A 1,153,433-nucleotide genomic window follows, 5' to 3' on the forward strand; every position below is an offset into this window, starting at 1 on the left:
GTTCCTCCAAAGAGTTGTCTGCACTCACTGTCTTCCATTCCTTGCTTTCTATTCTTTTTAGATCCACTCCCTTCTGCTTTTCATCCTTACCATTCCACTGAATCTAATCCTCTCAAGGTCACCAAAGACCTTCCTGCTGCAATTCTAATGATCAATACTCAGTCCTCATTTTACTTGACTTACTAGCAGCTTGTCAGTTCATTGTTTTCTACAACTGGAAGCTCTTTCTCTTGGTTTACAGGATGATGACATCCTCCTGGTCTATTTCCATTAGCTTCTCCCTCTCAGTTTCTTTTGCTGATTCTTCACAATAAGAAAGACCCCAAGGCCAAGGGGCCCCCTCTCCCTTATTTCCCTCACTTCCTTGGTAATTTCATCAAACCTCAGGACTCAGCTCTTTTCACTCTTCCTTCAGATGTCCATGTGGCTCACTCTCTCCCCTCTTTTCAGTCTTGGCTGAAATGTCACCTTCTCAGTAGGACTTTCATTGTATAAAATTGAACCTTCCTCTCCCCTATTCCCAGCTCTGATAATCTGTTGGCTTGCAACCTCAAGAGCTTCCTGGGTGAAATCTGAAATGAAGCCCCTGTACATGGAGGCCAAAGAGAGGCCAAAGGGAGACACAGACCACTACAGATGTTAGGTGGCAGGTTTAAGAAGCAAGAGAACTTACATACAAGGTTCGTCATGGGTGGTGGCAAGACTAACAGATCCCCCCATCCACCCTCTAGAACCTGAGAAGCTTATATAGAGGGCTTAGCTGGGTTCAGTCATATATTCAGTCCAGATAGTCTCAACACACCTTACTCTCTCAAGGCTGTATCCTTGAGAAAGGGCTGCTAGTGTGGGAATAGTAGAAAGAACATATATTCTAAGGATGGGGATGGGGTTGGGGAAGGGGTGAGGAGCCTCTGATTGCCCGGGTCCAGCTCTCAGGTCAAACAGGGACTACATCCTCTTGATGACCTCCTCCAACACAATCCTTATCTCGCCCTTCCTTCCTATTTATTATTCGTTATAACATTCATTGTGATGTCACAAACCCCATTTACTCATCTGCTTTATTGTGTGTTCTCTTCCACTTAAGACCTACATTCCCTAAGGGCAGGAACTGCAGTCCTCTTTGTTTACCCCTTTATGCCCAGAGCCTAAAACATCTGACAAATTGTAGGTGCTCAGTACACTTGCTGAATCAATGGTCTTGCCTAGCTTTGTTACCCTCTTGACGTGGTAGAGAAGCTAAGATTCTTTGTTCAGTTTTCCTATGAATTGAGGTCTTCAAAATGTATTGATAGACCTCCCTGATTCTGAACATTCCTCTGTTACCTCCCTAATTGCCTTCCATCTGGATTACACCACATATGGACACCTTTTCTGTATTAATGGGCTCTCCTGAACATTTTATTAACAGTGCTCATCTCTGTCCTGAGGTAGGAGAGTCGTCGGTCTGTCCAAGGAAATCAAAGTGGCCAAGGAACATCAAAGTGGCCGGTGTGAACGGCTGATACAGACTGAGCCAGGAAGACAATGGAAGGAGATGAGGTCAAAAGTGGTAACCAAGGGGTGTAGAAGGAAGATAGAGATCAAGCAGTGGCTTGAATAACTTGAAAAGACTTTGGCTTTTTCTCAGAGTGAGTTGAGAAGTCCTTGGACAGTATTGAGTAGGTGTAACATGATCTGATGTGTTTTTAAAAATTCACTCTATCTGCGGGTTGAAAATAAATCACTATTCAAGGTCATTTAATTTTTCTGCACCTCATTTGCAAAGCGAGTAGGCTAGATTAGAGATCCTTTTAGGTTGCTTCAACTTTTAAGAAATCATACAAATATGAGTGGAAAAAGGATTTTTTTTTAAATACCTGGTTAATTAAATGTTTTGTGATTAACAACAAACAATACATCAATTGCTTCACTTGACACTATTTTTAAAAGTCAGTGCATGGGGTGGCTCAGTCGGTTAAGCGGCCGACTTCGGCTCAGGTCATGATCTCGTGGTCCATGAGTTCGAGCCCCGCGTCAGGCTCCGTGCTGACAGCTCAGAGCCTGGAGCCTGTTTCAGATTCTGTGTCTCCCTCTCTCTGACCCTTCCCCGTTCATGCTCTGTCTCTCTCTGTCTCAAAAATAAAAAATTAAAAAAAAAAACGAAAAATAAAAATAAAAATCAGTGCTTGGCAACAGTGAATTCATGATGATCTAGGCTGCTCATCAAAGTGCCCTTCAAATTCTCACATTCGCCTATTTGCCATGGTCTCTTAGATATTTCCACATGTCACTACTAAAACTTGGCTTGGAGAGACCCGAAAAGGAAACATGGCAGAGATTCGTCAGATGCAAGATTTATTGCGAGTCAAATTTGCAGAAAACTAATCAAGTCTTGACGTGGGAAATTGAAGTTCAATGTATTGAGATGCGTTGTTTTCCTGACAACATTTTTAGAGAATGCAAACTCTACTTGCCTAAGCACACCAAGCTAGCTACCTGAGGTATTTAAAGTTTTCTGCATTTCATGGACTGTAGTCAAGGTTCTCCAGAGACAGTGAATTAATAGGATAGCTAGCTTGCTAGATATTTATTTTAAGCAATTGTCTCATGTGACTGTGGGGGGCTGGCAAGTCCAAAATCTGTAGAGCAGACCCACAGGCTAAAAATCCAGGCAAGAACTGATGTTGAGGTCCAAATTCCCTAGGGCGGCAAAATGAAAACTCAGGCAGGGTTTCTCCGTTGCAGTCTTGAAGAAAATTCCTTTTTCAAGAAATCTGTCTTTGCTCTTAATGCCTTCAACTGATTGGACAAGGCCCACCATTACAGAAGATAATCTGCTTTTGTCAAAGTTACCGACTTAAATGTTTAATACATACAAAAAACACCCTCAAGGCAACATCTAGACTTGTGTTTGACCAAACATTCTGGTACCATGACCTAGCCAAGTTGACAGCCTCAGTAAAGGCTGAACTGAGTAATACCAATTCTTTTTAAATTTTTTTTAATGTTTATTTATTTTTGAGACAGAGAGAGACAGAGCATGAACGGGGGAGGGTCAGAGAGAGAGGGAGACACCGAATCAGAGGCAGGCTCCAGGCTCTGAGCTGTCAGCACAGTGCCTGACGCGGGGCTGGAACTCACGGACCGTGAGATCATGATCTGAGCTGAAGTCGGACACTCAACCAACTGAGCCATCCAGGCGCCCCGATACCAATTCTTAAGTAACAGAGATTATCCCACTCTCTTGAAATGTTGCATGCAATTCCAATTATACTGTTCGTCATTTTCCTCTTCTTGCTAGTAACAAAAGCAAGAGCCACAATTCAAAGCTCTATTATTAAATTCATCCATGAGAACAATCAGTATTATTAATGAGGAAGGAAAGGGCAAGTTTTCTTCTATTTTTCCATCCCTATGTTGCTAATATCAGTTATATGTAAGAATTGTGAGGGTTAAATCCCTAGACCAGATTCATCAATTAAATGTGAAAAGTAAACTGATAATGCACAAAAGTATTCCAAATGAAGTTGGGTCCGCAATGCTGGAAGTGACTAAATGTATTTTCAGGGGACTGCTACAGCCATAGCACCCTGAATGTGTGCCATCTCATCTGTATTTTCATGGGACTTGAAGCCCTCTTCTCCTCGCAGTTGGAACCACTGGATTTCCACATACTAGAGTTTCTTAGAAAAATCTTTTCCTTAAGAGGAACTTAGGGAGTTCTATCCTAGCATCTTGGAACACACCATCTGTCTACTTGGCTTCTATCAGCTCCACCCTGTGCCCCGGAAGTAGGAATCTCTCTTGCCCCAGAGCTGCAAATACCCATCTTGAACATCCAGTCCAATTCAAGGCTGATTATACATTTTTGGCCGAACTGGCCCCCTAGTTAGGTATCTTTCTGAGATTGGAGCCCTGTTTGGCTCTTGTTAGACTTCCCTTCTTTCCAGGGCAGGATGGGACACCTGCGTCTGAACTGGAGATGAACCCCCGGCGCCGAGCGCAGACTGAGGCTCGGGGCGCGGGTGGCCGAGCGAGAGCGTGCGCGCGGGTGGCTGCGTCGCCAAGGCCCAAGTTACCGGCTCAGGATCCACTACCCGCTTAGATTTCCCAATCCCAACTGCCGGCCTGCCATTACCACCTCCGTGCTATCGTACGTGCTGTCCAGCTGCCAGAATGGTCCTGCTGCCCCAGCCCTTCTAGCTGAGGATACTCATCCAGGCTAAGACTTTCTCTTGGGTGCTGTACCCTTGGTTGCACATGCCATGCTTTTTTCATGAGATTGGGCTTTGCTTTTGGCAGGCAGTCCCTCTTTCTTGCCCCCTTCCCCCCAAGTGTGAGGTCTAGTTCTGGTTCCCCGTTTCTCCCAGAATGCCTGTCCTCTAGCAGAATTCACAGAGTATTAGTACCCTTGTACAAATGGGCCTGAGTTTTCTCACCTGTAAAATTAGGAGATTGGACTAGAAATGACCCTTTCAGCTCTGACAGGCTTATGATTCTATAAATGCCTCCTCTATTTAATGGTCCTTGACAGCACCTCAGAGAAAATAAAATCACACCAGGTCCTGAGTAGATTATTTTTATTCTGACATGTCTATGCCTGGCTCTCTTTTCTGATGATAAGTTTCTCATCATTGAGTAATGCTTCTATTTCTTAGAGAGTGCTTTTCCTTAAATACTATAGTTATTATCAGTTCACCCAATTTATTCTAGTCAGACCATTAAGGGATGTGCTAGAGATTTTCCTTCGCTTTCTTACACAACACAAATGGAATCTAAACAGAAGACCCCGCTAATCTCCTGCTTCCGGCCCCTGGGGGCTTGTCACTGAACTCTGGCCAGGACCCACACATGCCTCTGGTACTTGGGCCTTTGCTGGTGAGAATATGCTTGGGCAGTTCCACTTCCTCCTCTCTTTTGGTAAAAGAATACTTTTACACCATGTGTTTATTAGGAACCGTGTTCCCTCAGGCTGAAGTGTAAATAGAGGATTAAGAGCATAACTAATTTACATGAGAGACAAACATACCCATGAAAGCAGAACACATTGTAAATGATACACTGAGAAAAAGTTAATCTCGTTTTCCATTGCATGTCCGAACAGGCAAATCCTCTTGCCATTTACCTTTGCTTTTAGAAACAAAGTGCAGAACAATAAAATTTTTCACTCACGGAGCCATTCTTTATTTCCAGTCAAAGAACCTCAGCAGAGACCCTTGCAGGAAATGCAATATCTAGGCCACACACATAAACGGAATCTTAAAAAAAAAAATGATGAATGAGATTGTTTCCCTTTCCTTAAAAACTGAATTAAATTAAAAGCATGATCAAGCTACTTGGCTGTACAAAAGCCAGTCATTAATATTGCTTTTAAAAACTCAACAGGAAGCAGCTGATTCAGTGGACATGGACACATGGCCTCTGCAGAGTTGAACCTGTCTGTCCCAAACCACATTTGAAGTTATTCCAATAGCTCTGAGCAAAATAGTGACAGAGTAATTGGCAGTAAACAAGATAAAGTGTATGTGTTCTTTGGCTATTATGTTAGCAACTAAGTACATTGAAATACTATCAGCCAAAAATATAATTTCCAAAAAGAACATTACTGATATAATAAATGTTTGTGACCTTTAAATCTTCTAAAGGTTTAGTATGGTTCCAGGAGGGAAAATTGGGCATTCTTGCACAGCCATATCTTGGGCTGGCTACCCAAGGCAAGGATGCCCTAGATACCTCAGGCAAGGATAGCCTTGTGTTAAGAGGTCACCTGAGAGGAGCATTGGGAAAACTTCCCAGGCCCCAAATCTCTCCGCCATCCACTGACATTCCACCCTGAAATGTGTACTACAGATGTTTAATGTTTTCTCCCTTGAACTTGTCCTCCTGGGAGAGAAGCCATATTTGACTTCAAGACGGATTCACTTATGAAGGTCTTTCTCGAGAATTATTTCTGATGCAGAAAAGGTGAGGGTTGGAAAGCATGAACATGTCAGGAGTCTGAGGTCAGAGGAAGAGAATGTGAGCAAGGCTGGGAAGGAAGAGGGGACATAACCAAACAAGGAAATACTGCATGAGAAGACAAACTGGGTACTTCAACGTCACATCCAGGGCCAGTGCTGAACTTGGAAGTTTTTAAATTTGAACTTAAAATGGATTAATACTGTGACATAAGGTCTGAGGCAGAGAAATGCTAAAATGCTGGATGAAGCAAGAAAAAAAAATATAGATCATCCAGAATTCATCTTTGATCTAAATTCAAGGCCAAACAGTTATCTGTAGAAGGCTTCAGAAATGTACATTGGACTTTCTTGCAGCCGATTCTATTCATTCCTTTTCAGGTCTTGACCTTTTATTACTTGAGCTCTTTGGCATCTATGCTCTCTGCCCCTCCTTTGTTCTTAAATTCTCTGTGCTTGGTTTCTGTGACATCGGCTTTTCTGCATCTCCTCCTACCCTCTGGCCATTTGTATTCCCTCTACTACCTCTATTCCCTGAATGCTGATGCTTTTCCTATTCGCTGTGGGAAAACCCATCTTCTCCAAAAGTAATCTTACCAGGGCTGGTAGTTTTCCATCTGGAGCCCATTGCTCTCCTCTGGGATCTAACTGTATCCAGTTATCCAACTGCTTATTGGACTTCTCTATCTGAATGTGCTGGTCCAAAGTTATACTCCCCATTTTCTCAGTCCTCTTCTGCCCACCTCACTCCCTCTCCCATATTCCTCATTGTGTGGAAAGATGCTGCCATCCAGATGCTCAGACTACAAAGCACGGATCCTCATCTTCCAAACAACTGTTGATTGAGCTAACTACTCCCCATTCCTATGGCCCGTGAGCACTCACCACTCTGCCTCATTCCTCCCTGCTCTAATATCCTTCCGACTGGTCCCCAAATTCCCTCCCTGTCCCATTCCAGGCTCCATCGGAAATCGAACAGGACTCCATTGCTCACAGTTTGTTCATGACTCCCCACATCCTGCATCTTACAGAATAAAATCTACACATATTTGCACGCCATTTAAGACCCCTTATGATTTATGATTATATTTATTTCCTCCCTACCCCCAACACACACACACACACACACACACACACACACACACACACACACACACTTTTAAGTCAGCGATACCAAACTACTTACATTCCCATATTGCATCTAACTCTCCCACTTCTACTTGATGTTCTTCTGCCTGGAATGCTTTTCTGTCAACCCTGGCCTACCTCCTTTTTTATTATCGTTCTCACACTAAGGCTTCCTTTCTCAAAGCAAGTGTTTTTTCTCCATGAGGACCTCTCTAACTCTCCCCTGTGGTATATCTTATGTGTGTGCACCTCTACCGTGGCAGGTACCACGTTTGTTCACCAAGCAGGCCCAGCATCTCAAAAAAAAAAAAAAAATGACTGGCACATATTAGGTGCTCAATAAATACTTGCTTAATGAATGAGTGTTGTTTATATTTATTGGGATATCTGTTTCCCCACTAGATTATAATATCCCTTGTATCTGCAATGACTAGCCAGATAGAGAACCCCCACCGTTAGGTGATTGAGTTTGGCAATGTAAACTTCCACATTTTACAATATTTAGCATATTTCAAGGATTCAAAAATATAAATGAGTTATTATTAAAATCCCAACAAGATTCTAGTTCTTAGAGAACTGATTTTATTTTGCCTAACGACCAACTTTAGCAAATTCATAGTAATGGAGAGAATATTGAAAATAGCAAATGATACGTAAAAAAAGATAACTTCCTTTTGAATTTGGAAGGGGAAAGTGCTCTTTGTACTTACATTTTAAAGATTTTATTTTATTTATTTTATTCAGTTATCTCTATACCCAGTGCAGGGCTCGAACTCACAACCCTGAGATCAAAAGTTGCAGCTTTATCAACCGAGCCAGCCAGGCATCCCTGTACTTACGTTTTAAATTGGGAGTGACTGAGGACCCAGCAATTCATGATCTATTGAATAAATCTTGAATTCATACTGCAAAGGTCTGGCTGTTTGGGTTCTCTTCTTTGCCCTCTGATCCTGACTTCACATTGGGCACTGATTTCATCACCTCTTAGACTGATTAACTCCGCTTAACTTCATAGACAGGTGTTAGTTTACAGCTTTCTGAAGAAGGTTTTGGAAAGTCTTCTGAGGGTTTCTGCAGGGTTAGAGAACAAAGGTCTCGTTAATAATCAATAAAATCAGTAGTGCCCAACTTACAGATCTTATAAGGCCAGTTGAGACCACTAAAAATCCATTTAGGGGCACCTGGGTGGCTCAGTCGGTTGAGTGTCCGACTTTGGCTCAGATCATGATCTCACAGTTCTTGAGTTCGAGCTCTGCGTCGGGCCCACTGCTGTCGGCTGCTCCCCTCTCTCTCTGCCTCTCCCTGGCTCAGGCTCTCTCTCTCAAAAATGAATAAACATTTAAAAAAAAATCCACTTAACCTGTCATATACTGGAAATTTTAGACAATGTTCAAAACTAGAACTTAAACACCAGAATAGTTTTTTAAAACCTCTTTGAGAAGTATCTTGAATATCAGCACACAAGGCGATAGGTGCTTCATCTTGCAGTGAGGTCTATTGGCTCTTCCTAGAAGCCCAAGAACCGATGGTTTGCTCCATTGTGCTTGGGCTCCAAAGCAAGCAGGCTTTTCTTCAGGCCATCTTGGACACTGATGTCAGAACAAACACAGGTTCTCTCTGTAGGACCCTAACAGCTCTGCTTCTCCTTTTCCCCAGGGATCTATTTCATTCCTCATGTCTCTTATTCATTCACTCAATACACGTTTCCTGAGCATCCGCTGGGAGATGAGCCTTCTTCTAGGTGCTGAGGATACGGTAGTGAACAAAACAGACAAAATTCCCTGTCTCACTGGAGCTTTCTCTCCCTTTCTTTATCCACCTTCCTCAGTGAAGATGGGGGGATCTGAATATGCTAGTCCTGCTCTTCAGATTAGAAAATGCACACCAGTCCATGGATTCAAAATGCTTCTCCCATTTTCCGAGATGGGTCCGTGTCTCAATTCTTTTTTTTTTTAATGTTTATTTATTTTTGAGACAAAGAGAGACAGAGCATGAACGGGGGAGGGTCAGAGAGAGAGGGAGACACAGAATCTGAAGCAAGCTCCAGGCTCTGAGCTGTCAGCACAGAGCCTGACGCAGGGCTAGAACTCACGGACCGTGAGATCATGATCTGAGCCGAAGTCGGACGCTCAACCGACTGAGCCATCCAGGCGACCCAGCGTCTCAATTCTTAACACACTTTTTCTGAGTTAATGAGGAGTGCCCATGAACTGGCTCACCAGAATGGGTCTGAAGCCTGTGCTAGAAGGAGACTCCTGAGGGAACAGGTTAACTGATCTGATGAGGGTGAACATCACTGAGAACAGACTTCCTGGAAGACATCATCGACTGAATACAGAGAGGGGAGAAGAGTGGGAAGAAAAAGCGTGCATGGTATGCAGCCTGGCTCTCTGCTCTGCCTGTGCGAGGCAATGAAAAAAAAAAAAGGGCAAAAAAAAAAAATGTCCTAAGGAGCCTCATTCCCACAGATTCTAGTCCCTGGAGTACTGAAGGTTAGCGCTGCTGGGAATGTAATCCAGAGACAGCAAAGTCAGCACAATGTGCTCTGGGACTGTCCTTTTTCTCATTCACGGGCCAGCTGAAGCAGCTTCCTCATAGCTGTTTCGCCACTTGCTAATTGCCAGTAATTACCCTTAAGCCCCGCGTTGAAAGGGCTAAAACTATTTCATGAAATTTTGTACAGATGAGTATTTATAAATTGGGGTTTCCGTCTCAGCGGTGTCAGTACTTAAGCAGAGCTAATAATTGACCTGGAAAAAAAGTTTTGGTGGCTGCAGTTAAGCGACTTGGTGACTAGAACCAACTGATACAATGTTCCGAGGTGCTTAACTTTTCTTCAGTTACTTAAACTATTTCATTGGGTATGAGAATAAAATTTTTATACTGAAATGCTTTTTGACACTATTTCTTTCACGTCCCCTGCTGTGCAAGTGAGGCAGTGGACTACAGGAATCGAAAGGATTAGACTGTTCTTTTCCATCACAGCTGGTACATATTCAAAATGCAAACCCGCCTGGGTATTTCCAAGGAGAATATTCTTTTCATGATGAAGCTGGAGTAATCTATTCTTTAGTAGAAATGACCTCTGTTTTCATGGCCTGATGACTGAGCAGTTTTATATGATTTGATGTATTCTTTGGGATCAGAAAAATCTGTCATAGATCTTTTCTAAAGATTAGGGCGATAAGCAACCTAAGGTTCTCTGATCTTGAAAGGAAACTATAAATAATGACTACAAGGTCACCAAAAAAAAAAAAAAAAAAAATTAGTACAAGCACCAAAAAGTCAGACTTATGCTTCATCTAACTGATACTCACTTGATGTTTTCCAAAATTCAAGGAAATCAATTTTTTTTAAAATAACTCTTCTTTTTAAAAAGAAATCTAAAAGAGGCTTAAGTCTAACTTTAACCAAACTAACAGTGCTATCAGCTACTTCCAGGAAATAAAAGGAAGACAGAAAATAACTCTGTACATTTTATTTTAAGTTATATGATATTAGAGAATAAGCATTTTTTTTTTGCTTATGTCATTTATATGTTTAATAACAGTAACTGCCATTTATTGAGTATCTACTAGGTGCCTAGCATTCTATTCAGTGCTTTACATACAACATGGTAGAATGATTAAGACAGCATGCTCTGGAGTTAGACTGCCTGAGTGTAAATACTGATTATTTACTATCTGTGATCTTGATAACATTACTGAACTTTTCTGTGCCTGTTTATTCATTTGAAAAGGGGGAGTAAATAATAGTATCAACATCAGAGGATTGTTTGAGGATGAAATGTGTAGTATACCATGAGCACTCAACATATATTAGCAATTATTATTATCCCACTTAAGGCAGGTACGTAATTTAATGATGCCCCATTTTTCTCCTGATTTTGTAGGTGGGAATAAGAGACACAAAGGGTTGGGTTACTTTACCAAGGTTAACTCAGCTCTGTTAAACTCTTAAGATCTACACTTTTAACAACTATAGTCTACTACAAATACACTGGGGATCACAAATCCTTTTTGGACATGGGCAAAATATAAACAAATAACTTATACGTGTCTGAAATTAGCCTATAAAGAGCCATTGTGTGGCCATTACAATTGCCAAATTCACTTCTGATGGGCTCATAGGGGATAAGATTCTATTCTATGAGCATCTCCAGCTCACATCCTCAATCAATCATACGAAGAGCTTAAAATTAACACATCTAAATGCATTTGGAAATCTAGCAATTAAACAACAAAAACACTCAGAGTATAAGTACCAATGTCTGTAGTTAATTCCCCCTTCCCTCCTTTTTCTTGGTAGGGGCAACCGCTACATATGTCTACGAGAGAGATGTTTAGCACTGTAAAATCACGCATGCTCTACAGTTGGGTTTTACAATTAAAAAGTAGGTTTACGAGGGCAAAACTAAATCTATGTGGATTGGGCTATTTAATTTAGAGCCAGGATTATGTCTTTGACTACTTGGTACGATGCTGGGTATGCTGTCAGAGCACAGAACATAATAAATAATAACCACAATAAATGTGCTAGGGAACTGGTATAGAAGTTGCCTAGATTGATGGATCTCATTTGCTATCCTGTATTACTCAACTCCAATGGAAATTACAATTTGCTTGTAAAGATACCTTATTTATGTAACTTCAATTTGAAAATTTTTTCTTTCCCTTTTAGTTATATGTGTTTATCAAGTTTGCTTTTCTTTTTTAAATATGATATTCCTTTGAGGAGGAGTTAAAAGATTTAGCTTTGCCTGGCAGCATGCCAAATAGAAAAACCACTATCATCAATTTTCTTTCCAATAAAAGATGATGCTCAGAGTGGTAGACTTAAATTCCCAGTCTAACCTCACAGTGTTGATGAGATTTTCAAATGCTACTAAATGGAACAGGGTCTACACTAGAAGGAATGAGTTTTTATTGGTGACAAGAGTGAAAATTAAACCATTATATACAGTGATAACCGAACAAGGAAGAAGAAGTTTAAAATCAAAACAAAAGGATTATTTAAGGGCATGTCTCCATAAAATGAAGGACTGTGGCCCTTTTCAGAATATGCCAAGGGAAAAAGAAACAGTCTATATACTTCTCCGCTCCTGAATGCGTGCCTTTGAGGAGTTTGAGAACCATTGGAAAAGGATTATGAAGCAACACAGGGGCCCCTGGGTGGCTCAGTGGGTTGAAGGGCTGACTCTTGGTTCAGGTCATGACCTCATGACCTCATGGTTTGAGCCCTCCAATTGGCTCCAGCTCACAGATCACAGCCTGCTTCGGATCCTCTGTCTCCCTCTCTCTGCCCCTCCCCACCCCTCTCTCTCTCAAAAATAAATGCATGTTTAAAAAAAAAAAAAGCAAGTCAAATAGTTGCTTCATTTAATCTTTCTTAAACGTTTTAAAATGGTTCACACACACTTCAAGAATCTTCTGAAAATAATGAAACTTATGCCTATAGGAAGACATGCGCACAAAATTTTCATACACTTTCAGGAGGATTAAGGGACCCCTTGAAACCCATCTGTGGATCCAGGGATCCAGATTAAGAACCATATGAGTCTCAGGAGCACACTTTATGTTTTATAGGGTGTAGATAGGAACACTGGCCAAGCTAAACCGTCAGTCCAACTGCAATAAAACTGTTCACCGATACTTACTACTGTATACAGTTTTTATAAATTTCTAAGTGCTTTTTTTGTAGAAGCTATTTATTAGCCCAGTAGACACTTAGATGCCAGGTTAGATAGATTAGGTAAGAAGGGGTAATACTGAATATGTATTCTGTGATGTGTTGCTTACCAAATGTCTGGTTAGTCTATCAGAATTAGATTTTGTATAAATAAAAATGTTCCTTCATGCAACATAAATATCCTTGGCTGGGGGCGCCTGGGTGGCACAGTCGGTTAAGCGTCCGACTTCAGCCAGGTCACGATCTCGCGCTCCGTGAGTTCGAGCCCCGCGTCAGGCTCTGGGCTGATGGCTCAGAGCCTGGAGCCTGTTTCCGATTCTGTGTCTCCCTCTCTCTCTGCCCCTCCCCCATTCATGCTCTGTCTCTCTCTGTCCCAAAAAAAATAAATAAATGTTGAAAAAAAAATTAAAAAAAAAAATATCCTTGGCTGGTGTACATTGAAGCACTATTCTTCTAATCCCTTAGAATAGATATTTATTAATTCTTTGCAAAGAGAAACAAAGTACTCAGGTTTCAAAGGTGTTAAGATAGACACCTAGATCAACAGTTCTCAAAGTTTTATCTGAGAATCCCGGGGAGGTACATGAGATCCTCCCTTTGCCGATTGTGTATCTGTGTGAGTCTGAATTCTCTTCATATACTTCAACCAAAACAACATATTGCAACAGATTGAATGCAGAAGCAGATATGAGAATCCAGCTGTCTTCTATTAAGCCAGACATCAAGGAGATTTACAAAGATGGAAACAATGCCACACTTCTCACCAACTTTTGTTTTGTAAAACGAAGTTAACTTGTAATTTTTATTTTCAGTGAATTTACAAATATTTTAAACTTCTGTTTTAATTTCTAAACAGTAAATATCCCTAGATATGACCTACATAAACAAACGCTCTTTGGAGTCCTCGCCAAATTTTAAGTGTTTTCAAATGGACCCTGAGACAAGTTTGAGAACTTGATACATCCCAGAAGACAGGTCTGTGTGGAGGACCAAGTATAGTTGGTGGGAAGGGTGTCAATGCATGTGTCACGGGACTGATGACACTGTGTGCCCTGTCTTGGGGATACTGTTCCTTGAATGGGAATGGTACTAAAAGTGGAGAGGGGAAGATGCAGTCTAGGCTCTCTTCGTTTTGTGTCCTGTCCTACGCACAGCTATCATGGCAGCGCAATTTCTAGAAAAAGGTCTAAAGAAACAATGAAATAGAATCCAGAATCCTAAAACTAGGACAGACAACTGCTGGCTGTTTAATGAAAAACAAAGAAGCTGCTGCTTCTTCTCCAATGAGAACGGAAAACACTTTTTGGATTTCCATTGTTTTTTTGTTTTTTTCTTTTTGTCAGCTTATACAAAATTTATTAATTGTTGGATTTTCTATTGTTTTCTAATACGCTTTTTTTTTTGAAATACCATTTCCTGGAAAAAAAAATATATTTTTTTAAGGGGACGAATCGGTAGAGGATAGAGGCAAAGCCTAAATGTACCTTCAAAATGTATATCTTAAAATTTAACATTTACCTCCTATGCACTAAGCATTGTGCTACAGAGTAAACTGTGACACAGGGGAAACAGTCTTGAATTTGGAATGAGAAAAATTGTTTCAAACTATTTATTTGCTGTATCGTTTGGGGTAATTTAACCTCTCCGAGTCTCATTTTCTTATTTATAAAATGTGGGTAAAATCTCACGAGGCTGTTGGGGGTTAAAAAGAGTTAACCTGTGTCTAGGAGACAGCATAGCGCATTGTAGGTCTTCAATGAATAGCCAGGGGAGTGCATGTAAAGGCCAATGATATCAGTAAGGGAGAGGAGACGTATAGACAAACACTTTAAAAATAGACAAACACTTTAAAACTACACGGCGGAAGGTCTGACGTGCCAGTGTCACTACAAAAGTATCTAGAAAGTGCTACGGAGTGTCAAGGGAAGGAGTCGCACTCGCTGTGATTGGGAGAAGATGCTTAGGGAAATTAGGGAATGTAGAAAAGACACCCCACGGCCCCACCCTCCGCACCTTCTCCAGCCGCGCATCCCGCCCTACCCTGCGAAGTCAAACTGCTTCCCGCGGCTTCCACGCTAGACTGGAAGAGCACCGCACTCTAGGCTTGCTGGACTCTCGCCGGGCACCTTGAGCGTGGGTGTCCAGCACGAGCATCTCAGCACGCGTGCACACTAAGCCGGCCGGAGACGGCAGCACTAAGGCACCCACACACCCTGAGCTCTGCGCAGATAGTAAGCGGACGCAAGCAGGGGTAGGGGAGAGGAACTCCCAAGTTCCTAGCCGCCGTTCACCCACTCTCCCCGCACGCACAACCATCCTCAGCCTCCCAACTTGCCCTCACACCACCCGTAGGGGCAGCGAGGAGGCCTCCGACTGCAGCGGAGCTCCACTGCGGGGCCCCGCTCCCCAGCTCGCGGGAACCTAGCGGCCGGCGTTCGCTTGCTCGCTCATCGATTGGCACTGCCTTACTCCTCTGGCTCTACTCGCGGGGAAACGGTCCCCGAGACTTGGAAAGACCGGCTGAACGCGGGGCGGGAACCAAGGCAGGCGGGCCAGGTGATTGCCGATCGCACGGATGAGCGCGGGTCCCGGCTCGCGCTCCGTCTGGCGGGTGGCGGCGCCGGCTAGCCTGTGCAGTGCGAGGCTGGAGTCGGCGCTTCCGCCGTCCCCTCGCCCAGCGCCTGTGCGCGCTCGGCCTGCCCCTGCCCCGGGAAAAGCGCCCCGCGTAGGGCTGTCGCGCCGCCGGAGGTGGGAGCTGGCGTGCTGCGGAGGGAGGGCCGGAGGGAGGGAGCGCGGGCGGGCGACGGCGGTGGCCCCTCCCCTCCCCCTCCCGCCGCCGCGGAGCGCGCAGGGAGCAGCCGGGGGCTCGGTGGCGGCGGCGTCTGGCCCCAGCTCCTCCTCCTCCTCCTCCTCCTCCTCCTCCTCCTCCTCCTCCTCCTCTTCCTCCTCCTCCTCTTCTCCTCCTCCTCCTCCTCCTCCTCCTCCTCCTCCTCCTCCTCCTCCTCCTCCTCCTCCATCTCATCCTCGCTCCCTCCATCTGCCGTGGTTATGGCCCGTCGCTGGAGCACAAAAGAGTCTCCGCGGTGGAGGTCTGCGTTGGTCTTGCTTTTCCTCGCCGGAGTGTACGGTAAGTGTCCGCGTCCCTGCCCCCCGCTGACCGAACAAAGCTGGGGCGACCCTGGGCCCCGAGGCCTCCAGGACAGGGGTTCCCCGGGAGAACCGGGGAGAGACCCCACCGCCGACGGGACAAAGACCCGGCGAGGGGTGGATGCCCCGGAGGGGTGTCCACACACGAAGATGCTTTCGTCCGCTCACCACCTCTAGACCCTCGGGGTTGTCGGAGAGGGGTTTGGGCGTCCCGGCCGGAGGGAGTCCCGGTGGAGCGAGGGGGTGGTGGGCGGACTTCCCGACCTGGACTCGAGGGCCCCTTGCACAATCCACGCACACAAAGATGTATGACTGTGAGAAGGAAGAGGAGGTCGCCCTCGCCGCTCTCGGGACGGTCCTGCCACCCCCGACCCTTCTGGGGTCAGGAAGTTCTCTCCCCAGTGAAATTCCCACCGCACCAATTCCCCATTCTCCCCACTCCCTGAAAAAGCAGCCTACCGCTCTCGTCCCACTCCTGCACCTCGGAGGCCGAGGCTCCGCTGCTCCCGGGCGTGCTGGATCCTGTCCCTTCTCTGGGAGCAGTACGCGGGAGAAGGCCAGAAAATAGTTTCCAGCCCCACCTCACTCTCTCCCTTAGGGCGTAGATGTCTGCCCCGACTCCTGGTTCATTTGTCATTTCATCCATCATTGGCCGCTAATGTTGTCACTGTTGCTTCATTCCAGTCTGTGGATTGCGTTGCATATACTCACTCCTTTGAGGTTGAGAGAAGGCTGGAGACTGTGTGCGAGGTCTAAGCTTTATGTTACATCAGGGTCTGAACTAGAGCTGAATGGAATTAATTAGAACATTCATTGCTTGAGACTTTGAGTTCCACTTCTGACTTCACCGTTCTTAGTTTATCAGTTGAACGCATTGAAAAGGTGTTTCTGTGAACACGCTTAACATTTACTACTTAGCGTGGTGTTTGGATATCTTCCAGAAGGAAATACTGTAAATAGGAGTTGCCATTCCTTGAGAAATTTCACTTATAAGACGTCTAAGTCATTTGCCACGAACACTAATTCCACTAATGGTATGGTGATGGGAGTTCAGTCAGTATGTACTTCGTGAGCAATATTACCGCTTTTGAAGCATTTATCTGTGGAATCGAATGCGATGGTAACTGTTAGAACCTGAGAAATTACTGCAAATGAATTTAATGACCGTAAGTTAACATTTACTAGCAACCAAAATAGTTTTTCAATGTGATTCAAAATGTGTTGCTCTCTGCCTGATCTGATTAATGTATTATTATACTGTATTATATATATTATACATTATATATAGTGTGCATTTTCGTTTGTTTAGGGCAGGGGAAGGTTTGCATTCGACGTGGTAATTGTGAATGGTATGCCTGTGTGTGATCAGAAAACCCTGTGCGTGACTTTTGAGTATTAGTTGCACCGAGTAGCTGTGATTCCCACTTGCATGATGACTTGTGGGTTTGGGTCTACACCAGAGATCAATAAGCTATTATGTTGTTTCTTCTAGCCTGAAGGTGGGTATAGTTCTGCCCTAGGTTTGGTGTAATGGCCCAGAAGAGAGAAGAAAGCAAGAAGGCATCTTTAATCTGGGGTGATTAGAAGTGTCCTGCTTTGTCCTCTGCTATAGTCAGAATTGAATCCTAGAGATGTCTGATCAGAATAGATAAATAAATGAGCTCTTTTAGCTCTTTCATGAAAATCTGTGTCATTAGTGTTTGAACTAAAAGTCTTTTTGCCTCCAGGGATAAGAGGCTGTGAACCTTGTAATTTGTCTTGGTACATTCTTTTGTACTTGTACACAAAACGACTTTCTAGTAGGTGCTTATCAAAGATTTATCTTTTTGGAATTTATGTTTAGTGACGAACTGTTGGTAGGCAAAGAAGGAAACTCCTTTTCCAACAGTGTGGGACCATGTTATAAAACTAGCAAGTAATTGTGCCAGGGTTGATGTCTCCAGCCACAGCAAGTTTCAAAGTATAAGAAAAAAGGAGGTAGTGAGCCAGGCAGAATATTAAAACTATGTGAGCAGAGACCCTTCACCCTGCAACTGGAGAAATTCTCTTTACAGCTATACTTTTGTCCTCTTTTGTCTGTCCAGCCATATGTGGGTTTACATGAGAAAAAAAAAAAAGCTATAACAATAATATGGGGGGATGTGCTTCTATATAAATAGTGGGGTTTGTTTAACTTGAATATGCACTAGTGAGGAGTATTACTGAGAAATACTCATCACACTGGGCCTTTAGAACAGATATTAGGTGTAATTTATGAAACTGTACCTTATGCATCAAAACGTGTTTTTAAATGGCTTCAAAAATAATTAGAAATTATTGTTAAAACAACTGAGTGTTGAGAGTAACTCTTAACATAGGCTCAGTGAAAAAAAGCAGGTTGCTCAATATGTAGGCAGTTCCAAACTAACTCTTCACAGAATGAGTCTTCTGCATTAATGGCAGTATTAAATGGCTCCAGGTTGTGTCTTGAATCTTGGAACATTTCATGTATCTTTTTAAAAAATCTGGGGGCGCTTGGGTGGCTCAGTCAGTTGAGTGTCGTACTCTTGATTTTGGCTCAGATCAAGATCCCAGGGTCGTGGGATGGAGCTGAACGCGGAGCCTGCTTAAGATTCTCTCCCTCTCCTTCCTTCTCCCTCCCTCCCTCTCTCCCTCCCTCTCTCCCCTTGTCCCCCTCTCCTCCCCACCCCCCCCACCTTGCTCAGGGCTGCACTCTTTCTCTCTCAAATAAATAAAATAAGTCTGCTTATTTTGGCTTTTATTCTCTTCACATGGCCATTTCAGTGGCCTATGTTTGTGACTGTTAAATGTGACCATATTAGTGGAATAGTGTGACTGTTTTACTTCCAAGTTACTTTTCTGAATGTTAAGGCCTTACTTGAAACTCTAAATTGTGATATGGAGTATAGTAATGTTTTTTAGAAGTAGCTGTTTGTTTGGTGGGGTGCCTGGGTGGCTCAGTCGGTTAAACGTCCGACTTTGGCTCAGGTCATGATCTCACAGTTTGTGGGTTCGAGCGCCACGTCGGTCTCTGTGCTGACAGCTCAGAGCCTGGAGCCTGCTTCGGATTCTGTCTCCTTCTCTCTCTGACCCTCCCCACTTGTGCTCTCTCTCTCAAAAATAAATAAATGAGGGGCGCCTGGGTGGCGCAGTCGGTTGAGCGTCCGACTTCAGCCAGGTCACGATCTCGCGGTCCGTGAGTTCGAGCCCCGCGTCGGGCTCTGGGCTGATGGCTCAGAGCCTGGAGCCTGTTTCTGATTCTGTGTCTCCCTCTCTCTCTGCCCCTCCCCCGTTCATGCTCTGTCTCTCTCTGTCCCAAAAATAAATAAACGTTGAATATTATAAATATTATTTATAATAAATAATATTGAAAATATTATATGAAATGAAATAAATAAATAAATGAAAAAACATTAAAAAAAAAAAAAGAAGTAGTCGTTTGAGAACCAATAATTATCTTTCAGGAGCTACTCTATCTTAGCTGCTATAACTTAACTATTGAATGTCCCTGAGAGTTAGTAAAAGTAAAAGTTGACTTCTGTCTTTGGAATTTGGAAGGAATAAGAACATTAGTGGAAACAACTGTGAGCTTTGCTGGGCACTGTCCTAGGCCGACTATAGGAGAAGGTGCTTTTTCAGATCTCACATAGGGATGTCTGGCTTTTGCAAGTGCATGGAGGTTTCCAGAAACTGTGTCCTAGTCAACAGAAGCTGTTGATTGGCTCATCTCCCAAGCCATAAGTTGGTAATTGTAACAGTTCCATTGTTTTATCCTTTTTCCACTTCCCGATCAGTGTTTTCTAACTTTTTTTTTTCCTTACTGAAACCCACCCTTAAAATACATTTTATGTTACTCCCAGTACACAGAACAAAACGAAATAAATACCATGAACAAAACCATGAAATAATACTTTTACTACCTGTGATGCACCCAACATTCTTCATTTGCTGGTTGGACTCATTATTTTGGACCCATTAATAGATTGCAGTTCCTAGTGTGAGAACATGGCCCTAGATGAAGTTTTAAAATGTAATTTGAAATGTTTGTGGTATTTGTATATCATTTTACAATAGCCTTGGAGAACTGCAGGTGGTTAGTTTGTGGCTACTTGCTGCCAGAGCATTTGATAGCAGTAAGAACTCTTCTTGGCATACATGACTGGCCTGTGATAAAATTCTTCTTTGAACTGGTTTTCGGCTAATTATAGTCAAAAGTCTTTGCCATACACAGTACTGTTACAGAGGGTTGTGGTAACATAAAATACTCTTTTTACCTTGCATTTTCTATCTAATGGTAAATCTTTTCCCATGAATTTTATGGAACATTCAACAGCATTTTATAAATTTCCAGTTTAAGGATAGACTAGAAGTTCCAATTTTAGAAAGGTTGTAGAAATAACTGGAACGTGAGGAAAAAAATCTAAACCAGATTCCAATTACTTCTAAAAAAGTCAAGCTTGATTACATAAAATATGTTGAATAAAACTGAATTAATTGCTTAACATAAACCCTTCCTTGGGTTTAGAATCTAAATTATATCCATATCCTGGGGAGAATATGAAGGTATACAGCACATTTCTTAAAAATTATTAGCAGTTATCGGGCAGAGACTATTAAATGACCACTGTCAGAGGGCTAGCTATGTTCTAGGAAGAATATGGTGGAGATTTGAATGATGTATCATAAATGGTTTCGAAGGTTCCTAGAAAGTAAAATCTCTGACAAAAACATAAAAGTGATGTCAGGCTGAAAAGTGAGCAGCAGTTAAAGAAAATGGAAAGAAAAGACTGACTTTTGTGGTTAGACCATTTAAAGCTTATCAAGAAATTAAGGGAACAGTGAAACCTTTTTGTGTGTCTGATTTGAGGTGTTTTTGTAGTTGAGGTTTTTTCTTGTTTTTTTTTTTCTTTTTCTTTTCTCAATGCTCTTACAGTTTAAAGAATGAAAGGTAAAAAAGGGAGGTAAGTAAATATAGATGAGATTTGTATAGATTTAAGCAAATATAACATGTTTTTATTTTAGAATAAGTATTAATCTTGTTTTTTCTGCAAGTCTTTATAGGTAAGTGGAGGTTGTTCTAAACCTAGGAATTGAAGTTGAGTTAATGATCTCTAATTTCTAAGGTTACCTTTCCCTCTTGTTTTCTTTTTCTCCTCCCCCTCCCCCACCCCCACCGTTTTTTGGGGAGAAGTGAGTAATAGATGTACACTACTTATTCCCATTTTCTAAAGCATAGGATTAGATCCTGCAAATACAAGTTACCAGTCCATCTGTTGAGATGCATATCATCAGTCTTTTAAGTATATGCAACAATGGGTTTATATATAGATCTATCTTTCTATGCATATTTTCAATACTGAATTAGCTTAAGGAATTCTCACTGTCTAAGCAAAAGAAAGAAGGGAAGGAAACTAATGTTTATTAAATTAAGTTTGTAACATTTATTAAGTTCAGATTCTGTGCTTGGTTTTTATTTATTGCCAGTTAATCTTCAGTAGGTCTTATTCAGCAGTCCTATCAGGTGTTTGCCCCTTTTCTATAGAAGAGAAAATTGAAGCTCAGAAAGGTTGTGCCTTATCTAAGATCCAACCACTAGGGAGTAGTAGAGCTGGGATTGTAACCTAATCCTGTCTCTTTACTCATTCATTCAGTTAGCAAATATTCCTTGAGCGTTCGCTTTTGTCTGGCACTGTGTAAGGCACAACAAGCTGATGGACCTAGTTTCTGCCCTCATAAGGTTTATAGTCTAGTGAGTAAGTTACAGTAAGAAACTCACAAGAGGCTGAGATAGTGAATAACAGACACGGTAACTAGAAGACTTCCTTGCAGAGACATTTGTAAGACCCAAAGGATGGCTAACCATATTATGATTGGGAAAAGAGATCCTTGCACTTGGGAACCACGTTTGAAAGACCCAGAATCAAGCAGGTGCTGATGTAGAAGAGCTGATGTGTTGTAGGTAAATGAATAAAACCAGTGTAGATGAGCACAGTGGTCATAAGGGAGACCGACAAGGTGAGCTTAGAATCTTAGGCAAGAACTCAGGGCTTTGGAAACCGTGGTAAAGAGTTTGGGTTTATTTTAAGTATAACTATATAAGAGGTTTAAGTGGACCTGGTGTGATTTACGGTTTGAAAAGAGTCACTTTTGCCCGCTGTGTGGAGACTTGTGAAGTAGACAAGAGTAGAGATGGGGTGATCAGGCTTTGGCTGTGATCCAGGTGAGAGACATGGGAGTTTGGACAAAGGTAGTAATAGTGCAGATAGAAGAGTATGGATTGGCTTTTTGCTAGGAAAGAAAGGGATGCTTCCTCTCGTCACAAGAGGGAAGGAGGAAAATACCAGCTCCAGTGTACTTAGGCCTCTAAGTTTCAGGGTGGGAAGATAGAGATTTCTTAAAGTAATATGACATGGGATCTGGTGAGTGGAGGAGAGAGGAGAGGTTCCACAATTCATTAGAGCAGTTTAGGTCATTAGGAAGGTAAGTTTCTGTTATTCAGTCTAGAAAAGGGAAGGCTAAGAACACTCAGCGCAAGAAGGGGTATTGTGGTGAACAGCTCTACAACACATGACAAGAAGGAATGAGGATTTAGGGGAGAGGCTTAACAAGTGGCCTGCGGAGAACTCAGTTCTAAAGACTATCAGTTTTGTCAATGAAATAAGTATAGAACATAACTTTCTACAGTGTTTTAAAAGTATTTCATCTCTCTCTCAAAAATAAACATTAAAAAATAAGAAAAGAAGAGTATTTCAGGTAAGAAGCAAAGGATAGAACAAAAGTTAGATTTCAAGGACCTGTTTGCCCAAATTAAATGCTTTATATTAAGTGGTCAATTAAAGATTGCTTTATGTCTTAGAAGGGGCAACAAAAACTTAAGTGACCTTTTTTGTCTTTATTCCCCTGGGTTGCAGTTTATTTACAGAGGATACGACTTTAGAAGGTCCCAAAATTTCAAAATAAATGAAGCTGACAAAGTAGTTTTCTAGTTGACTTTTAAATATTTGATAACTCACTGCCCTGCTAGTATCAGTTTAGTGAAGAAGCGAAATGGTTTTACACTCACGTTCGTACCACTGAATGAGAGTGAATTGGTATCTACCTTTAATTTACTTACATTTCAGTTTTTAGAGAAACAGGAAATTGTGCTAGTCTTTTAATACTGAATAGATTACATAGCGCACAGTACCACATTTAGTAGTTGAGATTTACCTCTTAAGAAAGCAAGCCTTTCCTTAACTTAATTTCATTGATTATTAAAGCATCATTTAGGTGTTAAGTTACCAAATTGGAGAAAAGATAAATCTTTGTATCCTGTATATTCTGAATTAAAAATCAGTTTCTTGAAATTATTATTGCCCATTCTAGTGACCCTAAAACTTTTCACCAAGACTTAGAATATGAGGGTACGTATAGAGGAAACTGAATTTGATAGCAGTGATTTTGCCTAAGGTTCACATACCTCTACTGCTGTGTTCTCTACTCTTTGTGTACAGGCCCATCATTTTTTTTTTTTTCTACGTTATTGTAACAGCTCCCAACTAATCATGACTCTAGTCTTGTTCAGATTTTTTTTTAATTTTTTTTTTAACATTTATTTATTTTTGAGACAGAGAGAGAGACAGAGCATGAACAGGGGAAGGGCAGAGAGAGAGGGAGACACAGAATCTGAAACAGGCTCCAGGCTCTGAGCAGCCAGCACAGAGCCTGATGCGGGGCTTGAACTCACAGACCGCGAGATCATGACCTGAGCCAAAGTCGGACGCTTAACAGACCGAGCCACCCAGGCGCCCCTAGTCTTGTTCAGATTTAATCAGATACACAGCAGCAGCAGCCAGAGTGGCTTTTCTAAAGTACAGATACAGTTATGTAACTTTCTTGCTTAAAACCCAACAGTAGTTCCCTGTTCTTAAAATACAAGCATAATTCACTCGGTCCTTCATAATCTGGCTAGTTTTTACCTTTTTCGTCTCTTGTTACTTCCCTTCACCACTCCCTACCTTCCACCATGTTTCTGCTATACTGAACACAGTTCTCTTATCTCCTGGCCTTTGCACATTCTGTTCCCTCTGCCCCTTCCCTTCCTTCCTCTATCACTTTCTTTGCTAAGCTAACTCCTGCATGTTCTTTGGCTTTCCTTTAGATACTCCCTCCTTTGGGAAGTCTTCCTTAAAGGTGCCCTTCTCAGAAGCATCTCACTTCTTCTATACAGTATTGTTATTGGGCTCTTTTACTTCTGTTTCCTCCTGGAGCAGCACTGTCCCACAGATAGATAATGTGAACCTCAAATGTAAGTCATATATCTAGTTTTAAATTTTCTAGTAGCCACATTAAAAAAAAAAGGAACAAGTGTCATTAATGTTAATAATTATTTAACTCAATACTGTATATCTAAAATACTATCATTTTAACATATAATCAATAGAATATAATTACTGAGGTATTCTACAGTGTTTTTTATATTAAGTTTTCAAAATCCAATGTAAGTTTTATACCTGTAACCCATCTTAATTAGAGTAACCACATTTCAAATGCTTATTAGCCACTTTGGAAAATCGTATCTATTAAAGTTGTATATAAACATGCCCTGTGATCTAGCAATTCTCCTCCAAAGTATAAACTCAACAGAAGTGGGCACATAATGTCTAACAAAAGACAGGTACAAGATTATTCATAGTATCCTTATTTGCTATAGTCCTGGACTAAACCCAGCCCCTGTATCCGTGGGCAGTAGAATAGATGAGTTAATTATGGTGTATTAGCATAAGGGAACATTGCAGAGCCACAGTTCTCAAACTTGTAGGTTTCAGGACTCTACAATTAAATTTAAAATGACAGTGAGAAACCCAGTACATGTGACCATAAATAGCATACATTAAGTAAAAATATGTAAAATGACAACTGTTTTTTTCCAAACAAAAATTAGTGAGAAGAATGGCATTGCTATACATTTTTGCAAATTACGATCATGTCTGACTTAATAGAAAACAGGTGATTTCCCATGTCTGTATCTGCAGTCAGTGCACTGTGACATGTTTTAGTTGAAGTGTAGGAAGAAAGCTTGTCTCACATAGATGTGTTACGATAAAAAGAGAAGTATTTTAATAGCCTTTTCAGATAAATGTGAATATTCTTTGATGTGCCACCAGAATTTGAGAAGTAGTAGTTTGTTAAGTTTAGTTGCAACATGGAATCTGAAACCATATCTAAATGAACTCTGAAGGGGTTTTGGGGGTTCCCAGGAATCCACTGCCCATATTTTGAGAATAACTTTCTACAAAGTAGTGAAAAAGAACAAACTACTGGTACAGGTAGCATGGGTGAATTTCACTTGTTGATCAAAAGAAGTCAGACACAAAATTACAGAGTATTTACTATATGGTCACAATCTTAGAAGTTAGGGGGCACCTCAGTGGCTCAGTTGGTTAAGCATCCAGCTCTCTGCACTCACAGCTTGACATTCTCTCTATCCCTGCCCCTCTTTCTGCTCTCTCTCTTTCAATCTCTCTCTTTCTCTCTTGCACTCTCTCAAAATAAATAAACATTTTTAAAAATTAAAAAAAAATTTAAGAAGTTAGAATACAAGGAGAGTAGTTCCCTGTCAGTGGGAAGCAGGGAGGTTGTGATAGAGAGGATCAGCAGGGTAGCTTTTGAGCTGCTGGTCCTATTCTGTTTCTTGACCTAAGTGAGGGTTTGCACAGATTCGGGGTTCTTTGGTGATAACTTGTGGAACTGTAAACATTCAATTGATGCACTTTTTTTTATGTATATCTCCGTTAAAAGCTAAGTACTTTTTTAAAAAATAGAATCATGTTAGATAATAGTATGTATGGAAAGTTCTCTGGTAGTTTATATTCTCTCTAGTGTTTTCTGCTTTTGTTCTTTAATTTTTTTCTTTGGGTTTGATAATTAAAAAGAGTTTTAAAACTTTGGAAAATTCTAAACATATTCAAGAGTAGAGAAACTACTGTAATTAACCTGATATACCCAATATCCAGCTTCAAAAAATTATTATATGGCCAGCCATGTTTTATCTAGACTTCTACTCACTTCCTAAACACAAATGATTTTGAAGCAAATCCCAGCTAATTTATTCATATTTCAGTATGTATCTTTAAGATGTGAGGGCTTTAGGGGTGCCTGGGTGGCTCAGTTGGTCAGCTCAGCACCTGACCTTTGATTTTGGTTCAAGTCAGTTTGAGTCTCGCGTCCAGCTCAACACTGCCAGTACGGAGGCTGCTTGAGATTCTCTTTCTCTCTGCCCCTCCCCTGCTTGCTCTCTCTCTCTCTCAAAATAAACTTAATAAAAAAAAAAAAAAAAAGATGTGATGGCTTGAAAAGAAAAGTTCAATACCATCCTCACACTTGAAACATTAACAATTCCTAATTATCATCAAATACCCAGCCATGTACATATGGCCCTGGTTGTCATATAAGCATGAATTTTTAGACAGTGTTTGGATCAGGATCCAAATAAGGCCCATAATCTGCAATTGTTGATACCTATTAAGTACCCCATTTTTTTTTTTTTTAATTTTAAGTGTGATATTTGCCATATAAGTTTCTGGTATTTTTAATCACATTGGAGATTTTTAAAAATACCGACATTAATAAGTTTTTGAGAATTGGTATTGATTTTGTCACGTAAGTTTTTTCATTTCCAAGATGATCATAAGGTGTTTATGAGGGCCAGTGTTAGGCAAAGCAATCATACCTAACATAATTACAGATAGTACTTGAGTAAGTGAATTCCTATGAATGGAGTAAATTGAAGGATGGACTAGGCCATAACAAGTTGGTAATGATGTATTTTCTTTTAATCTGCTGGAATACACTTAGTATTTTTTTTTAAGACTTTGTGTTCATATTTATGAGATCGATACATAATCCTAAATTTCTTCCTCCCTCCACTCCTTTCTCTCCTATAAACTTTCTCTCTCCCCTTTCTTCCTGCCTGATTTTCATATCTAATCCCTAATCTCTTAATCCTTTTAGATATGTTTGTAAACTTTTTTTTTGATTTCAGTGGTTAGGAAGAGTATAAAAGATTTTAGCATTTCAGTTGTGATTATTTTCCTTTTTAAGATTAGGAAAGGAGAGTATGTGTTTATAATAGGAAAGCAACAATTAACTTTGTCCTGCTGACAGCAGAAATGTTTCTCATTCCTAGTATGGTTAAACTTTGTGTCACTAAGCAGGATAATACAGATGGACCTGTAAGAAGTAGATCCCTTCTAATGAATGGGCCTGAAGACTAAATAAGCCAATAAGACACCTTAGTGGAGGTGGATGCACATCTGAAGAAGGATGAGGGGCAAACGAGAAGTCTTTGAGTTGATGAAATCCAATTTATCAGTTTTTTATTTTATGAATTGTGTTTTTGGTGTCATTTCTAAAACTCTTTGCTTAATCCCAGATCATAAAGGTTTTCTCTTATTTTTTTTCTGAAAGTTTTATTTTTATGTTACACATTTAGGTCTAAGATCCATTTTGAGTTTATTTTTTATACATTGTAAATTTTAAGAAGAGGCTCATTTTTTGTATGAAAAGTAGTTCTAACACCATTTGTTTAAAAGACTGTCCTTTTTCTGTTGAATTACCTTTGCACCTTTGTCAAAGATTAAGCAGCTATATTTGCATGAATCTATTCTGATTTTTTAAATGACAATTTTATATAATGAAGTCCAGACTTTTTAAGTGTATAATTCATTTGTTTCTTGTATGTTCACAGAATTATCCTATTATCACTATCTAATTCTAAAATATTTTCATCAGCCTGGAAGGAAACCCTGTATGTATTAACAATCACCACCCTATTCCCTTCCCCCTAGCCCTCGGCAACTGTTAGCTTTATGTCACTAAAGATTTGCCTTTTCTAGACATTTCATATAAATGAGATCATACAATATGTGATATTCCATGTCTGCCTTCTTTCATCTGGTTTAATCTTTTCATGGTTCATGCATGTTATTGAAGTATTGAATCAATACTTCAATCTTTTTTATAGTCAAATAGTATTTTATTGTATGCATAAACTACATTTTGTTTATGTCTTTATCAGCTGACAAACATTTGGGTGGTTTCCACTTTTTGTGAATAATGCAGCTCTCAGTATTTGTGTACATTTTTGTGTGGACATTTGTTTTCAGTTCTCTCGAGTATATACGTGGAGTGAAATTGCTGGATCTTGTGGTAATTCTTCATTTACCTGTATGAGGAAATGCCAAACCGGCTTCCAAATGGCTGTACAATTTTACACTCCTACCAGCGATGTGTAAGAGCTCCAGTTTCTCTACATCTTCACCAATGCTTGTTATTGACCTCTTTTCATTACAGGCATCCCCGTAGGTGTGAGTGGTATCTTATTGTGGTGTTGATTTGTATTTTTCTAAGGAGTATTGATGTTGAAGTTTTTTCCATTATTGGCTGTTTGTGAATGTCTGTCCAAATCCTTTATCATTTCTTAATGGGTTGGATTCTCTTTTTGTTGAGTTATAGGAGTTCTTTATATATTGTGGATATTAACCCCTTATCAGGAATTCAGGAGGATGAGACATGAGAACTTAATAAACTGTTTTATGTATTATTTGATAGTTTACATAATAAAGCCAAAAAAGAAGATATTAAAATACTTTCCCAAATTAATTACATTAAAATTTGCATCCCCATTCTTAATTATTTTGATTTCTTAAGTTTTCATCTCCTCCTCCCTTATCATTTTCTTTATCCCATATTATGTTTCTTGAAGTCTTTGATTTTTTAAATTTTGCTAAAGTACATTCTTGAATTGTATTCTCCTTCTCCCTAAGAAATATGTATTGATTGTATATATACTTAGGTGTACACAGCTGAAAATGCTTCTTTATTTTGTTTTTCACACTTAAATAATGGTTTGGCTGAGGGGAGAATTCCAGGTTTCAGTATTTTCTATTCAGAATTCTATACAGAATTACTTTATCATCTTGTAACTTTAGGTTGCCATTTTGACTCTCATTCTTTTGTTCCTTTGGAAGCTTATAAGAATTTCCTTTTTATCTTTGTAGTTTACAGGTTTCACCAGTATGCGTTTATGTATGTATCTTGTGTTATTATTACCGTTTGGTATTTGGTAGGCATTTTACCTGAAAATACCTAGATGTGTGGTAAAAAGATAGCTTCATGCATATGTTTTATATATTGTGTGTATCTGTATATGTGTTTTAACTCCATTATCCTATAAGTTGTCTACTTTAAGAACTGCTCTGGGGGCGCCTGGGTGGCGCAGTCGGTTAACCGTCCGACTTCAGCCAGGTCACGATCTCACGGTCCGTGAGTTCGAGCCCCGCGTCAGGCTCTGGGCTGATGGCTCAGAGCCTGGAGCCTGTTTCCGATTCTGTGTCTCCCTCTCTCTCTGCCCCTCCCCCGTTCATGCTCTGTCTCTCTCTGTCCCAAAAATAAATAAACGTTGAAAAAAAAAATTTAAAAAAAAAAAAAAAAAAAAAAAAGAACTGCTCTGGGGCGCCTGGGTGGCGCAGTCGGTTAAGCGTCCGACTTCAGCCAGGTCACGATCTCGCGGTCCTTGAGTTCGAGCCCCGAGTCAGGCTCTGGGCTGATGGCTCGGAGCCTGGAGCCTGCTTCCGATTCTGTGTCTCCCTCTCTCTCTGCCCCTCCCCCGTTCATGCTCTGTCTCTCTCTGTCCCAAAAATAAATAAACGTTGAAGAACTGCTCTTTAGTGAATATTATATGTCTTGTCCTTATCTTTCTCATTTCTTAGAGTTTTATATCCTTGTGTTTTTATTCTCAAATGTAAAGATTCTTCAGTTTAGCCTTCTAAGTTATAATTGTCTATAATTTAGATTGGTCTATGATTCTTCAGTTAGTCTTCTAAGTTTTTTAATTGTTATACAAATATAAAATATTTGTCTTTACAAATAATTTTCCTTTTTCATAGTGACACTATTGTTTTTTTTTCAATTAGCTTTGGAACTGACGTGTGTTTCTCACCTCTCCTGTGAATTCTCTTACTCTCTACCTGCCTTCTCCCCTACTTGCACCCCCACCCCTGACAGTGTGGTAAGAACTGTGGGTCCTTTCCTCAGAAAATAATCCACATACACACATTCAGAGAAAATTTTGTATACGGTATTGTGTAATTCCAGAACTTCTGAAAGCTCATTCATGACCCCTGATGGTGTTGTTCTTGAGCCAGCTGCATTGGTGCTGCCTGGGAACTTGTTAGAAATGGTGGAATCTCAGGTCCTGTCCCTGACTGAATTAGCATCTCCAGTTTAACAAGATCCACAGGTGATATCTTTCATATTCAAATTTGAGAAGCGTTGCTGTAGAAGATGAGGGACCTCTATGGTATTGTGTATGTCATCTATATTGATTTTTTCCCTTTATGTGTGTTTGTGTGTGTGTGTGTATATATATATATACATACGTACATATATATATACACATATATATATACATATATATATGAATGATATATCATCAGGGTTACTTTTTAAAAAGTCATATTGCAGTCACCCAAATTGCACACGGGTTATTAAAGTAGAAATATTTTTAAATAGTTAAAATGTAGTCTTTGAATACCAAGCTATGCTATACGAAACAGCAAGAGACAAAGAGGGATTGATTTCTAAACTCATGTTTGTATCAGTAGCAAACACGTAGCAGTTACTATGTGCTGAGCAGTGTTCTGATCATTGTGTATGTGTGTGTATATATGTGTGTACATGTATGTATATACACACACACTCGCTTTCTTATAACAGCCTAATCAGCCTGGATACTATTATTATTTCCATTTGATAGATAAGGAACCCGAGACACAGAGAAGTTAAGTATTTTAGCCAAGTTCACATAATTAGTAAGTGGAAGAGCTAGGATTTGAATCCAGAAAGATTGGCTCTAGACTCTGTGCTCTTAACCACTACTCTCTACTGCTTCTTTGTATTTTTACTTAACAGATTTCCCTAAACTCATTGTTACTTATATGCAAATTGATTAATTACTGATACATTTGCTCTTTTAAATTCATTACTGGGACTCATCTTCTTGTGGTGCTGATAAATGAGCCACAGGTACCAGATCATTAGTGTTTTCTGAATTAATTTCGGTTTGCTGTTAATTGAGATTTTGAAATGGCAGGATATTGGGTTATTGGATTTTATGCTACCTGTCCTTAAGGTTTGTTGTGAGGCTATTAAATAACTTAAGCAAATACTTTCTACATAAAATATTCATTTTCTTCCTTCCTCAGTAGATGGACAAAAAACAATTTTATAGAAATAGTAATTGGACGGCTAATAAAATTAGAAACAAAAATTAGCTTTAAAGAAGAAATGCCAGGGCGCCTGGGTGGCTCAGTCGGTTGAGCGTCCGACTTCAGCTCAGGTCATGATCTCACACTGGGTGAGTTCGAGCCCCGCATCGGGCTCTGTGCTGACAGCTCGGAGCCTGGAGCCTGCTTCAGATTCTGTGCCTCCCTCTCTCTCTGCACCTCCCCCATTCGTGCTGTGTCTCTCTCTGTCTCAAAAATAAATGAAAACATTAAAAAATTTTTTTTTTTAAAATGCCAAGTAAATGCCACATACTAATTTAATAACTATGTAAAAATCAAACTTCTGTCAAGTGTTCCAAGTGTTCAATGAAGACATAAAAAAATCAACACGTGGTTAGGGTATACTGAAATGAGCATTCCTATTTGACTAGTAGAAATGGTAATCTTTGATTGATGGGTTTATTGGTATTGCTTGACATATATCTTTGGCATTTTTCCATATCACTTTTCCTCATAAACTGTTTCCCTAATGTTGAACATTAGGTTATCTACAGTTTTGTGGACATTTATAAATACTGTAATAGACATGCTTTTATGAATATTTATCTTAATTTTTTATTATTTTCCTTTTAAGTCATAAAAGTAGATTTACCGGGTCAAAGTTTGGAGTATTTTCAAATTTCTCAAAAATAAACAAAAATAATACCTAATTTTTATTGAGTGCCATATGCTACTCATTGCTTTAAATACTTTATATATATATTAATTCATTTAAAAAAAATTTTTTTTTTAATTTTTTTTTCAACATTTTTATTTATTTTGGGACAGAGAGAGACAGAGCATGAACGGGGGAGGGGCAGAGAGAGAGGGAGACACAGAATCGGAAACAGGCTCCAGGCTCTGAGCCATCAGCTCAGAGCCCGACGCGGGGCTCGAACTCGCGGACCGCGAGATCGTGACCTGGCTGAAGTCGGACGCTTAACCGACTGCGCCACCCAGGCGCCCCTTAAAAAATTTTTTAATGTTTACTTATTTTTGAGAGAGAGAGACACAGAGCATGAGCGGGGGAGGGGCAGAGACAGTGAGAGACACAGAATCTGAAACAGGCTCCAGGCTCTGAGCTGTCAGCACAGAGCCCAAGGTGAGGCTCGAACTCACAGACTGTGAGATCATGACCTAAGCTGAAGTCGGACGCTTACTCGACTGAGCCACCCAGGCGCCCTATATTAATTCATTTAAATCATTATATCAAAACTATGAGATGGGCCTGGTTTTTTGCTCCATTTTATAGAAAACTAAGCCATAGAGAAATTAAATAATTTCTTAAGGTCATATAATTAGAGACAGAGTTTGCTTTCCATAAAGAACATACTATTTTAAGCTTCTGCCCATGAAATTTAAAATTATATACCTTTTGTTTTTTCTTGAGAGAGGGAGAATGTGTGCGCATGAGAGAGCAGGGGAGGGGCAGAGAGGGGGAGATAGAACCTGAAGTACGCTCCAGGCTCTTAGCTGTCAGCACAGAGCCTGATGTGGGGCTTGAACCCACAAACTGTGAGATCATGAGCTGAAGTTGGTCGCTTAACTGAGCCACCCAGGTGCCCCTAAAATTATGTACCTTTTTATACCCTCATCAGTGAATACATCGCAATAAATAGTACAACAGCAGAGAGCACAATTAGAACCCTAACTGTCATCTCTAAATACCATTATGAATTGAAAGGATCCTACCTAGGGTCATGGGTAGGCAGCTGATTCTGTTCTGGGGCAGAAAATACAAGAGGTGAGCCTGAGACAGTCTGATAAATCAGAAAGCAAGGAGACTCTCAAAGACTGGTTCATGCCAAAAGTCACAGGGGCCAATCAGTGTAAAAGGGTTGCCACTGGCCAAAGGTGAGAGAACTTTTAAGTATCAGAAAGAGTAATGAAGACATGAAGACAGTTGGTTGAAATTCCCTGAATATTCAAAACAACAACAACAACAACAAACCTTGGTTTCTAATAACAGACATGTAATAAGAAACACACACGCACCACACTACAATAACACTTTGCTGGTTACCAGTGGCAATAAATGGGGCACTACCTCCATACTCTGAAGGTAAGCAATTTTAAGGGAAGAATTAAGTACTTACGCTTCCTTTTTCTGTGTGAACTGTGTTTTAAGGTAAGCAAATAACATTTGTTGAGAGAAAAATTTTTTGCAGAATTTCAGGTAATGAATGTATAAAGAATGGCAGGATTAGAAAATATTTTGCAACCCCTGATGAAATAATTTATTCAGGCTGTAATCATCAGTAAAGGAAACTATTAGACGTTTATATGGGAACTTTACGACGGAGGGATCAGGTTGCCCTACCTATACCTATTGATTAATCTCAATCTTATGAAAAGCAGGGCATGGAGATAGTGTGTGCCTCCTAAGATTATACCTGTAAAGCGTCCAGCACCAGCTCTGATGTAACCCAACCAAAAATGTGGAAGCTTCTATAGCAGGGGTTACGAACCATGGCCTTTGAGCCAGAACCAGCCTGCTGTCTGTTTTTTGTTTTGTTTTGTTTCGTTTTTTCCTAATGTTTTATTCAAATCTAGCCACTCTGGTGCCTTTAAGTATTGTCTATGGCTGCTTTTATGCCACAGTGTCAGAGTTGAGTAGTTATAACAGAGACTGACCCACAAAGGCTAAAATATTTACTATCTGGCTCTTTTACAGAAAAAGTTTGCTAAGCCTTGAGCTAGATGAACAAAGTTAAGTGGCACCCAGAGGAAGTGACACCACAGAAAACAACCTCTTAAAGGACAACTGATCTAGTTTCTGAAACCAGTCAGTGCAATGGAAAATAAGGGAGTATCACTCTAGACTGAGGCATTTAAACACCAAATGAAACACTGAGACTTTGTGGATCCTGCTTCAAATGTAAAAAGACATTTATGAGACAACCAGGAAAATCTGATAATGGCCTGGTTAGATAAAATAACATCAAGAATTATTAATTTTGTTAAAGTAATAGCATTGAATTTGGGCAAGAGAATGTCTGTCTATACCTTTAGAGATGCATATTGAAGTATATAGAGGTGAAATGATACGTGGCATATACCTTAACATACTTCACACACACATACAAGAGAAAAATAAGTATCAAAGGCAGAAAAGTCAAACTCAGGATTCTGATGTCAAGGCTCATGTACTTTGCACACTGTATCCCACACCACTATATACTGAATCTGGTAGATTTTAGTATTGCCTTCTGTGTTGCTTTTAACTACTCCTAATCTACCTTTTTAAAATTCCCTCACCTCTTGGAATCCTTGTCAATGTATGCACAACCTTGGTTTTCTCCTATTCCACTGTATATAGACATCATTGATGGAGGAGCATCTGTCAAGGATGGATCTACATCTCCTGGTCTTAATAGGAGAAGAGCCTGTATTCCATACAACATTCTGCTTCTCAGTAGCTATGAGAATTCAGTCCTGTCAGTTAAATTACTGAGTCTCAATTTCCTGGGCCATGAGATGGGAATAACAATTATTCCCAGGATTGTTTTAAAATTAAAGGATGTGTATTAGGAAAGTGCTTTGTGCGTGGTGAAATTATTATCCAAAATATGACCCATTTATATTTTGGAAAGTGTAGTGGAGGAATTAAATGTATGATCTTTTTAAGACCTAAGTTTGGGTACTATTTCTTAGCTGTGACCCCATAAGCAAGTTTTTTACTCTTTCTAAAATTTAGTTTCTTCATTTGTAAACTAGAGATAACACCTATCTTAAATATTTGTTCTGATGATTAAGTAAATTAAAATTTGTGAAAGTACATAGTATAACCACTAATACATACTAGGTAGATAAATACTTTTCTCTTTGTTCACTTCGAGAAACATACCAGTATAGTAGAGATAGCTATATTTACGCTGGATAATTTTTTACAGTTATGTGAAAAAAGGAGAATCCTCAACTTCACGTATGATACTTCTCTAGGGAAATGCCAAGTTGACAGCATAAACTGCAAGGCACTATTTTAAGATTCTGTGAAAGAGTAAGTGTATAAGATGAGCTTATGTAGAGTTAAGTAAAGAGCTAGCCATTTGCTCAGAAAAAAGGAATGCTTTAAACATATTCACTAGATTGATGACCTGTAAGCTGTTAAGAACCCAGGAGTCATTAAAAATCAAAAATGGCGAAAGCATCACGTTTTTGGCTTGGTGTCTTCCCCTCACTCTCCCCAATAAGTTGCTAAAGCTGATGCTGAGTAGACTCCCTTGCAGCCTGAGGACTGAAGCTGCTCAGGAGCTTTGAACAATCTTTTACCGAATACATATCAAAGGGCAATGATGTTGGTGAGGATGCAGAGAAAGGGGAACACTTTTGCACTGCTGGTGGGAATGCACACTGGTGCAGCCACTCGAGAACAGTATGGAGGTTCCTCAAAAAATTAAAAATAGAACTACCCTACGAGCCAGCAATTGCACTGCTAGGCATTTATCCAAAGGATAAAAAAATGTGATTCAAAGGGACACGTGCACCCCAGTGTTTATAGCAGCACTATTGACAATAGCCAAATTATGGAAAGACCCTAACTGTCCATGGACTGACGAATGGATAAAGAAGATGTGGTATATTTACACAATGGAATATTATGTGGCGATCAAAAAGAATTAAATCTTGCATTAGCAACAATGTGTATTATGCTAAGTGAAATAAGTCCAACAGAGAAAGATAAATATGATTTCACTCATATGTTGAATTTAAGAAACACAACAGATGAATGTAGGGGAAGGGAAGGAAAAATAAGATGAAAACAGAGGGAGATAAACTGTAAGAGACTCTTAAATACAAAGAACAAACTGAGGGTTGCTGGTGGAGTGTTGGGGGGGGGGGATGGGCTAACTGGGTGATGGCCAGTAAGGACGCTTGTTGGCATGAGCACTGAGTGTTATATGCACAAGTGATGAATCACTAAGTTCTACTCCTGAAATCATTATTATATTATATGCTAACTAAAAAAAAAGAAAAAGAAAAAACAAAAAAAGAAAAAGGCAGAACTCTAAGGGCAGAAATCCAATCTGAGGTTGCCAGGGGCTGGGGGATGGAGGTGTGACTGGCTTCTGAAGGGTCACAGTCAACTTTGGGGATGATGTAAGTACTGTGTCCTTACTGAGATGATGTTTGCATGACTGTATACGTTTGGCAAGTCTTACAAAACTGCACATCCTAGTTTTATCATATATCATTTACATTCTCAACAAACCTGGCTTAAGAGGAAAAAAAAGAAAGAAAGAAAGAAATAGCTCTCTAAAGCCCATAATCCAAGTGAACAATGGATCTGAAATCTTGCTTTCCCCTTGTGGCTTTCTGACTTCATTCTCTAATGAAAAAATGCCTATCTTTCTATTTATATTTCTCTCGCCGTTTCTTTCCTCTTAGCATCTGAGCAAGCCGTAACATGAAACCAAGTTATTAATTACAGAGGGTGTTTCATGCTTGATTTCAAAATCTGATCATTTTGATTCATTAAACCAACACATATTTACTGAGATCTTAATTCTGTCAGAAACTGGGAGAGAGTTGTTGAGGAATGGGAAGGCAGGAAGAAAGAGTGAAAATGAAAAAGAAGAAAGTGGGGGGGGGTGTTTCTTTGCCCTTAAGACACTCAAAATTTGATGTGGGAAATGGACAATAACCCCAAACAAGATAATAAGGACTGTAGTGGTAATATGCTCATAACTCAGTACTAGCATGATGTACTATGAGAACATCAGGAAGGACTCCTAACTCATTCTACGATTGGTAGAGATCTGTTGAACTGAGTTGAAGGAGTTAGGTGAGTAACTGGTGGGAGTGCACTGGACTGTTTCAGGGAGAGACAACATCATGTTCAAAAATACCAGTTTCAGAAACTACCTCAGCAGCGTTAAAACCAGAATATGTATATGTGAGGCAAAGGTGGACAAGAAGCAGTAAAAGTTGAGGGTGAAGAGATAAAGGAGAGCCAGACTATAGTGGGCCCTAGAGGCTCTTAATACATGTAAGGAGTTGAACCAGTTACGGTTTTATAAGCTGAAGATTAATATCAGACATGCCTTTATTTTTTTTTTATTTTTTTTATTTTTTTATATATATATGGAATTTATTGACACATTGGTTTCCATACAACACCCAGTGCTCATCCCAAAAGGTGCCCTCCTCAATACCCATCACCCACCCTCCCCTCCCTCCCACCCCCCATCAACCCTCAGTTTGTTCTCAGTTTTTAACAGTCTCTTATGCTTTGGCTCTCTCCCACTCTAACGTCCTTTTTTTTTCTTTTTTTTTTTCCTTCCCCTCCCCCATGGGTTCCTGTTAAGTTTCTCAGGATCCACATAAGAGTGAAACCATATGGTATCTGTCTTTCTCTGTATGGCTTATTTCACTTAGCATCACACTCTCCAGTTCCATCCACGTTGCTACAAAAGGCCATATTTCATTTTTTCTCATTGCCACGTAGTATTCCATTGTGTATATAAACCACAATTTCTTTATCCATTCATCAGTTGATGGACATTTAGGCTCTTTCCATAATTTGGCTATTGTTGAGAGTGCTGCTATGAACATTGGGGTACAAGTGCCCCTACAAAGCTGTCATCATCAAGACAGCATGGTATTGGCACAAAAACAGACACACAGACCAATGGAATAGAATAGAAGGTTGAAACCAGACATGCCTTTAAAAAAGGTCTCTAGTAGCATTGTGAAGAAAGGATCAGAGAGCTGCGAGACCAAAAGTAGGAAGCTTGCAAGCTAAGCCGTTTATTCCTACATTTAGCAAACACAGTTGACCCTTGAATAATGCAGGGGTGAGAGGCATCTACCTCCCCTCGCCCTGCACAGCCAAAAATCCATGTATAACTTTTACTCCCCCAAAATATTAACTACTGATAGCCTACTGTTGACGAGAAGCCTTACTGATAACATAAACAGTTGATTAAGATACATTTTGGTATATGTATTATATACTGTATTCTTAAAATCTAGTAAGCTGGAGAAAAGAAAATGTTATAAGAAAATCATAAGAGAAAGTACAGTTACAGCACTGTACTGTATTTATCACCACCCCCTCCAAATCTGTGCATAGGTGGGCCTGAGCGGTTCACAGTTGTTGAACTACAGCCTGTCTTGCTCAGGAGTCAACTGTATTTATCAAATGTCTGCTGTGGGCCAGGCACTATTCTTTGTTTCTGTCCTCGTGGAGCTTATTTAATGTAGTCAAACGGGAAATAAATAGCAGTAACATGAAGGAGGTTTGAAATAGCAGAATTGGAAAGAATCAAGAGAACTTAATAGGTAGTGCCTGAGCAGAGGAAGGGGATGGTAAAGAAGAGATCTGGAATGACTTCCAGGTTTCTGTGTGGACAACTGGAAGATGCTGGTGTCATTCACCACGATGAAGAGTATAGGAAGAGGGACAGACTGAAGACAGATAAAAGGAAATCAGTTTTGGACACGAGTTTGAGTTTATATGTACTATTAAGGTAATACTGAATTCCTGTTCAATAGGAAGTTAAAAGACAACTTTTATGATGGAAATAATAATAGCAGCCCCTTTGTTAGGTGATTATGAAGATTAAATGTGCTGAAACATGGAAATTGCTTAGACCATCATCTGGCAAATAGTACTTCTCATATTAGTCGTTGCTGTTATTTCAAGAGTATGGTCTTTGAGCTAGACAAATCTGTCTAAATCCTGGCAGTGCCACTTACTAGCTGTGTGGCCTCCAGCAGTTCTCTTAAACTCTTTAATTCTCAATTTCTCCACATGTGAAATGGGGATAGTATCTATTTTACAAGGATGCTGCAAGGCTTAGTAATAGTGTATGAAAAACACCAACCACAGTGACTGGCACAAGGTGGTGAGTATGAGGCAAAAATTTGCAGCTCAAGAAAAAGATGCTGATTAGGGGTAGAAATTTGAGATTTATCAACATGGAGGACTTGAACCTTTAAACATGTATGTTGAGAAGGAGTGTCTAGAAAGAGGGAGGATAATATGCCAGAAGATCTCTGAATGGTTGGCAAGGGAGATGATTTGCTAAGAGTATTGGTTGAGGAAGTTGTTTGGAGACTCAAAAGGGAATAATGAAGGATTCCTGTAGGTTTTGAGGGAATAGAAGATAGAGCTGACTAAGGCTTTATTAAAAGGCTATGGTCCCAACATTGAGTATCCAGAAGAGTTGAAACCATGAATTTATAGTGACACTGCTCCTCACAGTTAGGTGATTTTCTCCATCTATCAGAAAACTGGATTTAGATAGAGTTCATATTTCTGAGAATAAAGTGTTTGATAGATGGAACATTGGTGATCTTTGCCTTGAGTTTCAGAAATGCACTAGGGGTAAAAGCTAGATTGAGAAAGTGTTGGGGCAATTGGTAGGTAGGGTAATTCCCTTAGTGAGTGTTCATTCTTCTTTCAAAAAAGTTTGGCTGAGAAAGAAAAGACTAAGATAGGGAAGCAGAAACAGGGAGGTGAACCAGCAAAATAAGTTTTCTTTTATGGATGAGGAAGATCTGACATGTCATCAAGAGGAGACAAAGGAACCAAAAGACTGGAAATATCTGAAGGGAAGGGAAAGAGGGGAACTAATGAGTGACTCCAGGATCCAGAGTGATTTTAGACTTACTGTGTCCTTGATTCCTGTGATAAAGCCTCTGATAAACTTGAGAACAATCTTCCTGAGAAGTGACATACCATTCAGAATGTCATGTTCTCTGGTCATTGATACTACCACAAGTAGAAACAAGGTATTTACTGTTTCATCTTGCAAAAATAATAAAGGTAATAGAGACAACAATATGGATGTTTGATGCAAAAAGAAAAAGCATGGAGTTAATGTCAAGAAAAACTTAAATTTACAAAAGAGACTATGATTTTAACAATTTTGTGTCCTTCTATACATATCTCTACACTGTAACTTGGACTCACAAAATACACCAGAGGTCACAAATTCAAATTCTAACAAAGACCAAGAAAGTAATACAAATGTACTGAGAAGGTAGGGTATCTGGTATCGGTGTCAGAATGACAGTAGAAAGTCATGGGGCAGTTGGTTACCTTAAAAAAAAAAAAAAAAAAAAATGCATCCTTCTCCTGAAAGAGATCAGCTCAGTACGTTTCCATTCAGGAATACATGTAGACAGATGTTAATTAAAATGTTTTCAAGGGAAGACAAGAAATTTATATTTAGTATTTTTAGATGAAAACTCAGTCTTTAATGTTAGAATTAGGTAGATATGGATTTGAGCATATCCCTATGTGGAAGAATCTTGCACAATGTACTTAATCTGAGTCAGTTGCCTCGTCCATAACATGGGGGATAACAGTATCCTTAGGAAGAAGATTAAAATAATAACTCACGAGTTCAGTACAATGCATAATGCTTTATGGACATTGACTGTCTGGTGATCAGTAGTTGTCTGGCTTTAGGAGTGGGAAGGGAGTTGACTGCAAAGGGGCCCAGAGATGGGCCCCTTTGTTTGGATTTTGGAAATGTGTGTCTTGATTATTGTGGTGGTTGCAGAACTGTGTGCATTTGTTAGAACTCATCAAACTGTATACTTGGAATTACTGAACTTTTTGCATGTAAATTAAACCTCAACAAAGCCAATTGAAAAAAAAAAACACATAACTACCTTTTCCTTCTCTCTGTACTTAAGTTTTCACCAACTATTAAAATAGAAATGACATCAGAGGTGTCCAACCTGTTTATCTCCTAGTGTCCCTTTGCAACCTCAGTCACAGGCCCCTGCATTGCAGAAGATTTTGCCTGTTGAGAAACAAGGAAGAACTACCTTTATTTGTCTGTTACACTTTTCTTTTGTACTAAGCTTACCATGTACTGCATTTATCTATTTGGGTACTGTGCCTGTACATTGAGAGAAGCAAGTCACTAGTCACTCTTCAGACTATAATGTTACAATGTAATCAATAAGTTAATTATCTGCTGTTCAGTAATCTATGAAATTTAATAAACCAAGAAAAAATTAGAAGCAAAAACAATATATTGGTATTTCCTTAAATGAGAATAAAACACATAGTAGCACTCTGGGTGTGTGTGTGTTTGTGTGTGTGGGGGGGTGGGGTACAAACTCATCCCAACCCATCCTATGAGGTCAGTATTACCCTGGTACCACTAAAGGAAAACTACAGACTAATTTCCCTTATTTATATGGATGCAAAAATCCTCTAACAAAATACTAGCAAACCGAATCCAGCAGTATATAAATAGGATTATAAACTATGACCAGATGGAATCCTTCCCAGGAATGGGAAGTTCAGCACAGGAAAATCAATGAATGTAATGCACCATATTGATAGAATAAGGGACAGAAACCATAGGGAAATCTCAGAGGATGCAGGGAAGACATTTGACAATAGCCAACACCATTTCATAATAAAAGCACTCAATAAACCAGGAATAGAAAGGAACTTTCTCAGCCTGATAAAGAGCATCTATGAAAAACCCACAGTTAACATCATACTTAATGATGAAAGACTAAAAGCTTTCTCTCTACAATCAAGAACAGGACAAGGGGGCACCCAGGTGGCTCAGTTGTTTAAGCATCTAACCCTTGGGTTCAGCTCAGGTCATAATCTCACAGTTTCATGAGTTTGAGCCTCGCATGGACTCCACACTGACAGTGCGGAGCCTGCTTGGGATTCTCTGTCTCCTTCTTGCTCTACTCCTCTCTCACTTGTACTGTCTCTGTCTCTCTCAAAATTAATCGATAAACTTAAAAAAAAAAACAAGAAAAAGATGTGTACTCTCACTACTCTTATTCAGCATTGTATTGGAGGTTCTAGGCAGGGCAGTTAGGTAGGGGGAAAAAGGCATCTTATTTGGAAGGAGAGAATTAAAAACTTCCTCAGTTTATAGATGTGACATGCTTGTACATAAAAAAGTTGCAAGGAATTCACAAAAAGCCTATTAGAGCTAATAAACAAGTTCAGCAAGGTTGTAGGATGCAAGAAAAAATGTATTACTATATACTAACAATGAAAAACTGAAAATCAAGTTAAGAAAACAGTTCCATTAATAATAGCATGAGGAGCACCTGGCTGGCTTAGTCAGTAGAGCACACAACCTTTGATCTCAGGGTTGTGAGTTTGAGCCTTATGTTGGGTGTAGAGATTACTTAAGAATAAAATCTGGGGCACCTGGGTGGCTCAGTCCGTTGAGCATCTGACTTCAGCTCAGGTCATGATCTCACAGTTTGTGAGTTCGAACCCCACGTTGGGCTCTGTGCTTACAGCTCAGAGCCTGGAGCCTGCTTCAGATTCTGTGTCTCCCTCTCTCTCTGTCCCTCCGCCACTCGTGCTCTGTCTCTCTCAAAAACTAAATAAACATAAAAAAAATTTCTTTAAAGAATAAAATCTTAAAAAAATAGCGTGAAAAAGAATAAAATACTTAAGGATAAACTTAACAAAGTGCAAATCTTATACTCTGCAACTACAAATTATTGTGGCAAAAAATTAAAGATGTCCCAAATAAATGAAAAGATATCCTTTTTTTATGTACTGATGTAATATTTATTAAGAATTAGTGGTGTTGATACTTCCCAAGTTGATGTACAGATTTCACACAGTCCCTATCAAAATCTCAATTCTCTTTGAAGGAATTGACAGACTGATCCTAAAATTCACATGGAAAAATAAGGAATCCAGAATAATAAAAATCTTAATGAGGAAGAACAAATTTGGAAGATCCATGTTTCCTGATTTCAGAACTTACTGAAAAGCTACCAAATGAAGACAGCGTGATACTGGCATAGGAATAGATAGATCAGTGAACAGAATTGAAATTCCAGAAATAAACACTTACATTTATAGTCCGTTGATTTTCAGCAAGAGTGCCAGGATAATTCATTAGGGAAAGAATAGTCTTTCCATCAAATTGAGATGAGACAACTGGTTAACAATGTGCAAAAGAGTGAAATTTGACCCTTCCCTCAACTGCATACAACACTTAACTCCAAATGGACAGAGACCAAATGTAAGTGCTAAAACTATAAAACTTTTAGAAGATAACATAGGAGTAAATCTTCATGACCTTGGGTTAGGAAATGATTCTTAGATATGACAGCAGAGCAGAAGCAACAAAATTAAAAATAGTTGAATTGGACGGGCTCAAATCAAAAACACTGTGCTTCAAAGGACACCATCAAGAAAGGGAAGAGTCAAACTATAGGATGGGAGAAAATATTTGCAAGTCGTATATCTGATAAGAGGTTCATATCCACAATATATAAAGAACTCGAAGAACTGTTCCAACTCAACAACGATAAAAAGATCCAGTCAATTATGATATAGATATTTCTCCAAAGAATATGCAAAAAAAGTAAACACACAACAAGAACCTCAACATCATTTCTCTAAATTAGGGAAATGCAAATCAAAACCACAGTGATACCACTTCATGCCGATGAGGATACCTAATAAATGAAAAGATAGACTATAACAAGTGTTGGTGAAGATATAGAGAAATTAGAACTCTTACACATTGCTGGTAGGGGTGTAAAATTGCACAGCCATTTGGAAAACAGTTTGACATTTCCTCCTAAAGGTAAATGTAGGGTTACCAAAAGACCAAGCAATTCTACTCTGTATATACTCAGGAGAGCTAAAAACATATGCACACAAAAACTTGTACACAAATATTGATAGCTGGATTATTCACAAAAAGTGCAAACAACCCAAATGTTTGTCAACTGACCAGTGGATGGGTAAGCAAAATGTGGTTTATCCCTTCAATGGAATTCTGTTTGACCACAAAAAGGAGTGAAGTACTGGTTCATGGTGCAACATGCATGAACCATGAAAACATTAAACTTGGTGAAAGAAACCAGACACATAAAATCACATATTCTGTGACCCCATTTATATTAAATGACCAGAATAGGCAAACCCATAGAGATAGAGACAAATTAGTTGTTGTTAGGGGCTAGAAGAGGACACAAAGAAATAACTGCTAGGGGAGGGTGGGTGATGAGTATTGAGGAGGGCACCTTTTGGGATGAGCACTGGGTGTTGTATGGAAACCAATTTGACAATAGACTTCATATATTGAAAAAATAAAAATAAAATAAAATACAGGCAGAAAAAAAAAGAAATAACTGCTAATTGGTATAAGCTTCCTTTTGGGGGTAATAAAAACATTCAGCCATGAGATAATGGTAATGGTTGCACAATTTTTGAACATTGTAAAAACCACTAGATTGTATACTTTAAAAAGATGATTTTTATGGTGAAGTATATCTCAATCTGTTATAAGAAGTATAGGTGTATAATTTCTTCCCGTTTTTTTCCTGGAGTTCTGAATCCCTTCATATTTTCATATTTACTCTTGTGACCCACAGGGGTCACAGTTTGGAACCTTTGAACTCCTATACTTTAGTGTTCCTTTCTGGTGTAAATTGTGACTTCCTACATCAGTGATTCAAGCTATTTTAGAATAAAGAAAATTATTTCCATGAACAGTGTTGCTGAGCATCTCAACAGTAGCATCTCAACTATTTGAGTAATAGTTCATTGTCATCATACCCTTATTTGAAGACATTTTAAATATAAAATCTTACTAATATAGTACCGTAGGAAGTTTATAAATAAAAACATTGAGTTTACAAATGTCTGTTAAGAATGTGGTTTGAAAATTATGAAGTACATTTTTATAAAAAGTAATGTTATAAATAATTATTTTACATTTATTTTTTAAATTGTTTTTTAAGGTTTATTCATTTTTCAGAGACAGAGACAAAGCGTGTGTGGGGAGGGGCAGAGAGAGAGAGGGAGACACAGAATCTGAAACAGGCTCCAAGCTCGAGCTGTCAGCACAGAGCCCCACGCAGCGCTTGAACTCACAAACCGCGAGATCATGACCTGAGCTGAAGTCCGACGCTTAACCAACTGAGCCACCCAGGCGCCCCAATTATTACTATTATTTTAAGTGGCAGATAGGTTTAGGCCAGTTCATAAAAGTCTATAAAATACATAATGAATGGCTGTAATTCAGATTGAAATAATAGTTTTAAAACACCAGTAATTAAATAAAGCAGGAAAAATAACTCTATCTCCCAGGGGTTACTTAACTTCTTTTTCCATGAAACATCTCATTATAGGTATTTTGTTCAACAGAATGGAACCTCTCTTCAGAAGAATGTACTGAATTTTTCATACACTTTCAAGGGATTCACAAACGTCTTAGTTCAGCAAACCTTTGAGAAAAGTGTGTGTATTAGTCTACTTGGGCTTCCATAACAAAATACCACAGACTGGGTTGCTTAAACAATACAAATTTATTTTCTCACAGTTCTGGAAGACTAGAAGCCCAAGATCAAGGTGCCATCAGTGTTGGTTTCTGATGAGATTTGATTTTCTTCTTGGCTTGCAGTGCCCTCATATGACATTTTCTCTGCACAGATGGAGAGAGATTTCTTACACCTCTTAGAGAAACCAGTGTTATTAGATTAGGTCCCCACTTTATGACTTCTTTTAACCATAATTATCCCCCTTGTCACATTGGGATTGGGGTTTTAACATATGAATTTTAGGTGACACAATTCAATTTAAAACAGTGTGCTAGTCTGTGCCTTACTTTGACCAGACCAAAAGACGTAATATGTTGTAATAGCTTAAGAAAAAAGAGGAGCACGGGGCTGGCTCAGTCAGTACAGCATGTAACTCTTGGTCTTGAGGTTGTGAGTTTGAGCCCCATGTTAGCAGTAGAGTTTACTGTAAAGAAAAAAGATGGGATTGAGTACAGTCAGAGAGCTTAACACCTAAAGATTCAGAAGTAATTAAAAAAATATTAATATGCCTTCACAACATTGAAATCTGGAAAGAGAGATAGTCCAGAGAGGTTATTAAGATCTCAGAAATAATTTCTGGTTATTAAAATTCCAAACGCAAAAGGAATAAATGGTGAAGAAATCTAAAGAAATTAAGTGGTTGCTCAATGACTTCAGACTAATTAACATATTCCCAAGATAGAAAGGATATTTAACCAAGAATAGATTATAAATATTACTAATGTAGAGAAAATTCAGGATTGAGTTGAACAAAAAACCAAGAATGGCAAAATGATCTTTGAAACATTTGTAAAATAAAGAATAACACAAAGAAATAGAGAACTATTGCTTGGATAGATAGTTAATACTGGTAATGTTTATGTCCCTTCTATCAAAATGTGCTTTTCAAACTGAAAGGATAAGAGTAACCATTTTTGAAAAGCTTCTTGAAGGACAGAGGTGCAAAGATTATAGGAGTTGATTCAAGTATTATGAATAACTTCAAGAATCCTGACTTAGATACTAAAATAATTCCAAGAAAAGAGAGAAGAAAGGTCAGAAGACTGGAAGAGGAAATGCAATTTTGATTTTCCAAACCAGGGAGTGAGAAGCATTAGAATTCCATAAACCAACAACTACCAGTAGTATACCCTAGGGCAGATGATGAATAAAGTATAGAAGAAATAGGAGAATATAGAAGAACATGTAGGAGAGGAAATAAATCTATAAGTTATATGGATTTGGTAAGAAGAAGGTTGGAGAAACTATTTCCTTTTCTGATTGATAATCACACGAGTAGAAATGTTGGAGACAAATGTATGTTAACTTCTACAAAGGTCCAACAAATTGTCTTATAGCCTTTGCGCAATTCAGAAAAATTTGGTCTGGATACTAGAACAATGAACTTGGGTTGTCCCTCAATGTAGCAGGGTCCAGAAAATCTCTAGGCAGAAAGCTAGTGCTATAATAGAGCTCATCTTAATTTGTTTTCCTTTTCTCAGAGATCATAGTCTTATGTTGCCTGTTGTCCAGGTGTCTGAATTTTTTTCACGTGTTTTTTCCACCTTTTTTTGGTTGTTATAGCAGATTTACTGATCCATTACCAATTGCTCTGTCATGAGGAACAGCAGGAGTTCTGTGTCTGAGTTTTTAAATATCTTTTTTTGTTGCTACTAAAAATGGGTCTCTATTTTCTGACTGGCTGTTGTTTGTATTTACAAAGGCTTTTGATCTCTCTATGCTTATTTTATATCCTGCTACTTTACTAATTTTTCATATTTAAATTATTTCTCTGTTGACTGCTTTGGGTTTTCCAAAAAGATACACAATTATATCATCTACAGATAGATGCAGTTTTACGTCCTTTTATGTTTGTAACAGTTTTTCTTGTTTAATTGCATTAGCTAATAGTAATAACTATAGCGGGCACCCTTGTCTTCCATTTCCATTTTTGGCAGAGAAAGAAGTCTCTAGCGCTTCCCACTTGAATAAGAAGCTTGCCAATTTTATTTTGTTTTTGTACGTTTGTTTCTGTTTCACATGTTTTTTTTAAAAATCATTTTCTCAATAGATTGTCAACTCTTTGGGGCAGGGACTATGCCTCTTATGTACTGACCTACAATTCTTTTATTTGAACAGATATGGTCTAAATATTTCTTATGCGTTATGTTCTGTGCTAGTCACTTGGCAAAACAAAACAAACCTAGCTATGTCCCATCACCATATCACACCACCTCCCCCCGAACCCTGCTGCCAAGATTAAGATATGAGGGGAAATACAGACATTACGCAGAAAACACAAGTGTGGGAAATTTTCAGAAAGTGACAGTATTAAAAACTATAGGAGCCTATAGCAGAATGACCTAACCTAGTACAGGAACATCAGGTGATACGTCCCTAAAGAAATAATATTAAAGGAAAGTCTAAAGAGAAGAGACAGCTGACACTTCTCTAAGAGAAATCCAGTATTTCTGAACAGAAGAAAAAAGAGTGGATCACAAGAGATGAAGCTTTTGCAGTAGTTAGATAGAACTGGACTGTGGAGAGTTTAGTAAGCCCTATTAGGATTTTGGATTTTTTTCCTTTAATATGGTAGCAAAATAGGAATGATGTTTGCTTTTGTGTGTATATATATATGTATTTATGTTTGATAACTGCTCTCAGTGCACATAGAAAATGAAATTGTAGGATGCTGAGTAGTATATAAGTTACTTGTAAATGCTGCTTATTAAATTTTAAACCAGTGACTTTCCAACATACAAACTGGAATTGCTGTGGCAGGCGGGTTTTAACTCTGAAAGCCAAGTACTATTTTTTTGTAAACAAGAAATACATTCATTCTGAATTCTTTTTAAAAAGTTAAGGAACACAAACTTCTTAGTGTCTGGATTTGAATTTTCAATTCATCCAATTACTAGCTTTTTGAAAGAATTACTAAATTGCTAGAAGCTTTGGTTTTCTCATCTCTAAAAGGAAGTATTGTTTTAAGGATGAGCTGAGGGAAGGCTTGTAAAGCACTTAGGATTTGGCTGGCACATATCTGTCAAATCTTAGCTCTATTTATTAGCTATTCTTTAAGAACTTCAGTTCTTAAATATAAGCACAAATAAACAGAAAATTACAAAGCAGTAAGGATGCAGACCGTACATTTAGGCATTCTCTTAATGATGACATCCTGCTTATTCAGGTGAGAAAACACATCTTAGGAGAAGTAGTTTATTTAAGGTTCATGACTAAATAAATAGTAGAGTTGGGGATGATTCCGGGGAGTCTGGTTCCACAGCTCCAACTCACCTCCTTATGTGGCCTCTTTTCTAAAGCAGGATCACTTTTGGAAGATTCTTTCTCTTTCATTTGACTGCAGTAAAAAACTACAAAACCATGTTTCGTTTTGGAAAGAAAAATAATAAATAGAGGAGATTGATAACTTTGGTATTTGGTTAGTGGGACTAAAAACAATCTAAGCCATAATACATTATTTCCTGATTTAGGTGATAATAACTTTTTCCTGCTTGAAAACTCTTTATTAGGAGTTATAGTTAATTAGCTGATCCATTAATTAATTAGCTATTAATGTATAGTTATAGAAGTAATGATTTATCAGACCCTGTGTTTTTCTAGTACATGTTACCTCTAAAAGGGACTGCTGTGAGAACATCTAGCATGGCTGCATTTGAACACTGTGGTTATAGTGAGAAGATAGCATATGTACATTCTTCTATGTGTGGAGTTTTCTCTTGGGGACTGATGAGGGGCATTAGGGAGAGTGCAGTTTGATTTGTGGGAGCTGTCTGCTTATAATATCAAAATAATTGTGTTACATAACTGTCATCTTTGTAAAAATACTTTTGTAGAATGGCAGTATATGTAAAGTAGCTCACTTACTTCTAGTGTTAATTATAAGAAAGGGGGGGGCGTGAGGATCTCTTTTGCATGGCTGGTAGGAATGCAAACTGGTGCAGCCACTCTGGAAAACAGTGTGGAGGTTCCTCAAAAAATTAAAAATAGAACTTCCCTACGACCCAGCAATCGTATTACTAGGTATTTATTCAAGGGATACAGGTGTGCTGTTTCAAAGGAACACATGCACCCCAGTGTTTATAGCAGCACTATCAACAATAGCCAAAGTATGGAAAGAGCCCAAATGTCCATCGATGGATGAATGGATAAAGTGTAGTCTGTGTGTACACACACACACACACACACACACACACACACACACACACACACACAATGGAGTATTACTTGGCAATCAAAAAGAATGAAATCTTGCCATTTGCAACTACGTGGATGAAACTAGAGGGTATTATGCTAAGCGAAATTAGTTAGAAAGAGACAAATATCATGTGACTTCACTCATATGAGGGATTTAAGATACAAAACAATGAACATAATGGAAGGGAAGCAAAAAATATATAAAAACAGGGAGCGGGACAAAACATAAGAGACTCAAATATAAAGAACAAGCAGAGGGTTGCTGGAGGGGTTGTGGGAGGGGGGATGGGCTGAATAGGTAAAGGGCATTAGGAATCTACTCCCGAAATCATTGTTGCACTATATGCTAATTAACTTGGGTGTAAATTAAAAAGTTAAGTTAATTAGTGAATTAAAAAATTAAAAAAGAAAAAGAAAGGGGAGGAGCCACCTGGGTGGCTCAGTCAGTTGAACATCTGACTTTTGATTTTGGCTCAGGTCATGATCTCAGAGTCCTGGGACCAAGCCCCACATGGGGCTCCACACTCAGCGTGGAACCTGCTCAAGATTCTATTTCCCTCTGCCCCTCTCCCCTGCTTGCCCTCTCTGAAATAAAATATAAAATTAAATTAATTAAATTAAATTAAGTTATTTATGTTAACAGAAATAATCATTGATTTTTTTTAACTTCTAAATAGGATTTTTTTAAGGTAGAGTAAATGTATGAGAAATTAGCAGTGTCATGTTTTATGTTTTCAGATATTGTTTATCAGTTTTAAAATCATTAATGTTTATGAAATTAAAATATTTTATAATATTTCAAAATATTTATCAGACTTCCATTTATTTACAAAGGTGGGAAATGAACTATAATCTCTTCACCTGTGTTTTTAGGAATACTCCTAAAATTTTTAAAGAAATCCACACCTGTTATAACAAATTCAGTCAATACTGAAGGATAGAAACCGTGTCTTCCTCCTTAATTCCAGTCCCAGGGGTTTTCTTCCACAATTTATATATACCCGTAGACTCTTTAACATATATATAAGTATATATACATATGTATATCATATGCTTATGTAAATATATACATTTAGCTCTGCATACATCATTTTTAGTTAAAATTAGATCATATTTCTAATCAGATCATACTTTAATCTTATTCTGAAACATGTAACTTAATGTGCATATCTTTCCAAGTTAGTACATATAGAATTCATTCAGTTTATTGAATATTTTATTATAAGGTTATATTAGTTTATTCATTTGCATACTGATAGATATTTAAATTCTTTTTTTTTTTCTATTTTAGAGAAGTTTACTAAGCATTTTGAGATAGGTATTATCTTCTCTATTTTAGAGATGAAATTAAGACACAAGGAGGTTAGGTAACTTGGCCTAAATTGCACAGCAAGTAAGTAGAGCTGGTGTTTGAATCCTGGCAATCCAGTTCAGAATCCAGTCTTAAATACTACATTATGTTACTCTTTTCTTTCTGCCTTAGTCTACCTACCAAATTGAGGGGGGAAAAATCAATGTATGAAATATATTTAATATGAAAACTCTCCTGAGGATAATTTAATATGCTACTTTAAGGATATTGGAAACCTAGGGTCACAGATTACACAGTTATAATTTGTGGTTGTTTCTAATATACAAGTAGAAGGTTTGAACCAGTGCTACTCAAATGTTAATTTACATAAAAATCTCTGGGAGTGGGGAGCATCTTGTTAAAATGTACCTTCTGATTCAGTAATCTGGGGTGGGGCCTGAGCCTACATTTCTAGTAAGTTCCTGGTGACGCCCGTACTGCTGACCTGTTTGTGAGTAGCAAAAGTTTAGGCAATTTATACAGACCTTTGGCAAATCGTATTGATTTTATTGAATCAGTTTTTACATCATTTTATTTATGGTACCTATTTTTATAAGTTATAAGTGTTAAATAGGTGGGGGTTTCTAGTTTCAATTCTATGTAGCATTTAACATTGCTGAAAATAAATCTTGGTTTCTGTAGTATTAATGTACAATACTTAAATAACTATAATCAGATTTATTTATGTACTAAATACAGCTTACACACCTTTGTCTCCATTTCCATTGTATCATTTTTAATGGAGGGAAACATTTATTTTCATTTTGAAGGCTATCGCTGTAGTTGAGCTGAAAGGTTGTTTTCTGACTATTATTTTCTTCTTTGATAATAGCATATTTTACACAATTACAAAAGTGAATACTTGTTCAGTGCTATGCGCCACACAATGTATCAAGTGCTTAATTGGCATGATTTGACTTCATCATCATGACCTCCCTCATTTATTCATTCATCAGCTCTTCGAGCACCTGCTCTATTCCAGGAACTGTGCATGCAATTGTGAGCCAAATAAGCAGATTCTGCTCTCCCAGAGCCTAGTATATTGCAGGGTGCTATACAATAATCAGGCAATCACAGGAATGTGATGATTGTGAAAGACAAGTTGTTAATTACCATGCTTGCTATTGTCTCTACTCTTTTCAACCGTCAGAGAGAATTCTACTTTAGCCCACTAACCTTCTCCCACCTAGCTTCCTCCTCTACCCCACTGCAAGAATTCTTTCTCTTACAGCTGGATTCCTGAGCTGTGGTGATGCCAAATCGACCTAATGATTAGAGAGAGACTAAACTTTACAAGTAAAGATGAGCAATAGGTACAAGAAAAAAAAAAGAATACCTGAAGGGACACTGTTCACATTAATTGAAGGAGTAAATATCCTCAGCACTTTAAATGGGAGTTTGAGGTGACCCTCAGTAACTTATTTCAGTTATTTTAATGCTTCCATGTGCCCAACTTTGTGGTAAGAAGTGCAGGAAATCAGCAGATACCAAAATAGGGTGTAATTCTGTCCCTACTCTTAGAACCATTAGAATTGTTGATGAGAAGAGGTTGAAAGATTTAGAAGACAAGGCAAGAAAGACATTATTATTTTTTAAGTACCAACATGTATGACCATTAAGCAGTAAGCGCATTGTGGACTAATTGAGCATGCTCTTGGTGGGATGCTGTTTTGAAGAAGTATGTGATTCTCTTTTCTAATAGTAGTTCTGAGTTCTCTTTTGATAGAATTTTTTTTCCTGATATTAATCAGATCTATAAATTTGATCTTCATGTATATAATACCACATTGTTGTGATTTCCAAAATGTTCTGTTATCCCTACTACGGTTATAATTTGGGGCTTCATTGTATTGTTTTGAAGATTATCATAAGAGATTTTAGTTCCTGAACACTACAAGTAGCTCTATGTAGTTGTATTTCTTTTAAAGGTAGAATCCGAAAAAAACTTTATAAATTTTATCTTGGAAATTAGTTTATTATTGTGTTTAATTTTAGGAAATGGTGCTCTTGCAGAACATTCTGAAAATGTGCATATTTCAGGAGTGTCAACTGGTAAGTCATTTTTTTGTAATGTTTAAATTTCATGCATGACTTATATGGTAAATATTGAAAGCCACCTGGTATCTTACAAAGTGATATTTGGCTATAAAAATTATTACTGCTTTTTGCAGCATGTAATAAGGAATGAAGTAACTGGAACATGGAGAAATTCTCATAAGATAAAGTTGATACTTGCATGCCCCTGGATTGATTATACTCTTCCATACAGACGGCATAATTATTTTTTCTTATAAACATTAAACCAAAAAAAGTTAGCTCGACTTGCATTAGTATTTTCTTTCCATACAAAGTTACATGAAATGAAATTTATTAAAATGTAATTTTGAGTCTGTTTCTAGTATTAGAGCCTTAGAAAAGCATTTTTCTTTATTTTTTTATTTGAGTTACTACTATGCATAAAATTGTTCTTAAGTGCACAATTTATGTTCTTAAAAAGCAACCCAACAACATATTTGTATCCGTGAAATTCAGAAACTTGTTGAAGCAAATGCACTTTTTCCCATTCATCTAAGCTTTTATAACTTAATAATTACGTAAAGGTCTATTACTATTATAGTTTTCGTTCTTAACATGATTTCCACAGCCTTGTTTTCTTTTTTGCTGTGTCAACTATAATTACTTAGGAGAGCAAAATCTTTTATTGTTGCATTTAGTGAAATAGAATTTCTTACCATTGTATTAATTATATTATTATTTCCTTTTAGTTTTGATAAGTTTTATGTGGTTAAAAAAATTATACTTTGTGTATTTATCAATCTACTGATTGATTTCCTCATGTCATCTTGTCCTTTGGTTATTTTTTCCTCAGATGAAGTAAAACAGACAGTTTTCTCTTTGGTTTTATGTCTGATTTTATATTCGAAAACTTAGTAGACTTAGGAGCTCTAAGAGTTAGTTTGCAGAGCCAAATGCATTGACAAGTGTGGTTTTCTGAAAAATGGAAGTGAGTGCCTTAGTTTGTTTCACTGTTCTCTTGTCTTTGAGTTCTGTATGATTTTCTACACATCAAGCAAAAATAAACTTATTTAAAAAATGACTTCAATTTTGTCCCTTTTTCTATTTTGAATAGCTGATGAGAATTACGATTATTTTTCCAAAACATTGAGGACCATGTTAATCTGCCCGGGCTACCATAACAAAATACACAGACTGAAATGGCCTATGTAACAGATATATTTATTTTTGCATAATTCCAGATGTTATAAGTTTAAGACCAAGGAGCTAGCAGGGTTAGTTTCTGGTGAGATCTCTCTTCCTAGCTTACAAATGGCCACCTTCTTGCTGTGTCCTCTCATGGCATTTCATCTGTGTTCAGAGAGGTCCCTAGTGTCTCTTCCTTTTCTTATAAGGACCCTAAGTCCTATAGGATTACATCCCACCCTTATGGCCTCATTTAACTTCATTTTACCTCCTTAAAGGCTCTATTTCCAAATACAGACAAATTGTGCTTAAACAAATGAGTTTGACGGGGGACCCAATGCAGTCCATAACAAGGACTTCAAAGAATTTTTTTTTATGTAGGTTCTAGCTACTGATACTTATTGTATTTGAAATTAAAACTGAGAAATTATTTTAAAATGCATTAATTTATTTTCAAGTAATAGTAATGAATCTATTGCATGTTTACATTAATAAAATAATTCTATAAAAAATGAATTTTCAAGACAAACATCAGTAAGAATTTATAATTTTGCAGTCTTTAAAGAATAGCTTAAGGGAATATAGCTGGATTTTTAGATCTGTAGAAAAAGATCTGTAGAAAAGACTGCCTTCAGTCTTTTAGTATGTTATTTTGTTTGACATATATGAAGACAGTCCAGTCTCACACTGATGTGTAATTGATAAAAGGAGGAGTATTTTTAACAGCCTTGTCAGATAATTTTGAATATTCTTCTTTGCTATTATACCAAAATTCAACAATTTGTAGTTCAAAGGTAGTTTCAAGTGGAATCTGAAACCATTGTAGTGAACTTTTTATTCTCTGTTACAGAAAAACCCAGTTGTCCTTTCTTGCCCTTGGGATGGGATTTTCTTTTACCATGCATTATTTTGTAATATGCAGTAGTAATTTACAAAATAATTGTTTTCTGAGTTTTGCAGATTCATATGGAGTATGAGAGCTATGGAAATTTCGACAGATTTAGTATTAGGCTCAGAATTTTGCTTCATTTCATCAAGATTAGATTCTACTTCATAATTTTTATGTTTGCTTGAAATTAGACTACGAAGCCACTAAGCTTTGATGTTTGTTGGACATCAAAATTACCCTTAAATAGATTCCTATTTGAAAAAAAAATCAGCTTAAAAATTCAGCACTTAGAATATGTAGTTTTGCATATATTAATTTTGTTTATTTTCTTTTTATCTTGTTTATTTTCTACTTCTGTATTTCAGACATATATTTAGAAATGTGTATTCGTTTGCTGGGGCTGTCATAACTAAGTACCATAAACTAGGTGACTTGATAGGTTTATTTTCTCACAAATCTGGAGGCTAAAATCTGAGATCAGTGTGTTGATAGAGTTGGTTTCTTCTGAGGCCTCTCTCTTTGGCTTGCAGGTGTCCATCTTCTCCATGGATCTTCACATGGTCTTTCCTCTGTGTATCTGTGTGCTAATCTCTTCTTATAAAGGCACCAGTCATAGTGGGGCCTGGGTGGCTCAGTCAGTTGAGCATCCGACTTCGGCTCAGGTCATGGTCTCACACTCTGTGAGTTCAAGCCCCGCATCAGGCTCTGTGCTGACAGCTCAGACCCTGGAGCCTGTTTCAGATTCTGTGTCTCCCTTTCTCTCTGACCCTCCCCTGTTCATGCTCTGTCTCTCTCAGTCTCAAAAATAAATAAATGTTAAAAAAAAAACATTTTAAATAAATAAATAAAGGCACCAGTCATATTGGACCAGTCATGAGAGCCCACCCATATGACCTCATTTTAATTTAATTACCTCTTTAAAGATTCTATCTCCAAACCCAGTCACATTCTGAGGTACCAGAGGTTAGGACTTTAACATAGGAGTCTGGGGAGGGTGACACAATTCAGCCGATAGCAAAATGTGTATTTTAATGAAATGTTTATGCATCAAATTTATACATCAATAAAATGCTTAATTTCAGAGGTCAGTGAAACCTTATTAATGGTTTATTGTTTTTCCTGAAGGTTGTTCTTATAAAATCTTTCTTCTATGTAAAAAGAATAATATGAAATCTATTCCAGTTATCCCATTAAAAAAATAAATGGATGCTGTCTCAAAAGGTGCCCTCAGATACAGATTCATTGTGGTTTTGCTTTGGCCAGTGTGCAGCTATAGAAGATGTAATACTTGGTATTACATCTCTGAATTCTGTGCATCTCTAGGTGAAATGAGAGCTCCTTCAGCACTGGTCTAAATGGAGAACTAGCCTTCGGAAGAATCTCTAAATGTAGGACTTGCTTCCCCTTGAGACCAGCAAGCAGCAGAAGCGGCTTCTGCTTCATCCCTGCTCTCATATTACCTCTGCTACTCTCTTTGATGGTGCTCCGTGCTCTTGTCCAGTCTAGTTCCGTGCTTTTTGGAAACTGTACTGACAGTTTTAGAAATAATTTTAATTTGCCTACAGTTAGTGTTTCCACGTAGTTAATTGTCCAAATCAGAACACTTTCAAAGTGAAAAGTAACACTATTTTTATTATTCTAGTACTACAGACAAAACCAGGACTGTCCCAGACTGTGCAGGATATAAGGTCACTCTATGTGTGGGGCGCCTGGGTGGCTCAGTCTGTTAAGCATCCTACTCTTGATTTCGGCTCAGGTTATGATCTCATGGTTAGTGAGATCAAGCCCCATGTTGGGCTCTGGGCTGACAGTGTGGAGCCTGCTTGGGATTCTCTCTCCCTCTCTCTCTGCCCCTTCTTTCCCCCGCTTGCTCTCTCTTTCTCTCTCAAAATAAATAAACAGCTTTTTTAAAAGTCACCCTATGTGTAATGAATTAAGTTTCATTTAACATGTATTAAAGCTCCTGTGGACCTTGTGCCAAGAAGGGTGGGAATAAGAAATGAGTAAAACATTCTTATCTCAAGGAACTTATTTTAACGAAGGAAGTAGATATGTGCAAAATGCACCTGTAATGTTGTATTAATGTAGTATCCTATAGTGAATAATAAGCATATTAATTGAGAAAATGAGTTTATGAAAGACCTATTTACAATATGTAGTGAGTAGTAAATGACAGTATTTTTCATATTTCATTATGAATAGCACTAAGTACTTAATTTTATTTTATTAATATGAATTTTGAGAATTCATATGAATTATAGGAATGATTTAATTTCTGATTGACAGTGTATTTTTGGTTCTTAGGCTTCAGGATAATTTGTTTCTATTTCCAATAATTCTATTCATTTTTGTCTTCCTCCTCCTCAAATCTTTGCCCAGAGAGAGAAGTCTTTGTCCTTTTGCTGGTTCTTATAAGTATTGGCATAAGAAAACATAAATTATAAAAAAGTATATATCAGATGATTTTAAAATGGGGAAGCATTACTGGATAAAATTTTATTTTCTATACATGTTTTATTTAGAACTTTTCATGGTCCAGAATTTTAAATCTGCTTTCATATATACAATAGAGGAAGGAGAAAGACAAATGGTATTTTTGTAAATCTAATAATATGTGAAAATCATGAAATTATATCATATGAACTGTCAAATAATTTAATTGTATATGTTGATAGAGTAGAAATACTATTTCAGTGTTCTTTTTAAAAAATATGTAAATCAAATGTCTCCTGTTCTCCTTTAAATGTCTAAATCTTTAAAACAGCTAACTTAACTGCTCATTTGCATAGAATGAGACATTTCTTAGGTGAGATTGATTAATAACAAAATCTTTACGTAAGTTAAACCAGTCTATTTGACTTTTTAAATTTACCTACTTTAAACTTTATGATCTGTGATATTTATTTCAATCGGAATAATTCTACAAATAATTTGGTTATGCCCTCCCTATTCTTAATTACTTCCAAATCAAGGTTTTTACTTGTTTTCGTAAATTTTACTTACTCATTATGCAAGGTTCATCAAACATTTAGAAAAACATGGAAAAAGAGCAAGAAGATTAAAAGAGTCACCCATTAACTCTGCTTATTAGTATAATTAATAATAGTATTTTATTTCATCTGTCCTTTTTCTGTACATATATTAAAAATAATTGTATATGCATTTGAATTATAACTAATTTTGTCTCTTGCCCTTTCTGTTGAACATTTTATAGAATACATTTTTTCATAACCATTATTTTAATACCTGTATAAAATTCCCTTCAGTGGCTATGTTGTAATGTTCTTAAACATATCGGTGGATTGTTTCCAATGGTTTTTTCCTAGTCTGGGTCATGGTGCAAGCCTTTTTTTTTTTCTAAGACTTTTTTTAGCATAGATTTCTAGAAGTGGGATTAGTGTATTAAAGGTCATAAATAATTTAATTTAGAAACTTTTTGACAGATTTCTTTCAAAAAGGACAATACCAGTTTACACAGCTGTCTGCAGTATATGAGAACACTTGTCTTGGGTGTGATCATGTTTTTCTCTTTAAACTTTTTTCTTATCATATTTCTTTTAAAGTCCCAACCTTTTATTTTCCCCAGACTGTTCAGAAATGTAATTGTTTACTTCTCTTTTTGATTCATGGCTGCGAGTTGTGGCATTGCATAGAATGAGAGAATGAGATTGGCTTTCTTTTATAGTTAGGCAAAACTACCCTGAATTTTAAAGAAGATTTTCTGGTTGCTAATAGGAACAGATGTTGGATCTTGCTGCTTTCTCAAATAGAACGTTTTTACATATGAGGATTAACACATTATTCCCAAGTCACTAGTGATACAGCTTCTAAATGCCTACCTTGTAACATCGGTAGCTGAGGTTAGCTTTGTCTTGAGTCTACTTTACATTTAACTTGGATTTTTTTTTGTCTTGCATTTCTGGGAGCTGAGAAAGAGAATATCTACTTAGGAAATTTCTTTTTTAAGCCTTGTTCATGTTAACTGAATTACCAGAGTATATAAAATAGACTTCAAATATTTTTTTTAACATTTTTAGAAAATTTTATTTATTTTTTTAATTTATATCCAAGTTAGCATATAGTGCAACAGTGATTTCAGGAGTAGATTCCTTAATGCCCTTTAGCCCATCCCCCCTCCCACAACCCCTCCAGTAAGCCTCTGTTTGTTCTCTATATTTAAGAGTCTCTTAGTTTTTGTCCCCCTCCCTGTTTTTATATTATTTTTGCTTCCCTTCCCTTATTCTTATGTTCATCTGTTTTGTATCTTTAAGTCCTCATATAAGTGAAAGACTTCAAATAGTTTTTAAGTATTGTGCTCCCTTTATTTCGTCAGAATTTTTATTCTATTAAAGTCATTACCTTTGTGTTTGTATATTTGCATTTTATAGTTTCTATTATGGTATTCAGAGGCGTAGCATACTGCTGATCCTATAACCCTTTTAAAACAAATAATTAGTTGTGGCCTTTTTAATTAGGATATATTATTTTCTAAATTGCAGTTATTTTGCCTACAAATTAATTAGTAATATTTTGCATTAGTGTTAGAGCACTGTTGTAAAGTGACTTTTGTTTTTAGCTACCATTTTGGGCTTAAATACTGTAATGCAGTATTTTGAAGTTTCCCTGGAAGAACATCCTGTCTGATAACACTTTTATTATCCTAGAATTTTCAGATCTTCCGAAAAGAAATAAAGCCTAAACTCTAATTATTTGATAGCAGTTTATAATTATTTTTTTAAATATAGAGAAGTTGCATGAATAAAGCAGCAGGTGTAAGTGGTCTTTGTACCTTTCATTTGTGATTTTAATATTATTTTCAATTATTCAAGCAAATACTGGACTTCCTCCTAAACTTACTAAAAAGAATTTCACCAGTTCTTTTGACCGGTATTATATGGTGTGTCTTTTATCCATGTTTCAAATGGAGAAAAGAAATAAAGTTTATTATATTTTAGGTGATACTGAACCCATTAGGGTTTTTAGGATTTCAGAATATAAAAAAAATAGAACTTAACGTGAACCCAGGAAACCATCTTTCAAATGAATAAAGTGAGTAGAGAATACAAGACAGAGTTCATTTTTTAAAAAATAATGGACATGTTTTAAGATACTGTTAATTTTTTAAAGTATTGCCTGCCTTCAGAGAATTTATTCATGAAATGCTTTAGCTTCTGGAGTAGAGCATTCCTTGAAACTTTTAGAAAAGAAAGTAATGATAGTAATATAACTTTATGTATTGTACTTTTATATGTAGCATTACATAGTATATAATTAAATATTATTTATGATGTTTTATTATATAATAATATTTTATGTGAAGCCTGTTTCTGTATTATGTAATAATATTTCATGTATTAGCATGTCTTTATTGAACAATTGCATATTAATAGCAGAAAATTACATAGAATAATTTTATATTATATTATCATAAGAAACAGTGTTAAAACAGTAAGCGTGAGCACCAGGACCATAGATAGAACAGGTGGTAATGTGACAGAAGTGTGTGACACTTAGACGATGGAAGTGAAACTCAACCACTTGAGTGAGCGAGCCAGATCCTGTGAAGATGTAACACATTGCGTTCAAAGGTTTGATGTTTTCTCTACTACTCTGTAACTTTGAGAATAATTCTTTTCCTACTTGGAGAATAACTCTTCAAAGTGAGATAGCATGTGACTTATTTGTGATTTTGCTGAGGCATGAATTTGAATTAGAGGCACTGTGCAGCGAGCGGTTGTGCAAGAGCCAGTCACTTGGTGGATGAGCAGAACGGACTTGGGATTCCAGTTGACTAATAGCTCCGTAAAAGGGGTGGTGCGATCTTAAACTGCAGTACTGGAAATACAGTATCCAGAACAAAGTACGTGGTAGTTCGTCTTTCCTCCTCTCTTAAACACACTCCGGGTAGTATATTTATTGCTGGGTGTCACTCTTGACAAGACACTAAGACACTCCTGGAAAAAGATGTGAGTATATAAAAAGCCCTGTCAGAGCTGAGAGAGGTGGCTTAGAACATCACGAGCATCAAGGCCAATGTGTGTTTGCTCAGGTGCTGATTTCTGCTCTGCTTCTTCTATTTTTCCAGGAAGAATCACAGTAAACTTCAAAATTAATGTTATTTCCCATTCAGGGAATAGAAGTAGCTTGCTTAGCATTTGACTCTTCTGTAGTACTTAAAATTGGGAAATGTAGGTACCATATCAGTAGTTTTTATGCCCATACAGGAGAAAATTGCCCTTTTATGCCCTTAAAAAAAGGTATAAAACTTTGAGTCTTCTCCATTTACCTTATCTTACACTTTGCTAGCAAAATTCAGAATTACTCTTACTACTTAGAAATTTTAGGATAAAGCTACTTGGATAGTTCTATTAAGGGTACTCTCCTTATCTTGTTCATATTGTGCTATGACCCTTTTGGAACTGGAAAAACTGTATGGTTTTTTTTTTTTCCCATTTTTCCTCCTTTTTCCATATTTTGTGCCTCTTGGCTTTTTAAAAAATATATATATATGTGTATGTATATATATATTTTTTTTTTTACCGCGATGTTCCCTTGATCATTGTTTGTTCTGGACAACCTGCCTTGATTAGAGCTGAAGACCACATGAAATATTTTGGTCCTCAAAAAACATATTTAAATTGGGGCGCCTGGGTGGCGCAGTCGGTTAAGCGTCCGACTTCAGCCAGGTCACGATCTCGCGGTCCGTGAGTTCGAGCCCCGCGTCGGGCTCTGAGCTGATGGCTCGGAGCCTGGAGCCTGTTTCCGATTCTGTGTCTCCCTCTCTCTCTGCCCCTAACCCGTTCATGCTCTGTCTCTCTCTGTCCCAAAAAAAATAAATAAACATTGAAAAAAAAAAATTTAAAAAAAAAACCATATTTAAACTAACATGAATAAATATATTGCTGCATTCATTCTTACGTATCTACGTTAATGAAAAGGAATATTCATTTAATTATAAGGATTCTACTGTAATATTCTACTCATAGTAGAAATATTCTACTATAATATTCTACTTGTAGTAGAAATGTGTGATTTCTGGTAATAGGTTTGAAAATAATGAGAGTCCTGAGTGTAAGCGATAGATTGATACAAACTTTTCTGCCTGTACTGATTCTTACCTTTCAGATGACACTTAAATCCTTCCCATCTTAAGCTAGTAAATATTGCTGTTAGGGTGCTAGTAATTGTTTCCATAAAAAAAGAGAAGTTTAGTTTTCTGACTTTCTGAAAACATTGGAATGAAGCGTGAAGTAATTCTAAGGGAATTCTACCCATGTCCAATCTCTTTCTCCTTCCAGTTCTGTCCATCCTCAGTGTGTTGACTGTCCTGACATTTATGTTATGTGAGAGCTCAGCTCAGATACCAGGTATTCAAGGAATCTGGGCAACAAAAGGTCAAAGAAATCAAAACACTGGGATGGGCAACACACCCAGTCAAGTTGTAAGAAGAGAACTTTCAAACTAAAGTCATTTCTTCCTGACCCTGGGCTCCTAACCATCGTCTTCTGGGGAGGTTGCAAGGGCTTAGCTGTGTTGCAAGGACTGTCTGAAGAGGGACCCTCTTGTACTTCATTCATCTGCAGATTCTGGACGCTCGCCTGGTACTTGCCTGATACTGGGCTCAGTGGCCCATAGACTTCCTACTCAACATGCTTGCTTCCCAAACTCTGACTGTCCAACATTAAGAATATTACCACCTTCCATTAGTCCCCCAGCCTTCCCTGCTTTTCCCCTTCTCTGTTCCTCTGTCCTTTGAAATGTCTCCTTCAGCCTTCATCACATCCTCTTACTGCTGTTTTATCCCATGCCCTAAACATCTTACCTATAATTAACCCCTACATGTATATTTTTTATAAAAGGTAGGTCCTAGAATAGAGTTTATAACGTCTTAATTCCAAAGAGACTTAGAAGCAGATTAGTCCTGCCTGCAGTCACTACATAGATTTGTACTAAATAGGAATCCGTCTTTAGGTGCTTTAAAACCTTTTCTGTCTGTGCTAATACAGGACCAAAGTTCTTTTTTCCAAAATAAACTACTTTTATCTTTACTGAAATTCTGTTGAGGCAGCTCCCTCCACCTCCTTGATAATTGTTCCAAGTGTCATAGGGAGCTCTAGGGCAGGTGTGTGTCTTAGTGGTTAAGAGTGTGTCCCTCGAAGCCTGTTGCCTAGGTTCAAACCCCAGTTGTGACACTTACTAGCTTTTTTGTGATCTTGGGAAAATTAATTTCTCTCTGCCCCCATTGTGTTCTTTTCTGTTAAATAGGGATAATAATACTAAGAGTTAAAGAATACTAGGAATTAAATACTAAGAATTAAAAGGAAGTACCCGACAGGCAGTAACATTATCATTAGTCATGTGATCCACAGGCCTGACCACACACTCCTCATTTTGATTGTATTTACAGGCCTTCAACTCATGAACCATAAACTTCTGACTTGCAGCAGGAATCTCATCTTCAGCCTTGTGCACCATAATTAACCTTTAAGTTTCAAACTGCTGCCCTTCTCCTAAATTAACTGGACCAGTAGGTATCTGGTTTGCATGCTAATCATCTATCTACATATCCTAATTTTCCATGTCCTGGTGCCTTGTACTGCTTTTGCACTGGCACACTCGTTTCCACGTATCCTGTGATTCCCTCGTCAGCTTTCCAGATCATTCTTTTCTCTCATCCCATGCGCCCATTTAGTAGTCACCATTTGCTTACCACTTTTCTTATTTTGGAGATGGCATTTTTTCTTAAGTACATCTGTTTCCATTGGAATTAAATTCTTCTCAGTAGTGTTTTCAACATTTGGAATTGCTTTTGTATTATCAGACATAATGGAGCTAATCTTTATAAAATACTGTACTCTGAAAATGAGACAGCCAAATGATAGTGACCACCATTGACTATAAATGCTGTCTTTTGCTTATAAACAGAGTGAACCTGCTCTTGTTAGATAATGAAACTTCCGTAAAGTGAAATTTTACAGGTTGGAGGATTTGCTTCTTAGCTGATTTCTATGCTTCACCAGTTTCTTTATTTGCATCACATCACTTCTTTTCATAGTAGCCTACCTTGGCTTGACTAGCGTCTACAGAATTGAGTCATTAAATTTTTCTAATTTGGAATGTGCTCTTTCTTTACTCTGGCTCTGCCTACTTCTGTTCTGTGAAGGAAATGCTGTGTTAATAGTCAAGTAAGCCCTCCCTGTTCTATACTTACGTAATGCAGGTTTTTTGTATGTGTGGGTCTTTGCGTCTGTTTAGTAACACTATGTCCTCATGATACATCGTGTGAAATTACTTTAAAATGTATTATATCACTTAGGACTACGTATGTTGTTTTGTATGTTCTCCTGGCTGTTTATATGTTTCTTGGATTATGAATAAGCATATCTCATTATTGCAACACTGCAGTTTCCATGAGACCATGAATTCTCCTCATGCTCTTTTGTGCCTTTCATATGTATTTTATCTACTTTGGTGGTCAGTGAGCACAGTTGATTTTTATTTGCTTTTCAGTTTCGTGATTTATTAAAACCAAAGGCACAAAGATTCCATGTCACTTTTAGTCTCAACTACTTATCGTCCTAAAATGTCAACCTTTGTCAGTTTTGAAAAGAAACCCAGCTCTTCATCTGTAGAACAGGAAATTGTAGTTTTCATTTTCTTTTACAGGTAGTTCAGCTCTAATCGTAAATTTCCTTGCCTGCTTCTTTTCTCCTCAGGCTTTAAAACCATGAAATCTCAAGTTGAAGGGCAGTTTATTTGACATTATTTTGAAATCATCCTATCCTCTCCTCTGCCATGTGTCCTGTAAAATAGAGGTTGTTTGAATACTTCCTATTTAAAGATCATAGCTATAGTACATTAATCCAGCTTAAAAACCGTAATTCTTTGCTTTTCTTTGAGATTATTGGAATAACATCAGGTTAAACATGAAGAAATCTTGAGTATTTTCTCAGTTTTGTCATTTTCTAAACTATACAGTAAGATCTTTGGATTTTAAGCCTGAAAACTAATATCAAAATCTTATTGAGAACTCCCATCAGTGAATCTCTGCCTATTCATTCCTTAATTTTCCCTTTCTTATTTGATAAGCAGTCAGATAACCTCTTCACTACATAATCTTATGGAGAAGATGCTGTCCAAGTTGAAAGCTGCCATCCTTTGAGTGAACATTTGGGACCTCTTTAACTTGGGAGTTTCTGTTTCCGCAGTTATGGGAAATTTATCAAAAGTAGAGAGAATGGATTATCATCATCCAAAATTCTTGAGTGCTTCTTTATATCTAAAAATACCGACCAGAGTAAATTAGATACACATGTTTTCTGTGGATGTTTATATTCTAAGAGAGTTGATACTGGTTATTAAGAGATCAATTAAGGAAGCAAAATGAACAGACTAAAACATAGTCATTTCTGCCATAATGCTACATATGTGTTCCTAGAAAATCTCACGTTCTTTAAAATTAAATATTAAACTAACAGGGCATGTGACAGAAGTAGTGTTGATACAGATCACTTACAACTATGTAGCTTTGCAAAGTATAGCCCTGATGAAATATCAATCCAAATGCTAACACAGTCAAATACCCCTGGCATTTATACCTAGAATCAGTCCAGACTTTGCAGTCATATCCTTTAGGCTTCCTACTTACTCCTTGAAGACATTTTCTTCTAATGGAGAACAACTTCATCAATAATAAGAATATAATTCAGAAATACCCTTCATTAAAATGTTTTGTTTCCGTAGCAGGAAAATGTCTTCATGTCCCCATTTGTACGAGCAACCTCCCAAGATAGATTAAAATAGAGGAAAGTCAAGCAGTTCTTTAAGCTTGTAAAGTAACCACTTGGCAATAAAGGAAAGCCATTCTATAGAGTGTTTATATTTTTTCTTAAACTGTGAAAAACTCCTGCTTCTGATTACTTCAGATCATTAACATGCTGGAAATAAAATCTGTCACAACTTTGCATTATACTCACGAGATTCTTCTATCTACTAGTTACGTATAAACTATTTCTCACTGAAGAATCGGTCAGATTGGGGCTAAAATAATTATGTATAAGCAGTAGAGAACGAATGGGTAGAATAAACATGGGTAAAAGAAGGTCAGGTTTGGTATATCCCAAGTTGGGAATGTAGTCAAAATCTGGAAAGATGAGCTTCAGACTAGCAGAAATATGTAAGCAGTGTGGTTCAAAACAAAATTAATTTCCTAAAGCATTATTTTGTGGGTATGTATCCTAACCTCATCCTTACCCTGGCTTCTGCCCATGTTAGATAACCAGTTAATTGCGGCATAATTTCTCATTCTTTCTAGAGCATAATGGTGCCAGTACATACTAAATGAATAATCTGTGTCTCTTTCCCACATAGTCTGAACACAGCCTTGTAGCCATCTCAATACAGCATTCCAAGGCATTACTACCAACCAGTCTGACTTGGTAGATCATGTGCTGTTATTTATTGACAATTCACTGCAATCCAAGCACTGTGCTAAGTCCTTTACCATAATAGTTATATTTAGCCTTTGTAGCATTCTAGATGGTAGTAGTGTTTAAATCCCCATTTATAAGTGAGAGGATGGAGGCTTAAGTATTATGAAATTGATTTGTAACAATAAGTCACCCCAAATCTTTTAATATAAGGATATAAAATTAACAACATTAATATAAATAGATTTAAGAAAAATGATATTACAGTTGATGGTAGGTACTTGAGCTGAAGGGTTACGATGAATTAGAAATGGGAAATCATTAGAAGACCCTGAAATAATGAAAAAAATAGAGGACTCACAGGAAGTCAGTTGGAAGATTGGGGTGGATGTTGGGAGATAAAGCAGGCCTAAGAGGTGATAAAGGCATTCTCAGAGTTTGACTTGGAAATCTCTAGTTTTAGTCACTATTAGGCCTGACTTACTTCGTATGCTTGGAAATCCTTGAAGTCACCTGTAATACTAAAGTAAATTTCCTTTCTATTTGAATTAGATGAAGTGACTATTCCTTTAACCAGTTGATGCCTAAGAATAAAGATTAAGAATATAGGATAGAAAGAAAGATTTGTGAAATATACCATCCTGATCATGTTGAATTTGATGTTGGAATGTCCAGCGGGCATTTGACTAATGCAGAATCTCTGCGTTAGAGATTTTAAACCCATGAACTGTAGATAATAGCTGAAATTGTACGATGGAATGGGACCCTTCCCTAGAGAGTGAGGAGAGCAGAAGGCTTGGAATGAACTACAAACACCAGCATTCCAGGAGCTGGCTGAAGAAGGAGGCCTTGGACTAGAGAACTAACAGAACAGTCAGAGGGAGGAGGAGAGCCAGAGAGGCTGTGTCAGCAAGTCAAGGTAGTAGTGTATCAAGAAGAAACAAACCACTGTCATATACTCCAGAGAGATCAAGGAAGATGGGAATTGAGCATCCCTTCGATACGGCACTGATGTCTGTGATGGTTTTGCCAGCTGGCAAGATTTTCATGGAATTCAAATTGGAATCGTATTTCAGTAGGTCAAAGAGAAATTAAAAAGTCAGAAAATACAGAAAAATGTATGAGTTCATCCTGATGAGCCATCAGAAGGGTAGTGGAAATATATCATCATGATGGGATATGGGGTTGGGCATGAGTTAGCGCTGAAATAGACCTTAGAGATATTCAAATAGCAACTTCTTATTTTAACACATAAAGAAATCAAGACCCAAAGAAGTTTAGTAGTTTACAGCATGACAAAACCAGTAAATGGCAGGTAGAACGGATAGCATCTAGGTCTCATGAATCCAAATCTACCCAGATACATATGTAAATTCCTAGCCCAAAAGGGACAGAAAACTTTTTTAGTGGTTTCTAATGTTAATCTTACTGTTTTAACATTTGAATTTACTCTTTCTTAGAGAAAGGTATGCGCTATGGCTGTTCTAAATTATATTTATCTATATGCCCAGCGTACTGTACATGCAAAAAATGTGTTGATAAAAAACCACCAGCTGGATCTGAAACAAAATGCCAAACTCAGTCATGTTGCAAATGTGCAAAATTAAATCAAAATATGTATTCATAACCAATTAAGGGAGAAACATGATACTAGAGTTTTGTTTTTAAAGTACTTATTGAATTAGAAATGTAAAATACTGAATCTCAAAATAACCGTTCTTATGGGTGGTGTGTCTTATCTTCAGGCAGTCGTATGAAAATGAAGTATTTTTGAGCATCCATATCAGAACATAACATATTTCGTTTTTGGTATAAGAGCACCACCTATGGGTGTCTCGGTTATTCAGGGGGGAGAAATTTAAAACCAAACCTAATAAAATTCCAGCTTTTCACCAATAACTAGTCCATCCACTTATATAAAGGCTAACAATTGTCTACGTTGCCATAAATTATCCCTACCTGGTTTTTGCTTTGGCATACTACTCCGAAATGCTTTGGCAAGAGATAATGAAGAAAGAAAAAGTTCTTATAAATTACTTTGGATGTCTTTTCTTTAATTATTGTGATAACTCATTAGAGCAAAGTTAAAAGCAAAACTCTGACTTCATGGTCAGTAAGCTCACATGCGGATAAATTTAATCATTTTCTAGAGTATCATTCATCAAAATTTTTTTAAAAGTTTGTAAGGGAAATTTTACTCAATGAAATTTAACAAAAAATATTGGAAGCTTTGACTATGAATGGGCAATAAGATGTGTACTAGGCTCTTGATATATCCTTGTATTCTATGCTGTGAAGGTTTTTTTTTTTTTTTTAAGTGATTAAAAACAAGATCCTTTTGGTGCAGTGTTCCCTAATTCCAGGGTAGACCCATTTTAGGCATGAACATTTTTTTTCTTCACTAAAGTACATTTTAAAACCTAGATTTTTCTTCAGAGATTGGATTATTCTATAGAAGTAAGGATTGAGTCTTTAAGCAATATAGCTTGCTTTATTTTGATCATTATAGATAAATTTTTTTTAATTGCATAATATACTTCTTGGCATTCTAACTTAAGTTGAATGGATATAACCTCTGCTATCAAAAAAATGACCATTTTTACAAATTATAATTGTAATAGGGATTCTTGCCTATCTACAAATTGGGTTAACTAATTTTTAAAAACAGCAGAACTCAAAAAGCATGAAAGTTCAGGCCACCTATTACACCAGGCACTTTGCTTACAAAGATTCATTTATTCGCTCAACAACTCTTTTAGCTAGGAATGACCACTAATTAGTATGAAAGGACAGTCCTCTCTTACCTTTTGGAGGATAGGCAGTACTATGCATATTCTGAGCTGTCGTGGTTTTTTAGTTCAGCACATACTTTATTCTGAAAATTGCCTCCATTACTTCTAATAACTGTGTGTACCTCTGGCCGCTACTTTCCTCACTTCTAATTTGCGACTTCTTATCTATCTGATTTTAAAAATCAGATAATCTAATATATTGAAATTACATCAAATAAGAGGTTTTAGGGTTTTAAATCTTACTGAAAGCTTATACATTCATCATGTATTTTTTGTAGCCCAGTGGCTATTTTTTAAATTGAGGGAGAATAAATTGTCACATTATCTGCTGACTTCTGGATAGGTAAAATGTGCGCTGTGTCACTGTGAGAGTTCAAGATAATGCAAGAACAAACCAGGAAAGTGTTGGTAGTAGTTTGAGTTTATTTTGTATTTCTTCACGATATTCAGATCTGATCACATACCGATATTTTAATCACTATTTCAAGCCTTTATTTTTCACATAATTTAGGAATCATTTATCACCCTGTAATAAAATTTAGAAATATTCATAGAATAAATTAAAGATTTCCTTTGCAGTAATTTTGAAGTATAGTGTTTTGCTGTCTTTATCCAGTCATCCACTAACTTCTTAATGACCCAGCATCTTGCTGTTGTGTTTATATGTGCTTCCCCTTAATTATTTTGTCCAGAAGACTATTTATATACATACATATGTATATAATAGTTTTTTAATTTAAAGTATCCAGAAAATAAAATGGTACTTTTAAGGATCTAAACACAGTAGTTCGGCAAACATTGAACTTTATAGGTAGTTTATAAGAAAGAAAATGAATTTAAAAGGTGAGTTTTGAAAAAAGATAGATGGATCACTTGATCAGAATCCATGGCTAAAGCTCGTAATCCTGACTCTTAAACTGTTATTCAGAGATCTAATTTGAAAACTCCCATGCCTCCCCAAAATGTGTACTTAATTAGCATAAGATCCTTTGACTAAGGGGAAGAAAATAAAATATCTTATTAGAATAATAAAAACTCTTTAAGGTTGATAATACCATATTTTATTGTATATAATTTGATCTCTAAAGTGTTGTGGGTTTTTTTGTTTTTTAAATAAAGACTGATTTACTTAGTGCTCTGTTTTAAAGTATAATAATTAGCTAAGATTGCTTTGGCTTCTTACAGCTTGTGGAGAGACTCCAGAACAAATTCGAGCACCAAGTGGTATAATCACAAGCCCAGGCTGGCCTTCTGAATATCCTGCCAAGATCAACTGCAGCTGGTTCATAAGGGCAAACCCAGGGGAAATCATTACTATAAGGTAATGCCGATACCTTTCTGTATTATGTATAATATTTTATTATATATATACTTATATATATAATATAAACATATATATGTTTAATATATAATATTTTATTATAAATATGATATTTTTATAGAATATAAATTCAGGTTCCAAGTATCATCCCTCAGCATGCAGTTATATTAAAAGACAATTTTCTAAAAATGTAATAAACTGTAGTTACCAGTACCATATTAAGAGTAGGAGTAATGGCCCATCCTTCCTGTACTGTGTGGGTGTATGTTTTGAATGTTTTCTGATGGTGGTAGTGGATTTCCACTGAGCCATCCATATTCTTGTAGGTCATTTTTTAACAAAAGGTGCACATTTGAGAAGTAGCTTATTAGGGTCAAGAGTGTAACCTTTAGCTATGGAACAAATAAACAAAACTCACTAATCCACTTGGACACCTAGCCCATAACCTTAGTCTCATTAGTAGAATCCTCTATCTTAATAAGCTAAAACATGATTGTAGTGTTTATCTGTATACATGTACATATATAAAACTTGAAACAGGCTGATAATGGATAAACGTTGTATCTAGGAAAATCTCCTTTTTTGTAACGTTGAAATAAAAGAACTTCTGTTAAGAATATAAAATGAAAGATACTCCTAGAAGAAACATAAGTTTCTAAGAATAAATATAAATAAGGCAGATTAAGATTCACTTTAGTAACATTTAAAATTGCATAGAAAAACCTTGAGGATAAGATACTAAGGAGAAAATATTCAGTGGAACTAGATAATGCTTGCTTAAGGAAGTTATATCAAGGCTATTAAAAAAAAAAATGCCTGAAGAGGAGAAAAAGAAAAAAAATAGTGTGCTTAAAGGACTGTGGTTGGAAATGAAACACAAATAAGAAAGTCACGCCCACCACGGAGGCAGTGTCTGCAACAGCACAAAGGCCAGCATCCGCGTCTTCAACATTGTTTCATTAGGAACATTTTTATAGGCAAGAGTATGGAATTTTAGATTTAGAAGAGACCGTGCACATCATAGACTCAAATCCCTTCTTTACATTTTTTAAAACTAAGATTGTAAATTTAGCCTACTTTTGTGGGGGTTTTTGAAGTATAACTAACATACAATGGTATATTCGTTTCAGGTGTACAACATCCTGATTCAACAGTTCTCTACATTATTCAGTGCTGACCATGATAAAGTAGTCACCATCTGTCACCGTACAATGTTATTATAATATATTGACTACGTTCCCCACGCTCTATTTTTCATCTCGGCGACTGACTTATTTTGTAATGGGAAGTTTGTACCTCTTCATCCCCTTTATCTGTTTCATCCAGCTTCCTTTTTTATATCCACTAACTAATGAGACACCCACTGTCTCTTGAGAAACACAACTGTGTCCTATCCCCCTTTGTCTGTGGAAGCCGTAAAACAGGGGCCATCTGGTTTGCTTTCCATCTGGTCTCTTCTGCCCCGGGCCAACATCTTCTGGAACACCAGAGCTGAGCTTCTCTGGAAACCGTTCTGCTCTGTGAGAAGGGTGAATGTCTTGCTGGATGGATTGATAAGATGTGCTACTAAGGTTATCCTTCTGCAGCACTGCCCGAGCTGGAACCCAGACGATACACCTATTTTCTATTACTTATAGTATGTTTACAAAGTAGCATTTTTACCATAGGAATTCCAAGTATAAGATTTCTTTCCACATAAAACTAGAGTTTTGGGAAATTTTTATCTCTTAACCTAAAAGTCCAACCCCAAAATTAAATTTGCCACCTACCAGCTCAGTTCCATAAAACTTGGCAATTCTTGCCAGCACGGAGGAGGCTGCATGGAACACTGCCACTTGGTTCTTTTTTTATTATTATTATTTGAGAGACACAGAGAGAGCTTGAGCAAGCAATGGAGAGGAGCAGAGGAAGAGAGAGAGAGAATCTCAAGCTGACTCCACGCTTAGTGTGGAACTCAACACAGGGCTTAATTTCATGACCTTGGGACCATGGCCCAGGCCAAAACCAAGAGTCAGATGCTCAACTGACTGAGCCACCCAGGTGCCCCTGCCATTTGGTTCTGATCGTGTGTTGGACCCTTTAGATTTTACAAAGATACACCAAAACCAAGCACAATGCTGAAATGCAGAACAAAATTAGAGATGGACCATACATCTAAAGGAAAATTTCCCAAATTCCAGACAAAGTTAGTGAATTTGGATTTACCCAGCCTAATGAGATCGGAAAGTGATTTTAGTAATTGTCCTAGTTCTTACTGAAATCATTGTCATGGTAACACCAAACTTGAGAAGGGTCATATACATACAAAGACAACCAAGTTTCACTTGTGAATGTTGGTGTAATCCTAAATTGTTCAAAAGAAATTTATACCATAGTCAAATGCGGCTCATTTAGACATACAAGTCAGTCACTATTAGAAAATTTTAAATGAATTTACCATATTAACAAGTCAAAGAAAAAGTATATGATTATCTAGAATAGATGTTTTAAAGCATTTGATAAAAAGAAAACATTCATTCCTGAGTTTAAAATAAAATTAAAATCTAGATAAAGGAGGGAAACTAAAATTATAGACTATAAACAATATTTAGAGCTGTCCTTGTAAAAACTGGTTAGGGGCGCCTGGGTGACTCAGTTGGTTAAGCATCTGACTTCAGCTCAGGTCGTGATTGCACAGTTTGTGAGTTCAAGCCCCACATCAGGCTCTGTGCTGGCGGTTCAGACCTTGGAGCAGGCTTCAGATTCTTTGTCTCCCTCTCTCTCTGTCCTCCCCCATTCACATTCTGATTCTCTATCAAAAATAAACAGACTTTAAAAAAAATTTTTAAAAACTGGTTAAAGATGGTAACGTAAAGGCATTTTTACCTTACTCCTCTCCCTTGAAACCTACCAAAATCAACAAAGGCCATCTTATCAAGAAGAGATAGAGGATTAGATTCTAATTGCTTGCTTGAAGCCAGGGACTGGAGTCAGGCTATTGTGCTCAAGAAAGAAGGCTGAAAAGAACTTCTACTAACCACTGCCTGAGTTTGTATGGGGCTGAGAACTTAAAGAAGTGGGAAGACATACCCTAACAAATAGGAATTTAACCAGGCCACCTAAAGACTCCGTGACAGGACCTATAATGCTGTGAACCACCATGTTAAGACTGTTCTGGAATGCAGACCCAGTTGGAAGTAACTATAGAGAATACAGAGAATATAGAGAGAGAATGGATTAAAAGGAGAGAGAGTGAACCAGAAAAGCGTCTAAAGAATAAGCCTTATTTCCAAAATGTATGGAAAATGTTAATACTGACAGAAACAGCCACAAAATCCAAACACAAATTTACTCCAGACGTAATACACTTACTATATCAGGTTTTTTTTGTTTGTTTGTTTATTTTATTTTAATTCCAACATAGTTAACATACGATGTTACATTAGTTTCACCCAGTGTTCATCACAACAAGTGCATCAGGGGTTTTTTTTTCCTTAAATTTTTTATGCTGTGAACACTTTGGTAGTTAATGAAATCTATAGATCCTTTCCCAGAATGTTTTTAAACTCATAAATCATAATACACACCATTACAAAGGGAACCAATTATATTGAACAAAGCTATCTGATATTTTTTACAAATATGTAATATAGTAATACATGCTTATTTATTAACATATTAGTAAGTGATGGTTCTAACAACTACTGTAATTCCGAGGTGATTTTGAGTGTAAATAGTGATTCTAGGTATCTATTAAAACTGAAATGTAATGTGTAAATATCTGTGATTTCTGTTGGTAACAGAGTGACAGGTACTGTAAATACTATAATGGTTTGTTTATATTCATAAGTGAAATTTCAAATTTCAGTTAGAGATTAGTGAAAATAAGGTTGTAAATTTTTCCACCAAATTTGACATTTTGAGAGGAGAATAGAAACACTGAATACTCTTACTTGGACTTTATTAGAACAAAAGTATGTTTTAGTATTTGAATTACAACATCAAAAGATAACTCCTGAAACAATAGAAAGCAGTCTTGAGTAAAAGTAAAAGAAACTTTAAAAAAAAAAACACCCAAAACCTACGAATACAAAAGAAGAAAGGAGGAAAATTAGAACTCTGATAGAAAGGCCATTCAGGAAAAAGCTCATTTAACCTTTAAAAGACAGACCATCTGATTGGGTTTATTGGTTTGTTGATTGGTATAATCCCCCTATAAAGGGCTTCTAAGAACATACTAAAACAAAACTAACACAGAAAGTTTAAAAAGGGGGGTGGGGATAAAAAAAGATAAACTTCAGAAATACTGAGAAAGAGAAAGCTAGTGTAGGAAGATTAACATTAGATATAATTGAGCTTAAAACACAAAATATTAGTAACAAATGGAATAAGCCACTAGGAAGATATAATCTTGGTAAACTTTGTATACCTCCTAACACAGTCTAAAATACAGGCAAAGTAGCAAAATATGGGGAATTATCAAGCAAGTTTGACTAAGCCAGTTAGTGGAAGTTTATAAACATACCTTTAATTAGAATTTAATAGATTAAACAGAAAAAAAATTAGTAAAGATAGAAGATTTGATAAACAAAATTAACAAGCTTAATCCAGTAGGAACATGTATTATATATGTGTATATTATACTTATTTCAATGAATAGAGAATATATATATTCTTTTCAAAGACATATGGAACATTTATAAGAAATTGATAATGTATTAAACCACAAAGGAACTCTGAATTCCATTTTTTAAGACTTTACATCATTCAGAATGTGTTCTCTGACCACAATGCAATTAAATTAGAAACCACAATAAAAAACCCATATGTTTGGAAACATATTCCTAAATAACTCCTGCATTAATGCTGGAAATCACAGTGGTACTGTACTCATAAAATATTTTGAAAATAACCATAATAAAAGTATTATATATTAAAACTGTTGGAACACATTGGTAGAGTACCTAGTGAAAAATTTACAGCCTTTAATGCATTGAAATAAGTAGGATATGAAATAAATGAGCTCCCCATTTACTCAGGAGTTTAGAAGGAAAATTACAGGTGAAATCTTAAGTAGAAAAAATAATATGATCAGAAAAAAATTGAATTAACAATAAGATTCAATAAAACAAAAAACAGGCTTTCTGAAAACTTGGGGAAAATAGACAAATCTGAAAGCAAGACTGAAGAAAAAAAGGAAAAGGTACTAATAAAAGTGAGCAAAAGTGTCTATAACTACAAATACAATAATAGAGATTTAAAAAAAATTTTTTTTAACGTTTATTTATTTTTGAGACAGAGACAGAGCATGAATGGGGGAGGGTCAGAGAGAGAGGGAGACACAGAATCCGAAACAGGCTCCAGGCTCTGAGCAGTCAGCACAGAGCCCGACGCGGGGCTTGAACTCACGGACCACGAGATCATGACCTGAGCTGAAGTTGGACGCTTAACCGACTGAGCCACCCAGGCGCCCCTTCTTTTTTTTTTTTTTTTTTTTTTAATTTTTTGAGATTTTAAAAGTCATACGGGAATATTACAAGTGGTTTGTGGTAACATTATTATACAATTAGATGAATCGGACCATTTTGTGGAAAATGTATATTACCAAAATTGGTTCAACAAGAATTAGAAAGCTAATTAAATCAATATTCGCTAAAGAAATTGGATCAACGTTCAGAATAAGATTCTAAACCTGAGTAATTTTACAGGCAGGTGTTACTAAATGAATAGATAAGGAAATCCTTAACCTGATGAAAGGTATCTGTTAAAAAAATTTTAAATCAAACTTAATATTGAAGTTAATTTTAGTACCAAGGGCCAGGATGATGACGCATGTTTTCACTGCTTGTACCAGAACCCTCAGAAAATGCAACAAGACGATAAATAGAATTAGTAATACAAAAAATGGGAAGGAAGAGATGAGTCTCTCCTTTTTTTTCCAGTACTGTGCGATCTCCACAGAAAACCTAAGCAAATATAAAGACCACAGACATGAAATTTGTTTAATGTAAGAAAATACGATTTACAGCTTTGTACCAATAAATTTTACTGTCAAGATAAAATGGTAATTTCTACAAAAATTTAAATGATCAAAGTGACTCAATACCAGTTTAGAAAAAGCTGATTAAACCAAAAAACGAAGAAATTAAAATTTTCAACTCTAGATCTATACTTGAAATAGGCACATGGGCCAGGTATGTGAACAGTCTTTGTTATATAAACTACTGTGAAGCATTAAAAAAAAGAAAACCGAAAAACTAATTTTGCTTTTAAATGTATCTTTTAAATTCTAAATGAAATATTAGCAAAACCAATCCAAAAGCGTATGCATGAATAGATACTTATTTTGTTCTGGACGAGGATCCTGCTTTCCTCAATCTTAAACATTTTAATGGATAAAAACATACTAAGGGATTCCTTAGCTTGAATCTGACTAGCCCTTCCATAAACAGTTATCAACTTTGGATAAAAGTTTTTTAAAAACTACTCAAAGGCACTGGAGAGTAATCAGAAGCTGGAGGAAACTGGAGGGGATCCACACTGGTGAGATATGTTTGCTTCCTGTCTGTTCCCTAATCCGTGCAGAATGTAGTAACTAGAACTCAAGCAGACTGCCACAGTCTTGTCAGCTTGTGGTTGTATCACAGGGTGGAGTTGAGGCTGTCAGTCAGAGTAGCTGGAAATTGAAAAGGCAAATCCAAAAAGGAGAGAGCTCCAATGTAGGAAGTCCTTACATCTACATATAAATTCTTCTCAAATTCCTTGCTGTTTTCTGAACTGTGCATGCTTAAGAGACTCCCAGGAGCCTTGTAGAAAGCTACACAAGGATTTCAGTGCCTGTGTGGTGTAGCTGAGACAGAGTTTGGAGTCTGAAACTTGCTGAGTTTGACGAGCTTGTTAAATACCTTGGGATTTCATTGAAACCACAGAAATGTCATGTTATAGGTAAAGACAATGTCCTAAAACAAAGAGTTCACCTAAGACTAAGTAAGGGCAAAGCTGAGCCAAGCCTCCCTCCACAAGTGCAGGATGACCAGACCAGGATGTTCCATGCATGATAGAAGAAAATAAGTATAAGAATCTTGACCTGCCTCTGAGAACACACAAAAATTAATTCAAGATAAATCCTAGATGTGAATGTAAAAACTAAAACTCATATAAAACATTAGGAGAAAACATTGTTGAATATCTTGGGGTAGGCAAAGATATTTTAGAGAGGACACTAAAAGCACTGAACATAAAAGGAAAAATAAATTAGGCTTCATCAAAACTAAAATTAAAAATCTCTGCTCAGGGAGCTTCGGTAGCTCAGTTGGTTGAGAGTCCAACTTTTGATTTTGGCTCAGGTCAAGATCCCAGAATCATGGGATTGAGCCCCCTGTGGGGCTCCGCACTGAGCATGGAGCCTTGCTTAACAGTGTCTCTCTCTTTCTCTCTCCCCTCTTTCTCTCCCTCTGCCCCTCTCCCTGCTCATGCTCTCTCTCTCTCTCTCTCTCTCTCTCTCTAACTCAAAACAACTTTAAAAATTTAAAAAAAAACACCCTCTGATCATTAAAAGATACAACGAAAAGGCAATTTATATAGACTAGAAGAAAATTATCAATACACATATCTAACAAAGAACTTGAATCCAGAATATAAAATTAATTTTTGTAACTCAAGAAGACAACCCAATTTTTTTAAATGGCAAAAGACTTGAACAGACACTTCACAGAAGATGTTAAGAACGGCCAATAAGCACATGAAAAGATGTTCAACATCATTAGTCTTCAGAGAAGTGCACATAAAACCACAATGAGAGATGTCAGTTTATGCCAACTAATGACTGAAGTTAACAGGAGTTACCTCACCAGCTATTTATTGAGAGAATGCACGTGTGGATATCAGTACATACGTCTTGTGTTACAGACATGCCCCCAAATAGGGACGTGTTTGTTCAACGTAAAGAATTTTTAAATGAATAAAAACTTCTGATGGGTAAAGGATGATATAGCAAGGCAATTCATAGGAAAAGAAATAGTAAACTGGAAAAAGTGTTTCCATCTCGGTACATAAGGAAATATAAAATGGAACAGTGATAAATATTTTATCATTAATATCAGGTACTTTCACATACATTCAGTGGGAGTGAGTTGGTATAAATATTCCTGTCAGTGTCTATCAAATTTAAAGTGGAATTTTGTGTTTTGACCTAGCAATTCTACCTCTAGAAAAATTTGCCCTAGAGAAATATTTGCTCGTGTAGAGATACATGTATAAGGGTTCTTTAAAGCATTGTTCATAATAATGAGAAATTAGAAACAATCAAATTATCTGTCAGCCTTTGTTGTAGTTACTCAGAATACTTAAAGAGGAAATATCCTCATGTAATAATCCTTGGATAATTAACTTCTTTATCACTTGGATTAAGGCAGAGGCAAGGAGGTAAAGTCAGATACTCCCTTTTTGGTGGAGACATGTTATTGGAAAATAATATTTTAGTTTCTCTTTTTTCATAGCAGTAAGCTAATTTTGTGTGTACCTTTTGATACCTTTTAATGCATGCCCATATTTTGTGAACTACAAGACAGTGTTTGACTATAATGTAACTTATGTTAAAAAAGAAGTCTTTCCAAACTTAGGGGTTTTTCACTGATAAAGATTTTTTGTTTGTTCACTTTTAACTTTTTTACTTTGCTCAGATTTATGTTATTTGATCTCCTGAAAGTGTAAGCTATAAGCTTCTCACTAAGCAAGCAGACGAACCAGTCTAAGAGGAGGCTGACTTTCTCTTTTTCACTTTAGCTTATCAGATTAGGTGTGGTGTTTCTGGTTCAAATACAGAATAATTTAGGATATTCTGAATTAGAAGTGGTCCTTCCTAAACACACACAAAGAAGAAAAAGGAACAAGGTGCCAACTATTACCTACGTTTTTTTAGCATTATTTTGGAATCTGGTATTTTTTATGAAGAAATATTGTTCAGGAATCTGAGAAAGAGATACAAACATTAGGAACATAGAAACAGTATTATTATTTGCTGATGATATGGCTGTATGCCTGGAAAACCCAGGAGAATCAATGAATATTGAATGAAGGCTTATAATAAAGTCCTCAGTTATTAAGAGTTATTAAGTGAAAATTTTCCCCCAAATTACCCTTATTAATAACCTTTTCTGACTTTTTACTTGTAGCTTTCAGGATTTTGATATTCAAGGGTCCAGAAGATGCAGTTTGGACTGGTTGACGATAGAAACATACAAGAATATCGAAAGTTACAGAGCCTGTGGTTCGACAGTTCCACCACCATATATTTCTTCACAAGACCACATCTGGATCAGGTTCCATTCCGATGACAGTATTTCTAGAAAGGGTTTCAGACTGGCATATTTTTCAGGTGTGTTTTAAAAAAAAAAAAAAGAAGAAAGATAATGAACAGAATTCTGTAGTGTTAAGTACCAAGTCACTTTGGGGCTAGTCTTCTAAACAACATCTGTCTAATTGTGACTAGACCTTAAGAAGCTTGAGATTGAAGGGGCGCCTGGGTACCTCAGTCGGTTAAGCATCCAACTTCGGCTCAAGTCATGATCTTGCGGTTTATGAGTTTGAGCCCCATGTTGGGCTCTATACTGACAGCTCAGGCCTGGAGCCTCCTTCAGATTCTGTGTCTCCCTCTCTCTCTGCCCCTCCCCTGCTCACACTCTGTATCTGTCTCTCTCTCTCTCTCTCTCTCTCTCTCTCAAAAATAAACATTAAAAAAAAGGGGGGGGGGGTTTGAGATTGAAGAAGGTTCAGGTGCCCTAAAGCACAGCACGGCCTCATACAGGTGTTTTTTATATTCTAATGAACCGATTATTTTTATAAACTAAGGTCAATTTTGTTTTCAAATTTTAAATACATCAATTACTTTAATTAATTACTTTAATTAAATACTTAATTTTAAAATTAAGTCTTTTTGGGGTGTCTGGGTGGCTCAGTTGGTTAAGCATCTGACTACAGCTCAGGTCATGATCTCACAGTTCATCAGTCAGAGCCCCGCATTGAATTCTGTGCTGTCAGCACAGAGCCTGGAGCCTGCTTCAGATTCTGTGTCTCCCTCTCTCTCTGCCCCTCGCCAGCGCGCTCTCTCTCTCTCTCTCTCTCTTTCTTTCTCTCAAAAATAAACACTAAAAAAATTTAAGTAAGTCTTTTTTTTTCCCTCAAGTGTTTACTGACATCCTGAAAGTTACTTCAGAATATGTTTTTGTGTGTCTGAATTACCATGGTCTTCACAGCTTCGCAAAAAAGACCGCTCTGTCCCACCTTCCTAGTTTGTAGTATCAAATCTTCTTTCACTTCTTTAAGTTATATCTACTTTTTTGCTGAAAATCATTTTGTATCTTCTAAAATTTGCACTTGTCCTTTAGCTTTTTTTTTTCTTAAAAACACAGTCTTTGTAATACTTATTTAGCTTTCGAAGCACATTTTCTGTCACCTGCTTACCAATAAATAAGAAGTTAATGGAGATGTATTATCCCAGACACTGTCAGTTTGGGGAACTGTCAGGAGCTAATGTTTGATTTTCTTTCCATGCCTCACTATTGGTGTATATTTAGCATTGTACACTACAATAATTGGAATTCTGTAGGTATTTCAGGTTTTTTCCTCTCTCCTTGCCCCTGCTAATTTGATGAATGAATTTATAACATAACTCAAATTCGTGCAGTTGTGTAAAACAATAGAAATATAAAGTGGCAGTGTTGTGTTATGGTCACATGAATCATGAACCGTGTATAAAGTTAATCTTACAATAATCTTAGCAGAAATTTGGTTCTAAAGAATAGGATTACAAAATATACTGTAGGACATATATAGCAAAATATTGTGTGTATGTATATAGATATAGATATAAACAAGAACTAGAAAAGGATATGAAAAATAGGAAATAAATTGATTTGAAAGGTGATTATTGTGGGTAAATTTTTCTTCATTTGAAAATATTGTAATGCTGTTTATGCAATGAATTCTTTTCAAATTTTAGGCAGTGCAGTCTATTGGCTCAAGTGTCTTGTATCATATCACTAAATGTTCTGCAGTAAGAGAGTTCTCTACAAAAGCAGAATTGTTCTTTGTTCCCCCAAGATTTTATTTAAATTCCAGTTGGTTAACACCCAGTATAATTTTAGTTTCAGGTGTAGAATTCAGTGATTCATCACTTACATATAACACCCAGTGCTTATCACAAGTGCCCTCCTTAATGCCCATCCCCCACCTAGCCCATTCCCCACCCACCTCCCCTCCAGGAACCCCTCAGTTTGTGTTCTCTTCGCTTTAGATCAAAATACTAAGGTCTTCATGGAACAAACAATAAGTGTTTAATGAATTGAACTGTTGAGTAATTAGTGAGCCAATATTAGTTTGCCACTAGAACTGATCTATTTTGTAAAATAAGATTTTTTTAAACCCTATCACTTGGGCTTAGTTAATATTTATTATAAAAGTGTCACTTACTGTTATATATCTTTTAAAAGAGTATGTTTTTTTCTCCCTTCTTCCATCTCCGTCCTCCCCACATCCTCCCAGGGAAATCTGAAGAACCAAACTGTGCTTGCGATCAGTTCCGCTGTGGCAACGGGAAGTGTATACCAGAAGCCTGGAAATGCAATAACATGGACGAATGTGGAGATAGTTCCGATGAAGAGATCTGTGCCAAAGAAGCTGGTCCCCCAACGGCTGCTTCTTTTCAGCCCTGTGCCTACAACCAGTTCCAGTGTCTGTCTCGGTTTACCAAGGTTTACACTTGCCTCCCTGAGTCTTTAAAATGTGATGGCAACATTGACTGCCTTGACCTAGGAGATGAGATAGACTGTGATGTGCCAACTTGTGGACAGTGGCTAAAATATTTTTACGGTACTTTCAATTCTCCCAACTATCCAGACTTTTATCCTCCTGGAAGCAATTGCACCTGGTTAATAGACACTGGTGATCATCGTAAAGTCATTTTACGCTTCACTGACTTTAAACTTGATGGTACTGGTTATGGCGATTACGTCAAAATATACGATGGATTAGAGGAGAATCCACACAAACTTTTGCGTGTGTTAACTGCTTTTGATTCTCATGCACCTCTTACAGTTGTTTCTTCTTCTGGACAGATCAGGGTACATTTTTGTGCTGATAAAGTGAACGCCGCAAGGGGATTTAATGCAACTTACCAAGTAGATGGCTTCTGTTTGCCATGGGAAATACCCTGTGGGGGTAACTGGGGGTGTTACACAGAACAGCAGCGTTGTGATGGGTATTGGCATTGCCCAAATGGAAGGGATGAAATAAATTGCACCATGTGCCAAAAGGAAGAATTTCCCTGTTCCCGAAATGGTGTCTGTTATCCTCGTTCTGATCGCTGCAACTACCAGAATCATTGCCCAAATGGCTCAGATGAAAAAAACTGCTTTTTTTGCCAGCCAGGAAATTTTCATTGTAAAAACAATCGTTGTGTGTTTGAAAGCTGGGTGTGTGATTCCCAGGATGACTGCGGCGACGGCAGCGATGAGGAGAATTGCCCCGTAATTGTGCCTACCAGAGTCATAACTGCAGCCGTCATAGGCAGCCTTATCTGTGGCTTGTTACTGGTCATTGCATTGGGATGTACCTGTAAGCTTTATTCTCTGAGAATGTTTGAACGAAGGTCAGTATCAAGACAAAATTGTAGTGGTTATGGCTTCTGCAGTAAACATGGCCCCAGTATTTGCAACCGTTCTTTAGTGTGATCAGCAGTATACTTTGGTCTCATACTATTTTGGGAAATAGATAAATATCTTTTATGATTTATAAAATCAGTGTGAAAAGGCTAAGACTCAAGAGGCTAAATAAACACATAAAAACTAATACTTAGATGGGGCACCTGGGTGGCTCGGTCAGTTAAGCATCCGACTTTGGCTCAGGTCATGATCCCGCAGTTTGTGAGTTAGAGCCCCACATCAGACTCTCTGCTGACAGCTCAGAACCTGGAGCCTGCTTTGGATTCTGTGTCTCCCTCTCTCTCTGCCCCTCCCCCACTCACACTCTGTTCCTCTCTCCTTCAAAAATAAACAAACATTTAAAAATATATTTTAAAAACTAATGAATACTTAAGAACTGGTATTTACTAGTTTTTGTTTTCAGATTATTTTGTAGGAATTTTGCAAGCTGCAATATTCAGTTGTAGTGTTTTAACCTGTATTTTTATAAGTAAGAATTCAATTCTAAATATTTGAGAACCTACTTGGTTCAAAGCACAATACGGATGAGTAGAAAAATGAATAAGGCATAATTTCACAGGCACCGTACAGTTAGGAGGAAGGCATTGGTGAGTGGAATAAGATGACAAAAATATAAATGGTAGAAAAGCTGTAAAACAAAGTATAGAGGAAAAGTCAAAAGTTAACCTAATCTGATGGGGGGGAATGGAAAGGCTTTTTTGAGCAAGTGCCATTTGAAATCTACAAGTAGAATGTAGACAGGGAAAAGATACTGTGGTTGAAAAAAATAGCCTAGGAAAATGCATAAAAGTAGGAATGCCTAGCATTGCTTGGAGAAGTATCACATACTTCATTTCATCTGGAGCCTAAGATACATATCAAGGGCTAAAAGTTAAAACTTGGAACATGGGGCTAGTGTCTCAGGTCCATGACAGCCGTGTGTCAAGAGTTCTCAGTTAAGTCAGAAATGTTAAGTATTAAAAGGTGACCTTCAAGGAGGTTTTCTTCCACGTGGTGCAGGATAGATTGGACTTGGGAGAAGCTAATGGCAGAGAGAGGTCCCTTAGGACACTGTTGTAGAGAAGTGACCCTCAGTCCTAGGAGAATTACAAATTATAGATTCAACAAAAGACTTCATATACCCAACAGGTAAGCTAATAGATACACGCAGATGCACAGTATCAAAGTAATCATGCTGCCTCTTTGGCCACAAAACTTTTGACTACATTGCAGCATAAGAGCTCAGTGAAGAGTCAGAGGTCTTATAAGAACAAGCTATTCCAGAAAGTGTACTGGTGACTCATTCACTCTTTTCCTCATCTAAAAACTAAATGTGTTGAACTTGATGATTACTTTCACCTAAAGTCTCAAACCTCTTATGTTCTTAGGGCTTTAAAGATCTAATACATTTACCTTTTATGGGAATTTCTAATTCACTACAACTTAGTGATCCAGGCTCCTAGTGAAAGCCCCATGGCTTTTTGCCTTTGTATTCTCAGTGTCAGAATGCTATAGATATCCAATAAATGTTAGTTGGCTAAGCTTTAAAAATGGTCAAATATATTAAGGTTCAGATTTTTTTCATTGTTGATTTAAAAAATTATTTTAGCTTGCCTTTTTAACCTTTTCTGTTCCCCTGTTTTCTCTAACAGGTCGTTTGAAACACAGCTGTCAAGAGTGGAAGCAGAACTGCTAAGAAGAGAAGCCCCTCCCTCTTATGGACAGTTGATTGCTCAGGGTTTAATTCCACCAGTTGAAGATTTTCCTGTTTGTTCACCTAATCAGGTATGTTGCAATTTATGATTTCTGTTTCCTAAAATGAATTGATAAAGGACCTTTGTCATAATTCTTGTAGTCAAGGATTATTAAATATATGGAGGATTTGAAATTATGTTTCATTGTATTTTAACAAATGCTACAAAATACCAAATGTTTTCATTCTTCTGATTTTGTTATGTGATTCTTAAGCATTTTACTATTTATGATAATTTGGTGCATTAAAATTCAGAAGTAAAGTTTAGTAAGTTATTTTCTGTTTGAACTAAACATCTAGAAGATTTAAGAATGAACGTTAAAATTAATACATTAGTAATCTGCTAGATTAATGAGTTAATAAGTAAAAGTAAATTGCAATGAAGTTAACATTTCTACCTGACTAGAGGGAAAACTTTTGTTCACAGCCAGATTTTACGGTCTTTAAGAATTCATACCGTTTTTTTTTTTTAACAGTAACTAGTAATATATCAGTAATTAGATTAACTAGTTAACAATAAAAGTAATTGCAATGAAGTTAACATTTCTACCTGACTTGAGGGAAAACTTGACAGCCGGATTTTACACTGTTTAAGAATTCATATCATTTTCTTTAAATAGTAACTGATTATTTTATTAATGTTTCCAAATTCTTTAAAGTTCTATTAACACTATTTTGGGGCTCCTTGGTGGCTCAGTTAGTGAAGCATCAGGTCATGAACTCATGGTTCGTGAGTTTGAGCCCCAGATCCGGTCAGCTTGAGCCCCTCTTCAGGCTCTGCAGTGACAGTGAGGAGCCTGCATGCGATTATCTCTCTCTCCGCCTCTCTTCCTCTCTTTCTGCCCCTTGCTCACTCTCACTCTGTCTCTCTCAGAACTAAATAAATTTAATAAAAATATAAAAAATTAAAGTTAAATAAAGTTCTATTAGCATTTTTTTAAAAACTTCTTTCTCAATGCCTAAAGTATACCAGGGTTCATAAAGACATAAGGGTGTATACATTTAAAATGTAAATTCATTCAGAAATATTTATAAAAATTGATAAACATTCTTTTCCCAGTGATTTAATTCTGTGCAAAATGGAAGACCGTTTTCTTTCTGGTAGATATGATTTCTGACTACAGTCCGTCACCTTTATTTGAGTCTTTTAAGAAATATTGGTGAGAATTTATAGTTTTAAGAACATTTCTCTAGATGTACCTTGCTAAGTAAATAATTCAGAAGTTCCACTGGTCAGAATTTTGTGTGCAAAATAAGAGAAAGCTACACATTCTCAGCCCTGCCAGGTGGCCAGTTTCTTTTTAGGTGGGAGCTCCAACAATGGTCAGCTCCACCCACCTGGTCTAACATCTGCCATCTGCCACCTACCACCCCTATGGCCCGAAGCTCCTCCAAGAGTTCAGCTAATGGTGGAGTTAAAAAAAGCACAGTCCACACCAAACAGGTCTCATCTTTACAGAAATTATAAGTTCTGAGGTTCCCAAAATGATTTTCAGTTTTGACTGTTCACTAGATGGACTCAGAACTCACTGAAAGCTCTTACACTCAGGGGTATGGTTAATTACAGGGAAAAGACCTCAATTAATTCAGCCAAAGAATAAGACCCCTGGAACAGGGTTCAGGAGGGTGCCAAACCCAGATCTTCCAGCTGTCCTCTCCCCACAAAGTCGAGACAGTGTTACACTCTCAACACTGGTGTATGACAGTGTGCACAGAATATTGCCAACTAGGGAGCTCGCCCGAGACACAGCCTCCAGAGTTTTTACTGTGGCTCCACCATGCAGGCATGATTAACTGCGCATGTGGCTGATCTCAGTCTCTACCCCCTGCACACTGACTGATCCTGCCGAGTCCAGTGCCCACCCTACATCACACTGCTCGTGTGGCTTAGAGCCTCCACCTTAGACACAGCGTTATCTGTATCTGGCTGGCCCCGGGCCCCAGGCCCCAGGCTAGGACACTCCTGTCAGAGATGATGCTGTAAGGGCTCAGAGATCACATCCCAGAAGCAGATGGCAAAGGTCAGACCTCACTCTGAATAACATTTAATTCTTTACTACATACTACGCCATTCTTTAGGTTTATAGTTTAGCCTTATGAGGGAATTATACTTAACAAACTTTTAAAATAAAATGTTTATGAATAGTAAGCTAGATTTTATTCCATTTATGAGATTAAACTTTCAAATTTCAAACTTTTGGTAACACATTATCAGTTTGTCATTATCAATTATTATTTTCTTTAAAAAGAAAAAGAATATTCTAAATTCCCATCCCATTCAAAAATAGAAATGCTTTCTGAAGAATGCTTTCTTCTTCATAAACTGAAGAAGTATGTAAAATTATCCCTAAAACATTAGGAATCTAATGTTAAATTAATTTTAATTAAACAGACTTTTAACTCTAAGTAGAGAACTTCACTATGACGGACTCTAATGTGAAAGTGAGCGTTGTTGATCTCGATGGGTGATAGCTGAATAAAAGGGAAGCTTATCTGAAGAGCCTTCTGTTCACTGCTGGGTATAACATAGTACTCACATGAAAGCCTTAGAACTCAAATGCTAAATGGTGAGGACCACATCTATGGAGAAATTCCTTAGGGATGTGAACCGGTTCTTTTGTTTGTTTGTTTTTTAATATAAAATTAGATACTTCTTAATTGGTGAAAAATCTGACTCATTTGTATAGCAAATCTGTGTATGCTGATCTTCAGATTTCTTATCGACAGTCCGTGCCAGATTATTAAATATTCCTATGATCGTAGTTCCTTTGCTTTCTGTGAATTTTATTCCTGAGATTATGTTCAAAAGGCCTATGTGGGACTTACAAGTAAGTTTAATACCCATCTTGAAGAGAGGTGGAGAACACATGCTAACAAGGGAAACTCTTTTCTTCTGTGAAGGGAAAGGGAGAGCCATTCGTTTTGGCATGGTGAACTTATAGCATCATTGGAAAGGGAATATGTCAGCTCACCATTTTTTCCTGGAAATACTGTATTTTAAATACCAAATGCCACAGATGAAAGCTGTGTTTGTTCCAAGTTTGAATACTCCTTTTTATAACCACTAGATGGAGCTTAAAGACTGTTTTATATAAATGTTGTATGTTTTTAAAATAACCCATTAATGTATTCATCTAGGAAAATGAGTAAATTTTCAAAGAATAAGGGTGTGAAAATTTATGCTTAACGCTATGCTGTAGAAAATGAAACCTAATCTTTAAAGATTGAGAAGAGTCCAAATGTCTCAAATACCATTGTGTTGTAGTGCTATAAAAAAATTAATCTTAAACTTTGTTTCCTGTGCTGTATTATAAATTAATTAATTCTCTTATTTATGACAGTATAAATCAATCTTCACTACCCATTCATTCAACAAATCCTTGAGAACCAGCTGTGAAATATATATATAACTTTACCATGTTTGGGAAAGTTTCAACCTTGTCAATCAAGTCTGACTTGTTCTGTGTTTAAAAACAAGAAAGGCATAAACCAGATAAAGAGCCTAGTTTACATTCCTAGCTAAGGCAGTGTCAAATAATTTTGTCCCTTTGGCACACTTTTAGAATTGGATTACAGCATCCAGTTTTGAAATAAAATAGTTGTTGTAATTGATATGAAACATCACTCTAAAGTTGTATGTATAAAATGCAGTGTCAGGAAAATCTTAAGTGAGCAATGGTACGAGTTATAGATTAGATTCTGTGGTAGGTGAACCTTTACAGATGAGAGAATTGAATTCATCCTTCATAGACTCTAACGATGAGTAATAATGTCTTTACCCACAACACGTTCTTGTTAGAAGCATGTTTTCTGTGTTAATACTTCATTGTTAGCGATCTTAAGATCTCCTCTTATTTTCTGTAGGCTTCCGTTTTGGAAAACCTGAGGCTGGCAGTACGATCTCAGCTTGGATTCACTTCGATCAGGCTTCCAATGGCAGGCAGATCCAGCAATATTTGGAATCGTATTTTTAATTTTGCAAGATCACGTCATTCAGGGTCATTGGCTTTGGTCTCAGCAGATGGAGATGAGGTTGTCCCTAGTCAGAGTACCAGCAGAGAACCTGAAAGAAGTCATGCTCACAGAAGTTTGTTTTCTGTGGAGTCCGACGACACAGACACAGAAAATGAGAGAAGAGATACGGCAGGAGCATCTGGGGGGGTTGCAGCTCCTTTGCCCCAAAAAGTCCCTCCCACGACAGCAGTAGAAGCAACAGTGGGAGCAAGTGGAAGTTCCTCAACTCAGAGTACCCGAGGTGGTCACACAGATAGTGGAAGGGATGTGACAAGTGTAGAACCCCCAGGTGTGAGTCCGGCGAGGCACCAGCTCACAAGTGCACTAAGTCGTATGACTCAGGGACTGCGTTGGGTACGTTTTACATTAGGGCGATCAAGCTCCGTAAATCAGAACCAGAGTCCTTTGAGACAGCTTGATAATGGGGCAAACGGAAGAGAAGAAGATGATGATGTTGAAATGCTAATTCCGGTTTCTGATGGAGCTTCAGACTTGGATGTGAATGACTGCTCCAGACCTCTTCTCGATCTTGCCTCGGAGCAAGGACAAGGGTTTAGACAACCATACAGCGCAGCGAACCCTGGAGCGAGGCCAAGTAATCGAGACGGCCCCTGCGCGCGCTGTGGCGTCGTCCACACTGCCCAGATCCCAGACACTTGCTTGGAAGCAACACTGAAAAATGAAACAAGTGATGATGAGGCTTTGTTACTTTGTTAGGTACGGATCACAGCGAGCGAGGCCATGTACGAGTCGGAGCAGCATCCGTTCGTTGTTTTGTAAACTTCACAATTAAACTAGTTTTAATTTAAAAGCAAAAAAGATGCAGGGTGATTTCTTATTATTATATATTAGCCTGCATGGTTAAATTAAACAACCTGTAACTCTATGAACTTTAGAGTTTACTATTTTAGCAGCTAAAATTGCATTATGTATTCATATTGTTCAGTAATGTTCTTCCATTCGTTTTAATTGTTTTTATCCTGGTACTGTAGTTCACAGTAGAAGTATGGCTGCTGACTCATTCAACTGTCAGTTTATCTATCCTATGTTAAAACATTTGTTTGTACAAAATAATACCTTCTTCTCATTGAACCCTTTATGCTTTTTGCCATTACATCTTGTAACTTAATATATCACATTTCAAGGTGGTTAATGTACAAAAAAAAAAGTCCCTTATATTCACCTGAGTTTTTATTTAGGTAACATCTGTCTAAATATTATTGGATTTCATCATATTATGAGCTTTCTCAAAGGGAAAACCTTTGTCTACAAATTTTTCTCTTACATTTAACATTCTGTGATGTGAAATTTAGAGTTAGAAAAATTAATGGCAAAAGTGAAACTCTTTTATAGATTTTCTAATGTTGACTTTAATACTCTAATATGGTACAGACCAAATGGTAAAATCCCAAGTCATTTCTTTTTTCATCCCTATTTCGGGACAGAATTAAGCAGATGAAGATATTCTACTATGCATTAAATCTTGAACTTTATAAAAAATGTACAAAAATTGTACAAGATAAGTTCCAACTGGTAATGTCCTTCCCTGGTACAGGGTGATGCTTGTATTGGACCCTAGGGATTTGCACTAACGTCATGTCAAGGTCACAGATGAGTTCAGTGCACAAGCACTATCACTTTCAATACTGTCATTTGCTACCACAATGACTATATATTTCCATAGCTTTGGGGGGGGCGTTTTTATTACAACTTGAAATTGCTTTGCTGGTTTCATATTTATTTGTTGTATTTAAAGACTGCATTATTGTAAGAGTGGTTTTCGATATATTTTATTCACTGCAGGGGAGGATCATGCTACATGTCAGAAAGCAAATTACGAAATCATTCAGATCCTCCCCCCTTTTTTAAGTAGAATGAATTGCAAACCCCGCATATTTTTTTATTGTCTATTCTTGTTTATTTATTCTTTAGCTGTCTGTTTTAATAGCTTAATGATTGAGTATGAAATATGTATTTGTGTGTGATTATTGCTATTTATTAAATTTTCAGTATTTTGCTGAATGTCATTTTAAAGCATGTTTGAGGTCTTGTGTATTTGTCGTGTTATGCTGTCAGAAAGAACTGACTGAAATGTTTTAATATGTATCAAAAATTAAAAATCACTTTTTTTGTATTGCCTTGAGGTACTTTTTAAATCAGAGTTGCTCTTTATTTTTGTTGCATTTTGGTGCACGTGCAGATTGAGGCCGTAAAATACTGCGCTGTGTCTAGAAGAACATTGAAGGGCAGGCAGTCTTCTTCAGAGTAAGGTGGTAGCTTATACCAGCACTTGAGGGTAAAAATTCCTAAGGAGCTGAATATATTTGCCTTTGAGAAAACTTCTTAATTAATGTTTCTTATAAGATGCAATAACTCAATTAGTTCTCTTTGTATGATTTTCAGATGCATTTCAGACCCGTATAGAATATTTTCCTAGCAGAATTTGTATCACCAAATTAATCTTATTTAGGTCCTGCTAACAATATACTATATTGTATAGGTTTCTTGGTTTTGTTTCCTGGCATTTCTATTTTAATTTCTTTCTATAATTAACTAATACATTTTCCTGGTTCAAACAGTAAAAGGTGAGTCTCTCCCCTTCCCTGACACCCATCTTTTAGTTCCCTTCCAAAGAGATTCTGTATACCCCTCCAAAGGTACCATGTAAATCCATAAATGTGTCCATATATATATATAAATGCCATATATAATAATACAAATTGTAACCTACTATGCATACTTTGTACTTTTTTTAAGGGAAAAATGTATCTATTTAAGTTTGAATATTAAAACTAAAGTTGGGTATTTCTTTTATTTCAATTTTCCCACTTAAATCACAATCAATCCGGAATTTAAGGCTCCATTTTTTTCCCCAGTTAATTTTATCCTGCAGCTCTTTATTAAATAATACATTCTTTCCTTACTACTTGAAATGACACTTTTTATCATATAATTTATATACTATTTGGATATGTTTCTAGATTCCAATTCTATTCTCTTCAATTGATCTACCTTTCTCTTTTTATACTAGCCCTACACTGTTTTAATAACTGTCATGTTTAAATGTTTTAAATATTCTTGCTTATTTTTCCATTTGAACTTTAGAATTGACCTACTCAAGTCTCACAAAACAAGTCCCATTAGTATGTGGGTTTTTTGAACCATTTTTTTCCTTAATGTTTATTTATATTAGAGAGAGACAAAACATGAGCGGGGGAGGGACAGAGAGAAGGAGACACAGATTTTGAAGCAGGCTCCAGGAAACAACGTGTCAGCACAGAGCCCGACGCGGGACTCGAACTCAAGAACTGAGGTTATGATCTGAGTCGAAGTCAGACAACCAACTGAGCCACCCAGGTACCCCTAGACAATTTTAATTTTTATAGATTAACCTAAGGAAATTTGACATCATTATCATGTTAAAGCTTCTGTCTAAATCATGGTACCTATGTAAAAATGGTGCCCATTCATTCTTTTTGTGGTTGTTTCCTTTAGACATGTTTCGCATTTTACTTTATAGAGATCATCTTCGTTCTTAAGAGTTTATTCTTAGGACTTTCAGTGTTTTTGTTATCAATATTAAGGAAGTCCTTTTTGTAATTCAATCTGTGTTCAGTGTGTGTTAAGCCTAATGATTTCTTTACATTAATTTTCTCCACAGCTCCAGACTACCATTTTCTTATAGCTAGTAATATTTTTTTCTTTTGTGTTCTCTAGTTACACAATCATATTTTCCAGTTTGCATACCTCTTTACATTTTAATTGCATTGTCTAGTACTTCTAGAATAATGTTAAACATATCAGTCAATCACGTTAAGGAGAATCAATTGATCCACCGATCTCTATATTTAAAAAAAAAACTTAACCAAGAATGCATGTTGAATTTTATCACATGCCTTTTCACTATGGAGATGATCATATGATTCTTCTCCTTTGATCTTTTAATACGTTGAATTTTATTAATATATTTTGTAATTTTGAACCATTCTTGCATTCCTGAAATGAACTACTTGGCCATGTGTATATTTTTAATATATTGCTACGTTATATTTTATTTAGCATATTTGGAACTGTATTCATCAGTGATATTAGTCTGTAGTTTTTATATGTGTGTGCTGTCTTTAAGAAGTTTGGTTTTTAGTTTTATGCTGGTGAATTTGGAAACTTCCTTTTCCTTTGGTCCAGAACAGCTTAAATTGCATTGGAATATTCTGTTCCTTAAAATTTCAGTGAAATGATCTGATGGATGTTTGGCTAGTAGCTCTTTAACAACTTTGTTGCTATCTTCTGTAGTAATTGGTCTGTGTAGTTTTTATATCTTAGCTGACATCATAAATCTTCCATTTCATCCAAGTTTACAAATTTAGTTGCATAGCGTTGAGCAAAGTTATCTCTTTCTCTTTTGTGCATATGGCTCTCCCTTGTGTATTATGTTTGCCCTATTATCTTCTTAAATAAGATAGCTAACAGTTGGCATTTTGAACTTTTTGTTTGTTTCTCCCAGAGTGGTATGTTTTGAATATCTCTGTTCTATAATTTTTCTGTTTTCCAATTAACTGACTTCCACTTTAATAAATTTCCTACTTTTTGCTCTCCTTAGTTCATTTGTTGTTTTTTCCCTGACTCCTTGAGTTAGCACTTCATTCATTCATTTTTATTTTCTAATTATTAATGTAAGATTTAAGGTGTAGACAATTCTGAGCACTGGTTAAGCTGAATTACTTAGATGTATTGGTGTTGTCATGACTCTTATATTCTAGGTATTGTGATATTTCAGTGTTTATTTCTACTTTAATCCAAAAGTTGTTTTACAGAAGAAAATTTTTTTTCCTTTTTTCTTTTCTTTGTTCCTTTTTTCCTCAGATAATGGAATTTTGGTGTGAATAGTAGTTTTGTTTTCTGATTCTTACATTAATTTTCATTTTTATGGCATCAAGATCAGAAAATGTTATATGTATTATTTGGGGAGATTTGAGTTTCTTGTCCTTTCTCATTTTTTTTTTTAAGTGTTCCAGGAACACTGTTAAGTACATTCTCTGTTTATGGATACATATTTTAGTAGATATTACTCAGATTATCATGACATAGTACTTTGTCTTGCCTTATCAGTCCATCAGTCAGGGCTCCAGGATTAGTTTGGAAGAGACTAGAAACCAAGGAGGCTGTGCTAGGATTCTTTGGGCCAGCAGCCCTGCCTTAGCGCTTGTCATCAGCCGGGACTGAGAACATAAGCACAGGATGAAGGGGAGTCTTTCTACAAACTCTGGAGTTTCAGTTTCTACCACTGCTACCCCCATCATCCACTGTTCAGCTGGAAATAAATGGGTGAGACAGGTTAAAAGGACAAGGAAAAAGGTACTATACGTTCAATTTGCTAGGTATTTGTTGAGTACCTACCACAAACCCATTGATGATGACGGTGATGATAAGAGCTCCATTCTAGCTGCTTGCTGGTTCCTTCACGCCCTTGCCCCTGAACTTCAAGGGAGACAATGACAGCAACTTCATAGGACCTGTTTTACTTACCCTGTGTAAAAATTGATAGGCAGTAGAGAGGTTGGTTCTTGGAGTAACTGCACCCTCGTTCAGAAATAGCACACAAATTACAAGTTGCATGTGGCTACTACCAGGGGCTGGAAGTTGGCTGATTACATCTTTTTCTGAGGCCCTCAACATTCAAGGTAGAATGAGGCAAAGTAAAATTCGCAGAATTTCAGAGCTGGAAGGAATCTTTTGAAGGGAAGTAACAGATGTAGCCGATTAATCAGGAATGTTTTCCAATTCAATGAAATCTGTATTTTTTCTATGCCTTGTAACATAAGCCATATATGCACACATGGTTTAACCATTATGTGATGTTATGGATTTTTTTTAAAGGTCATTCTTTTTGACATGTTTTAGCACATACCTGACCTAAATGAGTGTATCCCCATGTTCACACTATCAAAAACCATTTCTAAGAGTCCTTTACCACCAGCTGTTTCTTTGTCATAGGAAAGAATTCTCAAAGCACATACTTATTTACCCCTTGTTGAATGACTACCATCTGTCAAGCCCATTATATGGATCTTTGGATCCTCACAGTCCTGTGCCAATAGGACAGAAGTCCTAGAAGGACTTAAACTAAGACAATGGGACAAAACTAAGAGTTGACCTTAGTCTTGTCTGCCTCAACAGTTGTCTTTTGAATAAGATGAACCATAGAATGAAGTAATATCAGTAAAGAAAAATACCCATATTCAAATTGGAGCTAACAAACCTGGATTATTATGCAAACTCACTGAGCCTCAGCTTCCTCATTTTAAAATAAGGATAATAGCAGTTACCCCACAAGATTATTGTGATAACATTTGTAAAGGCCTTAGCACATGTTCTGGTCATCTATAGCTGTGTAACAAACTTCTCCCAAACTTTATACTTAAAGCAACCACAAGTCATTCAGTTTGCTCACAAATCAGTAACTTGGGCAGAGCTCAGTACAATTGGTTCATCCTGCTCCTTGCATCCACGGAGCTGTAGGATATACTCACAAAAAAAGCTCACCTATATGACTGACAAGTCTGCTGGCTGTTGGCTGGGAGCTCAGCCAGGACACTTGAATCCTGTCCACGTGGGCCTCTCCATGGGGCTGCTTGTGTTGCCTTAAATATGGAAACTGGGATCCAAGAATGAGTGTCCCAAGGTACCTGCAGAAGCTACAAGGCTTCTTATGACCTAGTCTCAGAAGGCCCAGGATGTCACTTCTGCCGTCTCCTATTGGCCAAACAAATCACTGAAGCCAAACCAGATCCAATAGAGAGAGTGCTAGACCCCACTCTCAATAGTGGACACAGCAAAGAATTTGTGGCATTTGCAATCTACCACAGGACCTGACACATAAACACTAACTTGCCAGTGAATATTTTAAGAATAACAGTGTTACAGTCCCAGGAAGAAGCTCATTTGCCAAAAGGATCAAATCAACTCAGCTCTCCTATCATATGTCAAGTACATCAATTGTCCACATATTGATTACAACTACAAAGGTAAGGGGCGTCAGGGTGGCTCGGTCAATTAACCAACTGACTTGATTTTGGCTCAGGTTGTGATCTCACATATCATGAGATCAAGCCCCACTTTGGGCTCTGTGCTGACAGCACAGAGCCTGCTTGAGATTCTTTCTCTCTCTCTCTCTCTCTCTCTCTCTCTCTCTCTCTCGCCTTCTGAAATCTTTATTTTTAAATTTATTAGAGGTGAATGGTGGGTAATCTTTCTCTGACTTATTTTGCTTAGCATAATACACTCTAGTTCCATCCGTGTTGTTTCAAATGGCAAGATTTCATTCTTTTTGATTGCTGAATATTCCATTACACACACACACACACACACACACACACACACACCCCACATCTTCTTTATCCATTCATCAGTCAATGGACATTTGGACTTTTTCCACACTTTGGCTATTGTCGATAGCACTATTATAAACATTGGGGTACATGTGCCCCTTTGAATCAGCACCCCTATATCCTTTGATTGAAAACCTAGTAGTACAATTGCTAGGTCATAGGGTAGTTTTATTTTTTGAAGAACTTCCCTACCGTTCTCCAGAGTGGCTGCACCAGTTTGCATTTCCAACACCAGTGCAAAAGGAGGAGCCTCATTTTAAAGGTTTGGGGAAAGGAAGAGAAAAAGTCTCATATCTCTGAGCAACGGCACAAGCCTTGGTTGGCTTGGCTACCTCGACTTCTGCTTACATGATGCACCAGTCATAGGCTTCTCCATTACCCACAGAGTAATACCTTCCTAACTTGTCGACTGGTTCCTAAATTGGAAATAACAGTGGATTGGAGGATTAAATGAAATAATATATATAAGCAAGTTAGACAGGAGAGGTTAAATGTAGTGTAGTGCTCAATAAGCATAGTTACGTTTGATGGTCAGGTTATCAATAAACTGCTGGCCCTGTTCTCTGCCAAAAGTAAGTATCTAAGATTTCATTTGAACAAAAGGTTTTCGGGATTAATAAATTTGGAAACCAGTGCTAGAACATTGTAGGACCAAGTCACCCTATGCTAACCTAGGGCACATATGGTTTATTTAAGATACTGAAATAAATGTATTCGCAAAGAATTTACTAAGAGTGACTTCAAGTGAAGTTACTGAGATGTCAACTAGGGTAGATCTTCCCATGTGCTGAAAGAAGGCTCAAGCCCTAAGAAGCTTAACGTTTTCCTAAAAGTGACATGGAAGCTTTACTAGGGACAACTAGAGTGAGCTGGAAAAGCATGGGCTTTGGAGTCTGACACATCACAGTCTGAATCCTGACTCTGCTGCTAAAGAGTTTTAGAACTGAATACATCATCTGATCTCAGCCAGCCGTGCTGTCTCATCTGGAACATGGGATAATACCTACCCTTAAGAGTTACTACTATAAGGATTAAACAAAAGAAAAAGGAAAAAAAAAAAAAAGACTATGCAGAAGACTTTCCCAGAGCATAAGAGGTTGAAAATACATTTTAGTTGTCAATATTACAGATTCATTTTCCAAATTAATACCTTTGTTTTGTTCTCCCCTCCACCATGTGTTATGTGTTCTGTATATTAGTAGAGCTTCTCAAAAGAGCAGATTTACAACAGCCACGGTCCTATTTTCTTGATTACAGGGCCACTTATGTCTGCATCTCAATGAAAAGTGGTATCTTGGCAGAGACCTCTATTTTACTTTACAAAGGCCAAAGTGAAGAATTTCCACAGGGCCCTGAACAGGAAAGATGTGGCTACATGCTATGGACTTAGTATGCATTGAGCTAATATAAATAGTATAAATAACAGGCTTTCAGGGAAATTATTTGTATCCAGAAACTATGGTAATAAGCAACATATAAATAATATTCTAAAACTTTTTTCACTTTCACTACAATAGGATCATGTATCTTTCCCTTATCTGCTGAACCCTGATTTTAAAGAACATAGAAATTTCTGAGGCGCCCGAGTGGCTCAGTCAGTTAAGTGTCCCAACTCTTGGTATCAGCTAAGGTCATGATCTCATGGTTTTGTGGGTTTGAGCCCCATATTGGGCTCTGCACTGGCCCCACAGAGCCTGCTTGGGATTCTCTGTCTCCCTCTCTCTCTACCCCTCTCCCACTCTCACTGTCTCTCTCAAAATAAAGAAATAAAAAAAAAAAAGAACATTGAAATTTATTTTGGCTTTTAGATTTAGTTTTTCCAAGTCTGACTTAAATACAGACTTTGTATTGGTTATTATGCATCGTATGAGTGTTAACATCATTGTGTTCCTATTGGTTTCCTTTGGCTGGATTTGCATTATTACTGTTGTTTATGGAGATTTCACCATACAATATAATTTCCATTCCTCTAGCTCATGAGTTGCCATTAGAATTGTTTGGCAAGTGTGCAAAGTGATTCTTTGTAACCATTTTCTTGAATGGAGTGAGTGAAAATAAGCATCCATGTGTTGAGTACTTCCTGAGCACCAACGGTCGTACTAGATGCCTTATGTACATCATTTCTAATCCTCAGAACATGTCTGGGTGGGAGATATTGTCCTCTGAAGCAGCAGTATCAGCAGCAGCATTAAGTGCCTTTGTCATTGATGTGGGAAGGAGTATAATTCTTGGAACACGAACTAATTCTTAACTACATGTTCACACAGAGAATAATGGAGAAATTTTACTTTATATTTAAGATTTTATTACAGTCACATAGTGAGCATTTCTGTTTTCTTTGGAACCATATTTGCTTTATTAAAAAATAAAAAGACTAGGGGTTCCTGGGTGACTCAGTTGGTTAAGCATCCGACTCTTGGTTTCAGCTCAGGTCATGATGTCATGGTTTGTGAGTCTGAGCCCTGCATCAGGCTCCACGCTGACAGCGCAGAGCTTGCTTAGGATTCTCTCTCTCTCTCTCTCTCTCTCTCCCTCTCTCTCTGTGTCCCCCCACCTCAAAATAAAGAAACTTTTAAAAAAATAACAAAAATTTAAAAACAACCACTTCACAATCTAGGATGGCTATTGTCAAGCAGAGAGGGAACTGCAAGGATATAGAAAAATGACCTTTCATAGATCACTGGCAGTAATGTAAAATGGTGCAGTCACTTTGGAAAGCAGTTTCTCAGTACTTTAAAAGTTAACTATAAAGTTACCATCTGACCCTGAAATCTCACTCTTAGGTACATACCCAAAGAAATGAAAACATATGTCCACATAAAAAACTTGTATGTGAATTATTATAGTAGCATTATTCATAATAACCCAAAAGTAGAAACAATCAAATGTACCTGATTTGATAAATGGATGAAAGCATGATATATCCAGAAAATGAAATACTACTTGGCAATAAGGAATGAAGTGGAAAACATCCTACAACATGAAGGAACTTGAAACCATCATACCAAGTGAAAGAAGTCAGAAAGAAAAGACCACCAATTAATTGTATGATCCTATTTATATGAAATGTCCTGAAATCTGTAGAGACAAAAAGTAGATTATTGGTTACGTAGGGCTAGGGAATGGGGAGATGGGAGAGTTAGGACTGGCGACTTCTAATGGGTACAAGTTTCCTTTGGGGTTGATAAAAAACATTCTGAAGTTAGATTAGGTGAATGTTTTTAAAACATTGTAAATATATTAAAAAACCATTGAATTGAACAATGTGGTGAACTTTGTGATGTATAATTTATCTCCATAAAGCAATTAACAATTAGAGAACAAAAACACAAACAATATTCCCTTTCTCCTTTTGCTTTTAGAATTAGGTCTATGCTATTCCTGTACAAATATTCTTGCTTATTATTCTGCAAGGTAAAAGTAATTGTTTTATCAAATTAAAGACAGAATCATCTATTTAGCCGTATAACATAGTGGTTGTCGGTTCCATTGACCTTGAAATCTGATCAACTAACTGTGTGACTCTGGCAGTTAACCTCTCTGAACCATAGTTTTTACATCTGTAAAATGGAAGTAATGCTTTCTACCTCATGGAGTTCCTGTCAAGATGAGATAACATTTATAAGAACCTCAGCCCAGTACCTATTGGATTCAAGCTCAGCAATTAATTATTCCATAAATATTTATGGAGGGACTATATTTGCTCACTCTTCACTTAAAATCATAATGTGAAGACTTTATTTAATATGAAGCATATATTTTGTAAATCTAGAAAATCATAATTTTATAATATGAAATTATACTTGTACATTAACATGTCCACAAAAGGATTCATTAGTCCTATTCACGGGAACAAAGAAACTATTTATTTTCTTTTGCAACTTTAAAGAGAGGATAATAACTATATATAAATACAGATATAAGGTTACCAGGAGTGGCTTATCTATTATTCACAAAAGTTTCTGAACCCAAGAACAGTTGGGCTTTTCGAGATGCCATCTAGTGGTTTATTCTAGCATTACAGTCATTTATTTTGGAACGCAATTAGTCGAATACTTGTTTTTAGTAACACTCCAGTGAACTTCTTTGAAGGCAAATGTGTGAATGGAAAAGTAAATAAGGCTGAAGCTCAGTTTGGAGCTCCAAAGAAGTCTAAAAGAAACTTTTAACTGTGATCTAATTAATGTGGACCCAACGCTGAACATTTCCTCCATGTGCTGTGCTGTGATATTGACAAAGTGAACGTGAAGTTAGTGAGCTCTTTTTATGTGCCATCGATAGGTTTTTGATTACACAGGTAAATAACATCACAGATTAGTGGCCATAAATACACAGTTACAGAGTAGATGGGTAGTTAGGTATTATCCTTGACCTACAACATTTTCACTGTGTTTGTCATGTCTAGTACTAAGTACCGCTTAACAGCAAAGGAATAATTTTTTCCCAAGAAAAATTTAAGATGCACAACATTTTTAATGAAGTAGGAAGATATACAACTCCACTACCTTATGTGAGAGAAGTAAGAGCGTAAAATGAGATGGCATGGCCAGTGCAGAGGTCGAAAGTCTCTGCTTCAGAGGGCGTGGGTGTCGATGAGACCAGTGCATGTAAGAGGGGCCGCACCCAGACTGTTGTGTCTGTATTTCATGTTCTTGCCTGTACCCTGATTCCTCCCACGCCTGGGGCATCAGAATCTCAACACTGTCATGTCTGCATAACTTTATACAGTGTCGGGAGGGCTCCAGCATAGCACCTGCTATCCCTGCCTCAGCCCCAGCTGGGGTCTGGACTAAATTCCAGCAAGGTCTGCCTTAAATCCCTTTTGCTTTGTATCTTGACAGCATCAAAGGGGAAGGGAGTGGGGTTGCTTTAGATGTACAGCACAGGAAGAACGCTACTAAGTTGAAGATGACTTTTAGAACCAAAGTAGGTAAACTCTGCAGATACTTTACACCTCACTTTGTATCCAAGTCGAAAGTCAACAAAATTCAAAGCACAGAAAGAAGATAGTGGTTGCCAGGGGCCAGAGCTGGGGGCAGAGCAGATTGACTGTAAAGAGGCACAAGGAAACTTTTGGGGCTGATGGAAATACTCTCCATTTTGATTGCGATGGTAGTTGCCTGCAAAAGATTGCATGTCTTTGTCAAAATTCATAGCACTATATACTTAAACAAGATGAATTTTACTCTATGTATTTTACTGTTTTTATTTTTTAAACTTTTAAATATAAAATACAGTATTCAAACCCTATTTTGGTCTATGCAACAAAAATCCAAGTGGTATTTTTTTTAATGATTTGCTCTTGCTTAGAATGGCCAAGAAATTTAGCCAAGAATCCATAGGTGATAGGTGATAAGCCAGAACTCATATGCAGATCAGCCATTTATTTACTCATTTATTTATTTTTTATACCCTTTGTAACCCAGGGTACACTTTCACTATTTCCTTGCGTATTATCATATTGCTGCAATAAGTTTTGCTAAGAAAGATTAAAATAACTCGGAAACCGTGGCACATTCTGAGTGAGTTAAAGGAGCAGGAGGGTTTCTGGAGGCACTAGCTAGTGAAGCTGGCAGATGGGCAGAAGAAACCTCTGAGCCCAGCCTGGTGTTCCCAGCCCTTCTCTTGAGAAGGCAGTGTCTTTTTGTTCAGGGGAATGATGATAGGCACTATCTTAGGCTGAATTAGGGGCCCCAGAGATACCCGGATATCTTCCTACACCCTGGAATTTGTGGATGTTGCCTTATAGGGCAAAAGGGACTGTGTAGATATGAAATCGAGGGGTTTGAAATGGGGGAAGTTATCCTGGGTTACCTAGCTGGGCCCTAACTATAATCACAGTGTCCTTATAAGAGGGAGGCTGTGGAAGGCAATTGCAATCATGGACCAAGACTGGAGTGCTGAGGCCACAGCCAAAGAATGCTGGCACCCACCAAAAGCTGGAAGAGGCTAGGAAGCAAATTCTCCCTCGGAGACCCCCGAAGGAAACAACACTGCCAAGAGCTTGACTACAGTCCAGGGAAACGGATTTTGGAGTTCTGGCTCCATGACCAAGAGACAACAAAGTTGTGTTCTTTCAAGCTGTCACCTTTGTGGTGCTTTGTTTGAGCAGCCAGAGGAAATGCAGAAAGACTGTCCTACATTTCCAAGACGTGCCTGAACTTCCAGCTCAGCATCAGAATAGTTTAACAAACAAACCAGAAGCAGAACAAACAAAAATTATGTTAATACCAGACTGTATAGGAGACAAGAACGTTTGCAAAGTATTTTTCCTCGAGTTTCTTGGAATCACACCAGAACATGTCTGAAAGTTTTCCCCCAAGGCAGATCGGTGTTGCCTGCTTTATAAATTGTTTTAACCACTCATGTCCTTGGTGACCTGAGCAAGAACACAGAATCACTCCACAATACAGTCATCACAATCTAGGCGACTGTGCAGCAGCTTTGAAACAGCTCATCACGGGTGCTATAGGTCAGAAGTCACTGTCAGGGAGGCAGGATTTCATTTCTGGGTCATCATGTATCCATTTACGTCACCTGAGGCCCCAGTGCAGCCAGGATCTGAACCTGGCTTTGGAATCCGGAGTCACATAATGGGCAAATCACAGGTTCCAGAATGGCTTACTGCCAACATTTACTGCTATGCGGCCTTGGGCAAATCATTTGACCTCAAAAAGGGAAAAACAGTACTCAGTTCAGAGAGTTGTGAGAGTGAAGTAAAATAAGGCACATAAAGCATTTGGCCAGTCCTGACTTGACGTGAGTGCTGGATAAATCTTCGCTACCGGTGCTGGTATTGTTATCCAGGGCAAGCATCCTTCCTTCTGGCCAAGACTGGTGCTTCAGGGAAGGGTGCCCTCTGGAGGTGTCCAATGGGCGTTCTCTCTCTCTTTCTTTCTCTCTCTCTCTCTGGCCCTCCACAGGCAGAGGACCGTTCCCACCTGTCATGCATGTCATTGCTGAGCAGTGATAAACATGTTGCCCCTGGGCATCAGCACACAGACTTCAGGATCAGTTCCATCAAGCATCATTCCCTGATGACTGCAGGCTTCACACTGTGTATATGGCACCCTTTCCATGAAGGGCCTCCAATGAAGTGGAGGGACCAGAAATAAAATAGTCTTGGATCTCAAAGGCAAGTCTTACTTGGTCTCCAATTCACACACCTTGACCCGAGAAGAGTTAAACTCGAAGACTCTGCCAGGCACTCTGAATGAGCTTCTGTCCCTGTTCCCAGAGTCACAAAACTCTAAAAGCCCAGAGGGTGGGTCTTACAAGCTCCTGTCAACCTCACTCCTTGTGTTTCAGTTGAGAAGACAGAGGCCCTGAGACTGACTTGCCCAAACACACACCAGAAGTTGACAGCAGGGCTAGATTAATTAGATTCCTAATTCCAACACCTCGTCGCATTTTCTTCTATTCTTGACCCGTCCACTCTGCCTCCTCACCTCTGCAATCTCTGATTCAAGAGTTGTGAGAGTAAAGTAAACTAAGACACGTAGTGTTTGGCCAAGTCCTGACTTGACGTGAGTGCTCGATAAATCTTCACTACCTTGGATCCCAGGGTGGGATAGGGAGCCGGGGCTTCCTACAGACCCCAGCAGGGGCACGGTTTCCGGAGACACCCAGTTCTCTCTTGTTCTCTTGTTCCTCGGTGTGCCCACACACCTCATCATTCCTTCCCTCTGCCCATAAACAGTGGCTTGAAACCCTCTCAGGGCCACAGGGTCCTAGAGCGGGAGCCGGCCAGTTCAGGAGAATAGGGAAAGCAAACTCCTGGACTCTGGGCTTGCTGAGGACTTAAATACCCCTGGGTCTGATGGATTTGTTTTCCCAAAAACTCAAGCCACTCAGTGAAGGAAGTCACCATGTTCTCCTCTACCTTGCTGCCCTTCGAAATCATCAGTCAGGGCTGATTTCTGTGGTTAAGCATCGATCTTTGTAATCTTCTGGGTGACAGTGAGTCCTCCACTCTTTGTTCTGTGAGTCAACCAACCCGACTCTTCCCCCAGCAAGAAAAAGGCAAAATGACAGTCTTGCTTCCCACCAGTATCACATCTCTCTCTCCCAAATCCTTGTTACTGCCCAGTGAGGCCCTAAGTAGACCTCTGGGTAAGAAGGAGGCTGAACAGGACAAAGCGAAGAGAGGAGGGGCTGTTCTGAGGACAAGCTTCCTCCAAGGAGCACTTTTGCCCAGGCTCATCCCACCCGGTGAATCAGGGAGAGCTCTTTCTGTGAACTAACACTTCTCCTTGAACTTCCCCACTCTGTCTCATGTTGCTGTTGGTGAATCTCCATGAGCCACTTCCTCCTGCTTCAGCGACATTCTACAAAGCCCTTTTTCTGATAAAAGTTTGAGTTAATTAAACATGGGAAGTTGGTTTGATGTAAAGTATCTAAAATAGGGGCACCTGGGTGGCTCAGTCGGTTAAGCGTCTGACTCTTGATTTCGACTCAGGTCATAATCTCACTGTACGTGAGCTCAACCCCCACATCTGACTTCGGATCCTCTGTCTTTGTCTCTCTCTGCCCATCCCCCATGAGTTCTCTCTCTCTCTCTCTCTCTCTCTCTCTCTCTCTTTTCTCTCTGTCTCTCTCAAAAATAAACATGGGGGGCAAAAGACTCCGTGGGGCGCCTGGGTGGCTCAGTCAGTTGAGCATCAGACTCTTGATTTCAGATCATGTCATGATCTCAGGGTTGTGGGATCGACCAATTCTATGTTGGCCTCCATGCTGAGCATGGAGCCTGCTTAAGATTCTCTCTCTCTCTCTGTGTTTCTCTATCCCTCTGCCTCTTTCCCCCACTCGTGATCAAGCTCTCTCTCTAAAATAAAATTAAAAGGGGAAAAAAAGGGAAAAAGACTCTACTAAAAAAAATAAAATAAAGTATCTAAAATAAAGAAACCTTTGAAATCATTCACCTGGACAGTTTCAGAAAGGATGTTGCAACCACCCTGGCATCCCGTCTTATTTTCCTACGGTGGTGTGTTATTTGGATAGCTTACAGGAGTTTCATTACATTTGTAATTATTCCTTTCACCTTTACACAGCAGCCTTTTCACAATAATTGCATAACCTTCTTGGATTTCTTGTTTCTGGCTTGATGGCCAAATCAGGAATCTGAAATTACTGAGGCTTTCTAATTTTTTAATCACTTAGACGTATGTGTAATCTGAGAGATGAGGAAATTTGCAACGATACCGTCCATTCCACTATTGAAAACACCATCCCTGAGGTCACATGTGACCGCCTTGTCTTTAAACTCAAAAGATATCTTCCCAGTCTCTGTCAGTTGACTGCTGAAAGTGACAGAAGACCCGAAGTCAACCAGCTGCCGCAGAGTGGAAAGTCTAGAGGAGGGGGGGACTTGAGGCACGGGAGGTTCCGGAAGCTCCATCCATGTCGTGAGAAACCAGCCTTTCTCCATCTCTCCTGCATGTCCTCTGTGTTGGCTCTGTTCACAGGACTGTTTCCCTGTGTTGTCTACACGGCTCCCAGAAGCCTCTTGTTTATAACCTTCCAGGTTCAAGTCCAGCAGGAAGGAATAAGGTCCCCATCTGCTCCATCTAACAAAAGTCTTGGAATCTGATCTCACTGGGCACAGTCAGGTGGCCTGGGACACGTGCCCATCCCATCACTGTGAGGACTCCTTCTGGGTGAAGGATTTCCCACAGACAAACTCCAGGGCCTGTTAGCAGAATAAGGACAAGAACAGGTGCTGGAACAGCAGATGTCTACCACACTCTCCGACCCTTCTACAGCATTCAGCTCTGCTGCCCTTCTTGAAATTCTGTATTGCTGTCTTCCCTCACACGTTGCTTTCCCATACCCCTTCTGACTACCCCTCTTCTGTCTCTGCTTCCTCCTCCTTCCCTGTAGGGTGCAGGGCTGGTCCAAGGTTGTCTAGCTCTATCAGACTCAACTTTGCCATCCTTCCTCTGTGACTTTACATACTCTGTTCCCATGGCCTAGCATGCCATTCCTTTCCCCACCCCTCATCTCTTTATGTCTGTGTCCTCTATATCCTGGTTCAAATACCTCTCTGTGAATCTTCTAGATGTAATTTCTTCAAGACAGAAGTCAACTCTCCCTTTCCCCCAAACTCTTATCTTTATCCTCTCTCAAAGGTAGAATTTTCTGTTTTATATATTTTGTCATCTATTGAAATATCGAATGTGTGTCACCATTGGCTGGCTCCTTGAGGACAAGATGATATTTATCTTTATCCCTTACCCCCACCCCCACCCCCGCGCCCACCCAATCCCCTCCATGGTCAGTCCTTACAAAGCCAGTATGTGTTCATTAGGTTTCTATGATATTTCCCATTTTATTAAGGTGCATTCACATCCATCACCATATCCGCTTCTCAAAGAAGTCTGGAAGGGTGGAGGGGGAGAACAAATATCTCAGTTTTACGTATGAGAAAACTGAGGACCCAAGAGGGTGAAAGACTTAACAGAAGACCTCTAAACCAGTCTTGTGAAAAATCGGACTAAAATCCCGGATCTTTAGAGTTACATTACTTGCTATTTTCCAAGAAAAACTTGCTGGTACCTATTGCATCCTTAAAATCTGGAGAATCGTTGATACCAAGCCGCTTTAGTTTCAAAGAGATTAAATATTTAATATTTCACTCCGAACTTTCACTCCGTGTCTGCCAATTACTGGGGTTGTGTGATGATTTGCTCCTCATAGAAAATATTTTTAAAAGGAAATCCAGATCAAGTATCAAGTGGTTCCTTCTGGCGTGGATATTTTCATTGTTGCTGCTGCAGGTGATGTGTGTGTGTGTGTGTGTGTGTGAGAGAGAGAGAGAAAGAGAGAGAGAGAGAGAGAGAGAGAGAGAGAGAGTCTGCGTGTGTCTGTGTCTTGGGACAGGCACGTTCGTCTTTAAGGGGCAGAATAAGGTGGATTTCTTTCCCCAAAGTGCCTTTTCTTACAAGGGAAAACAAACGCTTAAAACTCCAAGACTCTCCCTCCCAGTGACCCGGACCCCTAGACTCGGGACGACGGCACAGTCGGGGTGGTGACCGAGCGCAGCCGGCCTGCCCCGGCCTGCCAGCGCCAGCCTCGCCCTCCCGGGGTGGAGCCCGCCCCCGCGGCCAGCAGATAAACGGGCGGGAGGGTGCGCCCGGGCTGCGCGCTCCCCTGGGGTCCCGGAGCCAAGGCCGTCGGCCGCCCTCGGGGACCGCGAAGGAGGCCACCCCGCACGCGCGGTCGGCAGCCCTTGCCCCCCTCGCCATGGCGGCGCCGTCGCGGCTCCTCATCCGCGGGGGGCGCGTGGTCAACGACGACCTGTCGCAGGTGGCCGACGTGCTGGTGGAGGACGGCGTGGTGCGGGCGCTCGGCCGCGACCTGCTGCCGCCCGGGGGCGCGCCCGCCGGCCTGCGGGTCCTCGACGCCGCCGGCAAGCTGGTCCTGCCCGGCGGCATCGACACGCACACGCACATGCAGTTCCCCTTCATGGGCGCGCGGTCCGTGGACGACTTCCACCAGGGCACCAAGGTATCCGCGCCGCCGCGCCCTGCACCCCGGGTGCCCCGCCGAGCCCGCGGGCCTCCCCCAGCTGCCCCGGAGCCCCCGGGCCGCCGCCTGCGCCGCGCCGAGGGGCCCGCGGGGCCGGAGCGAGCCTTGCAGCCGCGACCGAGCGGCCGTAGGGCCGGGGTGGGCGGTCCCTTGCGAGCGCCCTTCTACCAGGCGCCCCTTCCCGCTGGCTTCCCCCCAGCTTAGGCCAAGCCACACGCCCGCTACTCCTCGCTTTGGGTAATTTGACACGCTTAAGTCAGCCTATTCTCTCGCCCTCAGTTCTCTGCACCCTATACTCCCCAACTACCCCCTTCCCTCCCCGCCCCGCGCCCTCCCCATTGTCGCTGCTGTCCTATGGAAGTCCGCAAGTGTTCCATACTATCTCTAGAATCTGTTTACCCGGCACCCCCAGCCATTTCTCCCCATCTTCCACCCCCAGCCAAAACCAAATGAAAAATGCGTTCCCCTAGTAGATACTGCCTGACTCCAAGTAGGCAGCGTATGCTGGGTAGTGGATGACAAGTCTGGGCAGGCTGGTAGCCCACTGGGTCCACAATCTTTGCCTCCACCCTCCAGTGGAAAAGACACAGCCCTGACAAGAATTTATTTATTTATTTTTAATGTTTATTTATGTATTTTGAGAAAGCAGGGAAAGGGCAGAGAGAAGGGGAGAGAGGGAGAATCCCAAGCAGGCTGTGAACTGTCAGCACAGAGCCGGAGGTGGGGGGCTTGAACTGAGGAACTGTGAGATCATGACTCAAGCTAAAATCCGGAGTCAGACATTGACCCGACTGAGGCCGGCAGGCGCCCCCTGACAAGAATTTAGAAGAGAAATATTCCAGGAATGGTCTCCCCAGCACTCACACGGGTGCCTAGGCAACCTGGCCCCATTTCTTCTTAATCAGCTGGCCCAGGAGATACAGAATATGGACCTCCTTCTTGATGCTTGAGCACCTGGGGCTTGGCTGATGGTGCAGGAGGATCAGATCATCAAACCAAGGTGGGAGAGGGTTGGGTTTCTCTAGACACAAAGGCCTAGAGGCTCTGCTCAATGAAAAGAACCTTGAACGTTTCTCCAAAGCTCCTGAAAACAAGATCTGGAGACAAACTGGGCTGCCTTACAGCTACATAAAGTTACAACCCCACTCAGCACTTGGGTTAAAGCTAAGCCCATGCCCTCCTTGAGGCTTGCATTTTGGGCTGAAGGTATTGATATCCTTAAGGCCTAAACTCTTGTGTGTGAAACAAATCAGGCTATTCGTCAAGATATTAATTGTACAGGCTTTCAAAGTAGTTTGAGCCGTAGTTTGTTTACCTTACTAACTTCTTTCCAATAGTTTTATTCTCCTCACACACACACTGTCCACATTTCTCAATCATCTATGATCGACCACAGTGTTTAATAGAAAAAAAGAACAATTTGATCCAGAGAGAAGGGTCTGGGCAGGCTGTTCACATCGATGTTTGGAAAGCTTACTCCTAGTTACTGATTATTAACCTTTATCATCAGGGCAGTGGTCAAAGTGTTTTGTGGGACATATCATTTCTGTTGGGGAAAAGTGAACATTCATTTTGCCCTTTACTTTAAAAGTAAACTTTCCTAAACTTATTTTTTATGTTTTAAGTGAATTTTTCATATATAAAAGTAATACATGATTGTACAAAATTGGAAAACAAGTATTAGGAAAGTAGAAACAAAAATAGTACCCATCATCTCTAACTCCATTGACAACTCCTGTGTCCGTATATTGCTTCTGTGCTTCCTAATATGCTTTATTTTACATAATTGAGGTGGTATTATGCGTGTGTGTATGGGCCTGTGTGCATACCTGTCCATAATTTGCAACCTGTTGTTTTTGGTTACAGTACATACTCTTTCTGTTACCACAGGCTCATCACTAACAAAGTGCTTTGCTAAAGGCAGGGCACTCATTGACACCCCCATTTGCCAGGTACAGACCCGCTCTTTCTGGGCATCTGCCAGGACCACTACTGTCATTACCCCACATCATCTCCCTTTTTCTAAGCAAGGTTCTAGAATGAGAAGCAGCCAGGATGTGGGGTTGGAATGCTGTGGGGGAGAAACATTCCTTCGCTTTCTCAGGATCATCCGTGTATGCCCCAAGGCCCTGGAAGGTGGTTCTTAGTCTTCTGTGTGTCGTTCTTTGGCCATTCAGGGATTCCTAGCATGGAGAGATGTGCAATTCTATTGTGAGAAGGAAGGTCTTTGAAGCATGTCACAATATTATAGTCATCAACATCTGAAAGAACTTACCAGCTGATTCTCTAGGCATCTCTGTATTTAAACGTTGTCAAGCTATTAAACAGACACATGTTCTTCATGAGCTTAGGATCTTAATTAAACCGAAAACAATATGGTCAGAGATGTTAAGGTCAAAGATTTAGTAAAGGCTAAATTCATGTTGAACACGAAAACAGTCCTCACAAAGACACTAAGTTACAGAAGTCTACTTCAAAATCAGTTGGATCCCAGGAGATCACCTCTCCTGCCCCCCAAAACAGAGGAGACTCCAGATGGGTAAACACAGATACACAGGAGCATTAAAGCGTTGGCCTGAGTTCTGGAAGGACAACATTATTGACTCACTTTGCCCTCTTTTATAGAGTCTTTCATAATTCCCAAGGCAGTGTTGGTGGAGTTTCTGGTTTGGGGAAATAGGGGCAAAGAAATCTTTTGTAGATGTTGATTGGGCTGTATATTAATCTTGAAAAAATCTTATTAATACCATTACATAACGTTTATTTTATCAAGCACCTACTATGTGCTGGCACTGTGCTAAGTTGTCCACCATCTTCCAACAATCTCAGGGGCCGTTCTTTCATTTTGCAGCTGAGGAAACTGAAATTTAAGTCACTTGCCTAAGGCCACACATCAGTCAGTGACCAAGTGGCTCTTCAAATTCCTTACTGCCTGCCATTGCTAGAGCTCTTACCTACCAGGCTCACTTCCTTTCTGAAACTATTGGGAAAATGTGTGATGTTTAGATTTGTCCGTGTGGCAGGTGTTGGGATGAAAATGCTGGGTACGTCACATGCCGATGTGAGATGGCTTTTCTCAAAAACAGAGCAGGGTCACCCTTAAGAAATACAGTAGCTCTTCACTCTCCCAAAGCTGGAGGCAGTTAAGGTTATCAAAATAAATACACATTTCAGGAGTTAGGTTTGTGAGGCATTTGTACTTGAATTTATGGCCGCATCATTTCTAAGGGTAAGAAATGGGTACCTTGCATACAGAAAACTATAAAGTAGAAATGATATATTATGCTTTCAGGAGATGGGCCCCAAATGTTAAGACCAATAGCTTTTTACTTTCTGCATGCACCAGGCAGATCATTTATAATATCTAACACATAGAAGGGATACTGTTCATGGTATTCTATTTATTGGTCACCAGATTGTGATGGGGCCCAATTTAAAAAATGAAATATAGGTCAACCAAAGGTTACATATTTTGTAAGTCTAATTTATGGCATAGGTTGGGTTTCAAGCCTAGAATTGATTTACTTAATTACAGGTAAAAGCTTTCTATCTGATGTAACTAATGGAAATAATTTTCTGCTTTAAAGAAATCATATTTCATTTTGTTGAAATATACTAGATGTACAGTGGTTTTCCAATATTCAATATCCATGAGGAAAAACAATGGGATTTTTTAAATGCAAATGGATATTGTGAGTTAGGTAAAGTTGAAGGAATTACGACTTTGCTTTTACTATATCCTGTGATCAGAGAGTAAATTATGAAAGCCTGGCCAGTTTCCAGGTAGATAGATAGATAGATAGATAGATATAGATATTCAGACATATGCAGCTTGGAGTGGGTGGGCTCACATTAAAAATCTGGCAGCATCAGTAGCTGATAGAAGGATCTTTTTTTTTTTTAATTGGGAAAACACACAGAACACTTTTTTCTTTTTCTTTTGTAGGACAAAAGTCTTCAAAACTGTCAAGAAAGGAAATTACGCTTTGCTCTGGGACTTTTTGGTAAATTGCCATCAAGATGATTGCTTATAATAAGGCAGTGGAAGGTGTATGATTAAGCGTGCGTGTGTGGTGTATTTATAGAATTTCTTTACGTTGTAGAACCGCACTTCAGAAAACTTGGTCGCAAGTCAGATCCCTTTCTCTGTTGCTTGTGGGAGCTCCAGGCTGGGCTTTGGAAGCTGTGTGGGCTGACGGTGTGACCTTGGGCAAGTCACTTCTTCTCTCAGAGTTGTTAACATTTCCTTATCTATATAATGATGCCTTGGTTAGAAGAACAACCTCAATTTAAAAAAAAAAAAAGTGAAAGTAATGAAAACAATATATATTATTCATTATCCAGCCCTCAGGAAAATGCTGGAACGTTATAGTTGCTCAATATATATTGCTTGAATAACTGCCTTTTTTTAAAAAAAGGAAAATACAGTTGAACGTAAAGAAAAATAATATTTAAATCACCTATAATGTTTAACATCTTGCTTCCCGTATTTTCACGGTTTTCTCTTTGGGGCGCACATTTTTCCTTCTACTAAATTTTGCGTGCTCTCTGGAGACAGCCTCATTCATTACACATTTCCCCCAGAACCTTAACTGCCGTTGGAGAATGTGATTTCCGGGGCCCTGTTGTCCTCGCCAAGGCTAAGCCTCACAGTTTTCTCTCTGTGTTCTTGTCTCTGTGCATCAGGTTTCTATTTCTGCCTGTCTGAGGATATCACAACCTCGATGTCCCACAAGCACTTTGCACTCAGCATGTTCCGAACCAATTCATCCTTCCTTCAACTACGCTACCCGTTTTTCATCCTGTTTCATAAACTGTTAAAAGCTCCCTTCCTGTCTTCTCAGTGGTTGACATTTTGGTGGTTTCTAGGTTCTTGGGGTTTTGTTTTTTGTTTTTTGTTTTTTTGCTTGTGTAACAATGTTGGGACATAAATTATCATACGGATTCTTGATAATTGACTTAGAAATCACCCTTCAAAGTGAAATGACTGGACCAAAGAGTCTTAGATTGATCTTAAAGGAGTTTAATACATATACCCAGATCAGTTCATGCTCCCATGAGCAACGCGTTACAATTCTCATTTCACTGAATCCTGGTGAATTGTAACTACTGCCTTAAACAAAAAAATCAATGCCAATTTAATAGGAAAAACAGAATTTCTTAATGTTTTTAAACGAGCTTTTTTTTCATTGCTGGTGAAGCTGAGCTTTGAATGCTCTTCCTGTGCTAATAGCTTGCATGCTCCAGCTCTAAGAGTTTATAATTCTGTGATTTTCTCGAGTAGCTCTTTACTGATTACAAAGTTAATCTTTGCACTAATCAGAGGAAGAAAAAAAAATCTCAATGATTAATTAGAAACCGCTTGATGTTAAATAGGGCCCCATTAAGGGTGTTGTGTGTTAGGAATTCTTTCGCTGAACTTGACAGAATCTAGGACTTGCCTTCTTACAGTTTTCATACTTGAGTTCTCCCTGCTTTTCAGTTCCACTGCATGTTTCCTCCTCATTTGCCTGAGGGTTTTTAATGTCCAACAGAAGTAGTGTGTAAATCAAGGTTTCCATGATGCTACTGTCAAGAAGGAAAAAGTTTTCCTATATCCTCTTATGTTTAGTAACTGGGACATGCAAATTAACTGACAAAAGACACATTAACAAGAGAAAAGACAGATCTTTAAAATTCAGGTATATGCAAGTTCACAGAAAAATGTGACCCAAGAGGTGGTTAGAATTTTGGGTTTATATACCACCTTAACAGGGGAGAGGAAAGGAGAGGGCATGTATGGGAACATAAATGACTTCTTAATAAGAGAAGAGGAGGAGTAGAGAGGACACTGATGGGGAAACAAATGACTTTTAGGAAAAACAGATGGGCTCTTAAGAAAATCGGTGGGTAATATGATGGTTTGTGACAAGGTCTCTTGAGGTGTGGTGCAAGTTTCTAGTCTCAGGTGTTAAGAGTCAATCTTCCCTGGTGGTGAAACTTCCTAGAAGGGGATTTATTACAGTTGAGTTTTGGGAGGCTTTGCTTTTAGGCAGATAAGGGTATTCGCACACACACAGACACACACTCTCACACACCTATTCTTAAATACCTTCAGCTCAAAATGATTTTTATGCCACAGGGGCATACTCTGGACCCTGGCACCACAATTTAAAATGGAATGATCCTAAACTAAGGATTTTTCAAGTTGATGATTAGATTTTATTATTTCAGCCAACAATATTTCTTGGAAACTCACAAAGTGACTGGCACTGTGGTTGGGGTAGAGATGAAAACCATGCTCTCTGTTCCCAATGGCAGACAGACTGGAGGTATATGGGGCTCTAATGTATGTTGGCCTTCATAATAAATTATATACAGTAGACTTTGAGCTTGTGGGCTTAACTTTGATGATTGTGACTATTTTTGAGTGAATGCTTAAGGTCTGGCATTTTCCCTTTCGCCAGGTCACCAGTCCTAATGGCTTGCTGCATCACAAACTATGTTTCTGAGCAAGTTATTCAGCAGATAAGAGAGCAGCTGCCCAGAGTCTACTGCTCACTTCCACTTTGTGCTTCTCCTGTCATAGGTCAAGTAACAAATTGAGGGAGGACACTTCAGTTCTTCAGTTATGTTTCATTGCAAGTACTAGAGAAATTGATATGGTGATACTCATGAATTCCTGAATCCTGAGGGTCTGTTCACACATAAAAACAAAGACCTTAAAAGTTAAAGTACAACAAAGTGTAATCTTTTTTATAAAACAAGAAATCACTTGGGGTGCCTGGGTGGCACATTTGGTTAAGCATCCAGCTCTTGATCTCAGCTTAGGTCATGACCTCATGGTGCAGTCATGAAATCAAGCCCTACATCAGGTTCTGCACTGATGGTGCAGAGCCTACTTGGGATTCTCTCTCTCTCTCCCTCTCTCTGTCCCTCCCCTGCCCTTGTGTACTCTCTCTCGAAAGAATGAAAGAGAGAGAGGGAGAAAGAAAAAAGAAAGAAAGAAAGAAAGAAAGAAAGAAAGAAAGAAAGAAAGAAAGAAAGAAGTCATTTGAGGCCAATATAGATTCTAATCTGTTAATTAACACTGATTAGGTGATGAGCTTTGGAGAAAACTGAGCATTCAGCTTTCATATGCGCTCAGTCTACATTCCACATTAACATGTTCATAGAAGGATCCAGAAAGCTCCATGGCCAGGGCTAGCAATATTTTTAAGAAATGAAATGTCACATTAACATGCAAATTACACTGCTTTCTCATTTTGCTATTGGAAAAGTGAATCATCATAATTACTCCATCTCATAGCTACTGGAGGAAATTCATTGATCCCTCCCTTCCTTTCTCCTGTTAAAGAACAGAAATTCAGCTGAGTAAATTTGAAGATCTAATTGGCTTTATTAAGCGATTCATGAATCAGGCAGCATCCCATCTGTCAGGTAGAAAGAAGCTCCAAGTAGTTTACAAAATAGAAGGTTTTTATAGGAAGGAGAGTGGAGAGGGAAATTATTTAACAAAAGAAAAGAAAGGATTGGTTCCTGAAAGGTCACTCTCTCTTAGGGGGAAGGGCAGGGGGTCTTATCCTGAAGATTACCTCATCTTACTTTGGGGCATGGAGAGGGTCCAGATGACAGATTACCTCATTGGTGCCAACCAGGAAATTCCTGACTACATTTCTGAGGCAGAGCTGAGACTGCGGTAAGGTTAGGTATGAAACTCTGGTTTGGTGACTTGGCCTAGCTAGCATAAGTGACTCCCTCTTGGGCCTGTGCTTTTCTTTTTAACATTCCCTTAAACATTTAAAGAATATTTGTGTACCAGGCACTGTAATAGGCACAGAACATACAGAGATGAAACTACGTCCATCCAGTCAGGATCTCTGAGGGATGGCATAAATTTCCCTAGATGATGCTGGTGTGTACCCAGGGTTAAGAGTCACTGGACCAAGTAGAGGAGGGGCTGGGGAGGAAAGAGCAGGAGTGACATCTCTCTCTGAGGTAGAAAGGAGCTCAGAGCTCTCCAAGGAGAGGGAGGAACAGTGTCATTTAAATGGGTCAAATGGGTTGGAAGGGAGGTAACTCAATAGCAGAGAAGTCAGCTAAAGTTTCAGCCTTATGGGATGTGTAATAATTGTGTTTTCTCCATCGTAAGAGCAAAAGGGAAATCAATATAAGATCAGAAGTGGTGACCATGGCTAGGGACAAGGTGACAGTGAAGAGGCTACTGCTCTAGTCCAGTCAGAGGATGTAGGTGGCACTGGGCAGTGGAGGTATAGATGCAAGAAGTAAGGAGATTCACGGGTGATGTAGGAGGCAGCCTGGGGAAGAGCTGGGCTTGCCAATGGGTTGGCTTGGCAATGTTGAGAAGAAGAGAGAAAAATGTCAAGGGTGACTCTTCAGTCTGGTTTGCACAATTGGATGGACGATGGTGTGGCTAATATTTCGGACTTGGGGAGACAAGGAGCCGGGCACGGAGCGGCAGTGCGGAGGACATCTTTACAAAGCCAAATGGGCTTCTGGAATCGGAACATAAATTGGGATCCTGAAGTTTGTTTTCATACGTCTTAGTGACTATAGGAAAGCTGAGAATTCAGCCCTCTTCCCTAAGGCTCAAATTGCCCTCTTCCATCTCCTTCTGCTTTACTTGGGTTGATTAAGCAGGTCCTATGATTGATTTTCATAAGACAAACTCATTGGTTCCAGGATGAGCTTAGAAATGAAAATTCGGTAACACCATCAAAAGGAAGACGATGCTTGGGATGCCTTCAATAGTGATATACAACCTAATACATTCTTAAATAGAATCTTGTGTTATATAATATTGTGACCCCGCTGTTGGAGTTTATCTCAATTTATGTTCTATCACATTTGCACCTGATACAGCACATGCTCTCCTCCCCCCCCCCACCCCAAGAAGGCTTTAGATAAATTGGAAGGTTTTCAAGGGAGAACAGCCAAAGTAATTAGGAGCTGAAAGAATTGATTTATGAGCCAAGATTAGATAAGGTAAATACATTTTGTTTGGCTCTCTGACAAATAAAAGTGGTGTGGAGTCTATCAGCAGCAAAAATGAAGGAGACAGTTGAGGTTCACACAGAAATATGAGAGAAATTTTCACCCTCTACGGGTTCTCCCTCCCCTGCCTAAACTCTCTCCATTCCTCAAATGTTAGGTAAACCCTGAACATCTGTGACGTGAACCTAAAAGCCTCCGATGATAAAAGCAGTTAAACAGACGCTGTGGCTACCTGAGGTGGGCTGGGAATGTGATGTTCTGACCGGTCGGTTTGTTGAATCAAGGAGATTATTCCAGGGGCAATAGGTCTGTGAAGGGGAAGCAGCAGCAGTGTGGGGCCCTTCCTTGCAGACCTTCTAGGGATGCATTACTTCCACAGTGATTGTCACAGTGACGAACATCTAGTGAGCTAAATAAAGTTCTGTTGCATTTGTGGATTTCCAATTCACAGTTTGACAGTTGTTTTGTTACGTAAGACTTTTGGTTTCTTAAGTGCTTGATTCGTTTTATCAACCTGTGCCTCTCTCCAAGTGATGATTCAATGATGACCAGAGCAACTGGCTGGAAATCAGATCGCACTCTACAGAAGAGTGGCTCAGGTGAACCAGCCGGCGTAGGGCCAAGGCCCAGAGCAGGCTGAGTGTCAGACTTACCCCTCAGAGTCCTGTGCCCCTCCGTGTTGCCTTGGAGAATCATACGACATCTCTGAGCCCCCATATCCTCAAGTGTGAAGTAAGAAAACCAACTCCTACCTGTTCCAGACAGTAGAAAGGCTTAATTAAACGAGCTAATGTGTATAATAAGATGCTTAACCCAGGCCTGGGCATTCACAAGCCCTTCTTTGAACAGGCAAATAGTGGGGTGCCTGGGTGGCTCAGTGGGTTGAGCCTTAGACTCTTGATTGCAGCTCAGGTCATGACCCCAGGGTTGTGGGATTGAGCCCCGTGGCGGATTCCTTGCTTAGTGTGGAGCCTGTTTAAGATTCTCTCCCTTTCTCTCTCTGCCCCTCCCCTGCTCTTTCTCTCTCTCTCCAAAAAAATAAATAAGTAAAAATGAAGACGCAAATACCTCCTAGGAGGAGCACATCTCCTTACCTCTACTTGGGATTGTACATCCTCAGTTCTGGCACACACACGACTCCCCAGATCCAGTAGAACAAGGAAGGGCCATTTCAGGTCTTGAAATAATATTCAAGGATTTGAGATAACTTTGGGCAGTGAAAGGAGCATCGGTAACCAGACAGACCAGGGAGATCAGGAGATGAGGGGGAAAAAGAGGCTCGGTCGGTTGAGGGTCTGACTTGGCTCAGGTCATGACTTCACGGTTCATGAGTTCGAGCCTCGCATCGGGCTGGCTGCTGTCAGCACATTTTAGATCCTCTGCCCCCTCTCTCTTTCTGCCCCTCCCTCACTTGTGCTCTCTCTCTCAAAAATAAATAAAACATTATTTTTTTTAAAAAAGAGGTTCAGAGGAGGCTGGGGTGCAGACAGTGGCTGGCGCCTGTTTGCCAGGACGCAGGGTGGCAGTGGGATCCTGGTGGCCAGTGGCTCATGCCCCCCGGTGGTTTGGTAACAGGTAGATTTTGTTGTCCATACATCTTCCCACACCCTTTCCCATTCACTAGGGTTTCTCAAAATTTGTTCCCATTTTGGGGGGAGGACAGGGAGAAAGAGAGTGGAGGAGAAACAGAACCAGAAGCAACAAAGAAGAGGTAAAGGGTGGTTCTCGGTTCCCTTTCCTGCTCCCGGGTAATGAGGGAGGTGGGGCAGGTGTGAAGAATCCCGACTGGGGAGCTTTCAAATTGTAACCCCAGGACTTTTGGTCTGCTGTTGTTTTAGTAAATGGTCCTTTGACTACCACATCTACAGTCTGGCAAGAAGACCATCTACAGTCTCCATGTAATTACCTAGCATGTGCATGTATTTTTATCATCTGTTCATGAAGTCTTGTTTTCTTCTTATAAAGCTTGTGCTTTGTATAGAAAAGTTAGCAAATATTAAAAATAAAATTTAACTAGAGGCAAATTAAAGCAACCTGCAATTATGCCCACCCAGAAACAGCCACTGTAAATGGGTGTCTGGGCATGGTACTGTTGCTTTTGTGCTAAGTGTTGGAATGTTCCGGAACATGTATTATGATTTAGATTATCCTGTGTCACTTCTCTCTCCTGGGGTCGTTTCGGCCAACCTCAGGACCCCTCTGGCATCCTCCCCAAGGTGACTGCCCCAACTCTCCCCTGCCTTCAGCGTCAGGTCTGTGTTTCCTTCTGTGTGCAAATACACAAAGTCCACATGTGCCCAAGCACCTCACACTCAGGATGTTGCACACCACACTCGCCAGAGCTGCCTTCCTCCGGTGTCCCTTCATCTGCCACCATCAACCATCCCTGTCAGAATCAGCTCACGGACTCCCGTCACCCCTGCTGACGGTGCAGCCTTCCTCTTGTTGGAACCAATGCTTTGCTCCAACCCTAGTCCAGGTCTTAATTCTGCCCCTTACCAGTTTCTGCTGAGGGGCTGGCCCTTCCTCATGGGCCCTTCCTCAGAGCATCCCCCATGCTGTTGGCTGTTCCTCAGAGCACAGGCCCTGGCACCTGATGACCTGACTCCAGTCCGGCCTCTGTCAAGTTATTTGGTAGTGCTGTGTTGGGTTCCCTCCACCCTAAACAGGGGCTGATAATATTCCCTGCTGCAGATCTGGTGAGAGGATTACAAAAGTTAGAACATCCAGAACGTCAGTAGTTCCTGGCACATTAGAAGTACACACTGCCAGTTAGATATTATTAGCCGGCTGGCAACTTCACGTGTGTGTCCTAACGCTAATTTAAATCCATGCCTCCTCTGGCCTCTGTTCATCCTTCCCTCTTCTGAATTCCCAGTAGTCTTTCCCCGGGACCTCTTCCAAGGAGCTTAGCGATTTTTACCTCCCCTTAGCAATTTCTAGACTACCATTTATTGTAGAAATATACTTGCTACCTGGTATTACAAACTGAGTATTTTATCATAATTATTTATTCTTATTTCCATCGCCCGCTGCAGTCTATAAACACCGAATGGGAGAACCTCTGTCTGATTATTTGTGGGCCCTCCCACCCCTCTCATTCCATAGCTTACATGTAGTAAACTTTTTTTTTTTTTTTGGTAATAATTTCACTAAGACATAATCCATATATGATACAATTCAGCCATTTAAGGTGTACATTTAAGGTCAGTGATTTCTAGTATATTCCTGGAATTGTGCAACCATCACCACAACCAATGTTAGAGCATTTTTATCAGCCCAAAAAGAAGCCCCGTGCCCGTGAGCTGGCACCTCGACTCAACCCCTCCAGCCCAAGGCAACCACTGTTCTCCTTACTGTCTCTAAGCATTTGCCTCTCCTGGATATTGCGTACAAGTGGAATCATATACTACGTGATCTGTGACTGGCTTCTCTCACCAAGTGTAACGTTTGCAAGGTTCATCCACATTGCAGCATGTGTCAGTGCTTCCTCTTTATGGCCGAATAATATTCCACAGCGTTCACATGCTGCATTCTGCTGTCGATCCATCCGTTATGGACACGTGGGTTAGTTCCGGTTTGGGGCTATTATAAATATTGCTGCTCTGAATATTTGTGTACAGGGGTTTGTGTGGACATGTTTTTATTTCCCTCGCATAGATGCCTAGGATTAGAATTACTGGCTCACATGATAACTCTATGTTTAACTTTCTGAAAAAGTGTCAAACTGCTTTCCAAGGTTGCTACCCCATTTATTTTATTTCCACCAGCATCATATCTAGTTTGCCTACATCCTGAATGTGGAAGGCTTTTAATATGGAAAGAATGGAAAGGATAGTTCTTTAAGCTTGATTTTGTAGTTCAGTAGGCACTAAAAAAAGTACTTTTCTTCTAACACTTGAATTAACAGCATTTCTGTTAGAAAGATGCCCTTCATCCTCAAGGGATATCCGCATCGCACTGGGAAGACACGTTAGGAAGGAAGACGGCAAGAAGATTAATCTGCATTCGAATAAAAATACAGTGCTTGAGGATTTTTTTCCTAGTATTGTCATTACACCAATAGTGATTTCTTAAGAAATGCAAATGTGTATTGTTTGCCAAGAATAAGGCACTGTTATCTAAAGGTGGAGACAAAGTATAGGCTCCTGTACAAAAAGTGAGATTTTTCAGAGCAAAAAGAATTGGAGTGGGGCCAAGTGACTTAGGAAAAAAAAATCTATTGAAGTAAGATGAGAGCCAGCAAACCAGGGGGGACACATGGAGTCTGGGCGGCTTTGCAGGGAGGCTGATGGGGGTGCAATTGGAGGGACCTGGGAGAGGGGCTCTTGGCCTCTCAGGTACCTCAGATGACAGGTGCTGAATCTAACCTCTATGCCCTGAAGTCCGTCAGCCTCCTTGGTCAGTGCCTTTACTGCACCACCATACTTCCTGGCTACGTTTGTTTTCTTCACCTACCTTGTTTGACTGCAACACTTAAAGCACATTAACCACCCTGTGATTTTAGTTTAAGTAAAATCAATTTCAGTAGTTCATCAAAGACGCTTGGTTAAGCAACTTACTTTTAAATTTAGTCATAAGGCAATGTCATATAATGTAATGTGCCAAGAAAAATATGAGTTGAGGCAGGTCACGTGGGGCCTCGTAGACCATGTTGAGAAGACTCAACTTCAGTCCAGAGGTGGTTAAAAGCATTTGGTTTTAACCCTTGGAGTCAAGTGGTCACATTTGTGCTGTGGAATGTGCTTCCAGTTGCACCAAGGAGTCTGTGGAGGGGGTGGGATCTAAAGATCAAGCTGAAGGAGGAGAAGAGGCTGGACCAGGACCAGGGGGATGGATTAGAGGGGACAGTTGGGGGTTAAGGAAAGACGAAGGGTTCCCGCTTGGTTGTGGGGAATGTAGGCGAAGCAGGCATCATGTGAGTCTCCAGGATTCTGTGTGGAGCACATGCATTGGGATTTTCACAGTGATGAATACAGTCTTCTTGAGAAGAAAAAGTTTTGAGTCTTCTCCATTTTTCCATTTCGGTTTTTCCTTGCAATCCTCACTCTGTTTTGTTTGGGCCACAGCCACTTTCTTCTCACCAGACATGGCATTCTTTTTACGGAAGCAAGTCCAGCAATTTTAGCACTTCAGACTTCAATTTATGGAAAGTCTATTCATGTCCCTCTGGGTCTTTTAAACAGGCAGCAGCGTTGTGCAATTTCGTGGACCCACAGTGCTTGCAAACGTGTAGCGTTCCAGGAGATAAATGACTCGGCTGAAAAATTGATGGCTAACTGTTGAAACCCTCTTGTGATTCCAGGCTGCCCTGGCAGGAGGCACCACCATGATCATTGATTTTGCCATTCCTCAGAAGGGCGGTTCCCTCATCAAGGCCTTCGAGACCTGGCGAAGCTGGGCTGATCCCAAAGTCTGCTGTGACTACAGTCTTCACGTGGCAGTGACATGGTGGAGTGACCAGGTGAACCAGTGATGGGTCCATTTCTTCCTGTAGTCCCCTAATCCTTGCTCTGTACAAGATCAAGAAACTGGTAGTGTCAGGGGCGCCTGAGACTCTCTCTCTCTCTCTCAAAATAAATAAACATTTAAAAAAAGAAAGAAAGAAACAGGGGCGCCTTCGTGGCTCAGTTGGTTAAGCGTTGGATTTTGCCTCAGGACATGATCTCAGGTTTCTTGGGTTCAAGTTCCGAGTCATGCTCTGTGCTGACAGTGTGGAGCCTGCTTGGGATTCTCTGTCTCCCTCACTCTCTGCTCCTTCCTTGCTCTCTCTCTCAAACAATAAGCTAAAACATTTGTTTTAGTTATTAAAAAAAGAAAACAAATGTTAACACGTAAGAAATTGGGGATATCGGTTGCTTCCTGGATGACTGGAAGTCAGAATTTGAGGGGGGCTTTTCCTTGCATATTCTTTTTACCTTTTGAATTTGGAGTCCTGTGAAGAGTTATCAATTTGAAAAACTAAAAAAAATGTTTAAAGCGTATAAAGATGGTAGGATAAATCCTTTATAGTCATTCACAATAGCCTTTCATGATATGTAATCCATGAATTGTAACATTGTTAACTGTAATTTTTTAAAGTACTGAACTCAATTTTAACACCTCCAGGCTCTTTTAGGCAATATTTTCCCACAGAATAGAACTTCAGTCAGAAATGTTTAATATCAGGGGAAAACCAGGGAAGGGACAGACCAGGAAGGTTATGAAGGTCACCTCCCAGCTGTATTCTAACCTGGGCCATTCCTGGTCTCTTCCATTAACATCAACACCAGGTCAGATCATTTCATAGCAGAGCTAAAGCCAGCCCTCCCTATCTGCTGATCATTTAGGCCATGGCAGAAATGACAACATAATTCAGATAGAAAAGATAGTTTTGAGAGGTGTTAAAATATGTTTATTTCTCCTCATTAAAAACATGTATGCATACTTTGGAAGAAATTTTTACTTGAATTTCAATTGCCAACATGTTTTTTTAAATAATTTTTAATGTTTTATTTATTTTTGAGAGAGAGAGAGAGAGAGAGAGAGAGACAAAGTATAAGTGGGGGAGGGGCAGAGAGGGAGACACAGAATCTGAAGCAGGCTCCAAGCTCTGGGCTGTCAGCACAGAGCCTAATGAGGGGCTCGAACTCACGAACTGTGAGATCATGATCTGAGCCGAAGTTGGAAGCTTAACTGACTGAACCACCCAGGCACCCCTTTCCTTTACCTTTTTTTAAAAAAATTTTTTTTATTACGTTTCTTTATTTTTGAGAGGCAGAGAGAGACAGAGTGTGAGTGGGGGAGGGGCAGAGAGAGGGAGACAAAGAATCTGAAGCAGGCTCCAGGCTCTGAGCTGTCAGCACAGAGCCCGATGAGGGACTCGAACTCACGAACCGTGAGATCATGACCTGAGCTGAAGGCAGATGCTTAACCGACTGAGCCACCCAGGAGCCCCTCAGTTGCCAACATGGACCTAATTCAGAAATCCTTTTACCAGAAAGGGCTCAGGAGGGTGACTTTATTTGAAGTGACCATGTAACTTATGTCCCCACTTCCCCCTAAAAGTTGGGCTTCAGGCACCAAATTAATATAAAACTAGTAATCAATCTTTAACAGATAGCTCAGCAAACATAATAGCAAGGTTTATAGTCCACAGCAAAAGTTAATTTTTCTCCAAGAACACCATTCTAAGTGATGAATCTAGTCTCTTTTGTGCTATTAGGGTCTTTTGGCTTTCCTCCTTTCTCCCTTCCTTTCTCTTTCTCTCCTTCTTTCCTTCCCCCCACTCTCATTTTTTTTTAAACATTTTATTTTCTTTTTTTCAATATTTATTTTTGAGAGAGACAGAGAGACAGAGAGAGAGAGAGAGAGAGGAGAGAATGCGTGTGTGAGTGGGGGGAGGGGGGCAGAGAGAGAGGGAGACAGAGAATCCCAAGCAGGCTCTGAGATGTCAGTACAGAGCTCAACTCAGGGCTCAAATCCATGAACTGTGATATACTGTGACCTGAGCTGAAGTCAGATGCTCAACCGACTGAGCCTCCCAGGCACCCCCCCACCCCTGTTTTATAAGACAGAGTCAAGGTGAAGATGTTTGCCCTCAGCAGTGTTTCTCACACTTTAATATGCAAATGCTTACCTGGAGAAATTGTCTAACTCCAGATTATGTTCAGTAAACATATTAGTTTGTTAGGACTGCTGGGACAAAGAACCACACACTGAGCGCCTTAGAAATTTGCTGTCTCAGCCTCCTGGAGACAAGAAGCCTGAGATCAAGGTGTTGGAGGGCTGTTGCTTCCTTCTGGGGACTGTGAGGGAGAACCTGGCACATGCCTCTCCCTGGTTTCTCATGCTTCGCTGGTAATCTCGGCTGTTCCTTGATTCGTAGAAGCAGCACCCCAGCTTCTGCTCTCATCTTCACACGGCGTTCTCCCTGTGTGCACGTCTGTGTTCACGTTTCCCCCTTTTATGAAGACGCCAACATACTGGATTAGGCCCACCCAAATGGCCTCGTCTCCACTGATTAGATTGGCAGTGCCCCTGTTTCCAGAAGGTCACCTTTTGAAGTACTGGGGGTAGGACTTAAACAACATGTGAACTTTAAGGGGGTGCACAAGTCAACCCATAGCAGCAGGTCTGGGGCAAGCCTGAGAATCTGCATTTCCAGCAAACTCCCAGCCGACGCCAGCGTGGCTGGTTTACGTACCACATTTTTGGAACAGCAAGGCTAAGGTACGACACCTGCATATGGAAGTCCATGTGTGCATATGCTAAATGTTTAAGGCATTTTTTTTCTGACCGTGAAAATAATAGACTCACAGTAGAAAGTTTGACACTGTAGAAAAGTAAAACAAAAACAAAACAAACAAACCCGAGGCACTTTATATCATGCTCTGCCCCTTGCTGTTGTTCCTTAACATACCTTAGAGCTCATTCCATCACTTCAGTGATGACCATGTCAGCATTTCAGTGTTATTTCCAGTTCTTCATGGGGCTGAAATTCTAGTGGGGGAAGGCGTTAACCAGTGAATACATAATGTGCCGGACGATAAAGCACCATAGAGAAAAGTAAGAAAAATCAGTAAGGAAATAAAGAACAATGGGAGTGAGTAATTTAATATGTAATAGAGGCATTTATAAATTTTGCTGATTCAATAGAAAAAATTGCATTGTTTTATTTTGCACTTTTTTTTAAAATTTTTTTTAATGTGTATTTATTTTTGAGACAGAGCATGAACAGGGGAGGGTCAGAGAGAGAGGGAGACACAGAATCCGAAGCAGGCTCCAGGCTCTGAGCTGTCAGCACAGAGCCCGATGCGGGGCTCAAACTCACAGACCGTGAGATCATGACCTGAGCCGAAGTCGGACGCTTAACCGACTGAGCCACACAGGCGCCCCTATTTTGCACTTTTTAATCAGCAGAAAGGTTAACATTTTTTCATGTTTTTAGTCATTCGTGTTTACTGTTTGAATTGTTGGTAATATTTTTTACCTGGACCGTTAGAGCTTCTCTTAAATTGATGCATAACAACTAAGAACAATAATCCTATGCCTAGAATGTGTTTTGGCGTGTGTGTGTGTGTGTGTGTGTGTGTGCATGTGTGTGTGAACATACAGAAATTCAAACAATTTTACCGCCTCAAATCCACCAATTTTTTCTTTGACGTTATTAGTTTTTATCGCGACTCGAACTGGATCCGCACGGCAGTTACTAAGCTTGTTTTGATCTTGTCTTTTACCTTTGGCACCTGAAGGCTCCTGAGGATTCCGACCGGTCCAGAGTCTCTCACCTCCTAGCAGCTGCCTGTGGCTCAGTGCACGTCTACCTGCTCCTTCTGAGAGCCCATCCTGTGGGTTTCAGATCTGAGCCCAAAGCTTTACCTTACGTGAGCTTCGATTCCTCCTGGAGACACGATTGCTTCTGTTACTGCCAAGTGGCTTTGTTTTCATTTTCTAAAATAATTTCCTCCCATCAGGAGATAGATGCTGAGAATTTTATATACAAGTGAAGACGTGCAGTACTTTGGGAAAACTATGAACTCTCTCCTGATTTAAAAGTATCATACCAGTAATATTCATCAGATGAAGTGAGGTCTCACCTGTGGGGGGAGTTCAAGGCCTTAACTGCATTTTTTTTCTGGAATTAGACTGTTGTCCCTACTTTACTTAATTCTCTTCTGAATGCGGCATTTTGAACATGGAAGAGAATGTTGAAATAAATTTGAAATTTATTATTATTATTAATAAATAATAACAAAACAATAATTTATAAATAATAAAATAATAAAAATAAATTTAATTTAATTTAAATAATTTAAATAAAATTAAAAATAACATAAAATAATAATAATAAATATTATTATTTTAAGTGTGACATTGTATGGGGCACCTGGGTGGCTCAGTCGGTTGAGTGTCCGACTTCGGCTCAGGTCATGATCTCACGGTTTGTGAATTCGAGCCCCACATCGGGCTCTGTGCTGATAGCTCAGAGGCTGGAGTCTGCTTCGGATTCTGTGTCCCTCTCTCACTGTGCCCCTCCCTCACTCATGCCTTGTCTCTTTCTCTCAAGAATAAATAAAACATTTTAAAAATAATAATAAAGTGTGACGGTGTGTGTGTGTGTGTGTGTGTGTGTGTGTGTGTGTTTGGCTATTGCTCCCCTTTAGGTTAAAGAAGAAATGAAAATCCTTACCCAAGACAAAGGTGTGAACTCTTTCAAGATGTTTATGGCCTATAAAGACCTGTACATGGTGAGGGACGAGGAGCTGTATGCCGCCTTCTCTCAGTGCAAGGAGATCGGAGCAATTGCTCAAGTCCACGCGGAAAACGGAGACCTGATTGCAGAGGTAAGCATCCCAGAGCTTCGCCACAAATGAAAACGGCCACGACTGAAGCTGAAGACAATGGGACCCAAGTAGGTGAACTCATTCTGTGCATTGGAAGAATGGAGATCCAGAAACTAATGTTCTGTGGCTTGGAAACCCTTGACCCAGTTTACTTCATGCTCTTTTACTCAGGTGGTATATGAAGGGAATGGAGATTTCCCTTTTTCAAATCAGTTATCAGACCCCAAACATGTTTCTCAAACAAACAATTGTCTTTGTCTGTCCTAGCACTTTCTTTCTTTCTTTTTTTATTTCTTCTTTTTTTGAAGTAACTCCTCCTGCTGGTTCAGAATGCCAAAGTGTGGACATCAGCAGGATCTGATGACTTAAGCAGTGTGTTAAGTGCTGTTTAAAGCCCCACTCTTTTCAGAAACCGGGTATTAAAATGTGCTCTGGAGGAATCTAGATGTTATTTATTTCTTCTGTGAGTTCCATTCTTAATGCCCGAAGGGACACCATCTGCAGGATTTTAAGAGCTGTCTCTTGGGGCGCCTGGTGGTTCAGTCGGTTAAGCGGCCGACTTCGGCTCAGGTCATGATCTTGCGGTCCGTGAGTTCAAGCCCCGCGTCGGGCTCTGTGCTGACAGCTCAGAGCCTGGAGCCTATTTCAGATTCTGTGTCTCCCTCTCTCTGACCGCCCCCCGTTCGTGCTCTGTCTCTGTCTCAAAAATAAATAAACATTAAAAAAAAAATTAAAAAAAAAAAGAGCTGTCTCTTACCCTTTATATTAGCTGATTTTTTTTTCCCTCCTAGGCTCAGTTCCCATTTAAGTCGGTGAGAGTGAGGCTGGGTGGCCATGAGGCAGTCAGGGATCATGAGAAACGGGCATGAGCTGTAAACTCAAGTAGACCAGAGTTTAAATGGTACTCTTCTGCTTCCTCAGTGTGACACCGGGCCAGTCATTTTACCATTTACCAACAGTCACAGTGTTGATTTCCTGCCTTTTTTGTAAGGAAGAAGTAATATTTTGGAGAGGGCAAATGACGGTCCAGTATCATTTGGTGAGTGGAACAGAGGGCAGTGAGGACTATGATTCAGCAAAAAGCACAACTAATTGCAATAATGTGACATAAGACACTTGAATAATATTGGGGGTTAGAATGTTTGGTTTTATTTTATTTTATACTAAACCAGTCATAAGACTGGGACTAGAATTAGCCTCATTTCTTTTTTAGCTTTTCAGTCAAAATAATGTAATTGTGAAATGTGTGTATGAAAAACTAACATATACTCTCAGAGTGTTAAAATTATATTTCCCAAATATACACACCACACACACACACACACACACACACACACCCTCTATTCCTAACAGGTCTGAAAGCCTGGCCGTGCACTTAATTTGCAACAAGATAATGGTAGCGATCATTAGTAAACCTTCCTTGCACATGTGTCTGTCTCTGCTGTCTCTCTAGGGTGCAAAGAAGATGCTGGCATTGGGGATAACAGGCCCTGAGGGCCATGAGCTGTGCCGCCCGGAAGCAGTGGAGGCAGAGGCCACACTGAGAGCCATCACCATAGCCAGCGCCGTGAACTGCCCTCTCTACATCGTGCACGTGATGAGCAAATCTGCAGCAAAGGTGATAGCCGATGCGAGGAGAGACGGTAATTCCCGAGCGAGAACCTCACTTGTAACTCAGTAGTAGCTGGAGAGGGACGTAGATCGACTGCAGCTCCTGCTTTGCTTATGAGAAGGTTGCAGGTGAATTTCCGCAGCTTTTCTTCCTCCCTTTTTATTAGCATCCTTTCTGTTTTCTTCCATCTAACGCATGTCCATTTTTGCCCTTCTTTTTGTTCATCTTCATGACTGCTTCTCTGCCTTGGGTCATTTCTCTACCATCCCTGGAGCCTCAAGACCTTTCCTTCAGCCATAGGTCCCCACTCTTTAACCTGCAGCCCACTTTTTAATCTGATGGCTGAATGCAGACTCTCCAGTTAACTTTAAAGAAGCTTACCTGTCTCTGGGGCATCACCACTATCCCTCCTAGGACCTGAATCAGGACGGTGCCGGGTACAGAGTAGTTGCTCAGCACGTATCTTTAGAGTTGAGTTGATTTGTCTGATAGCACCTTGGGTGTTGGAGCTATTAAAGCAATTATCCAAATAGTGTTTGTATGACAATTATTTTACAACTTAATTTAATTTTTTAATTTTTTAAAGTTTATTCTGAGAGAGAGAGTGTGAGCAGGAGAGGGGCAGAGAGAGAGAGAGAGAGAAAGAATCCCAAGCACATTCCATACTAACAAAACAGAGCCCGATGCAGGGCTCAAGCTCACAAACCATGAGATCATGATCTGAGCCAAAATCAAGAGTCAGACACTTAACCAACTGAGCCACCCAGGCTCCCCTGTTCTAAGGTTTTAAAACCAAGTCCTTCCCCCTTCCATATAAAATAATAGACCTTCCTAAGACGTGCTAGTGGTTTTGCCGTCTCACTTTTAAAAACCAGGAAATCAGAAATAGTCTTATAAATCCTCCTGGCTCTTTGTTGTTGTTTTTCTCAAAACTGAAACCGACCGAATTTTTAAAATATGGATTGTGAGAATAGGTTTGACATGTCTTTAACTCTAAAATTAGTTTTGCCAAAATTGCTTCTTATCACATGAAGGTTCAGTCAGGATTTTTGTGCAATGTAATCCATTGATATCTTGTGTGAAGAGTAAACTCAGTTTCACACAGGCGCTCTTAATAGGGGCTACCAACCGTTTCTGGTTACCTCTCCCTGCTCCCCTTCCCCAAAAGAATTTCAGTACAAAAGATCACAGCACTTCAAAAAGAAAGCACTGCAGTTTTAAAGGTACAGTGCTAGTTTCTGCCACCAGGTGGCTCTGTTGCCAACTCTATGGAATTGGTTGTTCTGTAATTATTTGCTTTGTAAATCATGTACTCTGTCCTAAAGCCTGTCAGTCAGGTCCATAATGTCAGAATATGATTTAAAAAATAGCAAAGTCAGTGGAAATTGTCGATCTTAATCCACTATCAAGCTGCAATTTTGACGGTTCTGTCAGGAAACAGTTTCTTGATCTAAGGGATACATTTTGTACTGGGATAGAATTCCATTAGGCACAGAGTAAAAGTCTAGAAAACGTTTTGGAATAAATCACAGGCAGAAAACTATTAAACTTAACTGTGGGCATTTTCATTTTATTGTAAATTTTAAATTGAATTTTATTTTTTGAATATGTAAAACATTTACATGGTCCAAAAGCCAAAATTATAAATTTAAAAAAAGTATTCTCAGAGAAGTCCTGCTTCCTTCCCTAGCACCTTCATCCTATATCCCCATTAGTAATTATTTTTATTATTTTTTTCCCTACCTACCTCTAACGTGTTTCTCTTTATTAAAAAAGAATATATGCATATTCTTATTTCTCTTTTCTTTCCTACTTGAGAGGTAAAATAGTATACCTCGTGTTCTGTATTTTGCTTTTTTTCCCTACGTGAAAATAGGTGCTAAAGGTCAGCTCACGTTAGGTATGAAGAGTTTCATCATTCTTTCCTACAGGTGCAGAGTATGTCGCTGTATCTGCTCAACTACTCCCCTACTGATGGATACGTGAGCTGTTGTCAGTCTTTAGCTCTTTCGTATAAAACCACAGTGGTGGACTTATGCATGTGCTATTTTATATGTGGACGGTATATTAGTTTTCTGTTGCTGCCATAAAAGATTGTCACAAGCTTCATAGTTTAAGACAACACGAATGTGTTCTCTTACAGTTCTGGAGGTCGGAAGTCTAACACATGTCTCACTGTGCCACAACCAAGCTGTCAGCCATGCTTACTCTTTCCCGGAGGCTTACTCTCTCCCGGAGCTCCCGGAGGCTCCCGGACTCTCCAGGGGGAGAATCCCTTTCCTTGCCTTTTCTAGCTTCCAGAGACCACCCTCATTCCTTGGTTCATACTTCCCTCGCTCCACCTCCAAAGCTGCAGTGGTGGGTGGAGAACATTGCATCATTCTGCTCTCCTCCTCTGCCCCTCTCTTCTATTTCAAGGACCCTTGGATTACATTGAACCCACCCGTTTAATCCGGGATAAAGTCCTTATTTCAAAGTTCTTAATTTAATCACATCTGCAAAGTCCTTTTTGCCATGTAGGATAACATATTCACAGGTTTTAGGGATGAGGACACGGACATCTGTGGGGCGCCATTAGTCTGTGCCACAGAAGAGAATCCTCAGAGTAGAGTCCTAAAAGTAAGACTCCTGGTTCAAAGGGTAAATGCTCAGACGTACTTTTTGGATACTGGTAAATCCCTTTCCAAAGGGGTTGTAAATGAGATATCTAAAACGTCAACCCAGATGTTTTAGTTGGGTCAGACTTACTGTAGTAACACTTGTGAAAATCCTCTATTGCACCACTGTCAGAAGCAGCAAAAGTCCAGAATAAATTGGCATAAGAGGGTTCCCCCCCTGGCATGCGACCTCTCACATGTGATCAAGCAGGAACCCAGAGGGAGAAGGGGGTGGGTTGGACATAAATGATGCTAAACTGTTCACATGGTGACTGTATCAGTCAACCCAAGGGCAGGTTCCTGGGGAGTATAGAGTGACAAGTGACAAGCACATTTGGACCACACTGACCTTTTATTCATTTATTATCTAACATAATTTCTGAACACAAAAGAACAATACACATCTATTCATTGTTATCATGTTTAAATAAGAAACAATTCAGCCTATAGATTTATGCTATGAACACTTCCTATCTGTAAATACCTTTGCCAGCCCATTCTATCACCAGGACCTTACCATCAGTGTGGTCCCTAGAATGCAGCATCAGCATCCCCTGAGAGCTCTTTAGAAATTCAGAGCCTTGGAGCCCATCCCAGACCCACTGAATCAGAATGTACACTTATAACTGCAACCCCAGGTGATTCATATGCATATTAAAGTTTGAGAATCACTGCTCCAGGAAGCACGAACGAGATCCAATTATTAATTCTTTATTGTAGTAGCCTAACAGTACAATGCTATTAAGTTGGGTATTATTATTAAATTGCCAATTATCTACCCAGAAGAGAGCAACATGATGGTCAATGATGATATAACAACCAACATTACTTGTTGAGTGCTTAATATGTCCCTGGCACATATTTTGATGTCTTAAATCATTTCCTGTTTTGCTATATGTTTTGTCGTTAATGCATTTTGATATATGTTATCTTTTTAAATTATCATAACAATGCTTGAGCTAAGTTTTATCAGTTTTGTGACTGATAAAATTGAGGCTTGGAAAAGTTTGGTAAATTAAGCCCAATATCACTTACTAGTAGGTGTTAAACCTGGAATTCAGGCCCATGTCCATCTGACCCCAAAGCCCCAATTTTTTCCCATTTTCTCTACTCTGTTCAAGAAGAAATTGATTTATAGAGTTTGGAAATGCAGATATCAGGTTCGTATTTAATTGGCTTTGGTGTTTGGCCTTCCATTGAAGTTTTAATTTAAACCATTATCATCAGTGTGTCATTTTTTATCATTATTAAAAGAGAAACACGTAGTTGGAGTGACGGCACCAAGATGGCAACATTCCTGACTTCACTCCCCCTCACGAGAACAGCTAACATCTATTCAAAGATAAGACGCCACTGAGAGAATCCCAGAACACAGGGCTGAGGCTGAAGCACCCCCTGCACCTCACAGACCAAGACAGACTGCGTTACAAGAGTAAGAAAAGAAAGGGCACCTGGGTGGCTCAGTCGGTTAAGCGGCCGACTTCGGCTCAGGTCATGATCTCACGGTCTGTGAGTTCGAGGCCCGCGTCGGGCTCTGTGCTGACAGCTCAGAGCCTGGAGCCTGTTTCAGATTCTGTGTCTCCCTCTCTCTGACCCTCCCCTGTTCATGCTCTGTCTCTCTCTGTCTCAAAAATAAATAAACGTAAAAAAAAAAAAAAAAGAGTAAGAAAAGCAGCTACATGTTGACCACATTGTGCCACTCCCAGGCCAGTGCAGTAGAGACAATGAGTAGAGGTCTCCCTGGGCCTCTGGTTCCTCCAGGGGGAAAAGAGGATTTCAGGGGACTCTGCAGGGCTTCACTGTTGGGAATCTGACTGTGGTAAAGAAGGGAAGGGCTGTAGCAGCCAGCACTCAGATCTTGACAGAGAATTCATACCTGCAGTACCCAAGTAATAGTTCCAAACAGCAGCTTGACTCATCTGTACAACCAAGTTGGGGGCACACTCTGACTCTGACCACGGACCTCTGTGGGGTGCACATCTGCCTGATTTAGATCTGTAAGCAAGGAGGTTTGCTGACCCTAGAGCTCGGTTTGCTCATGCCCAGGCAAGGAGCTGAGTCACAACTCCACCTGCTGAGGGACTGCCTTCCAACCCAGCCTGACGGGACAGGCTGGCAGCAGCTCCTGGAAGCTGTGTGGCCCAGCAGCTCTCAGACCAAGAGAAGAGCAGACAGAAGCAATAGTTTGCCGAGCAAAGCTGATGAATGGCACTGTTTGGCCAGGGAATGTGGGGTGCAGTATGGCATGAGTTAAGGCAGCAAACAAAAAGCTTTACCAGTTTTAGGGCTACTTTGCCCCCTGTGCCTGGCCAAGAAATCTCATTTATAGCCCCACTTGTCACTGAATACAGTCTTTAGCCTGTCTAACCAGAAAGCTTAACCAGAGCACACAGGAAGGTGCTCTGCCCATTCAACAGCCTTACGGTGGCACTTGAACAGAGAGCACAGCCAGTGGCGTCCCCCACCTGCAGAGTAAAACCAGTAGCCTCACCTGACAGAGAATTCAACGCACACCCAGGCTTGATTTGGGCCCTCAGACAAGGAGCTGTAATGGCCTCGAGTCCAGGCCTGCTGCCCTGCCAGGGCAGGGAAGCTAAGTCGTAGTTCCACTGGCTTCTGAATACAGTATCCTGACCATCTAGGAAGCCTGACCATAGATTTCAGGCCAACCACAGAGCCCATCCTACAGCCTCACTTGGGTAGAGAACCAAGCCAGCAGTCTTATCCAACCAACTGTCCTCAGCCAGTGGCACACCCCATCCCTGTCCCCAGAACCCAAACAGTTGCGTCAGCCAAAAATAGACCTTAATAGCTTGCCCCCACCTGCCCAGACTCATTACCAGCAGACACACTCAGAAACCCAAACTGAGCGGACTGGTGAATTGTCTCTGTCAAAGCAACCCTGTAAGGTCTGGAAGAGGACCCCAATTACTCTAATGTGCAGACTACCAACATAAGAAATCAAAGATCACAAAAAATCGGGTAAATATGATACCATCAAAGGAAACTAATAAAGCTCCAACAATTGACCTTAACAAAAATGGAGACCTATGAAATGTCAGACAAAGAATTCAGAATAATCCTATTAAGGAAGTTTAGTGAACTACAAGAAACAGACGGGCAACTAAATGAAATTAGGAAAACAGGGCATGAACAAAACATTTGATGAAGGCAATAGCAACCGTCAAAAAACAAACAAAACCCAAAAATCTTAGAGTTAATAAAATAGAATAATTGAACTGAAGAGTTCAACAGGGAGTTTCAGAAGTAGACTCGACCAGGCAGAGGAAAGAATCAAGGGCTGGATGATAGAACCTGGGACATTACCCAGTGAGAAGACTAAAGAGGAAAAAAAGAATGAAAGAGTGAAGAAAGCCAACAGGCATTATGGAACACAGTGAAAGAACCAAAAACAACATTCAGGTTATGGCCATTCCAGAAGGAGAAGAGAAAGAGGTGCCAAGTGCCCTTCCCACCCTGGGAAAAATGCTCACCATGACTTCCTCTACTTTGAGTTCAGGCTATAGTGGAGGCTCCCTCTACTTTCCTTCATAAGCTGTTGCCATCTCTCCACTTTCTGTCTTCCTAAAATCTACCCAGACTTCTGGCCAGCCCCGGTCCCTCCCTCATTCTCAGAGCAGTTGTGGGTTTGGGCCATCTCTTGTACAGCTTTGCCAGGGTTTGGGTGTGAACTGGGAAGAAAGAGATAGAAATGCACATTCGGTCCACCAACTCTAACTTGAAGCCTGAGGTTTCCCTTTGTTCATACCTTGATGTTTTCTTTTAACACTTGCGATGAAAAGCAAAGAGCGGGTTACAGGAAAAAGAATAAGAATGTCATGGGCAAGCCATTGAAATTGGAGTTGCTTTTGACAGTTTGCAAGGAATTTAAATTTCATGTTTATTTCTAGTCTTAGTTCATCTAAATTGAGTAACCAGAACTAGGTTAGTTGTCATCCTTCATGTGAGAAACCACTTTTGCAAAAATGAGGTAAGGGAACCAGAAGGCTGTACCTAGAATGATATCCTTTTTTCTTTTAGAAGGAGAATCTGCTGCCCTTGCTTCATACCCCACACATAAAGTTGGACCAACCAGCTGGGTTTGTGTCACATATAGAAGTTCCCATCTGCCCGGCCCCAGACCGCTTTCACTCACTGCAGTCTTTGTCCAAATAGTATATGTGTCAATATGTGCCATTGGCTTCAGTGACACTTTTTATTTTGGTTTGAGTAGCTTTGGTTATACACGTTCCTTTTCTCCATATATTGGCATCTGGAATTATTAATGGCCTTTCAAAAAAAAATATATCGTTTACCTTCCCCTCCCTTTCCAATAGAACATGGATTCACTGTTTTTCTGGTGCTTTATTTGTAATGGTGGTGACTTCTCTCAGAACTTACTTGATGCTCTACTTATGTATATCTGTTATAATTTATTTCCCAACGATGACTGAAATTTTTAATCCTTTTTTTTAGTTTCCAGTTTAACTTGACTCAATAGAGTTCAACTCTATTTTGTATCCATATTCCTGACTATAGGGTACAAATAGGACTCTCATCTGAATTTGTTAATAAAATGTTTTCTTTATACTTTTTACATAAAGAAAACCAAATTATTGGACACCAGATATATGCTAGTCACAGGGCTCTAGGCATTGGATTTGCAAAAATGATGAAGTTAATTTTGATCCTCAAGTAACTTATGGTGAACTGGGCTACATTGTGGTTGGGGTTTTTTTGTTTGTTTGGGGTGATTTGGTTTTCCTTATTGGAGAAAGCTTTACTTTCCAAGGTTATTGCTGTAAACTATAAACTTCTATTACAGAGAGGTTTTAAATGTCTTATTTTCCACTTCATTTAAACTCTGGGTTATTTACCTCTCCTCCCCCTGCCCAGCCATATTCCTTTTGTGTTTTAAAAGATGGGGAGGAAGGTCCATCCAGGGGCCTTTCTCTCTCTCTGTGTTTGAGTTGACCGATGTTTGTTAGAGCTGAACAAGAGTAAGTCAAATCTTGTTATCTTATCACAAGCATGTTTTACTGATGCTTAGTAACCCATGCTGTTCCTAAGGAAGGATTAATATGCAGCTCAATCAAGGTGATCTGAATCTCAGGCTTTCTTTTTTTGTATGTGAACATCTAAACACTCCCTTGACCTTTAAATTTAGAGCAAGGTGATCTACCTTATGACCAACTGCAAAGCAGTTGAAGATTGGCCATTTTAAAACACTTTTTAAAAAGAATTGTGTAACCATAAGGAAACTAACATTTGTGGAATGCATTTGCTGCAGTAACAAAGTACCACAGATTGGGCAGTTTAAGCGACAGAAACGAATTTTCTTACAGTATCAGAGATTAGAAGATCAAAGTGTTGACAGGGTTGGTTCTGAGGGCGGCAAAGGATGTACTGCGGACCTCTGTCCTTTGTCTGTAGATGACTGTCTTCTCCCTGTGCCTTCACACTGTCTTCCCTCTGTATGTATCTGTGTCCAAATTTCCTCTTCTTAGAAGACCCCTCTCATATTGGATTAGGGCTTACCCTAATGACCTCATTTTAATTTAATTACCTTTATAAAGGACCCTCCAAATACAATCACATTGTGACATACTGCAGGTTAGGACTTTACCATTTGAATTTTGGCAAGGGGCACAATTCAGCCCATAACATGAAGTGAACCCAGAGTCCCAAGAAGATGCTAAGTACTTTCATATATATTGATGTATTTGATCCTCACAAAATTGCCACACTGGAGAGACATTGTGACCCCACTTCATAGAGGAGAAAAACTGAGACTAAGAACAATCAGTCGTCTTGCATACGGTCGCTGTCTAAAAAGTAGCAAAATCAGGATTTGAACCCAAATCTGTGTGATCTACTCTATTATGCTGCTTCTATGTGTTTTCCTTCTCAGTGTTTTCCTTTCTGTGTAAATGTAATATTTTGAACCAAAACAGACCCCAGAAAGGTTCTACTCTATCCTTCTTGCTGGGAAAAAAATAGTTTTATAGATGTGCTTGGCTTTCTGTTGGTAGCCAGTGCTTCTACTCCGGGCCACCTGTGCTGGCTTCTCTGCATTTTCCAACCTTTTATAACAGATCTTGGGACTTGACTAAGTGCTGTTCACAAATCTAGACAAGGTGTGAACATCTGCTCTATCACTTTCATCTGATAAATGCCTTGACATGTTTCATCATTTGGAAATCTTTAGAATCTCTTAGAGGGCAGAAGTCCTTAACGTAGGAGATAGCATCCTAAGTGCAGAGACTTTTTTGGTTTTGGGCCAAACGATGGAGAAAGAAAGAGAGAACCTGTATGGGTAGACAGGGAATGATACAATGTGAACCCTGCTGAGACTGTGGGAGGAGATTAATGATGAAGATGCCCTATCTCCGGAGAGTTGTTGAAACCATGTGCCTCAAATGTAATCAGGAGAGCACCAGACTAGGACGGATATAGCACTTTTCATTACCAACCTGCTAAGCGTAGTAAATGACACCAGTAAATGAAATTGGAAAATTTCCCAGCCACAACCACAAAGAGCTTGTGGTTGATTTAAACATTTAAAAACACATGCTCTTTACCAAGAAATGAAGAATAACACTTTTCCTGGTAACGCAATGTGTATGTACGATAAGTCAAAATACTAGGATTCTAATTCTGGTTTATCACTTACTACCTGTGTGACTTGGGCAAATTAGTTAGTCTCATTGAGCATCAGATGCTTTATCTGTCACACCAGCTTGAGGGTTGCTGTGAAAGCCAAATGAGATACGTGAATTTCAAACTGTATTTGCAGTGCTATAAGATGTTAGATATTTTTGTTTTTCTTATTTTATTTTTGGCCTAAATCTAATAAAGCCCACAATTATGCTGAATTATCTAGTGTGATTCTCCAATTTACGAATTACCCAGTCCCTTCATTTTCCTTCCCTTTTTTACTTCTTGCATACTATCTGTTTTGTTGTTGTTGTTGTTGTTGTTGTTGTTAATGTCTTAGAACCATTGTGAAAAAGGAGGTAGAGTAGTTAGGAATTTTTAGCTTTTATTTAAATTTTTTAATATATTTGCAGATGCTTAATGAATGGGGAGACAGTTGAAAATAGCCCAGTTAATGAAGAGTTTGTTGTGTATACCAACACAGTGGCCTATCACATTTTAAAGGTGTTAAAGCCTCCCAAGGAGATTACATGTCATCTGGTTTCAAAACAGTCCTGGCAGACTCCTGCTAGTTGCTGACGCTTTTAATTTTTCCTGAGAGCTAATAAATTTGTAGAACTTTGAAACTGTGTTCCCATCTCACCTTGATGGGCCAAATGATTGAATAGAGCATGTGATAAGAATCGTTCCCACATGATGAAGCACCACGGAAAATCCTGAGTTGACAGTTTGTAAACCGATTGCAGATCAAGTCTCTGAGTTTTTCAGTGTCTGAGCATCTCTTGGGATAGGAAGGTCACTACATGCCTGCAAGTCAGATATTGGGTCCCTCTTTCTATCCCTCCAGCAAATAGTACCTTACCTCTTAGTTCACATGAAAAAGGATCGCTTCTTGTTCTACACCAGAACGAGATACCAGTGGCATTTCTTCTTTCCTGGGAGTAGGGCAGTAGGAAAGAGGATGGGGGTGGGATTCAGCATGTGTGTGTGCTGTGTGTGTGTGTGTGTGTGTGATGAAAGTGAAAGATCTTAGCCATGGCTATCTTGGGGCATAACTTTTATTGACCATGTTTGGTACTTGGTTACTTAAGAAGCAGGGTTTGTTAGGCTTCAGTAAGCCTTGTTTCGTGGTTTGCAAGAGGAAAGCGGGAAGAGATGATTTGGGAGGTAATAGGATGCTACATTCTAGTAGTACGCGACGAAAGCAGCTGGTGGCCATCCGCTGTCAGTACTCTCTGAAGAAATGAGTTAATTTCAGTTCTATATTGAGGATTTGAGCTGAAATCTGGTGACTGACTGGCCAGAGTGAGCTAGTTAGGTGTGCCAGGATCTGTTTACTCTGTGTTCACCTCTGTGGCTGCTTGGGGATGATCAGCTTGATGTCGGTGTATCTATTATTCCAACAAATGCTAATCAGAGATAGGATTCTGATTTTAAATTCAAATTTACTCTGCACTATTAGCTTTTCTAACACCGTTTGCTTGTGATGGCCTCATTTGCATGATTTTTAGAATATGCATTGCTGGCTACAATTATATTATCTGAGTGTTCTTTCTATTTAACATAAGTTTTTGGAGGAGGTTTTTTGTTTTTTGTTTTTTTCTCAAGGGTGTGAACAGATTCTCAGTGTATTTGCAGTAGAGATATACTGTGGTTAAACTCCATATGACCATGTGGTAATTGTCATCATGGGTATAGCACAGAAGTTAGGAGTAAAAAATGCCCAGATTCAGATCCTGACTCCTCCACTTCATTGATGGCATGTGGAGTACATGTAATGCAACTGTGCAGAAGTCATTTCACTTCTGTTATAATAACAGAAGCTATTTAAAATACAAGCTTTTTCTTCATCTTTTAGTGGAGATAATGATAGCACCTCCCCAGTAGGGTTTTGAGATCCTTTCATTAGAATGGCACACATATCAGCCAGCATTTGCTAGATCATGCTGCACTAACAGATACATCTAAAATATCAATGGTTTATAACTGCAGAGATTTATTTCTTATTCATACTCATGTCCATCATTGGTCGGCTCTACCTCTGTTCCATATTCTCTTCATCCTGAGGGACAACTGAAGAAGCAGTCTCTGATAGTCTAAGGTCAGAAAGAAAACTCACTGTGGCTTTAACAGCTTCTGCTTGGAAGCAGCCCATGTTACTTCCATTCATGTTTAATTGGCCAAAGTAAGCCATGTGGTCAAGCCTAGTATCAGTGAGAGCATATAATCGTCTACCACAACACGCATGGACATTGACTGGAACACAGTAGATGCTCAATAAGCAGTAGCTTTATTTTTTTTTTTAAACCAGGTATCATTCTTTTTTTTTTTTTTTTTTTAATGTTTGTTTTTGAGCAAGCGAGAGAGAGAGAGAGTGCGCATGAATGGGGAAGGGGCAGAGAGATAGGGAGACAGAAGATCTGAAACGGGCTCTGTGCTGATAGCAGAGAGCCCGGTACGAGGCTTAAACACACAAACTGCGAGATCAAGACCTGAGCTGAATTTGGACACTTACCCGACTGAGCCACCCAGGTGCCCAAACAGTAGTTTTAATGTTTAAATCCTGTTCACAAAAGGTAAATTCTAGTTTGGGATTCCTATCATCCCTCACTAGCGCAGAGAAGACTAATATTTATGTTTGTCAGATGGTTCTTTTGAGAGCAAATTGAAGTACTGAATGCGTCCTTTGAAATTTCCAGGGAAAGTGGTCTATGGAGAACCCATAGCGGCAAGTCTCGGCACAGATGGCACTCACTACTGGCATAAAGACTGGCACCATGCAGCCCACCATGTTATGGGCCCACCCCTGCGACCAGACCCATCAACGCCTGACTTCCTCATGAATCTATTGGCTAAGTAATCTTTGAGCAGATGGGTGTGAAGCGTTTTGCCAAAATAAGGTGTTAGATGAGTCTCAGATTTGAATGTAGGACATCTTGTCCACCATCTGACCTTCCATCGACCTCCAGTGTCCTGTTCTACTTGACATGTAGGTGTTGGGGACTCCCTTACCTGAGACCAACGAGCAGTGGCTTAATTATGATACGGTGTCAAAATCTCTCCTGGACGCAGAGAAATCAGATAATTTTTACTGAAGTTTGACTCTCTTCTAATTGTTTCCTTGCCCTTTCTATCCCGTATAGAACCGGGTCTCTTCACTGTGCTTTGTTTCTATCATTCACATATTCCTGAATATCTTTCTGTGCTGCTGTAACCCAAGAACCAGATGTGCCTGTATAGGTACATCTCTGAGATTATTCGCAAGTCAAAGCAGGCTATCTGTTGCTGGTGACACGAACATCCTCAGCCAATTGTCACACGTCTGCCCATCACAACATTGCCATTTGGGCAGGAGCTGCCTCTGTCCACGTGGGTCACTGAGGCTCATCTTTGTGTAATGCTCTACTCACCAGGAATTTTCCCTTACATTATTGCCAGTGACCCTAATATAATTGTCATCTAGTACATGTCATCACTAATTTCTAGATAAGAAACTGAGCATTGAACAAACTCATAACCACAGAACCTACAAGTGAGGGAGCCTGGAACCAGTTTTTCTGGCCTGCACGTGATGGTGCATCAGGCTTCTTGTAAGGGTCTTATTTTCTAAAAGCGCTTCCTAAAATAGAGATGAGTATGGATGAAACACATACTTGAAACAGCTACTCGTTCTCCACTGCAGTTTTCTGACTTTCAGTTGAGGAGCATCAGGAGAACCGGAAAGTTCTGGTAGTTTCCTCTTGACGTCTTTTATGTATTTATCACACACTCTGGTGTGTTCTTCTTTTCCAGTGGTGATCTAACCACAACAGGAACTGACCACTGCACTTTCAACACCTGCCAGAAAGCTCTTGGGAAGGATGATTTCACGAAGATTCCCAATGGGGTGAATGGTGTTGAGGACCGGATGTCAGTAATATGGGAAAAAGGCGTGGTGAGTTTCACGGGACCCAACTTGTTTTGCTGAACTCTGTAACCAGGATCTGGCTTGTTTCATGAAATTTTTGTGGATGTCTCTTTTTGAGGACCGTTGAATATCATATTTTTGAAACTTCTGTGTAAAGTCACATAAATAATAATCCAAAGTCTAGAACAAGAGATTATTGTAAATACCCACAATTTAAAATGTTCTCCCTGAGCATGGAGAAGAATCAAGTGGCTAAATGTCCATATGTCAACCTGTCCAGCCATTTGACATGTGCAGTGGTAAAGATCAGCAGAGGGAGACTTGCCTGGTTACACCTGGGGCCACCATTGTCACACCATTCTCACCCATCTCTCAGAAACCCTCCCTTAGATGACATATTAACCATATCTCACACCTCAGAATCCCCTCCACATACCATTCATGTCTAACTCTTAATTATTTACCAGTTCTTGTCAATTCTATTTCTAACATGTCTCCTTATTTTTATCTTTGTGTTTACTACTCTAGTTTGAGGCCCATCCCTTGTTTGGACTATTGCAGTAGTCTCACAGCTGGTGCCCCTGCTGCCGGTCTCTCATTTGCTATGGCCTATGCTATAGTTTAGGACCAAAGCTGCCTTCCAAAGCCAAAATACTATTCATGCTTTTTTCTCTAAAATCCTTCAATACCCTCCATTATTTATGGGATGATATTTGAACAATTAATTTACATGTGAGGATCTTCAAAACATCTTAACAGCCCTATCTTCTGCTAATCATCCTTTCAGCCCTTTTCACCTCTACCCAAACTCTAATCAACCCAGATGACTCTTCTGCTCTTCCTGTTTGCATAGATTTTCTTCCTGAAGTTTCAGCCTTTTTCTCTGAACTTGTGCTATTACAATGAGTATGTGCATTACAGCAAACTTTCATACTACATCAAGTGCATAAATGACTTCAAAGTGATAGACTATTTCTTAATAGCATCCAGGAACTGTTATTTTATGAAACATTAAGGGGGTTTGCTCATGGGAATATTACTCTCAGGATGTGGTTCTTCATCATTTTGTGAAACATTGACACACTGATAATTAAATAACCCTTAAGAATGCTTCTAACCATATAAATGTGCATAGGGATAAACTCTCAACATTTAAAAAAAACAAATCCTATCAGTTTAGAGAGACCGCATTTATCCAAAGTTTGTCCATATGAAAATCTCTTATAGTAGACTGTCCATGATTATTGGTTCATGTACATTTCAATAGCGCAAAATTTAACCTCTTGAATTGATTTTTTCCTCTTTCTAGAAGTGTTGTCATTGATTTAAAGGTCTGTCTTATTTTAACTCTACCATATTCTTCATATTGTCTACATGATCATCTCATACATTTTAGGTCTGCGATAAATAAGCCAGATTAAAATTGTAGTGGGTGGCAGTAGTAAACTCTAAACAAAAATTGAAACCACTGTTGCTAACATTTAGCTGTTGTCTGTGTGATTCTGGGAAGGATGGGGGCAATTAGTGGGGGGTGGGCGTTAAACTGACAGGTTTTTGAAAAGTTGTCTTCAGGCTTCCATGTGTTACCCCATCATCCCCATCATTATCATTGTGATAATTTAAGACCTACCAGTATACACAGATGTGTTATGCACCCCAATATAAGAAATTAACTACAGTTCTGTTGAGTTTTAAGAGACAAATCTTGCACCTTAATTGATAGGAGATTTTTAAGCATATGGTCATTAAAGCAAATGCATTTTCTCTCTTGGATTGTTTTACAGCATAGTGGCAAAATGGATGAAAATCGATTTGTGGCAGTTACCAGCACAAATGCAGCTAAAGTCTTTAATCTCTATCCAAGAAAAGGAAGAATCGCGGTGGGATCAGATGCAGACATTGTGATTTGGGACCCAAAAGCCACAAGGTAGGTCTAAGTTCTTGTATTCCTTAGCTTCTCCAGGGAGAAGAAGCGCTAACTTGCGAAGAAATGATTTATTGGTCTTAATCAGACTCTTCTTGTGGGTGACTTATTTAGCCTGTATTTTGAGCCTGTGCACAAGATAAAAGTTTTGACATAGAAATATCCCTTTGTTTTCCTGGACACAGAGGACAAAAAAGTTGTGTTGCTTACCATTCCTTGGAAATGCGTCTGTGTATAAAACCAATATGAATTTACCACTTCAATGGTAAGCTTGTCAGACACCTGAGTTCACATGGAGGGAAGGTATGACACAATGAAGAAACTAGAAGTCTTAGTTTGGAAAGGGCTGAATTGAAAACCCAAAATAATTATAGCTTTTTTAAAGCTTTCAGATAGAAAAATTCCAGCACAAAGGATGTCACTTTTAGTTAGCCAGATTTTCCAGTTGATTTCATCTTGAGCTTGTCATTCCCAGTAGACTCCAGCGTTTTGTTTCCTATTTCCATAATTCTATGTTAATATTGCAGATTTCGCAAATTCCACCAACTCAGGAAAGCATTCAAGAGAGGCCGAAGCTCTGGTAATTTCTCCTTGTAAGACATCAGCAGAGACAACACCTGCATCCCAATTTGTGTTTTCTATAGCTTTTGCATTTGTAATGGAGAAAACCCCACCTACTTTAATATTGTATGTGTGTGCATGTGTGTAAATAGGGATACATACACCTTCTACCCCCACTGAATGGCATTTATTCAAAGTCTACTGGGTTTATATGTTGTCCTAAGCAGAAGTCTATAGTTTCTTGGAGGTGCTGTTGTCACAAAGACCCAGCTTCAGTTGAAATGCTCCTGGACTACCCTCTGGGGAAAAGAAGACTGAGAAGCATGAGAGCTACCATTGCTATGAGCTTAAAAAATAAGCACCAGGTATTCCTGTAGAAAAGGCTTGTCTTTTTTAGTTTAACACTCTCTGGGGATTCCCTCTCAACCCAAGCACCAGTTCACACCACTGGCCATCGATAGTCATTGCAAGCAGCCTGTACTGAATGTGTACCATCTTGTTGCTGGTTTACAGTCATGCAGTGCAGGGCATGGTGGTACGAACATCTTATTTAAGACGATGTCCTAAGATGCCAACGAGGAACAACTCAGGGTCTTTGTTGCTATGATATTAACAAGGAACTATTGCTTACTTAAGGACAAAATATCTCATTGTCAAATCATCTAGGCCCCTCTCTCTGCAGAAGAAATGATGACAAATAAACTCACATTTGGAGCAGCTTCTCTACTAGACTAGAAAAAAATGTCCTTGGGCAGACAAAGGGAAAAAAATTGCTTGGTCTTGGGTTGGTTTGCGGACAAATTGAGCATGCTGTGTTTAGAGAGCTCCTGGTGTCTTAAATGTCACTCTACTCACGCTCTTGTACACCCAGCAGGGACCCGCCCAGCATCATTTCTGCTGTGATTCAAACAGTTTTGATTGCCCCCAAGTACTGGGACCGATAGATCTTTTGAAATGATTTGTGGCTTATGGAGATGATGAGACTTAATCAGGAAACCTCGAAAATTTCAAAAGGAAGAAAACTATCATGCAGAAAAATATTTGTGAAAAATGGTGTTTTTGAAGCATTGCATCTGGGCGAGTCCTCATAATGATAATAATTAGCAACGATTTCTATTTGCACAGTTCTCCGTGGTTTAAAAAAATATTTTTGTATCTAAAACGTGATCTCAAGGTAAAACAAACGGGACTCCCCCTTACGGCGATGGGAAGACCATAGCACAAGGGCGTCCATGACAGGTTTGATACAAGGATCCTTGATCCAGTGTCTTTGACTTTGCAAACTTTTAGGTCTTTCAGGAGACTTGGTACCATGCTATCTCCTAATGCCAAAGCAGAGAGCACTTTATACCGTACTTGTTTGTTCATGTTCCGCTTTTTCTTCCAATCAAGTGGTCCAGTCACGAAGAGACTTTCTGGATTTGATTTTATTCTGTATTCGTTTTCAAAAGTGAGGGAGAAATGAAAATCATCAATTGAGCGATCCAGTGTCTAATAGAGTGAAGAACTATGGGAGGCCATTCCTGTGGTTCTTTTTAACCCTGCACCTGGCTCTCCCTGGCAGGATTCACCTTAAGCATATCCTTGGCTGTTTTAATTTGTGAGGGTGACACCAGCTCAGGGGTAGAGCATTGTCTTCCTTAGACAACTGGACAAAGAGAAATGATCCAAACCTATGGGTGTGAATAATTCACTTACTTTATTTCCACATATATTGTTGCTCGGTGGATATTTATAGGCTGTGATTATGTCTCTTTGAGTCATGTTTTCAGACGATATAAATTTAGAGCACTTTCGCACAAGTTTTAGTTGCTGATTTCTGTAACATTGTTTTGTCCTTCCTTTCCTATTCAGTTGTTGCAGAATAGCGCATAATGATCCAGATGTTTACTTCTTATTTTTCCAGGTCTATATATTACCTGCTTGCTGTCCCTCATTTCTAGCCTAAGGTCAAACTAAAAAGTTTCTGTGCTTTTAAGTTTCTTTCTATCTCTCTTATCAAGTCTTTAATTTTCTTATTTGATGTTTGTCCTTCACTTTATAGCAGTCATGATAGCAGGAAATTAACTATTTACATTTTCATATACAAATCTTTTGAGATAAAGATACATATTGGCATTTAATTATTAGCTCAATGTCCTCTTTACCTACGTCTGCTTACTGCGCATGCCTGGGCACAGGGCTACATAGAAACAGCACGGGAGCGCCTGGGTGGCTCAGTTGGTTAAGCATCCAGCTGCAGCTCGGGTCACGATCTCAGAGTTTGTGGGTTCGAGCCCCGCGTCGGGCTCTGTGCTGACAGCTTGGAGCTTGGTGCCTGCTTCGGATTCTGTGTCTCCCTCTCCCGCTCTCTCTCTCTCTGCCCTTCCCCTGCTCACATTCTGTCTCTGTCTCTCAAAAATAAAATAAAACATAAAAAAAAAAAAAAACTTTTAAAAACAGCGCAGCCTGAGAGCCTGCTGAGTAGGTGCTGGTCACAGCTCCATCAGTGCCAAGCTGGGGACCCAGGCAGGTCAGTTAGGGTTCCTGAATAGCCTCTGTCTCATTTGTAAAATGAGATTATTAATAATTGTTAAGCCTACCTCATAAGATTTTTTGTTAGGATCCCATGAGATAATTTATGCGAAAATGTGTTGTAAATCAAGAAGGCGCTCCACAGAGACAAGATCTGTGTTGTTTTGGTTACTTCCTATTTATCTAGTTTAGCTGGTGTCGTTTCTTGCTTCAGTCTTCATTTTCAGGTGGTCACGGCTGTTCTCCTGAGGTGACCAGGGAGGTCGGTGAACCACTGGGTTCTCTGACCCTCAGATTCTTTTTAAAAACTGGAGACCTTTGTTTGTTTGTTTGCTTTGCTTTTGCATTTTGCTGTCCTTTTAAAAAATGGGGAAATGTTATCTTTACTTGGCAGGATATACTGAAATGATCCAGCCCCCTTTGGATTTCTTTGACTTCTCCTTGCTTCTCCAACCCTTTAGTTTTAGAATTTTCTGTAAGCCACCCCCCCCCCATTTTTTTGCACTATCATTATTCATCCTTTTCAATGTGAAAATTGCAGAATGTGGGAAACAGGAGAGAAGGGGTGGTTGAAGAGGGAGCTTCACAGAATAACGAATCTGGAAGAATATTTGAACAAAGAGAAAGTGTGTTTATTGTGCTTCCTATCAAAAGAGAGAATTTTGTGGGAACGGTATGCGGATTCCTTATCTAGGTCAGTCATAGCTCCGGCTCTCTCTGTTCCTGGCCTGGTTGTTATGAGAAAGTTGCTCATCTGGGCTGGCTGTTCCTGACCAAAATTTATGCCGATGACCTCAACGAGGACCTTTCTGGTGCACAACAATATTTTTAGCCTTCTCTGACTGCCCGTACAGCACCCGTGGCTTCCCACTATCCTTAGCTGCTGCCCTGCCCCTGTCTGCGTCTGCCTCTTCCCACCTTGCAGACTGAGCTCACGGACTCCTGCACACCCACGTACAGTACCAGACCACAGTCCTTACTCACTGTCTTTCTCCCTCATTAACATTCTTGAAGTAGAAGTCAGTCTTTAAGATCAATGTTTTATTTCAGAATAGTTTTAGATTTACATAAAAATTGCAAAGATAGCACAGAGAGTTCCCATATACCCCACACTCAGTTTCCATTATTATTATCTTATATCCCTCTGGTGTGTTTGTTATAATTAATAAACCAATACTGATATTTTACTATTAATTAGAGCCCATACTTTGAGGCTTCCTTAGATTTTACTTAATTTCCTTTTTCCTATTCCGGATCCCATCTAGGATACCACATGGCATTCAGTCATCATGGTTCCTTAGGCTCCAGTGGTCCATGAGTTTCTCTAACTTGTTTTTGATGACCTTGAAAGTTTTGAGGAGTACTGGTCAAGCATTTTGTAGAATGTCTCTCTATTACGGTTTTTCTGGTGTTTTTCTCATTATTAGCCTTGGGTTATGGGTATAGAGTGCCATTTTCATCCCATCCTTTGAAGGGTATATGCTGTCAACACGACTGTCACTGCTGATGTCGGCCTGGATCTGCTGGCTGTGCAATTTACTCATTTTCCCCCCTCCCATATTGTACTTTTTAGAAGGAAGTCACTGTGCACAGCTCACATTTAGGGAGTGGAGAATTATGCTCTAGTTTTATGTGGTTTTATAAGTTTATTTTGAGAGAGAGAGAGAGAGAGAGCGAACACGAGTGGGTTGGGGCAGAGAGAGAGGGAAAGACAGAACCCCAAGGAGACTCTGAGCTGTCAGCTCAGAACCCAACTTGGAGCTCAACCCCATGAACTGTGAGATCATGACCTGAGCCGAAATCAAGAGTTGGATGCTTAACTGACTGAGCCACCCAGGCACCCCTCTAGTTTTATGTCTTAATTGATTCTATATCTTCAGGGCCTGGCCCAGTTCAGCACAGAGTAGAAGCACAATAAATGTTGAATGGGCAAGCAAGATGGATCCAGCCTTGCACACTGCATGCAAGATTCGTGTAATTAAGAAATGGCTGCAAGTGCCTTATACACTTAAAGATCCCAAGAGAGTAGATCTTAAATGTTCTTACTGTGAAAAGGAAGTGGCAATTATGTTACAGGATGGTGGGGTCAGCTCATGCTTGGTGGTAAGCATTTTGCACTATGTAAGTGTATCAAGTCACCTTAAATTCATACTATGTTACATGTCAGTTATACATTTTTTCATATTTATTTATGTTGAGAGAGAGATTGAGAATGCAGGCAGAGGAGGGGCAGGGAGAGAATCTCAAGCAGGCTCCGTGCTGTCAGAGCAGAGCCCAGTGTGGAGCTCGAACTCATGAACTGGGAGATCATGACCTGAGCCAAAACCAAGAGCTGATGCTTAACCAGCTGAGCCACCCAGGCACCCCTGTGTCAATTATATCTTAAGGTAACTGGTGAAAAATAAAGAAATGGCATGAGGGAAAGTTGGAAAGATTCTATTCAGCAACGATTACAGTGAAAGGAAAAGTACAAAGAGCAGCATTTCCTCACCTTATGCTTTTAACTTATTGCAAGTTATCAATAAATGATTGTTGAATGAATGAAGGTGAATCTGAGTAGAAAGGATCTCCCAAGGAGAGGAGGAAGAATTGCTTCACTGGTCTTATTTTCTCTGTGTCTTTTTCATTTTTGAAGTTGGGAGCAATTAGCTTGTTAAGCAGCTCTTATAGAGAAGAAAATGAAGTGAATACAGTTTCCTTACTGCATTTCTTCATTCCCACGGCCACTCATCATGGGAGCACCACCATCAGCCAGACACGAGGGTCCAGACTGTGTCAGAGCCAGGCCCTGCTTTTAGGAAGCTGGCAGTGGAGGGAGAGGGGATGAGATACAAAGTCAAATACTCTCAGTCTTGGCAGGAATGGGTTAAGAATATCGGGAGCAAGAAGTTCAAAGATCATTCTCACCTTAGCACCGTCATTGGCATGGGACCACATTGGCCCTGAGTGTCAAGACTAAACATGGAGGCAAGATAAACCAAGGCAGTGCTGGGAGAGTCTGGGAGGAGACAGTTAAGGCTGGCCTTAACTTATGTGAGAGAGAGAACAGGTTCAGGCCGTGGAAGCAAGTAGGGAGGTGAGGGGGTCATGGGCTGCCTGTCTCCAGCTTTAATTTTGTTCATTACAGACAGAGGCAATTTTAAACAGAGCTCATCTGGTGGAAAGCATTGTTTAATCCAATGAATAAAATGGATCTATCTGTAGGTTTTTGTTTTTTGTTTTTTCTTGAATGACACTGCCTTTTATTGTACTTACCTGGTTTAAATATTAGCTGAAGCCTGGTGATGTGAGGGCTTTCTGTCTGACCACACCATTAGAGGTTGGCCAGAATTTTCCTTTGAAATTTTCTTGGAAGGTTTTAGCAAAAACAATTGCCCAGCTGACTAGTTAGCATCTCAAATGAGAGCAGCATGCATTTCACCCCAGACCCTGAAGGGGGCACCCACAGCCCACACTGAGACCCAACCAGGCCAGTTGAGGTGTTGGTTATGCAAGAACAAGCCAGCCTCTGGAGAATGGATGTGTTTGCTAATGATTTTTGGCTTCATGGTACATAGATGTTTCCCCCTTTCTCTAAATTCTCATTATTTATTAATGGCATGTAGAAGTAAGTATGCTTGCGACACAATCTGTAACCTTAAAAATGAGCCGCATTATAGTTATCGAGGGCGACCAGAGCCAAGAAAAGGCAGTGCAGCCATGTTTTTTGTGTTGTTGTTTTTTTTTAAACCAGTGAAAAGCCCGATGATTCCAGGATGAGAAATCTGACATGTGGGATGGATGGTGAGAGGGAATTGGGGATCTGTAGAGAAGGTTTGGACATCCTAATGCAAGATGACCTAAGATGTTACTAGCCTGTACAAAGTTCTCACAAAAATCAACCGCGGTGGTTCTTCTGTGTCATTGCACAATAAAAACAAACTGCATTTGGTGCATATGGAGCATCCACCTTTTCCAGAAGTAAAAAGAATCTGCTGTATTCAGCTTGATGGCTCACTGAACCAGTGTCTATTGCTTGTGACAGAGGTATGTGTCCCAACGCGTCACTAATCGGGTCAAAGATTCCAATTTCAGGACACATTCCTTATCTAAATGTTTGGCTCGTTTCTGTAGAATGTTTTGGTACTTAGAGTCAAGGGGAAGAAATCAGGGGTAGGATTTTCATGCAGAGTCAAGAGAGAATCTGGCCGTGTCATGTGGTCAAGACAGAGACCAGTCAAATCAGCCAACTTGTTAAAAAATCGTGTTAGAGAGGATGGCATGTAAGTTACTTGCAAGCTCCCAGCAGCAGCAGTAACTCACGTTCCGGCAATTTAAGACTATCCTATGAGCTTCGGTTCTTCGGTATTCATTAAATAGCACTTAGTTACTATGGCAACTGTCCCTTCTCAGTATTTATGAGCTACAGGATATCTCGCAGAATCTCCAGCACACATACGCATAGCTAACACATTGTGCGCACTGGAACATTTAATGAAGACTTCTAGCTGGACCGTATTCTGCAAAGCAGGCATATTTTGCTCACAGCTATTTTCATTTATTATTTTTTAACTCAATTATAGTGGGCTTTGACCTTGAATACACCATTCGTAAAGGCATTGTGCTGTCCTTCCTGCTTAATTTCCTTCCCTTTCTCAGCAACGATAGAGATGAATGAATTTTACTGTATATTCAGTGAAGAGAAATAACTTGCCGCCTGTGAAAGTGCCCCCTGGATTCTGGAGGGGGCGTTGTGTGTGCAGGAAAGTGGGGTGAGAATGACTACTTCATCCTTGGGTAATGGGGCTTGTGGGTGTGGGGACAAAGAAGAAATAAGGAGTAAGGTGCCCGTTGGCAAATAGTGGCGGCTTATGATTATAGCTATATTGTCAGTGACTGTTTCACGGAAACCTTAGGCATTTTCCCCTGAAGTTGCACATTGTATATGATTTGACCTTTAGTCTTCCTGCTCCTCAAAAGAAGTCTGCACACACACACACATACTTGCACAGATGTGCACATGAACACAGCAGCTGCGTTTCTGCTTATAAACGTCGGTCAGCCTGTAGACTGCTTTTAACGCCCGTTTCTAAGAGTGTTTATGACTAACTCCTCCCTCGGTTCCCAAACGCACACCATGGCAGTGCATATGTGTGGGAGGAAAGAGTGGGGGCCCAGGTCTCATACCAGGTATGCAGGTGGAAATGGCAGTTTATGCCATGATTTTTCACTGTGTTGCCTCGCATACATTCATGGCGTCAGGTTAAGGTTGTGTAGGCTGTGCTTTGTACCACTCCAGGGGCACCCTTCACATGCTACGGTCATAGCAGTGACCATAGCTGTATGTAGTACTTATGGCCATTTTCCCACGGATCATGGCAAAGTAGCTTGAGGAGTAATTGTCTTTTGCTAATCCACACAAAATCCTGCCCATCTTCCTGGTTCCTTTGGGGGGCAGGAGCAGAAAGAGAGTGTAAAGAGAAAGGCTTTGGGGTTTAACTCCTACCCTGCCTCTTACTAATTAGATGGGACCTTGGGAATTGTGACCTAATTTTTCTGAATTTCAGTCTCTTTATTTGTAAAACAGGGATGACGATGATGATGATGGTGGTGATATTTATTTTATAGCATTGTCATGTGTATCTAAGACAGTATAATGAAAAAACAAAACAATAATTAAAGCGCTTAGTACATGATTAATGTTCAGTGGTTCTTGGCTTACCTGCTGACTATGCGGTGGTAGGTGGTCAGTGGCAGTCAATTTATTGAATAAGTGGAAGCTGTGATCAGCTCCAGTTGTGATTCACAAGTCCTTACAGTAGTGACCTAATTCAGACATGACCAAAAGTCACTAGAATTCTAGTTCATGTAAAAGCTGCATCTCTTGTACTTCATGCACGCTTCTAATTTTCACCAAGAATGACTAAAATGGAGAAGCTTGGATGAGTTCTTCTGGCTGAGATAACCTGATTAAAGCAGAACACTTCAGTGGCCCCAGAGGTGACTCCTTTGAAAAGTTGTTTGCTGTGAAACCATTCCAACAAATCACCTAAGATTTATCCTGTGGCCTTCGGAAGAGGCTTTAAAAAAAAAACTTTGTGCTTTAAAAAAAAGGCTTTGACTACGCATTAAAAAAAAACAAAACCTAGTTTTGCTGATTACAGTTGGGTAAAATTTTAACCACTGTTTATTCCAACTTGTTTACTTAAACATGTTCTTATGCAACTGAACTTTTCAAGTGAACTAGAAAATGATTTCCAGGGACTTCACTACTATTAGTGGCATTTTTTCCTAATTATAAAAGAAAATCAGCTTAGGAACAGATCACAGTAACCCATTCTATCATTGATCATTTGCCTTTGCCAGAGTAAGCACAGTTTATTTTAAGCATTAGGATTTGGAAAAGAATAAGCATCAAGGGGAGGTGGTTGTGTGAAAGGCATAGGCTCTTCCAACTAAGCACCTGCTATATTGTTCTTCCTGCCCAACATATATTATCTATTTTCCTGTCTTTGGCATTTGTCCCTCTTATTTACAGCTGCATCCCTAAGTCTCAAAGCAGTGCCAGGAGACCACATCTAGGAACTCAGTAATTATTTGTTGAATGAATAAACCAGATACTAATAATGGTCTTGGGCCAATGAGCAAATGTGTGATTTAAAAATTTTGGTTAGGCTTTGTTTATTATCTGTTCCTTGAACTGGTTTAAGATTGGTCTTACATTTCTTCCCTTTGAGTTAAACAAACAAACCAACCAGAGAATTCTTGGCACTTCTACCTGCTCCTTCCCCAAAGCAGTGCTTGGCCAAGACGCATTCCAGAGTCAGTGGCCAGCAGCATTGCCAGATCTGGCCAGGAATGTGGCCTAAGCTAGGTTGGATCTTTTTGTGGGTCAAACAATTCTGGTTTTGGCCCGGACTCACTCTTAATTCTGGCCACTTATCTTAAAAACATGGGAATCTTGGCTATGGAGGAAACAGAAGATGAAATGAAAATGGATCAAAAGAAATATAATGTCAGTACCTGGAGAGAATCCCAGGGTCCTTATATTCTTAAAGCACAGCAAAGAGCCATGGCTTTTTACAAAGGACTTTGGAGAAAGCATCAATTTAAATGTGCCCTTCCCATCAGAAGAGGACCACTGTGGAAGTCTATTTGGAGGCAGTGAGTGGCGTAGGGAGAGGCAGTCTTTTCTAATGGCTTGGAAAAAAAAAAAAAAAACTCCAAAAAATTTAACTGAAGCTTATCTACCTCTTCTTTTTAAGAGCACATGTTCTCAAAGACCAGCAACTTCAACATCATTTAGGAATTTATTAGAAATGCAAATTCTCAAGTACCACCCAGACCTGTTGCCTCAGAAACTCCATGGGTTTTAACAAGTACCCCAGGGGATTCTGATGCACACCCAAGTTTGAGAACCACTGGTTCTCATAGAATTGGAGAGGGCTTTGGGACTCATAATATCCAGCTAACTCCTCAGAGTTCTCTATGGCCTTGCTTGATTTTTAGAGAAGTTACTACCTAACTAAACCATTCAGTTCTCTCTGGGATAGCTATAACTGGTAAGATGTTCTTCCTTTGGTTCCATTAAAAATTACCTCTGTTTTGCTCCTCAACTGTTTGCCTCTGGAACTATGCAGAATATATCTGTGCTCTCATGAGATAGTTCATTCATTCAAACATTTAGAGAAAGTCATTGGCCCCCAGTAAGCTTTCCCATCACCAAATAAGCTTTCTCAGTTCCTCAGTAGATCCTTAGGTCCTTGATTAGCAGACTCCCAATGTCCTGACCACACTTCTATTCACCCTTCTCTTGACACACACTTGTCCCTGTCCTACAAAGATGTGAGTCTCAGAACTGCACATGATTCTGCCTGGAATAGCACCAGAGCAGGAACATGTGAGCTAATTAGTTTTATACTAAATGTAAAACTTTGCATTTCCTTTGTTACATTTTTTGCATTTACACCTTATGAAATTGCCATTTGCAGGTTAAAAGCAGTGAAATGCGGGGCGCACCTGGGTGGCTCAGTCGGTTAAGTGTCCAACTCCTGGTTTCGGCTCAGTTCACGATATCACCTCTCGTGATATCGAGCTCTGTCCAGCTCTGCACTGACAGCATGGAGCCTGCTTGGGATTCTCTCTCTCCTCTCTCTCTCTCTCTCTCTCTGCTCCTCCCTGCTCATGCTTTATCTCTCTCTCAATATAAATAAAAAAACTTAAAAAAACAAACAAACAGCGAAATGTAAACCATTGCATGAAGTTCCAATATCTTATCACATTTGTGCAGTCGCTAATTTAAAAACTTGTATTGGGTCTTCGTCTCTGATGTTTATGTTAAAATGACTAGGATTATATTAAATGGATTCTTTTCTATATTATACTTTTACGTCCACTTGAACAGACAGTAATTTATAATGACCATAATTTTTAGAAGATGCAAAATTTAATATAAAGAGAAAGTACAAAAAATAATGCCCTTGTATTCACTCCCAACAACCACCTTGGGTCCTGTATTTGATGTTTATTACTCCCATGCATTTCTTTCTTTTTTTTTTTTTTTTTTTTTCAACGTTTATTTATTTTTGGAACAGAGAGAGACAGAGCATGAACGGGGGAGGGGCAGAGAGAGAGGGAGACACAGAATTGGAAACAGGCTCCAGGCTCTGAGCCATTAGCCCAGAGCCTGACGCGGGGCTCAAACTCACGGACCGCGAGATCGTGACCTGGCTGAAGTCGGACGCTCAACCGACTGCGCCACCCAGGCGCCCCCCATGCATTTCTTTCTATTTGTACTATATATAGATGCAGTCCCAAGCCGTTATATATGTATATATGTATACATAGATATACATATACATATATGTACATATATATACATATATGTATACATATATATACATATATGTATACATATATATACATAGATGTACATATATACATATATACATATATAATTATATAATTTTGTGTATTTTTAGCTTTATATGAATTTATTGCACTACGTGTATTATTGTGCAATGTTCTCAGTACTGTCTTTCTGGGACTTACCATGTTGAAATACGTAGGTTTTTCATTCAGTTTCACTGCTATATAGTGTTCTGTCTATGAATACAGCATAATTAATTATATATTCTCTTGCTCAAGGACATTTAGGTCATTTGCACTCTCTCACTATCCCAGACACTGTGTACATCCTTATGTACATGTGTCAGAGCTTCTCAAGGACAAGCATCTAGTCCCTGATTTCCTTGGCATCAAATGCTGTCAAATTTTGCCAGTAGAAGCATATGAAATGGCTTGATTTTTGTAACTAAATGCAGAACTTTCCATTTGTCCCCATTATATTTTATCTTGTCCCACATTCATTTGCTCAGTTATTAAGAACAGTATATTGGGCCCCTGCCATGCTCCAGAGAGCCCAGGAGGCAGCTGAAGACAAAGTGAATGAAGTATAATCTCACTTTTTACCCAGGGTAGCACGTGCAGGGCTAGTAGAGAGGTGATGGTTTTATTTCTAGCTGCAGTCACTGATTTTTGAGTTGTGAGTCCAACATTCCAGGTATTAGCTGTCAGTTCCAGAAAGATTCCTCTCTCTCACCATATATAAATGCAGAGTGATGAGCTGGGTGTGCTGAGTGAGCTGCCCATCTGCCTGTGAATCCAAGGTCAGAGCTACCTCAGTGTTCTGCAGGGCAGCAGATTGCATGCTCTGTCCTCGGTGACGGGTGCACACTTGGCTGGTGTGTGACATGGGTCCCTATAAATCTGCCAGCACTCCTGGACATCACTCCCCAGCACGTTTTGCTGGCAGTGGGATTCTTTGGACGTGAGAGGACAGTTGACCTGTTCGTTTCAAAGATACCCATGTGCCTGCGAGCACCTCTCAGTGCCACCCCCCCCCACCAGCACCCCAAAGAGTGGACTGTGCAAACCAGAGAGAGCTCAGGAAGGAGAGTCAGGGTACGTTACGTTGATTTTGCCATTGCAGTTGGAGTCATATTAAACCTATTGCCTAATTTCCTTTGTCTAACTTGATTTCTTTTTGGCCGGGAGGCAAATGGATCAATATTGTTTTTTATGCCGAGATTATGTTGCCTGAAGGAAATTTTCCGTCGGTGTAGTGTGCCTGCCTTCAGGCCTGTAACTGGGGCTGCGTGCTGTCTGGGCGATGAGGGGCCTCCCCAGACAGGCACGTGAAGCCTGCCATCTGTGCAGAGCCCCCCAGGAGCACTCTTCTGGAGGGGCTCAGGCGGGCCGCCCCTCGCCGGGCAGAGCTTGGCCTTTGTGTTGGGCCCTTTTGCACCTGTTTCTCTGGCCATACTCTAATATAGACAGCTTTATTTTTGTTTTCTTTATTTTCTGTGTGAAGCCCTTTCCTCCCTATCTTTTCTCTGTGTCTTTTCCTATGTTTGGCATGCTCTATGTCTTTCCAAAATTTCATTAAAATAGTTTCTTTACATTTCTTTTTTTTTCAAACGTTTTATTTATTTTTGAGAGAGAGAGAGCGCGCGTGTGTGCGCGTGCATGCGGGGTAGGGGCAAAGAGAGAAGGGGACAGAGGTTCCAAAGTGGGCTCCGTGGTGATGGCAGGGAGCCTGATGTGGGGCTCGAACTCATGAACTGTAAAATCATGACCTGATCTGAGATGGTACAGTGAACTGACTGGGCCACGAGGCATGCCTCTTTACCTGTCTGTTATATTTTCTTCCTGTCTTCCTTCTCCCCATCCCTCCACACTGTGGTTTTGCCAATACTCATCATCCAGCAGAGGGAAATGTTCATACTTTGCTCTCAGTTCCATTCTTCTACCAGGCATTTAAGGAAAGCTAAGATTCTGGAGGCAGAATAATGAGAGGGCAATTTACCCCCACACACAAAAAAATTGGAGCATTTATCTGTGTGCAAGTGTTGCGGAATTCCTCCTGTGGTGGGGGAAGAAAGACAGTAGTAATCAATTATCTTTCAACATATATTTATTGCACCCTCACTCTGTGTAAGAAATGGCATTGCTGAGTGCCATGGGGGTCATAAATAAGGCGCCATACCTGCCATCAAAGAAGCTGTATTCTGCTTGGGCAGACAAGAGGTTCGTGTGGGAAACGATAACTCTTGGAAGAGGAAAATATTAACAGCTCAACACATCAGTTCAAGAAGTGAGCAGGGTCTCGTGTGCTTCACTCCTCCACAAAGGAAGAGTCAAAATAATTGTCCTGACTTGAGGTCATCAAGACCTCACAGAAGGCTGGGTTGGGCTCGTGAAAAGACTTTGAATTAACTGAACCCTTGAGGTGGCTCTGGGTAAATAGACGGGGCAATAAAGTTATCCAGATGAAGAAGTCAGGGCTAAATAAGGGGAAATTGAAAAGAGACATTCAAGGGGCGATCGAGGGACCAGAGAGCCTGGGCAGAGGGGTCAGGATGGCAGGTAGTTGAAGATAAGATCTCTTCTGGCCAGACTGCCAAAGGCTTTGAATGTTAGTTGAAGTATAGATTTTCTGCGGCAGGGAGCACCATTGAATGTCTTTGAATGAGGATTGAATTGATCTGCATCTTTTTTTTTCAGGTTAGTTAACATGCAATGTAGTATTGGTTTCAGGCAGGAGTAGAACCCAGGGATTCATCACTTACATATGACACCCAGTGCTCATCCCAACAAGTGCCCTCCTTAATGCCCATCACCTACTTAGCCCATCCGCCTACCTACCTCCCCTCTAGCAACCCTCAGTTTGTTCTCTGTAATTAAGAATCTCTTATGGTTTGCCTCCCTCTCTGTTTTTATCTTATTTTTCCTTCCCTTCCCCTATGTTTATCTGTGGTGTTTCTTAAATTCCACGTATGGGTGAAATCGTATGATATTTGTCTTTCTCTGACTGACTTATTTCACTTAGCAAAATACACTCTAGTTCCATCCACGTTGTTGCAAATGACAAGATTTCATTCTTTTTGATCACCGAGTAGTATTCCGTTGTGTGTGTGTGTGTGTGTGTGTGTGTGCAACATATCTCTCCTTTATCCATTCATCCATCGATGGACATTTGGGCTCCTTTCCATACTTTGGCTATTGTGGATAGTGCTGCTATAAACACTGGGGTGCACGTGCCCCTTCAAAACTCCTATATCCTTTGGATAAACACCTAGTAGTGCAATTGCTGGGTCATAGGGTAGTTCTATTTTTAATTTTTTGAGGAACCTCCATACTGTTTTCCAGAGTGGCTGTACCAGTTTGCATTCCCACCACAGAGCAAAAGGGTTCCCCTTTCTCCACATTCTTGCCAACATCTGTTGTTTCCTGAGTTGTTAATTTTAGCCATTCTGACTGGAGTAAGGTGGTATCTCATTGTGTCTTTGAAAGATGTTGAGCATCTTTTCATGTGTCTATTAGCCATCTAGATGTCTTCTTTGGAAAAGTGTCTGTTCATGTCTTCTGCCCATTTCTTCACCAGATTATTTGTTTTTCAAGTGTTGGTTTTGGTAAGTTCTATATAGATTTTGGATACTAACCCTTTATCTGATAGGTCATTTGCAAATATCTACTCCCATGCCATTGGTTGCCTTTTAGTTTTGTTGACTGTTTCCTTCACTGTGCGGAAGGTTTGTTTTTGTTTGTTTTTGTTTTTTTTTATCTTGATGAGGTACCAATAGTTCATTTTTGCTTTTATTTCCCTTGCCTCTGGAGACATGTCTAGTAGGAAGTTGCTGCGGCCAAGGTTAAAGAGGTTGCTGCCTGTTTTCTTCTCTAGGATTTTGATGGTTTCCTGTCTCCACATTTAGGTCTTTCATGCATTTTGAGTTTATTCTTGTGCGTGGTGTAAGAAAGTGGTCCAGGTTCATTCTTCGGCATGTCACTGTCCAGTTTTCCCAACACCATTTGCTGAAGAGACTATCTTGTTTCCATTGGATAATCTTTCCTGCCTTGTCAAAGATTAGTTGGACATAAATTTGTGGGTCCGTTTCTGGGCTCTCTGTTCTGTTCCATTGATCTGAGTGTCTGTTTTTGTGCCAGTGCCATGCCGTCTTGATGATTACAGCTTTGTAAAACAGCTTAAAGTCCAAGCGTGTGATGCCTCCAGCTTTGGTTTTCTTTTTCAACATTACTTTGGCTATTCAGGGTCTTTTCTGGTTCCATACAGATTTTAGGATTGTTTGTTCTAGCTCTGTGAAGAATGCTGGTGTTATTCTGTGCTTCCTGATTTTTACATGGCATAAGTAGAAACTGGTTTTATTTGTAAGGTATGTGGTAGTGAAAGGAATTTGGAGACTGTGAGGAGAATGTAACATAATCAACTTGTCTTGGTTTGGCCAGAACTTTCCCAGGTTTAGCACTGGAAGTCCTACATCCCAACAAATCCTTCAACATAACCCTACAGCAGGACTGCTTGCCTGTCACCTGGGAAGGTGCTTTTGGCCACCAGTGACTAGCCTCGGAGCTCTACCCTGACCTGGTCACCATGGGATCTGAGGGTTTCAATCTTGCATCTGGGCTCATCAGTTGGGAAAGCTCAATGACTTTAGGGTAATGAGTGTGCAGGACTGGTTGGAGTCTGAGAGAATGGTCAGGAGACTGTTGGTAAAGTCCAATTTGCAGGGATAAAGCCTCATACAAGATGATGACAACAAAAGTGGAACTGATTTAAGGTGTTTTTTCCCCCGGAAGGAAAACTTCCCTGACAGCTTGGTGAAAAACTGGAAATCGAATGAAGTGGAAGAGTCAACTGTAGCTTTGTTGCTTTATGACCCAAGCATTTATTGAGTGCCAACTGGGTGCCATATACTGTGCTCAAAGCTAAACGAGAAATGTCTTCCTCTAATGTAACTCAGGACTTAAGTGGACAGAGAAAAAAAAGTACTCCACATAACTATTGTATAAAGTAATAGATCAGGATGTGTGGCTCAGTGGCTAAGGGGCATGGGATCCAGAGCAGAACTGGGTCACTGGATTCAAATCTCAACTGTGCCAATACTGTCTACATGACCTTGGACAAGTTCCTTACCTCTCTGAGGCTCAGTTTCCTGTCAGTAAAATGTAGATATGCTAATAATAACACCAAGCTCTGCAGGTCACTGGAAGGAGATAATACCTTCAATAGAAGCATGGCATATAGCAAAACTCTAAGAGACATTAATATCATTATTATCATTATCACATACAAAAGATAGCCATGAGAGATTTACAAACTAGCAGGGAGGCATCAAAGTAAATGACTTTTATAATATGGGATCCTAGAGGGAAAAAAGCTTAGAGAAATCAACCATAGCCTCAGAATTCCAGTTTGTTTTGTCAGTCACTGCTTATACATATCCTCCTCTGCACATTGAATTTGTAACTGGCATGTCAACGAGGCACAATTGTAACTGCAATTTCAGTGGGAACCCCTTAGATGTCACATTGCACAGAGCTGTTCAGTATTTTTGAATGTCTGACTTCTCCAGGAAAGTCTCTCTCTCTCTAATGACTTTGTGTTAGGCCCTTTATCCAGGTTTCATACACTTGGATAACTTTGACAGTTTTCACTTTCATTTTTCTGCTACGTTAAATCTAGATTTGGGATTATTTCCATGGGCCAGATTACTGAAAGCAGAGTTACTGCATCAGAGTGTATGTGCTTTTAAGGGCTTTCTGCGTATGTGGTTACCACCTCATAGTTCCTCACCAGCTCCGGATACAATCTTTTTTTCCCTTTGCTTCTTGTTATTTTTGCAGGTAAAAATTATTACCTTTCAGCTACAAATTGCATATTTTTGAGCACTAGGAAAGTTGAATGCTTTTTCATGTGTATTAGTCATTGCTTTTTTTTTCTTATAGAGAAATGTCTGTTCATGCCCTTTGTTCATTTTTCTTTTGGTAACGTTATATTATTTGTCTCTTTATTTAAATGGTCTGTCATATTTCTTGCAAACTCCCCAAAGTTCTTTTGAGGAATAAATGCTGTGTCTATGGGGAAGTGTTTCATGGAAACTGTAAAGCATTGTGTGTGTGTGTGTGTGTGTGTGTGTATTATTGTTATTAAAAAGTTGACCTTGTTCGTATGCTAGAATCACATTTATAACAAGCAGGTCCTTGCACATTCAGAAATAGGCATGACAAGGAGTGTGAGCGGCATTCAGGTGAGGATTTCTGTCTGTTTTCTTCCCTGCTGCATCCCCATGGCCTAGAACAGTACATGACATGGAATCAATCAATAAATTGGTAATCAATAGATACATGTTGGGAATCAATTAGTATGCAGGTAATAAGTAAATTTATGTTAAACGGGTGAATATAAGAGAAACACAAAGTTGGAAAGGGATTTTCTACATTGTTCCACCACGATGACTTCTTCATTTCCTTTTCTTTTTTGCCTCAAACCAGAGTGAATAGAACTGTAGATAAGTTGGTAGGTCAGAACTTTGAAATAGTGGCCTCACAGTTCCGGGCTTATGAAACTCATTTCTTTTTTTTTTTTTTTTTTTAATTTTTATTTTTGGGACAGAGAGAGACAGAGCATGAACGGGGGAGGGGCAGAGAGAGAGGGAGACACAGAATCGGAAACAGGCTCCAGGCTCCGAGCCATCAGCCCAGAGCCTGACGCGGGGCTCGAACTCACGGACCGCGAGATCGTGACCTGGCTGAAGTCGGATGCCCAACCGACTGCGCCACCCAGGCGCCCCGAAACTCATTTCTTAGAACCTAACTTTCTGTATGGTGGCATTGTAAGCCTAATTAGCAATTCTTACCTCATTTACTTAAGTGATAAGCCAGAGACAAGAAGAGCTTAATGACCCAAGTATGGCTTTCAGCAATATGATAAAAGACCCCGGCTGTTGTTTTGTTTTTCATATGAGAGCATTTTTAGTTCCTAAATACATGGAACCTCTGAGTCCTCACGTGACTCATTTGTTGTTTTCTGGCACCTATGGGAATTAATTGTACACAAAGTCTAAAAGAAAACATGACTGTATTCCTTAAAATTGATTCATTCTTTGGTTGACTATTTTGGGGGAAGCATTTTGCATAGAAATTCATGCTGCTGAGTATAATCTCATGTATAGACATACATTCAACTACCCACCCAAGTGTCTGGTACCATATTCTTTTATACAGTTTTTCCGTTCTGTTTTTATCCCTAATTATCCTACTTCACATTGTGTTTTCCTTTCAAAGTGCTTTAGTATTTCTGGAAGAAGATGGTGTAAAATTTCATATAAATGTGGGTTTCATTCAAGGCCTGGGTCCTGGATGGATCTCTTACAGTGAGAGGCAATATATAGTATTTGACTCTTACTTATGATATTATGTGAGCTACTCAGCTTTCCTGGGCCTCAATTTCTTCATTTATAAACCAGGTATTAAAAACAGCTTGCTTCTACAGGGCTGTAAGGAGGATTAAGTGAAATAATCTATGAGAAGGTGCTAGCATATGGTTTGACGTGTAAGCGTGCAGTAAATAGAAGCTGCATTGTTTATCATCACCACAATCACCGTAGATGACTTGGCCATGACTCCTAGCCACTGAGGCGCTATCAGTAGATGTAAGAAGACCCGATGAAAATCTCAAAGATGAATGCTTTCGGATAGCAAAAAGGAATAGAGATCCTGGCAAGAAACTATCCCGGAAGTAACTCACCCAAGATACATCAGTCAGGGCTCAAACAGAGAAGTAGGACCACCTGGAGATAGATATAGACACAGATACTTGTATAAACACACCAATGCACATATAGGCATATGTATATAAGGATGTGTATGTGTGTGTATATATACATATGCACACATACATATACAGATAGATATGGACATTCACCACATGCACGTACAATACATGTATGTATATATAATTTGACCTTCCACAATTGTAGGAGCTGGTTGGACAGTGTCTCAAGGCTGTTGTCTTTGTGTCTGATGCTGGAGCCTGAAGTCCAGAGGGCAGGTCATTTGTGAGGGCCAGATGGGGTAAAGCCGGCAGAGCAATGACAGGATGGAGCCATAGTAGGAGCTGGGCCCCGCGGGGAGGATGGAGTGAAACCATCCTGTTCTTGTGACCTCCGCCCTTGGCAGCGTGGTGTGCAGGTCTGCCTTTGGTCATAGGACTGGACACACAGGAGTCAGAGCTGCTGAAAGAAGATCCAAGTGGGCGCAGCTATGGTGGCGCCTCACGCCGGGAGAGGAGCCTGCAGATAACCTGAGCCGCAAGGTGGTTTCTGCTTCAGTTCCATCCCCGTCCTGTGAGGCCTCGATGCCATTGTCAGTGTGGGAATCTGTTTCAAGGTGAAGACACTGAGGTTTAAAAAGGTTAGTTATTTGCCCCAAATCGTACAGCTGGAAAGGGCAGAGCTGGGATTCAGAGCAGGCCTGGTTGACTCAAGTCCAATCTCTTAAGCACTGCAAAGCTCCAGGCTCCCGAGAGGGCAGGGAAGGGAAGGGCACTGCAGCCTACAGGTGAGTCTTGGCCTCTGGAGTCAGACCTCCTGGCTTCAAAATGTGGCTTCTCCACAGAATGGCAGTGTAACCTGGGCCGAGTTGCCTGACCTCGGTTTGCTTCAATTTCCTCCTTGGTTTGCTTCGGTTTCCTCATCCGACAAACAGGCATCCTGGGAATGTTAGCAGTTCTTACCCCGGTGTGCTCCAGTCAGAGGGTTTGGGTGTGCCTGCAGCGGCAGAGAGCTGGTCAGGCCCTCCTGGGGTTCCAGTGGTCCCTGCCTCCTTACTGGCTGAGTTTGCCCTTAGGCGTGCTGGGTGTTGCGGCTGAGTCCGGTTCACTAGCTGCCTCGCCCCAGCTTCCCAGCATCATCACCACCTTGCATTCTGAGCCTCTCGCCTGCTCCAGGGGACAGAGACGACATTGTAGTGATGACATTAGCCCTGGAGCCTGCCTCTGTGATCCGACAGTGCTTCCTAGAAAACAGGTGCCTTTTGGGTCGGGCCACGTTTGAACTATACAACCTCATTGCCAATTGGGACTCTGGGGCTGTGCTTCTCACTCTGGCAGCACTTCCAAAGTCCTCTATTCTCAGAGGGTCGTTGGACTGCTGGCGTGCACCATGGCTGAACTAGATGATTGATGAGCTGCCGCCATGTTCTGGCCCAGATGGAAGGCAGATGATGTCTGTTAAAATTCCAAGTGTTCTGATACATTTTAATGAGTAAAGAAACGTAGTGCTTTCCTCCTCTGATCAGGGGAGTGGTCACTGATGGCCTGGGGTGTGGGAGAGAGAGAGGAGTGGGGGATCAGCCTGCTTATGTTCTATTTCTGGCCTCACCGCTTCTCAGGCAAGTTCCTCACCTCTCAGTCTCCATTTCCTCATCTGGTCAACAAGGATAATAACATGGGTTGTTGAGAGATTAAGTGAGGCAGTGCGCATGGAAGTACCTGGAATACAGCAGATGCTTAATGGGCAGTGATGAAATCTGGAACTTGCTGGGATGGTCACTGGCGTTGCTCTGCCCCACAACTCTTGGGTCATGTTTCTTGTCTTCCTTCCTTTACACTCTCTTAATTATTTCTTTGTTTTTATTTTTTGCCCTTCCTTTTCTCTCTCCCTCTCTCTTTCTCTCTCTCCTGGCCTCTCATCTTTTTTTTTTTTTTTTTTTTTTTTTGTAGCTCTCTCCCTTGCCAAGGTTTTAGGTCTTGCAAATCTCTCAAGGGCCTGGTGTTTTGGTTGTTGTTGTTGTTGTTGTTGTCGTCACTGGAGGCATTTAGAAGAGGGGTCAGCAAACTCTTTTTATAAAGGGTCACAGAGCAAATGTTTTAGGCTTCATGGGCCAGAGGGTCTCTGTTTCCACTATTCAATTCTGCCATTGTAGTACAAAAGCAGCCACAGATAATACACAAATGAATGAGCATGGCTGTGTTCCAATAAAACTTTATTTACAAAAACAGACCGTGGGCCTGATTTGACCTGCAAGTTATAATTTTCCAACCCCTGATTCAGACTTTTGGAGATTAAGACTCCTCTCCCTGAACACTGATATCCTCTGATGGACATTCTAGACCTCCAGTTCACACAATGACAACTGAGGAAGACTTTGGTAACTCATTGACTCTTGGTCCGTATTTTTCCACAGCACAGTCTTACACGGTGAATCAAGAAATGATGGAAAAGATGACTTTGTTATTGACAACTGAATGACATTCAAGTCTAGAACATTCTAAAGAAATTCCATTTAGACAGTTGGATCATAAGTAGCTCCATCAATTCAAAAGCAGTCAAGGTTAAGTAAAACTTGCTGGCCGCAGCAGAAATAGATAAGCATAGTGCTGGTACCATGCTCTCTGCATAGTTATTGACTGATTGTCTCAGGCCACTTCCAAAAGAGCTTGTAGACCCTGCACTGTGATTAAAACGAGCTGCTTTCCATCATTAATGGGAAGCCTTTTTACTCCACAGACCTAAGTTCCAGATCTGCCTTGGCCATATGCTAGCTGGGTCGTAGGCAATGTAACCTCTTCCACACTCAGTTTTTCTTACCCATAAAACAGAGATAATAATAAATATGTCAATATCATAGCCTTACTGTGAGGATTAAATGAAATGATGCTTTCTACGTCTATCACAGAGTAAAAAGTCCATCAGTATCTGTTATGGTTATTGTGAGATCATGTGTTTGACTAGTTTGGCATTTCTGAGAGCCCCTAATTGAAATGACTCAGGAATAGAATCATGCAACATTATGCTTGCCTCATCACCTTCCCAGAAATCCTGGAGGCCAGGCCACCCTTCTACAGATTGCAGAGCTGGAAATTCTCTCTGACTCTTGCCGGGGCATCACCCAGGTCTGTGGCAGCCTGCCTTCACGGTGTTCTCACCTGGCCACAGCTTTTGCCTCCCTTCTTCCCGAACATACCTCCCTCTCCGTTGTCAAGCAGTGATTTTCCAGTGTCAAACTATTTTTCATCTTCCCGTGTTTATGCTTCCTACCTCTTTTTATTCCCCTCGATAGGGATGGAGGGAAAATAGGTCATCTTCCTTCCAAAAAAAAAAAAAAAAGAGTAAGTTTAAAAGTCCCCCAGACATTTCGCTTACCCAGCCTTCTCTTTTCCATCCCTTTGGAGAACTCAGCTGTCTTTTCTTTATATTCCAGGCATTCCTTTCTCTCCCTAAAATATAGCATTACAGCTGAACATCATAAGCACCGGGCCTACTCTGACTTTTCAAGAAGGATATTGTGTGAATTGTAGCCAGTATATTCCTGCGTAGAAAACCAACATCTTGTTTCTGCCCAGGTTGTGCCCATAGATAGTCTGTCAAACAATGTCATCAGGCAAGGGCAAGGCAACTTCCCAGCATGGGGACAATGTAATTACAAGCCCAAGTCCACACACCACCCCAGAAAGTTATTTTTAACTCTGACCAATATGTTAGGGCAACAGCCTTGCTTGCAAAAGCTAATAATCATATCTCACCTATAAGCACATATCTGTTTAATATTCATGGAACATACATCCTAGAATCATGCTAGCTTTTGCTGATTCACATTCAGTTCCTGTTCCTTTAAGACACTAAATTATTTTCAGTTGCCCACCTTCTGAAAACTAGTGTATAGGACATGAAATATTTATGTTAAGTAATAATATAGAAATTTACTAATAAGTTATTTTCAGATAAACAAATGTGTATATAAAAATGCCTTCTATTTGCTCAGTGCTGTGCAAGACACAGGAGGTGAACGATGTGATACCTACTTCCAAGGTCAACTTTCCAGTGTCCAAATTCAGTCTCTCTAACCACGATCCACACTACCATTTGTGACCTATACTATATAACTTCAAAGACAAAATAGCAGGGCTACCTGGTGGGTTTATTTCTTTAAGTCAATGTTGGGGAGTTTTTGTGAACTTGCATTAAATGTCTTGTCATCCATTGAGCACCAATACAGTTCCAAGTTATTGTCCAGTTTAGATTTAATAACGTGGCTGAAGCAATTCCCATTTTCTCTTCTGTGGGAGGCAGGTGGAAAAGTCTGAATAGAGGGTGGAAGATTGATGGGTGCAGTGAGCAGCAATTTTGCTTAATAATGACAATGTACTTGAAGTAGCACCATTTAGCATTTCCAGAGATGTGGCTGCTTTGCCCCCCATTTATATAACTTGTCAGGTCCAAGAAATTGACAGAAGAGGTAGTTTGAAATAGACAGTTGGAACACATGTCAAAAAAATATCTTCTATCGTGATCACATTGAGAATGACCGGCCAATTTTGGTTTAAGAACTTTTTTAATAGCATACTGAATCCCTTGCTGCTAAATGGAAAACAAACTAAGAATCATCAGGATGTATGGAACGAGTTGCTTCTCATTTGTTTTCTGGTTGATGAAAAAATGCTTTCGTTAATTGCCCGCTGTCTAGGTGGCTTCCCATAAAGCTTTCAAGGGCAATATTGTCTAGAGGCTAAGACCTCAACGTTTTATCTCACCTGACCTACATGAACTGTGCAGTGTGGGGTGAATTATATAAACCTTTTTGCATCTCATCTTCCTCACTTAATTGCACGGGAGTAATAATAGCACTTACTTCACAGTGTTGAGATTTAACGATGATTATTCTTTCATGTGATACATGAGGTGTCATATAACCCAATGTAAAGAGATGAGGTGTATTTTTAAAGAAGCCGCCAAGCGACCTGATGAGACTTTTAAAAACTTTTTTGGGCTCTCATGGTGACCTGATAAGAATGCACTCGTGCCACAGACAGAATGGCTGAGTTGGAGAAAATGTAACAAAATAAACAAGTCATTTCTCTGGGGCCAAGAAGACCCACGTTGCTCTCAGAAATTCTCTTCCTCTCCAGTGTTCTCTCTGAATGCACATCGACGGGGCTGCAGTCTCCTGCAGGCTTTGCTTCAGTGATTTTCTCATCTATAACCGCACGCGGCTCTTTGATAGAAAGCTATTTGCAAAGGGACAGAATGTTTTTCCGCAGCTGTGATATGAGTGGTATCAAAGTTATTGACTAAGTTGGAAAATAGCTTAATGTTATCTTCAGGGCTTCTGCTTCCCTGTCGGCTTGAGCCTTGGAGATGTGTATAATTGGGACTCGGTAAGACAACCTTGACACCCCTCTGCAGAGAGACGTGCCCTTTGATACAGGCTCAAAGCAAGCTTGACAAAGAGCAGCTTTTCCCTCGGGGCAGAGTGACCACTGAGAACACCCTTCCTGTGAATCTGCTAATGAAGAGGCAAAGGCCCAGGAACCCCATCCTCCCTTACCAGCTGGGAAGGTTTTAATCATTCCTACCCTTCCTGTCACCACCCAGACAGGCCAACAGCCTAGCCATCCAATCAGTAATTACAGAGAAGAGATTTCTCACAAATGCTAGTCTCCTGAGCTACCTGGCATATTGTTAAATTTGAAAAAATATTTGATGATAAATCTTGCAGCTCTTTGGTTTTGCTTACAAATGGAATCAGAGCATCGTCCCACATCTGCATCTGTTCTGCAGACACATTTGGTTGAACGTAGCTTCTAGGTTCCTTCTGAATCACAGAATTTTTGAACTTTGCCTCGGAAATATCCATGGACTCTTTGTTAAGGGAATTACTCTCCAAGGGACAAAGTCTTTATCAGTCGGGATCTTTGGCTGCAAATCATAGTGACCATCTTGCTGTCACTTAAGCAAAGGCACACTCTGTGGGAAGACTATGAGGAGCTTACAGACCAAAAAAACAGTCAATGCTGCGGGCTCTGGAAGGGTGGAGCCCGGCCGGGGCAGCCTTGGACAGCCTGTAGCATGAATTGGTTTGCAATGAGGATTGTACCCACCAATCACTTTTAATTTTTGTGGTCACTCTCCAATGATTCAGGTTACTAGGAAACAAAAGGCAATTGCCCATCCCTTGCTTAGGTAAGAACAGGGCACCATATCTAACTGTCTTACCAGATTATCTCTAATGAGGGAGAGAGGCGGCTTAAAGAAAAATGGGGGTGCTGACACCAGAGGAAGGGAGAATGAAAGCCAAGGGACAAAATTACAGTGCTTGCTACCTTGCATTTCTCAGGACGGGATTATTTGTGTGGCCCACTTAAGAGCCAAATGCACCTCCAACTTCCATGACACCTGCTCCAATTTATCTCACAGTGTTGCTGAACCTTACAACGATGATGAATGAGTCCATTGACTCAATCTCTCTTTTAGCCAGAGTCTGGGTACCTCCATTCTTGCTTTCTTCCAAAATGGTCTCTCAGTGTTCCACGCACTGCCAGCCCACCAGGTGACATGAGATCTGCCAGATCAACTTATGAAAACCTAGGGAATATTTCATTATTTTTCCATGAAGTTCTAGGAAGAATGGGTCTGCTCTTGTGTCTTGCAGGGCAGTGGCCTGAGTTAGACTTGAAGAGACAGTGCTTAATGCTCACCTCCGCTCAGGATCTGTTACAGAGACAAGGCCTGAAGGGCAGTTGGGCTCAGGCTTCATGCTCAAGAAAGGCCTCAGTTTTATACTTTTGAGATTACCACAAACGATTTTTCTAAAAGTCCCAGAAATACACTGCAAATATTGAAAGAAAAAGATGTATCTGGCGAAGTTCTTACTGCAACCAGGAGAAATCTACTCTAGATAGTTGAACAAAAGGGAAACGTATTAAGGGACACTGAGTGGCTCAGAGAATCTCCAGAGGGACCAGAGGACCAGGCTAAGAGGCTATACAACCAGGACCAATGCTCTAGGCCTACCACAGGGCAAGAGAGAGCCACGGTGCTGCCCCTGGGCACAGTTCCCATGGATGGCTTCAATGAAACAAGCTTGGACCCTGCTGCTAAACTTCTGTCACAGCTGGCCCTAAAAGCAGGATTTATCTGTCTCCACCCTCACCAACATGAGTCCCTGTGACACCTGCATCCTGAGTCACCAGCTCGCATGCAAAGTCTGGTGCTGGGGCACTATTTTGGAGGAGGCAAGATCTCATAACTGGGCCCCAGTTGCAAAGGAGGCTGGGAAGGCATGTTCTTGGCTTTTGCCTTAACAGAAGGTCTCTGCCTTTAAGGGAGCATGTTCAAAGGAACAACAGGTATCCTCCCAAAGGCAATTATGTGACTTGGAACTCGTGTTCATTCCGTTAATGGACCACATCTCCCATACTGCACTGGTAGTGAATAGATTTTAGATACATTTTGTAATAATTTTATAAATCTTGTGATGATATTGAATTCTATTTTTCTTTAAAACAATGAAATATTGAAATGCACCACAATTTTTTTTAACCTTCTTATGGCAGCATTACAAATATACCAGTATTCTTAAGTGAGAGTTGTTCTGTCCTGTTAGAGGTTCATTCATTATCAAACTGAGTGACCCTTGGGTAAGCTCTCACACAGCTCTAATCCAGCATTATCAACAGGGATGTGGGGTGACAATAGTTACCTGTGAATTTATAACTGTCGGTAATATTGGCATCGCTAAATATTGCTAGGTATGGATGAGCAAGTGTTTCATATGACTTGATAAGATGCAATTAACAATGATAATTATAACAATTTACCTTATGCATTTATTTATTACTGCTAATGAACTGGTACAGCTCACCAGAAACGTTAAGTAAACAATGAAACTCTGGGATTAGATGTTTCTATCTCATGTAATGTGGTGCTCTATTTCCAAAACACAGTCACGTCCTAGAGGTCGGTGGAGGCAGGAAATAAAACACACAGAAGGAAAATCGTGGCGATTCTTTTTGGTCATTTCATACATATTTATTAAGCACCTACTGTGTGCTGGGGATGAAACAACATGGAGTCAGTCTTAAAGTGTGCACTAAGTAAGAAGAGAGGGTCTTGTCAAGAGATCATTGGATCATTTAGCATTCAGATAGGGCTAAGCCACAGAGGAAGATACTCGGTTTTGCTGGGGGTCATCGGGGTCAGCTTCTTAGGGCCAGGATTCTCTTCCCACCGCCACCCTCCACCACCTGCTTTATTGAAATGTAATCGACATGGCACCGGGATTCTTGAGTGGAGTCTTAGGGAAGGGAGGGAAACAGATGTGAACAGGGAGGAGGGTAATCAGAGTGACGAGAACTGCATGCATCAAGATCCATAAGTGTGAACGTTCCTAAAAGACTGGAGAATTGCAGCTCTGGCTGGAAGGCAAGAGTTGGGCGAGGAATGACACCCTGTCAGACACCTTCCGATGTAAAAGTGGAAGCACATTCTTTTTGCTGCTGGTGATACTGCCTAGAATTTACATTTTGTGTTAATTGCACCTCATTTACATAATGCCTTATTATAAAGAATCACTTAGATGCTGCCTAATTGTCTTCTTTCTCTTAGAACCCTTGAGAAAGTCAAGGTCATGACCTTTATTTGTCTGAGGCAGAGAAATCTGATTTGACATTTTGCTGTCACAGACCTTTTGCTTTCATATTTGTTTCTTTTTTTTGCATATTCATTTATTCCCAGCCCACAAAAACACTTTACTTTGTGTGTTTCCTTTTGTATTTGTCTACCTGCATATGTATTTTCCTTGTAGATATAATATACATGCTTTGTATAATTTTTTTCCATTTATTATTATGTAATTATCATTTTATTTGCTTCCCTATCATATTCTTAATTGTAGTCCTTCATAGATGCCCAATATTCCACCAGATAGTCATTAGAAAATTGTTATGCTTCAGATTTTGAATAGTTTAGGCAGTACTGCAATGACAGTCTTTGTGTATAGAGCTTATGTCTTCTGTTAGATTATTTCCCTAAGAGCGTCAGTAATTTTTAATTTCCCATCGGGAAAATAGACTTTTATGATTTAGGGCTTCCTCTTTTTTCCTCCCATTCTTGTATTTCAGTAACCATTTCAGCATGAATTTTTATGCATTTTACTTCCTCCATTTAGTAGCCTTACTAATGCATTCGTCCAGACATTTTTATGTAACATTTTACAAAGCAAGCCGGAGAGTTTCTGCCATCAGTGTAACTGATACTTAGGAAACCACAGCCCAGACAGACTATGGAAGTATCACAAAGAGACTGTGATGGTCGTAAAAACACTTTAACCTGCAGGTTTGAAGCTCCTTTATATTGTTCCTTAGATTTATTTTGAGTTTGTATCTTTCGTCACCAACTCATAACTCATCATAACTCATCCTATTCTTAGTAACCCTTTAAATATTTTATTCATTTTCCTATTTCCTATCAAACATCACTATTTGATCAATAGCCCCCCTCCTCCTTAGTGTTGGAAATTATTTTTACTGTGTTTGTATCTACCTCTTATTCATTGTGATCTTTTCAACTTTTCTTTCTATCAGTCAGTTGGTTCTTAAGGCCCCTCTTTGTGGAGTATGAAGGTAACAGGGGAAACAAAGAGGGCTGTAGGAGGTGTTGGGTCATCCAGATGAGAGATGATGGTGGCATGGGACTTGGGTGGGAACAGTGGAGAGCTACCAAAGCGGGCAGGTTTGGGATTTCTTTATTTATTTGGGGGGAGGTAGAACCAATAGGCTTAAGGATATCTTGAGGGAGGAGGAAAGGCTGATGGTAGTATCATTTACTGAGTTGAGAAACTCAAGGGAGAAGCAAACTTGAGTGGGAGTATTGTGGGAGACATTGAAAATCAAGAATTCTGTTTGGACATGTTAGGGTTGGAAACCATTCCAACCATAGGGTTGGAAACCCAATATCCAGGCCAGCACCATCTCGTTCATTTCTAGGGTGGCAGCACACAAAAGCTCTGAATCTCCCAGCTCCATCCTTCCAGATTAGGGTTGGGGGAGCCTTGGGCTGCTGTTCCTTCGACCCAGCCTTGGGGATTTTAGCAAAGAACTTCTCTCAATCTATCTTGAGAGGGCTTATAGAGACTTCTACAGAATTCAGATGATGCTCATGTTATTCACTGCTGCCAGATCACTCCCCCCACCCCCGCCCCTTTCCACCAAATGAGATTTAGGGAAGAAGTCACCCAACTTTCAAGGATCCAGCCTGGAAGTCATCGATCATATTGTGTAAGATTGAACGTACTAATAAACTACTAAGAATAATGATGAATATACAAATAGATGACATAGACCCTGCTAAGCAATTATATTCTAACATGCTTTGTTATTTTTATTATCTCAAATTTTTCAAGTTTTGCCTCAGACAAGGGAACGAAATTCCAGATACAATTTTCCTTGATAACGACCAAGTTCAATTTGACAACTACCAATTTCTGATTCCCTCTGGGAAAGGAGGGACAGGAATGGGATTTGGGGAGTGGGAATGAAGAAGCCTCAGATGCATCTGCCAAAAGTTAAACTTCTGTAAAGCTGGGTGGGTACTGAATCAGTATGTTCATCAGACTCATGCGTGTTGTAAAAATTAATTTAAAAATCTAACCGTGAGAGACAATATCTTCCTTTCACCCACTTCATCCTCATTAATCACCATAAGGAGTGATCTATTGGGTTTTTCTCTCAGAAAATGTAATTACTTTGTAATGAAATGTTAATGCTATGTTCTATTCTTGAAGTCGCTTGTTCAAATGATAAAGCTTAATACGGCTTAATAGAGTTGCTAAATTTTCTTCTAAAGTCATTCTTTGAATATTTTATATTTGTCAGATGAGCTGGTGGTGATCTGGAGGGTCTTTGTCTTTACAAACAGGACTATTTCGGCAAGAACTCATCATCAGGCTGTTAACTTCAATATCTTCGAGGGCATGGTTTGCCACGGGGTGCCCCTTGTGACCATTTCCAGAGGCAAAGTGGTGTATGAAGCTGGAGTTCTTAGTGTCACAGCAGGAGATGGAAAGTTTATTCCTCGCAAACCATTTGCTGAGTATATTTACAAGCGGATCAAGCAGCGAGACCAGGTGAGTTGTGCAGAAATAGGTTATTACCGGGGGCTGAACCGTCACCTGTTTCTGGATGTTGTTTTTGGCGTTTTCACATATGCTCGCCTTAACACATTCTTGGGAGTCAAGATTGAGAAGAGAGGTTCCAGCTAAATTCCAGTTTTCTAAGAGAGAGTCATTATTGGATGTATGCATTTTCCCTTGAAGATAGGTGTATCTACCGAGGATTTCCTCATGGACCAAGTCACTTTTCCCCAGGCAGATTCAGGGTTTCTGGGGACTTTTGGCAATTGTGTTAGTCGGCGTCCTCTAGGAAGCGGATACTCATGTTTTTATTAGGGGAAACACCTGTGTGAGAAGATTGGCGGGAGTCAGAAAATGCTGGGAGAGCCTTCAGACTGAAATTCAAGTCTGACTCTGGTGAAGGACCGAGAAAAAAGAAAGGAAGCATCCTAGTCTACCATTCAATCTAAGATAGGTTGAGCAAGGCCTTGGGCAGCCCTTGAACGAAGTCTCCCGTCAACCAGCTACATGGCATGCTGTCATTGGCTGGGAGAAGCTATGGGAGGCGTGGCCTGTGTGCAAAATGGAGGTGGAGTTTGGAGCTTAGCAATGAACAGTGCTTAGCAATGAATGGTGCTTCAAAAAATTACACTCCTTGTAGTTGAATGTATGAAAGCTCATTTTAATGGCCATGAGAGCAGTGGTGGAGTTTTGAGCAGGTAGATCTAAATATGAATTCTACCTTGCCCTTCCATTTCCTAGCTATGTGGCCAACAGCAAGATCTCTCATCCTTCTGCTCAGTTGTCTGATCTAGAGAAAGGCAACATTTCCTCCTTAACAAATTGCTAAGACTGAAATAAGAGTTTTAAATATAAGGCACATAGTATGGGTCAAATGTTAGTTCTGTCTCTTTGTTTTCCTCTTTTGATGACCAAATCTATGACAAAGTTTCCCTAAATCTTTGTTTGTAATAAATGTATAAAAGAAACATTTGTTCTTAATGTATCATGGGTTTTTACACCTTTGTTTACACTGTTTTAAAAATTCATTTTACTAAATACACTAACATGTCAGAAAATTTCAAATGAAAACCATATAAATTGCTAGACTTGGGGTGTCAGGGAGGCAGCCTGTGCCCTCGACCCCACATGAGGACAATAGGCCATGGCTGGATGCCCGAGATCTTCTAAGACTGCCTTTCTGGTTTTTACTCAGTAGGCTTCACTCACTGTGTTCCTCATCTGGCCTAGAGACAGTAGAGTTTGAAACCCTTGGATCAATTCTAAGGCTTCTCTCTCTTCTTTCCATTTTAAAATATATTTCTATTTTTCCAAAGTTCTCTGGCTGTTTTTCAATGCATTCCATTTGGATCATGTAGTCTGTTTGATTTTTCCTCTTATGTCTTGTGAGAAATTTTTTACTTGTGGATTCTTAGAGTCCCTTATACAAGATTCATCCTGTTTTGTTTGGTGTTTTTCTTTTAACACTTCCTAAAGCTTTGATTAAGTAAACAGGCACTCTAGAATGTTTTAAATTCTCAGGGTGCCATAGTTCTTTATATACTGTATTTTAGTCAAAATGTTTAAGATTACAGTTCATTTTGCTAAGGTTAATTTGTAAATGTTGACATTGACAGGTACCAGGTAGATAGTGACTGTAAGAATCCCCTGTGTTTCTGACCACGTGTGTGATAGATAATAGCGATACTAACATTTACTGATGCTAACTGAATGCAAGTCAGGGCATGAGTTCTTTCACTGTAAAATTCTATGAGGGAAGGAACTATTATTTTCCCCCATTTTAAAGATTAGGAAACAAGCTTTGGAAATTAAGACACTGATCCAGGTCATACAGCTCGTATATGGCAGGGCCAGAACATAAACTCTGGTTGTCTGACTCCAAAAACTGTACAGGTGAGCAATGAACGATATTGTAAATCATAAAGATTGAGTTAAATGAGTTAATGGGAGACAAACGATTCAGCATTTGGTTTGGAAAACAATAGTCTCTCAAAAACTAATCTGAATTGGAGACATTGTTGGCAGCTAATGCATTCATGAAGCTGTAATAGTAATCCAAGGTATGAGCAGAAAGGGATTGGGTTAGGGAACCATAAGGAGGCAGAATCAGCAGAACTGGGTGATAGGTTAGGTGGCATGTGAATTGGATTCAAGACAGCATCAGTGCCAATGCTCTCAAACAGGGGCGCTAGACTAACTGGGAACGCCTGATAGACTGTATTTAAATGGCTGACGTGACCTAAGTTGTCTTCTTGTAGAGAAAACGTTTGAGGCAGCAGAGATCACCAAATGACTGGCGTCATCAATTCTCCTTTCCAAATTGTCATTTTAGGGTTTGTTGGCAAAATTCTTATCAACTTCCCTTTTCAAGAGTTCACTTTGTGAGTCATCTTAGTTTCTTAATATTTTCTTCTGATATCACCAACTTTTTTTTCCTTTTTTTAAAATTTTTTATTGTTTATTTATTTTTGAAACACAGAGAGATGGAGCGTGAGTGGGGGAAGGGCAGAGAGAAAGGGAGACACAGAATCTGAAGCAGGCTCCAGGCTCTGAGCTGTCAGCACAGAGCCCGATGCAGGGCTTGAACCCACGGACTGTGAGATTCATGACCTGAGCTGGAGTGGGGTGCTTAACCTACTGAACCACCCAGGCACCCCTGATATCACCAACTTTTAAGGCATTCAAGGGCACTATTGTTTTTGGAGTAACAATAGGTGATAGCTGTTATCATTATTGTCATGTGCTATTCTGAGCACTTACTATCTGCCAGGCACCGTACTAGATGGTTTACAGTCATTATTTTACTCAACCTGCATAACAAGTCATATGGTAGGTATTATCAACCTCATTTTACAAAATAGAAAGCTGAGTCTCAGCAAGATTAAATAACTTCCCTGTGATAAGCAGTAAGTAAACGTAAGAGCCAGGATTTGTAACATGGCCTTTCTGATTCCCGCTGTATCATGGGACCTCCATACAGCAAGAAAAGAGAAGAAAGTGATTGTGAAACTCAAAGTGTGGGGAAACTCATTATTTTGGAAAACGGTGGTGTGGGAAAAATATCAAATAAAATGGATAAAATGAGGTTTGAAGGTTGCCTGGAGACATTTCAAACATTTTTTTCTCTCCATGAAGCAAAGATAATTTTATAGAAGAAAAATATCACACTAAGGTTAATAAAGAGAGTTGTTAGGCATTTTAGTTTTAAATTCACATTAGGTTATTAGAGCCCTTGCTTTGGTTTCCATTTAAAATATTCTGGTTATTTTTGCAAGAATAGGAGTTTGAAGGCAAGCAGAAAAGTAAGAAAATGAATCCCTTACCCTTCTGGACTCCCAAAGAACAGATGGTAGAGACACATCAACGTTTGCCTGCTCCATAACTTGGCTGACTTGGCTGGAGTGTTGGTTCCTTAAGGACACCATCTTATATTCTCATGCCCAGTACTTGGTACATAGTAAGAATTTGATGCATAAACAAACTGCAGGGGCATCTGGAGGGCTCAGTTGGTTAAGCATCCGACTTCAGCTCAGGTCATGATCTTGCGGTTCACGAGTTTGAGCCCTGCATCGGGCTCTGTGCTGACAGTTTGGAACCTGCTTCAGATCCTCTTTCTCCCTCTGTTTCTGCCCCTCCCCCACTCATGCTCTGTCTCTCTCTGTAAAAAATAAACATTAAAAAATTTCTAAAAATAAAAAAAAAACTGCAAACAGAAAGAGCAAAGACTATAGTTTTAGAGGTCTTAGAAAAAATTTTAAAGCAACTTACCCAGGAGATTGCCCCCTGACTCATCCCAAATTGTGGAATTATCTGTGAGCTTGATTCTTGTCCATGAGTTTATTACCTAACAAAAGTTACCAGCATCATGCCATGCACCTACCACTGTTATCAGATACAGTAAGGAATTTCAAAGGAAAGAAACAACATTTTTATCCAATTTGACAGCTTTTGGGAATTGTTACTTTATTTTAACATTTAAGCAGCTGATCCTTAAGGGAAAAAAATTTAAATCAGAAGATGAGGCATCAAACTATTTGATAAATATAACATAATAAAATATATATTACAATATTTTCTAAAAAGTCACTTAAGTGACTCTTGGGGGATGAAGGAAGGAGAAAAAAAAGAGTAACACAACTTAGATGTTCAAGAGCATCTGGAAAGAATAAAATCAACTTACATACTGTTAATTCCTTACCCCCAAAAATATAGCTCGTGAAACTCAAATGAATTACTTTTTCTAGAATTTTTTGGGTGTTTAGACTTGTAATTTTCACCCAAATTTGGAAATACAGAGTTGCTTTAAGTCATCTCTTTTTCTCTTTTTTCAGTATTAAGCAACCCAATCTATTCTGGGAAATCAGGGTCACATTGCATTTTATAGAGAAACAGGAATAGCTTCACGGAGCAATGCATGGCTTCAGAGTTGTGCCAAAGCTTTGAAGCATTTAAAGCTTTGCAACAATAAGCATAATTTGCCTTTTAGATAAGATAAAATTGAATGGATGGCTGATCTGGTCCTTGAAATGAGTGTTCTCCACTTCTGAAGGAACAGTTTGTCAACGTCTTTCTCAATGTGGTAGCTCAGAGAAAATAATTTAAGGGATGTCGGTAACTGCTACGTATCCTCATTTCCTTAGATTGATTAATCAAAGATAATAATCAAAGGTGATACCTCCGTTGGAGTCGGCTCATTTTGGTTCATGAGAGACATTTGTGTGTGCCTCTTCCCAGCTCCTCATTCAGTAACGTCACTTCAGTAGCCTGAAATCTGCTGTGGTGGGAGCATTTACACCCCAGAAATAGGCAGGTGCTATAAATCAGGGCTTTGGGGGGGGGGTGCTGAGAAAAGGGAAGGCAGCGCTGGTTGTTGACATTGACCAGTGCACCACTGTATACGGGGACTTCCTAAATACTCTCTTTTTGCGCTTTAACCACTCAGCATTTATTCAGTAAATATTTATTGATAACCAATATGTGCCTGGCATAGTTTAATCCTTACAACCTTCTGAGGCAAGTAGTGGTATTCCAATTTTATAAAGTAAGAAACTGAGGCATTTTTTAAAGTTTATTTACTTATTTTGAGAGAGGCTGAGACAACATGAGCGGAGGAGGGGCAGAAAGAGAGAGAGAGAGGGAGAGAATTCCAAGCATGCTCCGCACTATGAGTGCAGAGCCCGACATGGGGCTTGAACTCACAAAACCATGAGATCATGACCTAAACCGAAATCAAGAGTTTGACCCTTAACTGACTGAGCCGCAAGGTGTCCCAGAATCAGAGTCTTAAGGAGGTCACATAGTTACTAAGTGGCCGCCTTAGAACCCAGACCCAGATTTTTCTACCTCCAAAGCCAATCCCCTTAGCTTCTATTGCTGCAATGTACTGATCAGGAAGTTTACTCCCCCCCCAACACACAAAGCCACCTGCCCCCATCCTCAGAATGTCACCCCACTAGTCTGCCTTCCTGTACATGGCATTCACTTACCCTCAGGCTGGCAAACTTATTACCAGAGGAACCATCCCTGAAATGAGAGGGCCCAGCTTTGTCACATTGTCCTTGAGAAATAGCTCAGCAGATATGTTGAAGGTTAAAAGGAAATAATTGGTGGATTGCAAAATATTTTCAAAATGCAGGTTTTCACTGTTATAGGTCATCTCTAATGAACCTAGGGGTTCCTCGTGCCCTAGGGATTCACAGCCCCTGAAGGGCTCAGTTCAATGTGTGCTGAGTGTTCACCAGACAGGCATGGACTTCATTTGCTGCTCATTTGGACTGCTAAGTATTGGGTCAGTACCTGCTGTTTGGAATCTGGAAATTCTGTTGTCTCAATTGATATTTTAGTTTCTTAGTCTCCATGGTTGGCATGGTATCAGAACTTCCTCTGGGGCCCAGGATTCTTCTCCGTTGGTCTTCCTAGTCTCAGAAAAGCTAGCATCCCAGCACACAACTCTCTGCAAACAATACAATTACATTTTCTATCAACTTACAACTTCCTGTTTCCCCTGGTCAGCTAACCAAAGAGCATTTCTGCAATTACACGGGTATAATGATGATTGCGATTAATATTTATTCATAGTGCTGCACATTGCGATATAGTTCTCTTTTTTGTCTACTAACTCATCATAATGACAGTCATCATTAAATGCTGTAAACCTTGAACTTTACCAACGCAAGCCACCAGCACCCTGCCAGACGAGGTGCCATCTGTGATCCCTATATTACCTAAGAGAGCCTCTCACACAGTTTTACACTCGAGCCACTTTATTGGATTGTGATATCATCAGGATGGAAAGATCTGGTGGTGGGTGAAATCATTGGATTTTGACCCACCTGTACTGAGGGGAACAGATGCCACAACCCAGTTCAGCCCTCTGAAGGTGCGTTCTCAGGACACTAGTCTCACACTAGTCTCTCTCTCTCTTTCTCTCTCTCTCTTTAGGACACTAGTCTCTTGAGGTGCACCTTGAGAAAGGTGTCACATAATTTTAGATAATGCTGCTCTCAGACTGATTCTATTGCCCAATACCATACAAAAAGTTCTAAGAAGTCCTACAGTTAAGAAACCTTTCATTTAACAAATATTTCTCGAGCACCAGGTACTATCCTAGGCCCTGGGGAAACAGGCATAATATAACACCAGTGTTCGTTCTCAAAGACCTTAAATCCTATTTCCGTTTCACCTACAGTTCCTTGTGCCTAAGTTCCAGTTTTGCTGGAGACACTTATTACATCCCCCTGCGATGAGGTCTATTAGCCACTTGAACAAAGGAGTCTGGAGATTAGGAGAGATCAGGGCTGCAACTAAAATTTGGGAATCGCAACATGCAGATTTAAAACCATAAGTCTGAGGCCACCGAGAAGAAGAAAGGGGGCTTGAGATAGAGCTCTGGGACTGCCAACCTTCAGAGGTTGAGGAGCAGAGGAGCCAGCAAAGGAGCCTGAGAAAGGGGCCAGTGAGGTAGGAAGAAAACCAGGAGAACATGGAGGAGAGAAGGCAAGCAGAGAAGAGACCTGCCCTCTTTGGTTCAATCCAGAGCCCTCTGCTTCTTTGTCCGGCTCTTCCATAAATGTCCGCGAAGAATTAGGTATGGGTTTAGCTGGGAGACTCAGGACAGAGTCCGTGTTAATCGCTGTGCTCATCTGAGATCCTAGGGAACGAAACCCACTTTATTTTGGACCCCACCACTTAGGGTAACCCATGAGCATGACGCATTGGTCTCACCAGACGCTAGGGGCCGTGTCAGGGCAGGGCACTTCACACTTCAGATGGAGATCTGTTATTGTCACTAGAGAGAAGTAACAAGAGTTGTAGGTTGGGTCTACTGAGAAAACACATGTGCAACTGAACTTCTGAATAACACAGTGACGGCTTGAGATTTTGCAGGACGAGTGCCATCACTCTCTGTTTTGTCACAGTGAATATCTACTGAGGTTCTGAAATAGACGGAGTGCAATGCCAGGGGCAATAGGCAGTACAAAGATGAACAAGATGTGGGGCTAGCATTAAAGAGTTTATGTAACCCACCTCTAAGGATAAGAAGATTTTACAAGGTGAAAGTACTGGGAGGCTTGGGACCAGAACTTGCATTGTCTTTGATTTCTGTCAAATCATCTATCAAAGCGGAAGGCTGTGAGGTGTGGAGCAGCAAAGCCTCCCCAGAAAGGGCCGGTTTGTCTCTGAGGCGGCGGCGTGGGCAGGAGTGGTTAATGCCCCACGGCAGTTCTGGTGGGAAATCGTGCCCTGCCCACCCAGAGCCTCAGAGGCAGATACAGAGCAGGACCACGTGCAGATTAGACCTGGCCAGTCGGGTCGGAGATACATGGTGGCCACTGTGACCAGAGTGACCAGCAAGGCTACGAGGGGCCTAGTGGCACTGCTAGTGAAGTGACTGAGCAGCCAGAAGGTGGTTCGTGGACAACCAGGTGAGCTGAGGCCTGCCCACAGGAGACAGTCGGCCAAAGAGGAAGGGCGGCCTAGAGAACAGATAAACGGCGAAACACAGCAAAGGAGTGTGAGGGAAACGGAGTTACCCCAGGCCAGGATGGCCCACACAAAGAGGAGACAAAGCTCAGATGGGGATCTCCTTCCCATCATACCCTGGGCAGAAATTGATCAACTGTGTATTGAGTACTTGCTATGGAAAAACAGAGCAGTACCCCAGCCCCGAATCTGCTGGAAGGGATAGATGAGTAAACAGATAATTACAGGAAACTATGGTAAACAGGATGGTGGATGTGTCAGGGAGGGCTAAAGCATCCTGGACGGACAATCCTCTGGACTTGAGTTAGAGAAGATAAATCAGAGATACTTAGGCCAAGGAGGTGGTAATGCCAGCATGGGCGAGGTCTAGCCCTGGCGGGAGGATCTGGGAAGGACACTGGTCATCTGTTGAGTCTCGTGATCCCCACGAGGTCAGGGAAGGATCCTCCAAGGGACTGATCAGGTTGTGAAGCAAGCCCACCCCTGAATGAGGAGGACTGTGCCTGGGCATGATGGCTCTGCTTAAATCACTGCTTTTAGCCACCCCTTCCCAGGAAGGAGTCCAGGAGAGACAAAAAGGTAATAGCTGAAAACCACAAGCAGTGAAGTTTCAAAGGAACTGTTGGGTGAAGAGGGAGACAGAGTGGGGCTGATGAAGGGCACGCAGCATGAAGGCAGGTGACACAAAGATCTGCCCACTTATGTCACTTTTTCCAGGGGATCTTAGCTGTGGAAAAGGCTGATGATGGAATTGAACTATGCCACAGGTTTTACTGAGTGCCAGTGCTAACAGAAAAGAGAGAAAGGAAAGACCCTTCCGATTGTAGGCAACATATGGACATGAATCCTGGTTTTCCTAGCTAGTTCTTTTTTTCAACGTTCATTTATTTATTTTTGAGAGAGACAAAGAGCACACGTACAAGTGGGGGAGGGGCGGGGAGAGAGGGAGAGAGAATCCAAAGCAGACTCCATGCTGTCAGTGCAGAGCCTGATGCAGGGCTTGAACCCCCGAACCGTGTGATCATGACCTGAGCCAAAACCAAGTCGCTTAACCAACTGAGCCATCCAGGCACCCTGTTATTAGCCAGTTCTGATGATGCCCGTTAATTATGTTTAGTTCCCTTTACAGTCTCAGTCGTGTTTGGATTCAATTATATGGTCAGCCAAGGTTTAAGTGATACATAACAGTCTGACTTGGAAAGTAAACCAGGAGAGGAAAAAACATGAAGACCTCCCTGAAAGGTCATAGAGTGGGACAGTAAGTAGGTGTAAAGTTTCAGGTGTGGCTTAGCTCCAGGTAACACAAGGTCCAGGGGCTGGGTGGCAGAAATAGGAAGTTGGTCCTTCATTTCTTGGTGTCGATGTTCCTCAAGATGACAACAGGATCCAGGGCAAAGTAAAGGACAGAGACAGCCAAAATGAAAGTCCAGCAAAGCATCCAACCAGACACAGAAAACGGACAGAGGCTGGGACTGGCGAGCGGAGGGCAGGGGTCCCCCCCTCCCATCCCCTAAGTGCTCTGTGTGTGCCCTGACACTACACTTCAAATCTCACAGCTGTAGGGACGGTCTCTGTGTTGCTCTTTGTTTTGTCCTCTGTGCCTGGCAAAACATCTGGGACTGTGTGTGTTCAATAAATACCCATAAAATGAAAGAAGGTAACGCTTTGTATCTGGGAGATGGCGTTCATTCCCTCCGTTTCCTAGATGAGTGAGTAGGCCTAGCTGGCTCATTTGGCAAAGCTAGAACTCAAACATAGGTCCGGTGTCCGGCAGAGCCCACATTGTTGATCACCACAGTATATTGGTTTTGGTGGTCAAAACAAGGCAAATGTTATTGGAGGGGGGGGATCTACATACTTATGTGTACACACATACTTATTTATTAAGAGCTTATTCTACACTAGGCATTATTCTAAATGATTTACTTATTTTTAATCCTCTCCCAACCACCCCCAAAAGCCGGTGCTGTTACTATTCCCAGCTTAAACTGAGGCAGCAGAAATACAGTGTTCAGTAACATGCCCAAACAGTCTGGTTTCAGAGCCCATGCCCTTAATCACTGTGGCTTGCTGCTTCTTGACTTGCCAGTGAATTTGTGTCCATGTTTATAAACAGTGTGACTTATTTCTTGTGAATGCCTTTGTTTATCCAGTCCAGATTTCTAAACTCTGAGCAAGCACTGAATTAACTCAAGCTGAATCCAGCCGGCGGGTTCTGCTCTCAGCGGGCCACCCGAGAGGTGTAGTTAGAGATGTGAGATTCTGTGGACAGCCTGTTACACACAGGGGCAAGTGAGAAAATGAGAAAACACATACACAGATTGCTAGACTCAGAAGAAAATGCTTAGAGTCTTGGGAGAGGTACCACAAAGCGGTCTAGGAATATAGATGTCTAAGATTGAAATGAGAAGGAAAGGTAGGATGTCCGAAGGACCATGAGGTGGTTAATACAACCAGAAGGGTGTGGGGATGGGGTAGAGGCTCCAATTTAAGTTTCAGTGAATGGACAATCAGAGCGTGCTTCCTGGGTCTTTGTTGGACACAGATTAGCGCCAGCAAAGAGTGGGGCACAGCTCAGGTACTTGAGGTTGCCAGGAACTTCAGTGAAAGGGCAAGGGGCGGGAGGCACATGAGAGGTAAATTAGCAAGATTCGTTTTGCTCTCGCTAAGATTCGTTTTGCTCATTAAGGGAGCTGCGCTTAGCTTTGAATTCAGGAAATCAGTAAACCACAAGAGGAAAATGAACTGTTCTGTTTCAGACTTGCACACCTACCCCTGTGGAGCGTGAACCCTACAAGGGAGAAGTCGTCACACTGAAAACTAGAGAGACAAAAGAAGACGCCGCAGCAAGGACCAGGAAACAGGCCCACCCCTGAGCTGGGTGCTCTGGGTAAGGGACGGTGGGCAGAGAAAGTATTCCTGCATGAAATCAGCAGCTCTGTCTTCATAAGCTTTTGAAGAGTCCAAGGTCAATGTCAAAGGCTTCAAAGTGACAAAAGACTCAAGGACAGGTTAGCTAAGGGAAGACTGATAAAAGACCTCTTAACACAGAACACTTAGTTGAGCCTGCAGATTGAAGAAAGCCTTGGTCTGTTTCGATATTTATTCTCTGAGATGTTAGGAAACATTCAGCAAAGCCTTGAAGTATCAAATGTGAGCAAGAGGCAAATAGACGGGTAGCATACAGAGGGACCTGTTAGTGAGGAAATTTGACACGTCTTAAAACAGTGTAATTTTGTGGTCAAAATTTATAAACTATTTAATTAGGATCTTATCTAGAAAACAAATCTTCGTATTGTAAATGCAATTATGTTCTAGAACTTAGAATGAATGAAAAAAATAAATCAAATGTTTTTGGGTGTATAATTTTTCAGGAAAATTATTTGATAGTCTTTGATGTACTTCATTGCACACTTAATTCTTGGAATAGTATTGTAGATATGGTCATTTTGGAAAAATATTTCAGTGCTTCCTCAGTTTTCCCTTAGTCTTTTGATACCCAGATCTTTCTTTTTTTCAAGTATCTGTTATCACCATTCTTGTCAATTTCTTTCCTTCCTTCTTTCTTCCTCCCTCCCTTCTCTTCCCTTCCCTTCCTCTTCCTTCCTTTCTCCCTCTTTCCTTCCTTCCTTCCTCCCTCCCTCCCTCTCTCTCCCTCCTTTCTTTCCTTCTTTCTCCCTCTTTCTCTCCTCCCTTCCTCCCTCCTTCCCTTCCTCTCCTTCCTTCCTTCCTTCTTTCCTTTCTTCCTTCTTTCTTTCTTTCTTTCTTTCTTTCTTTCTTTCTTTCTTTCTTTCCGATTATTTTCTGATCCTGCTCGGGCAGCCTCTCTCCAACACCACTTCCACTGGCTTCATGAAATCTGCATGTTTTGCCAGCTTTAAATTTCATTGGGCTCTAAATTTTTTTTTTTAATTTGTGATGTTTTTGGCTGTTTCAACACATAGTGATCTGCAAAAGACTTATACGAGGGGTCGACATGGTAAACGGGGATAGGTGTTTGTGTTAATTGGGACACTGTCAAAGGACTACTTTTATACATACCCACTTAGGAGTTGCACATTTTTACACTAGGACAACCTGTACTTCCCTAAACCCCATGACTTGAATCATGAGGTCCTGTGTACTCTGGGTTATATCCTCTTTATTATGGAGTGCTGTCTTTAACAATGCTATGCAGCCGAAGCTTCAAGTTTTTTGTCATTTCCTGACTGTTGGAATTCTTTTTCCAATCCAGGAAGATTGTGTTAAAAATTCAGAGGAAGATTAGCAAGAGGGAGAAATTCTGTTGAATGCTATAACATGCTATTAACATCATTTATAGGAGCAGGATTACTGTTTACTCTGATTATAGCATTTCTTGGGGGTTAGGCTTGAGTTCTGCATCTCTTTATGAGGGAGAATGTTATACTGAGTTCCTTTTGTTCTGTTCAAAGGTAAAATCAGAGAAAAGAATTCTGCTGTTCCCATCACTGTTAAGTGTCGTCAGCCCGTGGAGAAACAGGCCTCATTTCAACTCCCCAAGATGCTTTTGAAAAAATAATCGCTCAAGGCCTCTTTGATTTCCTTTCAGAAGCAATTGCTGTCTTTCTCACTGTGACTTTGTTGCTGCGTAAGATGGAAGATATAAATGACTATTATTGTGATGGAAAGTCCATGTGAAAATTCATTGATGATACTTTAAAATGCCACCTTTCCTTGTACTGGATTTCTTGCTTTGAAATTTGAAAAATCACTTTCTTGTTTAAGGTTGTTTTAATGGCTACCATTTGTTTAAAAATAGCAAACTCTGTGGTTTTACATCCTATTCTAATTAATAAACATTGAGATCTGCATTTTATATCCTGTTTTCTGGGTCATGTGTATCTTCTAACTTACAGGGTTGAGACTGTGAGAGGTTGGTTGCAATTTCCTCTGTGACATCTGTTTCAGTAACTCCTGGAAATAGGATCCCTGAACAAACCTCATGTAATTAAATTGGATACTCAACCTTAGATTAAGTCTGAAGCAAATTATCCAATCACACTGATGAGTGCAGGATTTGGAGGAATTAACAAGAATCAGCATGGCTGAAAGATGCTACAGTGATACCTTCCCTCCCCTATGCTTCCGGGTCTGTCCTGTGATCCTTCTGTGTATGCAGAGAAGCTGAGCTTCTATTTCTTCTCCTAAGTAACTAGGTCAAGAGGAATTTTTAAAACATGGAGTAAAATCAGGGCAATTATGCTCTCACTGCAGATACATCTACCCCTGACTTAACTTAGATCAGGAGTGTATCCACACCTTTGACAAAGGGTGATAGGAATCCAGTTTATCTAATTCTAATTTGTTTTGTACACACAGGAAAAAATGACAGTGAGCTACACCTGAAGAAGAATCATGGGTCTTTTTTGTCAGGGTAGAGGTACCTTAAAATATTTTGATTAGTATTCTCCTCTGCTTTGGTTGACAATGGAAACCCCTCAATAAAATGTCTGAATCCTCTGAAAAGAAATAGTGAAATTGCTTTCTCACCTGGAAGCCAGCTCCCACTCATCCTTCAGTCTTTGGCCTAATATCACCCCTTCTTAGAGGCTTTTTCAGATCCAACATGAGAGGTCACGTTGGGTCATATTCGTCCTTACCAGAGTCCGGCTTACGCCCAGTCACAGTGCCTGTGTCAATGCGCTATAATCACTGCTTTACATGACTTCTCCTCCCGGAAACTGAATGCTCATTCAGGGCAGGGCCCGTCCGGTTCAGATCATTTTCCCAGCATTTAGCAGAGTGCCTAGAAATTGATGAGCATTCTATGCATATTTATTAATTTTTAAATAAAGGAGGAAACGAAGGAGTTCCTGCTAGGTTCCTCAATTGAGAGAGATGAAGTTAGTAAGAAGTCTGAGCAAAATAGGGACAAACTTTGTGGAGTATTTTAGTCTATGGCCATACCACCATGAACGCACCCAATCTCGTCTGATCACGGAAGCTAAGCAGGGTCGGACCTGGTCAGTACCTGGATGGGAGTATTTGAGTGTAAGCTTGCTTTAAATGAAGAGTACCCGGGGCGGCGGGGGGGGGGGGTGGTCTGGGGGGCTCAATCGTTGAGCATCCAACTTTGGCTCAGGTCACGATCTCGGGGGTTCGTGAGTGCTAGACCCACATAGGACTCGACTGTCTGCCCTGAGCCCACTTCGGATCCTCTGTCTCCCTCTCTCTCTGCCCCTCCCCTGCTCATACTCTTTCTCTCAAAAATAAACATTACAAAAAATAAATGAAGAGTACAGATTCATTGTCTGTTTGATAGATCCTTTTTTGGAGAATGAAATCTGTGTCAACAAAGTCATTTGAAATGAATGTGGGGATCCCTTTGTTGCTTTTATGAGACTTGTCATGAATATTTTTGCAGAAATGTAATTCTAACTAATATTATAAAGCCATAAGAAACCATGATTCAAGCTATTAATATTTAATACCATGTTTTTCAGGATTGCCTCTGGTATACAAAGCGAGGTCCCTTTGTCAGTAAACAATTGCATTTTCAAGGTCTGTGCAAAAAATAGATGGAATGAGTAGCATTCCATTTTTAAAATTCAAATATGAGTTTATTAAAACATACAAAAAGCAAAACAATTAACATAACCACACCTATGTACCTACCATCCCATTTAAGAAATAAAACTTTACCATTACAGTGCAAGTGCCATTTCCACGTCTCCTACCTGCCCCAAGGTAACCAGAGCTCTGAATCTGGAGTTTTATTCCCACTCACATCTTCCATACCTTTGCAATACCTGCCCATATCTCTAAGCATTGTGTTGTATGGGGTTAAATCTTACAGAAACATTATATAGTATGTATTGGGGTTTTTGTTTGTTTGTTTGTTTTCTAGTGCCTATGGTATTGATTCCTGCCTTTTTTTTTTTTTTTTTTTCTTTTACAGCCAAGGTGTTTGGGAGTTATTTGTTTTGATTGGTCTAGCTCTCATGATCCTTTTAGCAACATAATTTCCATCATGTAACCACACCACAGTCTATTGACCCATTGTCCTCTTGACAGGCATTTATGCTGTTTCCATTGTTTTGCTATCACAAACGATGCTGCTACATGCATTTCTGTGCAGGTTTCCTGGGACGCAATTCGAGCTCCTCCAGGGGACATGCCTGTGGTGCAGAGAGTGGGGCTGCTGGGTCTTACAGTGTGCACATCCTCCCCTTATTTCAATACCGGCAAATTGTTCTCTAAGTGAAAAGTTGTGCTAATGAGGCTGAGCTCCTTTTCACTGTGCAGTTTCATCGGTCTAACTGAGCCTCAGTATCTTCATGTATAAGATAAGACAGTATCAGCCTAACACCTGAGGCTGCTGCAAGGGTCAGGAAGCCTGTACTGTATGGTCTGCACAAGCTTGCTACGATTTCTGTGCCATATGACGAATTAACACCCAGAGATTGTCTAAGTCTTGACCCTGCTCTCTCTGTGGGAAGGAAACTCACCAGGTTTCGAAAGAAGCCGGCGGCTTTGGCAGCCTCAGGAGCGGGGAAGCCTAGACTAGGAGGCAGTTACAGAGGGCACAGCCGGGGGTGGGGGGGGGGGCGGTGAGAGCATAGCAGGCGTCTGCAGAGAGCTCAGAGGTCAAAGGGCTTGGTAGCTCCCAGCAGGCACCGCGTGAACAAGGGGCACAAGCTGAAAAATGAGGATGGGTGGAGACTGGCTCTCAAGCGCCCCCTGCAGGTCCAACAGGTCCCGATGTGCACTTCTGCAGCTGCAGCTGGTTCCCTCTTCTCCCAACGTTCCTCTCCCCTCTGCCTGCCCACTGGACAGGGGAGGCAGCCTCCTCTAGGGGAAGGATTGTGGGCACGTCACAGTCCTTAAAGTCACAAAAGCTGAATTCGTACCAGTTGATTGAGACCCTTGACTTTCCTGAGCCTCAGTTTCTTTCTTGGTAAGGTAGTAATAATAAACACCTCCTTTGCAGAGGTTCTTTGAAAATATGAATTGAGGAGCGCCTGGGTGGCTCAGTCAGTTAAGCGTCAGACATCAGCTCAGGTCACGATCTCATGGTCCGTGAGTTCCAGCCCCCGTCGGGCTCTGGGCTGATGGCTTAGAGCCTGGAACCTGCTTCCGATTCTGTGTCTCCCTCTCTCTCTGCCCCTCCCCCGTTCATGCTCTGTCTCTCTCTGTCTCAAAAATAAATAAACGTTAAAAAAAATAAAAAAAAAAAAGAAAAGAAAATATGAATTGAAAGGGTAAGTGTAAAGCCTCTGGCTCTCCACCAGTGGAAGGTCAGATTTGCCCGCTGCTCCTTGCCCCTCCTCCATACCAACTTTAACTCTCCTCTTTACCTTCTTTCCCAGCTACCTGCTACGGAGCCCCCTCAAGCCCCTAATCGGTTAATTTAGATTTCTTTTTTTTCAAACCCACTCTCTCCTTTTCCTTCTTTTTGAATAATATCTGTAGACACGTTTTTAAGACAACAAGAACGGATCTATCATTTAGTAAACACCCACTGTTTATAGAACACTGAACAAAATCCCTTAGTTTGGGCTGCCATTGTCCCTCAAATGCACACTGAGTGGCACAGTGAGGGGCTCAGTGAATTCATCTTGAGAATAAAAGACAAAAGATGCCAAGAGAAAGAACTCACAAATGAAAATCCACACTACAGCAAATTATTGGTTGTGTTTAGAGGTCAGGACTGCATCTACTGTGTGTCGAGGGAGTTTCTAAAAATAAAAATGGCCGGTTTTGAAATATATGTGCCCATGTTTTATTGAAGCCTGCACGATAATCTAATATGACCAAATAATTATGTTATACTTACTGTGCAAAATATTTGCAGCCGCATGGTAATTGTCAGTTCCTTGAGGACAGGGACAAGTTCTTCACAGCTTGGGTCCCAGACAGCACCGGCACAGTGATTTCCACAGGGTGGGCCTTCATGATGGGCTTGGTAAGTTGAAATTAATGTACCATAGCTGGGGGGATTTAGAGGAAAATGTCTGAATTTGGAAAGGCTTTCTGAAGAAAAAGGATTTCAAATCCTGCGTTTTTGAAGACACTCCTGTCTGCCAGAGGAGAGAAAGAAGTACGTTTTAGAAAGGGGAACAGAACAACAAAATCACAGGTGAGCTCAACTGTCAGCCTTGGAAGTACACCTTGCACTGGCCCTCGAGGCTCCTCAGGGGGCAGTCGGCTTTACGTAACAAGCCCTTGGAGTAGGGAAGCATCAACAGGCTTTCTAAAGACTGCTTTTTGCCTAAAAATAGTATGTAGTCTCCACAAGAATACAGGACCTTTGACTTTTTCCATAATGAAACCTATAAATGTGCTCAGTAGATTCTTAATATTTCTCAGGCCCTTATTAGATGTTTGGGCCAGTGCTAAGCTCTCTGCATAGATGCTGTCACTCCATTCTGTCGGCTGCCCAATGAGGTAGATGCTATTATCACCCTGACTGAACAGATGAGAAAACAAAGCCTCAGAGAAGTTAAATAATTGCCCAAAGGCACTTCGCTGGTCAGTGGGTGACCCAGGATGTGAATCCCAGCCCACTTGACTCCAGTTGACCATGATAGTGTATTCCTTGGTCAAGATTTTCAAAGGAACCCACCCCTGGATGATGTACAGTTGTCTGAACCTCATTAAAGCTCAGAAAAAATCAAGACAGCTATCAGTCATTAAGAATCTACCTATGAAGACCTTATGTACTTTAATAATCTGTTTTTAATGTTCATTTATTTTTGAAAGAGAGAGAGAGCTGGGCAGGGGCAGAGAGAGGGGGAAAGGATCCAGAGCGGGCTCTGTGCTGACAGCAGAGAGCCCGATGCGGGGCTGGAACTCACGAACTGCAAGATCGTGACCTCAAGTTGGACACATAACTGACTGAGCCACCCGGGTGCCCCAAGGCTCTACATACTTTACAAGTATTAGTTCACACCATCCTTCCGACATCACTCTGAGGAGGGGACTGTGGTTACCTCCATTTTATATGTGGTGAAACCGAAGTATGTTAATTATAACTTCTCAGTTCCTAGATAATGTCACAGGATGACCTGGGAGGGGGTTTCCAAGGTGCGTTACATCTTCTCGGTAAACCGTTTCTGAACCGCCCAAGACACTCCTGGTGAAAGCGCATCACCAGGACCCCTAGATAGTGCTAGACTCTCCCTAACTAATAATACATAACACAGGAGGAGCAGAAGACAGGATTTTCAGAAATCAATGGCTATTCTCATGGAATTAGATTCAATTCTTTCTAAGAACTCTAGCATCCTACATAAGGACATTTCTCTTGGAGCAGCCAGAAGGTTGGGTTATCTTTCTTTTGTTCATTTTGTTTAAAAGAATTGAATCCTGATTTGTTGTCTTTCCTCCTTGAACCTGAAGTCAAGAACACAGGTGGGAAGCACAGGCCAGCGAGTGACTCATGGACACTCCTCCCGGGGTCCTGAGTGGGCTGCCTCTCCCCGTGCCAGGGACCCGTGGGAGCTCCCCTGTGGCTGGCCCTTTCAGCCATGGGGAACGAAACCTGAAGCAGTGTTAACCTGGCCCTACCACTCCTGGGATTGCTCACATCCGTTGGTGCCTCTGCCTGATGGGACACCTTGCATGATGCAGCGTGGGGTTGACATTAGAAACCCGGTGTCAGTACCAGCTCTGCCCTTTTACCTGTGTGGCTCCCGCAAATGACACTCGGCTCCAAGCCTCCTTGACTTCATCTTCCCACAGAGGAGGTGGGTATACTGGCTGTGTACGGAAGCATTCAAGAACAGGGGCTCTGGGGGCGCCTGGGTGGCGCAGTCGGTTAAGCGTCCGACTTCAGCCAGGTCACGATCTCGCGGTCCGTGAGTTCGAGCCCCGCGTCGGGCTCTGGGCTGATGGCTCAGAGCCTGGAGCCTGTTTCCGATTCTGTGTCTCCCTCTCTCTCTGCCCCTCCCCCGTTCATGCTCTGTCTCTCTCTGTCCCAAAAATAAATAAACGTTGAAAAAAAAAAATTTAAAAAAAAAAAAAAAGAACAGGGGCTCTGGAATCAAATGGACTGAGTTTCAAAACTTGCCTCCGTCACTACCTGTATAGTCTGGCAAATTACCTAAATTCTCCTGGCCTCATATGTTCCATCTGTACAATGGGGGGAATATAAATGCTTACCTGCAAGATTTGGGGGAGAAGTAAATGGAATAAGGCAGAAACACTTAACGCTGTAAATCCTCAGTCAGGATTAGCTACTGTCATTTCTTCGTGCTCGACTGCTTTAGTGTTCTACATCAAGGTAGAATGAAGCCATCTAATGCCATTGTAAGAGCTTCTGGACTCTTCCGGGTCACAGTTCATGGCCATTGCTGCTCAATAGCACAATCGCACAGCTAAAACTGAGAGATGAAAGAAACGCTTGTGCAAAAGCAGTCCCGTAGTGATTGGTGGACTGCTCATCCTCCTCTTTACCTCGATTGGCTCTCCGAAAAGTGACTACGTTGTCAGCCGCTGAGGGGCAGGTGAGTGTTGCTTTTGCTTCAGTAATTTATGAAGCCACTTGAGAAATAAGCCTTGCTATTTTCCCTTCAAATTTTCCCATGAGCCGCCTAAACATACATCTTTCCGTCTCATAGAACATATTATTTGAGTTAATTATTAGGGAATGAGATGTCACCAATAAATGAAATGAATACATTTCTGCAATTAGTCCTTCCAAAGTCATAAATGTGTTGAAATTTTATTTTCACAAAAACCAAACTTAAACTCTGGGTGTTTATGCCTCAAAACTTGTATTAGAATAGAAAGAGAGAGAGAGAGAGAGAGCTGTTTGCTGGGTGAAATCTTCATAACATTCAAGATCAGACTTAAACTTCATTCAGACAGGAAATGAAAGCATCATAGAGACTTAAAGCCAGAAAGACCTTTTAGCGCCCCCATAAGCAAGATGAGGAAATAAAGCCCTCCAGGCTATATTGCCCTAGGTCCCACTCCTGGCTCATGCCCTTGGGCAACTAACATTTATTGAGTATTCCTCACGTGCCAGATATTGGCACCAAAGATAAAATTGTGAGTAAAAGCAGATACAGTCCCTGCCCTCCTGAGAAAAACAGAGATTGGTCAAATAATCACAAACCATCCTAAATTTGTAACTGTTCCAAGCACTACAAAGAAGAGGTATACAGTGAAACAAGAACCTGAGAGGAAAGATTTCATGACTTGGAGAATGATCAGGGAGGGCTTCCCGGAGAAGGTGACTGATGAGCTGAGACCAGAAGTAAGAATATAAGCAGGCAACACAAGGCAGGAGGAGTCTGCAGAGACTAGTGTGTGTGGCTGGGGCTGGGGAGGGCAAGACCCGAAGTATGAATAAAGGAGCAAAGGCTGAGATATCTGGTGGGAGAGGGAGAGAGAGAGAGAAAGAGAGCGCTCGAGAGGGAGGCAGGAGCCAGAACAAGCAACTAGAAGCCTCTGAAGTGTCTTCAGCCAAAACACGACCTCACCAGATTTGAGAGACAGATCAGAGGCTGGGGTTTGGCCACGTTATGTGTGAGATGCTAGTGAGCTACCCAAGTGGAAAGATCAAAGAGACCGTTGCACGTACTAGAGGAGAAAGCAGCGCCCGAGATTTCAATTTGCAGACGCCTCCAAACAGAATAGCTTGTTTCTTTACCTTTAAATTGGAGTCATCACGGTGTCTACCTCAGGCTTAAAAGAGATAATGTAAAGAAATCCCTTAGCACAATGGCAACACCCAGTAGGTATTCAGTAGAAGTCAGCTCTGGCCATGATTATTATCAGGAAACTTATTTCTTGAAGTCTATAGCTAGTCAATCACCTGAGAATAGGGGCCCTATCGTCAATGGTGAGATTCAAAAGCTCTGCTGTGGCACTCTTTCTTTTTGTTAATCTTTTTAATGTTTGTTTATTTTTGAGAGAGCGAGAGAGTGGGGGGGCGGGGGAGGGCAGAGAGAGAGGGAGTCACAGAATCTATGAGCTGTCAGCACAGAGCCCGACACGGGGCTCGAACTCACGAACCGTGAGATCACGAACCGTGAGATCACGACCCGAGATCACGACCCGAGCTGACATCGGACGCTTAACCGACTGAGCCACCCAGGCGCCCCAGCTGTGGCAGACTCTTAACTTACTACAAGAACAAAATCTAAAGGCGAATTCTCTGGCCTAGAAACTCTAGCTTCTGAGCAGTACCATCTGACCCTACAGACATGACCCACATAAAAGATCTCAAATCACCAGTGCCTCAAGATAACCCAAAGTACTGGGCCACTGATTCTGCCTCCGTTTTGTGATCTGGAAATACAAATAATCGTAACACCAGCACCCGAGCAACGGTGAGAGGATGAAGTGAGACGGTATTTCTTCAAGCCTCTTCTGAAACGAGGTGGGTATAAATAACTAAATACATTTTTATACGTGACACGGTGGGTGTGAAGGCCCGGTGTCACGTCTGACGTGCAGAAGGCTCTGGGCTCTTCTCTGTGACGTAACCGCACGGTACTGTACTGAGCACTTCACTCATTTGTCTCCGCAGCACATATTCGCTGGCTTTTACTTGGCGCCGGTAACGTGCTAGGCTCCAGGAATATGAAATCACCCCTTTATGAACGAGCTGGGCTTGGTAGAGTGCAGTCACAAAGCAACTGTCTCTTTCTCCTACGGTCTGAATCCCTTCTCCCCTCTCTCTCGGGTTGAATATTGGGCAGTTGCCGTAGCTCTGATGACCCAGCTCAGATCACAGGACAATAGGAGTCTTGTTTCGGCGTTAGAAAATCAATTCCAGTCTAATGATCCCCAAACTGCAGTCCAGTCTAGGGTAATAATGGAACCTCGGGAGGTTAATCAGTTGAGCCTTCTCAGCAACCACGTCCATTGTCTTCTCTCGTGTGCACCCACCTTCTCCCCCTCACCTGGCGCAGTTTCTGACCGTCCTGCCTCCCGTCGTCCACGCAGCCCCACCTGTGTGGCTTTGGGCAAATCACTGAATCGCTGTGCCACAGTGTCATCAACTCTCAAATGCTGAAAGTATTTTGTCTCCCTCACTGGATTGTCGGGAGGCTTAAATGAAAATATTTCAATCGACGTCTAACATATGATAAACCTTCAGTAAATGTCAGCAATTACTATTACTGTGCCTTCCCTTTTGCCTACAAGTATGCTTAAGTTTCTCCTTCGTTTGTTTGTTTGTTTGTTTGTTTAATTGTTATTTATTTTTGAGAGAGAGAGAGAGAGACAGAGCGTGAGCGGGCAGGGGCAGAAAGAGAGGGAGACACAGAATTTGAAGCAGGCTCCAGGCTCTGAGCTGTCAGCACGGAGCCTGACGCGGGGCTCAAACTCACACACCATGAGAACGTGACCTGAGCCGAAGTTGGACGCTCAACCGACTGAGCCACCCAGGCGTCCCAAGTTCCTCCTATCTTGTAGAAATTTCTTGACCAATTTATTTTTGACTCAAGCTATTTTGATTCTAGTGGTCCTTTCTTCCCAGCCCAGTTTGGAAGAGGAACCCGTATTTACATTCTCACTTTAAATCCGCTCCTCAAAACCTTGCATTCTTGGATCCACCCACAACAGCTGGACCAAGACTTGTCCCCAGTATTCGCCAGTCACCACATCCCAAGACAGCCCACTCACCCTATTAGGCGACACAAACATTCTCTTGTTGAAACTCACATTTCTATTGTCTTCAATGACATTGTACTGATTAATTCCCCAATTAATTTAACAAGGAGCCTTAAGGTACGTGCTACGTTTCCTTTTGTTAAACCTCACCAGGAAGGAGCTCAGGCAGGGTTTTATTCAAGTAGGGAAAATGAGGAACCGAGAATGGAAAAGACATCGAGGCCGCATGCAGTGATGGAAAGGACAGGTTGAACACCAGCCTCTGAGCACGTGGTCCAAAGCCCTACTCTGCAGCTTGAGCTATAACATAGCAGAGAATGCACTCAGTCCTCTTGTTGCAGAAAGCTTTGATGTTTTTTTGGTGACATGTGCCAGGCACTAAACTACGTGCCAGGATATAATGAAGCCCCTGAGCCTAGACAGACAAGGACATCAGTACAGTGTGGGAAGGACTGTGGCGGCGGCAGGAGGATGGCAAAGATCCCCCCTGTAGCTCCAGCAAGCCCTTCCCAATCTTCTCAATCTTCTGTGCAAGCCTCTCTCCCTCCACCCCCCCTCCTGAAGCCTCCTCCAGATGCTGCAAACCTTGAGCCACACTGCCGTTCTATTCAGCCCACACCCAGGAAGAACCAAGAGCCAGATCTTTTGCTTCCCTTCTATCCCTCATCGCAACCAGCACCTCAATGGGTAAATTCATCGCTGTTCCCAAGTGTCTAACACAGCACCTGGAACATAGTAGGAGTCAGGAAAAGCTTGTTGCATACACATATGTTAGCAATGAATCATAATGAAACAGAATCGGTGTAATTAACAGAGTATTTTGAGACCTCTTGAGGATAGAATTAACCCTTCCTTCTCTAGGACTGTGGGTCCTTTTAGGTCTTGTTATGTGTGGTGCGGGGAGGAGTGGTGGCAATAAATCAATGGTTAGTGCCCCCTGTTGCTATGGCATTCCAAGCCCCCAAGCAATTCTTGACTTTCACCGGCTGCTCTCTGAGTTTCTAAGGCATACAGTATACAATTCTGACAACTGCCAGCCATGAGTATTCTGGAAGACTTTGGAGTTCTAATATCCCACAGCACTGTCCCCAGCAGAGTCCTTGTCTTGAGAGAGCCTCTAAAAGGTTGGAGTTTGATCAAACCAAGTCACCAGTTACACACTCCTGTGGCCGCCCCTATCCCGTGCCTAACAGGAGTGTGTAACTGGTGACTCAGTTTGCTCAAACTCACCCTTTCAGCTGACTGCTTCGTGGGTCTGAGATCTCTTTGGGGGGATGATAAAAATGTTCTGAAATTAGAAAGTTGTGTTGGTTGCACAGCTTCATGAGTACGAAAAGCCACTAAATTGTACGCTTTAAAATGGTTACAACAGTCAATTTTATGTTGTATTATTTTGCCACAAGAAAACACTAAAAAAAAGGAGGCACACGTGACCGTTTTCAAAATACACTGATTCTTGTAAGTGAGGGATTTGGGAGTTTTGCTGGTTGGAAAGTTAGGAGGCAAGATGCAGAGAGGGGTGGAACAACAGGTGTCCTCATGACAATGGCGTACTTTAAGGAGCCCGGCTGCAACACCCTCAGCTGTCTCCCCAGAGGTAAGAAACCAAATCCTTGCAGATGATAGGTGACAGACTGTGAAATGGCCAGAGATTAGGACTCAGCAACCGTCCCTATGAAAACACTATTAAAACCAGAGCTGGTTATGTTAACAGTTTGGTTAGGGCAAAGTTGTAATAAGCATCCTGGCGATAAATTCATTTGTTAATTCCAGGAGAACTTCTGGATCAGCTGTCTGTGCCAGGCATTGGGCCCACACGCTTCATCCTTATCGGCTCTCCAGGGTCCACTTGCACAATCCACCCACTCCCCAGGCTGAACCCCTGTGAGATGGAACCTCCTAGTGACTTGGCTCATGGTCATGAGACATGACCACAGAGTTAGATTTACTGTGAACAGGCTCCTGGGCTCAGTGTCCAAGGGCCTGTGCTGGTCGCCCTCGTCTGCCCCTTTCCAGCTGCGCGGCTTGAGGCCTCTCTGAGCCTCCATTTCAACGGAGAACATTCATCCAGTCCATGTCGTAGGCTGGTTGCGAGGCACACACAAGATAAAATGTGAAATCTTTGAAACCCATCAGATGCCCGGTAAAAGCGCGTTTTTAGAGTAGGTGAAGGGCACAGGTTTTTGGAGTCAGACAACCAGCGTTCACCGGCGGGAAGATCGTTGACAAGAAACTTCCCGGGTCTGAGCCTCAGTTTCCTCCTACGTAATGGAGGCGGCAGCACCTTCACAAGTCTGCGGGGAGGTGCGGCTGAGACGGTGCACACACAGCAGCCCCCGGGGAGTGCGCGATCGGTAGCAAATTCTCCCGGCAGCGCCATCTCCCTGAGTCATGCAGGGCCCGCCGGGACGCGGCTGCAGGAAACCGGGCGGGACAGCGCCGCCTCCCACACGGCCCGCGGGGGCGCCCGGCACGGCCCGGCACGGCCCGCCAAGCGAGGCGCCGCCGCAGCCCAGGTGGGTGCAGCCCCCGCGGGGTGGTGGCGGCGGGGGGGAGGGGGGGAAGCGCGGCGGGGTGCGGCGGGGGGAACGCGGCTGGCGGGCGGGGCGAGCCGAGCTCGCCCGCCGCCCTCTGCGTCCCGCGCCAGAGCTTTCTAGACTCCCCTCGCCGCAGGCCGCCGTCCCGGGACTCATTTACTCCCCGCGCCCCGCCCCGCCCGGTTCTGCCTTCTTTTCTTAAGTGGTTTACAATACCCTGAGTTGCTTTACACCGTATGGCCAGGCTCGCTGTAAATAATTCTCTTGCCCTGGGAATTCTAGTAACAAGACGGCTGGCTTGCTTTCTAAAGGAACACGCTGCCCCCCTCCCCGTGCCCGACCTCCCCCCTACCCCCCCCCCCCCACCTCCCCAATCAATATTTACTGGCTCTGCACAGGCCCGCCTGGAGGGAGAGAGCTTTACAGCACATTAGGAAGATGTCGACGCGGCCCTCGGGGAGCTTGTGATAAAAACGCTACAGGGAGAGGAGTCTGAGAATCGCTAGGCTTCTGGGGAGTGTGCACGGATACTCTGCACGCGGCGCTGCCATTTCTAGAATTCCTGAGAAAAGGTTTTCTTGTGTAGGGTTTGCTTTGGTTATCCCCCCCCCCACACCCCCTTTGTAGGCAACAAAGGAAGAATGGAACTTCCTAAATATTAGGATCTACAATTATGCCACCGGATCTAAAGGGAAAGGGGAAAATGAAGACACGAGTCGCTGTTTCTGTTTATTCAGATTCTTCGGAGGACACTGGCTTCACAGGAGGAAGTACCCTGAGAATCACAGTGAGCCACGGTGTGGGCGAAGACTCAGGGCCCAGGGCTCAGAGCTTTCAGTGTGTGGCCCGGGGAAAGCCGCAGCACTTCTCTGACCCTCAATTTCTGGATCCGTGAAATGGACATAATACCTGCCCTGCTTACCTTACTGCATTGCCAGAAGAACAGCGCCGAGTGAAGTTTGTGAACAGTGAAATTTCATGCGTGTCACGAGTACAATAGGATTGTGATATCAGTGTCACGCTCAAAAACACACTCTGGAAGGTTGGTTTGTGGTTAAAAATGATTCAGACTGAGAGAGAGATTATAAAGGCCGCGGAGATTTACAAATAGATCGGTGAGATCACAGCAGGCACGGAAGGGCACTTTTGAGCCGATGGTGGAGACACTGAACAGGAAGTCTGGCAGTGGCACCAGAGGAGGAAGAGGTGTTGCTGGGTGCTACTGGAGGAAGCTGGAGGATTTGTTCCCTGACATGCAGGGGAAAGCGGTTGAGGAAACAGCTTATGCTGTGAGCTTATGATTTCGTGAGTCACTGTACCATCCATGTTGAAGGTCACATGCAAAAGCCAGAGACAGGAATAGGTGCGCCTTGCCGAGGTGATGACCGTGCCCGAGGACCTGTGGAGAAGACACGCGGGGCTGGGTGGTCCAGGAAGTGAAATGAGTTGGACACTCCAGGCAGGTTCTGAGAAAGCCCAGCAAGAGGCCGTGGGAGGAGGTCAGAATGAGCAACCGATATCTGGGCAGAGGCAGCTGACGGCTGTGGTCGGAGGCCAAGAAAACCAGTTCTGAAGGAGCTGGAATCCTAGGCAAGGTGGCAAGGATGCCGCTTGGCAGGGAAGGAAACCTGGCAGTCACCCTGGAACAGAACCAGAACTGCAGGGCTCCGGGAGGCTTGATGCCTGGGAGAGAGAAAGGAGGACTGTGTTTAGGTCTTGCTCCTCCAGACAGCAGGTTGGGATAGCAGGATCCTTGAGAGGTGGGACATATCTCATTCCTCTCTGTAGCCTCGCTACCTAGCACAGTGCCTGGCCTATGGAAGGCACTCAGCCAGTGTTCGTTGGAATGAACTGACAGATTGATGAACAGCAAATGAATAAGGCCAAATTCAAGATTCCCAACGAGCTTGGAATTTTTATTCCCTCTTTTGGTGGCTTTTGACTGCCTTAGGCTCTTTTCTAGTGCCATATAGCTAATGCCAGGACTACCCTCAGTGTCCCTCCTGAGAACTCTTGGCCATCTGGCATGTCTCCAGTCTCCTTCCTTTCTCTTTATAGGGTGTCTGCATTCAAGATGGCTGCGGTCCACTTAGTGGCTTGTTTCCATGGCAACGTGCTTCTTCATTAAGCTATACCCAACCCCTCTCTAGTTACTAGCCTTTGCTGTACCTTATTCAGTTCCCAGCCGTGTTTACATCCTGTCCTGATACAGAATGTCTTTCATTAAGGGAACATTGTCTTCTCAGAATTAACTTAAAAAATGCACTTAAACACATTATGGTATGACTTTTTTTTTCCAACTAGAAATATAAAATTTCTCCACAACTTCTGTGCCAAAAAATTAAGTTTCCTTGTCAGCCGTTTTCACTGGCTCTTTTCAAAGCTGTTTCCTCCACACATAGTGTATGCCAGCCCTGGAAAGAGTCTCCGGGAGAAGCATGTGGCTCCCAACATAATGTCTGGCTCTCACATTTTCACCTACATCTGGGGACTCTGCCCCCTGCTGGTCGTTGTCATGATTATAATTGCCAGCAGTCTTGCCCTCAGTACTGACGAATATGAACACTAACTCAAGAAAATAGAGGAACAAGAGTCACAGTGCACATTTAATTTTGTTACCGTGTCATTTTTATTAGACCCATCCATTTCTGTTTTTAAGGCTCCTGACGTGGTTTTCATCACTTTAATGAAGAAGGCTCTATCTGACCCATTATTAGAATCCATCTTGCTCTACTCACAGAGTGTGGCTTGCCCGTAGCTTTTTTCTCAGCTGTAAACTTGTAAGACTCAAGAAACACCGAGGTGGTGCCCACTACTGCCAGTTCAAGTTCTACCTTTCTTTTTGACATGGATTTTCACATCCGCTGGCAGAATTTCTGCCATGCAATCGCCACTTGCAGCCAGTGAGGGTAGGCTTGTCCTTGGTCCAACAGCTAGTCCCATTTCTCAGTTGGGGCCCGTCACCACTATTCCTCACCTTCCCATGAAGCACCATATTGATTCCCACATTCGGTATCTCCCACTTACTAGGCCTCTCATGGCTCAGCTCGGTGCATTGCCAAGATCTTCCACCCGGATCCTTTCCTCAAAGCTCAGTGGGACTCTACACAGCAGAACATTCATTGTGGCTAGGGTATAAACCCAAGTTCCTTAGAACAGCTTGAAAATCCAGTTTTGATTTCCCCTGCTCTTTCCATGCCTGCATTTAGAGCTAAAGTGCACCAGCGGATATGCAAAGTTCATCCTAACCGTGCAGTTGTGCTATGACCAATTTAGAAAAAAACATTGTCTAAAGAGGTGGTTCTGTATACTGTGCGTGGTGTAATTCTTATAGGGAAAGTGAAAGTCTTTGTCGTACTGGCTTGATCCGTGTCCCCTTCAAAAATACATTTCAGTCCTTAATCCCCGACACCCTGAACGTGACCTTATTTGGAATTGAGTCTCTGAAGGTATCATCAAATGAAAATGAGATCATAGTGGATTATGGTGGGCCCTAGTCCAATGACGGCTGTTCCTGTAATAAGCGAGAATAGGAAAGAAACCTGTCAGTGTGAAGACAGAAGAGAACGTGGAGTTAAGCTCCCATAAGCCAAGGAATGCAGAAGATTGCCAGCAACCACCCAGAAGGTAGAAGAGACAAGGAAGGATTCTTCTGTAGAGACTTTATTCAGCTTCTAGCTGCGAGAGTGTACATTTCTGTTGTTTTAAGGCACTCAGTTTGTGATAATTTATTATAGCAGCCCTAGCAAACAATACATTCACCAACCAGAAAACTAGAAAGAGGTGAGGGGTTCGACTCTCAAATGTTGTCATCGTTTTGCCTCCAATGTTCAGCTTCCCCCAAGGATAGATGGGAATTTGCCCATTTGGTTCTTGGAAGAGAATACTTTCTGTACTTTTGGACATAAGGGGAAAAAAATGCAGCGATTTCTTTCTCCCCTGACATTGGTAACGTTATTACCCATAATGCATTAGACACTTAGATTTGAGATACTACCTAAATATTTACAGCTCTTCCTAGAGTGTGACTGCGTGATATCCCAAAGAGAGGCTACTTGTGAACCACCCCTGACCGCACCACAGCCTGCCGGACCCTCCTCTGGTGCCCAGCTAATGAATTAAATGTGGCTGCTTGAGTGGTTTCATTAGCCTGCGAGGGCGGCAAAGCAACTTGGAGGTTGGATGTGATAAGTAATGCAGGTTACAAATGGCCATTAAATGTTCTTCCAAGGAAAATTGCTGAACAAAATGCTTTTAAACTTATTCTTTATTTTTTGTCTTTGGAGAAAGAGTTCTAGAGCTGGGGGTGATGGAGAAGCTCAAGTAGGGATGGATCCGAATCCACTGGTTTGGTAGGGAAATGATAGGAGCAGTCAGCACTGGTCAGAAGGGAAATTTAAGGGATGTGGCAGCAGTAGAATTGGTCGGACGTTGCACAGAAGCAGAGTTACAAACAAGGCTGACTCCTAGGCTGAGGAAATCTGAAAAACTTTTGGGTCACTGAGTGTGGTAGGGAATTCAAGATCAAGAAAAGCAAGAAAGAGGAAGTGAAGAGGAGGGTCTGTCAGACTCACAGGCTAATAAAACTTGGCGGAGCCCTCATAATCATTGGCTCCAAGTGCCACATCCTACGGACGAGACCACTTGGGGCCCAGAGAGATGAAGCGGTCAACCAGAGTTCCACGGCTAGCAAACGGGTAGAGCCAAAATCAGAATCCAAGGCCCCTCTCATAATCCAAATTAGAGACCAAGAACTGGAGAAAGACCTATGGATGTAGATTTTGTAGAACCCCACTTTCTAGCTGGCAACCCACAAAGGAGAATATTTGGAACAGAGATGACAAACCACAAACTCATGCTTTGACCTTTACTCTAGTTTTTAAAATGAGTAGTTAAATTTGTTTCTAACACCCAAAGGTCAGGTGAGTTCCCATGGCACTCTAGGTTGCTGGCTGCTCCGGGAAAAGTCAGTTGGTCTGTGAGAAACTAAGGAAGAGCTCCTTCGTGTCAGATGGGCCACAGGCTGGTGTACCTGCCCACCTGGCGGGCTTCACAGCTGATATCCCCCACCTGGCCCCGCTGGACCCTGGAGTTCACAACCCCTGGGAGAGGGGAAGAAAGGCAGGGGTCCTGAGCCTGCGGCTGAGAAGCAGAATTGGAAATGGCAGAGGGTGAAGGGAAGGAACCTGAAGACAAGAAGGCCCAGGGAGCCTAGGTCACAGAAGCAAAGGTCTCGTCCAGAAATCCAGGGGACGGGACGGGCTTTTCATCTATTTTTGGATAAAGTAACAGGATGTGGAAACCAAAAAAAGTGGGCAGTTCTCTGATCCTGCACAATGGTGATGACTTATGCAAAACATCCTCTTTCCTATTTTTAACTAGATCACAGAAGCTGCGTCAGAGGGCTCGTTGCTGACTAATCCTGTTGTGGTGCCTTTCTCTGAATTGCATAAATGCCATCTACATAGGCGAAAGAACATTTGAGAAGGGGAAAAAAGTCTGTAAAGACTATTGCACACAGAGCATTCTTATAAATAGTATTGTGAGTGAGATCAGGGTGTTCTGGGCCACCACTTTCTGGAAGTTGTCTAGGATTTCATGGTTGAATGATGCGGACATTCAGAGGAAACTATTCATTTAATTCAAGCTGAATCAGTGATCCCGCGACAGTTTTGTACTCCATAGCGACAACTCTTTTTCAGTAGGTAACACGGAGAATTATGCCGATTTTTCAGCAAAATTATTTTCTAGTTGTATAAATATCCCTGTGCCAGGAATACGTCTTTTATTGGAGAAAAGGACTCAGGAATGAGAGTGAAGGGTTCTCAATGCTTTATAAGCAAGAACCACATGGTGACAACGGCAGGGCTTTTTACTGAGACGGAGCTGTTGCAGATGCTGTGAGGGCCCTGCTCCAACCCCACCCCCCCACCCCCGCTTCAGTGCTCTCCAACTGACCGCCAGCTGCCAATCTCTGTGTCCCTTTGCCCGGGGGCTTTTTTCATAACCGAGGAAAGCCAGCGTGCCAAGGAATGAAAACCACCCAAAAGCAGCAGCAGCCCCAACCGGCAACTGGTAGGAGTTGGTGTATAAATACCCTAGTCCCTAGCATAACCCCTCGCATGGGGTCTACAAGCCATTTAAGACACAGAGTAAGTAGGCTGCTGGCTTTGCAAGGCAAATACCTTGCTAGAGTAATGCAGTAATATTATTGCTTTGTTTTCTGAGTGTGTGTGTGTGTGTGTGTGTGTAGTATATATAGTTTATATATATATAAACTATATATAGAGAGAGCTTGTATATATATGTATGTTTATATATGTAGTAGTATGTATAGTTCGTATATGTATATATGAAATGTATATACTCTGTGCATAAAGTATATGTATATAATCTGTGTATATAACAAATAATGTATATGGTGTGTGTGTGCATATGGCACTTTATACTTTGGAAGATAATACTGTTTTCCACTTGCAATGGTGCTTATAAAGCTTCTTTTCAGAATGAACTTGTTTAAGTAAAAATGCTGAATTGATTTAAAGAACATTTAAGTAAATGATAGAGTATAACCTCTACCAATATGCCACAAAAGTGTAGAGGTTGTGCATGAATGACTAAAGCCACACTGGTGTCTTCCCGCTCTCTTCTGCAGATCCCTCAGGTGCCTCAGAGACTGCCAAGGCAGGGAAGAGGAGTGACAGTGGCTTCAGGTCACCCGCCTCTCCTTCAAGCAAGGCATCTTGGTGTACTGGCCTGGGAATCGGTGATCTAAGGAGTGAACTAGGGGAAGGGATCTACCATTTCAAAGAACAATAGTTCACAAGTTTGAAATGTTCAGATGGAGTCCAGCACTCAATTTATCAAGAACTTGAGACCAAGAGAGTTTAAATGACATTTCTCAGCTCCCGTACGGAGTTTGTGACAGAGCTGGGACATGGGCCCATTCACGTGACCCCCATCCATGCTCTTCTGACTGTGCTCCCTCCCTCAGAGGCAGGGCTCAGGTAGGGCTTCAAAGGCAGGAGAAAGCAGGGCAGGGAGTGGGGAGAGAAGATCCTGGAGAGCACAGCTCTGCAGGGGAATCAGGTGACACTTTCCCGGGGCCAGGCAGGGAGAGCTTTTTAATAAAGGAAGGTGTTGGGCAGAGGGGGAACAAGGAATACAGTGGGGAAACATGTCGGGATCAGAGGAGAAGGAGCTTGAATGCCTGGTGGGGGGAGTGTGAACTCACAGGAAGTGTGGATCCGGGTCTCTGAGCTGGGAAGGGACGCATGAAAGCCATGCTTTGGGAGGCAGCACTGTAGAGAGCAACTAGGTTCAAATACTGCTTCCAGAGCCACTTACTTAGCCTCTCTGTGCTTTAGCTTCTTCTAACACACCCAAAACGGTATCTGGTACCTATTAAGGGCTCAGTAATGAGCCCTACTAAGGGCTATTATGATGTTTTCTATGAAGGACTGAATAGTGCCAAGAGAGGGAAGTGGCCTGGCTGAGCTAGGTAGTAGCAGAGACAGAATTAGAAATCAGGACTGATTTCTAATTCAACACTCTTTTTCTCTGCATCTTGTTTTAAAATGATGTCTTGTTTATTTTCTTGTCTGCGTTAGCATTTCCACTTGCAAAACATAATGCCTTTATTTAGTACAAACATACCTCCACAATGGTTTCCTTTTGGAAAAACAATTTCGATCGATGATTTCTCTCACTCCCTAATTAATATACCACAGTTAGAGTGAGCACTGCCTGCTTTGACAAAGCAGGGCTTTCAATTTTCAGATCTTCAGCCACTAACAGGGGAGTCTGACTTTAAACGGTATGAACTTGCGTATGACATTTAAATTTTAATAACTGTTCTGGTTGCTTCTTTGTGTCTGGAGAAAATAACGTTTATTTTGACCAAATGCTATCTTTTCCCTTTTTTCATCAGATAAATCATACTTATGACCTGAGAGCTTCTGTTGTTCTTTATGATTCACTGATCAACCGTGAACGAAGAAACAAATGCTGGAATTTTGGTGACAGCATATTGGTGATTCTCTCCAGGAGACTGCGGTCTCACAAAGAATCAGAGACCAAGGGAGGGCAGCTTCCTCAGAGATTCTGTAGCCCAGCTCATCCATCTTCATAGATGACAAAATTCAGCTCAGAAAGATGAGTTGAATTTTGCAAAGTCATCTGGCTATTTGGTGGTAAGAGGGATTTTGAACCCATTTGTTTTTTTGACTTGGAGTCCCCATTGCATCATGTCCTGCATCAACTCATGCATTTCTAAAAAGTCTTCCTGTATTATTAGGCAGGCAAATCCAGCTTGTTGCTTGGTTTTGCAAATAAAGTTTTATTGAAACACAGTCCCTTCACAAAAGATGTCTGCCGATCCCTGTTGTGTATCAAGCCTGGTTGAAACTCCTTTGTTGTTGTTGTTTGTTTCTGTGTTATGCTTTTTGTAAAAAATCTTGATGGATTAATAGGTCTTTCAGCAACAGGTAGAACGGAAGTTCTGTGTGCATGTCACACAACTGATGACATCGATACCACATAGATGTGTTCTTATTTATTCGGCATTCCATCCTCTCCAAAGCTTGCCACAGTTCTCTAGAACAGTGGTACCCCTATCTGCCTGATCATCTGCTCCATTCCATGAAATCCTTGAGAATACGGACTCCCAGGACCCTCCCCAAGTCTCCAGTCAGTGTATCTGAGTTTAGGTTTGGAAATCTGTAATTTTATTATTATTTTTGTAACCTCTGGAGGCCATTTTGATGATCAGCCAGCTTTGGGAACCTTTGCGCTGGGTAATGACTGGATGGACGTCTGTATCTTTGTTAGAGTCCTTTCCTTTCCTCCTGTTTGTCTCTAAGCCCATCCTCTTCCTGAGCCCCATGCTATGGGTCGTAGGTACATTGCTCCGCATCTTTGCTGAATGAGGCTGGCGGCAGGGGCGCCTTACACACCACACTAGTATGTCCTCAGTATCCAGTAGAGTAGTGCAGACACTTTCTGCCTTCATTGTAGTTATTTGACTGGTTACACTTTTATTTCTGTCATTGCCTTGTTCACTTTCCATTTGCATTTGCATAAAATTCCTCAAATGACAAATCCAACCCTGATTTCTTCTGCTTTCTGATTGTAAAAGTGAGGTGCATAGACAGCCAGAACTTAGATGATAAAAGCCTCGTATCCCCTGTACCCTGTTTTTCATCTTTCTTTCCTTTCCTGCTTTTAAAAATGTCACTGAAACCATTAGGGATTAAAACAAAAAAAGATTTAGAACCCTGAAAGTTTGTTGGTCTCAGCCATCCATTAATTTAAATTTTTCCTCCCTGCTGTTTGAGGGTTATGTTAGCCTAATAAAACAGGCTTTTAAATATATGTATATATATATATATATATGGCCACACTCAGTTCACATTCATTTTTTTAACCGGTTCCTCTCTCTTTCATTGCATAAATTAACTAAAATAATTGACCTCAATGGTCTTTTCGCTATGAATGACTTTGTGTGAGGAAGCTAGTTCTCACTTTCATAGAATGAGATAGGTTCATTTCTTTCTCTTAAGTGAATTAAGACAAAAATATATGATGTGCAAAGACTTCAATATGTCCCATGTTATAATTAGGATTGATGAGGTCCTAAGAAAGCAGCAGACATTGAATCAAAAGATAATGTTTAACCTGCCAAGTAGAACAATAAACAAGATCTATTACCGCAAAGGTGTTTAGAATTAGTGTATCTCACTCAGAGAGACACGACCAACAACAAATGCGAAACCAATGAGGACATCAGAATGACACTTGAAAGACCTTAACAAAACATGGCATCACGCTGGGATTCGCGAGATGAGAAATACTGACTTTGACCGTGATGCAATATCTTCTATAAGCCATTACAATTAGAGGCGAAAATGGAAGGGCTATTCAATTACTTTGGGCAGTATCTTTCCACCTGCATGAGATTAACAGGGCACATTTCACAATAGATGTCTCAAGAAATTTAACTAACCGTTCATTGAAATCTAAAGTGGATAGGCTGTAATTAAATAAGCATTTTATATCCCAGTTAGGCTGGCCCTAATGAGCAAGTCTAAATCTTGTTTTCAGGATCAAATTGCATTTTGTGACAGCACCTCCTTGCCAGTCTGTCCTTCCAATAGGGACAGGCATTTCAGAATAAGGGCAAACACCTAACAGATAAAGACAGCAGGGCACTCTCCAGGCTTGTGCACTGTTCAAAATCACAGTGCATTGGAAACAACAGGGATTACGCTAACTTCAGGAAGGTAATTTTGGTTTCAAGGAAATGAGGACCGATTTAGTAATCTTGGTAAACCAGGCGTTCATAACAGGCCAGGGCAGAGGACTTGGCCATGGTACCCTAAAGGTACCCACCTGCCCTGTGCCTTTGGCACTTCCTAAGCCTAGTGTGTATTGTTATTTATTGTCTAAGATCTGTCTGTCTTCCTGACTAGATTGAAGGCATCTCAAAGGCAGGGACCAAGGTTAACTGTTTGGGCATCATCAGTACCTTCCATGTGGGCTGTTTGAATGTTTGTTCTAGTTGGTGGTGATGCTCTTAGGTAGAATAAGTAAGTTAGTTAATTAACAGAATTTAGAAGCACAAAAGCATCCGATTCCTTCTAAAAATTTGGCAGTTCATTCTTTGCCTCTGTTAATACGGAACGGATTTCTCCGTAGGAGGAATAAATGTAAAATGAATACAAAAATTCACATATTGTATCCATTTGTTAATATATACATTTGTTTATTTAGAAAACACAACAAAGTACAAAATAATTGGGTGATTTGATTTAAATAAATCAAAACTGCAAATGCATCTTCACCTTCTCAAATCCTTTTTTGGTTGGAAGTCATACCGATTACATCAGCAATTGCCTGCGTGGGGGCTGCGGAACTGGTCCTACATGTTTCTTGTAGATATTGCAAGTTATTCCAAGGTTTAATAATTTGGGGGACATTCTGAGTGAAATGAGGTTTAAAGAGACTTCTTTATTATGGGGTTTCTCAAGTTTTTGAATTGTGCCAACATCCTTTACGAATCTTCAAAGTTAGAAGGCAGATGGTATGGATTTACTAACTCATGTAACTCTTCTTATGGAACAACTGAGAGACTGGTGTGGTCCGAGGAACACACTTTGGGAAATGTTGAATCAGACACATTTTTCATGTAGGCTCCTTCTGTTAGAGAAATCGCACAGTTGAATACCTGAGTTGAAAGACCTTCAATCTGTAAACCTTCTGGAATCATGGTTCTCAGTCTTGGCTGTCCATTAAAATCACCTGGGAGTTTTAAACAAGCCAGTGCTGAGGCCCCACCCGCAGTCAGCTAAAGTCAGGGTCTCTGAGGGTGAGTTTTCTGACCCATAAAATGGAAATAATAATACCTACCTCACAGAACTGTGAAACATAAATGAGACCATATATGGAAAATACCTGCTCTGTGCTTTCAACAATAGCCAAATTATGCAAAGAGCCCAATGTCCATCAACTGATGAATGGATAAAGAAGATGTAGTTTATAAATACAATGGAATACTACTTGGCAATGAGAAAGAATGAAATCTGGTCATTTGCAGCAATGTGGTTGGGACTGGAGGGTAATATGCTAAGTGAAGTAAGTCAGTCAGAGAAAGATATCATATGCTTTCACTCATATGTGGATCTTGAGAAACTTAACAGAAGACCATGGGGGAAGGGAAGGGGAAAAATAGTTACAAACAAACAGGGAGGGAGGCAAACCATAAGAGACTTTTAAATACAGAGAACAAACTGAGTGTTGATGGGGGTTGGGAGGGAGGGGAAAGTGGGTGATGGGCATTGAGGGGGCACTTGTTGGGATGAACACTGGGTGTTGTATGTAAGTCCATTTGACAACAAATCATATTTAAAAAAAATAAAAAAACATAAATAAACATAAAATAAAATAATGAAGATTAAAAAAATAATACATAGCATCTCCATTTAACTGTGAAAGAAAGAAAGAAAGAAAGAAAGAAAAGAAAGAAAGAAGAAAGAAAGAAAGAAAGAGAATAAATACCTGCTCTGGTGCCCGAAACAAAGTTTAGGCTTTGAAAAAAATGTTTCTTCCTAAGGATAGTGTGGAATTCCAGTGAAGAAATATAGAAGATATTATGAAAAAAGAAAATCACTGTTTGGCCACACCATGGTTCTGCATCGACAGATGCTAACAATATATGATGAGAAATAGGATGTTTGCATAGCCTAAGTATTTCCCCACAGTATACTTATTAATTACAAAGGGGAAAACAGTAATTTTACCATGGAAAAATCTGGCAGACTTCATCTTAACTAAACGATGAAAGGTAATCTCATCAGTAATGAGACATATCAACACCATGTGCTCCCTGGTACAAGGGGACACCGAGGAGACCACATCATGACTTCTGTAGTGCTCTTGCTGAAAATACATTATCTGGAGAAAGTATACAAGGAAACATCAGCAAACCCAAGTCAAACGTTTTTCAAAATTACTGGCCAATACTTTTCAAAAGTGCCGAGGTCATAAAAGAAAAAGACTGAAGAACTGTCCCTGACTGGAGGAGACTAAGAAGCTAAATGCACTGTGGGAGCTTGTATTGAATCAGGGACCAGAAAAGGAATATTAGTGGGACAACTGGCATGAACTCAATAAGTTCTGCACATTATCCATTTTTTTTCAAGATTGTTTACCAAATTTGTATAATCACACTACAATTCTATAAGATGTTAACACTGGGGATGATGGATGAAGGTAAATGGAACTCTACTATTTTGCAACTTTTCGGTAAGTCTGAAAAGTTTTCAAAATAAAAGCTTTCAAGATAATGGAATCAATATTTCAGGAGGTTTTTTTTCCCTCATGGGTGTTTGGAGTTTAGGGGAAATAGGCCTCTCTATATGCTGTATAGTCTACATTGAGCGTGGGAGAAAGTGGCTCAAGATGGGCAATTTAACAAGTATTTCCTGTGATTTGGAAACATGTGCTCCTGAGGCAACACTGTCATAAATACCAGATAGAGGATTTGGTAGAAGAGGGGAAAAAAACAAGTGATCCAGGAAAGAAGAGGGTAGGAGCCCAGGTAGTGGTAAGGAGAAATTAGGAGCTGCTAGAGATGGGTTTCAAAAAAAAGGATTTGTTTTTTGGATAGGAACAGGGGAAAGGGAGATAGTTCTGTGTATAGTGAATAGCTATGAGAGATATTTAAAAGGGCAGAGAAGGGACAGAAGAGGTTAAAGATATTTTCCCGGCATTATATGTGTTATGTTCTCCTTGGCATTTGCCTATAAGTCAGCAGTAGAGATATTGATTTTTTTCTAATTTTTGTTCTGTGTTTTTTTTTTTTCTTTGAATATTACTCCATGCTAAGATTCATCCTCCAGGGGTCTGGTTATAATTCTGTTACACCGTGACATCGTCCAAATCATGTGCTTTGTTTGGAAGACAGATGACAAAGCCATTAGCCTGGTAGCCCTTCGGCCTTATGAAGAAAAGTGGTTTGGTCCGCAAACTCAAACACCCGAGGAATCACGCAACACAGTTCTCTGCTGTTGGGCAAAAATAGGGACCATCAGCAGACCTGAGGAGAATTGCTGGAGCAGTGTGGCTGAGGAGCTGCTTGGAGTCTCTCATGGATTGTCTTCACCTGCAATGCCCATTGGTTTCTTCCTGATCATTTTCAGGACTGGAAGCCAGAAGTGAATCTGAAGAGACAAAAAGATCGATGAATGAGCATTAGAGTCATTTCAGATGCCTGTGACATAAACTTCTCATTGTGGGCTGCTGGCATCAGAAAAACATGCAAAAGACTTGGAAATGGCCAAGGGCGCCTACGTGGCTCAGTCGGTTAAGCGTTTGACTCTTGGTGTCGGCTCAAGTTATGATCCCACCGCTTTGTGGGTTTGAGTCCCACACTGGGCTCTGTGCTGGCAGCGCAGAGTCTGCTTGGGATTCTCTCTCTCTCCCTCTCTCTCTGCCCCTCTCACACTTGGGCTGTCTCTGTCTCTCTCAAAATAAATCAATAAACTTACCCAAAAAATAAAGAAATAAAATGGTCTTGTGCCATTATAAAAAGGAGAAAAAAAAGAGACTTGGAAATGGCCAGAAACTTATCCTTGTGGGTTACCTTAGCCTTTCATTGTTTCTAAGCCATTTCCCCATTCCCAGCTGTCGGGAGCTGATAGCAACAATGGGAATGATTCTTGTCCACGGACACGTGAAATAACTTTCACCCTGTAAAGTGCAATTAATCCTCCCATCCACTTTGTGGAAGAAGCCAGTTTTGCATCTAGTAAGCACATTCATTTGGGTATTCCTGGTGGCATATATATATATATATATGTGTGTGTGTGTGTGTGTGCTTTGAACTGTTCTTTGAATTGGTTGGAATTTCTTACCGTCTCTTCATTAATTAATAAGTTAAATAAAATCTTCGATGAGCATTCATTTTATGTGTAGGAAGTCATTATCATATCTATGCATAAACATACATATATGTTATACCTATAGAAATCCTCTTCATCATATGTACATCATACATATACTTTAATGCTGGAGCACGAACAAATTCTTTGAAGTTTACCAAGCTGTAGTAGATAGTTCCCTCTGTTATTTATTTGTCCTCGACGTGATAAATCGATCTTACTGGGTACGGTCCTTTAATAATAATTGCAGAGGGCCTTCCCAGTAGCCTCTCTACCTTGTGGCTGACTGTACCTACTTGAAATCAGCGTTGGGGTGCCTGGGTGGCTCAGTCGGTTAAGTGGCCGACTTCGGCTCAGGTCATGATCTCTCGGTCCGTGAGTTCGAGCCCCGCGTCGGGCTCTGTGCTGACAGCTCAGAGCCTGGACCCTGTTTCAGATTCTGTGTCTCCCTCTCTCTGACCCTCCCCCATTCATGCTCTGTCTCTCTCTGTCTGAAAAATAAATAAAGGTTAAAAAAAATAAAAAAATAAAAAAATAAAGGAATCAGCGTTTTGAGAAATATCTTGCAGACCCATCTGGCCCACTCAAAAGCACGAAGCGAAGAGCCTTAGCCACACATATCTATTAATTTTCTCCCCCTGGTGTCCTATCTATTGCTAGGGGTGTGAACCCTAACATGAAATTGAAGAGTGCTTTGCAAGTCCACTGGCCCTTCAAACCCAAAGTCTCCTTCATTACAGATTACATCGCCATCTTGGCTTGCCTTGCCTTTGTAAAGTAGAGATTCTGTTTACTGTTTCCTCCTCCCAGTGCCTGCTTTGCTCTCTTCTTCAGGAGCTTCACATGCAGGTGCCGGACGCGCTCCGTCTGCACGGTGGGGTAGAAGGACGCGGACACCAGGATTTTAAGCTGCGTCAGGATGGAGGACAGCAGTCCCAGCACCACTAGTATCACAAGAATAATGCTGAGAGGAACCCAGGTCTTAGACAGAAGGAGCTTTGGCTCGGGGATGCAGGTGGGTTCAAACAGAGATATGTTAAAGGAAGAGTCATGTATGATGTCTTGAGTACCTTGCTCCTAAAATGAAAGAATAAGACCCTTAAGATCCATGCCATTTTTGCCCTCAGTCCTTGTCTCGCTCAATCCTGCCCTGCAATGCATAGCATTTAGCGTGAACCATGCAGGGACTTGGACTGGAGCAGCTCCTTTTGTGTGCTAGGATGGGAGCAAAGACAAGGGCCGAGTGTTCTTTGGAGCGGTTGCAGTGTTTTTCTAAAGCAGGTTTGTGGAAATATAGATTTCCTTGAGAGAAAACGTATCAGATAAGTTTGTCTACTCTGTCCTTTCTTTGGAGAGTCAGGATCCCCATGAGGCTGTTGTAGTCTCTGAGAAGAAGGCGGAGAAATCCATTTCACTTCAGCCAACACTTCTCCTCACACATTTGACCACATAACCCAGTTTTATGGAACACCTGTTTCTACACGCTAGGAAACGTGGGACTGATGAAAGATGTTTTTAGCTTAACTGCGGGAGCCTTTTTTTTTTTGGAGCGTAGCCCCTTAAGACCCCACCATGTCCTCCCCATCTTGACAAATACCCCGACGGCAGACCACGAGGTCACAAAGATGCAGAAGCATTAAATTATGTTCTAAATCAACCTTCTAGACATTGGGGGCAGGGAATTATTCTTAGCGTAAGAATACTAAGAATAGTATTTGCTGAAGGTGGCTTTAAACCCTTTGTGTAGAGGTCTCAGACAGGACATTGTCTCATCTCTGCTGGATGCTCGGGGGGGAATGTGTTCCTTTCTGCTTGAAGGCAAGAGTACAAACCAGTTGCCCTCAGTGGACTGACAACAGAGGGCAAAAGATGACATTGTGCCGCCCAGCCAAGCCACCAGCAAAAGTGTGTGCTGATTCAGCACTTTGTTTTCCCTGACCCGAGAAAGTCATTTAATCTCTCGGTGGATTTGTTTTCTAATTTGGTAAAACAGGAATTAATGGAGCAGATCCTGCCCATGAATAAACCACTCCCAGTGTAAATTAAGCACCTTGGGGATGGAGCCTTAACCTTACAAACTGGAGTACTTAGTAAGCTATTATCACTGCAGCACCCCAGAGCTGGGGGGGCAGGGGCAGGCAGGAAGAGGGAAACGACTTCTCCAAAAGAACACAACCACACCTAGAGAACAGAGTGCACCTTGAGCTGTCCCAGTGCCTGTGAAGACTCTGGAAACTTCAAACCTGGGGCGTCTCTATAGATGTCAAGTCAAATCTGTAATTTCTCCACCACTGTGCCTAAGCAATGAAAATGTTGCCTTTCATTTTCTCTTATTAAAAAGACAGTTCACCTACAATTAAATATAGAGATTTCAGTCCCCAGAGCAAGGCATGTGCTCTTTTTAATACCAGTGAAGAAACAAACACATCTTGTGAGTCAGTGATGAGAAATCCTGCAATAAGAAAGCAGCGGGTGTCCGGTCTTGGAAGAAGTTACTTAATCTAGGAATCTAACTGGGGATTTTGCATTTGGGAGTCAGGGCTTCATAAAGATTGAGTCAACATTTTTGTACAGGGTTGGTGGAGGGTAATGTGGAAGACAAATGAATTCTCTCAAAATGCTGAGCAATATGCTAAATGGTACCCTGATGTTTTAAAATGTGTTTACCTCTCATAAGTACACAATTTGCCAAGACAGCGTTGAGTAATGGACCGAGGATCCGCTCTGGTATCAGACAGTCCTGAAAAGCTAATGCAGACAAATGCTGTGCACAATACGTGCTCAATAAGTTAACAATGCTGGCTACTTTTACTTACGATGCCCACCCATCCAGCTAGCTCCCTTTGGGTCATTTCCCTTCTTTCTTCTCTACTTAAAAGACTTATTTAAACTCATATGAAAGTGGGAGAGAAATATTGGCAAAACCCTGAGGTGATGTTTCTCTTCCTGCTCAACCTGCAGCAACAGAGGGACCCACGGCCACCAAGGGCATCCTGGGATAAGGGCAGGACACTGCAGGTCCCTGGAGCCAGCGGCTGATGGCAGTCTCCCAGGCACGGCAGGAGAGAGTTTTCGAGGAGCCCCCACAGCAGTCTCGTACCCACACCTGCCCCAGCACCCACCGCCCTGCTGTCGCTATGCGAGAGGGCGGCGGCCTCCCCCACCAGGATGTGAGTGTGCAATGGCAGCTGGCAAAGCTTAGACATCTTTGCATCTCCAGTACCCTGTGATGCCCAAAAATGTATTTGTCAGGACATTGTCATTGGAAAGCTTCTGGGCTTTTTTTGGAAGGCAGAACTTGCCTTTTTCTCATTCTGTCTAAAATGGTGAGAATTCACAAAGCAGGCATGGGTATCGGCTGAGGGAGAAATGTGAGAGAGAAGCAAAAAGAGAAGGGAGGAGAGGAAGAACCGAGCAAGGAAAAAAGACAAAGGGGAATGGGCTCGGGGAGGGGAAGGGAGAGACCCTTTTCCCTGCCACCCCCAGGATTAAGCACGTCTGAAGAGTTAGTTTAGCTTTCACTGGAGACACCGCTTCCATTATTCCCCCTGCTCCAGATATCTAGAGCAACAGAGATCTTGTAATTAACTGAATTCTTCAGGGGCAGCAGAATGCTCAGGGTAATCAACTCTGAGAAGCAGCCCAGGATTAGAGGGGGGGGAGTTGACCTACCTGCTGAGCCAGAGGAAGCTGGGAAGAAAAGTGTGGATGCTACCAGAAGACCCCAGTTCCTGAGACAAAGAGAGCCCGTGGAAGAGTGGGGCTTCAAAGGAGGCCTTGCAGGCATCCTTTCTGCCGTTTCCTTCTAAGATTTCCGGGACTGTAGCTTGACCAAAAACAAGGGAAAATCAGACATGTGCAGACAGCTATTGGTGCTTTCACTAGCCCAGGCTGGCGCACTCTACCCCACCATGAGCAACACTCACGCCCACATACACACACTCACACACGCATGTACATACGCATACATGCACATAAACACGCATGTCCCACCTAGCTCAGCTTCACAACCTCTGGGTTTAGAAAAAATCAAGACAATGTCTGACAATACCCACATCCTCTGACATGCCCACATAATCACAAACTTCCCCACAGAAAAATGGAAAAGAAAAAAGGTGGGAGGCACAAAACTCATGGTCTTCTTGCTTGGGACACAGCTGCCAAGAGGAACAAGAACGAAGGAGAGAAAGGCAGATTCCCTGAGGCTCAGGGGGCACCAGCTCAGAGAAACACACTATCTTGACCAATTAAGATTGTCATAGATCCATCCAATGGCTTTCAGCTCCCTTCTTTTGGGCGGAGTTTAGAACAGTGGTTCTCAATCTTGGCCGCCCGTCAGAACTACTTGGAGACTTTTTAAAAATCCCTCACCCAGGCCTCACCCCAATCCACTTAAATCTGATTCCTGGGTGTTTGTTGGCTTGTTCAGGTCCACAGTGAAGGCACCGTGTGGCTATGGCAGATAATCACTGACTTAGAAGGTCCTTGCTTTTGGCACCTGCACCAGATTTTCTCGAAATATGGTCTCTATAGACCACCTACTTTGAAATCCCATGGAGTGTTTATTAAAAGTACTCTCCCTGGGACACTTGGGCGGCTCAAGCATCTCACCCTTGATTTCGGCTCAGGTCACACTTAAGGTTGAGAACCACTGACCTAAAAAACCAAGGTAGCTCTTTACTTTTCTTCTCTTCTCTTCTCTTCTCTTCTTTTATTTTCTTTTCTAGGGGGTATTATCATATACTAGCACCAGCCATAATATCTGGTCACTTAGGAGCCCATTTTTCAGCGACCATCCTCTTAAATGTTCTGCTGATGCATTGACAGGCCTCCTATATTGCATACGGACTCAAGATGCAAAGAAAAGAAGTTCTCATTCACAGAAGTTGCTCAAAGTCTACCTGCACAGGTCCAAGGGAGAGAGGAAGACAGACTCTAGGTTCATGCCAGGTACTCTTGCTTGAGAACCAACTTTACGTCCCATATCAGAGACACCTATTCTCCCATTTCAGTGTTTGCTAACTATAGAAAGCTAAAAAATTCCCTCTCTCCAGAGATATAAGATCCTAAGGCCTGAAACCTAGACATGTTACTTTATTTGGAAAAAAAGGACGTTGCAGTAGTGACCAAGATAAAGATCTCGAGATGGAGAATTTACCCTGATTATCTCAGTGAGCCTTAACACAATCACATTCATCCTTTAAGAGGAAAGCAGAGAGAGATTTTACATACACAGAGAAGACAATGTGAAGACATAAGTGAAGATGGGGGTTGCAGCCACAGCCAAGAAAAGCCAACAAGCCACCAGACGCTGTAAGAAGCAAGAAGTAGATTCTTCCCTAGAGTCCAAAGTGATTGTGGCCCTGCTCGCACTTAATTTCAGCTCAGTGGTACTGATTTTGGACTTGTTACCCCCAGAACTATAAGAGAATGAATTTTTGTTCTTTCAAACCACCCAGTTTGGGTCAATTTGTTAGAGCAGCCACAGGAAACTAAAACGGTGACCAAAGATTTTCAGGATGACATCATACTCTAACAACAGGATTTCGAGTCAACTTAACCAACAATTGTTGGGCTCCTTCTACATGCCAGACGCTGTGCCATCATGGGAATCCCAAGGTGAATAAGGCAGTGCCCTGCTCTGGGATGTTCATGATCTTTTCCAAGGCAAGCCAGCAAATAGCCGGGACGCATCGCAAGAAGCACCTGTGAACGCTTACCTCTCTGTGCAGTTTCAGGTGGACCTCCAGCCCTGGCAAGCCTTGGAAATGTTTGCCCACTGAGAAAATGAGCTGATACAGAAGATAATCTATGGCTGCAAACAGCACCCAGATGTAGAGGTGGGTAAGAATGGGGAGGAAAAACAGCCCCAGGTTCTTCCTCTCTTTAGGAGACGGCCAGAAAGATGGGATGACAACGTGTTTCTTCCTTTCCTTCTTATTCAGTGGGAGGACACAGGGCCTCTGTAGTTGCCTCTCCATTTCATCGAACCGAACAAATTGTTTAGTGATGAAGATATTTTCAAACTTCCAACCACAAGGGTCCAAAAATCGCTTCATGAAGAGGCCAGTGCCAAGTAGCACCAGCAAAAGCCCTGCTAGGGCAAGGAGCTGCCGTCCCAGGGAGGACAATACCTCTGTTGCCGTCACCATCTGGTACAAGACACCCAGGACTTGGCCTTTGGTGTCATTTAGCTGTGCCTCCAGGGCTTGGCTGGGACTGAAAAGAGAGACTGCCAGAGTCTGGTTCCAAGAAATAAGGTCATCAAATAGACTTAGGTGAGTGGCAAGGCCATAAATCCACTGAATGGCTTCAATATATTTTTTCAAAAGTGGAAAATGTATGGAAAAGCTCTTGGCCCTTAGGTTGCAAGTCATACTGTCCAGGAGACCTTTGAAGTTATGAAAAATATTTTCCACATGTCCTAAGATTACTATCCCTGTGCCAGCTGCAATCAAAGCATTCCTGCCCTCCCTCAGGCCACAGGAAAGGAAGAAGAGGAGAACGAAACATCGTGCATGCTTGGAGCAGCAAAGCAGAACACAAGTGACCATCCAGGAGGAGCTAAAGGCTATGAATGTGGACAGACACCCAGAAAAGGCCATGGAAAAGAGGCCCACTGAAATGAGAGCAACGAAAGAGCACACTCCCAAATGTTGGATAAAGTCCATCCATCCAGGGCTTCTTGGAGACACATACATCCCCCAGAGACCTAGGAAGATATCAGCGCCTGAGGTAAAGGCACCCATGCTCCTTGTGTCCCTGGAAATAAAAAAGAAACCGGGGTCAGGCACTGCTTTTGAATGTCCTCTGTCACTGTGTAAAGGACATGGGGGTAGATTGGTTGCAAAAAAATGGCCATAATTCTTTACCCATCTCTACCTCCACACCCCCACCACCACCCCCTTTTTTAAAGTAGGCTTCACGCCCAGTGAAGAGCCAACACAGAGCCCAATGTGGGGTTTGAACTTATAACCCTGAGATCAGGACCTGAGCTGAGATCGAGGGTCAGATGCTTAACCAACAGAGCCACCTAGGCACCCCTCCTCATCCCTTTAAATGCCACTTTACAGCTTCTCCCGTCAAGAGGTGGGAGAAACAGAATCCAATAAGAGGTGGGTGGGTCTATTTCTCCAGCCCTTGAATTTAGAATGGCTTTGTGATGTCTTTGATCCATAGAACGCAGCAGAAGTGACAGTGTGCCAGTCCTGAGTCTATGATCCACTTCTTCTCCCTTGGAACCTTACTACTGACTTTTTAACAGGTCCAAGTATGTTAGTCTCCTGCAACAAATTGCCACAAGCTTAGTGGTTTATAGAAACACATATTTATTCTCTTACAGTTCTGCAAGTCAGAAGTCTAAAATGAGTCCAGAGAGCTCTGTTCCTTCTGGAGGCTCCAGGGAAGAATCCATTTCTCACTTTCTCCAGCATCTGGAAGCTCTTGGACTCTCCTCCATTTCAAAGCCAGCAATGTTGCATCTTCTTTCCTCTCAGACCTCTGTTGCCATCCTTATATCTTTTGGGACTCTGATTCTCTTGCCTCCCTTTAGAAGGATCCCTGTGATTATATATTGGGCCCACCCAGATGAACCTGGATCATCTCCCCATCTCAAGGTCCTTAGCTTAATCCCATATGTAGAGACCCTATCACTATGTAAAATAACATATTAACAGGCTCTGGGCCTTAGGACATGGACAGCTTGGGTGTGGGGGGACGTGAATGAGCCTATCTCACCAGATTTGGCTCTAACCAATAGCCAGCCAATAGCCAATCAACTGCCCAACACCTGAAGGGGGCCCTCCTAGACCAGCCAGTCACCAGGCAGCCCATCAGCTGAGCACAGCCACTTGAGTAGTAATAAATGCTTATTTATCTTAAGTCACCGAATTCTGTGCTGCTTTCTTAGGCACTGGTTGTGAATTGATAAAAACAGCAATACTGTATCATGGATCTTAAGAATTGAAATAACCCCTAGGCTGATGAATAGGCTAAAATTTCAACACATTGCATTATGTAAGATCACTTTTTGATAGTCATCTATTTTTTTCTGCCCTGATCTTGCAGACCAGAAAGCATACCAAGGGCACCCAAACCTAGATGAGGCACCGGACTGAAGCCATTGTGTCTCTGCCCTGTAACGAACAGTTGTGTCTTACCCACACCCTCCAGCCCGCCCTTACCCTCTGAGGGCAGTTGCTCTCTGAGAATCTTGCAAGGGAAATAAGAATGTTTTGTCACTGAACGAATCACCTTTTCTTTATTCCCAGATCTGGCAGGATTAAAATGAAGGTGCTAATGAGCCTGCTTCCATCCTGTCAGTCATGCATCTTTAGGTCTGTGATGCACTCAGACGGTCTTGGGTTCATTTGGAATGATATAAAATCAATTTGAGACGTTTCTTTCTTGATTGGCATGAAAGTATCTAAAAAGAGCATACGGTATGTGTGGGATTTCAAAGAAGATATTGATCAGTTTTTAAACACTGTCAAATAAGGGCACCTGGGTGGCTCAGTTAAGCATCTGACTCTTGATTTCGGCTCAGGTCACGATCTCATGATCATGAGATTGAGCCCCGAATTCAGCTCTGCACTGATGGTGTGGGGCCTGCTTGGAATTCTCTCTCTCTCTCTCTCTCTCTCTCTCTCCCCTTCTCTGTCCCTCCGCAATTTATGCATGTGTGCACGTGCTCTCTCTCTCTCTTTCAAAATAATAAGTAAACTTAAAAAAAAAAAAAACCAAACCACCATCAAATACATCCCTTCTCACATCAGATAAGCTGGGGCTGGATTTCTGGAATAGCTGGACAATGTTTGAGCCGGGATTATACTCCGTGTGTGAGAGGTGCCCAGGCATTGGCTAGTGGGCATGAACCGAGCAATTCAAGGAAAAGGAACGATTCTTTTTGTGTTCAGGCTGAATGAAGTTGATGAAGAGTGGAAATGAGATGGACAAAGAGGCAAGTTAGGAACAAACCTGTGGAAGTTTCTCCTACGATAATGTAGAGGGCGTACGGCTCCCGTCACGTGAGGGGAAACGCTTGGCACAGAAAAGAGACCTGGAGAGAAATGAAGTGTTGAAGAAGGGTGATTACCATGTGGGACCGGCCTTTTTAGAGATTCAGAATCCCACATAAGAGGATATTCTTACCCCGTCCAGAGGGGAATTGGAATAGCCGTTAGAACAGGGACCAGCAAAAGGACGGAGGTCTTTCCTCCTGCATGCTCGCCTCCTTTCAGATTTGGAAGCTGGTTTGGAGGCTGGTCGTTCTTCCATGCACTGACCCCTCTCCTACTCTGTTTTGACCCCTGGAAATCACCAAAGGGCTCCTGTGCCCCCGAACCTTCCCCAGCACTGCCAGCCAGAGTCAGCTGCCTTGTGGGCTGGACGGGAGGACAGTTGCTGTCAGCGGTGAGCAGGTGGGCAGGACACGATGCATCAGAGCAGGTCGGAAGTGCTGTCTCTCCTCCCAGCCATGTCCCTGTTCACTTTCTTTGCCATAGCTTTGGGTTTGACCCCCAAACCTTTATTTGTCTAAATGATCCACTAATAGGGATTAACGGCCCATTCTGTTCACTTTATGTAGAGCATCTCTCTCCCTGAAGCCCCCAAAGACAAATGCTCTTTGCATTTCACACAGAAGCTGAGGCTCAGAGGCTCGCGGAAATCCGAGCCTCAGAGCGCCCAGAGAGTCGGTGGTGGGGTCCAGACCTGCTCTCCCTGCCTCCCGGTCCAGCTCCCTGCGCCCCGCGCCATGGCCAGGTTCCATGACTCCAGCTTATGTGACAGGACACTCAGCTCATTGTGTGTCTGCTGGAAAAGCATGACATGTTCTGCCAGTGACGTCATGGTTAAGAGTTGACCTGTGTATCACAAACCCATTTCTACCTGCTCACTTCTCCCCCTGCCAAAGATAGTTGGCCCTGTAAGGCTGCGTCTCGATTCAGCAGGTTTTTCTCTCAAGCAAATCAGAAATCCCAGCTGTTTTGGCTTTTTTTTTCTAATATGCTTCGTGAGGCACCCTTCTCCTGGCTTCCTAAAAAATTAATAATGTGTATTTTGGATTCATATTTTCCTTCTCTCGTCTTCATTCTTGCACAGTGTGTTCCTAATACAGATATTTCTCTGACAGTAAGAAACAGATTTACGGACACATTAAAAGTTTAACATTGGGCAATACAAACTAATAACAATTAAATAAGATATACAGCTGCAATTTTGTCCTGTAAGAGGCACATGTTTTCTTAATGAGCAACAGATTTAATATTATCCTCCTTATTTTTGTACCGAAAACAGCACATCACCAAAAGACACCAAAACTTTCTGCAGTGAGAGGATTGAGTGTATCCTCTCTTATTTTATAGTTTAAGCCACAGACCTGGGCTTGGGACCACATGTCCAGAAGCTGGTGTCCAGTCTGCCCTCCCTGTCAGTGTGGAACGTGGCCTTGATTTCTTCCCCAATCTGTTTCTCATTTTCCCTACTTGAATATCAGTTCCGCCTGAGCTCCTTTCTGGTGTAGTTGGACGAGGAGAGTTTTAGCAAGCCCCTTAAGACGACCAGGACAGAAAGTGCCCAGTAAATGCAGCCCATTTCTTGTTTTTTTTTTTTTTTTGGCGGCCAAAAAAAAAAAAAAAAAAAAATGAGAACTTGAGAACTTCTATTCTCTGAAGGTCTTCAAGCAACAACTGAATGCCCCAAGTTCAAGGGAGGCATAGTGACAGGAGTGGGATTGCACTGCCTTCCCAGCACTGCTGTTTCCATGGCTCCTTTAGAAGTCTGCTGATTTCCTTCCTCTTCTGCAGAGGTATGATTGTCCTGTTAAAGTTTCCTTGGATGGCCCCAATTCTTTCCTTTAGTCAGTTGCTCCTTTCTTTCCCATAGACTTTGTCAAGCAGAGACCCAGATTCCTAAATTTCATTTTGAGAGCCAAAAGGAATCTTACAGATCAGGGCATCTTAAACTTGAGTCTATGATCACTGAGGCAGCCTTGTTACAATGCAGATTTTGGTTCTAAACATCTAGAATGGCACCTGAGACTTTGTCTTTCTGGCAAGTTCCCAGGTGGCTGATGCTGCTTATCTGAGGACAGGCACTGGGTAGCAAGCTCTTGAATTCCGCCCTGTCTGATAGCACTTTCTTTGACGAGGGAGATGTTCTGTATCTGTGCTGTCCAACACAGTCAGCACTAGCCATATGCGATGATTGAGCACTTGAAATAGAGCCAGTGTGACTGAGGAGTTGAATTTTTAACTTGATTTAATTTTAATAATTTAAATTTAAATAGTCCCGTGTCGCTGGTGTCATGGTACTGAAGGGCACAGCTCTAGATGATTGACACCTTGCCAGCTGATTTCCACAGATGAGGAAACAAAATCCAACGAGGCGAAGGGACTGGCTGAGGCTGTCCTGGCAATGGAGACAGAGCTGGAGGGGGGGGGGAGACCCCAGTTCTCCCCCACTTTTCCCATCACATCAGCATCTCACTTCTGACTCTTTGTGAACTCTGTTTCAAAATCCTTACCGGTGTTCCTGGGTAATGGAGTCAAAATTTCCCACATGCCAAAAAAGAAAAAAAAAATTTTCCCATATACCAAGTTTGCCCTCAGGCACCCCAACATACATAAATAGAAAAGTGGACAAACTGTTGCTTGTGCCTCCCAGGCTTAGCAAAATAACAACAATAATAGGTAATGTCTCTCAATTTGTCCACCAAGTGCCTGGTCACTGTTTTCGCATCTGATGTACCTTATTTCTAATCTTCACGGCTCTAGATATTATAGATATTATTATAGTTATATATTTTAGATGAGCAAACTGAGGCTCAGAGAGGTTAAGTAACTTGCCCAAGGTCACACAGCTGATAAGTGGATGAACTGGAATTCTGACCCACATTTAAGCGCCACTGAGGGTTCAAGATGGGCAGCTTCCTAGACTCTCTTAAAACCGTCTTAAAGGAGTAGTTTCTTTTTTTTTTTTTACATTTATATTTATTTTTCAGAGAGAGAGAGAGAGACAGAGCATGAGTGGGGGAGAGACAGAGACAGAGGGAGACACAGAATCCGAAGCAGGCTCCAGGCTCTGAGCTGTCATCACAGAGCCCGATGCAGGGCTCGAACTCGCCAACTGTGAGGTCATGACCTGAGCCGAAGTCGGACGCTCAACCGACTGGGCCACCCAGGAGCCCCAAGGAGTAGTTTCTAAATTTGTTTGAAATATATTCCCAGAACCCTAATCACGCATGCATCCAGGAATGTGGATTTCACAGTGCTAGTGTCAGCTCTCCTTGCACTGTCGTCTGCATCTGGTGGCCCCCACTCCCCTCTGCCAGCACATGCCCAGCGGACCCTCCAGAGCTGACTGGGGATCTCTTTTCCCCGGGCCGGCACTCTTGCTCAGCTGTGTCCTACTCCATGTTTTCCTTAGAGACTGTTCCGGCCAGCGTTAAGCTCAGGCTCACTCCTCCCCTGAACCAGCCCATTTGGTGTCAGGCCCATCCCGGTCTGAGGTCAAGGCCACAGGTCCATCGTTCTCTCCCAGGATCAGGGAGCTGAGAGGTATGTTCAGTGCAGGTGCCCACACTTTCTGTTGGGCTGGGGAGCGGGGGGCGGGGGGGGGGGTGCGGGGCACGTCGCAGGGTCGGGCTGCCCTGTGCCGGAAAATCAGGGCAGTGTGGATAGCCCTCAGCATTGTAAATACTTACAAGGGTCAGACAAGCACTGTAAAGAATAAAGGAAATCAGGAGGCACAGACACTTCTTGGGGTGAGGGGTATAGAGCAATGGGCAGTAGGTCTTGGGGGCCAGAGAGCCCAGGCCCCAGTTACAGTTATAGGTACAGTAGCCTCCAAACCAACAGATTTTTTTTCAAGCCTGTATGGAGTCCCAGTGTTGCCAAATTTTCTGCTGTTGTTTTTTTTTTTTTTTTTTCCAAAAGAAGCCAGAAATCTAGACTCTTGGGGGTAACATCTCCTGATACGTGTATATATATATGTGTGTGTGTGTGTGTGTATGTATATATATATATGTATATATATATGTGTGTATATATATATACACACATAAAAACTTTTTAAATACTCTAGCTGCTTTTCGGCCACTGACTGTCAGTTTGCGAGTCTTGGTCTTTGGGGAATCCTCACTGCTCCTTCCTCTCTGCTCTGCCTCCCTCCTTACCTTATTCTTCCTCCTCTCCTTCGTTTTATCCCCTGGGACATTTTAAAATCATGCTGTAGGCCAGTTTCCAGTCTCATGCATAAAGGTTTTTCTCTATGCCTTGGGAATATTTATTTTCCCCAAAGATCTCTAACTCTATTCCCTTCCCTCTGTCGGTGCTTACCCGACGGAGCTCCTCCCTCCCTCTCTCCATTGCTTCTTGTGGGAGCTGCTAAAAGGCTAACCTGATCCTTTTAACCTGCAATTTCTCTTTGTTTTGCCTCCATTATCAATAATGTTTATTGCCTGACAACATCCTTGTCTCCCCAGGACAGAGTACCTGCTTCTTGCTTTTACCAACAGCAATAGCCCAAGAGCAATTACCACTTTCCTGCCTTCATCCCTAAACTACAGTTTGCGCCACACCCCGGGTGGGAAAACCACAGTTAGAGTCCACAGGAGAGCATCACTGAGGCCCCACCTCTCTTTCATGGGTTAAAGCAATTTTTGTGGGGCTGGGTGGGCGGGGACGAGGAAGGAAATAGGGCTGGTGATGAGGAGCCCCCGGTCCAAGCCGAGAGCCAGGCAGCCCATGCAGTTTGTGTAGCCAGCCTGAGCCCACACTTATCTGCTTTCACGCAGAGCTGAGCTGTTGCCATGGGAAACAGAAGGGCCAGGCTTCTCCATCAACCCCGCATAGCAAGCATGGGCTGTGAGGTGCATACGCAGTGGTCCTGGCTGTTTTCCCCAGGGGGTGTCGAATGCCAGAGGCAGCAGCACAGGCCCCCAGTCCCCCACCTCGGAGCCCTGCTCATCCACTTCGTGGGGGAGTCAGGGGGGCCAACATTCCTGAGCACCATTCTCTGAGCACAGATCAACTCTGGAGCTGTACCGCATCCTTGCTTCACATACAAAGCCCAGGCAGCAGCCAGGACAAATGCAGCCATGACCTAATGACTAGAGCCTCCTCCAAAGAAATGGCCTATCCTAGGAGCTTTCTAGATTGGGGGATATCGGAGATGCATTTCGCCAGTGCTGCTCTGGGGCTGACAGACAGAAGCCTCACTGTAAGTGCAGGAGAAATCAAGGTGGTGAGGTGACTTCCTTGTGGAAAGAGCTACAGATCAAGATCTAGGCAATTGTTCTGCTCCCCTCTTTCCCTACATGTGGAATGCTCGCCTTGTCTGACATCCCCAAACTTCCATTAAGTGAGATCAACTCATTCTGACCCTGCTCCCATGCAGAAGCCAACGGCTTATGCGTGACAAGCTCAGATGCATTCTGCAGACACCCTGGGGAAAAGGAAATCCAGACTAATGATCCTTCTAGTCTTTCTGTGCTTCTCCAGCCGGCTTTGCTAACCCCCCGGGGGGAACCTATCTACCCACCAACCTCTCTCTCATCTTTAGGACTGAAAGGAAGTTGGGACAAAGGTTAAAGGTCATAGTGGAACAAGAAAAGAGCATAGGGCAGGGAGATGGGAGACCTGTGGCCTCGCCTGCTTCCACCCAGGACGAGTTGTGTGACCTTGGGTAGGTCACTTCGCTTCTCAGGACCACAGCTCCCTTGGGCTAAATGAATTCTAGCATTGCTGCTAGCCCGACAGTCTGAAATGAAAGGCACAAGAGAGCCGCAGAGCTGGCTCTGGGGGCTGGCGTTTTCCAGCCCAGCACCTGTAAATGGGACAAAGGAAGAATGGAGGATTTCTTGACTAACACTTCTTTCCTCCCTCCCTCCCGATCTCCCTTCCTTCCTTCCTTCCTTCCTTCCTAAATTCTTGGAAACTTGTAATTTGTTTGGGAACATACTGTTCTCTCAGACTACCAAAATCGCTCCAGCAGGCACAGAGGCCTCCTTTTGAGGTGGAGTGAATTCCTCATTCCTTTTAATCGTTCTTGCCTTGGGAAAGCCAGCAAATGCCTTCCTCCCCGGAAGCAACCTTCACACAAGAAAGAAAAGATTAATGAAATCTACCAGGTAAACAGAAGAGCATTTAGGGAACAATTCAGTCTGTCACTGTGCGGGGCATTGTCAGTGAGGCCTGGCAGCCTTCCACAGCAGGTCCGGGCCGGCCCTGCTCCTCACCACCCCCCAGAGGCTCGGCCAACAGGGATCAATTCTTCAAAACCTGGGGAATGGGCAAATTTACCCAAGCTGCTCTAGTAAGAGGGTTATCATGCTGTGGTAGTCCCCAGATGAGGGTATTCGGATCCCTCCGGCCTGCATTAATAAAGACTTCTTTCTGGTATTTCTGTACACAGATAAACTCTCTGGGGCAGAGGAGGAGCTTAAAGTATCCTCTGGTCTCAAGTGTATATTCCAATTTACTAACTTTTTTTTTTTTTTCCTTAAAAAAAGCAATTCCAGGGGCACCTGGGTGGCTCCGTCAGTTAAGTGTCCGACTTCGGCTCAGGTCACGATCTCACGGTCCGTGAGTTCGAGCCCCACGTCGGGCTCTGTGCTGACAGCTCAGAGCCTGGAGCCTGCTTCGGATTCTGTGTCTCCCTCTCTCTCTGCCCCTCCCCTACTCGTGCTCTCTCTCTCTCTCTCTCAAATATAAACATTAAAAAAATTTTTCTTAAGCAATTCCAAGAACAAAATATTCTGAAAGTTTACTTACAGGTTCCTCTCAGGTTCTTCTCTAAGTGCGAAAATACCCTTCCCATGGACTCTGAGTTTTGATATACAATAGGGAAAAAGGAACCAGAAGTAACGAGAGGGTCACATCACCATGAATCAGCATCTTTATTTCCCCCACAAGGTGACTAAGTCATAATATTGACAAAGGGGATGATTGATGCAAAGGAACTCCATATTTCTTTCCCGTATTTTCCTCAGAATAGATGTTCCAGAAATCAATTCTAGCAAATAATGAAATAAGGCATTCTCAAACAACGGAGGGTGAGTTATGAAAATTTGGAGGGTCATCTTCCTCTGTCCTCTTCTCCCTTTACTCTAATTCTCCCCGCCCCAGGCCCAGCACAGGGACTAGTGACAAACTTCACCATCCACTCTACCATCCACAGTCCCAGAGGCATGAAGGGGCCATCTCTGCGCTGATGACCCAAGACAGGTGTAACTGTCTGTGTAATGCCTCTCAATCTTTCCATTTTGGAAATTTAGCTTCCAAAAGGATCAGCTTGTGTGGCTTGAGGGAGTTCAGGAAACCTCAAAACCTTTCTACAAAATTGTTCTTCACCTTTTGATCTAGACCCATAATATAACTGGAGAAGCTTTTACCTTAAAATTCAAGATTCCTGCCAAAATGTAGAAGGATTGATATAAACTGAAAAACATAAACTAAACAAGGATATGGATGGGTCACTGAAAACTCAGGTCAAATATCATGGTGAAAATACCCAAATGTATGATGCTTAGGAGACATAGCCATCCATCATGAACAACAGGGATTCCATAAATGTGAGCAAATTAATATTACAGAAAAATCAGTGAGCATCACTGGAGTGCATTGGAGAGAAATGGGTACTGGGGCAGGGAGCTGAGTTAGGAGGTAGGACCAGTGTATTATTAGTCAGGGTTGTCCGGAGAAATGGAACCAATACGGGGAGTGTGTGTGTGGAGAGAGAAAGAGGTTTATTTTAAGGAATTGACCCACATAGTTACGGGGGCTGACAAGTACAAAATCGGTAGGGTGAGCCAGCAGATGAGAGCCCCAGAGAAGAGGTGATGTTGCAACTTGAGTCCAAAGGTGAATTGTAGGTAGAATTCCTGCTTTCTTTGAGGACCTCATCCTTTTTCCCTCTTAAGGCCTTCAACTGATTGGATGAGGCCCATACACATTATAGAGGGTAATCCACTTTACTCAATATTTACTCACTTAAATGTTAATCTCCTCTTAAAAAAATACCCTAGGGGCGCCTGGGTGGCGCAGTCGGTTAAGCGTCCGACTTCAGCCAGGTCACGATCTCGCGGTCCGTGAGTTCGAGCCCCGCGTCAGGCTCTGGGCTGATGGCTCAGAGCCTGGAGGCTGTTTCCGATTCTGTGTCTCCCTCTCTCTCTGCCCCTCCCCCGTTCATGCTCTGTCTCTCTCTGTCCCAAAAATAAATAAACGTTGAAAAAAAAATTAAAAAAAAAATACCCTTATATCAACATCAGACCAACTATCTGGACACTAGCCAAACTGACCCAGAAAATTAACCATCACAACCAGATCTGAATTATGGAAAGGAAAGAAAGACAAAACAAAGAGTTTTGTTTGTTGTTTGTTTAGGCTGGAGAGAATGAATGGACAGAATTGGTATCTAGAGGAGAGAAAAGAAAGGAATCAGTGATGATCAAAAATTTCCACCTGAACCACAAAGAGCATGGAGGAATGTGGCGAGAAAAATATGATTCCACAAAGATGTCCGGATGGAAATATCCATCCTGTGAACAGCCAGGAATGTGGTCCCTGGCTTAGGAGAAGACATGAGGTATAGAGAGCTGAGAATTAGCCAGGTGAGTGCTTGCAACATAGCAACCGGGGCATTTCTGTCTAATTGATTTGCAAGTTGAAGCTCTGAGGCCAAATGGATTTTCAGAGGGAGACAGTGTAAAGAGAGAACGCAGAATGAGGGGATAGGTTTATGGTGTACTGAGCTGCAGAGTACCATCGTAAAACTCAAAGGGCTAGGGCTTCTGTTGACTCATCAAGCTCACAGAACACATTCAGACAACGCTTCAAGAACATAGCTGCCTCCAGCGAGGCTGAGAAATAAGTCTTAACCTTGGGAAGGGTGGTGGGTAGCGAGGCTTCCAGACAGGGGAAAAACAAAATGGCACATGCAAAGAAATGCATGGAGACAAATGATAGAGTTGCAAAAATCGCGATGTGACTGTAGTTAAGGAGGTTGGGGCAAGCAGGCACAAATGTCATATCCTTAATAGACTTCACGTCAGGGAGCCGGCTCAGTCCTGAAAGTGAAGCGGGCCATTGAGGCAAGATGCTTTCATTTGAATAAGAAGGTCTGGACTGTAGCATGGATGCCTGATGTGGATAATCCAGAAGCAACACTGGGGGCCCCAAGAAAGGGATGGGTCAGGGAATGGAGAACCAGGGGCAGTCTGGAGATCATGAATGCGGGAAGAAGAATGGAGCCCAGGAAATGGCCCTAGACTTTGGTGATTAGGAGGTCACTGTGCTCTTGGAAGAGCCATGTCACTAGAGGGCTGGGAGTGAGCCACAGGCAAGGACAGGAAGGGCAAGCCCACGGTTACTTTGTAGCAGTCTTGGGTGTGGAAATGCAGAGGGGAGTACATAATAGTTGAGAAGCAGTGGTTTTGGTTTTTGGAGAACAGAGAAAATGTAGATATCAACCTCACAAAGGAGAATGAAGACAGGAGAAGGTAAGATGAGGAGAAAAGAAGGAAAGCTGAGGATGGGCTCAATCCCCTTGGGGAAGGAGGAGAGGGGGCCTTCTGCTCTCAGAGAAGGGAGGGGAGATGGGTTGTCAGCTTGTGGAAAGCACATCTGGGAGCAGCTGCCTGAAGAAGCACTGGGAGAAGGAAAGCAATGTGCCTCCAGCCCCCCAGGAGCCATTAAGGGGGAGCAGTGAGCCCCCTAGCAGTGCCCAAGCCTTGGAATGAGAGCAGCCGATTGGGTTCAGATGTTGGAGACGCCTAAAAGTGGGTGCCACTTAAGGTTGAGGGCCTGGAATGCTGACATTCAGCTGTTGCTGCAAGATTTCTTTCCCGGGCTTTCAGGGGACTCAGACAATGGGAAAGCTACGCTCAGCTGGGAGCTTTAACCTGAATCAGCTCCAATGTTCCTTCATGACTTTGAAAGTCTGCAGTTAGTGGACTGAACAATTTGAGAGTCTCTGTACTCCTGAGATAGATAGCTTCAGAACAGCAATGGTTGAGGGGGCCTGGTGTACAACAAACTTCCTACTCCAGGGCCTGGTGACCATGGGCATCTCTAGGATTCCGCCTGAAGTGTCGGACAAAGAGCAGTCAGCCACTGCTGAAGCTCCTGTACGACCCTAGGGTCGGGAGCATCTAACATTCTTTCTCCTGCCATCTGGAATCTCTGCTCCAGAGGCAATTTTAGTGTTGATGAGTCAGGAAGCATGGGAAATATGAAGTTCACTTCAGACCTGTGATTCATCGAGCCCAGGAATCTCCGGAGAACAAGACAGGGAGTGGGTGTTTTGTGAGACTACAAGGCCTCGCCTAGACAAGTGTTGCCATTTTGTCCAGTTAGTGGTTTTTAGCCCCTTAAAAATGGCTGTAGTCTTTCCTGACCAACCCGTTAGAGGTAGTAATTTTCCTATGTTGAAAACGGACAATGAAAGAATTTTGTCCCACGAGTCCTGTTATGTGGTCTCTGCTCCAAAACTCTCTCCTTTTAATCTCAGAGTGATATTCCCAAGTGTTTCTCCGAGGTCATCCAAGTCCTATCGTTTACAATAAAGATCTGGATCATTCCTGCTATGTCAATATGGAAGTTTTGCCACGTTTCGCCCTCATTTCTGTCCTGTAGCTGCTTCCCCACCTCCACCCGCAGGGTCCCCGATATGAGAGATAACAAATATCCCAATGGCTCAAGCCACTTTTTCTTTTGATAAGTTTTATCTTCTAGAGCAGTTTTAGGTTCAAAGAAAAACTGAACTGAAGAAGGTACAGGGACTTCTCATATACTCCCGGTCCCCACGCGTGTACAACCACCCTCGTTATTAACATTGCACACCGGAGCGGAAAATGTACCACAACAAGCCTGCATTGAGACATCATAGTCACCCGAAGTCCATAGTTTTTATTACAAATCACTCTTGCCGTCATATATTCACTGGGTTTGGACAGATGTGTAATGACTGGTGCCCACCGTTATAGGGGATATTCAGTCATGCAGAATAGTTCTATTGCCCTGAAAATCTTTGCGTGCCTGCCTGTGGATCTCTCTCTCACCCTCACCTCCGCAACCACAGATCTTTTTATCGTCTCCATGGTTTTACCTTTTCCAGAATGTCATATAGTCGGAATCACAGTAGGTCGCCTTTTCAGATTGGCTTCCTTCACTTAGCAATAGGCACTTAAGTTTCTTACATCTCTTTTCAAGGTCCAGCCGCTTTTAAACACCACTTTATCAAGGTATCATGGACATATCACAAACAGCACATATTTAAAATGTATAATTTGATAAGCTCCAACATACGTGTATACTCCCCAAATCATCATCACAGCCAAGATAGTGAACACACTTATCACCCCCAAAGTTCCCTGGGACACCATTGCACCCCTGCACACTCTCCCTCCCCACTCCACCCCATCCTCAGACCTCCTCTGTTCTGCTTTCTGTCACTGCAGATTAGTTTTTATTTTCTAGAAATGCATGGGTGGACCCCTACAGCATGTATCGTGCTTTCTTTTTGGTCTGGCTCTTTTCATGCTGTGTAATTATTTTGATATTTATCCACATTGTTGCATGTACCATCCTTTTTCATTGCTGATTAGTGTTCCTACGTATGGACATACTGTCATTTGTTTATCCATAAACCTCCTGGTGGAAATTTGGGTTGTTTCCACTTCGGGGCTATTAAAAATAAAACCACTATGAACATTTGAACATAAGTCTCTGTATGAGCATGGGATTTCATTTCTTTTATGAAAATACCTAGGAGTGGAATAACCATATCATATGGTAGGTGTATGACTAACTTTTAAGAAATAGCCAAAGATGGGGCGCCTGGGTGGCTCAGTCGGTTGAGCGTCCGACTTCGGCCCAGGTCATGATCTCACAGTTCGTGAGTTCGAGCCCCGTGTCGGGCTCTGTGCTGACAGCTCGGAGCCTGGAGCGTGCTTCGGATTCTGTGTCTCCCCCTCTCTCTGCCCCTCCCCCGCTCGTGCTCACACTCTGTCTCTGTCAAAAATAAAGAAATTAAAAAAAAAAAAAAAAGAAATAGCCACAGTTTTCTAAAGTGATTGTGCACTTTCACATTGTTTCTAGCTGAGTGTGAGAATTCCAGTTTTCTAGGTCCTTGCCAGCACTTGGTATGGTCAGTCTATTTAATTTAACCCACTCTGATTGCCGTGCAGTGGTATTTCATTATGGTTTTAATTTGCATTTGACCAGTGACCAATGATGTGGAGCATCTTTTCATGTTCTAATTTGCCATCCCTGTATCTTCTTTGGTGAAGTGCCTGTACTTGTCTCTTAATTCGTTTTTAATACAATTGCCACAGTAATAGAATTTCTGTTAAAATATGTATCTTCTTTTATGAAACAATAATTCACATTCATTGTAGAACATCACCCTTCAAAGATAATTACCAGTCAAAGATAATTCTCTGTCCATTTTATATACCTCAAATAATTTTCCACTTTGTAATTTGCATTCTAATTTGATTTTTAGGGTTTTTTTTTTTGCATACAGAAGTTTGTTGTTTATTTTATTTTAGAGAGAGAGAGACTGTGTGTGAATGGGGGAGGGGGCAAAGAGAGAGAGAGAGAGAGAGAGAGAGAGAGAGAGAGAGAGAGAATTTTAAGCAGGCTCTACACTCAGCATGAAGCTCATCCTATGACCCTGGGATCATGCCCTGAGCCAAAATCAAGAGACACTCAACTGACTGAGCCACCCAGGCGCCCTATATACAGAAGTTTTTAAAATTGCAATCAGTCTTTGTCTTTGAAGAAAGAAAATTCAACTCTCCTTATAAGTTTTGTTTTGTTTGTGAGTATATGTGGCGCTTCCATTTAAATATTTAATCTGTCTAATATTTATTTGACAACTTATAAAATAGGAAACTATATTGACTTTCTAAAAATTTCTTTAATGTTTTTATACTTGAGAGAAAGAGAGACAGAGCACGAGCGGGGGAGGGGCAGAGAGAGAGGGAGACACAGAATCCGAAGCAGGCTTCAGGCTCTGAGCAGTCAGCACAGAGCGCAAGGGGTTTGAACTCATGAGCCGGGAGATCATGACCTGAGTCGAAGTCAGCCACCCAGGCACCCCAGGGAGATTTTCTACTGATGCTGTAACAACTTGCAAACTCCGTCCGTAAACTCAGTGGCTTAAAAGAACACAAATGTATTCTCTTACAGCTCCGAAGGTCAGAAGTCTAAAATGGGTCTAACAGGGTTGGAATCCAGGTGTCAGCAGGGCTCTTTCTCTTTCCGGTTGCTCTAGGGAAGAATCTGTGTCCTTGCTTTTTGCAGCTGCCCACGTTCTTTGGCTAGTGTGCCCTTGATCTTCAAAGCCAGCCATTGCACCACTCTGACCTCCGCTTCCATTTTCACATCTCCGTCTGAATTTGACCCCCCTGCTTCCTCCTATAACCCTCGTGACTACATTGGACCCGCTTGGATAAACCAGGCTCATTTTCCAGTCTCAAAATCCTGAATTTGATCACATGTGTTTGCCCTGAAAAGTACCACATTCAAGGGTTGTGGGGATTAAGACATGGACAGGGGGTGAAAAGGGGTGCGTTATAAATCTGTCTACCGAGGGATCTATTATTACTTTTCAATGAAGCTCACCTATTAGCCCAATATTATTTATTAAATAATCAATCCATAATTACTCTACTGATCGGAAATGTCGGCTTCATCATACAAAAAATTCACGAGACGTATATTTATTTCCAAACTTTCTATTCTGTTCCTCTGGTCAGTAGAACACCCTTTTCAACATGCATCCTTGGTCCCCATTGCTACAGGTCACAGTTCAAACTCCTTCCCATGACTCTTGAGGCTTTCATGACCTGCTCCTGTCTCTCTTCTCAGCCTCACTGCTTACATGCCTGGCAGGCCTACCAGCCTCCAGCCAGGGGGCAGGGCAACCTAGTGACATGGTGACCTGCCAAACTGCAGGTGACACAACTGTGTAAGAGTACCACCTCCTGAAGAGACACTGAAGTGAAAATACGAGATCTAGGAGATGCACAATGATAGGATGCTGCCTCACACTCTGTGAACAATAATGAGTGATATTTTAATGCCTCCAAGTTTCAGCCCAACAGATGTTTGTTGAGAACAAACGATGCACCAGATTCCAAGCTCGTCACCAGGGCTCTAGAAGGAATGGGCCACCGTCTCTAACTTCGAGGCATTCCTAATCTGGTGGAGAGCTCAAATATGTAAAAGGAGAATGTTAGTACAGGCAGATAGCTGTTGTGACAGGGGCATGCTGTAGCTCACCCACCAGAGTTGCATTCCTGGATATCTTTCTGGATGTTTCCATTGTGTTAGTATTCATTGAGAATGACTATGTTATTTATTTTATCAAATAGCAGAATCTGTTAAAATTTTACCCCAGCATTTGACTGTGATGACCGTGTTTCAGCTGTCATTGGTGAAATTACTGTAAACATCCTGAGCTCATACCAAGAGGCTGCCTGGTATTTGCTTCCTCAGCCACATGAGCTGTCTGATGGCATAATGTCCAGCAGCCAGGATAGGAAATGCTATAATTCTTTTTCTAGTCATCACAGCCGTCTCTGCCATTGACTGTCAAGCTGTGTGTTCTCGAGCGAGTCACTTAACTGCTCTGTCTTTTGGTTTTCATTTCCAAGATGGCAGGGTAAAATCAGATGACCTCTAGAGCCATTTGTATTATGCCAGCTCTCATCCATTCATGGTGGGAATGCAAAATGGCACAGCCACTTTGGAAGACAGTTTGGCAGTTTCTTACAGAACTAACATACTCTTACCATCAAACCCAGCAGCTGACATGCCAATATCCTTGGTATTTACCCAAAGGGGTTAAAAACTTGTGTCTCACAAACACCTGCACACAGATGTTCAAAGCAGCTTTTTTGATAATTGTCGAAACGTGAAGGGCATGTTACTAAGGGAAAGAAACCAATCTGATGTTTCCAACAATGTGACATTCTGAAAAAGGCAAAGCTATGGAGACAGTAAAAGGATCAGTGGTTGCCAGGAGTTGAGGAGGAGAAGGCATGAACAGGCAGAGCACAGTGGATTTCCAGGGCAGTGAAACATCTGTGCGTGATACAGTATTGGTAGATACAGTTCATTATACATTTGTCCAAGTCCGTAGAAGGGACAACCCCAAGAATGAACCCTAATGTCAACTACGAACTTTGGTGATTATGATGTGTCAACGTAGGTTCCCTGATTGTAGTAAATTTTCCATTCTGGTGGGGGATGTTGATAGTGGAGGGGGGCAGTGCATGTGTGGGAGGCGGGCGGTATACGGAGACTTTCTGTACTTTCCATTCCATTTTGCTGTGAGCCTGAAACTGCTTTAAAAAATAAAACCTTTTTTTAAAAATTTTATTAAACCATAATCCTCGTGACTGAAAAGTCTCAGTGACATCAAAAGTTATAGCATTTCCCAATATCTTCTCCCCACACCCATAAGACTTATAATCTCGAACCTTACTGATCCTAAGAACGTGGGCTCTGTACATAGTGGGATAATCCCAGAAATTCTTCTTAATTTCAGGTGGAGGCAATGATGCACCCAACCCCATGGTATGGGCACCCAACCCGCAGAAGGTTGGGATTCCAGTGTGTGAAGCTGCCAGACTGAGATGGGGCAGGGACCCTGCCAAACAGCAGGCCATGTAAGGTCGGCCCCGGGGTCCACCACCCCGTCTCTGGTTATTCTCCAGCAAGAACCAGCTTGCTCCCCAGCCCTGGAAATTTACTCCAGACCAGCAGATCTAGGTACAAAGTGGAAAGATCAGTTAGAGAGAACACGGAACTTTTAAAATAAATGCATAAAACAGGAGAGAAGAAAAGAATTTGCCTCTTGAGGTTAATGCATAATTTACTACCGTGTCTTTGTACCATGGGGCTATAAATAGAAATGAGGCAGCTCTTTATAGACTCAAATGGAATGATCTCTAAGAAATACTAACTGGAAAAAGAGATAAGAAGCAGAATGATATACGTATAAAAAGGAGTAAAAGACTCTATGGGTATATTATCTGTATCATTGTTTCTGGAAGGCTACACAACAAACTAATTAACTGTGGCTGCCCCTGAGGAGGGACGGGGGTGACTGCAGGACAAAGACTGAGGAGGGGTAGTGTTTTGTTTTTGTTTTTTTTTAGACAGATTTGGGGGTTTTTTGTTTGTTTTTAATATGAATTTTTTTGTCAAATTGGTTTCCATACAACACCCAGTGCTCATCCCAACAGGTGGAGGAGGGGTATATTTTACTGCATTCCTTTGGTATATTCTGAATGTTAAATTGCACGCACTTTGCCTCTTCAAAAAATAAATAACATAACCGCCCCTACAATAATAAAAGAATAATGATATTAAATTCTAACTTAGTATATTGTATAATTTTCTAAATATATTAAAGTTCTATGTGAATTTTATGGATCTATTTACGTAAGCATTAAGCCAATCATTTTCTACAATATAAATATTGGGAAACTAGTAAGTAAATAATAACGCAGATAGATCCGCATTTCAAAGCGTTTCAAGCCATTTACTCACTGTGTGGTCTTGAACGAGTGAGGTATCCTTTTTGAGCCTCCATTTTGCTTTGAGCTCAGTGTCCTTTATTATTGCAAACGGGGCTGGGTAGGGAGAGGTGGGTGAACTGTCACGGGCTGTCACGGTGCATGGGGAGCAGGCTGTTGGTGTGTACATCAGCTCTGGGATCCGCCACCAGGTGGCAGGGGGTGAGGGGCGCACAGGGAGACGGTCACGGAGCAGAGCAAGGGCTCTCCTCGGGCCAGTAAAAGTCCTTGGGACGCCAGTCCCTCCCTTTGCGTAAGTTCTGGCTCCAAAGCAGAGGCAGCTTTGTGAGTCTGGCCCAAAAGCCTGAAGCACTCATCTGCTCCGGGGCTTTCTTCGTCCCTGGTCTCATCTTGGTCTCTGTTCCTCTTGGCCGTCAACCGGATAAACACTCTGAATTTACACAGCCCCAGACGCTTGCCCAGGCCCAGTCCCTCATGGCTTCTTGGCTCAGGCCAGCCGCTGAGAAGCCAGAAGGGCTGCCTGGCAAACTTCTCTTCCCTGTCAGGCGCTTCCCGCCAGCCCTCAGTGCTTTCCCCGAAGTTCTTCATTCTTGAGGAGAAGAGGGGTCATGAATCAACTGTGGGTCAGGAGACAGGGAAGTGGCTTCTGCTTCCCCTAGTTTTGTTGTGGGTAAAACTGAGGCACCAAAAGCCTGAGTCACAAGCTCAGGGCAGGGAGGCTGGGCCACAGGGGCATGGCCTGCGGGCCTCCCTCCTCTCATATCTTCCTTGCTCTTAAAAGGGGACTCATTTTTCATCTGGTCTCTGTAGGTGTCCCCCACCACCCCACAACACAGTTATTCACCTGAAACCATTAAATTATTATTCTTTTAACAAATAAGCAGAAAGAAAAGTGGAAATGTCTTCATTTCATTGTTCCTTCTCTGTGGGCATCACTGGCTCACTCAGGCGGGCCTTCCTTAGTGCCTTGAAGAGAGCCAGAGTTAGGAGAAATATTACTTCAGCTCTCAAGATGGAAAAAGATTTCACCAGGAGGCACGGACTCTGGAAAACTGCTAATAAACTGTTACCGCCTGCTATTAAAAGGATCGATAAGATAAGGCAAGAAATGACTGATGGGAGGGAGCTGAGCCTTGAGTACTAATGGGGGAACTGGCGCCTGACAGCTCAGAATGGTCTCTGGCTGGGGCAGCACACGCCCATTCACCTCCTTCAGCAGAACCCTGGGCAGCTTCATTCACTGCCTTGGAGATCAGTAGTTATTGAGGGTGCTTATGAATAATTAAATCAAAGGGCATGTGGGGGAGTTCAGGCATCAGGGAGATTTCCTGATTTATTATGTCTGTAGGACTGGGAGGGCACCAACACGCCTCCTCTATGAGTTTGTTTGTGATGCACTCAGCAGGCAGAATTGGGGTAGCGGGTGCTGGCTGGTTCAGCCTCCACTGCGGCCCTGCCCAGCTGCCCCGCATGCCTGCCCAGCTCAGCAGTCTTGTTCCTGGAGACCTTCCCTCCCTTTGTAGGTGGCAGCATGGGCCTCACAGCCAGATGGACGCTTGTTGGACCAGGCTCGTCTGTGGGACCGGCCTCTCTTCCAGCCGGCAGACCTCCCAAAATCCAGGAGGATGAATCCATGTAGCCAGCGGCCAGATCTTTTGGCCACACACATCTCTGTCCATCCTCTCACTGTTCTCTTCTGGTTGTCAGGTGAACCACAGAGAAGGCTGCGGTGGGATTCCAAGGTGCCCCGGGAGCCTCGTTAGCTAAAAGTCCTGCCTCATTCTTCTACAGGATGCCCAGTCCTCAGAACCTCCAGAAGGCCTTCAGCAGACCGCATCTTTCTGCCAGCAGATGGATGGACCAGTGCAGGGAATCGGTTCCCCCCACAAAGGGCAAGGCCCTGGAGCAATGGACATGAGCGGGCTGCAAAGTGGGAGACGGGGGCTGCACAGGGTTGGTGGGCAGGACACTCTGGGATCCGGGCATTTCCCGAGGATGTGCCCTCTGTAAGCAAAATGGCAAAACAGGCAAGTCATCTGTGCCCCTTTTCCTATCTCCTCTTCCCTTTCTTTCTCAAATGACCCTCAATGCCTCTCTCTTCCGCTCAGGGGAACCCTGAAGTTCATAGCCGTCCTTTTCAGGCGCTGCCTAGGCTCCAGGCGGCTTTCTCCTGTCTTTCCCAGACTTGGGCAGGCCCAGCGTCTTTCAGCAGGGCCTCACGGCCAGCCAGCCTCATGCTCACCAGCAGCACCGGTGTCAGGGGCTTAACAGTGGACCATTTAGCAAGCAGCTGAGGAGGACTGAACGGGTGTGGTGTTCTGGGTGGCGGGCAGCCCTGTGACATCACTCAATCACACGATGACAGTTGGCGGGGAGACCACTCTCCCTACTGTGGCGGGAGCATCCTGAGAGTATCCCCTGCACAGGGTTACACAGTGCCCGCATTCTGGACCCCAGATCTGGTCCCAAAGCTAGTCTCTGTCCTCGACACCTCACCACACCCCTCTTCTGTAGGGGCCTCGGGAAAATGGATCTCTTAACTCCAGAACGGCAGGGGAATGATATCGGGGTCCACATCCTTGACATCCGCCAAGACTGGCAGGCAAGGATTGCAGGAACGACAGGACCCAAGGAGACCACGGCTGGGAAGTGAGTGCCACCAAAGACTGGAAGCTTCTCACATCAACCTGGGACTGCCTCGTCTGCCAGGAAAAACACTGGTGTACCTTCGATCTAGGGAAGTTCAGCCTAAAACAGACGACAGATCCAGAGCCTGAACAGAGGAAGAATCACTGGCAAAGGCTGTGGCCTCTTTGATGGGAGAGTCCGGGCCATGAAAGGCCCTAGGAGGAGGTTTGGGTGGCAAGTTCCAGACATGGAGTTCTGTCTACTCCACAGCCCGGGCCCAGCCTTCAGGAGACCCGAACTCCGAGGGTTCACCAGACACTGCCCAGCTCATCAGAGGCCAAGTGTGGCCCAGAGCCCTGGAATGCCCAACAGCCACTACCTTGGGCAGCTGGCAATGTGCCACAGAGCAAGTTAGGAAAACGCAGAGGACTGTGAGAGACCACAATGTGACTCCAGCCGGGGACCTAATTGGGTGGGGGACAGAATCTTCATCTGAACATGCCCTGAAGCAGGGCCACCTAAGAAGTCAGCAGGGCGCAGATTGTGGTTTGCTCCTGGGGGTCCCTCGTCGGTGGGCAGGGGCACAGATCTGGGAAGTGTTGGGTCCTACAAGGGTCAAACTGGTGGCTGAGCATTTGAGCAAGAGGCCCTGTCATCCACACTTGGCCTGAAGGTGGCAGCTCATCCTGCGTCTGGAGAGGGCTGGGAATTTCCTTCTCTGAAGCCTTTTAAAGTAGGCCAGCTTCTCCTTTCTGGAACGTCTCCCACCTTTGGTGGTTATCAAAGAGCCTCACTTCTGTCTTCAGAGATTTGTTGGCAGAATCATCCATTCCACTCACCACCGCGCAGCCTGGAATGGCACAGAGCAGCCCCTGGCAAAAGGGCCACCGCCCCACGGGGCCTGAGAAGCAAGTGTGTCCTTGGGAGTCAAGCCCAGATGGGTATGAGTCCCGGCAATGCCACTCGCTAGTCGAGTGGGCTCGGCCCGGTGACTGAACCCCTCTGAGGATGAGAGTCAGAATTCCCATGATTTCCTTCCTGCCTGTCTGCCCTCCTCAAACAAGGCATATTCCAGGCAGGAGTCACCAGGTCAGGCGGTTTGGAGGGAGGATGGAAGAGACGGAAGCACGCGTTGGTCCGACAGAACCCGATAGGTGGGTACCAGTCAGCATCTGGCGGACTAGGCAGGGATGGCCAGCAGCTCCACACCCTGTGCCACTGAGATGCAGTGCGCACCCTGCTGGTCATACTGGGAACTGCAGCTCCAGAGTCTGCATCCAGACCTGAGTCGGAGGTGCTAATAACAGCAATAAAGATTACAGCCATCACTTTCTGATGCTGACTGTGTACCCTGCACTCTTCCGGGCAATTGATATCTATTCACTCATCTCAGGCTGCCAATGGCCCTGTACTGCTGGTACCCAGTTTTATAGATAAGGAAACCGAGGCACGGGGAGGTTGAAGAAATTGCCGAAGGTTGCATAGCGGGTAAGCAGCAGTTTCGAGATCCAAACCCAAGATAATCTGGCTCAACTCTAGAGAGTGCTTTCAAAAAGGCTAAACTGAGGTGTCTCCTAAAGCTGTAGTCAGCCCTGCTGTTGACAGAGGATGGGCGCAGAATCATGAAGGAGTAGGTTTCAGGGACCAGTGTCTGTTTCTTGCACAGAGCACAGGGCTCTGTCGTTTGGCCACCAGTGTAGAGTGGACATTCTGGAGCCCAGGTGACGGCCAGCAGAGCTAAAGGGCTGCCTACCTCTGGGGCTGAGGGAGAGGAGATAAAGCCATGGAGAACTCATTTCTAGGGTGTCAAGGTCCTCCTGAGTCCCCTCCTTCGACACCTAAATTCTGTAATTCTGCTCCAATCCCTGAAATGGAGCAGCACAGGCCCCTGACAAAACAGCAAATTCTTCCCCGGGGAGAATAATAGCAGAATTAGAATAACTAATGCCTAACACCAAGGTGGGAGCTACATAAACATTAGAACGGAAATTAAGTTGGAGAAGAGACAGCACGAATGGACTTTGGGGACTGGCTTGTTTTCAGTCCATAGACTGCCTTTCAAAGAGAAAATTAAACCCTAACCATAAAGCAAATGTTCAAGGGAAAAGGAATTCTGTTTTCCCACTGGTAGCCTGGATGTTCCAAGCTGGGACTGCCGCTGAAGTTCCCATCAGTCCCAGAGCCTGGTGCCATGGCCGGTATGTTCCTGGCTACCCTCGGCAGACCCTGTGGGTGGTAGGGTGACAAGGGTGTATTTCTCCATAGCTAACCTTCAGCAAAGGGTCTGTGCATACGAAGCACTCAGGGTGGGGGTGGGAGAAGCCATAAGGCGTCGCTGAAACTATTAGAGCCACTAATTGCTGCCTGGGACGATCTAAGCTCTAACTGAGGCTTTTATGAACCTGCAGAATTCCCAGGGAGCCCACAAGGCTGCAGCTTTCCAGCGTCTTCCTGCAAAGAAGCAGCAGCCATTGCGCTAATCACAATGTTCTCGGCCTGCTGTCCCTTCCCTCCCCCACCCCGGTTCAGTTCCCACCGACTCACAGCCTAATTATTCCTGGGGCGGGGGGCGGGGGGGGGGGTGCATGCAGAGGTTGGACTCTCATAATTATATTAAGAGCTTTTGACAGGATCAACCTTTCTGTCTTCTATTTCTGTCTTGTTGAAGTTCTACTGTGCCACACTAATGGCTAAAATAAATGTGAGGGGAAGGATCCATCAACTCTTTCTGGAAACAGGGGAGACAGCAGAGTGTGTTGTAGGCCCAGTACTTGCATCCAGAGGGAGATTTATGTTTTGTTCTCTTGGCTAATGGGAAAACTGCCCAGACTTAGGTGTGTATGTATGGGGGTGGGGGGAATCTATGCTATCTTACTTAGAGTTAAATTTATGGCATTCAGTTTTATGCCAATCGTGTATTTACGCCAAATCATAAGGCCCAAAGGGGTCTCCAGAAGGTATCCAGCTTCCTCCCCTTCCTATCTTATAGGCTGTCTCTCTCTTTGCACCCTTGCTCTTGTCTTGACCTGACCCATGGTAGTTTGCCCTGTTGGATAAAAAGATTTGCACTGGCAACGTCAAGGCCACTGGCCCGGTCCTTCAACTGGCATGTTGGCCAATGTACATCCTGACTTTTCCTTACCCAGCCACTTGCTTCTCTAATCTCAAGGGGAGTGAACAATGTAAGAGAATACTAGCAGGGCTTCTGTGGAGAGTAGTGGGTTGGAGGCAAGATGGCCTTCTCTGTGATGAAAGGTCAAGAAAAGCACCATGAACACGCACTGCTCTCGCTGAAGACGCTAACAATGACTCACATTATCAATTATATACCATATGCCAGGTCCTGAGTTATGCATATAACATAGCTTGTCTAACTTACACCTTGTAATAATGCTATGAACTAAGCATTGTTAGCCCATTTTGTAGATGGAGAAATACAGACATAGAGAGTTTAAGTAACTTAACCAGTGTCCTTATAGAGAGCAAGTTTCATGATTGGAATTGTGTTCATAACTGAGATTTGAACCCAGGCACTCTGAACTTGTGGCTCCCACATTAAATTGGCGGTGATACACCCAAAGACTGGAGAGAGAGAGAGAGTGACGGTGCAAGGAGCATGTCAAGCAGAGTCACAGTATCCCCACAGTTCTTGGAATTCCCTGGGAAGCGTCTCTTGGGGTCTCCAACTTTGACTTCCACAATCCTCAGCTGCTCTCCCCTCCACCCTTCCCAGGAAGATTTCCCCCGGTGTTTGATGGGCTTTAGACGGGTCACAGAGAGGAAACCCCAGGCCTTGAGAACTCTGTTCTCTGAAAGTCTGCCAATTTTAGTTCACGTTCTGTGCCTGCCCAGTGATCTGCCCTTCACGCATTTCAGTTTGGGGGAATGAAACGCCATATTCACATGCGTCTAGTCATTCCCCCAAATTTCATAATTATATCCAAGAGCTTCACTCCAGGTAAGAGCACGAATTCATATCTCAGTACTTACTAGTCAGTAGATGCAACGTGACCAGGCATCACAAGGTTACCGCTTCATTCTCACCTCTGAGGACTGTGTCAAGTCAAGAATGTGCTGGGCTGCAAGTGACAGAAAATCAGATTCACAGGGGCTTCACAAAGGGAGGTATTTGGTGCACATCCCAAGAAGTCTTTAGTCCTATTGGCCCAGTGACATCAGGGCCGGCTGCTCTTGGCCTTTCAGACAAGACTGCAAGATGGTCGGTGTTAAGACACATGGCCCCATCATACCGAAGAGAAGGCGGGAGAAGGTGAAGTAATAGTGGCCTTTTGTTCATCAGAAAGAGCAAGGACCTTCCTAGAAGCTCCCGATGGACTTCTGCTGATGTCCCACTGATCCGAACCGTGTCCTGTGACCAGACGAGGGGGTGAGAAAGACAGCAGCTGCCCTTTATAACGGAAGTATCAAGGATAAGGGAGTGGGGCCGTCTTCCGAGTCAATCAACGAGTGGCATCTGCCGGAAGAGCTATTCCTCCAACGCTGTCCAGAGCCTAGAGCCAGGATCGCCACCCAGACGTTGCCACTTGAGAGCTATGCGATCACAGCACAGTCACTTCGTCTAGGTAGCCTCCGCTTCCTCCTGTGTCAAGTGGAGATGGTCACGCCTCCTCAATAAAGTTGTTCCGAGAGTTGAACACTGCCGTGAACGTGAGCACACCATCCTGGTGCCGGGCACATGCTATCGCAACTGGGCCCCCATCAAACTAACAGGGACAGATGGCAGGGCTCGGACACAAGCTGGCCTTCCCCATATGCCTTGTCCTTTTCCTGCCAGTCTTCGAGCTCTCCCGCCTGCCATGTGGGGCACCGCAGGCTTGAGGAGCTCCTCTGAGGACAGTTGGAAAACCACCCGACGGGGTAATGGAGCACACCGGTTCAGAGCAGGGGCCTCACAGCCACACAGCCTGAGTCTGACTTCTTACAGCCGTGGCCTATGCTCGAGTTACTGGAGTTCCCAGAGCCCTTGCTTCCTAACGTGGGGATAACACTGGTGCCAACGTCATTGGGTCGGTATGAAAATGAATGCACAGCACCGGTAAAAACACAGGGTCAGACCTATAACAAGAGTTTGACGAAGGGTAGCTAGTATTCTTACCGTTACCAGACATGTGGGCTGGACTGCCCGGTGCCGGGCCGCTTTGGGGTGTTAATGCCAGTCCCAGCCTTGCCGAACTGGAACAAGGTTTAGCAGAAAGAGTCGGCCCGAGTTTTCGTCCCAGCTCTGTCCAGTTTGGCTGCCCTTTACTTCTTTGGGCCTGAATTAATTTGCTTGCACAAAGAAGATACAGCCTTCCCTGCCAGCTATGTGAGAGGACGGGAGAGAACACTGGAGAAGCACCAAGCACAGAGGCAGGTGCAGAGGAAGTACTCGGTGCGCAGTATCTCAGCACCGGAGCGTTAATCAAGGCTGCTAGGCTGTGATGGGCATGGCTCGAGGCACAGAGGTGCTTAATATCTCTTCTGAAAGACAGCTTAGAGATTTCTTTGCAATTCTTGACAGGGCGCCTGCTCTATGAAACCTGACAACACAACAGCTTCTGGAACTCTGCCACAGTCTTGGGCCAGTTAAGCAGAGAGGAATGGCCCACAGGCAGTCCCGTGGGGTCCACTGGGGCCCATGCTGGCGTGAGAAGGGAGGTCAAGGCTGTCTAGGGTCACTGGTGGGCACCCCAGCTCTGAAGCACCAGCAACTCACTTTACAATTCTTCCTGCACCTTGGTCAGAAGGGGAGGCAAGCAAGGAAGAGATCTTAACGATTTCTGTGCACATCTCTTCCTATACACAGAGGAACTTTGTTCTGGGGGTCCAGGATCCCTCACCATTGTTCATGGGGATTTGAGGGAGAAAACGATGGTGAGAAGCAGATGAGAAGCAGAGCCTTCCTCCATAGAGAGGGAAATAGCAGCGTCATTGCAGAAGGTTCTGCTAGGAGTCCAGACATGCTCTGCATCCTGCCGGAGCCGGCACCAGAGGAACAAGGAGCTGCCAGGCCAGGGACCGAGACGCACGTCTTCTTTGCAGGATACAGAGGTTCAAGCTGATGCTCTTTTACGCCACCTCCTAGAAGCATTATTTCTCAATTGGCCAACAGTTCAAATAGGCCCGGCTTCAGCAGTAGTTAAAACAGGCATCGGGAGGGTGCGTGGCACTCATACATGCCATGCACACTAGGAGGAGTTACCAAAGACCTTCCACCTGTATTTTCCCGTCCCATGCCCACAGGAGTCTGTTGGGATGAAAACTGGAGAAATGAAAGAACTGAGGCACAGGGTTCCCAAAGTCATGAAAAGCAAATTGCTCAAACCCGGTCCTGGGACTCAGGGCCCGTTATTAAGCCATTTTGCTTACCCAGTAGCACATTTTGCATGTGTAAGTCACTTTGCTGGTGCTGGTTTCCTCATCAGGGGGTGACAATGAGCACGGAGTCTGGATTCAGACCTGCGGCCCTGCTCGCTCTGTGCCCTTGACATGTGACAGAGTCTGCTGTTCTGCCATCGCAATGGGGACAGCACCTCGCGCACAGCAGTGCTGCTAGGCACGAACAGGTGCCCCATCAATGGTGTTATTGCTGTTACTGTTAATAATAATATGCTCTGGGAGCCCGGTTGGCTCAGTTGGTTAAGCGTCTGACTTCAGCTCAGGTTTGTGGGTTTGAGCCCCGCGTCAGGCTCTGTGCCAACAGCTCAGAGCCTGGACCCGCTTCACATTCTGTGTCACCCTCTCTCTCTGCCCCTCCCTTGCTCTCTCTCTCTCTCTCTATCTCAAAAATAAATAAACATCAAAAAAATTTTAATAATAATATTCTCTAGTTTGGTCTTATTTAACAGTCCGGCTGTAACAACAGAGATGACCCTCGTTATGTATTTATGTAAATTGGTCTCCTTGAACATTGGATGGTAACTTAATTTGAATGCAAGCTCCAAGGTTCAGGGACTCTCATAATCCTCTGTGGCAAACCTCTCCCCTCTCCCTTTTCCTCGTCTTCACGGCACCCACCTTGTACATCTTTTTAATTGGCCTCCAATTAGGTTGTACGTAGAAACTACGGAGGGACATGTGTATTCATGCCGTGGGTACCAACAGATACCCACAAAGAAAACCCACAAGAAGCTAGGCAAATTCGATTCTAACAACTTTTGAGTACAGAAAATGAAGAAAGGGCTGGAAAGACTAGACCCGGTGGCTTTGACTACACCTTCTGCTTTGGCCTGGATATTTTGTCTTCAGGCAAAACCAGCAAACAGGGCTGGCTGAATCTCTGCCCCTCTTGGGACCTGCAGCTGTGGCCTACAAAAAGGAAATGACTTATCCAATAGCCCTCCTCCCCACTGTCCTACTGGAAGAAAAATCGGCAGGCATCCATTTAAGTAGAAGGAGAAAAGATAAGCAAAAGCAAAGAAGTTCCTCTTTCAAGTGTATGATGTCATGTACAGCTCCTAGCAAATCAAAACCAGGTCTTTGGAAGAAACCTTGTTCCCGCACAGATGGTCCTGCCTGACAGTCCCAGCCAGCCTTTGCGAGAAGTATTGAGACAATCCCAAAGTAGCAGAGACTTTCCGTCAAGGTGAGTAAAAGGTTGTGTTTAAAGGGCAAAGGATGCTTTAAACCTGAACATCCGTACTCAAATCATTGGATCCCTTGGCCTTTCTTTTTCTCTTCTTTTAGATTCATTTTTCTAAGATCTACAGTGATTTTCTCAAAAGAGAACTTCTTGAAACACTTTATATTGCTCATGGTAATGGGGCAATGATTTTTTTTTTTTCTAAATCGAATCAACCATTTTGCATTATACCCATCGCTCCTCCCTCCAGACAGGTCACTGTGGGACAGGCTCAGAGACAGTCGGCCCCATGAGGAGCCATCTTTGGCCCAGGATCACTAGCTCCTCCTGTTTCTCATCCCTCCAGCTCAGTGACAGTGGGAAGGTCTCAGGGTTGATACCCAGAAGCTGCAAGGCAGGAAGAGTGCCCTAAGATGCCTGGGTTTGTATCCTGAGTCCCCGCTTAGAGCCGTATGAACTGTGTGAGCCTAGGCAAGTTACTTAACCTCTCCGAGCTTTAGTCTCCTCACTGGTAAAATGGTGATACCTCTCAAGGTTGTAATGAGAATTAGGAGAAATAAGACAAGCAGAGCATGCTTCTGATAGCGCCTAGCACGTGAGAAGTACTTGGTGAGTGGCACCTATTATTAAAAATCCTTATGAGGCATAGATTCCAAGGCAATCTCATAGATCTTCTATTCACATCGTCCTAGACACTGAGGTGTGACCATTATCTGTAGTCATTCGGGATTGTGCCTTTTGGGGGCAAAAGCCGGCCACTGCACCCCATGGAATCTTAGAGAGGGGTTCACTGAGGCCCAGAGAGGCGCCTTTGCTCAGCTAAGTGAGGGCTAGGACTAGAGGTCAGGTTGCCTCATCCTCAGGCTGATATCCATTAGCCACCTTAAGATTTTAAGATTTTGGCAGAAGAGGAAGCACTGTCAAGACACAAATCACATGAAACTGAGTCTGGGTATGTGTGTTGTGCTTAAATGAAGCAGCTTATGACGTGGGTATTCAATTTCTGTAATCTGTTCTAAATTTAAGCCTGCAAAATGTCAAGTTATCTCACTATTTTGCTTGGGTTAAAAAAAAAAAAAAAGATTTAGATTTATGGCTGGATGTTAGAAGAACTGCTGCTTCATTTCAAATCCTGGCAGGCCCCTCAAAAGCAGCAATTGACAAAGAAGTCACTTCCTGACCCGAAGGTCGGTGCATTGGCCCTGGAACAAACCATAATGACAAGAGCCAAACCTTCTCTCCTGCCATATCAGGGGTGCTGGTGGAGGGGGCTGGATCTTGAGGTTCCAGCTGCTTCTCCATATCCCCCCCCCAGCTCCCTCCCCCGAGCCCCTACCCCAGAGCTCCACAGGACACCCCCAAGACTTGGGGTGCTGCATCCACCTGGCACTTGGCCCCTGGCCAGCGTGTGCCCCACCTGAAAAGACTCCCCTGGACTTAATGCTGGGGTCTAAGGGACAGTGTCTGGCTTTGGGGTCCCAAGTCACTTCCAGTTGATCTTGCAGGCCTGGGACTTAAAGATGTTACCAGGGTAGGTTAAATATGTATCTCCTGGTATTTTTTTGTTTTCTTAGGTAACAGCCTTTCATAACATCCCATTTCCTTATCAGAGGCCTGATAAGAAGGCTTTGTGATGGCTACAAGTGCTTTCTAAATAGACAAAGGAAATGGGACCTGACCTGGGACCACTTGTGATTCATTTTCTAACCTGGTCTGGTGACCTGCCCTGATCCATCTGATACAGAGAAGCAAAACTTATTGACGGTTTTGTAATTTGGAGCCAGAATGGCAAACCTCTGGTGTATCTGGTGCTTTTGCAGCCAGATTAATAAGTGTTGCAGATCAGAAATTGCCAATTGCTACCTGCACCCCCACCACCAAGAGCTGCACCAAAAGCTACCCAGTCCAAAACCATCAATTGCAATCTCCTCTCCCATGTCAATCCTCAGCACTAAGCCCTGAGAATTTTCTTGTTTGTTACTTTGTATCCAGTCTCCAAAGCTCAAGGATATGAACTCTTGAAGTCAGGCTCATCCACCCACACCTGTGTCCACAAAGCCCAGGCTCTTTGCTAACTCTTGTTACTTTAAAAAAAAAAAAAAAAAAAAAAAAAAGGCCAGGAAGAGTGCAGCGCCAGAAGAGGAAGGAATGCACGCTGGGGCAGGGGAACATCCGGATATCCAGCAAGGAAAGGAAGGAAAGGAAGCAGTGTCCAAGAGAAACCCAAAGAGGACAAAGTCAAAGAAAGATGCAGTGGGAACAGAGAAGTCAACGATGGTTAGGAAGGTGGCTTCCTCCTTTCTCCACGTCTGGACCTACAGGAATACGCAAGAACTTCAAGTCTCAACTGAGCTTTTCAGTCAGCTTCTCCTTCAGCCATCTGCTTGACGTTCAGGTCATCCTCCCTGTCACCCTCTGCGCCCACGAACAGTCTCACACCAGCTGCTGGCAACCATCCCTCCACAGGTGCTGTGGGCACCAAGGCCACACTAGACCACTGGGGGGAGCACGCCTGCCTGCTTACCTGGGAAGACGCTTCCCTGGACTCCACACACTGACTCTCAGGGACGTTAGTTGAGAAAGACCCCATGTGGGGGAAGAGGGAGTGAGGCCTGGGGACACTGCTCAGGGGCATTGCCAAATGCCATGGGGAGGGGTTTTAGTCTGCATGGACTGCCATCACAAAATGCCACAGACTCAGTGGCTTAAACGGCAGAAATTTATTTTTTCCCCCTTCTTGGCTAGAAGTCCAAGATCAAGGCATCAGCAGGTTTGGTTTCTTCTGTCCTTGGCTTGCAGATAGCCACCTTCTCGCTGTGTCCTCACAAATTCTTTCCTCTGTGATTATTGTTAAAAAGAAAACCTCAGCCGCCAAATGACATCACTTAAGCCATGTGATCAGTCTGGACTTAACACCTAACCTAACTGCGGTTTCAATATCCCCCAGAAATGTAGTCTCAACCTGTCAGTCAGGAATTTTCCCATCAGCCTCAGTGAGGAATCTATCACAGAGGCCCTCCAACCCCTCAAAGAAGATGAGAGAATCCACCTAATAAGCCCCGCTGCCCTTTCCCTTAAGGGAAGGTGACCTCCTGGAGCAATCCTTTCTTTTCTTTTGCTTATAACTCATTGTCTGACCCTCCTTCCTATAAAACCCTTCCATTTCGTACAACTCCTTGGAAATCCCCTCTGCTTGCCAGATGGGATGCTGCCCGATTCATGAATTGATTAATAGAGCCAATTCGGTCTTTAAAATTTATTCAGTTGAATTTTTGTTATTTAACAGCGTGCATCCCTGATGTCTCTCCAGGTGTCCGAATTTCCTCCTTTTACAAGGACATCAGCCATATTGGATTACAGCCCACACTAACAGGCTCATTTTGACTCGGTCGTCCCTGCTTTCAGGGCCCTATCTCCAAATAGAGTCGCATTCTGGAGAATGGAGGGGTTTAGGCTTCAGTGTATGGATTTTAGGAGGACACAGTTTAGCCCATAACAAGCCGTGCAGGAGGATAAAACCACAGGGCATCCTTGGCTTTGGAGCTTTGAAAGGATGGAAGGTGGAAAGCAAAGATGGTAACAGCTAGAACCACGGGTGAGGTCTAGAGTTTAAAACCGTCAGTTAGGATTGAGGTTGTTATGGGTTGTTCCCCTCTCCAACCCCGCCCCCCACAAGAAGATATGTTGAAATCCTAACCTTTGGTACCTTAGAATGTGACCTTATTAAAAATAGAGTCTTTATAAAGGTCGTCAAGTTGACATGAGGTGATCAGAGTGGGCTCTAATCCAACCTGACTGGTGTTCTTATAAAAGGGAAATCTAGACACAGGAAGATGATGAGAATGAGGAAGGTCAAAGGGATGGATCCAGGAGTGAAGGAATGCCAAAGATTGCCAGGAAACCACCAGAAGCTGGAAAGAGGCAAGGAAGGGCTCCCCTACAATTTTCAGAAGAAGCATTAGCTCCTTTCTTGACCTCACTGTTTAGATACTATTCTTATAACATCAGTGTTAGCTGGATTTAGAATTTTTTAAAATTCTAGAATTTCAAAATTTTAGAATTTTAAATTTAGATTAAAAAAAAATCTTATCTCAGACCTGCCTTTTGATCTTCTGGAATCTCTCTCTCTCTCTCTCTCTCTCCTCTCTCTCTTTCTTTATAGTACATCCTTTAGAATTTCCGCTAGTGAGAGTTTGGAGGTCAACCTCCTCAGTGTTTATCTGAAAATGTCTTTATTTCGCCCTTGTTCTTGAGAAGTGGTTCTGCTAAGTATTTCAATCTAGGTTGGCAGTTATCTTATCTCAGTGTTTGCAGATATTTTCTTACTGTTTTCTGACTTCCTTGTTGCTGCTAAATCAGCCATCAGCCTAGGTGTCCCCTTGTTTTGTTATCTCTCCTCCTCACTAACGATGTCTTTGCCTCTGATATGTGCACTTTTGTCGTGATGTGTCCGGGCACCTTCTCTTGTCTACCTTCTTATTTATTCTGCTGAGAAGTCTCTTTTCCAGGTGCTCTTAGCCAAAGGTGGCACCACTGTTGCTTCTGTTCCCTCTCAAAGTCACTCTCTGCTTCTCAGAATCTCTCTTCCCAGCTGCCCACCAGCCCTTCTCATAGACTTATAAACATACATCTACTCTGATTGCCCCCTGGAGGAGCGAGGCTTCTCGTTCTTCCTTGGGTCTCTGTGTGCAGGCAACCAAAGCAGCACCTGGCTCTGGGGGTGGCTGCGGACCCCTGAAACGGGGTCAGAGGAAGAGAAAGCCACTAACAGGGTAAGTGAGACCTCTAATGCCTGGGGCTACAGTGGCATCAAATCTTTACGTGTGGAGAAAATATGTGTGATTTGAAGTCAGCTCGCCTTTGAAAGAGGAATGTCAGAAACATCACTGGTACTGAAATAAACTCTTTGTTTACCCTCAGCCATCAGGGAACACACATTTAGCTCATCACCGTTGAGGATGCCAGATCCCTGTGACAATCAGAAGCTTTGCTGGTGGCAGTGAATAGGAGGCTCTGCCGTGGTGACGATGGGCCAAGACTTTTATCTTCCATTGATGACTCTCAAAGCTGAGACCCTGATGAACTTTTCCTCTTGTTAAGCAGGTCAGAATGAGGAAAGGAGGTAAAATACCGCAAAAGGATGACATTCTTTACTTCTTTCTAAAAGGTTTTCATTGGAAAATGGTGCTTTATTTTATGAAGTCACATAACAAAACGAATTTTGCTCTGATGGAGACCAAAACAGACCACTGGCAATAAAAACACAGGCTTATATTAGGAGACAAAATTAAAGGCATCCCTTATTGGCCATTTATTTTCTTCTGTAAATGTTCTGTTTAATTTTTAACAAATTTTAAGTTAAAAAAAATTTTAATGTTTACTTATTTTTGAGAGAGAGACAGAGCATGAACAGGGGAGGGTCAGAGGGAGAGGGAGACACAGAATCCGAAGCAGGCTCCAGGCTCTGAGCTGTCAGCTCAGAGCCTGACGGGGTACCTGAACCTACAGATCACAAGATCAGGACCTGAGCCAAAGTTGGGAGCTTAACTGACAGAGCCACCCAGATGCCCCATGTTATGTCATTTTTCTCTTTCATATTACCTTTAAAAAATTCACCTTTCTTACTAATGATCTAGTATGAATAATATGCTTCTACTTGGTGACTTTAAAACTTATTTCTTTCTACCCTAGAGAAGTTTTTAATTTTATATGCTCAGATTTGTCAATCTTTCCTTTTTGTTTGTTTGTTTTTTGCTTCAGGTTTTGGAAGGCCTTTCTTGCTGCAAGATTTCAGACAGATATTCTAATTATCTAGGTTTTGTTTTTACAGCTCTATCTTTAATCCATTTGGAATTTATTTTGTTGTATGGTATGAGATAGGAACCCAACTTAATTATCTTCCCTTTGTGATTATTCCTCATTGCTTCTCACTGGCCTATTTGGCTGCCTTGAAAAAAACGTGCCTGTAAATGATCAGCCCACAATGTATTCCTGAGATCAGCAGTAGGATTCTGTTCTGTTGTGGCTGCGTAAGTGGTGGGCTTTATTCTAAGTGGAAAAACTGCAGGTGAAACCAACCACGAATGCTTAGTTGCAGTAAACACGAACAGCTTGCTGTTTTTCTTCCAGAAAATGCTCTGTCACTCTACCACCCCAGAGTCATTTTCATTCAAATTCAAAAGGAATTATTATATTTTTATGATGTTATTATATTATTTATTGTGTATGTATAATGTAATTTATTATATTATTATACATTTACTTTATACTCTGCACCCTGTGAATTATCATACAAGATAAAGCCCTGTGCTCAAAGTGCTTATAGTCTTATGGGGAAACTAATTCATATGTATCTATATATACGTACCTCTATAATGAACAGATACATATATACGCCTGCAGACGAGATGGAGAAACACTCCAAGGCAGTTTATATTAATACACCATGAGTGCTGTAATGAGTCTCCACCTCCCTCCAAGTCCCCAAGCGTGTAGGATGGTGTCGCCATTTTCATTTGTCTGGAACAAAGTAGGGGATTGATAAATGTTGGTGTGCGGTAATAGGTGGCCCTGGGAATGAGAGAAGAGAGACATCGTGATAGTTAATAAAGGTCAGAGGATGGTTCTAGAGGTGGTACGGTGCCCATGCCAAGGATTTGGAGAGATGGAAAACAGGAGGAAGGGGCCACCAGGTTCATCTGCCCCTAAGTATTGTCTCCCTAGGAACCGATTTTCTGTTTTCACATTAGTTCAGGTTGTCTGGGAGGGAAATGAAAAGCTGCAAACGTGATGTTGATCTCCTTCAATCAGTGGTCTTCAGATGCTCCCAGAGCCCTGTGGCTTTTCAAACCCGTGGAAATAAATTCTCTGGGAGCAGCTTCCCTGCTGAGTCTCCTGTCTGCAGGAGGGACCAGCCAAGCGTGAGGCTCGGGCCCAGAATCCACAAGCGTGAGGCTCGGGCCCAGAATCCATCTGTCACAGGGCATTAGCTCTGTGAGCGAGTGCACACCGTGCTCACGGAGCAGAAGAGGCAGAACACCCTCGTCATTCCGTGCCTCCTCCCAGACTCAGCCCTGGTGTCAGTCAACAAACAGCTGCAGGGTTTCTGCCCAAGCCCAGGAGTGACACCGTTGGCCCCAAAGATGCTGACCCTTCAAGCCAGGGCTGAGGGGCACAAAGAAAGGATGATAAAGACAAAAGAATGGACCCCAGCTGGCATCCTGAGCCAAACCCCCTGAATTTGCCCTCCTACCTGGGTAGGAGGAGTGTGCCTGTGGCATGGGTGTGGCAAATACAGGCCCGTGCAAAGCAGGCTCCTCTGATGCTCCTCCCAGGAGTCAAGTGGGAAACCTGAGACCCTCCTTGTCTCCCAGGGGCGGGAGGATGGTCCTTGGAGAACCTGGGGAAAAACAGGTTTTCTTCCCTCCTGAAGTATGTTCTTGGCTCCACCCAGCCCTGAAGAGAAAGAATCTCATTCCCACAATGACCACACATAATTGTTTTGTTTTCAATGAGATTTAGTGAAGAGACTTTGGACAATTACTGTCTTCTGTTTTCCTTTCTCTCTTATTGGAAATTTGGGGCCGAATGTGGGGCGTGAACTAGGAAATGGCCTGGGTTCTCGCACCTGCACCTTCCTACCCCTAGTGCAAGCCAATTTTCCTCCCCAGACACGGGTACTGGAAGCCGAATTTGCCTTCCCTACCCTCCCGACACAAGATTTCCCCTAACTGCTGCTGTATTAAAGCTGCCACGGGAAATACCAAGGAGATCCACAGCCTAGGATAAGTTCCCCTGCCCCTCCCGTGTGTCTCAGAGCCATGCCCTCTGCCGCCCCAACTTACGATTGCTGGTAAGCCTGCCACGGGGATGAGTCGCTACAGCCCCAGCAATCCTGCTCCCCATCCCGCATGATTCCTTGTTCCCCAAAGCCCTAGCTGGTCCTCTCCAGGCCACGCTGGTCACCAGTAGCTCCAGATTAAAGCACCCTCTGTACTGCAGTCAACCTGTCTGTAAAATGAGGATGCTATTTGCCTCCAGGACGGTTTGGAGACCTTGGTGACAAAATAACCGCAAAGCACTTATGTTTGGCTCTGCACAGAGCGTGTCTGGAAAAAGTGCATGCTGGCTGTGGCTGCCACGCTCCCAACCTCGTCATCCCATTTCAGCCTTGAAGACATTTTTTGTAACTTTTGCATTTGTGGAAATCAAAATAATACACTCTAACCCTCTCCTCTCAGAATGGGTAGGGACTCTTCCTCCTTGGCATCCCACAAGAGACACCCCTCTATTTCTGTGCTCGAAGGACTCCGCGAAGGGTCCTTTCCACACTCCTGTCCTCCTTGGTCTCCAGTCTGCTGCTCTGAGCACAGGCTTTTCTCTGGATGTCAGGGCTAAGGCTTTTGATCCCAACGGAACAAAGTCTAACGAGTCCTGAGACCAGCACTCATAGCTCACACAGAAACTTGGCTGCCTTTTGAGTTCTAGCCTGAAAGCAAGCCTGCCTTCCTGCCAGGGTCACAACAGGGAGAAACAACACGCATTCACTCGGTATTTACTGAGCACCTCCTTCCTGCGCAGCACTGTTCTAGCAACTAGGGATACATCAGTGCACAAAACCGGCAGATATTCCTGCCCTCATGGAGCTTGTGTTCCAGCAGGGAGGGCAGTGGGGACAATAGACAAAGAATATGAAAAAACAGAGATAAGTTAACACAAATTAATCCTCCAGCAGATTATCGCACTGAACTAGCATACCTCAAATTTAAAATTAAGAGGTGCCTGGGTAGCTCAGCCGATTAAGCATCTGTCTTCAGCTCAGGTCACGATCTCACTGTTTGTGGGTTCAAGCCCCTCATCAGGCTCTCTGTTGACAGCTCAGAGCCTGGAGCCTGCTTTGGATTCTGTGTCTCCTTTTCTCTTTGCCCCTCTCCCACTTGTGCTCTGTCTCTCACTGTTTCTCAAAAATAAATTTTAAAAATGTTAAAAAGTTTTTAAATGTGTGCATTTATTCCCACTGGCAGTTTCATTCAGACCATAACGGCCATGGTGACTGCTCTCATCTCCTGAGGCCACAGGGACTGGTCAGAGAGCTCTGCAGAGATTTCTTTAAGTTTCTCTTTTCAAACCCCACACGCGTAGAAGAGTGGACCCAGGAAAACGTACCCTACGCCCACTTACACAAATGTTCGATGCATGCCGTAAGAAACCAGAAAGAATGCAAGTGTAAAAGGCACTTCACCATAAGCCAGTGAGGGCTGGTTCAGATACTTTAAGAAGAAAAGGCTGGCACAATATAGAACACTGAGGAAAGAATCACCTCAAGGGGTCTGTACCCTTAGCAACTTCTCCCAGGCAGCAGAAGTAGGTTCTATGGCAGAGTTAACTGAAGGAGAAGGCGCATGCTTCTAAACTAATGAGCCCTGCACATTGAGAAGTGCCTTCTAGAACCTTTATTTACTCTAGATAGTCACACACACAGCCATTTTTAGTTGTCTATCTAATCTCTACTTTCTATGAGAACCTTCCTTCACAGCTTCTGCCTACCATGAAAAACTCCAGAGGCGCCTGGGTAGCTCAGTCGGTTAAGCATCTGACTCTTGATTTCAGCTCAGTCATGATCTCACGACTCATGAGTTCGAGTCCCTAGTCAGGCTCTGTGCAGACACTGTGAAGCATGCCTGGGATTTTCTGTCTCCCTTTCTCTCTGCCCTTCCCCCCACTCGCACACATAGATATTCTCTCTCTCTCAAAAAGAAATAAACATGAAAAGGAAAGAAAAGAAAAACTCTAGCTCCAAATCCTTGCATAGCCAGTATTTCTTGTCCTCTGGGCATCAGCTCATATGTCGCCCAATCCTGAGTAGTTGAGGATATACCCTTCAACCCACACTCTCTACCTACTTGGTCACTTCCTTTAAAGGAAGAACCACATATAATTTATTTCATTTTATCAGAACTAAATATAATTGGAAATGATCTTTTTCACTCATTCATTTCTTTGCTCACTTGTTTATTGGACGTCTGTCTCCACCAGAAGATAAGCTCCATGGGAACAGAAAACTTATCTTGCTCTGTCTCTCGCCAGCTTCTAAAGCAGTGTTTGGCAAGAGTAAATGTACAATAAATATTTGCTAAATGAATGAATAAAAAACTGTCAGCTTTGATTTAACAAATCAGCTTCGATTTCGCAACTACCTCAAGTAACCATCTTATTTCCCTTCCTTTTTTTCACAGTCCAATGTTCTACCTCCAATTTTGATCACTCTTTCCCTGGTCTGGACCCATCGTCTCCCTGGAGCAGCTCTCTTGAAGGTCAGCCACGGTCACCTTCCAAGTCAGACCCGATGGCCTTTCCTCACGTTCAGTTGCTTTATCTCCAGATCTGGCAATAAGGAATCTTCCTGAGATGCTTCTCACGGATGTGACCCTAGACTAAACTGAGCCCTTTTCTTTTCTATATGTTTTTACTTGGCTCCCTAAATATGTGTTCTTCCTACTGCCCTATCGAGTAAGACTATTCCCTGGGGTTCTATCCTTAGAGGGTTGCTTTTTCCTCTCTCTCCTCTTACGTCAAAATTCACCCCAATGCCCGGTCTTCACCATTTGTCATCTGGTTGATACTCATGGGAATTAGAGCAACCATTCACAAATGGCAGTCCTTTTTCTTTTCTTCTTCTTCTTCTTTTTAAGGAACAATATTTATTCCTTTTCCAAATGTTACAGTAAAACCAGGTGGAAGAGAATGGCTTTAGCAGTTAAAAAAAAAAAAAAAGTACAAATCTGGGGTTTGGCCATTAAAAGTTATGTACAGCAATGGGAGGAGAAGAAAAGGCAAGAAGTTGTTTCACATTACAGACCTCCCCTCTCTCCAAAGCCCAAAACTTGCCTACCAAGTCAGAAAAGAGACAGTTGATTCACAAGCCGCAGGTTTGAACTTGAGTAAGACATTTAAATTTTTTTTTTTTTTAACGTTTATTCATTTCTGAGAGACAGAGAAAGACAGAGCACGAGTTGGTGAGGGTCAGAGAGAGAGGGAGACACAGAATCTGGAGGAGGCTCCAGGCTCTGAGCTGACAGCACAGAGCCCGACATGGGGCTCAAACTCACAAGCCACGAGATCGTGACCTTAGCCGAAGTTGGACATTTAACTGACTGAGCTACCCAGGCACCCCTTGACATTTATAAAAACCTAGACAGGGGCAGTGTCCTCCCCAGCCCAGGTGCCGCTAGGCACAGCACAGGAGACTAAAAACTCAGTGGAAAGGGGAGGGAGAAGACTGGGCACTCAGGGGTTGTGAGTGTCAGCACCCCACATCTGGCTCAGGGATTTGGGGAGTAGAGTAAACAAAACCTACTTGGAAAAGAATAGGAAAGAAAACTAGCAATTGCCTTCTGCAGGGGTGGGGAAGGAGAGGTAGGGGCAGGAGCAGAAGCGTCTCACATCACAAACCTAACTTGGGAAACCACAAGGGACCATCTTCATCTGGCCTTAAGAGGAAGGCCACATGGATGATGGGAGAATCCACAGGAGGGAAAAGGAGAGGAAACGTGGCTGGGAGGGGGCAACAGCCTCTTCCTTTCTGGGCACAGGAAGGCAGGCAGGGCACTAGGTCCAGGCAGTGACCTCACAAGCAAGCCGTTTTTGCAGCTTCCAGATCACCCAGCTGCCCACCCCCCCCACCCCCCACTTACTCATTCTGCTGGCTGGCTGGTGGGTGGCTCTGCGGTGGGGCCCTGCCTCTTCTGTGTCTCGGTCCCCCCCCCCCCGGGGGGGGAAGCACTAGCCTCCACCCCTTTGGTCTGGGGCTCCTGGCTCCTCTCAGGGGCATCAAGAGCCTTCCCTTCCTGGGTTGTGCCTTCCTAGCCCACAGTTCTTTTGCCTGAGGCACATGTAGGATTGTTTTTCTACAACCGCTTTGAGGAATGACCGATCATGTGACTTACTTCTGTCAGTGAGATCTGAGGGAAAGTGTTATGTGTCACTTCAGGGCAGCAGTTTTATGAGCCAGCCCTTGGTTCTTCATGTTCCCCTTTCCCAGACCCTGTGACCACGGAGAACATGTTGAGATGGAGCCTCCATCAGACCGAATCTCTGAGTAACTAGGATGAACAGAGTCCCCTTCCTAAATTAAAGTGGCTGCAGGGAATGAATTACAAAATAAGCACCATTGTTTCCAGCCCCTGGGATTTCCCTGAGGATGGTAATTGTAGCATCACCTGGCCCGGCCTGACCCATACAGCAGCTCAGTCTGAGATTTTTCCCAAACTCCAGCTGCCTTCAAAAGGATTTCGATCTGCCTTGGGGCACCTGAGTGGCTCAATCAGTTAAGCACCTGACTTTGGCTCTGGTCATGACCTCGTAGCTCACAAGTTTGAGCCCTGCATCAGGTTCCCTGCTGTCAGAGCAGATCCTGCTTCAGATCCTCTGTACCCCCTTCTCTATACCCCTCCCCTGCTTGCACTCACTCTCTCCCCAAAATAAATAAACACCAAAAAAAAAAAAAAAAAAAAAGATTTCCCTCTGGCTTTACTGAAAGAAGTGTAAGCCCAATGTATCCATACCCGAACTCATCGTTTTCCTCCCCAACCTTAGTACATACCTCTCTCCCTGACTTTTCTATTTCAGTTAACGGCACCAACACTCTTCTGAAAACCTAAACTTTATGTAATGAGTTACCTCATTTTGTCCCTGTTCTATTGTTCCCATGGGTGCCCCCCGGGTCTAGCTGTGGCCTCTTCATTCCTGGATTATTACACCGCTGGAGTCCTCTCGCTGCTCCTATCTGCCTCTATTCTCTTCACGTTATGATCAACTATCCTTTCTTAGCCATTGGCCATTTATGAATGTGCTAAACGTAAGTATCTGGACCACATGATTCCTTTGCTTGAAAACTTCAATATGTCCCCATTGTTTGCTGACTAAACCCTCAATCCTTGCTCTGGCCTCTGAGACCTTATTTTCTCTCCCTTCTCACCCCCTCACGCAGGACTCCTTTGCACGGATGTTACGTGAGCACTCGCCCACTTGCCTCACTAGAAATGGGAGACAACCTGAGCTGGTTTGTCTCTGGTGCTCTCAGAAGTAATTCCTGGCCTGTGGTTTTCTTCCTGTATGTGACCATCAAAACTCAAGTCTACCTTCACAATTCTGCTGAGATGCCACTTTCTTCACAGAACCTTCTCTGATCACTCCAACCCAAAGCGGTTCTTCTCTGACCCCTGGGGCTCTTGTTCTGCTCTACTTTTTACTGTCATAGTGATATCTGCAGCTGTCTCATCTCCCTTACTGGACACCAAGCTTTTCTCCTGAAGTCGCCATATCGTGAGTATCTGTGGCTTCCCCACAGAGCAACTTGGGTTTTTTCATAAACGCTTTTTAAGTGAAGAAGCACCAGGACATGAAATTTGTGGGACTGAGAGAATTCACAGGAGAGGTTCACATTTTGACAAAACAGAGAGCTATATTGAGCCTCAGGCAATAGTTGGTCTTATTATTGTTGTTTTTCAGTGTTGTAACCAATAAGAAACAGACCATCACTGGGTTACGAAATTTCATTTTATACGAATTAGAGATATACTGCTGGTGATAATAACCATCAAAATATTAGAAACATCTGTAGCTCACCTTCATTAGCTTTTCCTGTACAGTATATTGAGGAAAGACTGCCAGACTTCAATTGTATACTACTCATGATTCTTTAGTCATAGCAAAACACTGGAAAAGTAACTGACAATCTTTAAATCTCCCTAGTGTCATTTCTTGGGGGCGGGGGAGGGGCGGGAAATCCTTAACGAAACGGCTTTTTTTTCTTTTTTACTTTTTAAAAATGTGTATTTATTTTTGAGAAAGAGAGAGAATATAGAGAGAGAGAGCTAGAGCACGAGTGGGTAGGGGCAGAGAGACAGGGAGAGACAGAATCTGAAGCAGGCTCCAGGCTCAGAGCTGTCAGCACATAGACTGATGTGGGGCTCGAACCCATGAACCACGAGATCATGACGTGAATTAAAATCGGATGCTCCACCGGTTGAGCCACCCAGGGGCCCCGAAATGACTCCTTTATAATACTCTCCTTGCTCTTAGATTTCAGCTGCCACCCCTACCCATCTCACCCTGGGAATATGGATGACATCATGTTATAAAGTAATGAGTGACAGGGGGCTGGTGACTCTCTGCACATAGGAAACAAACACAAATGTAAACTTGCTCTGAGAGGTCTCCGTATCAGTAGTTCTTAATCTGTAGTGCCCAGCCAGCATCACCTGGGCACTTGTTAGAAATGCAACTTCTTAAGTCCTTTCTTAGACCTGCCAAACCAGAAACAGTAGCAATGGGGCCTGAATACTCAACAAGGCCTTCCTGGTGATTCTGATGCACATGCTCATTTGAGAACCACTGTTTTGTATCATCTGACTAAAGTCAGGAGAACTGAGAAATTCCCAGGATGGCCAGAAAATATCTCTGGGCTTTGGGTTGCTCATCTGTTCTTAATATATTAGGTCTCTTCCTACAGTGACAGAAGGCTCAGATTTCATGAAGGGATTGTTGTCATAGCTTACCAAATATTCTTCTGCATGAGAGATACAATTACACTTTTACCTTGTCCTTTTGATTAAATAAACAGAGACCCACTCAAAGTAGCTTAAGTAGGGGGAGTGGGATTAATGCCAAAATCACATAAGCAGATTAGGAGACGGGCCTCTGAGTAGCTCAGTCGGTTAAGTGTCCGACTTCGGCTCAGGTCACGATCTTGCCGTTCCTGAGTTCGAGCCCCGCGTCAGGCTCTGTGCTGACAGCTCGGAGCCTGGAGCCTGTTTCCGATTCTGTGTCTCCCTCTCTCTCTGCCCCTCCCCCACTCATGCTCTGTCTCTCTCTCAAAAATAAATAAATGTTAAAAAAATTTAAAAAAAAGAGAGATTAGGAGAATCCCTTGGACATCTAAGAAGGGGAGAACTAAAATATGGCAGGACCTCAGGCAGTCTGGAGCTGAAAGATGGTTCTGAATTCAAAATTTTTTCAAAACATCCTGGCAGAGCTTTAATACTATACCGTGATTATGATACAATTATAGTCTTATACGCCTACTTTTAAAAAATCTGCCTACCAATTCCTTCCTCTGTTTAATCATGCTTCTGATCCCCTGTTATTTGGGGCTGCAGGGATAATTCTAATTCTTTTCCTTCTAATGTTAGAAGATGTTGGAATTCTAGACCAGCCAGAGTAGAGACAACTCCCAAAAACTTTACACTCTCAGCTGTGACTTGGGAAAGACCAGGCCTTAGGAATGAGGGCCGTGCTCCAATGCTAAGTTCAAAACAGAAACAGACCTGCCCTAACAAAGAATGGAACCAGCCTGCCAGGACCCAAAGAATCCACCAGTAACTTAACCATAATTTCAATACAAAGAGAAGCACACCTAGGAAAATGTAGTCAAATTGCTGAAAACCAAATGTGAAGAGGGAAATCTTGAAAGCAGCCGTATTTTTTTTTTTTTTAAAACGAAGCCACAAAGAGGGAAAGAAAAGGATGAATTATGACTGACTTTTCATCATAAAGAATGGAGTCTGACAACAATGAGATGACAACTTTGAAGTTCTGCAACAGAAGGAAAGACACTGAGCAAGAGAATGCTTTATTCAGTAAAAAATATACTTCAAAAGTTAAGGTGAAATAAAGCTATTTCCAGAATAACAAAAGCCTAGAGAATTTGTTGACAGTAGACCTGCGTGATAAGAAATGCTAAGGGAAGCCTCCAGGCTAAGAAGAAAGAACACTAGGCAGAAAGTTGAATCTACAGGACAGAGTGAGAAAATCAGAAATAGTAAATATTGGGGCACCTGGGTGGCTCAGTCAGTTCAGCATCCAACTTCGGCTCAAGTCAGGTCAGGATCTTGCTGTTTGTGAGTTCGAGCCCCGCGTCTGGCTCAGTGCTGACAGTTCAGAGCCTGGAGCCCGTTTCAGATTCTGTGTCTCCATCTGTCTCTCTGCCCCTCTCCCACTTGTGCTCACGCACATGCTCTCTCTCTCTCTCTTTGAGAAATAATAAATGAATAAACTTTTAAAAAATAGTAAATGTTATTTGAAAAATATAAAAGAGTATCTTTTTCCTACTGTTCATTTGTTTGAAAGACAACTGATTGTTTAAAGCAAAAATAAGACATTGCATTGCAGTGTTTCATGACTCACGTAGACAAATAACAAGAGTGAAAAGGATAAGCGAGATCAATAGAATTTTGCTGTCGGAAGGTTCTTATATTTTATGTGCACTCGTGAAATATTAACTCTAAGTGGACAGTTGTAAGTGAAGAATTCATTTGTCATCTATCTAGAAGCAGCCATAAAAATATCAATGCAGAGGAAATAGAGGAATTAAAATGGAATATTAAAAAACACGTTAATTCAAAAGACAGGAAAAGAAAAGATAAATAGGATAGGATAACTTGGAAGTAAATACCAAGATGCTATGCTTAAACCCAGCCATATTAATAGTGCTACTAAATGTAAATGAATTAAACCTTCCAAGCAAAAGGAAGAAGCAATCAGAATAGACTCTAAAGCGAAAGCTGCCCGGAGGAGACAGAAACACAGTTTAAATAAATCAGCAGGGACAGGTTGGGAGTAGAAAGATGGAAGCATTAAGAGTAAGAAGGCTGGCATGAATATTCCAGCACAAAGTAAAATTGCAGACAAGGAATACTAGCAGTGATAAAAGGGTAGTGCATAGTAATAAACGGTTTAATTCATCAGGAAGACATAACAATCATGCATGTTATGCAATTAATAGCAGAGGTTCAGAATACAGGAGGGGAAAAAAAAAAACCTGAGAGAATCAAAGGGGAAAATCGACACACCTACATGAAACTGCAGATTTTATTACCTCTCTCTCAGTAACTGATGGAGATTTAGCCATAATATCAACCAACTTGACCTGATTAATATTTGCAGACCCCTAACACCACACCCAACACCTGCAGAAAGCACGCTATTTTCCATTGCACTGGGAATGTTTGCCAAGATAAGCAAAAGCTAGACAATAAAATATGTCCCCACAGATATCAAAAGATCAATATCTTAGAGTCTGTTTTCTGGCCAAATTAGAATTATGTTAGAAATCAATAATAAGGGGCACCTGGGTGGCTCAGTCAGTGGGCGTCCGACTTCAGCTCAGGCCATGATCTCATGGTCTGTGAGTTCCAGCCCCGCATCAGGCTCTGTGCTGACAGCTCGGAGCCTGGAGCCTGCTTCGGATTCTGTGTCTCCCTCTCTCTCTGCCCCTCCCCTGCTCATGCTCTGTCTCTCTCTGTCTCAAAAATAAATAAATGTTAAAAAAATTAAAAAAAAAATCAATAATAAGATACCGAGAACATTCCCGAACATTTGGAATTAGTGCAAGATGTACAGATGCAGATAGCAATCACCAAGTGTGATAAAACATTTTACCTAAGTGACAGTGAGGGATGAAGCCACAGCACAGTGTAAAAGGATATGTATAACTATAAGGATATTAGAGAAGAAGAAAGATTTAAAATCAGTGATCTAGGCTTCTACTTTAAGAAACCAGAATAAGAACGAATCAAATTCAAAGTGATTAGAAAGTGGGAAATGAAGAGCAGGAATCAGTGAAACAGAGAACAAAGAATATGGAAATATAACAAAGCCAAAGGTGGTATGTCGGAAAGAGAAACAAAATTGATAAGCCCCTAGTAAGTCTGTTTAAGAAAAAGAGAAAATTATCAATACCAAGAGTAAGAGAGGAGGGCTCATCATTTTAAATGCTACAAACACTTAAAGGATGATAAAAAAATATTGTAAATACCTTTATAACAATAACATTTGGCAACTTACATAAAGTCAACAGATTCCTTAGAAATCATAGCCCAAACTGAAAGATATTCTAGTAGCTTTTTATTTATTAAACAAATTTAACTGATAGTCAAATCTTTCCCACAAAGAAAATTCCAGGCCTAGATGGTTTCACTGGTGAATTCTGCCAAATATTTATGAAAGAAATAATGCAGTTTTACACAGATTTATTCAGAAAATAAAGGAGGAAACACTTGCTGACCAATTTTTTTCACGAGGCCATCATCTCCCAGATAACAGCCTGACGAGTATCACAAAGAAAGAAAATTAAAGACCAGTATCTGGACACAGATGCAAGAATCCTTAACAAAATAATAAATCAACTCCAGCAATATATAAAGAAAATAATACATCACGATCAAGTTGGGTTTCCTTCCAAATTTTTAAAGGGCTTACCATTGGAAAATCAATCAGGGTAATTCATATAGTAACAGTGTGTGGGTGAAAAACAATACAAACATCTCAGTAGAAGGAGAAAAGGCATTTGACAAAATTTACCAGCCCTTCGTGACAAAAACTCTCAGCAAATTGAGACTAAAAGGGAACTTTCTCAACATGGTAGAGCATCTACAAAAATCCTACAGCTACCACAATACCTAAGGGTTAAATATTGAGCATTCCCTGCCTCCCCAAGCCTTGAAGTCTTGGGCAGAACTTCTTGACAAGCGTTCAAGCTGTTTCCTTTCCCCACCTGACTGGTGCCCTTCGCTATTCCTTCTTCCTCTTTTTTCTGTCCTAGAATGTAGACGTGATGGCAGGAGCCACAGCTACCATCTTCTAACCAGGAAGCAACCTTGAAGAAAAAATAAGCTACTTTCACTAGAGACTCTGTTATCCTGTGCTGAACGCAGTTCCTGGTTAATACAAGAAATAACTTTGGTTGCGTACTTATTGTATCCCGGGCTGTGTTGGAAGTGGTCATTTCTTTTGTCATTTTAACTCCCAACAGCCTTTTGAAGTGGCCATTACTTGCCTTTGTGGCAGATGAGTAAACTGACACACAGTAAGTCAACAATAAACAGAAAAGCTCACTTCCTTCAGGCAAACTTTCTGAAGAAAATTAACCACATCTTCCTCTTTGTTCCTGTCGAGTGCATATCTTATCTAGCAACAGACATATTTTAGGTACAGAAGAATACACTTTGGTCATATTCAGAGAGGTCCTTTTGCAGTCTGGGATGAGGTCTTATTCAACATGGCGTTATTAGTGCAGGAACAGAATTTTTAAAAATATATATATATATAAAAAACCATATTTAAAAAATAAAATATAGAGACTATACTGCCCTGCAGTGTATTCTTTGGGGTTGTCATTATTAAGAAGACCAGCTATACAGTGGAGACAAGAGCAGGTGGCAATGGGTAGTGTTTGAGCCCTGGGATACCGGGACCTGAAAAGTTCTTGCAATCGGCAGTCTCCCACGGGCACTGCTCCTTGCTGGGACCTGTCTTCACATTCCTCGGACCCCTGAGCCCTACTCTGTTCCCTGTCCCGAGAACCTGTTCCATAAGTGCACAATGCTGTGTTTGAAATCCAGCTGATAAACTGCCCAGCCCGCAGATAGGAAAAAGACCTCTGGCTGGGCAGACTAGTGCTCTGATAATCCGATACTACAGGCAGAGAGGAAGGATAACAGACCTCTTGCAGCGACTGCAAGGTGCTCCCGCTGCTGCTTATTGTGTTCCAAGAGGGAGACCTTTCCATCATGGTGCCGTTGTGGTCCTGCTCTCTGTGTGTGCGGTTTGTGTCCCTCAAACTGAACTCCTGCCCAGAAGGGTGGCTGTCTCCTGAGTGTCCTCTTAAAAGCCACGACCTTTCTCCTTCACATTCAAGGTGTACTCAGCTCCCCAGGAAGACTCTGGATGTAACTATATCATTAAAGGAAGCCTCCAAGTGTTTATTTCTGTTTCCATTTTGTCTCTGGTGCTCATTCACATTCACCCATTCACCTGCCCCGCTCCAGCTAGGTGTCAGAAAACGAACTACATTCCAGACAGGGAAAACAGACCACAGCTAGTTAAGGGCTAAATTGTTTTGGGGCGTTTTTCTCTCTCGGTCCCCTCCTTTTCTATACTCTTCTTTCCCTCTTTCCCTTCCCACGCCCATTTCCTCTTCCATACCATGAAAAATGCGTGATAGGGTTTGAGGTTCAGCTTGGAGTGAAGGGTCACAGTATTTACACCTGAGACTAGAAAGATGATTTATTGTGACAATAGAAAAGATAGAAGACAGAAAAGATGGGCCTGTTAGTATCTAGAGATGGAGGACCAGTCCATTTGGAAGAGAAATGATTCCTGGGTATCTGAAGTGCCTGTCTCTCAGATAATTTTAAGACTCGAGGCCCTGCTGTACCCTGTCACTTCTTCTGAGAAAGCCCAAAGAACTAGAATTTTGGTTTTGTGAGTCTGGCATTATTTCCGTAAGTCTTCAGGCACTAAGTTTGTACCTTGAGGTTGACTAGACTGTCAACTTTGAGTGCCCAGCACTCATCAGAACTCAGAATATTTAGGATGAGTCCACCCCCTATCCTGCTGCTCACCCTTACCACCGAGGCATTGATTTTGTTTTTTTTTTGTTGTTGTTGTTGTTGTTGTTGGTTTTGCCTGTTAGCCCACAAAGTTCTTGGCTATAATAAATCAAGAATGAACTAGGCAATGCATACTTTTTCTCACAATTTCCAAAGTTTCCCCAGCAAGAGCTTGAAATGTGCTAAGGAAGGCTCACGACTCCCTAACACATAGTTTCTTGCCCTTGCCTAACACATGCTGTTCATTACTCTCAGATAGGGCCCAAGTCATCAGCAGTCAGGGTTTGGGTACCCCAGCATATCACCCAATGTAGTCTGTGGGGGCCCTCATTGATCTTGGGTGGCCACCCCAAAAGTCTGTTGTCCCCAGCAGCCCAGCCAGACCCATGACAGAGGGGAGCCCAGACCCTGCAGGTGAAAAGCAGAGAAAAGTCTGACCTATTTCTTGCCTAGGAAACAACCAAAGAGGCTGTACGATAAGGAACCCAAGGATCTATGAGGATTCTGAGGTCACCCTGCTCCCATGTTATCTTCCAGGGGCTGGGACTTCCTGTCCCATCACTGACTCTCCAGGACAGAGAGCCAGCCAGTGAACTCTCCCAGGGTATTTTTAAGGTCCTGTCTTTTGGATGTCTGCCTAACTCTGTTTGCCTAGCTGTACCTTCTGACAAGGCCCTGAGCTGCCTTGCTGCCTGAGATTTCTCGCTGGGGTCTTTTATGTAACCCTGATGGTAGCTGAATGCACTGGGGGTACATTTCTTCTTCAGGGAAGATCAGACGTGGTCTGCAAGGAGCTCAGCAGAGCTACCCCCCAATCCAGCAGGTGATCCCTCAGTTTGGCCCTGAATGTCCAGAGAAAACTATTTTTTTTAATGTTTATTTATTTTTGAGATAGAGAGGGAAAGAGACAGAGCATGAGTGGGGGAGGAGTAGAGAGAGAGAGGGAGACACATGGAATCCGAAGCAGACTCCAGGCTCTGAGCGGTCCGCACAGAGCCTGACGCGGGGCTCAAACCCATGAACCGTGAGATCATGACCGGAGCCGAAGTCAGACGCTCAACTGACTGAGCCACCCAGGTGCCCCAAAACAATTTGTTTTCTTAAGAGGACTTGTACCTTCAGTGAGACCAGCAAAGAGTGAAATGGTATTCTGATCAATTACTTATACTCATAATAGCATTTGGGAACACTTACTTTATACCACTCATGGTGCCGTGTTCCATATACATCATTTTATTCAATCCCTATGATGACCCAATGAGCTGGTAGTTTTACTATTGTCATTTTGCAGTTTGGGGTAGTGAGACTCAGAGAATATAAATGACATGGTCAAGGCTGAACATTAAGCGAGCGGCAGAACCAGGAACCAGAAAAAAAACCCAAACTGGTTTGTAATATGGAAGTCAGTCACTTACACTCTGGGACTAAGTCAATACAGGCGGACAGCTTTGGTGATTGCTTGACCATTCCTCTCTCAGCCCCTACAAGCGTGACCACCATGTCCTTTATTGCGGACTGTGGAGCTTTGATCACATATTCCCGGGAAAGTGAAGGTGCTGACGTCAATGGCAGCCACGTTGTTCGGGTTTAGTCAGAACCGCTAAAGAGGAGCTCAGTCCTGAGCAGGGAGTTGAGCTGTAGGGAGGGGCTAGCATGGATCATTTCTGAGAAAGCAGAAGGGCTTTTCAAGAGAGGGCATGCAAGAAAGGCAAGGGGGTTGGTATAATAGGAGTATGTGAGTAGCAAGGAAATAGCTCTTTAGACTAGGAGGTGGACATTGAGTAATGACAAATAACCTGGGATAGGCATGGGGGACTGAGCTCGAATGGAGTCCTTGGAAAGGGAAGAGATGGCTATTTCCAAGAATGGAGAGAAAACTAGGTTTGAATTTTTAACTAATTAAGCCAGCTTTTAAATTTAGAGCTGGGTGGCAGGGTGGGGGGCTTTCCGAGAGAACTCTGCTGGGGTTTTTTTCTTCCAGTTTAAGGAACTGCCCTGGGAGGATTCGCAGAAACCCTCGCCTCCAAAGCCACACCATAGAAGCCAGTCTCTGGACAGGTTGTTACATGTCCCGTTACCACCCGCGTCTCCCCTGCTGAAAATGCACCACCCCCCTCACCCCCACAAAGCTGAACTGACACAGCTGGGTAAAGCCCTGTCACTCTTCTCACCTTCACCCAAGGAATGGCAGATGGCCTCTTGTGATTCTTCAGGACTCTGCCATCCGTGGAGGTGACGCTGACTCAGAAATCTCAGTTTACTCACAGACTCTGAGCTGCTGAGTCATTTAACCAGAAAGCACTTCAGTCTGGAACAACCACCTTTCCCCCACCATAGAATAACAATGTTTTGTTTGTTTTTTTTAAAGCAGCAACTTTTTAATGATGTGAGCAGAAATCCTTTGGCTCTTTGGAAACATGCTCTACTGAGGGCTATTTGCTAAGACAAGCAATCTGTTTTTGGCACGGAGAAGGAAAATAAAATTATTTTGTTGTCTTGAAATGATGCATGAGTTCAGGGAAAGCTGCACCACGCTTGGGGATGGGGAGAAGGGAAGCCAGAGAAAGCCGTGCATACAACGTCTGTAAAGAAAATGTTTTATTTAAAGTGTTAAATACCATCACCAGAATGAATTTGATTTACATTAGTTGGTGTTCATTACAGGACTAATCTGCCCTTTTTTTTTTTTTTCCCAACTGGAATTCCCTTTACTTTGAAAACATACTATGTACAGGGCAGCAATGGTCACTGGAATAGTGCTATTTACATGACTAAACCACAAGTCGAGGTGCAGACATGTGAAAATTAAAAAAAAAAAAAAAAAAAAATACACCAACTTTTAAATAAATACTGCATAATGACAAGTATGTACAAATATCCCATACAGTCATGTCCTTCTTATTAAAATTAGAAATAATTTATATAGGAATATGCACAAAAGATTATGTGACTGCATCTTAGTATCAGGAAAATGGTAAACGTTTATTCTACGGGAGAGTATAGACACTATAGGTCTATTAAATCAATTGCTGCTGGTACACAAGTGTCTAAATTATTTCCATAAAGTTTTATTCGTTCTTTTAACAACTTTACCTGGGTCCATCGTAGATCTCAGAATGTCAAGACACAGTCTCGGTGTATTTCATATTGCACCACATAAAGAGAAGGCATTTTTAGTGATACTCATTTTAACTTTTGCACCATATCAAGCATGATAGTTTTTAATGGTCAGCATGGAATTTAGAAAGGACAAAAAAAAAAAAAAAAAAAAAGAAGAAAGCAATTTTTGTGCATGGCCTTAACTGGTATGTATGTGGATTTCAAAAGTTGCTGTAAGAAATTAAAATCGACCTGTAAGAATGCATTATCAAAGTGTACATAAAGAAACAGAAAGTGTGGGTGGTTTGTTAACCTTAACCAGTGACTTCTCCTCTCAATAGGGAAACTTAAGAGAAATTCGACCTTGCAGCACCACCCAATGGTAATAACTGTCTGTAAAACCAAAGGCAGGGGTTTGACCTTAGGGGATTTGTGGTGTAGACTTTTGGTGATGGCATGAAAGAACTATTAATAGGCAGATTGACTTTCTTTGAGTCACCTAAAAATTGGAGCTTTAAAATTATTTGTTGCATATTTATGTTTACTATATTTCTTTAGAAATATAATTTGTGAAAAATTGTATTTTACTACAGAAAAATGAATTAATAAACAGCCCTGTGTTTCAGGCTCCAAATTTTTAGCAGTGTTTCTATTCACATAGTAAATGGAAATTGGCTAAAGAAATTGCTTTAATTAATTCAAAAACAAAACCTAAGACCTTCTAGAAATAATACTTTAACCCCTGTATGAATAATGCTGGTGCTAAAAACAAATTTATTAGACATTACAATGGCCACATGATTGTAGGGTTTTCCTGTAAACTGAACTTTGAAGGTGAAAATAAAAGTACCATGCACTGTACAATAAATTGCAAAAGTTCAAATATCTTCTTTATCAAATACATGCTGACTTACTTTAATGTACTCCCAAGTCATGTTGCAAAATCCTTTTCAACATGCTTGAAATAAAGAAAGCTCTTAGTTTTTTTTTCCCCCCCTTGAGAAATTCATAAATTCAGAAGCATCTATAGCTCTGAATCAAACATGGGGTGTAAGGAGTATCAGGTCAAAAACTTGTAATCTTTTAGCATAATCACTCTGGTAGGGAGAAAGAAAACAAAAGATTAAAAGAGCGAAGAGGAAAAGTAAGACAGAGAAGAGGAAGAAAGATGCGAACAATTTGCACATATTGAACTTCATAAGATTTGTATATTTAACATGGAAATAAATTGAATATATTATGCTTATTTGTCACATAAAGAGAATTTTAAGTATCTTCTAGAAAGTATTCTCATTTGTAATGTCTGCCAAAACACAGACTATGATCAGTTTAAAGAATAAACATGGTGTCTCTTTGTACCACCCCGTTGCGTTCTCTCCCCTTTTTAAAACCATGCAATAGTGAAATTTACTTTTAAAAATAATATAAATTGTTGAAAATGGCTGATTTTTATTCTTTTTTTTTTTTTTTTTGCAAGTTGCAGCCCCAAGAAAATAATTTAAGTATTCAGCTAATCTGTGTCCATGCAAAAAAAGTTTAATTTCATTCAGTACAGTGTAGCCACAGAATTTTGTTTTTCAGAGTCCAACACATCGTGGCATTAGTGAATGGCGTGCCCGCCGGAGCTCTGAGTCTGCCACTGTTCACGCAGGACTGGCCGCTGCTGGTCACACTCCAGAGGAGGGCTGACGTCTGTCCCGGACCACTTCTTTGGTCTCTTGCTTTTCACCTGATGCTTCCTAGGACTTCACTCCTTGACCTGTAACATGGCTTAATGACTGTATAGCTCCGTTTCTGTGGCGTAACAGGGCTTTGGGGTCAGAGAAATGAAGAAAAAGGAACGATAAAAATATAAAGGTGCCATTGAAAAGGGCTTTTGTTGCATGAAACTGACTGATTCTTTGAGATTAATCCATGGCTTCAGATTGGACCAAAACTCGAGTGTTATTGAACTCCAAACCTGATAGTTCTTCATAACTGCTCTTTCACCTGAGGGCCATCTTTAGGGCACAATGTGTGCAACTTCCTCTGAGAACACAGGATCGCTTTGTATCCCTAGAAACAGGCTCAGAAGACACAACATTAAGCATGCAGTGTTACCAGGGTTTGCGACCTGTGATTTTTTTTATTTTTTTTGTAACGCTGGTTGCTATGACAACAGTTTTACAGCTGCTATGAACGAGAGTAAGAAGGTCCGGTTGAACTTTCCAGAGATGATTGGGAAGCTCTTCTTGTCAGAGGGGCCAAGGTTGGATCTACTAGGGAGGAAGGAGGGAAAAGTTTGAACCATCCAATCACCATATTGGATAGCTCCAGTTCATCTAAAAGTATCTGGGCCACTCCCATAAAGGATTTGTGATCCATGCGGCCATAATCTCCCCAGACAATGATCTGTTGGCAAAATACAAAGGAGAGTAATGTCAGTATAATTATGTACGTGAAAACTCGTAAACTAAAATACATTGAGTTAATGTGCGGATATCAAACGTTAAGTTAAAGAGTTGTATTTTAATTGCTGGGATAGTTGTTTTTAACTACTAGAACCCAAAGGTACATGAGGACAAGTGTACTCGAGTGTTACGGTCATAAGCAGTCCAGGGAGATCGGAGTCTGTGTATGATGGGGCTTTGCAAGTCTCTAGTTCACTGTGAAAGAAACAACAGCATCTGTGGCTTTATAGCACCAGCCACTGTTGGGACGCTTCCAAGAATTTCGAGTGTGGGCAACCGAAAAGAATGCAATAAGAAGATATGGGGGTGCAAGGTTTGACTCCATGAAAATACTTTCTTATGTAGGGGATAAACAATTCAGTAAATACCTGTAAAACCTTCCCTTGGGGACTTTCTTCAAAAGATAATAGCTGCTGGTAAAGGGGTTCCAGCGTTTTTCTTGCCACCTTTGTTTTCTTTTTGGCTATGCAGACTCCATTATCTAACAGATACACCTTTACGTATGGTGCTTGAGAAAGAAAACATAGAGGGGAGAGTTAAGCGATGAGCCATGGTTATGAAATACTCAACTTGCAAGTGACATCTACAACAGCTTAATTCTAGGCTGAAAGAGCCAGCAATCAAAAGTCACCAGTCTTTCCACACTGTGTCAAAATCATTAGACAAAGAATAGGTGTGTGTGTGTGTGTGTGTGTTTATGTATTTATTTATTTATTTATTTATTTATTTATTTATTTATTATAAAACTGCCATTCAAGTAGTTTTAGGCAATATTAACTCAGAGGCTACTCTGAGTTGTTACTATTATACCATCAAGTGGTTACATAGATTTAAACACTGTATTAAATAAGGTGAACTGCTTCTAGTCCCTAACAATATTCAGGAGAGACGTCTTGTTCAGTCTTTCATCTGTCAGGACTTAAATCTAACTAAATGTGCTAGAAGCTACATATTGTTTTAGAAATAAATTATAATAGAAACACTATAGTTTATATAATAATATAATATAAATTTTATAAATAAAAACCATTTATTTATTATTCCAAGGGGTTTCTTTGTTTGTTTTTATTTTTTGGTTAATGTTTGTTTATTTTCGACAGAGAGAGACAGAGCATGAACAGGGGAGGGGCAGAGAGAGAGACACACACAGAATCTGAAGCAGGCACCAGGCTCTGAGCTGTCAGCACAGAGCCCGACGCGGGGCTGAACTCACGGACCATAAGATCATGACCTGAGCCGAAGTCTGACACAACCGACCGAGCCACCCAGATGCCCCAAAAGATTTATTTATTGATGGTGGTGTGGGTACAAGATAGCGGTGGGCCTTGATGTAATATGTTCACATTAGCTGGGAAGAGTCAACTAATTATGAATTCCATGGCTTGAGATGTGTCTGACTCTTCATAAAAGCATTTTCAGGGGCGCCTGGGTGGCTCAGTAGGTTGAGCGTCCGACTTCGGCTCAGGTCATGATCTCACAGTCTGTGAATTTGAGCCCCACATCAGACTCTGTGCTGACAGCTCAGAGCCTGGAGCCTGCTTCAGATTCTGTCTGTCTGTCTGTCTGTCTCTCTCTCTGCCCCTCCCCTGCTCATTCTCTCTGTCTCTGTCTCTCTCTGTCAAAAATAAACATTTAAAAAATTTTTTAAAAATTATAAAAAATAAAAAATAAAAAAATAAAAGTATTTTCATGCACATACAAATTATGATATTCTTTATAGCAGGGTGGGTTGACTAGTTCCAAGACTTTTATAAACCCAATTGACTTAATCGCTCCTGCAAGGTTGTACAATAGGTAATACACATTATAATTTAGAATTTCTGGAAGGATAGGAAGGAAAGTCAATAAATTCAAAATTACAGTTCAATCAGTGGAGGTGCTGAGGTGAGAAACCAAGTTTCAGAATCTTTACTAATTGTTCTACATAATAGATCTCACGTTCTGTACATCTGTGCACGATGTATCTGGAGTCTGTGTCATTTTTCACGGCCCCAAGCACCCTAGATGATGACATTTCAGTATGAAATACGTGACGGCACAATAAAAACTGACAATGGTGCCTCTCTTTCTTTGTACAATACAGAAAGTAGAAGTTTTCTAATTAGAATGTCCTATATACAAAAGCTTTTGCTACTTTGGCAACCTGTATCTGTTTTTACTCTAATTTCAGGACTTTAAGAATTCCTAAGGAGAATTTTGAAGCTCCAGAGAAAGTAAAGAATAACACAAAATATCAGCTAATCAGAAAAAGAACTTCTTATGTACATGTTGTACAAAATAAATTATCTAAGTGTGGTAGTTTTTATTTTGCAATGGTTTCTACTACATATGTACTTATTTAACAACTTATATTAGCCCTACCAGACCACTCTAACTGAATGCTCACTTAGGATCAACACACAGACTAGTACAGATAACAGACTCCCTTATTATTAGTATCCTTAATTATCTGAAAACCAGGTTTTCAGCATCTAATCAAAAACAAAGTCTCTGAATTGAAAAGTAATGGATTGCAAATAATAGAAGCATGTCTTCTTTTATTACCTGGCAGTGTCTTGGAACCTGGTTTTACAACAAGGCCACGAGCCCGAATGATTTCCACCTCCAATTGTCCCTTTTTGTCCATCATTCCTACCTGAATGTCACCTAAGGGCATATGAGGAAGAAACAGACAGGCCTTAGTGTACAAATGCAGTAAGAAAATGCTTGTGTCCAAAGACCTTGGTTTTAGATCATTCCGTCATTTCCCATATAGTTTCCAAAATTCAACTATATTTAAAAATTTATCAATGATATCTTACTTTGTTTTTTTTATTTTCTATTTTTTAATGTTTATTTATTTTTGAGACAATGTGAGAGACAGAGGGCAAGCAGCGGAGGTGCAGACAGATGGAGACACAGAAACTGAAGCGGGTTCCAGGCTCTGAGCTGTCAGCCCAGAGCCCAACGCGGGCTCAAACTCACGAACTGTGAGATCATGACCTGAGCCGAAGTTGGACGCTTAACTGACTGAGCCACTCAGGTGCCCCGATGTTATCTTACTTTAAAAAGCATATTTAAATGAAGTGGAAAAATTGGTTAAAATTTTTTATTGGTAAAATAAAAATACTTATTCCTATTGACAATACTGTTCGAGACTCTATGAAATCAGAGAATGTAATTTTCAATAATCCAGAAGAGAATCAATAAAATCACAAGACAGAAATTCTTACCCATTGCAGGTGTAGCCAGAGTCTGACGCCCCACTAGCTGGGCAGGGCCAAGGCCATCCAGAAAATCACTGAATTGGCTATCGGAGGCCAAGCGGACGCCAGGGAAGATCAGACTAAAAGCAAAAGAACACATGAGATTAAACCCTCAACCCATTTACTCTCAGGCAGCTCGGGTTTCCCTCTTGCCCCCTTCTGTTACTGCCGCTATTTTCCTACTTATATTAATTGGATCCCAACACCCAGATCCACCTCCCATGGCTCTTCCTTTCTTCTTCTGTAGCAGCCCATGTGTGTCACCAGAAGCACCTGTCACACTGGATTGCAGGCTGCTGTGTGTCTTTCTTTTCCTTGTCTGGAGGACATGGACTGTGATTTCTAGCAGTAACACCGAGTACCTGCTGCTGCTGAGCACTTACTCCACAACAGGCACTGTTGTATTGAATCCTCTTAGCTACTAGGAGATCGATTTAAAATTTTTTTTTCAACGTTTTTTTTTTTTTTTTTTATTTATTTTTGGGACAGAGAGAGACAGAGCATGAACGGGGGAGGGGCAGAGAGAGAGGGAGACACAGAATCGGAAACAGGCTCCAGGCCCCGAGCCATCAGCCCAGAGCCTGACGCGGGGCTCGAACTCCCGGACCGCAAGATCGTGACCTGGCTGAAGTCGGACGCTTAACCGACTGCGCCACCCAGGCGCCCCAGGAGATCGATTTTAATATCTAACCTGTTTTATAGATGAAACGTCCAGATCATTCCCATCAGTACACGAACATACTGTTATTCTTCCACCTTAAAAAAAAAAAAATCTTCTACCTTAAAAAAAAAAAAATCCCTTTCAAAAAGAAGAAGAAGAAGAAGAAGAAGAAGAAGAAGAAGAAGAAGAAGAAGAAAAAGAGAAAAAGAAAAAGAGAAAGAAAAAAAGGGGCACTTGGGTGGCTCAGTCGGTTAAGCATCCAACTTCAGCTCAGGTCATGATCTCATGGTTTGTGAGTTCGGGCCCCACATCACGTGAGCTCAAGTCCCACTTCAGATGAGTTCGAGTCCCACTCTATGCTCTGCACTCCACTCTCTCTCTCTCTTTCTCCCTCTGCCCCTCACTCACTCATGCTTTCTCTCTCTCTCTCTCTCTCTCTCTCTCTCTCTCTCAAAAAATCCCTTTCCTCACTCCACTTCTTCTGTTGCTACCTACCACCCCATTTCTCTACTCAAAACTCCTTGGGGGAGTTGACTCTATCGCTATCTTCAATTTCTTTTTTCTTGTTCTTTCTTGAAACTCTATTCAGTTTTTCCTTGCTCTCTTGCTTGCTTTATTTTTCTCCACTCTACCAAAATCTCTCTGACCAAGGTGACCTAAGGGCCACAGTGGTAAGCCCAATTGTTAGTACTCGTCTATGTAACACATTAGCGGCATCTGGCACAATCAAGCCCTCCCTCTTCCTTGAAACATTTTGTCCACTTTGCTTCCCAGATCCTCTAGTCCTCTGATTTTCCCCTTTGGCCACTCTGCTTCAGTCTCCTTCACTGGTCCTACCATGAAATATTGGGAGCTCGATCCTTTGACTTATTTTTTTCTGCATGCCCCAATCTCCTTGGTAATCTCATGAAGTTTCATGGTTTTAAATGCCATCTATGCTGATATGGCCTAGATTGACATCCCCAGCTTGGACCACAGACCTGCATTTGATCTGCGCTGTCTACAGATCTGCTTGGATGTCTAATAGACAACTGATACTTAACTTGTCCCAAACAAAAAGCCAAATTCTGTTCTTCTCAGAAGATTCTCATCTCTTATTTTTTTAATGTTTTTATTTGTTTTTGAGAGAGAGAGAGAGAGCACATACATGTGTGAGCTGGGGAGGGGCAGACAGAGAGGGGGACAGAAGATGTGAAGCAGGCTCTGCACTGACAGACTGACAGCAGAAAGCCTGATATGGGGCTTGAACTCATAAACCATGAAATCATTCCCTGAGCTGAAGCCTGAAGCTTAACGGACTGAGCCACCCAGGCACCCCTTAGGGAATACTCATCTTAAATAGCAAGTTCATTCTTTCAATTGCCCAGCTTGAGGTAAGTCTTTCCTCTTTGTTACGGACTGAGCTGTGCCCCCCCACCCCCCACCCCCAACCAATGCATATGTTGAAGCCTTAACCCTCAGTAAGACATAGTTGGAGACTGGGCCCTTAAAGAGGTAATTAAGGTTAAATGAGGTCATGAGGGCAGGGCCCTAATCTAACATGGCTGGTATCCTTGTAAGAAGAAGTAGAATGGAGAAAAATAAAGCAAGCAAGAGAGCAAGGAAAAACTGAATAGAGTTTCAAGAGAGAACAAGAAAAAAGAAGTTGAAGATAGCGATAGAGTCAACTCCTTATAAGAAGAGACATCAGGGGCACTCAGCAGGTTAAACGTCTGACTCTTGATCGTGGCTCAGGTCAGGATCTCGTGGTTCGTGGGTTCGAGCCCCACATCAAGCTTTGTGCTGACAGTACAAAGCCTGCTTAGGATTCTCTCTCTCCCTCTCTCTCTGTTCTTCCCCTGCCTGGACTCACTCTCTCTCTCCAAATAAGTAAATAAATAAAAACATTAAAAAGAAGGAGAAGAATAATAGGAAGAAACATCAGGGGTATGCATGCATAGAAGAAATACCATGTAAGCACATGCTGAGGAGGAGGCCATCTGCAAGTCAAGGAGAGAGGAGAAACCAAACCTGATAACACCTTGACCTTGGACTTCTAGCCTCCAGAACTATAAGAAAATGAATTTGTGTTGTTTAAATTATCCAATCTTTGGTATTTTGTTAGGGCAGCCCTAGCAAACGAATACACCCCCTTTCTCTCATCACTTACATCAAATATATCAATTAACTCTTATTGGCTCTACTGTCAAAATACATCCAGAATCTGTCCTCACTAATGATACCACTGTGGTCTAAGCCATTATTTTCTATCGTTGGTGTTACTGAACAGCCTTCAGAATGATCTCTCTGTGGCCAAATTTACTTTCCACCGCCATGGCAATCAGAGTGATCTGTTAAAATGAAAGTCAGATGATGTCAGGACTCTGCTCAAATCCTCTACTGGTTTCTAATCCCTCTCAGGGTAAGAGCAAAGTCCTCACAATGATATATAAAGACCATCTGAGCTGTCCACCCTGCCCCCGCTGTCTTAATTCCTAGTCTGTTACTACTCCTGCCCTTAGTCTGCCGCGCTGTCCTTCCCACTGCTGATGCCAGGCGAATGCTGCCTCAGGGCCTCAGCACTGCTTCAGCCTGGAATGTTCTTCCCTCAAATGTCCATATTCTTCAAATCTTTACTCAAATATGTCCTTTTCCCTGTCTACCTTACAAAAAACCTACGCTTACCCTCTATCGTCTCTCTTCCTTTCCTTCTTCTCCTTAGCACTTACACTATCTAATCAACTATATACTGTACTAATTTTCCATATATATATATATATATATTAACAACTTTGCTTATTTTTTGTGCATCTTATCTATTGACTGTAAATCTGGTGAGGGTAGGGTTTGTTTTTCGTTTTATTTTATTCTGTATCTCCAGCACCTAGAACCATGTCTGGAATATTGTAAGCACTTAATGAATACTTGTTAAGCTCAGGTAATTCAAACGAAACTGAGAAAAACTTGCCCAAGTTTCTACAGTACCAAGAAACAGATGAGAACTTAAGCCTAGGTGGTTCTAAAGCCCATGGTCTTAACGACTAACTGATTTTGGCTCCCTTGTATGAATTCTATCCCTTACTCAGCACAGTGCCTAGAGCACTGGAAGGCATGAAAATATTTATTGAGTTTATGAGTATTCATCCCATTTTTCCAATATTATATAAACAGCTGGGGCTCCAGAGGCCCCAGTCTGGATATTTTTGTGTCCCTAACAGTATCTACCACAGCACTCTGCAATGATGAGAGCTCAATGCACATTTTCCACTTCATTCTCCATCTAAGACTTCCTTGATGAATACCAAATCTATTTCTGCTGCCAGCCTTAATTCCCAATACAGTTAATCCAAATATTTTGATGTTTCTATAAGTATCCCATATAACCTTATTTAAAAAGGTATGGAGACCATACACATCTCTTGTATTTTATATGATCTTGCTACACAAACGGTCCCTGTGGCATATCATCGATAATCGGCCAGCGGCTCCTATGGTAACATGTCTGTGAACTGGCTACACACATGTTGTCTGAACATCTGATGCTCCGTGGTGATGACAGAGTGGAGTCAGCAAATGCCACCTTCCTCTAGTGGTGTCCTTTAACATACCCATCTCTGGATCCGCAGTTGCTAATTATCATCAATTTGTCGGTGACAGGGCTACACAATCTTGACAAATGCTTTAAAAATATCTCAGATACAGCTGATTCAAGGAAAAGCTATATGCTAACTACATAAAGGAGAGGCTCACCAGCTTACTTTGTGGCATTACATCGGTCTGAACTGCTTGTTACTTCGTGGAACTAAGTATGTATCCGGCGTTCTATAATTTTTAGTAGTAAGAGCCAAGATTTTAAAAATTAGCATTGCTCATGTGGTGTGGCACGAGGGCTTATTCTGTCTTATTCCTTCTCCATATTATGTCAAGCGAGGGCAAACTTTCATGGGCCTGTGTTGTGACAGTCACATTTTAGCGTCTCGCTGTTAAAGCAAGACACTTTGTCCCCAAACCTATCTCCTTTGATATAAAAAGCCACATAGGTCACATTTCTCAGTGGCAGGTGAGCAAAAAAGAAGTCCTCCTCACAGCAAATCAGCCAGGGAACGTGAAAGTGGCGCTGTGGAGTGTGTGAGTTAGTTTCTGGGAAAGGGCAGAGAGTGAGACAGAAGATGGTCTCAGGCAAAGGCACGGAAGAGACGCGCGTCACGCTGGGCTCACTCACTTTCCTTCCGAGCTATAGCTGTTCATGCTGCCGTCCGTAGATTCTCGGCTCGCCTGCCGAGTCATCCAGTTCCTCATTTCCACAGCCAGGCCCGTCTCTGTACTTCGCTGGACGGTGCTCCGGAGCTTTTTACCGCCGGCTTCTGCACAGACAGAAGACAAGAGGCATGACAGTTGTGCCACCACCATCTGGTAGCAAATCATAAGCAGCCAACGTGGTGAAGGTCCTCAGGTGGAAAGAACTGCGTAAAACACAAAGTGCTCTCATTAAGGAGACAGAGAGAAAAGGTATTTGAAACAGTGTCTGGTTGAGTGGGATGAAGATATTCTAAAGTCTTCAAGAAGCACAAAATACTGCCACTAAAAAAATACTGTTGTTTTGTTTCCGTCTAAAGCAGTGTTCAAATCGGTAACAAGAGGAACATAAAGTTTCAACCTAAGGAAAACAAAATAAGCTTTGTTTTCATCCGTAGTATTTAAAGGCAAGGTTGAGTTATACCTGTCTTTTTTTTTTTTTTTTTTTCCCCTTTCCTTTCTTTTGATCACAGTGAAGAGATTAGGGCTTGACTTTATTTCCAAAGAATAGGTCATGGGTTAACCTCAATTCCAGCCTTCACTTTCATACAAAAACCTGATTTTGTAGAGTGATCGATATTAGAGGGCAAAGAAAGCCAAATAAGGGAGACAGCCTCTCTGATATAGTTTCCCATCTGTTGGTAACTTTCAGAGACTCTCAAAGGGAACACACCCCCCCCCCCCCCCGGCAATACCAGGTGAAAAGAGCTTTCTAATTTGGAGTCATGGGTAGTCATGTCCTCAGGCATCTTCAACAGCTTGAATATGAGACTTACTTAGAGCGGCCAATTGGAAGACCAAACAGGAAACTGAGTCAGGGACCACAGATGTGACAGAGTGTGCTAGTGATTTGGAGAGGTCAGGGAGGAAGGAGCTTCACAGACAGAGTGGGATTTTAGCTGGGCTTGAGAGACGGGCACACTGGGACCTAAGAGGCAAGAAGGAAGTGTTTGGGGCCAAGGGAAGGGCATGGACAAAGGCATGAAGAAAGGAATGACCACGGGCAGTTAAGAGATGGCACAAATAACCAAAGTATATTGAAGAGCAGTGGTAGGAATGTGTAGTAGAGAGATTACTAAAGGTGGGGCAACAGGGTGACGGTCCAAACTATTTGTATTAATTTATTTCTTGTCGGGACTAAATATATATCTACACTGACCATGCATACCATTAGATTTTGGGGGACGATAAGCTCTTTTAGCGCCTCTATTCATAATTTCATTTTAGATCGATAAACATTTGCTGATATTGACTGTAACTTCTTGAAATTTCTCTCACCATGCCTCTTAGAATATTTGCTCATCATTTTGAAACACTGCTTTCAACTTCATCTATTCTCCACTTTCAATCTTAATGTAAATCAAAATGCTCTAAAAAGTTTATATCACATATCAACTATGACCGATCTACAACTCAGTTCCGTAATCCAAGGCTGATATTTTAGAAAATCGATGGTAAACATGTTGTACTGATATGAACTATAAGACATTCTAAAGCATCCCTTCTTACTGATGAGGGAAGTCTCTTCTTTACAGAGACATGTTAGTTAATAAATATAAAAGGACTGATAAAAATGTTACATGACCAATTTGCAACCTCCAAAGCAATAAATGATTCAGATAAAGCACATCAATGGATGCTAACAGCATTAGATGAAAGGATATTCGCATTAGCGCCCCCACCCAAAATCATTTCATAGTTTAGTTCTCATTGTTAAAGGTAAACACGTTCTTTAAAACTGGGAAACCAGACACGTATCACCATCCTAATTAAGTGATCAAACTCAGTAGCGCTCATAGTGGGACAATCATAATGTACCTCCTGATATAACATACCTAGTACCTCGTACCACCTATCGAGTTATTCCAGACAAAAATACACAATCTGTTTCTAATCAGGTCTTTGGAACCAATTTATAGCTTTCAAAAACACAAAGGATAGAGTAAAAGATAAATGATACAATAAAAAAAAAATTAGGCAAACCCAGAACATGGGGTTTTGTTCAAGAGAATTGGCTTAGTCTCTTTAAAAAGTTAATATCGTGGGGGAAAAAAAAGTTAACATCATCAAAATAAACAAACTAACAAGGTCAGGGAATTGGTCCAGATTTTAAAATATCACAGAGATATAACCATTAAATGCTATGAATATATTTTGACTTCTTTTTGGGAAAAAATAAAACAAGAAATACTAAAAGCAACATTCTAAAAGCAATTTAAGGACAAATAGGGAAAATCTGAACATGAATTGGATATTAGACAGGACAGGAAAATAGTTAATTTTCCTAATAATAATGGCATGTATTATAAAAATTTCCTTATCATTATAGATATATGAGGAAGTATTTAGACCTGAAATGTTCTACTGTCTGAAACTTGCTTTCAAATAGTAGAGCAAAAATGCACATATCCACAAAAAAGGGAAAATGTTTTTTTAAAAAAGAGTAGGGATGAGGAAGAGACTCTTGGTACTCATACATTTAATATTTATGACCATTTGACAATGATCCCCAAATGGCTACACCTAAAAGTCATACAATTCTGTCCAAGGGTGAACTGGAGTCATGGAAGGTGCCAGGCTGTTGTTCAAGAGCCCAGCCAAGGGCTAGGATCCTGGCCTCCCCGTGTGGCATCTGTAAGATATATCACCTCCAAGTGAGACGTACCCCTTCAGTGAAGCTGGAAACGTGGAACGAGGATATGTACAGGAACACGACTTTCAAAGGAAATGAGATTCCTACAGGACACACAGCCTTTTGATATCGGTCTCCACCACAATAAGAGTAACTTGAAAACCTGCTATTACAGGTTGATGAGGACCAGTGACCATTTGTCAAAGAACAATACAATGAGAGTGTAATCCTCATGTTTACAGACTGCTTTTTACCTGCATTCTCTGTAGAACAACTCTAACAGTCCCCATTTTACAGACACAGCGTCCATGGGCCCTGGCAGCTTACACAAGGTGACAGAACTAAAGTTTATACACAGTTCCCTGACTCCTGATTCTCTGCTTTTTGCGGATTTATTATCAGAATACAGCCAATGGGTAGCCTGCACGGAAGACCCTGTTAGAAGCAGCTGGTGAGGTGGAAAGAGTGGGGCACGCTCAAGGGGTCAGGCCCTGGGGTCAGACTGGTTCTCTTTGAACCCCCACCTAACCACATACAAGCTGGGTGACATCGAGCGAGTTACTTACTCCCTCTGACTCAGTTTTCTCAACCTGTCTAATGGCAGAGACAATAATGCCTACCTCATAGGATTTTTGTGAAAATAAGAAAAATAACATATTTAAAGTGCTTAGGAAAGTGCTTGATACACGGAAAATCTTCAATTAATGGTACTGTCGTTACTACGACTACCAGGTAGGGAATCAGAAAACATGTTTTCTAGGCCAATCTCTACCACTAACTAGCTGACTCTGTGGTTTTGTCTGAGTCATATTCCCTGAGTCTCTGGTTCCTCATTTATGAAAATGGCAAGGAATGGGGGCAGGGGGTGACAGATTATTTCTGCTCTCTTTTAGCTATAAAGTCTATGAGTTTGTGTCATTAGTCTATGACCAAGACCATGATTAACAGCATACATTAAGGAGATAATGCGACTTATTGTCATCTGATGGAATCAAAGAATTCTATGCAATACACTGAGCATTTATAATAGCTCTTTATGTCTGATACACAATAGACTTATTTAAAAAGTAAATGTATTTTTCAGTATTACAAATCCTCTGCATCACATTCACAATAAAAGTAATTTAGCCTAAATACGATTGATCATGGTGATTCACATTTAATGCTCCAAAAGCTTTGTCATGTCAGCCAACCTACAAACTGAATCTGGATAACAGAGGATTTGGTGTCTACATGAAGTCAGTGTAGTAGCCAGAACTCTAAGATGGACCCATGATTATGTTACTTTATACAGCAAAATGGACTTTGCAGATGTAATTAAGGTTACTAATCAGTTGATCTAAAGATAAGGAGATTAGGGGCGCCTGAGTGGCTCAGTTGGTTAAGCATGTGACTTCCGCTCAGGTCATGATCTCGTGGCCTGTGAGTTTGAGCCCTGCGTCGGGCTCTGTGCTGACAGTTCGGAGCCTGGAGCCTGCTTCTGATTCTGTGTCTCCCTCTTCTCTCTGCCCCTCCCCAGACAGTTCACACTCTGTCTCTGTCTCTCTCAAAAATAAATAAACATTAAAAAGAATTAAAAAAAAAAAAGATAGGGAAATTATCTGAGTGGGCCTAACACACCCACATGAACCTTTTTAAAAGCAGAGTGCTTTCTTTGGCTAATTCCAGAAGAGTCAGCGAGAGATCTGAAACACAAAGGATTCAGTGCACCTTTTTGGTTCAAGATGGAGGGGATCGTGTGGAAAGAACCTGTGAGCAGCCTCTAGCTGCTGTGAGGCAGCAAGAACACCGAGACCTCGGCCTACAACTGCAAGGAACTGGATTTGGCCAACAACTTGAATGTCTCCGAAAGCAGTTTTCCCCCAGAGCCTCCAGACAATAACTCAGCACAGCCAACACCTGACTTCAGCCATGTGATATCCTTTTTTAAAAAAAATTTTTGTTAACGTTTATTTATTTTTGAGACAGAGAGAGACAGAGCATGAATGGGGGAGGGTCAGAGAGAGGGAGACACAGAATCTGAAGCAGGCTCCAGACTCTGAGCTGTCAGCACAGAGCCCGACGCGGGGCTCGAACTCATGGACCGCGAGATCATGACCTGAGCCGAAGTCGGCCGCCTAACCGATTGAGCCACCCAGGCGCCCCAGCCATGTGATATCCTAAGCAGAAAACCCAGCCATGTCATCCCAGATGTGTGGCTTACAGAACTAATGAACTGACAAATGAACTACTTAATTAATGAATTAACTAATTAACTAATACATGAGTGTTGTGTTAAGCTGTTAAATTTGTGAAAACTGTTAGGCAGCAATAGGTGATTTTTTAGATACATTTTCTTCTAACTGGCAAGCTCTATAAAAATTACCTATTGTGACCATAGGAGTGGACCAACTGAAATTATGCATAGGAACTCAACAGCCATGATTAAAAAATGTTTTTATTTATTTTTTTTTTTTTTAATTTTTTTTTTCAACGTTTATTTATTTTTGGGACAGAGAGAGACAGAGCATGAACGGGGGAGGGGCAGAGAGAGAGGGAGACACAGAATCGGAAACAGGCTCCAGGCTCTGAGCCATCAGCCCAGAGCCTGACGCGGGGCTCGAACTCTAAAAAATGTTTTTAAAGGTATACATACGTGTGTGTGTATATACACATTACATACATATACATATATACATATAAGATATGTACCTATGTTTGGATGTTTAAAAATACTCAGATAGTAGGGGCGCCTGGGTGGCTCAGTCAGTTAAGCATCCGACTTCGGCTCAGGTCATGATCTCACGGTCCGGGAGTTCAAGCCCCGCGTCTGGCTCTGTGCTGACAGCTCAGAGCCTGGAGCCTGCCTCGGATTCTGTGTCTTCCTCTCTCTCTGACCCTCCCCCGTTCATGCTCTCTCTCTGTCTCAAAAATAAATAAACATTAAAAAAAAAAAAAAAACAACTCAGATAGCAAACTATAGGACTAAGGCCCAGATTATATTGGGGTAGAGCCCTTAAAACCACTCTGGTAGGTATTTTGAACCATAGTGCATTTGCAGAAGATGCCTGCAGGTAAAAATCAAGTTCTTGAATTGCCAAACATCACAGGCAGAAAGCCGAACACAGGAGGTGTCCTTGTTATTCTGTTCTGCTTAGTCTGATGACTCATTCACTTGGCACCCTGTGTATTCAAAGAAAGCCACTTGATTAAATAAACAACAAAGGGTCAGTTTTCCCTAATAATATCTGAAAACTCTTTGAGTGACTAAAGGTCCCCCCTGCTACTGATTTGGAAACTTTCCTAAGCCCCCAGATGAGGCTCAAAATGAAACGCCGAACTTAGTGTTATGGGGGCTTCTTTCCAAATCTTGTGTCCACAGAACCCATTCCTGCTTCCCAGCCCTTGGAAGGTCTCGTCTCCTGTTTGCAGGCAGGGTTACTGTAGAGTCAGGATTCTCCTGACAATGTGGGAAACGATTTACGGAAACAGGTGGGAGAGGTTGGTAGATTCTAAAAGCTGACTTTAATTTTAGTTTTGGCCACAATTTATGTGCGTTGAGTTAATAAGGCACTGATTTTGCATTTTATTAAACATTACCATTTCCCAGAGTGAGTATAATTTAGGGAAGTCATTTGCATCACATTTAGAGAATATTAAAATGCATTAAAAATCAGAATTTCTAAAATTATTGATTCATAGAATTTCAGAAGCTGTCTCAGGAATCCAGTGTACCTTTGTGGTTTATGTACCCCTTTATTGTAGCGATAAGAAAACGGAGGTCCAGAGCGGCTAGTTTCCCTTTAGTAGAAGATTTTCAAATGGAACTTTATTCCACCTAACCCCTCCAACTCCTCCAACTTTCAAGTTTAAGAATTAACTCCAGCACTCCCTCCCACCTCTATGGTGGCCCCTGTGGACATAACTTCCTATCTGCAGATTATATATCAAGACATGAAGGAGGTAGATTTATTTACCTGTTTGACCTGCAGGACTTCCAATTCTGGGATACTCATGAGTAGTACTATAATTGCATATAAAAGCTGTGTACTTATGTTTGTCAGGGCTTCTTACTATAATACATGCAATTCAAACCTCTGAAAATCTGAACAAAACAGGCACAAATATCTGATCATTTCTTCTGAGCTAAACCAGGATCTGCATCAACAATCAAAATAATAGAAATTAACAGAAAGTAGCAGTTGATTTCTAAGATTGCTTCACAGTTTGCCACAAATCCGTTTGTTCCAACAGCTTTGTCGTAACTATCACGACAGTTGTGGAGTCAATAGCTACAATACAGTGAGCGACAAACAGGAGTCACAATTACGATAGACATTAGGTCTGTTTGAATATATTCACCTTTCCCCCCCCACCTCTGAAGTTAAGTGTGGTCATGTGACTTGCTGAGCCCAGTGAGATGTGGGCAAAACTGGCCCTTGTAACTTCAGGGCAGAAGCTTCAACAGCTGAAGCGAGAGTCACCATGTCCCCCCTCTTCTATGTGGAAGCAAATAGCAACAGGCACCTCCACTGACCTGGGTCCCTGAGCACAGCCACAAGTATGGCACTCAATGGACATGCAGAAGGAGTGAGACATGAATTCTTTGAGTTAAGCCACTGATAATTCTGAGTCATTTGTTATCACAGCATAACCTAACTAATTCTAGGAGATACACAGACACTAGCCATAACACAGTATTCCATTCTCTTGAAACTAATGGGTTCTAAGTTTTGTAATTTTTCCTTTTTTCAGCATCATTTAAATATTTATCACTTTGAATACAGTCCTCTTAATTAAAACTCTGCATTTGGTATTTTTTTTATAACTGCTTTCATCGCTTTTATCTTATCAGTATGCCGAAAGAAATTTTAATCATTGTTCTTAAACTTCAGATTCATATTTTAAAAACATTAATATAATTTTTAATAAACTTCTAATTTTAGAATAGCTTTAGATTTACAGGAAAATTGGTACAATGGTACAGAAAATTCCAGTATACTCCACACCTATTTTTCCCTATTATTAACATCTTACATGGCTATGGTACATTTGTCATAATTAATGAACTAATACTGATACATGGCTATTGACTAAAATCTATGCTTTACTGAGATCCCCTTGGTTTTTAATCTAAATTTTTTCTTCTAATCCATGTCACATTATATTTTGTCATCGTATCTCCTTAGTCTCCTCATAGAGACAGATTTTTTGATGTCTCTAATTTCTGACATCCTTTTTCACCCGTAACTCGTTTTAGTTTGCTCTTTGCATGTGAAATTAATATGCAGTACTAGAATTCACCATAGTATAAATATACGATTAATGAAACCACTTATTTTTATTTAAAAAACAATAAATAAGTTGAAAATGCTCATCTATAGAAAAATAGAAAAATATTTCATGCCATAAGTAAATAATAATAAGTGTATGAAAATTATCAATACTAAATTAATTTATACCATATGGCATAATGTAAAGGGACTAAGTTAATATACATATCTTTAAATAGTTTATTTAAAAAGCTCAGCTGTCTTTCAGATAAGAATTAAATTAAAATCAGTGTTCCCAGGGTGCCCAGGTGGCTCAGTCAGTTAAGTGTCTGACTTCAGCTCAGGTCATGATCTCACGGTTGGTGAGTTTGAGCCCCGCGTCGGGCTCTGTGCTGACACAGCTCAAAGCCTGGAGCCTGCTTTGGATTCTGTGTCGCCCTCTCTCTCTGCCCCTCCCTTGCTGGTGCGCGCTCGCGCTCTCTCTCTCTCTCTCTCTCTCTCTCTCTCAAAAATAAATAAAAACATTAAAAAAAATTACTATTCCTGATGTAATGATTCAGGCAAGGATCAGTACTGGATGTTAAAATCATTTGATGAGGGACACCCGACTGGGTTAGTCAGTTAAGCATCCAACTTGGCTCAGGTCACGATCTCACAGTCTGTGAGTTCGAGCCCGGCATTGGGCTCTATGCTGACAGCCCAGAGCCTGGAGCCTGCTTCAGATTCTGTGTGTGTGTGTGTCTCTCTCTCCGACCCTCCCTTACACTTTGTCTCCCTCTCTCTCTCTAAAAGAAATAAACATTTAAAAAATTAAAAAATAAATAAGTAAAATCATTTGATAAAGGTTTTGGGGAAACAGGATATTCACATGGCACCAAAGTATTACCTCAGAGATTATTTAGTAATTATAAAGGGAAAAACATCTCCTCCTCCCTAGAAGGAAAGTGGCAGTCATCTCTAAACCAAGTGATCAAAATGAGCATACCTAAGAGTGAGAAAACTTATGTGTCTACTGATGGATGTATAAAGTTTATACCACCTGTGACATTTATTTATTTTATTTTATTTTAAAAAATTTTTAAAGTTTTTATTTACTTATTTTGAGAGAGAGAGAGAGAGAGAGAAAGAGTGAGAGCATGAGTGGGGGGTGCAGAGAGAGAGGGAGAGGGAGAGAATCCCAAGCAGGTTCTGCACTGTCAGTGCGGAGCCCCCTGTGGGGCTCAAACTGATGAACTGTGAGATCATGACCTGAGCCAAAACCAAGAGTCGAGTGCTTAACTGACTTGAGCCTGAGCCACCCAGGCGCCCCCTCACCTGTGACATTTAAACCGAAACTAACCATGTCTCTAGATCTAATGTCCAGTTAACAGGGAAGACAGGGAATAGAGATAACAATCAAACAAATCCAGATTGTTAGATATTCTATAAGACAACTTTGTCTGGATTCTTCAATAGTTAGTATCATGGAAAAAAAACAACAACAGGTAAAAGTTCTGTTTAAGATTCTACCTAACAATCAAATGCAATGAATGAGCCTTGACTAGATCCTGCATTGAGGAAAAAATATAACAAAAAGCCATAAAATGCAATTTGGGGATAACTGAAAAAACTGCATTAGGAAGAGACATTAGATGATAGAGATTTTTGTTAATTTTATTGTTTATGTAGTTTTTTTTAAATTAGGAGCTACATGCTTATCTTATCTTGCTCTCAAATACTCAGCAAAAATGCATACTGTGTGTGCATGAGAGAGAGAGAAAGGGAAGCAGGGAAGAGACCGGAAGATAAAGTCAAAGAAAAATTGGTCAATCATTCACTTTACTACGCTCTTTTTGAATGTTTAAAATATTTCACAATAAAAGTTGGGAAAAATTCAATTACTAAATTCACATCAAAGGAAGGAAAGAAAGAGCTATTGTGTCCTGACTTACTTGTATGTGGAGATGTTTGGATATAAAATCTACCTGCTTCTAGTTCTCATAAGAGTGTTACCTGGTGGTTATTCTCACTATCATTCTCTTTTTGAGGCAACTGCCTAAGTTACACAGCTAGCAAGTGACACATGTTACACTTGAACCCAAACCCTAGCAATGTCAAAGCCTATGCTTATTTCTCAAAGCAGCCTGCCTTCCATCTTATTTAGTATTTTGGACACTAATTTCTGATTCCACAGTAACCAGTGACTTGAAACCTCATCTCATGTTCTCACTGCATGTCCAAATAAACTTAAAATAAACTGTTTTATGAACATTGTTGAGATTCAGACCAATTCATGCTTTGTTGTTTTATTATGAAAAATGGGAAAATGTTAATTCATTGCTAAATTCTGACTTCATGAATGTGATGGCAAAAAAAACCAAAAAAACAAAGAAACAAAAAGAAAAAAACAAAAACCCAACAACAGACTCTTAGCTATAGAGAACACACTGATGGTTACCAGAGGGGAGGTGGGTGGGGGTGATGGGGACTAAAGAGTACACTTAGGACGAGCATTGAGTCATGCATAGAACTGTTGGATCACTACATTGTGCACTTGAAACTAATATAACACTCACTCTGTGCTAACCATACTGGAATCAAAATTAAGAACTTTAAAAAATTACCATAAAGATGAAAAAAAAGGATATTTATGATAAAATTCAAACAAATGTGTCAGAAATAGCTATTCCTTATTATATACATTTGCATTTCTATCTCTCAACGTGTCACTTTGGATCTATCCATAGCAAAAAGTGGAGATTTCATCAAATGATGCCACAGCAAATAGTATTAAATATAGAGTGAAAAATTATGGATTTGTGAAGTTAAAAAGGACCTTGACTCTTTTGTGTCTTGATCCTCATCTGTAAAACAAAGGGGCTATTATAAGAACAAAAAACTGCAGGCCAATATCTCCCAGGAAAACAGACTCAAAACCTTCAACAAAATATTAGCAAGTCAAATGATGAAGTCGGATTTATCTCAGTTATGCAATGCTGGTTCAGTATTCACAAATTATTTAATGTTATATATCACATAAACAAGTTAGAAAAGAACAAGTCCATGATCATATCAGTAGACCCAGAAAAGCATCTGACAAAATCCAACATGTATTCATGATAAAAACTCAGTCATCTAGGAATAGAGCTTTCTCAAGTTAATAAAAAAGCTCTATAAAAAATTTAAAGCCAACAACAAATTTAATAGTGAGAAACTCAAAGCTCTCCCACCAAGATTCAATACAAGGCAAGTATGTTCTTTCTCTAACTCCTTTTCAACAGCATACTGGAAATTCTAACTAATGCAATAAGACCACAAAAAAAAATTAAAAAAAAAAAGAAATACAAATTATACAGATTGAGAAGGAAGAAATAAAACTGTTTTTGCTCACAGATAGTATAATGTTTATGCAGAAAATCTGAAAAAAATAGATATAAAAACTCCTAGACTAATAAATAATTATAGCAAAGTTGTAAAACACAAGGTTAATATACAAAAGTCAGTTTCTTTCCTATATCCCAGCAATAACTAAACAGAATTTGAAATAAAAAAACCAATATCATGTATATTAGCATATAAAAAAATAATGTTAGGTATAATATGAAGAAAACTACAAAACTCTGATGAATTATATCAAAGACCTAAATAAATGGAAAGATATTCCATGTTTGTGGATATGAAAGCTTAATATTGTTGAGATGTTAGTTCTTCTCAAATTGATATATAGATCCAATGCAATCCCAATCAAAGTGCCAGCAAGTTATTTTGTAGATGCTAACAAACTGATTCTTAAGTTTATTATGGAGAGGCAAAAGACCCAGAAAGGTCAATACAATATTGAAAACAAAGAATAAAGTTGGAGGCTGACACCATCAAATTTCAAGACTACAGAAATCAAGACAATATTGTATTGGTGAAAGAATAGATAAGTAGATCAATGAAATAGAACACGGCCCAGAAATAGGCCCGAGAAGTGATGAATAAAGATCTGATACTATAATCTATGTGACAGAGTTTCAAAAATTATAAAATGCCATACAAATCTTTTTTTGAAAAATGGAATAATGTGAAATCATTCTAAACTTGCAGTAAGAAAATTATGTATACATAAGTGGGGTCTTGCCATTCGAAAGCTGAGAGAGACTGCAGGCCAAAATGGATTAAGGCGTTGCCTTCCCACACAAACCCATTGTTTTCAGATGACATCAAGGTAGATGCCATTAAACTTGAGAGCAAAGGAAGTGGGCAGAGCACAGAGGCTACAAACTAAAAGAACAGAATCTTAAGGCTTAAAATCTTTGTCAAATGAGGTGTTTGGTTAAAGTTACTCATACTTGAAACTGACTGGAATTAAACAGACTGTACGGCTATTGAACTTTTGAAAAACTAAGCCCAGTTGGAAAAGTCTGTTCAACTCTTTTTTTTAAAAAAAAAACAACTTTTTTTATGTTTATTTAATTTTGACAGAGAGAGAGAGAGAGAGAGAGAGAGAGAGAGAGAGACAGAGCATGATTGGGGGAGGGGCAGAGAGAGAGAGGGAGACACAGAATCTGAAACAGGCTCCAGGCTCTGAGCTGTCAGCACAGAGCCCGACACAGGGCTCGAACTCACAGACCGCAAGATCATGACCTGAGCTGAAGTTGGACGCTCAACCGACTGAGCCACCCAGGCGCCCCAAGTCTGTTCAACTCTTAAGGTAACTACTGAGTTTCCCAATGTGCACTAGCAAGAAGCAGGCAATGAATAGTATACAGCCTCGTTTTCAATGCAAATCTTTGTGGTCAATGAAGAATAAAGACAAAGAAATACTTTTCCAGAAAACAGAACCAAGGTTGCCAGATAAATAAACCAAGGAACGTATTGTACTGTCAATCTTTGCCATTCCTTCCAAGTGGGATTTGATCACTCTTGTGGACAATTCATTGCTTTGTATTTCCTATTCTCTCTTCTATATGAGAATTTTGATTTTCATTATCCTGTTGCTACTCTACCGTTTAAATCGAATGTATTGTAAACAGATGACTTACCTTTAGGTTTACAGGTCACTATAACATGGAAAGCCCCATCTGGATATAAGGAAGACAGCTACACATCATTCAAACATCCTAGATTTCAATTTGCATGCAGTAAATGAATGGCATTTTAAGGTTGTCTTTCTAGGGAGAGACCGACTATGATCTGTATGGAAAATAAGAGTGTGCATGGATATTTGGGTAGCCAAATCTATAGAAAAAGTTAAAATTAAGGCAGCCATGGTCTTTACCTCAGCCTTCTTTCATAGATTTTCCCCCTTTTCCTATTTGCTTATGGTTATCAAGCAAAGAGGAGAATAACCCAATAGCAAACTAGTATTTAAAAATATTAAAAATAGGTAATTAGGCTAAGTTTAAGGGGTTTTCCCCTGGTAATTATTTTATATTACTAAGTCGATACTTCTTAATGGTTTGGGTCACTAGCATTTGAACCCTTTTCCTATGTATGAGAAAAAAAAAACCCATCCTTCAATTGTGGATGCTAAAATTTGGGGGTGTCATTTTTCCAGCCTGCCTGGCAGATAGGGCATGAACAATGACTGAGGTTCTGCTACTGAGGATTAGACACTACTACCCCAAACTCTGAATCTGAAGCTAGAGAAGCAAAGAAGCTGAGACACCACAGGCTCCCATTCTAATGAGGATGCTGGCCGCAATACAGAATTTCCAGGAAGGTCCTATAACAGTACGTAGTGATTCAACATCGACGGTTGACAATAGTGTAAGCTGTGTTATCTGCGCCAAGCAGCGGCGTTAGTTTGCTAGGATTAGTTCCGCAGTATGTTTTGGGACAACATTCCTAACCTCTGGCACAGGATCTCCAATCTTCCTAAAGATTCTGTGACCTATCCAATATCCTTTAGCAAATATCTTTTCCACCTAAATTGCTAGAATTGGTTTCTGTTGATTACAACTAGGCACCCTAAATGAAGCATACTACATATACATGGTTCGTTTATAGTTTATAGTAAAAAAAATATGTTCCTAGTTTATATGGAGCTAAGTATACCCAATTTCTAGGTGTAGCACAAAGAACACATGACTTTCAAGCATTCTTGTACCTGCAAGATTGGAAACAGTTATTTAAGCAATTTGGTCCCTTCCAGCTCTAATTGCTTCTTTCAATTTCATAATATGAACACAGAAATCAATCAGATACTTATTCCTTTATTCACTCACTACATATTTGCTAAGTACTTAAGGCACTGTGGAAGATAAATATATGTAACACTTGATCACATAATTCCTTATATAATTTTACAATTTAGTAGGTGAGCTAAGATAGTAAATAAATAATGACAATCCAAGGCAATATATTCTAAGTGCTATATGAGTGCTATTAAGTACTGGGAGCCGTACCGTCCAATATAACAACATAACTTCGTGTGAATGACGGAAACGTTCGATAATTCTGCACTGTCCAGTAAGATAGTCACTAGTCATGTGTAGTCAGCAAGGTAGTCACTAGTCATGTGTAGCTACTGAGCGCTCCAAATGTGGCTAATGTGACTCTGGAAATAATTTACAATTTAATTTGGTTTTAATCTATTTCAATTTAAAAAGCCACATGACTAGTGCTTTCTGTATTGGACAGCACAGATCTAGTTCAGAAAAAGGTTAACACGTTTTGATATGGGATCAGGAGAGAATAATAACCATGACAATGCAGTGCACAACCCCTCTCTAAGGTGAGTGTTATTATGCACATTTCACATAAAAATGAGGAAACTAAAGCTCAAGGAAATTAAGTACCTTGCTTAGTTCACACAACTAGGAAAAGGTGGAGTTAATACTCCAAACCCAGGTCTATGCCCATTCACCTTTTCCTCTGCCTACAGAAGCTTAAACGGATTCTGAAGACTTCATAGACAAGATATGAGTTGAGCTTTGAAAGGCAACTGGATATCATGCAGATACAGTGGTAGAACAAGAATAGAAAGAAAGGCATGAACAAAAACTTGGAGGCAAAGAGCAAGAAGGCTTAGTTTTACTGAATTACTGGATTCCCAAAAGGCCTTAGAAGCCAGGGAAGCTATGCTGTATATAAGAACGGGATTGTTAAAGATTTTGAGTGTCAGGCTAAAGGCACTATTTAGTAGGAGATAGGAATCTACTGAAGCTTTTGGAGGAAGAGCAGTGTCAAGATCAAGGTCATATTTAAGAGAACTGATTCAGGGGCAATGAAGTTGGACTGCAGTGGGGAGACCCAGAAGGTAGAGAGCAGGTTGGGAGACTCTCAGGAGATTTTAACGGGGAGCAAACGTGGTCCTAAACTATCAAGGTGACAATAAGAATGGGAAGGAAGAAAGCGGTTCCCTGACAGAAGTTGCCAACTGGTGAAACACATTTGGTCAACAGGTTATGTTTCGTTTGGCCCAAATAATGTTTATATTTTTTCATTTAGGTGCCAACATTGTAAAAGTTAAAGATTTTAAGTAAGCATCCAGATGTATAGCTTTTCTCTTAGGGAAAAAAGAAAAGGAAGTTTGCCAACCCTGGGCTGATACCCAATTTGGCATCAATGAACTGAACAGAGCGTTCACCATTTCTTTTTGGATGGGTAAGCTTTCTCCAGCTTTTCAGAGTCCTTGCTTTTCCCATTTGTATTACATCTGGCCTGCCTCACTGATGTAGGTTACTGCCTGGCCCATGATTCAGACAAGAGTAAGAGAACAGTTGATCACTGAAATAGCTAAAATAAACAGTCTTTTCATTTAGTTTCATCTTAAGAAATGATCCTTCAAAACTTAAACTGGTACTATCATTTCTATGTTAGCTTTTTTCTTCAATTGTTCAAATAATATACATACATAGCATTAGGTAAATTCCCCCCCCCCCATCAAACACTGTTACAGTAGAGTTAGAGATAGGAACAACTGTATAGAATGATCTTGTCTGATCATTAATAAGGGCCTACTTAAAGAGCAACAGAGTATTTACATTAAACCATAGTCTTTGGCAGCAAATGGGATGTCGCCATTACCACCTTCTAGTAGGTTTCTTTCGTAAGTCATTATACACAAGATGTCTCCCTAGGGAAGCTCATCCCCATTGCTAGTTCTGAATTTAGTGGGCTCACTGCAGGATGAAAGAAAATTGGGGTTAAACTTGACTTTTGTATTAAAGTTTTAAGTTACTCTAAAGATACTGTTTGGACACTTACCAGTAAAAAATTCTGAATCTCAGACAAATAGGTAATATTTAATAAATACTCTGAATGAAACGGTTCTCTCATTTATTTCTTTAATTGCAAAATCTTTTACTTCACTGTATCTGCCTAGAATGTAAACCTAATATAAAAATGTTGTGCTATCAGGGTGCCTGGGTGGCTCAGTTGGTTGAGCATCTGACTTCGGCTCAGGTCATGATCTCACAGTTCATGAGTTCAAGCCCTGTGTCGGGCTCTGTGCTGACAGCTTGGAGCCTGGAGCCTGCTTCGGATTCTGTGACTCCCTCCCTCTGCCCCTTCCCTGCTCTTGCTCTGTCTCTCTCTGTCTCTCGAAAATGAATAAATGTTAAAAAAAAATTTAAAAAATGTTGTGCTACTGTTGACTATGATATGGACTCATTTATGAAATGATGTATTATATATAATCAATCATAATCTAGAAAAAACAGTATCTCCTAAGAAAAGATACATATTTAGACTAAAACTGACTATGCACGTCCTGCCCCAATATTGGCATTGTCAAGATGTGCAAAAACTATGATCACCAAATTTTAAAAAGTCTAGATCACATATTAAATTTAAAAACAATATAGGGGTCCTGGGTGACTCAGTCAGTTAAGCGTCAGACTCTAGATTTCTGCTCAGGTCATGATCTCATGGTTCGTGAGTTTGAGCCTGGCGTCAGGCTCTGCGCTGATAGCACGAAGCCTGCGTGGGATTCTCTCTCCCCCTCTCTCTCTGCTCCTCTCTTGCTCTCTCTCTCTCTCTCTCTCTCAACATAAATAAGTAAACTTATAAAAAAAGAATTAAGTGTATCATTTTGCCATATACAATGATTAGACTAAGAAAGTATTTTTTATACTCTTCCTATTTGTTGCACGGTCTCTTAAAGAATGAGGGTGAATTAAATAGGTATTACTATTAGTCCCTTTAGTTCCTTTTAAATTAATTCCTCACAGCTTCATTATCATATGCAAAAAACCTTTTCTCAGTTTTTCTGGTAAAAACTATTCCTGTTTCTTGGATGGTTTTCCTATAATTTAATTTTCAAGCTAGTGGCATGTAAAAGAAATTAAATGAACTAATTAATTCAGTTACTAGCACTAAGTTGATAGAATCTCTTCCGTATGATTGCCAAAGCCAGATTTTAACTGAAGAAGGCAGGCCATAAAATCAAGCAAATCAAATTCATCACATATTACACGTACATAACTGAACAAGAATCACTAGCCCTGAACCGGAGGTAACCTTAAATAGCCTCTGAGAAACCAGATCTACCAAGTGTTAGAAAATGTGCCATGTTCTTCCGTTATAAGACCACAATCATTTGCCCTTGAATCCATGGGTGGCAAATTGTGGGGAAGCCTGTCCTACTAAGAATGGTAACTTTTCCTTGAAATGATTCCTTCTTTCTTAGAATTACATGTAATGGTTAAAAACTCTACATCCAATAATATTCCACGGGGGGACTCCATGTCAAGGCCAAGTAGTTTACACAGTGAAGTTAATATTTATCTCATAGGGTTCAGTGATAAAATAAATAATCATAATTCATAAACTGTTAAGTAACAAGTTAGGGATTATTATTATTAATTTTACTTAAAAAAAAAAAAAAGCTGCTCAGAGGACTGGAGTCTTGGGAATATATCCAGGGACAAGGAAGCAAAAACAAAACAAAAAAACCCAAAAACACATAAAAAAGAATTGCGAGCATACAAAAGTGATGCTACAAAGACCAATCAAGAATCTTATTTTGTTTATAGGAATGACCCTTTCATCCTCAAGGAAGTCGGCCCCATTGAAATGTATAATCCGTGGCCAAGTTGTTTAACGTCTCTAAATCTCAGCGTTCACACGTGTAAAATGTTGAAAATAATGACTTCCTTGCGGAATTGTCATGAAATCAAAGGAATGTGGCACGTAAAATGTGTTCTATTATTATTATTGGTAACTGTTATTATCGTACTGTACCTGGTCGTCAACTCCGCAGCACATTACTAGGAAATGTAGTGTAATCATGAAGAAACAACACACAGAGTAGTTAGGATTATAAATTCCAGAGCCAGATTATGGATTTAGACCCTAGCTCTGACACTTCCTAGCTGTGGGCTCTCAGCAAATGGTTTTCACAGGTGCACCCAGCAGGCGAGAGACTGAGAGCTGTCACCGATGCTCAAATCCATGTTCCGCTCTCACTTTCTCAGGATGCCTTTCTCTCTTAAATTAGATTTTCTTATAATCTCTTACTGCACTCTGTATTTCGCCATCCTAACATTGGTCACAGTTACAATTCCATAGTTGTTCCTATTAATTTCTACTTCCATTAGACTGTAAGCTCTACAAGGGTGGGGAACATATACAGTCATTCAGGGACTACCATAGCTAACACATCAAATAGCCTCACTAAATATTTTTGAATGAAGGAATGAATACAAACAACGTGGTCTCTCAAAATAAACTTCCTGGTACTTCATGTGCAGAATGGTAATGTCTGGATGTGCTCTATAAGAATGAAATGAGAATATTGAACTGGAGTGGAGAGTACATTTGAGATTAGTTATTTACACTATATCTGATCCGAAAAGACCAAAAAGAAAAAAAAAAAAAAACACTAACTTTAAAATCAGACTAAAATCACTTTCATCAGTCAAATTAGTTAGCAGACTACTGATCTCTAGACAAGTTGTTCTCAACTGGTGTGAAAATTATCTGTTGTGATGCATTTACTCTCCTTTATAAATTAGAATGGATCTCATAGTTATGACTATATTCCCGAGTAAGCTTATGAGAGTATGTTATCCATATGAACTTCACGTATCCCTTGTGGGTGTCTCAACAGAAAAAGAAAATGTAGGGAACACTGCTCTAGGGCAGTGATTTTGAACTTCTGCAACTCTGCAGGGTATGTTGAAACACCCTAAAAAAACCTTTCAAGGATGGTAGAAATACTGCAAAATCAAAGAGAAAGGTTAGGATTTCTTTTCTTGGCTGTATCAATGATGGTAGCCCAGTGGAAAGACCTCTCATTTATAGGGAGTGCTTCCTCTCTAGTTACCTGTAGAGAACTATATGCTTAATTTTAAAAACAATGGCTGCCTTTTGAAAGATTTTGTCTTGGCAACTCAATAAGCCGTATTATAGGACAGAGATCTATTTCAATTTCCCATGTGTAGATATAAGATTCCCCTTTGGGACAGTCAATATAACCCAAGATTAAATACATGTACTTGCAGTTCTGAAAATTTTCATGTTTATATAAGCTCTTCTTGTCTTTTCAGGATGGTATTCTGTAAACTCAACAATTCTAGTTATAACTTAGGGAAGAATAATGGTAGTTTATCTGAAGCAAACTCAAGACTGAAGATTTGGTGTAAAAATTAAAAGTTGAGAAATGAGCCTATAATTAAATTATTATATTTAAATATGTATTTTCAGGTACACCTTGGTTTGAGTTCTAGCTTCACCCCTTGCTAGGTATGTGACTGTTGGCAAGTATATGAAAATAATAGTCTAGTATAGCCCAGAGTTGGGTGCACAGGTTATATTGTAGACGGCTTGGGTTCAGATGCAACTCTACTGCCTTGGGCAAGTTTCTACACTTCTCTCTGCCTCAGTTTCCTCTTTGTGAAATAGGGATAATAAAAATACTGCCTCATAAAGCTGTTGTGGGCCTAAAAGAATAAATACAGTTAAGTTGTTTGAACAGTGCCTGGCTCATAATAAATACTGAAAGTTTCAGCTACAATCATGATCATTCATTTATCCAGTGTGAGTTTCTAATTTCTTGACTTGTTTTACATTTCCTGAGGCTTTAAACATTTACCTGTAGAAAACAAGTGAAATGTAAATGTACAAATAAAAACAGCAGGGGCACCTGGGTGGCTCAGTCGGTTAAGCTTCCGACTTTGGCTCAGGTCATGATCTCACGGTCTGGTCCGGTCCATGAGTTTGAGACCCGCCTCGGGCTCTGTGCTGACAGCTCAGAGCCTGGAGCCTGCTTCAGATTCTGTGTCTCCCTCTCTCTCTGCCACTCCCCCATTCACGCTCGGTCTCTCTCTCTCTCAAAAAATGAATAAATGTTAAAAAAATTTTTTTACAAAACAAAAACAGCAAAGGATTAGTATGAAAATTAAAAGTCGTGTTTATATAGGGAAGCACCCTATTAAAACTCTATTGATCTATATAGCAAACTGATATTGCAACAATAAGCTAGAAGAAATCTGGATAGCTCTATCTAGTGAATTCTTTTGAAGACCACTTTCCAGACATTGTTCATCCTCCCAGATTCCACCTCCCTGCCCCTCCACTGGGAAAAATAGGGGGGAAAAATCTATTTCTACCTCTTCTTCCAACAGGTAGTTAGTTTCCTCTAAATCAGGACTCAGTGCAGATATCCCGATAAGAGATCACTGACTGTCACAGAATAAAAGCAAAATAAATTCTATTACCTACAATAATAGAGTTAACATGATTATGATACCTAACCTACTCTGGGTATGCGTGTAAAGTCGAACACGGTTTGCAACTAGCATATCAGTAAATTAATAAACAGTATTTCAGATGTTGGGATGCCATTATTTAGCAGTCCATTCGGACTGTGAGTTACAAATTATATATATTTCTGTTAGTTGTTAAATCTTATAGGAAAGTTCTTCATGAAGAAAACCTATGTTGTGTTATTTAAAACCTTAGGAAGGTCTTGAAACCATTTGGTGAAGAGTTTAAAACAATGAGTCCCCTCCCCCATTTTTCTCTTTGGCTTAATTATCATGGCATCCCTTTACACCAGAGATAGACAACCCGTGGTCACATTAACAGTACTGTGGCCTGTGAACAAAGTTCTCAGTGTCCAAGAGTACAAACCCGCCTTTAGTACGGTCAACCTTGGACCTGTCCATTGTATCACCCTTCCCCTCATCCGGATCTTGAGTTTACACAAGCTGAGATCCCGGTTTCAAAGTTGCGCTGCTGCCTCTCCTTTTAATTTTTACAGACTTCAGTCCTCGAGGCCAAATGCTAATACCGAGACTGCCGGAGTAAACAGAAACCAGAGCGGGGTGCACGGCCGCTGCCTTGCCTCCCACCAGACTACATCCTCGCTGAACTCGCAAGCACTTCATCATGAACTTCACTAGGAAAGCCGTTTCTCAGGTCAGCGCCCCTAGAGCTCTCGGAATAACCAACAGACGGTACTGGGCGGCTCGGCCGGCGCGCCCGGGGGTCGCTCGCCCGCGCGCAGTCCCCGAGAGCCGAGCGGGGCAGGGACCCTGCTACCGGGGGCTCTCCCTCCCCTGCGAACCGTCCACCCACCGAGGAGCGACGGGTGAACGGGCAGAGACGCCAACCACAGACGGCCTCACCTCCTTCCTCCTCCTCTAGGGAGTTCATGCAGGGAAAGTAGCCGGCCAGTGCCTCGAAGGAGGCGGAGAGGCTGCTGCGGCTCTGGGAGCGCTGCATGGAGCGCCCCGCGGCGCCGGCGCCCCCCAAGCCCTGCCGGCCCATCTTGGACGAAGACCCGCTCTTCCCGCGGTACAAGATACGAGGCGTCTTGGCGGCTGGGGCGCGGCGACCGCAGCGCTTCGGGGGCCGGGACGGTGCGGCGGGACCCTGGGGGTCTGGCCCCGGCCTCCCCGACCCGGTCCGGACCAGACGCGGCTTTCCCGGCTGCCGAGCCCTCCACTTTGCTGGGGGCCGGCCGGGAGCGGGGGATCGAGGCGGTGGCGGGCGGAGACGGGGCTGCTCGGGGCGAAAGTCCGAGGTCTCGCCGGGAGGGAGCTGAGGATCCCGGAGGCTGTGGCTGCCTGAGTCTCGCCGCCCTCCCCTCGCCGGGAGATGCTGCTGATGCTGTGGTCCCCGCCAATCAGCAGCCGCAGGGGGGAGGCGGCGGCGGCGGCGGGCTGGTGGCTCCGGAGCGCGCGCCTCTGCTTCTGGGCAACTCCGAGACCCAGAGCGGCCCCTGCTACCCGCTCCTCTTTCCCCCGCGTGCTCAAGGCCAGACGGTGGTGTTAATTACGTGCACTGCGTTAGGCATCGCAGATGGCTAATACATCAGGCAAATTAGTGGTACTTCCCCTTTCCTCAGTTTCGCTTACAATTTGTTAGCGCTCCTCAAGCATGGCCAGGAAATAGTGACATTTTCTCCAAATCGTAACACAAGGCTCCCCAATTTACAACAGATTCCACGAAAGCCTAGAATTAAAACTTTCTTTCGTCTTCTGTCTTAAAAAAAAAAAAAAAAGTCAACAGAGGAAAAAAGGTTAAAAAAAATTCAAGAGCCTGAAAAAGCACGGACACTAACAAAGTACTCTGACGCTTGTAAACTTTGCTTTAATTTCCAGAATGTTTAATGGTTTCTTTCCCTAAATGATCTACCTATTGTTGCTAAGAAGGACAATAAACACTGCATCCCCTTAACATGAGGTTGAAAGTCAGACAAACCTACTAGAAACAAAAGTTTGTAAGTGAAATTAACATGTCACATTCTGTAAACTTCAAGTCTCTAGCCCAGGATATAAAGCAACCACAATTCTTTAATAGGAGTCAGACTTTAATAGGAGTCAGAAGACTGCCCCACTTTTTGTGGCTTACACAAGCCACTCAACCTCTCAGTTTCTTTATGGAGGGTGGGGGTTGGGAAGGTAGGGTACAAAGATTCCAGTCGTAACCATGTCTTGCCCTCATTCTTGGGTATGTGTAAAAGGGACTTCAAAGTGTTTTGTAAAATGCAAATATTACAATCCACAATCTTTCTTTCATACAATAAATATTTCCTAAGTAGTGTATATGTGCAAGTTATTCACTTGATGTACTAGGAGATTCAAACACTCATGCAATTAATATAATTGTGCTCCTAGTATATGCCAGGTACCTTTGTAAACACTTAGGGCACAGTAAGGATCCGAGCAGATAAAAAATCCCTGCTGTCATGGAGCTTACATTCTAGCAGGGGGAGACAGACACAACAAATCAGTAAATTATACAGTTTTAAGAGGGGGATAAATGCAAAAGGGAAAAATTAAGAGGGATAGGATAGTCTGCAATTTAAAAAAGGGCTGTCGGGGTACCTGGGTGGCTAGGTCGGTTGAGCCACCTACTCTTGATTTCTGCCCAGGATGGAGGGATCGAGCCCCACGTTGGGCTCTGCCCTGAGTGTGGAGTGTGCTTAAGATTTTCGCTCTCTCTCCCTCTGCCCCTCTCCCTTGCACTCTCTCAGGGCCTTCTATGTATGTTAATGACTCTGGCCATTGGACACTGCAATTTAGAAGGTATAAAAAAGGTAGGGGGTGCCTGGGTGGCTCAGTCTTTTAAATTACAACTCTCGATTTACACCCAGGTCATGATCTCCAGGTTAGTGAGATTGAGCACAGAGTCTGCTTGGGATTCTCTCTCTCTCCTCTCTCTCTGCCCCTCCCCCTGCTCACTCTCTCAAAATAAATAAGCATTTAAAAAAATGCATTCAAGTAATAATCCTCTCAAATCTTTCTAAAAACTAGGAAACTTTCAGTACAAATTAGAATGCCATGACATAAGAACTTTTGGTAGTTTATACTTAGGATTATCCCAGGTTCTTGCTTCTGTTTTTCTGACAGATTTTTGTCCTTTCTTATTAGTATTCTTACGACTCCTTCTTAGTTCAATTTCCTGTTCCTTATACACTTTCATAAAATATTAGCATTTCAATAGAACATTGAAAAACCAGAAATTCTAAGAGCACTTTTTCATACCATATTGCTTTTTCCTCAGAGAATAGAAACTTTTTTATTAAATGAAATTTTTGTTATAAGAATGAAAAGAATCACAGAGTTTTGCAAGCTGAAAAAAACTATTGAAAGTCATCTAATTTTTTTCTTAAACTGTGGGTCACAAATTCCTAGTGAGTCCTGAAAATAACTTAAGTTTTGATCACCATCCTAAAAAATAAAATGAAATAAAACATTAGAGGATAGCCCATGAAGTTACTGCATCAATTGCAGTCTTGTTTCAGGAATATGTATGCATGTATGTGTATGTGTGTGCATGTGGGCACACGTGTGTGTCAAGTTGTGGTCAAGAGGAAAGTATCAAGGACGAGGGATTGAACAGGGAAATCCTAGGAAAATAAGCCAGCCAGGTGTGGAAACTTTTATTTGGGCATCCAGGGACAAAGTCACTTTGGAAGGGTATATCTTGAGTTTCTAACTAGTAACTGCATGGGGACAAGGAATCCAAAACCTGAAACAGTGGTCATGCCTGAGTTGCTTGGACCCTGCCTTCTCTGTGTTCATGACCTGGCTTTCTGCACCATGAAGAAGTTAGTCTACCATAGTCCAGATGCATCTACTTCCATATGAGCATAATTTCTCTCATGTAGTTTTAGAACAGGGTTGTCCTGGGAAGCTTCTTGATATTTTTTCCTATAGTCAGAATCTTCGAGATAGAGATAAATGACGCAGGAATGGCGTAAGGGCAAGTAGGGAGCACTAAAGAGAGAAGAAAATCACCTACTTCAAGGAAGATAGCTTTAAAGAAAATGTAGAATGTTGGCACATGGGCATTAGAGAGACAAAGCACAGTAATGGCTAGAGACTTCTAGTCTTGAATGACACTGAACTTACCAAGAAAATTCACAATTCTACTTCTTTTTGTCCTATGCTCAATTGCTTGCCTATGTATAATAAATAAATGTATACATGCACACCCCCCCACACACACATATAATATTTCTGGTTTATCTATTTTCAGCCAGTTGGTTATTTCTTATTCCATTATGATATAAGTACTGCCATTCCCAAAGGAATTTAAAAATTTACATACAAAAGAAACTACTGATAAAAGATGAAAAATGTCATTCCTCCACACAAGAATATATATTCAAATGGCTTTGGATGTGGTTCTCAAATGATGGGCCATTAGACAGTTTCATTATATAAAACTAAGTGTAACTCCAGAATCGTTATAATCCAGTATTTGAATTATTTATAACTTTCTTATTCATCCAAAAATAATCAGAGAAAAAGTGAGTCACAAATATACACAATAAATTACCTTCTAAAAGCAAAATGTGAAAAAAAATAATAAAAGCAAAATGTGGCCTTGAAAATAGATTCCACTGTTAAATATAAAAATCATCTTTCTGAAGAAAAGATACATAAATATAGCTTGCATAGACTATTATAGCATTCTATTTGTTGAATATGAAACATATCCCACACTAATTATGCCCCTTCGTTCTTATGTCAACCCTGAGAATGTCATTATTTCTTTATAGATGAGCTAATAAAGATTTAATTAAATCTATTAAATCACTTGTTTAATTAGAAAGTAGCAGAGTAAGACTCACATTCAGAGGATCCGATTTCAGTTCCAATGCCCTGTGTACTATACCACAGGTGCCTCATACCATGTATACTTACACAAAAATAGACAACGGATAAAGTATGAACTGTATAGTTAATCATTTGATTCAAAATAAGTAAAATCATTATTAAAAATAAATCTTTAAAACCATATTGTTTATTCTAACTGTATACCAATTATAAATCTATATTTGCTTTTTAAAATCAAAACGTAGCCATCAATTCTAACAGGTCTAGAAACTTACATGTCATTTATATCTCCATTTTTTAAAAATTGTCTCTCAAAAAAAAAAAAAATCACCCAAATTCTAAAGTATGTTAAATTTATTCTGAAATAGAGACTTGGTCACTTAAGTGAATATATAAAAAGGTTATTAGGTGAAATAGTTACATAGTGTCTAGACTACAGATTAGTTCAATCAGGAACAGAGTTGTGCCTTTGGCACAACTTGCCCTTTTCTACGCTAGAGATGATGTAGGTGATGCTGAGAGTGTAAATTACTAACAAAGGGAAAGGAAGAAAAGGAAGTAAGTCCCTGTGAGAAGTAGTGGAGAAAACAAGTAGCAAGGTCCAAAGGTAGATATGAAAAAGAAAGAAAGAACGTATTCCTATGGCACTATATAGTGTTTTCCAGCCAGCCCAGAAATGGCTGGTTGCTAGAAGAGACAGGAATTGCTCAGAATAGGTTATCGAGCCATGCTACAGACTGAATTAACCTTTTGATACACATTTGCTTTAAAAACACGAAGATTCATCTCTACCTCAGTCTTCACAACTGATGTCAATTCTGCCACTGTGAACCATTCCTCCCTTACAGCAACAATTCTATGCTAACTAGAAATATTTATGGATATATATTATATATACGGATATTTATGGATATATATTATATATATATCCGTATATATAATATATATCCATAACAATATTGCATTATATATATATATATACATATTTAATTAGAAGCCAACTCTCAGACTCCTAATATATACATTTTTTTTTCTGCAACAAAATAACTTTGCATTTAAGTCATGGGAGAAAAAATCCAGGTAGTCAACATTTTCTACAGACTTCAGATTGCTAAAAGCATTTAATAGTCTTGGGCAATTACCCTTGAGTTGAATGTGAAATCCAAAATATACAATCTTTTCTCCCATCCCTGGCTTAATGTCAACACGGTACAAATAAATTGTAAGCTTTTGTGATTTCAGTTTTCAAAGACAGTTTTGGTGTTTACTCAGCAGATGTACAAAGTGAAAAGCAGACCGTACTCGTTAGCAGCTGGTCAACCCAAAACTTTCACAAAGGTTGATCAAGTCAAAGGATGTTTAGGGTATAGGAAGATAAAAAAGGGAACATTAAATGATATGCATTTCCATTATTCTGTAATGAGATTTAGGATGATGTTTGCCTTTATCTTATGACAGAAAATGTCCATGGAAGTAAGCAAATTAATTTCTTGAGTAGGTTAAAAAACAGTAATAAGATTTGACTGAGGAATGAAGGAAAAAAAGCCTAAAGATCAAAGTTATGAATCATAAAAGCAGAATAGCTAGACGATAAGGGAAAGAAAAAATATGTGGATTATAATATTACTTATGGCCCTTTATATACAATAACAATGATGATGATGGTAATAGCTAATGTTCTGTTCCTCATAAACATTTCTTCACTTAATGTTCACGAACACTCTCCAATGTAGCTACTCTCATTATTCTCATCTCACAGACAAGAAAAGTGATACACACTAATTCAATAAATATTTGTTAAGCGCCTACCACACGCCAGACACTATTCTATTACTGGGGATATAGCAGTGAACAAAAGTGGACAATCAGCTCCTCACGCAGCTCACATTCTAGTGGAATAACTTAACACGTATGTCCCGCTTACTATATGCCAGGCCTTTTTCTAAATGACTGTACAAACCAGCACATCAACTCATTTAATAAACGCACAACCTTATGTGAGAGATACTATTGTTACTATCTTTATTTTATAAATTAAAAAACTGAAAAAAAATAAATGAGGAAACTGAGGGACACTGAGGATAAATCTACTGTCCAAGGTTATATAGATTACTAAGAAATGAAACCAGGATCCACATAAGAGTGAAAACACATGGTATCTGTCTTTCTCTGTGCGACTTATTTCACTCAGCACAACATTCTCCGGTTCCATCCACGTTGCTACAAAAGGCCATATTTCATTTTTTCTCATTGCCACGTAGTATTCCATTGTGTATATAAACCACAATTTCTTTATCCATTCATCAGTTGATGGACATTTAGGCTCTTTCCATAATTTGGCTATTGTTGAGAGTGCTGCTATAAACATTGGGGTACAAGTGCCCCTATGCATCGGCACTCCTGTATCCCTTGGGTAAATTCCTAGCAGTGCCATTGCTGGGTCATAGGGTAGATCTATTTTTAACCTTTTTGAGGAACCTCCACATTGAAACTCAACAGAAGACCATGGGGGAGGGGAAGGAAAAAAAAGTTACAGAGAGGGAAGGAGGCAAACCATATGAGACTCTTAAAAACTGAGAATAAACTGAGGGTTGATGGGGGTGGGAGGGAGGGGAATGTGGGTGATGGAAACTGAGGAGGGCACCTGTTGGGATGAGCGCTGGGTGTTGTATGGAAACCAATTTGACAATAAGTTCCATATTAAAACAAAAAAAAAGAAATGAAACCGGAATTTAAGCCCATGAAGATTGATGCATAGTTTATAATTTGTCCAATGTCGTAAGTAGCAAATCCAGGGTTTGAATCCAGGTCTTCTGACTCTAGAATCCATATACTAACTGCTAAATAATATGGCTTAAGAGAACCTTCTGATATCAGTATCAGACAATGAGGCTGCCGATACGAACTGTTTTTCCATATATAACAAAGAACTTTAGCACAGTTGTTCTATCTCCATATTATATGACATACTTCTCATGTAAATCTTCACTTAGCTATCACCAGGAATCCAAAACTCTTACTAAATGTCCACAAGAAATTTTAGTAGTCAGTGTTCAGAGATGACTTCAGACAGAACCACAAGAACTCAGCCTCAGAGAAAACAGGAAATATTATTTCATGCGATTTGTAACTTACTGGCATTTGGTCACCCCCAAAAGTGTAATTCCCGAAATAAAATGGAGTCAGTCATAAGCCAAACATTTTGGGGAGATACTACCAAAATTTAGAAAAAGAATCCTCATATACCTTCTATATACCATCTCTGCAAGTCTTAAAAGTCATGTGAAATGCCATTTTCAAAGAAAAACTAAAATATTCATATAAAAAGAAAACACTTCATTTCATTGATAGAGTTAAGCATGATCAAATAATAAGTTACAGATCTCCCTTAAGGGAGACTAGGATGAGCGACATTTACCAAAAGCTGTGTAGGGCCGGGGAAAAGAGAGGTACATGAAATACCGTTATGGTTCAATCATTCAGAGAGTTCCCTTTCTAATGTACGGTGGCCTTCACACATTCCTTCATTTCCTCATTCATTCAGGTATTTACTGGGCACCGTGTGCAAGACTCTTCCCTAGGATCTTTGGGTAAGAATTAGACAAAACATGCATTTGGCTCTTCAGATGTTCAGAGTCTGGTGGTAGGGGATAGGGAGGATAATACAGACAAGAAAAACAAATGCAATAGAGTGGGATAAGTAGCATATTGACGATTCGTTCTGGTCACTCTGGTGACATAAAACGGGGAGTGACAACTCTACTTACATGGGCCAGGGAAGCCTTCACAGAAGAAGAGATACCTTAGCTGCATATTGAAGGCTGTTTGGTAGGCAGCAAATGCGGTGGAAGACACAGAAAACAGAAGTCTCTCTACCCTGACCGCTACGAAACATGCCTCTTAGGGATCTTTGAAAGTGGGCAAGAATTAGCGCTCCTCATGAAGGCCTCTCTCTTTCTCGTCCTTTAGGGCAGTGGCAGTAGTAAGGCTGGTTTCCAAGTTTGAGAAACTCCCTGCTTTGGTATTCTGTTCTGCTATTCCAACCCACGCTCTGGCCTTGTGATAAATTTATACAAAGTCTTTATAGCAATGTTAGAAGAACATTTTCAAACATTTGAGAGGAGAGAGAAGTATTTCTTCTACTGTAACTCTCTTGGAATTCTGGATGAACATTACCTAGCAACATCTCATATCACTATGAGATCAAAATCTTAAGATTTTTGTGAGTATACTGGGGTTCCTGGGCAGCTCAGTCAATTAAGCGGCAGACTCAGCTCAGGTCATGATCTCACGGTTCGTGGGTTCGAGCCCTGCGTCAGGCTCTGTGCTGGCAGCTCAGAGCCTGGAGCCTGCTTCAGATTCTGTGTCTCCCTCTCTCTCTCTGCCCCTCCCCTGCTTGTGCTGGCTCTCTGTCTCTCTCTCTCAAAAATAAGTGAATAAACATTTAAAAAAAGATTTTGTGAGTATAAACATTTGCATAAACATACAGAAAGATCTAAAAAGTTTATAAAAGTTTCGGGTACCAATGCCCAACACTAGGCAATATTTATAAAAAGTGTGTTCACTTAAGTTGCCTTATTCATTATTAGTTTACTTATTCACTATCATTTCCTCATTATTTCCCCCTTACCCACACCACAGGGTGAGGAGAATAATACTACCTATGCATGGAAAATGGAGGCATTTCCTAAATCACAAGTAAATCTAGTTCCTACCTGTTCGTCTTTGGTCTTTTTCTTTACTGGCTAAGCTTCCTATATTCCTTTCAACACACATGGAAGTAAAGACTCCCTCTGATTAGCAATTTATTTAACTGAGCCATATATTGGTTGAATATAAATGGTTATACAGTTTTGTACTGCTTGATCCGCTGCTGACATAAAAATGGAGAATCTAACAGTTTTCATAGAGATTTTGATTTAACCGTCCAGTTGACTGATTAATTGTAGGCACGTTAATTATTTTTCATCATCTATGAAGGCAAGATTTGCAACAAAGTCATTTAGAGTTGTCAAAAACCAAAGGCAGTAGGGAAGAATGAGGATTCTGTCAAGGCATTAAAAATTGCAAGATCGTTAAGAGCAAATTGGAAAAACAAAACAAAACAAAACAATTGCCTATGGAAAACATTCCTGTTATACAGATCCAGGTCAAACATCACCTAGATTGGGCATAAGTGAACTCTTGCCTGAAGGTAGTTCTATTCGTAGCTTGGTACATTTGGTAAACAGTTCAGACTGTGTGCCAAGTGGCGAATTCAGAAATCAAACTAAACAACTCAGCATCAGCTGACTTCCACTTCTGGGACTCCATGTTAAAGATGTCTGGAAGCAATAGTTTGTCTGTTGTGTTGATTTGAAACTTCGTGATAGTCCATAACAATACAGATTAAACATGTTTCCCTCCTAAAATTCAATTCAAGCTGATTCCACCTACCAGACTTTATGAATACTCCCACAATAAGGTGAGAAACTTAGGTCTAACAAGACAGGGGACTATTCCTGGGGGAAAGTAGTCTCAGTAAGAGGTAACTTTGTAGGGTCATACAGAAACTCTCTGATAAATACAAGAAATTACAGAGAGGCAAATCAATAGGCATTCTAGTTAAGGGAATGTTCTGTAATCCTTCTCCTAGACCAGAACTTTATAACTTGGATTCTTTTGCTTGGCAACTCCAGCCAGTCAACCTCTTAGCAGAGCAGTGTTTCAAATCCCAACTTCCTTTCCCATACTCGACAACAAATTTTGAAAAGATATTTGGGGAGGGGCCACAAATCTTGATGCATGATTTACAGCCTAAAAAAAACCCTTAAAATTTGGCAACACCATTCAAAAAGCATTCCCCAAAATATTTAGAGTCTAGCCACTATTTATCAGCATTTGGATATAGAAAAACGGGTACAGAATTTCTGAGTTCCTTTATTTTCTGTTATACGTTAAATTTTAATGTGTGTGATTACCTGGCATTGACCTAACATTTTAGAAAAAAGTCATTGCTTTGTGATGCACTGTTATAAGCTACTAATTTCATTTCAAATAATGCTGTACTTCACACTATAAGGGCAGCATTTTATAGGTTCTCTGGGTGAGGCAAAAATACAAACTTTATGTCTTAATAAATCTTATATTGTATCTGGATAAATGCTAAAAGATACTTTTCAAGGACAATGATCTTAAAATGGTCACACATTTTACTACAATTCAATGTAACTACAATTTTAAAACAGCATATAAAAATTTTGTACTATTTTTAAAATCATTTATTAAAATTGATTCATTTTTAAAATTAAAAAAAAATTTTTTCTTAATGTTTATTTATTTTTAAGAGAGAAAGACAGAGTGCAAGCAGGGGAGGGGCATAGAGAGGGAGACACAGATTACAGGGCCTGACATGGGGCTTGAACCCACAGGCCGTGAGATCATGATCTGAGCCAAATCGGACGCTTAGCTGACTGAGCTGCCCAGGCGCCCCTGAACTGATTGATTTTTATTCTCAACTTCAGATTACAGGTCAGGATCAGTTGACAAAGGGTACGTTTTCCTTCTTCTATTGCCACTCAGAAGGTGTGTGTGGTAGAACCTTACCATTCTGAAGTAAATAAAATAGTCATCACATGAGGTGAACAGCCCCTTGTCAATCCTCTAAGACACCGTTTGCCCCAGTCCTTGCTGAGCCATAGAGCTCACCTCCTTATTCTCAGATCTGAGCCCTACTTCCATCTTTAGCCTTATGCCAACTCTACTCTCAATCTCCCTTTGTTGTTCTGCTCCTGGACTCACCCGGGGTTGGTCAAACCATCATGTCTCTGCTTCACTGCCTAGTGATTCAACTTCTGACCTGAATGACCAGAGGCAAATGCCCCCCCTCCCCATAACTGAAGTTCCTCTTTATCTCCGCACATTATGTCACCCCTCTCAATACAACTTTTTGTGAGAGAGAAATATCATATTTTTTTCCATGGTGGATGGAGTCCATTAAGAAAAATATAAAACAACATTGGAAACTAATCTCATGAGAATCTATTATCGACATGTATTTCTTACTATAATGATCACGATGTCTGTAAGAAAATTCTTCAAATTATATGCTTTCTATAATATCCTCTATATGTGCCCATTTAAAAAATTTATGCCAATGAAGCAATTATTGACGGTGTTTCAACAATAGTGTTTAACATATCATAGGGATAAAAATTTTCCTGGTACCTACACTAGGAATTTCTCATGCTTTAGTTTTTCCCATGATTTTGGATATTATATCTGTCTAATGGATAATCATTGTTTTATACAGTAACTTTCTCTCAAGTATTTTTGAAAAACCTAGTATTCATCTCCAAAACATATCTAAAACATGAAACTTGTTAGCTTAGTCCCCATTTCATATGTGCTAAAGTATAAGGAAGATGAAAGGCTACACATCTATTAGTAGTAGGATCTGATGAAGCCCAGATAAACCGTGGGCTTAAAGCCTTTCTGCATTTCTGTATATTTAATAATTATTTACAAAATATGAAGGGCCAATGAATATGTTCCTGTGAGAGGGTAATCTACTGAAAACGTTCAACAAAGAAAACGGATTACTGGGTTAGTAGAGCTAACATTCCATTCAACCATTCATTATTAAACAATATTAAAAAAATATTTATTGAATGCTACCATGTCCATGGACAGCATTAAGCAGTAGTAGATAGCAGCATTTATTAATTAACTATTAGTTAAACCTATTATTCACTCATTAATTATTATTTGAACTGATAAATGCAGAAAAGCTCAGGAAACAGGTTAAGTAATTTTATGCAATTAAAAATAAAGATCTACTAATAGACCAGAATGTATTTAGAACATGTGTATGAAGCACAAGAGCACTTAAGATATCAGCACAAAGCAAAACAAAGACAGCTTAAGTACTCCTGTTTTCACCATAATAATGCCACACTTTCAACATCATGGGACATTAATTTAAAAAATTGTAAGACTGGGGCACCTGGGTGGCTCAGTCGGTTAAGCATCCGACTTTGGCTCAGGTCATGATCTCACGGTTTGTGAGTCTGAGCCCCGCATCAGTATCTGTGCTGTCAGAGTCCTGCTTGGGTCCTCTGTCCCCCTCTGTGTCTGCCCCTCTCCACTGCATGCTCTTTCTCAAAAAAACAATAACCTTTTAAAAAGTAAAAATTATAAGACTATCACATTCTGACACATAATTTTGTAGAAGTACGGTATTCATCAGGAAAATAGAACTAATGGGGAAAATCAGGAAATAAATTGCTTTGGTTATCACACACACACACACACACACACACACACACACATTTATAGAGACACAAATTGACTCATAAAATAAGCCAACAAAAATATAATAGAGTGAAAATAAAACTGCTCTTTATAAGGCCCAAAACGAATAGCATATTGTCATATCCAATGGGACTTTCAATTCTCATTTTCCTGGCTCCCTGAGCAACATTCTACAGAATTGAGTACTCTTTCAATCTGAAAGCATTATTTTCTCTTGACTTCCATTATATCACATTCTTATGATTTTCCTCCTATTTTTCTGGTACCTCCTCATCAACCTTCCTGGCTGATTTCACCTCTTCTATCAAATTTCTACCTTTAGCATCTTCAACTCATCCTTATGGTTCAGTCCTGGGTCCCCTGCTCTCAGATTTCCCCCAGATGATCAATTCCATTTCCTGTCTTAAAAATCATACACAGTGACTCAAATGTATTACCAAGTGCAGACCTCACATTTGAGTTTCAGAACCGATAACTGTCTACTTGACCTCACCACTAAAATATCTCACAGACCTCTCAAACTATACTCTTGCTTTCCCATGTAAATTTTATCTTTCCTCCCTTAATAAATTACTTCCTCAGCCAAATAGTTGCTTAAACCAAAAATTTGAACATCCTCTTTTATTCCTTGCTTTATACTCTATGCCCTGCTCAATCATCATCAAATTCAATTGATCCTATCTCTAAAACAGATGTCATATCCATCCACCTCTCTTAATCCTATTCCAAGCTATTTTCACTCTTGCCCTCAAGACATTATTCATAAAGCAGCCAGGACTATCTTTTACAAATATGTTGGGTCACGTCACCACCCTCCTGAAAATCCTTCAATGTCTTCTCACTGCAATTATAATATAAACATATATATAGCATGACCTTGAAGGGTCTTGCATGTCTCTCCAACTTTACCACAAGCCACACTTCCCAGTGATCACCTGGCTGAAACAACACTGGTTTGCTCTTCAAACAGACCAAACTCTTTTCTGCCTCATGGTCTTCTGTCATGGCTGACTTCTCATTCTGAGGACTCAGCCTGAAAGGCCTTTCCTAGCAAGCCAATCCAAAGTAAGAGGCCATTTTTATTCTCCTGCATGGTATCCTTTTCTTTTTCTTTTTCTTTTTCATAATATTATTCTACAGCTATAGTTGCAAAATGTATTGGCTTATATTTTATTCTCTCCCCAGACCTACTCAACGAAATCCTCTATTAGAACAAAGACCATCTCTGTTTTATTCGCTACTGCACATTCTCTCTCTACTCATTGCTTAATATTTAGGGGAGATGTAATCTTGTTGAGTTAATGTGATAAAATAGAATTTTGCTGTGAGTTTCCAGTTTTGACCAAGCTTAAAATCTAGTTCCTCATTTTAAGTGGCATATGCCAAACATCCAGAGGAAGGATTTTGTAAACTTTAAAGCCTATAATGAAGTTTTATTTCAACAAACTTGTGATTGCAAAGTCAATAAATTTACTCCCTATCCAAAGAATGTCTATGTCAGAGCTGCATTCTGTCCATACATAATTGAACTGAGTTCTTTACAAGTTATTTAAAATGTTAGGACATATTGCCTTAGGTTGTACCAATTGTCACTGGTCTCGAAGGGTCAATTTTAGTGAAAGGGGTAGAACCTTCAGTAGAAGAAGTGGAAAGCAGCCTGCCACTGTGCAAAGGCCAGGGGGAAACATCCCATCTGCTGCATTTCCACACAATAACCTAGAAGTCCACGGGCTAATGTAGGGCATTCTGAAGTTTTGAAAGGATTCCAGTGATATTAAAGACAAAAGAGGTATGTGTGTATGGGGATCAAGAGAGGAATAAATCCCTTCCACAAATTCCTTTTTCAATTGAAAGAATCTCCTTTAAATTTCCTCTAGAGCACTCCTTCTCAAACTCTAAGACCCTCATTCCAGACAAAGGCCCAGTGAAATTCCAGGGTACAATAAAGGCAATGGATGCAATTTACCATTCTATGCAGTGCAGGATTTCTGCCTGGAAACTCTTCCTTGAACACTTTCAGTGATGGAGAATTGAGGTTTTAATTATTAAATAGTTATTCTTACAGTGATGTCAAAAACAGCCTCCATTATTGGTTCTAGTGCCTTCTGTAATGGTACAGAAAAAGTCCGCTTCCAAGGGCAGCCTTGAAATATTTGAAAGACAGCTATTACTTCCTTCCACAGCCTTCTGTTTTCCAGATCTTGACTCTCTTCCTCTGTTTTTTTTCCCCCTTGTGGTTCTACCTATACTAAATATTTGCAGGTCATGGGGACTTGTAGTCTCTCCCTATTGGACTTAGAGTTCTACACTGCCCTCCATAATCTGCCTGCATCTTTCTTAATATGCCCCTGTATTCCTCTTTCATTCTTTGATATTTATTTATTTATTTATTTATTTATTTATTTATTTATTTATAATTTATTTAAGAGAGTGCATGTTCGTGTGGGCGGGGGGGGGGCGGGGAGTGAGGGAGGGAAGGAGAGGGGGACAGAGAGAGAATCTTAAATCTTAAACAGTCTTCATGCTCAGCATGGAGCCTAACATGGGACTCAATCCCACAACCCTGGGATCATGATCTGAGCCCAAATCAAGAGTCGGATGAATGCTCAACTGACTGAGCCAGCCAGATGCCCTTCATTCTTTGGTATTTTACAATCTGTAGTTGTCAGAAGCTCCCTGCTCCCTGAAATGGTTTCCTATGGATCTTCCTCCCTCAATTTTAAAGCTTAGAATCGAGTCCAGTTTTTGCTCTACCGCCCACATTGTGTTTTTAAGCTTCTCCCGTTCCTAATTATTGAGTCAAAATCAGCATAACTGTAGTTTCAATATATCCTCGGCTTGTACCTTTCAGATAGATTTGCAAGAAATTTAATTCCTCTCCCATGAGATAGTCTTTCCAATATTTCATTTATTTAACAAATATTTTTAGGCACCCACTACCTGAAGTACCTCAGATGCATAAATAAAAACAAAGATCCTTGTCCCCAGGAAATTCTAGCAGGGGGAGACAGTTCATAAACAACAAATATAAAAAAAAAAAATCAGTAAATTATACCATAAGCTAAAAGATGGCAAGTGTTACTGAAAGGAAGCAGTACAGTAGGGAAATAAAGGAATCAAGAGTGGTAGAGGTGACAGGGTAGTCATCAGCAAGATGGTGTTTGGCCAAAGTCTTGAAGAAAGTTCTCTTCACCCTCTGAGCCTATTGCCTTCCCTTCCTTGATTATATTACCATCTTATTCCCACAGATTTATTTAGTAGCTACAATGTGTGCAGCACCAAAATAGGTCCTGGAGACTCAAAAACTCCAGGGGAGACTATTTCCGTGACTAGCTCACAGTCTAGTAGGAGCAGAACCACAAAACAGACAACCCTAGGGATTAAGTGTTATAATCAAGGTGTGGCTACATCAGAATTGGAAAGTGGCTGTTTTTGAACTCTAAGAAAAATACGGTCTCGTTCTCCCAAGATTTCTAATACTTGCTCAGTTCTTATTTGTTGTTCAAATGTGGAGTCCAGAAGGGTAGTTATCCTAATTATCTTGAAAAGACTTCTACAAATGTTCAGAAGCTTTCTAACTACTACATTTTACTTCTGTAATAGTTTTATGATCTGTTTTTAAGAAAGCATCTTGTCCTCTTGACTGTATCTGAAAATTATTATTTTTTATTTTCAGTTTCACCTAAATGTTCTGTACCTGTCCTGCCGTATCAAGTTCATGGAATTCCAGGTCTATTTAAAAATCTTTTAATCAGGGGCGCCTGGGCAGCTCAATCAGTTAAGTGTCTGACTTCTGTTCAGGTCATGATCTTGCGGTTCATGAGTTTGAGCCCCGTGTCGGGCTCTGTGCTGACAGCTTTGGATTCTGTGTCTCCCTCTCTCTCTGCCCCTCTCCCACTCACACTTTGTCTCTCTCTTTCTCTGTCAAAAATAAAGAAACATTAAAAAAATGTTTTTCAATCTTTTAATCAAATAGCTCATTTTTACTTTCTATAATATCTGTTTATATTGAGGAAGATACACTATTTCCTGGTATTTCAGTCCCAAATCTGATCCTTCTAAGTCTCAGATTTCCCTCTAAAATTATATTTACCTCTTCACATCCAAGTTTCAGATGTTCCTTGCTTGTGGTATACTGTTTCTGTCACTTTCTCCAACAGATCGCTGAGTACCTTTCTCCATTGTGGTTTTTCTCATTATGGCATACTGATATCTGCCACAGAAAGTATTCTTCAATTTTAAATAGACCTTTTTCTCCTTCCTTCTCATATTTCAGCTTAAAGGGAACTATGTAAAGGTCAGTCAATTCCCACCACACATTTTCTGAAGTCTCATGAAATATATGGTATCTCTGGCCAGGAATTCGTCATAGCAGTATCATAACTCAGTGATTATTTAACTTGTCCAACAAGGCTTTAAAACTTACACTTCTCTCCCTGAAGAACCTGTGACTCAATTATGCAGTGAGCTGCTATTACTGATGAGAACGCATCATATTACTACGTGGATAATAGTGGGGGTGGACGTATAACTGCAGGGTTGTGATACAGGCCATCAAACGCTATTATCATTGTTTCATTTTAACAATTTAATGATATTATTATTATATTATTTGACTTCATCTACATTGCCGTTAGGAATACATTAGACTTGGATTTTATAATTTAAAAATTTGTTTTTAATTTCACCTCTCTTGTCCTCTCCAATAAAACCTGCCAGTTCCTATTCGCTAGCTCTGCAGCTGGACAAAGACCTTGGTAATCCATGCGGGAAAGATGGGCTGGATCCAGCAGAAATGGCCAGGCAGTATCAGCTCTCCTTCCTCTTTAGACAAGAGAAACTATGTAACATAGAGCCCCATCTCTTCTTGTGGGTCCTCAGCAGACATTTCAAGTCTTGTATGTCAAAAGGAAGTCTGTTTTTAATTCGAGGCTGTTGTTAACTAGCTATCTTTTTTAACAGATGAGTGATTTCAGGCAAGTCATTTAGTCCCTCTAGGAAATCTCTGATTTCTTTTCCAAAAAGAGGTCAGGTAGCTTCTCTGTACTGTCTACACAGGGTTGCTGAACTCCTTCCAGCTTGGACAGTTGGCAGTTTTAAACTTTCTGCTTTGTTATAGGTACTCTCTTTCCTTGAAAACTGAACACAGATTGCTAAAAAGGTCAACTTCCCCCCCCCCCCCAAATTAGGTGTTCTAGAGGTGGACATTGAGGGGCTGAGGTCAATTTCTCAATCAGGCATCTATATGTTAGAGAAAGATCTGCATGTATATTTTTAATGTACTAAAATTTCATTAATACTGTCCGTAGAAATTTAACATCAGCCTTTGTGCAACACTCCTCTGACACAGAAGGAGAATGTTATACACAAATATTAGACACTAATATAATAGTATCATGTTAAACAAGTCCTTGATTAAGTAAAACCAAGCTTGACATAACATCATCTCAAGGTGATAAATGCCAGCTTTAGGATATAATATCAGTCTATCGCCGAGTTTGTATTACTTCATGACTATACTATGAACGTCACAGAGATTATTAAAATGTAATGTGTATTTACAAAAGTTCAGAATTTTCCCATAATGTCGTATATGTAGGCAGATTTACGATATAGGACACTGTATGCTATACTTTAATGTAAGTACTTGTGTAAATAACTGCTCACAGGTTTTATTTTATCCAAGTGGCCAGATGGACTCAGGATAAATTTATGTCCCAAAATTATTTTGCTCAGTTTTATGTAGTATTTTCGCGTGGGAGGAACGGGAGGCAGAGGGTCCTTCTGCATCAACTATTTCTGCCATATTGACTGTTGAACAACTCAGTAGGTGTAGGAAGTGTCAACTTAAAATATTCAAACTAGTGGCCTTGCCTCTTCCCTTACTCAACTGAGAAGCAGCTGTAGTGAATCTTTATATAAGTCACCAAAGCAAAAACTCAAAATTTGAATGCTTCAGAAGTAATTTCTAATAGATTAATTGCTTTAATTATTGCATTTAGCGAAATTAAACTAAAAAGTACAGTTTCTAGTGGCACGACAAGTAATTCTTTTAAAACATGTTGAAAATTCAATTGCTTTTGCATGGTCTTAAGTTGCTCTCTTAACTTAAAGTCTAACTGATCATTTAAATAGATTTATCTGCATTTGGACCATGATATATTTATGAGATATGATATAATAATATTTTAAGAAATTTACTGTTTAAAAAATTTTTTTTAATGTTTATTTATTTTTGAGACAGAGCAGAATGCGAGTGGGTTAGGGGCAGAGAGAGAGGGAGACAAAGAATCTGAAGCAGGTTCCAGGCTCCGAGCTGTTAGCAGAGCCCGACGTGGGGCTTGAATTCACGAGCTGTGAGGTCATGACCTGAGCTGAAGTCGGACGTTCAACCGACTGAGCCACCCAGGTGCCCCAAGAAATTTACTATTTTAAAAGTCCTTTCACACATCATTTATAACATAATTTTTTCTGAATATAGTAGTAATGTATGTATGTATTATATAATGTATGTATTATATATTATATATGTATGTAATGTATGTATAATGTATAATGTATGTAATATACATTACATAATGGAATTATGTGGTATTAAAAATTGTATGTAATTTTCTATTTCCCAAATTAATTTGTTTCTGGTAAAAGAACCAGATAATTATATTAAGCATGTTGCTACTATAAATGTTTTCTAGTTTCTAGGCCTGATAAGCCATTTTGTATTTGAGAGATTAGGAGGAATGACAAAGTCTTAAAGATCTGAAGACGTCTTGAGAAGGTGCCGGTATAAGGTCTGTCTTTAAGTACAAACTTAGATGAAAAATTAGATTTTTCTCCTAATATTTGGGAAAGATGCTTCCTAATCTCCTGTACTTCCAGGGTGTCAGAAGTCTTAAAGTGAAGACATTAGTCTTTACATTCCATTCCATACTTATTCCTAGTAAATCAGAAAAATTTTATTGTGAGTTGTACCTCATATATATCATACCATTTCATGATGCTACTATGGTTGAATTGTGTTCCCTCCAAGTTCAGATATGGAAGTGCCAACACCTACTTGGGTGTAACTGGACGTAACTGCAGTTAGAGATAGGTCTTTAAAGAGGTGATTAAGCACAGCAAAGGAAACAACCAACAAAACTAAAAGGCAACCAACGGAATGGGAAAAGATATTTGCAAATGACATATCGGACAAAGGGCTAGTATCTAAAATCTATAAAGAGCTCACCAAACTCCACACCCGAAAAACAAATAACCCAGTGAAGAAATGGGCAGAAAACATGAATAGACACTTCTCTAAAGAAGACATCCAGATGGCCAACAGGCACATGAAAAGATGTTCAGCGTCGCTCCTTATCAGGGAAATACAAATCAAAACCACACTCAGGTATCACCTCACGCCAGTCAGAGTGGCCAAAATGAACAAATCAGGAGACTATAGATGCTGGAGAGGATGTGGAGAAACGGGAACCCTCTTGCACTGTTGGTGGGAATGCAAATTGGTGCAGCCGCTCTGGAAAGCAGTGTGGAGGTTCCTCAGAAAATTAAAAATAGACCTACCCTATGACCCAGCAATAGCATTGCTAGGAATTTATCCAAGGGATACAGGAGTACTGATGCATAGGGGCACTTGTACCCCAATGTTCATAGCAGCACTCTCAACAATAGCCAAATTATGGAAAGAGCCTAAATGTCCATCAACTGATGAATGGATAAAGAAATCGTGGTATATATACACAATGGAGTACTATGTGGCAATGAGAAAAAATGAAATATGGCCTTTTGTAGCAACGTGGATGGAACTGGAGAGTGTAATGCTAAGTGAAATAAGCCATACAGAGAAAGACAGATACCACATGGTTTCACTCTTATGTGGATCCTGAGAAACTTAACAGGAACCCATGGGGGAGGGGAAGGAAAAAAAAAAAAAAAGAGGTTAGAGTGGGAGAGAGCCAAAGCATAAGAGACTCTTAAAAACTGAGAACAAACTGAGGGTTGATGGGGGGTGGGAGGGAAGGGAGGGTGGGTGATGGGTATTGAGGAGGGCACCTTTTGGGATGAGCACTGGGTGTTGTATGGAAACCAATTTGTCAATAAATTTCATATATATTAAAAAAATAAATAAAATAAAGAGGTGATTAAGTTAGGGGAGACTGGGTGGCTCAGTCTGTTAAGCATCTGACTCTTGATTTGGGCTCAGGTCATAATCCCAGGGTTGTGGGATCAAGCCCCAGCTTGGGCTCCATACCGAGCATGGAGCTTGCTTAGGATTCTCTCTTTCCCCCTCTGCCTCTGCTGCTCACGCTTAATCTCTCTCTCAAAAAAAAAAAAAAAAAAAAAAAAAACAACAAAACAATTGAAAAAACAGGTGATTAAATTAAAATAAGGCTGTAAGGGTGGGGCCCTAATCCAATATGACTGGTATCCTTATTAGAAGACATCTGGACACACAAAGAGACACCAGGGATGTGCATACACAGACCCTGTCAGTAGGCAGCAAGAGGGTGGTCATCTATACGTCAAGGAGAGAGAACTTCCAGCTTCCAGAACTGAAAGAAAATAAATGTCTGTTGCTTAAACCACCCAGTCTGTAGTGTTTTATTATGGCAGCCCTAGCAAAAGAATAGAATGTGCCTTGAAATTAACTAAGTCTCCTATAAGCTATAGTTTTTTTATAGTGCTTTCACAAGCTTTTAGAAGTCCTTTTTTTCTAAAAGTTTAAGTAATTTACTAAGCATTACTTAGATCAATTCTAAAGTTTTTAACATCTTGTTACAATTTTGCTGACCCAATAGACCATACCTCTCTGTATAATAAAAACTAAGCTGTAAAATGAATTTCCATAAATCAAATGGTATTTTCTAATTATTTCTGCTATTTTAAAAACTGATGTTTCTACATCACTGGTGGATATTATGCGTCCAGCTTGAACAAAGGTCAATTTCTTATACAGTCTCTTAAAAATACACTTGTCACTATATTTTGATATACATAAGACTTCAAGTTGCTTAAGGGCAGAAATTGTATTTCATTTACGATATTCGAATGTACAGGGCCTACCACAATGATCAGGACGTACCTCACTGATTTGCTTCTGAGGACACTTATTTATCTAAATAAATTCTCATAAAGCAGTTGTTCATTACCAATAGGCATATGCTAATTCTTCATTCATTCATTCTCTTAAAGAAAAGATTTTAAAATTAAAACTGCTAATACTTCTGTGGTGAAGGTAAATGAATCATCTGATGACTAGCACTGTGAATTGTGGCTTTTAAAAGTGATTCTCCTTCATTCACATTCTAAATCCTTACTTACAAATTATATATTTCTTTTGATATTTCAAAGGCTCTACAAAATGGAAGGGTAACATCCAATGCATCAAAGTAAATGGATGCCATGAACATATTACTTTTATGCCTACACTTACTAGGAAGCAAATCGAAAATGTACGTATATTTCTCATTTTATCATATGGAGTGTTTGGCACTAGAAGCCTGGCTAATTTTTTAAACACTGAATACATTAAAAACTAACTGTGCCATTTTCTAGCTACTTAAATATAGTAAAATCTTGCATTTCTAAATGTCCCATCTGATATCATCACTTAGGCCTGTGATATTGAATTCTTTACATCCTTCAAATGTTCATTTGCTTTCATGGCCATCTCCTTCCCCTAGACATCATTGTGACACAGAGTGAACTGAAGTGACTTAAAGTTTATTTTGAGAATCTTTTGAGAATTTTGTGATAGCTTTAGATGAATATAGAAACCCTAAGTATTGTTACTAGTTTGTGTTGGGATGCATTGATCTACATAGCAATTTAAAATGCCCATAAATCTATTTATGTCCTCCTCTCCATTCTCATAAGAAAATTCTCATAAGATTGATATTTGCTATAAGAACTTATTCTAAGCAGGCTAGGACATAACACAGCCATTGTGAAAAGGCCACTTAAAGATTTTCGCAAGGTTTAGGTACTATGTCTACACTGCTTAATAGGTAAGAGTCTTGCTTTCAGGGATTCTGGATTCTTTTACCCCAGCACATTCATAGTGGGAAAATAAACCTTCCACATGAGAGATTTTTGTAATATTTCAAACTGAAGGAGGAAATAATATCAGAAACTTTTGAAAACCGAAAAGATAAAGATAGAAACTTTAACCAAAAGATGAGTAAGGGTTAGGAACAGGCAATTTGCATAAGAGCAAACAAAAAGATTGATAGGTATGAAAGATTTTTAAACTCATTAGTTACTAAAGAAACGAACTGGTACAACAATGAGCAATCAATCATTGCTAACCATCACTCATGCTAATCATCATTCGTACTGATGCTAGCATATTAAAAATTAGGAAGTAATGCTAAATGTCGGCATGGATGTGGGGATATACAGACCCTTAGACACTACTGGTGGGAAAGCAGTCTAAAGTAGGCAACCTGGTGAAGTGGGCAGAACTTGGCCAAACTGATTAGATGCACACTGGACAACTTGATAAACCTAGTTCTAGGTAATTATAAATCTATATAAGAAATTCTCACCCAGGCACATAAGGAGAGACATATGAGGATACTCATCTCAGTGTTATTTTTGGCAGCAGGAATTGGAGTCTATATATCTGGATGTCCAGCATCAGAAGAACAGAGAGGAAAACTGTGGTATATGGTACCATGTAGAACTACACAGCAGTTAGAAATACAGGACTGGATGTACACATTATAAGAACCATAATGCTCAATGAGAAAAGTAAAAGGAGAATGTAAATTAAAAATGCATATGGGGGCGTCCGGATGGCTCAGCTGGTTAAGCATCTGACTGTTGATCTCAGCTCAGGTCATGATCTCACGGTTCGTGAGTTCGAGCCCCACGTCGGGCTCTGCACGGACAGTGCTGATGGAGCACAGCCTGCTTGGAATTCTCTCTCCCTCTCTCTCTGCCCCTACCCCACTTGTTCTCCCTCTCTCTCTCAAAATAAGTAAATAAACTTAAAAAAAAACCCACATATCTAAATACATATCTGTATATATAAAAAAATAAACACTGTGCATTTTATAAGAGCACATATATACACTGAAGGTCCACAGTAAACATATTAAAATAACCACTCTAACAGATGGAGGAGGAAAATAGGGATTAACGGGGATTAAAGAAGGAGGGAGGGAGGGAGAGAGGACAGAGAGGGACAGAGGGAAGAGAGAGGGAAAGGGAGAGGGAGAGGAGAGTAACTCTCCTCTGTGTGGATCTGTGTGAACTCTCTCCCCTTGTTTCCCTAAGTGTTTCCTGGCATTGCCCCCTTTCACCCACTCCAGTGTGATTATATGCTTACTGTGTCTACAGGTCAGTCAGAAGCCACATGACGATGGGTACCGTGTATGTGTCTTATTCGCTGCTGTATCCTCAGTTCCTAGTACTGTGCTTGCACACAGTAGGTATTCAAGGAATATTTGCTGAAGGAATGAATGGATGCACATTTTTATATTGGGCTGACTCATAAAAGACAGAAAACTAAAAGCTGAATTTAAGATCTTAAAAAATTTCACATGGATCTTTTCAGTGTTGAATTCCAGGTTTCCCTGCAAGAAAGGTTAAGTTCTTGTATTTCATTCAAGTGAAGTATATAAAACAGATTTTATCTTTAATGGTACTCCTATGTGGCACTAGCTGGACCACTTTCATTTTCAATCATACATTTAAGAGAGAATAAAGATTTTTATCTTTAGCTTTTTTATACCAGAAAGACAAAAGAAATACCACTGTTCAAATGGCAAGAAATGTTTTTCTCTTTCAAAACTTGAAGTCTGCATATTATAACTTTCCTCATGCTCTCTCATATTGAGATTTCTTCGTCAGAAATTCTGTCAGGGAGTTTCCCTTCGACTTGTGACACAACAGACTATCACAAAGTGAGTCGGGATAGGCCCTTACCTATCAGTTTCATAACGCTTGCATTTTCGAAGCAGTTCAGTTCGCACTATATAACGTACTGCCAGAGAGGAATTGCACCGTGTGGAACAAAGACCCTATCCTTGCAATGCAGTTACTGTTGATCCCTGATTTCCTGCAGAATCTATAAATGCCACTCACTCCAGCCTGCAACTGACAGAACCCTTGCCAAGCAATTAACTTGTCAAAGAAGGAATCTTTTAACTTCACTAGCATCCTTGCTTCTCTTTGACCGTAAAACTACATTTCTTCGGTTCACACAGATTATGGTGAACATTTTCACTAGACTTACTTCTTCCGGGAACAAACATTTTTCTAGGATAACCGCTCTTCTAGGGAAATGGATGTATTGTCTGGGACATAGGATAATTTACTTATATAGAATTGTGCCATACGGCTGTGCTGATCAGCTCTAAACTAACACATCTCCTTTGCACCGTTTGGTTGCTGATTGTTAACAGATTAGAAACAATGAAATATTACAGCATTCAAGATTGACCAACGTTAGAGAATTTACACTTAAATAACACTTTCTTTGAAGCCGCTAAAGTTGCTAAATCATCTCTTTTGGTTTTTAAGTCATGTGTTATTTTCAATAGACTTCCTTCTAAACTTTATCTTTTGGTCTTAAGCTCCATTGTTTCCTGAGAGCACAGAACTCACTCTGGTTATGTATAGTGCCTCACTTTACTACATCTGGTCTGATAAAACAAGGTTCTGACACCCATATATGAAACAGGTGAACACAAAAATGCTTATGAGGTAGAGTACGGTGACACGTAAAAGTGGGAATTTACAAACAGTATTTTTTGTAGGAGTCTATTCATTTCACAGTCAGAGCCAGGCACAATCTTTATAAAAATAAGACCTGAAATGGTGTAGGCTTTTAATTATCACTGTCTTGAGAAGTCTACCATAAGCCTCACAGGAATAGAGATTATGTTTCAATTTACAGAAATATATTTGTTTATAGCAAATAATGAAAATTAGATCCTGCTAAAAGAGAGACTCCCCCACCCCCTCAAAAGCAGAATGTTTTAGGTAACAAACTCTGTCTCCTTCAGTCCTTTTTTTTAAAATTTTTTTTAGTGTTTATTTATTTTTGAGAGACAGAGAGAGCCAGAACACGAGTGGGGGAGGGACACAGAGAAAGGGAGACACAGAATCCAAAGCAGCCTCCAACCTCTGAGCTGTCAGCACAGAGCCTGATGTAGGGCTCAAACTCAGGGAATGTGAGATCATGACCTGAGCGGAAGTTGGAGGCACCCAGGCGCCCCTCCTTCAGTCCTCCTTAAGAAATGAATGCATATCTTTGCCTAATCCTATGTGTTACCACTTCTCCCTACTGTTTTCCACCCCAGAAAAGGAAGAGATTAAAACAAACACACAACAAGAAAGGAGAAAGATTAAATCTAACATTCCTCAAATGTGTAAGAAAGCAACAGGCCTTTAAAATAGCTGCAACCCACTACAACTCAAAACCTGACAGGGGGCAACTGCATCTTTCTTATTTTTGATGGTTCGAAGTGATCTGTGAAATGACTGGGCTGTTAAGGACTTACCCAAAAAGTCAACGTGCTCTGAAGCTGCTAAAACAGATACCTACTCTCAAATCTACAGGAAAGGTGACAGCCGGGACTGCACCAAAGCAGTTCTGTTCACTGAGAACCTCACTCAGTTTTCAGTGCACTCTTCCTTTGGAGGAGATGCATCGAAGTATTTGGCAACTTGAATAGGAGAGACAAAAAGGGTAAAAGCTGAAATGGAAACTCAGACAGGACATTAAAACTTCCTTTTAAAAACGTGAAAAACCGGGGGCGCCTGGGTGGCTCAGTTGGTTGAGTGTCCGACTTTGGTTCAGGTCATGATCTCATGGTTTGTGAGTTCAAGCCCCCGTGTTGGGTTCGGTGCTGAGAGCTAAGAGCCTGGAGCCTGCTTTGGATTCTGCGTCTCCCTCTCTCTTTACCACTCCCCAACTTGTGCTCTGTCTCTCTCTCTCTCTGTCTTCCAAAAAATAATTTTTTTAAAATGTGACTCTTGGTTTTAGGGTCGTGAGTTCAAGCCCCACATCACGCATGGAGCTTACTTAAAATAAAATTTAAACAAATTAAATTAAAAATATATGAAAACCTGTCATATGAAGAGCTACATGAGTCCAAAGAAAACAACTAACCAATGGATGGAAGTCACAGCAAGTCAGATATAAATTAAAATCAAAGCTCTTGGAAAGATGGAGTAGGTAACCTTATCTTTAGTACTGAACTCCTGGTCCCTAGAGGTGTTCAGCATAGGCCAATGGCCCTGGAAGATGATATGAGAAGATTCAAGAAACAAATGGGTAGTTGGATTAGATAGCTCCTTTCAGTTCTGGTATTCTATGGTCTCTGAAGCAAAGTGATCAATGAGTTTTTTCTTTGTCTTCAGAGCTTCATATTAAAAATTGGCTTGTTTCACAATTCAGCAATTATAAAGAATATATACTACCTCAAGTTATAATTTTGTAGGCATTATTCAGCACTTGGGGGAAATATGTATAATTTAAATGTGTGTGCATATATGTATGTATTTGAAATATACATACATTTGGAATACATATTTAGAATATATATATTTGGAATATGTATTTGGAATACATTCAGAATATATATATATATATATATATATATATATATATATATATATACACACACATATATATGGAAAGAATATATCCATATATATGGAAAGCCCTGGCTAGATGGAAAGCAAGAAGTGTGTGTATATATACATATATATCTTGCTTTCCATGTTGACATCTAGCCAGGATTTTCCGGAGTTTATGCTAGGATCTTCCGGTGATTTCTATCTTTGGGACCTGTAGAAAAATAATAGATTCAGTCCAACAGCAAGAAGGTATCAGAGGTAAAGGGAAGCATCTAGGGAAGTGCAGTTTTGTGTCATCCCCAGATCAGAAGATGGACCAGCGACCTGATGACAAAAGCCTAATGATCTATCCTCCATCAGAGACGTAAGCATTGAGGTGCTGGAATGTTTCTGTAATGCCAAAAGCTTCAAACAATTTCAGGAAAGAGAAGATGCTTGTTTCCAATTCCTTGTTTCCATTTCTTCTTTGAAAACTCACTTGAGGCTTCTTGTTTTTTGTTTTTTTTTTTTTCTTTGACTCTTACAGAAACAGCTATCCTAGAGGATAACTTATGGAGAAGTCTGGCTGTTTACTGTACTTAAAATAAGTAATCATTAAAAAGCCAATTCACAATATACTTTTGAAAGACAAAAAACACAATTTAATTTACAAAAAGCAATTAAAGTGAATGAAGATTGAGCAACTTGTAGACACGGGCAAACCTTGGGGCGCCTGGGTGGCGCAGTCGGTTAAGCGTCCGACTTCAGCCAGGTCACGATCTCGCGGTCCGTGAGTTCGAGCCCCGCGTCGGGCTCTGGGCTGATGGCTCAGAGCCTGGAGCCTGTTTCCGATTCTGTGTCTCCCTCTCTCTCTGCCCCTCGCCCGTTCATGCTCTGTCTCTCTCTGTCCCAAAAATAAATAAACGTTGAAAAAAAAAAAATTAAAAAAAAAAAAAATAGACACGGGCAAACCAGTGGAGGACACTTACAGGTCAGTATTTGTAATTCACAAGAGTAGTCATGTGCACTAGGCAGTCCTAGTCCATACAACAGCTGTTTTTTCTTTAAAAATATAAAAGAATGTATAATTTTAAAAGCATGATATGTTCATTGTAGAAAACCAGGAAATACTGGTTTAGACTGAGAAGTCTAATGAAAAAAATCCTTATATTTTCACTACCTAAATGAAGGAAACTATATTTTGCTATATTTGCCATCTATAATTAAATATAACGAAAATAGCACCATACTCTATAATGTTGTATCCTTTTTTTTTTTAAAAAAAAGAACTTACATATTGTGAGCCTTTTCCCATGCATATATAGTAAACTCATTTGGACACATCGCTCCACATTGCCTACTGAGAATGTTAATCATGTCATATCTCTCATATTGGGCACACATTATATCTGACTTAATAGAATTTGAGTGTTTCATGCATTGTAAATGTATAAATCTTATTTATATTTGACTATCTAAGACTTCTATAATGTCTAGCACATAATGGACACGAGATACATTCATTATTTACTCTGTGTGAACTGAATACATAACAGTTAAAATTAATCTACTGATTAAAAGAAAAAACCGGAAATGAATACTGGGAATCTTGAAGAACTTTTAGCTCAAGGTAGCTCTAGATAAAAAATTAGACAGATTGCCTTTATACTTAGATGATTTTATACACACACAGACATACACACTCTATCTAAACGAACAACTCAAAGTCCTACTTCTTTAATGAAAACTTTCCTCATTAATGGGGGTACCCAGGCTGAGCTCTCCTTTCTATAACTTTCATTGCCAACTGGTAACCATTGTCCTATTGAACAGATATGTTAAGTACCATCAATTCCCATCCTATAAACGCTCTCATTTTTGATGACTCCAAGATCTCCTATTTTGTATCTGTAGCCCAACGCAACCCCCTAAATTTTAACTGGTACGTCAGCTGCCTCCTCCCTTTCTCCACGGGCATTTCAAAAATCATCATTCCCAAGATGGAAATGGTATTTCTCTCCTCACCTGCATTCCCTATTTTGATAAATGCTTCCACGATCACTGTGGACTAAAATGTACCTTTGTTCAAATTCATATGCCGAAACACTAACCCCCCACTATGATGGTATTTAGAAATAGGGCCTTCAGGAGGTAATTAGGTTTACACGAGAGCTCTCATGATGGGATCTGTACATTACAAGAGGAAATACTAGAAAGCTTGCTTCATTTCTCTCTCTCCTTCTCTTCCTTTCTCCCTCTCAGACATTAAAGGACATACTGAGAAGGCAGTTGTCTGAAAGCCAAGAAAAGAGTTCTCACCAGAAAATCAAGTTGGCTCGAACCTTGATCTCAGACTTCCTGCCCTCCAGAACTGTGAGAAAGAAAAAGCACTATTGATTAAGCCACCTGGTCTATGGAATTTTAATTCGGTAGCCCAGTACACTAAGACAGCCACTAAATATATTGTATAAGTCTCAAATACGGAAGACTTTCTAGACTCTTCCTCACATTCACTCATCACATCTAAGATCTGTAGTCTAGTTAACACTTTGGTACCAATTTAGATGACCTGCTTTTGATACTATATTATATTTATAAAAGATATTACCACTGGGGGAAGTTGGATGAAGAAAACGTCAGACATCCTGTATTATTTTTGCAGCTTCCTGTGAGTTTGTAATTATTTCACAGTAAGATTAAAAAAACTCTTCTGTATTATTTCAACCTCTAGTAAGAATTTTTGACAAAACAGTATGTGTCTTATTGGAAGGTATTCACTGTTAGGAAGCATTTTGTATTCAAGCCTGATAAATTTCATAAAAGTGAAGGCTTAAAGAGTCTGGCTACTCTTACTTTTACAGAATCTTGTGATTTATAAATAATAAACAATATACCTAAAATACAATTACACTTTACTTCCTTAATTACTCATAAAATCATTTTTTTTTAATTTTTTTAGTGTTTATTTAATTTTGAGACAGAGAGAGACAGAGCACGAACGGGGGAGGGGCAGAGAGAGAGGGAGACACAGAATCTGAAATAGGCTCCAGGCTCTGAGCTGTCAGCACAGAGCCCGATGCGGGGCTCGAACTCACGGACCACGAGATCATGACCTGAGCCAAAGTCGGATGCTTAACCGACTGAGCCACCCAGGTGCCCCGTCATAAAATCGTTTTAAAAAATTCAATAAAAATTCAGGAATAAAAGAAAAACCTTTAGGTAAGTAAAATGCACTTGATGCCTCCAAATAAAACTTTAAGAAATATACAGTGTGTTACTTTTAATATGGAAGGCAGGAGGTCAAGTTTTCAAGTTGGTACATATGTAAATAAAAATAGAATTATATTTCTTTGCTATCTGAACAGTGATAGAATAAAAGACTCCAGCTTTGAAATGTTTCAGTTTCACCTACAGATTTATTTTCCAAGGCTATTTTAACTCTGCATTGATATTTCACTAGCAGCAGGAAATGATTTGCCTGTCACATCACCATGTTCCTTGAGACTTATTCTTTTTTTTTTTTTTTTAGTTTATTTATTTTGAGAGTAGATGAGAGAGAGAGAGAGAGTGAGAGAGAGAGAGAACAAGCAGGGGGGAGAGGGAGGGGGGGGGGGGGGGAGAGAGAGAGAGAGAGAGAGAGAGAGAGAGAGAGAGAGAGAGAATCCCACGCAGGCTTCATGCTCTGAGCTGAGCTCGACCCAGGGCTTGATCTCATGATTATGAGCTTATGACCTGAGCCGAAATCAAGAGTCAGACGCTTAGCCAACTGAGCCACCCAGGTGCCCCATCCTTGAGACTTATTTTTAAACTATAGATTATCATCATTACATTGTTCACATTCTAAGCACTGAATAGAAATTCTTAAGAATGAAGAGGAACCAATCCCAAACAACAAACCAAAGGACTAAGTGCTTCCACTTACACTGAATTCTTACACTGAATTCTTCTGGAATTTACAAGAACACATATTTTCTACACTTATATTTCTGCAAAAAGTGTGCTTCAGTAAATCCATGAAGAAAAAGACCAGAATCATATAACAACTTTTACATAGATTACCTTTTCCTTCAAAGACAACCATTGACTTCCTCTAAGAGAAAACTTAATAAAACCATGTAACTCAAGACTTGAGACAGTTTTATGGCTTTGTTCCATTTCTCAGTCTGTCAGTCCTATTTCTTCTTATCCTTTTATTTCCCCAGACCTCCTTGTGGAAAAAGGTTTTTCCTCTATTTTCCTTCAAGATATATTTCCTTTGAAACAATATTTTTTCCTGCACTTTGGGGACACCAGCAGACTGCTGGAATCATACTGGGGGTGTGACCTTTTCATGCTACCAGGGGCTTTTTTGGATCCTGACTTGGTCCTGGAATAGGCAAAAGGCCAAGAAGCTGGAATATCAAATATTCTTTAATGTAAAGAAGGGAAACAATCTGGCCTTATGTGGAGAACGTTTCTGCACTACAACTCAGCAATCTATAAGTAGATGAGAACAAAAGGTTGTGGAAGGCATTAACACAGAAGGCCACGCACTTGGATATTAACATGAAGGGCCATGAAGAGCCCCTGAAGTGCTCAGAGTGGAAGAACATTTGCAGTTGGCCCTACAGACAGAGAGAATCACAAATTTTCCCTTTCTGTACCCCTACTCCCCAACCTGACAATGCAAGAAGTCAGACACCAATGAATAAAGAGTTGTAGAAATAAGGAGATATTTAGTGAGGAAGAATACAGTTGAACTTTTAGATGTTGATTATATCATTTGGAGTTTTAATGATCTCTTTAATTTCTATTTATATCTCTAAAGCTGAAGGCTCTCTTTTAGTGTAGTGCTTACTACTTGCTTCAGTGAATTTTGTCAGGATTTGGGGCTAGAGATAAGACGGATCCAGGCAAACCTAGAAAGGATGATTGGCCTTTGGCACATTGGAAACAACACAAAGACATGCTGAATGGCTCTTCATTCTAATCAGAATATAAATGAAGACAAAATAACAGCTGTGAAGGTTACAGAGATCAAGGATACTTAAGAATTTATAAATAACCCACTATTACCAGGAAGGCAAAACATAAAAGTTTAATGAATCATTTTTGTTTACTATGAAATGTAACTAAATTACTGGCTTAAGCAAGATTTTATGCTTTAGTCTCAGGGGTTATTCACTTGAAATTAGGTTCCTGGTGTGAAATGTAAATGTAACTGGAGAAATTTAAACACATTTTCATTTATTCATAGGCATAAAAAGATATAATGAAGGCAATCCTCACACAAACCAGGGTTAACACTGAAAATATTTTACAACTCACCAGTCAGAACAGATGCTAGCTAGTACTATTGGTATACCCAAAATAACAGAAGTGGAACAAAAAATTATTCCACAGACCACGAATTTCTTGGCTTTTTTTTTCTTCTCTGTTATAAACTTTTTCTAGAATCTCACTTCTTACCATGACATATATGTATATACATATATACCAAAAGGTTTCCTAACACAGTACTTTTCAAAAGGGGTTGATGAGGGGCGCCTGGGTGGCTCAGTCGGTTAAGCGTCCGACTTCAGCTCAGGTCACGATCTCACGGTCCGTGAGTTCGAGCCCCGCGTCGGGCTCTGGGCTGATGGCTCAGAGCCTGGAGCCTGCTTCCGATTCTGTGTCTCCCTCTCTCTCTGCCCCTCCCCCGTTCATGCTCTGTCTCTCTCTGTCTCAAAAAAAATAAATAAACGTTAAAAAAAAATTTAAAATTCAAAAGGGGTTGATGAGTCTCAATGGACTTCTTCTTTATTATTTCCACAAATCAATCTCTGATTTGCTAAGATTTCTAGGAAATACAGCAAATTACCTTAATTTTTTACCGAATCTTTTAGGATTAAACAAAATAAAATAAAATAAAAAGCCATTCAATATCAACTAGTAATAGCCGCTGAAAACTTCATTGATCTCTTTGAAAACAGTTCCAAACCCAGATATTAAAAGAGAAATCATGGAGATTTACCACTACAGCCAGTGAGACCTTTCATCTTGATACTATCAGAAAGAGTATAACAATCAAGCAGGAAATATCTTTCATGCTATCCAATAAAAAAAAAAATACTGTTTCTGAAGGAATGAAGTAGATAAAAGAGTTAAAATAAATGTTACTTTCTCTCTGGCAGTTTTTAATCTAGCTTCGTGACTAGTAACTCAAATTATGTAAAAAAATAATTACATGTGGAGTTGAGTGTAGATGCTTTAAGAATAATAGTTTATAGAGAAGATAAAGTCTTTGAATTTGAGAAGCATAATTCAGTATGAGCAATTTTAAGGAGATTGCAGGCATGGTGACCTTGAGAAAACATAGGGCCCCAGGAACATTCTGCACCTAAATTTCATGCTATCCTGTTTGTCTCTGGTGCAGAGATGATTTGTTTTAAAAAAAACTACATTATATATTTTTTCTACATAATTGAGGTAGACTTCAAGTTATGACATAGGTAGCACACTCCTTTCTTTTTTCTTTTTTAAGAAATTTCCCATCTTTTCATAATCTTTGTAGGTCATGCCCATCCATACCAAAACAAACAAACAAAAAAGATACTTTGGGGCACCTGGATGGATGGGTCAATTGAGCGTCGGACTTCGGCTCAAGTCATGATCTCTGGTTCATGAGTTTGAGCCCTGCTTCAGGCTGCTGTCAGTCCTGGGCTGCTTGGGATTCTCTGTGCCCCTCTCTCTCTGCCCCTCCCCTACTCTCTCTCTTTCAAAAATAAACATTAAAAAAAAAAGAAAGATACTTCAATGCCAATTAAAGAAACAGTAGTTTTCTCCTTGTAGATCCCCATAATGTAAGACTGTATTGAAATTTTACCAAAAGTAGGTTGATTTCACAGTTTTTCACTCTACTCCAGACTTTAAAAAATATCTATTCTTTTGCATCTATATCTACTTACTGCTTTCCTCCATGGTCCTCTAATGAAAATGTGAAAATACATATAATTAATGAGACTATCAAATATAGACTACAGATTTAATTCTATTATATCTCACTACTTAGTTATGGTAAAAATTGTGGATCTCACCAATAAAATCATGTTCTTTTATATTCTGACGGACTGTCCACAATTTGGTTAAAGGAATAATGTCGCGTTTTCTAACAATGTCAGCTCTATATTTCTTGATAACTCAATTTTTTCCTCTTTAAAAAAAGTCAGGGGTGCCTGGGTGGTTCAGTCAGTGAAACTGCAGACTTCAGCTCAGGTCCTGATCTTACAGTTCCTGAGTTCTAGCCCTGCATCAGGCTTGCTGCTATCACCACAGAGCCCGCTTTGGATCCTCTGTCCCCCTCTATTCCTGTCCTTCCCCACCCATGCATTCTCTCTCTTTCTCTCACTCTCTCAAAAATGAACAAAACATTAAAAGAAAGTCAAAATTTATTTTCAAAATAATGTTCATTTTTTTTTTCATTGTATTCTGGAATTTTTGTCTTCTGGTGTGAATGATATTTCAAAATTGTCTAATTTGAATGTCAATCTTATTAATCCTAAAAATCTGTAAAATAGTTCAACCTTTGGTTTATTTATTATTTTTATTTTTTGGTTTTATTTGTATTAATGGTTTTACAAGATACATGAGTTTGCTGAAGAAGAATAAATGAAAAACGGTCAAGTAGAAAAGAGAATAAAAACTAATAAAATGTAACTGAGTCAAATTAAACTTCTTTGAGTCCTACTTAATTGTTATAGCTGGGTTTCAAACTTAACTTTGAACTTCTTGGCAGCTAAAGTCGTAAGGAGTACAGAATTAAGTAATTAGACAAAAAAATGTAACCATTCTTCCATGAAAACTGTCATTTTGATCATTTTACTCTTTGGAAAGGTAGTATGTGAAAGGATTTATTTGTTTAGTTGTGCTCCATCAGACAGAACAGAATGCAGAGCAGTGAAACAACTTTCTACATTAACAATTGTAGTTACTTCTGTATTTTCATGGATTCATTTTTAATGCCTTCATTGATTTCATTTTTTCTGAGGCTTAAAGGAAAAATGTACTTTTAGCTGCATCTCTAGAACAGCTCCAACTGTTCCACGACTTAAAAGTAAATATTCATCATTATTTGCAAACAATTGACAAAACACTTTCACATACATTTTACACTGTGATCCTTAGAGTAGTCCATTGAAACGGATATTATCACCATTGTATAGATAAGGAAGCCTGGCTCAAGGAGATACACATCTACAAAGTGGCAGACTCTAGGGGTGCTTGGGTGGCTCAGTCGGTTAAGCGGTTAAGTGTCTGGCTTCGGCTCAGGTCATGATCTCAGGTCATGATCTCGAGGTACCTCGAGACACATTCACAGCGCTGCTGTGAATTGAGATATGCTATAAATATAAAATGCATAAGCATTCAACACTTGGTACAAAAAATTATTAATAGTTTTTATTGTATCTCATCAATAATTTTTATTGATGACACTGAAATAATATTTTGAACAGAGTAGGTTAAATAAAATATATTACTACAATTAATTTCACCTGTTTCTGTTTTACTTTTTCAATAGGGTGGCTGAAAAATTTAAATTAATAGATATAGCTCACATTTTATTTCTTTTCAGTACACTTATCTCAGCTAAGAGCCCTTTCCCAATATTCTTTAGCCTTAATACATATATCAATAATTTATTTTAAGGGTGCCTAGGTGGCTCAGTTGGTTGAGCGTCCGACTTCGGCTCAGGTCATGATCTCACCATTTGTGGGTTTGAGCCCCATGTCAGGCTCTGTGCTGACGGCTCAGAGCCCAGAGCCTGCTTCGGATTCTGTGTCTCCCCCTCTCTCTGCCTCTCCCCTGCTCATGCTCTGTCTCTCTCTGTCTCCCCAAAATAAACAAAAGTTAAAAATAAAAATGAAAGAAAAACTATAATAATAATTTTATTTTGTAAGTAAGTGATCCTTTTTGTAAAATATTCTCAATTTCTGTCTTTAGTAGCTACACCTTTCATTATCTGTGGTGTAAGTCTTACACTATGTCCTTCAAGTTAAAACCACCTGGTTCTACATAAACAACATTTTGGGGTATTTGAAAATGACAGCAGTCATACTATGTTTTACCACCACAATGTGTTTCAAATCTACAAGTCCCATTTATGCCGTAGGTACCACTTTAGATTAAACCATTCATCTCTGGCTAGACCACTGCACCTTTATCCCACCTGACCCCTTGTCTCTATCATTACATCTTTCTTCCTACCACACCTGTCTCGCCTCACTTATCATCACAGAACTGGTTCCGAAGGGTGTCTTCACGATTCAAAGCATGGAGCAGGGATACACAAAACAGCTAAGCAGGCCATTTTGGTCCTTCTTCAATCTATCGATTAGAAATATGCAACTAAATAATCAGAGAAAAGTTTTTTGTCTACTTCTTCTAACTCAATTTTCTTAAAAACACATGCTGTGATTTGAGGATGTTTAGGTGTTTTCCAATGTCTTCCAAGGAGTATTGATTCCAAGATATGCTTCACAGACAAAAGGTTACTTGGTCAAAGTGAGCCAGGGGGAAGCTACATATTCTACCTTTCTTTTAAAAAGTCACAAAGCACCTCAACACACCAAGGGCTTTATGAAGTCCTGCAATTAAAAGAAAACCCTACATACTCAGCGATACTGCAATGACATCATACAGTGACAGATGGCAGCTACATTTGTGGTGAGCGTAGCATAACACAGAGATGCTGCATCACTATGTGGTGCACCTGAAATTAATGCAACGTTGTGTGTCAATTACATGCAAATTTAAAACATTAAAACAAAACGCTATCTAAACCCACGTTTTCTATACTTACTTGACCGTGACATACTATTTTTCTGCTTAACATCTGTTGACATCCAAAGGCCTATTGCTCTGTGGGATACACTTCAGGAAATACCACTTTAGGTAAAACAATTTTCCATCTTCATCATGCCTGATTTTGCCCAGTTTTAACCAGTACCACATTTAAATGAGAAAAGTTAGAATGCCGGAGGCCTAGAAGCCTTTACTAAAATACTGCTTCTGATCACTTTTGTCCTTGTTCCTGTCACTTTGTTAACTTATTTTTAAAATTTACTTTTTCATGCTTTTGAAAATACTGATAGCTAGAAATAGATCTTAGATTGGCCAAAGACCCAATGTCATATCAATATATGAAAATGTGACCTTAAAAAGCAATGAATCAGGGGCGCCTGGGTGGCGCAGTCGGTTAAGCGTCCGACTTCAGCCAGGTCACGATCTCGCGGTCCGTGAGTTCGAGCCCCGCATCAGGCTCTGGGCTGATGGCTCGGAGCCTGGAGTCTGTTTCCGATTCTGTGTCTCCCTCTCTCTCTGCCCCTCCCCCGTTCATGCTCTGTCTCTCTCTGTCCCAAAAATAAATAAAAACGTTGAAAAAAAAAAAAAAAAAAAAAAAAAAAAAAAAAAAAAAAAAAAAGCAATGAATCATAGATTAAAGTTTATGCTTCAAAGAACTACAGAGGATACAGTAAGATGAAAACTTAATTTTCCTTTCTTATTTGACAACATGACTTATATCATGCAGACTTGGGGTCAGGAAGGAAAAAAAATATTGCCTCTTGTCCTCCCTCCCTTTTTTAAAAAGCAAAGCACTGTACTGACCCATTTTCTAGAGTATCAGGAAACAAATGCAATATAATTTCTGGACATATCTCAAACCACTGCTCCATTCAATCTCTGATACATCTGAACAGATGCACCTTGAAAGTACACTTAGAGGAAGAGAGAAAATTACTGTTTTCAGAAGATCCAGAGTTATATTTAGAAAATCAAAAGGGAAAACTAGCAGAATTAATGAGAAAAAAAACAGGAGTACAATCAGATTTCAGTCAGGTGGCCTGACAGAATATTTAAAACACAATTTAAATAAATAATTTTAATAAATAAATACATGAAGTAAACAGAAAATTTAACAGAAAAAATATGATATTTAGCATAGTGACATAAGTTATAAAATACCTAGAAAAGAAATTAACAAATTAAGTCTTGAAGATAGATGATGAAAATTACAACATATTACTGAAGGATAGAAAAGAAGGCCTACATCAATGGAGAGACCTACTAGGATTCTGAATAGGAAGAATCAATATTACAAAGATGCCAATTCTCCCCAAATTAGTTTACATTTTAATGCAATTTTAACTTTACAGTTTACTGAGAAAAAAATAATAAAAAAAGAACTCCTAGAAGAAAACACAGACAGTAATCTCTCTGACATCAGCCAGAGCAACACTTTCCTAGACGTGTCTCCTCAGGCAAGGGGAACAAAAGCAAAAATAAACTATTGAAATGACACCAAAACAAAAAGCTTTGCACAGCAGAGGAAACTATCAGCAAAACAAAAAGGCAACCTCCTGAATGGGAAAAGAGATTTGCAAATGACATATCCAATAAGGGGTTAATATCCAAAACATAAAGAATTTATACAACTCAACACCAAAAAAACCAAATAATCCAATTAAAAATGGGCAGAAAACCTGAATAGAGATTTTTCCAAAGAAGACATACAGATGGATAACAGACACAAGAAAAGATGCTCAACATCATTCATTCTCAGGGAAATGCAAATCAAAACTACAATGGTAGATCTCCTACTAGTCAAAATGGCTAGTATAAAAAAGACAAGAAATGACAAATGTGGATGAGGATGTGGAGTAAAAGGAAGGCTCGTGCCCTTTTGGTGGGAATGAGAACTGGTTGAGCCAATGTGGAAAAGAGTATGGAGGCTCCTCAAAAAATGAAAAATAGAATTCCCATATGGTCCAGTAATTCCACTACTGGATATTACCCAAAGAAAATGAAAACACTTATATGAAAAGGCATACACACCCCTGTGTTTACTGCAACATTATTTACAATAGCCAAGATATGACACAATAGCTAAGGCAAACCCATGTCCATTGACAGATTAATGGATAAGGAAGATATGGTATATATACACAATAGAGTATTACTCAGCCATAAAAAAAATATGAGATCTTGTCATTTGCAACAACAGGAATGGACCTAGAGGGTATAATGCTAAGTGAAATAAGTCAGAAAGAAAAATACCATATGATTTCAACTAGATATGGAATCTTAAAAACAAAACAAATAAACAAACAAAAAGCAGAAACAGACTCATAAATACAGAGAACAAATTGGTGGTTGCCAGAAGGGATGATGATGAGGGATGGGCAAAAAGGACAGAAGGGGAGTGAGAGATAAGGGCTTTCAAGTTTTGGAATAAGTCACAGGGATGAAAGGTACAGCATAGGGAATATAGTCAATGGTTTTGTAACAGCGTATGATGACAGATGGTAGTTACACTTGTGGTGAGCAGAGTATAATACAGAGATGTGGAATCACTATGTTGTACAACTGAAACTAACATAACATTGTGTGTCAAATATACTTCAATTAAAAAACAATTAGAGGTTAGGCAAGCAAATCCTGAAGATGAATAATGAAGTCCAAAGGGAAATGCATTATGGAGACATTAGTAAATACCACTTGCTGTAGTCTGTTATTACCTTAAGTCTATCAGCAGAATTCCTATCTGCAGCTTTTGATATCTTCCTCTAAGCCTAGAACCAAGAAAGCAAGGCCCAAACAGGAGTGCATTATGGAGACGTTATTACTAACTACCACTTTGCCTTAGCCTGTCGCTACTTTATATCTATGCATACAAAGTGTGATTCTTCCTTCTCTGCCTGTGTGGCTAATTTGAAGAGATTGCATTTAAGCATTTTAATTTATTTACTCTTATAATCATTTGTGTTAGGAAAACTTTTCAGTAGCACTTCGTCCTGACTGACATTTAAGAGCTAGAAATTATTAAGCATATATTTGTGAGATCTAACTAAGCAAGGAGTCAGCTTAGTTCTGTAAAAAGTAAAGATATTACACAAAAGGCATAGAATTTTTCCATCCTAATGTATTCCCTATGAAAACAGCTAATATATAGAACGTGGCTATGAAATTAAAAAGAAAATTTCCAGGTGCTTGGCTGGCTCTGTCAGGAGAACATGCGACTCTTGATCTCGGGGCTGTGAGTTGGAGCCCCACATTGGGTGTAGAGATTACTTAAAAATAAAATCTTCAAAAATTGTTTTAAAAAAAATAAAGAAAATTTCCCAGTACAAAGCCAGCATGATCACATTATTAAACAACAAATTAGGTTTTATCTTTGCTTCATTATTAATATTACTCTGAGATCTCAAGAAAGTCACTTAACACTTTCTGCTTTGGTTTCACATTCATGAAATGACCTTATACCTGCCTTATTCCATTAAGTGAGAACAGTAATTCAAGTTTTAAAAAATATTATCTCCTGGGGCGCCTGGGTGGCTCAGTCAGTTAAGTGTCTCACTGGAGCCCCGGGTCTGGCTGCACATTGAATGACAGTGGGAAGCTGGCGTGGGATTCTCTCTGTCTCCTCTCTGTCTGCCCCTCTCCCCACTCACGTGTGTGCATACTCCCTCTTTCTCTCTCAAAATAAATAAATAAATAAATAAACAAACAAACAAACAAACAAACAGTTCTTTCACTTATAGAACCATTCTATGCATATGAGTAGGTGGCCCTTCCACATTTCAATATAAATCACTCATTGAATTTGTTACATCTCGTACATATGTCAATAACCATACCGTGTTTAGTAAGTAAACATTTGTAAAGATTACTAATGATAAAACAGGAGCAATGCACAACCATGTGTTGATTGTCCTCTTCAGATATAAGTTTGAAAGGTACACATAACTTCTATATAGTACAGAAATATCGAGAAAGCTTGGCGGAAGTAAGCTGATGGTCATTCAGTTACTACTGTTTAATTTTTTTCTTTAAAGAGGAAATGATTATGCAATGTTTACCTGTCTCCTCCTCATTATGGAAAGGCTTTTCTCTTCTATAGCTATGGAGATACTATTTCTGATACTATGAAAACAGTGTCTATACTTTCACAGCAAGGAAGAGAGAATAAGTAAAACAATAGTTCAAGAACCAGAATTAAAGCCTGAGAATGAACCATCCCCACTCTGATCTAAAGACAGACCAGAATTAGTGCGCAGAAACAAATTGGCAATAATGGTGATGGTGGTGGTGGTAGTCACGGTGGTGTTAGGTGGTCAAGGTTACATTCCAATCAGAGAAATTTTCTCCATTGTTTCTTGATTCAGCGTGTTACTACAACTGGAAGAGAAACAGGTAGGGAATCCACCCATTACTTTATAGTTTTTTGGATGATTGTGGAATGGAAGCCAGGCCAGACTTGGAGAACTGGAGATAATAGGTAAGGCCATGAATCAGTACAAGCCAAGAAGCCAAAAGTCAGGCAATACATGTTGCCAGGGTCCAATTCAAGGTAGCACAGATGTACGCAAGTTAGACTAACAGATATGAAACAATGGGGACAAGAACTATTGCTCTTATAATCCCTGCCTCAGATGGAACTATAGATAGAAAAGTATCAGAGAAAGAGACACAAAATGATACAGAGAATAAATTTACCACCCTGAGAAGCTGGACTGGTTTTGGAACATAGTTTCGGATTTTATGGCTGCTCTGGAACAAAGAGGAGCATGCCGCTTGGCTCAATTCTTTTGCTCTTGGAGGGAAACAAGAGTGAAAGAAGAAAGCATCCATCAGCGACTGGGTACCTTTAGAAATCATGCCACAGATCTTTAGAGATTACTGGGTCTGCTCAGTGATGCTTCAGATGTGGCTATTTCTTCAATCTTTACAGTAAGAACTTCTCTTTGGGGTGAGAGCTTTGTATGACTAATGATGGTGCCCTTTTCTCTACTTGTTCTTTCTCCTGGTATTTCTGCTATTCAAAATCCATCTTTCATGAAAAATAGGTTTTAATCTGTTTTGGAAGGTTTCAATTTCCAATAGTGTGCACAGAGAAGTCTCTGTGTTTGTTACCACAACTTAAAAGTTACTGAGAAAGAGTGCCTGGGTGGCACAGTCAGTTAATCATCTGACTCTTGCTTTTGGCTTAGGTCATAATCTCATGGTTTGTGAGTGTGAGCCCTATGTTGGGCTCCACACTGACAGCGTGGAACCTGCTTGGGATTCTCTCTTTCTGTCTCTGCTCCTTCTCTGCCTGCACACACACTCTCTCTCTCTCTCAAAGTAAATAAACTTTAAAAAAAGTTACCAAAAAGTCATTATGCTAAAACAATGGTATTTTAGCAAACAACACATTTTTTTGATTATGGTAGAAAATGGTAGCCTTTCAACAGTACACTTGGGTATGGAAAGAAGATTCTAGAATCATTATGGGGAAGATTCTGGAGATAGAAGACCTTTTGCCTCTCCCAACTTTACTCTGTACTTAACTGATGCCTGAAATTCCACCTTTACAGCCTCATTACTAGAGCCTAAGGCTTTCCAATTCTGAAAATAGAAATACTTACAGAGGGTATTTAAATACTTCCAACTATTCTATATCTTTTTTTTTTAACATTTTATTTATTTTTGAGACAGAGAGAGACAGAGCATGAACGGGGGAGGGGCAGAGAGAGAGGGAGACACAGAATCGGAAGCAGGCTCCAGGCTCTGAGCCATCAGCCCAGAGCCCGACGCGGGGCTCAAACTCACGGACTGTGAGATCGTGACCTGAGCTGAAGTCGGACGCTTAACCGACTGAGCCACCCAGGCGCCCCTATTCTATATCTTAATAAGAGTGAGTTAGGTACTTATTGCCTGAGAACAGAAAAGGGTGAAAGAATCTGAAAATACTCAGGAAGGATCAGCTATAGAAAGGAAGGGCACAGAAAGTGGAGACTACTGGAGTCAATTCACCTGCTTCACAATTTTAGTAGGACTTGCTCAAAGCATTTACTGTGTTCTCTCCTTCCCTCCTCCCCCCTGTCACCCTTCTTTCTATTGCTTCTTTGAGTTTCCTCATAAAAGAAATGAAAAGTAGGGGCCATAATCCCTTCTTCAAAGAGCAAATATGGGGATTGGAGAGTTAATAAATTAGAACATAGTTAGTGCTCCCGGAAATGCCCATTACTTTCCTGTTGCGACTCCTGTCTCTATCTGTTTAGCTAAAGGAAAAAAAAGCACTTTTTCCACAATGAATACGACAGTAAATAAAAAGACATCCAGAAAATAATTTTTAGCCCTATGTGCCTTTGTAACCCCCAGAAACTCTCAACTTGCCATTTAACCTTCATCCCCACAAAAAGATTCCAGGAAACCTAGCCCAAGAGCCTTGTTCAAGTTTGACTTATTCAGTCCCTTTATTCCAAACTTTTTTAGTCATGGTTAAGAGATTCTTTTTTTTCAGTTTTTATTTTTAATCTCAATATAGTTACCATATAGTGTTATATTAGATTCAGGTATACAAAATATTCTTTTGACATTACCTGATTCCATTGTCTCTAGACCATGAGACTCTAAGTCTTAGAATCAGATTCAATTTAAAAAAATCAGAAAAGTTATGGTAGTAAAGATTTTAAGAAAGCAATAGTTAGTACTTTTTTCTTTGTTCTATCTAAAACAGAGTTTCATTCCATAACATCATCGAAACTCTTGTGACTGAATTCATAATAAAAAAAACTTGAATATCACTTCACTAACATCACCTGATATTCATTTAAATAAACTGTAGTAATCAACATTAATCTAAAATTATCCACAAAGAACAGGACCTTCCAACTGTACATATATGGAAGAAGCATGGCCTAACCACCATGACTATGTCATTTTTCTCAAAGATTGCCAAAATCGCAAAGACATCCAAAAACCTGGTTAAAGGGTAAGAAACAAGGTCCTTCCAATAGCATTCTGGATAAAATGGAGAAATGATAATGAACACTGACTCCAAGAATTTTTCTTTTAACACATAAATGTTAAATTGGTTACTTATGCTTGTTTTGCAATCTTAAATGCTTATGTTATATTAATCAAAAATAAAATAAAATAAAACAAGAAAACCAGAAGTGACAAGAAGTATTGTTTAGTGAACTCAAAGCAGGGGTGGTAATTTTATACAGAGCACCACACATGCGCTAGATGGTAAATATATGGACGGTGATAAAATTTCAAGGCTATTTTGGTAGAAATCCCCACCCAGTCTCTCACGACACTAGAGCAAAAGCCTCTTGACTAGATAATTTTGATGGGATCAGTTTAGCTAGAGTAGAGAACTCCTTTAGGAGCTTAGAAAGAACTGAAAATTAAGTATTAGGTAAAAGGCTGGCTGAACTAAGTGACATTTAATATTTTGAGATTTACAAATTATCCAATAAAATATTTGGATGTCTGTTTTCACACTTAGTCATTTCCTCTCTTCTATCTTCAATTACTTCCCTCCCTTTATGTTCAAATGAAAATATTTTTCTCATCTTGGAGGCTAAAATCATGTTTGGATACCCGCCAGAATCAAACTAGAATAGGGCTTGGCAAACTTTGTCTGTAAAGGGCCAGATGGTGATTAGATTAGGCTTTGTGGGTCATAAGGTTTTCTCTGGCAACCACCCAGCTGAGCTACTGCAGCACAAAAGTAACCATAGACAAAACATAAATAAATGTGGTTGTGCTCCAATAAAACTTTATCAAATTAAAAAAAAATGTATTTATTAAAAAAAAATAGCAGCAGGCTACATTTGGTCTGTGGTTCATAGTTCTCCAGCTCCTGAACTAGAATTTTCTCCCCTTTGCTTCTCTATGGCTGGTGCCTCCAATTTCTACCATTTATGTCCTCCTTAAGTCCTGATGATCTGTCCTTCTTCACATCTTAAAAGCTAATACGTATTAAGAATTAAATTAGACAATGCACTGAAGATAAAGCATATGAAGCATTTGTCACTGTGCCTGGCACACAGTAAGTAATAATAGATATTTGTATTCATCAAAGTAGCCCCATGAATCTCAGCTGGTTCCCCTGACTCAGTAAATAGCAAAACACTTGTCTACCCCGTTGCTCAAGACAGGCTTTCAGAAATTAACTTGGAGCCCTCTCTCCCTTTCCTCTCTTATCTAGTCCTGCTGATTCTCCCCATCTGATCCCTCCTCAGCCCTCCCTTCCCATTACTACCTGGTAGTCCAGACCACTACTCTCTTTTGAAAGATCACCACAAAGCTCTAGCAGCTTCTCCCCGCCTCTAGTCTTTCTCCCTTTGGCATGACTGTCAATAATCTTAGGATAAACTCCAATTTACGGAACACAACTTTTGAGATATTCAGTGATCTGTCCTCAGCCTAACTCTCTAGCTTTATGTCTCAAGTCTATCTGTTCTTCTCTATGCTTCCGGCACCCGGACACAGCTTAGTTCCCTCAGAGTCCCGTACTCCCCTCTGAATGCACTTACAGATTATATCATCGTCTGACTCTTCCAGATATTAAAAGGATTCCAAATGGCTTAGAAGAAGTTTGGAAACCAATTCTTTAGTCAGATGATATCACAGGTCTTTCTTGGACTCATACTTTGTTTTCCTGAACTCACCCTGTACTACTAAAGTTTCCTATGCTTGACCTGAATGTTTCTTTCATTTCACTGAAATGCTGCTAAGTCTTTAAATTCTGGCGTGAATCACAAATCTCCCAAGAGGCCGTTCAAAATCTCATTCCAATCAGAAGGACCTTTTGGAAATCTTACACCATTGTGTGCCACTGATGTGCTAACATATCTGCCCCAATAGTTCTTAAGCTTTTTGAGAATGGGTGTATGATTTGTATAATTTATCAATAGTCCATAGTACCTGCATAGCACATTTTCTTTATTAGAAGTACAGTGAATCATATCGACTGAGTATTTTCAATTCATTTTTTTAAAAAGTGCTCAGGGCTAGTCTGATAATCTATTTATAATTTTAAGCAGTATTTAAACACAATGGACTTTTAACTGACCTTAGTATATTAAAATGTTGCATTGGAAATAGATTAAAACTCAGTGGGTACTAGTTTAAGAAAAGCAAATTACACCAAGAACCCATAAAGAAAAATGAGCAACCATAAAAGACCAAGAAGATAAAGCAGATTAAAACAAACTGACCTTACCTAGTTCTCTTATTCAAAAGGAAGCAAAGATTTGGGCGCCTGGATGGCTCAGTGGGGTAAGTGTGTGTGACTCTTGATTTCGGCTCAAGTGTGGAGCCTGCTTGAGATTCTCTCCCCCCCCCCACTTGCACACATGCACAAAGTAAATAAACTTTAAAAAACAAACATAAAATACCAAAATGAAGCAAAGAGGCATAAGATTTTACTGATATACACAAATATTCCCTGAAAAAGTCAGAAAAAAATAAGTATCTTTATATGACATCTTTATATATTATTCCAGTATAAGTTTCTACACATTAAGATAAATGAAAAATAAATACACATCCAGGGAATACTGAGTATGACTGAAGGAATTAAAAAGAGGAATAATCGGGGCACCTGGGTGGCTTAGTCACTTAAGCATCCTACTCTTGATGACCTACTCAGCTCAGGTCATGATCTCACGGTGCCGTTCATGAGTTCAAGCCCCATATTGACACTGACAGTGTGGAGCTGCTTGGGATTCTCTCTCTCTCTCCCTCTCTCTCTGCCCCTCCCTTACTCATGCTGTGTCTCTCTAAGTAATTAAAAAAAAAAAAAGAGGAATAATCTAGTATGCAAAATTTGTAAGGTAATTCTATTGAAGCTGAGATTGTAGAATTCAGAAAATAATGCCAATTCACTTCTAAATATATGAAAAATTATTTGAATATACAAAGAATATTCATGTGAACCACCTGGTCTTCATCAGCATAAAATATAAAATGAAAAAGATTTGACTATAAGTGGGATTAAATTGTAGAACACAATTAAAAAGAAGACCCTAGATGTATAGCTTTAAAATTGTGCACTGTGCTGCATAATGGGGAAGGCAGAAGTATTATACTTCGTTGAGGAAGGAAAAAATTTCAGTTTTCCATTTTGGTTAGAAATAAGAAATGGACTACAAACATAGTATGTATTTAGTTATATGGTATGCCGTCTTTCTTTTTTTTTAACCTTTTTTTTTTTAAGTTTATTTATTTTGAGAGAGAGAAAGAGCATGAGTGGGGGAGGGGAAGAAACAGAGGAGGAGAGAGAGACAATCCCAAGCCACGTGGGGCTTGATCTCACGAACTGTGAGTTCATGACCCGAGCTGAAATCCAAAGTCAGACTGAGCCACTGAGCGCCCCTGATATGCCATCTTTCTTATTGTTAATTTCATCTACTATTTTGTTTTCAGAACACATGCATTTTCATTTGTGTAAAAGTATTTTTACTGTCCTCCTTTCGGGGGGACATTTTCGGGGGGTAATTTTCCAAATGAAATAAGTCAAATGAACAGATTCTTAAATAGTCTATTTTTTTAAATCTATTTTAACATAGTGAAATAGAACTCTATCCAACTGTCCTTTCCATTAAGATAATTTCACAACTGGCTGTATAAATGAAAAAAACAAAAACAAAACTCAGTCTGGCTGATAGCAAGTCAGAAACCTTTGGTTCATCCTGCTTCCCTTTGACACAGATATCTCTAATTCCAGGATAAAATGACTGCTGGCAGAAGAAGGACGACAACAAAAGGGGACAAGCAATTGAGATACCTCAAATGTCAACAGGACTGGAAGGGATCTGCTAAGAGGGTAGTGGGCACTGACTTCCTACTTCTGGCCACTATATTTCCTTTGGAAGTACGGTTTTGGTTGAGAGGTGTTGTAGAAATGCCTCAGTTAAGGGCACAGCCCCCTGGGGGTTTTCTTGGTTTTCTGGGATTATTTCTGTGTCCTTACACCTTTCTACTTCTGCATTACATGCTGCCTTACCATCAACTTCCTTATCGGAGTGTGTACCCCCCTCATCTGGTACTTCTCCATTAGCTCTTGTCCCTCTCTCATTTTCTAGGTGATTACGAAGCCTCGAGTTAAAAAGCAATGAATCCTCATATAAAACACAAAACCACTCTTTGGACTAAAAGCTACAGAAATTACATTCTTCATTCTTCTGTCAATGCAGAACTTTAATGCCTTAGAACACACTAGATCCATTTTCCTACTATTTCAACTTCAGGCATACTTCTATGTTAAACTAGCACCCATTGTTTCTCTACCTCATGGTATGCACAGTATACAAATTCAGAACCTATAAAGTTTCTAAATGTCTTTTCCAAGGTCATTTGACTTTCAATTGTTTTTTAACAGAAAGCGCACAACCACACCGACCCCCCTGGCAGATGGGTAGACAATATTCACCAACGCAGAGATTGCCAAACCCAAAAACAAAGACAGAAGGGCAGTGTGACATTTTATACCATCCAACGAGACTTGTTGAAATTCTACTATGTGCAAAGTATTTGGCAAGAGCCAGGACGGAAAGAAAGATGAGCCAGACTAGGTTAGTTCTCTGCTATGATATATTTTCATGCCACTTGGTACTTCCATTAAGGCAAGCTTTGACATTTTGACTATTATTACTTTATTTGTTAAGGGCTGTCTCTCCCACTGGAACATAAATACCATACAGAGAGGATCCTGTTTATGACATACCATGGTGTCTTGTCGCGGAGTAGAAATTCAATAAATATTTACTGAGTAACAATATAATGTTAACATGTTCTAAGGCAGTGAGTGAGAGCGTCAGTTAAAAAAAAATCTTACAATAAAAAGGATGTGTCCATCTAGAGCAGCATCAGAGAGGGAAGCTAGTTTCTACCACAGTGTGTTTCATTCCACGAAGTCTGCAGTACAAAATAGCTTTCAAAGCCCAAGGGGAGGATGAGCTAACATTCCTATGTTTCTCTTTATGATCGAAAAATGAACTAACATTACTCCTAGTAGAATTTTACACTGCTTACCTAGGGCTTTAGGAAATTGCAAGAAATAACTGCAACTGACTCTTTGGAAATTTTCCTAGTAGATAAAAGGAATGAGAGTCACTTGAATAAAAAATCAACCAACCAACCAAACAAAAACTTCTAGTAGCTTCATATACCTATGCAGAGTATATGGGAATTTCATTTAAAAGTGGCCTTTACCAGGGGCACCTGGGTGGCTCAGTTGGTTGAGCGCCCAGCTTTGGCTCAGGTCATGATCTCATGGTTTGTGGGTTCAAGCCCTGCGTCGTGCTCTGTGCTGACAGCTCAGAGCCTGGAGCCTGCTTAGAATTCCCTGTATCCTTCTCTCTCTACCCCTCCCCTGCTCATGCTCTGTCTCTCTCTGTCTTTCAATAATAAATAAGTGTAAAAAAAATTACAAAAAAATGGCCTTTACCTGAAAATTGCATTTCTGTTTACACTCTCATGCTCAAAAACCTTAAAACATTTACTTTTAATGAAATTAAAAGACTTCTTTTCCTTAGTATGTACTTTTCAGCTTACAATTAAACCCTTTATGGTTTAGTTATTTACAGTTACAAGGCCTTTGCTGATTACTAGCCTGTACAATGCCTTTGGCTATTCAGATTTTAAGATTATGTCCAGTTAAGTTAAATAAAACCTATAATAAATTAAAAGTAGTGTCCTGCGAAGTTTTTATTTTGAAGAGAAATGTTTTCTTCCTCTCAATGATATGAAAAGAACTAATTATAAAAACATACTTAAAAAATATTTTTTAATATTTATTTATTTATTTACTGGAGAGACAGAGTGTGAGTAGGGGAGGGGCACAGACAGAGGGAGACACAGAATCCGAAGCAGGGTCCAGGCTCTGAGCTGTCAGCACAGAGCCCGACGTGGGGCTCGAACTCACAAATGATGAGATCATGACCTGAGCCAAAGCTGGATGCTCAACCGACTGAGCCACCCAGGTGTCCCTATAAAAACATACTTTAGGGGCACCTGAGTGGCTCAGCCAGTTGAGCGTCCGACTTTGGCTCAGGTCCTGATCTCATGGCTTGTGGGTTCGAGCCCCACGTCGGGCTCTGTGCTGACAGCTCAGAGCCCGGAGCCTGCTTCGGATTCTGTGTCTCCCTCTCTCTCTGCCCCTCCCCTGCTCATGCTCTGTCTCTCTCTCTCTCTCTCTCTCAAGAATAAATATACATTAAAACAACAACAACAACAATAACAAAACTTTGGAACATTCCTTAAGCAACAGTGGGATCATATAGAGTACCAGCTTTGGAGTGGATCTGTCCATCATGGAACTGCTGAGTCTCAGTGTTCTGATATGTAAAATGGGAATGATAATGCATACATCTAAAGTTGTGAATATTAAAATGAACAAATTCATGCCACTGTTAATGATGTCTTTAAAACTGGTAAATTATTTTCTGAATTTTATATTTAAAAAATATTATATGCTTAACAACTGGTATGTGTTGTTTGGTCAGATAGTGTAAACTGAAGATTAACATTTATTTCTATTTTGCTTTACTCCCAGGAAGCAAATAGTAGGATGTAAATAATAATTTTTATAAAACAAATCTAAAATATTTCTCGAATCCCTCTACCTTTCAATACCTTTCCATAATTATCATTTGGAGTAGGCACAATGGTCCCCAAAGATGTCCATGCACTATTTTCTGGAATCTCAAAATATGTTATGTTATGTGGTATAAAGGAATTTGCAGATGTAATTAAGGTTAAGGACCTTAAAACAGGGATATTATCCTGAATCATCTAAGTTGGTCCAATCTAATTATATAAGCCCTTAAAAGTGGAGCATTTTCTCTAGCTGGACAAAGAAATGGAGCAGAATGGGTACTCAGATCAGAAGCACAAGAAAAATTCAACATGCCATTGTTAGCTTGAAGATGACAGGGGTCACCGTAAAAGAAGGGATGTCGGTCCTAGGCAGGCAAGGCATTGAATTCTGCCAACAACCCGAATGAACTTGGAAATGGAGTCTTCCTTTCAGCTTTTAGATAAAAGCCCAGCCTGATGACACTCTGCTTTCCATCTTGTGAGACACAGAGCAGAGAAACCAGCCGAGCTCACTCATATTTCTGATAGAACGGTAAATCTGCACTAAGTTGCTAAATTTGTGGTAATTTGGTATGGCAGCAATAGAAAACTTGATACACCATTGATCAGGCCCTCATGCTCTAAACTAATTGCCTTATGAAATTTGTCTCCTATTCTTGATCTCTAGACTTTCTTATTGACAAAATCTTTCCAACTCTGACTGTCATGACCATATTTCAAATCCTGCAAAGGCTCCCTACTGCCAACTCTATGGCTTGAACTTGCCGGCCTGACTTTAAGTTCTTTCATTTTGCTGTTGTTGTTGTTTTTAATGTTTATTTATTGAGAGAGAGAGAGAGAGAGAGAGAGAGAGAGAGAGAGAGCAGGGGAGTGGCAGAGAGAGAGAGAGGGAGAGAGAGAATCCCAAGCAGGCCAATGACATCAGCATAGAGCCGATCTCATGAACTGTGAGATCGTGACCTAAGCCAAAGGTGAGCTGAATGCTCAACCGACTGAGCCACCCAGGCACCCCAGACATTAAGTTATTTCTTATCTGGCTCCAACCTCCATTGCCAGGCTCATCTCCCACTATGTGTCAAATACTCTCATATAGACAGCATTTCCGTATCTCTGGGTCTGCTACTGCCCGTGTCTGAAATGTCCATCCCTGTTCTCAGCATCCTCACAGTTTAAACATTATCCACAGTTTAAGACTTAGATCAACTGCTAGCTTGGCATCAGTGTTGGGAGTGATCATTTCCACTGCCACACTAACGATGACATATTACGAGCACTAACACCTGAACCAATATTAATAATTATATTAACGGTATTGGACACTGCTTTAAGTGCTTTCAGAAGGGCTCATAACAACCTCAAGAGGTGGGGAGATAGAGTCCATTATTTTTAAAGCTGAGGAAATGGAAGTTTAGAGAGGTTGGTTGACTTGTCCATGCAGCAGAGCCGGGAGATGTGAACTTGAAAACTTGCCAATCTGCTTTCTCCACTCCGCTACAGTTCCTTATAGGATAGTCTCTGTTCCTCTTGCTTGTCCTCATCATGTTCTACTTTGTTTTATATTTACTCAAGCCTACAACTCATTTCTTCTGGGAGATTTTAAGATCCTTCAGTAGAAAAGCTGTAAAAGAGTAAGGACCATGTGCCAAGTTTCATCTTCCTTAGCACCTACCAAAATGCCTCCCTTGCAAATAGGGTAGTTGATAAAAAATGTTTGCTTGGTGAGATGAATAAATGTATGGTAATGTTTGTACTTTAGGAAAATGATTATAATACTATAAGAATTCATTAGTAAATTTTTAACAATTCGACTATGAGTGTAATCTTTAGGTTTGGAAAGGGATAATGCAAGATAATTTGCAATTGTAGATGTAAATGGATAGTTCCTAAATAGATAGTTCCTTAACAATAGCTTTCAAGAGCTCTATTTATTTTTTTTCTATAGATAATAATAAAACACTAGAATGTGAGATGTTCAGAAATATGTGACATATATTTATGTCATCATTTATAGCTTTTTTTTAAAATTTATTTACTTTGAGAGGGGGTGGAGGGGCAAACAGTGAGGGAGGGAGACAGAATCCCAAGTAGGCTCTACATTGGCAGTGCAGAGCCCAACTCGGGGCTCAAACTCACAAACTGTGAGATCATGGCCTGAGCCGAAATCAAGAGTTGAACCCTTACCTGACTGAGCCACCTAGAAGCCCCTGGTACACTGAAGTTTTAAAAGCTATGAATGATTGGGGTGCCTGGGTGGCTCAGTCAGTTAAGTATCCGATTGTTGATTTCGGCTCAGGTCACGATCTCATGGTAGTGAGCCCCTCATCAGGCTCTGCACTGAATGTGGAGCCTGCTTGGAATTCTCCCTGTCTCTCTCTCTGCCCCTCTGCCGCTCACACGTTGTCTCTCTCAAAATAAATAAATAAATAAGCAAACAAACAAGTATTGTTATTAACACAGAGATAATCCTTTAGAATCCGAAAAACAGGCTTACATTTTTCTATTATAAAAAGGTTTGTTTTTTTTTTTAAGGAAATGGGCAAGACTTGAATGGACATTTCTCCAAAGATATCCAAATAGCCAATAAGCACATGAAAAGATGCTTAACATCACTAATCATCAGGGAAATGCAAATCCAAACTATAATGAGATGCCACCTCAGACCCATCAGGATGGCTGTTACCAAAAAATAACAAGTGTTGGCAAGGAAGGAGAGAAACCACAACTCTGTGCCCTGTTGGCAGGAATGTCAAATGGTGCAGCTGCTTGGAAAACAGAATGGCGGTTCCTCAAAACATTAAAAATAGAACTACCATATGATCCAGCAATTCCACTGTGGGTATGTGCCCCAAAGAATTGAAAGCAGGATCTTGAAGAGGTATTTTTACACCCGTGTTCTTCGTAGCAGTATAATTCACGATTGCTAAAGGGTGAAAACAACCCAAATGTCCATTTACAGGGGAACAGATAAACAAAATGTGGTATATAGGTACCATGAAATATTATTCAGCCTTAAAAAGGAAAGAAATTCTGACACCTGCTCACAGCATGGAAGGATGTTAGGAACATTATGGTAAGTGAAATAACTAGGTCACAAAGGGACAAATATTGTGCGAGTCTGCTTATTATATAAGGTACCCAGAGTAGTCAAATTCAGACACAGAATATGGGATGGTCATTACCAGAAGCTAGAGGAAAGTGCAAAAGGGGAGTTTCTAATGGGTGCAGAGTATCACTCTGCAAGATGAAAAGCATTCTGGAGATGGTTGCACAATAATGGGAAGGTACTTACTGTCACCGCACTGTGCATTTGAAAATAGTTAAGGTAATAAATTTTATGCTATGCGTATTTTACCACAATTAAGAAAATAAAAATAAGGGTTTTCTTTTTAGAACAAATGATGGGAAATTCAATCCAAATCTAAGAAACGCTAAATTAATTTCCATTAACAATCAAACTGGTATCTTTCTTAGCTACTTGTTTACCCCAGCTTGCTACAGAAGTACTTTAACACAATTCATAATATGCTTATAATAGCTTTCACTTACATGAAATATTTTACCTCATCTGTTATAGTTAAGCCACTTGAACTCAGTACCAAAGAATAAATAGCGGCATGATTATCAATACTTTTAATTATAAGGGCTGGTAGTATTATAAATGCTAAAACATTATAATTTTTTAAATGTTTATCTTATATTGAAAGAAAGAGAGAGTGTGAGCGGAGGAGGGGCAGAGAGGGAGGGAGGGAACCCCAAGTGGACTCCATGCTATCAGCCCAGGGCCAGATACAGGGCTCAATGTCACTAACTGTGAGATCATGACCTGAGTGGACATCAGGAGTTGGATGCTTAACCCACTGAGCCACCCAGGTGCCCCTAAAACATTATAATTTCAAAAGTGAGGAATATGCCTAAATTTGGCGTTAAACTCCTTAACATGTTATATCCTATAGTGTTAGTTTGAGATTTCTAATAACACGAAAAGGCAATACTCCTATTTAACATCTCTATTATTCTTCATTAGTACAAGTTCTGTTAACAGACCTATGGATTCAGCAAACATTCACTTAGATCTTTAACATACTAGAATAGTGGTGTTAGGTCTTTTTGAATTACATATACTAGACCAGTTGTTTTAAACCTTTTAAAATATCATCTCCGTTTCCCTAAAAAAATTCTTTATCAACGGTACACATGTTCTAAAATAGTTGCATAATACATAAAACACACATTATTTAAAAGAACAAAATGCAACAAATATTTGCAAATCATTATTTCTAATGATAAAGTAAGACTTTATGTTTTCAGGAAAAATGTTTCCAGTGATGTGCATTATAATTTTCAAAACTGTTGGTGTGTTCACCAAACTTGCTTCTTCTTGTTCCTGAGCACTGCCTAAACTACATTTCCCAACCTTTTGTTTCCCAGACTCAGCCTTGTGACTGAGCAGTAGCCAATGAAATACAAACAGACGTGAATTTCCCAGTTCTAATTCTTTCGCATAAAAAGTTGCGTGTGCTGGCCGTATAGAGAGCATTTCCAAGTTCTTAGAAGAGGGTAAAGCCTCAAGATGAAACAGCCTCAAACCCTGAATGATCACAGAAAGGCCACTGGCCCACTGGGATTAACTGCAGTGAACTGATATTTTTGCCCAATAAATAAAGTCCTTTTGAACTAAGTTTTATATATATCAAGGTTTATATAGTATATATATAGTTTATATAGTATAGCAGCTGGCATTATGTTAGCAATAAGTAGAGTAATTTGAAGGTCTGCTTCCAAATTTGGTTTTCTCATACTTATTTTGAGTGATGTCATAATTGAAAAAGAAACTTCACAAAGACATACCATAGACCATATGAAGCATAAACACAGGGTAAGGGGTTCATCATTAATAATAGTGGATGTAAATCTATCTTTTATTAATCTTCTCAATAACTTAGAATTTATTTTTTTGAAAAATTTTTCAATGTTTATTTATGAGAGAGAGAGAGAGAGAGAGAGAGAGAGAGAGAGAGAACGCAAGCAGGGGAGGGGCAGAGAGACAGAGGGAGACACAGAATCCAAAGCAGACTCCAGGCTCTGAGCTGTCAGCACAGAGCCAGACATGGGGCTTGAACCCATGAACCATGAGGTCCTGACCTGAGCGGAAGTTGGAGGTTCAAGTGGCTGAGCCTCCTAGGCGCCTCCCCCAATAACTTAGAATTTTTCAGTGAGCTTCTTGTCAAATCTTAAGAGTGTCACTGTACTTCATCAATGGCTGATGAAGAGCTTGAGTAGAAATAAAAGTTTCAGGTCTACCTTTTTTGCACAATTGCAATAGCTATTATATTTAATCCACAGTTTCTTTGCAGTAATCTTTTTAAGCCACTTGCCCATTTTCTGATGGTTAACAAAACTAACACTTGCAGAAAGGCATGCAACACTGACCATCTGACATCCAGACCAACCATGAACACAAGGGTGAAGTGTGTACTAAACATTAGCAATGCTTAATTTCTTGTCTTTTAAGTTAAAAAATGAAAAGAAGTTCTATCGTTTTCTTTCCATTTCCCCCAGAGAACTTAATCATGCACCCCAAGGAGTACATGACCTTTTCACTGAAGATCACTATATTTGAAACTATACCAGACACTGAGAAAGATACATAAGATAAGAAAAAAACAGTCTAGCCAGGAGATAGACAAATAAATAAATGATTACAGTTATTGAGTGTTATAATTAGAGTAAATGTAAAATCCCATGTAACCTTAGAAATTATTACAAGATGAAAATTAAAGAGCATAATTTCTTGAGTGACCACAGACCACAACGCTGATTTCCACTTAAGCTCTGAATCCAAAACTCTTTCAACTACTAAGTTGTTCCCACAAGTATCTTGTCACTAAAATAACAAAACTCTTTTCTGACTTCAATGCTCCCAAGCTATGGTCCTGTTTCTATATTTCCATTTTTTTTTTAATCAACAGTCCTGGAAAGAGCTGTTACTATCTGAAACTTTCAACTCAGTAGTCACTAGTCATATGTGCCTATTTAAATTTAATTAAATTAAAAGTGAAAAAAAATAAAAAAATTCAGTTACTCAATCACAGTAGCCACATTTCAAAAGCTCGTCACGTGTGGCTGGTGCTACATATCATATTGGATAGGAGAGATACAGAACATTGCCCACATTGCCAAAAGTTGTATTAGACAATGCTGGTCTAGACTATGATAGAGTAAAAAGTGAAATCTCCAGATCCATACTGTCTGGATTCAAATTCCAACTTCTACACTTTCAGCTTAGGTAAACTTGGGGAAGTTATTCCCCTCTGCTCATTTTGGTTTTCTCAAAAAATCGTAAAATGAGGACAGTAGTAATTAATTCCTCCTTCATTACATTATTGTGAGGTTTAAATGATTTACATGTAAAGTGCTTAGAGTAGTCCCAGCACATAAAAGTGTTCAGTAAGTATTAGATATTTTTATTTTTATTCTTGGTATTATTCTTACTGACACTACCTCAACTCCCATTTTTTTAAACCTGCTCCAAAAGGCTTTGTCCACCACTGCAAGGCTTGTCAAGGTTTACCAAATTCCCCATCTTGCCAAATCCAATGGTCAATTCTCAGTCTTCTTCTTACTTGACCCGTCAGAAGCACCTGACACATTGATAAATCTTTCTAAAATGTTTCCTTCATTTGGTGTCAAGATACCATATTCTTTCCTTTCCTTTTCTTTCTCTCTCTTTTTTACGTTTATTCATTTTTGAGAGGCAGAGAGAGACACAGCATGAGTAGGGGAGGGGCAGAGAGAGAGGGAGACACAGAATCCAAAGTAGGCTCCAGGCTCTGAGCTGTCAGCACAGAGCCTGGCACGGGGCTTGAACCTACAAACCGTGAGATCATGAGCTGAGCTGAAGTTGAAGGTTTAACCAATTGAGCCACCCAGGTGCCCCCCTCTCTCTTTTTTTAATGGCTTCTCTTTCTTAAGTCTTCTTTGATGAATTCTCTTCTGCTTTCTCAATGTTGGGGTATCACAGAGCTCTCTCTTTAGTTTTGTTCTTGATACAAGTTACTTTACAGTAATCTCATTTAGTGCCATGGCTTTAAGTACTACCTGTTGATCACTCCTACATTACATCCTCAGCCTTGACCTACTAGGCTCTAGACTCATAACCAACTTACCATATAACAACTGCGCTTAGAAGTCTAAAGAGGCATCTCAAAATCAACGTGTCTAAAACAGAGTCCTTGATTCCCTTATGAGGCCAAATTGGCTATGATGTCTTACACCAACAAAATGATTTTAAGTTCTCAAAGCATTTTCTTATAAACTAAAAAAAAAATTATCTTATAAAAACCTTGTTAGAACAGGAGGCGTTAATTTCTTTTGTCAGAGGAACATTCTACGAGTCAGATATGTCGGGTAGGTTTTTAAAGAGGTCATATTTGATTATCACATATAACTCCGAGTAAGCAATAGAATCTGAGTCTTCTTATTATCTCTATGTATTTTCTGCTAAGTTATAATCCCTAGCAAGTCATATGTAATCTTTAGAAATGCTGACTGTACAGGTGAGTTTACAATCAACAGGCAAAGGAACACACAAACTAGCATGTGCCATGTGTACTGATCCGTATACCTTTATAAATGCAAATTATTATTTACAATGATTGGTTTGATATCACCCAGAATAATTTCACTATTTTTTAGGAAGTTCCCATTTTGCCGAGTTTTCTACTCATTAGAAGGTAAGCAAGCAGTCTTGTCTGAAAATCCTCACTGGTACAATGTTATTTATTTTTACAATGATAAAAACCATCTTTGTTCTCTGTGTGCCTGGCTCATAGTAAGTGCTCTCAATATTTATCAAGAAACCTTGAACAAGTGTAAATGATTATTTAGTTTAATACCACATAATCTCTAACTTCTATAATCTTATTAATGTGTGTTTTACAGGTTCTTAATTTTTTAACTGATAGGCTTCAGGCTTTATTTTTAGACAAGTTTTAGGTTTACAGATGTTTGTAGATTTTAAGGAAAAAATGCAATGAAGTTCTAACCGCTAGAGAGATACAAAAAAATTCAATTTCAATGTCAAAAAGCCAACATCTATCATTTTAGTACAACATAGCTAATTATGTATAAACATAAGTAAATTAAAAATAATTAAAGTATGATCTCTATGTCCATAAATTATTTCTATATTAAAATGTAACATTTTAAAGCACCAAATGAAAAGTTCCTATGTCAATTGTCACATTAAACATAGTGAGTTACAACCACAATATCAGGAAAACCATCAAATAACTATTTCAATATAAGAGTATATATATGAGACTCAGATTCCAGAATCCCTGTTACAGTTATATAAAATGAAGGTTAGCCGGGTCCAGGAATTAACGTATCCTTAAATTCTTTTGTGTTGCAGATTTTTGTCCTGATTTCTGTGTATTAGAACCCTAGTAATTCAAACATAAATGAGATTTCACCCATTTGCCTATAATTTATTTGCTGTAAAAGAAACACCATATTACACGCTTTTGTTTGTTTGTTTGTTAAGTGGAAGATATGTTATTATTTCCAAGATACCAGGGATTTAATGTTTAATTATCAACAACCATTTGAAAAGACGTTGCTTTGACTCACAAATTTCTTAATTGCTAACTGTGGCTTTTCTGAGTAGGAGTAGGAGTGCTGTATCTAATTTATTTTTGCAGATGTGATTTAGAAACGGAATTTGAAAGTAGCAAGGCTTTGAATATCTTCACTATCAGCAGAAAATTCCTCCATCCCTGCTGCTGGAGAATATTGCTGCTTGAAGTTTTAACAGGAAAATAAAAACTGCAGTCAGAAAATTGATACTACTGGTAAATGCTGCTTACAAACTGAAAAAGAAGTTAGGTTGTCAGCAATAAAAGAACTACATTATTCACACAACATAGGAGGTGTCATCTTCATGACGGTAACTTGCTGGGAATGGAAATTAATTTGGCTGGTTCCCTCTTGAGGAACCTAAAGAAAGCAAATATCTCACAGATCAGAGCATCTTTACGAAGCATCAGCAACAGGCAATCCCGCCACCACAGCTTAACTCCTCCCTGAGGAGCAAAGACCGTACACGCATCTCGAGAACGGGGGCCAAGGTTCACTTCAAAGTAGGTTCATTGGTCACTGAAAAACAAAGTTAGTGTTTCATGTGCAGAAAGGTCAACTAGCTTAAAATGGCCCATCTCTCTGGAACATGTCATCTTCCATTAATTACTGCGATGAAATATGAGCAAGAGAAGAGAATACGTATTTTAATTACAGCTCAAACATGAAGTCAAAAGTAACATAAAAATGCCTACCCGTTTGGCTGAGCTGAGAAGCACTGCGACTCTTCCTGGAGAGGCCAACAATAGCTACCATTTTGGCCCCAATGCTAGAGCGCCGCTTTTTGCCGCCGGTGCCCAGGGCACCCACTGCGGTGTCAGACTGGCTGCCGTCGTTCTTCTCCAGCGAGCACATGTCTCCGCTGATGCTGGTGCTTTTGGTCATGTTCTTCCCTGAGATGCCCATTTGTCTGCTTTGCATTTTGGATGTAAAGACACTGTAGGCCGATGGATCATTAAAAGGGAGGACAAGAGTGAAAAGGAAAAGACAGAAAATGTATTTTAGATGAAACATCTGGAGTATAATTAAATCATATCATTTATGGGACACATTTTTAGGATTTAAAAACTTCCAAATACCATGGTCTTGAATGGGCTCTACTATTCAGGGTCAACCTAACGCAGCTATGTAACACAACTATGTAAACTCACGATTTCACTTCACTCAAAGAAGGCACCGGTTTGCATGGCCATGGGGGGGAAATATCCACAGGAAATCGGGGGCTTATTTCAGACAATATACTATCCTGCAAGTACAAATATGCTTTAAGGCAGCCATACAACAAAGGGAGATGCTTCCAAAAGCACTCTTCTCTGATATGTTTTACTACTGCCTTCAAAAAGAAATTAGTAGAGTGGGTGAATCTTTTAAAAAATAGCGAAAATGACAGCATCCACTGCTAACAGTGGCCTTTCAAAATAAGTTTTCTTTATCTCAAAAGATTTATAAGATTTATCAAAATAATGGTTACATTTTCTAACAGGGATTGATGTTTCATTAGTTTTGAATTAAAAAATAAGTTATTTCACTTTATGTAATTTCATATTTATCATTATGTCTATATTCCAAAGGATAAAGAAAAGGGAGATTGCATTCATTTGAAAGAAAAAAAAAAAAACCTCATTATTAGTTTTCTAGACAATGTGATCAAGAAGCAATCAATGAATCAATGAAGCATGTGAGCTGATTGATGATTACTGATTACCGATGATGATTACTGATTAGCTGATTACTCCCATTGGGAGTGTTAGTAGTGATTACTGATTACTCCCATTGGCAATAGTCAGGAGACTAACACGGCCAACTAATTAAAGACAGGACCCTTGATTCTTCTGTGATTACTGGGATGTGGTAGGAAGTCGAGTGGGGTTTGAAGAATCCAGAAGCAGGCTATCCAGCTGGGCCCCCCCAAACCTGGAAAAATGTGAAGGAAGCAGCCTGATTGCAGGTACGGGAAGAGTTATTTATAGGTCATTTTGATTTGGGATTAGAGTCATGGTTTTTGCCTTAATTTCATACTGATAACAGGAGTGAATAACACATAATTACAGAAACAAAAGAAAAAAATCAAGAAACATTAGAAATATCTTTATGCATCATTTAAAGAGTGAGAATTGGGAAACTGACCTATTGAGGAAAGCTCTTATTTCTAATTCAATTTCTTGGTCTTTCCTCGCAACCACCACCCCACCCCAATTTTTTTTTACTCCATCCTAGAGTAAAATCTACTCCAGGACCACATGCTAATTTTATGTACATTTTCTCCAAGCATTTAAGAGGGGAAAGGCCTAGTATAAAATTTCAAAAAAAAATTTTTTTTTATTTATTTTTGAGAGAGAGAGATAGCACGAGCAGGGAAAGGGCACAGAGAGAGAATCCAAAGCAGCCTCCAGGTTCTGAGCTGTCAGCACAGAACCCAACATGAGGATTGAACTGGTAAACTTAGAGATCATGACCTGAGCTGAAGTCGGTAGCTTAACCAACTGAGCCACCTAGGTGTCCCCCAAATTAAAAAAAATATATAGTAAACTGTACTATTTTACCCTTCATATAGTTTAAGGAGAAATGAGACATAAATAGGCCAAAAGACAGAAGAGTGTATATGCTTCTATAATACCCCAAATTGATAATTTTCAAGCTTGTTTGATGTTGCTATTCTTTAATAAACAACAATAGAATAAAACAGAGTTTTGGGGGCAAACTGATGTGGGCTTGACTTCCAGTTTTGCCATTACTTAACTGACTTCCTTAGAAGAATTAATTATTCTGAGCGTCAGATTCCTCACTTGTAACATTAGATTATTTTATTTTCCCTTCTTACCTTAGAGAATAGAGATAATATATATAACTAAAGTAAAAATTTAATAAATTTAAATAATAACACTTTTTATTAGGGAATATGGGCAACAGATAAAATAAGGCTAAAGCTCTTCAGTTTTTCTTTAAAAACTTAGCTGCATTACTAGAAATGATATTTGTAATTATAAACTTAAAAACTTTTGAAATTAAAATGTCTACAATGTCTTTAATACAGCCGGCATTATATAATGGACAATAGACGGTACTGAGAGTCAGGAAATCTCGGTTTGATCTTTGGCTGACTCATTGGGGAGGGTTGTTAGCCTTTCTGAAACTTAATTTCCTCACTTAATAAATGAGAAAATGTAGGTAAAGCACTGAGCAGAATGCCAGACACATAAGAGCTCCAAAAATTATTCTCCCCTTCCTTCTCCCTATTATTATCACCCCTTACCATCACCACCACCATCATCCATTAGGCATCCATTAAACATCTTGAACTGGCATATCTGTAAGGTTCCCTTAAACTATTTAATGCTTTGCTGCCTTATGATGTTTCTTATTCTGTGGATTGTGGGCAAATAAACACAGAAGTGCAACCTATGATTTTCATAATATGCTGTCATCAGAAAAGGCATGGCATAGCCTTTAAAAGTTAAAGTTTAGTTGAAACTCAGGCTTTCAAAATAATAACATACTCCATATAACATGTCAGAATAACCTAGTACTCCTGTCATGTAGGCGTCTTTCTCTCAAACATATGCCTTTCTAACAGAGCCACTTAAGCTAATACCTACCAAGGAAGAAAAAGATATACTCACAAAATATTGTTTATTGTACCTTATAATTTTTGCATTTTTAATTTTCACAGTTGCATATAAAAGCTATAAAGAACTTGTCCAAAATTAAGCAGGATACAATAAAATACTAACTAGAGCTGATAAATCAGTTTGTAGATAAATATTTTAATGACAATTTGGTTCTATGGAAGTATACTCCTCTTCAACCTAACAACTTTGGTAATGCATTATCTACAAAAAAGGGTTACTAAAAGTTTTGTAAGATGGATCTATTCTTCATCTTCTAGAAACTTCGAGATCACCAGGAATGAGTTTTGAATAGTTGCCCTCCAGTGCTATGTTTTGAGAAGAAGGAGACTGAGGCTAGGGTATCACTACTGGTTTCCTTGACTTTCCCTGCTCCTCACCACCTACACCTACAAGCAAGCAAGCAAGCAAGCTATCAAACAAAATGTTCAAAGTTTTGTGCCTCTTGATTCATGGAGTACCTTGCTGTAAGAAAAAGTCTGTAAACATGGGTGATCATTTGGAATGCTCAGTGTAGTTAAGAAAGCACAGGTCTATTACATTATCAGTTACTTTAAAAAAGACCATTTCTAAGGATCTGGTAATAGAGTAAATTTCCAACAATGCTAGTGGGGGTCTCAGTGATAGACTTCTGAAGGACTAGCTGGCAATATGTATCAAAAACCTTAAAAAAAAAAAAACAGCCTAGCTTTTAAACTATTGATTCTACTTTTAAGTACATCCTAAAGGAAAACTTAGAATGTGTACAGATTTAGCAATAATATTTGCTGCAGAATTGACTATAACAACACACTCATACACCCAAGGGAAAATCCCACAAGTGTCCAATAGTTAAGTATTTAAGGGTTTTTAAGTAAGGGTATTTAAGTAAGGGTATTAAGTAAGTTAAGGGTATTTAAGTAAGTTATGTTCATCAATAAAATAGAGTGTACCTTTGAAAATGCTGTTGTAAATAAGTATCTATTGAAATCAAATATGTTTTTAATATAGGGGGAGGGATAGAAGAAGCAGATATTTGCAGCTAGCTTTGGCTGGTCCGCATACCAAATATGGATTTACCCTACTGCTAGGGGTCACAGATCAATTCAAACCCCATAGGCTATCCATTCTTTCTTTTCCTTCCTTCCTTCCTTCCTTCCTTCCTTCCTTCCTTCCTTCCTTCCTTCCTTCCTTCCTTCCTTATTTTTCTTTCTTCTATCTATCTATCTATCTATCTATCTATCTATCTATCTATCTATCTATCTATTCTTGCTAAACTAGGCCATTATGGAAACCTGGATTTGTGAGATGATCTGTGATTTCCCTGCACAAGAGGCAAATAAAGGGAATATGAAAAATAAAATTATATGTTCAGAATATTATGTTCTTATGGGGGAAAAAAGTATAAACGTACACAGCAAAAGATCTAGAAGGATATACTGTGCACAGTGCACTAAAAGTAGTTTCAGTGTTCTCTCGTTGGTAGTTCTGCTTTTTAAAAGCATTCTTTTTTTTTTTCTATTTTCCTCCCCAAATACATAGCAATAAGAAAAAAAATTTTAAATGAAAAGAGTAATCAAGGACCAATATATGTTTTTCTTTCACAAAGGTCAAATTATTCAATCCACATTGTTCATACCATGGGCTAAAGGTATAACATGGCTCCCAAGCCAACCCCAAGAGATTACCACACAATCATCTTGGGTGTTGATATAGGATGCTCAGTTCTGGAAAGAGATGCAGCATTTCTGTATTTCTGAATATTGTCTTATACATATTTTCTGATTTTTGACTTTAGAAAAACTGTATACTTAGTACCCTCAAAATAAAATAGGTAAAATTTCCTGTGCAAGTGATCTATTTTATGACATAATTATGATAATTGTTAAAATTGTACTCAGAAAGATTTTTTTAAAAGGCAAATTTAGTATATTGTCAATCGTTAGGAGAAAGGTAAGAGAAATATTTGTAGATATTCCTCAGAGACTTAAATGGCAATTTCAGGGGTTATAAGAGTATGTGATTAAATTAAATGAAGTTTATAGGCCATAGGGCCAGAAGTGTTCATTAATAGTTTGGATGAATAGAGCTAAGTAGTTTGGCTTAAAATAATAAACAGCAAACACAGGACAAAGACAAAGTCTGAGTGGGTGAGAGTAAGGGCACAAGAGTAGCATTGTAAATAAAATACATAGTATGTCAAAAATATTTCATCATATTGAGAGCTGGGAAGGTGGTCAGGAGAGACTTAGCCAAGGTATTAGAGAGAGACTGGAGGGATTCAGAATGTTGTAGCCAGAGCTACAGAAGGCCCAGCAGCTAATACAGTGGAGTATGAGAACTGCAGCTCAGGAATAGAAAAGATACTTCTGGATAGGATGTAGACAGATACTTCTAGGAATGGATGGACTTACAACATCTTGGGCTAGGAAGTGGTGCTAACAGAGGGCCTGTAGGGCTCAAAAGGTAGAAGACAACAATAATAATAGTAGAGCGGGGGAAAACACACCCAGTGAGACTGGCCAAGCTCTCAAACATTATAGCACCTTGAAAGGTTTAATTCATTTTCCTTCCCATTGTTATGTTTCTGGAGCAGGTGCCAACAACTAGCCATGTACCTACCACTGTGATCACTCATTCTTGATTCCCCCGTTGCCTGTCATTGGGCAGATGTCTGGATTATAAAGTGTCATTTTTTGAATTCTGTCATGTTCCTTGGGTGCTGGAAAGAGGGGTAATAAACTCTGTTCCTGTCCAAAGTTCTCTTAATTAAAAATTTTCTCCTTATTAAATACTACGCCTTTCCTAAAATGTGGAACTTGAAATTATTATTATCCTAATTTATGATATAATAAGCTTCATTTCATTTGCTCAAATGACCATCTATAATTTTAGGCTAGGAAAGTAGTAATCATTTATTCAACCAATGTTTTTATTTAACATCTATCTCCACAAATATAAAGATAAAAAAATGATATGACATAGCTTCTCTTAATTAATTTACTGGCAAATATCAGCCATGTATAATGCAAATATGGCTGCACAATGACATGGTCTTAGTTTACAATTGAAATTCCAATGTCCAACTCCAATGTCAAGAAACCTTAATTAACAATTCAAAAAAACATCTTTCTCTGAAGAGTATGTAAAAACTGAGTTTCCTATACTAATTCTTTGATTTCTGGAAATGACAGAAATTTAAAATTTAGCATTTTTAACAGTATTACAGTACTATATATAAATGCATTCAATTAATATACTATAGTATCTAAATATAGTATCTAAATGTTTTGGAGGGGATGTATGTTTGTCTAGGCCATAGAGGTGATATCCAGAGTTAGGGAGAAATATTTTGCTAATTAGCAAAGTATTTTTAGCCAAAAACATCTGCCTTGACTATAGGCATTGGTAACAGAGCTGTGTTTAAGATTTTAAGTTTTGGGGGAAGGAAGGAAGTAGGGCCTCAGCGCTCACAGAACGGATTTCTACTTAATTAGTATGGTTTAAGGAGCACCAGGAAGGCTTGTAATCTCCAAACTTTCCCAACTTCTTGCTAATGCCTAAAGTATTACTATATTAAAGATTTCTTTAAAAGAAAGAAAGAAAGAAAGAAAGAAAGAAAGAAAGAAAGAAGAAAGAAAGAAAGAAAGAAAGAAAGAAAGAAAGAAAGAAAGAAAGAAAAGAAAGATTTCTTTAAGGGAAAAAAAGATTTACTTCTTAGTTGGAGGTTTGGTCCTTTATAACATGTCACTACCTCCATGATTTGATCATTCATCTAGTGTATGTTTACTTTGTACTGACTATGCGGCAGTTCTTGGAGTTAGAAGTACAGCAGAGAAAAGGGCAGAGAATGACCCTGTTTTCATGCAACTTTCATTCATATTGTCATGGGGAAAGACAATAAATAAGAAAATAAATGCTAATTTTAGATGGTGATATGTGATCTAAAGAAAATAATGTAGGTGTACCTGGGTGGCTCAGTCGATTAAGTGTCTGACTTTGGCCCAGGTCATGATCTCACTGTTCATGGGTTTGAACCTTGCATCGTGCTCTGTACTGACAGCTCAGAGCCTGGAGCCTGCTTCGGATTCTGTGTCTCCCTCTCTCTCTGCCCTCCCCTGCTCACGCTCTGTCTCTCTCTCTCTTTCTCTCTCAAAAATAAATATTTTTTTTAAAAAAGAAAAGAAGGTAGAATATAATGATAACAGGCACTGGAAAGTTTGGGGGAAGGACAACATTAAATAGGGTGGTCAAGGAAGCCCTCTCTGAAGAGGAGATGACTGAGCTGAGTCCTGAATGCGGAAGCCAGTCATGCTAAGAAAGGGTGATCTAAACTGAGAGGAGAGCAAGTGCAAATATCCTGAGGCCAAAACAATCCCGGTTGTTAGAGGGAATTTATGAAACCAATGTTAACTGGAGAAGATAGGGATACTAACATAAGATGAGGTCAAGAGAGAATAAGGCCTGGATGTGATCAACAAATGTCCTGTCCTACTTACCCTTATTTAACTGCCTATTCAGATATTGCCTCAGAGTGGCCCTAAATCTGTGAGGACATACACTGCATAGGTGGTTGCACCAAGATATCTGGGATTCAGACCAATATTTTATTTCTATTTATAACATTAAAGGTCATGTTGGAAAGAACATGACTCTCTTCTTTAAATAGGGACAAATTTATGAAGAAAGTCTATAGATTTGAAAATTTAAGAGGACACAACTGGCCTTTAAGAAAACAGCTACTGAAGCCAACAAGTTGAAGAAACTTGGTGAAACAGAGTGGGAGCTATTATGGTGGATACAATTTTGAAGAGCGTTGAAATTGAAGACAAAGAAATGGTAAACTCACGGGAGTATCGAAATGAAGAGAACAGTCACGAAAATAAGGATTACTAGTATATTACTTTTTTTTTTAGGCAAAATCAGAACTTGAGGGGAGAGAAAGATTAAACAGAAAGTTAAAAATGGATACAAAATATTTCTTCAAGATGGAAAAATACATGAGTTTAAGAACTCACGTGAAAAAGTTTGATTTAGCACATTAAACTTTTATGCTTCTTTGCTCACTGGCCCTCCTTTTCCTAACCCAGCAAATGAGAAGGTTAGAGATTATTAATAGACTTTAACCTCTGAATTTTTATGACTATAATACCTCTGTTAATCTGTTTTTTTTTTTAATTAATTCCTTTCAAATCTTCATGGTCTTTTTCTTTTTCTTTTTAATTCGGCTTTTCCTATTGTTCCCCACAATTTTCCTTGGTGTATGATTTTTAAGCAATAACATCTTTCCCTTCACAAGTGTTCAGAATGAACTTTACAATTCTAACCCATCAATTCAACATGTGTATCATCCCCTTAAATTGCTTTATTGTTTTATCCATACTTTTCAGCTAAACCCAAGTATTTTTATATGTAAATATTTTAGGCAGGAATAGACTTCCCTCTAACTCATTTCCATTTTGGCTTCTTCTGATTTTATTACATGATTACACAGTATTTGCTATACCATAAAAAGGTCCATGACAAATATTAGAAGGTATCCTTACTGGCCTATAGCTTCAAGCATCAGTTTACATTTTCCATCATTCTTATCAATATCAAAGGAACACAAATAGTTAAGATTTTGTGAAACTAAAAAAATTGAGAGCTTTGATTTATTCTTGCTCCAACTCTATGTGTATCAAGTTTGTAGAGCATTTAACAGATGATGACTATTTTGCACTACTGAAATGATTACACTAAATAAAAATTCACATTATGACTTTAAAAATAATACAGAAAGCTAAACCATAATATGAAAATATTCTTGGACTACAACTTACCTAGCTCAAATCAGACATTATGAAAATATTCCTGGACTGCAATTTTTACCCAGATAAAATGACTAGATGCTGTGTTTCACAATCTATAAAAGTGTATGAATGGCTACATCTTAAGGATACTAATTTCCTCAGACTACAAAGTACCAAAGACATTAGTCCCATATTTTGAAAAATAGTGGATGCTCTGAGTTTTTTGAAAGCTTGATTACAAATCAAATCCAAATTTTACAAATATGCAGCATTTCAGAGTGAGGACATGCTTTAAACTTATTTACCTTGATGAAATCTAATTATTCATTATCCATATAACTTCCATAGCTAATCAAATCAAAGTTTCAAATTCACAGAAGAATCTACTACAATTTCTGGAGGTCCATGGGATTAAAAAAAAAAAACACCCAAAACTCAGTCCACAATTTTTTCCCAAGAGGCTAAATGTATAATACCCATACATTCTTCCTTTATATTTTGAAACAGCAATGCTTTTATTAAAGTTGGGTATGTTTTCCTTAGAGCTGGCTGACAATAACCAAGAAAAGACCAGAAGTTTCTTGCCCTTTTGTACCTTTCTTAGCAACTGTTAGGTAAAATGATTTGTAGGGTACTACTGTTCCAGGTTCCTGGAATTTGTGGCTTTATGTCATATTATTCTTCTTAATGAGCTCTGAATTATTGCTTGGAAAAGACACGCCATTTTCTTTTTTTACCATCTATCCTCTTTACAGCAGGGCACAGGAGACTGGGCCACAAGCTTTGGAAATGTCAGGGAACAGAAGCATATTGTGTTTTCTGAAACAGTGTTTCAGGCCTGTTGCTTGCTTGGGAGAAAAAGAGGGCTCTGGGCTTAGAAATAAAAAAAAAAAACCAAGAAGGGGTCTTTCTTTCAAGAGTACATGCTGACGGCCACAGTTACAGATATTTAAAAATGTCTAAACAACAAAGCTCCAAGTGAAATTTTAAAATATTTTTTAACTCCGTTTTTTAGCGGGCATTAAAAATTGTCTATTTGTGTGAGTGTGTATATGCATACGTATGTGTACTGTTATATTTTTTTCAGTACATTTCGATGCTTTGACAACTTAAAAATCTTCCTGGCTGGAAAGACCTCGCCTTTCCTGGGGCTAGCCAATTGTCAGGGATAGCAGACATGCCTTTGATATGCAAATTAGCCAAATTCCGAGGCCTAGCTCCTCTATTTGGCTTATTCACATTAATAAGCCCATACTTTCCCGGCCCTAATTCATTCCAGTGCCAGGTACCAGGCAATAGAAGTCCACTTCTAGAGCCCAAAGGCCCGCCAGAAGGAATTCCTCAAGTTTGCCAATCTCAAACTGGTTACTCTGCCCTATCTCGTCCTTCCAGCCCCCAAATAAAGGCTCAGGGCTTAACTCTTGCCTGACTCCTGCCCCTTCTGCCTCCTGCCTACACTGCTGCTTTCCCGTGCGGCCCTACCTGGCATGACACGCCTCGTGGTTCCTGGGACTTATTATAAGCAACTCTGTTTTCCTGAGCTTCTCCTGCGTCTCCTCTTGTGGCCACACTTGGCTGATCATCACATAAAACACTGACCAGGATGTATGTACATATGTATAAAATGAATGTGCTTCTTGTCAAGGGCCATGGTTTATAGTCTTAGTTAATAAATTCAGAAAAACAAGATAATAGGAGTCATAGAGCAAAATTCCCAGGGAGCTTTAAAGTGCAATAATGTGTAAATTATTTTGTGAAATGCTGTATCTAGCTTAAGACTTAAACCTGCATATTTTAAGTTGAATTTAGGCATTTCATGTGGAAAACAAAATACTTTTATGCCAGGTAATCCTTTATTTTTTGTTAAAATATACATTTCTTGCCTAATTAGATGAATACTGATAATTTCTCTTTGACTGAATCCAGTGTTAATAAAATGCACTGTATTAAAATTCCCAAGATTATCCCTTTATTCACCACTAAAGAAAATTTTGCTATTCTTTCATGTAAAAACACGCAAATACCTGAGTTAACTTAGAATATTTGCTTAGCTTGTATTTGTGCATGTAGACAATGTTCCAGTCATTGTGATTCCAGTATGAGTTTGTTTTATATGTCACTCGGAAATCACCATGAAGAGAAAGATTTTAATCTCCTTTAATGATTAAAAGGACAGTACTATTTTGACACGATGTGCTTGGTCATACATACTGAATGTTCCTTGGAGCATTTTAAAAAACACTTTCACCTTGTTAGAAATCTAAACTTTTTTTTTCCTTCCTGGATTCCAAGTCAGTCCCACAAAGATTGCAGATTTCTGCTCTGGAATGATGTCTCAGAGTATGCACCCTGCTAGTCTTTGAAGGTTAGGAAATCAGAGGAATTGGAGTAGACATAGGAAGGGAAATTAGGAAATTGTTCAGTCTATAGTGTTTCAAGTTTTCCTACTATTATTATAAATCCGAGAGACATAAAGAATAACATGATAAAACTATGCAATATGTTCCATTTTCCACACACCAGCCACAGTGATTTTTTTCTAAAACATCAATTGGGTTATGTCACTCTTCTGCTAAAATTTTTCAATGTTTTCTCACCATTCTTGGGAAAAATCCAAAATCCATAAAATAGAAGCTATTAGAAGAAATTCCCTTATCTTCCAACTGATAGCCTAGAAACCTAATTGCTTTTGTACACTTTTCTTTTTGCCCTCATAACAAAAAAAGTGCCCCTTCTCCTTGCAAATGTCAGTTCTTCCAAGGAACTCAGGACCCCATCCTCTTTCTCCAAGATCCTACAAGACTTTGCATAATGGACTTCCTCTTTTACGTCATCTCAGTTTTCTTTATAAACTACTTTTTAACGACAGAAGCCTCTTTTAAATTCCTGAGAAATGCCAAGAACTTTTCCACCTCAGGACTTTCAAATATATTGTACTCGAAATATTCCTCAGAATAACTTATGAAATAGAAACTATTATAAGCATACAAGAAGAATGTGAAGTACAGAAAGGTTACGAGGCTTGCCCAGGGTCTCATTGCTTGTAAGTCATAAAGCTGGTATTTGAGCAGTCTGATTCTAGAACACACGCTCTTAGCCACCATACTTTACCAATACTTCAAGAAGATGGCAACAAATTCCACTCAGCTTAGAGTAGGCGTTGCCAAACTTTAGCCTGCATCAGAATAATCTCTGGAGGGCTTGTTAAAACAGATTACTCTGCCCCATTCCCAGAGTTTTTGATCCACCAACCTGGAGAGGTGACTGAATGTTTGCATTTCCAACAAGTTCCCAGGAGATGCTGCTGCTGTAGGTCCGGCAACCATATTTTGAGACTCGCTGGCTAAGACTTACCTAGTACGACTATATGTTATGTGAAAAGATAGTAAGCCTTCATTTGCTGATTGGTAAATGACATTCAGGACACTCCTTTTGTTTTGCTCAGTTAAAAGACTTGCATTTACTACCTGCCTAGAAGTAACTGCTACTCTACCTCTCTTCAGAGGCATGGTGCTACATTGTGGTAATTCTGCTCATCCATCCTATTTGCCTCAGTCCGGGATTTTATAAACCCCCCAATCAGAGGTTCATTTTATCTCTGCCTATCCAATCCACATTTTTGCTTTCATGTCCTCTTATGATAGTAGGTCAGAAAAAAGGTAGGGTGGAAATTCAAGTATTTTGGCTATTACAGGACAGTTCTAGGTTTTTAAATGATTAGCAAAATTAGGTTAATATGTAAGGATGTAGGCTTATGAAACCAGAGTTCTGAGTGTAGGACTATATGGCATCTGTCTTTAGACAAAAAATTTAATCTCTGGTCTCAGTTCTTCAACAGTAAACTTAAGGGGATGAATGTTATAGAATGCAATATAATTCTATCACAGAAGACAGAAATTCTAAAATGACCCAAAGAGAAAGTTGCAGAGTTTTTTTTACTAAGACTATTAAGCTTGAGTAATATATAACATGATTATTCTATATAAGAAAATAACAAAAACATTAAAATGCATTTATCTTGGTTCTAATGATATCACATGAAAAAACAGAAAAGATGGGAATGCAAGCTGGTGCAGCCACTCTGGAAAACAGTATGGAGGTTCCTCAAAAAACTAAAAATAGAACTACCCTATGACCCAGCAATTGCACTACTAGGCATTTATCCAAGGGATACAGGTATGCTGTTTCAAAGGGACACATGTACCCCAATGTTTATAGCAGCACTATCAACAAGAGCCAAAGTATGGAAAGACCTCAAATGTCCACTGATGGATGAATGGATAAAGAAGATGTGGTATATACATACAATGGAGTGTTACTCGGCAATCAAAAAGAATGAAATCTTGCCATTTGCAACTACGTGGATGGAACTGGAGGGTATTATGCTAAGCAAAATTAGTCAGAGAAAGACAAGTATTATATGACTTCACTCATATGAGGACTTTAAGACACAGAACAGATGAACATAAGGGAAGCAAAAATAATATAAAAACAGAGAGGGGCACAAAACAGACGAGAGTCATAAATATGGAGAAAAAACTGAGGGTTATGGGAGGGTTTGTGGGAGGGGGGATGGGCTAAATGGGTAAAGAGAACTAAGGAATCTACTCCTGAAATCACTGTTGCACTATATGCTAACTAATTTGGATGTAAATTTTAAAAAATAAAAAATAAAATTAAAAAAATAAAAAACAGAAAAGGAAAATGAAAAATTTTCAAAATTCTTTGAATGTATATATGAATTTGTAACCGAAACAGAAAATGTTTATAAGTTTAGAAAACTGCTAGCTACAAGCCTCTAGCCTTGCCCCTCCAATCATCAGTTACAGTAACATTAATACTAATATAATAATGTTAATGGCTGCTACTTATCTAATACTTTATACTGGACTTTATGCAAAATACTTCACATACTTTCTCTCTAATCCACATAACCATATGAAGGACTATCATTTCTGTTTCAAAGACGAGAAAACTCAGTTTTATGATGATCTCTTACACGTAAAATTTCTGCAAAAAATTCCTTTAATGGCTCCTTCGTTTATAAAACAAGACAGAAACCATTGCATGGCCTACAGATGAATTATGCTCTGACCCATGCCTAGCATTTCAACTCCGTCTCCTTCTCCCTTAGCTCTCAAACTTTATGCTGTAGAAACACATGTAGTGCTCTAAAATACCTACATACTTTCAGCTTCCTGCGCCTTGACATCCACTTTTCTTCTCTCTCATAAACACCGTTCTTCACATGGCCGCTTGGCAAGCCACCATAATTAAGTCATTGTTGGAACAAGAATTCTTCTGGGAAGACTTCCCCAATCTCTCTCTCACCAGCTCAGGTAATTTTGACATGCTTTCCATGATGTCAGCTGTATCTACAGTAAGACTTTGCAGCAATATGTTCCACAATAATGTGAAATTAGATATAACACGATTGCCAGTTTGCTCCCATTTTCTGCCTAGCACCTGCTGGCATGATGGGTTCAAATTCTCTTCTGGAAGGGGGATGTGGTGTGGGTGGCAAGACTCTTGAGCTCATTTTGAGAAACAGGGTAGTTTCCCCAGTCCTCTACCATGGGCTGGGAAAACCAACGAAGAGATACTTGGATTCTGCCACTATACTGAAGGTCTCAGTCAGCCACAGAATTCAGAATCACCTTCATTTTTGGTATTTTTACCAAACAACTGATGCCAGGTAGCACCAAATTGCAACTGGAATCTGGGCATTTGGGCTCACGTAGCAAGACTGGTGCCTGTCACAGGTTTACCCAGATCACTTAATGAACCTAACGACATGGCAACATTGCACTAGCCATGAGTTTTTGAATGCAAATTATAGTGTTTTCTCAGGGTTTTATTATATCTCCACTATAGAAATCCTATTACAATTGTGGGTTCTCTTCTCATGGAACTTGGATAGTTCATTTTGTCAGTGCACTTCAGCAGCCTAGTTAGTACCTGATACTGGGCACTAAATAGCTCTAAAGAAAAAGTTACCAAATAAGTGATTTCAAGAAATTCATTATACGAATGAATGCTCCTAGTAATGTAGGGATAATTAAATAATAATGTTTATGTTGCATCTGGTAAGTCTCATAAGTAATTCTGGTATTCAATAAATATTTGCTGGTGACAAAACAGAACTTCCTAATAAATGTTTTAGACATCTACAGATGTCAACCAAGTAACAAATATATATTTGTGCATCTACCATGTACGAGACACTGGAGTCAATGCTATGCCAACTCTAAAGAAATCTAAGACATGGTATTTGTTCCAAAACCACTTATAACTCAGTTTGCTAAAAGAAGCACAGAGACAAAATAACCCAAGGCTCCACCTGGTTTAAGTGTCAAGTAAATGCTAAAGATATCAAAGAGTAAAGAATTTCAGATACTAAATTAAGAAATGTCACTAAACTCTTCTGTCCATCTGTACATGTCACCACAGTTTTCCATCACACGTAGCCATGCAGTTGCCTAATGCTGCACTCATTTCTGCTTCTATGCTGACACAGAAAACATTGCACTAATTTTCACTAAGAAGTTTCCGTCTTCCTTCCACTTAAGCTAACTCTTCCACCTTCTAGGGCCCACACATTATATTTAGGTTCTATCTTCAATAATGCACAGTTAAAGCATATACTGAGATGTGAGCAAATATTTTTATTGATTTAGTTATAAAGTCTTATGAAATCTTTGTTCTGCCCCTATATATATAAAAAATCTAGTCCAGAATATATCACGTTGCTGTTCAGTTGCTTTTTAAAGTGGGAATGTCAGGCATAATTTAAGGAAGAAATTATATTTAAATCCAGTGTGGAGTGACAATCAGGAATTGCTAAATCAGATCGCATTTTAACCCATCTAGCCCAAGACTCTGTAGACAATAAGTATCTCTTCTCTTATAAATTGAAGACATTTAGCCACTCTAAAGCAGGTGAAACTATGTTTTTAAAATTTAGCATATCAGAGAAATCAAAATTTTAATGAAACAGAGCACAGCTGACTATACATCTTATTCTATTATGTAAAAGATTATTTTTATATCTTAATTTCTCAAAGACTAGAAGATAAAATGACTTATTGAGTATCTAAAATACTCAAAAAGAGTATATAACATTTTGATACTCATTTCGATAACATTTGAAAAGCCGTTACCCTTGGAAACACCCTTGGAAACTGATACTCAAATATCCAACTGACCAGTACAGAGGAACTGGAACTGGAACTAACTACCCCTCCACAAAGTCAGACAGACATATTTATTCCCATGTTAGCAGTATGACCCTGCTGATCAGGGGTCATACATCTGGAGAGAATACAAATTTAGTCCTAGATCACTCCCACTCCTAATTGGCACGTCTAGGGATCGCCCAGGTATGACCAATAAGCTATCATTTCATTAGACTCAGAAGAACCTCCCTGTTTTCCCTGTTTTAAATAGAATGGCTAAATAGCTTTTAAAGTTATAAGAGAAAAATATTTATTGCTTATAGAATCTTAGGCTAGATGGGTTAAGACATGATCTCATGTAGCAATGTCTGAGTGTTACTCCAGACTAGATTCAAATTCCCTCCCCCCTTTCCCAAGACACCAACCAGTGATAGAAAGGTCTGCAAATGAGAAACATGGACAGGGTCCTGATCAGTTGGCTCCAGGTGAGTTACCAACCCAGTCCTCATTCCTAGCAATTCTAAGTTAGTAGTGCAGGACTTCGTAAGTATTGGTGTTTCACATATAAATTTTGCCTTTAAAGCTGTAGTTAATATTTCTTAAAAAAAATTTTTTTATGTTTATATTTGAGAGAGAGAGAGAGGGAGACAGAGATACAGAGCACAAGCACGGGAGGGACAGAGAGACAGAGATAGAATCTGAAGTAGGCTCCGGGCTCTGGGCTGCGAGCTGTCAGCTGTCAGCACAGAGCCTGACCTAGGGCTTGGACTCACGAGCAGTGAGATCATGACCTGAGCGAAAGTCAGATGCTTAACTGACTAAGCCACCCAGATGCCCCCTTTCTCATTGTTTATTTAGCAAATATTTATCAGTGCTTACTATGTGTCACTGTTATAATTGCTTTGATAGTTTTAATTTATTTAATTCTCAAACACTCCTATGAGGAAACTATTATTATCATCACAAATTTACAGATGAGAAAACTGGGTACAGAGAGGCTAAATAACTTGTCCAAGGTCACACACACACAAGATAATAAGCAGGAGTGCCAGGACTCAAACTCAACTGTCTGGTTCCAGAGACTACACTCTTAAACATAATGCTATATTCTACATATATCATTCTTACATTCGTTTACTCATCCGGCCATTCTTTCTAACATTTAGTGAGCACTTACTATATATACCAGCTCTGGGCTCAACACTGGCATTAGGCATAGACAAGTAAGATACTCAGAAGATGTTTGTTGAATCAATGGTTTTACCTCAACTTTATTCTACTTTTGTGAATCCTTAAGTTACTTCTGAAGTAACTGTAAATTTTAAGCTAATGAGTTATTTTATTTAATCTAAAGCAATACATAATTCGCACCGAGAAGAATTACTGTTTTTGGCTAATGCATGCAGAAATGACTCCCAAATAATCTTCACCCTCATGAAGATCAGAGTCCAGAAACCCACCTCAAAATTATCCCAAGGAGGAAGAAAACACAGACGAAAGGCTACTAGGTAGTTTTTTTTTTATAGAAATTGTCAATAGCTAACCTAAAGAATTAAATGGTTTATTCAAATAATAATATAAATATGCTTTATATTGTTGGGTAAAAAGTAAAAAATACTAAGCATTCATTTTTCAAAATTATAAATTATGATCTAGTTCATATTCTTTGGAGTTTAGATTAAATGTTCCAAGTTTACATTAGGTGTTACTTAAATGTTAAAATTATGATGATCTAGACTTGACACAAGAGATACAAGAGACTTGAACACCATCTGGCTTGCTCTCTTTATGAGTGAGAAAACCGAAGAATGACAACGCTCGCCCCAGGTCTCACAGAGTGTTAATGGCCGAATGGGATTCGAATCTATCCAAGTGCCAGCTGTACCACAACACATGGAAATATGCCAGGAAAATCAATAGGCTTTAACTCAGCTTGTCACATTGTGCTCCACATGTGTCTAAAAATACAAGAGCTTTATTATGCTGTAAGTAAAAATAGAGTTCTGAAATAATCTTTTATTATACATGACAGAATAAACCTCAATAAAAATTTCTGCGTATACATGCATTTGCTTTTGCTGTTCAAGCAACAGTTAGGGTGTGTCACTTTTGCATGCTCTAGGACACTGTAATTTTTCAGTCACCATGGGTTTTATTTTGAGCACGATTGAAGCAATATGACAGGCAAGAATGGTTAAATTGCCTCTTTCAGCTCCAACCTGGGAGCGTTGACTCATAGGCACCAATCAGGTGAAGGTGACTGACAGAACAGATATGCTTTATTTTTATTGCAAACTTGGGTTCAGAGAGAACATCGAGAAATCGTATTTGGAACTGAACAAAAATGAATAATATACCATAATCTTTTTAACTTAAAAATAATTACTTGTATTAACATTTAGACAATTTTATTCCCTCCAATGAAGGAGTTAACACTGGGACATTTGAAACTTACTTGAAAATTTTACTCCCCAAAGTATGGGCATTTTTAAAGTACTATAATCACACATGAAGTTCTATTATACAATAATTAAAAATAATACATATTATGAACACTAACTGTGAACCTTCAACCTAAAAATTTATAATTATCACCTGGAAATTGAGTGAATCTTTTTATAAAATTTTTTTTCTGTGAATTCTCATAAATGTCTTAAGTTCTTCCTTTATAGTAATAAGTATCTCACACCACATAAGGAATTCTAAAAATTCTTGTATTTCTTACCTGTTGTGATGAACAGTTAAAATGGGGTAAAAAAAGAGAAACTCCTTTATCATTGAGATGATTTTCTTAGTTATTGGAAGTATTTTTACTTCCGTCTAGTAATTTATTTCCTCTACCGAAAATTTCAGTAGCCAGTGCCAATGGAAGTTCTTGGCATATTCTATCCAGAGCTGCTATCCATTTATATTTATTGTGGCCTTAATATGGTTCTAAGCAATATCTGTAACCATATGATAAATGTCCTGGTAAAAAATCAGTTCATTGACTTAAGAATTGCCTTCAATTATATACTTAAATAATGTATACAGTTATTGGACAGCCTGAAGGTAACTTCAAATTTGATGAGGCTATGCGGATATCTCAGAATTCAGTACAGGAGAGAAGAAAAAATTTCCCAAATACTTATCTTAAAATATTGGGTTTTGTTGATTAAAGCAGAAGACAATACTCCACATAGTCTAATCAGCAGAAAATGTAGATTATTTTGATAATAATTACATTCTCCAGGATTCTTAAAAATTCTCTTTAAAAGTATATATTCCTACACAAATTTAAAAATTCCATTACCCTAAAAAATTCCATTATCCTACTTGAATACGTTAGCTTATAAGATATTGATAAAATACAGAATAAATCTCAACATGCACACTGAAAACTCGTATGTATCATTTTTATAATTCAAATGTGAATATGTATGGTGTGATAATCAATGAATTCTGGACAAAGCTGAGTTAAACTGTACAAATAAATTTCTGAGTTACTGGATCAGAAAAAAGACGGCAAAGCTGTGAGCAGATTTCCAAAACATAGTTATTGATATTACTCACTGTTTAGAACTATTTCAAATTCTGGAACTATTCCAAATCCTACAGTGACATAAGAAAAGCTCTTTATCATTTAAAAAATAAATCTGAACAGGAATCATGAATACTTTTTATACTTAACTTAGACCAACAGATAAAGGAGGGTGTTTTTTTTCTTAAAGAAATCTATCCTTACAAATAATAAGAATTACTATAATTGTGGCAATTACAATAAAATAGTGCCATACTTGTTTAATTTTAGATATACATTTGATCAGAATTAAAAGCAAAATTAAAACCATTCTCTCTCATGGTAAATGAAATAGTATTTCCAAAATTCCAAACCCCTAGCTGAAGATACAAAATTCAATCTAACCCACTGTATACCCTATGAACCCCAAACCAATCAAGAATAGTTATTTAATTTTGCATTTTAAAGAGCTGCTTTTATTAAAGCTGCTTTTAAGAACAAACCTGTTTTCTTTTTTATTTTCCAGCAATCTCAATAAAGCTTAATTTAATTTCCCCTTAATCTAGGGTAATTATACCATAAAATATAGAAAACACAGTTTTCCACATGGGCAATATCACTTATTTATACTTATTTAGCATTTCTATAATTAGCTTCACTCCTGTCAAGGGCTTTATAATAGTCTATACAACAATTCCATATAACATCTTATTATGCTTGTTATTCAAGGAAAAGGAGACAGAGCCAAAGTTCAATTTGTTTCTAACATCTCTCTATCGATTGATTGATCAATTAATCAATCAATTTATTTATATTGGCCTATTTAGGTAGTCATTTACAAGAATATTTTAGAAATGTAATATTCTGATTTATCTGTTTGTACCGACATTATTAAGGAATGTTCTAAAACATACAAGCAGTTTTCTGACTTAGAACAATATGAAGAGTATGATTTATTCCTTTTTTTTTTTTTAAGTCATTTGGAACTTTTAGTAACTCAGGGTCATTATTCCAAAGAATGATTACACTTTCAGATGCAAACCAGTAGCCCTCCAGGTGAATCTGGCCTACTGATATACTTTATTTAGTCAGAAGAGTTGTTTACGAAGTTAATATAAGTATTAGGGGTTTGGGTCTCCTGAAACATCCCATCTGGCAATATCGCCTGGCTTCTTGTATGGAAAGGACCAGCTGGAGCTGAGCAGCACTTTTCCCATTTAAAGGGAACATGTGCTCTCCAGTGGACCACAGTTCCCATATTACCCAGTCCTCAAACCTGATTTTAATCACTTATATTACCTGCTTGGACTCTTTAAGACTTTGAATTTGAGATCCCCAGACTGGTATTAGAACACTGTTACTGTAGGAGTCATAGAAATCAAACTTAATGAGTCTGGAGAAAATTCCATCAAAAGTTGTATTTAAAAGAATCTCAGTGATCTTGGCATGGGCAGTTTCTGTGGTCACTTTCCTATTCTGGTAAAGCATGGGAGTAAAATATAGTTAATAACAATTCTAGTTAGTTTATAGTTGGTCAATACCAGATACAGAGAGCTATTGTTTCTGTATTGTTAGGAGGAACAATCAAGATTTTATTCTAATAAAGTTAAAAATCCTAGCCTTCTTCTCATTGAACCATCTAAAAGATCATTAAGGTATTTCTTTGCATGTGATTTTCCTTATAAATATGCAAATCCTGAAACCAGAAATATTTAATGACTCAGTAGAGACATTGAGCATGATAGTGTCAATCTAGCACTGAAGAAACTTTATCCCTGACTTCATGAACAAAACACTTTCTTGAATAGACAACTGTTTTTGAAGTAAAAAGAAATGAGGGCAGCTGTTATTCCTATGCAATTTATTTTGCTAAAAGCTTAAGAATTTAAACACCATTATTAACATTATATTTTAAGATTTATGATAAATTGAATGCAAATTTAAATATATTTATAGTCAGATTCAGAGCACTGCTGTTACATTTTGTCATGCAGAATAATTATTAAAACTACTATGGAGTAATATTCTGAGACAATGCATCTAGTTATTTTCAATTCAAAAGAAACATTGACTCACAGGTGTTCTCATAGTTATTAGTGTTAAAAAATTTGCAATTCTTCAATACAAGCTAAAAAGCTATTGGAGCTTAAATATTTTTTCTTATAACTTATGTAAATGAGAATTTTAAACAAACAAAAAAGTTGAATAAAACCACTGCAAGAATACTGAATTTTTAGTCTATCATTCTCCACGGGAACTCTGTTGATGATTAGGGCATGGATACCTAATCCATCAATTCAGAAAAATGAAATTGTAAGATATTTCAAAATAAGTGATGAGGTTCTAGAAGAGTCTTACTTTGGCTAACAGAAATATTAGCTATTAACAATTATGAGCAAATTTCTGAGGGGTTTAAATACTACTGACTAGATTTGATTTTATCTAAAAGACTAATAAACATGTTTTATAGCACAACTTGTAGATCTCTTAAAGAAAATATATATTAAAAATTTTTTAACGTTTATTTATTTTTGAGAGACAGAGAGACACAGAGCTTGGGTAGGGGAGGAGCTGAGAGGGAAAGATACACAAAATCTGAAGCAGGCTCCAGGCTCTGAGCTGTCAGCACAAAGCTGATGAGGGGCTCAAACCCATGAACCGTGAGATCCTGACCTGAGCCGAAGTCAGATGCTTAACTGACTGAGCCCCCAGGTTGTCCCAAGAAAATATATTAACTAATTCCTTCAATACCTTTCTGTTCTTTTCTTCATTTTTCACCTTCCCTTTCTCTGTTTTATTCCGTATCATTGCTACAAACAAAATGTTTTCAAATTGTGCGAAAGAGGTAAATTTTCATGATTTTGACCTATTTGCATCCTTGCAATACAGGATGCATGCTATATTGATGTAGTAGCCAATTGTGGAATGACTTCAAAAGGGTAAAACAATCTGTACATAGCAAGTGAATGCAGATATAAATGTAGTAGAGATTGGTGGAAAATGACAAACCTTTAATTTGAATAATACTGTTTAAAGATAGAATTCTTAGATATATGTGTTGTTTTTTTGTCTTAAAGGTAAATAATAATATATAATTAATTAAAACAAATTAATTACATTAAAATAAAATATTAAAAGTATATTTTACACACACACATGGTGTGCATATGTGTGTGCACGTGTGCACACACACACACACGCACACACACACACACACCCTGTGGGTCAAATATAACTTGGTTCAATTCTGAGGTCATAGTCCCTGATACAACTCTCCCTTCCAATTCAGTTTTTGTGTTCTTGAACTTCTGAAATATACTACCAATACAAGGAGTGTATAAGACAGATGTTCAATTAAAGGACAATTACAAAGCAAACACCTTTATAATCACTCTCAGGTTAAGACAGTGAACATTGTTTTTTAAAGTTATAGGCAGGTGGTTGGCTCAATTTGAAAAAGTCTAATAGTTACAAGTGTCCAAAAATATAATGGATTACCTCATAAGGTAAAAAAGTCTGAATTCTTCATGCAGATTGAACAATCAACTATCAGTGATATTGTATAGGGTTACTGATCATCACATCTAGATATACTGAAACCCACGATTTTCATGTCAAGGTCAGAGAATTAATGTTTTTAAAAAACTCCCCTGGCAATTTGCTTATGAGCTTGGTTTGGGAACCACCGATACAGTAGTCTTACTTTAGTTCAGAGAAACAGAGAACTGAAGTCCCTTCCAGTAATGGTCTATGGCTTTCTGCATGTAATAGTAGAACTATAAAAGAGAAGTACTACAATTACTAGGTATTACTCAAAGGATACAAAAATGCTGATTTGAAGGGATACATGAACCTCAATGTTTATGGCAGCACTATCAACAATGGCCAAAATATGGAAAGAGCCCAAATGTCCATCAACTAATGAATGGATAAAGAAGAAATAGTTCATATATATAATGGAATATTACTCAGCCATAAGTAAGAATGAAATCTTGTCATTTGCAATGATGTGGATGGAGCTAGAGAGTGTTACACTAAGTGAAATAAGTTAGAGAAAAACAAATACCATATGATTCCAATCATATGTGGAACTTAAGAAACAAAACAGATGAACATAGGGGGGAAAAAAGAGAGAGGCAAACCATAAAGCAGACTCTTAACCAAAGAGAACAAAATGAGGGTTGCTGAAGGGGAGGTGTGAGGAAGGGCTAAATGGGTGATGAGGATTTAGGAGGGCAATTGTGATGGGTGTTGTATGGAAGTGATGAATCATTAAATCCTACACATGAAACTAATATTACACTGTATGATAACTAACTGGAATTTCAATAAAAACTTGGGAGAAAAAAGAGAGAAGCACTACATTAAAATTTTAAGAATGAGTCACTAATAAGAAAAATGATAATCAAGAAGAGGTAATATGGTGATTAAATATTTCATAGCACTTCAAGGATTAGTGGGAAAAGGCATTCAATTTAATCTAATTATTTGGTATTTAAATTTTTTTTAATGTTTATTTATTTTTGAGACAGAGAGAGACAGAACATGAATGGGGGAGGGTCAGAGAGAGGCAGACACAGAATCTGAAGCAGGCTCTAGGCTCTGAGCTGTCAGCACAGAGCCCAACATGGGGCTCGAACTCAGGGACTGTGAGATCATAACCTGAGCCGAAGTCGGATGCTTAACCGACTGAGCCACCCAGGCATCCCAACTAATTATTTGGTATTTAAAAGTCTTTATACTTTAGAATTATCTTTTCCATTCATTATCTAAGTTCAATGGATTTAATGAAAAGCCACATTTTAAAAAATTACTGAAATAGGTAGGTAGGCATTGATCCATCTATTTATTCTTCAACAAATATTTGTTGAAGACCTGCACTAAGCTAGGCAGTGTTGTAGGCAGTGCTAAGACAGATGAAACTCTGCTGCCATGAAGCTAAGATTTAGTATCCCCTAAATATGATTGTGCTCTGTGAGAAGTATGCGTAAATCACAGATTCTTCTTATTTTGTACAGGTCAAACCTAAATTCTACATTTATTTCATTAGAGCAGCATAAGAATCCTAAACCGGGAGAATCCTCATCTCAAAATGTAACTAATCAGACCTGCTCTATCAGTCTCTCAAGTATACTATCAATACCTCATGATATGCACATGCACACATGTACGCAGAGATATATATAACATACATATGATGTATGGATATACCACATTGCACATTAATATGTAAATACATATTTGTATGTGTTACATGTAAAATTTGTTTTGACCAGTATTTCCGTAAATATATGGAATAACAGTGTTATTTATTAAAAGAATGATACAATAAAGTGGTGAAGACTTTGAAAGTATAATTGGACAATGAGTAGTTACATATTGAATTTAAAGTGAGTCTATAAATATCTCCCTTATAATATTCACTTGTTATATTGACAGACCTTGATGAATATATATCCTTAAACATAAGAGAATTTTCTTATGTCTCCTACATAATATGTGTAATTAATTCTTTTAACGAAGAGGGTGTATTCTAACAATTAGTAGAAATAGTAAAGTTAATGTGTGTTAGAATATTAGCCATGGGAGTCACAGACTACACTAATAACAATGTAAGGCCAACTCTAAGTCTAGAAAATTAGAAATAAGCAAGCCTTCAGTTCAGAGGCAAGATGGAATGCTTCACAAAGAATGACATTGGGAAGTGAGAGTTCCACTAAGCATGTGCTAGCGTGTGGCACACACACACACATACATGTACATACATATGTATATACATGTAGACATGACATCAGTGGAGCTCCACAGCTGTATGTACTAGCCTTTGATGTCAGCAACTAACAGTCCAAGCAGATAGAAAAGGAAAGAAAGGTAGAAATGGGCCATCTATCAACTCCATCTTGATAGTAAGACTGAAATGCTTTGTTTGAAGTGATTTCCTGAACAAGAGACAGGGCGCATTAAATGTTAAAATGTACAGGAAAAGCCAGCAAAAATTATAAATGCTCATGACATTTGTTGAATTCTTTAAGCTATTTTTATGCATCCCCTCTATTAGTGTCATTACTTAAGAGATAAGTCTTAGATTCCTTGGACAACACTTTTCCTCTTTGTCAGATTTGTGTGTTCCTAGTTGATTTTACAATTCTTTTCCTAGTCCCACCTGTCTGCATCTTTAGGAACAAAATCAATCCCTATTAGTAAGTTTTCTCAGTTCCAAGGATCTCTTCTGGGAAATTCCAAATTTTGCACCTTAATTCTATGCTTAAGCTCAGCAAGAATAAACATATTTATTTCACTGAGAGAATACAAGCCAAAGTTAGGAATGAAAAATGAATGCATGCCATGAATTTAAAGCATATTTCCCAGAATAAAATTTGAAAGTATTACATTAAAATAATCCATCATAAGGTTTAAGAAATGCTGGCTTAAACACAACTTTATTACAGAACTTCTCACAAGCTGATACAGACTATGAATCTTGAAGAGAAGGATAGTATGTATACGGGTTTACTAACTTTGTTGACCTTAAAACCATTTATTTTTAAGCATTAGCTCATTGGGGTTATTTTCTGGAAATATACTTGGAAAGCAATGATTGAAAAGATTCAATTTTATGTTTCTAGGTATTCACACTTCATATTCTTGCCTTGCTAACTGATTTTAAGTACAGACCCTTTCAGATTTACATGGCAGGAAGATTTAAAAAAATAACTATTAGGAAAACCTAGGAGTCCCAAGCGCAAATAATATGAATGTTTTAATTACTGTAGTTTTTAGATTTTAAAAGCCTTATGTTTGGTTTGCATTAGAGCTAAGAACAACTGTTTTTTTTTTTAATGTTTATTTATTTATTTTGAGAGAGAGAAAGTGCATGTGAGTGGGGAGATTGGCAGAGAGAAAGGAAGAAAATCCCAAGCAGGCTCCATGCTGTTAGTGCGGAGCCCAACACAGGGCTCGATCTCACAAACCATGAGATCATGACCTGAGCGGAAATCAAGAGTCGAATGCTTAACAAATTGAGCCACCCAGGCACATCGAGAACAACTGCTTAACAAAGTTTCTCAAATATGTTCTTAGGCTATTAATTCAGAAAGACTTTTTAAATGGTTAGAGGCTTATAAGAAATAATGGATTTTTTTTCTGTAGACGTTTTCCTATCTGTACAATGCTGAAAGTCACCTGTCTCTTCTTGCTTCAATTTATTTGTTTGAAAGGGCTTCCATGGTGAAGTAGGAGGAACATTAGACTTTGATGTCAAAAGATATAATTTCTGTCACTACTGTGACGTTTAAATTATTTTAATATTGGGCAGTTTAGATAACCTTTTGTAACTTCCATTTTCCATATTTCAAAGTTGGTAGGGAGCTTTAAATGAAATAATTAAGTGGGTTATTAAAATGATGTGCTAAGAGGGGAAGTATTATCAAATCACATATTAAAGTTATTTTTCATACCTTTACTTATTATAACCATTTATTTACTTCTCGATCTCCCCTCTAGACTTTAAGCTCTTTGAGGGAAAGAACTAGGTCTTGTCAACCAGTATTTCCCCCATTTTAGCAGAGGATCTGGCATACGAAGATGCTCAATTATACTTGAATAATGGCAATTTAAGGAATAAAACCACTTAAACTCCAATACTGTTAAAGGTCAACCATAGCAAACTATGAAACAAACCTTACAAACACTTTCAGGAATCTCTACCATATTACTTTGTGAAATTATCTTGTGATGAAATCTTTTTGGTATTTTGGAAATTATTTTCTCTTGTACAAAATAGAAGATGGATATACCTTATCCTGAATTATCTGTCAAAGTGTTATAGGAAAGTTCTATGAAATATGCAGTTCCAAAAAGTCAAAAAGAGTGAGAATTTTTACATTTATTTTTCCTCTCCTTTCTTTTTCTTTCTTTCGTAATCTCTACCATTTATCAAATGCTTATCATGTGCCAGGAATGCGAGAAATTCGGTTCAAAGCTGTAAGGATACACTGTCATTGAACTTTCATGACAGCCCTGTGAGAAAGTTACTATTATTATCTCCAATATAATATTGAAAAGTGTGGTTTTTATTTGCCTGCATTTATATTGTTAGGAATTGACAGAACCAGGATTCAATCCAGTTCTGTCTGAATCCAGAGCTAAGTTTTAACATTATGCTATATATTATCTTTCATGTATATTTTCTGAGGATTTGTGTGTAATTTATTATAATACTAAAAATAAACTTTGGATGATGATAAATGATGATTATGCTTATTATGAGTCACTGTATCATGGGCATCACGTTCTTATTCACAAACTCTGCAAAGCAAGCCAGCTGAATCCCCCATGTGTCAAACTGACAACTATATCTCTGCATAGGGCAGGTGCACCGTGCAAAGCAGTAATTCATACTCCATGATAAACAGAAATAGTAAGTAAGTTGGTGAATTCACAGATTTTTTTTGAAAATATGCAGTACTCTCCAGACAACTTCAATATTAAGTCTTATATATCTTTTCAAAATTGTCCTGTCTATTTAAAATATCTTGATAGGAAGACTCAGATGACTAATTTACAAGTTTCCTTATTTTTGTCATCCTAATGATAATCACTATTTGATACGTAAAAATCCTATATGAAGTCTGACAAGGGTGGGAGAAAAACATATAAGAAAACATAACAAAAGGGTTCCCTAAGGTAGTATTTAAAGATCAGACAAACTAACATCCATCTAATGTACCCAAAAGAATAGTTTGAAATGAATTCTAAAATCCTCTTGAAAGCTGCAAAGATGAGAGAAATAACTATTCGTCATATTCAAATCATCAAACCAACCCACCACCAACTATATCTGTCCGAAATGGAATATAATATCTCATAAAACAAATTCCTAGGAAATAAATTCCACTGAATTGAGGTTTATTTCCACTGGGGAACAAATGACCTCCTGGACTATTTAAAAACTTTTGTCAAAGAAGACTAAGATTAACATGTTGAGTATTGCACTAGGTCAGAAGCACCATGTTGGAAGCCCTTCATACCACTAAATTTTCACTGCTTTATTACAATCTTACTTCTTCATATATTCCTACACTAACTTTTATTGTGTGTCTACTTTGTGTGGGTTATTGTAGATACTGGGAGGTAAGACAATAAAAAGATAAAAATGATGGATAACCTACCTCAAAAGGCTAACTAACCAATGGTCAATTATAGTAGATTAAATGGATACAAAATTAACTACATTCAGAAGAGGAAAATGAATACCACAAGAGAAACTGTTCTTGTAAAAAAAAAATAGTAGATAAATTGTGAAGGAAGAGAAGAGATGGTGTTTCTTAGATGAATTTATATTTCAGTTGGGTATTGAAGGATGGGTAGGTACTCTACTCATAAACAGAAAAGAAGAAGCCATAATTCAGGCACAAGAATCAACATGAGCGTATATACACAGAAGTATAAATGCAAGAGCCTGTAAGGAGAAAGATCCATAAGTGTGAAAGGCTGAAGTCAAAATAAGGCTAAAATAGGAAGACTGAAAAGCTGTAATCATCAAGACAGTGTGGTATTGGAACAAAAACGGACACATAGACCAATGGAATAGAAGAGAGACCCCAGAATCAGACCCACAAATGTATGGCCAACTAATCTTTGACAAAGCAGGAAAGAGCATCCAATGGAAAAAAGAGTCTCTTTAACAAATGGTGCTGGGAGAACTGGACAGCAACATGCAGAAGAATGAAACTAGACCACTTTCTCACACCACTCACAAAAATAAACTCAAAATGGATAAAGGACCTGAATGTGAGACAGGAAACCATCAAAACCCTAGAGGAGAAAGCAGGAAAAAACCTCTCTGACCTCAGCCACAGCAATTTCTTACTTGACACATCTCCAAAGGCAAGGGAATTAAAAGCAAAAATGAACTATTGGGACCTCATGAAAATAAAACGCTTCTGCACTGCAAAGGAAACAATCAACAAAACTAAAAGGCAACCGATGGAACGGGAAAAGATATTTGCAAATGACATATCAGATAAAGGGCTAGTATCCAAAATCTTTAAAGAACTCACCAAACTCCACACCCAAAAAACAAATAATCCAGTGAAGAAATGGGCAGAAGACATGAATAGACACTTTTCCAAAGAAGACATCCAGATGGCCAACAGACATATGAAAAGATGCTCAACATCGCTCCTCATCAGGGAAATACAAATCAAAACCACACTCAGATATCACTTCACACCAGTCAGAGTGGCCAAAATGAACAAATCAGGAGACTATAGATGCTGGCAAGGATGTTGGAGAAACGGGAACCCTCTTGCAACTGTTGGTGGGAATGCAAACTGGTGCAGGCTGCTCTGGAAAAACAGCATGGAGGTTCCTCAAAAAATTAAAAATAGATCTTCCCTGTGACCCAGCAATAGCACTGCTAGGAATTTACCCAAGGAATATGAGTGTTGATGCATAGGGGCACTTGTACCCCAATGTTTATAGCAGCACTTTCAACAATAGCCAAATTATGGAAAGAGCCTAAATGTCTACCACCTGACGAATGGATAAAGAAGACGTGGTTTATATATACAATGGAATACTACTTGGCAATGAGAAAGAATGAAATATGGCCATTTGTAGCAATGCGGATGGAACTGGAGGGTATTATGCTAAGTGAAATGAGTCAAGCAGAGAAGGACAGATACCATATGTTTTCACTCATATGTGGATCCTGAGAAACTGAACAGAAGACCATGGGGGAGGGGAAGGGGGAAAAAAGAGTTACAGAGGGGGAGGGAGGCAAACCATAAGAGACCCTTAAATACTGAGAACAAACTGAGGGTTGATGGGGGGTTGGAGGGAGGGGAAAGTGGGTGATGGGCATTGAGGAGGGCACCTGTTGGGATGAGCACTGGGTGTTGTATGGAAACCAATCTGACAACAAGTTATATTTAATATAAAAAAATCAAACTTTTACATGTTAAATTTGTTCATCCTGAGGGATACCTAGAGTTCTATTTGGAGTCACTAGCTTTGAATATCGCATTTAATGCAGAATAACAGCTGTAGGGGCACCTGGGTGTCTGAGTCAGTTAAGTGTCTGACTCTTGATTTCGGCTTGGGTCATGATCTCACAGTCAGTCATGAGATCGAGCCCTGGATTGGACTATGTGCTGAGTGTGGAGCCTGCTTGGGATTCTCTCTCCCTCTCTCTCTCTCTGCCTCTTCCCCACTCACGCTTTCTCTCTCTCAAAATAAATAAATAAACTTAAAAAGAAAAGAATAACAGCTGTAGATTAATTGTCCTTACGGGCTTGTAAAAACAAATATTAAATATGATGGGAACTAATGTGGCAGTTTTTTCTGCTCTTATTTTGTATGGAGAGAGTCATTCCCATTTAATTATTTCTCTACTTTCACGCTAAATTTATTTTACTCTCTAACATGCAGCACGTGGGGAAAATGTTTGAAATAAATGTTTAAAAAGAGCATAAAAATTAATTTTATCCATTATAGCAGACAAGTCTATAGAAACATTATTTACCTATAATCAATGGTGGAAATGCTGGAAAACAAAAGTTCCATATATAAATGAAGGCTAATAGACATTTTAAATGTATATAACCTTAAATTGCTCTTCTAACCAATGTGAAATTTGTAAAAATGAATCTGTGTGGGCCTCTGAATAAAATTTTCTGGTGACAACAGGATAAAATAAACCAGTTACCACAGAAATACAAACTAACAAAATTTCTAATAATGATTACATTACAAAGTCAATTAAATTTTATAAGTCTCTTAAAATTTATGTAGGATGTGGGAGTAAAGGTTAATCAACGCTGAGCTCTGATATCATATCGAAGAACAGAGATGCGGTACTGAAGGATAAATACTATGTGTTAGCTGAAAGGAATACCCTAAAAATGTGGTGGCCCCAACAGCAGAGCAAAAGCCCGGTGGCTCCACGACAAAGCTATACTCTTATTACTCATTCTAAACCCTTTTACTCTCGTCACCAAAACAATCTATATCTTGTCTTAACTAAAACCTGGTACTGCCTTGGACATACTGCTTCCCCTGAAGTCCTCTCTAATGACAATTACTTATCCTTTTTCATAGGTTGTAATATTTCTTTTTTTTTTATTTTTTTCAATGTTTATTTATTTTTGAGACAGAGAGAGACAGAGCATGAACGGGGGAGGGTCAGAGACAGAGGGAGACACAGAATCTGAAACAGGTTCCAGGCTCTCAGCTGTCAGCACAGAGCCCGATGCGAGGCTCGAACTCACAGACCGCGAGACCATGACCTGAGCCGAAGTCAGACACTTAACCGACTGAGCCACCCAGGCACCCCATAGGTTGTAATATTTCTAACTACTGGTTACTTTTTTGGGAAAGTTTCTCTTCTACTTTGACTTAAAAGTTTAACTTATCTTTTTGCAGCTTATGACTTCTGGCTATGCCAACATACACTTCTCCTTTTCTGCCCCTTTCTTTATATCATCTAGTGACCTCATGGCTATTGACTCATTCACTCAAGTCTTTAGGAGCTAGCTAGGTCTTCTTTTCAATTCTCAATTTTACCATAATTCTATCAGACTTACATATTCATTAAGAAGGTCTAGCCAACTGCTTCATAATTCCAAAACTTATATATCTCTATTTACCTTCACCTTTTACTCTTTTCATCACTCTGTTCTACTTGCTCCAATGGCTATGTCTTAGAATTTGCTAACTAATGAAATAGCTTCACCACACAATCTTGAGTTTCAGTGTCATACTCTAAACCTCTCACCCATCCGGTTCCCTAAATTTGCTTTTGTACTAAATGGTATAGTTTTCCAACTTTTTAATTTCTCTACACTCTCCTAGTCTACCAGTTCCTGTCTTGACTTTTCTTCCTTCTTGTCTAGCATTGACATTTACATAAATAACCTTAATTTCTTTCCATTGCTGTTTTTCCAACAGCCCTGTCCATCAAAATTCCCATTCTCCATAAATGCTACAATCTGACTTCTGTACCTACAATTGGATCAGCTCAGTTGTGCTAGAAAAGAACACGCTACTCTCCTTGCTGGTGTGTCTTGGACTTGTCCCTCAGTTGGATCTATGGAACTATTCATCAACCCTTTAATTTGTCCTCCATCTGCTACTTTTCCTATTTTCTTCAGCAATTCTTCCAAATCTTCAAATCCAATCTCCAATTCAGCCTCCAAACTTTTATATCCTGCCTCTTATGTGTTTGAGAAAATTATGACCATCAGGTAGTGATGACCACTTCCCACTCCCAATCTAAACACTTACCTATTTTCCTATCTGTCTTTTTTCTGGTTTGAGCCAATCCATCTATGCTTCTGACCCAAACCCCTCCTGCATCTTCAGGGTCCCACTCTAGTTAATCTGTGCATTTTCAGTACTTTATCTTCAAACGCTCCTTCCCTTCAGACCATATGTGATCAAATCTCAAATCTCTCACTGTCAGGGATCTACTATGGAGACTGTGAAGTCATAAACACACCCAAGATTTACCACAAATGGAAAATAATACGATGGACAATCAGTTAACTCAAGAGAATAGTTCATTTACTGATTAACAGTCTTTGATATATATAGAGTTCACAGTTTCAGGCCAACACTTATATTTACATGCAAAGGAGAAATTTGGGGCTATAAAAAAAGAGAACAGAAAATCATTACCTTTTCCTGAGAATAACGTCTGTGTTTTATTCATCTTAAGAACCCTGGTGATGTGGGGGCGCTTGGATGGCTCAGTCGGTTGAGTGTCTGACTTCAGCTCAGGTCATGATCTCACTGCAGGAGAGTTTGAGCCCCCCGTTGGGCTCTGTGCTGACAGCTCATAGCCTGGAGCCTGCTTCAGATTCTGTCTCCCCCTCTCTCTGCCCCTCCTCTACTGTGTCCTCTCTTTGTCTCTCTCTCTCTCAAAAATAAATAAACTTAAAAAAATAAAAGAACCATGGTGATGTGAAAAATGTATGTAAGAATTTTTTAAAAACAGAGATAAACATTTTAGGGAAAGGTAGCTCTGAAGGAGAAATGGAATAGAAGAAAATATGATGGACAAACTAAACTCTAAACAAAGTATCATCTGCATTTATCACTACTATACTCATTTATTGAAGAAGCCACATACAGATTCATTTTTTTTGCAGATAATTTTGAGCATTTTAAAATGTTTGTGGAGTTTTTTTGTATTTTTTGAGTTTTTCTTTTTTTTTTTAAGTAGGTTTCACATCCAGTGTAGAGCTCAACATGGGGCTTGTGCTCATGACTCTGAGCTCAAGAATCAGATGCTTGACCCACTGAGCCACCCAGGCGCCCTATTTTTTTGAGCATTTTTAAAGATATAATTCCAAAATTCATCTTTTTAAAGTATATAATTCACAAATGAACTACTTCAGAGAAATTGACTACTCATTTTTTATGCTATTATAATGAGCTCAAAAAGATAAAAATTTTCTACTAAACTAATCTTCATAAGAGATAACAGATTAATTTATGGAAGCGGAAATAGGATTAGGAAGAAATTGACATATTTTAGAAATGAGTTAGCATCAGAATCAATAAGATTTGGTGACTAGAGGCCAGGAATTGTGTTCAATGGAGAAAGACTAGTAAAGAGTGATGTGCAGGTTGCTACTTGGGCAAATGTGAGAACATGGGTACTGAGAACTGGGAAAGAGAGTACAAATGGAAAAGCAGGTCATTCACTTTGGTTGCTTGTTTGGTGAGGGGTGTGATGAATTTAATTTCACATGCTGAGCTTGGTGTGTCTCCTGGACAGACAAGAAGATGGACAGAAGAGGACTGGATGGATCTGGCAGTTGAGTAAGAAAGAGATCTTGGCTGGAGGTACAGATTTGGAATTCATTAACATATAGATGCTACTTGAAGCCATGGAATTGAAGTGCACTGACAAGACAGACTGTGTAGAGTAAAAAAGGGGGGGGGACCCCCAGGATGACATCCTGGAAAATATCAACATAAAAGCATACAGAAAGCTCACAGAAAACACCAAGGTGACCAAAGAGATGAATGCAGAATTAAAGGAGTGTACAATTACAGAAACTCAGAGAAAAAAGCATTTCAAGAAGAGAATGGGAATGGGGTCAAATTCTAAAAGTCTACACAATAAAATATGAAAACGGTTAAGATTTAGTACCATATATAACTTGAGGCAGTTTCAACAAAAAGTTTCAGAACTCAAAATTATAGTAAAATAGAAGTAGAAAAGCAAAGCCTCAACAAGGAGGCAAAAGTGAGGTTGTCAATTATTATGTATAATATAATGTAGCTCAAGAAATTGAATGGAATTAGATTTTGGCTATGAACTTGAACTTCCTGATAGACTAGGTAAAGAGAACATACAATGGGCTGCACTGTTTTGTTTTCTGTAAAGCAGATATATCAATTGTTTAGGAGAAATATTCATAGAATTTTAAAAGAAAGTTTTCCATGGACTATTTTTAAAATGGATGAGTGGCCCTGGAGAAAATATCCTCAAAAATGAATTTACAGCTAATGCACAGTAATTCTATCTGGCAGTATCATTTAAGAACTCCCTATGAGCCACTCCTATTTAACATTGTAGTAATGGTCTTTGCCAGGTCAAATAATCAAGAAAAAGAAATAAAAGACATTTAGATTGGAAAGTAAGAAGTAAAACTATCTTTATTCCCAGATGACATGATCTCTTATATAGAATATCCTAAGGAATTACCAAAAATATTTTAGAGCTAATAACTGAAATGCAGCAAGGCTGTAGGATATAAGATCAATATACAAAAATAAATTGAATTTCTATATATTAGCAATGAACAGTTCTAAAAGGAAATTAATAAACAATTCCATTTACAGTAGCACCAAAAAATGTTTAGAATAAATTAACAAAAAAGTGCAAGATGTGTACACTGAAAACTATAAAACATCATTGAAATAAAGTTAAGAAAACATAATAAATGGAACATCTCATGCTCATAGATTGCAAGATAATATTTTAAAATGGCAATAGACCCCAAATTAATCCAATTAAACAAATCCTAGTCAATGTCTCAGCTGCTTCCCCCCCCCCCCCCCCCCCCCCCCCCCCCGCCCCAGTTGACAAGCTGATCTTAAAATTCATTAGGAAATAAAAGCAACCAAAAAGAAAGGATAGATAGCATCATAACCACCTGGGGTATTTGTTTTAAAAATGCAAATTCCTGGGCCCCACCCCAACTTACACAATGAAAATTCTAAGAGTGGTATTTACAAAATTTAAAGTTTCCTTTTCATGCACAATCAATAAACAGAGAAGTTACTGGAGCTTTTAAGATTTCGGTAGTATTAACTAGAAGATAGACAGCTTTAATGAGAAAGAAACAAAACAAAACACAGGACATCAGTAATACATAAGCAGAATGGCACAGTCCATCAGTACGCCATATGGGATGAGTTGGCACTCAAACATACTTCTAGAAAAATGAAAAAGTCAGCTTGATCAATGGAGTACTAAATACTGATCACCTAAATGTTGGAAACATCTGCCAAATGATGGAAACTTATGTTGAGCTGTTTATTCTACTAGTGGTTGGTTAGTCACAGAACCAATGATCTCTTGAGCTCAAGATAATAAAGGCAAATCATCAATCTAACAGAAGATGCTTACTTTCCTGGTGGCTGTGCACTATGTTCGCGTAAACTATGGCAAGGCGTGTCAATCATCCATTCCTCTAACTGACAAGCAAAAAAGCCCAGACCAAGTAGGTAGGTTAATGTGACAGAGTCAGGATGAGGATTCAAGTATTTTATCCTGCTTGCCATTCTAAAAGTTATAAGAACTTTTAGCTAGACAATTTAGATGGCTAAAGTCACTTAAAATCAGCTCTTCATGAATATTTGAAATAGATGCCAAACTTTTTCCTTTAAAAAATGACCCTACCCCAAAAACATTCTCTTTAAAAAGAGAAATTATAATTCTCCAGCCTTTACAGACATGCCTGAGAAAACTAAAAATTTATAGGGAACAACTTTCTTGAATTTTTTCTTTTGGCTTGTATCCTTAGAACAAAACCTGGAGGAATAGATGAGTCTCATTTGATTGTAAAGTTACCAATATTGTTGGTTTTGATAATACCATACTTTTCAGTACTTGTTTTTTCTATCTTCCATTGCAGATTTACTAAAGATATCCTCCTTTCTGTGCCAAATTCCTTCCTCAAATATGCTTGTGAATTTGTTTAGGTATACTGATGGCATTTTTTTGGGGGATATGAGCTATCCTTAAATGTCCACTCACACAAGGCTAAGAAAATGATTCACTCTCAGGCTTAGATATTTAGAAATGCTTAATTTCATTTCTATCCCCAGTTTTTAGTATAGTGCTTGAGATGTTTTCTGAATAAGTTTTGGTTGAATAAATGATTTCCCCTTATCTGTGAAAACTTCTTTTTTTTCCTGAGCCAGCTTACCACATATATATGGTATATAATCAGCAAATGTATAGAGATATAAAATTTAGAACATACTCACATGGATATAGAGTGAGAAAAAATATTTTCAGTGGTTAACATAATTTTGTATTTTCTAGAGTTTACCAAAAAATCATTAATGATATAGGGGCTTAATCAGGCTTACATACATATATGAGTATAAATATCTAAATATGAATATATTTATTAACCAACTTTGAAAAATTTTATATTTAAATATTTAATGAACCTTTTTGAATTTACTTTTTGCTTTTCATTTCCTACTTGTATATTCAGAAAAGACATCCTCTAATGTGACTACTAGACCACAAACAACATAATTCTGTATCATGCAATGATATCTAATTACTGTAATGAAAAGAGCAACTATAATGGATTTGCTTCATTGCAGTCGCTGTGTTAATATTAAGTTCTAACAATGTTATAAATACTTAAGCTCTGAAGTCATATGTTTTTCCTGTATAAAACTTGCATAACTGCTCAAAAGGCATAAAATGTCAGTGGTGTATTATGGAATAAGATTATTTCCAATAATGTTGTGTAAGCTCGTACGTTGTTTTTAAACAACCTAGGATTGTGTTCGTCAACTTCCAAAACAAAATGTTACTGGGAGTACTCAGGCATATTTCCTCTCAATAAACATTGTTCATTTTATTCTAAGAAATGGAAGCGAATTCAAGATCTTACGTTGTAATAATTAGTGACACCAAATGTTTCCTACAAGTAATTGCAGTTGACATTTTGTGGCACCTTATAGAATGTATGTTCCCTAGAGACAGTAGCCTGGCTCCCTTTATAGTTTCAGAAGTCTTACATAGTCACTTAAGCTGAGTACGGTGCCTTGACGACTCAGATTGCTAGGAATATACCATCTTTCCCTTTCTCCTGCAAAATAATGTACTCTTTCCCTAAAGAAAACGATGGAGAAAGTAATATTAAAAATTGAGAATTTAAAGTCAAAATCTTCTCCAAACCCCTGCCCACCAAGCCAGGCATGTTAGACTTTTGGGCTTGTGTGTTCTCCTCTACACAGTACATAGAAAGAGAAACACAGTAGAGAGCTACATTTTGCTCTGCTTTTGGAGGAAAGGAAACTCTCTGTCTTTATTTTCCAAGGAAACCTTGGGAAACTTTTCTCTGTGAACTAATGATGAAATTATCCTATGCCAAACAAGTCTTTTTTTTTTTTTTTTTAATGTTTATTTATTTTTGAGACAGAGAGAGACAGAGCATGAGCAGGGAAGGGGCAGAGAGAGAGAGGGAGACACAGAATGTAAAGCAGGCTCCAGGCTCCGAGCTGTCAGCACAGAGCCTGACGCGGGGCTCAAACTCACAAACTGTGAGATCATGACCTGAGCCGAAGTCGGACGTTTACCGACTGAGCCACCCAGGTGCCCCCAAACAAGTCTTTCTTAACAAACCAGTGTAATTATCAAAAATTAGATAAGTAATGAAGTAGATTTGAAATTACTAGTTTTGACTCAAATCACAACATGCCAAACTTAGGATCCCTCTTAGGTTTAGTATCTGTTATACAGGAAATTTCATAAATCACAGATATAATTAAATATACCAATCTGAGACAAAAAGTGAAGTGTCATAGACTAAACCACTGAATTGTATACTGATGGGGTAAAAAACTGCCCCAATTATCTTTCTTATTAATCATAGTATGTACAAAATGAGACTGCGTTTAAATATAATAATGCAAAGTTTGACTTATAACAGGGTGTGTTTATCAAGCCAACCATGTACTAACAAATAAAATTCTGGATTGACAGCTAGAAACCCAAACTCCTCTAAGATGGACATGATTTGCAATTCTTGGTCTCTGAGAAATGTAATTACAGAAACCTCATCTCCTCAGGCAGAAAAAGGAGGTTTACTGTGTATTTGTGCTGACTTTCAGTATAGCACTGTGAAGATAGCTTCAGACTCACTTGGTGCCTGTGTTATGAAAATGAAAACATAGTTGTTTTTATACCTTGCTGCTTATGTTTCCTCCTTTCTTTCCTGTCCAAAGTTCCTTCTCTGGCAGTTTCTCTAGCTGCCTGAATTTTTAGAGGGACTTAACCCAACGTGTTTGCTTTCTAATAAACCCTGGGGCGTCTATCCTTTCTTTTCAGAGTATCAAAGAGCACTGCCCCTGATTCGCAATCTTCCTCAGTGTTCAAAACTAGGCTAGAACCCACCAGAAAACTAAGAAGAAGCAAGGGAGCCAGAGACCAAATAAAGCTTACGTTCTACTAGCAAATTTGCCAATCGTTTTAAAAGTTTGCTTCCAGTGTATAATATTTTTTATGAAGTAGGCTAAGTTTTTTCAGGCCCTTCAGAATCTCATTTTAAAAATTTTGACTCTACAAATGGAGAAGATATGCAGCAATTAACGCTAAAGGAACTAAGGGAAATTTACATTTGATTCAGCTGGTCATAAAGAAAATTGAATAAATCAGACCCTCAGAGTTAGTGGATATAAATTAAAGGCTGTTTCATTAAATAGTTGATAATAATTTGCAATATATGAATCAGTTGTATTAGAAGCTAAATAGATAAAACGCAAGAAAATAAACCAAATGTAAATGGCAAAATAGTCTTTAGAGCTAGGACAAAGGGCTACATTACTAATGGGAAGTGTCTACAAAAATAAGCAAATTTTACCTGTCATCATCTTGTGAAAATCGTCTTTGCAAATCCTCTTTATTCCACTGTTCTTTTTCTTTCCCTTGCTCAGGTATATCTTGTGCTTTTTCCTCGTCTCCTGATTCTCTGTTTTTCTCCTTATTACTTGTGTTTGTGATCTCTGTCCCTTTCTCATTCTCATTAAGTCTTTCTTGCTTTACCTCTTCCTCCTCATGAACTATCTCTTCGTGTTTATCCCCTTCTTGCCCTCCCTCTTCTACTCCCTTTGGCCTTTTGAAAGCAACACAAATCGAAGGCATGCAAATAAACACAAACAAGAAAGAAAAAGTCAAGAAAAAAATGCATATGAAATTAAACAGAAATGTAATGAAAACTACTAAAAACATAAATAAAAATTACATCTTTTAAACATTGAATACTTTTCTTTCCAGTGTATACCAGAAGCACTGTGTAAGCAACACTTAGTCATAATTGTTTTTATAGCATATTTTCCTGTCACAAAGTTGCATGGAAAAAGGTGATTTTTTTTCTGATGTAATGGGAGTAAAGAAATAAATTAGCTTAGGTGCCCATCAAATCTATAGGTCAGGTGATAAGTGAAAATTATAGTAACATATGCTACATTTACAAATTTTCTTGAGAGGCTGAGGAATTTCCCATGCCCTCATAATGGTGTCAGGAGAATGGGAGACCATCCTACTAAAAAAGTAATACTCTTATGTATTCTGAATCATGGAAGTATATTCAGCTAGGTAAAAAGCCCTCCAAAATATCATTTTTCATATTCCTTGGAACATTAAAAAATTCAAGTCTTCACTTACCCATCACTTTCATTTCAGTAAAGACAGAATAGTAACAGAATTACTTTCTGAATAGCAAACATGAAAAAAAGAACTAATGATATCATATCAAGTAGCCTAGTAAGAAAAATGTTATATGTTCTATAAAACTTCTCTGTGCCAGTAGTCTGAATATAGACCAAAATACAATGCAAAGCGGTATGTTCAGAAGTTCTTCCTGTCTTCATGACACATAGTAACCTTTTGAAGGAAATGATTTTATGTTTACCCAAAGAAAATCAAAGACCTAAAATACATTGAAAAGAATTTCCTGCCAAAATCCCCTTACTCACCTGATTTTCTTGTTTCCTCTTGGCCGTTCTGATTGGACGGACATGTAGCTTGTGCTACTGAAACGAGAAGCACTACTAGTCCTGGAAACCGCGGATATATCACTTACATCACTGTCCGAAGATTTAGTGGAAATATTATCTGCCCCTCTATGAGGATCCCATCCTGATCGGTACTGTTAACACAGATTGACAAACACGCAGAGGTTGTCAGTATTACTGCACAAAGCAATTATTAGCTTCTCCTACTTCAGCACTTTAATTGTCCACAGAGGATACTGCAAAACCCCACTCAGTGGCATAGAAAACAAAAGTGAATGGCAATTATCCTAAAAGAAAAATTCAATTTATATGAAACCCTTGTTTTTAGCAAAGGCAATTAGAGCATTTTCACCCCCCCCCCCCCATGAAGGCCATTAAAACAGTTTCACAATAGCAATGGCCCCAGGGAAGAACATTTAGGTGAAATCTGGGAAATAAACATAACATAAGGAAGCAGAATTGTTTTATTCTGTACAAAATTTGAAAAAAAAAAGTGTGATAAGGTTGCCATTGTAACTTATAAAGACCAATTTTAGTAGCCACCAATGTTCTCTGAAATCCATTATGCTTCACTGAAAACCTAGAGATAATGTAAAATCTAATTATTAAAACACTAACTTTTGAACGGAAAGCCAAGAAAAAAGAGAGTTGAATTTTTGGGTGGTTGCTGGAATTTTGATGAATCCTAGAAATACTAGAAAAGTCATTATTATTTACAATAGTTCAAACTTCCTGGAATTGAAATAACCGAATAGTTATCTGACCCAGCCAGCATGCAGGGTGTTATGGGAGTTCAAATATTCTGGTAAGTTGAAAACCATCATAAATGCTTTATGTTAATGACATTTGGGTTGTAAAAAACAATAGACTTTGGAGTCTGGAAAACCTGGAGTAAGAAAAACTCTTACTAGCTAGGTAAACTTGAGCAAATTATTTAATCTTTAAAAGTCTGTTTATAAAATAACAGGGATAATATCTTCCTTTTGGGGTTTTGAAAATTAGAAATAATGCATGTCTGCTATCTAATAATACAAATAAATACAGTATTATAGCTGTATCATTACTAACTGATGGCTATTAATGGGTTAAGAGAATATCTGCTAATAGAGTTTTCTTTATTTATATGTACTTCAAACATAATGTTGAAACATCCTTATTTGGTCAGTTTTGCAATGGAGATTATTCTAAGCATAGATACTAGCAAATTTCACAAAGCCTTAGAAAGATGATTATCTTATATAAACAATTTACTGTGAATTGAAGAATCTTTACCTAATAAACCATCCTGTAAGAATAACAATTCACTGCAAATATTAGAGCGATATAAACATTCTGGCTAAGATAAATTGAATGGCAATAGGGTATAGTATAAACATTAAATCAGATTCAAATGATCTGGATTCTTTTCACCCCAGTATCTCTCTTGTGTCTAGTTATATATTTTTGAGTTAATAACTGATCCTTTTATTCAAATGTAAAATAAGGGAATTATTTTTAAGGCTCCATAAAATTTTAATAACCAAATCCTTAATCTAGAAATATACATTCAAATTAGGTGAGATATTGGCCTTTCTTAGTCCCTTTTAACTTCCCACTTTGTTGGATAAACTCTCACGTATCAAAAAAACATATACACTTAAGTTCTGCAAAACTTGCTGCCTTGTTTTCAGGAAGTATCTGTGTAAATAGAAACCTCATGTTGGGGCGCCTGGGTGGCGCAGTCGGTTAAGCGTCCGACTTCAGCCAGGTCACGATCTCGCGGTCCGGGAGTTCGAGCCCCGCGTCAGGCTCTGGGCTGATGGCTCAGAGCCTGGAGCCTGTTTCCGATTCTGTGTCTCCCTCTCTCTCTGCCCCTCGCCCGTTCATGCTCTGTCTCTCTCTGTCCCAAAAATAAATAAACGTTGGAAAAAAAAAAAATTAAAAAAAAAAAAAAAAAGACATAAATGAATAAAACTTTAAAAAAAAAAAAAAAAGAAACCTCATGTTGATTTTAAAGGTAATTACTTATTTACAGTGAATTTATTTGGAGAACATTTGGTCCACGATATCTTTTTCAAACTGAAGCCACTTTAAAATAGTAAAAACAATTTAAGTGACAGTGTTTTCAGCCATTGTGTAGAATAACATTTCAATGGGTGGATCCAACATTATCTAAGTTAGCCAGTGCACACAAAAATGTACTGAAAGCAGATGAAAAACCCTAAATTTTAACTCTAGAAGGTGGTGAGAAATAGTAAGGTACTAAGAGCACACGCTTTGGAGTGAGACTGAATTGTTGATCTGAATTTTGGCCTCACAAATTATTAAGTTTGTAATCTTGGGCCAATTGCTTCTGTAAGTCCCAGTTCTGTATGTGTTAAAATACAGACCGCTGTACCCATTTCCTAGGTTTGCTGCAAGGATTAAGATAATGTATGTAAAAAACACTTGGCACAATATCAACATAGAACAAGTGTTTAATAAATGACAAATGATGATGACGATGATGGTGATGATGATTAGATAGTAGTTGAATACTGTTTCAGTATCAATTCCAGGTACATCTTCACTGAAAAAAATATTGGGTAGAACCAACAATCAATATATTATTTTAAGACTGCTCTAAGCTACAATAAGAATATAATCATTTCTACATATGTTCAAGAGATTCATTTCAGAACATATGTTTATAAAAAAATTAAAATATTAAAGCAAACTTTTCCACTGACTCCTAGTATGTCCTCAGGTCTCACCTTCCCCATTTGACCAGCTTCATCCACATCCCATGATCTTACCAGCGACTGCTGATTCCCAACTACAGGATGAGAAATAGCTTTATCTAGGCAGGAAATACATGACACTTCTTGACTGACACAGAAGATGCCACATTTTTAATATTTGTTTCTAGTACTTCATTTTGATATCCAAAGCCAACTTGCTCCTGTGTATCCCCTGTCTCCCTGATTGGTTCTTGTCTGATTGCTATGCCTTCATTTCTGAAACCTACATTTTACTTGACTTTTGTATTTCACTAGTTAGGATTCTGACTTTGCATACTCTAACCTTTGTCTTTTTAAGTTGTCATGACTTTTGCTTCTGTTGCTATGATTCATAGGTGCATACAGGCTAGCCTAAGGCTTAAGAATTTGGTTAAAAAAAAACCACGTGGGGTACATTGCACGTATATTTGGTTAAGACCTCTTCGATAATCTAGTTTGCTCAGCTAAAATTTTGGAAATGAAAAATTTAGGGAAAGATAAGTTTCCACATACTATATTATAGTTTTATGCTTTTATAGAATTCAACATACTACTTCATGTTAAAGGGGTACGTGTGTGTATGTGTAAGTGTGTTCATGTCTAATTTTCATACCCTTTACTAGAATATAAGCTCCTGAAGGCCAGGATAATATCTTCCTTATTCTTGTAACTCTTTTAGCACCTAAGAGTCAAAGATTTAATTTAATTTAAACTCTATGCCTTAGTTTTCATACCAGTAAGATAAGGATAAATCCCTTTGTAAGGATTTTTGTGAGGAGGAAGAGACATGATATGTTTAAAATACTCAGTAGTGCGCTTAGCACATAGCAACTGCTCATTTCCAGTGCCTAAGCAGAAAGTTATTAAATAAAAAGACACTGAATGGAAAAGTTTATATAAAGAAAGTATGCAAATTAGTCAAAGCTCTAGTTTGATGATGATTCTACTACCTTCTCAAGGCTTGCATTAAGTGCATTTCTCTGTCTACTTCTAAGCAACTGATATGTTTACCTTTGGGGTATGGCTCAAGTTTCCATTACAAATTTACATATGATAAACAGAATGAGAAATACAGAAAGTGAGAAATAATGGGAAAAATATTTTTATAAATAAAACTTCAGAAGAACAGATTTTGAATATACTTAGAATATAATATCTTCATATATACATACAACTCCAAAACCCCCCAGAAATCAAAGTAATAAATGACCTAATACTAGAGTTAACTTTTAAAACAATTCATTTTTTAAAACAATTTCCTAACTATATTTTTTCTTTTCCTAAAGTATGGTAAACAAAAGTTTATAGTTTAACAGTGAGATAGAGGCAGCTAAATTATTATTGTACCAAGGTAGTTATGAATGCAAATAAGTTCATTTATTTAGAAAATGGTTGGTGTTGTCTTGGCACTATACAATAAAAAATGTTTTCAACGATTAGCATGTATTAGTTTACAGCTGACAGATGAACAATGGATGATATGCTCACCATTCTCTTTAATGGAACGAAAACAAAGAAGATTTATTGCATAGGATTATACAACCTCAGCTGAAAATTGTGCCCTGATTGGGATCATTAAAATCTTGGAAGAGAGTAAGGAAGCTTTTCCCGACAGCATTTTGATGTTTTGTACATTACTATTAAGCACATCATGAACCAGAAAAATTTACAGGAAACTATTATTCTTCAGGATGTTCCAGACTCTAAAGAGTTCCTAAGTGGCCTAGAAAAGTTAATGTCCTCCCTATTTATCTAACATTAGTGGAAAGTAATAGCATATCATCAAAGCTCTATTAAAAGGAAAGTTATTATTAAAATTTTAGAATAATATTCTTGAGAAAAAAGTAAATTCAAATTTCTAAAATAAGATTTTCATTTTTCCAGTATACTTATTGGAAGCTCTTAGATTAGGTAATTTCCTAGTTTGATTTCTCTAACAGCCATTTCACCAACTCATGTTATTTGAGCTTTGTACGTGAACTTCTTGCACAAAACACAGGGGTGGGATTATGAGTTCCTTTGAACATTGCTTGTTACCAGAAAACTGCCATGTTGTCTTAAAATCTAGTCCAAGGATTGGTTATTGCAAAATACCAGGCACTAAAAAAGTCCAAGTTTGAAGAAAAAATGTTTTATGTCACCAAGAAATAGTTGGAGGAATATTCATATCACATTCAGAGTAGATCATAAGATTGGGAAAAAATAGGGCAAACAAAATCTTTGGAACACAGAGAAGCTGAAGTTCTGGACAGGGCTCTTGACACCAGTCTTGGGGGCTAGAGGAGACAAGAACAGAGCATGGGGAGTCTTCGCCCTGTGGTCAATAAAATAATCATGTCAGCAAGAAGATGCTATCCTTTGCACTAACCGATTTTTATAGGATTTCAGATCATAATTCAAAGAGAGTCCTGTTGTTTCTTGATAAGTACCGCAACTGCAGGGACTCTCCCTTTGAGGAGCTACTTCCAGATAATTTTCCTTTTATCCTAGCTAAGGCTCTTATTGGTGCTTGATTTGAATGTTGCACTGTGTAAAAATCTATTAGAGACAATTTTGTGTAGATAGGACTCCTCAAGAGGGTATTGCATGATAAGGTCTTCACTTGAGAGGGAGAAGGAAGTGAGGAAAAGCTACAGAAAACTGAAGGCTAATTTAAGATTCAGCCTTGTAAATAATATTCTGCAAAATGAAATTCCCACCAGAAAACTCTTCCTTAACTCCTTCAAGGAGAATTAGTTACTGCCCTGTGTGTTCATAAGCTACTTTCCTCATGCTTTTCTCACAGTTTTATCACGTGTGTATCTCTCCCCCCCCCCCCACACACACATAATGATCTACCTATCTATCTTGCTAGATTTAAAATCTCTGAGGATACTGTCTTAATATTTTAGTATGTATTCCCATTATCTAGATCCTTGCCTGGCATATAGTAGCAACTCAATAAATGTTTAATGAGTAAAAATGAATGGAATGGTTGTTTTATCTGGACTGTATCCTAGAGTATTATCTCCAGTATGAAGCATCAAGTTAGAGTATAAAATACTGTAGTAACAGCTGAATAGAGTTTAGTCACCTGACCCTTTTATTCTCCATGGTGGGTATAGGCAGTGGTACACTGACATATGGTTAACAACCAGGTATCCAAGAGTTCTGATTTACAGAGTTTGCTAATTTCTGAGGAACAAATACTCCCACTATGGCTGCTTTCAAGTTACTAAGTTACCAAGTGCAGATTTGGTGTGTACTACCAAGCATGGGGTTTAGAAATACATGCATTGTTTGTACAATTCCCTGAAATTAATCTGGAGACAATGAGTAAGGGGCAATAAGATGTCCTATCTGTAAAATTACTCATCCAGGGAAATCTTGTGAAAGATGGAACAGCAAAAAGAGCTTAAGGGAAAAAAACTGTAATAATAAAAAGAGTAGCCGTTAGCCTATAAGCCAAAACATACCAAGGAGCCAACTGTCTTTTGGTCTCAGGAAAACTTGTAAGCTTAATAATTTTTCCTGGAGAATTTGTAGAGAAGGAATTATTGCTAGTAGTCAATTATGACTCTCTTAATTTAGAGCTCTGGGGGAGCTCTGTATCTATTAGCAATCAGCTGATCTCATCACCTGTTATTTCTTTCCATTAACTTCTCATAAGTTTTAGAAATGGAAATGCCAGTTCTGCAATGAAATTCCAGGTTTACAGATCTCAGGTAGCTACAGAACTCATGTTTTTGCCCTTAACAAATGCATTTATCACTTTCTTCCTCAGAAGAAACCTACTCTACTGTTTACTGAAATTGTTCTTAAAAACAAACAAAACGATCAATAATATCCTAATTTACCAGCCGGTAGTGTCTTTAGTTTTCTTCTTGCTTGATTTTGCTGTCACATCTAGTATTATTGAAGCCCTCTCTCCTTCTGAAATGTTTCCATAAATGTCTTCTCAGATACCGTCACTCATGGTTTCTCACCAGTCTCCCTCACTATTCCTTCTTAATCTCCTTTGCCAGCTTCACATTCCCTGACCTGATTTTAAATTATATTTTCCCCAAATTTTGATCGTTAGCCTTTTCTTTTCACTATGAATATCTCCCCCCAGGATGATCCAATCCATTATCTTTGCATTTTCACTACCACGTAATGACTAATAAATCCTTATCATCTGCTCTCACTCATCTCCCAAGCTTCAGACCTGTATTTCCAGTTATTTCCAGGGCATCGTGCATATGCTGTTTTGCACGTACTTCAGATTTATGTGGCCAAAACCAAATTTATCCTCTTTCACCCCAAACCAACTATTCATGTATCTCCCATCTCCTATAATAGGCTCAATATTGAACTAAAACATAGAAAATGTGTAAGTTATCTTTGACTTCTCCTTCTTCAATATTGTCCACTCTAATTAGTCAAGAAATATCACTTACTAATTTTACGGTAACAAATATCTGGATATTTAGCTATTAGGAGTATACGAATGGGTTTCTGGCCTTTCATGTGGGTAACTCAAGTCTACCACACCTATATATTGGTCTCAGTTGCCGCTGAACGCCTACCAATATTCTTTCTCTTTTTTTGTTCTTTACTAAAAGAATCCAGATTTATTTCAGTAGTCCAACAACGAGAACAAAAACAACTTCATTTTCCAGGATTCCTTGTAGCTAGGGTGATCATTTCACTTGGGTCTGGTCACTGTGAGGTAAGCAGGAACCAGGGACTGGGGTTGGAAAGAGCTACTACTTTTCTGATTACAGTGGGCTGACTCAGGTGGGGTGGCCATTTGCTTTTCCCTCTTTGCTTTTTTTTTTTTCTCTGATTAGAGATTAAACATGGGCAGAGGGGTGCAGCAGTCATTCTGTGACAGCGAGCATGAATGTCCTACACTAAGAACAGGGAACGGGAAGTTTGGCTCCTTAAACAGCAGTAGCAGCCATGGGCTGCTGTTTGGATTTCTTCAGATTCTCTTGTCAGGCTTTTTTTTTGTTATTACAAACATGTGAATGCAAACCTGAATGGTATATCATTCGTTTTGTTCTGTGTCAGTAAAAATATTTTCAGACTTCATGGAAATGACTAAAGGAACATTCTTTCACTAACAATATTGAGATAATCTATGATGCCTGAAAATCTATCATCTGATTTTGATGATGAGAAGCAACATATGATAATGGCCATGAGCTATAGAGTTGAAATACACTGATGTGCAACTGCTCTCCCACTTATTGGTAGCTATGTAATCTTGGGCAAGTCTCTTAACTTCTCTGAGCCTGCTGTGAGCTTTAAATGAGATCACAGGTCTTGACACATAGTAAATATTTACCATGATAATAATGAGGCATAGTCTGAGATGAAATTAAAGAGGCTCTAGACTATGATAATTCAGTTTTCATCAACATTTGGCTATCATCTCAAACATTTTGCCTTGACTTATAAAAAAAAAAACTTGAAAAGAGCTGTGAAGTCTTATTATAAATAAGTCCCCAATTCCATATCTCATTTAAAAAATAAGGTATTGTCCTTTGACACCAGGTTGGCTTATTTTACATAACGTAGGAAAACACCAAACCTGACTTGGAAATTCATGTTTTTTATTCTTGAAACTATTAACCTGGGTTAGTTTTTGTAATTGTGCTTATACTTGGCATCAAGGAAAGTTAAACCAGGGAATGTAACAATCCGTGACCATAACACTAATAATTATTAAAATGTGGATAGTTTTTATGGTTTACAAAGAACTTTCAAATATTTTCTATATTGCTTCCTTAGTCATCTATTGATTTAGATATATCCACATAAAGTAAATGGGTTTTCTTTTTCAATAACTTTAATGAGTTGTATATTTATTTGTATGCCCTTTATTTATTCAGTAATATCTCAAACAAATGTCACCTGAAATTTCTGCCTCAATTAAGAATATTCTCAACGTCTGTTTTCCCACACTGTTAAATATATAAATAACAATACCCCATTTTGATATATATAATATTTCATGTATATCCAAGCTGACAGAGAGTAGAACAGAATGCCTGCTGTTAGTGCAAACCAACAAGCCCAGACTTTTCCAAAAGAGAGAAGAGTCAGTGTTAAAGCACTTATACCATCATTGTGACTAAATGCTTTTCCAAACCCTTGGATGAGAAACCTTTAAGATCTAGCTAGAATTAAGAAATATCATAAAGAAATGCTCCTTAGCCACAAGCATCCCTGATACTTGGTCCTTTGTAAATATTTTTAAATATCCCATGGCTTATTTTTGTAACTTTGAGAGAATGTTTATATTGTTTATTAGGATATAAGGTGGAGATATTATAGATATTGAGTGGCAAGCTAGCATCCCCAAAGCTGCAACAGAAATAAAACATGAGAATATAGCATTAGGACAAAGGTCCTGAGAATGTGAAGCAGGCAGAAACATGACAAAAAGGAATGGACTAGGGATATGGAGAAGGCTCCTTTCCAAATAATAATACCTTAGAAAGCATAGAGTAACTCAAGGCACTTGTATCTAAGAAGATCAGGGCTAAATAATAGCCTGAATAACCACGAAGTGCTGAGAAACTTGAAAGGATGTGAGCATCGCCCTGACTTACCAAATTCAGGAATAGGCCAGATATAATTACATTCTGTTGAAAATCTGTAAGAGGCCCACTACTCTGATTCCTTGTGTTAGAAGATACAGCAGCATTAGTTGGGTTTGCATTAAGACCATTTGGGATGAAGGCAACAGTCAAAACATGGTGAGGAATAACATTTACGTCTTGCTTAGACTAGAGCAGTAGCCTCTGAATAGGACTTCTGTCTCTAATCTCCCTTATAAATACATCTTAAGATGCACTAGAATTAATATCTGTTCATATTGGTGACTTCTTCAAATACCTTCAAAGCCCATGGTTATAATGAAGAACATTCTAGATTTTTAACCGAGTGATCCAAAGCGCTCTGTAACCCAGTCCCTGTCCGCTTATCCATCCTTATCTCCTAATATGTATCGCGATTTGTGTATTTCCATTCTAAGGAACTACTAATTATTCCTTAAACATACAGCTTGTGCTCACATGCGTCTGCAACTTTGCTTCAGCTCTTCCTCTGCCTGACATGTTCTCCACCTCATGGATTATTCTATAACGTATTCCCAGGTTTCTCCAAGCCAAATGAGCATTTCTCTCCTAATGCTTCCTTTGCATGGCTAAGTTTTATTATATCAGATAACACAGCCTATTTTGTAAGAGCATCACTTATGTACCTGTGTTTCCCTCATTCACTTATGAACTCCTAGATCAGAAGGATTTAGCCTGCTTGCCTCTTTCCTTCCATCCATCCCTCCTTCCTTTGTTTCCTTTCATCCTCTCTTCTTTCTTCATTTCTCCCTCCCTTTCTCCCTTCCTCCATTCACTCAGTCCTTCATTTGATTGCTATTCAATTGATTGTTTTTCTGGAAACTTTTTTCTTCTTTTAACGTTGCAGAACCAGATGCCAGAATTACCGCTGACCAGCTTCAGAGAATTATCAGGCATGCAGTTCTGAGTTTTAGAAAAGAGGGAGCTACCAAATGTCCCCTGAGATTACAAAATATGTTTAGACACACAAGGGGACTCGCATAGAGCCACTCTTTGTTTAAGAAAAAAGCCCAGGAAAGTTATTTGATGCTGACACATACTTTTAATTATTCGCTCATCACTGAGTTATTAAAAAGAAATCACAGGATTTTAAAGTTGGAAGTGACCTCTAAGAGGATATAATCTAGCTTCTTAATTTTGAGGATGAGAAAATTAAAAAACAGTGTCGTGACTAAGTTTATGCAACTTGTTACTACTGAGGTCTTTCTATGTCTTTCCATTAAAAAAATGTGTTAACTATAATTTCATGTTCAATGGGATACCAGGCAAGCATATAGAGAACCTAAGTCATTTCTTTTTTAAATAGTCACAGTTTGAAGTATATATTTTAAAATAAAGACTTTCTTCATTTTCTGAAATTTTTAAAACTCTACCTAAAATGACATGTATAACCAGAATACAAAAACTGTATAAAAATAACAATACAACACTACTTGTAACTATACAACACTACTTGTAGCTATAACTGCATAGATCTTAAACAAACAAAACTTTAAAATAATTAAAAAAACAGTGGCTTGCAAACTAATAAAAAGATAAAGATGTTCTATGTCCTATGGAAATAACCCCTTTACATTCCATTTAAAATCAGGTCATCTTTTGGGGTGGGGCACAAAATGGTAATGGGCTTAAGAAGCAACATGTTCTTCATGTTGCAACATGACTGGACCTTGAAGACTGTTAGCTTTGCTGTGAGTATGCCTAGTCATGAAAATGACCTGAAAAGGGCCAATCTTAAAATCACAGCCATTTCTTTGTTAGTCAGGAAGCTGTATTGAACTAATAAATTTTTGTTCACCCATGAGAACGAAGTTCACTGTAAGGTTTTTCTGTTACCCCTATGTCACATGTATAATAAATAATAAAAATAACAACATTACTGGGTGCTCCCATGTGTCAAGCTAAGTTCTGTACCCTTTTACACACACTATTTCTACCTCTTGAAGTTATCACCAGGAAAAAGTTCTTTCTCTTATAGGTTAGCTCTATTATTTTCAGACTAAAGTATTTATTTTGCAATCTTTGAAACTGATGAAATAGAAATAATCAAAATTCCATATTTAGGAAAACATTAGTACATTTATTTTGCTAATAAATAATATCCTTCCAACTGAAAAAAAATTACAACTAATTTTTTTGTGTGTTTTGTATTATTATATAATAAAGCTGTAGACATGTTCAATTAGCCAAATTGAACTGAAATTATAGGTGTAGATAGCTCCATGCTCCCTTAGTTGACTGACTGCCTAATTGACTAAAGGTTTTGAATTGAGGGTCAATTCAAACCTAGTTGTCAAATATTTCATGTGAAGTAATAGGCAAAGATATTACACATATAAATTTATTCTCTAAATCATATTATGCCATAAGTTAATTTAAAAATATATAGATTCAATCTTTTGTGAGAATATATCTAATAGAGAATCTGACACTGATCAGAGATTACTGAATCAATTAGATGAAGGAAATGAAATATAGAATGTCTGCTTCAAACCTAATTTAAAATATTAGGCCATGAAATTAAATGACTTTATTAATTAATAATGAGGTTGCCTAAAAACCAAATGTTAATACATAGTGTTTTTCAATGCAGCCTTCAAAGTACCATGTAGCACTTTATAGATTACAGAGTCCCTCAATTTTTACACATAAAAAAGCTGGGCTGTGAAGAACTATTGGGTAGTTTATCCAAAGTCTTATTACATAAGTGGTAGAATAAAAATTAGAGCCCAAATCTTCTAATTTTTTCTCAGCTTTCTTCCTACTATGATTAACTATGGACACAAACCAATAATTAAATGCCCATTAGAAAGTTTGCTTCTGACTGTCATACAAAAACCTACCCACACCTTCTCCCAAAGTTCATAACTTGTCCTTACCTTGGTACAAAATACTTTGACATTCACCTCCTCTAAAGCTTTTTCCAAACATTTGCCATCCCTGACTGTCTAGCTTTCTCTCAGCACTGATGTCCATATTCATTCATGCAAAAATATTCCTTTGAGTGCTTAAAAGCGTTTGCCACTAGAGACTACCAAGATGAAAAAATATAGTCCCCATTCTTAAGAAGATAAAAAATAAGCAAATAATTATCACATAAGGCAGAATATATTTATTTTAAGATGTGATAAATGCCATGGTTGGTTCAGAAGGTATATACGTTTTCATATTTCTCTGTTGTTTTGAACATTCTTATACATGTAATTTTTTTATATGTCAATACTTAATGCTTCTAGATTACATGGAATTTGCGTTGGAAATAATGTTTCTGCCCTATTTATCACCTTTTCTTCCTTCTTTGTTTCCCATATCCTCCTTGATTTCATAAAGCAAGATCTCTCTCCTCTTGGTGACCCGTATCATTGAACCCTTGAATTCCCTGTAAGGTATTCTAGTTAACAAGCCAGCAGCTCTGGAGGCTTGATGAAAGCAAAGGTGAATGAATGAATTTCTTTTTTTCTGGAGGTAAAAGAAAATGTTTCTTCCATGTATTCTTAGTCAATATATAAAAAGAAATTATGCTATTGGCAACAGCAGCTATTGTTCATACACTGACCCTTTTAGCAGCAGGTAGCTGAATACAAGTTACTTAAAATTCTTTTGTCAGTTTTTAGCAACATTATATTTACTAAAAAGAGAGAAATTATAATTTTTTTCTGTAATTTTATAGTGTTCTATAACATATGAAGTGTTGCCCTAGTTACCTCAAATGAATTCTTCATAATTAAAAAATATCCTCTCCATATTTCTTGGCCTGACATGTGGTTATATAGTAATGGGTGGCAATTAACAAATACATGTAAAGAAAAAAAGACCCACGGCTTGAATGTCAAAACCAAATTATGGTCGAGGAAACCATATTTAAATTTAAATGTGGTTTTATCACTAAGCAAAATAATTTAAAAACTGAACTTGCAAGCACAAAAAATATTTCATCTCCTAGGATATGACAAGGTAGTTGGAGAAAGAGAAAAAGTAACAAAGTTTTAGCAGTTTTAAAGTTTGAAATGAAATAGCTATAGTTACTTGCTTTAAAATCTCTATTCATATTATAACCAAATACACTTTTATAAGGCAGTAAAAGTTATTTTAAAAGACCATTAATCGTTTGTTAGAAATATGTTGTGCTTGAACTGTGAATCCCCCAAATTCACATATCGTAGTCCTAATTCCTCGTACCTCAGAATGTGACTGTACTTGTAGATAGGGCCTTTAAAGAAGTAAGTAAGGTAAAATGAGGTCAATTGGGCGGGTCCTAAGCCAATTCACAGAGAAATGACCTTGTGAACACGCAGCAAGAAGATAGCCATCTGTAGCCAAGGACGGTCTCAGAATAAACCAAACCTGCCAACACTTTGATCTTAGACCCCAAGCCTCCAGAACTGCGAGAAAATTAATTTCTTTTGTTTAAGCTACCTAGTCTGTGGCATTTGGTTGTGGCAGTCTTAGCAAACTAATACAAGATGTTGAGGGAAAAAGGTACCTAAAGTTGGAAACTTTAGAATTCAAAGATTACTCACACATAAAAACACCAAATTTCTAAAATTCCACTAAAATTATTTACCATTAAGTTTTTAAGTATGGATCTTTTACTTAAAGTGAAGTATATTTGTATTTATGAGACAAGGAAGAAATGAATAGCTATTGCTTCCATCAGCTAAAATATGGAGAAGAGAAATTCTCCTTTGCCTCACCTCTAGGGTGTGTGTGTGTGTGTGTGTGTGTGTGTGTGTGTGCAGATACAGATAAATTCGCGTGCAAAAATAATTTTCTCTCTCTCTCTTTAAATTAAAGTTGAAGTACATCCAGTTTGCTAGAGAATAGAAATGGCAAGAAAAATAATTTTGGATAAAGATTTGACTAAACTGGTAAAAATAATACAACCCTAATCAATTTTTAGACTTTTAAAATTATCCTTAATCTTTATACTTTAGCTCCCTTTCCACCCATGTATTTTTAGGATTACCTTAAAGATATGCTTAGCTGTACCTAGTAGATTGTTGATGGCAACAAATATAGAGCTGAGCCCCGAAGGGCTTTGGTAAGAGCAAGTTATCTGCTGGAAATGATTCTTCTTTTTCTTCTTCTTCCCCACCATCATCATCATCATCACCACCACCATCATCATATCACAGCTAACATTTACGTATTCCTTACTACATTCCAAACTCTGTTTGAGAGCTATACATATACATAAATCGATTTAATCTTGAAAGCAATCCTATGAGGTAGGTACTATATTTTAGCACATCTTCCAGAATAAGAAACCTAGGCACAAGGATGTTAACTAACATGCCCAAGGCCACTCAAATATTGACAGGTAGGATTTGAACCCAGGCAGTTTGGTTTGAGAGTCCACATTTTTAATACTACTCTGCAGTCTATATTTTATCATAGTCACTAAAAACAAATTGCAGACTGACTAACAAAACTGGCTATGTATCTCTATTACTGTAATCAAGACTTCAAAAGTTGTGCTGTGAACATGGCTGCTACTGTGGTTATGAATAATGCACACCAATGGCAAGAAGGTATACTTCCAATGGCCTCTTCTCCCATGAAGATATATTGATCATCCATTCCTTCATTTATCTCACAGATAAAGAAGAAATTACATAAATGTATATAGAAAAATTTTTCATTAGTTTTAAATTCTATTTGGTGGATGTAATAGAATATAGATGAGAAATCTACCTTCACTGGCGTGAATAAGAAAATACGGAAGAGGCAAAAGAGAATATAGAGGCTTTTAAAATATGATTTTTCTCTAGTTCCTTTTTCATTTCAATTTCCAACTCTCTTTTCATTAGGCTTATATAGCCATTTGTCAAGTTTGTAGGTGAGACTGAAGTTGTTTCAATCTGGCCAATCAGTCTTATCAGACTACCAGTAATATCTCATGTGCTTCAGGGGCCGTATTATATATGGCTGCTCTTACTTACTAGCTTAATAACCTATATTTTAAAAGCTAGTTTTATCTCTCTTTATAAATATACTTGATAAAGGAACAACCAGAGACTGATTGCAGACAAGTACACAGCAGGTGACTAATAAAAGGCTTGGAAGCTGTCTGGCTCCAAGACAAGCAGCCCGACAGTCCAGAAGGGTTATGGCCTGGTTTGGGGCCAGAAAGCAATCTAAAGTATGCAGAACTCGGGACAGAAGTCACCCTCAACTGGGGAAGGAGAGGAGAGAATGTTAAGAAGTGACAACTGCACCCACACTCTGACTTTCTCAGAACCTTGGTGGTGAAGTTTGGAAGCTTGGTAGTGAGAACGCTTCAGGGTAACGTGACTTGTCTCTTTTTTCCTCCTATGCTCCCATGTGAGCAACTTCACTTAATTCCAGGAGTTTCTCTTGGGATTTTGCTACAGATCTTGAAGCTAGCTGACCGCAGGGTTATAAAGAAATGAAGGCAACACAGCAGAATAGAAGGGTAGAGAAAGGGGGTGTTGCACTGAAGAAATCCGGATGCAGCCACTGGCACTCCTGCCGTGTTATCTTCATCAGTGAGTGGTAAGATTTCTTGACCTGGCCAGGGATGGAGACCACAGATAGGGGACCTTAATTCTGATTTTTAAAGATGAAGCCATTCTGTCAGATATGTGGCTGGACGAAGCCTATCAGAGTTTCCTGAAAATCTGAATCCTGCCTCTGTGTACGAAATAATAAACTGCTTCTTCCAAGAAAGGAAGCTTCATTACTTCCTCTGGGACATTTTAACTTCCTCTGTGAGGGCCTTGCAGAGTAGAGACTGAGTTACTGAGATCACTCCTATTGGAATTTTTCTGCTCTATTTGTCAGAGGATCCCACCTCACTCACACCAGCACAGCGGGGTCTGTTTCATGTGAGTACCAGGTTCTGGATGCTTCAGCAGCAATCCCTCCAGTGGGCACAAAGCCTACTTCAGCTGTTCTGTTGCTGGCCTGTGTTATATGCTGCTAGCAATTCAACTTTTCTGCTTAGGCCAAAAATCTTTCCCAAGCATTTTATTTCAATCACTGCTATAAAAGAAGCCTCCATTTCTTCGCTTCTCCGAAATATATGTATTTTCAAGCATTTTCTTAGTGATTTGTACAAGCCCACCTATCCATGTTTACAACTTTACTTTTTATAAATGTAGTCTTTCAGTATTCAGATTAAGGAGCAGCGAAACGGCCAGGCCTACATGTGTGCCCGTTAACTGCTTTCCAAGGGCCAGGCTCATTTAACATCAACCCTGATAACCTAATTTCTTCATTTCAGCAATTTAGTTTGTAATTTCTCACCACACATCATGTTTCAGCCTCTTGTTTTTTTTTTTTTAAATCCATATCCCTTGAAGATTCATAAATTCTTTCCCCCTAAACTGAATTTTTCCTTTTAGATTTCTGATGCTTGAATTCTCTGAGAATAAAAGGAACATTCAATGACCTCTGAGTTGCCCTAGAATCCTTTTCATTAGCTCAATTATTTCTTCATCGTTTCGTTCTGACCTTGTCATATTAATTTCTCATGCCCATGATTACATTTGCTGTTGTTATTGTGAAAATTAAAGCAAATATTATCTGCACCACTTATTCTGCACTTCACTAAATGCTAAGCCATTTCTATACATCATCTCTTTTCATCCCAATCATGACCCTCTGAAATAGATCCCAAAGCCTGGTTTAACAGATAAAGAAACTGAGAATAAGGGGTTAACCTACCCAAAGGCACCCAGGGGGAGTTTGCTTGAGTCCAGGCACTGTTCTCACCTGCTGCACTACACTCATTTACTGCTGTCACTTTGATGACACTGGAGTCTCTAAGTACTCCTGTTTACAAACGTCCAACTTATAAACAGCCCATGTGTAGCCACTCCTAACCTGCCCCAACCTGTCTCCCTTTTCTGGTGTCCCTATTGCCTGTGTCTTGAAAGTCCATTTAAAACACTTAAGGCTGGCACTGAATGTGTATTCTCAGCGTAGAGAAGAGAATAAAGTCTAATAAAGGGAACAGTTTAGTTAACAGTGGTGACCTATTTGTCAAAAATACTTTGTTTTTAACTGAGTTTTTTTTTTTTACATTGTTATTGCCTGCAATTCCACCAATGTGAGTTTTAGTTGTATTTAAAGGTTTTTAAAAAATGACACTATTTCTGCATTGTCTTATTCATATTATAACGTAAATTACTTTAGTTGGATTGCTTTCCTTGTGATGGGCCTCTTTGAAATTGGCGAATGGGTCCTTAAAGGACAAAACTGCTGGGAACAAAGCGACAAGTACGAGGATCAGGTGTGCAAAATGAACGGAGAAAAACTCTTCTCCTTTCTGCATTGTCCCCTGCTCCCAGACCACTAACTTAGTGTATTAGATTAAGAGTTAAATGGATTAATATAGACCTCTGGTCCACATTTGAAAAGTTCTGCACACTATGTGGCCTATATTACCTAATTCTAGGGAGATAAATAAGGAAACAGAAAATGATAATATGGTTTTATATACAGCAGTTATGCTGTAATAAAAATATTTTGTGATAATTTTGTGAAAACATTACTATTTTAAAAAGAGCATCATTTCTCCAGAGTTGAGCTCCAAATAAATACTGTACCAATGAACTGCATAGCATTCTCTATTGAAATGTTAGGGGCTACCCTTTCAAAAAATATCTTCTGAGATCATTTAAAAATAATAAATATGGCTAATTAAAAAAGTAAACATTATTACTTAAATAAACATCAAACTCTACATATTAATTTTCATATACATATATATACACATTGTTTGGCCTCAATATTATTGAGAGTATTCTATGTATTTTAAAAAATCATCTATATTCTTTCCTAAAGTATATTGGGAGATAAACAAATAAAACAAACGGGTGTCAGTGGAAGACATGTTTCTACAAGTTTTAATATCTTATTTTATTAGGACTACATGCCTTGGTATTTGGACTCTATAAAATGAATAAATGAGAGATTAGAGAAGAGATGCCACAAAAGAAAAAAAATGTATCTATTTAGCCCTAAGAAGAAATACAACAAAGTCTGGGAAGACACAGATATCATTTCTGACATCAAGTTCAAAAGGTTAGGGATGTGTCTGAAGTACTATATCACTACAAAACTATTTTCCATGAAATCCACTGAACCTATTTGAAGTTCGATTCATATTTTTATTTTAGAAAAAAAAATTATAGAAGTTTAGGGCCTGCTGAGTAAAGGCAAGGCTATTTTTATTTGTCTTGAATTTACCTTTCTCTGGCTTTAGGCCTATGTCATTTCTAGCACACCAGAATTCCATGATGAACAATTCTACATTACCATGTGAGTATTCATGTAATTTGAGGAAGAGCTTGGTGGTTTGGAGGATGATGCTGATGTAGGAATCTCTGCCTCTTCTAGGTTGTACTAGACCTAGGAACTAGGTCTAGTTTCTAGTTTCGGGGGAAACTAGAAACCTGTGCTACCTACCACATATGCATATCCAACCTAGCCAGTTACGCTTTACTTAGTAAGTCTTGACTTTACCAAAGAATGGAGTATAATGGAGAGAAACTGAAGGTTAAGTAGGTAAGGATAAAATAGACCTAATGTATAAAAATCCAAACAGCTCTTCTCTAATACACAGATATAGACCACAAGTATTGCATGATTGCAACGATTACATTACTGAGTCACAGAACACGTAATAATTAAATGTCATAAGTTTTGCTATTTTCGTTCTCTTATAAAATCTTAAATAGCTACATCAGAGAAAAGTCTTTTCATGACTTTGACTATGAATGATATCATGAACCTAAAAATGTTTTGAAAATATAAAGGCAGTGAAGAAGAAGAGTCTCCCTCAGTAGATCTCATACCTCAACTTATTCCCAAAAAGGAGCTCAAAAGGATTCTCAATAAAAAACCTTTTGAACTCCTTACAAGAGCTCATGGGTATGTATTTTGTTCTAACCACTCATTAATAAACCAGATTCAACTAAATTACTATGAAATTGAAAAAAATTCCTAGGTATGGGAAAACCACAGCTATTCTCCCTAAACATTTTGAGGGTGTTGGGGCCTTTTAGATTTTATAAAATAAAAAATTCTAAAAGATTAGTTCTTTAGATCATTGAAGATTTTCATTTCTTTAATCTCCTATATTATATAGTGATTTTTTAACAAGGCAATTTCTATCTCTAAAAGTTGAAATATAAACACATTATAAATTTTAGCATAATAATAATCATGGGGCCATTGCATTATATGTTCGTGTCTAACTAATGTGCATTCAGAAGTTGAAGAAAACCTGACGGTTTCATATGATTAATTGATTATCTTACAACTTTTAAAAAGAAAAATGTCTTGCCTTTGAATGGTAATCTTGCTCCAGTCTGGGGTCTGATCCGGCTACCTGTTTGTATTTGTTAATTTTCATTTGGCGATTTCTCTCGTCTATATCCATAGCACCTATCGAGTAGAAAAAAACCCATAAAATTAATGTTCAGTTCTTATTTCTGAGTCCCACTTACAGGATGTATAATAGAAGAAATGCTAGGCTGATATATCACTTTCATTCAAGGTAGTACGTACAAATTAAATGTCATCTATTATTTCTTGAGTTTATTAAAAGTATTCAATTTGGTGAACAAAAGCATGATGACTAAATATGTAAAAAAAAAAGTTTTAATCTGAGTAAGATGTAAATGAGTTTTAACAGAACAACAAATCTCAACTAGAGAGAAAACACTTTCTGGTACATGTAGGCCCAGGAGAATATATTTGATAACACATAAACTTGACAGCAATAATACTGTAACACTTTAGCCTATAATTCATCAGGATTTGCTGCTTTATTTATTGAAAAATAGTTGTAAGTCTAATTGGCTTCAAATACAATTTTACAGTTGTGTTTAGAAACCATTATCATAAAACTAGCACATGTGTGAAAGCAGGTTGCCCCAGCTTGTATGGATCTTTTGAACTTGAATTTTCTAGAACCAGGGCCAAGAAAGAAGCACTCGGAATAATACTCCTGAGAACATACCATGCCAGTAAAGACACTGAAATCATTTCAGAAAAAAACAAAACAAAACAAAACAAAACATGGAAGGAGGTGAGAAAGTGAGATGGTAAGCCTATTATAGAATAAGATTAATACTCTCTATAACAGGTCCTACCTACAAACACATCAATTATAGGTATCAAGAGGGTCTTTAAAAACTTTGCTTAGAACAAGAACTAAATTCAGTTAGCAAATCTTAGCAAACATGAAAAAATGTTTTTAAGGTATATTTATAACTTTAATCAAAGAGATTTTATAGGAAAATTCCATTTCTCATAAATATGCATAGTGGAAAAACAAAATCTCAATTGCATACTACAAATATACAAACTGGGAAAAATAACCACAGCTTACTGGGCTCAAGTGGGTATCTACAACAAAATGTTGTCATGTAAATTCATAACCACTGAGTGTGGGTAGAAATGTAAACATACACATATATGCCCTTCGCTTAACATCATAACTTTTTAGAAACCGCAAGTTAAGATCTCTAGACAAAAGTGTGCCCATTCAAAAATAAGTATTTTAGTAGTCATCCTGAAAACAATGTCATTGTATATCAGATAATTCTCCATTAGTGACAAATTCTGAGTAAAAATCTGTTAATTAAAATAAGATTTAAAAAAGGAAAAAAATTCCAAAAAGGAGTACGAAAATCTTGAATAAAAGAATGTATCTTGAATAAAAGAGTCTATATTCCATGACCTCTAAGTATAACAGAAAATTTAAGGCAACTATTCAATAAAGTGAGCCAAATTATTCTTTTTAAGAGTCTTGTTTTAATAATGATTTGAGTGATTAATTCTGTGCCAAATTATAAAATAGGGGATGAGGGTGTTGGGAATGTTAATATAAATTGAATAAAACATAAAATCAAGTGAGTGCTTCCATGATACGAATGTGAAATACAGTCAAGTATAAATGTCTACTTGTCTATTAAAATACAACATTGGAATTATTTGTACCTCCAGAGATATTCTCAGGAAAACATGTTTATTTTCTTCAAGGGCAAGGGAACAAAAAAAGCTATCCCTGCATCAAAGAAATTATGTGTACTTAAAGAATATTAATTAACTAAATTGAGTGGGAAGTTCTTTTAAGAAGTTTCATTTTGATATCATAGTAGCAAGATACTATATTAATTCAAATAGCACCAATAGACAAAGTTAAGACACATTTTATATATACATATATAAATTTATGTAACATACATATAGATATATATACACATACACACATACATATGCATTTTCTAATATTTAGACTATTTTCTGGACATCAGCCTCCTATGAAGCTACATTAAATTCTTTCTAATTCCTAGGTAGTCATGTGATATATACTGGCAGAAGTTGACGAACTTGTTCTGTAAATGGGCCCGATAATAAATATCTTAGGCTTTGCAGACCATATGTTTTCTGCCACAACTCTGCCATTGTAACTTGAAAGCAGGTATAGAGTGTGCATACACAAATGAGTGGCAATGTTCTATTAAAACCTTATTTACAAAGCAGGCAGCGGGCCAGATATGGTCTGTGGGCAATGGTTTGATGATCCCTGCATTAAAGCATAATGTTTTTTTATTAAAATAACAAACAAAAAAACCCACACTGATTTAATATTGCTTTGCAAAAGAGCCTTTCTCCTTAGTAATGGTTTAAAGATTTTGTAGAATCAGGTTTATGGAACATCACTTATATTTAACAGATCATTGGGGGGCCTAAGAAGAAGATTAATCTGTATTTGCTCTAAGTAAACAAAGATGCAAACAGAGTGATATAATTATTTAAGCATGTTATCAACTAAATTCCAGTCTCAAACACATCTTTCATCTCCAGACTCAATTATCATCTATAGACAGTCCTTAAACGAAAAAAAATTTTGTTAGAGCCTTAACTAATGATCTCTCAAGTGACTATCTTAGTGGATATACAGTCAACAAACTTGTATAAATATGTTTAGCTTAGAACTTTAAATTCTCCCAGGAGGCTAATCCTTAGGACAAACCACACATTTCTCGCTCCAAACTATTTGGCTCATATGAAGCGTTCCATTCATTTTCTACATTTTTATCGACCTATTCTCATAAGATAAACACTTCACAAACAATAATATCCTTAGAGAGAAAAGTATCCTACTGGTAAAGAGATCCATTATAGGAAATAGAAAACTGTCTTCTATTGAAACTTCCCAAATAATTAATAACAATGTGATAAAGGGCCGCTTTAACAAATCTAATTGATTTTCATGAAATACATAGAGACATAATAAATGTAATCTGAACATAAAATATTATCTGAGAATTTCTGAAGTTAAAGAAGTGTATTATACTATAGTAGAAACATTTTTTTTTTTTAAATTAAGTATATTTTGCCAAACTATCAAGGAAAGGAAAAAATTACTTTTGGTAACTATCGCATTGAATCCTAGTTTACAAGACTTTTCTTGTGAGAAAATACAAGGTTGAAGAGGCACAAAACGAAACAAGATTACAGACTATAATGGTGACACTGACAGAATTCACGTATTCCAAACGAACAAAGCTTAAAAGTGCCAAATTCACGTAATCTCTAAGTGCTAAACTCAGCATTTAGGTATGTACCAAATGAATGCAATAAAGAAAAAGGTATGATCAGTGTATGTAGCTATTTGCTTACTTCTAGGTGACAATTGCACAGGAGAAAGCATGGTTACATGTGTCTATTTTCTACTTTCAGTAGGGTAGACTATAAAAACAACTTATTGATACCTTTCGCCAGTCAGAAGAACAAGAATAGACATTGTTAAAAATGGCTACATTAGATATAATGAGATAAATAAGAATAAATAAAAATATATATGAGATAAATGAGAAATGTAGTATTTTGTTATATTATTTTATTTTCTTTAAAAAAAATTTTTTTTAACGTTTATTTATTTTTGAGACAGAGAGAGACAGAGCATGAACGGGGGAGGGTCAGAGAGAGGGAGACACAGAATCCGAAACAGGCTCCAGGCTTTGAGCTGTCAGCACAGAGCCCGACGCGGGGCTCGAACTCACGGGCTGTGAGATCATGACCTGAGCCGAAGTCGGCTGCTTAACCAACTGAGCCACCCAGGCGCCCCTATATTATTTTATTTTCAAAGGCAGAGTAATTAAAAAAAATATTGTCCCTGATTTTACTGAACATTTTAACTGTTCTTTCAATATCGGCTAACTGTGAAAAAACTTATTTTTCAGATTGACAGTCATTGACAGCTATCGACAAAAAAACTGATGGTCATTTATAGGAATGTGATGTACAATGATAAAACGTAAACTGTTTCAAAATACTACATATTTGGTGCTGTGCATCAAAAGGCTTTACAATGGTCATGTTTTTGAACCTGAAATTTCACTTCCCAGGATTGTTCCTAAAGAAATAAATCAATGTGCAGGATGTACATACAGGTATCTCTACTGCCACATTGCTTGAAAATTGTAAAGACCTGGGAGAAGAAACTCTAGATGTCCGACTATAGGAGTTGGTGAACTGCACTCGTGGTGTATCTATAAGATAAATGCATCCATGAAGTAGTGCATGTGATGTGCATGCGCATTCACATCCGTAAATATAAAGACACTGCAATTAGTAATTATAAAACATTAAATGGTGATATAGTACTATAGTTTCTGAACTATAATCTAAAAAACTATATATATATTCATAAAAATATATATGCACATAACCTATACAAAAGACAAAGGGATAAGGGGAAAAAATGAAGATTTCTATACCAGAATGTTAGCAGGTATCACTGGCTATTGAAATTAAGTGCTATTGTCTTCTTATTGGGGTTAATATGTAGTTTATAAAATGTCTACATGGCTATACACTATACAGGATAAAATACTTTAAAAAACACAAAGCATCATATTTTTGTGAAAAAGGACAAATTATTCAGTTTGAAAACCTATGGTTTTGTCTATGGCCATACCACCCTGAACGCGCCCGATCTCGTCTGATCTCGGAAGCTAAGCAGGGTCGGGCCTGGTTAGTACTTGGATGGGAAAATCCAAGTACTAGGATGGTTTTGTAATGATTTGATAAAAATGCTTTGGAAACAAATGTTAAATAAATTTTTTAATGTAAACATACAGCCATTCATTGCTAAATTTATCTTAGGGATATATACTTATTTTTTAAATAAAAGCATTTGGGTTGTTATTTAACACTGGAACAAGTTACATTTTAAAAGTATGGAAATAGGGGCGCCTGGGTGGCGCAGTCGGTTAAGCGGCCGACTTCAGCCAGGTCACGATCTCGCGGTCCGTGAGTTCGAGCCCCGCGTCAGGCTCTGGGCGGATGGCTCAGAGCCTGGAGCCTGTTTCCGATTCTGGGTCTCCCTCTCTCTCTGCCCCTCCCCCGTTCATGCTCTGTCTCTCTCTGTCCCAAAAATAAATAAACGTTGAAAAAAAAATTTTTTTTAAAAGTATGCAAATAAATATGGGGATAAAAATGATAAATTATGTACTAAATTATTTCTGCATCAGTACTGGGGCCAATGGAAGCATTTTGTTTTAAAGTGTAAACAGTCTTTTTTTAAGTTTTCATTTAAATTCCAGTTAGGTAACACACAGTGTAATATGAATTTCAGGTGCACAATATAGTGATAACACTTTCATACAACATCCGGTGCTCATCACAAGTGCCCTCCTTAATCCCCATAACCTACTTCACCCAACCATCAGTTTGTTCTCTATAGTTAGGTGTCTGTTTCTTGGTTTGTCTCTTTTTCCCTTTGCTTGAGCACACGTAAGCTTAAACTGAGTAGCTAAGATATAAAAGTTTTGAGGAATACTTATTTCCAAATAAATCAATTCTGAAGAAGTTTCTACTGTGGTTACTAGGAGTTAACACATTGGGAATGAAAGATATAATTTGATTTGGTTTATAATGTGTTTGCTTATAAAATGATCTTTTTTTTCATTCCTAAGAATGTAGGAAAACTGAACTCCATATATGCCTAAGTCAAACTTGTAATTAACCGAAACATAAAGACTCTAGAAACTTACAAAACTGTTGTACTACCTTGAGGCTCATAGGCTTTTAAATTACGTTCTAAACCTTAACAATCTATTTTGGATATCTAGGTTACCTGCTACTATATGTATCTGTCTGCTGTTTCTCTGCTACCTCTCTGCCACATTCATTAAATAATACTTCAAAGGAGATGCTATAGCAAACTGCACAGACTCCTTTTCCTATAGTCAAAAGAAACTGATATTTAGACTACTTTCGGACATACGTTATTAAGAGTGACCTAGTGATATGAGGAAACAGAGCATATCTGGTTTTGACATCTAAATTCAGTAAATAGACTTACTGAGGTTTTATTACTCAGATGACTTGGATTTTAGCACCATTTTAGGTTTTAACATTTAAAATCAGGATATGGTTGGGCTACAGGGGAAGGTCACGGTTTTGTGCATGGAGAGTGCAGTGCAGATAACCATCACAGGGTTGATGGGGCTTTGCAACTGTCCAGATTTAGGGTGATGGGTGTATTTACGCTATACAGGAATGAATCTAAAATCTTAAAAACAGCACTGGTTTAAAAGATAAGAAGAGAAAATACTTGGGTTTAAGTGTTAATTTCACAAGCCTTCTAACTGTAAGTACCTAATTTACCTTTCCGGATATAAAATTCACTTTCTGTAAAATTAGTCGTTTGGGACCGGATACTCTCTCTGATTCTTTCTGCTATGTAAGTATCTGGTTGGTTAATTATGAGGCCAAAATAATGTTTAAGTGTTTGTTCTTTTATATTATCATATCCATTTCATTAATATAAATAGGGTATATTTATATTATATCTAGAAATATAAATTTCTGGAATGTATTTCTAGAAGTATTATACCTGGTCTAGAAATTCCTACTCTGTTTGCCCTGGCATTGCATTTATTAAAATTTACAGTGTGTGTGTGTGTGTGTGTGTGTGTGTGTGTGTGTGTGTGTGTAAGGAGACAGGGACAGAAAGGAGAAAGAATAGAGGGTAGGAGAAAGACAACGAAAGAGGAAGGGAGGAAAGAAGGTGGGAGGAGATTGAGAGAGAAAGAGACAGAGAGAGCACTCTAAGAGCAAGCCTGGGAAAGAGAGATAGACACAAACTGTATTGAAAAGTTCATTAAACCAGAGAATTTGCCCAGCAAAAAGAATCATAAGGATGATCTAATCTAGGAAGCTAGGAGGATCTTTCAGACAAGATCAAGTGCTATTGTTTTACTGTATGTTTCCCCCATGTATACTGACATGTTTAAAAGAAAATATTAGTAACTTTCTATCATCTTAGTTATTTTTAACTTGTTAGTCATAATTCCTGTATCTTTGAAAAAACAAGATACATTTTAAAGGAGAAACTAAATTTTTAAGTAAGAGTCCCTTGGAGAAGGAATACAATGATTATTGTTAATATTGTTTCTAAGAGAAAGTGCAATAACCATTGATAAAAGATACAAATGTGATAGGGCTCCTGGGTGGCTCAGTTGGTTAAGCGTCTGATTCTTGGTCTCAGCTCAGGTCAGGATCAAACCCCTGACTGGACTCTGTGCTCACGGTGTAGAGCCTGCTTGTAATTCTCCCTCCCTCTATCTCTGCCCCCCCCCCCACTCACTCTCTCTCTGTCTCTCTCAAAATAAACTCTTTTTTTAAAAAAGATACAAACAGGAGTCGGATTCACTGGGTTAATATACTATTCCCTATAGGTGTTAAGCACTTTAAATATTCTGCCATCTTCCTGATGGATAAAATCTACATTAAGGAAGAGATAACCCACAGAGTAACACATATTATTGCCCTGTGTAGATGACTTGTCCCCATCTTATTATATTTGGGTATGACCTATTATGAAAGAACACTGTGTCCCACATCTGGGGCCTAATTAACACAAGTCATGAGATATTTCAACTGCATCCACTCTTATGCATATCACAGATTGCATGGACTGTTTGAGAGGAGCATAATAAAGAAATTTAAATGCAACTTTGCATTTATGTTCATTTAGAAATAAATGTTTAAGTATACTTAGAAATGCTGAGAGGGGTACCTGGGTGCCTCAGCAGGTAAGGGTCTGAGTCTTCATTTCAGCTCAGGTCATGATCTCACAGTTTGTGAGACAGAGCTCCATGTGAGGCTCTGCACTGAGAGCACAGAGCCTGCTTGGGATTCTCTCCCTCCATACATACACACAATGGAATATTTCTCAGCCATAAAAAAGAATGAAATCTTGCCATTTGCAACAATGATGGAGCCAGAGAGTATAATGCTAAGCAAATTAAGACAGAGAAAGGCAAATGCCATATGATTTCACCCCGATGTGGAATTTACGAAACAAAACAAAATGACATAGGGGGAAAAAAGAGAGAGGCAAATCATAAAGCGGACTCTTAACTATAGAGAACAAACTGATGGTTACCACAGAAGAGGAGGGTTATGGGTTAAATAGGTGATGGGGGTTAAGGAGTATACTTGTTGTGATGAGCACTGGATATTGTAGGAAAAGTATTAAATCACTATATTGTATACCTGAAACTCAGATTTACAGTGTATGTTAACCTACTGGAATTTAAATAAAAGCTTAAAAAATAAATTATACTTACTATGGCATTAAAATGATAACATACATATTTTTAAGGTAACGAAGATATTTTACCTTCTTAAGTCAGGGCAACAAAGAGGCAGATAAGGGGTGATAAGTCATTCAAAGTGGAATTCTTTTATAAAGTTGAGATTCTTAAAAGGATCCAAACACATGTGATCATATCCCCTAAACTATAATGAAAGGAATAATGAACTTCCTATTCTCCAAGAACAGCAGAATCAGAAAGGGGTTATTACCAAATGGAGAGAGGAGTGACATAAACAGGGCCAAATTTCCAAGAGTAAAACAAATGTCAATTGTTAGGTATAATATTTCACTTCATATTTTCAATGATGGTATGCATAAAAGTTGTTAAATCCTTACATTTCCTTTAGAGATAACAACATGTTGCCAACAACAAGCAAGCCAAGGAAGATTAAATTGTGCTTGGAAAATTTAACTGAGTAGAGAAAAAGAAAAATGTTTATATTTAAATTTTTAAAAATCACTAAAATCAATTACATTATGATTGCAAACTGCATATGTGACATAAGCTTCCAATATAAGAACAGATAGAGAAAAGATTTGTAATAGTCATCTCCTCTGAATATCCACAGTGATAATCCTAGAAAATGATTATCCATTTGAGTTATCAATTGGGATAAAATGAGGGAAGTTTATGTAGCAATAGTGTGATTAAAAGGAAAAATGTACATTTTAATTGTTGTTACACAATCTCATCCCCGTTAGCTAATACTGAAATTTCTTTAAATTCGGATCACCTAAGTTGGGGTTAATTATTTACAATGAGAAAAGGAACTATTACATACAAGGATTTTATTTATTTATTTTTTTTCTGGTAAGGAGGATGAAAAGTTTATTTATTTTTTCAATATATGAAATTTATTGTCAAATTGGTTTCCATACAACACCCAGTGCTCATCCCAAAAGGTACCCTCCTCAATACCCATCACCCACCCTCCCCTTCCTCCCACCCCCCATTAGCCCTCAGTTTGTTCTCAGTTTTTAAGAGTCTCTTATGCTTTGGCTCTCTCCCACTCTAACCTCTTTTTTTTTTTTTTTTTTTTTCTACATACAAGGATTTTAAATAATACTCATGCTTAGATATCAAGCTGTGTACCTTTTTCCAAAGGTGCTCGTGAACATTGTTATTGGTCAAGGGAGCTATAACGACTGCACGGAGGACCTCATGTCCTGCAGTTTGACACTCCCTCAGAATTCAAAGGTAGGCATCCTAAATGTTTCACCAATAGGGACATTTCCTGAAATCTTCTCTTCAATACCAAGAAGAAAGTGGAATAAAAGGTAGGCTCACCGTCAGATCAAGACAGCTAGGGATTTGATGAAAACACCTAAGCCAGAGACTCGGCTGAATTTCATTCCACCTTCCAAATACCCACATGGGATTACTACTGACACTGAGGATCCTTAATGAAACCGCAAACTAGACGGTCTGTTGACATTACATGTCCCCTTCCAAATTCCTCTCTTTTCTTTTTCTAGACATGTAGCTTTGTTCTCTCATGGTGTCCACCACACATGTCACAGCTTCTCGGCTTTCACGTTTCTACATCCTCCACCTTGTCACAGGTAAAGACCCCACTTCCTGAGGTTAAGGGCATAGATTCTGGCACTGAGCTCAACTGCTTTAAATTCCAGCTTCAAATGGCTGGAGTAAGTTATGAACTGACCTATACCTGAAATTTTCAATCTGGAAACTAGAAATAAAAACAGTACTTCCAATGGGTCCTAAGCTCAATTATGTATTAAAATAACTTATAGCACAGGGACTTAATTATCCAAAACATCAACCTCACTGTAAAAGAACTTATTAACCCAAAGAAATCTCTGAGAGAATGCAAAGTAAAAATTCGTTTTATCAGTGAATCCTAGTTCTATGACTAACACCATGTTAAAACTTATCTGAGGTACTTCTGAGTTTCTCAAGAGTAAAATCTGCAATGTGTGGAATGAAGATCCTGATCATCAATTATTTATCACCACTGCAAGTTTCGTAAGTGGGACCCACTATACCTAATATAAAAACAATGAGTTTTTACATGACTGAGCACTTGTGAGCTATAAAGTATGACTATCCCAAAGTAGAGAGCCTTTTATGTGTTTCCAACACAGAGGTCATGTTATTTGGTTACTGCTGATTCATTTAGTAAGAACTTCGTCTTCTTGGGGTTCTCTACTATTTCATGGTGACTTCACTCAAAGAAAAAATTCGACTACCATACTTATTTTGAAACTTATTTCTTAAATTCCCTGTAATGTCATATTTGCCAAATCCAGTGACCATTCTTCAGCACCATTCTATCAGACCTCACAGCAGCATTTGATAGATTTATTAAACTACGCTTGGTATTTTCTCCAAGTGTTTGGCCTGCACTTTTCTGACACTCATTCAGCTCACTCTTTATTAGACTACTTTGTTGGCTTATCTTCCTCAGCCCATCTTTCAAATATACACATTTCCTAAAGTGTTGTCATTGACTTTTCTTCTTATTCTATTCCTGAGTGATTCTGCCTAAGTCCATAGCTTCAACTGTCACTTTAATGCTGAAGGCGACTACCTTCATCTACTTTCCTGTAAGCCTGAGATTCACATCTTAGTTGGGGGCCCCTGGGTGGCTCAGTTGGTTAGGCATCTGACTCTTGATTTCGGCTCAGATCATGATCTCATGGTTCATGAGATTGAGTCCCGCGTCAGGCTTAGTGCTGACAGCAAGAAGACTGCTCGGGATTCTCTCCCTCTCTCACTACCCCTCTTCTGTTCTCTCTTTCACTCTCCCCTTCTCTCTCAAAAGATATAATAATAATAATAATAATGATAATAATAATGCACATTTCTAGTTATCTCCTAGCGATCCCCACATGGATATGCCATCAGTGCCCAAAACTCAGCTTGTTCAAAACAAGTTAACATTACTTCTCATATTTGTCCTTCTTCCTATAGCTATTATCAATGACTATCCAGAATATCCAGAATTTATGTCTTTGTTAATGCCTTGCCTGTTCTTGGAACTGTCAACACTAAACACTTCTCTTGCTCCTTCTGGGTTTCTTGTTCCACTGCTTTAGACTCAGACTTTTCGGCCTTTGCTAGCTCAACCTCTAGAGTCCTCTCTTCTCTTTGTGTGATGAAGTTATAGGCCACCCCCCATCCATTACCAAGCCTCCTGAACCCTATTTTGGGATGGGAGTTGGCTTTTAATTGCTTGGGATGTGTCAGGTCGAATAAAATTTTCTATTAGTCTATATATTTAGTACTATCGGGGTAATATATTTTAAAATTAATTTAAATTTTTGCGTGTTTTCAGTTATTTTTAAAGCCAGATTTATGGAGGCCTACTGTCAGAAATTAAAATTCACACTATTTAGGTGCATCTATGACATTTGACAAATGGATGTAGTCATGCAACCTCACCACAATCAAGATACAGAGTATTTCTGTCACTGTAAAAAGTTCCCTGGGGTCACTTTGCTGTCAATACTCTCCCTACCAGCCCGAGGTAACCACTGAGCAGATTTCTGTCCAGCTTTTAATTTTTTTTTCAACTAAAGTTTTACTGGATCAAGGCATAGAAAAAAAATGTAACAAAGCTTTTAAAGGTGCACGGTTAAAATCTTGTGTTCGAGAACTTAACAATAACGTTCCTGAACTTAACACTAATAATACTTTCCAGAAGCCAGGAATTGTGCTAAAAGCTTTGCATGAATTATGATTATGTCACGTAACCAGTACAACTGTATGTGATAGGACTTTTGTCACAATTTTACTTATTGGAACATTTGTACAGGGCATAGAACTTAGTAAGTGACTGAGATTGGTCTGTTTTCCAAAATTTATAATCTGAAATACTTAGTCATGAAGTGATTCTCTCTCTTCTCTTTCTCTCTCTCACACAAACACATACACACCCTTAACTCTTATTTAATGCTTTTGTTGCCCCAACATTCTTCCTTTTTAACATTTCCTCCTTTTTCTTATCTAATTGCATCATCTCCTCTTTGGCCTTTTTTTTTTTTTTTCATACTTTAACTTATTTCCTTTTGACCCAAACTTAAACTACAATATAGTCATTTTTAGTCTTTAATCTTCTTTTTGGGGTTTCCTTCTGATTCTCATTCCTTTACTCTGAATTGTCCTATCAACCTCCTTCACATTCTTCATGACCTTATAACCTATAACCATGATCTCCCCATCAGTTATGTCACATAATTAATTAATCTAATCACTCTTACTTGTTACCATTTTCCTTGCCATTAAACTTTGCCTTTCCCACTATTAGTTCTCTTTCTCATCCTTACTCTCATGTCCCATACCCCATCTCCTCAAGCCTTCATACAGGCTACTAGAAAGAAACTATCCTTTGTCAAATAACATCCTTCTCTTCAGTTGAACTGTAATCTGATTTAAATTCCCTTAGCAATTATCTTCAATGTAGCATTATTCATGCCAACTTACCCTCTTTCATGTGAAACATACTTACCTTTCATGCCAACACTTTTATATTACAATGGTTTTTTTATAGATATAGAAGTATAGAGCTTTAAGTGAGCAAAGAGGAAGAAAATGATCTGAAAATAATCATACCTTATTTTTAACCATGAGCCAATGAATACATAGTATTGTGTGCAAGTTAATACTAAATAACTTGATTACTAACTTATTACATATAATCCTTTCCTTTCAACTCAAATGATTTAAAAGTATTTTAATCCTAACTTTATCATTCAGTTATACTTTGTTCATCTCCCTGCAAATCTTCAATATTTAAAACTCTTCCATCCATCACTGACACTTAAATGTCTTTTCAGGAAAAAAAAAAAGTATAGCAAAAATTATTCTCTTCTTCTGAACTTTAAATGTCCTGACTTTATCTTCTGATTCTTGATCTTAGTTGTGTATCTCCTGGCTCCTTTCATACTTTGTTTCTTCTTACTCTTCTGTTTTAGTTCAAAATCACCTCTTCAGAAAGACTTCCTGGATCCCTCCATCAAAAATATATGCCTTCCCACCCCACCTGTGCTAAGCACAGAGGGTTTTAAATAATAGAATTATAACAATCTAAACTTACCTTGTTTAGTGACTATTAGCTCTCCCAAGAGTATAATTTCCATGATGGGAGAGACCTGTTATGCCCCCAGCACCTAGAATAGGCCTGGTATATGAAAATGTTTAGTAGATACTTGTTGAACAAATGAATTTTTCAGATGTGAAATACTTTTATAACACTAGAGTAAGAATTTCAGGAATAACTTCCTTATATAAGCGTATATGGTAGAGGACACTTTAATATGTCGTTATGATACCTAGAGAATGATTTGAGTCTAACATAGTCAAGTTGACAGATTATTGGGCTATTTTACAGAGATTTTAATAGTCTCTGCTTCGGGGGGCGCCTGGGTGGCGCAGTCGGTTGAGCGTCCGACTTCAGCCAGGTCACGATCTCGCGGTCCGTGAGTTCGAGCCCCGCATCGGGCTCTGGGCTGATGGCTCAGAGCCTGGAGCCTGTTTCCGATTCTGTGTCTCCCTCTCTCTCTGCCCCTCCCCCATTCATGCTCTGTCTCTCTCTGTCCCAAAAATAAATAAACGTTGAAAAAAAAAATTTAAAAAAAAAAATAAATAAAAATAAAAAAAATAAAAGTTAAATTCCTCCTTTTAAAAAAAAAAAATAGTCTCTGCTTCGGAATTTTATTCCTATTTTATTTTTATTCTTATTTTAAATAATGACTCAATTTTATTATTCATTATTTACATTATACATCGGTCTGAAAAATGAAATCTTTGGTATAACTTGATTTAGTAGTAATAATTAATAGGAACTATCATCTTTTTACTTTCTAGTATGTTGAAAATTCTGTGACAAGTTCCTTACATATATTATCGCTTTCAATTATTTTCAAATTACAAAAAAAAAACATCAAAATAAGTGCTTGTAATTTCTGTTAATAGCATTATTCAGTTAAATGGTTGCATACGCATTCATTATTCAACATTCACGGTAACATCCTTTTCACTGCTACAAATAATGCCTTAGTAAAACTTTCGTACATATATTTTTATCTGAGCTCATTTCCAACAGAGCAGAAGTTTGTAAATATTTTTAAGGCTCTTGATTTCTATTGAAAAATTACTTTTTAGGAAGATTATAGTAAATTATGCTGCCACTCTTATATCACACTCTCACCAGCATTAAAGCATTGTTTTCAAAATAGGTGAAACATAGTATCTCATTTTTTTTAAGTTATCTATTTGGTTATGATTGGAATAAAATGTGGGATTTTTTGGAATAAAATTTTTTTTATACATTTACTGTCCACTAAATTTCCTGTTTGGTGAAACATCTGTACGTCTTCTGCCCATTTTTCTGTTAGAGTTTTACAGAGTACATAGTTTATTTGTCAAAGTGATTCAGGCATTAAGGCTCTTAATACTCCGAGTTGCTGCAAATATGTTTCCCAGTGTGCTGTTTGCCTTCTAATTTGTTTATGCTGATTTTAATCTTCTGAAGTTTATACCTGCCAAGGTATAACTTGACTTGTAGTCAAGTCTCTCTTTTTAAATTTCATTACTTTTATTTTTAGAAAGGCTTTCTCTTTTCAGAGAAAAACCTTTTCATGCTTTTATTAAAATATAATTAACCCTTTAATCTAACTGCAGCCCAGAGTTATATCCCTAGTGAGTGACAGAACCCGGATAAGAATTGAGACCTATCTGATTTCAATGTTCTCGCTTTCTACCCAGCTCTGTTGTCCCAGAAATGGTAACGCTCAACAGTACAGGTGCAGCAGTTCTGATGCCCAGGTCTGTGTGACAGCTACGTCCTAAACTAGAAGTCACAAACTCGTATATTTGTAATGCATATAACAAAAATAATTCTGTATTATAGACTGGATGACTAAAATGCCTGGGCTTCAATACACTTGACTCAAAATGAAAATTCTGGTTTCTAATGTATTTTATAAAACAATTAAAAAAAATAGCTCCACTTACATCATGCTTACAATGTACCAGACACAGTTTTTAAGTAACTTACAGTTTATATATTAATGAATTTAATACATACAATAACCCTTTGATACGGTATTATTATCTCTGTCTTAGAGAAGGGGTATCTGAGGAATCTACAAAGAGTAACTTTCTCAGGATCACGCAGCACAGGAGCGGTGGTGCTGATCGGGGAGTCTAGTTCCAGAGTCTGTGCTCTAATACTGCTTCTCAGACTAATGTTTCTTACAGGAACACATATTTTCCCCAATAACTGAAATTTTCAGAAAAGAGAGTTAAGGTAGACAATAGGCCAAAGTAAAATAGAATGCTAAGGTATTTAGAGCGCACGAATAATGCTTTGAGAATTCAGCAGTAACTTCTTAAATTCAGGATGTATCTTCCAAGGCAGATGGAATTTTACATCCATAAAGCATTAAAAAACAGTGCATTCCAAACCTCAATTTAAGTGAGATAGCTGAAACCCAAAGATCTCCAATTACATGTCTAGGATCACACAGCTCAGTGGAAAGACCGAAGCTAAAACTAGGTCTCTTGACTCCTGTTCAAATCTTCTTTCCAATTTCCCTCCCACCACCCGAGGAAGAACTACTCAGACCATTCTTATTTCACGTTTGGGCATTCCAACTGTTTCACGTTTCAACAACTTTCTTAACTCTCTTCTTTTATATTTGACTATTTATAGGCTTTAGAAAATTAGTCTTAGTATTATCCTTTATTAATAGGAGTTTTCACATAAGATGTGATATGTTTTTATATATATGCACATATACAGGCACCTATGTCATTTCATTTGATTTTTTTTTTTGGTTAAAATATCACAATATTACTTAATAAAATGTTAAACTTAAACTTACATAAAATATTCCAGGCTGCTGTGTCTAGAGTACTGATCATACAGTTGACACTCCATGCTTCTTTAGAAACTGACTTACATTTTTTAAATGTTTATTTATTTATTTTGAGGGAGAGAGAGTGAAAGGGGGTAGGGGCAGAGACAGAGGAGAGAGAGAGAACCCCAAGCAGGCTCCAAGCTAATAGTGAGGAGCCTGACATGAGGGGTGGGGCTCGATGCCGTGAATCAGGACATCATGACCTGAGCCGAAATCAAGACTCAGATGCTTAATTAACTGAGTCACGCAGGCACCCTGATTTACATTTTGTGGCAAAATTTCAGTCTACTAGAGAGTTATGTTTTTCATGACTGAGCAAACCTTAAATATCTATATCTTAGACTTCCATCAATAATACCGAGTCCATTAAATATAGGTAGGATACGATCAATGCACAAAAAGTACCTAAAAATGGGTAGAATGTGAGTGTAATGATAAGACTGATAATGAATCAATGACTGAAAGATTCAGGGAAATTTCAGTAACAGCTTATATGTGTGTTTATATGTGTACATATTTATAGATTTATTAAATTTCCCCCACAATTAATGTTACTTCTCTTTCCCTTTTAAGATATAACACAAGTAGAACAAGAAGTCAAGTGAAAGCACATTGTATTTAAAACATGTCATATATGCCATGCAAATGTGAAAACGATTAAAATGAAGGTTTGCAATAATATATCTCAATGGGCAACATTCAGAATAATCACAGAAATAAAACAAAAAAGAGAAACTGTTTTCATGCTAAAAATAATACTGTAATTGTGTTAATTTTGAAAAACTTGCCTTAGCTAACCCTAACAGGAAGTGAAGTAATAATTTTATTAAGAATTATAGAATACCGGGGCGCCTGGGTGGCTCAGTCGGTTGAGCAGCCGACTTCGGCTCAGTCATGATCTCACGGTCCGTGAGTTCGAGCCCAGTGTCGGGCTCTGTGCTGACAGCTCAGAGCCTGGAGCCTGTTTCGGATTCTGTGTCTCCCTCTCTCTCTGACCCGCCCCCGTTCATGCTCTGTCTGTCTCAAAGATGGATAAACGTTTAAAAAATTTTTTTTAAGAATTATAGAATACTAACTGAACTTATTGTAGAAATCACTTCACAATTTATACATATTCAAATCAGTGTGCTGTATATCTCAAAGGAATACAATGTTTGTTTATTTAAGGAATCTCCGTGTAACCTAGGGCTTGAAATCAACGACCCAGAGATCAAGAATCCTGTGCTCCACCAACAACCAGTCAGGCATCACCTCAAACTAATCCAATATTATATGTCAGTTATATCTCAAAAGAGTTGGAAAGTTTTTTAAAAAATTAAAAATAAATTTTTAAAAATTAGAAAATAATTATAATCACAATGCAAAGTATGTGTTAGTTATTCCCAATTCTGTTTTTATTAAGAAGCGCTTAAAATCTATTCAACTTGAACTGTTAAGCTTTTCAAATTAACATTAAGACCTGGCAGACCAATGGGCCAGTCTGAAATCGTTTTTTTTAACATATTTTCTAAAACTTTTGATGTAGCACAGAACCAACTATAATAATGTAATAACTGGTTAACATAATAATATAATAATTGGTATTATAATAATTCACCTAAGGAATTAGTAAGAAATATGGCTGAAAAAACATTTGTTGTTTTTGAGATCTCCTTAGGAGTAAAACATATATTACACAAGCACTAAGACTGCTAGATGCCCTAGACCAGCTCTGGAAGTAATTCTGGCAAGATGTGTAGTTCACACTTGAATTTAAAAACATGAGCAGATGCTGTTTTATGGAACTTACCAAATAGTATTTTTAAAATCTCTTTTGTATCATTAGCTCTCTTTCAAATGGTCTCTAAGATCTGTTTTACAATTGTCTAAAAAAGTACAATTGTCATATGAATTTTTTTTAAGTTTACTTATTTATTTTGGGGGGGGGGGGGGGAGAGAGAGAGAGAGAGAGAGAGAGAGAGAGAGAGAGAACCCCAAGCAGTCTCCGCATTGTCAGCGTGAAGCCCGATGTGGGGCTTGAACTCTCAAAGCCTGAGATCATGACCTGAACCAAAGTTGGACACTTAACACACTGAACCACTCAGGTGCCCTATCATATAAAATTCCTCAAGAGTTAAGAAGTGTAAACTCTAATAAAACTTGCTCTTCTCATTTAAAAGAAACCTGATTTTTATCTGCCAAGGGCTAAACTTAGTGAGTATTTCCTGCTTCAAAATGTGTGATCAAACTCCATTCCTTCATTCACTGTGTAGAATTATATTGCAATGACTATACTTGGACCTATAATAGAAATAAAGGTCCTTCGACTACGGTATAAAATGCAAAACACACACTTCAACTTAATATGTCAGGAAAATGACTGGCCTTACGAAATTATTTTCCATCACATTTTGGCTCAAAGTATTAATAGGTGGTATTGATTGAGAAAAATAATCAACTTACATATTCATTAAAGATGTGATGATGGTTTAATATACTACATTCTATTGGTCACAGTCTCGAGTCAGTTTTTGAAAAGCTTTAACTTCATCTAACTTTTATTAAACAATCGGAAATCCATCTGAGTTGCTTGTTACAAAATTTACTGTTTTCTCTTCTAAAATTACCTCCTTTTTCTCTGAAGTTCTCATTACCATCTCTATCATTCTTTACTCTCATTTTGTTCTGGAAGGGAATGCACTGGTCCTCATTTTTCTTTAGGCTTTAGAGAGTTTGTGGAATCCTTTATTCAGTGCTAGCGAATACAGACCAAGTCCCCACTTACAGTGTTGAGAGTCTACAGCTGAGAAAGCTCACCCCAGCTTCCTCCCACCAGAACGAAAGGAAGGATTAATAGCTACAACCGCAGTTTTAAAGTCTGTGCTAAGAAAGACTTCAAATTATGTTTAGATAAAAATTAAAAGTAACTTAGGACATGAGATTTGAACCAAGAACATTCTCTTTCCTCTGTAAATTTAACCATTCCACATATGTCCTAGATAGTATTTTTTTTTCCTAAGAAAAATTGCTTCCATCATCAATCTTCTCCTCTTCCTAAGTTTCAAACTCCCTCAACAAAGTACTTTTCTCTATGCATATCATAGAGATTCCTTTGTTCAAGCTGTTGAATTCCCCCTCCCAAAGCTTAGCCTAAGGTCTTTATTTTTCTCCGTGTTTTCTCCCCTACCATATTCAGTGGTTCGTTTCTTCCCTATCCTACTATCTATTCTTAACATTTTCCAATCTGTACTGTCAACCACACCTATCCTGAGCTTCCTTCTCCACTTCTTCTGCATTGCTGCCCACATCCTAAATCTTTTCCACTTGTGAATTCTGAACCCAGAAGCCTTTCATTAAATCTTATGCATTCTCAGCCTCATCACAGAATGCGCATCTCACCTGTTAGCCTGAACGGAAAGCTGCCCCTTCAACAAGAACACTACCTGTCCGAAACAATTTGAGGAGAAACGGCTCAAAATCCTATACTTTAAGTAATAGGGAATCCTGGAAGTGGTACCAGCATTTTTCTATGTCTGCATTTCTCTTTTCACATGTTTACTTTTCTAATTTCATGTAACATTTATCGCTTTTATGTTCATACCATTACTTTCTTGCTGTTACTGTCTACTTCCGCCCTACCTTCCTTCACCCATTCTCTGTCACACTTAGGGCATCAGTGGCTCTTCAATGCCTATATAAAAATTCTAACATCAAAGTTTGTTGCTTTCGGGGTGCCTGGGTGGCTCAGTTGGCTGAGCGTCTGACTTGGGCTCAGGTCATGATCTCACTGCTCGTGAGTTCGAGCCCCGCGTCGGGCTCTGTGCGGACAGCTTGGAGCCTGGAGCCTGCTTCGGATTCTGTGTCTCCCTCTCTCTTCCGCCCCTCCCCCGCTCATGCTCTGTCTGTCTGTCTGTCTCTCTCTCTCAAAAATAAACATTCAAAAAAATTAAAAAAAAAAAAGTTTGTTGCTTTCCTTTCCTTTCCAAACTGTAGTCCAAGCCCCACTTCAGAAATTCACCCCCAGGATCAAACCCTGTATCTTTCTATTATTTGGAATTGTCTAACATCTGAAATTCTAAGCATCACTAAATCAATCTCTGAAAATAACACTCTCCACTTGCCTCCATTAGCCTGAATATCTCTATAAATTCCAGTTCTTTCATTAAAGCCCTTCTTTCCCAGTTCATGGAAAACTCTGTATCTGAATGTGATTTAACTGCATGGCATGATTTCACATGACCAGCATCTTCCCTAATCTCAGACATCACTTTAAACACTTTGCTTGCAGGCCACCCTCAACACCCTCATCCTTTTTCTTTCTCCTCTAACTGCCTGCAAACTTCCAACAATTTGTCTGAAGTGTGCTAATGAATCAATCACACGACCTTAAAGACCATCATAAATTTAAGTTCTTCACGTAAACTATCCTCCTTCTACATATCTTTGGTGAACTCTCCCTTGTATCCTCCAGGACAGCTACTCTTCATTTTAACTTCCCCAAGCCATTATTAGGAAGCCTAGTCTACAGTCACCCTCATTCTTTTTTCTTTTAGATCTCTCTTTCCTTCTCTTCCATCTGGCTTCCACGGTCCACAACTTCACTAAAACCATTTACACAAACATTGTTATTGGTTAACATTTAACAATAGTTGCCCTTCTCTTGGATTTTTCTGATGAGTATATCCTTCTTGAAACACTTTCCTTTCTTGACCTCTGTTCTTTTCTAGATATCCCACTGTCTTTTCATCATGGTTTTCTGGCTCTTGTTCTTCCCTCCTCTCCTTAAATGTAAAAAAATGTTGGTAATCCCAGAATTTTGATTCTTGGCTCTCTTCTTATTCTTCATATACTTCTGGAAATTCGCTTCATTCCAATGGAATCAGTTAAATGCTGATTCCTTATTCTCTGTCTCTAGCCCAGACTTCTCTGCTGAGTTCCAGACCCATACATTCAATCACTTCTAATAGATGTTTATACCTGAATATTCCAAAGGAATATCAAACTCAGTTCATCCTCACACTGAATTCTTAATTTTTTTCCTAAAACTTTTCCAACCTATATTCCCTATCTTGATAAAATGTGCCCCCATTTACCTATACATTTACCTATACCTCCTTTTCTTGCATCAGTAATATCCAATCAGTATGTAGGTCCTACAGGTTTCACATCTTTACTTTCTCTATTGATACCTTAAGTCACCCCATCATCATCTCTTCACTGATCTGTGAAACAGCCTCATAAATGATCTTTTTGTCTATACTGCTCTTGTCCACTTTTTATATAGTTTCTAAAGTAATCTTTCTAGAAAAAAATATCCAATCTGTTCCTCTCTTGCTTTACATGTGTCAATATCCTACATGTTCTTCAGAAACCCTCCCCTTCCCACTTTTGCCTAAATTTGTTTGAAGTCATTTTCCCTGAGATGTTGTCTACACATGAGGACAACATCTTTCTAGTTTTTAATGTTTAATTCATATGTTATCTCTTCTATGAAGTCTTTCTTGAACTAATACCCATACTTTCCAGGTGGAAATGATCATACCGTCCTTTGTGATTCCATTGTATTTCTGCACATATAGGTTTCTCACAGCACCTGTAATATTATTGCATTTACTCGTCAGATTCACTCTACAAAAAGCCTACGAGGATAGGGAGCTATTTTGTGCGTCCTGTTATTTCCAGCACCTAGAACAGTACCACATCACATGAGTTCAAGAAATGAGTGTTGAATGAATGTTCGAGATTTAGTTCAAGTGTTCCTTTTGCCATAAAGTCTTTTCTGGCCATCTAGTTGAAACAGATTTTATTTGACTTTATAGCTTTGCAGAACATATTGTTAGAATCATCCACACTGGCACCTAAACACAGCATGTTCCCCACATATTATAACTCCTCGGTGATATTGATAGCATGTGTAGGACATGTATTAGATCTTTAGTGTTCTCCACAGTCTAGCACATTGCAGAACTCATGATAAAAATAAAATACTTTTAAAATTATGTAACATAAAGTTGAAAACAAGGTTTAAGTCTAAAATAAGTTGAAGAATGAAATACGATTAATCTTTACTTTAATTTCAATAACTAAATACTGTATGCCTATATGTATGTACATATATACATATATTTGGATCTGGAGTTAGTTACCCAGTTATGGAAAAAATACATATACATACATGTACATATTATGTAAATATTAATCTTTTTATTTTTTATCAATCTAATTGGAGCGGTTGCTGCTAACAGTTGAATATACCACTACCTAAAATAAAAGTGCCTGCAAGATTTAACATTTTGTAATATTAGAGGAAAATGAAAAATTATGAAATGAATAAAAAATAGTAAAGAATTTCTAAAACAAGTTAGATAAATGAAAAAGTAACAAAGAAAAGCAGAAGAGACAGACCTGTATGTCTTCTCCTTGTGGAGTCCACTTCTTCTGTGATCACATCGTGTAATGGACAGACATAGACAAAGGAGATGGGTGTGAGTGGATGTACTCAAGAGGTAAAAAGTGACACTGAAGGAAAGGGCCCCAAATCATTTTGAGAAAGAATCCTGTACACAGTTGCAGGGAAGAAATAATAAAATACGTACCATATGCAAAAAAATTAAAAAATAATACGGAGGAATTGATGGAGAATTGGTTAAGCTATTATGGGTTAGCAGAATCAGAAAAATAAAGTTAGTGTAGAAATAAAGAGGATTCAAAAGTTTACAATTATTTATGGACAGCCCCAATCCTGAACACTGATGCTGAAGAAAGACCATTAGTAAAAACAATGTTACTTGTATGACCATATTGTTCAAGACATTCCTGAGTCCATTTAAAATCTGTGAAAATGCTTTTAGCATTTTTAATTATCATTTAAAGGAAATAACTTAACTGAATCAACTTTTAAAAGAACAATAAAATAGTTCCAACAGATTTCTATACCTTTCAACTATCCCAAATGCATGAGTGCACACATGAAAATAAAGTAGGGCTATCAGGCCAATGTTCCACGGAATTACTTCAGTACAGCAAAATATTATCATAAAAAATATTATGGAGAGTTATCAAGTAGAAAACTCAGTATAAAAGAGTAGCTGAAAGATATGGCTTTACTTAATATTAAAAATTCCTAATAACCTTGAATTTACACAAACTTTACTTGATCATATTCCCTTATAATACCTATTTATTCAGAAAATTATTACACACACCATATAACACATCATTGACAGCTCTATTTAAATTTGCCCATCAAAATCCAATATCTACCGTGATAGATATGGCACACATTTTGGAAATACTTCCTTCTCCTCTACTAGTGAAGCTCAGAAGACATTTTACACAGTGATTGAGAGCAGGAGATATCTGCTAAACTCAGCATTCTAGGAAAAAATTCTTCCAAAGATATTAGTGAGTTAGTATGATTGACACAGATAAACACTATAATACAAAGCCAAAATCTATTTAACTGCATTCTTAGCTTTGAATCAGGTACCACAAAATTCTTAAATCAAAGCACCGCATTCTCTTCTGCAATAGTTATATCATAGTTTTTGAGTGATATATAGAAAAACGTATTCTATCAAAATATACTTGGCACATTGACATATTGAAATTATAACTCGTAAGAGGATTCTTTCCTATAACAAACTTATCTCTTTTTCTGAAGAGTGAGAAAATGAAAACTTTCCACTAGGAAAAGATTGCTAAGATGACCAAATCTTGTTTTCTTAGAAAAAGGAGAAATTCTAGTATGAATTATAGAGAACTGAAAACGAATGACACATTTTGAAAGTTAGTAATGTCATTTTTATTACTGTTTGAGCACATCTTTGATCTATTCAAAATTGGACACTAAATCTCATCATAATTGCATTACAAACCAGACTATGTTGAGAGGATTGACTATCCTCTTGAAATGTACGCCATAGATTAATATGATATATGCCATATTTTGTTTTCCATACCTAGTCCACCCACTTCTCAAAGACAGAAAAATCAGAGATATACTAATAACATAGATTAATTCTGATTTTTATTATATCTTATTTCTCATATGCAAAATTTCTCTATATACATGTTTACCATACTATTAAAATAATTTCCTTGCATGTTAAAATGAAATTGATAGGACTTGGATGAAATGACCGTGTAGGTGAATTCCTTCTCTAAAATAAAAAGTTACTTATTTTTTTTTTTTGCAGAAAACATAAAAAAACAACAAAAATGCAACTTCTTTCTCTACCTAGCATTTCCCTGTATCTGAATTACTTTATAATGGCACTGAGGCAATGTTCTTCATGTTATATGGATTCAAAACATTCAAAATTCTTCTCAACTAATTCATCCATTAATTATAGAGAATAACTGAGGCAGACAGAGTTCGGTGACTTACCCAAGGTCACACAACAAGTTCAGTGGCAGAACCATAAATAGAACAGAGGTCTCCTGATTACCAGGTCAATTTTCTTTCTACTAGATGCTATATGACCCAATAAAAACATGTGAAATAAAAAGCCAAGCAAAGAAAAAACAAAAAATCTTCTCATGGTGGCACCTGATTTGGACATTGTATTATATAGCATTTAATTGGAATATTTTTTAAAAGAGGTAAGTGCTATAATTATACAAGTAGTTCACTGATGCTTTCACTCTTATCAGGAATATGGCAACACTTAGCACCAATAATTTAATTTACAAAAATACAAATTCATATTACATAAAAGGATGAAAATGAAAGATTTGATAATGATCTCACTACTCCCTAAAAGTGCCCATTTAATCACTTTTCCATCATTTATATGAATATGATCCATTAATAAATAGGTCATAACCATAATTATATTAAAAATCACTTAATTTTAATTAGCAGATAGAACATTCATTTAAATCATCTCAAAGTATAATTCACAGTTCCACAAAATATATTTTAAAATTTTTTGACATTTTTGTCTTCCTTGTTATTAAAATTTGTATTACATATACTTTGTATTAAAACAGCTTCATTTTAAAAGAGAAACGTATAGTTCAACCTTATCATTTAAGCAGCTATGTCTTATTTAAATGGTAATAAACTGTAAATTCTTATTTCACATATACTATTAATGAATTGCAGACTTCAGTACATCTTGAAGAGGCTGAGTACTGCCTCCACAGTTCCTATCTCCCTACAAGTATACTCTCTTTTATGTATCCATTACTGTCATAACTGTGTTTGGTTCATAGTTTTAAGCTTAGAAAGCTAAAGTCTTTGTAGAGAGAATGTACAGTATTTTTTTTTGAGTCATTCCATCATATGAGCCAACAAAGAAGAAATAAAATATTTTCATGTATTATATTGAAATAGACACTTAAAAATATAATGAATACTTCATAAGCCCCATAAAACCATTTCCTCACTTAAGGTAAATTATTTTTGACAAATATTTTTCAATATAGGTGCATCAAAGTGTAAACTTGAAAAAGAATGGGGTTTTAATCAAGCAAAGTAATACAATATCTATTTATCTATCTACATACCTACTAAAGTTGTCTGTATTTCGTTCTGAAAATTTTTAAAAATCTACTAAAGATAAATACATAAAATAATTACTTTCATTAATTTATTTGGAAAAAATTAAGTTCATAAGAATGAATGCAATGTCAAATTTTATGCAAAATTTTGTGCAAACCAAAAATTTTCCCTTGCCAATATAATGTATCAACTTTTATTACATTTTGACTTAATTACCTCAAGTTGAAAGAGAAATAATCATCTGTAATCAACTTAACTTAAAAAGGCATATATATGGGGCCTGTTTATACATAAATGCAGTTTTTACCGAGGGTGTACTTTGTCGATGGTTAAAGTTCTCATTGAACATCATATACCACACACATAATATTGGTCCTATTATCAGATATAATTGTACTTGAATAAACACGTGTCCTTCAGGAGTAAGCATTCTGTTAAAAAGATTCCTGGCAATGAAACAGAAGCCTCAAAACTTTAAGAGCATAATAGAACTTTCACTTAATTAAAAACTAATCAGTTATGAGGGCTTTTTAAAAGTCATAGTATCTTAGAATGTCTCTTTGGGGTCAGGAGAGATACCTTTCAAAATGAAGCCTAAATAAGCAACTATTTAGTAGGAGAGCCTCAATGACACAAAGGTCAGGATGGATCTAGAATATAAAAACAAAATGTTTACCAAGTTTACTGATTTCAAACTAAAACTGCTCCACTGTGACAAAATCTTGTTGAAAAATTCCTCAACCAAGTGATTTGAGTTTGTTTTTTAAACTAATTATTACTTTCCATAGTTTTGTTAACAACCATAAAGTTATTGAACCCTTATAATAACTTCTACCTATTAAAGTAAGCACGGTACAATATTTTACAATATTCTGCTATTTTTAAAAGCTCACTAATAAAAATGTTTATCTTTTAAATGTCTTCGTTCTCATTCCTAGCTGTACTGTTTTTTTCTGATTCTGTCCTTGAGGTCTGACACATAATGCAGCTTTAAATACGGAAGAAAAATATGCCCAGAGTATGTATTGAGGGAGCTTAAAATAATTGACTTTCAAACTACATCACACGATCATTAAAAAGACAGTCACTGAATTCCAGCTTGGCCTTCTAAGCTTATCTTTATGTTCAGAGGAAACTGATCCAACTTTAAGCAACGGAATGCATAAACCATGAAATTTTACTTTATCGATAGGAAAATATAGTTGTTATCAAAGAATGCTATGTTTACATCTGAAGATATCATTAGTATCTAATTCTGAAATCCCATCAGTTGATGTGCGTTGCATACAATATTTACTTAGTTTTTACATACTTTTTTTTCTATCAAAAATAAAATATATTCATTCTACAACAATCCAGAAATTACCAGTCTCTAATACTGCCCAAGAACACAGCCTTGATGCGATTTTCCAGAGTAGATGGATTAGACTAGCATCTAACTAGAAGACTAATTTAGATTATTGATTTAGATGTTAAACATTGTTTCTACTATTAAGAAGTGTTAAAATATTAAAAAATAAAGGGAAGCAAAAGTCTCTAACATCAAAATACTCAAAAAATGTCAAGTATTAAATTCACTAACAAAATACAACTCTCAATATTTACTTTTCTTAAGATAAACTTCATGAAGCATAATTACAAAGGGAGAAGAAAAAAAAAATCCCTACCTTCACCACAGTTACAGATCCATAAAGAATACAATATGGAGATATCCGTGTTAGAAAAAATTAAAGGTTAATACATTAACTAAATCATATAATATTAAAACTAAGGGTTTATGCATACAAGATGCTATAGTATGTCGCAAAACACAACTTGCAAAATATTGTAACAGTAACCCAACAAAGAAGTTCACTGTCCTCTACTTTCCCAGAGAAGCGCAGACTTATTTTCCAGATAAGAAACAGCAAAGTAAGTAGCACCATCATGGTTTCGGGGTAATTACAATAAAGGGAGCCAGGTCATTTCAAAATTTTCCTAGATATAGTACATTTTACACATAGAAAATAACAAATCAAGGCAGGTAATCTTTTTATGAATAGTATCAATTAATTATCAAATGTTTCAGAAATCATTTAAAATTGTTATCTCAAAATACATTCTGAACTATTTAAGTCCAAGATCTTTAATTGAAGAAACTATATCAGTTCTAAAACATTCATTCAGTATGACTAACTAAAGTTAGCTTTACCACCAAAGTTTTTTGTCAGATGAGTTTAAGTAAAATATGAGATACAATATTTTATGTAAAATATGCTCTTTTCTCAGATACATTTCAATAACTATAAGAACAGATAACTCACAAAGTGAAAATAGACGAAAGTTTTTCAGTGTTTAATAATACTGCATTATTATAGATCACAGTATTCTAGTCTAGAATAAGATTGCTCATTGAAAAAATAAACAAGAGATTTTCCATACTCAAAAAATCCTGACTTGTGTTAAGAATGTTTTATTAACTTTATGGCCTAAACAAAATCTAATCCACATTCTACATAAGGAAGACGTTGGTGATTTACACTAAACATTATCCATAAAACCTGAAGTTTAAAATCATTTGTATGATTTTTATATTTTATGCTCATAACTAAGATATTAATGTAATAAATATCATTATGTTTCCCAGGGATCTTCATCTATACTATCAATTAAGTAAGAGATATTGAATATATATCACCCCTTTGGCTGATAATCCCCTTAGGGCAGTCTAGTTTTTCGAGATGTCAAGATTTTTCTTTAAAAAAAAGATACTAATCCATAATACTTACAGTTCATCCAAATATTGGTTAATTTTCTAGCCTACATAATGCCATGTATTCCTCTGGTTCTATAGTCTTGGATTTAAAATAAAAATTGCAAATGACTTTTTTACATTGTTAGTATACATCCTAAAAATGAAAACATTTCCAGGTATTATTCTTGCACAGACTTTCATAAAACAGACAAAAAATATAACAATACAGGCTATTGATACATAGCTGACTTTGCATCTCAGATTTGGGTTCAAGTCTTTACAAAATTTTTCTAATACCACAAGTTTACTACAATAGTCTTCTGATGAAGAATCTTTAACAATTAATGGAAGATGGTATCTTAGATTTTACTGAATGAAAATGATGTATTAAACACTGAGTACAATCAATAGATTATTAGCATCATAGATGTATTTAAATATAAAATAAAGGATGACCCCAAACATACGTTCCGTACAGCTCATGCTCAAAACATGTCACGGAAATGCAATTGGCCCCACCTGATATCCCACTACTTTCCTCTCATTTCATCACTTCAAAGTTTCAATAATTGAAAAATATTCTTTACATATCCTACCTTACTTATAGAAACAAACAAAAATATTTAAGGACACTAACATTTAGCAGTGTTTACGGCCTTAGCATTCCACATACTTACTCATGACATGTAGGGTGTGAATTTCCAGGACCAGTTTGAATTTCCCAGTAAATAGGAAAATGCACAATTGCCAACAATAGATAACTCTATGTGAACATTTTATCATGACATCAAAGCAAGCACTCTAACTACGTTAATCTTCCTGTACTACGCATGAAGTTTATATTCAATTAGGGGACTAAAGGGATAAAAAAAAATATATGCTATATGTGAGAATATACAAATTGATAATATTTAGAGGGCATTTAAAAAATTTTGTTTGTGAGATTTAAAAAAAATTTTTTAGCTAAACATTACATTGCTTCATGACTTTAATATTCAACATAATTTATTTGCATAGATATATAGGGCCACAAATCTATTTATGTAATCAGAATGATGGCAAAGGAGACAAATAAATAATAGTTTATGACCAAGGATAACTCACATCACACAATATAGCAAGGGAAGAGTTTTACAGTAATCATTAATTCTACACTGCTTACCTTTGAATCCCATTAAATATATTAAGATAATTACTACCCAAATAAACTGTGATTCTTAACTGAAAATTTGAAAAAAAGAAAGATATTTTTCTTACAACTTATAAATATATTTAGATTCCTAAAGTAAATTCCAGTTTATTTTACTAAATTTTCAGTATGTGTTCTACTAAAAGATAATTCACAGACTAAGCCGCTTGCGCTGTGGCATTTTGGCTTTCTTTCCGGACTCAGGTAACACACTACTTTTTCTCGAAGCAACCTATTCTCCTTAACAGCACTATCACAACTGTGGTAACTTAATCATTAGTATTATTACTTTTCATTTATGTATTTTTGCCAGGATATAAACTCTATGAGGGCAATTGCTGTATCCATGTTGTTTATGCCAATAACTCAGTGCCAACCACAATGCCTGGCATACAACAGAATAGCAGTGAATACTCACTCATAAGTTAGTTTAATTCATACACTGACATAGTTTAAAGCCTACATTTTTGAGACCTAAGATGAACTAAGTCACCATTTAAAAATACATTAACACTGTTATTATAGACACAGTCATTCTAATGATAATATCACTATCAAAAACACCATTTACATCCTAAAATTTTGAATGAAATTTTCAATGTGTACTCTCATCCAATTACTGATTAAAACTAGGGCTGATTATTCAGTTTATTGATTACCTCTGCCCTTTACTCCTGGTTCAAGTTTTTGTTTTCTACTTAGTTAATAATACTTCTCCAAATAAGAAAAGAAAGAGAGGAAAATAAAACCGCTTTATTTCAATTCATTCATAGAAATAATGGACTGAAGAGACTACTGAATTCACACAATACGCTACCATTCTTTATTGTAGCAATATTTTTAGCTGCAAAAGTTGTAAGTAAGTCATTGCCAATATCTGGTTTAATGTCTTGACAGTATCATTGGAGCTTTGTACAGCACTTTTTAAGGATGCAAATAATACCTCTCCATTATTAAGGTACTTTAATTAAGTATATTTGTATCTAATTATATATTATATTTAATTATATATTAAATTCAATACACTTAATAAATAAATACATTATATTTAATTATATATTGTGATACCTTTCCATTAAGGTACTTCAATTTGGGTCAAAACAGCCAAATATATAAATGGCCATTTGTGTTTAAATTAGTCAATTCTTCTCCTACAGAAATAATCTTTATGACAAAAAATCTGTTTTTTCCAAACTATGTAGAATTCATTTTCTAAACAAATCTTGAAATAAAGTGTTCACCATTCTAATTAAATAGGTTCTACACACTATGAAGTTCACACCAAAATGAGAAAAAGGAGGTACAAGAAGCACACACATATTTAAAAAGCATGAAATGCAATGCTTATAGTCTCATGCTTTCAGTGGTTTTCCAAACCCTGACAAACCTGACTCAGATTGGTGCTTCTTTTTCGGCAATGATTTGTCATCACTTATTGTACCATTCACCTTTTTCTGGTCTTCCCATGTGACTTCTAGTATAAATCAAAAAACAATAATCAGACCTTGTTGGAAGTATAGAGAATGTGTGCAAAAAGAGCCTAAAAATACTTCAGGAATATAATTATTTTTTAGACTTTTCCCCCTATGCTTTTCCATAAACTCTTAGTAATATGTAGTCGATGTTTTAGATACAGGAATGTGACATTTGAATTTTTTTTTTTTTTGATTTCAAAATCCAGAGCACCAAAGCTTATTCCAGTAAATTCCAAAACATATTTTCAATAAAATGGATGGGGGCCAAAATATAAAAAAAAAACTATAATTAAAATGGTTTGGCAAACAAAGTTTTTTTTTCCCTTGGTTGATATTAAATAACGTTAATTTCTTTTAGAAATAAATGTTTTGCTAACCATTGTGTTATTATGGTGAAATAAAATGTTTATATGGAATTAAAATGCAGAGACCTCAAAAGATATCAAGAGAAAATCTACAAATACATTTTAATATATGATAAGATAAAATTACTAGTTATTTTGCTACCTTATTCAGTACTTTCATTAAACCACAGAAAAATTTATGTGCAATGAGGATATTATTTCAATGGAAACTACTAACAGTTTGGTGTCATTGAATATGAGTTACCTGGCTTATCTAAGATTATTCAGAATTATTTGTAGTATTATGTAATATTTTTCATTCAACAAATATATATTCAGCACCTATTATAATCCAGGCACGTCTAGGCACTGGGAATATAACCATAAACAAAAAAAGGCAAAAATCCATGCTCTCATAAAGTTTATATTCTAGTAGGAGAAATAGATTAAACAAGATAAACGAGTAAAATGGTTTATGACTTAGAAATGTGTAAGTGCTCAAAAGACAAATATGAAGTGGGTAAGAAAAAAAAAAAAATGGCCAGGGTGTGATGGAAGCTTGAATAAGGTAGTCATGAAGGCAAGTTTTGAGTAAAGAACTTAAGGAAGGAAGTAAGGGAGTAAACCATAGTTATTTGGGGAGAAGGCATTACAATCGGTAGAACAGCACATGCAAAAGTCCCGAGGTAAGAGCCTGTCTGACATATTCTAGAAAAGCATGGACATCTCTGTGGCTGGCACAGAGTGAATGAAGGGGAAAATACTAGAAGATGAGGTTAAAAAGGTAATAAAATGGGAAGTGGGGGAGTGCAGTTCACGTAGGGCCTTGTAAGTCATGTACCAAAAGACTCACTGACCACCATTGAATCTTAATCTCAGTAGCATTCATAAGCACTTATGTACACACTTGCCTGTTTTTTATTCACATTTTTAAAGCTACCTTATAAGTAGCTGGTTACTATTGACGTATATTTGTAATCCCATGAGGTTTCACCATGCCATACAAAATCCTCTGGTGCCTTATTCTCCTTTGGCCATAAATAATGGAATACTAACATCTTAAAATACTAACCTAAGCAAAACATAGCTAGGAAGATAAAACTACTGTCAAGATTGGAAAATATACCATCTCTAGCATATCTGCTAGAATCAACTGCATCAATTATAAGGGTTTTTCAGTTCCTAAACCTGAAATAAATGTTATTAATACTAAGTCACTTTATTCTGGTCCCACATGAACTGGCTACTGTGAAGAAACAAACTCCTTGATTTGGGAGTATTAAAGTAACACTGAGGTGTATCATCGATACCCTGATTTTCCAATTGGTAAATAATCTGCTAAAGATGCAATATAGGACTCTGAAATGGTAAACAAGCTAGATAGAGACGCTATATTTCAATCAACTGCTAGTGGAAAGAAAAATTTTAAAACATTTAAAGAATATACAAATTTTCTAATAAATTCCAACGCTCTAGTTAAGCGATAAGAATAAAGGAATCATCTGCCCCTTAATCCAAATTAATGTGTAATATCAAAAATCAAGAGACCAATTCCCTCATTTTGCAGAAAATAACAAGTTCATTAGTAACAAAGTATTTCTTGCATTTGGTTACCCACCTACATAATATGAAAGATTTAACAAGCATTACAGACTTGTTTCTAAAATCACTATTGCTAAAACCCTAAACATTTGTCATTTTAGAATTGTTACACCTTTCACCACTTGATAGTTTGTAATGTTACAAAATAGAAGACATGCTACTTTTGAAGTAAGATTGAGTATGTATGTAGAGGTTGAAATGGCTTGTTTTGGAAATGGTACAGCCTATCTGTAAATTGGCAGGAAGCATATTCTGAAGGGTGGAATAAAAAAAAAAACAGCTTAACACATGACATGTTTAATTTTAAACACTTTCTTTGAGTTGACAAACATTTTAGATGAAGAGAAATTGTTTAAAGTCATTTGTCTTGTGTTGGCAGAGTGAAATTAGCCAGTATTTGTTGAAAATTTATTACACGTCAATAACAAAAGAAGTTCCATAACCATCAATTTATAAATGTCAGCCAGTGTAACAATGAAAGATGACGTAGGCTATCAAGGCTATCAACAGTTGACAAAAAAATGTAATAGATATGTTACCAGACTGAGACTCATGGTGGTTTCTAGGAACATTTCTACTATTAACTATGTGTATAACCTTAGGCAAGTTTCATAGTCTCTTTGGTCTCTTAGATGTTATATTTGAAGTGAGAAAGCTGGTCTTGAAAATTTGAAAGGTTATTTTCATCTCTGAAAATACAGGGTTGCTCTTGCTTCTTATTATTCTAGATTGATGAGGCAGATTTTATGGAAGAGTACCTAACCTAAACCAGAGATGAAAGTAGGACACCGAGAGTTTAGAAGATTTTCCAAAAGTTCTAAATGTGACTATTATTAAATGCTTGTTGAAACTCAAATGTCTATTTTAAAACATAATTAAAGTCACAAAAAGAACAGAAGTGACTACTGACTCATTAATTCATTCATTACCCAAAAGCCAGTGCTAAAAGGTAGCCATATTTAAGCCCTTTTTGAACTACAGGTCACATCATTAAAATGAAATATTTACAGTAATTAAAAGCAAACTAGTTTTGTATCAGGAAAATCTTCAAATTGTTTGAAAATTGTTTTAGATATATTAAATAAAAATAGCAAAAATATCACTGATGCAACATCTTAAAGACAGTCTTTTCTGTTAAAGGACTATTGTGGTAATTTAAAAAATAAAATAGTCTCCTTAATGTTAAATAATAATGAACTTAAAATTCAAATTTAAGTACAAAGTGCAAGTCCATGATACTGTATACCCAGTACCCAAAGGTAAAAAGTAAAAAAATCAAAGATGTATAATGTAATTTAATTGGCAAGTATTACTTTGAAAGAATCCATTCAAGTACAGACAAAAAAGTTTGTTCTGGAGGGATATATACATATATATGTATATGTATATGTACATATATATATGTATATGTATATATATATATATATTTTTTTACTAGTACTCTGAGTATTTTAAAACTGAATTGAGTAGATATTCAGTTGTGAATTTAATTTGTAGATGGGAAAGCTTAAAGACATCTTTAACCAATGTTAGATAATGTAAAGAATGATTTTACTCATGAAGACTTAACTATGAAGTGTGTTTTTAAGTGACATTTAAAAAACCCACATGTCTTCAAAATAACTGTATTCCAGCTAGTTTTCATCACACTAGGCAGCCAATCCTACAAATACTACGGTTTAAAGAGCACAGATTCTTACATTAATAAGACTGCATTTATATAATCCTATATGTTTCAATGTGCTCCCACATACAGCATTGTATTTAATGCTATAAAAGACAAAAAGGAGCTTCTATCACGCGGTTGGTTTCTATAGGTAAGAAAACAAAGAGCTGAATAGTTATCTACTGTATGAACCATCCCACATCCATTACCTCATCTGATTCTCGAAGTAACACAGTGGGAATAAAAGAAATATGCTAAGATTTCCTTTTCTCAGATGAACTAACTCAGGTTAAGGGCCTAGAGTCACATAGTTGGTACATAGTAAAGGCAGGCCCTGAGCCAAGACCAAAATATGTGCCCGTTCTCTAGTCCAATATCATGTTCCTAAGATTATATTGTTTTCAACAACAAACAGAAGATGGCTTTAGGATTATGTTTAGAAAGCCAGTGGTGGTATGGCTTGAACAATGGCTGAAGTATGCAGAAAGGTACGAGGTAGAAGGGAGTTTTTCACTAAATGTTATTAGTCAATTGAGTCTTTGGGAGTAGAGAATAAAATGAGCAAAAGGGAAAGAAAAGTACAGGGCACCTGGGTGGCTCAGTCGGTTGAGCGTCCCACTTCGGCTCAGGTCATGATCTTGAGGTTCATGAGTTCTGGCCCCATGTTGGGCTCTGTGCTGACAGCTTGGATCCTGGAGCCTGCTTCAGATTCTGTGTCCCCCTTCCCTCTCTGCCCCTCCCCTGCTTGTGCTCTCTTTCTCTCAAAAAAAAGTAAACATTAAAAATAATTTTTAAAAAAGGGAAAGAAAAGTAAAATAAGGAGAAATGGCCTCCAAGAAGGAAAGCCTAGGAAAAGAAATTTTAAAATATTTATCTGGAAGTACTTTCAACTTCTACAACTGATTCACTTAGGCTTGTGGAACTGAATGAAGAGGGAAATTTTTAAATGCATTTATTCATCTTTACTATGGTCTCTGATACAGTTCAGACCATCACAGCAGACTACTGAAATACACTTTTAAAACGGTCATTGGTCCTGTCTCTTTTCTTTCGAGCCATCCTGTTCATCATCACTGACTTACTATTCCATAATACAGATGTGATTGAATGCTCAAAAATATATGATACATGTCTTGCTGTTTTATGATATCCCTGAATTTCTCCATATAAATTTTGGTCAAATGGTCGTTGGCCTAAGTTGGCAATGAATGTTATATTTAGGAAATATAAAACCCATTCTTATCTAGATATAATTCAAATTTGGAAATTAAGACATGGGTACAGTACTCTCCTTGCCCAAGAATCATTCATAAGAATACAGAGAGGCAGCAAAACACAGTCAGCCCATACTCTTAATGCTCTCCAATTTCTAGAATGCTTGTATTTTTATTTTTTATTGTTTATTTTGAGAGAGAAAGAGAGAAAGAGCAGGAGAGGGGAGGGAAAGAGAGACAGAGAGAGAGAGAGAGAGAGAGAGAGAGAGAGAGAGAGAATCCCAAGCAGGCTCTGCACTGTCAGCACAGAGCCCAATGTGGGGCTTGAATTCACAAACTGTGAGATCACGACCTGAGCTGAAATCAAGAGTCAGACGCTTAACCCACTGAGCCACCCAGGCGCCCCTAAATACTTGTAGAAGCAAGTATCCTTTACAGAAACTGTCAAAAATAGTTTATTAATGTTGGTTCCTTTGTAAACTTTTTTTTCCCTCTCTTCTTCCTCCTTTCCTTTCTTTCTTTCTCATCGCAAGGTTATCTATATTTGAAATAAAGTAGATGACTATCCATTGAGGCTCAAAGGACAAAATATTTTTCCTTTTATATGTTTAGGGACATGACTTTTTGATAGGTAGCATGGTAGGGCTTAGTCTATAAACCTGATAGTGAGTGACTCACTAAATAGTCAGTTAGAAGTTATATCTGTTAAGTTTCCAAACCAAACGAAATTAACAAATAACAGTAAAAACGTAGACAATAAATTGGAAGCAAAACCATTTGAGACTTTAGATCGTATTAGTTACATCTCCAAAAACAATTCATTTCTTTAGAAAATTCTTACAGAATACTTTATTTTACAGAAGAGGAAACTGAGGTGCAGAGAAATTAAAAGCCTTACCAGAGGTCATAGGCCTACCAGTAGAAATGAGCTTAAGAGCCAAGTATTGACTTCCAATGGAGTCCTCTAAACACTACAAAACCTGAAAAGTACTAGTGATTTCAATAGTTCTCTGACTTAGAGCAAAGTATTCTAAGTATTTGCATATTGATTTTTACACATGGATTAAAACATGTACAAATGTATTAGCATGTTATGCAATAATTAATGCTGTAATCTAGCCTTACTTATTCCCTGTGGTATTGTGTCTTATGTAAGCTGTGTGATCAAAAACAGTATCAGGATTAATAATTTCCTAAAAACTACTAAACAGTATCTATTGAATAAGTGGCTCAGTTTTACTTTTATAACCAGGTGCTTTTACTTTAAATTGAAAGTTTTCAGACTGTGTGCTAAAAATGCAAAATCAGAGCAAGACATCACTAAGAAACATTAGTAATAACAGCTAACACTTACAGGGTACTTATTATGTGACTGGTATTGTTCTGAGCAATTTAAATTTACCAAATTATTTAAGAAAGTAAATTTATAGGGGTGCCTGGGTGGCTCAGTCAGTTAAGCGTCCAACTTCAGTTCAGGTACGATCTCACAGTCCGTGAGTTCGAGCCCCATGTCAGGCTCTGTACTGACAGCTCAGAGCCTAGAGCCTGCTTCACATTCTGTGTCTTCCTCTCTCTCTGCCCTCCCCCCATTTGCACTCTGTCTCTCTCTCAAAATAAAATAAAGACATAATTTTTTTCAAAGAAAGTAAATATATAGCATGGCTACAAAGCAAGCAATGTTATTTAGAGTAGACGAGTAGAGTAGGGGTAGTTGAAGGCAGAATTCATCATTATGACTCTTCTAAGGTACCTAGTACTCTAACACATGTTACAGTACCCCTTTCCCTATACCTGCCTTTCCCCACTCATAGGCTCTAACTTTCTGCCTATGAAGATCTGTATGTGAGAATAGCTCAGGTCAGTCTCCTCAGGAACATTTACATTTCAGTGTTCTGGAAAGCCGAAAAGCTTTTTATTATTAAAATAATTAAGCCATCAGAGATGAGCAGAATATAAACTATGACAAGCAGTGGAAGAAATATCTTAGGCTGAAAACCTACCCAGAACCCCTCAAAACTTACCTCTTCTTTATACCTATATATCACAATCTTTAAGACACTGTGTAAGTGACATGCTATAAAATAATTTTACCAGCCCCGTTTTGTTATTCTTATTATATATTATTATTGTTTTAACTTGGGACCTCCCCAAAGCAGGAATCCATTACTGCATTCTCAATAACCAACTAGTGCCATATACTGAAAATAGCACATATTGGTTGAAATGAACTAAACCATTAGCTAATAGTTAAAAGAAAATAAATGGTTGAAATCCATGCAAGGAGATTGTCACTCATCTGAAGAGGCACAGTATAGAAATGCTTACATTGGGAGTCAAGACTAGAGATGTGTTACCATGTGGGTTGAACAAAGCTGATTATCCTCTAGAATTCTGCTCCTTTATTAACAAAGGAAAGCAGTTTTAGGAAAAGATTTATAAGGTTCCTTCTAAATCTAAAAGTCTTCATTCTAAATCTAGGAGTAAAGCCACAGAATACCGATAATTACCCTGGTAAACTATAGGCAGATGGCTGGGGCCACATGACTCTACAAAGCAAACTGGCAGATCTTGATTTAGAAAACACACACACACACGCACGCACGCACGCACGCACACAGCTTCCCATATATCCTGCATGTATTCTGTTTCTATGATCTCTTCCCTCTGTTACAGATTTTTACTGATTTTCTTCTCTTTACAGCCAAACTCTTTCAAAGGCATTATATTCACCATCTCTCTTTCTCTCCTCTTTTAAATCCATTCTACTCAGCCTTCTACTGCCTATGTCTCCAACAAAGCTGTTAGTAATGAAGGTTAGCATGACTTCCTACCTGCTAAATCTATGGTTTCATGCTCAACAGTTCTCTCCCACTTCAAGTACTTTCTTCACTTGTACTCAGAGACACTACACTCCATTGTTTCCCTCCTATTTCTCAGTACCCTGCTACCTCATCTTGTCAACTTCTAAATATGAGAGCAGTTCAGGTCATAGTCCCTAAACCTCTTCTATGCTTGTTCTCTCGGTGATCTCAGCCTTGTGTTCCTAAATCTCTCTTATTATGAGATTAACTCCCAAACAGTCCAAATCTCTAACCTGAAGTCCAGACCATGTTTTAAGCCACCTATTTGGCATCTTATCTTAGATGTCTAAGAGGATCTCTGACTTATATCCAAAACTCAGCACTTGAGCCCACCGAATGATTCTTCTCAAGTTTTCCCCTTTATCCGTTAAGGCTCTATCTTTAATATCTACCCAGAGTCCAACTCCTCCTGTCACTAGCCATCTAAGCCACCATCCCCTCTTTGCCAGGTTATTGCAAAAGGCTCCCTGTTTCTAATCTCCATTCTTTCAGGTTAGGCTCAACATGGCAATTAAATTGATGTTATTTCAAAAAGAAATGGTGTTGTGTCACTTGAATGAAAATCTTCCCATTTCACTGAGTAAAAAAAACAAATCCTAACACCGACTGATAGATAATATGAGTCACCTGCCCCAGTCCCTTCTGACCACACCTACTACTATTCAGCTTGCTCACTCTGTGGTACCCAACTGACCTCTTCACTTTCTCTCAAGTAAGTCAGGCTGGCTCCCATATCAGAGTCCTCCTTCTTGCTGTTGCCTCTGCCAAGAACACTCTTCCTTCCCTGGCCCTCAAGGGGGTAATTCTGTCACTTTATTGAGGTTTCTGCTCAAATATTACTTAGATGGGAATACTTCTCAGAATGCATTATCAAGAATTATTTACCCTACTTTCTTGAATACTATCTAATCCATTATCCTCACTGAATTTTCCTGTTTGTACTTGTCAGTATGTGAAACAATAGTATATATTCTTTTATTTATCATTTGCTTCCTCCAATAAATGTAAGGATTATGAAGGCAGGGAGCTTGTTTGACATGCACACTAGTATATCTCCAGCACCCAGAACAGAGACTGGAACATCATAGGTACCCCAAAATTATTTGTAGAAATAATGAATTAATAAATAAATAAATAAATTATAATTAGTTAGAAACTCACCAATTATGCTGTTCTTTGAGTCTTAATTTATAGCGCTATACTATGGGATAAGGATAGTCTAGTCGCCTTTTAGCTCGTTAGGGGTATGAAGAGCCAATGTATCAAAAGGGATTGGCTTAGGTAGAGTGTCATTTGAGAACTCAGAAACGGATTCCAAGTACTAAAGAATCTAATGTTAATACAGGGTTAATGGAGACATTTTGGCTGACTGATCACATATCTTACTAACTGAAGGGGAGCATACACTATGTCTATTCCAAAATCAAATGTGGGCACTTCATAGCAAGATGTAGAATAAAGCTATCTTTATTATTTCCTCTCTTTGCATTTTAAACCAGAAGAGAGGATGGTGATAAATCCATCATTCAATTCAATGCTTGGCCATTTCTAACACATGGTTACAGCTGGAATTCATGGTTACCTTTTTTTTTTTTTTTTTTTTCTTTTTTTTTTTTTTTTTTTAAGTTTATTTATTTACTTTTGGTTGGGGGGGGAGGGAGGTTAGAGGGAGAGGGACAGACACAATCCCGAGCAGGCTCCGCACTGTCAGCATGGAGCCCGATATGGCTTGAACCCATGAACTGTGAGGTTATGACCGGAGGTGAAACCAAGAGTCAGACGCTTAACCGACTGAGCTACCCAGGCGCACCCCCCCTTTTTTTTTAACTCAATATGTAAGTAGAAGAAACATAGGAACATCTTTTTAACCTCTGGAATTTTCTCTAATCCATAAATATGCTTTTAACCAATTTAAAAACAACCTCCCACCTTAATCTTACTCATGGACTTTACTATGAGATTTAAAACGGTACATTTGTCTCTCCCAAAAGCAAAGAGCAAAGGGAAAAATTAGATACCCAGAACTTTATTATAAATAGGTCATCAAAATATTACACTAAATAAAAACATGAGTTAGTATATGCAAAATATATAGAGTTCTCATCTTTCAAATTTTACACGTGAATTTCTTTCTAGGTCCAACTATATCATATGCAGGATTGATCTACATAACATAGTGACGTTTTGTAGTAAAGATGATTTTTATATAAATGATAAAAATACATTAATCATGAGTGGGAGTGACTGAGGTCCCCATTCTCATTGTCAGTAGAACTCTTACATGCAATATCAAAGGAATAACAAGAATGGAGAACAGTTTAGAAGTAAAAGATATAGCGGCATTCAGGGTCAACGAGAGGTCAGGAAGCCAAAAAACCTGCTGAAAGTACTTCCTCAGTTCAAGTATTTACATTGGTTACCTCCTGGGAAGTCCTTATTCTTTTGATACCTTTATTTAAATGTGCTTAAATACAAAATGGCATTAAATGTTTTTAAAACTTGTTGCACCCTGACATTTAAGAAGATGTATTTACTCTTTTGGATCAGTGACATAAATTTCAGTTCATATGAACATATCCTTTCGTAGGTGCTAAGCAAAGATCATAGAGGTTAAGAAATAGATAAAAATGACAAATATGTAAATGCACATTGAGGGCTTATTTAAATTTTTATTGTTTTATGGAGAATGTTAATATTTTATAATACTTGATTTCATTTTATTTATTTTGCTATGTTATTTTCTCTTTTTTTTTTTTACCTATCTTAGCACATTTTAAGAATTATATGCTGAGAGGGGTGCAAATAAATGACACTCCACAGTAAGAAACATTATTAAATTATCTTAACGCTAATTAAATATCACACCCAACACTGTAGACAGTATTTATAACAGACGAAGACAGGACAGAAAGAATTCAAGACTAAAAGACATTGTAACTAAAAATTACTGACACAAAAACTATCCATTTCTTAATTTGGCCCATAACAAGGGCAAATTGTAATGATAAAGAGAAATTTTAGCACAATGATTTTTTTTATAACCGTCTTAAAATGCCGACATTCTCAGTCAATACATGTAGTTATATTTGATTAGCAATTACTACAACACATATACAGTCCTTTTCCTGGCAGAAGTTAGTTTTGCTGGGTTAAAAAATTAAGTCACCAATAATTACAAGAAAACTAAATCTAAGTACTGAAATTGATCATCTTTTTTACTCACCCAGGCAATATATTAATGCATGTGTATAAAACTGGGAACAACTACAAATATCATATATGTTCATTTAATATTGTTGAACTCACAATTAAGTTCATGTCATTTTCTACTTTAAAATTTTGCTTTAAAATATTTTTTAAATCGTTCAGTTTTAAAACAATTTCTGGATTAAAAAATATCTTTGTGTTTTTTGCATGAAAACATGACCATCACTTTTTTCCTCAGAATCTTAACAAGACCAACAAAGCCAAACCTCTGGCTTTAATGCCACACATTTCAATAGAATAGGATCGTACTAGGATATTTATGTTTATTTAATTTAAGAAAGCATATTCACACACACCACAAATGTCAATACTGAGTGTCTAATATAGAGAAAGGCACTATTAAGTTCATATTAGACTTGCCTTTTTTCCCATTATTAGATGAGCTTGGTGTTTCTCCCTCATTGTCTTTTTAACATTGAAAACAGACAATAGCGGTTAGTAATTAAGGTCACTAACAACCCAAATAAAAACTAAGCACACCACAAAAGATGAAATCACACACTAGGGAAACAAATTCATGCATTAAACATGACACCTCACATTAATGAACACAAAAGTAAAGTATATCCTTCCCATCCTATGATAAAAGTAGTAGGAACAAAAATAAAATGAGGAATAAGGAGTAATTTTATACTAAATTAGAAGATTGTAGTTGTGGTTTTATGCTAATTTAATAATTGACATAATTCACTAAGTTAGTTTTGAGAATAAAGCATAGGTAACAAACTGGTCCAACAAATAGGCTTTATCTTAAGGAAGTGAAAAATAAATAAAAATGATATTAACTATCACTGAAGCCCCCAAACTAATGACATCCAACAAAATGATTTTCCTGTGGAAGCCAATTCATAAACAGTGTGAAAGCATTTCAGTGTTCATATGGACTGATATGAGATATATAGGAATGGGCAAATAGGAAAACATTAATTGCACACGTAAATTAAAATGAAGTTCATTTTTACGGTATGCTCCAAACAGGTTATTCCTATAGCACTGCAGGAAAATGGAAGATGTGTGACATTCTAGTCATTAAAATATTAGCTATTCAGAACAGAGATAGTTATACATTTTTATAAATATGCAGCTACACTTGCCTTTGTTTTCATGATCAGATGCACTCTGATGATTCTTCTCGTCTTTCGACATTGAAAATAGTTACTGACAATCAGCAACTACAGTTTAAGAGGTCTTGTGTCTTATACTATATATACTGACAGAATGCATCGATGACATAAGGAAATTGCTTTCACACAATGAGAAAGGAGAGAACATAAGGCATATAAAGGAGACTGTACTGTTCATGAATAAAAAGTGATGAGTTAAACAGGGTAAAATTAGGTCTAAAGTTATTGTTCAAAGAAAGTAAAAAAAAATTTTAAACTGACAGCTAAGAAAAGATTAGGATTCAATTCAGTGTTTCAAAGAAAAATAGTGATAATTTGAAAAAAGAAGTATATACATGTATTTACTGATTATGTAACATTTTAAGTTTTAAATCCTTTCAGGAACATTCTGACAAAGAAAGTGGCAAATAACATGACCATCACTTTTTTTTCCTCAGAATCTTAACATGCCCAACGAAGCCAAACTTCTGACTTTAATGCCACACATTTCAATAGAATAGGATTGTACTAGAATATTTATGTTTATTTAAGAAAGTATATTCACATGCATCACAAATGTCAATACTGAGTGTCTAATATAGGGAAAGAGATATTATGATATATAAATGTAATAGGGACTTTAAAAAAACACAATGAAGGCTCTTTCCACACCACTTAGAAGGAGGACTCTTTGGGAAGAAATTATGATTGTCAATAAACATTAGAGCAATATTGAGCTGGGATGAAAACAGGAATGTACGGTAAATTTTTATTTTAGGAAAAAATGATGAAGAAAATAGAGGTAGCCTCTAAAAGCTTTAATGGAATTTATATTCTGCTCTATATTTACTTACAATTTGCCTCTACAAAACCAAAATTTTTATAGAGAGGAGGCTAGGGTTGCAATATAGTTCTACTCAGTGTAACCCACAGTAGGTACTCAAACAGTTTTTAATAAACAGATGAATTGAATACAGAGTTGGGGTAAAGGATAGGTACAAATTTGGTCAGACGCATTGTCTACAATTTTAGTTTGATTTTAACATTAAGGAACATGTTCCAATGGATGAATCAAATATTCTGATAAGTTATCTAGATAGCTTATGTAATATTTCTCCATCAATAAAATTAGACAATTTATTTAAAAATTAGTGCTGAAAAACAATCTATTCTTTATTGCGCATTTATAAATTTGGAGCCTAAATTCTTACATGAAATTGAAAAGTCATACTTCCCAAACATTCAGTTATTTTAGACACACAGACAGACCTGCCTTGACCTCTTCACCCTGCTTTTCTCCCCACTGCTCTTCCTTATGCCCCGTTTCTTCATTAACTTCTGTATTTGCAGAAGTAAAGAAAAAAATAAGATCAGATGTATATATTTGTTACTCTCAGTGACACAAATGTCAAATTATTCATGATATAGTGAGTGACGATAAGGAGACTAAGAGATTATTTAATAAGTTTCTGACATGTTATGTAAGTAAATAAGTATTTTATTAATAAATTATCATATTGTCTTCTTTTATGTTGACTTTGATTTGTAAAAGAGTAATTGTGGCCCCTAAAATATTTGTGGTATGTGATAACTGTGTAAAGTAGTCAAAATACTTTGTCTATAAGCTTGATATATTCTTAGAAAAATAATATTATGCACCTTTTATGTTACAGAACCAAAAAATGATATATAAACTCTTTTTTACTTTTACAAAATGCCAGTACATCAAGGTCTGGAGAAAATTTAAAAAAATAATAATACCTTAACAGTTGTTTAGTACATTGTACTTTTCTTACATTGCTCCTGTTTACTCTGGTTCTCAAACAAGGAGAAGGTAACTAACACTGTACCATCATGAAAACCAACATATATAAAGGTTTAAATTAATTTCATTAATAGACTAAAATATAACCCAAATCAAAAGGAATTAAACTAGGAGTTGATCATTTTTTAGCTGTTGAACAGGATTAGATAAATAAATGTGTCATTACTTTGATTTTGAAATAATGCCATTAAATTATCTTCTGATAACTTTTAAGCGATAATCCAGACATAATTTGATTTAGACCACCTATTGATAGCCTAGTTTGGCTCATGTACCGTTAACATCAGTGGGAAGTCGAAACTTCTAAAAGAGATATTTTATATCTCCTTTAAAGCTAAAGAAAAACCACAATTATGTATCTACTCAAGTGTTCATATCAACATTTACAAAAACATTGTTAAAATCATCCATACCTTCAAGCAAAACAAAACAAACAAAAAACTGAAAAACAAGTCCTTTTGTCTCATTGTGGAAATAACAAGGGTGGTTTAGGCTCTCCTTTCTTTTACTTATAAAAAAGAAAAAAGAATTACAATTAAAGGGACATTAAAGGAAAACCATGGTTTGAATAGACTCTACAAGGCAGAAACTAGATGGTATATAGAATGTTTGTTGACAAGCCCGTTAAAAACTTCTTCAACCCTGACTTTCATTATCAGCTCTATGTTGGCTTTCGGCTGGATTGATTATTACAAAGAATGGAACTACTCATATCTCAATAGACTATGGCTATAAAAGATATTAAAAGTGAATTTTAAGAAGTTGTGACTTCATATGCCAACAAATGAGGTCAAAACTCTATCTTTAAAAATCCTGGGGAGACAAAAAATTTCATATGTTCTACAGAACTTTCCTTCTGGAAAGTACTTTTAAAATTATATACACCCATTATAATGCAAATAATTGAGAATTATAGAAGTGCTGCTATAATCTCCTTATCAGGCAGCACATTAGCACTAGTCACAACAGCATGGAGTTGTTTAAAATCATTGTACATAGCATAGGAAGAACCTCAGTATAGAAGTCGATAAATCATTCAACAATTAACAAGAACACAACTTGTTCCAAGTTATATATATATATAGAGATATATCTATATCTATATCTATATCTATATCTATATCTATATCTATCTATCTATCTATCTATCTATCTATCTATCTCTAAGGCAATAAAATATCCCTGCCCAAAGGTAGTGCACTGAAAATTTTGTTACAAAGAGGTGATAGCAATATACATTTTAATACAAACATCTATAGAATGGCAAGATTATTTTAGTGATACATAATGCACTATGTGAAGGAACTTTTCAATTGTTAAACAATATTTCATGCATTCATTCAACAAATATTTATCGAGGACCTACAATGTGCCAGGCATTATTCTACGTGCTGGAAATTCGTAAGTAAATAAAAGCGAACAATTCCTTAAATTTACAAAGTTAATTTTAGAATTCTATCATTGGCAGAGGAATTTTTATTATCTTAGTGAATGTATGACACTCCATAGATCATGACTCAATATTTTCTCTTGAGTCATAACGTACTATTGATAATAAAACTGCACATATTTAACTTTGGTATACTGTAAGCAGTCTTGGTACAACATGAAAGGTGATGTAGGGAATACAAACCACAACCACTGTCTAATTCAACAACTTTCTTTTCTAGAAAGACAAATTTAATAATTAAAAGATCATCATAAATACAAAATGAAATATCTGATGATAAGAGGAACTAGACTAGGTGTACATCTTCAGTAACATAAACACAGACTGCAATTGATATCTTTGCTTAAGGTCTTGCATTAAACAGAATTCTGGTTGAAAGGCAGATGAAAAAAAATTTAAAAACAGAACATTTTATCTTAAGAAAAGATGTGCAACAGAACATTTCACTTAAGAAAAGTTCAACTCTTTGAACTCTTACTTCAATGATGCAAAGAAATTTAACTCCCTGGCATAATTTCCAAGTGAATCAAAAATCGAGTGCTTTACCAAAAATCATAAAACAAAACCATTTTACTGTAAATAAAAGTCTTTACAATGGAGGGACATCAATTGCAGTTGGGTTTATTTTTGCTTCCGTAGCCCCCCAAAAAGGCTGTCAGCATAAAACAAACCCTCCTTTATGTACAGACCTTCATAAGGTTCTATCTCCTTGACTCCATTGTCTAGGAAAAACAAAATAAAAACAAAACAAAAAAGGGAACCAAAGCACAGGGGTTAAAAACAACAGAAATTTCCAAAGATACAGAATGTATGTATCATCTATTAAAGAAAAGTTAAATGGTGATTTAAATATATATATAAATATATATGTATTTTTTGGGAAAGCACATCCAGTTACTAAATAAAGGGACCATTTAAAAAACGAGGTTGAAAATTATTATATTCTATCATCCATGCTTTTAGAGGTCCTTTATCCCAGAATTTATAGATGTTTGGGGAGTATGTTCATCTGTGTATAAGCAAATAGTGCTTCGTATGCAAAAATTTGAAAGTATTTAAAATATCAGTACAACATGCATCTTTCTTTGTATATTCATGATTACCTTTTTTCTGGCACTCCAGTTTTGAGAAGGATCACCATTGTTGTGCATCAGCTAACCAGTCCTTTGCAGTGTGTGAAAATTGATTTGGCTAGTTACTAATAAACTTTATGTAACTATCAACAATTACATAAACTTAATTGTAGCAAAGAAATATCATCCAATTGCTTATTTAAGAGCATTAAGTTTACTTTTTAAAATGCATTTACTCAAATCTTGAAAATGTGCAAGAGCAGTAACGGAAGGTTATTTTATCTCCAAATATTACAAATTTTAAGTGCAAAACAGGTAACATTTATAAATATATTTATAAATATAACTACTAGCAAATGCGGCTAAGGCGTTCAATTAACAAAAGAAGAAAACTAACACAAAGGTAGTAAAAAAAAAATCTTGATTCACCTTAGCTTCCATGTGTATTTCCTATATGACATAATTAGAAATAAAACTTACTTCTCTCCAGTGTTCCCTTTGGTGGAAGTTGAGGAAGTTGTCGGCCCCTTCGTCCTGCTACTGGAGTACTGGACGGGCTTGTTTGGACAGACCCAGTACGAGGATGAGACCTACAAGATACATCATTGATGTTCATTTTCAGTAGCGGGAGTTAAATAATTTTAACACATTTGGTTCATATGATAGCTGTGCAAGTGCAATTTTAAAAGACGTTTAGCTGCTGATTAAAAGGTTAGGAAAGAAGGACAAAATATGGATATTTGAATGATTGTCAAGAGATGCTTCTACTTTTGTGTAATATGCATACATACACAGATACATGCACACAGAATCCTACAGTAACATCCATGGAATTGTTAAATGTAAATTAGTATTCTATCTAGATGCAAGCAACAGGAGTTCTGCAGCTCAAAAAATAAAAAGTAATGCTTTACATTTCTTTCTACCAGATTCCAAACTCTCAGCACTAACCTCCCTCCCTTTATCCAAGGAGATTTTTACTCAGGCTTATATTGGATATCCCTTTATTAGAAAATATCTCATGAATCTACAAAAAAAAAAAAAAACCCTGAACAATTCAAAATTCAACTAAAGAAGACACTGGTTAATACATGATACTAGTATGGATAGAAAGAAACTACAAATCTAGCTTTATTTATTGTCATTATGATGATTGTTCCAAAAGTGATGTCTAATGGACACAAACAATTTCTCATTCTGTAGGAGAAGAACATGATAGTTATGAAGTGCATTATGGGGGGATTTACCCAGGACTCCTGATAAATGAGAAATCACAAAACAGATGTGGTCAGGACAGTTAAAAACAAATTACAATGGTAGCCACACACTATTATATCCGCTGAATATAAATAGTGTGCTTACACTGAAAAGGTTAGTGTCAATTGTTATTAGTGATCAGCCAAGGATGATAGAAGAGACCATTTAGCTGCTGGGAAAATAAATAGGTGTGCTGGAGGGGCAAAGGGGAGGTTAGTCCGATTGATTTATCTTTCACCTCGATAAGGCAGGTGAAGGAGGGGCAGATCTTCCAGTCATTAATGAAGGCATCGACCTCATGAGGTTTGTATCAGGACGCTCAGTGGATCTGGAGCGGGCGGTGGTCCGCTCTAGGAGAGGCCGTTGTTCTGTTGGTCTGGATCTGTGATATGGCTGTCTATCTGCTGCTTCACAATCCCTGAAATGTTAGTCAAAAAGCAGCTCAGTTGATCTTTAGTGCCCTTCTGCTATTTGGTTATGATGCATCAAACTGATTTTGAAAAAGGTAATTGTTTAAAATTATCTAATTTGTAAAAAAAAAAAAAAAAAAAAAAAAAAAGTTCTCTTCCCCAACATATTCTGAGCCAGTCTCGCTAAATTTAAGAATTTCTAAGGAAACCCCAATCTGCCTCTAATGGCATTCCCAGTGGAGATGACAGGAGTTGCTCAGTTATAATCAATGACAACAAAAACTGCCTGCGTTCCAAAATGAATTCCCTAAATGAAACATGTGAAATATGTGAAGTATTCTATTTTCCAAGAATTCAACGGCTTAGCCTAACATTTTCACGAGAGTGAAGAACATACAAGCATTAATCCTAAAGCCCCTAAGGCGGATTGTTAGCGTGTCAGCTGAGATATTAAAAGGCTTTCAGCACAAACATAGTATAGTGATACATCCCAACATTCCAACAGAAGAATCAAAAGGTTGTTAAGAAACCACTGCAACCCTGCAGGCTGTAGCCATATGTAAACATAGTCCACAAGAAAAATCACAGAAAGCTGGTTAGTCAGCCAATCTGTGCCACCTATCTCGGGGCACTTTAGCAATGCCAACCAATACAATTCAGAAGGGTATCGGGATGCCTGGGTGGCTCAGTCAGTTAAGTGTCTGACTTGGGCTCGGATCATGATCTCACAGCCCCTGGGTTTGAACTCCGCATCGGGCTGTCTGCTGTAAGCTTACAGCCTGGAATCAGTTTCAGATTGTGTCTCCTTCTCTCTCTGCCCCTCCCCTGCTCACTCTCTCTCTCTCTCTCAAAAATGAATAAACATTAAAAAAACCCCAACAATTCAGAAGGGTATTAACTGATTGAAATAATAATGGTTCTGAAACAGTGTGATCTCTTTGACCACAAACAAGTCCAATATCAAAACCTAATCCTTGTTGAAAGAAGTATACTTAAATGTGAGGAACCCATCATTACTGATTTTTATATCCCTGGAATCAAACATAATGCTTTTAACACCTAACAAGTGATCAATAAGTGTTTTCTAACACCAGCCCCACTTTCTGCGACACAACCCTAAGAACACAAGAACGCTAACTTTGGCTCAAGAGCTCCATATACCAACGTAATACCTACAAAAATTATTACCTCTCCATCTAGTTATAACCACAGAAATGGAAATGTTTCTGTATTATGGACCAAGCATTAGTCTCCCCCAAGCCTAATGTAAAGAACTTCCACTTTCTCTGTAAGTTCTCTCAATCTTATTGTTGATAATGAAAAATGCAGGCAATTAAAGAAAAATAAGAAAAGAAAGGACACAATTTCCTACATGTAATTAATTACATGGCACACAATTTTAGACCAGCACACATGAGATTAGAGGACTTTAGGAAGTGAGTGCTGGGTTTTTATTCTACAACATATCTTGTGATTCTCTCACACTTTAAATTCACAAGGTAACAGAAGTCAAATCATTTTTAAATATTTTTAAAACTATATACCATGATATGATTGATTTCCTAAGTTTAGCATTTTTATATAAGTATATCCAGGATATGTCAAAAAAAAGCTGATATATACCAAGTATAAATACATATAACATATTCAGTTACTTTCAAAGACAGAGATGAAAAAGGCAAGCTGATAAGTATAAAAAAAATCCCAACTTTATTTTTGTTCCTGAAAAACTATTTGAGAGAAAACACTTTTCTTTAGAAATAAATGTGCTCAACAGTTTGCTAAGTGTTTTTATTGTACATTATCTTTGTATACCTTCACCACAATAAAAAAGCAGAAGCAACGTAACATATATCCCTTAGAGTCCTTAAAGCCTATCTTTTTGGAGAGTATCAATAATTACATTATTTTCAGATTTCCTATTACATTAACAATAAGCTTATCTCATTGTAAGACATAGCAACAAAATTTGGTAGAATGTCTATGACCACCCTAACATAAAATGAGGCTAATCTCTCATGTATTTATGCAAAATTTGATTTATTCTGATCCTATCAAGCAATTTTTCCAAGTGAAAAGTAATATGTTAGGACATACATTTTTACTTCTTTGACACTACATTTTTAAAAATTGAAATACATGATTGTGAGTGAAATCCGGAGAATTATTTCAAATTTGTTGCTGTGTTCTATGTCCTTAAAAGGATACCGCTACTTATAAAGCAAATAGGCCACTCTTTAGGCAATATCCCTTAGGAAAATTCCTCTTTAGTGGAAGAGCTGTTTGAGGACTATGTCAATGTTTTAAATTTTGCTTACATTTATTCTCTCCATATTCATAAATAATATGAATTATCTGATTTCTGTAGCATGAAAGGAAAATTGGCTAATCAGTGAAACACAAAAAGAGCCAGGGTAGAAGGTGGCAATTTCCTGAAATGTTCATCATAGATCGTTAAGGGGAATGGAAAGCAACCATATTTTAAACTTTGAAAACACAAGAGAAGATCAACACAGGCTCCCGCTCAAGGGTAAGAATAAGTCTTACTAGGTAAGAATTAAGACAAGAGCTCAGAAAGTTGAAAGTAGCAGTGCCTAAGTGTCACCTATGATGCCCCATCTCGTAGCAGGTTCTTTAAGAGACTGAGATATAAAACTTGACAACTTCCACCTAAATTCTTAGTGAATTTTAATTTTAAGATAAAGAACTTATAAATAATTTTGAATGGTAGCAACTGAAACGTGGGAAATAATGCATTTGCAAGGCATAAAATATTTTAGAGCCCACCTAGGGTTTTTAACTAGGAGTATATATTTCAATGTATTTTTTTTTTGTAACTGCATTTATTTACCTTATTTTACTTTACGCATTTTAAAACATTCTTCTAAAAAGGGTGGCCATAGGTTTTACAAGATTGCCAAAGGGCGAGCCATATAAAAGGTTAGGAACCATATACCTATAAATTTAAATCTTTCTTAGGTAGTTTGTTTGTTTTTAAAAAGCGATATAATATCTAAAAAAAAAAGTCATTTAATATCTATCATAGTTCTATTTTTTAAATAAATTGTTAATGTTTTGTAACATATGAGTAAAATAATTCAGATTTCTGCATGTATCATTTACCTGGATAAATACAGATTATTGCTCTGTGTTATGTAGTGGCCCGTATTCCAAATTGCAAGCGTTTGCACAGGATACTGTTTAATAGCCCTCTACAAACAGAGCTAATTCATATCGACTGATAATACCATAACAATAGCCAAAACTGTAGCGACCCTGTTTTAAAAGCATACAATAGCCCATGCAGAATTTGAGCTGAGGATTTCTAAGGGAAAAATAATTTTATAATCATCCAGTGAAGTTGTCCAGTTTGATCATTTTTCTCCCAGTACAGTTGCTCTTAAAAGATTTTTTAAATTTTCACATATCTGACACAGCTTTTACGTATTTCATCACTTGTGCTATTCACTTTTCCTATTCTCAATTACAAGGGATTGTGACTCAATCACAAGGACTCTCAAGCACAAGGGAGTTACTCAGTGTAACAGGAAAGAATAGGGCAGTGGGCATTTGTTTCTATAACCACTTACATTCAACCATCACAGTGCTACGATTCCAGATCAACAAAAGCTCAATGTAAAGCATCTCTGTAGGTGTGATAAAAGAATACTAATACTCAAAAAACAAAACAAGACAAACAAAAAACAACCAGCACAATGTAAAATTTCAAAGTAACATTCAGATGTCAGTGAAACTGTCCTAGTACATTACTCAGAACTTACAGTCTATGATACATTAGACAGGCTTCTTTCATATTTAGATTGTAAAGATGCCATAAATAAATGTAAGTGGTTTTCTTAAAAAATAAACTTGTAGAAAGTGAAGCTTTTTAAAAATTCTTTTTTTTCACAAAGAAATTATTTTCCTAAAGCTGAAATCTTAAATTAAAAAAAGAAAAATGTAAATGTGTCTCTGAAGGACAACAATCATAATCTCTGGTTTGGGGCAAGAAATGTCTTCCCTGTATCTATATTGTGTAATACCATAAGCTGATTAACAGCAGAAGCATTATGCTTTTGATAAAATCTATTGAATGTCTAGAGATTTTCTGAGCATTAGCTGCATAATGAAGAAATAACTACATGATAATATCTTAAAATTAGACATTTTAGGGTGATTAATAAAACATATATACATATTTACATAATAAATAATTTAAAGTAACTATATGACTCAAGTCTATAATTTTCATGCTCATCACAAATTACAATGTACAAGTTTAAATTTGTAAAAACTGTAGTTTATATTATTTTAGTATTGCTTCCAAAGTAAAGAGAATTGCAATACACAAAATACTCACCATGGAAATCATGGTAAATAAATAAATTAATTAATATTGTGTACGAAGAGGAACATTTTATTATTTTGGTGGAAGATAGGTCAATTTATCCCTAGGCATGATGGCATCTCTTTACAGAACATTTCTGTTCACTTAAATGTAAATTCTGTACATTAGTTAAAAGTGAGTTTACTCAACAATAACAGCAATATATAGTGTCAGCCAAGTTAACAATCGAAGATGTGAAACAGCAGTAATACATATAGTGATGTGAGAAAGCAAGACACTTCTAATGTAGAAAAACATATTACTATCACCCTTAGGTCTATTTTATTACCAAAAAAGAGAAGTGCTCAAACAAATCTAGAGAAGCATTTTCTTAGAAATAGTCATTAGTCATTGTAGGAGATAGCAAGAAAAAAAGATTAAATATCTCAATTTCCTGAAGAAAATTAGGGACAAATACAATACTGAAAAATAAAGATATATTGTATTATTAAATATGCACACACAGAAACGTGTAAGATGTAAATGTCTTGAGGATATTTTGAGTATTTTATTAAATATTTATAACTTTCATTGTTATTTAATTTTTACTTCAAAAAATAACAGAAACAAAGCTACAAGTAAGCAGAATTAATTATTTACTCAGCAACAATTAACATGCAGCAAATTAATACATTATTAAAATATATATTTTTAAAATCCTGAGATAATATAATTACTATCTATAATCTATAACATGCTTACTTTACTAAATAGTTTTCATTTTTCAGTGGATGTTAAAGTTTAAAAACATTTTGTCAATTGTAAGAAATTAATGTTATTCCACCAAGGGATGGGCACCCCCCCATGTTTTCCCTTCCCAGGTCCTCAAACAGTCTGAAATAACAAACATTTTAAACGTGTGTTTGTAAAGGACCAAATTATGCATTGTTACTGTAATATATGTATAAATGTGAAGAGGGCTGGTCCTCATAGTAGAATGCTATGTTCAACGGTTTCACTAATCATCGTTGAACAATTCACCAACCTTCCTTTGTTTAGCTAGGTTTACAGGGAGAGTGGAATGGGTATAGTGCAAATATCTCAGACATACTGCTACCACCTGCCCTTAGCTGCCACTTCATGGGGTACCAATCACACAGTCAGAGGTAGTAGTCCAAGGATTAATCCCCCCAACATGTACACACACACACACGCACACACACACACACGTACACAGTCTAACAGAACAAGATGTATGCCTATTTTCAGGCATAAATACTAATTGCCTCAGTCACTACTGATGACATGATGTCTAACAGTCAATAAAAAATGACTAGAAACACCAAAAGGCAAGAAAAAATAGGGCCCGCTGTCAAGAGACAAAGCAATCAACAGAGTCAAACTCAGAGATGACACAGATTTTGGAACTATTAGGGAATTTCAAATAAGTCTAACTGACAATCAAAGACTATATTAGAAAAGATGGACAACATGCACGAAAAGATGGAGAAGTTTCAGCAGATAGATGGAGACCATAAAAGAGTCGGGCGGGAGACATGCGGTAGAGAAGGGACACAATTTGCTGTAGGGTCCCTGGCTGGGGGGGTGGGGGGGTGGGGGTGGGGGGGCAGTGGGTGTGATGGAGGAGACTCTGGAGCAGCACCTGGAGGACACAATGAAGAATCCGCCCATTGTTTGAATCCTGGGCACAGATTCACTAGGACTTAATCTGGGCTGCTGTGAGATCCTGTCAGATTAGCATGCTGGGGTGATATCTGTTCTAGCTCAGCAAGCAGCTGGGCTAACTTCCGACCCCACTGATACTCCTGTGATGTGTCTAGAATCAGATAATGGGAATATTATGATCCAGAAGCAGGACGGTATCACAGTGGCAGTACACAGCAAGACCTTTTGATGTCTTCTATCCGTTCTCCAGCAGCCTGTCATAGAGGAACTTAATTCTACCTATGTTAAGTGTCTTATAGAGCTATTGAAGTTCCAGAAGTTAGGTCGTTCATTTAAAGTACATTAGGCACTTTTCTATTAATTTTAGAGTAAGCTTTTTTACACTGCATGCACTGACTTGTAAAAATACCAGTAAGGAAGAATCACAGCTTGAAGTAGCAGGTCCAGGTCATTTTGTATACAGAATTTTGTTATGTTCAACAAATCAGGTTGGAGGGAAAAAGAGGCAAATGGAAATGCTGGACATACAGAAATTAAAATATGGCAAAATATTAGTTAGAAAATTAGCCTGGACTCAGTTTATAGAGATCTTAAATGCCTAGTAAAGAAGCTTAGGCAGGGTTTAATTTTCTATGAGAGTGACCTAAAGCTTCTGAACAAAGGTAATTTGTAAATAACGTAATGAATTAGGAAGACGAATTCAGCAGTAGTGTATGGAATGAAGTAGAGTAGGAAAAGGCTAACTTGTAGTAATAGGGGTAAAAATAGAGAAGAAGGTATGGATGACATTGTAAATCACAATGTACAAAATATGAAATATACAGCATATAGAATATGCACAATATACAGAATTATACAAACAGAATGTTAGGATTAGAAGGAATCTCAGAGGCCATATAATCCAATCTCTGTCTTTTTAGAAATAAGCAAACTAAGGCTCACAGAAACTTAGGATACGTCACACAATTAGATGTTTTCTGAGCTGGAACTAGAATTGAGCTTTCTTGATTCAGAAGTCTGTTAACTTCACTGAACTGTAAAATGTTCAATAGCAAGGACTTTTTTTTTTTCCCTCTCAAACATGTTTGACATCCCCATATGAATTAAATGTAGAAATAAACAAGCCAAAGCAAAAACCTGAAATTCCCAGCCTCCAAAATGAAATGATGATCTATTAACATAAATAAAAGAATTCTAGGGAGGAAGGATAGTAACTCCAGTTTTGAACTTAAATTTGTGAGAGATAGAAGAATATTCTGTACAGAGGTCAATCAGGTAGAGAAATCTGGCCTTCAAAGGAGAGAGTGGTACTGGAGATACAGTTTGAGAAGTCATTGCACAGTATTATATTTCAGTATTGATTGATTGATTCATTCATTATTTCAATACTACTTATTGTGCTCATATTATAGGCCAGGAACTATACCAGCTACTGGAAGTTTTGGTCAAAGCCACAGAGATGATGGGATATAGGTCAACATACAGTCAAAAAGTTGAGGATGTGAGAAATAGGAAACAAGAGAAGGAGACAGAACAGTCAGACTGTAGAATGAGAATCAGGATAGTAATGCATTAGAGAAACTTTAAAAAGGCAGTATTCGAGAATGGCAGATGCAAAGAGACAGCACACAGATAAATATATATAAAAGCCTTGGCCAATAATAATCACAGGGAAAATAATTTAAAATAAAGGGCTGGAGGCAGCAGTCAACCATAGAGGGTTGGAGCGTAGGAGCTGATGAAGGAGTGTTTGAAGCATATGTAAAAATACATACTCAAAACTATGACTTAAGAGACAGAGAAGTGAATCATTCTCAAAGTAGCTTGAAGGTTTGCAGAACAGAAAGAAGGTATTATTTAGATTTCATCAGTAATTCAAGAAGAAACAAAAATATGAACATAAGAGATATTGAAATGCAAGAGAAATGAAAAATAATTAATGAAGAAAAATTCCAAAGACATTAAGAGAGGTTACAGTCAGAAACACAAGTAGAAGGTGGAAGGAGATTGGTAATAACACAAAGAAATTAAGATAGAAAGGAAGTATGAGTTACTTGGATTTGATCACATTTACTAAGGGCTCTCAGTACTACTTACCAGAAAATGGCATCTATAAGACAACAGTCTACTGGACACCTAGGTGGCTCAGTCAGTTAAGTGTCTGACTCTTGATTTTGGCTCAGGTCATGATCTCATGGTTCGTGGCATCAAGCCCCATGTTAGCAGAGCCTGTTGGGATTCTTTCTCTGCCTCTCTCGGTCCCTCCCCTCCTCATGCACACGTGTGAGCACGCGCTGTCTCTCTCTCTCTCTCTCAAAATAATTAAATAAACTTAATAAACTTAAAAAAAAAAGTCTACATTCCATACAGAAATCTCATCTTCTGTGACTCCACTAACTTTATCAGAATGCTTTCTCTAATGAGGTTTTAGTCATGGCCCCAAATACCTTGAGATAAGACCATTCACTGCCTCTCTTCAAACTCCATGGAATTCCTCCCAGCAACTTACTTGGGTCTATCACCAAAACCAGTCTCAATTCTGGCACCAGAACAACTTTGTGATAAACTTAGTAAAGGGCAAGTTCAACTGCCCCGGATATCATCTAAATTCTTCACTTCCTGTACTTTCTTCCGTACCATTTCAATCTCCTCTCATTCTCTTAGCTGTTATTTTCAAACCTCCTTACCCATTGTTAACAAACTTTCTTGTATCATCAAGGAATGGTTTTGTTCTGTAGAACAGTTCCTGCATATCCCTACCTTAAATAATATCCAGCTCAGCCTTGCAAACTCTGCTTCCAGTATCGCTCACAGCAGGAGAAGCTACTTATTCCTTCGTATTTCATAGTCCATGGATCTAGGAGAAGATGCCTTCCTAGAGGCACTCTGGCCATTACTCTCATACCATAATGTAAATATTTTTATTTCTATGAAGCATGTAACTTAGCTTGAACCTCCATTAAAAATTCAGGTTGCTAGTACCTATTCAACTTCCAATCATTATCTCTTCTCTTCATCATTAATAATTTGGGGAGCTGGTTGTCAGCTACCTTCTTTATCCTGATTCCTATGGTAATGCTAGGAGATTTTAGTGCACATGCAGAAAACTCTTCAATAATCTTGAACCACAAGATCTTCAAAACCTCAATCATCCTCACATTTTTCCTGCATTACCCCCCACCCCAAAACTACTGTGGATCTTAGAATCCAATGAAACTATTTAAACTCAGAAACACTAAATTCCAATATGTATCTCAAATTCTGATTACAGTAGCTAATTCTGTCAGGTGTCTCATAATCTCGCTCCAATTTTACTTGATGTTCACTTGATAGTCGATACCAATTCCCGACAGTATGTATCACTGTCTTTGCCTTCCTTCCTTACCCATCCTAAACTCCTATGATTGATCATCTGATCCACTCCCATATAAACACTCAGATTCCTTTCTAACCCAAATCTTTCGAACATTTATCAGAACCCCAAAACTTTGTTCCATGCCATAATCTAATTTCTCTACATCGAGGCAACTGTGAATAACTTCAGGAAAGTTTGGCGCACTGCAAATTCATGGCCTCCAACTTCTGCTGGGCTGCTATCATCTTTTTAGTTTTCCTTAGTTCCCATCACTTTTTAACCAATGACCATTTTAAACTTCCTCATTTCCAATCAACATCATATTCAACCTTGGGCCTCCACCCTCAAGAATTTGTCTCAAAAACAACCACCATCATCTCGATTTACAGCAGCAAGATCATTGAGGCTATGAAACATAATTATCTTCAACTTCACAACTTTTTGCTAAAAACTTACTTAGTTTCAACTCTCTCATCAGTTTTCTTCCGGTCTCAAAAATAAACAAGAGTGTCTTTCTGTTTACAAACTCCATCTGTGTATTGAGTCCATTCTCCTACCTAAGACCTTTCTAACAGTCATCCTCTCCTTTTTCCATATTTTCAACCTATCTTCTCCTAAAGGATCCCTTTCTCCAGTCTACAAACTCATGATGTATTTCGTATTCGAAAGAGAGAAATCTGCTTTGATATCATATACCCCTATCCAATATTTCTCCTCCACATTCATAATGCATCTAATTTCTTAGCTCCCAGTCATGTTTCAGGCTACTGCAAGCTGCTTTTTTTCCTTTGCCACCCTTCTGAAGTCATCCGAGATGAGTCACTAATAACTCCTCATTTGCCAAATCTCCTGGTTGTTTTTCAGTTATTATTTTTACTGCTGACGTTATTTCTTCCTGCTTCAAACTCTCTCCTTTTAGCTCTATTCTCTCACTCTTCCTTCTCTGTGTCTCTTCCTTTATCTACCACTTAATTGTTAATGTTTCCCAGAGTAGAGAAAAAAATCCTTAGCCTTCATTTCATGGGTTGTTTCTTAGGTTGTTTTCACTTTTATTTTTGTAGCTATTTCCCATTATGAGTGAATTTACTCTCAAAGTGCTCTATATAGCCCAAATTTCTATAAGTTTTAAACTTATTTATTTTACTCCTTGCTAGAGTTTTCTCCTTAACTCTCTCAATAATTCCAAAACTGAACTTGTCCCTCACTTAAACTAATTCCTCTCCAAACATTCCTCCCCTTTGTCCCTCACTTAAACTAATTCCTCTCCAAACATTCCTCCCCTTTGATACTCACCTTTGTTAAGGTACTACATGCATCCAGTTACCCAAACTAGAAGGCTCATAGTGTTCCTTGACTCTTTGCTCCCCCTCAACGTCCAAGTCCTATTATTTACCACATATTACTGATTTCAATTGATTAAATCTCTGGTCTTCTTTCTATCTCTCCATCTATTACCTTACTTAGTTCAGGTGCTCAAAGAGGTTTCTGCTGCCCAGAGATAGTTCTGCAAATATCCTTATGCATGCTTTTCTTTCCCACCCCTTTTTTCAATCATCCCATACAGTCTCTAGAGTAATTATTCTAGAGTGAATAAGTATATTATAGCCATCTCCTAATTAAAACTCTTTGAAGTACCTTCATCACTTACAGTCTTAGATGTAAATTCCTTAATAGAACATACAAGTTATCTGTAACAGGGACCATCTCTATCATTCCAGATTTATTTTTTGCTATTCCCTGCCTTGTGGATAATGCTTCAACAGCACTAAAACATGATATGTATTACTTTAGTAATTTTACTCATACATTTCTTTAGAATTCCACTGACATCCTACCTTACCTCTATATAAATCTAAATAATTCCAATTCCCCTTTCAAGTTATAGCCTAGCTGTCTCCTCCATGACATTGCTACATAATGTTTACTACCACCATGTTGCCAAACATCAGTGATTCCTTAGTATGTTGTGCATAGCTTTAAGTAGAGGTAAATACTAGGGGGAAAAAAAGTAAGGTGTGGGAGTAAATTTTTAAATATAAAAGGTATATTTACTAAAATTAAGGCTATGTCTTAATAAAGGGACATTAACACAAGGTAACATGATATCCATTCTAAATGTTGGTTTAAAGGTTGACTGTGTTTAAAAATACACAGTGACTCGGAGATCAATTTGTGCTGGTTAGCATAACTGGGTCAGAAGAAAAAGTGTTTTGATTCCTACTATTAGTTAATATTTGTCTCCCGAAACAATATAAAAGTTTAGCAAATATTATTTAAGCCTCTATTCATCTCTTCCAAAGAGACTGCCTTCATAATTTTTCATTTTACAACGTTGGGGTAAAGAGACCAAGGTTCTGATTCTTCACAGACTGGGGACGCCATGTGGAGTTTGCTACATTCATTCTAATCAGATAATTGCAGATTTCATATAGCTAAACTACAATCCACTTGGAGCTGTTAACATAATACTTATCCCAGAAGAGGAATTCCCAGACTATTGCAGTAAATGCCACCTTGAAATCTGGGCTGGGAAACTGGACACTTAGAGGGTTGGTGCTAATTTTCTTTTCTCTCCCACCGCCCCCTCCCCCCCACCCCTGCTTCCTGTCTTCCTTCTTTCCCTCCCTCCTTCCTTTCTTTTTTCCCACAACTCTCAATAAAGAGATCACATTTCCTGTAAGTGTTCAGTTATTTTGGCTCAAGGAGGTGAGTTGGAGAAAATTTGGAAAATTTAGTTCAAAACCATTCCGCAAGAGAAAGAGACGGATCCAGATTTCAACTCTGTCAAATAGGTAAAAGAAGAACAACGTAGCAAGGGAAATGTGGATATTTCTAAGAACGGATTCCACCTCTGGATATATAAGTAAGTAAAGTGGAGACTAATAGGAAAAGGAAAAGGTGTCAAGAGAGTGGAGTTCTCTATTGAGATAAAAGAACTAGTAAGGTAAAAGTAGTTCAGTAAAAAATATATACGAGAGAATGATGTGTAGTTCTGGTCCAAGAACAAATTATGTGAATTAAGAATTAAAAAAAAATTTTTTTTAATGTTTATTTATTTTTGAGACAGAGACAGAGCATGAATGGGGGAGGGTCAGAGAGAGAGGGAGACACAGAATCGGAAGCAGGCTCCAGGCTCCGAGCTGTTGGCACAGAGCTCGACGCGGGGCTTAAACTCACCGACTGTGAGATCATGACCTGAGCCGAAGTCGGATGCTTAACCGACTGAGCCACCCAGGAGTCCCTAAGATTTTAAAGGTAGAACAATTTCACATAAGATTCAGAGTATGACTATGGCAGTGACTGACTAAAGTAGAATTGGGGATAATTCACTACCTCCAATTTGAGATGGCCAAGAAAGAGAGTGGGTGCTGAATAAATCATTCAGGTGAATACTAACATCATTCTGGCGGATGGCAGGGATTATGAAAAGGAAGACTAAAGCCAGGTGCTAAAATCTTCCGTGAATAAAATGGATTAATCAAGAAGTCACCAGATGATCTATATACAAAGGTACAGAGGTTGAGTTAAAGACAAGATGCCTAGAATATTATGGTAATAAACTCAGGGTAGGGATACATGTATATCTTCAATAATCCCAGAATCTCATAGTGGACTGAAGTGAGGATCAGAAGGACTGAGTAACTCAAAAAGTTAGCAGAGTGAAAACAAATTATCAAAGTCCCTTTAAAAAAAAGCAAAGGAAGGTGATGTTAAGCTGAAAATTCAGTATAGTGTTTACTATTTCAGTGGAAGAGGCATATGGATTCCATAGGCAAAGATCTTACAGGTAGATGCAATAAATAAAACCATATTATTCTGGTTCTCAGTTTGGGTAATAGATTCATGGATGTTCATTTTATCATTATGCTTTACAATGTACACACATTCTTTTTTATGCATCAAACTGGTAATGATGAGAGAGAGTATTTTTAAAAGCAACTAAAGAATTTCATTCTTACAAAATCCACCCAATTTATCTAGGAGTAGGTGTACATTAGCCTCACACACTGGCATCATTTAAATGATGGCAAATCTTACAGTAGGATATTTGATCACTTGTTTTCTAAAACTGATTTTCCTAACTGTGTTTTACTTTAATATAAACATTAATGATATTGTGTTTCCTGACCATAGACAAAATTATGGCCCAAAAGGCAATTCAGAAATGTATCCTGCTAGGCTAGAGGTCAGAATTTGGGTAAGTATATGAAATTAATGACCAACCCAGAGCTGATCAAGAACTGATTCTACGTATGTTGGTTTGTTGAAAGAACAAATAATATAAAGCAATCTGCTTATTAATAATGAAGATAAATAGAATATTAACAAAAACTAATGTGGTACAAGATTTTAACTCACAGTTAAAGGAAGATACTAGAGTAATTAGAATAAGCCTATAATCAGTAATGTCTCGTTCATGGTATCCACTTTAAGGAAGGTCTTGGTCAATTATGAGGAGTTATGTAACTATTTCTTCACATTTTTATGACGTGTGTAACCACTGCAACTCCAAAATAGTCAAAAATAATATAGAGCAAAAGTAACAGTAAAAGATGTAACAAAAAAGAATTATTTAGTATCAAAGCAAAATAACAGAAAAGAGGCTGAGAAAATGCAAAACACAATATAATACAGCAATTATCACTATCATATAACAAACTGGAAGGCAGTAAATGTCAATTACATTTACTGAAAGACATCACAAAACTTGAGTCATTAGGTATTTATTGTTGATGTTATCTCTTATGTTTCCTTCCACATTTATCTACATGAATTCAATCCTTAGGAATTTACTCATTAGTTTCAATTATTTTTTCTAAACTTTTAAATTAATAACTCTTAATAAATTAATAGTACAAAAGTGGTCACACATAACCCAAATCACTTTGAAACAATAGAGTGAGTACAGCACATAATCCTTTATCTATACTAGCTGAACCTGCCACATTATCACCGCCATTCTCTTCTCTGTCTTCAGGGACTCAAAATGATGTCACAGAACCAGTTCAAATCCCTGAAGCTACATAGAGCCTTGAGAAACTGTAAGCTTTTGGAGACGTTCTTTCCCTTCTCTTTCTAGTTTATCCTTCTTTCTGTTAAATGCCAAGTAACTGATATTTCCCTTCAATATAAGGAGAATGGTGGAAAAGTAGAAATGAATAAGGATTTTCCCCCACACCCAATATTCTCCATGGATCCAGGACTATCTATGACCAATGAGTAGATCACAGCCACCTTGGACAAGGTAACCATAAACTGATCAGTTCAACCTAAGTACTTACAGGACTGATTCCTCAATTGTGGTGAGGGGGAGATGGGGAATCAGATTGTAAGATATATAAAAATCAATCAGTTCCTTCTATATATATAATTATGAACTCTGCTGAGGAAGGTGGTCAGTTAAATGCAATTAATTTTTTAAAATACTGTTATTCTATCCTTCCAGATAATCAAGAGTTAACTGTAATTTCTGATGAACCAAATTTTTAGAATGATCCAAGAAAGGATACTAGCTCATTAAGGAAAGCTATATTTTTGACCTCTTACTGCAATTAAAATATTTACATATGCTATATTTTCTACTATTTTATAGTAAGATAATATTTCTATATTTCATTAATAATCATATATGTATATATAAAAAAACAGAAACAGAAGTGAATTCTATCATATCAACAGACAGGCACATGCAATTCTATGAACAGACTCAATTGTAAGAAAAATATACCTGCCATCCCTGTGATGGTGTTCAATGGTCTGACTGTATCTGGAGCGAGGTAGAGTAAGAAACTGACTGCAAGCGTGGCAGAAACAAGAATAAAAATGAGACTCAGGAAAGAAATGAAAAGGTATAGTTTAATTTTAAAAAGTGAGATTCAAAAAAGATAAGCAGATAGTAAGCAAAGCAAATGAAAATTGTTAATAGAAAGCTTGCTCCTTCCTCCCAATGTCCATTGTATATGGCAGTGCTAAAGGTTAAAATAGCTAAGTATTCCAAAACAAACACACCAAAAAAGATAACAAATCAAGATTTAAACCAATCAGATTTCAAAACAAAATCTTATCAATTATCACTCAAACATCTTTAGCACCATCTATAAAATGTCATACAACATAGTTGCTTTCCCTTTTTTTAGGAGGAAAGAGAAGAAAAAAATAATAAAATAACGAGAAAGTTTAAGAAGAAAATAATAAAATAATAATAAAACATTCACTGTGTTGTTTTATATGTTTATAACATACTATTGGCTGTGCTATGTTTCATGCCCCATGACCACTTTACCCATCTGTGGTTGATTCTCTTCTTTCCATAGCGCTAATTTAACCCTTTTATCTTCTTAGAACCTTTCATGACAAAACTCTTAATTTTGGCAGATGATCACTATATTCCAGTTAAAAAAAAAAAAGAAAACAACCTTGAACTCTCTCAACTTCCCTATTTTATCTCTAACTATAGAGTACATATATTTATACCTTCACTTGCCATTTTTTTTTGCGCCTAAGGAAGAAACTTCTCTACTTGTAATCCTAACTTCCCACATAACCTTCCATCATTCATGACTGTTTCATGCCTTCCTTTCCTGAACTGCATTTAATCCTAAAAAATAAACCCTTCATTGATCTCGCCTTCCTCTCAAAATATTGCATGTTTCTGACTTTCCTTCACAACATTCGACATCTTAGCCACATCTACAATTCTTGTCACCACTTCATCATGCGTTCATGCTTTAAGCTTACCATGATGTGACTGCAACCTCTACATTTCCCTTGAAGCTATCCTGTGAATGTTACCTGTGAAATCCTAAAAAAATCCTTCAACTTCTTGATCTTCATCATATTACATTTATTTATGGTGTTACACACTGATTTTCAACCTCTTCTTGACATTCTCTCTTCTCTTGGTTTTTGAAACATGATTCTCTCTGGCTATTAAAAATAGTATTTATAGGGGCACCTGGGTGGCTCAGTTGGTTAAGCATCTGACTTTGGCTCAGGTCACGATCTCGCGGTTTGTGGGTTTGAGCTCCACATTGGCCTCTGTGCCAAGCTTAGAGCCTGGAGCTTGCTTCAGATTCTGTGTCTCCCTCTCTCTCTCTCTGCCCCTTCCCCATTCTCTCTCTCTCTTTCTCTCTCTCAAAAATAAAATAAACATTAAAAAATGTTTTTAAATAGTATTTATGTAACACTTAACCATGTAACAAGTACTCCATTAAAGTTTTGTCAACTTTATCTCATTTGTTTCTCATAACAACTCTTTGAGGTAGGGTCTAGTATTGCCACAGACCAAACAACTGAGGCTGTGAGTATCTGCCCACAGCCAGATAGTAAGTAGCTGGACTGGGATTCAAACTTAGGTCTTCCTTAAGCCAAAATTCAGGCTCTTATGGCCTGGTCTCCCGTCTAGCTAACTGCTTCTTTACCCATTTCATTTACTGGATTCTCTCTCTCTTTATTCCTTAGAGGCAATGGGTTCCCAAGATGTGTTCCTCAAACTTTATATTCCAACACATTCTTTCTGGATAATATTATTTGCTTTTATAGTTGTAAACTCTCACTTTTTTTAGCTTTCATTTTTCTTTGGGTTTCACAGCACATTCCCAGCTGCTTCCTGGGCTCTCCACATGGCTGCCTGAGTGTCATGTAGATACTTCAGAAAAACACATGTTAATTTTGAGGTTTGAACAAGACACTTGCCTATTTGGACGTCTGGTGCTGCATTTGTGAAATGAGGGGGCTGGAGCAGTGGTTTTTAAACTTTCTTTTTGAACAGAAGATCACTGTTTTTTTTTGTTTTTTTTTTTTGAACAGATTTTTATGTAAAACCAGCAATTAGGAATCCAATAAAATCAGAATGACTGGCTAACAAGGGTGTGAGGGGATTAGTCCCTATGCATTCGGCTTCACCCTTAATCTACAACAGCAATCCTTCAGGTACCTCTTTAGAATCTAGGACTCCACGATCTCCAAAAGACCCTCTAGCTTCAAATATAGTAAACTCTCCCTTGAAACTTAGTATTCCTCTTCCCGTAATCCCCGTTTTAACTAAGGATTTAAATATTTACTTAATAAACCAACTTTTAAAAATCTCATAATTTGGGGTGCCTGGGTGGCTCAGTCTATTGAGCGTCCAACTTCAGCTCAGGTCATGATCTTGTAGTCTGTGAGTTCAAGCCCTGTGTCGGGCTCTGTGCTGACAGCTTGGAGCCTGGAGCCTGCTTCAATTCTGTGTCTCCCTCTCTCTCTGCCCCTCCCCTGTTCAAGCTCTGTCTCTCTCTCTCTCTTTCAAAAATAAACATTAAAAAAATTTTTTTTTTAAATCTCATAGTTTAACTCCTCCATTTTCCTTATTTTCCACATTTAATTGATTTATAAACCTTGCTAGTTCTGATGCCTAAATAACTCAGATTTATCTCTTCTTTTTCTTCTGCCACTACCATAAATCAGGCTTACCAAGTCTACTGAAATAATCTACCGTTTCCCTTCCTTCAAAACCAACCCTTTCCTGATGTAATCTATTCTTCACTCTGTCTATTTGAAGTATATTTGCAAATTATGCTTCTGATCATGTACAAACTTTGCTCCAAATCCTTCAATGGTTTCACATATCAAATATAAGTATATATATTCCCTTACATGGCATACTAATTAAGTTCTAAACTACCTTCAATCTTCATATCCTATCACTTCCTATCTCCCCTACTATAATATTTTATCTAGACACACCAGACCATGGAAGATTCTCTAAATATACCCCCTCCCCCCACTCTCCTGACTCCAAGACTTTGTTAGTGCTCATCACTCTGCAAAGAATGCCATCATTCTCACCATGTCCCCACTTCATGGCCTTTGAAAATTCTACTTGATCTTTAAAGTCCAATTTGCCTTTGAAGCTTTTTTCCAATACTCAAGCAAGTAATTCTCTCTCCAATCTGTTCTAATAATATTATACTTAGGCCTTACAGTCTTCTATGTTTTATAAATAGTTGGTATATTATATAATTAGTTGGGATATATGAGCTGGTATAATTAGTTGGATCTTCTGTTTATCTAGGCCAGGATAATGTCTATTTTAAATCTTTGCACACTCAATCAGTACATTTTGGATTGAATTAAAAAGTAAAAACAGAATTATGCTATTTTCATGGTGAGCCTCCAAAAACAGCAATGGTTCACATAATCATAGAGACATTCTAGAAATGTAAATAGAAATGTAAAATACAAACTTCTGTAGTATAAGAAAATAAATAAAACAGTATTCAGAAAAGAATTTCCTGGCTCTACAGGGTGGAAATAATACCCAACAGTTGTGATGTTGGGATTTATTGCCTTAAGAACAAATAGATTTTCTCTGAAAATAACTTGACCAATGAAAAGAGGTAAACTTCAAAGCTTATTAAAATTTTCAAATTCATAGAACATATATATTGTCATCCAATTTCTTACATTTTCCTTGAGGAGCCTGTGATTAATTTTGTCTCTACAAAGAAAAAGGAAACATTAAGGGAGGACTACCTTTGTCAAACATCAGTTTATTTCCCTTTTTGTGATAGTGAATTTAAATAGCCTGAGGAATGCTCATATTAAGTGTTATTTCTGGGTGTGTCATTGAGGATGTTTCCGGATGTTATTAACATTTGAATCAGTGGACTCAGTAGATTGTCCTTCTCAGTCTGAGTGAGCATCATACAATCTGGTGAGAGTCACAGCAAAACAAAGTAGGCAGAAGGAAGAATTCCTCCCTTTTTCCTGCCTCATTTTAGAGCTGGACATGTCTTATCTCTCTGGCCCTCACACGAGGATTTCCTGGCTTCCCTGGTTCTCAGGCCTTCAGACCTGGACTGAATTATACTATCATTTCATGGGTCTCCAGGGTGCATAGATCAGATGGGAGGACTTTTCAACCTCCTCCATCACTGTGGGAGCCAATTCCTTATTATCTATCTATTCTACTGGTTCTGTTTCTCTGGAGAACTTGGAATGCATACTTTTCTATAGTCATGTTATTCCTCTTAACCTAATCTGGTCATGATCCCCCTTAAGATTCTGTTGAAAACTATAAAAAATGCATGGATGACTAGTACATAAAATGAACCACACTGTTTTGGTAGTAAAATCTACCTAAGATCCAGAGATTTATCTAAGACTCTTTGCCACATCCACTCGGTACAATTTAAAAATATTTCATTTACTCTTCTCAATTAAACCATGCTTACTTTTCTTCCAAGATTAATGGAATTATTAAACCTAAGCAAACACTACTGTCTTGAATATACATAATGAGTTAAGTAATGACTTAAAAAATTATGTTAAAAATCGTAATTCATCCAATCTTTTTGAATTTTTTAAAAAAGTTGAGCAGAGTAAAAGAAAAAAATAGAAAATTAAAAAAAATACTAAATTTTAAAAACTGAAAAAAGGGATTAAGATTCAAAAATCATAATGGAAATTCTCAGTATTCAAAGAAGTGAACTGGATTACTGACCCAATTTCTAGACATACTTCGAGTCTTATTAAGAAATAAAATCTTCAATGACAGAACAAAATTGTATTTATAATGAATTATCCTTCCATTCTATCAGATGAGCCTGAAGGTCCCCTTTTAAAAACCACCAAACAAACAGGACTGCAAAAGGAGGAAATAAAATATCTCATTCTGAAATAACCTATAGCTTTTGAAAGCAAAGTTTCCAACAATCTCACCTTAATGCAAAGCTTTCTGTTCTGTGTCTTTTATATTGTTAATGTTTTGCTACTTTGTAGTTCCTAAAATTAATTCAGTATGATCGAGGTATGTTAAAATTTACTCCTGAAGTGTAATAAATAAAACGTATTATTTTTGCAACGAGAGGTTTTTTTTTTCATTTACTTTCTCTGTATTTTCAAACTTTCAGAGATATGGTTCCCTCATAGTTGATAACTAAAAAGACCAAGAAAACAATAAATAGTTATGGGTCAGTTGGACACTTTCTGGTAGCTGGTTGGCTGACAAAAAGTAGAGAAATGGCCTAAGTGTGTGAGGTATCCTAGAGATCCACATAACATGGCATTTTTCTTTTTAGAATATAAATGCACAACAGAAAAACACTTCCGAAATAATATATCTTAGGCCAGTGTTAATAGTATTTTTTGTCATTATCCTAAAAGTATACTGCATAAAATTAAAGGTACCCAATATATTTTGGTCTCCAGGACAGACATAAAAATGAATACTGCAGGATATCTCTGACATGTTACAGAAATATTATCTAGTACTCTATAATTATTCTAATACTAACTTAACTCATGTAAACAAGCTCTTGAAGTGATTTCTAATATGAAAGCCACATAAGTTGTCCCAGGAAAATTATGTTCCTAGTAGTAGTTACCAGGATTTACCAGAGAAACAATGATCCAAAAAGCATGGGGGCAGGGGGATGGAGAAGAAGATGAATAATGTTATAATTCATCATTTTAGCTAACAGCCCTGCATCCAAGTTTCTGAGTTACTTGTAAAGAACCTATTTTCTTTTCAACACAGAATAGGATTTTGACTAATGATAACAGAGATGTGCAGAGATATAAAGATCCAATCAAATGTTGATATAGGATTCTTTTTAACACCACCTATAAGGATATGAATACTATATTTCCTCATATCACTTAGTTTAGCCAGATACTATAAATTAATGCCGAATAGTAGTATTTTTCATCCAATATAGCCAATGTAAAAGTCATTATCTTTATGCACAACTTTCCAATATGTCAAGTCTTCATTCACACTGGGTCTTTCTGATATATATATGTGTTCTGCCTCTGTATTTATGCTCTTGCTCTCTCCTGAATAAACCTCTCCGTTTTTCAAGGTCCAACTCATGTTTCTACGCTCTAAAGCTTTTTTTACAAATACCTGTATTAACTGATTTCTCATATTTCTACTTAATAGGCACATTAAAATGTCACTTATCTGTAAGCCACAAGATTCTCTAAAATGTTAAAGGTAAGGCACACGTTTTGAGTACAAATATCCAATTCAGTATTGCAACTGGAGGTGCTGTGTCATTTAATCTACCCAACAACTCTATGAAGTTAGTACTATGTTCTAATTTTATAGATAAAGAAATCAAGCGTCAAACATGTTAATTTTCCCAAAGTAACACAGCTAGCAAGTAATAAAAAGCCTAAATTCTAACCCAATGCCATTTGGTTCCAAATCCTATAAAAGAAAAGAGTATATTAAATAGAATATTCTGGTCCAGTGCACCAATTATTACTGACAAGAAAAGTTAATGCACTCCTCAAAATGCCTAAATTTTACTTACTATCTCAAAGGAAATTCTCTTTTAGGTTTTTTAATTAACAGTATTACTGACTGACTCTATAAAATGCTATTCACAAAAATTCACTGCAAGACTTCTAGGGTATTCTAACCTTCTAAACAGTGCATAAAAATTACGATGCCTTCACATGCATTCTATTATTGAAAATCTTTTAGAATATTTAGAATATAAAGGATAAAACAGAAATCAAGAACCCATTGTTTAATAATGTGATAGGCTACCTAACATGGATAATACTATACTTTTTGATTTTTGATTCCTCATGTTAATAAGTAATTATTACACAGATAACTCAGAGCTAATATATTAGAAATAGTTTTGTAGTCCTATATAAAAGAAATTCTATTTTACTAATTAAAAAAATTTTAGGGGCGCCTGGGTGGCTCAGTCGGTTAAGCGTCCGACTTCGGCTCAGGTCATGATCTCGCAGTCTGTGGGTTTGAGCCCCGCATCGGGCTCTGTGCTGACAGCTCAGAGCCTGGAGTCTGTTTCAGATTCTGTGTCTCCCTCTTTCTCTGACCCTCCCCTGTTCATGCTCTCTCTCTCTCTCTCTCTCTGTCTCAAAAATAAATAAATGTTAAAAAAAATTAAAAAAAAAATTTTAAACATCTCCCAATTAGGAGTAATTATAATCTGGTAATCTATAGCACTCTAAAGACTTGCTGAAACTTCAGGGATCAAATGCTTCCAAAACCTCTTAATTATTTGAACATTTTGCCAAACTGAAGATTCATAAAGTTATAAAATAAACAAGAAAAATAAAATGACATATCAATTATGACTATATTAACTATATACCAAGGATTGAACAGCAACTTTTTTTTAACATTAATACTATGGCCTTTTGTCTTAAAATATTGATAAATTATTATGTGTTTGATATAATAGTGACAATTTTGTTTGTGAGGATAATTCAAGAGGTTAATTTTAATCTGTTCTTCTCTGCATGATTTAGACCATATTGTCTTCAGAGAAAATATCAGGTCCATTTATCCTTAAAGAAAAACTTTACATAAACTTGAAGGATTTAAAGTCATTTCAGACATTTTTTTCTTTTGTCGTGTCCTTAACAATCTTTCAAACAGCAAAGAGTTTATGAACTGCTACATGAATAATTTCCAGAGATTATCAAACTCATTAGAATTCTATAAGGCAACAAAAGTACTCGTTCACCCAGCCTAATATGACTCCTTCCAACTCCTAATCATGCCAACAAGGGATCTTTCACTTAGTATTGTACTTGATGTGAAACCATTTCTATAGGTACCATATCTATAATTACCCCTAAAAACACAGATCACGATGAAAAAGTTAAAGAAATGACAAAGAAATAAGAAATAAAATACTACATTAACTTTCATTTGACAACTCATAAAGATATTAATTTAATAACTTCCTACTTCTTAGATCTCAGACAGAAAAGCCAGTACTTGTTCGCCACTATTGAAGAATATAGATAGATGTTCCCTATCTTTTATTTTGGAAAAGTGTATTCAACACACTTATAAAATTATAAGCCCGAATTGACTATAACCCTTGATTTAGACAAAAACAATTAAATTCATAAGTAGTGACAATGATAAATATTGGGAACTTCTCACATCAGTTGATTTAAATGTCTTTTTAAAAATCGGTTTAGGATGCACACAAAGTGACTTCTGAGTTTCCTTGTTATTTTATCATAATATTCTCTGAAGAGTAAATTAAGCTTTCTTCCTAATCCTCATCTCAAACCCATTTGATAGTGTGGGGGAAATATCATAGCATTTTTCATTTTATATATAACCAAACCAAGAATTAGAGGGTTAATCAATTGGCTTAACTTAAAAGCAAACTAGTAGTAATTATCATATGCATTGAAACATATGTCATTTCTAAGTATGTCACATTTAGTGGAGCAAATTCAGAGAATTCCTCCAAATCCAGCAATCAACAACCATAATGCTTTAAGATGCGGAACAGGTTTACTGAAAGCCATGAGGAAAAACCTCTTCATGAATCAGTTTCTGTGTCGGTTTCCAAAACAAACCAGGCTTGTCTCGTCAAAGTATTTTTACAGGTCATGATTGGTTATGATAATGTTAAAATAATAAAACATGTCATTTTCATTATATTGTCCTTATAACCTCATGTGAAAACTCACTAACTTAACTGGTTTGAGTTAACAAAGGACCAAAACGGCAAGAGCAAGGTGATTTTTTTTTTAAACCAATGAAAAGTTTGTTCTTGTTGGTTTCATTTTTTTTTTTTTTTTTTTTTTTTTTTTACCTGGTGGTCATAAGAATGAATGTAGGAATTGTAAAGGAAATGGCTTTCAAAAAAGAGATGACAAATATCCAAGTTCAGTATGAAAATATTTTACGGTAATACCTTCTTCCTGAAGGCAGCGATTATAATAAGCTCTAATAGGATTTAATCCTATTTACCTGTCTCTATCTGGAGAATAATGGTCATCCATCACACGATGTCTATCCATTCGGCTAATTGTATTATAATGTCCAGCAGTAGACCGTGTTCCTCGAAGTCCCTGTTCCACATTCCGACTGAAATAGCAAAATCCATTAAATGTCTTAATGAACCATAATCATATACTACATTAAGAAATGAGGTTTATTAATAAAGAAAGTAGAAAAAGACAAAAATCACTCTAATGTCAAGTCCGAGATTTTTGTTTTAACTAACTGAACCTCTGGCTAATGGGATACATTTCAACTGGAGGTTGACAGGGAAGTTAGATTGTTGCTATAACAGATATAAACATAAAACTAAGCTAATATCAATGGGGATAGAGATAAGAATTATCAGAATTATTAATGGACAACTCCCAGGTTTCTAGTAGTAATTCTTATATAAAATACAGAAGGAGGAATAAATCTGTGTGGAGAAAATGAGTTCAGCATGTTGCTTGTAGTTAATATTGCTGTATCTTGTCTTAGGGATATGACTTTTATCCGTTTTTTACAATCTAAACTGAAGTCTTTATAACTGATCAATGATGACTTTTTAAAGTTAACATTCTTGGCCTGGATTGTCTACTTACACACTTCGTTTTCATGATAGAATACACTTCTTATATGAGCTCTTATTATGGGCTTTCTATTAGGTGTAGCTGAATGTATTCTAAAACTTTGCCTATTTTCTTTAGGTATGTTCAGATATTCTTTTCCTGGTAAAAAGTCAAGCATCCTTCTTTTTTCTTTTTTCCTTTTTAAATAAGGAATGGTGGGGCACCTAGGTGACTCAGTTGGTTAAGCGTCCTACTCGTGATTTTGGCTGGGGTCATGATCTCACAGTTCGTGAGTTCAAGGCCCGTGTGGAGCTCTGCGCATGTGCAGAGCCTGCTTAGGCTTCTCTCTCTCTCTCTCTCTCTCTCTCTCTCTCTCTCTCTCCTACCCAACTCTCTCTGTCTCAAGACAAATACAAATAAATAAACTTAAAAAAATAAGGAATGGCTTAATTTATTAAAGTTAAAATTCAAAATCCAGTTCTCTCTCAAACTATTTTTTTTTCCAATTTTTAAAAAACATTTATTTATTATTGAGACACAGAGCACATGTATGGGAGGGGCAGAGAGAGGGGGAGACACAGAATCGGAAGCAGGCTCCAGGCTCTGAGCTGTCAGCGCAGAGCCCGATGCGGGACTCAAACTCACAAGCTGCGAGACCATGACCTGAGCTGAAGTCCGATGTTTAACCGGCCAGTCACCCGGATGCCCCTCTCTTAAACTTTAAATTTCAGATTACAAATATTCTATTGATAGGTCTACCACATTTAAGCAATTACTTTTCAGAAGACTTTTAATAGTTTTAGTCTCATTTACAAACTTAGTAAAATCAAAATCTTCAGACAATTTAAACAATGTTTATAAATTTAATATATTTTCTTTGTAATTACTTTAATGGTGTCTAAATTAAGTAAACACTTTCTAAGTACTTATATTCATATATATTAAATAAATTAAATTTATAAATGTAACAATCTTAAGTTCTCTTAGTCCAATACTATGTGTAAAATTAAGATTACAAGGAAAATTTCTAAAGCTAAAACTAAATTATTCATTTAAAATAGGCATTATACGACTATCATTCTAAGAGTTCAAATTTTCTTAATGTAAAATGTAACGTATGTAAAATGTGAATCATGTAAATATATCTTGTCAATAAATACATTATTTCCATGGCTCTTATTCCTTTAAGCCTCTCTGTCTTTAACAGGATTGCTTAGAGTTTTCCACCAGGCACTGGACGTTTTCTGAGCCATTCTTCCCTCTACCTGTGCATCGTTTTTAATTCTTTGCATGATTGCTCCTAACCTAGAAACCCCATCAGATGTTTATTTTTTCCTATTTCTTAAATTATCAATACTAATATCACTCATGAGTATAGTTAATTGGTTCTAACTAGATCTGCTCAGTACGGATAAGTAACTGAAAGCGGGATCTTCTTTAAAATCTTCAACTCTCTGGGGCGCCTGGGTGGCTCAGTCGGTTAAGCGTCCGACTTCAGCTCAGGTCATGATCTCACAGTCCGTGAGTTTGAGCCCCACGTCGGGCTCTGGGCTGATGGCTCAGAGCCTGAAGCCTGCTTCTGATTCTGTGTCTCCCTCTCTCTCTGCCCCTCCCCCGTTCATGCTCTGTCTCTCTCTGTCTCAAAAAATAAATTAAAAAAAATGTTAAAAAAAAAATTAAAAAAATAAAATAAAATCTTCAACTCTCACCTAAAAGAATACATACTTTAACCAGAGTTACAAAGTGGCCCATATTTTATTTGACTCTCACTATTTAGTTTATTGAAGAGAATATTTGCTTTTCCTCCAGTAACTTTTTTTCTGTCAGAATTTATTGCCTTTAGAGATTAGTAATGATTCTTTGTGATAAATAGGTTTTTCATATCATCCTACAAATAAAATGTATATGGTATCTTACCTTTGTGGAGGAGGGACACTAGGTGACCATGATCTAGTCCTTCCTATAACATCTACTCGGTGAGGAGATCCTGTTGGTGAGCAATGGTTTGATGACATTACTTGTTCTGGCACTGATAATGTTGAGCTTTGAAGATCTCGACCATTGTGTCGATAATCTAAAGGTACAAAGATTAAAAGTACAGTTATCTACCCACTAAGTCCTTTTGTATTTTGTACTTTAGTGAAAAAATTAAATGTTGGTGAAGTTGAAAGTCTTTGACTCTATGAAATGTAAAGCATAATGAACAAAACATAGTACTATAATATAAAAATATTTTAATTGTGCTAGGTAGATTAAAACTTTTATATATAGCGAATTATCTTCTTGTTAAAGTCTATTTATTTTTGAGAGGGAAAGAGAGAGTGAAGGGGGTTGGTGCAAAGAGACAGGGAGAGAGAGAATCCCAAGCAGGCTCTGCACTGTCAGTGCGGAGCCCGACATGGGGCTTGATTCCGCAAACCATAAAATCATGACCTGAGACGAAATCAAGAGTCGGACGCTTAACTGACTGAGCCACCCAGGTGCCCGTAGGCAGTTAATTATCTTTAATAAAGGATGCAAGTTTATTCTAAAAACATTGTCATCTCTTCAATGAAATAGAAGAGCTTCAGTTACGTCTCAACAACTATAAATATTCAAAACGATTAACTTCACAAAAGTTCATAAAAGTCTATGATTATTTCTTTAAGAGATAAACAATATTAGAAAGCATTCTGAATACTATCTGAAGTACCTGTGTAAATGGCTTTTCTTATAGTGCTTGACAGGGCTGAGATACAATAGATGACTGAAAATAAAAATACGACAATTCGGAGGAGGGAAACAGCCCAACGATTTGACACACTTAGAAAAAAAGTGTAATAGAAGTGATATAACTCAAATGAATCTTGGAAAGCAATTGATATTTGACAGATGGGAAGAAAGTAGAAGGAATTCAAAGTTGGTAGAAAAACAGCAGTACTATGTGGTGCAAAAGTAGGGAAATAGTTTGGTAAGTCTGACTCAAGTTGTCTATATCTAAAACATCAGGAGGCTTGTCGTGGAAAAAAACCTGAACGTTTCTGAGCAGGAAGTGAGATTATCTCCACCACCATTATCTTTATCGTGTTCATCATGGCTGCTTTTGACTTTTCACTATGTGCCAGGAACTCTGCTGGGTACTTTACTAAGTGTTCTGCTACAACACTTGTTTCAGAAATAACTCAGAGAAAGTATTGGTTCGTGTGTGATTTTTCCCAACATGTTAACATGCTGCAGTATTATCTGAAGTTGGTTCCTGAGAAATAGAGCAAGAGAAAGAAGCGGGTGGACATGAATGATTGAAGGAGTGGCCTCAGGAAAAAGGAATTAGAAGAGCAGAAGAGGGCATGGGAAGAAACGAAGCACAAGCATTGACCTCAGTCAGATCCCCCTGAAGCCTCTGGAACATGAGTTGTACCGGTGTTGCTCTGACTTTGAGGCAAGGATCCTAGACTTTTGTGCTCCTAGGTTAGCCAGTCACTGACTGAAGACTGCCAGTGGGACTTAGGTGAGATTGTTTTGTTTGTCTAAGGCCAATTCCCTGGAAAGGGGGGCAGCTGTGAGTTCTTAGCAGCCAACATTCACAGTAGCGGAGGACGGGTAAACCAGCTGAAGCAAAGGGGTTATGGGTGGGGCACCAACAGTGTCCACTACATCCAGCAAATAATAGCATCTGCAAGCAAAGTACATTAACAAAGCTGGATGCAGAAAGCCCGAGAAATACAGAACCACATATGATGCTCATTCATCCCATGTTCTCCCTTTTGGCCGGCTTCGGTCACAAACTCCGTCTTAGAAGTATTTATTGCATGGGTTCTTCCTGGTGTTTGTGAGTACTTCCCTTGACATCATAACTTTGCAGACTTACCCTCTTTTCCTTCTAGACATACTCCTTCCACCCAGATACCTTCATTTTATTTTCAAATCCTACATCTAATATTTGTACTGCTTAAAACTTAATGTGACTTTTAAAAATTGTGCTTGTATTTTTATTTTTAGTGTTTTGGTTACAAAGCTACGTGGGTTTTGAATGGTCTGATCTTTTGGTCCATGATTTTGCAGAGCACAAGGCTTTCCCGGGAATGTATAAGTGATGTGATAGAACCAACTCGGCAAAGAAGATAATATTATCCCCATTTTATACCTGAGGCAACTAAAGTTTACATTAAGACATTTACTAGGGAATTGAAATTAGGTGCCAAATACTAGGGCTCGGATTTAAGGCAAAATCTATCGGACTTCGAGGCTCTCTCTGGGCTCTAATACCACATTCATCTTTCATGATCTAAGTAATCATTTAGGAATATGAAGCTGACAGCAGTATACAATTCAAACCAAAGGTTAGAGAGATTGCAGCAAGATTAATTGATCTTAGAAAACATAGAATAGACTGTCCAACAGAACTCTCTGGAATGGTAAAGATGTTCTCGATCAGCACTGTCCCATACAGTAGCCACTAGGCACTCATGACTATTGAACACTTGAAATCTGGTTTGGGTTAATGAAGAATTGAATTTTTAATGTATTTATGTTAAATCAATTTCAATTAAATTAGCTACGTACGGCTAGCAGTACAACTCTGGAGTAAGACAACTAGAGATGGCAACAGACCACACCGAAAAAATCAGGACATTCATTCATTCATTCAACAAGTATTTATGATTGTACATGCAGGCCTGATGCTGTTCTGTGTGCTGTAGTGAGCAAAACTAAAAGCCTTGACCTTGTAGAGCTGACGCTTCAGTTGGAGTGATGGAAACAATAAAAATCCCAATAAATAATTATGTGATAAGTTTAAAGGTGGTAAAGTGCTAAGAGGAAAACAGAACAGAGTAAAGGGAGATCAAAATGCCAGAACAGGGAAACGTTTTGCAATTTTATGTAGCGTTGTCAGGTGTAGATGGGACTCACTGAGAAGTTGACATTTCAGAAAGAGTTGAAGGAAGTTAGATGCTTTGCCAAGTGGACAGAGAGAGAGGAGTTGTTCCAAGACAAGTGCAAAGACCCCAAGATAGGAGTCAGTCTGACATGTTCACAACAGCAGGGAGAAGAGGGTGCTTGGAGTGAAGCAGGCAATGGAGGAGATCAGAGACACCTGGAGGAAGGAGGAAAATCACGGGGGCCTTGTGTCACTTTGTAAAGATTTTTGGCAGTTGATCTAAGTGATTTTAATTGTTTTTAATGTTTGTTTATTTTTGAGAGAGAGAGGGAGGGAGAGAGAGAGAAAAAAATGTGAGCAGGGGAGGGGCAGAGAGAAAGGGGGACAGAGGATCCAAAGCAGGCTCCATGCTGACAGCACAGAGCCCCATGTGGGGCTCGAACTCATGAACAATGAGATCATGACCTGAGTCGAAATTGACTGCTTAACCAGCTGAGCCACCCAGGCGCCCCTTGATTTGAGTGATTTTAACCCATTAGAGGTTTTGAGCAGAAACTGAATATGACCTATCTTTAAACAGGATCACTACAGTTGCCACGCTGAGAACAGACTGAAATGAGACAACGCAGTAAGTCAGGCAAAAGACGAACCAGGATGACAGCAGTGGAGACATGGCAAGTCGTCAGATTCTGGACATATTTTGAAAGTAGAGGCATCGGGATCATTCTGTATAAGATTTGATGTCGGAGATAAGAGGAAGAGAAGAACAAGAACAAATCTAAAATTTTAATTCAAGTAAAAAAAGAATGGAGTTGCCATTGGTTTGATGGGAAAGATTAGGAGTTCAGTCTTAGACATGTTAAGTTGAAGATATCTACTACATTTCCAAGCAGAAATGTCCAGTGGGCAGTGGAAAATAAAAATTTAGACTACAAATAAGTAGTTTTGACTGGACATGTTGGAATTTTAGCATAAAGATGCTATTTAGAGGCACGGGACTTTATTATTTTTAATTGTTTTTTGTTAAGTTTATTAATTTATTTTTGAGAGAGAAAGAGAGAGAGAGAGAGAGAGCATGAGCATGAGCAGAGAAGGGGAAGAGAGAGAGGGAGAAATAGAGAATCCCACGTAGGCTCCAGACGGTCAGCATGGATCCTGATGTGGGGCTGGAACTCCTGAACCATGAGATCAGGACCTGAGGCAAAATCAAGAGTCAGATGCTTAACCGACTGAGCCACTTAGGCGCCCCAAAGGCACAGAACTTTAAACAGATGTCAACACTAGAGTAGTGAATGTAGACAGTGAAAAGAGTCCAACAATGGAGACTGGGGACATTCTAATATGAATCAACAACAATTTGTGATCAGATACAAGATCAAAAAAAGGGAAGAAATAAATGAATCTTAACATTTGATTAGCTCCTTAGGAAGTTAAGAGTATCCTACAAAGAGTTAGAGAAGTTTAGAAGGTTTACCAGTTTGGAGAGGGGGAGATAACAATATTTTCAGGCATATAGGCAAACAGTTACACACATGGAAAAGAATCTTGGGAAAGACAATAGGACTGTTGATAATGATTTGAGAGTCATTTATAAAAAGAGCATCACTGAAATCCAAGGTAGGGGAATATTTAGAGACAAAAGAGATGATCACGTAGTTTAAGAGAGACTATTGAGAAAAAGAGGAAGAGTTGGTATAAGAAGAACACTTAAATAATGCAGTCACAGGAAAACTAAACAGAAATATAGAGGTTTAAGAAAATGTTCATGACTCATAATGTACAGAGCTACTCAGAAGTGATAAAAAATGAGTATTGGGGTTAGGTAATTAGCTTAGGAAATCAGAATATTATATGTGATGTTTAAGAGCCAATTATCAAAACATCACTCTACCTTCCCATTGGAAAATAAATTATGTGCATTTATTTGCATATTGTTTCAGGTCAGAGTAGAAAATAATACTAATGGTCTAAGTGGCGATAAACTCATACCGTGCGCGCACACACACACACACATTCCATTTATCTGCATTGTGGGGTGAGTCGACTTGTTCAAAGAATAACTGGTTTATAACCATTCTCATTCTTCTACTCGGTATACCATTGGAGTACAAAATCCATGCCAGTAATTGCTTCCCTGAGAAACCTAAATTTCAATATCAAAGATTCTATTTACTTTGAAGAATATTAGCAATGCAAATGTAAAAATTACCTCTGACTTAGAATAAACAAAGTAAGTAAGCAAATGGGAAATATTACCTCTGACATAGTTAATTTTCAAGACACCTGCCTTGGAAACTTGGAAAAACTAAATAAAGCAGCTGAAACTGTTCATTATTGAGAAAAGGTTGATAGTTCACATTAAAAAAGGGTTTTGAATGGTTGCAACTAATACTTTGAATTTGACAGGTATGTAATATGCAGTTGGAAACAAATCTCTGCATATGGGGAACAAAGTATTAACAGATTACTGGTGTCTTGACTTATACTAGTTGTTTATTTTATTTTATATTTTTATACTAGTTGTTTAAAATGCTACTTAACATGGGGGGGTGGGTAAGGGAGTTTCTCTGTATAGGTATATATACAATTCACACTTAAAATGCCTTAGGAAAAATTTCACAGAAATATAGGATGATATGCTTGATCTGACAGTCAAATTATTAAACTATTGACTGAAGCATTCATTCTCTGTTGAAAGAATTGTTAACGATAGAGCTTTAAAAGAAAGAACATTGGGGTGTCTGGGTGGCTTAGTCTGTCAAGCGTCTGATTTTTGACTCCTGATTTCAGCTCAGGTCATGATCTCATGGTTGTGGGATCAAGCCCCCTGTTGGGCTCTGCACCGGGCATGGAGCCTGCTTAAGATTCTCTTTCCTTCTGGGGCATCTGGATGGCTCAGTCAGGTAGGTGTCCCACTCTTGATTTCTCTCAGGTTGAAATCTCATGGTTCATGAATTCAAGTCTGGCTCTGGGCTAACAACCAGCCTGGAGCCTGCCTGGGATTCTCTCTCTTTCTCCCTCTCTCTAACACTCTCCCTTCCCCTCCCCTGCTCATGCTCGCTCTCTCTCTCTCTCTCTCTCTCTCTCTCTCAATAAATAAACATTAAAAAAAAGGAAAAGATTCACCTTTCCTCTGCCCCTCCCCTGTTCACACTCTTCCTCTCTCCCCACAAAAAAAAAGAAAAAACAAAAACATTAAAAACAAGAAAAAACATATTAAAAATTTTTTTTTAATGTTTATTTATTTTTGAGAGAGAGAGGTTGAGTGGGAGAGGGGCAGAGAGAGATAGAGGGAGACACAGAATCCGAAGCAGGCTCCAGGCTTCGAGCTGTCAGCACAGAGCCCGACACGGGACTCAAACCCACAAACCACAAGATCGTGACCTGAGCTGAAGTCAGATGCTTAACTGACTGAGCCACCCAGGTGCCCCAAGGAAAAAATATTTTTAACAGAATTAACATGTGTAAATCTTAGTTAGTACGATATTTATGTAAATGTAATTAGTACACCATTTACGAAAGTTATGAGCCTATGAAAAGATAATATTTCAGAAACCACGATACCATAATCCTGATTTTCATGTTTATAAAAAGAATATGGAGATGCTTCAACTTTCTAATGGTGACAGATTTCAAGGATTTGAAGTCATTTTCACATTTGTTTAAGTCCCAGATAAATCTCTAACCATAAATCAGGCAATATTTTAAAATTCAATAACATAATTTCAAAATCAAGCGGTACCTGATATGTAATCAACACAACACAGTAAAAATTATTTCAAAAAGCACATTCAAATATTTGACATATTTGGGTATGTTGGTGACATCAAAAAGATTTTCATATTTTTCACATGGCTGTGCAGTATAAAGAAGTTTTAGTTACACAATAGCTCTCAAAATTTATGGTGAAATCCTTATTTTTGAGTAGTTTAAAAATAGAAAACTTAGAAATATTCACTTATCTTACATCTTTCAATAATAATATTCAATCAAACAATTGATAAGAGTTCCAGCAACTGGAATTATTCAGGAGGTTAAAGTGCCATAATGTTGCTTGGGGGAAGGGGAAAAAGAGGCAAGTTATTTCTCTCTCATTTTATTTATTATTTAATCTATTTTTTGGTAAATAGTGAATTATACTTCCTTCTTATTACTACACAGGAATTCTGCAATTCTTACCTGATACTATACCAATTCCATCATCACAGTCATAGTCAGACACTTCACTATCACTTATTCTTTTTGACCCTATGAAGCAAACAACAGGAATAATTAAAATTGCTGATTATTAAGGGAAAAAATAAAACTCCTCATCAACCTGAAAACCAAATGAAAGGATTTTGAATGAAACACACCTGAGAATAAAAAGTAGAGAAAGTCATTGTGCGCTCACACTTATTTTTACACATATTTCATGATGTAAAGATATTGTTCTTAAATTACTCTTAAAAAATTTCCTAAATGTCCTAAAACTTGAAATAATATTAAACACCAAATAATATATGTAAGTGGTTTGATGCTGATTGATAAAATCTATTGAACAAAAAGCTAAGTTAAAAATAGCTAAGTCAAGTCAGTTTTAGATGCTTTTAGACAAAGACACTTAAGTCTATACAAGTTTCAAAGCAAGACAGTATGTTATTTCAAAAGCATTCATGGGCTTTTTTCTAATATGCATGACTAATAAATTAAATGTACCCCATTCTTCCTTTTTCACACTCATGGAGAAGAAGCATAATTTAAGAGACACCTTTCTTTTAGTATTAGTTTAGCTGTTCCTCCGCTGGTTTGAAAAGAAAATGAGAAATAAATCATCCACAAGCTTATTAATACATTTAAATTGTGAAATGTTATATTTTCTAAGAAATAGCCTAAAACAGAGCAGTAATAATTATCATAATACAAGACCTCTGTGTGTGAGTTTCTATTACAAAAGAAATCTCTTACAAAATTTTAAAGTGTTAATCATGCTATGACAAAAATGCCACTAAATTGATGGCTAAAGCAGATTTCCTTCACATGTAATTATGAAATATATCACATATATAAACATGTTATAATGTTTTTAAATATCTCTCATCTCCTACATGTGTCTTAAAATAGGCACATCTCACACAATAGAATATGTTGTTATAGTTTTTTTCCTTCCTTATAATCTGAAAATGCTTAATGGTAAATGAAAACAGTGTTGCTATTTCAAGAAAGACTTCTTTCATCTGTCTACTTATACTACACATTAGTCATTAAATAGACTAAGTTCAGTTATCAGAAAGTAAATAATTTCCATAAGGTTTATAAAACACTAAGAGCTCACGTTGGGTAAGGTGTCTAAAGTAGCAATAATCAAACATTGTAGGAATGCACTCCAATATTTGCAACTTTCTCTTAGAAATATTCTAAACATTTTTTTCTTTTTCTTTCTTTCTTTTTTTTTTTTTTTTTGCTTGAACCCCTGCCCTCCTGAGAGAGGGAAGCGTCTGTTGAAAGGACTCTTGTTTCCCACCTTTTAATGGGTACATTAAAAACATCTATCTATCTGTTTTGATCATGTGGTCCCATTGAATGGGTTCACTATTTTCCATCCGAAGCTTATATCATAAAATTTTAAACTCAATCAAACCACAGGCTCTTTCTTATAGCCCCAGTTGATATGGAAACTATAATTACAACACAATATCCCAAAAGATTAGGCACAAAAGGATTTACAGAATTATTATATACTATACATTCTAAATGGATGTATGAGAAAAAAAATGATACCACAGATGAAGCTGTTGAGGAGAAACAGAATAAGAATTGCTACTCATCTGGTAACAAGATCTCACCTTGTAAAATGTAAATGCTCAAGGACAGGGTAATGATTAGTTTCATGTGCCAGGTACACTAGGGTATAAAGATTACATGCTTTTGGTATTGGTCAAGAATCAGATCTGCCTCTGAAGTAGGATAAGAATGACACCAGCAAAAAAAATGAAGTTCATTTTATCAGTCTTCATAAGTTGTTTTGTGTGGGGTTGTGCGTAGCGTTGGGGACTAGGGGATATATGTGATTTAAAAATGTCGCTTCCTTCCAAATGTTGTTACTTTCCTGACAGAAGTTGATCTATTTTTGCTAGTGATTCTACAGAGGTTAAATACATGCAATTATGTTGTCTCTACTTGGATGTTGTCATTTAACATCCTGATGAATTCAAGTACTTAAGTTTAATGTCACTGAATATATCAATCTTCCCTTTGAAAAGTAGTGTGTTCAATGTCTTGTTTAAGAAATCATTCCTGAGCTTATGAACAGAGATATTTTCATATTTTTTTCTGAAATTTATAAACTTTGCTTTAGCACTTACATCCTTGTCTATCTTGCACTGAGTTTATGTACGGTATGAGTTACGGATGCAACTTTGCTCTTTCCATATGTATAACATATATGTCCATTTTTAGCATAGAAACACCTATTGATTCAAGGTTCAGTGAGTTATATTTTTCGTAGCAATTTGTCCACTTTGTCCAAGTTTCAGTGTTTGCTACAATGTTCATAATTTTATCATACTATTTATTGTTTCCATTTGATGGAAACGTTTCCATTTGCTGTCTGAACCTTCTTTTTATTCTTTTTATTCTGTCAATAAATTTCACTAAAGGTTTATTTTGCCATTTCAAGGGACTAATGGGCTCCACTGGAAATTTGTTTTGCACTTGATTGATTTCTGCTTTTATAGTTACGATGTTTTTCTTTCTACTTTGAATTTATTTCACTTCTTTTGCTAAACTCTTAAATTGGATGAATATGCCAAAATTTTCAGGCTTTTAATCTTTATTAACATAAACGTTCCCCCTCTGAGTATTTTTCTACATTACTAAAATATTTATATATAGTGTATTATTTAAAGTTCAGGTCTAGGTATTTTCTTCTTGAGTCTATTAGATATTTACCATACATCATTAAATCCAAGGCACAAGTGACTGAATAACACATGATAATTGCAGAGATAATAAATCTTAAAAGGAAATGTTCATTAAGGTGTCTATTTTCAAAATTTTTCAAATATATGATTATAGTTTATTATTGTTTAAAAAAATTGACATAGTAACACTGGCATTTAAGAAAATAGACTATATTGTCAAGTTTTTGAAATCTGTCAGAAAATGAATTATTAAATAGTATATTAATAATTCTTACAAATGTTTCATGGATATAACAGAAGAATACAAATTCATTATTTATTAGATGCGGACTTCTTTATTTGACAGGAGAACTATGTGGTTTGATCCTTTTGTATCTTTCCTAAATTTTTGTTTGCCTGACTTACCAGTGATTGAGAAAAATTAAAATGGAAACTTCTTCAATGGTGGTGAATTTGTTAATTTTTCTTTCTAGTTTACTTTATGTATATTGAAGTTAGTTCATTTATACCTACAAGTTTAAAAATATTTCAATAGATGTAGAAGAATTATTTGATAAAGTTTGCCCCCCATTCATGATAAAACATCTCAGCTAACCAGTCCAAAGGAAATTTCCTCAAATCAATAAAGGGCATGTACAAAAAAATCTGTAGGTAACATCACACTCATGACATATAGAATGCAATCCTCCTAAGACAAAGAATTAGCTAGGGATGTCCACTCCAACCCTTTCTTTTTTTTTTTTTTTTTTTCAAAGTTTATTTATTTTTGGGACAGAGAGAGACAGAGCATGAACGGGGGAGGAGCAGAGAGAGAGGGAGACACAGAATCGGAAACAGGCTCCAGGCTCTGAGCCATCAGCCCAGAGCCTGACGCGGGGCTTGAACTCACGGACCGCGAGATCGTGACCTGGCTGAAGTCGGAAGCTTAACCGACTGCGCCACCCAGGCGCCCCTCACTCCAACCCTTTCTGTTCAGCACTGCATTGCATTACAGTATAATACAGCAAGGAAAAGAACTGAAAGGCATACAGATTAGAAAGCAAGTAGTAACATGATCAGGTGGCTTAAAACTCCTAAGGAAGCTATAAAAAACTTATTAAGACTAACAATTTAGCAAGATTGCAGAATATATACATAGTCAACATACATAAATGAACTATATTTCTTAGAGAATAGCAATGGATAACTGGAATATAAATTTCAAAGCCACTATCGCTTACAAGAATACCCAAACACATGAAAAATTTACGAGTACATTTAACCACAAATGTGCAAAACATGTATATCGCCAACCACAAAACACAACTGTATTTACTTCTTAGGGCCGCTGTAACAAAGTACCGAACACTTTGGGTGGCTTATAACAACAGAAATTTATCGTCTCACAGTTCTGGAGGCTAGAAGTCCAAAATCAGGGTGTCAGCAGGGCCAGGGGAGAATCCTCCCTTTTCTCTTCTAGCTTCTGGTGTTTGCTAGCAATCCTTGGCTCTCTTTCACTTGTAGATACGGCATTCTAGTCACATGGCTGTCTTTTCCCGGGTCTTCATATTGTCTTCCCTCTGTCCATGTCTATCTGTGTCCAAATTTCCCCTTTTTATAAGGAAGTCAGTCATACTGGATTAAGTCCATTCTTGTGACCTCAAAATTGAACACTTGACTACTTCTACAAAGACCCTATTTACAAATAAGGTCACATCTTCAGGTACTGGAAGTTAAGACATATACTTCCAGTGGGACACAATTTAACTCAAAACAACTGCTAGCAATTTAAGAAAATTTAAATAAATGGAGAGACATTTCTGCAAAGTTGGAAGCCAGAGTTATTAAAATAACATTGTCAGGGTGCTGAGAGAAGATAAAGGTAATTCTAGAATTTCATACACAGCTAAACGTTTCATCAGGAACAGAGAAATGAAGACATATTCATAAAAGCACAGCCTTTCAGATCTTCAGTGAAAGAAGTTCTAAAATATGTGTACTTCAAAAACAGAGAAATTCATCCCAGAAAAAAAAAGTATAAAATGAAAATAAAAAGGTGGGAAGCAAAGAAAGTGGTAAAAATTCAGGTCAATCTAAATAAACTCTGAATGAACAAAATGGCAATATTATAATAAATTACTAATTGGAAGGCTATATATTCTGGTAATATATTAAATAGTGGGGGTGAGAGTACAAATCAGATTTTAACTTATGCAGTTTGGAAAAAAAGGTAGAGGTGTTAATTAATGTTAATTTGCTAAGTGTGCATATTGTAATGTCAATAGTTACTGTTAAAAGAATAGAGATTAAAAATAAAAAGCAGAAGGCACACAATAATCATACTAAGTCACTATTTATATCAGAAAAAAAGAGGAAAAACCCATACATGTCTGTTTATGTAAACATAGCCTATCTCTGCAAACATACAGAAACCAGTCAGAGTTCATTCAAGTAAGGAGAACTAGATGTTTGAGAAACAGAGGGGTGAGAATTTTTTTTTTTACTTTTCAATTTATACCATACAAATGTACTACTTAAAAATTTATAGCAACATTTTACGAAAGTTTCATTTGTAGATGAAGAGAATGTATATTCTCTGTTGGTTGGGAGAATGTTCTGTTTATTCAAGTTCATCAATTCTATAGTTCACATTTATGAGAGACTGTTATGATGATTGTGGCTTTTCAATTTCTCTTTCCAATTCTTTCTAGTTTTTAAAATAGGTATGATATAACCAAGTCTGGGATTTTAGATGTTTCTCTGGTTCCAGGTCCTGCTAGACCTCTTCCTTCAGATTCCCCCAGTCCTGCACCAAGTACATCTGAAGCTTTGTGACAAAGGATCTACAGAACTTCTGCAGGCCACCCATTAAATCATGAAGGGACGTTTTGCATGCACTTTTCCCTCCCAACTTGTCCTATGACTTACGGTGACTTCAAGACCACTAGTAAATGAAAGGGCAACAACCCTCCGAAGTTGTTTACTAGCTCTCCTCTGTTGCCTCTGGCACATGACTTTTTTCAGATTCTTCAACCATTTTCTTATACACCTTCTTACAAGGAACTACCAGCTTCTACAATTTTGTGGTTTAAAATATTTATAATAAATATTTTATTCCATATCTCTAATAGTACTTCAGCTTCCTGACTGAACTTTAACTGTCCTTAATCCATCTAGAGTTGATATACATGTTACAGGATAGGGATCTGATTTCATCTATGTTCGTTTTTTATGGATAGCATTTTTTTTTTTCCAGCTCAATTTATTTAATTGTTTACTTTTCTTCTTTTGGTCTGACATGTTACCTCAGATCCTTATAAAAGACGGTTCACTCTTATGTGGATCCTGAGAAACTTAACAGAAGACTATGGGGGAGGGGAAGGAAGACAAAAAAAAAAAGTTAGAGAGGGAGGGAGCCAAACCATAAGAGACTCTTGAAAACTGAGAACACGGGGTGCCTGGGTGGTGCAGTCGGTTAAGCGTCCGACTTCAGCCAGGTCACGATCTCGCGGTCCGGGAGTTCGAGCCCCGCGTCAGGCTCTGGGCTGATGGCTCAGAGCCTGGAGCCTGTTTCCGATTCTGTGTCTCCCTCTCTCTCTGCCCCTCCCCCGTTCATGCTCTGTCTCTCTCTGTCCCAAAAATAAATAAACGTTTTGAAAAAAAAAATAAAAAAAAACAACTGAGAACAATCTGAGGGTTGATGGGGGGGTGGGAGGGAGGGGAGAGTGGGTGAGGGGTATTGAGGAGGGCACCTGTTGGGATGAGCACTGGGTGTTGTATGGAAACCAATTTGACAATAACTTTCATATTAAAAAAAAAAAAAAAAAAAAAAAAGACGGTCTCGGGTCACCTGGGTGGCTTAGTTGGTTCAGCATGTGACCTGATTTCAGCTCAGATTATGATCTCCCAGTTTGTAAATTTGAGCCCCACATGGGCCTCTGTACTGACAATGCAAGCCTGTTTGAGATTCTCTCTCCCACTCTCTCTCTGCACCCCCTCCGAAATAAATAAATTAAAAGAAAAAAAGAGTCTCACATAAAAGAGTCTCCTTCTGGGCTCTTAATATTATTCCACTGATTGATTCTCATGCCAGTTGCACACTGTGTCAAATACAGTAAATGTTGATATTTGACAAAGGAAGCTTCTCCTCCCTGCTTCCATAAGAATCCTTCTAGCTATTTTTTGGCTCTTTCGTCCTCTACTTAGAATCTACCCATTAGTTTCCATGAAGATATCAGACAGGATTGGAACTGAATTAAATATATATGTCAAATAGGGAAATTAACAATTAATAATGTTGTCTTCATATCAATGGTTATGTCACATATCCACTTAGATGTTCTTTAATGTCTCTTAATAAAACTTTAAAATTTTTCCCTATAGTACTTCTATATAACTCTTGTAAGATTTATTCCTAGGTATTTGATTTTGTTACTATTATAAAGTATATCTCTTTACTACTGGTGTAAGGAAATGCAACTGACCTTTACATATTGCCCTTATATCCAGACATCTTGGTAAACCATAATTTGTCTGCAGATTCTTTCCAGAGTTTGAGGAAAACAATTATATCATCTACAAATAATGACAGTTTATTTTCTTCCTTTGAATCCTTATTATTTTCAAATTCATCTTTTCTTATTGCATTAGGATCTCCATTATACTCACACTCTTGTTCGTGTTTGTTTTAAGGAACAATTCTATCATCGGCCATTTAAGATTTCCTGTAATAGACCTTTTATCAGATTGAGGAAGTTTCTAATTCATAATTTGCTAACAGGTATCATTATGAATTTATGTTGAATTCTATAAAATTTTTAATTCATTAATAAGCAATGAACATATTTTTCTCCTTTATTGTTTTTTCTTCTGAAAGAGAGTGAGCGTGAGCAGGGAAGGGGCACAAAAAGAGGGAGACGGAGAATCCCAAGCAGGCTCCACACCGTCAGTGCAGAGCCTGATGTGGGGCTTGAACTCACAAACCATGAGATCATGACCTGAGTCGAAATCAAGAGTTGGATGCTTAACTGATTGAGCCACTCAGGCACCCCTATTTTTCTCTTTTAATTTGTAAGTGTTTTAAATCACACTTATAGAATTTTATAAAACCTTTGGATTTGGTTTGCTGTTTTATGTAGCTATTTTTGTTATTTATATTTAAGACTGAAATGGGTCTATAAATGTCCTTTTTTGGGAATGGATTTGTTGATTTTTGGTATAAAAATTATGTTTTCCTTGTAAATGAGCTTGGAAATACTCCTTTTATGTATATTATGTGAGTTTTATTAAATTGAGATAATATGTTAAGATTAAGTATGAAGTACTTGAAAAGAATGTCTGAGTCTAGTGTTTTCTTTGTATTAAAAGACTTATTTTAACTTCCAACATATTAATATTTGTAGATAAAGGAATTCAGTTAGCTATTTTTCTTTTGTTAGTTTTCTATTTGATTCATTAGTTTGCATTTCTTAGAATTGTATATAAATGGAATCATACTAGCATTTTTTCTCTCTTCTTTCACTTAGTATAATTATTCTGAGAGTCATCAATGTTGTCATGTTAATCAATAGTTCATTCTTTTTTATTGCTAAATAATATTATCTATTATGGATGTACCACAGTTTGTTTATCCATTACCCAGTTGAAGGGCATTTGGGTTATTTGGTTATTGCAAATCAAATTACAATGAACATTCATATGTAAGTTGTATGCACAAATATTTACACTTTTCTTTGGTAAAGACCTAATAGTGGAATGACTGAATTGTATGGTATATGTATATCGAACATTTTAAGAAAAACTGCCAAAGTGTTTTCCAAAGAGGCTGTCACATTTTACAAGTCCCACTAATAGTATATGAGAATTTTCATAACTTCTCATCCTCCCCAATGCTTGGTATAGATAGTCTTTTTTATTTTAACCATTCTAAGAAGGATCTAATGGAATCTCAGTTACATTTCCTTGAAGACTTACATTGAATATATTTTCATGTGTCTATTTTCCACTCTTAAATCTTTTTTAAAATCTTATGTCCATAAGAAATCTTATGTCTTAAATCTTTTCAAATCTTATGTCCATTTCTTGTTATGTTTTGTTATTCATGAGTTTTGATGGTTCTCTATATATTTTACATACAAAGCTTTTATTAGATATGTGATTTGAAAATATTTCTTCTAGTCTGTGGCTTGGCTTTTCATTATCTGACCAGTGTTCTTTAAAGAAAACAAAAAAAAGATTTTGAGAAAATCCAGTTTAATCAATTTGTTTTTTAATGAAACATGATTTTCATGCCCTAAGAAATTTTTGCCTAACCAAAAGTGACAAAGTTTTCTCCTAGGAGTTTTATAATTTTAGGGTTTACACTGATCCTTTTTGAGTTATATACCATATACTTTTGTATTTGGTAGAAGTTCCTTTTCTTTTCTTTCTCTTCTTTCTCTCTTTCTTTCTTTCTTTGTTTTTCTTTCTTTCTTTTTATTTACATATGGATATCTATAGGCTCTCACATTATTTGTTGAAAAGTCTATCTTTACACCACTGAATTGCCTTTCCAGCTTTGTTGAAAATTAGTCATCCATATATGTGTGGGTTTTTATCTGGATTCTATATACTGTTCTTTTGATACATTTATTTATTTTTATCACATCTCAGTTACAACAGCTTTACAATAAGTTCAGAAATCAACTGTTGTAAGGCTTCCAACTTTGATCTTCTTTCATCAAGGTGGTTTTTAGCGATTCTGGGTAATTCACATTTTCAAATAAATTTTTAGAGTCTGTCAATTCACACAGAAATGTGTAATTGTTTTTTGTAAAAATGCCTGTTGATATTTTTTAACTGACTTGAGTCTGGGGAATTTGGGGAAAACTGACATACTATTAGTTCTTCTGACTCATGAAAACTTTTTTTTTCATTTATTTCTTTTAAAATTTGTTTTTACAGTGTTTTATAATTCTTAGTTTAGAGATCTTTTGCATTTTTCAAATTTACCCCTAAACATTTCATATTTTTGACACTATTAAATGGCATTGTATTTCTAAATTTCAATTTTCAATTGTTCCTTGCAGGTATATATAAATACAATTGATATCTTATCTTTACCTTGTATCCAACAAGCTAATAAACTCACTTCTTAAATATAATAGCTTTTTTTGTAGATTCCATCTGACTTTCTATATAGCTAAAGATGTATTCAAATTAAGACCATTTTACTTCTTCCTTTTCAATCTGGATGTCCTTTATTTCTTTTTCTTGCCTGATGTACCAGTTAGAACCACCAGTACAATTCTGAATAGAAGTAGGGAGAATAGACAACCTTTTCTTTTTTTTTTTTTTTTATTTTTTTTATTTTTTTTATTTTTGGGACAGAGAGAGACAGAGCATGAACGGGGGAGGGTCAGAGAGAGAGGGAGACACAGAATCGGAAACAGGCTCCAGGCTCTGAGCCATCAGCCCAGAGCCTGACGCGGGGCTCGAACTCACGGACCGCGAGATCGTGACCTGGCTGAAGTCGGAAGCTTAACCGACTGCGCCACCCAGGCGCCCCTAGACAACCTTTTCTTGCTCTGATCTCGGGAAGAAAGGTTTCAGCCTTTTGTCACTAAGTATACTTCAGCTGTAGGTTTTGATAACGCCCTTTATCTATTTTTTGAGAAAATTCTTTTGTATTCCACTTTGCTTAGGGCTGTTTTTTTTTGTTTGTTTGTTTGTTTCCAACAGAAATGGATGTTTGATTTTATCAAATGCTTTTTCTGAATCTTTTAAGATAATGATTTTTTTCTGTTTTTTTTTTTAAGTATGATGAATAATACTACTTTAATTTTCAAATGTTAAAAACAAACACTGAATACTGAGATAAACACCACTTGGTCATTCCACATTATCCTTTTTATGTATTGTGGTATTCGATTTTCTAAATTTTTATTTTGCTAAACCTATTTTTAAAATTCAATTTGCTAAATTTGCCATAATTTCTATAAGGTCTGTAGATTTCTTTCTTTTAGTATCTTTGTCAGGTATTGGTATCACAGTAATGTTTCTCTCAAATTAGTTGGGAAGCATTCTCAAATATACAATTTTCTGGGAGAGTTTGTGTAGAACTGGTATTATATTGTTCTTACATGTTTGGTATACCTCATTGGTTAAGTCATCTGGTCCTTGTATTTTCTTTGTGGGAAAATTTTTAACCACACATTCAATTTCTTTAATAGATATAGGGCTATTGAAGTTATTTATTTATTAATTTTTGAGTGGGCATCAAGTTTGTCTTTCAAAGAAATTTTCTATTTTAAGTTATCAAATGTATTGGGGTGCCTGGGTGGCTCAATCGGTTAAGCGGCCGACTTCGGCTCAGGTCATGATCTCGCAGTCTGTGAGTTTGAGCCCCGCGTCAGGCTCTGTGCTGACAGCTCAGAGCCTGGAGCCTGTTTCGGATTCTGTGTCTCCCTCTCTCTGACCCTCCCCCATTCATGCTCTGTCTCTGTCTCAAAAATAAATAAACGTTAAAAAAAAGTTAAAAAAAAAGTTATCAAATGTATTGACATAAATCTATTCATAATTTTTCCTTACTATCCTTTTAATGTTTGTAGAATCTGTAGCAATATCAGCTATTTTTTTATTTTGGCAATTTCTGTCTTCTCTTTTTTTGCTGGTCATTTTGCCTAAATGTTGATCAATTTTATTGATTTCATAGAGTCAAACTTTGGTTTCGTTAATTTTCTTGATTGCTTTTTGGTTTTTATTTCACTGATTTCTGTTCTGACTTTCACATCCCCTTTCTTCTATTTAACTTGAGTTTAACTTGTCCTTTTAAAAATTTGTTTTTATTTTGTTAAGGTGAAAACAAGTCATTGATTTGAGATGTTTCTTTTTTTGTAACATATATGTTCGGTGCTAAAAATTTCCTCCTCTCTTCTGCTATAGTTGCACCCCATGAATTGTGATATGTTGTGTTTTCATTACATTAAGTTTAAAATACTTTTTATTTTCCCTTTGACTTCTCCTTTGACTCATGGTTTTTAGAAGTATGCTATTTAGTTTCTAAATGTTTGAAGATTTCCCAGAGATGTTTCTATTATTGATTTCTCACTTAATTCTATTGTGGTCAGAAAACATACTTTGTATGATTTGAATACTTTTAAATTCACCAAGACTTTTTTTTGGCCAGAATATTGTCTATCTTGGTAAGTGCTCTGAATGCAGTTGAAAAGAATGTGTATTCTGCTGTTGTTATATGGAATGTTCTATAAACATTAATTAGGCCAAGTTAGTTGATACTATTGATATTCTCTAATATTATTGCTTTTCTGTCTACTTGTTCTATCGATTACTAAGAATAAAGGGGATTAACACCTCTGACCATGATGAGGTTTTATCTATTCTGTAGTTTCCTCATCGTATTTAAAAAAGTTGAGGTATAATTCATAGAACATAAATTTAATTGGTTTTAAGTATACTATACAGTGACTTTTAGTAAATTTTAAGACTTGTGTAAAAATCACCACAATCCAAATTTTGAACATTTCCATCATTCCCCCAAAATTCCTCATATGCATTGTCAGTCATTCCCCATTCCTACCCTCAGCCAGACAACTATTAATCTAACCTCTGCTCTATAGATTTGCCTTTTCTGTACATGTTATACAAATTACATTGATTTGTATTTGTATATACAATATTATCAAATTATCAAATAATCAATACAATATAATCAAATTATCAATACAATATAATCAAATTATATTGATTTGTAACATGATTTCTGTACATGTTATACAAATGAAATCATACAACACGTGGCCTTTGTATTGCACCTTTAATTTAGCATTAATATTTTTTGAGGTTAAATGATGTGGTGGTATGTATCACTATTTTGTTATTTATAGCAATCCGCTGTATGGACACCATATTTTTTATTTATCCATTCACCAGCTGATGGATATTTGGACTAGTTCCACTATTGACCATTATGAATAATGCTGGTACAAACATTCATGTACAAGTCTTTGAGTGGACATTCATTTTTATTTCAATTGGGTATACAACTAGGAGTGAGTTCCTGTGCCACGTGGAAAATTTATTTCAATTTTTTTTAACAAACCACCAAACTGTTCTCCAAAGGGCTACACTATTGCACATTTCCATCATCAAATTTATGAGGATTCCATTTTCTCAAAAACCTTGCCAAAAACTGTTACTGTCTTTTTTTATCACACTCATTTTAGCGGATGTAAAGTGACATATCGTTGCTATAATTTGCACTTCACTATTAACTAAGGACATTGGGGATCTTTTCATGTACTTATATGCCATCCATACATCTTCAGTGAAGTGACTATTCAAATATTTTGCATTTTGATTGCATTATTTGTCCCCTCACTACTAACTTTCAAGAGTTCTTTATGTATTCTGGATGCAAGTCTTTTGTCAAATATGTAATTTACAAACATTTGTCCAAGTCTGTGGCTTTTCCTTTACCTTCTTAATGATGTCTTTGAATCACAAACATTTAAAATTTTTATGAGGTCCAATTTATCACTTTGTTCTTTTATTGATATTGCTTTTGCCATTGCACTGAAGAAATCTCTGCCTAATCCAAGGTAATGAAGATTTTTCTCCTATGTTTTCTTCTAAGAGTTTGATAGTTTTAACTCTTACACTTCGGTGTATGATCCATTTTAAGTTAGGTTTTGTGGATGGTGTGAGATGGATGCTAACTTAATCTTTTTTGCATGTAGATATTCAATTCTTCCAGCATTAATAGCTAAAAAGACAATTTCCCCCCATTGAATTGCCCTGGCACCTGTTTGGTAAATCAACTGACTTTGAATATAAGGGTTTATTTTTGAATTCTGAATTAGGTTCCATTATGCCAGTTCCACAATATTGTGATTACTGTTGTCTTGTAGTAAGTTTGAAATCAGGAGGTATAAGTCTTCCAGATTTGTTCCTTTTTGGCTGTTCCAGATCTTGTAAATTTCAATATAATTTTTAAGATCAGTTTATTAATTACAGCAAAAAATATTGCTTAGATTTTATTAGGGATTATATAGAACCTGTAGACAAATCTAGAGGAGACTTGCCATCTTAATAATAAGAATTTTCCAATCCATTAATTTGGAATATCTCTTCATTTACTTAGATCTTCCTTTAATTTTCTTCAGCAATATTTTGTGATTTATTTAGCATGAAAGTTTGTACTTATTCTATGAAATGTACTAATAAGTATTTTAAAATGTTTGATATTATGGGAAAGAAAATACTTCTTAATTTTCTTTTCAAAATGTTAGCGGGGACGCCTGGGTGGCTCAGTACGTTGAGCGTCTGACTTCAGCTCAGGTCATGAGCTCGCAGTTGGAGAGTTCGAGCCCCGCGTCAGGCTCTGTGCTGACACCTCAGAGCCTGGAGCCTGCTTCAGATTCTGTGTCTCCCTCTCTCTCTGCCCCTTCCCTGCTCATGCTCTGTCTCTGTCTCAAAAATAAATAAACACTAAAAAAAATTTTTTTTAAATGTTAGCTACTAGTATATAAAATATAAATTATTTTGTATAGTGTTCATGTACCTTGGGACCTTGCTGACATTGTTTATTAGTTCTAGTAGTTTTTGTAGATTCTTTAGAGTTTTCTACATGTAGAATCATGTTATCTGTGAATAAAGTTTTGCTTCTTTCTTTCCATTCGGAATGGCTTTTATTTATTTTTCTTGACTGAATGCCCTAACTAGAATCTCCAGTGCACTACTGAATAAAAATAGTAAGAGCAGATATACTTGCCTAGTCTACAGTTAAGGAGAAAACATTCAGTCTTCTACAATTAAAAAATGATGTCAGCAGTAGGTATTTTAAAGTCCCCTTTATCAGGTCAAGAAAGTTCCCTTCTACTCCTACTTTTTTGATAGTTTTTGTTGTGAAAGAGTGTTGACTATTGTCATAGACTTTTCTTTATCTCTTCACATGATCATGTCATTTTGTCTTTTCTATTAATACATTTAATTACATTTGATATTTAGTTAGTAACCAAATATTGCATTGGAGATAAACACCTCTTGATTAAAGTGAATAATCTTTTTTATATATTGCTAAATTTGATTTATTAATATTTGAGGATTTCTGTGTTTACATTGATGAGATATTGGCATTCATATTCTTGTGATATTTTGTCTGCCTTTAGTATTAGAATAACGTTGGTCTCATAGAATGAATTGGAGATTCTTTTTTTTTTTTTCTCCCTCAAAGAATGTAAGAAAGATTGGTAGTTTCTTTTACATGTTTGATAGAATTCATCAGTGAAGCCCTCTGGTCCTAGGTTTTTCTTTTCACAAATTCAACTTCTTTATGTTATAGTTTTATATGGATTTCTTATATTTTGCTGGATCAGTTTCTGTAATTTGTGGTTTTCTAAAAATTTGTCCACTTCTTATACATTATTTCATGGCATAACTGTTCATTGTATTCCCAAGCGATTCCCCAAAGTATTTCCAATGTAATCTTTTTGTTAAATTGGTAGTGATTTGTGTTTATTCTCATGGTCAGACTAGTTGTTTGCCAATTTTGTTGAGCTTTTGAAGCATCATGATTGGATTCTTGTTTTGTTTTGTTTTGTTTCAATCTAGTCTGACAATCTCCTATAAATTTTTCTCCCTGTAATTTGAAGCTCTATTATTATGTCCTTAAATGTTTAGGATTGACATGTTCTCTTGATCAATTTACTCTTTTATTATTACAAAATGACCTACTTTATACTTGGTAGTATTCACTCTAAAGTCTAACTTGTCTAATATTAAGTATTTCATATTTCTTTAAATTAGTAGGGTATATCTTTTCCATCCCTTTAAATTAAACTCTTTGTGTTTTCATATTTAAAGTGGGTTTCTTGGGGCGCCTGGGTGGCGCAGTCGGTTAAGCGTCCGACTTCAGCCAGGTCACGATCTCGCGGTCCGTGAGTTCGAGCCCCGCGTCAGGCTCTGGGCTGATGGCTCAGAGCCTGGAGCCTGTTTCCGATTCTGTGTCTCCCTCTCTCTCTGCCCCTCGCCCGTTCATGCTCTGTCTCTCTCTGTCCCAAAAATAAATAAACGTTGAAAAAAAAAATTTAAAAAAAAATAAAAAAATAAATAAAAAAAAAAAAAATAAAAAAAAAAAATAAAGTGGGTTTCTTATAGGCAATATATAGCTGGCTTTGCCTTTTTAAAAAATCCAATCTGATAATCTCTGCCTTTTAGCTGCAGTATTTTGACTATTTACATTTAATGTGATTGGTTTGGTTAGTTTGCTTCTATCAATTTGCTATTTATCTTCTATTTGTCCCATCTGTTCTTTGTTCCATTTCCTCACTTTCTGTATTCTTTTGGATGAAATGCATACTTTCATGGTTCCATTTTATCTTTTCTTTTGGCTTATTAGTTAGCTATAATCCTTCATTTTGTGATTTGGGGATTTATAGGGTATATATTTAACTTATTACAACCTACTTTCAAGTGATATCATACTTCTTATCATATAGCACAGTATAAAGACATTATAACCATACACTTCTACTTTCCTCTACTTTTCTAATCTTCCTGTTGCTATTGTTGTATATTTTACCTCTATATATGTACCAAACCTTATGCTACATTGTTATTTGTTTTACAGCCAATTATATTTAAAACTATTTACACAATAAGAATAAATCTCATATATTTACCCATCCAATTATCATTTTTGGTGTTCCTCATTCTTTTAAATACATCTATATGCTATATTACCACCTGGTATTGTTATTCTTGTGCCTAAAGGACTGACTTTAACAATTGCTGTAGTGCATATCTACTGATGATGAGTTCTGTTAGTAGTTGTATGTTTCAAAAACATTGTTACTTCACCATGATTTAAAAGAAATATGAATAAGCCTGGAATTCTAGATTGATACCTTTTTCTCTGAGCACTTGCACTGTTTCTAGTGAAAAATCTGCAGGCATATTTATTCCTCAGTTATGTATTGAGTCTGTTTTCTCTGGATGCTCTATGGTTTACTATTTATTATTGGTTTTAAAGAATTTACTTATGAGGTATCTTCTTATATTCTTAGGTATGTTTCTTGTGTTTGGAGTTCATTGAGCTTCCTGGATATGTGGTTTATAGTTTTCATGAAATTTGGACAATTTTCAGCCATTATTCTTCAAATATTTGCTTCTCCTCTCTTGCATGACTTAAATTACTTGTGTATTAGGGCAGCTTCAAATTGTCCATTGCTCACAGATACTTTGTTATTTTTTTAAACATTTTTATTTATGCTTCATTTTGGATAGTTTTTATTGCTGTATCTCCAAGTTCACTAATTTTTTTTCTACAATGTTTATCGTTGTCTATCCCATTCAGTATATTTTTACTTTAGACATTATAGTTTTCATTTACAAATGCTTCCTTTGGGTCTATTTCTGTCTTTCATGTCTTTAACATTTTGAACACAAGGAATACACTTCTATAACTGTATAATATCCTTGTCTACTAATTATAACATCTGTACAAGTTCTTTTTTAGTTTAGCTTTGATTTACATCCTTTTTATGGGTCTTTTTTTTTTTTCTCTGTCTTTTGCATAGTCGGTAATTTTTTATTAGATGCCAGCCCTTGTGAATTTTACATTGATATATATTATTTTTGTATTCCTATAACCATTATTGAGCCTTTTCTATATGTAGTTGTGTTACTTAAAACATTTTTACCCTTTCATTTCTTGCTTTAAGATTTTTTTTTTTATGTGATACAGTGTCCATCTAGAGTTAATTATTCCTCACTACTGAGGCCAGAGATTTCTGTGCATGCAACCCAATGACCTCTGAAATTTGATGTTCTCTACAAAACAAAAAGGCAGACACTATTCTCAGGCATTATTACTTGTAATCTTTTTGGGTGGTCCTTTCTCCTGGGTGGGTAGATTCCTCCATTCACGCACTGATCAATATTCAACTTGAGAGAAACCCTCTGAAGATCTTTGGAGTTCTCTCTCTGGATAATTCTCTCCTCTTCAGTAGTCTGCTCTGTGAACTCTAGTCACCCTTGTCTCCCCAAACTCTCAGCTCCATCACTTACCTCAGGGAGTACACAGGCTCTGTTTGCCTTTTCTCCCCTTATGCCCTGCGTAGGAAACTCTCTAAAAGTGAATGCTAGGGCAATTTTAGGATTCAACTCATCTGTTTCCCTTATCTTAATAATTACTGTCCTTAATTGCCTGATATCCAGTATTATTAAAGCAACTGAGTTATATATTTGCCCATTTTTGTTGTCTGAGGTAGGAAGGTAGGAAGAAGTCCCTTCTATTCCATCTTGGTTTTAAGTAGTAGCCTTCCTCAGTAGATCTGAAACTTTAGTGTGCCATTCCTGAAACTTTTACAATCATTTCCTAATCCTATTCACAAAGATAATTTTTTTAAATATAAAAGTTCATTAGACTAAATATATTTAAAATATTTTCCAGTTAAAAGTATTAAAACTAAAGTCCCAGTGACCAGTTATAAAATTTAGCATCAGTTTAAAACATCTTGTCATACTTTGTGCATGTTTACATTAAAAATCATAATACATTAGAGTTATAAAACTTAAATCTATTCAATTTTCCTTAGAAGATATGACTGAACAGCTAAAATGATGGAAGCTACAGCAAACATTATAGTTTTAATTGTTAAAATTCAATATACCTAGAATTTTTAACACTATCCCTCCATAAGTCAAAAACATTAAAAATTGTATCCATATAAATTCAAATTCTGTGAAACAGTGCACACAATAACACAGAATATACTGAACCATACTTCATTGATGAAATAGTACCATATTAAAAGAGACAATATTAGACACACTGAAATCATAAATCACTATATTTCAACAAGTGGTTTTTAATATCAAAATAATAAAGATGTAAACACAGATATACTGGAAAACTACTATAGGTGGAAAAAGGAAGCTACTGACATTTTGTTTAGGAATTTAACATATGCACAATAACCAGACAAAGCACAAAACAACAAACCAATTAACTGTGCATATGAATACATGCATTAAACATTGTGCATGCTAAAATTTACCTGAATTATATGAACATAAGGCTTTATCTGGAAAAAAAATGTTAAAATAATGTCAAAATACATTTAAAAATCTTTAAATGTAATAGGGATACTGAAATTTAATCTCTGCTTTATAGTACAGGCAGTAGTTTAACATTTTTATTATAAAATAAGAAGGACCATACTAATTCAGAATAAATAAAGAAGGGAGACACATCATATCTGAATTAGTACAAAAGTACATTAGTACATTCAAGTTATGTTAGTTGCTTAGATTGAATGAAATAAACAGGCTAAGAGAAGGTACATAAAATAAAAAATTACTAATAGACCTGCCATGCATACTCATGGCTATCGATTTTATTTTATAATACATGGTTATACAACAAACTATGAAATGTAAAAAGTAATGGTTACACAGAGAAATTTAGCAGGCAATAAGCAACTAATGAGCTTAAATTGAAGGAATCTTAGAAAAACATTATTGTTTTGAATTCTTGATTTTGAAAAAGTATATTTTAAAGTTGATTTCTTCTGGAAGAGGGACACTTTGAAGATTTACAGGGACAAGTTGTTTTGATATTCTCACTTAATTAAAATGTACATATAGAAAAAGAAATTGTCACAAGTTAGCAGAATACAAATTAGACTTTTCTAACAAATGTTTTAAAAGGTAGGAAAATGTGAATAAGTTGTTTTCACCTTGAAAGATGAGTAAATTATCATATGAATATACATCAGAAATTTAAAGGAATGTATGAATTATGATGCCATAAAAATACCAGAGAAGTGTAAAGATGCCCTAATACTTGGAAAAAATATAATTATTTATCCTGGCACATCTAAGTCATTAACCTAAAGGTAATAAGTCACAGGCAAAGAAAATAATAGGTTCATAGGTTATCACAGAAGCTTAGTTTCTAATGTTCAATTAAAAGATTTAAAATTTGAATGACATGATTCTAAACTCTATTTAACAAATAGAGAAGTAGTACATTTGGCAATATTTTACATAGTTGATTTGTCTGATTAGTAATCTACACAGCAGTGGAATTTATATAGAGTATTTTAAGGAAAAAGAATAACTATTCTAACCACTGTATAGGAATTTCTAAAGACAGAGTATAATTACAGAAATTAGAAAAAAATAGTAGGGTTGAATAATTTTATAAGTATTGTAACATTTATCCAGGATGTATTTTCAGAAATTAAAGATAAACTGAATCATCTACATTAAACTAGAATTTTAAAAAATCAATATAAATTCTTAAATTACCAGATTTGACCAACACTTACCACCATTTTACTTATCAGGTTACCAACTTACCTTCCACCGTTTTCATTTAAAACAGATTTAATATATTTACTATATATTTTAAAAAATCTATTTACACTGAGTTTCCTGCCATCATTTTCATGTACAGCTTGTTTAAACACTTATGTATATTTTTCTAGCCCTTTAACATTTTAACTTTCTACATTTAAATTTTCTTAAATCTCAAATTAATTTTTGTATACTATATATAGCAGTGGTAGGCTAGTAAATGTTTAAGAACTATCAGTCTGGGGGAGACTAAAACCTTGATTTGCAACATTGTCAATTTCTATAATGTAAATACTCCCATATAGCCAATTCAAGCTACCCATGTCAATGACTGTGAAGGGAAGAGATATGCCTAACAGGCTCTGGTTCCAGTATCCCATCAGAAAAAGAATTATTAGCCATACTAAAGTTAAAACATAATAGAAGTATTCCTAGTGGAAGTCAGAAAAATAAACTGAACATGAATAGATTCATGTTGCTTTAAAATGTCAAAAACTCATTACACAAAGACACAGAAAACTCAAGAGTAACAATAATAAAGAAACTCACCATCCAAAAAGCAAAGACAATAAAAATAACAAAAGAAGAGATGAAGTTACAATAACCTTTCCAAACAAGAAAAAAAAAAAAGAATAAAAGTAATAATAGAGAATAATACTGCGTACAATCAATAGAGCACACATGTATTAACTGATAGTACAAAACTGTCTTATGAAGAGTTGATCACAAGCTATGCAGCAAAAAATCATGGGAAAAAAGTGTAATAGAAATGTGTTACATAGTTAATAAATAAAATTAGCATGTTACTGCAAAATTTGAATTGCTGTAGTATATATAATTTTAAATTGTAATACCAATGAATTGTTATATATTTCCTTAAGTGAAAACACTGAACATAATTATAAATCTAAGTAAATATCTATATTGAAACTGTATTTTACACGCTGAAACAATTAACATTTTTAGAAGTTTTATGATTCTTTGTAAATATCTCTATCATGTTAAATGCTTTTTATTAAAATATGTAAGACGATGATATTCATATTCATTTACCCACATATGCAAATTAATGCAAATATCATATATCCAAACCCTAGAATTTCAAATGGATAAATATTTACGAAAGTAAATATGTCTGTTTTGGTCTTCCTACTTTATGTCACTTTATTGTTCAGGTGTTTGGGGGTTTTTTAAAGATTTTCTTTTAAGTGACCTCTACACCAACGTGGGGCTCAAACTGACAGCCTTGAGATCAAGAGTTCTATACTCCACCGATTAAGCCAGCCAGGTGCCCCTACTGTTTGTTTTTTAATGGTGACTGAATCGTGGAACTTTATTCTTGGAAACAGTGTTCCCACATGAAACAGTACACCTTCAGTAAAGCTGAGTGTATTTCCCATATTGATATTATAATATTTATAATTGCTTTCTTTTTTAAGAACATCAAGATAAGAGTGTCATTTCATGCCCTTTTTACATCTTGAATGATCTGAACATTATGTTTTAATGACAGGTTTAACTGATCTAAGTTTACTATATATTTTTCAATTTGCAAGATATTATTTGAGGATTTTTCTGCAAAACACACTGTTGTTAAGCAGACCTTCAAAGTGGTTTTTTGAAAGTCACTTATAGCGTGTAGTGATCTACATCAATTTTAAAGTCAGAGGGTGGTCCCAAATGATTTTCCTTTTTATCACTGTCTAAATACAATATGCCCTAGGGAAAAGGATATAAAGTGAAATAATCAGTACCACCACCAAGCAGTGTAAGATTTAATTCAGCAGTGTAGATTTTTACTGTCAGAAATTAGAACAAGATATTTTAATGAATTTTAGATTAATAGTTAAAGGATTACACTACTTCTTAAAACTGTAAGAATAGCATCACTATAATTTAGAATAAAAGACATTCACCAAACTTTCAAAACTATAGCTGTCCCTATAGATACTGTTAAGAAGTACCTAATATTTTAAAAACAAGTAAGAGAATGAATATGAGTGCTTTCTGTCAAGGGTATAGTTCCTTTGTCCTTTTAAAATTATAATTTCGGTTCATGATTAAAAATTCATAATTTATAAGAAGTTTTTAAATTGGAAAAAAGATATCATAATGTTTCAAGCTATTAAAGCTTAAATTTTTACTGCAGGGATTGAAAAAATATGTGTGTATATATATACATATATGTATATATATGGAATATGTACTTACATATAGGATATATATAATATTTTTTTAACAATGTACATATTTTGATGCAAACTATGATGCTGGAAATTGTTCAAGGGATTTTAATGAGGGGAGATAGGGACTATTTACTTATTGTGACATTTAGCAATTGGAGACCATTATGGTCATTGACTAATAAGAACTTATAATTCAGGGTTGCCTGGGTGGCTCAGTTGGTTAAGCATCTGACTCTTGATTTCGGCTCAGGTTGGGATCACACGATTTGCGAATTTGAGCCCCACATCAGGCTCTGCGCTGATAGCATGGAATCTACTTGGAATTTTCTTTCTCCTTCTCCATGTGCCCTGCCCCCACTCACGTGCAAGCTCTCTCTCTCAAAAATAAATAAATAAACATTAAGAAAAAGAACTTCTCTAAATGCAAGCAAAGACATTTCCTTCCTATGTTTTTCCATTGCAGTTCACTGCTTTCCCTGATATTTACTACACTTAACTTGCTCCATTTCCAAAATATATGAGGTTTATTTATAAGCACAGTAGGCATTTGCTTATATGGTACAATGAAAGGAAACTCCTTCCCTTAAAACATTTTTTTCCAAGTTGCACCACATCAAGGAGAAGGAATATATCATGTTAAGACATTATTGTGCTATTTCTGTTAGACTTCTACCCTCAAATTCTTTTTAAAAATGATAAATCTCATAATCCTTAGCCTGACACTCAACACTTTCTATATATAAGTCTCATACTATTTAGATTTTATGTCTTCATCCTAGCATAATTAACTATTTACTTTTCTCACCTCTATATATTGAAATCTTACTTATTCTTAAGGCCTAGCTAAAATGCTGAGCACAGCTTGTATTATTCCCTAATACCTCTACATAAGCTTAAAATTTTAATTTTTATAACTCTACTTTCTATATATAAAAAGATTATACAAATACCAAGATTATGGCATGATTATGTATAGAGACATAAATTATGTTTTATTATCCTTATATTTTTCCCTTATACATTTTAAAGAGGTGGCAAGCTCTTTGTGTTTCTTTTAATTAGGGAAATTTATGTTTGAGGTTGGAAAGCAAAGTGACACATAGCATTTTACTTTCCATACTCTAGGCTTATTAATGAGATTAAGCAAGAGGAGAGAAATAAGAGAGGAGTGTAGACGGGGCAGAAAAAGGATGGCACTGCTAAAGGTCAATATTTCTCATAATTAGAAAGGGGCCAATGGCTAGAGAGACTTGTGAATAATAGGGAATGAGGCTCTAGGACCTCTCTGAAGTCCAGTGATATTTTAGGATTCTAGGATGATAGCCCCATGATGTAGCTGGATGCTAAGCACCAAAGAAACCAGCATTGGTAAAAAATGCTATACATAAACCTAACTTCAAATAACCATTATGCATTGGGACAAATTAGTGAAGCTCTATAAGGATTAAAAATCAATGGGTCTTTTCTGAATATTTTCCTTTTTGGGGGCTTCCTGTAACTGCCAGCATGAACTAGGAATAGGTAAGGAGAAGGAGTAAAGATTGATATTTGACTGGAAACAAAGATACCTAAATAAGATTAAAGTAAAGATTAAATACTATATTTGAGAAATAAGTGTGTATTTTACGTGCAAGTTTGTGAATAAGAGTTTTACCTGCTACCTAAATATAATGTATCTTTGGATCAAACACAATATCAAGCACCATAAAAGCTAAGTAAATATCTGTTGATGTAAATAAAATAATGTGAATTCGAAAAGAAAGCAAAAAAGGAAGGAAACAAGGACAAATAAAAAACAAATAAGCAATCCCTATAAAAATAACACCAACATTCTTCACAGAGCTAGAACAAACAATCCTAAAATTTGTATGGAACCAGAAAAGACCTCAAATAGCCAAAGCAATCTTGAAAACAAACAAACAAACAAACAAAAAACAACAACAAAAAACAAAGCAGGAAGCATCACAATCCCAGACTTAAAGCTATATTACAAAGCTGTAATAATTAAGACAGTATGGTACTGGCACAACAACAGAACAGAAAACCCAGAAATGGACCCACAAACATATGACCAACTAATTTTTGACAATGCAGGAAAGAACACCAATGAAAGAAAGATAGTCTCTTCAGCAATTGGTGCTGGGAAATCTGGACAGGGACACGCAGAAAAATGAACCTGGACCACTTTTTTACACCATATGCAAAAATAAACTCAAAATGGATGAAAGACCTAAATGTAAGACAGGAAACCATCAAAATCCTTGAGGAGAAAGCAGGCAAAAACCTCTTTGATCTTGGCCGCAGCAACTTCTTACTCAACATGTCTTCAGAGGCAAGGGAAACAAAAGCAAAAATGAACTACTGGGACCTCATCAAAATAAAAAGCTTCTGCACAGTGAAGGAAACAATCAGCAAAACCAAAAGGCAACAGACGGAATGGGAGAAGATATTTGCAAACGACATATCAGATAAAGGGTTAGTATCCAAAATCTATAAGAAACTGATTAAACTCAACACTCAAAAAACAAATAATCCAGCGAAGAAGACATGAATAGACACTTCTTCAAAGAAGACATCCAGGTGGCCAACCGACACATGAAAAAATGCTCAACATCACTCATCATCAGAGAAATACAAATCAAAACCGCAATGTGATACCACCTTACGCCTGTCAGAATGGCTAACATTAACAATTCAGACAACAGATGTTGGCGAGGATGCGGAGAAAGAGGATGTCTTTTGCATTGTTGGTGGCAATGCAAGCTGGTGCAGCCATTCTGGAAAACAGTATGGAGGTTTCTCAAAAAATTAAAAATAGAACTACCCTACGACCCAGTGATTGCACTACTAGGTATTTATCCAAGGGATATGGGTATGCTGTTTCAAAGGGGCACATGCACCCACCCCAATGTTTATAGAAGCACTATCAACAATAACCAAAGTATGGAAAGACACAAATGGGGTATTACTTGGCAATCAAAAAGAATGAAATCTTGCCATTTGGCAACTACATGGATGGAACTGGAGGGTATTATGTTAAGCAAAATTAGTCAGTCAGAGAAAGACAAATATCATATGACTTCACTCATATGAGGACTTTAAGATACAAAACAGATGAACATAAGGGAGGGGAAGCAAAAATAATATAAAAACAGGGAGGTGGACAAAAACATAAGAGAATCTTAAATATGGAGAACAGACAGAGGGTTACTAGAGGGGTTATGGGAGGGGGGATAAGCTAAATGGGTAAGAGACATTAAGAAATCTACTCCTGAAATCATTGTTATACTATGTGTTAACTAACTTGGATGTAAATTAAAAAATAAATTAAAATATGCAATTAAAGAAACAAATAATACTGTACAAAATATTAAACAAAATTTATAAGACTCTACATTAAATGTAGATGTATGCATTACTCCAATAAAAAATAAATCTTTTCATAATGGATTTAAGACCAACTGTACATTATTTTCAAAAGATAAACCTTAAATATAAGAATGTAAAGAGACGAAAGTAAAAGCTCTGAGAAAGATATACCACACACACAAAACAAAGAAAAGCAGCTGCAGCAGTATTAACATCAAGCGAAGAGAGTCTTAAGGAAAAAGCATTCCTAGATATAGAGACACATTATGTAATGACAAAATCAACACTCTATTACAAAAAGCATAATAATTTTAGTTTATATGCACCTAATAACATAATTTCAAAAGCTATAAAGCGAATAACGACAAAAATAAAGGAAAAAGTCCACAATCATACGTGGAAATGTTAACATGTCTCTCAGTAACTGATGGAATATTCAGACAAAAAAAAAAAAAGCAAACCCAGAAGATTTGAACAATAAAATTGGAAAACCTTATTAACTTGTAAAACATGTACGGAACTGCGACAAAATAAACATTTTTTCAAGAACATTTAAGCACCACAAATAAAATGAATAATTTTAAAGATTCCAAATGATTCAAAGTATACACTCTCACAAGAAGGGAGTTATGCCAGACATCAAGAAAAAGAGAAAAAAAAAACTAAAAAAAACCCTCTAGAGTTTGGAAATTTTACAATAAACTCCTAAATAACTGATAGATAAATGAAAGCAACACAATACAAAGTATCTAAGTTTTTTTTCTGGTGAAATGAGGACAAACAAACTATATCTAAACAAAGTAAAGGAGAGAAATAATAACAAAACTTAATGAAAAAGATAACAAATACAACCTAGAAATGAAACAAAACAGTTTTTTGTTTGAAAAGACTAATAAAATTAAGTCTGGCCAAGAAAAACAAGAAAAGAAAAAGAAGGAACAAATTAACCAATAGTGGGGAAAAGAGGACATCACTAAACATCCAACGGACATTAACTAGATAATAAGATGTTATTATGAATAATTTTATGCAAATAATTTTTTACATTAGGAGAAATGTACAAGTTCCAAGAAAAAAAACAACTTAACAAAGCTGACACAAGACACAAATTTTTGAATAGTTCTAAATTTAGAAAAAAAAGGAAATTATCATTTAAAACCTATACATTAACAAATTGCCAACCTTGATGCCTTAAATGGTGACGACTTCTTTCTAAGCATTTAAAGAAGAAATAATACTAATAATGCACAGATTCTTTCAAACAATATAAAATAGGGTATGCTTCCAAACACTTTTTATGAGGCCAGCATTACCCTCAAATCAAAAGTTGACAAAGATTATTACCAGAAAGGGAAATATGGTATCTAACAGAAAAAGAAGAAATATTTTCTAACACTTCTCTGAAGGCAGTATAGCATTGATAACAAAAGCTAATAAAGGACAATCTTTCTTCCTCCTGAATATGGATGAAAAAATTTTATGTATAGTATCAGCAAACTGAAACAAGGGATAGAAGAAATGATAGTGCATCATGAGCTAGCTGAGTTTATCACAGGAGTACTAGATTTACATTTGAAAAATCAATGCAATATACCACATTAATAGAATAAAAGAGAAACACCACCTGGTTATATCCATATATGCAGGGGAAAAACTGATACAATTCAATATCTATTCATGATTAAAACTTTCATAAAAGTAGGAATAAAATAGAACTTCCTGAATCTCAGTGTAAAAAATCTTAAGGCAAATATCAACTATAATTGAGAAATATTTAAAGCTTTTCCCAAGGAATGGGGAATAAAATATGGATGGCAACTTCTACTCAACATTATCACTTCCACTCGGCATTTTATCATGGGACCCTGCCGAAGTGTTAAGTAAGAAAAAGGAAAGCAAGATATAACAGGAATTTGAAAGTAACAGGAGAAATTGTCATTATTCACAAACATAATAATATTGTACATCAAATTTCAAAATAATGTATGTAAATGTTATTAGGATTTGCTGAATAATAATAAATAATAACTTTTATTTCTGTATACCAACATCAGTTAAAATTAAATCCCTAGTTACAGATCTAATAAAGATGTAAAACCTCTACACTGAAACTTATTAAAATATTACTTGGAGATATATCAATTCATGGAGTGGAATTCTCCTCACTCTGGAAAGACTTCAGTTCTCCCTAAAATGTTCACTGTAATTTGAATCAAAATTCCAAAAGGGTATTTGTGAAAAAAAATAATGTGATATTCAATTTGTTTGCTAGTGAAAAAAATTAACAATATTAATAATGATCTCAAAGAAGAACAAAGCTGGGTTAGTTACACTACCAGATATCACAATTTATTATAGCCCTATGGTAATTAAGATACTTTAATATTGGCACAAAAACAGAAAAGTTGCCTAATTGAAAGGAACAGACTTCGGAAACTTAACCACATATTGGGAAGGCCTTTTTTTTTTAATTTTTTTTTAACGTTTATTTATTTTTGAGACAGAGAGAGATAGAGCATGAACGGGGGAGGGTCAGAGAGAGAGGGAGACACAGAATCCCAAACTGGCTCCAGGCTCTGAGCGGTCAGCACAGAGCCCGACGCGGGGCTCGAACTCACGGACCACGAGATCATGACCTGAGCCGAAGTCGGACGCTCAACCAACTGAGCCACCCAGGCGCCCCTGGGAAGGCCTTTTTAACAAATGTCCTGGATCAAGTGGACATCCAAAGGGTTAAGAATGAATTTTGATCCCTACCTCACACAATATACAAAACTCAATTCCAAACGAGATATAGATTTAATGAGCAGGGTAAAGCACTATTCTAGAAGAAAACATAGACATATCATTATGACCTCAAAGAAGATAAAGATATTTTTATACAGATCACACCAAAAAAACACTAACATTAAAGAAAAAAATTGAAAACTAAAATACATTCACATTAAAAATTTCTGTTGGTCATAAGATTCCATTAAAGAGTGGAAAGGCAAGTCGCAGAATAAAATACATATATTTATACTATAAATAATTTAAATCTATAATATCAAAAAACACTCATAAATCAATAAGCTAGAACCCAAATGAAAAATGGGCTAAAAATTTGACTAGGCTCGTCATAAAAGAGAGTATCTAAATGGTCAATTAACCAATGAAAAGGTTATTAGAGAAATGCAAATCAAAGCCACAATGAGGTAACACTGCACATCTACCTGAATGGGTAAGTGAAAATAAAAATACCAAAAATAAGTAATGATGTTGAGAAACTCAAACCCTCATTCACTACTCTAGGAAGTATGAATCGGTACAGTTCTTTACTGTAGGAAATAAAATGGGTTTTGAGAAACTGTTTAATAATATCTACCACAGTTGAATATATGCACAGCCTATTACCCATCTATTCTACTACTAGGTATATTCAAAGCAAAAATGAACACGTATGATTACCCAAAGGCATGTATGAGAAAGTTCATAGCAGCACTATTAAGAACAGCCCAAATCTGAAAGCAAAGTATTAATCAACTGTAGAATGCATAAATTCTTGTATACTTATAAAAAGGAATTGCATATAGCAATGAAAATAAGTTAACTGCAATTATTTGCAACAATATTGGTAAATCTCACAAACATATTGGGAAGAAAAAAAAAAGCCAGATGTGAAAGTGTAATATACTGTGTAATTCCATTTCTATAAAATTCATAGGTGTATGTGAGTATTCCATTTACATGAAGTTAAAAAAGAAGCAAAGCTATTTTATGGTATTTGAAGTCAGCACAGTTGTTACCTTGACAGGGAGAATAATTACCAGAAGAGAGCAAGAGAGACGCTGGTGATTTCTGTTTCTTGATGTGGGTGCTACTTATACGGTGTTGCTACTTTGTGTAAATTCACTTGGGGATATATTTATGATTTATACACGTTTCTGTATAGATGCTATAACTCAGTAAAGTATATTGAAAATGTAGAGTTCTGCTTCTGGGAATGATAGAGTAAGTTATATTGGACTAATTCTGCCAGTAATAATTACAAACTCTGGATAAATATTTTAATAAAAAACTGTTTAAAGATACCAGAGGACAAACAAATGCAGGCAGAAATCAGTGATATGACCCTTGAAATAGTTAAAGCACATATTGAAACAGCTTTTCTCCTACGGGCCTTCCCAATTTGGTTCACTGCACAGGAGCTATAGTTCAAGAAAAAAGCTTCAGTATTGAAGCTTTATATACAACAGCCCCCTAAATCTTTGCCTAAATTGTAAACTGCAGAGGGAAAAAGAAGAAGCCACAGATGAAAGCTAAAAGCAATGCAAGGAGATTTTAGAAACTTCCTGATGCATAGGACACAGAGCCTAGAGGTTAAGTCCCATTATATTGTGGGATTTTGGTCAGTATCTTGGGCTTTGCCTAGAAAGTTCACACTTAGGGGGCGCCCGGGTGGCTCAGTTGGTTGAGCGTCCAACTTTGGCTCAGGTCATGATCTCACAGTTGTTCATGAGTTCGAGCCCTGCGTCAGGCTCTGTGCTGACAGCTCAGAGCCTGGAGCCTGCTTCAGATTCTGTGTCTCCGTCTCTCTCTGCCCCATTCCCACTCATGCTCTGTCTCTCTCTGTCTCAAAAATAAATAAAACATTAAAAAAAAAAAAGAAAGTTCACACTTAGGAATGAGAACCACAAACCTGCCTAAGGGCTATACCGTATAACTATGAAAGACCAAAACAGAACTGCCCTAACATATCTTCTATAGGTCTTGGGTGATCCTTCAATAATTTCATGGTGTGCCAAAATAAAACCCAACATTCCTCTAAATCCAGAGTCTCTAAAATGTATGAAACACAATGTCCAGTACACAACAAAAATTAGTATATATAAAATATACATAGAATGTGATCCATAATCAAAGAAAAAAACAGAAATATAAATAGACCCACAGAAGACTAAGATATTAGAGCTAGCAGACTTTAAAATAAAAATTATAAATATGTGAGAAAATCCACAGGATTACACACACACATTACACATACATAAATACATTATAGATATTACACATACATATATGTACATTACACACACAAATGTGCATATACATATATATGTAATTCTATGAATTATTTCCTGTATTTACATATGTGTCTACATGCAATTCTATAAATTCATTAATATATTTACACAAATGCATATCATATATGTATATTATATAGTATTATACACACAGGGATATAATAAAAGAAGGGGAATTTCAGGAAGGATATAGAAAATTAAAAAAAATCAAATGTAAATCATAAAATGAAAAATACAACAACTTTGCTAGGACAATTCATAATATGGCTTTCACAGGAAATTGTACACTATAGAAGAAAATACCAGTCAACTTGAAGGTAGGTGAATAAAAATAATCAAAACTGAGTAAGAGTGGGGGGGGAATTTTTTTTTTTTAATAAACAGAGGCTAATTAACCTGTAGAACAAAGTCAAGATGTCTTTATACATGCAACTGCAGCCCAAGAAGGAGAGAAGAGAATGGGGTGGAAAATTAGAAGAAATATTGACCAAAAATGTCCCCCAAATAGTTGAAATCTTGAGAAACTTTAATTATGAAATCACATCTCTTTTATCTTACACCTCTCAATGCCATCATTTTGGTTTTGTCCCAATGATTTGTTTGCATTCACTTTTCTTTAAACACTTGTGGTTATGAGGCTGTATAAGAATATAGTAGATATGATGTTTTCCATTTTAAAAAGTGAAATGGTAATAATGTTATATTTTACCAAATAAAGAATTAGCATTTGAGATGTCAAAGAGATGAACCTGATGAAAATGAGACAAAGAAAAGAAAAAAGGATCAAAAAAAAGAAAACTCTTCTGGATTTTATAGTTCAAATTGTGATGAGAATGGTTAATAAGATACCAAGTCACAAACAAATTTGTAATGATTTCTGTCATGTTAAAAAGGAACATATTTCCCTAAAGACAGCAGGCAACTTTAACTGAATGACAGTAAAGAATATATAAAAATTAAAACTTAAACATAAAAATATACCTTCAAAACAATATCTTTAGGTGTCAGAACAGTAATGGATAGTTTCTCACCAGTGAATCAGAACAAAATTGTGTGAATATGAGAGACATTTTACCATCTAAAAAAGCAATCTCACTTCTCTATTGATAAATTTTTTTTTTTTTTTTTTAAATTTTTTTTTCAACGTTTATTTATTTTTTTTGGGACAGAGAGAGACAGAGCATGAACGGGGGAGGGGCAGAGAGAGAGGGAGACACAGAATCGGAAACAGGCTCCAGGCTCTGAGCCATCAGCCCAGAGCCTGACGCGGGGCTCGAACTCACGGACCGCGAGATCGTGACCTGGCTGAAGTCGGACGCTTAACCGACTGCGCCACCCAGGCGCCCCTCTATTGATAAATTTTAGTTATTTGAATACATGGTTCCAATCTTACTTACATATTTTTAAAAAGGCTTAATCAGTCACTCTTTGAAATATGCACTGTCCCATCATTTGGTAATGTCTAAATAACATCTGGGATGGGAGCGGGTAAAAGTAGCCTGAAGTTAAAACGTGTTGTAGAAAATATTACCACCATATTAAAATTTTAACTTCTCATAATCTAATTGCTTTCAGACATGAACAATGAGCATGTGGCCCTTTCTATAGATGTTTTGATATATAGAAACTTTTTATTTTGCCACCTGCAGAAATACCAGTATAAGAAGTCCTCTATTTCAAATACTTTCACTAATTCCTTTACTAGGGAAACCATTCAAAGTTTATAATCAAAGTTGCCTCGACTCCTATCTCAAAAAGATTTTTAAAAAATATTTCACTTAGCTACAAGATATATGAAACAATTATTTTTAGAATGGCTTTTTAAAATATTTCCTCATATGTTTAAAATTATAAATTCCTAATGTCCATGGAAATGAAGTACTTTTTTGAATCATTAGAATCTACAAATTTAAAATAGGAAATCATGAGCAGAGAAAACAGAATTCCAACAAGACCAGTAAACATCCGTATATATTCAATAAGCTCACAGCCTCAGAGTTGACAGCCTCAGATTTTGAATTACCAACATATCCTATTTTGTGGAGGTAGAGAATGAGGGATTATTATACATTTGTGATGGTTACTGTTCATGTATATGTTCCATCGAATATGTTAATGATCATGATCTTTAACAATATAAGACATACTTATAAATAAATGTAATATTTACCCTCTCCATGAAGAAAAACCTTGAAGGAGGTCATTCTTACGAAGTAACTTTTAAAATAATTAATGTTTATTTATACATACTCTAACTCGAACCTGTTATTGATGAGCAATATATCCTTTAACTTTCTATTTCCAAGTGTTAATCTTCATTTCCTTTAGGCATATGTACATGTTTTTACTTATCTTCAATCCTACACATTGCTAGTAAATTATGATTACATTTTAGGTGTAAAACACCAATTTTAGCCATATGTTCAAATATTGAAAATTTATTTTATTAGAGGTTATTACTGGTAGGTAGAGACAGGACTGAATGGTACAGCATGAAGCCATATTAACCATAAATGAATTTAATACTGTTAATGACTAAGTAGCAGAAGAGCCATTTGGGAGATGGTTAAATATTAAAAGCCACAAAGTGGATTAAATTAAATTAACTACATGAAAATCTACGATCCATATAGCTAACTAGAAAGAACTCTAGTCTCATCATTCTTCACATACACTATTCTTAATTAGCTGGGGAGGGAAAAAGTAATGAAAATTGTTGGAAGATTTAAGAGTTTCAGATATTAAGAGTTATCAAACCTAGTTATTCTAATAACAACTGGAATAAGTATTAGATTAGTAGTCTATAAACCTAAACTATAAGAATTAGTACAAACTGATTTATATTCGTAAACTTCATGTAGTAAACCATGATCCAACATTGTGATTTAGAGAGAACGTACTTAGTAGATCACAGTGACCAGAAAGAGTAGACACTAAAATGAGCCCACATAAAATTCATAGTCCTGTAATAATTACAACAAAAGATGTTGTAATGGCGATTGCAAATAACAGTGAGTAGGTGTTCACTCTGTGGAGAGGCTGAAAAAATTGAGTGCTATGAAACTAGTGTTCAATTAATACCACCCATATGTAAAAGACTGTACAGTTAGTGGAAATAAAATTCTAGTCATGAGAGACATTTTTAAAAAGGAGTGAAGACAATTCTCTAGGCTTTCCTATGACTAAATATCATAAGACCAATCCTCTGCTCTAATATTCTATTCATCAAACAGCCTGCTGATATATAATTTAGTCCTCTATTCAGCAGAGAGAACGTGATCCACATAGATAATAGTCATTTCTTATGTTGCCAAATATACTTCCCATTAATGATAAATGACATGGCTTTTGTGCTTTTAAATTTACACTTCTGAAATTTAGTTAATGTCAGTCAGTTCTACAGCACTTGACAAAATGTTGCTAATCCTGGAACATGCTGACTCCATGAAGATAAAATTATCCCATGAACACTACCCAAAGCAGGAAGTGGCCATCTCCCCTTTCAATAATAGATTCATCAGGAAAACAAATTTGAGTTGTAGGAACAATAAGCCAGTAATGCCACTTTTCAACCTAGAAATCATTTCCAAGTTTCCCCTAAGATTCTTTGAATTGATCAAATTCTATTCAATACTTTGGACTGTGTATAATTCAGGGTAAAATGCAAACATTGATGATAATAATAATAACAACAATAACATCAGCTTATATTCCTGAAAATATTTAACTCTTATTTCCACACTTAATGTAGGTTAATGTATCTATAGCTACATGGCTAAATTTTACTGTATCTGCTACCTCATTCCTATATAAGTTTCTAGTAGCTAAAATTAAAACATAACTGTGCTTCGAGGTCATACTGTGATAAATGAATGCTGTAATTATAACCTCATTTTAGCATATCAATTGAAAATCATCAACAATAGCTATGAAAACACTAATAGATGTCTGTTAAAACCATAATGGTATCTTTAAATCCTATGTGTCATATATATCATTCAAGATAATTCAACAAAGGTATGATAAATCTCACTGGAACCTTACTTTGCAATCTCCTTGTTGGGCTCTCTCCATGGAGTTGTCGTCGTGGCATATACGGAGAAGGGTGGGGAAGTGGTAATGAAGAAACATCATGGGTCTGGAGTTTGTACCAATGTGGCTCATCATCTAATAATGCTGTTTCTAATTCAATTAAAATCTACAAAGCCAAGAAACAAAAGAATGTTAAATACCTATAATATAGAAACTCTATTAAATGGTCTCATAACTTTTATAATAATGATAATTATAATAACAATGCCATTAGATCAAAAGTAATATGTTGCAAAGTTGTCCTTATGTTTGACAATAACTAAATAAAAGATAAGTATGCATAACTTCTGGCTGACTTAATAGTTTTAAATATCTAAAATTTTTTATAGACCTTTGACTATTCACTTACTAGAGGTTGTCAAATTTGCATTACATAAAGACACTACAAAAAAGAAAAAAGAAACAACTACAGCCAATAGCTCTGATAAACATAGAAGTAAAAATTCTCAACAAAATATTAGCAAACCAAGTCAAAAAATACATTAAAAAAATCATTCACCACAATCCATGAGATTTTTTTCAAGGATGCAGGGTAGTTCAATATTCACAGATCAATCAACATGATATACATCATATCAATAAGAGAAAGGATAAAAACCATATGATCATTTCAATAGATGCAGAATCCATTCATGATAAAAACCCTCAACAGAGTAGGTCTAGAGGGAACAGACCTCAACATAATAAAGGTCATATACGAAAAACCCACAGTGAACATCATACTCAATGGTAAAAAGCGTCGGGCTCTGTGCTGACAGCTCAGAGCCTGGAGCCTGCTTCAGATTCTGTGTTTCCGGCTCTCTCTGCCCCTCCCCTGCTCACGCTCTGCCTCTCTCTGTCTCAAAAATAAATTTAAAAAACATTTAAAGAATTAAAAAAATAAATTTACAAAGGAAATCAGTCCATGGGAATAAGTGACTATTTCTTTTTGGGGTCTTGTGCAAAGATGACAGTGTTTGTGATTATGTATATGAGAAGTGCTGTGTAATGATAAATCACCATTTAGCTAAGGGAGGTAAAGAAGCACAACAGCTAAGTTATTTCATTCTTCCCAGATTTTCTCTAGTCATTTTCCAAATCACAGGCACTGTGTTCCAGAGGTTTATACACACACACACACACACACGCACACACACACACACGCACATGCACACACGCACACACACACACACACATTTACTCCTCAGAATAGCCCTGAGTTGCATAGTATTATTGTTGCCGTTTGGCAAAGAGGAAACTGAAGCACAAATAGATTAAATAACTTGCTCAAGGACGCAAGGCTAGGAAGCAGTAGTGTCAGGGATCCTGACCCAAGAAGGCCGGCGCCAGTCTGCTCCTAACAACCACGTTACCCCTCCTCCCAGTTGGTTTACCACTCTTCCTTCTCTATGAATATTCAGTTCAACACTTCTTTGGATTGTTGTTTTTCCCATGAGATTCACATTTAACTGACTCAGGCAAACCAACCACACTGGAAAAGGCTAAAAGCATTATTCATTTTTACTATGTTAATAGCTGGAGAACTGCCTCCCACCTTGTCCCTCTCCAATTCGTTCTCTGCATTACAGGTGGAAATGTTTTCCTCAAGTACAAATGCAATCCAGCCAGTCCCTTTAAAATCTATCATTTGCTCCCTATATCCACAAGATAAAATCCAAACTTCTTAACGTGATGTATTGAACTATGTGATCTGGTCAGTGTCAGATTAACCCTCGAGTCTAATTTCTTACCACTTTCCCTTCCAAGACTCCCTCAACTCTCACATCTTGTTATTCCTTCTGCAGGAACTTCACTCCCCTGGTCTGTATACTCAAGAGGTTATAAGTTCCTTGAAGGACATAATACTCCTTATTCACCTTTGAAGCCTCTGTCCCTAGCACTTTACAGATACATTATAGAGCTTAAAAAATAATTCATAAATGAATGATTGAGCTACTAGATGTAGAGTTACTTCACTAAACTAAAATGATAAACACGCACTAGAAAGCACAGCAATGCATTTGTGAAACACAAAACAACCTTTTATCATTCAACACTGAGATTTCTACACTAGGAACAAACACCTAAAAATTGTCACAAAGTATTCAGAACCATTTTTTATGTTACCAACATTTTGCCTTGAAGCAGTAGAATTCATTCTGTGAAAGAAACTGTTTACTTCTTCAGATATTCAAAATATAAGATTTTACTGACAGTCACATAAAGAAAAGTATTCAAGAGGACAGGAACAGTCTAAGCTTCAAAGTAATTCCAGATACCTCTCCTAAGAATTCACTTTCTTCCTCTCGAACTCGAGCTTGATCCCAGAGCGTGATCTCTAGCATCCGTTCCCTAAATTCTCTTCGATGGACTGGGGAATAAATGAATGTTTGGTTCCATTTGGGTTCCAATGTTTTCTTTACTGTTTTAGTTCTTCTCTTGTTTTTATCACTGTAAAAAAAAAAAAAAGGAATATATGAACTTATATAAACCTTTAAGTTTTGCCCCAAAAACTATTCATTTAAAATTTCTCAGGAAAGAAGTGAAGTTTTCCATAAATTTATCATACATTATGAATATTGTAATTGTTTAAATTGCTACTAAAACGTATAAGTATATAATCATATCACTTTATAAAAGCAATATTTCAATAAATCTGAAATCCTTCCACGACAGATAATTAAAAACTTAATCTTTCTCAAAATCTAAATAAAACCAGACTAAAGAATATTAACTCCATGTTTTTTTACACATATTGCCCTATTGGAAACCTTTAAAGCAGCAATAAACCAATGACATTACATATACTATTCACTTGAACGACAGAAGTCTAATTGTGATGTTCACAACTTTATATCTGTATAGTTTAGCTGAGCAACTACAATTACATTTTATCAAGTTATTTTCTTACATAAAGAAAATACATACTTGCTCATTAAACAGCTATCAGGCCTTTAAAAGCATCGTAAAATTATTTCTGTGCGAGTTAGCCACCACAGTGTGAGCTGGAAATGCAAGCTGGTCATCCCTGATAGATGGAACTTCTAGTTCAGAGGTTTCCATACTTTTTTGACTGCGTATCTCTATCAAGCAAATGTTTTTGACAATGCATCCTCTTATATGTACATACATTTATGAATTACATGCATGTATTACTATACTGTTGTATTAATAATATTGTGTTCATTCACGAACACACAAAAATAGAAATTAAAAATAATTAGGTAAAAAATTAGAAAATTCAAATATTTCTTCCGGAACTCCAATGGATTGTTTTATTCATCCCGTGGGGTGTATCCATTCCTTTCTGAGATCCTTACTGTAGCTTATTAGAAAGGATCATCTAGGAAGAAAATATTAAGCCATCTAGAGAGCTTATTTGAAGTGAGAAGTGTACAATAAACTCCAAGCAGAACCATAGTAGCTGCCACAAATTCTCTCAGCACAACATAGTTCTAAGAGTACTGAGAAATAGGAAGCAGGGGGAACTAAGCAGGGACAGTAAGTCTCTGAATTGGGGAGGCTGTGCTGCTTCTCCTTGGTGAACATAGAGCTTAACATATGACATAGATTGGATTTAACTAATCAAGAGCACATATGTTGCCAGAGCTCATGTATTTAATGTGGCAGAAAGCCACTTTAAAGCATTGTATCTTTATTAATCTCTAAGGCCTTGTTAGGAAAATAACTTTGGAAACTCATGTAGGGAATTTTAACTCCATTCTATCTTATGGAAAAGTGGTATTGCAAATAAAAATAATTAAATAATAGAAATAACAACAAGGACTATGATTTATTACTCCTTCTGTCATCTCCTCTCTTCATTCAAAATTTTAACAAATATTTATAAAGCATCTACTTATATTCCATGCATTCAAGATTGAATTATGAGACCCTGTGAAGAGATAAAGTTCAGGCCAGGAATTAAAAGATTAAGGCCAGGAAGAAAACATTTAGTGGGAGCCTTGCTGTATAATTCAAAAATGGTTTGTAAGGCAGTGTGAAAGGCAATAGAAAAATAAACCTTGACTTCCTCCTAAGAAGTGTAAAAAGTTCTCAGATAAAGAGGACTATTTTAGAAGGGATTCCTACACTGGACAGCATGGAGACTAGACAACCATTGAAGTTCCTCACACACCCACCATATACAATTCACACTTAATAAGGCAATTTAGTGTGTATTAAAGTATCAATCCTTGCAAAGAACCATAAAAAATTATCTTCAGCAAGTTAAAAAAAAGTAAATTAGGGTTTTTGTTCGTTTGTTTGTTTGTATAACTAAAGCCTTCAAAATAAGATCAGGTTAAAGAAAATTGTTGGGGGTTTCCTGGCTGGCTCAGTTGGTAGAGCATGTGACTCTTGATCTTGAGGTTATCAGTTCAAGCCCCATGTTGGATGTAGAGATAACTTAAAAATACAATTCTTTAAAGCAAACAAACAAAATAAGTTCAGGTTGTATAAGTCAAACACTGAAAAGCTGCTAAGAGTGTTTAAAAACTAAGATCAATATACACGCTATAAAGATTTTATTTTTTAATTTATTTCTTTAAGATTTTTTAAAATGTTTCTATTTATTTTTGAGAGAGAAAGAGAGAGACAGAGCATGAGTCAGGGAGGGCCAGAGAGACAGGGGGGCTCACTGCTGTCTCTCACTGTGCTGACAGCAGTGAGCCCACGCAGGGGCAGAAAGAGGGAGAGAGAGTCACAAGCAGGCTCTGCATTGTCAGCACAGAGCCTGACATAAGGCTCAAACTCATGAACTGTGAGATCATGGCCTGAGCTGAAATCAAGAGTTGGATGCTTCACTGACTGAGCCATCCAGGTGTTCCCAAGATTTATTTCCAAATAGCAGCCCAATAACAATAAAATAAATCACTGACCTCTACCAGTATCATTAAATTGTTGAGAATGCAAACTATTTTTTTTTTAAATAAAATCCAACCTAAAGCCTTTCCTATTTATTTTCATGTTACCAGCACTTTGGGTTTCCATTTACTTTATACCACGAACAGCATGCAAAGACTTGATGTGTTTACTCAAAACGAAAAAAATATATTTTGACTGAAAACCAATGTTACTTCAAGATGTAAAAGAGTGTAAAGCACACTCGGGTATTTTTTAGAGTAGGTCATAACTTAGAAAATAACGTTTTGAATAAATCAACTGACATAGTGGCATTCCAGACGACATCTCTTCTGTGCAGCCTCACTTGCCCCTCCAGGAATTCGTATCAACAAAAAGGCATCAATTATTTTCTATGTTCACTTATTCAAATAGCCTTTCTCCTCGAAAAATTGCCAAGAAAAATGAAATAATTCATACCAAAAGTATAAATAGTCAGTTATTCATGTGTAAAAACTTGTATCAGCAGCAAAAAAAAGAAAAAGATGATAATATAGCTGTTTCTGAGTTAACCAAAGAATTCTCTTCTCTTTAAAGATAAAACCCTGATACAACTCTCTCAATCAATAAAGTAAGCAACAAACTTACTAAACTATTCTTCAAATTTCTGATAATTGACAAGGAAACAGCTGAGAAACAATTTGAGGATGAAATATTTACCTATTTCCCCCATTCTCTGATGCCAAGAAAAAATAAAAACACTACATCTAAAATATAAAGGATTGGTGAAGCAGACTTTCCTTTCCATTTTAGATCTATCTGCTCAGAAAGTAGGGGGGAGAGTATGTAAAATAAACAAAACAAAAATGGTCAATCAAGAAATAAATTCCGGGGCGCCTGGGTGGCTCAGTCAGTTGAGCATCCGACTTTGGCTTAGGTCATGATCTCATAGTTCGTGGGTTCGAGCCCCGCATCAGGCTCTGTGCTGGAGCCTGCTTCAGATTCTGTGTCTCCTTCTCTCTCTGCCCCTCCCCCGCTCATGCTTTCTCTCACTCTGTTTCTCAAAAATAAATAAATGTAAAAAAATTTTTTTCAATTAACAAAAAAGAAATAAATTCCATAATTTGAAAGTCTTTTATCATCTTCCAAAGTAAGTATTTTTTTCAAAGGTTTGAGTAAGCAGAAACTTAGGTTATGTATATGCATAAAAACATAGATGGGAATACTAGCAATTCTTGTGGGTTTTTATCAGGGCATTCTAAGAATGTTTAGACTAGTAAATCATGCTGCTCTAAGAAGCCAAGTGATGTGGCCTCCAGGATGGCAGGGTAATTAGGGCTGTGACATATCAAGTCAACCAACTGAAGTTTAAACTGGATTTAAAAGCTCCAGTTGTGAATATCTTCTTCTTCCCTTGCAGTTCAAAGTATATCGCTATCCAAAAGGCAACCTAAGTTGTGAGAAAACAACTTTCTTCATGAAAATTTGGTAAGATCAAATTATATGGCAGTTTTAATAACTTTAGACACAATGGCACCTTCACGGACTTTCTGATGAATCTTCTTCACAAATTTCACTTCAAAATATGTATCAAACAAAATGTAAGGCCTATGTTAATTGTCTACTTCCATATTTTTATCCTTTTCTTGGTTGAGGTTGTTCTTCAGATGATACTTCGGCATTCAAGTCTGATGACTTTCACCTTGAACTAAGTAAATGAGGGGCCACAAGTGTGTAAACGTGTTGAAGATCACATGTGTGCCTAGCCACTTCCAACGTGGGAAGAAATGACCAGCCTTTGAGAACACTCTGTCCTGGAGGCCAGGATGCTCAATAGCTGGGGAAATGATAATTGGTGTCATTAATTCTTTCTTTTTACATGACGTCTACTGAATAATCTCTTTTAGTTTTTATGTACCTGAAATTAAAAGGGGATTAGATAATTTTTGAAAATCTATTCCTCCAATCCTAATTTCTCTGTTCAAATTAGGGCAGAGCAACATCATTTGTGGTAGTTAGTAAGGACACAAAGCAAATGCTGCTTGAAGAAGTTGATTCCAGGACCAGAGGTATGGCGTGATGATATGGGGTGATGAAATATAAAGCATATTCACTAATTTTACGTTACATAAAGAAATAATATCTTAGTATGAGGAGGTAGAAGGTGTAAAGGAACATGATGAGTACCTTTTAGCATCATTTCCAGCTTTTTGCTTCTGTAGACTGTGTTAAAAATGCATTTGGTTTTAAAAAGCATAATAATTGTTAATGATTTTGAAAAATGAAAATACGCATCATTTAAGAATCCATATAACCTAAAATAAATCTTCAATGAAATCATCCATAACATTTGATATCAGTTTTAAAACAATCTCAAAGCACTTACTGTCACTATTTTGAAGAATCATGAATCATATGAATCATATGAACATATGAATCATTATGTTTAGGTTAAATTTCATAAATATCTGAGTTGCATGATACATAAAAATAAATGAGACAGAATTGAAACACCCACTGTTATTAACATTTCTTATTTATTTTCAAGAACATTTATTTTTGTTTCATATCCCTACCTTCTGTCTGGAAGAAAGTAAATTTTAACATAAGGATTCCTTGGCCTCCCATCTTCCCTGGAAGGGAGATCCTTTGCTCCCAAAATTGTAACTATTAATTGGTGACCAACCTTGTCAAACCATAGTTTTATCTGAAAAGCAAAAATATTCATTTATCAGCTCAAACTTTTACTACCATAACATAATGCTTACATTCCCAATCTTTCCCCATTCTCTTACACTAATATGAGCACAGAATAAGTTTTACTTCATAAATTGCACTTAGTTAAAATAAAAGGATATGCTATAATAACTTCAATGAACAGAGGCAATAATTCAGATTATTTTGGATGGATTGATAAATCACTTGAGCTTTTTGTTATCCTAATGTGATTGCTTATTAACATGCACATAATAATTACCCTAAGAACTTCACATACAATGACTGTGTTTGCCTATCTTTATGTAAGAATCATATTTTAGTTCCCCTAAAATAATGAGTTCAGAATAAATGCTCAAATGAACTGAAGAGATACCTCATTTATATGGCATTCGTAGGGAATTTTTAAGCAAATGTTTTAAAAGACAAAACATTTCATTTGAAAAGACATTTTAAAGATTACAAGCAAGGTAGAATTACCAGTGGCTTTAGTCCATAGACTCCTTGATTTTGTATTTAAAGCCATAATAAATTCATCTTTATAGGTTTCTCTTACACAGACATCGAGTCCCTTTTTCATTAGAGGAGAAGATATATTACATCCTTAGAATAAAAGGGTATTATTTTACCATTCGAGATGAGAAGATGGGAGTAACTTCTCTGACATAATTAGGAATTGGAACTTCACATCCAGCTGCTAAATTCATTTGATTTAACAATTGTCACCTCCCACACACATACCTCACACTCCCACACCTAGCTAGCTAATTCTACCCTGTCAGGATGTATAACTTGGCTCTAATCCACGTTTTGGTTCGGAACTCATCACATCTCTGGCCATTATCTTGAAATTGAATCCAAAATCTGAAAGTTGGGAATAAAATTATATACTGTTTAATAGTTTAATTTTTCCTTTAATTTGGAAGTTTAATATTTGCAGCAGTTAAAAAAAATGTTAATATACATCTCATGTCCGTCATTCCCTCTCCTCCTGAAATGGACAGTCAGGTCTGGACCAGGTTCTGAGATATACAAATAAATATATAACATATATACACATGCATAAAAATCACCTAAATATATATATATGTATATATGATATATTGGTAATTTGGTTCTAATTCTAACATGGCTCTGTTGAGTCTCTCAATTCATATCTCAGAGAACGAGAGGCTGAATGAGACTTTTGAGTCCAAAGAAGAGGACTAATGGCCCAGAAGAGTATATAAAATTATTTACCATGCTCTTCTGTCAAATGGAATTAGCCCTCTTAATAACAGCAAGAAATATTTAATTTTAAAAATTATAATTAATACCCTTTATGTTATATTAAGCCCTCATATTTAAAATGCAGGTATTACCATGCTGTCGTGTAACAAAGTTTTCTTAATAGAGCTGCAAAGTACAGTCTCTAGAAAAGTGTTTCTTAAAGGGTGGTTCACTAACCTTACATCTGTGTTATCTGGCTTATTTGTTGAAAAGTTACAAATTCCTGTGGCCCACCCCTCACCTACTGAATCAGAATGGGGCCCAGGTTTTTGTTTGTTTGTTTTTTTGACAAATTTCAACAAGTCCTCCTGGTGATTCTCATGGGCATTAAAGTTTGAGAACCACTGCCTGAAACTAGGGGATTAACACCCTGAAAGAAAAAAAAAACCTCTTCAACATGCGAATAGAAAAAAGTTCAAATATTTGCTTGTGTAACAACATTAGAACATAGATACGGGTGAGGGTAAGTGGAAAAAAAAAGAAACCATTGTTCTGGCAAAAGACATGAGGGGAAAACAACAAGAAAAAAAGTAAGAAATACAAGAGTGTCTTTATATGAGATGAAACAGAGATGTTGTCAGAGCGTATCATGGTTCTTCTAAAATGTGTGACCAAAAACCCCATTAATTTCTGATATTCTCTATTTTCTATAGCAATCAAAAATCTTATGGCTTTATATTTCCAGGACAATTAAAAACACTTCTCTGAGGATCATGATATGATTATTAGGCACTTCAAAGAAAAAAAGATTCTGAAAGGCTAAAAAAAAAAAAAAAAAAAGAAAAAAGAAAACCTTTTTCTGGTAAACTGTACATTTAGAAACAAAGAAACAATAATAATAATTATTAGACTAAGCTCATAATTATTGGAGCAAGTTACTGATTTCTGTAAATTGTTTCTGACGGATGAGACTAAGCATTTGCCATCTTCACAGGTGATATTTTTGCTCCTCTAAACTCATTAGACACAAACATTTGAGATACATAACTTCAAATGCTTGATAAGCAGTATTCTTTTTAGATTTTCCTATGCCACAGAAAACTAAAATTATCATTTGTGAGTAATATTCATTTTTCATACAAGCAGATACTAGGCATATGGCCTCCATATATACATTTTATAAAATTTATAAAATTATACTTTTCAGATATATAAATGTTAATATAGTACATTTTAATTTTATGGGCTTTTTAGTCAAAATTACAACTTTTAATAAACTGTTTTAAACTAGGCGTTTGATCGATAGCCCTAATTTTCATTTTATATTACAGGACTTGCATTGAAGTTTTTAATAGATATCCAGTTCACATTAGCAAAACAATTATTTTATTAGCTAGATTATTTTATCACATTCCTAAATTTCTTATCTGTGCTTTTCAAATGATAGGTGAAAATATATCTGTTGATTCCCCCAAAATATAATAAGTGGATTTCCGCAGTTCTAGATGACATACTTCTGATTTTACCTCTATTTCATTAATAAAAATCTTGGAGCATCTTTTTAATTGTTTGCATATAATAATCATTCCAGCTTTATCATGTACCCATTTTTAAATGTCCTAAGGAGAACCTGAACAGCACAAGTAAATATTTAACACTATATAATATTAAGTAGAACAACTGTAATTTTTCAAATTTAAACTAAATTAGTATTATTCAAAACCAACAACAACAAAAAAAAACATGCAGCAAAGCAAGGAAAGCATAATACTACTTAAAAAAAACAACTATATTGTCATTATTTTACCATGTAAGGGTTTCCTAATGAAAAGAGGCAAACAACTTGTACCAAGCGTTACATTAAAATTAAATCCCATTTCAATTACAAAATGTGAACAGCATAAACCCAACACATTTTATTTAGATAATCATTTTGTTCTTTCAAAATAACACACTTTTCAAACTTGAACCTTATATATTAAATGGATAAAATTCATATTTTAGATAAGGTACAAATTTATTTGCCAATCTCCTCAAGGATTTGTTGCTTGGAAAATGCAAGAGAAAGATGTTAAGTGATAAAATGAATGATTTAAAGAGACAGAAAACTTAGTGTAATAAAAAAAAAATATCAGCAGTATAAAATTAGCTAGTTTTGTCAATATTCTATACACAAGTGCAGTCTGAAACCTATCAAGTTTTAGCATTCAGTGGATCATATAAAATCACTAACAGAGATTGTCTCTTTAAATTTTAATTGTATTTTCATCTCCATGCAGAAATTTTACAAGCTGGCTTATAAAATGATTTGAAAGTCAATAATATGGTTTGGAGCAACATACCAAAACAAGTTTCCTACTACGCATTTTCCAAAAACATACAAATAAGGGTTAAAACACAACTTTCGTTTCTATCAGGCAGACAGGGCCTTTACCTGAACCCTAGGAACAAAAGGCGTTGTTCTTCTACTAAGGCTTTGGCTCTGGTAAGCAAAATTAAAGAAAAAAGCAATAAAACAAAACCAAAAAGGACAACACGCTGGGACTAAAAGACCAAAAGTAAAAACAAACACATAAAACTATCCCTTAAATATTATTTTTCCATAACAATACATATCTGAATTAAGGACTTCAATGTAACAAGTTAATTTTGCCAAAATGCTAAGATATATAAAAACTATATAAAATCAGATGTTTAAATGTAATCAACACAACAGGAATTAAGAGCGAACGTAAAACAACATTTTTGGGCTTGTATATTCTGAAAGAATGAGTGTAAACATAATCCAGGAGTCAAGAAATTTCAGGTTTTACCCTTAAATGCTCTACATAGAAAAAAATCAGTCCATGAAGTTACATAAAAATGCACCATAGAATTATTATTAGTGAAAAGTCATCTGTAGAAGTAATCATGTGACTTCTCTAAAACACATCTAACAAAAATTTTAAAAACATTAGCCAAGTTGGCTCTAGCATTTCTTAAAAGAATAAACACAGTAAGATAAAAGCGTGTGGAACACACTGTACTAACTAGTTGATTCACACCTTAAGAATTTATACCAGGTTCTAGTATTTAAACACCATTTTTAAACATTTATTACATACTATACAAGGTAATACTGTTTATTGCTAATCACACTTATTAATGATAATACCTCAATTCTTTTTATTTATACAATTCTGCCTCTACTGGCAGGTTATTGCAAGTTCATTGTCTCCAACAAAACTAGAAGGTAGGTGCTATTATCTCCAATTTGAAATAAGGAGACATAGAGAAGGCTGGATATACTTGCCCATATTCAAACAAAAAGTAAGATAGTGTAAAGGTAAAAAAAAAAAAATAAAGCCTGGTTCTAAAGAAGAAAACAAGAAAAGGAAGGGAAGGGAAGGGAAGGGAAGGGAAGGGAAGGGAAGGGAAGGGAAGGGAAGGGAAGGGAAGGGGGGAAAAAAGCCCAGTTCTGATTAAATCATTGTTTCAAATTCTTATAATAAAATCAAATTTTCTTTCTCTTTTGGCTTATCCTGTTTTCATTTGGAAACAGTTACCAAAAGACATCACAATAATCAGAATTTTGTGCCTTTAGTAAGGCATGCTAATAACTAAATAGGAACAAAATCAGAAGCATATATCAGGGTTTGGGAAGGGATTTCAAGGCATTCAATTCTTCCTTCCCTAAGATTCCATTCCATTCCTCACATTTCCCATTCTCCTGTCTAATTCAAAGAGTTATCAATAAAGGCTTCAGACCTTTCCATTTCTATAAGGAAACAGATAATAAGTACTAGGAGGACTGTTGCCTAATTTGATTGTCACCAGATAGACACTATTTAAGACATAAATCTAAAACCCAAAGGAAAGCAGATCTTAAAAGCAGACATCAGTCATGAGTCATCTTTCTCTCTCTCCAAAAACCAAGGCAGTCTCAAATCTAAGCAGTCTTCCTTTTGTGTGGAGACATTTCCAAAGGAAGAAAGAAATCTTTAGATATGGAGTATGTTACTGATAGCTGTCTGCATGATCCTAGGTGAATACTTCTCTAACAAATGGGCCAAGGATGGATGAAACGCATAGAGATTAACAAGGCCAGCTGAACAAAGGAACTAACAATATACTCTATTTGGAAATAGATTTTATTTTCCTTCTCCTCTCACCTGTTCTACCTGTTTTAGACCCAAAGCAACAGGTAATGGAAGATTTGCGCAGGTAAGTTTTACTTCATAAACTAAAAAAGCTTAATTTGAAATGAACAGCACTTCAAAATAAATTCGTCCTTTACAGCAAACATTTTCCATCTTCTAAGATGATCTCAAGTAAGCAATTCACAGGTTTCTGAAATCAGTTGTCTACAATCTAGGGCAATTTAAACCTAATCTTTACCTATAAGTTTACACATTAAACTTGGCTGGAAAAAACATATTTCTGTTTTGCTAGTGTTTTTAATTGAGACGAAATTCACATATAATAAAAGTAACCATTCTAAGGTATACAATTTAATGGCATTTAGTACATTCACGATACTATGCAACTACCGCTTTCTTATAGTTTGAAAACTTGTCATCACCCCCAGAATACCCTATGTACCTGTTTGTACCTATGAAGTAATCAACTCCCATTCCCCTAATGCCCCAACTCCTGGCAACTACTAAGTTGCCTTCTGTCTCAATAGATTCTGGATATTTCATACATGAATGGTGAACTATTACGTATTGCATTGCAATTTGCGATTCATATTGATTCATTTATTTTACAGGAAATATCTGATGAAACCTGTGACAACTCAGCCTCATACAAATGAAGAATTGAATTTGTACACTATTTTGCATTTGTTTCATGTTTATTTACGAGAGAGAGACAGACAGCGTGAGTGGGGGAGGGGCAGAGAGAGAGGGAGATACAGAATCCAAAGAAGGCTCCAGGCTCTGAGCTGTCAGCTCAGATGCGGGGCTCAAACTCATGAACCGCAAGATCATGACCTGAGTCGAAGTGGGACACTTAACCGACTGAGCCACCTAGGTGCCCCTTTGCATTTTTAATGTCACTTTGCATCATACACTGCACTATCTTTAGGGCATTCCTTTTATGCAATGCTTCTGGAATAACAAGGTTGTGATGATGAGGTACAAAACATAAAAGCTCAAGGGAATAAACCTTCATTTATAGGAAGTTTTTAAAAGGCTGTAGAGTTTCTAAGGATATTGAAAGATACATACCTATTCTTCAGTTACTTACTCCATTTAAATGGGCATACAAAATGGATATGGACAATATTTACAAACCCATCACTAAAAATGGAGTCAGAAAAATATTAAAACAAAGTAACTTAGGGAAACATTGTAGACATAAAGCAACCACAGAACCAGAAGTAAAATAAAATTATTATCAGTAAGAATCAATGTGTTCTTATAGAAAGAAAGAATTTTAAGCTTCTCACGTTTAAAAAGAGTCAAAGGCTATATTTTATCTTAACACTGTTTCAAAAAGTAGCCAACTAATTTAAATTATTGATTTTTAATTTAATTTTAAGTGGTTGATTTAATCATTTAAATTATTAACTTTAAAGAATTGAAAGAACTACAAAAGTAATCCCCTAAAGAAGCAAACTATTAAACTGTGGAAGAACGTAAGTTTTAAAAAGAATCAAAATAAGAGAGTTTTGACACAGCCAAGGCTAACATACAGTCCAGGTGTCATAAACCTGAACTCAAAATGATTTTCTCACCAAATACATTTATAGCACTTTCATACTTATGCCCTAGAATAATAACCAGCAACAGCAGAATTCAAGCATAGAGAGGAAATAAACTGCATAAAGTTTTAAAAATATCAACAGCCTTGAAATGAAAGTTTAAACAACAATTTAAATTATATGTATATTTCTACTTGAGAAAATATCAGTCCACGAACTGACCTGATACATTAGGAGGTCAGCTTATATACCATACAAATTTTCTTTGTTCTCCAGAATTAGCAATGCCATAAAATTGTGAGCTATGGGCATAGGTAAAAACTCACCAGAATAAAAATGCCCAAAGGTAAAATAAATGGAAGGATATAGGGATTGTAATGTTGCCTTGCGACTTCCCGGGAATTTTCCCAAAAGGTGATAAATATGGACATATTTTCCTAAACTCTACATCTTAGAGAAAACCAAAATGGTCTCCAGTTGGCAGGAATAGGGTTAAATATAAAGGAAACACTATATCCAGAAGGATATCTTGCTTATGTTTCCTGCATGCAAAGAATGAAAATAAAATTAAGTTTCATGAAGATGAAATCTGTGTCTATCGGATTGTTCACAGTTATATTCCCAGCAACTGGGATTAAGGTTGACCCAGGGCCAGAGCTTAACATATATTTCTTGAGTCAATGATTGAAGATTAATTTCATACAAACATTTTTGAGGAAAATTTGGCAACAGATTTCAAGAATCTCAAATTTTTTTCTCTTTCCTTCTCTTCCTGTAATTTTACTTCTGAAAAGTTATCCTGACAAAAGAATGTTTTGTTCGACCTAACAGAATATGTAAGAGTTATACTGAAGGATTTCCATGGCATCATTGTTTATAGTTATATAAATTAAGAACAAGCAAGATGTCCCATTATAGAGAATTAAGTTAAAATGGTATATTGGCTATTAAAATAATTTTAAGAGAAATTTTGAAAGAAAAAAGTTTTAAAGAAAAATGTGCACAATATATTACTCAGTAAAAAAGCAGATTTCAAAATATTATACACAGATTTATTAGTTTTGTTTAAACATTTATATGTATGTGAATGTTACACTTTAGTGACAGGTTATACGTGATTTTATTTTTTATGTATTTATCTGCACTCTAGATTTTCCACAATAAATATGTATAGTATTTATTAACACCATCTTACTGGAACATATCCCTTCCAAGTCATAAGAAAATGATAAAATATACACATTTTAAACTATAATTACATGGATTTTAAACTAACATCATTTATAAATGTAAATATTATGACTTGAAATCATTAATTATATATTTAGAAGTATAACTTTTAAGTTTATGTTTCCCTAAAATATTTAAGTCTTACCTTTCTACTATCTTCATTTTGAACCATGATGAAAAATAGCTGAATTTGAAATTTGTCTAAATGCCTGCACTACACTCCTTAATCTTCCCCCCACTTCCATACGCCCTGGGATTTCAAAGTCAGTAACAAAGCAATACTTACTTACTATGAAGTCTAACTTCCACTCCCTCTTCCACCAACTGAAGCCAACTACACACACACACACACACACACACACACACTCTCTCACACACACACACACACACATTTATTTATGTACTGGCATCATCCAGTCATACTATGCATTATTTAAAGATGGACTATTTCACTGAATCCATAATAATTAAAAAGAAATGGTTAATGTCTATTAGCACTTTCTAAAATGGTGAAAGTACACATATGTTTGTAACTACAAATGACAACATCTGTGCTGTCAATATGTGTAAAAGAATAAGTTGAAAGATGCTACTTATGATGGAAACTGAAAAAAAAAAAAAAAGACCACTGTCTTCAAATGAAAAGGTTCACTCTGTTTATGAGAGAAAGTAAACAAAAATAATAAAGAGAAGAAATTCATTTTTGTAAGACATTTACAAGTTCCTGGTAAGTATCTCAACTTCTTTCTTGTGTAACTTTTCTGTCATTGCCACCTTTGTGATCAAAATAGTCCCAGAACAGCATGTCTAAGAACTATTTCAATAATTTAAATCTGTTAATTCTGCTTATACTTCCTATATCTTTTAATTAATAAAAATTCTTCACCAAAAAAATCAAACACCTCCCTTCCCCTCCCCACAAAAAAGAAATTTCAAAGCTGATTAAACAAGAAGCTTTTTCTATTGCTCTTAAAACACCAGCCCAAAAATAGTTTATTTTTTAATTGTAACATTTTTATCCAAAATTCAGTATCTGAATTTTGATAACCTAAATAGTTCTTAATAGTGATAAAACTGCAAGTTTATGCAAGTTTACTAATTCATCAACATTATGTTTCTAAACTATAACAACATGAATTTCAATATTTTAATATTTTAAATAGTTTAAAAAGAGAATGACAACTGAAGAAATTCATAATAATTGAAGGCTCAAGTTTGCAAGGCTCTTCTAATATGGACAGATAATGCCTTATTGAATTTTTCATTTTTATTATAAAATGTTCAAATTAGGGATCACTTACTATGTAATCACACAGTATACTCAGTTATCTATTAAATATTTTACCATCTATTTAGTTTTGTCTGTTGACCAAAGCATCTCAAGTACCATTATATTGAGAGCAATATTCATACCCCAATGCTTTACTGTGACATTCAAATTTCCTTGAACTCAAAAAGTAGGGAATGTATAAAATTTACTTTCATCTTAAATATACCATCTTTGTACAACACATCAATTTTATTTCTCTTAAAAGTCTAGGACAAGTTATAGTCATTTTAAGACACTGAGCAAAAATCATAACCTTGAATTTTAGAATAAAATTACTAAGGTAAAAAAGGTTTTAGATAGCATCACAAATTTTCTCGTTAAATTCCAGAAAACCTAGGGGGTATAGCTCAGTGGTAGAGCATTTGACTGCAAATTCCAGAAAACCTAATAAACTCTAATAAAGAAATACTATGCTAAGTAATTTAAATTTCAATTAACTGAAATTACTAAGAATGAGAAAGTTGATGGTTAAAAGCAAAATTATAGTCTAAGAAGCAGTTGGTTTACAAAATGCTATCATCATAAAGTGTTAACAATACTTGGTATTCCAAAAAGAGAAATTAATGTAGTGATTACATACTGAAAGTTGTCCAGACAAGTACTGTGGAACATCCCTCAACATGCCGGGACTCATGGGAGAGGTAACGGAAATAGAAGGGCGATCCATTTTTTGAGATTCGAATGAGCTGGAACCTGAAGTGGCAATTATACATAAGAAATAATAATGATGACTCTTCATTAGCATTTAATAATCTTTACCACATATCTTTTAAATTATTTATGTATTTATTTATTTAACACGTCCACAAAACATCATTAAATAGACCATTTTCTTAGCCACAGTATTCCAAATAAACTTACAGCTATGTTTTGAAAGTGTAAGTACAGCTGAGCGACTCTCTTAAGACCAAGAGTGAAACATTTTCTCTGCCAATTATAGTAAAGACCGACTTCTATGCCAGGACTTAGTTACTTTGCTATGTATATACTAAACTCGTATCCTATCATAACATATTAAGAAATTTCTAAAAATAGAAACTCTGGAAAAATCAAAACCTAAATCAAAAAAGCAACTTGAAGGCGATGCAAACTTGTAATGCTAAAAACGTAAGTACTAGAATATTAATCATGAAGTGTTTCCAGGAAGTGACACTTTAAAACCGTATGTGGAAAAGAATATAGTAAATTAGATGGGCAGAAAGGAAGAGAGGGTCTATGAAACAAGAGACATTACAGCAGAGAACCTTGGTACTCAGAAGTTATATATATGAATTTATTTCTACGGAGGGGAAGGAACGATTCAGAAAGTGAATAAAAATGGAGCTAAGGGGATAGTTGGGGGATTAAGTGCCTGGAGTTCTGGGCTACACATTTTGGCACTAATCGACTATTAATCATTATTGCCTCATTCTCTTCTGAGTGAGGCATTAACTGCGTTTGAAGAAGATGACTTTACCACTTATTTGAAGTGTGAATTGATTTGAGAGAGAGGGAAAACACCTCAAAACAAGTGGAATTCAGTAAAATAATAATAGGAAAGGTTGTGAAGATGGAATGGGCAGAAAGAATTCAGCAATATCACAAAATAAACAAAAGAGGACTTGGAAACGAATTAGACATGAGAGATAAAGGGAAAAACATGAAGATTTCAAGCCTTGTAATTAGACAGGAGATCAAGAAAATCCTTTATGTCTCTGTCTTGTTCTCTGAACAAGACTCTGCTGATATTTCTTGGGATGTAAAACACTGGACAAGTGCTGTGTTTAAGGAATGGGTGGAGGGGTGCCTGGGTGGCTCAGTCGGTTAAGCCTCCAACCTCGGCTCAGGTCATGATCTCGCGGTTTGTGAGTTCGACCCCATGTCGGGCTCTGCGCTGACAGCTCAGAGCCTGGAGCCTGCTTCCGATTCTGTGTCTCTCCATCTCTCGGCCCCTCCCCTGCTCATGCTCTGTGTCTGTCTGTCTCTCGATAATAAACATTAAAAAAAAAAAAGGAATGGGTAGAGAAGTTAATTAGAACTAACACGATACCTCTGAGACATCCAAGGAGAGATGTAAAGCAGGTAACTGCATGCAGGGATGGGACCAAATGTCGAGTAGATATTAGTGTTAGGAATCAAACCATAAAGTGTCCGCCAAATTGGAGGCATGAGTGGATAAAACACACTTCTAAAAAGGGTATAGTCTAAAATGAAGGGGGAAACTTTATGTCTTGGCATCAGAAGTAACAGTGATACCTTATATAATATTTAGAAGTGGAAAGAATGATGGCTTTATGGTGAGAAGTAAGCTCAGTTTTCTACAACGTTAAGCTTCAAGTAAGAGGAAGACACTTAACATATTATTTAAACATCCAAGGATAAAGGAATAATGACGGATCATTTTGATAATATAAATTTAAGAGTCATATGGCAATTAAAACTATTATGAAGAGAAGGATTTATTGAGGAACTAAGAGGATTAATAATTGGGCCTTGGAGAAACCTATTCTTCAACATTTAAAGAATAAAGGATTGATTCTAATTTAATTTGAGAAAGGATCCCTATCTCCTCAGAAAAATTTTAAAATTATAGACTAGGAAATTTTTAAATAGCTATAATAAGATAAAAGGTTCCACCCTGCTCATACAATACCTGAGTGATGTTAACATAAGTGAATAAGAACTGTACATATTTCATAGGACTTTTGTAAGAAATAAGTGTGATAATGTAGACACAACATCAAGCACAATCCTGGGCATCCAGTAAAATGGGAGCAGTGATGATAACGATAATGATATCATACATATAATAATTACCATTATATTAATACAGTTGACCCTTGGGTTGGGGGCTCTAGCCCCTACACAGTCAAAAATCCACAATAACTTTTGATTCTCCCAAAACTTAACTAACAATAGCAGAGAGACAGGGAGAATGAGAATCCCAAGCAGGCTCCACACTGTCAGTGCAGAGCCCCATGTGGGGCTCAATCTCATGAACCATGAGATCTGACCTCAGCCAAAATCAAGAGTCAGACGCTTAATCGACTGAGCCACCCTGGTGGCACTCATAGTATATTCTTAATTATTGTAGAATCCGATTACTTCTCATCACTTTCATTGCTACCACCGATGCCTAAGTCACCAAATAAGATACTAAAGATTCCAATGGCCTAAGTATCCAAATAAGATACTAAAGATTAAAATAGTTCCTGGGGCGCCTGGGTGGCGCAGTCGGTTAAGCGTCCGACTTCAGCCAGGTCACGATCTCGCGGTCCGTGAGTTCGAGCCCCGCGTCGGGCTCTGGGCTGATGGCTCAGAGCCTGGAGCCTGTTTCTGATTCTGTGTCTCCCTCTCTCTCTGCCCCTCCCCCGTTCATGCTCTGTCTCTCTCTGTCCCAAAAATAAATAAACGTTAAAAAAAAAAAATAAAAAAAAAAAATAAAAAGATTAAAATAGTTCCTTCACTGCCCTCTCTGCTTTCACTCTTGACTCATTTAAATTTTTTTTTTTTTTTTTTTAACGTTTTATTTATTTTTGAGACAGAGAGAGACAGAGCATGAACGGGGGAGGGGCAGAGAGAGGGGGAGACACAGAATGGAAGCAGGCTCCAGGCTCTGAGCCATCAGCCCAGAGCCTGACGCGGGGCTCGAACTCACGGACCGCGAGATCGTGACCTGGCTGAAGTCGGACGCTTAACCGACTGCGCCACCCAGGCGCCCCTCTTGACTCATTTAAACTAGTTCCAACATAGTAGCCAGATTTTAAAACATAAATCTCTCCTCAAAACCAACTTATGTAGCTACTGATTGCCCTCAGAGCAAAAGCCCAAAACAAAGTCGTCTTTAGGGAGGCTTATGAAGTCTATGCAATTTGGTGGCCATTACTCCCCACCCTTCATCCTTCCCCCCTGTTTACTCTGGTGCAGCAACACTGGCCTCCTTCTTTTTCCTAAATGCATCTTAGGCTCTCCTGCCTTAGAGCCATAGCATGACCCAGTCCCCATACCTGAAAAGCATTTCCCCCAGAGAACCACTCTTTCAAATCTTTGCTCCAATCTTCCCTTCTCAGTATGGTCTATCCTGATCATCTTATTTCAAATGGCAAACCTATTCCTCTCTTCTTTTACAATATCCCTTACTCTACTCTCAATCAATCAAGAAACAGTTCATTGGAAAAAATCCATTTGTTTAACATCTGAAATAGCACTCAGACACAAGTAATAAAAAGCGTTTATGAATTTAACATTACTTAAACTTATATGTCTCTTGTTCCTTCACCACCCTGATGTTAAGTCAGAAATTACTATCCCATTTCTAAAAATATAAATTAGAATATTATTCACTAGATTACCCCAAATATTCCCCTCACTTACTGAGAGTTAGTTTACAAAATAGTACATTTTAGGGCTCCTGGGTGGCTCAGGCATTAAGTGACTGACTTCGACTCAGGTCATGATCTCACAGTTCGTCAGCTTGAGCCCCTCTTCAGCTGAGCTCGAGCCCTGCTTTGGGTGAACGTGAACCCCGGGTGAGCTCCACTTCTCTCTCTCTCCGCCCCTTGTGGCATTCATTCTCTCTCTCGCTCTCTCTCTGCCCCTCACTCACCTGTGCGCCGCCCCCCCCCCCAAAAAAAGTAGTAAATTTTAAAATTAGAAGAAATGGAGGAAGAAAGGGCTCTCTTTTAGGAGAGATGGGTATGTTCATTATTTTTATTATGATGATGGTTTCATCTGTATGTCAACACTTACCTCCTTGTACACTTAGGTGCAATTTATGGCAGTATACCTTAATAAAGCTATCTAAAAATACGTAGTATTTAAGACAGTGTGATTAAAAAAAACTCTTGAAATATTATAGAATTTTGTACTTTATCTCACAATAACATGAAATAATGCTAAATTTTTTCATTTGTATATGACTATATATTTGATAACAAGATTATTATATTTCTTAGTTTGTGTTAATTGATTAAATACTTGAATGACATTATTATTTTCTTCTAATATAAATGAAACTTACTAGACTCCAGTTGCGCATGTGTGGTATCAGGTATTCTAGGGATATCTCTGAAATGATAGAATAAGAAAACAAGAAATTGTTTCAACAACTAATGCAACTGCTATTTTGACTATTATCAACCCACATATAACAGCACAGTATAAAATGAACAAAATTGTGCATTACATAAATAAGAAAAAACAAGCTGTGGTACTTTATTGCTAATAAAAACATTCTGAGCTAACCCCAATTATTTAAAAAGGAATAGTCATATGCACTTAGAGCAGATTTATAAAAACACATACTTTATTTTCTATGTGCTTCACTACATGATTATCCATGCTAATAAATTTTTGAATTCAAGATAAGTTTTATGATAAATATATTTGAATTCTATTCTATTCTTTATTCAGTAACATTGAAATGAAAATAAAATATAACTAAAAGAAATATTTAAAGATTCAGATTGTGACTGAAATTTTTACTGAAATGGAGTGCAATAACTCCATTGAGAAAAAATGCAGCCATGGTTTTCATTGGGACTTAAAAATTGTAACTGCACTTACACCAAAAATGTGCACGTTTTTGTTTGAGATTTGCCAGGAGAGGTAGATTTTAAAGGTTAAGATCATTCAGAAAAGTACATAAAAGAATATTAAAGATAGTAAACAAAAATATGACTAGAAGATCCTTCAATACCAAGAAATAGATTCAATTAATACACTAAGCTAATACATTGCAGTTTTATATTACAAAACTATGAAAAGACAAAATGAAAAATAGATACAATGTCGTGTGCCAGATTCACTACTCTGAATGTGAGTAGTGAATAAAACTTTTTCAATAAATAAATTTGAATTGAATAAAAAGTTTTCAATAAAACTAAGTTAGCAATGTAGAGTCATTTTCCCCAACATACAAAGAGTGCAAAATAATATACTTCAAATATTTCCTAAATGAATGAAAACGGGGCATTAGTGCTCTACAACAAAAAATAATTTCTATAGCCTCCACCCTCGAATACTCTTAACCCCAGCTTGTATTTAATAATTTGCTGCTGTCAGTGTATATATATTTTTTATTGCTTTTATTTAGCTACAAGTATATCTTTTACATTGGTTTAGAATATAAGCTTTTGTAAGGGAAACACTGCTGATATTTAATGAGTAATTTTCATAATATAAGCACAAAGGATGATATTTATTGCCAACTTTTGGAAACCATTAGTTTAATCTGTAAGTAAAAATTACAAAAGCCAAGGAATACTTTGGTATTTGATTATTTTTTTGGTCTGTTTCCTTAAAGATGTCATTTTGCTCCTTCCACTGTTCCTTCTGTTTAGGAATAGTGTGCCCTTAGGCCCTCTCTTTCCTATGTTGAAATCTCCATTTTGAAAAAATACAGAAAATTCATTGACCCTCATTTTTACAATGTAGAGGACCACAGTTCATGAAACTTTCTTCTAAAAGTAATTCTTACCGGAGCAACTGGGTGGCTCGGTAGGTCAAGCATCTGACTCCTGATTTTGGTTCAGGTCGTGATCTCACAGTTCATGAGATGGAGCTCTGCGCTGGGCTCTGCACTGACAGTGTGGAGTCTACTCGGATTCTCTCTCTCTGTTCCTCCCCCACTTGTGCTCTCTCTCCCTCTCTCTCTCTCTCTCAAAATAAATTAAACATTTTTAAAAAATGGAAAAAAAAGTTTTTTAAATAAAATTCTTAAAAAGAAATAAAAGTAACAGTTACTGAAGTCTCCTTCTCCCACCATGCCTTTGGCCATCTGTCAAGCCACTAAGACAATAAGAATAATAAACACCTAAATATTTCTTCTTTTCTAATGAACTGTGTATTCTAGCATGATAAGATAAAGTGATGTCATGATTTTTGGTGCGCTGTTTTAATAAAAATGAAAAGAAGCATTGTCCTCAAAACAATAATTTTTATGGAACAACCAGGTAATTTGCACACTACAGATTGTTTAATGGTAGTCAATTTTATAAGGCACATGTAGAAAGTGCACAGACCAACTCACCCAATAGGTCTTGAAACAACAAGCTCCACTTGTGGTTCAGGTTTGGACTCCAGAATGATGTTATATACTTCTTCAAATGTGGCTCCTTGCAAGAACCTTCCATTCCATTCTAATACTTCATCACCTATAGTACATTCCAGTAATGATAAACTTAGAAAGAAAAACTAATCCCATAAAATACACTTGAAACAAAAGCAATCTTACACTGTAATGAACTCCATAGAATACAATCACCATTATGGAGTAAGACCTACTGACAACCGTTGCATTGGCATCAAATTTGATGATGAGATGATTAGTATTTTTACCCAAAAGGACAAAGGGATTGAGGAATAAAATTACATAAAAGCTATCTCTGTGGTTTCTTAACAGGAGTCTAACTCCAGAAACTATCTAATTGTGGAAACTATTAAACTCTGTTACCTCTTTGAAAACTTTATGATTATATTCTAAGGTTTTCAATATATATGCAACAAAGCACCTTATCTAAAGTTTCTTATAAAAAGCTTAACGCTTAACATCTTATCACATCTTCTCTAAGGCATTCAAGGATCTCTCCAATGGTATCCATTACGAAAGAGATAAGGAGTAACACATTTTAGGAAATATGTATTTATCCCTGAAGTTTGTTTCCTAAACTGTTGGAATTTTTTTCAAAAGAAAAATGAAGGCTTACAAGAAGCTAAATAATACTAGATACACAATAAGAGTATCCGTCAGCAAAAAAAATTATATCAGTAAATATAAAAATCTTTTTATCTAATGTGACTCCAGAAACAATAGTTATACTTTCCATTAATGAATAAAGTTTAAATATCTAAGTTAAAGAAGCCTTTGTTTTTGGTCAAATCACTTCCAAACGAGGATAACTTTTTTATAACTACTTGAGTTTAACAGTTTAAATATAAAAAATCAAAGATAGAAACCTACCTGGTCTAAGATGTCCTACAGTATCAGCTAAACTTCCTTTTTTTACTTTGGTAATAAATGCACAAAGCCGACCTGATTCAGTCATCTTTCCTCCTACAACCTGTTTAAAAGAGGAAAGTGTTTAAAACAGGCATACTGTTCAAAGGAACATAGTTGCAGATTCAAGTAAAAAATAACTAGACAATTTGTAGCTTTTAAAACTATAATATTCTAAAAATAATTTTTAAATAATATACTGTTATTATTAGGAACTAAATACATGTGAACTATTCTCACATGTTCTAAAATTTTCACAATTTAATCTATTATTTGTAAAAAATATTGCATACCTTAGAAAAAATTGAATAATTTGTAATTTCTGTCTTAAAGAATAATTTTTATCATTTCTAAAAACATTCTATTACAGTACTATATAGTTATATTAACATTTCCTTTTTTTTTAAGTTTATTTATTTTGAGAGAGAGAGAGAGAGAGAGAGAGAGACAGACAGTGTGAGGGGGGGTGCGCAGAGAGTCAGGGAGAGAATCCAAAGCAGGCCCCAAACTGTCAGTCGAGAGCCTGACATGGGGCTCGATCTCATAAACCATGAGATCATGACCTGAGCCGATATCAAGAGTTGGACACTAAACCAACTGAGCTACCCAGGAACCCCTATATTAACATTTCTAGCTGTAGATTTCAAATATCATGATCATATAAATATTTGTTACTTTGATGACAGTTATGATAATCTACTAAAATTTCATTAGTTAGTAATATTTTAGGCACATTGGTAATGTATATGGTGATGATGGATTTTTTTCTGAGAAAATTACAAAGTGTACTGAATCTCATTTGAATTCATGTAAACTTTAAACCATTGGCATCCCAATTTTTTTTCTACTTTTATGTTGTTATTTACATATATCTGTTAGAAAAAGGAAAAAAAAATGTCAGCAATAATGCTGTGGAGTCATATGTGTACCTGTAAGACTGACCTCTTACAAAAATTAATGCTTCTGATCAACTACCATTCAATCACTATATCACCTTTATAGCATGTTAAGCAAACAGTGGTAATTAATTTCATTAACTAGTTATGTTTTTTCTCTAAATTGAGCGAATGATATCTGAATTTTAAAAATCACTGACTTATTGCATGTATTTAATCCCAAGTTGCAATGATTCACACCCAGTTGCAGTTCAGTTAATATTTACTGAAGATTCCTATGTTTCATTCTGAAAATTAAATGTATAGGTATTATGGGCCAACATCCTTATGTTACCATTTTTAAACTTCCTTGGCTTGATAACCTTCAATAGCAATAATCACCTACACTATTATTATGGCTGAAATCGTACAGTGTGCCTGGCACTGTGCTAAATGCTTGTGTAGTGCTTTATTTAAGCTTATGATAACAACTCAATAAGCATTATTATCTCCATTTTACCGATGAGGAATCTGAGGCTAAGCGAAGGTTAGCTGCCCAATGTCATGTTGCTAATAACTGTTATAACCAGGAATCAAGCCAAGACTTCCTAACCTCTACTCTTCACTGTTCTAACACCGTTGGACAGATCTGGATTTAAATCCCACCTTCATCATCATCTTTGTGACCGTGGGCAAGTTATGACACCTCTCTAAGCCTGTTTCTCATCTGGTGTGTTAAATAACACAATAGTAGTAAAACACTCAGATGAGTGTCAGCTCCATGGCAGTCACCCAATAAACGTTAGTTGGGCAATTCCACTTACACCCAAAGTTTTCTAATAATTCACTGTATTCTATGGGACAACTTCTGTGGCAACTGCTTAACTCTAACAACCATTTACTCTTTTTTTTCATTTCAGGTTTTAATTTGTCATACAGATGCATGCATGCGCGCACGCGCGCACACACACACACACACACACACACACACACACACACACAAATAACCCCACAGAGCTCTATTTGATCTACTTACCAAATAACTATCTGGTATTTTATAGTCGAATATATATCAAGATTTATATTAAAACTCTTAGCATACGTATTTTTGAGTTTCCAGACTTTAAACGGTATTCTCTTCCTCATACACACGCATACTCACAAACCCACATACACATTGTGCTACCCTTACACAAAAATTATATTGCAATTGTTAAAAAACAAAATTCAACCAAGTAAATTTGAAGATCTAATTGGCTTTACTAAACAATTCATGAATCGGGCAGCATCCCATCCAGCAAGCAGAGGAGAGCTCTACTGAGCTCAACAAAAGAAAAGTTTCCAGAGGCAGAGAAAGGGCATTTAAAAAATAGGAAAAAGGAATTCATTAGCAAAGAATGTATTTTGAAGACTCTTCTAAAAGAGGGTCTAACAATAAATTTTTAGTATCGACCAGGAAATTCCACGTTGACTGGATAAAAAATATTACTTGGAACATGCACAAGTTTTGGTTAATGAGTGCAAATGCTTGGGAATTCTTGAAAATTGGGGAAAAACACTAAGTATAGGTTGGAAAGAGTTATTATACCTTTTGCTTTTCTCATAAATCTACAAAGGAGTGGAGAGCCAAAACCTCATATGTTTCATCACATACCTTCAAGCCAAGCATTGCTCCTGAATCTCGAGGTACGCTTCCATCTTTTAGACGCTTATTTAACAAAATACGACCAATTAAACGATCTCCATCTTTAGATGGCTGCCACGTCACAGGGTGCTGACATATTGCATCAACAAACAAAGAAATTAATGTTCTTTTTCGATAAAGGACCCCTTGTTGTACAATCTCTCTGAACTCCTGATTACCAAAGTGTTATGATTACACAAACCAGTTTGTATTCAAAACATTGATCAAAAGCACATACTACATTATGCTTATAAGGTCAAGATTTTTCAAAATCCAATTATTTCAAATTCCTACAGAGCCCTCACACATTACTGCAGTTATATCGTTCTATAAATCTGAGAAATGTTGAAAACACATGCAAACTATCCACGCGCTGAAGATTAATTACAAATGGACAAGACAAAAAAGATGGATTGAAATTCTATGTAGCTAAACTCATTTAAAAATGATATTTTAATCTTCAAACGCTTTTGGAAGACTCTGAAAGACTTAATTGCAGTAAAAGTTAAAAGCTAAAGTTATATTAAAACATGAAATTTGAACCTATGATGAGGGCTTCCTTGAAACAGGTTTCTAGGTTAAAACTGTAACGATACACAAGCCCCCGTAACTTTTCAGTTGAATATGCATGAGAGAAAACAGGCCAGATTCAAAGGTGAGGCTAGTTGATAGTGCTCAGTTTTTGTAGGTTCATTGATTCTTTCAGGTCTTTGATCCATTTAGTAAATTAACTTTGTTGGCTAACTCAGTGGTATCCACTGTGAAGCAGCTTGAAAATGTTAGGAGTTTATCTCTTTGTCAGGAGAGAACCAAACCCTTTACGAATCATGACACCATCCACTATGAATTATATGTCAAATAACAAAGTAAATGATTTGTGTAATCACAGTTTCACAGTTATCTAAAAGTAACATGCACATCTTCATGCAGAATTTGGCAGGCAAAAGACAAGTTCCAATCAATCACATCTATATGGTAAAAAGATTTCAAAAGTCTCACTACACTAAAAGCAAAAATAATAAATACCAAAGCAGATGGCAATGGTTCTAGTACTAATTAATACTACATTAAAATGCTATGACAATAAAACAAAAGAGCAAAATGACAGTGAAAGGGAAAAAAGAAAAACAACTTTTTCTGTGCAAACAGACCCAATTATCTCCCTTTTGCCTGGGATTGAAACTATTAATAATTTAATTTTCATCCCAAGGAAAACATATGCAAGCAATCAAATAAGCCAATCCAAAAATTCTTCATATTTGTGGTTTATAAAAACATCACAAAGTTCTCTCATGCGACCGTAGACAAAGCATTCCTTCGATCCTAATTTTTTATTTCATTTACTTATTTTTTGGTATGCCGTCAAACAACAAAAACAGCAAAACAAGCGAGAAGTATTTTGGTTTGTTTGTTTGTTTTGGTTTTGTTTTTCTTTTCTGCACCTTAAGAAATGCTACATTGACCCTTGAAATGCCCTGTCCTTTTATTATGTTCTGTTTGAATGAGTGACAGAGAGCAAACGAAGACCAAATGAGCAGGTTAAAAGGCAGGCTCCACAATCTCAGTACCTTATCACTATGGCTATGCTCCTCGTTAAGGGTTGTGCTACTACAGGTATCTACCCCAGAGTCCTTAATCTGAGGCTCAGACCATTCCAAATCCTCTTCCAAAGAGTGGCCACCAAAGTACATCATTTTCTTTTGTCTCTCAGACCTGGTGTTAGAGTCCGACAAAACTGCCTGCTCACTAGTTTTTCTTTTTCCCTTTTGACTGTCCCCTACAGGTGTGGGATAAAAAGAAAAAAAAAAAAAGATACAAAAAAGAAAACATGCAAAGGTGTAAATCAAAAAGGAAAAGTGAAATGAAAAACGAAAATTAAATAGTAAGGCTCCACATGTCTCACCAAAGACATTGGGGATGCCTCACTGCTATGCCAAGACGTATGGTCCAACCAGTTGTAATCCATGTCTCCTGTGAGAGTCAGACAGACAAAGAGTGCAGTAAAGGAGACAGCGAAAGAAAGGACAGACAAAGACATTATAAACATTGTTAACTGTGTGATCCTCTCTGGTTTCAAGAACTTTGTCTGCAGCACTCACTATATATACCAAGAGAAAGCTAAGATTCCAAATGAGTAAAATTTATAGAATGCAGAATATAAAGTTTATGTACTCTAGATGGATCCTACAGGGCCAAAGCTCTGCAAGAAGAGAAAAGGCTAATAATAATAAACAGGAATAGAAATGAAAAAAATTATATATTCCAAAAAAGAAAAAAACTATCCACTGTGTCTGTTACTCAGGCTATTTTTTTTTCCATGCTGGCCTATAGACATGAGCAAAGATTAAGGAACATTTTAAAAATTAGACAGTGGTTTGCCAATAACCACTACAACAAAAAGCCAAGTAATTAAATGTTGTTCCTGGAATGTAGTATGATATTCTTTATAATGTTGAAACCTCCTAAAAAACTTTGGGTGGCTTAAAAAAAGAAGAATTGGTTACACAAAAGATTAGTTTTGTAAGAAAATGACAAAACAGAGTCACTCAATTTCTATTAGGAAAAATAAAATAAATCTTTACTTAAATATCATGAATAATTTAAAATTACTTTGAAATAACTCTTCAACTTTTTTGCAGAAATTGCACTCATAAAAAGTACATTTTCTTTTAAAATAATTTTGTCACACAACTTATGTAACTGGCAACTAAGAAAGGTTTTCCATTTCCCAAATGTAGGTGCTTCTCATTTGCCTTACATTTGAAAAAAAAAAAGTATTTTTAGTCTATATGTGCACATATATCTTTTTAAGCCCTAGTTGTACTTTCTCTTACTTAAAAATATTTACTAACCACCTTCCATTTGCTATGTATTGTGCTAAGCTCTAGCATAAGGAGTAAAACAATGAGACATAGAACAGAGTGGAGATAAACACAATAAATAAATCATGAGTGTCATACAGGAGAGTATAATACGTGCAAAGGACAGAACTCTCAACACACCATGAAAGAGTATAATAGGATCTAATTTAGATTTTGGGCTCAGCAAACACCTCGGAAGAAGGGATGTTTAAAACGAGAAATGAAATATGTGGCCTCAAGGACAAGTAGGGGGACAGGCCGATGGAAAGTGGAAGAAAGAACATGCTAGGAAGAAACAACTTGGAACTCCAGTGTGTCTGAACCAGAAAGATGCTTAGTGAGGTGAGGCAGCACAAACCAGCTTAGAGAGGGCTTTTCATGCTTATTAGAGATTATGACTGCCATTCACTGAAGGATTTTGAGCAAGATGGTGACATGAACTGATTTACATTTTAAAAAGATAAATGTAGTACTAACTCCAGATTGGGTTGAAAGACACCAAGAGTTAATAGGCATTTGCAATATTCCATTGGGCAGGTAATTACAGCTTAAACAAAGGTGATGGCAATGGATAAGGTAGGAGAAGAGGGAACTGAGAGATGTTTCGGATTTAGATATAAGAGTATTCAGAAAGACTGAAGAGAGGCACCTGGCTGGCTTAGTCAGTGGAGCATGAACTTTGGATGTTGGGGGCATGAGTTGGAGCCCCATGTTGGGTGTAGAGATTACGTAAAAAAAAAAAAAATTAAGAAACACTAATGAGTCAAGGATAACTCCCAGGTTTCTGGCAATAATAACTGAATGGAAGCAAAGACTATGAAATGGAAAAAACTGGAGAAAAAGCATTTTTTATTAGGAAGGGGTAGGAAGGAATTACTCTATTTCACAGAATCTAAAATGTCATTGACTATAGAATTCATAGATATTAAAATGGTAAAAATATACATCTTGGAATTTATTATGATAATTGATTTTGGATATATTATTCAAAATACCCATAAATCAGTCAAGTGAGCATATAAAAATTCAATTTGTTAAGTTGTAACAGAGAAGGGTCTGAGCTGCAGACATAAATTATGTACATAATTAGTACATGATTAGTAGTACACAGATTGGAGTAAGTAGATCATTTAGGAACAGAATGGAAAGTAAGGTATAAAGAGGATCCCGACTGAATTCTAACATTTAGAGTTTGATTTGAGAGAAAGAGAAGCTGAGAAAGAGCATGCAAGAAAGAAAAGGAGGGAGGGACATGAAGTTCTGCAAACCAAATAGGAGAGAGTTTCCTCAGCAGGAGGAGAAAGCAACTATGGTGAATGGTTTCTATACAGTCGATAAGAAACAGAAAAGTGTGCATTTGATTTGGTGACATGAAGATCGGGAAGGATGTTAGAGAAAGCACTTTGGGTAGAATGATGAAAATTAAAATCTATTGAAGTAACTAAAGAATCAAAGGGAGATGAGGCAGTAGAAAAATTGTGTAGACGAATAGTTCCCAGAGTGAAATCCTCTAAACAGCATTATCAACATCATCTAGGAAGTTGTTACAAATGCACATTCCTGGGCACCAATCAAGACTTAATTAATCAGGAATTCTGTAGATAAGGCCTAGGAATCTGTTTCTTAATAACCTACCAGGTGATGATGATCTCAATAATGTATGAGAACCACTGGAGATAATTTTCTTAAGAAGTTTATTTGTGAAGGATGATAAAATTGTGCTATCTAATATACACAAAATTCACTTCGTAGGGGAAAAATGCTCTTTAATCTATGAAACAGAGAAGGGCTTCCCAATCTTTCCCATGGCACAAATCAACAATTATAATTTTATGGCTACCCAAAGAGCTGAAAGTATTTCTTTTCCAGAAAACCCTTTCAAAATACAATACTGTTGACACAAAGCACTGATAGATCTCCAAACTGGGTTAAATAAAGTGTGGAAACCGTAAATGAAAATTCTTGTCTGGTTTATGTGAAGGTGTGAGAACCCAGCTCACAATGTCTCTTTCTCTCAAGGCCTGCAACCCGCCAAAAAAGCACAAATGAAGTTCTTTCCTTAGTAAATAAAGTATACAAGCTGCTTAACCATTTGAAACCAAAGCAAAAATATTTGATTGGCCAAAAAAAAAAAAAAAAGAAAACAAAAAAGTGTCATATGATAGGCTCAGTAAACATTTGTTGAAGGAGTAAAAATTAGTACTATTTAAGAATTAAATACAGTAATCAAGGAGTGTCTGGGTGGCTCAGTCGCTTAAGCGTTGGACTTTGGCTCAGGTCATGATCTCACAGTTTGTTGGTTTGAGCCCCATGTTGGGCTCTGTGCTGACAGCTCAGAGCCTGGAGCCCGCTTCAGATTCTGTGTCTCCCTCTCTCTCTGCTCCTCCCCTGCTTGCTCACTCTCTCTCAAAAATATACATTAAAAAAATTAAATAAATAAACAAACAGTAATCAATGTAAATCATATATGAAATAGTCCTAAACTACTAGGACTATTAGTATTTAGATAATAATATTTATCAATTAATATTCTTATTTTGTATAGCTTCAAAGAACAGAACTAAGATAATAAAATATTCTTCCCTCGGTAACAGTACAAAAATATATTGCTGGGCTTTCCAGTTCTAGAACAAGAAACAGAAGACACAAGAAAGTACCTAATGGAATTTTAGAACTGAAAAAGAACTGAAATTTAAAAAGCAAATGGATAAGCTCAAGTACAGAATACAGAAAACAGAGGAACAATTCAATTAACTTGAAAATAGAATCACAGAAATCACCCAGTTTGAAAACACATAAAATAGGCTAAAAAAATAAAATAAGAAAGTAAAATAGAAAAAAATAAAATAGAAAAAAAATAATAGAAAAAATAAACAAAAAATAAACAAAATAAAATAAGCAAGGTTTTAGAGGCTTGAGGGATTATAACAAAAGATCTATGATTCATGTCATTGTAGTCTCAGAAGAAGAAAAAGAAGCTAAAATGGAAAAAGTATTTGAAGAAATAGAGACTGAAAAATTCCCAAATTTGTAAAATGTGTAAGCTAAGCCTGATTCCAAAAAACTACATAAATCCCCAAACAAGAAATACACAAAGAAATCTGTACCAAGACTTACCAGAATCAAACTAAAAACTAAAGACAAATGGTCTTGCAAGGAGCAAGAGAAAAACAACACCTTACTTAAAGAGGGAAAACAATTTGAATGACAGTAGATTTCTGATCAGAAACCTTGGAGGCCAGAAGAAAATGGAACAATATTTTTAATTGTTGAAATATAAGAATGTCAACTCTGAATTCTAATTATGGTAAATTATGTCTCAGAAATGAATGAGAAATAAAGACATTCTCAGACAAAAGAAAACTAAGAGGATTTGTTACCAGCAGACCTAAAAGATGACTAAAGAAAGTTCTGGAAAAAAAAAAAAAAAAAAAAAAAAAAAAAAAAAAAAAAAAGAAGAGGAAGAAGGAACCTGAAATACTGAGAAGGAATAAAGAATATAATAAGCAAAAATATGGGTAAATACAATACACTTCCCTTTTCCTCTTGAACTTTCTAAATTATATTTGGTGTTTGAAGCAAAAGGGTACATTGTTTGATGTGCTTTTGACATATATGGAAGAAATATGTAAGAAAATTACATTAGAAACAGGGAAAGGGAAAGGAACTTAAAGTATGTAAGGTTTCTACACACCACTCCAGTAAAATGTAAACACCAGTAGGATGTGATAAGTTGTGCATATATATTAGAACAGCCACACACACACACACACACACACACACACACACACGCACAAATCTTTGCAAAGAAATACACTCAAAAAACATTACAGATGAATCAAAATGCAATTCTTAAAAAAATGTTCAAATAATCCATTGGAAGGCAAGAAAAAACAGAAACAAAAATCAGAGGGAACAAAATACAAAAAAGAAAATGGCAAACAACAAAAGAAATGCAGACCAATATCCCTTATGAACAGAGAAACACTTAACAAAATATTAGCAAATACAATTCAGCAATATATAATAACTATTATGCACTCTGACCAAATGGGGTTTATTGCTGGAACGCAAGCCTGGTTGAATATTGAAAATCAATGCAACCTGTTAGATTCACAAATTAAAAGAGAAAAATCACATTGATGCAGAAAAAACATGATTAAAAAAAAAAAAAACCTCTCGAAAAACAAGGAATAGATAGAGGAGAACTTGCTCAAATAAATAAAAGACATTGACCAAAAAAAAAAAAAAAAAAAAAAAAAAAAACTATTGCTAAGATCGTACTTAATGGTAAAAGGCTGAACTCTTTATATGAAGAGAAATTTCACCAAAAAGGATACCTTTATTTGTAATAAGGATAAATATGTAGCCAAAAAGTAGAAACAACCAAAATATCTTTCAATAGGCAAATGACCAAATTGTGGCAAATCCATACCATTGAATATTAGTCAGTATAAAAAGGAAAAAACTATTGATACATACAACATAGATGGACCTCAAGGGCAATATGCAGAATGGGGGAAAAAAAAAGGTCACAAAATGTTACATACCATATGATTTCATTCACACAATATTCTTTGAATGATAAAATTATAGAGATGAAAAATAAATCAGTGCTTTGTAGAGGTTAGGGATGAGCAGGGGGAGGAAGAAAATGTTACTATAAAGGGGTAGCATAACAAAGATCTTTGTTACAGTACAGTAGTTCTGTATCTTTATAATAGCAGGGGTTTATAAATCCATATATGTGATGTCATAAAACTATATAAACTATATAAGTTGATGTCAATTTCTTGGTTTTGATATTGTACTATACTTATACAAGATGTAATCATTGAAAGAAACTGGGTGAAGGGCACATGGGGTTTCTGTGTGCTACCTTTGCAACTTTTTATAATTCAAAGAAAAGGCTGTAGTACCATTTGTCAGCATAATGTAGAGAAGGTCATTGCTTCAGTTGGAAGTTCCACAAAAAGCGCACTAAACTCTATGTAACTCTGACATTCAATGATTCTATTAGAGCCAGTTAAACACATTTAAATATGAAACCTGATTTAAAAAAGTAATCAAAGACTTACATTTCAGGCTAAGATTTTCTCCTTCACTTACCTCTACTGTAAAATACAAACTAATCCAATACTGTGTGTGTTTATGTGTATGTGTGTGTTGTGCGTTGAATACTCAGAGAAAACAGTTCAGGTATTCCATTTATTACATGTTTTCTAAGTCCTTAAGTGAATAAAAGAGTTTATTAACTATTTATGTCATTGTTTTCAATACTTTAGATTAACAGAGGTTTTGCAATTAAATCATATATTATATAAAAATATTCTGCAACATCCTTATTTTTAACTTTAACCACACTTTAAGGAAACAGCATGTTGCGACAGAAAGAGTTTTATAGCTAGAGCCATGAAACCTATGTTAAAGTATTGGTTTCACTCCTTATTAAATTTATGACTTGGGCAAGTCAAGTAATACATTAGGCCTCATTTCCTCATCTGTATAAAAAGAGATTAACTGTGATATATCACAAATTGTTGAGGTTTAAATATGATAATGGTCATGAAAGTTCTTTGCAAATTGTAGAGTTACCCCAATTTGATGGTATTATCATTTTCATCATTATTAACATGAAATAATCAACTTCCATTCTAAAATAGACAGGGAATATTCATCTATAATCTTTTATTTTTCCTCTCATTTCTTTTCCTAATTTTCTACCCTTCTCTTTAACTTGTCAAGCTATATATGTTGGCATTTCCCAACATGGAACACGGATTCTGCAAAATGTTAATAGGTTGAGTGATATAAAGATCCTCTAGTCAAATAAATATGGAAAACTCTGGATTAAATGCAATTAAATAAGATTTCTTGAGTGAAGGATTTTTCAGATAGCAATGACAATATGCTTTTTTACAAGGATTATATAACATATAATTTCCACAAACTTAATTGGAACACTAACCTTTCTCATGGAACAAGTGTTTGAGGAACTGTATTTTGAGACATAATGCTGAAACCTGCCTGAAGGGTCATTTTTCTTCATAAGTAGGCATTAAAACTGATAATAAGGCATAAGTGTATTCCCCCCTAAGGACAATGTTCAGTATTAAAGGAGACTCAAAACCCAAGAGAAAGAAAGAAAGAAAGAAAGAAAGAAAGAAAGAAAGGAAAGGAAGGAAGGAAGGAAGGAAGGAAGGAAGGAAGGAAGGAAGGAAGGAAGGAAGGAAGGAAGAAAGAAAGAAAGAAAGAAAGAAAGAAAGAAAGAAAGAAAGAAAGAAAGAAAGAAAAAAGTTATATATAGAGAATATTCTCTAAGGCAACGGTTTCCCAATTATGCACCATGGACTTGCTTCAGAAACAACTGTTGGGGTGGAAAACTGATTCTAAGGTGGTGCCCCATAATCCCCCCACCTTGTGGTGTTCATGCCTTTGCTCCTAATCAAGATGGTGAGATGGCAAGGTGATGGAATGTCACTCCCATGATATCATTAGCAAGACTGCACCACTAGTCAGTTTGCTCTAGAGATTATCTTTGCTAGCTTAATGAAGTAAGCAGCCACGATGAGAAGCCTGTGTGGCAAGGAACAGCAGGCTGTCTTCAGGAACTGTGGGTACCATCTAGAACTTTGGGTAGCATCCAGTCACAAGAAAATGAATTCTGCTGACAACCTCATTGAACTTGGAATCAGATTCTTCCTCAGTCAAGCCTCCAGATAAGACCACAGCCCAGCCAACACCCTTATTATAGCTTTGAGACTCTAAACAGAGAGCACAGCTAAGCCATGCTGAGACTCCTGAATAACAGAAATTGTGAGGTGGTAAATGTGTGTTGTTTTAAGCTGCTAAGTTTATGGTAATTTGTTCCTAATATATTGCCAGCTTGAAAAGCAGCAGGTTTTAAAGACAGGGACCAAAACATAAAAGTCAGTAGATCTAAAAGGCCAGATAGATTCTTTAGACCAAGTCTCAACTTCCAAAGCAAAACCAATGCCGCCCAAAATACATCAGCATTTTAAATATGAAGACAAAACATTATTCATAATTAGCTTGTTTTTTTTTTTTAAATCTTGCTCCTTTGGGGTTATGGATACATTATTATTAAGAAGATAATATTGATTAAATGGTTGTACATATTATATATATGAGAATTTATTTTAATTATTACACAGTGTGAAATTGTTATAGATTCTGTGGGTACAAATAGGACCTCAAGAAACTCATTCTAGAAAGACACACAGGTAAAACATATAACACAGCATAACATAGGGTAACATACCTTAATATACACCCATTGTATTCTATTTCATTACATCTAAGTTACTTTCAATTATAATATATACCACTATTTATAACTAAAAAAATGCTACAATTACACAATGATAAGCATTTAATGGAAGAATTATCTCTCTTCCTAAGATGCTACAGTGTGGAAAAATTTGCTTCTTAGAATCAAAACTGTGGCATTTCATGAAAAAAATTGTTGATTATTCAGAAACAGGAGAGATTAATACTTAGGAAATGCTTATAGGTGACATTTAAACTACACCTTGAAATACACAGTAAACTTTTACATACTGGAGGCTTTTACTTTCTTAAAGGAAAATAACATAATCCTAGCAAAGAAAGGGAAATATATCGAACTACTGCTGCCAATATGAATATATATAATATATTTGGGAAATGATAAGTAGTAGAATATTAGCAAATAATCTTTCCCTCAACCTGTAATTGGATATTATTTCCTGATCCGTATCAGCGGTTCTCAACCACTATGTTATAACACAGTTGTAAATTGTCACAAGTAATGCAACTGATAAAATAATGTAGTTTACAAATTATTTAACTTTCTTTAACATAAGTAAATTTCAGTTGAGAATTAATTCAAATTTGCACCTGTGCTAATGTCAATCACAATTCCTTTAATGAGAAAGAAAGGAGAGGAGTAAAGCTATGCAAGAAATTAGCAATTAGTCATATCACTAGGAAAAGAATATGACTGGAATATGAATTATGTTTCATACTGGAAACAAGGTTTGGGAATTGCTGATCTTTATTATCAACTCACATAACTGATTTCATCAGATGTGAGATAACATTGATTGCTTTATGTATTACTAAGAGAGAAAACTAAAATGCTGGGTTTAAAAGGACAGCATGGTTTCCTCCTAACATTCTCTTTGGACATGTGCTTTGGGAACTGTGAAACCATATATAAGAAATACATTTCCTTAGCCTTTGCTAGAGAGACCACATGAGGAGAGAAATACCTGAGGAGGCTCAGAGGTTCCAGCTCCCCACCCCCAAACCCCACCCATGGCTTAGGTCCAGACTAGGGGTAAGTGGTCCCTGTTAAGTCCTGTTGAAATTCTAGATCCACAGATTCCGTGAGCAAATTAAATGGTTGTTTTATGCCACTAAATTTTGGTGCTATTTGTAGTTACTGGAATATACACTCTACCTGATTCTTAACCCTCACAATAACCATTTAAACTAGATAACAGTGTTATATTTTGCAGGTGAGAAAAGTACAATTGAGACGTTCAAAGAATTTGCCCAAGATCACATTATTAGGCTATAATTGAGCCAGGATTAAAAATCCATGTAGTCTGTCTCCAAAATTGACATTCTTAAACCCTGTGCTAAAAATAAATTCTATGGAATTATTATCTTACAGACTTGATCCTATTCAGTAACTCAAAGGTCACATAATCTAAATCAGCCTCTAATTATATGTGATATTAAAAATAACTCTTGATTAAGTAATTACTTTGCAACAGATTTTAAGCAATTTTAAGGAGCTACCTAAAAGTGGTTAAAAATAGAATTAATGCCAGTAAGCAGGAATAAAAATTATTTAAAAATCCATTATATGAGTTTTAGTAAGTATCCCTCCTATCATTTGGGATATATTAATTTAATCCAAGCTGAGGTAACCTGAATCTCTTATAATCAGGAAAGTAGATTCATAAGAATGTGCTTTCATAAATGTATGTGAAATCTACTTATATTTATTGTTTTCATGTTGTTTTTATAGTTTTAATTTCAATTTTGTTTACTTAATAGCTCTTTCATTTGTTTCATTTAATATCATGTATATACCCCGAGCTTTATAACCAAAGCAAAATATTTTTTTAAGCTAAGATATAACTGACATATATCATACAATGGTGGCACAAAAAGAAATCATAAAAACATCGTTTCATTCATTCACTGATTCATTGTTCCATATAGTCACCCATTTATTCAAAAAATATTTGTTGAATGCTTACCAGGTTCTGGGTCTCAGGCTAATTTCTGGGATACAACAAGAAAGGACATAGACAAGATCTCTACCTTCAAAGAGGTTACATACAAGGTCTAACAAGAAAAACAACAACAACAAAACCATTAAACTCATTCTCTATAGTATCCTAATTTAAATAAATTTCTAACACACTGAGACCTACAAACCATAGACGACACCAACTTTTTATCTTTTTTTTAATGTTTATTTATTTTTGACAGAGGGAGACAGAGAGAGAGAGCGAGAGCCAGCATGAGCAGAGGAGGGGCAGAGAGAGAGGAGACAGAATCTGAAGCAGGCTCCAGGCTCTGAGCTGTCAGCACAGAGCCCAACGCAGGGCTCCAACTGACAGACCATGAGATCATGACCTGAGCCAAAGTCGGACGCTCAACCAACAGCCACCCAGGCGCCCCGACACCAACTGTTTTTTTAACTTTTCCTTCCCTCTCCTAAGTCCCCCACACTTCTCCCCCACTACCCCCATACAAAGTTTAAATCCTATTTGCACACACTTGCAAATACTATTAATCCCTTTGCCCTATCTCCTTTCTGGTACTCACTTTGCAAAACCAAAACACTAGTTCAATTTAGTTTGCTATTTACTCCATAAGGTAGTCTAAATGTTTATGTCCCCCCCAATCCCCACCCCCAAATTCATATGTTGATATCCTAACCCCCAAGACAATGGTGTTAGGAGGTGGGGCCTTTTGAAGGTGATTGGGTCATGAGGGTGGAGGCACCAAGACTGAGATTGGTGCCCTTACAAAAAGACCCCAGAGAAATATCTTGCCCCCTTCTGCCCAGTAAGGATGACACAAGAAGTATGCAACCTGGAAGAGGTTGTACCTAATCATACTGGTACCCTGATCTCAGACTTCCAGCCTCTAGAACTGTGAGAAATAAATTTCTATGGCTTATAAGCTATCCAAACTGTGGTATTTTCTTATAGTAGCCCAAATGGACTAAGACATCCATCCATGTTTTGACCCAGGTAGCTGAATACATCTAGGAAAAAAACCACAAAAAACACACAAACTAGTCTCCATGAAAATTTATAACCACTAATTCTAGGTTAGTTTGTATGTCTTCCAGGCTATTATACTACATTTCCTTAGTTTATTCTCTTTTCCACACTCCTAGATAAGAATTCCACATTTTCTCTATCCAGAGTAGCCATCTCCCCCAATGCTGCTTGACAGACAATGGTCCTGCTACCTTTTCCACTTCCAGAAAAAATAATAAAATGAGACATTGCACACTTGAAGAACCAATCACATTTTCAACCTACAGACACCTGTTTTCATATTGCCTGCCCTTCCTTCTAGTGATTATGAACAAATTATCCTTGTTCTTTTAACAAGGCATCCTACCTACTAGTGAAATAAATCACATCTTTCATTACCTAAGGATAAGGCTGTAACAATTGTCCTTTCTCTGTCTTTTATCATCAAATTTTTCCTCTCTACATGATCACCCCCATCAGAATCATCTTCACTCTAATCTTTAAAAAAAAAAAATCCCTCACTTTCCAGCTACCATTCTTTCTTACTGTGTTGTTCCTGCATACAGCAAAACTCCCTCAAAGAGCTGTCTATTTTCACTATTTCCAACTCTTTCCTTCCCATTTTTTTTTTTCTTGAGCCCACTTCAGACTTCTAATCCCATCACTCCTCTAAAAGTGCTCCTGTCAAGGTCACCAACACCAGCAACCTGTTCCTGCACAGCTAAACCTAGTGGTTAATGATCAACCCTAGACTCCTAAACAGCAACTGATACTATCAACACTTCTTGGAATGCTTTCTTCAGTTGGATTTTGGGACATTACTTTCCTCCTGGTTTTCCTTCTACTTCCCTGGCCACTTATTCTCAATTTCCTTTGCTGATTTTTCCTCATTCCCTTCTAATTGTGGGAGTATTCCAGGAGTTAATCCTGAGAACTGTTCTTTTTCCTAGAAATATACTCCGCCAGTAGTCTCTTTCAGTTGCGTGGTTTTAAATATTATACATATATTTGAGACAGGGAAACTAAAGGGACTCCATGAAAAATTGCTTTTTCCTGCTGCTCTTCCTGCTTCTATTTTTGCTAGGACCTACCCCCCCCCCACCTTACCCAGGCATTATAGAACAGATAATATATGTCCTCCTTGTAAAGGTCAAGGAGTTAATGATTTCTTTGGAGTCTTGCACAACAGATAACATCTAAGAAGTGACCGGGTGGGGTTGTCCTGGAGGTTTTCCAAGCCACTGACTCATCAAGACCCCTGGCTCCAGGGCATAAGTGACTTATGGAAAACACCTAAACACTCTTTGTTCCTGGATTACTGAAAAGACAAGTGCACCAGACCACTGTCCTCAATAAAAACCCCAGGGGCCAAGCAAGACATGACTCAGTCTTCTTTCCTTTCTGAGTCTCCCAGACGCTCTGTCCATATCTATACTCTCTATCTGTAATAAACTCTACTTTCATTTCTTCTCAGCTGGCATTGGATTGCTATCCTACATGAAGCCAAGGACCGTCTTGGTGGTCCTGGGGGGGGGCCCCCTCTCTGCATCCTTGGACCCAGCCAGGCTATATCATATCGATGACTTCCACATTTATGTACTAAACCAAACCATGCCAGTGAGTTCAAGATTAGCAAAGCCAATATCTGACTCATAATTTCCACTTGAATATCTAATAGGAAAGTCAAAATTAATATGAACAAAACTGAACCCCTGAACCTCCCCCACACCCCCGCAAAAACAAAATCTGTGTTTGTCACAATTTCCTTATGTTATTTAATAGCAAGTCCTTCCTTCCACTTCCTCAGACAAAAATCTTTGCGGTAATCCTTCACTCGCAACTCTTTTACGTTCACGACCCACCTCTAAACCATCAGAAAATTCTGTTGGCTGTATTTTCAAAATATATCCAAAATCCAACTACCTCTCTTCAGCCCTACCGCTACCCATTTGGTACAACCACCGTCTCCCATTATGTATCGGATTAGCCTCCTCACTGTTCTCCCTTCATAACATCTTTGTTCCTCTCCATTCTATTTTCAATATAGCATCAAGAGAGGTACCTCCTCAAAAGGTAAGTTAGCCTAAGTCATTTGTTGCTCAGAACTTTCCAATGGTTTCTCATGTCACCTAGAGTGAAAACCAAAGTTTTTGCAGTGACTTACAGAGCCCTGCATGATCTGGCCTCTGACCTCGGGAAATTTGTCTCTTTTTATTTAATTATTATTTTTTTTCAACTGTTATAGACTCTGCCATATAGAGTGGTACCTGGAGCATAAACATTAACTGAATAAATTGACTAATGAATTAAAATAGCAAATCTAATCGTTTTCACACTTCTTTATGCAATGGAGCCTCCTTCCTAACAAACCCCCCAAATATAAAAGGTTAAGAACAAAATTTGGTTGAAACAAAGTAGAACATCCAGATGCTCACCCATTTGGACATGCCCTCATAGCCTCTTCAGTAGTTCTTGAAATATTAGCACAGATATCTGGTGCTTCATTGAGCACAGTTTTAAAAATATGGAATTAGTCTATTTTCCTCATTTTAAAGAGAAAATTGAAGCCCAGAAAATTAAATAACCTTCCTAAGATTACAGTGGGATCACTAACAGAGCCCAGAATAGCACCTGTATCTTCAATCCATTGTTCTTTCTGCCTCTCCATAAAAAAAAAGGATAATTAATAAACCTATCAACCATACCAGCTCCTCCACAGCTTATAAATTTCTTTCACTTTCCTGTTTTTTTCATCCCAAACATCATGTATTTAACTCTCTCAAACATATCCAAATGAATACAACTGAGATAGTACTTATCTATTTCTTGGTAATAGAAAACATAATTTAAACCTTAACTTTCTAGTTAAAATGTAAGTACAGTATTAACCATTTTAATGACAGTGTTTTAAAAAATTGATAAATTAATTGTTGGTTGTAGACATATAGGGAACTATCAGAACTTGAAGTACAGAATATTTAAACTGAGTGAGAACTATCATTTTAGCATTCTTCATAACAGAAAATGTCTGGGGAAAATGTATGTCAAATAGAAATTACTGGAAAGTTTTTACAAAGAATCAGGCTGACAGGTAAAATGAATGATGATATTACTAAGTCAGGAAAACACATTTTAGAACAGTATTTTTAGTATCGCGTTATTTTTATTTTTGTTAAAATAGATAATATTAACCCATTTTTAACAACCATGGGTTAACAACCATGGTTTTAACCACCAGGTGGAGTAACTGCTATTATTCTAACATGTATTTACAGATGTGGCAAATGAGGTACAAATAAGTTAAAACATACAAAACAAAACAAAACTGCTCAAGGAACTGGGATTTTAACCCAGGCAATCTGATACCAGAGTACAACTTTCCTAATTGAGTCACTCATTGTTTCAGAAGAGAGGTGGTATCGTTGACTTTATAAAAAAATGTATATATAGAACAAGTCCAATGAAATGCAAAATATTACAACATGCAGCTTATAAAGACTCATTTCAAAAATTTCTCGGGGCGCCTGGGTGGCGCAGTCAGTTAAGAGTCCGACTTCAGCCAGGTCACGATCTCACGGTCCGTGGGTTCGAGCCCCGCGTCGGGCTCTGGGCTGATGGCTCAGAGCCTAGAGCCTGTTTCCGATTCTGTGTCTCCCTCTCTCTCTGACCCTCCCCCGTTCATGCTCTGTCTCTCTCTGTCCCAAAAATAAATAAACGTTGAAAAAAAAAATTTTTTTTAAAAAAATAAAAAATAAATTTCTCAAACTACAAATTTCTTAAAGTTAAAGAGTCTTTTGTCATTGTATATGCCCTCCTCCCCTCAGTGCTAAGCACTGTCTGGCAAATGATAAGTACTCCATAAAAGTCGTTCCTACTGACACAATGCTTATGTTCCACTGTGTAGAATCACCACCTATCCCCATCCCATACTTGTTTTGGAAAATGCTATTTAACCTTCAAAACCCAATGCACATGGCACCTCCTCTACAAAATCCTCCCTGAGAAGTCAAGGTAGAAGTCTCTCTACTTTCTCTGAATTACATCTAAGTTTAGTTATTTTCATATCCATCATATTTTATTGCTCTTGTTTGCTTACATGCTTATCTCCCAAGGATCATGTTATGTTGATCTAATGCATAGCACTTAGCACAGCACCAGTGCAATGAGCACAAAGTAAATAAACAGAATTTGAAACCTGGGTTTGAGAGAGTGTTGATACCACAATGCTTGTTTAACTGAGGGTTAAGCAGAAATTAGTTTTCTTCTAGCAACACTGTATATTCTATATTAAACTAGCTTCTGGGTTTGTTTGTTTGTTTTTTAAGTAAGCTCTATACCCAACATGGGGCCTGAACTCACGACCCTGAGATCAAGAGTCACATGTTCAATCAACTGAACCAGCCAGGCTCCCCCAAACTAGATTCTTATATCTGAAACCTAATAGTTGTCTCTTTAATGACTTCTTACATTAGGATTAATTCTAATTTTCCTTTCTCTTCTGTAAATCTTTACATGGCATTTACAATGGGAATATTAATTATTTAATTTGGGTCTTTATTCTTATGAATATTTTCAAAATCATATTTATACAATTTTCAACAACTGGAAGCCATTACAAAATAGAATAAAATTCAATAACTTTATAAAAAAATATTAAGCATGGTTTCTTAAATGTTTTCATAATAAGATAATAAATTTTAATGTGCTGACAGGTATAATTCATAGAACTAAATAGTTTGTTATCCTTTTTTTTTTTCCTGGACAGGTTTAAAAGTGTTTCAATAGCTAATGCAGTGAAGGCTATTACTAAGAAATAACATGTAAATTCAAACATAATATCCAGTGACATTATATACTTCCAATTAGCTACTTAACATAATTAAAATGATGTGAAGTAATGAAGGAGACGTGAAATATTTTTTTGTGGTAAATAGCTCTTTTTTTCACATAACTTATTGTGAAGTTAGGTAACATAAGTTGTGTGTCAGGTTAGCACGCATGTACAGTGTGATCTCAAAATATCTTGCATCTTGGGGAAATTCACATTTAAATTTAAAACTTAAATATAATATTAATTTCAATATGAATTCTACCAAAAGGGAATTTTCAGGCGCAAGAGAGAGGGCTAGGCATTAGGTTGTATAACATCTTATCCTTTTTCTCTCTAGTTCTCAAGGTAGCCTAATACTAAACAGAAAGTCCCTATAGTAGCCCTTCTAATTTTCTAACATCAGAAGTGTTTCATTAATAGAACCTGTTCCTTAATATGTGGTTTATATAAAATAGACTTATCTTTCAATGAGGATTGGATTAAATAAAGTGAGATGCAATTTATTAGCATACCTAAAAAATAATAAATATTGACGGAAGACACCACACAAAAATGTTAAGTCCGTGAAATGGGAATAGGCAACAGAGAAGCAGAAGGAGAAAAGACTAGGAGAGCAGGAGGGAAAATAGGCGGCAGAGAGATAGAGAAAAAGAGAGCAGAGAGGATGGTGAGGGGCATCTGAAAACTATAATTGCGGCACAAATTTCAGAAATAGGTAATTAAAGAATAAAATGTGAGGACAAGAATTTTTTCAGAACATAGCTAAGTATAATTAAGTTATAGAAACAATTCCAGGTGACTCCGAATAAATTAGGTGAAGACTATTTAGTCTGCGTTTAGTGTGTTTTTGTTCACTATTTCATTTGGGTAATTCTATCAAAGTGATTGTCAACCTTTTCAATTATGGAATAGAAATTAGACAATGGTCAGAACATCTCATCTATGTTTGAATATACTTGCCTAACCTATAGTTCAAAATGATCTTTGTCTTGTTTGAAAGATGTTATTAAACACTTTTTCACCACAGACAAATGTAATCCAATATGGTAGTTTTCGTAATACCAGCATTACACGTGCATCCATTTGACTTCTTAATAAATAGACAGAGAAGGGAAAATTTTCATTTGGCATGCCAAAAAAACATTTATTATTTTACATATTTGCAAACTAATATTTGAATCTGGAATTTTAATTCATTTTTGTTTTTTAGCTTTTGGAGATGGAAAGCTTTCTTTTGAAAACTTAATTTTGTGCTAATGGCCATTTCATAATATACTGAAATTCCTTTTTTAGATAGAGTGGCATTGCATGTGACAGAAAAAAAAAATCAATGAGGAGACTACCTGATATACTTTGATATGACTATTTCAAAAAATGTTTGGGTAAGTAATCATTTAAGCAGCCTGTTTACAGTTTTCTCAAGGAATAAAATATTGTCCTATTAGGTTCCATATCAATGTTAGTCTTAGAATTTCCTGAAAAGATTGCTACCATGTTCAATACTCATTACCAACTTGTAAAATATCCTGGGAAGTTATGTGATCTGTGTAAGCCATACATACTAAAAGAAGATAATAAATGAAGGACTAATTTAATTTTATGTGATTTAAATCAAGTATGAGGGAAGATGAGGCATAAAACATGAAAATTCAACACCTTAGAAATTTGATGGAGTTGTGAGAAAAATGTTATGGAGAAAAGAATGCTGTTATATAGTTGTTTTTTTTTTTACATGTTTTAGGCATTAAGCATGACCTAGTCTGTACATAAGATGATATTTATAATATTTTTGATATGCACCCTGAGATTATATGGGGCAGGGGGATGATCACTAAAAATGGAATACAGTAAGACAATTTAATCAACAGAGCTCCCTTTTTTCATGTTTATTACACAGACATTATAGTCTGCCACACTAATGAAATCCTACATGAAATTTTTCCTACGAACTATTGCTCTGACAAAACTTCTAATTTATCCTTATTTCTTTCCAGTTCTATACGTAAAAGTCATTTTAACATAACAGATATAACTTTCAATTGAGCTTCTAAAAAAGTTTACAATATATCCTGGACAATTTTCCTTGTTACCATGGTCTCCACAGGTGATCAAAACTTCAAATAGATATCAGTGGTGTGATTAATTAACTACCAGTTTTCTGGGACAAAAACAGGCCCTGTTTTGTAACATTTGTCTATCTCTATGGCGCAAATCCTTCCACGTCAGCTAATTTTGAGCTGTCATCGAATGTGGAGTTGAGAAGACACGCATACAACTGGTTCTCACAAGCTGGTGCAAGCCAGCTGGATCACACTATTTTAGGACATCTGAATTGTTCCCACTTTCGCACTATTCTAATCCTTACAATGAATATCTCTGGCAGACAAATTGGTTATTTATCCAACAGTCATTTCCTATCCCCTTAAAATGGTGAATGCTAAGCCAACCTTGATAGTTCTAAGTCTTTTGTCAGTGATTAGTTTGGAGCTGGCATGAGTAGCAATTATGGTGCACACACACATTCCCCCCCCCGCCACACACACACAAATTATATATATATATATATATATATATTCCATATATATATGGAAAAGTCTACAGAGGAGACCTCTAGAAAAATTTCCCTCAGTTTCAGAAGGGTATATGAGTAAGTGATGCTTAAAATTGTTATATCCGTCTTCAAAAATAACAGGATAATTTTGAGAAGAAAATCTTATTGGATGCTGCTGTATACCATCCAGAATTGCACTCATTCCTCAAGCTGCCCCAGGTGTTGCATGCTCAGTGCTTAAGCTGAGTCCTTCACCCAAGAAATATATCCAGGCCAAAACCTGCCTTGCCCAAAGTCATGCTCCCTCCCCAGCGGGTAGCCATGTCCAGCCCTTCTGACCCCTTTGTCAATTAGGTCATGTCTGAAGATCTATCCAGCTTCAAAATGGGGGTTTAGCTGAAGCACCTGTCCACAATTTAACTTCTCCTTTCCAAGTCTTTCTGCCCTTATTCCCTCACAGTTGTTGTTACCAAGTCATCCACTCATTACAGTAGCAGTCCCCAAGTGGACAGACTTGGTATTTGTAAAAACTAATGTCCCTGAGCCTGTGGGGTTAAGGACTATCAAATGGGAAAAGTTATGTGAAAGCCTCTGAAAATGCCCTCCCCAATCAGCAAGGAGTAAACTAAAAACCAAGGATTCAAACCTGATGGCTCACATTATATCCTCCCTTTAATTTACCAGGGTGGCACCTAAAAAACAGATGCATCAACACATCCTGGAAATGTCAGTGGAGTACTGCAAACTCCACAAAGTCATGGCCCTGGTTGAGGTTGATATGCCAATGTGGTATTCTTTCTAGAGACAATTAATATGGACTCAAGTATATGATATGAAGTCACTGAAGTAGCAAATGTGTTTTCCCATCCTTATCAAGAAAGACTAGAATCCTTCACATATTCCTGGAATTGACAAGAATGCATATTGACAGCCTTCCCCAGAGTTATACTAATTCTACTGTCTTCTAGCATAATATAGCCCCCAAAAACTCAGGCCATAGGGACCCCCCACAGAACATCATATTGGTTCACTATGTCAGTGAGAAAGAAGTGGCAACTATATTGGAGAACTTGTTTAGACACATGTTCTCCAGAGGGCGGAAGAGAAGTCCTACAAAGATTCAGGAGCCCATAACATGAGAGAAATATTTAGGGACCCAATGGGCATGGGCATGGCAGATCACCCCTCCAAAGCAAAAGAAAAGTTCTTACAACTTGCACCTACCACCAATGAGAAAAAAAGCCCAATGGCTGGTAGACAGTCTGTGGATTCTGAAGGCAACATATTTCACACTGGAGAATACTGGTTTGATTCATTCACCAAGAATTACAGAAGGTTGTTGGCTTTAAATGGAACCCAGAGCAAGAAGCAGCTCCAGATTAAGTTCAGGCTATAGGGCAAGCAGCCCTGACACTGGGCTATATGATGCAATAGAAGGTGTGCTATGAGAAGCATCAATGGTGGGGAAAGACGATTATGAAATATATGGCAAGCCTCAATAGGGGAATCAGGATGTACACTCCTAGGTTTGTGGATCAAGACCATGCAGCCTGCAGAGGAGAATTATACTGAAAAATTGCCCCTGGTATGCTCCTGGCCCCGGTAGGGACAAAGATCTGATCAAGTGACCAAACGGCCAGAAGTGCCCAACATAAGCTAAGGTCTGTCAGGCTCAACAAATCAAAAGGTTGGACATGCCAAACAACAATCTGTTATAAGATAGAAACGATGTATCCATGTTTGAGCATAAGTAAGACCAGGGGATATAAGTAAACTGCCTGTGCAGATAGCCCAGACTTACATGCCAACTACTAGTATCATGGGAATGAGTACACACACACACAAATCTGTGTATCACATTATTAAAGCTCTTATGGTAGCTAGACTCCAAGGATGGTGCCTTAGTGAACTGTCTCAGAGTGTTCATGCCCTTTTGTAAACCTCTCCCGTTATATGTATTCTAACTTGTTTGTAACCAATAGAATATGTCAAGAACGATGCTGCATGACTTCAAAGCTACGTCAAAATAAACAGTATTTTGTAAGTTTATCTCTGTCAGCCCTGGGCCACCATATAAAAAGTCCAACTAACTAGAAACTGCTGTGTTGAAGAGACCAGATGTACGCATGTGGGTTCAGAATCCCAGCTGAGCAGTCTTCCAACCATGCCTGCCACGGTGCCGGATATGGAAGTGAAGGCATCTTGAACCAGAGCAGCCCATCCTACCAATGAAATTCTAGCAATTAAACTCAGTAACACCACACGAAGAAGAAATACTACCCAACTGAATCCTGTCTGAATTCCGCACTCACAAAATCATGAGAGGGAGGAGTCCTGGCATGAAGTATTAACTAGTTCTCTTCATGAAAACCAAGTACAAATCTAGATGAGATTATTAAAAACAACAATTGCATGGCTGTGGAAATCAAAGACACAGAAAACATTGTGAAACACTGCTGGAAGTTCAGATAATAACAACAGAAGTCTATTACCTTCTTACCTGGGATTGTTCCCAAAACCCTCTTCTGGCATAGTGCATACAAAAGAAGGGGTTTATAGAAAGGATCTATAGCAGTGTGGGGCTGTCTGGCAGGACCAGAAGCTCTGCTCCCATACCTTTTCTACTCGATTTGGGGTAGGAATGAAAACCCATGGCTCTGTCACCTAGAAGAGGCAAAGTCAATAGGAAACAAACAGAAAACGAGCAGTTTTACTAGTCTAAGACTGCAGTCCCATACAGGGTAAATGGCAAACCAACCAGAAATTTTACAGGGAGACACTGGAATCAATAGACCCACAGAGAAAATCTAGAAAAACTGTCCACACTTTCAGGCTGACTAGGAAACGATATCATGTTCAGGGAGATGTCCAAAGAGCCTGGCAGGAAGTAAAACCTAAGAGTGACCTGAGAACTGGCTGAACTTTGAAGGTGTCCCCACACTACACACAGATGGATTGGCCAAGGGTAGAAGCCTTACAAACTCAAAATACTTAAAAGCATGACTTCTACCCAAATCTTTGGCTAACAACTAGTCTACGCAGACACAGGAATGACCTGTAGGAAAGTGGACACACACACACACACACACACACACACACACACACACACTTTAGTAAAACAAACTGAGCAGGGAGATCAGTAGATATATACCACAGTGGGGCCAGATTTAAAATGAAAAAAGAAAAGAAAAGAAAGTCAAGACAATCCTCAGGAAAATGAATAAGAAATCAGAGTCATTACAATACATCATTTAAATGTCCAGTTTTCAACCAAAAATTATGAAGCATGCAAAGAAAGGAAAATGTGACTCATAACCAGGAAAAAAAGGACACAAAAAAACTAACTCTGCGTGAACACAGATGTTAGATTTAACAGCTATTAAAAAGGTTTTAAAGCAGATATTAAAAATATGTTTAAAAAAACCATGTCAAGGAATCACAGGGAAATATGATGACAATGACTCAATAAATAGAGACTCGCAATAGGGAAGTAAAACTGCAAAAGAAAAGAAATGCCAATTCTATCATTAAAAAATACAGGGGTGGCTGGGGGGTACAGTCAGTTAAACATCTGACTTTAATATTGGCTCAGGTCATGATCTCATGTGAGTGTGTGAGTTCAAGCCCTACATGGGGCTCTGCACTAACAGCACAGAATTCTGTGGTTAGAATTCTGTCTCATTCTCTCTGCCCCCCTTAAAATTAATGTACTTTAAAAAGAGAAAATTAAAAAAAATTAGAACCACATATTTTCTGTTTCCTTAGTAAAATTTGGAGAGTCACCCTCTGCTACCATCTCAAGAACAGGATAAGAGACACAAATTCCAGGTTAATTAAACCCTAGGTGTATATGTGTGTGTGTGTGTGTATATATATATATATATAGAGAGAGAGAGAGAGAGAGAGAGAGAGAGAGAAGACTGCACACCAAGCATGGACCCAACACAGGGCTTGAACTCACCACCCTGAGATCAAGACCTGAGCTGAGATCAAGAGTCAGACACTTAGCCATTTGAGCCACCCAGGCACCCCAAACCCTAGGTATCTTTAATTACAAAGCACAGGTTAGCAGTCCCATGGTAAATAAATTTTTTCTTTAAAAAATTCTCAACATGTGCAGGATGTGCTGAAATAAAGTAGCTTATAGAATCATCTCTAAGAATAAAATTTAGGGGCACCTGGGTGGCTCAGTAGGTTAAGCTTCCAACTTCAGCTCAGGTCATGATCTCATGGTTTGTGAGTTCTAGCTCTGCACTGGGCTCTGTGCTGACAGATCAGAGTCTGGAGCCTGCTATGGATTCTGTGTCTCCCTCTCTCTCTGCCCTTCCTCGGCTTGTGCTCTGTCTCTCTCTCTCAAAAATAAATTTAAAAAAATTTTAAAGAATAAAATTTAAAGCTCAGTCTGCTCTTTGACACTGCACATAAATACACACACACACACACACACACAGACACACACACACACACACTTCTGAATATGTGTACTGTTTTGTAAAATATAATCATTTTATATTTGCATTTATAAGATGTAAAATTCATTTGGCTCGAAGAGACTGGAAAGTATTTAATTCATATCTATCTATTCTTAACCCACAATTTTAACATCTTTTATTCTCTTTTAGCCACTTCTTTATTTTGACACCCTTCTTCTTACATATAGTCTAAATTGTTATTGTTTCAGTCATTGACTAAAGTTTGTGATTTTCATAGATCCTACTATTTTATTCAACAGTCCATTCCATGAATTATTTATAATTATTATTTCAAGATTTGTACAAAAGTATCAGGAGCATCTTAGATTCCTATGAAATTAAACCTTTACCTTTATTTCATTAGGTTCTCTGTTAATAAAACTAACATCAATCTTACACAGCAGGAATCCATACTTGAACTTTATTATGTCAGGCTCACTTTAATCGCTTCTGAAAGAGTTCTTAACAAAGCTAAGCCCCATAAAAAGAGGCAGATAATCTGTTCCAGGGAGAATGGGGTTATATATGGCAATAATTTGAGCTATGTTTCTGCTTTGAAACATATCCCAAATATTTCCTGAAAAAGCTCTTCTCAGGGATATATCCTAGAAAGGAAAACAGATCGCTTCTAGCATGAGCTAACAAAAACAAAATCCACACCCATGTATAATTTTCTTGGATGAGCCAGCTAGCATAAATGCAGTCAAATTTATAGCACAAGCTCTTACTTGTGTTCCATAAAAAAGCAATTCTAGGGTCATAAAAATATTTTCATATTTCATGTTTCATATTCTAGTACTATAGATTATTGACATTTAATATATCCTAGTTGAACCAAATAAAGAATGGATGAATGAATTTATTGAATACTGCTTGAAATATTGAATTAGTCTTAGACCCAACTTTTCTATTTCAATGCTTTTTTAACTCAAACATAATTGGCTTGTGCAGCATTAAAGGCATTTTGTTCTATTATGTGTATCAATGAATAATTTGTTTTTCACAAAGCTTTATATTTTTCTATCTACAAAACATATTTCATCATTAGTTTTTTAAATTTTTTTAAATGTTTATTTATTTTTTGAGAGAAAGCTTTATTTATAAAGCTGATTTCTTAAGAGTTTGTTTTTCATACTTTAAGACTCATGCTTGTATCTGGAGATTTGCAGTCTATCTTCCCTTTTTCCTGTTCTGGGTCTGTTCTCCAATTTGCTCCACCTTTACATCTCCACTCACTCCTTCTCCAAAATAAGTTAAAGGATGTGCTACTTTCAAGAGTCTAATAATTGAATCAAACATTTTCCTAATTTATAACTTAAAAGATTGCCATATACATGTATGCTAACATTTACCAGCCCAGTCCCTCAAGATTTTACAAAGAAACAAAAGAGATCTGTAACAACCAAGTAAAATAGGTCAGGTTAGAACCTGAAAGACAGAGGAAATTCAAAGTCTTCACAATGATCTCACTGCTCTCTAAAAAAATCAAACTGAATTTTGTGAGTTGAGCAAATGACTGACAACATGACTATGTAATTAAAGTGAAAAACACATTGCATTATAATACTAAGATTAAAATATATCAAATAAGAAAATGTATTGTGTTTACAATACATCAATTAGCCACTGAACATCATCCTTAGACCTTTCTCCAAGTCTAGAAGGAGATGGGGGTGGAGGGAAGGCAGGAAACACTAGCATCAAGTGAATCACAAAAGTATTGTATAAGGGAGTAAAGCTTTAAGACATTTTTGGCCATAATCCACAGTAAGGAATATATATTTTATATTGTGGGCCTGTAGAGAAAAACGATTTTACAGATCAATTATCCTTACTCGGTGCACTCCAGTCTGATATTTTCTACTCTATCCTATTCCAATCCCTCCCCCTGCTCTGTCTCTCTCTCCCTCATTCCTTCCCTCTCTCTCTGTTTTGTTTTGTTTTGTTTTGTTTTGTTTTGTTTTGTTTTGTTTTAAATGCTGGCCATGACTCTCTCATTTGATTCTAAAAGTGAGGAGAGAAGGAAAATAAGTGAACAGGATAAGAATGGAAGGTGGAGGTGGCTTTGGGGGACTTTGCCCTACAAGGGATATGTACCAATACCTGGAGATATTTTAGATTATCATAACTGGGGGTGGGGATGATACTAGCATCTAGTGGGTAGAGGCCAAGGATGCTGCTAAGCTCCTTATAATGCCCAAGACAGTCCTGCAAAACAATTATCCAGCCCTGATTTCAATAGTACTGAAACTGAGAAATCTCCTCTAGACTAGACAAAACTGGAAAGTCAATACCACTTTTTAAAGGTTATGAAGGGGCGCCTGGGTGGCGCAGTCGGTTAAGCGTCCGACTTCAGCCAGGTCACGATCTCGCGGTCTGTGAGTTCGAGCCCCGCGTCAGGCTCTGGGCTGATGGCTCGGAGCCTGGAGCCTGTTTCCGATTCTGTGTCCCACTCTCTCTCTGCCCCTCCCCCGTTCATGCTCTATCTCTCTCTGTCCCAAAAATAAATAAACGTTGAAAAAAAAATTTAAAAAAAAAAAATAAAAAAAAAATAAAGGTTATGAAAAATATACTTTAAACTTCAAGAGAGAGATCTCACAATTAGATTCAGAGGTACTATGACATCAGCAATCTCAGACTTCTCTCCTTCCATAATCCAAAGACAAAAAAAAAAAGAAAAATATCAGTTTGCAATTTTCTAACCCAACACAAACTATAAGGAAGTAATCAATATAGCACTGTGAAAAGCAAACTATGTCCTAGTTAAGAGGTAAGTGTTACAAAACATGGAAATCTTTCTTAAGTCCAAAGTACCTATAATACAGTGGGCTTATATTGCTAGTTATTTTAGACTCTCAATTTCTTCAGGGTAGAAACTATGTCTTACTCATCTCTGTATTTTCTACTAGGTCCAATTCAACATCTTGCAAATTATAGACACTAAAAAGCATTTGGCTGAAAAAGGAATAAGTAGGTGCCTAGTCTTTAGCAACACATTGGATTTACGTCTCAAAATTATATCTCAACAAACTAAAAAGTATATTCTTCTTAGCCTAAAAATACAAGCATAGTTCAACATGTGGCAGATCCTAGAAGAGGCAAAACCAACATAAATGACCACAATCCATGTAACCATGACTATACACTCATTCAAAACTCTTGAAAGTTGTCTCAAAAAAGTCTTGATTATTTTTGACCGTCATGGAACATTAGTAAGTAATCTAAAAATGTTTTTAATATCTATTTTTCGACAAATTACCAAACAATGAACACACTATCACATTAGTAGATAAGGAAACAGATCTAGAGTAGTTAAATAGGGAGGAGAAGATCATTCAGTTAATGAATTTCACAGCCAGGATTTAAATTCCTCTGATTCTAAAACCAATGCTCTTCTCCATAAAGAGCTCTTCTCCATTTATTGTTTCATGAATAATGGCCCAATCACTCATAGACTGTAATTATCAGCAGCATTTAACAGAACTTAGTGAATGAAATGACATCTATTATAAGTTTGAGTGAAATTCTGTATATTTAGAATAATAAGATCTATCCAAAGAGACAAATGACAAATGAATAAGACAAGAGCCAAAGCCACCAAAACACCAATAAAGGTGAAGTTAGGGGAAAAAAGAAGGAGGAGGAAGAGGAGGAGGAGGAGAAGAAGGTGGCTAGCCAACAGGACAGCAGAGGGGAAAAAAAATTAAACTATAAGCTTCTTCTGAATTACAGAATTTTATTATTTAAAACTCAGGAAAGACCCTGCTGTTTTGTAGATGCTGTAATATGACATACAAGGGCCTGCAAAGAATCCTTCTGCAATAAGAATGCTGCCTGGTGCTGTCTATACAATGCTGGTTAATACTTTGTATTATGTGATCCAAATTTGCTTTCCACATTTTTGAAAGGTTGTGCACAAGAATGAAAAGAGACAGAAATGTAAAGACAATGAGAAAGATGTCTGAGTTGTTAAACACATTCTTTGGGGTCATTTAGTCTAGCGATAATAAAGCAAGGAAATAACTATCTTTTAAAAGTTGGTTGATCCTCATCAAAATGATGTGTCCACATATAAGCATATGGGGGGGGGGAATGCTGCTAATGAAACCTTTTTAATTATTAGGAAGAATTTTCAAGCATTAGTTAACTACCAATGATGGCTATGAATCATAATGTTAGATATCTTTATAAGTAGCATATTCCAAAATCAGACTGATACTTTTTCCACAAGCAACCAAAAATGCCTCTCTCATGATGAAAAGTCATGACAAAGTTTAATCTCTGTCCCAGTCTCTCAACAGCTATAACTTCACCTCCCTGAATACTATTATTGGGGGTAATATCCAACAGGAAAGTGTTATTTTATTTAAATTTCTTCCTCCAAAGCTGAATTATGATTGTTTACTGGAAATACATGTTGGGAGAAACCATACCCTGTAAAGCAGATTATTAGGCAGATGAGAAGGAGAACCATGTCTAGGTGTCTACCAGGAGTTCAAGTAAGGGAGGATACAGATGTGAATGACATTTTGTTTCTTTCTGTATTTGATAAATGTTTTAGTTCTACTAAATAGCATAACATAAAATTTTCATTCAACTCATATAGCTTTTTATTTATGTGAGATTTTTATGTGTTTATTTCTTATATCTTTAAGTAGTAAAACTGAAGACATTACTTTAGCAAAGAATAATAGAAGTACGTAACAGAATCTAAACTAATCCACTAAAGATAACCAAGCTATCTTTTTCTTACCTCTTAATATTAAGATATACTCAGACAAACATGGAAAACGACCAAACTAAAGACTACTGATTATACTTAAGGAAGTATTACAGCTTGTGGGAAATAAACTTTCTATATGCTCTATGATAAAATTAAGATCTATAGTTTCTTCTTGTAGATCTATTTTAATAAACACAATTTTCTTATTATTTATAATTTCCATGCAACTTGTATGAAATGAGCGTCTTTTTTCCTCACTGTATTTACATTTTGTCCAAGCCCATTTGTTGAATAACTTACCCCTTCCCCTTTGGTTTGTGCTACTCTCTATGTTTTTATCACTTATTTGTTTTAATATGCCACTTTGGCATAAGGATTATTTTGAGCAGAAGGCAACTGAGAAGAAGCAGATACAAGAAAAGCTCCTTGCACTCCCCCTATTAGCCTAAAATAGGTATGATATAAATCTGTAAATGTGTCCCCTCTGCCCTCTCTATAAGGAAGGACAGAAGTTAATTATTCTACCAGGCAAAAGAAGGCTCCAGAGAAGTCTGAGTAACAAACTTTACTAGGTAACCCTTATCTTCTATTAGTTCACTCATACGTTTATCTTCCTGTGATTTGCTACCTAGAAACTCAAAGTCCCTTTCCTTAGTCTTTTCATTTCTCTAAAAATTTACTGTTCTTTTGTTAAGATACTATAGAAACCCAAGTTCTAACCACCCCCTTTAAGTTTCAAGTAGCTGGAAGCTCCCACGGGTATGCACAATCCACATAATAAACGTGTTTCTCTCTTAATCTGTCTTTTGTCGGTCTAATTTACCATCTCTAGTCCCCAGTGAGCCTACAATGCACAGAGGGAAAACAAAAAAAAAGAGTTAATATTTTTCTCCCGCACACCCTCCCTCCAGATTCACTTTTAAAAATAAAATACAGGAACCGATTGGGATTATGCCTAAAATATCATTAACCCCAAGACACTGTTTAGAAAAAACATGCATCTTTACAATATTTAGCCTTCCCAGTTAGGAACATGAAATGAATACCTACTCACTCAATGACTATCTTCTTTTATGTTAGTCAGTAAGTTTTATAGCTTTCTTATTAGTTTTTTAAATTTCTTACTGGTTATTTTTAAAATCACATTTTCTGTTTTTTGGGCAGAATGGGAACTGCTTTTCATTCATTGTCCTAACTAATTATTTTTGGTGCAGTACAAAATAATTCCATATTAATTCCATATCTAGCTGCCTTCTTGAATTTATTGATTCCTGGTGATTCTCATGAAGAAGTCGACTATTCATCAAAGGTGCCAGAAAACTGTGTGTGTGTCGTGCAAGAGGGTGGGTGATATAGGGGATTCATGTTAGATACTCACCTATCTGGTATATTTTGGCATACACCAAAATAAGTTACAAAAAGATGAAAAAGTTAAAGTTTAAAAAAGTAAATAATAAAAACATGAGAAAATACACAGCTAAATATTTAACTGATTTGGGGATGAATAAAGAGTTTCTACAGATAAAAGAAATGGGAAAAAATTACCATAGATGCAAAAACAGCTATATTAAATTCAATATTTCCAAATGGCCACAGAAAACTAGTAGAGAAACATCAAAATGGGAAATACATTTCAAACAGATGACAGTTAAATGGGTAAAAATCCTAACCATATAAAAAGCTCTTATAAATCAGTAAGAGAAAAACTAATTAATACCCAATAGGAACATGGGCAGGAGAAATAAAAGGAATGAACAGACAATTCATAGAAGATAATCAAACACCAACAAACATATAAAACATTCAACTGCACAACCAAATTCAAATTAAAATGACAGAGAGAGAGCATTTTGTACCCTATGCAACTGCAAAGATCTGGTATCTTGAGACAAAACTTAAGCACATCTGACAGGAGTATGGAGCATTATAACCTTTCTGGAAAGCAAGTTGGTATTCTGAACCAAAAGTTTGTAAGAATCAAAGCATGAGTACGTATTTGTGAAATTCTCAGGTATTAGACAAAAGTTCTTATATAAAGATAACCATTATAATATTATTTGTGCTAGCAATTGGAAGCAACTGCAATGCCTCCCAATAAAGGAATAGTTAGTTTGTGGTACACATCTATATAATAGACGATTAGTGCAGCCATTTAAAACGTATTTATGAAGAACATCTAATGGCTTTGGAAAAAAGCTTATGATATGATATCAGTTGAAAAAATCAGAACAAAATTATATATATAAACATGTAAAATATAATGCATAGGAAAAAGGGAAGAAATACAACAAAATGTTAATGGTTATATTTGGGGGAAAAGATTATGGATAGTTTGTATTTCATTCATTACACTTCGAGGAATTTTTCAGCTATTCTAGAGTAAATACATATTGTTTCTTGCCAAAAGAAACACATACAAAATGCTAATTTACAACTATAGGTAATAGGTATTTTTTTAATACAGCATCAAGTGATGCAAGAAAATTTTCAGAAACAAAGCAAAATAGATTTAAAAAAATCAATAGACTTTTCTTCCACAAGAATAACAGAAGATATCCACTTTTGAAAATTTTTATGTGAATTTTTTCTTCACATGGCCAGCACCATTAAGAAACTTCCAAAGGTAGTAATATCTATTAAATGTCAATCACCAACACAGCCTAAAAAGAAACCCTCATGGAATCAACTACAGCTAAAGTGTGATTGGAATCCAGTGCTTACCTTTCTCACTTACACTCTCACTTTCAATCTCCACATCATCACAACTGGTGTATTCAGGCGTGGAAGCTAATTCCTCCTCTGAACTGCTCAATGAAACCTGGCGCATTTTACCTCCTTTCTTTGATTTATGAGGCTTTGGTGGTGGAGGTCTCACGGACTCCGACTGGTCGGAACTGAGAGAATCGTTCCTTAACATTGTTTCCATCTTTTCCCGTTTTGTTTTCCTCACAGCAGAGCTAGGATCTAAGTGGTGCTGTTTCCGTAGTGAGTCAGTACGTCTCATGTCTGGTCTATCAATTGGTATTGGACTCCTCCGCGGGGTGGGAGGACTATGGTTTGTGGTCCTTTGTGGATAAGAACTTGGTCCCTGAGCCTCTCGAGTTCTTTCCATTGAGTAAGATCGCTGATTTTCCATGGCAGCTCTACGTTCAGATATAGATCTCTGCCTTGATGGTCTTTCCATCCTCAGCATAGAAATCCTAGAATCTTCCAGTTCAGCATTTGCCAAAGAGACATCACTATGCCTTCTCTCATGCCTCGCTCGGGACACTTCAGCATGAATACGCATTTGTTCTTCGTAGGGCTGTGGCTTTACTGGATACCGGGCCAAATTCGGATCGCTTCGATAGCGCGCCTGGTACTCCTCCTCTCTCCTTTGCCTTTCATATTCATCTCTGCTCTCCACATCCTCATCATCTACGATATATTCTTTGGAATGCCTATGACTTCTCCTGTTGGAGTCCCTGTAATTTATATGGTCAGACTCTTCGTAAAACTGAGGTTCACGCTGAGACCTCCTATCAGCATAATCTGATGGAGATCTAGGCATGGCGTTGTCTGAAGTAGCATATTGTGAATATTCTTCTCTTTCTTCTCTTTGGTCGTATCTTCTATTCTGATCTCTGGATACTGAGGGACTTCGTGTCCTAAGTAACCAAAGAAAAAGACTGATGAGAAGAGCAACGTCTAAACAATTCAACGTTTTACTGATTCACTGGCAGGTTGACGAATTATATTCAGATAGTTCTTCTACTTTAAAAAAAAAAATCTTTTTACAGTCATGCCATAATAAAAGTTTTACTAATATTCATTTTATTCAGTTCAAATAGGAAATTTTAAAGGTACTTTTGATATGGTTCTTCAATGCCTGCACACTACATATGGAATATACTTAAACGCCCTGAAATAAGACAGCACCGTACTCTGCTTCTGCAAAATGGACTTTACTGTGATTTCTTTGCTTTGCTCGATACACTTCGACCATCTCCCAACTGCTATTCAGAGGCTCTCAAAAATTCCACCTGACATTCTATTCTTGACACCTCAATTTGAAGTCACTTGAAAATATAATGAAGCCAAACTGATTTGGCTCAAGAGCTGAATACTTTCTGGCTAAAACTAAACGCTGGCTCTTAAAAATCATTTTTCATTCATCAGCTACTTATATCACTCCTAGTACTGGTTCAGCTCAATCTTTATCTTAGCATTATATCTCCAACTTTTCTTTACTGTTCTAACTTGAGATACACAATTAAAAAACATACTGAAAATAATGACTTATTCATCACAGAAAGAAAAAAAAATCTTTGTAGAAGTCAGAGAACTGCTATTTTTATTCCATCTTCACTGAGATTAAGGCCAGCTCAATGACACCTCTCTTTGTCATCCCATCTGACCCCTCATACTTCCTTAGAGCCTCAGAAGAACAGACCGTATATTAAGTTCTCAACCTGCACCTCTAACACTAGTACAACATAGTGGACCCTGTAATCATACAGAATACTCTTTGTCAACAAGATATTCACACTGTCCTCTTCCCTGGTACAAACCCAGCTAAATGTCAACCACTAGCCACGAAAAGCAGCAGGGAGATGACAGAAGTTGAGAATTACTATTACAAAGACTTTTGCCAGGACATATGAACGGGAGACGATAAAAAGGCAGGGTCAGTTGAAGTTAAAGATGACCAACACTGGATAGCTCAGTTGTGAATTTCTTACACGATGTGTGTGTGTGTGTGTGTGTGTGTGTGTGTGTGTGTGTCATATATACATACATATTTTTTGGCCTAAAAGCAAGAGCAGAGAAAGGATCCAGGTGGAATAACCCAACCCAGGAACAGCCTCCTGCACCTCTACAGTTTTTGTGTCGTCAAATCTCTTTCCCCTCTATCTGAAATGCAGCCTGCCAATGTACCGATTAAGATTGGTTAGTAAAAACAGGAGTCACTCTAGGTTTTCCAGGCTTTAATACAGTGAGGGCTTTAATACAGAATCAAAAGCCACACAACGGAACCAGCAAAGGTGTGAAGGCCAGAGAAGTTAATGCTGCTGTTCTTAGCCTGAAGAACAAAAGACAAGGGTTCTCAAAATGTTCATTAGGAAGCTGCTGTTAATCTCAAGAGTCTTTGGGGAGTTTGCCACCAATTATTTCAGCTGCCTACGGCATGAGGGTGGTCAATTAACAGGAGCTTGCCAGGAGCCACGGAGACTTTCACATCTGCCCGTGTGCCTGCCAACAACTGCTGCTGGACAATAACGGCTTCTGTAACTCTTCCACCTTTCAATGTCACACAAAGGTATAGCCAGGGTAAACTGTCCCCAGAACCACAAAGGACAAAGTATTACAGAAAATGAACGAACTGGTCTGTTTTCCTAAATGTTTTATGATTAGGCAAGTGGACGTGATTTTTTTTTACATTGATATGTAAATGTACACTTACATATAAAACATTTAGGACTTGAATCTTTTTGGTTTTGCTACATAAAACCATAGACTCCTATGGTTTAAAATATACAATCAGGGGTGCCTGGGTGGCTCAGTCAGGTGAGCGGCCGACTTCGGCTTAGGTCACGATCTCACGGGGCTCCATGAGTTTGAGCCCCTCATCCGGCTCTGTGCTGACATCTCAGAGCCTGGAGCCTAATTTGGATTCTGTGTCTCCTCTCTCTGTCCCTCCCCTGCTCGCCCTCTCTGTCTCAAATATAAACATTAAAAAAATACATTAAAAAATAAAATACATAATCAAAACAGAGCACTCAAAATAGAGCATAAACCTACCTAATATCCTATATATGTATGCCCATTATACATAATTCCTTTTACTTTTTTGTCATTTTTTATACATATAACGAAAGAAAAAAAATAATTTAGCATGGTGGCAATGTGTCATAAAAAGAAGAGAATTAAGGGATCTGAGTTTCTTGGTTCTGTTTTTGTTATTAACCAGTTATTTGAACCTATATGGCCATTTAACCTTTGAAAGTCTATATTTTAGACTATACACATTAATTCATATATTATTTTAACAAATATGTATTAGGTAAGAACTAAATGCCACATACTATAATAGAGATTAGGAATAAAGAAATGAAAAAAAAAATTAAAAAAAAAAAAAAAAAGGGGCGCCTGGGTGGCGCAGTCGGTTAAGCGTCCGACTTCAGCCAGGTCACAATCTCGCGTTCCGTGAGTTCGAGCCCCGCGTCAGGCTCTGGGCTGATGGCTCAGAGCCTGGAGTCTGTTTCCGATTCTGTGTCTCCCTCTCTCTCTGCCCCTCGCCCGTTCATGCTCTGTCTCTCTCTGTCCCAAAAATAAATAAACGTTGAAAAAAAAAATTAAAAAAAAAAAAAAGGAATAAAGAAATGATAAGAGAGGATCCTTGATTTTGAGAAGGCGCATGATTCTAAAACTCTTCCATTTCTCAGGGACTATGATCTTATAATACTGACACCATAACTTCATCAAGTTAATATGCCTAAATGAAAGCTTTAGGGATAGCAAAAAAATAATGATACTTCTGTCAAAATGTCAAAATTAACTGTGCCAATTTTCAACATATTCACATCTCTTTAACTGGCCACTTATATCTACTTACTATATTAAAAAAAACTAACTGAAATAAAAGATAATTTCTCTAGAGAACTCTAAAGAATAAGCAATTAAATCAGTTCCTCTAAACTGACCATCTAACCTCCATTAGATGCATACTTTATGTCAGAAATTCAAATACATTTTGGGGTGTTATTTTTTTCCAACCTCAGTCAATAAATATATTTGTCTCTAAAAAGACAGATTATTCATAAACCAAATATAATATCAAGAAATCATATTGTTTCAAGAGTAAGATTCTAATGTTTCTCAGATAAGAAACATAAGAAAACGATCTTTTTAACTTCATTTATTTTTGAAACTTTTTTATTTGAGTATCGTTGACACACAATGTTACGTAAGTTTTAGGCATACAACGTGATAATTCAACTTCTCTATTTGCTATGCTGCGCTCACCACAAGCGTGGCTATCATCTGTTACCATACAACGCTATTACAATATCATTGACTACATTCTCTACGCTGTGCTTTTTATCCCTGTGACTTTTTCATTCTGTAACTAGAAGCACGTATCTCCCACTCCCTCTCGCCCACTTTGACCATCACTTAGAGCTCACTTTTGTGCCTTTGTATTTCCCCAGCACACATTCTATTCCCCATTCTATTTACAATTACCTAATTAGTGTTCTGTATTGTCCACTGGACTTTAAATTTTGATCCAGGAAGGACTGTGTCTATCATACCTTTGTAGTTCCACTATTAATTCATTCGCTGAACAAATACTTATTTAGGGCTTAATATGTACCAGCTATGATTCTAGTTGCTGGAACTACATTAGAGAAGAGACACATAAAGTCCCTGCCCTAAATAAGCTTTCTTTCTGGTAGGCAAGACAATCAGCAAATAAATTAGGCACTAAACAAATAAAGGCAATTCCATACAGTGGTAAATACTACGAAAGAAAATTGAAACAGGGCAAATTTATGAAATGTATCTGAAGGAAGCTACTTTTGGTAAGAAATGTCTTCCTGAAAAGGTACATTTGAACCAAGACCTCAGTAATGTAGGTACACTGAGTGCAGCCCATTTATATAAAATATACAACTTCATTGGAAATGTTTTGGGTGTTCTCATTCAGTTACTATCACTTTAGTTTTTGTTGTTGTTGTTTACTGAAAACTGTGTTATAAAATATAAAATCTACCAAATTCTTGATTGTTTGATATAAATCACGGATTTTCCATGTAGTTCATCTCTAGAATCCATCTAAAATCAGCCCATCAAGCCTCCTCCTGTACCCCTCCTTTTCAAAAGATTTCATGCTCTCAAACTGAGAAAATTCCAATTCCACATTATACTTGATCCCAGTTGGGAGTCAAAAGAAAAATGACCAGATTAAATCAGAATGAAGGGGTATTGGCTTTATAATATTATTAAAAAAAACTTACATGCCTTAAGATTGTTAATACAAATTAATCTCTAAAATGTGGGACCTAAGGCCATACAAGAAAGTAAAATAAATAAATAAATAAATAAATAAATAAATAAATAAATAAATCAGAAAATGCTAACAGAGAAATTGGATATTTTGAAGGCAATTCAACCTAACAGTGGCCTTCCTCCTCCTTACTATACTTCTTCCCTAAGTAATCTTACCCATTTCTATCCAGGAATGTTTATTATACTCTAAAGCAAGAAGGTTCATTAGGAACAGCAACTGGGTCTATGGACGCTGGCACATAATAGATGCTCAATAAATATCTGTTGAATTAAAGAACTGGTTAATTCTCCCTTAGATGATCTCTACTTTTCATGATATGCTCTTTCCTTCTATACCCAAACCCACCAATTTGCTAAAATAGTCTAGTTATTCTCTTTCCCCTACTGCTGTCTTGGCAGTGATAACACTATCAGGGAAAGGAAGGAACTGCTTTTCTTAGTAGTGCATGTTGTATGTTACTTTGGCTTTTGTTGTTGAGCTTCAAAATCCAACAATTGTTTATAAAACGATTTCTTTGGCAAATGTACTCTGAGTGTCAATCACTTTACAATTAAACATTTAAAACAAAACCTCTTTGTAAATTAGGGGATGCTAGTAATACATTTAGCATCACACTTGGTGTTATGGGACAGAGGGAGGGCGAAGAAAAGAAAACATGTCATTCCCTGAGGAATGAACATAAATTTTTGAAAGTAAGTAGAGTACAAATAAAGGGACTATAGTGAGCCTTTACAATAGAAAAAATATATTCTATTTTATTGGTAAATAATATTTATCATAGAATTCAGTTCCAAAAGAAAGCCTATTATTAATTAGCACTTAGAAAGTCATCTAAGTGCTAAATCATACCTTAGAAAAATTGAATTCAACATTAAATCCAGCAATCACATTGTTCTAGAGATTATGAAATTTGCCTGAAGCATCTGAATCATCCTGTAGATGCTGATTTGTACTGGATTTAAGTAAAAATAGAACAGTACTCATGATTTCTGAAATTGGGATAACTATTGTCACTGTTACTTAACATGAAATTAAGTTTTTAAAGATGCATTTTAAGGTATAGTATCTTATAGTATATTAAAGCTATGCTGGGAGCGAGGCAAGTTTTATTCTACGACTACTCTTGTCAAACAATGAAGAATCTGCTATCACTTAGTCCAAAATATTAAAATATTCTGTCAAATAATTTTACCAACTAGATCATGAATTACTTCATTTTTACTCTCCTTTAAATTAAAACTGCTGTGTTTTCTTAGACACCATGTATTTTTTTCAGGAACTGAAGAAAACCTATGAAAATTCAAGTACTATATCACTCATCTCCATCTTCCCTACTGCCCTTTATAAGCAAGTCTTAGCATTTATTCTTATCAGGTAGAAAACATCTAATAGGTAAAAGAATATAATGATAAATTATACAATTCTCTAAACAATCATAAAGGATTTAACACTATTTCACGCACAAATTATAATTCAGAAGAATGGGACAATTCATCCAAGATGTTATATGTCACTTAATCCTTCCAAGACGCTGAGATATTAAGAGGCAGGATCCAAAATTATGCCTTTCTTTAGAATAAAATGTATTTGTGACATCATATGGTGCCTTACTTTTTACCTCTATGCTTCAATCAATCCCTATTTCTGATATAACAATATCAGTATATATATATTTGTATTCACTTTATATGTGCCTCATATCTGTTCATCTTACCTCTTTATTGAAATCTAGGTTATCACAATTATTTTCTCTCTCACCATATTATAGGGGAGCATTTCTGTTCATTGCTTGTAATTATTTTGTCATATGGACTATTCAATCTATTTCTAAATATTCTAGCTATATATTCACTATATCCTCTATAATAAATGTTACTCTGATTAGAGCAAGAAATTACCAAACAGTCTCTTTAAAGCTCTGTGTCTAAAACTCAGATTGACTGATAGAAAAACTCCAGATAAAGATTCTTTCCCAATTAAAGTCATTTTCAACAATTTCCCAAAGGCAGTCTCAACTTACATGCTGTGTAACAATTCATCATGTTTCTACCATATTTACAACTTTAACCATGCTATGTAGTTTGCGTTATTATACCACCTATGATAGCAACTACATATACTACAAAAAAAAAATCATTCAGGCTCTGAAAATATAATCTGGTATAAAATATTTGAAAACATTTATAAAGACAGTGAAAGCTTACATGGAAACTTAAGCTTTAATATTTACATGTTTTTAATTCTTAAGACCTATACAATTTTTAAGAATCATGATATTGAAACTAAAGAATTTGAAGACTGTTAATTTCTTCAAATTCAAATTTTATGCTATTCAATTAAGTACTACCTATAAGAAAGTCTCTTACTCATAACCTTTATTAGTAGAGATCATTAAACTACTGTCATTTATAAGTAAAAGAAGAGAAATGATATTTGAAGAATCAATAACCTGAAAAAACCCTATCTTTATAAAAGCTTTATAAAGCATGGTTATTGCTAAATACATTTAAAATGATTTATTTTAATTCTACACAATTCTAACCATATAGTTTAAACATAACATTGTAATCAAATTTGGAAATTTGAAGCCATTAAGACACATTAAATCAAGGAATTAACAGAAATACAGGATCCTGTAAAATATGAAATATATAGACTCTATTCCTAGAATTTCTACAAAAAGCTTTTAACAAATCAAACAATTCATATTCATCAAAAAAACACACAAAAAAGACCAAACTTTTTTTAACACAACATTTAACACATTTTTATAGTTTTACCTTGTGTTCAACCAATGCACATCTGTCCAGCATGAAGCATCATTGTTGACAAAAATACATCAACACTGTGCCAGGCAGTGCTTTCATTTAATCCTTCTCTAGCTCTAGCAAAATCATAGGATCCATCCTTAATCAGATGATTTGAAAATCTCTACGTGCTTACAATCATTTTTTTTTTCCAAAACTGAATTACTAAAAATTTACACACAAAACAGCACTCATTCATGGATGGAGTCATAGAATCCTGTAGTGATGAGCCTGTTAAGAAAAAGGTTACTCTGTAATGCTGTTACTATGTGGCTGTATATAGCTCCAGGTCAAGTAAGAATGTACCCTGTAAGGAGGATTACGGTACTTAGCTGATTAGTGCCTCACAATACTGAATACCAAATGCATCCTACATGCATGGCATTTGTGGGGACTAGACTTAAAATGGACAGATTGAGAAATCTGTAAACCACGTTCACCTACATGAATTACAGTATTTCTAAAATAAGAGATATCATTGTGTTTGTTATTGATGTCCCCCCTGTGCTGCTGTCACTTGTAAGATGTATGGTGACAATAAAAGTCATTGATGGTTTAACAAGCCTATTTGATAATTTCTTTTTGATTATTCAATAAGTTTCTTAATCTTCAGTAAAAAGAGAATGCTTCCCCAGAGGTATAATGGGAAAGGGAATAGCAGTCAGTGAGTTTAATAAAAAATAATGGGTTCCATGAACTAAGAAGTTCATCAGACACTGAGTTTAAGTCAAGTTTTGCTCCCTTTATCACTTACTCTCTCAATGACTCTATTCGGTCACTCAAAAAAAAAAAAAAAAAAAAAAGTAAAGACAATAACACCACAGATTCCTTTCTACCAGAAACTAATCATCAAGATGTTAATAACTTCTCAGAGTTATATGTAAGTGATTCCACATAAACTTATATAAAACTGAGGAAAGGCCAGTGTTTGAAGAGTGGGGAAAGATGCAAAACTACTGTGCTGGTTTTTGGTCTCCTGAATTTCAAGTTTAAATGAGAGTCTAGGAATATGTGGTAGCACCATTCAAACTATTTGTGCAGTATTCATCTACACGATTCTCTCCTAGATTTAAGTCTAAATCTTGGAGAGGTTGTGGAGGGGTGGCATGGACAGATATAGTAATTTTTACTCACTGAGATTCCTGATAAAGATTTGTAGATTATTGAAACAAATGCGATAAAAATTCATGATCACTCATTTTCATAGGAATGTGAACAATAACAAAAGTCACCCATTTAGACCCCATAGCTCGTATTAAAGTGGAAAAAAAAAAAGATTCCACAGAATACTGTGATTCTTCCAAGCTGATAAGTCCAGAAGATTTCACAGTATTACAGTTGATATTATGATAGCAAAGCTTCCTCCTTTATTTTTCCTTCCATTCACTTTGCCCACCTCTGTGAGTCCTCTCAGCAGTGTTGTCCCAGCTATAACGTACACTCTCTGTTGCCAGTCATCTCCTCCACCATCAACCTTGTTTCCTTGTCCATTCAGTTGTCCACCACAGACCTTCATTCGTATCATTCCTAATATGTTTCCTCTCTATCAATCTTTCTAGGTCTCCAGTTTATTTCTCCCTACACTTCGGGAGTCGTATTTTCCTTTTAGGACTATTTTCTCCATTAAAAAAAAATTTTTTTTAATGTTTTTATTTATTTTTGAGACAGAGAGAAACAGAGCATGAGCAGGGGAGGGGCAGAGAGAGAGGGAGACACAGAATCTGAAGCAGGCTCCAGGCTATGAGCTGTCAGCACAGAGCCCGACACGGGGCTCAAACTCACGGACTGTGAGATCATGACCTGAGCCGAAGTCGGACACTTAAAAGACTGAGACACCCAGGCGCCCCTCCCATTTTTAATTCTTTTCTTTTATACTTTTTTAAATTTTAATTCTTTGGGTAAGTACTTCCTATGCATTCAAGTTTATGAGGACCCAATTTGGGATTTAAAAGGATTTCATGAGTCTATTTATAATTGTAGTATCCATCGACTTCTTCAGAAGTACAAAATAACAAAAAGATTCTATGAATCAGATACCAGTAAATAATTTTTATTTAATTCATGATAATATTTTCAACTTACGTTTGAAAGATGAAGACCTTGTATATTCAAATCTCTAGAAAATGGTGCAGAAATGATGTTGCCCTCTACTAACCCATTGTGCCACTCCCTTCCTCCCACTATCCCTCCCCAAACTGCCACAAAGATTAGGAACCATTCTATATCAGAAGACAGTTTCAACCGGTAGTGATTTTAGTTCTCTTCTTTAAGGTGAGGAGTCCTTCTTTAAGGACTTCTTTAAGCCTTCTTTCTGAGTTTATGACAGCCTTAGAAACAACCCTACAATATTCAATGAAAACAATACGAGCAAGTACCATGAGCAAGATAGGAGAAATAGAAGGGAAAAAAAAGTATAAATACGTTTAACTAACAACTACCCTCTGTAATCATCAGTGAGAGACCCCAGAAAGAGTTATTTTACTCCATTCTCCCCTGAAATCTTTATATGATTTTAATATCACAGTTACTTTACTGAACTCCAGTTATTGGTTTAATATACCTTTGCATTCTCTCCTCACAGTTATTCAGAGAAGAAAACCTCTTCACATAAAAGGAAACAAACACATCCACAAATATATATCAAATTAAAAAATCGATACTGCTTATCTGCAAACCAAAGACGCATATAATTAACTCTCATCTTAAGTGTTCATTTCCTGATTGGGAAAAAGAATAATACGGTGTTTTAAAATACGGGAAACATCGATAAATGGGTTTAAAGAGAAAAAGTGCATTCCATCTCAGTTAATGGTAACTCTTTCCTTCTAGTTGCTCATCCAACCTAAGAGGAAATTCTATAGGACCTACCTTCAGAATGCATCCCGAACCTAAACACTTCTCACCATCTCACCACCTCCTCTAGCACAAGCCCGGTGAAGTCATCACCATTTTTCATGTGATATACTGCAAAAACTTCCTAACTGGCCTCTCTGCTTCCACGCTGTCCCCCTTCACCTGAGTGTCAACACAGCAGCAAGAAAGCAAGTCAAATATGCTTGAAGCCAGTTGGTAGCTCCCTATTTTGCTGACCAGGCCTGGGGGATGTGGTGCCCGTCACTCTGTGGCCTCCTCCCCTACCGCTCCCCTGCTGGCTCACTCAGATCCAGCCCTGCATTTTCTTGCCTGCATTTTCTCACTTTAGGACCGTTGCTCTGGCAACTCCCTCTGCCTGGAATACCGCTCCTCCAGATATCAGCAGACATTTTCTAAACATCTCGTCAGTAGAGACCTTCTTTATTCATTCCTCATCTCTCACCTTCTCAAGGGGCCTAGCCTGACCACCCATTACTTCGACCTGTCTCCAACCCTTTACCCCCATTCCCGATCCCCTAAACCTACTTTATTGTTTTTAATCTTTTTCAGAACACTTATCTCCTTCTGATTATAATGTATTTTTTATTTGTTTCCTGTTATGTACACGTCGCAGGCAAGGACCACTGTTTTGGTCATGTGATCCCCAAATACCTGGCACATAGTAGATAATAAACATTTATCGAACAAATAAATAAAGCAACATAAGCAAGGTAATTTTTACACTACAACAAAAATAAATGTCATCTGTCCTATTCGACCAGCCTATCTACCATAGAAACATACAAGGATTAGCCAAAAATTACACTGTTTGTTTTCTTTTTTGTATTTTACCTTAAAAACTAAACTCACAAATTACCCAAAATACCACTTCCAAGGGAACAAATAAAAGATGTGCCTTCAATGCGCGAGTTTTGAGAATATCAACCTCTTCATTCTCCCAGCCCCTGATTTTTTTTCTGTCCAATTTTGTTGATTTGTAAGAGTGATTTGAGAATTTCAGTGACTTTTTCCGAGATGTGGAGAAAACCGCATTGCTGAGATAAGTAGGAAAAGGCAAGGAGTTAAAAAAGAGGTTGTTTCTTGATAGAGAACAGAAAGAATCTTGCCACCAATATGCATGAGAATATAACTCAATTAAATTATTTTAGAGAGTGACAGGTACAGAGAAAGCTCTTATTAAACAGGATTTTTCTTGGAAGAGAATTGATGATAACCAACTCAGTACAGTACTGTTTGGAGCCAACTACCATGACAAAATTAACACACACACACACACACAATCTATTTTATTTAAATGTAGGGCACTTCATTATACCAGTATTTGAGGTCACAGAAGTTTTCCTATATAATTCCTGTATGCTCATATGCCAATAAATACATAACATGTAATGTATCTTCACACAAAGCTAAAGGAACGGGCACAGATTATTTCTACATGCTCTTCAACTTCAGATCTGACCATTAGACCAATTAAAGAAACCTGATTTATCTTCAAGTTAACAGAATGTTCTTCCTCAGAGAATTCAGCACCTAACATCTGCCCGCCAGCATGATCTGTCGGTGCTCCTTAGCCATCTATACCAATATTGCATTGCTTCAAATTATGCCTCAATCAGCCCCCCTGTTTACATATGTAATATTCTCTGGAAGACAGATACTCTTGATTCTTTCATCTTTTAAGACCACTAAAACACTATAAAATCGAATCTTTAGTAGACTGTCTTCAAAAGTGGCTGAAAGTAATATACAATTCTATCTCAGGATACCACTGTCTTCACTCTATTCCCAGTCTGAGAAAGTCTGCCCCAATCCCATATATCTATACCATAAAAGTATTAATGCATAATGGAAATTTTAAGGAAGCTGTACTGAGGAGTTAAAAAAGACAGCATTGTACCCCATAGAGCATTACATAAAACATCCTCCTTTTAATAATTCTTTAATTCTCCCTTTAGTAAAGCTCTCTTAGCCTCTTACCATCTGGTCTCCCACACTCCTCTACAAATTTCCTGTGCCAGTGTTGTGTTATAGTTAGTCACTCCCCCACCCCCGAAAAAGTATAACGGAGTTCAACCCTAAATAACATGAGACGTGATGTGATGAGGTCCACTGGTGGGGCTGAGCTTTGTGAAAGAAGGATGGTTAATTTTAACAAGTGCATTTGTGTGGTTTCATGATATTTAACATATGATATTCTCTTTTAAACACCACATTGAAAGGGGATATTATTTAAGAGGCATATCTGAAACCATGAGAGTGATGAGTCATCAGATCAGACACTGGAGTTGGGATTTTCTCCGCAACATGGACATGCTTTTAAATATAACTGCCTCCAAATAAATGATGCATTTTACCACTTGTATGGCAAAGTTGCTTTAGCAATTTTTAAAGTAACTGATAGAAAATAAAACCACACAGTAAAATTACTTCTTTACCCTTTAATTTGGGCCTAATCTCTAAAAATGTATTAGGTAAAAAGCAAAATAGTGGTGAATTTTTCAGTTACTTTAAGTCTTATAAGTGAAGAAAATAGGAAATGTACTCTGGAAACAACGAATGAATATCTGTTGTTGTCACTGTCACTGATTCTCTTCTTTCTCAGGAGGGAAGGAATGTCTCCTCCATACTCAGCTTTGTGGTTTGGATTGAACTGGCCTCACATGCCCAGGGGTGCACGATGATTAGCAGAGCATCGTCCCTGCATGTACCATCCCTATTCATGACTGCACAATGACCTAAGCTGGTCCCATCACAGTGACTTAAAAACATCTGTCTGACAGTGCTGAGACAGATTCCTGTTTTATGATTGAGGATTCATGGAACTCTCAGAGCTACTGAAATCAATTCAGAGTTGGGGGAGTCCTCCCAAAACGAAGTCAATTTAGTGAGACCAAGTGACAAAAATGGAAAGAAAGAAATTAGGTCCTGAGTCGTGTTAAATGAGATTCAGGATCAATCCCACGGTAACATTACCTCTGCAGTTTTCAATCAGGTAAATAATAAATCCCCCCCTTTTTTTTTTTAAGCCAGACTCATTTGAATTTTCTATAACTTGCAACTGAAGTCTTCTTGGCTGACATAGAATCTGCAATACGTACTCCTAAGTCTATGTGTTACTTTCTCATTAACTGTCAATGATGCTAATGAACTCTGTTTCTAATAAAATTGGTTCTACCTTTGTGAAAAGTAAGCACCCTGGGACCTCTATGTATATTGCAGTCACATGATTTCTTTAAAGTGTTTCCTATTTTTTAAAGTTTTTATCTAAATTCCAATTAGTTTAACATACAGTGTAATATCAGTTCCACGTGTACAATATAGTGATTCAACACTTAACGTGTCACACCCAGTGTTCGTCACAAGTGCACTCCATAATCCCGATCACCTTTTTTTTTTTTTTTAATTTTTTTTTCAACGTTTATTTATTTTTGGGACAGAGAGAGACAGAGCATGAACGGGGGAGGGGCAGGGAGAGAGGGAGACACAGAATCGGAAACAGGCTCCAGGCTCTGAGCCATCAGCCCAGAGCCTGACGCGGGGCTCGAACTCCCGGACCGCGAGATCGTGACCTGGCTGAAGTCGGACGTTTAACCGACTGCGCCACCCAGGCGCCCCCCGATCACCTTTTTAACCCATTTCCCCACCCACCTCCCCTCTGGTAACCATCAGTTTGCTCTCTATAGTTAAGAATCTGTTTCTTGGTTTGCCTCTCTCTCTCTCTTTGCCTTTGCTTGTTTATTTTGTTTCTTAAATTCGACATATCAATGAAATCATACGGTATTTGTCTTTCCCTGAATGACTTATTTTGCTTAGCATAATATTCTCTAGCTCCATCCATGCTGTTTCAAATGGCAACATTTCATTCTTTTTTATGGCTGACTAATATTCCACTGTATATATCTGTATGCCACATCTTCTTTATCCATTCACCAATCGATGGACACTTGGGTTGTTTCCATAATTTGGCTTGGCTATTGTAGATATTGCTGCTATAAACATCAGGGTGCATGTATCCTTTTGAATTAGAATTTTTGTATTCTCTGGGTAAATACGTGGTAGTGCAATTACTGGATCATAGGGTAGTTCTATTTTTTGAGAAACCTCCATACTATTTTCCAGAATGACTGCACCAGTTTGTATTCCCACCAACATTTCTTATTTTACACTAAAAATACTCATTAAATGAGACCGAAATCTCTTCGGAGATCAAAAATCACAGGACTGAATGTTTCATGTAAAATTTCATATGATAATTATGACATTAGACTTGTTCTATTTAAGGCTAGAAAGTGATCAAGTCACACTCAACATGTTTCAAAGCAACAGCAACAAGCTGCTTTTTTTTAAGTAATGCACCTTAAACTATCCCCCACTCAATGTCTAAGCTATTTAAGAAATGCATATAAGAGAGCACGAATTATTACCTCTATTACTGGTAAAACTTAATTTGCAGAACTGGCCTAGATCCATGTAAAAGCAGGTTTCCTATGGGGCACCTGGGCAGCTCAGTCGGTTAAGCGTCCAACTTCGGCTCAGGTCATGATCTCAAGGTCTGAGTTCGAGCTCCGCCTAGGGCTCTGTGCTGACAGCTCAGAGCCTGGAGCCTGCCTCAGATTCTGTGTCTCCCTCTCTGCCTCCCCCACTCACGCTCTCCCTCTGTCTCAAAAATAAATAAACATTAAGAAAAAAGTTTAAAGCAGGTTTCCTAATACCAGGCCTCAGAATCATACAAAAACACCTATCCAGGTACAGACAACACTGGTTTATGCTTATCCCTGTAAAAATAAAGGCAGGAACAGAAGAGTATGTTTGCTATCTGTAAGCAGCTTATTTCTGAGAGAAAGAGAAAAAGAAAGCACTACTTATGCTGACTTCCTTATCCCCAAGGGCAGAGCGGAACAGAGAGCTGAGGGAAGCCAGGAGTATTATTCTAGTGCAGCCCTCTCCACATGGAAGGAAACATAGGACTGAGGAAGCAGGGTATCCTATCTCCCATTTGAGTCTACAATCGTGTGAAGTTAAAGCAATTCTACTGAACCCAGGACTTCATGATTTAGGGTTCAAAATACACTTTGCTTAAACTGTAGATTGAGAAGATAGCAGGAAGAAATTACACCTTTCTAGAGTTCATAGGGTTGAACCAGGACCAAAAGCAAAACAGACTGGTAGACACAGCTGGTTGCTTACTGAATATATCTAAATCTCTTTTCTTTCTTACAAAAGATTTATTTGCCAGGCTCTTTTGTGGCTAGGGATGGTCATGTGACATAGTTCAGGTCAACAACATTCAGATAGAAGTTGACTAGATACAGCTTCTACAAAGCTATTTATTCCAAATGAAAAGAGATAAAGCCAGCTAGCATATACCTTTCATACTTTGTCCTTCCTCCTTTTTGAATGGAATGTGGTCCTATTCCTATAACTCAGCAGATCTCTTTTAACCATGAATTTGAGGGCTACATACTGTGGGTAGCAGGGCAGGAAACAACAACAAAAAGTGTAGGTCTCCTCGAGCTGACTTATCTCCAGACTTGTTTTTATCTACGGAAATCATAAACTCCTTCTTTATTTAAGCATGTAGCTATGAAATTCATGTTACATATAGCTAAACACAATAATAACTGAGGCCAGACAAAGACTTGTCTCTAGTGAGAATTCTAAGACATATCTAGGATCATTAGTAACCTGGCTGCTATTTCAGTAGAAAATAAACAAGTGAAAAAGGTCTAGGAACAGAAAATATGTACAAATTTACAGATAAATATAAGCCAAAGGGAGAGTGATTTCAAATGAAAGAGGCAAAATGGTATAGTACAAATAATACTTCCCCATCAAGTGGTGCACTGCCACCTGCCTATTGTAAACCCCTCCTTCCAGCTTTGTGTTCAGTGATGTCACATTGGTACCTTAAAATCAGCCATGTTGGGACACAGTCATTTACATCATGAAAATTGGTAAATGCTACAAATCCGGTGGTTCCCCCTCCCACCTTTGGAGAACTGTTTGTCTAACATTTACCAACACACCACTGCTTATACCCTATAGCTCAACTAATAAGAACCTGGAGAAAAAAGTGGTTAGCCAATAGCCAATAGCCAATAGCTATCATTATTCATCTGGAAACTTGAGTTCATTAGCGTGAAGAATACCTAAAATAGAGCCTGACATTTAACAGAAGCGCAGTCACTGTTTGAAAAATGAAGAGATTAAGGGAGAGTAAAAGAATTCTTCCTCACTTACTGATAACTCTAGAGTTAATTTTACTTTTTAAAAGAATTAAAAATAGGGGGAGGGGGAGGGGCACCTGGGTGGTTCAGTCAGTTGAGCATCTGGCTCTTTGGCTCAGGTCATGATCTCATGGTTGGTGGAATTGAGCCTTGCACAGAGCCTGCATGGAATTCATTCTCTCTCTCTCTCTCTCTCTCTCTCTCTCTCTCACTCTGCCCCTCCCCAACCTCTCAAAATAAATAAATAAGTATTTTTTAAAATAAGTATTAAAAATAGGAAAACAAACAAACTCCTCAGGTTTTAATTTAATAATACTTGAAAATCCCTGTAATTCTTTGAATATGGCATTCCACCCCGAATCTTACACTCTTTTGAGTTGCAGGTTATGACATATTTAAGTGCATTTATGAAATCAGAATATGTCAAAGCTTTAAAAAAACTCTGGTAAGTATGATTTTCAAAGATCCAATCATCAGTGCAATGACAGTAGGAAGGAAATAGGGGGTGTCAAAGTGCATTTGAAGTTTCCCAGGGGGTTATAGAGAGAAAAACTGAAGTACTTACCACTAGGTGGCACTAGATTATATAACTGAATCTTGAGATCTCCACAATAAAGAACTACGCTCATTTTTTCATTATTCTAGCTTTTTAAATTATGTAAAATCCTTTTGCATTATTCATTTACTGGATATTTATATCATAATTCTTTGAACAAATAACTTGAAATGGCACAGAAAATAAAATACAGAAAACAGTTCAGTAGAAACAAAATCAGGATCAAACTCAGAAGTGGCAGGGAAGGCCAGAAATCAAAACTTGGGTGAAGATTTAAAAGGCTCATGTACCATGCTAAGCATTTTGGGCTTTTGTATGTAGACGAAGAGAAGGTCATCAGATGTTTTGTGTCAGAGAGTTGACTTATGCAATATTCTGGTTAAAACAGGGGACAGGAACAAGTCTAGTGGTTGGAAGATCAATTGGATCATCCCAGCGATTCTGGTGAGAAATCATGAGCTCCTTGACTAAGGCAGTGGAAAGGAATGAAACAAAATATATTTAGGAGGTTAAATCTGTAAAACTTGGGCAGATTAGATGTAGAAGGGTGAGGAAAAAGGGGAGAAAAGCATTCACTATGAATTTCATTTCTTGAGTGACTAAATGAATAGATTTAGAATAGAAAGGAAAAGGTTTATAGGAAAATATGTTTTGTTGTCCAATGAATAAATGCGTTTCATAAATGACACTGAACAATAATAATCTGTCAGTATCCCTCCATCACTAAACAAAATAGATGTCCTGACTAAATGAACAGTTTTGTCTACTTCGTAGATTCTATTTCTCTACTGGGTATGAGGGCTTGAATACACAAGGCCATAAGTTCATGTGTGTGATGAAGAGTATTATAAATTATTTTAATTATTGTTATTTTGATGGTTTAGCTAAACTGAGCAACGACCTTGTACCAGGTAGTGTTCTGGGCATTTTACATGTATTCACTCATTCATCTTTCAAACTAATCCTATGAAGAAGGTATCATCATCCCCATTTTTATGATGATTGAGCGCAAAGTTATTTATCTTACCTTAAATCATACAGCTGGTAAATGGCAGAGGAGGAATTTAAAACTATTAAGAGAAAAAGCTATCCTTACAGCCATCAGCTTGTAGCTGGCTTCGTTGCTATCAGTTAGGCTCTGGTATACCCCTGGTAAATGTAAACAGTTGCACAGGATTATCAGACAAGCCCTCTCTACGGCTCTTAGGGAATGAGGCTATAAAACACCACTACATCATCATGTCTGAACGGAAGTAAAAGCAAAGACACTGTACAACCAAAATGACTCGGCCATTCCCCTTCTCTACCTGCAAAAGTGACTATTGCTTCTTCCGACATAACAACCCTAGCACTGTCTGTTCCTTCCACCTCCTAGATAAAGTTAAGATATTTGAACTGCCCTACTTTCTAAGAGCACCCAAATTCAACACAGATTCTCATTCTTTGAATCTTCCCCCAGATTACCTTATATAAGCCCAAATTCTGTAACAAGCTTCCACTAACCCTTTCTAACTAAGATACACTACAATTTCTCAAGGTGTGTGGCCTCCCTTGATGTAGCAAAGAATGAAGCCCAATTTTGACTACAGATATGTTCTTGGTTGTCTTTGACTGGTGGACATCAACACTAGCTCTTCAGGCTCCAAGGCTTATACCTTAAACACTATGCTATATATGAATACGCCTTATACAGTAAAAACTGCATGAGATCAGGGAAACTGATTAAACATTAAAGCCAACATTAAAGTCAACATTAAAGCCAACCCAAAGCTAAGAAAACTAATAAAAAAGAAAAACTAAAAAATAATGGATTTCCTTTAAAAATAAGTTCTTCCACTTAAAAGCTTCATCTATTGCCTTATAATGACAGTGCATAGGATGCTATATGTTACATTACTTTTTTTAATAAGTCTTACTCACAATAGAACTCTACTATACTCATAGCTTCTTAAGGATGAAAATTCAATCATTACTTTAACCAAAAAAATAGGCAAAGTTGGTTTTAAACCTAGCTCTGAGATTAGTTGTGTGACCTCAGTTTCCTGATCTGTTAATGGAATAAGAAATATAATAAAAGTTAAATGACATAATATACGTTCAGTGCTCAACACAAGGCTAGAACACAATAAGTGCTCAATGACGAAAGGCATTATTTTTGGACATTACTGCTTGCTGGGAATGCAGAGGGCACAAGTATAAAAAGCAATTTTCTTTCCTTTACTTGAATCTAGAAGAAATGCTGCTTTAAAAAATTTTGTTGGGGCGCCTGGGTAGCTCAGTCAGTTAAGCATCTGACTTTGGCTCAGGTCATGATCTTGTGGGTTCGTGAGTTTGAGTCCCACATCAGGCTCTCCGCTGTCAGCGCGGAGCCTGTTTCAGATCCTCTGTCTCCCTCTCTGTCTGCCCCTCCCCCCATTTACACACACATGCTCTCTCTCTAATATAAACATGAAAAAATATAAATAATAAAATAATGTTTTTAAATGTGTCAAACATATTTTCCAACATCATTTTCTTTATCCCCAGTTTACCTCCTAGTCCATACTCTCCCTAAGTCCCCAAATGCCTAACAACAACAATGGCCATTAACATTTATTGAATACTTACTATCTGCTAAATACTATGCATGGTGACTTATTATACCATCCCATTTACTTGTACAACTCTATGAAGAAAGTTCCATTATAATTCTTCCATACCATACAATATCGAAAGTGAAACCTAAGTAAAAAAATAAATAAATAAAGGGTGTCCTAGCCACAGCAATCAGACAAGAAAAAGAAACAAAAGGCATCCAAATTGGTAGGGAAGAAATTAAACTATCGTGACATGATACTATAAATAGAAAACCCTAAAACTCCACAAAAAAAGTATTAGAAATAAAAAATGAATTCAGGAAAGTTGCTGGATAAAAAATTAACACACAGAAATTGTGTGTTTCTAAACACTAATGAAGAAGCAGAAAGAGAAAATAAGAAAACAATTCTGTTTACAATTGTGCCAAAAAGAATAAAATACTCAAGAACATAATTAGAGAGTGACAGAGCCTGAATATGAGTCCAGTTTGTTTTACTCCAGAACCCATATTCTTGCAACACTCCATTCATTCCTTTATGTGTTCACTTTAGTGAGCTGTCTCAGCTTGCCAAATAATAAACATGAAATACTATTTTTCTCTTCTCAGTGCGTTCAACCATGTCTCTTGAATCCACCTTCCCAATTTCACAATGACGTCTAGAATAGGTCAACTATAGCGATCTTCAATGAAGTCAATTTACCTATAGGAAATTAGTTGTGATAGATATTACTAGAGTCCTATGATATCAAATTTTCTTCCCCTTCTGGGCACCCAGAAGATTATACTTATCATCCCCCTTCCAGATGGAAAAGGCCAAATGATCGATCCCATCCCATGAGCTATGAGAGAAAGTGTTATCATTTCTGCACCAAGAAGAAACCTAAAACACATATGTTCAATTCTCCAATCTCTCTTTCCTCTGCCCACATGTACAAGATAGTGACGCTGCAAGATGATAGAGTTGGTATAAACCACATGGGAGGTGACTACTGTGAAGAGTCACCCTTACTCACCGCACCACACTATGCCACAGTATACCTGAACAAGAGGTCAACTTTTTTAATATGAATCATCGGGATTTTAGAATTGCTTGTTACTACTGCACAACCTTGACAATCCTGAATAATACACTTACACATTCCTTTCCACCCCACACATGGAAACACAGGATGTTCTCTGACACACATCCCCTATTCCCACGTTCTTTCCAATTATCTTGTCCTCTGTTGAAATAGACACAGGATGGATAGATCAATAATTCTACTACCTAAGAAGTTAGCTAACCAGGGAAAAGAATGCTATCATCCCTTTCCTGTTAAAACCTCTAAGCACTTCAAATAATTCAGATTCTCTTCACTGGTTTTTGGTAGAGGGGAGATAATATGTTCCTTCCCAACATGTGGAAAAAGGAAGAGAAGGCCACTGAACTCCACACCAGGCTCCAAATTCATTTTTCAAGTTGTCCTCCTCCCCCTCCTCGCTCCCCAGTCCTCTTTTATATTATGAAAAGATTCTACTGGAGTTGACGGACAAAGGTAGCTACCAGTTAATCCACTTTACAAACGTTGAGAGAAGTGTTGGGTCTCAATTATTGGCAGGACTTTCATTTAATGATAGGGTACTTTATGCTTTTTTTTATTTTTATTTTTTTGTCTACACTGGACCTCAGCCTGTAATTCCAAAGCAACAGGAAAGGCCCACTCCCTATCCTATTACAAGTACTTAGTGTCCTCAGGTTATCTCAAGCTATCATTTGTAGAACTTACCTAAGTTTATTTAATACTGAGAATTTCTTCAAACCACCATTATCTATTTCAACTGTATATTATAAAGAACCACTCAGGTTGAACCCATTGATACATGTGTATGAATGACAAAAACATCCTTCTACATGGCTTCTATTGTCCCTTCTCTGTAAATGCATGATTCAAAGTAGATATGAAGATCCCCTCTAGCTCTACCCTACAATAATTCTATAATACTGTATACTATATTGTTATAAATTATGATCCTACAATACTATATATATTGTTGTAGAATTTTTACTACACTACCCAGCTAGGAGAGCGATACCATGATAACTTTAGGCAACGAGGTTCGGAGTTAAGATAAGCCCAGCTATCTCTAAGCTAAGGTTTCCTTAACTTAATTCTCCTAATTTTATATGATAACCCAATGTTTTTCTGTATACCTACTTTAAAGCAAATTGGAAATTTCACTTTTTTACTTTAATATTAAAAACTTAAGGAGCATTTTCTTTTATGATTGAATTAAGGCCCAAAGGATCTGATGATCATTACCAAAATCAACTTCCATATATCCATAATACAATCTAAGGAAGGTTGATTGAATAATGTTAACTACTAATTGATACACATAATAATGTCAGCAGCAAATTTCATTCGTTCAAGGGTTTCTGCACTTCCTACTATGAGGTTGGAATTTAGCAATTTTATAAACTAATATTCTCCTGTCTGTGATAAAATAATAGGGTCTTGCATTTCTTCGTCTTCTGGTAGCCAAACGTAATTATACAAACGTGAAGAGTTTTTATATTATTTGGGCTTTTCTAAAGTACTTTTTCAGAATTTTAAGTTGTCCATTAATAATACTTTATATAAGAATATACACATAATAATGTACAAATGTTATTATTTTCCTAATATAAATCTATACCAAAAGGATTTTAATAGAATTGATGATTGAACAGGATTTACAAGTTTTTGACTCTTCAAAAAAAGATCAAAGTTTTCCTAATAAATCCTTATAGGTTTTCCTTCTTAGTTTTCATGCATTGGCTAGATTTCTTGAAACCTGAATGAAATATTAGAAATTGGTAGATTTTTGTGACAGTAACAGATTCCTTTTTTTTTTGTACAGGCTATGAACACCATAGTAGATCTAGTGTAATGTAGTAATATTTCAGTTAACAAGCCTATAAAGTTACTTTGTAAACATTATTTTTAATTTTTTTAATGTTTATTTATTATTAAGAGACAGAAACAGAGCATGAGCATAGGAGCAGCACAGAGAGGGGGAGATACAGAATCTGAAGCATGTTCCAAGCTCTGAGCTGTCAGCACAGAGCCCAACGCAGGGCTCAAACTCAAAGCCCAATGCTTTACTGACTGAGTCACCCAGATGCCACAACACTATTTAAAATTTTTTTTTCATGTTTATTTATTTTTGAGAGAGAAAGAGCATGAGCACGAGCAGGGGAGGAGCAGAGAGAGAGAGGGAGACACAGAATCCAAAGCAAGCTCTAGGCTCCAAGCTGGCAGCAGAGAGCCCAGTTTGGGGCTTGAACCCACAAAGCACAAGATCATGATCTTGACCTGAGCTGAAGTCGGATGCTGAATTGACTAAGCCACCCAGGTGCCCCAACACTATTATTTTATGTATAAAATAATTTCACTCAAAAATTTAGTGCAGAGTCTAATCTAAGTAAAAAACCATAAAGGCAAAATAAACTCTTAATATTGAAACTTGATATCTGAGAGTATACATTAAGAAAAGTTATAAGCAGTACCAAATAATCTATATATTGTTTCACTCCATTTTTATTCTTTCATACATATCTTAATTTCCTACTGCCACAAAGCACTGTGATAGACACGAGTGGGATTAAAAACATTAATCAAGTAGTATTCACTATATCTTTTAATGTTTTCTGAGAATATACATAAAAAGGGTTGCACAAGCTGAGCCAGGACAATGTCTCATGCCTGTTCAGCCGTAATGTACAAATGTTTTTGAAGCTCATTTCTAAAGCTAATCTAATAATCAGTTAAGACTGCATTTGGCTGCAAACCCCAGAAAATTCATCAAACAGCATTTTTAACAGGAAAGTATTTATCTGTCTTGCACAACAAGATGTGAGTCTAGGACCAGTACAGCACTAAACGATGCCAACAAGGCATGGAACGTGCTATTCTACAATCCTGGTCTTGGGATACTGCAGCTCAGTCATTTCTTGCACGTGCCAAAAAGGAAAAATGGAAAAGCTAGAGAGGCTGCACTAGAAGACCGTCTTCTCTTTCTCCAGAACAGAGTCACAAGACTGTCTGAAGATACAAAGAACAGGTGAGCTTTTCATTTTGCCCCTTCTGTAGTACAGAAGAACCTATAGTAGAGATCTTTGTGAGATCACAGAGAGTATCCAGACACCTTGTGATCTGTTGATATTCTGTTTCCCAGTTAGTGTGATTCTAAATATAGTAAGTTGAAATAGAGCAATATAATTTTAGAGTAAAATTTAAAATAGTACATATTCAGACATTTATGTGGGAAATTAATGATCATCAAATACTATGAGATGAAATAAAAGCCAAAATTCACAAACTATTATAACATACATCTTCAAATAAACCTATATATCCCAAAGCAAAAGTTCATGACTCAAAAAAAACCTGTAAATGGAGATATTTAAAATAAGTATTATATTAAATATGGAGTTAAATGCTGAGAAACAATTTATTATAATACATATGAACAAAAATTGCTGAAGAGTAACAACAAACAGAAAAAGAAGTGGTCATGGCCATACACAATCTATTTAAAGAATATATATATATATATATATATATATATACATATATATATATATATATATAGAATTACTGTTACCTGATTGCTTACCTATCAACTTTGGTAACAGAATCAATACCCACAAATTCTCCTGAGCAAATTTTATACTATACAACAGTATAAAGCATGCTATTAACTATTATCAAATTTCTATGAAGAGAGTCTGCAGATTTGGAGGGGAAAAAGCTCAAAGGTTAATATAATGATACTGATTGTCTCTACCTACTATATGAATATCAAAAGGGGGGGAAACCCCAACTTAAACATCTTTGGAAAACTCTTTAAAGAGACCTGACTTAAAGATGAATATCCAAAATATATAAGAACTTACATAAATCAACACCACAAAAAACAAACAATCCTATAAAAATGGGCAGAAGAAATGAACATTTTTCCAAAGACGACATACAGATGGCCACAGAAATATGAAAAGATGCTCAACATCACTAATCATCAAGGAAATGCAAATCAAAAACCACTGCAAGATATACACTTTACATCTGCAAAATGGCTAAAATTTAAAAATAAGACAAGAAAAAAGAAGCGTTGGCAAGGATTTAGAGAAAAGGAACCCTCGTGCACTGTTGCTGGATGTAAATTAGTATAGCCACTATGGAAAACAGAATGGAGGTTCCTCAAAAGAATTAAAAACAGAAATACCATACGATTCAATAATTCCACGACTGGTATTTACCCAAAGAAAATGAAAATACTAATTTGAAAAGAATTAGGTTTACGGCAGTATTGTTTACAGCAGCCAAGATATGGAAGCAACCTAAGTGACGGTCAGTGGGCGAATGGATAAGGAAGATATGGTATGTTTTGTTTATACACAAATGGACTATCACAACAGTCATAACAAACAACATGGTGTGACCTAGAGGGTATCATGGTTAAGCAAAATAAGTCAAACTGAGAAAGACAAATACCATATGAATTTCATTCATATATGAATTAAAACAAACAAACAAAAAGCAATCAGATCTATCAATACAGAGAATAACTGATGGTTGCCAGAGGGCAGGGGGGATGGAGGGATGGGCAAAATGAGTTAAGAGAGTGGGAGACACAGGCTTCCAATTATGGAATGACTAAGTCGCAAGAATAAAAGGTAAAGCATAAGGAAATATAGTCATGCTATTGTAATAGTGTCATATGGCAGCAGATGGTAGCTATTCTTGCGGTTAAGATAGCATAATACATACACTTGGGCAATCACTACGTTGTATACCTGAAACTAGTAACATTCTGTGTTAACTATAGTCCAATCATTTTTAAGAGAGACCTGATTTATCCATACTATGCCACCAACTTAAAGATGGTAAATCAAACAATAATGGAAATATTTAATTGATGTTTACTGTAGCTACCTTTAGATCTACACCGTGTTTGTCATAAGTGGAATCAGTGTTTTGGTTATTCAAAATGAATGCTTTCAGACATATCCTGATAAGCTGTAAAGGTCTTCAACTTGCTTCTTTTCTTGTGCTCTCTTGTAACCCTTTTAGCCCTTCTTTTCAAATTGCCATGTGAACTTATTCCTAAAAAAATTAATCAGTTACAACTGAAAATTATTGTGAAACAGACGTGACAACTTCTGAATAAAAGAATGTTTGGAATGCCCTTCCAAATTCAAACAGTCACATATAAAATACAGTTTTGTATGCATTATATGCCATTTTAGTAAATTAAAACTTGTATTGAGAACACTCTGTAAACTACAAAATTAAAATGTAATATTACCTATGATCTTTCAAAATTTCAATAAACATTTTTGTGCATATTTCTTTTTTTTCTCTTTTGTGTATCTTTCACCCATTGATAACCAAAGTGCTAAAATTCAGTTCCCAGTTCCCTACGTGAATCCATTGCTATTACTTCCATGCTCTTTTGTTTACCACTTGCTGTGTTTCTCAGTTCTATTAGTGCTGATTCCCTGCATGCAAATCAGCTACTATGCCATAAGGAACAAACAGGATCCAGTCGTGCTGGAAGCTGCAGCCACGGCCCTATGATCAAAGCAACCTCTTCATTCACAAAAATAATGTTTTTAGGGAAAAAAAAAGTTATTCGAATCTATCTCACCTTGGAGTAAGGGGGAAGGATACAGAAACCATGGTGAAAGACTGCTCTGCATACCCTAACTTACCCATCTGCCTGAGTATCACTTGCAGCATCTATGCAGGAGATATAGGGAGCTACAATCTATATGTCTCTGATGTTTTCTTGGCTCTTTGTGGTGCTGAATCATGAAATAATTAATGGTTTTCCTGACAGTGCAATTACATTTTCATGTTTTAGTTTGTCCTTACAATACAATCAATAATATATACAGAAACTGAAATGCTATATATGAGTCCCATTTTGGACATCACGGTAAATAATTTCTTTGGTTTTATCTATTTACGATCACATATATGTCATCTTTGAATCTTCAGCTATTGGGTTGCACGTTTGTATACGTACATACCCATATGCAGTCGGGTACAGAGAGACATATACAAATATACACACACAATTGGTCTATGGCTAGCAATTAAAAGAATATGGAAATCAAACTATATGCTGAACACGAAGAAAATATATTCCACTGTTAGCACATATTGAAAGTTCATTGTTCTAACTATGTAGAATACAACTTTTTATTTACATTATTTTTCTTAGTTATCCCACTTTTATTTCAAAGGCTCATTCCCATATATTATCAGACTTTTCTTATTTTTGGTCATTAGAAATGTTTTTTAGATTATCAAAATTATAGGGCAACTTTACAGGTAACTAACAAACATAATCACAAGTAGCCTATAATTCTTATTTCAAATATATTCACACGCCAACAGGAAAATTCACAGCTATTTTAAGACCAATTTCCCTAGCTCTAAAAAATACCAATGCCTATAACTATTGACTGTGACTATGCACTTTTTATTTCCCTTTTGATCCACCATATTAATCATAAAGAAGGAAACTCTAAATGAATATTAAGAAGCCTTTCTCTAGGCACCTTTCCTTTCATGCCTAAGTGCAAAAATTTGCATGAGGTATGACAGTAATGATTTATAATGTAAAGCTATAAGGTATAATGAGAGTTTAAAACTTGATTTTCCAAAAACTCTGACATAGTGAATAACTAAAATGTTCTTTAACATTTATCTAAAGTTACCAAAAACTTGCCCCACTCAAAGACATCACGGATTTAATATAGAAAATTTATAATACACTTTATACTCAAGAATTAGCTGCCTTATCCAGCAGTAGATGCTAGATAAGAAAAAGTATACGATTCTAAATGTACTTTCCAGATAAGAAGGTCATGTGCAACAGGGCAGACCCAGTCCATTTCAATCATTCACATTAAAAATATATGAACTTACCTCCTAAACTCCAAGCCTACTTCCTTAGCTCTGCTGCCTTAGGCTTGTTAGCAGAAAAATATAAGTGTAAGGTAAAATGAGAAAATCATAGTCATGCAGAAAGAACAGGTGGTTGTAAAAGAGAAAAAGATCAGAATAGGGTTTCTTCTGGTTCCTTCACCCTCAACCAAAACCAGAGCATTTGGTCTTGGCATTCGTTGGAGAACTAAAGAGGCACCAGGGAGCTAGCTGGAAGATGATCCTTCCTCCAAGATAGTGTACTTGCAGCCACTGTAACAGGACTCCAAATGGCACACGCACCAGAGGAAATCTACTGAGCTGTCAATGACTTAGGGATCCCAAGTGCCATGGACACAGAGAATTTTGTTGGCAATTTGTTATCAATACCAAGTACATATTATATTTTAAAGTTATATACCCATTTCGTTAAATGTTTCTTAAAATGTGTAAAATTTTACTCTCTTTGTCTACAAATAGAAGTCATGGATGCAAATCTTGGAAATTTTTCTATTTGTGTAGTATGCAGTCATATGCATGTATTGAATAACTATATTTAAACAGGGAACACTTTATCAGTAAGGTTATCTTCAAGTATAAGAAAAATTCTGGAAAAGTGATGGAAAGAAAAAAAATGTTAATTTGCTAGTACATAAAATACTGGCAAATTTCCCAAAATTAAACTATTGCTATCTTTGCAGTATGGGACCACTTCCAATGCTCGTCTTTTCTACATTCATCCTCTTCGGCAAGTCATATGTAAACACGTATATTTAGATCATTTTCTTTTCGATATTTTTTCCTCACTAACTACCTTATGAAATAATAGGGTTTCTCCTTCTCTAGACAGAACAGCGAATTTTTATGACATGGCAAATAATGAAATCGATAGACAGTCCCTAAGGCTCTTTATTCCAAGGGATATACATATGTTTCTCCTTATGGTAGACACTGTTAGGGTGCTCCCCAGATCCCCTTTACCCGGGTTGATGAATCCTCCCCTCAGCTGGTACGAGTGCTGGCTGCTATAATGGCATGCACTTCCTCCTTCAGTGAACTGCCCTCCTCAACCATCAGGAGTCACCTCCACTGGAAAGGAGCATTGCCATTCCCTCCCCAGGGTATGGCCCAGAGCCCATGATCTACTGATTATGGGGATACCAAAGTCTGCTACTCTTACCTCAAGAGAAAAAAAACAAAAACACTACCTTGTGATTATAACTCAGATCCAAGCCTCCACACACACTACTTCCCCATAGAAACACACACCCAGGATCAAGCCAGACTTACCTGAGACCACATCAGGTGGTCTTTCCCCTTCCCTATCCTGCTTCTATCACCCCCTTAAAGGTTTCTTTGAAGAACGGTCCTTCAATAAATCATATACCCAGAAATTCTTGTCTCATAGGCTCTGCTTCCAATAAACTTGACCTAACCAATACCAGGAGTGAGCCCAAGAGATAGACTCAAAGAGATCTTGGAGTTAGCTAAGTCACTGGCCACTAGAAAGGATAACTTATTATTGGTATCAGTGGAATACTGATGGTCCCTGGCGCATGCAATAGTAATGCAATTGTTCAGATTTCCACCTGTAGTGAAATAGGATGGATTACAAGTAAAAGGGACACACTGGATCATGCAGTATCCTTCTGTCATTGAAAAGTATAAGAAAACAGTAATGGTAAGGATTGGAATTGGGAGGGTTGTTGCTATTATGCCAAACTGATGCAGTTGAAAATTAAAAATGACAAGCTCATGGTAGTCCAGTCATCAATATGAAGCAAAGCGTGAGGGGGCACCTGGGGGTCTCAGGTCGGTTAAGTGCCCGACTGTCGGGTCAGGTCATAATCTCCCAGTTCACAGAGTTTGAGCCCTGCATCTGGGATCTGTGCTGACAGCTCAGAGCCTGGAGCCTGTTCAGATTCTGTCTCCCTCGCTCACTTGCTCCTCCCACCACTTGTATTCATCTCTCTCTCTCTCTCTCTCTCTCAGCTCTCGCTCTCGCTCCTCTCACACTCAAAATAAATAAAACATCAAAAAAAATTTTTTTAAAGTAAAGTGTAAGAGTCAAAGACCCTCCTTGTTCTCATTAAAGGACCTCTTCCCTTAAACCAGAAGGAAGATAGAGCTGAAGACTAATAAATAATATTAAGTTACAGGACCTTAATTCTAAAAGTAAAAGAAATGAGACAAGGCTAAATTCTCAGCCTTGGCAAATCTACGTCAAAGTGAGGGTCATGACAGAGCAGCAATGGGAACAGGAGACGAGACTCCCTGGGTGGATACACAAGCGGTCCTTGAGACTCAAATTGCCCTGAATCTTCTAGGCCTATGGAAGTAACCTACCCTCCACCTTCACTTAGAAGACAGAGGACCCCCCTTGATTGAAGATTATGCTGACGGCTCAAATGTGGTAGGTGCCTTAGAAGAATCTACTGGCCTCCCTAGGGATCTGCCTCCACCTCTCCTCTTGGCAAACTGATCTAAAAGGTCGAATCTTAACATAACTCAACTGAGAACGTGCTGGGCTTGGTAAGGATGAAAACAGATTATGCACCAAAACAGAACCTGGCTAACACATACCAGTAGGAACTGGGAGAGTATGACCGGCAGTAAATCCTAAAAGTGCTGGGTCAAAGAGGACAAAATGTAAGCTGGATAAGAGATTTGGATAAGACAGGATTTTACACTCTGACAAGGTCCATAGCAGATGGTATTAATATGCATCAGATAGCTCCCTAAAGCTTAAAAAGTGATGGTTTCCATTAAACGATGTAGAAACACCAGTATTGTCCTGGAATATTGTCAAGGGAGGAATCCAAAGATTTAGTGAAGTCTATATGCTAGAACAGTTCTGCTATATAAGACTGGAAAACACATTGGCTGAGTATGTCCCTCAGGAGCACTCAGGGGACATTTCATTTACCAAGTTGGTACAAATACGCTGGTAAGAGGAAAATGAGCATAGCTGAGAAGCTACTGGCGATTGTCCTCTGCAGGCCCAGGCTAAGGGTAGAAGATACTATTAGAAAACTGGGCTCTCTGGTGTCAATGGGGATGGGAGGAAAGGGGAACATCCAGACTTCTTGAGGGTTGGATACGGCATCCAAATGGACACTAACATCCAGGAACCTAAAACACCAACATCAGCTTCATACACACTCCCAATCAGAGGAGGAGCATGTAATGTCACATAATAAATGGGAGTCCCAGCCTATGTCTATCTCACAGTGTACCCACCCAGCTCCACTGGTTCCAATTATTTCCTTGACTTTCAAATGTGTGATCAGAATGAACATACTTAGCAATTGGCTGAACCGTAACATTTTTTTAACTTGGAGAGTACCTGTCACCCCACCCCACCACCCAGATAGTAAATTGAAAACAACTGGCATTCTGAGACATGATTAGTGCCACCCTCAGAGATGTAAATGATCCCTATAATATCCCCACTTAATTTACTAGTCTGGTCTTCTCAAACCCAAATGGACCACGGATGATGACGACACACTCCTGTAAGTCTAACCAAGTAGCGGCCTCAGCTGCAACTACTGAACCAAAAACAGTATCTTTGCTAGAATTGATAAACACACTCTTGAATATGCGATGTGTTGTTATTCATTTAATGAAAAGTATTCTTTCACCATCAGAAAGGAGGATTAGCAGCAATTCACATTCACATGGGCCAAACAGCTGTATATATTCACAGACTTGCCCCAAGGATATGTTAATTCGCCTCCTCTCTTGACATAATACAGTCAGAAGGAACCCTGCTATCTAAATGTTCCAAAGAATATCACTTTGGTCCACTATTTGTTAATAGCATGTTAACAGGCCCAGAAGAGCCACCTGAAAGTAAGGCACTCTAGAAGGTGAAGTGAGAAATAAATCTCAAAAAGCTTACATTTTTAGAATTTCAGCAGTATAGAACATGCCAGAACATCTGCAACCTAAAGAATGTTGCTTGTATCTTGTACCTCCGAACACTAAGAAAAAAGCCCGAAATTTGTTAGGATCCTTTGGATTTTGAAGGTAATATATTCTGTACTTGAAAATACTTCTCTGATCCACTTTAGTGGAGAAGAAAAAGGCCACACTTATTTTGAGTAGGGCCTAGAACAAAAAAAAAAAAAAGAAAAGAAATCTGCAATGGATCCTGGCTGCTTTATAGTGCCACATAACCCATGGTACTAGAGATAACTACAGTAGACAAAGAAGCCATGTGGAGTCTCTGGAAAGCTCCAACAGGAGAAATGCAAGACAAACCCATAGTATTCTGAAACACGTCCAAGCCAACACAGCAGAGAACCATTTAAAAAATCTGCTTCTGTCATGGTTGAGATGGAGCATCTGACCTTGGGACATCATGTAACCATGCATCCAGAAGAGCCCATCATGAGACCACCGAATCATCAGGTCAGATACATTCAGCAGCATTCCATAATAAAATAAAAGCAGTTCATCTGGGATTCGGTTGAGCAGGTCCAGAAGAAACAAGTAAATTGTCCAGACAGATGCCCCAGACTATCAAGTCACTTAACACTATTGTGTCAATGCTTCCTCTAAAGTTCATATCCAAGAAAGAAAACGGTTGAGCTTAGATCATGAATGGGCCAGCTCAGTATGTTCGTATAAGCTAAAAACGGAGTGCTGCTAGACCTCAGCCCTATTCAAGGTTAGCCCTGAAAAGCAGTGATGAGGAGAAATCCTCTCAATAGGAAGAGTTTCAGAGGTTCAGGGAGTACACCTGGTTATCCATTTTGTGTGCAGAGAGAAAAAAAAACTATCTACGGGTTCATGGATAATGATGAAAGCTTAGATGACTAATCAGGGGCTAGGGAAAAAAAAGCAAGACTGGAAGATCTGGGACAAGGAGTTCCAATAAAGACACAAGTGGGTGTGCCTATAGGAGTGGGCTGAAGGTGTGTAGACCTTAGTATTGCACATTATGTGTGCCAGAGAACATCTGCTGCAAAAGAGGTGTTAAATAACCAAGTGGACCAATGAATTGGTCATGAGATGTCAGCTGGTCTCTGTCCTCACCACCCCACACAACCGCATAAGTGAAATAAAGCCATGGTGGCAGAAACAGAAGCTATTCATGTGTCCAACTCTCACCATGGTTAATAAAGCTACTGCTCCTGCTGAGTGTCTGACCTGTCAACCCAATATAATTCCATCTTTCAAAGAGACCACTAAACATTTAGTAATAAGGTGGTTACCCTGGCTACCTTCTACCCTGCAAGGGTCAGTAATTCATTCAAAAGGCATAGATCCATGTTCAGGTATGGGTTTGCCTTTCCTGTCCAAAGTGCCTCAGCAAGTATCGCTGTACAGGCACTCAGAGTGACTACTTTACCTACACGGATACCATATAACATGCTTCTGACCAAACAAGAAGTACGTCTCCTTTGTAGTGGTAATGCAGTGAGAATGCAATCAATCATGGGATTCACTGATCCTAGCACATATTGTGGCATCCAGAATCTTTAACCTGATGGCGCAGTAGCAAATTCTGTTAAACATGCACCTGAGACTCCAGCTTAGGTGGACATTCTGCAAGGAAAGGCCACCACCTTTTAGGATATGGTATACTCCTTAAGTCACCTGGCTATCATGTGTTGCTGTGCCCCCGACAGGTAGAATACACAGACCAGGAATCAAGGGGTGAAATAAGAGTGGACCACTAACCATTATTAGCAGTTACCAACTTGGGAAATTTGCACCATACTCCTGTTTCAGGCTCTATGGTCTAGAGTTCCTGATTCCCAAAGCAAGGAATGCTTCATCGGGAACATATAACTAAAGCTATGGCTACTGCCTGGTCACATTGGTTCCTTGTGCCAGAAAAGGATAATCATATCAGCAGAAGTAGTTTCCCCTGCTCATTGCGAGGAGGTAAGATGGCTGCTACGTATGTTTGACATTCAGGTTATCCACCGGAGTGTCTCTTGTTATTTGGAAGTCATGTCACCACTATCAAGGGGAAACCATCATAAGGACATGCTAAGGTCCTTAGACTCTGCAGTGCTGAGGTCAGGGTCTAGCCACTAGATAAGTCACTTAGACCAATAAAAGAGTGGTGGGAAGTGGGAGAAAAGGAGTTGACAAGTATCAATTATGGCCACAGGGTTGACCGCAGTAATAGTGGAGCTAGCAAGCCTCATGTAAGTTTTATAGAAATTGTGAACACAGAATTCCAAAGGACCTTTGCCTGAATGGAGGATGCTTAACTGTCAGAGGCAACTAGCTCCAAATGATGCAAGGAACAGACTAAAGGGCACACTAATGGGGCACCTGGGAGGCTCAGTCAGTTCAGCATCTGACTCTTGATTTCAGCTCAGGTCATGATCCCAGAGTCGTGGGATCGTGAGCCTGGTGTCAGGCTCCGCCCTGAGAGTGGAACCTGCTTAAGATTCTCTCTCTCTCTCTCTCTCTCTCTCTCTCTCTCTCTCTCACCACCTATCCCCAGCTCGTGCTCTCTATAAGTAAGTAAGTAAGTAAGTAAGTAAGTAAGTAAGTAAAATAAATAAATAAATAAATAAATAAATAAATAAATAAATAAAGTACACATTATTGGTTACCTCCCACATCCCCTTTCTCAGGCCAGTACACCCACCTTCCAGCTGCTGTAAGTGTGGGCTGCTAGTTGCTCATAGGTACCCCAATCGCCAAAGAAATGCTCTCAAATGATGATACCCATCTCACCCTGGAGGTTACCCCCATCCCAGGGGTAGCTTTTAACAAATGAGTGACTGAGATAGAGGTGTATAGATAGAAGAAACAACTCTGACCAATGATTCATGCTCAAGAGTCGCCACCCCCGTGGCTAGACGTCACCTGAGACCACATCCTTGACAAGCTCTTCCATATCCTGCTTCACTCATTCCCTGATTCCCAACCCCCCCCCCACACACACACACCCCCGAAGAGCACTTATTCAACAAAGCATACACACCTGAATTCTTGTCAGGTTCTGTTTCTAGGCAACTTGCGCTAAGATATTCCCCTTTTTCTAACTCTTATCATAAATTCTAATGAACTGGACTTTTCAAGTGCAAGGCAGAAAGAAGAAAGTAGACTTCAAGATGAATTTTAATTAAATGTCAAGATTCTGACTTCTAGTCCTCAGGCCTGAGGTTCCACATAAACTGAAAAAAGGAGGGGCGCCTGGGTGGCTCAGTTGGTTAAGTGCCCAACTATTTTCGATTCCAGCTCAGGTCATGATCTCACAGTTCATGGGATGGAGCCCCATGTCAGGCTCTGTGCTGTAAGCATTGGGATTCTCTCTGTCTCTCTCTCTCTGTCCCTACCCATCTCACATGCATGTGCACGCTCTCTCTCTCTCAAAATAAATAAATAAACTTAAAAAAATTAAAAAGGAAATGAGAGCCAGTCATCTGCAAGTGACTTTTCAATTAGGGCAGAATCAAGGTGAGACCAAAGTTCTACTTTAAGAATGGTTCTTTTGAACACAAGTTTTCCTATGGCGAGCTGACACATCACAGTGTAAGTTCTCCAAGGATAGAGACCTTGAAGACTGACTGTCTTTTTCACCACCTTCCCCTCTAGTGTCTACAAAGCACTTGGCAAATTGTACACACTTAACAACTATTAGTTGACCAAATAGATAAAAATTACTTGATAGCTGCCTTTGTTTAAAATAGATGCTTTTTAACTTGTCACGGGAAGAAAATTATGTATACTCAGTGTCCTAGAAAAGGACTCAGCAAAATTTAATACATACACTAAAGTTCCAGATTTAAATTAGTTCCAGATTAAAATCAGAGGATATAGCTAGGTTTTGTCTGAGGCTGTACAATTCTCAATGAAGATGGGGGGTAAAAAACAGAGAAAAAGAATCTGCACAAGAGACTGTGGAAGAAAACGCCAGTCACAGTGTATGTGACAACAAATTAGGAAAAAGAGGAAAGGGAGCAAAGCAGTAAATGATAAATTGAGGAAAAGCATCAAAAACACACAAGCTCTGAAGTGAAGTAACATTTGTGCCACTTGATCAAATCCCTCTCTGTTACTCCTGCTCTAATGGAACCATATTTGGGACCCACGGTGGTCTCACACCAGTTAAAGGCAGGATAACAATTATCAAACGTCCTTGCAAAGGCTCTGAATTTCTTTCTATGACTCTGCTTGTTCTTTTCTGCATTTTTGTTTTATTCTGTAGTCTCCATATTCGGATCCACATACTCACTCCTCTTTCACTTAATTAACCACCATGTTTCCTTCTGACCGGCCTTGTGCCTCTAATATCGACATGCTGGCCTAAGAGTGCCAGAGTGGAAGTGTCTGAAATTAGGAAGAGAGCCCTAATCCAATCAGACTGCTGTCCTTATAAAAGGAAACCTGGACACACGGATACCAGGGATGCACACGTTCACAAGAAAGACCATCAGTTTACGCCAAAAAAGCAGTCAACCTACAACCCGAGGAAAGAGCCTTCAGAAGAAACCAAACCGGCGATACCTTGATTTCGAACATCTAGTCTCCAGCAGTGTGAGAGAAAAATGGCCGCTCTTTAAGCCAGTCTGTGGTACTTGGTTATGGCAGCCCTAGCAGATTAATACAGAGGAGTAAATGTTCTCATACATATTTTTAAAACTTATACAACCACCAATGAAATTAAAAATAGGACAATATGAAAGCAACCAATGCCATCTCTGAAGAGCAATTCCATATGTTCATTGTGAAATGTAACTAGTTAACCTTTAGGAAAGCAATTTGGGTAAGGATGGGAGTCTTAGAGAAGTTGATAACTTGTGACCTGGTAATTGGACTTCAAAGAATCTTTCAGAGTGAAATCCTGAACAGAAGAAAAGATCTAATTAATAGAAATAATTCTTATCATTTACTTAGTGTGCCTTATTTGTCAGGCCGTGTTCTAAATGCTTTATATATTTTAGCTCATTTGATTTACATAAAATTCATTGTCATAGGGTTATTTAGTTATATTTAACTATGAAACCCAAACCATTAACTGTTAATATTTTGGTATATTTTCAGGGTGCCTGAGTGGCTCAGTCAGTTGAGCATCCAACTTTGGCTCTGGTCATGGTCTCACAGTTCATGGGTTCGAGCCCACATCAGGCTCTGAGCTGTCAGCACAGAGCCTGGAGCCTGCTTCAGATTCTGTGTCTCCCTCTCTTTCTGCTCCTCCCCTGCTCTCTCTCTCTCTCTCTCTCTCTCTCTCAAAAACAAATAAAAACAAAAAAAAATTTAATATTTTGGTATATTTTATTCAATTCTTTTTCTTTGCGTGTGTGTTTTTTGTTGTTATTTGTAAAATAAAACAAAAACAACATCTATGTTCTTTTTTCACTTGACATGGGTGAAGGAAGTCAAAAGGCATTAGTCTACTATCAAATCACTTTAAACATAATGGAAGTCAACAGAAAACTAGGATCTTGCTTTGTGTACAAGATTTTATGAGCCCAAATAAAGAGATCAATCTCTATTTCTTTGAATACACTAATCTAATACATTTTTTGGCTTTGTTTTTGTTTATTTTTCACTTCACTTATAGCTACACTAGAAGTGATGTTAGTATAAGACTTAAAGTCGTTTCTTAATGCCAATCCTCAAATGTCTACAGATGTATAATCAAATGTAACCACAAATAGGATTTAAACAAATTTGGTAAAAAGCAGTTTGAAGATTTTAAACAGATGCTAAGAGACTTCTGAAACATCCAAACCATCTGTAAGATGTGATGAAGATGGCTAGCTGATTGGGTTAACAAGGCTCACCTGCATTTCTGCAGCTAGCGGCAATGAGACAGAGAGGCTAATTAAAAAAGAAGGCGACAACTTCAGATGTGGAAACAAATTTTAGAGGCTATGCATTTATTGTTTCTGGAGATAAAAATCAAAAAGAAATTCTTTCCTGATGGAGTTGTCTGTAGATAAGGGTAAAATGTGGTAACTAATTAATTGAGAATAAATAAATAATTCTCAAGCAACAGCATGAAGGACCTAACTGAACCCAAATAACCTAATTTAGTACCACTACAGACAATGCAATTTTTCTTAGCAATCTGGAGACCTTGTCCATGAAAATCCCAGACTCTGTGTTCTCTAAGGCCTGCTAAACACCTGCTACTCCTGTCTATTTCAAAGAGCTTCCTTTACTGATGTAGAGGTTTTATACCTTGCTTTGGTAGCGAGAGAGAGAGAGAGAGAGGGAGAGAGCGAGAGAGAGAGAGGGAAGGAGGGAGGAAGAAAGGTAGAGAAGGAAAAAAGAGAGGGAAGGAGGAAGGCAGGAAAGAGGAAGGGAGGAAGACAGGGATGGAAGGAGAGTGGGAGGGAAAGACGGAAGGAAGAAAACAAACTTCTGGTATGGGCAGACTCATTTCAAATACATTTATTCTATGATTATTTTTGTGAAATTAACAAGTGTACCTTCCAGTGACAACTCTGGTGAAAACTGTCCAACTTTTTTTTTAAGGTTTGCTCTTGAGTCATTTCATTCCCACTCATGAATGCATTGAACTGTCACTGCCTAAAAAAACTAGCTGGAAAACATTTTGGCATTATCTTTTAAAGTTGAACATATGAATGAAATATATCCAAGAGAAACTCCTACATATGTACAACAAGAGATATATCTGAGAATGTTCACAGAAGCATTTTCACAATAGAGAAAATTTAGAAACAGTCCAAATGCCCATCAGTGGGAGAGTGTATTAAAAGCTGTGATATCGTCACACTACTGATTATCATATGGCCACCAAAATAAATGAACTACCACAACCCATAACAATATGATGCAATGTAGAATTCAGTGTAAAAAACAACACCTTTTGAAAAAGGTAAAACAACTAATACTTGTTGAGAATACATACATATTAAGAAACCCATGTCAAAAAGGAAAGCGAAGGAATGATGAACCGGGAGTTCAATATAATAATTGCCACAAACTAGAGGAGTCAATGAATGAGATGAGGTTAAAAAAATGGTGAGGTAGAAATTATTGTCACGGTACCAGCTCCATTTTGGGATGGTGGGTTCATGAGTGCTTATTAAATTATTATAAAATAATTAAGAGGCTCCTGAGTATATGGGGTTAGTATATGGTTTTCCTTCTTCCCATAAAAAACTATACAACTGGGAAGAATAGATGAAACAATCACTTTAAGGCATTGGATAGGACAAGGTTGAAATTCCTAAGAAAGGAAAAGCATATAAGATACACTCCATACTAGCTTTCTGCCTGGAAACAATTTCACTTCAATTTCACAATGAGGAATTGGAGCCCAGGCAGAGAGCATAGGGCTTACTGAGCATAAGAAACAGGCGGGTGTTAAAAACGGAGATTAGAATCAAGCTTGCTAATGCAGTGGGAATTTGTGATGCATATTACAAGAGAGAAGGGAGCTAAGTAATAACCTCAGAAATAGGCATAGAGTTTTTACTCAGGTTTCTGCCTAAATCCTCAGCTGTACATATGCGGGCTTTCTGGAACCTGGTAGACTGCGCTGACTGACGGCTGAGGGCTGAGAGATGAAGAGAAATTTCAGAAGTCACACAATAGGATGGAACTCTCTGATAAAGCAGGCTTGGAAAGATATTTGTGAAAATCTCAAGGCATTCAGTTGAGACCTTAGAAAGGTGATGCATTAAGAGTAAGAAACCACATCCTAGGAATAAAGGCTATGCTCTATGACAAAGGAAAAGACTAGAATACTATCCAAAGAAAGCCTAAAGGCAGCTTTGATAAAATCAAGGTAATCCTCCTTAATTTAACTGCCTGTTACTGTTTTGGTTTTTTTTAAGCATTCAAAAGCATTATTTATGGGGCACCTGAGTCAAGCCCCACATCAGGCCTGACACTGAGCGTGGGGCCTACTTGAGATTCTTTCTCTCTTTCCCTTTGTCCCTTTCCCCGCTGCCCCCCCAAATTAAAAAAAAAAAACAAAAAACAGAACTCTTTCAGTAAAAACATAAAGAAATATATATGTAATTAGAGTTATAGAGGGAAAGGGGAAACAAATAGGACAGAGAAAAAGATTTAAAGAAATAATAACCAACATATTTTAAAATTGATGACTGATATCAACCCATATATCCAAGCAGCCTCAGTGACCCACAATGAGAATAAATATAAGAAAAATACTTCAAACTGCTGAAAACAAAAGACAAAGAGATATATTAAAAGCAGCCATAAAAAAAAGACACTACCTAGAGGATAAAAACAATAAAAATTACAGCTGACTTCTCTCCATAAACAATGGAGGCCAAATGATAACTGAATGATTTAAGTGCTAGAGAAAACAAAAGGGTCACCTAAATCTATATCTAATCTGTAATTAAGTACGCTTCCAAAAATGAAGGAAAAATACAGATTTTTTTTAACCTACAAAGGCTGAAAGAATCCATCACCAGTAGATGAAATACTAATAGAATTTCTTCAGATACAAGAGATATGATGCCAAGAAGAGGTCTATATCTGGAGAGAGGAATGGAGATAATCAAAAACAGTAAATGTGTAGGTAATCGTGAAAGGCTTTTCTTAAAAATAAGAAAAAGTCAATTAATTTAATGCAAAATAATAATGCATGGGTAAGTTTATAATGTTTGCATACAATAAAATATATAGCAATAGCACAAAGGGCAACTGAGGTTAAAAATTAAATTATACTGGCTAGAGTGATAACACCAAGATGGCGACACCAGTTGTTCCCTGCTTCACTCCCTCTCACCGTAAGAACAACTAGAACTATTCAAGAATAAGACACCGTGAAGAGAATCCCAGAACACAGGGCTGAGGCTGAAGCACTCCCTGCACCTAAGAGACCAAGATAGACTGCATTACAAGAGGAAGAGAAGTGGCTAAAGTTGACTGCATTGCCCCTCCTCCAGCCCAGTGCAGCATCATGCAGAGAGGTCTCCCCTGGACCGCCGGTTTCTCCAGTGGGAAAAGAGAGCCCATGGGGTACAACCAGCACCCACAGCATTGTGGGTCGCTTTCTAAAAGCCCCTGCTCTGATCGCCAAGAGGGTTACTGGGGAATCTCAAGGTGCAACCACAGAACCAGACTGTGGCTACTTCCCTCCCCTGCAGGGAGGGTCTTGAAACAATCAGCACACAGATCTTGGCTGAGACATCATACCTGCGGTGCCCAAGTAGTAATCCCAACCAGCAGCTTTGCTCATCTGCAGAACCAAGTCAGGGGGCCACTCTGCCCAGGGAACTTGCTGGGGTGCAAATCTGCCTGATTCAGATGTTCGAATGAAGAGTTTTGCAGCCCTAGAGCCTGGTTGCCCATGCCCAGGCAAGGAGCTGAATCACAGCCCCACCCACTGTGGAGTGTCTTCTGGCCCCATCTGACCAGAAGGGCTGGTGACAACTCCTGGAAGCTTGTGCAGCCCAGCTGCACTTGAGCCAAGAGGCAGGCAGAAGAGCTGATCACCCTCCGAGCAAAGCCAGTACCAGGTGTGTAGTGTTTCCATCCTATGCACAGGCAGGGCGATTAATTCATAGCCACAGCTGATGGTAGCTCCTGGCCCCTCCCAACTGAGAGCCTATTTGGGAAACGGAGAGTGGCCTGGAGCAGCCCCACCCCCACACACAGGCAAGGGAGCTGCAACATAACCCCACCTGCTATAGTAAGTATTTTTCAGCCCCATCTGACCAGAAGGGCTGATGAGGCATCCGGCAGCACTCAGCCAAGAGGCCGGCAGGCAGAGCCAATAGTTTGCAGAGCAAAGCCAGTAGCCCTATTTGGTCAGGGAAGGAGGGGTGCAGGTCGGCTTGAGTTAAGACAATAAACTAAGAGCTTTGCCTACTAAGAGCTTTACCGAGCGGCTTTAGAGCTGCTTCTCCCACTGTGCCCAGGCAGGGCCTCTCATTTGTAGTCCCGCTCATCACTGAGTACAGCTTTCAGCCTACCCAAACAGGAAACCTAAGCAGAGCACACGGGAAGCTAGGTAGCTCATTCAACAGCCCTATCTAGAGTGGCACTAGAAAAGACGGCAGAGCCTGGGGCTTCCCCTATCTGCAGAGCAAAACCAGTGGCCTCACCTGACCACGGAATTCAGTGCGCAGCCTGGGCTGATTTGGGTCCCAAACAACAAGCTGTACAAGTCCTGGGTCCTGTCCTGCTGCCCTGCCAGAGCAAGGAAGCTAATTCATAGCCCCATCTTGGGGTGCCTGGCTGGCTCGGTTAGTAGAGCATGGGACTCTTGATCTCGGGGTCATGAGTTCAAGCCCCATATTGGGTGCAGAGATTATTTTGTTTTTAAATGTCAATTAGCTCCATCCAGTACTGAATAAGACACCCACTCCTAAACATCTAGTAAACCTGACCAGAGAACTCAGGCAATCGTGGAGCCTGTCCTACAGTCTCACTTTGGTGGGGAACAAAGCCCGCAGTCCTATTCAATTGTTCCTAGCCAGTAGCACACATGCCCCATCCCAGGCCTCAGAATTCAAACAGCTGCCTCCACCTGCACCTCAACCTGCACCACCTGCCCAAGGACCATACCTGCAGACAGACCCAGAAACCCAAACTCAGTTGACTGGTGAAGATCTGTCTCTGCCAAAGCAACCCTGTAAACTTTAAAAAAGGAGCCCGACTACTCAAATGTGCAGACACCAACATAAGGAATCAAGGATCACACACACACACAAAAAAAGGTCAATATGACAGCACTAAAAGGAAAGTAACAAGTTCCAGTAACAAACCCTAAAAGAATAAAATTCTATAAACTATCAAAGAATTCTGAAAAATCCTCTTAAAGAAGTTAAATGAACTACAAGAAAACAGACTGCTAAACAAAATTAGGAAAACAATGCATGAACAAAAGGAGAAGTTTAAATAGCAACCATAAAAAAAAAAAAAGGAAAACCAAAGAGAAATACGAGTTGAAAAAGTCAATAACTGAACTGAAGAATTCAATAGAGAGTTTAAAAAGTATACTCAATCATCAAAAGAATCAGTGACCAAGAGGATAGGACATTGGCAATTATCCAGTCAGAGGCACAAAAGGAAAAAAAGAATGAAAAAGAGTGAAGAAAACCTACATGAATCTTAAGACACAATGAAGAGAAACAATATTGATTATGGGAATTCTACAAGGAGAATAGAAATGGAAAGGGACAGAAAACGTATTTACAGCAATGAAGCCAAAAGACACCAAATAAGTTTAACCTGAATAGGACAACACCAAGACACATTATAATTAGATTGTCAAAACTCAAAGACAAAAAACTTTAAGAGCAGCAAGAAAAAAAAAAGAGAGAAGATACATGTAAGGGAACTCCCGTAAGACTATCAATGGATTTCTCAACAGAAACTTTTCAGGTCCGAAAAGAATGGGATGATATATTCAAAATATTAAAAGAAAATAATTGTCAACCAAGAATTCTTTACTCAGGGAAACTGTCCTTCAAAAATGAGAGGACAAAAAGTTTCCTAAACAAATAACAGTTCGGAGAGTTCATTACCACCAGACCTGCCATACAAGAAATGTTAACCATATATCCGATAAAAGGTTAACATTCAAAATAATAAGAACATGGGGCACCTTGGTGGCTCAGTCGGTTGAGTGTCCAACTTCATGTCACGATCTCACGGTTTGTGAATTTGAGCCCCACATCAGGCTCTCTGCTGTCAGTGCAGAGCCTGCTTTGGGTCCTCTGTCCCCATCTCTTTCTGCACCTCCCCTCGTGCTCTCTCTCTCTCTCTCTCAAAATTAAACATTAAAAATTAAAATTAAATATTAACAATTGCATATAAATATAAATTATATATGGAAGTCACAACTCAATGTCCAAAAAAAGAAAAGCAAATAACCAGTTAAAAGAAATGGGCAAAGGTTCTAAATGGACCTTTTTCCAAAGAAGATACATGAAAGGCCAACAAGTATATGAAAGTTGCTCAATATCACTGGTCATTAGGGAAATGCAAATTAAAACCACAATAAGGGGCACCTGGGTAGCTCAGTCGATTAAGCATCCAACTTCGGCTCAGGTCATGATCTCATGGTCTGTGAGTTCGAGCCCCGCATCGGGCTCTGTGCTGACAGCTCAGAGCCTGGAGCCTGCTTCTGATTCTGTGTCTCCCTCTCTCTCTGACCCTCCCCTGTTTATGCTCTGTCTCAAAAATAAATAAACATTAAAAAAATTTTTTTTAAAAACCACAAGAAAATACCTGCCTGTTACAATGACTATCATCAAAAAGACAAGCGGTAACAAATGCTGGCAAAGACGTGGAGAAAAGGGATCTATGCACAGTTTGTCGGTGGGATTGTAAATTGGTGCAGCCGCTATGGAAAACAGTATACAGGATCCTCAAAACATTAAAAATAAAACTGGTACATGATCCAGCAACTCTGTATCTGGGAATATATCCAAAGGAAGTCAAAGAACCAACTCAAAAAGACTTCTGTGTCCCATATTCATATAGCAGCATTATTTACAATAGCCAAGACATTGAAACAACCTAAGTGTAACGCATGGCATGGTGACTATAGTTAACAATACTGTATTATATATTTCAAAGTCACTAAGAGAGTAGTTCTCACCACAAGATAAAAAATAAGCATAGATCTATGTGTTGATGGATGTTAACTACACTCATTTTAGCAATCATTTTGCAATATATACATGTATAAAACCATTATGTTGTATATCTACAACTAATACAATGTCATATGTCAATTATATATCAATTACAAAGTTAATTACTTTAAAAATTAAAAAATGAAAACGGACAGAACCATGAGCCAAGGAATATAAGAGGCCTATCAAAGCTGACAGCAGCTCCCAGCTGACAGCCGCCAAGAAAACAGGGACCTCAGTCCACAACTACAAAGAATTGGGTTCTTCCAACAATCTTAATAAACTTGGACATGGATTCTTCCCATGATCTTCCAGATAAGAGCCCAGCTAGCTGACACCTTGATCCAGCTTTGTGAAACCATCAGCAGAGAACTCAGATGACTCTGCCTAGAATTCTGACCAATAGAACTGCAAGGTAACAACTGGGTATTTTCTTAACCCATGAAGCTTGTGGTGATGGAAAACTAATACGTGATGCATTCACATGAAGTGTTTTATAAAGTAATAAATCTTTTTTTTAACGTTTATTCATTTTTGAGAGACAGAGACAGAGTGCAAGTGGGGGAGGGGCAGGTAGAGAGGGAGACACAGAATCCGAAGCAGGCTCCAGGCTCTGAGCTGTCCGCACAGAGCCCGATGCGGGGCTCGAACTCACGGACCGGGAGATCATGACCTGAGCTGAAGTCGGACGCTTTACCGACTGAGCCACCCAGGCGCCCTGTAATAAATCTTTTTTACATAAGTCACAATAAACAAAAGTAACTTTAAAAGACAATTCAAAGATTAGTCCTCATGCATGGGGCACCTGGCTGGCCTAGTCAGTAGAGCATGCAACTTGATCTTGTGGTAATGAGTTCAAACCCCACGTTTGAACTCACTGGACCCATGGGTCCAGAGACTACATTAAAAAAAAAAGTAAATTAAATTAAAAAAGATTAATGCTCATGCAGGGGAAGAATCCCATATAATCTTTGGACTGTATTATCTAACTGTGGTACCACTTTTGACTGAAACCGCTCATCTATAATTTGTTGCAATACCAATGATAAAGGCTATAATGAACATTTCTTTATTTCTGTGGGCTTCATGGGAAACATGGTAATATTCTTTCAAGCACATATTGCTCTACGTATATTTTCATCACCAGATTTATATTTTGTGCATATGGTTTTATAACAAGCTGTTCAGTTTCTAAGGAAAAATAGTGTATCCTATTTTACGTACACCAAGTTTTGTTTCAAAATTAAAATATAACTCCACAGGTCCCAAAGCAGCAATGTTTAAAAACTCATTGCAAAAAATACATGTGGCCTTGGAAAATTTTATTAATTTAAAAGATGGGCCTTGATGACAAGTAATTACCATCAAACTTTGAGCACACACTTTTTATTTCTTATCCTATGATTGACAGCCAGTTGAAGAATTGGTGGTTACCCTCAGAAAGTGAAATTTCACCTTCAGTCTACTCATCCCCATCACAAACATCATCAAATTTCCTTTAAAAATTCCACATGGAAATTATCTGTGAAATGGATGCTCATTAAACATGAGATGAAGAATGAATATTATGGCATTTGTCTTTTCATTGTATCTGATCAGACATTTACTGATAGATCAGAGATATCAAACTTGTATTTTCTGTGAAGAAAGCCTGTGTACATGTTGCTCACATTTTACCATTAGCAACAGTCATTAAAATACGGATGGAGCAGCAAAGAAAGAATAACTAAAAGTTATGTATTCTCTGTATAATCTGATGATACAATAATTTAATCAGGACATGAGTTTCCCAAATTAACCACTGGACAACTGGCTATTCAATGATATTTGCGGGGGGGGCGGGGGGGGGGGAATTACAAACAATGAGCTTGGGACAATGAAAGAAACTACAAATATAATTTCTGACAACATAGTGTTTAATAAATACAATTTAAAATGTTAAAGAATTGATTCTTCTTTGGATAATGGCCAAGGAACTCCTATCAAACTAACCCTTCCAAAGATAATACATCCTGGACAAAATGTGAACAAATAACTACTTGAAGTCCCTAGAAAGTAACAAAAAGCAGACAGACACTGGGGTGCAATTGACATTCTTAAATTTTTTTTTTCAATGTTTATTTATTTTTGGGACAGAGAGAGACAGCATGAATGGGGGAGGGTCAGGGAGAGAGGGAGACACAGAATCAGAAACAGGCTCCAGGCTCTGAGCCATCAGCCCAGAGCCCGACGCAGGGCTCGAACTCACGGACCGCGAGATCGTGACCTGGCTGAAGTCGGACGCTTAACCGACTGCACCACCCAGGCGCCCCTGCAATTGACATTCTGAGGAAGGGAATGACACTAGGCGTGTTTGCCATTTTTGTGACTTCAAGCCAAATCTATTCAATGCCTGGAGGCTAAATCTATATCAGAAAATTCAGAATTTTACCAACTTGAAAAACCGGAGAACAGAGTTTGAGCAAATACAGAAGGTGGAAAGTGAGGGGGAAATGACAAAAAGAAAGCTACAGGAAGGAAAAATAAATTTCTGTGGATAATAAATACTGCCAAATCTCATGCATGCACAGAAAGTCTTCAAGCAGCTCAGCTAAAATTAAAATATTTAAACTAAAATTTCAGCTGTTCTACCTCACGGGAAACAAAGTCTGTAGCTCAAGTTCAGCCAAGTTAAATTCCTGCTTTAAAAATAATCAGCACTCTTCAGAACAGATTTCAAAGTCTCTATATAGTATTGTTAAACATGTCCAAGACAAAATTTAAGATTACTCAAAATGTTAAGAAATGGGAAAACATGACCCCTACTCAAGAGGAAAAAGGATTAACGGAGACTGATTAAGAGATAAGTTGGATGTTAGAATTGCAGAAAAGGATTTCAAAGCTAGTATGATAACTGTTAAAGGAAGTGAAGTAATATGCTCATAATGACTGAAAAGATAGGAAATCTCAAAAGAGAAATAACCATGTAGAATATAAAAAATAACCAAATAGAAATTTTAGCACAAAAAGTAAAATATCTGAAATAAAAAATGATGAGCTTTTCACCTGAGAGCAGATTATGAAAGAATCAATGAACTTGAAAATTAATCTGAAGAACAGAGAAACACTGAAAAAGTTACAAGAATTTCTAGTATAATTTATGAAAAGCCTAAAATACAGATAATAGAGCAATCAGAAGGAAAAGAGAGATGGAGGCAGAAAAAAAATATTAGAACAATAGACAAAACAATTATCAAATTAGGTAAAAAATACAAATTTACAGACTTAAGAAACACATCAAATCCGAAGAAGATAAATAACAATTAAAGCCACACATGGGCACATCTCAATAAAACTACTACAAACAAAAGAGAAAGAAAATTTTGAAAGCAAATTGAGAAAAGCAATGCAATAAAATACAAAATACATTAAAATACAAAAGAACAATGATTTAAAGTGCTACTGACTTGTCATGATAAACTTCTCATCGAAAACTAGACGACTCTTGGGGTGCCTGGCTGGCTCAGTCAGTTAAGTGTCCAACTCTTGATTTCAGCCCAGGTCATGATCTCACCGTTAGTGAGATGGAGCCCCACATCGGGTTCTGTGCTGACAGCGCGGAGCCTGCTTGGGATCCTCTCATTCCCTCCCTCTCTGCACCTCCCTTACCCTCATCTATCTCTCTCTCTCTCTCTCTCTCTCTCTCTCTCTCAAAATAAATAAATAAACCTTAAAGAAAAAAAAAAAAACTAGAGGACTCTAAACTATTAAAAGAAAAGATGGGGCACCTGGCTGGCTCAGTTCGTAGAGCAAACAACTCTTGACCTTGGGTTTGAGTTCAAGCCCCACTTTGGGTGTAGAGATTACTTAAAAATAAAATCTTTTTTAAGGAAGGGAGGGGGAGGGGAGGGGAGGGGAGGGGAGGGGAGAGGAGGTTAGAAAGGAAAGGACTGACAACAGAGAATTCTATATCCAACAAAAATATTCACAAAAAAATGAAAACTAAATAAAATTGTCTTTCAGATAAGAGTAAATGGAGAAGTGACTATCTGCACTTCAAGACATGCTAAAGGAAGTTCGCCAGGCTAAAGAACAGTATTTCACTAGAAATTTGGATCTTCAGGAAGAAAAATGATTAAAATGATAAGAAAGAGAATAATTAGGAAAAGAACAGTAATCAGTGCAATAGTAGACAAACATTACAGAAAAATCTACAAAGCTAAAAGAGAAAATATAATAAACTCTTAGGTAAACTGATCAAGCAAATGAAAAACCATTAATTGCTAAATACCAGTATCAGAAATAAAAGGATTATCATTATAAAGTGGATATTAAAGTGGACATTAAAGGATAATATAGGAAAATTATGAAATTTATAACAGCAAATTAATCAACTTAAATAAAAATGGCCAATATCTTGAAAAACACCGCTTACCACAACTAGTAAAGATTAAACAAAATCTAAATAGCCCTATTTATCTTAAAGAAACTTTCACAAAAAGAAAACTTCCTGTCCAAATGGTTTCATGGGTAAATTCTATCAAATATGTAAGGAAAAGTAACACCAATCTTACACCAAGTGTTGACAAAATAGAGGCTAAGTTAAAAATCCCCAACTCGTTTTATGAGCTCACAAAAATCTTAATGCCAAAACCTGCCACCGACATGTCAGTAAAAGACAAAATACAATAGGTTTTATGAATACAGATGAAAAATTCTTTATAAACAGCAGAAAATATTGGGGCACCTGGGTGGCTCAGTCGATTAAGCATCTGACTCTTGATTTCAGCTCAGGTCGCTCAGTTCATGAGTTCAAGCCCCACACTGGCCTCCATGCTGACAGTGCAGATCCTGCTTGAGATCTTCTCCCTCTCCTTCTCTCTCTGCTCCTCTCTCTCTCTCTCTCTCTCTCTCTCTCAAAAATAAATAAACTTAAAAAAATTTAAATAGTAAAAAATATAAACCAGCAACATACAAAATGGATAATATCCTATGACCAAGTGACATTTAGCCCAAAAATGCAAAGTTGGTTTCATATTCAAAACTCAACTAATATAATTAGCAGTATTAACAGAACAAGGAAGTAGAATCATGGTCATTTCAATAACTGCAGAAAAAGCATTTCACAAATGCAAACCCATTCAAGGTTTAAAAAAAAACTGTCAAAAACTAATGGACTCCCATAACTTCTTTTTAACATTGCACTATTAGTCCTAAGCATTATAATAAGAAAAGAAAAAGAAATAAGAAGCATAAATACTGGAAATGCAATGAAACTATCTCTATTTGCAGATGACACGATTGTTTACATAGGGTAGTGTGGCAAATCTACAAGACAACTATAAGAACTAATAAGTAAGTTTAGCAAGGTTAAAAGATACAAAGTTAATATTAAAAATAAATTAGATATTTACAAAGTAGCAGAAAACAACTAGAAGCTGATATTTAAAAATAATTCTGTTTATAGTAAGACCATAAACTTAAAATTCTTATGAAAAAAATTAACAAAAGTCATTCAAGACCTCTTCCCTTTAACCTACACAACACTGTTAGTTAAATTAAAGAAGACCATGGGGCGCCTGGGTGGTGCAGTCGGTTAAGCGTCCGACTTCAGCCAGGTCACGATCTCGCGGTCGGTGAGTTCGAGCCCCGAGTCAGGCTCTGGGCTGATGGCTCGGAGCCTGGAGCCTGTTTCTGATTCTGTGTCTCCCTCTCTCTCTGCCCCTCCCCCGTTCATGCTCTGTCTCTCTCTGTCCCAAAAATAAATAAACGTTGAAAAAAAAATTAAAAAAAAAATAAATTAAAGAAGACCTAAATAAATGAAGAGATATACCAGCAGAAGATTCCAAAGTTGTTAAGATGATAACTCTCCCCAAATCAATCTACAGAAATACAACACAATCGCAGCCTTAATCCTAAGTAAACTTGTAAATCAAGATTAACAAATTGATTTATGGTAGCGAGGGGAAGATGGCGGCGTAGGAGGACGCTGGGCTCACCGCGCGTCCTGCGGATCACTTAGATTCCACCTACACCTGCCTAAATAACCCAGAAAACCGCCAGAGGATTAGCAGAACGGAGTCGCCAGACCCAAGCGCAGACGAGAGGCCCACGGAAGAGGGTAGGAAGGGCAGCGAGGCTGTGCGCGCTCCACGGACTGGCGGGAGGGAGCCGGGGCGGAGGGGCGGCCTGCCGGCCAAGCAGAGCCCCAAGTCTGGCTGGCAAAAGCGGAGGGGCCTGACGGACCCTGTTCCGACAGCAAGCGCGACTTAGCGTCTGGGAGGTCATAAGTTAACAGCTCTGCTCGGAAAGCAGGAAGGCTGGAGGACAAAGGGAGGGAGAGCTGCGGAGCCCCCGGACGACAGAGCTCAGTTTGGTGGGGAACAAAGGCGCTCGCCAGCGCCATCTCCCCTGCCCATCCCCCAGCCAAAATCCCAAAGGGAACCGGTTCCGGCCAGGGAAATTGCTCGCTCCGCGCAAACACCCAACTCTGTGCTTCTGCGGAGCCAAACCTCTGGCAGCGGATCTGACTCCCTCCGGCTGCCACAGGGCCCCTCCTGAAGTGGATCACCTAAGGAGAAGCAAGCTAAGCCTGCCCCCCCTGCCGCCTTGCACCTTGCCTACCCACCCCAGCTAATACGCCAGATCCCCAGCACCATGAGCCTGGCAGTGTGCAAGTAGCCCAGACGGGCCACGCCACCCCACAGTGAATCCCGCCCCTAGGAGAGGGGAAGAGAAGGCACACACCAGTCTGACTGTGGCCCCAGCGGTGGGCTGGGGGCAGACATCAGGACTGACTGCGGCCCCGCCCACCAACTCCAGTTATACACCACAGCACAGGGGAAGTGCCCTGCAGGTCCTCACCACACCAGGGACTATCCAAAATGACCAAGCGGAAGAATTCCCCTCAGAAGAATCTCCAGGAAATAACAACAGCTAATGAGCTGATCAAAAAGGATTTAAATAATATAACAGAAAGTGAATTTAGAATAATAGTCATAAAATTAATCGCTGGGCTGGAAAACAGTATACAGGACAGCAGAGAATCTCTTGCTACAGAGATCAAGGGACTAAGGAACAGTCACGAGGAGCTGAAAAACGCTTTAAATGAAATGCAAAACAAAATGCAAACCACCACGGCTCGGATGGAAGAGGCAGAGGAGAGAATAGGTGAACTAGAAGATAAAGTTATGGAAAAAGAGGAAGCTGAGAAAAAGAGAGATAAAAAAATCCAGGAGTATGAGGGGAAAATTAGAGAACTAAGTGATACACTAAAAAGAAATAATATACGCATAATTGGTATCCCAGAGGAGGAGGAGAGAGGGAAAGGTGCTGAAGGGGTACTTGAAGAAATAATAGCTGAGAACTTCCCTGAACTGGGGAAGGAAGAAGGCATTGAAATCCAAGAGGCACAGAGAACTCCCTTCAGACGTAACTTGAATCGATCTTCTGCACGACATATCATAGTGAAACTGGCAAAATACAAGGATAAAGAGAAAATTCTGAAAGCAGCAAGGGGTAAACGTGCCCTCACATATAAAGGGAGACCTATAAGACTCGTGACTGATCTCTCTTTTGAAACTTGGCAGGCCAGAAAGAATTGGCACGAGATTTTCAGTGTGCTAGACAGAAAAAATATGCAGCCGAGAATCCTTTATCCAGCAAGTCTGTCATTTAGAATAGAAGGAGAGATAAAGGTCTTCCCAAACAAACAAAAACTGAAGGAATTTGTCACCACTAAACCAGCCCTACAAGAGATCCTAAGAGGGACCCTGTGAGACAAAGTACCAGAGACATCACTACAAGCATAAAACATACAGACATCACAATGACTCTAAACCCGTATCTTTCTATAATAACACTGAATGTAAATGGATTAAATGCGCCAACCAAAAGACATAGGGTATCAGAATGGATAAAAAAACAAGACCCATCTATTTGCTGTCTACAAGAGACTCATTTTAGACCTGAGGACACCTTTAGATTCAGAGTGAGGGGATGGAGAACTATTTATCATGCTACTGGAAGCCAAAAGAAAGCTGGAGTAGCCATACTTATATCAGACAAACTAGACTTTAAATTAAAGGCTGTAACAAGAGATGAAGAAGGACATTATATAATAGTTACAGGGTCTATCCATCAGGAAGAGCTAACAATTATAAATGTCTATGCGCCGAATACCGGAGCCCCCAAGTATATAAAACAATTACTCATAAACAGAAGCAACCTTATTGATAAGAATGTGGTAATTGCTGGGGACTTTAACACCCCACTTACAGAAATGGATAGATCATCTAGACACATGGTCAATAAAGAAACAAGGGCCCTGAATGAGACATTGGATCAGATGGACTTGACAGATATATTTAGAACTCTGCATCCCAAAGCAACAGAATATACTTTCTTCTCGAGTGCACATGGAACATTCTCCAAGATAGATCATATACTGGGTCACAAAACAGCCCTTCATAAGTTTACAAGAATTGAAATTATACCATGCATACTTTCAGACCACAATGCTATGAAGCTTGAAATCAACCACAGGAAAAAGTCTGGAAAACCTCCAAAAGCATGGAGGTTAAAGAACACCCTACTAACGAGTGAGTGGGTCAACCAGGCAATTAGAGAAGAAATCAAAAAATATATGGAAACAAACAAAAATGAAAATACAACAATCCAAACGCTTTGGGACGCAGCGAAGGCAGTCCTGAGAGGAAAATACATTGCAATCCAGGCCTATCTCAAGAAACAAGAAAAATCCCAAATACAAAATCTAACAGCACACCTAAAGGAAATAGAAGCAGAACAGCAAAGGCAGCCTAAACCCAGCAGAAGAAGAGAAATAATAAAGATCAGAGCAGAAATAAACAACATAGAATCTAAAAAAACTGTAGAGCAGATCAACGAAACCAAGAGTTGGTTTTTTGAAAAAATAAACAAAATTGGCAAACCTCTAGCCAGGCTTCTCCAAAAGAAAAGGGAGATGACCCAAATATATAAAATCATGAATGAAAATGGAATTATTACAACCAATCCCTCAGAGATACAAACAATTATCAGGGAATACTATGAAAAATTATATGCCAACAAATTGGACAACCTGGAAGAAATGGACACATTCCTGAACACCCACACTCTTCCAAAACTCAATCAGGAGGAAAGAGAAAGCTTGAACAGACCCATAACCAGCGAAGAAATTGAATCGGTTATCAAAAATCTCCCAACAAATAAGAGTCCAGGACCAGATGGCTTCCCAGGGGAGTTCTACCAGACGTTTAAAGCAGAGATAATACCTATCCTTCTCAAGCTATTCCAAGAAATAGAAAGGGAAGGAAAACTTCCAGACTCATTCTATGAAGACAGTATTACTTTGATTCCTAAACCAGACAGAGACCCAGTAAAAAAAGAGAACTACAGGCCAATATCCCTGATGAATATGGATGCAAAAATTCTCAATAAGGTACTAGCAAATCGAATTCAGCAGCATATAAAAAGAATTATTCACCATGATCAAGTGGGATTCATTCCTGGGATGCAGGGCTGGTTCAACATTTGCAAATCAATCAACGTGATACATCACATTAACAAAAAAAAAGAGAAGAACCATATGATCCTGTCAATCGATGCAGAAAAGGCCTTTGACAAAATCCAGCACCCTTTCTTAATAAAAACCCTTGAGAAAGTCGGGATAGAAGGAACATACTTAAAGATCATAAAAGCCATTTATGAAAAGCCCACAGCTAACATCATCCTCAACGGGGAAAAACTGAGAGCTTTTTCCCTGAGATCAGGAACACGACTGGGATGCCCACTCTCACCGCTGTTGTTTAACATAGTGCTGGAAGTTCTAGCATCAGCAATCAGACAACAAAAGGAAATCAAAGGCATCCAAATTGGCAAAGATGAAGTCAAGCTTTCGCTTTTTGCAGATGACATGATACTATACATGGAAAATCCGATAGACTCCACCAAAAGTCTGCTAGAACTGATACATGAATTCAGCAAAGTTGCAGGATACAAAATCAATGTACAGAAATCAGTTGCATTCTTATACACTAACAATGAAGCAACAGAAAGACAAATAAAGAAACTGATCCCATTCACAATTGCACCAAGAAGCATAAAATACCTAGGAATAAATCTAACCAAAGATGTAAAGGATCTGTATGCTGAAAACTATAGAAAGCTTATGAAGGTAATTGAAGAAGATTTAAAGAAATGGAAAGACATTCCCTGCTCATGGATTGGAAAAATAAATATTGTCAAAATGTCAATACTACCCAAAGCTATCTACACATTCAATGCAATCCCAATCAAAATTGCACCAGCATTCTTCTCGAAACTAGAACAAGCAATCCTAAAATTCATATGAAACCACAAAAGGCCCCGAATAGCCAAAGGAATTTTGAAGAAGACCAAAGCAGGAGGCATCACAATCCCAGACTTTAGCCTCTACTACAAAGCTGTAATCATCAAGACAGCATGGTATTGGCACAAAAACAGACACACAGACCAATGGAATAGAATAGAAACCCCAGAACTAGACCCACAAACGTATGGCCAACTCATCTTTGACAAAGCAGGAAAGAACATCCAATGGAAAAAAGACAGCCTCTTTAACAAATGGTGCTGGGAGAACTAGACAGCAACATGCAGAAGGTTGAAACTAGACCACTTTCTCACACCATTCACAAAAATAAACTCAAAATGGATAAAGGACCTGAATGTGAGACAGGAAACCATCAAAACCCTAGAGGAGAAAGCAGGAAAAGACCTCTCTGACCTCAGCCGTAGCAATCTCTTATTCGACACATCCCCAAAGGCAAGGGAATTAAAAGCAAAAGTGAATTACTGGGACCTTATGAAGATTAAAAGCTTCTGCACAGCAAAGGAAACAACCAACAAAACTAAAAGGCAACAACGGAATGGGAAAAGATATTTGCAAATGACATATCGGACAAAGGGCTAGTATCCAAAATCTATAAAGAGCTCACCAAACTCCACACCCGAAAAACAAATAACCCAGTGAAGAAATGGGCAGAAAACATGAATAGACACTTCTCTAAAGAAGACATCCGGATGGCCAACAGGCACATGAAAAGATGTTCAACGTCGCTCCTTATCAGGGAAATACAAATCAAAACCACACTCAGATATCACCTCATGCCAGTCAGAGTGGCCAAAATGAACAAATCAGGAGACTATAGATGCTGGAGAGGATGTGGAGAAACGGGAACCCTCTTGCACTGTTGGTGGGAATACAAATTGGTGCAGCCGCTCTGGAAAGCAGTGTGGAGGTTCCTCAGAAAATTAAAAATAGACCTACCCTATGACCCAGCAATAGCACTGCTAGGAATTTATCCAAGGGATACAGGAGTACTGATGCATAGGGGCACTTGTACCCCAATGTTCATAGCAGCACTCTCAACAATAGCCAAATTATGGAAAGAGCCTAAATGTCCATCAACTGATGAATGGATAAAGAAATTGTGGTTTATATACACAATGGAATACTACGTGGCAATGAGAAAAAATGAAATATGGCCTTTTGTAGCAACGTGGATGGAACTGGAGAGTGTAATGCTAAGTGAAATAAGCCATACAGAGAAAGACAGATACCATATGGTTTCACTCTTATGTGGATCCTGAGAAACTTAACAGGAACCCATGGGGGAGGGGAAGGAAAAAAAAAAAAAGAGGTTAGAGTGGGAGAGAGCCAAAACATAAGAGACTGTTAAAAACTGAGAACAAACTGAGGGTTGATGGGGGGTGGGAGGGAGGAGAGGGTGGGTGATGGGTATTGAGGAGGGCACCTTTTGGGATGAGCACTGGGTGTTGTATGGAAACCAATTTGTCAATAAATTTCATATATATATAAAAAAAAACAAATTGATTTATAAAATATGTATGAAAATGCAAAGGATCTAAAATATTCAGCCTATTTGGAAAAATTATAGGGGTGGAGAACTTATACCACCTGACCTCAAGATTACTATAAAGGTAAGACATTGTGGTATTGCACAAAGACAGACAAAAAACATGGATCAATGGAATGGAATAGACAGCCCAGAAATGTAAGCACACGTATACAATTATTTAATTCTCTACAAACGTGACAAAGCAAACCGATAGTGAGTAGAAAGTCTTTTAAGTCTTTTCTGAAAATGATGATGGAACACTGGATATCCACCCGGAAAAAAATATGAATCTTGACCTCTACCTCACATCATATACACAAAAATTAACATGTGACGGAACATATACCTAAACTGCAAAGCTAAAACTTCTGGGAAATACATAAGAGGATAGTTTTGGGGCACCTGGGTGGCTCAGTCGGTTAAGCATCCAACCTCGGCTCAGGTCATGATCTCACGGTTTATGAGTTTGGAGCCCCACATGGGGCTCTGTGCTGACAGCTCGGAGCCTGGAGCCTGCTTCAGACTCTGTGTCTCCCTCTCTCTGCCCCTCCCCTGCTTGCACTCTGTCTCCTTCTGTCTCTCTCAAAAATAAATAAACATTAAAAAAAAAAGAGGATAGTTTCATGACTTAGGGATTGGCAAAGGATTTTTAGACAGCACACAGAAAACAAAAACCCTAAGAGAAAAAAATTGATAAATTAGATTTCATCAAAATTAAAACTTCCACTCCTCTAAAGGCATTATTAAGAAAATGAACAGGCAAACCACAGACTGGGAGAAAATATTCACAGAGCATATATCTGACAAATGATTGATATCCAGGTAGGCAAAAAACAAACAAACAAAAAATTCTACAACTCATTAAGAAAAACAAAGCCTAATTTTAAAAAAAGTAGGATGTACAGTTGGCCAATGAGCATATGAAAAACTGTTTGACATTGTTAATCAGGCAAATACAAAATATCATAAGGAGATGCTATTATAAGCTCACCACAAAATGACAAAAATTAAAAAGACACATCCTCAAATGTTGGAAAGTGTGTGGAAACCCCAAAATGCTCAAACATATTTGGTGGGAGTTTAAAATGCACAACCCCTTTTTGAAATGGTCTGCATTATAAAACTAAACATACATCTACCCTGTGACCCAAGAATTCCTCTTCTAGGTATTCATGCAAGAGTATAAAAATGATTGTCCACAAATAAGACTTAAGAGAGAGAAGGGTATATTCATAAAATGGAATATTATTCAGCAATAAAAAGGAAAAAAACTACACATACATGCAACAACATGGATAAATATTTTTAAATTATGCTGATTAAAAGTCTTTTATAAAAGATTATATTCTATATGATTTCAATTATATGAAGTTCTAGAACAGACATAGGTAATCTATACCAGGCGAGAAAAAAGCAGAACGATATTTGGTTCCAGAGGCTGGGGGAAGACAGTATTGACTGGAAAGAAGCATGAAGGATCCGATAAGTGTTGGAATTCAGAGGTTAACAATATATAGCCCTTAACTCAAGAAGCTCACAGAATAGTGATTTTAACAATATCACAGAGCCAGGAAGCGGCAGACCTAAGATACGAACACCAGTTCCACGGTCAACACTACAGAGCATACGGCTAACACAGTACGTATAGGAAAGTCAAGCACAGATCAATTCCTGAGTAAACATGGCAGCTCTCCTTGCCATTTTCCATTTCCTCTACCTCTGACATTTCAAAGGTCACTCAGTGAGATGGAAAGTTTAACAAGGTTTAAAATGAGAAGTCCAGAGTTGGATTTTAAGTAAGCAGTTGAAAACTGTGTTTCTAGAGCCTAATGTGGATCCCATGTCCCACTTTCTAAATCAGAGCTGCTCCACTTTTGCCTGCTTTACATACCGCGTTACATTCTGAAGGAGGTATTCTCTGGTGAAAACAAAAAACAAATGAACAAAAAGCGGAGTTTGAAAACCATTAGGCAAAATAAAGCCATGAGCAATGGCTTCTCTCATTTTGCCCAAAACGAAGTGTTCACACACCTTTGTGAGATATTTAAAACTTCTCAGATTGAGAAGCTAAACTCAAATTGTAGATCAGTCCTAGGAATTCTTTTGTTATACACATGAATCTTTGTGACTGATGAGTGAGTATGAATATGAGAGCTCATAGCACATATGAAACGAATTCACTTCAGTAATTGGTGAGTAGTGCCAGCATTAAACAGAAAGCTTACCAGTAATGATCTTCTTTGACTTCTCTAAGATCCTTCATAATCATATAAAAGTTGGTAACAAAAAAGTACAGGTAACATTTACCTGTCAGTCATCAACAAAAACAGTAGCTTTATAAAAATTTTCCAATAAAGAAAATATTTTAAAACTACATCAGTATCAGATTAAGTATCTGTACTAAAAATTGTGGTATATAGCTAAGGTCCACAGTAAATATTCCAGTAAAAATATGTGTGATACCCATTCATGAATCAAAAGTCACTTTGATTAGAAATAAAGAGATAATTGTTAAGATTTGGTTTTATGTCTGTGGTATATGATTAGTATTTCAGTAATCATTAGGATATATATATATATATATACTAATAGGAATATGATTAGTATTTCAGTAATCATTAGGATATATATATGATTAGTATTTCAGTAATCATTAGGATATACATATATCCTATATATATATGTATATATATGTATCCAATATATATATATATCCTATATATATATGTATATCCTAATGATTACTGAAATACTAATCATATACATATATACATGTGTATACATAGGTGTATACATATACATATATACATATGTATACATATATATGTGTATACATATATACACATATATATGTGTGTATATGTATATATGTATATACATATACACACACACACACACATATATATATATATATATATATATCCAACAAGGTTAAATAAATGTGTGTGTTTGTGTACATGTGAGCATGTGTGTATCAGACTACCGAGTGCCTTAGACTTCAGAATAAAGACTGTCCATAAAAAAATGTTCCTATAATGAAAATCAGTTGTGCTACAATCATACCAACTCCAAATGATGCACACTGTGCAGACTGCATTCTCAAAGCTATGAAAAGTGAGCATGCTGTTCTTTTAATGTCAAAGTAGTCATTAATGTGCCATGATGAATAACAGGAGTTTATGCCAAAAATCCTGAACACAACTTGATGGCTTCATTATAAACCAAAGCAGTAGTAAATGCTATGTAAAGGGCTAAATACTTCTCACCAAAACCACTACCAGACTAAATAATTAAACATTTATTTTGCAAAATCAAATTTTATTTCAATAATATTAGTGTTTTAGAACTGTGGAAATATGGGGCGCCTGGGTGGCGCAGTCGGTTAGGCGTTCGACTTCAGCCAGGTCACGATCTCGCGGTCCGTGAGTTCGAGCCCCGCGTCAGGCTCTGGGCTGATGGCTCAGAGCCTGGAGCCTGTTTCCGATTCTGTGTCTCCCTCTCTCTCTGCCCCTCCCCCGTTCATGCTCTGTCTCTCTCTGTCCCAAAAATAAATAAACGTTGAAAAAAAATAATTTGAAAAAAAAAAAAAAAAAAAAGAACTGTGGAAATTTGTCAGTGGAAAGGAGTCCATTTGCACTAGGTAATTTCAAGCTTTACATTTCATTTTTTATAGACCAGCCCTGTAATTTATTGTCAAAAAGCAACACTTTTCAGAAGTACTAATAATAATTAGTGGAGGATGGCAGGCACAAACTGACGCCAGTCCAGGCAAAGCAGATCATATGGTTATGTTACCAGTCATTGAAAACACCAACAAATCCAAATACCCTTTAGTCTATCAAGGGTTTTGTAATCTTAGTTTAAAACATGGAAGTCTGCCTCTTCTCATTATATGTATATGGAAGGGAGAGAAAGACTGTCTCTAATACCTCTTCTGAACAAATTCCAGTCCTATTATGCCCCCGTGTGGCCGGCCGGCACAGGAAATTCACTGCCACACATTTAGTTACAAAGAAATAATCACATCTGGAAAAAATACAGATTTCTTCTCCGTACAAGAGAGATTACTCAAAATCGGTAAATGGAAAAATTTGAAGGATATGAATCAAGCACATTTTCCTGCACATTTTATCACAAAAGATAGTCATCATATCTTGTCCATTTGAATACTGCTCAAAGCAATTGAGTACTCAATGCAGGGAACTCTGTTAAAAATATAGCTCTGGCATCCTGATATTACTTACGTTTGCTTCAAAGACAAGCTCACAAGATGATTTAAGCTTCATAATGATTTTAGCACTTGAGGATTTTTTTATTGGCAACAAAAGCAATTATCTTTGTATCTGATTAAATATTTAATTTGGAAAAATGAGTTGATAGGAAGGAAACTTGATAACGAGAATTTAAATTAAAGTGGCATTTCATCAAAACCTGTCAAAGTGGATTTATGCAGGATGCAGATCCTGATTTTTTTTCTTGCTTTGCCTTCAGTTGTTTCATATTAGCTGTAAAAGAACAGAGGATATCCTACCACTGCCTTTATGCACATTTTAAAATGGTACTCAACAACCACAATGATGAGAGAAAAAGCTAAGAAGTTTCAGTTTGAAACATAAGGGTTGGTCCCTATGGCTTCCAACAAGTCTAAAATATTCTAATGATTTTCACTCATAAATAAATTTCAATTATTCATTTGATAATAAAATACTTTAACAATCTATATTCATCACCAATTTAGTAATTTAGTATCCAGAATATATTACTGGTGTATTTAAAATCTTGGCTCTTTTGACAAGTTGAACCTGTGAATGTCTTTGGAGTAACTATTATGGGAGATTTTTGTCTTTGAACACTTTATCTTCCATGTCATAGAAGTAAACTGCCCTACCATCTGAAACCTGATGCAAATTGAGTTGCAGATTTAGGGATTACTTACCAGATTAGTTACCTGGGAAAAGTCTCAAGATTACTACTACTTGAAAGGTCCCCTCAACAACATATCATGTATAATCAATGCATAGAACTATTTTAGTAATTTCTCCTAGAAAGCAATTTAGAATAAAATATATTCCAATTGTCTATATCTCTGATGTTATTTTTCCATCAGCTTAAAGATCATAGATCATGTCACAATACAACTACTGAATATTCCATTCGAACTAGTCCAAACAATTAAGTGATTACTCTACATGTTGTAACAACCAAGACTGCTCTTTCCAGAGACAGTGTTACATAATTGATGCTTCAAATCCCAAAACCATTAATGTCCAGTCCACAAGGTCAAAAGGCTCGTTATTTAGAAACATTTTTAAAGTTGTCGTAAGATCACACCTAATGACATACCAGCGTCCTTCTTTTTCCATGGCTTTTCCTTCAAGAATGATTTATTAGTCTACATCTTACTTTCTGATTCAATGCTAACTGAAAGGTTGATGTCTAGGCATTTGTATATTTTTAAAGAACCTCAGCAGAAAAAGAGTTCTAAAAGACCATTATATCTGATCTGAACACAAGTAACCAAAACACTAAAATATGTGGAGGCATTAATTGTGAGTTATATAAACTTACTTTCACTCTTCATACTTCTAAAATAATAACTATTGGCACAACTGGTTTGGACTGATTTTGAAAGTAAATCAAGTAGTTGATCATTTATGAAAATCAGTAGATCTACATGTGAAAAAATGTCATATGTTTCTTGAAGACTAAGAAGTTAAAGAACATATAAAGCAGGGATTTTTTTCCCCTGAAGCAGAATACATTTTTATGGATTAGTTGGTAGTTTCAGATAATCTTAGGTTTAAAAAAACCAAAATAAGGTTAAGTAAGACTGGTCTTACAGAAGCATCAGAAACTTCACATTTTAATGCCTGATTGCAACAGCATAAAATTCTGGATTTTTAATAATGAGAGCAATGCAATCATAAATACATGCCAACAATAAAAGCAACTTGAAGCCAAAGCAAAAGCAGAGTGATAGGGATCCACAGTTCCGTCAAGATATAGATATTCCCATATTTTAACACTAATGTTTCCTTTAAAACTAATTCCTTGCCATACTGTTAACAGCACAATTCCTAACCCGAATATACATCCAGACCTAACATTAATATTTTTAAACACATAAGTTCTTGGCATTAAAAAAAAAAGATAGAAATCAAGCAAAGAAAAGATTTATAAAAGATGAGTACAAATCCTAAAACTCTGGTAGCTTCAGGTCATGGAAATTTTAAGAAAGCCATACCGCCTCTTTTATTTAAATATAACATGCAATACAGATTATTTTTACCATAAATGACAGACACTCAAGTGATGTATTACTAAATTAAAAAGCCCAGTATCTTAAAATATAGATAGCCTGTTACAGAATATCACAGCACTTCACATACTGTTATATATTTTAAATTATCCAAAAACTAAACATAAAAAAATAGAATTTGTCAACTGAATAAAACTGTCCTGAGGAAAGAAGTGAAATTTTATAAAAAACAGATATGTTACTTCACATTCAATGAAAAGGTCATCAATATATTTATCCTCGGTAAGCATTTTAAATGTCCACAAATTTTAAAAGCCTCCTTTTCCTTTGCTAAATTAAGACACATACTGTGTAATAGTTTTTTTTAATCTCTAAAGAGGCTGCCTCACATTGTTCAGAAGAGACCAGAAGAACCATTCAATATTCTGTGCACTATTACTTCTCCCTCAATTTCCAGAAGGCTTTAGTGCATTATTATCATGTTCAAGAATTTCTTCCTCAGTCCTTCTCCACGTATATTTAGTTAAAATGGGGTCTTTTCTACAGTAGGTATGTAACATTAGACATTCTCACAACGTAAACAGCTGGGTGATAAAACTGCATTTTAAAAGCGTTCTTTAATAGGCTGTCTCTTTTCGTGTAAGCCAGAGAAACCGTCTAAAACATATGTTCATAATTTCACAATCTTCTCCACACACATAAAATGATGAGGTTGAAAAAGCAATAGGAATTCATAACAAAGCATCCTTTCAAACTAGCTGACCAAATACAAAGCAATACTAGCAGTTTGATAATACAGCTTGTTTAAAAGTGATTATTGATCTACTCTGCATAGAGAAATGTCTCAGACCCAGGAAACATCTTCCGCATGTTTTACAAAGAGCATGCATGACTGCTAATTCATATTTTCCAACAAATCACATAGGATTATATATCCCCGTCCCTATAAATGCATTGTAATCACTGCCATGATCACAAAGAAAAAAAAAAACCTATCAGGCATTTTAAATTGATCATTTTAGTTATTAGAAAATGAAATCATGAAACAGCCTGTATTATGTTTCAGAGGTCAAACTAGTTAAATTTAAGATGCTTTTGGGGGCTTTGAAGTAAGCTTATTTTCCTTCTCAAAATTCAATTAAGAAAAACGCCACATAAAATTTTATATTTGTGATAAGAAGACAACACCCTTATACCAACATTTCAGTACAGAACAATTTTTACAGGCATATCAGATTATTATTCAGAAAACATCAATGCTGAAGGAAATAGAGTTTAGCTTTACTCACCTTGCATTGTTCAGCGTTTGTCCAAAAAGCTCATTTTGTAAAATATTTGGTGGGGATGAGAAAACCCCATGAAAATGAGATAAGACAGAATTGCAGACCTGGCGCAATGTCTCAAATTGCATTTTCTTTCTTTTTTTCCCCCCCCTTCTCTTATTTTTCCTTACCACCTGTCTTTAAAGTCATCTATTTGCAGACACCATCAAATAAAAACATGCCAATCAAGTTCCATATTTCTCCTGAGCTCTGTAGAAACTGTGCTTAAATGAGCAGAGGTTGATAGTTAATTGTACAGTCATTATTCTTCTAATTCAGTCGTAGAAGATTCAGTGCCCGTACAGCTTTCGGCTTTCTCCTGACTGTAGCAAGAATTCTAAACAGCAGTAAGCTTTTTGGGCATTCCCAGCTGAAGTGTGAAGCTGAGCTGCTCTCATGTACTCTACTTATATTTCTCTAAGCCTATTAAAAACACGCAATGAATAGATGCTGTCGTCAGGAGTTTCAGCACATCTGGCTGCCAGCAATAAAATCTCAGAAGTAATAAAAATGGGGACAAGGTATCTTCTCAATGTTACTACTGGGTAAGAAGGAGAGGAGTTCTGCATTTCCCAACCCTTTTTTCTTTCCCTGGAAAACAAGCAACTCCAGCAACAGAGTATGTAGGTCTCTTCACTGTGCAGGCTGCTGCATAGGACCAGAACACTCTAAAAATAAGCGGTATATCCTTCTTTTGATATCGTGAAGCAATAAGACAGACAGTACAGACAATAGGGCTTTTATTGCCTGCATTCACAATGCTGTGCTTCCAAAGAGACATTTGGAAAACATGAACTTATTCATCTTAACTTCTTCATTTGAAAATGTCTTCATTTGTTTTTAAAGAAAAATGAGTAACATTCAATCCAGTCTCTTTCCAAAGGCCGTACATATTGACTACATGATTATTTGTGCAATTTTAGAAAAAAATTATACTCTGCTACTCTATCAATTAAAACTCACTTAGGCAGCACACATTGAATGTGAACTTTTCCACAAGTCAAAAAACACAACTAAGGCCAGGGACTTTATCAACTATTATTAATTTATTTCAATAAATGGTGGTCATAGCATTTCTCAGAAAAGAATATTTCCTGAAGGCTCCAATTGTCTTACAGTACCTCAGATCACCATCCATTCTTAAAAGGGTAATTCTGGTTTAGATCAAATGTTTGGGTTATTAAATATCCGTGTGCATCCAATCTTACTACAAAAGATGCTCTAAAAGTTGTGTGTAAACCAAATTTTAAAAATCAACTCACAGGGACAATTAATATTTTTATTGCTCTTTAACTACTCCTAAACCATGACATTTCTATAACAAGTATATCCCTTTTAGGCCTTTTTTACCTCAACTTTTAGCCCTCACCCTTTCCATCCCCTTCCACACATATACCACTAGCAATAAATAACCAGGCACTTAAATACACTAAGAAGTTTTTTTAAAAACTGGCGAATTCTTTGTTGACATGAATAAGCATTTCACAAAAGAGCAACACAAAATAAACATGTAATGATACAAATTTTAAGTAATTTCTTTCTTTTAGAAATTAAGATGTTTAATTATGGGTTTGTCCTCAACCAAGAGTGCCCCTGTTTTGCTTATTATTTATTATTTTATATTTTTATGGGTGCACATTCATCTACTTATGAAACATATATATGTAATAACTATAAAGTATTTTTTGGCTTATAAAGTACTTCTAAATTTATTTTTTTAATATCCAGAAAATGTGAGCAAGTGGTAGTTCTGCTATTGTTTCATAAATGAAAAGAAACTGAGGCCTTAAAAGATTGAAGATCACACAGCTTATATAAATAGAGTATCTGAATGAAGATCTCTGCCTTGGACTCCACATCACATGCCCCTTCCCTATCATTCTGTCTTCTATGTGTACACACACACACACACACACACACACACAGACATCCATTGTGAATAGATCAGTCTCTATACATGAATAGGAAAACTACCTGCCAGTGACCTAATCAAAGATATTTCAGTTAGAGCAAACATCCCAATGGTTTTAATTCATAAGTAACTTTAAATAGATTTCTTTCCTTTCACTCAAACAGAAGCAACCTGATATGCTAAAAATTTTAAGCTTCTGATCATAAGTGAATTTTTTATATCTATAAAAGGTCAATTTCTATAAGTGGAAACACATTTTTAAAATTCTTAATTTCAAAGCTCATACTAACTGTGATGAATATGTATGTGCATATATGTATGTATGTATATATTTCCCCCTTGCAGGTAGGTTTAATTTGTATAAATAATCAAAAGCCCTTTTGAAGTTAAGTCTGTTAAGTAAGGTGTTACACTGCAAAGCACTCTTCATTGCTATAAAAAAAAAAAAAAGTTTCGTTTGTTTCAGAGTTGGATCTGAAGACAAGGTCATAGGAAGAGTTCCAAAAAATGGTCTCAGCAATGGAAACATCACTAGAATGAACTGCAAAATTACTTCTTTAAAGACTAAAGAAACAGCAACTACCTTCCTCAGACCCTTCTTTTCCAACTCTCACTATACAACACACACTACTGGTCCGCTTTCTCTTCATTCCCTCAACATTCTAGAAGTGCTTTCTTCCACTTCCCCCTCCCCTTACCAACCTTTCACCTGCTCCCATTCATTCTTAAGGATTCAAATGTCACTTTCTCAAGAAGACTTTCTCTGACTTAGCTTAGGTCCCCTCTTATGCACTTTCATCATACCCTGTACTCGTTCTTCATGCATTTGATAAAAGTGTAACTATATATTTACTTGAAAAAAAATGTTTAATGTCTTTCACCCTCAGTTCCATGAGGTTAAGGCTAAATATTGTTTTATTCTATAGCATAGTGCCTAGCACAAAGTAAGTACTTAATAAATATTTGTTGAATGAACAGATGTCTATATTTTATTGAAAAGGTAATTAGCTTTTAGTCACATCCCATAAGTAGGATAAGAAACTGCTCAGGGCTCAATTTGGTTCTTTGTTTCTGTGTTTACTTTAGCCGGCCACATCTTATTATAAGGTTCATAAATACAAAAGCAACCAATATTTGCAATCAAAACCATTGTGTAATTTGTTGGAATATCCTGAATATTTTAAGAATGTTTACAGCTAATATTTGTTTTACATTTTCTATACACTGTAGGCCACATGTAACATAAATACCAGAAGCTTCTACGATGAGAGAAAGAACATGGCACTTGGAGTTTATTGGCCTAGATTTAAGTATTGACTCCAAACGTAACCAGCCATTATACCTCAAGACATTCACTTTATATACCTGGGCTATGGTTTCTTCAAGCTACATCATTTACCTCACAGGGCTATTATTATATTTGAACATGTAATGTATATAAACACATTTTATAAACTTTAAGGTACATAGTAATTGCAAGTAACCTCACTATGAGCTACCTAAGGAATCACATTATTGGAACGAGGATTCTAACAATTATGTCCTTTTATTTATCATGCTTGTTCATGCATTTCTTTATGAATTTCTTTTGTGTAAGGCTCTATCCTTCTGTCTGTTGGATGTTGACAGGATACAATGCTGATACTCACCTCTTTCTGGGAAAATTAGATAATTAGCTCTATATTTACACTGAGTCCAGCAGAGAAGCATTAAGTCTCACAAATGAAGTTGATGGTGGAAATTTGGCTGTACTATTAGAATCTTTTGTACCTCACCGATAATGACAAAGCAAACTAGAGCTCTCCCAGAAGAGGTGTTAAGAAACTTCTAGCAGCAGAGGCAATTTTATTAAAGAAGATTTCTAAACAGCGTATCAACACGTGAAAAAGTTCAAGCTAAGTAATCAAAGAATTCAAATAAAAATAATCACATTAAAGTATATGTTTGCCCATGAAACTGGCAAAGTATTGTCCGGAGAGTCAGAGAAGAGGCACCGTCTCACATCAGATTTACTGATAGAGTGCATATGGGTAGGACCTTTCTGACAAATATTTAGTATTATGTACCAAAACTTTAAAAGTGCTCAAAAGCTGACAGAACACTGGAAGAATAAACACTAAAATGTTAAGATTGATTATTTCTGGGTGAGACATTTTTTTCTTCCATTGTATTTCTTTATACATTAACCACAAAAAAAGCCCAAAGTTTAATCTACCTGTAAGTAGAGAATTCTACAATTACAATGAAACCATAACCATAACAAATTAAGTATGATGTCAGCCCATGAGCTTTTTCTTAGCAATGCTTAAGTAAATCAAATATTAGGTTATTAGTTTTCACGTGAATAGCTATACGCATTAGCAGAGGTATTCTCTTCTTTGTCAGGAAGTTCCTAAGATTCTATAACAACTCAAATAGTTTAGTTAGTACTATGAAACATCCAAAGGAGAGGGGAAAAAAACCACTTAGCACTAACTTGTTTATTATGTCATCCTCAAAAATACTTGAAGTATAAGCTCTTAAATTAAAATTACTTAAGAGTCTTGGTTTGCAAATGCCTAATGGCCGTGAGCTAAATGTCTTAAGAAATTCACCACAAACTCAAAACCTAAATGAAACCATAAAAATTGGGAACTTATTCTCTTCTAAATAACAACACAAGCCTCTTACTTGGTAAGGCTCAATATCCCTCATGGCATATTTCAATTTTATAGTTTTAGAGATGTCTGGGTTTATTTTGAATTTTTAGGAGTACAAAAATGTGCCTATTAAAACGTTCCATACAGGGCGCCTGGGTGGCTTAGTCAGTTAGCGACTGAATCTTGATTTTGGCTCAGGTCATGATCTCACGGTCCGTGAGTTCGAGCCCTGAATCAGGCTCTGTGCTGATAGTGCAGAGCCTGCCTGGGATTCTCTCTCTCCTCTCTCTTCCCCTCCCCTGCACATGTGCGCTCTCGCTCTCTCTCTCTCTCTCTCTCAAAATAAATAAATAAAATTTAATAAATAAATAAAATGCTCCATACATGCAAACATTTAAACATAGCTAATCAATAACTGAAACTGTATGATATATAAAACGTATAATCTATAACAAAAATACCAGAAATGTGTTAAAGGAATTTTTCGTTTTCTTAAAATATACATCTATAGTTCTATCTACATAATTGAAACAATTGCACTGTCTCTTCTGTTGCATTATTCTTGTTCCATTGGCTATTTGAAGCATCTGACTGATAAAAATCTAAGGGTTATATATAAGAAAGATGGTCCAGAGAACAAGTTGTCTTCATATGTTTTTCAAATTAATGTCATGCATTGTAAATATTTCCCTGAGGCAAGACCATAGAACCATTCACCTCAGGGATAAGAAATAAGCAAATAAAGGCAGATGATGAAATTTTGAACAAAAGCACAGAAGGGAAAAGTCACTCAATAAAGGTAAATTGGCTTGTGCCTCAACTTAGTGTGGACAATATTTAAGGAAGATCGGCTTACATAAGCATACTACAAATCTAAAGATTCCAGAGTAAAATCATAGAACAGTGTAGTTCAAAATACCTACAGTGGTTTTTGCAATAAGTTTTTAAGAACACGTTGACACTGTTATTTTCTGATGTACAAAAAAATTCTGTAGTATTTCCCGGGGCTTGAACTCTATATCTACCTGTCCCTAATTTGGGTCGTTGCTGCAGAACGGACTCCTACTAGTTTCTATCATCTGATTTGGAAAGGAAAGGGGGGGCATCGTGAAAGCCACCACAGATGCATGAAGCCCCACCATCACTATCCTGTCTCTGACTCCTCTTCCTGGGCCAGAAATAGGAGGGCTAATACTACTACACTTTGGCTCGGGCTGCATTATCATGAGAGGTGTTACAGGGTTGCTTCAACAGTCCAGTGCCAAGCAGCTCTTACCAGAGTAGTTCCCACTCCTACAAGCTGGCAGCAATAGCAATTTTTCTTCCATTGGATGCAAGAGTCAGACCTAGATTTAAGCTCCAGAATGAAAATGTCCAGAGTGATTATCTAATCTGACGCCTAGAGATTCTACCTATTAGAAGAAAAAGAACCAAGACCTCTGAAAACACGACTTGGTTAAGTCTCTCCACTGTTAGGAAAACTAGTTCCAAGTAGCTAGTTCCTTGATAACTGTCAAGAGAATCCCTGGAAGCAATACAACAACTTCAGGGGGCTATGACACTATGAATATGAGCCAACTCAATCTCTAATAACTGTATTCACCAGGAACCACAGTATAAGAAATGTTTATAGCTTTGGGACTCTAAGCACTCACCTAAGCTTGCAAACTGACTGCACATTGTTAGTACATGAAAACTGGAAATAATAATCATTGGCGCAACTATAAATTGTTTTAGCAAAATACGGCAGCAAACAGAATACTATGCAATAATACTGGCCTCTGAGAGTTCGCATCCACATTTCTTTTCTTTCATCCAATTTCCTTCTACTCATTACATCATGAGGGGCTGGAAACATCACAAATACACCAAGATATTATCTCACTACATGTGGATGTAGGGAAATGAATTAGGAAGCTAAAGCATTAGTCAAAGCAACATATTAGCTGGCTTGAATTTAAATGATTACAGTAAGATGGAGACAAAGAGGACTAAAAAGGCAGATGTTGAATCAACAGGACATAATGATTGATTTGCACAGGTTGGGAGGCAGAGTATGAGGGTCAAAAGAGGAGTAAAAAATGACTCTCAGATTTCTCTCTTAAGTAGCCAAGCATATAGTCTTAAAATTTGCTGAAAAAGAAAATGCTAAAGGAAGAGCAGACTGAGGGAGAAGGAAGGGGAAGATGATGAGTTGTTGAATTTAAGCAGCATGCAAGATAGCTAAAAAGGCAAATAAGTAAGCAATTGGACAAATAAGTAAGCAAATAAGTAACCAATAAGTAATCTCCCTGGAGTTCAGAAGAGAGTTCTCAACCGTAGATATAAATTCAGGAAGCATCAGCGTGTTGGTAAGGATTTCAATCAAGTGAGTAAATGAGATCACCCAAAGAGAAAGTTCAAAATGAAAAGGAAAAATAAAAGTTTAAAACAGAGCACGAAGGAACTAAGTTCCACAGTAAGTCATCAGGTAAAGAAGAACCAACTAAAGAAGGAAAGAGAGGAACAGCCACAAAAGTAGGAGGGAAATCAGGAGACTGTGGTGACCCAGAGGCCAATAAAAGGCAGTGTTTTAAGAAGAATGGTATAATCAACTCTCTGTTACATATTCTGTCATCCGGAAATTGAAGAATTGCCATGTGTGATCCTGTGCCTCAAAACAATTCTCCTGAAAAGCATTCTTTTAGCCTGAAATCACTCACTCTAATAGGACCCAAACCTAGCCTAGGAAAATAAACTGGGAACAGACTACATTTAAGCTTCCTTCTTCTACCCCCTTTTCCTTCCTTGGTAAAAGGTAAGCAAACAAAATTGTTAGTCTTGGTTCAGCCAAAGCAGAACACCTTATGCAAATAAACTCATGCAAATCTACAGGCATCTTGATCCAATGTTACCAACTTAAAAATACAATTAGACATGCTTGACCCTTACAAATGAACAGAGATCAAGATTAATCAGAGAACCCAGCTACTTATGAGTGATTAAGCGCCAAATTTGAAAGTAGAAAGTATAATACAAACAAGACCTGTTCTATCAATTTTCCATCTAGCTTTCCCTTTTCCCTTTCTGTTTCCTTCCTAAAATGACTTGTTTATTTATTATTGAATCTATTTTAGAAACCTCTTGGTTCTAACGATATTTGTCATGATGAAGAATAACATTTATTTTATGTGTGAATCGAGCCACCAATGATTTTATTGTTATACTATTTCCTATCTTTTTTAAAAACTTTTCTTAAGGTTTATTTACTTTTGAGAGAGACAGAACACGAGCAGGGGAAGGGCAGAGAGAGAGGGAGACACAGAATCTGAAACAGGCTCCAGACTCTGAGCTGACAGCAGAGAGCCTGATGCGGGGTTCGAACTCACGAGCTGTGAGATCATGACCCGAGCCAAAATCAGACGCTTAACCAAGTGAGCCACCCAGGCGTCCCTATACTATTTTCTATCTTAAAAGAACTTCCCTTGAACCCAAATTCCCTTCGAGGTACTGCTCCATTTTTATGCTCCTCTTCACAGCAAAAGTTCTTCAAGGAATTGTCTTTAGTTGCTATGTCTACTTCCTCACTTCATATCCTCTTCTCAGTCCATGACAATCAATTTTCCATCTTTAATACTCCATCAAGATAGCTCTCATCAATGACTTCCATGTTGCCAAATTCAAATGCAGTCCTCCATTCTTCTCTTTTTTGAGCTTTTTTTAAAATTCCAGTTAGTTAACATACAGTGTTATAGTACTTCCATCTCTGTTCTTTTCTTAACATAACTCCCCTCCACAGCATTTGATACTGATGTTATGCTGCCCATGGTCCTTTAACCATTTTTTTTGTCTTCTTTGTTCTTGAAACACATCCTCCTGATTTTCTCCTTCCTCAGTAGTAATTTTTTCTCAGGGTCTTTTGCCAGCATCTGAATGTTGGGAATGTCCAAGGCTCTATTGTGACCATGTTATCGACCTCTTCTGTTCTTTTTTTGTTGTTTTGTTTAAGGTAAATTCTACCCCCAACGTGAGGCTCAAACACACACTTCAAGTTCAAGAGTTGCATGGTCTACCAATTGAGCCAGCCAGGTGCCCTAACGTTTTCTGTTGCTCAATCTACATGCTCTACCTAGATGATTTAAATCCATGGCCTTAAATACCTCGTACATGTTATATCTTTGTCTTTATCTTCCCCTAGAACTCCAAACTCATATAACTGTCTATCAACTTGACATCCCCAAATGGGAATCAGAAGGTCATCTCAAATATATGTCCAAACAAAATTTCTGATTTCCTCATCCAAATCTGTTCCTCCTCAGTTTTTCCTATCTTGGAACAACACCATGGTTTACCTAGGAATTATCCTTGATATCCCTCTTTCTTTGACACTCTACCACCTACATCCAATCTATCAGTAGGTTCTGTCAACTCTATCTTCAAAATGGAACACAAATCCATCAAAATGTACATCTTGCTACAATTCAAATTCAAGCTAGCAATATCTGTCTCACAGACCATTTGAATAGCTTCCTAATTTCTTTTTTTATTATTATTTTAACATTTATTTATTATTGAGAGACAAAGAGACACAGAGCGTGGGCAGGGGAGGGATAGAGAGAGGGGAAGACATAGAAGCTGACGTAGGCTCCAGGCTCTGAGCTGTCAGCACAGAGCCCGACACGGGGCTCGAACTCACAAACTGTGAGATCATGACCTGAGCTGAAGTCAGTCGCTCAACCAACTGAGCCACCCAGGCACCCCTCTTCCTAATTTCTCTGTGCATCAATACCTGTCTCCTACAACCATTCTCCACACAACAGAATGACCACACAAAAACATAAATAATATGTTCCTTCCATGTTTAATCCTACAATGGCATCCTATCACATTTAAAATAAAATCTAAACTCTCTCATTTTACAGAAAGTAGAGAGCTGCATTTTTTCTTTGTCCAAGTGGTTGGTGACAAAGTTAGAATGAGCATTACAATGCAGCGCTCCTTACTAAGTACTATCATGGCTCTCAGTCAGCAACTCCTCATGAATGCTCTCATTTAAAACATAAGCTAACTTTATAGATTAAAAGTGCCCCCAGAATGTAAAAAAAGAAATGATAGGAAAACACAAATAAAAAGATCACAGTAGGCTTGGACATAAACATAACTCCCAAATCTCATTTTTTTGAGGGAGTAAAACGCAAAGATGCACCAAAGCACTGCATCAAAATATATTTAGACAGGAAAGGGAAATATTCCAATGAAAAAAATCAAATTTTCATAATCCTCCCCCCACTCACATGACTCTAATTCTTATTAAGCAAAGTCGACTATAAGAAATAGGTTTCTTACCACCTTCCAGACAGTGATTTTAAATCATAACTCAAAACTTTCAACCATGTCAAGTAATTTACATAAGTAAATTTCAGATATATATCACAGAAGCCAAAAGCAATTTTACCCCACAAGTTTGAGTGCATATATTCTGTAGTATCACAGCCATGAAAAATATAAACTTTTTGTGAGAGATGTGACTAAAATTTGCCAGTTCTGCTCTATCAACGCAGATCAATTCTCGTGCAGAGAAAAGGAAAACGAAAATAGTTGAAGAGATTGGATAAATAGAAAACTCAAGAATCTGAAAATATTACTGAGGAAAAATAAATTGAAAACTTAACATCTAAGAAAGAGACAAACAAAAAAGTGCTCAGGTGGAAAGTTATAAAAAGAAAGAAGAACTGAAAAAGAACAAAATAAAAGGGGGTTTTATCAGTAGAGAGGGGAGGTCACCCTTAAGTTTAATTTTCCAGTTCAAGCACTGTGTAATTATGTAAGCACAGTGAGAACTGTTTCACCAATAACCTTCAAACCAACCTGGAAAGACCTTTCCAGACAAAGAGCTTCCAATCACACCTCAAAACTTCCAACTGTGTTAAATAATATATACAAGCATCTTGCAGGTAACAGAAGAAATCCATATGATCTGTATTAATGTTCCTAACTGTACCCCAAATTTTAGGACAATAGCAATTTATCATGTTTTGAGCTATCTTGAGATGCATGAGACTAACTCTGTCTTCGAGATTTTTAAGGTTAAAAGAGATCTCACAAAATTAAAACTAAAACGCTTGTGAGAAACATGCACTAGTCTAAGTAATGCACTCATAATTAAAGATAAAAGAGATACACAATTAAAAATAGACAATTTCTATAAATTTCTTATTAAAAAAATTGTACAAACTCTTCTGAGTTCTAAACTAAATCTCTCAATGACTACGACATTGTAGGTAAAGGCTACAGTCAAAACATGTGAGCATCACTTCAAGAAAAACCCTGTCCAATTCACTACATTTTAAACATATTCCTACCTATTCCTCCTAGAAACTCTAGTCAACAGGGTCACCTAGAAGACTCTCCCAGTTGGTTAAGTGTCCAACTTCGGCTCAGGTCATGATCTCATGGTCCATGAGTCCAAGCCCCACGTCAGGCTCTGTGCTGACAGCTCAGAGCCTGGAGTCTGCTTCAGATTCTGTGTCTCCCTCTCTCTCTGCCCCTCCCCCACTCAAGTTCTCTCTCTCTCTCTCTCTCTCTCTCTCTCTCAAAAATAAATAAACATTAAAAAAATTATTTAAAAAAAGAAACTAAAGTCAACAAAGATCTTTTACATTTGTTTATCAAGAGGAGCAGAGGAAATAAACCACATGGACAAACTCAAGGGCATAACCAGAAATAAAGTAAAAAATAGGAAAGGAAGCTGAGAGTTTCATATAGCTTAGGTTATCTTATATAATTCTGTGTATACACAATTAAATACTCTATTGGTAATGGAATAAGAGACTAATAAAATTTTTTTCTCTAATTTAGCAATTCTCAAAATTATAGTCTAATGACCTCAGGGGGATTCCAAGACTCTTTCAGAGGATCTCCAAGGTCAAACCTATATTCATAATAATATTAATACACTATTTGCCCTTTGGACTCTCATTCTCTTTTGGGTGTTACAGTAGGGTTTTCCAGAGGCTAAATTATGTGTGATATCTCAAGATACTGACTACAGACGAAGATAAAAGAATCCAGCTGTCTTCCACTAAATCAAACATCAAAGAGATTTGCAAAAATGTAAAATAATGCCAGTTTTCTTACTAAGTTTTTCTTTTCTTTTTGAAATATGTTGTGTTAGGGGCGCCTGGTTGGCTCAGTTGGTTAAGCGGGCGACTTCGGCTCAGGTCATGATCTGAGGTCTGTGAGTTCGCTCAGGTCATGATCAGGTCTGTGAGTTCGAGCCCCGCGTCAGGCTCTGTGCTGACAGCTCAGAGCCTGGAGCCTGTTTCGGATTCTGTGTCTCCCTCTCTCTGACCCTCCCCCGTTCATGCTCTGTCTCCCTCTGTCTCAAAAATAAATAAACGTTAAAAAAAAATTAAAAAAAAAAAAGAAATATGTTGTGTTAGTTCTCTATTGCTGCAAAACAAATCTCCACAATCATGATGACTTAAAAAAAAATACACTTATTATCTTACGGTTTCTATAGAAACTGTCAGGAGTCCAAGTATGGTTTCAAGGGTGTAATCAAGGTGTTGGCTGAACCACGTTCCCTTTGGAGCTTAGGGTCCTTTTCCAAGCTAAGATGATTGTTGACAGAATTCAGTTCGTTGTGACTCTAAGACTGAAGTCTCCTTTTCCTGCGTTCAGCTCCCAGAGACTCCCCCCTAAGATCCCTGCCATACATGCTTCCCACAGCCCCTCACTACATGGTAAGTGACTTCTTCAAAGCCAGAGAAAAAACTCTGGCTTCGGTATAAGACACAGTCTCACATAATGTAATGTCATCACAGAAATGACCATCCCACCATTTTTGCCATATTCGTTTAGCTAGAAGCAAGTCACAGGTTCTATACATACTCAAGGGAAGGGCAAACCTCACTGTAGGTCAACTTAGAACTCTACTTACTCCCTCCCTATGGTTAGTTAAAACTTAGTGGATTTAGTGTTTATTTAAATTAATTAATAAAGGTATATTTTAATTCTCAGGTTTTATTTCTAATATGGTAAATACCAACAAATATAATCTATATACACAAAAACTCTTTGAGGTCCTCAATTATTTTTAAGTTTGTAAAGAGATCTCAAGACCAAAATGTTTGAGAACCACTGCTCTAATCTAAGCTGGCTCTTATATATTTGCTTTCTCTGATATCTGACACATGATAAAAGACAAGAAAATTTACTTTCTGCAAGTAGTGTTCCTATCTTAGAACAAATAAGTGGTAAGCATGCTCCCCATATAGAATGAAATTTAAAATTGAGGAAATTATCCAAATTATTCAGCTTTCCATATCATTCAGCTTGAAATTTTGAACCATGATTATTTACTTTTGTAAATGTTTAACTATTCCTCACCTAATCCCACACTTTCACGATTTCAGGGAATTGCAGGAGCAATGTCCTTGGGTAGAAAACACAGGTAGGTTCTATGCATAACTAAAACAGGGATTGTTTATCTATAGTAACATGCAAAAAGATAGAGAATATGAGCACAGATGCTTCGATATAAATAAGTGTAAAAGAATTCAAAGGCTCCGCCATGATACTAACTGCTCTCATTCATGTTATTATGGATTGATAAATTTAGATGCCTGAATCCTCAAACAATTAAAGGTATTAAGTAGGAAAATATGTCTTGATCTTGATTTCAAGGTTTGACTCCAACTCCCTTGTTTGTTTGTTTGTTTGTTTGTTTTAACTCTGGTGAGATATGTTAGACCTTGTATGAGCCTTAGAAAGCCTATTTGTTCTTGCACCTTAAGCTTCAGTATCCAACATGGCAAAGCCAGTGGCTAGCTTCTTAGTCTCACCCTTCTTCCTCTATGATCTTCCAAAGGGGACTGCCCAGTTGTTTCATCCCAGAACTGTCTTACCACATCCCCTACAGGAGATGAAAATATACAGTGAAAAAAAAAAAATGGAAGTAGTTATTTATCCCAACCAAGTTTCATATATTACCACTTTATTCACTTTATTAAAGATCTAAAAAACACTTCTACACTCACCAGTCCTCATCCTTGCCCACCTTAGCGTAGCAGTCCAATTTTGTAGCCTTTATCCATTATATCCCTGACCAATATCAGAACTGTTTCACTTGGTATATATCAGGATATGGGGAGAGGTGGGTGAGATGCCCTAGAAGTCAGTATATCACATTAATATCACCATAAAAGCCAAACTACAAACACTCCCATAGCTCATTGTCCACACTAAAACTGTCAATATATCAATAAACATACAGTAAAGAAAAAAAAAAAAATGGTGGGGCTCCTGGGTGGCTCAGTCGGTTAAGTGCCAGACATCAGCTCAGGTCCTAATCTCACAGTTCGTGAGTTCGAGCCCCACTTCAGACTCTGTGCTGTCAGCTCAGAGCCTGGAGACTGCTTCAGATTCTGTATGTCTGTCTGTCTCTCTCTCTCTCTCTCTCTCTGCCCCTCCCCCGCTCATTTAAAAATTGGTATAAAGAATTATATAAGCATATATACTAATATTAGTTAAGAACTTGTTATAGCTTATTAAATCTTATATATTTATGCATGAATGACTTGAGAAATCCAAGATACACATTAGTGTTGGAATGAATTATAGTCTCACCAATGGTCTCACAAATGGTTTGGTGTTAACCAATAATTTTCTCAGCAATTACTTAAAAAAGAGTGTTTCTGGCTAACAAAACCACCACCACTGACTAACAAATTATTCCATCTTAATGTCTTTCTAGCTTTCCTTTCCTTCCAACTTTACTTTCTTTGATATAATGATCAGTACCAAAATAAAACCATATTTAAGTGAATATATGGCCTTCAAAAGAAGCTTGTTAAAAATGAATTTATGGACACTTTTTTTTTCTCAAGAAATAGTAAGCAACAAGTTCTGTCTAAGTCAATTAAATGTCACTGATTAGGAGAATGGATATTGGCTTATAATATTTGAGGTAAGACTGAAAAGCAACTAGTTCTAAAGTGACCAATATAGTCAAGTCATACTGTGAAGGAAGTAGGTAACAACTTTCCAAGACTTTGAATAAGAAAGACAAAATAACTGAACAAAAGGCAAAATTTCTGTAAGTCAAAGGAAATTAACTGACTGAACGTCTCTGTGTGAAAAGTAAAAAGTTGCTAAATCCAGCCAGAGACACAGAGGGAAAAATGTCACTGGAATTATCCCAAAGATACTGGCAGACAAAAAGGTAAGTTGAAATTGGAATAAAATATGGTTCTAAGATAGAGATCAGAAGGTACATGGAAAAGTTAAAGTTGGAAATAAGTGTTCTATTATAATGTTTTATTCTGTGGGCACATGGGTGGCTCAGTCAGTTAAGCATCTGACTCTTGGTTTCAAGCCCCACCTTGGGCTCCACACTGACGGTACGGAGCCTGCTAGGATTGTCTCTCTCCCCCTCTCTCTCTGCCCCTCCCCTACGTGTGCGCTCTCTCTCTCTCTCTCTCTCTCTCTCAAAATAAATAAACTTAAAAAAATTTTTTTAATGTTTTATTCTGTCTCCAGCATTTTTAAAAGAGAAGAAGATAGCATGATTTTCAAATTATTAGTGAGACATCCCCAGAATGAGTACAGCTGCCATGACTTATAAAAATAGACTTGATATTTTTTATCCATATGCTCAAGAATAAATATGTAACCTGAGTAGTTTGATATCTATTGATGAAATTAAATTCATAATTTTAAAAAACCTAGCCACATGAAAACTCCAGGCATCTGGCATCAGAGGCAAATTCCACCAAACATTTGGAGAAGAAATGATAACAGTTGTACACAAACTCTTACAGAAAACTGAAGATAGAAGATGACTTCCTAACCCATCTTAGGAGGCCAGCATTCCCCAGATACCAAAACCAAAGATATATATTAGAAGGAAAGGAATCCACACACCTAAATCCTTCATGAATATAAGTTAAAAATTCTCTAACAGGACATCAGTAAATCAAATCCAGCAATATATAAATAGAACAATACCATCATGACCAAAAGGGGCATTCCAGGAATGCAAGGCTGGTACAACACTTGAGAACAGTATAACTTACTACATGAACAGATTAAAAAAGAAAAATCAAACTATCATCTCAATAGAGGCAGAACAAAACACCTGACAACATTCCACAGCCAATCACTCAGCAAACTAAGAATGGAAGAGGAATTCCTTAACCTCATAAAGGATATCTATGTAACACCTACAATTAACATCACGTTTGACTGTAAAAAAGTCAAAGCATCAACCATAAGATTGGAAAGAAGGTAAAGATGTCACCTTTAACACTGAGGTAGATGCACGAGCCAGTAAAATAGTATAAGAAATGGAAATACACTGCTTACAAACTGAAAAGAAATAAAGCTGTCTTTTTTTTACACATGACACCATTGTCTATATAAAAAATCTCAAAGAATGTTTAAAAACATAGTGTGGTACTGTCCCAGGATAGCCAAATAGACCAATAGGACAGAATAGAGAACTCAAAAATGACCCGACTACATACAGACATATGTGATAAACAGATGCTACCAAAATCCAGTAGTGGGCAAGTGGATTATTTAATAGCTGCTGCTGGGAACCCTGGCTCACCATATGGGAAGATTAAACTTGAACTTATATTTTGTCATAACTACAAGTAAATTCAGACTGATTAAAAACATATATGAGAAAGGCAGAGCATAAAAGCTAATCACAGAAAGTGCAAAAGAATATTTCTAGGATCTTTGAGTGAGGTCTGACTTCTTAATCATGACTAAAAGATCACAAACTATAAAGAAAGTAATGGATTTTACTACATCAAAATAAGAATGTTCAACAAAGACACTGAAGATGAAAATGACAGGGAGCTAATTTTTTTCAATTGGGCAAATAACATACATAAACAATTCACAGCTATGGCAGCCCAAATTACTAACAAGTATATGAAGGAATTCCTGACTTCAACGTAATCAGGAAATTTCAAATTAGAACAAAAATACCCCTTAAGATCTACCAGACTGGCAGAACGCAAACCTCTGAATATTACTATTAGTAATTAGATGAGGATTCACAAATCCTCAAGCACTGCAGGTAGGAGTATGGACAGAGACATTCTTGAAAACAGAAACTAGTTAAACAAAATATATACACCCTATGTTACAGGAATTCCACATCTAGATATACACACTTCAGAGGAAGACTTGCATAGGTCCATAGGAGTCATGTTCCAAGGATGTTCACTGATTCACTGTGTGCGGTAGTGAGGAGTTTTCACATAGCCTAGATTCTCCATCACTAATGGATTGTCAAATAAAATATGATACATACTAGAAATATGTATTAGCTTACTACTGCTGCCATAACAAATTCCCACAAATTTAGTGGTTTAAAACAATACCAGTTTATTGTCTCAGTTTTGTATGTCAGATGTCTAGTGGAAGCTTCGATGGACCAAAATCAAGGTGCCAGGTGAATTTTTAGAGGCTCTAGGAAAGAAAAATTTTTTTTGTTCTTTGCTCCTTCATGTTGTTGGCAGAATTCAGTTCCTTGAGGTTGTAGACCAAGGTCACTATTTTCTTGCTGGCTATAAACTGAGAGTGGTTCCCAATTTCTAGATGCTACGGAATGGACTTACGGTCTCCTTCCTTATCCTCAAACTCAACAATGGCCAGTCAAGTCTATCAGGCTTTGAATCCCTCCTTTTCCTTCTTCCATTTCATCTCATTGACCCAGTCAGGAAAGGTTCTCTACTTTTAAGAACCCAAATGAGTAGACTGGACTCATCTAGAAAATCCAAGATAATTTTCCCATCTCAAGATCTATGGACATCTTTAGAGACCATTATTCTGTCTACCACAGAATATAATGCAACAATAGACTAATATCCCTACATAAATAAATCTTTTCAAATGTAGCATCTAAAGCACCACATCATTTACGTAATTTAAAACATGTACATACACAATACTAGATTTTTTTATTATTCCAAGATCCATATTTAGGTGGGGAAAGAATACAACAGAAAAGCCCTATAGGGATCACTTAAACGCCATAAACTGATAAATATGACTAACAAAACTTACATCTGAGAACCAAAATAAAGAGTGGCAGAAGAGATATTAATGATCTAGGAACATCAACACTATACAAGTTTCTTTCCTACTATTTTTATATCATCTTCTGTCTTTAAATTTTTTTCATTAAAATTCTGTTAAAGTTTTAACAAACTTATAAAACCTTCCCCAAACTGCCCTATGTAATTCCATCATTTAAATGTGTTCATTTAATTCTTTAATTCCATAGATTTCTTATTATTTATTTATTTAATTTTGAGAAAGAGAAAGCTCAAGCAGGGGAGGGGCAGAGAGGGGGGGAGAGACAGAATCTCAAGCAGGCTCCACACTGTCAGCGCAGAGCCCAACATGGGGCTTGATCTCACGAACCATGAGATCATGACCTGAGTCGAGATCAAGAATTGGACACTTAACCGAATGAGCCACCCAGGCACCCCTCTAAGTCCATATATTTCTCAGTTATATTTTGTTACATTTGTTTTTACCAAATTCAAATAGTTAGATGACTACATCATTAGTCCTGACTTCCTGGATTATAAATTCTTATGGCATAGAGCATCTTCTTTTTTGTATTTCTCTTTCTATATGAGTGTATAAAGTATATACTTAAAAAATATTATAGGCTAAGTAGCTGAAGTGATATTTGCTGAAATATAGTTCCATGCAGAGCTTTCTATAAGTCAAACAAGTACTATGCATGATTTTCATTAGATACTACATAGAAAGCCCCCAAGAAGAATAGGGAGATCATGTAATGTATTGTCAACGTCAGGACTTTTGAGAGTAAAGTAAGTGCTCTTAAAAATTATGCTGGGACAACAGGTATAAGCCAGGACTGACCCTAACAAATGGGGATATAGGTCACCTTACCCGAAAATAGACTGAAGAACCTGGAAAACAGCAAGATATTTAGTCACATTCGATAAACTGAAGCTAAAATGTGATGGGTCAAAGCAAACATGCATAAGAACTGCTTTAAAAAAATACATTAAAGCACCTAAAATGCTCCATCATCACTGTAGGTGTCCAAGGAACAAGACTATACCAGACATCAGTCTTATATGTAGCAACAGTAGGTTAGTTCTTTTACACAGGTTAACGTGTTCTTACAAAGACATTACCAAAAGAATTATTCTAAAGGGCACAGAAAAATACAGTACTGGATTACATAAATAAATTCAATTTTCGTAAACATAGCATAATTGGAACAGTAAATGGTATGAAAAAGCCCATTGGTGGGGGCGCCTGGGTGGTTCAGTTGGTTAAACGACCAACTCTGGATTTTGGCTCAGGTCCTGATCTCATGGTTTGTGAGACTAAGCCTCGCATGGGGCTCTGGGCTGACAGTGCAGAGCCTGCTTGGGATTCTCTCTCCCCATTCTCTCTGCCCTTCCCCTGCTCTCTCTGCCCTTCCCCTGCTCGCTCGCTCACTCTCTCTCTGTCAAAATAAATAAACTTTAAAAAGAAAAAAAGAAAAGAATCAGTTATCTACTTGTCTTTTCAGTGATTTATTTAAATTCATTCCAATTTGACTAATAGTCATTGAGTGCCTACGATTTCTAGAACCTAAACCAGGCATGCCTGGACACAAAGATGTAAAAGACAGTATACTTGAAAGTTGCTCAAAATTTAGTAAGAGGGAAACAAGTTGATAGAAGGTCAGATGGTGGTAAGTGCTATAATAGAGGTGCACTTGTAAGCAAAAAATATCATTCTTGCTGGAAAAAAAAATAATGGAAAGCTTCGTGTAAGTAGGGATATTTAGGCTATGATTCGAAGAAAAAGTAAGATCTAGGTGGAAATGCCAAGGTACACCCTTACTTAAGGATCTTGGCACTTACACTTTCTCTGCCTGGAGTGTTCTTCCTCCGGATAACCACATGACTTACTTCTTCACCTCTTTCAGGTCTTAACTCGATGTTAAGGTGTTCCCTAACCTCTAATTTAAAATTGTTAATCATCCCTCCTCCCCCTCAAAAAAATCCCTTTCTCTCTTCCCCTGTATTATCTTCCTCTGCAGCACTGAGGCCAGAGCGGAGGAGGTCCCACTCACATCTAAGGGAATGGCGCCCCCTGGCGTTCTCCACACACACATAGCCTCCAACACACAGGCCTCAAGTTGTTATCACTATCCGGTTAACTAGTTATTTCTTACCTCTTTGTCTTCCCCAACTAAAAAGCAACCTCCATGAAGGATTTTGTCTATTTTGTTCCCTGCTATACCCTCGGCACCTAGAAAACTGTCTGGCACACGATCAACAATAAATATTTGTTAAATTAGTATATGCATAGCTAGAACAGAATTCTAGATAAAGAGGTACAGCATGAGCAAATACTCTAAATTTGAAGAATAAAAGATACTTTTTAAATTCATTAGCTATCTACTATGGCTGTATTATAGGTTGCATGAGGCAGAAAGTGATAGGAGATGAGGTTAAAAAATACAGATAATTAGTGAGCCTCGAAAAATTGAATGATAGGATTTTGAGCCAGAAAAATGTATGTTTCAAATGAAACTATACCTCTGATTTTGGAAACTTGAGAAACCATTTTAGTATAAAAAAGGGTATCTTAAGCCCCACCTTACATTCTTGTGTGAATTAAAATTAAATGCCTTACATTTTTTCTCGCAGAGCCTAGAACATAGTAGGTAATCAATGGATGCTAATGTCCCTTAGAAAACTAAGGATTTGAAATTTAAGTGCAAAATGGGAAGGTATCAAACGAGAGGAAACGAATGACTTCATTATATCTGTACTTTTAAAATCCTTGCTCTGGTGGGGATGCAAGCTGGTGCAGCCCTCTGGAAAACAGTATGGAGGTTCCTCAAAAAAACTAAAAACAGAACTACCCTACGACCCAGCAATTGCACTACTAGGCATTTATCCACAGGATACAAGTGTGTTGTTTCGAAGGGACACACGCACCCCCATGTTTATAGCAGCACTATCGACAACAGCCAAAGTATGGAAGAGCCCAAATGTCCATCGATGGATGAATGGATAAGAAGATGTGGTATATATATACAATGGAGTATTACTCGGTAACCAAAAAGAATGAAATCTTGCCATTTGCAACTACGTGGATGGAACTGGGGGTATTATGCTAAGTGAAATTAGTCAGAGAAAGACAAAAATCATATGACTTCACTCATATGAGGACTTTAAGAGACAAAACAGATGAACATAAGGGAAGGGAAACAAAAATAATATAAACACAGGGAGGGGGACAAAACAGAAGAGACTCATAAATATGGAGAACAAACAGGGTTACTGGAGGGGTTGTGGGAGGGGGTATGGGCTAAATGGGCAAGGGGCACTAAGGAATCTACTCCTGAAATCATTGTTGCACTATATGCTAACTAATTTGGATGTAAATTTTTAAAAATAAAAAATAAAAAATTAAATTAAAAAAATAAAAATAAAATAAAATAAAATCCTTATTCTGGAAGGAAAGTAGAGAATGGAGAAAAGCAAATAAACTGAGACCCAGAAAACCAGAAAGCAAGAAACAATACCTCAACAGGGCAGTGATATCCATAACTGGAAAGGAAGGGTTGAATACAAGAGATATAGTAAAGATGCAGTTGGCCAAGCACTTAAATAAATATTCACTGAATATGAAAATCAAGAGAAAGAGGGTTAGAAAATACTATGTAAGTATCTTAACTTGGGCAGCAGGATGATTGATGGTACATCAAGAGCTGGGGAATGACAACAGAGCTGCCCCTTTGTGAGGAAACACACACTTAGATTTAGAACATTTTGATTTTGAAATATTTATGAAACAAAAAGTAAGACTGTACAGCCTGCAATTGTAAATACAAGTCTGGCACATGGAGATCTCAGAACTAGACACAAACATTTTGGAATAAATATAATATTCACCTAGGAAAGGCAATGATACACCAGAAGTTCTGTTTTTCTCACTCTCCAGTGCCAGCTTAATCCACTGAGTAGTCCTATAACCATGTCTGCAAATACAATCAAGCCATTTTGCTTCAGGGGCACACCTTTGCCATCTGGTGGCAAAAATGATAAATGATAAATATCCTTGATCATTCAAAAGCTGAACTCTCTTATCACTTATCAGTGCCATTTCCAGCAATATATTACAGGGAAAGAATATTTCATACTTCATTTCTAACACAATTGCTATTTCTCTTCTCACTTTTTGCTCTGATCACTAATACACCCAAACTATATAGCTGGAAGAAGTATTTTTTAGTACAGTTTTTTGGTTGTTTTTTGTTTGTTTGTTTGTTTGTTTTTGTATTTATTTATTTTTGAGAGACAGAGACAGAGCACAAGTGGGGGAGGGGCAGAGAGAGAGGAAGACACAGAATCCAGCAGGCTCCAGACTCTGAGCTGTCAGCACAGAGTCCGACGTGGGGTTCGAACTCACAGACTGTGAGATCATGACCTAAATCGAAGTCAGATGCCTAACCGACTGAGCCACCCAGGCACCCCAGTTTATTTATTTTTTGAGAGAGACAGAGACAGAGAGAGACAGAGACAGAGCACGTGAGCTGGGGAGGGGCAGAGAGAGGGAGAGGGAGAGAATCCCAAGCAGGTCCTGCACTGTCAGCGTGGAGCCTGACGCCTGGTTCAAACTCACGAACTGCGAGATCATAACCTGAGCCAAAGCCAAGAGTCTGATGCTGAACTGACTGAGCCACCCAGGAGCCACTGAAAGAAGTATTATTGGTAAAAATATAACCTCCCTACTCTCCAGAACCTTCCCACTTTTCCACAATTCACTCATTGCATAATCTAAGATACATCACAAGTTACTTAGCTAAATAACTATGAAATTTAATGTATTACTAGAGCTCAGTTGCCAAGTATCTTACTTTCAATGACTAATAGTTTGAATTGCTTCTGTACCAGAAGTGGACTTTTGAAACTAGATACATGCTTTGAACAGACTGATAAATAGAACAGTACAGAACATCTATAAATATACCTTAAAATACAATAATTCAATGTGTGATAAAAATGGCATCTCAAATCAGTGGGATGAAAAGATTCACCACTCAATAAACAGTTGTGGGACAAAGAGTAACCACGTATATAAAAAAGTAAGGTTAGATCTGTACCTCACACCATAGTCTAAGTTTCTGATAGATCACTGTTTCATAATGTCAAAGAAAAATCATAATAGTATTAGGAGAAGTCAAAGGGATATTTTTAATCTTAGTGAAAAGACGGCAACAACAAAGGATTCGACTATACCCCTCTCCATTGAATATATATATAAATAGCCAATAAGCACAAGAAAAGATGATCAATATCATGAGTCATGAGGGAAATGCAAATCAAAACCACAACAAGATAAAATTTCACATTCACAAGCATGACTGTAATAGAAAAGACAAGAAAATTGAAAAGATATGGCCACACAAAAACTTGCATAACAGCACTATTCATAATAGCTCAAATGTGGAAATAACTCCAATGTCCATCAACTGATGAATGGCTAAGTAAAATGTGGCATATTCACCCAATGAAATATTATCCAGTCATAAAAATGAATGAATTACTGATTCCTGCTCCAACATAAATGAACCTTGAAAACATTATTCTAAGTGAAAGAAGCCAGACACAAAAAGCCATATATTGTATGATTCCGTTTTTATGAAATACCCAGAATAGGCAAATCCTGGGAGGTATAGATTGGTGGTTGCCAGGGAGTGGAGGGCAGGGGAGAATGGTGACTGACTGCTCATGGGTATGGAGTTTCTTCTGGTGATAGTAGAACTGCTCTGGAATTAGTGGTGATGGTTGCCCAAATTCACAAATATACTAAAATCCACTGAATTGTATAATTTAAAGGGTGAATTCTATCTCAAGTGAATTAGATCTCCATTTTTTTAAAAAGTAAATTGGAGTCATAAAAGAAAAAAATCCCAAACACTGTAAAAGACATGGTTATGTGTATGCACTGGAAAAAGGACAACATAAGCAAAACCAAAGGACAATAACAAACTCAGAAAAAACATTTGCAATCTCAGGCAAGCAGAAATCCCCTACAGTTCCTGCCACCTGGTATAAACACCTTGTGTTATCCCCTCCTTTTGAGTGTTGGTGGGATCTGTGAGTATGATGGGATTATCATTCCCATACATTATATGACAAAAGTGAGGTGATTTTGTAGATATGATTAAGGCCCCTACTCAGTTGACTTTAAGTTAATGAAAAAGGAAATTATGAGAGGTGGGCTTGATTAAGCAGAAAGTTAACAACCCTTTAAAAGAGCTTATAGAGGTCAGAGACAGAAGTCAAAAAGATTCACAGCAATATAGACATTCTCCTGTTGGTTCGAAGAAAAAAAACTGTCATGTTATGGGAAGGGACACTTGGCAAGGAACAGTGGGTGGCTTCTAAGAGCTGGGAGCCTCAGTCATACAATTTCAAGGCATTGAATTTTGCCAATAATCAGTGAGCTTGGAAAAGGACCCTGAGCATCAGATGAGACTACAGCCCCAGCCAACACTTTGATTTCAGCCCAGTGAGACTCTGAGCCAAGGATCCAGCTAACCTTTCCCCTGATCTTGACCCATGGAGCTGTGAGATAATAAATTTAAATTATTTTAAGCCATTAGGTTTTACACAGCAATAGAAAGCTATATACAATCCACTGCACCAAGAATTCTCTTCCATAATATACATAGAGATGCTAAAAATCCATTTATTTTTTAATGTTTATTTATTTTTTTAATTTTTTTTTACATTTATTCATTTTTGAGAGACAGAGAGAGACAGAGCATGAGTGGAGAAGGGGCAGAGAGAGAGGGAGACACAGAATCTGAAGCAGGCTCCAGGCTCTGACCTGCCAGCACAGAGCCCGACGTGGGGCTTGAACTCACGAACTGCGAGATCATGACCTGAGCCGAAGTCAGATACTCAACCAACTGAGCCACCTAGACGCCCCATAATGTTTATTTATTTTTGAGAGAGAGAGTGAGCAGGGGAGGTGTAGAGAGAGGGGGCGAGGGGACAGAGGACTCGAAGCAGGCTCTGCGCTGACAGCAGAGAGCCCAATATGGGGCTCAAACTCGCGAACTGTGAGATCACGGCCTGAGCGGAAGTTGGACACTCTACACTCAACCAACTGAGCCATCCAGGTGCCCTGAGATGCTAAAAATTCATTCAGATAAAGACTAACAGAAAAACGGGCAACAGAGTTAAAAAAGAAGAAAAGGAATACAAATATTCTTCAACATATACAAACACGCTCAACTTGATTCATCTATGATACAAGAAAGATGAAAAGTTCTATAACTTTGGAGTGCCTGGGTGGCTCAATTGGTTAAGCGTCTGACTTGGGCTCAGGTCACGATTTCACAGTTTGTGGGTTCAAGCCCCACATCAGGCTCTCTGCTCTCAGCACAGAACCCCTTGGATCATCTGTGTCCCTCTTTCTCTGCCCCTCCCCCACTGGTGTTTTCTCTCTCTCTCTCTCTCTCTAAAAATAAATAAACTTAAATAAAAAAGGTCTATAACATTGTGTTAGCTAAAGAGTTAGAAAGCAGTAACTAAATTGTTGACAGAATAGATTGGTACATGCTTTGTAGTAAGCAATATAGCAATGCCTACAAAAAATTAAAACTGCACATACATTTTTGCCAAGTGATCACAATTCTGGAAATTTTATTTTATCTTATAGATATGCTACCTATATGTACCACATACACATGAGATTATTTATTACAATAGTGTTTATAATAGCAAAAAATTGGCAATAACCTAAATGTCTGTCATAGGGACTAAATAATTTTGACACACCCATTAAAAGTAATGATAGGGATGCCTAGGTGGTTCAGTTGGTTAAGCATCCAACTTGGCTCAGGTCATGATCTCATGATTTGTGGGTTTGAGCCCTGTAACAGGCTCTGTGCTGACAGCTCACAGCCTGGAACCTGATTCAGATTCTGTGTCTCCCTCTCTCTCTGCCCCTCCCCCGCTGTGTCTCCCTCTGTCTCTCAAAAATGAATAAATGTTAAAAAAAAACTTTTTAATGAAGTAATGATAAAACACACTCATCATGTACTAACAAAAAAAAAAAAAGATCTCCAACATATTCACACACGTATATATGTATGTGTATACAATATATCATTTTAAAGGAATAAATATATATACATATATAAATATGTATATGTATACCCCTATATTTGAAGAGAACATTTATAAAAATTTACACAAACAAAAACCCAGTGGTTGTACAGGAAAAAGAAACGGAGTGAGTAGGGTATGGAACAGGTATATAAAATAGGGAAATACCATACAGAAGAAGAAATATATCTTGAAGCATAAGAAAATCCTTCTCCATGAGCTCAGAGGTCTTAAAATTTACTCTCAAAAAAAAAAGTTCAAAAAGAAAATGCAAAGAAAAAACGGGGGTAAGTAAGCAAGATTTATTTTTTTTTTTTGAGAGGGAGGGAGAGAGAAAAGCAGGGCTCACCCAATGTGGGGTTTGTGCTCACCCGAAGTGGGGCTCACCTGATGTGGGACTCGAACTCATGAACCGTGAGATCATGACCTGAGACGAAATCAGATGCTCAATGACTGAGTCACCCAGGCGCCCTCAAACAAGATCTTAAACCATATTTTAAATCAGCATTGCAATCTTTCAAGTGCAATAATATTAAGTCATTTTGAACAAAATAACTTCTAACACTTCCTGTTAAAGAAAAAATAAATTTAATCTAATTTTACTAAAAATATGTTTTTCATATATTATTCATTTTTTTTTTTTACTTCTAACCTATGAAGAAAGGTAAGCTTTTTTAAAGTATCAAAACTATGGTGAGAATTAATATCAAAAGACAGGATAACTCCAAATTCCATGCTGTAAATGAGTTCAAGAGTTGTTACTCTTGCCTCGCATCCAGTTTAAGAGGCACAAAACATAAAATTCTACTTATATCCTTTTCAGTCAGGGTAATCTTGTTATGGTCCACTAGCAAGATCAATTTTGTTATTCAGTGTCAGATCAAAATGCCTACAGCCCATCCTAAAATACTTTTATATGTGTACCATTATGTACATAATCAAATGGTGAGACATTTTAATAGCTTTCAAATGGCAGACTTTATAATTATGTTCTAGCTATCTCCACCCCAATTAGCATAAATCTCAATTCAACTATGTGTTATCCTGGACCTTAACCATATTTTCATAGCAAAGTTTCGTTTCTTGACTACTGAATCTCCTATAAGCTAGCTTTAAGCTAACGTATTGTATGAATTCCCAAGCATTATTTAAAATACATACGCCAATAATGTACTGATTTTCAATATGAAGCCTACTACAAACTCCTTTCATTCAATTACTTAACAAATTGAACATTTTGAACAAACTGAATTATTAAACAAATTCTATGCGTGGTCATTTTCCCCACCATGTAGAACAGTTGAGCGCTAAAAACCTTTTTGGAGACATACGGGAATAAAATAGACAAAGCTAAGAAACAGAGACAAGATACTGAGATCAAGTTCATAGTATTTGAGTCCATAACTCCAGTTATTCATAAGGTCTATCCTCATTCTTTTCCTGGGGGTTCTGTCAGACACTCCAATGCCCTTATGATTCACCCCCCTTTTTCTTAAGCTATTTTATAATTCCATTCATTGAGCATTTTGACAAGTATTCACTGAGCACCACTGTGTGTCAATTACTGTGCAAAGTGTTACGTATACATTAATGAAAAAGATACACATGACTCTTGCATCAGGAAATTTACTTTGCTCAATTCCTCCTTTACTTTTATAGAGAAAATTTTCAGTGTTTTTTAAAATGCTTTTTAGAATGTCAGCATTTACTGGTGCAGTGAAGTTCTTTTCTTTTCTTTTTTTAATATAATTTGTTGTCAAATTGGCTTACATATAGCACTCAGTGCTCATCCCAACAAGTGCCCTCCTCAATGCCCATCATCCATTTTGAAGTTCTTCTTCAAATGGAGTCAATAATTTACTTTTTGGGTGCCCCACCCCCCAAAAATTCTTGTGATTGAAAATGACTAAAATTAGTTTTAAAGAACTAACATCAAAAGAAAAGTCATGCTTGACAGAATGACATGTAAAATACACCTTCTGTATCTGTATTATTTTGTCATCTTTAGATCTTCTTAAAGTAACTAATTTCTAAAATAGATGTTGCTTCTTCACCAGATTTTATTTTCCTTTTTGAATTCACGTTTTCAGTGACTATGAGCCCTCTAGTGGAAGGCAAAGAAAACAAAAATTTTGTGCAAATTACACGTTGCTCAGTAAGAATGCATTTTCTTTTTTTGGTACCTTGCTGATGAAATAGCTATTACAAAATTTTTAAAAATCACAAAATAATAAAATACACAAATAGTTGTAGGCTTATACTATACAATAAATGCCAATACCACTGTAGGAAAAAACATTCAGACCACCTTCTATGCACTCTATGATAAGACTGTTCAGCCTCTCTTTCCTGAACATATTTCACATACAACTAACCTACAATTTCTGAAGTCTCCCACAAATGTGACTTCCTGCATCTCAAATGCTAAAGAATGAGCCATGACAAAACAGGCCTCTATACCAAAGGGCAAGTGCAGGAGCAATGTCAAATATTCCTCCCACCACCACCAGTGACCTTTAGATCACACTTCGTTTTGTCAGTGAGCGCCTTGCCTCCTGCTCTTAGAGGAGATAAGTTAACTATCTTGTGTCTGAAAAGTAAGGGGAAGGATGGATTCTGGCTGGCTGTATTTCAGATGAGAACTCTGTTCACTGCACAGGCATCCCACACAGAATGAAATCAGGAGCTTTAAGTACAAAGTCGAATCCTACCAAACTTACCCCAACTTATTTTAATGCAACTCTTAATGAAACACTTCACATAAAAAACCCAGGATAAATGCCAACCCATGCAGGCTTCCAGGAGAGAACAGGTATAAACTGGGACTGTCCTAAGTGTAATGGCAGAGAGTGCAATTCCTTTTACAGGTCACTTAAATAAGGAAACTTGAGAATGGTTCAAGTTTAATTCAGCTGAAATAGAATTAAAAATTCCTTGTCACCTAAATATTGACATTAGATAAATTCAAAGAGAAAGGCTGACTTTTACACTATGGAACCAACTAAAATATGTTAAACACTTAAAAAAAAAAAAGACATAGCTTATCTTTCAAAGCTCATATCATATTCTTAAAAATAAGTCTCTTAAGTGTTGGCCACATAAGAAAACGTCATTATATATCTTCAAGTCTACTGTTTGATCATTCTGCCAATAAAGTCCAGGATTAGTCTGTCTAGAGGTTTAATGACTCATGGATCTCAAAGAATCAGCTTCTGGCTTCATTGTTTCTATTTTCTCTTTCACTGATCGCTGCTTTAGTTTTTGTTTTCTTTATTCTGCTTACTCGGGTTTAAATTGCTTTTCTTTTCTAAGTTTCCTAAGGTGGAAACTGACATCAATGCTTTGAGACCTTTCCTATTTTCTAATATAAGTATCTATTGCTATAAACTCTGCCCTAAGTACTGCTTTAGTGGCAGCCTACAAATTCCACAGTATGTTTTCATGTTAATTCAATTAAAAATGTTTTCTATCCTCTTTTTTGAAATCTTCTTTGATCGTTAGGTTATTTAAGAGTACGTTAATTAGCTTCCATATATTGGGAGATTTTTCCATAGATCTCCCTGTCACTGATTTCTAATTTAATGCCATTGTGACCAAAGAACATATCTTTTATTACTTGGATTTGTTTCCTGGCCGAAATCTGGTCTATCTTAGTTACCACTCTGTGTATCCCTAATAAGAATGAATATTCTGCTGTTTGGCGGACTGTTCTATAAACATCAATTAGGTCAGGTTACTTGATACTAATGTACAAGTCTACTCTATCTTTGCTGATTTTCTGCCTACTTGTTCTATTAGTTATTAAGACAAGGGTACTGAAATCTCCAAATATAACTGTGGATTTGTGTATCTCTCCTAAAAGTTTTACCAGTTTTTGCTTCATATATTTTGTTTGTCCTTTTATTTAAAGTGTGTTTAACTGGTGGTTACCAGAGGGGAGAAGGGTGGGGGGTAGGTTAAATGGGTGATGGGTATTAAGGAGGGCACTTGTGATGAGCACTGGGTACTTTATGTAAGTGATGAATCACTAAATTATACACCTGACACTAATATTACACTGTACGTTAACTAACTGGAATTTAGATAAAAATCTGAAGAAACAAAGAATTGGTCACTATGTTTTCAAATTTTTCTTAGGACTCTTCAGGCTCTCCTCTCCTTCGAGGACCCAAATTACATGTATATTAAATACTTGATACTGTCCCACTGGTTGTGATTCTTTCACTTACAAATTATTTTACTCATTTTTATCTGTATTTCATTTTGCATCATTTCTATTGGTTTGTCTTCAATTCTCGAATCCTTTCTTCCTCAGTACCTAATTTTCCATTATCCCCATCAAATATATTTTTCATTTCAGATATTATAATTCTCATCTCTACAAATTCAATTTGGGTTTTATTTTTTATATCTTATTAATCTCTAATTTACTTTTTAAAATTGTATGGGATACAATTCTAATAACTACTTTAAAGTTTTTCTTGCTAATTCTGCCATCTGTATCACTTCTGGGTTGACATCCTGTGTCTAATTACTTTCTCATTATTGATTGTGTCTTCCTACCATTTTGTATGCCCAGTTATCTTTGGATGTCAAACATCGTGAACTTTATCTTGTTGGGTACTGAATACTTGTGTATTCCTATAAATCTTCTTGAACTCCTGGGAGGCAGTAAAATTACTTAGAAACAGTCTGATCTCTTCAGGTCCTGTTTTTATGATTTGTTATTCTGTCCCTCAGCAGTGCTCGTTTTAGCATTAATTATTCCCCATTGCAAAAGCAAGACTTTCCAAAATACCCTACCCACTGTTTCGGGAATCTTGAGGTTTGCTAGTCTGGCCACAAGGAACAGACATTATTCTTGGTCCTGGGTGAATGCAGGCCCGTGTTCCCTCTCATCATTTTGGATGACTCTTTCCCTGGCCACAGTTGCCAATCATTACTCCACTGAATACACAAAAAGAACCCTCTTCAGATCTCCAAGGTATCTTGCTGCTCATCTGTCTCCTGGCTGGTATTCTGTCTAGCAAACTATAGTTGCCTTGGTTTCCTGAAGCCCTCAGAACTGTCTCCTCAACTCAGGAAGACCTCTGGGTTCTATACTCTTGTCCCTGTGCAATAGCCTGAAAACTCTCTCAAAGCAGTATGCTAGGGCAATCATGGAGCTCACTTTGTTTATTTACCACCTTTCAGGTGTTATTCTCCTTGATTGCCTAATGCCAATTTCTAAAAAAACACTGCTTCAAATATATTGTCTATTTTTTCAGATGTCTGAGGCTGAAAGGTAAACTCAGGCCCTATTACTCCATCTATACTGGAAGCAAAAGTCTTAAGCATATATTTTAACTACTACTTTTACTTTAAAATAATCAAATAAATGTTGCACAGCAAAGGAAACAACCAACAAAACTAAAAGGCAACCTATGGAACGAGAGAAACTATTCGCAATTGACATATGTAATAAAGGGTTAGTATCCAAACTATATGAAGAACTTCTAAAACTTGACACCCCAGAGCCAAATAATCCAATTTTTAAATGGGCAGAAAACATGAATAGACATTTTTCCAAAGAAAACATACACATGACCAACAGATCATGAAAAGATGGGGGCGCCTGGGTGGCGCAGTCGGTTAAGCGTCTGACTTCAGCCAGGTCACGATCTCGCGGTCCGTGAGTTCGAGCCCCGCGTCGGGCTCTGGGCTGATGGCTCAGAGCCTGGAGCCTGTTTCCGATTCTGTGTCTCCCTCTCTCTCTGCCCCTCGCCCGTTCATGCTCTGTCTCTCTCTGTCCCAAAAATAAATAAACGTTGAAAAAAAAAAAAAATTTTTAAAAAAAGAAAAGATGCTCAACATCACTCACCATCAGGGAAATACAAATCAAAACTATAATGAGATATCACCTCACACTTGTCAGAATAGCTAAAATTAACACAAGGAACAAGTATTGGTGAGGATGTGGAGAAAGGATTCCCACTGCTGGTGGGAATGCAAAGAAGAACAGCCACTATGGAGAACAGTATGGAGGTTCCTCAAACGTTAAAAATAGAACTACCCTGGGGCGCCTGGGTGGCGCAGTCGGTTAAGCGTCCGACTTCAGCCAGGTCACGATCTCGCGGTCCGTGAGTTCGAGCCCCGCGTCGGGCTCTGGGCTGATGGCTCAGAGCCTGGAGCCTGTTTCCGATTCTGTGTCTCCCTCTCTCTCTGCCCCTCGCCCGTTCATGCTCTGTCTCTCTCTGTCCCAGAAATAAATAAACGTTGAAAAAAAAAAAAATTAAAAAAAAAAAAAAATAGAACTACCCGGGGCGCCTGGGTGGCTCAGTTGGTTGAGCGTCCGACTTTGGCTTGGGTCATGATCTCAGAGCTCATGAGTTCAAGCCCCGTGTCAGGCTCTGCACTGACAGCTCAGAGCCTGGAGCCTGCTTTAGATTCTGTGTCTCCCTCTCTCTCTGCCCCTAACCCACTCGCAGTCTGTCTCCGTCTCTCTCAAAAATAAATAAACATTTAAAAAATTAAAAAAAAAAAAATAGAACTACCCTACAATCTAGCAATTGTACTACTACTTACCCAAAGAATACAAAAATACTAACTCAAAGGGATACATGCACCCTGAAGTTTACATCCAAAGTGTCCATCAACTGATAAATGCATAAAGAACATAGATAGATAGATAGATAGATAGATAGATAGATAGATACAATGGAATATTACTTAGCCATAAAAAAGAATGAAATCTTGCCATTTGCAATGACATGAATGGAGCCAGGGAGTATTATGCTAAATGAAATAAATCAGTCAGAGAAAGACAAATACAATATGATTTCATTCATATGTGGAATATAAGAAACAAAACGAATGAGCAAAGTGGGGGAAAAAAAGAGAGGGGGGAAAATCCAAGAAGCCGACTCTTTAGAGAACAAACTAATGGTTACGAGAGAGGAGCTGGGTGGGAAATGAGGTGAATAAGTGATGGGGATTAAGGAGTGCACTTGTGATGAGCACCGGGTGATGTATGAGAGTGTTGAATCACTATATTTTACACTTGAAACTAATATTGTACTGTATGTTAACTAATTGGAATTTGAATCAAAAATTTTAAATGAATTAATTATTTAATCAAATGTCACAAAAGTACTGGTAGGTTATAAACATCAGACAATAAGGAAATTACAATGATTACAAAACTCCTAAACTTTCATTACACTTAATTTGCCTTAAAACTACATTTTAGATCTAAGATAATCACCTTGTAGGGGCGCCTGGGTGGCGCAGTCGGTTAAACGTCCGACTTCAGCCAGGTCACGATCTCGCGGTCCGTGAGTTCAAGCCCCGCGTCAGGCTCTGGGCTGATGGCTCAGAGCCTGGAAGCCTGTTTCCGATTCTGTGTCTCCCTCTCTCTCTGCCCCTCCCCCGTTCATGCTCTGTCTCTCTCTGTCCCAAAAATAAATAAACGTTGAAAAAAAAAATTTAAAAAAATCACCTTGTATTTTTATTACTGTCTTGTCGTCACTTATAGCTGGTAGCATACTCACCATCTAACAAAATGCACTGAAATGTAACTGAGTCATATGACATTGTTAAAATTTTCCAGTCAGAACAAATACTTAAGAATCTGGCATGCCTAACAACAGATGTTGGCGAGGATGCAGAGAAAGAGGATCCCTCTTGCACTGCTGCTGGGGATGCAAACTGGTGCAGCCACTCTGGAAAACAGTATGGAAGTTTCTCAAAAAATTAAAAATAGAACTACCCTATGACCCAGCAATTGCACTACTAGGTATTTATCCAAGGGATACAGGTGTACTGTTGCGAAGGGGCACATGCACCCCAATGTTTACAGCAGCACTATCGACAATAGCCAAAGTATGGAAAGAGCCCAAATGTCCATCGATGGATGAATGGATAAAGAAGATGTGGTATATATATACAATGGAGTATTACCCGGCAATCAAAAAGAATGCAATCTTGCCATTTGCAACTATGTGGACGGAACTAGAGGGTATTATGCTAAACGAAATTAGTCAGAGAAAGACAAATATCATATGACTTCACTCATATCAGGACTTTAAGATACAAAACAGATGAACATAAGGGAAGGGAAACAAAAATAATATAAAAACAGGAAGGGGGACAAAACATAAGAGACTCTTAAATATGGAGAACAAACAGAGGGTTACTGGGAGGGGTTGGGGGAGGGCAGGATGGGCTAAATGGGTAAGGGGCACTAAGGAATCTACTCCTGAAATCACTGTTGCACTATATGCTAACTAACTTGGATGTAAATTTAAAAAAATACATTAAAAAGACAAAGAATGAAATCTTGCCATTTGCAACTACATGGATGGAGCCAGAGAGTATTATGCTAAGCAAAATAAGTCAGTCACAGAAAGACAAATATCATATGATTTCACCCATATGTGGAATTTAAGAAACAAAACAAATGAGCAAACGGGAAAAAAAAGAGAGAGAATCCAAGAAACAGACTCTTAACTATTAGAGAACAAACTGATGGTTACCCGAGGAGAGGTGGGCAGGGGGATGGGTTAAATAGGTGATGGGTATTAAGGAGTAAATCCTCCATCCCAAGGCCTCTTTGTAAAACAAATATTTGTTAACATCCCCTTGACCATCTTGAAAATGAATTCAGAGGTAAAAAATCTATGTATGTACTATGTAAGATATATATTCCTAACTGTATAATAAAGAAGAAATAAATAAGAAGTGTAGTTTAAATACTTCTTTTTTTTTTTTTTTTCAACGTTTATTTATTTTTGAGACAGAGGGAGACAGAGCATGAATGGGGGAGGGTCAGAGAGAGGGAGACACAGAATCCGAAACAGGCTCCAGGCTCCGAGCTGTCAGCACGGAGCCCGACGCGGGGCTCGAACCCACGGACCGCGAGATCATGACCTGAGCCAAAGTCGGCCGCTCAACCGACTGAGCCACCCAGGCGCCCCAGAAGTGTATTTTAAAAAACAGCATATTTAAAAAAGTAAATGCTCAGCCACCATGTCGTAATAAAGGAGCCAGGGGCTTGCAACCACATGAATGTAGTCCATCTGCCACCAGGTAGCTGGTTTCCACCTTCTGACCCCCACTCAATAAATATGTCAGAACTCGGGGCACCTGGGTGGCTCAGTCGGTTAAGTGTCTGACTTCGGCTCAGGTCACGATCTCATGGTTCATGAGTTCAAGCCCTGTGCTGGGCTCTGTGCTGACAGCTCAGAGCCTGGAGCCTGCTTCACATTCTGTGTCTCCCTCTCTGCCCTTCTTCTACTTGCTTGCTCTCTCTCTCTCTCTCTCTCAAAAATAAACATTAAAAAAAGTATGTCAGAACAGTATCTTCCAAGAACCTTACATGTTCACTTATATATGCCTCTTAGTGGCAATGGTACAGAAGACAACTGTCACTGAGCTATTAAAGGCCACTGGTGTTTCCCTTCCTAAGATATTCTTAGACGCCTCACTACTGGCCTTCACTACAAGTATTGGCATCACTTGTTAGAAATACAGATTTTCAAGCCCTACCTCAGACCTACCGAATTAAAATCTATATTTTAATAAGATCAACACATTATAGTACGTAAATTAAAGACTGAGAAGCCACTGGGCATTCCTGAGGGGCATGACAAAGGGTAAGCCAACTGTACATAATTTTTTATTTATTTTTTTTTTCCCAACGTTTTTATTTATTTTTGGGACAGAGAGAGACAGAGCATGAACGGGGGAGGGGCAGAGAGAGAGGGAGACACAGAATCAGAAACAGGCTCCAGGCTCTGAGCCATCAGCCCAGAGCCTGACTCGGGGCTCGAACTCACGGACCACGAGATCGTGACCTGGCTGAAGTCGGACGCTTAACCGAATGCGCCACCCAGGCGCCCCTGTACATAATTTTTTAAATGGTTATTTCAAAACTTATTCTGAAATTAAAAAAAAAACATATTTGAAAACCTCTAACAATATTTTACCTCCAAATTGATAATAAATATTTACCATTTTATGAATAAACTAATTAAGTAAATGCTTATTAACTCAAAACTAAGATCTAGGGCCAACTGATACTCATTCACTCAATAAACACTAAGGATCTATGTGTAAAGCATTGTGCCAAAACCTGGGAGGGAAGAGGTCATAAAACAGGTCAAAACTACCCCAGAATGCAGTTAAAGATCAAACTGAAACTCCTTAAAAGAAAAATAAGTAACATACTTTTGTATCTGTCAAACACAATTCTGAGATCCACAGAGATTTAAAATAATTGAACCAAATCTTCTCTTTTTGTGGCCACCAGTTTCTGAATGGTATTGAGGAAACAAATCACTAATAATACTTTAAACTGAAGTTATATTCCTTATCAGTAGCTCCATTTCACAGTCCAACTCAAACTGCTTAAAGATCCACTCTGGTAAGAAAGAGAATAGATAAGGACAAAGAAAGGAGCAGCAGAGAGATGGGGGGAGGGGGTGTTACCCAGACAAAAAGGAAGGAAAGAAAGAGAGAGAGAGACTAGGCGGCAGACAGGGAGAGAGCAGAACAAGAAAGCAGGCTTAACTGAAATAATTTAAACAGTAACAAAAGAAAATGGGCAAAGAAAGGAGACATCAGCAGAACAAAAGAGCTAACTACTCTCTAGGGTAGGAGTTGGCCAACAGTTTCTGTAAAGGGTCAGAGTAAATACTTTAGGCTATGAGAGCCATATGGTCTCTTGTAACTACTCAACCCTGGAGATGGAACTGAAAATAGCCATAAACAAGAAGTAAATGGAAAGGTATGGCTGTGTTCCAGGAAATCTTTATTTACGGGGGGTGGGGGGGGGGGGGGGGGGGGGAAGAACAGGTGGCAAGCCAGATTTGGCTTCAGGGCGTAGTTTGCTGACCCATGACCCACCCCATGCCCTAGGGGAAAGAATTCACCGGGTTCATACATACACACTTAACAAAACAAATTGCTGTTAAATCTGCATTTAATAATGATAAAACAAATGCTCTTTTTTTTGTTTTGTTTATAATACTTTGCCAATGAAAGAAGAGTTCAGAGATAATATTGAAAGATATCTTTGTTCTCATCACCACCTTCTACAAAGATTAGAGATGTGCTTCTATCTTCCTTACAAAGATGAATTAATCATTCATAAACTTATTGGATTTATTTTAAACGTCTACAACTTCCTGATGAGAGACATTCCAAAACTTAATCGTCTATTATGTGATCCAATGTTTTAGTATTTCCCTTTATTCTTCCTGAACCTATCTTTCTAAAGTCCAAAGGAGACTATCTCATGCATCTATCTAGTTTTTGCAGAATGTGTCTATGCTCTCACTATTCATTTGACTTATTCATTAAAAATGTGTTAGAAATTCTTCAAAAATTCTATCTCCATTGGTTATCATCTATCTTTTTATCCAAGTTCATATACCATGACCATGATAGTTGCCATTTTACAGACTTTATTGATTTCTAAAGTCCTCGTATGACAGACACTGCCACGGTCCCAGTCCACACTGCCTCATCATCTACCAGTCCCTGCATAGCAAAGTCTTACTATATCTCCCTAAGTGCTTTCTCTGGCCAAAAGAACCTGCTTGGAGAATGAGTTCCAAAGAGTTAACACCCTCCAAGAACAACCCTAGACCGATAACAAAGGAGAGGTAGGGTTTATAAATACCTCATCTCCTTGCCCATGAGGTAAGATAACTCTGAGGCCATTCTACCCTGCCTCCGGGAAGTCCCACTAAAATTGAGACTCGTTTGCCAAAAGAGGTAATCTGCTCTTGAATGTGCAGTATTGTGTTTTTTCTCTTAACTGGATCATTGCTCACTCCTCTACACGTGGTGTCTGGGATTGCCTTCCAAATTATTTTGTCTGCCTAAGGTGGACCTCAATCAAACTAAGAGGGTCCTCTAAACTTAAAATCCTTGGGTTCCTGAGATTTTACACTGACACATGTTCAGAGTATTTCAGCCATGAAACCACCACTGTTTTCCCCAAAGATAGGATTACCTTGTTTCACTTTTGCCAGTTTTCAAAAGAACTGGTGAAGCCATCATTTTATTATTCTCACAAGACACAGCAGCACATCACGGTGGCAACTTTAGGCACAATATAAGGTGACTCCCAGTTATCTTACCTGTGGTAAATGAATGCTCAAAACCCAACATCCTATTAGTATAATTTTAGATTTGTTTTTCCTCAAATGCATGACTTTGTACGTAGTCACAGAGAAATTTATGGGCCACTTCTGGACAACAGAAATAGTATAAACCAGATATATTATACAGATTTTTTTTAGTTTTCAATTCAAATAGGAATACGGTATAGAAAAATAATCTTCCCATGAAATTTTTTCATTCTCCCTTTCAAAGGTAGGAAATATAGAACCATAAATACTATTTATAAAAGTCTCCCATTTTGAACATGAAGAAGCCAACAGAATTGATCCCAAGTAGCCCACAGATACAGAAAACTCATGAAACCCTTTTGTCTATTTGCCTCCTTGGGAAACTACCTCCACCTTCAGCCTAACGTAGAAGTTCTAGAGACATCAGTAATTTTCCCCATTCTCTTACCTCCCACTTGTGGTTAGTCCGTTCCATCCTACCTCTCTAAAATGTCTTAAAACTGTCTCTTCTTCATTCCCACTGCTCTTATCCCAGTCTGCCTTTCCTATGCCAATAACCTTCCATCTAGTCTGTTTTATTTCATTTCTTCATTCTGGAAAATCAGATAACCTAACGCTCCCTCATTAAACCTAACATCGTTCAAACCTCTAATAGCTCAAGTCCTAAACATCACTTTCAGCATTTATATAAAACACATGGACATTTACATGACATTTAGATAACTCGTTGCCTAAACATTTCAATGTATTTGTATTTCTGTTTGGAATGAAGATTAAAAATAATGTTTACCTAAAGATTAAACAAAATGTTTACCTGTCTGAAGCTATGTCACTGGCAATTTGGTGCTTCACTCCTGACCCATTTTTAATAGAATCCTGTCTTGTGAGCCCATGAGATCGACTTTTCTCCACTGCAGGTACAGATAAGTCACCTGAGGGTCCTTGGAACTGGGCCTGCTCATGCAGTTTTGCCTTCTTCTCCTGAGGCGCCTCCTCGTTCCGCAGTCCTCGGAGAACCTTTTGATCAGGTTGCTGTGGTGTGTTAGATCCACTGTTATAAAACCATGCTCCTGATTTAGTGAGGATTTCTTGTTGTTTTCGGCACAAATTACATACCCACATAACCTGCACACGAATACACAGGGAAAAAGATTAGTGTTTCCAAAAGTTAAAACACAAATAAAAAGACAGTTCAAACCAACAAAAAATTACATGGTTATCCTTTCTCAGGTTAAAATGTAATCCAGACTAAATGCTAATATTAATTCTATCGCATACCCTTTCTTTTAATTTTGTCCGAGTAATTATAATGAAACAATGCTAACTGACAGCAGAAATACGAAACGAGAGCACCAAATTACTAGTTGTTTATCTGTAGTCTTTTCAATTACTTTTTATTTAAATGAGGAGCACGGTATAGTACAGGGAAAATGGATTTTGAGGCTAGACAGACTTGGGTTTAAATACCAACTCCAAGATTAGAAACTTTGCAACCTCGAACAAGGCAATAAACCTTCGTATCTATAAAACTTAGCTTCCTTAATGATACAATAGAGAAATAGGGATGATAATGCTTGTTTTCCTATATTGTTTTGAGAACTGAAGGTTGGAAATAATTTATACAAAATGTCTAGCACAATGCTTGGTAGATGTTAGACTTCCAGTAGATCACCTACCTACCGGAAATGAGGCTAATCTATCATCAATTAACTATATTATAAGCTTCTTAAAGGGGGATTTATTTCTTTGAAGTAGCTCCTAATCGCTAACATAAAGGTAGGAACATTGTTGATCTTCAATAAAAACCTATTAGTTGCCCAATTTATAGAAGGACACTTGTTTTTATTCTTACTATAAGAAAAATTTACCACTGTAACCATTTTTAAGTGCTTAGTTCAGTAGTGCTAAGTATATTCACATAGTTGTGAAATATATCTTCAAAACTTGTTCATCTTGCAAAACTCAGTCTATTAAACAGCAAATTCCTTTCTCCCTCTCTCCATCCCCAGGTAACCACCCTCCTACACTTGAATTTTTTCAAGATCAAGTGTAGATATAGATATCTGCATAGATAGGTTTTTCAGACTCTAGAAATCTAAGAATATTACAGCTGGTATTTGTGTGATCAGAAAATCTTCACCCTCTTCTAAGAAATCTTTTTCTATTAATCAGAAAAAAATAAAATTATATATTCATGAAATAAAAGGTGAGTTCATATTTCAAGTGAGTATTTTCTGATGTTTATGTCAAAACTGAATCTTACACAGCTCTCAAGATTACTAAACACCTCTTCATATTTTAAATAACTTATAATAGTAATAGATAGATAATTGCAGTAAAAAGAAGATTCATTATGGTGTTTTCAACTGATATAAGGATGTTTCTGTAAAATGCCATTTACAATTTTTAATTGCCCTTATTCTTGTTCATATTGCTTGTATAATCCATATCATGCATTGTACTTAATCATTTTTTATTATTTTGTTATCTCTTTGAACTGTATATACATTTCTTTTTTCCCCAATTAAATTCAAAGCTCATTGGGGACAGGGTTTATATCTTCTATTTGCATAAAGAGACACTATCAAGCACAGGACAGTAAGACCTTCTAATTGCTTGCTAACTTGAATTTTTTTGAAATCTTTCTCGGGGAAAGATAGTAAGATATCTGATATTATTACACTAAGATATATGTTTCACTGATTTCCAAAGGGATTAGTCATCAATAATGTCAACATATATGTGTGCCCATTTTATTTTTATAATAAGAAAGCATTTTTGAAATGAAAATAACAAAATATCACTCAAAATTAAAAAAAAAAACTACCTCATAGTACAAATTTCTTTTGTTTTGAATGTTCATGAAATATATCTCTCAGAAATCAAATTTCAACCAAATTCTTCAGGCTTTTGATGCCACCTTGTGACAAAAGTCAGTATTGCAGCTCTCTCTTAAAAGTGAAAGGTAAACTAAAAGAACCACAAAATGATGTTCAAGTAAAGTTTGAATCTCAACTTTCGTTTTATTTTAAATAAATAATTATTCATATTATAGTGATAATAGAAGCCACCTGATTTCACAATATGAATTCATCTGGAATAAGTCAGAATATTGAGGATTAATATCCTTTGTGCCTGCTAACTGACAATAAAACAGAGTTCGTGAGTCAGACAACTATCCAATCACAATCATCTGCAGAAACAACCTGCTTCATTATTTGTCACAAGTAGGTTACTTAACTTCTTCTGGAACAGAGATTCTCGAAGACTATCCTCTGGGATACACAACAGCATCAGGATCACCAGGCCCCATTCCAGACAGGAATTCTGGGACAGGACCCAGAAATCTGTGATTTTTTTTTTTTTTTTGGTCAAATCCTACAGGTGATTCTGATGCCTGATAAAGTTAGAGAACCACTGGTTGAGGCAGAGATTCCCAGCTTGATACGAGGAACGGGTTACAGTTGTGCTCCCCAGTGACTATGGAAGGCCATGAGCCGCCTTCCCAATTTACCTCAGTGTGAACTATTCAGCATCCAAATGGTGACAGCAACATTCCTGTGTAGCCCCAAATTAGAAAAAGACTAGGAAGAACTGTGGGCCTCGTTTTCCTCATCTGTTAACACCCAGCGGACACTAATATGAGATAAATGAGCACGAGGCACGAAGGATGATGTTGGATTCCTGTTAAAGACTCACTGTGCTAACACTCTCCCTATACTCTCTGGGATACCCACACTGGCTGCTTCTTTTCTGACTAGACACTCTGTCCCCTCCTAAACTGCCAGCTCTTAGTAGTCTCATATCCTAATACCCGATTCACTTTCTTCTCTTCTTTTGCTATCTCCTCTCATTCTTGGATTAATAGTTTATTCATCTTAAAAGTTCAGTAAACAGGGGCTCCTGGGTGGCTCAGTCGGTTAAGCATCCGACTTCAGCTCAGGTCACGATCTCACGGTCTGTGAGTTCAAGCCCTGCGTCGGGCTCTGGGCTGATGGCTCAGAGCCTGGAGCCTGCTTCCGATTCTGTGTCTCCCTCTCTCTCTGCCCCTCCCCCGTTCGTGCTCTGTCTCTCTCTGTCCCAAAAATACAAAAAAATAAAAAATAAAAAACGTTAAAAAAATAAAAAAAAAAGTTCAGTAAACAAATCCACTCACTTGAAGTAGTACAGAGGCTGACACTTTCACTTGAAGCCCCTCACGCACAGAGCAACTTAACTTATACACTGAGCATATGGGACTCCATCTCACAAACACATACGCATATGCATATGTGACTTGTAACGAACCGGTTATGAAACTATTAATGTATATTAGAGGTGACTTATGTATCTATGAAACAAAATTAAACTAATTCGGGTATAAAATCACAGAGTTTTGTTACTGCAACCCTTTAAGCAGTTAGGTTAATCAGCAAGTGTATCATATGATGAAGGCTGTTAAAAAATATCTCAGTAATATGTACGCTTGGAAATAGTCATGGTTGGGGCCTACTAGTTTTGCTGATCTTCGCAAATATCAAAAACACTGAAGCCCTGAGAATACAAAGACATATCGAATTCAAAATTATAAGGCGTTATTACCTTCGTTTCTAAATATGCCAAAATTTTCAAAGTAATATAGCAATATTAAGAGAAGGAATGCTCTCTAATGACCCAAATTTGCCACTTATCATCATACGTTCCACTTCACAAATATCCTTAGTAGGTTTGAAAGGGAGAAAAAAAATTAAGAAAAATTAAATATGTCTTTAAAATTATAAAAATAGGGGCTTCTGGGTGGCTCAGTCGGTTGAGTGACCAACTCTTGATTTCAGCTCAGATCATGATCGCAGGGTCACGGGACTGAGCTCTGCATTTGGCTCCACACGGAGCATGCAGCCTGCTTAAGATTCTCTCTCTCCCTCTGCCCCTCTCCCTCATTCATGCTCTCTCTCTCTAAAATAATTTTTTAATTTAAAAAAGAAAATAAAATTGTAAAAATAATAAGTTCAATAGCTAAGCCAAATACACAAAGAAAACAAAAACAAAATTATATCAAGTGCATATAATAATTTTAAAGCTCTGCAAATCCCTATAATTTCTCTCTAAATAGGGATAATAAAGAATACAGTAATTCAGGGAAAGGAAGGATTATTGGTTAGACTACAGACCAAGCTCTTAAGATCCGGCTAACTCTGAACAGAGAAAAGAATTTACTAGACTCCATTTCTAATCACTGCCAGCCTGATTACAAATGTGTGCATTAGTAAGAGAAGAATATAAATTGATCAGCTTAATCTATCACATGACTAGAAAAACAAAAGATTCTGGTTATTAAATTTATTTCTTTTTTCCCTTAGAACGCTGCATTTCTCACTCTCCCTTGTAGCTATGGATGGACCTGGCCATATGACTATGTTCTGGTCATCTGATTACAAGTATAATGATGTATGCCATTCCCCTGACCATTAAGAAACTCTCATATACTCCCATCATGCTCCCCATTCAAGACCCTGGGGGATAAAGGAGCCACAAAAAAGGGAGCCCAGGAACCTGAATGAGCAATTGGAAGAGAGCCCTCTGCTGACCAGCCATAGCAATGTGGATTTCACACAGATAAGAAACAGACCTCAATAATATTAAGCTACAGAAACTTTTGGAGTTTATCCTTACGGTCGATAGCGTTACCTTAACTGAAAATCGTTTAAGCTACATGCTGTAGTGAATGTGTATCACCAACGCAGCCTCTGTATGTGAAAAACAAGACCATGGGAAGGGGGAGGGGGAAAAAAAGTTACAGAGAGGGAGGGAGGCAAACCATAAGGGACTCTTGGATACTGAAAACAAACTGAGGGTTGATGGGGGCTGGGGGAGAGGGGAAAGTGGGTGATGGGCATTGAGGAGGGCACTTGTTGGGATGAGCACTGGGTGTTGTATGGAAACCAATTTGACAATAAATTATATTAAATAAATAAATAAACAATGCATTACTAAACTCGCGTGTGAAAGCACTTCAGTGGTGTTCTAGAGCCAGCTTTCACTGAGTCATAAGGACCAGTTGTGCACATTTCTTCCCAACTGCACATTCAACAAAGTCATGTGGGTTAGCTTGAAATCAGCCCTGGTAGGTGTATTTAGACAACAGAAATTGGAAAATGCCACAAACCAGGGCTTTTTCTCACAGAAAACCAGTGGTTAACATTTATCAGCACACTACTGAATACAATGTTCCTACTCTATTCTACTAAAAGATTAATACTACATTCAGTATTAGTATACTACATTCGATATTCAGTATATTCTACTATGTTCCTACTATATTCTACTAAAAGATATATTCCTACTATATTATACTAAAAGATTAATACTACATTCAGTATTAGTAAATAAACTTGGATGAAGCTGTACTTTATCATAGAAATTAATTCAGACCATAAAATTCCAATTTACTTATAGACGGGCAAATAACTATTAACACTAATTCATCAATTATTTACTCATTCGTACAATATTCACTAAATGCCTAGTATATGCCAGACACTATGCTAAGAGCTGGTAAATACATTTCAACAGACAGACTTCGCGGTGTTGTGGGGGAGACAATAAGCAAAACAAATTTGAAGTGTCGTGGGGGAGACAATAGGCAGAACAAATAATTGCGCAAATAGTGTTTCGATTACAATTGTGGCAACTGCTACAAAAGGAATGCATTCGCACCATAGATCCCTCGATGCCTTCTTCTCCCCTGGCCCAGGCTGTATTTGAAAAAACAACAAGGATTCAGAAAAGATCCGCAAGAGACCTGGAAATCCAGAGAGGCTCAATCCGCGTTACCCTGAAGTGTTCCCATCACCAGACCCACGATGTCTCTGTGTCTCAAAAGATAGAATTCAATGGAACTTGTGCCTACTAGTCGACAAGCCCCGGCCCCAGCACTGTCATGACAGATTTGGAAAGCTGAAGGACTGGCCCGTATCCTAAAGGGTTTGAGTTTTCAAATATGTTCCTTAAGCAATTAGGAGATCACTGTAGTCTCTATAGAATAGGTTTCTGGTTTGCAAAACAAAAATCAGCAACTTTGCTTCATCTGATACCCCAAGACAAACAGCAAGACTTTCCCAAATTCCCCATGAACTACAAGCATGGCCTCTCCAGCTACAACCACACTTGCAGGCTGAAGTGAAGAAACTGTATGGTGTCTTCCATTAGTCTCTCAGCAGATAGCAGCAAGACAGAAGAAACTTTAACCTGAAACATCTCCAAATCTTAGTTGTTGCAAACTCTTCTCTGTTACCAATTGTTGTAGCTTTGAAAAATCACTTGCAAAGAAACACAGCTTATTTCTTTACTTTGGTCTGGTTTTCCTCAACAGCATACTAGCTAATTTTTTTTTAAGAAACCACCCCTGTAATTTTAGTCTATTAAATAGCTCCTTTGGATAAATTCTCTATTTTTGATACTTCTACCCCTTTTCCTGCTGTTTTCCAAGGAAGAGTCTAGGTGTTCCATGGGGCTTCTCTTGCTGAAATCTGCAGCTCATCTAATTCATAGTCTGGCGCTTTTCAATTTAGACAGGATTGGGCTCCACTACTGACGTGATCTCACCTCAGCTCCCAAGGCACTGCTGACCCCTCTCAGTCCCCCAAAGAATCCTCCGTCTGGCCGTGGCTCAAGCTCTCTGTCCTGCAGCCTCTTCTGCAATGTCATCTCATCCCTTGTCCCCCAGTCTTCAGAACGGGGGGAGTGTCATGACAGGGACAGGCAGCTATTTTTGTGTCCTCCATGCCACACTGGAACTAAGGAAAGCTCTGGAAAGCTAATGCTGGCCCTTTCTTAACCATGATGCACTGCTGAATTCGCTCGGAAGTAGCTATGCCCCAGGTGGTACTAGAATCCTGAAAAGTGACCTCTTCCAAGAACCTCAGATGTTAAGAAGGGTAAAATTGCCCTTCATTTAACCCACAGGCATCCTCCTCCTGGGGCAAAGCCTGGAAGGAAGAGATTAGAACATACCTCTGTCATCTAGCGGCCTCACCTCTGTCTTCTGTCTCCTTCCCCACAATGCACACGGGTAAAAGGGGCTGGCTTTTCCTTGACGTCCCTTTTCTGCATACCTACCACTGTCCCCAACTGCCTTCAGGCTTGAAGTAACAAGGTCCAGGCTTCCCATTTTGTAACTTCTCTTCACCCATCCATTGCCTCAAGGGCAAAAAAGAAAAAAGAAGCTGGCTTACTGATGAAAAGAATCCAAAGTGGGAGGCACTTCAAATATAATATACCTATTATACCATGATGTGAACATTGTCAGCTATGTTCAGAGATTAATAATTGCCTAAGTACAAAGTGTGGGCTAGATCCACACGCAAAGAGAGAAGTCCTAGGAGCTTCACGTTTCTGATAAAATAGCTAATTTCCTCTGTTCTGGGCAGGAGTTGTGGGAAGGGAGGCTGGAAGAGATAGAAAAGGAACCTAGCCCTGGCAAGGTGGTCCCCAGGGAATGTGACAATAGTCTATACTACCCAGAGTTGACGTTACGTGAATCATTTTAAAAGTGCTGAGTTTTACAGCAAAATTAACTGAAGTCAGTAATCTAAAAAAATAGCACCAAACATCAAGGTAGGAGGGCCTGAGACAAACATCAGAAACTAGAGAACAGAGCCAGTTTAGAGAGTCAAAAAGAACAATCTGTGCAATTGTTGGGGGTGGGGGGTGTGGGGGGTGGATGGCAAGGGGTCTACTGTCTATAAGCTAGTTCCTTTGAAAAAAAACTGAGAGCAGTTATCATAAGTATTAAGAGACTCATTCACTTTTTGAGTGTTCTCCAAAAGAGTTATCAAATGAACCTAAAAGTGGTTTCAACCTATTGAATTATAGAACTGAGGTGGTTAGATCATATGAGTACATATTTCCACGACCTTACAAGAAGTAACCAAGTAAGTTAGAAAACTATGACAATCAGATATTGAGTAGCAATTTCAACAGCTTTACAATACCCATAATATGAGGGGTCCATCTCAGGTTTTGGCAATTTGAGATGCCAAATATTAATTAAAAGATAGGAAATGATAGTGAAAATGAAAGACAGTTAAGTTCAAAATACAATGATTATATCACCATACAGTCAATATTACTCAAATTTTAGATATCTGCACTATTTATTCAAACAAAACACCCAACTGAGAAAAAAAGAAAACACAGTTTAACTCACACTTAAAGCCTCAGAGAAATTAGAGAATTAAAAATTACAGTGAGCTCGACAATCCTGCTAAACTTAAACCTTTATTCCTTCCTTCTACTTTACCTAAACTCTATTTTTCTCTCTACATATTAAAGTAGTATGTTTTATGCCCTAATATTAATCTTAACTTTTAACATCTTCTGTTAAAATAAACATAACTGTTACATAAAGATTTTTGTCTCTGCACCGAGAGTTTTAGCTTCTAAATTTACACAGAAATAAATTAAATTAAGAGAAAAGATATTAAACTCATAGAAAAGAGACCAGAGTTGTGGTTATCAGGGGCAGTCTGGATGGAGGAAGGTGGTCAAAAGGTACTAACTTCCAGTTATAAGCTAAGTACTAGGGATGTAATGTACAATGTTAGTACGACAATCAACACTGGTGTACGATATAAAGTTATTGAAAGAGTAGATTCTAAGAGTTCTCAACACAAGGAGAAATTTTTTCTCTTCTTTTTATTGTATCTATACGAGATGATGGAAGTTAACTAAAAATTTAAAATTAAAAAAGACAAATTCTACTGGATTGAAATGTTTACTTCTGAATAGTAAAATAATAAGACAAAGTAAAAAGAGAAACCACAATCTGGAAGAGGTTTTATTGCAAGGTATGCAGTTAGCAAAGGGTATGCATTCAGAAAATAGAGTTTCCATATTCAGTAAGAAAGAGACAAACATCACAATAGAATAATAGGTCAGGGAGTGAATATGCAATTCCACAGAGAAACCCAAGTCAACAATAAAGAAATAAAAAGGTGCTTAACCTCATCAGTCAGAAAATGCAAACTTACAACAACGAGCTACTATTTCACTTCCATCAGTTGGGCAACATTTAGAAGTCTGACAATACCAAACACTGGAGAGAAAGTAGAGGAACCAATACTCAGAAACATTTCTCTCAAGATCTAAATTATTTCAACCAGTTGGGGAAGCCATTCTGCCATATCTAGTGAAACAGAAAATGGCGACCTATATATACTTTATGACCCAGAAATCTTATATCTATCTACCCCAGAGAAATTTTCAAGCATGCACAAGAAGACATGAACAGGTATGTACCTAGATCACCTAAACCAACATGACAAAGGATAAAGTGTAGCACATTCATGCAGAAGAATTCTATTCAGCAGTCAAAATAAATGAGCTGGGTTTTTTTTTTTGTTTTTTTTTTAATTTTTTTTTCAACGTTTATTTATTTTTGGGACAGAGAGAGACAGAGCATGAATGGGGGAGGGGCAAAGAGAGAGGGAGACACAGAATCAGAAACAGGCTCCAGGCTCTGAGCCATCAGCCCAGAGCCTGACGCGGGGCTCAAACTCACGGACCGCGAGATCGTGACCTGGCTGAAGTCGGACGCTTAACCGACTGCGCCACCCAGGCGCCCCATAAATGAGCTGGGTTTTGATGAATCTAAATGTTGAGATAACTCTGAATATAGAGCTAATAAAACGAGCTTCAGAAAAATATATACAGTATGATCCATACTATAACATAAAACCTTGCAAAATCACACACCCTATAGATTAGCAGCATATGTGTATCAAGTTAAACCATACAAATAAAAACACGGGTGGAATCATAAGTATTCAAGACAATTGCTCTAGCTCTAAAAACAAGAAAATATAAAACAAATATGGCAAAATCCTAAGATTTGTATAAGGTTGGTATTATTCTCTAAACTTCTTGACAGTTTTGAAATATTTCTTTTTTTAAAGTTTAGTTATTTATTGAGAGAGAGAGAGAGAGAGAGCGCTGGGGAGGGGCAGAGAGAGAGAGAGAGGGAGGGAGAGAGAATGAATCCCAAGCAGGCTCCGCATCCTCAACACAGAGCTGGATGAGGGGCTCGAACTCACAAACCATTAGAAGATGACCTGAACCGAAATCAAGAGTCAGACGCTTACCCTACTGAGCCACCCAGGTTCCCCTTGAAATATTTCAGAATAGAAAAGCAGGGGGAAAAAAGCAGGAGGAGGGATGGGAATGCATAGGAAGGAATGTCAGACTAGTAACCAACTAAGGTTAATTGGACTAGTAAAAATATTGACTGATATTTATAATCACGAAAGTAAATATGTATTTAACATAAATATATGAGATAAATGAGAATCAATTACTGAATTTTCATAATTTTTTTAATACAGGATAGCTTATTTTCAGGGTTTTTTATGGAGGGGTGTGAGTAAAGGAGTCAGACAATCATATCAAAGGTACCAATTAGCTGTACGTATTTGAAGTGTTATTTTTACTTTTCTTTTCATCAAATCATGTGATTTATTTTACAAACCCTGTTTTAAATTCAATGTTATCAAAAACTAGAGAAGTGGTTTCCAAAGTAATCATTAAGAAGCTTTTAATAGGGGCGCCTGGGTGGCGCAGTCGGTAAGCGTCCGACTTCAGCCAGGTCACGATCTCGCGGTCCGTGAGTTCGAGCCCCGCGTCGGGCTCTGGGCTGATGGCTCGGAGCCTGGAGCCTGTTTCAGATTCTGTGTCTCCCTCTCCTCTGCCCCTCCCCCGTTCGTGCTCTGTCTCTCTCTGTCCCAAAAAATAAATAAACGTTGAAAAAAAAAAAATTAAAAAAAAAAAGAAGCTTTTAATAGTATAGTGATTATATCAGAATAGGTCATTGTTACTTCATAATAAATATTTATTTGAATTTCAGATCTCATTTTAATTCGTAACTGCATTTCAAGCTTAAATTTCTCTAAGTCATTTTTTTAGGACAAGTCTTACAACTGAGCAAGCTTCAAGAAATAGTAATAATAATTTCTGCAATTACTAAGTTTTCCCACTAGTCTGTGCTATAGCACTTTACTCAAGCTGAACCCACTGGATCCTCTGTTATTAGTACTACATTGTTATGTCTTGTCCCTAAAAATAAATTAAATCTCAGTTAAAAATACAGGAAATTTAACAAATTAAAAAGTGAGTTTTAAATGAAATTTAACCATTTAACAAAATTTAAAAAGAGCATATTACAAACATGATACAATTATTAATTTTTTCCACTGCATACTAATTCAGATTCAAATACAAATGTCCTACCAGCTACAGTTTTCTTTTCCATCATTTAGAAGAACTTGAAAGTTATGATGTATAAATTACAGAATTATAAATCATTTCAATAAATTTAAATTTAAATTATGATTTAAAAATGGGCGGAAGCAAGTTTAATTTTTCTTAAATAGAAAGCATATTCACTAGAAAGTTTCATTTAAAATGGGAAAACAGAGGGCGCCTGGGTGGCGCAGTCGGTTAAGCGTCCGACTTCAGCCAGGTCACGATCTCGTGGTCCGGGAGTTCGAGCCCCGCGTCAGGCTCTGGGCTGATGGCTCGGAGCCTGGCGTCTGTTTCCGATTCTGTGTCTCCCTCTCTCTCTCTGCCCCTCCCCCCGTTCATGCTCTGTCTCTCTCTGTCCCAAAAATAAATAAACGTTGAAAAAAAAAATTTTAAATGGAAAACAGAGGGGCACCGAGGTGGCTCAGCAGGTTAAGCATCCGCCTCAGGTCAGGATCTCATGGTTCAAGAGATTGAGCCCTGCATCAGGCTCTGTGCTGACATTGCACAGTCTGCTTGGGATTCTCTCCCTCTCTCTTGCCCCTCCCCTGCTTGCATTCTCTCTCTCTCTCTCTCTCTCTCTCTGTCTGTCTCTCTCTCTGTCTCAGAGTAAATAAATAAAATATTTTTTTAAGAAAAATAAAATGGAAAACAGAACAGGACAATTTCTGAAGAGGACATCTCATAAAAGGAATGAGGCCGGAACATAATTATACGAAGTTTAACAGAAGGTAAAGATGATGGTGCTTCATTCAACTTGAGGGGAATTGGGAGAATAAAATTAGACGCAATACTAACATAATAGTAATGAAACATGGTGATATGGAAATCACTGAAACACTCTTGGGAGGGAGAAATGTTTAAGGAAGAGGTAGTAATTCAGAGAACAAAAAGTTCCAAGTATAAAGCTTCACTTACCTGTTTCTCAGATTCCTTGCTAGTAATTCTTTAAAACTTTCAAGTTAAGGGACAAAACTATTGGGATCTTCCATGGTTTCCTGTAAGTAAACTTGCAGAAGCCACAGACTACTATCTGGACTTCCTTTTGCAAACTGTATTTCTTGCTCCTGTAAGTCCTAAAAGGCAGTGACATCACTGATCACAGAGTCGTGTAACCTACTTTGAAGCAGAGTTCAATATAAGGCAAGTCCAACTTGACCTATCCAAGGAAGATTTACTATTCTAAGACTTCACAATTCTAGTGTACTGATACTCCACAACACTATCACAGCACAAAAGTAAAAGCACAGCCTTATATCTAAGATTCAGTTGCATTGTATTTTGACTCATCTCAATTTTAACATGCCCAAACTGAATTCCAGAACTTCACCCCAAAACTGCTCCTTCCACAGTCTTACTCACAGCAGTTAATGGTGACTCTCAACTCTCCCAGTTTGCCTCAGGCCAAAAATTGTGGGATAATCTTTTTCTCCCATATCCCACATAGATTCCACCAGAAATCTTCTTGGTTCTACTTTAAAATGTATCTACAAAGATGACAACCCACCACCTCCACCACAACCAACCCGGTCTAAGTCACCGCCATCACCTGCCTAAATTATTGTAATAATTCATAACTGGTCTCCCAGGTTCCACCCTGGTCTCACTTTTCCCATTAATCTATCTCAACTAAACAGCCAAATAAACCCTTCAACGTATTTTATAATGTAACACGCCGTGTCACATTTTGGGTCAGAACATTTTAATACTCCCCATTTTACTCAGGATAAGTGTCGACGCCCTTTCAATGATCCAAAAGGTCCTCTGCAGTCTCCCTCTCTAATTCTGTCTCTCCCTGCTCCCACCTACTTGCTCTGCTCCAGCCACGCTGACTTCCTTGTTATTTTCCAACATGTCAAGCACGCCTCTACCATAGGACTTTGTATTCACTGTTACCTCAATCTGGCCTGCTTTTTCCCCTAAATAATCTGCAACACTGACTCCCTCGTCTCTTTCAAGCCATTGCTCAACTGTCACTTTTAAGGCCATCCAAATTAATTGCCAACACCACCCAGAAGTATCTAGATTTTATTTTTTTTTCCAGTGTATTTACACCTTCTTAATACTTGTTTTATCTCTACTACTTATGTTGTGTGCATCTCCTAATTAGAATATAATCTCCAGAAAAGTAAGAGAAGTTTTTCTATTGTATTTTTAAATGTCTATTTATTTTTGAGAGAGAGAGAGAGAGAGGAGAGAGAGCCAGAGGGGGAAGGGCAGAGAGAGAGGGAGAGAGAGGATCTGGAGTAGGCTCTGTGCTGACAGCAGAGAGTATGATGAGGGCCTCAAACTCACTAACTATGAGATCATGACCTGAGCTGAAGTTGGACGCTTAACCTACTTAGCCACACAGGTGCCCCTGTTTGTCTGTTTTAGTTCACTGCTACATCCCAAGTGCCTAGAAAATACCAGGACATGTTCAAGAAATGACAGTGAATTAATATTTTATATTTATACTACTTTACATATTACTTTAAAATCTGTTTGCTTAGCAAATTTCTACAATCCAAATACATGGGCTTTCATGAAATTGTCTTAAGAAATAATAAAATAACATTTAAGAACTTTCCAGATTCTTGGGGCGCCGGGTGGCTCAGTCAGCTAAGCGTCCAACTTAGGCTCAGGTCACATCCTCACGGTTCGTGAGTTCAAGCCCCACATTGGGCTCTCTGCTGTCAGCACAGAGCCCACTTCAGATCTTCTGTCCCCCTCTCTGTCTGCCCCTCTACTGCTCATGCTCTCTCTTTCTCTCTCAAAAATAAATAAATATTAAAAAAGAAAAGAGAGAACTTTCCAGATTCCCACATGTATGTCACACTTGACTATGGTGATATGGTGTATGCATTTGCTCAATGCCATAAAATTGTTGAAAGATGTGCACTTTTTGTATAACAATTACACCTCAAAAAAAACCTGTTATAAAACAAATTAGAACAAACTTGTGGAACCTGCCAGCTATAATGAGCCAGATAAGTTGAGAGCAGCAAAATGGTATACTAAACCAGGGCTTCTCAAACTGTACCGTGCATTCGAATCACCAAGGGATCTTGTTAAAATGCAGATTCTGAGTTCCGGATCTCGGCGGCAGAGAGATAGGGATTCTGCATCTTGAACAATCTCCCAGGTGAGGCTGCTGCTTCTGCTGGTCTTCAGGACCACACTTGCAAAGCGAGGCTTGGTTTGTAGCCCAAACCCTGGTATCCTAATAACCCACCGCCCCAGCCACTGTCACATCACAACACACCACTCCTGCTACTAACAACGAGAATAACAAAGATAAGTAGCATCTTTTGAGTTATCCCCATGTTCCAGGCACTCCTCTCATTTTGTATATCTGTATCTCATCTAATAGGCACGGATTGCCCTCAGTTCATGGATGCAGAAACTGAAGACTGAAAGAGTTTAAGTCACATAGGCCAATGTCTTCCACCAGAGAGCAATGCATGTCAGAATTCAAACCCCAGTCTCTAATGAACAAAGACACTAAATTGTCACATGAAGTCCATTTTAAGGCTCATGTAGCAGGTGATGTGGGTATCCAGTGTCGAATCTCTCTGACTCACATCTGACTCTAGGCATAGCGTGGTGGACTGTGGGGCAGCCAATGAGCCCAAGTCAACTTCATACCCTGCTGGAATGGACATAATTTTTTTTTTTTAAGGAAAATAAGAAGCGTTTGGCAAAGATTGTGGGAAATGTAGCCCTTGTACAGCGATGGCAGGAACTTAAAATGGAGCAGGTCACTGTGGAAAGAGTTGGCAATTCTTCAAAAAACGTAAACAGAATTCTCACATGACCCAGCAATTCCTGTACTAGGTAATACCCAAGATAATTGAAAGCATATATTCACAGAACAACTCATAAATGTGTGTTCCTAAAAGCATTATTCATAATAGCCAAGAAGTATAAACAACCCAAATGTCCTTCAGTTGGTGAGCAAATGAACATGTGGTATATCCACACAGTAAAATATTATTCAGCCATAAAGAGAAATGAGGTACTAATTCTTGCTACAATACAAATGAAAACGTTATAGCATTATGCTAAGTGAAAGAAGCCAGACACAAAGGCTACATATATGTAATTCCATGTATATGAAATGTCTAGAATAGGCAAAGCCAGGGAGAAGAAAGTAGATTAGATGTTCTCTGAGTGTGTAGGGAGATAGGACTGACTGCTAAGGTCTACAGGGATTCTTCTCAGGGTGATGGAAATGTTCTAGAATTTGCTATTGATGATTGTTGTGCAACACTGTGAATAGACTAAGTTGTATACTTAAAACAATGCATTTGATGTTACGTGAATTATATCACAATTTAACAAATTCTTACAAATACCTCTCTATTAAAAAAAAAAATCCCACGGGGCGCCTGGGTGGCGCAGTCGGTTAAGCGTCCGACTTCCAGTCAGGTCACGATCTCGCGGTCCGTGAGTTTGAGCCCCGCGTCGGGCTCTGTGCTGACAGCTCGGAGCCTGGAGCCTGTTTCAGAATTCTGTGTCTCCCTCTCTCTGACCCGCCCCTGTTCATGCTCTGTCTCTCTGTTTCAAAAATAAATAAACATTAAAAAAAATTAAAAAAAAAAAAAAATCCCAGGCCCAGATGGTTTTTATCTTTTTGGTTTCTCCACAATCCTGACCCAAAGATTGAATGCAAAGTAGTGTATTTGAGACATATCCCAAAAAGTACAGCAAAAGTGGGGGAACGTAAAATTGTAAAAGAGAAAAGCCAATAAACAAAGAGTAGGTTATTTCTGAAGGCAAATGAAGCTTGGGCTTGAGGGAACCCTCAGAATCATCATACAAAGAGGCAAGGAGGCTAGGGAATTTATCTATTAGCTCGTTGGCACTTCTGCCCCTCTCTTTCGGGTTAAACCTACTTCTCGTTGGCCCTAAAATGCCCTCAGGAAGAGAGACGCAGGAAGCTATTGGTATGTTCAAGAACCATTTGCAGGTGTCATGGGGGTGAGCGGAACTGTCTGAGTGGAGTACTTGTAACAATTGCTACGACTTTACAGGTGAATCCTTCCAAACCTTTAAAGGCCATTGAATCATATCCTCTATAAATTATCCCATAAAATTAAATTTAAAAAGAAAAGTATAAAAGCCATATATCTCATTTCATGAGGCAAATGTAATTTGACATAAGATAAGCATAGGCCAATTCTATTCATCTATATGTGGAGGGAGTCAAAACATAAAACTTAAATAACAAAATCCGAAACAGCTAGAAAACATGTCCTATCACAATCAACCACCATTTAACCCAGGAATGTAAGGATGGTACAACATCAGAAAATTTAGTTATACAATGGAATATAACAGACTAAAGAAGAAAGATCATATGATTACCTCTATAAATAAAGAAAAGCATTTGACAAATACAACACCATTTTATGCTTTAAAGTAATTCTTAGAAAATTAAGAATACAGGTATATTTCTTTAACTTGGTAAGAGAAGTAGAAATAAAAGGGCATTTCCTTAGGTTGGTAAAGATTATTTTTCAAAACCCTCGACAAAAGTTAAACTTCATGGAAAAGTTCCAACTGACTAAATCAAACTGTGCATTCTTAAATACTTCCTTAGAGTACAAAGTACTATATGTTTTCAAGATAAAATAACAAAAGAATCTGAGGTATCAGACAACTGTAGGACAAATAAATCACAGAAATATAGACGCTGATTGTTTTTTTTTTTTAATTTTTTTAAACGTTTATTTATTTTTGAGACAGAGAGAGACAGCATGAACGGGGGAAAGGTCAAGGAAGAGAGGGAGACACAGAATCTGAAACAGGCTCCAGGCTCTGAGCTGTCAGCACAGAGCCTGACACGGGGCTCGAACATCACAGACCGCGAGATCACGACCTGAGCTGAAGTCGATGCTTAACCGACTGAGCCACCCAGGTGCCCCTAGATGCTGATGTTTATAGGAGAAGACAGAAATGAGATTCTAGTTCAGTTATATTGCTAATGATCTTGACAGTTGAATACATTTTAAATAAACATAATGTGGGGTTTCTTCATGTCAATAATCTAGACTTGCCAATTTTTAGAGAATATTTTCAAGTCAGACACTAGTATCACACCTCAGTGTAATAGAAACTACAGATGAACAAATTCACCTGGCAGTCTTATTCTTCATGCAATTGCGATTTTCTTAACTTAGTTTCTCAATACACCTGTAAAGTATCCATTATAGATAACTGGTAAATAGCTTGAGAAGAACTTCCTGTTATATATACATGATACATACAATATACTTGTAGATGATTGATCTAAGTGGAGCTTGTGTCAACAACTAACACCAATACTTGCTTATTAAATGTGAAGAGTCTTCTTATGTGTTCAGAGCACATTACAGATTGCTACAGTTATATATCCATGACTAAACAAAGTGCTAGTTGATCAAAGTTTGAAAAATTAAGCAGGAACCTAATTCTAATTGCAATAATACTGAAAAAATATAATCGGAGGGTAAGAAACAATTGAGATTATTTTAACTGGTTAAATTTTAACTGATTATTTTAACTGAGATTATTTTAACCATTTTTACCTGGTATTGTTCTTAATAAAATATCTTAATTTCTAAGATCATACCTTAGAAAAGCTTGTTCATAACATGCTATCCAATAATAAGCTAATGCTATTTAATACCTTGCAATCTGTTAAAAGTTAAGGAGGGAGGTATGAGAATATACAAGAAAATACTTTCGGATACATAACTCCCAGTTATATACCCAACCAGTGAAAGCCTGCGCTGCTATAAGAGAGACCCCAAGAGACTGCTCTTAGGACATTATCATCAAATCACAGTGTGAACCCATCTCTCTTGCAGCATCATCTATTTGCAAAACATTCAAAACCCTAAGAAAAGCTATTAACGTTATATGAAAATAAACTGAGGGTATTGGCAACTTACAAGCAGTAATTAAGACTGGCTGTGGAAAGCTTTTACAAATTAATATTGCTCACTGTGAAAGCTAGGAAATCTTACAGGAGAAAAAAGCTTATTCTGTTTCACAAGTGAGTAGCAAAAAAGATGTTAGCTGATGAGTCCATCAATGCAATTTTATTAAAACTTTATAGATAATGCTGTACTTTGTAGAGTTCATCAAATCACAGGAGGCCGTGTTCAGCAGATTGTGGCATAAACTGTGGTAGATAAAAGATACTACTTACAGACTGAGTAATCTATAGATGTTTCTAATCATTCCCAGTTATACTGAAAACAACATAACTGATAAAATTATGGCACAAAGCACTCTACAGGAATCAACTGGTGAAAAGAATTCAAAAGTATGAATACCCATATTCAGGTTGTTTTGGTCTTAGTTGGAATCGTATTTAGGATATCTTTAATTCATGTAAGAAAGCCATAATTGTACACAATCCCTACATAAAAAAAGATGAAAAAGGAAAAACGTTCTTGCCCACTAATCATTCATAGCCTGCAGGCATTGACTCAGCACTCAGGACGAATATCCAGCCAGGATATGCAAGGATAGAGTAATAACCTTTGCTTATTCTTAGCCAGTTAGATATTCTGACTGGTTGGCATCCAGGGTCTGCTGATTGTAAATAATTTGAATGTCAACCACATAAGTATCTCCTATCTCTTAGTAATTGTATTAAATACTTATGATAAAGAAATTAATAAAATACAATCTCTGTCCTCAGGAAACCAACAGGCAAAACATACAACTAAACAAATAAATTACAGTAAAATCTGATAAGGACAGTAATAAAAACATACATACGGAAGATACGAAGATATACTGAATAAAAACTGTTTAGCGTTCATGAAGGAAGAAATATCTAGGCTTGGATTTGGAAGAATCTGTATAAATGGACAAAATAGAGAAGCTGACTCTAGATAGAGGAACAGTGAGTGAAAGGGCACAGAAGCATCAAATCCTTAATAAAAAGGTAGTTCCAAAAATTTTAAGGTAGACCAGGAAGCACCAAGAATCTGCCTCCCCATCTAGACAACAACTGCACTGGCAGAATCTAACACAACTACTTTGAAACTTGAAAGTTGATTAAGAAGATTACAATTTCCAGGGGCGCCTGGGCGGCTCAGTCGGTTAGCATTGGATTTCAGCTCAGGTCATGATCTCGCAGTTCACAGGTTCGAGCCACCACATCAGGCTCAGTGCTGACAGCTCGAGCCTGGAGCCTGCTTTAGATATGTGTCTCCCTCTCTCTCTGCCTTTCCCCCATTCACAGCTCTCTCTCTCTCTCTCCTCCTCTCTCTCTCTGAAAATGAATAAAAATGTTAAAAAAAATTTTTTTTAAGTACAATTTCCCAGAGAAAGGTTGGGTGGCCAACTGCGGGTTACTTTCAATTTCAGCCTTTAGCACAGTGGCAGCTACTAACCCTCCACCTCTTCCCCTTTGGCCAGCGTCACACATGTGTTCCTACGTCAGCTTCACACAGCTTGCAGAGGCCAGGGTGGGCAAAAAAGGGAATGCGAATCAAAACTACCATGCAATATCACCTCACACCTGTCCAGAAATGGCTAAAATCAACAACACAAGAAACAACAGGTGTTGGTGAGAATGCCGAGAAAAAGGAACACGCAAGCATGTTGGTGGGAAGGCAAACTGGTGCAGCCACTCTGGGAAATAGTATGGAGGTGCCTCAAAAAGTTAAAAATAGAATTACCCCACAATCCAGCAGTCACATTACTGGTATTTACGCCAAAAATACAAAAAACACTAATTCAAGGAGATACAGTCACCCCTATGTTTATGGCACCATTATTTACAATAGCTAAATTATGGAAAGCAGCCCATGTGTCCATCGACAGATGAATGGATATATAATGGAATATTATTCAGCCATAAAAAAGAATGAAATCTTGCCATTTATGCTGACAAGGATGGAACTAGAGAGTATAATGCTAAAGTGAAATAACTCCATCAGAGAAAGACAAATACCATACAATTTCACTCATATGTGAATTTAGAAACAAAACAAGTGAACAAAGGGGGAAAAGAGAGAGAGACAACCAAGAAACAGACTCTTAACTACAGCCACAAACAGATGGTTACCAGAGGGGAGGAGGGTGGGGACATGGGTTAATAAGTATGGAGATTAAGGAATGCACTTGTGATAAGCACTGGGTGATGTATGGAATTGTTGAATCACGATGTCATACACCTGAAACTAATGGTCACACTGTATGTTAACTAACTGGGAATTAAAATAAAAAACTTAAAAAAAAGGATCCTATTCTCCAAATATTGCACACCTGTGCTCTGATCACAGCTCACTGTGTCTGGTCAGAAAAGGAACAGAGAAAAGCAGGGCAGCCTTAATTGTCATGCCTACCCATATTGCTGCAAAACACCTTCCACTCTGGGTGAAGTTACTTCCAAGGGATTTAAAGAGCTGGTGCCCTTTTTCTCCTTCTTCTCCCTTCATTTTTTCTCTTTCTCCCCTCTTAGGAGCCAGGTATTAGGACTATAACATCCAAAGCAACTGCATATTCAGGAAAAATTAGACAGTAACTATACAGTATACTGTACCCAGAGAAAGGTGTAAGCTCAGAAAAGACCTGAGAAGATTTTAAGTTTAATACCTCAGGCTGAACTTTGGCACCGAGATAGGCAAGTAACAACTAAAAAATAAAAACAGTAACAAAAAGTAACAAACCCCAAGGAAAAGGGAAACTGTGATTTCCAGAGATACCACATTATTAATTCAAATGTCCAATTTCAAACAACAATACACAATCCCGAGACCAAAAGAGAAACAGGAAATATGGTCCATTCAAAGGAAAAAAAAACAGAAACAGTCCTAAAAAGACCTGGTGGCAGATCTAATAGACAAAAGCGTCAAAACAACAATCTTAAAGATGTTCAAGGAACTAAAGGTGAAAGTGAAGAAAGTCAAGAAATGATGTGTGGAAATGGAAATGGAAATATCAGTAAATGGAAATGGAAATATCAGTATGTATGGAAATCAGTAAATGGAAATATCAGTAAGAAAAAAAAAAAAGATCCACATAGGAACCAAGAAGAAATTCTGGAGCTGAAAAAGTCCAGATAGCTGATATGAAAAATTCATTAGCAGGAGTCAAAGGAAGATTTGGGTAGGCAGAGGAACAAATCAGCAAATGTGATTCTAAGACGCTGGAAATATCGAGCCTGAAGAACAGAAAGCAAAAAGAATGAAGAAAAGTAAACAAAACATAAGGGACCTTTGGGACACCATCAAGAGGACCAACACATGTATTCTGGATGTCCCAGAAGAAGGAGGGAGAAATGAACAAGGAGAATATATTGAAGAAATAATGGCTAAAACATCCCGAATTTGATGAAAGACATGAATATAAACATCCAAGAAAATCAACAAACTTCAAGTAAGATAAACTCAAAGAGACCCACACCAAGGCACATTATAACCCAACTTTTTTTTTCCTTTTTTAAAATTTATTATTTATATTTTAGTTAACATACAGAGCAATATTGGTTTCAGAAGTAGAATTCAGTGCAGGCACCTGGTTGGCTCAGTCGGTTAAGCATCTGACTCTCGGTTTTGACTCAGGTCATGATCTCACGGTTCGTGAGTTTAAGCCTCACTTCAGGTTCTGTGCTGACAGTGTGGAGCCTGCTTGGGATTCTCTATCTCCCTCTCTCTCTGCCCCTCCCCCAGTCACACTGTCTCTGTCTCTCTCAAAAACAAATAAATAAACTTAAAAAAAAAAGTTGTAGAATTCAGTTATTCACCATTACATACAACATTCAGTGCTCATCACAAGTACCCTTCTTAATATTCATCACCATCTAGCCCATCTCCCACTCACCTCCCTCCAGCAACCCTCAGTTTGTTCTCTAGCAATAAGAGTCTCTTGTGGTATAATCAACCTTTCTAAAGCCATAGATAAAGAAAGAATCTTGAGAGGAGAGGCAGATAAGTGGTTTGTTACATACAAAGGATCCTCAATAGGATTACTAGTAGATTTCTCATCAGAACCTCTGGAAACCAGAAGGCAGGGGACAGATATATTCAACGTGCTAAAGGAAACTATCAAACAAGAATCCAATGTCCAGCAAACTGCATTCAAAAGAAGGGGGAATTTGTTACCCCCTGCAAGACATGCCAGAGGGAATCCTGCAGGGTAAAATGAACACTAGACAGTAACTCAAAGTCAAATGATGAAATAAAGATGTTAATAAAGGTAACTACACGAGCAAGTATAAAAGCCAGTATTGTAACAATAATTTATAACTCCACTTTTTATTTTCTACATGATTTAAAGCACTAGTATTTTAGTGTTTTGTTAATTATTAGTCTAAAAGCTAGCATTATCGTAACTTCAGTTTATAATTCCAAATGTTTTCTACATAATTTAAGAGACTACTGCATTTAAAAGAATTATTAGTTCATATATTTGGGCACACAATATAAACAGATAATTTGTGACATCAACGACTGAAAGGGGTAAGGATGGGCTATAATGAGCAGAGGTTTGGTATGTTATTGAACATAAGCTGATAAAAATTCAAAACTACAGTCTTATAACTTTAGAACGTTGAATGTAATCCCCATGGTAACCACAAAGAAAGTAGTTATAAAATTTACAGGAAAGGATATGAAAAATAAATATTTCACTCCCAAAATATCAATTAAGTACAAAAGACAGTAATGTAGGAAATGAAGGATAAAGAAGGTACAAGGCATATAGAAAATAAATACCAAAGCGACAGAAGTCCTTCTTAATCAACAATCGCTTTTAATGTAAATGGATTACACTCTCCAATCAAAGACAGATATTTGAAGAATGGATAAAATTACACGATCCAACTATATGCTGTCTATAAGACTCGTTTTGGATCCAACGTCACAAATAGATGGAGAGAGAGAGGATGGAAAAATATTCCATGCAAATAGTAGCCAAAAAGAGCCAGGATGGCAACACTAGTATCACACAAAATAGACTTTAAATCAAAAAAGTTACAAGGGACAAAGAAGGACGCTATGTATTAATCAAAGCTTCCATGTAGCAAGAAGAGATGACAGTTACAGATGATAACATATCTCATAACAGACCAGCAAAACACATGAAGCAAAACTTGACAGAAGGTGAAAAGACGTAGGCAGCCCTACACTAATGCTTAGAGACTTCAAGATACCACACTCTCGACGACACATGGAGCAAAGAGACAGAGGACGGGTATGGACATCAAGGGCTTGAACAACACAGCAAACCCTGTAGAGCGAACAGACATCTACGCAGTGCACCACCCAGCAACAACATCAGACATAGTCTTCTCGACCGCACATGGAGTATTTTCGAGGACAGACCACATTTTAGGGCACAAATTAAGTCTCCGTAAGTTTTCAAAAGGTAGACGTTATGCAAAGTAGCACTCCGACCACCACGAGACAAGTTAAAACTCAATAATGAAGACAAGCTGGAAAATTCACAAGTTTGTGGAAATTAAACAATACTCCCTTAAACAACGAATGGATCAGAGAAAAAAAATCGCAAAGGGAATTGGAGAATACACAGAAGCAAGTGACAAGCAAAGGCTAATTGTATTACAAATCACAGTATCACAACCACACTGATCACTAGGGAAATGCAAATCAAAACTACTATGAGATACCACCTTCACACCCATTAGGGTGGCCCACGATCAAAAAAAAAAAAAAATCTGAAAATAGCAAGCACTGGTGAGGATGTAAAGAAACCGGAACACATGTGCACTGTTGAGAGGAACGTAAAACAGTACAGTCCCTGTGGAAAGTAGAGCATCAGTTCCTCAAAAATTAAAAATAGAATTATCATATGATCCAGCAACTCCTCTTCTAGGTATATACCCAAAGAACTGAAAGCAGGGCCTTGAGGAGGTCTTTGTACATTCACGTCCCTAGCAGCGGCACTCATATGAGCTAAAACATGGAAGCAACACAGGCATCCTCAAAGAACAGATAAGCAAAATGTGGTGCATAATACCAAGGAATATCATTTGGCCTTAGAAAGTAAGGAAATACCGACATTTGCTACAACATGAATGAACCTGGAGGACATGAGGCTGAATGAAATAAGCCGGACACGGAAAGACAAATGCTGTATAATGCCACTTATGTGGGTTACTTAAGAATAGTCAAAATCAGGGGTGCCTGGGTGGCTCAGTCGGTTGAGCTTCTGACTTCGGCTCAGGTCATGGTCTCACGGTCTGTGAGTTCGAGCCCCGCGTTGGGCTCCGCGCTGACAGCTCAGAGCTTGGAGCCTGCTTCAGATTCTGTGTCTCCCTCTCTCTCTGACCCTTCCCCGTTCATAGCTCTGTCTCTTCTCTGTTTCAAAAATAAATAAACATTTAAAAAAATTTAAAAAAAGAATAGTCAAAATCATAGAGATGGAAAGTAGAAAGGTGGTTGCCAGGAGCTGGGGAAGGGAGAGAAACAGAGTAGTTAATGTAAATGGGTACAGAGCTTCAATTTTATAAGATGGAAAGAACTACAAAGATAGATAATGGTGATGGTTGCATAGTAATGTGAATGCATCTAATACCACTGAACTTAAGAATTGTTACAAAGGTAAATTTTATGTTTGTGTATTTTACCAGAATTGAAAAAAAAATGTTAAGAGGAACAGAACAGACAAAAATCCCAATGATTATATGCCCTGATAACTAAATTTCAATAGGAATAATTAGCTTCTTCTTACCCTGTCTTCTCCCCAGACTAAATATATTTAACCAAGTCTATGGTTCTTGAATTTTCAAAGACTCTGTCTGGCTCTAGTATGCATTATTTTCAGTGTATTTCTAGTGAACGTGATCATACCTTTAATTGGCCATTTCCCTGCTTTTTCAACATCACAATAAATTCTAATACTATGTATTAGGTTAGCACTAGCCTCATGTTGGTGTCATCTACAACTAAATAAGTGTACCCTCATTCCAAAAAGTATGATGTCCTGGTATTTTTAAAAGGCACACAAACAACTCAGCAAATTCTCTTACGATAATACCTAAGAAAGAAATTCTGGACAAAAAGTTAGGCTAACTACCAATGCATATCCTGCCTAGCAGACACAAGTCCCTGAAAAACCACTACCCATTCACTGAAAGCCCGTGTTAGTTACTCTGTGGATGGCTAGAGCTAATGCAGAGCTATTCTTAGGGATCCAATTTGGTCAGCACCCAGGCTGATTATACTCTGGTGGGCTCTCAGATAGTGTGGATCCAGAGTTTGTTATAATGAAGCACTGAATCTGAAGTCCCATTACAGGTTATTTTTACCTGTATCTACTAGGAGGGCTCCAGACCAAAGCATACCTTTCTCACCATGCCCATTTTAATCTAGTTCCACCATCCAATAGAATAAAAATGACCCTCAAAAGTGGAACAAACCCAAGATACATTATTATGGCACTTAAACACCCAGTCTGGGTTATAAAGAAATAGACTTTGAGCCAGTAAAGTACTCTATTAGAATTAAGGAAGGTACTATATTAGGAACAATCAACAAAACTAAAAGGACAACCTACCGAATTGGAGCACATATTCACAAATGTCATATCCAAAAAGGGTTAGTATCCAAAATATATAAAGCACTTACACAACTCAACACACACACACACACACACACACACCACACACATCCAATTTAAAAAGGCAGAAGACATGAACATATATTTCTCCAAAGACATACAGATGGCCAACAGACACATGAAAATATGCTCAACATCACTCATCTCAGGGAAATGCAAAACAAAACCACAATAAGATATCACCTCACACCTGTCAGAATGGCTAAAATCAACAACACCAGAAACAACAGATATTGGCAAGGAGGTGGAGAAGTAATCCTCAGGTACTGTTAATGGGAACATGAACTGGTGCAGCTGTTGTGAAAAACACAGCTATGGCGATTCCTCAAAAATTAAAACAGAATTACCATATGATCCAATAGTTCCATTACTGGAACTATTGAAGAATAGAAAATACAAAAAACAGACTCAAAAAGATATGCCCACCCTATGTTTATAGCAGCATTATTAACGATAGCCAAAATATGGAAGCAACCCAGTGTCCATGGATAGATGAATGGATACAGAAGTTATCCAGTAGTATATGCACACATTGGAATATTACTCAGCCATAAAAAATAATGAAATCTTGCTATTGCAACAATATAGATGGATTTAGAGGGTACGATGTTAAGTGAAATAAGTCAGCGAAAGACAAATACCAGATGATTGCACTCATATATACAATCTAAGGAGCAAAACAAAGGAAAAAAGAGACAAACAGAACAGGAATCTTAAAGACAGAGCACAAGCTGATGGGAAGTGGATGGGGGAATGGGTGAAATGGGTGAAGGGGATTAAGAGTACATTTCTCATGATGAACGCTGAGGAATGTATATAAGTGTTGAATCACTGTATTGTACACCCAAAACTAATATAACACTATACCTTTCTTATACTGGAGCTAAAATTTAATAATAAATAGGCAAACAAATAAATATTTAAGAAGGAAGGTATTATATTTTGTTCCTAGAGAAAACTGGTCCCTGAGACACAGATTAAAAGAAAAAAATCACTCAGAATGCACACTGAGTGGGAAGTACTGATCAAGAGATGATTGTCACAATCAGCTGAACTAATTGAATTGTTCACTTTTATTTTCTAAGCTCTCTTAATACCAAATGTCAGGACCAAATACTGGAAAACTTGTATTAATAGAGAAAGATATTAATAAATTAATATCACATGGCTAAGCTCAAGTGATATGCCTGACACAATGTAATTTTAAATAATATTGAAATTTAAATCAAAGTGATTGATTCCATTTCAATTTTGGTTTTATGATGCTTTTATTTCTTAAAAATAATAAAATAAGTATCTCATTTTACGACTTTTTAAATTTTGCACCTGCTCTTTTTCGGTTGAGGACAGGGGGAAAATTAGTGATGTCAGGAAATATCTATTTCATTCAATCACTTCATTATTCATACATTCACAAATAGTTTGAAACCTCACTACAATACACCCAGTGCTATGCTACTTACTAGGGATACAATGATAAAGAAGACAGACAAGCTCTTTTCTGTGGGACTCACAGTCCAGTGGGGGAGATAGATAATAAGAAAAAAAATATATATATATTTATGTTATATATATATTTCATATATATATATGAAAACTATACATGTGTGCTTTGGAGAAAATTAAGGGCAATATGATAGAGAGTAAGTGGTGTTGAAAGGGAGTAACACCCTACGGAGGGTAGTCAGAGAAGGCTTCCCTGAAGTGATGACACGTGAACTGATACCAAAGATGAGAATGAGCTCTGCACATGACAAGCTGATGAAATGTATTCCAGGTAGAGGAAGCAACATATGTAAATGTCCATAGGTAGGAAAGGGCTCAGTAGCTTCAGGGACAGAAACGCCTGGGGAAAAAAAGCAATGAGGGGGAAAATGGTGTGGGATGATGTTAAAGAGATAGTCAGAAGCCAGAATGTATATATCGTCTTCCCTGTATGCCCCAGTAAGAAATGGTGTGAGAAAGCTCTTAAGAGATTTAAGCAGAGAAACGACCTAATCTGATCTCATCCTGAAAAACATCACCCTAGCAGATGGATGGAGACTGGTTGGAGAAAGGAAGCAGAGAGACCGATTAGGAAGTTATTGCAGGAGTTCCAATGAGAGATAATCATGGCTTAGAGTAAATTGATAGCAATAGAAACAGAAAGATATGTTTTAGAGATAGAAGCCACCAGGATTTAGTGATAAATTAAAATTGCTTAGAAGGAAAGGGGAAGAACAAAGGATTATGTCTAGGTTTCTGGCTCAAGGAACAGAGTACTCAAAGATATTCTTTGGGGTGATGAATGTTAATTTTGAGATACCTATTATATATACAAGGAGAGATGTCAAGTAGAAGGATGGATATATAACTCCAGAGTACAGGTCAGGACTAGAACATATATTTAGAGAACATTAGTTGCTATGTACTAAATATCTGTCTCCCCAGTATTCCCAGGTTGAATCCTAACCCCCAAGGTGATGATATTGGGAGGTGAAGCCCCTAGGAGGTGATTAAGTCATAAGGATGGAGCCCCTGTGAATAGGATTAATGCCCTTATAGAAGGGATCCCTCACCCCTTCCACCATGTGAGGACACAGCAAAAAGATACCATCTATGAAACAGAAAGTGAGTCCTTACCAGATACCCAATCTACCAGCGCCTTGATCTTGGACTTCCCAGACTCCAAAGTGTAGGAAATAAATTTCTTCTGTCCTTAAGCCACCTAGTCTGTGGTATTTTGTTACAGCAGCCCAGATGCACTGACATTAGTAAGCATGCAGATGATTTAAAGCCACTGGGATTTCCCAGGTTCTACCTCTAGTCCTTAGAATTTGGTTTACATTCAGTTGACCTTTAGGTGAAATGCAGGGTTGATCTGAGGAATACAAGCCTAATAATTCATTGTACACTCCTGCTCAGAAAGGTCTATAGGATTCTGTTCTAGCTAAATACTGCCCCTAGTATGCAATGAAGGAAAGAAAAAAAAAAAGAAAAAAACCTTCATAAAAGAGGAGTCATTTTAGTAACAAAACTGGATTTGAGGCCATTAAGTTATGCTTCAAGAATCCTCCTAAATCTTCCCCCCAAAATACCAAAATGTTGATTCCATATCAAAGCCAATTCTCAGATTAAAATCAGTTAGGAACCAAAATTGAGCCAAATCTTAAATGACTCCAAAGAGAAATAGGTTTGTCAGGTCCATTCTAGCCAATGTATAACTGCTCACAATTGGTGAAAATGAGTCCCTGGTAAGGCCTTCAAAAAAAAAAAAAAAAAAAAAATCAAAGCTACATTCTCTTCAATGCCAGAATACAGTTTTATGTTTCCTCATGTTGTTAAAAAACTTGGATAAGTCATTTCTTATAAAAGACTACACTCACAACAATCATAATTTCAAGCTAGTAAACTGGTCAGGTCTACTCATCCTAGTGACAAAATGGAACAAGCTATTTGCTGTTGGACTGCTCTCTTTTTCACAATGTAACTTTATGAGTAACAAGTCTTTGATGTAAAAAAAAAAACCATATTATTCACTGTTTTGTAGAATTCCTTCCTGACTACAATAGATACTAAAATTCTAAAATATTCTAATCATCACATGTTATCTCAAGGAACTCAAGTCAAAATTCATATTAAAACCCGTATGATGCCACATCAAAATAGCCTGAAAATTATTCTACCTAGATAATAAAGTATAAAAAATAACAAATTAGTTTAAATGCAAAGCTGAGGACACAAGGAAGAAAAAGCTGAGGGGTCAAAAAGGAAAAAGGAGTTACAAATCAGAGTGGTAATGTTCAAAGATTGGCACTGTGTAGTTTAAGATTTTAACGCCTATTCAGGAACAGCACAAAGATAGATAGATATAGATAGATAGATAGATAGAGCCTAGGGTCTACGCAGGCTGAGGTGTTAAATCCACAATGATGCACGATACAGGGTACTGAGAATCTATGCCTTCAATAGAAGGGTAAACCAGAAAAGTTTCATCTACCAACAGGGGAAGCACAGGAAGTACTTCTGCTCTAGACTAGCAAAGAAGTTTCCCCTGAGAATTCAAAACACTGTCCTGCACTTCACACAGGTATGTAATTTACAGCATGATCCAGGAACCCACAAACCCATTTAGCCCAAATTCTAAATCCCGCAAACATATGCTTCAAAAATATGGATGAAATGAGGCCACTTTCAGACACACAAAAGCTGACATTGTTCATCCCCAGCACACTGGTGCTACAGGAAGTGTTACAAGATTTGGGCTGAAGGAAAAAGGTATGCTTCCACAAGAAGGAATAAAGAACAGCAAAAGAATAAATGTTAGTAAAAGAGTGTTGTTTAAACTTATTTATATATACATACACAGACATATACAAATCTACTTTTAAAAACCGTTGTGGGGCGCCTGGGTGGCGCAGTCAGTTAAGCGGCCGACTTCAGCCAGGTCACGATCTCGCGGTCCATGAGTTCGAGCCCCGCGTCGGGCTCTGGGCTGATGGCTCAGAGCCTGGAGCCTGTTTCCGATTCTGTGTCTCCCTCTCTCTCTGCCCCTCCCCCGTTCATGCTCTGTCTCTCTGTCCCAAAAATAAATAAACGTTGAAAGAAAAAAAAAAAAATAAATTAAAAACCGTTGTCTACTTATAGCTATTTTTTGTAACAATGTAATGTGGGTGTTTTAGCATATATAGATAAAGTATGTAGAGCACAAAAAGCAGGAGGTAAGTAAACTTACGTTATTCATGAAGTACATGAATATTTTCAAAGTAGATTGTGATAGGTTAAAGATGTATACCATAATCTTTTGAGCTTTCTATAAAAAAACACCAGAAACAGACACAACTAAAAAGTGAATAAAGGAAATGAAACAAACTATGAAAAAAATCACTTAATTCTCTCCAAAGGAGTCAAGAAAGATGAAACAAGAACAAAGACTGGAGAGGACAAATAGAAAAAAAAAAAAAAATACCAGAGATAGTAGACTTAAACATATCAATAATTACATCAAATGTTAATAGACTCAGTAAAAGCAGCGATTGCCAGACAGGATACAAAAAGCAAGACCCAACTAGATGTTATTCATAAGAAATTCATTTTAAACGTAAGAACTTTGGGGGTGCCTGGGTGGCTCAGTCGGTTGAGCCCGGGTCACGATCTCGTGGTCCGTGAGTTCGAGCCCCGCGTCAGGCTCTGGGCTGATGGCTCAGAGCCTGGAGCCTGTTTCGATTCTGTGTCTCCCTCTCTCTGCCCCTCCACCAGTTCATGCTCTGTCTCTCTCTGTCTCAAGAATAAATAAACGTTAAAAAAAAATTTTTTTAAATAAATAAATAAATAAACGTAAGAACTTTGGAGTACTTGGGTACTTATTTTATCAGTTAATTAGGGAGGGGTGTTAAAGTCTCATAACTCTGATTGTGGATTTGTCTGCTTTTCTCTTTAAAACTTTCAATAAAGGCAGGGACACCTGGGTGGCCAGTAAGTTAAGCGTCCAACTGTGGCTCAGGTCATGATCTCATGGACCATAGGTCATGATCTCACAGCTCTTGGGTTCGAGCCCCACATCAGGCTTTGTGCTGACAGCTCAGAGCCTGGAGCCCGCTTCAGATTGTCTCTCTCTCTCTCTATCTTTCTCTCTCTCTGAAAAATAAATAAACATTAAAAAAACTTTTTTGAACTAAAAAAAAACTTTTAATAAAGACAAAGACAGGTTCAAAGTAAAAGTGTGGCAAAAGATTTACCATGAAAACACTATCAGAAAGCTGTGCTTCTGAATATCAGAAAAAGTAGACATCAAAATTGAGTGCTACCACATAAAAAGAGAAGCACTGTGTGATAATAAAGTCAATCCAAACATAATATTCACATTCACAATCTTGAATGTGAGTGACCCAATAATACAGCTTTCAAATAAAGATGATGCAAAATGGAAAGCATTAAAGAGAAAAGTAAATAAATCCACAGTTAAGATACTTTTAACAACTCTCCCTCAGTAACTTATTTCACAAAACACCAGTTAGAATTTACAAGTTTTGAACCATGCCATTAACCAATCTGATCTAACAGATATGTATGACACAATATTGAACATCACTCTCTAGTGTGCATGGATCATTCACCAAGAAAGATCACATGCATCCCAACAAATTCCAAAGGAATAACATCTTGAGAACACAATACGTTCTCTAACTGCAATGGCATTAGGTTGGAAATGAATAGGTATCTTTAAAAAAAAAAAAAAAATCCAAATACTTGTAAGTAAAGCAACATGTTTTCAAACAAGAGAAGATTTTTATTTTTTTATTTTTTTTAATCTTTTTTTAACGTTTTTTTATTTTTGAGACAGGGAGAGACAGAGCATGAACAGGGGAGGGTCAGAGAGAGGGAGACACAGAATCTGAAACAGGCTCCAGGCTCTGAGCTGTCAGCACAGAGCCCGATGCGGGGCTCGAACCCACGGACCACGAGATCATGACTGAGCCGAAGTCGGCCGCTTAACCGACTGAGCCACCCAGGCGCCCCAAGAGAAGATTTTTAAATGGTTTAACCTGATGATAAAATATAAGCACACCTATCAAAATTTATGTGATGCAGCTAAAGCAGTTCTTAATGAGAAATTTACAGTTTTAAAGGCTTGTGTTAGAAAAGAAGAACAGTATAGAATTAATAAGGTATGCTCCTACTTTAAGACACTAGCAAAGAGGCGCGCCTGGGTGGTTCAGATGGTTAAGCATCCGACTTCAGCTCAGGTCATGATCTCATGATTCGTGAGTTCAAGCCCCAACGCCGGGCTCTGTGCTAACAGATCAGAGCCTAAGCCTGCTTCGGATTCTGTGTCTCCCTCTCTTTCTGCCCCTCCCCTGCTCGTGCTCTGTCTCTCCCCGGCTCCCTCTCTCTCAAAGATAAAATAAACATTAAAAATTTAAAAAAAAAGATATTAGCAAAGCAAAAAAAATAAAATAAACCCAAAGTAAATAGAAGAAGGGAAGAATGATATAAGAAGAAAAAAAACTGAACAAAATGTAAACAAAGCAAAACAAAAAGACAAAATGCAAAAACTGATTCACCCCTACACCAAGACTGATTGTATAGACACAGAAAGAGAAAACACAAATTCTCAATATCCAGCATGAAAGAGGGGTCACCTCTACATACCAACATTAAGTGGATATGATGAACAGCTTTATGGCAACAAATTCAAAAACTCAGATAAAACAAACTCCCTCAAAAACAAAACTTACCGAAATAAAATACACAATAAGAAATCATCTGAATGGTTCTATACATCTTTTAAAAATTGAGCACATAATTTTAGAAATTCCCACAGAGGACTCCAGAGTCTCCTGGCCTCAAAGGTGAATCCCATCATATCTTTAAAGAAGAAATAAACAAACTTTCAGAAAAAATGGAAAAGGAATAAAATTCATTTTATGAGGTCAGTATAACCTTAAAATCGAAACCAGAAAAGAACAAAGAACAAAAAAGTATAGACCATTATCCTTCATGAACGTAGATAGAGAAATCCTCAACAAAATACTAGCAAATCAAATCCAAAATTATATATATACATATATTATATTTATATTTATATCATATATAAAGACCATGAAGTATGAAGTTGGTATGTCAAGAAACCTCTGAACAAAACTGAGTTAAATCTGCAACAGAAATGGAAAACATGTTTGCACAGGAGTGGTGGGGGCAGGAAGAACTTGAAAGTAATCATACAATTATAGAGTAAATTTTAAAATACAACAAAAGGACAAGTTATGTAGACTAATTATATAAGTGAATAAATTTTTATTTCACGTTGTTCTGAGGGTTCTGACTAATGCAATTAAACAAGAGAAATCAAAAAGGAGAGAATAGATTATACTATTATTTTCAGGTCATATGGTTTCATCCTGTTGAAACTCAAGAGAAACAATGGAAAACTCTGAGAAGTAATATTCAGAAAGGTGGCAAAACCATATATTCCTATGTAAAAATAAGTGAAAAATAAAATATTCATTTATAATTTTAAAATAAACTTACTGAGAAGCATGCAAAATTAATATAAATACTACTAAGAGATATAAAGGAAAATTAATAAATCAAAAACCATATTCTAATTTTGAATATGATGACTTCATATCATAAAGATGACAATTCTTGCAAACTGATCCACAATTAAATGACTAAGTAAAAATATCTATATGATTTACTTAGGACTAAACAAATTGATTCTATCATAGAGAAGGAAAACTAAGCAAGCAAGTATAACCAAGAGAATGCCTTGCAACCTCGGGGCAGGCAAGGATACCCTAGAATACGCAAAGCACTAGCCATGAAAGAAAAAGCTCATAAATTGGAGTTCACCAAAATTAAATTTTTTTGTTCCCCAAAACACACCAGTAAGAAATGAAAAGGTGAGCCAAAGAGTGAGAAAATACATACGTATACCTGATTCTTATATCTCAAATATAGACAGAATGCCTACAAATCAATAATAAAAAGATGCAATTTTAAAGTGGGCAAAAGATTCAAGCAGACATTTCACAAGAGAAGTAATATGAACGGCCAATAAACACTAATGACGCTTAACATCATTAGATGTTAGGGAAATAAAAATAAAAACCAAATGACTTCACACTCACACCAAATGCTGGTCAGGTTGTGGAGTAACCAGAATTTTCATATATTGCTGATGGAGGTGTAAAATTGCACGTGATGAACTCTGGAAAACCGTTCGTTGTATGCCTCACTTTTTGTCCCAGCAACTCTGCTCTTCAGTATTTATCAAAGACAGATAAAAGCATACGCCCACAAAAGACCTGGAACAATATTACAGCATCTTTATTTTTTGTAGCCCCCCCCCCAAATGGAAACTTTCCAGACGTCCTGCAAGAGGACGATGGATAAACAAAGCGTGGTACATTCACACAACAAAGTAGTAGGAATAAAAGGAACAAACTACTGACATCATGGCAACAATATGGATTAATTTCACAGGCTTTGAGTTCAGAGAAGGAAGACCGGAACACCATATGATTCTACTTGTATGAAGTTCAAGAACAGGCAAAACTAAGAGAAGTCAGACAGGTGATTGCCTTTTGGAAAAGGGAGGTGAAGAAGTAACACAGAAAGGTCACAAGTGAACTTCCTAGGATGAATGGGACAGTAGAGATGAGGGTGACAGTTGTTCCATGGGAAACACGTATTTTTCAAAACCGTAAAACTAGACTTAAGTCCTGTGTATTTTATTGAAAGTTACACTTCAGAGTTTTTGTGAAAAAAGGAAAGTGACCAGGAAATTTGTGAAAAGGAAATTAGAGCAATGGAAGGAAACTAGCTGCACGGGGGGGGGGGGGGGGGAGGATTTGATGTAATCTGCCCCAGAGGGGAGGAGTATTTTATTAGCAAATGGTTTAGAATTGCCTGCCTATGGAGATAATAATAATTAGGCCAACTTTTAGTTAGTTGTGTGTTTTGTTTTGTTTTGTTTTTACTGTTCTCTACAGACAACGTGTTCCTTTCCCCACCCCTACGGACACCCCCCAATATGCCTCTGACCACTGGTACAATGTACTAGTAACTATATTTAAAAGGTACAGCCACTAAACTATGTAGTACTTGGTACTGGCTCAAGAATAAAAAATCAATGTGCAGACACCAGAAATGAACCATAATGCATATGGGAATTGCATATATGGAAAATGTGGCTGTGCAAATTCCTGTATAAAAAATGGATTATTCAATAAATAGCACTGTGACAAATGGATAACAATATGAAATAAAGTTGGATCCAAACCATATAACCAGCACCAAAATAACTTCTGAATAAGCTAGTGCTAAATATTAAAAAAAAAAAAAAAAAAAAAATGGATACCCCCCCTTCTCTTGCCCAAAAAAGAAAAAAAAAAAAGGCCATTGCAGAGTATGGGAGAATTTGTTTTTGGAATCTTGGAGCAAAGGTTTTACTATGCAACATATAAAATCCAATGCTGAAAAGACTGACAGATTTGACAATAAGGCAATTAAACATTTTTACATATAAGTAAACAAAAGAAAAACACCTGGGGTATTTATAGCATACACTATAAGGAATCACATTCTTTAGCATATATATCATATAAAAAAAAAAAAAGAACTAATACAAATGAGCAAAGAATAGTACGGAATAAGAAAAATGTAAGCCCTTACATGACAAAAAATATGAAATCAGAACTAAAGTCTCCCTTTACTAAAGGAACAGAATTTTGATTAAAGGGAATCTAGAAAGTGGTCATTTGGACTTTTAGTAACACCGCATAAGTTACAAAGATTTATCATTTGAACTCATTAGCTTAAAACCAAATGTGTTGGGGCACCTGGGTGGCTCAGTTGAGCGTCCAACTTCGGCTCAGGTCATGATTTCACCGTTTGTGAGTCCGAGCCCCGCATCGGGCTTTGTGCTGACAGCACAGAGCCTGCTTCAAAATCTGTGTCTCCCTCTCTCTCTGACCCTCCCCCGCCTGCACCCGGCCTCTCAAACATAAAATAAACCAAATGTGTCGATTCAAATGGGATTTCCTATCCCCTACTTCCATCATGGGTTTCATCCTCCCTATGTTTTCTGACACAGTATCAAAGAGGTAAACAGCTCTTTCAGATGTACTGCAGACTTGTCTTTATCTTTAAAAATATAAATCCCATCACTATATCTGCATGAGCTCTAAGTTTTAGAAACATTTGAAACAACAATTTGAAAATAAATGTGTTAAGTCTGAAAACATAGCATGGCCAACAGTGATAGCATGTAAATTGCCCTTGTTTATCATTTAAGACATGCATCACTTCGCAGTGAACTTGCTGTACATAAGCTGTTTCTGAATGGTCATGTGGAAAATCCAACAAAATTATCATAAAATTTCGTAAAAAGGAGAGGACCTTTCAAGTTTGTTTTTTCCTTTTCTAGCCTTTTTGCTACCTAGCTCTATACTTTAAAACATACTGAAACTTCTAGTGTCTAACAAAGCATCTTGCTTCAATATGAATACACATTAATAAAAGTACTTTTGATGTTTCAGAACCTAAACACAATACAGAGCTTTCGTCTTCGATGAAAGCATGAAGACAGTACAATGAAAAGGAAACATAAATGGCTTCTAAATATAAAAGATGTCAATCACTCACAGTAAGAAAAAAAATAAACTAACAATGAGCTTCGTAAAGATAAAAAAGATGGATACCTTGTATTATCAAGGATGTGAGAACCAGCACCCTCGCCTACTGTCAGTAGAAATATAAATTAATGCAACATTCAGAGCAGGCAATTTGGCATACTGATCAAAATTTGAAATGTTCTGCAATTCCATCTCAAGGAATTTATCCTACGGTAATATTTGCACATATGCAATGCAATGCACATTACAAATGTGACATATGTTAAAAAAATAGGTTTATAATAGTAAAAGCTTACATATAATCTGATTAAACTGTAGCATATCCATACAAAGTGATAATGAATTCGTTAAGATAAATGTGATAATTCTATATCTATCAATATGGAAACATCTCCAAGATATAGAAGTAAGAGATAAAATTAAGGTGCAGAATATTTATGTAAAAACTGTATGTCTATATAATAGATCTCAGAATATATAAAAGAAAATGCTAACTGGCTGCCTGTAGGGAAGAGATTTGGGGGACTGGGAAGCTGGGAGACCGAGGGCCAGGGATGGGAAAGAAACTTAGTTTTGCTATATATGCTTTTGTATCTTTTGAATTCTGTACCATGTTCCTATGTTACTGATCCAAATACATAATAATGTTCTTTAAAACAAGTTAAACATTTGCATATACTGCAGCACATCAGTGACAAAGAACTATACTATGGAGAGACATAGGAATCAGAGGACAAGATGGGACCAGAGGAACAGTTAACGAAACTGAAAGGTCCTTTTGCATGGGAGGGACATTGAGAGCAGAGACTGCTGTAAAGAAGAAAATGGAGGGATCATGAATATAAGAAATGAGCATATTCTCCCAGAGGTGACGACTCACAAGCAGCTCCGTACGAGAAAGAACTGGCCCATAAAAAGTCTTCTCCTGGTTTTGTCCTAGTGAGATAAATTAAACCAAGGCCTTGGAGAGACGAAGCAGACTCAACAGGGGAAGAATACATCTAGGACAGTTAGATCATCACTGGACCCAATGACTATCGCAGGACAATCACCAAACCAATACCATATATTGTTCTCTTTTATCTTTTATGTTAAAATATGATAAATTATTTTTTTTTTTAAAGCAGGATGGTGGCTTTTGCTTTCGTTTTTGGCACTTAGGAAAGAGGATACTCAGAGTCGTGGGGAAGGAATCAATAATCAAATAAAACAACCCTATAGGTTAGGCACTGTTCTTGTACACTTATTTATTATCTCCATTTTTTCTTTTTTTCTTTTTTTAAGTTTTACACCTAAATTCCAGTTAGCATACAGTGTTATATTAGTTTCAGTGCACACTACAGTGATTCAACACTTACATACATCACCCAGTGCTCATCACAAGTGCACTCCTTAATCCCCATCATCTCTTTAACCAATTTCCCCACCTACCTCCCCTCTGCCAACCATCAGTTTGTTCTCTACAGTTAAGTGTCTGTTTCTTGGTTTGCCTCTCTCTTTTTTCCTTTTGCTTGTTTGGTTTCTTAGATTCCACATATGAGTGAAATCATATAGTATCTGTCTTTCTCTGACTACTTATGTCACTTTGCATAATACTCTCTAGCTCCATGCATGTCATTGCCCCGAAAAACCAAACAACCTTGAAAAGAAAAAAAAAAAAAAAGCTGGAGGCATCACAATTCCAGACTTCAAGTTATATTACAAAGCTGTAGTGATCAAAACAGTATGGTGCTAGCACAAAAATAAACACATAGATCAATGAAACAGAATAGAAAAACCAGAAATGAAGCCACAACTATATGGTCAATTAATCTTTAACAGCACCAGAAAGAATATGCAATGGACAAAAAACAGTCTCTTCAACAAATGGTGATGGGAAAACTGGACAGCAACATGCAAAAGAATGAAACTGGACCACTTTCTTGCCCCATACACAAAAATAAATTCAAAATGGATGAAGGACCTAAATGTGAGACCTGAAACCAAAAAAATCCTAGAGAACACAGGCACTATCCCCTTTGACATCAGCCATAGCAACATCTTTCTAAATTTGTTTCCTGAAGAAAGGGAAACAAAAGCAAAAATAACCTATTGGGACTTCATCAAAATAAAAAACTTCTACACAGAGAAGCAACCAATTAAAAAAACTAAAAGGCAACCTACAGAATAGAAGAAGATATTTGCAAATGACATATCCAGTAAAGGGTTAGTATCCAAAATCTATAAGGAACTTATCAAACTCAACACCTAAAAAACAAATAATCCAATTAAAAAATGAACAGAAGACATTTTTCCAAAGAAGGCACACAGACGGCTGACAGATACATGAAAATGAAATGCTCAACATCATTTGCCATCCAGGAAATGCAAATCAAAACTACAATGAGATATCATCTCACACCTGTCGGAATGGCTAAAATCAACAACACAAGAAACAACAGGTGTTGGCAAGGATGTGGAGAAAGAGGAACCCTCTTGCACTGTTGGTGGGAATGCAAGCTGGTGCAGCCACTGTGGGGACCAGTAGGGAGATTCCTTAAAAGTTAAAAATAGAACTACCCTATGATCCAGCAACCACACTACTGGGTATTCACCCAAAGAATACAAAAATACTAATTCAAAGGGATCATGCACCCGATGTTTATAGCAGCATCATCTACAATAGCCGAATTGTGGAAACAACCCAAGTGTCCATCAACTGATGAATGGATAAACATGTGGTATATATATTTAATTTACCATTACTCAGCCATAAAAAAGAATATTACAACAACAATAAAAAAGAATGTAACCTCCATTTTAGAGATGAGGAAAGTGAGGCTTATAGTAGTGAAGTAACTAGCCCAAATAATAATAAGTAGTAAAGTGATAGAGCCTGGCTTTAAACCAGGGCATTCTGAAAATAGAGTTTTTTTTCTTAATCATTTCATGTTGCATCCCACCTCAGCCCCTATGAGGCCTCCCCCACTCACTGTTAAATAGAAGTTGTCATGAGGAATGAAATAATACACGTTGAAAAGTTTATTACAGTGCTCTTCATACAGAATGATTGTTTAATACAGTTAGCTGTTGTTATTATTAATAAACACCTCTTTCTTGGTTTCCTAAAAGCTCTTCAAACTCTGTATCCCCATAACTACAATCAGTGCCTTCCTTTCCTGCCCAAAATATGTCCTCTATCTTCCATATGTTGGCTTCCGCACAAATATCTTCATTCAATGCAAAATCTAGTTGTCATCATATACTATTCTTTTTTATCCTCTTTATTCAACCACTAAATTTCTCAGTTTTAACTCTCAACTCTCAAATCCTTCACTGCATGTAGCCAGTGACACTGTCTCCTATTTCAGGAGCTCATAAACATTCATCTATGGCATTTCATAGTTATGGGAATCTCAAAGAGGATAAACAAACAGGTCTTGTTTCAATCGTAGATTCAATGGAATGGAATACATGAGTGGAATAATTTGATGAAAGTAAAAGTTGCCTAAAAGGTGAAGAAGTAGTAAAATACATAATCACAATGTATGATCTGTCCCTGCTCTCAAGAAGTTAGCTACGCTGCAACTATAAATATACATCATGGTCTCTCCAACTTCCTCTGATCTCTATCGTAGCCAAGCTAAGAGTCACTTTAAATCAGTTCTTATTAGTAACATCAACCTCTAAAAACTTCAACATTTAGTTATTAGTATTTTCACTTGTCATATATATTCTTTATCACTTCCCTCTAGTATATTTTATTTCACACATGTGTCATGTCACAGAATTTCCACGGTGTGAGTTTTAATCCCTTTTCAAAAGAGACCTAAAGCAGATTTTCAAAGTTCACTTGCCCATTTACAAAAACTATGCAACTGCTCAGATGCACGATTTTTAAAATTATAAATTTTTCTCTAAATTTAGAATATATATAAATATCCAGGCAAATATTCAGCAATCCCTATCTGTCTTTTGATTTACTCAAAACCTCCTGTTTTGTTTTTTTTTACTGAAGTACAATTAGCATACAGTGTTATATTAGTTTCGGGTGTACAACACATTGATTTAACAATTCTATAAATTACTCAGTGCCCACCACGACCAGCATAGTTACCATCCATCACCACCCAATGTTATTATGATATTACTGATTATATTCCCTATGCTGTACTTTTCATCTCTGTGACTTATTTACTTCGTAAGTGGAAGTCTGAACCTCTTAATCCTCTATCACCTACTTCCCCAATCTCCCCGCCCTCCTCCTGTCTTCTAAATGCATTTTTTTCCACATTTTTGTTGAATGGTATGTTGCTAAACAATATAGTTCAAAATACTTCTATATCACTAACAAAAAACTCTGGATGTTTGTATAGTAGTCTTGCTGAAAATGTACAAATTCTCGTCTCTGTCAGGCTTGTGATAAGAGGTAGGATGGTATGAGTAGTATTGAAAGTTGTGATTTTATTATAAAAGTTGGCCCTAGGAGAGCTCTTATATCCCATTTCTAGAACAATTTTATTAATATTGTATACATGCTTTTGTATTTTTGAGTAGAAATGCAAATGCAAACAAATTAATTTATCACTGTTAAGACAGTATTTGCTGGAATGCAACTTGGCACAGCTATTGCCCAGATGAAATGGAACATTCAAATATACAGTAACTTGAAAAACCTTTTTGCTGAATTGCAACTCCAAATGAGAATTACAATGAGCAGTTAGATAAACGTATAGGGTATGGAAGCCTGAATAATGTGCTTCCATCAGAAAAAGCATCACATTTCAATGAAAACAAAGCACTTTGCCCTGAATCATAGCTACAGCTGCAACCCAACAGATAATCTTCCTGTTCCTGAAATGGGAGAAAAATACTCACGTCATCTGTCCGCATCCTTCATTCCGATAACAATAACCATTAGTAACATTACTTTTTACAGTAAAGGTCAACAGTCCATCACTAATGAGTGAAAATTTTATTTTCCAGGGTCTCAAGAGATACTAGTATCCTAAGAGACTCGATCACTATTATAAAAAGAGATAGAGGAATAATTTAAGATCCTCATTACAGTGGTCTTTATACAAACAGATAATATTATCTCTAGACAGTGAAATGAGCATCACTTTGTTCCCAAAGCTATAATTTCATTATGCTTTCACTAGACATGAATAGGTCAGTATTCATTGCAAGATAAACAGAGATATGCTCTAGCCTATGGGCAAATAATTTACCATAGAAATTCAGTTTCCTTATTTGTTTCGCACAAAACTCAAAGAAACATCCAAAGTATATTAAAAATATACAATCAATCCTTTTTCTTTGAGTCTATGTGAAATAGGATAAATTCATACTTAAGCAAATATTCAATCTCTCAGACCAACACATTCATATTAATTTACTGTTTGCAACCTGAGGTGTTAAGTGATCCTAACTCTTCAAACACAGGGGCAAATGCAGATAGATGAGTATCTGGGCAATGATCAACATGTATTTCTTTATTCTAGTCTGATATTTCTGAAGAAAACTCGGGATGTTTGTAGGGTTTCCCTGCTGCACATTACATCTCCACTAATGTTTCCACTAGGAATGTTTTTGTCTATAAGCAACAGAAAATCTGACTACTAGTGACAGGAACTCATTGAGGGCGGATATTTTTCACATTGAAGAAAGGTGTCTGATATGATTAAACCAACAGCTCAACGATGGCATGCCTAATGATTCCGATACTCTTGGCTCACCTTCACCAAGGGCTGGTAAAACTCAAGATAACACTTTTGCATTAAAAGGTAGTGCCAACTACACTTTATTTATTTTTTTTATCATGACTTTCTAGAAACCCTCATAAATTTTCTTACATTTCGTTTGCTAGAACTGCCACAGTCATTCCCAGTTGCAAGGACTAAAAAATTTTATATTTTTCAAGTCGTTCCATTGGGGATTGAAAGAGAGAAAGAAGTTGAAAATGTCTGTTAAGATAGCCATTGAACAGGTTCTAGAACACTGTGCTCTTTCAATTAATCAAAAGTCTTTATATATGTGTGTGTGTGTGCATGTCTGTGTGTATGTATATACATACATGTATGTATGTATGTATAAAACACATAACACATTCACTCCTTCCCCAAGGGAGATAATCCCAAAGTCTCATCTAGTTACAAAATCTAGCTCTGAGTGTGGGATCTGTGAGGTAGAGAAAAATCTCTCCATCATGGTCTAGTGTGCATTATTGTGAACCACTGACCTACACACTGAAAGACAACTTGTCTGTTCCCAACACACTCAATACACAATGATGAAGAAAAAACAGAGTGATGGCAACATAAATTCTCATTCAAAAATGGGAAGAACAAGAAATATACAGTGGTCAACTGTCCACAGCACACAGCAATCCCTACATAAACATACCTTAATTTCTTTGGCTATCCTATTGGGCAGCCCCTGATTCAGCTATTCGCCCTTGACTATTGTCATTCATATTCCCTGGTTCTGCGCTTTAGGATGATGTCCCTTGTCAATTATTTTCCTTGGCTATATAAGAGATTGGCATTGGCAAGTGTAGCCTTCCTGCATTCTGTACAGTTTTTCTCTCTACTGCTAGTATATACATCATACTGCTCCTATAGTACAGGGCATTGATTTAGAGGCTGAATAGTCACCTAATGTTTACTATCCAAGTTTGGTCTTTCTTTCTTTCTTTCTTCTTTCTTTCTTTTTTCTTTCTTTCTCTCTTTCTCTCTTTCTCCTTCTTTCTTCTTCTTCTCTTCCTTCCTCTTCTTTCTTTATTCCTTTCTTACTCTTTCTTTCTTGCTCTCTTTCTTTCTTTCTTTCTTTCTTTTTTTCTCTTTCTTTCTTTCTTTTTTATAGAGAGAGAAAGAATGCAAGCATGAGCAGGGGAGGGTCAGAGGGAGAAAGAATCTTAAGCAGGGCTCAATCCCACAACCATGAGACCATGACCTGAGCTGAAATCAAGAGTCAGACACTTAACTGACTAAGCCACCCAGGCGCCCCCAAGCTTGGAGTTTGTTTAGCCACTAGCCATAAATAGCTGTTTAAATTTAATTAAAATTAAATAAAATTTAAATTTAAATGCCTCAGTTGCACTAGCCACATTTTGCATGTCCAATAGCTACATGTGACTAGAGTCTACTGCATTGGATGCTGAAGATATAAAACATTTTCATCATCAGTGGAAGTTCTATTAAATAGGGCTGCATAAAGAGTACCATAAAAAGCCCTGTTGAATTTTATTTGAAATGTTCTAATGCACATAAAATTCACATACTGTTAGTCTATCTATTATATTATGAAATCTTGTCATTTCCATAGCTAAGTTATCACCAAATGTCTCGTTTCTGGGATAGGTGTCAGAATTCACTATGAAAACTACAATCATCAAACCATCATGTATCTTGTGTTAACTCTGAACACAAAAGTAGCACTAGAGATTCTAAAGGTATTGAATTGCCTGAATTGTACTCCTTGAGGGTCAGCTGATAAACTTAGCTTGTAGAAAACTGGCAGGTTCTCTAGGGAGCTTGCCCTGGATCGAATATGGTGCCCAGTCTGGGACATGTCTACAGTGATTGACTCTAAGTCCTCAAAACTGCCTCAAAAGTTTAGTAGAATTCCTATAGGTATTTAAAAAAAAAATTAAAAAAGGATAGTGACAGAGTCACAGTGTCTTTTCTCCTCAAAGAATTCATTCTGGGGGCGCCTGGGTGGCTCAGTCGGTTGAGCGGCCGACTTCGGCTCAGGTCATGATCTCGCGGTCCATGAGTTCGAGCCCCGCGTCGGGCTCTGTGCTGACAGCTCAGAGCCTGGAGCCTGTTTCAGATTCTGTGTCTCCCTCTCTCTCTGACCCTCCCCCACTCAGTCTCTGTGTGTGTCTCTCTTGCTGTCAAAAATAAACATTAAAAAAAATTTTTTTAGAGAATTCATTCTGAACCCACATCAATATCTGCCAACACCTACGTTATCCCAACCAAGTAACCGAAAACTAAAAGAATAAAAATTCTCCAACCACATAAAAGAAGAGATCAGCCAAAGGATTTCTCTTTAGGTTTCATGCTAATTTAAATTTGGAAAACTTGAAAAGACCTCAAGTTTTAGTCTGACTCATCAAAGGAATCAGAAAGGAAAGTTTTTATCTGTGCTTTGCAGGAAGTCAACATCTCCAGAGCAGATCCAAATCCAAACCCAAATCAGACTTCTGCAGACATTAGCAGATTATTCAAATCTTACCTGTGGTCAAATTCTATATATCTGAGAATTTTTTAATTACAATTATATCTAATAATCAACATGAGCATACAACATAGACATTTTACCAATCTCTAAACATATTGTTAAGAAAAATAAAAATATATTAAATACTCAAATCAAGTATAAACATGTACTTCAGAAAATCCATGTTTGATGCTATTGAGACTCATTATTACAAAGATTAAATCTTTATACTAACTCAGAAGCTTCTGTTAAAAACTCTGACCAATACAATGAGTTTAGAGAAACATAAGAAGATTAAAGGAATTCTTATCACAATGAAAAATGCTGGGCTATCTCCTTTAAAAAGGTACAAAACGCTAAAGAGGCAAGCTTTTTTAAGAATCAAATAATCAAAGTTTCATCTATAATATAATGAAATATGTTTTTCAGTAAAGTCAGATAGCATGCTTAAATATATTAATGTATAGCAATTATCATGCACAATGGCTGTAACAAAACACTTAGAAGCATACAAATTAAATACAGCTATAAAATTAAAACTAGCAATAATAGCAACAAGAAAAAATAATATTAGACAGAAAAAAGACTCTAACCACTTTGTCCTCCTGGTGTGAATATCCACGAAAGCAAGTTAGAAAAGACAGAAAAGACAAAACAAAAAAAATAATAATTAATTCCATTCTTAAAACAAGCAAGAGTTTTTAAGAGTTTGTTAGTGAAATAAAAATTCTGAGAAAGTCTAAATTGCATTTTGTGAAATATAACATTTTAAAAGGAAAATTTTTTCCACATATTTCAAGCAAGAGCACGCCATATACTAGAATTTATAAAGATACATAAACACAATAATTTGTGTAAAAGCAATAAAAAAACAAACATCAGAAAAATGGGATGTTCTTTCCACAAATAAAATCCCAATTTAACACTCAATTAACTCAAAGAGAGAAATTGAAAAATCTTAAGGCAAATAGCTTTTAAGTACAAAGACAATAAAACAGAGCATCACTGTTTATCTTTAATTTCATCATACTATCAAAAGTAGACAAAATTCTATATGAATTATGCATATTGCTTCCAAAAGTTATTTATGTCCCATTAATTTAGAAGCTTTCCAAGCTTTATTAACTACAAGGAAAAAAATTAATTAGAAAAACCATTAAAGGTAACATGTTACTGATTACAATTGGCAATTTTGGGTCATAGATTCCCACTATAAATGTGGAAAAGAAAACGATGAGATGCATGATTTGGCCAAGGGGAACGTACTTAGATATTCTGAAGTTAAAAATTGTTGCATTTCTCTTTACTAAAACATAAAGAAATGATAACTGGCAAGGTGATAATGTAATGATAATGATCTGATATGTTATAAGAACTTATATAAATTAAAAAAATTCTGTACATTACAAAGTAAAATCATGTATTTTGAGGGATCATTGCTCTCTGAAAGATAAGTAGCAATAATAGTCGTGACTAAGAGCAAGGACTTTGCAATCAGGCAGACCTATCTTAAAATTCCACCTTTTCTTAAAATAACATTTAAAGGGGTACCTGGGTGGCTCAGTCCGTTCAGCATCCGACTCTTGGTTTTGGCTCAGGTCATGATCTCATGGTTTGTGAGTTCCATCCCCACATCAGGCTTTGCACTGACAGTGCAGAGTCTGCTTGGGATTCTCTGTCTCCCCTCTGCCCCTCCCATGCTTGCTCTGTGTCTCAAATAAATAAATAAACTTAAAACTTTTTAAAAATAAATACAATAACATTTAAATAACATTAAAAAAAATTTTAACGTTTATTTTTGACAGATAGAGTGTGAGTGGGGGAGGGGAAGACAGAAAGGGAAACACAGAATCTGAAGCAGGCTTCAGGCTCTGAGCTGTCAGCACAGAGCCTGATGCAGGGCTCGAACTCACAAACCACAAGATCATGACCTGAGCCGAAGTCAGACGCTTAACCAACTGAACCACACAGATTCCAGAACATTTTTAAATAACAATTTTCTTAAGTTAAGCCTGTGTCTGCAAAACAGGGAATTAATATTTACTTTATAGGGTTTTCTGAAATAAAATAATATGAAAAGCTCTCCATCCAGTGCCTGGCATGTAGTTCTATATCTGATACTCTAAACTATGAAACATAGGATATTGCATAGAAGGGACAGGACGGCATCCTTTACATTACTGTGTTCTTGACTGTTTCACCTGTTACAAATGTTAAAACTAAAGATCATATAAAAGCTATTGTACACAGTCCAGGACTTCTATTGCTAATAATTTAGGCCAACAAAAATCATTTATGGACCACTCATTATATATGTATCAGGAACTACACTAGATTTCTGAGATGTAATAAGACATCTAAGATGTAAATTAAGTAAGACAGTTCCTCCCAAAGAACTAAATGTAGTAAGAGAAGAAAAATCATTGCATAACAGAGAGACTTATGAAAGCAAGAAAACAACAAAACACTATAGAAACACCAATGATTGAGGAGATAACAGGACTTCAAGAAAAAGGATTAAGACAAAGTTTCTGAGATGTAAGCAGATCTTTAAAGAATAAAGAAGAGAATGTCAAGCAAGACCAGTAAGGGAGACTATTTTATGCAACAAAATGAAAAATGCAAAAGCACAAAAGCACAAACAAGCCTGGCATATTTGGAATAAAAGTATTTGAAAATGACTAGATTACAACTGATATGTCTGAACTAAAGCCTCACATTAACATATTAACATATATTAACATTTGCCTGAAACTGAGAAGCATAACACTTAAACAAAATAATGCACATTGCACAAATAAAAAAGAAAATGAAGCCATAGCTAATGAATTGGCTAATAGTTAATCCCTCTGAACAGATAAAATAAGTTAAATTTTAGCTATAACAGACCAGGAAAACTTCACTATAATACATATGTGAAATATTATGCCATCGTATCTTTATTATCTTTCAACAGGATAAAAAATAAGCAAAAAACCTATCATTGATTTATAAATGAGAGGCACAATATTATTAGCTACTATTTACCGAGCCTTCACTATGCTGCAAGTGCCGCTGTCCGGAAGGGGACAGTCCAGAAGCTGGGAGAACAATTAGGAGATGTTGAAATATTTGGGGCAAGAAGCACTACAAAGTAGTTGAACTACAGTCATAGTCAAGAGAAATGGAGAGAAGTGGGCTGATTTAGGAGATACTGAGAAGTAAGGCTCTTAACACCGGACTGAGGAAGAGGAAGAAGTAGAGGTCTAGGTCCACCATAAGGGATACACTAACCCAGCACACAAATCTGATGATCTCATTGAATAAAAAAACACAAAATAAGTGCTTCACAAATATTGACTCGTTTTATCCTCACAGTCGCCTAGTGAGATAAGCACTATTGTTATTTCTATTTACAAATGGAGAGATGGAGGCAGAGGTTAAGCATCTTGTACCAGGTCACAGAGCTAGTAAGTGACAAAGCTGGGATTCAAACTTCTCACGTCAGAACTTGTGCTGAAGCCACGACACCACGCTGCCACTCTAATGCCAGCGTCCTCTGTTGGCTTTACGTATCTTTCCTGTAATTTCATTGCTAACTACATTATTTTAGGTCATAATTACTACAGTTGGAGTACATCCAAAAGCATTTATTAAAAGTTTCAGAGTACAAATACATATATTTAAAAATTATTTTTAAAAGCTATTAAAAATGTATTTTATTTTCTAAAATAAATTTTAAGTTTATTTTTTATTTTGAGGGAGAGAGAGAGCATGCATGTGTACACGTGAGCGGGGGGGGGTAGAGAGAAAGGGAAAGAGAGAGAATCCCAAGGGGCTCTGCACTGTCAATGCAGACACACGGGGCTCGAACTCACAAACCCGAACTTACGAACCGGAAGATCATGAGCTTAAATCAAGAGTCAGAAGCTTAACCAACTGAGCCAGCCAGGCACCCCTAAAATAATTTTATACTGACCATTTTTCCTTATGATCAACTCCCTATGACCATCCTTACTGTCTTATCGCTTCTGCTAATAACCAACCACATTGCCTCTCCTGAAGATCAATGTAAGTGTTAATCTACCTTCTCATTCTCACTTATATCATTGTTTTTGTTGTTCCCTTTCCTGTCTGATACGTGCTCCTGATAGTCATAGCACTATTTGTGACTAAATATGGCAACTGCATCTGCCAATGACTATTCTTTGTATATTTGTACAACTTTGTATTATTAGTCCCCCAGTCACCTAGTAAACTAATGTCAGCTCCCCTTAGAGTCCTTCTCTTAAATATTTAGTCTTTCCCCTTCTGCTTTCTTCCATTGCCAAAAAGGTAGATTCCCCTCTATATCAATGCTGTATACTCTACATAGTTAAACTACCATCACTTGTCTCTCTCTTCTTGCCTACCTTATCTAACCAATCTTAAACCACCTCTCGCACCACTACAATATTACTCTGTCAAGCCTACTCCCTTCTTCTAAGAGTCGCAACAATTACGTACTGCCTATACAATTTACCTTTTATTTATTCATTCACAGGTTTAGACTGCCATCTTCAAAACACATTATCACAGTGCTGAGCTGCAGCAAGGAGCCAGATCAAAAGACAATGCCTATCTCTGAACACTTTTCCAAAGAAGACATCCAGGTGGCCGACAGACACATGAAAAGATGCTCAACATCACTCATCGTCAGAGAAATACAAATCAAAACCACAACGAGATACCACCTCACACCAGTCAGAGTGGCTAAAATTAACAACTCGGGCAATGACAGCTGTTGGCGAGGATGCAGAGAAAGAGGAACCATTTTGCACTGCTGGTGGGAATGCAGACTGGTGCAACCACTCTGGAAAACGTATGGAGGTCCCTCAAAAAATTACAAATAGAACTACCCTATGACCCAGCAATTGCACTACTAGGCATTTATCCAAAGGATACAGGTGTGCTGTTTCGAAGGGGCACATGCACCCCAATGTTTACAGCAGCACTACCGACAATAGGCAAAGTATGGAAAGAGCCTAAATGTCCATCAACGGATGAATGGATAAGAAGAATGAAACTTGAATGGAGTTTCTAATGGCGTAAAGCGCCTCTCCCTATGATTCGTACCCTGCCTAACTCGAGACACATGCTTCACTCCATTCTGTATGCCCCAGCCAGACCACACTACTTGCATTTCCCTTAAATTATTACTGCCGTTGACCTCTTATGTTTTTGCTTCCCCTGCCACTTTAATCTGAAACATATATGTTGGTGTGTATATATTATACACAATGGAGAAATTACTCGGCAATCAAAAAGAATGGAAATCTTGCCATTTGCAACAACGTGGGTGGAACTAGAGAGTATTAGCTGAGACAAAATTAGTCAGAGAAAGACAAATATATAAACTCACCCATATGTGGAATTTAAGATACAAGACAGATGAACATAAGGGAAGGGAAGCAAAATAATATAAAAAACAGGGAGGGGGGACAAAACAATAGAGACTCTTAAATATCTAGAATAAACTGAGGGTTGCTAGAGGGCTGTGGGTGGGGTGATGGGCTAAGTGGGTAAGAGGCATAAGGAGGACTCTCTCTGGGATGAACACTGGGTGTTATATGTAGGGGATTGAATCACCGGATTCTACTCCTGAATCATTATTGCACTATATGCTAACTAACTTGGATGTAAATTCTAAAAAATAAATAAATAATTAAAAAGAGAAAAAGACAATACCTCTCTCAAAATAACATGCCCATGATGAGTACACCAGATTTCTTTCTTCCATTCATTCACTCAACAGTAAACAGGAGGACGTAGAGAAATACAGTCACTTAATCATAAAATGTTAAAAGTACTAGATTAGCAGTCTTGGTTGGAATCCACTGAGGCACAAAAGAGTGAGTGATTAACTCGCATGAGTTGCCCAAAGAAAGCATCATGGGAGATGATGCTTAAATTCAGAAAAAGAAAAAAAAAGAAGAAGACGTGTTCATCAGGTGGGAGGGGTTATTTATGGGTAGGAGCAGGGTCCAGGGGAAAACAGAGCTGTGTTTCAGATTAAAGTGGAAGGGTAAGCAAAACTGTAAGAGATAAACGACAGTAATAATTTAAGAGAAATGCAAGGACTGTGGTCTGGCTGGGGCATACAGGATGGAGTGAAGCATGTGTCTCGAGTTAGGCAGGGTACGAATCATAGGGAAAGGGCGCTTTATGCCATTAGAAACTCCATTCAAACAATGAGTCATCATTAACTAGTTATTAAGCAGGAGGTAAAACAATCAGATCAGCATTTTACAAATATCACGGTAGGGACGTGGGAGGGATGTGTGTGAGGAATCTGGACTGGAGGAGAGAGACCATTTAGGAGACTAACATTAGTCCAGGTGAAGAAGGTGAAAGCCTAAAAAGGACAGCAGTTATTGGCTCTTGTAGATAAGAGAGGAAATAATCAAATCCAATATTTGTGGGGGGAAGAACAGCAATGGACAAAAACCTGAGAGTATGCCTGGTTTTCTGGTCTAGGTGACAAAACAACAGATAGTGGCATCATTCAAAAAAGCTGAAATTTATAGAAGGAATAGATCTGGGGTTGTTTCGGTGATAGGAAAATACATACTCTGTTTTGACCTAAGTGAGACTTAGTGGTATTCTAATATATTTATTGAAAGGAAGTTAAAAAGACAAGACTTCAAAAGAAGAATCTTATGTCCTTTTTTTTTTCAAATGGGCCATCAATTTATTTATTTAGATACCTAGAAAACTACATATATTAATGTATACAATTTGATGACTTTAAACATATGCATACATCCATGAAACCATCACCACAATCCAGGTAACAGACATATCTGTCACCTCCAAAAGTTTCTTTGTGTCCCCTTATGGCCTTTCTTTTTATGGATCAGAATTATTTTTAACTTAAAAAAACAACACTTTTGTTTCAGACACGAGTTCGTTTATTTCTGTGCCTATGTTTGAAGTCAAACATTTTGGGGGGAATGTTTGAAAAAGAATTGGGTGAGATTTATTGAGTATTTCACTTAAAAAGGGTAGAGAAATTCATAACTATGTCTAACCCTCCTCTCACATATTGTCTGCATTACATGTCCTTTGCGCTCCCCTACCTAGTATCTATTTAACTATGTGGCAGTTTCGGTGACATCCTAAATTCCCTTATCTAGTAAACTAACATAAAGTCTACTATTATGATTAGAATTCATGGCAAATGCTATTATTATTCTTCCCCAAACAAGCTAAGTAAAATCTATTTAACCTAGTGCTCATCTTACCTACGGATAAGGAGCTAACTTCATCTATTGATGAGGATATTAGGTACTGAGCAGAATTCTTCCCACCAAGTGGTCAGGAGCAAGTAGACAGCAAATAAATAGCAAACCTTTCAAACGCACATATGCCATTAACCAAGCATACACTGCACCTGCTATATCAGTAGTCTGCATACTTTTTTTCTTTTTTCTAAAATAAATTTCTGAAACCATGTACTCCTCACACATTTTTAAGATAACATTTAAATGTGAAGTTTAAATAGCTGGAAAGGATACATTTCCAGACATGCCGTGTATTGTAGGTACACTTCAATAATATTTTTAACAAATCTTGGGGCTGCGGATTTACCTCATTCAATATAGGGGAAATGTCTGCCATATAACCTATTTGGCAAAACGAGGCCATGTTGAGAAACTATCAGACGAATCTGACTTTCTCTCAGAGTCTGACTCTATTTTTAAATTCAAATAAATGTGCCACTATGGGTCACCATGACAATCATCTCACATCAAAATTATAAAAGAGAAATGAGGCACCAGAGTCTTGCCAGAAGTCTGCTGCCTGAATGAAACATGGTGCCGCCCTTTCTATATTTCTTACAAAACCTCTCACTGCTTTACCCTCATGGACAGTACGTTCTAGAATTGTCACTTTGTTTGGCACCCCAGAAATTTTCACATCCTGAGGCAATACATTATCCACATTAGATTGGGTTAAGAAGCATGCTTTTCTTTGAAGAGTATAAGGGCAATCAATTGTAGAAGGGAGTCGGAAAGAAAATTTCAAAAAACAGAAATGTTCTCGAGTGGATCAATTTTAAGGAAAAAAAAAATGAAAGAATACATATGGGAATTTTTGCCCTTTAAGTAATTCACATTCATCTACTCTCCAGAAAGCCTTCCTTCCTTCCACAGCAGGGGTACACGACCTCACTTTCAAGCCCACTGCCACATACCTCAAGAGTATAAAATGCCTATGGAATCATCCAGAGGCTCCTGAAGAGAAACAATCCCAACAGATAACTACAATAGTATTTGTAAGCTTCCTTGCTCTTCTCGGTAATATTACCCACACTGAATCATGCTATACAGGTGACAGAAATGGGGGCTGAGCCAGATGAAAACTATATAAAGATGCCATATGAAGAGGAGTGAGTTCGTGTAAACTTTGGTGAAAATGTTTTCGTTTATGTTCAATTTGCAACATTGTTTTGCCTCCTTCCACGATGCTCATATGTATGAGGAAGTGTAAATATCCTAAGATTCTGCAAGTTAGATTTTTTTCTCGCAGTCCCTATTTTATTCTGTACCATTAAGGGAGGTTGACATCGATGAGGCGAAATAATTCTTCTTTTTAAATTCTACAACCATTTTTTAACAATATTCACACATATTCTAGGTTAACAAGCTCAGAGGCTTGAAGTTCAGGATAAGGGTGGTCCTACGAATTGTATTATTCTAATAAGTTTTACCTATTTCTCAAATGCTTATGAACACAGTTACTAAAATTTAAGTGGTGCCCTCAACACTCCCATGTCATACAAATGTGGGATGGGGAGAGAAACCAAAGTGTATTAGATATAGCAACATAAAACAACTAATGAAAGCTTCTCAATTCCCTTTTTAAAATTATTTAAGTAGTAAGTATATTTGGCTAAATGAATGTACTTTTAAGTACTTCAAGCATTACATGAGTTACCTAGTATTATTTTAAAATCATAAAATGTCAAACCCAGAAAAGATCTTAGAAATCACAGATGATTTCATTTTACAGATTTTTTTTTATTTTTTTAATTTTTTTAATGTTTATTTATTTTTGAGACAGAGAGAGACAGAGCACGAATGGGGGAGGGTCAGAGAGAAAGGAAGACACAGAATCTGAAACAGGCTCCAGGCTCTAAGCTGTCAGCACAGAGCCCGATGCGGGGCTTGAACTCACCGACCGCGAGATCATGACCTGAGCCGAAGTCAGACGCTTAACCGACTGAGCCACCCAGGCGCCCCTCATTTTACAGATTTTAAAACAGAAGCACTAAGACGTGAAGTGAAGACATGTCACACAGTCACACAACACCCAGGCAGAAACAAAACTTGGTTCTTTTATTATCTCAACTTATGCCATTCTCTTCTTGGAGAATGTCAATTTTTTCTTGATATACTGGTAGGTAGCAATTCTATGAAGTCTAAAAGAAAACCCATATATCATACACTTGCCTTGGGTGTACGGGAACTGATTGTATATTATACTAGTACATTAGTCAAAGACTTGCAGGTAATCACAGTGACTTAATTTTTTTTAATTTAATTTATTTTAAGTAATCTCTATACCCAGTGTGGGGCTCGAATTCATGACCCCAAGATCAAGAATCACATGTTCTTCTGACTGAGCCAGCCAGGCACCCCATGACTTGAAATTTCTAAAAAATAAAAAACTACCTGAAGGATTGCAAAAATACTCTAATCACCATTTATCTCTCAGTGAACAATTTAAAAATTAATCATTAAAATTTTTGTGCATGTAAGTGATACTTAATGACTTGGTTATGCAGTAGAAATGTCTATATTATTTCACTCTTAGCATGTGATATCTTGAACGCATGTATATCAATATATTTAAGGGACTTGCTTCAGGATTACTTTCTTTTATAACTATTCTAAAGTTATAATTCATTCTGCTTCAAAACTGATATAATTTCTAGTGAAAAAAATCACATCTATTACACTTGTAAATTAATACAATTTAAAAAATGCATATTCTTTACTTTTTCAAAATTAGATTATCTTTTAAGCATATGGTAATCTATTTTTCCCACCAAAAGGCAAAAGAAAGAAAAAAATTAATGTTGCTATGCTTTGAAGCTTAAAATAATCCTCATTATATAACCTTTATTGTCCGTCTTATTAGAATCACCATTCTATGATTACAAAATAATTTCTTCCTTATAAAGTCATTATTTTCAATCCGAACTAAATATATAGCTTTAATTTACTAAGGGGGATCATCTTAAAAGGAAATAAATGAAATCAATATTTCATAAATCTTATTGTATTGGTGTTTCCATATGTCCTGCACTGAGTTTATTCTCGCTGAATCATAAATGTATCTCAAAAGAGTTAATTAATTGTTAAGGATGGCTCCACATGAAAGAGCCTCAAAATTAAAACAAAAGGTTATTTTATCTTGTTCTCATAGGAGATTACTAAAATAATTTTAAAATAGCTTTATAATTAAATTTTAAGCTATGAAATATTTGTATTCTCATTATTCTACTCCATAAAAATAGTCTGAGCAAATTTCGCTGAGCTTAATCCTTTGGGGCTATGATAAATCAAAAAGTGTATTTAGCACCTATTGAGAGCAAAAGCCTCCTTCTATTACATAAGGCAGCGGAGCATACATAGGATGATCCAATGTGAAAAGAGAAAAACTGAACTCAGTACTTTTTTCATTTAGAATATAGACAACCTTTATACATATCATACAAAGGAATGCTTCCTCAAGTAGATTATGAATGAAAATGCAGAAAACCAATAAAAGAAACCCAAAGCTATCCTCTTGAGCTAAAATCTAGATTATTTTTACTTACGTTTCATTCTCCTAACACATCCCTCAGATATAAGAAAAAAATATGAGAAAAGTAGGGAATACTGCCTTGGGTTCCTTCCCTCTCCCATAAACCATCCACCAAGCTAATCCACAACATGCAGAGATTTAAAAAAAAATTTTTTTTTTTAATTTTTTTTTCAACGTTTATTTATTTTTGGGACAGAGAGAGACAGAGCATGAACGGGGGAGGGGCAGAGAGAGAGGGAGACACAGAATCGGAAACAGGCTCCAGGCTCTGAGCCATCAGCCCAGAGCCCGACGCGGGGCTCGAACTCACGGACCGCGAGATCGTGACCTGGCTGAAGTCGGATGCTTAACCGACTGCGCCACCCAGGCGCCCTAAAAAAAATTTTTTTTTAATGTTTATTTATTTTTTAGAGAGAAAGAGAGAGACAGAGAGACAGAGTGTGAGCGAGGGGCGGGAGGGCAGAGAGAGAGGGAGACACAGAATCCAAAGCAGGTTCCAGGCTCTGAGTTGTCAGCACAGAGCCCAAAACGGGGCTTGAACCCACGAACTGCAAGCTCATGACCTGGGCCAAAGTTGGCTGCTTGTTAAAACCAACTGAGCCACGCAGGCACCCCTACAACATACAGAGTTTCATAGTTCTACAATAAAACAGACTTCCAAGGGGCATTCCAATATTTCACTTAATTTATTTTACTTAATTTTACTTAATTTATTGACTAAAACTTTGTTCAGCATAAAGTGACCATACGTTAGAAACCAGAATAATAATTTCAAGCAAACTATAGTCAGATGTCATTACAGACTTCTACTTGTGGCCTAAATGGGGTAACAAGAACTAGATTTCTCCACCTGCCTGGCAAACAAAATATAACACAAGAAAAATATATAAACGAATGGTTTTCAAGATACTGGACATCAGGCAAAGAAGTCCAGAGATAGCTAAAATATGGGAAACAAACAAAATAAGCTCTACAATTGCCCCAGTTTTAGTGCTTTGAGAGACTTTCCAGACAGCAGAGCAGTACAGAGGAGCTCAAGTTCAGTTTGGCAAACATCCTCAGCAGAAGAGAATACACCGACAATCTGAAGAGACCAACATGGCTGCATTTCAGTGGCCAACTTACCAGAGAAGAAAAAGATGCACAGAGAGAGAACCCCAGATAACTGGAGACAATCCCTTCAAGTATTCAGCTTAGTAATGATGAGTAAGCATGAATGTGAGAAATACCCAGGAAAGGGGGAAAAAATCACCTGAAGAGTTAGAGCGAACAGTGGATGTGTCCACCAACAAGATTGGAAAATCTCTTAATTCATATGTAATAAGCATATACAAAATTAGCTAAAGTACTCAGGAAAGCCTTGACTCAGTAGAACATAATTAGTACTAAACCAAGCACTTTTCCAGATCAACCTAATATTTATAAAAGCAAGCTGCAGAAGTATTAACTTGTTTCCATGTAACTTAATTGCATCTGTGAACAAAGCTCAAGAAGAGTTATGAAAATGCAAAAATATCCCAACCCAACAAGTAAAATTTACAGTGCTTGGCACCCAACATGAGATACAGGCATATAAAACATCAGGAAAATGCATAGCATAATGAGAATGATCAATCAAAACCACCCAAAAACTGACAGAGATGTTCAAATTAACAGAAGAGAACATCAAAACAGTTATTACAGAGCATGTATTCTACAAGTTCAAAACTTAAATAGATCATAGAAGATTGTTTTTAATAGAAGATATTTTTTAAAAGCTCAAAACTGAAATACTGGACATAAAGACAATGTCCGAGATGAAAAAATATATTGAATGGTATTAACAGCAGCTATGACATTGCCAAAAAAAAAAAAAAAGTGTAAACTCAAAAGCACACCAATAAAACACACATAAAATGAAAAGCAAAGATAAAGCTAAAAAAGGGGTTGATGAAAAAAACTTAAGTGAGCTGTGGAACAATGTCATGCAGCCTAATGTACAGGTAATGAGAGTTACTGAAAGAAAAGAAAGAAAAGTCCAAAAAAATATTTGAAGAAATAATGGCTAAAATTTTCCAAAACCCTATGAAAACTATAAACTCAGAGATCCAAAAAGCTCAAAAAAGCTCCAAACACAAGAAACATGAATAAAAATACACAAACATTATAATTAAGTTGCACGTAAGCAGCGATAAAAAGAATTATCTTAAAAACAATCAGACAAAAAGGACATATTACATACAGAAAAACAAAAATGAGAATAGTATCACACTTCTAATTAGAAATAGTGAAACATCTTTAAAATACTGAAAGAAAATAACTGTCAACCCAGATTTCTATACCTAAAAAAAATCTTAAAAAAAAAAAAAAAAAAAAGCAAGAGCGCCTGAGTGGCTCAGTCAGTTAAGCGCCCCCGACTCTTGATTTCAGCTCAGGTCATGATCTCATGGTGGTGAGATCAAGCCCCATGGTGGGCTCCTTGCTGAGCATGAAGTCTGCTTGAGATTCTCTCCCTCCCTCTTCCTCTGCCCCTACCCTGTTTGCATGCTCTCTCTCCCCTCAATAAATAAAAATAAATAAATAAAAATAAAAAGCAAAATTCTCAGCATAAAAAGTTGAAAGTATGCAACATCAGCAGACACACACTACAAGAAATATTGAAGGAAATATTTCAGACAGATAACATATGATAGCATATAGAAATACAGATCTATAAAAAGAAATGAATAGTACCAGAAATGATAATGACAACAGAAATATACAATTTTTTTTATTATTTAAAACTCCTTAAAAGATAAACTTTTTAAATAAAAAGAATAATAGTATTGTGGGGTTTATAAAATAAGTAAAATGTATGACACCATAACATAAAGTCCAAAAGAGTAGAAATGGTAATACACTATTGGAAGGTTCTTGTACTATACTATACACAAAATGATATAATATCAGTTAAGACTGACAATGATAATTTAAAGATGTATGCTTCAAATCCTGAACTGAGTAATAAAATGACAAAACAAAGAACCAACAAAGCTATAAAACAGAGTCAACAAAATTAACGAGCCAATGAAGGACATAACCTGAATCCTAAAAAGTGCTTGACTAATTCAAAGAAAACCAAAAACAAAAACAAACAAAAGTCAGATGGTACAAGCAGAAAAAAAGCAAAATGATATATTCAAACAAACCATACCAAAAATTACATTAAATATAAATTATCTAAACACCCCAATTAAAAGGCAGAGATGGTCATGTTGGCTAAGAAAGCAAGGCCCAATTATATGCCTATAAGAAGAATACTTAAATATGAAGACACAAATTATTCTAAAGTAAAGGAAGAGAAAAACATAAACCATGTGAATACTACCTAATAGAAAGCTCTATTAAAATTAGACAAAGTGGACTTCAGAGCAAAGAATGTTACCAGGGATAAAGAAAGTCATTTCATGACTACAAAGGGGAAAATTAGTTAATAGGACATAATAATCCTAAATGTTTATGCATTTGAAACAGAACCTAATAAAATACATAAAACAAAAAAAAAATACATAGAACTAGAAAAGGAATGGAAACCAATTTGACAATAAATTTCATAATAAAAAAAGGAACTACAAAAGGAAACAGATTAATCCAAGTATAGTTGTATATTTCAATATCCTCCCTTAATAATTTATCAAATAAATAAGCAAAAGATCAAAAAGGATATACTGAACTTTAACAACTCTATTAACCAACTTGACTTAAAGGACATTTAAAAACACTCCATCAAAAAAAAAAGTACATACATTTACCAAAAAAACCATATTCTGGCCATAAAATAGTCAATACATTTCAAAGAATTCAAGGCACTCGAAGTATGTCTAGGACCACAACAGAATTAAATTAAAAGTAATTACCATACTTCAGAGCAAAGAATGTTACCAGGGATAAAGAAACTCATACAGATTTCTGGAAACTCCCTAGTATTTGGAAAATAAATAACATACTTCTGAACTATTCATGGCTCTAAAAAGAACGGGAAAACTTGAAAGTATTTTTAACAGAATGAAAATGAAAAGACAACATATCAGAATTTTGGGGATGTCAACGAAGTAGTACTTGGGGGAAACTGACAGCACATAATGCCTATATTAGAGAAGAAGAGACATCTCAAAGCAAAGACCTCAGCTGCCACCTAAGAAACCAGAAAAAGAGAAAATTAAACCCAAAGTCAGCAGAAATAATAAAGACCAAAGATGAAATCACCAATAGAGACAACTAATGAAACAAAAAACTAGTGCTTTGAGACGATCATTAAAATTGATAAATTTCTAGCCAAACTAAGCAGGAAAAAAGAGAGAAAATATAAATTACCAGGAGCAGAAATTAAAGAGGTAGTATCACTACATATTCTACAAATATTAAAGAATAATAATAGAATACTGTGAACAGATTTATGTCAATAAATTTGACAATTTATAAGGATCTGGAGAAATTCTTTGAAAAACACCAAAGCTCATTCAAAAAAAAAATAAGTAAATAACTTGAATAAACTTATATCTACCAAAGAAATTGACACTGTACTTAACCCTCCCCCCAAAAAAAATAATAAAACAGCATGCCCAGATGTCTTCACTGGTAAAAATCTAAAATATTAAAGGATAAGAGTATCAATCCTACAGAAACTTTTCGAAAACAAGAAGAGGAAATACTTCCCAACGCATTTTATCAGGACAGCATTACTGTGATATCAAAATCAAAGAAACATATTACAAGAAAAGAAAACTACAGACACTAACACTCATGAACATAGAAGCAAAAATTGTAAACAAAACTTTATCAAATCAAACCCATCATTACATAAAAGGGACAACCCATCATAAGCAAACGGGATTCGTCCCAGGAATATAGTTGGTTTAGCATTTCAGAATCAACCAATGTAGTTCCCCACATTAACAAGCAAAGGAGAAATATGATTAATCTCAATAGATGGAGTAACATTTGGCAATTTCCACCAACTATTCCTGATGTGAAAACAAACAAATAAACCAAAACCAAAAACAAAAAAACACCACCTCTCAGCAAATTAGGAGTAGATAGGCATCTATGAAAAGCTGGCAGCTAATATAATACTTAATAATGAAGGACTGAATGCTTCCTCCCTAAGAACAAGAACAAAACAGGGATATGTGCTGTCACTACTTCAATTCAGAACTGTACTGGAGTTTGTAGCCAATGTAACTAGTCAAGGTAAAGAACAATAATCAGGTAAACCAGGAGGAAACATTAGGGGGGAAAAAAACAGAAAATGATTCATTCTGGGCAAAACAAAATAATGAGAAACAGGAAACAATGAGAAAATGGAGACATGAAATTACTCAGGGGAACAAATCCCCATAACTATGTGTGAGTAATGTGTGTACAAACATTAGCTCCCTATTTTAAAAGTACCTAAGAACTGAGTGATAAAATACTAGCAAGGATACAAATGTAAATTGTAAAGAACTTACCAAGGAAAACATTTTATAATACTATTTTTGCTTATTTCAAAAACCATTCTTTGGGTAGCATTAGATATTCCCTAAAGTGGATGGATAAACTAAAAAAATCTAGGATGAGTCTAAAACATCTCATTATTTCCTATTTAAATTCCATAACCTAATGTTTATTTCATTAATGTCAAAACAAAAATAAAGGGTAGTGTAGCTTCAAAAGCTACAAAATTGTAAAACACAGACTCTCAAAGCTGAAAAGAGCCTCTTTCAAAAGGAGAGAAAACAGGAGTCAAAGGAAGAGTAGATCTACAAAGTTTATAAAATTATGTGTAATAATGGAAAAAGCAGTGTCACTGCTCTAACATTAATCAATTGTGTGACACGAAGAATGACCTTTGGTCTCCCTAGATCTGAGTTTTCTGCACCTGTAAAATAAAGGAGTTAGATCAACTGATCTATAAATTATTTTCATCATCTTTGAAAGTCTAAGATCCTATGATTGTAAACAAAATCATTAGCTAAAGGCCATAAACAATGAGACAAGTATCTTTTTAACTGAAAGGAAAGATTAAAAATTTCTTTTATCTAAAATGAAGACACTAGAAGTTTTTTTTAATTCATTGGTTAACCTGAATATTAATTTCAATTGTCTGTTTCATTGTATTCACAATTAGCTTAACAATATTATAAGCTCAACTATAACAGAATTACATGTGGTTTTCATTCTGTACCTTGTTTGAACGTAATGACACTCGACCTCCACAACGAGCACAGAACTTGTTTGGCAATACGAACAGTTATGGCCACATCCATCAGCAAATTTAGTTTTGTGGCAGATACCACAGGTTGGGGCGTCACCCTTCTGTTCTTGCTGCTGTTGTGATTCTTCTCCCATCTTCTTCACCTGCTCCTTGTACATTTCAAACTGCTGATGAAGTTTTCTGCAGAAAAAACGAATAAGAAACATTTGGTTTCCTGATGGGCTCACAAAAAATAGTAATTCCTGCAATCGATATACAATCTTATATCCAAGAAACTCATAAAATGAGAATAAAGAATAAAAAGTTTATTTTCTGATTACAGAATAACATCTTACATGGCAAATCACAAGAGTGTTGCAAGTAGTTCTGCTCTCTGATATACATGTTAATTTACGAGCCAACTGATACATGCTAATAGAGATCTCTCTTTGAGTTATAACTGCAAAATTTCTATCTGCCATTTGCAATGTATTTTCAATCATATACCCTAAAATATTTAAAATCGCATTTTTCAACAGTTTAGCTTTAGAAATAGACTGAGCTAATTTGACTTACACAGTACAGGCAGAACCTATGAACTTCAAATCATTGAGACAACTCTCAATTAGAGTGATCTCAAGAATCCAAACAGAGGGGAAAACACTGGATGAGTGCTCTCACTAATTGTTTAAATCTGTTCAACATTCTGGACATTAGTTGGCTATAAAAACACTGAAATATTAGGAGTCTAGCAAATAAAAGGCCAATTTTTACCTTAAAAACAAAATAAGAAAAAAGATACCTAGAAAAAGGTATTATTTACTCATTAAAAATAAACAGGGATAAAACTTTTCACTTCCATTATTGTCAGAAAAGAAAAAAAAATGTTTAAAAACTACAATGAACTTGGCTTAGAACTTACAAAGTTGTAAATAATGTCACTCCCATCCTAAGAGTAACAAAAGGCTAAATAATCTACAAAATCATAACTTTTCCTGAGCCCTTCAGAGAGTTGAGGACATAAGGCAAACAAATAATCTGAACTGCAAACAGCAGCAAGCCCCTCCAAAGAAAAATGAAGCACACTGCTCCACCTTCGGCAGAGGAGAGGAGAAGGAGAAAGAGGGGCCACCATACAGGCAGGTAAGAGGAAATCAGTTAAAATTTTAACGAATTGTACAAGTCTAAGTGTGGGCTCACATGACAGTTTGGAATAGCTAAGGGCCCAGACTCAAGGAAAGCTCACGCTCACTCGCAAGCACTTTTCTGCAGGCCTCTCCTGGGTACTTAGGAGGAAGATTGCGAGCAGGCCATGAGAACAAAGAATCTTTAGGGGTATACATGCTCAGGTGTAAAAGAGGTACCTAGTGGCTGCTGGGGTACAGGCATAATTCCCTAGACTATCTCTCCTAAAAAAAACCAAGCTATGAGCCACAGGGAGAAGAAGGAAACTCTGTAATCCCAGGGCAAAGGTAGAGATCCCCTGCAGCTAAGGAAAAGTTTAAAGGAAAAAAAACTCTACCCATGAAAGAGGGACAGGAAACCATCTTCAACCAACATCTTATTTTCAAATCAATGGCCTTTCATCACTAGGGGAGGGATGGAAATTCCTGTCCCAAACCTATCAGAGATACAGTGGATTTACTTCCATGGGAATAAGGACCTAAGAACTCTGAGCAAGCCTCATCCATAAGACCCAGGTGGTGAGGTCCCATCAAAAACAAAGAACAGGAAAACAGAACAGAACACCCTTGCTTGCCCCTGCCACAAACCTAAAATCAAGAAATAAGCATCAATGATCTACTGCCGGGGAAAAGGCGAGAGTATAAGGAGAGATGCCCCCTCCACGCCACTCCCCCAATTTGAAGACTGCAATGCGCTAAAAATAATGATGGCAACAACAAAGTCCAAACCTATCTGAACCTGTGACTTGATGTGATTTAACTCCCAACACTAACAGTCTGACAGAAAAGTCATGCCCACTTTAAGGCAAAAAAACAATTCAAAACCATGAGACTCAGGAAAAAATTGTAAGGAATAAACAACCCATTGTCAAGAGATAAAATAATATAATTAGATTCAGAGATAACAAGAATGATGGAATTATCAGACAGACTTCAAAATGATTATAATTATTAAGGTAAAAGATCCATAGAAAAAAGTGGACAACAGGCAGGACCAGATGGGGTACTGAAGCAGAAAGATGGAACGTGTAAGAGTCATATGAAAATACTGGAAATAGGAGTGGCTGGGTGGCTCAGTCAGTTAAGTGTCTGATTCTTGACTTCAGCTCAGGTCATGATCTCATGGTTCGTGGGATCAAGCCCTGTGCCAGGCTGCGTGCTGACAGTGCAGAACCTGCTTGGGATTCTCCCTCTCCCTCTCTCTCTGCCCCTCCCCCATGCTCTCGCTCTCTCTCTCTCTGTCTCAAAAAATTAAGAAAAACATTTAGAAAAGAAAGAAAATGCTGGAAATAGAAAACATGGCATTATAGATGAATAATTTCTTTGATGGGCTCATAAGTAGACTTGAAAGAACCAAGGAAAAGACCAGTAAACTTGAAATAAGTCAATAAAAAATATCCAGGGGCACCTGGGTGGCTCAGTCGCCTAGGTATCTGACTCTCAGATACTTCAGGTCATGACTGGAGGTCATGACCTCATGGTTTGTGAGTTCGAGCCCTTCGTTGGACTCTGCACTGACAGCATGGAGCCTGCTTGGGATTCTCTCTCTCTCTCTCTCTCTCTCTCTCTCTCTCTCAAAATAAATAAACAAAAATTAAAAAAAAATCCAAACAAAAAAAAAGTCAAAATGAAAAAAAAAAAAAAAACACATAGCATCTAAGAGCTAAATTGATCTAACATATGAAATTGGAGTCCCAGAGAAAAGTAGAAAACAGAACAGAGGAAATATTTGAAGGGATAATGGCCAGAATTTTCCAAAATTAATGAAAGACACCAAATCACAGACACATGAACTTCAAAGAACCCTTTGTAGAACAACACCAAATACACACACACTTAGACACAACATACTCAAACTGCTAAAAACCAAAGAAAACTATAAAAGCAGCCAGAGAGAAAATGACACATTATATGTAGAGAGCCAGTGATAAAAGTTACAAAAGATTATCTTTCAGAAACCATAGAAGTTAGAACACTTTGTAGTAACATCTATATAAAGTACTACAGAAAAAAATCTGTCAACCCAAGATCCCATATGCAGTGAAATTATGCTTCAATAAATAAAGGTAAAATAAAGACTTTTCAGGCAAAGAAATGTTGAAAGAATTTATTGTCAGAAGACATTAACCACAGCAATTTAAAGTAAGTTATTTAGGGGCGCCTGGGTGGTGCAGTCGGTTGAGCGTCCGACTTCAGCCAGGTCACGATCTCGCGGTCCGTGAGTTCGAGCCCCGCGTCGGGCTCTGGGCTGATGGCTCAGAGCCTGGAGCCTGTTTCCGATTCTGTGTCCTCCCTCTCTCTCTGCCCCTCCCCCGTTCATGCTCTGTCTCTCTCTGTCCCAAAAAAAATAAATAAACGTTGAAAAAAAATTGAAAAAAAAAAATAAAGTAAGTTATTTAGGCAGAAGTATGATATTCCTTGAAGGTCATAGAAACCTAGAACACATAAAATAAGTGCTTATACTAAAAGGGGAAAAGTCTCAAATCAATTTCCTAAAAAAGAAGAGATAATTAAACCAAGAAAGTATAAGAAAAGAAATTTTTTAAATTATAAAAGAAATCAATGAAACTAAATGCTGCTGCTTAAAAAAAAAAAAAATCAATACAGGCGCCTGGGTGTCTCAGTCAGTTAAGCATTCCACTATTGGATTCCGCTCAGGTCATGATATCACAGTTCGTGGAGTTGGAGCCCTGCATCAGGCTCTGCACTGATAGCATGGAGCCTGCTTGGGATTCTCTCTTTCCCTCTCTCTCTGCCACTTCCCTGCTTGCTCTCTATTTCTCTTTCAAAATAAATAAAAATAACTTTAAAAAAATCAATAAAATTAATAAACCTCTAGCCAGAATGATCAAGAGAAAAAAAAAAAGAGAAAGAGAAGATAAAAATTAACTAGAGCAAGAATGATAGAGGGAACATCACTACAGACTCCACTGTTAAGCAAAATTAAATGTAAAAGATTACAGGGGCACCTGGGTGGCTCAGTCGGTGTTAAGCATCCGACTTCGGCTCAGGTCATGATCTCGCGGTTCGTGAGTTCAAGCCCCGTGTCGGCTCTGTGCTGACAGCTCAGAGCCTGGAGCCTGTTTCAAATTCTGTGTCTCCCTCTCTCTCTCTGACCCTCCCCCGTTCATGCTCTGTCTCTCTCGTCTCAAAATAAATAAAGGTTAAAAAAATTTTTTTTAATGTAAAAGATTACAAGAGGAAAACTACAAACAATTCTATGCCCATAAAATTCTACAACTTACATGAGAAATAAACTATTTCCTTGAAAGACTGAAACCAGCACACCTCACTCAACAAGAAACAGATAGCCTGAGAAGTCCTATATGTATTAAAAACCTTTAAAAATAAAACTGCAGTTCTCACTGGCTTTTAATGGTGAATTCCACCAGATATTTAAGGAAGAAATAACACCAATTCTACATAATCAAAAATAAGAAAATAGAAAATAAGGGAACCCTGTGGGACACCTGGTGGACTCAGTCGGTTAAACATCCGACTTCGGCTCAGGTCATGATCTCAGGCTCATGAGTTCCAGCCCCACATCAGATCTGTGCTGACAGCACAGAGCCTGGAGTCTGTTTCAGATCTGTGTCTCTTTCTTCTCTGCCCCTCCCGGCTCAGGCTCCATCTCTCTCTCTCTCTCTCTCTCATCTCTCTCTCTCTCTCTCTCTCCCTCAAAAAAATAAATAAACATTGAAAAAAAGAAAAGGGAACACTTCTTCTAACTTCCTAAGGCCAGCATTACTGTGATACCAAAACCATATAAAAATATAACAGAAATTATAGACCAATATTCCTCATGGAAAGATGAAAAATCCTCAATACAACATTATCAAACCATGTTAAGAACAATACATCACACACAGGTGTACCAGGTTTATCCTGGGAATGCAAGGTTGATTCTACATTCTAAATTTAAGCGATATAATTCACCCTATTAACAGGACTAAGGGGAAAAACATATGATTCTGTCAAAATATATGGAGGAAAACACTTGACTCAGCAAACTAGGAAAACTTCCTTAATGCAATAAGGTATCTATAGAGAAGCCTATGGTTAACATCATACTATTACTGTGAAGGATTAATGCTTTCCCTCTAAAGTCAGGAATAAAGCAAGGTGTTCTCTCTCATTACCCCTAATCAACACTGAACTGGAAATCTTAGCCCGTGCATTAAAAAATAAAAAGCATAAAGATTGGAAAGGGGGGAAAAACTGTTTGCAGATGGCATAATTGTCTATATATAAAGGTCCTAAAGAAACTACAAAAAATCTCCTACAATAATGCGCTTTAGCAAGGTCACAAGATATAAACTAAGTATAACCCCCCAAAAATTGTATTTTTATATACTAGCATTAATTGGAAATCAAAAATTTTAAAAGCAGTCTGCAATGGCATCAAAAAAGAAGAGAAAAGAAAGAAAATGCTCAGGTATAAATTGAACAAAATATATCCAGGCTTTTTTGTTGTTGTTGTTGTTGTTAAGTTTTATTTTATCTTTGAGAGAGACAGCATGAGCAGGGGAGGGGCAGTGAAGGGACACAGAGGATCCTAAGGGGGCTCCACACTGTCAGCAGCAAGCCGGCTTCAGGGTTCAAACCCACAAACTGCGAGATCATGACCTGAGGCAAAGTCAGACCTTCAACGGACTGAGCCACCGAGGTGTATCCACATGGGCTTTTTATGGTGGAAACTATAAAACTACTGTTAAAAAGGATGAGAGGAGATCTAAGTAATAGGAGAAATATGCTGTATTCATCAACGAGAAAACTCAATATTGTTAAGACATCAATTCTCTCCAAATTGATCTCTTGATTCAATGTTATCTCAATCAAAACTCAACATGATTTTTTTTAAGAAATTGACAAGCTGACTCTAAAATTTATATGGAAAAGCAAAACACCTACATTGGCAAGATATTTTCAAAAAGAAGGTTGGAAGACTCATACCACTGATGTCAAGACTTACTCTAAAAGCTCCAGAGGTAATCAAGTCAATATTCGGTATTGGCAAAGAATAACATACATACACAAGTGGAAGAGAATAGAGTCCAAAACAATCCAATGCTTAAATGATCATTAATTAAAAAACAAAACAAAACAAAAGGCTGTCAAGGCAATGGAGAAAGAATAATCTTCTAAGCAATAGGAAATTCATGTGCAAAAAAGCAATTGGAAATCCACGTGTTAAAAAAAAATCAACCTCAGGTCGCCTGGGTGGTTCAGTCAGTTAGTTGAGTGACTGACTTTGGCTCAGGTCATGATCTCACAGTTTGTGAGTTCAAGCCCTGCATCGGGCTCCGTGCTGACAGCTCAAAGCCTGGAACCAGCTTCGGATTCTGTATCTCTCTCTCTGCCCCTCCCACACTCGCACTCTGTCTGTCTCTCTCAAAAATCAATAAACATTTAAAAAAAACTTAAAAAAAAGAACCTCAACTCATATGTCACACATATACAAAATAAAAACGTATTACATAACTGCAATCAATGGATTACAGAACTAAATGACTAAAACCATAAAATTCCAGAAGAAAACAATGAAGAAAATCGTGGCCTTGGGTTAAACAAAGGCTTCTTAGATAGTATGTAAAAAATGTGAACCAAAAAGCAGCCATTGGCAATATGTAAATGAACGAGCAAGGCTGTGTCCCAAAGGCCGTTATTTATAAACACGAAATTCGACTTTTCGTGTAATTTTATACTCACAAAATGTCATCATTAAAACTTTTTTCGGGGCGCCTGGGTGGTTCAGTCGGTTAAGTGACCGACTCTTGGTTTCTGCTCAGGTCAGGATCTCTGGGATCATCAGTTGAAGCCCCACATCAGGGCTCTGTGCTGTCGAAAGTGCATAGTCTACTTGGGTTCTCAGTCTCCCTTCTCTTTGTCCCTCCCCCATGCACTTGTGAGCACCCACAGGCTTCTCTCTCTCTAAAAATAAATATATAAACATTTTTTTAAATTTTTTCAATCATTTTTAGGTGTAGAAACCATTCTTAACTCGCCACTTACACAAAAACAGTATTTGGCCTGCGGGCCGTAGTTTGCCCACTTCTTTACAATAAGAGTTCATTTATATGACATTCTAGAAAAGGCAAAGTTATAAGGACAGAAATCAGGGACTGGAGTAGAACAAAAGAACTACAAATAGGCACAAGGAATTCTTGGGGGTGAAGGAAATGTTCTATATCTTGCTTATGGTAGTAGATATTAACTATGTTTTTTCAGGATTCACTGAAGTGTATACCTTGAAGGGGTGAATTTTACTGCAAATAAATCATACCTCAAAAACCCTGACTTCAATAAGAGTTCCTTTCAAAGTGCTAACCTAAAGTCAGTAAGTAAATTAAAAATAGAACTCTATAAGTGAGTCCGTCCTAGCTACTTAATTACAAACATTAACTTCCTTTTCACACTAGTATCAATACATTTAAATAGCTAATGCCAGTGTCACTAACTTTTCCTGTAACTTCAAATACACTGTTTTACCCTGATTATCTCCTACCAAGTTTAAGTGAAGCTTTGCTAACACAAAACAAGCACCACTACAGGAAGTTCAAGTCCAAAAATGTGTGCCAGAGCAGGTGTGAGTTTAAGCGGACCAGTGGATGAGCTCTGCATCGGAGTTTCGGATAAAATTATCTTTCCATGTGTGAGATACGCTGTACATTTTTTTGTATACCTGTTGATATGCTTACGATCTCTGACATCCCTCTCAGTAAACGCTCCAGGAGAAAGAGAAGGCAGAAGGAAGAGGAAAATTAGAAGGAGCGGGGTTTTGTTTCAGATCTAGAGGCACTGGAGTACTAGGCAAATTACACACTGGAACAAAAAGCAGAAGTCTACTTCAGTGAACTGTGCTAAAATATAGCATCTCCAGGGAAGTGGAAGCTCCATTTCACCCATGGGGAGCAAAGTTAGTAATCACGTATCCCTAAGAACTATTTAAAGGACTCTGTTTGAAATCCTCTTACAGAGAACTGTAGAAATCCCAGGACTGCAGCATTAAGGCTGCAGGATGGGATCCAGTCGTCCCAGCTGTGGGGAGAGCAGAGATAGGCTGCAATCCAGGGAGGACACGACAACAGTTTGAGGTAACAAGGGAAGATTTAGAGAGATTTTGTATATTCATCCTTCCAAGTCCTATAAAATGAGAATCTACTGTACGTAGAGTCGGTGGGGTACAGGCAAATTCAGGAGCTCTACTGCATTCCTTGCCAAGAAGAGCGTATCCCCCTGCCCCTTTAGAAATATGCAAAATTCTCTCTCTGCTTCCCGCCCCATTATTCTCCAACCACTGTAATCTGGTTTCCGGTCTGCTTACTAATTCTCACAAAGTTTATCAATGGTCTCCCTGTACCTAAAATTAGTGAACAAAATTTTAGTCTTGATCTTACTGAGTTCTCAACAATATTTGAAATTATGTTCAACTATGTTCATTGCCCCCTTGGCTTTCATAATGCTCTCCTTGTTTTCCCATATCTGTGGCCTTTCATTTCTTTTTCCTTCAAAGGTCAAGATCCAGGCCCTCTTCTTTTCATTCCTTGGTGTCTTCTTAAGCAGCCTTATCCCATATCCAAGGCTTCAATTTCCACCTACATACAAATTACGTATAAACATAAATGTCCAGCTCAGACTTCTCTGAGCTTTAAAATTCAATTGCCTACTCAACATTATCTGTAAGTCTCAACGCCACCTAAAATTCAACATGTGTAAAACTGAACCATAACTTTCCTACACAAACCAGATTCCCTTCCAAGTGTTCCCTATTTCAGTAAATGGTGCCACCATTCAATGATATGGCCTGAAATCTAGAAATGTTCCAGAACGATGTCTCTCCCTCACATGCATAATTTATCACTAACTTTTTTTCTATTTTACTTCCTACATGTGTCTTGAATCCTTCCGTTTGTCTCTATATCCCCTGTCAATACCATAGGCTTTGTTACCATCAAAACCCACCTGGTCTCCTAGCTAGTTTACTCACATCCACACTTCTCTGCCTCAATCTATTGGGCACACGGGAAAAATTACCTTTCCTAAAAGATACTGTTTAAAATGCTCTAATGGCTTCTGATTGTGAAAGAAAGAGAGAGAGAGAAGAAAGAAGAGAAAGAAAGAAAGAAAGAAGAAGAAAGAAAGAAGAAGAAGAAAGAAGAGAAAGAAGAAAGAAAGAAAGAGAAAGAAAGAAAGAAGAAGAAAGAAAGAGAAGAAAAAAGAGAAAGAAAGAAAGAAGAAGAAAGAGAAGAGAGAGAGAGAGAAAGAAAGAAAGAACGAACTTCTTATGAAGACTTACAAAGCCTTGAATATTCTGGCATACATTCCCTTTTCAACCTCAAGTTTTGCACTGTTTCTTTACCCTCATTCTGTTAAAGCTATTCTGGCTTTCTTTCATTCTTCAGACTCATCATTGGGTATCTCATTACTGGTCTTTGCACTTTATACATGCTCTTGCTTCCACCTGGAATGGATTGCAATGCACTCTTGTGTTTTCTTTTTTTTTTCCTTTCGCTTTTTTTAAACCTTAGGTATCCAGAATAGCTGATCATAAGCTTTATGGCACTGATCCATGCTTGGCTTCTATTTTAATTCATTATTTTCCTTTTCCCAGTGTGATTTCCCTTCTATCGGATAACCAGTCTTGTATATTTACATAAATGGCATTTTGCCATTTACTTGTTTCTGCTTATGTTTGTCACTTAACTTTACATTTTATATTTAAATCTAAAACTGTATAATGCATATGGTGTTTATGGTGTATCAAGTAGATAGGTACTATTATTATTAATCCTATTTTTATTGCTATTCTGCAGAGAATCCATTTTGCTCATGATCACACAGATGGTAAATCATTAAAACCAGATCCAAATTCAGTGTTGCTCCAAAATCCATGCTTTTAACCACTACAGTTTTTGTATCTAGTTCATGCATTTAATGGATGTATAATGTTCCATTTACATAAATCACTTTTATTCATCCATTTATTTTTTAAATTTCTGTAATGATGTATTCATAAACCCATATACACGCATACCTGTATAAATACTCATTTTATTGCACTTTTCAGATATTGCATGTTTTACAAATTGAAGGTTTACGCCCTGCATCGAGCAAGTCTACTGGCACCATTTCTCCAACAGCATGTGCTCATATAATGCTTCTGTGTCGTTTTGGTAATTGTCACAATATTTCAAACTTTTTCATCATTATTCTATTTGTTACAGTGATCGGTAATCAGTAAAGAGAGCATTTTTTAACAAGACAGTACTTTTTAATTAAGGTATATACATTGGTTTTTTCTTAGACAGAATGCTACTGCACACTATAGACTACAGGATAGCACACACATAACTTTCATATGCACTTGGAAACCAAGAATTTCATTTGACTTGCTTTATTTCGATATTCACTTTACTGCGGTGGTCTGGAACTCAACACACAATAACTCTGAGGTAAGCCAGTATGGTTTCCTCTGGGATATACATGCAGGAATATGGTATACATACTCAGGTTCACTAAATATTTTGAAACTGCTCTTCCAAGTGGCTTAACCCGGTTAGCATACCTGCAAGAAGGGTATGAAGGTTCCAGTTTTTCTTGTCTGTGCCAATGTGTGATATTATTTCACTTATAATATTTTTCAGCTTTAGTAGATACAAATTGATGTGGTTTTGTTGGGTTTTTTTTTTTTCAGTTCATTTTTCTGACTTCTGATAAAGTTCACGCCACTGGACTGCCTCTCCTATGAATTGTCTATTCACTCCATCCTTACTCCAGTTGCATCCAATACTCTGTTGGATTTCCCGTATTTTCCTTGATGATTTGCAGTAGGATCCTATATAACCTATATGTTAATCATTTATAAGTCAGGCAAAACAAATATCCTAGTCTGATGATTGTTAATTTTGTACATGATGTCCTTTGTTAAACAGAAATCTTTAATTTTGATATAGTCAAATACATCAATTTCTCCCTTCAGGGTTTGTGGTTTCAGTGGCTGGCTATAAAAAATTCTTACTTATCCCTAAGTCAGTCACAAAAAAATTCTGCTTTCTTCTAATAGCTTTATAATTTTGCCTCTCACATTTCGGCTTTTAATCGATCTGAAGTTTATTTTTATATGTGATATGATGCAAGAATTTAATTTCAATCTTCTCCATATAGAGATTGCATTTTCCCAGCACCATTAAATAGTCCATCCTTTCTTCCACTTATTTGTGATGGCAATCTATCATATACTAAGTTCCCACATGTGCATAGGTCTATTTACAGACTCTGTATTCTATTCATTGATTTTTGTGTTGTTCCTACTCCAGAACAACACTGTCAGAACCAAACTCCAAATACAATGAAGGGTCTAAAAGATTTAAATTGAATATAAATTTAAATACATAACTTTCCAGTGATATAGATCAGAGATCAGCAAACTCTCTGTAAAGAGCTAGACAGTATATATTTTAAGTATTGTGGACTATAGGGCCTCTGTCACAACTACTCAGCTCTGCCCTTAGGATGTGAAAGCAGCCACAGACAATACAAAAACAAGTAAGTATGACTGTGTTCCAATAAAACTTTATTTACAGAAACAGGCAGCAGGCAGGATTTGACCCACACACCACATTTTGCAGATCCTGAATATAGAAAAAAGTCAAAGATACACTTTAATTTAAAACATTTATTACAAATAAATATTTAAAAGATGTACACAACATCAAATAAATATTGCTTTTTCCACTTTATTGCTTCATAAAACTATTTTTTCCAAAATTTTTTAAAGATTTTATCTTTACGTAATCTCTACAACCAACATGGGTCTTGAGCTCACAACCCCAAGATCTAGAGTCTCATGCTCTACCAAGTGAGCCAGCCACGCACCCCTATTTTATCCAAATTTTCATGTGTATTTTCCACATCAATGTCTCCTCATCACTAAAGCCACTCAATGAACTCAGTGTTTTCCAAAGTAAATTTTCTTCACTTCTGAGTTACTTGAAAAATTGGAACTTTTTAATCTATCAGTTCCTGGAAATCCTGCTATTCCTGATAATTTTATAACCAGCCACAGATGTTTTTGTGGCTGCTGCTGTTTTCTTACTCATCTCATAGATATGTTTTCATGATCCTCACAAGCTAACCGTTTACATGGCTCCTTCTTTAATCTTTAAAAGGTTTGTTTACCACAACTTCCAATACTAACCATTGTGAGGCCATACCCCCCAGTAATTTCTAGACTAACGCTTAATTTCTTTATCTCCCCTTTCACAGATTCCATCGGGTAATATCTATAGGTATAAGTATATTTGTTTGAGGTCCTTTCAGGATAATGTGTCTTCACTCAGCAGTACTTTGTAGTTCAAACTAATCCTGGGCTTTCATAATAAGACAGATATTGTTAACAACTCAAAATAAAGCCATTTTCTTTTACTAACGGATAATCTCAGGGGAAAAAAAAAAACAAAAAAAAAAACAAATGTAAAGGAATGCCACATATTCCAGAACATATACTACCTGGGCCTTTGTAACTCATTTTGATATCTGGCAAAAGGAATCTTCCTCTTTGCTCTTCTGTTAGAAAAATTTCTTTGCTATTTGTAAATGTTTTTCTTCTACATAAATATTTTAATCCTTTAATCCAATTCTCTTGAAACTCTTGGTGGAATTTCTACTAAAATTGCATTGCATTGATAGATTTGTTTTAGGAGATTTGACATCTTTACAATGTTGTGTCTTCTCTCCTACTAACACATTAAGTGCATTTATTGCCAACCCTCAAAAGACAGTCACCACCTATACGGCTTTACAGGTGAATTTTTTTTTTTAATTTTTTTTCAACGTTTATTTATTTTTGGGACAGAGAGAGACAGAGCATGAACGGGCGAGGGGCAGAGAGAGAGGGAGACACAGAATCGGAAACAGGCTCCAGGCTCTGAGCCATCAGCCCAGAGCCCGACGCAGGGCTCGAACTCACGGACCGCGAGATGGTGACCTGGCTGAAGTCGGACGCTTAGCCGACTGCGCCACCCAGGCGCCCCTACAGGTGAATTTTTTAACTCAACTTTCTTCATCTTAACTTCTCATCTACCCCCAAGGAGTCCATAAATATATGGGGTTTTTTCCCCAATTTAATTGGCTTCTTTATTGACCTATATTTTCCTTGTATTACATTCTGTGCATTTAAAAACATTATTTTGAGATGGAGCCTATAGGATTCACCAACCTGTTAAAGGCATCCATTTAAAAACCAGATTAAGGACTTCTATAAGGTACTCTCATGTTTTATATGTTGTTTCAGAAGAAAAGCAAAAGAAAGTTCCCCGACAATTTCATGAGGCCAATGTAACAATGACACTTTGTACTCTTCACTTCCATAACTCCTCAGTATTCTCACTGCACTTCCTTGGAAAATTTCTCCTTAGCATCTCTGACTATGTTAAATCCCTCCATGAAGTATTTTCAAAGCACTATAGTATACTATAGCATTTCCACATCCTTCCTTTTATTATATACGATTATTTGATTAATGCCGATCTCTCTAATTAGAAAATATAATTTGTGAGGACTATTTTGTCTGTTTCTGCTGTCCATTCTATCCCACTGAGAAGCATGGTCCATGGCCCATAGCCACGTCCTCAATAAATATTTACAAATGCTGAATTAACAATGAATACACAAATGTGTACTATGTGTACCCTATTTTATAAGTGATGGAGCAAAAATTTAAAGTTGAATATGAGCCAATCTTGTCATCAGTAAGATAGACATATATGAACAAGTATAGACCTAAGATGAATATCAATAAACTATAACACAAGGAAAAATGAAACATATACTAAATAAATATGTAAGAAAAATGGTTTTGCAACACAAAGAAAAAGCCATTAATTGTGGATGGTGTTGGCATGACTTCATAGAAGACTTCTATGACGTCACAGATGTTTCAGTTTTTAAATATCCTACACATCCTGGACTTTAAGGATATGCAAAATTGTGATAGGCAGAAAATGAAGACTGATTCAACCTTTAGTATTTCATATGCAAAGCATGAAAACAGATGGAGAATTCAGGAAGTTGAGAGTATTGTCATTTGGCATAAAGTGTGTATGAGAAAAGAAGGGGAAGAGAAATATAGTGGGAGATGCCAGAGAGGCAGCCTGGGCGAGAATATCTTGACTTCCTTGCTAAGAATTATTCCCCATATTATCTGATATTCAACTTAGTTTGTCACATTACAAGTTATAGAAATCAGTAAGACACAGAGAAAATATCATAAAACTATCTCGAATAAATCAGATATTTGGCCCATTCCTTGTACGCTAAAAACATTTCTCCAAAACAATTTGTAACAATTGCATACACACACGTAAACCCACATTGAAATACTCTTTATATTAAAATTTAAATGAAGTTCTTTAGATAATAATTCTTTATATTTAATATGTATCTTTAATACATGACTTTGTTTTTGTGTTTCATGATAACCAATATCCAAAAGACAATGAAATTTAGAAAGTCCATTTCTTAAAAAAAAAAAAAAAAGAAAAACCTTTTATATAATCGCCAGATATAGAATCTTTGGAATTGAAATGATTATTTCATTCACAAGTGAAATCACCTCGATGTTACAAACTGAGGTTTAAAAGAAGTAAAAGTACACTCATAGCTTATTATTGACATTAGGAAATGATTCATCTTCAATATGAAGATTCCCCTTTCTGATGCCGAGGGGAAAGTGCATTTTGTTGCTTCTCTGAAATTTGTATCTTAAACAAAAGTATTCAACAAATTCAATTCTGGGGAAAAAATGACAAATAGAAGAAACATTTTAAGACCACTATAAATATCCCACCTTCAACTTCTTTCTGCCTAACCAAATAAAGTACTTCTTCGAAAAAGACATTAGGAAGTAAAACACTTTTATACACTGCTCCTGAGTAAAACACCATTTGCTCATTACCTAAAAAATAATAAATGGAAAAAGAAACTCTGACCCCATTATTTACATGTTTTACAGTTTGTGCTAAGTATATCACAGTTAATCTCAGATTGATGCAGATAACTGTCATGATACAGTAACACAATTGCTATCTATCTTGATGGCAACCAAGATATCTGAATAACAATTCTAACATTTACATTAGAACAATAATGTTCTCCTACAGTTCTCCAAGCACATCCTGCTCTTTCACACCTTTGCAGATGCTGTTCCATCAAATAGAATAAAATTTACTTTTTTTTTTAACTTACTACACTCTTTCAATATTCAAGACCTAGCTCAGATTTCAGCCATCCTGTCTGATCCCCACCATGAGGCAGAGTCAAACATCCACCTTGAGGTTGCACTTCTGAACAACAGATTTTATTGTAATTATTCTTATGTATACAATCTGTCAAGGACCATTCATCTTTTACCCAACACTGTGATTGTGACACACACTAGGTAATTAATATGTGCCTTCTTAGGCACCATATTAATTTACTTTTCTTCTGAAACAACATATGAAACACGAGAGTATCTTATAGAGGTCTTTAATCTTCTTTAAATGGATGCCTTTAACAAGTTGGTGAATCCTACAGATTCCATCTCAAAATAATGTTTTTAAATGCACAGACTATAATGCGAGCAAAATATAGGGCAATAGGAGCCAATGAAATACCAAACTGAGTTGAGGTATTTTGAATAAGCAAGAACAATTCAGTATTTCAAGGAAATCTACAGCAGGGAAAAATAAAGATTCTTCTCTAAACATGGTCTAAGATCCTATTAGCTGTATGAGACTAGTGGGATTTTAACACAGACTTCAGAGTTACTATCATGAGTAACTAAAATAACATATGAAGACAACCTAGCTCAAAGTTTCCCCATTCTCTCTTCTCATTTATGTGTTCTTTATGTCTGGGCTTAAACTTGGTTGGCTCTTTTCCTTATAGAAGAAGCATCTGTTCCCCCATGTTCTACATTACCTATGGTACAATGTTTTAGTATTATAGTATTGTCTGAGTGTCTATCCTTTTATCTTAAAGGAATAAAATTATCAAATACAAAACTAGTGTTACTGTATTCTCACTCTTCTTAACTATGATTATTATTCCAACGTTTAAATTGAAAACATATTTATAAAGCTTTTTTTTAACAACCCAAATCTGTGGGGTGCTTGGGTGGCTCAGTCGGTTAAGTGTCCGACTTCAGCTCAGGTCATGATCTCACAGCTTGTGGGTTCAAGCCCTGCATCGGACTCTGTGCTCAGAGCCTGGAGCCTGCTTCAGATTCTGCGTCTCCCTCTCTCTCTGCCCTTCCTCTGGTCACGCTGTCTCTCTCTCTTTCTCAAAATAAAATAAACAAAAAAAAGCCCAAATCTGTGAAACTAACCTTAATTTAGGACTTGTTTATTAAAAAAACCTGAAGCATTAAAATAAACATCATTTTAACACTGATTTTCATCAGAGAGTGAATTTAAAGTAGAGCCTTCTACAAGTTTATGGCATGCAGTTATGGAATGTTATCATTAAGTGTAGTCACACTTTTTTAAGAGTGCTTTTCAAACTGCAGACTACAACCCAGTACTAGGACACAAAATCAATTTAGCTGGCCAAGGCTTACAATTTTTTTTTTTTTTTTTTTTTTTTTTTTTTTTTTTTTTTTTTTTTTTTAAATTTTTTTTTCAACGTTTATTTATTTTTGGGACAGAGAGAGACAGAGCATGAACGGGGGAGGGGCAGAGAGAGAGGGAGACACAGAATCGGAAACAGGCTCCAGGCTCTGAGCCATCAGCCCAGAGCCCGACGCGGGGCTCGAACTCACGGATCGCGAGATCGTGACCTGGCTGAAGTCGGACGCTTAACCGACTGCGCCACCCAGGCGCCCCAACAATTTTTTAATAAAATAGATCAGCACATTGGAAGGAGTGCAAGTAAGCATTTCATGCAAATCTTGTTTCTATTGTGCATTAAAATTTATATGTAGTATGTATATACTGGGTTATAGTGCAAAATATATTTCTCTTTATGGATGGAAGTTTAAAAAAAAGAAGTATGAAAGCCACTGCATTACTAACCAGCCGAGAGAAAGAATTAATGTCCTTTTATGATAAAAGAATAAACATATGCCACATACATGGCCATCCCAGTCACTTAGCACCTCGCTCATCTGAACTTCTATGCAGCTCCCTAAGTGACTATTATAGCCCTAATGTTTGTTATAAAATACAAATCAGACCATATCATCCTATGCGCTGTTCCTCCCTTTCTTGGCCAGATGCAGAGGCACCAAACATCAAAACAATAGGGCATACTCAAGAAATAGTACCTACAGCATTACCAAATAAATAAACAAGACACTAGAGACTAACGACCCAGACATAATGCTTAGCTTTGCTATTTGAAAATATTTAAATCGCTTACGTATTTCATTTTCACAAATAACTACAAAATTCTCCTCCAAAGTAACAGGAAAAAAATAATGGCAACAGAATATATATGCAGCACCATCATAATAACCAAAAATTGGAAAAAACCTAATTGATATGCATATCAATAGTAAACAGGTAGATAAATTGTAGTATATTCACATACTAGAGCACCATACAACTATGAGAATGAATGAAATACAGCCACATGCAATCATTTAGATGAATCTCACAAATATTATGTTGAACCAGATGGCACAGATCCGACAGAATATACACAACACGATCCCATTCGTATAAAACATACATTATTTGTACGATCTGTAGTGCTAGATAAAGGATGAAGTTACCCTTTGGGGTGGGAAGTAATCTTCCCTGGAAGGGAGTATGAGAAAGAGATACTGGAGGGCTGGTGATGTTCTGCTTCTTGCTCTCAGTAATGATTTCCAGATATGTTCGCTGTCTGGCAGTTCGATGAGTTGCATATTTTCAGTTCGTACACTTTTCGCTACATATGTTACGTTTTAATAAAAATTTACGCGGCAATAAGCACTTTGCTACTTTTATCAATTTTTCTAAATGCATTTTCTGATTAAGCAATCTATCATTCATAATTCTTATTTATATATCCTTTCTTGAGCCAAAGGAATTTAAGGCGGTTCAAAGGTACGTGACTGAGGTGGTCAATTTTATTTTATTAATTTTTTTTAATGTTTATTTATTTTTAAGAGACATAGGGCACACGTGTGTGTGTGCACGAGTGGGGAAGGGGCAGAGAGACAGAGGGAGACACAGAATCTGAAGCAAGCTCCAGGCTCTGAGCTGTCGGCACAGAGCCCAATGTGGGGCCCGAACTCACAAAGTACGAGATCATGACCTGAGCTGAAGTCAGATGCTTAACCAACTGAGCCACCCAGGTGCCAAACGTGGTCAGTTTTAGACTAGACTGAAGAACATCTAAGTTAGGCCTGGAAACATACCATGTGCAGGAATTCATTCACTCTCTTACCACTGCAGGTCAACTGCTTTGACCAGTCAAGCACCAATACGAAGCACATAGCTTACATGAAAACATCTTTGTCTATCTCATCCTCAATCTTCAGAAAAAGCAGAAAGACCAAGTGGAATTTTTAAAGTAAAATTAAATTAATAATAACCTCAAGGACCTTTCAATTTCCATTGCCATTTTCCTTCAAAACAAGAAAATCAACCCTTCTTGAGGTCATCAGCTCTCCCTTATGACTTAATAATAGCATGCCAGGGCTCTTAGAAATTTCACCTCTGACCCCTAGATCTAGCTCCATTGCAAGTTAACATGATTAAGGACAGCCATCACAGAATCATGCTACACTCATTCTTATCAACAACAGGTATAAGCATCTCCAAAACATTCTTCTAAGGTACTCTCTATGACCTGAAATCTAGAGATTTAGTCTTCTGGAAGAGACGGGAAAGAAAAACTACCCTGCAGTCTTGAAGACTGTAACATGCCATGTTAACAATTAGCGCTTCAAAATGCTGATCCTGGATCCATGCTTTGCACCTAAAAAGACATAAATAATTTTGCCTATGGGCGGCCTGGGTGGCTCAGTCGGTAAGCGGCCGACTTCGGCTCAGGTCATGATCTCGTGGTCCGTGAGTTCAAGCCCCGCGTCGGGCTCTGTGCTGACAGCTCAGAGCCTGGAGCCTGTTTCAGATTCTATGTCTCCCTCTCTGACCCTCCTCCGTTCATGCTCTCTCTCTGTCTCAAAAATAAATAAACGTTAAAAAAAAAAAAAAAAATAATAGTAATTTTGCCTGGACTATTGGAAATCTGCTCCATCAGGGGATCTTAAATAAGAGGATCTTAAGGATCCTCCAGAAGCAAATGATCTCTGCAATGGACTCTTGCATGAGGCAGATGACTAACTAAAATAGATAGCTTCCATCCAAAAGAAAAGGATGATTTTCTGATATTTCTACTCCTCCTTTTTAAAATTATTTTTTTTACTGTTTATCTTAGTTATTATTATCCTTTGGTACTCTACTGGTCAACTAAAGTTTTCTCAATATGCTTTCATATATATTTTCATTGTTATCACATTTTTAATCTCCTTTAGTCTTTCATCGCCACCTAAGAAAATGCAAAAATCTCCCTGTAATCCCACTGATAAATTTAACAGATGTTCCTTCCTTCTAGACATTTCTGTATTTGAGTCTTTGTCATATTATTAACCCTAACCTTCAGTCTCATAAAATTAGACCTTGATCCCAAGTCATTTCATCAGCTTCAACAGAATCAACATTACCAAGAGTGGGGACTAAAATTGTAGTTATCCTTGTTTAGTGGCAAAATCTTTACCTTTTGGCATCCTGAAATTTCCATCTCATTGCAATAAATGAAAATCAAACAAACTAACAGTAGTAGATGTCCTACTGTTCATATTATAGAGATACCTCTCTTCATGACCACCGGGAGAGTCTTTCTAGACTCCCTTGCAGTTAGTTAAGTGCCTTGTGACAAGTTCTGGGAACAAGCTGTGAGCAAAAGTGACCAGTCTTATGTAGGTAAGAGTAAGTTCTCCATTCTCCATTCTCCCCATTCTCTCTCTTCCTCCACTGGCTAAGTGTTCCAGTTGGCTTACAAGAACACAGAAGCAGCCTGGATCCCTGAATTGCCACTTTAAAGAGAAGTGTTCTTCTATAATCCTATAAATAAGTGTCAGTCTTTTAGTGGGCCTGTATCCTGGGCTATGACCTCACAAGTGCTTCTGAGTTTCTTTTCCCCTTTCAGTGAGGTGGGACGGCTAGAGGGGGCTGCAGTCGGGCATTTCCCTTCCTCTCACATTGGCTAGGTTCCTTGAGAACAAAAAGCTCTAGGAGTATTTCAAAATGGTTACTTTTACCCTCCTCCCTGCTGAAAGTGTGACAGAACTGTTCACTGATCTTCACCTTGAGAACCTGGTGAGGTTCCTAGAGGTACAACTCACAAAATCGGAGGGGTACCTGGGTGGCTTAGTTGGTTAAGCATCCGATTTCAGCTCAGGTCATGATCTCACAGTCTGTGAGTTGGAGCTCTGTGTCGGGCTCTGTGCTGACAGCTCAGAGCCTGGCACCTGCCTCGGATTATGTCTCCCTCTCTGCCTCTCTCTCTCTCTCTCTCTCTCTCTCTCTCTCTCTCTCTTTCTCTCTTTCTCAAATAGATATAAAAAAATTTTTTTTTAAAAACTCACAAAATTGGGGAGGTTGGGAAGGGTGTTCCTTAAGGCTGGGCTCCCAGGAATTTTTAACTCTTAAGTCAGTCCACACCCAGCCTTCAATAGTTCATCAGTTAATAGTTTAAGTTTCCCTACAGATCCTAGTTCCAATAGTTCTGCTCCCAGTAAGCTGTGGTTCTTTATTTGCCTCTGCCTCCACATGGCAGGGCACTGATTTGCCCTGTGATCTCAATTATACAATAGATCTTGAGTTGTTGATTTTCAATTTGTTCAGCTTTTTCTTGTTGTGAGGATGACAGTAACAACTTCCAAACTCTTTACATGTCAAAGAGGAAACCAGAAATCTCCACAATATTTATTTTCATTGTTTACCAGCATGTCTTTTTCCCGCTTGAATGAGAAATATTTGTGAGAGCAGAAACCATAGTCCTTTTATCTCTGGATTCCCACTAATCTGCACAGTGTGAGAATTCTTCAGGGCTCAATCATGGACCCTTCTTATCTGCTCTTTCTTCACACACTCGCACACTCTCTAAGTTCTCTTCTCTATTCTTTTAGCTTTATGTACCACGCGGACAACAGCAAAAGTTATAACTCCAGTCAATCCAAATTCTCCTTCATAACAAGCCAATTTATAGCATCTTAAACATAAAAAAGTTCAAAACTTAAGTTCCTGTGGCTAGTGCTAACCTGTCTGTCCTTTCCCCTTCTTGATCACAGTTAATGGCATCACCACCCAATTAGTTCCTCCAATCAGAAATCAGGCTCCTTGACTCTTTTCTCTTCCTTACTAACTTCCTCCATATCTATGACACTAATAATGTATCCCCATTCCACTCCTCTTCGTTTTCACCGTAATCAGCCTAGTGCAAGTCATCATAATTCCTACAAGTCTTTCAGAAAAGCTTCCTCACTGCTCGGTCCACTTCTATTCTCAGTCACTCTAGCCATAGAGCAGCCAGATTGATCTTTGTACACAAAGTAAATCATGTCACACCCATGTTTTAAAGTTTCCAATTATTTTCCTTTTATACTGACACAGATCCAAACTCTATTATTCTCTATAAAAACACTGCCTTCTCTGAGTCCTACCTCTGGAACCTCGTCTCCCACTACACTCCATCTTGCCCACTGAATTACAGCCACACTGGTCCTCCTGTCCCTCAAATCCTTTGCTACTTAAAAATGTTCACATAGGATGTTCCCTCTGCTTAAAACACTCCTCCTCTTAGCACTGTTTCCTATTAAAAGACTTCATAATCAAAGAGAAGTACAATATTAAATGGCTGTTTGATTCAAATGACTAAAATTTTAGATTTTCCTATTTCCGGGGTATATTTATCACTATGTTACAACATGAATAAAATTGTTATTACATGAAAATTCAAAACAAACTAATCCAATTGATCAGTTTTAATTAATCTGTATTTTAAAACTTTCTAACTCAATTTGACATTATGGTAGATATTGGGAACAAAAAGTTACATTAACAGTTGCATTACAAAGAATTTAACATTTTTCTTTCCTACTAGGCCCATCCTTCATTACTCAGGGACTTGTTTTACACTTTACATACAACCGACATTATATTGCCTTTATAGAAATTTTCCCTCATTTTGATGCTGATGCGAAAAAAAAATAGTGAAAAAAAGAGAAAGTAAAATTAAAATTATTTCATTTGTATAATAAAGAATTTCCACAAAGGCTGAATAGAATGACACCTGAAACATGGCTCAATTGACTTTCTATGCCTTAAAACTTATTGAAAGTCAGAGTTGGACACACTATTCTAGTTATACCTACAATTTCACATGAATTACCCATATCAAAATTAGTAAGTCTTCCTGTTATATTAAAGAACTACAAAATAAACTCCAAAAACACAGACTCCAAGAAACTTACATTATTATAGCTTTGAATGACCACAAAATGAGACTGTTCAAAAATTATCAGATGTTTAATACTATCTGATAAAATATCTACTTAGTTATTCTACTATGACGATGTTTATATGGAGTATGAAGAAACATAAGTCCTACTTTTTATGTATTAAATGAATACCTGGAATTCAGCTCTTAGAAATAATTTTATGGATGAATGAATACAAAGTAAGCAGACAGCAAGTTGTCCCATTCAAATGGTAGCCAAAGAGAGAAAAAAATTAGATGACTCAGAAAGAAGTCTTAGAACTCGGGAAGATGAATTAGAAGAGAAGATTCACAAGTAATCCTGGTCTATGGATCAGAAAGGTAAAAGGAAAGCTTCTGGAAAATTATATACCAAAATTCTTCAGCATAACAGAAGTGTAAGATGAGGAAGGTAACTATTGAGAGAATCTACTGATTCTGAATTTTTAAAACGGTATAAATCACAGATCAGTAAGAAGAATTAGTTGCCCAAGATACTTTAATGGAAATAATACCTAAAATCAAGAATTAAATTTTAAAACATCCAAAAGTGCAAGTCTTTTCTCCTACCATCTTCCTATCTAAAAAATCAAAGCAAATGGAATTATATTTATTACTGAAGTAAAGCTATGTCTTTTAGGTTTGACCTCACCTTTGTTTATGCCAATCAAATGTCACTTTATTTCAATAATCAGACATCACTGTTTAAAGTTATGACCAAATATTTTGTTGAATGCCCAGTGTAATCTACTAAATAATATAACTTAATCCTGATTACTTTCTGAAACTCACAAATAAGATACATAACTGAAGCAATTTAATACTGAAGCAAATTTGGATCTAAGTATATTTTGATAGTAATTTTACTATTTTACGATGTTTCAGTACCTTAGAGAAAATCAGCAAAATAATGACATATGTCATTTTAATGCAACTTTTGATTAGAAAACAGTTTCCTAAATTCATTGCTATTCCTTGTAACACAGTATTCTTATGTCATAAAAGACAAAACATGTAAAAATCAGTTATGAAGAAATGTTTACTGAGTTCCTCCTACAGATAAGGCATTCTGCTAGATTCCAAAGATAAAAGAGTAGTCAAGACAAACACAGGTCTTGATTTCACCTAGATTAAATACAGCAATAGTTCCAAATTTAGACCTACATATACAGTAGTCTACCCCCTTATCCTCAGTCTCTCTTTCCATGGTTTCAGTTACCCACAGTCGACTGTGGTCTGGAAGCAGAGGATCTTTCTGATGTATCCTCAAAGTCAACAGTCCTATATCACAGGACCTATATCCTTCACCTCATGTTATCTCATCACGTATGCATTTTATCAACTCACATCATCACAAGAAGAGTATTGTACAAGATACTCTGAGAGAGAGAATCCACATTTACATAAATTTTATTACAGCATATTGTTATAATTGTTCTATTTTGTGATTAGTTATTGCTGTTTATCTTTTACTGTGCCCAATGTATAAATTAAACTTTATCATAGGTATGTATGTATAGGAAAAAAAAACAGTAAATTTAGGGTTTATGTGCTATCCTCAATTTCAGACATCCACTGGGGGTCTTGGAACATACCTGCAGAAACGGGTGAGGGGAACTACTGTAAACTATTAGAAGTAGTATATTGCAACATAACCTTAGGTCAGTTGAAACTAAAACACTGACAAAATTTTAAATAAAATGCATCTGAGGTCATATAAAATGAATGAGGGGATTACCCTCATCCAGAACAAGACAAGAAGACATTTATCCTCCAGTTTGCATTAAAGGCAAACATGAACGTCTCAGAATATTTCATCTTAGGGCTCCTAATAGACATGTCATCCTCTCCTAGAGTTCATGTCACTTCTCAGTCTGCCCATTGCTGCAACCAAACCATCTTCTTCATAAACATAACTCCCACTTTAAAAAAGCACAGAGGCTAAGTGTAAGAGCATGTCTCATTAAGATGGCAATTACCATGGAAAGATTGGAACTTAATTAAATATGTGTCGTTCTCACATTCTCAAAGTTACTTCCACTTGCCAGTATAAATAATATTACTTGCACAAAGTTGAAAAGGCATGCGTGAACAATTTTTTAAAGAATGTTTTCTATTCCACTAACAACTAAACTAAATGGACCTGACCTTGTTTTTAATGTTTCAGGTCAATAAATTGCTGCACTTCCCAAAGTATGTTGATAACGTAATGAAATGTTCAGTGAAAACCATTCAGTGGTCAAATATGTCAACACTGTATGTTCTAACACCCTTTGGAGAACATTTAGACACTGAGAAGTATTACAATAACGAAAACTCCTTGACCTTTTTTTTAAAGAACCTTTCCAAAACTATTTGACCAAAGGCCGAATTTGGGGGTTAATACTTCTTAATGTCCTCTGAGTTCTTTTTGAAAGAAACACACCTTATACTATATTGCATAATTGGAGAAAGATGTTTTACTGGAAGAAAGACGTTTTGCTGGACAAATACAGTTTACATTATTTATACTAAAACTGAGGGGAGAATTACCTCTCTTCGTTTTTACTACCCTATAAACTGTCTTGTTTTCTTTTGAGATTTCCACGGGATAATTAAAGGTGAACGTGTCAAACTCATAAGCTAACAATTTTCGTTTCTGAGGAGGAATATTCCAAGGGCAGCATTTTAACACATACTCTTCAGTATGCTATGCTATCAGAGAGAATATTGAGTCTATACAGATCAGCTTACTTACGTCTGGGGCTCCTTTTCATTTTGCTGTTTTTGCTGGGGCTGAAGAACGTTATTTACCAGTTCAGTGATCCCACTAAAGGGAAACCACCTGTTTAAATAAGCAAATAATGTGACTGAATAACCAAATGAATAACAATGTAGGTCAAATGTTTTCTTATCCACACTAATAAAAATACACAGGCACAAAAGCTACAGCCAATGGAAATGGGAGCTCCAGTTATCATCCAGGCAGTCAGATGTAGGGAAATTAAGTTGGAACACTTAACCAGTCCACAAGCAGGCAGCAAAAAACTACATCCGGTCAAAATGTGGATGAAGTAAGAAGCTGCAGGCAGCTCTCTTACAAGCCAGAGAGTCAGAAAGCAGAGGACACACTAGCTGCAGCCTATCCAGTATTAGGGTAAGCTAATACCATCCAAGGTGCGGGAAGCAGGATACGGCAAAGGTACAGAAATCAAGCCTACTGCACTCTGAATACATTTACTTACTGCGTCGGTTGTGGTTTGGGCTCTTCTTTGACCCTAAAAAGATAAGTTTGCACAACTGAGTGCACTGTACTAAGAAGAAACTTCTATCTACAATCTGTGGTCATATAAAAATGAAAAATGAGGTTTGTTACACAGAAAAGGTTAGTGCTTTGCTACATGTTGGAATTATACATGTCAATGAAGCTGACACAAAAGAAAGAGTTGAATCACTTGTGTGTAATAGAGGACTGATATTAAAACTCTACCACTGCTTTAATGAGTCCATGATTTAGGACTCAAGTTCTCTGAATATTTTTATTAATACTGATACTGACGCTTTTAAGACTTATTTTAAAGCACCATTTTAAACACCGTTATATTTGGTTTACTGAAGATAAATAGATTTCCTCTTTATTTTTTAAATTTCTTCCTTAATATAAATTGAAGTAAAAGCATATTTTAAATAAAATGTATAATTTTATAAATGTATTTTAAAAGCCTTACAAATGAATTTAATTACTGCTTAAAGGAGCAGATAAAAAGGTTGGGGGTTAGGTATCCAATCTAACTAAAAACGGCTACTAACGTAACTATGTATATTAAATTTTAAATATTTATAAGCTGCAGTAAATTATTCATATAAGATAGCAGACTAAAAATGCATTTAAACTATAATCAACTCAGTGCTTCACTGAAATAGCACTGGATACTTAAAAGGCAGAGAAAGATCAGACCCAAGGGTAGTAGATTCCTCTGAAATCCGGCTTCCCGCACTTTACCTAAAACTGGTCCTAGACCTATGACTAAACCTATGACCTATGTCCTAAACCTGTGACTTGGTGACCAGTTCGTTAGCTTTTCCCTTCCCAAAGAAAGGCTAAAAATTGGATACTGAAATTGGTTACTAAAATCTAGGACTTCCATAAGGAAATTATAGTAACACTGTGCATTAAATTATTTTTAGATCAGATGGATTTTCTTTTCCAGCGTGTTCCTATTTATAATGATATAAGCAATAAATGAAAAGGTATACCCTTATACATTTTTGTGTCCCAAAGAATAAATATAATTGTTAATTATATATCTCTATATTAAACCACAAGGGAATCTCCTATGTTCTCTGCATAAACTTCAAAAAAGTATAATAGTTTTATCCTAGAGCTAAAGCCACATCATTTAGTATTTAACTATAGTCATATAATGGATTAATAATAAAAGATTGTATTTAACGCCAACTATCATATCAACAAGCAAACACAAAAAACTTATAGTGACCCTGGATTCTGTCTAGAAAACTTATTATATTTCCTGGAGAATAAGGTAAAAATCTCTTAACATTTTAGAACAAAATAGGTCCCAAAGAAAGATTACCAGATCAGCTCATCATACTGGAGAACAATGCAAGATTACCATTCACCAAACGATATGTATAGAAAAACAATAAATATTTAAATAGATAAATATGTAAATGAGAAAAATATCGTTAAAGAATTCCTGGGTGATCTCTGCAAGGAATCGTGTTGCTTTTAATTACTGACAAAAGTTTTCATCACAAGCAAATGGATATTAATCTACCAATCAGTTCCTAATTTCAAGATCTTAAAAAATTAACAGACAAAAATTTTAATTACCAATTCAGGAATTATTTCTGGGCTTTGTAAAATATCTACATATGAAATATACAAACATTTGCATCAGCTTCCCAAATAAAATGTGTATCATAATAAGGCAGTATAAAGATTTATCCCGTCAGGTGGCCAATAGACACATGAAAAGATGTTCATCATCACTTGCTCTCAGGGAAATACAAGTCAAAACTACAATGTCACACCTGTCTGAATGGCTATAATCAACAACACAAGAAACAACAGGTGTGGCGAGGATGTGGAGAAAAAGGAACACTCGTGCACTGTTGGTGGGAATGCAAACTCTGGAGAATAGTATGGAGGTTCCTCAAAAATTAAAAATAGAACTACCCTACAATCTAGCAGTCACACCACTGGGTATTTGCCAAAAAAATACAAAAACACTAGTTCAAAGGGATACATGCACCCTGATGTTTACAGCAGCATTATCTACAGTAGCCAAATTTTGGAAGCAGCCCAAGTGTCCATCAACAGATGAATGGATAAAGAAGATGTGGTGTGTATGTGTATATATACATATATATATAATGGAGTATTATTCAGCCATAAAAAAGAATAAAATTGTGCCATTTGCAATGGCATGGATGGAGCTGGTGAGTATAATGCTAAGCAAAATAAGCCAATCAGAGAAAGACGAATACCATATGATTTCACTCACATGTGGAATTTAAGAAACAAGACAAATGAGCAATGTAGAAAGAGAGAGAGAGACAAATCAAGAAACAAACTCTTACTTGTAGAGAACAAACTGATGGTTAGCAGAGGGGAGGAGGGTGGGAGCATGGGTTAAATAGGTGATGGGGATTAAGGAGTGCACTTGTTGTGGTGAGCATCAGGTGATGTATGGAATTGTTGAATTACTATATTGTATAAACTAATATAATGCTATATTAACTAGCTGGAATTAAAATTAAAACTTAAAAAGAAACAGATTCTTAATTACAAGAGAACTGATGGTTACCAGAGGCAAGGGGAGTGTTGTATGCAATTGGTGAATCGCTATACTGTACACCCGAAATTAGTAAAACACTATGTTAAAAATTTTTATTTTTATCCTGTCTTTAAAAATGTCTGAACAAAATTAAAATTTACCCACATTCCTTCATTTCAAAGTGTGTATGAGCATCTTCCAGATTCCAGTCTGAGACACAAAGAGCTTGGAAATCATCACTCCCATCCTTACAACAAGCAAAGAGCTGAACAAAACTGAAAATCAACAATTCTTCTTAGATCTATCAAAGAATTTAGGTCACTGAACAAATTGCTGCCCTGAAAACTAGAGAAACAGACACACGGATCCAGAGTATCACATTTCACCAAGAGTACAAGCCAAGGGGCAGAAGCCCACACCTGAAGCTAGCATCTGTAGAAACACTTTTAACTGACCAATTACTAGAGACTCAATGTGGACTGGACTGATAGTTTAAAATTCCAAGGGGTCCCTGCCTTAATTGTGCCACCACAATTCAATAAATATTATCTCCAGAAGCCCTACCAGTTGCTCACTGTGAAAATCAAAGAAAACTCTCCTCTTACCTCCAGCAAGAGAAGGGAAAAGTAACGATTATGAAATATTCCCAGATTACTTCCTTAACAACCCTAAACTCAAGGGAAAATATTTTACCAAAGCCTAAACAATTGGAGTTCTACCAAAACCAAATAAGCCTGAGAAAGACAATTACCTCCTCTAGACTTTGATGTGGGAAAAAAAAAAAAAAAAAAAAAAACAACACCAAACTATATCCCCTCTAGCCTTCAACATGGGGAAAGAGAAATATCAACTCAGGATCACCAAAAGACAGAGACTACTGAATGCTTCTCATATGTCAACACCTTACCACCAAATCAATAGAGTTCCTGAATAATGACAGGAGATTAGAACTAAAAGAACTAAAGTAAAACCCTAGTTTGTGAGCATAATTTGTTCCAGATTCACGTTTGTAATCCAAAGAACTCACACATCAAAGCGAATTTCAAGAACCATTGGCTCAGTTGCGATCATGTGATGTTCAGCAAATACTACTAGTATTGCAAGACGTCACTCATTTAACAAGTTAAAATTTATTAGATTATGTTTGCTCCCCTTTTGGAACACTCACAGAACAAACTACTCGCAATCCAATGTTTTACTGTACAAGCTTTAGACACTATTTAGTTAAAAGTCTCTAGGGAAACACAAGGGAAAGGAAGTAAGGAAAAGAAAATACAAATAAGCACAACAGAGAAGATTCTGGGAAGATGATGGAGTAGAAAGCAATAGAACTTTGTCTCCCTACTTGAACAACAATGGTAAATTTGTCTTGTGTAACAATTTTGGAAATCTGGAGTCCAATGAAGGCTTTCCATTTCAGGAGAAGACTTGAACTACACACTGCCGTTAATTTTGGTCAACTTGAGCTCTTAGCATAGTATCAGCCACCCATTCCCCACCTGCCAGACCCAAGGCATGTTGCCGTGCACTCATTCCTAAAGCAATGTGTACACAGCTTCCAGGAGCAAGGGTAGGTAAAAAGGACTCTGTTCTCTGTGCTCAGATGGTGGACTACTGACCGCTTCTTATCTCAGAGGTGCAGACAAAAAGGTGGGTGGCTATTGTTGTCCCAACTTTTCATATGGTTGAAGCCCTTGCCCTCTGCCTAAGGCGATTTCCAGGATATTTAAGTGGCTAACATATTTTCCTCTCTCTGTTTTTCCATTTTTCTTCCTTTGGGAGCCAGACATTAAAGACTGAAATATTCAAAAGCAACTGCATTTATGGGAGAAAGTAAAGTCACTACACATGCCCAGTGAAAGGCCCATGCTTAGCAAAGACCTGAAAAGACCTTAAATTTATAACACAGGATAATCCTCAGCACAGAAACAGCCTACAAACAAACAAACAAAAAAAAAACACAGTAAAAAAAAAAAAACACTAACAGAAAACAACAAAATCTAGTGAAGAGGGAAAAATCTGAACCCCAGAGTACCACATTATTCGATTCAAATGTCCAATTTGCAATTAAAAAGAAATCATAAGGCATGTAGACCAACAGAAAAGCATTACCCACTCAAAGAAAAAAAGGATAAACAGAAACTGTCTCTGAAAAAGACCTGACAGCAGATCTACAGGACAAAGACCTGAAAACAACCATCTTAAAGATGCTCAAAGAACTAAAGGAAGGTGGGAAAAGTCAAGAAAATGTGTGAAATGTGTGAACAAAATGGAAATATCAATTAAGAGACAGAAAACCTAAAACAAGTGAAAAAGGAATTCTGGAGATTAAAGTCCAAGAACTGACAAAAAAAATTCACTACAGGGATTCAAACTACAGACTAATATTCAAATGCTACCCTAGCAATGTATACATTCAATAAAATCTCTATCAAAACCTAATGTTTATTATAGAAACACAAAAACCCATCCTAAATTCATATGGAATCTGAATTCCTGAATAGCCAAAATAATCTTGAAGGAAAGGAGGGGGAGAGAAAGAGAGAGAGAGAGAGAGAGAGAGAGAGAGAGACAAAGCTGGATGACTCACGTATCTTGATTTCAAAACTTACTACACAGCTATAGATAATCAGTACTGGCATAAAGACAGACATAGACCAACAAAACAAAATAGAGAGCACAGAAATAAACCCTCACGTACATAGGTAAATGGGTTTTTGACAAGGGTGCCTAGACTATTCCATGGCGAAAAGACAGTCTGTTCAGCAACTGGTACTAGGAAAGCTGGATATCCAGATGCAAAGAAGGAAACCAGACCCTTATTTAACTTATACAAGAATTAATTCAAAATCAAAGAGCTAAATGTAATATGTAAAACTATAAAATTCTTAGATGATAACATAAGAGCAAAAAATCCAACACTGGATTTGTCAATGTTTTATTGGATATGACACCAAAGGCACAAGCAAAAAAAAGTCAAAATAGATAAACTGGACTTTACAAAAATCTTTAAATTTTGTGCATCAAAAGATATCAATGGAGTGAAAGGCAACCCACACAATGGATGAAAATGTTTAAAATCATTTATCTGATAAGTGATTAATGTCCAGAATATGCAGAACTCTTAAAACTTAACAACAAAAGAAAAGGAATCCAGTTCAAAAATAGGCAAAGGACTTGAATAGACTTTTCTCCAAAGATATACAAATGGCCAATAAGTACATGAAAAGATGCTCAACCTCACTAATCATTAGAAAAATGCAAATCTAAACTATTGGGAGATACGACCTCACACTCATTGGGATACCTACTATTGAAAAAAACAAAATAAGAGGTGTTGGTAAGGATGTGGAGAAATTGGAACCCTTGTGCATTGCTGATGGGAATGCAAAATAGTATAGTCACTGTGGACAACAGCATGGTGTTTCCTCAAAAGATTAAACATTATTATATGACCTAGCAATTCCACTTCTGGGTGTATCATAGGGTCTCAAAGAGATAGTTGTACACCCATGTTCATAGTAGCATTATTCACAATAGCTACAACATGCACACAACCCAAGGATCCATCAATAAATAAATGGATAAGCAAAACATGGTGTGTGTGTGTGTGTGTGTGTGTGTGTGTGTGTATAGGGGTACAAACTTAAACAGTTAGGAAATTCCAACAAATAACTACAACCTGGATGAAACGTGAGGACATTATGCTAAGTGAAACAAACCAGCCACGGAAAGATAAATACTGTATTATTCTACTTACATGAGGTACTTAGGGTAGTCGGATTCATAGAGGCAGAAAGTAGAATGGTGGTTGCCAGAGGCTGATGAGAAGGGGAAAATGGGGAGTCTTGTTTAATGGGTATACAGGTGCAGTTTTACAAAATGGAAAACACTCTTGAGATGGATAGTTGTGATGGTAGTATATTATAAATGTATTTGATATCACTGATCTGTGCACTTAAAAATGGCTAAGATACTACATTTTATGTCTGTGCACTTTACCAAAATTAGAAATATTGGTCAAAAATACAAGGACAATAGAAGAAATTTTAGCCTCTGACACCACAGCTACACCAAACAGTAAATAGAGCCTAACTGCTAGCCAAGTAAATATAAAACCTAACACTAAAGGGCTCTCTACCTACATTCCTTTTACACAATAAACCTTGTCTAGTTTTCAACAAAATACAAAGCATACTAAAAGGCAAGAAAAAACACAGTCTGAAAAGACAAAGCAGAATCAAAACCAGACTCAGATATGGCAGAGATTTTAGAATTATCTTACTGGGAAGAATAACTATAATCTAAGCTATATGTATAACTATATCTATATTAAGTTATATATATATATTAAGTTATATATATAACTATAACTATGTATATATAAGTTATATATATAACTATAATCTAAACTATAATTAGAGTCAAGGGCTCTAATGGAAAAAGTGTACAACACATAAGAACAGATAAGTTGTATGAGCAGAGAGATGGAAAGTTTAAGAAAGAATGAAAAGGAAATGTTAAAAATCAGTAACACTGTAACAGAAATGAAGACCTTTGCCTTTGATGGACTCATCAGTAGACTGCACTCAGCTGGGGAAAATATCAGTGAACTTGAAGACATGTCAATAAAAACATTCAAAACCGAACGGCAGGGGTGCCTGGGGGGCTCAGTCGGTTGAGTGTCTGACTCTTGATTTCAGCTCAGGTCAGGATCTCATGGTTGGTGGGATAGAGCCCCACAGCAGGCTCCTCGCTGACAACACAGAGCCTGTTTGGGATTCTCTCTCTGTCTCTCTCTCTCTGCCCCTCCCCTGCTTGTGCACTCATACATTCTCACTCTCTCTCTCTCAAAATAAATAAATAAACATTTTTTTTAAAAAACCCTGAAAGACAAAGAGAGAAAAGACAGGAATAGATGAAACAGAATGTCCAAGAACTGTGGGAAAATTACCAAAAGGTGTAACATTTTGTAATTACCAAAGGGTGCAACATGGAACACCAGTAGGAGAAGAAAGAAAGAAACACAAGAAATATCTGAAGTAATGATAACTGGGAATTTTTCAAAATTAACGACAGACACCACAGCTACACATCCATTAAGCACAAGGAATACCAAACAGGATTAATATTTTAAAAATGTACAACTAGGCAAATACTATTTAAACTGGGGGGGGGGGGGGGGGGGGAAGGAGTAGATTTTGAAAGAAGGCAGAAGGAAAATACATATTTTACCTACAGGGAAACATATAAGAATTATACCAGACTTCTCTTCAGAAACCATGCAAGCAAGAAGAAAGTAGAGTGAAATATTTAAAGTGTTGAAAGAAAAAACCACCAACCAATAATTCTGTATCCAGTGAAATTATCTTTAAAAGGGCAGGTGAAATAAATACTTTCTCAGACAAGCAAAAATTAAGAGAATTTGTCATCAATAAACCTGCCTGGCAAGGAATATTAAGAGGAGGAAGAAAATGATAAAGGTTGAAAACCCACATCTACATAAAAATAAGAAGAGCATTAGAGAAGGAATAAATGAAAGTAATATAAAATCTTTTATTTATCCTATTCTTAATTGATCTAACTGGTTTCTTCTCAGTAATAACAATAACATTGTGTTTGGTAATTATAGCTTATGGATAAGTGAAATGAATGACAGCAATTTTTAAGGTATGGGAGGGAAGAATGGGGAATACTCTGTTATAAAGTACTTGTACTACCCCTGAGGTGATATAGTGTTATCTAAAAATAGACTTAGATTAGCTGTAAGTGTACAATGAATACTCTTCAGCAACCGCTAAAAACATTTTTATAAATGAAGTACAATTCATATGCTGAGAGGAGAAACAATGGAATCAAATCATATAAAATGCTGACTTTAAACAAGAAAAGGAAGAGAAATAAAGGAAGAAGAAGGAGAAGAAGAGGAAGAAGAAGGGGGGGAAGGGGAGAAGAAGGGGGAAAGGAGGGGGGAGGAGAAGAAGGAGAAATAAAAGAACATAGGAAATGAATGGAATAGTTATAAATATAGTAACTATCAATCCAAATATATCAATAATCGCTTAAATGTGAATATCTAAATATATCAATTAAAAGGAAGACACTGTCAAAATAGACTAAAAAACAAGCTAACAATGTGCTATCTACAAGAAACCCACTTTAAATGTAAAGCACCGATAGAATAAAAGTAAGGGAATGAAGAAAGATATACCATGCTAACACTAATTTTAAAAAGCTGAAACACTACATTACCTTCAAACAAAGTTAATTTCAGAACAAGGAATTTATCAGGGATAAACAGGGACATCCCATAATGACAAAGGGGTGAATTTTCCAAGAACACATGATAATCCTTAATGTGTAGGTGCCTAACAACAGAGTGTAAAAATATGAGAGGCAAAAATTGATAGGCCTGCCACAAGAAACAGACAAAGCCACTGTTAACAGTTAAAGACTTCACACTTCAATCAGTAATTGACAGATCCAGCAGACAGAAAATCAGTAAGGACACACCTGAATGACTAGCATCATCAATAAAATGTATCTAACTGACATTCTCTAATACATCATCCAATAGCACCAAAATACACATTACTCTCAAGCTCAAATGGAACATTTATCAAGATATACCACATTGTGGCCCTTACACTCTCTTTAACAAATTTAAAAGAATACAAATCATAAAAGTATGTTATGAGTTCACAACGAAATTAAACTAGAAATCAATAAAACTGTAGTGGAAAATCCAAAAATAGCTAGAGACTAAACAACACACTTTGAACTAACACCCGGGTCAAAAAAGAAGTCTCAAGAAAATTTTGAAGTATTTTGAACTAAATGAAAATGAAAAGCAATCTATCAGAATGTATGAAAACTTTCACATTGGATGCAAAAGAAAAGATCTAAAATCCATAAAGCAAGATTCCATCTTAGAAACTAGAAAAAGAAAAATGAATTAAATCTAAAGGAAAACAAAGAAAAGAATAAAAATAAGAGCACAAATCAACAAAATTTAAAATAGGAAACCAATAGTCAAAATCAAAACCTGCTTTTTTGTGAAGACTAATAAAATGATGAACCCTTAGCTAGGCTAGTCAAGAAAAAGAGAGAAGACACAAATTACTAATATCAGAAATGAAAGACAGTCCATCACTACAGATCCCATGACATTAAAAAGATAACAAAGAAATATTAAGAAAAACTCTATGCTCAGAAATTCAATAACTTTGAGGAAATGGACCATTTCCTTAAAAGAGAACTATCTACAAAAGTTCACACCAGAAGAAATAGGTAATCTGAATAGGTCTAACATCTATTAATGTAACTGAATCAATAGTTAATAACCTTGCAAAACAGAAATCACCAAAGACTACATAGTTCCATTTGTGAACTCTACCAAACATTTAAATGGGAAATAATACCAATCCTCTACAATCTCTTTCAGAAAAGGAAGCTAAGAGAACACTTTCTAACTCAGTCTCTTAGAACAGCATCACCGTAACATAAGAAACAAAGACGTTGAAAGAAATGAAAATTACAGACCAATATCTTTCACAAACACAAATGCAAGTATATTCAACAGCATATTAGCAAATCAAATCCAACAAAGTATAAAACTATTGTACACCATGACCAACTTGGATCTATCCCAGATATGCTGGTTCAATACTCAAAAATCAGTTAGCATAATCCATCAATATCAAAAGGTTAAAGAAGAAAAATCATATATCATATTTGACAAAATCTAACAGCCATTCATAATAAAAGCTCTCAACACACTATGAATTGAGGATATTTCCTTAATTTTGACAAACATAAAAAGTTACCACTAGCTTACTATCATTAAGTAAGTTGATAAAGTGTAAGTTTTAATTATGATAAGTAAGTTTAATGATGATAAAGTGTAAGTTTTCCCCTTAAGATCAAGGAGGAATTGACTACACAGATCAAACAAATTAATTTTTAGGGTGTTGGAACTGTTCTAAATGATATTGCATAGCTGTATACATGCTTCTATGTATTTGTAAACACCCACAGAACTACATACAGCACAAAGAGTAAACCTTAATGTATGCACATTTTTAGAAATCAACCACAAGGGCAAGGGAATCCTAGGAAGAAATGCAGAATGTGACAAATGAATCCAAATCTGTTTGGAGAATGGATAACAAACCTCACTAACAAGGATTCAGAAAAAAATTGCTGCCCTAAGTAACAATGGGACAGGTTATTTTAAGTAGATATTTCCAATGCTAAAGACAAAAAGAACTATATTTAAACATTGTACTCTAATTGGCAAATTTGTTTTCACACTGCACAGGTTAGCAACTCTGAAACTATTGTACACATAGACAGGAGTTAAACAACTAAATAAATTCTAGATAACAAGAGCCAGCTTTCTCACTGTCATAAAAAAGAAGTTACAAATAAGAAAAGAGGAGGCTAAAATGAATGGACCCTGCCTACAGTGCTGGATTTAGAGTCAAAGATATTAGTCTGAAGTTATGCATGTTTACATTTTATAGGCAGAGATGACAGATGATGATGATGATGACAGATAGATACATAGATAGATAGATAGATAGATAGATAGATAGAACTTATAAATGTAATTAATATACTGGAGCTAAAAACTCCCCAAAACTCCCCCAATGATAGGGTTTTCTTTGCTTGTTAGAATGGGTTGAATCCTTTCAATTCTAGTAAAAAATTATCAAATTGCAAACCAGACAGACAAGTGGTAACGGACTTCTGTCAGCAGTCCTGAAAAGCTGAATCCTCAGGCAACGAAGAAAGCAAAGAAGCAAATTAACCCCAGAAGGCTCAAGAATTGGCAGCACCAGGTATCTCTAGAAATGGAGAGTAAAAGCAGGACTAAAAACAAGTTGAAAGTCTCTTAAGAACATAAGATAAGGGGGCACCGGGTGGCTCAGTCAGTTAAGCATCCGACTTCGGCTCAGGTCATGATCTCACGGTTCATGAGTTTGAGCCCCAGGTTGGGCTCAGCGCTGACAGCTGGGAGCCTGGAGCCTGCTTCAGATTCTGGGTCTCCCTCTCTCTCTGCCCCTCCTTCGCTCATGCTCCGTCTCTGTCTCTCTCTGTCTCTCTCTCTGTCTCTCCCCCCCCCCACACACACACATAAATAAACATCTAAAAAATGAAAAAAAAAAAAAAAAGAACACAAGATTAGGACCCAGATTCCCTCACTCACTCCATGCCTCTCCCTAACCTCAGCAGAAGCTTAAACAAGCCTCTCTGGAGAGGGTAAAACAGAATGAATAAACTAGGGGATACCAGGCAGAGGTGAGTCATAGCAGAGGCAATATACCGAACACAGACAAATTAAATGAAATCTTACATAATGAATGTTAAGACTCTAGCTTTTTCCCCAACATGGCCCCAGAGCATCAGCAGCCAGGCATGTGCCCTCTTGCATGAAGTCCACAAGATTCTGCTCTGAGAAATCTAATTTGGTCAAGAGGGAGGAACTGGGCTCCCCAACAATGCAGCCCAGCTACCTCACAGACTACGTTATTGTTGATCTTAGTAGGGAACCAATATCTAAAGAAAGAGGAGGCTGAGGATATTATAAAAACATTAAAATTAAGCCCCCAAATATTTATAATATCAGAGCCAGAAAAATGGGAAGAAAGGGCAAAGAAAACAGATTACATAGTGAAAGACTTCTACTTTCTATTATAAATGTAAAATGAAATAATAAGACAGAACAGAGGCCACTTTCTCACAGCATCTACCTAAACCATCAGCACTTAAAACTGCTAATAACACCACCTGCCCCCATCTACTCAGGATCCCCCTTTAATCTGTACCTCAGTCACTCTGATTCTCTTTTAGTCCCTAAAAAGGGCTGTGCACCTTTCTATATAAATATCTAGAAATATCCAGGGGAAAATATGAACATTTTCAATAACAACCACATAATTTCCTATTTAATGCCATTTATTTTTACATTTGTGTACATCTATAAATGTGCTAATTTTTTTTTCTTTTTGTTATTTTACTGAAAGCAACAGATCAGTGTATTAGAAACTAGGGCTCCTAGACTCTAGCTGTCACTGCCTTTGCCTATGAGAAAGAGCCACTCATGACGACTTGGAATACTTATGGATAATGGGAGATAACATTCATCAAACTGTTAGTCAATAAGGTGGTTGTCAATGAACGCTGAAGTCCTTTCCATATTAGAGTTAGTCCACAAATGTTACATAATCAATCTGGATTATATATGTGGCAACTTTTCAGTGCCAAATTGTTTTCCCCCTGACACTAAAGATGTTCCTTCACAGCCAGATGGTATTTGCTCAGAAAATTCAAGCTTAATTTTTTTCTGAGTTATATACACACGTGCACACACAGACACACACACACACACAGACACACACACACACACACACACACACACACAGGCTCTGCGCTGAGCATGGAACCTGCTTAAGACTCTCTCTCTCTCTCTCTCTCTCTCTCTCTCTCAGGTGCCTGGGTGGTTCATTGTGTTAAGCCTCATACTTTGGCTTGGGTCACAATCTCATGGGGGTCACGATTTCATGTTTCATGAGTTCGAGCCCCCCATCAGGGTCAGCGCTGACAGAATCCTTCGATCCTCCGTCTCCCAGCCTCTCTGCCCCGCCCCATCTCTCTCCCTCTCTTAAAATAAATAAACATAAAAAAAAAATACTTTCCCTCTGCCCCTCCCCAGCTCCTGCTCACTCGCGCGCGCTCTCTCTCTCTCTTTAAATTTTTTTTTTAAAAAAGTAATTGTTTCTTCATATATCTTTTCCCAAACTTCTTTCACTACTCAAGGTTATCACTATCAGTTTGGGGTAAAAATCACTTTTCTAACCATTTTATGAGGAAAAACAATTAACAAACTTTTAAAGTAACTCACCTTAAATTCCAAAGCATTAATTTTGTATAAAATAGCTGGTGAAGAATTGTCTCAGGAGAATTGAGGCAGACCTACATCCTATTTCTTAACTATGTTACCTGGTATTTATGTGATCACGAGCAACTTATTTAATTGAGCCTCTGTTTGTAATTTGTAAAACTGTGATAATTCTGGATAAAAAAACTTAAAAGATTAAACAAAATAGTTGGAAAGTGCCTGGCACATAGTGCTTACACAATAAGTGAAAGTACCCTTTTCAAAACTGAATTTCCTTTCAAAGCTAAATTCAAAATATTTAATTGTCTCTGACTTTAAAATATTTACAATTCATTTCTGTGAATATATTCTCCTAAGGAGGGGAAAACAGATGGATAGCAGAAAGGTTTGGAAAAGAAGCTTTTCATTGCCTATTTTTGTAACTTTTGCATTATATATTTGACAACACAAGGGAATAAAATTTAAATAAAAATAGTAAACCACTATAACCAAAAATATTAATCAAATAAATTCAGTACATAAAGTCCTCATAACTTGATGTAAGTGAGTCCCCTGAATGCAGGGATTATGTCTTATTCATCTATGAGACTCAAGAATTTTGAACAATGCTGGGCATCTAGTAAACATTCAAAAACATCGGTAAGAATGGATGCATGGTTGAGACCTCCATCTACATTTTGTTCATATTTATGTGGTTGCAAAAATTAAGACTGAAAATGTCTCTATAGCTACCTAAATTACATAATAGAATATATTAACTTAATTAACTGTGCTATCGGGAAAGCCAAAATAACTGATCACCAAATGATACATTTAATGCCTATACATAGAGGGGTTATCCAAAAAATTCGTTGATTTGCCATAGCATCAAACACTTAAAAATAACTATCATTAATTTCTAGAGATTTATAGAGAAAAGTACATTCCCAAAAATCTAAAAAGTGCTCACAAAAAATAGGGTCATTACTTTTTACAACCAAGTAAATTATGAAGAATGAAAAACTATTTTTCCACAGTACATATAAGAATTAATAATTCAGAGTGAACAGGACAACAAATTATTAGAGGGTATCTATGTCTGATTAAGTGAACACACACATTGACGCAAATACACACATTTTGAAATGTCTTAGCATCACCACTATAAATCACGTAGCCTTGGGTCCAAAAGAAGTACTAAGACATTATCTGGAAGACTAGCTCTGAGGTTTTTTTTTTTATTTCAAATACATAAGATTAAAAAAAGATACCCACAAAATACATCAAAATATTAATACCACTTTTATTAGAGTGCCAGAATTGTGGCTGATATTCTTATTCTTGCCTCTATTTTCCAAATTTTTGGTAATGTAATTACACTTTCTCAGAATTAAACATCCATAATATTTTTAAGATATTATCTGGTTTAAAAAAGAGAAACCATCCAGTGTACCCTATGCTTATAGACAGTTTAAAAATTAAACAATCTTACACATCTAGATGTAAAATCCATTTTCAAAGTTCCCAAGAAAGAGATTTACAGTTAGCATCACCTGTTCAGCAAGGGAACTTGCTAAACAAGTTCTTTCTGCCCTCATCACAATGACAGCGTTGAATAAGCTATATGTATAAGTTCTCTGATCCTTTGAAATCTTTTTTTGCAGCTGTCTGTGGGGGTCATTAGAGGAGAAACGGGGATATGATTCTGTACAGCTCTTGTGTGAGAGCCCGCATTTATTCTCCTTTCTTCTCTTCTCTGCTATCAAAAGGAGCACTGTCCAAGGGCAGTTAGCCAAACAGCCAGGTGAACTGCTCTAGTCACTCAGGCATTTGCACATGTCTAAAACACTTTATATCCCTTTATGATAAAATTATTCAAAACATAAAGAAAGGAAGGAGCAGCAATAAATCATGCTGGCATAGCACAGTTTATTTATTCTGAACAGGATGGCTGACAAAGGAACCTGCTGTCACAACATATGAGAGCACTTAAAATAATGAGGTTTTTCAGGGGAAAAAATGGAAAAAAATAAAGAAAAACACTAAGTGTCTGACTCCGTCCATAAGATACCCTCACACACACACAAAAATGAAAATGAAGAGAGATTTGATGTGACATATTGGAGGTTAATAAAGAAACAACATCATCTCCCAATTTAATTTTGTCAGTTTTTATACAGAAGAGTATGGGCTCTGGAGTCAATCAGACAGGGAGTTTGAACACTGGCTCCAATGTTCACTACTTGGCAAGTTACTTAACCATTTTATAATCCATTTGTAAAAACAGAAACTAAAATAGCTACCTCATAAAGTGACAGTTAGGATTAAATAAAGTAATGAGAAAATGCATGGCACATGTTCTATTACTCTCTAAACTTTTCTATATGTTTGCAATATTATACAAACACATAATACAATGAGTGGCACATAATGGGCTCTCAGTAAATGTTGGCTCGCTTCCTTGTTACAGACATGAAAATTAAACCAGAGTTTTAAGTTAAAAAAAAAAAAAAAGGAAGGGACTAGAGGTCACCTCGTTCAGACCTCTACCTCTAGGCAGATTTATCACATTAAATAAACATCATCTGATGACTTTCAGCACAAGGCTGTAAGAAGAACTTTTCTCAATACCTAAGAGAAAAGGATAAGTAGGAAACGAATGATCAAGTAAATCTGAAACTGACAAAGTTAGTGCTGGATATAAAAAGGAACCCGCATCTAAGGACCACTGCAGTTTAAATGTCTAAAACTTGCAAAGCCATAGTGATTAAAACAAACGAAACCTATAGAATAGTTAGTATCACAAATCAAGGCGGGGGGGGGGGTGGGGGCGTGGGAAATGTGGTTCTGGTTGATGATGTCGCAAAGATTAATTCACTGTAAAGAAAAAGATGACATTACAGTCGACCCTTGAACAACAACAGTTTAGGGGTGGCAAGTTGTGCAGTCAACAATCAGTATATAACTTTTGATTCCTCAAAAACTTAACCAATCCTAGAAGCCTCACCAATAACATAAAGAGTCAATTAACATACATTTTATATATCATTATACGCTGTACCCTCACAGGAAAGTAAGCTGGAGAAATGAAAATGTTATTAAGAAAATCGTAAGGAAAATACACTTACAGCACTGTATTGTATTTATGGGAAAAATCTGCATATAAATGGACACACAGTTCAAACCTGTGTTGTGCAAGCATCAACTGTGCTTAGGTATACAGCTTTCTGGCGATCTGTCTCACTATAGAGATCAATTTTTAAAACTTGGGAGGAAAAGAGAGTTACCGTAATCACCATGATTTAAGAATGCAAGCTCTGGAGCCAGACATGCTAGCTTTGTATCCTGGTTTTACCACCACCTATGATACCATGGACAACCCCCTTCTCTCACTGGGCCAGAGATGACTCATTTGTAAAAATGGGGATTAAGACAAAATATACTTCATGAAGTTGACGTCTGCATAAAATATAGACAGAAAAGTCCTGGTTCACATATGAAGTGCTCAACAATTACTGGTAGTGATACTTGTTTTTAAGAAGAAAAAGAGAAGGGGAAGGACAGTTTTAATATGCCTTTGAGACAACTCGTGTATCAGTTGTCTCTCCCTAGCTCAGAAAGAGGGGGGGGGAGGGAGGGAGGGAGGAAGGAAGGAAGGAAGGAAGGAAGGAAGGAAGGAAGGAAGGATGGATCATTATCTCAATGAATTCCATTTCTATAAGATTTCAACAGAGAAATGAGTAAGGACTTCAGTACCTACTAATCTTTCAGTGCACTCCTCTTAGCCCAGTCACTTCCAAAGTAGCCTAAGGCCAGAGGAGCTGCAACAGAGCTGTAAATGCCCACAGGCTGCTGAATTACCCTTTGGAATCCCAGTGTCCACAGTGGCTTCACCAAATGAGGTGTTGAGTCAGTCATCCCAGAGTAATGCTGTTCTGGGGCTCATGCAAAGATTGTGATAGACATGCAAAGATTGTGATAGAATTCAAGGGCTTCTACTATAAATTAGATTTAGTTCATACCAACTCTTTCAAGGCTTTTTATATATGCTTCTAAAATTGATCACAACCATTTGGAATCAGCTCTTTAAATAAGTATCATCTGAAAGCAGTCAAGGCTAAAAGTAAATTTTCTATGCAGTGACATTCAAACATTTTCTAACTTGACCCACAATACATTTTACATGCAGGAAATACATTTGGATACATGCATACAATAAAATTTCATTAAGCAATACTAAGTGTATTGTCTTTTCAATTTATATCGTTGTTCTTAATTGGTGGTTATACGTTCTCCCATTAATTTGTTTCATGACCCAGCTTGAAAACCACTCCTCTACAGTAACTAGAGATAGATTATACTTTATAACTTCAGGACAAATCCGTATCTTCTAAGTTCCTCATGACTTTCAGAATATTCCTAAAGTTTAGGAGAGTGGGTTAAGACCTAAAAATAGCCAAATAACATGAGGTGCCTTTATAATCACCTATTATACACGCAGACATGCCAGATTGCTGGGTCACCCTACAGGTTTCAAATCACTGTAATTCTTTATGCACAAGTCAGAAGAGGGAGGTTTTTAGGGCCAGAAGGGAAGTATAAGCATTGAGCAGAGAAAAGGAAATGAACTTTAAGTAGACAGAGAGAGAGGCAGGAGGTGTGGGACCTTCTGGGCTGACAAAGGAAGCAGAGAATGGAAGATAAACAAAGCCAGAGCCAGGAAAACAAGGAGAACCTGAAGCAGGAGGCTAACTGAAGCCAGAGCCAGAAGGGAAAGCAGAAACAGGCACATAAGAGGAAACAAGGCCAACACGAAATAATGTGCTATGCCAGAAAGGGAAAAAAGGCTGATGGCATTTGGCTACATCATGCATGAGAGCAGCAAGGCATGGGAGCTGTGCTGTTATGTGTGTTCTCTCGGGCTATCAGAGAACTAGAACTTCATAGGCAGCTAAAACTCTGTAATTTAAAAAAAAAAATGTGGTCTTTATTATGCTCTATTAATTAGCACTTCTTTCCTACCAATAATTTTGACCTGTTTTTATTAAAAATGCTTGACTGAGTAAATAAACATATGTTCCTTATCTATTTGATAATCTTCTGCTACCAGAATTTAGAATCAATTTTAACTTCTGCCACATTGTTTTAGAATTCTTTAACAGATCCAAATGATTTCCTAGTTTCTCTAACACTTCACGTGTACAACTCTGCTACGGAAATACCTATGCTGTTTTAGCGGAAAAATACACTAAAATTAATACTACATGGAGTTGGGGCACCTGGGTGGCTTAGTTGGTTCAGTGTCCAACTCTTGATTTTGGCTCGTCATGACCCCAGGGTAATGGGATCGAGCCCCAAGTCGGCCTCTGTGCTGAGCATGGGGCACACTTAAGATTCTCTCTCTCTTACTCTGCCCCTCTCCCCCACTCACTCTCTCTCTCTAAAACTAAACATTAAAAAAAAAAAAGATTAACACTATAAGGAGCTAACTTTTATTTATCTTTTTCATATTCTGTACTAAAAATAATTATCTCCAAGAGGTTTCAATAAATTGGTGATACAATTATACAGTCATTACCATTTAGCAATGTTTAAACTATATGTCTGAAAAATGACTGGATACAGGGGTGCCTGGGCAGCTCAGTTGGTTAAGTGCTGGACTCTTGATTTCAGCTCAGGTCGTGATCTCACCTGCATTGAAATCGAGCCCCACGCTGGGCTTTACACTGACAGTGCAGAGCCTACTTGAGATTCCCTCTCTCCCTCCTTGCCCCTCCCCTGCTTGCACTTTCTCTCTCTCAAAATAAATAAACTGTAAAAAAAAAAGAAAAGAAAAATGACTGGATACGTCTCTAAAAAATATTAGAAAATAACAAGAAACCAATTTGACAATAAATTTCATATTAAAAAAAGAAAATAACAAGAAATCAGTAATTACAAAACAAATTAAATGAAATTCAAATGGAGGTCAGGCTTAAATTTATCAACATTAGTCAGACATTTACATTTATAAGCAGAACTAATTCACTACCTGGTAACTCACCAAAACCTACTCAAGCCAGTTCACCGTTAAGCAAATGTACCATGAAACAAAATTTTTTAAAGGCCTATGTGGTATTAGCTATCATATTAATTAGTGAATACCTAAATCAATTGGCAGAGTATTATTCACAAATTCCAGTAACAAACAAGTTAACAAAATTACAAATGCCAATTTAGATAATTAAATATTTCACAAAATAAAATTGATATAGCACTAATATCCTCAACAATTTTGATATTTAGAAACTGTCCTTAGTCAATTGACTTTTTATTTAAATAGGATATTATGAAAACTTTTTCCCAAAAAAGGTGGGTTTTTTTTTTCCCAAAAAAGTTTTTTTGTAAAAGAAAGAAAAAGATAAAAATAAGTTCAACTAAAGATAAATTTCAGGGGCGCCTGGATGGCTCAGTCGGTTGAGCTTCGGACTTCGGCTTAGGTCATGATCTCGCAGTTTGTGAGTTCGAGCCCCATGTCAGGCTCTGTGCTGACAGCTCAGAGCCTTTAGCCTGCTTCAGATTCTGTGTCCCCCTCTCTCTCTGCCCCACCCCTGCTTGTGCTCTGTCTCTCTCTGTCTTTCAAAAATGAATAAACATTAAAAAAAAAAAAAGATAAATTTCAGAGGTGCCTGGGTGGCTCAGTTGGTAACCCCCCACTTTGGCTCTGGTCATGATCTCACAATTTGTGGGTTTGAGCCCCACATCAGTCTCTGTGCTGTCAGTGCAGAACCCACTTCAGATCCTCTGCCTCTCTCTCGCTCTGCCCCTCCCCGCTCGTGCTGTGTGTGTCTTTCTCTCTCTCTCTCAAAAATAAATAAACATAAAAAAATTTTTAAAGATAAATTTCAGAAAAGCAATTTAGAAAAACCTAAAAGAGTAAAAGATGCAAATAGCCTACAATAAAATATACAAGCATATTCACTGCAACATGGTTTAAAGACAGAAATATTGAAAGTAACCTGTAGTAAGAGATAGATTACCAAAAACATTATTTTTGTTTGGTTGGTATGGTTTGGCTGTTTTTATTGAGATACAATTGACCTATAACATTGTGAACTTTGAAGGTGTACAACATATTGATTTGATACATTTATGTACTGCCATATGATAACAACTTTAGTGTTAGCTAACATCTCCACGAAGTCAAATAATTATCATTTCTTTTTTGAAAACATTTAAGATCCAATTTCTTAATAACTTTAATGTATATAATACAGTATTACTGACCATAATCAGTATGCTGTGCATTAGATCCCCAGAACTTACTCATCTTCTAGTTGCAAATTCATACCCTTTAACAACATTTTCCCAGTTTCACCACTCCTCAGCCCCAAGTATCTACCATTCTACTATGTTTCTAAGAGTTCAGCTTTTTCATTTTTTTCTTTTTTTTCCTTAATGTTTTTGTTTTATTTTTTTAATATGAAATTTATTGCCAAATTGGTTTCCATACAACACCCAGTGCTCATCCCAACAGGTGCCCTCCTCAATACCCATCACCCACTTTCCACTCCCTCCCATCCCCCATCAACCCTCAGTTTATTCTCAGTTTTTAAGAGTCTCTTATGGTTTGGCTCCCTCCCTCTCTAACTTTTTTCCCCCTTCCCCTCCCCCATGGTCTTCTGTTAAGTTCCTCCTGATCCACATAAAAGTGAAAACATATGGTATCTGTCTTTCTCTGTATGACTTATTTCACTTAGCATAACACTCTCCAGTTCCATCCACGTTGCTACAAAAGGCCAGATTTCATTCTTTCTCATTGCCAAGTAGTATTCCATTGTATATATAAACCACATGTCCTTTATCCATTCATCAGTTGATGGACATTTAGGCTTTTTCCATAATTTGGCTATTGTTGAAAGTGCTGCTATAAACATTGGGGTACAAGTGCCCCTATGCATCAGCACTCCTGTATCCCTTGGGTAAATTCCTAGCAGTGCTATTGCTGGGTCATATAGGGTAGATCTAGTTTTAATTTTTTGAGGAACCTCCACACTGTTTTCCAGAGTGGGTGCACCAGTTTGCATTCCCACCAACAGTGCAAGAGGGTTCCCGTGTCTCCACATACTCTCCAGCATTATAGTCTCCTGATTTGTTCATTTTAGCCACTGTGACTGGCATAAGGTGATATCTCAGTGTAGTTTGATTTGTATGTCCCTGATGAGGAGGTATATTGAGCATCTTTTTTTTTTTTTTTTTTTTTTTTTTGAGCATCTTTTCATGTGCCTGTTGGCCATCTGGATATCTTCTTTAGAGAAGTATCTATTCATGTTTTCTGCCCATTTCTTCACTGGATTATTTGTTTTTCAGGTGTGGAGTTTGGTGAGTTCTTTATAGATTTTGGATACTAGCCCTTTGTCAGATATGTCATTTGTAAATATCTTTTCCTATTCCGTCGGTTGCCTTTGAGTTTTGTTGATTGTTTCCTTTGCAGGGAGTTCAGCTTTTTTATTCCACATATAAGTGATATCATACAGCATTTGTCTTTCTCTGAATGACTTATCTCACTTAGCATTATGACCTAAAGGTCCATCATGTTGTCACAAAAGGCAGGATTCCTTCTTTCTCATGGCTGAATAATACTCCATTGTGTACACACACACACACACACACACACACACACACACACACAACACACCATCTTCTTTATCCATTCATCCATAATGGGCACTCAGATTATTTCTACATCTTGGCTATTTTGAGTAATGCTGCAATAAAATTGGGAGTGCAGCTTATCTCTTCGATATCCTGTTTCCATATCCTTTGGATATATACCCATATGCTGGATCATATGATTGAACCCCCATACTATTTTCCATAGTGGCTAAACTAAATTACATTCCCATTAACAGTGCACAAGAGTTCCCTTTTCTGCACATCTACATCCACCACCACTTGTTATCCTTTATTGTCTTAAGTGGACAGGGGGGACTTAAAACAACACATATTTGTTCTCTTACAATTCTGAATGTCAGAAGTTCTAAATCACTTGCACTGGGCTGAAATCAAGGTGTCAGCAGGGGTGTCCTCTCTCTGCAGACTCTAGGGGAAAATGCATTCCCTTGTATTTTCTAGCTCCTACAGCTGTAGTCCCTTCATTCCTTGGTTCATGATCCTTTATGCCATCTTCAAAGCAAGAAGCATAGCATTTTGCTTCACCCATCACCATTTTCTCCTCTAGTAGAATCTCCCTCTGCCTTCCCTTGGTAAAATACTTATGATTATATCATTGGGTCCACCTGATCAATTCAAGATACTCTTCCCATCTCAAAATTCTTAACTTAATCATATCTGCAAAGTCCCTTTTGCCATATAAGGCAATGTATCATACACTCAGAGAGTCCAGAGATTATAACATGGACATATTAGAGGGGTATTACCCAGTCTACTACCTGGGGCAAGAGAGAGCTCTCTTCTTTTTGATGATAGCCACTCTAACAGGTATGAGGTAGTATCTCACTGGGGTTTTGATTCTCATCTCCCAATGATTAGCAGTGTTGGGCAGCACCTCTTCATAGACATGTTGGCCTCTCGTACGTCTTCTTCGGAAAAAAAAAAAACCATCTATTCAGGTCCTCTGTCCATTTTTTAATCAAATTGCATTTTTGTTATTGAGTTGTATAAGTTCTTTATATACTTTGGACATTAACACCTTATCCAATATATGGTTTGCAAATATTCTCTACCATTCTATAGGTTGCCTTTTCATTTTTATTGTTTCTTTTGCTAAGCACAAGCTTTTTGGTTTTACGTAGTCTCAACTTATTTCTTTTTACTTTTATTGCTTGTGTTTTGGTGTCATATCCAAAAAAATATTGCCAAGACCAATGTCAAGGAGTTTACCACCTAATTTTTCTTCTACTTTTATGGTTTCAGGTCTTACATTCAAGTCTTCAATCCATTTTTAGTTGACTTTTGCATATAGTATAAGATAGGGGGCCAATTCATTATTTTAAATGTGTCTGCCCAATTTATTGAACAGATTATGCTTTCCCCATTGTATATTCTTGGCTCCTCTGTTGTAAATTAATCGACCATATACACATGGGTTTATTTCTGGGCTCTCTATTCTGTTTCATTGATCTGTGTGTTTGTTTTAATGCCAATACCATACTGTTTTGATTACTGTAGTTTTGTAATATAATTTGAAATCGGGAAGCGTAATGCCTCCAGCTCTGTTCTTTCTCAAGATTGATTAGGCTATTTTTGTGGTTCCATATATATTTTAGGACTGTTTGTTCTATTTCTGTGAAATGTGCCATTGGAATTTTGATGGAGATTACACTAAATCTATACATGGTTTTGGAGAGAATAGACATTTTAACAATATTAATTCTCCCAATGCATGAGCACAAAATATCTTTCCATTTATTTGTGTTTCCTTCAATTTCTTTAATCAATGTGATACAATGATCATTGTACAGATCTTTCACCTGTGGGTCAAATTCATTCCTAGGTACTTTATTCTTTTTGATGCAGTTGTAAATGGGATTGTTTTCTTAATTCCTCTTTCTGATAGTTCATTATTCGTGTATAGAAACATGAGAGATTTTTGTATATTGATTTTGTATCCCACAACTTTTCTGAATTAATCAGTTCTAATAGGTTTTTCATGGATCTTTATCATTTTCTATATATAATACGTCATCTTCAAATAGAGACAGTTTTGCTTCTTCCTTTCTTATTTGGATGCCTTTAATTTCTTGTCCTTAGCCTGATTTCTCTGGCTAGGACTTCTAGTACTTTGTTAAATAAACGTGCAGAGTTGGCATCCTTGTCTTGTTCCTGATCTTAGGTGAAAATCTGAAAGTCACCACTGAGTATTAGTTATGGGCTTGTCATATATGATTTTTATTATTTTGAGGTATATTCCCTCTATACCCAGTTTGTTAAGAGTTTTTATCATGAATAGGTATTGAATTTCATCAAATACCTTTTCTGCATTTACTGAAATGATGATTTTTATCCTTTATTTGGTTAATGTCATGAATCACATTTATTGACTTGCAGATATGAATAAATCCTTGCATCCCTTGAATAAATCCTACTTCCTAATGCTGTATGATCCTTCTAATGCACTGTTGAACTTGGTGTACTACTATTTTGTTAAGAATTTTTCCATCTATGTTGATCAGGAATATTGGGCTTATTTTGTTTCTTGTAGCATCATTCTTGTTTTGATATCAGGGTAATGCTGGCCCCATAAAATGAGTTTGGAATTACTCCCTCCTCTGTATTTTTGCAAGAATTTAAGGATTGGTATTAATTCTTTCTTAAATTTGTGGTAGTTGGACTTTCATTAGTTGGGAGGCTTTTGATTACTGATTCAATCTCCTTATTTTCAGATTTTCTATTTCTTTATGATTCAGCCTTAGTAGGTTGTATGTTTGTAGGGATTTATTCATTTCTTCTATGTTATCCACTTAAAAGCACATACTTGTTCACAGTAGTCTCTTATGATACTTTGTATTTCTATAGTATCACCTGTAATATCTTTTCTTTCATTTCTAATTTTATTTGAGCCCTTTCTCCTTTTTTATTTAGAGACTTTAGCTAAAGTTTTGTCTATTTTTTTCCCCTTGTTCAAGTTTTTATTTAAATTCTAGTTAGTTAACATACAGTGTAACATTAGTTTCGGGTGTAGAATTTAGTGATTCATCACTTATATACAATACCCATTGCTCATCACTTAATATCCATCACCCATTTAACTCATCCCCATGCCCACCTTCTCTCCAGAAACCCTCAGATGGTTCTCTACAATTAAAAGTCTGTTTTCTGGTTTCCTTCTCTTTTTTTGCCCCTCTGTGTTCATCGGCTGTGTTGCTTAAATTCCACATATGAGTGAAATCATATGATATTTGTCTTTCTCTGACTGCCTTATTTCACTTGGCATAATACTCTATAGCTCCATCCACGTTGTTGCAAATGGCAAGATTTCATTCTTTTTTATGGCTAAGTAATATTCCATTGTGTATATATACACCACTTCTTTAGCCATTCATCAGTCGATGGACATTTGGCCTCTTTCCATACTTTGGCTATTGATGATAATGCTGCTATAAACATCAGGGTGCATGTGTACCTTCCAATCAGTATTTTTGTACCCTGTGGATAAATACCTAGTAGTGTAATTGCTGGGTTTGTAAGATAATTCATTTTTAACTTTTTGAGGAACCTCCATACTGTATTTCACAGTAGCTGCCCCAGTTTACATTTCCACCAACAATGTAAGAGGGTTCCCCTTTCTCCATATCCTCATCAACATCTGTTGTTTCCTGTGTGTTAATTTTAGCCATTCTGACTGGTGGGAGGTGGCATCTCATTGTACCTTTGATTTGTATTCCCCTGATGATGAGTGATGTTAAGCATCTTTTCATGTGTCTGTTAGCCATCTGTATGTCTTCTTTGGGAAAATGTCTATTCATGTCTTCTGCCCATTTCTTAATTGGATTATTTGGTTCTGGGGGATGCTGAGTTTGGTAAATTCTTTATAGATTTTGGATACTAACCCTTTATTAGATATGTTATTTGCAAACATCTTCTCCCATTCCAAAGGTTGCCTTTTAATTTGTTGACTGTTTCCTTAGCTGTGCAGAAGGTTTTTATTTTGATGAAGTCTCAATAGTTTACTTTTGCTTTTACTTACCTTGCCTCAGGTGTCATATCTAGTAAAAAGTTCCTAAGGTTGATCTCCTCCAGGATCTTGATGGTGTCCTATATCACATTTAGGTCTTTCATCCATTTTGAATTTATTTTTGTGTATGGTATAAGAAAGTGATCCAGTTTCATTCTTTGGCATGTTGCTGTCCAGGTTTCCCAACACCATTTGTTGAAGATACTGTCTTTTTTCCATTAGATAGTCTTTCCTGCTTTGTCAAAGATTAGTTGATCATACAGTTGTGGGTTCATTTCTGGGTTTTCTATTCTGTTCCATTGATCTATGTGTGTGTTTTTGTGCTGGTACCATACTGTCTTGATCACTATAGCTTTGTAACAGCTTGAAGTCGAGAATTGGGATGCCTCCAGCTTTGCTTTTCTTTTTCAAGATTGTTCTGGCTATTCAGAGTCTTTTTTGGCTCCATACAATTTTTTGGATTATTTATGCTAGTTCTGTGAAAAATACGGTTGGTATTTTGACAGGGATTGCATTAAATGTGTAGATTGTTTTGGGTAGTGTATACATTTTAACAATATTTGTTTTACCAATCCATGAAAATGGGATGTTTTTTCCATTTCTTTGTGTCATCTTCAATTTCTTTCATCAGTGGTTTATAGTTTTCAGAGTACAGATCTTTTACCTCTTTAGTTAGGTTTATGCCTACATTACCTTCCAGGTTTTGGTGCAATTGGAAATGGGATTAACTCCTTGATTTCTCTTTCTTCCACTTGATTATTGGTATATAGAAATGCAACAGATTTCTGTACTTTGATTTTTGTATCCTGTGACTTTATTGAATTTGTGTATCACTCCTAGCAATTTTTTGCTGAAGTCTTTTGGGTTTTCTATAGAGTACCATGTCATTTGCAAATAGTGAAAGTCTGACTTCTTCCTTGCTAATTTGGATGACTTTTACTTCTTTGTGTTGTCTAATTGATGAGGCTAGGACTTCCAGTACTATGTTCAATAACAGTGGTGAGAGAAGACATCCCTTTTTCCTGACCACAGAGGAAAAGCTCTGTTTTTCCCCCATTGAGGATGATATTAGTTGTGGGGGTTTTGTATACAGCCTTTATGATGTTGAGGTATGCTCCCTCTATCCCTACTTTGTTGAGGGATTTTATCATGAATGGATGTTGTACTTTGTCAAATGCTTTTGGTGCATTTGAGAGGATCTTACGATTTTTCCTTTCTCTCATTTATGTGGTGTATCACGTTGATTGATTTGCAAATACTGAACCACCCTTGCAGACCAGGAATAAATCCCACTTGATTATGATAAATGATTCTTTTAATATACTGTTGGATTTGATCTGCTAGTATTTTGTAAAGAATTTTTGCATCCATGTTCATCAGGGATATTGGCCTGTAGTTCCCTTTTTCAGTGGAATCAGAGTAATTCTGGCCTTACAGAATGAGTTTTGGAAGTTTTCCTTCCAATTCTATTTTTTGGAACAGTTTGAGAAGAATAGGTATTAACTCTTCTTTAAATGTTTACTAGAATATACCCACAAAGCCATCTGACCCTGGACTTTTGCTTATTGGGAGATTGATTAGTGATTCCATTTCTTTGCTGATTATTGGTCTGTTCAATTTTCTATTTCTTCCTGTTTCAGTTTTGGTAGTTTATATGTTCAGGAATTTATCCATTTCTTCCAGATTGTCCAATGTGGTGGCATATAAATTTTTCATTATATTCCCTTATAATTGTATGTCCGTGGTGTTGGTTGTTATTTCTCCTCTGCATTTGTGATTTTATTCATTTGGATCCTTTCTCTTTTCTTTTTGATCAGTCTGACTGTGGGTTTATCAATCTTATTAACTTTTTCAAAGAACTAGCTCCTGGTTTCATTGATCTGTTCTACTTGTTTTTTTTAGTTTCTATATCATTTATTTCTGCTCTAATCTTTATTATTTGCCTGCTTCTGCTGGCAGTTGTTGTTCTGTTTCTAGCTCTCTTAGGTGTAGGGTTAGGTGGTTTGAGATTTTTCTTGCTTCTTGAGATAGCCCTGTATTGTTATATAGTTCTCTTTTATGACCAGGTTTAAGCATCTTAAACCTTTTGGACCTTCATGTTTTCATTTGTTTCCATGTGATTTTTTATTTCTTCTTTAACTTCCTGGTTTACCCATTCATTCTTCACTAAAATGTTCTTTAACCTCCATGTATTTGTGGCATTTCTAAATTTTTTCATAGCACTGTGGTCAGAAAAGGTGCATGATATAATCTCAATTTTTTTTTTTTTTGACATTGTTGAGGTCTGATTTGTAACCCAGTATGTGATCTGTTCTGGAGAATGTCCCATGTACACTTGAAAAGAGTGTGTATTCTGCTGCTGTAAGATGAAATGTTCTGAATATCTCCATTAATCTATATGGTCTGTCATTCAAAGCTATTGTTTCCTTGTTGGTTTTCTGTTTAGATGATCTGTTCATTGATGTAAGTGGGGTGTTAAAGTTCCCTGCTATTATGGCATTATTGTTATCAATGAGTTCCTGTATGTTTGTTATTAACTATTTTATATATTTGGGTGTTCCACGTTGGGGACATAAATATTCACAATTGTTAGATATTCTTGTTGGATAGACCCCTTTATTATGATATAGTGCTCTTCTTCATCTCTTGTTACAGTCTTTCATTTAAAACCTAGTTTTTCTGATATATGTATGGCTACTCTGGCTTTCTTTTGACATCCATTAGCATGATAAGTTGTTCTCCACCCCCTGACTTTCAATCGGCAGGTGTCTTTAGGTCTAAAATTCGTCCCTTGTAAGCAGCATATAGACAGGTCTTGTTTTTTATTTATTTATTTTTTACCCATTCTGACACCCTATGTCTTTTGATTGGAGTATTTAGTCCATTTACACTCAGAGTGATTATTGATAGATATGCATTTAGTACCATTTTTTTATTACCTGTGTTGTCATTGTTTCTGGAGATTTTCTCTGTTCCTTTCTAGTCTTTGTTGCTTTTGGTCTTTCATTCCCACTCAAGTCCCTTTTAATATTTCTTGCAGGGCTGGTTTAGTGGTCACAAACTAGTTTTTTTTGCCTAGGAAACTCTTGATCTTTCCTTCTATTCTGAATGATAGGCTTGCTGGAAAGAGTATTCCTGGCTGCCGATTTTCCCCATTCAGCACATTGAATATATCATACCATTCCCTTTTGGCCTGCCAAGTTTCTGTGGACAAGTCTCCTGCTAACCTTATTTGTCTTCCCTTGTAAGTTAAAGACTTCTTTTCTCTTGCTGCTTTAGGATTTTCTCTTTATCATTATATTCTGAAAATTTAATTATAATATGTCTTGGTGCTGGCCTGCTTTTGTTGATTTTGATGGGAGTTCTCTGTGCCTCTTGGATTTGGATGTCAGTTTCCTTCTCCAGATTAAGGAAGTTTTCAGCTATTATTTCCTCAAATAATCTTCTGCCCTCTTTTCTCTCTTTTTCTGGGACTCCTATGATACAAATGTTATTATGTTTGATGGAGTCACTGAGTTCCCTAACTCTACTTTTGTGATCCAAAATTTTCCTTTCTCTCTTGTTCAGCTTCATTATTTTCCATAATTCTATCTTCTGTATCACTTATTCGTTCCTCTGAATCTTCCACCCTTATGGTCATTACATCCAGTCAGTTTCACACCTCAGTTACTGCATTTTTCATGTTGGCCTGATTATTTTTTAGCTCTTTTATCTCTGCAGTAAGGGTCTCCCTGATGTCTTTCATGCTTTTCTCAAGCCCAGCAAGAATCCTTATGGTTGTTGCTTTAAATTCTGGATCAGACATATTACTTATATGTGTTTTTATTAGATCCCCAGCCATGACCTTTTCTTGTTCTTTCTTTTGGGATGAATTCTTCCATCTTGGCATTTTGTCTAGGTCCCTGTCTTCCATATGTTAGGAAAGCCTGATATGTTTCCTGCTCCTGAGAGTAATGGCTTTATAAAGAAGAGGTCATATAATGTCCAGGGCATGGCATTTTAGGAAGTGTCTCTGGCTTGTGCTATGTGCACTCTGCTGCTGTGGTTTTTAGTTCTGTTTTGTTTTAAGTTTATTTATTTATTTCGAGAGAGAGTGTATGCATGCATGAGTGAGGGAGGAGCAGAGACAGAGAAAGAGAAAATCCCAAGCAGGCTCCATGCTGTCAGCAGAGAGCCTGACACAGGACTCAATCTCACAAATCATGAGATTGTGACCTGAGCTGAAATTAAGAGTCCAACACTTAACCAACTGAGCCACCCAGGCACCCCTCTGCTGCTGTGCTTTGGCTGCTCTTTCCCTCAGTTTCTCAGAGTTTGCAGAGTTTCTCCTTGCCTGCAGTAGGGAGCATTTGGACCTTCACCAAAGTGCTGCTGATTTTAACTAGGTGTGGTCTGGTCTGTTTATTAAACGAGACCTGATGGTACTTTCACTAGAACTAAAGCTTTGCAAAATGCTATGATCAGTAGACATGGTACATGCAGGGTTCTGTGCTGGTCTTCTGGAGGAGGAGCCCGCTGTGCTGGGCCTAGTCACACTCGCCCAAGAAGAGCAGTATCAGCAGAGCACAGTGGAGAGGGACTTGGTATAAGCAGGTTAGGCAGTCAGTGTTGGCATAGTGCTGTTTACTGAAGTTGGTTTATGCTGAGGGGAGGGGGAGAGAAATGGTGCCAGCCAGTTCCTTTGTCTCCAGAGATGGGAGTAGGTGCTTGCTGTTTTCAGGGAAGCACTTTCAGAGGAGAAGATCATTTCTCTCCAAACATCACAGGCATTTTTCAGATGGCTGATTTCACACTGTCTCTGGGTCACTGCCTACCTGGAGCAGCACAACACACCTTGGGCTATACCCTAGCCAGGCCCGCTGACTTTTAAAATTCCAAACTTTAGTGACTTGGTGTCCAGGAGCCTGTTGCACTGGGACGGATGCAGGTTTGATCCAGAAGGGCTGTCATGACAAAGCTCAGGGGTCTGGGATTTGCAGCAAGCAAGTTAAACAGCCAGTGTCCCAGTTAACTGCCCTCAGCAGGTGTCTCTGCACCTATGCTGAGGGGTAAAGGAGGGAAAGGGCACCCACCAGCTCTTTAGTGCCCAGAGAGGCAATGCCACCTCTCACAGATGCACTCCAAAAAGTACAGTCTCTCCCCATGCCCCTCAGGCAATCCTCAGACCACACCATCTGCCCCAGGGTTGTTTGCCTGTCTCCTGTCCAGGAGCACTGCAGCACCTCAGGTCTCTATCCCAGCCAAGCCTGGGGACCCCTGAAACTCTAGTCCTTGAGCTCCGCTGGTTGCAAAAGCTCACAAAAGTCAGTCCCTCTCATCTTCCCAGACAATGGCTTTGGGGAAGTGTTCCCTTTTTGTATATCCTTGTGCATTCCACTCTCTCTCACCTTTCTCCATGACCAAGGCTCCCTCCCCTCCACAGCACCTCCATTGTGTTTCTCCCCCAAACCACATCTCCACACTTCCTGCCTTTCTTGAGATGACCTCTTCTCTCCCTCTAGTTTTGCAGTTTGTTTTATCAGTCTTCAAGTCGATTTCTTTAATATTTGGAATGATTTGATAGTTATCTTCCTGTGTTCTAGGATGAGGAATGCCTAGGGTACTCCTACTATGCCACCATTTTTGTCCATTTTTTAAATCTTTTTCTTTAAGTTTATTTTATTTTGAGAGAAAGAGACAGCACATGTTAAGCAGGATAGAGAGAGAGGGAGAGAGGGAGAATCCCAAGCAGGCTCCGCACTGTCAGCACAGAGCCTCAACAGGATTCAAGCTCACAAACCATGAGATCATGACATGAGCTGAAATGAAGAGTCGAACACTTAACCAAGGGGCCTAGAGGCCCCCAATCTATTTTTTAAAACGTTTTTAGTTTCATGGAACTTTTTGATTGTCTTTTTAGCTTCTATTCCATTTTTTTTCTGCTCTGATCTATGTTAATTTTTTCCTTCTACTAACTTTGGGCTTAGTTAGTTCTTTTTCTGGTTCCTTGAGATATAAAGCTAAGTGGTTTATTTGAGCTCCTTTTTGTCTTAATGTAGGCATTTGTCACTATGAACTTCCCTCTTAAAACTGCTTTAGCTGCATCCCATAAGTTTTGATATGCTGTATTTCCATTTTCATTTGTGTCAATATATTTTTTTATTCCCTTTTGATTTTCTTTGACCCATTTGTTGTTCAGTAGCATGTTGTTTAATCTCCACATTTTGTGAATTTTACAGTTTTCTTCTTGTAACTGATTTCTAGTTCCATTATTATTGTGGTCAGAAAGGATGTTTGCAATGATTTCAATCTTCTTAAATTTACTAAGACTTCATTTGTGGCCTAACTTTTGATCTATCCTGTAGAGTGTTTCATGTGCACTTGAGAAGAATGTGTATTCTGCTGCTGTTGGATGGAATGATCTGTCTGTTAGGTCCATCTGGTCTAACACATAGTTTAAATCCAATGTTTCCTTTATTGATTTTCTGTCTGAATGATCTATCCATTGTTGAAAGTGGTATACTGATGTCCCCTACTATTACTGTATTGTTATATTTCTCCCTTCAGGTCTATTAATATTTGCTTTATATATTTAGGTGCTCCTTTTGCTACTTTAAGATTCTGTTTTTCCCTTTCTTTCCCAAACCACAATAGAGAATATCAAAGATAGCCAACTTCCTCATTATACCTGATTTCTGATATTTAGTCAGTTCTGAATCAGGTATTTCCACTACAAAATTTCCCTAATCTGTTCCACCTTGTTATACTACACATACGCATGTGCACACACACACAAACACACCACAACTTGTATTTCACCAGAACTGTTAAACACGCCTGTTAATCAAGCAAACTGTACCTCAGAGTAAATGCTGTAGTGTACTGCCCACGTCTCTCTTCAGGATGAAGGCATTGCAATCCCCCAATACTGTCAAGGGTATTACCTACTGGCAGCTTATAATGGAACTATACTGTCAAGAGTATTACCTACTGACAGCTTATAATGGAATACCTCCCCCAGAAACTTCCCTCAGCTGAAGGAGCTGCCTCATGCAAATTTATGAGCCTCCCCAGGGGCAGTCCACATCCCGTGACCCATGGACGAGAACATACAAAACCCCAGCTCCTCTGCCTCAAGTCAGGGCAATGCTAATGGGTCAGCCCACCTCCAGAACTCCCACTGGGATTGCTGAAAGCCTTTGTTGCAACTGCATCACAGTACTCCTCCTCTCTCTCCCTAGTTCTGCTTCCTTCACTCCCAGGTATTACCAACAGCACTCTCCAATAAACTTCCTGCAGTCCAATCTCCACCTCAAAATCTATTTCCTGGGAACCCAACCTAAGATAGACTTTCACTGCTCTCCTCTAGTGATTCTGCCACTATGTCATCAAAACTGGATTTTCTTCTTGAATCGTATCTATGCTCTCTTTCTCAATGCCATTTTCAAGGAATTCTATTTCACCACTCTATGTAACTCACTTCCCTTGCCCCCTCATCAGTTAGCATTTAACTTCATAAAGGTGACTGGAAAAGCATTCGTAATTCCCCTAAATCAAGGACATAATTTGAAGTCAGTTACTCTTTATTGGAATATAATATACTTGCAGAAAAGTATGCAAATCATATGTGTACAACCCAGCTAAGTTTTACAAAGTGAGTACACCTGTTTAACAGCACCAAATCATGAATTAAATTATTATCAGTGCTCCAAAAGTCCTCTTTCTGTTCTCAGTCATTAACACTTCCTTAACTACTTTACTTACTTCAAATAACTATAGGTTAATTCTGTTTTTGAACTCTACATAATCTCTTGAATCTGGCTTCTTTTATAAACATTATGTCTGTAAAAGATACATCCTTGTTTCTGGTACATCTTGTTCTTTCACTTGTATTACTATTTGGTTTACCATGCATGTATCCATTCTATAATGAACATTCAGGTTGTTTCCAGTTTGGGGATCTTAGTAGGCCAAATAATGGCCCTAAAGAGATGTCCGTACCTTAATCCTCAGAACCTGTAAATATGTTATCCTATGTGGTAAAAGGAACTTTGCTGATATGTTTAGGTTAAGGATCTTGAGATGAGAACATAATCAACTATACTGGTGGGCCAAATGTCATCACAAAGGTCTTTAAAAGAGACCTTTAAAAGAGATACAAGAAAGTCAGGAAAGAAGGTCATATGACAACAGAAGCAAAAGGAAAAGGGCAATGCAGGGCTACAAACCAAGGCAGCTTATGGAAGCTGGAAAGGACATGGATAAGGATTCCTCTGTAGAGTTTCCAAAAGGAAGCAGCCTGCCAACACCTTGCATTTAGCTCAGTAAGACCCGTTTTGGCCTTTGACCTCAAGAACCATAAAAGAATAAATGTGTGTTGCTTTAAGACACTAAGTTCGTGGCAATTTGTTACAAGAACAATGGGAAACCAATACAGAAACACTACAGATGATGCTGCTAAGGACATTCTTTTACTTTTCTTTTGGTGTGTACATGTACTCATTTCTGTTGGGTACATGTCTAGAAATGGAATTGCTGGGTCACGAATTGATATCCACCTTCAGTTGTAGCAGGTATTGCCCGTTAGGACCTTTTGAGAGTAAAAAAGGATTCTAGTGGCTCTGTTGAGGATCTTTCCTTATAAGAAACTTTGATAACTACAATGCAGATATTGTGATTTGTTATCATAAGCATTCAATGTAATATGGCTGAAAGCCTAGATGAAAAGACACCTCAGAGAAGGGGCTAAAAATATCTCCTATCTCCTTTGTATCTTCCTCAGATCCCATGCACTAATTATGCATTTAGCATACAGTACATATATATTTAAATGAAAGAGTCCCCTAAGGTAAACAAAATTCATTTAGCTTCCAAAGTAAGAACTTTTTGGTAACCAGCCAGTCACAATACAAAGCTCAAGCAAATGTATACCGAGCAAACACCAGGGAGTCCCAGGAACCAGGCAAGGCCAAGAAGCATATTTTTACAGGGTAATTAAAGACACCTTAAAAAAAGAGAGAATGAAATTGTAGTGAATGTAAATACCATAGACAGAGAACGATATTATCAGAGTAGTTATGTATCAGAGGAGTAAAGTGAAGAAATAAACAGGAAAATAAATCTATAGAAACAGGAACAAGTCAACCATAACAAACTAGGGCAAGGAGTTCAGGATAAAGCTATAAACAATATTAGGCTGAGAGATACGTGTTCTGATGTGACAAAGTCTGAGTGGAAAGCACAGCAGGGGAGACTGGTATAGGGAAGTGCTGTCTGAAGATTCACTGCTATAAAGAGAATTAACCAGAATTATTATTTTGGGGGGTTATTATTATGATTTTTAGAAACACCTTTTATCTAAATATTTTTTTATTTCATAAACTGGGGAAGCCTAGGGCAAATATGATATCTAATTTTTCTTTTTTTTTAATGTTTATTGATTTCCTTTGAGAGAGAGAGAGAGCGTGCGCACAGGGAAGAGGCAGAGAAAGGGAGGGAGAGAGAGAATCCCGAGCACTGTCAGCGCAGAGCCCGATGCAGGGCTGGAACCCACGAACCATGACATCATGACCTGAGCCGAAATTAAGAGTCAGTCACTCAACCGACTGAGCCACCCAGGTGCCCCTCTAATTTTTCTTTGAATAGCATTCAGTAAGTGTTACCTCTTAGATTGTCCCAAATAGATTACAAGTAAACAGTTCACCTCAGAAAAAAACGAAGCCTGCATATACTAGCCAGATGAAACACTTTTTGATGAGGGGGAAAAAAAAAAAAACCAAACAGCTTACTAGAGTTAATGGCCATTTGAGAAAACTATGGGAAAAATGCAGGAACCTGAAACAAGTAAACAGAGTATTGACATACCAGTTGAAAATAATACAAATATCGAAAAACCAATCTGGTTAAAGGCAAGACAAACTCTGCCTAATCACTAAGGTTATTCTAGTCATTTGCCTTTAAAAAGCTTGGTCTTATCTAGACTGAATTTCAATTATTTTTTTAAAAAGAAGCCTAAATATTTTGAAAAGTATCTCTTGTCATTATTTTATCTGCTTCATTTTCCTTTTCCCCATCTAAGATTTTTTGTCATAAATAAAATTTCTTTTAAAACATAGGTAACTTTAAAGCATTTTAAAACCATCTAAAGTGATTTGTTTTAAAAAGTTCCTTAGGCACCTGGGTGACTCAGTCAGTTAAGCATCCAACTCTTGATTTCGACTCAGGTCATGATCTCACAATTCATGGGATCAAGCCTCACACTGGGTTTCACACTGAGCATGGAGACTGCTTAAGATTCTCTCTCTCCCTCTGCCCCTCTCCCCTGCTCATGCTCGCTCTCTCTCTCTCTAAAATAAAGTTGAAAAAAAAGTTCCTTAGTCTAAGATTTTCATAATTTAACCACTCAAACAATGTCCTACTAGCAAACGGTCTCACCTGAAAAAGCGTAACACATTGAAGGAGACTATAATCCAAACTGACCATAGTGCTGGCCTCCAACAGTTGCAACTGAGTTTTCAACGTTTAATATGGAACTCTCGGTTGCTAAGCAGCATGGTCAATAAAATGTTTGTTTAGTGGACATATGTGTGTTTTATATGCCCAAGATCATTTTCTGTAGGGAATCACCCTCCCCTATGCTATATGGTTCTAATAAGGTTGCCAGTGGGGCCAGGCAGATAACTCAGCTCTGAGTAAACATAGGACCATTATTTTTCTGCACAGAGTAATTGGTCTGAGAATGGGCAAGTGACCAAAGCAAAGATAAGAAGAGTTCTTCCCTGTATTGATAGGAAGCAGACGGAATAGCATAGTGGTAAGCATATACCATCTGTCTGGATTTTATTTCTCAGCTCTGTCACTAACTAGCTGAATGATTAAACAAGTTACTTAATTGGTCTCTTAAATTCCTCATCTTTAAATGTAGCTGTTAATAATACCTTTCTCATAGAATCATTATGAAAATTAAATATAGTAAAACACATAAAGCACGTAGCCTAGTAACTGGCATATAAAAAAGCATTAAATAAACTTGGTGCTAACTATCAATACCATTATTATTACTATTCCTATTGCTATTGCTTTTGTTATTGTTGTTATAAATACATAAAAGTTCTAAATTTAGCCAGTGTGGCCTAAATATACAGGCACCCTATCTTTGTCAGTTGCAGAGCATATAGAAAAAAGGCTTTGAAGCCAACAAAAAAGAAAAAGGAACCAACAGTGCAGAGTCCCAAAGACATTATTTAGCCCCTCGGTCCAATCACCTACTGGGCTTCCCAATTATTTGAGCCAGTAATTCTTGAGGTTTTCGTTGTTTTCTTTTTTTTTTTCTTTTACTTAAAGAAAAAAGTATTGACTAACTAAACATCTTATGTCAAAAATCACAAAATAAATGAAAATGTACACACACACACACACACTCACAAAGAAAGCAGTTTTATTCTATATACTCAGATGATAAAGAGCTGTATACAATTCTACTGGGTGGTAATACCTGTTGTCTTAGAATCTTTGCCAAATCTTCAAATTAATATCCTGTTTCCATTAATGTTCTATTATACTATTTTCAGAAAATCTCAAGCAGACTAATATGGGTAAGGCAGTGGGAAAAGAGGAATAACGCAGTTGGGGTGGGAAAGGTAAATTGATCAGATTATCATGGACTTTGTATGTCATATTAAAAAATTTTTAATTCTGTCAAAAACACGGATCCATGATGTTTTTAAGAAGAAAAGTGACACTAATTTATTCAATCAATAAGTATTTACTGAGTATCTACTCAGTGTCAGGCACCACATGAGAGCTGTTTTAGTGAAATTTATAATATAGTAATTAGGTCTATGCTCTTTAAATATAACATTGATGACAGATAAGAATGGATAAGCACAGATCCAGAATAGATTAAAAAAGGAAAAATTGGAAGTAGACCAATTGGTCACTAGGACAATATGAGCACAGTCAAAAATTATTCCAAAATATCGACTTTTAACTAATTGATATTAGAAAAACAGTAAAGAGCAATTGATTTTGTTAATAAATACTATGACCTTGATTTGAAAATGTTTAGTCTTGGCACAAAAACAGACACATAGACCAATGGAATAGAATAGAAACCCCAGAACTAGACCCACAAACGTATGGCCAACTCATCTTTGACAAAGCAGGAAAGAACATCCAATGGAAAAAAGACAGTCCCTTTAACAAATGGTGCTGGGAGAACTAGACAGCAACATGCAGAAGGTTGAAACTAGACCACTTTCTCACACCATTCACAAAAATAAACTCAAAATGGATAAAGGACCTGAATGTGAGACAGGAAACCATCAAAACCTTAGAGGAGAAAGCAGGAAAAGACCTCTCTGACCTCAGCCGTAGCAATCTCTTATTCGACACATCCCCAAAGGCAAGGGAATTAAAAGCAAAAGTGAATTACTGGGACCTTATGAAGATTAAAAGCTTCTGCACAGCAAAGGAAACAACCAACAAAACTAAAAGGTAACCAACGGAATGGGAAAAGATATTTGCAAATGACATATTGGACAAAGGGCTAGTATCCAAAATCTATAAAGAGCTCACCAAACTCCACACCCGAAAAACAAATAACCCAGTGAAGAAATGGGCAGAAAACATGAATAGACACTTCTCTAAAGAAGACATCCGGATGGCCAACAGGCACATGAAAAGATGTTCAACGTCGCTCCTTATCAGGGAAATACAAATCAAAACCACACTCAGGTATCACCTCATGCCAGTCAGAGTGGCCAAAATGAACAAATCAGGAGACTATAGATGCTGGAGAGGATGTGGAGAAATGGGAACCCTCTTGCACTGTTGGTGGGAATGCAAATTGGTGCAGCCGCTCTGGAAAGCAGTGTGGAGGTTCCTCAAAAAATTAAAAATAGACCTACCCTATGACCCAGCAATAGCACTGCTAGGAATTTATCCAAGGGATACAGGAGTACTGATGCATAGAGGCACTTGTACCCCAATGTTTATAGCAGCACTCTCAACAATAGCCAAATTATGGAAAGAGCCTAAATGTCCATCAACTGATGAATGGATAAAGAAATTGTGGTTTATATACACAATGGAATACTATGTGGCAATGAGAAAAAATGAAATATGGCCTTTTGTAGCAACGTGGATGGAACTGGAGAGTGTGATGCTAAGTGAAATAAGCCATACAGAGAAAGACAGATACCATATGGTTTCACTCTTATGTGGATCCTGAGAAACTTAACAGAAACCCATGGGGGAGGGGAAGGAAAAAAAAAAAAAAAAAGAGGTTAGAGTGGGAGAGAGCCAAAGCATAAGAGACTGTTAAAAACTGAGAACAAACTGAGGGTTGATGGGGGGTGAGAGGGAGGGGAGGGTGGGTGATGGGTATTGAGGAGGGCACCTTTTGGGATGAGCACTGGGTGTTGTATGGAAACCAATTTGACAATAAATTTCATATATTAAAAAATAAAATAAAATAAAAAATAAAAAAAATTAAAAAAAATGAAAATGTTTAGTCTAAGTTCTTCTTTCTAAAAGGTAAGCTCCATGAAAATTTTGATCACTATTTAAACCCAATGTCTAGCATAATGTCTGGCCTTAGTAGACGTTCAATAAATGTTATTTCTGAACAAGGTATCTTTAAGATATACAGGTAAAAACATTCATTCAATAATGGATTTATTAATAAATCCATTTATTCTATGTCAGCTACTGTGCTAATAATAAATAAAACACAATTCCTTGCCCTTAAGGAATTCCTTGTCTGCTGGAGTATTCTTAACCTTTTCCATCTCTAAACATATTTGCATTCTTCAGCCAAAACTTCTTCCTGAAAAAAGTGTTCACAGAAGTAAAGCATCATAGAATTGATGGAGAAAGGGAGACTTACTCATTAAAACGTCTGATATTCATGTAAGTTTAGGGAACTCATTTAAAGACCTAAAAAAAAAATGGTCATTTTATCAGGGATAAATAAATAATAAAGAATAGGAAATACGATGTAATATTTTAAACCTTGAACTCTCTTTTTTTAATTGGTCTTTTCCTCCAAAAATTCCACTCTTTAGGTATTATAAATAAGATTGGAGGGGCACCTGGGTAGCTCAGTTATTAAGCATCTGACTTCGGCTCAGGTCATGGTCTCACGGTTTGTAAGTTCGAGTCCCACATCAGGTGAGCTCAAGCCCTGTTTCAGGTGAGCAAATTTTATCAAGTAGTAAATCATTCCCAAACTTCAGTACTTCAAACTATTGTTAGTAAGAAATATCTGGGACAAACTCTTTCGCTAAACTTGGCACATAAGTATGTTATAATGTCAGTATTGAAAGCCAATCTAATTATTTAGATAAGAAATAAGCCTACAATAACAAAACAGTATGGAAATGCATTGTATAATGAGGGTATGAGTAGGTATTTACAGCAACATAAAGAAGGGTTACCTAATTCAGTCCAGAAGGATCTGTGACAACTTCCCGGTGAAGATGATATTTGAGAAGTCCTAGCTGAATAGATTACAACTATTTGCAAGATACAAGCCAAATATTAAAAAAATCTATTGTGGGGCACCTGGGTGGCTCAGTTGGTTGAGCGTCCGACTTCGGCTAAGGGCACGATCTCACGGTTTGTGGGTTCGAGCCCCGTGTCGGGCTCTGTGCTGACGGCTCAGAGCCCGGAGCCCGCTTCGGATTCTGTGTCTCCCTCTCTCTCTCTGCCCCTCCCCCGCTCACGCTTTGTCTCACTCTGTTTCTCAAAAATAAATAAATGTAAAAAAAATTTTTTTAATCTATTGTATTTCTGAATACTAGCAATAAACATTCCAAAAATGCAATTAAGGAAATAATCGCATTTAAAAATGGCATCAAAAGGAAGTTGAGTGAAAGCCCCAGCTGGCTGAGTGAGGGCAGGGTTTCAGGTGCAGGACCCTAGGATTTTGGCTTAGTGACCACTGATGTGAGGGCACATCAGTAGTCACTGCAGAGCTGCTTATGTAGATTATATATGGCATGCGAAGATGATAGGTTAGTACCCTTGGAGACCTCTGAGCTTGATTTAACTGATCTGAAGAGCTGTGTGGGTGCCCCAGAGTAAAGTAGAGAGAGCTCAAGGTTCTCGGGGCTGTTCCTACATCCAAATGGTAATTAAAATAAGAACAAAAGCATCTGGATAGATTATAGAATGCTAACAAGGAACTAGGAGCTCTGGAGCTCTAGAGACCCAAGTTCTCAGCGATTATAAATGAAGAGACCTCTTTGTAAAGAAGTCCATATGTCTAAGAAGAAATAATGTCATAAGTTGATCCTTCCTACCTACAAGTGAGTTAGAAAAGAGTCAGCCTAGTCTCTTCTGCCAAATCTTGTCTTGGACTTTAATGACTTCCCACTCCACCTCTCCATATAAAATATAAAGAGCTACACAAATGATTACCTTCCTTTAAAAAAATAGCATCAAGGGGCGCCTGGGTGGCTCGGTCAGTTGAGCGTCTGACTTCGGGTCAGGTCATGATCTCACGGGTTGTGAGTTCGAGCCCCGCGTCGGGCTCTGTGCTGACGGCTCAGAGCCCAGAGCCCGCTTCGGATTCTGTGTCTCCCTCTCTCTCTGCCCCTCCCCCACTCACATTCTGTGTCTCTCTCCTTCAAAAATAAATAAACATTAAAAAAAAAATAAAAATAAATAAATAAATAAATAGCATCAAAAAGAATAAAATATCTGGTATAAATTTAACAAAAGAAGTGTAAGACTTGTACACTGAAAACTACAAATCATTGTTGAAAGGAATTAAAGAAGAGCTAAATAATGAGAAGACATCCCATGTCCATGGATCAGAAGTCTTAACACTGTTAAGATGCTAACACTCACTAAATTGATCTACCAATGCTAAGCAATCATTATCAAAATCCAAGTTGGCTTTTTTGGACATGTTGACAAGCTGATCCTAAAATTTAAAAGGAAATTCAAAGGAACCACAGTAGCCAAAACAATGCTGAAAAAGACTAATATGTTTGTTCACTGATATCAAAAATTACTACAAATCTACAATAAAGAAAACAGTATGGTGCCAGCATAAGGAGAGGCATAGAGATTAATAAATATAACTGAAATTCCAAAAATAAACCCTTATATCAATGATGAGTTGATTTTTTCCCCTTGAAGAAATATTTTTTTTCCTTCAAATTTGTATTTAAATTCCAGTTAGTTAACATGCAATGTAATATTAGTTTCAAGAGCAGAATTCAGTGATTCATCACTTGCATACAACACTCAGTCATGATGAGTTGATTTTCAACAAAAGTGTCAAGATTATTTAATAGGAAATGAATAGTCTTTTCGACAAATGGTGCTGGGAATACTGTATATCCATATGCAAGAGAATGAAGTTAGACACCTACCTCAAATAATATGAAATTAACTCAAAATGGATCAAAGACCTAAATTCAGGCTAAAACAATACAACTCTTAGAAAAAAAGAGAAGTAAATTTTCATAATCTTGGGTTAGACAGTGTTTGACAGATAAGACACTAAAGCACCAGTAACAAAAGAAAAGATAAACTACATCAAAATTAAAAACTGCTGTACATCAATGGACATCATCAAGAAAGTGAGAAAAAAATCCACAGGATGAGAGAAGATATTTATAAATCACATATAGAATAAGGGATTTGCATGCAAAATACATAAGCCTTGAAACTCAATAATAAAAAGACAATTTAAAACTGGGCAAAAGATCTGAACAGACATATCTTCAAGGAAGATAAAAGAATAGCCAAGAAGCACAGGACAAGATGCTCAACATCAGTAGTCATTAGGGGAAGGCAAGTCAAATACACAATGAGAGACAATGAACTTCTGTATACATACATGTTTTTATTTTTTTTTTTTTTTAATTTTTTTTTCAACGTTTTTATTTATTTTTGGGACAGAGAGACACAGAGCATGAACGGGGGAGGGGCAGAGAGAGAGGGAGACACAGAATCGGAAACAGGCTCCAGGCTCTGAGCCATCAGCCCAGAGCCTGACGCGGGGCTCGAACTCACGGACCGCGAGATCGTGACCTGGCTGAAGTCGGACGCTTAACCGACTGCGCCACCCAGGCGCCCCCACATACATGTTTTTAATCTATATGTCTGTCAAGTCTCAAATGAAAGCCCAAACAGGACCCAACGAGAGTCCCCAGCATAAGGCAGAACCATAAATGGAAATATGCCACTTAACAGTCTCTCTCTCACTTTCTTGCTTTCATTCATAAAAAAAAAAAAAAAAAAAGGCCATGTTTATTTCCTAAAAAATGTGAACAGCAATGACAGGATAGTTGGAATATACCCACAGTCTCCCAAAATGCCTAAACGAAACAAAATTCATTGAAAGGTATAGGATATGATATGTTATTACAAATAAACACATGTGAAATGAGAGGATGATGAAATGAGAGATGAACTTTAATCCACGTGTTACCAAAGTTCTGTGCCCCCTCTATACAGGAGAAGTAGGACCAAGAATATGCAACAGACTTAGACTTTGCAATACAACAGTACAGACTGATTTGAGGCCATTAAAAACAGGTTAGGGAAAAACACTTGCCTACATAAAGATCTTGAGTAACCCAGTCAGGTAGGTGCTAACTCATTTTTACTGTTGTCAAGTAAATACTTATGAAGTCAAGATATATTAGCAGCATACCTTTTTGCTTTGTTGATGTTGTATTGTTGCTGCTAGTGTGAATAAGGAAATGTCTTGTTTTGTTTTGTTTTTATGGGAAACGGTTCTCAACAGGTCAGCACTGGTAATTTACATATCTCTTGATTTCCACCATAGTCATAATAGATAAATAATGTTAATCATTACAAAACAACAAATCAGATGCCAGGACATAGTAACTGGGCCGTATACCAAATAATCAAGTAGCTATCTCTAAGTGAAAGGAGTAGTTCTTCTCTATGCCTAAATTTTCTACATTGATACAATGAGCATGGGTGTCTTACTTTAAAAATACATAGTCATTTGGAATTCCTATTATTTTTATCTATCCAGATGAAAGTATCTAAAATGAAAAGTGTATGAAAACTGTTCTTCATAAAGCCTACACTATGAGCAACTGAGATAATCCTTAAATGTATGTATTTCAGATTCTTGATCACAGAGAGGAAAAAATGGCAGGAAGCTGTACTCTGTTAAATTAAGCCAGATAGTATAAAAAGCTCATGACCAATAATTTGGAACAGCTGCAACTGAGTCACTGTGCTAAATTTTAAAACCAACCTAACTTTGCCCAACAAATTACAAAACACATTTAAGAATTTAAAGATACAGATAGTAACTCTGGTGGTTGGTTTGTTTTCATAGGTCTTTGGTTTGTGTTTTTGTTGTTGTTGTTCATTTATTTATTTGTTTGTTTGCAAGCAATGCAAGTCAAGCTGCTAACCAACTCAATGTAAAGAATATATCTGTACTTATTAAAAGAAAATAAACCAAAATTAAAAGACCAAGTATGGTATCTGGGGTTTCATTTTTCACTATGGAATTTTAAAAAATGAATGAGAGTCTTGAAATAAACTTATTTTTAAAATTTAAAACATCTTGGGGCGCCTGGGTGGCTCAGTCGGTTAAGTGTCCGACTTTGGCTCAGGTCATGACCCCACAGTCTGTGAGTTCGAGCCCCACAGTGGGCTCTGTGCTGACAGCTCAGAGCCTGGAGCCTGCTTCAGATTCTATCTCCCTCTCTCTCTGCCCTTCCCCTACTCAGGCGCTCTCTCTCTCTCTCTCTCTCTCTCTCTCTCTCTCTCTCTCTCAAAAATGAACATTAAAAATTTTTTTCAATTTAAAACATCTTAAATTTCATGCTTATCCCCAGATATTGACATGTATCCTCATTACTTTATATGTAAAACATTGGAATTATTATATGAGCTGCCTTTCCATCTCTCTTGATTCAAAGAGTAAATGTAGTCAATGTTTGATCTGTGCATTCAGCAACATTCAAGAATTTACTTAAATACTACTTTCAGAGTGTGCTCTTTTCTGAAGATTTTTATATAAATGTCACATGGTTTCAGGTTCTAGTATTTTAGGGGATAGACAAGATAAAATCTAAATTTGCCTTTTCATCCTTTAATATAAGAATAATCCTAATAATCTATGTTGGAAGACAATTGTCCATGGTCTCTCATTTCAGCATGTCTTGTGAGCAGAGGCACTGACTTCTTTCTTCTTCTATACTGTATCCTCAAGGATGTTTGGACAGAAAACACCTGGAAGTTAAAATCTGCCTTCACAGCCAAGGGCAGATTTGCTACAGCCTTGGAAGATAAAGATAATGTCTCCTTCCAGAGTAAAGGGTAGGCACGCTTACTGCATGTCATAAAAGATCTGGGGTCCCTAGGCTCAGAAATCCTCTCTTATAACTTGCAGGTATAATCTAGCCCCCTTCATGTCACCCTGTGAGGAAAGGGAGTAAAAAGAACTGGTAGCTACTGCTACTGTGGTAACAACTATCTTTCATCTCTGACCCAAAGTCTCATATCTTCTACCAGCATCTATGAAACTGTGGCAGGCTAACTTGGAAACAGGGTAAAATCTCAGACCTTTCATAGTTCTTGATAATCTAATGAATCAATATAATTCAAGAAGTGCTTATTGATCGTCTTCTATGTACTCAGCGCTATACTAAGACACCCTTCGATCTGTTCTAAGTTTTCACTTCCAAAAATCAGTTTCCCGGTTCTGTTCCACCTTCTTCAGGATCCAATGCCATCTACTCTTGTGGAGTTATATTCACAGCATTTGTACACATCTTGATGACAATTATAAGCACTGTTCAAGTGCTTTATAAGAATTTAAATGTATTCTTTTACTTAAACTTCACACATACACACACACACACAGAAATCCTTTAAGGTTAAGTATTATGAACTAATGAGGAAACTGTGACTTAGATAGATTAAGATGAAGACCATGTCTTGTATTTCTCAGTGCCTGGCAAAAAATGTCACATACTGGAGTTTGGTGAATAATTAATCAGTGGTTGGTTTGTTTTTTTTGTTTTTTAGCCTACAGACCACATTTTAGTCTTTCCTTTGGTAGACCTCTTATTACCGTTTCTAAACTTTACAATTCAAAACTAGATATTACTCAAGGTCTGACCAGTGCATATTTTGAGATTATTTCACAACTTCTATATACTATATTAATACTTTCTTATTAGTTCTTTTTTACTGGTTTTTCTTAGGTCCATGGAGACTCTTGAAGTTTCCTCTACCATAAAGCACATCTACAAAAATATATAAATAAACTTTAAATATGTTTCTTATGTAAAATCTCTCTTCAGTCTCATACCCACAGAAGTGCCCTTGTATGTTTTACTAAGGCAAAGTCAAGAGAACTTCCTTCTAGAGCTTAACAACCAAAATAGATTTCAGGATATTTTCTGCAGTTCCAGTCCCAGAAAAGAACTTTAGATCAAACAACTTTAGATCAAACACAGTTGGGCTTCCCAATAAAACATCATATGACAAAGCTGAAGTCAGAGGTTCCCAAACTGCTGTTTTATTATTGGCCTTTTCTCCTTTTGCTATAGGATCTACTCGTGTCAACCGTATTATAAAAGTCCAGTCCTAACCGACAGACTAGGCTTTTAATCTACTAACAACTGTGAATTACTCGATCTCTGAGTTTCACCTATAAAATAAGCATGGTAGTACCTCACCCCCAGATGTTTTGCCCTAATTTAATAAAATGATAACATATAAAACACCTAGCCACTGTCTTCTACTCTATACATTATTCAGAAGATTGTTCTACTCACCTTGTCACATTTTCCTACCTGAAAGCCTAACTCTTCACCCCTTGCTAAATCTATCATTAATCAAAATGTGCCAAATTGTTGCCTCACTATTTGGCAAGAACTGAAGGTATAGAAGCAGACCAGATGGCCAAGATTCACCACTGGCTCCTGGAGCCTTGCCAAAAGCTAATGCTGAATGTTGGCAAAGGTCTGCAGGTACTCAAAGCAGTTCTTTTGGCTGTGATCAACTCAATGATGGGGTTGAACATTATAATATTAAAATCCTGAAGATATATTTGAGTCTGATAAGCTACTTATGAAGTAAATAATCACATTGATGGACAAGACTCTGGGAAGTTTCTAATATTAGATTCAAAAGTTTAGAAAGAATATGGATGTAGAGAAGGCTTTTCAGGCAGTGTAGCTCATTGCCAGACTATGTAGAAGTAATTAAGGATGAACTGATAGTCTACACTGGAAAGGAGAAGGAAGCATTTATACTACCCCTCCACACTTAGTCTATCTACTCCTACTAGTCTAATCTCTAGAAGAGCTTGTGCTGTCACAATGCTAGGATACAATCGCACTGGGAGAAAGGAGCTCTGATATTCAGAACTAAAGATGGAGACAGTCATTCTAGTTTTGTCCACAGTCTAGTTATTTCTGGCTGGTCCCCACTTTGCAAAAGATGCAAAAAAAACTATGTGATAATGTTGAGACCAACCATGTACAATTACATTTGGAAACTGTAAATAACAATTTACATTCAAAGTTTCCTCCAAAAAATCCTTTAGCCAGAAGGAGGTAATAGTAAACTGGATATTTCAAGCCAAAGAGAAACAAATTCCTCTTGATTACACAAAGAAGAAAACCAATACGATGTACAGATTTCAGATTAGTATCTACTGGTACTTACTGGCTTACCTCAAAGGTCAGCAAACCTTTTCTGTGAAGGTAAAGATGGTAAGTATTTTAGGTTTTGTGGGTCTGAGACAGGGAAACTGAAGGACTCCACAAAAAATCTGCTTTTGCTCCTTTTCCTGCTTCCTCTAGGGCCTGCACCCCACCCCACTTAGCACATGCCTTGTAATGCAAATAGCATATGTCTTCCTCCTAAGGGATAGAGAATTAAAGATTCTCTAGAACAGATACCATCTAGGTTGGTGAGTGTGAGTTGACAAAGCTATCATGTGAGGATTCTAGACAATTGATGCCAAGGCCCCTTGCCTCCAAGGAATAATACCTGGCTCCTCATCCTTGGTCTAACCAGTTCTGGGATGCCTGAGAGGACACCAGACCACCATTCTCACTAAAATCCCCCAGGCACCCAAACAAAGAAGAGACTCAGGTTGCTTTCCTTTCCCAGTCTCCTAGACGCTCTATCTATATCTGCTCTCTCTATATCTTCAATGAATTCTGCTCTCACTTCCTAACAGCTCACATTTGATTTCTGTCCTATGCAGAACCCTCTTGGCTTCCTGTGGGAACCCATCTAGGTCCCTGGACCAGGCCTGCCGGAATCAGGTCAAAAGGCAAAATTAAAAGAATAATATGTACTACTAACATAACAAGAAAGAAAACACATTTCCACAAATTTCTTATTGACAAAATTCAAAATTCAATTCAAATAATTGAGTGCAATAAGACAGGTCCATTAATGAGAATATACTGGAATTCTTTTGGGGTAATATAACATTTTGACTTAGTTGGGATTCATAGTACCCCAAATCATCCAAATCAACTGCAAATGGTCTTCTGTTAATGCTGATCTGTTATATGATTTCATGTATTTTATTTTAGAAATGTCTTTTCATGTGATAAGAAGTATCATTGAAAGTATCCGGATCAGTAGTATCAGTATCAGGATCAGTAAGTACTGATATTGACCGTATGCATCACTTAGAGGGCACTTACAGAATTGAATTAGACTCTTCTGGTATTTGTCTTTTAGCATGTCATTACATTGCTGGTTAGGGGTGAGTGGCAGCTCTCCAATTGCATAATTAAGTGAATTTTTAAAAGACGTCATTTTTTTTTTTTTTGCATTTGTATCAATGTCTGAAAAATGCTGTTGGAACCATAGTTTGAGCTGGTAAAATATATTCCCTGAAAATTTGAGTACAGTTAGAGAGTTTGCTACTTGTTTTAACTTTTGACACCACGGAAAGCATATAAAGCAGCTGAAATTATTTGTTGTAAAGATTAGTGGTCATTGAAGTTGAAATGACTTTCCCACAGATAAGCATACTTTTGCCGTGTAATTATAAGTTGCACTCAGAAACTATCAATGTGAAATCAAATTTCCAACGCCATTCAGTGTTCAGTAACAGTGGTTAAGGGTATTTTTCTCATGCAGAAACAGTCCAAATGTTGGCCCTAAGTTCAGAAGCCTCTAATAAAATTTTACCACTTCTAAGCCATCAAACTTCCATGTGATAGAGCAAATCATGATATTCAGTTTCTATTTCTCACGAAAGTACATAGAACTGATGGTTAAGTTCACAAAAGGAAATGAAGTTCACTTTTGACAATACTGAGTCAACAATCCATGATGATTCAAATATTTCCTACAGAGTACCTACTCACAACACAATGAATAACCATGGGTTTTAAACAGATTTTCAGAAGGTATGTAAATCTGTCCAACTTAGTCTTTTTCTACTCTGTATATATTTTTTGTTATCATCAATTTTAACACATCCTAGCAGATTCTACTTCAGGTGGTACTGACTTGGTATTTTCTCACATTCTTTGAAAATTTTCTTGCCTCTTGTTATTCCACACTGACTTTATAGTCTTAGTCCTCAGTCACTTCAAACTCAAGTCCCGACTCCTCAAATAAAAACAGCATTATCAGTAACATCTGTCAACTGAGCAAGAACGAAGGAAAACCACTCAAAATCAATGGCCTTGTTTTTTTAACTGACAGGAAGTTGTCATTCCTAATGTCCTCAACTCTTTGAGAAACTATTCTCATTGAAGAGCTTAATAGTCTGAAACAAGTTTATTTTCTCTGGACACATTCTTTCATCTGCTACAATCAAATGTGATTTCATTAACTCATCATGGTAAATAAACCGGCTAACAGATGAGGCATTTGAAAACTTTCTTTGATTGAAGCCTCATTTTCATTTTTTACTTTTGGAAAAAATGTTCTGCTATAATGAAAATTCATGTTAAATTTCTAATCTTCTCTAATGGGAATATTGTGACGGGTGCCTAGTATCATGATACCAACATATACTGTATTCTTTTAGCACACCTACAGTGTCAACGCATAATAAACACAATGCTTTGTTATCTAATTTGATGATAAAATCATCAACACTGTGTTTTAAAAGCGCATTGGAAGTCTCCTTTTCTCTTCTTGTGTTGACATGATGGGTATGCACTGGTATGTAAAACATTAAACAGAACTAAATATCACAGTACAGCAGTATGCATGGCACCCAAAATGCTGTTCAGTTTTAATGGCATCACTGCAATTTGCAGGGATCAAGCAGCAGCGCGAAGTGAGAGAGGGCCACCTATGGTCTCTGTCCCAACTACTCAACTCTGCCATTACAGTGCATATTGTAAAGCAGCCATAGCTAAGACAGAAACAAATGAACATGACTGTGTTCCAATGGAATTTTATTTATAAACACCGGAATCTGAACTCCAAAACATTTTCATGAGTCATAAAATACTATTCTTTTGGCTTTTTTTTTTTAAACACTTCAAAGTAAAAGCCATTCTTAACTCACAGGTCAATACAAAAAAAAGTGGAGCAGATTTGGCCCAAAGGCAATAATTTACTAATTCCTAGTTGAAACTCATCAACGAGGCGAGAGATGTAAAACTCAGAACGTCCTAGAAAACTGTTTCCTTCACTTCTCTGACCACATTTCAGGCCTAATGAATCATAAGTCTGTCATAAATTTGTGAATGAAAGGAAATTTGAGTGATGCAGTAGATCATATTTGGGGACAATGAAGAGCCAAAAAATGAAAGAAGATAATCTGACTGGGATCATAACGAAATGGTCCACATTTTGACCACACTTGGCTGAGCACTTCACCAGAACTTAATGAGGAATAACTGGAAATTAATACGAGAAGCACATAACAGTTATATCTGCATATTCTTATATTTAACTGTATATTTATTTAACTGTATATTTATTTATGACTAAATCTACCTTAGCTAATTATTTGACATTGCATAGTATGTCATTTCTAACTATTTCTTTTATCTGTAAGTAGCCTCAGGTACACAGCTCCATATTGTTACAGAGACTTGAAACTAAATATTAACTTTGAAAATTATGGCTATGCCCTGCATTAGGCATTTTATGATTTCTCTGTTAATTCTCACAGCCTTACAAGGTAAATATTATTACTTTATAATTACTCAGGGCAAAAAACTTAGTAAAGGCCAAACTGATAGATGGCAGAAGAAATATTCCAAACCAGCTCTGCTTCTAAAACCTATGCTGTTTACCTGAATCCAATACAGCAAAATCAATATTATAAAAAATACTATGTTCTTCAAAGTGTGATCATTTTTTTTCCTTAGGGTTCTCAAATAATGTTAAATGACATTAAGTATTGATCCTAAATGTATCTTCTACAGCAGATATAATTTTATTTATTTTTAAAAAAAAATTTTAATGTTTATTTTTGACAGAGAGAGACACAGAACATGAGCATGGGAGGGGCAGAGATAGGGAGACACAGCATCTGAAGTAGGCTCCAGGCTCCAAGCTGTCAGCACAGAGTCTCACATGGGGCTCGAACTCATGAACTGTGAGATCATGCCCTGAGCCAAAGTCGGACGCTTAACCGACCGAGTAACCCAAGCATCCTTATAGCAGATACAATTTTAAAGTTATAACCATAGACTACAGAAAATTTGAATAATTAGCAGAAACTGAACATGTACTGTTCAAACTCTTAAAAGTTTTATATTTCAACAATTATGAAAAATATAAAGTAAAATTCATTTGCTTCATAATGCAACAAGTGGGTAAAAATTAAACATTCTTCTAACACACTGAGAGTGGGAAAAAGCCATAGAGATGATCTAGCCCAGCCTCTTAAGTTTACAAATGAAGGTATGAAACTTACAGGACACAGAACTAACCAATGAAAGAGGTAGGACTAGAACCCAGGTGACCTGACTCCTAGCACAACGCCCACTTCTATTCTTCATACCATCATATAATTCTCAGGAAAGACTATGTAAACTCTTCACTATTTTTGGGAGATGACCCAAATAGATAAAATCATGAATGAAAATGGAATTATTACAACCAATCCCTCAGAGATACAAACAATTATCAGGGAATACTATGAAAAATTATATGCCAACAAATTGAACAACCTGGAAGAAATGGACAAATTCCTAAACACCCACACGCTTCCAAAACTCAATGAGGAGGAAATAGAAAGCTTGAACAGACCCATAACCAGCGAAGAAATTGAATCGGTTATCAAAAATCTCCCAACAAATAAGAGTCCAGGACCAGATGGCTTCCCAGGAGAGTTCTACCAGACGTTTAAAGCAGAGATAATACCTATCCTTCTCAAGCTATTCCAAGAAATAGAAAGGGAAGGAAAACTTCCAGACTCATTCTATGAAGCCAGTATTACTTTGATTCCTAAACCAGACAGAGACCCAGTAAAAAAAAGAGAACTACAGGCCAATATCCCTGATGAATATGGATGCAAAAATTCTCAACAGGATACTAGCAAATCGAATTCAACAGCATATAAAAAGAATTATTCACCATGATCAAGTGGGATTCATTCCTGGGATGCAGGGCTGGTTCAACATTCACAAATCAATCAACGTGATACATCACATTAACAAAAGAAAAGAGAAGAACCATATGATCCTGTCAATCGATGCAGAAAAGGCCTTTGACAAAATCCAGCACCCTTTCTAATAAAAACCCTTGAGAAAGTCGGGATAGAAGGAACATACTTAAAGATCATAAAAGCCATTTATGAAAAGCCCACAGCTAACATCATCCTCAATGGGGAAAAACTGAGAGCTTTTTCCCTCAGATCAGGAACACGATAGGGATGCCCACTCTCACCGCTGTTGTTTAACATAGTGTTGGAAGTTCTAGCATCAGCCATCAGACAACAAAAGGAAATCAAAGGCATCAAAATGGGCAAAGATGAAGTCAAGCGTTCGATTTTTGCAGATGACATGATATTATACATGGAAAATCCGATAGACTCCACCAAAAGTCTGCTAGAACTGATACATGAATTCAGCAAAGTTGCAGGATACAAAATCAATGTACAGAAATCAGTTGCATTCTTATACACTAACAATGAAGCAACAGAAAGACAAATAAAGAAACTGATCCCATTCACAATTGCAACAAGAAGCATAAAATACCTAGGGATAAATCTAACCAAAGATGTAAAAGATCTGTATGCTGAAAACTATAGAAAGCTTATGAAGGTAATTGAAGAAGATATAAAGAAATGGAAAGACATTCCCTGCTCGTGGATTGGAAGAATAAATATTGTCAAAATGTCAATACTACCCAAAGCTATCTACATATTCAATGCAATCCCAATCAAAATTGCACCAGCATTCTTCTCGAAACTAGAACAAGCAATCCTAAAATTCATATGGAACCACAAAAGGCCCTGAATAGCCAAAGTCATTTTGAAGAAGAAGACCAAAGCAGGAGGCATCACAATCGCAGGCTTTAGCCTCTACTACAAAGCTGTAATCATCAAGACAGCATGGTATTGGCACAAAAACAGACACATAGACCAATGGAATAGAATAGAAACCCCAGAACTAGACCCACAAACGTATGGCCAACTCATCTTTGACAAAGCAGGAAAGAACATCCAATGGAAAAAAGACAGTCTCTTTAACAAATGGTGCTGGGAGAACTAGACAGCAACATGCAGAAGGTTGAAACTAGACCACTTCTCACACCATTCACAAAAATAAACTCAAAATGGATAAAGGACCTGAATGTGAGACAGGAAACCATCAGAACCTTAGAGGAGAAAGCAGGAAAAGACCTCTCTAACCTCAGCTGTAGCAATCTCTTACTCGACACATCCCCAAAGGCAAGGGAATTAAAAGCAAAATGAATTACTGGGACCTTATGAAGATAAAAAGCTTCTGCACAGCAAAGGAAACAACCAACAAAACTAAAAGGCAACCAACAGAATGGGAAAAGATATTTGCAAATCACATATTGGACAAAGGGCTAGTATCCAAAATGTATAAAGAGCTCACCAAACTCCACACCCGAAAAACAAATCACCCAGTGAAGAAATGGGCAGAAAACATGAATAGACACTTCTCTAAAGAAGACATCTGGATGGCCAACAGGCACATGAAAAGATGTTCAACGTCGCTCCTTATCAGGGAAATACAAATCAAAACCACACTCAGATATCACTTCACGCCAGAGTGGCCAAAATGAACAAATCAGAAGACTATAGATGCTGGAGAGGATGTGGAGAAACGGGAACCCTCTTGCACTGTTGGTGGGAATGCAAATTGGTGCAGCCGCTCTGGAAAGCAGTGTGGAGGTTCCTCAGAAAATTAAAAATAGACCTACCCTATGACTCAGCAATAGCACTGCTAGGAATTTACCCAAGGGATACAGGAGTACTGATGCATAGGGGCACTTGTACCCCAATGTTTATAGCAGCACTCTCAACAATAGCCAAATTATGGAAAGAGCCTAAATGTCCATCAGCTGATGAATGGATAAAGAATTGTGGTTTATACACACAATGGAGTACTACAGGGCAATGAGAAAGAATGAAATATGGCCCTTTGTAGCAACGTGGATGGAACTGGAGAGTGTGATGCTAAGTGAAGTAAGCCATACAGAGAAAGACAGATACCATGTGTTTTCACTCTTATGTGGATCCTGAGAAACTTAACAGAAACCCTTGGAGGAGGGGAAGAAAAAAAAGAGAGAGAGATTAGAGTGGGAGAGAGCCAAAGCATAAGAGACTCTTAAAAACTGAGAACAAACTGAGGGTTGATGGGGGGTGGGAGGGAGGGGAGGGTGGGTGGTGGGTATTTGAGGAGGGCACCTTTTGGGATGAGCACTGGGTGTTGTATGGAAACCAATTTGACAATAAATTTCATATATTGAAAAAAAAATAAACATTGTAATGAATTAAAAAAAATAAAAAAATAAAAAATAAAAAATTTTTGTTGATGTTTATTCTTGAGAGAGAGAGACAGAGAGAGAGCATGAGTGGGGGAGGGGCAGAGAGAGGGAGACACAGAATCCCAAGTAGGCTCCAGGCTCTGAGGTGTCAGCACACAGCTTGACATAGGGCTCAAACTCACAAACCACAAGATCATGACCTGAGCCAAAGTCAGACGCTTAACCGACTGAGCCGCCAGGCACCCCACCCTTCACTATTTTCTATACAAAACTATAAAAACTGACTTTCCAGTAGGTGAGTAAATTCAGTTTAATCAGAAATGGCACTGAATTTCTCTGTTGTAACATGATAATAACCTTGTCTTCATAGTCTTCACTGATGTGTGTTAGCCCTCTGGTATGCAGATGATTTTTATATTTGAACCAGCATTGTTCTCAATGGGAAAATTAGTCCAAATTGCCTAATCGACCATCACTATATGGGCACCTCTCGATTCCTCTTACCTGTAAAATGAGGACAATAATGACAACTTCCTCAAATATTTATTAAGAGATCAGAGTGCCTGTTACATATTAAGTGTTCAAGAAGTTTTGGCTATGGTTTTGAGCTCCCTACCGCTAATCCAAAACAGGGCTCAGTTAGGAAGCATTTTGTCATCTTCCCTGCCTAGTATCCATTTTCCTCTAACACCTCAAAATCCTTTGACCAACTACTCCTCCACTACTGAGTAATCTTGATAAAGCTAGCAGTGAGTCAAACTGCGATGTCCTCCTCTGACCAAGGATGGGCAACTAACCAAGGTCAAAGGCTGCCTCTCAACTGGTAAATGTGAACCTGGAGTGGAAAATAATGAAGGTGAGCCATACAAACAGCAGGTAGCACCTTGAACAGGCCATCCATGAGTTTCTGCAAACTAGCTATCCAGAGCTACTCCAATTTCTTATCCAGACACCAGTTATTTCACATTTCTGAGTGCTGTCCAGTATCCTTACAATAAACTTATGTTCTCTTCAGTTAACCAGGGTCCATGTTTGTTGCTTGAAACTAAAATACCCTAATTGATAGGTCTCCCTTTCAAAGGTTTTCTACTCATCTTTATAACTTAATCTTTCTTCCAACCAGAAAAAATGAAAAAAGCGTCTTGACATTACTCAGAAAAGTTACAAAATGTTTCTTTTATCTATTACAATTAATGAATCATTATTTTGTAACTTCTCTCTGTGCTTGTTCTTTGTGGCCTCTCAACTCTATTCCTGCCCTTCCATTTTTCTCCTTTTATTCCAGGGGGCTAGAAGCCTATAGACACTACCTTTCTCACACTCCCTTGATAGCTGGCTCTCAATTAAGTTCTGTCACTGGGAAATACTGGTGAAAATTAGATGGTAAAAGAAAAAGAAACCATTTTTTTGTTTGTTTCCTTCTCTTTCTGGTTCCTGCGGCAGCAGCAACAATATTCCAGGAAGCTCAGCAAGTTAATCATGGACCCTGGCTCCAGGAGTAGCAGCAGCACCAGCACAAGCACCGGCAACACCAGCGACTACAGGCTCCGGCATCTTTTGAGGTGAGTCCAGCATCCTCCACAAGACTAGCGCCTTTCTACATCATTACAAGCGCAGGCTCCTGGCTCCAAGGGTAGCAGTGGTACCCCAACAATCTTAGCATCATAGTGTTTATTGGCTCTGCTTACCACCATTTTCAGTTGTTCTCTCCCAGCCCTAGGAGGGGTAGTGACTTACTGCAGTTGCTGATCTGGCAAATTCATCATCCACTTGTTCCTTCCCCAGCCCTACCACTACTTTTGGTAATTAATTCTCTATATTAAGTTGCCTTTGCATGAAACATCTCGAGTGGCTTTTGTTTTCCTAATTATACGACTTCCAATGGCATAGGCTTCTTTTCTATTTCTCCATCTTTGTGTTTCTTTATCTACTCTTCCTCCTTCTCATCCATCCACTCCGCTTCTCTATCCTCTCTCTCTCTTTCCTTTTTACTTTCTTCCTGACCTATTCTCAAGTATACCAACAATATCTATGTCATTGTTTACTATAACGACACTCAGGGCAAAGGAGGTTGGAACATTTTCAATTTAATTATCAGCAGTTCAAGTGCAAAAACAATAATTTCCTCAGAACTATAACTCTTTGCTAATATCCAATTTTTATTATAATTACAATTGTCAATACCCAGAAAACATTTTCTGTACGACTTGAGTGGTAACATCATCTTAGCCCAAAATACTCAAGGCAAGTGGAAAATTCTAATCCAAATGGAAATTATAATTCGTAGCTTTAGATGATATTTCATATTTCAATTCTAATGCTTCATTATCCCATAATAAGCAAGAAAAGTCTAGTACATGCTTTAGAAGACAGCAATAAAACAATGTTGAGATATTTTAACTCATTTGAAAAGTTGCAAAAACGTTTATTCACTTGGGATCACAAACCAAATCCACATCTGTTTAGAACTGAACTCTTGTTTGAGACAGAAACTTGTGACCTCCCTGCCCCACTCTAAACACTCCCCACCGCCACATCTACCCCCATCATACCACTCGACCCATCTCCTTAAATTACTATTATATTTAGTATAAAACCAAATTCTCTACCATGTCATAAAAGTCTTTGTCTAATCTACTTCCTATCTACTGGTCCATCCTCAACATATCTACTTTCCTTATTCAACGCAGAAATAAGGGAAATAACCAATGGTCACAGAACAATTCATTCCAAACTCATCATACATAAACACACACATGCACGACACACACACAAATACGCGTGCATGCACAAAGTCCCTTTCAGTTCTTGGGCGAGATCCTCCTGTACAACCTATGTTCCAAACATACTTTCTTGTCTCCTGCTCTCCCTCTTCTTCTAGAGAAATGGCTGGAATCAAAGACAATCATGTCTTCCCTCAGCAATAATAGGCGGAAAGTGAGTTGATGCTTAATACAAAATTGAAGGTGGAACCTGCACGGGATTGGCGAGGAATACATTAACGAGAGTGGATACTGGAGGCTCAAGCTATCCATTCTTTCTCCTGTATGCCAAAGAGTAAACCATCTCTCACGTACTTCCTCCATCTCCCCTCTCTCTCTCTCTCTCTCTCCTCTCTCTCTCTCTCTCTCTCTCTCTCCCTCTCACACACACACACACACACACACACACACACACGCACACAAATATGCACACGCAAACACATAGACACCCCACATCCCCATTACTGCTATGCCAAAATGATTAATTCAGGTTTACCCTCAGGGTCAGCTTTTAATGTGTTTCTAATACAGGGATTTCTATGGAAGATGGTGGAGTAGAAAGATCTTGGGCTCACCTCATTCTACAGATATACCTAGATAACACCCACATCAGTGTATATAACCCAGAAAACAACCTGAAGACTGGCAATACAGACTCTCCACAGCTAAAGGAGAAGAGGCCTCATCGAAGAGGGTAGGAAGAGCAGAGACAAAGTCCGGGGTCAAACGACCCATGGGACTGTCTGCAGGAGCGAGGGCCACCGTAGACAGAGAGGGGAGAGGAGCAGACCCCACACCAGGCATCCAAGGCACAGGGGACTGCACTGAGAAGATAAATCCACTTAACATTTGGCTTTGAAAACCAGAGGGGCCTAACTTCACAAGTTCATGGAATCAGTGGGTCTTAACACCTGAAACTTTGAAAATCAGCAGGCTCAACTCTGAGAGAGCCAGAGAGGAGGGGAAACTGAGTCCCCACCCTTAGAGAGACAGCACATAAACAGCTAAGATATGGTATAGAAGCAGCAGTTTTAAAAACACCTTAAATTTACAGAAAGGAGATTTATTTATTAATCTCAGAGCATGTGCTGGAGGGGCAAGAATTTGGGGGGAGACTTCGCCAAGAACAAAAGAGCTGGCAGGAGCCATTTCCCTGTCCTGCCCATCAGCCAACTTACATGGACACATGCAGGAAGGAGCACAACACAAACACTTTCCACATAACTTGTTAACAGCACGTTTCTGCAGATCCACCTGGCCTGGACTTGGCAGGAGTTTTCCTGGGGAAACTGAGGTCCCCTCCCACAGTGGACCAACATAGACCTTGCTGGCACATCAAGCCAAGCCCCCAAGCAAACCCATTGCCTCCACCACACCCTTGGCAGGAGTCCACCTAGGTGGTGCCACAAGCTGGCAGCGTACAAGCAGCCCCAGCAGAGGTCAGTACCCTTCCAAAGTGACTCCTGTCCCAGGGAGAGAAGAAGATAACCACACACACCAACCCAACTGCAACCCCCAACAATGGGCTGAGGGCAGACGTCTGGTTTGACTGCAGGTCCCACCCACCAACAAAAGCTTCTCAGAGGACAACACAGGGAAAGCATCTGGGAGTTCAGTGCAACAACACTCTGGCAAATGCCTGCTCTAATTCAGCTCAAGTGAAAGGTGGCCCCGGACTACCCTACTAACAACACAGGGACCAAACCCTGACTGTAACAGGCTGAGGGCCATTACAGATGACTGGACTGAAAGCAAACATGGCTCAGCCACAACAGTCGGGTGCACACAGCACATGGGAGACAACCCCAAAGTGCCAGGTTCTGGCAAACAGGGGCATTGCACTACAGGGCACTACAGGACCTCTTCTTCACTTGGCCACTAGTTTCAAAAGCAGGAGACATAGCTAACTTTCTGAACACATACAAACAGACACAGAAAGTTTGACAGAATGGGGAGACAGAGGAATATGTCCTAAATGAGAGAACAGGACAAGATCACAGCAAGAAAGCTAAATGAAATGGAAATAAGTAATATGCCTAATAAAGAATTTAAAATAATGGTCATAACAATACTCACTAGAGTGGACAAAAGAGTGGAGGACCTCAGGGAGACCATCAACAAAGAGATAGAAAACATTAAAAAAAAAAAAACAGAGATGAAGAACTCAGTAACTGAAATTAAAAATACACTAGAGGGAATAAATGGTAGATTAGGGGAGGCAGAAGAATGGATCAGCGACCCGGAGGACACAGTGATAGAAAGCAATCAAGCTGAACAGGAGAAAGAAAAAAGGAATAATAAAAAATGAAAAAAGATTAAGGACATTCAGTGACACCATTAAACATAGTAACATTTGTATAACAGAGATCCCAGAAAGAAAAGAGAGAGAAAAAGGGGACAGAAAATATACTTGAAGAAATAATAGCTGAAAACTTCCCAAATCTGAGGGAGGAAGCAGACATGCAGATGCAGGAGGTACAGAAAGCCCCCAACAAAATCGACCCAAGAAGGTCCACATCAAGACACATAGCAATAAAAATGGCAAAAAGTATGATAAAGAGAACTTTAAAAGCAGCAAAACAAAAGAAAACAGTTATTAAAAAAAAAAAAAAAAGGAAACCCAATAAGGCTATCAGCTCATTTTTCAGCAGAAACTTTGCAGGCCAGAAGAGAGTAGCATCACGTATTTAATGTGCTGAGAGAAAAAATCCTGCAACCAAGAATACTCTATGTAGCGAGGCTATCATTCAGAATGGAAGGAGATAAGAGTTTCACAAACAAAAGCTAAAGGGATCATGACCACTACACCAGCCCTATAAGAAATGTTAAAGAGGATCTAAGAGGGGCGCCTGGGTGGCGCAGTCGGTTAAGCGTCCGACTTCAGCCAGGTCACGATCTCACGGTCTGTGAGTTTGAGCCCCGCGTCGGGCTCTGGGCTGATGGCTCGGAGCCTGGAGCCTGTTTCCAATTCTGTGTCTCCCTCTCTCTCTGCCCTCCCCCGTTCATGCTCTGTCTCTGTCCCAAAATAAATAAAAACGTTGAAAAAAAAAAATTTAAAAAAAAAAAAAAAAAGAGGACTCTAAGTGGAGAGGAAAGACCATAAGCAAGAGTAAGAAAAGTAGGAAGCACAAGAGCAGTAAAATTAAGTGTATCTATAAAAAAACAGTAAAAGATTCACAGAATAAAAGGATGTGAATTATGACACCACCACATACCTAAAACAAGTGGGGAATTAAAAAATTAGTGTTTTTAGAATGGGTTCAAACTTAAGCAACCATCAAATCCATATAGACTGCTATACGCACAAGATGTTATATATAAACCTAATGGTAACCACAAATCAAAAAATAACAGATATGCAAAAAATAAAGCAAAGGAATCCACGTATATCACTAAAGAAAGCCAGCAAATCCTGAGGGAAGAGAGCAAGAGAAGAAATTAAGGGAGAACTACAAAAACACCAAAAACAAGAAACAAATAGAAATAAGTACATACCTATCAATAATTACAATGAATGTAAACGGAATAAATGCTCCAATCAAAAGACATAGGGTGACGGAATGGATAAAAAAAGCAAGACTCACCTGTATCTGCCTACAAGAGACTCATTCCAGACCTATAAACACCTGCAAGTTCAAAGTGAGGGGATGGTGAAACATTTATCATGCAAACAGATGTCAAAATAAAGCCAGAGTAGCAATACTCCAATATAAACAAACTAAACTTTAAAACAAAGTCTGTTACTAGAAACAAAGAAGGACGATATATCACCATAAAGTAGACAGTCTAGTAAGAAGATATAACAATTGTAAATATTTATGCACCCAGCCCCCAAAAGCAGCTAACAACAAACATAAAGGAAGTAATCATTAGTAACACAGTAGTAGGAGGGGGCTTTTACACCCCACTTACATCAATGGATAGAACATCCAGACAGAAAATCAATAAGGAAACAGTTGCTTTGAATGACACATTGGACTAGGTGGATTTAACAGACATATTCAGAACATTTAATCCTGAAACAGAATACACATTCTTTTCAAGTGCACATGCAACATTCTCCAGAACAAATTATACACGTTAGACCACAAAACAAGTCTCAACAAATTCAAAAAGATTGAAGTCATACAATGCATCTTTTTCAACCACAATGCTATGAAGCTACAAATTAGCCACAAGAAAAAATCTGGAAAGACCACAAACCCACAGAGGTTAAATAACAAGCTACTAAACCAAGAAATCAAAGAGGAAATCAAAAAATACATGGAGACAAATGAAAATGAAACACAAACGTCCAAAATCTTTGGGATGCAGCAAAAGCTATTCTAAAAGGAAAGCTTAAAGCAATACAAGCCTAACTCAAGAAGCAAGAAAAATCTCAAGTAAACAACCTAACCTCACACTTAAAAGAGCTAGAAAAAGACCAAAACCCAAAAACAGCATAAGGAAGAAAATAATAAAGATTAGAGCAGAAATAAGTGAAATAGAAACAAACAAACAGAGCAGAACAGACCAATGAAACAGGAGCTGATTCTTTCAGATCAACAAAATTGATAAATCTCTAACCAAACTCATCAAAGAGAAAGAGAGAGGACTCAAATAAGCAAACTCAGAAATGAAAGAGGAAGAATAGCCTACACCACAGAAACACAAACAATTATGAGAGGACATTATGAAAAATTATATGCCAACAACTTGACAACCTAGAAGAAATGGGTAAATTCCCAGAAATATAAAAACTGAGTCAGGAAGAATAGAAAATTTGAACAAACTGATTACTAGCATGAACACTGAATTGGTAATCAAAAACTTCCAACACATGAAAGTCCAGGGCCAGATGGCTTCATAGGTGAATTCTACCAAACATTTAAAGAAGAGTTAGTATCTATTCTTCTGAAACTATTCCAAAAAATAAAAGAGGAAGGAATGTTTCCAAATTCATTCTATGAGACTAGTATTAACCTGATACAAAACAAGATAAAAACACTACCAGAGAGAGAGAGAGAGAGAGAGAGAGAGAGAGAGGAAACTACTGGCCAATATCTCCAATGAACATAGATACAAAAATCCTCAAAAAAATTAGCAAACCAAATATAACAATACATTAAAAAAATCATTCACCACAGATGAGTGGGGTTTATTTCTGGGATGCAAGAGTCAATCATTATTTGCAAATCAATCAACATGATCTATCACATCAACAAGAGAAATGATAAAAACCATATGATCATTTCAGCAGATGCAGAAAAAGCATCTGACAAAGTACAGTATCCTTTCATGATAAAACCCTCAACCAAAGCATGTTTAGAGGGAACATAACCTCAACATAATAAAGGCCATATATACAAAATCCACAGTTAACATCATACTCACTGGTGAAAAACTGAGTGCTTTTACCGTAAGATCAGGAAGAAGACAAGGATGTCCATTCTCACCACTTGCATTAAACATAATACTAGAAGTCCTAGTCATAGCAATCAGATAACAAAAATAATAATAATAATAATAATAATAATAATAATAATAAAGGCATCCAAACTGGTAAGAAAGAAGTAAAATATTCACTATTTGCAGGTGACCTGATATTACACATAGAAAACCCTAAAGATTCCACCAAAAAACTACTAGAAATGATGAATGAATTCAGTAAGGACACAGGATGTAAAATCAATGTACAGAAATACATTTCATTTCTATACAGTAATAATGAAGCAGCAGACAGAGAAATTAGGAAAACAATCCCATTTACAATTTCACGAAAAATACTAAAATACATAGGAATAACTTAACCCAAGAGGTGAAAAATCTGTACTCTGAAAACTGTAAAACACTGATGAAAGAAATTGAAGAAGACACAAATGGAAAGATATTCCATGCTCATGGATTGAAAGAGCAAATATTGATAAAATACTACCCAAAGCAATCTACACATTTAACGCAATCCTTATCAAAATACCAACAGCATTTTTTACAGAACTAGAACATACCATACAAAATTTGTATGGAACCATAAAAGACCCTGAATAGTCAAAGCAATCTTGAAAAAGAAGAACAAAACTGAAGTAGCACAATCCCAGATCTCAGGATATACTATAAAGCTGTAGTAATAAAGACAGTATGGTACAGGCACAAAAACAGACACATAAGTCAAGAGAACACAATAGAGAGCCCAGAAATAAACCCAGCACTATATGGTCAATTCTCCCCCACTGAAGGCAAGAATATGCAATGGGCAAAGACAGCAAAGACAAATGATGTCTCTTCCAATAAATGATGTTGGGGGGCGCCTGGGTGGCTTAGTCGGTTAAGCGTCCAACTGTTGATCTCAGCTTAGGTCTTGATCTCAGGGTAGTGAGTTCAAGCCCCCACACTGGATTCCACATTGGGTGTGAAGCCTGTTGGGAAAACTGGACAGCTATGTGCAAAAGAATGAAACTGGACCACATTCTTACACCATACACAAAATAAACTCAAAATGAAATAAAGACCTAAACATGAGACCTGAAACCATAAAAACCCCAGAAGAGAGCCCAGGCAGTACTTTCTTTGATGCCAGCCACAGCAACATTTTTCTACATATGTCCCCTGAGGCAAAGGAAACAAAAGCAAAAATAAACTATTGGGACTACATCAAAATAAAAAGCTTCTGAACAGCAAAGGAAACAGTTAACAAACCTAAAAGATATCCTAGTGAATGGAGAAGATATCTGCAAATGGCATATCCAATAAGGGGTCAGTATCCAAGATATATAATGAACTTATACAACTCAACACCCATAAAACAAATAGTCCAATTAAAAAATGGGCAGAATACATGAACAGATATTGTTCCAAAGAAGACATACAGATGGCCAAAAGACACATGAAAAGATGCTCGACATCACTAATCATCAGGGAAATGCAAATCAAAACCACAATGAGAGATCACCTCACACTTGTCAGAATGGCTAAAATCAAAAACAAGAAACAAGCATTGGTGAAAACATGGAGATAAAGAAACCTTTATGCACTGTTGGTAAGAATGCAAACTGGTGTTAGCCACTGTGGAAAACAGCATGGAAGTTCCTCAAAAAATTAAACATGGAACAATCATATGATCCAGTAATTCCATCATTAGGCATTTACCCAAAGAACACAAAAACACTAATTTGAAAAGATATATCACCTCTGAGCTTACTGCAATATTATTTACAATAGCCAAGATATGAGAGCAACTCAAGTGTTGCAAGAGAAGAATGGATGAAGTTGTGGTATATATACACAATGGAATATTATTCAGCCATATAGAGAATGAAATGTATCCATTTGCAATAACATGGGTTACCTAGAGGGCATAATGCTAAGTGATATATAAGTCAGAGAAAGACAAATGATTTCACTTACATGTGAGATTTCAGAAACAAACAAAGGAACAAAGAGAAAAGAGACAACATAATAGACTCTTGGAGAACAAACCTTTGTGCACTGTTGGTGGGAATTCAAATTGGTATAGCTACCTTGGAAAATAGTATGGACGTTCCTCAAAAAGATAGAAAATAGAAATACCATATGATCCAACAGATCCACTATTATTTACCCAGGGAAAACAAAAACATTAACTTGAAAAGATACATGCACCCCTATGTATATTGTAGCATCATTTACAATAGCCAAGACACGGAAGCAACCTAAGTGTCCATCAACAGGCAAATGGATAGGAAAATGTTTACACACACACACACACACACACACACACACACACACACACACACTGGAATATAACACAGCCATTAAAAGGGATGAGATCAGCCATTTGAGACAGAATGGATGGATCTAGAGTATATTATGTTAAGTGAAATAAGTCAGACTGAGAAAGACAAATACCATATGATTCCACTCATAATGAAACCTAAAAAATAAACAAAAAGCAGAATCACAGCTGTAAATACAGAGGATAAACCGAAGGTTTCCAGGGTATAGGAAGTATGAGATTGGGCAAAATGGGTGAAAGGGAAAGGAAGATACAGGTTTCCAGTTATGGAATGAGTAAGTCATGGGAATAAAAATGCAGGGCATAAGGAATACAGTCAATGACACTGTAATAGTGATGTAATGGGACAGAAGGTAGCACTACTTGTGATGAACATAGCATAATGTATAAACTTGTCAAATCACTAAGTTGCACACCTGAAAATGTAACATTGTGTATCAACTGTACTAATAAAAAAAAACAACACTAATTTTGATGACCACTGAGTAATGTACAGAGTTGTCGAATCATTGTTATATACCTGAAACTAATACAACATTGTATATTAATTATACTGGAGTTAAAAGTTAAAAAATAAAGTATTTCTAATGCAGGCATGCCTCTTTTTCATGGTAGTTCTATTTTTAATTGTGGGGGGAAACCTCCATACTGTTCTCCATGGTGGCTGCACCAATTTACATACCGACCAACAGTGCACAAGGGTTCTTTTTTCTTCATCTCCTCACCAACGCTTATTTCTTTTTATTTTAGCCCTTCTGACAGGTGTGAGGTCGTATCTCATTGTGGGTTTTGATTTGCACTTCTCTGATGATGAATGATGTAGAGCGTCTCTTTATGTACCTGTTACCCAGATGTATGTCTTCTTTACAATAATGTTCATTCAGATATTCAGGCATACCTCTTTTTTATTGCACTTCACTTTACTGCACTTCACAGATACTGCATTTTTTTTTACGGATTTAAAGTTGGTGACAACCCGCATCCAGCAATTCTATCAGTGCCATTTTTCCAACGTCATTTACTCACTTCGTGTGTCTGTGTTACATTTTGGAAGTCTCACAGTATTTCAAACTTTTTAACTCCTATCATAGTTGTTATGGTGATCTGTAATCAGTGATCTTTGATGTTGCCATTGTAATTGTTTTGAGGCATCACAAACCACACCCGTATGAGACAGTGAACTTGATCAATAAATGGTGTATATACTCTGACTACTCCACCAACCAGCTGTACCCCGGTCTCTCTCCCTCTCCTCGGGCCTCCCTACTCCCTGAGACACAATAATATTAAATTAGTCTATTTAATAACCTACAAAGGCCTCTACTATTCAAATGAAAGTTATACGTCTCTCGGTTTAATTAAAAGCTGGAAATGATTAAGCTTAGTGAAAGGAAAGACATGTCAGAAAAGCCGAGATCAGCCAAAACTAGGCTTCGTGTGCCAGTTAGCCAAATCGTGAATGCAAAGGAAAAGTTCTTGAGGGAAGTGAAAAGTGCTGCTCCAGGGAACACAAAGATGATAAGAAAGTGAAACAACTTTACTGCTGATCTGGAGAAAGCTTCAGTGGTCTTGATAGAAGATGAAACCAGTCACAACATTCCCTGAAGCCAAAGCCTAACCCAGGGCAAGGCCCTAACTCTCTTCAATTTTATGAAGGCAGAGAGAGGTGAGGAAGCTGCAGGAGAAAAGTCTGAAGCTTGCAGAGGTTGGTTCATGAGGTTTAAGGAAAGCAGACATCTGCATAACAGGAAAGTGCAAGGTGAGGCAGCAGGTGCTGATGTAGAAGCTACAGTCATCGAGAAGATCCAGCTAAACAATTAATGAAAGTGGCTACACTGACAACGTATTTTTGGGATGAAACAGCTTTTATTGAAAGAAGATGCCATCTAGGACTGTTAGAGCTAGAGAAGAGAAGTCAATGCCTGGCTTCAAAGCTTCAAATGACAAGCTGACTCTCTTGTTAAGGACTAACACAGCTGGTGATTGTAAGTTGAAGCCAAAGTTGATTACCATTCAGAAAATCCTAGGTCCATTAAGAATCATACTAAATCTTGTATAAATGGAACAAGAAAAACCGGATGAGAGTACATCTGTTGACAATATGGTTTACTATCCATTTTAAGCTCACTTTTGAGACCTAATGTTAAGGGGGGGGAAAAGAGTCCTTTCAAACATTACTCATTGACAATGTACTCAGTCACCCAAGAGCTGTGATGGCAATGTACAAGATTAACGTCATTTTCACAGCTGCAACCACAACATCCATTCTGCAGCCCATGGATCAAGAATAACTTGGACACTCAAGTCTTTTTAAGAAATACATTTTATAAGGCTATAGCTGCCATAAATAGGGATTCCTCTGATGGATATAAACAAGGTAAATTGAAAACCCTCTGGAACGGATTCACCATTCTAGATGCCATTAAAAACCTTCATGATTTGTGGGAAGAGGTCAAAATATCAACGTTAACAGGAGCTTGGAAGAAGTTGATTCCAGCTCTCATGGATGACTTTGAAGGTTGAAGGCTTCAGCGGAGAAAGTAACTGCAGATGTGGAAATAGCAAGAGAACTAGAATTAGAAGTGGAGCCTGAAGACGGGACTGAATTGCTGCAGTCTCGTGATAAACTTGAATGAATGAGAAACTGCTTCTTATGAATGAGCAAACAAATCAGTTTCTTGAGAAGGAATCTACTTCTAGTGAAGATGTGGGTAAGACTGTTGAAGTAACAACAAAAGATTTAGAATGTTACATAACTCAGCTGATAAAGCAATGGCAGGTGTACAAGGATTGACTCCAATTTTGCAAGAGGTACTACTACTATGGGTAAAATGCTATCAACCAGCATCCCAGGCTACAGAGAAATCATTTATGAAAGGCAGAGTCAATCAATGTGGCAAACCTCACTGTTGACTTATTTTAAGAAATTGCCACAGTCATCCCTCCCCTACCATCAGCAACCACTACCCTGACCAGTCAGCAGCCATCAACATAAAGGCAAAATCCTCTATCAGCAAAAAATTGCAACTCACTGGAAATTTAGATGATGGTTAACATTTTTTACCAATATGGTATTATTTAATTCAGATATATACCAGTTTTTTATAGACATAATGCTACCACACACTTAATAAACCACAGTGTAGTGCAAAACATGACTTTTATATGCACTGGGAAACCAAAAAATTCATTTGACTTACGTTATTTTAATATTCACTTTATTGCAGTGTCTGGAATGGAACCCACAACATCTCTGAGGTACGCCTGTACTAATCTAAAGCTCCCCGACATTGTACCCCTTCGTATCTTTAAACAAGGTATCCTTAATTCCTTCATTAATTCATTACTAAGCATCTACTATGTGTCAGGCACTGTGCTAACCTCAAAAACGAGTCGAATTCTACACCACACACAATTTCTGCCCTCAGTATCCATATAAACATAACTTATTAATAACTGGCTTAACCTATAAATAAATATCTATTATGGTTATAACTTTATTATTAGCCATTTGGAAATTTTAAGTTATTCTTTATTTGCCATTTGGGAAACACAAATGATTGATTATTCTTTTCCTAATGTGCTAGAGATTAGAGCGAGAAGATTAAAAAGTAGGAGATGTCTAAAGTCATTTGCAAATGGGGAACGTGTACCAAATGGGAGAGCTAGGAGGGATACAAGATAGGTTCCACCAAACTCACAGTTTTACTATGGCCCAGCCCTCTTAATAATCATCATACTTGGGCAGATAAATAGAAACTGTATTGTCATTGGGAACATTGTCTTAGGCCACAAGAATCACAACATCTCTGGTTCACCAGACTAAAGTTTTGTCTGTTTGTTTGTTTTCTATTTTACGGAGGCTATTACAAAGATGCTATGTCCTCAGAGGATTTGTTAATCAAGGTTATCAATCTACTCCATAGAAACTTAAGAAAAATATTGGTGAAATTTAATTATAATGTAAACCTAGTGTTCCTCAACCTTTCTCTTAAGTAGATGCAGTAAAACTCTTATCAACATTTTAATGTTATCCAGGTCCAAATGAATGTATAGTCTGAAGGAATCCCCTATCAACCAACCAAAAGCAACTTGAAGAACAATTTAAGAAAAAATCTATACAACAGAATGGAGAAAAATATTTTACTAAATGATATTGGTGATTTTTTCTTTAGGAAGAAACTATGAACATTTAGAAAAATACCTTGATAACCTACTTCAGAGCAGAAGGAGAACTCCAAGGGAACAGACTGAATGGAAACACTTAAGAAAACATAGTTACCCTGATATGTATAAAAATTAACAGAATTTGGAGAGTGAAAAGGAAATGGAAGAGGAAAAGAAAGGATGAGCTAAAAGAAAGTAGGATAACAACATGTCACTGATTTGGAATCCACTGGGCAGAAACGCTCAGAGACTTTTCAAGAATGGGAATGTTTAATTCTATTTTGACTTATCCACTGTATGTAAACCTCTTCACCATTATCCCTAAATCTCCAAAGAAATGCTATGAACACAGCTGCCTGGTGATAGTCAAATTTTAAAATCCAGGAAATAGGGCTGTGTCTCACATTCAGCTTCACACTAGGGCAGAGAAAAAAGGCAAAACATACAGCAAAAATCAATAGTGAAGGGGTGCCTGGGTGGCTCAGTCAGTTAAGCGTCTGACTTTAGCTCAGGTCATGATCTCATGGTTTGTGAGTTTTGCCCCGCATCGGGCTCAGAGCCTGGAGCCTGATTCAGATTCTGTGTCTCCCTCTCCCTCTGCCACTCCCCTGCTTGCACCCTGTCTCTCTCTCTCTCTCTCTCTCAAAAATAAACATTAAAAAAAAATTTTTTAATCAATAGTGGAACATTGAACTGTTTTGTTGTAATTGCAATGACAGTATTAAAAATTAGAACAGAGGAGAAAACTCATTTAATTGAATATGCCTGGCATGTGACAAGTGGTGAGGTAGATAGTTGAGAAAATATATTCATGGAAAAACATCTATGATATTCCATTAAGTAGAAAACATTTATAATGAAGTACTAAGCAGAATACAAAATCATACATACACCATAATTATATGTATATATATATATATATATATATATATATATATATATATATAAACATATGATACATAAAGATAAAAAACTATAAGGGAATATGTAAAAACGAAGTTGTATAGGGAGACAAGAGTATATAGAATTTTATCTTTTTTAAATGTCTACTATTATTATTATTATTAAGATTTCTAGGGGCGCCTGGGTGGCTCAGTCAGTTAAGCGTCTGACTTCAGCTCAGGTCACGATCTCACGGTCCGTGAGTTCGAGCCCCGCGTCGGGCTCTGGGCTGATGGCTCAGAGCCTGGAGCCTGCTTTCCAATTCTGTGTCTCCCTCTCTCTCTGCCCCTCCCCCATTCATGCTCTGTCTCTCTCTGTCTCAAAAATAAATAAACGTTAAAAAAAATTTTTTTAAGATTTTAGTAAAAATTGAGATAAAATAGTCTTTGAATTTTCTATTTCTGTTTAATATAATCAGCCTTCTATGTGAAAGTATTTGAAAGATGGTGATTTCAATAGCTAGGATGAGCAAAAGAGAATTAATATAAATTTAAGAGTACTGCTATTTGGATCAATTTGAAAAAAGTATGAATAGCCTTGAAATAGACACTTGTCAAATTACATAAGTCCATAACACAGCTTAGATTTTTTGCAGAATTTATAAAACAAAACAACTTTAAATACTATTACTTTTTAAATACTATGAAAAGCCTTTAAAAAGTCTGATTAACTAAACTTCCAGTCTCAAGAGGGCAATTTGCTATTATCAACAATCTCAAAATCCTTTAGTGAAGAAAAATGTTCAAGGACAAATACCCAGATGAATTTCACCTGTGTTCTCCTCACTTCCTCTCACTCTTGTCTCATCTTCTAACCTCAAGACTGACCTTCATATAAACAAATGAATCTAACTTCAGATAGGGGTGGCGAGCACAAAACTAGGAGCAGAGAAAGTAACCTAAAAGGCAACATGTTTATTTTTCTTTTCCTATTAATGTTTATTGCCTATCCTCTGTATGCTGGGTGCATTATATTTGCACCTCACCACAACCCTAGGAACAGGCATTATTGTTCTCGATTATAGATAAAGCAACAGAGTCCCAAGTGACTTGTTCAAGGTCACACAACTAGCAGGTAGGCTATGACCCAGGGATGGACTATGCCAAAGCCTTTCCTTTATGGGAAAAGCGCAGCTGCTTATACACGGTGCACTGACTTGACTCCCTGAAACCAGCTAAGGAAACACAGGAGTAGGAGGAAAACAAGCAGAAAAAAAGCCATATTTCTAGTCATAAAGATCCAGCTACTTATATAAAGCTGTCTTGACTGATTAGATTTAGACTATAGAAACTCCCCTAAATTCTAACCAGACAAAAACAGGAGTCATAAGAGGGAAATTTTTACTAGAACTGCCATCTTACACTGTTAAAGGAGCCAGCCCGACTCTAAATCATGTTTCTGACTCTAGTACATTGTAAACAGAGGTAAAAGACAAGTATACCAAAGCCATAAAAACAAGTACTGAGATCAGAGTCCTGAACCTAGGCCAGGAATCAAGAGTTCTGAAGTGAGGAGTAAGCATTGTTTATGTTAGTAGTCCACAAAAGGGTCTAGGAAAGAGAACCAGTAGAGGATTGACTCTAAGCTAGAAGGCAATAGCAGATTATTCATGAATCACAGAAATGAATGAGAACTGGGAGGTAAAGGCCAGGACAAAACTGAGAAATGTAAACTGGAAAGGGTGGGAAAGAGAAGTGTTTGAAAACATTGGAAATATTGAAACATATGGTAAATCGTGAGACAGTTTGAGCTATGGCATGGTTATATAAATTCCTGCTGCAAAATCTGGTGGCAGATTGGAAGCATGTGTTCCAAAACAATTCCATAAGACTTCCTATTACAGTTGAAGAAAACAAGTAATAAGGGTTTTATGCCCTTAATGGCATCCGAGTCTCTTCAAAAGGTGATTTTAATGTAACTTTTTAGATGAAAGCACCACTGACTTGGTCCCAATCTCAAATATAATATACTAATCCACTGAATTATTTATTCCATACATATCCCCCTTAGAAGAAGAGAGCCCAAGCGGGGTTTGTGCTCCCCACAAGCAGGGCTCGAGCTCACTGGATGCAGGGCTCGAGCTCACCCAATGTGGGACTCAAACTCACGAACTGTGAGATCATGACCTGAGCCAGAGTCAGATGCTTAATGACTGAGCCTCCCAGGTGCCCTAAAGTTGCTTTTTTAGAAGGTACTCTGCAGCAATAGAGGACAAATCCAGGACAAAGACACAAGATCACAAAATACAAGACAGTATGTGGGAAGGCGGATGGGCTAAATGGATAAGGGGCATTAAGGAATCTACTCCTGAAATCATTGTTATACTATATGCTAACTTGGATGTAAATTTAAAAATAAAAAATAAATTAAAAAAAAAATACAAGACAATAGCAGTAGCGGTAGAAATACACTGATGAGAATCTTCACGCTAGACGTTCTGACACTAAATTAATAGAATTTATTGATAGAACACGCCCTATCATGCTTTTATTTCAACACCTTCACTGCAATCAAACATACCAATGAGATAAATTCAAATTTCTTAACATGGTATATAAGAATAGGTGATTACAATATCTAACAACTGATAAAATCATATGACATTAATATACAAATCAATATATAAATTAACATTAAAATAAATTTCTTTCCTTTTTTCCCAAATAAACTATGGATGTAGACATATAAATATCTGCTTATTGTGTAATAAGCTGTAGCACAAATTATTCATATAGTCATTTTAATAATTCCCAAATCGTCTCTTCAGTTTTAGAAAGTGTTGAGTTAATCTCTTTAAGGGGCCGTGATTTGATATTTAGAATCATAACCAGGTTCTCCCAACATCTTCCTATTACAATGACAGTCATTAGTCCCCAGCGCCCAGCAGCACTTAGTTGCGGCAATAAAGCAGATGGGTATGCTGTTTGCGTGTCATTGCCACATAAGAATATGAATGCTAGTGTTTCCCACAGGGCACGAAACTCCTGTGCCTCAGGACACCCCCAAAAAAGTGGTGCCACAAAACTAGCTGCACTGCAGCCTGCTCCACTGCTTCTAACACCAACAGGACATTCTGGAGTATGAGGCAAGCACTGACACTCCAGCCACTACATGACTTCCCAGGGCCACATTAATCCACACCAGCAAGGTCAGTGGGACCCATAATCCATCTCTACAGCTTGCACTGCACATCATTAGTAACTTATTCTGTCAATAAAATGTACCAATTTGCAGGAAAGCGATTCGATATTTTAATAACTAGTATCTCTGTCATGGTGAATATAGTTGAATAATACCAGTCCTGCATACAGGACTCCTTACAGCTGACTCCAACCAACTAGCTTCCACCAACTCATCCCTTCCTCCCATCTTCCACGCAACTAGCAGTATAGGAATACTGGTGATTCCCCAAAGACACTGTGTTCTTCCTCAGTCCATGACCTGCACATATCTAGAATGCCCTTCTCCTCCACATACTGAGTTATAATTTGCCTGAAAAGCCAGGTTATAACACCTTCCCCTAAATCCTCCATGTTCATAAAGTCACCCCTGTCAACTCAACAATTGATAAACACCCATTTTAAAGCATTTATCGTATATTTGGTTATTTACTTACATGATTCTTACCCACCAGATTATGAGCAACTCAAGGGTAGAGACTATGTCCTAGTCCTCTCCATTTCCTCAGTGAGTACAGTGGCTCGTGTATGGCAGGCACTCAAAACACATGTATTTAAAAGAAGAATGAAAAAACACCTAAACCAAAAGCAATTATTACCTTTGATCTTCTATACTAGATGCCATCACTGGAAAATTTTACATGCAAACTTAAACATGTACAAGAGAATACTTATCTTTTCTAAATTCTTTTAGAGACGACAGAGTGTACGTGACTTTGCAGAGGTGACACCAGTATACCACTCCTCCCTGGCCTTCCCACTGGATTATCTCAGATAGTCTAATTATTACTTTTGCCGTAATGGGGTTATTATCAGTGAAGTTCTTTGTTTTAGATAGATACGTAAAATATCTATTTTTATTTAATTTGCCCTTATTTTCACATTTTTCTAGTATATAAAGTATGCATGACTGCTATCATTATCCTCATCAGCATCACCATCTCACATTAGCTGTCCCTGTTAGAGGGAAACCTGGGTGGCTCAGTTGGTTGAGCGTCCAACTTCGGCTTGGGTCATGATCTCATGGTTCATGGGTCTGAGCCCCACATTGGTCTCTCTGGTGTCAGCACAGAGTCTGCTTCGGATCCTCTGTCTCCCTCTCTCTCTGCCTCTCTCCTGCTCATGCTCTCTCTCTCAAAAATAAATAAAACATTTTTAAAAAATAAAAAAGACGTCCCTATTAGAATATAAATTATTTTGTCAATTTGTTTGTTCTTTCTTTCCTTCTTTCTCCTGTCTTTTGTTTCTTATTGGCTTTTTTTTTTTTTTTGAGGTAAAATCGGTATATAACTTTATATTAGTTTTAGGTGTCCAACATGATAATTCAATATTTGAATACACTATAAAGTGATCACAATAGTCTCATTACCGTCCATCAACATACAATTGACCCTCCTCACCTTTTCCCCTCTGATAACCACCAATCTGTTCTATCAATGAGTTCTTTTTATTTTTGTTTTTAGATTTCACATATAAGTGAAATCATATGGTGTTTGTGTTTGATGTACTTCACTTAGCATAATACCCTCAAGATTCATCCATTTGTCACAAATGACAAAATTTCTTTTTTATGGCTGTCACTACGTTTTGTGTGTGTGTGTGTGTGTGTGTGTGTGTGTGTACATATATCTTCTTGATCTATTCACCCATCAATGGAAACTTAGGTTGTTTCCACATCTTGGCTATCGTAAATAATGCTTCAGCGCATACAGGGCTGAATACATTTTTTAAATTAGTATTTTCATTTTCTTTGGATAAATACCCAGAAACAGAATAGCTGGATCATATGGGAGATCTATCTTTAATTTTTTTAAGTTTATTTATTTTGAGAGAGAGAGAGAAGTGGGTGAGAGTGCACCAGCAGGAGCGGGGGGGCTGGGGGGGGGGGCGCCAGAACAAAGAGAGAGAATTCCAAGCAGGTTCTGCACTGGTAGTGCACAGCCCAACCTGGAGCTCGATCTAATGAAACATGAGATCATGACCTGAACCGAAATCAAGAGTCTGCCATTTAACGGACTGAGCCACCCAGGAGCCCCTATTTTTAATTTTGAGGAACCTCCATACTGTTTTTCATAGTGGCTTGCACCAATTTACAATCTCACCAATTGTGTACATGGATTCCCTTTTCTCCACATCCTCTCCAACCCTGATTTCTTGTCTTTTTGATAATAGCCATTCTAACAGGTGTGAGGTGGTATCTCATTGTGGTTTTGATTTGAAATTCCCTGATGAGCAGTGATGTTGAATGTCTTTTCATGTGCCTATTGGCCATCCGTATGATTTCTTTGGGAAAATGTCTATTCATTTTTTAATCAAATTGTTTGGTTTTTCGTTATTGAGTTGCTTGAGTTCTTTACAGATTTTGGATATTAACCCCTTATTGGATATATGATTTGCAAATATTTTCTCCCATTCGGTAGGTTACCTTTTCATTTTATTGATGGTTTCTCTTGCTGTGCAGAACCTTTTAGCTAGATGTGGCCCCATTTGTTTATATTTGCTTTTGTTGCCTTTGCTCTTGGAGTCATCTCCAAAAATTCAATACCAAGACCAATGTCAAGGTACCTATGAGCTATGCTATCTGCTAGCATCAGTGCAACTGTGAATTTCTCAAAATTTTAATTATTGAAGTTAAAGTTTAAATCACTAAGCAATATAATAAGGATCTCAAACTTGGGATTCCCATACCTTGAGAATTCTTCTCAAACAAAATGTCTTAATACATGAAAAGTTTATCTCAAAGCAACGGGGCAATGTCTTAATACATGAAAAGTTTATCTCAAAGCAACGGGGCCAACTAAACAATGCCAGTACCTTACCACAAAGTAACAGATTTTAATTTTTTAAAGCATTTGCAAGTGAAAGGGCGCCTGGCTGGCTCAGCTGGAAAAGCATGTGGCTGTTCATCTCAGGGTCATGAGTTCCAGCCCCAAGCTGGGTGTAGAGATTAGTTAAATAAATAAATAAATAAACCTTTTTTTAAAAGCGTCTGCAAGAAGAGGCGCCTGGGTGGCGCAGTCGGTTAAGCGTCCGACTTCAGCCAGGTCACGATCTCGCGGTCCGTGAGTTCGAGCCCCACGTCGGGCTCTGGGCTGATGGCTCAGAGCCTGGAGCCTGTTTCCCATTCTGTGTCTCCCTCTCTCTCTGCCCCTTGCCCGTTCATGCTCTGTCTCTCTCTGTCCCAAAAATAAATAAACGTTGAAAAAAAAAATTAAAAAAAAATAAAAGCGTCTGCAAGTGAAAATAAAGCACAATTGCAAAACTGCTGATTTACCAGTTTGCATAAAAACTACCAACACTATATTTTAAAATAACTAAACCAAAAAGAAGACAAAAGGGAGACAGAGAATGAATGACACTTTCAAAAATATTATTAGTAAGTGCATTGATGGCATGTGTGAGGATACAGAGACAAATTCAGTCAAGCAAACTACCAACTAGGGACGCCTGGGTGGTTCAGTTGGGTAAGTGGCCGACTTCAGCTCAGGTCATGATCTTGTGGTTTGTGAGTTCGAGCCCCACATCACTAACAGCCCCACTGTTAGCGCAGAGCCTGCTTGTGATTCCCTCTCCCCCACTCTCTCAAAATAAATAAGCTATAAAAAAAAAGAAAGAAAGAAAAGAAAATTACTAACTAAAGTTTTCATTGCAGATTAATGAATCTACAGTTTGTTATCTAGTTAATAACTGACATTGCAGTGCCTAAAGACAAATGGCAAAAAACATATTATTTATCCTACAAAAAAGTACCAGATTTTGAAACAAAATATTAAAGAAATGCTGTATAATTTTATGACAAGAAACTATAAAGTCTCTACAAAAAAAGTTTATTCTGGAAAAAAACTGAAATTTAAGTAACACTATTTTATTCCCAGAGAAGATCTGGAATGTAAAATCTTGCCTATAAATATGAATTCCACATTAAATAATGTTTTCAAAATAAAAAATCTAATCAATCCCCAGCTGCTACAATCCCAACTATTGGCTTTATACAGAGAAATGAGTTCAGAACACCACTCTCTGCTGTTCCACACCTCAGTGTGTTGTCTATTCAAAAGGAAAGCTTTCATTTTAAAGTTTATGGGTTAAAAATAAATATTGACACTGTGAGTGATTCTCACTTTACAGATTTGTTGAAGGCTATTAACTGACTTAAAAAAAAAAATGGCTTATTTAACTGACAGTTTCAAACACCTGGATGAACTCAGTCAAAAATTTTCACGAACTGTGCGAAAAGTATATTAATGAGTATGACAAAGCTTATAGATTCAAAGCAATAGCTCAGTTTCATAAAAATTAAGTTAAAATGATTCACCAGTGACAGTCAATGTTATAAGCTGAGTCCTAATTAAGGCTAGCAGAGTACTACATATGCTTCAAGAAGAATATCAACATTATTTTTAAATAACTGACATTTTTTAAACTTCAATTGCATTTGGAATCCATTCACATTATCAGAAGAAATTCAACATTACATTTGTCAGTGAAAGAAAAGAAAGAGCAAACGGTTAAAAAAGTGTTACTACTATTGGAGTGAAATTTAAAGAGCGTGAATTTTCAAGATTAATAGCATGAAAGGAGTTTCTATCGATCAAGGAAAAGGAAATAAGTTTTTTCTTACAATTTGCTACCAACTACTTCTATAGTTTGTCAATTCAACAAGAATCTGAAGAGATCATCACCAAATGGTCTTGATCAGGAATTATGTGTATATGTTTCAAAAATAAGTACAGAAACCTTATAAAAAGTATCCTCATAGAAGCTAAGTTTCTCATTTTAGATGTCACAGGGTATTATTTAAAAGTGTTTACAATTCAACGTTTACTCTCTTCCATAATACCCTGCATTTTGTTTTGCTTATAATTATATAATAGAAAATGTGGGGCACCTGGGTGGCTCAGTCGGTTAAGTGTCCAATTTCAGCTCAAGTCACGATCTTGCATTGAGTCCGGGGCCCCGCGTTGGGCTCTGTGCTGACAGCTCGGAGCCTGGAGCCTTCTTCTGATTCTGTGTCTCTCGCTCTCGCTGCCCCTCCCCCACTCACACTCTGTCTCTCTCACTCTCAAAAATGAATAAATGTTAAAACAAATTTAAAAAAAAGAAAATGTGATTTTTTTTCTCCAAGCTTTTATTTAAATTCTGGTCCGTTAACATACAGTGTATTAAAATCCCAAAAGCCCATAATTGCCCACCTATACCCCCCCCCCAAATCCAAACAGCTCTGAAAATAGAACTTCTTCTGTAAGCCTGGGCCAAAATTCTTGATCTGATTTAGCATGAGGCTATATACAGTCTTTATCTAACCCATTTGTAAATATTCATGTTTCACTGGAGAAATGAGTTTGATTAGGGGCCGCTGTCCTGCCCCTGCTAAGAGTCATATATTGTATGGCATGTGCATTTTAAAATCCAAAACACTCTGAAACACATCTGGCACCACAAATTTCAGCTGAGGGATGTGTTTTCCATCTCCATTTTACAGAGTTTAGGGAATTAAAGTGACTTCTTCAAGACAACATAGCTTGTCAACGATGGAGGGAGAACTCTACTCCACACCTCCAAATCTTGTTTTCTAGTCCTCTCTACACTACTGACCATAAATGAAAAAACCTTTTTCTACATAAATAGACATTCCATATTTCGTATAATATCATGCCAGCATAAGTTAATATAAAAATTTTAGTGCAGAACTTAAAAACAAAGTCTGTTTGTATCTAACCTTCAAAAAAATATACTTCCCGCTGCTTAAATTTGTTTACAGCCTCACCGTGTTACACAAATGAATTAAGGTCACTCTCTGGTTTGTGGTTACTGACCCAGAAGTTAAGACCACCATCAACTTTTATTCTGATGCTATTTTCACTAAAATTCATAAAAACCACAAAGCAAATAAAATTTTAGAGGAAGAAATATAAGTAATTACGCTAGGGACTGCAAAATTTTCTAATACCGATCCTGTCAATCTTGTGATAGTTGCATTTTTCAACAAGTATTTCTGATTTTCCCTCCCTACGTGGTAGGGCTACACTTTTCTGCCCTGAGTTAGGCATGATCAGGCAACTTGCCTTCGCCAGTGAAATGTGAGAAGTTGTATATATATTTCCGAGAGGAAACTTTAAGAGAAAACTTGCAATTCACCCCAGTCTTTTCATTTTGGTCTCAACGTTCCAAACAGCTTCTTTATTGGCCTGTGTCCCAGAATGAGGATAACATAGAGACCCCAAGCGCCCCAGAGAAAACATATGGCATGGAAAATAAAGAGATCTATACTGTTTTAAGCTACTGATATTTAGGGAGAGCATAGCTTATAAACTGACACATTTGCTACCTCTCAGCTCCAAATCCACCCTTCTTTGTCCTGTTTTGATACTGGATCTGGACTCTGTAACCATTTGTCCTTCCCCAGTTGGCACAATTGTGAAGCTCTGTCAGCAGAGGGAGCCAGAGTGACATTAAAGGAAGAAGGGGCTTCTCCTTCTGGTTCTGGGTGCTTTGGTGTTTGTCCTGTGCTCCTGTCCGGAGCTTGGCAGCCAGTGGCACTCACCCTCCTAACACGTTTCACTTAGCACCCTAGCGGGCATCCTTCCAGCAGTTTCAGTAGCACCCCAGCGGACACCGCAATAGGTGGCTTCCCAGAGACTTCCCTGAGAACTCCAGCCAGCTTCTCTGCAAGCCCCACCAACACCCTCGCAGATGACTTCCAGCTTGCCTGCCCCAGCTGTGGCAGCTCAGTGGGGTACAACCACACCCCCTAACAAGGGCTGAATCTCAGCCTTAGCCTTGGGGGAAGAAGGGATGTCTTCCAAATGTGTTGCTTCCTTGGGTACTCAGCTTCAGCACTAAAAGAGGTGGCTGCTCACTGCTAGAGGTTAATAATCCTTTATATTAAAGATTTCCTGTTCAAATTACGACTGTAGTTCTGTCTCCTCACTGGACTCTGACATCTAGTCGATCCTAACATATACAACTACGTAGTGTGACATGAATTTATATTAGTAGTTTTGAAGGACAACCTTGGTTCGTGTTCTTTTTCTACTTTATTTCATAGCTATTTTTAATGTTTTATTACCTAAGTTAAACCAATTAATTACATTTTAAACACTGACATAAACTTCAAGTCATAATACACACTACATCTTTTCACTAATTCAGACTTCTTAGCTAATAATTATAAGAAAAAAAATAATACATGAAAGCACACTCATTGCAGGATAAGAAAAGATTCCTAGACCAAACATGCAAGAGAAACCATATTCCAGGGACCGCTGGGTGGCTCAGTCGGTTAAGCGTCCAACTTCAGCTCAGGTCATGATCTCAGGGTTTGTGAGTTCGAGCCCTGGGTTGGGCTCTGTGCTAACAGCTCAGAGCCTGGAGCCTGCTTTGGGTTCTCTCTCTCTCTCTCTCTCTCTCTCTCTCTCTGCCCTTCCTCTGCTTATGTGTGCTCTCCCTCCCTCTCTCTCAAAAATAAACAAAAACACTTCAAAAAAAAAAAAAGAAAGGTTTAAGGGGCACACCTGGGTGGCTCAGTTGGTTAAGCAACAGACGGGCTCAGGCTTGGGTCATGATCTCGCCGTCGCGTCGGGTTCTGTGCTGACAGCTCAGAGCCTGGAGCCTGCTTTGGATTCTCTCTTTCTCTCTCTCTCTCCCTCTTTCTCTCTCTCTCTCTGCCCCTCCCCCACTCGTGCTCGCTCACTCTCTCTCTCTCTCTCTCTCTCTCTCAAAACTAAACATTAAAAAAATTATTGAAGAAAAAAAAAGATTTACATGACTGTCAGATAATGAAAATATTTGGAAACATTTCAATAACTCTTCACTATTTAGTCATATGGCAAAGTTAATTCTCTTTCCATAAAAATAAATCCAATTATTAACTAAAATGAATACTTAAGAATACTTATGTGCTCTTTATATTCGAAGAATATAGAAGAATTCACACTGCTTGCCCCCAACGCCCCACCCCACTGGTAGTTAGACCAATATTTTTATTCAAGAGGAAATTGTTAAACAAATAAAAAATGAAGAGCAGATTGGGAGTGAGTTGAGGGAAATAAAGTATTATAAACCCATAGAAAAGTGCATTGTAAAATATTTCAGAGATATTATTCTGGAATTTGTATCTCTGTATACAAAATATATTTAAAAAAAATAAGAGTAGTACAAAGTCTACTTTATAAAAAACATATATCCAATTGTATCTAGGCCACTCACTAATGTAAGGAGAAAAATGGCCCCTCAAAGGTATTCACACTCTAACCCCAGGAACATGTAACATGTAACATCTCTTACATGGCAAAAGGGATTTTACAGATATGATTAAGATGGGGAGATTATTCTGGAATATCTGGGCCGAGTCTAACCATCTGAGTACCTAAAAGAGAAAAATCTTTCCCCACTGTGGGCAGAGAGAGATGTAGTGACAGAAGAAGGGCCAGAAATGGCATCATGAGAAGGATTTTCCAGATAAACACACTGAGGTGCAAAATTACCAAGTAACAGCTGAGATTCAAGCCCAAGTTGGCTGACTGCATAGTCCAGACACCTAAGCACTATGGTCTTAACTGTTTTCCAGAAGACTAAATAGCAGTGTGATGGAAAGAGAATGAGTTTTGGAGTTAGAAAGATCTACCCACCTCTGTATTCTGCTACTTACAGCCTTTGTGACCTGAATCCTAGCACACAGTAGTCACCAAACAAAGTTAGTTCCCTCCTTCACTTTCTGCTACAAGTCTAGAGACCTATTCAAATTCAAAGCAAATCCTATGTAGAAGAGACTTCAGATACAAACTGAATACTAGCCTCACACTCTTGAATTTCCATTTCTCTTTCCTCTCATTCCACATATTCCTTCTAAGGAATCAGCTAAGACAACCTATGGTACCACAAAATTGTCTCTATATTCTAAGCTTTCATTATTACATCAACAAAAATAGACTGTAATTTTACTGTAAGAACATTACTAGAAAGTAAGGAGAAAAAAAAGTTTAAAGAAATGAAGCATGAGGTATAGGTAAAACAAAGGGACTTCAAATAATTTTAGCCATAGTACCTCAAAGAAACAGCTTATTACACACGTCTTCTAGTTCATCTCTTTGGCTCAACTTTGTTACCATGTTGCCTTGTTAATATACTTAAAAAGTGGTCACTACCCATATACTAATATGCTTTAAGTGAATATTCTTTATCACCTACAAATCAACTTTATCACCTGTTCTAGACATTGAACGTGGTCTTAACAAAGGCTTTGTCCTCAAAGGTGCACAGCCTCTGCACTAGCTGGCCATTTAAATGTCTATGCTCCAGTTCTCTTGATTTTAAATCTCTGGGGATTTTCAAGCATACCTACAAAATGATCCAATTTCACACATTCTCTCAAGATTCATTTAGCTTCCTGCCCCTGCAATACCACCATCATCATTGCTCAGAGAATTTTCTTTTTTGACAATGGTTTCCAAAATGCTAACGACTCCTATTTCAAATAAAAAAATACTCCACATGAGAGCAAAAAAAAGTGTCTACCACCAGCAAAAGGTGGCTTAAACTCTCGCATCCTTGAACAAATATTTACTAAATGAAAAGTCTTTTAAGTGAAAAAAGTTATTTATTAAATATATTGTCTTCACTGATTTCATGTGTTGTTAAAAACACATGCTTGATTCCTAGTTTAACTAATACCATGCACCATAACCAATAACTGGCATGTCCAAGAAGGATAACAATGAAACTTCTTGCAAATGTGACCACCAAATCCCAAAGATAATCATTTCTTGAGGTATCAACAACTATCCACTGTTAGGCAGTGCTACACTTAATTAATCACTCAAAACACATTTATATCCACTCACAATGGACTACCCACTGCAAACACAGTCCTTTTTCTATAATTTGTTAGAAAAGAGGAAAAGTAATTCAATGACTATGATATAATAAAAAGTAGTTAAGAGTGCAAATTCTAGAATATGACTCTCTAGGTTTAAATCCTGGCTCCCCACTAAAAACTTTGAGCATACAACTTCAGTCTTCATTTTTTTCATCTATAAAAATGATAAAATAATAACTATCTCATAAGGTTGTCATGGGGGCTGAATTAGATAATGCATATATAATGTAGCATAGTAATAGCACAGTAAGCATCCAGTATATGTTGGCTATGGAGTATTAATGTTGTAAGAGTTACAGTAGAAGTGTGCAATAAGGGTTGTGAGATCAGAGGAAAACCTAACCCAGTTTTCAGCTGGTTGGAAACCTGACATATATCTGGATTAAGAACTAGTAGGACTTAGGAGCACATCCGGCTGACTCAGTCAGTGGAGCATCTGACTCTCGATCTCAGGGTTGTGAGTTTGAGCCCCACGCTGGGTATAGAGATTACTTAAAAATAAAATCCTAAACAAAAAATAGTAGAACTTAACAAGAGAAAAGTGGGTAGGGCTTTCTAGGCAAAGAGAACAATATATCCTAGAATATTAAAAAAAAAAAAAACAAAACAAGAAGGAACTAACTTCAATTTGATACAACCAAAGGTGTTCCCCAAGAAAGACTACCAGGATATAAAAACTGATAAAACATCACAAACGGACTTCTATGACACACCTAGAAATCTAGACTGCATAGTAAATGCAATGGGGAAGCGCTGACAAATATTAAGGACTTTAAAATAGATTTGTGTGTTGGACTGTTGTACTATTATGGAAGATGGGTTAGAGGTGTGCCTGAAAGTGGAGATACCCATTTGGAGACGAATAATTAAGGAAAATATAATAAAGGCATGAAACAGTGCCCCGACAATGAAGACAGAGAGAAGGAGAGAGATTTCGAAGATCTTTGGAAGAGAATAATGACAGGATTTGGTAACTGATTATATTTGAGAGCTGAGGGAGAGTAAGGAAATTAGAAGGACTCCCCACCACCAGCACCAGGTCTCTCTAGTCTTATAAAATTCACTTCTGATTTCTATAAACCTTCCTAACCTTTAGTTTGGAAATGGAATTTAACCATAGCCTTCAACCTGCAAAACTTCTAACATGAGGCTTCAATTTATTCTAAAATGGATCCTAGCTGGGGTGCCTGGGTGGCTCACTTGGTTAAGCATCCGACTTTGGCTCAGGTCAGGATCTCACAGTTTGTGAGTTCAAGCCCTGTGTCAGGCTCTATGCTAACAGCTCAGGGCCTGGAGCCTGCTTCAGATTCTGTGTCTCCTCCTCTCTCTGCCCCTCTCCTGCTCATGCTCTGTCTCTCTCTCTGAACAATAAACGTTAAAAAAAATTTTTTTAAATGGATCCTAGGATTGCAAATTTTTCTGTCTTATTATGAGGTCTGTGTCCTATATCTGCTTCCAGAGCAGGTATCTCTGTGAAGATTCAGTGTACACACCTACCTTCTTGCACCTTCTCCAACAAATCCCCAGTTGGGGTACCGCCCACTTGTCATCAAGCAGATGAACAGACCCTTCCTGGTAAATTCTGTATTCACAAATCCTATGGCTGATTTAAGACTTAAGTCAGCTTAGACCAATCATTAAAGGGAAATCAACCTGTGGTAATAAAGTTCAGTACCACAGAAATACTTCTGGAGTCGACCAGTGTAGATGGGAACTTTAAAGCTTTCCAAAGTTAAATAAGTAACAGATAATAATCATGAGAATGTATTACTTACAATAGCCACAGTAATAGATACAGCCCTAAAATCAGTGACTTAACAAAGAAGTGTATGTGTTATTCATACAAAGTCTAATGGAGGGGGTAGGCTAAGTCACCAGCCAGAACTTAATTACCCCAATCCATTTAGAAACAAGGAAAGCTGGAAAAGGTAGTCCAGGGCTAGGCAGTACTGCATAGCAACAACTCTGTGAAAGAGGAATGTTAATCTTTGATGAACACCTAGCTATCTCCACTACAAAATTCATTTTCAACAGAAAAAAATTTTGTGCTGATAAAAACATCAATTAATTCTTTCAGCTCTTGGTCAAAAGGAATTATGTGTGATATGTGATGAAATAGACTGTTCATATACGCACCTGAGAAGCAAATTTTTCACCAATAAACACCATTATGGTTATACTGTTATCTAGCTATATTGTTCAGGATATCCTTTTTTCCCAGCTTTAACATCCTAGAAGCCTAGCTGCAGAATGCATAAAACTGCTAAGTTATTTTTCCCTTACAGCTGAACGTAAACTTAGTTGGGGGGAAAAAAAACTGCTAAAGAACATAAAGAATTCTATCTTCCTCCTGTGCCTAAAAGAGCATTTAACCAGAACCTCTGTTTGGCAGAACCTACCAAATTACGTGTGTGTAATGTAAGAAGGTTAAATTTTTATAATCTATAAACTGTTTGAAAGTTCTTAACTCTAAATGTCTTTAAAAAGCATTTAGCTAGCACTATGTGATACGGAAAATACAAATTGGAGCCTTTTGACATGTGTATATAATGTACATCTAATACATGTTCATAATACATAAACTATATAAAATTCGTCCATTCTTAGCCTAATTTATACTATCTAGTTGCTTACAGTTTGGGGGGGGGGGGGACGGTAACAGTTCTAGAGAGAAAATAGGTGAAATAATATTCTATCACTTTTAGACCTAAACCTGTTCTTAACTGTTCCCTTTCTATAATTCTACTTCTTTTTTTTATTTTTTTATAAATTTTTTTTTTCAACATTTATTTATTTTTGGGACAGAGAGAGACAGAGCATGAACGGGGGAGGAGCAGAGAGAGAGGGAGACACAGAATCGGAAACAGGCTCCAGGCTCTGGGCCAGAGCCTGCCGCGGGGCTCGAACTCCCGGACCGCGAGATCGTGACCTGGCTGAAGTCGGACACTTAACCGACTGCGCCACCCAGGCGCCCCTCTATAATTCTACTTCTAATCCTATTTCTAGAACTTCCCATCACACAATCTAACAAAACTTATCTCTCTTTCATAACACAACACGGTATGAAATCTGCAATAATTCACTAAGCTAAGATAAAGAGGAACAGAATCTTCCCCAACCACACTATGTCATTTACACAGCTAATCTCTTTTCTTTATCTTCCTAAGCTACACGCACATTTCCAAAATTCCCTTGGAGGTGATATAGGAATATATACAAAAAAGGAAATTTGTTCTAGTTAAATCTAACATATAAAACAAAGATTGAGCAAGAGTTAAAAACATCTGAAGAATGAAACAAAATCAGATGGTGAGAAACTCACGGAGACAAAGTTGTCAATGGGAGCAAGGAATGTTCAATAAAAGAAAAACAGATCTGTAATTTTGGGGAAAAAAATGACAAGACATTAATAGATTTAGTAGAAAAAAGTTTTCTAAGCTAAAATACGAAGTAGCATTCCTCACAATTATGAATGGATTCAAACAGTACTGATCTTCTCCCCTTTTTCTTTGCCTTCTCTTCTTTCTCCCTTTTTGCCCTTTTTACTGCTACTCTATTATTTCCCATCCTGTCCCCCCTATATCACAAGTTATAGTCACTTCTAGTACAACTATTCACATTATAAACTGTTTAGAATAAGAAAAACAAGGGGCGCCTGGGTGGCGCAGTTGGTTAAGCGTCCGACTTCAGCCAGGTCACGATCTCGCGGTCCGTGAGTTCGAGCCCCGCGTCGGGCTCTGGGCTGATGGCTCAGAGCCTGGAGCCTGTTTCCGATTCTGTGTCTCCCTCTCTCTCTGCCCCTCCCCCGTTCATGCTCTGTCTCTCTCTGTCCCAAAAAAATAAATAAACGTTGAAAAAAAAAATTAAAAAAAAAAAAAGAATAAGAAAAACAATAAGAGAAGCCTTCTCCGGCTTGGTCTCTCAAGAGAACAATGGTCCTGAGACTAAACCAATTTAGAGAGCTGACCATCAGTGAGATGAGCAAAGACAGATCTACATGATGTACAGCAGTCAGTTGAGTAAGTCAGGCACCCTGAGAGCTTACTTTACCCTTACTTTTTTACCCTTACTTTACCTCCTGTTGTCAAATCCCAGTAATTTGGCTCCTAAGTATTTCCAATCTATCCTGCCTCTCCACCTCCAGCAGAAGTGTCCTCTTTCAGGGGCGCCTGGGTGGCTCAGTTGGTTAAGCGTCTGACTTCAGCTCAGGTCATGATCACACAGTCTGTGAGTTTGAGCCCTGCGTCCGGCTCTGTGCAGACAGCTCAGAGCCTGGAGCCTGCTTTGGATTCTGTGTCTCCCACTCACTCTGCCCCTCCCCCTACTCATGCTCTGTCTCTCTCTCAAAAATGAATAAATGTTAAAAAAAAATCTAAAAACAAAAGAAAACAAAAAAGAACTGTCCTCTTTCATATCTCCATCATATATCACCTGGATTACCAGAAGACTCTCCTAACTACAGCCCTGGTCTCTAGCATCAATCCCTCAGACTGTAAGGCTGGGGGGTGCCCAACCAAATCTGATTACACTGTGTCACTGCTTAAAATCCCTCTGTTACTCCCTACTACCTTCAGGATTAAATCCAAATCAAAGGAAAACATACAGTGTCTTTGAAGCTCTGACCCTTGCCATCTCTCAAGTCTCCTCTACCGACTCACTTCCAATAAGCCTTATGCTCCAGACATTGTAAACCACTTCAAATCAGTTTCTTGACTATGCCCTGCCTCTCTTTTACAAATGAGAGTTAAAGTCTGGGATAGAAAGACTTGGGAGTTTTCGTATTTTTGCTTGGAACATCTTCCTCTGCCCAATGAACATCTACTCATCCTTTGAGTCTCAGCCTAGGTGTCATCTCCCCCAAACTGGATAAGGTGCTCCTGTTCAATGAATATATCCATGATACACCGTGCACATGGTCTCCCAGCACTTATCATGCAATATTGTAACTGTGGTTTATCATGTTCCTTATAGTGACTTCCTAAAGGGTTAGCTGAGAATGGTTAAGAGTGTTTTAACACCCAGAAATACATATCTGCATTTCATCAGGTGACTAGAGAATACGACAGTATCTGTAGTCTCTAGAATCTTTAACATCTAGGAGTAAAATTTCCACATAATTAAAAAGGATAAAATGTGTTACACCCTCAAAACAATACCAAAGAGACAGCAAACTACTCACTTGATTACTCTGACACATTTTTTACTATGGTCATGATGTTCCAAAAATACTTTTAGTGTGTTTTTTCATGACACTTCACATTTCAGTGTGCTCATGTGATTATGGTTGGCCTTCAGGTGTCTGCCTCTGAAAGGAATGAATTATAGAAATTTCTATCCAAAATATTCTGTACATCACTTACCATTCAGCTCTGTTAAACACACTGGAAATATACAAACACTTTCAAAGTAAAGTTGTAATTTTTAAAGCAAAATATTCTTTATATTAAAAAATAATTACAATTTCAAGATGACATATTACAATATTCTTCTGGTTTCTAGTCAAAACAGATGTGCTCTTAGTCTAAAAGAAAGATGAGTCAAGGGGCGCCTGGGTGGCTCAGTTGGTTAAACGACTGACGTCAGCTCAGGTCATGACCTCGCAGTTTGTGAGTTCAAGCCCCATGTTGAGAGTCGCTCTCTGTGTCTGCCTCTCCCCCCCCCCCCCCCCCGCTCATGTTCTGTCTCTTTCTCTTTCTCTCTCTCAAAAATAAATTAACATTAAAAAAATGTTTTTAATAAACAAATAAAAGATGAGTTGCAATCATACGCAAATACTGTAAGTTTTCTCCTAGTTAAAAAAATAAATAAATAAATAAATAAATAAATAAATAAATAAGCAAAATTGCACATAGGTTTAAAAATTACAATTGATTTTGAAAATAAGGGCACTACTACCTAAGCAAACTTTTTTCTTCTAGATCTTCAAATTTCACCTTGAAAGCAAGCACTACCTAGCTGAACACAGTATTTTATTCCCCAACATTTCATTCAGTCACCCAACTAATATTTTTAGTACTACTATTAAAACATTGTGTTGGGTTAGAAGCTAAGGCTGATATGGTGAACAAGACAGACATGGTGTCTGCTCTCTGGGAGTTTATAATCTAGCAGGGCAGACAGACCATAAACAAATAAAGAAATTGTAAATTTTAATAAGCATAACTGGAAAATATTAAAGATGATATGAAAAAGAAGAAAGAAAAGAACCTACTTAAGAACATGGGGCAAGAAAGAGCTCTCTAAGGAGGCAAATTTGAAGCTAAGAGGCAAAGTGGAAGTCATACAAAGAGTGTGTGCATTTGAAAAGCAATGAAAAGCAGAGGAGCACTCTAAATTGACACTTCAAAATGAGATTAACCTGATAAGATTCGCTGAGTTCTCAGATATAATATGAATAAGACAAATAAATAAATACATATTTGATTTATTAATAGAGTAAAAATTGATCCCAGACAACTGTAAAGACAATCACAGAGTAATTTGCACAAATTAGTTCCCTCGCATTCACCCATGATAATCAGTATCTTGCCAATAACCAATAATTTGGTGTCTTATTTCTGCTGCTACACCTTAGTTTCAGACTCTCTAAAAATGTTTTTTGCTGAGGAAATTGCTGCTGATTCATCACCTTCCCTCTCCATCCCTGGGCTTCTAGATAAATAATGAAGGCACTTAAAAGTCCTTCGGGCATTTTTTTGACTTCCCAGTAGACAAAGAAGAGAATGTCTCAATTGGAAAAAAAAAAAAAAAAAAAAAGTTAAGATTTCATCCAAGAATGCTATGATAATATTAAGGTTCAGAAACTATTGTCTAGGGGTGCCTGCATGGCGGTTAAACGACTGACTTCGGCTCAGGTCATGATGTCACAGTTCATGGGTTTGAGCCTCACATTGGGCTCTGTGCTAACAGCTCAGAGCCTGGAGCCTGCTCTCTGGATTCTGTGTCTCCCTCTCTCTCTGCCCCTCCCCCGCTCATGCTCTGTGCCTCTCTGTCTCTCAAAAATAAATAAATGTTAAAAAATAATAATAAACTATTGTCTATAATCAGTTAATAACGACTTTTTTTGGCACACTTATTTATGCCAGGACATTTAATCTACATTGATCATAACAATCCTTCAAGGTAGGTGTTATTATTTTGATAATACAGATGAGGAAACATGGGCTCAGAGAGTTTAACAACATAAGCAAGACCTTACAGTTATTAATTAGTAAAATAAGGTTTCAAGTCAAAATCCAGCTGGCCCCTCACACTTGCCTCCATTACCTCTCTCTTCGTCACACAGTATAATCAGTTCTTTATAAATATATACTCAATGACAATAGAGTCCACAAGAAGATATTATTTAATTATCCTAGTTGCTTTAAAATACAGATTATATATAAAGAATTTATTAGGTACTTTCTCATAAATGCCAATCAATTTTTTAGAATGCATTTGCAATTCTTAAAACTGATAGATTTTTCATTCTTGACAATGGTCGTGGTTATTTACATAATCATAATAATGATTTTTGTTTAAAAGTCTTCATGTTTAATTGCATTTTTTATTTCACATGCCGTGTTCTTAAATTTTCATTTAGCTATAAGAAGAAAATATGGTAGTCTTTTAAATATTAGGATGAGAAAGATCATTCTAAGTACATCACAAACTCAAAAGACATAAAACAAAAAGTGAAAAATTAAAATGCATTTTTTAAAAATCCTGACCAGTAAAAAAAAAAAAAACAAGGCATAAAAAAGGTCATAAAACAAATGACAATAAAAAGAGCTTCTACAATTCACTAAAAATGACCAAAAGAAAAACAAAAACTAAACAAATGTAAAAGGCTCTCAGCCTCACTGATAATAAGAAAATTTCAATTAAATCTACGATGGCATATCTTTCACCAAAGTATTGGCTAAGAGTATCACACACTGAATTGGAAAGGATATGGGAGCCTCCCTAGTTTAGGTCACTTATGCATACTTATTGTATGAAAATAAATTTGGCAATATTTATTAAAATTTAAAATATACTGACCTTTTGACCCAACAATGCATTTCTAGGAATTTATTCCAGAGATATATTCAAATATGTAAGAAATGATATATGCACAAAGATATTTATTGCAGTGTCGTTTCTAATGGCAAAATTAGAATCAACCTAAATACCCATAAATATGGTTCTAGATAAAGAAATTACAGAACGTTCATAAAATGAGATATTACACAGCCATTAAAATGAATGAGGAAGCTATATATTAATGGGTGTGGAACTGATCTCCTAAAAAGTAAACTGCTGGGCACATTTATGTTTTTTATGTTTACACATATACATCCATACATCTGTGTGCACACACACACATTATAGATGCACACAATATGTGATATATACACATATCTATTTTTACACATAGAGTATTTCTGGAATAGTATACAATACAGTGGCAAAAGTAGTTGCCTCTGGCTTGGAGAAAAAGTAGCTAAGAAATTTTGTACCATAGGTATATATTATCTATTCATAAAAAAGCTTATAAATTGGCTTTGAAAAATACTCTTAAAATTGAATTATTAAAAAAATTTAGAACTGCTCATCTATGTTTTAAATATAAGCTAAATTATTACTCTGATCTATCATGAAATCTTTACTCACTGTCTTCTTTTATTTGGGAAGCAAATAAAAGACATTTGACATTAATAAAAAATCCAAACTGAGAATACAAAGATAATTTACACAGCAAAAAACATTATTTCTAATCTGTTATAAAAAAAAATCCTTATCTGAAAGACTATGATATGCACATAGTAGAAACTCAATAAATATTTACTGAATGAATACTTACTTTTCTATTGATTTCAGTGGTTTTGCTTATCTCATACATTTTTTTTCTTAATACCACATCAAAAAAAAAAATCACTCGAAAATATAAACCTAATAAATTATGCCTTTCTTTCAAAAAAATTATTCTTCATTTTCCCAACAAAATTTATAAACTGCCTCATTAACATTACAAGTCATATCAACATTACTTATTAGTTACCTAATATGTGCAGGTGTTAAGTATGCTGCAAAACACAAACTCCAAAGAAGGGTACATTATTATTCTTGCCCTCAAGAAGTTTACAGTCTTGAAAGACGAGGCTTAAAAACATTAATAAGTAGGGGCGCTTGGGTGGCGCAGTCGGTTAAGCGTCCGACTTCAGCCAGGTCACGATCTCGCGGTCCGTGAGTTCGAGCCCCGCGTCGGGCTCTGGGCTGATGGCTCAGAGCCTGGAGCCTGTTTCCGATTCTGTGTCTCCCTCTCTCTCTGCCCCTCCCCCGTTCATGCTCTGTCTCTCTCTGTCCCAAAAATAAATAAACGTTGAAAAAAAAAAAAATTTAAAAAAAATAAAAAAAAAAACATTAATAAGTAAAAGAACACTATAGATTTTACCTATAGATTGAGTTATCAAAACTAAAACTGTATGTGGATTTCTGGTAAGGATAAAAAAAAGCAATTACTGATCTATTGAGGGATCTACTGAGATACAAATGCTTCAAAATTTTAGTATCTCAATCAGAAGTAAAATAAAATTCCTTGATGGTGACAGAAGACTTCTGAATATATGAATATTCAGCAAGGCTTTGAAGAAATTGCTAATAAATATAAATAGTCCTTAATTAATCTCTTCATAGAAAGAGAGATTACTATAGTGGTCTCAATGTCTTTTGATCACTCACCTCTCCCATTAAAAATATCTCAGGCGTGAACTTCTAAATACGTGCATATGTATTTACAAATTATATGGGTCTTAATATTGTCAATCTATTTATTAAATATCAGTAATACTTAATTTCTTTTTCAAAGAAAGATAGAACTTGAAATATAAGTTTTAATATTCTCTTCCTGTACTCCAACATATCACCCTGTGATGTACTTCGTATGCACATCCCCCTTGGTATGAATTCTTAATATGAAAATGTTTTCATCCAATGGTTTCAATTTTTCACACATCAAACTTTAACGTAATTGTTACAAGGCAGCAGACATCAACTTGATTTTCAGTTTGTTTCTCTCTGTCCATGACCTTCTCTCAAAATAAATGTTAACATGCAATTAAATGGGCATCTCTAATTAAATGGACATCACCAAAGAGAAACAAAGGACAGTGTAGTCTTGACCAGATAAATCACCCCTAAAACTTAATGAGAAATAGTAATCATTGAAGAATACTAATATCACTTTTTCTTATATATAGTATTTGTAACTTAATACCCAATATTGATAACATATTACTTAATACATTATAAACTTATTTAAAACAATTTTTCTTTCTTTATAATTCTATTATAAAATCTAATGTTTTCCTCATTTTCCTTGCCTAGTCTTAACTTATTTAAAAAGCCAAAAACATTTTTATAGAACATTTAAAATTAAATTTATAGTTATATTATGCTTTAACTCCAAAAAACTTCTTGTTAAAATAAATACAAAAATAATTCTGAAGCCATGTAGGCCATTTTGAGGTATAACTCCTTCCAAGACTAAGTTAGGCAGAAATGCAAATAGATATTTAAAATAAATATGAAGATTTTTCATCAATGTAATCTCTCTGACTGTATGAATGTATGTTTAGAGAATGTTTCTACCTAAACTGTGTGAATATGAATGCATGAACATTCTATGTATTTGCATAGTATACAGGCTTACACAGAAAGGTAATGTATGTAATGTAATGTACCTACCTGAAAAAGCCTTTTGCAACATTTTCCTAATGTAACCTATTGTTCAATCTGAGTAATTCTTAATTCAGTATTGAAAAATTCATTTACATCTCTATATACTAGAACAATAAGTGGATTTGGAACTACAGTGAACTAGCCAGTATATACTATGATTTAGCATATTACAAAGAAATAAAAACACATTGTACATTTAAATATATGGGTCAAAGAAATAAAACTATGTTTTATTTGACATCACTTTGACAACACTAATTTTATCACAATTATAGTAGAAAATATAGATTCATATACTTAAATATCAAATTCTAAGTCATCAAAAAGCTAGGCATTGTTAGTATATATAGTAAAGCAAAGTGAGTATTATGCTCAAAAAGCTTTTAAAAATAATGCTTTATTCTAGCATTAGTTAAAATAAGCTACCTAAATCTCATAACCATATTTCATTTACCAAGCCTACTAATAAATCATATTCCCAAACAAGTCTCCAAACCCACAAATTAGCTTTGAAGAAGCAACTCTTCTTTATTCCAGTTAGTATGTCAGAAATATTTGTTCTTAGTCCTTCAATTTTTCTCAAACATGTAGAGATATTTGATATATTTTTACCATAATTTACAGTATTTTCATTAAAATATGAAAATCTATATGTATAGACAGAATTATCTCTGTATAAGTGTATTAAAGAATACTGAATTCAACAACCTGTTTTAAAATTTACATGATTAGAGGTCAGTGTATTGCATCCTTCATAGAGGAACTCTACTCTTTCAATTTTGTGTTTCTGTGGAGAATATGGGAAAAATATATTTGATAACATGCAAAAGAACAGTCCCACCGCTGGCATATAAACTGTCCAAGTTAATCTCTTAGTGAATAATTCATTTCAAGTAAAAAGAAAAAAGTTGAGTTGGAAAAACATAAAAAGGTTAAGCATCTTCTGCACAATCTCTTTCACACAGTATCTGAGAAATCAAATAACCATAAAACATTTAACAGCTAACCTGTAGAAACAAATCTCTTTGCTAGACTGACAAAAGGCGTCTCAGAGCTGTATCTCTGTCTGGACAGTTCCCTGGTGCTGAAGTTACACAGCGCTAAACCGCCGCCTGGGTGCTGCTTTTACTCTCTCACCCTCGGCAAAATCCCGGCTGCCTACACTATGAACACGAGTAGTAGAACTTCACAAGGTAGGAAGCATCCCAAACTGCAGTAATGGTAGGAACTGGAGCCTCTTCAGAGTCTCTTCAGGATTAAACAGATTTACTAGTTGCAAACAGGAAGAGCAGCAGAGTGCAGGGTGTTAGAACCCGCCGAGGGGGAGGGGCTGGAAGATGGCGGCGGCCGCACACCCACCCGAGACTTGCCAGAGTTTAGGCCCCTCGCCTGCACAGCCGCCCCCCTGCCCGCAGCGACCGCGGGCAGCTCTGCTCGTCTCCGCGTCGGAGGCAGGGCCGCCCTGCGGAAGCGCGGGACGAGGGGCCCCTGCTGCGCCCGCATCCCCGGCGGCGCGCCTTCGCCCGGGTCCCGGCCAGGGAGCACCTGTGCACGGCCATATTGGATTCATTGCCCCAGTCACTGCCACCGCGCGGGGGCGGCTGGAAAGGAGAGGGGACGCGCGGAGCCTGGGTTCAGCTTCAGCCCCGTGGGGACCCTGAAGCCCAACCGGCCCGCGGGGGAAGCCGTAAGGACGCCCGGGAAAATTACAACGCCTAAAGGCTCGCCACCCTCATCTCGGCCGGCCTCGGCACCTTCCCTTCCCGACACACACCCCCGCGCTCTGACACCCAGAAAGCAGCCCCGGCGGCCGGCGCCGGCCGCAGCCCTCGTGGCCCAGGCGCCGCCGGCTGGAGGGAGGGCGGCGATCCGGGGCGCGCAGGCGGCCGCAGGGCAGCGGCCGTGGGGGCGGAGGGGACGGAGGGAGGCGGGAAGATGGAGCCGGGTCCTTACTTGAGCACCGACTGCTCCTTCTCCTCTTCTTTCTTCTGCCGATCCATGACGGCCAGGATGATTTTCCTCTCCTCCTCCGTGAGGTGGCTGAGGTCGGGCATCTCGGGCTGCAGGGGCGGCTGAGAGGCCGCCGGGGTGGGAGCCGGGCGGCCCCGCGGCCCGACAGGAGCCGACATGTTTGGTGGAGCCTAACCACCCTAGGGAAGCAGGGAGGCAACTCCACTGGCGGCGGCGGCGGCACCCGCGCGGGCGGCTGGGGCAGCCTCCGGCGCTGGGACAAATACATACAAATCAACGGCCTTCAATCCGAGGCGACAGCCCCCCTCCCCCAAGAAAGAAAGAGCGGAGGGGGAGGGGAGGGCGAGCGCGGCGGGGAGTGAGGGCTGAGGAGTGCGCTCCGGGAAATGTTTCTTCTTCCCGGGGGCGAAGGGCTGGCAAGTGAGCGGTTTGGCAGAGAGGAGCGGGAGGCCGGGCCGGGACGCGGAGTGCGCGGAGCGGCGGGGGAGGGTGGTGGAGTAAGGTGGCGGGGACGGCTAAGGGTGGGGTGACTGGAGGGAGCGGGCGGGAGGGCGGCGCGCCGGCCGGGGCGCGAGTGTGTCCGGCGGGGGCGGGGGCGCGCGCCGCCGCGGAGGGGAAGGGGTAAGCCGCGAACCAGCCCCCTGGGGGAGTCCCGGGAACTCGCTTCGAGCGCGGGGAGGCAGCGTCCCGCCAGTCGGAGGGACGCCGGGGCGGGAGCAGAGAGGGGAGTGAGGACGCAGGGGCTAATTTCCCGGAGAAGCAGCTCAGCTGTCCCGCCGGCTGACGCGTCACTGGGCTTCCAGACGCCGCGGAGGGAGGACCCCTCCAGAAACGACCAGGGAAGGGCCGCGGGGCCGAGGGCGGCCGCCGGAGACAGCTCCGGGCTAAAGCGGAGAAGCGAAAGCTAGGAAGGGATGACTAGGGCTAGCGGCGGAGATTCCCGGGGCCACGGCCCACCGGCTGCCAACGCCCGGATCCGAGCGAGCTTCGACGCGTAGCAGGGTCGGGCGCTGGTGCTTCCTCATCACGCGCCCGCCCGCAGACCCTCAGCGGCCGCCGCCCCTTGGGTCGGTGGAGTCGGCGCCGGGGGCCCGCTCCCTACGCCGCTGCTGCCGCCGCCGCCGCTCGGTGCCGCCGCCCGCGCCTCCTCCGCCCCTCCACCTCCCGGGCTCCTCCCGCGGGGGCCGCGTCACCTCCTGGCCGCCCAGGCCCGGGCCAGGCGAGCACCCCTCCCGAGCGCGACCTGTGGGCTGGGGGCGGGAAGGAAGAGGAGGAGTAGAGAGCGAGTTTTCAAGGGGGGGAGGGGGGTATAGAACGCTGGCCTGGGGGGGGGGGGCGCCCAAGGAGTCGAGAGTAGGGGACAAGAGCGTGAGCTGTGCTGGATGGGGGCGCCCTGTGGGTCAGGTCTGGAGGTAAAGGAGTGGGAGCCTGGGGGCGGGGAGGAGTGTGGGAGGAGTGTCAGGTCCGGAGATGGGCTGTGACCGGGCCTCCGAGTGTGGGGGCGCCTAAGGTTTTGGAAAGGAAGGAACAGTGTGGAAGGAGGAGGATGCCCAGGTGTCGGGCTCAGAGGTGAAAGAGTGCGTAGAGGGGCTCCCCAGGTGTCGTGGGTGGGGTCCTTCAAGGAGGGAGAGCGTTGAGTTGGAGAGGTTCCCCAGGGTGCAAGGTGTGGGAACCCCCCGCCCCTGGCCGGGGTTACTTGAGGGGAGGGAGAGGGAGCTATGAGTGAGTGGGGAGTGCAGGTGATTTAGAGGACCTGGGACCCTATGCTGGAGGTGGAGGTTGGGGGGAAGATGAGGAAGTTCTGGAAAACTGAGGGCTGATGACAAAGAATGCGTGGAGAGGCCCTGAGGGGACAATGTGGGAGAGCGCAGAGAGGTAGGGAGGTGAGACTGGGGGAATTAGGGTTTATCTGGGAAAGGTGTGAGGATGAAGAGGCGCCGGGAAGCTGTGAGGGTGCTAGGATCATCAGGAGAGATCCTAGGTGAGATGATCCCAGGTGAGAATGAGCTTGGGCCAAGGGCTTAGGCGGGAGCTTGGCCCTTTCCGGGGGAGCCTGGTCTAGAGAGAAGAGGCCGAGAAGTGAGGGGATCGGGTTAGCGTCTGAGTCTGGGTTTAGAGGCACAGAGACGGATTCGGTACTGAAAACCAGCTGAGGAGAATGGCCGGGGCTGCCACCGCCTTCTGTGGACCAAGCTGAGCTCGGCCCGGAGGACTGTCCGGGTGGGGGCAGAGCAGGGAGCGGGCTGGGAGGCTTAAGGGGGAGGCCAGAGTGGTCCTGGCTGGGGAGCGCCTTCTGGGCGCTCTCCGCTAGAGCGGTGGATGACCGAGTTGGGGAGTGTGTGTGAGCGCGTGTACATGTATATGTACACACCCCTGCCTCGCCTCCCACACTCATAGTGTTTGGTACCAGGCCGGATTATGGTAAGATGAGTAGTCTAAGGCCTTTGGGGTTTGTATTATATTTACCTTCTTGGTAAAGGGGGAGCTCTCTCCCCCCTCCCTCTGTTCCCCAGGTACCATATGACTAACTCCCAATTTAAGAGAGCTAGGGACAGACAAAGCAGCCCTAGAAGTCTCTTGTGATTTCTAAGATTAAATATCTGTTTCTTTTCTCCCATGCTTTGTAATTGGGAAGAGGGAATAAGGAAAAGTTTACTTAAGTGCTGTTTGTTTGTTTTTTAACTCACTTGCTTCAAACAAAGCTAGCATACTCCAGATAATTCCATTTTCATCTTTTTAGAGCTGAGCAAACTAGAAGAGATCATATGCATCCCAATTTATTTAATTTTGTTTTAGAGCTAGAGAATTTTTATAAATCTCTAAGCTGACCTCATCATCCTATGGGAAACTAAGGACTTAAAAATCAGCCAGCTAGTAAATGGCAGCACTACAACTAGAACCTAGATATTTTTACTCCAATTTGAAATCGTGGTGGTTTTCAACCCTGGCTGCCCATTAAAATTATCTGGGTCACTTTTTAAAAATACCACCTGGGTCCAACCCTAGATCAAATGAATCAATCTCTGGGGTTAGGACCCTGGTCATGGGTATATCTTGAAAACTCCCTAATGACTAATGTACAACAAAGATTGAGAATTACACCACGAGCATTGCAAAATAGAAAATGGGAGAACTTGGGAAGTGGAAGATGAGAAGAACACTTCTTTTAATTATTTTACGTATTTTGAGTACATAATTGTGGGTGTCCAAATTAGACAATTTCCGGTACTTCCTTTACAGTAGAGCCACACTGTGGACCCTGCACTGTTTTCTACCAGTAAACATAGCATGCTGGGTGCCTGTGACTGTGTTCCCCTGCACCCCCACTGCCTGGCACCTGCCTAGAGGTAGTGCCTGCATATGAAACACAATGCAGATGAACTGGTATCTTTGAGACAGCTGACTTCTTACAGGATTGAAGCAGAAGTGAGGGATCTTACTGTTACTGTGTTTCATTTTTCATTTCTTTACTACAACTACACCTGTTTTTCCTATTAAAGGGAATCCTCAGGAAGTACCTTAAAATCATCTTCTACCTCGATTCATATGTCTTTTCAAAATAAAAATGTGTCAGACTGTATATCATATAGATAAAATATATAGAGAATTTTAAATGGGCTAGTTTTCAAAGTAATAGACTCAATTTAATGTAACATTGCTCTGCTCAGAACTATAGAAAGTAAAATAACCTTCAAAAGATCTCTATCTTTTGATCTTACTACAGTCTGGATCTTAGAGGCATTTTGTTTGTTCTGGTTTAGTATTTTACTTAAAATATTTATCACAGGGGTGCCTGGGTGGCTCAGTTGGTTAAGCTTCTGACTACATCTCCGGTCATGACCCCATGGTTTGTGAGGATCAGGTAATGATCTCAAGGCTCATGAGTTCAAGTCCTGCATCAGGCTCTGTGCTGACAGCTAGGATCCTGGAACCTGCTTCAGATTCTGTGTCTCCCTCTCTCTATGCCCCTCCCCGCTTGCTCTCTGTCTGTCTCTCCTCAAAAATAAATAATAAATGTTAAAAATTTTTGAGGGGGGGGGGCCTGGGTGGCTCAGTCGGTTAAGGCATCCCACTCTTGATTTCAACTCAGGTCCTGATCTCACGGTCTGTGAGTTTGAGCCCCACATGGGGCTCCACCCTGGCAGTGCGGAGCCTGCTTGGGATTCTCTCTTTCTCACCTTCTCTCTCTGCCCCTGCCCTGCTCTCTCTCTTTCTAAAAATAAATGAACTTTAAAAAAATTTTTTTTAAGTTTATCACATCTCACTGTGTCCTATCTGGCATAGGTTTTACTTGGATGTGTCCCTCAAATATATGAATTTGAGGTTAGGTTGAAACTCCATTGTTCTTCTTAACTTTAGAAGTAACTGGGCATCTTCATCATTGAATTCTCAAGGTCCTATTGATAGGCTACACACTAATTCCAAAATGCAAGTCCTTTCTTCAATTCTTATAGGGACGCGAGTTTGTAAAGCCTGTAAGTCTGTGGACTTTCATTTTTACATGTAAAGAGCTACTTGTAATCTACGAAATAAGGCATAGAGGCATATCTAAACTAAAGTCATAAACTAATCACACCACTAGAATTTACTGAGCACTCAGTACTCCAGTAAGATATCTGGCTGCCTCAGATGTTTGGAGTCATTGCTGCTTTTCTTCTGCACAGGAATATACTTAGATGGTTGGCATTTCTATAGTTTCTTCTAACAGATCTCCCTACTTGCATCTTTGCGGCTCTAGAGTCTTTTCCCAACACAGCACGAAGAGCAAGCCTCCTAAAACAATCAGATCGTATCATTCTCCTGGTCAAAACTTTGTGGTGACTCTCCATTTTCACTAAGTCAAAGTGAAACTCTTTAGTTGGCCTGCGAGTCCCACATGATCTATCTGACCTCATCCACTCCTTTCTTTCAGGCTTTCCTCTAGCTGTTCCTCTGCCTAGAACACTCTTCACTGAGATAGTCACTTGCTGACTCCCTCTGCTCCTTCAAATTTTGCTCAGTTATCCATCCTATTTAATACTCCAGCCTGCCCCACCTGCTCCCAGGTCACTCCAGTCTTCTTTACTGTACCCTATTTTTTTCTTTTTTCCATAGCACTGTCAGCTCTCTGACTACTTTTACTCCACATTCACTAATATCCCAACTTATTATTTTTATCATTAGTCACCAACTTCTATCTACTAGGACATGCACAGAGCAGAATTTTTACTCCTGTAGCCCAAACACCTAGAGCAGTACTTAGCACATAGTAGGTGTTCCAACAAACACTCGAGTGAATTTCTGGACAGGGAATCTGTCATCGTTGGTTTAAGCGGGCAGGAGAAATGGAAAAGCATTCTCAAAACACGGAAACACGGGTGCAGAGAAGTAAAGTCTAAACTTTGTCGAGGTATATAGGTTCCTTTGGGGTTCACCTCCTGCCTTTTCCCCAATCTAGTCTACCAACACATTCCCCTCTTCAGCCAAGACAACCTTCTTGCACTCCGCTGAATGTGTAGTCTCTCATTTCTGTGACTTTCTACTCCCTCTCCCATAACCTTCCTCTCAGTTGGTTTCTTTGTCTTCACCATATGCTCATCCCTCCCTTTCTCCTCTTTCCAACTTTTTACCCCAGGCTCTCTTAGCACCATACAGACCTTGCTCACAGATAGCGCTTGTCACATGGCACGGTAGGCATTTATTTCCTTGCCTGTAGCCTCAACTCGACCAGGAATTCTGTAAGAGCAAGGAATATGCCTTTCACTCCAATTTCCCCACAGACTACTAGACTGTCATATAGTGCAGGGACTCAATAAATATGTGCTCCACAATTAAAGAGTGGTCACAAAGTCATGAGAAAAATCACTGTTATTGGAGTACGAAGGGAGAGAGGCAGGAAATTAGAGCAAGAGATAAAGCCAGAGAAATAAGTTGTGGGAAGATGATGCTACAACCTTATATGTTGTGAAGAATTTGAACTTGTTCTGTAGTCATTAGCCAGGCAGTGACGGTTTCGTTTAAGCACAGAACTGACATGATCAGCTTTAATTATCAGGAGAATATCCTGTCTTCAGTTCCTCATCCATATCCAAAACAGCTGCTAATAGAATTATAGAAAGGACACAGATGTGGAGTAGACACTGTAGCTTGGAAACACAGTAGAATTTTTACTCCCTGTCTTCAGAATTCATTTTTCTAGCTATTTTGCTCAGTAGATTATAACATCATGATAATGAGGCCAAGGTCATGGTTTAAATCCCTGGGTGAGTCAGTCAGTGCAGTGGCCACAGCTGACTGTTAATGTTGCCAGTTGTCAAATGACAACATGGTATTTCTTGACCAGGAACTGTGTGGAGGAATATGACTGGTTCACCAAAAGTTAATCAGCATTATTGGAAAAGCAACACAAAGTGCTTAGCTATGGTTATGGGACCATACAGTCATTTTAAATTAAAATAACAGTATTATATTAGTAATAACAAAAGAGCACAGCACCAGAGAAAGAATACACTGTTTGTTCCTAGAAACGAAGCTAGAGATTAGTACAGTTTAATTACTGGGATTTGAGGCCAAGAAGTAATGAAAAATTTAGTGGATGTTAGTGTAGATAAGCTTTATTAATTACTTTTTGTGTATTTAGCCATGTAGGAGGTTATTTCTTAATTATTATGTCATAAAACCCATAGAGCCATTTATATTAAAAGGATCTGGGAAAATCATATTCTAATCATCTTTCATTTATAGTATTATAAAGTTATTTCTATTTTTGTTCCCTGCTAGCAGTCAGCAAGCACATCTCTAAAGTGAAACAGGACAACGTTAGAGGTTAGGACATAGAAGCACAACTGATGTTACTATTTCCTTAAATTATATCTTCACCTTAGTTACAACTCTGACCACTTATGGAAGTAAAAAAAAAAAGAAAAAAAAAAGCCTCAATTTGAGCATCTTCTAGGTCCACCTATCAATTTGCAGGAAGCACTGAGAACAAAGAAACATATTAAACTACACCAGGGGATTACAATATATGGAACAAAAATTCAGGTGTTTCAGCAAATATACTACAAGGGAAAAATAAAGAGCTGGAGGGAGGATCTATACTTGAATTGAAACCTGAAAGACATCATCCGAGTACAGGGATCCATGGACCTCGTTTGGACCTTGATTTTTTAAAACGACTGGAAAAAACTTTTGAGAGAACTGGAAATTTGGATAGTAACAAGGTATTTCATAATAAGAGGTAATTTTTTTAAGTTAACGGTATTGTGACGATGTTAAAAAAATATGGGGCGCCTGGGTGGCGCAGTCGGTTAAGCGTCCGACTTCAGCCAGGTCACGATCTCGCGGTCCGTGAGTTCGAGCCCCGCGTCGGGCTCTGAGCTGACCGCTCAGAGCCTGGAGCCTGTTTCCGATTCTGTGTCTTCCTCTCTCTCTGCCCCTCCCCCGTTCATGCTCTGTCTCTCTCTGTCCCAAATAAATAAATAAACGTTGAAAAAAAAATTTTAAAAAATAAAATAAAATAAAATAAAATAAAATAAAATAAAGAATCCTTAGTGATACATACTAAAATACCTATGGATGAAACTACTATATGTGCTATCTGAGATTTGGTTCAAAATAATATGGATGGGGGTATGAACGGAGCAAAACTGGCCGTGAAAGACGGTGAAAACCTCTTCATAATAAAAGTTTTTAGTAAGAGAATAAGAGTCTCTAACTTCCACTCTGACTGCCCTGCATTAAACTACAAAATCAACAAACTCAGTTAACCTTTTATCAAGCATTTATTATTTGATACATACTATGTTAGCCGCTTTCACATTTTTTGCCACCTTCTCATACAACCCTCTGAAGAATTGTATCATTCCATTTTACAGGTTAGAACACAACCTGAGAGATTAAGTGATTTGACCAAAGGAAGAGACTGAATTTCAAGGCAAATTTTCAAACCAGGGTCTCCTGTCTCCCTGTCCAGGATTCACGCCACTATACACAACTGCTTAATATGGTTATATGCATATTTTCTGTTTCCCTGACTAAAATATGAGTACACTTTTACTGCAATGTCTGACATATAATAAGCATCATAAAATAGTTACATTTAACCCAAACTGATCCTAAACTGCCATACTTAAAATGCAAGAAACAATTACAACAGAAACTAATGTTTACTTAAGGTGACCATATGTTCCAGTTTCCCTGACACTAACCCAGCTTGCCCAGGACAGCCCTTGTTTAATCTGCTGATCAGGTGTGGGGCTTCTGGGTGGCTCAGTTGGTTAAGCGTCCAACTTCAGCTCAGGTTATGATCTCGTGGTTCATGGGTTCGAGCCCTGTGTTGGGCTCAGTGCTGACACCTCAGAGCCTGGAGCCTGCTTCGCATTTGTGTCCCCCTTTCTCTTTGCCCCTCCCCGCTGATGATCTGTCGAAAATGAATACACATTAAAAAAAATTTTTTTTTAATCTGCTGATCAGGTGTAATTATTAATTGCAACTCTTTTCACTCTCAAAAGTACCTGTTTGCACATCAGATTTTATGGTCGTGCTCTATTTGGTGCAATATGTATTAGGCTCAGATGGACAATATGAAATGGGTATAGAAAAATCTATAAAATTCACACAGTGTGTTCCAAGAATAAAGATTTATGTCAGAACCGTCCTCTACCATACTACATGCTAGACATTTAATAAATCTGATTGAAATAGAGTTAATGAATTCTCCATTAGAAAAGAGTAAATCCCTCCGATTAGATTATATTCTCCCTTAGGACAAGATTGTGGCCCCATCTGGAATCCAGAAATAACTAATAGGAATACTGAGAAAACTGAGCCCATCTTCTAATAAAGATTCATGGCAAAAATGGATTAAACGGCCTAGGATTTGTAAGACAAGCATAATAATGGATATAGAAGACATCAACATAGGCTAAAATACAGTGCAAGAAGATAAAACCATAACAATCTTCCCAGCTGGAAGAAAAGATAATAGTTGTTTATTTGAAAACATGTAGGAAGTGATTGCAGAAGTCTTGGCCAAAATCTAATCACTTAGGAATAGCCTGCAATCTAAGATATCCAACAAAATTGTGGCTTTCGGAGACAAAGGGTGGGTTTATCTTCTGCAACATGAACTGGCTGCTCTATACTTCAGATGTCTCCCTCTGCCTATGAGGATTGCTTTAGCCTTATCTAGATGGTGTCTGATCCAAATGCTTTCGTCCATGTCCTTTACTCTGCCAGACACTGTGAAATTCAAGAAACTGCATCCTGGATCTGATGAAAGGAGAGGCAAAGCTTACTATCAGCTGTGTACTGATGGTACAGCATCCCTAATTGCTTCGCTATCTTTCTGATTAGCGTCATGTAACACGGAACTGAAAGGGAGATAAAACAGAGTCCTGTCATTTCCCACAAGGGAAAGGTGAAGAAAAGATTAGTAGAAGAGATCAAGAATAATCCAAGTTTATTAGAGTCTTTACCTTAGTCAATGATAATTTGGTTCACCCAAATACCAGAGAGAGAATAATAAATTTGTCATAATCATTGGCTGGATATTTTATGGGGTGCCTCATGTATACAGAGAGAAAATGTCACCGTGCCAATAATTTGGAGAAGTTACTCAACTTTTGGGGGTTTTGGTTTTCCTCTTATGAAATTCCTCTAATGGGTGATCAGTAAGATTCTTTCTACCTTTCAAATGTAATGATTCTATAAAATACTACCATTACCTAACACTTCTGAAATATACCACCCAAACAGCAAGGATGTACCAGGAGCTACTGAGAACAACATAACTGGAGAAGAAATAACGTCTACCTCAAAACCCTCATGGTCTAGTATGAGACGTAAATACCTATAACCCACTGAGGTACATGCTAAAAGGTATGTACTCTGTGGGAGTACAAAGAGGATACACTTAACTTTTATGAGAAACCATAGAAAGAAAATTTTCAAATGGGTTTTGAAAGAAAGGTTATTTAGGCAGAAAAACAAAGATGAATGCCCAGCCAACTACCAGCTGAATACCAGAAAATATCCAGCCAATAATTATGACAAATTTATTATTCTCTCTCTGGTATTTGGGTGAACCAAATTATCATGGACTGAGGAATTGCGAATTATTTTGTATGACCTGGAAGTGTGGGTTTTAAGAGGTTGGGAAGGGGCAGCTGCTGAAATGAGGCTGGAAGCAGAACCTGTAGGATATGGTAAGGAGTTTGGACTTCAAACTGCAGCAGTGCTCAAAGTTGAACGTACATAAAAATCACCTTTGTAGGTTTCCTTGAAATGCTCATTCTGACTCAGTTAGTTTCAGGTAGAGCCTGAGATTGTGCACTTCTAGAGAGCTCCAAGCAATGCTTCTATACTGCTGATCCACGCACGACCTTTTGAGGGTGAAGGGTATCCTAAAGTAGGAAAGTGACACGGTGAGATTGTTTTTAGGAAAAGTTACTCTGTGAACAGGTGGGAAGTGAAACGGAGAGAAGCAGAGGGGTGGTAAAGAGAAAAATTAGGAAGCTATCGAAATAATAAAGGTCGCGTAGAACCTGAACAATGCTAATGGAGATGGAAAGGAGGGGATGTCTTTAAGATATTTTTAAGATGTAGGATGACGAGGACTTGGTGACCAATGAGCTGGGACAGGTGAGGGAAGGAGAGGGGTCCACACAAGAATCCAGTAGTCTCACTCAATTTGATTTAAATGTATAATATCTCATTAAATCAGTGCTGAACTACATCCCCAAAATAAGAAATGACAACAAAAGCACACTTGTTTGGCCACAGCCATCTTTTGCCACTGTTCTATTTAACCCTGTAACAGTCTCAGGTTTTGTTTTTTTTTTTTAATTTTTTTTTTCAACGTTTTTATTTATTTTTGGGACAGAGAGAGACAGAGCATGAACGGGGGAGGGGCACAGAGAGAGGGAGACACAGAATCGGAAACAGGCTCCAGGCTCTGAGCCATCAGCCCAGGGCCCGACGCGGGGCTCGAACTCCCGGACCGCGAGATCGTGACCTGGCTGAAGTCGGCCGCTTAACCGACTGCGCCACCCAGGCGCCCCCAGTCTCAGGTTTATCTAGAGCTGTGTTACCCAACATGGTAGCCCCTAGATCTAGCCACGTGTGGCTATTTAAATTTACATTTATATCAATTTATTGTTATATTCATTAAAATTAAATAACATTAGAAATTCAGGTTTTCAGTCACAGTAGTCACATTTTAAGTGCTCAATAGCTGTATGCGACTGGTGGCTACATTTTGCGTAGTACTAATATAGAACGTTTCCACCTTTGAAGAACTTTCTACTGCACGGCATGATAAAGCATCAGTTAGTTATCTGTATTGCAGGGAACCAATATAAAAGGCATCTCACGGGGCACCTGGGTGGCTCGGTCGGTTGAGCATCCGACTTCGGCTCAGGTCACAATCTCATGGTCTGTGAGTTCGAGCCCCACGTCAGGCTCTGTGCTGACAGCTCAGAGACTGGAGCCTGTTTCAGATTCTGTGTGTCTCTCTCTCTGACCCTCCCCCGTTCATGCTCTGTCTCTCTCTGTCTCAAAAATAAATAAACGTTAAAAAAAAAAAAAAAAGGCATCTCACTGTCTTTATTTTTTTATTTTTTTAAATACACATTTTGTGGGGCGCCTGGGTGGCTCAGTCGGTTAAGCGGCCGACTTTGGCTCAGGTCATGATCTCACGGTCCGTGAGTTCGAGCCCCGCGTCGGGCTCTGTGCTGACAGCTCAGAGCCTGGAGCCTGTTTCATATTCTGTGTCTCCCTCTCTCTGACCCTCCGCCGTTCATGCTTTGTCTCTGTCTCAAAAATAAATAAAAAACGTTAAAAAAATTTTTTTAAAAAATAAATAGATACACATTTTGTAAGATAATTTAATATATATATTTTTTTACCCAAGTCAAGGAATTAAGAAATGAGAACATTTGAAAACCACACTGAAGGTAAGGAAATCTTGGCAGGCTCAACAACATCATTTTCCTTTGAGAAACAGCACCAGGGACTGGAAATCCCAGAAGACGTCTCAAGATCATAACACCCTTGAGAAAATGAGCTCGTTTGTAAGTAAGTCCGTGAGAACGGTAACAGACACATTCCCCATATGTAAGCAATGGATAAATAAGGCTCCATTTTAAAACCTTGTGCAATTGCCATGAGTAGTTTCATCAAGAAAGAAAAACTGAGTACAGAAGTTTAAAGATAGAGTCTATTTCAGGACTTTGCCCCATAACAACAGACAGCTTACCAAGAGAGAGAGAATGCTTTACCTCTTAGGATGCTTTCAGTTACGTATAAAGGAAAGTTCAAAACAAACTGACAAACAATAAGGACATTCTTTGGCTCACTTAACTAGAAAATTCAGAAGTAGATAAGGTTTCAGAATTGGGTAAACCAGCAATCTAGTTATGTTTTATCAGGGACTCCATTTCATTCTGAATATGTACTCCACTATCCATGGTGTTGACTTCATTTTAACAATGATTCCTTTCACTGACATATTATGGCTAATAAAAACAGGGCCTTTCCATATTTGAGTTAGTCTGCTCCCATATCCATTCAACGTAAGTTTTAAACTGTGTACTGATTGGAGCACTTCTCATTCATCCCTGTGGCCAGGGCAGGCCATGCTCTGATGACTTAGGTCTGACTACCTGAACCCATTGCTGCAGCAAGAGAATTGAATTACCTGATAGACTTGGCCCACCCAAACCACATGGTTAACACATAATGGGGGAAGAGTGAAATAGGTATGAGAGAAGTAATTTACTATGTAAGCAGAAAAAAAATGTTGATTGTTCTTTAGTTTTCATTTATATCAACTCAGTTTTTAGGTCTTTACATTTCAAGTGATTTTTTATATAGGAAAATGCACTGAAATTGATCAAATGATGTTATTTCAGATTCAAAGATGAAAGTCACATTAGAGAGAACATAAGCAAGAAAATGGTGCCTTGAAGGTGGTGAATTTTACTTTCTTAGTGCAGCCACAAAAGTAGAAGTAGACTCAAAAAGAATTGATGTTATAATTGGATTGGAATATATACAGATTTTACCCTAAAACTATAGATGAGAATCTTTGATAAAATGGAAGCCGTACCAAAAGTGAAAAAGAAGGACTTCGGCCACCTCACTGTTAAACTATATACACACAGGAATTAATTACCTTATAAATAGGGTTTCTAATATACAAATGTGTAATGAGTTGATGACCATGATAAAGTACAGCCATAAGCATGTTATTGCTTATCATCTCTCTACCACTGATTGTAGGATTTTTCTCCAAATCCAGAAGAAGAATTACAAAAGTTTTTTTCAAAGTAGCAGAAAGTTTATTCCCCAAAAGTTTTTTCAAACAACTGAAACGATCCCAGATGAATGCAGGAGATTTAAAAGATAATAATAATGCCCTCACTTTGCTTGACTCTAACTTTATGTTTAATGAGAAAATTATGGTTTCAACTACTATCTCAATGAAACTAATAACTAAAATTGTATTTCCAGGGGTGCCTGGCTGGCTTAATTGGTAGAGCATACGACTCTTGATCTCCAGGTGGCAAGTTCGAGCACCACGTTGGGTGTAGAGATTACTTTTTAAAAACAAGTAAAGGAGCACTTGGGTGGCTCAGTCAGTTGAGCGTCAAACTTTGGTTCAGGTCATGATCCCGCTGCTTGTGGGTTTGAGCCCCGTGTCGGGCTCTGTGCTGACAGATCAGAGCCTGAGGCCTGCTTCACATTCTGCGTCACCCTTTCTCTGCCCCTCCCCCACTTGGGCTTGCGCGCGCGCGCGCTCTCTCTCTCAAAAATAAACATTAAAAATAAATAAATAAATAAATAAATAAATAAATAAATAAATAGAATAGAATTGTATCTCCAGTTTCAGTCCTTCACACTCAGCTGTCTGCATAGCATTTATACTTCAGGGTTCCACTACCACCTCAAACTTAATATATCTAAAAACAGAATTTATCCACCAACCCCTTCCTTAACAAAAAATAAAGTATCTTTTCTGACCTCCATTTTTCTGTCACTGGAACCATCATTTCCCCCCAAATCTTCTGGAGCAGAAATGTCAAAAATATCTGTGGTTATTCCTTATGTTTTTCTTACACCTAATCAGACCCTACACACTATCAATTCTTTCTTTCTTTTTTTAATGAAATTCATTGTCAAATTGGTTTCCATACAACACCCAGTGCTCATATTATTTCTTTTTAATATCTCAGGAGATCCCTTAAATTCTTCTCACTGCCACCACTCTGACTTAGGTTATCATCACATCTCACTCAAATAATTACAGCATCCTAGGAATGTTGTAGAAGAAAAATCACTGGGCTTGGAGTCTCTATATCACTAATTAGTCGTGTCATCGTAGGTGTCACAATCTTTGAGTCCTAAATTCCTCTATAAAATGAGTAGAACTGGACAAGATAATCACTGTGCTCTCTTCCGTTCTAAAACTTTGTGCCAGAACTATTTTCCCTTGCTTCAGTCCATTCTACTCTTCGCTCCAAATCATTCCACACACTGCTACCAGAAAACCTTTTATTTTATTTTATTTTTTATTTTTTAAGTAGGCTTCATGCCCAGAATGGAACCCAATATGGGGCTTACACTCATGCCCCTGAGCTCAAGACCCTCAGATTAAGGCCTGAGCTGAAATCAAGAGTCAGACATTTAATCAACTGAGCCACCCAGGTGTCCCCAGATGAACATTTTGAAAAAATCACTTTTATTATGACATGTAGCAGGCACACTAAAGCAATAGTTAAGAGTATCAGCACTAAGGTCAGAATGCAAGTATTCTAATCCTAGCTCTGCCAATTACCACGTTACTAAGCATTTTCCTCATCTGTCAAACAAGAAAAGAGAGAGCACCTCATTAAAGATTTCAATAATTAAGTGAGGTGGGGCCCCTGGGTGGCTCAGTCGGTTGAGCGTCTAACTTTGGCTCAGGTCATGATCTCACGGTTGACAAGTTTGCGCCCCGCATCAAGCTCTGTGCTAACAGCTCAGAGCCTAGAGCCTGCTTTGGATCTGTGTCCTCCTCTCTCTCTGCCCCTCCCCGCTCACGCTCTGTCTCTCAAAAATAAACATTAAAAAAATAAAAACAAATAAGTAAGTGAGGTAATACATGTATAATACCTGGCACATTCTAAGTGCTCAATAAATGTTTGTTATTCTGACATTTCCCAATCAAACACATTAACTGACCCTGCCTACAAAACAAGTCCAAAAGCTGTAGCTTGAGTGTTAAATTTTTCTACATCTGCCTCCAAACCACTTTTTTTTTTAACACTTGCCCTTACGATGACATTCTGTAGACCCTCCACCCCAAACATATTAGTCTGTTCTCTGTCTTCAAGGGATTCCTGACTTATTTGCATCTCTTTAATATTACTTAGGCTCAGAACACCCGAGTCTCTTTACTTATCTGCAATGTAGTCCTCTAAATCAGAAGGCTTTCAGCTACATGAAACAAAAGACCAACTCAGACTAGCCTAACTAATAAGGAAATATATTAGTCTAGTGGTAAAACAGGTTTCAGATTGGCTGGATCAAGTGACTCTACCTCTATTTCTTTGGCAGTTCTCCTGGCAGTGCCTTCCTCCATATATTCCCTTGGTCCTCAAGCTGACTTACAACTGGGGGGAAAAAATGGCTTTAGTGGTTCCAGTCTTTACATCTATGTACCTTATTTACATCTTGTACTCAAGCTGACTTACAACTGGGGGGAAAAAAATGGCTTTAGTGGTTCCAGTCTTTACATCTATGTACCTTATTTACATCTTGTACTCAAGCTGACTTACAACTGGGGGGAAAAATGGCTTTAGTGGTTCCAGTCTTTACATCTATGTACCTTATTTACATCTTGTACTCAAGCTGACTTACAACCGGGGGGAAAAAAATGGCTTTAGTGGTTCCAGTCTTTACATCTAGGTACCTTATTGTTGGAGGAAGAGAGAGATTCTTCCAGGGATTCCAAACGAGATTCCTGAAATTCACCTTGATTGGGTCATATACTCCTCTTCCCATCCCCTACTCACAGCCCCAACTGAACAATAATGTGACCAGTGGAAATGGAATGTGCTGATGATTGGATTAAATCAACCACAACTCTTAAGGCTTGAGGTTGGATAAGCTTCCTTCAAAGTACGTGAGCTTAAAGCAGAGGATATTGTCTAAGTTAAAGTCTGGTTGCTGTTTATAATGGGAAAGCAGGTAATGAATATTGATTACGGAACCAAGAATGTCCATTCCACCATCCCTGAAGTTCAATTAAAGACCATCTCTTTGATAATATCAGTTTCTATAAATACTGCCTGACTTGCCCTATAATGTATCTGTTATGCATATATGTCTTGCCTCCTTAAGTTGATTATAAATTCCTTGAAGTCGGGGAGATTATATTCCTATTCAGCACTGAGCTGCACACAGAGAGTACTCAATGAAGGATAAAACAGTTTTATGGTGGATTCTGTGATCTATACTCGGAAAATGGAACTAGGTGGTTAAAAGAAGTGGGGTGGGTGGGAAAGAGTATCACAGCTCTCAGCACTGCCCTTGGGGGAGAGAAATAAATTAAGCAATGGATCTCTGGGTCAAAAACAAAAACGAAAACAAAACAAAAAAAACCACTTAGACCGATTTCACTCCCTAAAAGAGGAGCCCACAGAATGTCTGCTTTCCGAGTGAGTTTGAGGCCAACATCATTTTACAATAGCTGTGTTTGATGATTATATTTATGCCTCCACAAGTGGCTTTCTTAGCCCTGGCAATCTCAATTTAGTTTCTTATTTCCTTTGGATCTTCCAAAGTGTTCTCCCTCAAGTGGCATCTGGGAAAACATATTCATTTATTTCAGAACTGCTCTTTTGACCTCATTATTACTTCCCTAACTATTAGAACCCAAGGCGCACTTGCAAACAGGTCTTGTTGACAGTTTTCATCCTTTGCAAATGGACGTGATAACAGACCCACTACTTTGAATAAAAATATTTTGCTATTTCGATACTAAATATTTTATTAATGGAAACTACACATTATGTATTTTACGGAAATGTTATGACTTGAAATTTCGGTAGCTAATATGTCTCTAATAATAAAGGCTTCTTAGTGCAACTGTTGCTCATAGATTTGCAGCTGGCTGGCATTTTAATTTTTAATTCACATTTTTAATTCAAACATGACTGATAGGAAATACTAAGAAAAGTTCTCCTTGAATCATTGCACTTCAAAAGAAGAAAGCAAATCCAGCTGTCTAATTATGATGCAATCTTTTATTTATATATTGAAATCGTTAGCATTCACTCAGCGTTTTTTCTCTCCATTAAATGTACTCCTAATAATGGCAAATGAAGTGAAGACTCTGTAAAGTTCAGCTCACCACAGCAACATAGTAAAGTATAGATGGGAGGGTTTTTAAAGAATAAACTCATTTCTACAAACAGATTTCATAAATAGTAAGTATGCAAATGACTACAGGTTCTCATTCTCAAGCCTTAAACAATGCATTCCTAGGTAACGGTTCTAATAACTGTTCTGTCTTCCCCCAATGGCCTGTGAACCCCTGAAGGTTGTGAAATGCCTTGTTCTCACTATTATTCACCTACCCTCTAGCATAGTGCCTATTATTCCACTGATAGGCAACGTTTGACTCTAAAATCTTGACACTTGAAAGAAAAACATGTAAGCAAAGCAATGTGGTTTTCTTCATATAAAATGAAGAAATCTGGGAGGCACCTGGGTGGCTCAGTTGGTTAAGCATCAGACTCTCGATTTCAGCTCAGGTCATGAATTCATGGTTCATGAGTTCGAGCCCCACCTCAGTCTCTGCACTGACAGTGCGGAGCCTGCTTGAGATTCTCTCTCTCTGTCCCTCCCCCACTTGCACTCTCTTTCTCTCTAAATAAATAAATAAATAAATAAATAAATCACATGAAGAAATTTTTTCCTTTTCGTTTTAGCTTTTATTGTTTACATAAATATTGGAAAATATTTTAATATATCTGGTTAGGTGAACTGATGAAACATTACTTCACACTTACAAATTCTAGCTCACCTTCATTTTAGTTTTAATTTATCTTTCAACTTAATTTTCCTTTTTTTTTTAGAAAAAAAGGAAAATGACTAAACTCTTTTCTAACAGAGTGTAGGAGGTCATAATTTTTTCTTCCGGGATTGCCGACACTTTTTCCTTCTTTATTCCCTCTGTGTTTCTATGAACTGCATGAGAAGACCTCGGTTTGTCTTAGACATTTAAATCAGGCTCCTAAATCTTGGTCCAAGAATGAGTCAGCATGGGGGCACCTGGGTGGCTCAGTTGGTTAAGCACCGGACTCGGACTTCGGCTCAGGTCATGACCTCACAATTCCTGAGTTTAAGCCCTGTGTCAGGCTCTATGCTGACAGCTTGGGGCCTGGAGCCTGCTTCAGATTCTGTGTCTCCCTCTCTCTCTCTGCTCCTCCCCCATCGTGCTCTGTTTCTCTCTCTCAAAAATAAATTTAAAAAACACTAAAAAAAAAAAAAAAAAAAAAGAATGAGTCAGTATGTCAGGAAAACAGCTCTTTTGTGATGGTAAATGAGATGCCCTATCACTCAGAGGCAGGAAGATGAAAGGGAAGAAAACCATGCTTGCAAAGTAGATCTAATCTTTTAAGGTTGCTGTATGGTTATAATTATTTCATAATCAAAATTTACATCTTTTATGCCTTTTTTTTTTGCTAGGTTCTTTAAATTTTTAATCTTACTATTTAGTGAGGTTTGCAAAAGTGACCACCTATTTCTTCTGTCCTAAGGAGAAGCAAGGAAGAATGTATTGTTCACATTTAGACCAGAGTTTGGTACCCAGCATAATTCAAAGTAGGACAGCACAAATCTTCCCAAGGGAAGATGAAAATGGAGGTGAAAAAATTAAGGTCATTTGCTTGGCTTCTCCTTCTAGAGATTTTCCTTCCATTATTTTCACTGAATGAACTTCAGAAGATTTTGTGTTTTAGCATTGCAGGTCACATACCATACGATGCTTTTACAAAGTTTATAAGATCATTCTTGTTAAAAAAATTTTTTTTGAACTCCACTAAACCAGTTTTATTTCTTGACTGACTTTATTACACAGTTAAATTGATCTAATTTTCTGCCATTTACATTTTGTTTTTACTGAAAATTTTAACAAAATTAACAAAAAATTAGCATTCCACTTAAATAGTGTCAACCATGTCATATTTTATTATAGCTACTGCCTTCTGAATTGCCCTTGCTTGCTATTATTTCTGCCATACCTAATTCTCCTGTGTCAAATTTTGCAGACCTAAATTTCATCAAAGATTTTCTATCACTTTTGGGTCAATAACAAATTTTGTGTGCTATTTTAGCCTCTGTCAGTTTTCAGTCTGATATTTCTACTAGTAATAGGCATCATAGGCTGGACAAAAGCCATATTTATTTACAAGTGTGCACAGGTTTGTCAGCATGAATAAAGCATCCAGGTTTATTGTCTATCACTTCTTTCTTGCTACCTTTATCCCTATTCCAAATACCTGAAAAGGACAGTGCTTCTTCCGATGTCTCACCAAAAACATCAGAAAATACAGATCACATAATATTTTAATACTGTGATTCTACAGCACAAAAGAATGAGGAACGTGTGAAGGCAGGGCTTTTACTCTATCTCTAGTGCTTAGCACAGCCCCTAGTAAATTAGAGGCTTCAAAAAGACCTCAAAATTCACATGCATAGACAAAGGAGTTACCTTAAGATGCCAGGCGAATGGGGTGCTACCAAAAACAACAGAAGATTGCCCCCACAGAGCATTCTTGGATACACTTGGAAACTTGGATAAAGTTCGCTCTCCTCTCCCCATAAAATATGGCTGTGTGTGGAAAGAAATGACGGATCCTTAAAACCCTGACCTTGTAAGTTTATGGCAGTGGTTTTGGCTTCGGCCTCTTTCTCTGCCGTGCTCAGTGACAGCACATTTCTTGTACCAAATGAACAGCTAACGAGGGATGCGCCTGCATGCTGTCAGCGGTGGGCTGAGCTAATTTTTTTTATTATTATTATTTTAGAGAGAGAGAGAGAGTTAATGAGAGAGGGGCAGATGGAGAGAGAGTGAGAGAAGGACGGAGAATCTTAAGTAGGCCCCATGCTCAACACGGAGCCCAATGCAGGGCTCAATCCCAGAAAATCAACAGTCAGATGGCTCAACCAACTGAGCCACCCAGCTGCCCCTACAAAGTCTCTAAGATCATTCATTCTTAAGTATGTCAACTCAGAGTTTTTCTAAGAGAAGGAGGTAGCAAAAATAGGAAAATCTCAGCAAAAACAAAACTGAAGATGTGGAGACATCTTTAACTATTACCATCATCATCAGTTTAATTATAGATCCTCACAGTACCTGATGGTTACCTTGTAGTCCACATGCTGTGTTGGGCTGGTGCAAAGGTGACTCCCTAATGGCTTCAAGTATTTAGATAATAGGGAGCATGAGATTTAATGAAGTTGAAATAATACTAAGAAATAAGAAAAAAAGAGGATATAAAGATTAAGTTAGAGGAAAGCTTACCAGGAAATAGCACTGAGTTGAAGGGGAATTGCGGAAGAAATGGTTGGGGAAAACATCTTAATGTATATAGAATGTTCCTGAATTTGAAGGGAAGAGATGAAATGCAAGATGTATATAAAGAGTCGAGAATCCTGAGAAACTTAACAGAAACCCATGGGGGAGGGGAAGGAAAAAAAAAAAAAGAGGTTAGAGTGGGAGAGAGCCAAAGCATAAGAGACTCTTAAAAACTGAGAACAAACTGAGGGTTGATGGGGGGTGGGAGGGAGTGGAGGGTGGGTGATGGGTATTGAGGAGGGCACCTTTTGGGATGAGCACTGGGTGTTGTATGGAAACCAATTTGACAACAAATTTCATATACTGAAAAAAAAAAAAAAAGAGTCGAGAAACTTGGTTCTCATTAGTTTCCATCACCCATTAACAGTGTTGCCTAGAGCATTTTTACCAGTTCTAGGCTTGTAGGCTAGAGAAAATGAGAGCTACTTGTGACTCTCCCATAGGGCATCCCCTATATCTATACCTTCCATTTTCTATATATCTATATATCCATATCTATATATCTATATATCCATATATCTATATCCTTCCATTTTCATCATTGTCTCTACTTTCACCTTTTGTCTTCTCCACTGCCATTGTCCCAGTACAGTTCACCCTACTTGAGTCTATCTCATTTATGGCTATCAGATTAACATCTGTACTACTGCCAGATCGAGGCCTTTTCTAGTTACCCTAGCTCCTACAACATGGATGTCCCCTATTTCTGAAATCATTCTGTCCTTAGATGTAGGGCAGAGAAGAACTATTTTTTTTTAATGCTTTACTAAGAAAATGTTAAGCTACTTGAGGACATGGACCATGTTTTTAACTCCTTTTTCCCTCAAATAGTGTATAAAATAAGCTGAGCCTTCGTTTATTCTTAGTGGTTTGACTCACAGAAAAAGTGAAATTTAAATGTGAAGATAATGATTTAGGAAAAATCTTTAGGAATTTGTGCAAATTTAGAAAATTACATAGTATTTATGTGGTATGAGTTTCTGCAATTTATATTAAACAGCTTTTTAAAAATAAACTATGCTCATAGCAAAAGGAAAAAAACACTTTATTTTTTTCAAAAGTTTTCCTCTTTTTTTCAGCAGCTAACCAGGTTGAGATTTATCAGTACTAAAAACAAAATGTAACAAGTTAGGCTTAAAGTTTGCAGACTTATCTGTAGCAACACTAGAAGAGGAGCCATGTTGTTATTTTGGAATATTTACACTAAAAAGAACACATTAGTTATACCTCAGTGGTGTTAACAGTTAATGAAGGTGGGAATTAAGAAGCGTTCATGCTCACTTTGGCAGAACATATACTAAAAAAAAAAGTGTTCGCATTAGTGTTGGAGTGTACATAATAATCAGTTGTACAGTCAAACAAAAAAATTTAGCACCATGAAAAAAATAAATATGTAAATATAAAATTATATTCATAATCTCTAAAAATATGAAAAAATAAAAGGCCAGCCATTCTATCCCTAGGTCCACTCTATAGAGGTTACCATTATTAACAGTTTCTTCCAACATCATGCATAAATTTGCTATACATATACAGCATGTAATTAAGGCAAATGAGATAATACAATACTGTTCTGCCAGTCTGCATTTTTATTTTAAAATATATCTAGGAACCCTTTCCATATGAGTATTGCAGATTTACATCTTATGTTTTGCATAGTTTTCCATTTATATCAGAGCATCGTAGTTTATTTAACCAAGCCCCAATTGATAGTCAATGAAGCTATTTCCAGTGTTCTTGCTATTACAAACAATGCTGCAATGAACATCTTTTTTACACATTCTTGTGTATTCATGCAAGCATATCCTAGAAGAGAAATGTCTAGGTCAAATGGTAGATGCACGTTACATTTTTCAGTGATTGCCAAATTCTGTCCTCTAACAAAGGTTGCACAAACTCCCACTCCCACCAACTATTCAAGAGTGTTTCTTGTTTCCCTATGCCCTTACCAGTACTGGGTATTACAACTATTTTAAATCTTTGCCATTCTAATAGATGAAAAGTAATATCTTCTTACCGTTTTAATGTTATTTTCTTTAATTATGAATAACAAATGTTTATTGGCCATTTATGGAGAGTGAATGAAAAATGTCTGTTCCTCTCCTTTTTTGTCTTTCTGGCACCAGTTTATAACAATTCTTTGCATATGATGGAAACGTCTTTTGTCTGTCACATACGTTGAGAATATATTTTCTAGTTCGCTTTTTTTCTTTTAAATATTTTTATGTTATATTTTTCTCATATAAAAGTTTCAATGTTTCATGTTGTCAACGTTATCACCATTCTTTTGTTCTATAAAGTATGCACTTGTACCATAAGAAAGGTCTTCTGATCTCCAAAAGTATTTTTGAAAGTTTATTCATTTTCCCATTGGCATTTTCATGGTTTCATTTCTTTTTTTTCAACTAAATATTTTATCTCTCTGAATTGGGTAGGGGGACACTGTAAGAAATGTAGGGAAAAAAAAGAAAGAAAAAGAAAGAAAGAAAGAAAGAAAGAAAGAAAGAAAGAAAGAAAGAAAGAAGAAAGAAAGAAAGGAAAAAGAAAGAAAGAGAATACAGATACAGATTTTTTCTAAACAGCCAGTTGCCCCAAAATGATTAATTGAATAATTCATCTTTTTCTGATGTACTTAAGACACCCACGTGCATGCACATATATAAACAAACTTTGTTACTAGCTATATTACTATTGTCATGCACAAGGTAAGGTCTGACTAAGAGATTTGGCAGGAAAATAAACAACAAGCCGTTTTTTAGACTCAGACAGTTTACTCCCTACATTCACAGCAAAAAGAAGAGAATCCAAAGGTACGAGCTCCCTGGGGCCACGGGGCATGGCAATACCAAAACATAAGAGGCCTGACCACCACCACACAAATAATGGGACACCCTGTTGCTGAGAAGCCAATGTCACGTTACAGCTAAGTAGTTTTATAAGCTGCAGCTGTGCCCTAAGCAGGGAATGAGGCAAGTCCGAAAGCCTCATACCTCATCAGAACCTAGGAGGTGATGAGAAACAGCTCATGACATCCTACCTTACAGATATAGGGGCAAATGGGAATGACCATGTAGCCACAATTTATAAGCCTCCCATGCTCCCGTGTTCTGGAAAAAAATCAAGCATTCTGCCAAATCAGCTGCGGTTCAGTCTTGCTTGCTTAACATGACCTATGTGGATACATGCAAGGTCATCAAGTGCCAGCATGAAGCTGTTCCTCTACAACTGTTGAAATATATTCTTGCTGCTCTCATGTGAAACCTAAAGCCTCAATATATAGGATTAATGAACCCATAATAGTCAGCTCGAATATTTCTGAGAGAAATTTATATCATGTGGTTGAATAAGAGTATTATCTGGCCCACACAGAGGGAAGGAGTAAAAACCAAATGAATTATACTTGAAAAGTGAAATATTTCCTCCAAAACTTTTTTAAAGAAAGATTGTAAATAGAAATGTTAAAACCAAATATATAAAAGAGAAAGAGAAGTGTCTAAATGGCTTATGTTTTTCTAAAGACCAAATTGATTTATAATTTATATGAAGCAATTTTTTCATTAATAACATACCAATACATTATTATCAGTGAAGCTGAGAGTTTAATGAAAAGATTTCAAATGACTACACTAATTGTTATTGGTATATTTCTTTCTTAGACAATATCTTCTCAGAGTAACTAATCCATTTTAAAATAATTTTTACATTAAAATGTTATTATATCCAAAACATTAGCATATTCTATATAACCATATTCATTGGAAATATAAATGTGTTGATTCCTTAGGAATCTTAAATATACTGAACTTTTTAATGCTATATTTGCATACAAAAATTTCCGGCAATATGTTTCTAAATCATTAAATTTATCAAAGGTCACATTAAAAATAAGCATTGGGGTGCCTGGCTGGCTCAGTTGGTAAAGTGTGTGACTCTTGATCTTGGGGCTGTGAGTTTGAGCCCCATGTTGAATGTAGAAATTATTTAAAAATAAATCTCTTTTAGGGGCGCCTGGGTGGCGCAGTCGGTTAAGCGTCCGACTTCAGCCAGGTCACGATCTCGCGGTCCGTGAGTTCGAGCCCTGCGTCGGGCTCTGGGCTGATGGCTCAGAGCCTGGAGCCTGTTTCCGATTCTGTGTCTCCCCCTCTCTCTGCCCCTCCCCGGTTCATGCTCTGTCTCTCTCTGTCCCAAAAATAAATAAACGTTGAAAAAAAAAATTTTTTTAAAAATAAATCTCTTTTAAAAATCTTAAAAATAAGCATTTATCCTATGAATAAATTTAACCAAGGAGGTGAAAGACATGTACTCTGAAAACTATCAAACACTGATGAAAGAAATTGAAGATAACACAAATGGAAAGATATTACATGCTTATGGATTGGGAAAACCAATATTGTTAAAATGTCCATACTACACAAAGCAACCTACAGATTTAAAGCAATCCCTAGCAAAATACCAACAGAATTTTTCAGAAAACTAGAACAAACAATCCTAAAATTTGAAATTTTTTTTTTTAACGTTTATTTATTTTTGAGACAGAGAGAGACAAAGCATGAACGGGGGAGAGTCAGAGAGAGGGAGACACAGAATCTGAAACAGGCTCCAGGCTCCGAGCTGTCAGCACAGAGCCCGATGCGGGGCTCGAACTCATGGACCGCGAGATCATGACCCGGGCCGAAGTCGGCCGCTTAACCGACTGAGCCACCCAGACGCCCCGACAATCCTAAAATTTGTATGGAAACACAAAAGACACCAAATAGTCAAAGCAATCTTGAGAAAGAAGAACAAAGGTGGTGGTATTGGAAGATTTCAAGATATACTACAAAGTTGTAGTAATCAAAACATTATGGTACTGGCATAAAAACAGACACATAGATCAATAGAACACAACAGAGAGCCCAGAAATAAACCCACATTTATATGGTCAATTAATCTACGGCAAAAGGAGGCAAGAATATGCAATAAGGAAGACAGTTTCTTCAACAAATGGTGTTGGGAAAATTGGACAGCTACATACAAAAGCATGAAACTGGACCACTTTTTTACACCATACACAAAAATAAACTTGAAATAGATTAAAGACCAAAATGTGAAATCTAAAACCACAAAACTCCTAGAAGAAAACATAGGAAGTAATTTCTTTGACATTGGCCATAGGAACATTTTTTTCTAGATATGTCTAATGAGGCAAGGGAAAGAGAAGCAAAAAACTACTATTGGTACTACATCAAAATAAAAAGCTTCTGCACAGCAAAGGAAACAATCAACAAAACTGAAAGACAACCTACTGAATGGGAGAAGATATTGGCAAATGGTATATCCAATAAGGGGTTAGTATCCAAAATATATAAAAACCTTATACAACACAACACCAAAAAACCCCCCAAATAATCCAATTAAAAAATGGGCAGAATACATGAACAGATGTTTCTCCAAAGAAGACAAACAGATGGCCAACAGACACATGAAAAGACACTCAACATCACTCATCATCAGGGAAATGCAAATCAAAACCACAGTGAGGGGAGGCCTGGCTAGTTCAGTCTGAGAAGCATGCAACTCTTGATCTTGGGATCATGAGTTCAAGCCGCATATGGGGTATAAAGATTACTTAAATAAATAAAACTTCACACACACAAAAAAAGCACAATGAGATCTCACCTCACACCTGCCAGCATGGCTAAAATCAAAAACACTAGAAACAAGTGTCAGCAAAGATGTGGAGAAAAAGGAAACCTCATGAGCTGTTGATGGGAGTGCAAACTGGTGCAGCCACTGTGGAAGACAGAATGGAGGTTTCTCAAAAAATTAAAAATGTATATACCATACGATCCAGTAATTCCATTACTGGGTATTTACCCAAAGAACATAAAAAACACTAGTTTGAAAAGATATAGGCACCTCTGTGCTTACTGTAGCATTATTTACAATAGCCAAGATAAGGAAGCAACCCAAGTGTCCATTGACAGATAAATGGATAAAGAAGAAGTGATATATTTATTACATATATATAATATGTATATAATAGAATAAATATAATGGAATATTACTCAGCCATAAAAAGAATGAGATCTTGCCCTTTGCATCAACATGGATGGAGCTGGAGGGTATAATGCTAGGTGAATTAAGTCAGAGAAAGAAAATGCCATACGATTTCGTTCATTTGTTGAATTAAAAAAACAAAACAGGGGCGCCTGGGTGGCGCAGTCGGTTAGGCGTCCGACTTCAGCCAGGTCACGATCTCACCGTCCGTGGGTTCGAGCCCCGCGTCGGGCTCTGGGCTGATGGCTCGGAGCCTGGAGCCTGTTTCCGATTCTGTGTCTCCCTCTCTCTCTGCCCCTCCCCCGTTCATGCTCTGTCTCTCTCTGTCCCAGAAATAAATAAAAACGTTGAAAAAAAAAAACAAAATTTAAAACAAAACAAAACAAAACAAAACAAATGAGCATATTAAGAAAAAACAAACAAACAAACAACAAACCAGACTCTTAAACACAGGGAACAAACTGGTGGTCACCAGAGGGGAAGTTGGTAGGGAGATGGATGAAATAGATAAAGGAGATTAAGAATACACTTACTGTTAGGAGCACTGAGTAATATATAGAATTGTGGAATCATTATATTGTACATATGAAATTAATATAACTGTTAATTAAATTTCAATTAAAAACATGTATGCATTTTTTAAAAACAAGGATTTTTTGAAAACAAATTTATATTGTAAAATTTATTTGACCCTGTTATTCAAAAATGAAGATTCTTTAAAACATATTAAAACATCTTTTTTTCATAAGAGGATATTTCTAAGTGAAACAGGGGGATTTTTTTTAAGTTTATTTTTGAGAGAGAGTGAGTGGGGGAGGAACAGAGAGGGGGACAGAGAATCTGAAGCAGGCTCCCACTGTCAGCACAGTGAGATCATGACCCAAGCTGACATCAGACTCTTAACCGACTAAGCCACCCAGGCGCCCCAAAGAGGAGCATTTTTTAAATATTAGCCTGCTTGTTGCCAATTCAACATGTGAACATCTAGATTTACAGAAAAATTAGGATAATTTGTTCTGTAAAAGAAATGCCTTTCATAACAAATTCAGATTCAAGTAATATCTTTCAAATTCTTACTATACAACAATTACCTAGTATGCCTAGTATGCTTCCAGACACAATATCTCATGTGATTCTCATGAGCCAATATGAAACTGAACTTTTCTCCTATTCTTTGACGTCTGTGTCTAACCATAGTGAAGTGTGGGGAAGTGGCAACAGATTTAGCAGAGTGGATTAGGTCAAAACACTAGGTGCTTGCTAGGGGTGAAGTTGGGGGTGGGGTGGGGTGGGCAGGGAGGGAGGATATTAAAGAGCATGAAGTGGAATGAACCCTAAAATCATAGAAAGGCTTCAACCTGAAGGCCCAAGATGAAGCAACTAACAGAGATGAGGTTTGGGGCTGAAAGAATTGGTTGAAACATCTGGACAGGAAATGATTAGACTCCCTAGGTTCCCTTCTCACCCTCATAAAATTTGTGACTGCACATCCGCTCACACCATCCTCCACCCAACCATGTACCCAAACCCTGTCATTGAGATACCATAGATATATGGGGGCCCCAAACCAAAGAGGCTCTGGACTAAAGTTCCCAGGCTTGGGGGTGAGGTAAGAAGACAAAGGGCTAACATAAGAAATTAAGAAGATCTAATGGACCCTCTCTCCTACCCTGGTTCCAGGACACAGGCACCAATACCTGTTATACTTGATAGTATAAAAAGTGTCCTCCAAAAATTCACGTCCACCCAGAACCTTAGAATGTGACCTTACTTGAAAATAGGATCCCTGTAGATGTAATTAAAGTAAGAAGACATCATACTGGATTAGAGTGGGCTCTACATCCAATTATCAGTGTCTTTAGAAGAGGAGAGGGCACACAGAGACACACAGAGAGAAGGTCACATGAAGACAGAGGCAGAGACTGGAGTGATGTAGCTACAAGTCAAGGATTGCTGGAAACCATCTGAAACAATCAAGGATTTCTGGGGCTGTCATATACAATAGCTAATACTTGAGCCAGTGTATTTGGGGATATCTTTGTCACAATACCTTAGCCTCTCTCCTACTGGTTCAGTACTATTTTGCTTTTTAAAATTACTCTGATAGAAATAAAAGTTCATTTTAAAAGCAAAAAGAGTCTAGGAATAGAATGAATATATGTGTGTGTATGTGTGTGTATGTGTATAGATATATAGATATAGATATAGATATAGATATAGATATAGATATAGATAGTATCTGTATATATATATAGTATCTCAAAATACAAAATATATAGATACAGATATAGATATATATAGTATCTCTCTCTCTCTATATATATATATATATACTATATACTATACTATATACATATATAGTATATATATATATACAAATATAGTATACATATATATACATATATGTATACTATATACATATATATATACTATATAGTATATATATAGTACTTCAAAATACCAGGCAAGCAGGATTTGTAAACAAATGAGATTTAGGGGATTTATAGGTCTTACATATTCTTCCTTGGTGCATATACAGCTTATTCTTTGTTTGGAAGGGGCACAGAAAAATGTAATGTACCTTGCTAAATAACAGTAGACCATAATCATGGTTTTCTAATCCCATCTGCTTCTCAGGAGAACAAAGGTCTAGGAGGCTTCTGCCTTCTTCCTGTAAGAGACTGTCCTGAGGGCTCTACATCATCATCACATTTTGCTTGTTTGCTACTTGGTGGAACTGGATTGAACAAACTATGCTGCTATGTAATATATTGATTAAAGCATTTCCCAAACTCATGGGCAGCAAACACTCTCTTCCTAAGGGAGAGAGAACAAAAGACAAGGGTGTCATGGTTCAGGTATTGTCCTATACCTTCCTGCTGTTCCCACCTCACTGCAAGTGTTACTTAGGAAGCCACATGCCATCAGAGATTGATAGCTTGTACAACTAGCAAGAGTAACAGTAGCAGTAACAGCAGCAGCAGTAGCAACAATTGTAGTAGAGGATAATGCCATCTGAGCGTGTGTGCCAGGCACTGGGCTAAGTACTTCAAATACAGTATCCTCCTTAATTCCCACAAGAACCTCAGTGTAGGTACTATTCCTGAAGGAGGATAGAATAAAATGATTATGACTGTGGCTTTAGAGCCAGACTTGCCTGGGATTGCATCCAGCTCGACCCTTAGCTGGCTATGTAATCTCAGAATTACCTAACCTCTGCCACCTGTAGAAAGAGGATAATAGTAGTCCTTATCTCCTAGGGTGTTTTGGTGAGCAATTTATGAGTTAATACGTATGTATAAAGTTCTCAGAATAGGACTGGTCTAGAACGTGTACTGTGAAGCCAGACTGCATTTACACCCCAGCTTCACCACCTATGAGCTATGTGGCCCTGAGAAAGTTACCTAAGTTACCAGGGCCTGCGTTTCCTCCACTGTGCAATGAGTGTGGAAAGAACAGTACCTACACCTCAGAGTTTTTATGAGGATTAAATGCATTATATCTGTCAAGAGCTTAGAGCAGTGTCTGGCAAATAATAAGCTTCTCCCCATTCTCTCTCTCTTCTCCTGGGATTCCAGCTACATGTGTTAAACCGAATCACTGTGTCCCATTTATCCCATTTACTCTCTTCTCTGTGTTTTCCATCCCATTTTGTTCCGAAATTTGAATAGTTTCTTCTAACTCTTCTTCCAGTTTGTTATATCAAAAATAAATATGGACATGTACCTTACTGTTCTAAATGAACAATTTCGTGCACTCTGAAAAAAAAAATAAGTGAAAAATACTCTGTGCATAGCATATACTTGACATATGTTAGCTGTGACAATTAACCCCTATATAACATCAGAGGAAACCAAAACTTGGGAAGATTAATTCACTTTTCAAGGTTGCACAGCTAGGGGCGGATGCACCCAGGATTTAAGCTCAGAGTCCATGCCTTAATTACTTTAATTATCATGCCATGCTGCTATTGCCAGAAAAGAGCTACCTTGTTCTTGAGGGTGGATATTGCCTTTGTTATCCAGCCTATGTGTGTGTGTATATTTCAAGGGCTCTTTCAGAGTGGGGTTCATTTCAACCCAATCCACCCTACCTATACCATCCTTAATTTTGCTCAAAATACCCACCTCACAAATAGAAAGCCTAATACTTATCTGTCATTCTGTATATTTAGTCAGTGGGAGCTCCCCACCCAGAAGAGATGATCAGTGAAACTAACAGTTCTCAAGCAAGCAGACTGTGATTCCAGAATTAACCTCATGCTGCTGCCATCCTGAGCCCTTGGGCTGAGATATGGCTCTGGTGGAGGAAATGAATGAATCATCATTTGTTGTTTTTTTTTTTTTTTTTATTAGTCTTTAGCTATTTGGAACAGCATCACTTTATATAATTAAAGGAATCCAAAGGAAAAAAAAATAAAAGAAATAGTGATTCCTTTCTTTGCTGATAAAGCCAGAATGTATTGACTAGGTGAGAAAGGAGAGAGGAAAAACTTTCCGATGATTCTCTACAAACAGTTCTGCTTAACTAAAAGGCACAGATAGCAGGAAATCAGATTAAAGACTGGAATAATAGGGGCGCCTGGGTGGCTCAGTCAGTTGGATGTCCAACTCTCGATTTCGGCTCAGGTCATGATCTTGTGGTTTTGTGGGTTCGAGCCCCACATTGGGCTCTGTGCTGACAGCACACAGCCTGCATGGGATTCTCTCTCTCCCTCTCTGTGTCTCTGCCCCTCCCTCATCTCTCTCTCAAAAATAAATAAATAAATAAGCTTTAATTTAAAAAAATTGGAATGATAGACTACAAAGAAAATGTATTATTTTGTCCCACCATCCGCTTCCCATCAAACACATATATACATAATCTTTTTAAATTTTTTTTAAATTACATTTATTCTTTGTATTTTTTTTAACATTAATTCATTTTAGAGAGAGCTTGAGCAGGTGGAGGGCTGAGGGAGAGGGAGACACAGAATCTGAAACAGGCTCCAGGCTCTGAGCTGTCAGTGCAGAGCCTGACATGGGGCTTGAACTCACAAGCGTGAGATTATGACCTGAGCTGAAGTCAGACACTCAACTGACTGAGCCACCTTGGGGCCCCAAACATCTTTTTTACAGTAAGCTCAATGATTTCATTCTGTGTCTCCAACCATCAGCTCTTTTTTTTCCAGTTTATTTTTCCCCTAAAATATTATATTCCATCAGCTTTGATGATCACATCTACAGATAACACCTGAATTTTCATGTCTTTTGTTTCACATTTGTTACTACTTCTTAGAAATACCTGAATACTTATCCCACCACAAGCCCAACTTAAAAGTAAACACAATTCCAGTTCTATCGAGGATGTAGGAAGCTGGAAATAATATTGTTTGCACCCTAATAAAAGAGAAAAAAACAGGATAATCAACATAATCATACCTTTTCTTAAACCTGTCAAAGAGCTGATATCACAGGCAACAAAGTACACTGAAATCCAAGGAAAGACAGAAACTTCCAAGGAGAGAGAGGTTGAGAACATTGGCTCACTTGTGGCAGAGCTTAGGAGGAAGAAACTCCAGGTGTCATACAAGCGAGTAAGAAAAGAATACAACTAATGTTTCTTTAATGCCCAGTGTGGGGCTCCAACTTATGATCCCAAGATCAAGAGTCACATGCCCCACCAACTGAGCCGGCCAGACACCCTGGAATACAACTAATTTTTAAATGAATTGCTAAAGTGAGTGTGGGCCGGTGAGAGTGTTTAGAATCCCTGGAAACTGCAGACACAAAGGGAGATCACATCCACTTACAGTCTTTCTCCATGAATATCCACTGAGCGTGTATCATAGGTGCTTAATCTTTGTGTAGTGGAGAGAATATGGTGTCTGAACCAGGCCATTCCACAGAGACAGGACACATTTAGAGATAAACATCAGAGACACCTCGATGGGAAAAAAGCCTCAGAGAACTACAAACAACCTGGGAAGGAAGATAGAAGGGGCAGGAGGGGGACATGAATTCTCACTTAATTTGCCTCAGAGACCAAGGGTTTTAGGCATCGACCATAGCGTGGCTCCCTTTCCACAATTTCCTTGGCGGTGGAATGATGACGTGGTACTTGCTAATGCCATGATGGGAAGATGGAGAGGAAGCCAAGTGAAATCAAGACTGAGAAACGGTAGAGAAGGAAGACGAAGTTTGACAGCCTCTTATGTGGCTGTTCCTTTCTCAAAAAAAGCCTTATCCATCACCCATACCACCCCACCTGCTCCCTCAGGCTTATATGTGCAAATGTCAAATTCTGCCTACATTTCTAGCGGCAAGTATATGTTTAGGAAATTCTCATCTTATTACCTGCGATAATGGATCATCTTTTTCTCCCCTTATCCAAATGCCCCCCTGAGTTTTTAGCCTACTTACTGCACTAAACAAAGAGCCCGGGGGCAGGTAGAGCACTAGACAAAGAGGCGGGATAGTATCCCCGGGTTTGTCTTATCCGGTTGATGACTGTCCCTGAGCAAGGTGCCGTCTATTACTGACACTTAACACCAGTCTCCCATTTCTGAGATAGCACAGTGTCATATGCCCTGTGTTCCCTTTGTCACTCAGATGTCTGATTCTACCACCACGTCATTTCATTTCAGTAAACCTCCAGATCTTTTCCATATCCCCAAATCAAAATTTTGTGCTGCCTATGATATGATTACGTGCTGCCACCGGTTTCAATTAGCAGCTTTTTTTTTTCCACATGTTTATTTATTTTGAGAGAGAGAGAGAGGGTATGTGTGAGCTGGCGGTAGGGGCAGAGAGAGAGGAGAGACAGAATCCCAAGCAGACCCAGAGCTCAATCTCAAGAACCCTGACATGACCTGAGCCGAAATCAAGAGTCAGAAGCTTACCTGACTGAGCCAATCAGGCACCCCAGCAGCTTTCTTTTAAAAAGACACCATCTCACTCTTATGTGGATCCTGAGAAACTTAACAGGAACCCATGAGGGAGGGGAAGGAAAAAAAAAAAAAATGCAAGGTTAGAGTGGGAGAGAGCCAAAGCATAAGAGACTCTTAAAAACTGAGAACAAACTGAGGGTTGATGGGGGGTGGGAGGGAGGGGAGGGTGGATGATGGGTATTGAGGAGGGCACCTTTTGGGATGAGCACTGGGTGTTGTATGGAAACTAATTTGACAATAAATTTCATATATTGAAAAAAAAATTTTTTTAAATAAATAAAAAGACACTATCACCACCACCACCAAGAACAAAAAACTATTTTAACACAGAATTGGTCTTTGAGGGGAGGAGCTCTAAGAAAAGTGTGTTCTGAGTTTTATCCATCCAAGACAAAAGAACTTAAAGGTAACTTGGGGTGCCTTGGTGGCTCAGTCTGTTAAGCATCTGTCTTCGGCTCAGGTCATGATCTTGCCGTTTGTGAGTTAAAGCTCCACATTGGGCTCTGTGCTGACAGCTCAGAGCTTGAAGCCTGCTTCAGATCTGTGTCTCCCTCTCTCTCTGCCCCTACCCCGCTTGTGCTCTGTCTCTCTCTCTCAAAAATAACTAAGCATAAATAAAAAAATTTAAGGGCGCTCTGGTGGCTCAGTCGGTTAAAACGTCCAACTTTGGCTCAGGTCATGGTTCCATGGCTCGTGAGCTTGGAGCCTGGAGCCTGCTTTAGATTCTCTGTCTCCCTCTCTCTGCCCCTTCCTAGCTCGCACTCTGACTCTCTCTCTCTCTCTCTCTCTCTCTCTCTCAAAATAAATAAACATTTTAAAAAATGTTTTTTAATTTAAAAATAAAAACAAAAAACAGCTTGATGATTTTTAACTCATTAAACCCAATTTTAACGGACTGTGACTCAAAATTCACTGTCAGGTTTAGAGGTCATTAAGCTCAGTTCTAGCCGCCAAGTACTGTCCTTGGTCCCCGCTGAAGACCACTTTCTCTCTGCACCCTCCAGATGCTGCTTGAGCAGTTGTCTTTGGATTCCATCCGAACTCTCTTCATCAAATTTCTCATCTCAGGATCCCTTCGGTCTGTTCAGACGAAGTGATTTAAGCTGCTGCTTCCTCTTTCCAAGCTTTTTCTGGATATTTGTCTATATAAAGCTAATGTACTTCTCCCACTGGACTCCGCTAGCATCCTTCCAACCTCCTATCCCTGTGGGTTTCCCATTTTTCTGGAAATTTTCCCAACTGTCTCGTTAAGTAACTTCTACATTTCATTTTGTCCATCTTCTTCTCTCACAGTTACACCTCCAGAGACTTCATCCTTTCCCTCTCGGAGCAACATAAACCTCACTTACATTTCAGTTATTCTTACCTCCATATGGGCAGGAACGCTACACTCTTAAGTCTACACATTCATTGGGAAAGGGTTATCTTTTTAATTTCTTTAAGATTTTATTTTTTTAAGTAATCTCTATACCCAACGTGGGGCTCGAACTTACAACCCTGAGATCAAGAGTTGCAGCTCTACTGACTGAGCCAGCCAGGCATCTTGGGTTATCTTTTATAGTCACAACTTTTAATCACTGAAAACCCTGTTAGCAAAGATCACTTTACATCTGGGCATGAGACCGAGACAGGAAGGCCCCGTCTCAGGTCATAGATTAGGGCCTGGACACAGAGATGCTGAAAAATTGCATGGAAGAGTATAGTAATTCATTAAGTTTCCAAATAGGATATAGCTCCAAAATTGGGCGATGAGGTCAAGGAAAGGTTAGCTTCTGGTATAAAAACTGTTGGAAATTAAATTCTGCATCTGCAGAAATGACTCAATCTAAGTCATTTATAAACATGTCCCAAACAGAACCATTGTCTCTTAGTCCAGTTGAGAAAGTCACTGGATTTCTCAAAAAAGACGTACAGACTCTTCAGAGATATTGCCAAATGCCTGCGATTTTTGTTGTGCTGTCAGAACAGATGGCGGATTGGAAATGTCCCTTAGACCGAAGGAAGAGGAAGGCAGAAGAACAAGCTGATATTCGTTTTATCCAGCCTGTGCAGATGGAAGGGGCACTTTGACTTCGGAGGGCCAATGTCAATTATTTAGTTAAAATATACCTTTAATAGAGCAGGGGCAAGCTACACTTAATTTTATAAAAATAGCCAGTAATTACATCTCACTATTTTTGTTGTCATGATTTTCACCAAGCGTTGCAGTAGGCAGAAAGAACTAGGAAGAGGAGTGGATAGGAATGTCATGGGTGAGGAGAATAATGTACATTTAGTGCCAGATAGGAAAATAAATTGCTAAATGGAAGTTTCAAGAGGAATGCGACTCAGGAGTGGGTGAAGAGAAAGGAACACTAGGAGAAAGGCAAGGCTGACTTACTGATAAGAGGAAGTTAGGATGAGGCATAATCACAAGAGTGTGTTTACAGATAAATGCCGAATCTGAATGCTTGAATGAAGAGGAAAATTGGGAGAAGACGTCCATGTAGAGCTTGCCATAGTAAGCATTTTTTTCCAAATGAAGTTGATACTTTGTAAAGTCAAACAATTGAGGGGTAAGCATTTATAACCAGTCAAAGTAGGAGAGAGGGAATAGAGGGTGATTAGTTGGATTTATTAAATCAGCTATCAAGGCATTCTGCATAAACGCTGCTAAAGTTTTGTCACTTAATGTAAGACAGATAAATTTAGTGTTTCCCAAATTTTGCTCTTTGTTTACTTACCTTCATCATCTTTGCTATATTCTCATACCACCTATACTCTTTTGTGTATTTCTTTAAAGTAGCTCACAAATTCTTTGAAACCGTTCATTACAATATTTTTCATTACAATATTTTTCACACAATATTTTTCATACCTCAGCTTCACCCTAAGCAATGGTATCTATGACACCATGAGTTTGGTAGGCTAGTTAGATATTTTTCAAACACGCATTGTCGTAAATGTATAACCTTAAAAATTAAAACTCTCCATCTGGGTAACAGCTGAAGTCAACATCTGTACTACTGGTGATACACAGATCCCAATCTGAGAAATCTTAAGATATATATTGTTTGTCCACAGTAATGCTGTGGTTTGGCGTGCACGAAGGGAAGTGTTAAATGCACTTAGTTTTTTTTTTTTTTTTTTTTTTTTTTTTCAGGCTCCTTCTTGCTTTTTGAAAGAAAAAAAAAAACAAGAGAAAATAAAACACCATTAAGTCCCTCCTAGTTGGGGTGACTCAAAGGCTAAGTTTGAGGTTGCTAAACTCCTGAATTACTCAAAGTGTGATTTGGCATTGGCCTCTGGGCTTTAGATTAATAGGAGAGTAAGATCTTCCCTAGTAAGAAGGAAGTATAAGCAGAGGTATGTATAGATAGAGTGATGCTCCTGGATACTCTGAGCATGCTTTGTCCAGGCTGCAACCCACCATAGAGAAAAGCTGTACCCACTGAAAGACAGAACCTCTTTGGGGCAGATCACCTGATACTTATATGCAAGTACTCTCCTATGATGAGTGGAGAGGGCCAGGCGAAGATCCAAATGACCTAGAACTGTCACATGCACTTTTACTGTATTTCTACCAACATACAGTGCCAAAAATTTCTTCTCCCAAGTGGATTTACCACTAAGATAGCAAAGGTGAAGCAAAAAGCCAATGTTGGTCTCTGGGCAGATTTAATTTCTGTAAATCCTACAACTGGCATCCTAACTGATAAAGCAGCCTCTTGTGAGTTAAGTTAGAATGAAATGAATTCTGGGGCGCCTGGGTAGCTCTGTCATTTAAGCGTCCAACTCTCGATTTCAGTTCAGGTCATGATCTCAGGGTTCACGAGATTGAGCCCCACGTGGGGCTCTGCACTGACATGAGGAGACTGCTTGGAATTCTCCGTCTCCCTCTCTCTCCAACCCTCCCCAGCTCATGCTCTCTCTCTCAAAAATAAATAAACATTAAAAAAAAGAGAGAATGATAGGAATTCCTCCTAAGCTTGAACAATTTTTTTTTAATTTAAGTTTATTTATTTATTTTTAGAGAGAGAGAAAGAGAGAGAGCAAGCACAAGCAGGGGAGGGCCAGAGACAGAGGAAGAGAGAGAATCCCAAACAGGTTCCATGCTGTCAGCGCAGACCCCCGATGCAGGGCTCAAACTCACAAATCATGAAATCATGACTGGAACCTCAATCAAGAGTCAGAAACTTAACCAACTGAGCCACCCAGGCGCCCCTTAACCACTTTCTTAATACATAAAAAATAATTTCTCAACCTGTAAAGCTAAAAATCTCTGGAGACTATCCAAGAAAATCATTCACATTTGGGGCATAGGCTGCTCAGAAAGTTGTCCTACTGTCTTTGAAACCTTAGTAGGTATGATAGGTACAAATTTAATCTCAAGTCCAGTTTTCCAAAGGCTGGCCCTGCTGTTGCATGGCATTAGGAGGGCATCCTATTACTCATTTCAATGTTGTGTCTAACATCTTACTGATGACCACTCTGCCTTGATATTCAGTGAAAGTTATTTGCTAATGGAGCTGCTTGAGAACTGAAATGAATTTATGTGGTAGCTAAAATATTTTGAAACACAGCAAAGATTGGTTTGTGCTATAAGCCTTCATTTTGTAAGAAGCACGGCATCATGTCGCAGAACCGTCCACCTGTCTTCCAAGGGCTGTGCTGACCTTCTTATTAAATTATCTTTTTCTCACTTAGCTCATCAATTAACAATCTCTGTTAATTAGATGCTAAGAGGACAATGTGATGTCTAGGTAGCAGAATCCAGGACCAACTTCTAATTATATAGTACTGAAAGCAAAAAGTCTTGAGCGTTAGATAAGCTACAGCAGCACTACTCTGGAGTAGGTTAGTACATAAACTTTATTCCTTTTTACTTTTCTTTTCAGCAGTCACGCTGTGCTAACTTCACAAAAGCATCTGATGCTATAAAACTCTTAGAAGAAAACAGTGTGGTAAATCTTCATGGCCTTGGATTTGGCAATGGATTCCTAGATATGGCACTAAAAACATGAGCCAAAACAAGGAAAAACAGATAAACTAGACTTCATCAAAATTAAACACTTTGGTGCATCAAAAAGTGAAAAAACAAACCAAACCACATGATTGAAAAGAATATTTGCAAATCACGTATCTAAGAGGGAACCAGTTCCCAGAATATATAAAGAACTCTTAGGACTCAACAACAAAGACAAACAACCCAATTTAAAAATGGGCAAAGAACCTGTAAAGACATTTTTGCAAAGAAGATATGCAAACAGCCAACAATCCCATGAAAAGATGCTCAACGTAATTAATCTTTAGGGAAATGCGAGCCAAAACCACAATGAGATGCCACTTGATACCCACAAGGATGGCCATGATAGGCCTTTTGTAGCAACATGGATGGAACTGGAGAGTGCTATGCTAAGTGAAATAAGTCATACAGAGAAAGACAGATACCAGATGTTTTCACTGTTATGTGGATCCTGAGAAACTTAACAGAAGACCATGGGTGAGGGGGAGGAAAAAAAAAGTTAGAGAGGGAGGGAGCAAAACCATAAGAGACTCTTAAAAACTGAGAATAAACTGAGGGTTGATGGGGGGTGGGAGGGAGGGGAAAGTGGGTGATAGGCATTGAGGAGGGCACCTGTTGGGATGAGCACTGGGTGTTGTATGGAAACCAACTTGACAATAAATTTCATATTAAAAAAAAAAAAGGATGGCCATGATAAAAAAAAAAAAAAAAACAAAGGGAAAGCAACTGCCAATAAAGGTGTGAACACACTGAAACTCCTGTATGTTGCTGATAGGTATATATACATAAAGTGGTACAGCTACTGTGGAAGACAGTGTGGTGCTTCCTCAAAATGCTAAACATAAACTTACCGTACGACCCAGCAATTCCACTCCCAGGTAAATAGCCAGCAGAATTTTAAACAGGTACTCAAACAAATACTTGTACATAAATTTCAATAGCAGCACTACTCCCAAGAGTCCAAAGATAGAAACAACCCAAACATTCATCCATAAATACATGGATAAACAAACGTGGTACATCAATACAATGGAATATTATTCAGCCATAAAAAGAAATAAAGTACTGATGCATGCTGTGATGTAGATGAAACATTATGCTAAATGAAGAAGCCAGAGACAAAAGGTCACATATTATATGACCCCATTTATATGAAATATACAGAATAGGTAAATCCATAAAAACAAAAAGCAGATTGGTGGTTGTCCCAGGCTGGAGAGAGAGAATGGTCAGTGAATGCTTAATGGGTATGGGATTTTCTTTTGGACTGGTAAAAATGTTTGGAACTTGATAGAGATGGTGGTTGCACAACATTGTAAATTCACTAAATGCCACTGAACTGTGCACTTAAAACTGGTTAATTTCATGGTATGTGAATTTAACCTCAATTTATAACAAAAAGCAGTTGATGATTGCTACTGAATGATCTAACATGCAAATCTGGAGCCAGAAACAACAGAATGCCACATTGCCGTTTACACCTATGACTTTTGATGACGTATATAGCCCACTGAATTGAAATAATTTTCCAAAGAATCACAAAAGGCTATCTTTTCAAGGGAATCCTTTTTATGACTGCGTATGCTCAAAGTTGAGCTGACGTCTGTTAAATAGCAGTATAAATTATTTCGCTTTGTTCCCCATAACTGATAGAGACTTGGTTCAGAACAAGTGACATTAACTTGAACGTGACTATCTGAAGCGACGGGAGATCGTGGGAAACTTGATAGTGTCAAATGATGATGCGGATAGATACATGGCATTGCAGCTGGCAGCTTAGAAACTATAGAAGTACATCTGTCATTCTGGGGAGTACTAATTAGAACCAGGGGAGCAGACAGAAGAAGTGCTTTGGAAGAGCTTTACATCATTCCAACAAAAACAGATGAGTCTGCCAAGAGAGCATGTCCGATCACTGGGGATACAAAATTGGGGTAGAAAAACTAAGAATACTTACAGAGAAGATGTACGTTCTACTTTATGGAAGTCAATTTCATTAACTTTCACAGAAGATTCCTTGATATGAGCTATCTGAACCTCTGATACAAAGAGATTAAATATTCTCCTTCTTGGTCTGTAATTGGCCTCATTTCCCAAACTCCTTAAAAGTTATCACCCTAAGGATGATTCTTGAAGTGTGTTACATACACGTCTTGATAATATGCTGTTTGCATAACACCAGACTATCCCCTTTGGAAGTGTACAGCTTACTAACTGAATTGAAAACAGCTTATAATGATTAATACAGATGAAACAATCTCACTTAAAACAGACTAGAGATAAAATGCAAAGTAGTAACATCGTTCAGGTGAGGGTGGTTCTCAGATTGAAACTCAAACCAAACCTTGTATCAGTTAGGATCTTTTCTTGGTTACAAATATTCAGAAAATCAAACTAAAACAATGGCTTGAGTCAATAGGGATTTATTTCTCTCATTATAATTAGAAGGTAAGAAATAGGAAGTTGTATCTCCTTTATGAACGACATCATCAAAGACCCTGGACTTTTCTATCTTCCTATTCCATCGCCTTTAGCCTCATATCTTGGACTCATGGTCACAATATGCCACCACAATACCAGACATCACTTTTACATATAAGGCATAAAGAAGTTGGTGGGGGGGGGGGGAGATAGGGTAGCACCAACCACATCTGTCCCTTCATTAAGAAAAGTTTTCCCTGAAACCCCATAGTAAACCTCTGCTTATGCCATATTGACCAGAACAGATTAACATGGCCAGTTCCAGCCATAGGGAGGTGGAAAGAAGATATTTAGCATTTCTAGACTCTCTAGTGGAAGACTAAGAATGGAGAAGAGGGAGGGGAATATGTTTTAGGCTACTGAAATTTCACTGTTTGCCATGCTTTTCCTTGTACAAACATTAAAGAGATTCTTCGATGAAGAAATAAAATAACTGATTTTTGCATAATAAAGAATATGAATACTGCGTGACTACTATTTCAATTCTCTTAACCTATGAAGTATGTAATTCCTTAAGTTTTAACTTAAATTCAGGAAAAAAAAAACTGATACAAAAAAGAAAACTGATATGCTACCTAAGTCTACCTAATGATTTGTGGCCTTCAGGTCCCAAAACACCTTCATGCATATTGACTAATGTGGTTTTACTACACATAAGAGAAGGACATTGGGGTTTGAGATGAGGGAAAGATAGGAAACGAGCTATGTGATCACTTACTCACCCAAATTTAGAAATTTAAGTTTCCTGATTTGAAGTTCAGGATATTTGGCAAGATACTTTCCTCTACTATTCTTCCTCCCTTTAAATGCCCAGTTAAACACATATACTTCACACACACACACACACACACACACACACACACACACACTGATATAAATAGTTGCCACCAGCACAAAGTAAGGAAGCAATTATCTAAATGTTGGCATGAGCAAAGGAAGGTCGTGACTGAATCTCCAGTGCTCAGGAAAAGAGGGAAATTATTGTTTTCCTAGGGAATACAAATCTCTTTTAAGTTATCACATCTGAAAAATGAATTTATGCAGCAATATTTCAGGGAACGGTAGTCAGATTTATGATGACATAAAATTCACTCAATTTTACAGAAAAAAAAAAATACAGCTACCTCTTTGTTATCCACAGAACCTATCTTACCCAACCAGGCAAAATAAGCTTAACCTTGACAAATTTTCTTCCTGCAGCAAACGTTTGCATCAACTGGCAGATTTTCCCGGCGGTGGATTTGTAATTACTTTCTGAATTTTGAAAAGCAGATTAAATGACTACATAAGGATCCGAATATTACCATCCGCAAATCTTTCTGCTAACTGATTACTATGAGTTATTATTAAATGAATTTTCCACGTTTCATAAGCATTTCCTGCACTGGTCTATCCTTTGCAATACTACATATCATCTCTGACAAATGATTCAAAAATAAAATATGAGCTTCAAAGAAAATAAAGCCAACTATATAATAAAATAGATTTCAAGGAAGATTTTTATAATATCTTAGGGGGAAGAATTTAAAAATACATTTTCCAAGGCAAAAAGATAGCAGCCTTTAAGGTTTTGCACATAAATGTTAAAATAAGTTTTATCAAAAGAACAAAAGTCTTCATAAGCTGCAATGTTCATAGTTTAACATTTGAACTTTAATAGCTTAGGTTGCAACTGTGATAGAAGTAATCTGTAAATATCACTTAGATATTAAAGAGATTCTTAGATGAAGAAAAAAATAACTGATTTTTGCATAATAAACAATCTCTTTAATCACTCTTGATCTCAGGGTTGTGAGTTCAAAATACATTCTCTTCTCCTAGGTTGAAATGGACTTTTAATCTGCTAGCCAAAGGGCATAGTTTAACTATCTCTATGGCAACCATTTTTTTCTTTTATTGCAGCATCTGAAGAAAGAACACACTGTGTACAGCTAGGTAATGCAGTTGTCCTAGACTTTAATAAATTTGCTTTTCCATGCTATTTACAGATTTCTATCATACCCACAATCTTAGACATTAAGTTTGAGAGATACACAGAGTCTTCATAAAGTTCTTCTACAGATATCTGGTTATATTAATCCCCTTTGGCAAACTCCTATAGCACAATGTTTTATATTTGGAAAGTACATGCTAATCATTTCTGTTTATCTTCTCAATATCCGTTATGATGGGGTAAGTTCTGGACGGGGAAAGTGTTGGCGAATATTGAAGGCTGAGGAGTCTGTCGGCCTTTCATAGAGATTTGATAAGGGCGATCAGAAGTTGAGAAGACAGAAAATTATCTTGTTGGAAATGCCTTAATAAAGTTGGTCAGAAAAGGAGGCAGAACTGAAAACCTAATGTTGGAACCCAGAGAAAGAAAGAGACCTTCTAGACCTACTAGCTTCCAAGCTTGGAGAGTAACACTAGCTCATAATTGGTGAACTTAGTGTGCTAGGCACTGGGATAAGTATTTTGCATCACTTATTTTCACTGAAATAGCACAACAACCCTGTGAGATATTACTACCATTTTCAGATAAGGAAAGGAGGTTTGTGGAAATTGCTCAATAAAATTTAGGTTTTCTGGGGTGCCTGGTCTGGTCCAGTTGGTAGAACATGCTACTCTTGATCTCGGGGTTGTGAGTTCAAGCCCCACATTAGGGATAGAGCATACTTAAAAAAAAGTTAGGTCCTTTCTCTGCTATTCTCCATTATGATGATGTCTAACATATGATGAGCATTCATTCAGTCATCTTTGATTTCATGCTACAAGTATTTAGTATACAACTACTTAGTGCTAGGATAAAGTGCTAATCATTGAGAATACCAAAATAAAGAAGACCAACATAAGCCCTACCCTCACAGGGTTAACTTTGCTAGTCTAATGTTGCACAGAGTCCATGTTCGAGAAATGATAATAGCTAATATTTTCATAGAATGTATAATATCAGGTCCTGTTCTAAGTGTTTGACACATATTAATTCAATTACTTTTTGTAACAACCCTATAATGTAAGTATTACCACCACTTCACAGATGAGGAAACTCAGTCAGGACTAGAGATTGAGTAATTTACCTAGAGTTACATTCCTTGAGATTGACAAAGTCAGGACTTGAATCCAAGTGGTCTAACTCGAGGGACCATGATCTCAACTAATCTACTATTCTTTCTTTCTAAAATTGCTTATTGAAATAGTTTGATTAGAGCCCTCTCTCACTGATTCCCAGGCTTGCAGGATTTTAAATGAGGGATGTATTTCTCTAAGAGAGAGTTCAAAATAAGAAAAGAAAGATAGAAATAACGCCTGCTTCTTAGGTTATTAAAAAAATTAAAAAAGGGGGGGGGGCTGGAGAGCTTTGGAGGCTATAATAAAGCAGAGAGGAATTGCGAATACACCCAAGGATAAAACAGATATGGTCCATATCCTTTTAGAGCCCACAGTTGGCAGAGAAGTCCTCTGGGATTACATCACAAGGGACTTATCTGCCCTATGGGGACAGGAAAGCATTCTCTGAGGAAATGATGTTTGAGGTGACCTGAAGAATTTGGGACAGGCCCCCTGAGGCAGAGGGAACCATATGTGGAAGTTTGGGGCAGAAGAAAGTACCATGTAATCAAAGAATTGAGAGAAGACCAATTGGCTGAACACAGAGATGGAGGAGAGGTGTGGCATGAGAAAGAAATGTGATGGTGATGGAGAGAGCAGACTATACAGAACTGTGTAAGCCATCTTGAAGCTTTGGGTTTTATTCTAATGGCAAGAGTAATGGCAACTGAAAGGCTTTTTTTCCTTTTTTTAACTTGAGAGGGAGAGAGAGAGAGAGAGAGAGAGAGAGAGAGAGAATGCAAGCGGGGGAGAGGGACAAAGGGAGAGAGAGAGAATATGAAAATCCTAAGAAGCCTCCACGGTAAGCACAGAGCCTGACACAGGACTCAATCCCATGAATCCCAGATCATGACCTGAGCCAAAATTGAGAGTCAGATGCTCAACCAACTGAGCCATCCAGGTGCCCCTGAAAGGTTTTTAAACACAGGATAGTCACCATGGCAAATCTGATTTTTGAAAAGATCACTTTGCCAAAGAGTAGAGGACAAATTAAAGGAGGAAAAATTTATGTAAAAAGAGACATTAGAGGAAGAGCTAAGATGGCAGAGTAGTAAGAGGACCCTAGGCCTGCCTCCTCCCTTGAAAACAACTAAATAAATATCAAATCATTCTAAATACCCAAGAAATCGATCTAAGGACTGACAGAACAAAATGCACAAGTAGAAGGAGAGAAGAGGCCACCTCATGGAAGGTAGGAGGTGTGGAGACATACTTTGGGGGAGAAAAGGATCAAGCGTGCTGTGGAGGTGAGGAAGCCCTGTTTAAGAGAGAGGAGAGAGACAGAGACAGAGAGAGTGAGAGAGAGATTGGAGCACACAGGGGATCACACAAGGAAAACACTTCTCCAAAGACACCGACTGGGAAAATGAGAGGGCCTGATTTTTGTGAGTTTTATAAACAGTGGAGCTCAAAGACTGGAGTTTTAGAGGTCTGGGGCAGTGGGTGCTGCAGTGCTCTTGTGGAGAAGGAGTTCAGATAGCTCACTAGTAGTGGGTGTGATCTGAGGATTTCCCTGGGACACAATGGGAGAGATGGCTCCCCCTTCTTGGATGCATCCGGAAGAGGTGGCATCGTCTCTCTGGGGACAAAAGAGCCGGTGCCATTACCATCCCCTCCCCACTCAACATACGTGCAGAGACACCTGCTGAGGGTGGCTAACCTGAACACTGGCTCTTTGCTAAGCTTTCCTCCAAATTCCATGCCCCTACACTTTGGTGCTACTGCCCTTCTGGGACAAACTGGCATCAGTCTCAGTGCAGCAACACTCTCCACCAGAGGTTTAGAGCTTTAAAACTCAGCCAGCCTGCCTGGGATAGAACACAGGTGCATTGCACTGCCAGGCAGACAGACAGCCCGGGCATAGATAGAGTGAAAGCAGGAATCTGAGAGACACCTGGGACACAGGAGGGGAGATTGTTCTTTCTTCTGGGAGGGCTTCCCAGACAGTGGAGGGCATGAACTTCTCTCCTCAAGGACAAGAAGAGGGTTGGTGTCATTTCTCTTCCCCAGCCCTTAGCGTAAACAAACTTCAGTAAGCAGCACAGAGCCAACAATGGCAGCCTAAACTGCTTACACCAAGTCCCTCATCCCTGCACTCTGCAGGTGCTGCTTTTCTAGAGGAAGCATGCCTGAGAACCAGAACAGTGGGCCCCTCTCCTAGAACACCAGCACAAATCCTCCATGTGCACCATGTCTACTGACCATAGAGTTCTGCAAAGCTTCAGCTCTAGTGGAAATATATCAGACCTCTTTTAACAAGCAGACCAAAGCACACCAAGGTCCAAACACTACTCTGTGCAGGCAAGGAGAAACTCTGCAGAAGACTGACTGAGGGAAAGAGCAGCCAAAACATAGCAGCAGACTACACACAGCATACACCAGAGACACTTCTTGAGGCTTCAGGCCCTGGACATTATATGACCTGTTCTTCATAAAGCCATTACTCTTAAGAGCAGGAAACATAACAGGCTTTCCTAACACAGAGAAGAAGATAGATATCTAGACAAAATGCCAAGATGGAGGAATTCATCCCAAAAGGAAGAACAAGAAAAGGTCTTGGCCAGGGATCTAACTGAAAGAGATATAAGTAATATGCTTGATGCAGAATTTATTTTTTTAATATGAAATTTGTTGTCAAATTGGTTTCCATACAACACCCAGTGCTCATCCCAAAAGGTGCCCTCCTCAATACCCATCACCCACCCTCCCCTCCCTCCCACCCCCCATCAACCCTCAGTTTATTCTCAGTTTTTAAGAGTCTCTTATGGTTTGGCTCCCTCCCTCTCTAACTTTTTTTTTTTCCTTCCCCTCACCCATGGTCTTCTGTTAAGTTTCTCAGGATCCACATAAGAGTGAAAACATATGGTATCTGTCTTTCTCTGTATGACTTACTTCACTTAGCATAACACTCTCCAGTTCCATCCATGTTGCTACAAAAGGCGAGATTTCATTCTTTCTCATTGCCAAGTAGTATTCCATTGTGTATATAAACCACAATTTCTTTATCCATTCATCAGTTGATGGACATTTAGGCGCTTTCCATAATTTGGCTATGCTTGATACAGAATTTAAAGCAACACTCATAAGGATACTAGCTGCGCTTGATAAAAGCATAGAAAGCACCAGGGAGTCCCTTGACATAGATATAAAAGACCTAAAAATTAGGCCAAATTAAAAATATAATCAAAATGTGAAAACTGACTGGATGTAATGACCACAAGGATGGAAGAATCAGAAGAACAAATAAGTGACATAGAAGATAAAATTATTGAAAATAAATGAAGCTAAAAATAATAGGGAAAGAAAAATACTGAATCATAAATGTAGACTTAGGAGCTCAGTGACTCCATAAAGTATAATAACTTTCATATCATAGGAGGCCCAGAAGAAGAGAGGGGAAAATGGGCAGAAGGTTTATTGGAAAATATTATAGCTGAAAACTTCCCTAATCTGGGGAAGGAAACAGACATCCAAATCCAGGAGGCACAGAGAATTTCCATCAAAAACAGGCCAACACCAAGACATAAATTTGCAAAATTAAAGATAAAGAAAAAAAATCCTAAAAGCAGTAAGAGAAAAGAAATCCCTAACTTACAAGGGAAGATAAATAAGGTTAGAAGCAGATCTCTCCACAAAAATTTGGCAGGCCAAAGAGAGGGGCAAGATGTATTCAATGTGCTGAATGGAAAAAATGTGCAATCAAGAATACTCTATCCAGCAAGGCTATCACTCAGAATAGAAGGAGAGAAGAAGAGCTTCCCAGACAAAAAACTAAAGGAGTTTGTGACTACTAAACCAGCCTTGCAAGAAATATTAAAGGCGACTCTTTGAGTGGGAGAGAAAGACGAAAAGCGGCAAACACTAGAAAGGAACAGAGAAAATCTCCAGAAATGACTTAAGACATAATACAGAGCGTTAAATTCATATTTATCAATAATCACCCCAAGTGTAAATGGACTAAATGCTCCAATCAAAAGACATAGGGTGTCAGAATGGATAAAATACAAGACCCATCTATACACTGCCTACAAATGACTCATTTTAGACCTAAAGACACCTGCAGATTTAACGTGAGGGGATGGAGAACCATTTAGGATGTTAATGGATGTCAAGAGAAAGCCAGAGAAGATATACTTCTACCAGATAAACTAGATTTTTTTTAAAGTTTTATTTATTTATTTTGAGAGATAGCTGTCAGCTATTTTGAGAAATAGTTGTCAGCATGAGCCTGATGTGGGGCTTGATCTCACAAACCATGAGATCATGTCATGAAATGAAATCAAGAGCTGGTCACTTAACTGACTGAGCCACTCAGGCATTCCCAGACAAACTAGATTTTTTTTTCAGACAAACTAGATATTAAACCAAAGACTGTAACAAGAGATGAAGAGGGGCACTATATCATACTAAAGGGTTCTATCTAACAAGATATCTCTTACAATTGTAAATACTTATGCTCCCTAATTTGAAAGCACCCAAATATATAAAACAACTAACAACAAACATAAAGGAACTCATTGATAATAATACAATTATAGTAGGGGACTTTAACACCCCATTTACATCAATGGATAGATAATCTAAGCAGAAAATCAACAAGGAAACAATAGCTTTGAATGACACACTGGGCCAGACAGACTTAACAGAGATATTCAGAGAATTTCATCCTAGAGCAGCAGAATACATATTCTTTTCAAGTGTACATGGGACATTCTCCAAACTAGATCACAAATGGGGTCACACATCAGGCCTCAATAAGTACAAATGATTGAGATGATACCATGCATATTTTCCAACCACAAGCTATGAACCTTGAAGTTAACCACAAGAAAAAAATTGGAAAGACCACAAATATGTGGAGGTAAAGAATATCCTACTAAAGAAAGAAGGGGTCAACCAGGAAATTAAAGAAGAAATTTTAAAAATACATGGAAATAACCAAAAATGAAAACATGACAGTCCAAACAAAATCTTTGGATGCAGCAAAAGTAGTCATAAGAGGGAAGTATATAGCAAGACAGACTTACCTCAAAAAGCAAAAAAAAATCTCAAATAAAAAACCTGACCTTATATAGCTAGAAAAAGAATAACAAATGAAGCCTAAAAAAGCCAGCAGAAGAAAGGAAATAATAAAGATTAGAGGAGAAATAAATGATACAGAAAAAAACCCAAAAAACAGAACAGACCAATGAAACCAGGAGCTGCTTCTTTGGAAAAATTAATAAAATTGATAGACCTGTAGCCAGATTTATCAAAAAGAAAAAAGACTCAAATAAGTAAAATCACAAATGAAAGAGGAGAGATCACAACCAACACCAGAGAAATACAAACAATTATAAGAGAATATTATGAAAAATTATATGCCACCAAATTGGGCAATCTGGAAGAAATGGATAAATTCCTAGAAACATTAAGCACTTGGGTGGCTCAGTCGGTGGGGCATCTGACTCTTGATTTCTGCTTAGGTCATGATCTCACAGTTGTAAGATCAAGCCTCATGTTGGGCTCCACATTGAGCATGGAGCCTGGATGGGATTCTCTAGCTCCCTCTCTCTCTGCCCCTCACCTGCTCATGTGTGCACACACACACACACACACACACACACACTCTCTCTCTCTCTCTCTCTCTCTCTCTCTCTCAATAAACAAACAAACAAATAAATAAACAAACATTTTAAAAATTCCTAGAAATATATAAACTATCAAAAGTGAAACAGGAAGAAATAGAAAACTTGAATAAAACAAAAACTAGCAAAGAAATTGAATCAGAAATCAAAAATCTCCTGGGGCGCCTGGGTGGCGCAGTCGGTTAAGCGTCCGACTTCAGCCAGGTCACGATCTCGCGGTCCGGGAGTTCGAGCCCCGCGTCAGGCTCTGGGCTGATGGCCCAGAGCCTGGAGCCTGTTTCCGATTCTGTGTCTCCCTCTCTCTCTGCTCCTCCCCCGTTCATGCTCTGTCTCTCTCTGTCCCAAAAATAAATAAACGTTGAAAAAAAAATTTTTTTAAAAAAGAAATCAAAAATCTCCTAATAAACAAAAGTCCAGGGCCAGATAGCTTCCCAGGGGAATTCTACCAAACATTTAAAGAAGAGTTAATACCTATTCTTCTCAAACTGTTCCAAAAAATAGAAATGGAAGGAAAAATTTTAAACTTATTCTATTATGTCAGCATTACCTTGATTCCAAAGCCCTAGTAGGCAAAGACCCTACTAAAAAAGATAATTAGAGGTCAATATCCCTGTTGAACATAGATGCAAAAATTCTCAACAAGATACTAGCAAATCAAATGCTAGCAAAAAGAATGATTCACCATGATCAAGTGGAATTTACTCCTGGGCTGCAAGTGTGGTTCAATATTTGCAAATCAATCAATGTTATACACCACATTAATAAAAGAAAGGATCAGAACCAGATGATCTTCTCAATAGATAAAGAAAAAGCATTTAACAAAGTATAGCATCCATTCTTGATAAAAACCATCAACAAAGTAGGGATAGAGGCAACATATATCTCAACATCATAAAGGCCATATATGAAAGACCCACAGCTAATATAATCCTCACTGTGGAAAAACTGAGAGTTTTCCTTTACAGTCAGAAACAAGACAGCCGTGTCCACTCTTACCACTGTTATTTAACACAGTACTGGAAGTCCTAGCCTCAACATTCACACAACAAAGAGAAATAAAAGGCATCCAAATCAGCAAGGAAGAAGTCAAACTTTCACTATTTGCATGATACTCTATGTAGAAAACTTGAAAGACTCTATTAAAAAATTGCTAGAACTTACACACAAATTCAGTAAAGTCACAGGATACAAAAATCAATGTACGGTAATCTGTTGCATTTCTACACATCAATAATGAAGCAGCATACAGGGAAATCAAGGAGTTAATCCCATTTACAACTGCACCAACAACCGTAAGATACCTAGGAATAAACCTAACCAAAGAGGCAAAAGATCTGTACTCTGAGGGGCGCCTGGGTGGCGCAGTCGGTTAAGCGTCCGACTTCAGCCAGGTCACGATCTCGCGGTCCGTGAGTTCGAGCCCCGCGTCGGGCTCTGGGCTGATGGCTCAGAGCCTGGAGCCTGTTTCTGATTCTGTGTCTCCCTCTCTCTCTGCCCCTCGCCCGTTCATGCTCTGTCTCTCTCTGTCCCAAAAATAAATATAAACGTTGAAAAAAAAAAAAAAAAGTTAAAAAAAAAAAAAAAGATCTGTACTCTGAAAGCTATAAAACACTGATGAAAGAAATTGAAGATGACACACAAAAATGGAAAAACACCCCATTCTCGTGGATTGGAAGAAAATGTCTATATTACCCAAAGAAATCTACACATTTAATGTAATCCCTGTCAAAATACCAACAGCATTTTTCACAGAACTAGACCAAACAATCCAAAAATTTTTTGGAACCATAAAAGACCCCAAATAGCCAAAGCAATCTGGTATCACAATTCCAGACTTCAAGTTATATTACAAAACTGTAGTGATCAAGACAGTATGGTACTGGCATAAAAACAGACACAGAAATCAATGGAACAAAATAGAAAACCTAGCAATGAAACCACAACTATATGGTCAACTAATCTTCAACAAAGCAGGAAAGACTATCTAATGGAGAAAAGACAGTCTCTTCAACAAATGGTGTTGGGCAAATGGGACAGCAACATGCAAAAGAATGAAACTGGACGACTTTCTTACACTACACACAAAAACAAATTCAAAATGGATGAAAAGACCTGATGTGAGATAGGAAACCATCAAAATCCTAGAGGAGAAAACAGGCAGTAACCTCTCCGATATCAGCCATAGCAACTTCTCACTAGATATGTCTCCAGAGGCAAGGGAAACAAAAGCAAGATAAAAAGCTTCTGCAGGGGCACCTGGGTGGCTCAGTCGATTAAGCATCCGACTTCGACTCAGGTCATGATCTTATGGTTCATGAGTTCTAGCCCCACGTTGGGCTTTGTGCTGACAGCTTGGAGCCTGGAGTCTGCTTTGGATTCTGTGTCTCCCTCTCTCTCTGACCCTCCCACATTCATGTTTTCTCTCTCTCTCTCTCTTTCAAAAAATAAATAAATAAATAAATAAATAAACAAACAAACAAACAAACAAACAAACAAACATTTAAGAAAAATTTAAGGGCCGCCTGGGTGGCTCAGTCGGTTAAGCATCCGACTTCGGCTCAGGTCATGATCTCACAGTTCGTGGTTCAAGCCCTGCATTGGGCTCTGTGCTGACTGCTCTGGGCCTGGAGCCTGCTTCAGGTTCTGTGTCTCCTTCTCTCTCTGCCCCTCCCCTGTTCATGCTCTGTCTCTCCCTGTCTCAACAAGAAATAAAAACATTAAAAAAGATTTTTTAATAAAAAAAATTTAAAAAAGAGAAATTTTAAAGAAAAATTTCTGCACAGCAAAGGAAACAATCAACAAAATGAAAGGACAGCCTTCAAAATGGGAGAAGATATTTGCAAATGACATATCTGATAAAGGGTTAGTATCCAAAATCTATGAAGAACTTATCACACCAATACCCCAAAAAACAAATAATCCAGTTAAGAAATGCACAGAAGACATGAATAGACATTTTTCCAAAGAAGACATACAGATGGCTAACAGACACATGAAAAGATGCACAACATCACTCATCATCAGGGGAATACAAATCAAAACTACAATGACATACCACCTCACACCAGTCAGAATGGCTAAAATTAACATAGGAAATGACAGGTATTGATGAGGATATGGATAAAGGGGAACCCTCTTACACTGCAAACTGGTGCAGCTACTGTGGAAAACAGTATGGAGTTTCCTCAAAAAGTTAAGAATAGAGCTACCTGGGGCGCCTGGGGCTCAGTCAGTTAAGCATCCGACTCGAGAGCCCACATCAGTCTGTGCTGACAGTGCAGAGCCTGCTTGTGATCCTCTCTCTCTCTCTCTGCCCCTCCCCTGCTCCCTCTCTCTCAAGAAATAAACACAAAAAAAAAAAAAAAAAAAAAAATAGAACTAACCTACAATCCAGCAATTGCATTACTAGGTATTTACCCAAAGGATACAAAAATACTGATTCAAAGAGACATAGGCACCAAAATGTTTTTAACAGCATTATCTATAATAGTTAAATTATGTAAAGAGCCCAGACAGGGATTGCCTTAAATGTGTAGATTGCTTTGGGTAATACAGACATTTTAACAGTAGAATATTACTCAGCCATAAAAAAGAATGAAATCTTGCCATTTGCAGGGGCATGGCTGGAACTAGAGTATATTATGCTAAGCAAAATAAGTCAGTCAGAGAAAGACAAATACCAAATGATTTCAGTCATATGTGGAATTTAAGAAACAAAACAGATGAACATGAGGGAAAAAAGAGAGAGGAGCAAACCATAAAACAGACTCTTAACTACAGAGAACAGACTGAGGGTTGCTGGAGAGGAGGCGGTCGGGAGATGAATCAAATAGGTGCTAGGTATTGAGGAGGGCACTAGTTGTGATGAGCACTGAGTTAAAATTTACAAATCACTGAACTCTGCTCCTGAAACTATTATTACTCTGTATGTTAATTAACTGGAATTTAAACAAAAACTTGAAAAAAAAAAAAAAAAAGAAAGCCATTTGGAGGCCATTGCTGTGATCTGAGTGAGGTTTGATGGTGGGCTAGATTAGGGTGATGACAGTGGGGATGAAGAGGACAGGATAGATTCCAAGATAATTAGGAGGTATATAGGACTTGATGACTGATGGAAAGACAGAAAGGAACCAAGGACATTCAGAGGTAGATGTCTAGTCTCTGGGTAATTATCATACTAATCAATAGAGCAATGCTAGCATGTTGTAGGGCAGGTAGAAGGCACTGAGGAGTGGGATATAGGATGATGGTATGGCAGCTGGAAAACAGGCATTGATGCCTAGGATGACAGTAGGAGGAGAAATGTTGGTGGGTATGGTCAGTCTTCAAGCTGGGGAGGGTGGTTCCTGAAGCCTCTTTGGCACTTTCAAAAATAATTTCTTTTTTTACTAATTTGCTTTAGCTATCTGGTGCTTAGTTACGGCTGAAGAGAGGATTTGAGAAAACATTTTAAAATGGAGAACAGTTACTAGTCAATTCACATATTAACATCCCAGTGATATTTTATCAACTCAAATTGATCTTAAGTCATTACTGCAAACATTAGCTCTCTTCCACTAGAAAGGCAGTCCCTAATCTACCTGAAATTGTCTTATGAAAGCTTAATTATAAGGACTCTTGTCTTATGAAAGCTTAATTGTATAGGACTCTTGCAATATAATTTCTAGTATAACAAGTTACAAATTGTGAATAAGTTCCCAAACTAGTTCATAAGAATTTATTTGAAGCCTTAATAGAGCTAGAATAAGACTCTCTATAAATCATGTTGAAGAGACTCATCACATTTATCCAACAAACTCAATTGAGTACCTATGATCTGATAGACTCTGTTTATGTGTTGAGAAATCAAGCAATAAACAACAGCAAGTCCCTTGCAGTCCAGTTGGAAATAAGAGGCTGAGCGTCAGAAGTAGTGACAAGAAGAGGCAGCAATTCATATGCAAGATACTCAGATCAATAGATTGTACAGGGTTTACTATTCTTTGTAGGGCTTCCGCTCACCTTTTTTTTTTTAAAGAAAAATAATTCTCAGAAAATCAAGGTTTACTTACAAAAAGCTAATCAATTAGACTCTTTTCTCATACAACTACCGAAAGGTAATTTCCTAATGAATTAGTTGGCCAAGAGCTATATACTTGTTCTTGAAAACAGACAGAAACTGACTATTGCTAGCTTCAGCAGAAACATAATTTGTTGGAAAGGTATAGGATAGATCACAGATTGGATATGAAGGCTGGAGTCCAAGGCCAGAAATTCGATAGTAGCCAGGAAGGTTAGGGAACTGGAAACAGGCCAAAGTCCCACTGCAGGAATGGTCTGTTTGGGATGTATTGATGGATACAACTGCCACTGCTGCTTCCCATTGTTGCTGGATGCACTTCCATGTGTCAGTTCAGAACTGTGCCTACATAATGGTTTCACTTACCCCAGATTCAAAGCACTGGGCAGAAGCATCTAATTGGCTTTGCCCGTAAGGGAATAGGGAGAGGGAGCGTCTGGCTCCATCACTTCCAAGAATCACACAGTGCAGATTCCATCAAAGTAGATACTGGGCAACCACAAAAAGGACAAATGTCCATTGCATACTGCTTATGATAATTTACTAAAGTGTTACTTTAATGAAGGGGTAGAATTTCAGCCAAGAATTTCAGACATGTTTGTAAGGGCAGCAAAGAAACTCTGCTCAAGGGTAACCTCCAATGGCAGATTCAAATTACAGACTCCATCTACGTCCATCCTTGACTTTGATTTTTAGATCTTTAAGCAAGCATCTTGCTCTTTGGCTCGGGTGTGTCCTTGTCTCATTAGAAACCCTCAGCCCTGTGGAGGTGTGCATATGACAACTTTAATAGACCCATTTTCCATATGAAATGACTGAGTCTAAACAGGTAAGTGTTTGGCATATAGTCACACATTATAGGCATGATTGGTTATTATGTAATATAGATTTGGAGTAAATAATTTCTTCCACCTTATTTACTCCAATTTAAGCAAAACATGATTAGTAAAAATTATTTTAAAATATGTATTTCCTCTAGGAAATAGTTCACATTTTTTCCTCATAAAATGAATGATAGTGATTTGAAAATCCCCGATGGATGAATAGGAAATTTTGTTACAATAAAGATTGAGTTCATTAATTATAAATCGGAAGGGATAATGCTATTCAAAGGTTCACATTTCACCTGGAAAGAATCTAATTAACAAGATTGCTTTTTATAATTTAATTTTCTGACCTATTTCCTTATTGCATTGCACCTGGACCCAAATACATTTGTTCTAGTTACTTGTTATATTTGATCTTGAAATTTTTATATTTGGGATTCTATGTACTGTGATAACACATGTAAGTCCAAATGAATTTTTAAATTAAATTACAAATATTGAGAACAATAGCTTTGTGGAGCATGTATTACCATCATACCAAACTCAATATTTGGGTTTATATTCCCTACCAATTCTAATTGGTTAAGGGAATTTTCTCACAAATCTAATGTTGTGATGTTTTGATTAAGGAAGCTTTGGGGAAATAAGTTTCTTCATGAGGAAGTTCAAGGTGTTAAAGCCAATAAAAAGCTTCATAAAGCATGCGAAGCAAGGCTTCCTGAACGTGTTAGCAGGACAACAACACCTCTGTACATAGCCTCTATTTTATCCCTGCTAAGGTGATAAAATTCCCTTTGAGGTAATTACAAAGTCTGCAAAGTTTGTGCTCTTCTCGGGTGCAAGGCATGCTGGGATCTCAGCAGCAAGACAGAAGCTCAGGCTCTGCAAAATGGGGGCGGCAGTTGCTGGTCATGGCTGTGGTTTCGTGAGCCTGGCAGAATTCCGGGGCTCATCACTGGCTAGTCAGGGCACGGAGGGAAGTTTTCTGAGTGTGGAAGTTTAGAAGCCAAAGAACTTACCAAATTCCATTATCTCAGTAAGCAGGGCAGGGGCTAGCAGGATCCAGCATGGGGAAGCCAATTTGGTAGGAGATAGTTAGGGTTCCATGGCACTACTCACCACAGAGGACTCAGGGTGGAGACACATGGAGAAAGGATGACAATTAAGATCTACATCCAGATCCAAGGAAACACTGAGGGTCTAGGGATCCTAATGAAGTTCCAAGCCCCCTTTATACTTCCCATTTCAGGAGAACAGAGGCAAGACTGAGCCTGGGAGGGTATTTGGGGTGATCATCAGGAGACCTGCTGTTGAGCAGCTAGGAAAACAGAGGAGTCAAAGTGAGTTAAGGTTGAAATCAGCCTCCTCTTTCTGTGCGTTTTATCAACTCAGAGCGACCTATCCCCTACTTCAGATTCCCAAGTCCCTGTTTTCTTCACTTCCTTTCCCATATCAAAATGCTGAGAGAATACTGCTATTTATTTTGATGATTAATTGAAATGTACTGAACAATTAGTGGCTTAGTACCCACAGCTCATTTTGAAAACTCCCACCTCTAGCTCACGCTATACAAGTAGTCAAGAGCAGACCTGTTAACCTGGGCCTCCAAGTGCCTCTGACACAAAGGACTCCGCCCTCAAACAGCTGATCCCAAATAAGAAGGGGTTTTTCTCTCTGGGAAGTGGAAATTGAAAGACACAGAGGTAAGTAGCCAAATGAGAGAGCACTGGAACTGAAAAGTCACATCCAGTCAGGCTGGGGCAGTTGTTTGGGGACAGAAAGAGCTGATGTTATAGAAGAATAGAAATTATGAGCAAGGAAAAGAAGCCAGTGGGTAGAGAACCCACAGAGCAGATGCAGAAGGAGTCTCATTTCCTTGTGATCTTCCAATGCCCAGCTCCAGAGCCCTGAATATCTGGCTCAGAGGTACTGGGGTTCTTGTCCCTGGGTTTCTGAGACTCTTCCCCATATATTTCTTTAACTGCCCTGAGGAAAATGTTCCTTGCAACAAAATGATCCCCAATCTACAACAAAGCTATACTGTGTTTAAATCAATGTATTAACCCAACCAATCATTACATATTGATCTTTGTGTTTAGTTGCAGTAAAGAGAGATTTTATTTAGTGGGGGCAGGAGAGAGGGAATCACAAAATCATTCAGGACTATCTTTAAAGCTGGCCCTAAAAATATATATATAATTTCCTCCTTTGGTTGGGTGAACTTGGGAGTAAAGATCAGAGGAGATGTCTTCCCTTTTTGCTGATGTCATCTTTTCTTCTGCTCCTTCGCGCTTACATAGGCACATGCGTGTGCACTTGCTGGCAGCTTATTTTGTTGCTGGTGGCTCATCTTGTCATGGGCCTGTCCACCCAGATCTCTAGCACACCCTGCTCTGCCTCAGTGCCTCCAATTCTCACACCAACCTTCATCTTTTTTCTTTTGTTTTTGTTTTTGTTTTGAGAGAAAGAGAGCACACAAGTGGGGAAGAGGGGCAGAGGGAGAGAGAGAGAGAGAATCTTTTCTTTTAATAACTTTTTTTAACATTTACTTTTGACAGAGACAGAGAGAGATAGAGCACAAGTGAGAGAGGAAAGAAAGAGGAAGTCAGCCATCAACTCCGAAGCAGGCTCCAGGCTCCGAGCTATCAGCACAGAGCCCAATGCAGGGCTCAAACCCACGAACTGTGAGATCATGACCTGAGCCGAAATCAAGAGTCAGATGCTCAACCGACTGAGCCACTCAGGCACCCCACCAACTTTCATCTTTCCTAACAGTCACTCTTTCTGTCCTGTGCCCTAGACTCCTAAAAATGTTTTTTGTTCTTTCTGAACCATTCATCCTTAGTACCTAATAAGACTTCTATAATTCTTTTATCTCTCTGGAGAATAGAAGCCCAAACTTTATGTATTATTTGTCCTAGGGTAATCAAGTTCTGATAATATAGCATTCCTGCAACAGTTTCTTTCATTAATAGTGACCTATCTGAATGAGGGATCACAGATTTATTTTGAAAACAGCCCTGCTATATTTCTGCTCACCCATGCAATATAGCAGAACTAGCTGGCATTTGATAAACATCATTCACCTCCGGAGGGCTTCTTTCTTTCCCAGCAGGAAGATAGGGTTTTCCGCATGGCTGCTGCTATGGTGTCCTGCTAAGGCATCACAATGGATTGCGATTACTTGTTTTCATGTCTAACTCCTTGGAGACTGAGATCCTTGCAGAAGCTTTTACAGATTGAGTGCAGAGTACAGAGACTAAATATGGATTATAATAGGGCCTATAAAGGTTCTATTATAATAGAACCTTTGGGGTTCTTAAGAGAATTAAATCAGCTTAAATTAAGCACATGCAAAGCATTTGCAGTATTATGAGTGTTCAATAAACATGAGCAGCCATTGTTATTATTACTATTATTAATAATAAAATTTGCTTCCTTATACCCGGGTTTCTGTCTGGGTATCTTTGTGGGTGATGCGCCATTCAGAAATAGGTAATGTACAGGAGATGAAATCTGGGAGTTGGAGCAAAATAATGAGTTCATTTTTGGACATTACCTTCACTGCCTGTGAAGAAACCAGGCATACAGCTGACTTAAGACACACACCCATAGCTAGGACTCAAATGTCAACTAAATGAAAAAAAGTTCATTCAATAAATCATTCATTCATTCACTCATCCATTCAATCAGTGAAAGGGTTCTTGTACCTGACTTAACCCTAGCTATGTAATAACTTTGAAGAAAGGGATCAAAACAAACAATGTTTACTTTAAAATGTATGCCCCATTGGGGCACCTGGGTGGCTCAGTCAGCTAAGCATTGACTTCAGCTCAGGTCATGATCTTGCGGTTTATGAATTTGAGTTCCGTGTCGGGCTCTGTGCTGACAGCTCAGAGCCTGGAGCCTGCATCCGATTCTGTGTCTCCCTCTCTCTCTGCGCCTCCCCTGTTCGCACTCTGTTTCTCTCTCTCTCTCTCTCAAAAATAAATAAACATTAAAATAAATAAATAAATAAATAATAAAATTTATGCACCGTTGGCACTATTATGTGTCATAATACTAAACACCTGGAAAACACTGATCCATTGTTTTAAAACTTCCTTCACTATGGGGCACCTGGGTGGTTCAGTCCGTTAAGTGTTGGACTTTGGCTCAGGTCATGATCTCACTGTTTGAGGGTTCAAGCCCCACACCAGGCTCTGTGTTGGCAGCTCAGAGCCTAGAGCCTGCTTCAGATTCTATGTCTCCCCCTCTCTCTGCCTCTCCCCCATTCGCACTCTGTCTCTGTCAAAATTAAATAAACATTAAAAAAAATTTTTTTTTTAACTTCTTTCACCAAATAATCAAATGCTTATTTAGTTCCTTCTATTCTGGGGCCTTAAGGCCCTGTATAAATCACCAATGTTCACTGGGTTGCAACTAATTTTGGATTCACTGCTCAAACATCCAAGCTAACCATGAATGTCCTCTGAAGACTTCAGGTACCTGATTTCCTTTTTTCCTATGACACAGTCCTTAAGTCCCTCTAGTATTGAGATGTCATACCAACTTTTAAAAAAAACCTCCCTAGGGGCGCCTGGGTGGCGCAGTCGGTTAAGCGTCCGACTTCGGCCAGGTCACGATCTCGCGGTCCGGGAGTTCGAGCCCCGCGTGGGGCTCTGGGCTGATGGCTCAGAGCCTGGAGCCTGTTTCCGATTCTGTGTCTCCCTCTCTCTCTGCCCCTCCCCCGTTCATGCTCTGTCTCTCTCTGTCCCAAAAATAAATAAACGTTGAAAAAAAAAATTAAAAATAAATAAATAAATAAATAAATAAATAAATAAAATAAAAAATAAATAAATAAAAAACCTCCCTAATCTATTCGGGAATTGTAAAAATATAAAAGATAATGAAAGTGGAGGAGATGGAGAAGGAAGGAATGAAAGAAGAAAACAAAGGACGGAGGGACAAAGGAAGGAAGGGAGGTAGGAAGGAAAGAAGGAAGACAGGACAGAAAGACTGTTCTACGTCCACATCACTAAATGGGTAGAAAGTAGGGGGAAATCACTTGCTCTTTCCCTTCTTTTTACTTTAAAAAAATTATTTTTATTTTAATTCTACTATAGTTAACATACAGTGTTATATTAGTTTCAGGTGTATTCTCCTTTTTTCTTTTTTAAGATTTTTATTTTAAAGTAATCTCTAGGGGCGCCTGGGTGGCTCAGTCGGTTGAACAGCCGACATCGGCTCAGGTCATGACCTTGCGGTCCGTGAGTTCGAGCCCCGCGTCAGGCTCTGTGCTGATAGCTGGGAGCCTGGAGCCTGCTTCTGTTTCTGTGTCTCCCTCTCTCTCTGCCTCTCCCCCATTCGTGCTCTGTCTCTCTCTGCCTTTCAAAAATGAATAAATGTTAAAAAAAATTAAAAAAAATAAAGTAATCTCTACACCCAACATGGGGCTCAAACTCACAACCCTGAGATTAAGAGTCTCATGCTATACCAACTGACCCAGCCGGGCACCCCCTTCCTCTTTTTTTAAAATAAGATGATGAATGGGGATTATAAAAAAAAAATAGGTTGAATAACAATCTGCTTTCCCTGGTTCCATCAAAGGTAAGGGCTGTAGCAGTGACCAAATGGCAAGACTTAATTACAAGGCATTTGATGCAACTTTTCTTTCCTGAAGGTTACTATCAATCTTTTGTATTCACTAGCATTTCTCTAACTCCTTAACCAACTCATTCACATCACCTCCATCCATATTTCATTCCTCAGGGTTTACCCTAACAACCTCATTTCTTAAAACATATCTTTGCATTTTATTTGAAAAAATTTTGACTGAAAAAGTTACATTTCAAAGTGATCAAAATCATGTTCCCATGTCCAGATTAATAAAAAGCTTGAATTACAAGTTAATCGCTCATGTCTTTATCCAGTCAGGTTCTGTTGACTGCAATTCACTGAGACATCACTATGGAAACCACAGTAGTACCAGTGACTCAGCAGGTGTTACTTCCTCTCAAGTCAGTAGTACCCAATGCCCTGACAAGATGCCAGGCAAACACCATAATCTGGCTGTTTCATTTTTTACATGGTATATACATTGATGTTCCCTGGGCTAAGGTGCAAATCAGACTTCAGATCAGCCAAAACATGAGCAAGAAAAACAGCGAGATAAAGATCAGTCAAATGATGGAAGAGAAAGAAAAACAGAAGTAAACTTCCATTCTACTCAACTTTGTAAATCAGCGAATGCTGGCCTCAGTGACTGGAACTGATTACTCAGAGGCGGCTGCAAGGGACGGATGTCCTTTCCTGTTAGCCTCATTCTTATTGCCTATAAGTGTAAGACGTTGCTAGATAATGAAACAGTTTTCCTAACCTGTTTTCTTTCTTTTCTTAATGAAGTATAAACTGCTTAAAATTTACAGTTTTGCATTTTGTTTTTAAAAAAAGGAGGATTCCTGTTATTATTTCTGTATCAGCTTGGCTAAATTTGACCAAAGCAAGATTTCCCAACAATGGCACTATTAACATTTTGTAGCAGATCATTCTTCATGGTGGGGGTGCTGCCCTCTGCACTGTAGGACATTTAGCAGCAGCCCTCCCTGGCTTCTACCCACTAGATGCCAGTAACAACCTTTTCCCCACTGGGTATAATAATTTTTAAAAAAAGCCTCCAGACATTGTCAAATGCCCCCAAAGGGACAAAACTGGCCCCAGTTGAGACCACAGGGCTAAAAGTAAAAAAGCCCTGCTCTGAGGTAACTGGGAGCTCAGAATCCAGACTCTTCTTAAACATTTTTAAGAAAAAAAAAAAAAAAAGGTTTTTAATTAAACTCTTAAACTTCAATTCTAGAGCATTAAGATTCATTTGAGAAGTGGTTCCCGTCCCTGAATATTTGCAATATGTGCCAGGTGTTTGGGTTTTTTTTAAATACTATTTTTTTAAGAAGCCTAGATGACATGATATTACTAGAAACTCCACCAAAAAACTATTAAAATAAATTCAGTAAAGCTGCAGGATACAAAATCAACATTAAAAAATCTGTTATGTTTCCATATACTAATAATGAACTTTCAGAAAGAGAAATTAAGAAAACAATCTCATTTACAATTAAATCAAAAAGAATAAAGTACCTAGGAATAAGTTTAACCATGGAGGTGAAAGACCTGTACATTGAAAGCTATAAAACATTGATGAAAGAAACTGAAGATGACACAAATGAATGGAAAGATACGCTATGCCCATGGATTGGAAGTACAAATATTGTTAAAATGTCCATACTGCTCAGAGCAATCTATAGATTCATTGCAATCTCCATCAACCTCCAAAGGCATTTTTCACAAAACTAGAACAAATAATTCTCAAATTTGTATGGAATCAGAAAAAACTCTAAATAGCCAAAGTAATCTTTAGAAAGAAGGACAAAGCCAGAGGCATCATGTTTCCTGATTTTCAACTATATTACAGAGCTATAGTAATTAAAACAGTGTGGCATTGGCATAAAAGCAGACACATGGATGAATGAAACAGAAGAGAGAACTCAGAAATAACCCACACTTATGGAGTCAAGTAGTGATGACAAAAGAACCCAGAAAATACAACAGAGAAAGAACCGTCTCTTCAATAAATGGTGTTGGGAAAACTGGACACACACATGCAAAAAACTGAAAATAAACCACTATCTTAAATCATACCCAATGATTAACTAAAAATGGGTTAAAGACTTGAATCTAAGACCTGAAACCATAAAACTCCTGGAAGAAAAACAGGCAGTAAGCTCATTGACATTGGTCTTGGTAATGACTTTTTGGATCTGACACCAAAAGCAAAAACAAACAAGTGGGACTACACCAAAGGACTACACTGCACAGGCAACCATCAACAAAACAAAAAAGCAACCTACCAAATGGGAGAAAATATTAGCAAATCATATATCTGATAAGGGGTTAATATCCAAAATATATAAAGAACCCATGCAACTCAATAGCCAAAAAACAAACATTCCAATTAAAAAATGGGCAGAGGATCTGAATACACATTTTTCCAAAGAAGACAAAGATGGCCAACAGGTGTGTGAACAGGCACTCAAATCACTAATCATTAGAGAAATGCAAATAAAAACCACAATGAGGGGCACCTGGGTGGCTCAGTTGGTTGAGCGTCCGACTTTGGCTCAGGTCATGGTCTTGCAGTTTGTGAGTTCAGGCTCCACGTCGGGCTCTGTGCTGATGGCTCAGAGCCTGGAACCTTCTTCACATTCTGTCTCCCCTTCTCTCTGTCCCTCCCATGCTCATGCTCTGTCTCTCTCTGTTTCTCAATAATAAATAAACGTTAAAAATTTTTTTTTTAAAAAACTCAATGAGATATCACTACACACCTTTTAGCATGGCTATTATTATTACTATTTTTTAATGTTTATTTATTTATTTTGAGAGAGAAAGTCAGAGAGTATAAGTGGGGGAAGGGCAGAAAGAAGGAGAAAGAGAATCCCAAGCAGGCTCTACACTGTCAGTGCAGAGCCTGACGTGAGGCTCAGTCTCAAGAACCATGAGATTATGACCTAAGCCGAAATCAGGAGTTGACACTTAACCAACTGAGCCACCAAGGCACCCCAAGAAAGGCTATTACTTAAAAAAACAAACAAACAACAACAACAACAACAACAAAACCAGAAAGAAAACAAGTGCTGGCAAGGATGTGGAGTAAAGGGAACCCTTGTACACCTTTGGTGGGTATTTAAATTGGCAAGGCCATTATGGAAAACTGTATGGAGGTTCCTTAAAAGATTAAAAATAGAACTACCATATGATCCGGCAATCCCACTTCTGGATATATATTTAAAAGCATTAAAATCAGGACCTCAAAGAGATATCTGCACTCTCTTGCTCACTGCAGCATTATTCACAATAGCCAAGACATGAAGGCAACTTTACTGTCTGTCAACAGATAAAAGGATTAAAAAAAACCCCACATACACACACAATGAAGGAAATCTTGCCATCTGGGACAAAATGGATGCGCTTTGAGGGCATGTGTGACAATCTCAGCTTATCAATAACCAATGTTGTACCTAAGCCAGCCCGTGTGGTTCTTATTATGATTGCAAGATGCCCTCAGCAATAACCATAAGGAAACTTTGAAAGAAACAAGGTTAATTACTTATAGGACCATCTGTGGCTACACAGAGAAATTTTACAGAGAAAAAGAGAGAAGGCATGTATGGGCCTAGGGTTCTGCTTTTTAATAGGGTCGAGGATGAAGGCCTAGGGTTCAGGCTCACTCTTTATTGGTGAATTTAAAGCAGAAGAGAGGAAATTTAAAGTGTGGAAAGACAAAAAAACAAGTGGCCCAAGTAGTCAATTCTCAAAATCAACCAAGATCTCTAAAATAAAGACGACTGATAGGGGAGGGGCGTTATGACCTCTTTATCAAGTCCTATGGTGGGCAAGGGCTTTATTCAAGATAGCCACCTTTGAAGTAGATGCCCCAGCAATCAAAGCTGGCACTTGCATTACGAAAAGTAAAGCCAAAGGTCAGGGCTTTGGGGCACCTGGGTGGCTCAGTCAGTTAAGCATCTGACTCGACTTCAGCTCAGGTCATAATCTCAGGGTTCCTGGGCTCCAGCCTACCATTGGGCTATGCAGCCCGAAGACTGCTTGGGATTCTCTCTCTCTGCTCTTCCTCCACTCATGTGCATGCTCTCTTTCTCTCTCTCAAAATAAATAAATAAACATTAAAAAAACAAAACCCAAAGATCAGGGCTTATACTATAGGGAATTATACTAAGTGAAATAAGTCAGACAGAAAAAGACAAATATTATATGATCTCACTTGTATGTAGAATCTAAAATAAAACAAAAACAGGGGTGCCTGGGTAGCTCAGTCAGTTAAGCACCCGACTTCGGTTCAGGTCATGATCTCACAGTTTGTGGGTTCAAGCCCCATGTCGGGCTCTGTGCTGACAGATCGGAGCCTGGAGCCTGCTTTGGATTCTGTCTCTGCCCCTTCCCTGTTCACACACTCTCTCTCTCTCTCTCTCAAAAATAAATATTTAAAAAATAATAAAAAAATAAAACAAAAACAAACAAAAAACTAAACTCATAGACACAGACAACAGATTGTTGGTTGCCAAAGGCAGGGTTGGGGGAGTGGCAGGTAAGCGATATGGGTGAAGGAGGTCAAAAGGTAGAAACTTCCAGTTATAAAGTAATAAGTCCTGTGGATGTAATGTACAACATGGTTACTATAGTTAATAATACTGTGCTGTGTGTTTTAAAGCTGCTAAAAGACTAGATCTTAAAACTTCTCATTACAAGAAAAAGACTGTAATTATGTATGACGATCATTTCATAGTATACACAAATATTGAACCATATGTTGTACAACTGAAACTGTTACATGTCAATTATATGTCAAAAAAAGTTTTAACCTATACATTCATTTCATCAACATCTTTATCTGAGGTGGTAACTCAGTGGCCATAAGTGATAATGAGCTCTGTGACCTTTCATCTTCCATCACTCCCCTCTGTAGTCCCTCCAAGTAAAAATGGAAAAAGATAAGGGTGAGTATCTAAACTTTCTTTTTTTTAAAAAAAAATTTTTTTAACGTTTATTTATTTTTGAGACAGAGAGAGACAGAGCATGAACAGGGGAGGGGCAGAGAGAGAGGGAGACACAGAATCCGAAACGGGCTCCAGGCTCTGAGCTGTCAGCACAGAGCCTGACGTGGGGCTCGAACTCATGGACCATGAGATCATGACCTGAGCCGAAGTCAGATGCTTAACCGACTGAGCCACCCAGGCGCCCCTGAATTTCTAAACTTTGAAAAGTGGTCAGATGGTTTGTGGATAGGCCAGAACCATGAAATGGTATCTTTTTCACCATTGAACACTCTTGTCTATCCCCTTCAATAAGTAGAAAAATCTGTGTTCTTTTTGTGTTTTACAAAATTGAAGGAGAAACATATCACAGTTAAAAAGAAATCAAGCAAAAGGAAAAACTGAGGCTTTGTTTCTTAACAGCATGATTTGATATATGTGCTCTCATCCCCATTCTTTTTTTTGAAACTTTTTTTTTTAAGTTTATTTATTTATTTTGAGAGAGAGTGAGGCGGGTGTGAGCAGGGGAGGGGCAGAGAGAGGGGGAGAGACAGAATCCCAAGATCTAGGGCTCAAACTCACAAACTGCAAGATCATGAACTGAGCAGAAACCAAGAGTTGAACCCTTAACTGATTGGGCCACCCACGGTCCCCTTTCCCCATGCCTTAAGAATCATGGTTGGGACCTGCTTGGTTATACTGATTACTTTTCAATGAAACAATAAAATCAGAAAGGGATTTTATATTATCTATTTGCCCTAACTTTAAATATTTGACTGTATTTTTGTGTATGCACATAAATTCATGATTTGAATCAATTATTTCAATTAACTGATTCAAACTGAGGTGTGGTATGAATGACAAAAATAGCTTGCATATTTTCATAAAGGTGAACTTAAGCAGTTATGTCATAAAGTTCCATGGCATGAATTTAATCAATTTTTTATTTTATCAAATAAATTTTTTGATGTCAACACCATCAAAAATTGAGTTACATGTTTTTATTCATGCACACGAACAATACACCTTTTAATATTTCAGGACAAAATATGTTTTAAAGAGGCACTTGTAAATAGAGACATTCTGCATTCTCAGGCATATGGAGGACAAAGGAATTAGGAGAAAAGTGTTAAGTCATAAAAATATGTAACTAAAATCATCAGCAAACATTCTACCAAGAACCCAAGTCTGGGTCTTATTTCATGTCAACAAACATTTAATGAGCACCCACTATGCGTCAAGTGCTAAATGTTGAGCTTGGCTTCTTTCTCTGCCATGGTCACTTCCAATTCCGTGACAGTTCATATCACTTAAGACCAATATTTAAATAGCACTTTGCAACGAATTGCACTTTCACTCACATTAAGTTCAAGGTAAGTAAAAAATTACTGTGTACTTATTAAATGATCTGAGACTTCCTCTGCAGAAATATCAACAGATACTAAATAAGAATGACAATGGGTATGAGAGCCGGTAGCTGGGGCAGCCACGGAACTGGGCCACTCAGATCTCCTTCAAGAGGACTAGCAGTGGGGAACGTGGTTGACCAAGAAGCCAGCTGCAGCCCCAGATCCACCTCAAGGCTAGGCTTTCCTCAGCTGTTCCCAGCCAAGACTGAGCACATAGCGGGTCTTTGTCCTGGCCCATTCCCGAGGGATTAAGGAATGCTTTAATAGGCAACTTTGGCTCAAGGACTCCCCAGTGGCTCCGCTAAAGCTTTCTTAGAACTGCACTGCCCCCGGGGGGGGGCTCTCCTGTCACAGGTGTCAAGCGTAGAGTCCAAGACAGAAGGTTCTCCCTGTGTACTTCTGCTCCTGCCTTCTAACCTTCACAGATACTTCCTTCCGATAAATCTTTGGCTTGTCTAACCCTGTCTTGGCATCTGTTTGTCAGAGAACCTGAACGGAACCTGGTAGTAGGAGGGGTGCTAGAAAATAAGAGGTCAGATGGAGTTTGGAGACAGGCTCACTCACTGCCTGGCTGATAAAATGGCCCAACTGAGTGGCCCAACTGCTGAAGATTTCAGTGTGAAGACCTAGGAAAATGTCCAGATGGGAAGAACTACCCTTGCAGGTATGACGATACCAGCATTTTTGTTTAAGTTTATTTATTTATTTTGGTGGGGGGGAGAGAGAGAGAGAGAGAGAGAGAGAGAATGAACAGGGGAGGGGCAGACAGAGAGAGAGAGAATCCCAAGTAGGCTCTGAGCTGACAGCTGACAGAACAGAGCCCAACTTGGGGCTCGATCCCTCGAACCGTGACATCATGACCTGAGCCAAAATTAAGAGCCGGACACTCAACCGACTGAGCCACCCAGGCACCCTGATAATTCAAGCATTTGAAAGTGACAAGGGCACAATATCTCCAAGGACAACAGAGTTGCTACTTATTAAAGTGGTACTGGTGCCCGGCCAAAGAATAATGAGAAACTGAGGGCCATTAGTTAAAGGCTAAATGTGAGAACCAGAGTCTGGACTCTGCTAGTTTACAAAGCAGCCCTTACCTCCTGCAGTGAAGGTGTAGACAAAGCTGGGGAGCAGACATAGGACTTGACAGTGGGAGTTGCAGAGTTCCTGAGACATTTAAATCCTCAGCCAATGCAGGTCTGTTTTGCTAAAGAAAGGGCTCTGGTAGGGAAAACACAGAACACTGAAACATGAGGTGGGAGAACTCCAAGGATATTCCAATGATTTGGGCAATGCAAACCTCCCTGAACCCCTAGAGCTTGGAGAGGTGGTCCAGCCCTTCCCTGTAAGAGCTAGCACTTCTCCTGTATGGGATGATACCACAGAGGCATCTTCCCCGCAAGGCAACGGTACGGAGCACTCCCTGTCTACACTCTGGACTGCTAGGCCAATAACTGGAGTTAAATTCCAGCACTTCTTGGTTAGGGATATGTTGAGCCTGACAAGAAAAGAAACAGATTACACACCAAAGGAGCCGCAAGAACTAGCGTCTACTGGTGGGAGCCAAGGGAGTACTGCTGGGATTGAATTTCAAGGGGGCAGGAGTTTAATACTGAAAGAGGATGAATCATTCCTTTTGCCATGGGATTTAGCACCTTGGCAAGGACCCTAGGGAAAGGGGGACACTCACTGTTAGGATGGCTCCTAGAAGCCTGGAGAAAGTGCTGGCCAATGGTGAGCCAAGTGGAAACACTGTGTTGCCCTGGTAGCCTGTGGAGGAAGAAATAAAGAGCTGAGGGAAGTTGGCATGATGGATGGATATATTATGTAAGGCCAGAGACGACCGGATTATGTTCATGGGAAAGCCTAAAAGACACACCAGGTGTGGACACACAAAGTCCCCAGGAATGTGCTGGTGAGAGGAACACTAACATCACCAAATAGTTCAGTGCTGGTTCTCCTCTGCAGCCCAGAGCTGATGGTAGGAAGAGTCATCAGGGCAGTGAGCTCATTAAAATCCATCACGATCATGTCCTTGCCCCCCAAACACACCAGTAAGAGAGGTCAAGTGGTGGTGCTTAACCATTAAAAGCTAGGAGGCAGTAATGACCAGCAAGGGTAGAGGGGCAGCCAAATAGCCTTAATCTGCAGGGAGGTTGGGAAATCATTAAAGTATGGTGTCCTTGAGGCAAACAGATGGATATTCATTAATGGTACTCTTTGACATCTACAGCCAGAAGAAGGCAAGAATGGAGGAGACTGAGTGTCATCACACAGAAAAAGTCCAATCTCTTGCTCAGTTACCAGACTCGAGCTGGAACCGCTGATCCGAAGAGGTAGCTGGGTCCCTAAGGGGAGGGACCTTGCAAAACCACAAGTATATGCTATAATGGTTTCTCAAAAGGACCTACAGTCATTTACTTATTGTAACTGTGCACTGGAGAAAGGGGAATATCACGATATTGCAAGGATTATTGGACCCAGGGTCTAACATTTTATTCTCAGACCTGAGGGTCATCATGACCCTGTTAGAATGACAAGTTCTGGGGAATCTTATAAATGGAAAAGTCTAACTTATAGTAGGTCTACTGAGTCCACGGACTTATCCAGTTGTCATTTCCTCAGTTCACCAGTGTATAATTAGAAATGATATAGTTGGGGGGGGCAACTGTGTGGCTCAGTCAGTTAAGTATCTGACTTTGGCTCAGGTCATAGTCTTGCAGTTCGTGAGTTTGAGCCCTGTGTCCGGCTCTGCACTGACAGCATGGAGCCTGCTTGGGATTCTCTCTCTCCTTCTCTTCCTGCCCCTCCCCAACTTGCACTATCTCTGCCTATCTCAAAAAAACATTAAAAAAATGATATACCTGTAGTTGGAATAACTACCTTATTGGGTCCTTGACCATAGGGTAAGAGCTGTGAAAAGAAAAACAAGTAAAAAGAGCCTTAAATGCCACCTCATCCCCCCAACCAAGACAGTATACCGAAAGCAGTATTTATTACACTGGGGGTGGGTGGACAGGCAAGGAGCAGGTATGGTCTCTTCATATCTCCATTTAATTTGCCAGTCTGACCTCTGCACAAACCAGATGGGTTGTGGGGAACACTGCAATGTGCACCACTGCAATCAGTCAAAAATTATAGTGCTGATCCCAATTGGAATTTGTTGGTAGGCCTCAGGTACACGGTATGCAGCTGTCGATTTGGCAAATGTGTTTTCTATTCCAGTCAGAAAAAAAGATCAGAAAGTTCACACTCACATGGAATGAGCAATATTCACTTAATTTTGTCCTAGGGTTTTTAACTGTCCTGTGCTCTCTCATGGTCCAACAAGATCGAGGCTGACTGGACATCCCACAGAGCATTTATACATTGCATTGATGACTTCCTGCTGACTGGACAGGACAAGCAGGAGATGGCTGACATGCTAGAAGTGTTGGTAAGATACATGTGGTCAGAAGGGCGAGAAATTAATCCTATCAAGGTTCAGCACCTGCCGCGTTAGTGACCTTTTAGGGGTCCAGTGATCAGGGGCATGCCACAGTTTCTCTTCCAAAATGTAACTGCTGCATTGAAAGGAAGCACTGTGCCTAGTAGATACATCTGAGTTCTGCAGGCAACACATTTCACACCTAGGAATACTTACTGCTTTGGCTCATCTGCTGGGTAATACAGAAGGCTACAGGTCTGGGCTATGGTACAGGCAGCCCTGAAGTACAGGGTCGGAAGCATCACTGGTGTAAAAAGATGTAGTGTGAAGTTTATGGTAAGCCCCAGCGGGAGAATCAGAAGACCTTAGGATTCCAGAGCAAGGCCATGCTATCCACAGTGCAAAATTATGCATTTTGGGAAGTAGCTCCTGGCACGTTTATTGAGCTCTGATAGACACAGGATGCTTGACGATGAACACCAAATACACCATTTGTCCACAACTGCCCATTTTGGAGCTGAATTTAGTCAGAACCACCAAAACATAAAATTATATGAAGTCAGAGGCAGTCCATCAAAAGACTAGAACGCTACATCTGAGAGGACCAAGCAGGACCACAGGGCACAAGGAAGCCATGTGAGCAGGTAACATAGACCTCCATCCGCATCACCCGCCACAGTCGCATCAGGGTCATTCCCCCCATTTGTACCGACAGCCATGGGGGTTAAACCAGCTGAAGGAGATGGATAATGACCAAGTTAACTGATAGGTTGGCTTGGCTCACTATGTGGGCACAAGGCACAAATGGACCATGGCTACGCTAAAGGCACATGAAGGGATGGCCTTGAAAAACAGTGGGAAGACCTTCCCAATGGGTAGATCTATAAGCAATGTACCTGGTTATCATTTTATGCAGAAGTGGCCTTAGGTGAGATTCCTGGGCAGTGGTCAATGACTGGTCAGGGTGTGGAAGGAAGAGGGCCAGGAGATCTGATAAGGAGGTCTGGAGTAGAGGTATATATGGATGAACAAGAGGGAGTCAAGAGTAGATATTTTGTATAACCCATTAATGCCCATCAAAAAAATCCACAATGGAAGAGGCTCTGAACCACCAAGTAGACAAAATAACTCTGTTAGTTGGTATTAGCCAGCCTGGAAGAGGCACAAGGGGCATATTGATGGAATGACTTGTGGCAGAGATAGAGGCTCTGAATGAGCTCAACAGATGAATTCCCACTCACCAAAGCTGATCTAGCTATTGTGTCTCCGACTGTCCAAACTGTGCCAGAGACCAGTATTGTGCTGATATGGCATTATTTATTCCTTGAGGATAACAAACAACCATTGGGTGTCAACAAGACTACAGTGGATCCCTTTGATCCTAGAAGGGCCACCAAGTCATTTTCACAGAGACACCTATGCCGGCATCCCCAGATATCAGTCATAAAGCGTCAGTCAGCACCACTATCTGAGCATTAACAGAATGCCTAATTCACAGGCATGAGTCCCACTCGCACGGTATTCATCCAGGAAATCTACTTCAAAGCAAAGCAGGTGAAAGACTGGGCCCAACCAAAGGACCCCACTGGTCAAGTAACACACACAGTAGAGAAATATGCAATCTCGGGGCGCCTGGGTGGCTCAGACAGTTGAGTGTCTGACTTCGGCTAAGGTCATGATCTCAGTTTGTGAGTTCAAGCCCCGCATCGGGCTCTGTGCTGACAGCTCAGCCTGGAGCCTGCTTCGGATTCTGTCTCCCTCTCTCTCTGACCCTCCCTGTCCCGTGCTCTCTCTCAAAAATAAATAAACATTAAAAAAATTTTTTTTAAATGCAATCTCATAGATCAGTGGAATGGCCTACTAATGACATAATGTAAGCACCAGCTCAGATACAATATAGTTGTAGTACCACCTTCTGAATGCAGTAAACCCATCAAATCACAAACCTTTACATGTATCTGAGGACCAAGGGAGAAAAGGAACAGCTCCATCATTCCTAGTGACCTAGTGCTTACCATTCCTAAAACTCTGGCTCTGCAGGGTTAGAAGAACTGCTTATCAAAGGGGTACACACTCTTGCTACGGAACACAGCAAAACTCCCACTGAACTCTTAAGTTATGACTATCATCAAAGTATTTTGGACTTCCACCCAGCAGGCTAGAAGAGTGGTCAGCCTGCTGGAAGAAATAATTGACTTTGACCAGAGGCAGCTGGGGGGAGATAGAAGAAATATATACAGAATGCAGGCAACCCCTTTGGTGCCTGCTGGTATTCCCTTGATTCACAGCAGCTGTTAATGGATATGTGCAGCAACCCCAGTCTGAGAAGGATACGAGTACCAAAGGTTCAGGCTCCTCAGGAATAAAGGTTTACGTCACACTATTAGATTAGCCACCAAAACTTGCGAAGGTGATATAGCTGTGAATGAGGACATTTTAAAACAGATGACAGAAGACAGAGAAGATGAATACCAGTCATGGCTCTTCAGAGGCAGGGGTTACTCACCATTCAACCAGACTCCTTCTTCTAAAAGAGGTGCATGGAAATCACAGAGGAGTTCCTCCCCAAACCTGTAAGAACTGGGTCTGTGTGGCACAAGAGGTGCGAAAAATAGAAATGCTCTGCTCACAGCTCCTTCAAGAGCCGGCTGCAGAAGTATGGCTGCCACCACTGCATTTGCTGTTAAGGTCATGCTTCCCCACGGCCGCTCCCTGCCACTGACTGAGCACAGTGAGGATACTAGTGCTGGCCCATTCTTGAATACAGGACTCCTCTGACAAGCAACTTTGGTTCCAGGACCACCCATTCAGCCTGGCACGACCTTTCTTAGAACCACGCCGCAGCCTGAGGCTCCTCCCACCCAGGCCTCCTTTCCTCCTCCTCCTCTGTCACAGGTGTCAAGCCTACAGTCCAGACACAAGGCTCTCCCTGTGTACTGCTCCCTCCTTTTTATCCTTTACAGACAGTCCCTGCCCATAAATCTCTTGCACATCTCATTCCATTTAGGCATCTGCTTCTTGAACTACTTCAAACTAACCACGGCTCATGTTTTTGGATCAGTATTTGCATATTTCTTTGAAACTAACACCTGAACTAATAGCAGTGTAGGTGCACAAGATAACTTGGTTCATCTGAAAATCAAGTCATTAAGGCCTACAACAGATCATACGGATTAAAAGGTAGAGAGTTGATCTCTTCTCAGCTTTAAGAAAAATATAGTAAAATATTCAAGATACCCAAGAAAGCATAAAAAATAGAATGAGCACACAACTTAAGAGATGACCTCAGTAAAAGGGCTGAAGTCCCCTGTGTATCTCACCCTGTGTCCTCCTCCCACGCTGGGATATTGATCTTTATCATCCCCGTGTGTTTACATTTTTACTACAAATGTATGCATTCTTTTTTTTTTTTTTTTAAGTTTATTTTGAGAGGCAGAGAGAGCAGGAGCGGGAGAAGGGCAGAGAGAGAGGGAGAGAGAAAGAATCCCCAGCAGGCTCTGTGCTGTCAGCACAGAGCCCAATGTGGGGTTCAAAGTCACCAACTGTGAGATCAGGACCTGAGCCAAAACCAACAGTCGTACACTTAACCTACTAAGCTACCCAGGCCCCCCCATATATATGCATTCCTGAACGTAGATTTTTGTGTTTTTATTTTTTTAATTTTTTTCTTATTTTAGAGAGCGAGAAAGAGCGAGCATGAGGAGGGGGAGGCAGAGGGACAGAGAAAGAATCCCAAGCAGGCTCCATGCTCAGCATGGAGCCAGACATGGGGCTTGCTCTCACAACTGTGACATCATGACCTGGACCAAAATCAAGCGCCAGACACTCAACCAAATGAGCCACCCAAGTGTCCCTATTTTTGTGTATTTAAAATAAATCTCTACTTAAAATTTCCTAAAATTGAGGTGATATATATTCATAATAGAGTTTATTAAACTACAATTTTTAAAAAAAGCAACATATGGCACAAAGAACTATTTATGATTTAGTAAGATTGAAGAGAAATCATTTAGCAGAAGTGGATCAAAGTTATAATGCTGAGATAAAGGATGTTTTATTATCTTGACCATAAACTGTAATTATTATTTAAAAAGTTATATAAATTCAAGCTGATCATCTTTAAGGTCTCAAAAAGCCAAATACAAATAAAACACAGAAAATTAATTGAACTGAAAAAAGTTCTGACATAATTCTTCCCCATATTATGTATAATCATAGGAAGAATCATTGCACTAATTATCCAAAGTAATATTAAAGGTAACCAAAGAGATGTCTGGTCTTGAATGTAAATTCAAACACAGAGTATATCTATAATAATAGGTCAAAGTGAAAGTATATCCGCATTTTCTAAAAGGAATAAGTTAGTTTGCAAATACTGTATTCTTCAATGACATAAGAAAGAAGATCAAGAATAAAATGTCGGACAGTATTATCAACGAGGCCACCTTTCAGGACAGTTTTTACTTCCTCTACACATGTAACTGAACTGTTCGTTATTATTCTAGAGCCAGTATTTTTATTTACATTTGCAAATCAAAGTGTAACAAATCATCATGTATCAGGATCGGTAGGAATACCAAGTGTTATTTCACAACTGCCACTATGTGTTTCTTCTTCTCCGACACAATCGATACAGATCCAGGCTTGCTATGTTTGAGACGATTCACTTCCCTAGAAATAAACAAAATATACATATATAAGCAAGCTTATGAGAAATCACCTTAACCAAAAAAAACTGTCTCAGAAAAATCAGTCTTTTCTTTCACTAAAAAAATCCCTGTTGAAAAAAAATGTTTTCACAATCAGACTGGGTAAAAAGTACCTAGATATCAACTTCTGTTAACTTATTTAATTGCTTCTCTTATTATATAACAGTGTCCTTTATATAATTCTACGAGGAAACTGGCGGTGGGAGCTCTGCTTTAGATCCACAATTCTATGATGAAGCATATCAGAAAATTTTTATTTAAGAAATGGATGCTATGAGTTCTCTGCATTCTTTAACTTGGAAAATATATAATACCTCTTAATTACAGCTTCATTAGAAATCATTTTTTAAAACATGATTTACAAGTGTCTCTAGTATGAGCAGAAATGCTTTCTTATTTTGATGGAATTCAGTTTTACTGGTTGCCCTTTCAACATAATTTCAAAACTAGGTAATGAAAATTCTCTGATAATCATTGCTTCTTCCTTCTACCAGGAAAAAGAAAAAAAAATAATAAAAGCTCAGGGAAGTGTTCAAAAACATCTCTAATGCATAACATCAACTATTCCCTCGAAAGGCAGGGTTTGGTTTATTTTCGGTGAGACGAGAGGGGGAAGTTAGAAAAGGGTACTGAAATAGAATCAAATGCCCCAAATCATACTTTCGTCGACGAGCTTCTTTCATGATGCGCTGTTCCTGAATCTGACTGTAGATGGATTTTGGTAGATGTCGGTGACGAGCAATGCGTTTTATATGAGGATGATGTTGAAATTTCTCTTTCAATTTCTGGTTGTAATCTTTGGCTGCTTTTTCTCGTGATGTAAGCTGGAAAAATGTATTTTGATAATTCAATGAATGCCGTGTTGTTTTTCTTCAAATAACAAAGCTAGGAAGCACCCTTTCCTACAAAAATTAAACTTCTAGGACATGCAACCGAAATTGCCAATGTAATTCTACCCTTTACGAGGTCAGGTTAGAAATACCATCCCTGCTAACACTGAATTTCCTTTTGGGCAGTATGTACAATGTAGACAGATGCCACCAAGTGACAACATCGGTGCTGAGGAAGTAGGGCTGTGTGGACCACTGAATTGGACCTTCTCTAGACATAAATAACATAGAAAGCACCTAAGTTAATCCCTCAACATTTTGGGGGGGGGGTGAAAATAACTTCTGAACACAGGAAAAAAAAGCATTCAATTCTATAATAATAAGGCTTCATTTAACAATGTTAAGGATGATATGATTTAAAGGAACTTACAATGAATTGAAAACTAGGCATAGTATAATACTTCCCAATCATTAAACCTAAAATAAAATTGTCTTTAAAAGCCGTTTATCATATCATGATTTTCCTATTGGAGCTAAGGAGAAAATAACTCACGCTTAACCTTTCCTTTTTAAACTCAGTATTTGTTGGGGCGCCTGGGTGGCGCAGTCGGTTAAGCGTCCGACTTCAGCCAGGTCACGATCTCGCGGTCCGTGAGTTCGAGCCCCGCGTCAGGCTCTGGGCTGATGGCTCAGAGCCTGGAGCCTGTTTCCGATTCTGTGTCTCCCTCTTTCTCTGCCCCTCCCCCGTTCATGCTCTGTCTCTCTCTGTCCCAAAAATAAATAAACGTTGAAAAAAAAAAATTAAAAAAAAAAAAAATAAAAAAAAAATAAACTCAGTATTTGTTGCTGATATAAACACTCTGAATGTTTATAATATTAAACATGAAACATTTAGAAAAGCATCAAAAACAAAACAAAAGCCAACCATAACCCCATAACCCAGAGACAGCTAGCCAATGATAATATTTGTTATTGCTTCTTTCAATCTTTTTTTTTATAGTCTGAAGCTTTCTGTATTTTTTTTTGAAGTTAGCGTTTCACTGTCTTTGATATTAAAAGACCTCAACAGGGACTTGAAGCGTTTGATGCGTCTGATTACTATTCCTTTAACAGAACAGGCATTCTCAGTTCTAACCTTCTAGTCTCTACACCTTCTCTCCTCATCTCAAGGAAAAAACAAAGAATCAGGAAGACTCAAATATTACCAAACATTTGAATTAACAAAGGTCTCTGAGGTGCCTGTAACATGAAAAAAGTAAATCTCAATGCAGCCTTGTCTGTTTTGTTGCTAACATTTTTATCACAACTATGCCAGTTTGATCTAAGTACTTCAAATAAATTCTCCTTACAATATAACCATACCCACTAAATTAGAAACTAGCTTTACGACAATGAAAGAAAATGGGATCTCTTACCACACCCAACTTTTCAGAAGCATTAGCTTTCCACAGACGAATGTTCATTTCATCAGATCCACACATAATATATTTGCTGTCAGAAGTCCATTTTACACAGATAACATGTTGCATTCTCTTTGTGTGATAGACTTCCCTACAGAAGAGGAATTAAGGTAAAATTAGGATTTTGATACAGAGTTTCTTTAACCACTGCCCATCAAGTATCTGGGTAGCATTTCTGAGTCTGAAGAGAATATAAAAGGGAAATTCAGATTAATTTTTATGTACCTTTATTGAACTAATATAATAAGGTTCTATGCTAAGTGCTAAGGAGTTAGAAAAAAAATTCTTGTCCTCAGAGAAATTACAATCCAAAAAGAAAAATAAATATAAACTAACTAAGCAAAACTAGATGCCCAGAAAAGTTCACAAAATTACTGAAGACTGATAACACAAGTAAAATATGTTGAAGCTACAGTTTTTTAAAAATAAGAAATCAGGGGCGCCTGCATGGCTCAGTGGTTAAGCGTCCGACTTCACCTCAGGTCATGATCTCGCGGTTGGTGAGTTCAAGCCCCGCATCAGGCTCTGTGCTGACAGCTCGGAGCCTGGAGCCTGCTTCAGATTCTGTGTCTCCCTCTCTCTCTGGCCCTCCCCACCCCCCCCCTCAAAAACAAACATTAAAAAAAATTTTTTTTTAAAATAAGAAATCAATTATCTCCCTCCTTCCAAATCAATGCAGGTGAACAATCACTTTTCCCCCCCATTTTACTGGAAAATAAAATAAATGCAATGGCATTCAAAGAGCACATCCTTATACGCTGAGCCTAATGTCTGATTTCTGTTTTGGTCAAATTGTTTAAAAAGCTCACTTAAATGAAGTAACAGTGGATGATTTCCATGTGTGAACAGAAAGGGAGGGTTACAGAAGTGTCTGATGAGTTAAGAATCATTTAGTAAATGGAGATGTAAAATATCATACCTATCTGGAAAGGCTGTGAAACATGCTAAGTGAATTCACAGAAGACACTATATTGGGAAGTGTTGAGAGAGCATTAAAAAACAAGTAAAAGACAAGGTCAGGAAAAATAGAGGCTTTTGGAGAAATGAATTTTCCACATCTGGGTTAGATGATTCAAAACGCAGACGAGTGAGAAAGGAAACAAACTCAGCATACTCTGCACAGAAAAAGAATACTCATACATGATGACCAGACTAAACAGAATCCAGATTTATAAAAAATATCTGAAATACACTCACAAAACTAGTTTTTTACACTGTTTCTAACGGAAATGTTTTAAGCACTTGAGTGAACATATACAGAAACCCTAAGAAATCTACTTCTGAAAGGGGAAGGACGGTTAGAAAGAATATCCTATGAAAATGAAAACTAGAGGAGATAGACTTTTTCTTCTCCTTCCAATGCTCTGCTTTTATAAGATTCAGTTCTCATAATCTCACCTATTTAAGAGGCTCCTTTTTTCATTAGCAATATAATGAATTTAAATGATAGAAAATTCAATCAGGCTTCAGTAACCATTAAAAATAATCTCTTCATGTATTAGACCAGTGAAATCTAGTGATTAATTACTTAACCAAAATAGATCCTCTTTAATGGTAAACTATGCAGAGTTTTTCTAGATTTGTTTATGCATGTTTACGAAGCTCACTAAACGTGATACAGTTAGGAGATAAATACATTTTAAAAACTTATATTCTTTAGTATACAGTCAAATTATGCCATGTGAGGGGTGCCTGGGTGGCTCAGTCAGTTAAGCATCCAACTTCAGTTCAGGTCATGATCTCACAGTTTGTGAGTTCAAGCACTGCACGCTAATAAATGCAGAGCCTGGAGCCTGCTTCAAGTTCTGCGTCTCCCTCTCTCTCTCTCTCTCAAAAAAAAAAAAAAAAAAAAAAAAAAAAAAATTAAAAAAAAAATTAATCCATGTGAATGCCAGTCATTTACTTGTTTGCTTAGTAAATATTGAATGAAATCCCAACAGAAGCCTAATTTTAGGGCACCTGGGTGGCTCAGTCAGTTAAGCATCCGACTCTCGGTTTGGGCCCAGGTTATGATCTCACAGTTTATGAGATCAAGCCCCAAGTCCCGTGTTGGGCTCTGTGCCAACGGCACGGAGCCCGTTTTAGATTCTCTCTCTCCCTCTCTCTCTGCCCCTCCCCTACTTGCTCTCTCTCTCAAAATAAGTAAAATAAACTTTGGGGGGGAAAAAAGCCTGATTTCAAATACTGACGTACCTGTAGTTTTTAATAATCTATTAAAAGTCTACTTTAAAAATACACTTTAACCATTTTAAGGTCTTTCAAAGAAAAACATTTTAAAAATAAAGATTCTTCAAAGCACTAGCTATGTTATTTGAGGGTTTATAATGAACCAGATAGAGCAGACCGCAGAATTAACTCAAACTAGCTTTTAAGCAGATGAAGGCAAAGGTCAGAAGAAATACCACTTACATCTAAATCCAACAAGTAGCATATACTACCACTGTGATTACAAAAATCTCCAAACAACATCAGTAGACAGACAATTCCCTGGAAATGGGGCATAATTCCTTACTCCATACAAGTCTGGAATTACTTGAGCTTTTTAGATAGACCTACATTTGGCTGCCCACAGTGGCTTTGCAATAATTCAGCTTGAACTCAGCTGCAAGGGCCTTGAGATCATAGGTGTCTAAACATCCTCAATGCTCTTTGTCTTTCTTGTTTGTTCTTTTCCCATTCTTTGTGCCTGCTTATTCATCATGTTAGAAAAGTATTGTCCTACCACCTTTGGAGGTTCTGATGCAAAGAAAATAATGGAAGGCCACATTCCCTTGCTTCTTGGTATCTTCTAGGAATGTAAGAATAGAAACTATCGCCCCTGCCTTGGGCCTGACTGAATAATCCCAACAAACCATTCATGACAGTCTGCAGAATATCAAGTTGTAAACGAGGCAACAGCCATACGGAAACCAACACCAGGAGTTCTACAGTGGAGAGGATGGAGGGAAGATCAAAATCATCACAACACTCTAGTCAATATGCTTTTGATTCAGGCATCTTTTTTTAATGTTATTTTTTTTATTTTAAAGAGAGAGAGAGAGAGAGAGAGAGAGAGAGAGAGCGAGCAGGCAAACAGGGGAGAGGGGCAGAGGTGGGGAGAGAGAATCCTAAGCAGGCTCCACACCTCAGCGCTGAGCCCGATGCCGGGCTCCACGATCCTGGGGGATCATGACCTAAGCCAAAATCGAGAGTCTGACACTCAACCAACTGAGCCACCCAGGCACCCCCAAGCACCTTTTTAATCAGATACACAATGATGATGACAATGATACGCTGGTAATCAACGATACCAAAAGGGTCAGGAATCAGTATGGACCCCACAAATTACAGGGTAGAAAGATGCAACTATCGCAAGTAAAAACACCAAAGAGTTAAACAAAGCAGGCTGGCTATCACCGAAAAAGGTGTGGATGAGTTGCTGGACTGTCAGGAGGCGCTATCTGAAAGATCTTTTGTTTCTGAAACAAGGCTGGGACTAAGGTGAAGCAGGTGCAGTACAGATGCGGGGCTGGCACCTGCACACCCCTAACAACCAGTACCTCCTTGAATTCTGCACCAAGGCACCTCACTCAGATGCATCCTAGTGCTGACCCTGCTGGAACAGAACAATGGTGAATCAGGAGAAGGACACAACATGCCTCTGAAAACGAACGTCATTCTTTCAAAAGACTCAAAAAGCTTCAGCACTGTAGAAGCTAGGCTAGTTATCAGCAGAAGTAGTGATCAAAATTCTCATCACTGCACTAAAATGGTGAGACTTCTCCAGACTGTGTCATTACAACACCAAAGTGAATAATCTCTAGATTTTTTTTTAAGTGAAGGAAGGATCCCCCAACAACTCTGCTACCATCAATCTTTACGAAGCTGGGTAAACTGCTTTACCAGCTCCACGTTGCTGCCCTCTGGCACAAATCATCAGCTTCCGCCCTCATTACACACGTTCTGTCTTCTTTCCTCTCCCAGATTCCATCACTCCTCTCCTTTCCTTTCCTACCTCCAATCACTCTGTTATCTTTCAGCAAGTCCATCTTCTCCCTACTGAGCTTGAATTCCACTAAGCAAGAGTAGGACACTCAATCAAGTATACGTATAGATGTCTATGTATGCATGTGCTGTATATATATATTTATATGCTATTTTAGAGAGAACGTTCACTTGGATTAATTTTAAATCTCAGTATCAATATTATTATTGTATCAAAATGCAGACAGTCATATCTTCACATGTGAGCAACACCACTATACTACTTTATCATTTTTTACAACTTTATTTTAGAGAGCATGCATGTGTGTATGAGTGGGGGAGGGGGGTGAGAGAGAAAGAGAGAGAGACGGAGGCAGGCAGGGAGGGAGGGAGGGAGGGGGATAGAATCCCAAGCAGGCTCCGTGCAGTCATTGTGCAGCCTGATGCGGGGCTCGATCCCATGAACCATGGGAACATGACCTAAGCCAAGATCAAGAGCAGGACACTGACTGAGCTACCTAGGTGCATCTTAATTATCATTTAAAACAAAAAAATTTTTAAGTAATCTCTATGCCCAACAGGAGGCTCAAACTCATGACCCTGAGATCATGAGTTGCATGGAGCCAGCTAGGCTCCCTAATTACCATTTTTTATGGGGAAATTTCCTCCAGCTTAATTGGGTTTTGCTTTGCATATGCTTCCCCAACACATATAAAGCATTACCAAAGAACAAGAATATGCATGAAAGTGCTTTGTAAACCACAGCACACTATACACGAGGCTATTATCTTACACAGGAAATTAGGTTTTCTATTCCATGAAAGAAATTGCCCAGTAGGCTTTTTGCCCATAGATGACACAGTGCAAGCTGGTATCCCAAGTCACAATACCTGGGTTGAATTCTACCCTATACACATAACCAAATAACCTTTCAAAAAAGATAAAGGACTGATGATGAAGACAAGAAAAAAATCAAACAAATGGTTTATTGGTAGTCACATACCTGCTTCTACTTTTGTCCACAGGAAAGATTCGAATAGATTTATCAAAACTAGCAGACACAAACTCTTTCCCAGTCGGAGAATAATCCACATCAAGCACCGCAGATACATGATCCATATGTACCATTACAGGAGTGTCCAGTGCACGCATATCGAAAGTATATAAGCTGTAAAAGAATTTTTAAATTATTTCATACAAGTGTCTATAAAGAAGCATATGTGGTACTAATGAAACTAAGACCATTAGCCAAATTACGCACATCTAAATATACAGCCTCTTTACATGGAAGCTAAGGGATTGGGAAAAATACTACCAGTTTTTCTTATTCCTTAAGATTACACTTAAACACCTTTATCTTCATAAACATAAATCTCATTGTAGAAAATGTGAAACTTTCAAAAAAGTACAGAGTACAAAACCTACCTTTAATTCTACCGCCCAGAGAGTATCAGTTAGTGCCATGTAATTATGTCTAAGCTTTTCACCATGCTAATATTTAAACACATACTTTTAACAAAATTGATAATATTGTATAAAGCTCTGTAGTCTCATATTTCATGTAGCATATTATAAGCACTTATGGTCACGTATTATTTAAATAAGTTAAAAGAATATAATTATTTAAAAATTTATTTAAATACATTTGCTTATAATTTGTTAATAAAAAATTTCCAACTTTCAATTTTAAATAATATTTCAATGAAATACCAGTATTTGAATTTTTGAAATTCAATCTTTGAGTGGAACAGACTTAGTTAAATCTGGACAAATTCCTATAAGTAAATTACTAAATCCAAAAGCAAGAGCACTTTTAAGATTTTTAAGTTGACAAAACATTTCCAATAAAGTTCCACTTTTATTAGTGATATGTAAGAGTGACCATGGCTTTTCCAAAGGGCATACTAAAATTAGAAAACTATATGCACGGTTGGTTAAAAAAAAAAAAAACAAAAACATGATTTTCAAGATTTAAACACCCTTAATCAATAGCTAAAAGAATAATGCTTTAAATGAGCCAACATGCACAACGGACAATAATAACAGAGCATTACTGTAGTCAAGTTCCAAATATCAAAACACTTCAAGATGCTAAGATTACTGAGCAAAAGTATGAGGAGAAACAGGATATCTACATAATTTCAAAGTATCTCCCCAAAGATAAATGTGAATTACAAAAGGAAAAACATAGTAACTTTACAATGCAGAAACTTGGCAGATACCACCCTAAGTGATCAAGATCAACACCACCGGTAATTAGAGTGACATCATGTACCCCAAAGTGATGAACCAAGAAGGACACATCAGTTTTGTGGTATTCTTGCAAAACATGCAAAATCTCAATCTAAATAATGAGAAAACATCAGTAAGCCCAAATTAAGGACAGTCTACAAGATAATTGACAAGTAAATCCTTTTCAAAAGTACTAAGGTCATAAAAGATTGGGGGGATTGAGAACAGTCACAAACTGAGCAAAGGAGACATGACAATCAAATGCAGTATGGGATCCTGCACTGGATCCTAGAATGGACAAAGAATATTAACGGAATGACTAGTGATGGAATAAAGTCTGTAGTTTATAGTACTGTACCAATATTAATTTCTTGGTTTTCCTAATTCCATTATGGTTACATAAGATGTTAACATTAAGGGAAGCTGGCTACCACATAACATTTTTGCAACTTTTAAATAAGCCCAATATTATATCAAAATGTTTAAAAAATTGATGTAACACTTCAAAAAGAATATTTTTTTAACACAATTGTTGCGAGAAGTTACTCATGCTACTGACAAAATATCCCCAATAACATAAAATTCTCAAGAGACAAGTCATTGTTCTTTTTTAAATCTCTCAACCATAGTGCCAGGTGGCTCAGTCGGTTTAATGTCCTACTCTTGAGTTCAGTTCAGGTCATGATCTCACAGGTCTAGCTCTGCATTGGGCTCCACGCTATCAGCCTCGAAGCCTACTTGGGATATTCTCTCTCTCCCTCTCTCTCTCCCTCTCTCTCTCTCCCCCTCTCTCTCAAAATAAATAAACTTTAAATACCCCAACATACCACAGGATTGTCAGCCAATGTCATACTGATCTCTGAGGTTACATTTCTGAGTTGACAACTGCTTTGTTTATTTTCCTTCTCTAGAGCAGTGGTTGTCAACCAGCTTTGCTTTGTTTCAGCATATTCTGTTTTTTTAGTAAATTCTGTTTTAATCTCTACCCAAGAAAAATGTTAAGAACTTATTCAAAATCTAAGCAAATGAATCCATTTGGATAGACAATGTTTACATACACAAAGTTTGGTGTTACAGGATTCTTTAGGGATCATCTATTTCAACTCTATTATCTTATAGATGATGAGACTATGGCACAAGTTAGTTTACATGCCTACCCCAAATTTCTACAGCAGTTACTGGTTGGGTCTAGACTTCAACTTGCGTTTCAAATTCAGAGTTATTAGACTATTTAGCAGGCAATAAAAGAAAGAAAATATAAAAAATATATACTATGGCAAGATCACTTTCAAGTAAGAGCAATTATAGTAGTCAAACAGTCACCCCTTATAAGCGATGTGCTCTTTGTTTCAGGTGCCATATGAAATTCTTTCCAAGGCAAGAATGGAGAAAGTCCAGGGGTCTGTAAAAAAGGTACCTTGCTAATTAGAACAAACTTCAGAAACCTTAATAAGGCTGGTCAGCAAAATATTATTTCTTTTAACTGGAATAAGGCCATTTAATTTCAAAACGTTGATAAAGGCTAAAAGAGCTTCAATTAATTTGGTTTGATATTCCTTGCTAATGAGAATTCAACTGAGTTTGAGTACAGAAAACCATAATAGATGTTTTTAGTTGGTACCACTAAAACATCGTGTAATAAATCCTATTTCTGAGCTAATTTATGTTTTCACAAATAATAATAGTGGAAAGAACAAAGAACTTAAATACAGAAGATATAAAGTTCAATCCAATGAGAAACTTCCAACTTCTCAAAAAAACATGTGTTAAGAATCTACCACAAGCATTACACTACAACACACGCTTTGGATTTAAAAAAAGAAAGAAAGAAAGAAAAGAAAAGACACTTTTTCCTCCCTAAGATTAAACTCCCAGCTTTAACATCCTCATCTCTAAAAAGGGGATAACATACATGTCCTACCTCCCTTACAGGGATACTGAAAAGATAACATAAGACAGCCAATGTGAAATGCCTTGACAAGTTTTAAGGCGATACATAGGGATCATAAAATTCCATCCAGGTCAAAAATGTAAGGCTAAGTCACCTTTACGTGGAGTCATAGAATAACATATCTGTAAATGTTAGGGTAAAAATTGAAACTGTATTTTTCCTTTTGTCTTGCTGAAGTAATAGTGACGCTGATAACATGACTACATGAGCATCAGCTTTGTGAAGAGCTACAGATTTTGTAGGTAAATATTTTTTTTAATGTTTATTTTGAGAGAAAGAGAGAAACAGAAAGAGGGAGGAAGAGCAGGGGAGGGACAGAGAGAGAGAGAGAGAGACAGACAGACAGACACACAGACAGACAAAGAGAGAATCCGAAGCAGGCTCTATGCTGTCATCTCAGAGCTTGATGTGGGGCCGGATCCCACAAACCATGACCTGAGCTGAAACCAAGAGTCAAACGCTTATTAACCAACGGAGTCACCCAGGTACCCCTGTAGGCAAATATTTTTAGTTTCTATTAAAACATGTATGGTTCAGTCATTATTTGCATGGTGTAAAGCAGAAAGCAGCCAATTTTTTCTAGAAAGGGCCAGATTATACATATTTTCAACTTTGTGAGCCACATGGCTGCTTCTGCAACCACTCACCTAAGGCACTATGGCACAAAAGGACCCATATTCAATACACAAATGAACACAGTTATATTCCAATAAAAGTATTTACGAAAACAGGCAGCAGACAGGATTTGGTCTTCAGATCAGCTTTCTGTTCCTGGTCTGTATCATTTTGAAAACTGAATTTTTTTTTCTAACAAGTTCTTCTCCAATTTGGGAAATATATATACTTTTGAGCGAAACAAATGACCATTTTCTACCTTGTATATCAAGAACTACTACCTACGAAAACATATTTCATTAGTATGATTTATCCAATTGAGCCATTTCTGATAGAAATAAGCAAGTTATAAAAAGAAAACTTACTTGTAATCTTCATTTGCTGCAGTGAAAATGAAAGCTTCCATAGGGTTCCAACAAATTGTGTTTGTTCTCATATCTAAGATGACCTGGAAGGGAAGAATACAGTAACCCATTACCATGAAATCAATTCCCTCTCAAATGGATAAATCTCCCACTTCATTTCTTTTCCTTCTTTTTCACTGATTTAAGCACATATTTAGCAAACACCCATCATGTGCACAGTACTCAGCTCCATGCAATAGGAAAGGAAATCAATCAATAATTGTTTCCTGAGTACACAGAGTAGTAGATACTGAAAAATATAAAACTACTTAATGGTCCCTCAACCTCAAATAACTTATTATTGAGTTTAGTCAGGAAAAGGAGATATACATAAGAAATACTAAAATATTAACAAAGAAACAGTAAATGATCAAGTATCAAATTGGGGGCAAAATTAATGACTTTAGGGTTTAAGAGAAGAAGAAAGGTTTCAAAAGAGAAGCACGATTTGAGCTGACCTGTGAAGGAACAGTATATTAGTTGTTTCTCAACAAGAACACTGCTAGCATTCTGAGCAGGATGATTGTGTGTTGTGTGTAACTGTCCACTGTAGACGTTTAGCCTCTCAGGCACCTGTCCACTAAATGCCAGTCTCTATAATGCCTCTCCCACATTTTTAAAAAGACACCCTGGTTGAGATCTAGTACATTTAGGAGAGGAAAAAATAGAAGAAACAATGATAGTCTAGTATACAGAACAAAGAATAAAAAATAGCATCTCTGCATCCATCAAGGTGACCTGCCTATGACAACCCCTATTTAAATGTTCTCTTACTGACTGAAACAAACAAATAAATAGAATGCAAATAGGGACCAGATTTGGAAGGCCTTGAAAACCAGGCTATAGTTCTTTTCTTCAACCTAAAGTTATGGAACGCCATTAAAAAACAGAGAATGAGGGGCGCCTGGGTGGCGCAGTCGGTTAAGCGTCCGACTTCAGCCAGGTCACGATCTCGCGGTCCGTGAGTTCGAGCCCCGCGTCAGGCTCTGGGCTGATGGCTCAGAGCCTGGAGCCTGCTTCCAATTCTGTGTCTCCCTCTCTCTCTGCCCCTCGCCCGTTCATGCTCTGTCTCTCTCTGTCCCAAAAATAAATAAACGTTGAAAAAAAAAATTTAAAAAAAATAAAAAAATAAAAAAAAAAAAAAACAGAATGAAGGGCAGAGGAGGCAGAAACTACTACTTATCACACTAGATTTCATCTTAGCATTCTGCTAAATGTTTAAAATACCATGTCTTATTTTCACCAATGTGCTGGAAAGTAATTATTAATATCATCATTTTATAGGAGAAACAAAGATTAAGTTACCTGCTCAAGGTCTAATGGTCTCAAAGTTCACGTGAGATGTGCCCACTAGATCATCATGAAGGAGTGAAATGATTAAAGTGGTAATTTGGAAAGATGAACATATTTATGCAGTTGAAACTTTAAGGAATGTACTCTACTTCTAATATTTGGGAATTTATTACATGTTGTGAAAATGGTTTAGGAACAACAAAAATATTAAAAGCATTTCTTTTCCATGTGGATTATCACAATGGCCTCATGGCACATGAATGGTGTCTAGGCCCTTCTGCACCCTCAGATTTGGAGCACCTGAAATCAACTTTATACTTACTTACAATGGCACTCTTCTCTTTACTGACAATACATTTCTCTGTCGATAGTCAGCTTAAGGTTGTATTAGCTTTGATATCTAAGTCCTAGAATGACTGCTGGGAAATCTGCCACCTTGGACAAGATATTATTTATCTAAATAAAACAGCATGTAATTAAACAAATAAAGCTGGTTATGTAAGTCAGTTGCAAAATGTTCTGGAACAGAATACTATACGTAGCATATGACAATCATGCTGTGTGAAGTAATGGGATGCAACACTTAAAAAGTTTGAACTCAGTGGGGCACCTGAGTGGCTGAATCGGTTAAGCATCCAACTCAGGTCATGATCTCGCAGTTTGTGAGTTCGAGCCCAGCATCAGGCTCTGTGCTGACCGATCAGAGCCTGGAGCCTGCTTCGGATTCTGTGCCTCCCTCTCTCTGCCTCTCCCCAACTCACGCTCTGTCTCTGTCTCTCAAAAATGAATGAACACTAAAAAAAATTTTTTTTAAAAAAGAACTTTGGGGGCGCCTGGGTGGCGCAGTCGGTTAAGCGTCCGACTTCAGCCAGGTCACGATCTCGCAGTCCGTGAGTTCGAGCCCTGCGTCAGGCTCTGGGCTGATGGCTCGGAGCCTGGAGCCTGTTTCCGATTCTGTGTCTCCCTCTCTCTCTGCCCCTCCCCCGTTCATGCTCTGTCTCTCTCTGTCCCAAAAATAAATAAACGTTGAAAAAAAAAAAAAAAAAAAAAAAAAAAAAAAAATGAAAGGAAAAGTTTAAAAAAAAAAAAAAAAAAAAGAACTTTGAACTCCGTTAAGTCTGAATTACATACCTAAAACTTCCTGGCATTAAGGAAGATACAAAGATAACTAGGATACAATACCTAGTGAAAATGTAAGGGTCTCTAAAAAGGAACAGGTGCCTGAGAGAATGCCATTATGATCACTTCGGCTTCTAAAAACATATGAAAAAAATTTAATTAAGAAAAAAACATTCGTTCCATATTTTTTGTTACTCACTCAATAGAAGAACACATTAACAACTGTAAAAGCAGAAAAGAAACTGAAACCCACCTTTTTCAGGGGAGTAGCTTGCCTCATGTCATATAGTACTATATTCCTGTCAGAAGCACAACTTCCCAAGAGAAATGTCTGAAAAATAAGTACAACCATCTCCAGTTAAAAGCCAAGCTTGGCAGCAAACCATGTCCATTCAATGAACAAATGATTCAATTACCCTTAATGTTTAAGATACAAATTTATAACATTAAAGTCCATTTTAAGAGAGTACAATGAATCACTCAATCTCAGCAAACTTAGTTAAGTATCTACTTTTTATTTATTTTATTTTTGAGAAAGAGAGAGTGTGAGTTGGGGGAGAGGGGAAGACAGAGAGGGAGACATGGAATCCGAAGCAGGCTCCAGGCTCTGAGCTATCAGTACAGAGCCCAAAGCGGGACTGAAATTCATGAATCACGTGATCATGACCTTAGCCGAAGTTGGTTGCTTAACCGACTTGAGCCACCCAGGCACCCCAAGTCAAGTATTTTCACTGCTAAATGCCCGTGTGTATATTTTACAAGGTAGTGATGGAGTGTACAGATAAATCTGTGTTCTTTTTACAACTGAACAGATTTTATTCATCCATTCTTCAACTTAGACCTATTTCCTATTTTTCAGTATTATCAATAACACTTCAGATAACATTTTCACAAACGCAATTCTTCTTTTTATAAGGTTAAAATTTCAGTAGTGGATTACTGAATCAAAAAGTATTGGGGTGCCTGGGTGGCTCAGTCAGTTGAGTGTCCGACTGGCTCAGGTCATGATCTCACAGTTCGTGAGTTTGAGCCCTACGTTGGGCTCTGTGCTGACAGCTCAGAGCTTGGAGCCTGCTTCTGATTCTGTCTCCGTCTTTCTCTGCTCCTCCCCCACTCACACTCCCTCTCTCAAAAATAAATAAACCTTAAAAAAAAAAATTAAAAAAAAAAAAGTATGAACAGGGGTGCCTGGGTGGCTCAGTTGGTTAAGCATCCGACTCTTGATCTTGGGTCAGGTCATGATATCAAGGTTTCTGAGTCTGAGCCTTGCATCAGGCTCTGTACTGACAGTGTGGAGAATTCCTAGGTTTCTCTCTCTCTTCCTCTCTCACTGCCCCTCCCCCACTTGCTTACCTGTTCTCTCTCTCTCAAAAAATAAATAAATATAGGGCACCTGGGTGGCTCAGTGGGTTAAATGTCCTACTTCAACTCAGGTCATGATCTTCCAGTTTGGAGTTTGATCCCCACACTGGGCTCTCTGTTGTCAGTGCAGAGCCTGCTTTGGATGCTCTACCCACCCCTCTCTCTCTGCCCCTCCCCCTCCCCTGCTCATTTTCTCTCTCTCTCAAACATAAAATAAAATATAAATAAATAAATACACCTAAAATTTTTTTTAAACAAAAGCATGAATAATTTTATGGCTTTTGATGTTTAGGACTAATTGTTTTCCAAAGAGCTGTATCAATATACACTGCAGTGTGGAAATATGTCCATTTCACTGCAACTGGAAGCATTAAGTAGTGGCATTTAGAAGTTCATTTCTGTATGGCAATATTTTCTAATTATACAAACTAGTGCTTTTCAGTAAACATTTCTTCATGTTCATTAACTTTGTATAAACTAGGCCTATTCTTTGTCCAATTGTTTCAAGATGTTTCAAACATTTATTTATAAGTCAGTCATAGTAGTATTGAAGGTACAGATATAACTGACCCTTGGCATTATATGAAATCAAGCCCCCCACCTACCAGCAGGGCCTGAGTCCCACCAGGCCTCCTTACTCATGGTTCCTGATATAACTCTTGGCTTCTGCCTATCACTTCCTACTATAAGTGTAGGAGGAACAAGAAGAGTTATTTACTGCACAGTTGCATGACCAGCTAACTCCTACTCTGTGTGTGTACACAGCTCAAATAAAACATCATAAAGCTAATGCTACAACCATGAACTCAGTCCTTTCCAAAACCTTCCTTTTTAAATCACTTCCTCAGAGACTTTCCCCTAGTTAGTGACTCCTTTCAACTTTTCTTGGTTTCTCAAGAAACCAAGGTCTGACTAGGTTCCATTTCTAAAAGTTTATGAGAACTTAATCTGAGCAAAGCAAAAAATTCTACCTAGACTGAAAGTCGACTTTTACACTATAAAATGTGGTAATACTCAGCATAAAATTTTTGGCTTTATCAAAATGCTAGGCTTCAATATTTTAACAGGAAATTAATTATTAATGATTAGAGGAGACAAATATACTCCATTTGTTTACAGCCACATCCCCTTCCCATTAAGTTTAGTATAGGATGAGAGACAAGCATACCATTTGTTTCTACCACTAAGTCAGTTCATAAGGGTAATTTAAAGAAAAAATAAATAAAACCACATGGCTGAACAAATATAGTTGTTATACAGGCAAGTTTGAAAAACATGGTCACTATGTCATCACTAATAACTAATTATGATTTTGGAATTAATCATCAGCTCTTCTGACACAGGTGTTCACCAAAATAGACAAGCAAGATACTGTTTATCCCTCGCAGAAGTAGAAATCAATATCTCTGTTCTGTTTATTTTTTTAATAGTGGTAATATCATCTTAAATTTGGGTAGCATCTTTAAAAAATATTCACATTTTTATCACGTTTTACCCTCATGACAAACCTATAATGTATACTGAAAGATCTAATTAATCTCATTTTAAAAATAAAGAAACAAATATAGAGAAGGAGTGTGACTTGTATAAGGTCAATGCCAAGGTACACCAGCACCAAATACATTTCCAGTTTAGCTCCACACCAAGTAGGACACAAAATGTTCCTACAAATGGCTTGTGTTTGTCGCCACCTGCTTCTGTCTATTGTCACCTTGGCCTGGCTCTGCAAAGCTGACTTGCGCTTCAGGCCATATCTCACTTCTACAACCAAAAGACGATGGAGTGAAAAAGATATAGTACTGATAAACATTCTGGACTAACGATCAGCAAACGTTTTCTGTAAAGGACCAGACAGCAAATACTTTAGACCTCACGGGTCATTCTGCTGTCATAGCAGAAAGGCAGCTATAAGCAATATGTAAACAAAAGGGTATGGCTGTGTTCTAATAAAACTTGATTTATAAAAACAGACAGTGGGCTCACGAACCATAGTTTGCCAACCCCTGCTCTAGACCTGCAGACTCTCTCAGAAGTGTGCAGAAAGGTATATGCTCAGGAGAGGAAGGGTGTCCTCTGACTGTATGACTTCTTAGCAGCACCACAAGGCCAGACTCTCATCAAACTACAGCATCTCACGTTCTGATACTTCATACAAACAATTTTATACCCTGCTACTTTGACTTAACCTTTCTTCCACTTTACCAGCTCGGGTGTCTGAGAGTATAAAACTTACATATCAGGTTATTTATTCTTTAATACCATCTAACATACCATCTAACATGATAATTTCCTACTAACTTCTAAGATTAGCTATACATGAAGCAATTTCCTTTTTTTTCTGCGGGGGGAAAAGGCATCTTTACTGAGTCTTCTGGACAATGAGTTTACCTATTGTTACGTATTCAGAAATAGCTCATGGAAAGGTCTGAAGTCCAAAGGCTAGATTAATCTAGGCTTTAGGGCAGCCTCCTTTCCTAAATTCAGACCTGAATAACCAATAAGTAGTGGTTAATCTCCAACTCTTTCCTTAGACCTGGAAGGACTTAGGAATCATCATATTAGACTTCTGAGCAAAGAAAAATGAACTATCATCATGCAGGATAGTAATCATTACTATAAATCATTAGTGCCCTCGTCACTTACAAGAGAAAACAATGCTAAATGCCTCTTCTGACCTTGAAGAGAATTAAGAAATGAACATTTTCCCAAAGGTACAATGATGTAATCTGTGGAACATGAGTTCTGAAGGCATGAGTAAAACTGAAGTTTCACCAGAACTTGCTTACGAGCACATGCACACACCCTCCTGTAACGGAGTATAACACTGGTGTAACAGTGTATAAAGTGGGCAAACACGTCAAGATCTGACCAAAGGTATCAGAACTCAGGTAACCAAATGCCAGAAGCCCATTAAGATTAAAAAAAAAAAAAAAAAAATTCTTATAACACACACTCAAAAGTTTCCTAAACAGAGCTGAAATTATTAAATAAGGAAAGAGTAAGCAGAACATATTTCAAAAAGAAGCATTACCTCAATTGGGTTAAATTTAACACTACTTATACTGTCGAATCCCCAGGTCATTGAACATATAGGACTTGTTCTTTGTTCATCCCAAATGTCTACTTGCTGTCCACATGTGGCAAAAACAGCTTCCTTCCAGTGATGATCAATCCCTGTATATACTGTCTTTAAAAGCAAAGATGTTGTTATAAATGGATCTATCATTAACATTTCAAATCTACATAATATTTTAAATAATACTCTCATTTTTTTTTTTTTTAAGAAAAAGTCCCTATTTACAAAGAAACTTCTTTGAAGCCTTTCCTTAAAGGAGGAAACAGTACCATAAAAGGTGAGGATTCTTATCACACCTTCTGGAAAAAACATTAACAGGGGATGTATTTAAATTTAAATACTTATCACTGAAGTAATCCTTAAATCATCATTGGGTATTTGAAGGACGTTGGAACCAATTAATGAAATGCAAAGGTAAGGTCTAAAACACTTAGTTCCACATTTAACACATGAAGTACTGATTCCCAGGCAGAAAAACAGAAACCAACAACTGGATTAAAATTTAGGGGGAGGAATAAAGCTGGCAAGGGTGGATGCTAATATTGGTAAAATCAATAAAATGTCATAAATTTTGATATCCACTTAAAAGATCTATTCAGGGCCAGATTAAAATTTGTCTTTGTACTATGTGGTAAAAAAAATGTTTGCAAAGCAAATAAGAGGGAAATATTTAGCCAATACTTTAGGCTTTTAAGAACTCTTAGCAGCATCTGCAGGCTTCCAATTGTTATTTATGAAGGCAAGTCTGACAAACTTTTCCATAGTAAGATTTAATCCCCACTACCACAAATATAGAGGTTAAGATGAAATATTTCAAAAATATTTGGAAATCCTGGAGAAAAGACATTTTACAAGAGGGAAACCAATTTTGTTTTAGGAATTACTGATTTGCCAATTATTTCCATCGTATACTCATGTCCCACCTCTATGTGCCTTTAAAAACACTTAATCTGGGGGCGCCTGGGTGGCGCAGTCGGTTAAGCGTCCGACTTCAGCCAGGTCACGATCTCGCGGTCCATGAGTTCGAGCCCCGCGTCAGGCTCTGGGCTGATGGCTCAGAGCCTGGAGCCTGTTTCCGATTCTGTGTCTCCCTCTCTCTCTGCCCCTCCCCCGTTCATGCTCTGTCTCTCTCTGTCCCAAAAATAAATAAACATTGAAAAAAAAAAATTTTTTTTAAAAAAATAAAAACACTTAATCTGAAAAGCAGAACTTAAATATATACCAACATGATACTGAAATGGCAAACTGATTTTTAAAATGCATATATTTTAAGATTAAATCGAACTTTAGAAGTTTGCTTAGTATCAAAATGTAAACATTATAAAACACAGGTAGGCCATATGATCTGAATTACACTTAAGCTATAACTAAACCATATCGCCTGATTTGCAGAATAATGTTGTAAGAAATATCAATGAGATTTATACGAAAAGCATCATATTATAATACCTCTTCACTGCCTAAGGGGTTCTTTCCAGTAAGACATTCTGAGTTTTGTGTAAGATCTATAATATAAATCAGAGAGAATCTGAAGCATTATTTTTCGTATAGATTTTCTCCCATGGACTTGCCACAGAAAATGTTTCACTGCATCCTTTAGCTAAACACAGAAACTGAACCCAATACAATGAATACCAAAGAACCATTCAAATTCTTCAGCTGCAAAGGACCTTAAACTGCATTAAATATTGCTTAAAAAAGGTCAATTATTGCAGGCTCAAGTCTCATTTACATCTTTTTTTTAAAATTAAAATTCTGAAATAATTTTAGTAAAACAGAAGGATTTTAATAAGCAAATATAAGTCAATTTTTTTTTGTACCTTTCCTAATATTGTATGCAACGGTTCCTCCTCTTCTCCATAGCCTGGTCCATCCATTTTCCACTGCTTCACAGTTTTGTCATCACCAACCTAGAAACATTTATTATTAAGATGATAATGGACAACTGTTATAAACTGTAAACATGCTAACATATACATCAAATGATAAACATCTCTATTTTAAAAAATACACATCCCATATACTTCCAGTATTGTATTTACTGATACATTAATATCCCAAAATGTTATAGTAAAGATTTATGACAAATACACACAGTACATAAAATTAAAATAAGACAGTGTGAGTAGAGCAAAAGGAGAGCATGAACAAAGGTCATAAGTTTGGCAAAAAAAAAAAAAGCATACTGTAAAAAAGATGGCATTTCAAATTAGGAAGAAAAATGAATTATAATAAAATGGTATTTTGATATCATGTTACTCATTAAAAAGTTTGAACCAATCTGATACGTGACATAAACATAAAATTCCAGGGGTGCCTGGGTGGCTCAGTTGGTTAAGTTTCTGATTCATGGTTTCCGTTCAGGTCATGATCTCACGGTTCATGAGTTCGACCCTGCATCAGGTTCTGTGCTGACAGCGCTTGGGATTCTCTCTCTCCCTCTCTCTCTGCCCCTCCCCTGCTTGTTCACGCTCACGAGCGTGCGTGTGCGCTCTCTCTCTCTAAAACCATTTTTAAAAAAGTTTTAAAAAGACTTAAAGAAATAAAAATAAAATTCCACATAATTTTAAATGTAAAAAATTAAATACAAAATATAAAGATACTAAACAGAAGTCATTTTTTTTAACCTTGGCATGGGTAAAGCACTTCTTTGCATGACATAAGATTCCACAAACCATCAACTCACTGGTTTTCAAGCCATGAAATGCAGACCTCTGAAGGAGCTTGAGAATTTTTCAGGGGTCCACAAGGTCAAAACTATTTTCATGATATTGTAAAGACACCATTTGCCTTTTCACTGAACTGACAGTTACGCAGATGGTGAAAAAGCCATGAGGAGTAGGACATTGGTGTCTTAGCCCAATCACAGCAAGGTAACAATGGTAACTTAGACTTGGGTATGTGGTAGATATATTCAAGATATTAAGTAAAAACTAAGCTGCAAAACAGAATGCACAATATAACTTAATTTGGGATTAAAAACATAAAATAATCATACGTAGGGTATAAACAATTGTATATATACACCAAACTACTAGGTTTCCCGAAAAGCAGAAATACAGGATATGTTAACTTTCTCATTTTTTACGTTTATGTTATATGCAATCTACATCTACTTCTTAAATAAAAATATTAACAAAAATATGTATTTATGTATGAGAGAGTATAAATTTAGCTCTTTCCTTACAGCAAATTCAAAAGGGAAACCCTTCCTGCAAAACAATTCATAGTGCCCATGATATCAGAATAGAAGGGTAATTAGGAGAGTTTTGGTACTAAGGTCAGACAGGAATTTCTTTTGTTGAGGATGCTAACAGAATCCTTAACATCCTTATAATAGAAAAAAGTATTTAGTAAGGCAGTATCTTATTTAGAAACCTGAATCTGAGCTACTGGCATCAGACCAAAACCTTAATTCTGGAAAGCCAATTCTACCGCGAGCTAGTTAAGATGTAATTTAGGCACCGAGGTCTTGGCCAATCTGGCTTGATCCAATGGAATATTAGTATTTATGGAAGACAAGATAAACTGTTTATTGAGAATTCCCACTCTAAAAACTGTTTCTTTCAACCAAGCTTCTCACAGCGTCCACAAGCTCAAGACCGAACTTCCTTGTAATTGACTAAGCTACTCTATACAATCTATTGAGTACAAGTCTTAGCAAATCATCAATCCTGAGAAAGGTTTAATAACATTTTGTAGAAATGAGGAGCCAAACAATATGTGCCTGGCCAGAATATCTTATCTCAAGGCTGAGCAAGCTAAAGAAAGACCTATTGGTGCTACAAATTGGGGTATAGTAGATATTATGAAATTTAGGTAATAAAGATTTACCTTTTGCAACATTGTAGATTAAACATTTTTTGAAACACTAAGTGCTGAAATTCTGCCAGCAAGCAGTTTTCACAGGTCTTATCCCTAAGCAAACATTACTTTAAGATATCCGAAGAAAGGGAGTAAATAATGAATATGAAACATCTTTCACCCTTTACTCATTTTAGGCACTCAAAAAAAAAAAAAAAAAAAAAAACCACAAAAAAACCCAGCCAGTAAATCCTCTGGGATATTAAACTAATCGATATATTCAGAAGAATAACTAACTGGATGCTAGCTGTGGTCAGTTTGCTCCAACTTCCCGTGCAATTCCTTCTACAACATATGGTATACAAGGTCATAAAGCTTGTGTAAAGCTCTTTAGTGAAAAGCACCTGAATTTCCTGCGAAGTAGCTTATTTTGGTTTTTGACAGCAAGTAAGTTTCTCCCTAAACCAAAACCAAAACTTTTAACATTAACACCTATTCTTAATGCTGCTACATAGAACAACAAAAAGTCCACTTCTTCTTTCACACAACACTTTCAAATATTTAAAGCTTTCCCAGAAGTCATCTCTTCCCTTCACTACTCCTTTCCATCTGGCCCTGGCACCCAGCATGCTACTCAAGATTTACAGGGCTGGTTAGTGTGTATGTATACATCAAATGCCATACATATACGTATACAAATGTCAGAACTTCTGAAAGCATAGACACCAAATTGCCAACAGTGTGAAAACTGAAAGATTAGAATTACGGGAACTTTAACTTTCTATTTTTTATAGGTTCATGTTTCTAAAATATTTCTTTGTCTTCATCCTCATCATTCTTTGTAGTAGTTCACACAACCAACGACCCTTTCCTCCTGGGACATTAAGCTCATTTCCAGGCTCTTCTAGCTTTCTGGCTACTCCCAGAGTTCTCCCACTTCCTAGAGGCAGGCTTTCCCCAAGGTTATTTCTCTGACATTTCTGTATGTCTGTATTTTCCCTGCCACTTTTCCCTAATAATACCATTCCATGGCCTCAATCATTATCCCTTTTTGATGAGACCAAGTTTAGTTCTGACTTCCCTCCTGAACTCCAGACCTTTATCTAGAAGGGTCTGACAGACCTCTTCACTCAAATAGGCCATTGCAGTCCAGTTCATCCATCATGCCATATCCTTCCCATTCCCACTCTCCTCCTCTAAAGTTTCTGACACTCCTGACTTCTCCATTTCTGGAAGGAAGACCAATCTTCCTAAGCACCCCTCAGTTGTCAAGTCTGTCAAACCTCCAAAATGTTTCTAAACCTAACAACTACTTTCTATGATTTTCCCTCCCCAGCACGGATTCCTTATTGCTTACTCAAATTATTAAGACAGCCTGTAAACTGATCACTTACTGCTGTCAAATTAATTATCTCAAAGCACAGCTTAGATTCTGTCATTCCTATTATAAAACTTTCAGTGAAATTGAGCAGATACTTGTAGGCCAATGTTTATAGTATCATTATTCATAAAAGCCAAAAGGTGGAGACAACCTAAATGTCCACTGATAGATGGATAAACAAAATGTGGTATATATGTATAATAGAATGTTATTCCATCTTAAAAAAGAAATTCTGATACCTGCTACAACATGGATGAAGACATTATGGTAAGTGAAATAAGCCAGACACAAAAGGGCAGCTATTATTTAATTCCATTTATGTGAGGTACTTAGAATAGTCATAGAGACAGAAAGTATGATAATGGTTACCAAAGGCTGGAGGCAGAGGGGAATAAGGAGTTATTGCTTCGTAAGTACAGAGTTTCAGTTTCGGGAAGATGAAAAAGTGGTGACGGTTGCTTAATAATGTGAATGTACTTAATGCCACTGAAATGTACACTTAAAAATGGTTAGAATATAAACTGTACCTCATGTGTATCTTAACCACACGCACAAATCCTTCAATAATTTACTATCTGACAAAATAGAAATTACTGATTCCCAACCCTAAAAATCTTCCAGAGAAAACCAAACTATATTTTTAGAATCACCTTACATTAATCCCACTTCTCAATGTTCTATGGAATGTTAGTTAAATAACATGTTAAATAATCATTTATTAAAAAAATAAAAAACTTTGGAGAAGACTGGAGTATACATAAAGAAAAGAGGACTTTTCAAAGTTTTAAAATTTATTTTGGGTTGTGAAACTTCAAACGCCTCATGGAATAAAGGAACTCAGAAAACATTAAATCAGTCTTATACGTGTTGAAAAGAGTTAATGACTTAATTGCATCATACTTACAGTAAAGAAAGAAGTCCCACAAAAGCGAGTACATATTCCTCGTACAAAACCCTCATGGGCTTGTATCGTACGGATACATTTTCGTTTAGTCAAGTTCCAAATTCTAACCTATGATAGAGCATACCAGGAAATTTCCGTGAACTATAAACATAAAATGTTCAGGCAGAGGCATACTACATTCCAAGAAAAATAAATTCAACACTGAAAAAGCTATGACTCACTCCACCAGACTGCTAAAAACAAAATCCTCCAGTTTAAAATACTGCAGTGCATATGGATAAGTATATCAACAAGCAGAAAATTCAATCTGTTAAGTACTCTTGTTGATTCTAATTTAAAGTGTTTCAAAGCTTTCTCTTCTTGCCAAAGTGGAAATAAGTGTTGAATCATTAATAACATCCTCTGTGAGAAAAAAAAAACAACCCTCACAAAACGTTTACTACTGTAAACATGCTTTACTGTTTACTGTCAAACTGAGCATTCAGCTGCTACATTTCTAATTTCTGAGGTTTAGATGAGAAACCACTGTAGTAATTCAAACACAATTCATTCTTGAGAATTAACAGAAAATAGGACAAAAAAATGAAATCGAACCAATTAAAATCCACCATAACACGAAACTGAAGAACATCTGTAACATAACTATTTTTAATTTAAAATATCAGTGTTTGAAATGACACTTGCCTCTCCATCACATGCCCCAGAAAGGACAGTAGCCAGGCTCTTTGGGTGCTTTGCCAAGCAATTGACTCCATCTCGGTGACCATCCAGGGAAGCAAGGAATGGTTTTGCAAATACCCGTTCCAATTTGGTAGCATTTAAAGCTCTTACATACTCTCGCGGGACTTCAAAAGGATGTAAGGTAGGATCATAGTTTCTTGGAACTGAAATAAAAATGACTCCTCTTAATAAAACAGTTCACTTTTAATATTTCCTATGGCCTTCCTCAGGTAATCATTCAATTTGCTATCCACTAAGCCTTTGTTAGGAACACTGTTCTATACCTAGCACTGTGAAAAATACAAAAATAGATGACCTTTCACTCAGAAACCTTTCAGTAAAAAACTACGGGAAAAACATGGAAGGCATACATCTTGCAGAATAATTAGACCCTATAGATACCCTCAGCTTTTCCTTTCACAAGTCTTACTACATTCTTTAACTGCGTTGTAAACCTTTCATGGACAGGGATTCCACTACATTCCTCACTTTACTCCTTATGTGTTGCACAGTGCCTGGGACAAAACAAACGCATGATAAATGTTTGCCCAACTGAGCTCTACGTTCCTTTTGAGGCAGGAAACACAACTCATCTCCAGTGCTAATCACTGTGATAGGCACACAGTGTTATGATTATGATTGTAGTTACTATTTACTGAACACTTCCCACATGTGTTTACTTACTTAAAAAACAGTTTACAATGTACAAGGCATCGTTCCAAATACTGTATATTAACTCACTTAATATCCAGACCCTATGGGTTAAGTCCTATTACTATTTCTTATTTTACTGATGGGGAAATTGAGGCATAGAGAAGTAACTTGCCTATGAAATGATGAAGCCAGGATTCAAACCAAAGCAGGCTGATTTCAGAATTGGTGTTCTTAACTATTATGCTATGCTGCCAAACAGGTTCTCAGTTAATAATTGTGCTTAGGAAATAATTCTAAGCCCACGTGTCTAAAAAGCGCTTAATGTTTAAAAGTAAGTGCATCTTTGGGGCACCTGGGTGGCTCAGTGGGTTAAGCGTCCGGCTTTGGCTCAGGTCATGATCTCGCAGTTTGTGAGTTCGAGTCCCGCGTCGGGCTCTGCGCTGACAGCTCAGAGCCTGGAGCCTGCTTCAGATTCTGTGCCTCCCTCTTTCTCTGCCCCTCCCATGCTCATGCTCTGTCTCTCAATAATAAATATTAAAAAAATAATAAAAAATAAAAAAAGTAAATGCATCTTCTTACCCCACAACTTCACCTTGTCATTTTTTTCTGACTCCCTGTTAATGGTACTATATCTAACATTCAGTCAAAATTTACAAGGAAATAACACCTAAATAAGAATGAAAGAATAAAAAAAAGGTAACAAACGTCTTCCTTGATTTATGTTTCACAGAGCTCCAATGCTTCTATTTTTCCATTTTGCTATTAAAACTTCCATCAGAAACTATAAAGAAATAAGAAGATACTATAGAAAGTAAAACCCTTAATAACATCAGATGACTAAAAATCTCCTCATGTGGAGAGTCTATGACCAGCCAATCACTTACTCATTCCTCCATTTATAAACTTACAAAGCAACCACTATGTGCCAGGTGCTGTCTAGGCACAGTGGGTATAGAAACAAATCGGATTCTTCCCTTCTATGCAAACTCAGTGTGATGAAAAAGATCACCAAAATAATCATCGTGAGACAATGTGATACGTACACACTCTGATGTCAGCACGAAAATATGTGATAAAAAGCACAGAAGAAGGGTGCTTTAAATGGAAGGGGCTACCACGGGAGATAAATATGGAAAGACTGTTGTTCAGAGAAAGGAGCTAGTGTAGACTGAGAAAGCGTGTGTGCCACAGCAAGCCTGAAAGAGAAATGTCGGAAATGCACTCAGATCTGCAAGAGTAAATGTAAGCTACTTGCAAGAAAAGTAGTGACTAGTGAAAGGAAGATGGAACCAGACGTTCAAGGAATAGGGATGATGTCCAGGTGACATAACCTAATTTGCATTTTAGAAATATTACTACCTTGATACTTAACCCATAAACATCTTGTGAGAAGAGACCACATATTCCCCTCTCAGCATTATTCATATATATGTTGGATAATCTCTACTATTCAATCAAAATAACAAAGTATCGTCCCAGCCTCATCTTCTATGGTTTATCCCCCTTACTCAAACTGATGACACGGCCCTTCTCGTATGCTTTACCTTTATTCCCGCCTGAAGGCCTTTGCACCTGGTATTCTCTTTACACATGGTTGGTCCCTTGTCATTTAGATACGATCCGCTATAAGATCAGTAAATAAGACCAGTAAATAAGATCAATTTACAGACCAGTAAATTTACAGACCAGTAAATAAGATCAAAAAAGAAGCCTTATTAATTTCATTTTAGCCATTCACGCATCAAACTTCTTCACAAGCATTAAGAAAACTTGATGGCTTCAAGTTTCACCTTTGTCTCTTCCACATTTAGAAGTATGTAATTTTGACGAAAGAGATTTAAAAAAGCCTATCAAACCCTTGAATCTACGAGTTTGGCTGTCAAGTTCCACTTCTCAACAACTGGAGCCAGAAACATCGGAGCAGCCGCTGGAAGGGGGAAGGCGGAAGTATTCCAGACATAACCAACTTTCCCACGTACCACTAGAAAAAGTTCTTCAAAAAGAGCCTTAAGGAGAAATTATCCGCTACTCAGTCCCGCAACGGCCTTATCTGCACTAAGTTTGCCTTGGCAAAAGGGAACAGGGAAAGAAAGAGACTGGAGCGTCAGTCTTCACCCAGCTTTACTCGGTGGAAGCCGAGTCCAGACTGAAGGCTGGTGACTCCCTAACTTGTCTCACCTCTTTGTAAGTCCAGCTTGGTTTCGCGGACATAGTTGTCCGGGTTCCGGCTCAGCATCTTCACCTTCATTTTGGCGGCTAGGTGTGCCCGACTCCGAGCCTTTCCTCCAAGTTTGGGTTACCCCCGCCTCCTCCGGCACATGCTACTTCCGCTTCTTCTAGACTACTTCCTGTCATGTGACTTCCACGGAGGGGAAGCCAGCCCCCTCCGCAGCACCCTGCGGCGCGCCGTAGTTTTGCTGACAAAGGTTGGTCCGAGGCGGTTTCTCTGCAGTACTCTCGCGTCCGCGTCCCTCGGCCAGAAACGGCAGCGGATGGGGGCGGGGCGGGGACTTGGCGGAGGACGGCGCCCCGCCTCCTTCGCTCTCTCCGCTGGCGTGACGTGCTGCCCTGCCCCTCTCACGCTAGCTCTGCGTTGGGGTCTCTCCGCTTAGTTACCACGTACTTGCGCCCGTCCCGGAAGTGGGCTGGCCTCCCCCTGAGGTTTCTGCTTCTAAGGGGCGACCGTCGCCAAGGTGGCGGTCACTGCATCCCGGCCCACCTCCGCGGCCCTGGGCGTGGTATCAGCGAGCCCTGGGACTATGACGGGTCAGGGCCAGTCGGGATCAGGGTCGTCGGTGTGGAGCACGATATTCCGCCACGTCCGGTACGAGAATCTGGTAGCGGGTGTGAGCGGCGGGGTTCTGTCCAACCTCGCGCTGCACCCGCTTGACCTCGTGAAGATCCGCTTCGCCGGTAAGAGGCCACTCAGACCCCGGGCTCCTTATCCTTGCTGGTATCCCGAACTGGGTGATAAAAGCGCAAAAGGAAGCCTTGCTCCCCCCTGCCTCCTTCATACTACCAGGCGAGCGTTAAAGAAAATGCTGTTCTGGCTCACCTGGAACTAGGTTTGAGGAAGGGGAGCGTGGGAAAGGGATCGGGCCGCCGTCGTCCCGCTCCCGGAATCTAAGGGATGGAGAGCAGGGGTAGAAAAGCCTGAGACAAGTTCATATTGGGTACGATGCGGGACTCAACGCCTGATTTGTAAAATAAGAAAAAGATTGTCACGTTTTAGGGCTTAGACCTCACACGTGCAAATCATTCACCCTTGGAGGTACTTTGAAATCTTAAGGTAGCCACGTGTTTGGCAGTTGCGGAACCGTTGCTTAGAGTAGGGCGTAATCTTCAGCAGGTGCTTAGGAATAGGTTTGGGATAGGATTCTCTTGAAGGTTTTTGGTGTTTTATAGTGTGGTACAAGATCCTATGAAGGAATAGTTAGCTCGAATCCAAATACTGTGTTTTAAATTTACGTTTCTTGAATTAAGTGCATTGAGTTAAGTGAATCTGAGTTTTTGCAAAGTACTTGAGAAGTTAAACTCAACAGTAAATTCTGGAGGAGATAGTTTCAGAGAAGGTCTTGATAACTACTGGGAAACTGTTTTCTGACGTTTGGTTTTCTTACTGCTGCAAGTTCTGCCTTGAGAATTAGGTCTGCAGAAGTGGTTCATCTTCAAGAGTCAGAACAGTAATACGTATTGTTCTTTTAATATTTGTCGACCGCTGTATGGAATACAAAGTACTTAAAGTTCTTGTCCTCAGGGAACTTACAGTGTAAATTATAGCCTTGAGTCTTAGTCACATAAAAGATAATTCTAGACAACCTGAAATCAAGAGCAAAATGGAATAAATCCAAATATGAGTAGACTGTCAAGAAAATTATAGATTGCTGATGGCCATCTGTATGGGTCCCATTAGATCTTGAGGTTCCACGTAGAAAGACTGATAATTTGATAGCTGGAAAGAAGCCATTCTATGAAGGAGAGTCAGTGAAAATTATGGAGTATACTCCCTAGAAGAAAACCCAGAAAGGCATGTAACTTCCATGGAGTTTGTGAAGTGTGCACAAATAAAAATTATAACAAGTAACATCCATTGAGCATTTACTAAGAGCAAGGCAATGAACTTAAAGTTTTTAGTAAATTCTCTGATTTACTACTCTGAACAACCCTGTGAATCTATTATCCCTGTTATACAAATGAAAATAATAGAAGTTGACTAACTTGCTGAAGTCACAAGTTTATAATGGTAGCTGTGGGATTTGAGCCCAGGCAGTCTAATTCTAGAACCCTTTGACTCTTAACCATTCACCATTCTACTTCTAAGAATTCCAAGTAGACAGTGGCTTGAACATGAAGAGAAGAATTTTGGACATGGCTGTAGGCTTGTATGACTCGGTGTCTCTAGGGTTTTGTCTAGGAGAAGAGGTGACAGTTGAAATGATCATGGAGGAGTACTGTTGGCTTGGTGAGTTTAAGATTGTGCTGTGAAGAAGATTGTGCATGAAGAAAGGGGATTCATGGTGTCTGAAAAGATCGGTAACCTTCCCATTTCGGGGAAAGTCTTAGGAGACCAGTGTGGCCAAGATTGACAGGTAAGATAATTGAGATTAGATGGGAAGACAAAATTAAAGATCTAGGAGTCAAAGAACTTTGCCATAATAAAGTGTGAAGTGGTGATAGAAAAGGAAAATTTAGGAAGATGAATCAAAATAGTTGATTTGCCTATGTACATGTAGTATTGCAAGACCCAGTAGCTTAAACTAATACTTCCTGAATGTTTGCTAGGCATGATTTTAATGGCTTTATATTTATTAACCCATTGTAATTTTTAGAGATAGGTTCTGTTATTTTTCCCATTTTGTGGATGAGCTAACTCAGCCACAGAGGAATCAAGTAACTGACTCAGGGTCACAATGTTAAGTTGCAGTGGAAGGGGGCTGCAAAGGAAATTTGGTGGCCCGAGAAAAAAGAGAAGAAAATCAGGAGAGTGTGGTGTAAAAGTAGCCCACAAAAGTATGTTTAGGAGGTAGACAGTCGTAGGTGCTACTAAATGGTTGGTGAGAAAGAGAGGACTCCCCAAGTGCTCTTTGGGGCACTTGCAGTAGTGGGGTGGAGACCCAAATCAGATTTCAGTGGATTGGGAGGGACACAGTTCAGACTGTAACAGGTTCTTGCCCTACTTTCCAGCCAAATTTCCTACCATCCCTTCTCTCCACCAGCTGTATACTGTAGCTATACCAAGTCCCTAATGTTCTCCCGAACGGTGCCAGGCACTGTGGTGCTTCCTTGAATTTACACCAGCTCTTGCGCTTGTCTAGAGATAAACCTTTCTCTCCTTTCCCCAAAGACAAGTTTCTCATCAATCTTCAAGGCTCTATGCTAACGTCTTCTCTCTCATTTTCCCCGTCACTCGACTGCATGTCCCCGGTTCCTTCTGTACAGAACATTTATTTGTGTTTCTTCTGTAATCCTGTAGCACTTCATTTACCATAGTGCTCATAACTTTGCCGTGCTGTTGCTGCTCTGTTTTGTCTTGAAGACTGTATCTGACCTCAGGGTCAGGATTTGTGTCCTACTTAAGTTTATATTGCCCCTTTGCCTGGCAATATAAGGAGTCAATAAATAGTTTTTTTTAAATAAAATAATATGCGTACAAATGAATGTTTTTCATGTTTAAAGATTTGTCCCTAACTAGGGTAGATAAGATTATAGTATCGGGGTAAGTATAAGGTACAGAATAGTGTTGCCTATTACTGAGACTAAAAAGTCTTACAAATTAAGTGACTTGTCAAAATAATGAAGAAATCAGTGGTTCATACCTATGAAAAGGCAAAGATGGGTTTTTTATGGTTTTGTTTTTTACCTCCAGAGAGAAATTATGTTGTGACTTTATTATTTAAAGGAAATGGAAAGGTACTTAGGAAAAAAATTATCAGAAGACTGAAAGAAGTGAAATTCAAGGGAAGCATCAGAAAGATTATGAAATACACAGCCAAACATTTCCTGAGAGCTAGTCCCTCTGTTACTTGCTTTTAAATTTGTATAAACTTCTCAACAACCTGTGAGTTAGGGGATATTTATCCCCATTTTTTTTTTTTTTTTAATGAAGATGCTATAACTCAGATTAAAATCGTGTAGCTAATTAGGGAAGTTAGATCTCAAACCCAGGTCTCCTGACAAAGCCTCGTGTACTTTAATCTCATTTCATGGTGTAACATTATCAGGTTAATGATGAAAGAAATTGGCTTTTCTCCCTTTCCCTGGTAATGGCAAACAGTGATTCTCAGCCAGACTCCATTATGCACAATGAAGTAGTAGCAAAGGGGACAGTGAACTGGGCATACTTTTACGTGGCTAGAGGACTGTTATTTGTATAAGCTTTCTAGAGGGCGGTTTCAGTATGTATGTGTAACTTTTGACCCATATTAATGCCCATTCTAATAGTTAATTCTAAGGATATAGCAGTTTGTATGAAATGTTACACAGCATATTCACTAGAGACCTCTTAATAGTAAAAAAGTGAGAACAACTTTCAGGTCAACTAGGGGAATGATTAACCAAATGATAGGGTATCTATGAGAGGGAAAACCATCATATCATTTTTAAAAATCTTTTGGAGGCCTATTTAATAACAGGAACTCTCACAATATACTCTTGAGTGAAGAAAAAAGCAGTATGCAAAACTATATATAGTAAAATACCAGTTTTATAAAAATATTATCTAGATTATAAATTTGACATTCTCTTTCATTCCATTTCCATGTAGGAAACAGAAGGCACATTCAAAATAAGATAATTCTGGGGCATGGGGGTGCTTGAAAAGACTATTTACAAAGATATGAGATTATAGCAGAACCACTGGGAATACTGCAATATTCTGGAGCTAGAAAGAGCTTGGGCTGTTGCCACCTGAAGGGCCAAAGGTCAAAGGGAGAAAGTCATTGAGGGAGGGCCACCTTGAGAGGAGCCGTGACTGTCAGTAGAGAAGTTCAGTCCAGGGGTGCCTGGGTGGTTCAGTTGGTTATGCGTCTTGAATTTGACTCTTGATTTTGTCTTAGGTCATGATCTCACAGTTCGGGAGGTCGAGCCCCTCATGGGGCTCTGCGCTGAGAACGCAGAGCCTGCTTGGGATTCTCTCCCACCCCCTCTCTCTAAATAAATAAATAAACGTTAAAAAGAGTTTTCTTCTGAATTTACCTCCTTAATATGACTGTGTGATGTCTATGTTTATATGTGATTCAGGGCTAGAACTTTCCTCTCACCTAATTTTGTGCCTTTACTGCAGTGAGTGATGGATTGGAACTGAGACCAAAATATAAAGGAATTGTGCATTGCTTGACTACCATTTGGAAACTTGATGGACTACGGGGACTTTACCAAGGAGTAACCCCAAATGTGTGGGGTGCAGGTTTATCCTGGGGACTCTACTTTTTCTTGTGAGTAGATCTGGGAGATTTTACAGTATTAAAAAGAAACTTTGGGGGCGCCTGGGTGGCGCAGTCGGTTAAGCGTCCGACTTCAGCCAGGTCACGATCTCGCGGTCCGGGAGTTCGAGCCCCGCGTCAGGCTCTGGGCTGATGGCTCAGAGCCTGGAGCCTGTTTCCGATTCTGTGTCTCCCTCTCTCTCTGCCCCTCCCCCGTTCATGCTCTGTCTCTCTCTGTCCCAAAATAAATAAACGTTGAAAAAAAAAAAATTTAAAAAAAAAAAAAAAAAAAAAGAAACTTTGTTTTTAGTGATTTTACATTTCAGTTGATGAAGCAAGATGAGTCCTTTAATCAGTTTCTTTGAATGGGAAGGCTCAGAAAGAGCACAATGTTCATTTCATTCTCTGTCAGCTATTATCAGAGGCATTTGGTCTGGAAGGAAGTTCTTAATAGGAAGAACGTGAAAGGGTGAGATGGAGAAATGCTCTTACCTACAGAAGCCACTTCTGTGAGTTGAGTTCAGGAAGATGCCTTACCAAGATACTTCGGATTCCTGATGAAGTAAGAAAGCCAAGGAGGACAGGCCTTGGGGTCCCCATACCAAGAACACATACCAAGGGAGCTGCCTCTTGGGAACAGAAAGTAAAAAGCCAGTGCCTGGCTAAAAGAGTTTGAGGCACATCCCATCTTGCCTCTTAACTTGATCTGCACCATCATCTTCCCTCCTCCATCATTTCCTTCCTCCCTCACCTGTCAGGTCTCCTCACCATCCTCATGTCCATTGCAGAAGCCACTGAAAGCACCCGTGACAGGTCCATTGAGCTTAGTGAGTGTGCCCGAGTGTGGGCATTCCACAGATGCCTCTAATAATTTGAAACTGAATCCAGGAATGGAGAGGCTTTTCTTTGTTTTAATACATGGCATTTTTAAGAGAACATCAATACCTGGTATATCGGCCTTTTTCTCTTTTGTGTTACATATTCTACTTTCCCTCCAATAATTTTATGGCAGTATGCAAACCACAACCTGAAGATATTTTTAAGTGAATGCAAAGTAAAATTTAACCTTCGTATGGTTAAAAAATGTATTTTTCTTCAGTTCTAAGACAAACCTAGATGTGAAACTATACATACAAAATTTCTTCTTTTATGAATTTGGAGTTGTGTAGGCTCTCTAAAGAGAGTTTCTAAGGACAAGCCCTATGAACGTAAGGTGTGTGTAATGAGAATTTCTTATAAAAGTATGCTTGTTTCATGTTAGAATGGTATTGGTAAAGTTTGGAAGGCTTTTTGTAGCTGAAGTCTTCCCAGAGGAAAATGGAAATTGGAGCTAGAGAGAATAGGCTGATTCGACTTCTCTGCTGAGAAACATTGGGTGGTCTCTCGATTTTCTGCCAAGTAAAGCCCAAATGTCAGTGTGCCACTCAGGTGTGATTCAATTTTACATCTTCTCCCTCCACCCTTATTATAACCTTTGCTCATGTTCATCTGTTTCCCTGTTGAAACTACCCATCTCCATGCCCGGCAAGTGCCACCTCCCACACAAGCCTTCTGTGATCTCAGCCGTAGTTTCTCAATCTCTTATGACACCGTCTGTGTTGTCTTTATTATGATTACTTGTGTTCTGCTTATGGTCCTTGTAGTCTGCTCCATAGTCCCTGAACATATCGTTTTGTCTTGTGTGCCCAATTGCCTCACCACTGCTACAGCCTTCCCCCTCCCAGTTTTCCTATTGTTTTTCTTAATTGATGAGTACATGATGAAAATATTTTGCCTGTGTAGTGCTACCCATATACATTTGCAGGAAGGGGTGGCAAACTCTTACGGTAAACCATTTCCAGCAAATCCACTCTTGAAACTGTGCTTGCCTTGGGCATGGACGTTTACTTTTGGGGTACTGCTGTTAAATTACACACATTTTCAAACAGACTTTACTGCTTTGTGATACCTATTCAAATATTTATCAAACTGCTCATGTTTAATTCTTTTAGTTACAATGCCATCAAATCATACAAGACAGAAGGAAGAGCTGATCGTTTAGAGGCAACAGAATACCTCGTCTCGGCTGCTGAAGCTGGTAAGGCAGTGTGTGAAATATAAAACATCAACTTTTTTTATTTTTGAGAAAGAGAGTGCATGCAGAGGACAGGCAGAGAGAGAGGGAGACACAGAATCCGAAGCAGGCTCCACTCTCCGAGCTGTCAGTACAGAGCCCGATGTGGGGCTCATACCCACAAACTGCAAGATCATGACCTGAGCCAAAGTCAGACTCTTAACCAACTGAGCCACCCAAGTGCCCCTAAAACATTAACTTCTAACTTGATTTTCACTTTTGGTTTTTGTTCTATTTGCCTTTTCCCCCCTTTGAACAGTAGAGTTTAATTATGCTTATCTATCTAATCAGTTATCACATGGAATATCTTAGAAAGCAACTGTTCTTATTGGTTACTCTGGACAGATTGCAAGAATTTTAGTTATCACAAAGGAAGTAAAATTTAGAAAAGTTACGACTTCCTGATAGTTTAAGATAATTTGGTATATTTTCTTCGGTTAAAGTATAATTTCAGTTTTTAAATTAGACAGTTTAGTACCCTTGTTTAACTGCCTCATGGATGTGTAATATTTCAAAGAGAGAAGCAAAGTAGGACTCATGTCTTTATAACTCATACTTTGACACCTTACTTACTGATAGCTCTCGTCCGAAAAAAATATCATTTTGAATACCTAGCTGCTAGCACAGACCTGAATTACCATGGGACTTAATAAATGATGAATAACGGACTATTGAGGAAACTCAGCAAATGGAAAACTTAACATATACAAAATTGTCACTTTCTGTAAAGAATGTAAAATTTATTTTATAGTTCTTTAATTTTTGAGATGCGTAGCTACTTTGAATGGATTTGAGGAGGGCTGTGGGAAAGTCGGGGTGGATATGTGTGCACATGCAGAGATTATTGAGGTATTGGATTCCTGGTCCTTTTCCCCTGATCATCAGCCCATCTGGGTCATACCATATCCTTCTCCTAAATGTTTATATCTGCTGTCAGAGTCTGATTCCCGGGACTTTCATTGTTTCTCTACTCCAGGCTGTATTGGTTAAGAGCCAGGATGTCTCTGCTGTCCTCAACACCTCAAAAGGAAAGCATTTCACATTTCCAGCTCCCTTTTAATCTACTTCCCACTAACTGAGGAACTTTTTCTGACCACCAAAACTATGGCTACGCTTTAACCCTAAGACTGTGCCTCAGAGACTTGATCTCACTGTTGTAGGTACAGCCCCTGGGCAACCCCATTGTTTATAGTACTGGACTGTCATTAATCTGGATTGTCACAAGTGGCAAAGTACCTGTATGCTGAGTAATCTTATTTAAATTTGGTTTTAGGAGCCATGACCCTCTGCATTACAAACCCATTATGGGTAACAAAAACTCGCCTTATGTTACAGTACAATGGTGTTGTTAACTCCTCACAACGACAATATAAAGGAATGTTTGATACACTTCTGAAAATATATAAGTATGAAGGTGTGCGAGGATTGTATAAGGTAATGACTTATCAATATATTTTGGATAACCCAACACTGTAACTTCCCTTGGCTCTATTGTCTGAGTTCTGAAAAACCTGTAGTCAGTCCCAAAAAGGGACCAGACTCAGGCAAGAAGCAGTTGAATGAAAACTGAAATTCTGGTTTATATAATATGGAAATTGTACTTTCATCTGTTTATCCTCCTTACCGTAAGGTATGTTATCATGACCCTGGTGGGTGCGAGAAGGCCTGTCTAAAATTTGGACAGTAACCATTCACTAAGTCACACATCACAGTCACTCATTCCTTACTACCCTCCCTAGAAACTGTGGTCCCTTGGGAACTTGCTTGGTGCTTAGTTGTTGTGTGTGTGTGTGTGTGTGTGTGTGTGTGTGTGTGTGTGTGTTTATTGTTCCCTGATGAAGTCTTGGGGTGATAGGGGGGTTCATGGGGTCCGGAGCTGATGGCCAAGAAAGAATTCTTCAAGAAGTCTTTGGTGCAAAAAGGTGATTTTATTAAAGTGTGGGGACAGGACCCATGGGCAGGAAGAGCTGCATTGGGGTTGTGGGGGGTGACCATTTTATGGAGTTCAGGGAGATAAAGTCAAGAGGGAGTTTCCAAAGAGACTTTCACATGTTGAAGACTTGTCTAGCTAAGGTTATATTTCCCTCCAGCAAGGCATTAACATTAAGACAGTAGGGATTCTTGGACTTTAGGCCTTTGATGGGATTGCCTTTTTCTGGTAAACTGGTGGAGATTCTTACCAGTTTAACCATTTGTTGTTTGTCCTTTCTTGTTTTTGGGAAGCCTGGAGTGTCCAAGGAATATCACACATGTCCCACCTGGAACGGGGGATGGGGGGACGGGTACTAACTTGTACTTTGCCCTCAGCTTGCCTCATACTCCTTCATCATTCCCTTTAGGGATTTATTCCTGGGCTGTTTGGAACATCACATGGTGCCCTTCAATTTATGGCATATGAATTGTTGAAGTTGAAATACAACCAGCATATCAATAGATTACCAGAAGCCCAGTTGGTAAGATGGTTCTTTAAAAAAAAGGATATCATTGGGGCGTCTGGGTGGCTCAGTCGGTTAATCATCTGACTTCAGTTCAGATTGTGATCTCATGGTTTGTGAGTTTGAGCCCCACGTCAGGCTCTGTGCTGACAGCTCAGAGCCCGGAACCTGCTTTGGATTCTGTGTCTCTGTCTCTCTCTGCCCTTCCCTCGCTAATGCTCTCTCTCTCTCAAAAATGAAAAACGTTAAAAAAAAATTAAAAAAAAAGATATCATTTACTTTTGTAGGCATTTAATAGATGCAATTTTATCACGTTTACTTTGGTAATGTTGCTATGATGATGACTACCACTAATTTAATTTATAGTTAAATATTTTATGGGCAAATGACACACAAATATTAATAATAAAACCCCTTATTTGCACAGAGCTTGTGTTGAGGGGGAAACCATATTTTTCACTTAAAGATCCATTTACATGTTTTCCTATATAATTTTTATTTCTGTATTTTTAAAGAAATCCTGTTTTAAGGAAAAACAAATGTTTTGTGTTGTCATTTTAGAGCACAGTAGAATATATATCTGTTGCAGCACTATCGAAAATATTTGCCGTGGCGGCAACATACCCATATCAAGTTGTGAGAGCTCGTCTTCAGGACCAACACATGTTTTACAAGGGCGTGTTGGATGTAATCACAAAGACATGGAGGTGAGAGCATGCGGTATATCAGAATGGCTCTTAGGAGGTACCTTGCATATCTCAGAATCTCTTGTTGCTGTTAGTTTTATAGTAAAGGCCAGCGTGCTGTGGTGAAAACACGGCTGGTGGCCCCTGCTTTTCCATTTCCCATTTACTACATATAGAAAGACAGACTTAATCTCTCTGAGGCTTGATTTCTTCGTTTGTAAATTTAGAATATCTAGGCTGACAGGGTTGCTGTAAAAATCAAATGAGATCTGTGCGACAAATTAATAAAATTTAGTGGTTATAAAATACTTGAATGGCATTGAATGAATATAGGAAGTCATAAAAAAAACGTAGTTTAATGCAATTAAGCTGCTACTTGACAATAACTTGCAAATACTTGTCTCTGTGTATTAAGGAGGTTCTTGTTCTTCAGCATGTAGATAAACGTTTATAGGTAGATATCCCCATGTTTCTCTTTAAAAGGCCAGAGCAGAATATTTAGAATGTTTAAATTTAGTTCACTGAATATTTATCGAGAACCCAAGTGACAAGTTCCTACTCTAGGCATTAAGGAAATAAAGTTTTATTTTGTGGGTGCTATATTTAGTGTTGTCTGCCATTTATCTAAGCTGTAAGATTGTTAATGCCTATATTAGATCAGCTAATACTCTTGCATGTTTATACATTTAGAGACATTTGAAAGATTATCATTAAAGCACTTCTCAGTTTTGAAGTGTCCCTACCCTCTCTTCCCGAGTCAGTCCACGGAAGGAATGTAAAATGGCTCATAAACTACCTTGCTTCAGGATGTTGAAAACATGGACTACAGTCACAGGGAGGTTTGACTGCTGGTTCCATGCCATATGTCAATTAAGCGTTTGTGTCTTCAGGCCAGCTATGTAGGAAATTAAGCATTTATCTATGTTTCCTTTTAAAGGAAAGAAGGCATCGGTGGATTTTACAAAGGAATTGCCCCCAATTTGATTAGAGTGACCCCAGCCTGCTGTATTACTTTTGTGGTATATGAAAATGTCTCACATTTTCTACTTGACCTCAGAGAGGAAAAAAAAGTAAGCTAGAAGAAGATCATCTCAATTCGTCTGCTTAATGCAGCAGTTGCTCCTTTGTGTTTGAGGTATAAACCTCAGAAGAATGCTGCACAGCAACATGGTTCATAATGGAAATTGGTGTATAATCATTAGAAGTCAAAGAACTGCTAAGACTTTGCAATGTTGTTTTGCTCTTTGCCTTCCCCATATGTTTGGGACTTGGCTACCTCTGCCAGAAATGGCTCCCATCAACATGACAGTAAAACTGACGTCAAGTGGAGAATTTCACAAATTTCTCTATTTTAGTGTTCAAGTAGAAGCTGATCACAGCATTTGCTAAATGGATTAGATGAATGTGCTTCTTTTTGTGAACTCATTTGCCTGGATTGGCTTTAAAATCAATCTGTGTGCAATAGCAAGAAAATGGCTTCTGAAAAGAATTGTCGCTGTTTCAAGAGTAAATTGAACTTTAAGGATTTGCTGGAAAAATTGTTGCTTAAATCCAGACCATTTTTGAATTGAGAAATTTTGGTGAGAGGAAAAAAAAACACCACCACCGTAAACGTGCGTTAGTTTAAATTCAGTTGGAATGTTCTAACTAGGGAAATTTGAGACGTATATACTTCTCTTCATTTGAGAAATATATTTGTTGTCATTCTGTCATTAATTTTTTCCCTGGGGGCTCTTCCATAGTTTAAAATGTAATTGTGGATCCAGTTATTATATTTTTTGACATTGGTACTTGGTGTTTCTTAAACTTAACAAAATCTGAACTCAGATGCAGCTGTGTCTGCCCTTATTTAGAATATTTGGCTGTAAGTCACTAATTGGCTATAAATCACTAATAGATCACCTCACACACATACTGGAATGATTGGGATCTGTATGTTGAGAAACTGTGTGGAAATGGGAAACTTTAACTTCTTATTTCAACTATGAGATGTATGGGTCCAGATCCCAAATAAACGATTAGTCTAGATTAGTTGCTCATATTCAGGTTTAAATACAGATTACACTAATGGCCATTATTGATTTAACTTTTATGAGTCATTATAAATATCTATAAAAGCCTGTCCCCAAAGGATGCCAGAATAATATTTTTATTTATCATAAACTTCTATGAATGCTGTTGCACTTCCATCTAGTTGTAAATAAAACATTGTGGTTTTCAAAGCCATATTTAAATGGTTCTTTGAAGATAGGTCTATTTTTTATATTTTGAAAATGGCATTGTTCTAAAAATGTGGAACAGTAAGTAATTGTATTTACTATAATCTCTTGTAACATGCACAGAAATACTTTATAAATTAAATGTGATGTATTTTTCATCCTTCTGGGTTTACTACTATAATTCATCTGAATTCCTGACGTTAGTCCCTATACAAAATACTGGCTGCAGTTGCTGTTTGGAATTTTAGAGGTAGTGCCATTATTTGAATGCTTCTTGTGTACCCCCAAATTAATAAAACATAATTTCTGTCTTCTAAGAGCATATAAGTTTGCAGAATAAATAAATAAGTGTTAAATAACTCCAACCCTAGATGAACGGGCAAGATTTCTACAAGGCCCTCTAAGGGTTCTGAGAAAAGAGAACTCATTCAACAACAAATCGTAACTGAGTTCTTGCTCTGTGCCAGGTATGTTACCAAGCACTGAAGACACAGCAGGGAATAACCCAGACAACATTCCTGCCCTTAGGGAATTTTCCTTTTAGTGTGAGTGACAGAAAACAAATATATGCATAGTATAGTTTCAGATATTAAATGCTATAAATAGAACTAAAACAGTTGGGAATAGTGTTGCTATCTTAGGATGGTTAGAGTAAGGAAGGATCTCTTTTGAAGGGTAGTGTTTGAAACATTTTGAAAGAAGTGAGGAAAGCAAACCACTATGAGATAGAGGAAACAGTCTTCTAGGCAGAGAAAATAGGAAATACAAAGGCCCTGAGGCAGGAATTAATTTGGCTGGAGGGAAGGAGTGAGGTTAGGGTGGCCCACACTGTGTGGTGGAAAAGAAATGCAGGATTGGCTTCAAATTTCAGCTTTCCCCTTTGCTGTTTGGCCTCAGGCCAATAGTTCACCTCTCTGTCTCAAGTTTTCTCATATGTAAAATGGTGATTTGATTTGTTCCTTTGTGAATAAGGAGGATATAGGATGCTTGGGCTAGTGATTTATTGAGAGAGTGCTCTTAAGAGACTCTAGAAGATGAGGAAGAAGTTTATCATCACCCTGACCCTATGGGACAATGCACTATGTGTTGGACCACAGAGGTTGTCCTGCCCTGAGGTGAGAGCCTGGGCTATTATGTTCTTACATCAGGCAGAAGAGGGGAGGCTAGGTCCCTTTCCTCAGTCGAGAGCAATCCTCCAAAATAAGGTGAAGGGGAGGGGACAGCTGTTAACAGCTGGGATATGGGTGCACCATCCCTGTAAAAGGAATTTGGTGGGTCAACAGCATCTACAAATGAGGCTATTAAAAGTATGTAGCTCATAGGATTATTGATCAGATTAAATGGATTAATCCATGTAAAGTGTTTAGCAGTGTCCCTGGGCCAAAAAACATTAGCATGGGCCAGATCTTCTAACCCATGGTCTGGGGTTTAGATTGTGGGGGAGATCATTCTAGTGATTGTATGAAGAAACAATTAGGAGGGGCGCCTGGGTGGCTCAGTCGGTTGAGTGTCCGACTTCAGCTCAGGTCATGATCTCACAGCTCATGGGTTCAAGCCCCACGTCAGGCTCTGTGCTGACAGCTCGGATCCTGCTTCAGATTCTCTCTCTCTCTCTCTCTCTCTCTCTCTCTCTCTCTCTCTCTCTCTCTCTCTCTCTTCCCCTCCCCTGCTGGCTCTCGCGCTCTCTCTCTCTCTCAAAAATAAACATTAAAAAAAATTTTTTTAAAGAAACGATTAGGAGACAGACAAGAAACAGGGTTACTAACTAGTTAGGAAGCTTTCACAAATACCTAGTGAAGACCTGGTGGGTAGCGTGGACCTGGTTGATGGGAGTTGGAGGTAGTTTATAGCTTGGGGGGGCGGGGGGGGGGACGACTAGAGCAGGCTTCATGGAAGAGAAAACTTGAAGCTTGGCCTTGAAGGTAGAGATTTCAAAGGGAACCACAGGGGAAAAAAGAAAGCATAGGTGACCTCTCTTGAGCAGTGTGTTGTCAATGTGGTAATAAAAGGAAGAAATGGAAGAGACAGCTGAAAGATTGGGACCAGAACATGAGAACTTTCAGAGTCTCTCTAAATGTGTTTGGGTTTTATGTGATGGATAAAAGCGAAGTGAGTCTCAGAACAGAGAGACCCGGCTACATCTTAGGGGTGACAGAAGAAGACCAATCAGATAAGAGGAGCAAACTCTGAGGGAAGGGGTTATCAACGGCGTAAATATTCTAGTAGGTTGAAGATGAGTGTCACTGATAACTTTCAGCAGATTCAAATTGTAGAGGCTGAAGACAGATTGCAAGCAGCTAATCAGGGTGGGGCAAATTGCAAGTATCCATTTCACTCTAGGCTCGCTCTTGGATTTCAGCAGATAAAGGAAAGGTAGAGAACTTTAGCTTGAAAGAAAGTGCTGGGAGTCTAGGAAGGGGTGCAGGTAGGGGGGAGGTTGGCCAAGGGAAAGCCAGAACATGATTGTAAGAATGCTTGAAGATTAAGATACGGGCCAAAACAAAACTTGTCGGAGCTCTGCATCAGAGAACGAACATATGGTAGAATGTGAACCCAAGATTGTGTTGGGTGCCATGCCTTGTGAAAAGGTTATATTATGTTTCCTTATGTGCTTTTGTAATATGGCAATTTTAGAAAGTCATGTTTTTTAAACACCATACTAGAAAAAGGGTACCGACTAAAAAATATGTTCGAGTTCATGAGGCACCAGAGCAAGGTTTGTCTTTTGAATGTGGACACATTACCGAATGTAAAATCCTCCAGGTAGAGTATAATTACCCCTTCAATAGCAAGGCCTCTTTGGTGATTATAAAATTGCTTACAGAAATAAAATACCGTGAAATGATTTATTTAACCTTTGTCTTTTGTAAAAATGTGTTATTTAACATGCAGAAAATATGTGAGGTTTTGGGTTACTTTGGGTTGAGTCTTGCATTTCTTTTCAAATGAGTGAATAAGAAACAGACTGTGAAAGTACCTGTCATGAATACCTCTTATTGGCTGCTTGGCATCTGTTTTTCTTCCTTCTGAGACTAGTAGCTGGAATTTCTTGTCAGAACCTCCCCACTCCCTCTGTTCTCACCTTTGAGATTTAGACGGAATTGGCCTCACCTGCCCCAGAAGATGGCCCTGATTAGCAGAACCAATCTGAATGTGCAATCTCTGTTCATAATGAATGTTTGGAATTGACACAATTACCTAAACTGGTCCAGTCAGAGTCACTCTTAAAAGCTAATTTTTTTTTTTTTCTGTATATAGTGACAAAGATTCTCTCTCTGCTGTTTCACAAATTAGGATTTGTGTAATTCACAGCCCTCCTCAAAGCCAATTTAAGATCATGAGTTGGGGAAAGGAAGTTTGTCCAAAATGGAGCCAACACCAAAGAGAGGACAATAAAAATTGAAAGAAAAGAAACTAGGTCTTAAGTCATGTTACAGGAGATTCTAGATCAGTTCCGACCCCTAGCTACATGTACCTCTCTAGTTTCCCATTGGGTGAACCAATAAATTTCCTTTATTTTTTAAGCCACTCTCAGGTCTGTTACTCACTGCAACTGAAAACTTCCCTGATGACACAGAATCTGTGATCCAGTCCCTGAAGTCTATAGGTCATTTGCCCATCAGCTATCATGATGTTGAAATCTTGTTTCTATGAAAATTGATGTCACCTTTAGGAAAAAGCACTTTGTGATCCTTCCATATGTTGTATAGGTTCTTGAAAATGTTTATACCTTTAATAGAAAACATTGTTACGTAATATTTATAAAAAAAGTATTCAACTCACTGTGAAAAGCATAAAAGAGGAAGACTGACCAGGAGACTTAGATAAAATCTGCTTACGGTAGAAGGCCTAACAGTACAAAAGATGGATGATTTGAAAGTTGTCCCCAGTATATTTTCTGACATCAGATATTACAAGATTTTGTGTTTATATTGAGTTTCACTATATGTTAATTGTGATGTTAGGCTTGTTCTATTCAAGGCTAGAAAATAATAAAACTAATTCACACTCGGCATGTCAAAAAAGCAACAAGATGCTTTTGTTAAAGTGATTCACATTAACCTCCTTCCCACCCAGGTTTTAAACTAATTCATAAATATACAAGGTAAGCAGAGCATGAAATACTATCCTTAGTAGTAGTAAGGCTGAAATTAGAGAATGAGACTTCTGTGTCTGTGGGAAAGAGGCCTTCCTTAAACCAAGCCTCAGAGGCATACAGATATACCTATCCAGCCACAGACAGCACTGAACCGAGACTCTCCCACAGCCTGTCCTTGTACAACACAGCAAGGAGAAATGGGGCTGAAGTCATGCTCTCTGTGAGCAGCTTGTCCCCCAAGAGGAGAGAGAGAAAGCACCACTCATGCTCCCTTCCTTGTCCCCAACTCCAACCAGGTAAGTCACACCTGTCAAGTCTAAGTCCAACCCGGAGACAGAACAGACAGCAAATTTAACCAGGAGAAGATTAAGTAAATGCATTATGGGAATCCTAAACAGTACCCGAAGGCTGAGAGAGTAGCCAAGGAAGGACAAGCTTGGAAGAGCGTCCCCTCTGACATTCAGACTTCTTGAAGAAGGTGCGCTTGCAAAGCACTGGATGGTGAGAAACTCTGCTGGGTTTCCTGGGCCTGAGCTGGTTTAGAATTACCTGACAAACAGGAAATGATCCCCGAGGACACAAGCAAGCCAAGGCTAGTGAGCAGGTTGTCAAGGGAGTTGGGACATTTTTGCAGGTGCAAAACCAGGGCAGACTTTGTTCACATTGGAAAGGCTACAGGAACAACTCTGTAGGGGCAAGCAAGCCAAGACTTATGGATGGGCACACTGGGGAGTCAGGGGCGCTGCCACAGCAGAAGCCAGGACTCTGTGGTGACCCTCTCAACTGCAGCAAGATAATTAGGCCTCTTGGGCTGGGGCTGCAAGGTAAAGGACTGCATTCTGGATATGCAACTGGAGCAAGGCACCACCAGATAGACACACACCCTACTGACACGAGCAAGAAAATGCAAATGGCAGCACTCTGAAACCAGGAAGACCAGATTCTTTCTTCCGAGATGTTCCTCCAGTATGCTCTACTTAACGGGGTCATTCTTTTTTTTTTTTTTTCTTTTTCCTTTTTGAGAGTGCAAGCAGGGGAGAGGGAGAGAGAGAGAGAGAGAGAGAGAGAGAGAGATTCCCAACCTGGCTCCACACTCAGCGCAGAGCCCAACATAGGACTCGATCCCACAACCCTGGGGTCACAACCTGAGCCGAAATCAAGGGTTGGATGTTCAACTGACTGAGCACCCAGGTGCCCCATTGATAGGCTCATTCTAAAGGAGAAAGAGAGTCCAGTCCATTGTCACAGAGTAGGTACTGAAGAATGAATTTAGAGCTCCGCAGCAATAAATGGATAAGTAGCTTAATTGACCCTTTTGAGTATTTGGCTTCCATTTGCACCCTTTTACACACAATCTAATTCCTGCCCAACAACAAAGCAACTAACTCTGTATTTTAGCCTAGCATGGTAGAGCTATCCTAATAGGTGAAGTGCTTGCTCTTCCCCCAAATGAGAAAACACAAAGCACAACAGTCAGTGAATCCATTGCTGGATATATTAATTCCTCCTCAAATTCAGTCATGGTCCCACTGAATATTTTCTTAACTGAAGATTACATTGTAAAGTTGACCTCCACCAACTTTTATATAAAATAAAAATGGGAAGGAGAGAAAGGGAGAAAAGGATTAGCCCATATAAATAAACATGCATAGAACAAAAAGAAAATATCCAAAGCTACCACAGTCTTGGTTTCTGTCATTGTTCACAAGGTCATAGTTGAGATCTATAGCTTCTGCCTTTAACTACCCATTCCACATAGTCCTTGACCACAGCCAGAGCTCACAGCTCTGGGTTCTTTACCTGGTGAAGTAGATCCAAATCCTCCTTCCCAAAAGGTCTGGGTCCTCAATCACTCTGACTTTTTTGGTTCCTGTAGCTTTCCATTAATCTTGGGCATGGAGGAGAACCTGGAAAAGTCTCCTGCGTTCCAAACATAGTCCTTGCTTCCACCAAAGCAGCAATTTCCCTTGGCAATTGGGAGCCGTCAGTAAAGTCAATAGATTAACCTGTTTTTCACCTGTTGGTTCAGTGGTCTAAAGAGTGCAAAATGGTCAGGTGGCAGTGTGTGTATACGTAGGCTTCTAACACGGACTCCATGATCCCTGCCCCCTGAGGTAAACAACCTATTTCTGCTTATGTATCTTTGGGACCTGTAAATATATCTGGATATAAACTCCCATGACTATGTTATATGGCAAAAGGAATTTTATAAGTGTAATTAGGGTCTGTAATCAGTTGGCTGTAATCCAAAAGGAGATTATCCTGGGTGGGTCCAACCTACCTAATAGGCAACCCTTAAAAGCAGAAGCACTCTCTTGCTGGTCTGGAAGAAAAACAGCCATGTTGTAAGAGGAGGGGCCACATATCCAGCACCTGGGAGGGACCTTTAGGAGATGAAAGGAGTCCTCAGCTGACAGCAAGAAAACAACATTTTCTTAACAACACAACTTCAGGGAATCAGATTCTGCTAACAATCACATAGCTGAGAAGAGGATCCTGAGCCTCAGATGAGATGACTGAGCCAACACTTTCATTTCAACCTCGTGACACTGTGAGCAGAGGACTCAACTAATCTGTACCTCGACCCTCGACCCACAGAAACCATGAGACAGATAAATTTGTGTTGTTTCAATCTACTACATTAGTTGTGCAGCCAACAGAAAACTAGTACAGTCTCATCTTCCAATTCAGTGGAACTATTGTTGTGTCCCCGGCTGGAATTCCCCGCAGGGAGAATAAGATCTCCAAACCGGCAGAGTTCAACATTGTCAGCAAGGGAAGCAAAAAATCTGCAAATGAGTTATTAGGTATAATAGCGAGAGAAGCCATTCTCATTTCGACTGCTTGCATTCTGGCTACAGGAGAGAGAACAGCACGTAATGATTTCTCGTCCAAGCATGTACTACAACTTGTAAGACAGAACCCCATCCTTTTAGGATATTGTCTGCCAACTGGTACCATGATGAATCCTCAGTCAGCCATTTCACCTTTCATTTAGACTAGCCTGATAGTCTAATGTATGAGCTGTGGTATAATGCCAGTTAATTCCATGGGGTGAGCCCGATTGTTGGACTTCTCTGTTGTAAAATGCGGTTTCTGGATCTGAAGTAGTGCTGGGTAGAATGTCATGAGAGTGGTTAAGGCATTCTGTGAGTCCATGAATGGTATCATGGGCACAGAGAGCAATCTATATCCTGAATATATGTCTATTTCCATGAGAATGAATCTCTCCCCTCCAGGGTAGAAGAGGTCCACTAAGTGGCTGACTTGTCCCCTCAGGGAATGGTGCCAGTGTTACATACTCAATGCTAGTCTCTACTCAGCAGTAACACTAGCCAGTCCAGCATTTTTTTTTTTTTTTTTTTTTTAGAAAGAGAGAGGGAGAGAGAGTGCTCAAGTGCGTGAGAGTGTGGGGAAGGGGCAGAGAGAGAGGGAAAGAGAATCCTTAACAGGCTCCTCGAGAAACATGGAGCCCAACATGGAGGCTGGCGAGGGGTCCGATCCCACAACCTTGAGATCACGACCTGAGCCGAAATCAGGAGTCAGACGCTCAACCGACTAAACCACCCAGGTACTCCATCAGGCTAGCCTTTAAGATTCTGTGTTGTTGAACATAGCCTCCGTCTTTGCCACCATGGCTTCTTTGTTCGTGGGTCCACTGAACCAGCACTGGAGTGGCTGGGGAAAGAAGCTGACATCGACAGTGTGTTATTTTGTCCGTCTCAGTATTAAGAGCCTCCTCTGCAATGGACATCCTCTGATACGCATTCACATGGGACATAAATATCTTCACAATCTTTGCCAATTCAAAGACGTCTGAACTAATGTTCTTGTCCCCACCCAAAATGTCCTTAATCCCAGTCCCATTTCTCAAAATTTTTACCCATCTTGGTTAACTTCTGTCTTCAATATTTTATCGAGATTCCTTCTCACCCTCTTTTCCTTTCCGGATTATTCTGAAGCAAATTCCAGACATCATATCACTTTACCTTAAATATTCCAGTATTATTATCTTTAAAAGATAAGCACTATTTAAAAATAACCACAATATGGGGCACCTGGTGGGCTCAGTCAGTGGAGCATGGGACTCTTGATCTCAGCGTTGGGAGTTCGAGCCCCACCTTGGGCATAGAAATTACTTAAAAATAAAAGAAAGAAAGAATTTAAAGGGGCGCCTGGGTGGCTTAATCGGTTGGGTGTCCTATCTCAGCTCAGGTTCGTGAGTTCAAGACCCACATTAGGTTCTCTGCTGTCAGTGCAGAGCCTGCTTCAGATCTTCTGTTCCGCCCCCCTCTCTGCCCCTCCACCACTCATGCTCTTTCTCTCAAAAATGAATAAACATTTTTAAAAAGTTAAAAAATAGCCACAATACCTTTATCACACCTAAAAAATATGTAATTATTTGATATCAAATATCCAGTTAGGGTTCAAATGTCTTCAACTATCTCAAGCATCCAAATAAAGTAAAAACATCGAAATGGATTGAGATCACAGTAAATCTCTTTTAATACATGTTTTTTCTTTCTCTTTTCTTGCAGCTTATTTGTTGAAGAAACCAAGTTGTCTTTCAAGTTTCCCATAGTCTAGATTTGCTATGATTCTGTCATGTCAATTAGCATGTGCTTCTATCCCTTGTATTTCCTAAAATCTAACGGCTATATCTGGAGACTAAATCAATCCAAGTTTGATTGTTTCTTGGCAAAACTACTTCTTGAGTGGTGTTATATATTTTCATTAAGAGATACATAGTCTGGTGCCTCACTTTTTGGAATGTTATCAGTCATTGATGATCGTTGCCAGATCTCTTAATACATGAGGGGTTGAAAATTTGATATTCTAATTCTATCACTCTTCATTTGTTACCTATGCCAATACACCCTATAAAATACTATAAAACACACACACACTTCTATAAGGGGAAATGTCCCTTCATCAACAGTTTGGTTACCCAGAAATACAGTTCATATAGAGAAAGCAGAATAAATGCTTGGTTTTTTCCTATTTGCCAATTTTCACAGTGACAAGTTGGTTTCCTGGCATCCTCCAAGTTGACCAATGAATTTTATGTTCATCTCATTATGAACTCCTGCATTAAAACACATTTGATGTGTTGCAAACCATTGCCATTATTTTTTTTTTATTTAAAAAAAACCTTTTTTTTTAATGTTTATTTATTTTTGAGAGAGGGAGAGACAGAGTGCAAGCTGGGGAGGGGCAGAGACAGAGAGGGAGACACAGAATCCGAAGCAGGCTCCAGGCTCCAAGTTGTCCGCACAGACCCCAACGCGGGGCTCGAGCTCACGAACCATGAGATCATGACCTGAGCCGAAGTCGGACGTTCAATCGACTGAGCCACCCAGGCGCCCCAAACCATTGCCATTATTATCTTTACTGATCCTTAAATTGTATTATCTTTGCCAGTGGGAACCAATTCAAGTTGGCTCTTGGCTCCTTTTCAGTTATCTTTCATAGTTGCCTTGTTTTCCACTATGCCAAGATGTTCCAGACTCGTACTGCACATTTCCTGCCCCAGAGCTGAAATCACCCATTTCTCCAAGCAACCTTAGTTCCTTTTAGTAGGAAATGGAATGTGTTACTAGACTGGTCATTATTTCTAGGTCATTGTTTGCAGGCCAAAAACTAGGAGACTTTGTTATTGTTTTTTGTTTGTTTTGTTTTTTGGTTTTTGTTTTTAAGAGAGAGAGAGAGAGAGAGAGAGCACGTGCGTGCGCACATAGGCGAGGGAGGGGCAGAAAATCTTAAGCAGGCACCATGCTCAGTGTGGAGCCCAACTCAGGGCTCGATCTCACAACCATGAGATCATGACCTGAGCCCAAATCAAAAGTCGAGTGGTTAACCAACTGAGCCGTCCAGGTGCCCCTGTTGTTATTGTTTTATAGCCTTATTTAAGATAAAGTACTTTAGTGAACCAGGATTCACTTAATTTTATCAGTCTGATACCTGTACTTCCGTCATCATGAATTCTTTCTGATGACCTCAGCCACAGGTAATACAACATCCTTTGAATTATGCCAACCCCTTCAACAACTTTTATAACAATCAACATATTGGTCTTTGATTTAATGTTAATTGTGTATATATTTTATCCTCCCTATCAATTGGAAGTAAGCAGTTGGGAGGGCAGAATTCACATCTTTTTATTCTTTGTTAGAGATAAAATTCCTAAAGTGCTTGTTAATGTATTTCCTGACACACAAATACCCCCCCTTTCCTTTATATGCCTCAAAATATGAAGCAGTACATGTACTAAAATTAAATATATGTATGATTATTAATTGAACCCAACTTTTCAGATATAGAGTACTAAGGACTCTATATTAGTAGCAATTAGGTTAAAGATATTAAAATAGTCTGAAACAAGTTTTATTTCACAGATATAAAACAGTTCTGAACATTTACAACTTATACAAAAACTGGTAGCCTTATGTTTTAAAAGGTGCTATCCTAAGACAACAGGAAAAGTTCAAGACCGCGATGACGTCCCAAATTACGGGTTCAGGGAATGGGGAATACGAAGAAAGTATTCTAATCAACTACAAAATTCTGAAACCAGTTTTGAATGAAGGAAAATGAATAATACTGGATTTTCAAACAGTGTGAAATCACACTTTGGTCTGTAAACACATTTAGCTTTGTTTTTTATTCAGATGTATACATTAAACATTATATAAAACGCCACTAAAATGAACCCTTCAAAGGTTTAATAAAAAAGAGGTAGGGAATGAAAATTAAAGAATCTATTTTGGTAGTTCTTCAATAATAATGCGAGACACTGAATTCCATCCAGTAGAGGCATCTCCTTTCGGGTAATCCGAACAAGTCCCAACCCAGATAGCAATATCCACTAGTCCGGCACCAATTCCTTCACAAAGTCCTTCCACTGCAGAACAGAGATGAAAGGTACATCTTTCTTTAGAACGAAAAGCAAAAATCTTCATCTAAATTTTATTGCTTTAGCAAGCTGGATAACGTATCTATTCAATGTACGATGAATTAAAAATTCTAACACTTAATCAGGACTTCATAAAGATAAGTTCTCTTTTTCTTACCAAGTAAATATTTTTAAGAGATGTATTCCCATCCATTCGATGATATAAGCTTAACAGATAGTTTTCTTACAGGTTTTGACCATAAAAGCAGAGTCTGTTTAGTTCCTGAAAGTTACTGTTTAGGTGACTGAAAACAAAAAAGCAATTTATTTGACTAAACAAAGGAAGCCTACACTTTTGAAAGTCAAGAGTTTTATTTGATATGCAGGTCTTTTTTAAAGGAAGTCTTTTCCAACACTTACCTATACACTTGATGGCATTCACGGAGAAGAAAGGACTTTTAAAACATTAAAAGAAATTCTAGCATAATCATTATACCAGTCCTCCAATCTGGGAATCCCATTTTTCATAGAATTTCCTCACGGTGAAAAAACAAGCAGCCTTGTTTTTCCTCTGTGTTCTTCTGCTTTATAAATATACAAATTTTCTCAGGGTCTCTGGACTTTCACATGCTAATATACAACTTGCATTCCATCTTACCATGGTTCTTCTATATTAAAAAAAAAAAAAATCCCCAAGGTCATTTTAACAGACAAAAAGATATGTGTCTGTGTAAGGAGGAAAAGGCACCAAAGGTTGCCAGATTCTTTAAGAAAATGGGTCCCGATATATGAGTAGTGGAGGGATGCCATCATGCGACTGGTCAGATTTCCCATTTGGTAGGTTAGTACAATCCAGCTGAGCCTCAGTAATGTAGATCTGAAGCTATGTCCTTCTTTTAGCGGACACATCAGTGAATCTAAGGTAAGTCCCTCAGAATCCAGTGATATGACTGTGGTTCAGGCCCCTTTCAAAGCGGGGAGAACTAAGCAGTGTGGCCACAATTCCATTTAACCTAGGGCCACACTTGGTGAAAATGCCCAGAAATAATACTCGTGTTCTCCCAAGTTCTGCAGATCCACGGCCTAGAAGCTTGCTCACCTCACACTGCATGATGTAATAAGACAAGTTGGGGTCTAGCATCAGTCTTGCATGAGGAGTCAAAGGGTCACTTCATGGTCTTTAACATATAACATAATGTTTTTTGAATGAATGAACATTTTTGCAATGATAATATACTATTGCAATTTATTAAGCATCTAAAATATGTTGGAATTAGGGGTTCTAGACCTATTTTCGTCCTAAGACCCAGGTAACAAAGTAGCATTCAAATGTTTTCAAACTCCCATGGATATATCCAAGACTTTCAGTCAACCTCAATGTGCTAAGTATGTCTCCTTTCTCTCAAGAAAGAGTAACAGTGTGAGAGGGAAAGTGACTTTATTATAGGGGTAACCTTCCATAACCTTAACACAGAAACTGTTATGAGTAACAAATTACTTCTGACATTCCACCCAACGGATCACACCAAATGAGTTTCCACAACATGGTTGGGAAATGCTATATTAAATAATTTATAAGGCATATGCACGTATAGGTCACAGTTCATGGGCCTGAGGGCTTATATCATAGCAAGATATTAGCTCAAACACCTTAAAGGTAATACAATAGAAAGTTACTCATTCCAATGACTATTTAACACATATCACTTCCTAATCAAATTTTAATTTTATATCCAGATTTTTCTTATTTTAGAGACTGCTTCTCAAGATGCAAAACATATCATCCTTTCCAGCACATGTATCTAAGGACTTAGTGACAAAGCTTTTTAACTGGACCAAAGAGCGGGTTGGGGAGACAAGAGGGCAGGCAAGGAGCTGGTTTCTGCTTTCCTGGACACTGACTCTACTGTCCTGGGTAACACACTTTATTTCCCTGGACCTTCTCTATGTGCAAAAAGAGGGGATTAAAATATCTTCTTTATATCTGAAAGATATGGCGGGGATTTGAGGAAGAATGTGGAAGGGACGCCCTTAATTTCTTAGGAATAAGAAATGTGAGATACTGGTTTCTGGGTTCAGTATCTGACTTGAATCCCCAAAGCATGCTGAAATATAATTTCCTCTGGTTTACAGTGGAGGGATCTCTTCTCTTCCCTCTGCCATTTTTAAGTGCAAGATTAGTGAGAAATCCTTGCAAGAAATCAGGGAAATGAAGCTGGTGATATATACATCTTGTGATTCTCCCAGCATGGGCGGTCATGCTGTGCGATCTCACTGCAACTCAAGAAACCAAATATCGATAGTGGTACGTCTGGGTGATGGCTTTAATCGGCAGCCCCCCAGTTCTATTTCTTGGTATCGTCCAAATTTTCGTGAATGAGCCTTAAGACAGAACAAACCAACCAAGTTTTTTCCCTTACAGTTTAAGCAAACACTGGTTGAAATGAATGTCATTCTTTCACAGAAACAGAGAATGCAATATGGCCATGTTCTCTTTTGCAAGTTCAGCAGACCGTATCCATCCTTTTAAAGGACAAGGCAGAGAAGTAATCTCCTTATCAGTCTATGCTAGTGGATCTCATGAGCATTAAAATAACTGGAAGAGATTCTGCAATCCATTCCCTCAGCAGCCTCCATACCCGTTAAGTCAGACCCCCTGGAGGGGTGGTACTCAGGTACAGGGATTTTTTTAAAGTGCCCCAGTTGAGGCAAATACGTAGCCATGGTTGAAAACCACTGCTCTATGGCATTAGAGACTGTTTTGCCAGTTCATCTAACTCAGTAATTTTCAACCTTGGGGATCTTTTAAAAAATACAGTCTGATCCACAGAGATTCTGACTCAGTTGGTCAGAGGTGGGACCCAGGCACCTGCATGTTTGTTTTTTTTTTAAAGATCCATTTCAGGGAATTCTAAAATGCAACCAGGATGAAGAATCATGTGCTGAAAACCTGCTATACGTCTCCTTCTCAGAGGCTAGTGAGCCAACATGCCAGCGGATTCAAAACCAGTTTTGGTCTCTAAAGACGTAAGGCACATCACGCAGTCACTATTCTACATACCAGAAGAAGTGCGATGAATATTAATTGTTGAATTGAGTTCAGGGCTTCCTTGGTCCAAATAAATTATGGCTTCAATGGGAAGAGGTCCTGAACATTCAGCTCCGTTGAACGTGAAATACCAACGCTGACAGCACGCACTTCGGCATTTTAACCGAAGTGAGCCGCTGAACAAAACTCGTAAAGCACTGTTGGAGCGCATCTTTGTAAATGTACACTCCTGTCACAAACACAGAAACAAGGCTTTATTAGCGTTTTCAACTTTCATTAAAATTATGCTTTCAGGGCTGCCTGGGTGGCTCAGTCGGTTAAGCGTCTCCCTTTGGCTCAGGTCACGATCTCACAGTTCATGAGTTCGAGTCCCGTGTCGGGCTCTGTGCTGACGGCTCAGAGCCTGGAGCCTGTTTTGGATTCTGTGTCTCCCTCTCTCTCTGCCCCTCCCCTGCAGAGGGGGAGAGAGAGGATCCCAAGCAGGCTCTGCATTGCCAGCACAGAGCCCCATGTGGGGCTCAAACCCACAAAACCGTGACATCATGACTTGAGCCGAAACCAAGAGTTGGACGCTTAACTGAATGAGCCACCCAGGTGCCCCTCAAATTACATTTTAAAAAGCTTAACTTTTACAGAAGGAGAGAGGTTCTCTGCAAGGTAGATAAAAGTCTGATATGAGGTACTCTCAGAAAATCAAATTACAGCATTCTTAAAATTATTCACGTCATTGAAGGTATCTTTTGGTTTTACTCAAAACAGCTAGTCTTCCGTATTTTAAACCAAACCAATCCAAATATTGACTTTTTTTTTCCATTCCAAAAAATATCTCCTGAGCCCTTTATGCTGGATGTCACAGTTACAGCAGTAAATGAAACAGAATCTCTGCCCTTGTGGACTTTATATTCTAGACCAGCCCTGTCCATATTCTAGACTAGCCCTGTCTCTATATACTTATTCTTGACCAGTTTCTTTTTTTGAGCAACAGCAAACAGTACCAGGGGTGAAGCACAGGTGGGGGTTTTAGTCTTTACCTATCTGACACAATTAGAAAGCCCGGGTCTTTTTCTCTCATTGCTCTTCGCAAAATTTGTCTCCCCACTGACTCGCGGTCTACTATTTTTCACTTGCAGAAAACTCCCAGACCCATTCTGACCGCTCCTAAGAAACTTAAAAACATATTAAATATGTAGAGTCCACACGGATAGTTGTAGAACTCAGCAACTTTTGATGAACTGTAAGTAACCAGTCCGTCCCCGTCAGATGTGTAAAGAAGCAGGTGGCATTTTAACCAAATGCTTTCTAAGAAGTCACATACGAAAGTGCAAGTGGTCACAGTCACCAAAACTATGGAAGCTCTCTGGAACTTCGAGTACGCACAAATCAAATCAAGACAGTCTCGAACGGTTTGCAAGCGAGCAGACATGAAAAAGCTGCGGCAAGGAGCATCTCAGAGTGTTCCGAAAGTAAAATCTCTTCTATTTGCATTGGCTGATGGTAGGAGTGGTTACTATCAAGGAATAATATATTGTACATACAAAACCAGGTACGGCACTGGGCAACAAAAGAAAGAGGCTTAGAAATATCACCAAGCTTCTTCAGCTCTGGGCCATCCCGATTGTCTTGCCAGTTGCTTTTGAAGCAAACACTAATTAAAGTGACTAGAATCGTGAATCAAAATGCTCTGCCACACAGGCTCTTTTGAGCACTTTTCCCCCACCTCACCGTTACAGACAATTTTCTTTTTTAATTTAAGTTCATTTGTTTGTTTATGTATGTATGTATTTATTTGTTTATTGAGAGAGCGAGCAGAGGAGAGGCAGAAAGACACGGAGAGAGAAGCCCAAACAGGCTCCACGTTGTCAGTGCAGAGCCCAAGCTCACAAACTGTGAGATCATGACCTGAGCTGAAATCAAGAGTCAGATGCTTAGCTGACTAAGCCACCCCAGGAGCCTCACAAATTTTTTTAAAAAATTTTGTTAATGTTTATTTATTTTTGAGAGAGGGAGACAGAGTGCAAGCTGGGGAGGAGCAGAGAGAAAGGGAGACACAGAATCGGAAGCAGGCTGTCAACACAGAGCCCGACGCGGGACTCGAACTCATGAACTGTGAGTTCATGGCCTGAACCAGTCTGACGCTTAACCGACTGAGCCACCCAGGTGCCCTCACAGACAAACTTTAAATGCTCACTGTAGCATATCTCTGGTCCACTCCACCTCCCGTAAGCTTAGCAATTTTAAGCCACACCTGCTACCCAGAATAAGGACAAATACCAATAGACTTCCCACTTCGAGATAATTCCTATCACAGGGTAGTTTCTTGGAAATTTTTTCCCACTCTTTCGTGGTCTGGAGCCACAGCAGAATTTCTTACACTAATTTAAATTTAAATTCACTTTAGGACAAGACTGGAAGGTTGCTTACCATCCAACACAGACACTCACACTCTCCCTTTTTAGTTTGCATTTAAAAAGGGGAGAGTAGATGGGGGGCAGGAGGGAGGGGAGGGTGGGTGATGGGTATTGAGGAGGGCACCTTTTGGGATGAGCACTGGGTGTTGTATGGAAACCAATTTGACAATAAATTTCATATATTGAAAAAATAAATAAATAAAAAATAAAAATAAAAAGGGGAGAGTAAGTTATGTTAGGTATTATCCGGGCTAAAAAACATGGTGATTTATTTGTCTTAGAAATACCTTTATAAAATCAACTTTGAAATGTTAGCTTTTTTTTTTTTTCATTAATCCTAACTTAAAAGCTACAGGGTCCCTACTCCTTAATTTTGTAAAAAGTCTTTTAGTAAAAATAAAATAAAATCTCATCCAAAATTCACACTCAACTATGAAAACTCTTAAGTTTTGCTTCAACTTTAAAATAATTCAGACTTCACTTACCGCAATTTTGCCAAGATCAATGCCGTAATTCAGTGAACTCCATGAGCACTGCTTGTAGTTAGGTGTCCAGGACTCCTCAAAGCTTTCCCTCAGGCATTCTCCCTTTTCTCCTTTGAATCCATCCCGACCGGGGATCCCAGGGGTCCCAGGAATGCCATTGGCCCCAGGGCTTCCGTCTCGCCCAGGCACCCCTGCAGGTCCTTGTAAGCACATTCCATTATACTAGAGCAGAAAAAGGAAATAGGGACAGATTCTCACCACTTACGATTCCAAGACTCATTCTGATTAGAATTGCATTTATTTTTGAGCACCTGGAGCGCAGAATCTCTTCATACTACTGGTTCATGTTCTAAATGAGTTATTATAGAGAACTGATTTTAAAGTGATTTCTAAAATGTTAAGATTTCTTTCCTGTTCTTTTCATTGCACAGACTGTAGGCACGCATGCACACACACAAGTCAAAGATGACACAATGTTTTCATTTGCCTGCTTTTTTCTACTGCTTATTAAAAGTATACACGATTTTTAAATAGCTGTATTTCAGCGTGAACATAATTGAATACACTGCCATTTTCTTCTGACCCTATATGCTGTAAAGGGACTTGGATTTCAGAATGATACTTTAAAAAATTTTTATGCAACCATTGCATTATTTGGGGATACTTAGGCTGTTCCTATTTTGTCTGTCATTAATATTATTGTAATGAAAATCTTCATACATAGAGCTTTCTTCATCTTTTGAATTATCTCCCTAAGATATATTCCTAGTGATAAAATTATTTAAAGAGCTTAGTTAATAATTATCTTAAATGGGCGAAACCTTTGAAATGGATCACACATCTCCTGCTTCTATTTTTATGTGAAGGGAGTGTCACTAGGGTAACACGTCTGGCCTCCAACCTCACTCCTTAGGAGTGAATGACATGGTTACAGGTGACCGCTGGTTTTCATGAGGGTGGCAGGAATCCATCCAACCTCTTAAGCGCTATGATTATTTCTCGGTGTCAGGTAGAAGTTAAGAGCATGAGTTCTTGCACCAGATTCTCTGGATTTTAATCCTGGCTCAACCACATATTAGCTCTGTGAGATAAGGCAACAGACTCAACATTTCAGTGCCCGTTTCCTTACCTGTAAAATGAAGAAAATAGTAAAGATTCTTACCTGGTAGGGTTCGTATGAGATTGAAGTGAGATAATATATAAAATGTGCTTAGAGCAGTGCGGGGCACAGTAAGCAGTGTATGTCAGCCGTAAGGATTCTTATTATTCCCCCAACACCATGTGAGGCAGTGATACTGGGCAAGTATGTCTACTCCCTCGGGTGGACCTTGCCAGGGTCTAGAGCTGGGAAAGGGAACATTAGCAAACCTGCCAGCCAGCACACATAAGCCACTCATACCAATGTAGCTGGATAAGTGGTAAGGGTGATATTTTATCTCCGTCTAATTCCCATGTCTATTCCTGAGTTGATCCACTTATTAGGGCCCTCCAAACCCCAAATGTGATCCACTTAAATTTTTACTTTAACATTCCCCTATTTGTGTAAATTATACTGTCATTCTATATAAAGATCCTGTCCAGTGAGAACAACAACAACAACAACAAAACCCAAGATTCCTTACAGATTAAAATAACTTCAAAGCTTATCTTTCAATTTTGCCATCTGGGATTAGACTTCATATTATAAATTATTTCATGTTATAAAATCCAGTAATGACATTGCCTAGGAAGGATCCTCATGTATATAATGTTTCCCAATCAATTTCTTTTCCCATCACCAGCTTTATGTTTGTTTTTTTACAATTTATTTTAGAAAGAGAGAGAGAGAGTGCATGAGAGCAGGGGAGAAGGGCAGAGGGGTAGAGAGAGAGGAGAGAGAGAATCTTAAGCAGGCTCCATGCTGATGGGGGGAGGGGAGGCTGGATTCCATGACCTTAGGATTATGACCTGAGGCAAAATCAAAAGTCAGATCCTCAAATGACAGAGCCACTCAGGGGCCCCTCATCTTTGTTTTAATTTTTTTTTTTTTTTTAGCACTTATTTCTGAGAGACAGAGAGAGACAGAGCATGAGTGGGAGAGGAACAGAGAGAGAGGGAGACACAGAATCCAAAGCAGGCTCCAGGCTCTGAGCTGTCAGCACAGAGCCCAAAGCACAGCTCGAACCCACGGACCGCAAGATCATGACCTGAGCCAAAGTCGGATGCCCAACCGACTGAGCCACCCAGGTGCCCTATGTTTTGATAAATGATTTATGTCATGACTTTGGCCACTGCCATTTTCCTGATGTAAGAAAAAAAAAAGCACTATTTATTTATTGCCAAGGAAATATTAAGAAAAGTATTTAATAAAATTTCAAAAGTATTTGAAGACATGCTAAAATACAAAATATTCTAAAACAGGGGTCCTTGGATGGCTCAGCTGATTAAGCATCCAACTCTTGATTTTGGCTCAGGTCATGATCTTACTGTGGTAAGATCAAACCCCAAGTTGGACACCATGCTGAGTGAGCTTGCTTAAGATTCTCTCTCTCTGCCCATCTTCCACTCGTGTGCTCTCTCTCTCTCAAAAAAATAAAAAATAAAGAAATAATCTGCATTTCAGTGACCACATAATTATATTGAATTTGGTTCCACAGGTATTACATCTGTCTTCTCACTTTAAAATGCTAACCCTTGGGGCGCCTGGGTGGCTCTGTTGGTTAAGTGACCAACTTCAGCTCAGGTCATGATCTCTCAATTGGTGGGTTTAAGCCCAGCACGGGGCTCTGTCCTTACAGCTCAGAGCCTGGAGCCTGCAGCCTGCTTCTGATTCTGTGTCTCCCTCTCTCTCTGCCCCTCCCCCACTCACACTCTGTCTCTCTCTCACTTTCTCTCAAAAATAAATTTTTAAAAGTTAAAAAAATAAAATAAAATAAAATGCTATCCCAGCACATGCTTAGTACTAGGCAGGGGTTCTATAAATGTCGGTAGAATGAGCCCCTATTTCTCTCCATGGCCACCAGGGGGCAGAGCTTGCTGGAAGCTTGAAAGGAACGCTTTGACAGATTCTGTACAAAGAAGCTGCTTTATAGAATCTGTTGAAACCTTCTTAATGACCACATGAACATTTTTTTCTCCAGCAAAACCAAATCCAATCTACAGGATGCACCTGAGCTTGGCTGCACAATAAGCTTTTCCAAGCAGGGCGAGATTTGTGGGAAACCGCAGGTACTGAAAATCCATGGAGGAAAAGAAAAAATTGCTAGCTTTATGGAGAAAAGGGGCATTTTGTGTATCATAATTGCAAATTCATAAATGCAAACTGCAGATGAACCACAACCATTTGGTACAGTTTTAAACAACTTAGACACTTAAAATAGAACTGTAGCCCTGAACACATTGTCTGCTTTGTGGAACAAAATTACATAGCACATCACCAAAAAGTGCAGTGTGCGATGGCAGGAATTTTTTTCCAGAGCCTTTGAATCTGGCATAGAACTAGCTGCCAGGGAGTTTGGTTTATTAGCTCAGTTTATAATGGCAACTTAACAAATTCAAAACGGTTTTTATCAAAACAATGCCCCCACTTTATGCCCTGCAATGCCTGTAAACTGTATTTGTCTGCAAATAAGATTGGCTTAAGGACTTAAGTTTATTATGTGCCAAGGAATATGGTAGCTTGTGAAAGGACAGCTCTAGACACAGGGCTAGGTTTGTTGATTTTCGGAGGGAAAGAGCTTTAAGCAAACAGACCTTCCCATAGATTAGCCCTTCAGAAAGCACTTGGGCTATTTGCTGTCCTGGAAACTGTCTTCTCCCTTAGCTCCACTGTGATGCTCCAGCTTGGTGGCCACAGGCTGGGGACTGAGGGTATCTGCAAGAACGGACTACCTGTCTGTCTAAACAGAACAATGAAATGGGTCCTTGGAGGGTTAGTGCGGGGTCCCTTCATTTTCCCCTTCTGGCCTTAATCCCTCTGAACCATTCCGGTCCTGAGCTGTGGTCGTCCAGCAAAGTAAATTGCAGCCCATACTTCCTAGGAAGATGACCCACATGACTCATAGTATTCAAGTTACAAAGAGTTGGACGGATGCTTTGTAAGGGTTGTTATTCTCTCCTGCAGGCAGACGTGGCCACCAGCCCCAACACAGGACACGTCACAGGGCTCTGGGCCAGGCCCACCCAAGGGATCAGCGAGTCTAGGGTCTCCCAGGCAGCTCCCAGGCCCACCTTCCAACCTACCTAAGCTCCTCCTTCTGCTCTCACTGCCGCCCTAACCCTCTCCATCTTCCTGGGGTGTGGAGGGCCCTCAGAGGCCAGAAATTATTGGGCGTCTCCCTGTATTTTGGGGCGTCCCACCCGACCCACGTCGCATCTCCGCTCCACGATGGCCCTGCCACTTGGGTCTCCCGTGCGAGTTCCACGACCTCACCGCACGCCTAGCGCAGGTCCTACCTTACACGTGGACGCAGACAAAGCGGGACACCCAGTCGCACGCACGACCCACCTACCCAGCTGTACAGACCACCCCGCCCCCAACAGCTGGACGCACGTCCTCCCGGTGCGGCCCGCGGCTCTGTCCCCGCCGCCGCACTCACCAGGTCCACCACCTCCCTCTGCCGGAGCAGCGCCTTTTGCTTCCCCTTGGGGGTCTCGGAGGCGCTCGACGGCGTCCGCAGCTGCAGCAGCAACAGCAGCAGGAGGCCGAGGAGCCGCTGCGGCGAGGCCGCGGCGGGGCCGTGGGGGCGCATGGCGCGCGGCGGCCCGGGGAGGCGCGGAGCAGGAGGAGGAGGAGGAGAAGGAGGAGGAGACGCGGAGCCGGGACCTGATCAGAGTCTGGCCCCGCCGTGCTCCCAGGCCGCCGCAGGCTGCATCAATGCCCCTTTCACCCGCGCGCCTCCCTCCGACTCCCTCTCCCTCCCGCCCCTCTGGACACCCGAGTTTCCATCCTGTAATAGGCCAGAGCCCCTACCCCGAGCCCGACACGGGGCGGGCCGAGAGCCGAGCCCGCCCCCTCCGGCGCCGCCGCTCGGCCCGCCCGGACCCTCGCGGAGAAGCCGCCTGCCGAGTCCGGGCCGGTGGCGGCGTTCTGGCGGCCACAGGTGGAAGCTTGGAGGGCGGGAGTGGAGACAGCACCGCCTAAGTGACCCCTGAGAGGCAAGTGCCCTAACCTGGGTCCAGGAACCACCTTCAGGGGTTGTCAAACTGGCACTGCGGGCAAGCTCTATTTTAGGAGGTGACATTGGGAGGCGCAGAACCATAAGTATCATCAGGTTCGCCCAGGGGCCCATGACCCAAATGACTAAGATTCAGTGTTTCAGAGCCGCCTGGTTGGGCTCAGTGGGTTAAGCCAGCCAACTCTTGATCTCCCCTCAGGCCATGATCTCACAGTTGGGATCCAGGGGGCCTGGGGCTCCGTGCTGAGAGCTGGGAGCCTGCTGGGGATTCTCTCTCCACCTCTTTCTCTGCCCCTCCCGCCTCTCAAAATAAACAAATAAACATTAAAAAAAAACCCAAGATGTTTCAGAAACAAACAAACAAAAAAACCACTCTTAAATGCAGAGAACTCTGGTTGCCAAAGGGGAGGTGGGTGGGGGGATCTGTGAAGTAGGTAAAGGGGATTAAGAGATACCAACCTCCAGTTATAAAATAAGTCACAGAGGTGAAAAGGAACAGCATAGGGAATATAGTCAACAATGTAATAGCGTTGTATGGGGACAGGTGGTGATTACACTTATTGCGGTGGGCACTGAGTAATGTATAGAATTTTTGAATCAATATGCTGTACACCTGAAACTAATATAACCTTGTATGTCATTATACTTCAGCAGACATTTTTTTAAATATAAAAAATTTAAAAAGAACTGATGTTTCATAAGTGCTAACACTCACTAAGCCCCAGGAACCACACGAAGTCTTTTACACATACTCTGTGTCCTCTGGACAATCCTGGGGGGGTTGATACCTCCTCTATTTGCACCATTCACCGATGAGGAAACTGAGGTTCAGGGAGGGTGAGTTACATGCAGTGGTAGAAATTCACTACTGAGTGATCATTCTTGACCTCTGACTGATACTATCTTTTTCTAACCCCATCTGTCCTCCTCTGTCCATTCTGGAAGAAAACATCCCCAGGGGACCCAGGCCACCCACCAGGTAGGGTCCTTTATACGCCACTGGCTGGAATCCGGCAGGACAGTTTTGCCACACCTGTAACAAGGTGGAGATTATTCATAGAATGTCAATGCTGCGGAGGCGAAATTCAACTCAGCAAGGTCTCTTTAGAGACCCAGGCAGTTTCCTGGAAGTTATAGTGGACTCAGCTGATGGATATTAGAGAGAAGGAACCGTGTGGCAAGGGAGCAAGTCAGGGCATTTGGAGGAATGCTCACTGGTGGGCCAGTGTCTAACTACAAGTAAGTTTCATTCCTGTTTGTCAGAAAGAGGCAAAAATCCAAATGGGTTCTGAAGCTAGGACTTGCTACATAATTTGCAGGGTCAGTGCAAAAGGAAAATGCAGGGTCCTTTGATGAAAAAAAAATTAAGAATTTCAAGAGTGTTAACAGAACTGGAAACCAAGCGTGGGATTCTTTTAAGCATAGCTACACAGATCGCTCACCCATGAAACAGCCCTGTGTGAAGCTGAACAAGGTCCCAGCTGGTGCCTTTCTGTGGCCAAACCACCATGGTGGTAGCAGTCTACAGGATGGAGAGGAGGGGAGGGCGCCGCCAGAGTCTGGCTTCTAGCCAATAGCAACTCCTGCTGCTGCTACCACCCAGGGACTTCAAATGCCCCCTCTCTGTGTAAATTTTGGGTCCAGATTCAGGTTTCAGCAAACAGCTGTCTCTTTTTCAGAAAGACAAAGCATGCGTGGGGGAGGGGCAAGGAGAGGGAGACACAGAATCGGAAGCAGGCCCCAGGCTCTGAGCTGTCAGCCCAGAGTCCCACGCAGGGCTTGAACTCACAAACTGTGAGATAATGACCTGAGCCCATATCCATGCATTTGTAAGCTACGTATTCGCATAACTAATCAAAGTACACTGTAAGATGAGTAAACCAGATATCATCATATTTCAAAGATAATCTATAATAATGTATAAGTGCCTTTACACCATACAGAGAGATTTCACATATCCTGTGTCCTAAAATTATCACAGATCTATTCCCACTATGGGTTTGGTTAACTTCACTCTCTCTGCGCTTACTTTTATACCTGTGTTGGTTTGCAAAGTCATTTATCCTCCCACCTCTGGAATTTACTATCTCAGTCCAGTCGAGTTTTCTTGGTCCAAAACTTAGGTCTGTTCTACCGTTAGTTCCAATTAAAGAGTATGGATTAGTGCCTTGGGTGTTATTTCCAGAGTGACCTTTCTCACAGATTTCCAAATGTTCTGCGCATTTTCTGTTTAAATATTTTCCTTTTTTTCCCCTAAAATATTTGGACTATTAATGCCTTTCTTGTCTGTTCTAAAAACTACTTTGAGACTGGCATCTTTAAAACATTTAATCTTCCCATTAGGCACATACTATATCTTCCCAGTTTTCCAAATCCTCTTTTATGCATCAGTAAAATTTTATAATTTTCTTAATATATTTCTTATTATGGGTATTATGGATTTGGCTGCTATCCCAATAGACTATACTAGTTTTCTATTACTATGTAACAAATTACCACAAGCTCAGTGAAGTAACACAACACAAATTTATTACCTTCCACTTTTGTGGGTCAGGAATCCAGCTCGGATTAGTGTCGTACAAAGCTGAAGTTAAGGGATCAGCCAGGTGAGTCCTCATCAGGAAGCTTGACTAGGGACAGATGCGCTTCCAACCTTCCTTAGGTTGTTGGCAGAACTCATTTCCTTGTTGTAGGCCTAAGACCCCTGCTTTTTTTTGCTGTTTGTTATCTGGGGGCAGTTCTCAGTTACCAGAGGCCCCTCTCGTGTCTTTACCATGCGGTTCCTTCCAGAGGTCCTCCCTGGAACACTTTGAATCTGTGGCAGGAAGGAGGCAGTGCCTTTTAAGGTCTGATATGATTAAGGCAGGCCCATCCAGGGTAAGTCAAAGTCAACTGATTAGGGGACTTAATTACACCTGCAAAATCCCTTCTGCTGTATAATATAACATGATCGTGGGGGTGACATCCATCATCTTCAGCTTTGCTCATACTCAAGGGGAGGGGATTATATACCACAGGCACAAATTTTCCGGGGTTGTCTTAGAAAGCTGTCTACACATGTGTCAATGGGCTGTGACTGGAAGCGTTTGATTTTCATCACTTGTTTCCTTATAGCATGAAAAGTTGTGTTTTATAACATAAGAAGATATGGCAGGTGGCAAGAAGATCAAAATGGTCAATAAGGGGCACCTGGGTGGCACAGTCGGTTAAGCGTCCGACTTCAGCCAGGTCACGATCTCGCGGTCCGTGAGTTCGAGCCCCGCGTCAGGCTCTGGGCTGATGGCTCGGAGCCTGGAGCCTGTTTCCGATTCTGTGTCTCCTTCTCTCGCTGCCCCTCCCCCGTTCATGCTCTGTCTCTCTCTGTCCCAAAAATAAATAAACGTTGAAAAAAAAATTAAAAAAAAAATGGTCAATAAAAGTATTCTAATCACACTAGTGGTAGGAGCCAGCCAACAGAATTCTGTATTTCCCTGGTAGGAAAGCAAATACAGAAGTCCTCAAGTTTTAAACTGTTAAGTGTTCACATATCTCTCAATCACCCTTTTTTGCCAAGTGCATCTTCCATGCATCACTTGATGAGGAACACTTCAAAGCGTCACGTAATCACGGCCTGCTGGTCAAAAATTCCTTTTCAGCAGCATCTCTTAACTCCGTAAACGGTATTCGTGCAATTGGATGGTTTGTATCTGTTTTTATTATTTTCTAAAAAAGAACCAAAAGGAAAAGAAAGGCAGTGATGTAAATAAGAACTGATAAATTTAGTATGGCTGAAATAAATACAGACATGAGTGGGCTGAAAGTACCATTTAAAAGAAAAGAATCGAGGGGACACTTACTGGAATTAATTTAGAAGAGTCTATGTGCCAGTCAAGGTCTAGTCAGAATAACATAAATCATGCTACATATTTCAAGCAGAGGAGATTTAATAGCTGCTATCAAAAGAAGCTGGAGGCTACAGCTGTAGCTATCCTCTGTTTAGTGACTTACTAAGTACTTTCACCGGGTACTTATGAAGTGCCCTCTCTATATTGGCTATTATCATTTTTATTATAAAAGTTGGAGATCCCATATAAAATTAAAGGAAGCCATGATTCAACAGATGACACTTAGCCTATATGTCAGTTGTATCATTCAGCATCCAGTTAGGAAACAGAAACCATGCTGAGTATTTAAAATAAAAGGAATTTAGTGAAGGAAATTGACTACAAAGGCTAGAAGCTCAACAGGGGACAGTGAAGCAACCCAAAATTGGCCCTAGCCATAAACTACTGCCACCCTTAAGCTGGAGAGACACAAAGTGACCAGTCAAAGCCGGAATCATGTTGCATTTTTTTGTTTTTTAATGTTGTTTTTTTTTTTTTTTTGAGAGAGAGAATATGAGCGGGCAGAGAGAGAGGGAGACAGAGGATCTGAAGCAGGCTCTGCCCTGTCATAGTAGAGCCCCATATGGGGCTCAAACCCAAGAACCGTGAGATCATGACATGAGTCGCAGCTGGACGCTCAACCGACTGAGCCACCCCTGTGTCCCTGGAATCATGTTGGGTTTCTCCATTGGAAACTGGAACCATGAGAGATGAAGTCACTGCCAGAGAAGGAAAATGAGCATATCCTGGCTTTTCCGTTCTTGCCTCCTCCAATCTCTGATTACTCAAACCCAGCCAGAGGCCCCCTGAACCAGGAGCCTGGGCGACAGCCTGCAGAAGTCAGCCTCATGTAATAGAGAGTGGAGCCGGAGAAGCTTGAAGAATGATTTGAGGGCAAACAGCACCCATCAGTCCTGAAGGGAGTGCTGAATTCCCCCCTCCACTGGCTTATACTCACATGTGTACACACAGGCAGCTCTAAAATCCAACATCGCAGTGGCTTCTTCTGCAATCCGAAATGCCTAGATTACCAGACTGTTTGGATTGGTCTTAAATGGCTAATCTTTCCACATCCGGCGCTGATAAACATTAAGCATACAGCATGTTTAGCAGTTTATGAGTGATTGGGATTTCTATAGTTCTAAGAGAAGAAAAGTTGATGGAAAATTATAGAACCTAAACTATTGATGAGAGAGAAGCATTAAGTCTCTTGCCTGTGATTACGGTAAGTGCATTCTTCATGCATTCTTTTTTATTTGTGTAAATTTATACAACTGGAAGCTGGGATGCTCTGCAGGGCTTGAGGGCAAGCGCTGGTGGTCTGTGTTCAACCTGGAAGAGTTACAGTTCGTTTATTCTGAATCATAGCATGCGACATGCTTTCAACTTGGGTAGTCGTTCATTTCCTGCCGAATTTTCTTCCTTTTCTTAAGTTACCCGAAACTGTGCACTTTCTTCCCCTCTTCATTATGCCCTGTGTACAGAGGTTTTGAAATCAGCATCCTCTGAACAGACGCTGCATTGTAAGAATTCCTTAGAAAATGTTTCACGATGGAGATTTGTGTTTGAAAATGGTCAAGATTAAAGACATCACTGGGCAGTTCAGATGACTCTTTGCAGCCTGTGTGTCTCTTTCAAGGCACAAAGAGCCGCCTGTTTTATGATAAAAGAAAGCCAAAGTAAGCAGGATATTTGGAATTACATCTTAAAACATTTAGGTTTACAAAATGCATCCAGGTCTCCTGTTTCCCTCCACAGATCTCCACCCCCATCAGCTAAACCAAGGTTTCTGGTTATTTTTTTCCCCAGTTCCTCCTGACAGTTATGGATGAGATTGCTTTGTTGACATAAAGTCGGGTCATTGGAATGAAAATTGAAATGAGCCCATAATATTAATTCCTTCCCTCTCCTATCAGAGTTCTTAGTAAATGACCAAGCAAGCTGAATGCAGTTTCACCTGTCCCCAAACGGTCCAATAGAGAATGCTAAACAGTGATAACATGGGAATTGACTGGTGGCAGGAGGGAGAAGATCTAGAGGTTTGGATATAAATCAAGAAACGAATAACTGTCCAAAGAAAAAACAGAGTTAATGGAATAATTCACTATTTTTTAAGTATTTTTAAATGTTTCTTTATTTTTGCTAGAGAGACACAGTGTGAGTGGGGGAGGGGCAGAGAGAGAGGGAGACACAGAATTTGAAGCAGGTTCCAGGCTCTGAGCTGTCAGCACAGAGCCCAACATGGGGCTGGAACTCACGAACCACGAGATCATGACCTGATTCGAAGTCAGACACTTAAACGACTGAGCCACCCAAGCACCCCAAAATTCACTATTTACTATGGCATAGAAGTTACCAGTTATATGATTTGCTAACCACCATGTAGAAAAGTATTATGGCAAGTTCTCTTCCCATATTCCTTACCATGATGTGAAAATAACCCTTTGATGATATTATCAGATACTTTAGTGGTGTTATCAGTATTATAAAATTATCAGCATTATCAGAAACACCCCTTTTCCTTCTAACTCTTGGCTAAATTAGTGATTCCTATTTTTATGAGCTGTTGACCTCCTCGTAAATTTACGGATTCTACAGAAGACATGATTTGCTATTTATAGATGACCTAGAGGCAGAAGAGGTAGTCAAGCTGCTTGCACTAAAGCCAGATGGAAAAGATCTGTTTGGCATCAGTTTCTGAGGAAAAGATCTGACTGGATAGGTCTCAGGGGTGGGGGACAAGAGGGAAAACTGAATTAGCCACTTGCTAAATGAAAACGAGATAATTATTATACAGAAGAAAGTCACCTGAAATTGAATGAGAGACAATAAAAATTCTCACATCCATTAAACAGATATAAACATCCACCGACCCCAACCATATAGAAATTTTCTCTTGGATATTAAGTTCACCAGGTTATTGTTGCAGCATGTAGTTGTATATGACTCCCACACCAGGGGTGATAAGAGATATCTTAGACCTTGATCCCCTCATGGTTTTATGGCAAAATCTCATCAGCTAACTGGAGTCCTTGCCATGGGCCCTGATTTTTTGTTATTGAGGTTATATTGACATAATAGAACATGAAATCACGGTCAGGTGTGCAACATAATGATCGGATACTTGTCTATATTGCAAAACCGTCACCACAATAAGCCTAGTTAATATCCACCACCACCCATAGTTACAACTTTTTTTCTCGTGATCACCACTTTTAAGGTCTACTCTCTCCAGAGCTTTCAAATATGCAGCACAGTATTATTAACTATAGTCATCGTGTGGTACATTACATCCCCAGGACTTATTTTATAACTGGGAATGTGTACCTTTTGAGCCCCTTCACCCAATTTTTAAGATGATTTCTCCTCTGGGCATGAGAAGAAATTTGCACCCACGTCCCCTTTCATTTAGGTAGAATTCCTCTAAGAGCCAGGTCACGTACTCCGCATCTGCTTGACAGGTCCCCAGGAGCTTCTGCTTCTTGGTCATCCGTTAGTGTCTGATGCATGTCAAGGTAGAGTTGGACTATTACAGCCTGGGGCTGTGTCCCAATCCCCGTGCCCTGCCAGCCCATACTCATGCTCACCGACAAAGGCAAAGTCCTGCTTTCTGCTTTGAGGGTGATCGTATTTCTCTATACTTCACTACTGAACACCCAGGCAATCTTAGTGACACCGTAACCACAAGAAGAAATAAAGGCATTGACAGACATCAACGATCCTGCATGGTCAAGAACCCTGCTGGAGTGTGATGTTCAGTCCCAGACAACACATTTTAAGAGGAACCTTGGCAAATAAAACCTCGGGATGCTTCTCAGCAGAGTGAGCTGGATCGGGAGGGAGCTCAGAAATCATACCAGAGAGGCACAGTTGGAAAATCGGAGCAGGGTGGCAAGGAGGAGACAAGGGCTGTCTTGAAAGGGAGCCTTGATGAACTGCGCTCAGGAGGATGGTATAAACTTCTCTGAGATTTTCTGCAGCGTTCCAGGAAGTGCTGAGTGGAAGTGCTCGTTGAGGGTGCTGTTTGCATCGTAATGATAGTCCAGTTGCCCCCCGGGGGTGAGCGGGCAGGAGCAGAGGCGGAATGTGCAGTGGTAGCTTTGTAAGGCCTCTCCTTGAGGGGAGTTTGCATAGGCAGTTGGTTGATTCTAGAAGACAATGATTACTACATCCCAGAAATAGGATATAAATTGGCAACGTCTAAATCCCCAAAACTAAGCCTAATAGGTAGTGAGTGTCTCGGGACTGAAATTGGATACCAGCTCTTGAAACTGTCTTGGGGTGGGGCACCTGGGTGGCTCAGTCGGTTGAGCGTGGGACCTCAGGTCATGATCTCACAGTGTGAGTTCGAGCCCCGCATCGGGCTCTGTGCTGACGGCTCAGAGCCTGGAGCCTGCTTCGGATTCTGTGTCTCCCTCTCTCTCTGCCCCTCCCCCGCTCATGCTCTGCTCTCTCTCTGTTAAAAATAAACATTAAAAAAAAAAAAAAAAGAAAGAAACCGTCTTGGGGTGCGGCCAGTTTAAGAGTCACAAGGGTGTGGGGGGCAGACCCCAAGCTTTATATAAAGCGGGGCTCAGAGACACCGTTTTCCTCTCAACTGTATCTCAGGACTTTTAATTTTGAAGATACCCGCACCCCCCAGCCCCGCCAAGTTGCCCGACAACTTGCCAACTCTCTCCTTCACTTTGGATTGACTCTGCCCCTGAGTGAGCTCCATTATTCTTGGAAGTCATTCAGTCACTCATTTAATGTTTATGGAGCACCTACTATGAATTAGGACCCTGTGCTAGACCCTTGGAATGAAAAATAAGAAAAAGGCACAGTTTCTGTCCTCAAAGAGGTCTGAGTCTGCTGAGAAGGACAGCTTCTAAACATAAGAATGCAGAACAGGGTGATGAATGCCATGGGAGAGGTGAGTGCAGGTTGCCCGAAATGGGGAGGGGGAAGGGAAGAGGCGTTGCCATGGAAGGCTTCCTGGAGGAGACGACGTCTGGCTGTTTGAGAGAGTATGGCACGGAGAGTTCTGAAAGGAAGAGCATTTGGTCAAGGTGACGGCCTGGGGACTGGCACAGAGGTAAGGAATAGCCCCCGATTCAGGGAACTACAGCCACGGGGTTGCCACAGCTTGTGGTGTCAGGCGGGGAGTGACCCGCCATGAGCTGGAGAGGCCGGCAGGGTTTAGAGCGAGCTCTGTATTCCTGGCAGAGGAGATCGGGCTTTGTTCTGTAGCTGGTGAGAAGCCTCAGACGCTTTGTAACCAGGACTGGCCTGGTTTTAGATTGTTTAGGCAGAACCTTGTGGCTGCACGTGGGGGCTGGACTTGAGGGAGCCGGACGGTAGGTGAAAGATCATTCAGGCCAGCAGCTCTCCGCGATGGTACCGCGTCCTGATGCGATGTGAGAACGAGCTCCGCGAGGGTCCACGAGACTGCCCAGGACCTGAGGCCTATTTTGTGTGTACCCCATGCAGGGATCCAGATTTGCACACACTGATAGCTGGGTTGGTGAGGAGGGGATGATGAAGCTGAGAAAAATCTAGAAGATGCAACCAGAGGATCTAGTGATTAAGTGGTCCTAGCAGGTGATGCGGGAGAGTGAGGAGGGATCTCCTCTCCTGCCAGGATTTCTAGTGACAGCTCATGGATTGGGATGCCCCCAGGTGAGTCATAAGCGCAGCCAAAGAAACAGTTTTCAGGGCGCACAGAGGAAAGGCCGTGTGAGCACACAACGAGAAGGAGGCCATCTGCAAGCCAAGGAGAGATGTCTCAGAAGAACCCAGAGCTGCTGACGCCTCTGTCTCAGACTTTTATCCTTCGGGGCTGTGGGAGAAGAAGTTTCTGTTGTTTAAGCCACCACGCCTCTGGTATCTTATTACAGTAGCCAAAGCAGACTAAGGTCCATAACCCAGCACCGGGGCCACAACCTCTCGACACTTAGCTTCAGGAGACTCAGCACGTGCTTCTCCTCACTTTGGAGAAATGGTGGCGGACCGATGTCCTAGAGCAGTGGCTCTCAAGCTTCAGTGAACATGAGCATCACCTGAAACTCGTCAAAGCCCATTGCCGGCCCCGCCTCCACACCTTCTGAGTCAAGAAGTCTGGGGAGGGGCCCGAGAAGCTGCATTTCTAACAAGCTCTTAGGCTGCTTGGTCCGATTTTAATTTTTATCAATTCATTTTCAAACAGCAATAATTAGCCCCACTATATGGTAGAATAAATAACATTTTACTGAAAAATAGCTGTATTTTCTAAAACAAAAAGTTAACAAGGAGAGTAGCACCATGGTGCATCTTTGCAAATCTTTCTGCAGCTAGATTCTCATATTTGCTTCTGTACTCAATCTGTTGCCATATCACGCATCATGTGGCCTCTGGAAAACTCTGCTGTGCACACGTGAATAAGAGTGAAAAAGACAAATAACATCTTATTATTATGAAAATCATTTCAATGTCACACTTTCCCTGAAAGTGTCTCAAGCACACCCAAGGGTCTCTGGACCACGCTTTGAGAACAGATGATTTATGGGATGGGCAGAAGAAAAAAAGCCCCAAAGAAGAGGCCAGAGAAATAGGAGGAAATCCAAGGGAGGCCTTGTGACAGGAGAAGAACCTTGGTCTGTGCTCTGATCAGAATCCAGCCAGCTGGGTTGAATTCAGTCTCTCTGACCACACGCACACGGGTGAGCATCCATGTGCCTTGGCAGTGGAGAAGTTAAAAGCACGGCAGAGAGCAAACATCTTTAGTAGAAGTTTCGAAGTTTCATCCTGTTCAAGCACACGTTGGGCTTCCAGATTCTTGGACTGTAAGGTCCCGCTCTTCAACCCAGGACTTTGGCACAACATCCTCCTATGACTCTTTGGGGATCTCCTCGGCTATGGAGTTTGTTCAGTTTCTTGGAGCCCTAGTGCTGTTCTTTTCTTTCCTATGTGCTTGCCTTTAACCTTTGTCCACATCATGCATTTCCTTCTCCCCAACCTCTATACCAATCTCGGCCTTCAGAACTGCTTAGCCAGCCCTTAGTTCTTCTGGTCTGCTATTTCCCTTACATTTATACTCTAAAGTATAGGACTTCATGGGAATATGCCTTTGAAACTCACCTATAATTTTAAAGCCATCCGTTTCCAGTCCAAGAATAGGTGGATTTTGGATTTCAGGACACACACTGGGCAATAAATAGTTCTTGAATGAATGAATGAATGAATGAATAAGTAAATAAGTAAGTAAATAAATAAATATTAGCATTCTTCCAGAGGCAGAGACATGAAATGACCCTGTGCTGTGTCCCCTTTTCAAGAATGAGAAAATTTTTTCCAGAGTCCTTCTGGCACATTTCCCTGCTGTCTCATTGGCCAGGATTGTTGCACATGCCTGTTGCCTAAAACAAATCACTTGGCAAGAGACATTGGGCTCACGAGGCTAGAAAAAGACTATGCCTTCCCTGAAGGACGTGGCTGCTTGGAGGACAGTGAGCAACATTTGGGTTCTATTAGCAAAGAAGAAGGGCCAGTGGCCCTGCTGACTATTCAGCAGACCACTGAGAGTGTCGGCCAGAATACAGTCTCCCTCAGGGTGATAATCTTACCGTTTTCCCAATCTTGTCACCCACAGGAAAGCCCTTGGTTTGTTTATACAATCTACTGTCCTTGATTTCAGCTCTGGGGACCTTTTGGAAATGGGAGACCTCCAGGAAACGGGCTTAGGATACAACACCGGGGAAAGTAAGCCTCTAAGTTCAAAGCCTCTAAGTTGCAAATTTCCATTTACAGATATCAACCTAGGATACTACTCTCTTCTTGCAGCGGTAGTTTTCCTAGTACAGAAAGGCTAATCAGAGAACGCAGCTCTGTTTTTCAGGGAAGTAGCCCCATCTCGGTGTGGTTTCAGTAGAATGTTCCTGAGAGGATCCATTTTCATGAGTGTTTTATGCAAAGACCAAGGAGTTTACACAAATTTCTGGCTCACTCAGTGTCTTGCCTGTCATGTTTGCTTCCTGCCTCCCCAGGGATCTAATCTCCATGGAATGTGCTTTTTTTCCCTCCTGGGGTGATCATTCACGGGGCCCTACTTACTAAGGAGCCTTGTGTAAATCTGGAAACTACCACAGAGAAGCCAGGTTTTCAGGTTAGTCGTTTTGCCACAGGCATTTTGTTATCTCTTGATAATTTCTCAAATGAAATTTAGGCTCTCCTCATGATGCTTGTATTCTCTGCTAGACTTGTTATAGTTTTAGGGTTCCTGAAGGATTGGTCTATCGGCAGAAGCCGAATTATTAGGCATTTGTTTCCAAGCTGCTATCAATGACTGCTACCATACCTCTGTTATGATGATTGTTATTACACTTTAGCTCACTGGTTGGTTGTTTCCACACTGGTTTTTATTTCCACTGGTGTGGTATTTATTTCCACACTAAAGAAAAAAGTATGAATCCTTGTGGTAAATTTCTTCATTTACAGAGTTCTCCACCAATTTATTTATTTAAAGAAGCGTAAGATGATTATTCCATTCCCTCTTCTATTCTGCCTGCTGTACTTAGTGCACCAGTAAAAATAAGATGTGTATGCAGTTTATAACTTTACAGATTAATGGGTCTCAGTAAAATACCTCCCCAATTGGTTGTCACCTTTCATACACAACATTTAAATATATGTATTTGGAAAATTTGACTTAAAATTTTTTTTTAATATTTATTTTTGAGAGAGAGACCAAACACGAGCAGGGGAGGGGCAGAGAGAGAGGGAGACCCAGAACCCGAAGCAGGCTCCAGGCTCTGAGCTGTCAGCACAGAGCCCAACAGGGGGCTCGAACTCACGAACCATGAGATCATGACCTAAGCTGAAGTCAGACGCTTGAAGTCGGATGCTTAACTGACTGAGCCACCCAGGCTCCCCTAAAAATGTTGAGTTTTAATTAGGTTAAAGATTTTCATTGGAAGTACCTAGAGAGCATACACACATTTAGTAATTAATTTGTTTTCACTGCCATATTTTTAGTTTCCCCAAAGATTGCCAAGATGCCAGGGACTGTATCTGACATTTCTTTGTAACTTCCACAATACTTAAAACAATGTGTTGGGCACATAACATAGTGATGTTAAATAACGCATATTGCATTGAACTGAAATTCTCAGCTTGCCTTCATATGAGTTTCAGAGAATAAATGGATAGAATCAGGTTGGGGAAAGGATCAATGTCTTTCAAATAGGTCACCAAAATGAAGTTAAAAATTTGGCTCTACAATTTTTGGCTCAGAAAACAAACAACCTGATTAAAAAATGGGCCACAGACCTGAAGATACATAGATAGCAAATAAGCATATGAAAAGGTGCTCCACCACATGTCATTAGGGAATTACAAATTAAAACAATGAAATACCACGGCACATGTATGAGAATGACCGAAATCCAGAACACTGACATCACCAAATGCTGACGAGGATGTGGAGCAACAGGAACTCTCATTCACTGCTCATGGGGATGCAATGATACAGCCACTCTGGAAGATAGTTGGCCACTTCTTACAAAACCAAACATACTTCTTCCATGTGATCCAGCTATTACACTCTTCAACATGAGTTGAAATAAGTTGAAAATGTCCACATAAAAACCTGTTTATGGCAGCTTTATACACAGTTGGCAAAACTTGGAAGCAACCAAGATGTCCTTTAGTAGGAGGATGGATAAATAAACTGTGGTACATTGAGAGAAGGGATATTATTCAGATCTAAAAAGAAATGAGTTATCAAGCCATGAAAAGACACAGATGAAAATTAAATGGATATTACTAAATGACAGAAGTCAATCAAAAAGCCTGCATATTATAGTATGATTCCAACTATATGACATTCTGGGAAGGGCAAAACTGTGGAGATAGTAAAAAGACCACTGGTTGCCAAGGGTGATAGGGGAGGGATGAATAGGCAAAACCAGAGAATTTTTGGGTCAGTGAAACTGTTCTGTACAAAACTATAATGGCAGATACATGTCATTACACATTTGTCAACCCACAGAATGTACAACACCAAGAATAAACTATAATATACAGTATAGACTTGTGGTGCTAATGATGTGTCAATGTAGTTCATCAACTGTAACAAGTATACGACTCTGCTGAGTGATGGTGATAATGGAGGAGGTTGTGCATGTGGGGGGTAGGAGGTATGTGGAAAAGCTCTGTACCTTCCATTCAGTTTTGCTGTGAACTTAAAGCTGCTCTAAAAATTGAGTCTGTTAAAAAAAAAAAAAAAGATGAGTATGATTGGATGGACTAGTACAGTGTTGACCAAGACCCCCATAAAGTCATGGTTCTGGGTCATTGTTTGAACAATGGCTTCCCAGAATTGCTCTTTTCCCCATTGTAAAAATCACTTTGACTGTGGCAATGTGCAAAGCAAATCCAACTGGGAGTGACATTTCTTTAAATACGAAAGAGTATAGGAACTCAGGGCATAACCAAAAACTTTAAACCTTTTGTTCTAGAGGCTCAGTATCTGTTTAATTGTCTTTACCAGACCCCAGAATGGGAAAATCTTTCGGCTTATCACTTATTATCCTGTGCTGCCATCATTCTCCCATGTTTATAGCAGAATTTTCAAGGATTTTGTACTGAAGGTTGAGGTCCCTATAGGCATAAATCACATTTCCCCAGCCAGATGGTTACTGTTGCCTTCCCTGCTGACTCTTGACCATCAGCGATTCCCAGATGTACACAACTCCACATGTATCCTACAATATCTTCTTACTTTGCTATTCATTTTACAGTATAAAGAAGCTCGTATTTAGGCTGGTTTGGATGGAATAATGCAACTCTAGTTAAGGTCTTCAAAAAGCCTGAGATACACATTCTTATAATATTTCAACAAACGTTTATTGAGTGTCTTGTATGTGACAGACACTCTGTACTGGGGCTATGTAGCACCCCCAAGGAGTTGATTGTTATATCAGTTAAGATGCTTTCCTCAGTAAGTAACAGAAAATTCAACTTAATATAGCTTAAGTAAGGAGATTTATTTTCTCACTTAACGTGATGTTCAGAGGGAGGGCTTCTCCAGGGTTGGTTAATTCAGGGACCCAACCACATCATCAAGAATTCAAATGTTTTTAATATTTATGTTCTGCAACTCTTAGGCTTTTGGCTTTTATCCCCATGTCATCATTCCCCCCTGGGGAGACAGCTGGTCCATGTGCCCCTGCTGGAGGCAGTAATATCTAGAGAAGAAGAGGACCAACTTTTGTGGTATCTCCTTGTTAAGAGGAAGAGAATATTTCCCAGGAGCCCCCTGCCCTTTCACATCCCATTGGCCAGAAGGGGGTCACAGATCCAACCCTAAAATATTTCTTAACCAGGAGGAGATGACCATAATAACCAATTAAGAAGAAACACCATGTAGAAGAGAATTGCTACTTGAGTAGAAAGGGGTTCTGTAATGAAAAAGGAAGGGAGGAATGAATGCTGAATTGGTAACCAACAGCTTCTGGTTGAGGATACAGATATGTATAACCAGATGTTCAAGATGACTGTTCCTTCTTCCTTAGAACTCTGAATAAAGCTGAGCAGCTAACACCCACACATGCTATGGAGAGATGCTGGACGTGCCTATACAGCCTTTTGACCCCTCAGCAGGCCTAGCCTTATCATTCAGCCACTTCTAGACTATTTACTTGTTGTGTACTTATCTGTGTCTGGCTTCGTTTGGTGAGCATGTTTTTAGATGGATTCATTACTGCAAGTATCTTTTTATCACTGAGCAAAATTCCAAAGTCTGTTTACCCAGTCATCTGGGAAGATTATACCCCTTCAGCATTTACAGCTGAGAGTGAGCAAGTATATCAGCTCCTTTCTAGACAGCAGGGTTTGGCTGCTGGAGCTCTGGAGCCGGGGGCTCTGAGGTGCTCCTACTGCAGAGAGATGACCCCCGAGCCAAGAATGTGCTGAGAGAAGATGACAGTGTGCCAGTGAGCACCCCCTGCTGCTTCCACTGGTGGAGGGGGCCCAGACTCAAGTAGGATTATCCTGGGGGCTCTAGGGGATTCCCTAATAAGGCAGGTTTCCCTCCCCTTATAACTTGTCCCCAGGGCTCCTGTTGTTCTTGAACTTTGCATCAGAAGCAAGAATTCAAGTTATACCACGGGCAGCTGCTAAGATATTTTTCTCCTCCTACTTGACAGAGTTTTGGAAAACAGAACGCAGAGGGAGACAGGGAGGTTCCCATTCTGTCTGAGCCCAACAGGGTGCATTATTAGCAAACTCTTGGCCTTGAAGTTAGGAGTCAAGCCCAGTATATCTAAGTCAATTCCAATTTTCTGTTGGAATTATGGTAATCCTAGACCTCAGCTCATCCAGGACTATGAGCTAAACATTTAATTCCTCAGTATATTTAACTCATGTGGTTATGAGTCACTGTTAATACGTTCAACAGATATGCTGGTTTCCAAGCTGCATATCCAAAGTAAGGGTTTTAATTGTTTTCCTTAGTGATTTACTCATGTCTGCATACCAGCAGTCAGGCTTGACTGACCAAAGCCATCTTGAAATATTTAACTTAGAATTCAGTATAGGACTAAAACTTGTTAAACATTTCTAAGATTTCCACCCAGAGATACAGATCCTTCATCAAAGTTAAGCTCCAAACCAAGTTACAGTAGGAGGTAAAACCAGCTATGTATTTTATACATTAATATCATCTATGGAATGAATGATATTTTACATGTCATGTAGACATTTTTATGCATGTAAAAACAAGCATACTGTGTCTTTTACAAAACTGAAAAAAAAGGAAATATTTATCTGGTGAGCAATAATTTTGAAAATTCTAGGGTAATATTGATAACGACAAAATGCACGAAGCCGCTTATCTTCATATTGATGTATATCTTGAACTGCAATATACCTTCATTTATCTGAAGTGTGAAATAAAACAAGTAAAGGAAGTTTGCACAAAAGGCTGCTCTTTCTTACCACTTTGAGCATGCCCCATGGCCCCCAATTTTGGAGGTGGATGGTAGCATATGCTCATTTTGAAGTCAAACAATATTGAAATGTATAAATCTGAAAGTACAGGGTTTCCTTGTTATTAACCTTCACCATGATCTCACTCCTTAAAAGAGCTATTGTCTAGGGGCGCCTGGGTGGCGCAGTCGGTTAACCGTCCGACTTCAGCCAGGTCACGATCTCGCGGTCCGTGAGTTCGAGCCCCGCGTCAGGCTCTGGGCTGATGGCTCGGAGCCTGGAGCCTGTTTCCGATTCTGTGTCTCCCTCTCTCTCTGCCCCTCCCCCGTTCATGCTCTGTCTCTCTCTGTCCCAAAAATAAATAAACGTTGAAAAAAAAAAATTTAAAAAAAGAGCTATTGTCTATAGCTTAGTGCATGTCTCTGGTCATCAAATATATACATGAGATAGTGTTTGAATACAAGTTAAATAGGATTATTGTATACATGTGTGATATTGTGACTTATAATAAAAAATCTCTATTTGGTCTTGGTCCCCATTTTGGCACAGAGTTTCTAAAACTTTTGGAATTTCTGCAGTGATAAGAATTAAGAGAGGGGGACAGAGGATCCCAGGCAGGCTCTGTGATGACAGCAGACAGCCAGATGCATGGCTCAACCTCAAGAACTGCGAGATCACGACCTGGGCTGAAGTCAGACTCTCAACTAACTGAGCCACCCAGGTGCCCCATAATAAGAGTTTTAAATGTGTCTTGATATTCATAACAAATCCCTTTCAACCACACCCAAGTTTATGTTAATGAGATGACTTTTGTTTTTGTTGTTGTTTGTTTGTTTTTCAATATATGAAATTTATTGTCAAATTGGTTTCCATACAACACCCAGTGCTCATCCCAAAAGGTGCCCTCCTCAATACCCATCACCCACCCTCCCCTCCCTCCCACCCCCCCATCAACCCTCAGTTTGTTCTCAGTTTTTAAGAGTCTCTTATGCTTTGGCTCTCTCCCACTCTAACCTCTTTTTTTTTTTTTCCTTCCCCTCCCCCATGGGTTTCTGTTAAGTTTCTCAGGATCCACATAAGAGTGAAACCATATGGTATCTGTCTTTCTCTGTATGGCTTATTTCACTTAGCATCACACTCTCCAGTTCCATCCACGTTGCTACAAAGGGCCATATTTCATTCTTTCTCATTGCCACATAGTACTCCATTGTGTATATAAACCACAATTTCTTTATCCATTCATCAGTTGATGGACATTTAGGCTCTTTCCACAATTTGGCTATTGTTGAGAGTGCTGCTATAAACGTTGGGGTACAAGTGTCCCTATGCATCAGTACTCCTGTATCCCTTGGGTAAATTCCTAGCAGTGCTATTGCTGGGTCATAGGGTAGGTCTATTTTTAATTTTTTGAGGAACCTCCACACTGTTTTCCAGAGTGGCTGCACCAGTTTGCATTCCCACCAACAGTGCAAGAGGGTTCCCGTTTCTCCACATCCTCTCCAGCATCTATAGTCTCCTGATTTGTTCATTTTGGCCACTCTGACTGGCGTGAGGTGATAGCTGAGTGTGGTTTTGATTTGTATTTCCCTGATGAGGAGCGACGTTGAGCATCTTTTCATGTGCCTGTTGGCCATCCGGATGTCTTCTTTAGAGAAGTGTCTATTCATGTTTTCTGCCCATTTCTTCACTGGGTTATTTGTTTTTCGGGTGTGGAGTTTGGTGAGCTCTTTATAGATTTTGGATACTAGCCCTTTGTCCAATATGTCATTTGCAAATATCTTTTCCCATTCCATTGGTTGCCTTTTAGTTTTGTTGGTTGTTTCCTTTGCTGTGCAGAAGCTTTTTATCTTCATAAGGTCCCAGTAATTCATTTTTGCTTTTAATTCCCTTTCCTTTGGGGATGTGTCAAGTCAGAAATTGCTATGGCTGAGGTCAGAGAGGTCTTTTCCTGCTTTCTCCTCTAGTGTTTTGATGGTTTCCTGTCTCACATTCAGGTCCTTTATCCATTTTGAGTTTATTTTTGTGAATGGTGTGAGAAAGTGGTCTAGTTTCAATCTTCTGCATGTTGCTGTCCAGTTCTCCCAGCACCATTTGTTAAAGGGACTGTCTTTTTTCCATTGGATGTTCTTTCCTGCTTTGTCAAAGATTAGCTGGCCATACTTTTGTGGGTCTAGTTCTGGGGTTTCTATTCTATTCCATTGGTCTGTGTGTCTGTTTTTGTGCCAATACCATGCTGTCTTGATGATGACAGCTTTGTAGTAGAGGCTAAAGCCTGCGATTGTGATGCCTCCTGCTTTGGTCTTCTTCTTCAAAATGACTTTGGCTATTCAGGGCCTTTTGTGGTTCCATATGAATTTTAGGATTGCTTGTTCTAGTTTCGAGAAGAATCCTGTGCAATTTTGATTGGGATTGCATTGAATGTGTAGATAGCTTTGGGTAGTATTGACATTTTGACAATATTTATTCTTCCAATCCATGAGCACGGAAGGTTTTTCCATTTCTTTTTATCTTCTTCAATTTCCTTCATAAGCTTTCTATAGTTTTCAGCATACAGATCTTTTACATCTTTGGTTAGATTTATTCCTAGATATTTGATGCTTCTTGGTGCAATTGTGAATGGGATCAGTTTCTTCATTTGTCTTTCTGTTGCTTCATTATTAGTGTATAAGAATGCAACTGATTTCTGTACATTGATTTTGTATCCTGCAACTTTGCTGAATTCATGTATCAGTTCTAGCAGACTTTTGGTGGAGTCTATCGGATTTTCCATGTATAATATCATGTCATCTGCAAAAAGCGAAAGCTTGACTTCATCTTTGCCCATTTTGATGCCTTTGATTTCCTTTTGTTGTCTGATTGCTGATGCTAGAACTTCCAACACTATGTTAAACAACAGCAGTGAGAGTGGGCATCCCTGTCGTGTTCCTGATCTCAGGGAAAAAGCTCTCAGTTTTTCCCCATTGAGGATGATGTTAGCTGTGGGCTTTTCATATATGGCTTTTATGATGTTTAAGTATGTTCCTTCTATCCCGACTTTCTCGAGGGTTTTTATTAAGAAAGGATGCTGAATTTTGTCAAATGCTTTTTCTGCATCGATTGACAGGATCATATGGTTCTTTTCTTTTATTAATGTGATGTATCACGTTGATTGATTTGCGAATATTGAACCAGCCCTGCATCCCAGGAATGAATCCCACTTGATCATGGTGAATAATTCTTTTTATATGCTGTTGAATTCGATTTGCTAGTATCTTATTGATAATTTTTGCATCCATATTCATCAGGGATATTGGCCTGTAGTTCTCTTTTTTTACTGGGTCTCTGTCTGGTTTAGGAATCAAAAGTAATACTGGCTTCATAGAATGAGTCTGGAAGTTTTCCTTCCCTTTCTATTTTTTGGAATAGCTTGAGAAGGATAGGTATTATCTCTGCTTTAAACGTCTGGTAGAACTCCCCTGGGAAGCCATCTGGTCCTGGACTCTTATTTGTTGGGAGATTTTTTTTTTTTTTATTTTTTTTTTATTTTTTTTTATTTTTTATATATATGAAATTTATTGACAAATTGGTTTCCATACAACACCCAGTGCTCATCCCAAAAGGTGCCCTCCTCAATACCCATCACCCACCCTCCCCTCCCTCCCACCCCCCATCAACCCTCAGTTTGTTCTCAGTTTTTAAGAGTCTCTTATGCTTTGGCTCTCTCCCACTCTAACCTCTTTTTTTTTTTTTTTTCCTTTCCCTCCCCCATGGGTTCCTGTTTAGTTTCTCAGGATCCACATAAGAGTGAAACCATGTGGTATCTGTCTTTCTCTGTATGGCTTATTTCACTTAGCATCACACTCTCCAGTTCCATCCACGTTGCTACAAAAGGCCATATTTCATTTTTTCTCATTGCCACATAGTACTCCATTGTGTATATATACCACAATTTCTTTATCCATTCATCAGTTGATGGACATTTAGGCTCTTTCCATAATTTGGCTATTGTTGAGAGTGCTGCTATAAACATTGGGGTACAAGTGCCCCTATGCATCAGTACTCCTGTATCCCTTGGATAAATTCCTAGCAGTGCTATTGCTGGGTCATAGGGTAGGTCTATTTTTAATTTTCTGAGGAACCTCCACACTGCTTTCCAGAGCGGCTGCACCAATTTGCATTCCCACCAACAGTGCAAGAGGGTTCCCGTTTCTCCACATCCTCTCCAGCATCTATAGTCTCCTGATTTGTTCATTTTGGCCACTCTGACTGGCGTGAGGTGATACCTGAGTGTGGTTTTGATTTGTATTTCCCTGATAAGGAGCGACGCTGAACATCTTTTCATGTGCCTGTTGGCCATCTGGATGTCTTCTTTAGAGAAGTGTCTATTCATGTTTTCTGCCCATTTCTTCACTGGGTTATTTGTTTTTCGGGTGTGGAGTTTGGTGAGCTCTTTATAGATTTTAGATACTAGCCCTTTGTCTGATATGTCATTTGCAAATATCTTTTCCCATTCCGTTGGTTGCCTTTTAGTTTTGTTGGTTGTTTCCTTTGCTGTGCAGAAGCTTTTTATCTTCATAAGGTCCCAGTAATTCACTTTTGCTTTTAATTCCCTTGCTTTTGGGGATGTGTCGAGTAAGAGATTGCTACGGCTGAGGTCAGAGAGGTCTTTTCCTGCTTTCTCCTCTAAGGTTTTGATGGTTTCCTGTCTCACATTTAGGTCCTTTATCCATTTTGAGTTTATTTTTGTAAATGGTGTGAGAAAGTGGTCTAGTTTCAACCTTCTGCATGTTGCTGTCCAGTTCTCCCAGCACCATTTGTTAAAGAGGCTGTCTTTTTTCCATTGGATGTTCTTTCCTGCTTTGTCAAAGATTAGCTGGCCGTACGTTTGTGGGTCTAGTTCTGGGGTTTCTATTCTATTCCATTGGTCTGTGTGTCTGTTTTTGTGCCAATACCATGCTGTCTTGATGACTACAGCTTTGTAGTAGAGGCTAAAGTCTGGGATTGTGATGCCTCCTGCTTTGGTCTTCTTCTTCAAAATTCCTTTGGCTATTCGGGGCCTTTTGTGGTTCCATATGAATTTTAGGATTGCTTGTTCTAATTTCGAGAAGAATGCTGGTGCAATTTTGATTGGGATTGCATTGAATGTGTAGATAGCTTTGGGTAGTATTGACATTTTGACAATATTTATTTTTCCAATCCATGAGCAGGGAATGTCTTTCCATTTCTTTAAATCTTCTTCAATTACCTTCATAAGATTTCTATAGTTTTCAGCATACAGATCCTTTACATCTTTGGTTAGATTTATTCCTAGGTATTTTATGCTTCTTGGTGCAATTGTGAATGGGATCAGTTTCTTTATTTGTCTTTCTGTTGCTTCATTGTTAGTGTATAAGAATGCAACTGATTTCTGTACATTGATTTTGTATCCTGCAACTTTGCTGAATTCATGTATCAGTTCTAGCAGACTTTTGGTGGAGTCTATCGGATTTTCCATGTATAATATCATGTCATCTGCAAAAAGCGAAAGCTTGACTTCATCTTTGCCAATTTTGATGCCTTTGATTTCCTTTTGTTGTCTGATTGCTGATGCTAGAACTTCCAGCACTATGTTAAACAACAGCAGTGAGAGTGGGCATCCCTGTCTTGTTCCTGATCTCAGGGAAAAAGCTCTCAGTTTTTCCCCATTGAGGATGATGTTAGCTGTGGGCTTTTCATATATGGCTTTTATGATGTTTAAGTATGTTCCTTCTATCCCGACTTTCTCGAGGGTTTTTATTAAGAAAGGATGCTGAATTTTGTCAAATGCTTTTTCTGCATCGATTGACAGGATCATATGGTTCTTTTCTTTTATTAATGTGATGTATCACGTTGATTGATTTGCGAATATTGAACCAGCCCTGCATCCCAGGAATGAATCCCACTTGATCATGGTGAATAATTCTTTTTATATGCTGTTGAATTCGATTTGCTAGTATCTTATTGATAATTTTTGCATCCATATTCATCAGGGATATTGGCCTGTAGTTCTCTTTTTTTACTGGGTCTCTGTCTGGTTTAGGAATCAAAAGTAATACTGGCTTCATAGAATGAGTCTGGAAGTTTTCCTTCCCTTTCTATTTTTTGGAATAGCTTGAGAAGGATAGGTATTATCTCTGCTTTAAACGTCTGGTAGAACTCCCCTGGGAAGCCATCTGGTCCTGGACTCTTATTTGTTGGGAGATTTTTGATGACTGATTCAATTTCTTTGCTGGTTATGGGTCTGTTCAAGCTTTCTATTTCCTCCTGATTGAGTTTTGGAAGCGTGTGGGTGTTTAGGAATTTGTCCACTTCTTCCATGTTGTCCAGTTTGTTGACATAATTTTTCATAGTATTCCCTGATAATTGCTTGTATCTCTGAGGGATTGGTTGTAATAATTTCATTTCCATTCATGATTTTATCTATTTGGGTCATCTCCCTTTTCTTTTTGAGAAGCCTGGCTAGATGTTTATCAATTTTGTTTATTTTTTCAAAAAACCAACTCTTGGTTTCATTCATCTGCTCTACAGTTTTTTTAGATTCTATATTGTTTATTTCTGCTGTGATCTTTATTTTTTCTCTTCTTCTGCTGGGTTTACGCTGTCTTTGCTGTTCTGCTTCTATTTCCTTTAGGTGTGCTGTTAGATTTTGTATTTGGGATTTTTCTTGTTTCTTGAGATAGGCCTGGATTGCATGGATTTTCCTCTCAGGACTGCCTTCGCTGCGTCCCAAAGCGTTTGGATTGTTGTATTTTCATTTTCGTTTGTTTCCATATATTTTTTAATTTCTTCTCTAATTGCCTGGTTGACCTACTCATTCTTTAGTAGGTTGTTCTTTAACCTCCATGCTTTTGGAGGTTTTCCAGACTTTTTCCTGTGGTTGATTTCAAGGTTCATAGCATTGTGGTCTGAAAGTATGCATGGTATGATTTCAATTCTTGTATACTTATGAAGGGCTGTTTTGTGACCCAGTATGTGATCTATCTTGGAGAATGTTCCATGTGCACTTGAGAAGAAAGTATATTCTGTTGCTTTGGGATGCAGAGTCCTAAATATATCTGTCAAGTCCATCTGACCCAATGTATCATTCAGCGCCCTTGTGTCTTTATTGACCGTCTAGATGATCTATCCATTGCTGTAAGTGGAGTGTTAAAGTCCCCTGCAATTACCACATTCTTTTCAATAAGGTTGCTTATGTTTGTGAGTAATTGTTTTATATATTTGGAGGCTCCTGTATTCGGCGCATAGACATTTATAATTGTTAGCTCTTCCTGATGGATAGACCCTGTGATTATTATATAATGCCCTTCTTCATCTCTTGTTACAGCCTTTATTTTTTTTTTATTTATTTTTATTTATTTTTTATTTTTTTTTTTATTTTTGGGACAGAGAGAGACAGAGCATGAACGGGGGAGGGGCAGAGAGAGAGGGAGATGCAGAATCGGAAACAGGCTCCAGGCTCTGAGCCATCAGCCCAGAGCCTGACGCGGGGCTCGAACTCACTGACCGCGAGATCGTGACCCGGCTGAAGTCGGACGCTTAACCGACTGCGCCACCCAGGTGCCCCTCTTGTTACAGCCTTTAATTTAAAGTCTAGTTTGTCGTGCTCGCTTCGGCAGCACATATACTAAAATTGGAACGATACAGAGAAGATTAGCATGGCCCCTGCGCAAGGATGACACGCAAATTCGTGAAGCGTTCCATATTAAAAAAATAAATTAAAAAAAATAAAGTCTAGTTTGTCTGATATAAGTATGGCTACTCCAGCTTCCTTTTGACTTCTAGTGGCATGATAAATAGTTCTCCATGCCCTCACTTTCAATCTGAAGGTGTCCTCAGGTCTAAAATGAGTCTCTTGTAGACAGCAAATAGATGGGTCTTGTTTTTTTATCCATTCTGATACCCCATGTCTTTTGGTTGGCACATTTAGTCCATTTACATTCAGTGTTATTATAGAAAGATATGGGTTTAGAGTCATTATGATGTCCGTAGGTTTCATGCTTGTAGCGATGTCTCTGGTACTTTGTCTCACAGGATCCCCCTTAGGATCTCTTGTAGGGCTGGTTTAGTGGTGACGAATTCCTTCAGGTTTTGTTTGTTTGGGGAGACCTTTATCTCTCCTTCTATTCTAAATGACAGACTTGCTGGATAAAGGATTCTCAGTTACATGTTTTTTTCTGTTCATCACATTGAAGATCTCCTGCCATTCCTTTCTGGCCTGCCAAGTTTCAGTAGAGAGATCGGTCTGGGGTCTTATAGGTCTCCCTTTATATGTTAGAGCATGTTTATCCCTAGCTGCTTTCAGAATTTTCTCTTTATCCTTGTATTTTGCCAGTTTCACTATGATATGTCGTGCAGAAGATCGATTCAAGTTACGTCTGAAGGGAGTTCTCTGTGCCTCTTGGATTTCAATGCCTTTTTCTTTCCCCAGATCAGGGAAGTTCTCACCTATTATTTCTTCAAGTACATTTTCAGCACCTTTCCCTCTCTCTTCCTCCTCTGGAATTCCAATTATGCGTACATTATTTCTCTTTAGTGCATCACTTAGTTCTCTAATTTTCCCCTCATACTCCTGGATTTTTTTTGTCTTTTTCTCAGCTTCTTCTTTTTCCATAATTTTATCTTCTAATTCACCTATTCTCTCCTCTGCCTCTTCAATCTGAGCCGTGGTTGTCTCCATTTTATTTTGCAGCTCATTAATAGCATTTTTTAGCTCCTCCTGGCTGTTCCTTAGTCCCTTGATCTCTGTAGCAATAGATTCTCTGCTGTCCTTTATACTGTTTTCAAGCCCAGCGATTAATTTTATGACTATTATTCTAAATTCACTTTCTGTTATATTGTTTAAATCGTTTTTGATCAGTTCGTTAGCTGTCGTTATTTCTTGGAGGTTTTTTGAGGGGAATTCTTCCGTTTTGTCATTTTGGATAGTCCCTGGATTGGTGCAGAACTGCAGGGCACTTCCCCTGTGCTGTCTTGAATAACTTGTGTTGGTGGGCGGGGCCGCAGTCAGACCTGATGTCTGCCCCCAGCCCACCGCTGGGGCCACAGTCAGACTGGTGTGTGCCTTCTCTTCCCCTCTCCTAGGGGCGGGATTCACTGTGGGGTGGTGTGGCCCGACTGGGCTACTTGTACACTGCCAGGCTTGTGGTGCTGGGGATCTGGTGTATTAGCTGGGGTGGATCGGCAAGGTTCACAGGGGCAGGAGGGGCAGGCTCAGCTGGCTTTTCCTTCGGAGGTCCGCTTCGGGAGGGGCCCTGCAGCACCTGGAGGGAGTCAGACCCGCCGGAGGGATGAATCCGCAGAAGCACAGTGTTGGGTGTTTTCGAGGTGCAAGCAAGTTCCCTGGCAGGAACTGGTTCCCTTTGGGATTTTGGCTGGGGGATGGGAGAGGTTGATGGCGCTGGCGAGCACCTTTGTTCCCCGCCAAGCTGCGCTCTGTCGTCCGGGGCTCAACAACTCTCCCTCCCGTTGGAGATGACTTTTGGAAAGCACCTAAAGATGGATACTGGTTGCCAGGGGAGCAACCACGTGATTAGAGGGTTGGGCCTTTCAGTCCTACCCCCTGCCCTCCCAGGAGAGAAGAGGGTCTGGAAGTTGAATTGGTCACCAACGGCCAGTGATTTAATCAAGCATGCCTATGTAATTAAGCCTCAATAAAAACCCCAAAAGATGGGGTCTGGAGAGGTTCCCAGTTGGTGAGCTCATGGAGGTGCCGAGTGTCCCTCAGAGAGCGTGGAAGCCTTATGCCCATTTCCCCCAAGCCTTGCCCTAGGTACCTCTTCATCTGGCAGTTCATCTGTATCCTTTATACTACTCTTGGTCATGGACTGGTAAACACAGGGAAGTGTTTCTCTGAGTTCTGTAAGTGGTTCTAGCAAATTAATTGAAACTATGGAGGTAGTTGTGGAAACCTCCAACTGTAGCAGTGGGTCGGAAGCCCAGGTGACAAGCATCTGAGGTGGGGGCAGTCTTCTAGAACTGAACCCTTACAGTGGAATCTCTAGGCAGGTGGTGTCAGAACTGTGTGAAATGCTGGATGGTGTTGAAAAAGCACACAAACAGTGGAACACATCATATTACAACCTGCTTTTTTCACTAATGATACTTCCTGGACATCTTTCCCTCTGAACATTTATAGTCCCTCATTACGCTTTATAATATTTTCATAGCATTCTAATGAATGGAATAAATTTTATAATTAGTTGCATATTTATAGAGACTTAAGTTTCAGTTTGAAATGATGCTTCAATTAATATCATTGAAAAATAGGCTCAATGCTAATTCCTATCTGAATTTATCTTATTTGAATATTGAGTTCCTTGCTCATTGTCTGACCACCCCAGGAATATAAGCTCTGTGAATACCTTGTCCCTTGTTCCCAATTATATCCTTAGCACCTGGGACAGTACCTGACAGATAATATCAGTTGTTGTTATCACTGGGAGCATATTGATATTTCTAGATCCTTTCCATGATCTGAGGGCAACCCAGAAATAAGGTGGCCACTTCTGGCCGTCTCCCTACCTAGCCGCCTGGCTTAGCCAGTAACAACTCCTTCCCGCCTACGCAGTGCCCTTGTGGAGATTCTGGTTCTCTAAAATCTTGAAATATTCACAGTTTGAAAATTAGGAACCCATTCAGATCTCAGAAATTCCACTGCCAAGAGGCTCCTTTCCTCTTGGCAACTCATCTGACTGTATGAGGTCGGTGGGGAGCAAGGACACATTCCATCACTCATAACCCTTGACCTCTTTGCTCTTGGTAGGATCCAATAGCTAATTTACCACCCATCTGTATATCTTCTTTGGTGAGGTGTCTGTTAAGGTTTTTTGCCCATTTTTTAGCTTGGGTTGTCTGTCTTTTTGTTGTTGAGTTTTAAGAGCTCTTTGTAGATTTTGGATAACAATCCTTTATCAGAAGTATTTTTGCAAATATTGTTTCCCAAACTGTGGCTTGTTTTTTAATACTCTTCATAGTGTTTTTCACAGAACAGAAGTTTTTAATTTTAATCAAGTCCAGCTCATCAATTGTTTCTTTCATGGATCGTGCCTTTGGTGTTGTATCTAAAAAGTCATCACCAAACCCACGGTCATCCAGGTTTTCTCCAATGTTAAAACTCCTAGGAGTTTTGTAGTTTTGTGTTTTATATTTACGTCTAGGATCCATTTTGAGTTACTTTTTGTGAAGGGTCTAAGGTCTTGTGTAGACTCATTTTTTTTTTTTTTGCATGTAAATGTCCAGTTGTTCCAGCATTTGTTGGAGTGAGTTTTTTCAATCTTTATTTCTTTCCCAACCAACTGTGATTAGAAACACAGAACTGAGAAGAAAGCATAACCTATCCTTTTCCATTTGATTTATCAATAGATTTACCAAAAATCTCTATGGCTTCTCTGGGTTGTTCCTCATTGAGTTTTACCTCCCCTAAGTTTTGAGACTGTATGCCAATTTTTGTGTTTGAGGGTCCTGAATAAATGATACCTTGTTTAAAAGCAATTAAGTTGACAAGAGTCAGGCAGGTGAAAACAACAACCCTACTTTTGTTCATGTTAAGCTTGTACCTAGTGCCTTATTATGAGTCAAATGGGCTTGCTTGGGCTCCTGGCCTTCTAACCCTACCGAGTTTGGACCTTAAAACAGACCACCTAAGGGAAAACAGCTTCCACCTACTACCCTCCCAAACACGCACAGTTGATATTGATTTTAAAACCTAGAATGCTGGGGCACCCAGGTTACTTAGTCGGTTGAGCAACCAACTCTTGGTTTCAGCTCAGGTCATGATCTCATGGTTCGTGGGTTCGGGCCCCACATCAGGCTTTGTGCTGACAGTGGGGAGCCTGCTTGGGATTCTCTCTCTCCTTCACTCTCTGCCCCTCCCCCATTCACTCTCACTCTCAAATAAATTTAAAAAATATTTAAAAATTAAAATAAAACCTAGAATGTTAAGCACACCCTTTAGCTTGCCTTAGTAGAAGGTCCTTAGAACCAGAAAATGTCCCTGTTCCAAATCCAGAGCAATATGGAATAGGCATCTCAGTAAAATGTGAAAAGAAGTTTAAGGTTGTATTGTTGTCATGGGCCCTTGTTCTATATACGAGACACATGATTTTAACTTGTTGTTATATCTCGAGTTCCACCCCATGAGGACCTTGCCTGCAGCCTGAAGTACAAACAGCTGACTTTATCAGCCTGCATCCCACAGGAAATGATGGCAGGGAGGGGGCGGGGGACGGCAACACATACTTCAACTCATAAGAGGAACACAATTCAATATGGACACCAGCTTCTTGTTCTGCAGAAACCGTAAAACTACCCAAAATACAGAAATAAAATAGCTCTCGGGAGTCACTGAGTTCAGGATCTATAGTGTGTATGTAATCTTGTCAAAATACAGCTCACATGTTCTTCTTGGCTGTATTCTAGAGGTGAGTGGTAGCAAGAAAGGAATCGCTCGGAAAGTTCCCGTCGTCTCCCAGGATACAGCTGGGCCTTATCTTTGGCTGATGCCCTCTTGATTAAAAATAACAAATCTCTGGCTTAAGTGTCACGTGGGTAGGAACGTTAGTTTTGCTCTGGGCAAACACTTTAAGAGAAAAAGTTGACTCGTGCTCTGGAGAGAAAGGACTAGGGCACTTCCTAAACTCAAGACCTAATCTTTTAGTAGTTTAGGCAGCAGGCAGGTACAGACAAGAGACGTATTCCCTTCACAGATCAGCCTAAGTTTGGAACTGCCCAGCCAGGAAGGAGCTGCCGATCCAAACTGGGTTGTTCCACAGACTACCTCATCGTGGCTGCAAGAACGGAGCCAATGACAAACAGCCAACATCCCTCTCCCATCCCTCAGTCCAGAACTCAGGAGGAGCCTGGGCCAACTGCCTTGCTCTCAGGGGCGTGGGTGAACACACCGGGGGCGTCTCTAGAGAAGGACAAGGTCTAATTTCTGCTGAAAGCCGCCAACGCCCTGGACTATCCCTGACCATCAGACCTCAGACTCTTGCAATCACTTTTGAAGTTGGTGAGTACAGAAGCAAACTGTAGTGATGAATTATCCACCGCCGGGGGCACTTAAAATGGTAGCGGTCTATTTGGGCTGGGGGAGGCGGAGGAGTGGTGGATGGCAAGAATTTGCTGTGGTGGTTTTTCTGCTGACTTCGGCCTTCCCTTGTGCCCCCCAATATCACATCTGGGGGGTGGGAAGTCCTCTGGCCTCTTCCATCTCCCAGTGCTGGGATCAAGTAAGCAGGCCGAGGCTTTATTCGTGGGGGTAGAGACTGGGGGGAAGGGACTCAGGCCAAAAAGTAGGCACACAGGTTCTCAAAACACACGGGGGACTGCCCGCTGAGGAGAAAGTGGTCTGGGGGATACAGAGAAGCCCAGCAGGGAGGAACCAAAGGAAGTTTGAAGTAGACGAACTGGCGGCCTTCGTGGGTCTCACCGGAGCGGGCTGCCCCTCCCTGGACTGTGGGTGTGCAGCTCACATTGGTGAGGCCCTGACTGCCTTCGGGCTCCGACCCCCTCAGGCAGATTGGCTGGACCTACTGCATCACCATTAGCTAGATTTGTGCTCAGTAAATGTTTTTTTAATTAAAAAAAGTTTATTTTTAGAAAGAGAGACTGTGGGCACCTGGGGTGCTCAGTTGAGCGTCCGACTCTTGATTTCGGCTGGAGTCTTGGTCTCACGGTTTCATGGGTTCGAGCCCTGTGTCGGGTTCTACGCTGACAGTGCAAAGCCTGCTGGGGATTCTCTCTCTCTCTATTCCTCCATTGCTCGCTATCCTCTGTCTCTCTCTCAAAAATTAATAAAAATAAAAACTTAAAAAAAAAAAAAGAGAGAGCTGGGGGAGGGGCAGAGAGAGAGACCATCCCAAGCGGGCTCAGTGCTTGACCTCACAAACCAGGGGATCATGACCCCAGCTGAAATCAAGAATCGGGCGCTTAACCAACGGAGCCACCCAGGTGCCCTCAGTAAATTTTCCTGAAAAAAAAAATTAGTTTGTAATTATACGACATGATGTATTAATAGATTCTCTTTATAAAAATGTAAACATTACAGACCAGGCTCAAGTCTGCTCTGATCATCACCTGCAATGCTGATCCCTTTCCTAGAGCTGACTCATTTACAGCATTTTCTGGAGTCTTCTCTGATGTATTTACATATATGTGTATATGTAGCATTTATAGGGTTTTTCTGTGTGGTGGGGTTGTTTACACGCATGGTATCGTTATGCATTTAGATACATGTATATGTAACAGTAGAAAACATAGGACTGTCCTGTGGGGTCTGGGATGTTTACATATATGGTATTATTCTGTAAGTATAGTTCTGAGACATCCTTTTTGGGCATAACAATGCCTTTAAAGGCTTCCATGTCCAGGCATTTGGATTTCATTCCTTTTAACTGCTAATTCTTAACGTGTTCTTGCCTCTTACACACGCGGATTCATTCTCTTCCACATAGATTCATTCTCCTCCATCACTTTTTTTTTTAATTTTTTTTTTTTTAACGTTTATTTATTTTTGAGACAGGGAGACACAGCATGAATGGGGGAGGTCAGAGAGAGAGGGAGACACAGAATCCAAAATAGGCTCCAGGCTCTGAGCTGTCAGCACAGAGCCCAACGCGGGGCTCGAACTCACAGACCTCGAGATCATGACCTGAGCCCAAGTCGGACGCTTCACCGACTGAGCCACCCAGGCGCCCCTCCTCCATCACTCTTTACACTTGCTCAGTAGCGAGAAGAGGTTTTGTTTCATTTTGAGAGAGAGGGCACACACACAAGCAGGGGAGGGGCAGAGAGGAAGAGCGGGGATCCCGAGGAGACGCCATGCTCAGCACGAAGCCCAGTGCAGGGCTCAACGTCACTACTGTGAGATCACGGCCTGAGCTGAAATCAAGAGCTGGATGCTTAACTGACCGAACCACCCAGGTGCCCTTAAGAACAGGTTTTTATGTTTTCCAGCTGTCTTCAAGGCGTCCTTCCAGGGTAGCCAGACTCTGCCCTGCCGCCCAAGTCCCCAAGGCTCCCTCCTCCCAGTTTTGGATGTGTCCCGCACCCCTTTCCTGGTCTTTGCTTCATCAAGAAGGCAGTTGGACCTCTCAGGGTCTGCACGGCGGGCCTGGAGAGCCTTGCCCAGAGTCTGAGGACCAGTGACAAAGAGGCAGTGATGACTGTCAGTCGAGGAAACACAGTCCTCCTGTTTTGTTTTACTGTAGTTTTTATTTGCCCGCAGCCTGCCAGCAAGGTCAGCTCTAGAAACACAGCGGTCCATTCTCCTCCACTTGGAGCCTGTGCTAAAAGAGGTGCCTGAACGGGGCTGCAAGTGCCAGCAAGGGTTTTTGCCAGTGGTCAACTTTGTTTACCGCCTCTGGAGGTTTCTGTTTTATGAAAGTCTTCACGGGGAGCACTGAACTGGCCATTTGGAAGGAATGAAACCGCTAGGGGAGCTTGTACTTTACTGCCGAAGTTCTCCAGATAACGTCTAAAATCTATGTATTCAAATTTCCGTATTTCCTGGCAGTGAAATGAATTAGATCTTAGAATAGGCCCCCAAGAAAATAAACCCACAAACTAGCCAGTTTTACCTTAGTTAGCACCTTGGAAAATAAGATGAAGAAAATATTAAGATCTATTATTTTCTTTTGGGTTTAGGAACTTTTCTGAATCTGTTGATTTTGTGCCTCTTCTCTCAACATATTCTAAATGTAATTCATATGTAAATTTATACACATAGGTATTAACTGTCCAGTTTAATGGACTCTTTGCACTTAATGTCAAAACCTAGTATAAGTGAACCAGATAAGTAGGGAATATTTGTAATAATGATAACGTAAGTGAAGATGAACCACGGCACGAGTTTGGAGTAAATGATGTATCTGAAAAACTTCCTTTGAGATGTTTCTGTCAAAAACTTAAGTAGATTCTCTCTCCCTCACCCCTCCTTCTCTGGTGGACAATTAGAAAAACCCGTTCTTAGAAGTGTTTTCTGGTTGTCTCTTTTCTCCTTTTAGGGATGGAAAATAAAAGTCTCAGATTTGGCTGCTAAAATGTATGCATTTTAGCATCATATTTTCATTTCTAACTAGTATTTACCACTCCCGGTCCTTTCTCCTTTTCCTCTCATCCTACTTCCTTTCCTACGGCCCCCTCTTGCTCCCCTGCCCCTTGCAGTGTCCACAAGACTCCTAGGCCACTTTCCCCTACTACTGAGTCGCGGGTGCCAATGTCTTTGGAGAAGTTTGGGTCAACCTTTTAATCTTTTCTCGTCTGCTCTCTTCATTGACGCGAGGCTACTAGGAGTTAATGAAAGGCTGATTCTTCTGCACATACCGATCACAGTGGCCACTGTTAAAAACCTTGAGCATCTGGAACTTTAAGTCTTTGACTCCTGCTGGGGGCAGTGAGGTTTTAAAGATTATGCTTTCCATAAGTAACAGCAAGGCATCTGGGGGTTGTTAAAAATTCTATCTTTCCTTTCTTGAGAGTACCAGTCAGTGCCTGCCTTGGCAACATTAGAACTTTCCAGCAGTACCTGGAAGAGCCCACTAGCGGCATATTTCTGAGAAGTAAGGAAGCACTAAAACTGGGATTTTGATGATAGGTGGCAATTACAAGCTGTTTTTTGGTCTAGTTTTTCGAGGAAAGTCTAGGAAAGATTCCTCCACTGCCATAAATAGCCTAGCAGACGGATCCCAATAGATGCACTGTCTTTCTGAAAGACAGCATTCCATAAAATCCTATTGAGGGTTTGTGGCTGATAGTCAAGGTGAAATGCTGCTTTCTCGTGTCTTTTCTGCCGTTGAGGTTAGCTGCACATTGCCCGTGCCAATATGGTAACTGTAAGTACGAGTAAACTATGGAATTTGGGTCAATTTTCTCGGTCAAAAAACACCATGTAATTCGTGTTCGTATAAAACGAATATCACCGCTTCTGAAGCCACAGGCTCTTTTTGCATCACAGACGGGTCTCATGAAAAAGAGAAACTGCTGTTTTCTTTTGAATTAGATGATGGTCTTGAAGTCGGCTGTTAGAAAAGAATGATTAAAACGTTTAAGCTTACCGATTACAACTATGTTCATGGTTGGGAAGTCATTTAGAATGTAGGTAGGTACAGCTGTACATTTTTATCTTCAATCACTAGCGAATCAAATCTAGCAGTATATTAAATGCTACACCATGATCACTTTGGGTTATCCAAAGAATGAAATTATATTAGGAAATTTGTTTTACTACATTAGTTTTGTACCTGGAAACATCGCTGGCCAGGTACTGACTAAAGGAGTTTCTGCCACCTCCCGGGCTCACGCTTTTTAGACTGTCTTTCTCAGCCTCCCTTGCAGGTCGGTGTGCATCCGTGCCTGAGTTGTGGCAAATGGAACGCAGCTGGAAATGATACGTGCCGCTTTCCGCTCTGATCCATAACAATTGTGCAACCAGTTACTCTCTCTTCCTCCACCTACTGGCTGGGTGCAGACGGTCCTGCAAAGCATCTGCAGCCCTAACCGATGGCTGTGTCACAAGATGGAAGTGGTCGGTCCTTGAACAATCAGTTGGAAGGCTACCTCAAGAACATTTGTGCCTGTCTCATGAATAACGTTTTAAAAAAGTTTTTTTAACATTTATTTTTTGAGAGCGAGCGAGAGAGAGCACAAGCAGGGAAGGGGCAGAGAGAGAGGGAGACGCAGGATCCGAAGCAGGCTCCAGGCTCTGAGCTGTCGGCACAGAGCCCGACATGGGGTTCAAGCCCACAAACTGTGAGATCATGACCTGAGCCGAAGTCGGACACTTAAGTGAGCCACCCAGGCACCCCTGAATAACAGTTTCTTAAGCTACTAAGATTTTGAGGATTGTTTGTTACAGCAGTTAGCCTACCTTGGCTAACACCGACAGCAAAAAGCATTCAATAAAATTCAGCACCTACTGCTGATTTGAAAAAATTGTCAGAATAGGATTCATTATTAACTCATTAAAAAAGATCTAACTTCTCTCAAATGCCAACATTGGTTTTTTAATTTTATTTATTTGGAGAGAGAGACAGTGGGGGAGGGGCAGAGAGAGAATGCCAAGCAGGCTCCATGCTGTCAACGCAGAGTCTGACACGGGGCGCAGACTCCCAGATAGTGAGATCGTGACCTGAACCGAAACCAAGAGGCCGACGCTTAACCGACTGAGCCACCCAGGTGCCCCAACCAACACTGTTCTTAATGATGAGATACTGTAGACATTTTCATTAAAATAAGACAAGGATGCCTGCTGCTACCACTATTAACAATAACAGGATCCCAGTTCAAGCTAATAGACGAGAAATAAAATTACCGTTGAGATGAAAAGATCATCTACATTGAAAACCCAGGAAAAATCAACTACAAAATTTTTAGAGTGACTAAGATACATACTAATGGTCACCCATTACACAATCAATATTAAAAATTCATGTTTTTATATGATCTTTAAAAATTAAATTCTCTATCTGCAAATATACACAAAAGAATCATAAAACAGGAAGATCCTATTTTAAAATAGCAGATAGGGGCACCCAGATGGCTCAGTAGGCTAAGCATCCAACTCTTGATTTCAGCCCAAGTCGTGATCTCACGGTTCGTGAGATCAAGCCCTGCATTGGGCTCTGTGCTGACAGCATGGAGCCTGCTTGGGATTCTCTCTCCCTCTCTCTGCCTCTCTTTCCCTCTCTCTCTGCCCCTGTCTCTCTCTCTCTCTCTCTCTCTCACACACACACTTTCTCACACTCTCTCACTCTCACACTCTCTCACACATGCCCCCACACACACTTAAAGAACATTTCACTGAATTGAATGTGTTAACTAAAGCCTGTGCTTCATTCAGATCCCCTTAGTTTTTATCTAAGATCCTTTTTCTTGGATATCACATTACATTCAGTCACCATGTCTCCTTAGGCATCTCTTGACCGTAACGGTTTCTGACTTTGTTTTTGACGATAGCTTTGAGTGCTCGTCAGGTATTTTGTAAAATGTCCATCTGCTGGGACTTGTTTGCTCTTCTCACGAGACTGAAGTTACGGGTTTAGGGGAGGAAGATCACAGAGGTCAGGTGCCATTTCCATCACGTTGTATGAAGGGTACCTACTCTCAACATGCCCGACTACGGATGTTGACTTCTGTTACATGGTTGAGGTGTTTTGTCAAGTTTCTCTGTGAAAGTTAGTCTTCCCCAGCCCCATTTCCTGCTGTGTTCTTTGGAAGGAAGTCACTACGTGCTGTCCAGACTTAAGGAGGGGAGGTTTATACTGCACCCCATGGATGGAGTATCTACATAAATCAGTTTGATAAGTACTTAGGAACATGATTCCTGGATCATATGATAAGACCAGTTTGGCTGTGTGGAGAAACTGTTTTCCAACGTGGCTGTACCATTTTGCATTCCCAGTAGCAATGAATGAGAGTTCCTTGTCGCTCTGTATCCTTACCAAAAATTGATATTGTCAGTTTTTTTCCAGCCATTCTAGTGGGTGTGTAATGGGGTCTTGTTCTTCCTTGCTGATACAATTTAGAGAGAAAGGGGGGAGGGGCAGAGAGAGAATCACAAGCAGGCCCTGTGCTGTCAGTGCGAACCATGAGATCATGACCTGAGCTGAAATCAAGAGTCCGACGCTCAGCTGACTGAGCCACCCAGCTCCCCTCCTTACTGATATTTTTAAATTATATGAGATTAACAAATCCATGCCTGGTAATTCTGGGGTACCTCTGGGTCGTCTTCTCTTGCCTGATGCCCGTGCCAATTCTTATTCATGTGTTGTTGTTGTACGCCTACTTATGTTTGATGACACGATGAATATTGTATTTGAAAAAGTATTTGTAGAGCACATAGAATGACGTTTCTTCCTCCAGGCAAGATTTCTATTTGCTTCTGCCTGGTGCCTGAGGGGACTGCTAATCCGGAACTACTTATTCTAAACCCAGGGCAATCTAGTCCACCCAGGTAACTTGAAGCAGGGCTGCTTTCCTTCACACTTACTTCTAGGAAATAGCCCGCTGAAGTCACAGTTCTAAATGCAGTGTGGAGTGCAGACACCCTTTCCCTTGGACCCCAGCGCGCTGGGGCTGGTAATAACCATCCAATCACTAAATGTTCCCTGGGTGAAAGAGGCTCCAATGGTTGGGGTTGGCAGTGTGACTCTTTCTTCTGCCACATCTTAGCCTGGCGACTCCTCGCTCATTTTTTAAAATGTTTTAAGCATGATACTGTTTTATTCCCCACTGCCAGGAGTGAAAGCAGGGTCCTGGGTTCCCTTTGCTTTACCCCATCCTTCGGATCTCACACCGGCTTTAAAAGGTTATGGTAAATATGGCTGTATAATGTATATTCTGGAAAGAAATTGTAACAGATGAAAAGTAGTCCTGTCTGCTCTTCCAGTTTAAAAAAAAAAAAGCTTCCAAGTTATTAATCATGGGGCCACTGATTGGAAAAATTCTACCACTTTCAGGGTCAGGATCACGACAACTAATCACACAATACTCCATAATCTCTCACACAAAGAAAATTTTATTGCTGGAAAGACATACAATGTTTTTGTATACAAAGTTCAAAAATGTGGAAAAGTTAATATTTACATTTTCCATACAGTACATGATAATCTTTTTATGCTTTAATAGAATGCTAAATAGAAAAAACCCAGAAGCATCAGAAAACCTTAAGGTATAACACTTAATTGAAAACAAAAATTAGGAAAAATATTTAATATTTTAAAGTATGTAATATAAAATACATTTTGTTTATCAGGACTACATTTTTTCCCCCATTTGATTGGCACTAATATTGCTAAACACACTTTTAAATGTTCGGCAAAATCCTATGCAAGTGCAGAAATGACATCTACGTAATGTCTGAGAAAGATACTGTATAAACTTTAGTATTCTAAAAGTTAAAAAAAGAAGTTAAAAAAAGTATAAGCAACTGTAAATGGTCATAAATACACAATCTTGAGTGGGCATAAAACTTTTTTTTTTTTTAAAGAAAATGAATTGCACTTGGCTTAAATTCTAAAAGAGTAACATTTCATCTAATCCTTTAGAACATGTTGTTTAAAACTGTAGAAGGATCAGTGAGCAGCATAACATAATCAACGGTGGATGTCAAGCACCTTGTTTTAGAGGCACAGCAGAGCTATGAAATTCCTAGAGCAAGACTCTGTAAAATTCACACAGGGAAGATAAGGTGGAATAAGCGGACTTTGAAAGGTGAATTCCCATGACAACACCTTCTGGTGTGTCAAATATTTTTTATACTGTAAAAGAATACTATTTTTCAATTTTCTTAGAAACTCAGTGTAAAGGCTACCAAAGCAGCGTTAAAGTATCGAATAACATAAAAATATTTGAATAGCTGTTCCAGGATTTCTAAGAAAAGTTCAAATACATATAAACTTATTTTCAAATATATAAAAAAGATACAAAGATAAGTTTTAAATACTTCAGCAAAGAAATATCTTGATTTCATACCATAAAAGTAAAATAGCATATAGTACATCTTAAAATACTTTTAGCAAGAGGAGATCTTCATAAATAGAAAAAGAAGATTCCTCTAACTCCCTCCTCCCACGCAACTTAAAAAAATATTATTAACCTGCCCATTTCCGCTTTCTGGGTATATTGCCATCGTTAACCTCTGTGCGAAACAAATCCCCTAATTCTCGGAATCCATCGTTTCCAGTGTAACAGTAGGCAAGGTAGCTGTCAGTGCAAGAGAACAGAAGAGTGGTGTTGATACGACAGCGTGCTGTCTGTTCCAGTGTCACATGAATCCACTTCTCAGCGATGGGATCGCCTGTTTTTCAAGTTTCGGAGTGACCGCCAGCGGCCTGCTCTTTTCCACCTCCCGAAGCTGAGTGAACGAGCAGGGACGTGGAGCCTTTCAGGCTGCCTGGCTCCGCAGTACCTGGGACCTGCAAGCCGCTGCTCTGCACCGGGCCGGTCTCGGGGACATCACTTTTTGGAGTCATCCTAGGTAAAAAGACGAAAGCTGACACACAGACCAGAGCACAACTGTGATGCCCGATGTCCTTACAGCTGCTACCCACTTTCCACGAGTTTTATTCCCAACCGGTATCCACCTTGATCAGAGGACAGTTAACTACAACTCTGTGTGTGTACTCTAACACCTCAAAACACGTCTACTTCATTTTCAGGTACAATTTTCGCCAACTTCAGAAACTGCATTAAGGACCACCCGGGCACGGGCTGGACATGGCGTATCGTGGGGAATACAACTCATAAGACAGGATCCTGCTCTCCATTTAGCAATATTTTCCTCATTTCCCACCATGGGTGAGATGTTGTGTAATTCCAACACAAAGATGAACTGGACCTCAGCTCTGCCTTCGAGGAATTTACAAATCGAGTGGAGTTTTAAAGGCACATGTCTATTTCCAGCATGCAAAAGCTGTCACAGGAACACAAAGAAGGCACATTTGGTCTAGTTTGGGAGGGTGAGGTAAGAAACCTGGAGACCTAAAAGTACTTAGCTGTCAGCATTCTGGCTAATTCGATATTTACCTGTCTTTGGATCACCAGTGACCGTTTGGAAAAATTCATTAAAGATAATGTCAACGTGCTTTCATGTCCAGAAAATAAAAAACCTTTTATAATCATCTTCACATAAAATGACAAATGCCTTTTAGTACTATCATACAGTACTAATTAAAACTTAATAGCCTGTATTTCAGAAGGATCGTAAACACTTACCTACATATACATGCGATCCTTAACAATTTACCACAGAAATGAACATTGCTACTTGAACAACATTCACGAAGGCTCTTTTCAAAGCTGAGAATTAAAGTATCAAACAGCACGTTTATAGGCCGAACCCAAACTTCCTTGGATGAAGTGTATGGACGCACCATCTTCTTTCCAGATGCACTATGCTTTAATAAAAACATATATAATGCAGTATTCAAAATAGTCCTGATTCAAGATCGCAAAATCAAAGCTCACCTTCCTTCACTCCGCGTACTTTCGGATGCACTGATCTTATCATTCCCTTTGCCTGCCCGGCCTTTCCCGTCAGCCTGTTCTCCACAGAGTTTGGAGCTGGATGCTGCTGGGGAGGCAGGATCCCCACAGTCCTGTTCTCTTGATCTGGGGGTGCTCGCTCCATCTGCTCTCACCTCCCTCACTGATGTTTCCGGGGAGGTTTGTATTTCTGTCAAAGTTTCTTGTCCTAAGTAATCGTGGTCCGTGATCGCTACTGCGGAAGTGCCGTGATTGGCCGTGGCACCTGTGCTCGTTCCCATGGATTTGGAAATGACCTTCAGCTTGTGTGAACTTGGTTTGTAGTGCTTCTTTTTGTGTTTAACTTTAGAATTGTGCTTTAAGAAAAACTCACACGACTCCTGTAGTACTCTTCGACTTTCACTGATTGGACTGAGAGAAACCAAGGAGAGGGTTGAGTTGCTAAGTGTTAAGTGTTACATAGTAGAAACCAAAAAGCGTATCCTATCTTGTGCCAAAAAACCTTAATCGGTCAAGTTAAGAATTCTAAATGATTTATACTTGTAAAATCTGGGATTATAAATACTAGGAGATAGAAGTAGATTGTCATGAAGTGAACTCTTTTGTGCATACATTGTTAGTTGCCTTTGTCAGCATAAATAGATTGACAAGGAATTAGGCAAAATCAAAGGATGAGGGCCAGGAAACTTAAAGCGGCATAAAGTAGGAGACTATCTGTGTATCACATATAAATACATCAAATATAAAAGTAAACCAGAGGAGAAAGGACGTAGAATATAATTAATGGTCGTTGTTAAATTCAATGATTTGCTTTCTAACAATAAAGCTAGCAAGTTATAATGAAGTGAGTGTGAGTATATACAGGATAGATGTGTCATAACCATGCAAAAAAATTAAGTCCAGTTAAATGCAATTTGCAGACTTCAAAACTTAGAAAAGAGCTATAGTTCTGAAAATTTTACCACAAAAAAAGTTTATTAATCAAACCAATGGGGAACAGTTTAAAAAACTCTCTAGTACATTGTTGACAGGAGAGAGTGTACATTGTATATAACTAAAACGAACTCCTAAATGTGAGTCTACTATCCTGTTATACTATGTAAGTTTAAAATTTTACCATCTTGAGGCAAATAAGTGACATTTTAAGGCCATACTGTGTATAATAAAATTTAAAAGTAGTAAATAATGATCATATATTTGAATCATACTTTATAGATTTCCTTACATATATTTGATCCCACTTAGCCTTTTATCACTGATTTTAAAAAATTAAAATGCAGCATCCAAAATAATCCAGTGATAACAGTTATAACATTAAATATAAGCCAGGGAAAGAAAATGCACAGTTTACACATCTCTCATACTTCAACAGAATACTACAGGCCAAAGACTATTAATAACGAGTGCCAAAATAAAGTAGAGCTCTCCACGAAAAAGATTTCCAAACTTGAAACAACAGTTGATATAATGAAACGCCAGTACGATGAGGACTTGAATAGTCCCTTGGTATTTGTTCTACTTAAAACAACATTAGATAATTCAATAGGTTCTTACTCTCTCTTGCGATTTCGTCTAAAAAACCCTGCCCACTCCGTGCATGTCTTTTTGCTTCCAACCCAGAAGACCGCAGAGATGCCAACAATTAATGTCATCAGATATTTTATCATAAATAAAGCCAATTCTGGTCGAGTTTCTGTTTTGGCCTACAAAAAAGTGAATAATAAAAATGTCAGTGATACATTCAGAGTGGAGAGCAGTCTATATAGTCAATGTAAAACTTGAACAAAATATAAATCTTCGGTCTGTTTTAGTATAGAACATTTGACATAGCATAATATAATGAATAGTGCTACTTTAAGTATAATACATTCTTCACTGAAGTTCTGAATATAGAACTTTCATCTGGGTATCAAAATATATAGCTAGAAAGGCAAAAAACACCTAAATATATTTAGGAAGAATATCCGAAATCTTGGTTTGATTTCCCAGCATTTTCCACCTCTATAGCAGCCTCTTATAATTGTCAAAATATTTGGCTTTAAGTATTTATCTACTTTCTTTTATTATAGTCTACCAAAAAACTATACTTAAACCATTGGAACAACATACTATTATAGAGTATGCATTGTTGATGTTTGTTATAAAAATTTGGTTGGTTGGAGTGAAATAAGTATCCGTATAATACAGTAAAATAAGTTCTGTTTTTGTAAGCGTATACTAAACAAAAAATGATACGATAATATGATCAAATTAAATATACCCAAATATAACATGATCATATACCCAAATATAATATGATCAAATTAAATATACCCAAATAAGGTTCCCACCACTGAAGAATGAAAAGCAACTCCCAAATCAGAAGTTATTTCTTTTTTTCCCTGTGACAGACTCGTTCTTCTGTTTCTGTTCCTCATTATTATTAATCTGCTTTTGCAACCAAATTTACTTTTTAGAAGAGTAGCTAGAGGAGGCACTTTACTACTGTAAACAAAGCCTACACTTGAGGAAAGAACTCTTGAGACACTGACCCCAGTTTCAACTGATGCACAGGGAATCATCCCCTCTGTCTACTGGATTTTCTTATCTGAAATCTAAGGTCATGTTCATGATTAGTTCGAGTGTATTTCCAGGGAACATTCTCTATGTTAAAATTAAACAGTGAACTAATACAAATGCTCTCTTACCTGGTAAGGACACGGGATGTGGTACTGACGACAGTGGTCAGAGACCCAAGTTATCTCCCAGGTCATCCTGTTCACTTGCTCATAGACATAACATCCAAGAAGTGTCACTAATGGTACAAGATACAGGCCACTAAAGACTCCAATTCGAATCATAAATTTCTTTAGTTTCTCTTGGTTCCGGCCATCATGTTGTATAACTTGTCGCACATGATTTAAGGAAATAATGCCAGCTAAAAGAAGAGACAGCCCAACAAACACACAAAAGCACAATGGCAAGAGCACAAAGTAGCGGGAAGCATCCAGGTCATACAGGCCGACAAAGCAAACGCCACTAATGTTGTCTCCTTCAACTTTGTTCATAGCAAGAAGCATAACAGTCAGAAAACCTGGTATTCCCCACGCAACAGCATGAAACCACACCGCTTTCTGTTCAATGGCTTCACAACTCCATTTTCTTCCTGCAGCTAAGAACCAAGTGATGGTAAGTATCACCCACCACACGGTGCCAGCCATTGTGAAAAAATACAAAAACATAAAAAGAACAGTGCAAGCCTTATTCTGAGATCCTAGAACTACTGTGTCACCGAGTTCTAGCTTCTCATCTGCCTTATTGCAGGCTGTGCGATTGCCTAGCAAGAATCCTATGAAGTACATCAGAGAGACAATGCTGTAACAGACAGAGTAATAGATAATTGGTCTCTCTGGGTATCTGAATCTTTTAACATCAATTAAGAAAGTAAGGAATGTGAACAGGGTTGCACAAAGACAAAATATTGAAACTATTCCGATAAAACTTTTTGCGAACTCTAGCTCATCACTTTTAAAATACATGTTAGGGCATGGAGGTGCACACTGGTCAATTCCCAGAAACTTATAGCCTTGTCCCCCAGAAGTCTTAAGATGCCTGGGACACCAAAATCCAATGTCTCTTTGGACTTGCTCTGTTTTCTTCTGAGGACCAAGAAACTGTGTGTGTGGATCAAAAGTTACAGGAACAGTCTCATCACAGTATTGCAATCTGTAAAAATTATAAAAATTAAATATATAGAGTCAACATTTTGACCGATTCACTATTTTAATGTATGCTTTCCAACTATAAAATATTTCCTCATGCATTCATAATTGATGGGAAGACACACAACCTGAACAGATCATAGGTTAGAGCTTTGAAGTTAACTAAAAACTTGTGGTTGTTAGTGAGGCCCCAGTGCACTCACATATACTTAATACAAGGCATGTGAACATTAAAATTTCCTTACTCAAAAAACAATTTTTATTTTTTAAACTTTATTTTAAAGGAAGCTCTACACCCAAGGTTGGGCGTGAACTCACAACCTGAGATAAGAGCTGCATACTCCACCAACTGAGCCAGGCAGGTGCCTCTAACTAGTAATTTTTAAGTAATTTCTGCTTCTAAGACTAAATATTTAAGAAAGCATTTATCCTAAAAACAAGGAATTTATCTTAATTAGCAGCCTCAAGACAGAAAAGTGCTGGGGCACCTGGGTAGCTCAGTCGGTTAAGTGTCCAACTCTGGATGTTGGCTCAGGACATGATGTGACGATTTGTGAGTTTGAGCCCATGTTAGGTTCTGCACCGACAGCATGGAGCCTGCTTGGGGTTCTCTCTCCCCCTCTCTTTCTGCCCCTTTCCTGCTTGTGCGTACTCTCTTTCTCAAATAACCTTAAAAAAAAAAAGTGCTGGCTTGTCTGTGTACGGCATTTGGAGTATAAGTCTTGGGGAAAGTCACTTTTTTTTAGTGCCTACAGGTAAAGTAGATCAGCCATAGAACTAAGGGGATAGCAGCTAAAACTGGCTGAAACGAGCTCCTTCTGTTTCCAGGACTGACAGGGTAGAGTTCTCTCACATCACCGTTTTGTTTCAGTTTGGCTGTTTTTGTTTTTTTAATGTTTGTTTATTTTTGAGAGAGAGACAGAGTGCAAGTGGGGTACGGGCAGAGAGACAGAGGGAGACACAGAATCTGAAGCAGGCTCTAGGCTCTGAGCTGTCAGCACAGAGCCTGATGTGGGGCTTGCTTAACCAGCTGAGCCACCCAGGCACCCGGCTGTTTTTTTTTGTTTTTTTTTTAATTGAAGTATAGCTGACATACAATATTATGAGTTGCAGATGTATAACCCAGTGATTCGACATTTGTATACATTGAGAAATGGTCACCACAATAAGTCTAGTTACCATCTGTCACCTTATAAAGTTAACACAATGTTACTACATTCCCCATGCTGTACATTCTATCCCCATGACATGTTTATTTTCTAACTGGACGTTTGTACTCCTTGCCTCCCTTGTTTATGGGCAGACCAGAGTGATACACAGGTATATTTCTATTTTGTGTAACACTTTATCACTCAGTAGAGTATCTACACACCAGTATTAATTGGGAGGATCTATATGGTTTAAAAATGAGTGGGAGTTTTTTTTTTTTTTAAATTTTTTTTTTTAACGTTTATTTATTTTTGAGACAGAGAGAGACACAGCATGAACGGGGGAGGGGCAGGGAGAGAGGGAGACACAGAATCGGAAGCAGGCTCCAGGCTCTGAGCCATCAGCCCAGAGCCCGACGCGGGGCTCGAACTCGCGGACCGCGAGATCGCGACCTGAGCTGAAGTCGGACGCTCAACCGACTGAGCCACCCAGGCGCCCCAAGTGGGAGTTTTTAACAAGGAAACAATTTATGTATTTTATTTTACTTTTTAAAAGATTTTAAGTAATCTCTATACCCAACGTGGGGCTTGAATTCACAACCCCAAGATCAAGAGTTGTGCACTCCACTGGCTGAGCCAGTGTTAAACAAGAAAACATTTAAAATACTCTTTAGATAAAAGTAGAAAATAATAATATGTATGCCCATAAAAAGAACACATATATCTACCAGCATTTCAAAACTTATTATGTCAATTTTGCTTTATATCTTTTAAAATAAAACAATATAACATTAGAGATCGGGTGGGACCCCTTTCTGGTCCTATTCTTTCTTCCCAGAAATACTCATCACCACAAGTTCAGTTTTCATTCTCTTTATGAATTTAAAAAAATTTTTTACTATGTTATTTTCTAACCATAATGTTACATAGTATTATTTGGCAGGTTTGAATTTTGTATAAATGATATCATGCTGTATATATCCTACCTTAGCATCCTTTTTTTTACTGAACACTGTAATTTTTGGATTTATCTGTGTTTACAGATATGGATCAACCATTAATTTTGTCAACTGTATCGTAGTTTAATGTGTAAGTATGTCACAGTTTACATTTATTACACATTCTTCTACAATGGACTTTCATTTTTTCCATTTTTTAAAAAATTAGGAATAATGTGGTAATCAATATTCTTGTGTATGATTCCTTGTTTCTGTAAACGTTTCTATAGAAGGGACCACCTACAGTGTAAGGTATGAACATCCTCAACTTTGTATTATCAAGTGTTCTTAAAAACAATTATGCATCTACTGGAAGTATATGACTTCCACAAAGGTTCTATACTTTATTCTACAGATAAAGAAACAAAAATTTGGACACAGCTTCCTCCCCAGCTTTATAATGCCAAGTCTCATTGTATCCATAGAATATTTCAAATTAATGATCCCCCAATGTCTACAGAATAAGAGACCAAAGTAATTAACGAAGGTCAATGAGTAAAAAGGTCACTGAATTGATAATAAGTTCATTCCCTCCCAGTTTGGGTCAAAGGCACCATTACATGTTCTCATACAACTGTGTACTTCTCTATGGTTATAATTTTATACTTATTACTGTAATTATTTGATTATCTGTTCCTTCCACCCCAAAGTTCCCACTGTAAGTCTGTTTTTGCTCACCACTGTGTCCAAAACACTTATCACCCATTAAGTGTGCAATATACATTTTTGAAATAAATAATGAAAGCCTGTCACAAACATTCTGGAAAACACCAACATTAAAATATCATTGGAAGCTTTCAGTTGAAAACATGACTTACCTGTCACATTCAAGTTCTTCAGGCCATCGGATACCAAAAGTGTCAATTAACTTTTTGCAATCAGAATATACTTTCTCACAAGATTTACGACAAGGTGGAACCACACGAATTTGTTCTGTACAGGTTGGTACAAAAGCTTTGCAAAGGAAAGTTTCAACATTTGGTGAACATTCCAAATTTGCAAGAGGAAGAAAAAGCTATTAAGGAAAACAACAAGATAAGGTTAGAAAACATTTTAAGAGCCAGTGAATGGAATTCATTTACTATTTAAAGTATATACCTTTTCACTTATACTCCAAAAGAATCTTTGCCTCACTCTCAATACAGTACAACTTTTTTCACTTTTATTTATTTATTTAAAGTAATCTTTGTGCCCAATATGGGGTTCAAATTCACGACCCGAGATAAAGAGTGAACCAACTGAACTAGCCAGGCACCCCTCAATATAATCAAATTTTAAGGAGATAATTTCAAGTTAGTCTGTTAGACTTATGAATCCTTCATATACAATGGAATGTTACTTTATTCAATTATACATTTTTCAGGAAGACATGCTAAGTCAAAACAAATCAAAAGCATGAGTTGATTGCTACGTGAAATAAACTACAATATTCAATTTATAAGCATATGCTGAATACCCGAACACTGTACTGAGCACTCTAGAAAATGAAGGAATGTTTGGGGCGGAGCATGAAAAAGGCATGAGGATCACTAGAGTGTGTACATGCAGGGCAAGAAGCTCAGTGTGGCTAGAACATAAGGTCAAAACAGTGGCATTAAGTGTAGAGAGTGACGTTGGAGAGGTACACTGGGCCTGATCCTGGAAAGCACAAATAGCCTGCTAAATTGCCTGGATTTTCAAATCCAGGAATGAAATCCTATCAGAGAGTTTGAAGCAGGGAGTATCTCTAGAGTCTGATAGCTGAGTTGGAATGCTAGTTCCTCACTTACTGGCTGTGTAACTTTGTCAAATTATGTAACTTTTCTGTGTCTTAGTTTCTTCACCTGTAAAATGGCAATAATAATAGTACCTGTCACGTAAGATTGTTATGAGTACTGAGTTAATATAAAGCACTTCGAACAGTGTCTGGCATATAGTGAGCACTCAATAAACATTAGTTACTGTGAAGATTACACTTTATAAGAATGCAGATGGGTTCTGGATAAACCTGCACATTAACCACATTATGTTTGCCTCCTTTCTCTCCTCATGGTTCCTCACTAAAATTATAATGAAGAATAAAAGGTTATAACCCATTAGTACATGAACAGGAGAGACTACACTAGCAGATCTGACTTTTCCAAAGAGTAAAAGCAAAACAAAAAAGAAAGCCCCAACCTTCCAAGACAGAAAGCTATTACAGGAGTGAAAAGTGATTTAATGGGATTCGGGGTGGACTACAAAATAGGAGTTGAGGGATTCAGATGACAATGAGTGGATGTGCCCTGAAGATTCTGAGAGTCTCAGTTCTTTGAAGTAGCAAGTAGCACAAAAGGCCAATATTGTAGGACTGTTTACTAATCAATTTCTCTCCGTGCCATCCCAACTCCAACCCCTACCCCAGAAGCCAGATGACTACTGCATTCTACCAGGAGAAATGGAGCTAGAGATGTTCTAACTTGGGGTTTCAGTCACAGAGCCGGGCAGGGATATGGCACAAGGTGAAAAGAGGGGGACTGAATATCTACAGAAACACGGAGGCCTCATCTTGTTCCTGTTCTGTTCAGGCACATACCCACCATCCCCATTCTTTGAAAAAACTCAACAATTTTGAAGAGCTCTACATAATGACAAAAAGCCAGTCAACTTTGAGCTCACCCTACTATGAAGCCCACCATTCATGCACACGGACCTTTTTAGTGTCCCACACACGTACAACTGGGCAGCCAAGGATCATCAGGCATTTGAAGAAAGCCTCCCGTATCAAAAACAGACCAAAACAAGCAAGCAGATCATTGAATATTTGGAGGAAAGAGAGATTATGCAGGGAACAAAGGAAAATAAATTACAAAACAAAAACCTAAGTATCTTAAGTGAGAAGTTATTGCATCCATTTAAAAAGAATAGCATGCTATGGAAAATTAAGATAAGACAGCTCAAATAAAAAAACTCTACAGAAGGACTAGAAGTTAAGCTGAGGGAAGAGATGGACAATCGGAGAGAAAATCCTCCCAATCAGAGGATCGGTCCAAGTGTCCAACACATTACCACATGAGTGCTAGAAAGAACAACAGGGAAAGGGGGAGTGTAGATGATAATCAAATGAAGAATATAAGACCATTTCTCAGAACAGAAGCGTACTAGCTCCCAAACTGAAAAAGCTGGCATCACACTGCAATCTCACTACTAAAACATTTCTGGACCAAAACTTCAGTCAATTAACTTTCTTTTACAGAGATCTCTCTCACATTCTCCTCTCTTTCAACATCCCATTTCCAAACCTATGCTTCAGTGATTATCCCATCACACAAACTTGTTCTATTATCTCCCACCATAAACACAACAAAACAATATCTTTCCTTGACTCCACATCCCAATCCCCATCCACTCATTATTCCATTTTTCTGTTCTCCTTTATAGAAAAACTCCTCAAAATAGTTGTCTTTACTTTCTCCAATTCTGCTCTTCCCATTCCCTCTTGAGCCCTCTCTCCAACCATCCTCATGCTTCAGTGAAACTGCTTGTCATGGCCACCAATAAACTCCATGTTGTCAAATCCAATAGTCAATTCTGAGTCCTCATCCTACTCAGCTCTCAAGAGAGTTTTACATAGTGGATCCTGCCCTCCTCCTGAGATACTTTTCTCAACTGGTTTCTAGAATACGAATTCTCCTGGATTCCTACCTATTTATTGCTGTTGTTTTTCTGATCTTCCATTTCCCAATTCTAAATACTGAAGTGCTCCAGAGCTCAATCCTCAGACCTCTATCTTATCTATACTCACTCCTCAGGGGAAACTCATCCTGAACCATGGTGTTCATTACCAACTATGCATGAAGGACTGCCACAGTTATCTCCAGAGCCATCTCGGGGCGCCTGGGTGGCGCAGCCGGTTAAGCGTCCGACCTCAGCCAGGTCACGATCTCACGGTCCGTGAGTTCGAGCCCCGCGTCAGGCTCTGGGCTGATGGCTCAGAGCCTGGAGCCTGTTTCCGATTCTGTGTCTCCCTCTCTCTCTGCCCCTCCCCCGTTCATGCTCTGTCTCTCTCTGTCCCAAAAATAAATAAACGTTGAAAAAAAAATTAAAAAAAAAAAAAAAAAAAAAACAGAGCCATCTCTCCTGTGAACCCTTGAGTTGATGGCCATCTGCCTCCTGGAGAATTTCACTCAGCTGTCAATCCGCATCTCAAACCCACCATGTCCAAAATATAACTCAACCCTAAACAATCCCTCACCTCAGTCTTCCCTGCCTCAGTAAGGTGGTGCCACCATTCACCAAGTTGCTCTGGCCAAGGATCTAAAGATTCATCCTTTACTCCTCTCTTTCTCTCACCCCATATGTAATCCAGCAGCAAATCCTATTGGTTCTCCCTACAAGATCTATTTCAAATCTGACCATTTCTCACTATTACTAAGTTACTATGTCTAAACCACTATATCTTGCACCTAAGCTACTGAAATATTTTCCTAATAGTCTCACTACTTAACATTCTTACAAATCTCACAGTTAATTTCCATTCAGATCCACACTCCAACCAATGTGATTTTTTAAAATGTAAGTTTGTCCTTGTTCAAAAGACTCTATCAGAATAAACTCGAGAGTCTTTATCAAGTCCTGTGAGGCCTTAAATTTCACGGGACACTGTGGAGGAAGAGTCTTCTAGGTGAAGAGAAGAGCAAATATAAATTTGTAGCCTGACTCCTGGCTACAAATCCACCTTCCTACCATTCTTTTCCTCATTTCCTACCACTCTTTCTCTTATTCACTCCATTGTCACCAAATTGGCCTTTTGCTTCTCATCATTCCATGTATACTTATGCTTAAGAATCTTTATATTTGCTGTTCCCCTCACATAGAGCACTCTTCCTCCACAAAGTCCCATGACTCGTGTCCTCATTTGATTTTCTGCATAACTGTCACCTCAGAGCACCATTCTCTGCCCGCCCTTTGTAAAAAATGATCCTGCCATTCTCTGTTCCATTACTGTTTTGTATTTCTTTATAGTCCTTATCACTATCTGACATTTCATTAAATATTAGTTTATTTCTTAATTTCTGCCTTCACCACTAGAATGTAAATTTAATGAAGGGAAGGGATTTTGTCTATTTTTTTTCACGGCTATATCCCTCATGCTTAGAACAGTGTGTGTGTGTATAATTATTTCTCTATCAATACTTGTTAAATAAACCAATCAGAGCAATGAATGAACAAGGCATGTCAATAAAAAATTTCAGAGCATCAAGATAAAGCAATCATAAAAGCTTCCAGATAGAAAAGAACAGGCCACAGGGGCGCCTGGGTGGCTCAGTCGGTTAAGCATCTGACTTCGGCTCAGGTCATGATCTTGCGGTCCGTGAGTTCAAGCCCCGCATCAGGCTCTGTGCTGACAGCTCAGAGCCTGCAGCCTGTTTCAAATTCTGTGTCTCCCTCTCTCTCTGACCCTCCCCCGCCGTTCATGCTGTCTCTCCCTGTCTCAAAAATAAATAAATGTTAAAAAAAATTAAAAAAAAAAAAAGAAAAGAAAAGAACAGGGCACATAAAAAAGAATTTAATTCTGAGTAATAATTCAGATACTAGGAGACAGTTCAAAAATAATTTTAATATTCTGAAACAATATTATTTAACCTAGAATTCTATACCCAATGGAACATTTAGGTGAGAGTAAAATAATGACCTTTTTGGCCCTCTAAGAAATAAAAAAAATGTTAACTCAAGTGTCCCCTTTTAGGAAACAACTAGAGGATGTACTATTCCTAAAACCAATGGATGGAATATAAACCAGAAAGGAAAATGACATAGGACTCAAGAATTAGTTGATCCAACATTGGAGAATGGCAAGAGGAAGCCTTAGCATGATAGCTATGATTCTAGTTCAGAAAGCAGTCGGGGCATATTGATGGACAGCCAGCTGAAGGAGGAATGTCTCCAAGGGAATAGGAATGGGGTACTGGAAATGACGGGTTATATGATACACTGAGCATCTGAAAAAAATTGCTGTTAGATGTCTAAAAGTCTGTTGGGACATCTGAAAAAAATTAGCTACAGGTACATAGAAAACAAAGCAAATGGGGAAAAATGCATTTGCTGCATTAACCAAGAGGGAAGATATTAAAGAAATAGATGCAATCAAAGCATCTGACTCAGTAATGTACAATATCTAATGTTCCTAGTAATGCTAGAACTGATGATTGATTTAACCAAAAATTGTATTATAGAAGGTAGGGAGCATAAGTAAAAATGGTAGAGTAAGAGAAATATATTACCAACTACCATATAGGAAAGAATAAACAGATACTGCCTGAAGTTCTAAAGGGATGAATCAATAAGTAACAGACGAAGAGGGGCACATGCGCGGCTTAGTCAGTTGAACATCCAACTCTTGATTTCAGCTCAGGTCATGATCTCCCTATTTGTGAGATCAAGCCCCACATCTGTCAGCACAGAGACTGCTGTCTGCCCCTCCCCCACACATTCTCGCACATTCTCTCTCAAAATAAATAAACTTTAAAAAATAACAGACTAAGCATATTAGAACATGGCTTGTGTATAAGAAAAGTTCCTGAAAGACCTCAAATTAGCTGTCTTTGGGGAGGAGGATTGTGATGAGGATAGAAAAGAGTGGGCAGGAACCGCAGTTTTTCTGTTAAAAAGCCTTTAACACTGAGGGTTTTCTTCTAGCTTTATTTAGGTATATTGATATATGATAAATTGAACATGTATAAAGTGTGTGCTTTGACAGGTTTTGAAAGCATTATCACAATCAAGGAAATATCCATCACCACAAAAAGTTTCCTCTTGCCTCTTTGTAACCCCTCTCCCCTCTCCTATCTCCCCTCTCACCCCCTACCCCCACACTAAGCCAATAACATCCCCTAGCAACCACTGATAATGCTTTCTGTCATTATAAAGCGGCGTTTTCTAGAATTTTATATAAATAGAATCATACAGCATATATTTTTTTTGGTCTGGCTTCTTTCACTTGGCATCATTATTCTGAGATTCATCCATGTTGTTCCGTGTACCAATAGTTCATTCTTTTTAATTGCTAAGTAGTATTCCATTGTGTAGGTACATCATAATTTGTTTACCCACTCATTTGCATGGACAGTTTGAAGTGCCCATGGGACATGTGAGTGTGGATATCTACTAGTAGGCAGTTAAATAAATAGAGCTTGCAGGTAAGAGACTTTAGGTAAAGGATGTAGATTTGGAAGCCATCATTATAAAAATGGTAATTGAAATATGTGAATGAAATTACCCAAAGAGAACACGTAGAGTAAGAGAAGATGAAAATTTGGATTTAAGAGAAATGCACTGAACTTACATAATAACATTCTCTTCTCCAAATGCCATTTAAATGGGAAAAAAGGGTTAAGGACAAAACAGAAAATCTATGACTTAACTGTACAAAAAAAGCAGGGAAAGGTCTATCAATGAACTATAGACATCTGGAGACATTTCTGAAAGATAGAAAGGAATGGAGGTGAGTATCTGGGAAGATGGTGGAGCAGGAGCACCCTAAGCTCACCTCGGCCCACAGATAATGCTCATATCAGTGTAAATGACCCAGAAAACAACCCAAAGACTGGCACAGCAGAACTCCACAATGAAAGGAAGAGAAGAGGCCACACTGAAGAGGGTAGGACAGGCAGAGACATGGTCAGAGCTAACCAAACCCTGGTGGTCCCTGGGAAGGAGGGAGCCATGGGCATGGAGAGGGGAGAGACACTATCACACAGGGGAACCTGCATGGGGAATATGACTCCCCATAACATTTGGCTTTGAAAACTAGAGGTGCTGAATTTCACGAGTTCTCACAACCCGTGGGACTTAAAGTCTGGAATTTAAAAAATCAGCAGGCTGGGTTCTGGAAGAGCCAGCTGAGTCCCCACCCTTAAAAAGACAGCACTACAAATAGTCTGTGGAGATACAACATAGATGCAGCAGCCTGCGGCACACAGGAGGGTTATTTACTGATTTCAAAGTGTGTCCCCAAGGGGTAGAGATCACTGGGAGACTCCCCCAAGAACAAAGGGGCTGGAAAACACCATTTCCCTTTCCTGCCCCCCAGCATAAACACATGGCCACCTTCAGGAACCAGCCCGATGCCTGATACACACCACCTAACTTGCTTGCACCGCCACCTGCCTGCTTAGGGGATCTGCCTCTTCCAGCCGCACCTGCCTCAGTCCCAGCACTGGAGGTCCCCTCCCCCAGAAGACTGGTGGCACTTTGCCAACACCTATCTCCCAACCCCACACTTTGTAAAGCTTTGATCCGCCGGTGGTGGTGGGCCCCACCAAAGAGCAGAACAAAACCGTGGGCCCTACCCCAGTGGTCACACCAGCTGCACCCTGCGTTGGCAGCAGGTACCCTCTGCCGGCATAAACCCTGTAAACAACGTGGGCCCTGCCCCCTCCAATAGCTCTTTTTTGCAGCCTATTCAAACTGGAGCCACAAGCCTGGCAGTGTGTAAGCACCACTCCAAAGTGACTCCTGCCCTTGGGTGAGGGCAAGATAACCAAACACGCCAGGCAGAAAGTCCCAAGAGTGGGCTGGAGGCAGACAGTTGGTCTGACTGCAGTCCCCACCAACCAATAAAAGCTTCTCTGGGGACAACACAGGGAAAGCATCCTTCAGTTCGGTGCTACTGCATCTTGGACAAACACCTGGTCTGACTAAACTCAAGCTCACGGTGGCCCCAGACTGGCCCACTAACAACACAGGGACCAAACACTGCCCTCAACAGGCAAAGAGAGCCACCGCAGAAGACTGGACTAAAGGCAAAAGTGCCCAACATACAACAGTAGGGTGCACACAACACACCTAGAAGATACCCCTGAAGCACCAGATTCCGGTGAACGGGGGACACTGCACTGCAGGGCACCATAGGACCTCTTCTTCATAAGGCCGTTACTTTCAAGACCAGAAGAGGTAGCTGACTTTCTTAACACACAGAAACAGACACAGAAAGTTAGACAGAATGAAGAGAGAGGAATATGTACCAAATAAAAGAAGAGAACAAAACCACAGCAAGAGACCTAGATGTGACAGAGATGAGTAATATGTCTGCTAGAGAATTTAAAGTAATGATCATAAAGACACTCACTGGATTTGAGTAAAGAGTGGAGAACATCAGTGAGACTCTTAACAAAGAGATAAAAAAAAAAAAGAACCAAAGATGAAGAACACAGTAAATAAAATTAAAAATACACTAGATGGAATAAATAGCAGGCTAGAGGAAGCAGAAAAATGAATTAGCAACGTGTTGGACAGATTAATGAAAGGTAACCAAGCAGAGCAGGTGAGAGGAAAAAAAATCATACAAAATGATAACACATTTAGGGAACTCAGCAACTTCATCAAGCATATTAACATTCTCATTATAGGGATCCCAGAAAAGAAGAGAAAAAAAGGGGGCAGAAAATTTATTTGAAGAAATAACAGCTGAAAACTTCCCTAATCTGGGCGAAAAAAACAGATATCCAGATCCAGGAAGCACAGAGATTTCACAATGAAGCTACTCTAGGAGCTCCACACCAAAACACATAGTAATTAAAATGGCAAAAAGTAGTGGTAAAGAGAAAATTTTAAAAGCATCAAGAGAAAAGAACAGAGTTACATACAAGGGGAAACCCCATAAGGCTATCAGCAGACTTTTCAGTGGAAACTTTGCAGGGCAGAAGACAGTGACATGATATATTCAAAGTACTGAAAGAAAAAAAAAAAATCTGTAACCAAGAATAATCTATCCAGCAAGTCTATCATTCAGAATAGAAGGAGAGATAGTTTCCCAGACAACAAAAGTGAAGGGAGTTCATGACCACTACACAATAAGAAATAGTAAAGGGGACTCTGTGAGTGGAAAAGAAAGGCCATATGTAAGAGTAAGAAAAGTAAGGGGCACCTGGGTGGCTCAGTCAGGTGAGTGTCCAACTTTGGCTCAGGTCATGATCTCACAGTCTGTGAGTTCAAGCCCTGCGTTGGGCTCTGTGCTGACAGCTCAGAGCATGGAGCCTGATTCATATTCTCTGTCTCCCCCCCCTTCCCCTGCTCGCTCACTCACTCTCTCAAAAATAAATAAAAACATTAAAAAAAAATTTCTTAAGAAAAGTAGGAAGCACGAAAGCAGTAAAATTATGTATATCTGTAAAAATCAGTCAAATCACAAACTGAAAGAATGTAAAGTATGACACCATATACCTAAAACACAGTTGGGAAGAGTTGTAAAGAATGGGTTCAAACTTAAGTGACCAGCAATTTAATATAAACTGATATCTCCAGGTGTTATATACATACTTAATGGTAACCATAAGTCAAAAACCAGTTACAGATATACAAAAAATAAAGAAAAGGAATCCAAGTATATTTCTAAAGAAAGCCAGCAAACATGACAGAAGAGAGCAAGAAAGGAAAGGAACTGAGAAGAACTATAAAAACAACCACAAGTAACAAAATAGCAATAAAAACGTATCTATCAATAATTACTTTGAATATAAATGGACTAAACACTCCAATTAAAAGACACAGAGTAGGGGCACTGGGTGACTCAGTCGGTTAAGCATCTGACTTCGGCTCAGGTCATGATCTCACAGTCCATGAGTTTGAGCCCTGCATCGGGCTCCATGCTGACAGCTCAAAGCCTGGAGCCTGCTTCAGATTCTGTGTCTCCTTCTCTCTCTGCCCCTCCCCTGCTCATGCTGTCTCTGTCTCTCTCTCTCTCTCTCTCTCAAAAATAAATAGACATTAAAAAAAATTAAAAAGAAACAGAGTAATGGTATGGATAAAAAAACCAAGACCCATCTATATGCTGCCTATAAGAGACTCGTTTCTGACTAAAGACACAGGCAGATTGAAAGTGAAGGAATGGAAAAGCATTGACCATGCAAATGGATGTGAAAAGAAAGCTGGGGTATAACAACACTTATATTGGACAAAATAGACTTTAAAACAAAGACTGTTACAAGAGACAAAGAAGGACACTTTATCATCATAAGGGGGACAATCCAACAAGAAGATGTAATAACTGTTAAGTATTTATGCACCCAATATGGAAGCATTCAAATACATAAAACAGTTAATAACAAACACAAAGGAACTAATTGATAGCAATACAATAATGGTAGGGAACTTTAACATCCCACTTGTATCAATGGACAGATCACCCAAACAGAAAAATCAATAAGGACACTGGTTTTGAATGACACACGGTTTCAGATGGACTTACCAGATATATTCAGAACATTCCTTCCTAAAATAGCAGAATACACATTCTTTTCAAGTGCACATGGAACATTCTCCAGAATAGATCATATATTAGGCATCAAAACAAATTTCAACAAATTCAAAAAGATCAAAGTCATAAGATGTGTCTTTTCTGACCACAATGCTATGAACTAGAAATCAACCACAAGAAAAACTCTGGAGAGAACACACACACACTGATGTTAAATAATATACTACTAAACAATGAATGGGTCAACCGAAGAAATCAAAGAAGAAATAAAAAATTACATGGACAGGGGCGCCTGGGTGGCGCAGTCGGTTAAGCGTCCGACTTCAGCCAGGTCACGATCTCGCGGTCCGTGAGTTCGAGCCCCGCGTCAGGCTCTGGGCTGATGGCTCAGAGCCTGGAGCCTGTTTCCCATTCTGTGTCTCCCTCTCTCTCTGCCCCTCCCCCGTTCATGCTCTGTCTCTCTCTGTCCCAAAAATAAATAAAAAACGTTGAAAAAAAAAATTTTTTTTTTTAAATAAAAAAAAAAAAATTACATGGACAGAAGTGAAAATGAAAACACAATGGCCCAAAATCTTTGAGATGCCGCAAAAGAGGTTCTGGTGGTGGTGGCGGTAGGGGGGTGGGGGTGGGGATTAGTTTATAGTAATACAGGCCTACATCAAAAGCAAGAAAAATCTCAAATAAACAACTTAACCTTACATCTAAAGGAGCTAGAAAAAGAAGAACAAAACCCAAAAGCAGAAGGAAGAAAATAATAAAGATTAAAGCAGAAATAGATAAATTAAAAAAACCAACAGAATAGATTGATGGAATCAGGAGCTAGTTCTTTGAAAAGATCAACAAAACTCTAGCCAGACTCATAAAAAGACAGAGAGGGAGGACTCAAATAACCAAATCAGAAATGGGAGGAGAAATAACAACCAACACCACAGAAATACAAAGGACTGTAAGAAAATATTATGAAAAATTATATGCCAACAACCTGGACAACCTAGAAGAAATGGACCAATTCCCAGAAACATATAACCTCCCAAAACTGAATCGGGAAGAAATAGAAAATTTGAAAAAAAAAAAAAAAAAGAAAAAAGAGAAAAAGAAAATTTGAACAGACTAAGTACCAGCAATAAAACTGAATCAGTAATCAAAAAACTCCTAACAAACCAAAGTCCAGGACCAGACAGCTTCACAGGTAAATTCTACCAAACATTTAAAGAAGAGTTAATACCTATTTTTTCCCGAACTTTTCTAAAAAACAGAAGAGGAAGGAAAACCTTCAAATTCATTCTATGAGGCCAGAATTACCCTGATGCCAAAACCAGATAAAGACACCACAAAAAAAAAAAAAAAAAAAAAAAAAAAAAGAGTTCATTTCTGTTGAACATAAATGCAAAAGTCCTCAACAAAATATTAGAAAACCAAATTCAACAATGCATTAAAAAGATCATTTATCATGATGCTGGGATTTATTCATGGGATGCAAAGGTGGTTCAACATTTGCAGATCAATCAACATGATATATCACATCAATAAGATAAAGGATAAAAACTACATGATCATTTTAATAGATGCAGAAAAAGCACTTGACAAAGTACAACATCCATTCATGATAAAAACCCTCAACAAAGCAGGGTTAGAGGGAACATACCTCAACACAATAAAGGCCTTATATCAAAAACTCAAAGCTAACATCATATTCAAAGAGGAAAAACTGAGCACTTTTCCTCTAAGGTCAGGAATAAGACAAGGATGTCCACTCTCACCACTTCCATTCAACATAGAACTGCAAGTCCTAGCCACAGTAATCAGACAACACAAGGAAATAAAAGGCATTCAAATTGGTAAGGAAGAAGTAAAATTTTCACTATTTGCAGATGACATGATATTATATAGAAAATCCTAAAGACTCCACTAAGAAACTACTAGAACTGATAAATGAATTCAGTAAGGTTGTAGGATACAAAATCAATGTACAGAAACCTGTTGTATTTCTATACACTATTAATGAAACAGCAGAAAGAGAAATCAAGAAAACAATTCCATTTACAATTTCACCAAAATTAATAAATACATAGGAATAAACTTCACCAAAGAAGTCAAAGACCTGTACTCTGAAAACTGTAAAACACTGATGAAAGACACTGAAGATGATACAACAAAACGACATTCCATGTTCATGGATTGGAAGAATAAATATTGTTAAAATATCTATACTACCTAAAGCAATCTACACATTTAATGCAATCTCTATCAAAATACCAACAGCATGTTTCACAGAACTAAAATAAACAATCCTAAAATTTGTATGGAACCACAGAAGACCCTGGAGAGCTAAAGCAATCTTGAAAAAAAACAAACAAACAAAAACTAGAGGTATCACAATTCCAGACTTCAAGTTATATTACAAAAGTATAGTAATCAAAATAGTATGCTACTGTCACAAAAACCGACACATAAGTCAATGGAACAGAACAGAAAGCCCAGAAAAAAAACCCATAATTATATAGTCAATTGATCTTTGACAAAGGAGGCAAGAATATAAAATGGGGAAAAAGTCTCTTCAACAAATGGGTGTTGGGAAAACTGGACGGCTACATGCAAAAGAATAAAACTTGACCATTTTCTTACACCAAACATAAAAATAAACTCAAGTGGAGAGACACAGAAGCAGAAGCAGTGGGAAGATGGTGGCATAGGAGGACGCTGAGCTCACCGCGTCCTGCAGATCACTTAGATTCCACCCACACCTGCCTAAATAACCCAGAAAATCGCCAGACTAGCAGAATGGATTCTCTGGAGCCAAGCGTAGACAAGAGGTCCACGGAAGAGGGTAGGAAGGGCGGAGAGGAGGTGCATGCTACATGGACTAGCAGGAGGGAGCCAGGGCGGAGGGGCGGCCCGCCGGCAAAGCAGAGCCCCGAGTCTGGCTTGCAAAAGCAGAGGGGCCGGAAGGAGTGTGTTCGGACAGCAAGCGGGACTTAAAATCCGGAAGGTTATAAATTAACAGCTCTACTCAGAGAGCCAGGAGGGAGAGTTGTTGAGCCCCGGACAACAGAGCGCAGCTTGGCGGGGAACAAGGCGCTCACCAGCGCCATTTCCCCGGCCCATCCCCCAGCCAAAATCCCAAAGGGAACCAGTTCCTGCCAGGAACCTTGCTTGCACCTCAAAAACACCCAAAAACCAACGCTGTGCTTCTGCAGATCCATCCCTCCGGCAGGTCTGACTCCCTCCTGGTGCCGCAGGGCCCCTCCTGAAGCGGACCTCCGAAGGAAAAGCCAGCTGAGCCTGCCCCTCCCGCCCCTGTGCACCATGCCGATCCACCCCAGCTAATACACCAGATCCCCAGCACCACAAGCCTGGCAGTGTACAAGTAGCCCAGTCGGGCCACACCACCCCACAGTGAATCCCGCCCCTAGGAGAGGGGAAGAGAAGGCACACACCAGTCTGACTGTGGCCCCAGCGGTGGGCTGGGGGCAGACATCAGGTCTGACTGCGGCCCCGCCCACCAACACGAGTTATTCAAGACAGCACAGGGGAAGTGCCCTGCAGTTCTGCACCAATCCAGGGACTATCCAAAATGACAAAACGGAAGAATTCCCCTCAAAAAAACCTCCAAGAAATAACGACAGCTAACTAACTGATCAAAAACGATTTAAATATAACAGAAAGTGAATTTAGAATAATAGTCATAAAATTAATCACTGGGCTTGAAAACAGTATAAAGGACAGCAGAGGATCTATTGCTACAGAGAACAAGGGACTAAGGAACAGCCAGGAGGAGCTAAAAATGCTATTAATGAGCTGCAAAATAAAATGGAGACAACCACGGCTCAGATTGAAGAGGCAGAGGAGAGAATAGGTGAACTAGAAGATAAAATTATGGAAAAAGAAGAAGCTGAGAAAAAGACAAAAAAAATCCAGGAGTACGAGGGGAAAATTAGAGAACCAAGTGATGCACTAAAGAGAAATAATCTACGCATAATTGGTATTCCAGAGGAGGAATAGAGAGGGAAAGGTGCTGAAGGTGTACTTGAAGAAATAATAGCTGAGACTTCCTTGATCTGGGGAAGGAAAAAGGCATTGAAATCCAAGAGGCACAGAGAACTCCCTTCAGACATAACTTGAATCGATCTTCTGCACGACATATCATAGTGAAACTGGCAAAATACAAGGATAAAGAGAAAATTCTGAAAGCAGCTAGGGATAAACGTGCTCTAACATATAAAGGGAGACCTATAAGACTCGTGACTGATCTCTCTACTGAAACTTGGCAGGCCAGAAAGGAATGGCAGGAGATCTTCCATGTGATGAACAGAAAAAAATATGCAGCCAAGAATCCTTTATCCAGCAAGTCTGTCATTTAGAATAGAAGGAGAGATAAAGGTCTTCCCAAACAAACAAAAACTGAAGGAATTCATCACCACTAAACCAGCCCTACAAGAGATCCTAAGGGGGATCCTGTGAGACAAAGTACCAGAGACATCGCTACAAGCATGAAACCTATAGACATCACAATGACTCTAAACCCATATCTTTCTATAATAACAGTGAATGTAAATGGACTAAATGCGCCAACCAAAAGACATAGGGTATCAGAATGGATAAAAAAACAAGACCCATCTATTTTCTGTCTACAAGAGACTCATTTTAGACCTGAGGACACCTTCAGATTGAAAGTGAGGGCATGGAGAACTATTTATCATGCCACTGGAAGTCAAAAGAAAGCTGGAGTAGCCATGCTTATATCAGACAAACTAGACTTTAAATTAAAGGCTGTAACAAGAGATGAAGAAGGGCATTATATAATAATCACAGGGTCTATCCATCAGGAAGAGCTAACAATTATAAATGTCTATGCGCCGAATACAGGAGCCCCCAAATATATAAAACAATTACAAACATAAGCAACCTTATTGATAAGAATGTGGTAATTGCAGGCGACTTTAACACCCCATTCACAGCAATGGATAGATCATCTAGACACACGGTCAATAAAGACACAAGGGCCCTGAGTGATACATTGGATCAGATGGACTTGACAGATATATTTAGGACTCTGCATCCCAAAGCAACAGAATATACTTTCTTCTCGAGTGCACATGGAACATTCTCCAAGATAGATCACACACTGGGTCACAAAACAGCCCTTCATAAGTATACAAGAATTGAGATTATACCATGCATACTTTCAGACCACAATGCTATGAAGCTTGAAATCAACCACAGGAAAAAGTCTGGAAAACCTCCAAAAGCATGGAGGTTAAAGAACACCCTACTAAAGAATGAGTGGGTCAACCAGGCAATTAAAGAAATTAAAAAATATATGGAAACAAACGAAAATGAAAATACAACAATCCAAACGCTTTGGGATGCAGCAAAGGCAGTCCTGAGAGGAAAATACATTGCAATCCAGGCCTATCTCAAGAAACAAGAAAAATCCCCAATACAAAATCTAACAGCACACCTAAAGGAAATAGAAGCAGAACAGCAAAGGCAGCCTAAACCCAGCAGAAGAAGAGAAATAATAAAGATCAGAGCAGAAATAAGCAATACAGTTTTTCTAAAAAAACTGTAGAGTAGACCAACGAAACCAAGAGTTGGTTTTTTGAAAAATAAACAAAATTGATAAACCTCTAGCCAGGCTTCTCAAAAAGAAAAGGGAGATGACCCAAATAGATAAAATCATGAATGAAAATGGAATTGTTACAACCAATCCCTCAGACATACAAGCAATTATCAGGGAATACTATGAAAAATTATATGTCAACAAACTGGACAACATGGAAGAAGTGGACAAATTCCTAAACACCCACACGCTTCCAAAACTCAATCAGGAGGAAATAGAAAGCTTGAACAGTCCCATAACCAGTGAAGAAATTGAATCAGTTATCAAAAATCTCCCAACAGGGGGCGCCTGGGTGGCGCAGTCGGTTAAGCGTCCGACTTCAGCCAGGTCACGATCTCGCGCTCCGTGAGTTCGAGCCCCGCGTCGGGCTCTGGGCTGATGGCTCAGAGCCTGGAGCCTGTTTCCGATTCTGTGTCTCCCTCTCTCTCTGCCCCTCCCCCGTTCATGCTCTGTCTCTCTCTGTCCCAAAAATAAATAAACGTTGAAAAAAAAAAATTTTTTTTTTAAATAAATAAATAAAAATAAAAAATAAAAAAAAATCTCCCAACAAATAAGAATCCAGGACCAGATGGCTTCCCAAGGGAGTTCTACCAGACGTTTAAAGCAGAGATAATACCTATCCTTCTCAAGCTATTCCAAAAAATAGAAAGGGAAGGAAAACTTCCAGACTCATTCTATGAAGCCAGTATTACTTTGATTCCTAAACCAGACAGAGACCCAGTAAAAAAAGAGAACTACAGGCCAATATCCCTGATGAATATGGATGCAAAAATTCTCAATAAGATACTAGCAAATCGAATTCAACAGCTTATAAAAAGAATTATTCAAGCCTGTTTCCGATTCTGTGTCTCCCTCTCTCTCTGCCCCTCCCCCGTTCATGCTCTGTCTCTCTCTGTCCCAAAAATAAATAAACGTTGAAAAAAAAAAAAAAATTTAAAAAAAAAAAAAAATGGGGCGCCTGGGTGGCGCAGTCGGTTAAGCGTCCGACTTCAGCCAGGTCACGATCTCGCGGTCCGTGAGTTCGAGCCCCGCGTCGGGCTCTGGGCTGATGGCTCAGAGCCTGGAGCCTGTTTCCGATTCTGTGTCTCCCTCTCTCTCTGCCCCTCCCCCGTTCATGCTCTGTCTCTCTCTGTCCCAAAAATAAATAAACGTTGAAAAAAAAAAAAAAATTTAAAAAAAAAAGAATTATTCACCATGATCAAGTGGGATTCATTCCTGGGATGCAGGGCTGGTTCAACATTCACAAATCAATCAACGTGATACATCACATTAATAAAAGAAAAGAACCATATGATCCTGTCAATCGATGCAGAAAAAGCATTTGACAAAATTCAGCATCCTTTCTTAATAAAAACCCTCGAGAAAGTCGGGATAGAAGGAACATACTTAAACATCATAAAAGCCATTTATGAAAAGCCCACAGCTAACATCATCCTCAATGGGGAAAAACTGAGAGCTTTTTCCCTCAGATCAGGAACACGACAGGGATGCTCACTCTCACCGCTGTTGTTTAACATAGTGTTGGAAGTTCTAGCATTAGCCATCAGACAACAAAAGGAAATCAAAGGCATCAAAATGGGCAAAGATGAAGTCAAGCTTTCACTTTTTGCAGATGACATGATATTATAAAGGGAAAGTCCGATAGACTCCACCAAAAGTCTGCTAGAACTGATACATGAATTCAGCAAAGTTGCAGGATACAAAATCAATGTACAGAAATCAGTTGCGTTCTTATACACTAATAATGAAGCAACTGAAAGACAAATAAAGAAACTGATCTCATTCACAATTGCAACAAGAAGCATAAAATACCTAGGGATAAATCTAACCAAAGATGTAAAAGATCTGTACGCTAAAAACTATAGAAAGCTTATGAAGGAAATTGAAGAAGATAAAAAGAAATGGAAAAACCTTCCGTGCTCATGGATTGGAAGAATAAATATTGTCAAAATGTCAATACTACCCAAAGCTATCTACACATTCAATGCAATCCCAATCAAAATTGCACCAGCATTCTTCTCGAAACTAGAACAAGCAATCCTAAAATTCGTATGGAACCACAAAAGGCCCTGAATAGCCAAAGGAATTTTGAAGAAGAAGACCAAAGCAGGAGGCATCACAATCGCAGACTTTAGCCTCTACTACAAAGCTGTCATCATCAAGACAGCATGGTATTGGCACAAAAACAGACACGGAGACCAATGGAATAGAATAGAAACCCCAGAACTAGACCCACAAAAGTATGGCCAGCTAATCTTTGACAAAGCAGGAAAGAATATCCAATGGAAAAAAGACAGTCCCTTTAACAGATGGTGCTAGGAGAACTGGAAAGCAACATGCAGAAGAATGAAACTAGACCACTTTCTTACACCACTCACAAAAATTAACTCAAAATGGATAAAGGACCTGAATGTGAGACAGGAAACCATCAAAACACTAGAGGAGAAAGCAGGAAAAGACCTCTCTGACCTCAGCCACAGCAATTTCTTACTTGACACATCCCCAAAGGCAAGGGAATTAAAAGCAAAAATGAACTATTGGGACCTCATGAAGATAAAAAGCTTCTGCACAGCAAAGGAAACAATCAACAAAACTAAAAGGCAACCAACGGAATGGGAAAAGATATTTGCAAATGACATATTGGACAACGGGCTAGTATCCAAAATGTATAAAGAGCTCACCAAACTCCACACCTGAAAAACAAATAACCCAGTGAAGAAATGGGCAGAAAACATGAATAGACACTTCTCTAAAGAAGACATCTGGATGGCCAACAGGCACATGAAAAGATGCTCAACGTCGCTCCTCATCAGGGAAATACAAATCAAAACCACACTCAGCTATCACCTCACGCCAGTCAGAGTGGCCAAAATGAACAAATCAGGAGACTATAGATGCTGGAGAGGATGTGGAGAAACGGGAACCCTCTTGCACTGTTGATGGGAATGCAAACTGGTGCAGCCACTCTGGAAAACAGTGTGGAGGTTCCTCAAAAAATTAAAAATAGACCTACCCTATGACCCAGCAATAGCACTGCTAGGAATTTACCCAAGGGATACAGGAGTACTGATGCATAGGGACACTTGCACCCCAATGTTTATAGCAGCACTCTCAACAATAGCCAAATTGTGGAAAGAGCCTAAATGTCCATCAACTGATGAATGGATAAAGAATCTGTGGTTTATATACACAATGGAGTACTACGTAGCAATGAGAAAGAATGAAATATGGCCCTTTGTAGCAATGTGGATGGAACTGGAGAGTGTGATGCTAAGTGAAATAAGCCATACAGAGAAAGACAGATATCACATGTTTTCACTGTTATGTGGATCCTGAGAAAGTTAACAGAAACCCATGCGGGAGGGGAAGGAAAAAAAAGAAAAAAAAAGAGGTTAGAGTGGGAGAGAGAGCCAAAGCATAAGAGACTCTTAAAAACAGAAAAAACTGAGGGTTGATGGAGGGGGGGCGGAGGGAGGGGAGGGGAGGTGATGGGCATTGAAGAGGGATCTTTTGGGATGAGCACTGGGTGTTGTATGGAAACTAATTTGACAATAAATTTCATATAATAATAAATAAATAAATAAACAAACAAACTCAAGTGGATTAAAGACCTAAATGTGAGACCTGAAACCATAAAAATCCTAAAAGAGAGCACAAGCAGTAATTTCTCTGACATCAGCCATAACAACATCTTTCTAGCTATATATCCTAAGGTAAAAGAAATAAAAACAAAAATAAACTATTGGGAGTACGTCAAAATAAAAAATGAGGCACCTGGGTGGCTCAGTCAGTTAAGCATCTGACTTCGGCTCAGGTCATGATCTCACTGTTCATGAGTTTGAGCCCCACGTTGGGCTCTCTGCCGTCAGCAGGAGCCTGCTTCAAATCCTCTGTCACCCCCTCTCTCTCTGCACCTCCCCTACTTGTGCTCTCTTTCTCTATCAAAAGTAAACATTAAAAAAATATATGTTCCTATAAAGAAAGAAAGCAAGCAAGCAAGCAAGCTTCTACACAGCAAAGGAAACTATCAAAACTAAAAGACAACTTACTGAATTGGAGTGTATATTTGCAAATGATATATCCAATAAACGATTAGTATCAAAAACATATAAAAGAACCAATATAACTCAACACCAAAAAAAAAACAAATAATCCAAGTGAAAAATGGGCAGAAGACATGAACAGACATTCCTCCAAAGAAGACATACAGTTGGCCAACAGACACATGAAAATTTGCTCAACATCATTCATCATCAGGGAAATACAAATCAAAACCATAATGATATCTGTTAGAATGGCTAAAATAAAAAAAATTCCAGGAAAAACAACTGTTGGTGAAGATGTGGGGAAAGGGGAACCCTTTTGCACTGTTGGTGGGAATGCAAGCTGGTACAGCCACTATGGAAGACAGTATGGAAAAAAAATAAATAACAGAACTACCCTATGATCCAGAAATTGCACCAGTAGGTATTTACCCAAGGAATACAAAAACACTAATTTGAAAGGATATATGTACCCCTTTGTTTACTACAGCAATATTTACAATAGCCAAATTACGGAAGGAGCCTGAGTGTCCATCAGTAGATGGACGGATAACGAAGATGTGGTATGTATGTATGTATGTGTGTATGTGTGGTGGAATATTATTCAGCCATAAAAATAAATGAAATCTTGCTATTTACAACACTGTGGATGGCTCTAGAGAGTATAATGCTAAATGAAATAAGCCAGTCATAAACCACAAATATGGTTTCACTCATATATAGTATTTAAGAAACAAAACAAAGGAACAAAGGAAAAAAGAAGAGACAAACCAAAAAAACACATTCTTAACTACAGAGAACAGCAGATAGTTACTAGAGGGAGGTCAGTTGGGGGGATGGGTGAAACAGGTGATGGGGATTCAGGAGTATACTTATTTTGATAAGCACAGAGTAATATACTGAATTGCTGAATCGCTATATTGTACACAGGAATATGGCACTGTATGATAACTACACTGGAATTAAAATTAACCAAATAATATAAAAATGTGACATGATACTGAGCAACTGAGGGAATGTAAGAAATGAAAAAAAATTAGGACAATGAGGACTTCTACTTTCTGGCAGTGTGACCAACTAAATATCTCCTGCCACAAAACATTCAGATTCTGGATAAAATGCAACAAATACACTTTACAATATATTGCTGAGCACTGTATACACCTAATAAAATAGCACAAGATATGTAAAGTGAAAAGCAACAAAACTATAAGGATAAATGGAGAATTCCATGATCTTAATGAGAAATTTCAATGCATATTTCTCAGTAAGTGAAAGGACATACAAAAAAATTAATAAATAAATATGAGATGTGATTACAACACTACAATTAACACGTCTGATTTAAAGGGCACATATAGAACCCACACCCAACAATTAGGGAACAAGAGCTTTAAAGGACGTTGGACGAGTGGAGAATCCACCCTGTCCTGATGGGGCAAAGTGACTGAGCAAAGACAGGGCCACCACAGGTGGTGTTCCACATCTCCCTTGTATGAATGATGCTGATTGACCCTTTGCTGCCTAAGAGGAAGTTGTCAGAGAACAGCAGAGGACTTTTCTCAAGTTTCTGTATCCCAAGAGGGAGAATGCCCAGACTGTGTTGAGTATCCATTCTGGGACAGAGTTGGAAGAAGAAGCATGGGCAACTGGTAACACTTACTTCCTTATTTACTCCCAAATTGCCTGGTTCCTAAAATTTTTGAGTGTCTGTTAATCAGACCCTATACTGGAAAGAATTAAAATATACTATGTTTAATTCTCCTAACTCAGGAGTCATGCTGCAACAGCCAGGATAAATTGATGGTCAGCACTTAAGAACTATTTATTATCCAGTTTAAGGGCAGGCAGAATAAAAGTGACACATGTACTTCTGCTGTATTAAAATAATTTCCTCACAGGGCAAGTCATTTCCTTATAAGTCGCATCCTTTGTTTAGAATGTCAACACTGATTAATCCAATAATACTAGTTTGTGTGCATGCAATGTGCAGAGAATAAATCAGACGCTGAAAACTCAAATACCTGCAGGGGCTAGGCAGGTAAATTCGGAGGGGCAGAAGATAGCAGGAGTAGTTGGTAGCAGCTGCCATTCAACTCTAACAGACTGTTATTTGAAAATGGGGACACAGAATTGTCAGATATATCAATTTTTCATAAGAGAGCTAGAATCTAGATTTTTATGTTAAAATCTCCAAATTTTAAATTTTGTCACTTTAATATAAATATTTAAAATGCCATACAGGACAAAATAAGACACTTTGGGTCGGATCCAGCTTGGACCACTTTCAAGTTGTTGCAAACTAATAGACATAAAGAATTTAAACTTGGAAGGGACTTTAGTGGACTTTTAAGTCTATTATTTTCAAAAAGTGTGTGTGTATGCGTGTGTATTTTGCCAAGTAAGATTTTCTTTAAACAAGAGATTACAAAGAAGCCCAATATATTAAATAAATAAAAGCGCAGCTGCTCTGGCTGAAAAGGAAGCCCTCCCTCTGAGATACCTCTCACTGCTCCCCTTCCCTGCCAGTGACCTCAAAGCACTTCCAGAGATCACAGTCTGAAAACCAGTAACCTGATCCAGACCCTCAGATTATAAGTGAGAAAACAGAATCCAACTGCTTATTGAAGTTGTTGTTGAAATCCCCAAATCTAGCCTGAATTAGAATTTAAGTGCCCATATTCTTATCTAATGCTACTTTTACCAATTCTATAGGTACTGATAGTAAATTAGAATTTTGATTTATTCAGCACTTGCCATTAACTGGGCACTGTGCTTTTCCTACCCCAATTCTTTTTACAACAATCCTATGAGAGAGATGTTCTTATCTCTACCTTGCAGATGATGAAACAGCCTCTAAGAACAACTTTCATCAAGTGTCCTAAGTAGCAACCAGGATGTGAGCCTGGGCCCGTAAGACTCGAGAGTGCATCCTCTTCGAACTGTGACACTACACTACTACCCAGCTCTAACTGAAAACTACCCCTCACAAGATGGGCAAGAAGACCAATGAAGATGAAGGGTAAACAAAAGATACCAAAAGAGGACAGGTAACCTTCTATCTGAAACGAAAGTCTTCAGTTTGAAAAAAATAAATGTTCCCAGGACAAATAATCAAAGAGTACAAAACCTCGAACTACATTTATCACATTATAGATGGTGCAAGTACCTCCTGATGCAGGTAATTTTTTTAAACAAATCATTATGGAACAAATAAGAGCACTTCAAATAATGGGTAGTTGGCCTATTATTGCACTCATCCCAATCAACTGAAAACAGAATAAGTGGAACGAGTGTATTTCCCTGATCCTTTGAACTAAAAAAAAACTCAATAGGAATCATTTACGGTTTTCCACAAAATGTCCTGGGCTTCTCAGAAACCAAACCCCCAGAGATGGAAAAACTACTAACTTGACTATGACATTTCTTTTTTTTTTTTTTTTTAATTTTCTAATGTTTATTTATTTTTGAGAGACAGAGCATGAGCATAAGCAGCAAGAGAGCAGAGAGAGAGAGAGACACAGAATCCAAAACAGGCTCCAGGCTCTGAACTCTCAGCACAGAGCCTGACGTGGGGCTCAAAATCACAGACCATGAGATCATGACCTGAGCCAAAGTTGGACGCTTAACCAAGCCACCCAGGTGCCCCTTGACTGTGACATTTCTTATGTCCATAATCTTATAATCAGAATTCCATCATATTATTAAACTGGTATTTATATATAGCAGGACAAGTGCTATTTAAATATGTGAACTGAGCAAAGATTTAAATTTCCTAGTCTGATCGGTCTGCTCTTCCTTCCCCCCTTAGTGACACACCTCCTTCAAATCTCTCAGTAGGTAACTCAGGGCCTTCATGCTCTCACTCATGAATTTCTCTTTTTCATATTTCATTTTCAAAGGCTCAGAAACTCATCAAGTGACTAACCACAACATAAAATATCAATTGAATAATAACTATTGAATAGTAACTCAAATAGTCCAGTTGATTATAGTTTTAACATTCAGAGAAATACAAGGTAGGCTCCTTTAAGGAAATGGTCCCTGGCAGAAATCCTGTGGTAGATACTATTAGTACTAACAGAGATGAGGTAGAAGAGGGCAATTAAGAAGGCAACTGATGCCTCCATTCTGAAATATAACCAGTCTAACTATGATAAATAGACAATAAGAACCAAAATATGCAAAGTAGTTTATATAATCCTTTGCCTGGTATAATGCCAGCATCCTAATTCTGGTTCCAGCTTTGCCATTAACTACTAGTGCCACCTTCAGCAGATCATTTTCTGTGTTCAGTCTCAGACCATCCATCAGTAAGATGAGAGTGATGAACTGATGGATGATCTCTAAGGACATTTCATGACTCAAAAAGTTTATGAAGAAGGTAACAAAGTCTTGCGTAGCAGAGCTGGACATAAATTTCAAAACAACTGTAGGTACTACAATGACCTTTTCTCCTTGATCAGTAATACTGTCTTGCACTGAGCTCTTGGGTGAATGCTTATTTCCATCTGTGCAGCAGCCCTATTTTGGGGAGTCCCAAAGTAGGTGAGATGCTACAGAAACTGAAGAAGGGATGCAGGGGTGCAATCTTCTAATAAACACATAGGCACATAATCTAAACATGGCCATTTGGATATTCCAGGTATTGTGATTCGTGGGGAGAGTGCTGTACAAAAGAACTGATAGGTTATCTGAGGCAACTGCAGTGGGTTTAATAATGCCCACAGTGCCGAAATAAGTATCCAGGGGCAATGGTTCAGGAAGTGTCCAATGGCATTGGCATTGGTGACAGACTGATCCTATGGCATGATCTTAGCTGTCCTAGTTCCCTTTGCTCCTCTCTATATTCTGAACCTGGTTCTCCAGTCTCCCCTGTGATTGAAGAAGCTATCTAATATCCATCTGTTTTCTGCTTAACTTAGTCAAAGCTGGTTTCTATTGTTTGCAACCAAAAAGACTGACTGGTACAGCAATTACGTAAGGAATGGGATGTAAGTGACCTCAGTGAAATGGGAGGAATTCTAGAACTGGTTTTCTGACCTAATTGGGGCCAAAAGCAGTGAACCATTCTACCAGCATTTGGAAATGGAAGTCTGGCAACCCAGGGTATACGGCAGAAAACCAGCTAGTTGCATTATCCTTGTAATCACTTAGATTCCCAGAATGTCTTAGAATGATATGCCCAGTAAAGGTTAAGGCTGAGTGGCTACTGCCAGAGAGGCAGAAAATAGTATGAAAAGCATGAAATATTCAAGGATCGTGGGCTGAGGTGAGTGCCTCTAGTGCCCTTAGTGCCTCTAATGGCAGTGTTTAGCTTAGGAAAAGAAAAGAGTGACAAACTGACATCCCTAAATTCTTGGCTGGAGGTGTGGAGTGAAATGCAAGGATTAAAAACACTTAAGGTTTAAGACGTTGAAAACCAAATGCACAGTCTGATCCTGCATGTTGCCAAATTACATTAGTTAAATTTGCTACCCTTTCACACAAGAAATCAAGAGTTATTGTGATCTGAAAGCTGTGGGAGCCCCCGATCTGAAGTGGGGATACAAGACAAGGTTTGGAGATTCACACGATGCTCTGAACCTGAAGACCTCAAAGCAGACCCTCATCCCCGGTCTGTCGAGGCAGATACTCCTCACCTGAAAGATTTACTTTGTAAGAGGAAAATAAATAGCTTCATACCACATCCCTACTGTTCTTCAATGTCTCAACCCATAAGCAGAGTTCTACCCTAGCATGCCCTGGGAGGGTCAAGTCAAAAGCAAATCTGGAAAACAGGAGCATACATTACTTGTAAGACATTGTTCACTTACATTGGTGTCTGAGTGTGCTGGATTAAGGAGGAAAAAACATAATTTCAGACAGTGCTAAGACACACTGATATGGCCGTATTCATTCTAGATTCAATGTGCTAGTTTCATAAACTAGGCTTCTGAAGGTCAGATGATAAATGGGCTTATGACAGAAGCTTAGTGGGAGCCCCAACTCAACCCATTGTAATTTCCCAAGTCCACGCATGTATACTTCAAATTGCTGTATTTAGCAATAGCACAATCACAAAACTGGCTTCTTGGATAAACATTATTATGGTAGAAGAGGCCAAATGAGAGGTCTCCCTCTACCATGAGAGAAAATCGAAAGCAGTAATGCAAGCCAGAGAGGGTTTCCAGAGACTAGTAACATCATCAAAAACATATTTAGGGATGTAATTCTTAGCACCTGTCCATTGTAACTTTCCAGTACAACTGAATATATTATTAATAGATTGTCTTAAACCTTAATCAAAGGGCTCAGATGCTTTTCCAGATGTGGTCTCTTTACTGCAGCAAATCAGTACCACCTTGGCACTTCATATGCAGGCCAATGCTAACCTGGCCAATGCTTTTTTCCTCCAAAAGCCATTTACTTTTATCTAGGAAGGACGACAACACATCTTTACCAACTTGCCTTAGAGCAGTGGTTCTCAAAGAGTGGTCCCTGAAAAAACAGCAGCAGCATCCCAAAGGCATTTGTTAGAAATGCAAATTCTCGGGGCACCTGGGTGGCTCAGTGGGTTAAGCGGCCGACTATGGCTCAGGTCATGATCTCACAGTTCATGGGCTCGAGCCCTGTGTCAGGCTCTGCACTGACAGCTCAGAGCCTGGAGCTTGCTTTGGATTTTGTGTCTCCCTCTCTCTGCCCTTCCCCTGCTCATGCTCTGTCTCTGTCTCTCAAGGTTAAATAAATGTCAAAAAGAAAAATTATAAAAAAAAAAAAGAAATGCACATTCTCCATCCCACCAAGGACCTACAGTTTCAGGAAGGGGGTGGGAGCAGCAATCTGTGTTTTACCAAGCCCTTCAGATGATTCTCATGCACACCAAAGTTTTAGAAGCACCACCTTAGAATAACATCAGCTCTTCAGTTCTGTGCCTCAATTTCATAGAGACTCTAACCATATTGCTATTTCCTAGGACATCACACTGGCCCATCATATTCAGGACATAAAAGCTGATAAGGCCATAGATATACATCCAATGAGGATTCCAATATTAGCCCTAAATAAATAAAAGGACCTTCCACCTTGGTTTTGCTAATAGTTCCTGATAGAAACTGGACATGACTATGGGACATCTAGAGATAACATGCCTAGTTACCTCTTATACATTGGGTACTATCTAACTCACCTACTCATGACATCAGGTATACCCAACAGCATTCCATCTTCAAGTGGCCTGGGCAGAGCAGATATTAAAGACATGGGAAAGCAGCATGAACATACTGCTTACACTCTCACAATGCCTGCTTCTGCCGTGCTACCATCTTTTCCTTGAAACACACCAGCTAGCTCCCCATGCTATGACATGGCAATGGAAGGAATCACAAGCCTGGAGTTGGTGGCATTCTAACCCAAAGAGAAAGTTTGGGTTAGCATTCTACTAGAGAGGGATCAAAAGAAGAAAAACATTTTTATTTTTAAAAAAATATATAAGCAGGGGCGCCTGGGTGGCTCGGTCAGTTAAGTGACCGACTTCGGCTCAGGTCATGATCTCACGATTTGTGAGTTCGAGCCCCACGTCGGGCTCTGTGCTGACAGCTCAGAGCCCGGAGCCGCTTCCGATTCTGTGTCTCCCTTTCTCTCTCTGCCCCTCCCCCACTCATGCTCTGTCTCTCTCTGTCTCAGAAAGCAACATTAAAAAAATTAAAAAAAAAAATATATATATATATATAAGCAGACTGCTCCTGTGGCAGTATCTTAGCTATGCCTTGACTCCCTTAGTACTAAAGACAGAGATACATAAACATTTGTCTCTTTGCTGGAACGTGAATCCCACATGGAAGCAAGCAAGCAAGCCACTTTACTACTAAATGAGACCAGGCACCATAAGGCATCTGATTCTCAGCTCAGGATCTGTGCTTTCTACCCACGGTAACTTACACAAGTAATTCTCAAGGAGTGATAAATGTCTTATTTATTCCCTATTTATTTATTTTTATTTCATGAGTATATTTATTCATTTTAAAATATAATTTATTCCTTTATTCCTTACTTGAAAAGGCATCAAAACAAAGCCAACTTCTAGTAATGGTAATGAAAATTGAGGGAAAGTGAAGAAATCTAAAAAACAACTAAAAAAGTGATAGGCCTTGGCTAGACAACAGAGTCACTAAAGATCTACAGAGGTCCTTAAATTAAGTTTACATTTCAGAGAGTACTGTTAAAGTGGTTACAGAGATCTCAAGTAAATTCTTTGAGAATGTCAACGGACTACTATATAATAAAGTGATGCAAACTTTTTCAATTATTTTCATGAATGTGACCAATGCCAGGAAAATGAGCTTCTTAAAAAAATACAAAGTGGAGCCTGGAATACAAGAATTAAAAGCAGGAATTTGCATTATTTCCATAATGGGAATACTTGTTATTTTCACGGCAGTTCTTAGCAAGCAGCAGTATAAATTTTAAATTATTTCTCCAGGGGCGCCTGGGTGGCGCAGTCGGTTAAGCGTCCGACTTCAGCCAGGTCACGATCTCGCGGTCCGTGAGTTCGAGCCCCGCGTCGGGCTCTGGGCTGATGGCTCAGAGCCTGGAGCCTGTTTCCGATTCTGTGTCTCCCTCTCTCTCTGCCCCTCCCCCGTTCATGCTCTGTCTCGCTCTGTCCCAAAAATAAATAAACGTTGAAAAAAAAAAAATTTAAAAAAAAAATAAATTATTTCTCCAAAAGAGTGTTTGTTTTGGAAATTAGACAAATATACATAGTAACTGATTTGCACTACAAAAGAATCTGTCCAATAAAGAGTCAATTTTTTAATTTAAAACTTGTAACTTGGAAAAACTCTAATTCCAGGGAAACTACGCATTCAGGTACACATTCAACAAATATTAATGAATACATGACAAATACACAAACTAGAGTAATAAAGCTTCATTATCTACATGCCACATTCTTTTTTTTTTTTTTTTTTTTTCAACGTTTATTTATTTTCGGGACAGAGACAGAGCATGAACGGGGGAGGGGCAGAGAGAGAGGGAGACACAGAATCCGAAGCAGGCTCCAGGCCCTGAGCCATCAGCCCAGAGCCCGACGCGGGGCTCGAACTCACGGATCGCGAGATCGTGACCTGGCTGAAGTCGGACCCTTAACCGACTGCGCCACCCAGGCGCCCCCATGCCACATTCTCAAGGAAAGGAAATAACCACAACCTAACAGTCTTCCCAGAGTCTGAAAGAACCATGTTCCTGTATGGATAGGCTCTCCCGAAGGCGTAACCAGTAATATCCTAGACTGTGGGATAGCAAGGAACGGCCCTGCAGGAACCTGGTGCCTATCAGCAGAGCCTCCCGGGAGAACTACTGTTCTCTGGTTACCTACAGGTCTAATCCTGATTCCGCAGACTTGGAAACAGTCATAACACTTTCTACTACTGCAACACAACATCACAAAGGAAGTTAAGCTTGGTTAAGCTTGCGACTTCTACATTTAAAACACAATAGCAGCCACTATACACACACCTGACTTGCAACACTTTTCAATATCTATTTCATTTTGAATGACTCAACAACTCACTTTCAGAATCGTCACAGCTATTTTCAGAAAGTCTTCCCTGAAAACAAAAGTTAGTCACACTAAACATTTTCTTTCCTTGTGTGTGGGGATAGAAGAGTACAGAATAAAGAGGAAACGAAGGGGTCCACTAGACTCTAAAAGCAGGAAAGTGAAAATGTTTAAAAACCACTGCCCAACAGAAATAGTTTTTTTTTTCCTTAGAAGTCTGTTTATACAGGTTTTCTTCATCCCTTTATTTTTAATTGAATAGAGACATTTTAGGAGTGCATATTAACAGGTGGAAAGGAAAGAGGTTTTTTTGGCTCACTTCCCTTTAGACCTTTCAAAAGTGGAACGACCACATGCTGTTCCAAACACAATACATGACTTTGCTTTTGCTTAGAGCTCAATGAAGGCAATTCAAAAAGAAAAATACAATATTCCTGTTTCCATTTTCCCTAGATCAGTCTCAGCTCTTTCTGGATGAAATCAGTCTCTCAAGGGACATCAACCTCACAATTTGGGAAACAATGCTCTAGATATGAAACAAAAAGGAACACAATGGAAAATCAGCAGCCATTTGTTTTTCTACTTGGGAGAGTTAGGCTGTACAACATCCTTTTCATTACCAAGCCAAGTTACTATTCAGAATTGTAAATTAACTCTTTGCAATACAAATGACTTCAGCTTCAGATAACAAAATAAGGAAAAAAAACTTAAGTCCCTTATTTCAAGCAATCTCGGAAACAAAACCAAAGAACCAGAATATCCCAGTCAGTGGTCTGTGATAAATTTGGCCTAAGAAAAATTTATGCGGAAAGTAAATTACATATAGCTCAGGTAACATATTAACAAGAATGCATAATAATGTTTACTTAGTACACGCTCTGTGTTTATAATCCTTAAGAACACTTTCAAATACCTTAAACCAGGTTCAGCAAACTACAGGCTGTGGGCCAAAACCAGTCCACTGCCTGTTTTTGTAAATAGTTTCACTGAAGCACATCCACATTCATCTGTTTACATATTGTTTATGGCTGCTTTTTTTTTTTCCTGCAATTGCAGAGTTGAATAGCTGTGACAGAGTCTGTATGGTTTGCAAAGCCAAAAATATTTATTATTTTACAAGTTTGCACTCCTTGCTCTAAACCAATGGGTCTCAAATTTTAACATGCATAAGAAACACAGTTTCCTGGGCTCCCTCTTCACAGATCATGGTTCACTGGGTGAGATGGGGTCCATGAACTGCATTTCTAACAAGCTCACAAGCTGCTGGTCTATGAAGTGAACTTTGAGAACCACTGCTCTAAACCCATCTCATATAATCACAGATGAGCACTGATAGCAGATACTACAAATTCTATAAAACAGGACAGCCCTCATACAAAATGAAAACTAAGAGAAGATAGATCATTTGACATAAGGAATTCTTGGTGGCTAAGAAGACACAACTGGTTGCCATAATCAGCTGATAATTCTTCAGCCCCTCATCCTAACATTAATTCATATGGAACACAGGAAATTCAACACGGACCAGCCATAATCGAAGACAGTTGTGTTGGAGGTATAAAACCCAATCTGTTCTTTAAAGAAGCTGTAAAATGCCTTTTTTTTAGTAAAAGCTGAGCTACATGCAGTTATAATTTAGTATTTGACTGAATTGTAATACAGTGTTTTTGTTTTGTTTACAGTACAATGTTTGAAAAAAATCTGTTACATATGATTTATAATACAGTGGGCCAATCAAAAGATGAATTCTTGGGGCGCCTGGGTGGCGCAGTCGGTTAAGCGTCCGACTTCAGCCAGGTCACGATCTCGCGGTCCGTGAGTTCGAGCCCCGCGTCAGGCTCTGGGCTGATGGCTCAGAGCCTGGAGCCTGCTTCCGATTCTGTGTCTCCCTCTCTCTCTGCCCCTCCCCCGTTCATGCTCTGTCTCTCTCTGTCCCAAAAATAAATAAACATTGAAAAAAAAAAAATTTTTTTAAAAAAGATGAATTCTTGCACTCCATACAAATATATAAATGGTTAAAAATAAAATTCTTTAAATAAATCCTGAGAAACATGTGTCATGCTAAAATGGAAAATATTAGAGGAAACAGAGGATGTCAACTGATACATTTTATCAGAACTAGGCTCAGGTAGAACCAAAGTGGGTGATATGAAACCACCTAAAAATATCAGAATTTCTTTCACCTGGACACTGCTGACGACAGAGGTGGAAGGTAAAAATTTGTAGGTAAAATTCTCTTTGTTGATTTTTTAGAGCAGGAAACACCACCTTTTTACTTACTCAGCTTTTACTGTGTATCTATCATGCTCTGAGGCACTGTACTAGGCATTAGGGGGAAAAAATGAATAAATACCATCCCTACTCTCAACACTTGCAATCTAGTGAGAACCACACATATAACTACAATATAGCGTAGTTAAGTATTTAAGAACCATTGTATATTAAGTACTATCAGAGTGTAGAAAGTAAGCAGATCACATATGCTTGGGAGAAAGATGAAAGAAGGCTTCACTGAGCACAGAGTTACTGCTTTAACTGAGACCTGCAGAAACTGAGCAGGTGAAGGATAGGTAGAGAGCCTGGGAAGCAACCAATACAACGTGTGCAAAGGTAGAGAAGTGAGAGGGAGTAATGTGGATGTGAGTTCTACAAACAGGTCAGTTTGGCTGATGGAGATCATGTAATATGAGAAGGGACAAGACAGGAAGCTGGACAGGAGAGCAGGGTCACATATGAAGAGCCTTGCATACTACGCTAGAGTCAGGTCTTTATTCTTCCAGCTTTAAGGAAGTGGTGAAGAATTTTAACCCCAAAGTGGACTATGGATATACGTTTTATTGTATTTTTAAGTTTATTTATTTATTTTGAGAGACAGAGAGTGAGCAGGACAGAGGCAGAGAGAGAAGGAGACAGACAGAATCCCAAACAGGCTCCACACTGTCAGCGCAGAGCCCCAGGCAGGGCTCAAACTCACAAACTGTGAGATCACGACCAGAGCCAAAGTCCAACGTTCAACTTGACTGAGCCACCTGGATATGTGTTTTATAATAAAATCACTTTGACGACACCAGGGGGGAGAGACTGGTGAAAACTGAGACTTTGTATTCATGGCACAGATAGGGAGGAGAAAGGGAGGTAGGTCTGGTCTGAATAGCAGCTTAAGAAAAACACCAAAATTCCCAGTTTAATTTTTTTTTTCAACGTTTATTTATTTTTAGGACAAAGAGAGACAGAGCATGAACGGGGGAGGGGCAGAGAGAGAGGGAGACACAGAATCGGAAACAGACTCCAGGCTCTGAGCCATCAGCCCAGAGCCTGACGCAGGGTTCGAACTCACGGACCGCGAGATCGTGACCTGGCTGAAGTCGGACGCTTAACCGACTGCGCCACCCAGGCGCCCCAGCCCAGTTTAATTTTTACAGAAATTAAGTTTGCGAAGCAGCAGCAAAGACTAATATTAATACATCACATTCTGAATGTTAGGGTATATTGTCTTTTTTTATCCAATAAGGTCAAAGGCTAAAAAAACATCTAAAGATGACATTACAGCTCAGAACCTGGAGACTGCTTCCAATTCTGGGTCTCCCTCTCTCTCTGCCCCTCCCCCACTCATGCTCGCTCGCTCTCTCTCTCTCTTTCTGTCAAAAATAAATAAACATTAAAGATGACATTATGGGAGCGGCTGGGTGGCTCAGTCTGTTGAGCATCCAACTTCAGCTCAGGTTATGATCTCAGAGTTGGTGGGTTCGAGCCCCACGTTGGGCTCTATGCTGACAGCTCCGAGCCTGGAGCCTGCTTCAGATTCTGTGTCTCCCTCTCTCTCTGCCCTTCCCCTGCTCACACTCTGTCAATCTCTCAAAATGAAATAAACATTAAAAAAAAAAAGATGACATTATGGTCCATGTTGACAGAGAAGACTGTCAGATTATAGGCTTAGACTTTGGACAAATCCTAACTTCTCTGAGCTTCAGTTTCTTCAACCTATATGATGCAGGGTTCAGGGGTTCTTAACCATAATTGGTTTCTTTTGTAATGTTACTCATTTTATTTATATATATTTCTTAATTTTTTGTGGGGGCACCTGGGTGGCTTAGTCAGTTGAGCGGCCAACGACTTTGGCTCAGGTCATGATCTTATGGTTCCTGAGCTGGAGCCCAGCATTGGGCTCTGAGCTAACCGCTCAGAGCCTGGAGACTGATTGGGATTCTGTGTCTGTCTGTCTGTCTGTCTCTCTCTCTCTCTCTGCCCCTCCCCCGCTTATGCTCTCTCTCAAAAATAAATAAATAAATAAATATTTTAAAAATATTTAAGAACTTGGTAAGGCATGTGCTATAAAACATATCAGAGAAAACATGAATGAATTATATAATTACTCTTTGAAGGTACTCCTACTACATACTTTATTTTAATCAGATTAAACTATCAAAATGGTTCTGATTAATCAATGAAACGATCACTGCATCATTTGTTCAGTGTTCAAAAGGATATTCTGCGTAGGTTTGAAAAACCACTGAAAGATTACCATAAGGTAATTTGTAAATCCTTTTAAAGTACATCTACTTAGCTTTAAAAGCTCTGTTATTTTAGATCTGAATCTACAATGAGGTAGTCGAAACCCTATTCAACGAAACAACAATGGAAGACTTGAATGTGCAAAAACAAAACTAATTGATTTTATAGTGTCTATATTAAAACTGTAAGGGTTTCATTTCTTAGCAACACTCTAAAGGGATGTTCTTTCAGGAGACTTATCAACCTAACAGATCTGTATGGCAGAGCAGGTTCCTGTCTCTACAAGTAACTCTCTTCCCACACTTCCCTAGCAATCTGCATATCTCTAAACCAGGGGCAGGTAACTAAGGCACCTAAGGCAATCTTAAGTGTCACTTGCCTCTCCCCAGACTTGTGGTTTCTTTTAACTGGTATCTTACAAAGAATACTTAAGTGTTCTGCTGGAAAAAAAAAAAAAAAAAAAAGTCACTTTTCAGCAAAACACTATCTACAGCCCCCAAATCTTCCAGCAACTGATTTACCACAGAAAAACTGTGCCAAGTGAACATTAACAACTACTTACAACAAGGTATGTATGTAGTTCAGGCACTTTTAGTCCAGGCAATATAGCTTATATGTTCAATTAATTAGGAAAAACTCAGAATTCACATTTCTAGAGGAACTACCATAATTGACTCAGGAAAGCAAAATATTTGCCAGGTGCAAGGTACTTCAAAATCATAACTACATTTCATGTAAAAGAAACCCTATCTTAAGCAAATCCACTATCAAAGGCCACAAATCTACACAAAATTTAAGTTAGTAGGAGGAATTAATTTTCAAAAGGATGTATTCAAAATATGACTTGTGCACAATTTGAAGAAATCCCTTACGGTGTTTAAAAAAAAAAAAAAAAGTCAACATTTATAGTTTATTCCAGAGCAGAGCATAAACTATTTCTCTATAAATATATGAAGAAATACTCACCTCCATTTTCACAGCAGCTGTACTCTGGTCATAATGACCCATTAAATTAGGGAAAAATGTCATGTTGTAGGCCATTTTCATACATCTGGGAACAGTAATTGGTTCACAGGTGAAAAGACTATGTCCTCGTATGAAGGGTAGAAAAATACACGTCCACAAAAATGGAAACATTTCCATTTTCTTCAAATTCCTGGTTTTACCACATGGCTCGGAATAATCTTTCTTTTCATTCTCTGATTTCCATCCGAAAATAAAATGTTCAAATTTCTCTTTCGTTATTTTACCATTTTGAAGGAAGTTCTTTTCCTGAAAATGAGTTCTGGGTCAATTACTGTAAAAACAACCGAGGGAGTGTATCTGCAACATTTGTCATAAACTCAAATAGGGACGTTAAAGTGCAGAGTTAAGATTTTGACCCTGGATAACTAACACTGGAAAAATGACGGAAAATTCGGTCCTTTGGAGACACCTTCCACCTGCTTTGGCACAGAATATGTAATTTGTTGAGCAAGTCTCATCTCTGGGGAACTGACGATAGAACATTTACGCTGTCTAGAACACCCGGTAAAGGGGGGGGGGGCAGAGGATGAGTGAGATGGAGGGAAAAAAAAGTCATGCTGGGGTTGGGAATAAGTTCAATGTATTAATAAAATCGTGAAATCTAAGGCCCCTGTTGGATATCTTACTACGCACAGGAAAATTCTGTCCCAGGGTAATTTCTTAAGATCTGATGAATTCTTAAACTTCTTTAAGGACTCCAAAGAGCCAGTTTTTGTGGCGGTCTCTGGGGGAATATGCTTTTCTGTTTTTCAAAAGGCCAACGAGGGGGAGACGTCTAGGATTCCTCCCGGAGGAGCGAAATTCGTTCTCCCGGGCAGGGGTGAGCGAAAGGGAAAAGGAGCCAAGCCGGACCGGGAGGGCCACGGAGTGTCTGGGCCCTGAATCGCGAATAACCGCACGCCCCAGCCCAACACCCCCGCCCTCCCCCTCCCCGGGTGCCCAGGCTTCCAGCGCGGGGCAGACTAACTCGCCCCACACCCCTGCACCTGCCCCAGGCCTAGAGCCGGGCAGCAGCGTCCCGGCCCCGCTCGGTAGCGCGGGGACCCGGCGGCGCCCTTCAGGAACTGACCCCAACTCGTGCGGAAACTCTGGCCCGAGCGGCCTGTCCCGCCGCCGCCTGCCCCGCACCTGTGGCTCCCAGCCCGCCGCGCGCGTCCCCGAGGCCCGCCTCGCTCTCCCCGGGACCCACTCGGCCCCGGCCCCCCGGCCGGCCGGCCCGAGGAGCCTCAGCTCGGCCGGCGGTCGGAGGCAGCCCTCCCTCCAGTCCTCGTCCAGCCTACCGTCCGCGCACCGCGACCTGAGACGGCTCCGGGAAGCGTCCGGAACTCCAGCTGCCTCCGGAGCGGCACCGGGAGCGAGAGCTGAGCGATCCCGCGAGACTGCGCGGTCAGGTCGGGCGGGCAGGTCTGGGCTCGCGGTGGTGGTGGCGGCGGCGGCGGCGGCGGCGGACCTGGCCCTCCGCCCGACCCCGCCTGCCCTGCGGGCCCGGGAGGCGCCCCAGTGACCGGTGTCGGGCTGCGGGTCCCGCTGTGCGGCCGGCAAGTCCCCTCCACCTTGCCCCCTGTTCCGGTACCCGCAGCACACGACTATTCCTCGGGTCCAGAGGGGTTCAGCCTAGAAGGGTTTTTTGAAGCTCTTGGTGATCCCCTAAAAAAAGCTTCCTTTACGAGAACCCACTGCATTAAGGGTTTCAGAACACAAGATTTCTCAAAGAGGGCTGATGTGCTCTGGAAAAGGCGAAAGATGTATACGATCTGAAGAGAAACCAGAGTATACTGATGTGCTCTGTAAGGTCAATTGTCCAAGGGACCTTAGCTGGAAAGTGGGTAACTTCCTGGATAACTGTCCTTAAAAAAAAAAAAAAAAAAATTATTCATTCTGAGGTACAGGTGGCAATGGGATTTCAGCCTTGGCAGGTGCCACAGTTTTACTGACGCAAAACCGTAATAGAAAGTTGAACCACTTTAAAAGTCAACCTAGGGGCACCTGGGTGGCTCAGTCGGTTGAGCGGCCGACTTCTGCTCAGGTCATGATCTCACGGTCTGTGAGTTCAAGCCCCGCATCGGGCTCTATGCTGACAGTTCAGAGCCTGGAGCTGCTTCGGATTCTGTGTCTCCCTCTCTCTCTGCCCCTCCCCTGTTCATGCTCTGTCTCTCTCTGTCTCAAAAATAAATAAATGTTAAAAATTAAAAAAAAAAAAGTCAGCCTCGTTTTTAGTACCAACTATGCCACACTCTCATGTGCTTCACCTCTTCATCTCTCCTTTCTTCCGAAGACCTAACAAGCTGGGTTTTTGGTTGTTTTTGTTTGTTTCTTTGTTTGTTTGTTTGTTTTTACCATCTCCATAGTTGTATCTTTTCTAGAGTGGCATGTAGTTGGAATTGTACAATATGTAGCCTTTTCAAATTGGCCTCTTTCACTTAGTAAGATTCTTCAACTCTTCTCACGGCTTGATAGGTCATTTCTTACTAGTGCTGAGTAAATTTCCCATTGTCTGGACGTACCACGATTCACCTACTGGAAGGAGGTCTTGGTGGATTCCAAGTTTTGGCAATTGTGAATAAAGATGCTATAAACCCCCATTGTATTCAGGTTTTTGTGTCAATGTTAAGTTTTTAACTCTTGTGGGAAAATACCAAGGAGCCCAACTGCTGAATCATAAGGAAAGAGTATGTTGAGTTTTATAAGAAACTGCCAAACTGTCTTCCAGAGTGTCTATTCCATCTTGCATCACCCCTAGCGAAGTTTGACGGTTCCTGTTGCTCCATATCCTCCACAGCATTTGGTGTTGTCAGTGTTCCAGATCTTGGCCATTCTAATAGGATCAGAGTGGTATCTCATTGTTGTCTTGATCTGCACTTCCCTGATGACATATGATGTGAACATCTTTTCATGCACTTGTTTGTCGTCTGTGTATCTTCTTTGATGAGGTTTCTGTTCAGGTCTTTGTCCTGTTTTTTTTTAATTGAGTTGTCTGTTTTCTTATGGTTGGCTTTTAAGAGTCCTTTGTATATTTTGGATAACAATCCTTCATCAGATACATCTTCTGCAAATATTTTCTCCCAGTCTGTGGCTTATCTTCTAATTCTGTAGACACAGCCTTTTGCAGAGCAGAAGGTTTTGATTTTAATGAAGTCCAGCTTATCAATTATTTCTTTCATGGATCGTGCCTGTGGTGTACAGAAAAAGTCATCACCAAACCCAAGGGCTTCCAGATTTTCTCCTATGTTATCTTCTAGGAGCTTTATAGCTTTGTGTTTTACGTTTAGGTCTATATCCATTTGGCATTAATTTTTGTGAAGATTTTGTGTAAGATTTGTGACCAGATTCATTGTTTCCCAGGTGGATGTCCAGTTGCCCCCGCACTGTTCATTGAAAAGGTGATCTTTGACTCTTAAAAACTGAGAACAAACTGAGGGTTGATGGGGGGTGGGAGGGAGGGGAGGGTGGGTGATGGGTATTGAAGAGGGCACCTTTTGGGATGAGCACTGGGTGTTGTATGGAAACCAATCTGACCATAAACTTCATATACTGAAAAAAAAAAAAAAAAGAAAGAAAGAAAGAAAAGGTGACCTTTGCGGGCACCTGGGTGGCTCAGCTGGTTAAGCATCCGACTTTTGGTTTTGGTTCAGGTCATGATCTCACAGTTCATAAGATTGAGCCCTGCATCAGGCTTCACGCTGACAGCTTGGAGCCTGCTTGTGATGGTCTCTCCCCATCTCTCTCTGCCCCTCCCCTGCTCATGCTGTCTTTCTCTCTCTCTCAAAATAAATAAATAAAACATAAAAAAATAAAAGATGATCTTTGCTCCAGGTGTTGTCTTTGCTCCTTTGTCAAAAATGAGTTGCTATTTCTGGACTCTCTATTTCTGTTCATAACGAACAAAGCTGGACCAGGAGGGTAACAGAATGTCTAGAGGAGAAAGGCTGTGGGCCCTGAAGCACAAATAACTGTACCCTCCAACACACACACACACACACACACACACACACTCTATCCAGGCTTCCAGCACTGGGCAGGGTAATTCACCCCACACCCCAGCACCTGTCCTTGTGTTGAGCATGTCTATTGGTACCATTCTTCCAACAGCATTTGCTCACTTCATGTCTCTGTGTCATATTTCGGTAATTCTTGAACTCTTTCAAAGAAAGTTTTTCATTATTATTATAATATTTGTTACAGTGAAATGTGATCAGTGATTATGATTCACTGAAAGTTCAGACCATGGTTAGCATTTTTTAGCAGTATTTTTTAATCAGGGTATGTACATTGTTTCCTCAGACCATGCTATTGCACACTTACTAGACTACAGCATAGTATAAACGTGACTTTTATATGCACGAGGAAGCCAAAAAAATTGATTTGACTTGCATTAGTGCAATGTATGCCTAATTGCAGTGGTCTGAAACCAAACCCATAATATCTCTGAGGTATGCTGGTATCTGCTTACATTACCAATCTGGTTTCGCATGCTATCTACTTATTCCTTTAGAGCCCTTAGCATATTAATCATACTTATTTTAAATTCCTAGTCTGACAATTCCATCATTTCTGTATATCTGAGTCTGGTTCTGGGGCTTGCTGTTTCTTCGGACTAAGTTTTTTTTTGCATTATAGTATGCCCTGTAACTTTTTGTGGAAAGCCAGACATGATGTACTAGAAAAAAGGAACTGCAGTAAATAAGGCTTTAGTGATGTGCTATAAGGTAGAGGTGAAGTGGGGAAGCATTGTATAGACCTATGATCACATCTCAGTCTTTTAGGGGACCTGTGAACTTTACAATTGCTTATCAGATTATATATACTCCCCTCAGGTGGGACAACATTGCCAGAGTGGGCTGAGTGTGGTTGGGTGTTTTTCTTCCCCCAGGTCAGTTAGGCTCTGATAAAATCCCAATAAGTTAGGTGTTGGCAAAATAATTTCTCAAGAGGTTAGATCCTATTAAGATGAACAGGATGTTCAGGCAAATTTCAATATGGTTTCTTTCCTCCTTCCCCTGCCAGACACGAGGGGATTTTTCTCCAATAGTCATTGTCAGAACCTGGTAGGGCTTCAGGAAGTGAAACTGACAAGTGTGGGGTCCCCCAAAGACTGGGCCCCAGTGGCGCGTTTAACTCTCAGACTTGTCCACACTCAGTCTCCAACAATTCATCAATTATAGTTCGGGTTTTCCTATCCCCTACCCGTTACCCTGGAAAGGTACAAAAACCCTGGAAGGTTTTTGCTCACGGGTTTCTACTCTGGCAAGTTATTATTCTCTGTATCTGCCTGTCTTCTAATTTGGGGAGTAGCTGTTTGCTTTATGTCCTCAATTCTCGGACAGATCTAAGAAGAGTTGTTGATTTTCAGTTTATTCAGCTTTTTATTTGTTAGGATGGAGTGATGGTTTCTAAGTTATTTACATGCCAGATCAGAAACTCCCAATTCTTCATTTTCTGAAATAAGTATTGCTTTAAGAATTTGATCACTATTTCAGTTGCTACTGCTTTAGCAGAACAAAATTTCTCTGAAGTAAAATTAAGTTCAAAAGTTCCAAGAGCTATGTCCCTGGGTGGCTCAGTCGGTTAAACATCCGACTTCAACTCAGGTCATGATCTTGTGGTTCATGGGTTCGAGTCCCATGTCAGGCTCTCAGAGCCTGGAGCCTGCTTCAGATTCTGTGTTTCCCTCTTTCTCTCTGCCCCTCTCCTGCTTGTGCCCTGTCTCTCTCTCTCTCTGTCTCTCAAAAATAAATAAATGTTAAAAAGTTCCAAGAGCTACAGTAACTCAAGAAAGTTATGTAATTCAGCATTATTGTTAACAAAACACTGATTGTAAATACAATACAATACAATACAATAAAATCTTGATTATAATAACAAAATTAAGTGATTCCACTAAGATGAAAAGAAGAAAACAAATTTTATGGAGTAAATATATCATTTGTAAACTGTGTTAAGTTTTTATTTTATTGCTTATCTAAACATCTTCGGCCCATCACCAGGCTAAGCAGAGGCACACAGTTAAATTTCTTCATTCTGGTAATTTGCCTATACTCGTTAAAATATAGCTGTATGCATTAAAAAAAAATTATTTTATGATAAAGATAGGGGGCAGAATATATTTTATTTAACAGTTTATTAGCTTGATTTATGGCTTTTAAGTATGTAGACATATAATAGGGTGTCCTCCTTGGTACTTTTGCCTGGAGCAGGCCAGGTAATGTGGGTAGACCTGCTCGTGACCTTTGACCTGATGCCCTGGCCTTAGGAGCTGAGGGAGCAAACAGCAGGAGGAGGACCCCAGCTGGAGGAGTCTGGGTGAGCAGAGGCAGACAGAGAAGGCAACACAGGGAAAGAGGAACTTGGGCTCCAAAGGCTCCTTCCCTCCAGAAGTTGCCTCCTAAAGTCTTGTTTGCCCAACCCAGGAAAGCTCTGCCCACGGCTGCAATCCCTCCAAGTGACATGTGTGAATCTGACGGCTTACTGACTTCATTTAGGGGGGGGTCTACGAACACCAAGTAGAGGAGAGGCTTTATTTAAAAACTTTCGCTTGGCGCCCACGGCGCTCCCTGCTCCAACAGCTAATGGCCGCAGTGTTGGCAGCATCGCCATTAACCTTCTGCGGTGGTTGTATCCATTATGGTTGGCCAGAAATAATACACCTTCTAATTACCACCTCCAGTATTACCGGGAAATAAAACTTTCAGCAGTAACATGATGCTGCAGGAAAGAGCCGCATATTCGAATGACAGTTTGATGTATAAGATTGTGTCTTTGGAGCTCTGGCATTGTCATTTACAAATAAAAAGAGTCATAATGCTCAAGCAAAACAGCTTCACCTCCACTAATGCTTTGGGTTACACTCTGAGCCTGTGAGTTTACCGTTCGGTTGATTTCGGTGGCTTCCATCCGGTCATCTTTAATATTTAATATCTTACTTTTTTTCTAGCAAAGCAGTCGGATTAAGTCAAATATTAGAAATGCTTACTTTCCTCTAAAGCTTTTAGCATATAGGAAAGGGCCTCTGCCTCAAACTTAGTGATACAGATAATAACTAAATTCATTTCCTTTGATACGCAAAAACAACTTCACACCCAATTGTGCATCACGGGCCGCTAATGACTATATGTATTTGTTTAATTGCCTTAAAAACCAATGGGATAAGTGTGTGGTACAGGGTGACAAATGAGGGAAGATATAGAATTAAATTTTAGAGAAAGGGGAATTAGAGAAATATTACTATTTTTGCAGTTCAATAGAAAACTTCCGTAGAGGAAGTGGGCTTTGAGGAACAACCTGACTGTAAAATTATGAAGAGATTTTGCGTTCCAAACACGGCACGTGGCTGGGGAGACAGTGGCAACAGGATCATTTAATACAATAGATGTGTGTTTTCGTTTGAAGGCAGAGGCAGAGATGTGCCATGAAGCTAACGAAGCTTAAGCTTTAGGGACCTTTCTAAAGCTCTCATTCTGTACTTGAAATCTTATGTTCTTTTTGAAAAAAAGAGTCCCTAAAATTGTGTAAGCTTCAAGAACCTCACAATCAGACTTTATTCCTCCTGAAAGGAGGAAAATAGTACAATGGAGACCAGGGAAATGGAATGACTCAGGTAGAGTTTGAGGCAGTTACTAACAATTAAGAGACTTGATTTCCACTAAGAAAGGGGGGGGATGGTGAAAGGGGACGCTGCTGACTTATGTTCTTACCGATAATACATTTGTAGAACTAGTTAATTTTGGTTTGCATAACTTTAACAAAACTTAATACATTTATGTATGTATGTGTGCATGCGTGTAGGTGTGTATTTAAGGGAAAATTGAACTCTGGGCAGTATGTGTGCAGGCAAGGTCCTTCTTGCAGACATCTTTAAGCCAAAGTAAGCCCTTCCACTCTTTGTCCCTCCACCCTTCTCCCACCTGGAGGTTCTTCCTGCCAAAGACAGAGGGGAAATGGGAGTAGGGAGTTCCTGGGAAGAGGAAATGCTTCTCCCACATTGCTTGGCCTGGTCCTTTACCTTCTCCATCAATGATGAGGAATTTCTTTCATCAGGGAGTTTTCTTCATTATCTTCTCCCCTGTGCTGGATTTTTTTCTCCCTCTGCTGTATCTACAAAGCAGAATCTACATTTAAGATGGATTCAACCTCCAAATGAAGCTGCTAATGGACAACTAAAGCCACAATTATAACATCGTACACCCCAAACTCATATAATGTTATATACTACTTTTACCTCAAAACAAACAAATTTGGGTCAATTTTGGTCTTTTTGTAAATATAATTTTTTTTTACCTTTATTCGCATTTACGTTATGCAGAATTTACTCCCGGCCCAGAAGTTTTTGTTTCTTTTTCTTCTTCTTTTGTTGTCTTTTCCTTCTGTGCAACCTCCTCTTCTGGTTTAGGAATAATCTGTTCTTGTTCATTAAGGATCATCTCAGTGTGGCAGGGAGAGCTCGTGTGTGGGTTAATCTGACCATAAGCCCTGTAAGTTGTTGTTGTTGTTTAAGTTTATTTATTTATTTTGAGAGAGAGACAGCACAAGTTGGGGGGGAGGCAGAGAGGCAGGGAGACAGAGCATCTCAAGCAGGATCTGCGCTGTCAGCGCAGAGCCCGACTTGAGGCTCGAACCCACAAAACCGTGAGATCATGACCTGAGCTGAAACCAAGAGGCGGAGACACCTAACTGACTGAGCCACGCAGGCACCCGAGCCCTGGAAGTTCTATGCTGTATCTTGGGGGCTTTGTTCACCTGAATGTGCTTGATGACAGGAGAATCTACATCTAAACCCTTAAGTTCAGTATTACTCTCTGTATTTTTAAGCATGTGCAGTAAAAATTCAGCACTCTTTTTGGGCCACCGACCTTGTGTCCAGCCCTACTCTTTGGCCTGTGCACACCTACCAACTCTAACACTGTAGCAACAGAAAGGCACACACGGCTTCTGCAACGTGACATCTTTCAGACACTTGCTCGCTTTTCAGATATGCAGACGCTTGGTGGCCTGGGCAGTTTCACGTGTGTTCTTAAAGTGAACACAACGATTTGAACCTCTTGATTTGCGTGATTTTGTCGGGTTTTCTGGATCAAGTGAATAGCGAACCATTCTCAGAGATCACCTCAGGCTGCTTAAGGGAAGAGGAAGAGGCTGTAAACATAATTTTGGATGGTCACTTACATTTTAATTTCAAGACATATCTTTTACTTAAATGGCTCTACTTTTGCTCAAATTGAATGGATTATAACCTTAAGGATACTATTTTATTAAAAAGAGAGGATGATTTACACAGGAACTTCGTGAATAGAACATTTTCATTTTAGTAAAAACTCCAGGTAAAATAAATCTTGCATTTTAATTTGATTAGCAAATCCCTTATACCCTAAATGACGCCATATGGGCGGTTGAACAACCAGAGACACCTGCGAATATAAAAGCAGTTCTCTGGGCTTATTATAGTTATAAGACAAATATGAAAGGTATAGAATGTTTTCCTAAATAAATTTCAGTTAGCTAAAAACAAAGACCCAACTGGCAGGTCTACACTTGAGTTGGATGAAACCAACATACAGGGTAGAGGTGGGGGGTCAAGGATGGAGAGGAGAGATATAAAAGATAGATTTCCAAGGAGGTATCAGAAACTATTGGCATCAGGTCCATGTGACTGGTTGGGATAAGCAGTCTAAGGCAGAGACTGATGCACAAAGGGCGCTCTTATTGAGTATATAGTACTCTTACAAAAACATATTAAAGGGAAAATTCACAAAAGTACGTACAACAGCAAAAGACAAAAATTAAATAAAAACACAATGGTAAAAACCACGATTTACCACCAGACACCTATTAGAAAGGCCAAAATCCACAATACTTGCTACCAAAGTTGGGTTCATAGGCTGGACAAGGATAGAGATGACGCTGGACCCAAAAATCAAAGGCACAGGCAAGGCTTTATCAGGGCTACAGTTTAAGATGAAGGGAGACACAGCATTAACAAAGACTAGTTAGGCTGCCTTCCACCAACACTGGGGAGGCCCTGCCTATATAGGGAAAGTTGCCTCTCAGGCCCTTACTGAGGTCCAATAGGCTAATAAGAGGAAGGGAAAAAATGCCTCATTCTGATTGGCCGGAAGGGCCTTGTCCTGATTGGCCAGTGTTGGCAGGGAATTCAGGCAGCTCATTGGTAGTTTTTGGATCCTGGGTCCTCTGTTTTGGGCCACATCCTGGATCTGCTCTGTAAGAGAAGGGGCTTAAAAATAACAGCCAACAGAAAGTGCCCCAGTTACATAATGTTTTTCACTTGGTGCTTGTTCCCATGGTCCCTGTCTCACACTGGCAACACCGAATTCTAGCAAGGACATGGAATAATGGGAACATTCATTCATTGCTGGTGGGAATGCAAAATGGTACAATGACTGTGGAAGGCAATGTGACAGTTTCTTACAAAACGAAACATACTCTTACCATATTACCATATGATCTAGTGATCATACTCCTTGGTATTTATTCAAATGAGTTGAAAACCTATGTCCATGAAGAAACTCGCTCACTGATGTTTATGGCAACTTTATATAATGGTCAAAACCTAGAAGCAACCAAGATATCCTTCAGTAGGTGTTACGGACTGAATGTTTATGCTCCCAAATTAGTATGTTGAAACCCTACCACTCATATGTTGGTTTTAGGAGTTGGGGTCTTTGGGAAGTAATTAGGTTTTGATGAGGTCATGAGGTTTGAGTCCCCATAATGGAAGTAGTATCCTTAGAAGGGGAAGAGACACCAGAGCTTTCTTTTTCCATCATGTGAGGACACAGCCAGAAAATGGGCATCTGCAAGCCAAGAAGGAGGCCCTCACAAAGTACAAAGAACCAGATCTGCTGACGGCTTAATTTTAGACTTCTCAGCCTCCAGCCTGTGAGCGATAAATGTTTTTTGCTTAAGGCCCCCAATCTATGGTATTTTGTTGTAGCACCACAAGCTGACTGAGACAGTAGGTGAATGGATAAATAAACTATGGTACATCTAGACAATGGAATATTTATTACTCAGCACTAAAAAGAAATGAGCTATCAAGCCATGAAAAGACATGAAGAAACCCGAAAAGCATTTTACTAACTAAAGAAGCCAGTGGGAAGAAGCTGAGTATTATAGTATGAGTCTTACTCTATGATACTTAGGAAAAGGCAAAACTGTGGAGACAATAAAAAAGATCAGTGGTTTCCAGGGATTGAGGGGAGAGGGGGATGAATAGGCAGAGCATAGAGGATGTTTAGAACAGTGAAACTGTTCTGTATGATACTATAATTGTGGACACATGCCATTTTGCATCAGTCAAAACGCATAGAATATACAACTCCAAGAGTGAACCCTAACAACAAGTATCGACTCTGGGTGAAAATGATGTGTCAATGTAGATTCATCAGTTGGAACAAATGCACCACTCTGATGTGGGATGCTGATAATGAGGGAGGCTGTGTGCTTGTGAGGAACCTGGGGTATATGGGAGCTCTCTGTACCTCACACTCAGTTTTGCTGTGAACCTAAAACTGTTCTGAAATACAAAGTTCATTAAAAAAGAAAAAGAAAGGAGTCCATGAAAACTTCCCAGAATAAGACTGGCATCTTGGGTTTGAGAGCCTGGTGGCTAATTTCAAGAGATGGGAGAAGTTAGGGGTCCCTTTAAGGGCCTTAAAAAGCTACAGTATAGGGGCACCTGGGTGGCTCAGTCAATGAAGAGTCTGACTTTTGATTTTGGCTCTGGTCATGATCTCATGGTTCATGGAATTGAACCCCATGTCAGCACAGAGCCTCTTGGAATTCTCTCTTTCTCTCTCTCTGTCTCTGTCTCTGGCCCTCCCCCCCACCCTCAAAATATATAAATAAATATTTTTTGAAAAGCTCCAAGCAAGAAGGAGATGAGATGACAGGAATGCTTTAAAATAATTAGACAAGCGGGGGCGCCTGGGTGGCTCAGTTGGTTAAGTGTCCGACTTCGGCTCAGGTCATGATCTTGCGGTCCGTGAGTTCAAGCCCCGCATCAGGCTCTGTGCTGACTGCTCAGAGTCTGGAGCCTGTTTCAGATTCTGTGTCTCCCTCTCTCTCTGACCCTCCCCCGTTCATGTTCTGTCTCTCTCTGTCTCAAAAATAAACATTAAAAAAAATTAAAAAAAATAATTAGACAAGCGGGTGAATTAAAAAGAAGGTCTATAAGTAGACAGACAGGCATTTATACTACCCTGCTAGAGGCAGCAGTCAAATCCCTAGCAGTGGGATAGGGGGGAGGGGTGATAGGGGGTTCCCACTGTCTCACATCAAGTCAAGAATTACCTGTGTGTATCTGTGGAATGGGGGTGGGGAGAGTGTTGCACCAAGGCCTAAAAGGTGTCAGAAAAAAAAAAAATACTGGTAGGGAAATGCGTGATACTGCCTGCTCTAAGGGAGAAATTAGATACAGTAAAGGAAATTTCTAGAAAAGTATATAGGTCTTGGTCCTGTTTCATCCAGTTTGGCACCTGGAATTCTCATTTAAGAGACCTTACAGCAGAGAGCTATATACTACCAAACTGCAGAAAATGTTGGAATGGATACATTCCTTGGCTTTTTTCCTGCTGAACTAGTTTAACTATGGTTGAAGTGTTGGCAGTCGGTTGCAGTCAACAAGAAACAGAGTGAGTTGAGACATTTTGTAACTGACATGAGCTGCAGGGCAACTATATCAGGGAGAAAAAAAACTGGACACATCTTGGACATCAGGCATGATTATTAGATCTGCTTTTACCATTTTATTTAGCATTTGATTCCCTGCTGAAGCCTTTTGCATAAGCCCATCTTATATACTCTTCTAAACCGAATTTATGCACATTTCCATTTCTGGGCAGTATGGAAAGTCTCCTGCTGGAAAACTGATTCTGTTTGGGGAAAGGAGTGTTTTTTTCTAATTGCTCCCATACTTTTGGTAATGAGCCCTTTTAACTGTTTCTCCTGATCACAGTTCTAAGCGTCAAGTGTAACAGTGAAATTCCTTAGGAACAGGAAGTAAGAAAAAAAGACTTTGAGGTGGGAGAAGCCTGGGAAGTGAATGAGGTATTAAGTGACATCCAGTGCTTTGTAAAGAGAGCCTGGTGAAAGGCCTTGGGGGAAAGCTTATAACCACCAGGTTTCTTGAAGGTAAGTATAGTCCCCGCTCTACATTGGATAGCAAGCCCTTGCACTTTAGCTTTAGACTTCCTGGGTTGGAAACTTACTAAGTAACTCTGTATCCTGGATACACTTACTAACTCTGTATCCTGGATAAGTTTCTTCAGTTCTCTGTCATGGCTTCTATATCTGTCAAATCAGTTCAACAATAATAATATATTTCTCGTTGGTGGTTGTGAGACTTAACAATTAATTTACGTAAGTCATTAAAACTATTTCCTGGCCAATAGTAAGATATCCAATTAACATTGGCTACTAAATCTATTGACAAGAGTACCTGCAGGCCTCTGGAATACAGGCAGGTGATGGTGGCGTGACCTATTCTGATCAGGACATCAGGCATCCCCTATCTCTTCCCATCTCAGGAGCTGCTTTTGAGAACCACACAGCAGCCATTTACTATCGCCCGTGAATTTACAGGTTAGCTAGGTGGGTCTTCTGTCTGGCCTCCACTAAGTTTCTTCATGCATCTGTGGTCAGCAAGGTGGTTATGCTTCCAGAGGTTGGCTGGCTATTGGCTGTACCACCTCTCTTTGGCACATCGCCCTGAGTTCTCCAGGAGGCTTGCCTAGCTAGGGTTTGCTCGTAGGGTTCTCAGATTTCTCGGAGAGTGAAATTATGCAAGGCCTTTTGAGACCTAGACTCAGAACTGGCAGAATATTGCTTCTGTTGCATTCCCTATGGTAAAGCGAGTCGCTAGGCGAGCCCAGATTCAAGGGGTCAGGAGGAATGCTACCTCTCTGTGGGAGGAGCTGCAACATCATCTTGCAACGGGGGAATGGGTAAAGGGAAGGGAGTAAGTGTAGCTACCTTTGCAAACTATCTTCTGCCTCACCTAATTTAATAATTTCCTCTACAGCTTTTCCAGCAGGTAGTCCTATAGATGGAACACCTTGAAAGATGGGCAGATCACTGTTTTACAACGCAGCTCTGTGTTGGAAAGTTCATTATCATGCCTCTATAAAGACACTGACTCTAACAGAATCTTTGAGTCATAGAATTGAAGATCATCCAGGCAATGAACATGTTGAAGCCAGATTCCTGTATGGGAAGCCACAGGAAGTCTGCAATTTCCACTGATCTGTCCCAATTCTACCTTTTGGAGCAAAACAAAGCATTATGTGTTTGTTACTAATTTGTTTTTAAGAGATTCTTACCAAGGCCTACTTGGGCATTACATAACAGGTTCATATTCCATTCCAGTCCCCATTCATTCATTTTTTCTTTTCACTCATTTACTCATGCCATGCATTCGATATCTATTAAACAGATTCCACGGCCAGGCACTCATTTTAAAATAAGTAGGAGAATGACGTTTCAAATCACTGAGATTCACCTAGAAGGCTCATCTTACCACTTGCCAACAGTGTGACTTGGGAAAGCTATTTAATTTCTCTAATTCTCAGTTTCCTCATCTGAAAAATGGGTATATAATTATCCCTGCCTCACAGGATGGTTGTGGTAATTAAATTAAATAACAAATACAAAGTGCCTGGCCTTTAGTAGGCATTCAGTTAAAGGTAGCTCTCACTATTATTATTATTATTATTATTATTATTATTAATAAGGGATGATCCCTACCCTGGATGTTTCCTGGGATCTCACTGTCTCCTGGGGTCTCCAATTACTCTCCATGTGTTGGCAATGCTTCCTTCTTTAGAATAAGTTGCATTTTATATAGACAACATAGCTGTAGCACAGCAGTTTGAATAAATGGCCTTTGCAGTCAGACACATCTGGGTTTGAATCCTGGCTCAGCCATTTATGAGTCTGTGACTTAGACTCTCAAAGCTTTAGTTTATGAATCTGAAAAATAAGAATAATAATTCATAGATTTGGTCTGAGGATTATGTGAGAGAATGTACATAAAACCCTCAGCACGACGCCTGACAGGAAGTCCCTCCACTGCCCACTCTCCACTAATAGAAGCTGTGAATTTTATTTGATGTATTTTCATGATGTGAACATGGTGTTATGGAAAGAATCAGAAGAAAACTGGAGTTGAGTTAAGGGGATGGATTCTGCATTCCCCAGGACAGCTTACAGCTCCGATAGCCCTTGATTCACTTCTTCCAGGTTCTTTTATTCCTTTTATCAGAAGCAGAATTATGGAGGAGTGTTAGGGTGACTGTAGAGAGCACAAGAAAGTGGAAATTCAAAGCCCTTCCAAGATTAAGTAATCCCATACGGTGAAAGTCTCTGCTTCCCAAGAATATGACAGGCCACCCGATTGTTGATAATCAAGTATCATAGTCTGGAATGCCAAAGTTAGGGAGAAATTGCCCTCTTTTGTCCAGGCATTATGCCAGGAGTTTAATAAGGTGCTAAATCAAATACAGGGTGTCATAGCAGCTGAAATTGAGGGGACAGCAACTACATAGAGGCTATTCTGGAAAGCAGAAATAGCACTGTCAAATGCTACAGGTAAATGCTTAATAAGCTTTAGTGTTTTTCTTACATTTCCCTTTCTGTGTCCTCTAAAGTATAGGAAAACAACCGTCTGCCTTTTCTTCTGCATCTTCTCATGTGCTTTTTAGTGATTTTCTTTGAGTGACAGTCTCATATACATAACAAGTGTGGAAGTAACTTGAAATTGAAAGACAGCACTAACTGATGACCAGGGACTAGTTTCCTGTCGTTGGCTTAACTGTTCAGAGTGAGAAAGGAAGATTGTAGCGAATTATTTACTTCCATGTTCTAGTGCCTTAGAATTCTTTTTTTTTTTAATGTTTAGTTTTGAAAGAGAGAGAGAGAGCATGACCATAGGGAAGAGGAAAAGAGAGGGGACAGAAGATCCGAAGCAGGCTCCACGCGGATAGCAGAGAGCCTGATGCAGAGAGCCTGATGTGGGACTCAAACTCATGAACCGTGAGATCACGACCTGAGCCGAAGTCGGATACTTAACCAACTGAGCCACCCAAGTGCCCCATGGTGCCTTAGAATTCTTGGAAAAAAAAAAAATTTGATCCAAGTCTTAACAAATGATGCCCTTAAGGATAAGTCTCCCAGGCGTGAGGACTGGATCTAATAGGAGAGAGAGAAATTTGCAGAACAACTGTGGGTCGTGTGATTTTTTTTCTTAATGTAAAGAGCTCCCACTAGTGTTAAAAGCATATCCTCAGGAAATGTTTAGAGCAATCCACTACTTTGGCCGGCTTACGGGAAAGGTCTGATGTGCCTGTGCTCAAGTCATCATGTGGTGCCAATAGCAACTTGTGTAGGCTAATCTTGTTATTATTGGCTTAGGTTCCATTTAGGGCTCAACATTTCCTTTCATGTTTACCCTTTCCTCAGAAGGCTGCCTTGTACGTTATCTAGGAAATGTACCATAATTAACAATGCAGTTGAGCAGCGAAAAGAAATATATTTCTTACCATCATGATAGAATGTTCCACTCCCAGGTGTGCCTGTTGCTGACTTGAACCGAGATGCTCCTTCAACAGCGCTGCAAGGACAGTCAGGTCTTGTGAAATTTCTGTCAATTTCAACGGGAATATGGTTCTCTAAGCAGCCAACAATATATAGGTATATCTATGTAATTTGTATAAAAAAAAATAAGTATCCAGATGCTAGTCTGCTCTCTTAAACCATCAAAAGAGAAGAGATTGTGGCAGACAGTGCCAGTTTGGGCACAAAATCATAGATTTTGTAATAAATCAAGCCCCACAATGTATCAGAGTTCCTATATAACATTTATAAACACTTACAAATCTTTCTTGTCATTAAGAATATAATAAGGGGGGCGCCTGGGTGGCGCAGTCGGTTAGGCGTCCGACTTCAGCCAGGTCACGATCTCGCGGTCCGTGAGTTCGAGCCCCGCGTCGGGCTCTGGGCTGATGGCTCGGAGCCTGGAGCCTGTTTCTGATTCTGTGTCTCCCTCTCTCTCTGCCCCTCCCCCGTTCATGCTCTGTCTCTCTCTGTCCCAAAAATAAATAAATGTTGAAAAAAAAAATTAAAAAAAAAAAAAAAAGAATATAATAAGGAAGGGGCACCTGGGTGGTTCGCTTGGTTAAGGGACTCTTGATTTCGGCTCAGGCTATGATCTCACAGTTCGTGAATTCAAGCTCCGTATCGGGCTTCGCATTGTCAGTGTGGAACCTGCTTGGGATTCTCTCTCTGCCCCTCCCCTGCTAGGGCTCTCTCTTTCAAAATAAATAAATAAACTTAAAAAAAAAAAAGGTCTTTTTTTTTTTTTTACACAAAGAATATAAGGAAAAGTCAGTCAGACATAAACTTACCATGCACTGTGTTATGGATAAAGCCTCACAGTATGTCATAGCAGTGTCAGAAAAATCACCCCTGGGAACAAAACTGTAATTAGCAAGAAAACTCGTATCACTGTGGCAGTGATTATTCTGGCATAATTGCACACTTCTATAGCGTATGATAATTAAGTCAGTTATCCAGTATAGAATGGCTTTAATACTATGATCATTAAGTCAGTCAAGTAAAAAACAAAACAAACCAGTCCATACTATAAGAAGAACGGAAGGACTGAAATCACTAGACAAAGAGACAAAGAATGACACAGAAGAGAAAAAAACTGTTCCGCAAACACATCCACGGAATTACAGCCATAAGAAGTGTTGGGAGACAGTTGGGACTGCCGTGGCTCCATAGTCATCCTGCATCTTGCCCCGCCCCTTCATGATAAAGTTTTGGAACTATTTTAGAGGATAATTATAATGAAAATTTGTTGGGTACTTACCATGAGTCAGACATTGTGCCGAATGGTTGCCTCACCTTGTTTGATTCTTTGCCTGTTGCTCTGAGCTCCAATCCAGCCCTTCCATGACCCACTGTGCATCATCCACTGTCAGTATTGCTCTATTCAATACGGGGACCACTAGCTACACATGGCACCTCAAATTAAGCTAATATTAAATAAAATTTAAATTTCAGGAGCCACGTTTCAAGCATTCAATAGTCCCCATGTGGCTGGTGGCTATCGTACTGGACAGCACAGATTAGAGGACATTTTCATCCCTGCAGGAAGTTCTGCTGGATGGCCCTGAATTCTAGGTCCAGAAAACTACATTTCTTTTCAGTGGATTCCCAGGGCCAACGGGAGGCTCCGAAGGGAGGTGGGAGAAGGGGAGACCCATGCTGTGGGCCACAGAAGCTGCTGGATAGGGGACAGCAGCTGTGGAGCCCCATGGTGTGTCAGTGCTTCTGGTGACAGTAAGCCTCGGCAGTGACAGTGATGAATGCCTGATGGGCCTGGCAATAGCGCTTTTTCTTTTCTTTTTCTCCTTCCCCTCTCCCCACCTCCAGCCTTGGGGTGGGAGCAGATGCCTGCAATTACCAATCTCTCAGTTATCTCACTGTCCCCTTTGGCTCCTTCACCCTTCCGTCATTTTTCAACGATTCCTCCTATTAAATCCCCTATTTGAAATACCTAGAGTGTTTCTGAGTGGCCTCCGACTCTGAATCTAACTTCTTAACCATTAAGCTATGGTGGAAAGGAAACGAAGAACATTGGGATTTAACCAAAAGTAGAGCGATAATTGTCTACAGCCAAACCAGAGCGATTATTAACTAGAGTGAGAGCCTAAACAATCAAAATAATTTTGGGGGAAAAGAAAGATACAGCTCTTTTTTCTATGATAAGCATCATTACTTATATAACTCAAAAAACTTCAAAAAACATTTTCTGAAGCTATACATCTGCCCTTGAACTTCATTCCCATACTAAATTTTTACCTACCAACCTGAAACCAGTTTTCTTGGAAATGTTAAAACAATTAACTAGGCTAATTCCTAATTGAGAAGTTATTAAGAGAGGCGCCTGGGTGGCTCAGTCAGTTGAGCGTCCATCTTTGGCTCTGGTCACCATCTCGCAGTCTGTGAGTTCCAGCCCCACATTGGGCTCTGTGCTGACAGCTCAGAGCCTGGAGCCTGCTTCGGATTCTGTGTCTCCCTCTCTCTCTGCCCCTCCCCCGCTCATGCTCTGTCTCTCTCTCTGTCAAAAATAAATAAACATTAAAAAAAAAAAAAGAAGTTATTAAGAAGGCGAGCCACTCTACAACAATGATGACTTACACCTGCCATACTTGATGTATTCAAAGTTAGTGCTATTCACTGATGGTTACAGATGTTGGGGATACAGAGGATGGGAAGATCCTAGAATGTTAACTCTCCTATTATTTGTTCAAGAGAATCTTTCCACAAAAGGAAGACAATTGATCATTGGCTACCTACTGACCCACGCTCCTCTCACGGACTATTGATCAGGGACAAAACAAGAAGGATGAGATATGACCTTCAAAATGAAGGGATAAAGAGGTCAGGGGACACTTTGCCCAGCAAAACAGTAATAGGATTCATGGTTTCAATCTCTATTGCTCACAGAAATAACCTGATTAGTAATGTACCCTGATTAGCTAAACTTTTAAAACATGTTTATTATTTTAAGAGAAAGGGGGGTGGGAGGGGAGGGGCAGAGAAGGAGACAGAGAATCCCAAGTAGGTTCTGCACTGTCAGCACAGAGCCCGATACGGAGCTTGAGCTCGTGAACCGTGAGATCATGACCTGAGCTGAAATCAAGAGTCAGATGTTTAACCAACGGAGCCACCCAGGCACCCTGCTAATTTTGAAATAATATGTAAAATGGTCAAAATAGAATACCAGAAGAAAAAAAAAATCAGAAACAAAATTGTATATCTCAAATTATTTCAATTACATGTACATATGTGCACATACATATCAAAAGAGATGTGGAGGAAAGATATCAAATGTTTATGATGTTTATTTCTGGGTTTGAGATTTTAAGTGATGTAGATTTCTTCTAGTAATATTAATTCTATTTTTCAACGTGCCCTGCATTACTTTTCAAATAAATTATTGTAAGTGATTTTTAAATGCTTATAAAAACTGATGAATACTTTGCCATTTTTTTTTACATTCCACTTTTACAGAATTTATTTTACACCTATTATATCAAACAGCATTTTTTAAAGTTCATTCATTTATTTACCTATTATTGAGAGGGAGAAAGAGAGTGCACATGCAGTGGGGAGGGGCAGAGCGAGAGGAGAGGCATCCTAACCAGGCTCCGCACTCTTAGCACCCGACGTGGGGCTCGAGCTCACAAACCATGAGATCGTGACCTGAACCGAAATCAAGAGTCAGTCCCTCAACCGAATGAGATACCCAGAAGCCCCTAAATCAAACAGCATTTTAAACACTGAGCACATAAACTCTCTAATATGAAAGACAAAAGTGTTTATCTTATTAGAAATAAGAAACACCATCACGTATAGACTTCAAACATCACTGCACTCTTAACTTTCATAATTTGATAGGGCATTCATGGGACAATCTGCAGATAACTAGTTTAACAGACAAATTAAAGAACTCCTAGAAGCAGACATGACCTAAATTGTGTATTACCTAAGACTTTTACAAACATTACTCACACTAGCAGTAACAGGGAGCTGGGGAGTGTTGCCTCTTCTCCAAGCTGCACAGGAGGACCAATAACGTGGTGGAACTTGGGGCCCCGTCCAAGGCCCATGGAAGGCTTTTGCATGGCTCTTGCAGCCTGCACGTGTCAGCCCTGGCATCCCCCTGTGCTCGTGGACTAGTTTGGTGATCCTCTGGGTGTCAGGATTTCTTCTGATGCTTTATGGAATGGATCAAAGAAGATAACCTCAAAGAGTTTGTATGTAGAAACTTCACCCACCCAGTAAGAAGATTCCAGGGTTCTCAGCGCCCCACACGGGCACCCAACTCACTCCTCAGCAGCAGACTGAAGGCTTCCGGCAAACTTCAGCTGGTGGACAACGTGATGGACAGGCTTGCCCTTGGTTGCACCCTTAGGAATGGGGAGTTTGCAGCCACCACCATGCACACAAATCCGATAGGTGACATAACCTTGCTGTATCCCGGTTTGTGCTCTTTATCAGCTGGGCTGGGAGGGGGAAGGGGCTATGGAGTGCAGAGGGCTGGGGGAGGGCGCCCTGAGAAGAAGACACCCACGGACTGCTTCTTCCGCCACAGCTCCTGGACGTACTTGTAAGCACCCATCTTGGCTGACCTTTGAGCTGATGGCTGCCCTGGGACAGAAAGGCTGCCTTTCTTTCTTTTAAATTTATGCTATTAAAGTCTACAGCAGCGGTTCCCAAAGAGCTGTCCCTGCCGCAGCAGCAGCATCACCTGGCAACTTGTCAGAAATGCAAATCATCAGGCCTTGCCCAGGACCTCCTGAAGGAGAAACTCTGTAGTTTAAGAAGCCCTCCCTCCAGGTGATTGCGATGCACCCTGAAGTTTGAGGACCACGGGTGTAAAGCCGGTGTTCATTACTCAAGCCTGTAAATCCTCCTAAGGTTCTGCAAGTGGGGGCCAAAACTTTCAGCTGTGTAAAATGTGGAGTTGTGGGGCGCCTGGGTGGCGCAGTCGGTTAAGCGTCTGACTTGAGCCAGGTCACGATCTCGCGGTCCATGAGTTCGAGCCTCGCGTCAGGCTCTGGGCTGATGGCTCGGAGCCTGGAGCCTGTTTCCGATTCTGTGTCTCCCCCTCTCTCTGCCCCTCCCCCGTTCATGCTCTGTCTCTCTCTGTCCCAAAAATAAATAAACGTTGAAAAAAAAATTTTTTTAAAAAAATGTGGGGTTGTGTTATTGTGGAATTAATGGATGGATTGAGGTGAGCCTGCTGGAGAGCAGGAAGGTTCATGCTGTGTCTGAATTCACTGTAGGGCGAGTTACGCTGGGGTTTGATGATAAATATATTAGTCTGGGGAATGCAGACTGTCTATATTGAAATCCACGGTGCATTTCATTGACGAAAGGCTACATTCATTTAAATTGAGCTCATTGTTCACGGGGACCACGTGACCTGTTTCACGGGGTTGGAGGAAGATTTTTTTTTTTTAATTCCTACCTCTACTTGCCTGATAGCTTCGCTTTCTCAAGTTTGATTTTTCTTCTGTAATTCTTCCTTCTCTCCTCCATCCCTGCAAAGATGGTCGATTTCAAAATTTGGGGGAAAAGACCGACACTTCCTGAATTGGGAAGGTCCCCTTCTCAGTTTCCCCCGTGGGGTCGTTGCTTACCCCATTGTGTCACACTTGGTTGTTCACGGATCAGGCATCTCCCCCCTAAATGGAGGACCCTGACCGCTTGCAAGCAGGCGCAGCTCCTTACATCTCCTTGCATCCCTAATTCTTACTACAGGGCCGGCAGACCCCAAGAGCTCAAAATCTAGTGGTGGAATGAATGAAAATTACAATTTTTGAAACATATTCCTTTATTCAGCATCAACATGTTCTACATAGATGATTTTAATACACGAAATGCATGCCAGAAACTGTACCTATATCAATTTTAATTACGTGAGGGATACAGGTACTTAAAATACCATGTCCTGTGCTGTTTACTGTTCGCTTCACCTTAACCTCATCAAGTTTTCAGGAACTTCCAGCAGATGGCACCAATAAATATTGTCATAGGAGCCAATTGGAAATTGGTTGATATTTTTCGACTTAAAAAAAAAAAAAAAGCAAGATGAATAAAACTTACCTAGCTCAGATGATAAAAATACCTGGCATTTGTTTAGGATTTTTTCAGGTAACAAAATACTTTTATATCCCTGTCTCAGTTCTGTCTCAGATTCTGTCAATGGACTGAGAAAATTCTATTATGCATTTTAGAATTTTGTTGACGTGTCCTTTAGTCACAGGTAGCAGGACAATGTATGACTCTTAGTGAGCGTGTCATTAGTTTGTATTTGTGACGCATCATTCTTTCAAAGACCAAAACTTTCCGTAGAAAATTTTGGCACGATCCTACGCATGAGAACTGAACAATAGTAACTCAGACACTAATAATTTAGCAAGCTACTCTTCTGGTTCATTGAACAGTAATGATTCCTTTCATTTAGAGGGTATACTATGGATGCAAAGCACTTGCATAGACGCAGCATTCTTTGATGCTTGCAGGAGCCCTATAATGTGGGGGAAGACACTGGCTCTCCTCCTGTCCGTTCCCATTCCTCATGCCTCCTCTTGGGCCCCATGAGGAGCCCTTCCCAGCTTGACCAGCTCAGGCTTAATATGTCATAAATCTTAGCAAAATTCCAGTGACGCATGAATGGTGATTAATGTTGGTTTCACTTAGAAAATTACAAGGAAGTACTTAGGTTAACAGTCATTTCTAAGCGCACAGAATTATCTGAGACTAGGGTCCCAGACAGGAATATCTACCTTTCCTCTCCCCTCCCAGCTAGACACAGTCAAGTTTCCTCCTGATATCTTCTGGAAAGCACTAATACACTTTAAACAGTACAACGTGCTGTACTGTTCTATCTCTATGAACATGCCCATTCTGAACAGTTTCTATAAATGGGATCATTCAATGTGTGTATTTTGGGGCTAATATTGTCTTAGCACAGTATTTTCAAGATTCATTCATGTCTGTCAGGTCCGGTTGGTTTATTGTGTTGTTCAATTCTATTTCCTTATTGTTTTTCTGCCTGGTTGTTCAATTTTTTTTTTTTTTAACGTTTATTCATTTTGGAGAGACAGAGAGAGACAGAGTGTGAGATGGGGAGGGGCAGAAAGAGAGGGAGACACAGAATCCGAGGCAGGCTCCAGCTCTGAGCTGTCAGCACAGAGCCTGGCACGGGGCTCGAACTCATGAACCGTGAGATCATAACCTGAACCGAAGTCAGATATTTAACCGACTGAGCCACCCAGGTGCCCCTATTTATTTCTTTTAAATATTTATTTTTGAGAGAGAAAGACTGCAAGGGGGAGGGGCAGAGAGAGAGAGAGAGGGACAGAGGATCCGAAGCAGGCTTGGATAACACAGAGCCTGATGTGGGACACCCTGGAGCTCACGACCACGAGATCATGACCTCAGCTGACGTCGGACCCTTAACCAACTGAGCCACCCAGGGGCCCCTATTTTATACCGTTTAAAAAGCCCAATGGTTAAAAAGCTTCTATTGACATAAGAAGCCAAATGTTGAGAGGGTAAAAAAGAGGACTGTGTCGATTCTTTTGCCTTGTAAGAATGGGACCTCGCTGAATAGTAACCAAGTTTACACAAAAGTGTCTGTTGCAAAATGTCTTTTGCAAGTCAGAAAAGGATTTTTACAATGAGTCAAAGATGGCAGTGTAAGGTGCCTGCAAAGGTATCGGAGAATCGGGCTGATGCAACGTGCTGTACTTTCAGGATCTGACACACAGCATGGTGACCATAGTGGCCGGTACTGTATATGTATATGTATATGCTTGAAATTTGCTCAAAGAGTAGATCTTAAGTTCTTAAATGTTCTCATCACACACACACACACACACACACACACACGGTAATTGCATGAGGTGATGGAGGTGTTAGCTAACCTTATTGAGGTAATCACTTTGCAATATACACGTGTATCAAATCACCAGGTTGCACGCCTTAAATTTACACAACTTTATGTACTGACTGTATCTCAAGAAAGCTGGAAAATAAAACAGAAAAAAAATGTACAGTACTTCCCTACGTTTGTCAATGTCACTGCTGCTGGACAGGCTACCAATGCACGTAGACCAACTCGCCGAGACTTGGCAGCGTGCTGCTTCATCAGGGGAAATATTAATCTTTTTGTTTTAAGAGAGAGTGAGTGAGTGGGAGAGGGAGAATCTTAAGCAGGCTCCACACTCAGCGTGGAGCCTGATGTGGGGCTTGATCTCGTGACCTCGGGATCATGACCTGAGCCGAAATCAAGAGTGGGATGCTCAATTGACTGAGCGACCCAGGCACCCTGAAATATTAATGTTAATATCTAATGCTGAGTCCTTACACATACATAACCCAATTTCAAGAATTTAATGGCATGTTTGAGTTCACGTTAAGGACTGTCTACACTGAGATTTCATAATTTACTTTATCCCCCACCATGCTTGATTCAACAGATTAGTGACCTTGTAGTTGAGAGTATGCCTGTCATTTCTTTTTTCCTTTCTACCTTACATGATGAGTGAAGTTCTAAGGCTTAAATAAAAAATCAAAAGGAATGGCTATGAGGTTGACTTCCTGGGAGAGGTTTGAGGTTTTGGGGACCCCTTTCTTCTAGATTGTGCTTACCCCTCTTAGCAAGGCAGGACCTGGGTTCAGGCAATTTTACTGTGCCCAGTTGTGTTCAGATTTGTAATCTGCTGGGTAAGATTCTGTACTGGGAGAGGCTGGTTAGACAACAGAAGGATCACCATGACCTTCAAGCCTGTTCACTGCCATCTGTTAGACAAACAGATTTTTGCTTTTGTTGTCTATGGGGTTAGAGTAGGCTTATTGTTCTGACTGAGAGGAGGGATGATGTCACTTCTTTGCTGACTGCAGTCATTGTTTGGGAATGTATTGATATGGTTTTCTATAGCTGGCTTTGTAAGTATTTTGCTTGTAAATGGCCGAGGTGTGCAGATGCAGCTTTGTCTCGACAAGCTTTGGCACTTGCTTGAGAGGGAAATCTCTGCGTTTCCTTCTTCCCGCGTCCCTGAAATGGACACCAATTCCTTTCCCCTTTCCTTTACCACTTCTCAAACTGTGTTCCATGATTTATCAGTCAGGAGTCAGTCATAGATAACAGAACACTCTTCTGCTGGTTTTAGGAGAAAATGATTTAAAATAAAAACAATTATGGAGGGGGTGTGGGAGGCGGGATGGGCTAAATGGGTAAGGGGGCACTGAGGAATCCACTCCTGAAATCATTGTTGCGCTATATGCTAACTAATTTGGATGTAAATTTAAAAAATAAAAATAAAAAAATAAAAAATTAAATTAAATTTAAAAAATTAGGTGCTTATAGAACTTCTAGAGGGGCTGGAGGGAGAGACAGGTTCTAGGCTAAGCCCCCAGCAATGAGCGCTAACGCAGCCCCAAGGAGCAGGCCTGGCGAGGGAATTGCTATAAAAGAAGAGAAGAGAAACTGAAAGATCTTGGTCAAAGTTTTTGCCACAAGTGTGTCATTCAGGAAATATTTGGATCCACATCACTGCTCTATTATGGGAAAAAACTGACCTCTTAGGCCCATACAACACGGTCCACAGACCTGCAGGATCAAATCCCCCAGGAGCTTGTGAGCAAATGCACAATCTTGGGCTTCCACCCCCCACCCCTGCTGAATTAGAAGCTCTGAGGGTAGGGCTTCGGGATCGAAGGGCTTCGGTGACCGACCGTCCTGGTTTGCCAGAACCCTTGAAGAGATTCCTGGGGCACAGCACTTCCGTTGCTAAAACCTGAAAAGCCCTGACAAGGACGGGCCCAGGTGGTCACTTCAGATGCGGCAAAAGTTTGGGAAATACATCTTGGGCCGTCTGTGTACGTGCTTGTTTTTGTTTTTAAGTTTATTTATTTATTTTGAGAGAGAGAGGAAGAGCAAGCAGGGGAGGGGCAGAGAGAGAGAGAGAGAGAGAGAGAGAAAGAGAGAATCCCAAGCAGGCTCTACCCTGTCAGCCCAGAGCCCAACGCGGGGCTTGAACTCAGGGACCGTGAGATCATGACCTGAGCCAAAACCAAGAGTTGGACACTCCACCCACTGAGCCGCCCAGGTGACCCTGTGTAGGCGCTTGTCGGCGGGGAGTGGGGAGTGTGTGAGTCACAGATATGAGCTACAATGTTATTGAGGCAACGTGACAGTGAAATTCTGCTCACTCAAAATAACTTCAGTCAAAGTAGCAAAATGCTCATGTGTCACTACTTTTCATTTATCGCCGAAGAAGGAAGGTGGCAACGTTCTGAGCTGAATGACTTTTGAGAGCGAGAGATGACAAACTGAGGAAGCCTGTGCCACGGAGGCATTTTCACATGCCATACACTCAGTGGTACAAAAAAAAATTTTTTTTTTCCAAGAGCTGAACTTAATTTGAATCTCGAGCCCCCACTCTGTCTGGTAGCATAACTTAATCGCAGCCATTTTAGAGAAAATCCAGTCAAATCAGAGTTTTTTCCATTCAGATCCAGAATTTTCTCAGTTCAGGATTTTCACCACCCTCTCCACCCCATTCTGTGGGTTATGGCTAAATTTGGGGAGCTTTCACAGAGCCTCAGTGTTGGAGGATGGGGAGGCGTGTGTCCCAGCCGGCATCTCTGGAGATGTGCATCATCCCCGCTGGAAATTTCTAGGACATCTGGGTTCTCCATCTGGTCTCTGGTAGTAGTTCCAGGAAGGTCACCCTGCCTCCCTCTTATCTCAATCTCAAAGTATCTTCGCGCCTGCTGGCCTCTCCCAGCTACTTTTGAGCCCCTCATAATGGAGCCGAAGGGCTTCAGGGCAAACATTTAGATGTTCTCCCACGCTATCCGAGGGTCATAGGCGATCTAGAATAGTCCTCTCCGGCTCTACCTGCTTAGATGTGTCAGGCTGCCATTTCTATTATGGATAACTCAACACATAGATCTGGGCAATTCCATGAGGCTTGTCACCTCCTGGGTTTTCACCTGGGAGCAAGGCACAGAACCTCTGCTTTTGTGTCCTCCAATCTGAGTTTTCTTTGGAAGGTTCAGACATGAATCTCTGGGCATAGGACCCTGCTCAGGATCCTTCATTTTCTTCTCACCTCCTTTCTGTTCCTCCCCTCATCGCCCAGTCCAAAGGATGGCTATGTCATCCCAAGTGAGCAAACATATTCTTGCATAATCAAGGACTACGCTCAATTTGTATTTATGGTATCAACTTTACACCTCAAGTTCTTCAGGGTTGAGGCAGAAACTGCCATTTGTGACCCTATCTCCACTTCTCTTTCTACTTTAGTCACTTCAGAAACTTCAGTAACAGAGCGCTGATTTTCTTTGTAGTGCGTAACCCCTACAAAAGATTATGTTTTCTGGGCTCCCTTGTCACTAAGCATAGCCAGGTGACTAAATTCTGGTGAATGAAATACAAGCATGAATGTTGTGTGGGATCTCTTAAGTGATCTGACTCAGCAGGAAGGAACACCCTTTGCCTTTCCCTAGTTCCTGTTGTCTCAGATGGGATACAATGGCTGGAGCTCTGGCAACCATATTGTACCAGGAAGTAATCTCAGGGCTGCAAACCAGTATTAGGGGGAAACTGAAATACAGATGGAATCTGAGTATCTGATGACAGTGTCAGGTCTACACTACCAGACTTCTTTTACAAGAAAGAGAAATGAACTTCTATATTTAAGCCTGTGCATTTTCTGTCTCACATAGTCTAACTTTAACAAAGTTGACAAAGGTGTTCCTGAAAACCCTTTTTTCTCAAGCCATTTTCTCTGTCATGTGTTTATAAGATCTACTGAAACCCAAAGGCTAAAACTGAACTCTTTTTTGTTTCTTTGAGCTTATGTTGTAACAATCCTTTTCTGAAAACCATAAGAAGGGCCTATCTTCTTGCCGTCTGAAAGAACAGGAAGAAGCAAATATTAATATTTAAAAATATTATATCTTCACACATGAAATTTATCCAACCAGCCACCATGCCACAGATTAAAGCCTGGAATTTAGAGCTTTAAAAAATCCAAGAGAAGCGGGCACCTGAGTGGCTCAGTCGGTTAAGCATCTGACTTCGGCTCAGATCATGATCTCGTGGTTCGTGAGTTCGAGCCCCACGTCAGGCTCTGTGCCGACAGCTCAGAGCCTGGAGCCTGCTTTGGATTCTGTGTCTCCCTCTCTCTCTCTGCCCCTCCCCCACTCACATTCTGTCTGTCTCTCTCTGTCTCAAGAATAAATAAACATTAAAAAAGTTGTTTTTAAAAATCCGAGAGAAGCTATGAGGAGAAATGAAAAGTTGTCCATAAATTTAATGATGTCTGAAAGCAGCTCCACAGGAGCTTGAAAATAGTGGCTGCATATAACACACTCTGAACTCGCTCTCCCAGCTGCTACTCAACACCTGAGCAGTCTACCCTCAACGGTTGAGCCAACATCTATATCATATTTTTTTTAATTTTTTTTAATTAATGTTTTTTATTTATTTTTGAGACAGAGAGAGACAGAGTGTGAGGGGGCGAAAGGCAGAGAGAGAGGGAGACACAGAATACAAAGCAGCCTCCAGGCTCCGAGCTGACAGCACAGAGCCCGATGCGGGGCTCGAACCCATGAACCATGAGATCACGACCTGAGCCGAAGTCGATGCTTAACCGACTGAGCCACCCAGGCGCCCCTGTATCGTATTTCTTTGTATCGCCTACTGAATTTCACAGTATGCCCTTAATCAACATTTGCTTGTTGATCTGGGGCTTGTCAGATGGCCCCTTTAATGAATGGTACAAGCAATCAGCCCCATGAATAACTTACCGTTCCTCTGGGTTGAGAGTTATAGCAAATTCTATTCCTTCTCAAGGAAGTAATGGTCCGTCCACCACGGTTGGCTAAATTAAGTTTCCTCAGCTATATATCACAGGGCGTGTCTGCCTTCTTGATCTTCTTTTTATGCGAGGTTGTGAAGGGAAGGTCAGCATGCCGCCCTAAAATGTACCGCTTTGGTACACGGACGATTTTAAACTAAAGTTCCTTGAGGAATGGCTGGTGCAAGGACACTGACCCTCCTTTGACCCCTGACAACAGGAAATAAATGTCCCACGTGAAGCTATCCTCCCTATACCAGGAGGGTAGAGGCATCCTTATGGCCAGAGACAGGGAATTCAAGGCCAAGAGGGTTGTACGAACAAACCTTGTTACTTCTTCACTAATGTGCTACCCAAGCCCAAACCCCATTGGTTTGTCAATTCTGCACAAGTGTGTTGTTCCTTTGTCTAAAAGGTATAAAAGCTGCCTGCTTTGGTTACTTTTTTGAGCCTCATATCTTTGAGGCTCCCCAATGTACAGAATTTAATGTGCTTTTCTCTCGTGAATCTCTCTTATGTCAACTTAATTATTAGGCCCTAGAAGGGAAGAAAGGAAAAGTTTTCCTCCCCTACAGTTGAGATTAATTCGGTTACCTACTTTGGTGGTATGGATGTCGAGTTAGCTTAGCAATCTAGAGCAGTAGAATTAGTGCCAAGAAAAGTTCAATTTATAGCAGAATATAGTCGAACAAAAGAAAAGGTATTTACGTTTCATTTCTAAGAATACATGTCCCCTTTGAAGAGTTACCTCCCTCCTTTTATTAGCTACTCATAAGACATAATTTCAAGTTTTATAGTAGCCAATTAAATGACTTCACTTGCTTCTTTGATCCGGCGTCACAGGCATGACCACATTGACAAGGAGGCCATGGGACTTAGATTTTTTCAAGACAGTCTTGATTTTTGCTTACTTTGTTTATACTCCACCCCATTCCACGAAGAATGTAATGTCACTCACAAGAACATACGCAGTCATACCAATAAAACTCAAGCACAGAAATCAGGACCAAGGAAAATCAAGAGCAGATCAAAGAAAACGTAAGTACGGAAAACCCAGGAATCCGAGCCAGCAATTGTTTCCCGTTTGTCTCTGAACCACCGGAAAGCAAAGCAAAAGAGAAGACGCACTTAGTCACAGAATTCTCATTATTAGAAAAAAGGAAGCAGACAATTTCCTCAGGAGGGGCTTATATTGTCCTGGCACCAAATTCTCCAAAGAAATTTATTGTTTAGGTCTTTACAGGGAGCCCTGGGTTATACAGTGGACAAAATCCTCGAGGATATTCACAAAGTACCAAGCTGTTTGGGACTCATTTCTTTCGCTTTAAACCAAAGCTAAGGAAATAACTCTTAACTGAAATTCAGTGAATGACCTCCCAGACTGGTGTGCCAGGAAACAATGTTTTGAAGGAAGTTCACAGGATTGTCACTTTAAAAAAAAAAGAAATGTGTCCCATACTCAAGTAAGTTTGGGAACCTCTGAGTTAACCAGTCAGTCAGGGTTCTTTGTGGCAGAGTTTTTCAGAAGCGGATGTGCATTGTAGCTTAAATCAATCAATCGATCCATGTGGCGGTTTGTTATTTCACCACAGAAGTCTTCTTCTGAGGTTCCCCTACGAATAATCTCTGAATTCTGTGACACACAGTTTGGAAACAATGAGCCATGATCAACTGATGGAAATACAATAATGAGAGGACTGTGCAGCTGTTTTTGTGGTTAATAGCATGTGTGTGTTACTGGGCAGATTTGGGTACAAATCCTGTCTCTAACACCTACCAGCTGCATGACTTTGAAAAAGTTACCCAAACTTGCTGGGCTTTAGTTTCCTCATTCATAAAATGAAGTGCGTTAATTAGGAAGGCCCTGGCCCCAAGGAACAAAAAACTCTGTCAGAGTCACTTAAGGGTTTATTTTTCTGATCTAATAAATCCACAGATGCGCCATTCAGGGCCTGTGAAACTGTTCGTGAATGTCGTCTGGTCCAGAGCCTTTCTGCTTTGCCATCCTTAGCATGGAGGCATCTGTCTTCGTGCTTGCTGTCCCATGGTTGCAAAATGGCTGCTGGAGCCTCATTCCTCACATCAAGTGTTCGTCATGAAAAAGAGGGATGTAAACTACTTCTGAGTAGCCAATCCAGTGTCAGCCATAGGGGTTAGTAAGAGAAACTTCCTCAAAGAAGTATTTTGAGAATTAAGTGAGATACTGAATGAGATAATGAATGTGCTTACGTGGTGCCTAGTATTGGTTAGCGGTCAAAAAACATCAGTTATTTTAATATATTGTTATACTATATAAATATTAACATATATATACTATATACATATGCCATATAACATATATATAACATGTAATAATATAAATATTATTTTAATATAATTTTCATGGATAGCCTTCGGTTCAGCATGATACTAGTATTCAGAGTACCTCCAGGAGAATTGTGTGTTCTTCAATGACCAGTAAACGTCCCTTTTCTCAGTGGGGCTTCGCAGAAGCATAAGATGAGACGTAACGCAATCCACTCCTATAAGGCTCTGGAGTACAGGCAGAGAGGAGATGCTCTAGAAAGCGGATAAGCAGGAGGAAAGCTGGCATCCTAGCAGGAACCTAGCAGGATTCTCTCGGAGGTCAGACCCATTCCATCTCTAAGTGGAGACCTGCAGGGGGTTCCCAGGCCAGACCCTGATTGGGAAGCAATTTCAGTAACAGAGCTTAGTCGAGTACAATGAATTTCTGTATCACAGAATGTAGACAGGGTGATTGGGAGAAGTCTCAATTCTGTAAATATTCTGTCCCGCTGTCAGACCATGGATAGAATGGCTAATTATAGATAGAAATAGCATTTTGAAAGACTAACTACCAGATACGTACGGTGAATATTTACCATGAGTCCAATATTGTCTCATGGTCGTGGGGAGCTGAGTAACACTTTTATGAGTCCTTTGGGAAATACTGGGATAAATGTCATACATATTAGCAGAAATTCATGGCCAGTTAGAAGGAACAGAAGAAACGCATCACCAAAAAAACCCCAACCTTGGAACTAAGTATCATCTCAGGTAAAGAAATCCTGGTGATAAGGAGGGCGAGGACACGGATGATAATGGTTGAGGCTTAATCAGCACCACACCAGGCACTGTTTTATGTGCTTTGCAGACCATAAATCCCAAATACGTAATTTTCCCCATATTTTTAGTATCAATAGCTCACTTGGAGTGACTGTTTTGGGTCCAGCACCAGCACTGGTGAGATCCTCACAGATCTCTTATATAGATGTGCCCTACTATGATTCTAATTCCATAGATGAGACCCCTGAGGCTTAGCATGAAAGCTACGTGGCTAGTAACCGGGGAGCTGGGATTTGATAGACATCCGAACTGCTGAGTTCAAGCACTTAGACTGCGCTCTATGACATAAAACATATACTTGTATGTACATAGCTTTTATAAGAACACTTCACCTCTTTTAAGAAAAATATGAATTGGGGACTTCTTTGTTAGGAGTTGAGCATTGCTCTGCTGAGAGACAAAGTCTGGACTGAATGACCCAGATTCTCTCGTGGCCACGTGATTTTTTTTGTTTTCATCGCAGTAACGGACACCCATATCCTCTCACAAGGAGAAGGGAGAGCAATGAACTGAGAGACTGAGTCATTCCCTGGGCCAGGTGACTCCCCGCTCTTTGGCGTTGAGAGGAAAAAGATCTGAGCCAGAATCACCAAATCGTTTGACCCTCTGCTCAGTTGACTTCCAACAGTTCCCACAAGGTTATTCAAAACCAGCTGGCCGGGCTGTGTTCCACATCACCCGATTTATAACCGAATACAGTTATCTTGTTCTACTGGGTGTTTTCAAGTATTGTTTTGCTCTTTAATGTTGGGAACTCCCCACCGATAGCCGCCACTGGAGAACAAGCAAATAGAGTTAAGTGGGGCAGAAAATCCAAGTAATTCTTGATATCTAAAAATACCTCAGAAAAAGTTTGTCAGGTGTTTAATTTAAAAAGATAAATTCTGTCGTATGGTGCTGCAAGATTTAGTTGAAAAACAACAACAACAGAATATTCTGAGAGCTGTGATTTGTAACCCTTGTGTGATTATCCATCGCAGAGTGAAATCGGGTTGGACTCAGCCTCCCTTTATCTACCTGGATCCTTACCAATGTGCTCTCTTCCATTCTCGACAGAAGGTCAATGGGATATGCCCCCTTTTCTGTAAAGTATTATCACTTGAATCGGTTACAAATGATTACATATGAAAGGGAAGAAGGGCATACATATTTATAACATATTCCTTCGCGTGCCAGGTAACTTCATATATTATGCATGCTAGTTATGTCATTTAATCTTTAATGCGAGCCCATTAAGCTCTACTTCATCTTCCTTGAGAAAGGAGACAATTGAGGCTTAAAATCACCAACTAATCCACATTAAGTCACGCAACCAGTAAATGCAGACCCAGGGTTTGAGCCAAAGTCTGTCCAACTCCACAGCCTGTGTCCTTTCCCCTTCATGAACAGTTCTCAACCCGGGATACAGACCAGTGTCACCTGGGGAGCTTTTTCAGATAGACCCACGCACTGGAGCACCTGGGTGGCTCAGTCGGTTAAGCATCCTTGATTTCAGTTCAGGTCATGATCTCTCGGGTTCGTGAGTTCGAGCCCCGCGTTGGGCTCCGCACTGATGGTGCGGAGCCTGCTTGGGATGCTGTCTCTCTCTCTCTCTCTGTTTCTCTCAAAATGAATAAATAAATAAAAAATATATACATATATACCAACACCTCGGTCCCACTCCCACTCGAATTATTACAGATCCAGATCTTATGTATGACTAGCGTGTGACACGCTCCTTAAGTATGACAAAAACTTACTTTGACATACCAGAAGAGCTTTACTTTCAAATTTATTTGCTGCTGTTAGAAATGTAATTAGCGTTGTTTTCTCCAACTTGAACCCAGGGGAGGAAAATGAGCCCAGAGTCTCAGGCTACTTCCTCCAGTTTGCCTCCGTGGTAAAAGGAGAACCTGGCAGGAGAAAAAGAAAATTTTAGGCGTTTTGCGCAATTCCTGGAGCCCTATTGCTTCTGCTGACTGCTGCCCAGTATGGTCCAGCGAACTGATTCTGAAGCACCAGGGGCAAACACATCCCGAAACTGCCGCCAGCCAGACGTGGCTTCCCAGTGAAAAGTAGAAAGCGTCTTCAGCCCTGCGTTTCAACACCCATATTTCCGAAAGACTTCATAAAAGCTATGGAAGTGATGTCCCAGCTCATACCTAGAACTTACCAAGACGGAAGCAAGACCTAACAAGTTCTATCAACTTTCCATTCATAGGGTTGAAGGCTGGTTGCCAAAAATCCATCATGCCCCTCACGAGTCCTCGGTGGTAGGAAGACCTGACGTTTCTCATCTGTCATCTTTCTTTTTCAGGATCTTCCAAAGGTGTCAGAGCTCCGTCCGTAGCACGGAGACACCAGGCAACGAGTGCTTAGAAGAGGAATTACTAGGCGGAAGAGGGAGGAGAAAAGACCGTCTGAAAGAATAGAGAACAGTCTGGAAGCACCCTGGTTCCCTTGTCTGCAGGGCTTCCAACTTAGGCCTTCTAAACCAAAGGAGTAATTCCACGTGAACTCAGACAAGCCCGTCCTGCCTCAATTTTGCCCTCCTCGCAATGGCAGGCATACCTTTAATGGAATTTGAAGGCCTTTTCTGCAAAGACAGGAAAATATAAAGTCTGCTCTTTACCTCCTTGCTTTTTGGACACAAATGTGAAGACATTTCACATCGTATCATTTATTTCTATCTTATGGTAAAAACATCTGTTTTAGGGGGTTATTACGTTACATTTCCGGAAAGGTAACTTCATAATCTGTCCGCTAAATCTCAAGAATGTTTAGCTTCTCTTTCTCTTCCTAAATTCTGTACAATCACAGCATGGTGCTCCTCTCAAGGGGACTCCATACAGCCTCATCCTGTGCTTTGAGTTTCCCTGCATTATCTTGTTCAAATAGTCTGGGGCAAGCTGAGGTTAGTGGATAAAAAAAGTAGACCAGGAACAGGCCTTGACTTCTTTCTGAGGCCCCTTTTCAAAGGCAGGACTTCAGAGAGGCACTTTGTGTTCAGACCTCAAAAGGACCATTCTTTCTTGAGTTGTCACCTGAAATAGCTTACCTTTCTTGGTACAATAATTCCTCTAGGTCTAATTGTCTCCGGGCCAAATAACCCTCGTTCCTCTGACGTCTAGGTCTTCCGGCCAAGGGGCAAATTCCCACAGCTCCGTGTCGCTAGTTCCAGTACCTAGGACAGACACCTGCACCACGGTTGGCCATTTGCAGGCCTTCGGGCAGCTGTCTGATCTTTGCCTAGAAAGTAATAGCACAGGCCAGCTGATATCAGAGAGTCCTGGGTTTAAAAACCGGCGTAAGAACTTCTAATTGTACAACCTTCCCCAAGTTGTACAACAAATCTTAAAATAAGTTTCCTCATCTATAAAACAGAGACGCTAATAATATCCCTCAATATCTCTGACAATGAGAGAATGTCTATATACTGCATAGCACTTAGTAGGCATTTGGAAGTAGTAATTCTTTGCTCCTTTTTCTAAGCTACTATGGCTGGGTTTATATATCTAAATGTTAGGATTTTACAAAGACTAAAATAGAATCTTTTAAGGAGTTTCATTATAGTCAGCAATAACATAATAGTCAGCAATAACAAAGTCTTTATACTTGTGTTTATTTATCATCTGATTTCGTATTATGTGTCTATCATATTATATTTTAGCTGTCTGATTAGGCTATGAGATCATGCAGAGTTGGATCTCTGTTTAAAATTCCCTCTATACCCACAGGACTTAAAAGCACTCAGTAAATGCTTGATAGATGACAAATGAATTCATGAGTTCCTCAGTAAGCATTTAGGCCATGGACTTTGCTAATGCCTACGTCCCATGAGTGCTTTTAAGCAAATAAACATTTGCTGAGCATATGGAATGCTCAACATAGTATCTTCTAAGGAGCCGAGGCCCTTACAAGAAAGTGAAGTATCCTAATCACTTTATAGTCACGCATAAGAACATCCATAACAAGGATAAAGCGGTGCCAGAAGCTAGAGAAAGCATGCTGGGGCATTCAGGGGAAAGAGTGATTACATTTGGTTAAGCGGATTAAGAAATCTTCATTGAAGAATGAGTTATCACTGGAAGTGAACCTCGGAAGATGAGTAAGATTCCAACCGCAGTGGAGAGAAGATGCTCCAGGGGAAGTTTGAGCCAAAGGCAGAATGTGAGACGGGCGTTCAGAGGGCTGCAAGTAGCCTGGTTTGAAGCACAAAATATGTGCAAGTCGGTTAGAGCTGCAAAGACAAGGAAGGCTTTGAAAGCTAGCCAGACTGAAAAATTGTTTCCTTTTTTTTTTTTAATGTTTATCTATTTTTGAGAGAGAGAGAGAGCAGGGGAAGGGCAGAGATAGAGAGGGAGACACAGAACGCAAACCAGGCTCCAGGCTCTGAGCTGTCAGCACAGAGTCCAACGTGGGCCCAAACTCACAAACTGTCAGATCATGACCTGAGCCAAAGTCGGATCCCCAACCGACTGAGCCACCCAGGCGCTTCTGAAAATTGGTTCTTGAGTCAGGCAATGAGAGGTCCTGAAAATTTAGAGCAGAGAAGTTTTAGATTTATAGTAGTTTCCCCTTATCCCTGGGGGATATGTTCCCAAACCCCCAATGGATGCCTGACACCGTGGAAAGTACGAACCCTATATACACTAGGGTTTTTCCTATACATATGTACCTATGAGATGTTTAATTTATAAATTAGGTATGGTAAGAAATTAACAATAAGGAGAAAATAGAATAACTATAATAATATACTGTAATAAAAGTTATATGAACGTGGTCTCCCTCTCAGAATACCTTACTGTACAACTCACCGTCCTCCTTGTGATGATGTGAGATGGTAAAATGCCCCCATGATAAGATGAATTCATGTGAATTCATGGCTCGGGCGAGGTTGGTGGCTGGCAGGAACAGGCGGAATGACAAATGGCTCAGGCACTGTGACTTAGCGTTAGGCTCCTACTACCGTTCTGAGGGTTTGTCTAAAGGATTATCTGCTTCCAGACCGCAGCTGACTGTGGATAACTGAACTGATGGAAAGTGAAACCACAGATAAGGGAAGACTACTGTAATTAAGGTTGGTTGAGTGTCTTCATTTTACAGATTAGGCAGGTGAGTTTCAGACAGATTAAATGACTTGCCCAGATTGCCGTGGCAGGCAAGGAAATCTACAGAGGTCCCTTGACCTCCACCACACCGGAGCCATTGCTTTGGAAGATCTGCTGTGCAGCAGGGTAGGCTGGGCTGGAGGGAGGGGGACCGAAGCCAGGGAAGCCAGCCGAGAGGAAATGACTGCCGTTTCCTTTACATTCCTGCAGTGAATCCCTGCCCCACACAGTGTGATCTCAAACATAAGATGGTCTCCTATTTTCCCAGAGAAGATGCAAAAAGGTTTTGCTAATCTGAACGTAGAAACTGACCAAAGATGGTAGACGGAGCCAGATTTTGAAGCAAATATTCAGTAAGCCAGTCTTACTGAGTCTGGACCTTGAGGGGAGTGAGTGCTATGATCAGATTTGCATTTTAGAAAGGGAATTTTGTCAGCAGTTGTGGAGTCTGGATTCAAGGGGTAAACTGGGAGGCAGAGAGGTAAGGAGAGGTCTGCAGAAATCCAAGAGGCGTGGTGGCTCGGGCGAGGTTGGTGGCTGGCAGGAACGGGTGGAAAAGACAGGCGGGAGAGACAGTTGCCAAGTGTTTGAGACACGGTTCCTTTACAGAGGGGGAGGGGAGAGTCAAAGGTGACTCCAGAGTTTCTGTTTTGAGCAGTTTGGTGGATAGGAGGGCCACTGACTGTGAGCTGCAAGGCATATTGATGAGGACACATTTACAAAGCTCGGAAGTGGCATTAGGAAGGGAAAGATAAAGGCAAAGGATAGGAGAGAAAGGACGTGACCAAAACATAAGCGGAAGAGTCAGGAGTGGCTGAGTTGGGGAAGAGGCTGAGCTCTGGGAAACTTTATTCATCCCATGCCTTTCCCACCAGCTTACATTTCCAAATTGTCCGGAGGCTTAATCGCGCGGTACCATTCAGAAAGAGTCTCTTTCCTGCTCTGATTATTCCAGGAGGAACAGGAAAACATGGTAATTACCACTCGTAATTTCCTCTCAGGAAAAGCTAAAAGTCCTGCAAAATGAGCGTAGTATTTCGTTGACATAGAACAAAAATGGAACAGACTGGAAACAATCTTCCTTCGAAGACAAGCATAAACAAAGACACTGACCACAACCACTTCTGTCTCAACTGCTGTTGCCAAAGGAGAAAATGGCCAGAAGATCATTGGTCTAGGAATAGGGTGATCAAGCTGTCCTGGGTTGCCTGGGACTTCCATGGTTTTATCAGGGAGAGTCTCACATCCCAGAATCCTTCAGTATCACCCTATCCGGAAATTAGACTTAGATCCTAATCCCGATTCTATTACTGATTGGTTGTGAAAACCTGGAACACAGCTTTTCTGAGCAGAGTTTTCTCATCCGTAAAACGAGAGGAAGGGCTTCCCTTTTTACATTTTCCCTGAGGGGAGTTCATTCAGTCCCATGAATTTAAATATCAGGTGATATTGTGATTTATAATATGAACTATACATTTGGTTTCTGTATAAAGCTCCTAAAACCCTTGGAATTTAAGTGCTGCAAGCCCTAAAGGTGTCTTCTGTTATGTTCATGAGGTGACTTTTGGAAAGTCCTTAGGTAGCTTAAAAATGGGGGCTGGTTGCCAGAGAAACCAACCATGTGATCAGAGGGTTGGAGTCTCACCTCCACACCCCTCACCCCTACCTCTGGGAAGGGTGAGGAGCTGGAGATTGAGTTCAATCACCAATGGCCAATCATTTAACGGATCATGCCTATGTAATGAACCCTCCATAAGAACCCAAAGGACAGGTTTAGGGAGCTTCCAGGTTGGTAAAAATGTGGAGATTTGGGGAGAGTGGCACACTTGAAGAGGCATGGGGGCTCTCTGCCCTTTCCCCATTCCTTGACCTCTGTATTTCTTCCACCTGGATCTTCCTGGTTGCTGTTCTTTTGTAATAAGCCAGTAATATAGTAAGATGTTTCCCTGAGTTCTGTGAACTGTTCTAGCAAGTGAATGGAACCCAAGGACTGGGTCACGGGAACCTCTGGTCTACATAGCACAGGTGACAACCTGTACTCTTGATTAGCATCTGAAGTGGGGGGGGGCAGTCTTGTGGGACTGAATTTACCTGAATTCTTCAGGTGGATAGCGTCAGAATGGGTTTGTGGGATGCCCAACTCGTGTCGAAGACTTGCGTGGTGGTATGAAAAAACCCCCCACACATTGGATCCAATGACTCCAAATTTTGTATCTCCAGGTCTGACCATCCCCTCTCACCCTCAAGCTACACACTTGAATTTCCAACCGCCTACTCAGCACCTTCACCTTCCAGTAGCCCGAAGACACCCTCGAGGCTCAAACAGGACTCCTGAGTTTCTCCCCAAACCTGTTCTCCCCAGGTTTCTTCCGTAGCTTCTCTTAGTAAATGACACCACCAGCCAGCCAATTGCTTGAGCCAAAAACCTAGGAATCATCTTTGATTTCCTTACTTGTCCTCTGTCTCGATTCTAGGCCAAAAAGCAAGTTCTGTGAGCTCAACCTCTAAAATGTATCCCCAATACATCTACTTCTCCAAACAGTAGCCAGAGGACCTTATAAGAATAAAACCCCAGCTCCTTGCTATGGCCCAGGAGGCCCTCTGGATCCAGCCTCTGCTTTGCTGTCCCATCTCACCCCGCCCCTCACCCCTCTCTCCCTCGGGTCCAGCCACACTGGCCTTTCCCGATCCCCAGATGCAGAGACTTCGCACTCCTTTGTCACTAGGCCCGGACTCCTGTCTGCCCGGATGGCAGTTTTGTGCAGCTGGCTCCTTCTAGTCACTCCGGTCTTGGCTCAAATGTCCCCCCTACACAGGCCTGCTCTGACCACCCACCCTGTGCCCAGGCCGATGCTGCCCAGGAGAGCATGAGCCGGGCCCGAGCCATGTGGACCCCTGCCCGGGAGGACAGCTTGGCGGGGAGAAGGGCTTCCATACAGTGAGACTGTATGGAGTGGACCCCCCCCCCCCAATCAGGACAGGGCGGGAACGATAGCATGGTCCCCAAGCCCAGGAGGTACAGCTGGAGAGACCCAGCAAGGGAGTCTATGAGAACACAGAAAATCCCCAGAGAAACAAAGTAAAACAAAACAAAAACACCAAAGAAGCAAATAATAAGAGCTTTAAGTATTAGAAGAACTTGAGGGCCGGAAGCAAGCTTCTAACCGGGAAATAAGAACTCTCGATTCCCTTCCCCTCATCCTTTGGCAAACTCCGGAATGGAGGGGAGAGGAGATGAGCAAATAAGGGACAGGAGCTAACCTGGACTTCTGCCCTGAGGTAGGTCTGCCGCTCCTCTCTGCAGGCGCGAGGGAGGGAGGGATGATCTTTCCTGGGACTTGCCACTCTGATTTCTGAATTGAGACCATGTTTGGACTCTCCGCAACTGTAGGGCTTTCTGTTACCTAAGAATGCCCAGAAAAGCCTTCCCTTTTAGGATACATGTTTTTTTTTGTTTTTTTTTTTTTATAATATTTTTTTTTCAACGTTTTTATTTATTTTTGGGACAGAGAGAGACAGAGCATGAACGGGGGAGGGGCAGAGAGAGAGGGAGACACAGAATCGGAAACAGGCTCCAGGCCCTGAGCCATCAGCCCAGAGCCTGACGCGGGGCTCGAACTCATGGACCGCGAGATCGTGACCTGGCTGAAGTCGGACGCTCAACCGACTGCGCCACCCAGGCGCCCCTAGGATACATGTTTAAGAGACAGTTAGAGGCAAAAATAAAGCCATATTGTGATCACATCCCGCGAGCAGTCCTACCTTCCACTGACAAGGAACCCAGCTTGGAGCTAAGCCAGGGTCTGTCTGAATTCCAGGCCTTTGGAGTCTGTAAAATGTGATCAAGTCTACAGCAGCAAGTGAAGGGTTACCCGAATCTCCTCCACTCTGTCTTCTTTGTCCAGAGGCTTTTCTGTGTCTCAAAAATTAGCCTCAAAGTGGGTGACGGGCAGAGAGGAGGGCACTTATTGGGATGAGCACTGGGTGTTGTATGGAAACCAATTTGACGATAAATTATATTTAAAAAAATAAATAAAGTTAATGGGGCGCCTGGGTGGCGCAGTCGGTTAAGTGTCTGACTTCAGCTCAGGTCAGGATCTCACGGTCCGTGAGTTCGAGCCCCGCGTCAGGCTCTGGGCTGATGGCTCGGAGCCTGGAGCCTGTTTCTGATTCTGTGTCTCCCTCTCTCTCTGCCCCTCCCCCGTTCATGCTCTGTCTCTCTCTGTCCCCAAAATAAATAAACGTTGAAAAAAATAAATAAATAAATAAAGTTAAAAAAATTAGCCTCGATTTTACTCAAGAATTAGTAAGTGAATTGTCACTATTCTTTGTCTTTCAGGGATTTCAAATAAAGCTGTTTTAGAAGGATCTTAAAAAAAAAATTATTTTCCTGTGTCCACATAGATGATATTTTGGAATATACATAGTTACTTGGCTTTTCCCTGGTTTTGACAGCCAGCAAGAAACAGACGAGGAGAACCAAACGAGCCTACTCTCAGTCACTTGGTCACACACGCTGGAGCTGAGCGTTCTCCCTTCCCAGAGAAGGGCATTACACGTTTGGCTCCTGGTTCCGGACAATCTATCGGTGCAAAAGAAATCTGTGAAAATCCCAGCCCGCTGCCAGACAGCTCCTCACGAGG

At 38.5% G+C, this 1,153,433-nt stretch overlaps 8 protein-coding genes, 2 long non-coding RNA genes, 1 other non-coding gene and 2 pseudogenes across 18 annotated transcripts; 6 read left to right on the plus strand and 7 right to left on the minus strand.

Annotated features, from left to right (window-relative positions):
- Positions 1–3,147: 3,147 nt before the first annotated feature.
- Positions 3,148–16,471, minus strand: LOC115506202. Its single transcript, XR_003966276.1, has 3 exons — positions 16,362–16,471; positions 7,907–8,138; positions 3,148–3,279 (listed from the first exon to the last, which is right to left on the minus strand). It is a non-coding gene; the product is annotated as an uncharacterized LOC115506202 (long non-coding RNA).
- LRP12 (LDL receptor related protein 12) lies at positions 15,750–91,260 on the plus strand. 2 transcript variants are annotated; one of them, XM_030304087.1, is made up of 7 exons: positions 15,750–15,882; positions 53,046–53,102; positions 70,547–70,682; positions 79,835–80,037; positions 82,203–83,307; positions 85,012–85,144; positions 88,977–91,260. In XM_030304087.1, the coding sequence occupies exons 1-7, from the start codon at positions 15,804–15,806 to the stop codon at positions 89,841–89,843; spliced, it is 2,580 nt and encodes an 859-aa protein (XP_030159947.1). In that variant the 5' UTR covers positions 15,750–15,803; the 3' UTR covers positions 89,844–91,260. The 2 variants fall into 2 exon arrangements, with proteins under 2 accessions (XP_030159947.1, XP_030159948.1); XM_030304088.1 differs by lacking the exon at positions 53,046–53,102.
- Positions 91,261–107,755: 16,495 nt separating this feature from the next.
- DPYS (dihydropyrimidinase) lies at positions 107,756–187,758 on the plus strand. The gene is made up of 10 exons (XM_030304212.1): positions 107,756–108,019; positions 122,340–122,498; positions 127,180–127,359; positions 128,813–129,002; positions 140,985–141,141; positions 142,078–142,219; positions 143,977–144,119; positions 174,725–174,932; positions 185,681–185,811; positions 187,355–187,758. Exons 1-9 carry the CDS (start codon positions 107,756–107,758, stop codon positions 185,795–185,797), a joined length of 1,560 nt encoding a protein of 519 aa, XP_030160072.1. The 3' UTR covers positions 185,798–185,811; positions 187,355–187,758.
- A 12,195-nt stretch (positions 187,759–199,953) lies between these two features.
- LOC115506298 lies at positions 199,954–208,412 on the plus strand. Of its 7 annotated transcripts, XR_003966301.1 has the most exons (4): positions 199,954–200,026; positions 200,785–205,748; positions 206,703–207,054; positions 207,978–208,412. It is a non-coding gene; the product is annotated as an uncharacterized LOC115506298 (long non-coding RNA). The 7 variants fall into 7 exon arrangements; XR_003966306.1 differs by lacking the exon at positions 200,785–205,748; XR_003966299.2 differs by lacking the exon at positions 199,954–200,026 and having other exon boundaries at positions 200,446–205,748.
- A 6,624-nt stretch (positions 208,413–215,036) lies between these two features.
- On the minus strand, positions 215,037–230,301 carry LOC115506339 (dendrocyte expressed seven transmembrane protein). Its single transcript, XM_032591927.1, has 4 exons — positions 230,259–230,301; positions 223,462–223,543; positions 220,206–221,247; positions 215,037–215,562 (listed from the first exon to the last, which is right to left on the minus strand). Exons 3-4 carry the CDS (start codon positions 221,232–221,234, stop codon positions 215,227–215,229), a joined length of 1,365 nt encoding a protein of 454 aa, XP_032447818.1. The 5' UTR covers positions 221,235–221,247; positions 223,462–223,543; positions 230,259–230,301; the 3' UTR covers positions 215,037–215,226.
- A 45,563-nt stretch (positions 230,302–275,864) lies between these two features.
- Positions 275,865–891,228, minus strand: RIMS2 (regulating synaptic membrane exocytosis 2). Its single transcript, XM_032591921.1, is given in 29 exon segments — positions 275,865–276,127; positions 276,555–276,694; positions 278,731–278,832; positions 279,399–279,511; positions 284,294–284,435; positions 365,324–365,565; positions 405,943–406,115; positions 425,643–425,743; positions 448,254–448,286; positions 473,640–473,749; positions 474,655–474,834; positions 498,938–499,054; positions 501,436–501,592; positions 508,556–508,624; positions 543,278–543,431; positions 545,584–545,755; positions 550,723–550,853; positions 560,897–561,009; positions 565,316–565,362; positions 567,326–567,449; positions 568,256–568,355; positions 570,821–570,940; positions 572,754–572,821; positions 603,302–604,227; positions 706,340–706,650; positions 752,285–752,296; positions 768,709–768,758; positions 768,761–768,918; positions 890,986–891,228. Coding segments are annotated over 29 exon segments (4,560 nt in total). The 5' UTR covers positions 891,162–891,228; the 3' UTR covers positions 275,865–275,908.
- Positions 480,793–481,068, plus strand: LOC118517934 (annotated as a pseudogene).
- Positions 891,229–965,980: 74,752 nt separating the features above from the next.
- Positions 965,981–994,905, minus strand: DCAF13 (DDB1 and CUL4 associated factor 13). The gene is made up of 11 exons (XM_030303940.2): positions 994,736–994,905; positions 991,868–992,067; positions 991,184–991,291; positions 986,915–987,004; positions 985,050–985,205; positions 980,910–980,987; positions 978,206–978,288; positions 974,046–974,210; positions 969,035–969,170; positions 967,450–967,613; positions 965,981–966,751 (listed from the first exon to the last, which is right to left on the minus strand). Exons 1-11 carry the CDS (start codon positions 994,803–994,805, stop codon positions 966,664–966,666), a joined length of 1,338 nt encoding a protein of 445 aa, XP_030159800.1. The 5' UTR covers positions 994,806–994,905; the 3' UTR covers positions 965,981–966,663.
- Positions 994,906–995,011: 106 nt separating this feature from the next.
- On the plus strand, positions 995,012–1,008,877 carry SLC25A32 (solute carrier family 25 member 32). Its single transcript, XM_030303941.1, has 7 exons — positions 995,012–995,470; positions 999,840–999,990; positions 1,001,970–1,002,055; positions 1,003,365–1,003,525; positions 1,004,431–1,004,544; positions 1,005,088–1,005,233; positions 1,006,150–1,008,877. Exons 1-7 carry the CDS (start codon positions 995,317–995,319, stop codon positions 1,006,289–1,006,291), a joined length of 954 nt encoding a protein of 317 aa, XP_030159801.1. The 5' UTR covers positions 995,012–995,316; the 3' UTR covers positions 1,006,292–1,008,877.
- A 9,295-nt stretch (positions 1,008,878–1,018,172) lies between these two features.
- CTHRC1 (collagen triple helix repeat containing 1) lies at positions 1,018,173–1,029,094 on the minus strand. Its single transcript, XM_030304451.1, has 4 exons — positions 1,028,942–1,029,094; positions 1,024,365–1,024,586; positions 1,021,484–1,021,700; positions 1,018,173–1,018,431 (listed from the first exon to the last, which is right to left on the minus strand). The coding sequence occupies exons 1-4, from the start codon at positions 1,029,092–1,029,094 to the stop codon at positions 1,018,289–1,018,291; spliced, it is 735 nt and encodes a 244-aa protein (XP_030160311.1). The 3' UTR covers positions 1,018,173–1,018,288.
- Positions 1,029,095–1,053,922: 24,828 nt separating this feature from the next.
- On the plus strand, positions 1,053,923–1,054,029 carry LOC115506598. The gene has a single exon (XR_003966443.1). It is a non-coding gene; the product is annotated as a U6 spliceosomal RNA (small nuclear RNA).
- A 12,788-nt stretch (positions 1,054,030–1,066,817) lies between these two features.
- Positions 1,066,818–1,112,537, minus strand: FZD6 (frizzled class receptor 6). The gene is made up of 7 exons (XM_030304311.2): positions 1,112,390–1,112,537; positions 1,111,050–1,111,355; positions 1,075,971–1,076,167; positions 1,071,993–1,073,010; positions 1,070,860–1,071,008; positions 1,069,288–1,069,716; positions 1,066,818–1,068,294 (listed from the first exon to the last, which is right to left on the minus strand). The coding sequence occupies exons 2-7, from the start codon at positions 1,111,224–1,111,226 to the stop codon at positions 1,068,126–1,068,128; spliced, it is 2,139 nt and encodes a 712-aa protein (XP_030160171.1). The 5' UTR covers positions 1,111,227–1,111,355; positions 1,112,390–1,112,537; the 3' UTR covers positions 1,066,818–1,068,125.
- Positions 1,112,538–1,119,411: 6,874 nt separating this feature from the next.
- On the minus strand, positions 1,119,412–1,120,209 carry LOC115506280 (annotated as a pseudogene).
- Between the last annotated feature and the right edge of the window lie 33,224 nt (positions 1,120,210–1,153,433).

Source organism: Lynx canadensis, chromosome F2 (genome assembly GCF_007474595.2).
Source record: "Lynx canadensis isolate LIC74 chromosome F2, mLynCan4.pri.v2, whole genome shotgun sequence".
Lineage (NCBI taxonomy): Eukaryota > Metazoa > Chordata > Mammalia > Carnivora > Felidae > Lynx > Lynx canadensis.

Coding starts and splice junctions, on each gene's coding strand:
- SLC25A32 (XM_030303941.1), top strand. CDS start 995,317: ATGACGGGTCAGGGCCAGTCGGGATCAGGGTCGTCGGTGTGGAGCACG. Junction 995,471..999,839: donor CGTGAAGATCCGCTTCGCCG/GTAAGAGGCCAC, acceptor CCTTTACTGCAG/TGAGTGATGGATTGGAACTG. Junction 1,005,234..1,006,149: donor GTAATCACAAAGACATGGAG/GTGAGAGCATGC, acceptor TTCCTTTTAAAG/GAAAGAAGGCATCGGTGGAT.
- LOC115506339 (XM_032591927.1), bottom strand. CDS start 221,234: ATGGGTGCCTTTACCTCAGGCGCTGATATCTTCCTAGGTCTCTGGGGG. Junction 215,563..220,205: donor ACCTGAAACTGCACAGAGAG/GTAAGCGTTCAC, acceptor CTTTCATTTTAG/GAGCAAGGTACTCAAGACAT.
- DPYS (XM_030304212.1), top strand. CDS start 107,756: ATGGCGGCGCCGTCGCGGCTCCTCATCCGCGGGGGGCGCGTGGTCAAC. Junction 127,360..128,812: donor ACGGAGACCTGATTGCAGAG/GTAAGCATCCCA, acceptor CTGTCTCTCTAG/GGTGCAAAGAAGATGCTGGC. Junction 142,220..143,976: donor TAATATGGGAAAAAGGCGTG/GTGAGTTTCACG, acceptor ATTGTTTTACAG/CATAGTGGCAAAATGGATGA.
- DCAF13 (XM_030303940.2), bottom strand. CDS start 994,805: ATGAAGGTGAAGATGCTGAGCCGGAACCCGGACAACTATGTCCGCGAA. Junction 987,005..991,183: donor GTGGGACTTCTTTCTTTACT/GTAAGTATGATG, acceptor AAATGTTTCTAG/GTTGGTGATGACAAAACTGT. Junction 985,206..986,914: donor TGCATACAATATTAGGAAAG/GTACAAAAAAAA, acceptor TTGCTTTTAAAG/ACAGTATATACAGGGATTGA.
- LRP12 (XM_030304087.1), top strand. CDS start 15,804: ATGGCCCGTCGCTGGAGCACAAAAGAGTCTCCGCGGTGGAGGTCTGCG. Junction 70,683..79,834: donor GGGGAAATCATTACTATAAG/GTAATGCCGATA, acceptor TTTTACTTGTAG/CTTTCAGGATTTTGATATTC. Junction 83,308..85,011: donor CTGAGAATGTTTGAACGAAG/GTCAGTATCAAG, acceptor TTTCTCTAACAG/GTCGTTTGAAACACAGCTGT.
- FZD6 (XM_030304311.2), bottom strand. CDS start 1,111,226: ATGGAAATGTTTCCATTTTTGTGGACGTGTATTTTTCTACCCTTCATA. Junction 1,076,168..1,111,049: donor CAGCTGCTGTGAAAATGGAG/GTGAGTATTTCT, acceptor TTTCCTTAATAG/CTTTTTCTTCCTCTTGCAAA. Junction 1,071,009..1,071,992: donor ACATCCCGTGTCCTTACCAG/GTAAGAGAGCAT, acceptor ACTTTTTTGTAG/GCCAAAACAGAAACTCGACC.
- CTHRC1 (XM_030304451.1), bottom strand. CDS start 1,029,094: ATGCGCCCCCACGGCCCCGCCGCGGCCTCGCCGCAGCGGCTCCTCGGC. Junction 1,024,587..1,028,941: donor AGAGGGAGGTGGTGGACCTG/GTGAGTGCGGCG, acceptor TTTCTGCTCTAG/TATAATGGAATGTGCTTACA. Junction 1,021,701..1,024,364: donor TTGATCTTGGCAAAATTGCG/GTAAGTGAAGTC, acceptor TGTTTGTGACAG/GAGTGTACATTTACAAAGAT.